Raw genomic sequence first — 1,020,761 nt, 5'->3', positions numbered from 1 at the left:
TTCTTCTCCTCCTAGGGCGATGCCAAACTTTGTCAGTCGCACAAAGAACATGCAATGGCGCTGCATGGTTGCACGATAGCCACCCAAGTCTGCCTCATCAGCCACTTGCGAGAAACCTTCCACAACATGATCAGATCGTTGCTCAATGCTAGCACGATATCCCCACAAGTGGTACAGCATTGCGCCGCTTCTCGACATGTGTTCGCCCAGTCCAATGCTTCGGAACGCCCCTTACTGTAACGGGCTCCCTTGGACAACGCAAGTAACACAACGATGGTCCCCATCTAGCCACCTGCAGACATCCCCATCTACGAGCGTATCACTGCGTTTGAGTTTGCTGCATCCGCCATACGAACAATTGGACATGCCTCTGCTCCCGTGTCTCCGCCCAAGACACAAGCGGCTTCCCGTATACGTACGACCGGCCCGAGAAAAGGTGTTCACAGTCACACATTCCTCACGGCAAGCTACAACAGCACACTCACACCCGGCCGTGTACACAAGAAGGACAGGCGTAAGACTGACAGCGGGTAGGCGTTCCGAAGGGCGCATATGCAACTAGGCGGTCTCCGACAGTCGCCCAGAGCGTTTCGCTGCTCAGCCTCTCCGTGCGCTGTACCAGTTCCAACGGCGTGACAGCTGAGCCTCTGTCTATGCTTTTCCCATTCTGGCGTTGTACTAACAAAGGCGAACGTTCACGATCGACCATGGTTGCCTTTTGCACACCCCCAATTAGCAAGGTTTGCCTTTAGGGTGCCATATCGCCGGCATCCCACGCGAAGCTGCATGATCAGCCCATGAGCACAGGTCATTGGGCATACGAGAAGAGCGTCCGGGACAGCCCACTGGCTGGTAGGTGCCCAGCGCTTTAGACGACGACGACTTGTCTTCTTTTCCTTCCACGGTTCTCTTCACGCGTCATACGCTACGATGTTCTTTCCCTCTCCAAACCTTGCTGCGAACATGCATGAACCAGGTAGCGCGATATCCAGACTTCGGAACACTATTATCGTCGACTTCGCCTCCTAGGCAGAACGCATACAGAACGCACGTAGGCGATGCCCGACGCTGGGATGCCCGCATGGCATGGCATAGGGAGCTAGCTACCGAACCCGCGACCTCGTACGAAGGAAAACGAGGATGCAGCGAGGAAACATGGATCTACGGTGGGCTAGCGAGGCGGACTCATGGCTGTGGGAGCTCGCAGGCATCTATTCGAGTATATTCTACGGTCGGCTTCCTGCGTCTGTAGCGGAGGAAGCAGAGGAAGAAGAAAGGTTTGGGCGGAGATCGGGTCTTGGGCAGCAATAGTCTAAAGGTTTGTTGGCGAAGTATGATTCTTACCATTCTACTCTACGGGCCAGGACCCGGGAGAATGAGCTCAGCCTCGTCATCGCATCGTGAGTCCGAACACACCGAAAGACCTACTCTCAGATTCCGTCATCGTACCCACATCAACACCTCCTCCCAGCACGGCCATCCCTCACAAAAGCACATCATCAACGCAAAGCCCAAAGCCCAAGCTCTTCGAAGCTCAGGTCCCTTCCTGCATCGGTACCTTGCACCTTACACCCATGCCTTCTCTTCGCCCCACAAGCATCAGGCACCCACTGGCCATGCAGCTCACGGTGTACGTACCCGGCTCAGACCAGGCTATTGCTGTCGAGTCTTTCGTCACACGACGCGAGGGATGCGATGGGGGTTGCTTGCAGTGCTTGCGTCGGAGAGTTTATGTTGTGCTAGGAACGTTGGGGGGAGGACATTGGTGCAGAGGGAGTTTTGCGTGGGAGGGTTGGTGTTGTGTTACGGTAGTGTGTGGGGTTGTAGAAGGCTTCTACCTAAGCGCTTCATTATACAGGGTATCATCGAAACATGTTTCATTTATTCGTACGGTTCATTAAGGAGATAAAAGTAGGAAGGGCGAATTATTAGTAGACCTCGAGCGTTGTGATGGTGGTGTTAGGGTAGATAGGTGGGTACGCGGGGATATCATGAACTTTTGGTGCATGTGAGTAGCTATCAGACATAATGCGATTTAAATCGTGGGCAACATTAAAAACTTCGCATCTGTATGTATTAGAGTATATTGTAGTGCTGTTCCTATAAGCTACTACTACTACTACGTCTATTCTAGCCTATTCTAACCTTAATATTTAAGTATATAAGCTATTTTTTTTTTATAAAGTAAAACTATAGTTTAGTTAATAGTACTTTAAGTATATCTTTATAAACTATAGTACTTTTTTAGCTATATTATAATTACGTAAGTAGTAGTAAGTATAAAAGTAATATACTAAACTAATCTTCTTTTTATTTATTATATACTTAGCTATAACTACTTTTAATAATTTTACTATTTTACTTTTTAACTATAAAGTAGCTAGTAGTACTATAATTAATTACTTATTAACTATAAAAAAAAAATAAGTACTATATTTACTAAAAATACTTATAATAATAATTTTTTTAAGCTAAAGCTAAAGCTAAAAGCTTAGTTTATATATTTTATTACTAAAGTATACTATAGTACTTTAAATAGTACTTATATACTACTTAAAGTACTATACTAAACTAACTAATACTTTAGCTTTTAATAATTAAAACTTAATTAACTTTTTTTAAGCTTAACTAGTAAGGCTAGTAAACTTATTAAGTACTAGTAAGTTTAGTAAATATAAAAAAAAATATTTTAACTTAGCTTATATACTAAGTAAGATCTAAAAACTTTTTAACTTAGTATAAAAAAAGAAAAAAAAAAAGAAAGTAGTAGTAAAAGTATATAACTATAAGTACTTTTATAAAACTAGGTTTTAGCTCTTAGCTAAAATAGAGTTTCTATAAGCTAGATATATATAAATACACTTATTCTTTTCTAGGTATAAGCTACTACGCCTAAGTTAGTATAGCCTTAATTCTTAGAGAATAATAAAGCTCTTTATATAAGCTACGTTATTCTCTCTATACGCTTATAATTTTATACGCCTTTAGGCTCTTAATCTAGACTCTCTAGTCTAAGTTAGAATAACTTATCTATATATACTTACTTAATATAGCTCTTAAGTCTACTAAAGCTATATAGCGTCTTAGGCGCTTACTACTTTAGATAGCGCTACTTAGCTAGTACCTTTATAATATATCTATATATCTACCTATATATCTACTTTACGCGCTATCTTATATACTATATAATACTTAATTACTTATATATACTATACGTATTATATTATATTATATATATATACTAATATACTAAATATAGCTTTATATTTAGCTACTTTTATAGAAATACTATTACTAGTAATATTATAATTATAAAAGTAGAATAGATTAATATAGAATTATATAAACGCAAACCTCTACTAAGTAATCTAGGTAGAGCTATTACTTATAAAAAGTTTCTCTAAGTTTTTATACTAGTAGAGCCTACGCTTGCGTAGGCTAGCGTAGTCTAGAGAGGTCTAGAAAAATCTAAAGTAGTCTATAACTAAGTAGTTATAATAAAGTCTTTCTTCTCTCTAGAAGTATATTCTATATAAGATAGAGAATTAAAAAAATTTAGAAGATTATATAAGCGCTAAGCCTAGGCTAAAATATAGTCTATATATTAATATTAGAGAATCTCTTTTTAGGCTATCTATCTAGACTTCTTACTTCTATCTATTATTTAGTAAGTATTTCTAAAATCTCTATATATTAGAATTAGTCTAGACTACTCTAGATTAGAGTAGATCTAGGCTAGCCTAGCGTAGTCTAGCTTTGCCTTTTTCTTTCTTTTACTAATAAGTATAGAAGCCTATTAACTAACACTACTAACTATAATCTAGCGTAATCTTATACTATCTATCTTTATCTTCTACTACCTAAAGTATTCTAGTAATAACTAGCTATCTTTAATTCTAATCTAGTTCTATCTATACTAATCTAGTTATAATATAGGCGCTTAGAGCCTAGTAACTAAGAGACGTAACTACTAAGGCTAGATATAACCTAAATAGTTATATACGCTATAGTAATATCTTATATACTACTATTAAAGATAACTAGTAGACTAATCTAGTACTCTACTACTATCTACTAGATAAGAACTATAAGATATAGGTTAGTGCTTCTTTCTAGAGCTATCTATACTAATCTATACTAACCTAGACTTTATAGAGTAGAACTACTATAATAGCGTCTTGTGCTATTAGTAAGAAAAAAGCTTTAACTCTTCTTTACTATATTCTCTATAACTTATTTAGTTAAGATTATTTTTAAGTAAGTAATACTATTCTAGTATAATCTAGGCTAATCTAGACTAATTTAGCTACCTAAGTACACTATCTTTAGTATTATTATAATATAAGTAAAGATCTATAAAATATACTTTTAGACGCTCTTAAACGCTTTAGTTTATAATATTTTAAACACTTCTACTATAGATAAGTTATCTCTAAAGTAGAACGTTAAGGTTTAGGCTACTACCTTTACTATATAAGTAATCTAGAGTTATTTATACTAATCTATACTAATCTAGATAGAAACACTATTTAATATATTAATAATAAAAATACGCCTCTATACTCTAGTAAGTATATCTAGTTTAACACTAAAGTTCTTAGAGTTACCTAGAAAGCTAAGTCTTATAGTAACGCTAATAGAGCTCTTAAGACTTCTAGTAAGTATATAAGTATACTTCTCTCTATTCTAATCTAGACTTATCTAATCTAGTTTAAAAGAAGAAGAATATAAATTCTCTTAAGAAGAAGATTTTAGCTCTAGAGGCTAAGATTAAGAGTTTTATTAACTTACTATTCTTAATTAAGAGTAAGCTATCTAAGGCTACTAAAAATAGCTTCTAGGCTAATTACTCTACTTTGCTCTAAGCTAACCTAGCGTAGCCTAGGTTTATCTAGAGCTATCTCTAGGTTAATTTAGGTAGTCTTGTTCTAGTTAGCGTTTTTTAGTTATAAAGTTTAGCATCTAAAATACTCTAGTGTAGATTAGTCTAGGTTAGGCTCTCTAGAGTTCTTTCTAGTTCTAATCTACTTATTATTATTCTTTGCATAGTAATTAGTTACTATTTAGTCTAGATAGGTCTAGATTAGTATAAATTAGCTTTAGCCTTAGAAATATAATTATTAATTTCTTTATACTTATAATTAAGATTTAAGTAATTTTAAAGTCTATTATACTTAGAAAATTTATTAATTTATTTAATCTAATATGTTCTCTAGCCTACTCTATTAGAATATTAGACTAGGCTAATCTAAACTTATCTAGCTCTTTCTAGGCCTACTCTAGCATAATTACTTCTAGTTAAAGTGTTCTTAGAACTTCTTAAACGCTCTTATAGCGCTAAGAGAGATTTTCTCTAAAGGTAGCTATTAATTATTAAAGTCTAAATAGCCTATCTATTTAACTAAGTATATTTAAGAATCTTCTACTTTTTACTTTTTAAGTATTCTATCTATCTTATATACGTTGTTATCTACTTATAGAGTAATATAATAGAGTAGATCTTAGTCTTTCTAGACTAGACTAGTGTTAGAAGCGTTCTCTAGTAGACTAACATAGAAAACTAAGTAGATTCTACTATCTTCTAGAAGGTCTAGTTAGTAGGCTTACTTACTAATTTATTTTATTACTTTAAGTAGGCTCTAGTACTTATAGTCTAGTTTCTTTTTAGGTCTAGTTATATAGATATTACGTATATCTAGTATAACCTAATTACTAACTTTAAACTTCTTAGGCTTATAGCTTTTATTATACATCTTCTATTAGTACTCTTAGACTCTTACTAAGTTTTGTTATACTATTTTATATACTTTCTTATATAGTTTCTAGTCTTAGAGCGTACGCTTAGATAGTCTAGTTAGATCTAGACTAGTTAACTCTAGTATAGATAGAATTATATAGTTATACACTAGCTTAAATAAAGTAACACTAGTTAAGTTATATTTAGAGTTATTATACGTAAACTTAGTATTAGCTAGTAGAGTTACTTAGTTATTCTACTTATAGTTTATATAAGCTCTAAGGTATTACTCTAGAACCTAATTTATATACTCTGTTTAGCTATTAGTCTAAAAGTAAAAGGCTATTAATAGTAGTTATCTAGTCTTTAGGTATTAAGTAAAAGTACTCTAGTACGCTAACGTAAATAGCACCTTTCTATTAGTAACTACTAACTTTAGTAAGCTATAAAGGCGCATAATCTCTTAATAGAAGGTTTTAGCTAGTTCTAGCGTATTTAGGTTATCTTTAAATAGTATAAAGTATACTATCTTAGAGAAGTAGTATATAACTATAAGTATACTATTATACTCTTACTTTTCTAAAGTACTTAGAGGCAACTTAGTAATAAAGTTTATAGTAATATTCTTTTAGATATTAGCTAGTATAAGTAGTAACTATAGTTCTCTATACTTAGTATATCTAGTAGGTTTTATTCTTACGTAGGTTATATAGAACTAATAGTAGTTCTTAACTATCTATTAGACCTCTAGCTACTAGAATTCTTTTAATATAAGATCTAGAGTTTAGGTAAACCTAAAGTAACTTACTAAGAGATTATTATAGTAAGCTTATAGAACCTTAACATAGGCTACTTCTAAAATATAGAGTCTTCTCTTATAAAAGAGTATATTATCTAATTCTATACTCTATTAGTCTATCTACTATAGTTAAGTATTATCTAATATTAATAGTACTTCTCTAGTAAAGTCTACGTACTTATTACTAAAAATACTCTCTCTAATAGCGTTATGTATAAAGTATAGTAGCCTAGTCTAGTTAGTAAGTAATATTAGTTAACTTAAAGTAATAGCTCTAGTTATACCTATAACTACTCTAATCTAGAGTTCTCTTACCTTTTTTAGAGTAACTACGCGCTCTTTAGAGCTATCTACGTTAGTTAACTATAGCTTACGCTAAAGCTCTACTAGTAATCTCTTATTACTACTAGCTAAACTTACTATGTTCTTATCTAACTTATAATCTAGGCATTTAAATAGTTTATTAGTAGAGTTAGTCTACTTAGAGTAGTAGACTATAGTAAAGTAGAAGGTAGCTAGCTATTCTACCTATCTAGTCTACCTACGTAATAGTACCTTAGTAAATATAAATCTTTATAAGTTATAGTAGTTTATATAAAAAGTAATATTATAGACTATACTCTTAAGGTAATACCTCTAGTGTTTAAAGGCCTCTACTACTATAAGAAGTTCTCTATTATACGTATTATAATTACGCTTAGTAGAGGTTATCTTACATAAATAGTATATAATTAGATACTATAGGTTCTTACTATTAGGTTCTAGTCTAGACTAGTTTAGAATTCTAGAGATTATAAAGCCTAAAGCGTTAGTTTCTACTTTATAGAGTAGGCTAGAGTTAAAATAGACTAAAATAGAGCTTATAGTAAATCTTTCTTTAAGAATCTTAAAAGCTTTAATAGTATTAGAATCTAGCTTAATTAGACGTAATTCTTCTTATTATTACTAGTAGCTACTTTTACTTGCCTTAGGCAGCCTTTAGATAATCTAGTAAAGAAGAGTAGCTATTTTAAAGAACTCTTCTATAAAGCGCTAGTAGTAGTTAGTAAAGTCTAGAAAGATTTAGACGTTTCTAACTAAAGCTAGTATAAGCTAGAATTAAATAGTATTAACGTAGTTAGTTTTTATCTCTACTCTCTATAGAGTAACTATAAAGCTTAAGTAGTCTACTTTCTAGGTATAGAAGTTACACTTAGAGAGTTTAGCGTATAGCCTATACTAGATAAGTCTAGATAATACTTTTTAGACCTAGCTAACGTATTTCTTTTTATTCTAGAAGTAAATAAGAATATTATTAAGATATATAATATAGTAGATATCTAGTAAGTCTAATAGAATTAAGTTAATATAATTCTAGAATACTATAGAGGCATTAGTAAAGCTAAATAGTATTATAGTATATTTAAAATAGCTATACTTAGTGTAGAAAGCTATCTTCTACTTATCTCTCTTCTTAATATAGATATAGTAGTAAGTATTCTATAGGTCTAGTTTAGTGTAAATTAATATAGATCTAAGTTAATTAAGAAACTCTTTTATAAGTAGTAGTAGATAGTAGTTTTTTATAGTAATTGCGTTAAGGCTATAGTAGTCTATATATAACTAGAGAGAGCTATTTTTCTTTTTTATAAATAGAATTAGCGCCTCTACCTTAGAAGTAGAGCGCCTAATCTATTCTCTAGTAAGGTTCTTATTAATATATTTACGTAGTATCTCTACCTTTATTACTAATAGACTATAAAGTAGTCTATAAAATAGGTTCTTTTTCTTTTCTAGGTTAATTACTATCTTATATAGTCTATGTTTAGCTAGAATAGCAGCGTCTTCTTTAGAAAAGGCCTTTACCTAGAAGCTATAGTACTAATAGAGTAGAGTACTATTATCTAGACTAGCCTAGCCTACTACTAGTAGAAAGCTATTATTATTTTTATTAAGAAGTATAGCTATAAATTGTTTAGAGGTCTCTAGAGCAATCTTATAGTATCTAGCCTACTTTACAAATTTTATAGATTTTAAAATAAAGTTTAGAGTAGATTACTATTACTTTAGCTATAGTATACTTAGAATTATGTTAAATTCTTTAAAGTTTTCTAGATAAAACTCTCTCTACCTTTCTTAGGTAGTATTATAGCTATTAGTTATAGTGTACTTAATATCTATCTAGCCTAATATAGCTAGTTCTTAGCTATTAAGACTATAGAACTAGATTATACTATCTTAGTATAGTACGTATTTAGCTTTGCTAGCTATAGCTTAACTAATAAAGTTAGCCTTAGCGCTACTATTAAGAAGCGCCTAGATATAAATAGACTTAGATTTAGCTAGAATAGTGCTTTCTATAGTAATTAGAGATAAGTCTACTATCTTTAGCCTAGTCTTACGCTTACTACTTATAGTAGTAATAAGACTCTTAGAGTATATAATAAGTTTCTTAGGCTATAGAGTTAGGTAGCCTAAGAGTGCGCTTTTCTTTTCTAGGTACTAGTAGAGTTAGAATACTCTCTTTTATAGTACTTTTTATAGTAGTAGTTATAGTATTTAATCTAACTAATATTCTTTATACTTATTTAGGCTACTAGAGTAGTTATAGGTTCTCTCTTAAGAGATATACGTAGTTTTACCTCTTAGCTAAATAGACTACGCTAGTTAGCGTTGTACTATATTTACTTAAAGAGTAACTAGTTTCTTTTAGTATTGTTTATACCTATCTAGGCCTATTTAACTTAAAGTATAAATTCTAGAGCTCTATACTACTAGTTAGCCTTAGCCTCTAGTACTATAAGGCTATACTATTTCTACTTAATATTATTTAGTTATTTATATATCTTTAGATTAAGAGTAGAGTAGAAGTTATAGATATAATTTTTATTAGTATTATTAAGAGCAGCTTAAGTATTAAGCTTTTTTTATTATATCTTAAGGTAGTTAAGAAGCTTAGTAGAGGTATAATAATACTATTTTATATTCTTAATCTTCTCTCTAGCTATCTACTTATATTTAAAGAAAGAGCTAAGAGACTCTAGTATAGCTACCTTTAGAGTAGCCTAGATTAGAACTAGCGCTTCTAAGTTAGCTATAATAGCTTTAGCTATTCTTTTCTAATAGTTAAGTTAGTAGTCTCTAAGCTATCTAATTATAAAGTTAACTTACATAGTTAAGTTAGTTAAGGTAAAGTTACTCTTAAAAAAGTATTTATAAGCTTTAGCCTAGCTATTAAGTTATACTTTATTCTTACTTTTAAAACGCGTTAAAAAGTTAAATTTTAGAAGTAGAATCTTAAAAGGTCTAGTCTAGTATAGAGTACTCTTAGTAGGCGTAGCTAGAGCTAGTATTAGTATAGGTAGTAGTAGAGTCTAAAGGTTACCTCTAGTAAGTATAGCTTTAAGAGCCTTACGTTAAGCGCGTAAAGTAGTAATCTTTATATACTATTTAGCTTCTAATAGAAGCTATTCTTTCTATTTAAGTTCTTACTAAAAAGTTAATAGTGTTAGTTTATTAATAGATATTCTCTTCTTAACTAGTAGTATTTCTATAGTAAATATTAGAGCTTATAATTTTTCTTTAGTAGTAGTTAGAGCTAATAAAGTGTTAGCTAGCCTAGACTAGGCCTAGAAAGCTACATTTTCTACTATACTACGTAATTATAATAAAACTATATTTATAGTGTTACTAATAGTTATAGATAGAGGTTTATATTATAAAAGTAGAATAGGTTAATACAAAATTATATAAACGTAAACCTCTACTAAGTAATCTAGGTAGAGCTATTACTTATAAAAAGTTTTTTTAAGTTTCTACGCTAGTAAAGCCTGCGCTTACGTAGACTAGCGTAGTCTAGAGAGGTCTAGAGAGATCTAGAGTAGTCTATAACTAAGCAGTTATAATAATAATACTATTACTTTTAATATAGATAATTACTCTACTATATAAATACCTATACTAATATAAGACTTAACTAATATATTATACTACGCGCCTTATAAGTACTTAAGTAAGAAGAAAATACTTCTCTAGATTATTTTATACTTTTAGCGCCTTTATAAATTTTAGTTTAGTATTACTTATCTTTTACTAGCTAACCTAAATAATTAATACCTTTAGTAGATTATTCTACTACTTTATAAATATATTTTTAGTACTTTTTAAATTATCTATCTTTTATTAGTCTACGCTGCGTAGCTATATATATATACTTACTATATACTTACTTACTTTTTTATATTTTTAAAGAACTATCTAAATAGACTAAGCTATTACTATAGCTTTAGCTTTAACGCGCTAGTTACTTTTTTATTATTTTTAGTAACTTTAGCTACTTTTTTATATATAACTATCTCTACGCTTAAAGACTCTAAGTCTATTTTATTTATAATTTATATTAGGTAGCTTTCTAGATTTATATATAATTAGCTACTATATATATATATATATACTATAGAATACTTACTAGTTATAACTAGTTCTAGAATAGAAGGTATTATTTTATTTAAACTTATTTAAACTTATTTAGTACTTTTAAATATTCTTAGAGAATATTTTATAAAGAATACTTTTTTAAATTAAAGTTCTTATAAATATACTATGTACTTTTTTACTACTACTCTTTTGCACCTAATATCTTATATATAGTTCTTAGCTCTTTCTTTATCTTTAGCTTTTTAGCTACTACGCTTTAGAATATAACTTAAATTAACTTAGAATATCTACTATATTTTAGCTACTTAACTTATACTTACTATACTTACACTTTCTATTCTGTTTGCAGCTGCTACAATCGCGCTTACTACCTCTTCTTGTGCGCCTTTACATTAGTATCAATGTAGAACACACAAGGATTGATTCTGCTTTACTAATTATGTTAGTTTTGGACTTATCCTATTACTCTTCGAGGGCCAGTAACGATGTTCCACAAGCTCGTATCGCCTCCCCTGAAACATTCAGGCCAGCCACTTTCGCGCCTCAGGTCACCGAGAGCTCAGCCTCCTGCGTTTACACCGCCTCGATGCTGTCAAAACACCGCAGGTACTTAATCTTTGCTACAACACCAAAATCGCCACGGTGCAGACGTCGCAAGTTGGTCTGTACTACAGAAGTCGGCTGTAGCACAACCCGTTTGACGAAAGAGCGACGCATCAACATCTGTTCTGGACTTCTAGCCCCTGCGAATCGTCTCTGGAAAACACGCGTCGTTCCAAAAACCTAGCGAACGTACACGCACAGCCTTGTCGCAGAGATGGAGTTGCCACCTAGGCATGTGCGATTCACACACACTCCACTGGACTTCAAGACCAAAGAGATACGCCTCATAACGATCCAACCAAGTTCCGACCCGTCGAGCCCAATTCAAATAAACATGAAGAATGTTGACTTCAGTGAACGCAATAATGCTTTGACTCGTTATCGCGAGGAGATAGCTAGACTTCACGATTATCCACCTTTTGAAGTCAGCAAAGAGCGGGATAGGGCTGTATATGACCATTCCATGCAAGGAACATTTAACTTCATCGCGTTATCGTACACCTGGGGCCCTGAGTTACCGGCGCAAGATATACTTGTCACAAGTCCCGAATGCCGCGGCTGGCTTTCAGTTCGGCAGAATCTTTACGAGTTTTTGAGGACCAAACGAGACTGGCTTTCGGTTCGGCAAAACATCGACGACTTCCTGGAGATAGGACAAGATCTTAACCCGGCTTCATTCTGGATCGATCAGATATGCATCAATCAAGGGCAAAATGACGAAAAGGCCCACCAAGTCAACCAGATGGCAGATATTTATAGCGCCGCCTCCGTCGTTGAGGCTTGGTTAGGTCCTGGATTCGAAGGAAGCGACGAGCTTGTGGACTTGATCATCCGCGAAAGTGATCTCTCACGCCAGTCTTCTTCGCCTACGCTCAGTATGGGTGCGCCCGAAATGCCTGAGCGGGAAATGCGTTCGTTTGTCCCGTTTTTCCGCCAATTCATACTTCTACCGTATTGGTCAAGACTGTGGATTACTCAAGAGATAGTACTCGGTAGATTCGTACAGCTACGCATCGGCTCAAAGACTCTCTCGTGGGACACATTCTACCCAGGCTGGCAAAGATTGTGGAGGGCATGGAACCGTCTACTCGATACAAAAACACATGATCTGGAAATCGAAGAAAGGTTGTTCCGACTACACGCGATCGACTGGAGTCGACGTGACGCAGTCAAGGATTGGAATTCTTTTTGGTCTTTGCTCCGGGGTACCGAATGTGAGGATCCGCGAGATCGAGTGTTTGGTGTGATGGGCATGCTTCATCCGTCGCTTCGAATATTCCCTGATTACTCCATGTGTTTGCAAGATATTTTGCTCGAGCTTCTCACTAGGCAGGTCGTGGTCGCATGTAGTGGATCCAAACGAAAGGGTGCGAGATTCGATGGAGAAAAGAACGAGCATTGGATCAGAAAAGATTGTGTTCGCACGGCAGCGAGATGGTTTCCACAACTCGAGGGTTATGGGAGTATGATAGATCCGAAATCTGTGCGCCATCACATACTCGACATTGCACCTTTGACTGAATGGGATTGGTACTATGGAACCTGGAGACTCGATCTTTATGAATACAAGATAGTACCGGATGCGCTGCGGGCACACAAGCTTTACACATGGTGTCGGATTTTGCTCAAGGAACCAATCAAAACCGGCTACGAGACTGGACGAGCCTGGCAGGTCCAGTATTACATATGGAAAAAGATACCCAATGAGCGGAACTTATTCTGGCATCTCGCACAAGGAGACTGCACTCGACTCCTCCTTAACAAGTTATCTCACGCTCTAGAGAAGACGTGTCAGAATCCTAAAGGCGAGAGAGGCTGGAGGAAGTGCTATAGTGCGTGTGTGTGGTGCAAGCTAAGACAACGCTAAGATATTTACTTTATACACTCTACCGCTGTCTTGCATTTATGTGTGCGCAAATTCATCTCTAATCTACCGTACTGCTCAGAATCAACCATAAGAAGCGAATTATAAATCGTAAAATGGATTTGTACACATGTAATCAGGTCCCCTTGGAAGAAGAAGTATCGTTAACACGGGAGCTCAGGGAGAGTACGTTGACTATGCCTATCATAATCTATCTGCAGCATTGGGTAATATTGATCAGCTTACAATTCTTGGGACAACGTATCAATAAACCATCTAAGACATTAGACATCCATCTTCCTCCTAATCCCCAACGTCTTCACAAAATCCTTCTTCACCTTCTTCGTCGGCCTAGACACCGAGAACTTCACGTTCAGCGACTCTCGCGACAATTCAGACTCCGGCGAACATCTCTTCGCCCCCTTGAAGACAGCGCGCGCGATCTCCGCATCTTCCGCATCCTCTACTTCCTTCGTTGACGCAAGAGTAGCCGCGGCACATTTCGCATCCATCCCTTCTCTCCGTGCATTCGCCGCTCTAATCTCATCCAACGCATCAGCGACAGCAACCTCAACCTTCGCATCCTCAATCTTCCGTTCCAGCGTCTCCATATTCGCTTTCTCGTCGCCTCCTTCAAGTCCCTCAGCCTCAAGACGGTTTAAGCGCTGCTCTTCGGTATCTTTGGCGCGCTCATCATCTCTCCACGCTTCGTATTGTCTCTTTGCCCCGCTCACGATTTTGTAGTCCATGTTCTTGGGGTCGGTTTCGATGATGATTTGTGCGGCGCAGTTAGGACATTTACAATGCAGTGTGACGATCTTTACGCCGAGGTAGGTCTCAGGCGAGATGTGTTTTGGGCTGTTGCGGAAGACTTTGCCTTTGGTGGTGTAGTGGCCGCAGGAGAGGCAGCGCATGCTGCGGAAGGGGCAGGCGAAGTTTACGACGGTGCGGGTAGGGGGTGAGGATTTCTTTGAGCGCACTAGCTTTGCTGGGTCAAAGTCGGCAGGATAGTACTTCTGAACAGTCTTGCGTTCGGCCATTTTGGTGAGGCGGAGAGGGGGTTGAGGGATACGTGGGTGGTTGTGGTGGTGGGAGGTTCGTGAAGGTGTAGCCGGGAGATATTCGCGGTGTGTTGTACTGGAAAATATTGGGAAGGATATTAGAATAAGAAGGGGACTGGGTCTGCATATGAAGGGTGATGAGTACGTGGGCGTTGATGGTACGTACCATGGGCGAGTGACGAACTTCTACCCAATGACAAGGACCGAGTTGCATCGACTCGACTTGCTGCCGGCGACAGTAGAGCAACGCTCATAGGTTGCCCACACTTTGACTGCGGTTGATGAAGACAAAGGACTGTGTTCTTCGAGTTATGTCAACCGTAACACACCCTGGCGGATACATCACACTCACATAATCAATACATCAAGGTAAAACGCAGCGAACACCTCCACGCTATGCCGTAACAAGCCAATCTATTGGGAAAACAACAGAGCTACCATGGTCTTCGTAGCCTGAAAAGCGCCCCTAGTTCGAACAAGAGAAGCAAAAGTTTGGGGTATCTTCTTAAACGCCGCACCACCACCGTCTGCCTCGGACCATACTTGGGGAAAGGCGGCCTCTACACTGAGGTTTGACTCCGCTTCGCCTGTCCAATCGAAGCTAATTTGCCAGTTGAGCTTCAGGAGGACGTGTTTGTCTTGCAGAATTAGGACATCACGACCCAAGTTCCTGCTCAGGTCTTTGCGTGTGACAGTCGTCGCGGGCTTACTTTGCTGCCGTGACTGAGCGTTCTCGGTGTCCTCTGCGGTCCGGCCTACGAGTAGTTGCGTAAACGCAGTCTCGCACTTATGCCAGTGTTGTGCCCGCTTCTTCGCAATCTCCCAGTACGAGTCCATAGCCCAAGACGCATTGCCGAGATCTCTTTCTTGCGCTTTCGACCGGATGAATGTACCCAACTCACGTTCAGCCCACGGCGAGATTCGTAGAAGTTGCATTTCGATAATCTCGCTCGCTAAGGCGTCGATGGTAATCGAAACCTGAGCTGTGAGCAGCTTCTGTGGACCTGCAATGTCGATGGTATGCTGCTGGTGGACCCGCCGTGATGTGGGGGATATCTTGCCGCGGGGCAGGCTGAGTTGTGTGGAGAAGTTGAGTGATGTGAACATTTGGAGGTATGGCAAGGGATCCGCGAGTTCGACTGGGCGATGCGATGGGACAGGCTTTTCCTCTTGTTTCGGCCGTGGTGGAGGAACGGAGAGGGCGGCGAATGGTAGGAACGAACAGAGCAGACTTGATACTGGTGGTGGCTTCTCTAACTCTGTTTCAGTACCGCTGATGTCGAATATGAACTTCCTAGACTTATGTCAGTCACTGTTTGGTTATCATATGAGGCCGCTGTACTCACTTCAGACTTTCGCGCTCTGGAGACTGCAGAGAATCCTCAGGCCCGCGGCGCTGCTCCTTAAAGACTTCTTCGATGCATCTTGACACCTGAGACTCCAACTCTTCTACCTCACGTTGTAGACGCGCCTTTTCCTGTTTCCTTCTCTCAATTTCTGCATCTGGAGGCTGCCTCTTCTGCACCACTTCTTGAGTTATCTCTTCGGTTATGTCTTCCACAGGGCCATCTTCTACCGTCCCTGTGAAATCGTCTGATTGTACCGCTGGCGCTCTCGAACTCGGTGGAGGTTGTTTGACGGGATCTTTGACGCGCGGGGGACGCTTGCTTGGTGATGAGAAGATCATCGTTCGCCGCGGCTGCTTCGATGCTGCGCGGTTGTTCTGTGATGGTGTCCCTGGGAGTTCTGGCAGGTCGCTCTCGCTGGGTAGTTCCACTTCGATCTCTTCCCTTCCTCCGGAGCCATTTCTGGCTGCTACAGGTCGGTTTGGGTTGCGCTTTGGAGATGCGGAGAGAAGATTCGGGTAGTTGCGCGCAAGACTGGCTTTGGTAGGCGATGCAAAAGACGGTCGTCGCGGAGGTTTCCTCAGAGGACTGGACGCTTGTTCGGTGGGCGAGCTGGTCCTCCTCCGTTTCGCCGGTGGTTCGTTCATGATGTTCGCATGTGAAGCTTTCGCAAGGTTTTCGATTTCGGCGCGTATTTGGGGCGCTCTCGTGGTAGTAATATGTCCGGAGTTGGGATGGATGTGCAGGTGGGGTATGCGACGATAACAGTGAATGCGACGCGTCGGCGCGCGTTGTTGCCCTGTCGGCGTTCGCTGCAGCCTTTGCCGACGTTCGGAAAGGCGGCGCAAAATGACGTCGAACCGTCAATCGTTACTTTCAATCAGCTGCGAATTGGCAATCGACGACAGTGGCTAACTTCGACATGTCATAACGGAGCGACTTGTGTGACTGTATCATCTCTTCACTATTTCTTGGGGCCAATGGAACGCATCGCATACTCTGGGCAACTGGCATTGCGCCAGGAGCTCTGCGCTTCGTGCTTGAAGACATGGCGCAGGTCGCGTGCTTCGACAGAGGCAGGGCGAATAGGGCTTCAGAACAGCAATCGGATACAGCGTCGCTACAAAGGCTATGTTGCACCAGAAGGCGAACAGGCCAGGCCTATCACCGGCTTCTATGCAGGTTGGACCCTCACCCACATCGCCAGCGGTACTCGGACTAACAAGATCCAGACATGCTGAAGAAACCGCTGTCGGAAGTACAGCCACTATCCCACACAAGGCCCGAGCCGCCAAAAGATCCACCGAAGACGCAGAAGGAAGAGACATTTGCAAAAGCCCGTATCATCTTTGGGTCTACCACGGCCTTGGAAGAACGCAAACAGGAAATCATGAAATCGTCCCAGAAAGTTGCCGGCGTACTAGTCCCTCCGCGACCCGAGGAACCAGACAACTGCTGCATGTCTGGATGCGTGAACTGTGTATGGGACATGTATCGAGATGAGATGGAAGAGTGGGCGGAGAAGAGCGCCCAAGCAAGAGCGGCAATGCAGGCACAACGGCAGGAAGGAAAGGGAACAGGCAGCATGGTGGCAGGAGACAAATCACCGAGTCATGTTGCAACGAGTATGGACGACGATGGCGGTGGCAGTGAGACGAACTGGGACACCGGGTTCGATGATGCGGAGAAAGACAAGTTGTTTGACGATATACCCGTGGGCATTCGGGAGTTTATGAGGACGGAGAAGAAGTTGAAGCAGGCGCAGAAGAAGGCGGAAGCCGCTGCGGCAGCCTGAGCCTCGAATTCGGCAATACCCATACAGTCATCCTGCCATTCAAATACCCATCCATTACATATCTTGTGATATTCCATCCTATGCCCCAAAATAACACCAATTATGCTGCGCCCTTCCATCTCGTCTAATCTTCGCCGACGTCCACGCCCTTTGCCTGAAGGTCTTTCCGCGCCTCCGCTATTTGCTGCATGAGCTCCTTGTGCGCGTCGGGTACGTCGTTGAAGGTGAAGACTCCCCAGCCGAGCTTGAAGAGAAGGTATGCGCCGAAGGTGATGAGAGCCCAGAAGGGTAGCTATGGTTTGGTTAGCGGCAGCCCAGTACAATAACAATGGAGATGGTGAAGGTAGTGGGGCTACGCGTTCAGGTAGAGCTAAGACTTACGAAAGGGACAATCTCCTCTTGGATCTTCTGAGGCAGCGGAACGACTTGGAGGAACAGTGAGAGGTAGATCTGTCACATGTTAGCATGCAATCTTGTATATGTAGAGGTAAGGGGCTGCATACGGAGGTGAGGAGCATGCCAATGCTGATGGTCTGCGTAGCGCGCGTCATGTTGGCGAATTGGTTGTTGTAAACGGGTTAAATGAGGGTCGGTGGTCGGAAGAAGTGCGGGTGAGGGCGTGATGCTCGACGTTTGTGGTGGTGAATGTACAGTGCCAGATCGCTCAATTGCCGCCAAGGGATCTGTGTCCAGGGGTCCAACGGAACCGGCCAAAGGCAAGGCCAACCGCGCGGTGGGTCGACGCTGCCGCAGGAACTCACCCCGTTTCTTTCCGCATCTGCAAAAAACAAGTGGCTGAACTATTGATTGCACTTTTTCTGGAGTTCTCCTGAAACCAATCCGACTAGTAGCCATCACCTGTACGGCGGTTCCGGACGACTGCGCGTAGCCGTTTCATCCTTGCGCAATCTCTACCGCCACTATGCACTCTTGAGCTTTGCCACGACTTTGAGCGACTGCGTTTCTTCATCTTCACACTTTTGCGATATGCCATTATCCAATGAGGAGCTTGGCGACTATATAGCGTCTTTAGAGCGCCTACTCCAAGGCAACCCTGCAGGCCAGACCGCTGTCCTCACAGGTTACGTGCATAAGCTCGATGCGTTTGCAGCAAGTGGGGACAATGAGGCCATAGAGAAGACCTTGCAGCTGTTTGGGACGGCTGTTGGCGGTCGTAGTATGTTATGCCTCTGTTCAAAGCCAACCCTGCTGACACTGTATAGAAAGATGGCAGGCCCCGTTCCGCGACAGCGGCATCCTTGCTTATGCTCTTCGTGGCGTGTCTACCGTTCGCCATGAAGATCCCGTAGCAAAGCAATACCTGAGAGTCATCGGCAACTCGGTTGCTGATAATGGTACTGTAACCTGAAGAGGCCCTCGTATGACGCAAACAGTCTGACTGGAGTCAAGATACCAACAGAGAGCTCGCCGTGAGAGAGCTCGGTGCCATCGCTGGCTGCCTTCCCTCGCCAGAACTACGCTTGACCACTTTGGCCGTACTTTTTAATCTTTGTAATGATTTTGGTGAGCAATGCCACAGGATCCTCCAGACATGCAGCTCATGCAGATAGAACCCGGCAAAGCTGCAGCGGCTGCCCTCAGACTGGATGCCACAATATGCACCTTCCTAGTACTGGATAGAATCCCGGAAGCAGCCCTGGATTACGCTACGGACCTGCTGAGCTGGACCACAAGCAACCTGAGCGACGCCCAGTTCAAAGACGAGGTTTCGCTGGAGACATTCAAGAGTCTGCTGAACGTGGCACTGCAATACGATGAAGACCATCATCTGGAGTACGTGGCCATCCTGGTACATTACCTCCAAGACCCAGAATTCCAGCAAAGGATAGCAACACCGAAACTCCTCGACGACCTTGTCACCCTAATGCTGGAGTTTGAGGCCCGATTGGAGCCAGAGGACATCGAAGCCGTCTTCCAGGAACTCGCGACAAGCAAAAACGCGGATACCACCACATCAGACGAGGCGCAGGTTCTTCTGATGGCTCAACTCATTGGGCTGCTATCTGCTGCTTCAGCAACAGATGTCTTTGCACGGAGCTTCAACGTCAGAAGTCCTGTTATCGAAAGGCTGGAAGCAAAGCTCCGCGCACCTTGGGAGAGCGCATACCCATCCACGATATGCGCTTGCGTCATGGTCGGAAATCTGGCTATGTCTGATGAGGTTTGCATAGACATGGTCAAGATCATGGAACTTCACGTTCGATTGATTGTGATTCTCAAGAAGAGCACTAAGCCTGCCCTTCTTTATGCTGCAGCTGGTTTCATGCGGCATCTTACGTTTCCAGAGGCTAACAGGGCTTTGCTTGCAGATGCCGGACTCATGGAAGCGTGTTGTCGCATGCTCGTACTGGACGATCCTTCAGTTCGAGGCGAGGCGGCAGCTATGCTGTGCAAGCTCGTCACCGGCAACTTCTACAACATCGAGAAAGTCATGTACGAGACCGTAGGGCCTGAGACAGAAGCCATCGACCCAGACATCTCAGCCGACACCGTCATTTTCTCACACATTGTGGAGCAAGCCCTCGCTCCATCCGCACCACTCCCAAGCACTACGATGAAGAACCCAATGATCGAGCTTGGCCGTACCATCGTCGCCATGTTGCGATATCTTGGACGACCCAACGCCGAAAAGGACGTTGAAGCAGTGCAAATACAGATCTTACAAGTACCCCAGATAGCCAAACCAATCGCCCAGCTTGTGCGGCAGCGCTTCTACCCCGAAGCCCGATCCGAAGGACTACTCGGCCTAGGTCTACTAGCCCAAACACTCGAAGGCGCAGCAGCAATCGCCGAAGAGATAAAAGAGGACAGCGGCCTCCTCGAAACAATCAAAGAGCACGCCAACGCAACAGAAGCAGGTCTCGCGCAGCAATCCCCATCAACAGCTAGCCGAGACCACCAAAACGCGATTGTGCTGCTCCAGGCGCTGCAGAACAATGCGGTAAGAGAACTCCAAGAAGCCGTCGGGGAAGTACTAAGGACTTCCAGACTGACCAAATGGACGCAATACTCTCGCATTAGACAATCTCTGTCTAAGCACCAAGGGCGTCGCTCTTCAGGCGACGTCAGCACACTGGGTAGCCCTGGAGGCGCCTCGCCGGGGAGAGTCAGAGAGTTGGCTCGTAGGGCTACTACGGATGCGCCTGGCATGTCGCCAGGGAGGGCTAGGGGGTCTACGCTTGCCAGTGAAACCAACTCAGACGAGCGGCCACGGACTCCTGTGAGGGTTCGGGAGGTCATTGGCGAGATTGAAGAGGTGTCTCCGAAGACAATGATCAAGGAGTCACCGGCGAGGGAACGGTTAAAGGGTAAAGGCATGAAGCGGACCAATACGGCGCCGCAATGATTTCGATGATGGTTATGTCTTATGTTTTTAGTATCTACTCTACTTCTTCTTAATAATGCACTCTCCACTTATGACAACTATAACTAGTACTGCTGTTGAAGTGATGTGATCGAATGTTGTGGTCGCCACTCCATCTAAACTACATGTTCCGAGTGAGACTCTCACCTAACACCACCTCACGCCACTTACGAACCACCATACATATCAATCAGATAACCCTCAAACGATCTCCAACAAATGGAAGAGAAGCGAAAAGCAGTGAATAAGCATTGCGGTGGCGCCTGCGAGTCCTGAGCCTCACTCCGCGGCATCAGCGTAATCAAGAGCGCTCTGATTGGCCAGACGAGCCACTCACGTGGATTCACGCGCTAGCAATCCAGGGTCCATGACATAGTATGTAGAAGAGAGCTGGGTATAAAGAAGGGCTGCCTGTCGACGTATTGAAGGGTATCTACAAGCTCAAATCTACCAATCTACACACTACTTCTCAATCTTACCTTCGATCTCGCAAACCAACAACTACAACTACATACTCAAACCCTACCATCCAACCAACCACCACAACATCCAAGATGGTTTGCTGCGGACGTAACAACGGCACCTGCGTGTGCGCTCAAGAGGCAAAGTGCTCGTGTGGAAAGCAGCCTGCTCTCCAATGCAGTATGTCGCTCCCTTCTTTCCTTCACCTTATGCCCTCTCTCCCCAGTCCGTATACCCAATATCCACCACCTACCGCCTACCACCTACCACCCATCCACCTTACACCTCGTACATATGCTAACATCTGAATAGCCTGCGACAAAGCCGCCACCGAGAACAAGCTGCCCACCGACTCCTCAGCATGCGCATGCGGAAAGCGGACAGAGGATGCGTGCAACTGCGGTCGCGCTGAGAACAACGGATCGAGCAGCCTCGAGACGGACTTCACTACTAGCAAGTAGAGAGATGGTTGTGGTGTGAGAGTCTGAGGCGTATGGGGGTTCGAGGTGGTGTGTAGCATAAGAGGGTGTTTTTGGCGTTTACATGGGACGGTCGAAGGATCGAGGGTATACCTGACATCAGTGAATGATGATTTGAAAGTTCAAACTTGTCCTATTGCGTCTTGTGTTCGTGATCGGCGCGTTGACGCGTCTTGCTTTGGATGCGCGTGTTTCTCTCGACTCATGTCTTCGCCCGGAGTATTGTCCGTACAACGTGTCTAGAGAGCACTCTCCAAGGCTTTCGTGTTTTTGAGAAGCATGTTTCGTATGATCGACGTGGCCGCTGCCTCCTCAGTGTCTATATTCCTGATCGTCATGCGTGTAGCATCTCATCGATAGCTTGCGGAGCTCGGGGGAGAGCGGCGGCACGGTCGGAGGTGTGTATACAGTAAGCTTCAAGGCTATCGCGGCTTTGCTGAAAGATGCCCTGTTCAGTACTGTCCACAATTGAATGCATGGACCTGCACTTGCCGTAAGGGTCAAGATCGCGATGTGCTCGTCCTACTTTGACTCGCACGGGCAGGAGCTACACGCTAGACCCTGTTTGCTTGGCATCCATGTGTAGAACATCCACTTATTCCCCCCGTCAGTCGTGCATGCAGAGAAACAGCTAGATAGCTTGCCGGGGTGTTGTGCGTCTTCCTTGCTCGTTCCAATTCCATGTCCTGCTCTCGATTGCGCCATAAGCCTGCAGCCAGCGTCTAGAAAGCGCTGACAGGCGCCCCTTTCGCGAACTATCGACCTCCGCTCCGCAGCGCGCACGCCGGCATAAACCCTGCCTCGAGGCCCGTACCGCACCATTCCATAGCGCACCACCACTACCGCCGCCGCATTGTCGGGCTACTTACCAGGTGGGAACCGCCCACCCACCACATCGTCTACTACCACCAGCATGGCGGCCTCGGTCACTTCCAAGATGGCAGCGAGGGCTGGTGGAGGCCTCTTCAGCCGGGAGCAGTCGGGCAACGTGCCCACGATGCGAGGTACATGACGGCATGCCCACGAACAACGGACCAAAGCTCACACGCGGACAGGACTGGTCTCATTCATCGCTGATCTGAGGAATGCTCGCGCGAGAGAACTCGAAGAGAAGCGCATCAACAAGGAATTGGCCAACATACGGTGGGTACACGCTGCCGAGTTTAAGCATGTCCGGAAGGCTAACAGTGCTGCAGGCAAAAGTTCAGAGGTATCTCTCCTTGGATACACCTCCCCCATGACCTGCTCTGACAGAACACCCCCCAGATGCTGGCCTGAACGGCTACCAGAAGAAGAAATACGTCTGCAAGGTACACACGCCACTCACCGACTCTCCCACCCCATTACTGACTCTCGCAGCTCCTCTACATATACATCCTCGGTTGGAACGTCGATTTCGGACATCTCGAAGCGGTCAACCTCATCTCCGCGACCAAGTACTCGGAAAAGCAGATCGGATACCTCGCCGTTACCCTATTCCTACACGAGGAGCACGAACTGCTACACCTGGTCGTTAACAGCATCAGGAAGGACTTGCTGGACCACAATGAGCTCAACAACTGCCTGGCGCTGCATGCGATTGCAAATGTTGGTGGAAAGGAGCTGGGAGAGGCACTAAGTGCCGAGGTTCACAGGCTTCTGATATCACCGTGAGTGGCATGAGATGGGTTTCGTGGCCAAACTGACGTTGAATAGAGCCTCCAAGGCATTCGTGAAGAAGAAGGCCGCCCTTACACTCCTGCGATTATACCGAAAACATCCTGCGATCGTACAACATGAATGGGCGGAACGAATAATATCGCTTATGGACGACCCCGATATGGGCGTAGCACTTTCCGTAACCTCGCTGGTCACGGCACTCGTTCAGGACAACACCGAGCAGTACAAGGGAAGCTACATCAAGGCAGCGAATAGGCTGAAGCGGATAGTGGTGGACAACGAGTGTGCCGAAGGCTACTTCTACTATAAGGTGCCATGTCCGTGGATACTGGTCAAGCTGCTCAAGTTGCTGCAGTACTATCCACCTCCAGGTCTGTATCACCTACAGATATTATGAACCCATACTGACAAAAACAGAGGACTCACATATCCGGAAACTGATTCGCGAAGCCCTCCAAAAGATTATGGACTCAGCGCTCGAAATGCCCAAGAACGTACAGCAGAACAACGCGCAGAACGCCGTCCTCTTCGAAGCGATCAACCTCGTAATACACCTCGACACAGAGCAAGACCTGATGGTTCAAATATCACAACGGCTGGGCAAGTTCATCGCATCTCGGGAAACCAACGTGCGGTATCTAGGACTTGAGGCCATGACGCATCTGGCAGCTCGATCAGAGAACCTCGACCCCATCAAGAAGCACCAGGCAATCATCATCGGATCGTTAAGAGACAGGGATATCAGTGTACGAAGACAAGGTCTGGACTTGCTCTACAGCATGTGTGATCCGACGAATGCGCAAGCGATCGTGAACGAACTCCTTCGATACCTACAATCTGCCGACTACGCGATACGGGAAGAGATGGTACTCAAGATTGCGATTCTTACCGAGAAGTACGCCACTGATGTTCAGTGGTACGTGGATATATCACTACGGCTAATCGCCATGGCCGGAGACCACGTTAGCGACGAAGTCTGGCAGCGAGTCATCCAGATCACGACGAACAACGAGGAGCTACAAGTGTACGCCGCGCAAACCATCCTACAATACATCAAATCGGACTGCCACGAGACGCTTGTAAAAATTGGTGGATACCTGCTCGGAGAATTCGGACACTTGATTGCGGATAGCAAAGGATGCAGCCCGATTGAGCAGTTCATGGCGTTGAGCGCAAAGATGCGAGGTTGCTCGTCGACGACACGGGCGATACTCTTGTCGTGCTACGTCAAGTACGTGAACTTGTTCCCCGAGATCAAGCCTCAGCTTCTTCAGGCTTTCCGCGCCTACAGCCACTCGCTCGACTCCGAACTCCAGCAAAGAGCATGCGAATACCTCACACTCGCGACCATGCCGACGGACGACCTACTGCGTACCGTATGCGACGAGATGCCTCCCTACCCCGAACGGACATCAGCACTGCTTTCGCGATTACACCAGAAGCACGCCACTACTAGCGACAAGCGAACGTGGGTGGTTGGTGGCAAGGATGCAAATGCGGACCTCAAAGAGTTTGGTCTTGCAAGGCAGAATACGTCTGCGGGTGTCAAGAGAAGCTTCACTGAACCGGTACCAAAGGACGCCAAGACCGGCGCGGCAAATGGCGCCAACGGTGTCGCAGCGATATCAAGTGATTTGGAGGGTCTGGATCTCAACATGGATCTGAGCAAGGCTTCCAAAGCACCAAACCTCGCAAGCGCAGCTCATCTCAGTCCCGACTGGGAGGTTGGTTACACCCGTCTCCTACTACGGTCGGAAGGCGTCCTCTACGAAGACCAGCAGATACAGATTGGTCTAAGAACTGAGTACCGCGGGCAGTTGGGCGCTCTCATTTTCTACTTCACGAACAAGTCACAGTTCTCCATGGGATCGTTCACCACGACACTCGACAATCGGTCATCGGAAACCTTGAAAACAGACATCAAGGGCTTACCCGATACCTCTATCGCGCCCGAAGGCCAAACGCAGCAAACCATCATGTTCGAATGCAAGAACGTCTTCATCGACCCACCAACCATCCGTATATCCTACCTCGCCGGAGCCTTACAAGGTCTAACACTCCAACTCCCAGTCCTTCTACACAAGTACATGGAAGGCGCCGAGCTCAGCGCAGAAGACTTCTTCAAGCGTTGGAAGCAAATCGGCGGTGCCCCGCGCGAGCACCAAAGTATCTTTGGCCTGATCAACAAGAACCGGACCATGGACTCTGATTTCGTGCAAAAGGTGGTCAAGGGCTTCAAGTGGGGTATTGTGACTGGTGTGGATCCTAATGGCAAGAACATTGTCGGCGCGACGGTGTTGCATTCGAGTGAGGGCAAGTTTGGATGCTTGTTGAGGCTGGAGCCGAACTTTGAGACGCAGGTATGTTGGTATGTGTCGAAATGGGAGAGGAAGAAGCTAACGATGGACAGATGTACCGAATTACGATTCGTGCGACCGATGAGTCGGTTCCGCCTGTTTTGGTCAAGGCTATGCAAGATCGCCTCTCGCAGGGCATCGAGGGCATGGCTTAAGTCAAGAGACTTTTGCCTTTCTACCTCTGCTACCAACGCCACCATCGCCACCAATATCCTTACACCATCACCTCCCTGATGTGTACACACCTGGAACCTTTTGTTCATATACTAATGTTTTTGTCTGGGAGACTTTGTGCAGTTGAGCGTGAGAGAGCGAAGGGAATATGTTTGATGGCTGGGCTTGGGCTGCATATGTAGCGTTCATTCTGAAGGACAAGGAGGAAAACATTGAGATATGGCGCATACCCTTGTTTCTGGCTCATGTAGCATGATTACATATATATTGGAGCGTTTTTTTGTTTCGTGGTAATCAGAGTTTGGTGTGGAGTGATGTTGATAATATGTGATGTTTGCAGAACAGCGCTCAGTTGAATGTGTCGCTTTATCCAGGGAGAAGATATGAAGACGTCGGAGTCGCGATTGCCCATGCATCATTCGCTCGTTCATGACCTTCAGCCCTTGTGATGCATAACTCGAAAAAGGGCGCAGCTGCCATCGAATCATGGTCACCCGACCATAGATGCTCCCCTCTAATATTCTCCGCCTTTACTTAGTCCCGTCGAAGAATCCCCCTAATAGATACGACTAACAGTCTCGTTTCGAAAAATTATCGAATCGTAGCCTGAAGCAAACATGGCCAGCGATTGGGTACAGAATCAAGAAGAGGGTTGGTTAGGCCGCCTCCTCGAGGGGGACTCTTGGGCTATTGCAAAGGATTCCACACTGTGGCAGCTCTACCGCACGTTTGAGGATACAATGACTCGCAAAGCCTCGGCCAAGGACTCGGCGTCCAAGACAGCTTCTCTCGTTTCCTCTGAACCAAGAGCCTGGTATGACGTCATTGGGATATATCTCACCTGCGCACAAAAGATCGCGGGCGAAGATGCTCTGAAAGCACTGGTGGATTACATTGTGGAACTGGCAAGTCTTCCCGACGCTATAAACGAGAGTCATGAAACGGTCGTCATCGATCACATAGGCTACGCCGGGGCGTCGGTGCCCATTGAGCCAGGAGAACCTCTCGTGATGGGGTATGGAGGCAAGAGACTATGGAGGGACTTGCCAGACTTGAGTATGGAAACAACAGAGCGCTTTCAAGGTAAGAGGTACCCACTGTGTGGTGTGCGGAAGTTGCTTTGTTCGTTGGCTTACTCGTCAACATAGGACCTGAGCAGTACCTTTCAGATACACCATCACCAGCGGACCTTGAAACTGCAAAAACGTTATGGAGGAACTTTAACACCTTCCTCGCCCTCCTAGCCACAAGCGCTAGGGCCCAGACAATTCCAAGTCTTGCAAATGGGATTCGCATGGCCCGCATGACCTTGGTGACAGCCCTTGAACACTCGCCAAACACACGCAGGGGCAAGAAGACTGATCTGCACATACCCGCTGCTGAGGCATGGTTCCGCATTGCGGGAGATGAGCTTGAAAAGCTTTGTGAAGCTGGGACGGAGACGTTGCCCCCGGGTGATCTTTGGGCCAATCGAGGGGGCGGGGATGTATGTGACAGTGCTAGATTGGAGTTTTGGAAGAGGAGAATGTCTGAGTTGCGGGCCAAGTATGGGGAAACGGCGTAGGCAAAGTTGTAGCAGAAGGCAGCGTGGTAGATACATCAATCGAAACTGGAAGCTTTGATGCTCACATATCGAAGCGTGGCGTAGACAATACACAGGCGCGCCATCCACAACACAACAAAAGCTCATGAATATGCCTACGTTTCATCATTACGTAACCCCCGGTAACTCGAATACAACCTGTATAATACAAAGAATACCTAAGCAGCAGGATCTAAGAATCCCTCCAACGTCTCATAGTTCAACGGCTTGAACAACTCGTTACTCAGATCCGCACCGCTACTTCCCAATAAGCCTTCAAAGTTCTCAAACGCGGCGTCGAAATTCAACCAGTCCGGTGACTGTTCAGCGAATCCAAATCCGGCGGGAGGACCCGTCATAGGCGCGCGATCTGCGCGTTCGCTGCTTGTGGGGTGTTGACCGGGTGTAGGAGCGCTTATCGGGTTGAGAAGACTGTTCATGGGCGAGTTGGCGTGAGGATGATTTTGGTGTTGCTGGAGCCGAGGGTCGATAGGCGTCTCCCCCATGTTCTGCGGCCATGGTTGCGACTGATTTTGTGGTGGCATTTGGTTGTTATGTGCGTTTTGCGGTGCTGGCGGCTCCGTCTTCGGCTCGGTCGGTCGGGGTTCGGCTGGAACCGGTACCGGTGTGTTGACAGCGTTGGTATTGCGCCCTGCTGCATTGCTAAGAACAGCTCGTCCGAGATCAGCTGTCGTGCCCGCAGACCACCAAGAGTTTCGTAATCGGTCGAGAAGGCGGACGCATTGCTTGAGTTCTTCGGTGGCGCGGTTGACGTGGACCTTTAGGCGGCGAGAGCGAAAGTGACGATACACCACGCTGAGGGCTACACCGAGTGCGTAGGGTACGATCGGAAGCGGTGGGAGTAGCTCGGGGGATTCAGCGTTGAGAAGATGAATCACTCGCGTCGCGGAGAGACTCTGTCGGACGTAAGAGGGTGTTGACTTGACCGGCGCGTTGATGGAGAGGGATTTGTGGGAGGCCATGCACATGGTGTGATGGAAAAGCGATAGGAGACCTGAAAAGGTTAGCAAATATAAAATTCCAGGATTTGAAGCCATTTACTCATGATGGGGCCATCGAGCTTGTCTTCACCATCTCCAACCATCTCTTCAAACCCTAAGAAGTCATCACCTTCCCAGCCTGTCTCTTCAGCAGCTCTACCAGGCCTATAGTAGTCGATGACCTTGTCCAACATCTCGGAGATTTGAAGCCAAATTCCAAATGGGCTTGATCTTTTTTCCGGATCTTGAGGGAGCTGTCTCAAACTGTTGTCGCGATCGTGCATCAGCAAAGGTCTTCCGTTCATACAAGCGTTAATTTTATCCAGACTCCAAAGACACCAGAAGACATCCTCCAAATTGCCTTGGGATTCCGAACTTTGGTTTTTCCATTGATGTCCAAATTGGAGGCCAAAGGTATGCGCGTGATGGATGGCTTGTGCAAGATGCATGGAAGCTTGCTCAGCGCCATCTGGACCTTCGCAATGAAGTGATATGAGAGCAAGCACTTGGATGAGCACGACGCGATTCTTCTCTAGCTTTGCTTCGATCCCAACAATGACAGCATTGTAGAGCCTTTGAGAGAACTCGCGTGGATTGAGTGGCTGGGTCTCGTTACCCAAGTAAAGGTGCTTGGCGGCTGTTGCGTGTTTTGAAGCGACAATACAAATCGCTTGCATCAGAATTCGAGGTTCCCGACCATAGTTGTACTGCTCGTAGAACAGCTCCTTGTCCACAAGCGGGAGCAGCGGATGGACGTAGCTGAAGTAGATCTCGAGAAGCGCAGTTTGGTTCATACGAGAAGGGAGTACATCAACTCCGACCGCGTCTAGGTAGGTTAGGAGAGCCCTAGATACCTGAGCCTCCTGGTTGGAATGCGGACCTGTTTCTACTATCCGCGAAGCGCCTGAACCCACTTGCGACGATATCTGTCTCTGATCTCTTTCTTCGATCCATTGTCCAATGGGAGGGTGACTGGGCGACTGGGCAGTCTTTCCACGCTCGGAGTGAACTTGCTCTCGCAGGACGGCTTCAGGATTGAGATAGCCCAAGAAGTTGGGTGGTGTTTGGACTGTGTGGTCCGAGGCCGGGCTTTGCGGCGGCGGCATTGTGGATTGAGCATGGCCGTAGTCTCCACGCGCCCCCCTGGGATCATGATAACCGTTCGCAGCTGAAGGGCTGTCTGAGGATGTCGGATTGCTTCCGCCACCACTTTGGGGAACGCTGCCGCCACCGCCCGTGGCTCCCTCGTCATCATCAAAGGTATGCGAGCACCTTTTCTAGTATAGCGTCAAACGATGGCCTTCAGAGGTTTACTGCTAGGACCTACTCTTCTCTTCTTGCATGATTCGCAGGCGCGATGGACTCCTGTCGGCGCCGTTAGCTGCTGCTTGTTGTGTTGCGCGCGTTGCGCACGGTCTATACGCACTTTTGCGCTTTCGGAAAAACTCGTTGTTCGCAGCAAATGTGATCATTGTCGACATGTTGGTGGCCTCTGAGCGCGCTTCGTTCGCGCAGGTCGTGTATCGCAGGTAAGAGGCGCTTGTTCTCCGTAAGACAACACGAGGTTGACGTTGCCAAGGTGGTGTTTCGTACACGTGATACGGTCGCGCGCCTGCCGCCTCCGCACTTGCTGGCGCTTGTGGAGCCGAGGCGATGGATTGGCCGCCAAAACCGTGAAACCGCAGGCATCACGAAACCTGCCCTACCGTTCGCATATTGCGGAGCAGCCCGGCTCGTCAATGTTGCTTACATCAACCTATACCCTGAAGCATACGGTATAGTTTATTGTTAAGATACTAACAGGCAGAAGCCGATGTATGCGTCAGGCCGTGTTTCTGTCGTAAATATCACAACACGGCAAAAGCGACCTTTCGCGGAGCTCATCTCGATACGGTCTCGTACTGCCTCGCTCGCCTTCCGTCCGTCCCGCCTCGCTCTATCACCGATACGGTTGCGCCTCCTATCACCGATAGTGCTGCTAATCACACTCGCCTCTAGTCGACTTGACGTATCCCCGCACCAAGAGACACGAGTACTTCCGTCTCTCAGCTCGTTCCACAATTACGCCCGAGGGCTCCTTTCAACATCACTCGCAAAAGCCATGGATAGCTCGTCACAATGCGCCATCGCAGTATCTGTAGATGGCAACCGAGGCAGCCCTGGAGGGCGTCTCGCACCCGTTCTAATCTTACGTACCCTTCTCGGGCCTTAATATGCCATGCGCGAACCACGTACCTGGAGAAATCATGGTAATAGCACTTGACAACCCTTACCGCACGCTTCATCGATATCAATCGGATGACGTGGCAGGCCTCCCATGACCGATGCGCGTTCCATGTCGTGCGGAATGGACAGATACACCAACAAACCAATCCAAACACAGGACATCCGGGAGGCACTTACCAACGTTTCATGGCTTGTCGAACTCGCAATTTTGGGGCCTGGATGCATTCAACACATCCGAACGTATCTATATGTTCGGCGTAACCAGCATGTATCCGTCCGACGATGCTTTCATCAGATGGTCAACTCAATTTGGTGTCATGTGTATGTCAAGTCATTTGTCGCTTAGAAAGATTGCTCTGTCACCCAACGTGACGGTATTGATCGCAAACTCATCGGATTCCCAGCTATAAGTACATGCATGTAGAAGCTACTAATCCACCCGATTAATATCTAGTATGGTCGAGCTAGAAGCCGGCATCATGCGCCTTGCACGCGAGACTCGTTAGATGATTTACGACTACATCGTTAGCGACACCCCAGATCGGACTATCAGAGTGACACTGGTCAAGTCGACACTGGATTCGGAAGACAAGCTTCAGAAAGACAAGCCCCAGAAAGACAAGCCCCAGAAAGACGAGCTTCATATCGAGAGTTGGGAAACTATCCTAAATCTTATCTGCACGCATTGGACCTTCGAAAACGAAGTACTCTCCTACTTGTACCAAAGCTTTACATTCGTATTAACGGATAGCTAACGCACTTGTCGCCCCATTGTTGCAGCTTTCTATCGAGCCCTGGCGCCTAAGAACAGAGTCCGTGTACGAAGGATTGCCATTCCTTTCTTTACCATCCGTGGCCTTTTCGACCCGGCCCATTTCACTGATTCGTCTGTGCTTCAACATTCCCAGGAACACCGTCTTAGCATCATCGATAATGCCCATCTCCACCCGTACGTACTCAAAATCTTGGCTCCAAGCGATGATACAGGCCTTCGGAAAACACAAGCCAAGTTACTCGAAGAAATCGGTTGTGCACTCATAGTATTGAACCAAATGCCGAGTTTGGAGTGCCTCACACTCGGTGTCGATGTCCTTGAGTTTCTAACCGAAAGTATCCTCCAGACCGATAGTATTATCTACCGGAGCGAGCCATCGGTGCCAACATCCGATCTTACTGTTATCATCGATCAAGTCAGGCAAGGCAAACTGGGGTGCTTGCATCGTTTGATCAATGTCTTGGGTAGGGTCAGAAGCCTAGGTAAACTGCGCCAGGTTCGACTGGAACTAGACTGGAGTGACTTCGTGCAGGACGGATATCAGAGGGCTGGTGTGACGTTTGGACCATCATGGACGAGAGGCGTCAAGAAAGAGATGGAGCTACGATTCAGAAAAATGGTAACTGCATGTACCAGGAGCATGGTTGCGACGACGAAATATAAAGGAAACTTGGTGTTGGATTCCCCGGTATAATTGTTGTTCCAGGTAATATCTAACGAGCCATCGTACTTGAACAATACACCGGTCAATCTGCATCATATGTATTTGTGAGAACGTCTTCCTCCATCTCATTTCCGATCCTCCTCCCTCAGCCTCTTCCTAACATCCATCAACGCCCTTCCCAGAAAATTCTGTCCCCACCGATACCGATTCTTCTCCGCATCCTTCTCCGCAAAACCCACGCCCCAAATCCTATCATGCGGACTAGCCTCGACCAACTCGCGGTCACCAGTAGCCAACAGCATGCGCCTCAAATTCTCCGCATCCTCGCTAATCGTAAACTTGTGATATGATCCCTGCTTCACAATCTCCAGCTTTTCTGTCACCCAGTCAGCATCCTCTTCTAGGAGTACCGCGAAGAACGTGGAGTACATACGCTCGTCCCAAACCTTCTCATCAAACCCCTTGACCTCTCGTCCCAGATCTTTATGCTCTTTCGGACTCGTAGTCTCCAGCATCTGTTTTGCAATCTCTTCATCGCCAAAACAACGCGCTTTGTGCACCATCATCCACATCTCGGCCGTTGCGTAGGTTTCGTCATTGATCGTGAACTTGGACCAGTACCATTGGCAGAGGTAGCCGTGGCCGTCGCGCGGCTTCCAGAAGAAGACTGGTTTGGCGGCGGGTGTGAGAGTGGTAGAGGATGATGCGGAGGGGTGCGGGATCGCTGTTACAGACATTTTTGATATGTTGTGATACTTCGGGTTATGGAGTTGGTATGGTGGATCGTGGGCTTGTTAGAGGAACGGAGGTGGATCTGGCAGAATGTTGCGCATTGATTAGTCAAACAGTTGGAAGTCTTTTGAGAAGTGTGTTGTTCGAACCAAATAGAAACAACAACATTAATTGTGAGTCTCCTTTAGATATGTGACTCAAGCATAGTATGTCTTCCTAGGCAGCATGAATGCATCAGGCCCCAAGCGCGATGTTGTACCATGGCACGACGGCAGTTGCGCCCTTTTACTCCGCACTTGCTACCGGGATTTGTATCTCCTGGATAGCTACTAGGTACGATACACAAGCCCATATTCTTTTGATTCTACTAAACGCGAACGTAAAATGTCGAAATGATTTTGGTGGCGTCGCGCCGAGCTGGCTGCCTGATGAGGTAGACCCGCATGCGCGTGACGAGGCTGAGTCGTGCCTTCCTCAGCCGCACTTCAACTTCTCACCACTAGGCCTCTGCTCTCTCGTTTCTTCCACGCTATCGCGCTCTCGTTATACATTGTATCTCCTGTTCATGCTGCTCATTTCGTTCCGCATATCTGCATGCAGCATTCGAAAGCTACAATTGTCCACCAGCGACCATGGTCGAAGCTGCTAGGAGAAGGTCCAGACTTCTCAGCCTTGCCAGATCTCTGAACCCTCTCAAGACAAGACAGCCTACACCAACTGTACCAGAGACATATGTCGCTGCACAAGAGCTACCAACGACAATCGAACAGCGGCTTACAACCATCCACAGTGGGCCAGAAGGAAGTCGTTTCTCGTACGATGCACCTGACTTGATCTGTCCGGTATGTTTGAACCTCGGCCAGCAGGTTTGGACCGAACTAGATCACGCAGAGTACAGACTTGATGAGCCTGCGAGGCACCTCATGCCCGCAGACGATGTGTATCGCGCTGCTATGCAAGGTTGCTCGGGTTGTCAAATTATCGCTTGGGCTCTAGAACCTTTCATGAAACAACCGGATGGTGTGGGAAAGAAAGTACGCATCTGCTTCGATAAGTGGTACTATCCAGTCACTGGCAGCATTACGTTCCGGAAATTGGAGTTCTACAGAGGCTCCTTACCCGTGGAAGAGATCTTCACGGAGGTTGCGATCAAACATGTAGCGTGTGAGTACAAACTGGGTATGTCTGCTCGTCCATGAAGTGAATGTCGTCTCGAAGCCGATATGATAACTCAATACGTAGTCTTGCTAACGACTGCAGGTTCATCATGTCCGTGGCAATCGTTGAAGTCAATGCCTGCGATAAGTAGTAATACAGGCTCTCCAGCTGCTATTGAGAAAGTCAAAACCTGGTACTCCCAATGTCGTGGGAATCACGAACAGTGCCATCAAGACCAGATTTCACGACTGCCAACAAGGATAATTCATATCAAGGGGCCTAATCAAGCCAGATTATATACCTCGAGAGGAGAAGTCGCTGACTACGTCTGTCTGAGCCATTCATGGGGCGGCCAAGATGTGATGCAGACCACTACCCAAACTTTGAAACGATATACAGCTCATCTTCCCTGGGAGGAGTTACCCAAGACGTTCCAGGATGCCATTCAATTTGCCCATGGTCTTGGTTTCAAATACCTGTGGATTGATTCTCTCTGTAAGTCGTATGCGATCACCCAGACCAGAGCGCAGCAATTAAAATGCTGACCTTCACTAGGCATAATGCAAGACTCTGTCGATGACTGGCGCCACGAAGGAAGTCGTATGTCACAGATCTACGCAAATGCGTGTATAACTCTATCAGCAACATGGGCAACAAATCCAAATCAAGGATGTTTTAGAAGACCTGACGAGCGATACATATCCCGAACAAAGGATTTCTTGAACAGCGATCATGGAACATATACACTTCATTGTCATGAGCTACTTCCTCGACTAGACACCCCCCTACAACGACGAGGCTGGGTTTTCCAGGAACGCATGCTGTCAAGAAGAATTGTTCACTTCATGGAGCAAGAACTATGGTGGGAATGTCGGAAGTCCTTTCTGTGTGAGTGCGGCAATCATAGCAACCAGGACCTTGGGATTGGTATGGATTGGGAATCGAAAATGAACAATCTTCTCTCGCCCGGCGACATTGGAAGGTACTGGGAGTACATCGTACAGATATACACGATGAAGTCACTCACATACTCTAGCGACATATTCCCAGCTCTACAGGGACTAGCGAAGCTCTTTCCGTTAAGCATGGGCCAATACCTTGCCGGACACTGGGAAAGTACCTTGGTCAGAAGTCTTTGTTGGCACCCTAAACAGCCAGCAGCCCTCAAGCCCACACAATGGCGTGCGCCGTCTTGGTCATGGGCTTCCGCTCACGGAGCAGTGAAATGGCCGACGAGCACTGAACGGGGTGAACCCTGTGTCACTGTTCTCAGCGTAACAACAACACCAAAAGGAGATGATCGGATGGGACAGATCTCGTATGGAGCCATTGTTCTACGCGGAAAATGTTTGACTGGTTACCTGGACTTGCAGGATTATCATTCGACCATTTCACTGGGGCTAAGAGAAACAGAAAGCGGGTTTCCGATGGAATGCTATCCCTTTTCAGCCGACTGGCATGGTGTTAGTCAATTAGAAAAAAAGACACCTCTTGTTGCTCTGAGAATCACGAATGATCCGGGCGATGGCAAAAGTACACAAGCATACTGGCTTATATTACGACCCACGGAAGTGGAAGCTGTCGAATTTGTGCGTATCGGCATCTTGTATGGGGAAGCAAAGGACATGGGAGACTCGCCCGAAAGTCACTTAATTGCACGGTATGACAAAGAGGCAGTAGAGATGGACATCAAGATAATCTAGACGCTCAAGTAGGCCTCTTCTGTGCCTTAAGCGCGGCAGTAATACTCTGTGGTAAAATGACGTTTCCACACGCAAAATGTTCCATCTTTAACAGTTTCAGACGAACATCTCTTGGCGAGGTCTCGCCAGTTATGCTTTGCATCCCCGAGGAAATGAACCCCTCTTACAATGTTGAATGGTAGCAGATCGACCTCAGGATCAAAGTCCCATGTCACAACAAAGCAGAAACCCAAGTAGACTAGTTCCATCGACAGAACTGTATATGCTACAGATACCCAGCCCATCTAACACTCCCCAAGCAGACCCCCCTCAGCTCTCCCCCCTCGTCTCCTTCTCCACAACAACAGCGTCCTTCTTCTGCGGCCTCTCCCCAAAAATCTGACTCCCAACCCTAACCTCATCACTGCCCATACGTATCGCCCCCTCAAAATCCGCACTCATGCCCATACTCAGCTCCAGCTGTCCCTCTTCCCACCCCAGCTCCTTAACCACCTGATCCCTGACCTCCTTCAACTTAACAAAATCCTCGTTTTCGGTCTCGGGGGTCGTGGCTTGACTGCGCGCAATAGCGCCGATGGTCATGAGGCCGTGGAGGAGGAGATGGGGGCATTTGTCTATGATGTGCCGGCATAGTGCGAGGGTATCGGAGGGTTCGACGCCGGATTTGTTTTCTTCGCCGGAGGTGTTGACCTGGACTTTCACGCGCAGTTTCTCTTCCACTTCTTCGTCCCCGCCTTTCTCAACCAACGCTCTCCTCCCCTTCTCCAGCTCATTCGCCTTCTTCTCACTATCCACACTACTCACACACCACAGATTCGGCACCTGTTCAGCCAGCTGCTTGCACTTGTTCGATTGCAGACCACCGATCATGTGCCATTTTATGGAGCGGGGCAGGATTTTGTGCTTCTCGAGGAGTTCTTGGACGTAGTTTTCGCCGAAGTGCGTTTGGAGGGGTGGCTGCAAGGGGGAGGACGGCTTGTGAAGCGCGAGAATGTCGTTTGCGGGTTTGAGTTTGGAGACAGCGATGAGGCGGACCTGGAGTGTCGCGTTGTTAGCAGGTTGGTTTTGGGGGGATTGGAGAGATGGGTGGGCGTTACTTCTTTGCTGCCTTGGCGGGCGGCGTTGATGCGCGAGGTTATGCTCGCGATGTTTTCGGTGAGCTGCTTCGCGCGTTGAGGGTTGATGTGCATGTCTTCGGCCATGGTTGATGCAGGGCCATGTGGGTGTTCGCGTGTTCAGCCCTGCGACTCGCTCGGATGAAGACGTCAGATCGGCGTTACTGCAAAGTGCCGTGTTATCTCCGTTGCATGCACGAGTCATCACTTTTGCATGCAAGTATAGGTAAACCAAAGGCTTGACTATCGATTGATGTACTTCTATGCGACGATGCGAAGGTAGATTTGATGTTAAGGCGCCGCCACGACAGGCTGCGAGGTCTTCCAGGACTCGCTAACCCGCTGCAACCATTTCTCGCTCCCGCCAAAGGCAGGGTCCACCAACAAGTCGTGATCGGTACCTGGGAGCACTTCATTTTTGTAATCATAGCTTTGGCTTGGTACCCATATCGCGTTGAACCAATCCCTGCCTTTATCGCCGACCAGTTGGTCTTGTTCTGCGTGCATGCAGTCGATATCCCAGACCCGTCTGTTTCCTGCTAGTCGATCATCTTCGCCAATGGTCTTGGACAGCAGCTGTACTGCGTCGTCAAGATCTTCCCATTCGGCTATGGGAGTACTCCACGGAACAGAGCGTCTCAAGAACATCTGTGTGTCCATTGAGACACCGTCCACGGACTCTGCGAAAACGAACTTGGTGATGTGGTTTCGCAGGTCATCCACGACTTTTGGATCGTCAAGTGCGAGATCGTAGAGAGCGTCGTGGGAGCCATCATTTGGCTCTCTAGGCTCAGTTGTTTCGGACGCTGCAAGAGTGACTGGGCCTGCAGTAGGGCTTGAGCGCGACAATGAAGTGGATATTCCTTGAACGAGGGTGCCGCTTAAGCCAACCAGCGGAACAACATTCTGATTGATGAATCTGGCGACGGGGCCCATTTTCCCTATTAGAGACGCGGGAAGAAGCCCAGTAGCCTGTAGATGCGTCATTTTCGTGTGGGAGTAGTGTACCCATGGAGCGAAGAAACAGACGTATGGATGATTGGGATTCAGCAGGTGTGGATAGGCGAGGATAAGGTTCACGAGGTAGATGTCACCTCCACTGTGACTAGCAACCGAGACATGCTCGATATTCAAATGCGCCAGGAGTTGGGGAACCATTTCTACGTGGATGAGTTAGCCGCCTTAATGGAAGAACATGTCTACCAACCGAGCCAGGTCTGAATCCGCTTTTCAGGCGTCACAGCATCACTTCCACCAACACCGGGACGATCCGGATGGATGATTCGGACATGATGCTTCTTTGCTAATTGATCCAAAGTGGAGTAAGAAAGGCGCTGCCCAAACATAGCTCCACAGAACAAGACGACTGCATTGCTGTCGGCGTCGCCAAAGTCGGAGTAGGATACATGATAGGGTTTAGGTCGGTCGGCATCAGGGTCGGCGGGAAGTACGAAACTGCGGTGGAACCTTCGATCGCAAATGAATTCAAGCGCTCCCATGATGAGGGGATAGGAAGAGTTTGTTGGTAGGGATGGGTGCGAGGAGTTCGTTCAATCCTTCCAATGTACCTCCAGCCCATCAGCTGCCAAGCATGGGTATGTCAGGCAACCAGACACGCGGCAGGAGGCTGCAGGTGCGATTGGATGTCAAGGGACGAATCCTAATTTTGCGTACGGCCTGCAATCGCAATCCCCACCAGAGGTGCCGCGATTTGGTGCAACATGTTGAGACATAGCCTATAATCTTTTGATTGTTGAAGAGGGTAGGCGAGGAATTCAATCGCTCGGGCACAGGACTGAAGCTTCGTCATGCGGAAGGATGAGGTGACAACACCAATTCTCAGAGAAAACGAATGTTGAAAAGCGAGTCGAGTCTATTTTACAGATGCCAGAGATCCAGCTGCGATGGAATCTGGTGACGTCGAAGGCTCGCTGCAGCACGAAGAAGGGCATCCCCGGAGCAAGCCTCATCACATCCGGCTCGTCGCCCCACATGGCAAGTAACGTGCCGCAGAACCGCCTGCGCGTCTTGCCCTCCACACCCCATCAAAGGCCAGCCCCAGATTTGATCTAGTAAACAAGACACAATGCACTCAAGTGTCTACTTAGAGCATAGAGACGCCCGGCTAAGGCACCTAGTACCTGCAGGAGGTGCCGGAGTAATACTTCAGACAGATTGCTTTATATGGCCAAGCCCCCGTTTAACCCCGGATACACCCATGACGCCAGTGATGATTAATATCAGGGCGAACTTCTAGAAATGAAGGTGCATGCGGTTTAGAGAGGCGCTTTTGGATTGCAATGTATAAAGATGTGGGTGCTGTAGGTTGAATGTTTGTTGGCGCGGTCGCTCTTTCCCACTACAGTACTTCTTAGCCTACTTCACCATGAGGTATCTCCCAGTCGCTCTTGCCGCTGCAGCAGCACAAGGTGCGCTTGCACACCCAGGCTCTCCACATCCAGACGCGCAGGGGAGATACACGATTGAGGCCGAGGGAATCAGGGCGCAATTCATTCCCTATGCTGCTACTCTCACCAACCTTTTCGTCAAAGGTAGGATAAACTTAGAATGCTACATGGCGCCTACTAATAGAGTACAGACCCGGCAGGCCAGGAGCTTGACATCGTCCTAGGTTACGACAACACGTCTTACTACCGTAAGCTGCTGTCGCGCATGCATCGCAACACAACCTAACAATCTCCAGCCGTCGACCCGGGACATCCCGTCTACAATGCCATCCCAGGCCGATATGTCAACCGCATTGGCAACGGCGAATACTCCATTGACAACGTCACGTACCACACTGAGAAGAACGATGGCCCAAACACCCTCCACAGCGGTACAAACAACTGGTCTTTCAGAATGTGGAACGTCAGCGCCGTGACCAATTCGTCCATCACCTTCTCCATCAGCGATGCTTCCAACTCCTCGCTGGGTATGATTGGCCGTGTGGATGCGAGCGTCACGTACTCGGTCTCGAAGAACAAGTGGCACATCTCCATGGATGCCACATCCCCCGAGGCCAAGACGCCGCTCATGCTGACGCAGCACACTTACTTCCAGCTCGATGCCTTCAAACGCCCTGACAACCGCACAGTCTGGAACCACACTGTTTACATGCCAGAGGCCAAGCGTGCGCTCGTCGCGGATGCGAACGCTCTTCCCACCGGCGAGATTGCGCAAATCCCCGCTGGAGCCATTGATGATTGTGAGTAATCTCTCTGTGAACCTAATATGAGTTGATATTGATTTGATTAGTCTGGTCCGCACCGCATGAACTTGGGTTTGCATCAGGCAACGAGGAATTCGAGAACCACTGCGGAAACGGATGTCACGGCTACAACGGCGCCTGGGCGTTCAACGAGGCCAGGAACAAGAGCGCAGCTGTGCTCACGCTATCGAGCGCATACAGTGGCATCGAGGCCAAGCTGACGACGAACCAAGATGCCGTTGTCCTCTACACGTGCAACTGGAACGACGGAAAGAGCGAGTTCAAGAGCACCCAGGGTGTTGTTGGCCAAGACAAATTCATCCCGCGCGACGGGTGCATCGCTATTGAAGCCCAAGACTACGTTGATGGCATCAACCAGTAAGTCGATGATGACGTCGTTTCAGGCACAAGCTAATATTGTTGAACAGTCCGGAGTGGGGTCGGCTGGACAAGCAGATCTCGGGCCCTGGAGACAAATACCACTGGGAGTCGTCGTGGGAATTTGGAACGATCTGACATGAGGCGGTAGCGGCCTCTGAAGGGGCGCGAGGGTGGTGAGGCTAGCAGTGGACACGGCGTAGGACGGGAGGTAGTAAGCAACATGTTATGCAACCCCATTGACCAAGTGTCAATGTCTGGAGCCCCGCATTTGGGCGGGGTGCAGTGCTCGCGTGTCGCCCAACGTCTGCTTGGTAGCGAACAGCAGAGTGTTTGAGGGCGAATTTCGAGTGTTTGTTGACAACGAAGTGGTGATGTTGGTGGTCGCCGACTGCGGGCGGGAATAGCAGACTGGGACAAGGCCCAAGGTTGGTTCCTGGTATTGGTATCGTGGCGGCGCGGGCTAAGCGGCACAAGCTCCAGGGCCTAGCTGCTGCATGCCATGGCTGCATATAGGCCCAGATGTCGCCAGCACGCAGCCTGTTTGCTATTCCATCGTGCGCCCTCGTCACTACTCGACTCTGTGAATGATGGTGAAGGCATGCTGAGCTGACATGATCGACGGCTGCTCCTGACGCCTGATTGCCTTTTCCATCGCCCCGCCCATTCGGCCCTAAGCTTCCTACATACGCAACATTCATTTGCGATCGACAGTCCGCTGCGTAGCTGCCAAGCAACGACATCATCCAGGAATCGTCGACTCCAGGGCGCCATCACTCCAGGGTTGCTCGTCGACACCCACTCCCCACTGCACTTGCCTTGCCTGCCTCGCCCATGCGCCCCTTTTGTCGATCGCGACTACTCTGTCTATCTAATCGCATCTCGTGAGGCGCGTCGGAAAGGGCCACCCACGGCCAGTCCCCAGCATCGATGTCCTTGTGACACCGGCTATCTTGCACCGGACACGCCCACCACCTCTCCCTCGCTAGCCGTCGCGATAACGACCTGATCCCTGCCCGCACAGACTGCGTCACTGGCACTTGGGCATCCACGGCCCGCCCAGCTGCGAGCCCGGCGCGATCCGCTTTCACCATCGATAATCCAATTCCTCCATCCATCCTTCCACCCGCACCATGGGCAACTCGCAGGGCAAAGAGGCCACGCCGGAGCGGAGAGGCCACGCCCGCCGCTCCAGCGCCCACCAGCCCACCTCGCCCTCGACTGCCGGGCCCGCCGCTTCCACACACGACAGGCCGGGGAACAGTCCCTATGGCAACTCGCGGAGAGACAGAGGCAGCAGACCGGACCTGTCTTTCCTCGGCATACGCACCGGCGACAATGCCGAACGCGACCCCGCCCTCGAACCGCGCCGGGAGACAAAGGCGGAGCGCGAGGCCCGCAAGCTGGAGAAGGACCGCATCCTGAGGGCCCAGGAGCGCGAGAGGAGTTTGAAGGAGGAAGGCGTCGACGGAGGATACCTGGTCACGCTCGGGGTATACACGGGACCAGAGGACTTTAGCAAGCCCACGGTGCGGCAGCTACAGGTATGCCTCTACCCGTGATACGAGGATGATACGAGTACTGAACTCACACGTGATAGATTGAGCGACGACTCGCTCCCTTCTGGCGGGGTCTCGATGATCACGAAGATACTTGGACTGAGCACCAGCTCGTCGAGGTCGTCAACGGCCGCCCACTGCCCGCCGCAGATGACATCCCTCCCGAAGAGCCACCCCGAGTCACCACGAACAACCACCTCAGCACGGCATGGAACCCGCGCAGCTCGGAGCCCAGTCTCAACAAGCTCACAGTGCCCATGGGCGCTCGCTCCATGTCCCAAGAGCCAGAGCGCGGAGGTGGCCTCTCCCCGTCGAATCCCACCTTCTCCCTCCCCTCGCCTGGCTCTCCGATCGCGAACAACTCCTCGTCCTCGCCATTCTTCCGTGGCCGCGCCAAAACACTTGCCTCTCTCGCGACCGGTTCCCGCAATGCTTCGCAGTCTGACATGGCCCCGCAAGAACTACACCTCCCAAAAGACCCGTACGTTAATGGCCAACGGGTCGAGGCTTTTCTCTACAAGAATGCCTCCGAGTGCCCCATCTGCTTCATGTACTACCCGCCACATCTGAACAAGACGCGTTGCTGCGATCAGCCCATCTGCTCAGAATGCTTCGTCCAAATCAAGAGACCCGATCCGCATCCACCGGAGCACCACGGAGAACCAGGCGCTGAGGGTGCGCAATCTGCTGAGCCAGAGGAAGAGGTTCAGCTAGTCTCGGAAGCAGCTGCTTGCCCGTACTGCACACAAACCGAGTTTGGAGTGACCTACGAGCCACCGCCTTTTAGAAGAGGACTTGTCTACAATGGTCAGGGCCACAATGGTATGGGTAGCGCCACATCGGCAATGTCGTCCACTTCGTCCTTGAATTCGCCTACTGCGGCCGGCCCTGGTAGAAGAAGGGCGACGTCACTGGCAGTCACGGACAAGACTGTGATAACAACCGACATGGTGCGACCCGATTGGGCCAAGAAACTGGCAGACGCGAAATCACACGCTTTGCGAAGGGCTGCCGCGGCTACTGCGCTACACAATGCCGCATACATGATGGGAAATCTTCCACAGGGAGAGAGCCGATTCGGCCTTGGAAGACGAAGGCGAATCTTCACTACCGACAGCGCTGGTAGCAGTGGACACGGAACACCCAGGCGTGAAGGTGAAAGCTCGTCTGGTCAACCAGGAAACTCGGGCGACCTTTATCCCAGCCGAATAAGCTCTAGGAGAGGGAACAGGATTGACGACCTCGAGGAGCTTATGATGATGGAAGCAATACGCCTGAGTCTGGCAGCCGAGGAAGATCGCAAGAAGAGGGAAGAGAAGGACGCCGCCAAAGAAGCCAAAAAGGAGGGTAAGAAGAAGGCCAAGGAAATCAAGAAAGTTGCCAAAGCCCAACGGAACATCGGCAGTGGCTTCCACCCCATCGAGATTGATGGCATCGACGAAACGGAAGCGGGCAGCTCTTCGGCGGCTGGGAAAGGCAAGGGAGTTGATCGATCTGGTGGCGCCGGTGGCTTCAACCCCATGTCGGAACCGACATCGACTTTGAACACGCCGGCTAACAAGGACGACCCGCAGAAACACCTCGAAGCTAGTCGCGCACAGATTCAGCGAGAGAAATCTGACACCAGCAATCCAGCTCCTTCTCATCTCGAGCGCAATAAATCCAACGCCTCTTCGTCCTCGTCGTCGTTCGCCGACTCATTCCAAAACTCACTACAACAGCAGGAGAACCAAAACCTCGCACCTGGCTCTTCTTTCGTGCCTAGTTCAAACGCATCAGGCATCAGCTTAGCCCAAGGCGACACCGATACTCCTCCACAGGATTCGAATAGCACGGAGCCAATGTTCAACTTCCAAAGTCTTACAAAGGCGATCACCCCCGAAGACGACAACAAGAACGAGAACAAGCCTCAATATATCGAGGACGTGGGCGAGACGCATACCGAAGAAAAAGCTACGACTGCGAACGGCAAAGCGCCTGAAGCTCCAACAGCTGCAGAGAGCCAGACATCTGACCCGCTAGCTGAAAGCACAACGACGCTCAGGCCGAGTGAAGAGACACCAAAGACGCAGGACACCCACTCAAACGACGATGACGAAATTAGCCCCGCGCCGCCCATTCAACTCGTCTCAGACGACCACTCCCCCTCGCACTTCGACCAGAAGCACCTCGGCGAAGTAAGCATGATGCACGAGCTGAACCACCAAGCCACGCAGTGAAATCCTTCCATCACAACAACATGACCCATTTCCTTTGTCTCGATCTTCATATCAACATGCATTCGAATCGGTGTTTATCAAATCAACTCAAACAAACGGCGCAAACGGGGCGCATGGGAGTTGAACAATCGCTACAGGATCTTAGTGTCTATTCTGTGTTTCGGTTATCTCGGGTTCCGTGGGTTCATCGGGCGCGTGGGAAGGTCTTTTACTTTTCTGGGATGAAATTGCTGGGATCATGCGCATGGGCAAGTGAAAGCCTGTCTGTTGAGCTAGATGTCATGGAAAGAGAATGCATTTTATCACAAGATCATCTTGAGTGGAGTATGTTGAGCATGTACTGTGGAGTGAAATATGTAGTTTGATGGAAATGGGGTATTCATATCAAATATAAAGAACAAAGCAAAGCTCAAATTAACTCCTTGCACCACGACCTGCGCGTGCGGTTTCCCTTCGTTTTCTTCCAGCCCACAACATATTTCCTGCTGTCCATCGTCATGCTTCCTTCACACCTTGACTTAACGGCCTGTGAGAACCTAGCCTTTAAAGTGGTATTACCCTAGTATGCAAGCCGTGACGTAACGGCAACGTTGTCTGAGCTTAACAAATCCACAAGTTCTAGAGCCTTCCAAAGCCCTAGAAATTGTGGATTTGTTAAATTCAGACATCGTGTCGTTTTGCTGTGACGAAATGCGTACTAGGGTAACAAGACTTTAATGGCTGCGGTCCTTGGAGCAGTTATGTGTGCCGGTACGGTATGTGGTTGTGAGGCTGGGTTTGGGGTGGGGCAGCGGTGGGTGGTCAGCTGTACTGTGGGAGCTGTGTTTGGTTGTGTTGGTGTTTCGACGGCGCGATAACCGGGTTGAACGGGAGAAGATGAAGCCATGCGCCGGTACTCCCAAATCCAGTAAACGCCGTTGGTATCATGCCATGCCATGCCATAGTATCATCCTCATGTCGTGAAAGTCGTTATGTCGTGAACGCCCTCTTGCATCCCTGGTCTCTCTCCGATCATTGGTGAAAGAAATTCTGCGCAAGTGGCATCGTTCGCGTCGTTGATATTGCGATGGGCAGAGGTGTGCCCTCCATGCCCGTCATCTCAGTAGACCAACGCTGTAATGTCTCTCACACTTAAATGCTGCAACGCAGCGCTACTCTGGCCTCCTAACCTCGTGAAATAAAGCGAGGCCAGGTCCATCGTAGTGCGGAGCATAGCTGTGGGCTTGCCAGGGTGGTAGAGATCGAGCAGTGTGAGGGCCCAGCAGGCGATTTGGATAATGAGGAGCGAGGCTATGCAGAGGCGGAATGAGGAATCCTTGCCCATTGTGTGTGTGAGTTGTTGAGGTGTTGCGGAGTGTTGGTGATTTCCGTAGTAGAGGGAGGTGAGTAAGTAGTAGAACGCGGGGTTCCCAATTTCTTTGTTGTGTATATCCGTGACGGCCGTTCGTTTCGTGATCGTTTATTATCGTGAAGCTCGGATGCTCTCAATCTTCCCGCCAAAATAACAAAGCGAAGAAAATAAAGGGTATATAATGCGAAATAAACGTTAAGTATGTGATTTATAAACAACGCGATATTGAAGCTTGCTTTAAGTGTAGCGAACGATGGGGAAAAAAATAAACGAGGCTGGGTCCCTGCTGCTGTTTATTGTTGATCTGTTGACGGCGGGTGAAAAAGAGTCGGTGTGGTGAGTTGGCATACCGCGTGCATACATGCCAAACCCACTAGGTTAAGATACCCCAATCTTAGTCTAGGACAAAATGAAATTGTGGAAAGACCTCGACGATAATGTCAACAAAGAGGAAGAAGAAGCGACAAAAGTGGTCTGTCCGTCACATCTTCCCACATCATCACACGTCGCGCTTTCACACCACCACTCTCCCCGTCCAAAAACCCAAAGCAATGGCAAAAACAGCAGGAGACCATCTCGTGAAAATCGTCCGTGAATGTCGGTGTGTTGCCGTGCGTGATCTGCTCGGTTGAAGATAGCTCACTTCCTTCCCATCGGGCCTCCTGTCAACATGCAAGAACCCCACAGAAACTAGCCTGCAAGGGGTTAAGACTGAGAGGAGACAGGTGCATGTGAGCCGTCCGCAGCCTCGCTGGCAACAATACGCGTGGGGCTCTAAGACCCCTCGCGCAAGGTTGCGCGCGGGCTGCGGGTGTTTATCCGGGTTGCGAGGGATGGTTGGGTGTGGGTTGGTGGTTGGTGGGTAGGTGGTAGGTGTTGAGGGTTTGTGGGCGGAGCGGAGGTTTGCAGGCGCGCGCATGTGCAGTGTCTTTTTTTCTTTGCTGGGGTCTTCGGATTGATTTGCGGAACTTGCGGACTTTCACATGCGAAGATCGTGCAGGGCGTTAGGTAGTCGTGCATCGCATATGGACGAGTGCGCCTCTCCCGCCTTTCGATTCTTTTTCTGGACGGCATCTTTGCTGTTGGAACACTTTCGTTGTTGCCTTGGCGGCGTGGTTGCCCGGCCGCGTAAGTAGTGCCGTCCTACCTGCATCACCATCGTGCCATCAACAATATCGGCATGCGAGGTGATGTAGCCAGGCAACATCATACCATACCGCCGGCGTCGTAGCATACAATCTAGGGACGATGAAGAGGTCAAGCCTTAACAAGACACACTGAAGGAACAACAGCATTTAACCACTGGAACGAATCGCATACCAGCACCGAGTTCGGTAAACGACCCAACCCATCACACCTGCGCGCGGTAACTATTTACAGTACAAGCAAACGATACGGGTCTTACGTGCGAAGCTTTCTGCAAGGAACCGTGCTGGAGGCTTAGATGGATGACACAAACTTCACCACCTGGGCATGTCCCCACTATCCGCGGTTGGTCGTATCCGCGCGCTTGGTTACCGAGGACACCTATCAGAGCGAACCTGAGTTCATGCCATGATGACGACGACAACATAGTCTACATTCCCCCTTTCATCCATTATAGTTCTGGCATTTGCTTCCGGATGAAGCATATTCGCGGTTGTGTAACCGGTCGGACCTCAGTTCAAGGCGCCTGCAATAGATAGTTCATCCAATACATCTGCAGTAGAGAGTGCCGCGCGTCGTAGGCCCTTCTGCCCTTCGTCACGGCGGTATCTCATTGTATGAGTAGAGGTGTAGATGTGAAGGCTTACGAATGATCTCACGGGGCGTAAGTGATGGTGATGGCGCTTGGTCCCAAACTGACGGTTCATTGTCCCAAAGCGGTACTAGGGAACTGCTAATCTAGGCCGCGATGATGTGGTTTGGTGGAGCAGATAGATGCGAAAGTAAGTGCCTCGCGGAAAGCCTTAGACGTAAGTGTCATGCTGTGCGAGGGCTCCTTGTCTACTCACGATTAGGCAGATGTATTTGGATGGTGTTGAGTCAGGGCGGAGTGAAGGGCGACGTGTATATGAAAGAGTGATTGTTCGGGGTGAAGGTGCAATGCTAGAGCGTGGGACAACGAGTTTGGAGCAAAAGAGTGATTGACGGCAAAGGTGAGTGAAAAACGGGGTTCCCAATTCTTCTCATCATCAAACTAGTAACTTCCAGATGAGGTGAGACCCTATCGTGGTTTGCCTTGTTTGATTAGCGCTGGGTCGGCTGGTGCAACTCTACACTGTACTTGTTTGCTCATCGCACGGGTGCTACCCACAAGCCAAGCCTATACATCAACTTGGTTATACGGTCTCACAAGTATCTCCTTCTTCCGTGTTGTGTCTGACCATTGCGCAGTCATTTCATGTCGACAGCAGACATTGCAATAGAACTACAGCCTTTCCGTACAGACATGGCTCGCGGCGATACTACCACACGAACGTATCGCGATGATGAGAACGATGCTGTCAGTCAAATGTCTAGTCCGATGAGTCTGGAGGAGCTAGAGCTTCAGCGGCAAGTACATCGACGTACTGCATCGCAGCATTGGTGGAAGAGATTGAACTGGTGCGGGTTATTATCGCGTCGACCTGGTGAAACCGAAGCCCACCGAAAGCAACGGAGAAGACGTTGTGTTCTTTGGTTCGGGATCATTGTTGTTATCTTGACCATCTTCGGTGCTATTGCTGGAGGGTAAGGCGATCCAGTCAGTCGCGAAGTGGGACTAACATACATCAGTGTTTATATCACATTCGTGTCTATACTGCTAAAGCGGCTCGCTCCTTCCCCCAAGAACAGTGGCCTCCAGCACATCGTCGATACCTGGCAAGAGCCGCAAGCAGCCAAGGCATTCCAATTCGACTGGAGAGATGACTTCAGTCGTGACATTGTACCCAAGAGCTGCCACTCCCACAACGATTACTGGCGCTCTGTTCCCCTCTATGCTGCCCTCGCGGCGGGATGTACCAGTATTGAAGCAGATATCTGGTTAACAGAAGATGGCGAACTGCGAGTCAGTCATTCCTGGGAGTCTACGACCAGCGACCGAACGCTGAAGAGCTTATACATCGACCCACTTCTGAACATCCTCGAACGGCGAAACGCGACAACGGCCTCAAAGCCAGACAGAAAGACCGGTGTCTTCGACAAGGATTCAAGCGCAACAACCGTCCTACTTATAGACTTCAAATCCGACCCGGCAGCAACATGGCCAGTCCTCCTCTCGCAACTCGCTCCCCTTCGCTCCAAAGACTGGTTGACATACTACGACGGCTCGGTGCTCCACACAGGCCCACTCACCATTGTGGGCACTGGAAACGCCCCCTTCGATCTCATTCAGTCCATGGCAAATCGGTACATCTTCTTCGACGCACCGCTGCTCTCTGTCTCGGACAACCAATACAATACCACAAACTCTTACTACGCATCCGCCGCCCTCAGCGACGCAGTAGGCAAGCTGTGGTTCGCAAGTATGTCGTCAGAACAGGTTGGAGTAGTCAAGCAGCAAATCGAAGCAGCGGAGGCGAAGGGATTGAAGAGTAGGTACTGGGGTACTCCGAGCTGGCCGATCGGGAAAAGGGATGAGATTTGGGAGACGTTGATGGGGCTGGGTGTTGGGGTGCTGAATGTCGATGATTTGGTCAGTGCGACGATGTGGAATTGGGGTTTTTGTGTTGTGGCTGGTATTGCGCTTTGTGGGAATAGCTAGACAGATCATCTTTCATTATGCCTGAATCATTGATGCGACTCATAAATGGGTCCGTGTATAGTTTGGAGATCTTTGAAGAGCCTCCGGGTGCTTGTGCAATGCTGTGTTCAGTGCTGTTATGGTGATCAGCACAACGTCATGGCCATGTTGATCGATGGCTGAAACTCGTGGATGTCGCACCCGTAAAATCGACGTCATCGTGAAGGCCCCCATTCGTCGTATCGATCGTGAATGTAAACACAAACTCTGGAGCCCTAACATGTTAGCATCAACGACGGTTCTGTTTGGACCCTGGCTGTGGGGACATCTAGTGGTTGATCATAAGAAGCTTCGCCGCGGATCCGCAACAGCTAAGAATAGCCCCCTTCCGTCTCGCGTTTGACGGACAGCTGTCAGTAATGCAGTAGACACGCTGGTACAAATGCCATCATCATCGTCGACTCCTGAGAAGAAAGGCTCATCTCACCGCCACAGGGTTCGCAGCCATTCAACGGCCAAATGTGCCTGACATGTGTGATGCGTGTGGCTGAAACAGCCCTGGGCAGGCACGATGCAAGCCTCAACAGGGGGGAATGGATTACGTGGACAGTTTCTCGATTTGGGGTATCTCCACCAGGATTCTCGGAAATAGGCGAGCTGTGGACCTATGGTAGACATGCGACATCACCATCGTGGTTTCCGCGGTCTGCGAAGGGATTAGTTGCTTTTTTCATCGGCTGAATCTCTCGACGGCCGTCCCGAATGAACAGCCGGCAATGCTGCGACGCGATCGCGATTGTACGAGCTGGACACAATTTTTCTCTCTGTTGGGGCGTATCGATGCGCGTGTACCTGCATCTGCACCGGGTATTTTGGCCAGAACCCAACAAGAACCGATCAACGACAGGGATGGCCGATCGGGTGAATCATGCTCATCGCTGCATGAGGCTCAACCAAAACCACATCCTCACCAACGACGATACACAAGTCGCTGCTCAACGGCCTGTCCGATGTGTGCAGAACAACGGTAATTAGAGCATGGCCAGGCAGTTTTATGTGCAGCCAGCGGTGACGATATTTCCCCTCGGTGATTCGCTGTGGCGAGTAGCTAGCGGTTTCAGTGGCATGTGGCTTTTCCCGCTACCCCCTCCCTGCATCCAGCTAGCATGGTCTGGGGACCGGCGCGCGGCGTTGTTCGTCAAAGTAACTCCTTGCACTGCTACTTTTCTTCACTCGCTCTCCCACCCTGCCTTTTCTGCTATTGTGTCCCGAGAGCCTCTTCGCTCGTTCCTCTATCTCATTGTTTCCTTACCTTGCACAGAGAACCGACGGCAGGCCTTCGTTCAATCGCTGTCGTTACACGTCTCTATTGTACTACTCGTTCAAACGGCTCTCAAAAAGGAAGTGCTCGACGCACACTCTTCCGCCAGCTTCGTTTTGGCAAAACACTCCGGGATCTGCATTCCCTTTCACAATACCCACAATACCCCGCCTGCGCGTTCGCAGTGACGAATCGGCACCCACGAACAACTACTAGATTTCCTTTACATGACAAGCAAACGAGCCTCCTCTCAGAGGTCCTTTCGACTCTCCAACCACGGTTTCCAGCCTCTCGACAACGGAAACATGGAGAACCGCGGCGATATCCCCCTCCAGACTGTCGTCAGTCACACCCCCACGCAATCGTCGCCTACGTCCGGCAATGAGAAGTCCGAGAAGTCACACATGTTCTCGCGGGGACGCAGGAAGGTGGCTCTGGCGCCGGTGGACTCCAGAACAGGAGCGCCATTGCCTCCCCGCCCCCATGAAGAGAAGACGGCTCTCAATCGCATGGGCAGGATCTACACCAAGATCCTCAACTGGAGCATCGTCACGCGCTACATGATCTACGTCGCTCCAGTCGCGCTGCTACTGGCCATTCCCATCATTCTCTCGCAAACCGGCACAATCACAGGATCAATCGGCGGCACAGGCCAGAAGAAGTTCTGGATCTGGATCGAGATCATCTGGCTTAGTTTCTGGGTCATGAAGATTGTGGCCCACTTCCTTCCCAACATCTTCGAATTTCTCATCGGTGTGGTCAGCCCTGGTGTCAAGAAATATGCGCTGCTTTTGAGAGCTCTCGAGAAGCCTCTGTCCTTCGTTTTCTGGATGATTGTCAACCAGGCTACGTTCCCTGCAGTAAGTTCAGACAAGTTATTTGAACGAACAGCCACTAATTCCATGTAGCTTATTCGACCTGTTGCTGGCAGGACTGGCGAGAACTATCCAGGATGGATTGGCACCATGCAGTCCGTTCTGCTTGCTCTCCTCGTCTGCACCATCATAATCCTCGCCGAACGCGTCCTGATCCAGCTCATCAGTATTAGCTACCACCGCAAGCAGTTTGATGACAAGATCAAGGAGTCAAAGCGCAACATCTACCTCCTCGGTATCCTCTACGACACTTCGCGAGCGCTATTCCCCGCCTACTGCAACGAGTTCGCCGAGGAAGATTACATCATCCAGGACACAATTCTAGATCTCGGATTCGGCAGCAAGGGCAAGGGTACGGCTAAGCATGGTCGTTCAGGCAGTCGCACTCCCATGCGTCTCATCCAAGAAGTTGGCCGAGATGCTGGTCGCATTGGTGATAAAATCACATCCGTCTTTGGTACCATCGCTTCTGAGATTACTGGCAAGAAAGTCTTCGACCCCAACTCTGCGCACTCCGTCGTCTTGACTGCTTTGGAGAGGAACAAGAGTGCCGAGGCTTTGGCTAGGCGTATCTGGATGTCTATGGTCGTCGAAGGCAAGAACGAGCTGTACCTGGAGGATCTTGTCGAAGTCATGGGCCCTGGCCGCCAGGAAGAGGCGGAAGAGTGCTTCGCTGCAATTGACCGCGACGGAAATGGCGACATCAGTTTGGAAGAGATGATCTTGACTGTGACTGACTACGCCAGACAGCGCAAGTCCATCAACTCCAGTATGCACGATGTCGACCAAGCTATCAACGCCCTCGACGGTCTCATCATGACTATCGCGGTCATTGTCTGCATCTTCGTCTTCGTCGCCTTCCTCGCTCCGGCTTTCCGTACCACTCTCGCTACATCCGCGACCGCCCTCCTATCGCTATCCTTCGTATTCGCGACCACCGCCCAGGAGGTCCTCGGTTCCTGCATCTTCCTCTTCGTCAAGCACCCGTACGATATCGGCGACCGTGTCGACATCACCACCGAACAGCTTACTGTCGAACACATTGCCCTACTCTACACCGTGTTCAAGCGTGTCACCAACGGAAAAACTGTCCAGATACCCAACATTGTTCTGAACTCGCTGTGGGTGGAGAACATCACACGAAGCAAGGCCATGCGAGAACAAGTTTCGGTATTCTGCGATTTCGGCACCTCATTCGAGGACATTAATCTGCTCAAGATGGAAATGATGAGCTTCGTTCGCGATCCGGCTAATGCCCGCGAGTTCCACTCTGATATCGACATTGAGGTTGTCAGCATTGCTGAGATGAACAAGCTAGAGCTTCGTGTCGAGATCCGCCACAAGAGTAACTGGTCCAACGAATCACTTCGCGCTTCTCGCCGGTCCAAGTTCATGTGCGCACTCGTCGTCGCTTTGCGCAAGGTCCCGATCAACGGTCCGGCTGGAGGCGACGCTGCTCTGGGCTCGCAAGACAAGCCTACGTGGTCCGTCGCAGTTCCACCCGCCGAAGCTGTCGCAGCGTACGAGAAATACAAGGCCAGCGCCGATGCTGGCCGTCTCCGCCCACTCAACCCCAAGGAAGAGGACACCGGCAGGACTTCTGGCACTGACTACTTGGGCGTCGGAACCGAAGGCAACGCGATCACCGCGCTCAACAACAGGAAGCCCGGCCTAGACACCATCCGCGACGATACCTGGGAAGCTCGTGGCGACGACTCCAGCACCATCGGCCGTCCCAGCACAGACCAAAGACCTGATCTCGACGAAGTCCGCGGTCTACTTCGCAAGGCCAGTTCCGCCGGAAAGCGAAAAGGCGGCACAACACTCTCGCCGTTTGGCTCGCGCGTCTCCGTCGATACACCCCGCCAGAACCCGCCTCCACCGCTACCCCTCCACGTAGTACCCTCCGGCGGCCAAAGCACATATGCGCCCCCGCCAGGTGGTCCCCTACCACCGCCATCCATGCCTCGCAGCACTGCACCCGGATCGCCTAGTTCTATCTCGACAGGACAGGTAGAGGAGTACTCATACCAGACTATGGTACCGCCCCCTCGCTCGCGCAGCCGACCCCGCGCACCACAAGTAGAAGAGGAGGAGGGCGAGAGGCGATGGGATATCAACGCCAATGCGCCACAACGCGCCCCGTCGAATAATAACCCGTATAGGAGTCCTGGGTCGCCACAGCAGGGCGGGTTTCAGCAGCAGTTTAAGAGGGAGTAGAACTTTCATGTAAGCAAGGCTGGTGAGCATGATGTATCACAATCATGAAAATTGGTGGGTTGAGGGCCCTAACATTCGTGTAATGTCTTTTTCTTTATATCTATTTTAGATGGAAATCTTAGCATGGCATTGGTGATGGTGTCTTGAAGACACGAACCTCACTGTGGCGTTTTATATTGCTTAGTAGTGTAGGCTCATGAGATGGGCTGAATGTCAATTACTACCGTTTACTACTTCATCTTATCTGACGTCTCGCATTGGTGTGTTTGTCATGTGAGCAATTATCGCCTGTCGAGACTGCGGAGCTATGGAGTTGCATCACGTGTGCCTACTCGCTTTACGGGTATATAAAACCCTCCTCTGCCTTCTGGATCTGACTTCTTCATTCAACACTTCCTTCTTTTTTCTCCAAAACCTACCATAAGTCGACATATGGAGCAAGACCTTTTCTCCAAAACTCAGGTTCCAATGATTTATGTGAGAGGCCGCCCGCTCAAAACCAACTACCTTTCGAAAAGAATATCCAAAACATCATTGCCACCAACCCATGTCGGCTTCTGCTCTGCGACTGCGCCTTTATACAAAAGAAATATGGGAATTTTGCATGAGAGACTGCGCGGTCCAGAAACTTCAAAATCATCAGTGATGGACTGAGAGTCTGTCCTTCTCGCTGGATATCAAAACCAAAATTACTTGTCCTGGTTGCAATGTCCAGTTCCGCTCTACCACTTTGCTTATACCGAAAAGCGCGTGGATATTATGGCATGAGAAGGGTCGAGAAAACCAAAAGCGCATTCTACCTGAGCATGGAGAGCGAGGTGCTGCGTTCTGGTTCATTATCAAGGCACGAAAACAAAACCTTTGGGCAATCTTGAAATGTTGCGGCGCTCTCCTGCTCTTCTCGAAAAGCTCCTCCATTGCCTGTCATGGTTCTCGAGGAGGTATAAAGTCGCCTATTCTCGCTGTTGGAGTTGTCTCCTTTATTCCACAACTTCCGGTGTCTTCTAGCAAAACCTCTCGGCAGCTCCTGGATGGAGAAGACTCCTCTTCCAAAAAGGCTCAGAGAACCAAGGCATGATCTGCTGTCCAGAAGAAGATCTGGATTTATGGACTTCGAAAGCAAAAGTTGACAAGGACTATGTCTGTCCCTGGCTCTCTGGTTGCTCTTTATCAAATCATGAATTGCAACGAGGCATGGAGAGTCTGTGGCTCTGAAATACTATTAAAGGGAATATATGCGGCGAACTTCGCGCTTCTCTCAAAGCCCAAAGTCTGGGTTCGATGTTGCGTGCTTCCTCCGTCTCGATCTCGATCTCAAAACATGGCAATACAAGCGGAATGACTTTCGCGGTGTAAAAAGACCACTCATTCAAGCCTCTGGCTTCTGTCCTTTAATCCACACTTTCTTGGTTTATTCTCCAAAAATGGCTCAGGCATTGCTCATGTCTGGGGTGCCTTCTCCAAAACCTCGACTGGGAGTTATGATGGCGCGTTTGCCTAAAACAAGCAGACAAGTAGCCTATGTCGAAACAAGCAGACAACTTGGGCATGGCTGTCTTTGCCCCTGCCGCTGCCCTCTACAAAATCTACGAAGCGAGAAGAGAATGGAGCTTCTGTGAGCTGGAAACCGCATGCTGCTAAACTTATGCTGCGGCACCTGTGCTTCGTTCAAAGGTTTTTACAACACCAAAATTTTGTTGAGTTCTTCTTCCCAGTATACAAAAACTATCTCTAGCGCTTAATGGCTCTCGCAGCATATAAAATCCTCTTACTTCTCGCTGCCTTCCTGCTTTCTTCTTACAACTATCACACTTGCTATATTCTCCAAAACAACATTGGAACCGGCAAATGTCTGCCGTCGCTGCCACTTCCAAAGTATGTGGATGCTATACGCATGTGAGAGTGTCTCGTCTTTCCCGAAAATTCACCTCTTCAATTTCGATGTGCGAGAACGAGCTGTGGCCGCCCAAACACATGCACTGGTCTCTTCCTACTTCGAAAATCGCTTAACCTGTCTCTTACGGGTTGCACTGGCCGTTCTGAAAAGTTGTCCCTCTAATGCCATGTTGGGAGAGGACTAAGTGTGTATACGGATCAACAAATGCTGCGAAAGGTCTTTGGCAAGGTCTCGATGAGCAAAGATTGGGTGCCTGGTCCCCCGATCGGTATATGTAAACGCCCTCTTCGCCTCTACTCTTTCTCTTTCATCACTGCCAGTCTCCAGTCATCCAAAACATATACCGAAAGGGTACATGAGACTTTACTCCTCCAAAACACTCACCTCTACTGGAATGTGGAGAGATCTGCCGCTTCGAAAACTTACTTCTACATCGCCATGAGCTTTTGCTTTTAAAAATTCACGCACTAGCCACCCATGTGTGGAGACGTCTGCTGGTCTTCCGAAACACCATCACACGTCACTCCATGCAGGAATCTGGGGAATAGATTGAGATATGAAGTCTGCCTCTGCCTCCTCTTCTTCTCCCACACAAATCTTCGCGTATCTCTCCAAGACGGCACAAAACTGGTTGATGGAAGTCTGTTTTCCAAAAACTGGGGATACCAGCGCCCATGTGTGGAGATTCTCCGGTCGCCACGATGCCGGACCTTTGATGGGGGGAATCCTTCAAAACAAGTACACCGGTAGCCTATGTGCGGTAACATGTGGTGCATATTTTTACAACGGAGATTTCGAAAGATATACCGAAGGGATGAATGCCTAGCCTGAGATATAAACCCCAACTCGCCAGCTCTTTCCACCTCTCTCTTTCATACCGAAGCCTTGCCTTGTTTTCCCAAAATTTGTTTCTCTGGTGGCTATGGGACTTCCTTTTCCAAACCAAAAATATGCACTCTCATGAAAAGAGATTGTCTGGCCTCCAAAAACATCGAAACAACCTCCCTATGGCCATCCGCTACGAAAAGTACCAAAGAAAACGACATGTGTGGGAAGCTCGGAGACCACATCATCCAAAGCCCAGGAAGAAGCCTGGTTTGCGATACAAAGTCTACATCCGCTTGCTCCCCTTTCTTCCTTTCTATTGTTCTTACATCCCAGCTTTCTTCTTCAAAATGACATTCATTCTCATCGATGAGAGTACCTTTTCCAAAGACTATACGCAAAAATGCCATGGGTGAAGGACCTCTGTTCACTGTAAACAACTATGTATACTTCAAATGGGCGCCTCCTTCCGGAAGCAGGCACACAGGCTGCACATGTGTGCAGACTCCGCTCCGCATTCCAAACACCGACGTTCGCGTCGCATACTGGAATTGAACTGATCGAGGCACCGTGAATTGCTCTGCTTCCGCGCTGCGGTAAAAACGTATGTGTGTATTGGCGCAACCTTTAAAACAATTACGGGCTTAGTTGATGTTACGAAAACGACTTGTTCGTTGAGCTACTCAACAGTTTGAAACAAGGCGACCGCGTGGGCATGTGAGAGCTGCTCGCTACCCGGCAACATGTATAAATTAGGTACCTCTCTTCTGGCCCTCAGCTTCTTTCCTCATACACTCTTCACCTGTTACCAAAACCAAAATCTGCGCTCCTCAACGCGATGAGTGAGTCCATTCTTCCAAAAGTGACAACGGAAACCACATGTTGCGGACTTCCGCTGCTGAAAGAACCCCAGGACATGGACATGTATTTTCCTTGAGACTTCGACAACGTAGCACTTGGTCAAAAACATAGCCTGAATCGGTGGATGTGTTTGCCCGGGAGAGGCTTGTCAAAATCGATTTAAAGATATCAGGAAACATTCGATGATCTCGAATGACGCGGTATCTAAAGATACGGTTATTCTTAGGCGCTGCAGCGATGATATCTTCAATATCCACACCGGAGCTCAGCTCTCGTCTTCCAAAACGCTTTGCAGAGGTATCAATGTGCTGCTCTCGCGCACGCATGCCGTACAATCGATGTGTGCGGTATCTTTTTATAATGGCGTTTGCTTAATTGTGCGAACCTCATTTACTGAAATCGCTCGCTTTTGGAACAGGTAACGGAAGCTCTCCAGTGTCGTTGCAATACCAGGGCCACTTCGGCAGCAGTGGAAGCGTCACCGAATGTGATAACCATGGGTTCAGTTCCTAGCGAAGTGCTTTTTATGGAGATCAGTGTCAACTATGCCGTCGATACCTAATTGTAGCTATCATTAACTACTTCTGTTTAACTAAAAGCCCTGTATCTTGCTCGTATGCGCCAGGACGCAGTAAGAGGACATGCATGAAGTGGGCACTCGAAAACAGCATATCAACGAGCAGGGGCGGTGAAACGCGCTCAGGCTTATTGGTAGCCGATCAATACATACCGTTGACACGTGGAAACCAATATAATTGGCCACCCGACACGCAGACATAAAAGCCAGGCTAGGCGTGGGATTTTGAAGAGTCATAGCCCATCCCACCTATCGCATCCAGTCCGACTTACTAGGCAATTATAGCCTCTATCAGCATGCCTTTTTTCGCCTCCAGCACTCGCTGTGAGACTTTGCCAAGCTCGTTCCTCAACGATCCTACTGAATCTACCCGTACGCCTTCCATCCACTGATCCAGATCCAGCGTCGAGGCGTTCGAACTCTGGCTTCCAGCCGCTGCTTCTGCGAGTGCTGCATAGTTTGGAGATGGCCTGAAGGAGATATTCATCTCATCATCAGTCGCTCCCTGATTCAATCCATCAGGATACACCAAGGCGGTTGAGTTCTTTGGAGCCTTGAAGCCTGTTGAGAATGTCAGCGCACGTATTGCAAGTGTTCGATAGCAGACCTACCACCGTTGTTGAGTACAATTGTGAGGATGGGGATTTTGTACTTGGCACCGACCCACAACGCGCTCGAAGGTGCCGCGCACATGAAGCTACCGTCTCCAACAATCTGGCAAATGAGCGTCGGCTTATGCGCAACATTCGTAGTGACGGCCGCGTCGTCTGTGGCCATCTTGACACCTAGTGCTGCGCCATTACTCCAGCCAATACCAGTTGCACCGCAATTGATCCAACTGCCAGGTGTATCGGCCTGAATCTGATCAGAAAGAAGCTGCCCGCATGTCACAGCCTCAACCACGAATACCGTAGTATCCGGAAGAGTTTGCTTAAGAAGATGGCCGATGTTGCTCGCGTCAAGAGATTGCTCGTCGCCCAAGTGACATCGTGCCGCGATTTCAACGAGTTTCTTCTCATGGCTATCTGCAAGAACCCTTTTGCGTTCCAGGAGTGAAGGCTGTTGAAGCGTCCCACTTAAGGGAGATGTCGTGATGTGAGAAACAACTTGCTTCAATGCAGTATAACATTCAGCTCTCCACCGTCCATGCGCTGGGAAGAAGGATACTGGTATGCGTTCGTTCAGAGGATCGATGTCGATCTGGTATATGCGCGTGCCTCTCGGTGGCGGATTTACTGATGGAATCCAAGGGACGTCGCAGTCGAGGAGTAAGATCATGTCAGTATCGCGTGTGCATTCATCGGTGCTAAGACGGAAGCCTTGCGAAGCCGGGTGTGAGAAAGGGAAGCAGAGGTCGCTGCCTCCAGTGTCATGCACTCGCAAGCCAGGGATGAGATCTGCGAGAGCGACCAGTTGTTCGGGGCAACGCCTATCTCTTCCTGAGTATCCTGTGATTATCAGTGGGCGCTTGCTCCCCACCAAGGCCTGTGCTACCTAAAGAGTAAACATATCACGTAAGTAAGATGTCTTATAAGCGCATAGATGTAGAACTTGCCTCTTCAACCGCATCAGCTGGCAGAGCACTGGAACCGACGGCTTTCCACTGTTCCTGATCCAACCGGTAAGGCTCCTCGATTACCTCCGCAAGTGTTTCTCGTGCGCTTGCAACATAGACTGGTCCTTTGGGTCCGCTGTTTGCAAACTGCAGCGCACGTGCAACGGTCTGCTTGACGTTGAGCCCTGTCCGGATCTCGCCAGTATATCTGCAATATTGGCGAACGATAGCTTTCTGGTCAGGCGCTTCCTGCAGCCAGTGCATATACTCTGTCCGCGACCCCGTCATCTCCCCAGCCTCAGTATAGGGACACAATCCGGCGAAGATGAACACAGGCGCCCGCCCGACGCTTGCATTGTGTAGGCCCTGTCCAAGCGCTTGCGTGCCCACGTCGACATGAACTACGACAGCTTGCGCCCGGCCAGATATCCTCGCGTAGCCATCTGCCATCGAAATAGCTGTTATCTCGGATGGGCAGGTTATGAACCGGGGCCATTTGTCTGGCCGCTCTCTCTTGCCCTTGACGATGGCTTCGATGATGGACGGATGGTCTGAGCCCACATTGACGAAACAGACGGTGATGCCGGCCTAGAGCAACTGTTAGTGGTTATGATGTTTTCAAAGTCGCGTATGCGCATGTGGCAGCAATGTGGACTCACCTCCCACAAAGCCTCGAAGAGCGCGAAAGCCGTGGTGTACCTGCAATGCTATCAGTGAAATACTTGAAATGTTACTCTTAGGTCGGCGAACGAAGATGTTGGTGGCGATGGACTAGAGGTGACGCTTGGAGGAAAATTGGGGTGGTATTGGCGAGAAGGAATGCTGGTTGTGGTAGTTGCCGGTCGCTCAGTTCGCAACGCGATTGCATGTACCGAGGGCCGGCGCGACGATATGCGTACAGCTGAGGGATGCAGATACGACGGGATGTTGGGCAATGTCGACAGGCGCCTACGCGGTGCAAAGAAGCTCGCGTGCTTGCTCGCGGCATCAAACACGTGTATGCGCATGGTGACGAGTCCGAAGGTGTGTTGTAGTTGTTCAGACGCGTGGGGCAGGACACAGATCTGACCGTTGAGACATTACTACTGGGAGCTTAGCGTCAGCTTACTTCACTGCGTGGTCAGTGGGTTCTATCAGCGTTCTATCACAGAATTGCCATGATATATCTTGTCTGGTTGTTCAGCAGTACTCCTGCTTCCCTCGACGTTCAGGTCCACCTGATCGGCGTTCACCTATCGGACGCGTCGGGAAGTATCCCGAGGTTAGCTCCAGGGCTGCCGCTACCATCTAGCGCCGGGGCTGATACTCAGCCCCCGAGCTCAGGATCGCGACAATTCTTCTACTCTACCTAACAGCGTCTGCAAGTCAAATGATCCTTCGCTTCCAGGCACGGTCTTTTCCAGCTGGAGCAAGGGCAAGTGGCACTCAGTGGAAGTCGTAGGATGCTGGTGCCAGGCGCGAACGGTCGCGCGAAGTCAAAGACTAGGTAACCCATACTGACGGCAGGCGCAAGGCCCGAGGCGCGTGCGATGCGCATAGCTTGGCACTTTTATGAGTAAGCCAATAACAATATGCCGGCTGTGTCAACGCATGTAAGCACTTTCCGCTGACAGCTTGCAACAGGAACACAAGAGTTAAGCGGGTCCGCTCCGATTCCGCCAAGCTTGTCTGGTGCTATCACCAGCCTTGTTCCCTATTCACCGCCGACGCCCGTGACCGGAGTTGAAGATTACCACCACCAAATCCACGATAAGCCGCACGACACGGAGAAGACTGGATTGAGATCACTGGACGGTCGCGCGACTGCCGTGCGAAAGACATGCAAGAGAAGAGCGATCAATAGTGAAGATGGGGATTGTGAACAGCAAAAGAGATGCCCAGCAACAATTGAAGAGTATAGCACATGGTCGGTGTGACGACAACACTGTGTTGCGGGAACTGCTTGAAAGCAACCATCTGAGACCGGACGAACGAGATGAAAAGGAACCAGGCCGAACCTTGCTATCATTCGCCACAAGCAATGCATCCGCAACGGTTGTAAAGACTTTCCTGGATAGCCGCAAGGTGGATCCAGATTCGCGTGATGCGAAAGGACGCACGCCTTTGTCGTATGCTGTGCATGGAGTGGACTATCGGGCCGAAGCAATTGTAAAGATGCTTCTCGAGACCGACAGAGTAGATCCAGATTCTCGAGATAACAAAGGTCGAACGCCTCTGTCGTACGCTGCGGAAACGGGAGCCAACACGATCGTTGAAAAGCTTCTCTCAAGCAACAGGGTAGATCCCGACTCTCGAGATGACAACGGTCGAACGCCTCTGTCGTACGCTGCAGGCAAGGGATACAATACGATCGTGAGAACGTTGCTTGACAACGAAAGGGTTGACCCAGAGTCGAGAGATACAAGTGGCCGTACCCCGCTATTATGGGCTGCACGAGCAGAGACTCGAGATCTTACAATACCGCTGGGTTTGTTGCAAACTGGGAAGGTAAATCCTGCCTCTCGGGATGAGCAAGGCTACACAGCCCTTTGGTGGGCTATTGGAGGTGGATGCAAGGAACTCGTCACCTTGCTACTTGAAACAGGGCAAGTGGATGTAGAGGCAAAGGAAAAGTCGACCGGTCGATCTCCACTGTCCCATGCAGTACGAGTCGGAAGCGAATCAAGCGTGAAGGCGTTACTAGGCACCAATGATGTGAACGTGAATTCGAAAGATGATTGCGGTATCACGCCGCTCATGTGGGCAGTCGAGCGCGAGAATCTCCATATTGTGGACATACTACTCGGTGATGGAAGGCTTCTGGAGCGCTCTACGGATCACAGCGGTCTCGAGGTCGATGCTCGATATCTCGCGTACTGGCAAAACTCATGCAACCAAGACCATGGCAAGGACTGCGCATCATCACCGATCGAGCACCGACTGCCTCACCAGATTCCGGATTGGGTCATTGACACAGCGGAAGGCTGTCTAGTACCCGGTCGTACCGCATCAAGATACATAGCTCTGAGCTATGTGTGGGTCGCCCCAGATACGAGTACCGATGTATCCACAGCGGAGAGACTAATGCTAACACAGAAAAGTCTGACCCAGTTTCAAGAGCGGGGCTATCTACAAGGGGATGCACTCGCACGTCTTCCCTATGCAGTGAAAGACGCGATTGTTCTTGTGCAGAAGTACGGGGAAAGATACCTTTGGGTTGATTGCCTATGTATTGTGCAGGACGGTGACAAAACACGCGATCAGGTCGACAATATGGGTGAGGTATACGCTGGCGCATACCTAACTATAATTGCTGCTACCACTGCGGGACGCCTAAATACCCGCAAATCCACAAGATGTCGTAGCCTGGACTCTACTACCCAACTTTATGAGAAGCTTTTCAAGACCAAGTGGGCCTCTCGTGGATGGACCTTCCAAGAACAAATGCTCTCCAAGAGAGTAATTATCTTCCTTGACGGAGAAGTATTCTGGGATTGCCAGAGATGCGTCTGGAATAGGGACTACCTCACCCCAAAATCTGCTCCGGATACTACATTGACCAGACCGTACTATGAGACCGCTCGGCGAATGTCTACCATGTCTCAGCCAGATCTCAACATGTACATCGAGATGATTAGCTTGTATAACAGTCGCGACCTGACTTACCCGCAAGACGCGCTACCGGCGATATCTGGAGTGTTAAGTACACTGAAGCGTACCTTCACTTCTGGTTTCATCAATGGCCTTCCCTGTACATTCCTAGATCTCGCACTATTATGGCAGCCCTACAGTATAGCGAGTCGTAGAGTGGCCAGGGATGGAGGTAGTATCGCACCAAGAAGAGGTCTACCATCATGGTCATGGTGCGGTTGGCAATGCCCAGTAGATCCTCACAACCTCCGTTCGAGGTTTGACTACTTGAAGGAAGACTCTTCCGGGAAACATACGACCAATCCTACTCCATCAACTTGGCAAACACACAGACTTGTGCAGTGGTATGCTTTGTCCGAAGATATGCAGCACACGTGGCGCGTTGACGAATTTGATTCTCTCATCATGCGCCCAGAATCTGCTCTCGATAAAAGTGCTATGTTCACTGGCACACAACGATCGTTTCATCAAAGCAAATACGAATCATGGAGAGAAGGCAAAAGTTCTGGACCTGTAGATACAAACACGGCCCCAAGCTCGCACCGTTTGTCCGTATCTTCTTACCAAGCTTCACGTTCTGCGTTGCAACTTCGAAGAGACTGGCCATTCCTCTCATGCAAAACAAGTACGGCTTCACTCCGTCTCAAAGCTGTCCTCAAAAAAAGGAGCCCTGCTGGTATTGGTCCTTGCTGGATGGGTCCATCGGTATTCGAACTTCGTCAATTTGCTGGTGAGCCAGCAGACTCTGACATGTGTCATCTCATATGCCTTGAAGACAAAAGAGGGAACCAAGCAGGCGTACTGCGCCATATGAACCGTGATAGGGCTGAGCCCGGCGACGCGCTTGAGCTGATCGCTTTGTCGACCGGGACTATACGGTCGGAACACCTCCGGAACATTGGAGGTGATAGCGGGCCTTTGTTCAAACAGGATATGACATCAAAGATTGATAAAAAATGCTCTTCTGAATATCTGGGTAAGTGGGATATAGTCTGAGGATATTGATGCAGCCTCCACAAGCAAAACTTAAGGAGTCCAGTGCTAAACGATCCCTAGAACTGATAAGCGAAGTGAAGAAATACGGGGTGCAAAGCACATCTGGCTGGGAATATCATTTCTACAATGTTCTTTGGATTGAACGTAAGGGCGAGATCGCGTATCGGAAAGCAGCTGGGCGTGTACCAAAAGTCGTCTGGGAGGCAAATTGCACGGAGCCCGTGAAAATCATTCTTGGCTGATACTTCGCAGGAGCGGCAAGCCACGCAGAACTACGTCAATGACTGGTCGTAATAGATACCAGACTCCAGTCGCCCCTGTATATGCGTGATTGTTTACACACTCAGGATGATACACAATGAGTCATTACGCGCTAATCGGCCAAGATCCGGTCGTGACCAAATATAAAAGCAAACGTTCAAGATCGAAAGGATCCAACAGGCATGTAGTCAATTCCAAAATCGACTAGTCCAACACTTGCGGCTTCCAAAGATGATAGTAGATATCCTCCACGACATCCGCATCTGGACCCTATTTGCCCTCCTCAGCGGCGTCTACATCTACATCCAGAACCACCGGCGCCGCCCATCCTTCCCCGTAATAAACACCCACGCAAACGATCTCTTCGGGCGAAAAGCCAACCAAGACTACGTCACCAATGCCTCCGCCCTAATAACCACCGGCCTCACCACCCACCCGGCACGCCCCTTCGCCCTCGCCCTCCCCAACGCCTACAAAGTTGTCCTCCCAGCTTCCCTGACCAACTTCGTCAAATCGAACCGAGACTTAGATCACAGGGACTTAGTGCGTCAAGACTTCTACGCAGGATATCCCGGTTTCGAAGCTCAGGATGTGTTGCACGCGTCTGGGGATATGTTGCTGGACATCATCAAGACGAAACTAGGGCAGAATGACAGTGTTATGCCTGTTCTGAGCGAAAAGTTGGTTAGTGCATTGCGTGCGCACTGGGGTGAAGAGAGGGAGTGGCGGATGCTGAACTGGCATGCCGATACCACGGTCATAATCGCGCGCGCTGCTTCGTCGGTTTTTGTTGGACCGGAGAAGTGTGAGGACGAGGAGTGGTTGAAGCTTGTGCAGGGATATGTCATGGCATATTTCTCTGCGGTAGGCGAATTGCATGCGTATCCAGCATGGTCGCGACGCATTATCCAGCGATTCTTCTCACCCAGTGCATCTGCATGCCGGAAACACGTCGCCCGCGCGAGGCAAATCATGAAAGACGTCCTCGCGGATCGAAAACGCCGAGTTGAAGGGGCGAAGGCAGAAGGCAGGGATATACCCGTTTGGAACGATGCACTTGCGTGGACGCAGGCTGCTCCAGGAGGCAAAGAAGCGGAGGCGGGCGATTTGCAACTGTCGCTTGGGATGGCGGCTATGTTCACCACGAGTGAGCTGTTTAGGCAGGTTCTGATCGATGTGGCATCGCATCCGGACGTTATCGCGCCGTTGCGCGAAGAGTCACAGCAGCAGATTGCTAAGCACGGTGTCTCAGTCGCTGCGACAAATGGGATGGTGCTGATGGATAGTGTACTGAAAGAGAGTCAGAGAAGGAGTGCGGCCGCAGGTATCTATTCCCCTCCCTTCATCTATACTTCCATACGACGCTCTGGATAATACGGATAGGAAGGAAGAGCTAACATGTCGAAAAGTCGCCCTGGAGCGCGTCGCTTTGAAAGACGTCAAACTCCCAACCGGACATACACTCCCGCGAGGCACACACATAATGGTCGACTCCACCTCGCTCTTCTCTCCCGCGCACTACTCCAACCCCGACTCTTTCGTCGCAGACCGCTTCCTTCGAAAGCGCGAAGCCGGCGACAAGTTCAGCCAATTCGTGCAATCAGGTCCTGATTATAGCGTGTTTGGAGGTGGGAGACATATTTGCCCGGGGAGGTTTTTCGCAAGTAACGAATTGAAGATGGCGATGGCGCACGTGCTGGACAAGTATGATATCAGAGTGAAGGAGGGGTATGTCTCGAAGCCTTTGGAGATGGGGGTTTACAAGGTTGTAGATCCGATGATGAACTTTGAGGTGAGGAGGAGGGAAAGAGATGAATGTGTACTGTAGAAGTCATTTTTGGCTGATACTTCGCAAGATCAGCGAGCCATTGTCAACTTCCGGGGTCCACGCCATCATGCGCATGACAGACTTAAGGGCTATAAAGTCTCCAACACATGCCTTCCCTCCGCTTCTTCTTCATCATCATACTTCCTTCGTATTCTCCAAAAAGGTATGGCAGGTAGCGGATGTTGAGTCCGCTGTCCAGAAGCTACATGTCAACAAGCGCATTGCTAGCTTGCCCCGACTCCCACCAAAGCAAAAATCACGATGGTCATGGATATGGTCGCGCGGAGCAAAAGAGGTTGCATGTTGCGCATGTGAGTTGACCACATCGAAAATCGGGAAACGAAGTCACGATGAAGGAAGATTATGGAAAGTCGTCCAAATTCAGAGATCTACCTCCGATGTGTCTGCCGTACAGCATCATCCAAATCATGGGACAGCGAGATCGGCTTTCAGTTGCTAGGCATATAAATACCCCTCGTCTTGCAGCACTCTGTCTTCCTGACACCACACCACTTTCCTTCTTTTTATCAAAATCGCTGTGCCATTGATTAATGGGTGCGGCTCCTGGGTCTCCAAAACTCGTTCAGAGAATGCGTATGTGTGTTCCGCGTCTCCTTTCAAAACCCACATCTTGGGGCTAATATTTCAAAAACGATGACCTAGTTCGTAATGAGAGACACCAAAAACGATCGAATGAACTGTACATGGAGTGGAAGAGTCGAGTTTTCTCCACGGCCTATCCTCAGTTCCTGGGAATGGATCTCTCCTGTAGTATGCTTGCTCATCGGTCGTGATGCGCACATAAAATCTTCGTCACGCACTCTGCTGCGGCGCATCCTCCCACTATATTCCACTCTTCTTTCTTAAACTCTGCTACGAATCTTGCATGGTTGGAGTTCGCTTCGAAAAGCTGCAAAGGACTTCGATGTGTGTAAGAACTCGTATGCCTTTCATTTACAACGAAAACTGGATAAACAAGACGTATGTGTCCAGCTTCTCGCTGGCACTAAAACCACACTATTCAACAACTATGCAATGACGTACCCAACAGACAAAGTTGACCAATGCATGCGCTTGAAGAACACCAAAAAAGCAAAGCCAAGGCTCCCAAACAACAGTAGATAAAGACCCATAATATACAGAACGCTTTTCGTAAATGCAACACACTCCGTCATCATCATGCTATGATACAATCCTCTCCACTGCGATCCGCCTCCCCGCGCCATCAACTCTATTACCCAACTCCGCATACATGTCCCAAAGATACTTCCGATGCAGAAGAACTTCTCCCTGCATCTGCACGTCATCGCCCGTGTCGTCCACCGCAAGGCCGATCTTAAGATCTACATAAGCCGGTATCGCGGCTAATAGTTCTCGGAAGAAGGCCTTGTGGACGAATGGCGTGGTGGACCACTCATGGAATTCTGGATGCGACCATTCGTAGTACCGGGGATGGAGGGTTGGGACAATGCGGAGGAACTGTAGTGATGGAAGGGCAGAGAAGAAAGACGCCCAGTCGACGTAGCGGTTCATTCGTATGGCATCTTTGAGCTGGAGTTCAACTTGCAGTCGTTTGACGCGTGAAAGGTCCCAGCCGTGTGGGATGTCGTAGGTGGGAACGGGGAGTTTGTTGAGAGAGATGGCAAACCAGTTGTTCGTGTACATGCAGTCTGTTGCTTCGTCGGCCAATCTCTGAGATGCTCGGAGGAGTTCCAGATGAAGGAGTGGCTCTGTCTCGGCTGTACGTGGACATACTGGGCGTTTTCCTGTTGAAAGTCGCCGTTGGTTCAGCCGTTCCCGTGACTTGAGTGCGGCCAGGCGTTTCTTCCGGTCATTGAGTATCGTCGTTGCGTCGAGGATGGGTAGAGAGCGCGATGTCCTGCGCACGACGAGGTGTGCGTAGACTTCATCCCGAATCTCCTGCGGTAGTTCGAAGAAGCGAAAGGGCCTGCCGTTGGTGATGCGTTGCGTCACCACTGCGTTGGAAACGCGACGAGGCCTCCGGGGCGGTATCGTTCTCGGCCGCCGTTCATGCTGTACCCCGTGAAGCGCGCGACTGAGCTCGGCGTCTTTCTTCGAGATATCCCCAGACTCCAGGCCCTTGAGGATGAGTAAACTTGGTAGTAGCTCCTCCAGCATGGAACCTCCCCGACGACGTTGTGGTGCGGCCATCACAGACCAATTGCATAATACAATCTGCTCCTATCAGCCACATGTTGGCGACCATTTTGTTTATGAAGTCGCCTGGACAGGGAAATTGCCTTCATCTTACACTACTGTCAAAATTGCACCAACATGTGGGACCCTGGCTCCCGCGCTGCAGGTCCTGCAGGATCGGAGGTTGCAGGGTGATACCGTGTCGTCGAGGTGTTCGCACCATGTTCAGTACGGCCCTGGTTACCGAGTGACGGGGTCGCAGGATTGTGGTGGAGAGGAGGAGCCGGGCGCGGAGATTGTGGTCCAAGCCGCTGAATCACGACAAGCAATGCGGGAAAGAAGCGGCATCGTCAGCTTTTATTCTGCCAAAACTGTCAGCTGTTCTGTCAGCCGTTCCAATATTTGAGATGGTAGCTGCAGTTATTAGGGCGAGTATCGAAGAAACAATAGCAGAAGAAGTAATTGTATTACCGTAGAGTGCGGTATAGCGAGGCTATGATGTGTCTTAACAGAGGTATTATAGCTTAGTGTTTCAGCCCAAGAAGATATTGCGCATGGCGGAACGCTTAAGCGAAAGCACTAGAATAGAGAAGGCGTTCCCAGGACCTTGGTACGTTCATGCGATCGGTGGTGGGTGATTATTTTGGTGCGTTGCTTCTGGAGGCTACTAGCCGTCTACGCCTACTTTGGCGTGGCGGAAATACTTCATGCCAACCCAGGCCACGACAACCCACACCCAGCTCGTGACTGCCGTGCAAACGATCAATGCGGGATAGTAGCCCGTAATGGGCAGGGTTGCGTCGTCTTCCAAATCGGGTGGAGCATACGGCGTCTCGCCCACGTCCCAAGCCCAGCTCCAGATTCCGAGGCAAGAGCCCATGCCGACGACGAAAACAATCCACGTTGCTATGAGCACGACCCAGCCCCACCACTCCGTCTCGCTGTAATCCCACTCGTCATCGGGGTCAGCCTCGGCAGGTGTCAGGACTGCCGAGATGGAAGTGCGTCGGTTGCTCCGAGTTGAACGGCGGTGTGCAAGAGATGTCGCAGAGCCCTGGTTGGCACCACTGAAGGAGAAGTCATTGCCGGCGGGAGAGGGGCGATAGAAGGACATGGTGTCGTCTTCGTCGGTAGTCGAAGCGTAAGGCGCGACCGGGCTCGTCATGGGTGATGCAAGTAGTGAAGGAGCAGGCCGTTCAGGGCCATCGGGTGGGGTGTAAATAAGCGCGGGTGACGACGGGGACAGACGGGCAGCGGGTAGCCATCCACTGTCGGACGAAGAGTTGAGGGGAGCGTTTTCGTAGCTGAAGCGGCCTGGAGCCGAGCCTTCGTCCGAGGGGTCTAAGCTCGTGGTGGTGGTGATTGTGGGTGTTTTGGCCTTGCGCAGAGAGCTGCTCCGTTCACGCATCTTGGCCATGGCGGCTTTCCTAAGGGATCCCTTTCGCTGCCTCCCTTGGCTCTGGCGCAGGGCAGTCGCGATGGAGGACGCTCTCTTCGCACCTTCCGCATCCTGATCGTGCTCCTCGTCGTTGCCTAGTTGTGTCGATGGCGCCTTCCCCATGGCATCCATGGAGGACCTGAGAAAGGCGCCCAGTATGCCTCCCGACTTGCTGCGTCTATGGCTAGACGCGCCGTCCGCCTCGTGCTTCACATCCGCTGCCTCAGCACGCCCCTCATTGCGCGCATCGTTTCCGTCTGGCATGGTTCCCACGTGCGTCAACAGCCATGGAGGACCGAGGTGGTGAATCAAGTGTCATGTTTCGGAGCCAGACCGTCAACGTCAGCGTCATGTTGCGCTCTAGGGTACCAAGGGTAGCGTTCCCTTGCATGCGGGCTAGTCGGGGCCGGATTGGTCGATTCACCGAGTATGGGCCGCCGCATACAGAAGGCCTCCCTCAATTTCCCCTCCACCTCCCGTCCGGGGTTCAACTGCGCTGGTTATCTCGTTAAGCCTGGATTGCGCTTTCGCTAACCGTCACTCATTACCGTCACTCATTTACCACCGTCATGGCCTCGAAAATGCCGCTGCCAGCTCCACCACGGACCCCAACGCCGCCTCCTGACGAGAACGCGCCCCAGCCCGTAGGACTAGGATTCCGAAGCGATCTGGCTATGGGCGATATGGGGCCTAACAACAATGCGCTGCTGTCGCCCATGTCGGCTACGTTTCCCTCGAAGCAGTATGCGACTCTCGGGCCCAGTGACTCAGTTTCGCAGAGGGCGTCCCCGGCGACTCTGTATACACCCGCGAGCGCGACCTTTCCACAGACACCGGCGAGTGCTGCCAGTGGAACCATGGATCTCGACGCGCCCTCTATGAGCGGGTCCGAGAACCCCAATCCCTTCAACTTTCAATCTATCGCCTATCAGCCTGGTCGACCTCAAACAAAGGCCAATGTGTGTTGTTCTATATAACCCGACGCGCCTATACTAACTTTCGCAGGATATTGGCCGACGACGAGGACACAAGTACAAGCACAGTAGTGTATCGCATCAGATCTTCCTAGAACCCGCACCGCGCGCCCCGCTCCAGCTCCCCGCCTCGCTCCCGATCCCGACCTTCAAAGAGTATCGCTCGTCCATGTCCAAGGATCAGAAGCTGAGGCTGGCATGGTGTTTCTGCCATTTGGTAGTCGCTGGTCTCGTGCAGTGGGGCGCACACGAATCTCTGGCTCTCACAGTGTTGTCGCGACTGATCTTCTACGATGCGCTCGGCGCATTCCTGTGTGTAGCCGTTGACGTTGGATCCAACTTCGAGGTATGGAAGCGATCAAGCATACGACACCCGTTTGGCTTTGAGCGTCTGGAAGTTATTGCAGGACTAGGCATGTCTGTTGGGCTACTGTTCATGGGACTGGACCTCATATCGCATGGCTTGACGCACGCGCTCGAGAACAGTGGAGGACACGAGGCGCATCATGCAGACGCGCATGAACGAGTATCGCCTGGCAGCATTGATCTTGCTGCCTTGTGTGGCATTGTCTCGACACTCGTCTCGGCAATCCTGCTGAAGAACCATGCGCGCATCGGCAAGGTCATGAGGCTGAGCGCCATCGCTAACCTACCCTCTGTGCTGAGCAACCCTTCGCATTTTCTGACATTATCGTGCTCGACACTGCTCCTTCTGTTGCCACTGCTGAGCATTCAGATGTATGTGTGGCTTGATCGGACCCTTTCATTTTCAGTAGCGTTCTCCATGGTAGCGCTGGGGTGGATTCAGGGATGGACGCTGGGGAAGATGCTGCTCATGTCCTACTCGGGGCCCGGCGTTTCGGACATTATGTACGATCTCGAGACGGACCCAGCCATCAGGGCAGTCGAAGAGGCAAAGTTCTGGCAGGTACACTACGGCCTCTGCCAGGCGAACCTCAAACTACGAGTGCGGAATTTGGAAGAAATTGGGCGCCTGCGCGATCGCATTGGCAGCATGGTGCGGAACCGCTTGGGCGGCGGATACGGGAGCGGCGGGCACAGATGGGAAATTTCGACCCAAATTACACTCGAGAAGGACTGAGGACGCTGGGCGCCGTTGCATATCCGCGATTAGATTCTGCAATAAATCTTCGAACCCCTGTGGCGGGATCATCTCACTAAGACTCAACCGCAGCCCGAACGTTGCCCCAAAAAGCAGTGCGACGCCAGAAAGTTGGTCCACTACGAACATACTTTTGCGGCAGCGCAACGCTGCATGATAGCAGTGCACCCGCTGGTTCCGATGGCAGGTTTGCTGCGGAAAAACGACATCATCTGCGCGTGTGAGACAGCTGGCATCGACGCCTGACGACGGCCCCTGGGCCGACTAAAAGGCTTAGCGAAAGCCCTGCCGACGCTTTCGATCAACAGGCACCCAGTGCGCGCACACCGCTGGCGGCTTGCCCCGTGCGACTGGCCGACTTTGGTCTGATCCGGCTTGGGCTGCCTGCAGGTGCTTGCTGTTCGCTCGTCACGCCCACCGCAACTCTCCACACACCCGTTCGCTTTTGTGCGTCGCCTGCACAGCGTCCTGAAGTTTTGCGAGAGCGTGAATGAGCCTGTGACCTGCGCGGCTGGCAGAAGGCAGATAAAATACCGCCCGCATGCCCTGGCTGGGCATGGCGAGAGGACGCGATGACCGGGCCACACGACACCGTGACGACGGCGAATATCTCGACGAACGAGAGCGGAGGCACCGGCGCCGCCACAAATCTCGCGACCACGACGACGAACCCACAGCTTCCACACGCGAAAGGAGAGAGCGCCGACGGGCAGAGGAGGCAAGGAGACAGGCCGAGGTCGACATTGAGGATATTAGAGCGCGCAGAGAGTCCTACTACTCACGCAACGAGGCTGAGAAGAGGCGCGACCGCGATCGCGTGGTATCAGACAGCAAACGCACCCCGGCCAAGGAAAAGCCACGGAGCAGCCGTGAGAAGGAGGTGCGACGGGACAGCACGCGGAAGCCCAAGAGAGCAGTGATACCTGATGACCATGACGACTTCGTCTTTGGCCGCCCCAAGTCCATGGGTCACGTTGAGGAAGTCCCTGTGCGACGAGCATCTGGGCGCAAGAGAAGCGAGGAAGGCGGCTCTTCTAGCAGGACTGCCTACACTCCGCATTCAGGTTCTGGATCTGCGTCAGTCCGCAGGGTCGAAGTTCCGCCATTGACCAGGTTAGTCCCGTCTCCACTTGTACACGTAGCTCAGCTAATGAGGGCCAGGAATTCATCTACACGCGAGCCAAAAGCACATACTTCGGCCAGAGAACGAGAGCCCAGGCCGACAGTACGACGCAGCAACACTGTCAAGTCGCCTCCCCCAACGCCACTCACCAGGACGCAGTCGGTCAAGGATGCTGCCCGTCGGAGCACCGGGGGCATCTTGTCAAGCTTCTTCTCCAAGGCGGCGCCTCCAGTTTCGCGAACGCCTTCGCGCAAGGCTGAAGAGAAAACGTTAGTATCCCCGTCACGTTACCCCTACAAAGCTAACCTCAATTAGGGTCGACTGTCTCGTGTGCATGAACGATGACCTACCCATCACCAAGACCGTCAAGCTCGCATGTGGCCATCGCATGTGCTACTCGTGCCTCAAGCGCCAATTCACCCTTTCCGTAAAGGACCCTGCTCACATGCCACCACGATGCTGCACCTCCGAGCACATCCCATTGAAGTATGCCGACCGCCTCTTCGATGACAAGTTCAAGGTCCAATGGAACCGGAAGTTCCAAGAGTACACGACTGCCAACCGCCTATACTGCCCCACGAAAGGGTGTGGCCAGTGGATCAAGCCTTCCAAGATCAAGATGGACCCGACATACGGTCGCAAGTACGCACGCTGCAGCACGTGCAACACCAAGGTCTGCGTACTCTGCAACAGCAAGTTCCACACGAAGCGCGAATGCCCCAAGGACGAGGAGACCAACCGCCTGGTAGAGATGGCCAAGGAGAAGGGCTGGCAACGATGCTACAGCTGCAAGGCTGTAGTCGAGCTGAAGGAAGGTTGCAATCACATGACCTGGTACGTTCATTACTTCACTCACATGCAACACTAGCTAACAACATCCCAGCCGCTGCACAGCACAATTCTGCATGGTCTGCGCCGCCCCATGGAAGACCTGCAGCTGCCCCTGGTTCAACTACCAACACATCCCCGACGGCGACCAGCTCAACGACATGCGCGTCCCCTACCCGCAACAAGCCCGCTACGCCGATGTTGAAGTCATCGAAATCCCCGACGAGCCTTCGCCGCCCCTCGCCCGCCGCCCCAGCGTCCGCACCCCACGCAACCGCAGCGAACGCGACCTCCCCCGACCCGAATCCCGCCGCCTGTCCGCTCACCTCCGCGACTCACTGCACCTCAACCCCACGCCCACCGTCTCTTCCATCCGCCGTACCGAGCCCGAGGTGCAAATGTATGGCGTCGGCAACGCAGGTGGCCACCACATGAACGACTCGTACGCCATCCGCTCCATGCCCGCATCCGTTGCGCGCACCGCAGCCCGCACATCCACTCCACGCACGTCAACCCCACGTGGCGCTTTCTTTACCAGCAGCAGCAGCACACGCCGCGCTGCGCCCGCCCCTGCACCCGTTGCCGCCCCTCGCGTCCGACCCGCATCCACACCTGTCGTCACCTCCTCCACCATGGCCGGTCTCTCTCGTGACGGTCGCAAGGTCGGCCAGAACCGTGTCGGCACCTGGCTCACTCACGTCCAAATCGACCCCGAAGCTACCAACACAGCTGCCCGGGATGTCGAGGTGGATGACTGGAGGTGCGATGGTACCATGATTGGTATCGACTAGATCATATCGCATTCTATTGCATACATAACGACCGGCGTTTTTTGCTTTCGATCTGGGTTTTACATCTCCTTCTAGTCGTCACGCTTCCTCCTCTTCACTCAGCATCTTTTCTGGGCTTTGCGTTTTTGGGATTTATACATCGGATTGTTACTTTTTCTCTCTCGGTTATTGGGTTGGTCATTTTGAGCTTTGGGAATGTTTAGAGTTACCCTTCTCCCTCCTTTTATCTTTCGCGGGCGAAAAACCGCGGAAGGTTCTTTTTCTTTTGTGTGTATTAGTCGTGTTGATTAGCGGTTTTTGGATAGCATTTAGCCGGCAAGATACCCACCCTTTACGCCCTCGTTTAATCAGTTATTTTATTGAGTTAATGCTATTGTACTCTTTCTGTTCAACTTCAAAAGTGTCTGAGATTTTCTTCCTATTGGTGATGTAATGTGATGTAGTTTAGCGGGAGTTGGGGAAAGGTCAAAAAGTTGTTTGTCGTAGAGTAGAGTAATATATTGCTATCCACGTCATCCTATTGCTATAGATTATTTGACAGTGTTTACACCAGTCTAGTTCCAAATGCTGTATTGTTGAGTGTTAACAGGCCCACTGCAACACAGTGAATTGAAACACTTCTATCAAATACTGCCCAAACATGTTTGATAATTTAGACATCGTGTTTGAATATCAGCCCAACTATGTGTGCGAAGCCAAGACATCCATAAGGCTACCTAGGCATCTACGCCTCACACCAAGAAGTGACTGAGAAGTTCTGCAGCCTACACTAGGGTCAAACGTGCAGGTTAGAAAACATAGCGAGTATCCATCTTCTTCGTCGATTGGAGTGCCTACGCCATCGCCACTCAACTCCCCATCCTAATCGTAACCACCTCCCCGAGCAAGTAAGCCAAAGGAGATCCTAAGATCCACCTCGTCATCGTGAGGCGTATGCAGAGTACGTGGCACCAGCGCAATGGCTGTCCAATTCGCTTGTCTTCTCGCTTGACATGTACAAAAAAAAATGAGGCAGTGAGCAGAGAGGGGTAACGGACCTACTGCCCCAGCCCCCTCTCAACCCTGTACCCTGATCGTCTACTGAGCGGTGAAGCCCGTTGGAAGAGCAAAAGAATGGCAAAAAGAATAGTTCGAAAGTTCTTGAGCAGGCTCAAGCACGGTGATGTCCCCTTCGTGGATCGAACACGATACCTCCAGATTTAGTGACTGATGACTTCAGTCTGGCGCTCTCCCAATTGAGCTAAGGAGACGGTTTCTTGATGGAAGTTTGCCAAACTGCAACATACATATCGCAAATTAAGACTGCTCTGTGAGGGCGTTCATCGACCAAGATTGCAAAATGTTACTTCGTAAAATGTCTCTGCCGTGTGTGGAGTTGATGTCGTTGCTTAAGAAAGATGACGGTTAGTGTACCGAGGCTCACCCATCTCCAGTCCACCAGCTCCACAGCATCAACCCCAACTTCTTTCCGCGCAAAAGCTCCTACACCACCACAACGCCGTCGCGCTCGCTCCCACACCGCTCCGACTCTTCCAATATGCAACCCTCGCCCCTCGCAAACCCATTGGCAACCGTAGCCCAGCTCGAAACCTCCGGCTCCCAACTCGATGGCATCCCACCCACGCTCGAAGACTCCATCCGCTTCGCCGGCGCGCGCCTCACGCAAGCAGCCGGCATTTTGCTGCGCCTCCCACAAGAAGTAATCGCGCAAGCCATCGTAATCTTCATGCGCTTCTGGCTCGGCCCCGAAGGCGGCAGTCTCGCGGAATTCGGCGTAGAACAAGTCTCAGCCGCGTCGCTGTACCTTACCACGAAGCTCTCCGCATATCCAAAGTCTGCGCGTAGTCTCGTAAACGTGTACGCGTATCTCGACTCGCTACCGGCGACATACTTCGATATGGAACAGCTTCAGAAAACGGGCGAAGACGCAAAGGGATACTACGTCAGCGAGGGGACATATGAGCGCCGCCGCGCAACGCTGTTTACAACCGAACAACGCATCCTGCGTACCCTCGGCTTCAACACACACGTTCAACTGCCCTACACACTATGCATAACATACATGCAAGCCCTCGACATCTTCAGCCACCCACGCGCCTCCGAACTCGCAAAACGCGCAATCGCGCATCTCAATACCGCGCTCTTGAGTCCACAGTGCCTTTACCTGACGCATCAGCCGCATGAATTGGCGACGGCGGGGATCTATCTTGCGGCGCGCGAGACGGGGATAAAGATGCCGGAGTGTGAGTGGTGGGAGGTGTTTGATACGGATAGAGAGGTTTTGGGGTTTTTGTGCGTGGGGTTGTTGAGTTTGGAGGGGTGGGTGAGGAGTGAGAGGGAGAGGTGGGAGGGAGGGAAGGTGCCGATGAGTGTGGACGGGGTGGAAGCGGAGGTCAAGAGGATGCAAGAGGAGAAAGACGCTTGAAAGACGCGATACCGCTTGCTCTCACCTTTCACTTTACGGAATAACCATCCTGGACACTGAGGACCACGCATAACTCCTCTACACGACTCTCGAAGATGCGTGACGAATCTCGGAAATCACACACTGTTCGCAATGTTGCGCAAACTTCTGGAAAACACGATATCTTCACGATGTCTCCCGTACGCAAACAACGTGTGGATTTGAAGAGCAAGGCGACCGTAATGAGCAATCCGATATATTCCCGCTACTACCGTCGACTAATACCCGCATCAAATCGACATGGCATCGAGAGAAACACCACTTCAGAGGAGCGTGATGCCGTTTGAAGATTTTCTGAGGTGGAATGGTGGTTGCCATATGGAAGTGCAGATCGATCGGTTCGTGAACGATAACGTGTATGAGCAGCGCATCACCCATCTACCGTCAAGTTTGGGCAGCCAACAAAAAGGGTCTTCACATACGGAAGCTGAAAAGCATCGAAGTGCCCCTGCATGGCTAGAGAGAAGACATGAGGGTTTTAGCATCGAAAGAACTACAGATACCAGCATGAGCGACGCGCCACTCGACAACGCTAAGGACCATGACGCTGTTCTTGGCCCTCGCAGTAACCCCGTCAGACTGAGTCGCAAAGCTGCCGTGAAGCGCAGCAGTACGAAAGAGAAAAGGTCTGCGACCGAGAGACACGACAGTACGATGCAGAGCACCCATGTCCGCTCGAAGACTTCTTCCAACGTTCCAGCTATCCGAATCATTGGGAGCACGCCACCCATCTTACGCCGCTTTAGCTTCGATGAGACACCCAGTGAGCGCTCGTTTAGCCTCGCCAAGCTCTCCAATTCACCTGATTTCGAAGACATTCCGCTCAGCCCTGTGGCTGATCCAGAGCCGGTCAACTCGTCTCAACCGCAACTACCTGTCCAGGAACAACGAAGCCATCGAGCGGCCAAAGAGGAGCGAGAGGAAAATATGGAAATCCAAAAAGTGGAGCGACAGCAACGCCATGTTCCGACGACTTTTGATCAGATATTGGGAGAGAAGAGGATTCCGACCGCATTGATGTAGAGGTTGCAGGAGGATGACGGAGGTGAATGAGGGAGATGTGCAAGAAGATGGATACGAAAGCTTAATTATCTGGCAATAGCAAACATCATCTCGCCCACAACCGAACACATCACTTCCAGATGAGCAGCACGCTGTTCACTAACACGTGCTCCATCTCAAACGCAATTCCACAACGCAATCGTTTGCTACACTGTACATCTTCACCTCACGTTTCTTCGTTACTGTCGCGACAACTAGATGAGACTGTTATGTTCTCGAAGTGAGCCATTGTAGCCTTGACACAATGTATTGTCCCTCTGATCCAAACTTTCACAATGCACTGTAGTTTTCTCAGGCGTAACACGTACTATCTAGGCCTCAGTATTATAACATTACTATCAACTCATTAACCCTTCCTTCAGATAGAGCAGAAATAGCTCACCACCCATAGACACAGCCATGCCACGCGCCCTAGTCGCCCTACCAACAGGAACCCACGCATCATGGCTTGACCTCCTCCCCTCGTTTCCATCCAAGCCGAAGCGCCAACCCCGCGCAACCCCCCAAATGCTCGTCCGCATCTCCGCTCTCCACCACTCCCTCTCCATCATAAAACACTCCCTTATAACCCGCACACACATGCACCATCTCTACCACACTCTCGGCGCCTACTGCCTCACCTGCAGCCCCCTTTCCATCCGTGGGTCTTGCGGTCCCACATGCCCCCTTCTCCGACCTTATGCTTCTAGTTGTGCGTTTTACGGGGCGGTGGAAGCGGATAAGGGGTGGGTGAGGCGGTTGGTAGCTGATAAGGCGAAGTATAGGGAGATTGTGGGCGATATGCAGACTAGGGGTACAAGCGTTTATGCGGCTACGGTTGCGAGGTGGGAGAGGGTGGTACAGGGGCTGAGGGAGGGGTGTGAGGTGCCGAGTGAGAGGTGGGAGAGGGAGGGGTGGCCGAGTGGGAGGGGGAATGAAGGGGAGGGGATGGTGGTGTTTAGAGAGGGGTGGAGGTTTGAGAGGGCTTGGGGCAGGGGGGTGATGGGGGGTGGGGATGGGGGTGTGGCACCTGAGGTGAGGTGTTTGGTTTTGAGGGGGGTTAAGAGGAAGTTTGAGGAGTGTGATGATGGAAATGGTGGAGATGGGAAGGATGAATTGCTGGAGGGTAGTAGGAAACGTGTTAAGCGTGTGTAGAAGTCTACGTTCGGTGAGCTGGGTACTACTACTGCATCTATTCTAGCCCGACCTGAAATCAATATCTGATTATGCCGGCTATCCTTCCTCCACAAAGTCGAACTGTGGATGATGATACCTTGGGTTTCTTCGCTATCATAATTGCTAATGGTACAATTTTATCGAACTCAATGATACATACATCTGACTCCAGTAGTCCAACTTGTTCCTCAGAAGTGCGCGATGGACTTAGTGTTCTTTCGATGCTCCCGAAGCAGAACCACAAGTTCGTTGTCATCAGGGAGGCGGTCAATCCATGCTCTTGCTGGCATTCCGTGAAAGCTGCAGCCTTTATCAGGGTCGGCACCATGCTCCAGTAGCCATTTGGCCGTGTCGTATCGCTTCCAGTGGAGAGCACAGTGCAATGGCGTCCCCTCACGTCCACAGCACTCGTCCGGGATAGGTGGTCCACTATCCATACCGTGAATGTCGAGGCCTAGCTCTCCGACGAGATACTCAAGCATTGGGATCCTGTTGTCGCTTTTACTGCCTGCCGCATGGTGGAGTGGTGCGGAGTTGGATAACACAGCACCATGGGAGAGTAAAAGACTGAATATTTCTGGGCTACAATGTGCGGCTGCTTCATTGAGTGTGTGGCCACAGTTAGGCATGGGACGCATGTTCATGGCTGGCGCTGTTATCTTGTTCGATGGCCCGAGGTTGGGGTTCGCTCCTAGTTTTAAGAGCAATCGAATGCTCGGTTCGTCGTTACGCTTGACAACTAAACTAACTTCGGTAAGCCAACTGTTGCGGTCTTCCTAGGAATCGGTGTCGTAGTGGCTTCGTCGCACAGACTTACGGGAGCAGCACAGCGCCATAGGCGATGCTGGTGTTGACGTCGTAACCCCACTCTAACAACCACTTCACCCCTTCGTGGGAGTCTGATGCGCAGTGCACTGTACGTGTGTCCCATCTAGCACCTGCGGTGTGGAGTTGTGTGGCCAGGTCGAGATGATTGCATTCGATAGCTTTATTGAGCCCGTACGTTAGCGGTTCAGGCTCTCTACCAGACGCCAGCATTAACGCAACGGCCGCATTATTGCTCTCGCACGCTTGCAAGAAGATTGCACAGCACGGATCGTTACTTTGGTCTCCGAGTCTATAGTATGCGAGATGGGGTGGCATGATGGATCCAGCCCTGGAGGAATGTACCTAGGTACCTAGGTATGCAGCCCAGAGGATGGAGTCAAGTGGTATGATCGAGTGACAGTCTGCGTCACCCCGCGGTATAAATACATTTGATTGAATCCTGTGAGGTCAGCGCTTCCTTGCGGTGTATGCGGCATTGTTTCGGAAGCTGCCTTCCCAAGGATGACGGATGGGGCCGCGATGGGTTTAGCGCTGGAATTGTGTTCCGTGCGGCTGGCAAGCGACAACCTTGTAATCCTTCTTGCCTTTCCTTCCTACCACCTCATACAAGAAAAAAACTGAACAGGTCTAGAGCCTACATCGACGCTAGGCCACCTATCTTGTATGCTTCCATGTTGATGTAGGCTGCAGACCTGTGCAGATTCTTTTCTTGGTTGACGTGCTACCGCTGCCTTCCTTCCGGCATCCACTTCTCCTCGCCTAATGAGTTTGCGATGCCATTCTGTGGTTTTGATTTCGAAGGCAAATTAGGGCCCAGGCAGGGTACATCAAGGCTGTGAATTCCACAAGCATGACGGATGACACCGTCATATTACCTGGGCCGCCCCCAAATGACCATTAACGCCTGTTGCAAGAATATTCTGTCGCTACGCCACGGGCCAAAACTCTTCGGATGCAGAGGGCCCGCCCCTGTCTTCACTCAGATTCGGTGACCGGTTTGACAAGATGTCACCTTGCAGCAACGCTGTTTTGCGGCGTAGAAAGCCATTGCGCAACGCAAGGCAGAATGCATGTCCTCAGTCCCGGGTGACAACATCTGCGACAAGTTCTTACAACCGCTACGCAATGTTTGCAATTTCTGGACGAAACGCATGCACGCCGCAGGGCAGTGCGAGAAGATCTCAATTGAAATGTAGGTGAATGAAAGCGTAAGCACACTGTCCGTCCAGAGGACACATAAAGCCGAACATCGATCATGATGCTGGGAGAGTCCAAAGCACTTCTCTATCAAATCATTCGTCCTAAATCATCCCGTCATCATGCAATTGCTACGCAGCGGTAATGCACTCGCTTTGCTTTCTTCCTATCCCGCGTTCATCACGGCACAGATCAGTACGGGTACCGGAGGCAGCAGTGTGATCTCCCAAAGTCAAGCTCCATTTCCGGTCCCGGTCAATAGCAGCAGTATCATTATTGTTGAACCTTCCACTCCAATCACTGGATCATATAGCACAACACCCTCAGACCTTTCGTTCACTACTCTCCCTTTGGCGACACAGAAGAATGATACGGTTGTGAATACGATCACGAGCACGTATTCGTCGGCGGCATCTACTTCTTCTTCTCATTCTTTAGGTCCCTCTTCAGTCTCGCCTATCGCGTCGTCTTCCACGCTATCTTCAGTCTTGTCCAGCACTGGCACTTTTCAATCGGGAGTGACCAGTACTACCAACGTAACGACTTTCTCGAGTTCCAACATCGAAGCTGCGACCAGTGGCGCGACTAGCCTCAGTCCGACTGCGCAACTTACTGCAGTCAGTTCAGGGTCCAACACTGCTTCATCGATACTCGCAACATCAGATAGCCCATCACTTCCTCCCGGTATTACTATTCCTCCATCATTGCCAATCACTACCCTAGTACCCACTGGGACCGGAGTTCAATCGAGCGCGTCAGATCTATCCATAGCTATCGTGGGTGTGTTTCCCATTATCCAAAATTGGATAGAGGATCCTGCCGCTCATGTCACCGGCGTGATAGACGAGCTGAACAATATTCTGCCTGAAGCGGCTGGCTTCTTAGCCAAACTACCAAAGCCAACAGACGGAGTCGAGCCGTGTGGATCTGGGAAACGCCGAAGAAGCGAACAAGATCGTGATACGTACGCCGTACTCGGCGAGCGCGATTTGCTCGGTGGCTTGTTCAAGACAGCATTCTCGCTCGTAAACTGTGTCATCAACACGACCAATAAGGTCAAAGATGCAGTGGTCGGCGGAACGACTGCCGCCGTGGATACCGTCAAAGGCCTACAAGACGACCTCAAACCATTGCTCGATGCTCTCAACGACGTCGTGCCGGATGGAGATTCCGAGCCCTCTGACTCGGCATCAGAGACTGAAGACCCTACGGAGACTTCCTCCTCTACATGCACTCTAACGACCGTTAGCAACTGCGACATTACATGTACAGCGACTGCAACCACGACGATAGAAGGCCCAAATAAGCGGGCGCAGGGCGACTTGTGTACCACAGTCTGTGGGGCGCCTATCACCAAATGCGATGTGACTGGTGTCACATCGTTATCCACGGTAACAACTACGACAACGACTGCTCGGCAGTTATGCGCTCGCGACTGCGACAGCTGCAATGGGAATGGGCGAAGATGGGCAAACGACGCGCCTGCTCCGACCAAATTAACCACAGCTTTTGAGGACAATGCCCTTTCCTCAACTTCGACGATCATTGCATCGTACTTGAGTAAGCCTGAATTGAGGACGCGGGAGCTCGCACCCGTGGAGACTAGTCAGTCTACCAGCCACATCTCGAAGCGAACTCTTTCAAGTCCTCCCCAAGGGAGTGACCAAGGTGTGTGCCCAAGCCCAATTCTAGTTCCATCATTCCAGTACTACTTGGAATGATTACATCCAACCAAATACATATGAACATCACATGTACAGGTGGTTTACTAACTTAATCAGGTGCTGTTGGGACTTGGCTTCTCGTCCAGATCGCTACAAGTCCTAAAAGCTCTCTTCCACTCGGAGTCGGAACGACTGGCTTAACTTTCCGACTGGGCAATACAGCGGACGATTGGCACCTAGTAAACTTATATGGTTGCACATCCGTTGTGGTCATCTCCCGCAAACGAATGTATCTTACTCACATCTGGGAAATACCTTCCATGAAGTACCCACAGAATTTTCAAGGAGATGTCTTGAATGTTCTACAAAATGGCAGTCCTGAGTTCCCCGAAGGTCTCACAACATTCACTGGAGCTGGAGGTGACTTTGAAAACATCCAAGCGAACAAAGTACGTGCGTTTATCATCACGCCGTATCGGGATCATGCCGTAAATCCAGCCAGAGACGATGTTCAATTTCCAGCCGAAGTCACTAGGATCAAGAATTTGTTGACCAGCATTCTTGGACGAAGTGACTCACTTACCATTCCCTACTTTCCGGCTGGGAGAGATGACGATAATAGAGCCCCCAAAGGCAAAATTTACATTCAATATGACCCCGTGACAGCCGCTCTCGTACCAACAGAAGGCGGTTGCAATCAGCAGCAAGCTGCGGCGATAGAGCTTTGGTTTGAGGATGCTCTTACCTACCGTTACAGAGACGCATGGCAGCCATTCCCAAATCAGGTTGTGCAGGCAAATAAACGGTCCGTTGCATCCAGTGGTAAAGACCTGCGCTTGCTCAGGGGAAGAGAGATGACGGATGCGGACGAAGTAGAGTGGAAAGAGTACGAGGCTTTGTTGAGACGTCAAGATGGCGACACTTGTGCTCGACCTAGCAACAGCTTGTCGGTATCATCGGTATCCCCCATCGCATCAGCAGCTTCGACTGCGCCTACTCCGTCCACCCTCCAGACAACGGTCAAGCCGTCATTGAGCGACTCGACCGGCGAAAGCTCAAGCCCACCGCCCTCGTCGATAGCCACATCATCACCAACTTCAAAGTCTTCTTTGGCGACGGATACCCCGTTTCTTACGTGGAAACCGGCACAGCCTAGTACGACAAAATCACCATCAGCAGCGCCCAAGCCATCTTCTACATCGCAATCTCCACCACCACCTCAAACCGAGCCTCCGACAAAGGCATTATCGGTGATCTTCCGGAACACAAATGGCAATGGCGAAGACTACAACAACTGGACCTTCTTCGAGATCAAACCCAACACCCAAGCCGATGGCTGCAGCGTACCCATCCTCAACGATGTCTCGCGGCAATGGTCCGAGGCCTCAGCCCTGTCAAACCCGCCGTGGCCGCACGGCACTTTCACTATGCCAATATTTGGCGAAGAGGACTGCGAATACCTGAGTGATGGGTCCAATCCGGGTTTACTCCATTGTCCTAGCATGGGTCAGGGCAAGACGGTCGGGTGTAAAGAGGCCGATGAGAAGAACGATGCTGATAGTATCACGGATTGTCATTATCCGGGTGTTGAGAGGAAGGTCCATGTTGTTGTTTATTGTGAGTGGTGAGATAGCCCATTCTTGGAACTACGAGTTTTTTGTGCAAATGCCGGCGATTGTCGTCCCAGTAGTAATGGCTCGCTGCTCGCTCCGTGTTATCGCAAGCCATTGGCATGTGTTCTGCTCATGCCGAAGAGACGCTTGAGATGCAATGCGCCTCTCCGTCACCATAACAGGCTTCAAAGTCCCCCAAACAAGGTCTTATCTACACTAAACAGCGGCTGAAGTGCAGTATCGTGTGAATGGCTGGTGTTTGAGAGGCTAGCTGATCGTCGCTGCGGCACTGCAGATGTGGTTATGCGAGCCTCCTGTGACGTGCGTTGCGGCTGGAAGCTTAGCACTTGAGGAAACCATGACGTCAACAACGAGCTTGGACTTATTGCAGCTCTAGACCCTACGTTTGGCGGGCAACCTCAACTTTGAACTACACACCTCACAACACAGGAATCTTTGTCAGTTTCAATTGCATCTCACCAATTCACATCATGAGCTTCCTACGACCCATGTCAATGCTGCGCTCGGCAGCACTACGGCCCGCAGCCCTCTCGGCGGCTCCCCGTGCCCGCGTCCAAGTTCGTTTCGCGACATCAGATTACGGCTCTGGTAAGGGCAACCCAGCTGGAGAGAAGCCCGAGAAGCAGGGTGCCAACCCCAGCGAGAACCTCGAGCACCCCGGCCCCGCACCCCCCAAGGTCGCCCAGGGCAAGTCTTCGTCGTCGCCGAACAAGGACAGCAACACCAGCCAGAATGACTCTCCTAAGCCTACATCCGAGTCACCGGCTCCTAAGAGCTCTTCCGGCAAGCGCGAGTTCTCGACATCGGCCCGCCAGATGAAGGACAACAAAGAGCCAGCGGTCAAGCAGGGCCAAGACAACAAGCCCTCGCCCAACGAAGTCAAAGGTGCGAAACCCAAAATACTCAACGAAAACCCGCCGGCTTCTGAGGAGCAGAGCGAGGACGTCAAGCAACACAACAAGGACATGGATAACAGGGCGGAACAGGCGCATGAGAAGGTTAGCAACGAAGAGGCAGAGAAGGACAAAGTCCCCGGCGGCTTCTGGAAAGGTATGTCATAGCTTGACGAAGGGCATTGGCATGTTGCTAACACATTTACAGGCGAAGGTGGACGAAGCGGCTCCGAAGGCGTACGAGGATAAGCAAGGGGCGGGTGAATGTTTGGACAAGATGAGCATGGTGTACAATTAGCTGAAATTGACACGCAGAAGTGTCATGAAATGTACAACATTCATCAAACATAAGCAGCCAGAGATAACGCGTCCTCTGTTATCTATCCATCGTCGGGGCTCTGAACGTAGGCTTGGCTTCATAAGTTTTGTGCATGTTTGGGGATGACGTAGGGGGCTAGCGTGTGGATCGCCCCCGCATTTGTCGACGTGATGGGATTTTTTTGAAATGCCATCGCGACACAACGCCCGGCAGAGGGGCGCTATTTCGCACGACTTGTGCCACGATGATGCTCTCTGCCTTTGTAAACAAGAGTGACAGGCCTCGGAGCTCTCTTACTGCGAAAACGTCAAGCATATGCAGGGCCTAGACCGTGCTCCTGAAAGGCGATCTCACAATTGCGCACAGCCAGAAGACGCGGTTGCATGTGGCCATAGCTCCTCATTGGCTGCTCTGCGAGGCAGGCGCGTTGGGGATCTTGTTTGCCCAAGCTCCATACGTGCAGCACTACGTCACTCGCACGCACACAATCTACCCGCCATTGTCTGTTCCCTCCCCTCATAAACTCGCTGCCCACCACTACCCTCTAGCCCTCACCCCCTCTGCCGAGTTTGCCTAACCTTCACACCCTCGTCTTTGCTTCATTAATCGATATCAAGCACATCCTCACTTCGGCAGCCACACATCATGAGGTTCTCCCTTACATCCACCTTCGTGGTGTCCCTTGCTGCCACGGCAACGGCCAACAGCTGGTTTGGAAGCGCCGGTGCGTATAGTACATAACCCCTCCCGTTTGTTTTGATTTGTCCACAGCGCCATGCAGCAGTATACTGACGCCAGGAAGCAGTCTACGACAAGTGGCACGAGACCGAGCTTGAGCGCTGGCTCAGCGACCACGGCGTTCCCCACCCCAGCCCCTCGGACCGCAAGAACCTCCAGTCGACTGTCAAGGCCAACTGGAACGACAAGGTCGTCACTCCCTACACCAGCTGGGATGCGCAGACGCTCCAGAACTACCTGACCCTCAAGGGCCAGCAGGCGAAGAAGGGCACCGAGAAGGACGCCAAGAGCCTCGCTGAGCAGGTCAAGGTGTACTGGACCGAGACTGAGGACTCCGCGAACCAGGCCTATGGTAGTGTCAAGGACTGGATCTTCGACTCGTGAGTACCCAGAAACCTGCCTTTCGGCACAGTGCTAACAATCTGCAGTTGGTCCGACTCCCAGCTCAAGGCTTTCGCCGATAAGCACGGCATTCCCGTCCCGCAGCCCCGCCAGCGTGACTCTCTCCTCGCTGCCGTCCGTAACAACTACCAGTCTGTGGCTGAGAAGGCCAAGGAGACTGCCAACTACCCCGGCGACTGGCTCTACGCTTCCTGGTCTGACTCTGACCTCAAGTCTTGGTTCGATGAGCGCGGCTACAACGTGCCCCAGCCCAACACCCGCGACTCGATGATCGCCGCTCTCCGCCGCCAGTCTCGTCTTGCCAGCCAGCAGTCCCAGAGCGCCTACGCTTCCGTCTCTTCCGCTGCTGCCAACGCCCAGCAAAGCCTCAGCGACGCCCTTCTCGACTCCTGGTCTGACAGCCAGATCAAGGAGTGGGCTGACAAGAACGGTATCAAGGTTCCCCAGGGCTCCAAGCGCAACGAGCTCATCGCTCTCGCCCGCAAGCACCGCGCCCGCCTTTACGGTGACAGCGCCTCTGCATCTGCCGGCTCCGTCTCTGCCTCTGGTGCTTCCGCTTACGGTGCTGCTACCTCCAACGTCGGCCAACAGTACGCTGCTGCCACCGGTGGCTTCGCCTACTACACCGACTTGATCAAGCAGCAGATTGGTCTCGCTCAGGCCAGCGTTACCTCCGCTACCGATGCTGCTGGATCCAGCGCCAGCTCTGCTTCCGTCCGCGCCGCTTCCAGCGCCAGCTCCCTCAGCGGTGCTGCTGGCAAGGCCGCGTCTTCATCCTCTTCCTCCATCTCCAAGTCTGCTGCCAGCGCCAACGCCGCTGCCTCATCCTCTGCTTCCAGCGCGTCGTCGGTTGCCTCTAAGTCTGCCCAGAGCGGATACGATGCTGCCGCCGCTAGCGCCAGCTCTGCTAAGCAGGAGTTGTAAGCACCTCACAACAACCGACAAGTAGCGTTCGGTCGTATCTCCTCTCGATATGACTGCCATACGCATCACTTCACGACCTTACGATCTGCGTACGGATAGGCGGAAAATGGAAACCTGTAACATTAGCATCACGGCGATATCCCCTCTGCGACCTCCTGGTAGGCTTGAGGAGGGTCTTGTAGTTTTTCTTATTCCTTCGGAATTGGGATGGATGGATGGCGTCTCACGTAGCTTAGTATGCGCTTGATAATAAAAAGTATAATTGCAATGTTGTTCAAATAGTGACATGTGGTTAATGTGTGACGTAATTTAATTGGGAGGTATACTGATCAAGTTGCTGTCTCGTCACTAGTAGGAGATGGTGATGATCATCATCACTGCATATCATATCCAGCCTACCATATTCTTCTCAGTCAAACTCAACTTGTAAGGGTGACTGAAGAGTTCTTGTACCACCGGCAGGATCATACGATTTCGTGATCACGATTTTGTGGATAATTTTCGACAGGACTTTGAACCTTAGTGATTTGATCGAGCATATGCTGACGCCGGACTTGCAACAAAGCTTCATGCTGTTTTTTCATCGCCTTTTTCACACGGGCCATGAGTGCGATGTGTCAGGATTTTGAAGATGAAGAAGCGGAGAGGACCGCAGACAAAGATATGGACGATGTACGAAGTAGTTTTTGGAAGAAGTCATCCGGGTGTGGGACGCTGATTTTAGTGTTTTAAAGCTCGCGCTGGACCGCGGACGCATGTACTTTACTAGCTGGTCTTTGAGTTCTTGCATGTTGTAGCTCAAAAGAGAAGGTGCTCTTCATGTCGCTTATTGCGCCACCTTTTGATGTATTCCCGGAGGAGAAGGTTCTCCTCATGATACCGTAACATAGTTGTTTCTGATGTTTCGTCGAAGAAGTGGAAGAAAGGCAGACTCATAGACAGATGTCCTGGAGCTTTTTGGAGAAGACGGCGCAGCCATGCAATGGGTTTACTGGCATTTTGAATACTCAAGTATGTTGGAGATGTCGAAAGGTGGAAGGAGGAACAGAGGCAGACAATTTGACCGTAGCAGCGACCATTTTGGAGGAGACGACGCAGCCATGATGAACCGCCGCCTCCCTTTTCGTAATTTAAACGCTAAAATGCCGAGAAGGTACCAAGAGAAGGACAGGGAAGAGAGGCAGATACATGGGTGGTGACTGGAGATTTTTTGGAAGAGACGGCGCAAACATTCGGGCAAAAGGGCGGATTTTTGGATATTTTGAACACTCAAGTGTAGAGAAGATACCAAGAGGAAGAAGGGAGAAAGAAGGGGTTTATATATCCACGCACACTAGTGGCGACACTCTCCATGCCAAGTCATTTCTTGGAGTTGAAGCAAAGAGGAGAAAACGACACATGCTTCGTCATGAATAGAACTTTGACATTCCAGAGTCGCTCGGTCTCTTTGAGACATGAGTTCGAAATGTCTCTCTTTGCACATTAGATATTATGGAGTGACTTTTGGTGGGACGGGCTGCTGCACAGACATTTCGGTGCCAAATGTTGGTTTTGGTGAGATGAGCTCTGGAAGGAAGGGAAGAAGAGAAGATCACATGCAGACGTGGTCGATAAGTTTCAGAGTCCACAAGCGCACTCATTATCTCCTTCATGTCCGATTTTGTTGTGCAATGTCTGTTGCAAGAGCCTTCTCATGTTCAGAAGAGATTGCAATCTTGGAGAAGGGATAAGAAGTAGTCCTCATGCTTGAAGTCTGAGCCGCTTTTTGGTTTCCATGCCCTTCTCATAGTTCGCAAGCGGGCTCATAAGAATGCAATTCTTGGTTTTAGTGTGTAATGTCGGCTGGAGGAGCCTTCTCATGTTCGAAAGAGACTAAAATTTTGGAGAAAGAGACACAGTCGTCATTCTAGGCTAAGTCATCGGTTTTTTGTTGCTCTACGATCTTCAGACTCCGCGGGCGCGGTCATCGATAGTAGCCTGCCCAGTTTCGATATGCAAAGTTAGTCGGACGAGACTTCTCATGTTGAGGAAAACTTGGATTTTTGGACAAGGAGAAGGAAGTTACCATAGTCATGATAGGAATGGCGTTTTTAGTTCCTCATTTTGAAAATAAAAGTGAAGATGTGGTGTACGAAAGAAGTAGAGGGGAGTATGGAAGGACGGCTTTATAGAACTCTCGCGGCGGTAGCGTATGGAGATGGTAAGAGTGCATGCCGTGCGTAAGAACGAAGTAACGATCGGGAGATAGGAAGACAGAACATGGGACCATCTTCCGGTCATTTCGACCTGAGGTGATGTTTTTGAGTCGATGCACAATGTTCTCGTACACTTGGCTTAGCAGCGCCATGATTTGTTCAATGATGGTTTTGAGTAAAGAGAATATGCGCGTGTGAAAGATAGCAATGACCAAGACCGCAGAAGGCTGCACCATGGCATGCCCATAGCCGCATTTCTTTTGGTATTGTCGAGCAGCGCTTAGGTGTTGTAGTGATGCAGAAGAAGACGCAGCAGCCTCAAAGTAAGCGCCCCCCAAACCCCGCGCCAGCCCAAAGCAGCCTAGCCCCATTCTCGCCGCCCACCCGCATCCTCAAACTCCACCTCACCATCCCCAACTCTATCCCGCACACGTCAACCCATCACGAACACGTCTCGAACACCTTCTCGAACGTTTCGCTCAGCCATCTGACAAGCTTTCACAAGCCTCGTGCACCCCATCCCACCGGCCCACCACGGCCCGATTTGTTTCCACTCCAGATCTGCGACGCTGACTCCCCCGTTTCCCGTCTCACGGCCGTCTCCAATTTTTTTGCACCGCGCGAATCGAAGGAAAGAGTTGGTAACTCCGCATGAATATCTTCCTGGAGCTGTAGAGACGTATTGTAGGTCCGTTTCCGGCAAGTAGGTAAAAGGTAGGTAATAAGGTTGGCGGGTGGTGGTGCTGAGGTACAGGTTGTGAGAGCGTTGCGTGGCGAGGTGATGAGAGTTGTGTCGGTCCGAGTTTGCTGACGTGCCGACGCGTCGGGCGGGTGGTGTTGGAGAGGGACGGGAAGGGGGATGGGGATGTATAAGAGAGGGATGGGATGTCGAAGGATGGAAAGTATTCATTCCAAATCATCTCTCTCATACATCGCCTACTTCTTACGATCGCTACTCACCTGGTGTGAGCTTGCCTTTAGTTTTCATACATTCTTTCAACATCATCTGTCTTTATTCTAATCTCTCATATTGCCTCTTTCGGTTTATACATACCTCAACATGAAAACTTTCGCCATCCTCTGCCTCCTCGGTGCCGCTCTCGCTGCACCGGCAGCTCAGCAAGCGCCCCAGGCCCCTCAAGCACCTCAGGCACCGCAGGCACCTCGTCCTGCTCAAGCGCCTCAGGCTCCCCAGGCTCCTCAAGCCGGTCAAGCCCCTCAAGCTGGTCAAGCACCTCAAGCTGGCCAAGGAGCTGGCGGCAACTGCGCCGACATCCAGTCCAAGCTCGCAAAGGGCATCCAAGCCAACCTCGACATCCAAGCCGCCGAGCTCAAAGGGTCCGTCTTTCCCCCTCTCCCCCTCTCCCCATACCCACCACTAACCCCCACCCCAGCGTCTACGCCCTAAAACTCCAAGCCGGCACCGCCGGCTTCAACACGACCCAGCAATCCGTACTATCCATCCAAAAGCGAGGCGTCGACATCCGCGCCAACAACCAGAAGCTCGCCGCGCAGATCAAGTCGCCCGCTGCTGATGGTCTGGCTATTGTTGCTGGAGCCCAGACCAAGGAGATTGGCCAGGTGCAGAGCCTGAAGGGAACGGGTGCGGATGCGCCGGTTATTGCTATGTTGGTGCAGGAGGTTATGGATGGTACGATGCAGAACCAGAAGAACCTTGCTGCGGCTAAGGGACAGGTTTGCGCGAAGTAGGCGGTTGTGGGTGGGTGGTGCATGGGATGTGTATGATAGATCTCTTGGGAGAGTAATTGGGTTTTGGGTCGCGTTTGTTGTTTAGAAGTAGTGTAAATGTAATGGGAATGTTTTGAGTCGAGAAGACAGACACTCTCACATGAAAATGCAATGCGTTTGTTTCGGAAGCACGCTCAGACATGGATGGACCTGATGCCCTTTTTCGTGCTCACTTCATACCGCGTCGATAGATAACACGACGCAGCATAGTAGAGACTACTATCCCTTTTGAGAGAACAAATCAGTCATGAAGACTTTCTGATCGTCTTTTAGTTTTGGTTGTGAGGGTACGAATCTGAAAGTTTAGAAAAGAGGAGTGAACAGCCAGAAAGGACTCTTTTATACACAGCAAAGATCAAGCTAGTCGATGAGAGGAAAGGCGGTAGATTCAATAGCAAAGACTCGCTATGGGATGAGAAGGCAGGTTTTGTTGCATCGGTTACTCATCATCCAACTTTGGACGCACACACAATCATGGACGCCCTTTTGGTAGTTTTCAATTTTTTACATCGGACCCGGGCTCAGATTTTGGAAAAGACGACATGTGTTCTCGTTCTCCTTATTTTGGAAGAACAGAGCAGACATTGAGCCACTTAGGCATGTTTTTAAGTTTAAAGACAGGAAGTCAAGTGTGTAGGAAAGAGAAGTAAGAAGCCGGAATGAGTGGTTTTTATACCCACTGAACATCCAGCTAGTCGACAAGACAGAACACAAGAGGACAGACAGATTCGATCGTCGGAACAATGTCGATTTTTTGGAGTTATACATCGATGTAGGGTTTGACATTCGGGAATGGCGACATGATCTTTGCTTTGTAGGTTTTGGAAGAACAGAGGGGACATTTCTCCATGCTTTGATATTTTTGGAATTGTAGAGAGGAAGTTAATAGTGTAAAGAAGAGAAGGGAAGAACCCGGATAGAGATGTTTATACCCACTGAAGGCGGAGCTAGTCGTATGGCAGATACATGGTTACCGTCATAGGGCTTTTGGAGAAGACACCAGTCTCAGTCTTTGTGACCTCGCTAGATTTCGTCAGTTCAATGCGTATTGGCAAATACGACCTCACTCTACTGGGGAAGTGAGCGCATTCATATCGTAATGAATTGACGAAGCGCAATGTGTTGATTAAGTAAGGTCTAATGTCTAAAGGTATTTCTGCCCAAGCATCTTCATTGCCATTCCTGCAACAGCGATTTCGGTCCGGTAATCCACCACACCTAGCGACAGTATCAAGCGACGAAATTAACCGCACTACATTCGTCAGCATACCACCACTCTCAACCCTCACTTTATCACTTACGCAGCTGATAGTCTACACACCCAAAACGTTAGCCTCTTTCTTTCCACAACATCTAAGATTAGAGTACTTACACCACTTGCACCACACCCATTCAAACTCGGCCTACCCCCACTACCAGGGTAAACGCAATTCCTAAACGTAGGAAAGTTCCTGCTAGGCGCTCCGGGGCTCTGGCACTACACACATGTCATGTTAAAGGCCGAAACTTGTTTCGTTTGCGGCTGATATGGGGACTTACGCAGAAGGAGTTTGGCTGGGGAATGGGTTAGCAATTGTGTTTCTCAGTTAAGGGCATGTTTTTTGGTGGAAAGGGAGAGGAGAGGATTAGGAGGGGATTGGACTGGATTGGACAGGACTTACGTAGGCACCAGGACACGTAGAACCACCCGGTAAACCCCATCCGCCGTTACAAAACGCGGCTTCGGACGCGGCGGCGAGGGCGAGGATAATGGGGGCGAAGAGTTTCATGTTTGTTGTTTTAACGTTAACGAACGTATAGTGTGTTATCCGAAGATAGCCAGCCTTGCGTAACGGGACGCAAGCGTATATATATCAACCGCAGCCAAGACGATCCATATTTGTACTCAGGGCCACAGGCAGTGCACGCACGTATCGCATGAGTAATAACCCGAGGTCTAGTGCGCGTCGTTTGGTATTAACAGTGGTTCCTCCCTCAGTTGTAAAGCCGCAGTTAATCCGCATGCTAGCTTCACACAGCTAGCTGGTTCCGTATTCCTGCTCTCATGAGAGTAGACCGCAGTACAGATTGCGCGGCTAGCCAGAGACGTTTGACAGGAGAAACGCGAGGTGCTGATGCTAACATCCGTAGAAGGTTACGAGCTGTCCATGTTTCAAGCTGACAGCCCGCTGATCGCGCGGTAGTCAAGGTAAGTGCCGGTCATCGTGATGATGGGTGATGGGGGAATGTCAAATTGCGATGGGAATCAAAGTTCCGAACCAAGTCGCCGGTTTCAATTGAGGCGGTATGTCGAGATCGACGACGCGATAGCAGTAGGTACAGGGCTGGGAGACAAGATGGACAGTGCAGCTTACGCTAGCACTAGGTTCAAACGTGGTTAGAGCCGGTACTAATATGTAGGCTTTTGTGGTAAAATTCCCAGTGGCTAAGGTGAAGGGCCGAAGACGAGGCTGAAGTCGTGCAGTGCTTTCGTGGATATGAAGATGCTCAAGTAAAGGCATAACGCGCGATGCAGATGTCTTTTGTACCAGAATCTTCGTCTCCAAAACTAGGTCATGTCAACTATCGCCATCCTACCCAGGAATATACCCGGGTAGTCGCCCCTGAAACCACCCCTCCTCATGCCATCCGCTTGGCGACTGCAGTGGCGATATATGAAGCGGAAGCGTGACCCTCCGGCGAGCCGAGCAGCGACGTGGACACTTGCGCGAGCGCGGCCAAGATCGCGAGGACGGATGTAGACTCTAGGAAATCCGGTGACACGACGTTCGAGAGGGAGGTAACCAGTGTAGTTGTGAAAATAGAAGTGGACGTGGACAAGGACACAGAGCAAGACACACTAGAAAAAGAGAAGAATGATCTTCAGGGATGCTGAAGACGTAAGAGTGACCTCGAGGCAGACAAACAACATGATGAGGTGGACGAATGAGTAATGGTAGTGACTTACACCACATACATAGACATCCGCCTGACGAGACATCCAGCGCCCGTCCGATCCTTAATAAAAGGGCAAAACAATACTATACATTGACAAACAGCAGGCCCATATGCGAGCGTTGATCGTGTCGAGTCCTCGCTTCTGGTACGATTTCTTCGGTACCATCTCACCCACGACTTGGACAATGAATAGTAAAACCAACTCTACCCTCAGCAAGTCCATTCTCACGACTTATCCTTATCGAAAGCCCCAGCAGACGCTTTCGTCGCTTGCACTCCATGCGCACTCGCCTTCTCAACCTGTTTTCTAGTAAGCAAGGGACCTTCTTGTAACTCCGCGACTTCAGCCGTTGCTGCCGGAACAGTACCATCTCTGCTCCCACGTCTATCCTCTTCCTCTTTCTCTTTCATCGCAATCGCGCTATCGACCCCCGCTTCCACGGTCACACCACTGTCTTCAACCGTTTCTCTCGCCCTCTGCAACCTTAACAATACAGCATCCGCCGCTCTCAATAGCTTCCTCCCATCTTCTGCATCCTTCTTCCACCTCTCCCTCTTATCCATTGGATGTCTATCATCTTTCCAACCATCCTCGAATGTCTTGACCTCTGCAGAAATCTGCCTATGTATTCTTTCTAACTCGCCCATTGAGTATGTCGGTTTGTGTGTGGCGGGGACGATGGCTTCGGTAGTGGGTGATGTGCATTGCGGCTCGGGTACCCAGTCGGCAGGCCTGTCCGTCCCTGTCGCGGTGGTTTGGCCTGCTTCCCAAATGGTTTTGTGTCGGACGGACATGCGCCATTGTGCGAGCTTGACGTCGATGTCGTGGGCTGCGTTGCGAAGACTGACGTATGCTATGTCGACAAGTTGGATTTGTCGGAGGAGGTTTTGACGTTCGTCCTCGTCCGTAGACTCCATGTGGCAGTGGTCGTATTTTTGCTGTGCGTTTATGTAGAGCAGGTATTCGGCCTCCCGGAGTAATTCCCTCTTGTCCGCTTCCATGGTTTGCATAGTAGCCAGCGTGCTTTCAATGTCGATGCGTCGCAGGTCTTCGGCATAATCGAAGGGTGTAGTGTAGAATGGTGGCAGTTGCTCGACAGGTGTTGCAGCAATTGCCATAGGCTCACTGCTGCTGTTTTCGAGTTGCACGTCCTGTTCTGCTCGCTCAAAGGCCTCCTCTGACAGCCACCGTGTGTACCAGAGGCTGTTGTGTGAGACGTATTGCTGCATGATGGGGTCGAGGCTCGCCATGAGCTCCGGATCCCAGAAGATGTTCCAGAACTCGAATGATCGTCGCTTGACATGTCGACCAAAGTGTTTGTATGCCTCCTGCCTCTCTCCGCTGTACTGGAAGTACGCATGCGCTCCCAGGACACCGGCACAAGCGCCGATATTTGCCATGCCCAAGCACCGCGTCCACCTGGGTATAGCAGGCCGGCGCATAAACAGCGTAGGCACTGAGACAGCCAGGCCCAATGCCGCGCCTGCCAAAGCACCATCGTCAACGGTATATTTCTTCGTCCGCTCGTACAGCTTCCAGGGCTTGACTTCCGGTATATTCGTCGACGCCAGGACATTCGCAAAAGAAGAATGGTAATACCAGTTCAGCGCCGCTCCAGCCACGCCTGCCCAAACCCCCAGCCTTGCCGAAGCCCGTATAAACACCGCTGGCCGCGATATTGGCTTCGTAGGGGTTACACTTTGTGCATATCTCGAGGCGAAGGACGTATACGCGGCGGCAAGGGCGGTCGAGGAGATGACGGCGTACTGAGGTGTCGCGTTCGCACCGATGGGATCAGGTCGTTTGGGAGTAAGGCGATGTTGTCCTTCGCCTATAGCGTTCTGTTAGCAAAAGCTTCTCCACATCATGTCCGGCGAGACATACCAGGCGGCACAAAGAGTCTCAGCACCATGGCGCCAAATCCACGCGCGTAGTACAGGATAAGCGATAGAGTGTGGAATCATATGCGGTCCACGATCCACGGCTATAAAATAGTGTGCGGCTGCAGCGAGCGCGTGGGGCATTCACGAGGCCGCTCATGGTAGTGAAGGTGCGTGGGCACTACCGGTGAGTGCCCGGATTGGCGCGCCTGGAGGGTGTCATGAGGCAGATGTGAAGGAACAAGGTTCCGGAAGCAGCTACGGCGGGCGGCCGCCGGGAAGGCGCATCGCAGCGGGACAGGTTTAATCCCTGCCATGTTCGCATGACAAGGCTGAAGGGGGGCGCAAGGGGCGAGGCCGCGTGAAGAGGGTGTCGTTGTGTCTTAGTCGGGATGGGTGGGCGAGAACTCGCGATGATGCGCTGAGGCCGGTCGGAGGGTGCACGTGAGGACGTGTGGTCAGACGACCTCATAGGTCCAGACCGCCAATGGATGATCGCATCTGGTCATTGCGCGAGTGGAAGATGGAGTCTCGTCGGGTACAGCATCACGCAAAACGTTTTCACAACTTCAATATTTTCGTTTTGTGACTGATTAATACAAGCTTCATTCTTCGATTGTTGTCAATTATTCTACTCCGCATCGCACATTCATTACCACGCCCCCAATCTCGATCCCACCGCCCGATTACGACTACTCATACCAATTTAGTAACACAAGCTAATATCGAAATCCGCACCCGCTTTTCGTATTGAACACAGAAAAAGAAATAGTCGAACGAAAGAGGTAATGTCCCAAACGCCATCGCTAATACGTTTTAAAAGCAAGTCAACGCCAGAAAACGAGAGAACATGCGCAAGGACCCCATCCACCCACGCTAAGTGGCATTAGTACAAAGGTAAGCGAAAGATCGAAATCGGAATCGAGGAAGAGAAATGGCATGCGAACGGGTACGGGAACCGAAGCAGATCGCAGAAGCAAAGAAACTGGGAATGGGGAGAAGATGAAGGAGGGAACAGAAGGAGAGAGCAGTCGGAGAACCACCTCAACCCCCCACTGAACCGACTTGACATCACCCCGCCCTAGTATCCCTCCGCTGCATAACAATCTTCGCATCCTCGCTCCTCAAAAACTCAAACACACCCAGCTCCAACCTCGCCAACCCATCTTTAAACATATACTCGCTCCCCTCCGTATTCGTCATAACCCTAAAAGCCATGCAAAGCAGATCCTCAGGACTCAATCCATCAATACTACTCATATTCTTCCACTTCAACCGCATAGCCCTAAGATCGTTCATAGCAAGTAACCGGTCTACAAGGCCAATGTGAGACACGCCGGGGTTGGCGGCCATGCTGTGCCGGAGTGAAGCGATGGCTTGACGTTCGTGCAACCATGCAGTGAGGATCTTGGAGACGAGATCGTAGTGTGTGGATAGTTCGGTGCGGAAGAGGGGTTCGCCGTGGTACCAGAGTGTGTGCATGCGGACGAGGAGGCTGGCTTCGTCGGGCGGCATTGTGGAGCGAGGGTAGAAGAAGGTGAAGAGTCCGGCGGTGACTTCGCATTGGAGGAGGCGGAGGTCGGCCGTCGAGACGGAGCCGCGGGGGAAGTTTTGTGGTTGTGGGGGCTGGACGACGTGTGCGGTTTCGGGGGGTTGAGGCGGTTGTTGGTGGCTTTTCAGCACGGGTTGGTGCGGTGAGGTGTGTTGGGCGGCGGCGGCGGGTTGGCTGTGGTTTGAGGGGGCTCGGGGTTTGCTCGAGGGCGCGGGCGGTGCGTCTTGTGTGGTAGGAACGAGTTGTATGCCGTATGCGGGGGCGCTTTGTATCGCGGGGGCAGAGGTAACCTGCTTATTAGGTGCCATGATAGACTGATTAGGTGCGGCCTGCGCATGTGGTGTACTAGATCTACTGCGAGGGTGTGGTGCGAGGGAACGACCGAAGGGGTGGCTCGGGGTATTAGATCGACTTGGTGGTTGGGGTGGAGGCTGTTGCTGAGCCTGGATATGCGGATGTGATGGTAGCTGTGTATGCTGAGGATGATGTGTATGCGGTGATGCCTGGTGTGGGTGTGAAGGGTGGGACGGTGTCTGTTGCTGCTGCGGTTGTGCCTGAGGTTGCGGTTGCGACTGCTGTGGCTGCGGAGCAATTTGTGTATGCTGAGGAGGTTGAACGGCAGGCGACTCCCTCTTCATATATCCACCTGCTCCATTAGCTGCTGAAGATGCGTTCACTGCTTGAAATCCTTGATTCGAAGCTGGTGTAGGGGTGGCTGGCGGTGCAGAACGAGGAGTTTCCGTAGCAGATCGAGCCATGGCAGCACTGCGTGAAGACGGCTCATATGGGCTCGTATAACTGTTGCTGTGACGATGTCCAATACCGGGAGGGGGTCGATGCACCTCTCTCGACGGTTCTCGGGATGCTTCCCGTGTTGGCTCTCGAGGTGGCTCGCTAGGTGGAGGCGTGTTGTTAACAGCAGTGAAACCTCCATTGTTGACAGCCGTGAAGCCTGCAGGTGCGGAGCTTTGGGTGATAGCAGGAGGCCTTGACACGCCGTTCAAGTCGTTGTTTGATAAGGGACTGAGCTGTATCCGCGAGGGTTCAGATGCGGTTCCTGGTGCTGGCGAGAAACGATGCATATGCGTCGGCATAGGAGGTATGTTCTCCATGCTGCCCGGGCCGGCAGGATACAGTGACTTGAGTGACTTCCTTGGGCTGCCCTTTCGGCTCACAGGCATAGTGCTGTACGGCCTTTTGATAGGCGAAGCCTCAGGATCTTCATCGTCGGACATGGTGAGGTGAGCATTGCTCTTGCGCTTCTTCAGATTAATAGGTTTAACGTCTAGATCAGCACCTGCAACAGTATCCGGATCAGGTGGGGTGAGTGACTGTGGCGTCCCATGTGGTGACTACCGCTTATTAGCCATGACAACACCAACTATCTCATCAAAACTTACAAGACCTTCGGCGTCGATATCGGCAAGCTGATCATACTCATTCGCACCCGATGGTCTCTTCAACTTCATGTTGCGAATGTAGTAGCAAGCTTTGATGATGATCCACCGATGCAGATGAATCTTGAGACTGGAATAGGTTTAGCGCGCATTCTGACACCTGACACCTGACCACTCCAACTTACATATCCTTATGCTCCGGCTCCTCGTAAAACAGATCTTTGTTATACGTCTTCTTGGTCGCATCCGGCGTGAGTAAACAGCTGCGATCCGCATCCCTGCCCCAAATAGCGGGTCCGTAACTCGCTAGCAGGTCCTCGAGCTCCTGGTTCAGGGAACTCGGATCCGCCGCGAAATCCAGCAACAAATCTCTTTCTTTTGGCAATTCCTTGGACAGCTTCGTCACCTCACTCGAGAGCTTGCGGTAGTCTGGGTTGTCGAATTTCGGAATGCCGCGGTTGGTCGTGGACGAAGACGCCGATAAGCCCAGGCCCAAGCATTCCGTCACCTCGCGTATAGTCGGGTTATGCGAGCTGAAGACGGATATCCAGCGAGCGCGATCCCAGCGTCGCACGCCGTGCTCCAGATCCAGGGCCAAGTTATCCTTTGAGCTCATGGCGCCACATGGGTGACGACGGGCACGTCAACAGTTGAAATGGGAAGTAGGAAAATGACGATGGAAAAGTAAGCGGATGGGATGGGGAATGACAATCAATGGCGCGTGCGCCAAAGTGTGATGGATCCGCTCTCGACGTTCCAAGGTTGGGGTGATTGATGGTAGCTCGCTCGGCAAAGGTAAAAGGAGTACGTTCCACTAGGCCGTCTTGGAACAAAGTTTTCTTATTGCCAGCTGCTGCTACCCCGAGAAAAACTTTGTCCAGTCTCAGATGCCGATCGTGCTACCAAACTAGACAAAGAATTGAAAGCCCCTGTACACACAAGAAGAACAAACTGCGCAGCAATTGTACTCTGGAGTAGGAACCGACAGGCGCTGATGAGGGGGGCGTTGGGCGGCGAAAGAAGGATTGGTGATGATGATTGATGCCGGTGACGTGTAGAAGGCGAACGACGGTACGCTGCGTCGAAAAGATACCCAGAAAAGAGGTGTGTCCAGTAGCGAGACAATGATCCGGCAGGGGCCGCAACAAAACATGTGCAGAGGTAATACGCGTCCGCACTCCGAAGTTAATGACTCGCACGCCAATAAATCCCCATCAGGTGTAATCATAGTACCGCCCCATCCTCATTCGTTCACACCCAGCGGGTCTCCTTTGCCCTTGCCTGTTCATTGTACGACACTTGCACTATGAGCGTGGTGCTCATTTGCTGCATTATGCTAATCATATCTATCGCAGGGGTCTTCATCATACACGAGGTACAAATGAATATGTCGCTAGCAGCACAACTCTTACTCGCATAGGCCAAAACATCCGATCCTCTTACTCAAAGCCTCCATTAGCCGCCACATGCAATCAGCGAATAAGCGGCACTATCACGGTTTCGTATAGCCGGGGATAGATGTCGTTGGTATCATGGTCAGGAGTTACAACTACACATGCATCTATGACGCGCTCGTCCCTCACCCATAGATTTGTACTACCGAGCTGCGATTACTCAACTGTGCGACCGGTTCCTGTCCAGACCGCGCGCCGCATAATATTGATGGGAGGTACAGCGAGATCTGATAAACGCCACAGCTCGAAAGAAAAAAATGTGAGGCAATGTGACGAATGTGCGGCGCGGTCACTGCCTGCACTCTAAAATAGGAACGTGGCATTAGGGAGATTTACGGCGCAGTGCGGAGCCTGAAGACAACGCCCCTTGGCTGCAGGGAATACACTAAGCGAAAAGGTATACTGCGAAGTGCTGCCGAGCCGTGTATTCATTCGGATACTAGCTGCCGAACTATCGAAGTTGCGTACAGTCGCGCCCTCACTATGCGCTCGCGCGTTCCAGGCGATCGCAAACTAAAGCAAATCACGCGTCGCAGAGTCCCGTACTGCATGGTGATGAGGTGTGGCACAGCTGAGCTAGTGTAATCCTACACGGTCCTGTAACATGATCAAGTAGCTGAAACCACCACTCTACGGCTGACCTACCCGAATAGCTTATTTTCCCGAATTGGACACCTACTAGTGGGGGCCTCGACCCTGGCGATCGATCGTCGCCCTGAAAACCTGAACGCCTGTATGATCCTCGTACACAGTTTTTGCGACTACAGCTGCCCGCGCGCACGATACGTGCGTGTCTCCATCGTGGTAGTTGCGACTAGCGTCGTGACTCGCCAATATACCAGAGCATACCCTTTCCATCTTCCTCTTCTTCCTTGCGGAAGCTCTCCAGGTGGTCGTGCAGCCAGCCCATTACTTGCGTAAAGTCTACTGGCTTCCACTGCATCTCTACTGCGTACTTTTCTCCGGCCAACACCACAATGGCCTGTCGCAGGAGCTCATCGCGGTCGACAGCAACGTTGGGGCCAAGACCAAATCCTCGGCCCACATCTTCAAAATTGGCGATGATGGTTTGCGTGCAGCCCATGAGCGTGCGGTGCTGTTGGATGCGCCTCTCGATCTCGGCAGCTGTGTGGCCTTCGGCTGACCAACCTGCAGTAGGGTAAGTAAAGATAGAATGGATGCAGATGCAGTTGGTAAAACGTACGTTCGTTTGCTCGTAATAGAGCTGCCAGGTGGCGCTTAAGTTCCACCCAAGTCAGAAATGCTCGTTCCCTCGCAATGAAAACGGGTATGTTTTCGATCATCTTATTGTAGTCGGCTCGAACGCCTTCTCGCCATGTTCTTTCGAGTTGGTTGAGGAGCGCTTCCTCGTCCATTGAAACACCTCGCTCCTCTCCATATATGTACTGCCGCAGCGCCCGTAAGCCGTCGTAGTCTAAACCACGGTAGGGTATGCTGTTGTTTGGTTGCGGGAGCTCTTCTGGCACACCGTTATCTGACCGAAAGCTTGCTACCAGCGCGGCCATTTGGACGCTGACTTGTCGATCAGCAGCCGCTTGGGTCGCGTCGGTGATTTGCTGTTGTGCCGCTGCTTTGGTCTCGGTAGGATGTGCAGCGTGGGTAGCAGCAGGGCCTGACATCGTACTGAGATATCGAGACTTGTTCGCTTCAGCAGTAAGTTTGTTCCAGACACCCTCGGCGATGTTGGATTGTTGTGTAGCCTGTTGTTCGTGGGCTTTCGCCGATGTAAAGGCGGCATTGCCATTCGTTGCATGTCCACCGCCATTGACAGCTGTGAACCCGCCTCCTTCCCGCGGTCCCATAGTGGGACTTTCCCCAGATTCCGGAGGTGTGAGCATTGCACTTGACGACATCGGGCTTCCACGTGACGCTGTATCGCCGTCGTGCAACACCGAGTTTGGTGCAAGCGCAACAAATGATGCTGGCGTGCCGCCCTCTTGCTGGCCAGAAAACTCTGCATCAGCTCGCGCCTGGCGGTTTTCTGCCTTCTTTCGTCTCTCGCGATCCAGGCGTTCGCGCGCAAGAATGACGTTGCATGCCTTCAGCCCGATCCACCAATGGAGAAGTTTGTGAATTCTGCGTAGTGGGTCAGTAGCTATTCGGCTCTATTGCGAGGGCCCAAACCCCAGACAGATGTGCTCTCGAGTTTATGTACTTACAACGCTCTGTCTTCCTCGTTCTCCAAATAAAGATCCCGCGGGTAAAGTCCCTCTTCGACTCCGGGTTCATTCGCAGTGATTAGGTGCTCGCGATCGCCCACTCTTCCCCAGACCTTGGCGCCATGTTTCTCAAGCAAGCCATCGACTTGCTCCTTCAAACTTCCCTCGTCGCTCAGAAATTTCATCAGCTCATCCGGCTCTTTCGGTAACGTGGAGACAACATCGCCCATGTCTGCAACAAGCTCGCGTACGAGGGCGGATTCAAAGTTTGTTTTACCGCGTTTGTTCGATGACCACTTTGCGCGCAGTCCAAGACGCTCGATCAGCTCGTGCATACGCACTTTTGATCGATTCTTCATAATGTCCAACCAGTCCTTGGACGTTGCGTATGTGATAGCTGAGCCGTCCATGGCGTCTGGGCTAGATGCATGGATCGCGAAATTTCGCCAGGTGAATTGAATGTAGACTAACGATGCGTCCGTAGACGGTCGTATGGGTTCCGAGCGTTGTGGTGTCGCGAGTATGCAAGGGAGGCGTGATGTGTAGTGCTGATTTTCTCGGGTATGATTACATGCAGATGCTCTCAGGACTGGGGCAGCCAGATCGTGCAATTTCGCCAAAGGGCCGTCTAGAGCATGTACGAGTCAGTGATGGGGCGCGCAAGGGAAACGAACGACATTCTCAAAGATGAATCGAGAACACGATAGATGATAAGAAAAGTACAGATGAAGAAACCATAGCGGCGTATGAAAGCTTCGTCTACAGGTTAGCGGCACCCGCCTGGGAATGGCAGGCGGAACCAGAGGGCAGTTGCTGCCGATTGGCTGGAACATCGCGTTAGCCGACGATCCCCCCAAATCACTTACACAAGGCATTGTGCACATTGTTCTTCGTCTACGAGGTGGCGAAATGCAGCTCACCGCTGCTGACAGTAATGTCTTGTGGCCCAGGTCTATGCATACGACTGCATTTCCTTTTCCACTTATTGGCGCGACTGACATCAGATGCGCAGTGGCGGGCAGATTTCGCTGGTGTACAGGCGATGGGGAATTACTACATCATCGCATGTGCTGTAGCATATGCACACACCCAAACAGAGGCTCTGCAAGTTTTGCGAGAAAAGGCCACATAGAGATCGTCATTAGTAATCGTATGTATATACATTTTATGAGTTGCCTGGATCCTGCCCAGCCTCATGGAGCACCAGTGCTATACAACCGCCAGCCTGGTATCGATGCTTTCGACCAACTCGCACGCGAAAGATCAAAAGTGATCGGGGTATATGTAGGACAACGCAAAAAAGCCATCGATGTACTCAATGGTATATAGATGCTAGAGAAAGTGAGAAAGAGCACACCTTCGAAGAACGCCGAGGGTGGAATTCTAGGAAGAGAATTATCGATGACCGTTGTTCATGCCGCTCAAGCAGGGTTTGGCCGGCTCAAAGACTTGAGTACGATATCGACTTTTGCTTGAGGATTGTCTGCCCAGATAGACGCTTGAGCAAGTGTAGTCTGTAGACGATCGAATGCGGTCTCCGTGCCTTTGCGGGCTACGATCGCTTTGCTGATACCGTCACCAAGATCGTATGTCAGTTTCCAGGTTTTTGTTTTCTCCAATATGCTCGCAGCAGACGGTAGGTCCTCAGATTCCTCCTCCAACAGGCTGAGCAGGCCTCCAAAAGACTTGCATTCGCGCAGCGTATGAATAAAATCCATTTCCATGCCTTCATCATCGACCGACCAGATAAAGTACACGCGCTCGGCTTGTTCGTCGGTCAAATCAAGAGAGATGATGCTAGTCGAGTTTGTGCGCTTGATGGCTTGAGGCGGAGGTTTGAATGTATCCGCGGGCGTTGGAGCATGCTGTTTGACATCGTCGACAGGTGTTTCTGACGTTCGTTGAGTCTGTGTATGTATCTGTGGCTGCGGTTGGGGTTGGGGTTGGGTTCGGGGTTCCGGCTCTGGCTGTGGCTCCGCCACAGGTTGTGGTGTCGGTTCTTGTTGTGGTGTCGGTTGTTGTTCTGGTTGCAACTGTGAAGGGCATGTACTGCTATCCTTGGGAACAACGTCGATCACGTCCGATATCTGTGTCCTGTTTTCGCTAAGCTTTCGCCGCTTCCTCGCTGCGGGTTGCTTAGTATGAGCATCGCTTTCATCATCATCGACCTTTGCCATGGCATTCGATGCTGGAGGTGCGGCATTCGGTGCTGAATGTGCAGCATCTTCATCAGTAGATTTCGATAGCTTGGGGGTAGAAGAGAGACGATGTCTTGGTTCCGGTAGTCCCCTAAGCTTCGAGGCGATGTCAGCTCGCTCTTGCGGAGACAACACTGAGAGCACGGTCTCTAATGTGCCAGCATCGCTGTCAGGATTGCGAAGTGTGAGCATCATGAAATTGTTGGCGAACTTGTCTCCCAGACCACCTCCACTGATCTGCAGAATTAGATGTGAGGTCAGTATGTTTTCCATGGACTATTCGTTGATCCGAGTCTTACCTCGTAGGGGCGATAGGCTTGAAGACCTTGTAAAGACCTGTCACTCGTCTGAGGTAGCATGATGGCAAAAACCCCAGCGTCGTCGTCGCCGTCGAGTGGCATAATAACGACCTTCTGTATGCTGTCAGTACTCTGAACGATGTAGATTGTATGTTTCTCGGTACAACTCACAACCTTCGGTCCGAACTGCACTTCGCTGAAGGCAATAACAGCTGAGTCTTCCCTAGCACAGCCTCGGCAGACAGCGTTGCGATTCTCCCTAGGACTCCCTGATACTATAGGAGGGTGTGGAGGAGTGAACTTCTTGTAATTGGCCTTCAAGTCGTGAAAGGAGGGAAGCCCTCGGAATGATTGGCTTTGCCTGTCCGGAGCCAGGTAGCCAATCCAGACGCCCCGCGCAAAGAGCTGATTGGCCGAATAAAAATGACCTTTCAGATGAGGTTGCGAGTTGAAGCAATCATACGAGATGGAGTTTTTCCTAGGACTGGTGTTTCGAGATTCTTCCATAGATGCCTGCAGTGCACGCAGCCTAGGTGACATCATTGGCGAAGTCAGTTCGCTCGACGCGCTACGACGTGCCGGCTGCGCATCGCTTTCTGGAGATGCCGCCTTGGAATTGGTGTTTATTTCATTTGAGTTGGAGGGTGTTTGCAACCGGATTGCGTCACCAGGCTGAGGGCTGTTGTTGTCGAGACTGGGCTCGCGGGCGCGCTTGCAGCTTGTTGACGGGGCCCTCGACACAGGTGTGCGCACACTCTTCCGTGCTCTTTGGGGCTGGGGCGGCATGCCCGAGTGTTTGGGTGGCATGCCGGCGAGATGTCGGATAGCGACTGGTAGGTGGTGATGGCGGTCTGTTGTTGCACCATGCGGCTGCGCGCGCTAGCGTCCGTGCAGGGCTTTAATTGGCCCACAATTCTGCATGGCATTTTAACTCCGTCGCAGCACCGCCATGGTACATCCCATCTCCCTTCACTTTAACGCGAACAACCGTGTCGCGATACGTATAGCACGCGACATCGGAATGCGGGAGATTTATCAGTGAGCACGAATAAGACGAAAGCTTCTCCTTGCCAATTGAGGACGCGTCAAGTAAACAACGAAGGAGCGAGGACGCGTCTGTCTCGACCGGAGTCTAGATGGAAGGCGCCTTGCATTAAACCGCTGCCCACTCCATCACCACCACGTTCGGAATCTATTCGCAAGCTCTCACCGCTTCATACCGACGTCGCCAGCTGCGGTCTATACATCACAATTGCCAATTGGTTTTTTGTCCATCAAATCACCACTATACCCGACAATGGGGCGGCAAAAAGGCGAAATCGGCGTTGCTCATCATATAGAATGTCTTGGACTTCAGACGTATGGGAGGGAGAGGATTGAACCGGGCTTCGTTATGAGAAAACCAGTGTTCAGGTATGAGCCCGCCACTGCAATCCACGAACTCGAGGTACCGGCTCTGCTTGGTCTACTACTACGCGATGCACACGATGCAAATACTGTCATCGATCGACACGATCCCATGCTCCTCGATAAAGAGCTAGACCAGCTGTTAGTCGAGTATGGTCCTCTGATCTGGCCTGAGCCTGGTCAAGGAAGTAGAGACCATCTCCGAAAACCACAAGAGGGTACCCGATATCCGGCTGATTTGATCTATCCGAGAGACAGTACCACGTAAGTCCGCTCATCCAGGTACTGGGTGCGAGCTAATGGAAGCAGCATCAAGAAACACCTGCTGGGCATGGTTCTCTGCAGGCAGACTCGCACCGACGTAGAGACCTTCATAAACAGAACATACATGAAAGCCCTGAAATACAAGAAAAGAGACCTAAACATCGATAATAAGCCTTGGTTTCAAGGTTGCAGATTCGTAGCCCTAAGCGAGAAAATACCAGTGAGGAAGAGACGCAGCACTGGTACGACTACTACAGCAGACGAACCCGCTCCTCAACGCGCACGTTCCGAGGAAGACCAAACAGATGTTGACTCCGATACGTCTGAAGATTCGGTGATGGGCACCAAGATAGGATGTCCGACCCGCAGGACAAGCGCGCTTTCACCCGAGCCGTCGCCCTTTAAAGTTGAATTACGAATCTATCGCACCAAACCACCGGGCCAGCCAATCGGCCCTGGACCGACTTGGTCTTACGGCAGTTTGATGTTTACTGGAAAGGAAACAACATGTGAAGACTTCTTCGGTCTCATATGCAATCAGACCAAAGCCGACTGCAGCTTCCTCATCTTCCAGTTGCCCGAGGATATGTCCATGGACGGAAGGGTGCGCATCGACCGAGGATCCAAGGAATCTGAGATGACCTACCGACGTACCCTGGGTATTTTGCAAAGGGCGAGGAGGTTTCCATGCGGTCCTGCGCACCGTTCGGTGGAGCTGGAAATAGGGTTCGAGACAGTCGTTGATTAGTGTTTTGAGATACCCCGTACTTCGCGCCTGCGACTACCAGTTCTTCTGTGTGAACTGCGTTCGTGCATATCCTTCGCTGTATCTCTTTCTTCTTCAACACCGGCGCAGGCGACGGCAAGATGTCAAACGCTTAAGCTTGGAACCCCCAACACACGAGTGTATCGATGTAGCTTGTTGACATGACAAGATGTATATAACATGACCTCGTTATTCGTCGTGTAATTAGTGTACCCATATACCCAACCTTTTCTTTTTGTACAAAACACCTCCTTGTGTATTCCACCTGTGACTACCGGTGCTGACCCACTCTCCTCTCATCAACCAGCACACTCCAATTCTTCTGCACACTAATCCCTCCCGTCGCAGTCCTCTGCGCACTATCATCGCTGACCCTTCCCATCTCAATCTCCACATTATGCTTCCCCTGTGTATCCTCCCCAACGAACTTGAACTCCTCCTCATCCTCCAACCGACTCATACCCGCGAGTGTCGAAAACAACCCGCCCGTAGCACCCTTCTTCCTGTGCCTCCCTCCGGAGTTCTTCGAGTCATGCATATACCCATCCAGTCCGCCATTGGAGCTCGGACCAGGACTCTTCATATCGCTCGGCCGCGAAGAAGCAAAAGAGAACAATTTATCGAGGCCGATCCAACGGAAAGCCGGTTTCAAGCTAGGCAAACAAGCACACGTGAGACCGATGTTGATCTCAACAATCGACCACACGATGATCTCGCGGAAGTTGTAGGTCACGTCGCCCTGGGCTGAGATGGGGATTTGCAGGAAGATGATGAGGCGCACGAGCGAGACGACGGCGATGAAGGTGCCGAGCGCGAACATGCCGGCTAGAACGATGCGTTGGGCGAGGGGGGCGTGCAGCCGCCAGACGTGCGGAATGGGCATGATGACGATGAAGAAGTCGAGGATTACGTTGGGGACGGAGCCGCCGAGGTAGATGTCGCGCGTTTCGATGCAGGTCTTTTGCGTGATGGTTATGTCCCAGGCAGCGCGTACAGGCAGGCAGTTGAAGATTACGCAGAGCATCTGTGAGGCGATGCTGTTAGCCTATTGCGCTGATGGTGACAGTGTTCGTGGAATGAGTGGCTTACAATAGCGATACACCATGCGATGGAGGCGGCGGTGACCACATAGATGGTAATGCGGGACTTGATCTCGAAGAGCCGCCAGTAGAAAGCCAAGACTGATAGTTTGATACTCGTGATGCTGAGCGTATACAGAATCTGGCCGATGTAGATATTCCGTAGGAAAGCAATGATTTGTAGCGGGTTCGTGATTTCATTGATGTGTAGTCCCAGTGACTCTCGCATGCCTGCAAGCACTCAGCGTTAGCCTACGATTCGTGTCCAATGACGAAAGATACGTACCTATTATGCACACGTAGAAGAAGCCGTTGGCCACAGCCAGTGCCACCATGGACATGTAGTCGTCCATCTGAACATTGCGCCATCCCCCGTGCCGTTTCCGACAGTAGACCTTGAGGGGGACAAGTAGCATGATCAAGATATAAGTCGATATCGCCACTCCATCTAGACGACGGCGGTAAGATTGGCTGGAGAGAATGTCAGATGCATGCTACCCAAGACACTGTTTTCTGGTCGTGATAAGACATGGGTTGGGTGAACCGCGGAGGACCACGGAGACTGGGTATGGAAAGGGTAGAGAGCAAAGAGATGGCGAGTAGACACTCCCGAGCAACTTACACGCTCTCCTGTGGATCGATGATAGGCGCCATGATGCACAATTCATGTACACACTCTCTTTCCTATCCTCGACAGCGTATACACCAGGTATATCACAAACAGCGAGAAACAAGACGTCGCAGTGGCGTTGACGGTGATGCACGAAACTCTCACATGGAAAACGCGAGACACGCACCCATGATATATCAGAAAGAAGAACACGGCACAAGACACGCGATGCCCAGAAGGAAAGAAAAACCTTTCCTCACCTCCCATGCAGACGCCCTGACCAGAACTCCCCAGATGTTCCCAATCCACCTACCGCTACCGCCGCTCCCGGTCGCGGGAGACCCCCTTTAGGTCTGTAAATCACAACCCTTCAAACCCATGACGGTTTACTTGCTTGTTTAGCTGTGCATCAGCCAATGGCCATCGCAGCATCCGGCAGAGAGAAGTAATAATCCGACATGCTGGAGCTGTTGGGCAAAGCATAAAGTCAAGAAGCGAGGCACTGACACACGGGGAGCATCTGGGAAGTGGATCGTCAGTTACAGGTTAGGGGGTCCTGGTCGGCCTGAAGGGTCCCTCGTCTTCACATGTGAGTGGGTGGGGGATGATCCGGCACTCGCTCCCAACGGAGACGGCGTCGTGCTACGCGGGAACGAAATGGGAAGTCACTCCACTTCAATTATGCAAGACTTCAATCTACGCCTGCATCGCACGCCCTCTCGTTCAGCAAGCGCGTCGCGGCTTGAGACGAATGATCAGTATGAGAGGGGTAGATTTTTGCATCTTGCGAAAAAAGAAATAAGAACGTATTTGTTTATCTGTCGCCGCGGGGTCGAGTCTGCCGTCTGCGTGTGTACCCAAACCGACAATCACTGCGCTCGTCGATCAAAATCCTCCGGGGTAGCCGTGGCAGGATAAACTCCGAGCTGTGCGTTATTCTAAATGGCCGACTCGAGCAGATCATCCCACTTCCTGGTGTTGAGCGCATGTGCCTGGCCGTCGTTTTGGCCGTAAACGGTTTAGCTTGGCCGTCCGTTGCGAGTCAGAAATGAGGCTTCGGCAATGGATTACGAACCAATCGATGGCGGACATAAGCGATGAAGATATCAGACGCCTTGCAGCTCCTCGGATGAACACGCACTGCGTCTGCTTTGTGGCGTTCGTTCCTGTGGATGTCGTGCATTGCCGGAATCCTACTATGACGAATTGCAGGGCATTTGGTAGGGGCGCAAGCCGCAAACGTGTGTGCAAGCTTTGTGGCGGCGTAGGAACCAAAACGTGCTAAGCTCTCGTTGGAGGGCAATCACCGTTTGCCAATCATACGCCTTGCATACAACGGCATGGGTCGCGGAAGCGGAAGGACCCTCACACGCTATGCTGTGCCGTGGGAGCGAGAGGGACTCACGCCGTCGTCTTGGTAGTTTTAGTAGTGCAACAACGAGTCGAGACGCCGTATAGACCCTGTCGAGGCCCATCAAGTTATTGTCTCAAACCCGACCAGGGTAAATGCAGTGAAAGTCCCATGGGGCTTAGCGAGAGACCCACCTATTCGAGGGCGTCCGGCACATGCGCCATCTTCCACGTGGATGCGAGGAACGCGATATGCGGGCTTATTACAACCAGCAAAACAAAAAGTTAGTGATGCATCGTGATAGTGGCGTCGCTCAGTAAGCATCAGTAACTGTTTGATAGTCAAACTATGTGTTATGGATAGCTGGTGCGGGAGGTGCGGCTCGCCATCGGTCCTTTCTTAGCCCAGCCGAGAAGCAAAACTCCACATTTCAGAGTCGTTTCTGACAGGTGCCCCGGCTGCTAGTTAGCGACCTAAGGTTTTAGGAGACCAATCAACGGGCACTAATTTGGGAGCCGTGAGGGTTCAGATGCCGCGGAGCACGACAGGTTCAACCATGTGCGATTTGCAAAGTCGGCGAGCATATGGAAAGGCGTAAAAGAGGCCCCACGCTCTGCATTTCGCTTTCGGATTCCTGTCAAACTTTCCTTCTTCTCTGAATAAGCCAGGTGCATGATGGCAATTACAGATATCCAAGGCAATGGGTCATACCCAGGGCTTCTCGTGTTGTCAGCTCTGTTAGTATCGACCTACGTAATCGTTACTGGAATCTATCGCCTCTACTTCCATCCACTCGCGGCGTTCCCGGGGCCGTTCTGGGCCCGCTTGACTGTGTTCCCGTCATGGTGGCACACTCGTACTGGCGACCGACACGTTTGGCTGTATAGTCTGCAGGAGAAGTATGGTATGGTCGCCTGATTTCATCCCCAGAGTCAGTGAGTTGTTAACGATTGGTAGGACCCGAGTTCCGGTATCGTCCAGACAGTGTCGTGCTCAACACGCCTGCTGCTTTCAAGAAGATCTTTGGACCAAAGGGAAATGTTAAGAAAGGCCTTTACTACGAAGTGTGGCCACGCAATGTCCACACTATCAACACATGGAGCACCACCAGTGTTGAGGTGCACTCGCGTAAGCGTCGTGTGTTGAACTACGCTTTCTCAGAAGCGGCGCTGCGAGATGCTGAGGTCTTCCTTCACGCGAACATCGATCGTTGGTTGGAGCTGATTGGTCAACAAGCGCCAAAAGCTGGCGAGTGGACGACCTCTATCAACATGTGTGACTGGATGAACTGGCTTGTTTTCGATATCCTTGGTGACTTGTGCTTCGGTAAGAACTTCGACATGAAGGAGCCTGGAAGCGATCTCCGCCACATCCCCGAAGTTATGGTTCAATTCATGGAAATTCTCCATCCAGTTAGTCCCCTGCATCAGATCATCGATCGACCATGCTGACATTCCAAAGATTGCTTTCGGCCCGTTAGCCAACGCTTGGGTATGGATGAAGCCTCGTGGGCTCGACAAGCTTCTGGAGGTCGCCTCACCGCCGGTAGTCAAGAAGTGGCAGGACTTCGTTGAAGGATGCCTTGAGAAACGGTCCGCGGTCGAACACGAATTGGAGAACAATCCCAAGCCTGAGGGTGAGGTCCGGAAGGACTTCTTTCACTGGCTCTTCAAGGCTGTCGACCCCGAAACTGGCAAGCGTGGCTACAGCGAGCACGAACTCTTCGCTGAGTGCGAGTTGCTGACTATTGCTGGTTCCGATACAACATCTGTCGTAATGTCTGCCGCCTTCTTCTACTTGGCTCGTCGACCGGAGGTCCAGGCTAAGATTGCTGAAGAGGTCAAGTCGGTCTTCTCAAGCTATGACGAGATCAAGTCTGGTACCAAGATCATGTCCTGCAAATACCTTACCGCGTTTCTTCAAGAAGCTATGCGCATGACACCACCAGTCGCAGCAGAGCCCAGCCGTGAGGTACTTCCTGGCGGAACGACTGTTGGCGATCACTACTTCCCCGCTGGCCTCCACGTCAGCACCGGTCTTTACTGTCTGAGCTACAACGAGAATGTCTACCCGGAGCCCTTCAAGTTCCGCCCTGAGCGCTGGATCGTAGACGAGACTGGAAAGGAAGGATCCTCGGCTGAGAGTGTGGCATTGGCGGAGAACGGTTTCTGTGCCTTCTCATATGGAACGAGGGGCTGCGTTGGAAAGAACCTTGCCTGGCTGGAGATGCGACTTGTCATTGCCAAGACACTCTGGATGTACGAGGTTCGGCCTGATCCAGAGAACAAACTTGGTGGAGGCAATCGAAATGGGAAGCCTGGGCGACAGACGGAGGATCAATACCAGATTTACGACATCTTCGTGGCCGGCAGGAAGGGACCGATGCTGCAGATGCGCAAGAGGTAATGTTGAGTAAGATGAGCCATTTGTGCAGACGACCGAAGTAAAGCCTGCAACGTACGATAGTCATCTTGGCTAGCCAATTGAGCATATTCTGATCCCTTTGAGAACGTTGTCCGTGTACAACACCACGTGTCGCCAGATGCGTGCGCGTGTCTGTGGTGCAAACGGTGGTGCGACCATTCAGTCCCTGACGATCCTCAAATAACTAACAGCCGTTGTACATGTATTGCGCACAGTCGGGAGTGTCGTCGCGCAGCCTCGCCAGGTGATCTGGTGTTGTTGTCGCCTCAGAGGGCTTGCTGTTACCGTCAGCGCATGCCCAGAAGGACGTCCACGTGACGTCTCTAGCGGGGCCGATCAGAGGAGCTTCCTCAAGCTCCGAGTCCGGTCCTTCTTTCTCCAACTGCTCAACACCAACATCGTCGAATCTGTAATTCGTCGTGCGACCGTCGTTGTGCCCAACACGATATGACGATGTTTTTGGCCCCCATCGCAAGCCACCGGCATGCCTCAGACGGCAATGCCAGGCGAGACTCGAACGCCATTCGACCGCAGCGGCACAGCGCCGTATTTTTAGCTCAGCTGGCCCCCAAATCCTGACCGGTCGATTGTTGTGATGGCATTGCTGCAGCTTGTAAAGCGATGCATTCTCTATCGTTACGCTCAACATTCTGAGCTCCTTCGTCGTTACTGACGCCTTTGCGCAACGCCGTCTTTCTGGCATCGAACATCAGGCTATCAGCCTTCAGTCTGGAGTTACGCGGGTTGATCAGCACAGGGCTGAGCGGCTCGTCAAGCCCCGCGACGCCAGCGCAAATCAAAGGCACGGCGAGCTTGATTCCACGACAGCTGTTCGCTTCGCCTGGACTGCACATGGTGTGCCGCACTAGAGCAGCCTTTCCTGCCTGAGTAGGGCGAAAGCATCCGTGGGCGCATATTGGTGTGATGGAACCAGGCTGACCGGTGCAACGCATAGGCTGCAAGGTACCGTCAGCCTCGTGCAACATGTTGTGCGATTTGGTGATTTCCCGCCTTTTTTCGTGGCTTCTCTCTTTCCTTTAACCTCGCTCGCTTTCGTCCTACGGTCGCTACACATTGCAAACATCATTGTACAGTACAAGAACGTGAGCGCACGCCGCGCATACACGAAACGAAATGCGGTCACCATCCGTCGAAGGAGTACCATCACCCCTCAAGGTTGGCTCCCCGAGCAGTAGGAGAATCTCCGATATCACAGTTCCTTCTGCTTTGCGCGTTGGCTCTCCAACAACTGACGATACCCCGCCCATCCACGCTCGGCCACCACTGCGTCGCAAGAACACGTCTGGCGCTTCCGACAGGCTCTCGCAACTCTTTCCGTCCCGACCGTCCTCAGTCGCCTCAATCGCATCTCCTAGCAGCACCCCTGCATCAAGACGTCAGTCGTTTCCTTCGCCTCTGCTACCGGCCGCAGAACCCTCGTATCGCATACCCCGCGCTCCAGCGCCGCCCTCGTTTGCGCAAGAAACGTCATACAACCCTGTCGCGAGCGTGTTTACTCAAGATCGCGCATCACCGTCGTTGGGCAAGAGCAACAGTAGGACCAAACGGGTCCTCGACCGAATCGCATCGTTGCACAGGGGAGCCTCTCATGGGGGACGTTACAACCGACTGGATGATGAAGAATCACAACCCGGCAGAAGACGGCTTGTGGGAGTCGATGAGGGGGACGAGGCAGTCGGATACGATCTGAGCTCGCTAGGCGGTCTGCCGCTGAAAACATTCGAGGCGCAATCGCGGACACAGGACATACATGAAGGGCAAGAGCGTGATAGAGACATGGATGAAGCTAGTCATGCCGCAGAATTTGAGCGTCTCGAGGCGCAACTCGGAGCTGGAATGACGTCTGTGCTCCATGTTCCGTTTGAGCACACCCCAGCTGGACCAGTACCAGGCTTCTTTCCAGGCCACCGACGAATTCTAACAAGAGCGGATGTAGTAGATGAGCAGGCCAAAAAAGCGCAAGACGAGGCTGAAAATACTGGCAAGGTCGTTGCTGTTGCAGCAGATATCCCAGTCGATATCAGCGAGTTCACAGGAGTTGCTCGCGACTTCGACTCTATGAGAACTCTGACGGCTGAGGCTGGTCTCATTTCCAGCGGTGCACAGACTAGCTACTTCTTTCCTGAAGGCAAGTTTCCCTACATGTACGTGTCGAGAGATAGGATCTAACACGCATGCAGATCCCCAGATGCCTGCATGGCGACCCCTTACTATGAGCTCGTGGTGGATTCTTATGCTCATCATCCTTGCAATTGCACTTGCTGGTGTACAAGAATATGTTTGCCAGATTTCCTTACGCAGTGTCAAAAAGCATCCTGATAGAGGCGGTTTGTGGTCGTTCGAGAAGGTTAACAGCTTGTCCGTCGCGCAATATTTCGCCTGGCAATACGCGCCCATCATGATCTCGGTCTTCTATGGCGTCCTCTGGCAAATGTCGGATTTCGAGGTGAAACGTCTGGAGCCATTCTACCAGCTATCCAAGAAAACAGGCGCAACAGCGGGAGAATCGCTGAACATGGACTACTTAACCTTCTTGAGTTTCTTGGTCCCACTGAGAGCACTTCGTCACAGGCAATACGCCGTCATTTACAGCTCACTGGGCACATTGGTCGCTAGTAGTCTTGTACCTGTCTTGCAGAGTGCTTCTATGACTATGTGGCCAGACGAGGAGGCCCGTGACCTCGGCGACTGGAAAGCCGTGAGAGTCGAACCAGTCTGGTCTAGAGCGCTTTCCGCGTGCCTTCTGATTGTCGCAGCTTGTGGCGGGGCGCTGATGTACGCGATGCAAAGAAAAAGCGGCTTGCAGTCAGATCCCAAGGGCATTGCGGGTATCGCTGCCATGGCTACGAAAAGCCACATTCTTACGGACTTTAAGGGCCTCGACCAGGCTTCCTTGCCACAAATCCACAAGCAGCTTCGCCAAAGAAGATACATCTTGCACAAAAGCTCACTTTGGCAAGGAGAATACATAAAGAGCAAGGAAAAGATCCACGAACAAGGCTCTGATCCTAGACCGCTCATGCTTCGAATGTGGGCGGGTGTACTCTTCATTGGCTTTCTCTTCCTATTCACCGTTGCGGTACCACTCTTCACATTTGTCGAGGAGACGGGCATAATCACACAAAAGCTGCCATGGATGATGACTGGGATAGCGACTGTCATACGCATACTCTGGAACACTATGAATAGCGACGTGCGCATGCTCCAACCGTTTTACATTCTTTCTCTTCGACATGCCCCAGCCAAGACTCTCACACTCGACTATGCTGGTACAAATCCTCTCTGGCTACCATTCGAAGCTTTCCTCAACGGGCATTACCTTGTCATGCTCGTCGCCTGGGGATCCATCTTTGCCGAAATCCTAACCGTCTGCGTAAGTTCGCTCAGCGTCGACGGTAAGAAATTCATACCCGGTTTCGGCGGTGAGAATGAGGACAGTAACCATGACGGCAAGGATAGCGATCCATCTGATCGATGGAACACAGACCAAACGTTTCGCAGCTTCTGGTGGAGCTTCATTCTCACCATGTTCATCCTGATCTATCTTATCGGCATCGCTCTCCTTACCTATGCGAAGCGCAGTCAGAAGTTCATGCCCAGAGAAATCGGCACCATGGCCTCCGTCCTCGCGTTCATCCACCAGTCCAAGATGCTCTTCAGCTTTATCGACACGGAAAAGCTGAACTCAAGGGAGATGACGAAGCATCTCGAGAAGAGTGGGAAGACATACGCGTTGGGCTGGTTCCAAGGCAGAGACGGCGAAGATCACTTGGGCATCGACGAAGAAGAGATCAGCAGCGCGTACGTCTTTGGCAAGGATTGGACTGAGGGGCGGCTGAGACCAGGTAGAGATCTGACGTGGGAGGTTTATTAGACGCGTCGTCACACGATATAATGCATCCCCATTTCCATCGACATCAAGAACGCGCATGCAATTACTGACGTTTGACTCCCCACCCCGTATTCACAACCCTAGCGCCGAGACGCCATTATGCTGGTATAATAATCCGTTCTGACGCGTATGTGCCGCGTCATATGTCCCCGCTCCCGTCTCATCCCCATCCCCATCGCACGTATATCCTCATATCCCGTTCCATCCCACCCTTCCTAACTCTGCTCCCCAACATTCCCCACCAGCCAATCCATACCCTCCTGGACACCCCGCCCATCCACCGCACTACACGCCACGATACTCCAATTCCTATCTTTGAGCTCCCCCAACTTGAGCGCCTCGCTGATCTCGCCCGCGCCCTTGGCACCCGGTTGATCTTGTTTGTTTGCAAAGACGAGGAGGGCGGCGTCGCGGAGCTCTTCTTCGTTGAGCATGGCGCGCAGTTCTTCGCTGGCGGTGGTCAGGCGCTCGATGTCTGTGCTGTCGATTACGAAGATTACGGCGGCGGTGTTGGCGTAGTAGCAGCGCCAGTAGGGGCGGATGGAGGTTTGGCCGCCGAGGTCCTGGGGGGGGAGGGTGTTAGATGGTTGTTGTGGGTGTGGATGGGGGAAGGTAGGTGGTTCTGGAGGAGGGGGAGGTGGGAGGTGAACTTACCCAGACGTTGAAATTGAGGTTCTTGTATGTGACGGATTCGACGTTGAAGCCTATTGTTGGTATCGTTGTGACTACCTCTCCAATCTGGAGGGGTTGTTAGCCTCCGTACTTCTGACCATCCCGACCCAGAATCCATATGTTTCCATGTAGTCATGCCAGATATCGCGTACCTTCAGTCTGTATAGTAGCGTCGTCTTTCCAGCGTTATCCTGCATTTGTAATCAGCGCCATGGCTCCCATACTGGCCATGCTGAGGTGTTCCTACCAGCCCCAGAATCAATATCCGTATCTCCTTCTTCGCCCATATCAGCTTTGTAAACGTCGATAAGTAGCCACCCATGTTGTTCTCCCTGTGTATCGTCCGCCCGCTCGTGAGGTCCGTTTGTATGCGGCGTTGACCGCTGGTCTGGTGTTTTCGGCGAAAGGGACGGTTTCGAGGATGTCGGCGATATGGCGATTTCGTGAAAGTGTGTTAATTGTTATGCGGTTAGCTTGGAGAGAGTTGGGCGTATGTTGTCTTATGGGTTGGAGTGTTTCAGTGTTGCTGTCTGGCCATAAAGTTAGGCCGTCGCGTGCAAACAGGACAAACAGACCGAGGTCGTCGGCGGCAACTTTTGCCGATGTTTGGGCGGACCACGGGTAGAATTGATCTAGCCACGTTCCAGTTGGTTAGCGTTACACTACAACCCCATCATCCACACCATGCCTTACGATCGCGATGTAGTCGTCAGTTGCATCGAGAGGCACTATGATTTGCTCGTGCGCATGGCCTACCTCGACTCGGATACGATCCTCCGCCCGCCGCCTGAAGGTTGGAGTGATGAGCAGCTTGCTGTTGACACATTACAAGAGTGGAAACGGTCGGACAGAGTCATTGATCTCTTGCGTCACTTGCCTTATCTGAGTAGGAATATGTTTGACGATAAACACGAGGTCTACATCGTAACGGAAGCATGCAATTACCTTCGCAATTATGGCTGGCTGAAAGACGAATACAAAAAGGACGCTATCAGGTATATGTCGCCATGTGGGGAGGAGGAGGAAATACCTGCTGGTATGATACCGTTGAGCCAGGGCAACGAAGCGACAGTGTGGATGATAGATACGGACCAAGGTATGAGCCGCATACAACGTGCATCATCGGATATTGACAGGTTTCACTAGGGATAATCTGGCCCATGACACCGTTCGTTGTAGACCGTAGTGCGCCAGAAGACCAGCCTTGGCGGCGAGCCGCAAAGCCTCAAGAGATTCAGCAGTACTTCGATGAGCTCCACGACGAGATAGAAACCTTGATCACAGTCCCTGTACCATTGACGCGAGGTTGCTATCAATGGTACAACGAGATGGTGGATCATCGAGACAACAATGCACAGGTGAGTGCGATCTTCTCGGCAAACGTGACCCAAAGACTCACTAAGCGAATGAACAGCTACCGAAGCGCTTACTGAAAGAGTATGGCTGGCCCTCAGCTTTCAGAAAGGCAGAGTATCTCAAAGCTCTCGAACAAGAACGTCTCGACGCGAAACGCAAAGAAGCGGAACGGAAAGAGGAAGCCGTGAGGAAACGTGCACAAAGGCGCTTTATAGCGGTTGACAAGACGTATGATTTGCGTTCCAAGGGTGGAAGCGCTGACAGCACAGCAAAGTGACAAGTCCCGCGATAGATCACTACGCATTCTCCTATATTCTTATTGGGATTGGTCACACGCAAGACTACAGCTTTCGAGCAACCTTTGCCGATGCTCGGGCGTACCACGGTTGGCAGACAGCAACTTTCCAACTTCGCGGAACTTACACCACGCTTGGCGGCATGCCACCCATGTATTAAATTCTAAGCGAAATGCTTCCGATGTCAAAAGGTGATAGTCGGAAACACGATACGTAAAAGAATATCTCCAGTCGCTTAGCGACGATTGACAACATTCGATGCGGCCACGCAAATCCGCTGCCTTAGACTGCTACATGGAGGTCGGTAAAGACTTCGACTTTGGAATTCCTGGATGCATTCTCCAGATAAATGCTTGCTGACAAAAGAGAATACTGGGTCCGGAGGAATCGAAAAAATCATTGTCGGCACTCAACCAGCATTACACTCCTCGACCTCGCAATAGAATTGGCCAACACCGATATCAGCGTACTCCTCCCAGACTGTGGGATTAGAAATAGCAAGAGAACAGGCTGCAGTGTAGGCCTCGTGATCGCGATCTCAGTTCGCTAAGCTCGAGCGGGTGGTCTGTTCGCGTACGGAGGTAATGACCGAGAGCACATTTGCGCTGAACATGAATATTGGCAGCATTTCTATAGGCTACCTTTCCCAAAGGCTTAGTGCGATATACGAGGACTACATCCCTTTGGCAGCCATGGTCGCGCATGGTGAACCGTACGCAGCCTTAGCAAAATAGACCAGTCTACTGCCAGACTGTAGTCATTGTCCGGTAGCAGGAGCCTGAACCAGATAACGATCCTCACTTTGACTCAATGCTACGCATTGTGAGTCACTGCGTGTCTGGCACTGATATGTTTTGCTCGCTTAAAGTGCCACTTGGATATGTTGGATTATTCTTTGGTCTTGCGACTGGCTGTCTAAGAGGAATAAGGATACTTACTACTGGTAGAGGTATAAGGTCATATGGTCAGGGTGAGTCTATCTGCTCATGTTTTGGATGCGCAAACACGGGACGCACGCGATACCATTTCTCTTCTACAATGTTCTGCAGATAGTATATAAACTCACATCTCCTGCCTCCTCCATCCTTCCATTCAATTTCATCCGCACATGTCCCAAAGCCCAAAGACATACTATTCCAAACTTTTCTTGCAACACGCAACCACATCCACAACACAAGCAAGCACAACCCAAAACCACAACATGTCTTGCCAACGCCTATCAACCGTCCACGGGCTCGCACCCGAAAAGCTCATCAAACTCGCTTTCAAGTTCCTCCCCTTCCGCACTCTCCAAGCCGTCTTCGCGACGCTTCACCCCGCTCAACATCGCATCTTGATGCAACAACGGCGCCGCGGCGTGAGTCTGCACCACCTAGCAGACACACTATACTACCACCAAGGCGCCACACTGTCGCGCCTGTCGCGCTGGAACGAAATGACGGTGCTGCAAATGCAGCATGAACTCCTCAAACGAGAACACCTCGACGAGGGAGAGGAAAAGAGCTTGAGTGAATGGGGGCTGAGGATCAGATTGGTGTGCCTCATGGCTGAGGAGAGGAAGGCGTGGAAGGAGGGGAAGGAGCAGAGGAGGCTGGGGGAGGAGGAAGACAGGAGGGCATGGATCGCCCAGTGTAGGGCGTATGAGGAGGAAGATGAAGGTGAACCTATGGAAATCTTCGTCGCCGCTCCACAGGAGGGAGGTAAGGCGGTCTGCTGAGATGGTGAAAGGTCAGGGGATCGAAAGTGAACCGCTTGTTTTGAAGTTCGTGGGGGTCATCACAGAAAGCCCATTGGTGTTGGTGTAGTTGTCCCACAGTTTTGCCAACGAATTCGTCTTCACTCGACCAATGTTACTACCAGACCTCTTACAATGCCGTTGATGACCACAGTATTGCCTACGCTGTGAAAATGATCTGCCCACTTTCCCTTCTCCCGTGCTCTGCCGCACTCTCCGAACGTAGTACATTCACTTTCACTTCCAGAGACTTGGTATCACATCACCTGCACCCACTAACCTGAGTGAGAGCTATTCCCAATGAATGCAGGCCCTTCCTTCTTCGCCGCCAACTTGCCTCTCCTTTTCAACTGACCGCTTCTGAACCTCTTGGATTACTTTCAACAATCCAGTCGCCGTAACAACAAACACTCCCCCATCTCAGCTAACCTTTCACACTACCAAGATGTTTACATCACTCATCGCAGAGATCAACGGCGTGGAATCCTCCCTTAAGATGAATACAACCCAGGTCAAGTCAGCGATTGCGCGAAAGCGTACCATCGCTGAGACTACATCAACTTCGGCGCCATCACTTCGACAGCGCACAGTCGCTCGTCACCCGCAACAGCGTCAAGGAATCGATCGGTACATGGCTGTTGCGCACAACCCATGGAGGGAGCCAAAGCGCCTAGCAAAATCCTCATACGAGGAAATGAAGCAACAAGAGCTTCTCGAGGAAGCGCAGATTCGAGGGCTTGAGATCGACAACAGGGATAGGATATACCTCGTAGACATTTTGATCATCGACGACGAGGCCTACGCCAAGCTAATGGAGGTACTCGGTTGCCGCTTCAGAGCCGCCGACTTTGCACAGGGTGAAGTGAAGCTCTACAACCAGGAACTGAAGCTTAAGCGAGCTGAAGCGGAGGCGAAGCAGCAAAAAGCGACCCGTGAGATGCATAAGAAGGCAAAACGAGATGCGCGCGTCAAGGCCGAGAAGCTGGTATGGGAGAAGAAGCAGGCTGAGAACAAGGCTGCTAAAGCCAAAGAGCAAGAGCAGCGGAAGCGAAAGAGAAGCGACAACGTCGGTTCTGGTCGCTCTTCTGCCCCCAAGAAGGCCAAATCCAGGCATGCACCGGCGGTTTCTTCGGGCTCAAGAAAGACTGGCGCCAGCAAGGCATCATCAGGCGATAGGAAGTTTGTCAAGATGAGTGTTGCCAACGACATGAAGGATGCGCACGACGATGACGAGGATGAAGACGGACTTGGCGACTTCATTGTCGATGACCTGCCGCAGAAGCTGAAGCGCAAGAGCGATGTAGGCGGCATGGCAAGGAGCAGGTTGATTGCTGGGTTTTGATGGAAGGCATATCTTCATTTTTCTTGCTTTCGTTGTTGTTCTCCTTCTAGTATAAGACTACAATGTATCGTAGTTCCTTATGTATAGCATTGTTGCGGGGAAACCTTCATGTTGTAGTACTATTGCGCCGTCGGAGTATCCGTTAGCGCAGGATTGAGTCGGCCCCAGCGCTTACGGGCACTGCTCTCCGCCAGCGTAGCGCAATTGATTGCAAATTGTTAACTTCATTGCGACATGGATTTACTGCCACACAATGTTCGTTTAGGCGGGTAAGGCATGCCGAGCTCTGTCGATCGCGTCCGTATTAACCACACTCTTGGCTAGTGCGTCATTCCCATAGGGTGCCTAACCGCGCCACGTATATATAGATGCATTCTCGCAAGTCCAAACGATCAAACGTCTACGGCTTTACCCTTATGCTACGTCAATATGTGGACATATGACAATCCAAAGTTGCTGCTCCTTACGATATCAGGACTCCTCACCACAGCGGTCGTCCATGCGCAAAACTCCTCCTGTCGAGGCTTTTTCGACGAATTCACGGCCGTGAACTCAACCGGCCAGCACGAATTTACTTGGAACTCCTCCTACGCCGGCGATGACCCGTGGTATGTCTCTGTCCTCGTCGGATCTCGCTATGACGATCTCAGAGGACATGTTTACATCTCCGTACCTGGAAACGTGCCCAACAATACCGAGCTCTGCAAGTATCAGTGGAGCAACATTAATGCGACGTTAGAAGCCGGAGGGGAGAATAGCTGTAGCGGTGTGATCAGCTCCGACTGCATGGACCACCTGAACAAGGCACTTAGTGATACCTCTGGTACCTCGAATTACTGTCCTAGTAAAGATACTTCGTCCGTATCAGATGAGTTCAAGAAGGCGTGCCCAATGTTGAGTGGCGGCTCACACAGTACGTTCCTTCCCTTGCCCCTGTACAAACCTTCTATATGCACTTTGTTTTTCCTTCCCCTGCACAGAACAGATACGATTGACTTGCGGCTCGGAAGCTGCAGCCTTTGTACATATAGCTGACAAGGTCGCACAGACACGGTCCGTCAAGACGTGACCAACGGCACGTGCGCCTACAACAACATACCCGAGGAGGTGCAAATTCCAGACAATTACAACACGTTCGGGACAAACGCAGGCGTCAGCCCGTCCGATAACTTCTATGCCGCTGCGAATGAGACGTATGATCTCTTAACGCGCCAGACGATTCCAGTCGTGCTACTGGGACGATTTGTTGACCCGGATTCGAATCTGGTGCAGACCAGCGTCGAGTTCGTGTGTATGAATGCGAACAACACAGTGGAGGGAAGCCGTGTACCAGAGGAACAGACGCCGTGGGATAGTGCTGGGGCTGATATCAGTGCTAGGATGGTGGGATGGGCGGCCGGCGTGATGACGGCGGTGATGCTGGTGTTGTAAGACTGCGGTACATCGTGATGGTCTATTATGGATGTAATCGATGGTGGTAGAGCAGAGGGACCATCTGCGTAGCCCGAATGATACGTGTATTGACTATCGGGGATGGAAGCAGGTGTAGACTCATTGCTGGGGGTTGAAGGTGGGAGGGGATGGCACGCAGCTGGTGACTTCGTTCGGAGATCGGCAAAACTCCGGCGCTAATTCTTGAGACGCGTGCATCGCGTTACCTTGATTCGATCGAACGTACTACTCCTTCGCATCTCTTCTTCTATAACATACCATCATTATCGCCTCGTCTTTATCGCGAATTCAACGCGCATGTACGATGTTGCATTGATTCGAGCGATGATCGCAACCGTTGCGCGTTCGCGCAGCGCGTTCTTACCCAGCCTCGCCATGTGAAATATATCGGTACAGCTTTCAACGCATGGCGAATTGCTGCGCTACCGATGTTTCGCGCGGCATGCTCGTCTTTGCGAGCTGTGCGGGTTTGAAAGGCCTGTTGACATTCCCTGGTAGCGAGAGGAAGCCACCCGCACCGTACGCTGATGACACAGTCACGACGTGCTGAAATTTCCTTCCTGGCCTCCAGTTTCTCATTCCTGTGCCGACCTGCTTTCGACACTTCGTCCGAAAATTCACAGAAGTCAAAAGCATAACTCATCACCTACACATTACCACCGTCAAGATGGCGTCAACGCTTACCGCTACTCAACACGCCCTGGGCATCGCGGAACTTCTCGAGAATATTTTGCAACACCTCAGCCCGGCAGATGCTTTGTCGAACAAACAGATGGTGTCTAGTACCTTCTATAACTGCATCAACAGATCGTCTGTTCTCAGACAGATCTTCTTGCTTGACGCCAACCGAGTCGAAGAAGATGAAGCCGATAGCAAGCTCTACTTCCCCTTAAGCAATATCTTTCCCGCATATGGATCCCATGAGGGGCGCGGAGGAGTCCTTATTCCTGGATACAAATACCGACCTTTTATTTTTCTGAATCTCGCAGCCATCAGATGTTTTGTTCCTGCGGACTCCTACTACATAGATCAAGCTGCGGTCAGCAGAGCTTTGATTCCATCAGGCAAAGATCGGCTCCCAAGGTTAAAACACGGAAGTCGAAGTTGGGACTGGGAAGCGCCTATCACCCAAGTCCGTCCATCAGCTATACACCCATTCATCGCCCGCAATCTTTGGATTTCAAACGGTTTCTTTTGGACTGGCTTTGGCTCCCATGCAATAGTCTTCATGGAGGACCCCTTACCCATTTCGAAATTGGGCCTCTCTTCTACCCTAGTCTCGCGAGTGATCGAGGAGATATTGTTCCAGGTACAGAGAAGCCCTACCGCTAATTGGATCAAATCTACGCTCTCGAATCCCGCTTTCACCACCATCAGCTTGGTTATGCACCGGGAGGTCTCAAACCGCTCTACCCGGGTACACTTTGTCCATCGCTTCAAAAGCTTCCGTCGCGCTACTGGTGTACTGGTTGACGATCTTCTGATACTTCTCGCCATGTACTTCGTCGAGCGGCTCGAATTTGCTGGGCGTTCTAACGCGCTCTACGCCCCCCAACAAGATCTCGCCGCGGCTAACGAGCTCACGAGACTACTGGACCCAGTCGGTCACTTCTACTTGAGCCAAGCCTGAGCGAAGTCTGGATTAGTACAAGCAGTCTCACTGCACGCGTGGTTTGTCTCGCGAGCTGTCTTTCACTTTGCTGGCTCGTGCTCAGTCTTGGCGTTGCGACAAACGCTTACGCCGCACAACTGGACCATTTCCTTTCCGAAATACAAACTGCGCGCCTCATCGACCGATCGCCTTCGAACATCGGCAGGCTCATAACGATCGCTATGGACAACACGATTACTCCTCCACTCGCACACGGCGATCCCGCCCGCGTTTTGGGCGTCGCGGAATTGCTCGAATACGTACTCATCAACCTTGAACCCGCCGACATCCTCTACAACGCCCAGGCCGTCTGTAGCTTTTGGAAAGAGTGTATCCAGGGATCCAACTCCATCAAGAAGAAGTGTTTCTTGGTCGCCGACGAGATAAGCGAAAAGGACACAGACCGTCTTTTGTTTCTCGGATCGCATCTCCCGGACTTGGGCAAAACTCTACTTGCAGAATGGCGCCATTATGGAGATACTGAAGATCTTTGTCGACTGACAAAGGTAACTCCGGTTACTCTTCGTGCACTCTTCGCCGGTGACCCACTCGATCGTCGATTGCAATACAAGTCGGGCATCTACGATTATTTCAATAAACTGGACGATGCAAAGGAGTCCATTCCTCTCACGATGAACGTGGGTCGTGAAGGTTGCGAGCTTTATCAGGATCGTGAGTACGACGTGCGTATCTGGGAGTCGCTGCTTGACATGTCTCGGTTGAACCCGCTGCTGCGCCAGTCGTGGAGAGGGAAAGCGTCGGCTGCCTTCACAGGCTACGAGAAACACATCATCTTTGCACTGGGCGACAACTCCCTCGATGGCTGTGAGTACTTCACATATATTCGAGAGTTCCTGGAGACATTCGTCAATGCAATGAGCACCAATGAGTCAAGACAGCCCTGGAAGACTCTCCAGATCAGCTCACCTGCCGCCACCGAACTTACTGTCACGATTTCCCTACCGGCAGGCGACTCTGACGCCCACTATCTTCTCTGTTATACTGGTATCACGATGATCGATTTTGCGCGCGCTTTCATCATTGCGGTACGGGGACCTTTAGAGGACTACGAGCAAATCGATTTGGAGAACTGGATGGGTAGAATTCACCAGTTCAGGGAAGACACTAGAGTCTGGACGGGCATGATGCGCTCATACAAGAAAGAGAAGAAGCTTATCGACGACTTGATTGAACGAGTGGACAACATGGAAAGTGTATGGTAGTGCCGCTGGAAGTCATCGGTCTAGTCTAGACGCTTTACTAGAGTCACAACTGCTGGGCGTTAAGGATCTTCTGGTATATGACACGCATAATCTGCGCAACGACTGATACAACAACGCTTGCTTGTATATAGATCACAGGAAAAAGTTGAAGTAGAAGTTAACATCATCTTACATGCTATCTACTTGGTGAGACATAAAAGTGTGTATCCAGCCCATTAACTACGGGCAGACGGACAGCATTGGAGATCAGAGAAGCATTGCACAACAGTAGAAAACCAACATCTGGCAAGCTATCAACCCCATGTACCCTATGCATCAACCCTACATAGTCGTCCCTGCTGAGTAGGGAGTCCTCCCGTCCCTTCAACGAACCAACTCTCGCTACCCACACCCGTAACCGCATAGAACAACCCCCAAGGATCTCTTTCCTTCTTGATCTTCAGCAACCTATCGTAGTTATCACCATACATACTGTACTGAAAGTTCGGCTCCGCAACATCCGCCTCGTTCATATAAGCACCGCTGAGCGGCGTCGCATCTCTGAGCTTTTGCACGTACGAGTCGAGGCGAGCATGCGATGACTTCCAGAGCTCGTCAGAGAGGCTAGCATCGTACTGCCGACTATCGAAGCCGGTCATGTGCATGACTGCGTTGCGCAGGTGCGGCGAGACCGCAGAGTCGGAGCCAGGATAGCCGGCTGTTTCGAGTGTTGGTGCGTAGTCGACGGAGTGGAAGCTGTAACCGCCTTCTTCCACAAATGAGCGAATCGCTGCCATGGTGGTATTAAATGTCTGCGAGGTTGGGTCTGCGAAGTTGGATCGGGGAACAAGCCGGCTCACAAGACGACTGTTACTAGTACCGCCGCTTGGGCCGCCGGGCAGGGTACCGAACTTTGCATATGTGCTCCAGAACTTTGGCTCGGGGTTGACTAGTGAAATGCCAACGTCGTTGAGATTTTTGATGAGCGGCGCCATGAGCTTTTTCATTTCTTCGACGGTGACGCCCGGCATGGTAATTTGGTTGGAAAGAGTGAAGGTGCGAGCGGTTGTCGTGATGTAATTTGACATGATACCTTTGGCATCATTGATGCGTAAATTGTGCGAGAAATAGACCTTTATACCTTTCCAAAAGGTTTCATTAGATACGCGAACGGTGGTATTGTCGTTACTGGACACTGGGCCGGTCTGGAATGTGAAGTCACTTCGTGCGACTGTCGTAGGCGGATACGCTTTCACAATCGCAGATGTGACGATGCCAAAGTTTCCTTGGATATAGGTCAGTATCGGAGATAGTAGTAGTTACTTTGGAAGCTTACCAGGCCCGCCACCTCTAATCGCGAAGAACAGGTCGGCGTTCTCCATCGGATCTGCATGCACGAACCTGCCGTCTGCAGTGACAAGCTCTAAAGCAAGTACCTGGTCTGCCATCAGGCCATACTTTGAAGTGATGTACGAAAATCCCCCGCCTTGCATGTAACCGCCATAAGCACCAACAGTAGAAGACCCTGGGGCTAGAAGCGTTATGCCATATGTACTCATGGCGTCGTAGACTTCATGTTGTTCTAGCGCTGCCCCAACTCGGGCCGCTTGACCACTGTATTGACCAACTTCGTACGTCGGTAAGTACTCGAATGCTTTCATGCGATGCACCCAGACCTGGAGTGCGCCACCGCCGGTGTTTCGGCCGAGGAAGTCATGGCCGGTATTTCTACTATGGTCAGTTTGGGGCTGGTATCTTTCCTGAGGACGTACTTGATCGTCAAGCGGATATTGTTGTTCCTGGCAAAGTTGACTGCCAGCTGCACGTCTTTGACTGTAGTAGCATTGATGACAAATGCAGGAAAGCTGACGAGTTTGCAGCCAGACAGCGGAGGCGTGGCGCTAGCTGCTGGTACGGGGCATGGATTATGTAAAGTCCACTGCCCAAACGGTATCAGTGGGTCTTCCTTGCTAGATGAAATAAGTCAGCTTTCAACCGAGGGTAAGGTTTGCAACTACATACGCGAAGAGAGCATCGCTTTGACGTCGCCTGACGTTTGAACACTTTGCGGTATCCTTGTACTCGCCCTCATAGCAGGCAGCAGCAGGTGGAATACCCTTGAGCAATGTGCCTCCAAGACTGATGTTCAAGGCACTCCATTGCGTCGATGATGGCCAGCCGTCGTAGCCTGGATAGCTCTTGCAAGAAGGTATGTTGCTCGTGTTTGCTTTACCGAAAGCCAAGTCAGGGTTGGTCCCCACATCCGAGTCCGTCAGCTGTATACCCTCATATGGGAAGTTGTACGCATAGGCAGCTTGCGCAGCAAGAAGGGTTGAAAGAAGCGAGAACCCGAAGACCATTCTGTGAAGCGCGAACACGGAATTGAGATTAATGATGTCTAAAAGCTTCGACGACGAAGCTTGCTCTCTTGGAGGCTATCATGCTGGTGCCTTATACAAGCTTCTGGTAACAGCACTGGCGACACCCCTCTTCTCTACTGCCCATGAAATGCCCCACATACATCCAGGCTGATGATAGTCTGAGTTCCGGGGTGGTGCAAGGACTGTATCCCCATCTGTTGACTCGTACTCCTCATACGATGCGGCCCAGTTCTCGTCTTGGCCATACGATACGGGCCGGCCCAGACGTGTTGCCATATCGGGCGCGCAGTCAGCATGCAGCCATGTAGCTTTACCCGGTCTGGTTTCGCGGTGCATCTCGTGTGATCAATACGTCGCGCATATCGCGAAGGTTGTGAGGCTTTTGTGGCGTCCGTAATCATACAGTGGTTCCGACATCATGGTAAACGGTCGATGCTGAGGGCTGCGAAGCTGCATACTGAGTCTTCCTGTTGGTCGTAACAAGCGAATCAGAATGAACTAAACCTGCGATAAGAGCCTTTGAACGCGTGAAAGCTGACTTCGGGGTCTCCCCACACTGGGCGTACAGAATCGCCTTGTGGGACACATGATGCAAATGGATGTCGATATGGAAGCGAGAATGATGGCAGCATGTTCGAAAGTGATGCAGCACCCATGGTTTGATGAAAATCGTGCTGGTCGTGATGCGAAGACGAAGGACCGCGTCGAAATGTCGGAGGCCTCTTGCAATTGCCCCTGTGATAACAACGCTAGCCCCTTTGGGTATTGACCAAGCCCCCACCTGTTCCGCATCCCAAAACGGTCTAATCGTCCCCCATCGCATCAACATCCGGCATATCAAATGGCTTATCGTCTTCCCGTCTTGATAGAGATACGCGATTGATGCGCACGTCAAACCCAGGCAAAAAGACTCTTAGGTTGAGTCCGGCTACAGCTTGTCGCCAAGTTTCGCCATTGTCTGCTGAACATGTTCATCAATCTACAGAACGGCGCAATCCTCGGTATCGATCTGCAAGCATTGCTCAGTCCTTGCCCGCCCTATCATCTAGCTCTGTAGCATCCTCCATGTACTTCACCGAGTGCTTTCGCTGCTCCTCCTTCATACCCGCCTCGACATCCTGGCGACGCTGATCAGCCGACACGTCACCGAACAGGATGTCAATCTCCTCAAGTGTCTTTCCTTTCGTCTCTTTGATGAAAAATGTAGCAAAGATACCCATGGAAAGACAAAAGATGCCGAACATGAGGAATGTTTTCCACCTGCAAAGGACGATGTCAGTGCATGTCTTGTATGCAGTTTGTAGAGTCATTGTCTTACCCGATGGAGTTGATTGCAGCGGGTGTAATCTTCGTAATGACGAAATTGAAGAGCCATTGTGTTGCTGCTCCCATTCCCACACCATACGAACGAAGTCGGGTTGGGAAGATCTCCCCAAGGTAAACCCATGGGACGGGACCCCAAGAAGCCGAGTAGCCGATGACATAAAGGTAGATCATGGCGACCATGGCGATGGAGGCGGACGAGACTGATCCAGAATCTGGGTTTGGTGGGTTCGTAGCAAGAACAGCGCCGATGATGAACATCATGGACGCCATCCATGCCGCGCCAGCCATGAGCGAGTACTTCCGGCCAATGAAGTCGATACCAACGATCAAGAAGATTCCAGTCGTGATGACTTTGACTGTGCCATAAATACCCGTTGCGAACAGCGAAGCGTTAGCTGCTGATACACCAATGGTCTGGAAGATTTGAGGAGCGTAGTAGCCTGAAGGAGGGTCAGATGGCGAAGTTCAGCTCTAAAGAACTTCATCTTACCGATTGAGTTTGTTCCGCTGAACTGCTGCCAGAACATCAACACGAAACCAGTGATGAATCGGTATCGGTTGCCTGGAAGGAGAACCTCCTTCCACGTTATGCCCTCAGTCTGGTTCAACTCTTCTTCGACTGCAGCGCGAATCTCGGCTAGCTCTTTTTGGAGCTCAGGGCTATCGGGTTGCTCGCAACGAATGAACGCAAGAGATTGCGCAGCTTCCTCTTGTCGACCCTTTGACATCAGCCACCGCGGAGACTCCTTGAGGAAGAAAAGTCCGATCAACATGAAACCACCTGGGATGAGTTGAATCGATACGGGCACTCTCCATTGCTTCGTTGACGTGGGCATGTGGAGCGCAACACCGTAATCTAGCCAGTACGCAAAAGTGCTACCAATGACCAGGAACTCCTGGAAGAGACCAGCGATACGTCCTCGAAGAGCTGGAGGAGCATTTTCCGAGACGAAGACCGGGGTAATGGATGACATACCTCCAATACCGAGCCCTGCGATGACGCGACCTGCGTAGATCACGCCAATCTCATGATGAGCGGCAGTCTGGATTGCGGCTCCGATAAGGAAGACGAGGGAGAAGCCCATAAGAGACAATCGTCGACCGAACCGTTCGTTGATCCAAGCGGCCCCGATGGCACCGAAAAAGCAACCTGCAGTAAGAAGCGATACGACGTTCGACGATACCGATGCATTTTTCGAGTCGGAGAATCCAGACGAGTCTGTTGGCAAGCCGAAGTCCTGTTTGAAAGCTTTGAGCGCGAGCACGCTGCCCATTACTCCGGTGTCATAACCTTCCATAGTGTTAGCTCTTGCTCAGGAATGGAGACAGTGGGCGCCTACCAAACAGCAGCGAGCCCATGTAGGCAACACTGGTCAGTAGATAGACCCTGCGGTTCTTGAAGAATTTGGACGGCATCTTGGTTATGTCGTCGCAGCTTTCTGGGTTGACTTGTCTGCGTACAAAGAGAGCGAGGTAGGCTTTTCAATAAATACCTAGGTCAAAACACCAGACGCCGAGGGTGGCACCACCGGCAGTGCTGTCCCCGAGTATTGCGTCGTTATCATGTGGAGGAACCTGTCCGACCCCAGACTCCACCTTTGGCCTCCGCAGACCCATTTATCTGTTCTTCCACCAGTCATTTGTTCATCTCTGGGATCGTTCAGGCCTACTGTCCGACTCGGTTGCTACATACTCATGGAACAGAGCCGTTGCGACCTTTGCGAGCATTCTTAATGGTGTTTTCGTTGCGCGACGCTACAACATGCGGCTCAAAATTTGTGAAGATAAGCCTCCCAAGCCATGTATACGAGACCTCCCGAATGCTTGGTGCTGCATGTGTTGAGTCTAGCGCTTTCGTCTGAATGGCGGTATTTTTCAAGCGTCGGCGGAATAATGAGCTCCACTTGAATCTCGAACGCTAAGCTTGCCAGCGATCATAGCGCCTGCGTCCGAAGACCCTTCTCCATGGACGCATTGACATGTCAGCAAGACACCCTCGAAGACTTGGAAGACATCAGGATGCGAAGGCATCTTAGTCGTGCGGGAGTATAGCCAATATCCGTCACATCCGGTCCGCTGCGCATTTGCAATCCGCCACAGACGTGACTGCAACGTCAACATGACGGGCTTCAACAGCACGGCAGCGTTCTGGAGGAAGAGCACTGGACATACTCAACTATAATCCTATGGCCAGCCTGTCCTGATACCACCTTTCAGGTGTTCCCACGATATGCACACATGCTGAGGCCTTGTCGGTTTGACCCAGCCTAAAGGGCGACGTTCATTCTGTTCGTGTCCGCAACAACGACCGTCGCTGGATGCTCGAGTGAGATGCATAATATTGCGCGCGCGCTTCAGGATACTTCATACTGGAAGTGTAATGTTGCGTTATGAGGCTTGGCTTTGGTGAAGTACAGGTCGCTGGCGTTGGACGAGCGTGGTGAGCACAACATGAATGCTAGGCGTGGCAGGCATGGGCGTCATGGGGGACGTTGGGCCAACCCGGACATTGGCGACCTTGGCGGCATTGAGTGCCGTCATCTACACCCAAGCAAAACCTTCCTATTTGGGCAATGGGACTCACCATCATCGTTTAGCCTCAATCCATCGTGGATGGATTAACATGTATCCAAAGGGAACCTAAAAGCCGAGAGAAGGCTTTCTGGGAGGTACCAGCAGCAGATTGTGCATTGGAGGAACCCGTACTGGTCTTCTCGGTCTTTTCGGCCATCTCGCTGCTGCCTACGGACATCTCCACACTACCAACCTGAATCTCGCACATCTCGGTCAACAAAAAGCTCTTGAGCGGAAGACGGAATGTACGACCGAGGAAACCGAGATAGTCGTGCGAGTAGAGATGGAGTATAAAGATCGAAGCCTGCGATGACGGATGTGAATCAACTCAGCAATTGCAACGCCTCTTCCTTCCAGCATAAACCCTAGTGTACAGCTTCAAGCCCACAATTATGAAAGCAGCAGCAGACCAGATCCGCCAGGCATACGCCAAGGGCAATGCCCGAGAAAGACAACAAATCCAGGAACAGATGCGGGACCTACAGAAGGATCTCTACAGCGACTGGGAGATGATGTTCAGCCTAGCTATGGCAGTAAGCCTCCCCTATCCATTACATACGACACCTGTTTACTAATCTATCCTCAGCCTCTTCAATGGGCTCTCATCGACGTCGGTATCGATCTCAACATCTTTACCACGCTCGCCTCATCGACAACACCAGTAACACACGATGAGTTCCAGCAGAAGACTGGCGCAGCACCAAATCTACTCGCGCATCTGCTCCGGTCCATGGCATCGTTCGGACTCATCGCGGAAGTTGAGAAGAATACGTTTGCGGCAAACCGTGCGACACGCGTCTTTGCCAATCCGCACGTGAACGGCGCCGCGCCGCATCTGTCAAAACTTCATCTGCCGGTTATGCAAGCACTGCCTGGCTATTTGAAAGAGCACAAGTACCAGGACATCAACGATTCCAAAGACCTGCCTTTCCATGCGGCCATGAAGACGGCCCTTACGCCATTCGAGTGGATGAAACAGGATGGTGAGCAGATGAAAGCACTCGGTCACATCATGGTGCTCGACTCTGTCGATAGCTGGGTCTCCTCATACCCTGCTCAAGACGTTGTGGGCGACTTCAAGCCCGCGGACGACTCTGCGCTCTTGGTCGACATTGGCGGAGGCTTTGGTCAACACTCCGTCGCATTCAAGAAGAAGTTTCCTCAACTGCCTGGCCACATCGTCGTTCAGGATGTGCCTTCAACACTTGCGCATGCGCCTTACGTGGACGGTATCGAGTTCCAAGCCCATGACTTCTTCACCCCGCAACCTATTCGTGAAGCAAAGTTCTACTATCTCAGGCATATCATGCATGACTGGACGCATGAAGACTGCATTCGCATCCTCTCAAACATCGTTCCTGCCATGGGTCCGGAATCGCGCATCTTGATCGATGAGGTGGTGCTACCGGAGACGAGGGTGCCTTGGCAGGTCGCTATGATGGATCTTGCGATGATGGCGTCGCTGGGCGGCATCGAGCGGAGCAGGGAGGACTGGGCAAAGTTGTTGGAGAGCGCGGGACTGAAGATCGCGGATGTGCATCGCTATGATGAGGTGAGATACCATTCTGTCATTACGGCTGTGCCGAAATGAAACGCAGGCTTGTAAGTAGTAAAGCGGAACTTTGTAATAGCATTGTAGAACAATGGGACGCACTCAACTCAGTCATTGCAAACGTGGCTTACTAATGCAGCAGCCACCAACTCCGCGGCCTTCTGCCGGCATCGCAAGTGCAACCATCACGAAAATCACGATTTCGACCAACCCAGCCCAAACCGCGCCCTGACAAACTTCACACGCCTTCCGCCCTTTTCTGCACCATGGCGATCTCGGAGTACGGGCAAGTGCATTTAGGAATAATCGGAGTATGCCAAAAAGCTCCGAAGATGCTAATCAACGGTCGAAGGCGGGGCAGGCCCAGACACGCCGCTCCACTAACCGTCGCTCCGCCGATAGGGTAGGGCGCATCGAGCGTTAACACGCCCTATGCGTCTGGTCGCTGTCATAGATGCGTTTTTGCGCCAAGCTACTCTGCTAGATGAGGAATGCGAATCCGGGTGTTCTTTGTTGTCGTATAAGGCACGGTAGGCTCGTATGGTCGACGACCAAACTTCTGAACGAACGGATAAGACATCTTTCTGGTCCACGCTACGAGCGCTTGACGCAATCTGCTGTTGTTTATCTTTCGAAAGACGATAAAAGGGTAGAAGAAGGGGTTTTCGTTCAAGATGGATCCAATCGCCAACCCCGTTGTCCAGATGCAGGACATTCCGACTACGAGCGACGGAAGACCCTATGCTTATGAGGAGCCTGATGAGATTTGGGATGGATTGAGAAGGACGGTGTCGAAGATGACGGGTCGATCGAAGGCGGGCAGCGAAGCGAAACAGTCTGCGCATCATGAGATGGAAGTCAGATCGCATGGGCGCACACGGTCGCATCGGACGCAGCCCATCGATGAGCTAGACGAAGAGCCCGGAATACCCGTTGTGGACGCTGAAGACGATTTCCCCGAGGGTGGGCTACGCGCGTGGCTCGTTGTCGCATCGGCGTGGTTGATGCTGTTTCCTTCCTTTGGCTTCATGGTGTCTATCGGCACGCTTCAGGATTACTGGGGCCAGAACCAACTTTCGTATATGTCGGCACGTGATATCGGATGGATTCCTTCGGTTTTCGTCTACCTGTCACTGGCGCTGGGTATCTGGGTTGGACCGCTCTTCGACCGGTATGGGCCGCGGTGGATCGCTTTGACAGGAAGTGTCATGTTCCTCCTGATGATCTTCCTGCTTGCTGAGTGCGGCAAGTTCTGGCAGATGATCCTCTGTTGTGGCGTCCTGGGAGGGTTCTCCGGCGCCATGCTTACGACGACGAGTCTTGCCGTGGTTGCGCATTGGTTCAAGGAGCGACGAGGTCTTACGCAAGGCATTGCCATGATGGGTAGCTCTGCTGGTGGTCTGACGATTCCGTTGGTCTTGCGGACTACTCTCCCAAAGTATGGCTACTCGTGGTCGCTTCGCATACTGGGCTTCGTCTTCCTCTTTTGCTTCATCATCGCCAATATCCTGATGAAAGCTCGCATCCCACCGTCTGCCGCCGCAAAGAAGAAAGCCATCATCTCACTCTCTATCTACGGCGATCTCAGGTTGAGCTTGTTCACCTTGAGTGTCTTCGGTTTCGAGGTCGTTCTCTTCGGTGGATTAGGCATCATGCCTACCTACGCAACGCTGAGTACGAACTTTCCACCCGACACTGGCTTCTACCTCATCGCTGTGCTCAACGGTGTCTCGTGTCTTGGACGATTACTACCTGGGTATGCCGCGGATAAGATTGGTCGATTCAACACTTTGTTCATCATGATCGTCTTCACGTTGCTCTGGATGCTAGCTCTGTGGTTGCCGCTTGGTACAACGTCTCTCCCGGCACTGTACGCTTTCGCAGCGCTCTTCGGTTTCGGAACAGGTTCATGGATGGCGTTGACACCTGCATGCGTAGGACAGCTATGCAGGGCAGAGGAATTTGGCCGATACTATGGAAGCATGTACTTCATTGCGTCCCTCGCAACGCTGGTCTGCATTCCGATCAGCGGAGAGCTTGTTGAAACAGTTGGACCCCAGCCAATGGTAGCTTTCTTCTGCGCGATTCTCGGTTTGAGTCTGATCAGTTTCTTGTTCAGTCGGTGGGCATGTTTGGGAAGGCGTTGGACGCTGAAAGTAAAGGTCTGAGCGATTTGATAGATGAATTCGTCATGCTAGGAAACGAGCACGCTATGATGCTACCCACAATTCTGTTGTTGAGCGGACCGAACTAGCGTAAAACAGTCCTGGTAGTGCGAACATCAAGAAAACTTCATCGCGCTAAGATCGGCCCCTTCCGAAAATTCACGATTTAGTGGGAACTAGTCCATCTAGCAAATCACATGCCTACGCTTTACACCTGTCAAGAAAGGGTTTACAACTGAGTAAGTCTATCGATAAAGCGTGATAGACGTCTAGCCGCCTAGACGCTGCGGCGAGGTTCAAACCTCCAAAACCTCGCACCATGATGGGTACCTAGGTATTCGTATAGTACTTCCCAACTGCATTCCGCGCCACCACATGGTGGTCCAGGCTCACAACAGATTTACATGACGTGCTTTGATAGCGCCGAAAGAAATTTGCGGGACGAACGGGAAGAAGAGTAAAATATAGTACATAGCACCAAGAACAACTTCATAGTGCGGTCCCTGACATTACCTGGGTACACATCCCCGCCACACTACCGCCTGTGCGTTCTCCAACAATACCCCAGAGCCCTGTCTCCGCGGTCACATCGTAGTCGACAATGTTGGACCAAATCCACCAGCACGACATCGAAAGCTCACCACACATCGACCACCATGGCTCCGACGATGGCAAACCGATTCTCGAACCGCAACTCAATGTCGGTGGGCATGGGGCTACGCAGAGGCGGCTCAAGAATTATCATGTCACCATGATAGGTTTCTGTTCGGGAATTGGCACGGGACTTTTCATCGGAACGGGGTCGGCGTATGCGAGTGCTGGGCCTGCGGGTCTGTTGCTTGCGTATTTGGTTGTGGGAAGTGTGCTTTGGTGTGTTATGCAGAGTATTGCGGAGTTGGCTACTGTGGTGTGTAACTCTTCGGTGTTGGGTTTCAAGGGGTAGTTGCTTACTGTGCACCAGATTCCCACTGCTGGTTCGTTTCCGCATTTTGCAAGTCGGTTTATTGATCCGGCTGTTGGTTTTTCTCTGGCTATTAGCTATGGGTACTGTTATACCATATCCATTGCTGCCGAATGCTCGGCATCCGCTATTCTTGTCGGATACTGGACTGATATGTCGCCTGCTGTTGTCATTTCCATCAGTCTGGTTCTTATACTGGCGACCAACTTGTTGAGTGTACGTTGGTTCGGCGAATCCGAAGTCGTCGCTGGTGCCATCAAGATTGCATGCTTCCTTGGTCTCATTCTGGTTTCCATCGTCATTACCTCCGGAGGCGCGCCAAACGGTGAAACAATTGGCTTCCGCTACTGGAACAATCCAGGCGCATGGGTGGACTATAACGGCATCTCTGGGCCAACAGGTCACTTCCTCGGATTCCTAGCTTCGTTCGTCAACGCAGCGTTCTCCTTCATTGGTGTCGAGGTGGTTGTTATCACCGCTGCTGAGAGCATCAACCCACACTCGGCCATTCCAAAGTCGGCCAAACGGGTCACTTTCCGCATCGCCCTGTTTTACATTCTGGGTGCCCTTCTCATCGGCATCATCGTCGACCCGAGGAACCCCGGTCTCGTATCAGGCACAGGAAACGCCAACTCTTCACCCTGGGTTATCGCGATCAAACAAGCTGGCATCAGCGTCCTTCCTTCGATCGTCAACGCTTGCATTCTCATCTCTGCCTGGTCGGCAGGAAACTCTTACTGCTGGGTCGGATCCCGAATTATTGTCGCTATGACCACGGATCGCCAACTTCCACAAATCTTCGGCCGCACCTGGAAGAACGGAGTACCGTATTACGCGGTCCTTGCGTCTTGGCTTTTTGGACCTCTCGCATACCTCAGCCTGGGCGAGGGAGGTGCGGCGCAGGCTTTCGGTTGGCTCGTGAGTCTCAGCACTGTTGCAGGCTTGATCGCCTGGGCAACATTATGTTTCTGCTTCATCCGCTTCCATGCTGCTATGAAGGCGCAAGGACTCAGCCGGGATAGTTTACCTTGGAAGAGCCCCTTCCAACCTTTTACCGCTTGGTATGGTTTCATCGGATCTACTATCATTACCTTGATCACTGGATTTCCTGTCTTCCTGAAGGGGAACTGGAGTACGGGTGATTTCATCGCCTCGTATATTGGCATCCCACTTTTCATTGTTCCAATCATCATATGGAAGCTGGTGCACAAGACCAAGGTGCGTAAATTGCTCTTTCCGTACGTTGAACCTGCTGACATGATATAGTTCGCTCGTGCTAATACCATCGATCTCCACTCTGGACGTCTTCAGGGAGTGTAGGCTGCAAAATTCCGGATTCTTCGGCGTTGGATGTTTGCGATTGATGAGAGTGGGCATCGAAACACTCGAGTAAGTCGTACTAGAAGGTAGCAGCTGTCCGTGTGAACTGCACTAAGTCTCACCGGAATTGTCCGGGAGCTCTGCGTAATGAAAGTCTACGACAAACATGTCTTGAGAGAGGACTTTGGTCGGTGTGATGAAAACTTTGAAGCTGACGTCTGTCCCGACTACGTAGTCTATCCGGACTCGCCCTGACTCGTTCTGTACGGGCTTTGGCGAGGCACTAGTGTGAAATGCTTCCAGGATCATGGAACCTTGCTCCCAGACGGCATCTTTTATATCATACCAGGGTTGCGGCTTCTCTTCCGGGGCGTCTTGTAAGCATCCAAGAGATAGGAAGATCGTGTACTTATTTGCCCACCCCGCTTTATTGACGAGGCCGAATCGCAGTTCTAGGGATGCTGTCCAGGCGAAAGGCGCAATGTGATTGTCCTTGCCCTGGAGGATGCTATCTTTCTCATTCCAAGCTTCTTTGGGGAGGCATCGGCGTACCTCGATGCCTTCTGAGGGTTTGCGAATAAGGAATCCCCATCGGCGCTGGAAACTGTTCTGGACAGTCGATGTACTAGCATATCGGATGTATATTTCTTTGGGAAACGCAGAAGAAGGTACGAATTCGAAAGGGACCAGTGATACTGGATAGCTGACTTCTCGATGATAAATATCGGCAGATAATTGCACCAAAGGGACAATTACGAAGTGCTGGAAGTCGTGAGCCACGTGGCATCTTAAGATCCCCCAAACGACGTCACGATCTGGCCACATCATGTGGCCGTGAAGAGGCCGAATCGCACTGCGTCTATGACTATCGAGCTGATGAGTGTGGAAGAGCGTTTGCCATATGCGTAGCCCCCTGTGAGTCATCGTGGAAGGAGGCACAGGATCGTCTGAAGCGAACGGTATCAAACTTCGTGTTGCCCGAAAATCATTTGGCCCAGACGCGAGTGCGTCTCCGGCCAGCTTATTCATACGGTGTGAAGCCTGCCATGCAAAGAGCGTCTCGTCCTCGGAGATCTTCATGATTTCTTCCTGCAACCTTCTAAACGCCTTGATGTCCCCCTCGCCATACAGCAAAGGTATATTGACATCGAAAACACCAAGTAAGCTGTAAGCGATGTCTTCAGGTCTTGTTGCCTGCCTCCCTGCGGCCCATGACATCCGCATACTGATGCTCGCAGTTTCTAAGCTCTGGCCCTCGAGATACCCCCTGGGTATGCCGGTAATCATTGATATTTTAGTGCAGAGGATGGGCTTGCTTCCAAGAAGTTGCCAGTCGCGCGAGTAGAACTTCATGCCGTCGTATCTACCAGGTGGGGCTTTGATAGGAACCGGAGAATGGTACACCCTGGGGGAGTCCTCGCGATGTTGGAAGCTGCTAGGAGCCAGTAACTCTTGTAACGTCCAAGCACGTGCAAACCATCTGCTGCGTGAAAAGGCGATGCCATCCCTTGCCAAGTAACCTTCCGCGAATGCACCCTCATGCTCGACATCGGCGAGATATGCATAGCACTGCTTTGAATCTCTGTACCACGCAAACATACTGTTGATAGCTTCCGAAAGCTCAGCACTGCTGCTCTTGTCGATACAGCAGGTGTCGATCCATACATAGTTAAACCCATCGCCAATCGCGAGTTCACATGTCTTTTCAATTTTGGCAAATCCCTTCTTTTTCCTCGCTTGCTCTAGATCAGAAAGATCAGAGAAGATGACTTCCTCGTCCTCCCAGCAGTGCGATAGAATCGCGTATGGTGGGATACTGTCGATAAAGGGCTTCAGCTCAAGGGTGTGTGCATTCAGAAGTCGCATGATGAGAGGGGTTCTTTGGACAAGGACACGCTCTACCTGATCGCGGATTTTGATTTAGAGTTTTCGAAAGGTGGATGAACGAGGGCCGAACTTTCCCTCCGTCATGAGCATTACATCTAGGCAACGGGGCACGAGTAGCCAGCCTTGGAAAGCGTTGGAGAACACAAAGGCCTCGACCCCGATGAAAGTCGAACTAACAACAAGCAAGAATTAGGTGAACGACCCAGAGAAATAACCGGACTATCACGACACGAGCGCGAAGAGCAGTACGTTGTTAACGGACGAGGAGAGTGAGTATGGTGATGAAGGAAGGTGGGGCAGGCACGGAGGACGCATGGGCCCTGCTCCGCCAAGACCCTTCGCTTGAAAACGCGCAAGAACTTTGCAGAGCTCCTCTCAGCCTTCTCTCACCACACCCCGGCGGCATAGCTACGACACGAGTTGATGAGATTATCTACAACCGCGCGTCACGCGCGATCAATATATCGCGACATATGAGACCAGATCACCATCTCAACTGCCAGAAAGCGCAGCCACAATCCCAGAACTAACAGCAGACCCAACCTTCCACAGCCCCCAGCCTTCTCTGCAACCAACCAAGTAAGTCCATCACCCTTCTTCACCTACCCGCCCTTCCACACCCCATCTCGCAATGATGAACACAATACAAATCACAAGTTTCAAGACGGATCGGAGAAGGTTTCACGGCCTTTATTGAATGAGTATTTCCTGTCTGAATAAGAGATTACACATACATGTCACGTCGCTTCATTATGTTCGGGGCAGGTTGCTGACGAGTCATCACAGAGTCTAAGCAGTGCTTTATAGCAGTAGGATGCCAGTGGTAGTTCATAGTCATTCGCTTAATGCAAACATGTTTTTTGAAGACCGATATTGTCTCATTATCTCTGTGTGGTCTGTGATGATGCCTGAGGAAGAGAGTGAGACTATGAATACATGGCGTGTTACAATATCGCCTGCAGTATAGCATCGTTATATCATATCACAGAAGGAGACGAGCGTTCTACAGCTAAATGAGTTCTGTAGCAGCGCATGAATCTGGCAATCGATGTCCTGTATTTTGCAATTGCAAACCTTTGCCGTGTGCTGGATACGTAACAAGGACCGACAGGGAAATTCGTTAGCAGGAGGGATCAAAGCCATATTGTTAACTTTGTTGATTCATTCCATGATACAGTTACATACAAGCCCAGAAAAGCAGACGTACGATACCGAAGTAAAAGCAGAGCCTCAAAAAAAGGAAATGAGAGTGCGAAATCCATCCCTTATGAGCGCCTGCCACCGATGAATACAGATCCTTTTCCATTCCGTTCCACCCAGTATCCATTTTTCCATGGTCGTTTCATTGTTATCCTTTGCGTCGCCATCCGTGACTATATGCATTTTGAACCCATGAGGAGACTTTTCGTGTCGTGTCGCGCATCTAGTCTTCCGCCATTGATGCGGTGTTCTTGGTGGTCCTGCCGCTGCGGCGTGGTGTGCCGTCGGCGGTGGCAGCCTTCTTGGGTGCCTTCTTCTTTGCGGGTTCCTTCTTCTCCTTCTTGGCACGGCCGCCCTTCTTGGGAGTGGGCTTTGTCTCGGCTTCTTCCTTGTCCTCGGCTTCATCGTCGTCAGCCTCGTCGGTCTTTGCCTTCTTCTCGGCGGGCTTCTCATCGGCGTCAGCGTCGGCACCGTTGGTCTTATCCGCGGCTACTTCGTCAGCCTTGCGCTTGTCGCCGGCCTGGGGTTCCTCGTCCTTTTCGTCGGACTTGTCTTCTGTCGCGTCGTCCTTGGCCTCTTCTTTTGATTCTTCCTTCGAGTCCTCCTTAGTCTCTTCAGCCTTGGACTCGCCGTTGGTTTGCGCGTCTTCCTTCTTGTCCTCATTGTCAGGCGCGTCCTTCATCTCCTCGTCCTTCTTCTCGGCTTCAGAGGTCTTCTCGTCCTCCTTCTTATCTGAGTCAGCCGACTTGTCGTCATCCTTCTTCTCTGACTCTGCCGGCTTGTCCTCTTCGTTGGAGTCGCCGTTAGCGCCGTCGGCCTTCTCGTCGATCTGGAGTTCGGAAGCGCGCTTCACGACATCGTTGCCAGAGCGCTCGACGTGCACAGCGGGGTTGTCGGGCGAGGCGTTCTTCTTGATGGTGTTGCCCTTCTTGGATTCAATGGCAATCTCGCCTTGGTCCTTGACCTCGGCAGCGGTGCCACCGGGCTGTCCGGAGCCCCAGTTCCATGAGACTGCTCACACGTTAGCAGTGAGTTCCTGAGTCTTTGGCGATTATACCGATCGCGGCAAGGAAGACGCGCGCGGATGGGCAATCGTTACGCGCCAGTGAGCGCAATGCGCCTGGCGGAACCTCGCGATGCGCAGCCACTAACCGGCTGAAGGGGTCTCGGATTGAGAATTGAGAGGCACGTACCCTTGTCTCCTTGTTGGATCTCAGTGTCGGTCATTGTGTGTAACGTAGCTTAGCCGTGGCAGGTGGTAAGAGATGACGTTATGGTGCGCAAAACCGCGTGTAAAGTCGCGAAGGCGGGGCGGAACAGCAATTGATGCGCGTAAAGGTGCAATGGATACGGTGATGCGTAGAAATGATGCGCAAGTGGTGGGAAGAGACGCGACGGGCGGTGTAGAAGAGGAAAGAAGAATGGAAGCCGGGAACCTGAGTGCTGGGAAAGAGCTCTCGAAGATCGGAAGCTGCGATGCTGAGGCGTGATTGGCTGCCCTGACCCACAAACGCCAATCTGTGCAATCTATGGGGAAGGTGGCTGGCGATCGAGCCACGGCGTCATCGGCTGGTCTGTGCACGTTCTCGAAATACATCCTTGTCGATCGCTTCCTTCAGAGCATGGCATTCGAAAATGGGGTGTTGAACTATATTATTGACGGCGTTGTGCCATACTTTCGTGTACTCATGACCAACTCTTGCCTCCCATACCATCTATCACCTTGTCCATCCTGTGCGTGTGTGCATAGTCAAATGCCGTCACCAAAGCTACGAGATGACTAGCTGCCGCAAGAACAACCAAGACGTGAAAGATCTGATGACTCGATCCCCAAATATCGTACTTCCCAGGGCTCCATTTCTCGGGTACCCTCGCAGCATAGATAGCCGCGCCAGCAATATACAGCGCACCCTGCAAGAGAACCCAATCCAACCCAATGCTCTTGCGCAGATGTTCGACACCGTATAGTCGAACGCCGTGGAGTACGGGGAAGACAGCAGAGAGACCCATGAGCACAAACATGAGGGCTCGGAAGGGTCGCAATGCCGGAGTGCGGAACTTGGGGTGTGTTGCTGCGACAGATGTGCCGGCTGCCAGCGTCGTAATCATGGTCCAGTACGTTCTTTGCAGTTCTGGTTCGCTGGCAAAGGCGTAGTATACGATGGGTACGAAGCTGCCCCAAATCAAGAAAACGATTCCCAGATAGTCGAGTTTGTTCCCCCAAACAGCGACTTCGTGTGAGTGGTTCTGTATGGTGTGATATGTCGCGCTCATGCCCAGACATGCTACAGCTCCGGCGAAGTAGCAGCTGAAGGCCCAGACATCTTCTTGAGTCGCTGTGTCATAGCGAGGAGCCAACGTGTTGTAGAGTGCGACGGAGGAGATCGCAGCCATCACAGCTCCAATGAGATGGGTGTAGATGTTGACGGTTTCGTTGTGTAGATACCCCAGGCTCTTCCAAGACTTGACAAATGAGTTAGATTGAGCGCGGTATCCCGATTGAATGTAGTGATTGTCTTGCTGCCATGGCGACAGTTCATCCCATAGCAATATCAACTTTTCTTCAACCTTTTGCTCCAGCTCTTTCCCGGTTTGCGCGGCTTTTGAGGTTGCTTCCTTGGCTGCTTCCATGACGGGATTATCTGATGGGAATCTTTGAATTCAGAATTGAGGGGACAGTTTCCAATATATGAGTGTTTGTTGGAAGTTCACATGTCATGAAACGGCCTCGGAGAATCCGCGAATACCCTCAGGGACTACACGCGATCTAGGTAGACTATGCCGCGTCCGGTCAGGCTTGCGAGGACAACACGTGTTTCTGAAGCAAAGCAATGACCTTGACAGCGCAGTCGCTCTTCATGGGCAACATCGTCAGTGGTCTCGCTGTTGTCACGAGACAAGGCATTTCCGACGCGTCGAGCTCGTGCGCTGCCCCTCCATCCCACCTTCCCTTCTTCCCAGCCCTCGAGCGCGGTTGCTTTCACCACCACACACCATGTATCGCAAATACGCTAGGTGATATACAGCCATGATCATTCCAGTCTTTGACATTACTTGATCTCCCGCGCTCTCCATCAGAGCGCCCGACCCCACCACCAGCGCAATGAAGTCCTCAGATCCCGGCCGACCCAGCAGCCGTCGCGCCGCCTCAGGTGCATGGAACCGGCTGAAGCCAGTCCGCGAAGATGTCCTGGAGACATACGGACTCCCTTCCAAAGGAGAGACACGGTACATCCCTCTCGCCCCATGCGTCTGGACACAATGGTTAACTTCCCAGGCTGAACGACTTCAAAACACAAGAAATCTACTTCAACCGCATAATAGAACGCTACATGAAACTCTGCGCCCTCAACCGCGACGAACTCGACCGCCTCTTCATATCCGTCAGCATCCCGCCTCCCGACACGACCACGACGACCAAGACGACGACGGCAGCGCCCAACTCCAATTCCAAACTCACATCCTCCTTCTCCTCGCTCTCGCTCTCCAAACACGCACCCCCAGAAGCCCGTCAACAACCCACCACCCGCCCACCCCTCGCCTCAACATCCACAAACACACCACATCAGCCCATACCCCAAAAAGCCTTCACGCCCTCCATCCAAGAACTCTCCACAGTCCTCGCCTCCCTCCGCAAATTACGAGAAGCCATAACCGCGTCCTCACGCACCGACGCATTCGCCCTGCGCGCCTACACCTTCGCCATCCACGTCAGCATTCTGTGCCACGACTGGTCTTCCTACCTGCCCTCTCTCCTCTCTCTCCTCGGGAAGATCCACCCCGTTAACCCGCTTTCGCCATCGACCCTGCACGAAGTGGTCGGCTTGTTGATCCTCGACCAAGCGTGTCGGCAATCTGATTACTCGGGCGCGCGCGCCACGAAACTACGGTATGGCTATAAAGATTGGAGGGTGGAGAAGGTGTTGCGGTGTTTGGTTGCAGATGACTATGTGGGGTTTTGGCGGGTGAGGAGGAGTGTGGATGGGTATCAGAGGAGGGTTATGGAGTGGGCGGATGGAGGGGTGAGGGTGCATGCGTTGAAGTGTTTGGGAAGAGCGTATTTGAGTGCGGATAGGGCGTTTGTGGAGAGGTGCGCGGAGAGGAGCTGGGAGGAGTTGGTGCAGGAGGGTGTGGGGTGGGAATTGAGTGCGGATGGGGAGAGGGTTTTGATTAAGAAGATGAAGGGATGAAGTAGCTTATGGGGGGATGGTGTTTTGATACCCAGTTGTATTGCATGTGTCTTGGGATTGAAGCATAGATTGGTTGAATTTCAGGATGAAGCGTTGAACATTCAGGGTATCATTAAGACTTTTCTATAAGACCACATCACTCATCCTCCATCTCCTCATCTTCATCTTCATCCTCTTCCTCCCCAGCATCAGCAGCATCCTGCCAAACATCATCGTCCATATCATACGCATCCAAAAGATCGTCATCCATCTCCTCATCCTCATCCTCCTCGCCTTCGCCCTCACCCTCCCCAGTCTCCCCCCTAGCAGCAGCCCTCTCCTTACGCTTCTTCTCCACATTCTCCTTCTGAACACGTCTCCTCTCCTCCTTCTCCTTGTTCCTCTGTGTCCACTTCTTCTCCAAATCCTGCTCCTCTTTCTTGCTCTTCTTGATGTACTCATGCCACATGATCTTGCCGCCACAGACGTCCTCTTCGACTTTTGTAAGGCGCAACTTCATGCGGGGGCCCAGTTCAACGAGCTTGACGGCGCGTTTCTCGACGCGGGGTTTTGAGCCGCGGGCGCGGGCGTGCGAGGTTTCGTCGCCGGCTTTTAGCTTTTCTTTTTCTTTGCGGGAGAGGACTTTTTGGCGGACGGGTTGCGCGACTTCGACTTCGGCGTCGGTGTCTTGTTCGGTGTCGGAGGCGGATGTGTAGCCGGCGGCTGAGGGGTCGAGCATGTAGTCTGCGACGTCCTGGAGGTGGAGTTAGTGGGTGTTCTATATGCATTTTTTGGGGGGTGACTGCTTACCTCGAGCTTGCCTAGGTTGGGCAGTGCGCTCTTCTTCTTCTCCTTGCTGCCAATGAGCTTCTCGGCTGCGTATAACCGGCGGATGGCTTTCGGTACGCCCGTGACTTTGGTTGTGATCGCGTAATGTCGCAGGCTGATTGTGACGGAGCCATTCTCTTCCGAGGGAGGTTCGCGGTTGAGTAGGAGGACGCGCTTGATCGAGTGTAGAGGGGTGGTGTGCGGTTGAATGGGCGGGAACAAGCCCTGGAACATGTCCGTCACGAGCTTCTCGAGATGCTTAGGAGGTGCCTTGTCGCCGAGTCGTTCTCTTTCCGCATCGCTGGTAAGGAAGTTGTTCATCACAAGCAGCGGCGCAACTAGGAAATCGTTTGCGCCAGCCCGTGGGCGTCTCATTGACTTGAGAATGTCTTTGCAGAGACTGTAGTTTTCGACTCGGAAATGGAGTGTAGGTCCGCGGGGGACACGGCATAGTCTGAGGTTGACGTTGCCGACTTCTGAGCGGGAGAAGAGGAGAAGATGGCTGACACCGAGCGGTCCACACATGACAAGGAAGTCCTTTGAGGCTGTTAGCTCAGATCATGCCGGCAATTATGTAAACCATACCTTGAGCTTATTCGCCCTTCGCTCCTTCAGCCGAATAGCGGTATCGGGCTCCAGGCAGTGGCGCACATCGTTTACGAGGTCTGAGACAGATCTTCCTACTCTGTAGCTCGTTAGCAATCATGTTGGCATATATCTCGATATGACTAGACTCACTCCTGCGCGCCAATACGAATGACCATAGATTTGGGGGTCCCTGCTATCGGCTTCTTGGAAAGCTCCTTGTCGCGTACCGACTGCTTCTTCCTCGCGGTTCCTTTTCCACGAGCCATTGCGAAAACTCAGTTATCTCTGACCGAGTTGGAGTATTGGCGGGTATTGTCGGTGACAGGATATGTTGTTCTTGCGATGCGATCTTATGTTTCACTCCACTAAGTCGGAGGATGGCGTGTTGGTGTTGACGAACGAATGATTCTGTCGCATGCAGTCGCAAACTAGAGCTCGCCGGCTTTCGAACTTTTAGGTGGGTCCGCCAAGATTTCGCGGTTTCTTAGGTTCCAACCGCGGTACCATGATTCTGTCGCACAACTTTTCCCAGACTCGACAATCACAACCACAACATGCCTGGCGTCACGAAAAGAAAACTTCACGCAGACGCGAGTATCGCCGCCGGTGCGTCGTCGAAGAAAGTGCGACCATCGAATGCACCTGCGAAGAAAGTCCAGAAGAAGCCTGCACCACCACCGGAATCCGAGTCCGGCGATGACGACGACGCCGAAGAGAGGGACTCAACCGATGTCGAAGAAGTCCAAGATGTAGTAGGCGACAGCAGTTCAAAAGACGAAGCAGGGCCCTCTACCACTGCCGACGCAACGAACGAAGAAGCGCAACCCGCCGCGAACGAACCGAAGAAGACCTTCGCCGATCTAGGCGTGCGCGAAGAGCTCTGCGATGCAGTTGAAAACTTAAAATACGTACACCCGACTCCTATTCAGGAGCAAGCTATACCTCTAGCCCTCCAAGGCAGGGATGTCATCGGATTGGCCGAGACAGGTTCTGGAAAGACGGCAGCGTTCGTCCTACCCATTCTTCAGTCGCTACTGGAGAAGCCACAGCCGTTGTTTGGTCTGATCCTGGCCCCGACACGAGAGTTGGCATACCAAATCGCGCAACAGGTGGATGCTTTGGGTAGCATCATCAACGTCAAGTGTGCGACGTTGGTAGGAGGAATGGACATGGTCCCACAGGCCATCTCGCTGTCCAAGAAACCGCACGTCGTAGTAGCGACGCCTGGACGTCTGCTTGATCGTGAGTCACGCACATATACGAACTATACGTGACTTCTATACTGACCACACCTACGTAGATCTGGAAAATACGAAGGGCTTCAGTCTGAAGCATCTAAAGTACATGGTTCTCGACGAAGCCGATCGCCTGCTCGACCTCGATTTCGGCCCCGTGCTAGACAAGATCCTGAAGGTCCTACCCAGGGAGGGACGACACACATACCTATTCTCCGCGACTATGTCCTCCAAGGTCGAGAGTCTTCAACGCGCCGCCCTACAAAACCCAGTCCGTGTGAGCATCAGCAGCTCTTCCCACCAAGTCGTCTCGACCCTACTACAGCGCTACATTTTCCTCCCATTCAAGTGGAAGGACCTCTACCTCATCCACCTCCTCAACGACAACATTGGCCACCCGACCATCATCTTCACCCGCACAGTCAATGAAACACAACGTATCTCCATCCTCCTCCGCACCCTCGGCTTCGGCGCCATCCCGCTACACGGCCAACTAGGCCAGTCCGCCCGTCTCGGTGCCCTCAACAAGTTCAAGTCAAAGAGCCGCGACATCCTCGTTGCCACCGACGTAGCAGCCCGCGGTCTCGATATCCCCGCTGTTGATCTCGTCGTCAATTTCGATCTGCCAAGCGACTCTCAGACTTACGTCCATCGTGTTGGTCGAACTGCAAGAGCGGGAAAGTCGGGTAAGGCTGTGTCCTTCGTTACACAGTACGATCTGGAGATCTGGTTAAGGATTGAGAATGCGCTGGGCAAGAAGATCCCGGAAGAGGCCATCAACAAAGACGAAGCGATGGTGTACGCTGAGCGCGTCGGTGATGCGCAGAGGATCGCAGTCAGAGAAATGAAAGACTACCATGAGCAAAGAGGCAGCAGGGGTGGGCGCGGTGGTCGAGGTGGGTCAAGAGGAGGACGTGGCGGCGGTCGCGGGAGAGGTCGCGACACGATGGATACTGAAGAGGGTTAGATGTAGCATGCATAGCTGCATCGGCGTGTTCCTTTGGGCTCTGGGCGTTTTGATCTTTTCGCGTATACCCTACGAGTTGCTTGATCCCCGACCATGTCTTGGAGAAGATGGCACCCTTGGTCAGGACCGAAAAGTTTGTTTGCTTTGTTTTGGATGGGGATGTGAGAAGGTTATTATGTGTTATGCGAGCATCGAATATGATATATGAACACATCGCTTTATCTTGGATACTTTGATGGGCCTAGCGGGTAGTGTGGAGGGTATAAAAGGCGTCTTTCGAGCTCATTTCTCTTCTCTTCTTAACATTCAAAATTTCCTCTTTTCTTCGAAAAAAGAATTCGATGCTGCTATGGCTCTGAGATCTTTTTTTGCTCCGTTGTATCCTCTCTCAAAAGATCGACTACCACTCTCCATGGTTCTGCCCGCTGTTACCGTCCGGCTCATACTTCATAATCAAAAGATATTCCACATTTTACATAGGACACGGCATTGCAGCGTTTGGGAAAGAGTCGCACGAGTAGCTTGAGCCATCACTCATGCAATCCTGGAAGCTCGCTACGATACATGGTCTAAAATGCACCTCGCAACCGACTCTTCTCTCTTCCCCCCACATACCCAAATTTTCTCTCCTCTTTCGAAAGATGAGGATCGGTATTATCATGACTTCAAAACCCTGAGTTCCTCCTGCTTATGTCCTCCGAAAAAATGAGGAAGAGACCCACCATGACTCCGCCTTTCGGTACCATCCTGCTCATACTTCACCATCAAAAGATCTTTCTGTTCTCTACATAGTATACGATATCTGAATGTTTGAGTTGAGACTCGCTGAAAAGGGATGATCATCTGGATATGCGACTTTGGAAGCTCGTGACTGTGGATGGCTATATAAGCTGCCCTCTCTCCTCCACTCTTCTTCCTTCCTCAAGCTCAACATCTTTCTTCTTAGTTGATCCCAGAAAAAAATCGAGCCAGAGAGTTTATGTTTCCAAAATACGAGGATACGTGTGCTATGTCTCGTTCTGAAAAAATGATCAGTTTGTGCCCATGGCACTGGCTCTCGGAAAGACTCAGTTATCGATCTCGGCGATACGTTTGTGTCTATGATACCAAACAACAGTCTTCCATACTCTAAAAGCATCGATAGAGCACACTTGCGTTGTGCAGCATACAGCATAATCTTACATCAAACACATCGCCCGTCAACAGTACAAATATACTGTTCGTTTCCGGTTGTCGCACAATTCAAGTTGTACGAGAAGAACGTCGTGTAACATAGCAAATTTGACAAGTTCGGCATAGCCATGTTATCTTTGCGGTTGGTTTTGAGTAGTGCTTTAAACAACACGCATAAGGCTGAGAGTAAAGTTGTTGCGCAGAATGACATATTTATCCCAACGCCGGAGTCACCCACATCGGGAGTTATTAGTATCGTTTTGATCAAAACCTCAAAATGCAGACTAGATCATTAACCGCCCATAGAGCAAATTTTGGAGGCCACATCGTTCTGTTCGGCGGCGTTTCCCAGTCATGAGGCATAGTGCCGTCTTTTTGAAGTGCGGTAGACTGAACGAGGTTTTGGGTAAATGAACAGAGTGCGGGAAAGCAGCCATTCTGTTGTCCAGGTGACTTTTGGGGAAAGAACGGCAACAGTCCATGTCACGTCCCGAATGATTTTTTTAAAACTCAGACTCGAGCGAGTGGATAATGAAGTTGAATAGGAAGAAAGGACTGAGGAGTATTTATACGTCGCCGTGCCACGTTGTGCCATCGCTGTGATAGTTCCAGTGAACGTGCCGAGGAATATGCCGAGTCCCCGAACGTTTTTGAAATTGAGCAAGTTGCAGACGACAGAATCCATGTCGGGTAACATGATGGTTTTTGAAAGACCACGTATTCGCATATTTCAGCCGTTTCAAGGTTTTGAACAGATGGAAGAGTGATGAATTCTCTGACACTCGCGGCGAGGGAAGATGAAGTGGGATAAAGCCAGGAACCGACGGCCATGCAAGAGTAGCAAAAAGGTTTAGAAACCTGCTGGCAGGGGACATCGGTCATGTAAAACCAGTTTTCGGGTTCTGCGGACCTTGACGAGGGTCTGAGATAGTAGAGAGCTTCATATCAGGATTGACAGCGACATATTGATCTGCGTTTGTTGTTTTCGTAACTACCAGCGCAGCACATACACTTTCTTGTACTTTGTTTTGGTTGCCGAGACCGCCGCGGGAGACAGCAAAGACATAGATCCGTTTCTCTCCTGTTTTTATAACTATCGACAGGGAAATGTCGTTTTCTGAAGCTTTGGAATTTCGGAGTAGATGGTAGGCGGAAGTGTTGATCCCGACGAGGTTTTAAGGTAGATGGATAAAGAACGGGAGAACTGCACATCTGGATTAGGGCTCGCGATTTTTGGAAGAAGCACAGAAAGTTCATGGCTTATACGAGGCGATGTTTTGGAATTCTCCAGCAAAGGAGTGGATGATAGAGGGAAGGATACAGGGTGATTGGGCGAGCTTTTATATCTGGCCCGGCGCTGTAGTGCGCTAGAGTGGATAGGGGTGTCGAGAGACATGAAACACCGGAGTGTGGCTTTTGGAATGCGTAAATTTCTGTCGTGCCGAAAGACATCGCATTTGCAAGGATTACTTTTCGAAAAGCCCAGGCACTCACATTTGTGGGCTTCCGTGAGTTTTTAGACAGTTGGAAGGAGAAGAAAGTAGCGTTTGGTAGAGGTAAAAGGACAGAGTCATGCCATGATCAGGGTGTCGTTTTGGAGACTTTGAAGTTATGAATTGCCACATGCGTTGGGATGAACGACGCCTTTATAGATTGTGAAAGGGCTTTTTGAATCAGTGAACTGTGACATCGGAACAGAAACCATGGTCTTTGGTTTACATGGTTTCCATGGTTTTCTTCCGAAAGGCCGACGCTGCACATACAGCGTGCTGTAACAGAGTTTTGGAAAGAATGATTCCTCGGCAGGACGCAACAGCCATATCGCTTTCGGGCTCATCTTTTTTGCACCCATGAATCCTTCGGCGTTCCATTTTGGAAAATGGTGGAATTGAGTAGATGATAGAAGGGAGGGTTGATCTCCGTCAACGATACCTACTTATATCTCCCTCCCACCTCCTAAATCGGCGTACCCGCAGTACCCTTCTCCATCTCTTCGCAAAGCTTACCCAACTCCTCAATGACAACTTGATGGTCGTCCCACTGCTTCAACCCACTCACCACGACCACCGCAACCGGCCCATCACAGTTCTTGATGTAAATTGGCACACCACCACCATGGATAGCGTAGTCTTTCGCCGTCTCACCAAGACCCATCTTGGCCTTGAACTTCTCCTCGTCGCCTTCAAATTGGTTCTGCAGACGCCACGTGCTTGCGTTGAAGCGGATGACGGCTGCGCGTTTGCGGCTGACCCAGAAGTCGTTGTCTAGAGCTGTGCCGGAGTGGGTTACCTGCTCCGTATTAGCACACTATTCATACGCGTCGATCACGGTACTCACAGCATGGAAAAGCACATGACCTGGCGTGCTGATGGTAGAAATATCTACGACAGCCGGTCGCTCAAAGGTAAGCAGGCGTGTGCGGAGGTTGTAGCCGAGCTTAAATGCGATGCCGGAATCCCAGTGTGGCAACAGAGCGGCCTTTTCTTGCTTCTTGATGGCTTCGACATCGCGGGGTGCTTCTGAGAGGCCCACGTGTTGCGGGATCTGGATATCGTCTGTCGCCATGTTGAAAGTTGTTCGTTGCGGTGATTAAAGTGGTGTAGATGGATGATCAAGGTATGTGGTAGCAGGCGTCAAGTAATTCCTGTTCTGCCCGCGAAATAGTGGCTGATGCAGAAGGACATGTCTCCGATAACATGTTGAGATGCCATGGCCGAATTCTAGATCGCCGATGTCATCCGTTGGCAGAGCTTTTCATAAATGTGGCTCTGCCGGCAGGCGGAGGCTCCGCATTGTTGCGCTAATTCCCCGCCATCATCGATCTTCCGCAGAGCCGCGTCGGGTCGCGCTCCTACTCTCTCGACACGCTCAGCTTCCGACGCGTTTTAACGCGTGATATATGTCGCTGCGACTTAGGCATGTCTTTGAAGGGCCACGGAGTGATGCAGCGCGAGAATTACACGTGTCTACTCGGTTCAGAGGCTGCGACACTGGGCCGGCCTTCCCTACGGCCACTTCGATCGGGGCTCACGACAACCTCTCGCTTACATTACCAGGTGCGAAGGAAGAATAGAGTGCGCCTTTGACTCAGATTGCGGTCTGGTTCTGGGTTGGGTTAGGTCTTTTATCAGGTGCGGCACGTGTAATGGGTAGTCGCTACGCAGCACGCAGTATGAGAAAGAGAAGGACAGGACGTTGCAACCACCGAGACCATCGCAAACACTCACGTCATCATTGCAGCCCCCACACAGGCCCTTGAAACGACACGTCGATAAAGACATAATCTGCCTTCGCGAGGCGCTGATGCTATTTCAGGTCCGCGATCCGACGTACCTCGCTGACATCAGCGAACGCAAATACCTGATACTCGACGGCGAGGCGAACGTACGTTTCAAGAATGTTGCTACGCAGATCTTTGGAGGTTCTGCGCAGCAACTCTGTCGCGGTCACTTCTCCAGCTCATCGAACTCAGAGAATATGGGTGATCTGGCTAAAAGGAGCGCGTCTAGCAGACAGCTGGACTCCTCTTTGACCCGTTGAGCAGGGCTCACGTTGATCGAGACTGACCTTTTCCCAACACAAAAATATCGTTCAGTCGTCCTATGCAGCGTCCATTCAAACTTCCGTGCCGCAGGACCGGTATGTTCTGATCCAAAGATAAAGTACCTCGAATATGCCTTACGCCCCTCGGCGTCAGAACAGGCTGGCAATTTCAAACCTGAGGGAGGCGTCAGGCATCCGAACAGTACTGTTTCCTCGTCGGCATGGAACCATTCCGTTTGTCATTGTGGGCTGGTCAAAGTAACTGCTCTATTTCTGTTCATGTGTTTGAACATATGAAGAAGGCATGACGCTCTAAAAGCGAGATCATACACGCACATTCAGCAACGACTACTCTCATACCACCTTGTACAAATCACAAATTTCGCATCCATCAGACTACTGCTTCTTCGATTGGGTGTTCGCGGCAATTGAGCACCTCTTTATCCGATTCGCTGTGAACTTCCCCGCTTCGCCAAGGCTTCTGACATGGTTCACATCTCGCGCGTTGTTCTGGGAGCAGTCACAGTCTTCCTTACACACATCACTATTGGAGCCGCTACAACTGGGCCTGCTGTCTCCCTCCATCACAGGATGGCTACCAATGACGAAGTGGGAACTGGATCAACCAGCCCCATCGATTCGGCCAACCCCGTGGTGAAATCATCATGCGCCCCCTCAGACAACAAGGGAAACGAGGGAGATACATGCCAGCAAGATTCAAATGACGCCTCTCCAGCAGGGACCATGGAGACTACGAAGCGCGTCAAGAGAGAGGAAGATATTCCCAGAGCCTATCTCCTCAGCACCATTGACGGCATCAACAGAGCCCAATACGAAGAGTGGGCCAAGAAGCCGCCGCTTGGTGACAAGGAAGGTGACATAATCGCTTTCGATGAGCTCGAATATGTTTCTTGTCAATATCTCAATCTTACTGACGCGGAGGCCGCTATTGTGCGCCAGGATCCTATCATAAGATTCATCGAGCGAATTACTGAAGACGATGGCGAGCTGCGCGTCATCCCTCCGCAGGAAGATCCGAGTTCACTACTTCCAAGTTCACTTCATGTCAAAGCTCAGGCACTCAACCAGAGGGATGAGAGTGCAGCTCATCTCCAGTTGCTATCAGCCAGGAACCAGAGAAACGACCCCACAAAGCTACCGAACTACGTGTTCGAACCTTCACTCGGCAAAGGTCAAACTATCTACGTCCTCGATAGTGGTTATCGTAAGAGCCACCAAGAATTCGATGCTTCGGAGCGCGAGGTTCGAGACTTTACTGTTGCTAACCGATACACATTCGCTGGTATTGGGCTCACGCCAGATCAACAAGGTCCAGAGGATATGACGGATGTCACTGGTCACGGCACTATGGTTGCGAGCATCGCAGCCGGATACGTCAGTGGTGTGGCTTCGAAAGCAAATCTTGTTGTCGTGAAGATGAGGAATTGGGCCAAGAACCCTTTGAACCCTGACCGACCTGATCTTAAACCACGCGGCGTTACGGACTCAGCGCTAGAGTATGCCTTCGCGTGGACAAGAAAGGACATTAGGAAACAACGGCTTGAGAATCCCGACCCTAATGCAAGGTACATTATCAACCTATCTTATGGTAAGTGTTGCCTTCCACGACCTGGTCCTAGACCACACTAACAACAGTTCAGGCTGGGACAAAGAAGAGCATCCTGGTAAGATTGCGGTATTGGAGTATGCACTCGCGGAATGCAAGAAAGACGGTGTCACGCTTGTTATCGCCGCGGGTAATGATGGAGAACATCGCACTCTGGATTCCCTCATACCGCAAACCTATGGCACCGACAATAGGTTTGAAATGATCACTGTGGGTGGCGTGGACCAGACCGGGAAGTATTACGCACACACAGTCCAAGGCAAGGAGGGCCAAGGCGGCCAAGTCGATGTATACGCCGACGCAGTTCAAGTTGTTGCTGCGAAGCATAACGACAAGGATGACTCCACTGAAGCAGTTGATGGAACATCCGCTGCGGCACCAGCCATAGTAAGTATTCGGCAACATCTCCAACCCAGCACAAAACGCTAATGACGGAAGGCCGGACTCGCTGCATATCTCTTCAGCATCCCGGGACTAAGCAGCAACTGGGGCGACGACACCGCACCGGCAGACATGAAGAAGTTCATGTTGAAGAACTCTGAAGTCAGGAACGACGATCCGTTTAAAGAAGGCGAGGAATATCCTACATCGCCAAAGCCCGACAAGGACAGCCTCAAAGTACCATACAATCTGGCGCAGAATACGTACGATATTTTCCTTGCCTCAAATCATCACGAACTAACTCGGCCACAGACTTTGCGACCTCCCCGATGCGGCAGCCAAGCGTTCTCTCTTCACCAAGAGAGCTCCAACACCCGAGAAATCAGTCCCAGGCCGTCCGATCGTCGAGGGCGGCGAGGTCGTCAATGAAGATCTGAAGAATGTTTGTCACCTCCTACACGTCCCGACGAAGATCGTGAACTAACAACACTCTAGGAGATTTGCAACTTCCACAACCGTCCCGCCCCAGACACCGAGCCCGAGCCAGCACCAGAAGCACCAGCACCACGCCCCAACACGGCGGCCTGCAAGGTTCTCCAAACGGGCTTCGGCGGGTCCTTCGAGGTCACAGGATCTGGTTGGGGCGACGAAACTTCGCTCAAGGAGAAGTTCGGCGATCGTGCGTTCAAATACACGGGCGGGGATTCCTTCACTGCTACATTTGAGAGTGGTCTGAGTGTGGGTGAGGTTGAGACTGCTGTGAGGGAGATGTCAGGGCTTGGCGATGTTGCCTGTACTTAGAGGATGGGGTTGAAAGGGTGGCGCATGTGAGAGCTTGGTCTGGATGGCGAACGAGGCGTTTGGGACATGGGCTGCGCTTCTGCATACATAGTTGGGAACGATGCTTCATCAGGATATGCTATCACTGTCCGCAGTCCTGGAGAATGCTCACGGGCTCTGCTCTCATATACTGGTTCTGATTCGTAACTTGGTGACATGGTTGTGTGAATATCAACTTTTGGAACAAGGAAACGCATCAAATCCTTGGACTAACCTTTGCACTGAGTACTTCAAAAGGCATCGGCGCAATTCTCAGAGACATTCCGTCTCCCAGTCGTATTTTTGTATGCTCGCCTCAGGTCTTCGTAATCCATGGTCTGGAGGAGTGAGAAGGGAAGCGGTACGTATTTATACAGCATAGGAGGCTAAGCGCACGTCTCACATTGCGACAACGATGCGCCTTTCTGGATTTCGAGCGAACATATAGCCACGTTGATGATTTTTGAAGTGCTCGAGGATAGTATGCACCCGAACATGCGATGATGGTGTTTAAGTTTTGGGGATTTAAGGGAAATGGTCGATTGAAGTTATGAAGAAAGGGGCAAAGCCGAACGATTAGAAGTTCTTATACCGCGCATCGGTATCATGCACTAATGAGTATATCCTTTGAAACATTCGAAAGTTCATTCCGCATGTAAAGGTAGGGTAGTAGTTTCTTGACCGCTGCGAAGTCATTGGTATGACAGGTTGTGTTTTCGAGCTGTGTAGTGCGAGCCACAAGTGGACGAAAGACATGGTTGGATGGTCTAGCGTTTTGGAGAGCGGCAAAGTCGCAATGTTAATGGAAGAATATGGAGGAGAGAATAGGTAGCGTGTTATATCGAACGTCAACCTACAAACTCTAGAAGGTAACATGGCAAGGTTGAACGAGCTTGCCGTCATGCTGTAACCCCGTATACGTTTTGGTGTGCTGAGTACACACTCATGTCGATATTTGCTAGATTTTTCGATATCCAATGTATATAGAAAGCTTTAGTAGGTAGAAAGTCGCCACATGGCGGTCCGTACTCAATCTTCAGGAAACATTAATGATTTGCTGGTGTGTTGAGGAAGATGGTGACTAGACAGCAGAAGCTTTTATAGTCAGAAGGCAACAGTTTTCCCAAAAAAAAAAAAGAAAAGAAATGATTATCTTCTAAACGGGTTTTATAAGAAAACAGCCGTCATAACCGATGTTGCAGGCCAGATTCTAGAAGGCGAGAAGGCCAGAAACCGTGTCTAGGTTGGGAAGATTCTTCGGTGGCATGAAAGCCAAAGGAAGGCGCGCAACTCATCTCGAGCCAGCTCTCCCATTTTGGATGTGGTGAATACTGCAAAGTGTAATAAGAAGGGCGGAAACCTCGGTACGAAGAGGAGGTTTTATAACGAGCACCAGCGTCCGTACTTCGCACATTCTCCTCGCTTGCCGGCATGTGCTGGTGACGTCATACCGCCATGTCTTCGCGTCGCGTTGCACATACTCTTTCCATCACGGCTCCTTTAACACCACGCGATCTCTTTTCGCGTATCGCGTTCTTCTTATCATCCTTTCGAGCGACGGAAGATCTGGACTGTTCGGTAATTGCTGCCCCGATAACCGAGTGCGGGTTGACCCTGGACCATGCGGGGCCTCCGGATCGGCGAGACTTTTGATGCTATTCCCGCGCATCTCTAACGTCTTAGAATTGCGGAGATGAGACTAGCATGCTGATGGCGTTGCTAAACCCCTTGCGACAATTTGCAGAGATGATATGTTCCGGTGGCGTTGTGGAGGCGTCGGTATAAGTACTGAGCGCTTGGCGCAACACTCACAATTGCTTGGAGTAGACCCCAGTCAGTATCTCAGACACATCAGATCAGCTGCTTGGTAGTTTTGTGTATCTGTTTCGAGTATGAAGTTCCAAACATCGTTACCATATATTCTGGGCTTCGGCACCGCGGCCTCGGCGCTACCCCAAAGCCTCTCCGAAAAACACGCAAGTGCAGCTACAAGAGCAACCGTGCCAACTATCTGGATTGCAGGCGACTCTACAACCGCGCCAGATGGAGGCCACAACGGTACGGAAGGCTGGGGCCAATATCTCCAATACTCATTCGGCACCAACGCCAAAGTGAACAACTCCGCTTATGCCGGACGATCCGCGCGCTCGGTGCGTACCCTCTTCTTCTTCTCCCAAAGCTCAAATCGAAGGGAGAAGACGGGCTAATTTCTAACTACTACAGTTCACACGCGAAGGCCGCTTCGACAGAATCGCCAAAGCCCTCCAACCCGGCGACTGGGTTATAATCGAGTTCGGCATCAATGACGCCGGCACGCTTCAAAATGGCTCGACTAGCTCAACAGGAGATAAAGGTCGACCACCTTGCCCTGGTGTGGGCGATGAGACGTGTGGAGTGACATTCAAGTAAGTTACCCAAGAGCAATGCCTAATCACAGCCGCTAAACTTTATGTCCACCCAACAGCAACGCTACGGAGGTTGTCCATACATTCCCCTCCTACATCAAAACCGCAGCCTCCAATTTCCTCTCCCTCGGCGCCTCTGGCATAGTGATCTCATCGCAACTCCCCACCAATGTTTGGGAGTCGGGGAGTTACAGCTTCACTCCCGGAAGATTCGCTTACTACAATATGTAAGTGATATCAACAGGTCAAGCACATCAATGTCTACCATCTGCGATTTTGAGGAGCAAAGAATGAGTCTGACTGATATTCGACACAGGCTATCGGCCATCGAACTAGGCGGCCCTGCATCACATGTATACTTCGTGCAACATGGAAGTTACGCCGCGCAAGCGCAAAAGCTGTTGGGGAAGGGGGTGGTGGATAAGGAGTATCCGATGGATCATACGCATACGGCGCCGTTTTTGGCGGATGTGGTACGTTCTTGCAACTCTTCTCGCTCATCACTCTCCCTTTCGTCGTTTTCCGAACATCCGCAGACTTCGCACGCCTTTTTGTTTTTTGTTGAAGGAGCCTTGGACTAACAGGTACGACAGCATAGCCAGGCTTTTGTACTGGGATTGAAGTGTGGAACTAGTCCGTTGGCGGGGCTGGTGGTCAATGCGACAGCGAGGATTGAGATGGAGAGGGGAAGCTGTTTGCCTGCTAATGCGACGTTGCCGATCTAGATGTCAGGCTTGGTCTTGATTGCGCGGTCGACTTTAGCGGTACACATGGCTTCTTCACTCCTGCTATTTGGAAGGGATTCGGGAAGGCGAACACGCAGTTCTCATCGTGCATAACCTTGGTTTCTTTTCAGACTCTGCAGAACCATGCATGCGATGGCAAGGTCTTTCGGCGACACGGCGCATCACTGTATAGTCGAGATAATGGGGCGGGAGGAGCGCAAATGGTCATGCATTTGCCACCAACTTCTTTGCAATTTTGCTCCTGCTTTTCTAAGTATGCGCGCTTCAGAATAGAAGTGGAGGTAGAAAGGTGGTCTCGTGAACATTCTCCACAAACCGCAGGAAACTGGGCAATAACTCCTGAGAAAGTTTGAGAATGGCGAACGCGCGGCCCCCATGAGGCGACCGAGAAGCTCTTTCGGACTCGGCAGAACATCTAGACTGGAGGGTATATTTTTGGTAATGCAGCGCAAGATTGTATGTCTCGAATAACCGAAGGAGAGAAGCAGGAACGGCCATCAGACGATTACTCATTATCTTAGACTTTAAAATCCATGTTTCGAAGTGTGAGATGTGGAAGTAGAAGTTTGAAGATCATATCGTAGATGTTTTATAGGTAACGCTAGAAACCTAGGAACATTTGCTGAGATGATTGTAGAAAGGCGAAGCGCGACCCTCATGCATTGCCGATTTCTCTTTTTGGTATCCGCAGAACATGGTCAGATCCTGCATCTTTTTTGGTGAGTTGAGAAGATCGCTTCTGCGCATATGATGCTACACAAAAGAGGGAGAAAAGCGAACATGGTGTTCTGGACTTGGTGTTTGTAAATCAATTCCTACGTTTTGGAGTACGTGAATGTTTGAAAAGAGAAAGAAAGACAGACTGGTGGGCACTTTATAGGAACGCCATACGCCAAGAGCTAGTTTCTGGGAAGATCAGAAACAGGTGAAGCGCAAAGCTCTCATAATGAAGGTCTTGAAGGTCTTTTGGACTCCGCAGAACATCGTCTGGGCTCACGCTGTTTTCGGTGTTTGAGGTAGATCGCATTTGAGCACTCAATGCAACACAAGAAAGAAGCAGAAACGGCCATTTTGAGCCGACACCATGGTTTTGGATGTCACTTCCCGATTTTTGAAGTACGTTAAGGTAGGAGGGAAGAGAGGAAGACAGTCTCATGGTTACTTCATACAGAAGGTTAGATGCAGAGCAGTGCCTTAAGAAGCTTCTTGGATTGCGAACACACAGCTCTTATGTCCATGCACGTGGGATATTTTGGTTCGGTTCGACCGGACATTAACAAGTTCTGTGCGCATTTTGGTAACATCGCGCAATCCCTGTTATAGGACTTCCGTCAACAAAGGAGGAGAGAAGAGCACATAGGTTCATGATGTCACCCTTTTGAAAACCCAGGACTCATAGATTTGAGCTCAGTAATTTTGGGAGTGGAAGAGAGGAAATTGGTAAAGAGGCTGTGTGAAACGTAGCGGAGAACCAGGTACATTTTTAACAACACAAGAGGAGAGCAGGACGCCCATTGCTTCGTTTTTTGACTTTTTAGGAACCCCAGGAATCATTGCTGGTAGCAAAGGTATTTTAGAGTGGAACAGAGGAGCGTAGTGACCATTTTTTGTGAAACATAGCGGCCGGATGAACAGGTATGATCTCGGTGGCACGAGAGAAGAGCAGACCGTCCATGGCCTCAGCTTTTATCGGCTTTGGAGAACCAGAAATCACGGCTGTGAGTATCTCGAATTTCGGAGTAGAAGACAGGAATGCGGTAATGGCTTAAGATAAAAAGAAGAGAAGCACCATGTATGGAACGCGCAAATGTTTCCAAGTAAGACGAGCGCACCACTGCCATCAGACGCGAGAAAGAAGTTTTCGATCTCAGACACACATGTGTATGTCCGCAAACTCTTGTGGTGCACCTGAGTAATGCCAAAAGAAGGCGAAAAGCCAGACGCCAACATCAAGGTTTCAGCTCGCTTTTTCGAGAAAACCGACTGGTCGTTTTGGAGTGTTGGAGAATACGTGGAAAGGTGCAGTGTAGTAGGTATTTTATGTAAGAGGCCAAGAGACCATGTGACACTGGAGAATAAGTTTAGAAGTTTAGAAAGGGCAACCGCATAGTTCTCATCGCCAACGGGTCAGATTGTTTCGGGTTTGGGACAGACATTCGTAGGTCGCCTACATCTTTTGGTGATACAGCAATGCGACAGTTACTGCAGTTGAGGAACACCACAAAAGGCAGGGACGGACATTCGTCTTGTTTGTGGATGTTTTGAAATTTTGAGCTCACTTTGTTGGAGTGAGAGAAATAAAGAGGAGAAGTGGAAGCGCGCTGTCGTAGAAGTTTTATACGGAAACCCCGAGACATTGCGCGTGGAATGGTTGTTTTTTGGAGTGGCATGCGCAAGGCTCATCGCATCGAATATTGCTAGTTTTTGGGGTCTCGCACAAGCATATGCAACCCCGTTGTGTCTTTTGGGGTTTCGGATAAACATGTAGGGGTGGACGCCGAAATCTGGACACATGTGGCGGACGTTGCGACATATTGAAGGAGAACGCGGAGGCAGAGACAGCCATGCATCAGAATGGTTCGCTTTTTGGAAAACACAACCAAGGGTTGGATAGAGGATGAGAAGATATGAAGAATGGGAAGAAAGACAGCTTTTATATGCCCTGCCAAGCGCACAAAAACGAAGTCAGTGGGAAGCGATGTAGTGAGAGAAGTGTCGCACATCACATTGACAAACATCGAAGATCTTTTGATGATGACAAATTGGTATCATTACGCATTACTTTGTTTCTCAATCATCCATCCACCGACTATCATACAACATCGTCATCCTCTCAACTAATTACATGGCTCATAGGCCTCATCCACTAACTTTACATGCCTACAATGCTACAGTAGCATCATGACATCCACATTCTCATCTCTCATCGCACAGACTTAACCAGCCTGGTACAGACCAAGAGCAACAACGTGGGGGTTGATCATGCTCAAGTTGAAAGGAGTAAGGAAGGGGTTGGCATCAGTCAGCGCAACGAACATGGTACCGTTGACGGATGGGTCACCCTCATAGACCTCAGCAGCGGGCTGGTATGTGAAACCAGTGTTCTCGCCAGTGACCTCAAGGGGCGTGTATGTCAAGTTCAGCTGGCTGACCCAGGCAACGTACGCGGGGGCGCCGGCACTGGTATCCGTGACGTAAGAGTTGTTGGGGCCGACAGCCTGACCGGGCTTCTCCCAGGTGAAGTTGATCTTCTTGCCGGGGAAGGACAGGGGTTCGCTGTGGTTGCGCGCGATGGCAGGGCCGCAGGAGTAGCCTGGGTGCTCAGTGCCGTTGATGTTGACGCAGGACTCATCGGCGGGGATGGTGGAGTCAGAGGGGTCAGCGATGCGGTCGCCAACTACCTCGTGGGGCTTGGTATCGTTGGGCGAGAAGCGGTTGGGGTTGGCCTGGTTGTCGATGAGCAACGTGGGGAAGTTTTGCCATGCGAGACGAGTTGTGTTCTCAGGGCACGAGCTGATGTAGGGTGCCAGGTAGGTCCATGCCCAAGACTGCGGGATACCGGTCTCGAACCATACGGGCTGGGGCGCAAGGCCGAGCATTTGGCGGAAAGACATTTGCTGGCGGGCCTCGGTGGCAATGGACTGGGAGAGGAGGGAGGCAACCTCGCGGGAGTCCAAGTGGGCGAGGAAGCCCCAGACGCCAGACTCGCCCCAGCGGGTGAGCTTCTGGTTGAAGTCGATGAACTCGCGGACGGTGCGGTAAGGGTAGTTGTAGGTGCACTGGGGAGGAGCAGTCTCGCCGAGCATGTTGGTCAAGAGGGTGGCGTGGCCACTCTCTTGCTGGGCCATGAAGGCAATGTAGGCGCGGTCCTCAGCAGTCAGACCAGCGTCGAGGAAATCCTCTGCGGAGAAGATGGCGAGACCGTTGTTGAACAGGTCGAGTTCGATCCATTCCTGGTAAAGACCCAGGGTGATGGACTCGTAGTCGAAGTCGCTGTTCACCATGTAGCGGGGCTCACTGCCGTTGGTACCGAGACCACCAGCGGGCGTATAGGGAATAGGCATGGGGTTCTGGGGCTTGCCATTGGTGTTGTAGTAGGTAGCAGTGGGGTTTGGGGGCATGGGGGCGATGGCAGTGCCGATGGTAGTAGGCGCCTTAGCAGCTCCAGTGGTAGTGGGAGTGCCATCGAATGGGCCATGGCTGGTTGCGCCAGTGACATCTGAACTCCTTCGGGGAGGAGCTGAGCCAGGTGCGGTGGGGATGGCAGCAACCTGAGAGTCAGGACCGAAAACCGAAGCGGGTGTGGCAGCTGGCGTGAAGGTAACGGAGAAGCTGGCATCCGCGTTGGTGTAGCCTGGGACATCTTCAGTCGGCTTAGCAGCGCTGTAGCCGTCCTGGGGCGCAGGAGCGGCAGCAGCGAAAGCTGCGAGGACCGAAGTGGTGAAGAGGCTCTTGGTCAACATCTTGAAGTCGATTGTCGGGTCGAGGTGTTGTGCGGCTGGGACAATGGACGGCGTCTGTAATGGTTATATACGCGCATCGCGCATCAGTGACCGCATCGCGTCAACGCTACTTCCTACTGATTTCACATCGATGACCACAAGCGTCGCCGCCGAAATAGGTTTAACACCTATGATTTCATGACTGAACGGATGCGGTAGTGCAAGCCGCGAATATCGAAAAGTCGGCCACGACATGGGAATCTCGGGATTGGCATCGGGAAGACATTTCGGACGAATCAGAAGATGCGCTGCTGAATCTTGCCTGCTCTGTGCTCCTCAATGCCTGCTGGAAAAACTGGGCGCTGCGTGAACGCGTGCGTACAGGGGGCGTGTTTTCCACGATTTGCCGCGTGCAGACAACGTGACGACGTGATGACATGGTGGAGCGTTTAAGTTTTGAGCCGCTAGTGCTCCCGCCCCGCAAGAGATCAACAACGATAATTAACAAAACCGGGTTCCTTCCAAGGCTTCGGCGATGTCGCCAGTGCTCTTTGGGGGTAGCTTAACGCTTAAGCATACACCCGGTCTACGTTTCTTGCTGAGAAATCTCGACCCGCGTACATCCAGATACTCGCCCCCGCGGAGCAACCAACCCAGCAATTCAAATCGCACTGGCACGGGAGCCCCAGGCTCGGGTAAACATCAAAAGCTGCAGGTACAGAAGCAGGCCCATCTCCGCTTGGCCGCTTACCGATGCGGCCATCTGAGCGCGCTCCATGCATGCTGCAGCATGTGGATCGTAGATGTGGAAAAGCTTTGGCCGAAAAAATAACGTGCATCTGCGATATGGACAAGGAAGACGGGGCATTACCGATGCAGCTTGCATGTCTACCCCTTACCTAAGCACATCGGACGATGACGTTGGATCTGCGCAACGCGCGCCGATGTTTGACGAACGGCGAACATCATGTGTGCCACGCGAGATGATTATTGGAGAGATGCGCGTAAACAACGCACAACGCACAGCGCACATGCAGTTTGTGGAGCGATAAACGTGCGAGCTGGGATGCAATAGTGGAACTGGTATTATTCGCTGATGATTGAATTATTTCGCGCGCGACATCGGACCCCAATTCTCCCTGGGCGCGAGCTGGTAGCGGACGTATTTGCCCCTGTCGTGATCCTTACCAAGCTTCTCGTCAAAGTTGACCTCGAACTTGGTGTTGAGGTAAGCTGGCAGATCTTTTGCGGATGTCATCGCCGAACCATCGCCGCTGTTTTCTCCATTGCTTTGCGCTTCAGGCGCCGGATCGGCCGGTACTTGAGCAGGTGCTATGTCGGCAGTTGACGTTTTTGTGTACCCTGTTGCGTTGGACTTTGCAAGAATGGCGGCGCCTGGGCTTCCTGCTTTGGGCAGATTCTTCAGCGGCGCTCTTTGCCGCACCCATTCGAGCATAATGTGCCAAATGTCCTTCCACGATGCGTCGGTCTTGATGGAGCCAGGTTTGCAATGGCTCATCGTCACCCTAAACCCCGCATGTCGTAGCGCACCACGCATGGCCGCCAACGGCGGCGCTGAACAGTGAACTATCTTCGCTACCGAACTTGGGATGATGAAAAATGGGTGGTGGTCTACCTCTGCAGGATCGGACTTCGGAATGAGGGGATCTAGGACCTGAGTCTTTCCCCCATTTGACTTGTCCAGCTTGGTGCCAAACGTGATCTCCTCCAATGCTGTATGCAGCATTCCTTCGATACGATCCGTTGTCGCGTACGTCTGCTTGTCAACTTCGTTTAGCTGCGCTAGTACTCTTTCGATAAAACCGACATTATGCAACGGCCCGCCGTACATTGGTCCTGACAGGTGGGTCTTGTGGCCGCAGTGCTCGCAGTGTTGGTCCGCGGAGGGCCCTTGTGCAAAGCCGTGCTTGTACATTGGATCGCCGTTCTTGTTCTTCAGGACTTTGTTGCGAGCAAGGAATTGGGTAGTCCATGCACCACAGCCGCTTTCGCAATGGTAGACAAGCATAGTCTTGCCGGCAAGGAGCTTGACGTCGGTGGGCGCTTTGCGCACTCGTACGAAGACCCGTATGTAGTAGTCAATAGAGAGAGAAAGTAGGGGCTCGATAGCCATGCCGTATCGACCGGCCGAAGTTGCAATGGCGTGTAGAACCAGGCGTAACCCGCCTTCGTGGCAAGGCTCACCCTTGAACGGCAGTCCTCCATACTGCGAGTAGGTCTTCTCGAGATAACCGTGTGACGCAAAGATGGCAGAGTCGGTGCAAGTTACACACAGTAATCCATCGTCGTTGATGGCTTGTATGGCTGCGTCGATGAAGGGAGCGGCAGTGCCGTATGGGTCAAGGTCAATGACATCGTAGCCTTTCTTGTCGCAATAGCTGTACATGTAGGCTATGGCATTACCAGTCTTTGCTGTTACCGTCTCCTCGAGTTTATTGTGCTTTACGTTGAGCTTGATGGAGTCGACAGCATTCTGTGACATGTCGTTTGCTGTAACGGCGGTTGCAAATGGGACCTCTTTGGCGAATCGTAGGGCACGGAGACCGGTCGCGGAAAGGGCATCGAGGATTTTGAAGGATGGTCTCCAGGGCGTCCGTCCTCCATTCGCACCAGTAGCATCATCCTGATCATCTCCACCCTCTTCTTCTTGCTCGGCGGCACCGTATTTATCTAATGTCTTCTGCCTCTTTGGGTGGACCGCACCTTCTTCACCATTAGCCTCTACAAGCTTCCTCTTTTTAGACAGACTTTCATCTGTGGTAGGAGCCTCAGTCTCACCATTCCCACGATTCGTAGTATCTCCCGCCGCCCGTTCCGCTTGTATCCGCTGTCGCGTGCGTTCCCTCTTCTGTTTGAATTGCTCGTGCTTCTTCAGTTTCCGTTGTATTGAGTCCAGGCCGAACGTCTTGATCGCAAGTACAGTCAAATCGCGATTGAACTGCTGGATGGGATTGTAGAAGACTTGTTGCTTTGCATGTTCCTCTTTGGACAGCCTTGGGTCGGTGGACGTGGGGATGTCGTGGGGGACCAGAATATGCGCGAGGCCTTCCTTGATGGTGGTGTATTCTTTGCCGTCGTGGCTGATATGTTGGTCGGCTTGCGGCGTCGCATCAATAGTCTGCACAGTTGCGTCGGTCATGGGGACGTCGGAGGAAGCCATGGTGAGGGAGGTGTGGAATGCGCGTGGGAAAGAGCTACTGGTTGCCCATGCTCTGCGGGGAAGGCGTGGAGGGACTCGGAAGGCGCGTGAGCAGCGTGTCAAGATTATAATGGAGGCCAGATTGGAGGTGAGTGTGGAGGTCGATCTAGGTCCGGCAATAGTTGTGGCTTGCGTAAAGAGTCACGGCGCATCCACGGTTCTGTCGCGTCGAGCTCCAAATTTTTGGCTTCGGAGTTAAGCTTAAATTTAGCGTCACCGCGCGACTTCCCCGCGTCGCCTGTCACGACTATCACTACTCAATGTATACAGCGAGTATACTAGATGCACATCGTCGTGAAACTAATGAACCGGCGCACAGAATGGTGCTGTCGATATACCAACATTAACATGCAGCAAACAACATCCAAAGCGTGCATAGTGGTTCCGCATAGACCAATGGGTGAGTGGCTGCCTGGAGAGGGCTGAGACTCCTGTTCCGTCTCACCGGCCCCTTGAACGCCTCATCCACACCCAAGTATCGTCTTTCTTTCTCCATCTCAATCGCGATACTATCTCATTTCTGTCTACGTATTTTCCCTTGACCTTTCTTCGCACGCTCGAGAACATACACCATGGGCAGACCTTCCGAACCCCCACCCAGCTACCGCGACGACCCAGACGCCGTCTCCCTCCACACCACCCCCGACGACTACACCTACGACGATGCGCCCGAGATCTCTGGTCTTCCGCCTTCCTACACCGACAGCGAAGCAGGTACCAGCAATGTACCCGCATCCTCGATCCCCATCCACCACATCGCGCCCCCAACCACATCAACGAACCACGCCAAACCCTCTTTCAAGAACGGAAACCCCGTCGTAAATACCACGATAAACGTCCAAGACCCGCTCTACGACAACGACCCCGCCGCCCTCGAGAACTCCATCCGCCTCCTCGCCGAAGCGGCCCCAACCCCCCTCATCTACATAATGGGCACGCACCGCGAGACCTTCAAGAGGAACAACGAGACCAAGTCGCGCACCATAACCGACTTCCGTCTCGTCATCAACCTGTCAAAATACATCCATGCGCATTACATTGCCAACAACTTCGGCACCATGTCCCTCACGACGGCTGAGAACAGCGAGAAAACGCATCGCGGCACGATTCTCAAGTGTAGGGCACCGGGCTCAAAACAAGATGTTGAGGTGGGTGGGACTCAGAAACCGGGCTTGACGGAGTGGTGCCACAGATACTGCGCCTCCCCACGCGCACTTCGTATCTTCCGTGTGCGGCGCGACGTCACGGGTCTGGATGAAGCGTATCTGCGTAGTAGGATCGAAGGCATAATCCGATCTACAAACTACCGCGGCAACATCTCCATAACCTTCCCCGTCGAAGACGCAAACGTCGATTTCTACACGAGCCACCGTGTGAATGCTTGGAGGCTGAAGACATGGGTGCGATGGGTCTTCTACTTGACGTTCCTGTGGATCTTCAGTTGGCCGGTCTTGTTCTTTGCGACGCGGCGCTGGAGCGTTGTTAGAGCTGAATGGCCATTTTCACGAACGAATAGTATGGGGAGGAAGGAGTACACGACTATTAGTGAGGAGGAGTGGATGGGTGAGTGGCACGTGGCGATAAGGAGACTGGTGTTGGAGAGATATGAAGGCGAGGCGAGTGAGGAGATGATGAGGGCAGTTATACAGAGGAGTGAGGATCCGCCTGTGCCTGGGACGTTTAGGAGTGGGCATGTTGGTGTGGATAATGCGGTGGGCGTGCTGACGCAGGGGTTTCAGGTTGCGAGGGCATTGAGTAATGGGGAGGGAGTGGGGAGGGTTGGGCAGAGTGGGTGGGGGTATGACTATTGATGAGTGTGTCGGCTCAGATGCTCGGATGGCGTTTGGGTAACTTGCAATATTCGGATCTTTGTTGCTGTTGGTCACATAGAGGCATGGAAATCCGTTGAATATTTCATATCATTACACAACTGCTACCACAGTGCTCTCATAGAACAGTTAGGCCTCTACACCCTTCGATTGGGGACGACTTAGATTCTCCATGTTTCCATCGAATCGAGCATGTGATACGATGGCTACAGCAAACCTATCCGATCCCTAAGAGTTTAAAAAGCGACTATATGGTCATTCTCACGCCCGTCTACCCCATCGCAGAGCGTACGATGACAACCCCATCTCTCAGTGACTCTGACATCACAGCAGCTCTCAACATACTCACAAGCCTGACGGAAGCCACATTAACGAGCGATTGGCCATGTTTCAATCACGCTCGCGCCACTTTCATATGGCATCTGACAGCCGCACAGTCCGACGAGGTCATTAGGAGAATCTCGGATCTCAGCAGATCCGAACGGCCTGGATACCCTACGTTGGAGCAATTAAAGAATTTGATATCAGAGGAAGTGCTCAAATTGACATCAGAGCAAGGGAACACTCCCACAACTGCGCATCAAGCACGCTACGAACATCCTTCCGTGGAAACCGATGATGACTCTCGATCGGACGGAACGGAACGGGGGGTTTCTTGAAATGGGAGGTAATTAGTACGCAGCAATGGCTACATGCTTGAACATCACGGGGATGTTGGCTCAGAATTTAGAATGGCGTTTGGGTTATGTTCAAATCCCTGATTGTCTCTCGTAGTGGCGTATCTCGCTACTCTAAATCGTTGATTTTCTGGTATCACACCTAGAATGTCGATGTATGTAGTCAGTCTATGCCTCACGCGGTTTGGGTATGGGAGATTTTGCCTTTCAACGTGGACGTAACAGTGGCATGCTGAGGTTGTCTAAAAAGCTAACTGCCTATATTCTTCGACTGAGGCAACTCACATGCTTACGGTTTGTAGTTGATTTGACCTTGTGATTAGATGATTTTAGCAAACCTGAACGACCAAGCAGAAATTTAAAGCGACTAAATACGATCAGCATCCCACTCCCGCTCAATCATACGGCGCAGCATAAGATGGCGACAAGTTATTACCCAGAATCACCCCTGAGTGTTGGTCGCATCACGGCATTCGTGAATACACTTCTCAGCTTGACGAAAGCCATAAGCATCAGTAGTCTGCCCTGCTTTATGGCCGCTCGCAACGCCTTCATAGAGCAGCTAACAGACGACCAGCTCGATCATGTTGTCGGTAGACTCTTGCAGCTTGATATCACTATGCAAGATAGGTACAAACACATGGAGTGCATCGGAAAGTATCTTGAATATGACGAAGGCGTTGCCTTGGAATATTGTGAGTGACAGTTCAATAAGGTAAACATTGTCGATTTCATACTAATCTTAATGATTATAGTAAGCACCGGGGACCTTATGCACAAGTTTTGTCTCTATTGGGACGCGATCGACCAGGCTGATGGCAAAGATTGGACTTGGAAGAGGTATGTCAGGACTGATGTACTTACTGGTCTGCTTAGCGATTGTGTTGCATCCAACGTACTCGATGCGACGCGTAGTAAGTCTCCCGCAGAAGATAACATCGGTTACGAGCTAATAATTAGCAGCGTATAGAGGACCCCGAGGACGAGCAAATGTAGTTGAGATACATGCGACAGTATTCATGAACAGAGAAAGGAACAGAGCATTGTCAAACCCGACGCAGGATCGATGGCGTAAGCTGATTGCTAGTTATGCACTTCGGCAAAAGGGCAATACTTCACCCGGGCAGACACATACCCATGCGTCCGGGCAGGCTAATAGTTCTGCATCTGAGCAGACGCAGGACTCTGCTTCGGAGCAAACGCACTCTTCTGGGGTTGTGCAGACGGACAACCAAGCAGGCTACGAATCTCAGCCCGCAGAATCTGATGAGGACGTTCCATCGAACTGAAGGGATCGGAGACTCTCTTGACATAGAAGGTATGTAGCACGTAGAAATGGCCGCATGCTTGAAGGACGTACCGACAGTTTCGTTGTAGCAGTCTAAACATCAGCGTGTAGCCCTTGTATGATCGCCTTCGTCTCGTCCTGCATCCTCTTGACCAAGCTTCCAGCATCTTCAACACTATGCACAAGGCCAACCGCAGCCCCAGCATACGTAGCCAGTCTTCCTTCTGGACCCCACCCTGCATCCCCCGAATTCTCAGCCTCTTCATGGAGCTTCTTCAGTTCCTCGAACGGAACACCCGCTTGGTGATCATGCCAGCTCTTATTTGTAATACCGCGCGGGCTATACTGCTCAGGCCACCCCACAGTACCCCTGAGATGATTGTACAGCATAGTCTTGGTAGTACTCTGAGCACCATCCGTAGCGCGTACGACTTCGTTTTGATACCCTTTGCTGATCCGCGCCTCGGTAGATGCAAGAAATCGCGTACCCATAGCCACACCCTGTGCCCCAAGAGCAAGTGCAGCAGCTACACCGCGACCATCGGCGATGCCCCCAGCAGCTATCAGTGAGATACCAGACTCGCGAATGCCATCTGCGACTTCGGGGAAGAGCGTCATGATGCCCATACCGTCTGTGGCTCTTCCATGGCCTCCTGCTTCCGCACCTTGGATGACCAGCACATCTGGCGGATGGTCGCTTTTTGCAGCTTCTAAAGACTCCTTCAGGGTCCCGACCTGGATCCAGATATGGATCTCAGGTGCTACCTCGCGGAGGCGCGCCGTCCATTCATCCAACTCTTCCTGCCCATGTCGAGGCGCGAACAGCCAAGCAGCGCAAGGATGGTGTTCTTTCACTGCCTTGGTTGCTGAATTGAGATCCCCATTCCAGAGCTGGAATCCAACGCCGATCGGTAATCGCTTTCCGGATTGGTATGCGTCTGAGAAAGTAGAGTCTGGTACGTCCTTCAGCAGTTCGCGCAATTTCTTCAGATCCGTAGCGGTATCTTCGGGTTTCGCGCCAGGCCCAATGAATCCTAGGCCACCTGCCTGGGACACTGCAAGAGCTAGGCGCGGACCAGACATGACGCGCATCGGCGCTCCGACGATGAAGGGTGATGTGATCCAAGGGAATGCATTGCTGAAATGTTTACGCGCTGCACCGGAACTCATCGCGTTGCGGATTGCGTTCATCTAGACAATCTGTGGTGACCTAAGACGAGGTATGGAAAGGTTCGTGGGTGCGTGACGAAGAGAGCCGATGGCGTTGGTTCAGCACCAGCGTCCACCGTCGTGGCACGCAGCTTTACATTACCTAGCCATGCTGGAAAACGATGGTACGTTTCCACGGAGAAGGCTCCTTCGTGGTGCTCGAGTTACGTCAGAGCACACGGAAAAGCACGAAAGGGACGCGCCCGCGTCTCGGGCGCGTTCAGATGACTAATGAGGGGAAGGTGTCGGGCCGACTACTCACGCTAGCCGAACATACCTGCCCTCGAAGTACCTACACCCTGCATGGCGCTTTCGCACAGCAACCTCCAGGACTGAAAGTGCCGTAGTAATGCCGAGTAACTGATGGCAATCACCTCTTGAGCGGCTATGCTGGACGCGCTTTTCCTTCATCGGCGGAGTGAATCCACTCCGCTAAGTACCCACCGGATCTTCCGGTTTACTCGTCCGAGACCTGGCACCGACAGACATACTAGTCCTACTTATTAGGTTCAGCACATATGAGAAGAAACCCTCCGCGGTGGTTTCTTGAGACATCCAGTGGAGACAAGTCGGGCGCTGTCGTTGCCTTGACATGTCAGAGATGTCAGATAGTCAGAAAGTACATAATCGTACCCTGGCTAGCCTGACATGTAGCAACAATATCCTAACTCCGCACTACGTACCCTATGCGACTATCAGTTAGTACCACCGTATAGACCGTATTGCGTGCCTTTCAATGGTCCTGGCCATGTATCTGGATTCTAGGCAAGTTGAAACCGGACGAACGAACGGCACCGCTCCGTTGATTTATATATCGATCGTTGGTAGGATAGATCTTACATCCCATCATCATCACCTTACAACAGCACATTCATCAACAGCAAAACCCTCAACTCATCAATATGCCTATCAAAGTAGGACTCATCGGCCTCAGTTCCGTCACTGGCGAAATCTCCGCCAGTCCAGGAGACAGCTGGGCAGCCAGGTATATACACTACTTCCCAACTCCCGATCCCATTCCAAACTGATCCACGCACGCAGTGCTCATCTTCCCTACCTCTTGGCCTCACCGCACTACGAAATCACCGCCCTTTGCAACTCCAGCGTTTCATCCGCCAAAGCCGCTATCAAACGCTACAATCTGCCTCCAACCACCAAATCCTACGGCAGCCCCGATGATCTAGCTCAAGACCCAGATGTCGACCTCGTTGTCTGCTCCGTCCGAGTAGACAGACACTACGCCCTGCTTATGCCAAGTATCAAAGCAGGCAAAGACGTCTTCGTCGAATGGCCCCTCGCGTCCAACCTGTCCCAAGCCCAGGAAATGCACGCCGCAGCCCAGAAAAGCGGATCCAAGACAATCGTCGGTCTGCAATCTCGCTCCAGCCCCTTCATCCGCAAGATGAAGCAACTCGTCGCGGACAAGACCATCGGTGATGTACTCAGCTCCACGTTGACTTTCGAAATGGGATGGCCCGGCGACGTCGAACCGCCTGCCAACGACTTCATGACTAAGAAAGAGAGCGGCGGGAGTTTCCTCAGCATCATCGTTGGACATACCGCGGATGCCGTATTCCACGCTCTGGGTGGCCTGGAAGAATGTTCCGCGCTATTAACCACACGCTGGCCAGAAACCAAACTGCTCAAAGCAGATATGAGTTTCGACCGCATTGCCAAGCGCGAGACACCCGATCACGTCATGCTGCAAGGCATTCTCCTTAACAACTCCGCGCCCATCTCCATGGCTTTACGCCACGGCAAAACCTTCAAAGATACGCCCGGTCTCGTATGGCGCGTTTTCGGCACGAGGGGTGAGATCCGATTTACTTCTGCGACGATGCTGAATCTTGGTATGGGCGAAGAGAAGATCGAGGTGTACGATCATGAGAGGGATGTTGTGGAGGCGGTGGAGGTGGAGTATGAGGAGGTGGTTAGGGAGTTGGCGCCGATGGCGAAGAATGTGGGGATGTTGTATGAGGGGTTTGTGGAGGGGAAGAGTGTGGAGGAGGGGTTTGTGGATTTTGCACAGGCGGTGGAGTGGCATCGGGCTATCGATCAGATGGAGAAGGGGAGTGAGGGGAGGAAGTGGGTGAAGATCTTGGGATGATGGGGATGGGACGGCGAGCAGAGTGGGAAAGGAGTAAGATAGGTAGAAACATGTCACATTCATTCAGAGTCTATGGTCTCGTGTGGGCGGATAATGCGCATATACATTGACTTCAAGTTCTGTCTAGACTAACCTCCCTCCCCCCACTCCCCTCCACATGGTATCCCCCAAAGCCCACATGTCAACCACCATAATCCATAAACAATCATAAAGTTATCAGCCAACCTCAAAGTCAGCCGCGCTAGCTAGCGCCATGCTCAAACAGCATTCATTTGCATGAAGGGTATCCAAACCTTGCTATTCAAAATCAGAAAAAGCGCAAAAAGCAAAAAAGCAAAATCGGCCCCCTCCCTCAGAAAGTTGGCCGCCCAGAATCATCAGAATCGTAAAAACCACCAAACTTTCAATAAGCTTGATAAAGTCCCTGCCGCATATGGTCAGGAACAATGTTCTTCTACTCTCGCAGCAAGCCGCCAATGCCGAGACCTACACCTTGATCGACGCGTCCGCGCTTCGGCGGACTTGTCTGAGTGCGGAGATCCGCTGTCGAGGGCATGCGGCCGCGCTTTAGCTCGCCGGCACGGGTTAGACCGGAGCCTTTCTTGACTTGGCCGAAGATTTTGCTTTGGACGAGGTTGGTTGGCTGGGCTGATGGTGGGGCAGACATCATGCCTTTGGTGGGTGGTGCTCTTTGTAGGAGGTTGCGTGCCATTTGGCTGGCCTGGGATTCGGGGACTTCGTCTTCCTCGCGGTCGGTGAAGGCTTCTTCTTCGTCGACGCTGGAGGCGGTGATGGTGGAGTTGCTGCTTTGGCGACGGGTGTTTGAGGGCTTGGCTTGGTAGTGCGCTGGTGGTGCAGATTGAGGGATGTTGGTTGGCACGAAAAGTGGCGGTGTGCGGGGTACCTGAGGGTAGGCAGCTCTGCGGTTCGGGGTCTGTGGCAGTGATGACATGGACTGCGCGCCTCGCTGGTGACTGAAGCGTGATCTGGGTGCATGTTGCCTGATGGGGGTTGTGGGCGCGGTAGCGACCTCCTGACTCAGCATCTTGTCGGCTAGGAGAAGAGCTTCGAAGTTGTTCTGACTTCTGCTTTCCTCGGATAGAGCAGGCGGCACACGGTTGACGCGGTTTCTGGGAGTCGGCTGATGAGGTGTGCCGTAATTCGACCGCGGTGAAGACTGTTCGATCTGCTCAAGAAGAGGTGCGATGTGGTCGCGATTCTTACGAATCCTCGTCTTCAGACGGTCGTTTTCATCCAGCAGGCTAGCAAGCTCGCCTTCGCGGTGCTCAGTGAGACGTTTTTGCTGCTCAAGCATGTCGCGAAGCTCCTCGTTCTCACTCTGCAACATCTGGTTCTGGCGACCCATCTCTGATAGCAAGACTGCATTGGCTGCGTTTGCGGACTCTTGGTACGTCTGCTCTGGAGTTACCATGTTGTTGCGGCGCTTCTCTTCAGCTTGCTGCAGAACGTCAAGCTCTCTCTGAGCCATGGCTAGCTCGACAGCCATGCGGCTGGCAGACTCCTGACTCTCCATTACAGCCATGTTGTACTGAAGCTTGTAGTGGGCTGCGGAGAGTCGCATGTCGCGTAATGCATTGGAGATGGTGTTGACCATGGTTCTCAGCTCCTCAGCAGAAGCACTGTTGACTTGGTCCTGCGGGTAGAGACCTGCACCCATGTCTGTCAAAGCAGACGGCTGATTGGGCAGTTTGCTGGTTGGTGGGGGAGACGTGAGCTGTGGAGTCGGGGGAGTAGGCGTCCTCATGACTGCACGCATGTTTGGGATCTGAGAAGAGGGTGGAGGGGTCATGGAAGAGGTAGTCCGGGGTGCGGGGGAGGTAAACTTGTGGTCTGGGGATGCAAGTTTTGACATTGCGAGCGCTGCCGACTCAGCGGGCGATGGAGAACAAAGCTTGGGTGGTGTTTCGGGTTGTGCGTTCTCAGTCGTAGGCATCAGCGAGTCCTGGTACTGCGTTCCGTGGGACTCCATTCTGCCTCAGGCGCAATTGGCCCACGCAGTGCGACACACGTCAGGAAGATATGGAGGCGGTGTTTGGTCGAGAAGAATTGCGCTTTGTCCAGTCCAACTGTGACACGCGGGGGGAGAGGTGTCAAAGAGCTGGGGGAGCTGGCGTGGTGGGCGACGCGGTAGAGGTGACGAATACGATACGGTGGGTGCAGGGGTGCGCGTCGATGCGCGTTTGCCAAAAAGAAGTCGCGGGGGTTATGCGACCGTGATAGCGTGCAAACGGCAGCGAACAGGTGTTTGCAGAAGACAGGGCGCTCGTAACGGGTGTGTTGGGTGTGTGGGTGACGATGTCGTCGGTGCGGAAGGCGCGTGGAGCGAGGTTGAGGAAGGACCCGCCGGTCGTCCCTGCTCTACCAACCGGCGCTAGGCCCGACCTGTCAGCGCAACAGAAACATGGCTCTCCCTTTGGTTTCACGGGGCAACGGTCGCCTCCCGCTCGCTCAGACGCCTCTCTGCACCCGGCGCGGAGAATTGGTTCTCGAAAAGCAACCTGGCGACAAGTGGAGGACCCTTAATCTGGTTGGACGTGTGTTTCGCCTGTGCCGTCTTGCATGAACGACTTCCCAACCCTTAGGCGTTGCATCGTATAGCGCGCTGTCTGACAGCATCACCATGGACCAGTCCTCGTCCATTCCGCGCCCGTCTGGGATCCCACGGCCGGCACCGGCTTCGCGACTCCCTGTGCTCAGGCCGTCCAACAGCCATTCCCAGCTGCGCGCGCCCGCCTCGACGGAACAATTGCGCAAGAAGCCGTCGCTGTCGTCGATATCGCGCCCGACCACGTCGACGCTGCAGAAGAAGACGTCGAGAGCATCCCTTGCTTACTCCAGCAACCCCCTGACGGCCTCGAGCCCTGTGCCTGACAATACAGCCTCCAAACGCTCCTCCATCGCGCCCTCGTCGAACCGCAGGGCGAGCGGCATTCCCAACTTCGGCTCAAGGCGGACCTCGACCGCCGCCTCAAGTACCAGCGATGCGACCGTCTTCAAGCGGCCATTTGCCCGTCCACCGTCGCGTCAGACGAATGCATCGCGCTCATCCTCGATCGCTCCCACCAAGGAAGATGATACACTGGGAAGCCTAGAGGGCTTTAGGTCAGCCTCGAGGGCATCCTCGCGGGCAAGCTCGAGAGCCGGATTCCGTGACAACGACCCCGAACCGGAACATGCGGACTCAGCTATCGACGATTTGTCCAGTCCCATCAGTCCTGTGAAGCCGGAGAAGAGGAAGGGTCGCCCATCGCTCTCAGAACGGACGGCAGAGACTCTGTCCAACCTGCCATCCTCGCCAGCACCCGGCAAGGGAAGACGTAGATCGAGCTTCTTCAATGCCGACAACAGCATGGCCCCTCCGGTGCGACCCGGATCCGCCATGTCGAACAGCAACGGCAGCAGGCCATCCACGAGTGATGGTGCCCCGCACCCAATACCAGCTACACCCAAGCGATTCGGTGCTCCTTCCAACAGGCTGTCTATGACTGCACCTGGCAAGAGAAGCGTTAGTGCAAATGTTAGCACACCAGCTGCAACACCGAGTAGGCGTACTTCGATGCTACAGCCTATGTCGACTGTCAAGAAGCAACCATTGGCTCCGACACAAAACCTACAGAACACACCTAAACCGCGTCCGCTGACGGATAGCAAGAGTCTCACGGGCATGCGAACACCCCGATCTCGGCCGTCCCTGAACAACGTCTTCGGTCAGGCGATATCACCCCCCGGCACTGCTACATCCTCACCAGCCCGAGATACTCCGGTCAAGAAGACACCTGATACCGTCCGAAAGGTTCCAAGCTCTTCAACTGCCCTGCGCGATCAAATTGCGAAAGCAAGAGCGGCGAAGAAGGCAGACGTCGAAGAAGCACCAGCTGAGGCCCCGCCGAAACCTGCCAGCTCGTCCAATGCCCTGAGAGAACAGATCGCAAAGGCTAGGGCAGCTGCGAAGCAGGCAAAGGCTGAGCCGGTGAGGAACAGCACTCCACCGACCGATGTTATCGTGCCCGATCCTGCCGAGATTGCGACCTTTGACTTTGGTCTCGATGACGATCCCTTCAACCAGCGCCCCAAGGGTGGCAAGTCTGTACTGCGCAGACGTATCGATACCGCCCGATCAGATGGTCGCCTCAACATCGCTGCGATGGGACTGAAGGAGATTCCTGACGACGTACTTTCCATGTACATTTACGACCCCAACGATACCAAGGTGGCCTGGGGCGAGGTAGTGGACCTGTCCACTATCCTGGCTCCAGACAACGAGCTTGAGATTCTTCCCGACAGCATGTTCCCTGATGTATCAGTTGAAGACATGATTGATTCGGATGAGGCTGGACCTCAATTTGGAGGTGTGCAGAGCATCGACTTCCACGGCAACATGTTGCGAGAGTTGCCCGTAGGCCTAAGACGACTTACGCAGCTCTCGAAGTTGAACCTTGTAAGTCGCACTATCAGTAAAATCTACCAGATCCTGTAGCTAACATTGCCTAGTCGCGGAACAAGTTGCCTATGGAGATGTTGGACGTCATCGCTCAGATTCCCACCTTGAGGGAGTTGAAGCTGGCAGAAAATGATCTCAACGGAGACCTCTCATCGGCGATATGCGATCTCACAGCATTAGAGGTCCTCGAGCTGCAATCGAACAAGTTGACAAGCATACCGGCAGACATGCAGCGTTTGACGCAGTTGCGGACACTTAATGTGTCGGACAACCAGCTCCGATCCCTTCCTAGCGAAGTCTTTTCTGCAACCCTTGTCGAGCTTCAAGCGTCGAAGAACCGTCTGGAGGGTACGCTTCTCAGCCTGAGCTCAGTACCTCATCTACAGGAACTCAACGTCTCACAAAACTCTCTCACGTCTCTGTGCGATGGCGATGTGGTTGAAATGCCTGCTCTCAAGACGCTCAATGTCTCCACGAACAGACTTACGTCGTTCCCTGAAGTATCCACCTGGATCAGCATGACGACGCTGCTAGTCGGCGAGAACAAACTCTCAACCTTACCAGAGGGTTTCGTGACGCTTCAACAACTACGTACTGCAGACTTCACGGGCAACGATATCACTCAGCTTGATGAGAAGATTGCCTTGATGGAACATCTAGAACATCTCACAGTTGCAGCTAACCCGTTGCGCGATCGTAAATTTCTTACTATGGGCACCGATGATATCAAGCGCGATCTGGCATCGCGACTACCAGCTGAAGTGTCGGCCGACGTGGATGACGAATTCGAGAATGGTGTCACGGAAGAGGCTCAGCCGAAGTGGCAACTTACACCCTCAGGCACACTAGACCTCGCGGACAAGAGTATGTCCGAACTAGAGATGGATGAAGTCACCATGGATGTCATGGTCAATGGCCTGCGTCAGTTACATCTGCAGCGCAACAAGTTCGAGATCATTCCGTCCATCGCGGCGCAGTTTGAACACTTGACATTACTCGATCTGTCTAGGAACAGCATCGAAGTTCCTCTGTCAGCACCCATCGAGCTTCCCCAACTGCGCGATCTTCGTCTCGCCAGCAACAAGATCAACTCTCTTACGCACCTGACAACATACCTCACTGCGCCACTCCTTGTGACCCTAGACGTGTCGATCAACCGCCTCGCCGGTGCTCTTCCAACGCTCCATGTAGCATTCCCTGCGCTTACCACCCTCCTCGCATCCGACAACAGGATCTCCGAGGTCTCGCCCGAAAGCTTGCACAACCTTAGGATTGTAAACCTGGGCAACAACGACATTGAGCGTCTAGAACCACGAATTGGATTGCTGCAAGGTACCCTGACAGGCTTTGAAGTGGAAGGCAACAAGTTCAGGGTACCTAATCGACAGGTGCTGCAGAAGGGCACTGACGCTGTTCTTACCTGGCTCAGAGACAAGATTCCCCGGGAGAGTTGGACAAGTGCGCAGAGCTCTAACACCGAGTTCTTCGATGCTGATGATGGTGGCTTTTGATTCTTGATTCTTCTTATTAGGGTGGTGGTTTCGAAGGTTCTTGTGGTGCCGGGGTTGGTCTAGAAGGCACTTGTGCGGTTTCACTTCTTTGGATACATTTTAGCGTTTTGTAATGTCTTCGTGTACATTGTGTGCTCACTACAGGAGAGTACTATAGGGATGTTTAGATTATTGTGTTCAGTTTATTTCGAATGGATGTCGCGATACTTCCAAAAACAACCGTTCCCAGTCAATCGTATCAGAGTGATCAAGTTTCTCATTATCGTTGGAGGGGTGAAGCACCCAGTACAGCGATAATAATGATGAGTATGCTCAAAGTAACCACACTCAATCGACCAAGGCACTACGGTAACTTTCGCGACAGAAGATTAGTTCCAGTAGCGAGTCGTCGTTGGTGGTGCAGCGCAAGCCGACCCATCACGCTAGTGTCGGCATCGGCAAAACGTGCCGCCGAAAACTCGGTTGGCCCACTAGCGCTAGGAAGGCTGTCGAAATTGGCGAGCGAACTTCGAGATTTCTTCCTCGACAGCCGTACGATAACTAACCCACAGGTCAGCCATCGAGGTACGTCTACCATCTTCGGAGTGCGCAATCGAACGAGCGCAATCAAATCGAATCGCCGTCGACACTGCGCGCTTCCACACACCTCCACGAGCGAAGGACGAAGGCTGATTAGGGCAGACAATCCGACACAATGGCGATCAAGCACAACCAGCAGATTCAGAAGAACCATTTCCACAAGGACTGGTGAGTTCGCGATTGGGACACGGGGCACGTTGATGACATTGGGCTAACATTCTCCAGGCAACGCTACGTCCGCTGCCACTTCGACCAGGTAATTCCCCTCTCACGTCGCTGAGAGTAGTGGCGCCTGTGTTCAGATTTCTGACAGTACGATAGCCTGGCAAGAAGAAGTCCAGACGCAATGCTCGCGTTGCCAAGGCTGCGAAGGTAGCCCCCAGGCCCGTCGACAAGCTCAGGCCCGTCGTCCGCTGCCCTACCATCAAGTACAACCGCCGTGTCCGCCCCGGCCGTGGTTTCTCTCTCGCTGAGCTGAAGGGTATGTTGCTCCACCCAATCGCGCAAAGCGCCCCTAACATGCAGCAGCCGCCGGTATCCCCCGCAAGTTCGCCCGCACCATCGGTATCTCTGTCGACCCCCGCCGTCAGAACCTTTCCGAGGAGGGCCTCAAGGCCAACGTCGAGCGCCTCCAGGAGTACCGCAAGCGCCTCATCCTCTTCCCCCGCCGCAACGGCAAGACCAAGTCTGGTGACGCTTCCGCCGAGGACGTCAAGGCCGCCAAGAGCGCCGACAACCTCGTCCAGTCCACCGCCGCTGCTCTGCCCATCAAGAACGTCATCCAACTCGAGGAGGGCCCCATTGGCAACTACGAGGCTACCGAGAACGCCTACCGCAAGCTCCGTGACGCCCGCTCCGAGGCCCGCCTCGTCGGTGTCCGTGAGAAGCGCGCGAAGGCTAAGGCCGAGGAGGCCGACTCCAAGAAGAAATAAGCTATTCGCTGAAGTAGCTGCTTGGTTCTTTGCTATGGCTTACGACAATACAAAAGTCAGGATTACGATTCGGCAATGGGTATTCCCAGCGTGGGCTTTCCCAGCATGGGCGGCGTCATGGTTAGGTCTGTCAAATAAATGACAGCATGTGAATGATACCTAGTTTTGCAAATGCAAGCCGTGCCTCCCACTCATCTCTTCGTCATTTCCTCTACAGTCTCTTCCAGCAGTATCCACTCTTTGCCGTAGGGTACGATGGGATCATTCGTGATGTGTCATTTGACCGAGCAATATGGAATTGACGTTCACCTCGAATTCCAGTATCAATGTTCACCTTGCGCAAACGGACGTCGCTAGCGCGGTTCTTGTTGCTATGAGCTCCCCCACCTCACGCCGTATCTGTCACAACACCACAACACCACGCAAAACGTGCAAGACACAAGCTACGAAGTCTCCAAGTACTCACTTGGTAAGTCCCCCCAACAGTTCCCAGTAAGCTCGTAGCAGGCACACTCCTGCAAAAGTAATTCCTGCGCGCTCGACTCTCACATCGTATACATCTTAATGTTGTATTGGCATCCACGTACACCGTGAAAAGCCGATGTATCTTCCTCACATAGTTCAAATCTGAGAGATATTGATGCCAAGCCCTGCAATTGCTAACTCATTTTCCAGATCTCAACGTCCTTTTGGCTTTCACGCCCATCTCAACATCACGGTAACTGTTAGTCTCTCTGACCTTTCCCCCTCGAAAAGAAATCAGACTCAAATCCAAAATGGTGATCAAGGCCAAGAATCACCCCGCTGCGGCACAAGCAAACGAAGAACCGTGTGATCTCGGCGATCAATCAAGCACCAACACCAGCCCCATCATCTACACGCCCCCAGACTCCGGCACCGAAACCGACGCCATGGCATCCTCAGCAAACAACAAGGGCGCCTCACCTTCTCTCCAAGCTCCAGCACAGCCAGACGATGGCGGCGGTTCATTCACCATCACCACGACTCACGGTTCCAAGCCCGTCCTTCAAGACCCCAATGCCGCCAACATCAGCAAGCGCGAGTACATCTACTTCCTCCCTTACCCTCTGCCGCCAAACACCGAGATCCCTTACTCCATTCACCTCCCGCAGAAGAACCCACTGAACCTACCGTCTCACCAGTTCGAGCCTACATCTACTTTGGTACTGACAAGCCCTAACCATACCTTCGTCGATGTTCGTATCTACAAGTCGTTCTCCAAGGACGCCATCAATTCCAACAGCGCTGGTCCTGCGCCCATCAAGGATAGTACCAACGTAGGCAACTCCGCACACCTAGACTGGGCCTTCACCGGCACCTCCACCAGCGTACCCATCACACCTCCCCCCACCGGCCCACAGCACGGGAAATCTGCCAAGAAGATCAAGGAAGAAACTTGGGTCAACGTCACACACTCTACTTGGACTCACTGGCTCGACTCACGCTTCCCTGTTGGCCACAAGAGCATCCCTGTTGATGAGGGCGACATGTATCCCATCGCTCCCGGATTGACGCTGGAGCATGGACATGGATACCATCCGGCACTTGGTGCGGTCAAGACCCACGAAGAGATGTGGAAGGATGTCGACGCCGTATCTACGAATGAGAAGGGCAGTATGCTATGTGTGGTTATGCGGTGCCAGGCTGATCACGCGGGTGTTAGAGGTGTGGTCGTGAGGTTGGGGCAGTACTGCCAGGGTATTCTCATGTGGGGTAACAAGGTTACCGTTGAGCGATGGGAGTGGGAGGACGGTGAGGGCAAGACTGCGAAGGAGAAGGTTGGTGGGAACGGCGCAAAGTCAGAGGTGGAGAAGTGGAATAGAACTGTGAGGGTAGGGGATGGGTTCTTGCCTTGTGGCGTTACCTTCAGGCCTGAGATCTTGAGTGTGGGTGCGGTTGTCAAGTTCCAGGACTTTGAGTGGATGGTGGAGGAGTGTTGGGAGTGGAAGTAGGTGGGTATGAGCGTAGGCAAGATATCTCGTGCATGAAGATTAGAAGGTCATGGAACCGAGTCGACGAAGTTAAGATGGACTTTGTATAATAGTATGCGATACGGATCGCGATGAGTAGGGATACCCACATGTCACTGACAGCAGTGACGACCCGAATCTTGTAAATTACACAAACGCTGTCCTGACCACTGAGCATACGCCAAACGGTGAACGTGCCGCTTGAGCTCAGACCTAAGAGCGTACGTCAACCGGCATTGCAGACTCTCCTGCAACGCAGAAACTATGATCAGCATCGACGATCGCAGAATTTCGGAACTCTCAATGCAGTACCCTTGTCTCGACTGATTGAAGCAATGCACATCATCATGCATCTCAGAAGTTCCTTCCCTCTCCTTGCATTGTGGCGGCCCCGCATCCTGGCCTCTCCAACCATGGACACAACCTGGTCCAACGTTCAGCAACCTCTAGCTCCTCAAAGAGATTTATTGAATGGTGATGATACTGTCATTCTGGGTGCAGGCGTCATCGGCCTTGCGACAGCCTATCAGCTCGCACTCGCTCACCGAGAGACTGCTAATGCGACGACCAGGTTACACGGCAGAATCATCGTCGTCGAACGAGCTGCGCATATCAGTCCTGCTGCCTCTGGTCAAGCGACAGGTGGACTTGGAGATTTCGGCTTCGCGAGCGGTGTCGCTGATTTGGGCGCGCTTTCCTACAGGCTGTTCCAGGAACTTGCTCTCGCGAATGGAGTGAAGGAGTTTGGCTTTAGCGAGTCTACAATCTATCGCATCATCCCCGAGGACTTCACGGGTACGCCTAAGCCACCTGATACTTGGGGTCCAAGTCCTCCCAGTGAACGGCCTGTGTCTGCGCTCCCTGACTGGATCAAACCCAGGAGCAACTGGTCAGTGCAGCGCATCGCTGGCCCCTCTCATGCATCGCATCTGTATGTTCGCGTCTCTATTATCACGATGACTTGGACTGACCGATAAGTGACCCCGGCCAGTTCTGCCAGTTTCTCTACGAAGAGTGCAAGAAGCTGGGCGTTGAGTTCGTGTTCAACGCGAATGCAACATCAATTCAGGCAGCACCAGGAGCGAGACATTTCACAAGCATCCAGATCGAGCAACAAGATGGTGACTCACTCAACATCCCCTGCAGAAGCCTAGTCATAGCAGCAGGCCCTTGGTCCCCACACGTCTTCTCAACACTCTTCCCTCACGCCTCTTCCCAACTACCAATGAACTCCACAGCGTCAGCCGGAAACCACTTCCGCATCCGCACACCTGACTGGAAGCCTGAGGACGACGAGAAGGGAAGTCAACAAGTCTTCTTCCAAAGTGAGGTTCCAGGCAGACAGGGTCTCGACATCACTAGTTTCCCGGGAGGTGAGTTGTACGTGGGTGGATGGGGAGCGGCACCGGAAGAACTTCCAGAGCTTGCGGAGGATGTGCGCGCACAGTCGGGTGAGATTGAGAGTATGAAGAAGATTGTGAAGGGGTATCTGAGGGTGCCGGAGGATGAAGACTTGAAGATCTTTGCGGAAGGAAGGTGCTACAGGCCGCTTGCGATGTTCAGACATCCAATTGTCACGAAGGTGGACTTGGAGTTGCTGGGTATGGATGATAGCTCCCAGGATATGCCGCGTCTTTCGACGCAAGAGGATGGTGTTCAGGATGATCGGTATAGCCCTGGTGGCTTGTTCCTGAACACCGCTCATTTCGATGATGGTGTGACATTGTCGCTTGGAAGTGGGAAGATTATGAGCGAGCTACTGATGGGTCTACCACCTTCGGTTGATGTGTCGGGACTTGGACTGAGCTGAGTTCGTTCTATGATCTTACTGATGGTGAGAGAATAGCCAATCTTTTTACAAAGAATTTGGTGACACAACTAATCAGACATGTGCTTTTGCGTCTCTACGCCAAGGAGTTAGTAAGCAAATGCTGGTAAGGTGAAGGCTGTACGGTAGCATGACAAGATTCTCGAACCCTGAAATGCTCTTCCCGTTACTATTGGCGAGGTGAGCGGCGGTCTACCGCTCCTTCCCAAAGGGTCCAGCGCCAAGGTTGCCTAATCGTCAACAAACGCTTGAAACCATATCGCCTGTCAGACGCGCTCTCACCTACCATCCACCACAGTCAAACTTGATACCCACATCTGCTGCAGAGAGCGACCGACGTTCCGGAAACCCCAAAGGACGCAATGAGCTCCAACACCCGAGCCGATGGTCTGCTCAAGACCTTGCAAAATATGAATGAAGTGGACCGCGGCCGCATCGTGGAGTATCTGCCGCCCGAGGAAGTGCGCGCTGCCTTCTTACTTGTCCTCCGCGAACAAGATGAAGCCTCAGGTATGTTCAAGATCACCGCCTTTGGTACAAATGGGGACCCAAGCTGACTGATGGTAGTTCCGCAATCTCAACCTCCCGTTCAGGCTATATCGACAACACCCCAGTTCATCCCCACAGACGATCCAACTACTGCTCCTACAAAGCGAAGGAGTTCTGCGGCGAGCTTCAATGACTCAAAGCGAGCAAGGACCGACGCAGCTGAAGAGCAAGAAACTGTCACTACTGCGGCTCACATGGAAGTGAAGGAAGAGCAGATGCCAGCAAACGCTGAGGTGGCGGGACAGCAAGAAAATGACAATTCTACCGCGCACATACTATTCAAGAAAGAGCACGAGATAATCGACCTCGGCAGTGACGATGAAGAGAAGGAGGAGCTTATGGCCAATTACCAGCGCACGATCGAGGATGAACAGGCACCGGCGAAATTACCTAGGAAGCGGAAGTCAATAGTCGATCGGAGGTCGAACGATGTTCCTAGACAGCGGAAGCCCCAAACGGTCCGGAACCCGGTAGATCTGCCAATATACCTGCGGTTTCGCAACGAGCAGGGTGAATATGTCTTGAAGACACTTGACGACCTTCCGGTCCTTGTCCGGGCCCAGCTGAAGCGACGTTACGAGTTCATGTGCTTGTCTTCTAAGTACAGAAGAGATTACTACGCAAGCTGCACCCTCAACCCAGCACGATACACAGACAACCCGGACAGACCTTGCTGCATCCGAACGGTCCTCCTCGGTGCTATGACTCCTGCCGGTACAGTTAGGCAAAGCTTTAGCCAAGGAGGGGACTTCATGGACGCGGCAGATGACCGATGCGTCAAAGCCTACGAACCCTGTGCTCACTTCGCAAACCACAACGGCGAGTTTGTTATACGTATCGTACCTTTGCCGAGCACTTTCCGGGCGGGTAAGACATGGACAGACCTTGGGTATTGGGTGTTGTGAGAGAGAGGTGGAAAGTAGTGTAGGTTGTTGGTCGGTCGAAGCAGCGGTCAGAAGCTTCTTGATTCGTTGTCTCGACTATAAGTTGAGAGACCGCTACAGAGGAGTTCACAAGATATGTGTAGCTCTTTGTACATTAGGGATGGAGGCACAGCATCTAAGGATTAGTCCTGAGATGTCGAGCAACTAGGAAGAACCAGAATGATGAGAAACGTTAAGCGATGAAAATGCACTTACGCATATCCAGACCATCGTGAATGTAGCCCGCGACTTGACTCCTTGATAGCCGCCGCCGACTCTGGTGTTTCGTTGGAGTAATCAGCACTAACAACGCACGCTAAGAGCGCATTGGTGCATCTGGTACATCTACAATTACCCTCAACGTTGTCCCACTCCAGCCAACACCGTATCTTCCTCGACCGCGGTGAGTCGTATCGATCACACTGCTTGAGTAGCGGATAGAGAAGAAGCAGCAATTGTAAATGCAGCCTGCTATTTTGATCAGTCAAAGCAGCGACTAGGCGCCAATGAACCCCGTCGTGACGCAAGAATCAAGGGTACGATCAGGACCTCGGGGAAATGAATTGTAGGGTGATGGGAACACACTTACAGATATCTGGTATATGGTGAGCGTAGACTGAGTACTGACTCCATGAACGCCGATGCTATGCAATGTGGATAAGCCCCGACTAGGGGTTGATCGACTCCAGGTATAATTATAGTAAAAGTGTCGATGTCAACATAAGAGCGATGAACGCGTGTCTTTCAAACAGCATCCACAGACACCCATCCACCAGTCCAGATGCCATCTGTTTTGCATCCAGGACAACTCGCATGATCGCATCCGGTTGGCTTCGTGAAGTCGTACTCTTCCCATGTAATCTCATCTGCCTTTGCATCATCCGCCATAAGTGTATCCTCTTCCTTCTTGACTTCGGCCTCCGCGATGGGCATCGCAGCAGCAACCGGTGCTTCAATACTCCTCTCGGACATATCCTCCGTCTTCACGACCACCACCTCAGCCTTATCCTCGACACCATCTTTCCCACCAACCGCAACCCCAACTTTCTTAAACCTGCCACCCGCCGCAGCATTACCACCACCCCCAATCTTAGTAAATCGACTTCCAACCCCCGGCTTCTTATTCGCATTCTCCACATCTATACTCCGCATCTCTAACCCTTGTTTCGGTTTGTTGCTCTCGGTGTCGTTGGACGCGGTGAGCTTCTTCATGTCGGCGAGACGTTGGCGGTGGTTGTGGTCGTAGGAGCGGAGGTGGTTTTCGTAGTCGAGTTGTCGCGGGTAGCCTTTATCGCAGATTGTGCAGTTGAAGAGGCGGACGGCCGCTGGAAGGGGGTTGTTTCGCTGAGAGGGGTGTTAGTGATGCGTGGGTGAGAGTAGGGTTGGGGAGGGCGTACTGGTGGCATGGTCGCGTCTATGTGTGGTGTGTCGCGATGGGGATATGTGGGCGAGGTGATATATCACCAGTGATAGAATCTCCGTGAGCGATTCGTGGGATCGTGAGGTACCGGGGTCGTTCAGTCGTGGCGTCGCGTAGTCGCGTGTGGTGATAGAACAATTGGTGTTGCGGCTCAACAGCACGCGCCTCGGCTCAAGCATGCAGCGCCCCACTTATATCTTCACCGAATCAACGTCATTCCATGTCTCAGCAACGTAGCATTTCCCTTACCTCGCAACACCACGACACAGACCGCAAGATGGAGAAGAGCCCGGGTCTGCCACCGGTAGAGGATGAAGAGATGGGCGTTATGGGCCTTACCGAAGTCGACCCTTCGCCCGTCGACACACCAGAAGAGTTGAAGGTAAATCAATATTTCCCGGTTCCGGATGAGGAACGGCCTGAGAAGGAGACGGAAGAGATGAGAGGCATAAGGAGGATGAACACTTTGGGATTGCGGTTAGGTGACCATGGACCTGCTTGGTGGCGTACGTCTTCCTCCAGTCGTCAAATGCAGAGCTGCAATGCTGACATTACTACACAGTCCTCCGCGTACAAAAGTACTCCTCCTACACCTTCACAGCCTTCGCCGCCCTCCACATAACAAACGTCTCCATAATACCGCTCGCCACCCGCTCCGTCCTCGAATCAAACCGTTACCTCCTGCTCACACGACCATACTACCAATCCGCGCTCACGGAACCCCTCCTCGTTGGCCTCCCCCTCGTCGCACACGTTACTTCTGGAATTGCACTACGGCTATGGCGAAGGCGACAAGCGCTGAAGAGATACGGTGCCGAGACACGAACGGATAAGCGCACGATTCCATGGCCGGCACTGAGCGGGACGAGTGCGCTGGGTTATGCTTTGGTGCCTTTTGCTAGTTTCCATATCTGGACTACGAGGATCCTTCCGTTGTATGCGCATGGCGACTCTTCGCTGATTAACCTGCAATATATCTCCCATGGCTTCGCACTACATCCTGCTGTTTCCTTCACCGGTTTCACAGCACTGGTAGGAGTCGGCGTGTGGCATTTCGTCTGGGGCGCTGCAAAATGGTTGGGCTTTGCGCCAAGTCAGGTCAAGCATACGGAAGAGAACAGGGCTTTGATCCGGAAGAGGAGGTGGTACACTATCAACGGTATTAGCGCGGCTCTGACAGCACTATGGCTAGCGGGCGGTCTGGGCGTTGTTGGACGAGACGGCAAGATGGTGGGCTGGGTAGGCAAAGAGTACGATGAGCTGTACAAGTACCTTCCGATCGTTGGACGATGGGTAGGACAATAAGAGGAATGTGTGGTGCGAGTTTTGCATTGTAGTATACCCTTGATAGCGCATCGACAATAGTCTACACTTTCTCGCAAGAACATTCGACTCCACTTGCTCAGTAGTCGATGTAAATCCTTCCTTCCAGCGGTCGCAGCACTTGTCTCGTCGCCTTCCCATATGAACTTACAAGCAGCTTCAACCCCTCAACATCACACGTCATCTCCCGTTCCTCGGTCGTAAAATTCAACACAACAAGCGCCATTTTTCCCTCACACCTCTTCCGATAGATAAACAGCTCCTTGCCCTCCGGATCCACCAGCTCAAACGAGCCATACACGAAAACTTCTCTATGCTCTTTCCGCAAGCGGAGTACTTGCTTATAAAACGAAAGCACACTCCCCTCATCCTTTTCCTGCGCCGCCGCATTGATAGTGGCATAATCATCATGCACCCTCATCCACGGCTTCCCCGTCGAAAACCCACTGTTGGTACTGTCATCCCATTGAAAAGGCAACCGCGCATGATCCCTAGCCATAAGCTGTAATCCCCTCTTTATGCGCTCTTTACGCGTAGGATCCGTGCCGTTCTCCGCCAGCCTCACGGCTTCGGCCCAGTAGTTCTGGCTTTCGACGTCTTTGTATTCACTTTCTATGTCCCATGATGGCGGCGCGTTGATCATACCGATTTCCTGGCCTTGATACAAGAACAAACTGCCCGATTGACCGATTAGCCACAAAGCGAGTAGTTTGCCGCTGGCGACTCGCCATTCGGGTGCGTCGTTAGCGAAACGTGATATGCTGCGGCCATTGTCGTGGTTTTCGTTGAACACGGTTGTCCATGCGTCTGTGCCTTTGATGAAGCATTGCCACTTTTCTACTATGCGTTTCATTTCTGGTAGTGTCCAGCTAGCGTAGTCATACTTATTGTCAGAGCCTGGTGGGCCTTGGCCGAGGTGCGTGATGTCGAATTGGAAAACCATGTCTAGCTCCTTTTGTGCGGCGCTGATGTAGGGGAGAACAGAGGAGGGGTTGGGACATAAGGAGAGTTCGCCGACTGTTACGACGGGTTGGTCGTCGTAGGTGCGGTAGTGGGAGAGGACGGTACGATTCATTTCCTTGATGAACTCGTGGATGCGGGGCCCGTTACACCACATTTGGGCGGCGGGTTGAATGGCACTGGTTGGATCGGTGATAGGTGCATCGGTGAAGGGGAGGACTTTGGAGTATTTGTTTACGGTGTCTACGCGGAAGCCGTCGATACCTTTGTTGAGCCAGAAGCGCATTGCTGAGTCGTAAATCGCTTGCCGGCAGTCTTCGTTCTCCCAATTTAGGTCTGGTTGGGAATTGTCGTAGAGGTGGAGGTAGTACTCTTCTGTGTGTTCATCCCAAGTCCAGGTTCCACCAGCGAAATATGAGCGGTAGTTTGTGGGCGGCATGCGGTTGCCCTGCTCGTCATAACGTGCTGGCTGCCAAAAGTACCAGTCTCTTTTCGGATTATCTCTGGAACTCCGGCTTTCCTGGAACCAATGGTGCTGATCACTTGTATGGTTTACAACTAGGTCGAGGATGATTTTCATATCGTTATCGTGGCAGGCTTTGATGAGTTCCTCCACATCCTTGACAGTGCCGTACGGTGCATATACACCTTCGTAGTCGGAAACATCGTAGCCCTGAAATATTGAGACGCGAGGTCAGCGACGGTCTATATATCTCATACATCGTGTTCTTACCATATCAATCTGTGGTGAGTCGAACATGGGCGATAGCCAAACCACATCCACTCCTAGGGACGCGATGTAGCTCATCTTGTCAAGTATACCCGGGATATCTCCCCAGCCATCGCCATCACTGTCCTTGAAAGATGCCGGGTAGATTTGATAGAATGTTGCTTCCTTCCACCACACGCGTTTGTGGTAAGAGAGGTCCCTATGTGGTGACATGATAGTTGACGGACAAATTATGTGTACTGAGCTTCGGATATCTGCGACTGTAAGACTTGGTGGATGTAGGCTATTCGTAAGCAGATATGATCCAGGGATCGATGAGAAGTTACTGGTGGAAGCTGGGCAGTAGCAAGATGATGACCGCTTGGTGTACGGAATGGGAGATGAAGGAGAGAAGTCGTTGCAGACTCCAGAAAACTACACGTTGGTCTGCACTCCATCCCAATGATCATCATCATGCAGTCCATTGTGTGGTTGATTCTCATTCGTCGGTTTGGTGACTGCTTGTAAACGGTTGGCACCATGGTGCGAGTCGTGTTAGCCCCGCAATGTGGCGTCCGTGTTCCTTCCGTGCTGCCTCCGCATCGCCTCCGCCTTGGCTCCGTGAAAATCAATTGGTTCCCCGAACCACCATAGGTCATCCGCGTTGCTTCCGATCACTCGACAACAGAAGAATTCGTAGTTACGAGAAACTTGGCGTTTTCTGATGCCGTTGGAGTAGTTTTGGGCGTAGTATGAGCGATTTCCTTACCGAAGCTGGGGCACCATGGGGAGGTCCGAGGTGCTGGGTCCTCGCTAACCCGCATCAAAGGCAACCCTGTTCTGACCATGATCATCTGTGCTCGGAGATGGTTATAAGCCTGTCACGCCTCCTCAATAATATGGCATCGATTCCAATCTCTTTCACCCGAGCTGCTACTCATTGCGACAATGACAGACAAGGACTTTGAGCAACCTACGGCGACACAGCTAGCAGCGCCGAATGAGGAGGCGCAACATGCAGCTGACGACGAGAAATCTATGAGCCTCGTTCAGGCGATCAAACTTTACCCAAAAGCCGTGGGTTGGTCAGTCGTTCTGTCGAGTGCTCTGATCATGGAAGGCTACGATCTCGCATTGCTGGGGAGTTTGTACGGCAGCCCTCAGTTCAATCGCAAGTACGGAGTTCTCAACGCTGCTACTGGCAAGTACAGTGTTCAAGCCAGTTGGCAAAGCGCACTGTGAGTATCGATGGAACGTAACCCGAAGTTTAATTGTGGCTGATAGCGTCAGATCTAATGGCGCACGAGCTGGCGAGGTCATCGGTCTTGTCATCAACGGCTTCGTTAGCGAGCGGTATGGGTATCGGAAGACCATGATAGGTGCCCTGATATCGATGACTGCTTTCATCTTTATCCTGTTCTTTGCGCCCAATGTTCAGACCCTCGTCATCGGCGAAGTCTTCTGTGGAATCCCGTGGGGCATGTTTCAGACCCTCACAACGCAGTATGCATCGGAAGTTGCACCTGTACGTCTGAGACCGATTCTGACCACGTTCGTCAACATGTAAGCATTTGCATTCACCTTCTCCGAGACCGAATGCTAATGACCTTCCAGGTGCTGGGTGATGGGGCAGTTTATAGCTGCAGGCGTAAACCGCGGCTGCGTCCAACGTTCCGACCAATGGGCGTATCGCATCCCTTTTGCTGTGCAGTGGGTCTGGCCCCTACCGATCATGGTTGGTGTCTTTCTTGCACCTGAAAGTCCGTGGTGGCATGTTCGTAGAGGCGACAAAGTAGGCGCTAAAGCTGCATTGCTCCGCTTGACCTCGCCGGAAAAGGACCCGAACTTCAACGCCGACGAGACGATCGCCATGATTGAGCATACCAACGAAATGGAAAAGAACATGTCAGAAGGCACCCGATGGACGGATCTGTTCAAGGGAACAGATCTTCGACGAACTGAGATCGTATGCTTCACCTGGATTGCTCAGACAATTTGCGGAACTAACATCATGGGCTACTTGTCAGTATTAGACGTGAAGCCAGCAGGGACTCTGGGCTAACATCAAAGCAGCGCATACTTCATGCAGAAAGCAGGCCTCCCCACCGTACAATCGTTCAACATGTCGATGATCTCACTCGCTCTTGGCCTGGTCGGTACTGCTGGCTCGTGGTACCTCATGCAGAAGTTCGGTCGACGGACGATCCATTTCTCCGGCGGCTGCACACTCTTCATCATCCTGATAATCGTTGGATCATGCTCTTTTGCTGGTACCCAAGCCTCGAACTGGGCTATTGGCGCGGTGTTGATTCTCTTCGTCTTCGTATACGACTTCACGATCGGTCCCGTCACCTACTCAATCGTGTCGGAGATGTCATCCACAAGATTGAAGGCCAAGACGATCGTACTCGCGCGAGCGCTGTACAATATCTCGAATATTGTGGTCAACGTATTGACGAACTACCAGCTTGGAGATGCCAACTGGGCCTGGGGAGCGAAGACGGCGTTCTTCTGGGCAGGTACTTGCGGCTGCGTTGTGGTTTGGGTGTACTTCAGGCTCCCAGAACCGAAGGGTCGGACGTATGGGGAGCTAGATATGTTATTCGAGCAGAAGGTCAGCGCACGGAAGTTTGCTAGCACGCAGGTCGACCCGTACGGGCATGGGCGTGTCGCGGATGAGAACGCTGCCGTGGGCTCGGAATGGAAGGAGTGAGAATAGCCTTAATTGCGGTGCTGATATAATAGTTTTACGCGTCTCAAACGGTAATGAGCTATGTTCGCAGATGGTTGTTCGTGTTAGCGATGTCTTGTCTCTTCAGTGACGCGCATCTGCTTAGAGATTAGTGTGTTGACATGACGTAAGCAGCCTCGGCATCACGCGACGCGTCTGACCAGCCCGCGGGCTACCTCGGGCTGCGGCCACTCCACACAACGCCTCCTCACATCTCTAATCAGCATCATGAACCCCACGTAGACACTCGAGCTTGATGCAGAACACCGTGTCTAGGACAGTCTACCGGAAACAAGTTGCAAAGGCATGTGACCCATGTCGCCGCCGCAAAACCAAGTGCAATGGCGCACAGCCTTGCGCAGGATGTTTATCGGCAAAACTAGCTTGCACCTTCAATGCACCACGGGGCCAAGGAGGTCGCACAGGTCCCAGGGCTAACGTACTCAACGAATTGAGAGCGATCCCCCATAACGATGCCGACGTCTTCGACCCACAGGATGCTGCACCGACCGCGGTCGTTACCGCCGCTGTGGAATTGACAAGGGAAGTCTTCAAAACGTTGGTCGACGTCTACGAGGAGCGCATATACAGGATAGTAGCTCTCATACCAGCCGAAAGACTGCGAGAAGAGTTCATGCAAATGCAGACTTCGCCGACATCCCGACAGCTCGTATATGCCTTTTGCGCGTACATGGCAAACTTTGCGGAAGCCTCCACTAATGCCAATTGCGGATCTACACAGTCTTCACAGACGCACTCACAAACCTACTACTTAGATCATACCTTGCTCTCGCTGCAGCGAGATAGGATTACGCAGCTTGACCATCGATCAGTTTATACCTCCTTCTTTCTGTACGGAGCTTATGCTGGCCGAGGCGACTATCGTCAAGCATGGTTCTATTTGAGAGAAGCAACAACCTTGTTCATGATGCTTAAAGACGAGGACAGGGATTGGTTCGACATGAAGACAAGGACACGGCTGTTTTGGATTTTGGTAGTGTCAGAAAGGTACGCTAAATACTTCCCGTCTTTCCCAAGTCTGTTCTGCTACTTTGAGGCATCGTGGTGCATCATGCGCGCTTCTGACTTCATGATATCTTTTGTCCCTTTCTCTTCTATTCAATCCCACCTGTGAGCGATGACAGCGACGATTCGCGGTACCCATGGGCATCGTGATGAATGTATTGCTTACTAGTTGTTAGAGCGCATGGCGTTCGTAGGAATCGGCCCATCACGTTATCCATCACTTCCTCAAGCTACCCACTCGATAGCCATGATGACCTCGGCTTGCTCCACCTCACATCAGTCTTCCGACCCCTCGATGAAGTCTTCTTTGCGGTGTGGAACGGTGCTGCGCAAAATTGTAGTAAAGAGTGGCTGCTTCAGCTCGAGAACGATGTTCGCACCGCGCTGCCCACTGATCTCGAACTTTCGAACGAAGAGATTGCGAATGTTCGTATATCGCAGTTCTGGCTACAGATCAAGCTGTGGGAACTGTTTCCCCGCTTCGGTTTTCTCTCTACGGAGTCTGTTTACGATTGCTTAACATTCAGATACCCCATCCTGGTGGGCAAAGACCTGACCATTCTCTCGATGAAGCTACCTATTCAGAGTCTGCAGATCCATGGCGTCGGCATGGTACGTCATTCAGTCGCAGGCTTATCGTGTTGCTAACAACCTTAGACGGAGAAAATATTCGACATAGCCTGCGCTTTAGCGGACGTTCTTCATTTCGTGCCTCAGTCTGCATCACATGCCGAACTCAGCCCCCCAGATTACTTGACCCAGTTGATGCTGTTGATAGCAAAGCTACCGGGCGGCTCGTCTAAGTTCATACCTTTGCTGCTAGCCAAAGTCAATGAACTACTTCCGGATCTGCTGGAGCACGTATGCGAAGCCATTCAAATGCCAATCCCCACCAATCACAACCCTATGAGCCCGGACACACGATTTGTATATGAAGAGGAGGTTGGTAGAGGCCTTCACGCAGACTTGAGGAGGACATTTTAGCGGGAAGGAAGAAAGATGCATTCGAAAACTGCAATCGGGACAAGCCAGACTGAATCTCACGAACATATCCAACCATAGGATATCGGACACGACCCCGAAGTACTATCCTATCCACCAATCTATATAAAGAGTACCGACCGGTCTGGACTTCCCAGCGACCAGCGCCAGGACAGCCCGCCGTCGACAACACTCAAACCCAAACCCCAAGCAAAAAGAAACAAGAAATCCTGACCACCCCAACGACCAGCGTCAAGATGGCCCACCGCCAACCACAACTCCACCAGCATGGCGACCAGCGCTCATGCGAACCTCGGCCTCAGTGCCCGCCGGCGAGAGATCGCGCCTTCGATGTCGCCATCGATCACCGTCTCCAGCCCACCACCAGGGCCACACACGAAGATGAGCTCGCTGCTCAGGCGATTGTATCTTGTGTCCCTCTTGGACACCACTGTGGCCTCTGGCTGCTTGCACATCCAGGGAGGTCGCTCGCCAGGGTGATCCCTCATGTATGCGAAGGCCCGCTCCAGTTTCGTCGTCTGACTCTCATGAGTGAACCAGCGGACAAGCGGAACGGCAACGGCGAGGAAAACGGCGACGAAGGACCAGAAGAGCGCGGTGCGGAGGTATTGCCAAACGAGATCTATCTCGTATGCCTTTCGGCGGCGGAAGGTTTCGTGCCAGTCTGTGAAGCCTGACCCAGGCACGTCTGGGTCGAAGCGGTATCGGTCGAAGAAGAGGTCGAGGATGCGGCCGAAGGTGTTTTCCCAAAATGGGTCGTTTAGGCCCGCCAGCAGGCCAAACGACACCATCATGTAGGTGTTGTGGGCTTGTCGAAAGGAGATCGACAAAGAGAGTCGGTGGATGAGGACGTGGCCTAGGGCCCAAGAGAAGAGGGTGCCGATGGCGATGCGTAGCTCATTTGAGCTCGCGGCGAAGATGGTGATGAGCACCAGGCTCAGGAAGATGCGCAGCTTGTTCTGCGGGGACAGCATTGTTGCTGTTGTGGTGGTGGTGATGATGATGATGATGATGGTGGGAAGAAGGAACTTGGAAATGTCTTGAAAATGAGCAGGTGTGGTGTTTGCTAAAGAGCAAGAGATGGAGGCGGATGAGCTGTTTATATATTGCTAGCTTCTGCGCGAAGATGAGATGGCTGACGATAGCTGCTATTGTTACAATAGGCACGTTGCTGTCTTCACTTCCACTTTCTACAATACTAACTGAACAATAGCGGACTCATGAAAATCTCGCCTTCACCCCGGAACGCGAACAAAGATTAGAATAACAAGAAGCTGACAAAAGACCGGGACCCAGTTGTAGCTCGCCTTCACCTTCACCCGAGCGTCACGTAGACCCCAGGAACACACATGTACGCTGCTCACATCAAGACGCGCACCCACGTATACCTCAAACCTCACCATCAGCTACCCGTCCCTCGCCCAAACCTCATCGTATACCCCAACCTCCCCACTAATAATCACTATACCTCCTCTTCGACAGCGCACTCACCCTCGACACCCGCCTACTCGCCAGATCAAGCCCCTCCCCCTCAACAAACAACCTATTATGCACGATCCAATCCTCAAACTCCTGCTCCCTCCTCTCCTCATCCGGATCAATCCAATCACCCATCTCACTTCCCTCCATAGTAGTGTTAGTCGTATCGCTCATCCTGTTCACGACTCCATCGCGTGAGTGTGAGACGGAGGAACTAGATTGCTCGCGCCAGTGGTGCGGGAGGGGGCTTCGTCCTCGCCCGTCGTCGTTGGCGGCGTCGATGGCGCTGGGATCGAGTCTACGTATCTGGCTTTTCTTGTACTCGTGCGCTGTTTCTGCGAGGGCCTGCGCACTGACGCCAGTGCTGTTATTGTTGTTGTTGTTGCTTTTCCAGTTCCGAGGCAGCGTGTACGAGAAGGCTGAGCGTATGCCGCTTGGCTTGCGGCGGAGGGAGCCGCCTACGCGACTGAGCCAGGTTTTTGGGCTGGTGTCTTGGTTTGGGGTTGAGGTTGCGTCGGCGGGTGGGGGTGTGGCGAAGGGGGATTTATCGGGTAGCTCTTCGCTGCTGGGACGTTGCATTAGGTGGCAGGAGTGGTCGATTAGTGCGGGTTCTACGCCGTTGGGGAGTTGCTCGTAGGTTGACATGCCGATGCTTACGCCGCGTTTGCGGCGGAGTGAGAAGAATCGTGTGGGGCCTGTGAAGGGGAGGTGCTGGGCTGGGGTAGGTGTTGTGGGCGCGACATGTGTCTGGTGGGTGTCGACTTCGAGCTGTTCGTTACGTTGTACCGTCTGGCGTACTGTCTTCTTTTTGTCTTTGCGCTCTTGGTGTCGCTTTCGAATCTGTTGTTATCTTAGTAAGTGGTCTTGTTGGACAACGATGCGAGGGTGGGTCTTGACAGTAGACCTGACTTGAGTGTGATAGATGTCTTCCAATGTTGAAAAGCTAGAGACATTACTTACCGTACCGATCAAACCCATCTTGAGCATCCTGGGCAAACGCCTCACGAAGTCCTTGTCGTTGGAGATCAAGGATGAGATTGCAAAGGAGAACAACGGACGTCCCTGAGTACAGCTGTCAAGTGCAACGTCAACATGTCCATCGACGGCATGTAAAGTTTGGTTCCGTGGGTGGGGACGCCGTCAACCAGAGGATATGGTTGATCGAGGGTCCATGGTCATGTCATGGTGGCCACCTCAACACATCATGAGTACGGTGGAGATGTATTCTTGACGTTTCAATTACTTTACTATGGGATTATGCTTTGATGGCGACCGTGTAACTCTATGCATGGTCTGCACATGAATCAATCTCAACAATCCCGTTGCTCACAGAGGACTTCCAAAATTCATCATACTTGGGCGCAACCCGCTAGCAACCGTTTAGTGTGAGAGCCATACTCCCGCTCTCTATGACTCAGGTTTCGCTGTCTCTCATCTAAAAGCCATTACGACCAGGACCCATAACGACATGGGCCAGCGGGTTGTAGACAGAATCTTGGTACACAGGACCAGCACCAGGGAGAGAGAGGAAACGTTTCTCACTTGTAGACCGGCCCTGGGCTCTGTCAAATGGTATACCATCAGCTGGTATATCACTCTCGCTTGTAGCTTTGAGATCAATCTTCGCAATAGCAGCGATGCGCTTAAGATTTTCGATCTGCTTCTCCAAAGCATCCTGCGATGTCTTGTGCGTGTTCTCAATCTCTTCAATGCGACGACTTCGCCTGTCTACGAAACTTTCCTTTGCACATGCGTAAAAGGTGCGAAGCTTTTCGATGGTACCGTGCCCTTCCTCCTTTATCTCGTTCAGCTCAGCGCCGTCGATATCTCCGTGTTGATCATCGAAGATGTTCTCTAATCGCTTGAACAGGCCTTGTTGAGCGTGGCCAGTAGTACGCATCATGTTCAAAACGTCAAACTCAGCTTTGAATGTTGCTGTCGTTGATCTGCATTCGCTCGCTCGCTTGATGTCATTGTTGACTATAGCCTTCTCGCAGTCTCCGATAGCGTTCTCGATGACTTTCGTAAGCCGGGTCTTTTGTTCTGCCGTCATAGTTCTGGCCGCCGCGCTCGAGCTTTCCTGTATGTTGATGTCAATCCAAGGTTGGTAAATAACCACACGAGAGCAGTACGCACCAATTGAAGGTTCTCAGTCAGCTCGGTCAGCCCATCGCTGCGGTTGAAGCACTCCCGGAGCATTCCGTCAAGTACAGAGTTCATGCCCGCCTTGACTTCGTCGATCGTTGCCATTTCCATGGCGTTGCCTTGCTTGAGGCCTGCGATGATGGCGTCCGACGACATGGCTGGTCAGCGCGACTGTCGCAGGCGTCGCCGCAGTATTGGTTTCGGTTGGTGTTGCGGTCGCGTTGTGGAGTACAGAGTCAAAGAGCTTTCCAGAAAGAGCAGGAGCGACTAGCGCGAAACTACCAGGCAAGCGGTGAAAGTGAAGGTGAAGATAGAGACCAGCGATTTCTGCATTTTGCACTCCGATCGTCCGCACCGACTATCATTTGCTATCTTTTGCCACGCGCCTGTATGATGGCATACGATGAGCCTACCTAGTCTGTTCCCCTCAAGGCTGCTAACAGGGCCACCATACTCTTCTTCAACGCGTTGAAGAATCGACCGTATACCTCAGTCGTCAAGAGAGATTCCTGCAGTCTTGGCCAGGAACCGAAGACTGTGTAACTGCCTATCATGCCACCCTTGCTCCTCGGCGCAGCGCTCGTAAGCCTTACTTTTCCGCTCCTTGTGTTCTCCCTCAATGCGTGCTTGTTCTTCGTTCACATGCTTGCTGCATTCATTCAAGAGGAGAAGTTCCTTTTCCATGTCACCTTCGATGCGGGTGAAGTAGGGACGCAGGGAGTTTGGATAGGATGTCAAGCTCTCGAACAGGGTGACTCTCGCGTTGAAGTCATCTCCGTGAGAACATAAAAGCTCATAGCTCGTCGTCAATGCCTTTGTGTCCGCCTTCGCCTGTGTTTTAGACTTGATTCTCTCCACCCGCCAATTTGACACGCTGGATGCTTTGGCGGTAATGCAGTTGCGAATCACATCCTTGATAGTGGATGTGAGTTTGTGCCTCTGAGCTGTGGAGAGGGCCATAGCTGTAGAGGCAGCGGCCGAGGCGCCCTAAACCCAGAAGTCAGTTACTGTCACAACCCTCAAGAAAGTCGCACATACCGGTGAGTACCTCAGCTCGCTATTTGTACCGCTGCGCCTTTCCAACAATGACAGGGTTGCCATGCTGCCGATCTGAATAGGAGGCAGTGGAGTAATTGTGCGTGCATGTGCCGTGGTCTGAGAGTATGATGCTGGAGCAGGCGACCTGACAGCCAGTGATGAAACTGTCGACCGACTTCCCCTCTCTCCAACGGCTCGCTCATCTTTCATCTTCCCAGCCATACCACTCAAGCCCTCGATCAGCTTGCTGAATGTTTTGCGCTGCCTCAGATATACCTCCTTGGCCTTGGTCAGTCCATCAGCCCGCGCAGCTCTCATATCCACCTTCCCAATCTTAATCGCCCTGAACATATCCGCGATGAGTACGCGTTCTTGCGCATGTTCCACAAGCAAAGCGTTGTGAACCAGGTTCACGGCTTGGTTCGTAGGCAAGCGGATGTAGAGCGCTTCTCTCTTTTCAAAGGCGGCTTCTTGGGCTTTGGCTCGGCCGTGTTCTTCCTCTAGCGAGGTTCTTCGCGCTTCGAATGCGGTGTTGATAGCGTTGATGGCGTCTTTCCACTCAGAGTGACTGGTCTGAATAGCTTGGATGCAGAAGTGGATGTTGTCGCAGATGGGCTTGGGGAGGTGTGCGTAGGTTTCTGCTGCCGGGGTTTCGAACGCCTCGTAGTTCTCCTAGAATGAGAATGTCAGTCTGAATCTTGTGTGTTTTCCGTAGCTGCCATGTATCTCGTACCTCTCCACCTTCCGAGTCACCCAGCACCTCGTCACTGTTGTGCTCCTCCTCTGGCATCGCGTCGGTGCCCAAGAGTGCAGGCATCGTCGCGCTCTTGCAAAGTTCGTGACTGATGTCGCGCTGCTATGTGCAGACGTGGTGAGCGGTCAATGGGTTGCAGAGTTGCAAGTTGCGTTCAGAAGTGGAAGGAGCCCACTAGCGCGAGATGCGGATTCATCGATGAAAGTGAAGACGATAACCAGCACCCTCATCGTTTGCGGCATAGCCAGTGCGCAGCCGCTCGTACCTTTGCCATGCTCTTTCTCGTGGTAGACTCCGTGCCGGCGCGTGCCCATCTGAGTAAATCATCGTGAATCTTGCTCGTAGAGAGCACTTGCGCAACTCAATGTGAGCGGCATACCCGCTTCAGCGCAGTCGCACAACATCGCAGGCATTGTCACCTCTTTCTGTTAGAAATCTCAAGCTGCAGCATTGCATCTCGCTGAAGTAGATCGTTGAACAAGCGATTAGACCATAGAAAGGAAAGAGAGGACTAAAGTGAGACTGTGGTGTGGAAGTAGACTATAGAAACAAACTGAAGCAGGTATACTGCACTCCCAGCTTCGAGGTGAGAGAACCTCAGTTACTTATTGACATGGAAAAGCGGTGAGATACTAACATCCCGAGCCTCGAAAGCAGCATGTGATAGAAGGGAATAAACGCAAACAGCTGTCACGAAGGCAGCAAAGACCCTACCAATGTCAGCGTCTTACCTCTCGTCCCCTCTCACCTATAGACCCAAAGCCCATACCATCACTTCCAGTCACACCGCCCCCAGATCTGAATTCTTTCAAAATCTTTAGATGGAGTTGCAATAGAATACTTGTACATGCAATCGAAAATGCTCTAAACCAGCACCTACGCGTCTACCTTAACCGAAAATGGCCATCTGAATCATACATAATCCGGTTCCTTCGCCAAAACCCAAATCTTCATATCCACATAGTTATCAAACGCAATGTGTCGATTGAACACAGAACGCTGAGATCAACTACGCTATCCTCTTCCGTTCATGCTACATCTATACCCTAAGGAGCTTAGCAGCATAATCCACAATCAAGCTCTCACTGGGGAAGCTCATCTCCTCGAGCTTCTGGGCATATGGTGTGGGCACCTCAGCACCAGTGACGCGGGCAGGGGGCGCCTCCAAGTAGTCGAAGGCGTACTCGCAAGTAAGCGCCATAATCTCAGATGCGACACCGAAGGATGGGAAGCCAGACTCTACGCAGAGCATGTGGCCGGTCTTCTTGACGGACTTGACAATGGCCTCGACGTCGAGGGGCTTGATGGAGCGCAGGTTGATGACTTCGGCTTCGACGCCGTACTTGGACTTGAGTTGTTCGGCGGCGACGAGGGATTGGCCGACGCAGCGGGAGAGGGTGACGATGGTGAGGTCCTTGCCGGGGCGCTCGATCTTGGCCTTTCCGAACTGGATGGGGGGTTAGTTTGGAAGTGTGGTGGGGAGGTTGGTGGGGTGTCTTACGGGAATGACGAAGTCGTCTCTCTGGGCCTCCTCGCTCATGGGGAAGGAAAGACCATAAAGGAGTCTAAAGGTATTAGCACGGAGTCTCCTGTCTGGTGACTGTTATGACCTACTCGTTCTCGAGAACCACGACCGGGTTGGGGTCGCGGATAGCAGCCTTCAACAGACCCTTGGCGTCCTCAGCGCTGTATGGCGAAACAACCTTCAATCCAGGAATGCTTCCGTACCACGCGGTGTAATCTTGGGAATGCTGAGCAGCGACACCGGACGCGAAACCGTTGGGACCACGGAAGGTGATGTTGCAGGGCTGGATACCACCGGACATGTAGTGGGTCTTTGCGGCGGAGTTGATAATCTGGTCAATGGCCTGCATGGCGAAGTTGAAGGTCATGAACTCGCACTGTCGTCGCTGTCAGATTTGCTTTTTTTGGGTCATGATGACTGAGGGACTCACAATGGGGTGGAGACCAGCGAGCGCAGCACCGACGGTCAGACCGGCGAAACCTGACTCTGTGATGGGAGAGTCGATTACCCTCTTCTCGCCGAAGCGGTCGAGCAGGCCCTTTGTGACCTTGTAGCTGTGGCTCAGTCAGCACCGTCCATTGATATTCCGTCGTGTATAGCCTGCGATGTATTCTCTGCCCAATTGATCCCTCCTCTTCCTTATCGCAGATATGACATCTCTCTTCTTCATGGTGGGACGTACGCTCCGTTGTATTGCGCGACTTCCTCTCCGAGCACGAAAACCTTGTCGTTGCGCTCCATCTCCTCGGCCATAGCCTCGTTGAGCGCCTCTCGCACTGTCATCTCCTTCTGGCCCGACGCATATCCTCTCCTCGCAATTGACGGTGTAATGGCTGCGGCGCGGAAAGCTGGTCGGAAGGCGGGCGCTGGCCGCGACGCCGAGACGAGGCGGGAGGTGGGTCGGAGGAGCCTTGAAGCAGCCATTGTGGGATGTGTGTGAGGGTGAAGGTGTGGTGAGGAAGTGCCGTGGGCGAGTGATGGCCGCTGAGGCTTGTGGTGGTTGCTGGGGCTTGCTGGACAATTTCTTGATGCGAAGATCCGAGTCGTTGGGGCCGGCGCTAACGATCAAAGCTCTCGAGCAGGGACCACACTATAGCGAGAACACCCGACGTGCGTCTGGATGGTCCCTGGATGGTCCGCCTCAACAACGTCGCTTTCACCAGACAATCAACCCTTCCATAGTGCATCTAGTGGATAGTGATTCAATAGTCGCGTGTGCAAATTGTACGATAATGATCCAGACATTGAGATGACGATTACTTCTTCTATTCTCTATAGCACCACATTTCGCGTTACCATGACCGTCCCTAGACCGTGCCCTACTTCCAAATATTACAGTATATATGCGCGTCTCCAATGCGCGTGATGCAAATGCCAGGAGATGATGCTCCTATATCGAAGGAATAGCTCGCAGACCAACAAGGTCCTAGATGCGAAGAGAAGTCTAATGCAAAGGGCGAGAATTGAAAACTTATGCGTCGGCGGGTTTCCTGCCGACCATAAGGTACATGGGTGTGAAGAGCTTCTCCCTGCCACCAGCAACAAGGCAGTCGGCTGCGAGGGCAAGACTGTCGGCAGTCTTTTGGGTACCCTTGGGGGCGAGACCGATCACCTCCAGACCACCGACGAACTTGTGGATGAGACCACGTCCGACCTTGGTCATGCGAAGAATGGTGGGGATGTCGCCAATGGTGCTGATGTACTTCAGCTGGCCAGAGAGCGGCCAGTACCACGGGTAAGGGTCGTCCCTGTCTGCCAGATCCTCGTTGTGCTCCATCACGAAGCCGGCCTTCTTCATAGCATCGAGCGCAACCTCAATCTTCTCCATGTTGGAGATACCGTCACCGATCTCAATTCCAAGACGGATCTCGCGGTGGTGGGGGTTGTCGTTGTCGTACTTGTCGGTCATGAGCCACTCGTAGACACCAAAGACACCGCCGGGCTTGAGAACGCGGAAGATTTCGCTGTAGATGCCCTCGAGCGATGGTGCGTGGACAGTGGCCTCGATGGCGTAGACGGCATCGAAAGAGTTGTCGGGGAAAGACATTTGCTGCCACGGGTTAGTGAAGGTACACAGGGTGTGGGAGTATATCGTACCATGAAGTCACCCTTGGTGAACTTGAGCTTGTCTGAGAGGCCCTCCTTCTCGGCGTAGGCAGTGGCACGCTCAATCTGGTAATCGTTGTTGTTCAATCCAACGACGTTGACACCAGCGAACTTGACAATCTCACGAGCGGGTCCACCGACACCGCAGCCAACATCCAATACGCGCATGTTGTCTTGGAGGTTCATCTTGTGGGCAAGGTAGTGCTCGTGGCGTGCAATGGCCTTGTAGAAAGACTCGCCATAGGCGTAGCGGGCGAAGTGGAAAGACTGTCCCCAGCCGTACTCGTAAAGGTCGGTTGCGAGGTTGTAGTAGTGTCTTGTGAGGGTAGCGTATTCATCTCGTCGTTCCTGTGTCTGTTAGTAAACACGGTATGCAACAATGCCACATATGCGTACCTTGCGGGTCTCCTCGGTCTCGTCGCCAGCGGCCTTGTTGTCCCAATGCTTGAAGTACTCGTCGACAGCAGCTTGCTGGGCAGCCTTGTCCTTTTGCAACATGGCAGTCATGCCACCGCGAGCCTTTGCAGACTTGCCGTGCATGGCCTTGTTGAACTCGGCATCGCGAGAATGGTCTTCCTTTTCGAGCGCAATGGGAGACATGATGAGTATTAAGAGTGATATGGGGTTATGCGGGGAGTGAAGTGAATGGTACGGATAGTAGAATAAACAATTCGAAGAGGACAGGACCCTGAAACTTTATAAAGACGACCCCGGAGAGGAAAGAGCGGTATGGGTAGGAGATTGGGACTTGAATTTCTTAGGGGGTAACTGGCGTCGCCCAATCACGACCGACTCTGTACGCGGCCCTGGTCAACAGCGCTAGCGGTCGGTCGTCGCCACCCGAGCGCGTGAAAGCCAAGACCGTAAGAGGCGTATAGCGTAGTGCCTAGATTTCTACCGTCACTCCCATACCATCTGTCGCAACAATCACCGCGCCCCACTACGCGTACTCGACGTCCCCAGATTCGCTCGGCGAAGTCGCGAGATTACATTCAAAACTCAGCCACTGTCGCACAACCTACACAGCAGGCCTCACCATGCCGCCGCAAATCAAGAGCGACCTGAACCGTACGTCATGTCTTTTTCCACTGCGCGTAGCACACACTAACTTTTGTAGGATCGGGTTGGGAAACTACCGACTTTCCGTCCGTCTGCGAGAAATGCCTGCCGGATAGCACCTACGTGCAGATGCTGAAGGAGGACTATGGCGCAGAGTGCAAGATCTGCACGCGACCCTTCACTATCTTCCGCTGGAAGGCCGACCGCACCGCGCGACAAAAGCGAACCAACATCTGCCTCACATGCGCCCGCCTCAAGAACTGCTGCCAGCACTGCATGCTCGATTTGTCGTTTGGACTGCCCATCGTAGTCCGTGATGCTGCGCTGAAGATGGTGGCGCCCGGCCCACAGAGCGACATCAACCGACAGTACTATGCGCAAGAGCACGAGAGAGAGATCGAGGAGGGGCGTGGAGCGATGGAGGCATACGAGAAGACGGATGAGAAGGCGCGCGACCTCCTCAAGCGTCTGGCGCAGAGTGAGCCCTACTACAAGAAGCAGCGACGGATAGAGGCTGAGGAGGGCGAGAGTGGGCAAAAGGCGTTACCCGCGCCCGGCGGAGGTGGCGCAGGAGGTGAGAGCAGTCACGTCCCTGGTCCGATCAGAACGCGAGATTCACGAGGTACACCTACACGAGGAGGCATGAGGCCTGGAAGAGGAGGTCGCATGGGCGGCGCATCCGCGGAGCCAAATCCGCAAGACTGGCTGCCACCTTCAGATCCCAATGTTGCATCGCTTTTCGTCACGGGTGTGGAAGACGATCTTCCCGAGCACGAGCTCCGCAAACACTTTTCACAATACGGCCAACTTCGATCGCTGGTATGCTCACATCGAGCGCATTGCGCATACGTCAACTTCGTCAAGCGAGAAGATGCCGAGACAGCAGCGGGTACACTGAAGGGCAAGGTGGTCATCAAGGGCTGCCCTATGCGCGTCACCTGGGGCAAGCCGAAGCAGCTGGACAGCTTGGATCAGAATGTTAGGATGCAATACGCAAAGGAGGGAAGACAAGTCGCTGGCTCATCACGACGCGCAGCTGCTTCCCAAGCCGCCATTGAGGCTGCACCACAGAACAGTTTGGACAGCATGGTTGTTGCACCTCCACCCGGAGCTGATGACGATGTGCAATACGCCAGTTTGGCCGGAAATTAGGTCTTTATTTCTTGCATTGGGTCGGCGTTTTGGACTGTATGGGTATCATGATTCATTCGATGTGCATAAAAGCCTAGGAGGAACAGCATTTTGTGCCTCCCAATGTACTCTTTCCCTTGCCCTTTTTGATATCCTCGTTGTCGCCTCGCTCGGTGTGCTCGTGTATCCGTAGTTCTGCCTGCATTAGCCAATCGATCCCAATACCATTATGCTGTTTGCATACTGTAGCTTTCGCCCTCTGGGTCCGCTGCTTGCCCTTGTACCACGTTTTCCCGCAGGAACTTGGCCACCTCCTCCGCATGTACTAATGACGATTGCAACTCTTCACTTCCGATTCGTAGGTTGCGGTTCGCCTCGAACTTGTTACGGGCTTCGGTGCGGGCGGCGAAGAGCGTGTTCATGTCGCCTGTGCTGTGTGAGCGCGGGAAGTAGGTCAATGTCGCATTTCGTACCTTGGAAGGCGATGCGCGCGGATCGCAGCAGGTTCCGGTATGCAACTAGCGCCATCGTGTGTAGAGTCGGGGCGGTGTGTATGTAGTGAATCGAAGCGTGTGAAGAACGACCAGTTCCGCTCGGAACTTCCGCGAGGAAAGTTGGCACACGTGACATCGTTCCCGCCAGGGTCCCCCGGCTGGCGATCCGACACCCGCTGACGTCGCGCAGCTGAAAGTGGTCCACACACGAGCAACGCTTCGGTGGCCTCAACGGTAGAAATCTAGCTCCCACACCGGGCTGCGATCTACCAGAGCCAACATGGTGTCCTTCTGGCCTTGGAAGGTACGTCGAATCTAACCACGCGCTAATACGCTTGCTGACTGTGACAGGGTAGCGAAGATGCCGCCTCGTTCGAGAGGACGCTCAACACTCTGACTGGCAAGATCAACAGGGCCGCTGCGCGCAATGACAAACAGAAGCAGCTCTCGCGACGCGCGCGCGTCATGTGGACGCTGTATACCGGCTTCGCGTATATTCTGGTCGCGGTGGTGCTCACCTTCGTGACGGGCTGGCAGAACTGGGGTCCCATTGAGGGAAGCGTGGTGGCCGGCGGGCCTGTCTTGTATGTTCATCGTCATCGCGGCAAGGAATTTCTCTAACCCTCCAGGATCTACGGCCTCCGCTACGCGCTCATGAGCTACTTCGACTACCGCATCCGCAACACTGAAGCCTACCTCAAGAAGCTGAACAAAGAACGCGACGCTACCATTGAGCGCCTCAAGGAGGCCACCAAGTACAACTCAACCCAGCAATTACTCGAGAAATATGGCGCCTCGCCCAAACAACCCGAGCAGCCACAACAAGGCGACTCTCCAGGTCGCACAAAGTCCCAAGGCCCCCAGAAGCCTGCGCCGCCTCCAGGGCCCCGCACTGGCATGCCTCCTCCCCCAACGGCAAACATCCAGCGACCCCAGCCCCAGCAACTCCCGCATACCCCACAGAAACCCCTCTCGAACATCTCGTCCCCTCAGGGCCCATCCCCGCCGCAACAACTACCCCCGCCCGAAACCCCAGGCGCTGAATTCGCGCCCAACGCATTCAACACAGGTGCCGTTGACCTAACCAAACAATACACCGCCGATTCTCCCGCAGCCTTCACACAAACCCACTGGTACGACCGCATCCTTGACGCTCTTCTCGGCGAAGACGAAACACAGGCTAAGAACCGCTTCGTCTTGATCTGTTCGGAGTGCAGACTTGTGAACGGGCAAGCTCCACCCGGTGCCCGCACGCTCGAAGATGTTGGCAGGTGGAGATGTGGTGGGTGCAGTGCGTGGAATGGGAAGGAGAAGCCGCGGGAAGATGATGTTACGAGGCTTGTTAGGGATTGGGAGGCGGAGCGGAAGGCGAAGGATAGGCAGGGTGCGGATGAGGCTGAGAAGGAGATGGAGCAGGTGGAGGTGGAAGATGAGGGTGTGGTTGTGGAGGCTGAGGCGGACAGCAGTGGAGAGGATACGCCCCCGCCCAGTCGGAATACGAGGAGTAAATCCAAGGGGAGGGGGAAGAAGTAGGGACGGTATGGTGGGCATGGGCGTCTAGGTGTGCCGGGATGGCATGAAAAGGCGCGGATAAGGGGGGTTATATACACTAACTATCGATACGGCTTACAGGATAACAGTAAGCCTTCCTAGAAGACATGGGAAGACCTGAAGATTTCGAATCGTCTCAACTTCTTCTCTTAGTTGTAGCACGTGCACCGCTGGCCGTGTATAAATACCTCTCGTTACTCCCTCTCTTTTTGTCTCTTATCACTCACCCTTCCTCTAGGTTTCTCCAAAACGCCCTCGCGCCCTCGCCATGGTGCGCGCTTCCTCCCGCGCTTCTCCATTATTTTCCAAAATAGAACGGCAAAGTTATCATGGTGTGCGCTCCTGCCTCCGCTTCTTCCTCTGAGTTTCTCCAAAAACTGTCTCGATCTTATGCCATGATGTGCGCCTCGTCTTGCGCTTCTCTATTGTGTTATACAAAATCGACAAGCAACTTTTGGATGGTGTGCGCGCCTTCCTTCGCCTTTCCATCATTTACGCCAAAAACAAGGTTGGACAACAACATGGTGCGCGCTCTTTCTGCGCCTCTCCATTATTTTCATCAAAAGGAGTACGATTCTCTTTCATGGTGTGCACTTCCTCCTGCGCCTTCTCAAAACAGAATCGACTATCCAAAAATTCCATGCAGGCGTTCGAATGTCCTGGCGACTGTCCTGTCTTTCCGAAAAACTCAGCTCTCTCTCGCAAATGTCTTCGTTTCGGGAAGGACTAAAAATATATTGCTATGGACGCCATGGCTGTGCGAAGAGCCGAGAAAACGTGATCAGCAATGTGGATGGCTGGTCGAGGAAAATTTATCATGAAAGTTACATGGCCGGTCGCTGTTCTCCAAAGCTGTAGAAAGAGGGAACGTAGGGTGCACAAAGCTTCCGAGAACCACTGGCATGACTGAGGAGCTGTCAAAAATAGCCTACGAATGCATCATGAGCTCTCTCTCTGTCTAAAACTACAAAGCTATCCTAGGATGCTGTGACAAAAGACCTTTTCAACCCGTTCATGTGTCGGTCTGGCGGATATATAAACCTCGCCGCGTCCTCTGGCTTCTCGTCTTCTATACTCCACAACTTTCCGTGTTTTTTACCAAAAACCAACAAGCACTGTCCGATGGCGTGCGCTCCTGCCCTCTCTTCCTGAATTTTACCAAAACCTCGTGGACAACATGACATGGTGCGCGCTCCTCCTTCCGTGGACTTCTAAAAAAGCATCAAGACAAGCGATGCGCGTGCGTGTTGCTCTGGAAACAAAATATCATGGCAACAGCTTCATGTGCTCGTCCTTCTCTTCTTCGACTTCCAAAAGCATCGATAAAGCAGTAAAATGTGAGAACCTGTGCTTCTACAAATTCTCTCATGAACGTTCGATGTGCCGACTTTGACCACGGTTCTACAAGACAGGAACAATCCAGAAATCACCAGCCATCTTCAAGATGAGCAGTGCTTGGCGCGTGGGTGGTGTATAAAAACCTCGTCTTCGATGGCTCTTCCTATCTTCTTTATCCCCCACTTCTTGTAACTTCTGTCCAAAAACGGGGTCACAGCGTCCATATGGTGTTCTTCTGCCTCCTTCTTTCTCAAAATCCCAATTCAATCACACCATGTGTGGTTATGGTCCACCAAAACGGCTACCTAGTCGTTCATGGACGGTGCTTCGTCGGTGGCTGGAGTATGAAAACCTCGTCTTTGCCGGCTGTTCCTGTCTTTATCATCCTAGAGTTTCCTTCTATTCTGTCCAAACGTCCTGAGAACGAGTCGATGGTGTTATCCTGCCTCCTCGGTCTCAAAATGCCTAGACCATTCCGCCATGTGTGGGTGTGGTCCACCAAAAATGCCATTTCATCGACCATGAGCGGTGCTTGGTGGATACTTGGAGCATAAAAACCTCGTCTTTGCTGGGTCTTCCTGTATTCATTATCTCACACACCTCTGGTGTTTTTCCAAAACACTATGGCTTACTTTCATGGTGGTTGCCTGCCTCCTCGGTCTTAAAATTACTATCTCAACGAAGCTATGTGTGGGTGTGATCCACCAAAGCGCCTGAAAACATGAAGGATGTTGTCCTGCCTGCTGGCCTCCGAAATTCTGTTTGATTGTGTTCTATGGCTGTCTAGGCGTTTGAAAACGACTATAAATCGGTCAATCTCGCAGCCATGTCCACGAAACCAAAAGATATCTGCGTCATGCTTCGGACTTGCTAAACGCACGAAAGCAAAACTCATGACTAAGCTAGTGGTTTGGTGGTGTATAAAACATTGCTCTGCTGCTGTCCTTCCTACTTCTTTATCACAACATCTTTTTCTGTACTCCAAAAAGCAGCATACAACCTCCAATGTCTGCCTCCCCCTCTTTCCACAAAAAACTACTGAACATTCTTTTCAATGAGTGCGCGCCTCCACTCTAAACGAATTAGATGAATTGCTATGTTCTCTGTCTCCTGCTAGCCCCGAAGGTCACCAAATTAGGACAGGCTCCAGAAAATGATTGCTCAAAATTTATCACGTGCCGTTCATGGGTCTTCCGCTTCTTCTCTTCCCTCAAAAAAGCTATAGGATCATCTCACATGGTCTCCCGGCTTTTTGAGCTGGGGATCGTGTACATAAACACCTCCTGGGCTGGGGTCTCTTACTTCTTCACATCTACAGCTTCTTGTGCTTTATTCCAAAAGACAACACGCACAGAAAGATGGCTCCGTTTCTGCGAGTCTGCTGTTACACCACCGAAAAGCCCCGTAAGAAAGATTTATGGGAAAGCTCCTCTGTCTCTGCTCTTGCACTACCGAATAATGCTTTCGTCGTACGCATGAGCTGGTCTCTGCGTCTCAACACTCACATCATCAAAACATTGTCTGCTCATACCCATGAACTGATTTCAGTCTTTCCGCCACTGATGCGATAGGAAAAAGGCTAGCTCTCAACATATCCATGGCTTGTCTTCCCGCCTCTGCGTTAGCATCACGAAACCGTCACAAGAAACTGTTATGAAAGCCGAGAACGACGGTTTCTCAAGATAGGACAGCGCTTTCGGATGTTCTCCGCTGTACCCAGCTACTCTGGAAACTCTTACATACAACAACATATGACAGGAAGAGAGAGATCTCGGACTTTCGCATTTCCACGCTTGTTCGACTTAGGAAGTTGCGTATAAAAGCTCCTCTTCGCTGCCCCTCCTCCTCATCTTCTACCCATTCATCAATAAAGCGACCTTCTCAAAAACAAAGCCTGTTATGTTTCATGTGCGGCGTCTCCCCTCCTCTTCGACCCAGCACCTCAAAAGCCGGTGTTGTTTTGCCTATGGCAACGGTGGTGCGCTCTCGAAAAGGATGCACTATGAGCACATGCTGTTCTGCGGAGGGTGTGGAGCATTACTTGGAATCTCTCCCGGAGAAAATTCATGTCTGAAAATGCTCCAATGTTTCATTCGATGACTAAATGGCTTCTGAAAAAACAGCGGAGGACCCTAGGATGGTGTGGAGTAGGATGTTGTGTATATATACTTCTCTTCGCCAGGCTCTCTCTCCTCCTTTCTACAACACACTGGCTTTCCAGTGACTTCCAAAAGGTTACCTGGTCGACCCGATGGCTGGCTCTTCCCCGTTCTTTTTCGACAGTTCCAAAACAAAACTCCAATCAACCTATGGCCTCGGTGCCTTTTCCAAATCTAATACCAACCTTGGAAGATTTCCATGTTCGCTGCGGTATGCAAGCCCGTATGAACTGCTGAAAATAGCCAGCGAAGATGGCATGAGAAGGGTAATGCCACTGGAATCGGGACTACCCCAGCGGTATGTCGCGTCCCCTCGAAAAGTTGCACGCTCCGGCGTATGAGACGATAATCCGACAATGTCTTGTCTTATGGCTCTATGCACTTGACAAGAAGTATATAGGGTTCACCGACCATGTGTCTTCTTTCCTCGAATGCCAATTCTTCAAAATGCGGTATTCTTCAAAATCATACTGGACAAGGGCCATGGGCGAGACTTTCGTCCTTTTCGCGCTAAACGTCGTGAAGATCTTGTTATGGCACATTAAAACGGTATATTAGTGTTGCATGTGTGTGTGCCCGGTGGTGCTTTCGTAAAAAAGAATACAGCATAGCGTGATGTCGCCTCAAACATGCACCACCGCGGTGAATGAACCAGCCGCCGGTATTGTCTTCCCCATCTCCTCGTATGAGTGTCACGTACCATTGAGGCTCGGCTGGTATATAAATACCTCCTTCCCGCCGCCGACTTCCTATCTCTTCATTACACAGTCCTCTCCCTGCTTTACCAAAACTCTCCCGATGTCTTCCAATGACTCCGCCTTCTCTGGTTCTGGCAGTCTTTCCGAGAATATCACATTCAACATGCATGGACTTGCTGCGGTCCCAAAAAACATCGATACACCGCTACATGATCCAACCCACGCAAACACTAAGCCATGCCGCGTCGCTGAGAAGTGTCAGCAGACTGTGTATAAAGTCTTCCACCGGAACTGCTGCTCCCTTCCTCACTCACACACTCCTCGTGAACAATTTTCCAAAAGCCTCAACATGAGACCCAATGTTTTGAGGATCTGCAGTTTCTTTAACAATACTTAAACCAAAATGGCGAAATCCCATGGCTGTGTCCTTGTTCTGGGCAGGACATGAAAGCGGACAGTATCTGTTCCATGCTGCTTCTGTGTTGAAACACCAAAACAATGAGATATGACCTACCATGGGCTTCGAAGCCGTTGTTTGCACCTTGCTTTATGAGCGCAATGAGTTCGCAATGGCCATGTTCAACCCTCCCAAGGCCTTTAAACATGTCGGAGTTTCGACGCATTAGTCTCTCGGCGATCACTACATCAAATGTAGAGGCTACTCAGAAGATAAACAATCCAGCATCATGATGAACGGAGTCGTTGTCGTAGTGGCGGCTATCATGACGTCGCGGGAAGGCGGGGCTGTTAGCGTCTCAGCAGGGTTATATAAACCCCACCATCTGGTTGACCTTCTTCTTCATCACACTGCTCTTCTATCTTACGAAAAACAAATGAACCGATTACTATGTCTGGCGTCTTCTGAGCAGCCTCCGAAACATTTCAAAATACCCACAGACCTTTTTGATGTGTCGAGCATCGCCTCGCGGCTTGGAAAGTCGAGCTTTGCATTCGGCATGCATTCACCGATATCAAAACTGCATACAAGACTATCATGCAGCAGACCAAAGAGAGAATTTCAGTTCGCTAGTCCCCAAAAACTCCACGCCCTGATCTGCATGGGCCCGTCGGCTCTACAGCTTCTACTATAAGGCATCTGCTTCTTCCTCCTTTTCTAAAGCATTAGAAACACTCAAACCTCCAAAAAGCCGTGGAGGAAATGTGGATGTGTTGAAAGCTCTTAAAATCCTACAGTTCCTAAACAAACGAAAAGGACAGGCATATTCTGAAAATGAAAAGTTGTCACGAATATCGAGTGGACTGATCTTCTCTCGAGCGGCGAAATTGGTGAATGGAGAGGCTATGTCGAAAGTCTACCCCAACTTCTACATGAACGATCTCCAGCGTTTTCCTATCTCCATCTGATATGCATGCAAAATTAGCAATCAACATCACGCTCATTAATGTGATGGATGAGTTCTCGCGATGTCGCCGTGTACATGCTCCTGCAAGCCCCTTGGACACGTTTGAACAACTAGAAAGCTAGATATGAGCCCGGAATGAGCTGGCCTCGTTCGCTGAGTAGGTATAAACGCTATTGTTTCTACTCTTCCTCCTCAGCTATTCAATCCGCTTATTTTTAATATCAAAATCAATCCTTCACCACACGTATGTCTGATTTCTGCGAGAGCGAGCAAGAACAAGGTTCGCAAGACTAGTATGTCTCTTTCTCCTGCTCTTCTTCCACTCACCTCCTCGGCATAGATGACAAAAGCTCGCGAGGTACCGGATATGCTGTCTCGGAGGCCACGTAGGATATGCGAAAGAACAACGCGATGTCCAGCATTCTGCGAGATCCACTTCCATGACCTTTTCCTCAGGTCTCTCCAGGTAGACCCAAAATCGCACAATGACCGCTCCATGTCCTCCAGGGCTTTCAGTGCGCAGTCCAGCCATCGAAATCGAGCAATGTCATATCCATGTTGTTCGACTCCAAAAGAGTGGCAGAAGCGTAGCATGCTGCTTCTCTCGTAGATCTTCCGCATTTATAGATAAAAAAACAGCGCACTTGGCCTTAATGTGAGCGTGCTGCTCTTCTTCCGACTCAAACACGCAACGGCAACAGTTCTGAAATACACAAGAACTACATTCATGGTCACTGTCCAGCGTTCAATGCTATGTCATTCCCACCAGCCTTAATACAAATTTAAAACCGGCGTCTTTATGGTGATGTCTTTGTCAGTGTCATCGATTCTGGTCATGACGTATCGCCCCAGTACCACCGACCGCCAAGATGTCCCTAGTCCTAGGGGTATAAGATGCTGTAGAGGCTGCGAGCCTTCTATCTACCCACAACCTACCCTGTTTCATCAAAAATCTTGAGAAAAATGGCTATGTCGTCCGGTCCAAAGTCTTCCTCGAGTCCAGCTATGTCTGCGCCTGGAATCAACCCCCAAAAAGACCGACATGTTTGCGGCCTGTGTTCAAAAAATTAGGACGACTGGACTCATGACACTTCCTGGCTGAACCCCCCTCTTTCATGCCAGAAAGCAGTCCAACGCTCCAGTCATGAAAGCAGTGGAAGTTGCGAGCCTCTTCTCCGCTAAAATCCTTCTCTACTTGATCAAAATACGCATCCTAACCTCTCAAGTCGTTCGTTTCAAGAGCATGAAGTGCAGAAGACGTGTATGTTTCGTCCTTCCGCCCAAAAAACATGATACCATTTGTACATGTGTCCAAAAGAGAAAATCAACAACGAAATGTCTCTTTCCAGACAGTCGTCCTCTCTTCTATACCACGTGACAGAGGTCAGACTTAGGATATAAACGGCGTTCGAAGCTGCTAGCTTCTTCTCTCTTCGAAGCTTACTCTTTTTTGTTGAAAATTAGGACGACGATGGCGCCATGTCGTTCGATTCAAAGTGCAAGCGCAGGCGTCCATGGCTGCTCCTTCGTTCGACTTCCGAAACAATAGCAGCCTTCATGTACGGGTTGCAGTATCCAAAATAGGCATCTGGAAAAACGATGTTCGCTTCGGACAGTCTTCCTCACTTCTATACCAGAAGACAGTCTCGTTCTGGGGATATAAAACGCCATGCAAGCTGCGAGCTTTCTCTCTTCCCAAACATTCCTCCCACATATTAAAATGGATTCGTATTAGGCGCATGTCTTTCGACCCAAAAGTCTCGTCTGGACTCTACCATGCCTGCTCCTCCTTCGACTTCCAAAACTACAAGGGTTTCTTTCTACGTCAGATATACCCAAAAACACTTTACGGACACAAGTAGGTCCGTTCCTGGGGGTTCTCCTGCCTTCTACATCGAAATAACTGTCGCATATGAAACCTGGTCGTACGAGATATATGACTGTGTCTTCTGGAGTGCATCTACTTCATCAAAACATTTGGGACCTAACGCATGGCTCTGAGACGCTTTAAAAAAACACCCCTGACGAGATTGTATGAGAGAGGTCGAAGAAAGAGAGGAATTGAAAGAGAATCAGAGGCTAACCATATTGGAAAGACGAAGTTCCTGGAAACAACAAAAGCGTTCCCACAACATCACATGAGAAAGAAGTGCTCGCGCTGCATAAACAAGGCGACGCAATCAGAATGTTCTCGGTGGAGAACTAGAACGTGTATAAATACTGCTCTCGGGTCTGCCTTACCCTTCTCGACCACACCTCCGCTACTGGAGTCTAAAACATCTGATGACATGATGGCATGAGTGGGTCTGTCTTTCTGGGGCGTTCTCCAAAAACCAAAGTCGGGCTCATATGAGAGTTCGCTGCTCCCGCGATTCAAACTCGATCGAGATAAAGGCGATGTTCTCGGCGCAGAACTGGAACGTGTATAAATACTTCTCCAGCTTCTGTCTTTCTCTTCTCTACAACACTTCCGAATCTAGAGTCCAAAAATAAAGAGCGAGGGACATTGATGGCTGCGGCCCTGCTCTTCCCCTCGATTGTTGTCTAAAACCCTTGACCAATAACTTCATGGAGTGCGTTGCTCTCGTTCACCAAAACTTACGGTGGATCATGTGTGCTCTTAGCGCAGGACTGGGACCTGTATAAATACCCTTTGGGATTCTTGTACTACTCTTCTCTCCAACACCTCCAGTCTTGGAGTCCAAAAATCGGCATCGGCAAGACCATGGTCTTGGCTTGCTCTCTTTTCCCTTATTATTTTCCAAAAAGTATCAATGACAGCGACATGGCGTGCGCTGCTCGTTCACAGAATTATTGAATGCGATTTCTTATAGTGATGATGATGATCGTCATCATCATCGTCAACTCTCAAATGCCCCAACCACACGCCATCAATACTTCCCTACTATCGTACACATGCGATCCAACTTTCCTTCTATACCCAAACGATCCACCTCTTCACCCAGCCCCTCCCCATCTCACCCCTCCTACTTCGTCTTCGGCTTAACCTGAAAAAAACTACTCATCTTCTTCATCCCACTCGTATCCACCTTCTTCAGCGCCTTAACCCCCCTCCCCTCACTCTTCTTCTTCCTCTCCTCATCCTCCTTCTTCCGCTTCTTCTCTTCCCTTTCCGCAATCTTCTCATCGTCTTCTTCAATCGCCCTCTTCCGGGAGATATTGTCTGATATGCTGCGTAGAGACAGCGCTTCGGATTTTAGAGCGGAGATGGCGGAGAGGTGGGTGTCGAGGGGTGTGAAGCGGGGGGTTAGGAGGGCGAGTAGGGGTGTGCGGAGGGGTGGGGGAATGTAGGAGGAGAGAAGGTAGGTTAGGGATGTGCGGAGGCGGAGGAGGTGGGGGATTTCGGTGGGGGTTGTGAGGGTGGGTTTTGAGGGTGCGTCGTCGGGGGTTGTGATGGTTGTTGTGACGTTTGTTTGTGAGTCTACTGTTGTGCTGTTCTCCTTTTCTGAGTCTGCGCCAGGCGTTATTGTGGTGGTGTTTAATGTGCTTTCCTCGCGCTTTATGCTCATGATAGGTATCTCCAGGGCTGTCTTGATGAATCTCTCCTCCATCGACGGTGGCAATCCTTTCTTGACCATGCGTTCGGCTTTTGAGAGAAGGACTTCGAGCAGCTTAGGGTGCGAAAGGCGGTACATGGACTCTTCGCCTGCGTCGACTGTGTCACATATCCTTCGCATCTTGGTCTCTATCATAATCTTGAGGGTGGGGTATTGTGATAATAGCGCTTTCCAATGTGGTGAAGCGGATGAGAGTGCGTCGAGGTAGTCGTCGAAGGCGAGAAAGTGCTGTTTCGTGTCTTTTGCTGACTTTGGTGTGAGGGCGGGGAGGATGAGGAAGAGGATGTCGACGGGTGTTGCGAGGAAGAGGTCGGCGGATTTTGTGATGTAGCCGCTGCCTATCCGTGAGGCATCTGCTTCTTCTGTGGTGTCATCCTCGCTCTTCTCTCCTGTTATCAACCAACTCTTGAAGTCTTTCTTCGGCGCAGCGATGCGCGTGAACTCGTAAAAGCCTTTATCAGGGCAGAAGTAATATCGTGATGGTGTATCATTTGCGGGGTTGTCGAGGCTGACTATGCGCGCGTCTTTGGAAGTGTCTTTTGGTAGAACGAACAGTTTCGGGGGGTTCGATGTGCTTGCGGGCAGCGGTTTGGCTGTGGTGGTAGGTTCGGGCGTGGCCTCTTTAGGCGTGGCCTTTGCGGGTTTCGAACGTGTGCGCGCCATTGCAAGGTGTCTGCTGGTCCAATACAGTATTGAAAGTGGTGTATCCAATTCGTGGTGGAAGTGAAGTTCAGGCGCGTCGCGTGGGCGCAACCTTACACGCGCAATCCCTGTCACGTCACGGTTTCGGATTAGATTAGTCTGGGGTGAACCACAGTCCGGTGTCAACAAACGCTACGGGGCCGGGCTATGCGCTTGTGAGTCCTGCCTGACGATCGACTGTTTCCCATCTTGCTTTTCCCGCTTTCCAGTATTGGCGTTGCTATGGGCCACTGCGAGATAGCGCATCCTGTATTGCACCATCACAACAATGATCGTGCGGGAGAGCCCCAAGTCAAAAGGTAAGTCGCCCATGTGAGTGTGCCGGGCATGCGCTGACTCTGTGACAGTCAAGAGCAACCAGCCCAACTGGCCCCCGCAGTCGCCCGTCGAAGCCCTTCTCAGCTCGCCATCCGGCCGTAAGAGGTACGAGAGCCGCCGCCAGCGCGACTCAGCATCGCCATCCCCCTCGAAACGCCGCCCAATGTCGCGCGGAGGTGTGCCAGCCGGCAGCGACGGAGAGGAGGATGAGGAGACGCTCCAGCTGCAACTCCAGGCCATCGAGGCCAAGCTGAAGCTGAAGGCCCTGCAGAAGAAGAAGAACGAGTCTCAGGATCTGGATCGCAATGGAGCGTCATCACGAGCGAGCATGGCCACCAGCATGCGCAGAATCGACCTGCCGCGGCCCGAGACAAGACAAGAGACCGACGTCGAGGTACCACGATCACCAGTCCGGATGCGACAAGCGCCAACCGAGCCGAAGAGTCCTGCGCGCGTCATGCTGGGCATAGACAAGGGACTTACAGCCCGCGACGTTAGTCTCAAGCGGCCGGGAAGTGCTGTCAGCGGGCGCATGTCGCGGCTGGGCTCGTCGAAAGAGGCCGAGCCACCCAAGATCAAATCCTTCAGTGAGCGCATCGCAGAGAGCAGGAACAAGGAGAAGGAGCGCGAAGAGAAGGAAGACAAGGCCGAACAGAGACGGAGCAGGGGGTTTGGGCTACAGAACATCGAAGCGCTGAAAGATCGGCCGTCGCTATCACGAACCAGCTCTTCTCAGAGTACCGACACCAAGACCTCGCGCGACATGCCTCCGCCGGCCTTGAGGAATCACAGCCGAACGCAAAGTTTACAGAACCGTACATTTGGGGGTCCGCCCACTCCAAGACCAGGCTCCACACTATCCTTCAGGCCTGAAAGCTCACGCCCAACCTCGTCCTCTTCCAAGGCCACGTCTAGCAGCTTTGGCTCAACACCGACCGCCACAAAGTACGCCGAGATCTCGTCGCGTGACGAAAGCGCCGATGCTCCTAGTTTCGAATCATTCTCTGGTCTACATCTCAAGTCGAGAGAAATGCAACACAATGTAGTCACCCGCACCCTGGAAGGCAAGACAGTCCTCACTATACCTCAACTCTTGAAGACCGTCAAGGCGCCAGAGTATGATCCGCCGGATTGGGAGAACGATTACGTTGTTCTTGGGGTCATCTGCTCAAAGTCGACACCACAAAATTCGAAGAACGCCGCGAAGGACCAGACCAAAGGCAACCAGGACAAGAACTTAGACCAGAACGGCAAGTTTATGGTCATCCGTCTCACAGATCTCAAATGGGAGCTCGATCTTTTCCTGTTCGACACTGGCTTCTCACAGTTCTGGAAACTCCCTCTCGGTACACTTGTTGCTATCCTCAATCCGGACATCATGCCACCACGGAATCGCGACACCGGCAAATTCTCACTGAAATTGTCAAGTTCCGACGACACCATTCTTGAACTTGGGACAGCTCGAGATCTAGATTTCTGCCATGCACAACGGAAAGACGGCAAAGAATGCGGTCAGTGGATCGACGGTCGCAAGACTGAGTTCTGCGAGTTTCACATTCAACTTCAAGTCGACAAGGCCAAGAAAGGCCGTATGCAAGTCAACACCATGACCGGATTTGGTGGCGGACCAGGTGGTGGCATGTTTGGTCGACGAGGTGGCCCAAAAGGTGACGAACTCAAGAGGGAAGGCAAATATCACGACAGAGAACTCCACGAGACTGTCTACATCGCACCACGGCCCGGCGGCGCAGCCAAGCTCATCGACCGCGACCACCAAAACTGGGAAGGCGGGGCAGGCCGAGAAGATCGCTTCCGCAAGCAACTCGCCGAAAAGGAGAAGGAGAGGGAGCTTGCAAAGAAGCTCGGCACGATGGGAGACGGCAGTACCGGAGGCGACTACATGAAGCTCAAGGGCGCTGGTACACAAAACCTCCCCGCAAGAGGCTACACATCGTCGCAAGGTTCCTCAGGCGCAAAGCCCGACAAGCCAGCCGACGTAGACTTTACCAGTCTACTTAACCGTACGTCAGCCGATGTTTCTTTGGCGCCTGTTAAACGTAAACGAACAGCATCGGCGAAATCATCCAATTCGAGCGACCCCGTCGGCTGGGGCTTCAAGTACGGCCGTATCCCATCTCCGAAGAAGGACACCTCTTTCCCTTCTGCATTCCGCGGTACACGGGAAGCCAGTCCAGCAAAGAAGAAGGCGCGTCTCTTGCTAGCTGGAAAAGGCATCCGCGAGCCAGGGCGCGAGAGTCTAGGTGGTCTCGACGCCGGCCTTATCGCTGCCATGGACGACGACGACGATGACGATTTGGAAGTAGTTTAATTCTTTTGGAAAACACTAGGGGAGGCATACACAAAAAAACATGAGGGGGAGGGCGTTTGGGTCACAACAGCTCGCTGATTGGCTAGAGCTAAGCGAGTAACGGGGTGCATTTCGACTTTTCTGGGCTGATGGATACCGAAGGCTTTAGCGTGGAGCGAAGCCGCATTAACGACTTTCCTTTTGTTTTACTTGTACAATATTATACCCGCTTTGTTACGCTGAATCATATACTGCGTTCACTTTACCAAGATTCTGAAATTGGATAAACGAAGACGCGTGAGGGATTACTGACTATACCAACGCGACGCACGTGCGACCACGCCATTGAAGGAAAGAGCAGGACCACCAACTTCCAAACTCAACTCACACCAACATGGCGGCCCCAGACTCTAATACCACGGACAACAAAATCTACGCTCTAATCAACTACGAAGACCCCTACGTCCAACCCCTCATCATCGCCGCCCTCAAGAAGCGCTTGCCGAAATCGTGTTATGAGTTGATCACTTCATCATCCCAACTCCCCAGCCCTTCATCCCACCTCATCCAATGGGTCCAATACGAATCCATCGACTTCGACCACCTCATGGAAAACTCCTCCAGTAGTCTCGCCAACGCCTACATAATCCGCAAAGCCCTAATCCGGAAACACTACCTCAGCACCACCATCGCGAATTGGATCACCAAGTACCCGGATAGCGTACTCAAGAAACACGTGAAACCGAGTGTGGAGTTTGAAGTTGATTACGCCGAGTTTTTGGATGATGCATTGGTGGAGGCGTGGGAGTTGAAGGAGAGTTGGGCGCGGAATGAAAGTTTGGGAGAGGGGGAGGAGGAGAAGAGGGAATGGTGGATTCTGAAACCTGGGATGAGTGAGAGGGGGCAGGGAATCAGGTTGTTTAGCAGTGAGGAGGAGTTGACTGAGATTTTCGAGGAGTGGGATCCTGAGAGTGATGATGAGGAAGAAGAGGAGGAGGAGGAGGATGCGAGAAGTGACGCCGGCAGCGGTATTGGCAGTAAGGGTGAGGGAAAGGGGGAGAAAGAGGAGGGAAACGGCATCATAACATCACAACTCCGCCACTTCATCGCACAACCTTACATCCACCCACCTTTACTCCTCTCCCCTCCGAACGCCGCCTCTTCAGAATTACGGAAATTCCATATCCGGACTTACGTCCTCGCCACATCCGCTCTGCAGGTATTCGTCTACCGCCCCATGCTCGCCCTCTTCGCTGCGCGTCCCTACGTCCCTCCTTGGGACGACGTGTTGCAGGAAGATCGCGATGAGGCAATGCGAGCGCATCTGACAAATACGTGTTTACAAGACAGTGGGGATAGGGAGGGCAGTGTAGGGTTATTCTGGTCTCTCTCCGACTCTTTACCCCAACAGCCCGAGGGGGTGAAGTTGGATGTGAGGGAAGACTGGAAGGATAAAGTATTCTCGCAGATCAAGGAAACCACAAGCGCAACGTTTGAAGCTGCGGCGAGGGGGATGTCGATTCATTTCCAGCCGCTGCCTAACAGTTTCGAAATCTTTGGCTTGGATTTCATGGTGGGCATTGAACCGGATGGCGAGCTCAATACGTATCTACTAGAGGTGAATGCGTTTCCGGATTTCAGGCAAACGGGTAGCGAGTTGAGTGGCATGATCGAGGGGCTTTTTGAGGATGTGGTTAATAAGGGGGTTATGCCTTTCTTTGGGGTTGGCGCAGAGGATGGAAAGGTGCAGGAGGGAGATGACGGGATGGTCAAGGTCTTGGATATTGATCTGGGACGGCGGTGAGGAGGATATCTTGTGGAGAGGAGATGGGATATCACAGCATAGCATGGTCACAACGAATAAGTTTGGTCAGAGTTATCACTCGTATTTTCCTTGATCTATACTACGTTCCCTTCCATGTCCTCCCATTACCATCGACTCAACCGCCAATCGCCGTAAACCAGCTCAATGTCTGATCGTCGAAATGACTCACAAACATCAAGTCACCGTATACCGTGATCCCGCAGTCAAATCCATATTCCCTACTTACTAACTAAGTTACTCTGGTCAACGCACATGTGCGTGCTGTCCAGTAAATGTCCCAGAGAAAACACCGATTACAATGCCTTCTCGGCAAAGAAAGGTGTCCACTACCCTTCAGTACCAAACAAACATTAAAGGCCGTCAGTAATGCGAACCTTTTCGTAATGTAATCGTGGGTATCCTGATCCTGATCCTCGACTTGAATAGATCGAAGAACACAAAAAGCAAACGCTCGCTATGCAAACAATCAGTCACAAAGGACCTGATGCAAAAGAGGAGTTGGGAACGCTTGGTGATGGCATCTCAACACAAGCTACGATGAAGACTTGTTCAAGACGAACGGGCTGGGAGGGCCGTTAGATGTTGTCAATTGACATGGATGAGGTGGAGTGCTCACTGCGAGCCCGCTTGTCTGCTGCCTCGCGCTCGAGCGGCTCACCGCTGCGCTTCTTGGATGTCTTGGTGGAGCTGCTGGAGCTGTGCGCTGACTTGACACGCGACCATGAATCAAACGAGATCTCTGTTACTGTATAAGCGGGAGTTTCACTGGCGAAGATTGAAGAGACTTACCCTTCTTGAGCTTGCGGGTAGTAGGCGGCGGCGATGTGAGCAGCGATGGTGTTGGGACGGCGTTCTTGCCCTTCTTGCGGCTCGGGGTCGCGACGGACGCATCAATGTCGGTGGTCGCCTCCTCGTCGTCGGTCTCAATACCGTTTGCGCGGTTGCGCTCTTTGATTTCTGCTTGGAACAGAAGACGTGGTTTGATCGACGAACGGGTAAGCGGGCGACGAGCCTCATGGCCAATCTGGCGACGGACTTGCTTGTCATCGGCGGAGAGGTCGTCGTCTTCCTCTGCCGCTGAGGCGCCGGAGGGTGCGTCGTCGTGGAACTTGCGGAAGACCTTGCGACCTCGGAAGATGTATACCATGCCTTCGTCACGGTCGACAGCCGCCTCCATCTTGGCAGTCTTTCGGTCGACGACCTTCCTTGACTTTTGGGGAGCAGCCTTTGCCTTGCCCTTGCCCTTGACGGTGATGAATGGGTTGTCTTCAGTCTGGGCACCGGGGGTGGGTACACGCTCCTTGGAGTCGGTGTAGATGGGGATCTTTTCGGTGTTCTCGTCCATCTGCTGGGCGAAGCTCTCTAAAGTGTAGAGGTTCTTGGTCTTGCGGCCCTTGCGCGGGGTCGGCATGGCTTCGTCGATGGTTGAAGGTCGGTTGGCAGGGAACAAGACGCGGGCGGTCGAGCTGACGTCTTCGATGCGACGCTTGCGCGGCGTCTTTGCGGGAGTGGGGAGCATGCCCTGTGGAGAAGTTAGCATGTTGGTCGCGAGAGATGTCAGTAGAGGCGCTCGGCACTCGACGCGGTTGTTTGTCAACCGCACCGGGCCCAGGCGGTCACCTCAGGTAACATACAGGAGCCATGTTCGCAAACAGGGTGCGCCGGGACGAGCTTGGTGCAGCCGTGTCGGAGTCAGAGTCGAGCGGGTTGAGGTCCAAGGGCGCGCGACGGGTCGAGCGTGGGGAGCGGAGGTGTTGGTGTTGTGGGGATGCAGGCGACGACGGGGGTGAGAGTGCAAAGGAAGCGTTTGCGCGGGCTGCAGAACGCTTGGAGTGAGAAGAGGCCGTTGGCGTGATGTCGCGCCTGGTCCGTGGGCTAGGCCGCTCCTGTTGGTGAGTGTGAGCGTCGTGCTGGGCGGCCACTCTGCGCGATCGGCGCGGTGAAAACGGCTCGTAGTTGTCTCCATACAGCGGCGCGGGCGGCGTGTGGACGCGGCGGGGCGGGGACGGCGTGCGCTCCATGTTGGGTGGGATGATGCGCGTGTTTGTTTGGAATAGGGCAGTTGTGGTGTTGTTGTAGCAATACAGGGCGAATTGTGGGTATCCAAAATCAAAACAATGCCACAGCAAGCTCGATGTCGCAGCGCCTCAACGTTGGGATGATAATGGAAGCAGTATCGATATGCGCGGAAGTGGAGATGGCGGTAGGGCTGGTGATGGTGAAGGTGAAGGACAAAGCCGGGTGGAGACAATGGGCTATGTCACGACGGGGAATGAAGGAAGTCGCGAGGTTGGGACGGCAGGTGCAGATGGCTGGTGCTCCTTCCTTGGCGCAACGCGGAACATCAACAAACCCCTGCTAACCGCTGGCCCCGCCAAACCAAATACGTCAAACACGCCAACGCCTGTCAGTCGACAATCAATTCGTTCAGACAAGCCCGACACAATACACAGCACGTTAACACAGCATGGACCCGCCAAATCTGGGCGCGCTCGACCTCTCCGACTCGGACACAGACGCGTTGTTTGACACGCCCGCGGCACGCAAGACCAAGAAGCAGACAAAAGATGCGGACAATGACGCAGCAAAGACACGGTCAAAGGAGTCGCATTACACGACAGAAGAGGCGCGCGAGGCAGCATTGCGCAGGGAATTGGAGAGCATACGAAACGTGAACAAGGTCATCGAGGGCGTGGTAGAAAGCCTGCAAAAGGCCAAGGACAACATGGCTGTAAGGGACAATAGTAGAACTGCCGCAGTCTCTAGACTGACGATGAATAGACTGTATCACGCACCGTCCAGAACGCGTCTACCTTGCTCCAAACATGGACGCGCATACTTTCCCAAACAGAACATAATCAGCGTCTAATCTTGAACCCGCAATGGCAGGGCGCGTCGCAAGATTTGGTAGATATCGAGGAGGAAGAAGTACACCGCCAGCAGGCTGCACAACGTCGGGCAGCAGAAGAGCAGGCGCGCAGGGAAGCTGCAGCGAGGAAGATCGAAGAGGATCGCAGAAAGGCAGAAGCAGCTCCGAGGGCAGGCACACGAGGCAGAGGCAGAGGCGTTCGACCACGGGGTGCCTCGACATCGTCCACAGGGAACTATATCGGTGTGGGTGGACAGACAGGACGCGGGGTCAGTCGTAGCGACTCACGAGGTCGAGCCGGCAGCGGCATCGGACGAGGGCTCCCGCGGGGACGAGGCAGAGGCTTGGGTTGATGGGACTGCACACACGCCTTCGCCTCACCTCGAACGCATACATGAAATACCCAATCGACATATACACCTAAATCGTATACTTCGCAGTCTGGTGGTATCGAATGCTGAGGTCAGCATAATTTATCGTGCAATTTCCGGTCGCCTCACTGAGTTCAACTCATCTTACCATCGCCGGGCATCCATAGCTTATCTTACCACGGCACTTTCCCCCCGAACAACCGCGACACGAGACCTCAAATCCGTACCTGCAGCTCGATGCAGTTCACGGGCCGTTGGTGATGCGGATGCGCTTCTCAAAACGGCAAGGTCTGAGGACCCCACTTGTCGTCAGTTGGACCCCGCCGTACAGTTACTTGAGATCTTGCGACGATCCGGGGATTTAATAGATTCTGCTTTTCCTGCCCTTCGACCTGCTTTCTATTTCTCCTTCTCTTGCTTTTTGCGATCCTGAACTTCTAGATCGCGCAATGGAGGTCCCGACAGCAACGTCGCTACGCGACATCTACCCTGAAGACGCGCTCCCGGTCGAGACAAAGCGATGGGAGAGCCTACTCGCCAAGTTCAAAGAGCTCTATGGCAAACAAGCAGACTTTGTCGCTAGGAGTCCTGGACGCGTCAACATCATTGGCGAGGTAAATTACCTGCAAGAAGTCTATTACCTGTCGCTAAGGATTGCAGCACATCGACTACTCCCTGTACGAGGTCCTGCCCATGGCCATTACCGCCGACTTCATCATGGCTGTGGCTGTGCGACCATCTGAAGAGAAGCCCCGTGTACGGATAGCCAACCTCAACTCCGAGAAATTCCCCACCCGCGAGTTCGACATTCCCGAGGGAGAGATCCCCATCGACGCTACCGAGCATGAGTGGACCAACTACTTCAAGTCTGGACTGAAGGGTGTATCACAACTACTGCAAAAGAAGCGAGGAAAGTTCACATCCGTCGGCATGGACATTGTCTGCGATGGCACAGTACCCAGTGGTGGTGGCCTCTCAAGTTCAGCGTCCGTCGTCTGCACAAGCTCTTTGGCTGTGCTGGCTGCTAATGGCGAGGAGAAGATTGACAAGACCGAATTGTGCGAGCTTGCAATTGTCTCTGAGCGCGCAGTCGGTGTCAACTCTGGAGGGTGAGTCTTACCTGGCTTTTGCATTACCATAGCTGACAAGTCGTAGTATGGATCAAGCAGCCTCCGTCTTCTCCCTCCGCGGTTCGGCCCTATACGTATCGTTCAAGCCCAGCCTAAACTACACAAACATCGAGTTCCCCAAGACCGACCCCGAACTCGTCTTTGTTACCGCTCAGAGTTTCGTGGCCGCCGACAAGCACGTCACAGCTCCCGTATGCTACAACCTGCGCGTCGTAGAATGCACACTAGCAGCCGTTTTCCTAGCCAAAGCATTCGGTCTAAAGAAGGAGCTCCCGACAGACTCCTCGCCCCTCGGCGTCAGCCTCCGCGGCTTCCACGATACCTACTTCGAAGACAAAGAGAACGTCTCCGACAACACCAAGATCTCCGTGTCAGACTTCGAAACGCAACTCACGAAGCTTATTCAACACACCGAAGACTACCTCCCACAAGAAGACGGCTACACACGCACACAGATTAGCGGGCTGTTAGGAATCTCAGAGGAGGAACTGAACGAACGCTACATGTCCAAGTTCCCCGTGCGCGCCGAGAAGTTCATGCTCCGCCAGCGCGCCTTACACGTCTTCACTGAAGCCCTCCGCGTGATCAAATTCCGATCGCTCCTCGCATCTCCCCCATCAAACGACCGCGCATACCTCCAGTCCCTCGGCGACCTCATGAACACGACCCAAGACTCATGCCGCGAAATCTACGACTGCAGTTGTCCTGAGCTGGACGAGCTGTGCGATTTAGCCCGCGCGGCTGGTAGTTGCGGCAGCAGGCTTACGGGTGCTGGATGGGGTGGATGCAGTGTGCATCTTGTGCCCAAAGATAAGGTTGAGGCGGTTAAGAAGGCGTGGGTGGAGAAGTACTATAAGAAGAGGTTTCCGGATATCAGCGAGGAGAAGTTGAAGGGGGCGATTGTTGTTAGTGAACCCGGGAGTGGGTCTGTGTTGTATAAGGTCAAGGATGGGAAACTTGCGTAGATCGGGATGTATGAATGGCAGTGTGTGGTCTGCATGCGCCCATGGAGGTTCGGCGCGGCGACGTTGAACTAAGGTAGCCCGTTTGGTAGGTCATAGTCACGGCTTTGAATATGTGACAATGCCATTGTTTTGTCATGCACTACTCTGTCATCACAGTTTCGTGGATGTGAAATATACCACGCAGTCAATTTGATGATGCTTTTCCTGTTCAACTCCGGTACATGTCACATTCGCAACTTTGGTTCTCTTCACACGTTACCAAGGTTGGCACACCGCGAGACCATGTTCGTAAATGTCAATGATATGATAAAATCTCGACACGCACAACTATATTTCTACACTGTACCCCCTTGATACTCTACTTGCTGAAGACACTGCACCCGTTCATACAGCACGACGCCCATCTTCACACCTGTATTCTCTCCGCCCACATACCATCACCACAGATCTCCATCCTTCTACCAGGAGCAAAGATGACAAAGCGCAGCCCCAACCGCCGCAGAAAGTCTTCCCGCAAGCCTAGTCCCCGGTCCAATGCATCCGAAATGCTCTACCAGGACGCGGCCTATAACCAAGCGGGACACCAACAAGGCCGGCCATGTAATGGCGTGCTATATGCGAGCCAATCCATGCCAGCTTTCAGCGAAGATAGCATTCAACGACAACTAGGGGGGTACATGGTACTACCACCAACATTTGCACCCGCCCAAGCGAACATGTGGCAGCCGGGGTGTTGGTACCCGTATACGCATCCTGCTACGGGAGAGGAAGTCGCGGAGTGGTATGATGCGCGGTATGTGGACGTTGAGGACGACTACTCCTACGGCCGCAAGCACGAAGACGGATGTGAACGGTTCTACCACCAAGGGGACTGCTATGTTCGCCCGGACACCGATTGGTCTTCTGTGCATACTTCTACCCCACCGCTGTATCAGTATGTGGAGGGGTATCATGATCCCATCTTGAAGGATCTAGCGCCGGATTGGTGGAGGCTGTTTGGTCATGATGTACCGAAACAGTTCATCCTTTCACGAACATCAGTGGAGGAACCAGACCCAGGCTCCGAGCAGAAGAAAGCGGAGGAGAAAGATGGGGAGTGGGATGCGGCGGCGTATTTTGGGCCGTATCGTGCTTCCGACACCGAGGCATGTCGCGGGCCTGAGAGAGCGTGTGGTGAAGAGGAGGCGAAAAGAATAGACGGAAGAGAAGAGGGCGAAGACTGTGTGAATAAAACCACGATAAAGGAGCCTACTGAGGGCTGTAAGCGAGAATGCAGGGGAAGAGATGACTGGGAGTGTGACTTCTGCGGTCCGGAGTGCTTTTGCTGGACTGTCAAGGAAGAGAAGAGACCTGCTGATGACATTCAGTCGCCTAGGATGAGGCTATATCAAGAAACATGCCTGAGTGTGGGAACAACGACAGGCAGGAGCTAGTTTACTTTGCCGAGGACGTGGCTATGATCTCCCCGGTAGCCTGCCGACATGAGATGGAATCAACTTCGTCAAGAAATTCCGTTCTTGAGTGTCAGCAACCGCAGCTAGCATTCTAGTATAATGAAGGCGTCGGGGTGCATGTGATGGTGTTGTGTCGCCTGGGCGAAGCCACTCGTACGACTGTGAGGCGGATATCTCGCGTGCGGTCTTGTGCGGGGTGGGTGATTCCACGTGGTGGTGCTCGCGGCTTAGATGGCTCTAGGCTGTCTGGAGTAATCTATGTTTGATGGGTTCATCGCGATTTGGAAAGCGCATGTCGTTTGGTGGTATGACAGGCGTGGTGGGTGGTCTGACGGCATGCATCATGGAGAGGCTTCGACGCGGTTCTAGCCGAGTTTTGAACTCGAACGTTTACACGTTGCGCGATCTTCCGTAGGCCAGCAGGCTTTCCCTTTGCTTTTGTTATGAACGTGGCACCTTGCGATGGAGCTGCTGTAGTGGCTGTGGCATGGGAGCTGTTCGGGGTGGGGATCTGGTGGCCCAGATAAGTAAACCCCTTTCCGCGTTCAGTCGATTTGAAGAAGCGAACCGTGATGGCGTTCTAAACTGCACTGGAGTCCTCATAGACTTAGATCCATGTCCATTTCAAGAAAGCCTAATAGAGAATATGGCTGATGTTCCTCCCTTTTGAGCGGGATTAGGCCGAAAAGCGCACGTCAATAGGCAGCTGCGAGGGGGGCAGAGGAGGCTACTCAACGCAGCGAATAAGGGACTTGACGTGTAGAATAATATCTTAGATTTGAGCAAATCAACACAATGTGCCGTAATAATCATCAATGCGATCAGGTTCTGGTGCGTCGGCTTGCAGGCGGCCGGGATGGAGCGATGTGATATCGAGCAGGTGCCCTCAGGGCTGAAGTGGGGCCATCTCTGCGCAAGCGTCATCCGCTAGTCGCGCCTCCTTCCCAAGGTCGACTGCACGCCTCCTGCACCACTCATATCGGATGATGGGAACGCCATCAATAATGAAGCTTCATCACACATCAACTACCAATACGCATCTTGCCGTCACAGTGTCTTGTCCAGACCGAGCCAACCTGACGCACGTTTCCGCAGATCGCAGTACCAGCCGTTGCTGCACCCCGGATCGCGAAGGCTGCCACGTGTGTTTGAATCATCTGCCGGCATATCGAAACACCAACGGACTGGCCCCCAAAAGGAAGAAGAAGCTGCCCAGCATTCATATCACGTAGCTGAGAGTTTCCGACCATAGACTGCGAACTATTGGCTAATCGACAGAACTTTAAATGTGTCTTGTCCGCTTCCGTCAGAATCTCTGCTGTCACCAAAACCACGGGTACGTGTTTTCTAAACAGGCCCTCAACCATTGTATTGGAACGCTCTCTTGGAAACCATAGTGGATCAACTCCATCATTGCATGCGCGACAGACGTCCATGGTAAGTAGGTATCCAATCTCCCCATGAACACGAAGCGAGTGAGGGCCGCGCTTCCTTGCAAGACAATACCGATGCGCAGGACATGGTACCACATATCGTACGATCTGCGCAAAGTGTCTGCAGCTTTACTGGACTATCAATCTTCAGCGTGTCAAGACCTTGACTTGGATCACTGCAGGGCTCTAGCGATGTTCGATAAGGCTATCACTTCAGTTGGTCATGGCCAATCATTCAACTTACATCTGAGTGGAATTCGGCAAAGACTCCGTAAGGTGATGCTCAAGTAGGGTGAAGACTTGAGCCATGGCATGTCTGCACGGCACACTCTTGGTATATGCCGGGAATGACCCTGCCCTAGGCCTCGAACGCTACAAAATCAACGTGGTGATGTAGCGTCCACATTGGGCTAGTATCGTACTCTGGAAACGGTCGCAAGCCATCGATCAGCGGCACGTTTACCGCATTCAATCGAAGCATAACGCCATATGTTCGGTTCGTTACCGATACTGCTCAACTCGAACAGACTCACGTTCGGATTTGGGCTGATCTGGACACTCGTCGCGATGTTCTGTATTGTGAAAATGGGGTATCGGCTATGCAACGACTTCGATGATACGCCAAATCGAGGCCTCGCTACGCTCGCTACTTGCATGCCGGCATTCTATAAGTTTTGGGTTACGTCCAGTGATCAAGACTTTGTTTCGTCGGTCTTGTCAGACTCTCGAGTATCGAAGCTACACTAGCACTTCCATACCACTTTACAGCTCACAGTACAACCCCTCCCATACCGAACTGTCGGCCAACCCACCACGCATTTGATCTTGGTGAAGCGGCACTTCATCTGGGGGCCTTTCTACGGATGCTCGAGATTGCCTCGTACTAGCAATAGCACTCGAACCAAATCACAGATACCAGCGAATCGCACACGGATACCGGGAGATCGAGAATGGCTCGAACATCACGTCATGTGAACAGTGCCAATGATACAAGACTATCCACGGCACCTCGTCCCCCAGAAAGAAATCGGTTGCTGAATTTACCAGCGGAACTGCGGGAGCAGATCTACCGTAACATCCTCTCATCGCCCGAACAAGGCCCAGAAATACTTCAGACCTGTCGTCAGATCGAGCGAGAAGCGCGCAAGTTCCTCTACCAGAGACCTATCAACTTCCCGGATCAACTCTCGCTATATGTCTGGGTAGACGCAACGCCTGATCATCTCCTCTCGCATGTCACCGATGTATCAGTTGCGATTCAGGATATAGACCTTCAACCTGTACTATGTCCACGCGCATTCACACCGTCATCGTCATTACGGCCTCAGCTACTCACTTGGGGATTGTACGAAACGGAAATCAGCAAGCTCATCTCGACGTTGGGAAAACTACCGCACATCAAAAGAATCGCTATCAAATCACCTGCGCTATGTCAGTCCCACCTCTATGGCGAGTTTGTTTCCAGGGTTTTGCGCGGCCTTCATTTGGAATTGTCAGATGTTCGGGTTGTACATGTCACCAGCCTGCATTCCTGAGTGCTGGTGGAGCAGCAAAGTGCGTTCGAACGTCATCAGTTCTTCTGTCTCTGATGAATAAGAGACAGATGAAAATACTAAGAGTCGTTTCCACATGAAGTAGTAAATTTGGCTTGTGAGACATAGACCGATAGCATTGCTGCTTCGACACATGAGTGTAAAAGGGCCTTTGTGTTATCTTCCTAGCACCCATTGCACTTCATCTTCGCACATCGCAGCATTCAAGCCCCATCACTCGGGCCTTTTTCCAGTGTGTCCACAGCGTCAACGAGATCCTTACAGCTCAGTAAGAATCCCCATCCTCCCATGTTGAACTCAACCATCTCCTGGGCAAATTTCGGGCTGGTTGTCGCAGTTCCGTCGCTCAACAAGAGACAGTCCCAATTTTTCCAGACCGCATCGGTCAGACTAGCAGCAACGCATTGGTCAGTGTTGCAGCCTGCAAAGATTAATGTCCTGATACCGCGAGCCTTCAGCACACTCTCGACATTGGTGCCTCCCCAAAACCCCGACAGTCGATTCTTCCAAACTCTTAGATCATCAGGATGGGCCAAACTCTCCAAAGCACTGTACAGTTGAGAATTCCATTGATCGCGCATGAGAACGGCGCCGCCTTCGACCGTAGATCCGTCATCTAGCGTTACGGGCCCGATGTTCGTCCCAAGATCAGGTACTTCACGATCGCCCTCGAAGTTCGTGTCCATCGAGAAACCACGGACAATCGCAGGGGGCACAGTCTCAATGTCTTCATCTGTGAGACCCCAACCGAGCCAAAGGATTGGGATTCCGGCCTTCCTGCAAGCTGGTATCGCGTGCTTGGTGAGCCTCTCTACAACTTGCAAACCCAGGCTGTCCGACGGCCGACCAAATGCTGGGGACAGAAAGTAGTTTTGCATGTCGATGACCACGAGTGCAGTCCTGGTGGGGTCAATGATGGCGTGCGAGTCCTGTGTGCGTAGTGTCAGGCGGGGGTAGACCTTGGGGCCATGGGGCGCGGCAGGATGCGTGATGTCGTAGCCTTCCTTCTCGGAGTATAGCCAGAAGTTCTCTGCGCCCCCAATGACCTTCATCTCTTCGCTCGTTGACGTACAAGAGAACTATTCTTGTGAGTTGAAGACCATTAAACTCATGATTGAGACATGGAGTTATAATGCTGTGAAGAAGCACGGGAAAGAGGCGTGCGCGAGCTGTTTGTTGCAGTCTACAGAGCCGGCACTAAGGGTGTTTGCACCAATGTAATGGGTCGTTCTCGGTCCCGGTCTCGCGTACTAGCGAAACATGGAAGGCGCGTTTGGCCCGTAGCTGTGATACCACATTTCTCTTCGAAGTACTAGAGCTGACATCAATTATTAGTTGATGAACGTATCGTCTCATTGCTCGTGAAGTTCAATCATAGCTCTTACCAGGAGAGTGAACCTTTGCATGGCAGTGGTGACTAGTTTAGATTTGTCAGCGAACTGGGCGGCGGGGATTGGCCATCCTGCTAGCGACAAGAGGCATCAAACCGAACCGCATGTCAGCATACCTTGATCTCAACAATCAATCAGGCAACTCACGATGTCGAGTAGTGGCGTCGAGAAACGCGGGTCTGCGTCCACGGTGCGAGTAAGTAGGTTTGCTAGCATTTATCCGGCTTAAGCCGCTGCGGGTCCTTGCATCCGCTTCAGACGCGACTCTGCCACGACATCCGCCCACAGCCATGGAGCATCGAACATCGCATCGCGAGCGCTCCACACGCGTCTACCAGCAGACTGACGCGTTTTCTAGGCTTGCGATCTGTGTCGCAAACGGAAGCGAAGATGCGTGTGGAACTCCGGTCCTCAGGGCTGCTCGCCGTGCACCAATTTGAAAGAAACGTGCATGACTACGTACACGCGCAAACAAAGGTCGAAACCACAAAGAGGGTATGATTTGGCTGCACTTCACAAACGATAATCTCATTGACGATGATTCAGCAATCGCATAGCTGAGTATGAAGATCGAATCAAGAGGCTAGAGTCGCTGCTACACGAGCGGAACGTGGCACAACCACACGTGCGCCAACAACCGGTCATGCAAACGTCAGAACATTCACCACCAGTCTCAGCATGGGTGGATTCTTTGCGTCATGAGGTGGAGGCTGGCCCTCATCCCCAACTTCCAGACTTCGACCCTTTTGACATAGAGAGCTTCCTACCAGACAATGATGGTCTATTTGCAGACGACCTGGGCGCACTGTCTACCGGCGACTCTAGTCATGGCTCTTCCACATTTGATCCGTCGTTCCAGGTTCCGTTAGATGGCATTTATTCCTCCGCCAACTTCCAAGAGGATGCTGCCTTCCTACGAGCTGCACAATTCGGGACGGGGCCGACCGAGGATGTCGGTCTACCACCACCGCCAATGGTAACCAGTCCAACTAGTGACTGGTATTTGCCGCCCCCAGAGCTCGGAACCACACTGCTTGCAGAGTTCTTGACAGACCTGAACACCGCCTATCCGCTATACCAACCACATGTCATCGCCGACCACCTCCGAACATGCTATGCGGGGCTGCCTGATGACTCGGCAATCGCTTGGACGAGTGCGTACATTGTCTTTGGTATGGCACATCATATGCGTGGCATGAGCGCAGCTGGTGCCAGCCATAATATGGAAATGGCTCAATACTACCTTGCTCGCGCCTATTCTACGCTCGACACCCTTCTCGCAGCGCCGCCTTCGTTGGGACAAGTCCAATGCCTAGTCGGAATTGCACTACTCATTGTCGCCAGCCCATCCGGTCATAAGAAGACAGCGGGACAATTCGTCTCCACTGCCCTCCGCGTCATTAGAAGCCTAGCCAACGAAGGCAAGAGAAGCAATCCGACGGCGCAGGAGATAAGTGACGGCGCACAACAGCGTCGTGTTTTCTGGATCTGCTTCACCAACGACATCAGTCTGAGCATCTTGAGCAATACGCAACCAACACACCAGCTTCAAGACGTAGCCAACTGCTCCGACTTTGTAGCAGACGAGCTTGGTGCGCTCACTGCGACCGAGGGTACCTGGCGAGCGCATATCTTCTGGCTCTTCACAAGGATAGCCTTACTCCAGACCGAAGCCATTGATCAGGTGCTCTCTCGCAAGACATGTAATACAACTCCGCTGGACCTCAGCGCTGCTACAGCTATCGTGCTCGCACGCTTGCAGGCCTTTCACGAGCAGCATCACATCTTTCATCTGTCTGCTGTTCAGCTGGAACAGATACTGTATCCAGCAGACATCTGCCATTGTGTTGCACTGGAGGCTTACTACTTCGGAACTGTATATCGACTACATGCGTTCATGGCGATAGACATGAGTTCGGAGACCAATCCCTTCGAGCTGGACGGCTTGATCAGGATGTCGAAGATGAAGCAACACAAAACATATCTGGAGGCGCGAAGGCTGTTGAGTCTGTTACCAGTAGCACCCCGGGGTAACGTTGCTTTGTACTGGTAAGTAGCATTACACTAGCGTCCAAGTCGACGTTGGCCTCGGCTACAACAGCTACTAACCTCTTTGCAGGATGGTATATCCCTATCTCGTCGCAGCACTCGTCACCATTCTCGCACATCATATCCAGAATTCAACTGAGACAGCCCCATCGGCTGCCGAATTGCGCATCTATAAGCAACTAATCGCTGATCTCGATACTATGGTTCTTGCAGTGGACAATGCGGACTTGGAAGGAAAGAGAACTCTTTGCAAGTGTTTGTTGTCGACTTTCGAGGCGCGGCACAGTGCTTACGCGATAGGCGGGACTTCAGGGTGCATGGCGGTCACGAGCTAAGAGCTGTTGCAACGTATAGGCAATCAATCAACCAAGTCATGGGCGTTGTTCTATGACATCCCAATCCCAGAACTTCGCTGTTCATTTGCGTCTGTGGATACGTCCAACCCCCTTCCTTTTCGGATTGGCGAGTCTTTCGACGTTGCCGATTATTCTTTGCAATTCAGCCGCACTAGCTTCTATATCGGCGTCGTGTGTTCTAGAATTGATATCCCCCTTAGCCTTTTTGAAGGCTACTCTCATGGCTTCATTTATGACAACAAGTTCCGAATCGACGTCTACCTTTCTGTCAGCTATGTGCAGTTTTTCGCATTGACAAATCACTTTAACCTACCCTTCCAATGACCTACCGCCATCACGGGATCCTGCTCGCATAGTCTCTCGAAACTACTTAGCAGTGCCGCGTCCAAGCGTTTCAAGGCATTGATGTAATTTTCCACGCTCTGCTCACATCTTTTGTCGCCTTTACCAAAGAGCTTGTTCCTCACCGCTGACCGAAGAAAGTCGGCATGAGATGCGAGAAGAAGATCGATCTGTATACCAGCATTGAATGCGGGATTGGATACTCCACGGGCTGAGGTTTCTGCTGTGACACTCATGTTCACTGTATTGGGAAACGTCGGCAGGTGTTTGCGCGAGTGCGCAGACATTGAAAGATGGGCACCCATGACGTTTGTAGTTGTCAGAGAAACTTGAAGATTAGAGGGGTGATGCGTAACAGGTAAGGGTGGTCATCGGAGCGGGGGTTGCAGCTGAGCTGCATGGCATCGAGACAACCATTGGATGCCAAGGCCTGGAGCCAGCCTTGGAAGCTGTCGCTGGAAAACGCAGCAGGACCCGCCTGAAACCTGATGCACAGCACATGGCGAGCCCAAATAACATGAGCGACCTGTTGGGTTACGTTGCGCGGTCACTTGAAGAGGAAGAGGAGTTTCACTTCTTGCGATTTGAGCAGCTCCAGCGGATCAACATCGTCGCACAACAATTGCGGCTACTTGAGCTCAAGCTGCAGTTTGACGGCACGCGAAACGCCTCAGCCGATGACCTTGGAAAGCTCAAAGATAGCCTGAAAGACTATGGTACGAACCTGCAGGGACAATAGCGAACTACAAGAGGCAGATAGCTGACAAGTGACTAGTCACCGCGATTCGGGATTACCAGTTCCTTAGAAGCCGAAAGAGCGTAGCGAGGAAAGATACACACCCGAGGAGACTCATGCTGCAAGCATGGTTCCAGTCTCGGTTTGGGACTGGCGAGGTGTTCTATTCTCATTACGCCTACTTCGACGAGACGGTCACCACGATCGACCATTTTCGCAGGTACTTAATGAAGAAACTGCCTGTCTACGTCACATACTCTGAGAACGAGCGATCTGATCGTTTGAAGGAGTATGAAGATGGCAAGGAACCCAAAGACGTGTCGCCATTCGTCGATTATCTTGCTCGCTTTCTGATAGCGATAACGGGTGGTCTATTCCTTATCGTTCCAATGCTGATCATGGCTATTGATACGTCGCAAAAGAAAAGCCTGATCACGGTTTCCCTGTCGGTTTTCTGGTTCGCGCTTGCCCTCTCATTTGGAGTTCGGACTTCGAACGTCGAAGCGCTTGTCTCGACGGCGACTTATGCTGCTGTTCTGGTGGTGTTTGTGGGGACCAGCTCTGGCGATGGAGGCACCGTGGCAGCTGCAAGTAACTCCACCATGGCATCGCAGTGACTCGAAGTGAACAGCAGGCCGTATACATTGAGGTGGTTGACGGCGGAAGAGAAGAGTAATAATGGCTCCCAAGTTTCTAGACGCAATCCGAACACCAATTTGCCAGCGAATCTTGAATGGACCTGAGGTGACTTTTGTCTTGTACTGCTCGTTGAACATCGACGTCGTCAATATTTTAGTTCGTGCACCTACCAACTCTGCTGCATGCGCGTACACCCGAAGAGCGACCGACTTCGACAAAGGCTCGCAAATATCGACTTCCCTATCGCCGACTTCAGCGAAACGAGCTGCCTCGCGATCTAGATCCGTCTCGATGGGACGCTCCAACGCCTCGCTTAGAGCGCCACGCTGGCGATTGCGAAGCTTAGCCAATGAAAACAGCACGAGTTTGATAAGTTACAATGTAAAGGCGATGGGGCTTCTTCATACACAGCTGAACGATGCACTACGGCATATGCATGTCTACACAAACACAGCGGAACTACTCTCCTCTTACTCTGAGGAGCAGATAGGAATCAGCTGCATGATGGGGTGTAAACCCTGTGTGAGCACGCGTGGTGTATCCAGCCCAGACAGTCCTGTTTCGTGTCTGCCCAGCATGCGTGCCCTACATCTCAGCACGCCTTGTAGTCTTCGCCATAAGCACAAATAGCATACCCCCGCCTGCCTCCAGCTCAAACCATGTGATCTCCCAGAGCGCCTGACTGCCCTCAAAGAGCACGTTGTCTCGCCGTCGCTCGAAGCAGAGGTGATCGCCGGAGGTGTAGTGCAGCGCAACCCTCCGGGTACGCTTGATAAGCTGAAGGATGTCGGTGCCGGGCGCATCGCCGCTATGGGTGCCGGCCACTTGTCTATGCAAGTCCTCGTGCAGCAATCTGCCTCGCGCTTGGAAAATATTGAGGGGTGCCGCGCAGCAAACGATGCTGTTCGCTCCGTGATCGTATCCATGCCTACACGATTCGCCGGGTTCGCGGTGCTGCCTATGTCTCTGCCGGAAGAAGCCGTAGCAGAGCTCAACCGCAGCGTTACAACCCTTGGGTTCAAAGGCGCGATGATCTGGGATCATCTCGACGATGGAACGTACTACAACGGCGCGCGCTTCGATCCAGTCTTCGCCATGGCGCAGAATCTCGATGTACCGCTGTACTTGCATCTTGCTACCCCGACCGCAGATATCGCAGCCAAGTTGTACGTGGGCAACTACCCAGCCGCCGTGGCGGGAAAGCTCGGGGTGACGTGGTGGGGTGGCATGTCGATGTAGGAACGCACGTATTGCGTCTCTATGGCGCGGGTTTGTTTGATCGCTTCCCCAAGCTGAAGCTCATGACTGGACACAGCGGCGAAGAAGTGACCATGTTCAATGACCGATTCGATTCGGCGGGACTACGCAATGATACAACGTTCGATCGGGTGTGGAGGACGGATGTCTGGAGCATTACGACTGCATTCTCTACTGTGAGACAATTCGAGCAGTTGAGACAGGTGAGCCCAGTTGAGAGGATCATGTATTCGGTCGATTATCCGTCCAGCGCCAATACGGATGGGTGGGCGTTTGTGGAGAAGTTGGCGCGGGCGCAGGTCTTGAGTGACGCCGAGATGGACATGTTTGCGTGGCAGAATGCTGAGAAGTTGCTGAAACTATGAGTAGCTGACATTGATGGAAAGATAAGAAAAGGTCATCGAACAATGATAGTATTTGCCTATGGACACGCGTTGGCCGCATGCACCGAGAGCATCAAGGGGTCGATGATGCCATGCCAAGATGTATGACGCTTGTTCATGATAGGGATAGCGTAGTAATTAGGGCACCCAGCTCGCGCCTTCGCGCTGGAACGCGTCTCTCCTATAGTCCAGCTTCACACATTCGCCATCTACCCTCTAAACATCTTCAGGTCCTGCGAGGCCCAATGCTTGTCTGCGAGTTGGTGCATCAGCCTTGAAGTAGGGCTTCTCCGCCAACGACGTAACCCTTGTTCCGTGCCTCGGCTCAATTCCTCCATAATCCCAACTCGCGTTGTGGATTGTAATTCTGTTATCCCACAATGCCGAAGTTCCTGGCGTCCAGCGGAACCGGACCTGGATATCGACGTTGTTTTCATACACATCGAAGAGGTAGTTGAGAATCACGTCGCTTTCAGCTTTGTCTAGTCCGACGATGCGATCTGTGAAGGCGCGGTTGACCCACAGTGCTTTCCATCCGGTTGCCGGGTGGACACGAACGATCGGATGAACGCGTTCGATGTGCTTAGGGCCAGCACTAGTGTCGTCGCGGTCAAGGTACGGGTGCGCACTGCGGTACACTGCTTCTCTGCCATCGATGATCTTTCGGAAAGCAGGAGAAAGCTTCTCGTACGCAGCGTAGCCTGAAGCCCAGAGGGTGTCACCTCCGATCTTTGGGATGGTATCATTGTGGAGATGTGTCACGCTAAAAGAGTCAGAAATGAACATCCTCTCAAGATACCATCACTTACCCAGCAGGTTGGCGCTCGTGCACCAGATCAGTGTGCCACCTAGACGCTCCGCCCGTCTTCCGGAAGCTGGCTGGCACTTCCGTCGCCTGCAGAGCGGGCCACAGAACCGTCACCCCTGGCACACCGGGTACGAATGGAACTTGTGGCTTCACTCGATCTTAGCGCGTGAAGTGTCTTTGGGGAAGAACTACTCACGTGGACTTCAATTTCGCCATAATACTCGCCCAGCTTCTTCTGCTCTTGAGGCGAGAGATCCTGATCACGGAAGAACACCACGCTTCTTTCAGCGATCAGAAGACCAAGCTCATCCTTTTGTTGGTCGGTAAGGTCCTTCAGCTGAAGTCCAACGATCTCAGTTCCGATGTGTGAGGTTAAATGGATGACTTCCTTCGCAGCACTAAACAACGCTTGCTTCTCTGGATCGGCTCGGATACCTGGATCGATGTGCTCACGATCATAGTCCCTGATCTTGTACACATCGTCAAGGTAGAGTGGTTTTGCTGGTCTGTACGGATAGCCGGCCGACAGATCGATTCCTGCCTTCTCGAGTCTCTTCCTGGCTGGCTCTGGCAACCCCAGCGAGTCCTTCCGCGGCTGGACGGTATCCTTCTCCTGGATGTGTTCGTGAACGGGGATTGCGATTGGAGCCATTGTCAAAGTTGTTTGCGATGCAGTTGCGCAGACCTCATCGCTCGCGGTCCAAAGCAGTTTTATATCCGGAACTCTATTACCCCACTTCTCAGGTCGTTCGTTCACAAATCCGACTCCCATGCATGGTTGACTGATGTGGCTGCGTCGCGTGCTGGTTGCGACACTTGTTGCGGGGTTGCGATCACATCATAATCTTGCAGATGACGAATACCCAGTCAACGTTTCTCATGTTATCGCTCGGAGAAACTTCGCTTCATGTCAAAGGTAATCACATCTTAGTCGCAAATAAGTGCGTCGGTTTTGGTTGCTGGCATCCCATGCGAACATGGCCGCTCATGATGCCATTCGTATCCACCATCGCGCTTTGTTTCTAGCTACACCCCGGTTGAGATGCTTGCAGTGCTGACAAGCGCTATAGCCGAGGCATAAGCAAAGAATGCTGACAGTAGGTAGATGGCTTTCATGTTCGAGTGTTGGGAGGCTTGTGTGTGTTGCTGTCGGCTGAAGAGTTGGGTCTTATTCGCACGCGCACGCGCGAAGCTGCGAAGAATATCCCTCAGCATACAAGCAATATTTCCAACATGTCTTTCCGATGCAAAAGTGTTGCTGTAATTGGCGCAGGTATCAGTGGCGTGGTAGCTGCAGCTCATCTCCAAAAAGAGGGTGTCGAGGTCACTGTTTTTGAGCGATCGAGTGCCGCAGGAGGCATCTGGTATACGGTCCAACTTCATGTCCCTCAGGCAGGACTGACAGCTTAACAGGCTCTACGATGAGCGAAAGCCCCTGGAACCACCGTATTCGGGAACCAAAGTGTCTAGAGCTGACAGTGTTCATGCGACTGAGGAGACGGAGGATACGGAGAGACTGCTTCATGCGCCACCTGGGTAAGGTCTACAAATTTCACGTCAAACGCTACTTTGGACTGACTGGCCCTACACAGTCCATGCTATGTGGGCCTAAAGAACAACGTGAGCACGCGCTTGTTGGAAACCACCTTGAATCCGTTTCCGCCTGGGACTGAGGATTATGTGACGCATCAAGTCTTGTGCGACTACATACAGGCTACTGCTGCCTCGACCGGGGTGCATGGGCTGACCCGGTACGATACCGACGTGAGACGGGTTACGAAGAACGGTAAATTATGGACGGTCGAGACTGCGACTCTGCAGATTGAGGAAGGTGCGCTTAAGCGACGTGTATCCGTTCATGTCAGTATTACTCTGATATTGGCTGCACCTCGAGTTTGCTAATCTTCGGCTAGGACTTTGACGCCGTAGTGATTGCGTCTGGTCATTACCACACACCAAGAGTTCCCGACACGCATGGACTGGCAGAGTGGAAGCGACGATTTCCTGGTAGAGTGCAACATTCGAAAAGCTACCGAAGGCCCGAGAATGCCCAAGATAAGGTACGTTCGCGCTTGATCGAGCGAAACGACGTCCTTGTGACCTGATACTACTCCAGAACTATCTACTTGTCGGTGCAAGTGTATCCGCAACGGACATTGCTCGTGAACTTGGCCCATACGCAAACAAGATTTTACAGAGCCAAAGAAACGGCAAATTTGATCTACCGCCTAGCATGCTTCCAGAGAATGCATTTCGCATCGAGGAGGTTGCGTCGTACGACGAACCACGCGTGAATGCATCGGCATCACTGGACCCCGACGAAGCGATCCCAGCCACCATCACGTTGAAGTCAGGCGCAAAGATCTGTGATATCCACCATGTCATACTTTGCACTGGCTACTATCTCGCCCTGCCTTTCCTACCACAGCTCACCTCGGACGAGACGCCAGTCCAGCATGCCGACGGCGCGGTGTTGGTGACGGATGGTACACAATTTCACAACCTACACAAAGATATCTTCTACATTAACGATCCGACCCTCGCCTTTGTTGGCGTGCCTTTCTTCACGGCTACCTTCACGCTATTCGAGTTTCAAGCTATGGTCGTTGCAAAGGTGCTCTCAGGCCAGGCCAAAATTCCCAGCAAAGATGCTATGCGGTCAGAATACAACGCACGCGTGAAGAGCAAAGGCTATGGCAAGTCGTTTCATAGTCTGCGAGATCAAGAAGCGAGCTATGTCAACGAGCTTATGGACTGGGTCAATGCTGATCTAGAAGAAGCGGGCAGAGATAAGTTGCATGGGCATACCGAGAAGTGGCATAGCGCAAGGGCAGAGCAGCTTGAGAGGATGAAAGCGTTCTTTGCTAACCCTAGAACTGAGAAACGGTTTGAAGCGACGTGTATATGATATACTGGATGAATACAACATGTCTCAATCGCAAAACCCAGTCTGCCCAGACAGCCAGCAGCACAGACGGCCTCGGGAGCTTTCTACAGTCACATGATTAAACGAAATGTGTTGAGGTTCTCTGCGTTTTTCGGCACGGTTATTGCGCGACTCAGGCACGCAATCTGCATGCCTGATCACGACACATGACGCCACACCACTCCCATGCATCACGACGATCTTGAACCTACAAACACCGGAAACGCAATTCACGTTCGTGCTTATCAGACTTAGACTGTCTACATGTCGCACAAACCCCACGCGAACCCTGTCATAACGCCATACCCACCCCAGTATGTCGAATCGCGCTACGAAGCCTACCGCGCATTATCGACTCGCCACTGACGCGCCGAGCGCCATGCTGAACGGGTAACTTCGTAAACGATGCTTAGCAATAGCAAAGGAGGCCTTGTGCTGCTTGTTCAATAAAGCTGAGGCTTGTGCCAGTACCGCCTTAGACACCAGACACGAGACATACGTTTCACACTGAAGCCTCGCGAAGATGGGTCGACCTCAGGATATCTCGACGGAAGCAGTCGCAGCTACAACTGTCATCCAAACCAACGAAGAGCTTAAAGCGACGCCGCACAAGTGGTACTACTACCTCTGGGATACCTTGGACAAGCCGAAAGAAGAGCGATGGTTCATGTTCAAGCTCGATGCCGCTCTACTCACCTTCGCGTCGTTGGGGTACTTCATCAAGTACCTTGATCAGATGAACATAAACAGCGCTTTCGTCTCGGGGATGTATGTATCTGACCTCCGTTAGCGATGACTGGCTGACATTGGGGTAGGAAGGAGGATCTTGGGCTTTACGGCAACCAGCTCAACTACATGCAGACTTGTTGGACTGTGGGCTATGTCATCGGCGAAATACCCAGCAACATCATTCTTACTCGCATTCGACCGTCGATTTGGATACCCGCAATGGAGGTATGATTCTGCAACACCGCGCGGTTGGGAGATGAGTACTGACACCGGTAGCTTACTTGGGCTGTCTTAACGTTCTGCCTTTGCCGTGCCAACAACGCCGAGACAATCTACGCCCTGCGCTTCCTTATCGGCCTCGCGGAGAGCACATTTTACCCAGGCATGCAATACATCATCGGATCGTGGTACCGGAAGGAAGAGCTCGCCAAGAGATCTTGTATCTTCCATACCAGCGGTGCCATCGCGACCATGTTCTCCGGCTATCTGATGGCCGGCGTGTACAAGCTCGACGGAAAAGGCGGCTTCAGAGGCTGGCAATGGCTCTTCATCGTGGACGGGATAATCTCTCTCCCCATCGCGGTCCTCGGCTTCTTCTGTCTGCCCGATCTTCCGGAGATCTCTAAACCCTTCTACCTGACCAAAGAAGAGGTTGCATTTGCGCAGGAGCGCATGCGACTTGAAGGACGACAGAAGCGGAAGCCGTATACTAGGGCCAAAGTACGCAAGATCTTTACGTCGTGGCATATCTGGGCTCTTGTTCCGCTTTACGTGTTCTTCAACAATGCTAGTATGGGATCACAGCCGATCTTTCAACAGTTTCTCAAGGCGAGCAAGGACCCGAAGTACACCGTCAGCGAGATCAATACCGTAAGTTTCACTACACCGTCGGAACAAGTAGCAATACTGACGTTGTTGACAGTACCCCACAACTACCAACGCCGTACAAGTCGTCACAACACTGCTATACGCCTGGACGAGCGACAGCATCCTCAAAGGCTCCAGATGGCAACCAATCGTCTTCGGCGGCTGCATGAATATCATCTGCTCTACCAGTCTGGCCATCTGGGATATACCCATCAAATGGAAGTGGGCTTGCTACATTCTCTCCGGTTTCGGTGGCGGTCTTTCCGGCTTGTGCTTCGCATGGGCTCATGAGATCTGCACGCACGATAACGAAGAGCGGGCTATCGTTGTCGCGGCTATGAACGAGATGGCGTATGTGATACAGGCTTGGCTGCCGCTTCTTGTTTGGAGGCAGGTTGAGGCGCCGCAGTATCGTAAGGGGTTTATTACGGTGGCGTTTTTGAGTGCGGCGCTGATTGCGACTGCGCTTACGATTCGGTTGCTGTATGCGAGAGAGTTGGTTGAGAGGGGTGGCGGTCAGGCTTCTGAGATCGAAGAACGGACGAGTTCTGATGAGGAAACGACGGGGCTGGGGAGCGATGGGGATGTTGGTCAGATCAAAGCGCCTTAAGAGAATTGTGATCGCTATCACTTCAACGTTCTGTCCTGGTTCCGTCACGTCCATCCCATAGTACACTTGATGACCCATCGCAACGAGCGACTCACAACTTCCGAAATCCATGTGTACCCATACAATCAGGTCCTCTCGAAAAAAGAAAAGTATTGTCAACACAAGAGCTTCAACGTTGTGTCTCCTACAGAACCAAGATACCCTTCCATAGTCATGATCATTGACTATCCCATTGCTCAAATAAGACAAAAGGTCTGCTCCTCCAGTGTATCTGATACTGCACCCTGAAATACCTCTCCGTTCATGATCTCATCGAGATAAGCCTGACCCATGAATACATATGCGCTTCCTCTCGGGCGCAATACATACGGTATGTTACCACCGTACAACACTGCCACGATATCACCGGTCCGCATGCATTGTGGGCCGAGACCATACGAACCCTCCTGCGTCCAGAACAGGCGTCGGTGATCACAAACGTTAGAGGCAATTCTTTCAAACAAAGCTGAATCGCGATTATGAGCATACTCGCCCTGATTACCAGGCTCTTGAAGATTGATCAGTCGGCGCAGAAAACGTGAGCAAGCGTTGCTGTGACTCGCTCTCGAATCCAAAAGCTGTAGGTACTCATCCAAACCAGCCACCCAACTACCTCCCGTCAATGTACGAGCGAATTTCTCTGGGGTCGATTTCACATCCATACGCTCGTACGATTTGATGAATGGATGGCTCTTGGGTGGATTACCGATAGCGTTGGCATCAGGTATACTTTCTTTGGCATCCTCAGTGGGCTTTGGGCTGCCGATGTACTTAGGATCTGACAGATTGAGATAGTTCATCACCTCTCCAACCTCAGACACCCTGCTGTATGTCACACCTTTGAGACAGAGATTTCCCAGAGCTGACAAACTGCCGACGGTGATAGTCCGTTTATTCTCTCCACATGCACTCCAGGGACATAAAATTTCGGGTACTCCCATTGGCTCAGGAGGATGACGACTATCCCATCGCGGGGCCCATGATCTGTATTCAATGTCTTCATATTCCTCAGGATCAGGCCCATCATAGATGACACCGTGATCAATAAATCTCCACTCTCCAAGATCAGGCCCATCATAGTTGATATGGTGATCAACGTAGCCGAACGCGGTCAGTCGTGCGTAAAGTTGGATGGAAACCAACACCGTATCGGCATATACCTCATCAATGCCTTTTGTATAGTCGATGTCTAAAGCTTCTACCTCTGGCCTTGGTGAGACAATGTTCACTAGGCCGTACACTTTATCAACTGGGTCAGAAGATTTTGAACCGCGAAAGACCTGCAGCGTTTCTAGTAGTGGATACGTGCTTTCTTCGCTCATCATGGCCGCATGTTCGCTGCCTAGCCCGTAAAGCGCTAACTCATCTAGCTTACTGTAAATTCGCGTTGCATCAGGATGATGATCTCTCTCAAAGATCCATGTGGCACTCATAGCCAGAGCTGACCAGGAAATCTCGTCATCTCCCCAGATGACTAGCGCGTCTACAGCTAAGCGGATTTCTTGGATGCACCATATCCTAGAGAACCAAGGTCGATTGTAAAGTTCCTTGATGCTACTTAGTATGATCGGAGAGGCCGTGATTTCCGGGAGTTTAACTTCTTCATGATTTGTGAAGCAATTTGTAATGTTGCCGTGTCTTTCATCGTGATCATGACAAGCGTCGGCAATGGTCTCAACGGCATCGAAAGCCATGCGGGTCTGTTGTGCATCGCCTTGCCCTAGCCAGACAACCACTCTTTTTGCCAATGAATAGATGCTTCCCATCATCGGAACTTGATGACTTTTCTCGGCCTCGTCCGCCTGGTTGATACAGATCGCATCCGCCCAGATAATGCGGTCCGCTTGTTTGTGACGTAACCTCTTCAATGCCAGCGAAAGCGATGGTCCAATTTCAACACGCTGTCCATTACACCATATGTCCGCAGACGGTGTTGGTGCACCCCATACATAAGACAACGCCTCATACGGAGGAGCGTCGTCAATGTTGAAGGGACGACATTCGCATTGCAATGGCGCGGCTTCATTGAGGGCAGGAAGAAGCCTGAGAAGCCTGAACGTTCGATCACTCAAGATCCTTTGCGCACAAGCAGGAGCGACCGACATCTGGTATTTTGAAGAAATTTGACAGCAACGGTATGTTTACAAGCATGAACCCTGACGAGCACTCCTAGAGTATTTTGAAGCGTGCTACGCTCGCTCGCATCTGTCCGATGCGTATGTATCGCAACTCGGTACGTGCGCTGCGTATACCCAAATTACAATAAAGTGGCTGATAGACGCCGGTGATCGAGGACGGCAGACCAGCCGCGCCAGGCTGACAAGTCACAGATCGCAGGAATGGGGGTCGTGTCGATACACAAGACCGTGAGTAAATCCGGGCAATGCCGATGACGTACACAGCGTTCGTGACGAGGTTTGCATGCGGTGTCCTAGGTGGGTAGGTGGGAAGCAGAGGTGCGTCTTGTAGGAGGTTGGGAAGTGGCACTACGATAAGACCTCGGCAATGTGCCGCAAGTGGTACTGACATGTGGACACCGACGCTAACGTATGAATTTCGTGGTCGCCCTCGTGGGGAGCTGAGCGGTGCGCCAAGCAACGCCATCAACCGCAAGTTCAACCGTAGCTCAATTATCTGCCGCTGCCACCTACCACTGCCATGACACACTTCGGTCAATTGCCGGACCATACCTAGGTACCACCCCCTTCCAGATTAATAATCACATATCTCGTCATTCCGATCCGCAGACTTGGTGAACGCGACGGATGACATCTGGAAACCTTACCAAGCCACACTTCCGCCCCCAATGCCGGCCTGAGGCGATCCATGAGCCAAGTCCGCGGTATACTGACCCGCTTCCTTCATTCCATGTCGCACGTGCGTCGTTCAAACGCCGGTGCCTGGGTACGGGACATGCCCACATTCTATCATCCATGTCATTACGGGAGCTTGCTATAGGGCATTTTATACGAAGTTTCAGCAAATGTCCAGCCTTATCTATTGCGCCCCTGTACTAGCTAATGCGGGCTGGTTAGACTAAGCGAAACCACCTGCCCTTTTGCGAACCCTCACCACCACGCTCAAGCACGTTGGGACTTGCCAGATTATTGCATTATTGTAATTGGTCGACATGTAAAGAGGTGCTGGAGGAGTTCTCTCCTCGCCGACCTTCACCGTGCTGCAAAGGGTCAGGATTGTCCTGCTGATACCGATGTTGATGCTCCTTCGGACGTCATGTGTGAATGTGGTAAGTGCGCTTTGGTCTGCCAACGGTTTTGCGGCCACGTGCGCTACCATGGGAACTATGGGAAGATCAGTACGATCACTGCGGCACGCTCCATGAGTGGAGTGTACTTCCACGGCTACTGACGATCGTAACAAAAAGCAATGCGCTCATGATGTTCGACTTCAAACGTCACTGGGACTCAAGGCGCAATTGACTTCGCTTACCCAAAGATGGATGTTTCCGTTAGAGGCTTCAACACAGGCCATCCCAAGTAATCATATGGCGGGCTAACAAGTCGAAAGCCACATGGAAAACATGGAAGACCCGGCCTCGGGTGCCTTCAGCCGCACAAACATGAGCAAGTGTCTGGACCAGTTGCGACCTTCGGGCGATGGTGTCGTTTCAAGCAGGTGGCAGGCGCAGCGCCACTCACACTATGCGCGGGACGTGCGTAGCTCACTTCAAGTAAGTTTCAACTCCTGCTCCTACAGGTCGCGGGGTAGTTGGTGTGCATGCCGGCTCCTATTACGAGCATGCCGGTTATAATGGCCGCGGGCGCTCCCGAGTGATTCAGGAATGCTTTTCTGGTACCCGCGGAGGACTTATGTTGTTTTTGCGGCTGTCTTGCCTGGCGTTTACTCATCATGACTTCGAGATTTCCTACCGCGGAGGAATTCGCATCGTTTCCACCGCCTAACTATGTCGACCCAGCGAATCACCTCACATTGGCATTGGCGATACTGGTCCCACTGACTGTCCTTGTCATTGGGTTCATATCATGTCGGTTCTACTGTCGGACAGTACTCGTCAATACATTGGGATGGGATGACTGGACGATGCTAATGGCAGCTGTAAGTGACAGAAGGATTCGTCTGGCGAGCTGAGAGTAGAGCGCTGACCTGTATAGGTGATGTCGGTTGGAAGCAACGTCATGCTCATTATATCGATGCTGCCAGATTACCAAATGGGCTATCATCTATGTGAGTAGACCTTGACTTAGGTTACATGCGCCACAACTGATGTGAAGTAGGGGACGTTCGACCTGAGCGACTTTTCGGGACGATGAAAGCTGCCCAAGTACGTTGCGCGTCACGAGTTGGCACTCTCATGCTCACAGCAGTTTAGATGGGCATGTCGACTCAATTGCTCTTCACTGCAATCATTACGTTCATGAAAGTCGCAATTCTTCTTACCTACATACGTAAGTGCGCAGCGTGTGCGAAACTCTAACAGTGTACTCACTAACAGCTTTCCAGGCATATTTCCGTCGAAGCTCGACAAGTGGTTCTGCCGCTTGATGATCTTCTACACAGTGACTCTGAATACGGCCTGCTTCTTCATCACACTGTTCCAATGCTCGTAAGCAAACGCGCTCACTCCAGTCATTGCACATTATACTAACAATCAGTGTAGACCCGCCAGCACGTACTGGGAGATCTTCAAGTACATCAACACAGCGAAGTGCCTCAATATCAAGGCGATCTACTACTTCCACTCGGCACAAAACACGTTCAGCGACTTTGTCATCTTCCTATGGCCCGCGAGAAACCTTTTGAACGTCCAAGTATCGCTTCGTCAGCGCGTAACTCTAACGAGCATGTTTTCGCTTGGTGTCATGTAAGTCGACATCTCGCGATCTACTTTGCATCAGGCTGACATGCGATTAGTGTATGCATCGCCGGCGTCGTGCGACTTTACTATACACACCTATACCTCGTCTCCTATGACGTCTTTTGTGGGTCACCATCGAATTACAGCTGTGCGCAATCAACAACTAACAATATACAGGGTACGGAGCTACTACCTTCGTCATCATGTCTGTGGAGAGCGGTGTGGGTGTTATCTGCGGCTGCCTCCCAGGCTGCAAGCCTCTCATGAACAAACTGTTCCCACGCGTCTTCGGCAACACGTCGCAAGCATCGTCCCGCCGCCGGCCATCAAACAACTTCCTCGGAGGCAAATTCGCACCAACGTCATCGTCATCGGCAGGGAAATCCGAGCAGGGATCATATCGCATGCAAGTCTTCCAGTCTCGTCCCGAGATACGGCGCGGTGCGACGACCATGGAGAAGCGAGCACAGCCAGACGTTGAGAAACAGCTTCCTCCGCCACCACAACCGTCGCACCAAGGGCTGCGGCCACCCAGCCGAACGGCTTTCACTGGAAGGAGACAAGGAGACGCGTACAGAGAGCTACAGGGCAATGGGAGCGACTCCAGTATAGAGATATTTCTTTTGCAGCGTAATTAAAACATGTGTACCCTACCATACCTGGGGAACGGAAAGAATTGAGATAGACAAAAGAATGTCCGTGCTTTTCAGTGTCGCGTCGCCCCAATGACCCCGGAACCTCATCATGCCGCAGATATCATCGACCGCTCTTCTGTTCGCCAGATGGTTCTTTGTACCACTGCGGGCACTAGGAGCCCGTTTGACCCCACCCCGGAGTGCACAAATAACGTCGCGTCGCGTGTCAGAAGTGTCGGCGGGGATGGCGGCATGGCGGACAGCTACCCCACTTAGCGTGTTTGCTGCCTCGCCTCACCGCGTCTCGTCGTCTCGTCATTTCTCTTCGCTCAGCCTGGCCGCATCTGCCTTGCGAACAACAAACAGGGCATTGCAGGCAAACTCATCTCAACTCTCATACATCATTTGCGTTAGGTACAACTTTTGGTGAAGGACATCTTTCTCTCGCTTATTGCGTCGACTGTCGTCGAGCGCTGCTATCTCATCATTTGGTCCGAACGTCTCAATTAGCCATTCAACAATGTCAGCACCACGAGGTGGCGGCGACAGGGGTAGAGGAGGCTACCGCGGTGATCGTGGAGGCGGTCGTGGAGGTGGAAGAGGCGATTTTGGAGGTCGCGGAAGAGGAGATGGTGCGTACCGTGGAGACCGAGGTGGCGGCGGCTATCGAGGCGATAGAGGTGGAGGCGGAGGTCGTGGTGGTGGAAGGGGTGGTCCTCCTAGTGGCCCAGTAGAGAATCAGGTATTCGCGTAAGTTGGGCCTCGATATAGTCGAAGATGATGCTAAATATTTGCGTAGCAACGCGGCACCGCAGAACCCCCAGGTCGCCAAGACTGAAGATGCGATGCATCCCGTCGGCAAGAAGACGCTCGACCTGAGCACCTTGAAGCTATCGGAAGGCAACCCTACCAGGCCTGGATACGGCACCCGAGGCATCAAGGTGGAGCTTACCGCGAACTATGTCGAGTTGCTGCCACCATCCAACATGGTGTTATACCGGTACGACGTCGATGTCCAACCGGAGGCCGCTGGTAGGAAGCGTCACCGAGTAATGGAGCTCTTGCTTCAATCATCTGAGATGTCGGAACACAAAGGCAATGTCGCGACTGATTTCCGTCAAACCCTTGTCTCCAAGACGAAGTTCAAGCATGACGAAGACATCATTGATATTCAGTACCGCACCGAAGGCGAAGATGAACCGGCTGCCAACGGCACAGTATACAAGATCAAGGTCAAGTATATTCGAACGTACAGCATCGGTGAGCTCGTCGACTGGATGAACTCTACCAACCTCAGTCAATCTTTTGGCGATAAGCAAGAACTGACCCAAGCGCTCAACATCTTCCTGAACCACTACGTCAAGTCCGCCAACAACCTCGCCACGATCGGATCGTCGAAGAGCTTTTCTCTCAACCAGAATGCGACACGGGGTGATCTCGGCTCAGGTCTTGAAGTCATCCGCGGCTTCTTCTCGAGCGTGCGCGTTGCAACTTGCCGCATTTTGGTCAACATCAACGTCAGTCACGGAGCCTTCTACAACCAGGGTCCTCTACCAGGTCTCATGCACAGCTATGGTACACGAAACACCATCGCCCTGGAGAAGTTTCTCAAGCTGGTCCGCGTCCAAACGACGCATTTGGCTGAGAAGCGGAACAAAGCCAAGCAGGTCATTCCTCGCATCAAGACTATCTTCGGCCTTGCTAGGAAGGATGACGGGCACAAGCTGGCGAACAGGCCACGCATCAAGGGCCACGGTGCAGGCGCCAAGGATGTTGAGTTCTGGCTCGACGCTGATGCCGGTTCCTCTGGCGCGCCAAAGGCCGAGGCGGGCGCTGCGAAAGGCAAGGGTAAAGGAAAGCCTCAGCCGAAGGGCCCAGCGCCTGCTGGGTCAGGAAAGTACATCACCGTGTACGACTTCTTCAAGACAAGTATGTTGCTCTCATTCTCCATGGCATCACGGTACTAACGGGATGTAGCATATAACCGTGTCCTTCAGCATCCCGAGCTTCCTGTTGTCAACTGCGGCAATCGGGAAAATCCCATGTACCTCCCAGCAGAGGTCTGCATAGTCGTTCCGGGTCAGCCATCCAAAGCCAAGCTCGATGGTGGCCAAACACAGACCATGATTCGATACGCTGTGCGCAAGCCGTGGGAAAACGCGAGATCCATTCTCAACGAGGGTGTATCGACCGTCGGCCTAGACGAGAGCACGAATCTTCTGATGGTAAGACTTCAGCCGATCTTTGGTCAACCCCACGCTAACCCGCACAGCGGTCTTTCGGTCTGACGATTACCCCCGGTCTTCTCAAAGTGCCCGGACGCGTTCTCAATGGTCCGAAAGTTATATACAAGGGCAACAAGACCGCAGATCCGCGTTTCGGCGCTTGGAACATGATCAACATCAAGTTTAACATTGGTGCCAGCCTTGCCAAGTGGTCGGCGGTTATGATAACGCTGCCCTACAAATCAGGCTCATTCGATGGCCAGGGTTTCGCTGCGGTAATGTCAGAGTTTCATCAAGGCTTGATTAAGATTGGTGTCAACGCCAGCCCGCCCCTTCCTCCGCAGCGCCTGCAGCTGCACGGTCCTGATGACCCTAGTCTCGGCCCATATCTGCAAAAGGCAGCCAGTAGTCTGGATCTCTTGTTCATCGTCTTACCGGAGGCCAATATACCTCTGTATAAGCGCATCAAGACGCTGGCCGACAAAGATTATGGTCTTCACACGATCTGTTCAGTGGGCTCCAAGCTCGCAAAGGAACGTGGCCGCGATCAATACATTGCCAATGTCGCGCTCAAGTTCAACCTGAAGCTTGGCGGTACCAATCAGGTCGTTGAGAACAAGAACTTGGGTATCATCGATCAGAACAAGACGATGGTAGTCGGCATCGACGTCACCCACCCTTCGCCAGGTTCGGCTTCGAATGCGCCTTCCGTCTCTGCAATGGTTGCTTCTATCGACAAAACCCTCGGTCAATGGCCCGCCACTCTGCGCATTCAGCGCGGAAGACAAGAGAACGTCGATGATCTCGCTGAGATGCTTATGTCGCGTCTCACCCTATGGAAGACCAAGGGCAAGCACACCACATTCCCAGAGAACATCTTGATCTACCGCGACGGTGTGTCAGAGGGACAATACGACATGGTCCTTTCACAAGAGCTGCCTCAACTCCGAAAGGCATGCGAGGCACTTTACCCAGCGCCGGACACCAAGAAGGGTCTCCCCCGCTTTACGGTCGTTATCTGCGGTAAGCGACACAAGACTCGCTTCTACCCCACGAACCTCCAGGATTGCGATCGCTCCGGCAACACCAAGCCCGGTACCGTCGTTGACCGTGGCGTTACGGAGGCCCGCAACTGGGACTTCTTCCTACAGGCCCACGCCGCACTCCAGGGCACAGCGCGCCCTTGTCATTACTATATCGTCCACGACGAGATCTTCCGCCAGATCTACGCCAAACAAATTCCACCGCCGTTTACGAATATCGCGGATATTGTGGAAGATCTTACGCACAACATGTGTTACCTGTTCGGTCGTGCCACCAAAGCAGTCAGTCTGTGTCCGCCAGCTTACTACGCCGATCTGGCATGTGAGCGCGCGCGTTGCTACTTGGCCAATCTGTTCGACACACCGACACAGAGTGCGGCAACTTCTGTCGCTGGGGCTTCTGCGGTTGGGGGTGCGTCGCTGGACCCCAGTGCTTCGGATGTAATGATTCATCCCAAGATCAAGGATTCGATGTTCTACATCTAGGCCACCATCACCCCCTAGCTTTATTGCATGGGATTTCATCTACAATCTATCATGTGTGGCATTGTTGGCTTGCGTGCAATCACTACTGGTAAGAAGGAAGAGATGACGAACGAAGAAGAGAAAGATTCGAGACGGGAAAGGGCGCCAACCAAGCGGCGACTGGCTAGTCATTGCTACTACACCCATCGATATGGCGACATATCGATGATCCAAGATCATACTGTTCATTGTTACCCCATCAGATACAAAGCTGCATAACAGCCAAATACACTCTTTAATAAGACGATGTCTTATCCTGCACTCATTGCCGCATTTGTCCCACCCAAGATACATGCGCATACCTCCAATCCTTGATCAGCGTATTGATGTAAGCTGCCATCTGCTGATTGGCTAGTCCGCCGTGGTCAAACTCGTGCTATACTGCTTACTCCCAAAGATGAAGCTCTGGAGCAATAATGTGTTGAATGGCGCAGTACCGTGTGTTTCATGGATCGACTCTCTTCATGAAGAGATAGATGTCGCGGGTACCATGGCCTTGACATCTTGCACACTCTACACACTCACGATGGGAAATACATGCGTGAGTCGCCTATCCTGACACCACCGAGTGCAGCAAGTGAAATTTAGATGCTGGCCATGGGCGACAACACGCGATACCAGTCCGGAGCGGCCTTTGGCTTCGCTGGTGACGCGAAGGGTCCCATGGTCGTCTTGAGTAGCGAAGTATTGCGACATGCGACGCATTTGGTGCATCGCAGTCGTGCTGTATATGCTTCTCGCAGGCCCAGCCCCTGGCGTCATACATGCAGGGTCGAGATCTACCCGCACGCTCTGCTGACATACTAGTCAGGATTCCGCTAGTGCAATTCCTGGGGTAGACTGTTTCGTATAGCATTATGCCACTGCTGTGGCGTGAATAACTTCTCGCCTCGTGTCGCACGCCAGTAATTCGTCGTTTCGTACACCTCCGGACATCCACTCAGCAGCCAGCCCCACTTCTCCAGAAATATCGGATCGATCTCCCAACTGCGATAGTCCTCGGGAGGTCCCCAGACGATCAGTATCGGATTGCGGTCCAAATGATTGTACTCGCAAATATCATGGCATAGCGCATCTTCGTAGTCGATGGGTTCCGTTCGTTGAAACGCTTGCAGCATGTTGTCTCGCACTTTTGGCCATGGGAACAGATCCAGCCACGGATGATGCTCTATAGAGGCTTGGAGCTCAGTAGGCTGTAGACATGCTGGCCAATCTGCTCCTGCGTCTTGACCCAGGAGCGGGCCTTGTTTGTTGAGTGGCGAGATGCCATGCCAATCGTAGTACTGTGCAGTGACTCCCAGGATATCGGCGTTTCTTGCGAGACCGCTGGCAACGTTGTATTTGAGTAGGAGTGGTAAGTGGGACAGGGCGGGTGTGCCTTGCATGTAGCTGGCGTATGCGTGTTCGGAAAAGCGGCGCATGAGCTCCTGCACCTTGGGGTGGGCGGCCATACATGACCTTTGCGCTATTTCGGCATTTTGGCTGCTAAGATCGTCCAGGGATAGGTCGGATGTGCTGCAACTGCCTTCACGACCCGACGCGTCGCTCTCGTTGGCCTCGTCTGGTATTACAACACGGCGGGGCTGTTTGGCTGGGGCACTTTTCTTTTGTGCACGGTTTCCTAGTAACATGTCAGAACTGACTTTATTTCTTTTGGCGGTCGATCTGCAGGACAACTTACTCCGTGCTCTCTGGTTCAAGCGGTTCTGTAGTTTTCGCCTCTCCACCGGGTTGGTCACACCCATCCAATCCTCCGTCTCATCGCGGAGCTCGGGTCGCTGAGACGACCAGGCTAACTCAATGGGAGCATCTGCATAGTCAAACCCAGATGACATCGGAGTTGCTGACATGTGGGCAGGTGGAAATTGTGTATGGGAATGTCATCCTCCGAGCGGGTGCCAGCATATATGCAGATCGATGACAGCTCGCGAATCGGACCTATGTATTCGAGCCCCGCTTCGAGAAGCAGCATAGCCCCAACACTGTTGAAGGTGTTAAGGAAGTAGTGAGGCTCACTCTGGCGCGATTCTGTTTTGAGAGTGTCAGCAGCGTGCATAAAGTCCGCGTTAGCTCCCTTTAGCGCCTGGGCTGATGCACAAGTGCCATCAAGACAGCGGCCGGGTCCACTTCCCCGTCGCACTCGCACTCGCGGTCGGAGTTTGATAGATCGGAGGTCTAGGAAGGGTGCCATGACTTAGTTGTAAAGATTAATGAGAATATACCAGGCGTATGAAGCTATTGATGCAATTTTGGGTGCAAGCATGTGGACTTCGCGATGACTTCACAAATAGTTCATTGGGACTGGTGAGACCTCGGCTTGCAAATCGCTCTGGCTACTGCCACTGATAATCGTGACCTTCTCGTCACTCCCGCTTCCCAAGCGGAATGACAAAGGTATTGCGCACACTTCGTGGCGGAGTTAACATCATACGTGGTATCGTGCATCGGATCCGCAACTCTTGTAGCGTTGAATTGTTTCAGCTAAGACTAGCCGCTTTTCTCATTCATTGTATTTATTGCTTCGTCATCGAGAGATGAGTAATGATCTTCGATCGCCTGCACGTGGCTTTTTGATCGCTTCATAAGCTGTAGTAAGTACCGCATCTTTTGCGAACCGATATCTTCGGGCTCGGCCCAGGGTCTTCCTATTGGGTCTGCGGTGGCTATTCCGCTCAGAGCCGCACAGATCTCGCTCAATTGATCGTGCCTCATTTATCGGCAGCAGGGACGCGGTCCAATGGGATAGTCTCCATGTCTCGGATAAGTACGGCTGGCCTATCATATTCGAAAACGATCTCCAGCGCAGGCCTGCACTTTGTGAGGAACTCCAGGAATTCGCGACGGAATGCTTCATGGTAGACGCCACGGAACTCAAGGTACCGCAACTTCGGGACGAAAGTCTTATCTGTCAACCAGTCGAGTGTGCTGTTGAGACGAATACGCTTCGACTTTTGGCCTTGGACGACTGTCAGAGTGACGGATTCGATGTTCGCGCAGTTCTTGAGGATGGTTGGGAATGCGGTACGCGTGAGCTTCGATGTGCCGTGAAGAGCGATGATCTCCAGTTGAGGCAAAGCTTTGGTCAACTTCTCTACACCCGCGCTAGTGAGTTCAATGGCCTCCTTCCTCTCAACATCTCCAGCGACGAAGACGCGGACGGCGCTTCGGAAAGTAGCATCTGCATTGGCGATGACGTCGACAATGGTGCTGAATTTTATCAGCATAAGTTATTACGACTCCGTACAAAGTTAGACATACTCGTCAACGTTGATGCCAGAAGCGAAAACGATCTTTTGAACGGGCTTCGCAGTGCTATCAAACTTGGTCGATGCATCTACGTGCATAGTCTGCTCATCTGCGATGGCAGCAGGCTGGTACTCGATAGCCTTCCCCTTCCTCGCCTTTGCACGCTTCTCGAAAGCATCCCACGAAGCGTCGCTCGGGGGCTGAGCCATCAGGCGCGCATCCCACTTCTCCTTTGGCTCATCCCAGGGTCCGTAGGCTTGGGTAGCGGGAATCTCATCATCCGGACTGGTGTCCGACCCCGCTTGGCGCTCTTCAATGACCTTGAGCCTTTGGAGCTCTCTCTCCTTCTCCTTCTGCTTCTTCTTCTTGGCGGATCCTGAAAGTGGCGCCATGATGTCGTTTCTAGATATTTGACGTTGGGAGATCTGAAGAAGCCAGGTGTCGAGCTATCAAAAGAAGAGTTCATCGGAAGGCGGGGGTACCCCACTATCATCTCACACCTTGCCGTTTCAAGCCTAGTGGCTTTGCGACCCTTTCGTACCTTCACTCTCGTGTCTCTTCGAGCCTCGTTTGTGACACGACGAACGGCTATCGCGCCGGCTTCAACATCTTTCAAGGCTGACTCATGCCTGCGATAAATATCTGACTCCTCAGATATGTCCGACTCTGTCGCAATATCGAAAGACCAGGAACGCACATACTCGGAACAAAGTTCCCGGACATGAGATCGAATGATAGCGAGCCCGGAGTAGAGTCGCCCAGGGTTCATGTAGAAGACCGCTCCATCTGGTAGAGAAGACGCAGAATGCGAGCAACGCGACATACGAGCTTCCTTATACTACCTAGCGCTCAGCATTCTGGTTGCCTGGATGGTCAGACTAGGTGACTCATCCGAGTCCAGGCCGGTGTTAGCATTCCGTCGACGCGTCGAAGATATGCTTATGATAAGGCTTGGAAGCGTATAAGCTCGAGCGCGCCATCAAGCATCAATCAACCATTACCTAGCCTCAAAATGTCACCATACGACTTCCACATCTCGACTCCACGTCTCTACCTCTCCTATCTCGATCCCTCCTCTGACGAACAGTGCGACTTCACCCTTGCACTCTATCATGGCGCCCCATCTGTTCGACGGTACCCTGGCGTGATCAAAGACGTACCAGATCGCGAAGCAGTGCGAAAGATCGCCGCCTCTGGAGATGAGAAGCTTCGTGCGAGTGGATATGGGCGGTACATCATCAGCTTGAAACCAGAATCGCCTGCAGATGACGAGGAGACCGGAGTTCCATTCTCACAAAGGAAATTAGAACGCATTGGGATTGTTAGCATGCAACTAGGACGTGTTGCAGGCGAGCAAGCACCCACCATGCCGGATGTCGGCTTCAACATGATGGAGCGGTATCATGGGAAGGGTAAGTCCTAGCTGTACGAAATGCATGTGAGACATATACTGACTTCGTACCTCTACCTGTGCAGGATATGCGACAGAAGCTGCGCAGGGGCTGATCAAGTACTTTCGCGAGGAGAAAGGTGCGATGGAGATTGCGGGTTTGACTGACGACACGAACGAAGAGGCGAAGAGACTCTTCCGCAGACTGGGATTTACGAACCATGGAGTCAGGAAGGTACGTGGTATTCGGTGGGGTGGCGAAGTAATCGACGTGGATCTCTGGACCTTGGGACTAGAGGATGGGAAGAAACTAGAAGACTTCGGGTTTTGATCCCACACGGCTGCTGTTCACCTTGTTCAGGCTTTCAAGTATGTTCTCAAGTATGGGTGGTGTCTTTGGCTGGGCGTCCATCCTGCGTTTGAAAGTCATGGGCTACCATATCTAAGTAATGCTACCTGTTTCCCTCCATATCTCTAGGTGTAGTTCCGCGCCAGTACTCTAGTTACTGCAGTCTTGAGCTTGGCTGGAAGACCGAGGAGACACTTTAGTCTCAAGCATAGCTTTAGCCTCGCGATCGTGCGACAAGCTTCCAGCCTCATTACCAACCTCGATTCCATCTAGATACTCAAACCCAGTAACGATGCGCGGAATGAGGGTTTCCTGAGCAGGAAAGAACAGATTGCAGAAGTAGTACAAGAAGATGGACAGGAAGAACCCATACAGCCAGTTAAACGTGAAGAGGTTCTGGAGACCGGCCGAGAGCTTCAACTCCGGGTTGACTTTGTTGGCTAGGCCTGGCAACAGAGGGATGATGGTAACGAACGTTGCGACAACAGCGCGCCAGTTTGTACCATAGTGACCGTATCGGTAGATGCCTCTTGGGTCGTACAAAGCAGGAACATCGTACTTCCTGTGCTTCACCAGCCAGTAGTCCGTGAAGAGGATGCCTGCCATAGGCGCCATGAAGATGGCATATGCGCTCATGAAGTTGAGGAACGCCTTGCCGGACGCTACGATGATCCATGGACATAGCGCCCAGCCGCCGATGAATGCGACGAGGATTGAACCGCGACGTACGTTGACGTACTTTGGCGCTAGCGTTGTGACGTCATTGGCAAAAGAGACGGCATTCGCACTAATGTTGACGCTAAGCTGCCCAAGCAACCAGATGGAAGCACAGAAGAAGGCTGCTGCCCGGCCACCAGGCGTATCCCAGGTATCGATGATTTGTAGTGGCGTCCAATAGGCTGTGCCCCAGATCTCTTGGGCTGCGGATGCAGAGACGATCCCCATAAGAGCGACCATAGTCTTGAAGAAAGGGATTACAGGCATCTGCCAGTATTGCGCTGTAGGATCCTTGCTGAAGCGGGAGAAGTCTGGAATGTTGACAGCGAGGGTGCTGTATCCACCAGTGATGCTAGTCATGCTCGATAACCAGAGCCAGGCCCTTTCAGCGCCATGCACCGAGGCTGGACGTGTAAAGAAAGTGCCATTACCGCCTGCTTTGACAGCAACCCAGACTGTCATTCCGATGGCTACGGGTGGCAACAGTACTGTCTTCACCCAGAACATGTACTGTAGTTTGTGCGTCGGGATGAGAAGGAATGGGAATTGGATGAGCCAATACAGGAAGTATGAGATCATCCCGGCCGTCGTAAGTCCGACCGATGCAGGTAGATGATTGGGAATATCGCGAAAGCTTGGCCAGATAGCGTTCAAAATCTAGGGGCCAATGTCAGGAGACGCATCCATCAGGCCATTCTTAGTATAACGTACCGCGGTCACACATGTACCTCCATTGGCTGTTTGAACTCCGAACCAAAACATAGCCAAGACACCTCTGCTCACAATGGCAAAGTAGCTAAACCAGTACCCAAAACTGGCGCGAGACGCGATGGGGAACGGAATATGTAGGTTCGAGCCGATAGCGCCGTTGAGTACCGTGGGTAAAGCGTTGCATATACCCGCCACGAGCGTTATGAGCACGGCATCGGTTGCCGTCAGACCTGTTCCAATCAATATCATGTCCTCAAGATGACTTCGACGATCGAACACTTACCAAGTGTGAAGATGGCAGACCCTGAACTCCAAGTCGATATGGTGACAAGGTCACTGAACCAGTACGTTACAAATGCGCTCTTACCCCAAGTCCGCTTTTCCGGTGGTACTGGCTCCATATCGGCATTGGTCCATACATAGGGCGGTGCGATGCTGCTGTTTTGCTTAGGAAGTTGCCAGCTCGATGGCTGCGTTGTGCGAAGCTTCATCTTCTCTTTTGCCGCGTGGCTGCGACTGCGTATGCTGCCTGTAAAGTGCATTTTGAGGGGCTTCTGTTTTGTTATGCGCCCATGTGATTCGAGCAGTCTTCTTCTGAGCTCATTAAAAGTCGTTTAGCGATGAATATCTCCAGCCGTTCGAGTAAAGCGATGACGGATAGATAGGTAATCGACGATGTACTTCGAAGTTGCGTCTGAGTCCGATCTTCCACAAAAATAGCAAGCTATCCTCATCTTATGAAGTCAGGACATATGTGCTGCGTCTCGCGGCAGGTGTCAAAGATAGACAGCTGCGCTTACGTCGCACCGCGCTGAGCAAAAGATGGGGTAGTCTGGGCTGATCTTATCGTTCATCGTGACGTGATTGGGCCATACCTCGTCGCTATCATAGATAAGTATATGTTCCTTGCCCATATCGCTATCGTGTTGCTGCATTTGATGGGAGGTGTTCATGCTGCAATGAGACGCGTTGGGATGATATGCAAGCGTGCGCCACCTGAATGGGGAGGATGAGAGCCGAAGGTCGGCCGGCGCTAGTGCCGACGCTTATCAGTTCGCTCCAGGGCTATCTCCAAGCGACCATCCCGCAACCTCCGTGTTTATCACTGGAAACTTCATCCTTCTCGACTATGGCGCCGGATTGTCCGCTTGATCTCGACTTGGCATGGCATCTCATCCGCGAAGCAGGTTGACGTGCGCAGCTTGTGCGAAGCGGAAAGTCAAGTGCAGTAAGACGGTACCCTGCGACAACTGCATCAGACGAGGTCAAAGAGATACGTGCGGTATCGACGATTTGCATGGCGATGTAAGCTCTCCAACGCGTCCTTCCGACCAAAGATCATGTGAGCTCGACTATTTGCGACAGCGGGTCGCACAGCTCGAAAGCGAAACATGCCAGCGAAGCCCGACGAACATTGCGACTCCGCCCGGAACTCTGCAACCTGAAGCACCAAACGATAGGCTTCCAGATGAGTCCGCAGATGAGCCCGACGACGCTGCTGTTTCTCGAGATACCGCGACGGTACTGGAGTTCCTCGCTTGGGGAAGAAGGAAAGAGCCTCACTGTCACACAGTCGCGTCCCTCGAACCCGTGGATGATGTTCCGATTGAAGTGGGTTCAGGCATATTCGATGACTTGTCCCAGCTTTCGGTGCTTCAACTACTTCTTCCAAGCCCCCACCAAGTTCGACAGTTGGTAGAATACCACCATGAAAGCCTGTTGTGGTACCACGGCAGCTACTTCGTTCCTACTTTCCAGGCGCAACTCCGAGATTTCTACGATAGAGATAATGGGCTAATCGAACAATCATCTACGGATCTCCAATGGGTAGCTTTATTGTTCGCTATTCTGGCCGCTAGTCTTGTGTGCGCACCCGATTTGCGAGCGCAATCATGGGGATTTGACAAGGCCGAGCGAAAGAAGCTCTCACGACGATGGTATCAAGCTATCTTCACTTGCCTCAACCAGGCAGACTATACGAGTAACCTGAGCATCCTTTCTTGCCAAGCTATAGCCACGGCAACTGTTTCAGCTCACCTCCTAGGGTTCAGTACAAAGCAAAGCATCCATCTCGCAACCGCTGTTCGCATTGCTCAATCTTTGGGCATCCATCGCTTAGGGCCAGACGCCAGTGGAGGTGTCGTAGCAAATGAGACTGGTCGTAGAGTTTGGTGTCAACTTTGCAGCCAGGACTGGTTCAGCATACCGTTCTCGGAGAGTTACCTGGTCATTCCAAGATACTCGATATCAACCCCGCCGCTGAACAGCCACGACAAACATTTGGCCGCTGTTGACGCGGACGTTCCTACTACTACGAGCTATTCTTTATTCTTGCGCAACATCGCGATAATCATGCCCCAGCTTCAAGACGGCCTCGTATCAAGCAATACACCTTACACACGTTACGAAACGGTCTTGCATTGGGATGCACGACTTCGAGAACTGGCCACTCGTGGAAGGCCAGTTTTCATGACGAACGCACCGTTGGATCCGAGCTGGCCCAGATGGGTACCATGGGCGCGGCGCGCTCTAGCCATTACGTCGAGTCACAAGATCATCATGATTCATCGTTCCTTTCTACTGGACAGTTTCGTCAATCCTGCTTTCGCGTTCGCCCGCCGAACATGTCTCGCAGCCTCCAAAACGATCGTCAAGGAGTACAAGGCCTTGGTCGGGGAAGATGGCCCCACCTTGTGGATTCATCAAGCATTTGCCGTCGCAGCATCCATCACCCTCTTGCTGGATGTACTACATCGCGAGATCAACGAGAATGAGTGTTCTGAGCATCGTGCACTTGTTGAAGAAGTCTTGGAGATCCTGCAGCGGCGCCCAGAGAGTATGATTGCAGTTAGAGGCGTCAGACTTCTCAAAGCTTTGCTTGCTCAGGCGTCGCACGAGACCTTGTCCCAAAGAAGAAGAAAGCGCAATCGTGACGGTACACCCGCTTCCAAATTTGACGTCTCGACCCTCGTTAGGAACTTCTATCAGACCAACAATGGCGACAGCCACCCTTCGCTACGTCCTGCAGCCACATCAGGATCTACTACCGACCAACCTCCTACATATGACTCGGAAGAGAGCAATCCCCTCGCCACCACGTTTGAACAGCCGCAATCTGCATTCACTTTCTCGGCCTCAGGCTTCGCAGGTACCAATAGCTTCGATGATCTTCTGTACCTAGCGAATTACGATTTCGCGTTGGCGTAATTTCTCATAGCTATCCCTTCCACCTGGTAGTATCCAGCGCAACGTGGCTCGATACAAGATGAAAATCGCATTTCACGTCACTGGCGCGGTCGATTCGTACGTTTGCTGGGTCAATATGATTCATTCGATGATGGCTTCCATCAGTTGCTGCACCGCTTTCTCAACCCCCGGGAGATCCTCCGATATCGGCTGATGACCACTTTTCACAACATGCACCCAGCTTCTTCCTCCAACTAATGTACTGAGATCTTGCGACCGCTGCACTGGGCTGATCATATCCTTATCTCCTGCCACGAAGACTGCAGGACATGTGATGATCTGGTATTGCGGATCTTTGTGGCTACTATCCACGATAGCTTCACATGTTTGCGCATAGGCCTCGGGGTCTGCAGAGCTCACATCCAGCCTCACGGCTTCTCGAGCTGCTGGGTCTACCTTCCGGGTTTGGCTGCGGATTCACTGTTAGCACGGTCTCGACATTCTTCTGGGCTCATCATCTGCGTACCTATCGTCGTAGAAGTTAGACTTGGCCGCAAGATCCGCTGCATGCTTGATGCCTTCCTTCCTCACCGCGGCCGCAAGATCGAGCATGCGCTGTCGAACAGCGGTGATGTGACCGGCCGCTCGACCAGGACCAAGGAGCAAGAGACCTGCAACAGACTGTGGATATCTTGCAGTATACTGCAGAGCAATAATGGCGCCGAGCGAATGTCCAGCGATAACGGCTTTGGACGGGGCTACAGTTTCCGACTTTGTCAGATGTGTGATAAGATCGTCCAAGTCGGAAACAAGCCCTTCAACTGAAAGTGCTTTCGTGACACCTGCTAGTGGTGTCTTCCCGAAACCAGGAAAGTCGACAAGAACAATGTTGTAGGCTTGGGGTAGGGAAGGTACGAGGGGCGAGAATGTTTCGGTAGAACCTCCGAGCCCATGGAGACATACTAGAAGCGGACCAGAAGGATCACCACCTTGTAGGTAATGTGTGTTTGTACCGGAGGTCGTCTTGTAGTGCGAGGAAGTGAGACTGCGAGCAATCATCGTGAGAGTGTGCGATTTGAGTCTTCGATCGTGAGCAACGAAATTCTTACTCTTGTGACGAACGCGGCGTGGATATGAACGTATGCATGGTATCTAAATGCGGTGTAGCCAGGCTCGTGAAGGTGCGGGTGTATCCGAAAGTAGTGGAGGTGGATACTCGGCCGAGGTCCCGAGCCTGGCTGATAGGAGCCCGAGGTGGTATCAACGCACCCACACAAAGATGCGCAGCTCGGGATGTCGCCATACAAGCATTGTCGGGCTGTTATGTCAGGCGTATGTACTCGAGCTAGACTTGATATCGTCATATAGTCAACGATGATCTCCAGACTATTCCCATGCCTCCCTACATGCAAATTGTAAAGGCCTGTCAAGCTCAAGTTCTACTCAGCTACTCAACACGATGGTCGTCACAGCAGTCATAACCGAAGAAACCAACTGTTTGCGTCTCAAAGCAGAGAAGCCCATTATCGATCTCCCACATGCCGATACGACCACCGGACGCGTTGTGCCCATCAAGCACGCGGAAGGTAGCCAGGTAGACTTTGGCGCCGAGATCTACGGCATCGATTTGAACAACTTCACGGATGCAGACTTTGAGTTTGTTTCTGATGCACTACATAAGTGGAAACTGTTGGTGTTCAAGGAGCAGGCGCAGATGCTGAAGCCGCAGCAGCAATATCTGCTTACAGCCAAGTAAGTCGCTAGAAGGCCGCATATTCAACAGATCTAAATCGGCATTAGCTTCGACCGCGAAGAAACAACCGGTGGTTTCGCTCACGGTCACGACCCTTTTCTCACCCACCACAATGGCGTGGACTTCTACGGCATTCCCAAGCGTCCAGCAATCCCAGTACAGCCACAAGTACATATTCTTGGACGCGGACCCGTTCCAGAAGGTCACTTTGGCTTCCCACCGGGCTTCGAAGTCCAAGGTATTGACCACGAAGAGTTCCATCTTCCACCGCACATACCCGCGGAAGAGCGCGAGGCCGGCGCCTCGCGGTTCTACCAATGGCATTTCGACGGATCTTTGTATGACATTCCTCCTCCGCGTGTGGGCTGTCTCTTGGCTGTTCGAACTCCCAAGGGTCCAGATGTGACTGTGCGATGGGAGGATGAAGCCGGAACGCAGATGAAGATGGCGCCGGGAGCTACGGCGATGGTCGCTGGTAGTCGTGCGCTGGCGCTACTCGATGAGGAGACACGTAACATCGTCCTGAACAGCAAGATTGAGTACGCGCCACATGCCTTCGTCTGGATGTCCAAAGCGCACAGTACCCGTCTCGGCCATTCCCTCGAAACCGAAGGCCTTGAAAAGCCACTGGATGAGCTGCCGAAATGGGAGAAGAGCAAAGTCTGTGTGTACCCGATGGTATGGACGAATCCGAAGACTGGTGAGAAGTCGCTGCAAGTGCATGGCCAGGGCGCTCTCAAGCTACATCTCAAGAGTAGTGCAGATGGACCTGAAAGGGTCGTTGACGACTTGGGAGAGGTCAGGAAGTTCCTTGATGAGTAAGTAGCGTATTCCCGTCCTCCATTCGGAAGCTGACTGAAAGCAGGCTCATGCGACCGGCGTTGCAACCCGAGAACATATACGCGCACCCGCATCAGGAGCAGGATGTCATCCTGTGGTACAACCGCGCGCTATGGCACAGCATTGTAAGTTCATACTCTCATGATGAGGCTGAAATGCAACATTGGCTAATGCTCTCTTCCGTCTAGACTGAGTTTCCCAAGTCATATGGGCCGCGTGTGATGCATCAGTGCAACATTGCGGCGAGCGATCATCCGTCAGGGTGAGGAGGCCATGGCATATGTACATACATTCGAGGCGCAGCTAGTCGCGTAGTAGAGGTTCATGATGAGGTAGCTGCAATGTGGTATAAAACAAGACGCGTGAAAGTTGTGGATGTCAATTGTGCGCGTGTGCTTGCGACAAGAATCGATGACGCGTGGCGAGTCATGCCACGATCACGGGATCGTGCCCTTGCCCATCAAACCATGAGGTTTCCCTGAACAGGGTTTTTCGACACCTCACCACTGCCATTCTTCTACTGCACAGCATGCGCCATTATGATTCTGCAATCATCTCCCGCAGGTCCCACCGAGTCACCGCGAAACTGCTGTAGCGCGTTCTAACACCAAAGATCACGGCAATGAGCTCGACGCGTCGCAAATGTGCTCGGCTCTATCTCACATGACGTGAACACCACACGCAACCTGGAGTGATCGCGAGAGCAGCTGACTGCATCTTGCGTCTCGCGTTTCGGTGACTGCGCTTATCAGCCGTGTACTGAGAGTGCGCCGCCCGGTCAGCGATTGCTATCCCGCGATGCTGTAGTCGGATGCGAACATGCGCCCACCGCTTTCGACTGACCCGGGTATCCAGCCACCGCGCTCCCACAGGTCGCAGATTACGAATTCGGCCGAGCGCAGCAGCTTCCATGAGTTGACTCTCGGCCGGGACTTGGCTGCTGATAAGATAACATCCATGGATATTAGCGAAGGGCGCCTCCTAGGGAAACCTCCCCCGCACGTTCGGTAGATGCATCGCTACAGTATCAAGCAGCTGAGATAGGGTCTCTGATAGCGACCGAGCGCTTAGATGAGAATGCGGGGATGGCCGTTGAGTAAGAGTGGGTGGATGAACATGGTCTCGACTTTGAGCATATATGTGGCGTGGGGATTACAGATCAAGGCTGATGGTGTAGACACTTATGACATCGGGCTTTGCGTTCTCACCACTTGAACTTTCGCTTCTTCTGTTCAAAACTCACCGCAAGAGACCACCGCCTAGAAGGAAAATCGCCGGTCACCCTTTTCCTCGACATCGGCCAAGAATTATGGCACCAGGTATCCTGGCCCCTGAGCCCACCTTCACGGTGAAGGAGATGGAGAAGGCTGTCAAAGAGAAGCATAACTTTGGAGCGGTGATCGATGGCCTAGATCTGAACAGCATCAGTGGTAAGCACACTAATGGCACGACAATGACAATGCGATTAGCTAACGTCGCGTTGTAGACTCCGACGTCAAAGCGCTGTCAGACGCGATCTGGACCCACAAGCTTGTTGTTGTCAAGGGTCAGAAGAACCTCGCGCCCATCAAGCAATGGGAGCTTGTCACACGCTTCGATCCCAAAGCACCACATGTGCATTCTCATGGCGATGTCAAGACCTTCCACAAACAGGGTGGCCTACTATCGGTAAGAGTCACCTCTAACCAAGTGGACCGCCCCGCTAATCCGGTTACAGAGAGGACGCGATGTTGTCGGTATACCCGGTGCAGAGAACGTACGTCTGATCGGCAAAGGCTACCAGGGATCAGATCACTACGGTCTTAAAGACGCAACAATCAAGAAAGAACTAGCACACGCATGGCACGACAAACCGCTTCCAGAAGAAGAGTACGCGCAAGGCCACACGCGCTTCCAACGCTGGCATATCGACGCACCGCTATACGCCCGCGACCCAGCCTGGTTTACCACCCTCCGCTGCATCAAGCGACCCACATCTCCAGAAATGACCATACATTGGGATGACGGCAGTGGCATGACCATGAAGACTGAACCAGGTCTGACTGCCTTCTTCAGCAACGTACAGACATACGACATGATGACAGAGCAAGAGAAGAAGATTGCCGACCACTCATGGGTCGAATATGCACCCCACCCTTACCAATGGATGGGTGACTGCAAAGGCCAGTCTCACGGTCTAGGTCTAGTGAGTCAAGGTAGAGAAAAGTCAACGGAAGACCTTGGGCCCTACGAAGAAAAAGACATCAAACGCTACCCCATGGTCTGGGTGAACCCCGTGACAGGCGAGCGCGCCTTCATGGTCCATGGTATCTGCGTCCGGCGCGCATTCGTTCGGTCAAGCGAAGACGAAGAACCAACCATCATCGATGACGTTGCGGAGATAAGGGCGTGGTTGAAACCCATCCAAGAACGCGTACTAAAACCGGAATACATCATGCTGCCGAAGACTGAAGAAGGAGATATCATCATGTGGGCCAACTACCAGATGTTTCATACTGCCGTGGATTACCCGGATCAATGGGGTGCGAGGACGATGCATCAAGCGAATATTGGGGCAAGTAGTGGGCCCGTTGGACCAGTGGCTATTCCCGGTGTTGCGTAGGAGATGGTGATAGTATAACTTGCTTAATTCAGAATGCGCTATGAAGATACGATCACTTTCCCGTCTTGTATTTACGATCCCACCCTCACTTGTAGCTAGATTGAGCGAGTATCGTATCGACTACGGCACCAAACATCCACCATGTCGCTTCATGAACTATCGATACGGTCGTCCTGGTGTTGCGCTACACCTATGTATCCTCCGAATATATTATCAGCGGCACATGTCCATCGTTGTCCGAGAGGCGCTGTCGTCAGCTTCCGTGTACTCCGCGTTGAAGGCTCAGGATCGGTCGGGGAAGTAGGCGGGACCGGGTCGTGACACGATTAGGTCTACATGCTCAGTAGAGACCTGAGGTGCTGCACGAAAGTGGCCAAGTTGGTCCGCTGTCAAGATATCAACAGGCCGTAAAACTCATGAGAGAACATCGTGAGACACACTGTGTTTGTCATGGTCCGAGCCGACGCGACACCTACGTCCGATGAGATGCCAGAGGACGAGGACGGACGGAGGCATTCCCGTCACGAGGGTGATGATAGCAATGATGGCTTCGTTGGAGAATGAAGCCATGCTTTTCGTCCTACAGGGTTAGGATGAAGAGTGAGCGCGAGAAAATATTGGTGATGTCCTGGGTGTCTAGATAAATCCAGGAAGGTGGCTTTTCAGAGATACGATTTACCATATATTTAGGTACATATGCGCGTTTTGACACCGGATCATCCTGAATGGCATAAGAACAAACAGACGGCATCCGGTCGTCTTGTTGTAGGGTTGCGCTAGAACGCATTCATCACCCGGGAACTACCCCAAATTCGCGTTCTGCTTGATAGGCCATGATGATTCTCGAACGCGCACGTGGTACAGTCCACAAGAATGGTCTCAAGAAGCCGACGAATGCACATCTTGCTCAGTTGGCCCTGCTTGCTATTTCACTGTCCGCAGGTGTCTTAAGCCCAAACAGAACTAGCGTCTTCATCTTCAATTCCTCATTCTGCTGATTGGTGAGTTGCGCCACCAAGTGCTGCGATTCTACAGGCGCCCAAATCCTCATTTTGCTGATTGGGCAGGCTTCTGAGCCCCGAGGAGTGGGATGCCGCAGCTGTGTGACCCAGTCTCAGGATACACTTTATAGCGCCTCCATTTTGTTACATCCATCGCGTCCGCAGAATAGCTAGAAGCCATGCCGAAGAAAGATCGCGCATACTCGGTGCGCATTCCTCCGCAGGTCTGGGAGGGTCAGAAGGACAGAATCCTGGCCTTGTACAAAGAACACATCCTCTGCAAGGTCCTCGAAAAGATTACCACCACTGAGTTCAGTCCCAGGTCAGTCTGTTCGACATCGATTGACGTACTGTACGATACGCTATATGTAAACTGACAATGTACAAGCGAGAGCCAGCTTCGGGAGAAACTGAAAGAATGGGGAAGCAAAAAGAGACTCTCCGGAAAAGAACGAAAGAAGATCAATCGCGAGATCGAGAGTAAGATGGTGCCTATCGAACAGTGCGAAGTCGTAGTTCATGGCGAGGTGCAGCCGGCCGAAAAGACATGTCGAGAATATGCAAGAACTTGCAATCGTGGCTACAGAGGTATGATCTGAACATCGTCGATCATTCTCGCGAGTAACATCCATGATCTTAGGGCTAAGTCCTGGTTTACCTGGACATATCCAGATACGTACCCCTCCAGTAGGAAGGCGATCGTGGGTCGATTTTTATGAAGGTATGAGAGTGTGTATTTGGGAAAACACTAGGTGGGTAAAATATGCTCTTGGAAGGGTAAGCGTTTTCACTCGTGCAACAACCACGATGGATCGGTTCACTTCTTCGTCTGGGAGGGACGCTCTGTTGGCAGGAGACCCACTGTCCCACAACGCCTTAGAAGAGGCCTTGCATAATACCGTACCTTTCTCGGGAGATCAGACACACGGTAAGTTCGAGCACTCAACTTCTATACACGCGCTCATGAAATTACAGATATTTCTTCCACCTTGCTCCTGGGAGAGTCTGGCGTCGATGATGACTTAGAGTTGGATGACGCCGTTGATGAAACGTCCAAGTACAGCTTGGCGCTCGCCTCTTCAATACCTGAATGGCCGGCATCAGAGCGAGAAGCTGTGGGTATCTTTCCTGATGAATCGAGACGGCATGGGTGGGACATCTTCTTTGGTTGGAATGACTGATTGTAGCACAGTCTGCACGAGCCATGTTTACTCGGTTGAAAGGACCATCAGGTAGCCTGATGGGGAGGGGAGTAGTGCACCGGCTGAGTCAATAGCGATTCCCATTCCCGGTTCATGAGATGGATAGCGACAAACGAATTACATAGCACAGTGCATCCACTACATACAAGCAACAAACTGAACAGGCCTGGAGCCTACATTAGACCAACGATGAGCGAATTTGGAGGCGTAACATCAATGTAGGCTCTAGGGTGTTCAGCTTTTCCAAGGTTCCTTTGAATGAGGTGCATCCACCGCGCGGAAGCGGCCCGCTATGACATGTGAACTTCTCGCGCGACTCCACATTAACTTTCCACCACCAAACCTCCACCATGCCGCGCCGCAGCCAGACACCCGAAGAATCCACCGCGCAATTGCCAACACAGGCGCGGTCTCATCGTGATTCTGACGCTCGTGAACCGCGCACCCACAAAAAACACCACCGCTCCCACCGCTCGCGCTCCCTCCGTCGCGACGACGACACGCACCGACACAAGCGGCACCGCTCGCGCTCACCCGCCGCACCACGACCCATAGACCTACCCTACAAAGCAAAGCCGCTATCAAAGCGCCACTACGAAGACTACAAACCGCTCTTCCAATCCTACCTCGACATCCAGAAAAACATCCAACTCGACAGCCTCGACGAGCGGGAGATAAAAGGACGATGGAAGAGCTTCGTCAGTCGCTGGAACCGTGGGGAGCTAGCAAGAAGCTGGTATGATCCGTCGATGCTGAAGACAGCGCAGGAGACTGTGCAGACATATCGTACGACTTCTCCTGTAGCGCCCAGGAAAAGAGCGTCGCCCAGCTATGCGCGGAAAGAAGATGAAGCCTCAGATGCGAGCGACGACGACTTCGGTCCCGCACCGCCTACAAACCTCTCCAGACATACCGGACACGGTCCCACAATCCCCAACATGGACGACCTAACCCTCCGCAACGAACTCGTCTCCGAAGACCGCGCGCATGGCCAATCAAACTACATCGACGACATCCGACACGCCCGCAAAACGGATCGGAAATCGCAGAAAGAGGCTCTAGATGACCTCATCCCCCGCGCGGACCCCAACTCCCGTGAACGCCAGCTAGAGAAGAAACGCGAAACAACATCCACCCTAAACTCCTTCCGCGACGCCAAAGAAGCCGGGGAGGTAGACGTGCCGGAGTCAGACCTCATGGGCGACGACGGGATAGACGTGTACAAGAAGAAGAAAAAGGAGCAGGAGAGGCAGAAGAACGAGAGGGAGATACGACGCGAGGAGATTGCGCGGGCGAGGGAGGCGGAGAGGAATGAGAGACTAGCGGAACGAAGGGAGAAGGAAGCGGGGACCATGGAGTTTCTGAAGAGGATTGCTGCGGAGAGGTTTGGGTAGTATTGAGGAGGGGAGAGGGGGCGGGTTGGGACACTTGCTTCACAGTTGATTGAGAAGAGGATTTGAGAGCTGATGGTTCAGCGTGACTGGGACACCAGTTTAGTGTGATTGAGTGTAATATACAAATGGTGGACCCTCCGAATAGATCGACTCCACAACATGCTCAAACGCATTCGTCCCATCATCATGTACCCGTACTCCTAAGCTCACTCTAATTCTTCAACACCCAAACTCAAACACCCTCAAGCCGACACCCTAGCACCACCCCTGGGCTTCTTCCTATCGTGATCCACAATCCCCCTCTTCCGATGGTTCTGCGCCGTCTTCCACCGGACATACAGCATGATCATGTCCTTCAGCCCAACAAACATGCACCCACCGACAACACTCCTTCCCCAGCGCGTTTGCAGAAAACCCGTTGGCTTACCTACACCACCTGCCTTGCCACCCGTATTGATCCAGCCACCGAGCCAGGATGTCGCGGGTGCGCCGGTAGGAGGTGTAACCCATGAGCTGGGTAAGCTTAGTCGGAGGATCTCGCCCATTGCGGCGGCGATGGTGGGGAAGATGAGGGCGCCGAGGATGGTGTCGGCAAGGGAGGTGGTGGAGAAGGTCACGCCGCGTTCGCGACGGACGCGTCGGGGTCGAGGGGCGGCGGGTTGCATGGGTATGTTCGGTGGGGGTGCTGCGCGTTGCTGGGGTTCGACGTCGACCAGATCAGGCATCTCTGCGTCATCCTGCTCGTCTTGCGGTGGCGCGTCGATAGGTCCTGCTGGACCTCGCGCGACGGGTACGGGGGGATGTTCGTGCGCGTCGTCGTCATCGTCATCGTTGTCGGCTTCGCCATTGTTATTCCAGTCGGCGAAGATGTCGAAGTCGAGTTCTATCTCTACTTCTTCAATCACATCCTCGTCGCCCCCATGGTCATGGTCATGGTCGTGGTCATGTTGCACTTGGGCATCCGTGGTCGTGTCCTCGCCAGCTCGTGGCTGGATCTCCTTCAGCCACTGCTGCTCTCGTGGAAGCCACACACGCTCGTAGTATGCGTTGTAGAACCCTCGAAGATATGGTAGTGCGGCAAAGGTGAAAGCGGCGCTCGGTGGCCACTGGAGTTGTAGCATGTCATCGCCTGGTTGCCCCGAGCTAACGAAGAAGATGAGCGGAAGGAAGGGTAGGAAGGAATCAGCGAATGATGTTCGGCTTGCGACCAAAACTGTCGGAATCAACGGCAGTCCAAGGTCTAATCTCCAGTGCTGCCTCAGATGTTCCAGCCACTGCAATGTCACCGAGTTCACCGACCGACTCGGGGTCTCGTAGAGCGGGCCGAGAATTTGCAGCGCATCTTGGGTGCCGAATATCTGGTAGATCGTTGCCGTCCCGGATAGCGTCAGTGTCGAGTAGAGCGCTGTGCCTGTGACGAGTGCGAAGCCCGGAAGCAGGAGGTTACCCGTAAGCTTCTCGACGCCCCGAACCATGTCCACCACGTAGCTCCTCGGCCGCTCTATCCTGATCTCGCTCTTGCACTGAGGACATAATATCTGCCCTGCTGCTTTACCGGCCCGTCGCCGTGAGCTGGGCGCCTCCATGTCCGCTATCCAGTCTAGCAAACACCTCTCGTGCGCCACCAATGAGCAGGCGCAAGGCGACCTCCACTCCGATGTCGTTTCGTCGTCTTCCGTCTCGTCGTTGAAGCAGATCCAGCATCTTCGCGGTTCATCGTCTTCTTCTAATTGTGGCGCGGTGGTCTGTGTGGGTACCTCGGTCTGTTCCTGCGGCGTAGAAGAGGCTGACTGTGTAGATGGCGTATTGAGTAGCAACGTCTGCGAATCTACCGACTGCCCAGAGAAACTGTTCGTCCGTTCTGTGTGCTCCTGCTGTGAGGACGATGATTCGGCAGGAGGTGAGGGTCTATGTTGCGACGCGGGGCGCTGAGGCGGAAGAGACGCCATGACGGCTGGATGTGTGCGAAGAGGACCGGGAAGGCGCGTGATCGGTCGAACAGGAAGAATATAGATTATGGCTCTGCTCTCTGAAACATATGGCACGAGACAGTAAGTGCGGTCAGATTGTCGCGAAAACGGGTGCGGAGGTCGGACTGCGGATCGGTGTTTGTTGATTAGAGTTGCCGAAAGATCTACAAGACGTCACTAACTCCCTGTCACCTGTAGCGTGCCAAGACAAAGCACGTGCATGTTAACTTCATCAGACCGTCCGTCAGAAAGACTTATCCAGGAGTCGACATTAGTACAATGACAAAAGTTTGCAAAGGCAAAGGGAAGTGTAGACTTTTGGAAGGTAGATGACATTAACAGAACAGGACTTCGATACACAATCATCCATCTCATCTACAATCGGATCTTCAGAATCTACCATCTCCCCCACAATCTCACCACCCCTAGAACTATACATATCAGCAAGCATCATTAGATCGAAACATGACAGTACTTACAGGCGGATACATCCCCCTCAGATGAGACGGCGGAACCGGTCCCCAAACCCACGTCGGCGCCTGGCCTGGTTGAGGCACTCCCAAGTACTGCGGCACATGACCTCCTGGCAGACCTTGAGGCACTACGTCCACGCCCATCGCGAACCCATAAGGGTGTGTGGCGACGACATTACCGGCTGCCTGGCTGTTTTGACGTCGGTGTTGTTGTTGTTGGCGCGCGGGTCCGCTGTTCTGGCGCCGATGGCGAGACATCCGCTTGGTAAGCTTTTTCAGCTCTTTCAGCTGGCCGTTGACGAGATGACGGTGCTTGAGCGTGTTGGGTGAGTTGACAAATTGGCCTTCTGCAACATCTGGGATGCTCGGGTCCTGGTTGGAGCCATTTTCGTGATATGGCGAGCCCACTTCTTGCATTTCGTGCGGGTCGTGCGCCGAGCGGGTTTCGAAGGGCTCTGCACCTGCCGGAGAAGCGTGGGGAGCTGGTGCTGGCGAGTTCTCTTGCGGACCTCGAGCCGATCGACGGACACGCGGCGGGTCTAGACGCCAGTGTGACGTGATGCTGTCGACGTCCGAGAGGCTTCGGAAGCTGTGGTATGAGCCGGCCTCGTCATCGTCCTCCTCTTGGTTCCGTCCTCCAACCGCAACATTCTCCTCCTCAGCGACCTTGACCCAACCCGTTCCTTCTATGTACGCCAATTCGTAATGCGGAATAGCAGGATACCAACATACCTCTTGATCCACCTGATCGCCATCTGCCTTCAGACACTCTCCACAGTCGGCGCGGGGTTCTACGAGCACGCACTTGTTGTGAAACTCCAACGTTCCAGGGCAGTCGAGATGGCCACAGTGAAGGTAGTCGATAAGGTGCTCACGGGGGCCGTCGTTGTGCGTTACGAACCACATGATACACATGGTAGCGATTGGTAGTGGAGTGTAAACGGAGGAATGTGAGACGCGATTGCTGATGCGGATTGGAAGCGACAGAAAGCGGTTGTTGCAAGATGATTGCGTTCAAGGTCAACTGAGGAGACAAGCTGTGTTATTGACAGGTTAGTAGTCAGGCGTAGCAATGGAGAGAATAGCTGCACGGACCAATCGCGTAGCGCGATGTTGCGGACAGCAAACGGAGAGATCTAGGGAGACGCGTCGGGCTGTCACGTTTGCAGTAGCAGAATGGAGATTTTGAGAGCGTTTTACTGGCGGCTACTAGAGATCATTGCGCTGGCCGATGGAAAGTTGACAATGGGTAGGATTTGAAAAATATGTATGGATGGTTCGAGTTGGGACAAAACGAAAACAGTGAAAGCTCTACCATCGGACACATATAGTCGGTCGTCGTCTTACCATCCCTCAATCTTGAAGTCGAATACCCTGTCACCCTTGCCCTTCTCAACCGGTTTCGCGTCGCCGTCATACAGCGTCCTCTCGAAATATGTCACCTTACCTTCCCGGTCGCATAGCACTACGATGTTCTTCTGAGTACCATAGCACCCACTCGTAGCGTCCACCGCCTTCGCCTTGACCAAATCGCCGATCTCATGCGCAGGCATCTTGTGCTCTTCCAGATGGTCTCTTCCGATGGCCGGTATAAAGATGCTGTGACGTAGCTGGTTGAGGTACATGTCCCATTCTTCATTCTCTTTCTGTCGTGGCATGGTGTCCGTGGTCAGAATGTCAAGAAGACGGTTGATAAGCTGGTCGCGAGATTCATTCGCGGCGACGGATTCAGCGATAGCGGTGCGCGTCCAGGCTTCTCCGTTTGTTACTTTAGGCCAGCTGCGGTCACTGTAGGCGGCGTTGCTTAGAGCTCGGGTTTCATTTGGTGTTTGCAGGAGATGGACCACACCGTGAACGTCTGGAGTGCGGTTGCTGACGATCGCTAGACCCTTTCCTTCTTCTTTGACGACATCCTGGATGAACCCATAGCAGAGCGAGAAACCTCCTACACCTTCAACACCATCCTCCTCAATCATTCGTTTCGCAAAACCTTCTGTGCTCTCCCCTTTCTTTGGGTCGATCTTCAGCCAAGCGTTTGGAATCAGTCCTCTACTTCGCGCTCCTTCAACGATGGTTTGGTCCTCTTCACGGTAGTTGGTCAATACTGCGATTCGGCCTTGACGAGTTACACCTAGCCAGGTGCCATGCGCAGGGCGGTGTAAATCGTAGCCTCCTAGGACTTGCGTATCTGGAGATGGCCACCATGTTGCTTCTGCCGTTGGACGGTGAAGATACTCCTGGTCTCCGTTAGTTGTGGGAGAGGAACACTGAAGCCGAACAAACGTACGTCTCGATTGTTGAGTAGAATGAACGGGTAGTCTGGATGCGCGGTCGTAAGTATAGCGATGCACATGTTGATGGATGTATTCTGGTTGTAAGAGGGTTTGTGAGTTGAAGTGTGACAACGCGGTGTTCTGTGGCGTTGAAGTTTCGGGGAACGACGGGACAAGCGCAAAGTTTACCGAAGTGCAGTGTGAGCGGTGTGAATGAATGCCAACAAGTGCTTCAACGTTCAATTTTATACGTGGTTCCAACCGTACAGAATGTGGAGTGAGGTAGGACGACACATGGCGAGACAAAAGTCGACCGAAGGCGGAATCTGATGTCCCTGTGACATAAGGAGAGTGCGACCTCGAGCCAGCGACGGTAAAGACGGCGGTACCTCACTTAGCATTGACTCGTTGCAATTGCGTTAGCATGCTGTTCACTGCGAGGTACTCGAAAGCTGTGTGAGCCGTCGTTTTCTAGAGACGTCGCACAGCATGACTGTTCCTGCAGCGGAGTGACACGGCGGAGATGGCCGAAAGCAATCATTCACGTGCCAGCGGCAGAACCCCGGCCCATCTCGAGCTCGGATCCCTGCCAAACGTCACAGCCCCGGTTACACCTGCCTCTGCGTCAGCCCTGTCTCTTGCACCAGACTTCGCAATACACAGGAATTGAGCGACAAGCTTCTGATATACTGCATACGTCTTTGGTCGAGCAAGGAGATATAATGGCAGCCAACTTCGCCCCATACCAAGACATTCCCGAATCGTCACGCGCGCTTTCTCCACCGCCTGTCCACTCGCCGAGGACATCTATCGACCGCACACGTAATATCACATCGCCCACCACACGCGCATACGAACAGCATGACTACTTTCAAGGTCAATCGCCGGTATCGCCGCCCGCAGAACCCGATACAGAGCGCATAGCATGGGATCAGCCCTCGCGGAGCACAGGCTTCGGTCGTTCGCGCGAGGATGTAGATATGTTCACAACCTCTCTGGGCTGGCGACTGGACTATGAAGCGTGCCTGGCATATCTTCTACTGCCACCAGCGGGTGGTGTGGTACTGCTGGTTCTAGAGCACCAAAGCGATTATGTACGGTTTCACGCATGGCAAAGCAGCTTGCTGTTCGCTTTCGTCTTTGTGGTGCACATCATATTCAGCTGGTCGAGCTTCATTTCCTGGGTGCTATTCATCGGAGATTTGGCGGGGATAGGGTGGTTGACTTGGAGGGCATATTTGGATGGTGGGTCCAAGGTGTGAATGCTAGAATGGAGCCAGGCGCTAACATGTGGACAGCCGCAACACTCGATCGATACGAAGTACCCTTCTTTGGCCCGCTAGCCAGCTCGATACTGGATGACGAATAGAGTGGCATACGGAGACGGAGGTTAATGTCGATATGAGCAAGCATGGCGTTTACGGAGTTTTTGACAGCGACGATCTTCAGTCGGCTTGGAGTGACATAGACTTTTACAATGCGATATTGCGTTCCTGACACTCTGTCGATTGTCACCCCTGAAGATTGTTGTCAATGCTCATCCGACGAGCCAAGAGGTCTCTGAAAGATCGAGGCACAGGCTAAGCTTGCTACGCCGCATGCAAGGACAGTGAACAACGAACGTCAATGACAGCGCCGCATGATCGCAGGTTATCCCCCTACATGTCTTCCTTGCGCTATAGGCATCGCCCTGCGAGCAATATGCCAAGATTCGCTGCTTTCTCATCATTGCAGCTTAGGCACCAACGAGTCTTCGTCCGTCACAACCATACCATAACCGAGCGCATCTACGCGATAGGAGATATTGGGACGAAGACGCCGACTGGTGGAATTCGAAGCAAGGTCTTGTTGGCCGGGAGAGGTGGACGACGAATGAGTTGTATGAATTGCTTATGAGGCAGTATGGAGAGTATACTGCGCGTAAGTCTAATCAAAAGGGGTGACAACATTCATACAAGATGTGTTGACAAAAGAAACGTAGTAGGCGCACGTTAAATTCCAGTCAAGAGAGTCCACAGCGGTCGTTAGCGACCGAATTTCGAGCGAGAAACCAAGAGACAAAAATACAATCTTCTCAATATAACACACATTCATTAGGCCTATTATAATACAGTCATATAGGTTCCCACCTATTCACACAAAGTTAATGCGGGCATACTAGATGTCCACGCTAACGTCGTCCCTTCGTATGTCACTCGCTCACAGCACGGCATCAATGATCGATTGAACTGAATGATCTCATAGAGAAACGCCGATGAGAAGATCACAGTGCAAGACTGCTGGTCGTTTGATAGATCAACACTACATCCATTGATCTTATGAGTGCGCCATTCGTCAAAGATCTCGTGTCCATAGCTGACTAACAATGGGATCCTGATGGGGGATACTCGAAGTCGTCCACGGTATGAGCGGCAAAGGACGCGAATCTTCAATGTGAGACGCGCGTTATTGTAATCTGGCTCGTACAAAGCAGGTAATTTATCGCTGGTTCTGAATGTTTCCGGGTCCGTCGTCACCGGAATGGTAATCTGAGCATATTCCCGACGCGAGTTGAGGAGACAAAGCGGGGTGGTGAGTTCGGTTTGAACACCCAAGATGTGTGCCACTATGCCTATAGAACAGAGGCAGAACGAGCGTCTACAGCAATTCAGGACATTTTCGGCGACTTTTAGGTCCGTGACACCATAATCAACAGTCACACCTGAGCCTTCGCCACATAGAGAAAGCAGCGAAAAGACCCGATCGCGAACGACGCACGATTTCTTCGCTTTGAATCGGTCCATCAAGTATATCAGACTTCTACCCCGGAGTTCATGTGTCGTATGAGGATCCAGCGCTCCAACGCGGTCATCGCAGATATAATTAAGGTCGAAAGAGAGTGAGCTTGCTGCTAGGCTCACTCCTCCAGCCATAAACGTGATCTGACGGGCCAGCGCGACCTCTTGAGTGATCCATGCACGATCCCAGTAATCAGCAAAACAGAAATGGCGGTATGCATCCAGGTACGCAGCCGAAATTCTTCCGTTGTTATCGCTTTGTGGGTGTGAATTGCTAATCATCGCTCGTGGATCTCTTCCTGAGGTTCCTGTTGTTTGTCTTCGTTTTTTCAACTTTCGTGGTTTGTTCGTTGGTGCCACTTTGTTCTCCCCATATTTCGAGGTCTCTAAGAAGAGGACGACCTCCTTCTGCGTACCAAGCCACGCTACGACCTGTACTGCCCCTGCGAATACATCTCCCATCTGCTTGACCTGATGGTTCCTCTCGATATCATTACTCTGGTGTATGCAGATAGCATCTATCCAAAACCAATGGGACCGCCATTGCTGCTCCTCTCTGGCTAGTTTAAGGAAGCTGTACAAGTTCTGTCGGATGCGGAATCGCTGACCGTTTACAAAAATCCATCGGCAGCTATCATCAGGGCCCCAGACGTACGATAGGCAAAGATAAGTGCTCGCAGTCGAAGCGTGTCGCAGTCCGCACTGAAGAGGACTGTCTGACGACTGTCCGGCTTGAATGCGCATTAGACGGATAGAAGGCGCGCGATAGTCGAGAGGCGTGTGGGTGAATTCCATTGTATAACGATGACCGGCCGGCTGTGGCGGGGTCTCTGTATTCATCGCAGTGCTGTGGGGATCGAGATCGGATACTGGTAGAGGCCCCAGTACTAATGAATAACTAGGGTCTGAATATGTTCAATGAAGAAATCATACTGTCGAAGAGAATTTTCTACTTCGATGGGCTACTAAAAGGTGGCTGCTTGTTGTAGGCATCATCGAGCGGGGTAGTGCAGGCCACTGAAAGTCCATTGCGACAGCCTGGCTGCACAATTTCCAATGAAGTCTTCTACATCTACCATCGCACAGCCTGGTCACACCAGCAAAAGCCTCCTCGGATGTGTACAAACTCAAGCACGTGCAGCTCACCTAGTGGTCGATGTTTTGATGCGCAACTGTTAGACCGAGGGACCAACCATAACCGCTTGGGTAATGAATCTAGCGATACCTCTTGGGAAAAAAGGGCCGTACGACCCATTTGTAGCTTGATGCGAAGGTGCGGAGGTGGAAGCTGTGTATTCGTGAGGTTAGGAAATCTACCTGGACGCGACGCGTCATGAGGTCACGTCGCTTCCTCTAGCACAACACCGTCAACGGACCTAGGAAAGAACAATAACGCTCTGATTGGGTAAGAACAACATGAGGTTGGTTGTTGATATAGTCTATCAAATATTGCTGCCCCGTTTGCTCACCATAACCTGGGTTAAAGGGATCTTGATGGACTTTGATGGCGACAATGTCGCCACTAAACTCTCGTATCATCCAGTGCGGGCCGGCCTTCAATCGTATCAAACACGGGCCCAACGAACTGCCTCTTCCCTCTGACAAACCACCACACAGCACTCAACACCAGAACACCTCCCAGAACGACCGGCGCGTAGTTCATGTTCTGAGCCGTGACAGGTTGATATGGCGGAAAAAGAAGGAAGATAGACACATAGACAGTGTAAAGAATGGAGACAAGGTTGACACCCACACCCAGCTTCCCGAGCCTGAAGGGGCCATATGGCAATGATGTCGGACGAGCGATCCGCCGGTAAAATAGGAGCAATATCGGCATCAAGTATGAGATGTACAGACCGACTGTGCCGAGTGATACGATAGCGTTGAAAGCGGTAGTGGATCCGATGTTTAGAAGTCCGATCAGAATGAGAAAGACGCTGGTGACCGCTATCGCTGGTAAAGGTACATGATGTTTGCTGTCCACACGGGATAGCGTTTTCGAGCAAGGTAGTCCAGCGTCCTGGGCAAAAGACCACAGCATTCGAGATGCTGTCAGAAGAAGAGGTACTGTTGCCAATGCCGCTATGACTATGAGGGCGCAGGTCATGGCTGATGCTGCTGCCTTGTTGCGGCTGATCTGATAGAAGATCTCGATGATGGGGTATCCGGTTGTCGTTTCCATCGCTTCGGTGATGTCGCCCATACAGAACAGAACAACGAGCAGGAACCCGAATCCTAGTGTGCCGTTGATGATGATTGATGCCAACATGGCTCGCGGAACGTTGCGTTCGGGGTCTTTGATCTCTTCGGTGAGATGGGTCGCGCTGTCGTATCCTGGTCTTATTGTCAGCTTTGTACAATTGTTGGAAATGGGCGTGACGAACCCGCAAGCACATATGTGCTACTCAGCAAACCAATGCTGAAAGCTACGCCGTCACTACTCCATCCCGACTCGTTGATAAAAGTGGTGAAGACGAATTCCGCGGAATTTTTGCTGGGTGATATAACGCAGATGACAATGATCAGCACGATCCAGAATCCGACGTGTAACATGAAAGTCGCATGCAAAATCATAGGCATGATTCTGATAGCAAAGACATTGAAAAGTGCTGCAAGCCCAAGGAAGGCACAGTATATCAACGTTCCGTGCCATCTCTCATAGGAGTAGCTCGGGTAATTGAGTACGACGAGACCTTGAATCATCGTTGCGCCGAGGAACGGGGCAGCCGCAGTGAAGGTCTGCCAGGCGAATATGCAGATCCATCCCGAGGCATATCCCCATGCTGCTCTAAATTTCTTGGGAGCAAGCTGGACGACGAAGTAGTACTGGCCTCCAGCCGATGGGTACCTGGCGAAAAGCGGTGGTCAGATGAGTTTAAAATCCACAGTAGAGTTCTCGACTCACATGGAGGCCAATTCTGAAAGAGACAACGCTGTTGCCAATGTCCCTATAATCGCGACTGTGGTATCTGTATCAGAGATCGATTCAAGCCAGCAGATTGGAAGACGAACGTAGGTATCCATACACCAGAGACACTGGGCCTCCAGATATGAGACCGGTAGCCATTGTGGACCCAAGTGCTTCCCATGTTGCGATCAAAGAAGTCGCCGTAGAGATAAGGGAAAAGACATTGAAGTTTTGCTACTGCTTGTTAAGTAAAGTAGTGTCGATGGTCTCGCAATGACTTACTTCGAGCTTCTGGTGAGAGACTTCCGTCTGGTCATGCTTCCCAGACATGGTCCGTTGTAATTCCAAAGCCATCGATTCATTATCTTTGCCATCAACATCTTTTCGAGAACTCATGTTGATTTTCTCATTCGCTCGTCCTGTACAGCGTAGCAAACGGTTCGTCGGATAGGATGAAGAGAAAGCGCTCACGTCCAATGTTCAATAGAAGCATAATCGTTGATGCGCGGAACCAATCCGAACAACCTGGACTGATGAAGCGACTGTAACCTAATGAGGAAGCAGTGCCAGGCCTGTCTTGATATGCTTATCTTTGCGCCGCATATTTCCATTAGCGGAGGGGTCCCATGCTGAATGTGTGTCATTGATCCCAGGGCCTTTCTTCCACGCTCTGCATGTTGTGTCCTATCTCGTCCAATCATCGAGGTGGGACATGCGAAGTCGAGGAACGGAACCGGTTCTGCGGGGAACGGCAAAGGAAGAGGGTTCTGCACCCATCCCGACGCCTGCCGTAGATGTAGGCGGAACTACGCCGTGATGGTGTACCTGAGTCTAAAATCAGATATGTGTGTCTGGGCTCTACGATTCACGGTAGCCATGGCGCATGCCCAGGTGGTGCGAGACGAGTCGTTGATGAGCCGATGTACTATACCCAGATCCCTTCAAGCTTGCCACGCTCGATACAGACGCGTCAAGACGAGTTCTCAAGTCGAATGTATGCCGTTGAGTTCATAGTTTACGTGTTGGAAGCGGCGCCTCAGTTCGGTGTAACGTCGGGGAAGTTGACGAGTCGTGCTTGACGCGTCTTATCGGGGTCGCGGGCAATGCGGACGCAATTCCGCGATAACGCTAGCGTGGTGGTGGCCCATCAGCACCTGCAGTTGCAGCATACAAGTCAAGTGATACCACGTAGGCTCTGTGATGATATGTCGTGATTTTCAGAGTGGAAATACTTTTCAGACTCCCTTGAGCCACATTTGTTCCATATTTTCTTGCCATGATAGAGGACCCGGTGGTACTGGAAAGCTGGCACAGCGCTGTTGAACTTCAGATTGTAAACCGCAATGCAGATGTGAACGACGCACCCTCATACATGCTATAGTTGAAAAGCGAAAACACAATCGTTTAAATACCCAGCACGTCGTTTCATCTTAAACTACCACCACGCTACCCCCCTCCCAGCAAAAATCCCATCGCCCAACATCTGCTCAACAAGCCAATCATCAATAATGACCGCCGCAACCTTCCTAAGCTCTTTCATATGTCTCTTGCACAGATATCCACCACGATTTTGCGCATCTGGCCTCCATCTGATAGTATTACGGCAGTCGCGGACAGCGCATGGTTTCTGGAGATAGCAGCAGGAAGTGAAGGAGGAGGAGATGGAGGAGAGAGAGGGTCGTGGGATCTTGGGCATGTTTTCTGGTGTACGAGAAGACTACAATAGGGACGTTTTTGGATAATTGAGATTGGATGATGGAGGTTGGAGTGATTCAAGTATGCTCAAAAGTTCAGATGGATGGACAATAGTTCAGCGGGACGACCACTATACCTCCGCTAACAATGCGTTGGCTCATGATGCGATGTTGTCTTTGACAAACCCTCATCTCGGTCCAATCCAAGGACGTCCCGTATCCACGTACCCCCCAGCAGCAAACACGCGCCTTCTGAACCATCTCGCCTTCGTTGCATTCCATTCAGCAATAGGAGTTGCTTCTTTCCAATGGGCCCCCCACGCATCGATATCTAGATCCTCGTTTGACCAGCCTTCACGTCCAATGCGGTCTTCATTGCCAATGATTCCTGACCTCTGTCGTCCACTCCTGTTAACGTAATCTTCAGAAACTCGCACATTCTCGCGCCTCTACTGCGAGATGCCCAACTCCTTGTAGAAAGCTTCGGTTTGGGGCTTGCGACCAAGGAACTCCTCAAGAATATCCATCTCCTCCTTGGAACCACCACGCTCGAGAACCGTATGCCGGTAGCGACGGCCTTCGGTGGGGTTCATGGGATCCTTCTTGAAGACAGTGTAGAACATGTCTGTGGAGTAGACCTGAGATGAGAGGTAGCCGTAGTAGCTGTGATGGTTAGCATGTGATATTTGGTAGAGTGATCGAACGTGGCTTACCCAGCGTCATAACCACCGATCAAGTGGCCAAACGTAGCCTGTCCGTTACCCCAGTGCCAGTCACCCTTCTTGTCACCCTCCAACGACTCAGGTCCCTTCAGCTGACTGATCTCGTGCCTCAAAGAGTTGTACTTCTCAGTAATATCCATCTTCTCAAGCTCCTCATGGCTGGCTGGCTCGTGAACAGCCATGTCAAAGGTGCCGAAATGCAACTGTCTCAAGTTGAATAGGGCGTCGTTGACATGCTTGGTTGAGATCAACTTTGCAACGAGTGACTGGGGGATCTGCTCCGCTGGCTTCTTGTCGGCGCCTGAAGACTCTAGATATGCCTTCTCGTAGTCGGCAGAGATGTGAGAGTAGTGGTGTGATAGAGAGCGTAGTTGCGACGGTGTCCAGCACCAGTTCTCCAGCATCTGAGATGGTGCCTCAACAAAGTCACGAACAGTGTTGGTGCCGTGGAAGCGAGAGTAGGTTGTCCGCGATACCAAGTCATGAATACCGTGTCCAAGCTCGTGGAAGAGGGTAACGACTTCATCGTGCTTCAGTAGCGAGGGCTTCTTCTTTGTTGGCTTCGAGAAGTTGCAGACTAGTGCCGTTGCGGGGTATCGTCGCTTGCCGTTCTCATCTATGTAACCAGGCTGGAGGTTGAAATTGGCGGCATGTCTACCAATAAGTCAGTATTCATCTCATATGCAGGTTGTACAGCGGCTTTACTTACCCGTACTTGCCGTCCCGAGGGAACAGATCGAGGTAGAGGTAGCCGACAAAGCCCTCGCCCTCGCCCTTGTCATCCCAAACGCTAAAGATCTGCACCTCCTCATGCCAGACAATATCGGAACCCTTACCGCCATCAGCAAGGGCAGCCCTGTCTTCCTCGCCAACGATCTCAACGAAGACCAGACCAAATAGCTCTTCAAAGATCTTCAACATGCCTTGGATAGTCGTCTGCAGAGGGAAGTATTCGGCAATGACTTGGTGGTCCAGCTGATAATCCTTCTCCAGTAACAGACGATCGTAGTACCGGTTGTCCCAGAGGTAGTAGTCTTTGGTCAGCGGGCCGGTAAGTCCATTTTCCTTCACATCTTGCTCTTTCAGTGCCATCAGCTTCTCGATCTCTTTCTTGCCGCCTGGGGCGAGCCGAGTGCGAAGGTCACCGAGGAAATCGTCGACTGTCTTGGTAGTCTTTGCCATCTTGTCTTCTATCCGGAATTGCGCATGGTTGTCGTAGCCGAGAAGGCGGGCGGCTTCGTCACGAAGGAGGATGGCCTCCCTGAATAGAGGTACGTTGTCGTTGCACTTGTTCTCATTCTCAACGAAGACCTTCATGCGCGTCTCGGGGTTTGTCGCGTACTTGAGCGTCGGGAAAAGGTCGGGGTACTTGAAGGTCAAGAACAGCTTGCCGTCGAATTCACCCTCTCCCTTCTTGAGTCCTGAGAGGACATCCTCTGGCACGCCGTGTAGCTCCTCGGGTGTAAACCACAATCCTCCGCTTTCCTCGTTAAGGTTCTTCTGGAAAGCAATGCTGATCTGACTCAGACGCTGCTTGATCTCCTTGAAACGGTCCCTCTTGGGGCCCGCGGGGAGATTCAGACCATTCCTAATGAACGACTTGTGGTCCTTCTCGAGCAGCCGGCGGGACTCCGGGTCTAGGTCCTCGCCCTTCTTCAGTACCGCATCGATGAGATTGAAGACGTCCTCGCGCATAGACGACTCAATACCAAAGTCGTCGAGCATCTGCTCCACCTCGCTGGACGCATCGCGGAGCTCCTTGCTTGTCGACACGGCGTTGTAGAAGCCGAGGATATGCGATTCGATAGCCATCTTGTTGTCATCGCGGGCGATGGGAAGGAGTACGTTTGCGAAGTTGGCGCTCTCGGGCTTCACGTCGCGGACAATGGCATCTTGGACACCTCGTGACCTGTCGATCTGGGACAAGCGTCAGTATTTGGTCGATGCACCCCTCCGGCGGGGTCGGCAGCAGCAATTGCGAGCGGAAGCTGTGGAATCACGGAGCTACACATACCAGTCGCTTTGCGTCATTCACCAAGCTCTCCTTGGTAGCCGTGAACTTGGGCGGCAACTGCGGCGGTGTCTTGTATTGCGAGGGAGCCATGGTGGAGTTGGTGAGCGGCCTAAACGGTTGTGTGTAGAGGGGATGCCGTAGAGGCGAGGGCTTGACGTATTGCAGTATAGATGGTACGCGGCCGCCGAGTCGGATTGAAGCCAGGATGGCGGATGTTGCGATGAAGAGAGCGACAGCGGCGAGGAATAGCTTGGTAAGGCGTGAGGAAGCCACGGTGCAGGTGGGTAAACAAGGGCCTGCTACTTAAGCCGAGATGTGGGGGAGATCCACAGGTGCGATTGGTGTGCTGCGATAAACAACGGCTCTGTAGCTGCTAGCACGACGGTGAAAGCGGTTGAGTATAACGCGGGCGTCTACGTGACCTCTCCATCGCTCTCTGGACAGCCGCATGAGATCGCCGCTGACGCCCAGGTGGATAGCTCCGCCCGGTGTTAGCCTCAAATGGCAAGGCGGCATCGTTAAACCCATGTCATCCTGCACCCCTCATGCAACACCCGATGTTAGACATGGCCGCAGTTGGCCGTGACGAATGTCTTCCTGCAGCTGCCAATGTGCATACAGAACACGACATTTGTGTTCATGAGACCAGCGCAGTCTGTGCAGTTCACAAGTGACACAGCTATTACGAGTTGCTTACATTCCTAAGGAAAAAAAATATGAACTTCATTAAAGGCAGATTATCATTATCGTTACAAATACAAGAAGGCAACCCTGAGCTCCTCAGACCGTCATGTGCGGATGCTGTTGTGGCTCTAGCAATGTCTCGCCCCTACTAGCTGAGCTCAGACTTTCCGGTATGGTGATAAAGGGCCCCCAAGCAGAGCCTCTAGTACGCACTGTCTCTTCGTGTATTGTGATGAAGCAGTTGTCCTGCTCACTGGCTCTCTTGACGTCCTGGAGCGGCCATTCACCCATGTCGAGCGCTTTGTGCTGGCTAAAGGCATCGATCTGAACAGGCCGCGATGGCACTCTGTTGACCTTTACTGGCGTTGCGCTTCGTTCTTCCTTTTGAGTACTGCGAAACAAGAGACGCAGGAATGGTATAGATGCAGAGATTATGCCGCTGTTTGTCTCAACCTGACCCCACAGGAGTAGGTCGTTTCCAAAGCGGGCAGAGTTGGAGGGCGACTCAGCCCATAGCATCATGACCCACATGCGTACGGACGATGCGGTTATAGCCATGATGCCAACTGAGAAGATGCCGATGAGTGCTAGACGTTTGGTCATAGCTATGCGAAGACTGAGAAGTGTTGGAAGGGGAAGCATGAGGATGATGATGTCGGTTATCAGGTTGGATGCCGAGGAGAACACCCATAGCCTGATGGGGTCGAAGCATTTGACTGGCTTTCGGTGGGCGTTTGGGTTGCGATCGAACTGAGCGAAGTAGTTGGTTGTCGACCAAGCGTCTGATGGGTTCTCGCATTGGAAGGTAGATGCCATGCTTGCAGCAAACGTGTACATGCAGACGAAAGCGATCGTAGCATAAACGAGCTTGCGGAACGTGCGGTTTGCGGCGATGGCGCGGTAGAAGAAGAGGATACTGAGCTTGACGAAGCCCAGCCCGATGGTGTAGGTCAAGCGGTAGACCCACCATGATATGAGATTGCCACGGACTTGCGGCTCGATCAGGGGTCGCTTCTCCTGGATGGATGTTAGACATTGTTGTTGGCTGAACTTTGGTCTCTCTCACTGGATTGAATAGATAGCTTGGACGAGTATGGGCGCTGGTCTCATCTTGATAGAAGTTCACCACAAAGTTGCCCCATGTAACTACCTGAATCTCATTAGCTTTATCGTCGGGGAGACGAGGCTCAGACTTACAAGAGCCACAAACATGAGGTGATCGCTAGCACTGACAGTTCCCATCAAAAACCATCTGCAATAGTATCTGTTCGAGAACGTCAGCCTGGTGCCATATCATATCAACGCCAATTAGTCCTACCGCAATGCTACGATGACGGTCGACATCGTCGTGAGTATCGCCCCAACAATCACCACCACGTATCCCGGCCGGAAGTACATGTTGAATGGCTGCGCGTGAATCACAACAAGAAGAGTATCTAGGCTCGATTGAACGATTCGACGTGTGCAACAATGCGCCCGGACAGCAAGAGAAGAAAACGGATGTATGAACAAACATGAACATGAACAAAGTGAGTCGGGCCTGAGCGTTCGGTTATGAGGACGGATACAAGATGCAAACCTGAGGATTCCCCAGATTCTGCACAAGCGGGAGGGAGTGTCCCATAGGCCGTGTGGCGCTCCTTACGCGTGTGAACAAGCATTACTATCCCAGCTGTGGCGATCATGCGAGAGAAGCGACCGGATGGCTCGACGCGAAGTGAACCATAGTACATGTCTGGAGAATGCGATTGGTCTATGGCATCGAGAAAGTTCGCAGCTAGCGAATGATGCAAGGCTTAGAAACCGTTGTATAACATCGGGCAGCCATATGATCGGCCCGTAGCCTTGAAGAATCCACAAGAATCCACAATGGCATGCTATGAAGGAACAAAATGGGGCTGCGTCGTGATCTTGGCGCATGTGGTACGATCAGGATAGAGACGCTATCTCTATGCTGGGCTACGGAAGTCATGCGCGCTAAGTCCAAAACAGGTACTAACCGTGAAAGGAAAAGAGACAGCGGCCATGTGGCTGGATTCGGGTAGCTAAAGGCTTGCATGATGTGATGGGCTCGGCAGCAGAGCTTCCATCAGACCCACTTTTAGCCGAGTGGGCGTTGTGACGTGAGTGTCAGAGACCCTGAGGCTGAAACGCTTGTTGCACGCGTTACTCAACAACGAGGGCCTGAGGCGATAGACGAACGACGATGTCGCATTCGGATGCTGTTACGTGGTCTACCAATTGAAATGGTCGGGCATCGTGCTGGTTAGGAGAGCTCGATGGGATCGTGCATGTTGGGCCTAGACCGCCCTCAAAAGATTGCCGATCAAATACTGTAACGAAGCACCCTGGATTGTGGGTACTTGAAGGGAAGATAGGAAACATGAAGTTGCGATGAAGTCGGCAGTCTCCTGGTAAGCCGGGATGAGGATGGAAAACGACGTCGCAAGGCAAGATAAGTTGCTGTACCTGATTGAGGCGGTACAGAAGGCCGGCCTCGAAACAAGGGATCGTAGGAAACGTCAAACCCCGGTAGAAGAGGTGTAGAGCCCACCGCTGCAACACGGTCAGTAGCACTTTCCTGTGATCACAGTCTGATGTTCGTGGGAGTTGCAGCGGTACCCAGGTAGGTGCTCTCAAACATCTGCGGGGTGACGACTGCCGAGCGCTACACGAAGGTCGGCATCTGAAGGCCGCTTACACCGATGCGCAACTTGAGTTTGGAGGTGGCTGGCGGCGCCAATGAGTCGTTGTTGAGGGAGAAAGCAGCCGTAAGACAAGCCAAGGATTCGGACACATCCTGAGTGAGAATGACTCATCGCTGCGCGCTATGATTGGACCATCGGGTGGCTTTAAGTGGGGCTGTGAACATCATCCGGGGACCACACTTTGGACTAAGGCACCGCAGCTGCAAGCCTCAGGCTTGCGTTCAGCGAAAAGGGCGTACGGGTTTTTGGCGACGGAACGTCCGGTTAGGTTTCCAAAGCGAGTACGATTTGGCAGATAATGGTGTTGTTGATGTAGGACATCGTCGAGGGTGTTGCTCACTTCGACTCATTGTGAGGTTGATGGACGTCTTCAAGGGCTCAATTTGTGTAGATATAAACTCTTACTCATTATGAGCCAGAGTGATTGTCGCGGAACATGAATGGAAACATCAGTATAAACTAAGGACAGTGCAACATAGAGTCATGTGTAGAACAGATATTGAATTCATCATTTGACGAGATTGACAGTGAGTGTACACCACCAGAACCCTACAACCTCTGAGATTAAACCCTATTTTGCCGATCTGAATATCGCCCTGAACAGGCGTACCATGATCCGACCTATTGTCCGACATCGTCTGAAAGGAGGCCTCTCTAGATGATGAAACAGGAAAGAGTAGGCCACCACATGCTGACAGACCGATACAGGGTTACTTCTGAGAACGGAGCAGGGCACGAAGCGTCTCGACCTCTCCCTCCAACCTGGCGTTGCGGACTTTAAGGTCGTCTCGCTCGGCTTTGACTTCCTTGAGTTCTGTCTCGAGGGTACTCATTTGATCAACGCGCTTTTGGCGGTAGCGACGGGCAGCAAGGGTGTTTGCCTTTCGCTTCTCAACTCGGCAGGAGGGTTCTGAGTCCTTGGGGCTGTTCTTTGTAGATGACATTTTGGACGACGAGATTTGCTCAGGAGGTGATGAGCTCTGATCCTTGTGACTTGTCGAGGAAGAACCAGAATGAGAGTAATCTACGTAGATTAGTTACTGGAGAATCGAGAAGCGTAGCGTGGTCTTTACCTCTGGTCATCAGCGCAGATGTGTTCATAGTGTTGATATTGCCCATGCCAGGCGGCATGGTAAGCATGTTCATGTTGTCTTCCGCGATCGAAAGTGAAGTAGGCCCGCCAGGAAGCAGTTGCGTGCCATCGCCAAGATATTGTGAGTCAGAATGGGGGAAGAGGTCCCAGTCCGGAGTGGTATGGAAAGAAGGGTCCGGTGCAAGTAGGCCACCTGTCAAGGCGGCGGACGAGGAAGTAGAAGATAGAAGTGAAGGGGTATCGAACAGAGCACTGTTGTTATCGGCGGTCGAGTAGGAGAGTGCAAACTCCCAATTAATTGACTGACTTCCAGGGTGGTTTGGCGACGAGACGGAGTTGCTGTGGCTGCCAGTACAGGCGGGCGAGTTCGCTTGGAACGAATCGCATGGAGAAGATTGAATACTGCATTTCGGGATGTTAAAGGGCGGGTCCTGGTACCCGCTGGTGAAATCGAAGAAATCGTCAAGGGAAATTGGAAACTATCTGAAGGCGCCCAGCACTGGGTGATGAGCGCGAAGTTTGGTGACGAGAGGAAGAGGAGCGCGGGGTGGCTTCTCTTTATACGGGAGGGCGGTGCCTAGGTGGGTTTGATTAGGGCTGATGGCTGATGGCATGCGCTAGCGGCCTACCCCGGTCGCAGTTTCCTGCAACTTTGAATGTAACCCGGCTGCGCCCACCAGCATCGGCAAGCACAGCCCACACCGACGACATGGCTACGATACACTCCTCACGATTACTACGGCCCAATCTCGCACTCGTGCAGCAGGACACGGTGCTGTCTTTCCTGGTGCCGTCGGTCCAATGCGCGCGCTTCTCCACATCACCCGCCCGATGGAAAAGAGACAACAACAGGGACAGAGGCAATTCCGCCGTCAGAGCTACCGGTCTGCGTCCTAGACAAACATTGTCGGTCAAGGAGAAAGATTTCGCAAAGCAGCGGTTGCCCAAGCCCGTCAAGATCGAGCAGGAAGTGACTGGCACACCCGACCACGGCCTGTGGGATTTCTTCAAGGACCAGCAGCTTTTGCAGACACCAGTAGAAGAGCAGAAACATGGTAGGCTGCCATTGGTTCCGTGACGGGAAGCGGGTAACTGACAGAGGCACAGGAAGGTCGTGGACTGTTGGCGAGCTGCGCAGTCGAGATTGGGACACCCTGCACCAGCTGTGGTGGGTTTGCGTGAAGGAGCGGAATCGTCTTGCGACCGAAAAGCTTGAGCGAAAGCGTCTGGACGCGGGCTACGGCGACTTCGAAAATGAGGAGCGAGACAAAACGGTGCAGGAGACGATGAAGGCGATTCTTGACACATTGGCCGAGCGACACCAGGCATACCAGGAAGCCTATGTACTGGCGCAGCGCGACCCAGACATCGACCTGTCAAGAACAGACGGACCACAGTACACTCAAACACCATACGTACGTACAACTTCTCAGGATGGCTATCCACATGCTGACCAATTTGTAGGAACCCGTAGAAGCAGACGAGACGCCGTACGAGACTCCGGCCGAGCAAACCATCGAAGAGCCCTCGAAAGACAAAGTACTTCCAGAACCCGAAGTGCAACCGAAGGAGAAGGTGAATCACGCATAATGAGAATCATAGGCGCAGGTGGCATATGCGCCTGGGTAGCTACCCGGCGAGGAATGTACCTGTTGAAACTTTTGCAACAGTACGGACATCGTACAAATGTGATTACGATCATAAACGCATCGCATATGGGATGGCGAACGGGGAGCACTGCTAGTGCAGTGAGGATGCTGTATAGATTAGGGTGGCCAGAGCGGCCTCTGTAGCATATCGCGTGTATCACAATCAGTCATGAAATCAATGAAGTGCACTAGTCAAGCGTATGCTAACCGCGACGAGTTATGAAAGTAATGCGAGCATAAACAGCCCTGGAGGTCGACCAGATTGGCGAGGCGCTTCCCAGAGAGAGCTACAACCCCACATCCATCACACCGCCTAGGGCTAACACCGCCTGTCCACGCGCCTTCTTAGCGGACACCCTCTACCGCAATCCTCAACTTTCTTATTCTGCACCCGACATCTGACAGCCATGGACGAGATTGCCCCCGAATACGACGTAGTGGTCCTGGGAACAGGTGGGTTGCCCTTACCCCACCTACGTAACGCTGCCGTCGCGGAAGCTAACTATCTCCAGGTCTCACGGAATGTGTACTTTCAGGGTAACACACGGACGCGTGCCAGCTTCCGAGTCCATACTGACATGCTTGCAGAGTCCTTAGTGTCAAAGGCAAGAAGGTGCTCCACATCGACCGCAACGACCACTATGGCGGGTATGTTATCTCGAGGTACTCTGGGGGCGAGAGCTAACAGGGAGCAGTGAGGCAGCATCGCTGAACATCGAAGCAGTAAGTCTACACCATGTCTGACAGTTCAACACACGCTAACCCGATGTCCAGCTCTTCAAGCGATACGGCCAGACCGAGGGCGAGCCATGGAAGAAGTACGGCCGCGTCAACGACTGGAACATCGACCTCGTCCCCAAGCTGCTCATGTCCAACGGTGAACTCACCAACATTCTCGTTTCCACCGACGTCACCAAATACCTCGAGTTCAAGCAGATCGCCGGCAGCTACGTACAACAGGGCAACGGCGCCAAGGCAACCGTCGCAAAGGTCCCCTCAGATGCTGGCGAGGCGCTGCGATCGCCTCTCATGGGTCTCTTCGAGAAGCGCCGGGCGAGGAACTTCCTCGAGTGGGTTGGCGCTTACAACGCGGATGACCCAGCGTCACACAAGGGTACGGATGCTCAAGTGAAAAGGAATAAAGAATAGTGACTGACATCTGACGCAGGCATCGATATCCAGAACTGCACCATGAAGGACGTATACGACAAGTTCGGCCTTGAGGCTACCACTCGCGATTTCATCGGTCACTCCATGGCCTTGTACCCCACCGACGACTACATCACACAGAAGGGGCAAGCAAATGAGGCCGTCCAGCGCATCAGGCTCTACGTCAACTCCATGGCACGCTACGGAAAGTCGCCTTACATCTACCCGCTCTACGGCTTGGGAGAGCTTCCTCAGGGTTTCGCTCGTCTCTCCGCTATCTACGGTGGTACCTACATGCTGAACACCGACGTCGACGAGTTCCTCTACGAAGGCGACAAGGTTGTTGGTATCAAGGCCACTATGAAGGAGAAGGACGACGCTGGCGAGGGCATGAAGTTTGAGACCAAGGCAGGAAAGATCCTCGCCGACCCCTCATACTTCCCCGGCAAGGCGCGTGTTACTGGACATTTGCTCAAGGCCATTTGCATTCTGAACCACCCCATCCCCAACACAGCCGATGCCGACTCACTGCAACTGATCATTCCTCAGTCTCAGGTCGGACGCAAGCACGGTACGTATACACCCGTGTGCCCACAGAACCCTTGCTGACAGTTTCCACAAGACATCTACATCGCTGTCGTCTCGTCTGCACACAACGTCTGCCCCAAGGGCTACTACATCGCCATTGTCTCCACCATCGCTGAGGGCGACAGCAACCACCACCTTGAGCTCCAGCCCGGTCTTGACCGTCTCGGAAAGATCGAGGAGAAGTTCATGGGCCCAGCTATCCCACTCTACGAGCCAATTGAGAGCGGTGCCAAGGACAACATCTTCATGTCGAAGAGCTACGACGCCACCAGCCACTTTGAGACAACGACTGGTATGTTTCCGATGTCTGAAATGGTGCACGAAATACTGACATATGACAGATGACATCAAGGACATTTACCAGCGGGCCGAGGGCCACGAGCTGGTTGTCGAGGGTCTGAGAGAGGGCGCGAACTTCAATGTTGAGGAATAGACGGGCTCCACGAAGGGACGGATGATACAAGCATCAACGGTCTTTTAGGTATATCGTTTGGTAATCGGTAAAGACTTGGCTTCTACAATGACTTTCATTTTCAACATGTGTGAATGCGTGATGCTGCGGAGCTCGAGCTCGGTATTTCCTATTTGGGCGATGGGATCGGTCCCTTCCAATTCGACCACCACGCGCGTCTCGACGAACGTGTCAGTCCAGCCCAGATCCAGGTGGTTAACAAGTCAAAGCTGCATCCGTTTGTAGCGTATTGAGTCGTGATGTTGTACCTGTGCCTATGACGATGGTAGATCTTGGCAGGGATACCTCCATGGCTCCGCAACCATCTGAGTACTGCAACGCGTCCACAAAACGTGTCCTCGAAGCGCATTGCTGTTCCCACACTCCTTTACCATGGCGCAATTCGGTCGCTACAGGTTCCTGCTGGTAGCAGTAGTGTTCCATCTGGTGTACATCTATACAATATTCAGCATACATTTCACAAGTCCGATTGTCCATGGCATGCGCGAGCACCGCGTGGAGACGCAGGAGGCTCCCGCGAAACGTTTAGTGCTTTTTGTTGGTGAGTCGCGTCAAATGGGCCTCCATTCAGCACTGACAGTATTACAGGCGACGGACTCCGCGCAGACAAGGCATTTCAATCGTTTCCTAACCCTGACCCCAATCCTCCGACCCCTCTCGCAGACAACACCAGCGACCCGCGACCTCTCGCCCCGTACCTCCGCTCTCGCGTCCTAGAACATGGCACCTTTGGCGTCTCCCATACACGCGTCCCCACCGAATCGCGCCCCGGGCATGTTGCGCTCATCGCAGGCTTATACGAGGATGTCTCCGCGGTCACGACCGGGTGGAAGCTGAACCCGGTCAATTTTGACAGCGTCTTCAATCGAAGCCGGCATACATGGAGCTGGGGCAGTCCCGACATTCTTCCCATGTTTGAGGCGGGCGCTGTACCTGGGAGAGTCGACGCATACTGCTATGGTGCTGAAGAAGAGGATTCCTCCAAAGACGCCTGGGTGTTGGACGAATGGGTATTTGAGCGCGTCAAGAAGCTCTTTGCGGACGCCAAAACGAACGCGACACTAGACGCAGAATTGAGGCAGGAGAAGAACGTCTTCTTCCTCCACTTGCTTGGAATCGACACCACAGGCCATGCGCATCGACCATATTCGTGGCAATACTTGCACAACATTCAGATTGTGGACCGCGGAGTTCAGGAGATCACGGAGCTGATTGAAGAGTTCTACAACGATGACAAGACGTCCTTTGTATTCACAGCGGACCACGGCATGAGCGATTGGGGCAGTCATGGAGATGGACATCCGGACAATACGCGCACGCCCTTGATCGCATGGGGTGCTGGTGTTGCAGCCCCATTGAAGAACGTATCAGGCGTTGCTAAAGGCCACACCGAATTTTCTTCTGACTGGAACTTGGACGAGATCGAGCGGCACGACGTTGACCAGGCTGATGTCGCAGCATTGATGGCGTACCTGGTCGGTCTGGACTTTCCCACCAACTCTGTCGGAGTTTTGCCGCTCTCTTATCTTGACAAAGACCCCAAAGCCAAGGCGGAAGCTCTCCTTGCCAACGCTAAGGAGATACTGGAAATGTATCACGTCAAAGAGGATATCAAGAAGTCGACACAACTCCACTACAAGCCGTTCTCGGGCCTTGGTGACGAGGCACATTCTGTCGAGCATCGCATTGCGGAAATACAAGCTTTCATTGACAAGGGCAACGATGTAGAAGCTATCCGTGAGACTTACGAGCTCATCGATCTTGGCCTTGAAGGATTGCGCTACTTGCAGACGTACGATTGGCTCTTCCTCCGGACGCTGGTGACTGCTGGCTATGTCGGATGGATCGTGTTCGCCATCACGACAGTCATTGACCTGCATGTGCTCACCGAACATGTGCCAGCACAAAGAACGGCGGCCAGTATGGTGGTGTTCTCTTCTGTGTTTGTTGCGCTTTGTGGAGTCTTCTTCAAACAGGAATCACCAATCGTCTACTACGCATACGCTGCATTCCCGGTCTTGTTTTGGGAGGAAGTCTTTGCGCAGAGGCTGTCGCTTGTCAAGGGCAGCAAGGTTCTGTTTGGTCATCTGAACTCAGGCGCCGATGTTGCGAAGCTTGTTCTTGCAACTCTAGGCTTTTTTGGTCTCCTCGAGGCTTTGGTACGTAGGCCATGCACGGAAAGACACGATGGTACTAATTCAGAGATAGGTTCAAAGCTACTTCGTCAGGGAAATCTACACCGTATGCTACCTGGTCGCAACATTATGGCCAGCAGTCTACGGACAGGAGTTTGTGAAGAAGAACATTGCGACAGTCGCCACTTGGGTCCTGTCTTGCGTGGGCATGAGCGCTTTCACGCTACTTCCAGCCAACAAGGCAGAGGACACTCGCCTGATGTAAGTGCGCAGCTTTTCATGATCGAGTTTGAACTAATGATATGCAGTCTTCTTGGAGGCGCATTGATGTTTGTCATCGGCGCGCTTTACCTGCTCTTTGAGAAGAGCATTCTCGAAGACGGTAAATCCGAAGCCGAACTCGCCAAGCACGAGCTCAACAACAACTCTCGTATCATACTGGGCGTCCAGCTCGGTCTCGTAGTACTGTCCATGATTGTGACGAAAAGCAGCAGCGGATACCTCCAAGCGCGCGTAGGCATACCATTTGGTGTTTTGACAGTGACACGAGCAACGCTGTTGGCCTCACTCGTCGTCCCTCAACTGCATGGTCTCTACCCGAACACACACTACGTCCACCGTCTCGTAGTCATCTTCCTGCAGTTCGCACCGACATTCATCATCCTCTCGATCTCGTACGAAGGGCTATTTTACTTCGCCTTCTGCATGTGTCTGTTCAGCTGGATGCGACTCGAGCACCAGGTGTACCTGCATAACACGGCCAACCCATCGACTGCAGCCAATACATCGGATCCGGCCAAGCCTACCATGGACGCTGCATCTGATCGCCTCGACTCGCTCCAAAAGGGGGAGTACAGAACATTGACTCTAGCCGACGCCCGCATAGCCCTCTTCTTCATCTTCTTCATTCAGTCGGCCTTTTTCAGCGCATCAAACATTGCTTCGGTGTCGTCCTTCTCGCTCGATGCCGTCTACCGCCTGGTCCCCATTTTCGATCCCTTCTCTCAAGGCGCGCTTCTCATGCTCAAGCTCATGGTGCCATTTGCGGCTCTCTCGGCCAATTTCGGTCTGCTCAACCGCCGTCTGGGTGTGGCGCCGTCGGCCCTCTTCATGGTGGTGATGGCGGTCAGTGATGTCATGACACTGAGCTTCTTCTACATGGTCAAGGACGAGGGCAGCTGGCTGGAGATTGGCACGACGATAAGTCACTTTGTTATTGCGAGCTTGCTGGGCGTGTTTGTTAGCGGACTCGAGATTTACAGCGAGTGGACGATACGCGGCGTGGAGTTTGGTGGTAGCAAGACGACGCAGGGGAATGGGACCGTCAACGGAAAGGCTAGCGGGAAAGTAGAGTAGTTGGTGTATGGAGTAGTTGTAGTGCGTTTAAAATTAGTTTCGTATGCGAGAGTATGGTCACCTCATACAAGGGAAAAGCTGAACAAGTGCGCTGAAGTCGAAATTACTATAAAAACATCAGTTTGAGAATCGTTAAGGCAATGTAGTCTTATCAGTTCTGCAGAAGTGGCTGTCCAGTTTTCTTTTCGACAGGGTTTGATGTTCCAACCCTGTTGAGATAGGGGAAGCAATGGTCGAAAAGTATGGTTCACTACTGCAACGGTAGGATCGCTGGAGGCGCTGTACCAAACGCGCAGGAAACGCACGTTGACTGGAGCTAGGAAGATGCATGCTTCCGAGATGAGCTTGGGTTGCCGGGCAACATTGCGCTGTGCAAGTGCCTGAATCGGTCGTGATGCTCTGGAAGCGACGGCAGGCCGCGTGGGGAAGGCGAGGTCGCTTGAAGCAGCATCACCGTGCTGTCTCGTTATCAGGCGAGATGGGCGGACGGCAGGCTCGAAGCGGTCGCGAGAGGTGTGATGTGGCTGGGGACGGGCGGCTGGGAAGGCTCGGCTCCACAAACTAGCGGGGCCTGCGGATGCTGTGCTGGGCGGCATGCGAGAATGGTCCTACCCAACGCACGACTATACAAAGCCTACGCTCGTCAACAACATCCGTTCGGCGCATTATTACCTCCGCTACCGTCTGCGGCGCATTGTTTACCTCTATCGCTCCGCAAAAGACATATAGTCCGTCTTGTGCGACGCGCCGTGTGTGTGTGTGCAACGCAGCGCATCATCGATAGTCGTGTTATCGTGTCTTGGAACCAGGGGCCCGCCCCAACCACCGCCGCCAACAGCAGCCCGTCGTTCAACCTCGCACATTTCCTGCGAATCGAAAGCCTAAATCCCACACGCCCAACCATTCTTTATTCGTATCGTCAGGCGCAATCTCGCTTCCTCTGAACTGTCAGCTTATAACACCGCCGGCCTTCACCCTTCGCTGCAGACTCTTCTTTTCGCATAATGTTCTTCAAACGGTAAGTCGGACCTGCTACGCGCTGCATCTGGTGACGCGCACTAACTTTGCATAGTCGGTCCCGAGCCAATTCTTACGTCGACAACAGTGAGAACCCGCGCTCGCAGTCATTCGACGATTACACAGATAAGCGCCCCGAGTCGAGCCGTAAGGAGTCCCACCACAGCCAGCCCTTTTCCCCTACCGAGGAGCCGGACATGTATCCCCGCCAGCAGCAACCCCAAGAGCCGACGTACGCGCAGAGTGCTCCCCCAACCCACAACAACATGCCCATCCGCTCCCAGCAGGTGCCCCCGACCGGCAGCAGCGCTCCCATGGGGCTCGGCATGCCCGACCTCATTACCGCTGCCTTCAACCAGGCCGTCCAGCCCTACACGGAGAAGATCGAGCAGCTCGAGAGCCAGCTCGCCGACATGCAGAACTGGGTCGACCAGCTCGAGCAGCAGCGCGCCGAGGTGCACAACTGGATCGACAAGCGCGGACTGCGCCCAGGTAAGCCGCCTGCACTGCTCGCTGCACCACTTTGTACTGACCTGCCCAGACGTTCCTGCCTCAATTGCTAAGATCATGGACACGACCACCGCCGATGCGGCGCCCACACTCAACGCCCAGCTCGACCGCAAGATCACCATCGTCAACTTCGACCTGCACCGCCTGCAAGACGACCTCAACGACTCCATCTCCTCGTCACACTTTGCCTCGGCCATGCTGAAGTTCCTGCCCGACATCCAGCGCCTGACCCTCCTCCCGTCCGGCCCGCGCTACGCCTTCGACCTCATCCTGAAGCTCGGCGGCAACCTCAACTCACACGGCGGCATCGACAGTGCTGACGCCGGCGACATAGCAGCCCGCCGCGACTTCTACAACAGGCTCGACGAGACCATGGTTGATGTCGTCCAGCGCCGCTTCGGCGAGGGCGAGGGCTGGGACGTCAAGCGCGAGATCAAGCGCATCGAGAAGACCGCCAGCTACCTCAAGACCTACGGCGTCGAGCCATACTTCCCCTCAACGCTGGAGATGATGAAGCGCGAGATGGAGTTCCAACCGCACCCCAACGGCGGTGTTCCCAATGGCGGAACAGGAACCCCACCGCGGTACCATTAGATCTCTTGAGTGTGTGAGCTGAGGTGTGCTGACAGTCTGTAGCTCGGGAGAGTCGATCGAACAGAGGATAGAAGCGAGGCTGGCGAAACTAGCACAACTCACGCAAGCTATCAAGAAGTGTCGAAGTGCGCAGGACAGCTTGGGCCAATTGCATCAGTTCGTCGACCACACACCCGGGCGCTCTTCGGGGCCTCCCCCGCCGCTCCCTCCACGGCCTCCGCCTCAGCCGCCTACGAGGCCTGCGCCACCTCCGCCCGGATCTATCTCGGATCTCTATCTTGGTGGTGATAGCCCTGCTGCTCCCGGCCCGGCTGCTTGATGAAACTTTGTACTTAATACTCTTGATTGAACGAATTTCCTTGATGTGTTGCATGAAGCGGGGAAGGGAAGGAATTGGGGGTAAATTGGGGTGTGGTTCTTCTTCTGCATCATACCCGAGCATTTTTGGTAAATGGCGGCGTCTTGGGAATTGGGTAGCCTCCTGCATGTAGCTCGCGGCGTACATTTAGTATAGTTGTCGCTTCTTTTGAAGTAGTAATTGAGAACATGACTGAAGATTTTGGGTTTGCTGCCTACGTCGATGCAAAGTGAGTGACCCAAAGTCGATGTAGGCTCCAGGGTGTTCAGTTTTTCTTTGAATGAGGTAGGAGAGGTTTGAGCGTCCGAAGTTGTGCTTGACTGGATTGCATGCGTCCAAAAACACCATTCGCTAGAAACATGGTGATGCGCTGACAGCGCACATCACCGGGCCTGCATTATGGAAGGAACGAACCGGAGGTGGACATGCACTCGCTCAGCTTCTTTGCGGAAATCAGGTGTAGAGGCTTGGCGGTGGTGGTCTGTCTGTGTATAAAAGATGTACTGCTGTTGCTCATTCTGTTCTCCTTCATTGTCGCAGTCTGAGTGTTATACTCCAAAAACTCAGCATACCAGTCCTGATGTTCTGTCTGCTCCTCCTTTTCCAAAATGTCCTTAACAAAGTTTCATGGATTTCTGCTCCGCTCTTTTCCTCTTTGTCTAAACATTAAAACCCACCCTACGTATGGTACATGCGTCCAGAAAGATATCACTGCATAATTCATGTTGCAATCTTCGAAATTGGCGGAAAACAAAAGCAACATATGTATGTTCCTATGATCTTCGGGTGCTCAAAACTGAACATGGGCTATGCAAAAATGGGCGCTGGTGGAACTCTGGTTTTGAGACAATTCGAAAAATCAACCGCCAAACTCGCATGAGCTTTGCGGGAATTTTAACGCTTTACTGCTCTTTTGGCGCGGCGCTGTCGTGGGAGATGGGTATAAAATACACTCTTCTGCGCCTTTGAACCTTACTTCCTATACCATACTTTCTTTCTAAAACTCCAAAGGTACCGCTGCACAACGGAATGATTGTGCTGTCTTTCTCGAAATCAAACCAATACATGAACATATTATGGTGGCTCTCTCCCTCTTTCCTCTCTCTTATCCGAGAAAGACGGGAGCATACCAACCTTGGAATATACTCAGAATCGTCGACCACAGTTCGTTGGTTTTCCTTCTTCTCAAACACATTTTCAGAAGAAGCATCAGAAAGTAGTACTGGCAGATGTCATGGAGATCGCTGGTGTTGCGCTGGCTGGACTTGGAAGCGTGCGACACAAAAAACGTACGGCACACAACGGTATGTTGAGAGGAAGAGCAGAGAAGTTGATATACCAAGCTTCCGGCGCGATCTCTGTATTGATCTTACGTTCTAGAAGCTATATAAAAGCTCTTCCGACCTTGGCTCTTCTTGTCTCCTTACATCTCCTACGGTCTCTTCCGATTTACCAAAACTTGCTCGGACACCTGCATGTTCTGCCTCTCCTTCTCCCCAAAAAAGAACCATGCTCGTCAAGTTTCCATCACAAGAAAATACTGGCAAACATTTGCATGTCTCTTTGTCGTCTTTGCTTTTCCTAATTCGAAATGCCGAGTGCAGCGCTGCATGCACTGTAGTATCCAACTGGAGTGTTCAAAACATAGTAGAGAAGATTCTATGTCTTCCAGCGACCTAAATTTGCATCATTCGAAAGTCTACTTGGCCGTTCCGCAACAGTCTCTAAGAAAGACCCAGTCAACTGTGATGGCTACCTGCTCGGAAAGTACTGCTGTAGAATACACGGCGAGTTCCAACACATCCTCCTTGATACATACCGAGGCGACTGTAGCAGAAAGTTATAAAAGCTCCGCCAGTTTCTGTCTTCCTACTTTCTCTACAGCCCAGAACTCGAAGTGCTTTCCTTCAAAACACGGGGCACTCCACTTAATGGTTTCTCCTCTTCGAAAAGATCAAAAACGACTACCGTGGTTTCCTCCTGCCTTTGCTTCTCCATCTCTTTCCACCAAAGGAAATTTCGCCTTCACCTATGATCCTTCCGCTTCTCTCTGCTCGAAATCTGATATCCTATTGCACCAAAAGAAACCAATAAACAGAATATGTTCGAGAAGGCAGCAAAACCGAACTTGAGCAACGCTATGGCTCGCCTGCGCCCTGCGGTCTTCAAATACGAAACAAACTGTACAGCCTGGACATGTACATACGCTTGAGTGCTGAGGATCGCACCGATGGCACAACGCATGTTCGAGTGGAATCTATCGCACTGACCTTGGAACAGTCTTGCAGGGCGCAGGAAAGCTAAGATAAATACTTGCCTTTACTTGTCGTTCCTATACTTCATACAGATGAAGTGTTTTCCCGAAATTACCAAAAACAAAGCAAGAAACATTACGATGTGCTCCTCTCGAAAGCAAGCCGAGCTTGTAATTTGGCTGAGCGCGCTGCTCTCGACATTCGAAAATGGGCATATACCACCCCGAATGTGCTGACGGTCAAAGACTGCACTTTTAGATTATCCTGTGTCAGACATCATTCCACCTACCTACTTCATTCTTGATTCTGCGTTAAAATCCGATGGGCATGTTGCCACATCACTCAGACCCCCAGGCTCAAATCTTCACATCCAAAAAGATGACAATGGGCACTGTGAAAACTCAAGATGCTTCTCTATACGGTCCAACAATTGACACGAGACTCGCTGTATACTTTCGATCGGCTGGTGTGAACAAAGCATAAGTAGTAGTTGTGCAATGTGCTTCTGTGCCGCGAGTGTCTCGGAGGCTACGGGCTTCGTTCAGACAGTCTGTGGTAACTCTGCGGACGCTTGGAATCGACGGTTTTCGACGACTTGCCTGATAGGGAAACGCGCTACTGCTGCTGCCCACTAGTCCAGCAGGGTTTAGCGCATTCCTACGCCCTCTTGAGGTCATCCAATACTCCGCCCTCCAGCCACCAGATTTTATAACTCAAATAATCAGTTTTCGACACAATGACATCGACAGCACAATACGCTTGTGGTATCTGCCGGGAGCGTAAAGTCCGGTGCGATCGTGCGCTTCCCAAATGCAGACGGTGCGATCGTCTGAATCAACCGTGCGGTTACCAAGTCCACTCGCGTCGCACACGCGACGATCAGCTCAAACAGCTTCAGGAACGGTTGGCCAAGACGGAGGCCCAGCTCGCTCTTACTGCGCAAGATGTCCCCAAGACGACTACCCCCGGTGCGCAACCAACTCCTATCTCAGAGCATACGGCTGCTGCCACATTGATGGACCTCGATAGTGCGAGAGAGACGAGTGCAGCTGTTGATGCGCCGACAGATGGTTTATTAGCTCCGGACATTGGTCTATTCACTTCTTTTGCAGAAGATATGGACTCCAACATGACGTTTGACTGGATGAACCAGTCGCTGACGGCACTCGAACCCATGGATGATTTACTTCTCAATCAGCCTCAGAAAGCAACCCAGAGCGGCCCAGAAGAAGACTTATCTCCAACCGACCTAAGTTTGCTGCGCGATCGCTATTTCGAATCCGTTTACTATTCCTTTCCGTTCATAAACAGAGACAACTTCGTGATTGAGTCAACGGTGAGCGGTGGCCCTGCAGGGAGTGCTTTGGTCTATGCTGTGGCGCTTGCGGGCTGCTCTTACACTACCCCTGAAGACTACGAGCGACAGTCGACATGCTACAATCTAGCGCGTCACCAGGCCGAGAGATGCGAGCGAGAAGACTGCATGAGTGACCTGAACTTCCTTCAAGCCTTGCTGTTGATAGGCCGCTTTGAGGCTACAAGCCGGAAGCTGGAGAGGAGTTGGCTGACACTGGGACGCGCCGCTATGCTTTGTAGGCTTTTGGGCCTACATCGAATGGACGAATTCAGCCATGATCAAAGTACGGAGAGCGGAGAAAGCCAGCATAGCTCTTCTTTCAGTTTGCCGCATACGGAAGACCCGGTACTACTGGAAGAGCGACGGCGCACTTTCTGGGGCTTATACATATTGGAAAGCTACGTGAAAACACGTAGCGGATTACAGTGTCAGCTGGGAGACGTGAAGGTGCGGAATGCAAACCCTCATGCCTTTCAGGAACTGACGTAGCGTCCAGGATTTTCGGATCAACCTACCATCACCAGGGCTGCTAAATTCGAGTTTAGAACCGCTCAAGATGTTTTCTGTTCTAGACGTGGGTACCCAACCCGGTCTCGAGATATCATCTTACGCTGGCTGCGTTCTAATGGTTGAGCTGGCCTTACGCTGCTTCGACCATGGCCAACAGCGTGACAAACCAGGTTTCTGGGACGATTACTACGCCCTAGTGAAGAAGACTGATGACATTTTCGTTCTCCTCAAGCGTCATCTCAACGCGACTTCCATTCGTGAAGATCCCGTAGCATTCAGTCTCTACATGAACTTACGCGCCACCGAAATCCTTTCTCATGAATCAGCTGTCACAAAGAGCGAGGAACAAGGACTACCGTCATCGATGATAGCCGAGAGCCAACGTCGCTCTACCACCGCCGCTTTCCAAATATGCAGCGCGGTAGGCCTTAATTTGCCGTCGCCGCGGAAGGAAAGCAGCGATATCATTATGTTGCAAGCCATCTTCATTGCCTGGCCTTTGACTATGGCACTAAAAGCATTACACCGCGAACTCGTCAATGGCGGGGGGAAGGCGACTACCAGTGGTGTGGTCGCTTCAACGCGCTTGCTTTTCGCGGCTCTAGATCACATTGAAGAGTCGGAAGGATACTGGCACCAAAGCGTAACGCATGTTGGGGCTAAGCTGCAAGAATGGGAAGAAAAGAATGGTTTCGAATCTGTAGCTCTGTGACGACTTTCTAAAGTCTTTGGTGTATAGGGCGACAACGCGGGCGATGTTGGCGTCATAACCGCTGATGACTACCGCAAACGCTCTGGTAATTCACAGTTCATCTGACCTAGATTAGGTCTCTTCGATGCACTACCCTCCGTTAGGTATTCTGCTTCTTCTCTCGTTCGCCATCATTTTAACAGATCAGTATCCCCTCCCCGGGAGGAAGTGGGTCGCTCGGACTCCGTGTCCGTGTCCGTGTCCGCCCCGTCTCGACCATCTCTACGGTTATTATAGTCTTCTTGCAACTCGTCGCCCTCATCTCTATTCTCAACGTCTCATTTACTTCTTACGAAGCTATCCCAAGCTCAATAGAAGCTGCATCTACATCTGCGAAATCCCCGTGCCATTGAGGAATAATTGAATCCTTCAGACATGGACTACACAGGTACACAACCAAGCCCGACCGACTTGGATCGCGAGAAGAATGCAGGATCAGTAGATTTGAGTACTCAGGGCGGACCTACTCATGGCGTCACTACAACCGACGTGTCAATTCCTCGCAATATCCATGGTTGGAAGGTAAGCAAGCCATCTGCACTTACATGCATATATGCCATCACATCCAGAACGAATGTTGACACAATACGTTTTCTTCCGTCTAGTGGGCAACCGCATATTCCGCAATGCTATCAACAACCCTCCTCTTCGCCCTCGACAACACCATCGTCGCCAACATCCAACCAGCCATCATCGCCGACTTCGGCCACCTCGAACTGCTCTCATGGATCGGAACCGGCTTCGCCCTCGGCACCATGTTCATCCTGCTCTGGGGAAAGATCTACGGCGTCTTCAACATCAAGTGGGTGTACATATTCAATATGTTCTTGTTTGAGGCTGGCAGTGCGCTTTGTGGCGCGGCTCCGAATATCGAGGTGCTTATTATTGGGAGGGTTGTTGCGGGTGTTGGGGGTTCGGGCATGTATTCGGGTACGCTGACGTATGTGTCTGTTCTTTCGGATGAGAAGGAGAAGCCGGCGTATCTGGCGGGGAGTACTGTTGTTTGGGGGATTGGTAGCGTGCTGGGCCCAGTGGTGAGAATAAACCTACAACTTCGTCCTTACCGGATGTATGCTAACTTTCCACCATTAGGTCGGCGGCGCCTTTGCGGCAAGTAGCGCCACTTGGAGATGGGTATGTCATTTCGTCTTTCCATCTTCGCATTCTCGCCATTGAGGCTGATCGTTTGCTAGGGGTTTTACGTCAACCTTCCCATTGGCGCACTCTTCGCACCCGTATACTTCCTCCTATTCCCCAGTATCGACCCCTATCCATCCAAGACGCTCACCGAGAAGCTGCGCCTTGTAGACTGGGTCAACGCCGTCATCTTCCTTGCTGGTTCCGCCTGCCTAACCGTCGTGCTCACCTTCGGCGGGGTCATCTACCCGTTCAGTTCCGGAACTGTCATCGCGCTGTGGACCATCACGGGCGTTCTGCTTGTCGTCTTCATCATCACACTGAAGTTGCATCCGCTCGTTACCAAAGAGAATCGACTATACCCACTGCATTTCTTCAAGCAACCGACGTTGATCAACATGCAGCTTCAGGTGTTCCTATCCTCTGGTATTATCCTGGTAAGCTGCTTCCGAACAAGGATGAAGTCAAGATGCTAACCTATCCCCAAGGCCATGACTTACTACATACCCCTCTATTTCCAATTCGTCAAGGGCGATGGCGCACTCGAGGCCGGCGTTCGTCTCCTACCATTGATTATGTTCATGGTCTTCGCGTCAATGGTGAACGGCTTCTTGATGCCGAGGTATGGATTGATACCTGTCTGGTATATCGGAGGTAGCACACTGGCTCTTATTGGCACGGCTCTGATGTGTAAGACTTTGCATCGCATCCGGGTTTTGAGTAACTTCACTAACGTCTTCCGCAGACACCGTCGATGAGGCTACACCCAATGCCAACATCTATGGCTACAGCATCCTTGTAGGAGCTGGCACAGGGTGTTACATCGTCGCAGGTTTTGCCATTGTGCAGTCTTTGGTTCCTGTTCACGAGATAGCTAACGCCGTTGGTGCCATGACCATCAGTCAAGACCTCGGGATGGTTTTCTTCCTCGCCATCAGCGGCAATCTCTTCCACAACGTAGCGGTCGACAAAGTCGGGAAGTCACTCCCAGACGTCTCCCCCATGGAGATTGGCAACCTCATCGCGGGATCAAGCAGTAAGGCCTTCCAAGCACTGTCCGATGAGGAGAAAGCTTTGGTCATCCCTGAGATAGCCAGCGCCATGACCAGCATCTGGGCTTCCTTTCTCGCTGCAGCTGCGCTCAGCGTGGTATGCTCGGTTCCATTGCTGGTGAGTCGCCTCAATGATTTGGCTTTCTTCCGCTGTATGATGTTTGCTGACGTTCACGACAGAAAGTCAATCTCGGCGGCAAGAAGAAAAGTGCAGTGGTCACTGCAGCGCGAGATAGAGTGTGATTGGAAGTGAACGTGTCAAGTGAGGGGAATCGTCTCGATTGGTGGGAGCTTCCACTTCAAGATGTACTTTCCTTTCCAGTAGCAGAAAAGGAAATCGTGATGTATGCGTTGCGTAATCTATCTTGTTCCCGTGATCAGTGAATCCCTGAAGTACACAGCAACCACTGCACGTATGGGCAGCAAAACTTGAGGCGGAGAACTCTGGATGCTGAATTTAGATGCATCCGTCCACGATCCGCCCTGGCCGACTGGTGACAGGGGTGGATCCAACAGGCGACCAATAGACAAAGAGCGGCCGTTTGTGTCCGTTCCTACCCTCCTTCTCATGTCTCCGGGCGTACCGACGACACTCCAGACACTTGTCCAGATTAAGACGAGCCTTGAAAACTTTCGCGAAGTGTTGACTAGAAAAAAGACCAGGATGTATCATCAGAAATTGATGGAGTGGACGAATGCCATCGTTGAAGAAGCTGTTGATGGTTCCAGCGAAGTGGAGCTGGAACTCCGCGCGGGAGCCCCACATTTCTCGGTCGGCAGAACCTTCCGCCGCCCAAAATTTCGAGCCGTCCCAGGTACTTTCCAGCGCAACTTCCAGGTCTCACTTTACCACAATCTACTCGCCTCCAAACACCCGTCACGATGTTCGCCGTGCCCGGATGGAACGTTGCCGCGCAGGTGAAGACTCAGGTCGAAGTACCAAAGCCGAAAGATTCCACCAAACCCGGAAAGAAGGCGCAGAAGCGGAAAGAGAAGCGCGAGGAGCAGCAGGTCAATGCGGACAATCTTGCAGAGCAATGGGACAACATAGCCAAGGGAAAAGGTGCTGAGGTGGAGAAGACCGAAAAGACTGGAAAGACCAAGAAGCCAGAGGCAGCAAGTGAAGAGCCGACAGATGAGGCAGCGCAAGACAAGCGTGGAAAGAAGAGGAAGAGGGGAAAGGCTGGAGGTAACAAAGACAAAGAGGCAGACGTAGATGGAGCAAAAGAAGTGGACGCGGATACGGCGGCGGGAGTTGAACCTGCAGAGGCTAAAGCAGATGCTGCGAAGTCTGCTGAAGAGAAACCCGCAACAGGCGACAGCGAGGCAAAGCGCGAGAAGAAGAAGCGCAGGAAGGAATCCAAAGCCGATAAGCTTCTCGCCGCAAACGCAAACGGCACGAACCCCACCTCCGTGACTCCAGTCCTGGAGAACCTCCTTCCCGAACCCAAGGGCCTCACACCCCTCCAGCGATCGATGCGCAGCAAGCTCGCCAGTGCGCGCTTCCGTCACTTGAACGAAGCGCTTTACACAAAACCCTCTGCGGACAGCGCGTCTCTCTTCAAGGAAGACCCATCGATGTTCGAGGACTACCATCGCGGTTTCGCACAACAAGTCGAAGTATGGCCATCGAACCCCGTAGACGGCTACGTAAACAGCATAGTAGTGCGAGGCAAGCTACGGAACAAGGACATACGAAAAGACCGAAGAGGGCCACCAAAGAACGCAGTTCGCAGAGGCCCCGGTTTCGAAGAGGAAGAGACCACAGCCATCGCACCACCCCGCGGAGACGCGAAGCCGCTTCCTCGAGACTTCAAAGGCCACTGCACCGTCGCCGATCTAGGCTGCGGAACAGCCTCTCTATCCTACCGCCTCCAACCGCACCTCAAATCGCTCAACCTAACATTCCACTCCTTCGACCTCTCCAAACCCACCGGTCCCTCCGCCGACCTCGTAACCATCGCCGACATCTCCGCGCTGCCCATCTCCGAAAACAGCGTCGACGTAGCCATCTTCTGTCTCGCACTCATGGGCACAAACTGGCTCGACTTCATCGACGAAGCATACCGTATCCTGCGCTGGAAAGGCGAACTCTGGGTCTCAGAGATCAAGTCGCGCTTCGGGCGTGTGGATAAGAAGAAGGGTGGTGTGCCTATCAACTCCATTGGCTCACTCAAGAAAACTATGGACAAGAAGCCTCCCAAGGCGAAGAAAGCCAAGGCAGATAAACCACCCGAGGAAGGCCCTGTAGACTCGGAAGACGAGGAGGAACTCGCGGTCAATGTAGATGGCCAGGAGGGTAAAGAGGGAACAGATGTTTCTGCATTTATCGAGGTGTTGCGGAAGCGCGGATTCGTTCTTGATGCTTTACCCGAGAGGCCGGGCGATGCGATCGATTTGAGCAACAAGATGTTTGTCAAGATGCAATTTGTCAAGGCAGCGCATCCAAGCAAGGGCAAGAACGCAAGGGAGGACCAAAAGGCGGGGGCTGTGGCGCAGAGGGGTGGAGGTATGAAGTTTGGACTCAAGGGAAAGAGGTTTGGTGCTGGTGATGGCGATGACGAGGGCGATGCTAAGGACGGCGCGGTCCTGAAGCCGTGCTTGTACAAGATTAGGTAGACCTGGGAGTGCATTGTTACGATAAGAAGCGCGTAGAGGGGCGTTGAAAGCCTTTCTTCATTTGATCTATCTTATCTTCGTAAAACTACGTTAATGCATATGAAGCTTCTTCGCTTCTAATCCTGTTCCCTGGTAATACATGCATGCTATCGATGCCATGTCGTGAGTTCGTCAACTCATCTCCTCATCATCGAGACTCCTTTGAACTGTTCAGATCTTTCCAAAGGGTTAAATCTTACTGAGTGAGACTACAGCGGGTGTAGGCGAGCGCCATGTGATCCTGATCTTATGGTGCTGTGGTCGTCTCGTTGACTAACCACCGAGAAGGAAACTCGCGGCATGTTCGACGTTGCCTCCGAACATCTCCAGTGCTTGTATGGCTTCCTGTTCTGAACAGCCAAACATGCCAGTGAGTTGCTGGATGTTTTCCTGAGGGAAGTTGCTTGTGGGTGCAGATGCTACGGGCGCCTTGGACGCCGTGGGTTGGGCTTGCGGCTGCGCTGGTTGAGAAGATGATGACGATGCTCCAGCATTTGAAGGACCAGCTGCAGCGCTGCCTTTCGGTCGAACAGCACCAGTCTTCGCACCAATCTCCTCTCCGTTGGGACCTTGGACAGTTGGCTCGTTCATTTCCGCCTCCTCAAAGCTCCTGGGAATTTCCGACTCGTGCAAGAAGGGGACTTCTTGACCCTCGAAGCATAGGGCGTTCTTCTCGAGATCGATCTTGGCGCGGTAACGCTTGAGCATGTCCAGACCAAACAGCAGGTCGACGTCCTTGCCCTCCATGACTGTGAAAGCGCAGGGCATGACCGCACCTCCTATCTTGATCTCGGCGTGATGTACACGACCCAGAATACGGGCCGTGCCGACACCGCGTGCCATACCGGCATATCGGACGTCCATCAGGCGCATGATACCACATCGCTCGGCGCAGTCGGGGGACATGATAGTGGCCTGGGCGCCAGAGTCGACGAAGGCCTTGACAGGCACGCCATTGACCTCGGTGTTGACGTAAAGCATGTGTACGCGCGTGAACACTGTGACATATTAGCTTCCGTGGACACAGCCCCTCACTTATATATCCCATCGATATATCCGCCGGTCGAAGTTGACATACCTTCAGGGTTCTCGTCGTATGCCTTTTGGAGGTTCTCGACTACGCGGTCCTGGCGGATGATGTCTTCTATCTTTCGTTGCGCCTCCACGTTGAAAGGGTCTTCGTTGAGGAGGGCAATCTGGTTCTGACGCTCGCGCTCCGACTCTTCGGCCTGTCGTTGCCTCATGGCATATGTATCTCTCCAGCGGGTGGGGTCGTTGACGGCAGCGGCGAGCTCCGGGTCGCCCTGGCGCAGCTTGTTCATCTGCTGGGGGTCGTTGAGGACAAGCTGTCGCACGCCTTCTGGATCAGGTTGCGCGGGCCTGCCCGGCTGCTGGAGGTTCCTGTTTGGTCGAGGTGCGGCGCGCATCACGACGGCCAGCATCTCGCCATCCCGTATTCCGGCGTCCTCTAGTGTCTGTGTGTCTACGGCTACCGGCTGGCCGTTCAGGTAGAGGCTCTGTGACGCGGCGGGCAGGCTGGTGTCGGCCTCGATGAAGCCCTTGAGGTCCTTGACGGTGCTGCCGGGGGGCAGTTCGAGCGTCAGCAGGTCCGTGTCGGCCTGGGTGCCGGGCGCGGTGATGGATATGGTGACGCGAGGCCTGGCGGCGTGTGTTAGCAGCGTGCTGGGGGTGGTGGCACAACCACGGCTCCGGAATCGACTCACATGGTGGTTCGGAGCGGGCTGGGGCGTATGCGGGCACGTCTGGATGAGGCCAAAGAATGTGACACGGTGGGAGGTGAGGTTGGGTTGGGCGGGTCGGGGCAACGGTGTCTCGGTGCGCAGGAGCTTATAGGAAGGAGACACTGGGCCGTGATGGTCTGGTCGCAACCTGGGACTGGAACGGGCCGGAGGGTCCTCGCAGTGAGAGAGGGAGAGGGCACGTCAGTCGCCGCCTGCTGGGCTGGAAGGGAATGGAACGTAGTGGAGCCGCGAACCCAGCGTCGGATGAATCAGCGATCAGAGGGCACAGGCTGCATGTTGTGAGAGTTTCGCCTAGGCCACCAAGGCTGTCACTCGTAATATACCAGCAACGTCGGGCTGGGGCGTAGGCGTCGGCGCGCAGTCGAAGGAGTAGTACTACTGCATCCAAACCACGACGTTGGCGGTGTAGGCCCAAGCATGGCCACAGCAAGCGGGGCAGCCGATGCGCGGGAGAGGCTAGACGATGCAGACAGTCGCGTCGATATAAATGAATACCGTCTCTGCTTGGAGCCACGGCGTGTCTGCCATGCACTTGTCCTGGGCGGACTATGCGGCGAGCCTGGTCACCATCTCCGCGGGGGTGCTGTTCATCCGGGAGCATACCCAGACCTTACTCCAGCTACCTGGATAGCATAATGTCTGGGATGCTTCAACTCCTGCCCAACGCATGCACGAGAATCATCTGGCCGCTGCGCCCTACGGCTAGCCCCTGCAAAGGATTCCGTGAGCTGTAGCTCCATGCCACCAGGTGTTGCCATACCCCACCGACATCATCCTACTGCACGTCATGGTAAATCCCATCGCCACACCATCGCTAGTCAGGGCATGGTCGACAATCCACGAATCCCGCCATTACAAGTTATTGCTTTTTGAGACGCAAGCAGGAGTCTAGAAGAGTGAATCCCATACCAGCCATAACACACGCATATCCCCGCCTGCTCCTTTGGGCCATCTGCCACCCAGCTAACCCGGAACGATCTGCAACGGCAGGCGCGAAGCGAACCGCTAGTAAAGGCGGGGCTGAGGCCGCAGAGAGTCTCGTGAGTCCTCCAGGAACCACGAACCCAGACTCACCACTGCACTCCGGCTTCCTATAGTTGCATCAACCGACCCTCCTGCCGTACCATCATCATAACAACGCTCCATCTGACCTGTCGCAACTCACCGCCAAGATGCCACGAGACTTACTAGCAGACAAAAAGACGCTCGATGGCATGCCCGAACTATCAAGAGAGCCTGAGACCGTCGCTAGCCCAGAGTCCGTGGAGCAGCAGTCGAGTCTGGTGCCCCATCGCAGTTCCAACATCGCTCAGGAGGGGAGACTCAAGCAGATGGGCGTCCGACCATACGCATCATTGCTGAACATCGACGACCTGGATGATTGCGATTGGCTCGAGCATGCGGCCTTTGATCCGGTTGAAGCTGCATCGCGCGAGAAGGTGAGAACGATTGCTTTCATCGACGTTATCTCGAACATCATGGTCAATGCCTGTATTTTCTGCTCAGTGCCACCATTGGGCTCCGTCAGGCACGAGCCATGCGCTCTTCTCCATAATGATGTTACTCAAACCACCAAGTGCGCACACTGTCTTCTGCCCTGTTTCCTATCGATTGTTTCACGAAACACCAATATACCTCTTACATCGTTCATCGGATTCAATTGAGTTTATTATGCGCTAGTCGTTCGCTCCTTCCCTTCCCTCGCTCATGGGCTGCGCTCTTTCCTTCCGATCTCCTCAGATTCCCGCTAACCTACCACAGCTCGAGTACCGTCTGCGGACCTGTGGTGAGCTCTGCAGTGGGCTCTTCTCTTCCGCCTACCCCACCACGTCAGGTCCATTAGGCGAGACCATCAAGTTGCACTCCTTCCCATCAATAGACTCCGCAGACACAGACCGGAAGCGGGTGATAATTGGTCACATCATCTCAACCAAAGCAAATTCACCACTCGTTACCGATGACGCTATGGACTACCCCAAGGACTGGAAAACCAACTACCAACTCACGCCAAATGTAGGCCACAATGAAGACGGTCAGACAGTCTGTCTGCACTCGTTATGTGTACATCCAAACTTTGCGCGCAAAGGTCTCGGCTCGATATTACTGCAGAGCTATGTACAGAGGATCAAGGATTCAGGTGTGGGTTCTAGAATAGCGCTCATCTGCAGAGATCGGTATATACCTTTCTATGAGAAGTCGGGATTCAAGAAGATTGGTCCCAGCAAGTGCCAGTATGGTGGAGGAAACTGGGTGGACATGGTGCTGGACTTTGAAGACAGTGGGGATGACGGATGGGAGTACTAAAAGGTATGCTCAGATAAAAGCGGGCCTTCCACAGGCTGGCATACAATCACGTCCGTAGATGTTTGAGCGATTCAAGAGCGTGTAGAATGGAACAAAAAGCATGTGCAAGATTTAGATGTTCACGCGCACTGTAATCGCTACACATCTGTCGTTGACTGATCGCCCATTCAGCCTCGCTTATTGAACCAGCCTGCTTAGCTCCTGCCCTCAGGCTTCGTTCAGCCGTAGGCAGCTGCGCCTCAGCCTCGTCTCACTCATCAACCTCGACAGCGTTTCCCTCGCTTCTTTATTCTTTTCCTCCTTCCTCCCTCTTTCTGACTGCATTGATGCGCACCGTGTTGTACTTATTGGCGACCGACCCCACACGTCATTCCCCATCATGTCCACTCTGTACGAAGACACTCCGCTCCACATCGAAGCCAGCACGAACATTCGACTGCTTGAGATCATCCAAGCAGATGATGAAACGGCTCCAATAGCCTGCACTCTTCGCGTAATCGCTCTCCAGGAATCGCCCAAATACACCGCACTTTCGTACGTCTGGGGCCCACCGACACCCGCAAGAGATATTTTAGTCAACGGGAAGCCTGTGACCGTACGAGAAAACCTTTGGAACTTCATGCATCAAGCAAGGAAAGATCGGGCGACGTGCGCCCTGTGGATAGATGCTATCTGCATTGATCAAGATAGCAATCCAGAACGGACTCATCAAGTCTCTATGATGGGAAAGATCTACTCGGAAGCTGATCTTGTCTTGATTTGGCTTGGAATAGCTACAAAATACTCGGCTCAATGGGAACGTGCCATGAAAACGATACCACCTTTTCACAACGACGGCCATGGCAATTTTAAACGCTGGTATAAGGTATACGGTCCTTGCGTCATGGATTTCTTCAATTCGCCATACTGGAGTCGGGCCTGGATTGTACAAGAGTACACTTTAGCCTGGGAGAGGGTTTTGCGGTTTGGCCCTTACACATCCACTGGCGAATCGGTCTCCTTACTCTACCAGACCTGGGGTGAATTTTTGAAAACACATGGAGTCAAAAAAAGGCCACATTTCATGGACTCTATGGCAATCAGGGTGATGAAAAAATCAATCGAGGTAGCTAGAGGTAGTTTTAACCTCGTGGAATTGGTCTCTTGGTTTGGCATGCCCGGACGAGACCTTCACTGTGCAGATCGACGCGATAGGGTGTACTCATTATTGGCACTGTGTGATTCGCAGCAGCTTACAGAGAACGGTATAACGCCAGACTATTCCAAGTCCCTACTCGAACTATACAGTCAGCTTGTTCGCATGGCTATTAACGACGGAATATGGGAAGATGTCAAATCGGCACTCCTAGGATTTATATTGCCTGTGGCACTAAGGCTTGAGGAGAACGAGTTAGAGGATCTAGACCATGATACGATGGGTATCCTGATAGATCCTCTAACGCAGTATACAGATTACCGATTAATTGGAGCGACGTTGATTGGATGTGGTAGTATACGGATGGGACGGGACTACTGGAAGATGTGTAACCACGATATTGAGTGTCCGTAAGAAGGATAGATCAATACCTGTATGCCGGACAGGTACAACCACTCTGCAAAATGACAAACCAACCACCGCTCATGCGTACTCACCCCTATCTACCCACGCCGGCTGCAACGCCTTCCCATCAATCTCGCTAAACCCAAACCCACTCTCATACCTCGCGTACTCAATTAACTTCAGCGTATTTAGCTTAGCCCCAGCCTCAGTTTGCGCCCACATCGCTACACTCAACACATTCTCGCCCCTCATATTGAGAATGCCAGGTGGAATGGGATAGCGAGTCTGGGGTCCAATGTGGGGAACGTATTTCCCGTACTGGTAGCCGTTGACGAAGAGAAGCATACGTGCGATGGTACCTTTTGGCGCACCAAGTTCAATGCCGATTGGAACGTCGAGGTCGGAGTCGACGGAGAGGGAAAAGGTGGTTGTGAACCAGCGGATACCGGCGCCTTGGACGCCGTCGGCAGTGGGACTGGCGTCTTCCCAAGAAGAGGTGTCGAAACCAGGGATGTGCCAACCGAGACGTTCGCCGTAGAGACCGCCTTCATTCATCGGACCGCGCACGGAATCGATGTTGCGCTCTCCACCTGCGTTACCTTGGATCTTCCATTGGTCGAACGAGATGTTCGTGTTGTTGCCACTGAAGAGCTGGGCACCTAGTATACCGCGAGGATTCTCGGCGCCAGCGGGGCCTGTAGAGGTTTGGTCGTGGCCAGTGTAGTCGGTTATCACTGTCAAGACGTTTCCTTCGTCCTCCAATGTAACATTCTTGAATGAGAGCAAGGCTGTGGTCGAAGTGAGTGATGCGTTGCCGGGGTGGTAACCAATTGATTGCCCGTTGAGCCAAGCACCCCAGCCAGCGGCGACACCACCTTGGACTGTAATGTTGAGAGATGAGGCGGTTTTGCCGGAAAAGTATCCGCGATAGATCTTAGCGCCAGTGTAGTACTTGTAGTCACTGCTGAAGAGTACGGGTAGGGTAAGTGGCTTCACGGGGCTCAGGGTGGTGTTCTTGTTAGCGACGACCCAGTTGCTATCGTCGTAGGAAGGTTGGATCTCAGGCGAAGATTCAGCAGCTTTGAAGTTGGCAAGCTCTGGAAGAGCGATCTCGCGTTCTGTGGTTCCAGCAATCTTCGCAGTGAGAGAACCATAGGGAGTCTTCGTCGTAGCGAGCTCCTTTCCGTTCCAGGATATCGTTTCCGCATCAGAGCCAGCATATACCTCAATAGTCGTCGCATTTGCATTGTCACCAACCACAGAAACTGTGCCACCTGATGCACTGGCTGAGCGGACAAGATATGGCCCTAGCACGAAGATCTGGTGGTCGGGTGTGATGTTGGGGTCATCTGTCGTTGATGGCGCAAAGAAGGTCCATGCAGTCGGTATATCAAGCATATAAGCCAAAACCCCGTTAGAGAACTCAACGACTGTCGCACCCTTGCGTTGGGTGTACGAAAAGCTTGAGTAGGTGCCATTGGCCGGCTTACTCACAAGGTCTGATTCCGCACCGTACGCCTTGAAAGTCACGTTGCCCTGCGATTTGAATGCAAATTCTCCTGTTTGGCCTTCGCGGGCGTAGAATACGAGGACAGATCGATCAAAGAGGCCGTAGGTAGCGATCTCAGCTGACGAGTAGAGCAGCGTTTCATCCCCCACAGCATAGTCCGTCACTACCCATCGACTTTGACGGCCCGCAAGCTGCATGCTCGGGATCTTGACATCGCCTTCAGATGTCTTGACCGTTATAGAGAAATCGGTAACAGCGCGGGTACGAGTGTTGTTGTTCTCAGCAAGGTAGAACCTACTCTCCGTATCGCGGCTTTTGAGCTGCCAAGTCCAGATTGCGGAGTTGTCGACCGCGTTTGCGGTGCCGTTGTTCTCCATAAACGTGTTGTGAAGGCCCTTGCTGACACGGGTGAATAGTGCAAGGAGTTTGTACTGCTTGAACTTGTCGCGTACTTCTCGTGTCTCGCGTAGCGGCGCGTCGTAGTCGTAACTAGTGTATACAACGGGAGCTGCAGAATGGCCCCAGTTCGTGCCTCCGTATGCCATGTACAAGTTCAGAAGGCTAGCTCGCTGTCCGATCAAGCCCTTGTAGAAGACATCTGCAAACTCCGGGCTCTGTTCAGCCAGACACTGGTCGAAGAAGTAGCCACCCCATGGCTGAAACCATCCACCTTCGAATTCGGGCAGATACTCTGGCTGAGTAGGTGAGACCTCCTGAAACCACTGGTAGTAAGTCCTGGGTAGGTTGAATCCAGTGTCGAGGTTTGTGCAGCTCATGCCGCCAGGGTAACTATCCAGACCGTAAACGTTGATCGCGCCGCCAACATTGTTGTAGTCAGTGGACCAACTCTTCGACCTGAAGCCCTTCTCATTGTGTGACAAGGGTACGACGATGCCTGCGTCTTTAAAGGCGGACTTCAACTGTTCCATGTAGATGACCAGTGTGTTGTTGGCTTCGTAACGGGTTTGTTGCAGTTCGTTTTCGACTTGCGCTAGGATGACAGGTCCGCCGTTGGTGATCTGGTTCTTTGCGATGATCTCGCCAACTTCCGCTATCCATTCCGACCAGGCTTGTCTGTATGTCTCATCCGAAGTTCTGTACTTGCCACCACTTCCGTCGCTGGTCCATAGAGCGAAGCCACCTCCATTTGTCTCCGCGTTACAGTATGGACCTGGTCGTGCGATGACGTAAAGTCCGGCTTCCTTAGCCATATCAAATAGGCGCTGGATATCTTTCCCCGGTGTTGTGAAGTCGTATGCGCCTTTCGATGCCGAATGGTACGACCAGAAGAAGTAAATTGAAACGGCGTTCATGCCGTTCGCCTTGAACTTCTGGAAGACGTCGAGCCATAGCTCAGGTACTGGGAGGCGAGCATAGTCTGGTAGATGCGAAAGTTGAGTTAGCACTCATCTCATTTACCCTTTATTCATCTCAAATCATCAACGTACGGAATTCCCCACTCATGATCATGACGCGCTCGCCATTAACCATGAGCGATCCATTATCCCACTCCACATCCGTTTGCAGGCCATTATCGGTCGCCAATACACCAAAGAACAGCGAGATCGCGACAGCAAACAGATGAAAGAACCGCATCTTGACTTCCTCGGTGATGAAGAAAAGTTCATGAGACGCGACGCGACTTTTGCTCTACGACATAGCTCTCGATCTCGCGTGCAACTAGCCCGTGGACTTCAGCCGCGGCCAAAGATCGCCATCCGGACCTGCGCGTCGCGGAACGATCTCATTGACGGTATAATGTTTGCCATGGAAGAAATGCTCAGCGGGGTAATATGCAAGGTACTAGCGACCCCAGATGTGTGGCGTTTGCGGAGGCGGGTGGAACGTCATTTGCCCGAGATGCCGAGGGCGCGTGAAGGAAGCTTGCGCCAGCGGGAAGGTTACCACAACGGGAAGGGAGGAAGTATGTGTACGTCATGGAAGAACAAGCCATGTAATTTGCACCCTATGCTGGTGTTCAGTAAACACGTATAGTGTTGTCAGGAGACGTCTTGAGGTGGCTGGGAATAACGCAGATTCCCAATCTATGGCCGGTGGACGTACTAGCCATTTCCGGTACGCTACTTCACACGATGGAAGAGAGCTTTCCCACACCACTGCGCTGAAGTGGGCTGGAGCAGAGTCAAGCCTTTTAGTTTCCGTTCTTTCCGAGGCTTGTCACGCAACTCTGGCTATGCATTGACATGTTCACGAGGGTACCTTCGAACGACAGGCTTGGAAAAGTGGAAATCGGGCGGGTCCCACTCATTGGAGGATTTTCCGAAACAAATCTCCCCTGACCACACCCACGCACTGAACAAGCGTTGCTTCGAGCGACCAAGTCCCTCTCATCTCTTCCTCTTTCTCCCCACTTGGTGGAGGATCTCGAAACAATCCCTCATCTGTTAGTATGGAGAATCTTGAATCGGGAAATTATGATCCCGTCAAGTGTAGATTCGATGTATCAGTGATTGGCTGGTGGCTAAGTCATTCACTCGTGTGTATCATTACTAGGAATTCGTATATATGTGTGGCGTACCAAGCATGTAGGCCAAGCAACCAAGCACTTCACTCGCTCTTTTAAGCCTTTCTTCAAATCAAGCATCTTTCACAATGGTCGCCTTGACTCTTGGTATCTTCTTCACGTCGCTGGCGGCGTCCGCTGTGGCAGCCCCAGCCCCGGCCATCACTCCTGCACCCAAGCCCGAAGTCGTGAAACGTGCCTCCAGCTGTACCTTTTCGGGCTCGAACGGAGCTGCTGAGGCTTCTAAGTCGCAGTCATCATGTGCTACGATGGTCCTCTCGGACGTTGCTGTCCCTTCAGGCACTACTCTGGACCTCTCCAGCTTGGCTGACGATACCACCGTCATCTTCGAGGGTACCACAACTTGGGGCTACAAAGAGTGGAAAGGGTAAGCAATATCCAAGTACAAATGTATTAGACACGCACTGACTTCATGAACCAACTCTCAGACCTCTCCTTGACATTCGTGGAACCAAAATCACTGTCAAGGGTGCCGAGGGATCCGTCCTCGATGGTGACGGCGCTCGTTGGTGGGACGGTGAGGGTGGAAACGGCGGAAAGACGAAGCCCAAGTTCTTCTCCGCACACAAGCTCACCGACTCCTCCATCACTGGCATTACCATCAAGAACCCTCCCGTTCAAGTAGTCAGTATCAACGGATGTGACGGTCTCACCATTACCGACATGACCATCGATGCCTCGGAAGGCGACAAGGACGAGCAAGGTCACAACACGGATGGTTTCGACATTGGCTCGAGCAGCAACGTCATCATCGACGGTGCAAAGGTCTACAACCAGGATGATTGTGTTGCCGTGAACTCTGGTACCGTATGTATCCCCTGAGGATTGAGACGATGACACCCGCTGACAATACGGATAGGATATCACCTTCAAGAACGGCCTCTGCTCTGGTGGACACGGTCTCTCCATCGGCTCTGTTGGTGGTCGTGACGACAACACGGTCGATACGGTTACCTTCTCGAACTCCGAGATCACCAAGTCCGTCAACGGCGTCCGCGTTAAGGCTCGCGCTGGCACGACCGGCAAGATCAACAAGGTCACCTACGAAGACATTACCCTGTCTGAGATCTCCAAGTATGGCGTCCTCATTGAACAGAACTACGACGGTGGTGACCTTCACGGTGACGCTGATACTGGTGTTCCGATTACCGGTTTGACGCTCGACAATGTCACTGGCGATGTCTCCAGCAGTGGCTACGACGTCGTCGTTACCTGCGGAAAGGGCTCCTGCACTGGCTGGACCTGGACAGATGTTTCCGTGACTGGCGGCAAGACCTACGACAAGTGCTCCAACGTACCCAGCGTTACCAAGTGCTCGTAAATGGTAGTTGTAGCCTTTTGTGGTGATGGCTTGAGCCTTTCTCATCTGGGGTGACGCACATTTCATTCTCGGTTCTGGCATATCGTCAGAGCTTCGCAGTCATTCCTTTTGCTGCGCTGTAAATATCCTTTTCTCTTTTGCATCTTCAGAAGACCGCAATATACTCTTATTTTGAAACTGTATGTGCAACGAGTACCTTGGACGAATGAATGTTTATTTGATTTGATGTAGCGACGACGCGGTGTCGGATTCGTGGGTGTTTGGCCACACGAGACTGTGCTCATGGTTTCTACTGTCAGCGGCGGAGCCGGGCCTCGTAGAACTGGGCGGATAAGCGACATGTCGCGAGATGGAATCCCAGCGTGACTTAGATCTCTTTCGCACGTAAATCAGCGCATCTAAAATTAGAAAGAACCTTAAGAACATTTCCTGTATCAGATCAAGTTGCCTTGGTTGCATCGGCACACTAGTCTAGATGTTGATGCGCTACGTCATGCCCTCCAAGCTTCCGGTCGTGGAGCCGACGCTAGAGAGGCTCGCGGCGGCATCCCCACCAACGCGCGCGTTTTCATCCCTTATCACCAACTTGACGCGTTAACGAGACGCGTCAAGATGTACCTCGATTTCATTATCAGCCTGTACGAAACGCTACTTGGCTTCCATCATCTCCATCACACTCCTGAACTTCACCCGGCTAATGCGAATTCGTGTACCTTGCTTCTTCCAAACCTCTCCTCCCAGAGATCTTCTCATTGATCCCATAGCGATGTAGTGCCTCTTCCGAGCCGAAGTACTTCACGGTTTCCGTTACGAGCTTCGCGACTGCAACGACCTCGTCTTTTGCATCCGGTGTGACCTCTTGCAATGTTCGACTCAATCTCTTCAGATTCTGGATTTGCAGCTCAATGCCGTCTAGGCTGGAATGAATGATGAAACTTAAGGTTTCTGTAGGGTCTGGTTCACCGCTGATATTCTAAGTCAGAGAAGTTTCCGTCGACGTCTCGAAATCACATACCTGTCGTCATCTCCGTCCTCGAATAACGTCTCGTCGTCGATTTCAGGAAGCTTTTTGAACTTCAGGTCCCTCGGCTTCGCATTGGAGCAAGCGTCGTGTAATTCTGCCACCAGATACAACAGTCGGTTTAGGCTTCGCGATGCGGCGTCCACGACTTCTCTCTTATGCTTATCCACCGTAGCCATACCCTCGAGGTTTGAAAGATGAGCCCACACTTGCAGATCGAAAGCAAAAGCTTTAGTGTGTTCTACTATCTTGTCGAACGTGAGATCTTGAGGTTCCGCAGCCTCAACATCCATGTATGGAGCACACGTGCTACTGATCTGGTCCAGTTTGTTTTGTAGCGTCGCATATTGGTACTGAAGTTCCGGCCGTGCAGTGGGTGATCTTGGGCTAGCGCTCGGGCTTCGCTTCACCCTAAAAGCCAGATCGCTTGTGGGCAATGGAGGATTGTCTTGGTGGATTTCCACTTTGATGCTTGGTTTCTTCTGGTGCTGCGGCTTGCCTTCGTACCTTACAGGTAGTTGACTTGACAGGACTGGCTCGTTGGTCAAGTCGTAGCCGGAAACTGGTATCGCGCTGGGCCGGACCTCCTGAGTGTTGTACCGTCGTTCTGACCTTCTGTCCCTTTGACCAGCTTCTGAACTCGATCGCATCCTCCCAGTAGTTTCGAAGACGGGGACGCCGAGTCGGTCAGGCGTTGTAGGAGAGTTCGAAATTCGTGGAGATGAGGCTGTACCATGCCGACTGTCATGATAGCGTTTCATTTCTTGATCGCGACTCCTTCGATCCCATCTCGCCTTTTCTTCTATGGCATCGACGTAGCCTCCTGAGCGCGACCGAGTATGACTGGGATTCCGATGATGTTCGTCGACTTCTAGGAAGTCGGTTGAGATGGTCGCCATCGCACGGAGTCGCAACGAATGGAGGAATGGAGATGATCAAAAGCTTTTTACGTGGTACGAACAAAGGCAGGTATGTGTCTGTAGCGAAGAAACCCGCTGCTATGGTATGCATGAAACGTTCTGTCCGGTACTGCACCCAATGTCAAGAGAAATTTGTCAGTGGGGTCGAGAACTCAACAGAAACGAAAAGATGTAGGAATGCCACGCTCATATGAACAGTGCGACCCAATTGCCTGATCAGGCAGCTGACTTCAGACGCCTTTGGGGGCCGTTGGGGGCTGAGCACCACCAAACGGTAACGTCATCCCTGTGCCGCTATGCATGAAGCCAATTCCGACCAATGTCACCTCAATACCCCACACCAATGCCGGCGAGCTGATGTTCGCATCTGTTCAGCCGCAATAGTTCGTGGGTCATGAGGCCGCCCATTTAATGTCGAAAATACTTCAGGCTGCCGCCTCTAAAAGATGGCCCAGCCCCCATCCGACCGCGCTGATATCCTGGACTCGCACTACATCTTACACGAAATTGCACCATACAGTTCCTGCGCTCGGCAGCTGTTGCTGTTACACGACTCAAAGTTTTCCCGGCTGTGCCGCACGCGAGTTCACTGCTCCTTAGCGTCATAGAAGATACATCTCAACCGCGTCTTCAACGCGACCCAACACTCCAGCTGGACGAGCCATGGCTGAAGTTCTTGGCGTTATCTCTGGTCTCTATACAGCAGGACAGGCTCTACACACCTTTGCCCTTGAAATCAGACAATGGAGACGACTATCCCAACGACTCTTCGACATCAAAGAAGGGCTTGACTTTGCGAAACTATCTCTAGACAGCTGGCAACAGAAATATGACCTCCAAGTGCATCGACCCGATGTTCACACCAGGATCTTGTTTGGAAAAGAAGGGCACGAAAGGATCACAGCCACAATCGGTACTGTGAATGTGATCACCGGAAGTATCAAGAGCGACATCAAACGAGTCAGAGGCCTTGCCCTTAATTTTGAGTCTAGGAGAGGATATTATGGAGAAACTCAGCACTTGAGTAACGAGGATCGAGTCAAGGAGTGTCTTTGGAGAATTCGCCACAACACCACATGGTCGCGCAGATTCGAGTTGAGCGTCTTTGGGAAAGCGAACGACCTAGAAGAGCGTCTCAGGCGACTATACCAAAAACTCACCATGCTCGAACGTTTTACCGATTTCTACCTCGAGCGAGAACACGCAGAAATCTTTGCGGAAGTTAAGCGACTCCCTGGACGGCGAGTGATTATCAAGGTCGGAGACGGAAGGACGGATACGATACAGAGCAGGGTTCTGGACGCCGTTCGCGCCCAAAAAGATGCTGAGCGATTACATCGATGTAGCGACTCCAGCCGGAACAATCGACTACATCTCGGTCTATCCATCCCTCGCATTCATAAGCGCGACTTCGCGTTCTTGCTCAACATGGACGGGGCAAGCCATGAGATCATCGTCCATCCTGTGACCCTGAAGGCTATCTACGAACCAGCTTTGGTGCCGAAGAATTTCGCTACTGCTGTGTCAAGTCTCATGAACAGGACGCAGGATGACTGCTACATGATACCTCCTTTGTCAACATCAGCAGGCTTCACCGTCAAGAATCCACCAACAAACCTTCTCTCTGACTTGCAGTACAAGGAAGCCCTATCGAGTGTGATTCGCGATCAGAATGTCTACCTCGGCTCACAAACGCTATACTCTCAAGACCAGAATGCGATAGCGACTGGCATCGCCCAAGGCTGTTTCCGATTGATAGGAAGCCAATGGTTGTCATTCCTCGACTGCTCGAATGTACGTTGGCGGAGAACGAAGGATGGGAAGTGGGCTAGCATGCTGACCGCAGCGCCTGGCTCCTCGATGACAACACGTACCCTGAACCAATGCTACCAAATGAATCGCCAAAGGAGAGATGATCGCGATCTCTCCAAGCACATCCAAATCTTCCGCATCGGACTCGTCCTCGCCGAGATAGCGCTCAAATCACCATTTTCGTACATTGATCTTGACACGGCGACCCATAAGACACGCTTGTACATCAACGATGGCGAGGAGGTCAGCGCTCACGATGTCGCATCGCAGGTCGAGTTGAGGAGCAACATGTTATTGGGAAACATGGTGTTTTTCTGCCTTAATGTACTGCAAGACAATGATGTTATGGCGGAGAAGAGCATCGAAAGTAGCTATTATCAGGATGTACTCGGGCCGGCGGAAGAGCTGGAAAGGTTCTTCGGGGCTGACAGGCGAAGAGGTGGCTTGAGTCCAGGCTCGAGCCCAATGGGAAGTGGAGCGAACACGCCAAGATCAGCTAGGAGCTCATATGTGTATTGATGTTGCGCTCGCTTTTGCATCGTCTTCTTTTCCCTTTAGACCTCTGCTCCATAGTGTTGTCTGATGTACTTTCCGCGTCACCACATACGATTTCAATGTAACAATAATCTTAAATGACATCAAAGTCTCAATGAGGAGTAGATTCCCATGAATGCGCTGAGTACTGAGCACCAACACTAGTGGGATTCAGCTGCCAAGTAGCGCGGACTTCAAGATACAGCACTGGTCAGCCGTGGCGCTGTAGTTAATACCGAAGGACACGACATACGAGTGATGACTGAGTAGTGTTCTGAGCGAGGCGCTGTGAATGGGAGATGTAGCTTCCTGTTGAGCAATTGGTGAGACGATCAGAGACAGGTGTGCCAGGCTAAAGCACCGCGTTGAATTTATACCAAGACGCCTTCGCTATGCATTAGATACTGGGTAACATGAGAAATCTCTTCCGCAGACTGTTCGTGTTAGACGGCGAAGGTCTGCTCATGCTTCCTGGGCCCCAACCCCCTCTTCACACCATCCTTCAAACTTTCCCAGTTCACACCATCAATCCTGCGTCCGCGTGTGCCCATATCAGACGCAACATCACTCAGCTTGCCTGTGGCAATCCTGCGCATCATAACCAGATCTTGTGCGCTCTGGAAGGTCCTGCCTCTGCCTTCAGTCAGGAACTTCTCGATGAACTCTTCTTCGTCTTCACTGAACGGCAATCCCGCTAGCTCAAACGCCTTGGCATCTCGCGTGTACATCTCGCGTTCGGGGTCCTGAGACCAAGGTTGGTGATCTAGCGTCTGCTCGATAAGGATCTCTAGCAGTGGTCGCTGCTCGTACTCCGGTCTGCTGTGAATCCACTGGTACATCTCCGTGACATTGCGACCTGCAAGGTATTTGGCGAACTCGTCCCTGGTCTTCTGATCCTCCAGCGGCGGCCGTACGCAGTTGTAGTATGCTAGCGCCAGTATATCATCTTTCGGATCCCTTGCCATGCCCATGCTGCTCACTTTATCCTGCCCCGTCAAGAGGGTGTACATGATCTCGTCGGGGAAGGTAGGTATTATGCCGGGGTATGTAAGGTGTCCGACGGCGGTCGCGAATTGGAGGTGGTCGAGGAACCAGAGTCCTTCAACGAATGTCCAGAATCGCTTCTCGAGATGTACGTCTTTCGCGAACGATTCAGCTAGCTCTGTCGCTTCGTGGTGTTGCGCCGATAAATCTTTGAGTAGGTAGAATACAAGACAGTGCTTATTGTGTAGTGTGGTGTTGGAGGAGGTTATGCGCTGATGGAGCTCTTGAAGCTGTTGTGAGCTTTTGGGCGGGTACATCTTGCTTCCTATTTCCAGTTAGCATTTAAAGAGGCCCAACAGTGTGCGCGACTTGCCCTTGATGTTTAGGAGTGTCAGCAGCCGTTCGAAGAAGGTGCGCCCGCCGAGCGCAGTCCGGTATGATTGAATCTCTTGAACAAGGCCATCGTTGTAGTGGAGATTGCGATATACCGCGTCAAAGTCCTCAATATCAAGCATGTTTAGTGTGGAGCGTGTTTTGCTGGGGTGAAGGTAGTCGGGGTCTGTTGCGCGCGAGGTTCTCGATGGGTCGCGCACGTCGATGTTTCCAGCCGCCGCGCGGTCACGTGGACTATTCGGAGACTTGGCGCCAAGCCCATCACGATGGCATGAGCGAGACCACACAGCAGCCAGGCGTTCTTGAAGCTCGCAAGTTTGATACTCAATATATTTGTGAATTTCAAGAACCATAAAGCTTAGCGAGATTCGTAGGGTATTATTGATTGGCTGACGCGCCCAACAGTTCGTTCTGCTGGTTGGCACTACGTCCAGCAGACTGCATAATAATAGCTCTCCAGTATGCGTGCCTAGTCATGCTATACAAAACGATATTTCGTTGCATAGGGCGTAAGCTTGAATCTTGTGTGGGCATCTAGGTGTCGTCCCCGAGCATGTCAGATTGCATGTACGACCTGATCAAACAGACGTAAATCGCATGAAGATATCGAAGTAGGTATTGGAATGACTTCGTGTAAGCCATCGGTGATGAGACTGATGAAGGGTATAAGTCTCAAGTCACTGCCACGCGTCAGTTCAATCCATCCACATCATGCCATGGCTGTCGTCCTCTTCCGGTGGATAGATCGTATGACCCGAGTTGCAACACGCATGGTAATGATTCCTCCTGGGCAACAACAAGCAGCGATGTCGGTCTCACACTTTCCGAAAGTCCGTGTAGAGTATGTAAAGATATGTCAGACACTTGGCGTTCGGCATCAGATGATGAAGAATCGCTGTCGAAGAAGGTATAGTTGCGAGGCCCAAGCGAATGGATGCCCGCTGGCCCCACACCTTTCGCATGTTCGCGATTTACACCTCGTAGGATCGGTGACGGATTTGCCTCAAGTGCGCTTATTGAGTACCTCAAGCGCTAGGCAGAAACTTGGAGGTCTGAGTCAAAGCCGGGGTTGCAGAGCCCAGTGCTACCTTCAACGTCGACAATTCTTGATTGTAATGTTGCGTCAGAATGGAAGTGAAGCGATCTTGAATAGGCGGATAAATACTCCGAAACGAGTTTTGCGGCTCTAGAACCTTATCTAGCTGCGAAACAATCTTGAACCTTCGGGTTGAGGCACCATGGCATGATGTCTTCTCGTCAAGTTTCTGTCACATTGAGCCACAGGTGTGTCAGCCCGGGACTGGCCGGATGCCAGCAAAACACATGGAAATCGGAGCTTGATCATCTTGCGGTCTGCGCGTTGGATTATATCCGCCTCTAGCGTGCATTGCCAAGAGAAAACAAAGCTTGAGTGGATTAGAGACATGGCGCAGGTGACTATGGTTGATGTAAGCACCAATGATGTCTTTCGCGAGTGTGTAGCTCGGACAAAGCCTGGAGATAGCGGTGGTTGAATTTTTGCAAAATCGCGAAGGAAAACTGGGATCTGACAGGCGCGCGGTCTTAGCTTCCGGCGTGCCCTAGGACAGGGTGGTGAAGATCGCATGTGAATCTTCGATTCGAGCGCAAGTCGAGTGTGGGAGGCCGAGACGGATGGTCGTTGTCACCGGAATCCGATGCAGGCGCTTGTATATCCGCCTTGTCGCAGGCATGGCGTGACACACTCACTGAGTCTGCGACGAAGTCAAAGGCGATGAGGCTGTTTCAATTGTCAGGCCAAACTCGCCGTAGGTTTCAATGTCATGATGAGATAGCTGCAGCCACAACCTTAAGACTAACATGGCGAACTTTGCCGGGTGGATTGCTCGCAAAATCCCATTAGCGGTGGCTGACGGAATGGCCCTCTGTCCGTGCTTGCCCGGACCCACGCCGCGCCTGACAATCACATCCGACGTCACAGCCAACGAAGAATGCCATGCGATCGGATGAGTTTCGCAGCTGACAAACTCTTGTCACAATGACTTGCTCAAACTTCGTTCCGAAACTTCCGGAAACAATATAGATGCGAGCTACGCCCATAGCGCTGGCGGCCACATGCATTGAAACATTTCTTCCTGTTACATCTGCTTTGTCTCCCTTGAATCCCTCATCTTCTTGTTGCTTTGACAGCGCATCCTGAAGTACTGCAGCCATTCATACGACTGGTCTGCGTCTTGCTATTCCAGTTGTCTGAGCGCTGCGCAATACATCCCACCTTAACAAATCTAATCCTTCCCTGAACATAACATACATGCCGGATCGCAGGAGTTTGACGATAGCCACCGCGGCGCTGCTAATTGAGCTCTTACCGCTGGCAGCTGCGCATGGCGATAGCAAGGAAATGAACATGAGCGCACATGATATGCCGAAGGCACAACCGCAGGACAATGGCTTTGAAGGCTATTGGAGTTTATCGGAGCATGCTTCGCTTATGTACTGGCACGTCGGGCTTGAGGTCCTGGCCTGGATTGTCATCTTGCCAATCGCAGTCATGTTTAGCATCGCTCGCTCAAGATATACTCTCCCCTCGCAAATGATCTTCCTCGCCACCAATGCGTTCGCGCTCGTCCTCGGCCTCGTATACGACCACAAGACACCGGAGATGTACGCAGGAAATGCACACAGCAAGATGGGATGGGCCATCACCTGGATCGCTTCAGCATGGGTGTTCATGGCTCTGATCCAGGCCTACGCTGGCAGGTCGGAGTCGCACTCGAACGCGGACGAATTTGCCGAGCCGATGACGACCGCCAATATGCTCAGATACGAGCGCGTACACGACGAAGAGGCAGTCGCGCCGTCGCGATGGTCAGGGGATTCGGGACAGGGCTCAGAGCGGAACTCAGCTTCTCTGTATGATCCCTCTCAATCCCCCAGCGTGGAATCAGAAGACCAACAATTCTCTCGCCCTCTGCGAAGACCCACACATGAAGACGACTCTTTCGGTAGCGACGACGATGGCGACGACGAAAAACGCGGCTTCCTTCGCAACACCTCGGTGGAAAACTTCTTCTCTCGTAGTGTGGCGCGCTTCGCAGTTGGACGGACACTCAAGGCGATTCGCTTGCTCTACGTTGCCATCGAGCGCACAATCTTGGTCCAAGGTTTCGCAGCGGTGGTAAGTGGCGCCATCGTCTACGGCGGCATCGGAAGAGGAGGAGCGGTTTTCAACGTCCTGGCGCACACAGTAAAAGGAGGGATCTTCTTTCTATATGGCTTCCTCACATTAGGTCGATGGATGGGCGCGTTTGCAGACTTCGGATGGGCCTGGAACGTGAAGCCACCGAAGGAGGTGGTCGGTCGTCGGAGAGCGGCACTACCTTCGGCAGAGTTTACCGAATCCTTCGTCATTTGGCTCTACGGCTGCACAAACGTCTTCCTCGAACACCTGGCTGCGTGGGGCGATGCATGGACTGCACAAGATCTGGAACATGTTTCGATTTCGGTGATGTTCTTTGGTGGTGGTTTGGTGAGTAAAGGTCGCTCCTTCTCTTTCCGTGTAATGTCGCTAACACTCTTCCTAGCTGGGCATGTGCATCGAATCGACTAGAGTACGCGACCTTCTTAACAGTGGAGTCGTTGCCTCTCAAGCAAGCTCGCTACAAAACGAGTCCTGGCAGCAGCCTAGCCAATATCGCTTTTCGATGAACCCGCTCCCGGCCCTCATCATTATGCTACTAGGCAAGATGATGAGCTCTCACCATCAGAGCTCAATGGTCTCGACTATGATCCATACCCAATGGGGCAGCATGTTCATGGCCTTTGCTCTTGCCCGCGGTCTTACCTACATAACCCTCTACATCTCACCGCCGACTTCGTTCCTGCCATCTCGGCCGCCTACAGAAATCATCACCGCATTCTGTCTGATATCGGGTGGTATCACCTTCATGGTCAGCAACAAAGACACAGTCGCAGCTTTGGAATCTTACGACCTCGACGCTATGTTCATCTTTACGGTTGTCATGGGCCTTACCGCGCTGCTCATGGCTTGGACGACTGTAGTAATCGCTATCAAAGGATGGGCTCTACGCAAGGAGAGCAGCAGCCAATACGCAAAGGGTCTTGCTGGAGTATTGGCGTAAACGACGTCTTTACGAGATACCCTCGATCGGTCGACTGGAGACGATTTTCTTATTTAGGAAGTGAAACTTCCACTTGATACCCTGCATTTCCTCTTTACGACTTTGACGCATTTTTTTGGTTTAATGGGTTTGGTCGCAGTATACCCCTTTCTTAAGGAAGACGACAGCCTGGATGGCTGCACCCAATGCCTGTTTTGTTCTATACCGGTGGTAATGAAGGTCATCTTGGGACGAATGGATCATGGTAGTAATAGACGGATGTCGACTCTGGAAGTTAATACTAGGTTGCACCACAGTTAGCAATGTAGCCATGCAACCCCTACACCACGAAGTAGGATAATAGAACGTTCATAGAACAGGCTTCCTCATTGCCATGAAAATTGTACGCATCGAGACATCACCATAGATTTGTCCGACGTTCTCAACGTGCTCCGCGACCCCGTCCAGCGACACCTCTTGCTATGCCTGTACCACCCCTGGTTCCTCTAGGTGCACCGCCGCGTGTAGGTATACCACCCCGCCCGCCTGCTCGTGGTATTCCCCCTCTTCCTCTAGGTACACCACTTGTCCTCGTAGCAGGTGCTGGTGTTTGCGGGTTCTGGAATTTGGAGTGGATTTTGCTACTCGGCGGGTTGTCGACGAACGAAGTGTCGGTCGTTAGGAACGTCGCTTCCATATCTTCTGGGCCCTGAGAGCGATTCAGGTTTGCGGCACCTTGATCAGGTTGGTTCTGTGGGCGCTTGAAGGATTCTGGAACAGGAGCCTAGTGACGAGTCAGTACCATCCCGCGTCCTCTCTCCTCTGTATCTTCTCTTCAGTCTCCCATCACTCACCTCCGGGAAGTCTACGCAAAAAGCATTCATGTTCATTCCATACAGGAACCCCGCAAAACTCTCTGAGAAACGTGCCAGGCTCTCGTGCATAAGTTGCAATTGCAAGAAGTTTTGCTCAAGGTCTGCCATGGCGTCGCTCAACTCCGCGAATCCATCCTGTAAGCCTTCAAGCGCGTTGCCAGATGCCGAAGCAGCGCGACCGCGTTGGGATGAGTCGCGTAATGAGGAGCGGGAAGACGGGCGGAGGGGCGTGGTCGGACGTGAGCGTGGTGATTTGCTGCGTGTGCGCCGGTACGAGGGCGTTGTTGTGGGTGTTGTGGACGCCATGTTTGCACGGTGGTAGATGTAACTCCTTGTGAATCTGGTAGCACAGTCGCGCAATTGCAGTCTGGTACTGTGACGCCTCTGAGATCTTGAAACGCGGTCCTAGTTCGGGAGCTTGATACGAAGTAAACAGTACCCCACACGCAGGGCAATCGCGCTAAGACCAATTGGTCGATGATGCCATTGTTCTTGCTTCCAAAAGTACGCCTCTCTGTACGTCTCCGGATACTTTGTGCTCAGCAAACTATCACAAGACGCACTTGCCCGCAGCTTGCTCTAAGGCGTCCCGCTGCTGCATTCTGTACGTAGATCGCGGCTACATATTCGTCCGACGTATCCGGAAAGCTCTGCCGACGTCACACTAAGCAGACGCGAGCAGTTGCCATAACGAGGCTCAGCTCAGCGACCTGACACTTTTCCATGTTGCCTCGCGCACAGCCCCTACGACGACTTTTGCACACCTCTACACCCAAGCGTCAACTATCCGTGTATAACCCAAAGTATCGCGGCGCCCCACCTGCCCCCTATAGCTCTACGAATCCGGTCACACGCGCAAACCTACTACATCACAGTCGGCGAAGCACGGCACCGGCACCTCACAAGACAAGCGGACTCAACCTGTGGACTGTAGGAATAGTCGCTGGCATTGCAATTGGCGGCGTGCTACTCGTCCCCTTCGTACAAAGCTCTTCAGAGCCCAAGACAGCCAGGAAATCCACCCCGACTCATTTCAACACCGCAGACCTCACAGACTCTTACCTCGTCATGGCACCAAACACCCCCGCCGGGCGACCGGGAACCCTCACACCCGAAGAGGACAAGAAGCTGCGTGAGCTATGGGGGATCGTTATGAAGGTTTTCGGCGTGGAAGCGGGGTCGGAAGCTGCAAGCACGGTCGATGAGGTTGCATCACCGACCACAAGTGAGGCGGCAGCGGACGGCAAGAAGGACAAGAAGAAGAGTCGATTGAACGTGTTCAAGAGGAATAAGGGCGACAAGGGCGCAGACGACAAGGCGTCGACTGCTTCGACAGGCTCGACCCCGTCAGACATTAGCAGGCTGTCAATATCCGCCGATGACGACAAGTTCGGCCAGACCGCAGAGTTTAAGGCAGCGATCGCCAACATTCCCCCAGAGGAGCTGCGAAGGACCTTCTGGATGATGGTCAAGCACGACCACCCCGATGCACTCCTTCTCCGATTCCTCCGCGCACGGAAATGGGACGTGGAGAAGGCGCTGGTCATGATGATCTCTACCATGCAGTGGAGATTGAACGAGATGCATGTCGACGACGACATCATGAAGAACGGAGAGCTCGCCGCTGCGCAAACTACAAGCGACGATGCTAAGACAAAGAAGAACGCGGAAGACTTCCTGACACAGCTGCGTATGGGCAAGAGCTATCTACACGGATTGGACATTGAAGGAAGGCCGATGTGTTTTGTTCGCGCGAGGTTACACAAAGCCGGCGAGCAGACGGAGGAAAGTCTGGAAAGATTCACTGTCTACACTATTGAGACCGCACGCATGCTGTTGAGGCCTCCGATTGACACAGCCGTAAGTCTATTCTCTTCCCCGGATTGTTTGCAATGATTAACCGAATACAGACTATCGTCTTCGATATGACCGACTTCTCTATGGCCAACATGGACTACACGCCGGTGAAGTTCATGATCAAGTGCTTCGAGGCCAACTACCCCGAATCGCTTGGCACCGTTCTCGTCTACCGAGCGCCCTGGGTCTTCAACGCCGTGTGGAGTATCGTCAAAGGCTGGCTGGACCCCGTCGTCGCCGGCAAGGTGCACTTTGCAAAGACGATCGACGATCTCAGCAACTACATCCCAAAGTCGCAGATTCCAACTGAACTAGGTGGAGAGGAGAAGTGGGAGTACAAGTTCCCAGAGCCCGTGCCTGGCGAGAACGACAAGATGGCCGAAGAGAAGCCAAAGCAGGAGCTGCAAAGCGAGAGGCAACAGATCGTCGACAACTATGAGACTTCCGTGCTGGAGTGGGTACACGCCGGTGAGGGTGCGCCAGCGGACGAGAAGAGGAAAGAAAGGGATAGCATTGCCGAACAGCTGAGGCAGAACTACTGGAAGCTGGACCCGTATGTTCGAGCTCGCTCACTGTACGACCGTATGGGCGTCCTCCAGAGCGAAGGCAAACTAGACTTCTACGGCCAAACCCCAGCGCCCGCCGCAGCCGCAGCGCCAAAAGCAACAGAAACCAGCGCCGACGATCTCGACTAGGACTCGAAAGCCCAGCTACTCCGGCGGTACAGCACCTTCAACACTTTGGTCGACGCTTCGAAACAACCATAATCCCTTTCCCCTTCGTGGCATTCACTATGTTGGTTTGGTAAACGGCCGGTTTAGCACACCATCGATCTAATGTGTAGTCCTGAAAACAAACTCTCTGTATAGAACTCCACATCCCATCCCCTTTGATAGCCTTCGTCCCGTAAAGTTGCAGTTAACCCCTACCTAATAATATCTCTCATTCGCCTTCTACCAACCAAGTACTAAAACCCCCACACCGCCTGCTTTTGCCTTCCCCCTTCTTCCTTTACCGCCTCACTACGTTTCAATCCTCTCCGGTGAAATGCGCGCCCCATACTACGGGGCTTCCCTGCGTGAGCACTGTTCATTCGATGCGGCCCAGATTCCCGATCGCGCCTCGATGCACTAGCACAAATGACGTCATGTTCCTGCATCGGAACAAATGCGAGTTTGCCCTCGGGACTCTCAGTATGTGCTTTTCCTCCTTTTTCCGGCTCGGCTCCTGGGCCTGAGCTAGAGGTTAGTCGGGCGGTTGCAGGTTCCGTGGTGCTGCTAGCACGGTTGCGAATGTGAATGGTCAGGCTTTATCGCAACGTCGGGGTGTTTTTTGGCTGGGTGCGCTGCGCTGCTGTGGGTGGCTCCGGGGGAAAGAGCTCAGGCTCGTTCCGGATAGGTGCCGTGGAGATCTTCGTAGATCTACGTCTTAGAACTGGGAATGTTATGGTGTTGATGTTTCGCTTGGGATGGAAACGTTACTGTTGGTGTTTAAGATTGGACGCGCGCTTGTGAAGTTGGTGTCGTGACATACGGCGCTCAAATTCGATAGTTTGAAGTTTGGTGTGGTGCTGAGGCGTGACAACTGAACACAAATAACGGCATGAGTAAGCGTGCGCGTGAAGGTGAGACCTGATCCTATGCATAATATTCGTACTGTAGATTTACATGCTATACAAACGCTCTATGAGGTGACTTTAAGATCTCTGCCTTCTCTCGTCCGATGGCTCTCGTGGTTGGCCACTTCGTCCAGTTTGGTGGCCATTTCATTGGCATCCTCTAAGCCCGTGTCTATCGGTCCCGCTGCTTCGTCGACTTGCTCCAGGGGGACATTCGTACCCATCCGTCCTACAGATCTGCGTTCGGGTCTCACGCTTTCTGCACTCTTGGCATCCACATCTGTGCTGGTTAATGTCAAGCCTTGTGCTGGGCGGTAGGTGATGCGGCCTTCAGCGGCGGCCGCAAGCCGTTGCTTTTGGCCGGTTTCTCCGGCACGACCTAGGACGCCAGCGATGACTTGTATGCAGCGTAGACTGTGATGTGTTAGCCTGAAACAGTAGCCGCTGGTGGGAGATGTTTTACCTGTCGTCGTTGGCAGGGATGGGGTACGTGACCCAGGTGGGGTCCGCGTTGGTGTCAATGACGCCGATGGTGGGAATGTTGTTCAGCGCACACTCGTGCAGCAGGACGTAGTTCTCGAGGGGATTCATGCAGACGACCAGGTCGGGCCGGAGGACAGATCGGTCGAAGAGCTGCTCTTCGAAGCCGGAGACCTCCTCGTCGAACTCATTCACGACCTTGGTCTTGCACCTGCCGAGAATTTGCTGGCCGTTGGTGATGCTTCCTGGGATCCAGCGCTCGAACAGGTGGTATCCTTTGGCTAGCTCCGCAGCGCGCGCTACTGCCCTATCCTGCCCGTCGCGCGTGCCCACGAACAAGATCATGCCTCCCCGCCGCGCAACTTCCTGCACGACCTTGGCGGACCGCCGCAAGTGGGCTGCAGTGACTTCGAGCGAGATGATGTGGACGCCTTGCCGTATGCCGTGGATGTAGCGTGCGTTTGCGGGGTTCCATAGGGAAGTGACATGGCCTTGGTGGGCCTCGGAGGCGAGGAGCAGTTCGAGGGTCACGTCGGCGGGCGATGGGGGGTGGTTCAGGAGGGAGTGCGGTTGGTAGTGCGGCTCGATCTGAGTTCCTAGATGTCCCATCTGCTTGGCTACGGATCGTCAGCAGGGTGGAGTCAGGATGGGGCGGCGGTCGTACACTGCTGCTTGTACATGTAGTACTGCTCAGCGACATCGTCGGAGGCGGACTCGGAGGTGCCATGGGTCTCGGGGTCGACGGAGGGGATGGGCTGCTGGAGGTGGGTGTTGAGCTGGGCCTCTATCGACTGGATCTGCTTGAGACTGTTGTCGGTAGCGGCCTCGATCGACTCGGTCTCGGTGGAGAGAAATCGCTGCAGCGGGCGGAGCGGCTGGCGGGAGTGTCGTGCGAGCGCCCGGGGGGCTATCGATGGTGTTAGTATGTGCAGTCATGTCCAATTGACGTCTCCTACCACTGCGCGCTGCGATGCTCCTCAGTATCATTTTGCCGTCGCGTGCAGTCGGCGCTGTCGCTCCAAAAACTCTCGAGCCGGGGCATGCCAAGCACCCGCCAAGCTAGCCCAATTGGGCCACCCTGCAGGCCAGCCCATCCTCCAGTGTCAGACCGATAACGAGCCTCAGGCGATTGCCGTCATTGTCAGATCATGTGTGCCAGTCAGGACCGCAGCGAGGGGGGCTGCGTGCATCGGTCCCACCGGTAGGGCAGAGCATGGCAAAGTGCAAAATACCATAGCTGGTCCCTGCTTGCAGAGTCGCTCGCCTCTTGCTTATCCCATGCCGCTCCGCCTGTGCTCAGAGAGTGCTTGTGCCCGGGCTGCCCCCGATAATTGCTCGCGTGAAGCCACTGACATGCTTCCGTCATCTTCTGCAGCTATCCCGCACGCGGCCTTTTGGCTTGGCACCTAGCGCATTCCACTGACGCTACACATGCTCGCTCTTCGCATCCCAACTTCACCCGCCCAATCTGCCCCAGACGACTCCCCGTCCTGCTGCACTGCACCCAGGCCGAGGAGCCCCCCCCCATCTGTCGCCGCCCCCGGATGTCGCTTGTCAGACGCTGCACGCCCCGCCGCCGCGACTCCCCCATCACCAGCGAGACAAGCGATAGCGCACCACCGCCGTGCCCTCGGGCGCCGCCCACACCCGTGGATGCCTACAACCCCGTGCCGGACGACACTGCCTGCTCCTGCCGCTCTTGAGCCCGTAGCGCCCTAGCCGCCACCATGAATGGCTACCCATATCCCACCCGGCCCTTCAACCCGGCCGCCAATGGGAACATGATGATGAATATGAATGGGGACGGCATGAACGGCTTCAACATGGTCGAGGGCCAGTCGCTGGACTCCATCGTCGCGCAGAACGACAAGGACAACCGCCGCCGGAGTATGCCCGTATACGCTAGAGGGCCCCAACAACAGCAGCAGCAACAACAACAAATGAACCTGGGCAGCCCCGACACGCGCAGGCTGAGCATGATGAATTTCGGTGATCCCAATGGCGGAGACATGGACGATTTCCAATTCGACATGTCAACCGCTGCCATGGACAACATGATGCGCAACAACACCGCTTTTCCGCGCACCACGGCCGACATCCAGAGTGACCAAATGCCGGCTGCCGACCTCAACATCAACACACAGTTCCAAGGCCAGGCTTCTCCCTTTCCGACCATGGGCGGTCCTGGCTCTGCCTACGCCTCGCCCATGCACCAGAAGAACTCCCTCGACCTGGACATGGGATCGTATCAGAACGGCATGAACATGCCCTTGGACATGGACGATTCGATGGCCATGACACCCATGGACATGAACATGTTCCCAGGCAGCCAATTTAACACACCCATGCTGGACTCGCCCATCCAGCAGGACTTTGTAGGACCAGTGCCCGCTGCTCCCCAAGGAGACAATACTCCGTCAGGGCAGACCCAAGACCAGTTCAAACGTCCGTCCCTAAACAATACACCAGAAGTCAAGTCCGGCAGATCCAGCTTCCTCAGTCGGTCGACCAGCCAGGACCAGTCCAGCATGCGGTCCCACTCCCGGCCCCAAAGTGAACACCATTCTTCCAACAGTGTTCCAACGCGCATGACCCTGGCCTCACTGCAGAACCAACAACCCGTCGCACAGGACCCTGCTCAAGATCTGTCTAAAGAGGTCATGAAGAAGCAACTCGCAGACTTCAAGATTCCGTGGCAGGCGCCCACCGGCGGGTTCCCGTCAACCAAAGCGAACAACCCACACATGAAGACGCAGTTCAAAAATGCGTACTCGTCGACCGGATTTGACATGCTCGGAGTGCTGGTACGTATCGACACAGTGTACTGAGATTGACATACTGATATGCCAATAGATGCGCGTAGCTACTCGACCTGAACCCCAGATCGACATCGGCTCCGTTGATCTTTCGTGCGCTTTCGTCGTTTGCGATGCCGAGCTGGACGACATTCCCATTGTTTACTGCTCTGAGAACTTCGAACGACTGACCGGCTACACGAGACATATGATCCTCGGGCGGAATTGCCGTTTCTTACAAGCACCTGACGGCAAGGTAGAATCGGGTATCAAACGCAACTACGTTGACGATGATTCGGTATACTATCTCAAGAACATGATCGAGAGTCGTGCCGAGGCGCAGATCAGCTTGATCAATTACCGAAGAGGCGGCCAGCCGTTCATGAACCTGCTCACTATGATCCCTATCGCTTGGGAGCCTGGCGGCAAGATGAAATTCTTCGTTGGTTTCCAGGTCGATCTAGTCGAGCAGCCTGGAGCCATGACGAACAAGAACTCAGGTGGGCTTCCGCATCTAACACAACACCTCGTGTGTGAGCTGATCATGTTATAGACGGTTCGTACCGAGTCAACTACCAACGCGGAATGTCGATGCCCAGTTACGTTTTCAGCGACCACCACAAGCCACAAGCAGCCGAGCAAGGTCAGACCATTTCCAAGGATGAGGTGTCCAACGTGCTCGCTGCATACAGCGGTAGCGGTGACTCGGAGATGACCAGACGTATCTGGGACAAGGTCCTGCTTGAGAACAGCGACGACGTCGTCCATGTCTTGTCGCTGAAGGGACTCTTCTTATACCTGTCACCGGCCAGCAACAGGATACTAGAGTACGACCCAAGTGAGCTTGTTGGGACTGCCCTGTCTTCTGTCTGCCATCCTAGCGACATCGTCCCGGTTACACGAGAGTTAAAGGAAACCACAAACGGCGCATCGGTCAATGTCGTGTTTAGGATACGGCGAAAGAAGAGCGGCTACATGTGGTTCGAAGGTCACGGTTCCCTTCACACGGAGCAAGGCAAGGGCCGGAAATGCATCATCCTTGTGGGTCGCGAGCGCCCAGTCTATACTCTCAGCAAGGCTATCGTACGCGAATCCGGAGGCGTTGGTGACAACGAACTTTGGACCAAAATGTCTACGTCAGGCATGTTCTTGTACGTCTCGTCCAACGTACGTCAGTTACTCGACAAGCAACCCGAGGAGCTTGTGGGCACAAGCATACAATCTCTTATGCGCCAAGAGTCTAAGATCCAGTTCGGCCGTATCCTTGAGCTTGCCAGAGGTGGCAGGAAAGGTGAAGTCAAGCACGAAATGATCAACAAGCGTGGCCAGGTCCTCCAGGCTTTCACAACCATCTACCCCGGAGATGCAATCGAGGGCCAGAAACCCACCTTTGTCGTTGGTCAAACGCGACTTCTCAAGTATTCGCGAAATAGCAATGCTGGCCGCCCATCGATGTACACGAACACCAAGCATGAACGCGACTCTCATAACTCTGTACACACGCAGATGTCAGGAGCAGCATCGCCCGCCGCAGGATCTCTGACCGGCCACACCGGGTCAAATACGCCAAACACATCAAACACAAATCCTCTTTTCATCACTACCGAGGAATCGCCTGCGACGTTTGCTGGCCACAACGGTCTACAGCTTGGACACCAGGATCAAAGTCTTGCTTCAGACGATAACGTGTTCGACGAACTGAAGACGACACGAAGCACAAGCTGGCAATACGAGCTCCGACAAATGGAAAAGCGAAACCGATACCTGGCCGAAGAGGTTCAGAGCTTATTGGCAGCCAAAAAGAAGAGGAAGCGCAGAAAGGGCGCAGGTCAGATGCAGAAGGACTGTGCGAATTGCCATACAAGAACAACACCCGAGTGGCGGCGAGGTCCATCGGGCAACCGCGACTTGTGCAACTCGTGCGGACTACGGTGGGCTAAACAGGTAAGTTAATCTTCTCACATCTAGTCCACATAATCAAACTAACAGGGACACTCACAGCAAGGACGAGTGTCACCTAGAACGTCGTCTGCGGCCAGTGACAAGAGCAAAAAGAGTGCTTCGCCACGCCACTTTCCTACAAGCCACTCAAGTCATCAGACTATTCTTCCTCATGCGAAGACGGAGAGCGGACAACAGTCTACTATCCCTTCGCCAATGGCCACTTCCACCAAACGTTCGCCGCAACAAGGTAGCATCAGTGAGTCGCATGCTGCAAAGGCGCCACGTATAGAAGTTGCTGCTTCACAGGGCTTCATTCCCCCACCGTCGATCGATGAAGTGACGGAGCCGGAATCATAAGCACGACGGATCTGAACGTCGTCTTCTTACTTCTTCTTCGCGGTTTCTCTCTCCTGTTTCGTGTCATTCTCCGCTTTGGTCAAACGATACCCCATTACTTATATTCACTTTAACGAACTTCACATTCGCTTGCTCGAAGCGAGCTTCTCATGGGGGAGTTTTTAGACTCACATCCTTTTTCTTTCTATATCCGTTTGATGTTTTACGACTTGGGTCAACAACGTGGGGAAGGTTTGGCGTGTGGTCGAGCTATTCGACTGCGGGTTTCACAAATTGGAGGCTGAGAGATGAGGCGCAATATGCATGTACATGTCTTGGGCACACTTTATCAGGTGTCTTCTTATTCTGTTGTATATATCAACGACGTTTGGCAACGGTACGGGATGGCTTATCAGGATCGCGTGGGGCGCACGCGTACGGACGGTATCACTCATCAATCAATCAATCATATATGTCGCATCAGATCAGATCATGTCAAAATGAATAGTGGAACGCGATTGCATGACCTGGCTGAAGCGTCATGGCGAACCCCAACGTTGCCCTTGACCCATTAATTCTTTCGCATCTCTCCCCCACCCGCACATCTCGTCGATTCGCTTGTTTGCTCGCTCGCCTACGATTCGAGTCGAAGCGAAGTGACGCGACGCGACCATCCATCCCCGCCGCAATTGTGGCGTCGAGTGGCCTCACTTGTCATACGTCAAGTCAGATCATAACATCAACCGCTAACTAGGATAACAAGGCCCTTTTGCCCATATCTAGTGCGTAATCCTAGCATGTTTGCACGGCTGTTTGTTTGTACGAGGCGCACCGCAACTGCGCGGCTTCCAAGGTTGGCAGCGAACACGAAGTACGATAAGACAACGGGCATCCCAAGTCCAACCTACGACGCTGATGTCGGCCTTGTCCTCGCTTGGAGTCTGACAACCTGCGACAGGCGCGTGGGACATTGACAAGGTCGGGGAGGGTGTGTTGGATGTAGCCCTAGAATGCGCGTGATGTGGCGCTAGAACGCTGCATGTGTTCCACGGAAGCAGGAAGAGGAACACAACCGAACAGGGGGTTTGGCAGGAAGGAAGCTGGGCAGCATGCAGGTTCCCGGACAGTTAGCCCCGGCATCACTGGGTTTAGTTCCAAGTCTCTTGGACACATGGCAGATTACGTTCCATGGATAGCATCTAGATTTGGGGGGCCTAGGGAAAACGCCATGCCGAGTAACTCGTTGGGTATTCTCTGAGCCTAACCTAGATCTTGTGAGGAGTCGTTGGGTTGGGTATTGCGAGAACGGTAGTTGGAGGTGGGAAAAACTTCGTGTGCCTCGGCATCGAGACCCGTGGCCATGAGCTCCAATGACGAAAGCTCAAAGTTCAACATGGCAAATAAACTTTGGTCCATCGCACGTTGTTACCCACATGGCTTGGGCTCTGGCAGACTGCCTCCCTCGTTCCCCCCTCCCCAAGCCCGCTCCAGCCTCCCAATCAAACAAGTGGGGCCGTCTTCCGGGCTTGATCCTTTGGATCCTTCGATCCCCTGCGGCCTGAGCGTTCTGGCAGCGCCTTATCTGGGCTCTGATGTCTGTGGGTTTTCCTTGGTGCGTGCCATGACATGTCGAAGCGGCGCGCGCGATGCAAGGGTACAAGGGTCTGTGGCCCTCTTTCGCACCGAAACTTTGCGCGCGCAGCAGAGCCGATGGGGGACATGGTCCCCGGATACTTGCACGCAAAAGAGGTAACGGGCTGGGCTTTTGGAAGCGATCTTCGTCCTTCATTTCTTTTTTTCACTTAGTCCTAGGCTGGGTTGAGCTTCATGCCTGATTCATTTCTAACGCTGTGCGGCTTTGGATAGTACTAGGGACCGTTCCGTTCTGCTGGGGGCACTGTTCGCTTCATTAATTTGTTGGTTGGCTTTCCGGTATTACACATACGAGAGGAACGCCTGCGTTGCGCTGCCTCTGCCTTTTTGTACTTTTGCATTTCCTGGTTCTTCGTTTGTCTGGACCGCTGCGACGATAACGCGAACTTGCGAAGCCTACGCGCGATATCTTTTCTTGTTTCTATTGTCGTGGGTTTACTTTTGGTCGGACCTCAGCCAAAGTCGTGACCTATTCCGACGACACATTCCGAACGCGAATTGCAGGACCATACATATCTGCGCGGGAACTTGGAAGGATTGCGTTTGCGTGGAACCACGGGACACGAGAAAAGGGAGTGCTTGGTTCGGAAGGACGGTTTGCGACAAGCGCACCCACGAGAGTTGACGACTCGAAACGGATCCGGTTACGACACGAATACCGCCTGAACGGGAGCGCATACACGTCACAAGAATTACAATCGCAGACACAGAATCAAGCGCAAGAGAAGGACACAATGGACGAGAGCAACAGAATCACGATTACAGTGTGCGGTGATGGTGGATGCGGAAAGAGTTCGATTACGCTGCGGCTTGTGAGAAGCCAATGGACATCTGAGTACGACCCAACAATAGGTACATCCCCCTGCGCGCGAATTCGTCGCAACTTGTAGCCTCACACGACTAACACCCCTCCAGAAGACTCATACTCCGTAACCCGAACCGTCGATGGCGTCCCCTACTACCTCATGCTCACGGACACGGCCGGCCAAGAAGAATACCGCGGTCTTTGGGCCGCCTCGAACCTGCAATCCGACGCTTTCCTCCTCGTCTACGATATAACATCTGCCAACTCGCTCGACGCGCTCGACTACTTCATGGAGATGATAGAAATGGAGACCGAGAACCGGTTAGACAATGGCAAGATACCGCCCATCAAGTGCGTGGTAGGCAACAAGTGCGATTTACAGGGCCAAAGACAGGTAGAAGCGAAGACGGGTCTCGAGTGGGCGAGGCGGAGAAAGTGCGGATTTATGGAGACGAGTGCGAGGGAGATGGTCAACATTGAGGAGACTTTTGCGCGTAAGTCCTGCAGCGCAGATGACGGCAGAGACATGGCTAACAAGACGGACAGTGCTCGTACGTCGTGTAGTAGAAGCGCGGAGACTCACTGCCGGAGACGGCCCTGCGAACCGAACTGCCGCTCTTCCCCTTCAATCGCATCCGAACCGCGACCCGAACTCTTCGGCGGCGTATCTGGATAATGAGAAGGATGATGAGGACGAGCCCAAAAAGAGTTGGTGGAGGAGGCTGAAGTGCTGGTAGTTGCATTCCTATGTTGCTACGCATTGCACATAAGTCTCAGGCGTTTACCAATAGCCTGGGGACTTGTCGTTCGTTCACGGGCTCGCTGACATGTGGTATGGGACATGAAGCACGACCTGCTTGTTTTATACACACTTTGCTTTCCCGTTTATTTCCTTGACTTGTATATATGCGTCGATGTTACGGGCGCAAAGCATTTGTATACGCATGGCATGGATATGTCGATTAGCGGGAATGGGGAAACCACGGGATATACCGGGCGGCTGTCTGATTCTTGTTCATTTTCTACAGCGTCTCACATCTTGCGTATGTATATTTCCTTGCATCACTGTCGATTTCATACTGTAAAGAATTCACATCAAGTTTTGAATGAGAACACATACTAGCTGGCGCACGTTGCACATGGACTGGACGCTTTCCGTGGTACGCTTCGCGGATTATATCAGAAGGCTCAATAATATGTATCAGTCAGCAGTAATCGCGATCTGTACCTATAGGATGTAGTGCGAACGATGACCGCTTCGAGGCTAACCACCCCGTCGGCTATCCAAGGCATCGCTAGCGCGTCTGTGCACGAGCACGCCATTGGCCTGTAAAGCCCTTGGACAACTTTGAAAACCCTCGCAATAGCATCAAACTGTTAATACCAACAAAAAGCTACAGGGACATCCTGCACCTGTCGACACTTAGGCAAGGAGCGCAAACAGTGCGTTCAAGGCCGGTGACGTCGTAACTACCCCTCTAAAGGGTCCGTGTTGACGGAGATAAGAGAGCAGCGAGCAAGAAGAGATATCGGCAACACAGAAAGAGCAGGAGCAACATGTCGAAACCTCATATTGAGGAAGAGCTTCCAGTTCAGGATGGTCTTTCTCGAACACTCAAAGACCTCTTCGCAGGTGCAGTGGGAGGAGTTGCGCAAGTCTTAATAGGACAGCCTTTTGGTAAAATCTCTACGAACTGCGTGTGAGACATATGCTGACTTCGCACTTCGACAGACATTGTCAAGGTGAGATTACAAACAACATCACAATACTCTGGTGCCCTGGACGCAGCGACCAAGATCTACCAAAACGAAGGAGCCCTCGCCTTCTACAAGGGCACACTGACACCACTCATCGGAATCGGAGCTTGTGTATCAATCCAATTCGGCGGCTTCCACTATGCGCGACGTGCCTTCGAAGCCAGTAACGAAGCCAAGACTGGAAAAGGTCAATTGTCATACTCGCAATACTATGCCGCCGGTGCATTCGCCGGTATCGCCAATACCGTTCTATCCAGCCCCATCGAGCACATCCGTATAAGACTGCAAACACAACCCCACGGTCCAAATCGTCTCTATGCCGGCCCGATCGACTGCGTGCGCAAACTCTCGGCACACCAAGGCGTACTTGGCGGTGTCTACCGTGGCACAGCTGTCACATTCATGCGCGAAGCACAAGCTTACGGCTGTTGGTTCACCGCCTTTGAGTACATGATGAACGCGGACGCTGCACGCAACGGAATTGACCGGAAGGAGATCTCTACTCTAAAGGTCGCGGCATATGGTGGACTTGCGGGTGAAGTGCTGTGGATCAGTTCATATCCCTTCGATGTACGTTCAAAATTCCCCATGTACGAAGTGCACGTGAGACATATACTGACCTCGTACACCCACCTTTTAGGTAATCAAGAGCAAGATGCAGAGTGATGCGTTTGGCAAGGATCAGAAGTACAAGAGTATGAGGGATTGCTTCGCGAAGACGTACAAGGGCGAGGGCTTGGGTGGCTTTTGGAGGGGTATTGGACCGACTTTGCTCAGGGCTATGCCAGTCTCGGCAGGCACATTTGCTACGGTCGAGGTCACGATGCGATTGATCAGCTAAGAAGCGCTCTTGGTTTCACGAACATCCCCAGATATTGCGGTGGTGGAGCCTGTACGATAAGCCCAGTGCCATAATTGATGGAAGACGCCGTTCAGATCTTTAGCCAATGTTTCAGATGTGCATACGGAGAGTTTGCGATACGTACCATTGGGAGATCGGCCTATCTGTATGCGTGTGCGAAACTATCGACTTCGTAGTGTTCCCATAGTAGCTAGTACGCGTCGATAACACGCCATTGCGTCTGAGCTTGGCTCGGCCTTAGTTCACAGATTATTGCGGTGCGGCCCTTGGGGAACAACAATGTCGTCGTATCACTCAGCCAGCCTCTAAACGCCCTCCACATAGAGCTTACTCAGCCTCTGTCTGTAGCGCGTTCCATCATCATGCTGACTACATACAAGATAGATTACCCTGTAGTCTAGGCACGCAGCACCCTCTCGGATGCAATTTCGCTCCTTCTTGTGCATTACGTCGGGTACCGACGCACCCCTGTCCGCACGCAGCCGTGCCGCATCCCCCCAAGATTCATGCCACAGCCTGCAAGCCACATGCTTTGAGCACAAACTCGAAGGAACCACTCATGAAATTGCACAACCAACTTGAGAAGGTACGGTCGGGGCCGACGGGCGTTGTTCCGCTATTGTGCCGCAGTCCCGCTGCGAACATGTGGATTGGTCCGTAGAACTAACGGGCAGCACCAAACTCTACCTCTTCTCACCCCAAGTCCTGTAACATGCGATGGGAAGTTCCTTGTACAAGAGATAGAGTTTACAGCGAGTTCCAGGAACCTGGCTATGGCCTCGTGGAATTTGCCGAAGAGCTTCCGGGTATGCAAGAACGACTCTTATGCGGCGCGGTTTGCATCCATCGCTCGTCACACGTCACGTCACGTAAGGAGATTACCGTTTTTAGCTTGGGAAGCAACGCATTCGTAGTCACGGCGAAAATCACCGTTATATCGGTGCATATGTTATGATATGATGTCGCTCAATGTCCTTTTCGATCGTTTCGCTCGAATCGCTGCTTCCTCCTCTGCACCGTACCTTCGCTAGACCTTCCAACAACGTGGGCGCGAGAGACGCGCCCGAATCCTACGATACGCGACGACGGACGCGTCAAACGAACGCACAAAATGCTCTTCAGCACGACATTAAAGAAATGGACGTCCAATCTTAAACCCTCAAAGCCCTCTACACAGCCAAACCGACCATCAAAACAAACTCAATCGGACGAGAATCTCATTTCGATGCAACTACCAAAACCGCGATATAATTCCTCGACCCATTCGAACTCCGAAGCTGCGCTTCATCGACCGACGAGTCAGATTGTGTGTCATTCGCCGTTGGATAAAAGGAATCAGACGGGGAAGAAGGGGAGGAGGAGCAAAGCTGAACAGAGTGAGAGAGGGGGTGATGGTAATGGACTGAGGCATAAGACTTCTACACGGGTTTTGTTTTCGTCGACGCAGTTTGATAAGGTGGACGTAAAGAAGCCTGCTTGATGAGAGGTAGCAGTTATGATACATGGGTTTGGACAGCAGGACGGGATGGAACAGCGGGATCCAAAGGGAGAAGCAACATGGAATATGATGCGCAGAGGACAAGCAGAAGCGAATCAGGAACGACAATTTTCTACTACGAAATTATTCTAATTTTTGGCCTCGTTGGATGGACGGTACTCTTCACCATTACTGCCTCCCCGAAACGTGCAAAGATCTGTTCAGTGCTTCGGCAATTTGATCTTCATCAAACCCTCCTGTACTAGTCCTCCTCGGTCCCGAAAATGCTTCTTGCTGACTGAGCTCTATCGCTTTTGCAAGGTCGTCATCGTCATCGCTCCGTGCAACCTGCTCACCATAGTCCTCTCTCCATTCGCCCGGTGAAACTGTTCGTGGTATAGCATTGTCGTTGGCGCCTGGTGTGAGAAGTGGTTCAGCATCGAGCTCGTATAAATTTACGTCCTCGACAAAAGTTGGCGGAAGGTTTCGATGCTGATCTTGATGCAGGAAGTCTTGCATGGGTCTAGGTGGGCCGCGGTTTGCTTCGCTGCGACGCTGAATCCAGTCGGGTACGTCACCTGGCATCTCAGGATATTCAGCGTGTTCATTGCGGCTTGCATAAGAGATGTTGCTGTCGCTTGCAGGTCGATCCATCATGACACTGACACGCGCGCCATGCCGTTTTTCCCGAAGAGACTGTCTCTTGTTGAAGATTTTCGGACGTTCAGGCTTTGGCGAAGCTCCATGGGAGGCTGTAATCATTATTTATATGTGCGATGACACGAAGGATATTAAGCCAGATGGTTACTCACTGGTTCTCTTGAGGGGTTCGCCATCTGCGAGAAGTCGGGGAAATCCGCTGATCGGAAAACCAGACTGCCCGTATCGCGTGGTGCGGTGGTCAGTCAGATGCAGATCAATCGACACGGCTGCACTCTCCGAAGCAACTGGTATGACGATCGAGTCCAGTCTAAACAAACCTCTCTCTGTCATGTCACGAATGGTATGCCTTGTGACTGGTATAGATTGAGCCCCTTCGACGTGCATGGCTTCTTGTATACGAAAGAACGGCTGGAAGTGAGGCAATTGGTGCTTGCGTATGTAGTCACCCAAGTCCCGAAGATTATTGGAACCTGCAGCGAATCTGCATTGGATGTTGCCTTTCAATCATTAGTCAGTCATTTTGATAGATAGAACAAACTCACCCTGCACAATGATATGGTCGTCGGTGGGCCTGGAAGGGCAAGATCTCTCGAAGTAAAATGAACTAGCTACGAGTCGTTGCGCAACGTTCTTGATCTTTTTCTGCGCGCCAGGTTTGCGAAGACCGGTCTTGATCTCCTCCAGTAGATTATCGATCTGCGACTTGTCGTCCATCTTGGGTATCCGACTCATGGTCTTTGGGTTGAAACGAATGTATCGCTCGGCTGCAGCGTACGGGGCCATCCCTACCACGTCTTTACGGAACTCTTTCCATGTGGCTTCCGCATCCAAAGCACTTTCAACCCGTTGTTTGAAGATAGTAAGCCACGATTCGACTTCGGGAAATGCTCTCAGTACAGGCATAGATCGTCTCAAGCGTGGCGTATCCTTCACCTGGCTGAATATCTTCCGAATCTGGAATCGCCTGCTATCGTAACGTGAGGCATTCAGAGAATTGTCGGAATCTGCGCCGTGTTGACCAGTTCCTATGGACAAAAGAAGATCAGGAGGTCGCTGATCGGCATCAGGCCAAAGAAGCTTGCTTTCATAATTGGCGATGCGAACTGGGTTGTTGTGAAAGACAGCACCGTCCACATAACCCTCCATTGTACGTGCGTTTCTGAAAGGCTTGAAGTATGTCGGAGCTGCAGAGGTTGCTCGTGCAGCTTCTCTGATCAAGACATCATTCTTTGGATCATCGGGTCGGACCAACTGGTAGCCAATTTGCTCGTCCTCTGCGCGATTGTAGTTTGTAAATATGACTGCTTGTTCCGCAGTCTCCGTTGCAGAGGTAACAGCGACTTTGCACGCGCTAGCAACTGGAGTGTCACGTTGCCCACCAAACATGGCCTCATCCTTGAAACACTCCTTGAAAGCTTCTTCTAGAGGTTTTGTATGGTATTTGTTAGTTCCCAGGCTTACCCCTCCAAAGAACTTGGGTGTAAACGCCTTCTCCACCATTCTGAGAAAGAGTTGACTGCATTGGTCTACAGACCAATTTTTGACACCAAGACCGAGCGCCAAGATACCCCCGGTACTGGTGCCAACGATGAGGTCAAAGAATTCTTGGACTTTGATATGATCACCTAGCTCCTGTTGTATTTGGCGAAGGACTTCCAGGATGACTATCCCTCGTATACCACCTCCGTCAAGAGACAGAATCCGTAGGCCTGCCAGTGGAGGCTTGAAGTAGATCTCTACTGGTGTAGGAAAGACAGCTTGGTGATCGTGCAGCGGACATGTGGCGATAGTGAAAGATCCTGAGAGTTCCCGATGTGGGCTGCCGTAACCTTTGACACACGCTGTGCAAAGCACGTGTCCGCAAGGCAAGGGATGCTCGGCTAGTTCCCTTAAACAACAGAAACAGGTAGTGTGGCTGACGAAGTTCTTTGCGCCCCCCATGTGGTTATAGAAGCCGGTAACGTTGGCCAAGTGGAGTTTGTTGACCGCATCCTCCTCAGTTGTTGGAGACTTCGTCATTTGCAAATCAAGCTTTGACTTGTTTTCGATCAGGTAATGCTTTAGGTATTCGAACCAGTCTTCATAGAACTTGTCAAATGTGAAGTCTGACTCATAGGGGCCAGATCCAATGACGCTGCCTCTTTGGTTTTGGTGTCCTTTCACATGTCGCTCCTTTACATTGACACATCGTTCACCTCTTCTGTTGATGAAAGAACACGGCCAGAAGATAGCGCAAAAGTCGTCAAGAGCGCCATCACAGTGCGTCATGTATTGTGTTTCCAAAATCTGCTCTGCAGATCCTTTGAGATCCTGTCGAACGCAGTCCAAAAGTATACAAGAGGTCACCATGTGGCTCAGTTCCTTGAAGATCTTCCTGGGGTCGTCGAATTGAGCTTTCATTGCAACGGCCAACTTCAAGACATGACCTCCAAAGTCTTGAGGTATCGGGTTGATCTTGAAGGAAATGTCCATGAAGTCGAATGGTGAATGAAGGTCCTGCGAGAAATGGTCGAATGCACATTGTAGATAGACATTGAGGTTGTCGGAATTGGAAAGCATGCGCGACCGTCGTTTGGCGTTGAATGACTCCAGGCATCGGTGTGTGACGACTTGGTGAAGCTTCGTTACCTGTTGATCAATCATCATATATCGGCCTTCGCCAGGGATCCGTACAACTGTGATCGAAGAGTAGTAACACTCAAGGAGATCCTTCATAGTTCGAATACGTCTGCCTCTTCCAACCCAATAATCTCGCCGCTCACGATATGCTGGATCGCGACTGATAGCTCCGGCGACGTTGGACATAAGAAGCTCTGTCGCGTACTCAGGATCCCACTCCTCCTGATCCACTTTTGTGTCGGTTGCGTTGAGTGCAATGACAGCGTGCGGGAGTGTAGGCTGGTTCACTGACTTCTCAAAGGAAGAGTCCGCCCATTTGATAAGCAATCCCAACACTGTAGATTCAAAGGTTTTTGCATTGCGCAGAACGAACACGATGACATCGGAGAATGTGTACAGAAGGCGAGGGTAGAGTTCCGTAACAGCGTATTGTCGTTTTGATTTATCAGGAGAGTTCGCCCATTTGATGTCTCTCTGGGTGCTATGCAAGCTTTTGGTGACTTTGCGGCGTTTTCGGTGCTCGCCCAATGCGACATCCTCCCTCCCTTTCTCTTTCTGTGGTGCTGTCGCACTACTTCGATATTGCGCAGCCATCGGGGTATTTTCGCCACCCTCCAGACCTTCGCAATCGGCGTAGAGTAACGGGTACTCGGTATTGTATGTGCTTGGATCGCTGTACAAGTGTACGTCACCGGAAGTGGGTACGTTGCTGTTTGCTGATGTTCCTGCGACAGGTGACGGGAGACTCCAGTTCCTTGGCTGGCTCATACGTTCTTGTTGATCGATGAGCATCTTGATAAGTGTACTCTTGCCTGCTCCGGTCTGACCAATGAAAGATACAAGTTGCGGGAAACGGTACTTGTATTCGCCAGAGTTACTATCCGCCATGATGGCAGAGTAACGACCATAGTCCTGGAAGGCAGGCGAGTTTTGACTATTGCGCACCATTCCAAACCACGTTGTATCCTCGTCTTCGATGTGTAATATCTGCTGCTCTCTATGCTCTCGAGGAGGAGTCAAAATGTCTCGCAGCCTCTTGACAACAGTTGGGTTCGCCTTCTCATGCGGAAGACCATCAGGCCCAGTGCGTCCCGCTTTGTGGGGGCCCTGTTTCCCCCAGCAGTCGTCGCAAAAGTTCATGTCGCAATATGAACAATCCCATACAGGAGATTTTTCAACCTCGCAACTCTCGCACAGCCGTAGCGGAGATTCATCGACGGTGACCTCAGATCGATCGCGTGAGAGCGCATGCGATGGATCCAAGGTAGGCTTTGGTCCATCCCGAAAGACACCGGTAGAGAACGATCCTCGAGGCCGACCGGTGCTCTTGGAAGATTCTGACCTGGATGTTTTGACTACAGGAATCTCTGGCGTATATGATGGCGGCCGTGAAATCATCGGATCGGCTGCTCTTCGGTAGGGACTCGACATATCGTCTGGACAGCCTCGCAAACCTCGTAGTTCAATGGCAAATGGTCGAAACGGGCGCGCGATGTTCCTCAGTAGGAAGAAAGGTGCGGAACTCCTCTCACCTAGTTGGTTTACGCGAGGCTAGATTCCAGCCTGATCTGTGGATGCATGTATCAGCATACGGATATTGGACGGCTTAGCGTAAGCAGGTCTGAGCCGCAAACCCCACGAATAGTGACCAATGTTGGGAGGACTAGAGCCATCTCCCATAAGCCATGAGAAGCCATCGCTGTTTTGAGACTCTTTGAGCAAAGAGTCACCCATCAGTGACTGCAGCTGATCAATATAAGCGCTCAGCTCATGCAGCCACCAAAGAACTCTAGATTTCGGATAGACGCGAGGCTGAAGTCTCTTCGCCGCCTATAGGCGCCTGGCTGAATATCAGAGAATCTGTTGACAGTACAAAGTAGCATCATTTTAGGGGTTCCATGCCTACTAGTCAATAGCAGCTAGAAGTGATCGGAACGAAGGTTGGGTGATCCGAAATACCTCGCGGGAACGAACGGGACGGGAGGTCGGGGACGGAAGACGGGCATGGCTAGTGCCCGATCCGGCAGCTGAAGCGGCAGAGAAATACCCACTGATGAAGCGAAATTTATCAGGCTGTCCATGTCCGGCGAATTGGGTATGCGGCAGATGGATGATGTGGGAGGGGGCGGACTCTGACCCAAAAGCAGGCTGAAAAAGGTGGGATTATGCGAAGCCGGGGTATAGGGTGCCTCAGCTGATGCGAAAGAGAACCTGGACAGGATTGATGCTTTGGTAGTGGAATATTGAAGGTGGATTTCTACGTGATTGAACATGTACTATGGGTCGTCATTGCACGCGCTTTGGAAGTGACATCATACGCGCCAGTTCGCGCCATTCCGCGTCGCGGTGGTCCAAGCTCCATCACAGCCATCCCACCCTCCTTCCGATGATGCTCACACCCCCAAGCGCAGCGCTAACCCCCGTCCACACCACCAAACTGCCATATTGCGTCCCATACAATCCATGCTCACCAAGAGTTCCCGTCTTAATCAATGCCTCGCTGATAGGCCCACTGACAATATTCCCAATACCTCTACCCATACACAAGAACGAGAAGACCATGGAGCTCTCCATCTGTCCCGTACTTGTTTGCACTGCTCTCATGATGCCAGGCCAAGTATTCGCGAAGCTGCCTGCGAAAAGTCCGTATGTGAAGCAGAAGATCAGCAACGGCGGTAGAGACGTGCTGAAGCCCCAGATTAGGAAAGTGGAGATCATGGCACCGATGGTGGAAATGAGGATGGCGGTGGTGACGTGTGTGCGATCGATGATGCTTCCCATACTAACGGATCCGATGACAGCGGCGACATTGAGGAGAATGAGAGGAACGGCGGAGACTGTGCTGCTGAATCCCAGTGCTTTGGTGTATGTAGGCAGGTCTTCATGTTGGAGCACAAAGTCAGCGTACTTCGCGAGTGAAGTTCGTATAGACACTTACAGATGGATGGTACAAAGAATCCCAAGCCCTGCAAGATGTTGCCAGACTGCAGAACCCAAAAGGTCTTGTTTGTGAGGAAAGTGAAAGTAATTCCACACCTAGTAGTTGCCGAGACAGGCAGCCGTGGTTTGATAAAGATTGTGACGGGTAGAAGAACTGCGAAGAGTAGGCCTGCCCATATGCGTAGCGTGTTGCGGAAGCCATAGCGATTGAGAAGGAACTGCAGCAACAGCGGAATGACGACGCCGCCAAGTGCTGTACCTGCCCACATGATACCAAATGCGAGACCTTTGCGTCTTACAAACCATTCATCCAAGAGTATGATACAAGGACAGTACACTATTGCGCCGCCAACACCATAAAAGATCCCTTGAGTGACGATGAGTTGCGGTACGGTCGTGCACAGAGAGCTCAGCCCAAGCGAAAGGCACATGGTGAATACACCAGCGACCATGGCCTTCCTTCTGTACTGCGGCCAGCGGGTGAACAAACTAAAGGTCAATGGTGCGATCATGTACAGAATACCCATCGCTGAGGTGCCGATAGCTGGGATACCAGACGAACCAGCGAATTCCGGGGATGGACTATAGTACTCTTGGAAGATGCCATACGACCATGGAAAACCTGTTGGTTACATTAGCAAAAGTTTCAAGTTAGGTGTTAATATGGAAGGATTGCTTTGGAAGAGATGCAGTTATGATAATACTACAAGGGCAAAGGCGTAGTCAATGAAACACTTCACACTCACCCCATACCATCATCTCCACCATAAAGCCAGCCGCAACAAACAACCACGCATCTTTCCCGCCATCAGTCGGCGGTAGCAAAGACTCGTTCTCGTTCACGGGCTGCTCGTTCCATCGTTGGCTTGATTCAAGCTCAAATTCCGATTGGTTGTCGGGCGTGGTGCCGGTGCTTGTAAGGGCCGATTGAGTTCTAGTCTCCATGATGAGTGTTGAACGTAGATATCGTCAGAATGCTGCTCTAGAAAACATCCACAGAGGGCTTCAATTATATAGCAATCCATTCTGCGCTGATGCTGTATGATATCAACGATAAATGCATAGCAATTTGTTGACCGCAGGGTCCTCCGACCCAGATCGTGCCCAACATGCCAATAAAGATGTGCTGTTCAGCTCTAACACAGGAAGAGAAAAGCGATCCCTTCTCGAAAGCGGGGCATGGCAGACTGGTAGAGATGTCATAATTTGGAAAGAGTGCATGGCGCTGATTTCAAAGCGCTTTCGGAGTGGGCGACGCAGCGCACATGGAACTCCGAGGGGCGCCGGAGTTCGGCATAGAGTGCTCCAGTAGCTCATCGGTATCGCAACGGAATCGGAGGCGACATCGCACAGCTGAACACGCGCATTTGATGGGAAAAAAATTGATGAGAAATCTGTTCACGGTTTTCGCGCCTGATGTCTAATGATGCAGATCGCATCGGTTGAGCGCTAACTGTCCTTTGGTCGTAGCTCCCGCCGCATCCATGTAGGCGAGAACGGCACCTTCCCATGTCCGGACGTAATGTCCTATGCTTTCTCAGGCTCATCCAACAAGTAGCCATCCCTCCTACCTAGCACATCCTCGACGGTCTCGTCTGTGAATTTCAAGTCCTCCTCAAGCGGCACCGTGTCTTTGATCTTCAACAGCATCACTGGCAGCGCGACGATCAAGCTTCCAGCCAACAACACCCAACTGGATAGGAATATGTCCATGTAAGGCCTCTTGTAGCCGTCTAGGCGGAACACAATAGCTGCGCCAGCTGATTGAATGCCCTTGTAAAAGCCAGCAAAGTTGGCGAGCTTTCGACTGTTGTTCGAGATTGCGCCCATGAACCTGAAGATGGTTAGCAGAGAGCAGTGCCGATTCGAAGATCGACGTACCAGTACACGCATGTCTGCCATGCTGCATCATAAAAGCCATAGCTTATGTACAACACCATTGGGCCGCCTGTAGAGGTAGAGATAAAAAGTCAGTATATGTCTCACATGCATTTCGCACATGGCTTTCACGTACCATACCCGCCGTCTGTCCAATCAAAGTGGTGGCTATCATCGTCGCGACGATACCGCCGTTGGAATACGTACCCTCCTCCCCAAACGGCGAAGGTCAACAATAGCATGACTACCCAGGCAATCTTCGCCCTGGTAGTCCTTCTGACGTTCGGGAAATCCAGTGCAAATCCAAACACACCAGCTCCGAGTATCTGCGCCAGCCAATAAAGCGCATTGTTGAGTGCGCGCGTCCGCACATTGAAACGTGCGTAGTTGACGTCGTTGAACTGGTACGTGTAGAACCAATTAGAGGCGAAGAACATAGGGAAGAGGAGTATGATATAGGGATCCGTACAGAGAGTCTCCCAAAGACCCAAGATCTCGGACTGCCAAGTTGGGTGTTTCATCATGATAATTCGGCTGCCGTCGCGCCGTATGACGTGTTTGGCATCGATGAGTGTCCAGGAGAGGCAGGCGCCGAGGAATGTGAGGACCATGAAGCCGATGTATGTCTGGTCAGTGACAGCTGCTGGTCCGTCTGCGTTTTGTGTATCAAAGTTCAGCCCAAGCTGGACCAGGCTGCCAATAACAGCACCCATGTTGAAGATGCTATCATGAGAAATTAGCTTATCTCGGTACGGTCCGTACAGCGACACCTACATCCAGAACAAAGAGATGTACCGCCCCTTCTGCTTCTCTGGTGGATAACTCATCCTGCAGAGGTACGAAGTCAGTATATGTCTCACATACTCTTCATAAGTCAGCTTACATTATGGCACCTTGCGCCGACCACAGTATGCCAGCGCAACATCCTAACAAGAACCCAGAGAAGACGACGTAGCCCAAGTTTTGAGTTTTGTTGAAGCAAAGCAATGCACTGACGTAAACGCAATACCCCAGACCGCCGAAGGAAAGCGCAACTCGAATACCGAGGACATTGGTGATAGTGCCAGCAAAGAAACCGACGATTGCGAAGGTAGCATAAAGTGTAGTATTCGCAGCGTTGCTGGCATGTGCATCGTCGTCGAGACCTGCGGCTCCGATACCATTGACGGCGTTGAACATGCCTGCGTAGAGTTAGTAAAATTTGCGTTGCTACAATCGTGGGCTGCTTACCGGGACACAAGAAGCACACAAATGAGACTAAGATCAGCTGCGATTCTGGCGATGCATAGCATGGAAGCTTGATGGGTCCGATTCTCAAGCTGCGGTATTTCCATCCTTTCGGTCTTTCGAAATCTCCATGGTCGCCGTTACTGACAGGCGCTCTTGCGCTTGCCCATCCAGAGTCGTCGTTTTTCGCCATTGGTGCTCGTATAATTGACGGGGCGTCTCGTGGGACTTGAGCCTTGTATTCAAGCAACTAATCGGCGAGCTGCAAGTGCGGATGTTGTAGATAAAAAAACGAGATAGTGTTGATTCTACCGTGCAAACCTGAAACGACGAGACAAAGGAAGGATTCAGAATGCTGGTCAGGCTGGTCTGTTCGTCTTAGTAGCTGTTGCTGGATCGCTCACGTACGATGGGGCCAGTTCAGTCCGATCTGCGGACGTGCATGCATTCGTGTTTTTCGATAGATGGACTGATTGGCGCAGTGCATGATTGTGGCAGCGCAGTCTCGCTATCTTTGTCCCACCAGCTGTGTTACCACACCCTCCTTTATGCACAGTGCCCAACCCTGGGGGCGGAAGCTATCCATGCTTGGTATCGTCAGAACGCTAAAGTCCTACTCAATTTCAGGATGCTATTCTCTAATCAGTATATTTCTATTTGGCGCACCAAGATCGATTACACGAGCAAGGCTCGATCGGAAGCTCACTTTGCGCAGCTCAGCTCGTCGCGTAAGACTGCTGTGTGCGGCGCGCCTATGTAAGCCCGTGGCGTACCCCAACGCCAAATTGTGAACACACCCTGCATCCACAGAGATGGCTCCGCCCACTGCGGAGATAGAGCCAAGACATGCGAAGTACCACTGGGAGTCGCAACACGTATCAGCCCAGTGAGCTGGAAGGTCTATGTGCTCGGAGTGAGGTGCGGAGGTCAAAATGGACGCATTGGGATATGTTTCGGCCCCATCATCTTGCTCGTACGTCTACGCCTCTTTCCATCACATTCGCAAAGCCCTTCGTGAGAGATATGTGACAGGCTTATCATGGCGCGCATCGACCAATGGGGATAGTTGTGTTCGGCCCTTGGTCGAAGTGCACAAGCAAGGATATTGCGAAATCAATAACCCCGCCGGCCCCAATGGTATAGACTTTTAATATTTCTTCCATGTGTCTATTGGACGGCAAAGTTCCAGATCGGCGTCGCTTTGTACTCAAGCGTTGAGTAGTTCTCCCGGTCAGGCTCACCGCATGATCCACTGCTTCATGGCGTAAGCCACGACCTGTGTAGCTATCGGTGCTTTTCACGTCACACTGCCTAGCATAGCGTCTGCGCAGCCAGCAATTCGATCTCTCCTGGGCCTCACACCCATCGCAATGCAAATATCGACCATCTGCGATGGAGAGAGTTGCAATCACACCGGCGGATGCATCTTCCGCAGTTTCGGTTCTGAACAAAACGGCTTGGGCGTTGTTCGTATCTCTTTCCGAACTCAACCTGGACGCGAAACATTGCGATGCATCCCTTGACAATCTTGTGGGGGAGGTGAAGTCGCTTGGGAACGAGTGTTACCAGATTCACCTCAAACTGGCAGAAGTCGCAAGCAAGACCAAGACAGGGTCACCTCCACCTTATGACGGGGATGGGAGAATGTGGAATTGTCTGGCAACTCAGGTCGAGGATGCAAGTCAGACTATAGATAGCCTGAACTCATTCGTCAGCGCTGTCAGGATGGAAGAGGCCGAAGAGGCCAGCATTGTATTCCAGCCGCAACGCCTTGCCCAGCTGCACAACAGCAAGGAGCAGATTGAAGAAATGGGAGCCGCTGTACACAGACACAGCGACAATCTGAGAACTACGTTACTTCTTATTCAGGCGTAGGTCCTTCCTTGCACCAAAATTGTTTTCAACCGCTGAATCGTTTCCCAGGGTCCTCTCCTATATTGCGCCTATACAGGCCGAACGACGTCCTGCACCTGACGTCATGAAGCTTCAACAAATGGTTAAGAAGCTACAACGATCATCCCAGGTCGGTCCGCCATGGCGGTATTCTCATACGGAGGCTACGTTGATGCAATATGCGCAAGAGGTTATCGTGAAAGGAATGTATACTCCGGAAGCCAACCCGCGGGAAGACATTGTAGCTCAGACTTCACCCAAGGTCTCTAGCGATAGCGATCGTCTGCCATGGATGAAGGCTATCCAAGCAATACGAGAAGATCGAAAGGAGTCGGTGCCAACAAAGAGCCCTAGGAGAGCTCTCAGTGTCTTGCGAGGTGCGGCTCCGCTTCAAGGTGTACAAGAGCGTGAGACATCCGACTCGGACGATGATCTGGATACCGACTTCGCGAAAGCGGCCTTGAGCACAGGCTCGCAAGCCTTCGATTCCGGAAGTTGGGACGAGGCGGACTCTCTACTCCAAGAAGCACTCAGAATATTGCAAGGGCTGTCAACGCGCCAACGCGCATTCTGTGACGTGTTCAGCCTCTTCTACAGGCTTGCAGTCTGCGCCTACCACGTTCAGGAACCTGTAGATGCGGCAAAAGCTCTGATCGGATTTGTCAACCAGCCAGCAGACTCTGATCAGCAACGTGAATGCATTTACAACGCGACGCACTTGCTGTCTCAGTTATATGTCCGGATGAGGCAACTCGACCGTGCACGAGCCGAATGCGAGAAGGCCTTACAAGCAAGACGACGATTACTGGGAAAACGGCATGCTTCGTCTTTGGAGTCCTTGGCTCTTATGGCTCACATTTACGTCTTGCTCAATAACCGTGCGCTTGCGAAATCCTGCCTTGCCATGATACCGGAGGCAAACCGAGAAGCCTCTTTGAAGGCAGTCGAAGAATCGCTGCAAACGAGCGTAGAGCACCTTGAGTTTTCTTCGCTTCTCTCGCGTGCGAGACCCTCCGAGACCGATGCGATAGGAGAGCGACCTCGCAGCAGACTCTCCGAAACAAGCTTGGAAGCCTCGCCAGAACCTACTGGGAGCGACTCAGCATCTGTGTCCATGGTACTGGCTGCTCGGCCTTGGAAAGCGCCTCGAAGTGTTATTTCCGAGAACATGACTCTGGTGGATTCCAGCCCTCCAATGGGAAAATCGCAACCTTCTGCATCAAACAGAGTGGAATGGAGGCCGTCAGAGGATGGAAGTTGGACACAGGGCTACTCTCCTAGCCCGAGAAAAGCAGAACCAGTGGTTCCGAGCTCGGATGAACCCAGGCATATGGCGACATCCGAGGGAAAGCCCTTATTTCGCAAAGAGATCCTTGGTAAAGTCGGATGCCAACCAAGGGATCGGACCGAAGAGGCTGTTTGCGATGGAGATCATGGAGCGTTGACAGCTATCCTTAACAAGAAGAAGGGGTTCTGGCGCTCGAGTGTGCGTAAACGGGGCCGTCCAGAGCGAGTCACCGCGCTACACTTCGCCGCGCTGCTGGGAGAAGTGGTTATGGCGAGGACCCTGATCCAAGCGGGGTTCAGCGTCAACGAAGTTCCTTTTGGCTACTCAACAACTCTAACGCCGCTCAACTTCGCTGTAGGCGCTCGACAAGTGGCCATGGTCGACTTGCTCACTGCCAGTGGAGCGGTGCCAGCCGAGCCGGACACCTGGTCGACCTTGGCCGGACAGCTTATGAGTCGCTCATGGCTGATCAAGACCACGTCGGATGCCGACAAGCACCTCGTTCCAAGCCGCATCATCGCAGTCATGGATGTCTTGCTCAACCGCGGATGGGATATCAATGCACCGATGATGACATCCGGGGGAACCGTGCTGCACCAAGCTGTTTCTTTCTGGACAGGCGCCTACAAATGGGATCTGGATCTTCGAGCCACAGTAACATCCTTCTTATGCGAGAGAGGAGCAAATCCGTTTCAAGCGAATGTAGAGGGCAAGAGCCCTTATGACATTGCCTCTGATTCGGAACATCAAGATCTCCTGGCGATCATCGAAGAACATTCCAGGTCGAAAAGGCTCACTGGCACGGCAGCCATGCCGGCTGAGCTGTCCAGTCATCAATAACGAGGCCATCTAAGCTTGAGATTTGGACCCGGGAGACTGATCTCCAGCGTGATCAGTAATTGGGGTCACAGGAAGTCTAGAGTGGTCAGCATCATCGAATAGTTTTGATCGTGCCATACGTTGGAGACAAAAAGGCTGCCATACAATGATCGAATGTCTCATGTATGTCTTATACGCAAGGTCACATCCTCGTAGATTCGCCTATGTACCTAGATGCGACGACTGGACAGGTGGAGAACTGAAATTGAAGGAAAGGCTAGCCGTCCTCCTAGAAGAAGACAACGGGATCTGCCTGTAGTTGGCTGAGTCCAGGAAGAGAGTCATGCATGACGGTACAGAAGACATCGTGCGACGCCGGCGGATCATCCTGCTTATCCGTCAAAGGCGTAAGCCGCACATTGCGGACTTGGTTCTTCGCTTCAGGACTGAGATGGCGTATGAAGTCGAGAACAGGTAGATAATTAAATGCATAGAAATGGAACTGGTTCTCTGAGTAGATGATTTGCAGGCATTCGTGATAGATCAGGCGGTTCGTTCGCAGAATGTCCAGAGTCAAATGTCTATCTGGATGCGGGCGGCAGTTCTTGTTCCATTTTCTGTTGATGGATCGAGAGTCGCAGTCGGTGTACAGAATGAAGCGTTTGTTTGACGATGGTAAGACGTACCGGAAGATCTCTCTCCGGATCTCAGATGGAATGCGCAGTAATGGTGGATATGTATCCAAAGGCGATATGGTCTCGGCTAGCGACATTTGCTTCTCTACACTCTCTTTGGAACGACGGTCCAGACGACGTAGGCGGATATCCTCCGTTGGCCTGGGTGTGGGCGCCATCTATACACACGTCAGTGCCACTAAAGACCACAAGTACGGGATGACCTGACCTTCTTGGCAGATGTCTTGGCCGGCATGCTCGTAGAATGGGCGCTTACGGGAGAGAGTCTGTGGATGTGATCGGGGCTAATGGCAAGTCCTGCGATAGGTTCACCCTATGAGACGAAGCGGTCACGAAGTCACATGTGCCGTGTCAAAGTCACTACGCAGCACGGGATTGATCGTATGGATGCTGCGACGACGAGGAATGCAGGCTGGAGGTTTGGGGGTTATGCGATGGCGTACTGTGGCACAACGCATGGAAGGTTGAGAGAAGGTCGGAAGAAGGTTGTCAACAAGGGCACGGACGGCCTTGGCAACGAGACGGACGTGCCCTGGAAATGGAAAATTCACGGGAACGCGTTCCCCGCAGACAAGTTGGAAACATACGGCTGCGCATACCCCTCACATTACACCGCCAGCTTTGTTCGAGTTCCAAAGCTTCCACGACCTGAATCCAAGTTTTTGTGTTTGCACCATCAGCCAGCATGTCGTTCGGCGGTCAAACACCGACCATTGTGGTGTTGCGGGAGGGTAGGTGCCTCGACACTTTTTGATACACACGTAGCTTACAGCCTCAGGTACCGATCAGTCACAGGGTCGCGGGCAGGTAATATCAAACATCAACGCCTGCCTCGCTGTGCAGGCCACGATCAAGGGCACCCTAGGACCGTATGGCGGTGATCTGCTCATGGTCGACGAGAATGGCAGGCAGACAATCACCAACGACGGCGCCACAGTCATGAAGGTAGATTATGCCACAAAACCTTATCGTGTAAACTAATACTGACTGCGTGCAGCTTCTCGACATCGTCCACCCCGCCGCCCGCGTCCTCACCGATATCGCACGATCGCAAGATGCCGAAGTGGGCGACGGTACCACGTCCGTTGTCGTCATCGCCGGAGAGATACTGAAGGAGATCAAGGACTTTGTCGAGCAGGGAGTCAGCAGCCAGACCATCATGAAGGGTCTGCGGAGAGCGTCGCACCTTGCTGTCAACAAGATCATGGAGATTGCTGTAGACACCGCCGAGGGCAACCAGCGGGATACCCTTCAGAAACTCGCCGCGACCGCCATGAGCAGCAAGCTCATTCACAGGAACGCCGACTTCTTCACAAAGATGGTCGTGGACGCCGTACTTTCGCTCGATCAAGACGAGTTGAACGAGAAGCTCATCGGAGTAAAGAAGATTACCGGTGGTGCTCTCCAGGACTCGCTGTTCGTTAACGGTGTCGCATTCAAGAAGACCTTCTCATACGCCGGTTTCGAGCAGCAACCGAAGACCTTCAAGCAGCCCAAGATTGTCTGCTTGAACGTCGAACTCGAGCTCAAGAGTGAGAAGGACAACGCTGAGGTACGGGTGGAGCAGGTCTCAGAATACCAGGCGATTGTCGACGCAGAGTGGCAGATCATCTACAACAAGATGGAAGCGCTATACAAGACGGGCGCCAAGGTTGTTCTGAGCAAGCTCCCCATCGGCGATTTGGCGACACAGTACTTTGCAGACCGCGACATCTTCTGTGCCGGACGAGTTGCCGCAGACGACCTCGACCGTGTCTGCCGGGCAACGGGCGCGAGCCTCCAGTCTACTTGCTCCGACATCCAGAGCAAGCATCTCGGAACCTGCGAATCCTTCGACGAGCGACAAATTGGTGGCGAGCGTTTCAACTTCTTCCAGGGCTGCCCAGAGGCCAAGACTTGCACATTGGTGCTCCGTGGTGGCGCAGAGCAGTTCATTGCCGAGGTCGAGCGAAGCTTACACGACGCAATCATGATCGTCAAGCGTGCGATCAAGAACAGGAACATTGTTGCCGGAGGTGGCGCCGTCGAGATGGAGATCTCATCATACCTACACAACTACGCCGACAGTAACATCCCGCACAAGCAGCAACCCATCATCAAGGCGTTCGCGAAGGCACTCGAGGTCATTCCTAGGCAACTGTGCGACAACGCCGGTGTCGACGCGACGGACATCCTCAACCGCCTTCGCGTAGAGCACAAGAAGGGCAACATCTGGGCCGGTGTCGACTTCACAACTGAGAGCATAGCAAACAACATGGAGAAGTTCGTGTGGGAGCCTAGTCTGGTCAAGGTCAACGCTCTGCAGGCGGCGACAGAGGCGGCCTGCCTCATCTTGAGCGTTGACGAGACAATCAGTATGTGAAACCATGTCGTGTAGTCAGCAAGTGCTAACAACAAGCAGAGAACCAGGAGTCACAGCAACCACAGGCACCCAACAGGCCGCTACCACCAGGCGCCGCCCAAAGGGCACTCGGCGGAAGGGGACGGGGCCGCGGCATGCCCAGACGGTAAAGACACAGAGACAAGAGAAGGGGTGTATACCACAACACGGACACGCTTATGCTACGCCACGTCGTAGAGACAGCTGTCTATGAATAATGCGAAAAGGAAGAATTGAACAACATCACGTTCACACGTCTGTGCAGCATTCATGGACTTCTCACAACTATTTGCCGATTCAGTGACCGTTATTGGCAGTCCTTCATTGCTAACGTTATACTCCGCATCTTCGACTCCTACTCCTTGATCCCCCTCTCGTCCCAGCTCATCCCGTAACTCTTAACCCTACTAAAGTAAAAGGCACGATCGTTCTTCAGCCCAAACTCGGCCCAATCATCCGTCAACCGATTATAGCTCCAATACCCTTGCCAAACCAGTTTGTTGTTCTTAGCCCCCCTGCCCGCATTACCAAAATTAAGCGCCATCTTATACATGTACTTTGGCGTCGCTCCCGGCTTCTCAATATGCACCGTGCCCTCTTGTTCTCCACTACCCGGTTCAGGTCCACTCATACGCCAGCGGCCCAGCACAGCGTCTTTCATCGGCGCGCTAGGTAGGTTGTGGTGGTTCTTACGGATGTGTTCGGTGTAGAGATACGGCACTACGTCTGCGGGCTCGGCCGTGGTAAGTAGCGAGATACACGTCCCATCGCGGAGGAAGCGTAGGTAACGGAAGTAGGTTACAATGTGGATGGGTGAGTTCCAGGAGGAGGTTGTGGGCTCGGCTTGGCCTGGGCGCGTGTAGTTTACTGTGCTGATGTAGCAGCCGTTGAAGCGGATGCGCGGGCGTTGACGGAAGAGCACGCGGTAGGTGGGGTATGGAGATGGCACGAGGAGTTGCGTTAAGAGTGCTGGGGGGAGTGGTTCTGACTCGGGTTCTATCTCTTCGCTGTCGGAGAGGGAGATGTCGGCGGTGCCTAGGGTGATGCCGCCTGTTTCGTCGTCACTGAGGGGTTTCCCGCCTACTTCGCATGACCAGGTGTAGTGCATGGACGCGAAGCCGTATTCAGGTCCGATAGCTAATCGTTTCCAGACGCGGTCTTCGGTGGTTACGAGGTAGGCGAGGCGTTTGCATACTTGGGCTAGACGGGCAAATGATGCTATGTCTTGTACGGCGAGTTGCTCCAGTATCTCAACGATAATTTCCTCCGGGATTTTAGAGATAGGACTTGGTGGCGCGGGACTGAATTCTGTTGGCGGTAGTTCACCGAGAATGGAGGTGCTGGCGTATTCGCTGATGAGGTTTTGATACGAGGGCGAGAGGCCATGTAGGGAGTGGTGGGCGGTATTAGGCACTGTCGCGGAGGCATTGGATGGGTTAGGATCCTGGGGCTTCGGAGCAGCTGATGAAGCCGCTGCACTTGCCGCTTGTGCAGCCTTGAGTTTCTTGAAGTATGAGGGCGGAAAGTATTTTGCCTTGTAGGTCTCTTGGACTCCTGAGTCGAGCTTAAACGCCTTTCTGTATAGATCGACGCTATCACCCAAGCTACCTTGACTCTCTTTCTCTACGGCTTTCTCATAGTGTTCTAATGCCGATGTTGGTTCTGCCTCCTCAGCAATAGCGGCAGCGGTCTGGGCACTGGTTTCATCAAGTCTCCGGCCATGCTGCTTCTCGCCCAGATTGTGGTACGTGTATGAGTTGACTTCGTCACCGCCTTCTAGGCTCAAACTTCGAGTACGAGTGTGATGTTGAGCATCCTGCGCGTTGCTTTTGCTTGGATGGGGTTTGCCGGTGGATGAGGAAGTAGCGGTGGGCTTCGCAGATGCCGACGATGTAGGCGCCTTACCCTTGGCCCGGGCAGTGACTTCCTCTCTCCATTTCTGGCGGAAAGACTCAAGCTCGGCCTCGGTGTTGGTGGGAACGTCCTTCTGGTCCATGGTAACAAACTTGGCCAATATCGGTAGTACTTGTCGGCTAGATGCGGTATGTCCGAAGTCGCAGGTGTCGATGGCAATAGGGCGTGCAGGGTACAATGCAGAGGCTAGCAGCAGGCTTTTAGTAAGAATACATAATACAAAGGAATGTGACTCAGGACAATATTCCGCTCACAGCGATTAGGCGTGCATGAAAGGGCCTGTGAAGCCACGGCGAGGCGATGAAGGGCGCCACTCGATGCATGATCTAGCCCCGGCCCCATGCGCCATCTGATAAGCCAACGCCCTTTCCTCTGACTTTCGGCCGGCGGTCCAATCACTCGGCGGGGGCGCAACGTGGGCGGCGCGGGAATGACGCGCCAAAAGTGCGTAGTTCCTTCCGATAATTAAGTCCTTGCGTCAAAGCTTCCCGTCGCCTTCGTCACCACTCGTGCCTGCCTATCACCCCAGAAAACAATGCCCAGTACGCCCTTTTTGCCCATCCAGCCCTCTGCCACCACCACCCTCACCGCCGAGAGGTAACACGCCGTTCCGCTGCCATCCCGATCACCGGCACCATGGCCACGGCCACCCAGCGAGCCGAGGAAGCGGACCCGAGCGGTGTGGGCGATGTGTCGCTCGGACAAAAGATGCTGTCGGCAGTGTCTGGCAGTGTCCTCACGTCGTTACTAGGTATGCAATATCTGCACATTTCTTCAACATGTGTCTTTCCGACTGCGTTGTTCTTATCCCGTCTGAACTCTGCACATCTGGGTACTCGCATCATGGAAGTCGATACTAACGCCCACCAGTCACACCCCTCGACGTCGTCCGCGTACGATTACAATCACAAGAAACTGTCCCGAGCACAGCGCCACGGCCACGCGGGTACAATGGCGCCACACTCACTCAATTCCGCGATCTGCCTCCGAACCTCGGCATATCGTCGTGCTGTAGAGAAGTCTTCTGGATGAACAACAAGGCACCCTTCTGTGTGGCGGGGCCTACCATGGCACCCATCAACCCTGCCGATTTGAGTTGTGCGGTAGAGGAGGTCGAACGGAAAACAATAAACAGCACATGGGATGGCCTACGCAAGATTGCACAGAACGAGGGACCGCGAACACTCTGGAGAGGACTGTCACCAACCCTGGTCATGGCTGTACCTGCAAACGTCATCTACTTCGCCGGATACGATTGGCTGCGGACAGCGCAAGCTTCGCCCCTACGACAAACCGTATCCGATGCGTACATACCATTAGTGGCAGGAGCGACTGCGCGGATACTTGCTGCGATAGCGGTAGGCCCGATCGAGATATTCCGAACGCGAATGCAGGCGGCCAACTCGACTGCCACCGCCGCCGGACACTTTCGAGACACAATGGACGGACTGAAAGACATGGTCGGCAACCAGGGAGTCTTCAGTCTATGGCGCGGCCTCACGTTGACCCTCTGGCGCGACGTACCCTTCTCGGCCTTCTACTGGTGGGGTTATGAAGCCACAAGAAATGTTCTGACCGACCAACGAGGACGGAGAGAGGCAAGAAACGACGGCTTCGAGTTCCGCATGGGCCGTGGTGAGGAGAGGGTACGACGAAGAAGCAGATCTCGGAGCCAGGAAAATCACAGAGATACACTAGTCGATAGCTTCATCGCTGGTGCTACGTCAGGAGCAGTCGCGGCCTTTGTCACCACACCATTCGACGTCGGAAAGACAAGACAACAAGTCGCGCGGCACATGGGCGAGACCGCTAAAGACATTGCGAACTCGACGCGGCCAGAAGACCAATCCATGCCACGATTCCTGATGCACATCTACCGCGAGCAAGGCATGCCAGGCTTGTTCAAGGGTTGGGCTGCCCGATGTCTCAAGATCGCACCGGCATGCGCCATCATGATCAGTTGTTACGAGTTTAGCAAGAAGATGGCCCTGGATATGAATGAACGACGAGAACGAGAACGACAGGACGCATAATCTGCCACACTTCACACCACCAAACCCGGTGCATTCGACACTTCGCACCGAGCACTCACATTTTTGGCTTCACATGTTTTATGATTATTGCATAGCGGCGCATTAGGAGCATGATGGTAAAACCCACTCACACTTGCATTGACGGCGTTTGATGCAGACATTGGGCGGTTGTTCTTTTTTTGAGCCGTTAAAATGGTCCACAGCGATACCAAAAGGAGATATCGAAGAGGCGCGCTGCAGGCTACATTAGTATCAAGATGAAGGGTTGGTTCGATCTCAACGCATTGTAGACTTCTGGGTCCAGCGAGTACGTTTTGCGCATGATATATGCAGCAATCCATAATGTAAAACACCCATTACCATTTACGTTAATTTTATCCTTTAGTAATGTCCCTGTTAAGATTCTCCAGGAATCCTAGGAACGCCTGCTGACACTGCTCCGCTTGAGTGACATAAATCTCATGTCCTGGGCCCTCGATAAGCACGAGCTTGCTTCCTTCGATCTTCTCCGCCAGGACTTTCATATCTTCGACTTTTACAGCAGCACTCTGCGTTGGCGATAAGATTAACGTCGGCACTGTGATCCTCCCTAACCAAGGCCTCGCGTCCAATGTCGATAGAAACTCCGCATATTGAGCCAAACCCTCACCATCACTAACAGCAATCTGTTCCAGATACCACGGAAGATACTGCGGATCCGTCACGGGGATAGTCCCCGGAATGCGCGACAACTCCTCTGCCCAACCCCGCGACCCAAGCTCCCTGCACGCCGTCGGCCAATCCTTCCTACCGAAAGCGAATAGCCGCAAAGCCACTGGAGGTAGATAAGTCGGTGTAGAGCAAACAGTCAAGCTCAGCAGCCTCTCTGGGTGTTTCGCCGCGAATATCTCGCCCAGAATGCCCCCTGTCGATTCACCGAGGAAATGCACTTTCTCGACATCAAGTTGATCAAGCGTATCGACAACCTCGCCTAATATCGTATCCAGGGTATAGCTATACTTTTCCGATTCTTGGGGATAGCTGGAGTATCCATGGCCTCGCAAGTCCCGTCGTATGACACGGTATTTGCGAGATAGAACGGGGATCCAGTGGTACCAGAAGGCGGCGTGGCGCCCGAAACCGTGTTGTATCAAGATTGTTTCTCTCGATTTCCATGGGTCGGTAAAGTCATTCAGGATGTAGTGGGTTCGTTGACCGGAAGGGTGGTGGATGAATGTTCGGCCGGAGGCGTCGCGTTCTAACGACATGGTGAGGATGGGGTGTTGGGTGTTGCGGCTTTCGAATCGTTTTGCCTTGAACACCTTTTACCGTCCAGGCATATTTGGTTGTTCACAACCTTTCGCTCATCCCCAATGCCGACCCGGTCTCACTAGCATCCTATTGTAGAATCCTGGGGTACAGCGGCTTGTGGGGCCCATGTTGCGGGGAAGCTGCAGGGTCCACGAATTACCTAGGTATACCCCAATTCTTGGAACTATGCATCCTCACGAACAGGAACGTTAAAGTTTGGAAAGTCTGAAGCTAAAGGTTATATTAACAGAAAAGTCACATTACAAGTTACTGTCTAGGTGCTTCGGGGTGGGCTTTCAAGTGGTTACCGATTTTCTCTACGTTGCTACAGCAAATACCTAAATGGCTATCCTCGACATTGTCCAGACGACATCGCAATCGTCTTTTATCGTTAAACTTGGGCTGATTGCCACAACACCATTACTTCTTCTCTTGACTATATACTTCATTGTCGTACCCAACGCCATCAAAGTAACAGAGTCCATGAGATAACCCGTCTCGTATCATCGCTAAATCTGACCGCAGGACCGAAGACGTCGACATCTCCCACCAGGTCCCAAGGGCCACCCATTCGTCGGATCCCTTTTCGAACTGGCAGACACCGAAGCCGTCCGCGAGAAAGCCATCGCCTGGCGCAAGCAGTACGGCCATGTATTCCACACCAAGATCGGCGGAACAGACTACATCTGGCTCTCCTCACCTCAAGCGGTGAAAGACCTCATGGATAAGAAATCCAACATCTACTCCTCGCGCGCTCCAGCCCCCATGGCTCAGGACGTTTTATCAGCGGGCCGCCGCCAACTCTTCATGCAATACGGGCCCAGGTGGCGCAGTATCCGCAAGCACAGCCATGCGCTCCTCAATTTAACAGCAAGCACGAACTATCAACCGGTGCAAGACTTTGAAAGCAAAGTCCTGCTGCAACAACTAATGCGCGACCCTGCTGACTTCATGTCCATCAACCGCCGCTACTCCGCGAGCGTCATCATGCAAGTCACATACGGCTACCGCATACCCAGCTGGGATGACCCGCTCATAAAACGTATCTACGGCGTCATCGACCGTTTTACTGTAAACACCGCACCCGGCGTGTGGGCTATTGATTCCTTTCCCGCGCTAGCCTCACTCCCACAATGGCTGTTCGGTAACTGGAGAGCACATGGGCAAAAGCTGTGTGAACAAGACAGCAAAGTGTACCTCGATCTGTGGAACAAGCTCAAAAAAGACACAGATGCTGGTGTCGCGAAAGACTGCTTCACGAAAACGTTCTATCTGAACGGGCCTGAGAAATCGGGGATCGATGATTTGGCTGCGGCGTATACGTGCGGTGGGCTTATTGAAGCGGGGTCTGAAACTACCGGGTCGACGCTGAACAACTTTGTGCTTTGTATGGCACTGTTTCCGGGAGCGCAGAAGAGGGCGCAGGAAGAGTTGGATCGGGTGGTTGGGCGGGATAGACTGCCAACGTGGGAGGATGAGGAGAAGCTGCCGTATGTGAGGAGTGTGATTAAGGAGGTGTTGAGGTGGAGGCCGGTGAATAAGTTTGGCATGCCACATGCGAGTAGTGAGGATGATTGGTATGAGGGGTGGTTTATTCCCAAGGGAAGTGTTGTTGTGCTGAACTGGTGGTACGCTTCTTACCCTTCCCCGTCGTCTTACTGAGTGCTGTTTGGCTAATTCTCATTGTAGGGCGATACACAACGATCCAACGCTCTGGTCTAACCCCACGGCTTTCGATCCATCTCGCTATCTAAACCACACCGCATCTGCGGCACACTACATGAACAGTCCCAATCCTTTAGAGCGCGATCACTTCACCTATGGCGCGGGGCGGCGTGGATGTCCTGGTGTCCATGTCGCCGAGCGCTCGCTCTTCATCAACGTATCGCGCGTACTTTGGGGGTTCAACCTCAACAAGAAGAAAGGGAAAGATGGAGGGGAGGTGGAAGTCAATACGAAGATGGAGCCAGGGTTTATGAGTGTACCAGAGCCGTTTGAATGCGATATCAGGCCGAGGAGTGAAGCGCATGCCAAGGTCATGAGGGAGGAGAGCGAGAAGGCAGAAAGGGAAGGACTCCATTATTGACGTGTTTAGTTTGCTGTTTGGAGAGATGATAGTTATAAGACAAGTTCCTTATTTATCAACTCGGCCATGACACATGATGATCTTGATCATCGTTACGTTGTCGTATTGATGGATAATCAAGATCATAATGTGTCATGGCCGAGTTGGTAAAGGAGAGATTGTGCCGGATCTAAAAGGTCGAGCCTACCAAAAGTTGAAGCTTCGATTGAAACAAGACTATTGCTAGTATCCCGCCCTCTTCGGGGGCTCCTTGTACCCCACATCCCAGATCTTATCACTCTCCAGGCCAATCCACCGCTGACTCTCATTCGGATAGTCAACCTGTTGTCTAAAGTAGATATTCTCCTGTGATAACTCCACCGCCTGGCCTGTCAAGTTATCGTCTGCGAGGAAAGCGTCCATGGCCTTGTTCACTGTCGACAAAGGTGTGATGTGCTCTTTGGGCCAGCGCGCCGCGACTTCTGGTGGACAGAGATTTGTGGGGATGAAGGCAGGGCAGATTGCGTTGACGGTGATGCCTTCTTTGACGAATACAGGGCCCGAGCCGCGGCATAGACCGATCACGCCGTATTTGCTGGCGGTGTATTGGGGGCATTGTGTCATGGCGCTGATGGTCTCGTTAGTCTCTTGAGTCTCTTCGAGCACTGAGAAGTGTGGGGAAAACGACTTACTATAACCCTGCTGCACTGCTCGTAGCAACAAACTTGCCCTTCCCTCCACCTGCCTCTTTACTTCTCCTGACATAATACTTGAACAGCCACAGTCCCTGGATGACGGCCTCAAGATTGACCTCCATAGTCTTCGTATTCAGCTTCTTAACCAAGCCGTCCTCATCCAGCTCCTCCTTCTCCATATCCTCAAAGATGTTCTGTCGGTCATCGATACCTGCATTGGCATGGCAGAAGTCCAGACGGTTGCCGCCCCATTCATACGCGCGTTTGAACAGCTGTGCTTGCGATTTGTAGGATGAGACGTCGACTTGATGGAATATGGCGTCAGGTCCAAGGGCACTGGCTACGCGCTCGCCGGACGAGGGATTGAGATCTGCGACGACAACTTTGAAGCCTTTGCTGTAGAGGTGGGTTGCGACTGCTTCGCCGATGCCGGAGCCGGCGCCTGTCACAATGGCTACGGGTTTCGACATGTCGATTTTGTGTGTCGTGCTTCACCAGAATTGAGATCTAAGGTGTTTACAAGAAGCAATCCGTAGGTTTGTAGGAAGGAAGCTACGATACGCCGTCACACAAGCGTGGTATGCCTTACTACACCATCGCTCTCGCATCTGTGCCGATCGGAAACATCGTCCCGGCTAGGCTGCGCGGCAAACATCGTCGTCGCTGTGGTTATGGGGCGTGGGGATGTGCTCGAAGACCCCACATGCTGCACGTCGGGAGTTGAGGCCAGAGCCGAGTTTACCCCGCACTAAACTGTATGGGGCGTGCGGGGGTGAAAGCGCTCGGTGGACACTCGCGAGCGACGTGCATGTTCGTTTTCGGTAAACTGATGCCGAGATGCATGAGAAGATATGAGATGAGCATCTACCACGCAACCTTTGCTACTGTCGTGACAGAACAAGTAGAGAACTCGGGTGCTCGACACGAGTGTGGCCGACCAGACCTTAGAAGCTCTCATTCGCTACTTCCCAGCGACGAACAAATCCCACGCCACACTGACCTCATCTAGATCGACAGCTCCTTCTTGTCTCAATGTCTCCAACCTGTCAACATCGCTAGAGTCGGGCCCATATATCTTAGTCTGACCCTCCGCCCAAGTACCACCAGGCCTCCCGTACGCAAAAGTCACAAAATCCTCCGCGACTCTCTTGGCCGTCATCTTTGCCTGATCAGGTATATGTTCATTGAAGTTCTGAAATAAGAACACTGCGTCCATCAGATGCACGCTCTTCCCCTTGAACATGCCGTCCCAGGGATTCGGCTCAGTAAAGAGATACGAGAAAACCCTCCTCTTGAAAGCGCGAGCATAGTACTGTGCCGGAAGCCTATATGCGATATCCGTTCCCAGTTCAATGATGGAAACCATGGCCTCCGCATCTGGAGTCGAAGGTGTGATCTTGTATTCAGATAACACGGCTTGAGCGACCGGGGATGAGAGGTTGCGGGAGAAGGATGTATGGATTGCGGATGCGATGCCAGGAAGGCGCGAACTCAGACCCATGAAATAGAAGACGTTTCCATCGTCTGCGCACGAGCCGATCAACAACTCCTCGCACCGAGTGTTGTTCAAGCTCTGGAATGTACCACTTGATAAGTTAGCGAATGAGGGCGCTTCGGGGATCATGTCACCATCCAGGTATGGAGCGAGTGGAATCTTGATTGGTATCTTCTGGACCAGGTCTTCGGGACTCATGGCAAGTAACTTCTGAATACGATCATGCGTGGAAGCGTCTTCGAGTCCCAGGGCTTGCAGAACAACCTTGTAAGACTTTTCGGCCACAGCGGGTGAGAGTGGTTTGAGCATGAGTGGTGTCCCAGACATGCTGATCCCACGTCTGAACAATGGTTCTTTGCAACTCAGATGATGCAATACGGAGGCTGTCTCACATTAGCACACTCGCAATCCACGTTGAGATAACGACTTGTAATAACATACCAGCACCGGCACTAACCCCGAATACGGTAACATTTTCTCCATCACCTCCAAAGCCACCGATGAACTTCTTCACCCACTTCAACGCACACCTCTGATCTCTTAGACTGTTGTTCCCCAGATACCCATCGCTTCTCAACTCCTCACTCGTCAGGTTCCCCGGTGCCCCCAGTCGGTAATTCACACTGACGACAACTATTGGCATGCCAATATCGGCGCTCATCTTAACAAGACGTGCAGGATCCCATTGCGGCCAAGAGTTTGCGCCCATAATGAGGCCGCCGCCGTGAATGAATACCATGACTGGCAGGGCACTGCCGGTTTCCGTGGGAAGAGACGGGACGGTGATGTTCAGATTGAGACACTCCGAGTGGGACATGGGAACTTCGGGTGCGGTGCCGACGGTGCATTGGATCAAGGTGGACTGCTCGAATGTGCAGAGGTCTGGTGCTGGGGCGCGTGGTCTGGTGTAGTTAGTATGCAGCCCTGCAGGATGGAAAGCAAGAGGGTAAATTACCCGTATCGTGTAGCATCGACGATTTTGTTGCCATACGAAGTGATGAGTTCGGGCGCTGCGAGCCAGTTCTTCACCTCGGCGTACTTGATTCCGAGATACCTCCTCAATCCATCTTCTTCTACGCCCACGAAAGACCCAAAAGTTGATTCCAGGATAGTTTCTCTCATACCGGCATTTGGAGACATTGCAGAAACCACGACGGTCTTGTCTACTCTGCCCTCCAGGACACCATCCTATTTATATGCACCTTCCTCATCCACGCACCGTCTCTTTACATTTCTATTATCCCTCATCCACCTAGCGTAATCCAATACAACAGACACGGCGTACCAACGCACTAACCCGCCAGGACCAAAGGAAGCGGGTTCTTAAGGCGGGCGTAATCCTTCACGCCAAATTGAGCGAAGCGCTCACGTGACGTCGGCCGAACTCCACGGAATCTGTATACTAAAACACTACGCTATGACCTTCGTCACGTGTGTTGTTGGTACTGTTGAGATTGCTGCCGCGTTCTACTCGGAAGAAACTTGATTATACCTGGTAATATGCAGAGATGGTGGTATTGATAGCGGACTAAGGATGCAAGATATGTTAGCGTAAACAATGCGCCGTGATGCCTGCATCGAAAAGAATACTTTGGTTTGGGTATTGCTTCCACTGAACTACTCCTTCGAAAGATATCCTATATGTCTTGTCACTATCGTCCACCACTCGATAAACTATGCCTTAACCTCAACGCTCTTAACAAGCTCCCCACCCAACCGCTTAATCTCATGCACAATACCCTCTCTATTCGCTTTAATCTCAACGTCATCCTTCTTGCCAGCCACGAGAACACTGTTCCATCCAGGCTTGACCTTCCAGCTCCTCTGCGCAGTGACAACCGGGTTCCACAGCCCGACGATCTTGTCCAGTGTCTCCGGGTCCCAGAACCAGAGCACGGCATCGCCGTAGATTTCTAGTAGGTCTTGTGCGAAGAGCTGCGGGAGCGGTGGTGCGGCCGGTGATGAGCTGGTCGTGGACTTCTGGAGGTCGAGGTTCTTGAATTTGGGAGTGGATTTGCTGGATTTGGTTTGCTTGAGCGTGTGTTTCGGGGAGATTATTATGGTGATGTCGAAGTCGGAGATACCGGGCGTGAAGAGTGCTTCGGGCGAGAATGTGTTCTGTGACTTAGCAACATCTTTGCTGTTGTTGATATGCTTCAGCAGACGGTCTTCGTCCGCTCGAACAGCCTGTGTAGCCGCCTTTGCCAACGCCGTTAAACGTGCAGCAACAACCTTTTCAGGCTTCGCTTTATCAGTCCAGGTTGTGCCCTCTTCGTCAAGGTTTGTTGCAGCAAAGAGCACAACGCGGTTCATGGCTGGATCTATGCGACGCCATGCTTCGAAGCGCGTCCGTAACCGGTCGAGATCTTCAGACTTCATGCCCTTAGATGTGGTGTCCTCCAAATCTGCGGGGTTTGCGGAGAACGTTGTCGAGAAGTCGACTATCAATGGGACATGTCTCCAGTCCCATCGGCTTATCCAAGACAAAGCTCGTAGGAAGCCAGTAGTTGCGGTCGTGGGTACAGGCCATGGGTGCGGCTGCAGGAATGTGCGGATGACGAGAAGCTCAATAAGCTCAGGCGAGAAGTGCGGAGCCAGAAGATGCGATGCGAACCACTTCTTCGTCAACCGTATGGCTGGCGAGAGGGCCAAGAAACGGGTACATAATGTCTGTAGTACCTGCGAATGCATAGGGGACTGAACAAACTCGCGCTTGTAGAGTGCCAGGGATGCAGCAGCGGATTCCCTTGATGGTCCATCCAATGACTTGTCCTTGATCTGGCGGTCGAATAGCGTAGGTTCACGGTCGTGGTAGATGCGGATACGGAATGTGAAGCCTGCAGCGACGGTAACATCGAGGAATGCTTGGTTCTGCGCTGGTTGTGACGGATTTTCCATGCCCACGCGAACAACATAGCCATTTTCAAGCTTAGATAGAAGCTCGGCTAGCCTGAGCAGGAAAGCGATCTTGGTCCGTTGTATGGCGCACAAATCGTCCGGCCAGCGACCAGAACCCTCGAATTGCAATACGACAGAGGCGGGAGTATGGCCTGCAGCAGGAACGTCAATAGACGCATATCGGAGTTGTGGGTCGGCGGCCCTCAAATGGCGAAGGCGAAGTGGGAGCTCTTCCAAATCTCGAATGTCCTTCTCCATAGCACTGAAAGCGTTCATGATGGGCAAGAATGGCGCGGTCCCAGATTGTCCTTGCATGCGACCAGCTGGTATGAGATGTCCGAACGAATCGCTCGAGAATTTGGCTGATTGCGCCACTTTCTCACCCACGTGTTTGCCAAGGATGTAGAGTACGATCTGTTCGATCACGGAAACAGATGCGTCTTTGACAGCCCAGACAACACTCTCAAGAATGCTGCCATCTTTGAAGCGCCTGAGCTCCGCCTTCTCGCCCCAGAATTTTCGGAATGCTGCAGCTTCCTGTTTGTTCTCAGCAGAAGGACCGTGGTCGACAGTGCGAGTGGCGTTGGCGGGATCAGTAGCGAAGTTGACAAGTATGCTTCTGCTTTGCTTCTCCTGGGGACGTCGCGAGGATATCGACCACGACTCTTCTTCGGGCATGGTAAATGACAAAGCCGAGATGCGGTCGGTAAGCGCGCGAGTCAGACTATTATGTACTTTCTTGCAAGTCTCGCTGACGCGTTGGTCATATTCCTCACCGGCGTTTTCGAGTCCAAGCGACGCAAGAGGTATCTCAAGTGTGGCATCGTAACGGTACTTCAACAACTCCGTCTTCAGAATGAATGCCGCGTCGAAGTGATCGAACACAGAGTCACTGAGCATATCTACGGTAGCTTTCGCTTCGGATCGTAGACGCGTGTAGGACCATGGTGTCATCTTGAACAGGATATTTTGTCCACGAGGGCCATCGAACACGACAGGCGCAGTCTCGGCCTTGGGTATGTTGATGTTTGTGGCTTGGAAGATGAACGGTTTCTTCGTGAGATCACCTCGGGACAAAAATTGCAACGTCGACTTGAACAGTTGATAACTGCTGAATCCTGAAGAGACAGATTGTGCGCCGGTGCCAGCGTTTGGCTGCAGTAGTATAGCCATGATCGCAGCCCATTCGAAGTTTCCGAAACCTCCTTTGCGAATCTGACTACCGAAGCCACGCTGCTTCAGCCAAACACGTCCAAGTATACAAGCATCCTTGAACGCATCAGCTCTTGAAGCGGTGCCGTGAAGAAGCTTGAGGTAGGCTGTGACATTGGCATCCGATTGTAGTGTGTTGTTGTAGAATGGCGTTGGAGTGAGTGTCTTGGTGGAAGCTTCGTCGTCGCTGCCTTTTGGTCGCACGCAGTTCGAGGTGGGCAGCAGTTTGTTTGACGGAAAGGTGTTCTCCGGTACCGCGACCAGGATGTTGATCTGGCACTTGGAGCTCGAGAAGTCGTCCGCGTCGCCGTTTCCGCTCGGTCGTACAACTAGGATAGGCTGAAGCTGATTGCCGTTCAGTAAGTCGAAGGATGATTGAAATTTGTGTTCCTTCGAAGCCTTGATGCCAGCAGCCAGGCACGCCAGATAGTACGAGCGCTTGTAAAAGTATCGGTGATTCAGGTAATCCTTGTCTGTGAACAGGCTCCTGGGCATTGTCACAACCAGATCAATTGACATCCCTTCGTCGTGTCGAGTCGCGGTTTTGAGCGGGTAACTGCCGGTCGCGTTGATGCTCGCAGGTCGTTCGTACTGCAGCTTGTACAGGGCGTCTTTGGGAGGGCGAGGACTGGGGAACGGCACCGCGACACCGGCTGATTTAAGCGCTTTCTCGGCTTCAGCAATCTACGGTTGATTAGCTTGTATTGACCCCATTCGAAGCATTCTTCACATACTGGCAATGGCTCGCGGCTGGGTATCTGCTCGATGATGGTCTTGAGGGTGCGCATCGCGTTCTCTGCGGGAGCTTCCTTCTTACCGTACTTCAGCTTGACCTGGTCGAGCAGCTCGTCGAGCTGAAGCTTGAACATGTTCGACTTGAAGGATTCCGCAGTGTATACGCCGTCTTGCAGGCTGGGCGCAGATCTCTTGGGCGGCTTGGACGCGCTCGTCGCTTTGCCGGCAGTCGTCTGCTTTCTGCTCTCGTGGACGTCCTCTTCTTCTTCAAAGTCGTTTGCTTCCTCCCCGCTCATATCCTCATCATCGTCGTCTTGGACCTCTTCTGCGCTGTCCATCTCCGCATCGCTGTGGTCGAGCGCATCCTCGGCATCGCTGCCATCCAGCGCGACTCCACCGTTGTCGCCGTCGAAATCGGCGAAACTTCCTTCGCTGCCGTCCTCCGAGTCGCTGTGCTCGAGCTTTCTGCGTTTTGTCGCGGGAGGTGCCATGGTGGTGGTTCGTGAGGTGTGAGCGCATGCGACGCGAAATTTCTCTGGAACTTTTGGGAGCGGAGGCTTATCGATAAGCAGGGATTAGTTATGGCGCGTTTACATCACACCCACCCCTCTTTGACAGCTCCACGAGCTCGTAACCTGGGCGCGCTTGCCACATGTACACCGGTGTACTTGCTGTGCATGCATCATGAGCTCTTGACACACATAATCGCGTTAGGCTCAAGCTTGTTCTGGTCTTTGATTATATGAGCATACCTCTGTCTAACTAAATCATCCCCATTCGTCTTGCTCCCCTAGTACTGCTTTCCACGGTGCCTCTTTCGACTAAGTTCAACCGCGTACGCGGACCTTCCCTCTTCTTCAAGCCCCAATCTGTAACTGCACAGAGTCAAGCTTTCAGCATGGCTTGGCGAAGCTCTGGGGCGACTAACGAAGCTCTAATTACCAACCTTGTAAAGAACAAGCTGATCCGGTCTGACCGTGTTAAAGATGCCATGTTACGGGTAGGGCTGCGAATGTTTGATGAGCCAACATGTTCAAGTATGATAACAGTCGCTAGGTTGATCGCGCGCACTTTGCCCCAGCCAAACCGTACGATGACTCTCCTCAACCCCTAGGGCACAAGGCCACCATCTCCGCACCACACATGCATGCTTCAGCGTGCGAGTCACTCCTCGACTATCTCGAACCCGGGGCCAAAGTCCTGGATGTCGGTTCTGGCTCGGGCTACCTCACAGCTGTCCTCGCCAACCTCGTTGCGCCCAACGGCACGGTTATTGGCATCGACCACATCCAGCCGTTGAACGACATGGCGAACGCGAATATGGGCAAGTCAGAAGATGGGCGGAAGATGTTGGAGTCGGGACAAATCAAGTTTGTGACTGGTGACGGGCGAGAAGGATGGGCCGAGGGCGCGCCGTACGATGCTATTCATGTTGGGGCTGCAGCAGCTGTGCACCACAAGGCGTTGACCGATCAGCTGAAAGCTCCGGGCCGGCTCTTCGTTCCGGTCGCGGAAGGCGGGACGCAGCATATCTATGTCATCGACAAGAACAAGGACGGAAGTCTCGAGCGGCAAAAGTTGTATGGTGTGCAGTATGTGCCGCTGACGGACGCGCCCGTGTAGGCGGAGATGAGATTCGAAGGGTAGCGTAGTCTCTATAGCCGTCTTGTATCACTACCGTCCTACCAGCCCCTCGAACAACTCATCCCGTCTCCTCCGTAGTTCGTCAAGCCTAACATCCAGTTTGCCCACCTCTTTCCTGGCCGCCTCTTTGTCCGCAGGCAAGCCACCGAATTCTGCGACCTGCTTCTCCAAGCCTTCTACGCGTTCTCGAAGCTCATCAAGAGCCTTCTGCTGCTCCAGCATGTCGGTTATAGCCTCGGCAGATCCAACGTTCTTGGACCCCGGCGTCATGTTGCGCGATTGCGACGACTGGAGGGACGAGAGCTTGTCTTCGTGTTCGCGGATCTTGGTGCGTAGGTGCTTAACCTGACGCGTTTGCTCGGTCGTCTGGCGCTGGAGGTTGGACGGCGTTGCGAAGGCGGGGTTCGTTTGGAGCTCGTGGAGCTGGGTTCGAAGGAGAGCTTGCTGCTTGTCCAGGTAGCTCTGTAGCGTGTGGATGTGCTGCAGCTGGTTCGTGAGGTTCTGCGAGGCGGTCGTGTGCTGTATGAGAGCGTGCGCGATGCTCTCGGGGTTGGCGGTCGGTAGGTTGAGAGCCACAGCTGTGGATGCGAGTGCATCGAGCGCTTGCTCGCCTTCGGGGGTAAGGCTCGCTTGCAGCCTGGACAGGATGCGTTCGTCGACTTCGTTCCTTGGGACCTACCGTTGTGAGCAGGGTGCTCGGTGCGCGGCAGCTGATGCGGACCTGCAGTTCTCATACCTCGTCCAGCTCCTTCAATGCCTCCCTCTCCAGGCGCTCCATGACGGTCCTCTCCTCGTCGGCGCGCTCATTTGCCATGGACAGCTCGCGGAGGACCTTGAGCGTCTCCTCGTTGCGCTCGAACGTCGGCACCGTGCGCCCGGCATACTTGTACGACAGCCATGAGTCGATGTGCGCCCAGTCCTGGGCTTGTGCGCGCTGCTGACGCGCTTTGGAGGGCGAGAAGAGGTCGGAAGGGGTGAGGTTGTCCATGGTCGTGCTCGCGGTGCTCAGGTGTCTGGCTATCGAGAGCTAGGCTGAACCCTTACAGAAGAAAGCAACGCCAAAGTGGGGCCAGTGCGAACGTGAACGGGCTCAGATGCCCCAGTCGAGGGTGCATATGTGGATGCGCTGACGTTCCGGACTGACACCGCGATGCGGAGGAAGTGACGCTGCATTATCGATAACCTTAAATTTCCTACCCAAGTGCCGAAGTCGGAGCTAATCGGCTTTTGGAATAAGCCATGGTGCAATTGGGGAGTCATTGCGCCATTACATCTCATTTACCTGCCCCGTTACTGGTGTCTTCGCTATTCTCTAGTCCTGCCTTACCACATTTTTTCTCGGTCGTGCTTGCAACATGTCGCCCATGGCCCTGGAAAACGATGTAGAAGTCGGAGAGAGTCTGCCGCCGGCAACTGAGCACGTGCGTCCAACTTCACTCTTGACTACCACACCATAGGCTGATAAGAGGCAGGCCGTTAGTGTGTCACTGCCGACATGGCGGGCAAACGTTGGATATGAAGAGGGTGAAGAATGGGTCATCAGCAAAATGAAGACTGGCTACCCTAGGTACTGTGTGGCGAGACAGATGGCGAACGTATACTAACCACGACAAGATTCTTCATACATAAGATCATACAAGCCTTTGCGGCTGCAATCGTCGAGAAGCATGGGAAAGAGGGAGAAAGTGCAATGCTATTCCCCACAAACACCACGGCATCAAGGTGTCAAGACTTCTTCTTGCGACAAGCACCAGACCTGGATGCGTCACAAGTTCGGATTCTGGATTTCGTACCGGCAGCTGAAAGAGCTCGCTCTGACGAATTGCAAATTATCTCACCGAGAGTATCAGCCGTCCTCTTCCCAAAAGATCGCTTCAGCATCGCAAAGACATTTTGGCAGCACTCCGGAGATGGTGTCTCAAGTCGTAGAGCAGAGTATTGCTCTCAGCTCTTCAAGGAGGGCATTTTGGTAGAGGCTTCCACTGTCAACCAGCCAGCAAGAGTGTGCAAAGGACCCAGACGGTATCAGAAGCAGACGTCGATTGACCTGGGCGCTTCGGACACATCCACCAACGGCAACGGAGAAGTGCAAGATCCTTCGCAGTTCGTCGAAGAAAGATTCGGACGCAACTTGGATCTCTCAAAAACCAAGAATGCAAAGTTGGCCATTCGAAGGCGCATTGCAGGTTCATTAACAGCGGACGTCAGCTTGACGGAAGCAATGACCCTGGATCATGACGCGGCAAGGAAGAGGCCAGTAGCAGGCTTCTCCGAAGATGACGTCTATCTGTACCCCACGGGAATGAGCTCCATCTTCAACGCTCACAGGAATCTACTCAGAGCAAAGGGCTCAAAGAGGGCCATCGTCTATGGGTAAGCTTTTCAGTCTCCGCGTCTGTACCACTCTAATAGCTTCAGCTTCCCATACATCGACACCTTGAAAATCACCGAGAAGTTTGGTCCCGGCTCACAGTTCTACGGCTTCGGCTCATCAGAAGAGCTGGACGACCTCGAGCAACGATTAGAAGGTGGCGAGAGATTCGTCGCCCTCTTCACCGAGTTCCCTGGAAACCCGTTACTCAGATCCCCGGACCTAGAGCGCATACGCAAACTAGCCGACAAGTACGACTTCTGCGTAGTCGTAGATGAGACGATTGGCAACTTCATCAATGTCAATGTTTTGCAGTATGCGGACGTTGTCGTCAGCAGTCTGACCAAGGTGTTCAGCGGAGACAGCAATGTCATGGGTGGAGGGTGAGCATCAATCCTGGCCACTGACGAAAGACACGCACTAACATGGAATGTACAGACTGGTGCTCAACCCCAAAGCAAAGAATTACGCCCTCCTCAAGCGCACATGGGAAGAAGACTACGAAGACAACCACTGGGCCGAAGACAGCATTTTCCTCGAGCGCAACAGCCGTGACTTCGTCTCAAGAATCGATCGTATCGGTACCAACGCCGAAGCCATCTGCGACGTACTCAGCGCACATCCTCGCGGTACGTATCTTTTCCACACCTGATCTCTTTCAACCAGCACCCATCTAACACAACCTCCAGTCAAACAAGTAAACTACCCCAAAACCTCACCAACGCGCCCCTTCTATGAGAAATGCCGCAACCCGTCCGGTGGCTACGGCGGCCTCCTCTCCGCCACCTTCTACACAAAAGCCGACGCCATCGCCTTCTTTGACAACCTCGATACAGTGAAAGGACCTAGTCTGGGTACAAACTTTACACTCAGCTCGCCGTATGTCATTTTGGCGCATTATGGCGAGTTGGATTGGTGTGCGAAATGGGGCGTGGAAGCGGATTTGATTCGTTTTAGTGTTGGGTTGGAGGAGACAAGCAAGTTGGTCGAGACGTTTAAGAGGGCGTTGGATGCGATTCCTGCTGCAGAGTAGTATTTGCGTTTGGAAGCCGTTATCATTGTGCGAGTAACAATGCAAATTGATACGACATGGCATACTCTGCATTTCGAGGCATTGGCTGCATTCGTGGTCTTAATCTGCTTACCTCGGCGGTTCCTTCCAGTCTGGGCAGTAACGTGTAGTTCTCTCCTTATTTCGCTTCTTCTGGCAGCGACGAACATGAAACGCAAGGTCGTTCCTTCCGACTTCCACCTCCTTTACAGATCCGCGAGCGACGAAGCAGCAGCATTCGCTGCTCACGAGGGATGGTGGTGTACATTGAGAGCATCATTCACTTCTTGATCAGCCAGTGGATATTATGTGTCATCACCAGTGTGGGCTACGCGTTGACATGACATAGCTGGTGGTAAGATCAACGCATCTGCTACCGGGGTTGACTCTCGCATTGATGTGTTCGATCTGCGCGGACGATTCCGTGCACTTCAGATCTAGACTGATTGACGGTTTGCATGACATTATCCAAGCATCGATCGACAATTGCAGTGTGGGTATGCAGATTCTATCTTGTTGCGAGCGTCATACTGCGCTGCTCCACAGTGAAATCCGATGAGAGATATCGGCTGAGGCATTGAGTGTCGTGGGTTCCAATTTCAGTGTACGTTTTTCGCGTGAGCGATCAGTCGTCGAAGTATCGTCATGATGCCACTAGTCGAGGGAATCTGATCTTGTTCATTCAAGATGAATACAAAGTGTCCGACAAGAATGTTCGATGGTGTGTCACCAAGGCAGAAACACGTCATGATGGGCTGATGACAAAGGATTGGATGTACGATATCGCGGTCATCTCTGCCGTTGATGGAGAGCGCAGTTGCAACGAGTCAGCAGTAAATCCGTGTATTCTTGATGGAAACCAGTTTGGGTGTAGCCCCTCCCACCCCATCTGTGACGTTGCAATAGTGATCGCCACAAAGATTACCCATAACACTCACGCCTGCTTAGGCGTGTTCTGCGGCACACACTTTTTCATCCTTAGGGCCCTGGTGTAACCGAAGTATCGTCACCCTTGACTTCCTCCCGTATGGGTACCTGTGGGCCCGGCGCTCATGTCGCAAACACTGGTCGTTGTAGTCCACGTGCATTCATTGGTTCGCAAAACCTGCCTGAGCTTTTGCTCGACGGTAGGGCAAACCGTGTACCTATCCTGAGGCTCTGGGGGTCTGGGGCGGATGGACGCTTCCGACAGCCCGAAGTGAAGCGCAGTGCGGTGGGCCTAAGAGGGCTGTGATTTGACGTACTCATTTGCGAAAGCGAGATCTGATATAGACTAATTTTGGGAATTGAATGAAATTTCTGAAGGATAGCTGTTCGTTGCTAAGATCATGTTGAAGTATGATGAAAGTGACATGTCACACGTCTGTGTGGGTACCTATACAACTGTTGTGTTAACGGTTCATCAACACATCCGCCAGGTGTTGCTACTACTAGTTGTTGCAAATGCGTAGACTGTTCTATCCCAGCAACTCAAGAGTGCAGGCGGGTCCCCCCCGCTTGTAGAAGTATGGGTGAATAAGTTACTTGTCACTGGCGCTGCGAACCTGCGAGGAATCCATATCGCTTAAAGACGCCCCATGGGTCGCTATAGGCTCCATGGTAGGGAAGCTATGATCTCCAAAGTTGAACATAGTGTGACCCATTAGGTGTAGGAGGCATCGTATGAGGAATGTGACAACTGTGATTGTAGTGCGATAACGGTAGTGCGGAGACTACAGCCCCTGCGCCCGGCCAGGGCGATCCTAGATCATCCTGGTTTCGCATGAACATCCAAGATTCGCTCCGTGCCATGGCAGGTGCATCGTACCATCTGATCATTAGGCGTGCCAGCGGCTAGAAGTTATACGTTGATATAGTTGCATCCAGGGCTGAGCCTCAGGTGGCGGGGCGTTAGGACTCAGGTCGCCGTCATGTGGTCGCCGTTGTGTTAACGCCGAACAACAACGAAGATGTCGGCGAGTAGGGTGCGGCTCAGCAATGTCTTCGTTCCATAAGCGGCTATCTCGTGTATTGAGGCCAATGTTCAGTGGTACGAGCGCTCAACTGAGGTGATGGGCCTGCATGGATGCCAGAGCTAGGATGAAGCCGAACAGTTCCAAGGTCGCTGCCGGCGCCGGCAGGCATCTTTTGCGCGGTCGCGGATGGACGAAGTCGGCTTAAGTCGACCCCGACGCAGTGGATCCACGCACAATTGACCCGCTTCGAAGTCGAGAACGGACGGGATCTGATTTGTGTTTTTAATGAGAGGCTGTTCAGGAGGGAAGCGTAGAGTCGCAATTGGAGAAGCGACGCATGGCTGCGACCAATCAATGAAACCTTGGCACTCGTAGTAGCGGCTACGACTTCCTTCAGACAGTAGCTGTGCTCGCATTCATTGCTTTGGCCGCAGTTCTGAGGAGCCGAACTCCAGTCTCCACAACTACATCAAGAGTCGAGCTGTTCGTAATGTGGGCCCGCGATGTCTACCGTGAACGGCGGCACCGCGTGCCCCTCCGAAACGCGCGGACACCTCAGCATCCCACCTTGGCTTCAGTCACACTCCTTCGAACTCGCGTACAGAAAGCCACACAACTTCTTCTCGAGCTTCGAGATGGATTCCAGAAGTTCCGACAGCGTAGGCCGCCTTATTCTCGTCGTTCACATTAACGGCAGCGCTTCCGAAAGACAACGGGCCGCTTAGGCAGTGCCCAGCACGTGCTCGGGCAACACTGCAGCGAGCCAAAATTAGAACCGCTCAATGAGCTGTGCACCGGCAGAGCATGACACGCGATTTGGGACGAACAGCATACTCTCGTGGCTCTCGTGGCAGTGCCAGTAATATTCGAGATGAAGCTGGGCTTACGCCACTCCTCTTTCGACTGCATGTTACCCGACAACACCCACATTCTGTCTATCGTGCGTTATTGCGACCCACCCGCGGCTAACGTAGAGGGATCTGACAGGTCATTCCTTATACCAGACTCAACGCGGCATGGCTCCTCGTCACAGGCGCGGGATCGTGAGCGCCACCAACCCTCTGCTTGGTGAATGAGGCATCCATCCACGCCAGTATTCGTGGCTTCGCCAACACTACTTGCGGCGATGGCATCACTCGCTAATTGACAGGGGCTGGCTTCCGGACAAGTAGTGGGGGTTATGGCGAAGACATCGTCGGCAGACTAACAGGCATACCTGCTTTCATCCATCCTAGACAGAGTCGCGCAATTCTCGCTGGTGCGTGGGTACCCCGGCCCAGACCTGCCAGGCACCCATCGCGGGTGCACGTCCTGTGGCTAGTCAACGGTCGGAGGGCTTGGGTTCGATACCAGGATACGGATCCTTCGAGGCTCCAACCAGTCCGCAGCCGCAAAGCCGGCTCTGTTGCTGTTGGATCATGAAGCTCAGATGCTCTGTTCCTGTGCGTCCAGTTTCCCCCATGTAGGGCGCAGACCATCAAATGTCAAGGTTTGATACGTGATTCTGCCTCGCAGTCAAGTCGCCATAAGGCTGGTATAATTCCTCCCGACGGGCCGTACTCAGGAACGCAAACGTACGTCAACCCCACTGGTACCTTCCGCATCAAATGTTGCCTTTCCATTATTGAACATGACCGATCGGTCTCCCAAACCACATCAACCCAAGACGACGACCATCTCACGAAGACTTAGGGACCGTGCCGACCAGAACCTATCTGTTCAGCCACCAGAAATTCCACAAATAAGAGGAGCTCGCTCCCACCGTGCCGCAAACTTGCAAACGCCCCGCCACAATCCCATTGATTATCAGACGCCCGGGTCGCACCCACTTTCGCTAGCCTGGAATACTTCACACGTTCTCGAAGACATTCCACCTGACAGCTCCTTCCATTTATTGACCTCTCATCGAGATACGTCTCCCGACTCGTCTCTTGCGCAAACAGCATATTCTGCACACCACGAGCCACTCCAAGACTCCAACCCAGGACTTGCGCATAGCGTTAGCCCACAGTCGCTGCGCACTCCGCACAGCCAGCCCAGCCGAGCGCTGACCTTCTTCCCATCGCCATTAACGTCTGTTTCTGGTAACCACAACCTCGAGCTACAACTGCCGGTTGACGTCGGACAGTCGGACGATTCGTTCTTGGAACTGCAAGATATGAGGTATATCACTCTATCAGCCCTCAAGAATTGAGCCTGTTCTAATATCGACAGCACCTTGGGCTTCATGATGCCATCTTCGCAGTACGGAATGGGCCACTACGGCTCTCCACAGACGTCTTACTCGTCGGGCTACCCACCTCTTCAGTCTTACGCAGAACCAAGATCATCAGCGTCAAATCCATACAGCTCATCCTATGCTTCGAGTCCGCTGCCCAATGACAGCCAGCAAAGACGATCCGATCAACATAACATTCTACCGCCTTATCAGCCTCAGAATCCATCTCTTCCACGTAGCCCCTACCAACAGCACCAGCCCGTTGATTCGATGCGAGGACATGCATCTCCGATGTCTTCTACGGCCCATTCCTACTCCTATTCGGCCCCGCACAATAGTGTTCCGAGCCAGTCGATGGGAAGCAACTCTTACTCGCCGTAAGTCAAATTAAGCGCCTAGCAAAGCTTTCCACTGATTGAAGAAAGTCCACAGCCGTACCCTCCAACTACTTATGGTACTAGCGATTATCACCACCCACTGCCGACTATGTACCCTCCAAGTTCTACGACACCTGCCGCGTATCCATCGTACGAGTCTTCGCAGAGTGGCCCGCCGGCTGGTGGTCCAGTACCTGCGCTATCTTCATCTCCAAGTACGCAGGGCAGTGCAATGCAGCCACGTGTTGTGAACTCTAGACCGAAGCCCCAATGCTGGGAGCATGGGTGTAACGGACGGCAGTTCTCTACGTTCAGTAACCTTTTACGACATCAACGAGAGAAGTCAGGGACCGCCTCGAAAAGCTCATGCCCTAGGTGTGGAGCCGAATTCACGCGGACTACTGCAAGAAACGGGCACATGGCGCACGATAAGTGCAAGCCAAGAAGAGCGTCTGAAACGAGTGGGTAGATGAATCCTGTATCTCATCGCTCGATCGATCTAGAACTATCCAGTTCAAGGACAACCAAAGAAGGTGCTGGTTGAACTAAGTGTAATACCCGAGCACCAAGTGTCACGGTCTGGCTAAAGACATTAGGCTTCGCCTCGATATCGTGCAGCATCGACACGCACAGGTGGAAGCATGCCAGCTGGCGACCATACCATTGTGTGCCGCTTCCCAAATCGGAATTTGGCCCGCAGGACACCCGAAGCTTCCAAAGGGCACACTTTTACGCCGCAGGAATCGTAGCTACGACTTGTCTCGTACGCTTTAGACTTGTACACAGTCCCGGCTCCGTCACATTTCGTGACATTAGTGTTTGAGCACCAGGCTTCCAGCGAATCGCTCAACAGTCATCAGTTCCTATGTATATAATGTTTGCAAGCAAGCGCCTGTTCTTAATGAAGCCACGAATATACAGCTTCAAGGTCGCAAAGACCACCATCTCTTCGTATACTTGGCCAAATCGCTACAACATGGCCTTCTGTACACGGTCTCATCCCAATCTCAACTATTTGAAAGAGCGCGTATGTCATTTCCTCACACCCAACGTCGGACTCCTTCTCCTTCGTACCAATGAGACTGGATTACGAAAGAAGGCGTTGACCGACCCGTTCGAGGGATCGCGGGAGGATTTGGAGGAATGAGGAAAGCAGGAACATGGAGTTCCTGCTGGTTGAGGGTGCCCCTGTAGCTTTTCCCTGCGATGTATCCGACCACACGGGTCACGCAAAATCATCGGTCAGCACCTCTTCCCTATCAGGGTCCAAGAGCGAACAGAGCACCATGGCCGACGCTGTCCCGCACGGCATGCTTCGGCAATGCCGCGCGAAATCGTGCGAAAACTCGTACCTTAGACTGGGAAGGGAATTTTCCCGAGCACCTCTACGATTCAGCATTCAGCATCAGATCGTATGGTAGTTCCAGTAGGTTTGCAGCACTGTAATCTTAAACATGACTTGCGACTGATTTCACAACAGAGCCGTATGTCCATGACTGATGCTCTACCCGAATTCGATTCGATGCCTTCTCGATGCACACCAATTATCACGAGCCGGTTTCACATGCATTAGCCACAAACACGCGAGCCAGGCTGCCGACTGACCTCGCACGGCTTTTCTCAACTTTGAGTAACGATCAGTCTAGCGGGCCGTTGTCGCCACGACTTAGTGCGGGAAAAGCCTTGTAAAAAGCACCCACCGCTGTGGAGAAGGACCAACCATGTAACAACGAACCGAAGCTACCGAGAGGCGCCACTAACGCGCAGCGCACTATTCGACAATGGTTGTCAAGTGGACGACTGTGGTCCGGGCAATTGTATCTCATAGGAACCGTGCCATCGGTACAACAGCGGCTACGATACTGGTGGCCATTCGCTCCTCATCTCCATGTTGACATCACTGGGCAGCGGAACAATAATCCGCCATGCGAATGGTCCCTTGTTTCGGAAACCGACAACCGCGTAAATGGGCTTTCAGCACCGGGTTACAGACGTACATATGCATATATGCCACTCTGGGATACACCGGTGACGTGGATATTTCCGGCTTTAACGTACAATATGCAATCAAACACACGTTCGGTGGCTTACTGGTCGCTCGCACAAAGTGTGTGTGATTGAAGCTTCGACGTGCATGCTGCCAAGACAGCCACTGCAGCTCAGAAACGCGTCTAACGCTGTATTACTGATCAGGAAAATGAGTATAGAGATCATTATTCATGTTTCGCCCTGCCTCTGCGGCGCGGGACCCGCACTGACACACAACACAATGATACGCATCCGACTCTAGGACAGACTCGTGGCCCAAATCCGATTTGCAAGGTCATGTCTCTGTCGCTTGGCCTTGCAAACCCGGCAGACTTAGCGTATAGTCGGAACCGAGTCGCTGGAACCACCCCTTGCTCATTGGCCCCTTACCGCTTTGGAGAGGGATTGTACCTAACCACGCGGGATTTCGGTCCAATTCAAGCACCGGGAACAATGACGTGAAAGGGTCCTCGGCGGTCCATCATGCTTCGCCCCCACAGCCAAGCGCGTGCCCGACACGTCTTTTGCTGACGTGTGGATGGAGCTTGGAGAATCGCCAGGATGATCCGGCGGGGCGCGGCTGCGCGGGAAGGATGACAGTCACTTGATCCCTCAGTGTACTTAGCAAGGATGAGACAAGGGGAGCACGAAGTACATTCATTCGGCATCACGTGAAAACCGTTGTGTTTGGCTCAGATCTCAGCACCCTACAGGCGGCTAGCTACAAGGTAATGCAATGGACGATCCGGCATGCAGGACCCGCTAGGGCGAACGGGCTGACTTGAAGTAACGCCGCGGCTTCAATCACTTCACTCCGCCGTCTGTGTTGCCCGCGGCTGGAACGATCGAGCTATCGGACCGCTCGCCAATTTGTTAAACGGAGTCTCAACGATGCAGAACTGCCTCTAGGAGGTTGATGACCGGAGTGTTTACCAACCTAGGACATCAGTGCCGGCGGCACAGTGACGGGCGTCAGCCCTCCCTTGTCCACTTTGCCTATCTGAAAGCGTCTAATCGTATGTTTCCTCAGGCGACCATAACACCGCCCCACCCCACAGCAAAACTACCTTCTAGATCACCTGCATGAGTCGATGAACGCAGCACAGTGTGGCCAAGAAATGATAGACATCTCACCTGCGTACGTATCGTTCGATCTTGACGAAATTGTGGCCCATGTGTGCATCCAGAGATCTTCCGTGGGAATTTCACGCACTGTGAGCGTCTCCACGATGTGATCGAGACGCGCAAGTGACCCGGCAACGTACCCGAATCCGACCTGGTCTCGCGCTCGCGCCTCTAGATCACCGCGCCGCAACTGATGACCATTAGGCGGGCTACCCACAGTGCAGTCGGCGATATGTCATCGCTTGTCAGAAGTGAGGCATTCGCAACTTGTACACGAACAGAAAGCATCAGAATGCCATCCCCAGCAGCACTCAACCACCAACATCTGACGCGCATCCCCTTCGCGTGGTGAGCCGTCGCAGAGAGAACAGCCGGAGTTTCGAACCATGTGGTCCTCGCATGTGCAAGGCTGACGTGCATGGTCAAGGTTACACATGGGGCTCCAGGGCAATGGTTTGGCTCGTAGCGCTCGCGTGTCCACTACTGCGGGAAACGTGCAGTGTCACCTTCGAGAAAGCCGGCTAAAGTCAGAGCCGTCCACCAGATGGGAGGACTGTTTCAATGAGGCGGCGGCATGTGCGTGGGAATAGATTAACCGCACATGGCGGCCAACAGCCGTAACAGGGGTCTTCAGCAGTCCTTTCATGATGGTGGATGCGAGCCTGTCATACGGTCATATCATTGTCCCATATACGTTTAGGTGTCTGTTTCGTAGCATTTCAGCCTCAACCGCCGGCTGAGCTTTAGCGGAATCCTGCGCCGAGATGTTCTGATGCCGTCGTGCACTGGGGTTTGGTCGGCATGTGTCTTTTGTGCTTCGATTCGAAGTCGCTAGAGTGTCACATTGTCTGGCGACTGCAGCATCATCTTTAATCTCGTAACGCCTTCTTAGTCTGGTAGGCAATGCGCTGAGCTGGTCATTGCTACCGGCCTACTCACATGTAGGTAAGGTTATTGGGTACCCAGCCTGCGCCAACATTACGCCCTTCTCGTGTCTGAACCCGATCGTCGCCCTAAGCCCGTCGATGCCTGGCGTTCAGATACGAATACGCGTGCCGTGCCGGAATCAGTCAGCAATAAGACCAGTGTATGTTATGATGTGACATGATCCCAGACATCGTTCTTGATATGCAACTGGCAGAACAGCATACATAGAAGAAGCCCTCCAGAACCAACGCGGAATGCAGATATGGACCAAGTCTTGTAAAGTCTCCACGAGACTGGAGACGTGACCAGCACATTCGTACTTTGCTCTGCTGAATGCAGGCATGGATATTCACGCAACAGATGATCGTATGGCAAGATGGTTTTGCATTCTGCAGTCCACACGATGTTTCTAATGCTGTTGGCTAACGAATGTGTTGATACCTACCAGTGAGTACTGTGCCTTGAGCCGACAGTGATTTTGGATTAATGCAAGGTCAGTACGGATACGATATGTAAATCGCACCAGGAAAAAGGGCGTCTGCTGTTGCGGCGATCCGTGTTGAGGCTGAGAGCGATGGATGAGGGCCGCTCCGCAGACCGGTGACTCCCCGCAGAGCTAGGACCAATGACGACCAATGACTAACACGGCAGTCGCGACCTCCATACTTCCAACAGTCGACGACCATCTCATGCCACCGCAGCTTCCCCGTCACTCAGAGCATCACCATCACTATAGCTACCAACACTCATGTCTCTCTCTAATTTCTGAACGCCAGCTCGGCACCCTCACGCAACTCGTCGACGAGTTGCCTCCAGTCATTGCTTGACGAAGTTCTACTCATCGTTTGCCTTACACACCCGTCACGATGCTTCCTTTATTATCGCAATTATTTCGGACGCACTTCTTACACACCAACTCACGATCAATACCACGCTTACTCACCAGCGCAACGCGGCAATACGCAACTTGACCAGTCTTACCCCGACCGCGCCTTCCCGCGAGGAATAGAACCACGAAGACACATAACTTCTACTACGCAATATGGCCTCCATATTCACCTTCGACCCCGATCCTCCGCGCGTTTCGTCGCCGTGGGCTATCACGCCTATCGGCGGCGTTGCGCACTCCCCCGTGCCAGCCACGAACCCCCGACGAATCCCTTCGACTCTCGGCGGTCTTAATGACGAGACGAGCGCAAATGCAACATCCCTCCCCACCGATATAGATTATACGCATATCACACGGTTGGAGGCGGAGCCCCAAGATGGGCCTACGGAGTATAAGCTACATCTTCTGCTCAGGCGACGGCGGTCGTTCACCCGTTCCAGTACCGCACGCCATATATCTGGGTCCATGCGTCGACCTGAAATACCTATACCAGCGGGTCGCAGCGTATCAGAGTCCGGCGTCCTGGCTAATACCCCTCCACCACTGGCATCTACACAGTCAAAGCAGCATCGTCTGGAGCAGCTGACTACTCAGTTGCTGTGGCGCCTACAGCAGTCATGTCCAAACCACATGTCATCATCCATGGCACCTGTCATACCTCATTTTCCCGACGATGCACGTCTGTCAGGGCCCGAGATGCCTCAACGTCTGCTGCCGGGGTTGGAGGAGAGTAGTGGTGCGCTCTATGAGATTGGAGTCGCGGACGACGGAACTATTGTTGGCTTGGCAGAAGACGAGATGGAAGAGAGCCTGAACAATTTGCGCGCCATGGCTGCAAGCTTGGGCTGTGGAGTCAAGGTCATGCGCAGGGTTCCTGTAGGCGATTGCGAGTGGACAGAGGATTCCGGCACCGCAAAACAGAGGGTTGTAAAATCGCAATTGCTAGTTGCCGAAGCTCTGGTCCGCCCAGAACAGCACTTGGTCGATCACACGAAGAGGAACGGGCAGCAAGCAGCCGACGTGCCGTCTGACACCGGTGCTAGCAACGTTGTGGCACTGACTAACGAGTCTGAGGGAGTCACCGAGCAGATGCGTGTATCAGTGACCGGTGCCACCATGTCCGGTAAATCTAGCCTACTTGGCACACTCTCTACCGCAACGCTGGATAATGGCAGAGGAAAGAGTCGCCTGAGTCTTCTGAAACACAGACACGAGATCGCATCAGGGATGACCAGCTCTGTCACCCAGGAGTTGATAGGGTACCGTGATGTAGGAGGCTCATCACGAGTGACTAGCTATGGCTCTGAGAACATCGACTCATGGATCGACATTCACGCGGCTGTTGAGTCAGCAAAAACCGGCCGACTTGTGTTCCTCTCTGACTCAGCTGGTCATCCGCGATTTAGACGCACCACCGTCCGTGGAATCGTCGGCTGGTAAGTGATCACTCTATATCATAGCGCTTCCTTCTTCCACATGTACTCTTTTGGGATGCCTTATTTTCATCATGTGGTGGACTTTGCTAACCTACCCACCAGGCAACCACATTGGACACTTCTGTGCATTCCAGCTGACAACACCGATGAGTCCTCTGGCAAGCTCGGAGCTTCGCCTTCAGCTGAAGAAATACTCGGCCCAGCAGCAGCAGATCTGGATCTGTCTCATGCACACCTTCAGTTATGCCTCGCTCTGGAACTGCCGCTTGTGATTGTCATCACGAAGTTCGATTTGGCTACCAGAACCGGCTTGGGAAACACCTGTAACAAGTTGTTTTCGGTATTGAAAGAGCACAAGAGGACGCCTTGTCTCATCGGTGATGCAGCTACATCTGTGCTAGAGGCCGATCTACACACAGTTGATGGAGGAGATCTTAAGATCGACAATGCACTAAGTCTCCTTGCAGACTCACCACTTGCGGCAGTGCCGATTGTTTTGACTAGCGCCGTCAAAGGCACAGGAATCCGGAAGCTTCATGCATTCCTTCGAGAACTGCCCATGCCCAAGGAAGTCACTCAACCTGCACCTGCAGCAGTTTCGCCACTCTTTTATATCGAAGATGTCTACAGCGTCCGCACGGATACATCAAGTGATCGATCAGCGATCATCGGGGGCTACCTCCGTTACGGGTCTCTGGCCGTTGGCGACGAGCTGCTCTTAGGACCCTACCCTGTCGATGTAAGCTCTGACGACAGCGACAGCGGTAGCGCAATACCAAATCGCAAGCCATCTATTCCGCAGTCGAGGTCCTTTCCTGGCGCACTGAACACGAAATCGAAGAACGCCTCATTGCGCGATCGGCATAGTCAATGGCGACGCGTCCGCATTACCTCTATGCGCAATTTGCGTCTACCCGTGCGAAAGCTTCATGCGGGGCACGTCGGGACCATGGGCCTCGCACCCGTCGATACACCGATTGTCAGTCCATCGATAAACAGGATACGCAAAGGCATGGTATTGGCGGCTCGCGAGCCCAAAGCGCACAAAGTCATCACAGTGCGATTTGAGGATAAGCAAGCAGAAAGCGTTAGGAACCTCAGTGTCGGCAGCGCAGTTGTCGTTTACATTGCGAGCGTGAGAGCTTCATCGAAAGTGCTTTCCGTTGCTGCCGAACGTATGGAAGACCCTACGCTCAAGACTCACGGAGACGAGGATGATGCTTTCGGGTTCGGCTTTGACGTTGAGATGGAGAAGCCGGCAGCTGAAGCTGCGCCGCCAGCGGTCATCGTGACCTTCCAATTCATCGCTTCGCGCGAATTCGTGGAGATGGGTGCCAAGGTGTTAGTCATGCCTGGCGGTGGGCCGGGGCTTTTCGGGGGTAATGAGAGGGGTGCAAAGGGTATGGCTGGGCTGGAAGGGTTTGTTGGCAGAGTAGTGGACGATGCTTCGTAGGGTCGTGGTCATGAAAGCCAGCTATCGCGCGAGAATGAGTAGGTATGCATCGTTGTATCAATTTTATTTAGCAATGGCGTTGGAGGCCACGGTCTGGGTAATGATAATATTACGTTTTATCTTGCATGAAAAAGTTTCGCGCGCGAAGAAAGCGAAAGATGAATGACATGTCCAATCAAACATCATTGCAGACATCACGATAATCACAAAGGTCAAGAGATGTTGCACGCCCTTCCCCACACGCAAGCACTACACCACACGCGTCCATGACAGACACGCACGTCATGCACCCACGCGCCTCGTCACCACAGAATCGCATACCGTCCTCACCCGACATCCATAAGGACCGGCTAGATATACAGGCAGCTCAGAGTGAAAGATTGGGAAGGATTTATGCACGCACCGCCCACAGCTATCCAGACAAAAGACACCATTTACATTACGGGAACCGTTCGCCTGTGAGGGGTACTAGGGGTAAAAGGGGCGATTGTCGGCGACTGTGAGTTCAGTACGGTAGTTGATGTATCGCTAGGCTATACTGAGCAGCAGGAATGGGTCTGGTCGCTGAGCTCCACCTTAGGCCGCGAAAGCATGTTCTGGGTCTGGGCTTTCTTTTTGAGAACACGAAGGAGAGGAAAGGGACATGTTAGGGGACACTGGGAACCGCTTACCGCTTGTATGGCGGCTATGATAATCGAAATGATGATTTGGGGATATCGTATTCAAGTACCGGCTTTCCGTGCATTCGGAGCACTTTCTGTTATTCAAGTATAAATCGGTCGTTGCGCTTTCGTTCGTGATCAAGCCGCTGACGAGGCGAAGAGAACCTTCCGAGGCCCACCCATGGTCAAGTTCTTGGAAGCGGCAGCACTAGTTCCGCTGCCTTCCATGCTTTCGAGCATCCTGTCCATGCCACCGAGATCAAGCTCGCCACGGGTGAGGAGAGCCTGGTCTGTTCGGGTCGATGTTTCGTCTTCCACCTTTTCGCGCGCGAACATGGCGTTTAGATCACGTCCAAGAGGCTGGCTGGTGCTGGCGGTGATGATGAGGCGGTGCTCTGCTGAGATGAGGATGTCTCTTGGGACGGCCATGCGCGAGGCTTGGGCTGTGGTGTCGAACTGCGAGACCGAGGTGATGGATTCGCCGCAAAGTACAACATCCTGTTGTTGGAGACCAGGGCCAGGTAAGGAACCTCCGCTGCTGGCGGAAGCAGTGCGAGTCCAGAACTTCATCAGATCTGCTATCCTGTGGATCTCGGACCCGTACCAAATGAGGACCGAGTCCTCTGCCGATACTCCGTTGTTCGACCTGATGCCCGCGACAGAAACGCCACCTCTGGTTGCTACTGTCGAACTTGACGCGCTGCCCTGGAACAGTGTTTCCTCTTTCCGCTTACGTGTATTCGGCGTCATTGGAGCGAGTGAATTGCGACTTCCGCGCTTCGGACTCGATGCGCCGCCAGAGGTTCCTTCTTTCTCGGCTGTACCAACATACCCCCGAAGAGAAAATGCCGATGGATCTGCTGGAGGACTTGGACCAGACCGGTCGACATCCCAGACGCCCCACTCGCCATCTGCCAGGAGAGCTATTATATGACGACCATCGGAAGCCCACGCTGCGTCGATGATAGCTTTGCGCGATGGGAGAACAGCAGGAGTGAGCGCAACGTTCTTGACGCTCTCGAAGGATGACCTAAAGGTTCCCACAAATGCGCCAGGCTCCGCGCGACTACCGCTTCCTCGTCGCTTACGAATTGGTAGTGTAAAAGGATCGTAGATGCGCGTAGTGCCTGCGGAGTCCGCAATCAGTAGTTGCGAATGGCGAGGTTTTGGGTATTGAGCGGTGTTGAAGGCAATACGAGAGGCAGGCTTGCTGAGGGCAAGCGTCTTGTAAGGCGCGACAGGATGGGACACCTGTAGTGCCGTCTCCGACAGCTCAAATCGGAACAGCTTGAGCAGACCTCCCAGCTCGGCGGAGTGGGATGCCACAAGTATGTCGAAGCCTCCGTCGGTGCGCGATTGGGGTTTGCGCCTAGAGTTCGCTGTGTCTTCTTCCTCTTCGTCCATATCCACATCGTCGTCCCCATCTTCTGCAGAGCTTGGTTCTCCTCTTGCAGTCCAAGTCATGGTAACACCCATCGGAATGCTCTGGTGACCGTGGACCTTGACAACGTTCTCGCCAAACTGGGGCTTCACGCCGTGTAGCTTGTCTTTTGCGACATGTGGAGGAGGACTCAAAGGCAGCGTGATGATACGGATGGTCGAGTCGGCGCATGCGACAGTGAAGACGATGTTTTGACTGAATATGGGAGGTATGGTATCCGCGGGTCGGAGGGTCGACGCGCTCGGTATTTGGGGTACGGCGATGTGGAGGACTTGGGTGCTGAGCGACAGAGACAGCTGCTGAACGATCGAGGCATACGGCTGGTCTGGGTCGAGCTCTTCTTCTTCATCCTCAAACTCTGCCTTAGGCAGCGGCTCCGCGGCAGCTTTGGCAGGCTCGTCATCGTCCGAGTCGATGATCATGATGGCATCCTTGCTTGTTCCATTGACTTTCGCTGGCTTCGCTGGCTGCTTTGGAGGTGGCGCAGTCTTCTTCAAGGGCCGTCCGCCTCTCCATAGGATGCCGACGCCATTCTCGTGGCCGTATAGTACGATGGTCGAGCCATTGGGGGCTTTGACGGGGTATACGGTGGAGTCGTGTACGCGATGCGGAAGCTCGTACCTATAAGACGCTATGTCAGCAGTCGCGTGACGCGCAGCGCGGGGAGAACATACCTCAGCTGAGTCAGCTTCCCTTGCGTGGTGACAATGGGCTCCATGCTTGCAGCTCGAGGGTTGTGAACGAAGCTACCGCCCAGGTAACGAGGAAAGGGCGAAGGATGCGACTTCTGCCTGAAGCGCAACTATAATCAGAACGACTGAAAGGTGTCTGATTGTTATATTGGCAGTACGAGAGGTGCACGAGTGGCGCGACGTGATGTGTGAGGGTGAAGGAACCTCGGACGTGCTGCGGAGTTTGTCAACATTTCCCTGGGGAAGTCGCGCTCGACCGCAGCGCGTCACCTCAGATCGCGCGCCCCGCGCAAACAAACCGCCCTTCTCACCCCGACGCACACCCGCCACCCGAACCTCCCTCATGTTGCGGGCCAGTCTTTCGCATGGCCTCCCTTCGCTCAATCGGGGTCCACAAGCCCTCCGCCCTGCAGTATCTGGTCCAAGAGTCCATCCTGACCGACGATAGCACCGACCGCGACTATGTCTGGGACACCTACACCGACGACAGCCCCGATGGCTACACCGACGAGCTCGTCACCACCGAGTACCACGTGATCTGGTCGCGAGGCGGTATTGTACGCAAGGTGTTCAACTTTGAAATTGAGAAAGAGAAGGTCAAGCAGGCGCTCTTGACATGGTTCTTGGTAGACGAGCCCTCCCAAGGCACCCACGAGCCTTCCGACAACTCGTCAGAACACAAATCTGTCGACCCTGCAAAGAGCTTCCTCACACAAGGGACCCAGCCTGCTACCGATCCCACTGCGCCAGCCAGTCCCACAACGCCCACGTTGGAGAAGCTATCGCGTGCTCTCGTCGTCTTCCTGAAGTCGCAAGCACACGTCTTCTTCCTCTCAGGCACCACACACATCGTAAACCTCCCCTTCGAGGTGGACAAGGCCTTTCCTGCAGCACGCGGTGTTGTGCTACAGAGGAAGCTTGCTCCTTTGCACCCTGTGCCCACCAGTCCGCAGCTGCCGTCGGCTCCACAGAATTCCTTCCTCACGAACAACCAGTCTTTCCTCTCACAACAGTTCTCCTTTTCACAGAGCTTTCATAAACCCCACCGGCGGCATGGCTCTTCAATGGGCGCATCGCGACATGGTAAATCTCGCCTGTCGGGTGCAAACACGTTTCTTGATGATTTGTTCAATCCTATTGCGCCTCTAAATCCAGAGTCGATACCCAGGTTATATTCCTTCACAGACCCGCTGTCGGAGCTGGGACTGGTGGTCAGCGTTGTTACAGGTGGTGATCGCAGCAGCTTCTTGACCTCCCAAGGCTCTGGTCATCGGCGACTCGAGGCGATTGACAAAGCTGAGGAGATCATTTACGTGTCTCCGCGGAACGAGATTCTGTTCGATCGCAGTGGTAATGACAAGCCTCTTCTACTAGTAGTCACAGCAAACCACGAGACTAATGTATTTACCATCTGGTCTGCGGCCTATCTTGAGCCAAAATCAATATCAAGTTCTCGCAAACAGCACATTCCTCTGCCAGTAGCCAAGTCTCGACGCCGTAGCTCATATGGCGGCACTGCACCAGGAACAGGCGCAACTACGCCAGCAATTCGTGGAGCTGACAGATTGAGGGAAAGCTTTGGTGGTGCTCCACGCAGCAAGACTCAGCCCCCATCCTTCAAGATCACCAAGGAACGTCTCTCTGACCAAGCAGTCGACGACGCTCTTGCCTCACAGCTCAATCCCGATTCCGACATCACCCGCCAGCCAAAGGAGTCTAGGCGAGTGAGCTCGCTGTTGTCACGGGCTGAACTCTCAACGAGTTTCGACAGAAGCGCGTTTCAGGACATGGCAACGTCCCGCACCAGTATTGGTGGCAGCTTCAATGCAAGTCAGCGAAGTAGGCACTCACTGGGTCACGATCGTACAAGTTTTGGTGGCTTCTCACAATCTCGGAATCGAGCTTCCACCCCTGGTAGCGTTACATCCCGAATGAGCTTAGGTGCTGTATCGATTGATGACACCCTGGACGATGTCATGGACGAGGATACATTCGACACTATAGAGGACTACGACGAGCTTGATGATCTGTTTGCACCGCCTGATGGTAAAGGAGGACCGCAACCTGGGGATGGACTCCACAAAGAGCTCATCATCAGTGTCATCGCAGAGCTCCCAGTTACACAATACCTCAAAAGTGGCCTCTTTGCCCTTCGGAACACTTCAAACTCTGAGGTAAGTCAGCATCGTTCCCAGAAACATGACGTTACTAACGCTTGATTAGGAATGGCATGAGCCAAAGGTACTTACGCTGAATGCACCCTTCAATTCAGCAACCCTTCATGAGAGAAAGCTGTACCTGTACATATCCCATCCGTCACTGCAACTTCCACTCGAATGTGAGCTCGCAGTCTCACGAAGAAGACTATCACCATCCGCATCGGCCACCCAGTCGGGGTCGGCCAGTGCGGCTCCTCGATATGCTTGCGTACCGAAATTTGTCAGCTCGCGACAGCTCGATAACGCACTGGATCTTGTGAAAGTCCGTGACGGCCATGTCGAGCGAATTGCGCAACTCAATTCAAGAAATCCCCAGGAATCTTGTATCTCGTTGACTGCAGGTTGGGGTAGCCACCTACCGGTGAAGCTCACCTTGGACTCCATGAAGATGTTTGATCCGTATGCCATCATACAACGCGATCAAACCAGAGCAACGGTAGGGTCAAGACGAATCATAAAACCGAGTCAGCCGTTACGAGGGCTATCGTCATTAGGGAAAAGCGGCAAATTAGAGCTACATGACGGTGAGCTGCGTCGCCATCGGATGGTATTGCGTCTGTCACCCTCGAATGGCTATGTTGCTGAACTCTTCCGAGTGCTGTCAACGGTTCTACCAAACTATGCAGGCGAATTTCTACTGGAGATTTGGTGGAACATTCGCAAATCGCTATCGGATGAGGGAGCGGAGCATGTTAGTGCTGATTGGACAGCTTTCGTAGCGACTTTGCTCACTCTCGCGGTACCCTTCATCGATGAGAAGAAGGGGAGGACGGTCACTCGTGCAAAGTCAACTCAGCGAAGAAGTTCTGGACGTCCTGCAAGCCAAGCCAAGCCAGACGAGTTTATTGATGACGAGGACTCAGCATGGCGTCTTATGTGCAATCGCCAGACGTCGACACCGCAGGCCAAGAGTTGGGGGTCCTCTCCCTGGGCCTGGGCGTTGCACTCTAGTCCGACATCGACGGCGATGAGTCCACCGGCCAAGCGTGACTCACTGCAGCGCCAGTTGCCAACAATCGCTCAACAGATCAGCATCAAAAACGGCATGATACCAACTTGCCTCGAACTTGCTCGTCAATATGTCCAGTCACCGATCGGCAAAGCCACCAATGACCATTGGAGACGAATGTCTCCCTCGGAGAAGCAGGATCTTCGCATATCGTCTTTGTCTGAAATTGTGGTGTCGCTCCATCTCTTCCGTGAAGAGCGCAAGCTTGACACCCTGTGCCAAGATTTCTCTGATATGCAACATGGGAATCTCGCACCCGTGTTAGCACAGATTGGGCACTGGCTTCGTTGGGAAGCATGGGATTGGAGACAAGGTGGATTCTTCGACCTTGATGGGGGTTCGAGTCAGGATTGGGCATATGACGAAACCACATTGATCAGCAAAGTTCGGCTGCATGCACAGCCATGGGATGCACCTCCTTCAATTATGGAGTGGCTTAGCACTGTCACGGGATCCCAGCATTATGCCCCATTCCCCACACTGGCGATGCTCATACGGAAGTCCAAAGCCTCTCCACACTCGTCCATCAACATCGACGAGATTATAGCTGGCGTGACGCCCAGGACTGTAGCATTGCACAGGTTCTTCCGCGATATTGATCCTGCATCAAGCCCTAAGAAGGTTGTAGAGCTGATCAGGACATGCAATATCAGCCCTGAGCTGTTAGCCACATTGCCGGAAGCCGCCAAAGCACCACTCATGGAAGCTATCACGAGATGCCAGGCGAATCCACCTACTACATGGTCGAGCTCACTACTCAGACTTGTTCAGCGCGAAGACTTGGATCTTAGCCACACGCCAGTTGCAGACTTTACCCACGATAGCCACTTGGCCACAACAGGCGGGGGTCTGCATGCAGCTGGCACAACACGAGACGTTCACACTATATGTCAAGGCGCTGATCGAATGGAAGCAATCCAATCAACATCTGAAGTCGATCGGCACTACATCACGCGACTCATCTTCCGCGAAGATAGGCGGTTCATGGAGGCATACACGCTGCTAGAGCCTCTGCGGCAGACTGTCGCAGAGTACAAGGCTGACAACCGGCAAGACGATGCAGCAATGCTCGAGGGACAGAAAGCACTTATGCAGTGGGTCATGGTGCGCACGTTCTCTTTGCCGTTAGGCAGTTCCATGATCAAGTTCAGCAGTAAGAAACCTCTGCTGACAGAGAAATACCCGCTATACGGCTTCTCCACATCATGTCTCATGAAGCCAATGGGCAACGTTGTCACTGCAGAACGGCAAAATTATTCCGAGGAAAAGTACTTTTGGGCATTCTTCAACGCTGGTGCTGCAGCTGGTCTCAGCATATCGCGCGACGCCCAGGGCATCGACACGTCATGGATCATGTACAACAAACCTTCAGAGTTGACGAACAAGCATGCTGGACTGTTGCTTGGCCTTGGCCTGAATGGCCATCTAAGAACGATTGCGAAGTGGCTGTCTTTCAAGTACCTTACTCCCAAACACACCATGACTTCGGTCGGCTTATTGCTGGGCTTAGCCGCCTCATTCATGGGTACCATGGATACGTTGGTTACAAGACTACTGTCGGTGCATGTCACAAGAATGCTTCCACAAGGAGCAGCCGAGCTAAATCTCTCTCCCTACACCCAGACCACGGGCCTGATGGGCATTGGTTTACTCTACTACAACACACAGCACCGTCGCATGAGCGAGGTGATGCTTTCAGAGATCGAGTTTGTTGAGATTCCAGATCCATCAGAACCACCAGATAGTTTGCGGGATGAAGCTTACAGGCTGGCTGCGGGCTTCGCGCTTGGCTTCATCAACCTGGGCAAGGGTAAAGATCTTAGAGGTCTCCACGATATGCGTATAGTTGAGCGTCTCATGACAGTCGCTGTAGCGCCTAAGCCCGTCAACGTTGTTCACATCCTCGATCAAGCCACAGCTGGAGCAGTCATCGCCGTTGCACTCATTTTCATGAAGACCCACGACCAGACCGTCGCGCGCAAGATAGACATCCCGGACACGCTGCCCCAGTTCGACTACGTTCGCCCAGACATTTTCCTCCTCCGCACCCTCGCAAAACATGTCATCATGTGGGATACCATCGAAGCTTCGGACTCCTGGATCATCAAGAATCTGCCGTACGATTATCGCGAAGCCTGGGATCTCAAAGGCATTACACGACTCCGTAGCGAACAAATGCCTTTTTACAACATCATTGCAGGTCTGCTCTGGGCTGTGAGTCTCAAGCATGCTGGTACGGGGGATATCCAGGTCCGCGACTTTCTGATCAAGTATTTGGATCAACTGATACGCATCAACAAACTTCCCGCCGTACGCTATGATTCCAAGCTTTCCAAGAACACAGTCCGGAACTGCCAAGATCTCATCGCTTTAGCAGCCGCAACTGTCATGGCAGGAACTGGCGATCTCGAAGTCTTCCGTCGCTTGCGCGGTCTCCACGGCCGCATTGGTCCGGATATTCCGTACGGCTCTCATCTCGCAGCTCATATGGCCTTCGGCACTCTGTTCATCGCGGGTGGTACACAGACCTTCAGTCGCAGCAACAAAGCCATTGCCAGTCTGATCTGTGCATTCTACCCCCTGTTTCCCTCCGACGTACAAGACTCGCGGGCCCATCTCCAGGCGTTCCGTCACTTCTGGGTACTAGCCGCCGAGCCCAGATGTCTTGTTGTGCGAGACGTAGACACAGGACGCGCCATATCCATGCCCATCAACGTCGTCTTCAAGAACAACCAAGAAGGAAACGAGGTACCCCAATCAAAAACACTAGTAGCGCCCTGTCTCCTCCCGGAAATCCATCTCATCAGCCGCCTCGAAACAGCAGATCAGACATACTGGCCCACGACCCTAGATTTCGTACATAACCCACTCCATCTCAAATCCTTCGAGCGCAACCAAACACTAAACGTTCGCCGTCGCTCTGCCCACGATACGTACGCCACGGCGTTTAGTTCTACCCTTGTCGCCCTCAACGACGCGCAATCATCCAAGACGGCCAATCTCCTCTTCCACTGGATCTTCACCCTCCCCGCGCTATCGCAGTTTATATCTGCCAGCGACGCAGGACTCATACTGCCGCTCGATCAACATAGTAAGAGCTGGTTGGATCCTGGAGCCACGGTCGTGGAGTCGAGGTTGGTGCTGGGTAGGCTGGCGAAGAGCTGGAAGGTCGAGGAGCTGAGGGAGTTGAAGGGCGTGTTTGAGTGGGCGGATGCGGCGTGTCGGCAAAATGGGAAGCTGAGGTGGTTGGGTAGAGAGGTTGTGGAGAGGATTAAGGCGGGGGTTATGGACCGGGGGAGGGGGATGGGCGGGTAGGAGGGGATGTGTGAGATGAGGGCATTTGCCGCATGAAGTTTTGGGGAGAGGAGTATCTAGAAGGTGTAGGAAGTAGCATTTCAAATTCACATTGTTCAAAAGTGATAGATAATATTGCAGGTATTCTACTTGATCTGAGAGCTCCATGTCTATGATATAAATGCATGCGCGTTTCAACGTATCGTCTACCGTCTAACCATCTAACTATCATATATACATGCGTCGCAACATTAAACGTATATAAACATGACCTCAATCACCACTCTATTTCCCCCTCGCCTCCCTAATCCCCCATTTCCCCACCTCGGCCATAGCCTCCTCACCTCCCTTAGCTAACCTCTCATCCTTGAGCACACCAGCCAAGCACTGCCATCCATCTCTACCTCCACCCCACTTAAGCACCTCATTCTTATAAAGCTCCCCATTCTCCCTATCCAAACTACCTTCCTGGCCATTATGCTGGAACACATCTTTCCAAATCTTCGCTGCTAGCGCACGGTCAAAGAGGTAAGAATAATACGTGGCCCCGTATCCGAACAAATGGCCAAAGAAGCCTTGCCAAGCCGTACCAGCAGGTTCAGGAACAGAAGCATACTTGTTATAGACGTCGTGGTACACTTTCGTAGAGTTGAAGTTGGGGTCTGCGGCGATGGGGGAGTGGTACACTTGGTCGAGCATGCAGAGCAGGATCTGGCTTTCGAGTTCAGAGTACTGGTTCCGGTTATCGATGGCGAGTCGAGCTTCGACAGCGGCCATGGGGACCGGCGCATCAGTTTCCCAGTGGCGCGCGTAAAGACCTAGGACGTGGGGGCAGAAGGCGAAGTGCTCCATTAGGACCGAGGGTAACTCGGCAATGTCGGTTGCGCAGCGGGTGCCGGAGACGTTTTGCAGGGCCGTGCGACCGAGGATGGAGTGCAATGCGTGACCCATTTCGTGGAAGAGAGTGCGCACGTCGTGGATGTTGAGGAGGGTGGGGCGGGAGTGAGAGGCTTTGCTAAAGTCGCAGATTAGTGCTATCGTGGGGAGTTGGAAGTAGCTGTTTCGTTCGGCGTTGTAGGATACTGGCATGCCGTCTGTGGCGGCTTCGATGGGCGAGGAGAAGCGGTGCGGCATGTGGGCCATTTCTTCCATTTCTGAAGGGAGGATTTCGCGGCTGCAGCGGAGGGTGAAGTGCGCTGGGTTGGGAGTCTTGCCGGGTCGTGAGTATAGATCACAGTATAATACTGCGATGTGGCCTTCGGTATCGGAGATGACGTCTAATCGGCGGACACCATCATCCCATACTTCACCTGGTTGTGTTTCCTTAGGCACGAAGCGGACGCCGTAGAGACGGTCGAAGAGTCGCGATATACCCTGTAGTACAGTACCAACGGAAAAGTATGCAGATAAAGAGTCGGGCGTTCGCTGCCTGTAGTGGCTCTCCATTGAGGCTAGCATCTTCTGTGTGTAATAGAATTTATCCCAGGCGTTGATGCGATCGGGGAAGTTGTCCTGGTGGGCGTCGCCTCTCTTCAACTCCATCAACTCTTCTAGATCAGCGAGAACAGCCGGCCGGCTGTCCTCATAGAGGGCCTTTAAAAAGGTGTTGACCGCTTCCGGTGTTCGTGCCATCTTATTCTCCAGCGTCATGTGCGCGAATGTCTCGTAGCCTGAGGTTTGGGCCAATTCCACTCGCAGTTTCAGTAGCTTTTCTAGTCGCGCGATGCTTGGTTTATTGGCTGTCCGGACAGCTTGGTAAGTCTCTTGCCGTACATCTGCGTCGTCTACGAATCGTAAAACCGCTTGCGATTCGGAATGCATGGTAGAGATCTTCGTCTCGCCCCATTTCGTCAGCGCCTTCGCGAGGTTTGGGTCCAGCCCTCTCAGCTTCGACGACTTGAACCTCAAGTCCCGTTTCTCTGGCGCCATGCCTTCCACAAACTCGTTCCCTACGTCTGCAATCTCGCCGCTCAGATCTACCAGCCGCTCCCTTGTCTTGTCGTCTAGTCCGATGCCAAATCTTGAGAAATCCTCCATCAATATCCGCGCAACGATGCGCTCCTCCTCGCTCCATGTGTCGTACACCTCGGCTATCTCCGAAGCCTTCTTCAGCTGGTCGTGCAGTACCGGCGTGGTGTTCAGCTGGTTCATGTACTGGAAGACCGTCTGATAGGCCTTCATCGCCATCATCTGGAACTTGCGATCCGGATGCGTGCCTCTTACAAAGTCGGCCAAGTCTATCACCCGACATAGTAGATCGCTGAGCTTGTCCAGGTCTTTGACCATGTGCTTGAAGTCCTCCGTCGACTGCGCGGCCGCCACCTTTTGCACCACGGCATTGCAGCGTTGTATTGTTACGGTAACGAAGTCGACGAAACCCTGGGGATGGGTGAGGTATTGGTTCCCTATTATTCCCGTGGGCTTTCCCTTTTGCGATGCGCGCTTGAAGTCATTCCAGAAAGATGCGTTGTCGAAGACTTTGCGCAGGGCGTCGTCATCTGTCTTGCCGCTGGCAGACAGGCCGTAGAGAGCGTTGGGCGGCGCAGTGTCGCGTGCTTTGGCGGCGGCGGCGAGGGTGGAGTTGAAGCGTCGTTGGCGTTGGGAGGAGCGCAGACATTGTTGGCAGACCCATGGCGACTGCTTTGGGCGAGCGAGGCGCTTGAGCATATTGGGTTGCACGGGTGAAGGGTGGGCTGGCAGAAGGCGGACGAGACGAACGATGTCATAGCTAAGCCGAGGACGGGCGGGAATCTTGCGGCGCTCGCACGGCCGTTTCCGCGTCTTCTGAGCTCAACATCACCAGTTGGACATTCCCAAACCCGACCCATTGCGCCTGCCCCACGCTCGACATGGCTTTCAGACCGCTGTTACGGCAGGTGAGTAGCCCGCAAGAGATGATGGACTGTGTATTGACATCGCATAGCGCGCCGCTGTCCCCGCCATGGCCGCCCTCTCCGCCGCAGCAATCTTCGCACCACGGACCGTATACGCAGAGGAGCGACCTGCCGACCACTTTGTACGTTGGAATGCCCTCGAACGCCCGACGAAGCTTTTTTGGGCCCTTTATTCCCCTCTTAACCGTAGTACTAACGTCAAAGTAGGATCGCAAACCTATCTACGATGATATGCCCGTCGATACCACAGCGCCTACCGCTCCCGCCCTGACAGAGCCGTCCAACACTTTATCTCCAGAGTCTAGCTACCGACCGACACCGACCGACCGCCTCGCAGTCCAGATCGGCCGTGCGCGCATGGCTCTATACGAGCAGGCTGTCCGCGGCGAGAAGGCCGTCGATAACGCGCTCACCGAGACGCTCCGTCTCGAGCACTCTTTCACAAGCACCATCCGCTCATTGGCTCCACCGAGGGAATCCGGCGAGAAGGTCCTCCCAGGCGCACTCTACGTCCTCGTCTCCTCCATGGCCGGTTCCATCGTCACGCGCAACCGCAACATCCTCCTTCGAACATCCGTCCCCGTCGCTGTCGGCATCACCGCTGCGAAGTTCGTGCTGCCCATCACCACCAAGAACGTCGGAGACCTCATCTGGACCTACGAAGAGAAATACCCGGTACTTGCGGATACCCACCTGCGGATGAAGAACAGGATCTCGCAATTCATCGAGACTGGAAAGGCACATGCGCAGGGAACTGTTGGTATGGTAGAGGGCAAGCTGGCTGATACACGCGAGAATCTTGAAGGCTGGGTCAAGAAGGGTCGGTAAATAATACCTTATCAAAAGCTTCCATGGCACGAGTACCTGTACATTATTAGTAGCGGGGCATGGGTGGGAAGACCATCTTCACGCAATGTGATTTGCATTTTCTTTTGTTTTACAGCTGCCATCTCGTGCTATTCATTGACATTTTAAGAATGATGTTTTTCTCACATACTCTCCTAAGCACAGCCAGTGCCAAATCCATTCAGCAGCTCTGCCCGCCCTCTATGTCCATTTATGTTATACTCTCATCCTATCCCACTAACCTACGGCAGCCTTTGGCCCTTCGACCCCTTCATCTTCTTCTCCCTCCCTTCCAGGAAGCCACTCAGCCAAAACCTTTCTGGTGTCCTTTTGGTAAACGCGTCGCGACAGCGAAGCAAGCAACAAGTCGTATATGAACTGCTTTGGAAATCTCTCTAAGTCTTTGAAGTGTGAGCTTGCCCGTACAGCATACAGAGCCGCTAAGAACTTGCGAAGTAGAGAGACTTCGCTTCCGTTGGTATATGCGAATACGACGGATTTCCGGCTAGGGAGCTTCTCGACAGTCAGACTGTAGTCGATGATTTCCTCGTAAATGGCTTTTAGAAATCCAGGATCTTGAAGCTTGTCGCCAACTATGTGGGCTTTCATGAGTTCGATGAAGCGGTTTTGGACAGCATTCTCAAGGTCGCCATGAGGGTAAACTGGAATGGTTCCAGTATATAGCCACTGCATGTACATGTCGAAGCTCAGAGGATCGCACTCTTCCAAACTCGTTTCGCAGATTCCAACCTCGTCCTCGAAGTAATTCCATTCTGTGCGGCAAAGAGGACAGATCTCTTCTCTGTCAAGCCACTCTTGGATGCATCCAGTGTGGAAGTTCTGACCACAAGGTCCGCAATAAGTAATCGGCAAATGTCCCGACATTCCTTCTGTGCAGATCGAACATTCGCCTTCGATAACTTTGCGAGAGCTTTGCACTTCTTCCTTGAAGCAGCTTGAGCTTGAACAAAGCAGGTCTTGGTGCACACTGAAAGGATGTTCGTCAGGTCCGACAAGAATATCGACCATATTGCGCCCGAAACTACGGATACTGTCAGATCTGATGTCTTGAGTCGTGCACGCTGCAGAACTTACTGTACCCGTTTGCGTGCACCTTTGCGTGCGGCGCCCCGAGTCTTTGATACCGTCATCGCGATGCCCTGGTAACTGAACTCGCTGATCTATTAGTTGATGTCCTTACACTTCCGAGAGTGATGTAGGTGGCAAGCCCGTTGGCTGGTTAGCATAGATAATATATGCTATCTGGGTAGCGCGATACTCCTAGTGCCACTTTACTTGTAGTGAGGCCATTGCACGAAGAATGAAATGGTGATAGGCGGAGGTGACTTAGGTGAGAGACCTAATGAAGAATCGTTGTGACTGCGATTTTGGCCAGCATGCGATATACCGTCGTAACAATCTGATTGTCTTTGGATCCGCCTGAGAGACGACGACATTTGGAGAGATCATACTGGGGTAGTCACGTCTCAGCTCACGCGACTTCCTATGTCGAGAGTGGAGAAGCCATTCTTGCCTTCGCCTTGCAAGGTAGGGCCGACAGCCCAAAAAAGCTCTTCAGACAGCAGTGACATTCGCGCACCTACTACGACACAGGTCTACCTCCTCTTCACTGCGAACGAGGTACTTTCCTTAGAGACGCCCCCGAAAATCCCGAGAGGTACCAGCAAGCGACTTTCCAGTGATGTTGAGCGTGAGAATTCGTCACTCTTACTCGATACAAACAAGTCAACATTGCCCACGTCTGATAGAAAGCTCTTAGCATCTCCGCCAAGCGCGCTACTTTACGACCCTACATCACAGGCCATAATGCCTGGCCTACTTGTTCAAGATGCGCATGCATGACAGTTCATCGCGTTGATGCATGGTCACCGAACGGTGTATGGCATAGCAGGGGACGCCGTTGGATGATGCTAGGCAGAACGCTTTCAAAGCCCGCAACGACTGCCACATACTATGCACCCCCACAAGATGCGCATTACGGTTTGAGTGGTCGTACGAAAGCGGTCGTCTCCTTGCTGATTTTTGTATCCACCACGACGCCTATCTGCGACTCCAACAGACTTGGTGATTGCATTGCATGCTGACCAGGCCTCTCTTGTGAAGGTGGCCGAATTCCAATACCTCGGCGATTTCTCCTTGCAGCAAGTATCCCGATATGATGCACTTCTCAACAGCCAGACCTTGCATATACATCGCTGGGTACTAGTGAGGGTCGGCACGGAAACTGTCAGCTTTGCGAACGTTTCCCCCCAACGGTCCAACGGTCCAGGCCGCAGTGGCAGGTAAACCGCCAGTTTGGTCAGAATGGCATGATTTGACACGGCCTTCCCCGGATCCGATACATTGGTTGATGCGCCCGACGCATTCCTTCCAATGCAGCTCACGCGGCCAAGGCGCCGGAAACGCCGAGCTACGAGTGGCTGAGCCAGACGAAGACGAAAACCATGATAGAGACAATGGCAGGGAAGCATTTGGAATTCCGATAGCCGCAGGTGGGAAGCCGTTTGGGAAAGTCCTTTGTGTACGCTAGAGAACTGTGCCTCAAACACACAGCAGAGCAAGGCAGATCAGGTCTCAGTCCCAGAACTGGGTCAGAAGCCGGGGCTTAGGTCGTGCTAGCGCCCGAGAAGCAAAGGAAGAAGACAACAATGGTGGCATTGAGACATTGACGGGCGTGTTGATGGTGTGCACCCGGGGAGTGGTCGGTGAGCTGGTGGCCCAATCTCTCGGAAGGAGTGACGCATGTCCAAAGCCACGCACTCGGTACTGGCAGGATGAGGCGTAAAGCTGTCGGTGTCATTCGACACGTTGGGCGTGGCTGTGGGTCTTTGCAACAGCTGGCAGCAGACAGGGCGGTCGAGGTTGCGAGGACTGCGGGGTTGACTGGCCCCCTAGCGCTCCCGTCGGCGCTTTCGCTGTCGGCGCGCCCTCCAAGGCCAGGGCCTTGGGAACGACATTATCCATTCCGCTGGGTTTCGCCTCTTCCTCGACACGACTCGGGGCGAGTCCTGTAGCGCACCGTAGCGCATCCCCAAGACATCATGGCCACCTCTGCGACTGACCGTGTGCGCAAGACCAAGCTGCGGCCGCTGTCCAGTGCCACCAATCTCACCGACTTCACACACTCGACGGCCGACCCAGCTGATGTATGCCGCCTGCTCTCCCCACTACATGCGTACCATGGACTCCAAACTAATCGCGATATGTAGTCGGATGCACCGTCAGATGGAGAACTCAACGACTTGTACCTCTCCTCCTCACCCTTCGTATACTCCATGCGCTTACACATTGCAGCGAGGTGCAAAGCCTCACGCCAAGCATGTATGGCGTCGAGAAGAAGTACGGCCGAACTTACCATGGCTTCCATGCTGGAGGTATGCATTCCCACGGGACGACTCTTCGCCTGAATTTAGCTAATTGATTCCAGCCTACCCATTCCCCAACGACGAGGTACGCGCTGCTAGAACCCATATTCGCCCATCGCCCTTTCGCTGACTCGCATACCCCCAGCTCGAGATATATCGCCTGGAATGGGAGCATCACATAATAACAGGACTCTTGCAAGGAAAACACTACTTCGCGCCGCTGAACACAAAGAGATCCTCGAGGATGCTGGACATTGGCTGTGGCACCGGACAATGGTGCATCGCCATGGGTATGTGCTGTGTCTGTAGCTCCTTGTGGAAACACGACTGACAAGCACTAGCAAAGAAGGCTCCAAAACACTGGCGGGTACGCGATGCAATGTTCTGTCCAAGGCCACGCTAACCAGACACCAGGTTGAAGGCATCGACCTATCCGCGATCCAACCCAAGAAAGACAGACTGCCCAACAACGTCGACTTCTGGCTGGACAACATCCTCAAGACATCATGGTGGTTCCCCGAGAAGCAACCGTATACCTACGACTACGTCCACACACGCTTCATGCACGGCATCTTCACCGACTTCCGAGAAATCATACAAAAGGGCTTCAACAATCTGAAACCTGGTGGATGGATGGAGTCGCAGGAAATATTTTCCAAGCTCCAGTGTGCCGAAGGCATGCCGGAAAGTTACCCGCTGCTTGAATGGTCAAATCTGCAAGACGAGGCCGCGCACATCCTGGGCCGGCCGTTACGCATCGCAGACAAACTAAAGAGGTGGTACCGAGAAGCTGGCTTCGTGGATGTGCACGAGGAGGTCTTCGCTTTGCCCGTGAATCCATGGCCGAAAGAAAACAAGTCGAACATGTACGGCAAGTTCTGCATGTGGAACATGCTCGTCGGTTTGCACGGATGGACGATTGAATACTTTGTCACCGGTCTGGGTTGGACGCCAGCCGAGGTCGAAGTCTACCTCGCGCATGTGAGGAACTCGCTCGCGGACGAGAGTGTGCACGCATACTACAACTTGTAAGTCGCATGCTGAACATGTCACGATATGAAGAGGCGAATGCTAACATCTACTAGCTACGTAGTATGGGGTCGCAAACCCAACGACGGCGAAGCCGGCAGCACAATACCCAAACCCGACCACTGGCCGCAGCCTCCCTCTGACGACGACGAATCCACCTTTTCATCGGGAATATTATAATACATGTTTGAAACAGCCAGTATTAGCTGGCACGTATGCATATGATTTAGCTTTTGGCGTTATTCATTCATTGGGGGTTTGGGGATCGTGCCTTCTTTCCTTTTACATGGATTGCAAGGAGGTAATTTGTTGTTGTCGTTGTTCTTTGCATATTTTCTCGGCGGCTTGTGTCGATTGAAAAAGCCTTGAGCGGTGGTTGGGATCCTATTGCTTAAGGGTCTGCGATTTACGATGTATGAGATTTGGACTTTCTATGGTGTTTGGGTGAGGGGATTAGTTGTTAATGTCATTCGGTCTGTTGCTATCTCGGGTCTGTGAATACAAGGATGAGTCACTATGATGCACGTGGCGAGGTTGTTCTCATGGCTGTACATGAGACAACATGTCGATACATGGGCAATTTCGTGATGTGAGTTATCTCGTTATGGTCCTGGAGCTGGATTTCATTCGGAATTCTTCGCTTCAACCAGATCGACTCCATCAAGTCCTGCTACATCGTTGGGCTGTAGGCCACCCGAGAGTTTCCATTGTTCTTTGAAACAATGATGTCATCGACTGAAGGTGGCTGTAAGTGTTTGTTGCCCTCGTAGAGAATCAATCCATCTCCTCCATGTAGTCGCTAATGTTTGCCATCGTAGCCTGTTTCGGTATGTCGTCTGGACGGTAGCGCAGAAGTGCGATGGCGAAGTCAGCGAGAAACTCCTTGGGTAAAAGACACGTGTCCTGGGTTAAAAATTCCGCCGATATCCTAATCCACATATCTACCACAAGGCGACGGCCAAGACTGCCCGCACATGTGCCCTGGTATATGATGATGATGGTTCCGACCGTCGGCTGGAACTGGAACCCGTCCGCATCTTTTTCTTCAGCGACCTCTAGCAGACCTTGGATGGCTGAGTTCTTTGCAGTCTTGTCCTGGAGCTTCTCACCGAGCACGTAAAGCCGGCCGAGCACACGCATCTCCTTTCCGATATCCTGACGATCTATCGGCTCCTCGAGAGTGTTGGTCACAATGCGACCTGTGTAGAGGAAGTTGATATAGATGTTGAAGATCTTTGGGTCATCCTCCGGCAACTCAATGATGCGTTTTTCGCTCTCTACCCAGTTGCCGTTCATAGCACGTTTGAAGAACTCGGAGCGTGCGCAGATGATTCCCTCATGGACCGAGAAGCGCTGTTGTTTTGGACCTTTGCCCACAATGATTGTGACGAGCTTCGACGGATCGAAGCTGCCATGGTCAGCTACGGGCCCTGGAGATCAATCGCAGATACTCACCTCATTGCTGTTTTCACACCTGCTCGAAGAGTTGTCATGACTGTTACGATGATGTCAGAGTTGGTTGATCGGTGTTGGTGGAATCAAGGGGTGCGCTTGTCTGAGGAGAAACTTTCCAATCAGGTGCAGCCGAAAGAAGGAGCTCGGACTATTGTCTACACCTGGCGTGGTGAATGGTGAACCGGATTATCATCGTCTGTCTTCACATACCTAGGGAAGCGACCGCCTACAGCTAGCCATTCGTAAGCGTGGTGTCAGTGAAAAGCTCAAGATGCGGACTAGCAAAACTTGGGTTGATAACACTAAAAGTGATGCTCGACGTATACATTAGCTAGAAATACAATAGCGGATGAGTAGTTAATCGATGTAGACACCATGGTACACTGCCTGAAAAGAGGCGCAGAATCGAAGTCTTTAATCTGCTTTTGGATAAGAAGAATAAACAGACGAAGTTGAAAGACGAACACATGCCGATGCGGCTAAGTTTTTGTAGAGTTTTCAGGATTGGGACGTATTGGATCGATGAAAAGCGAACGTCTTGTCTTGCAAGCTTTATATATCTGCCATGCTTTTTGACTGGATGCACATGCTCCGTATATGATTGCTTTCACCTCTCTGTCTCATAGCTCTCATCGAAGATTTACCAACCATGCCGTTCCTTCCGCAGACGGCAAACTCCACGACCGTACTGTGCAAGCCGGTACATGGCTACTCAAAGCTTCTCTTGATATGCAGTATAGCCCTTTCTACATGCTAAATTTCTATTTTGCATTGGACGCTCACCATGGAGTGAGTAGGCGAGATCTACGAGGAAGTCCCTGCAAAGGCGTTCACTCGTCTCGAGAATACTCTTCGTGCTGATGCAGGTCCAGATGTCGACCATGAGGCGCCGTCCAAGACTACCTTTCAATGTATTCCTATACATCAACTCGACGATCTCGGCGTTGGGTAGTCTGTCTGCGGCAAACGACATGGCGCTGATCTCGGTACGAACGGTCTCCAAAGCGGAATTCTTGGCTTGCGTATCTTGCAGCTTCTGAGCGAGGATGTAGAACTTGACATTTGCCAGAGTATGTGCTTGAAATTCGACAGGTGTCGTCTTTTGATATTCTGTTTGGGTGTACATCGCACCCATATAGATGAGATTAACGTAGAGAGCGAAGATCTTGGGGTCATCCTCAGGTAGTCTAACGAGTCGATCCTTCTTCTCAGACCAGTTGCCGTTCATCGCGCGGCGGAAGAACTCGGAGCGTCCGGCCAGTATGCCTTCGTGGAGTAGAAAGTCTTCTTGAGAACCTTCAAGACCGACGCGCACTGTCAAGAAGGAAGCCGGATTGAACCTAGATTGAACATGTCAGAATCGGCGGTAGACGGTCGTAAAAGGTGACTTGCCTCATAGTGCTGTCTCTAGCAGATTGTGCAGCGGTTTGTGCCTCTATCGTGCGTACTATCGTCCTGGTGGTCTTGAATCGCAGAGGGTGGTGTGAGGAGAGGTAAGGAAGGGACCGTCGAACAATTGCGGCTATACGAGATGTTGGTCTGCAACTTGGCTGTAGGCAGATATGCGTCTATGACAAGTCACAGTCAAGGTGAAGGCCGAATTGCAAGACTAGTGCTGTGATTGGTGTGGCGGCTTACCAGGATGGAGTGAGAGGACCCGCAATCATGGCGACGGAAGCGGTCGAGAAAATGATTTTCTTCTGATGCCGCTAGATCGTAAGGTAAGGCGGAAACAAAGATCGTTAGCATGGTGTAGTATTAGGATGCTGATACCTATTGGGCAAAGGACAAGCACGTGCCATGAGTCTAGTCGCGACTTCCTGAACATGTAGCCACCTATCTTGTCATCATGGTACCTGCCTCTGACGGAAAGCCCACTTACCTGGGTGCACCTTGGCAAATAGAAACTTTACCTTGCCAACCTCACTATGTTGGACCTCTTCCTGACCGCTCATGTTCGCTTGCGTGTGCTTTTGCCATGTTGTTATCCCCATTTGAGACACGACTACACTCCTCAACCAGCGTCTTGATGTTAGCAGAACCCCAAACAGTTCAGATACAGGCGCAACCTCTTCGTGCACGCCAGACAGGCTCTAAGACTCACCTTCACCTCGCCCTCTACCCAGCCCCGCCACCCTGCATGCAAGCCCTCCCACCTGAGCCCACCCATTATCAGCACCTACAGGACCCACCTTTACCTGAAGATATAAACCCCAACATTGCCCCATCCACCATCAACTCTCCTCCACTTGGCGGACTCGGGTGGGCTCCTGACGGGTACGTAGAGTGCATTGCACGGATTAGAAAAACCTAGAGAAAAAACAGACAACATGTCCATCAAAACCAAAAGTGACACTGGTAATGGGAAAAAACACATAAGAGAAGGATATGTCACACAAAGGGCTGAACTCAGGAGGGCGCGCCGTTCGATTCGGAGTGGGCGTCGGTCAGCAGATGCTGGGTGGGGGTTGAGTTGATTCTTTTTTGCCCTCTTTTTTTTTCGATTTGGGTTTGGAGGTGAAGGTGGAAAATAGCATGTGAGAGCGGGTGACATATGTCTCTCGTAGAGCAACAACACGCGGCCGCAGCTAAGACATAACAGAGGAATGCAGAAGACACGCAGAGGCATGAGGAAACAGAGACATAAGACAGATACAGATGACTTAAAGTTTCATGTGACTTTTCTACTTTTACCGTTAAGTATGTCCTTCCTGAATGGCATTGCAGCGTACCCGTTAGACCCGTGCGATGGCGCGGCACTCCTTTCTGTCAGCTTCTTCCACAGCTCGCCTATACTTGCTCTGTTGGCGGGGAGCATGCTATACTGCAAGCTGTATAAGTTGCGGCGGTGAATCGGTGGGACAAATTGCCCTGACACGAGATACAACAAGACGCTAGGCGAGAAGTAGTGCTTGCGTATGCGATCGCCAAGGTCGAAATAGGGTTGGAACATCGCACGTAGTGACAGCGGGATCGACTGCGTAGTGTGAGTTCTCGCATATCACAGGATCCAGCAATTTGACTTACCTTCAGCAACACATAGGCCGTCGGCGGTGAGCCTGTCTCGCTTGTCGTGCTAGAGGAAAGATCGGTCGTGTCTTGTAGTTCGAAACAGATTCCTCCAGGTAGTCTTCCAGGATCCTTCAGTCGTAGCATGACTGCGAAGAGCGGGAAGTGATTGAGACAGGCAAGCCCCATCTCCAGCGCAGCTTTCAATCCGATGACAGCAATGCGTGCGCTCGCAAACGTCAAGTAGAAGACGAACACAGTTGGCAGTAAGAAGAACTGCAGTGTGAAAAGAATAGTGCCGAGCAATAGCTGGTCCAAGTCGTAGTCGCATGAGTCGATTCGGTTGCGGAGGATGTTGCGCTTCTTTCCACGGAAAAGGTGGAAGAGGGATATGATTATCGTAAGCTGCCAATGAAAGATGCGAGCAGACGCGACATAGAATGAGTAGATGTGCAGCGTCAGCAGTGAAACGAGGTCCGAGAAGATTGAGATGGGCATAGTGGCGCCAGCGAAAGCGGAAAAGCCAATGATCTGGATCAGCGCAGGTAGGTGTGGCCGCAGGAGTGATATGCATCCCGCCCAGTAATCAATGACCCAAAGAAAAAGGTCGCCCAGGAACGCAGCCAGTTCAGTGTTCAACTTCAAGCCTCCAGGCCATCCCATAAGCCATGATATCATGCGCCGTAGACCGTCGACTGACCAGGTACTGAATATGGTATCGACCTGAGCAGCCACGAACGAAGCGTTCTCGATGATGAATGTTCCAACAGCGATGCCCATTATGACATCGTTGGCAACCAGCCACAGACTATTGTAGAACCGGATATACTCCGGATGACTGTTAGTGATAGATTCCCAGTTGACTTTCCTCCTGCGTAAGGTGAGATACTGAATGGGCCAGTAACAAGACTGTTGTAATCGTATGTCAATCTGTTGCGCTGTTGCGGAGATGTCTTTCAGAGCTGGCGAGTCGGAAGAACCTGGTCGCCAATGGAGAAGCTGAAGAACGGCTTCTCCCATTATGCGATGGGTGATGAGCCCAAAAATAAAGAGTTGTGCGGCTACCGGCCATATCCAGACTCTGAACGCATAATGGAGGACAAGCCATATATAGTCCCAGAGATCGTTCGCAGACTCGACAACCCGCTCACTGACACTTAAGGCTCGCTTCATACGCCTGCCTATCATGCCGATGTTCTTCTGTAATAGGGCGTTCAATTCGTGCGAACAGTTCACCTGCTCGATGAGCATCGGCAACGCCAGCTCCTTTTGAGTGCGCGGGTGTGCAATCACCGTGTGCAGCTTGAGCTTCTCAACGAGATGTGCCTTCCTTCTGCGCTCCTTCTCTTCTGCTTTCTCCAGCTCTTCGAAAGCTACATCCCATTCTGCGACCCTTCTTTTGTCTCCCAGTGCTAGCGTGATTGGTTTGAGCGAGAGGTATTGCATACGCGTTGGGTGCGGTCGGTCGTATACAATGACTTGCATTGTCGCGAGCGGTTCGTGAGGATGATGAAGGCGCGGAAATCGGAACGAGGGGTCGGTATGGACTACGATGAGGTCGTTATCAGGCTGCTCAACTGGGCTCCTGGGGTTGACGTAGCCCAAGGCGCGCAAGGAAGAGTGTCCGCATCGTTGAAGTAGTTCCTGGACATCGTGTGGGCTGTGTCGCAGCAAGGTCCCGACAAGCAGCGCGTTCTCGACTTGACGCAACTCGACTTCTTGAAGCACAGCTACCACAAAGACATCTGACTTCGAGTTTCTGAACCCCACCAGAACACCCGGCACAGAGTCCTTTGGAGCGTCTGACGGCCAGAATACGCGCATCAACCCATTGTGTGTGACCATGTCATCATCCTGCTACCCCGCTAGCTAGAAGGAACCGCGACGTTTGAGCTGCTCGCGCGCAGAGATGCCGGTGCCTGCGAGTCGAGGATGCTGTGTGATGCTGTTAGTAAGGACCTGGAAGTGCGAACAAGGTCCATACTGACCAGGTCTGTCTCTTGTGTCGCGATGCGCACAACCGGTAGTATGAAGAGGAAGAACAGCAGGGACAGCAGACAGAAACCCTTAGCAGTCCGTGTCACAACGCCGTGATCCCAGGCAAAGATGCCTAGTTCGTAGACGCGCGTCACAAGATCCCAACGGGCGGTCGAGTACCCTGCGACGAAGATTCCGATAGTAAGAATGGAGAAAGCGTGCATCTACGCCGTCATGCCAAGTTGTGTTCGGAAAGGTCGAAGGGGGACTGCGCGAACACTAGACTAGCATTCAGGAAGGCGCAAGTGTCTGCGATGCGTCCTGACTTTCACTCTGTGAACTGACACTGGTATGGAGTAGTGCGCTTGGGAGTACATGGCGCTGGATGCATTAATGCGCAAAGCGTAGACAGACGATGATCGCGTACGTGGAAGGTCCGACTCATCGGAATGTGACGCTAAAGCTGAAATGGCCTAGCGTTCATCGCTCCTCGGGGCCGTCCTCGACAACGGTGAACACCGTCACAGAGGCAAGCATCAACACCCAGACGCACAAGGAGATTCACCCTTTTCGACAAGCAGCTATAACACACCAGCTGCCGTGCTACGGTAGGTGCTTAATTTCGTCTCGTCAACTCTTTCTACTCTACTTCCATACTGTCTACGTTGATTGCTTGGCGCGATTTGGCGACGAGCATTCCCAGTGCCATATGCATCGGTCGATATGGGCAGAGACGGGCAGAGGGCCGGGAACATCGAGAATGCGCCGCGATGGGCAGAGGTAACTACAAGTAATGGATTTCAACGGCGTTTCACTGCTGTGTGAATCGCAACAACCTGGGCAAAATTTGGCGCGTTCACCTTATGCAAGAAAGAAACTAAACAGGTCTAGAGCCTACATCGACGCTAGGTTACCTATCTTGTAGGTTTTCACGTCGATGTAGGCTGCAGGCCTGTTCGGTCTTTTTCTTAGTTGACGTGCTTTGTTCGCGTTGATTACTAGCGCGTCGCGTCCGTCCGCCTGAACCTTGGAACCTTCGCAGTTTCCGTTCACTCCAGCCGCCACTGCCTCTTTCATTGACCTCCACAAGTTGACAACACAAGTAAAATCTCACCGTTGCTAACATTACACAGTCAACTACGAAACTCAAACTTTGACCCTAGACAAGGAGACTATCACGACAAACAAGGCGACATGACTGTCTGTGGCTTCTACCAGCGGAATGCATGTAAATTCGGTGGTAAGCTCATCCGCTATCCTTTACAGACAACTGTCTCACGCGAAGTAGATTCCTGCAAATTCGAGCACCCTGGAAGTTCGCGAGATGCAGGTCGAGGCGGAGGTGGAGGCGGCTTCGGCGGAAGCTCCAACCGCTTCGGTGCTTTCAACGGCGACCGCTATCGCCCAAGTGATAACAGCGGGACTAATTCATTTGGTGGAAACCGTGATCAAAAATCATCGACATTCAGCTTAGACAAGGACGCTATTCAGATCGATCTCGCCAAAGAGCGCCCGATCTATCCGCTTTCATGCTACGGTCCAGGAAAAGATGCTCCACGGCAGCTCATCGAGGGGCCTGTCGAGATCAGTCCAGAGGAGCTTCGATCCCGGTACTACACATTACGAGCGGCAGGCAATGAGCCTACAGCGGTAAGTCTGAAGTTCAGCGCTGGGTTCTTCATAACTAACGGTCTGTAGCAACAAGAAGAGGGAGCACTGAGCGAGAAGATGCAGCAGCAAGTAAAGGCGATTTTGGATGATATCACAGGTGCTATCAACTACGTCGCAGAGGGTGCCAACGTTCATCCTAACCGTATCGACATCGCCAAGGGCACTGCAGCAAGCGGATCAGCGAGCAATCCTACTGGATCGTCTAACACTGCTGCGAATCCCTTCATGAAAGCACAAGCGAATCCGTTCCAGACTGCTGCAGCATCATCTCAACCATCTGCGTTCGGGCAAGCTTCTACACCAGGATTCGGCAAACCGGCCTTCGGCCAACCAGCACAGACAACTTCAACATCGTCCTTCGGTGCAGCTTCTGCGTTGGGTAATCCAGGATTTGGCAAACCGGCCTTCGGTCAACCAGCTCAGACAAGTTCAACATCGGCCTTCGGCGCTGCCTCTGCGGTAGGCCAGAAGCCATCACCCTTTACTCAACCTTCAGCTTTGGGTGGTGGTAGTGGTAGTGCGTTTGGGAAGCCTGCTTTTGGTGCCTCCGGATTCGGCCAACCGTCCATGCCGGGCGCAGGTAGCGCATTCGGTCAGGCCAGCAGTATGGGTCAAGGTTCTGGATCTGCTTTCGGCCAGCCATCAGCACCAGGTGCGGCATCGGGTTTCGGCCAAGTAAACGCTCTTGGACAAAAGCCAAGCCCATTCAGCAAACCAGGTTTTGGCCAGAGCGGATTCGGGCAGATGGCTCAACCAGGTGCTAATGCCTCTCCTTTTAGCCAGCAAGCTTCGTCTGGTGCGTCACCCTTTGGTCAGCAAGCCTCGTCAGGTCCATCTCCATTCGGCCACAAAGCACAGCAATCAAGCCAGTCTTCACCATTCGGTCAAGCAGCCCAACAACCAGCTCAATCTGCACCATTCGGTCAAGCAGGCCAGCAACCAGCTCAAAATTCACCGTTTGGACAGCAAGCCCAACAGGTTCAGAAGCCAAATCCGTTCGGTCAGCCTCAGCAGCCGTCTACACAAGCACCTGTACCTGCACCTGCACAGGCAAACCCCTTCGGCGGCGCCGCAGCGTCTCAAGCTCCGGCCTTCGGTCAACCAAGCAAACCGTCACCTTTCGGTACTCAACAGCCTCAGAACAACGCAACGCAGCCGGCAGCTGCCAACCCCTTCCTCAAGCCCCAAACATCTGCCGCGCCAGCAGCCTCCACGCCTTCACCTTCTCCCTTCACCACCCAGACACAGAGCCAGCCTGGGAACCCTCCCGCCCCTGTCCAGGCTACCTCTCAGCCGGCTTCAATAGCGCAGCCTAGCTCCGCACCGCGCCCCCATGTTGAAGGTGTTACACCAGATGGCAAGCCCATCGATCCCAAGGACCGTTACAAGGAAGGCAAACCAGAAGAGTATGAGGGCGAGCAGGGTAGGATTCTAGAGGAGATCTACAAGCGTGTTGCTCAGCTCGGGCGATTCAACGATGATGAAGACATACCTGTTACGCCACCGAAGTGCGAGTGGATCGCGCCGCTTACGCTGTTGTGAAGCGACGATTTGAGTCGGATAGGATAAGTGGGGGCATCTGATGGTAAATAGCATGAACGGTGTTAGTTTTGGTTTCGTGGATTGATCTCACATAATGATGAGTCAAATAATAGATTAAAATGCACACGAAAGCGCGTGTAATTACGCATTCATTTGATTGCAAACGCGACTTCCTAAACGGTGAAGCAATTATCTCGTAGTTGGATAGAGTTTCAGAGAGGACACGATTCAAGTCCGCATGTCAGGTGAAGGTGAAGGGCGCCTGTCACAAAATCATCATCAGGTCCCAAAACACCACCATGAACAGCCTAAAATATATTTGGTATAAGGTAGTTACTCGGTGAGTATCAGCTTTCGTAATGACGAAGAGGAGTCCAATCTCGTAGTGTACATGCGTGTTGCATCCCACTGGCCCATCGTATTGTACTGCCTGCTCCGCCCGTGCATGTCCCCTCCGGCGCGCTGCGCAAGTTCGGCCGCGTAATCGTCGCTTGATAGGTATGCGGTGGGTGATTTATCGCTTCTTCGCATCGACTTTGTCCTCGAGGGTTCGAACGTAGCCTTCTATCCGTTGGACGGCGGATTGGAGAGCCTGCTTTCGTTAGCTATGGCCTGCTTCAAATGTATAGCCCCGATGTATTGTTATTGCGATCGAGCTTGTGCGTAAAGGATGTATGTAGGAATGACGTACGTAGATGTCCTCGGTCAGGAGCTGGTTCGATACGCGGTATTCGTCAATGACATAGTAGTACATGCCTGCGCCGGACGCGGTAGCACCGAGAAGGAAGCCGAATAATCTGTCGTGTGTTAGCCATACTGATTCAGCCATGTTTGCCGTTCTAGTAGACGTCGTTCGTTGTCGCGCCTGCCTCATGGCATGTGACAGTCTCCCATGGCTGTGTAGCCATCGGAACCCAGTCGGACATTGCCGAATGCAATTGCGAGATGGGTACTCACCCTCCCCTAAAAGCACCAACGGGCTTCTTCACTGGCGCAACAACAGTATCCTGCCTCAGTACAGCGCTTGTCTGGAATCCGCGGGAAGCAGCCATAGGCGCTCGAACGCCGGCGCGAGCCGCCGCCCTCAAGAATTGAGTTGCCATTGTGTCCTTTGCTATCTTTTAAGTCGCTTGTATCGTGATTCGATCTGAGGCCTCAGTCTGTGAGCGTGTGGGTGAAGCGTGGTGGTGGTGACGCTCGTGTGCCGGCCGTGACGTTTGTGAGCTACCTGCTCTCCGCACTACAAACAAGCAAGCTCGACTCGCCTGACCTGGACCCTTGCCTGCCTCACGCTTATGTCAGCCACCCCGCCTGGCTTTATCTGGTAGACCAACCATGCACCGCGATTCATTCATCGCATCTCGACACAACAAAGTTTTTGCCAAGTGTGATAACTGAAAAGGGTTGCACCAGTTGCTTCGTCTAAGTTCTCCCCTTTCGATGGTTCTGAGTCACGATTATTGCCGCTATCCAACTCCGTCTTCAGCGACCCTCTCCAGATGCGGTCCCTGAAGGGGCCATCCAGGGCTTCCGAGCTCTTACCTGGTCGATACGTCAAATACACGCGCACGTGCCAAACATGCATATGACACGGAGACGTCTTGTCATAATAATTATTGAATTAAATCGCGATGCGCGTAAGGGTATTGTAAATTATGTACACTAAGGAAATGAGGGCCTGCTAACGGGCAGTGTCCTCGTGCAGTCCACCAACTTCATCAGATCTCTCTTCTCTACACCCAGAAGACTCATCCTGATGTAAGCCTTCGCATAGTCCAGGTTCCAATGGACCTGGTTACCAACAAACGACTTCCACTCATCGGCGATCTTGGGATGTGTCGATAGCACCTTGTCGCTTGGGAGGACGAAGACCTTCTGATCAGCACTGCCACCGGAGGGATTGTTAAGAGTATCGTTGTAGAATTCGACGTCCCAGACACCGGGGGTCGTATCGAGTGGCTTGTCGACGACCTCTGGGCGGACGTCCACGAATCGTTGCTTGGCTGTTGCGTGGGCGCCTACGAGTGCTGCGAGATCGTGGGGCGAGAAACCCTTGTCCTTGAAGATGGCGATCAATTTGTCGGCGTCTTGATGAACGTCAGGTAGAAGTCCTTTGGGTGCGGCCTTGGTCGCATCCTTGCGGCCAACGAATGTAAGTACGCGGGGCCCCTTCGGACACGAGATTGTTGCGTGATTGTGCGCATATTGGACGAGATCAGCGTATCCGACCTTGTACTTGGATTGTACATCTCGAAGTTTTGTGCGAATGCTCTGAAGGCCGTTGTTCTCGGGTCTTTCATGCTCGCCAAAGTCCATGAGTAGCGATCCATCGGCACCACCATTGAGAGCATTCTTATCCCAAGACCCAGCATCGTGGAAGCCCATACGGACTGCGGCACGAGCGTTGTCGTTGCATTGTTTGTCCTTGGGGTCGACAAACAGCTTGGTAAGCTCGGCAGAGACATCATACCCTATATCTGTTAGGCCATAGACGATTAAGGAGGATTGTTGTAACTCACAAACGCAACATTTGTCAATACTCAACAATGAGCAGGTCAACGGCTTGTTCGTCTTGGTGTTGTCGATAGGTGACTTTTTACCAGACAGAACGTCCGCAATGAGTTGCTCAATGCCTGTGAGAACACCATTGAGAATGCCATCGATAAGGCCGGGTGCGGCATGACGGGGTTCCAACGGAGTTGATGATGCTATCGAACATAGAGCGATGAGTGGCAACGCCAGGGACTTAGTAGGGACCATCATGGCAGCTGAGGTAAGTAACGACCGAGAAGATTATGAACAATAAATTATAAGACAGTGTAAGAGGAGCAACTGTGAGCTGATGAGGAACAAAAAGACAAGATGTTTGGAACATCCTTATATTCCCCCACTGTCTCCTAACAGCAACGGTGTACCAAGTCCCGGGCCTTCCATTCTCGCCGATCACAGTCCCGCATGGAACCAAGACGCCGTTTAGTTGAGGCCACAGCAAGCCACATTGAGTAGAGGGATACAGCTCGGTCCCCGAAATAGTAATCTATCCCTGTAGCCCTAGGCCAAGCCAGCCGCTTTAAGGCGATACGGTTGAGGAAAGCCAGCCAAACAGCTACCAAGTGATGGTCATGACAGCGATATGCAGGGCCGAGCCTAGACTAATGACCTTTTGAGACAGGTAGATCCCGTCAATGTAGGAAGTCAGGGCAGTCTAGCAGTCGCCGCCTAGAAAAAAGGTGCCAAGCTTGCGAAGAGGCGCATTTGCGAACGGTCTAGCTGTTGCAGACATGTGCCTGATTCAAAGAGTGTGAGTCGAAACACTCGCCATTCGACAAGCAAGTACAGCCCAGAGCGAAATATCGACAGTACAGTCACAGCATCCTGCGTGAATGCCACCAATACTTGAGTGCGGAAGAGCACCCTGCCGAAAAGCAGCATACCGCTTTGCGATTCTCCGGTGCCGCTAGCGTCGGTATCCGTTGTCCAGAATTCTACGAAGCCACGATAGCCTCGTGTTTTCTCGTGAAGATGCATGGTGGCTTGTCCAGATCTCGCGTGTTCGCTTGGCATGTCAAAACTCAATACTCTCCGCATGGTGATCCGGGACCTGAGCCCATCATCCGCGAGGAAGAATACGCCACTTGCCTTGCGGTCCCACATACGTGAACTCGTGCAACGACTAAGCGGTGTATTTGTTCTTCAGCTACACAAGCTAGTACCATCAGCTGGGGTTCGCTTGTATGCCCAGGTGTCGTGGCATGGCGCGCCATGCGATTTCGAGCTGCTTTCGGGTATTGCCCCAAGATAGCGATACAAGAGCCACTGACGCTTTCCGCTAGCGAACGGTGATGTTAGTAATTGAGGTGATCCGGTAAGCCTCCAGTCCATCGACCGCTTGTAGAAGAGCTGAGCCAAGTGATCGACGACACTAGTGTGATCGTGCAGCCGCTGCTGTGGAGAGCCGGAGCCACCACGAGCACATGACCTTTGAAATGCTCAGCCCTGTAGGTGTTTGGCAGTAACTGAACACTTTTCCATCCAAATGGATTACCCTCGCAATCTGCTAACTCAACAAAGGGCTTGTTCATGGCAGTAAGCCCAGCATCTGCCACCCTTTGCCGGTGTCCATTGCTTTTCAGGACGTCAATGTTGAGAGTAGCGTTCAGAACGCGCATCGACGCGCACATAGAAGGTGTGAGGAGCGAGGGTCTTGCAGGTACTTCTGCTTACCTTGCGCGGTTCCGCTTTAATGCAGGTACCATTACCGTACCAACGTGTTGCACGGTAACAAGCAAAGCTATTGACGTTAGATGCAGCCTGACACCGTCCGGAACCAAAGTGTTGGATGATCCGACGCTCGGAGGTTGGACGCCCATGAGATTCGATGGCAGAACAGCCCAGCAAAGGGTTGAAGAAGTTGGAGTCTAGGGTTCAAGGGTTGTTGAGCTTCATGTACCGTTCCTATCGCCTCCAGGGCTTCTTCGGCCCGCAAAAGCATGAGCCTTGACACGGTGCTTGATTGTTTGTTCGCTCCAAGCGTTAGCATAAACGTCCCTGACCCCTTACCGCCATAATACTCAACAGTGACAAATATCCCATCAGACGTCGTTATCGCATTGATGGAGAGAGAGATATCTTGGTGGAGCGGCGAGGCCACGGCTCTAGCGGGAATAATGGTCTTGGCGTGCGCCAATCGGGGGCCCCGATCAGCGAAGGCCTCGACGCGTCTCGCCCTTTTCGATCTTTGTTCCTTCATGCATCAATACTGAGGGCAGATTCGCATCAGTCGGACATTCGTATCATCCATCTGATATCGACTGGTACTCCCCTTTCGCAACCTCGTCACTCTTACTCTGAAATCGCGACCCTTATCACGTCATGCAGACAGATGTCGCGTCCGGAATCCTCTGGCAACAGTCCGCCAAAACGTCGACGGACGGTTGAAGGGTCGTGCTGGCCTTGCAAGCAAAGACGAGTCAAATGCGACCTCCAGAAGCCCACATGCCGACGATGCCTCCTTTCCACAAACGCGGAAGACTGCAGCTACGACAAGTTACTACTCAGATGGAAGAAGCGACCTGCTAAAACGGTGCCCGAATGCATCCCACAGCTATCCATCGAGCGTTCGCTCAATAACATTCACCTGGCAGTCAATGAGCGAAGAGCACTGGAATACTTCAAAGCGCGGTTATGGCCACTTTTCTCCACTCTTCATGAGCCAGTCCCGCCACCAGTAGCACTTGCCCTGCGCTCTCAACCTGTCCTCCAGGCCCTATGCGTATTTGCCGAGGAGCATCGGGCGCTCCAAGAGCGCGGGTCGTCCAAACAGACTCTTGAGAGGAGACGCTTGCATTGCTTGTCAGTTATCCGCGGCCAACTGAGCAGCGAGCAATCCGATGGTGCTGCGCTCTCCGCACTTTTAGTCGCGGTGCTGCTTTTGTACTTCCTGGAAGGCTATGTCAACTGCATGTCAGATGACGCTTCGACCGGTTGTCACCTTGCAGGAGCGATCGCGATCATCAACGCAATGGGCGGCTTTCGAGCAGCATGGTCATCGTCAGACAGAATGACTAGAATGCTACTCTCGGAACTAGCATCCACTGATCTGACAGACGCCTTGCTTCAAGACAGAAAACCTTCGTTCCCAGCCTGCATTTGGGAGACAATGGAGTCAGGATCAGTGTGGTGGGAAGTCGTACCTGGCACTACATCACTTGGGTCTGTTCTATCCACATTGGCTGAGATGAGCTTCTACCGCCACGAGCTACAAAATGGAGCCGAAGTATGCGTCGAGAAGGCGCAGGCCTTTGAGCACGCGCTTCAGCCCACGTACTCCAAGCTAGAGTGTCCAGATGGAGACGCAGGACAAGACTTGCTAAGCCCTGTTACAACGGCATCGCTCTCACTTGTCCGTTGTTTCCAGCACGCAGGCCTTATATACCTTTACAGCGCTATTCACGACATTCCCACGAAACACTTTCTTCTCCAACAGCATGTCCATGCGTGTCTGGAGTGTATTCAAGGCATGGATACGAGATCTAAAGCGCAGAACTGTGCTCTTTTCCCACTCTATGTAGCTGGCGCACATTCACTCTTGGAGGCCCATCGGGAATGTGTGACGAAGATTTTGGGGAACATACACAACAATCTGCGATTCGAGTCCGTGCTGTCTATTCGGGCAACTTTGGAGGCGCTCTGGCAACCTTCTCGTAGCCCTACTACGTGGAGCGGAAGTTTTAAGAATACTGCTATGTGTACATTGGTTATATGAGAGAATTCATCGGTTCTTGCTATAGCGAAAGAGTGCGATAGTTCCGGCAAAATACCCCCGAGCCCTACGACCACCAGCCACTTGCTCAACTGTCTGAGTACCGCCTCCCTCACTCCTACCCAACGAGAGCCTCCACCTCGATTTCGACTTGCATGCCTTCGATACCAAGTTTGGTAATCTCGACACATGTCCATACCGGTCGGTGATCAGGCATGACGCGTCGCCAGCCTTGGATACATAGGTCCGCAGACTCGTCGATATTCGTGTGGTACGATCGAATAGCGTATACGTTCTTCCAGGACACGCCCTTTTCGACAGATTGTAGAGCCTTCTCAATGTTCTCAAGCGCTAGCTCCACTTGCTTTGCGGCGTTTGGTGCTACGTTCCCTTCCGCATCCCAACCACCCTGGCCGGAAATACGGACGACGTTTCCTACTTTGACAGCTTGCGAGTAATGGAAAGCTTTCGACTTGGATTCGGTTCCAGCGTAGTTTCCGAATGTTGCCATAATGAAGATCTCAATGCCGATTGTAAACTGCGTTTGAAGCGAAATGAAGAAGAAGTCGGTGACAAGTGTTCTATTCAAGAAGGAGTCGGGCGAAGAAGCTTATAACACAGTCTTGGGGATAATCGCGACTTGTAGGCCCATGCATCGTATGGAGCGTATTTCCGCTGTCGGTTCCCGTAATGAATGTTCGCAACACAGCTCCGCGTCATCGCACTGGAGTTAAGCCCCAGACTATGACAGAAATGTTCAATCGAGAGTCCAACAACTCAAAATTGCCCGGTATTTGCCTCGCTCTGGTATAGACAAGCTCGCTATCGTTGAATTGCTCTCCTTGACGAACGGAAGTGGAGCGTCCCCGCAATCCATATCTGACACGAGCAAACAAGCTCCCATCTCCGATATGAATGATGCCGCTGGAATGACGGAATATCTCAACATGGAAGGTTACCAGGCCTCGTTTTCGCCACGAGATATGGGACCGGGGTCTAGCGTGGCGATGCCTTGCAGTTCGAGCTATACCCAGCATGGCAAGTACAGCGGCCATTTCATGACCCACATTTCCCTGCAAACCTATACACGCGATTCTACGCTAAGGTGTAGATAGTCGCCAATGGTGTCATTCGCCATTGTCAACGTTCATCTCACGATGATCTAGCATTTAACTGCTCTTGTCGTCTGCTCGAAGCGTCGTCGGAAGCAGCGCGCGAGGAAATACTACTACCTGATGTACATGTTATCGATCAGCCCAGTCTTGACGCCTCTGGGCTTTGCGGCGTTCTTGGTTGTACTTGCGGTTGGCCTGGTATGGCGGACGCAGAAGACTTCGAGCAAAAAACTCTCTCCATCTTACGACGTGAAGCAAAAAGGTGCAGTTGATCAGAACATCCTCAATTTGAAAAGGACTGACCTCTCCAAGTCCCATCTATACCATTCAAGACCCCGCTACCGCAGCCGGCGGAGGACTATAAACTTGAGCTTACAGATCCCAAGCTCTATCGACCCTTCCGCCATGGTCCGAACTTTGTAACAATGGGGATCCGGAAAATGGATTGGAACCAATGGATTGAAATGGATTCGAATTTCATCCCTTACCACGATGCCAAGGTTCGGGAGCTCGAGAAGGACGTCAAATCCCGGGTACAATATGTCGATAACGAAGTCACGCGCCTCGCATGCTTTGAGGTCCTGGAAGAGTTGACGCAACATCTCACGCATCGCTATCCGGAAGTCTTCCAATTGCACGGCAACATCCTTCACAACACAGTCACTGGTGAAATATTTCAATATCCAGCACCGAACCCGACGGAAGCTATGGTTACCGCAGCAAAGCTTGTCCAGGACGACCTGGTTGTCATGGTATTGAATGACGATGGCCAATACCACATCGATGCGGGCGCGGTCTGCCTACCTGGGTTCTGGCGTTTGACTGAGAAATACCGCATGTCGCTCGACGAACTGCATATTGAAGCCGGTGTACCTCATTACCAAGAGAAGCTGCAAAAGGCAATGAATCGATTCTTCGCAAACATGACCTGTGAGAAGCCTGTCATTCGGAATAACGTAAGTAACACCAAAATCACTCCAAATATCGATGTACCCGTGCTGATAGACCTGTAGTTCTTCATCCAACTCGACGACGGTCTTGCGTGGTCCCACCGCATGGGCGATCAGATCTCCAACACAGTCGCCTCATGGGCCACTGCCAACTCCAAAGGTCTCCGTGTCGAAGACATCCACTTCCGCTCCGAACGGCAATCTCTGCGACGTCTACCGAAGTCCAAAGCTCTACTGTTCACCATTCGGACGTACTTTGAGCCGGTGACGACTATTGCGAAGGAGCCGCATGTACCAGGAAGACTGGCTGAGGCGATTAGGAGTTGGGATGAGACGGTTAGTTACTACAAGGGACGAGAGCATTGGGAAGGGTTGTTACTTCCATATCTAGACGAGGAGCATAGGAAGCAGGTTGATAGTGGGGTGTTGGAGAAACCGGAGGGTGAATTTCCGTTTTGAGTGTAGATCCCTGTCAGACCTAGTAGAGATATACTTTGTTGCATACACATACGCCTAATTTTACCTGGGTGGTCTACAATATGGACCAGTGCTTCTATGCCTGCTACTCAGCGGATGAGGCTTGAGCTTCAAGCATGTGACCTTGGGCCAGGTAGCCCATATATCTCACACCTTTAGCATAGCAGAAGCGCTCCAATGCCACGCTGCACCTTTTGCGTAACATCCGGTTCACAACACCAGGGCAGCTATGTTGAGTTTGCCGCATACATAATTTCAAATGTTGATAAGTAGGTAGATCTAAAGACAATGTACACTCTTGGGCAAGAACGCCACCAGATGTATGAGATGCAACCTGGTGGGTTCTTCAACAAAAGGCTGGAATCTAGATACATGTGCAATCTCCTGCACCGGAAGAGGCCATGATACAAGAGTGAGGAGGGCCACAAGAAAGAAGAAAGCGTGATCATCCGACAACCAGGGAAAAGGAATGCTACACCCTAGTAAACGTCATCCACTTCGTCAGGCGGACCCTTGAACTCTGGGCAATGTCAGTAGATACTCCAGCCGTGCATGACCATGCAAATAGACATTGTAACTTACTATTTCTGCCAGAGACCGCATACCACAGCCCGCTCAAACACGCAAAGCCGACCAACACGACACTAGCGTAGTTCATCGAAACCTCAGTAACAGGAAGCGCTGTCGGCATGCTAAAGAGTACCAACTCGAAGAGAATCCATGCGACAGCACCGATGTTCGCTGCGGTGCCCACCAGGCCACCGACATTCCATTTGGCATGTGCGACTTCTTTCCGGCCCGTGAAGAGAGAGATAGCGATGGGGACGAGGTAGCCGATGGCGAGTGCGATAACACCTACGGATGCGAAGGCAGTAAACGCACTGCTGGAGCCGAGATTGATAAGACCGAGTAGCATCTCGATGATTGTGACGAACGTAAGCGAGTAGATGGGCCGGTCGGCGATGGTGCGTGTCCACAGGCCAGCGAGTGGAAGCGCGTTGTCGCGGCTGAACGCCCATGTGCAGTGTGAAGCAGCAGTCGTGATTGCAATGGCGCAGAAGAGGGTGACAAATAGGATCATTATCATCAATATCAGCGCTCCTGTCTTTGAGCCCATGATAGAGTATATGATGTACGGCAGCGCTTGGCCGTAGGGTGCGTTGAGGATGTCTTCGAGCGGCGGTAGCGTAAAGCATAGCGGTAAGACGAACAGGAGTGACGCGAGACCACCGAAGGGTATGCAGAGGGCGATAGCGCGAGAGACTTCAATCTCGGGCTGGGCGCACTCTTCCGTCATTGATGTCACCATACCAATGGCAGAGAAGGCGTATGCTGGTGGGAGGAGACCGATGAAGAACGTAAAGCCGGTACCCCAGCCCGAGAAGCTGCTGTAGTAGTTGCCGAGTGCGTAGGAGGCTGAATGTCGCCCTTGCTGGGCGCGGACTGATAGAGCAACCAGAAGTGCGATGATCGTGATGAAGTTCCATACTGCGGCCACGGAGTCCACATACGGTAACAGCTTGTCTCCGAGTGAACAAACAAGGAACACCAGCACACATAGCGCGTAGAATATAAGAAGCAGTTCCCAGTCCGATGCTACCCACTCTGGGTTGTAGATCGATACCGTCGCCGCGATGAGGGAAGCGAAACCGAAATTGACGGAAAGCGCAATGGTCCAGTTTCCGATGAGCCAAAACCAACCGGTCAGGAACGAGACGATCTTGCGTGTCCTCTTGCGCTCACCACAGAGTCGGTACGACCAGTAGTACACACCAGAAGATGTTGGATACCGTGATGCCAACTCTGCAAGCGAAATCGCGACACAGCCATTGAAGAACAGGACAACCAGTACGCCGACGAATATCGACAGTTGGCCACCACCATAAATCGCGCTCATCAAGGGGCCGCCGATGCCGTAGGGTACTGCTACAATGGCAAGGCACATACCCAGAACACTAATGAGCGACCGATTCTTCGTGAGCTGCGCATTGTATCCCAAGTGGACGTGCTCAACGACACCCTCCTCGCGGGTAGTCACCGGACCCATAGGATTGCCGAGCTTCTTCTCGCTGTTGGTCGCCGACATAGTGGGAAAAGAACGATTGTCGAAATCAAGAGGGTAGGAATGATGCGGCGTCGAGTGTCTGCACGAGGTGAATGAATATAGCTGTTACAGGCAGTTCCATTTCATGCAGTACATGCGCTATGCTCGACAATGTGGCGTCCAACATGATAAGATATGACGATAGTTCGTTGTCCACAGATAGCGAGCATCGCCCATACTGGCTCTTTACCCCGGACTGAAGTGTCTTGATTCGAGGCCAAGCCTGTATTGACTGCATCGCTACTGACTCGTCAGAACATCGCTTCGAGATAAGCGGTGGCTTGAATAGTTCTGCAGACTACAGCATGATAAAACAACCAAACCGGAAGTTCTAGCGTCAATGTAGGCTCCAGAGTGTTCGGTTTTCCCTTGTGCATGGTGCAGCGATGTCCTGTTTTGGAAGGATGATAGGCCTCTGGTAGTCGTTTCCGGGGCCCCAGATTTCGCGTGTAGAGCGCTCGCACATGGCCTTGGTGAAGGAAAAGCTTATCTTTCGCTCAAGCCTTCGATGCGCCGTCAGATCCGTGCCGCTGGAAACATACCAGAAACGTCTCGAAGCTCTGGATAACGACTATGCCCAGGAGAGCAGTTTGGAGGGCAATTTCAAAGCGTGTGCTTGCGTGCTCGAGATGCCGATCTGACATTTGGGCCCTGACAGTGGAGCCTCTGCATTAGTGTGGTGCTAAGCCGAAGATGGCAAGTTGACGGGCAAAGATGGCCTTGAGAAACGCAGACTACCTTATCACTTGACGAAGTCACTGGCCAGCGCAAAACGTGGACAATGTGATCAAGTCGACGCCAAAGTGTTCCTTTGGAGTTCCGATTCTGCCATGTGGACGCCTTGTTGATGGACCCACATTCAGGAAACCACCACATGCCTTCGGCAGCGCGTCTTGGTCAAGTTCTTGTCTTGATTAGGAAATTTGATGGGCATAGTTTCTTGGAGTATGATGATAGTCATCGCGAGTCTGATTATGATAATGTGGGACAAACGTCTTTGTAACCTCGGTGCGGGGTGGGTGTGATGGAGACGCGTTGATCGAGGGCGCAGGATATGAAAAGACCAAATGCCTAGCTCTGTCCACGAGGTACATATTTCTATCCTCGTTGTATAACACTTCCTGCATCTTGAACCTTCTTTTGCCGCATACATATCTTCCACAATGGCCCAGTCGATCGACCTTATAGCACCTAATGGCGCGAAGTGGACACAGCCCACTGGTAAGCATCAACAACTTTAAACATTGTAGGCCTGAAAAACTAACATTGGTTAGGCCTCTTTATCAACAACGAATTTGTCCCCTCCAAATCCGGCTCAACACTAGAGTCGATAAATCCTTACGACGAGTCCGTCATCGCAAAGGTCTCCGCCGGTAACGAAGATGATGTAGATGCTGCAGTCGCTGCAGCACGAGCTGCCTTCAAGTCATCAGCATGGCGCGACATTTCTGCCGCCGAACGAGGCCAACTGCTGTGGAAGCTCGGAGACCTTTGCGAGAAGAACAGCCATATTCTTGCTACCGTCGATGCGTGGGATAACGGCAAGCCTTACCAGCAAGCCATGGACGAAGACGTCGCTGAGACTATCTCGGTCTTCAGGTATTACGCAGGATGGGCGGACAAGGTGTATGGGCAGACGATTGAGACAAGCAATGCGAAGCTGGCGTATACCAAACACGAACCCCTTGGTGTCTGTGGACAGATAATCCCATGGAACTTCCCTGTCATGGTATGTATCCATCGACTCCGGCTGGTGTAATTCAAACCTAACAAGCCTCATAGATGGCTGCTTGGAAACTCGGTCCAGCATTAGCTTGCGGAAACACCGTTGTGCTCAAGCCAGCAGAGCAGACACCACTTGGGGCACTATTCCTGGCCACCTTGATCAAGGAGGCTGGTTTCCCTCCAGGTGTGGTTAACATCGTCAACGGCTACGGAAAGAGCGCAGGCTCGCGGCTTTCTGAACATCCGAATGTCGACAAAATTGCTTTCACAGGAAGCACCATTACCGGCCGGGCCATCATGAAGGCTGCAGCAACGAACCTGAAGAACATCACTTTAGAGACTGGCGGCAAGAGCCCACTCCTTGTCTTCGATGACTGCGATCTCGAACAGGCTGTGAAGTGGTCGCACATGGGTATCATGGGTAAGCCCTTTCTCTTTGCAACGTCCACTGCCGGTATCAGTACTGACCAAGCCGTCAAGGGAACATGGGCCAAGTCTGCACAGCAACATCCCGGCTCTATGTCCAGGACACCATCTACGACAAGTTCCTCGAAGCGTTCAAGAAGCAGACCAAAGAGAGTACCAAGATTGGTTCGCAGTTCGATGCCGACACCAACCATGGACCTCAAGTCAGCAAAGCTGCCCAAGAGAAGATTCTTGCATACCTCGACACAGCGAAGTCAGACGGAGCTGAGCTCATCTTCGGCGGCCAGCAGAGCGGCATACCAGAGAAGGGATACTTCGTCGAGCCGACTGTGTTTGCCAACTGCAGCAATGATATGAGGATTGTGCGCGAAGAGATTTTCGGTCCTTTTGTTGTTATTCAGAGCTTCAAGACGGAAGACGAAGCGGTCGAGAAGGCGAACGATACGGAGTTCGGATTGGGAGCGGCTGTGTTCACTCGGGACATTATGAGGGGCCACCGCGTGGCAGGTGCGATCGAGGCGGGTATGGTTTGGATCAACAGCAGTCAGGACTCGCATTTCGGGATCCCCTTCGGTGGCTACAAGCAGAGCGGTATTGGGAGGGAGCTGGGCGCGTATGCGCTGTCTGCGTACACGCAAGTGAAAGCTGTCCATGTTAACTTGGGCACGTTCTTGTAGACTTACTTTTAATGGATGATGATTGGAATATGTACCATTTCGATATATCGCTACACATGCAATGTGGTTGTTTGAAGAATAATGATGTTCCTACGCAGATGAGATCTTGGGCGAAGGGTGATGACGCAGCGTGTCATAGTCGCGTCGCGTCGGATTAACACCGCTCCACGCTTATCTCCGTCTCAACAACCGCCACCGAACAGCACCTTCCACGATATCTATTGCAACTCTAGACTCAACACCCGTTCCTAAGCTCTTCTCCGTTCGAAAGCCGGTCATCGCATGCGCAAAACCCTACAATGGTCCTCGGCTTTGAGCGCATCAACGAGCGCACCCAACGCCCGAACGCGCACATAAACTTCATACGCACACTGCCCGGCCCGACAGCGTCCACGGCGGAGAACATCCTGAACCGCGTCGCAGCGATATGCTACCCATTCATGAAGTCGCACATGATCCTCGTTCAGGCGCTCGAAGAATTCCCCTACAACAACGAGTTTGTTGGCCGCAATTTCAACGCTGGAGAGGTTATACAACTGGTGCTCAGAGACCGAAATGGAAGATGGCTGCCACAGAGGATGGTGGAGATGGTCATGGTACATGAGCTTGCGCACTGCAAACATATGAATCATTCGAAGGCTTTCTGGAAGGTTCGAGATGGCTACGCGGTGGAATTGAGGGCGCTTTGGGCGAAAGGGTACACTGGTGAAGGACTGTGGGGTAGGGGTAGAGATCTGGATACAGGAGCCCTACAAGCGAGCGATGGCGAAGCTATGGATGTACCCGAGCATCTATGTGGTGGCACATATGGACGGAAGGGAAATAAGAGGAAGAGGAGTGGAAAGGAGAAGCCCATGCTGAGCTATGCGGAGAGAAAGCAACGAAGGATAATGAAGAAGTTCGGAGCTGGAGGCCAGGCATTGGGCGCCGACGATGACACAAAAGTCAAGCTGGAGAAGGGTGTTCCAAAGAAAGGCAAGCCTAGGGTCGCTGGCAGTGCACGAGGACGGGATCTCCGAGCTGCGGCGGCATTGGCACGTTTCGAGCCAGTCAAGAAGGAGAAAGAGGTCGTGATAAAGAAGGAGGAGCCGTCATCGGACAGCGAAACTGAAGACGAGTTTGTAGAAGGCGATCAAGACGGCGCAGCGGTAGACGTAGATGGCAAAAGCATGTTCGACGACAAAGGTCGCGCCCTGGTCAAGATCTGCGAGGACGAAGACGACAAAGATGGCGATGCAAGGAGGGAGATGGACGAGATACAAGTTTTTGCGCCGCAGCCCAAACCAACGAAGAAGACAACCTCGTCCAAAGCCTCGAGCAAGCCAGCACCGAAGCCAACGAAGACTCAAACTGCATCAAAGGCTGCCTCGCGATTCACTGCCAACCCAAAACCATCATCAGGCCCTGGCAACTCCCTTCCTGAGATCTTCAACCCCCGTCCCAAACCAGACACTTCTGCCTCCCAGCACCAATCACCACAGAGCTCTGCCTGTTCCATATGCTCCCTTGAGAACGAGGCCGGGGCATTGACCTGCGTCGCTTGCGCAAACGTATTAAAGAAGGACTTTGTACCCGACCACTGGCGATGCAAGAGCGCTGCTTGCGAGGGAAGTCAATACATCAACGCCGGGGACGCAGGTGCTTGTGGCGTCTGTGGGATGACTAGGAAGAGATGAGATGATCAAGCGTAGCTGTATGAGGAAGAGCTTGTCGCGGCGATGGCGATGGAACGATTATGATACCCAATTTTCTTGAGAAATAACAACACCACTATAATGCACTGCATTCCGAGCAGATCAAATCCAGATGTCATGACTTCATTCCATGCAATAACGCTACGCTAAAGTCGACAGTGGCAAACCACAAAACCCATCCCATGATGATCAACACCAAGCCATGCATAGTAATGACCAAAGAACGCCTTTCGCCTCCCACCATTCACGGGTACTGCAAGTCCTACCTCGCAATCCTCAGATGCGACGCTCCTAAGTTTTTCCTCGCGCTAGTCGGCATGCCCGCGCCCCTTCCACTATTCCGCCTCATGCCCTCCAACTTCGCCTTGAGCTGCTCATGTATCTTCCTGTTCTGGGCCCACCCATCGGCCAGCTTTTGCATCCGAATGGCGGCGATGACAGCGAGAGCTGCCGATTTGAGTTTGGGTCGACGGTCGTGGACGGTGATGTCGGGGGTGATGCCCATCTGAGAGATGAGATTGAGGTCTTCTTGATTACTGGGAGGTGTTAGTGGTTGTACTGCATAGAGCCTCTGGTAAAGGGGTGGAGACATACCATTCATTGTAAGTCTGAATTTGCATCAGGAAGAACTTCTTTTGGTACCCAAGGGCTTCCCGGAATGCCTCTGCTCGCGAGCATCGTGCGCGGAGGAACTGGATCTGCTTGGCGAGACCGTTGATCTCTTTGATATGGCGCTTAGTAAGGGCTTCCGCCTGTTCGTCCAGATCAATCGCATCCTGGTTGGCCTTTTGTTGGATGGACTTCGAGGAAGCTTGGATGAGACGAAGCTGCGATTCCTTCTCACGGAGATGAGACTGTAGGTCTCGTAGTTGACGCTCAAGGGCGGATTGCTGTTCCCGTGCTGTCGACTTGGCTTCAGATAGAGATTTGCGGTGTTGAGCATCCTTGTCGCGGATCCGTCCTTCAAGATCGCGGATCTGGTTCTTAAGAGCGGCCTCTTGTTCGCGCTGTGCCGCACGGGTCTGAGATTGCAGGGCCCCGTTTTCGTTCTCCTTTTCGCGTATCATAGATTCCAGAACGGTGATCTTCTCTTCGAGCGAGGCCTTCTCCTCGGCGACTTCGTCGGCATCCTCTTGCAGAACTTCTATTTCAGCTTCGAAGTCGTCCTTTTCCCGGCGAGCGTTCTCCTTGAGCTCCTCAAGTGCTTCCAGGCGCTCTTCTGCAAGTCGTTGTAGAGCATCAACTTGGCTCCTCTGCTCGTTCAGCTCGTCGCGCAAGTTCTCTAGCTCGTCGTCGCGTTTGCGTACTAGGTCCTGCATAACATCGATTTGGGTATCGGGCTCGTCGGCATGGCTCCGTAACGCGTCAAGCTCGGCCTCGCGCTCGGTTATCGTTCGTCGCGCCGTATCCAGCTCCCGGGTCCTGTCACTGAGGTCATTTCTGAGCTGCTTGAGTTCTTTGAGCGTCATCTCCTGTGCTTCAATCTTCCTTTGCAGGCCGGCGATATCGCGCTCACGGGCTTGCAATGTTGATTGCGAGCTCGAAAGGTCTCGAGATAGTGCATCCCGTTCGCGCGTGATCTTCTGAAGCGCCTCGATCTGGGTGTCCTTGCCGGATACAGCGGACTGTAAGTTGCGCAATTCGCTCTCGATATCTTTACGCTCCTGCCGCAGAGTAGCCACTAATGTGTCGCGGTCGTTGTTGCCTCTGCGCAAAACCTCCACTTGCTCATCCTTGCTCGACATCTTGGAAACCAAGTTGTCGCGCTCACGGCGAAGATTGTCACGTTCTCGTATGGCGTTGTTGAGCGACTGCACCTGAGCATCTTTGCTGTTGAGGTTTGAGCGAAGGCCGGTAAGCTCCTGCGTCGCATCATCGCGCTCACGTCGTACTCTTTCCAAACCATCCAGATCGCGGTCTTTCTGATTCAACTCGCGTCTAAGCTGTTGCAACTGCTGTTCGTATGCGGATGCTTCCCGTTGTAGGCGTGAAATCTGCTGCATGGCGTCTTGATGTTGCTTCCGGAAGTCGTCCAGCTCATCGGCTCTGGATTCAGCAGCGTCAACCCTTGACTGGAGAAGTTCAATCTCAACGCCCTTTTCACGGGTAATTTCGACCACCTTCTGTCTGGCGTCGTTGGCGGATTGCTGCGCCAATTGGACCTGGTTGTCACCCTGAGACTCTGCAAGCTCCAAACGTTCGCGCAGTGCATCCATCTCGGCCTCCTTCTCGTTCTGGATGGTTTGGAGGCGTCGCTGCAGCTCTCGGAGTTCAGCATCCTTTTCGCGCTCCAGTGAACGTAGACGCTCTTCGAGAACAGAGAGTTCCTGGCGTTTTTGCTGCTCTGCAACCTCGAGATCATGTTCCGCTTCATCCAGGCTCTCGTTCAACTCCCGAATTTCCTGGTCCTTGCTGTCGTCGGCGCTATCAAGCTTGGACTTCAAGGCGTTGATTTCAGCGTCTTTCTCGCGCTCGACAGTACGAAGTTGTTCCTGGAGGTCCTCGATCTTCTCGCCCTGGTCAGCCACCTGCCGCTCTTTTTCTGCGGCGTCTTCTTCTTGTGACTGCTTAACCGATTGCAGCTGTTCTTCCAACTCGGCGATGCGTTCGGCTTGATCTCTAAGTTGGCGGTCTTTCTCCTCGTCGCCGGCAGACTGAGAATTTTGCACATTCTTCAGCTTCTCCTCCAAGTCCTTGATCTGTTCGTCCTGGTCGTCTAGCATCTCGTCTCGTCTGTTGAGCTCTGCTTGTGCCTCGTCCAACTCTGCTCTGACCTTGTCCAAATCCTCGCTGTCGCCACTCTCTTCTTCCAGCTTCCTTTCGAGACGCTCCACCTCGGCCGCGCGTTCGTCCGCTAGCCGTCGGAGCTCGTCCATCTCTTCGCGCATGCCTTCGTCGACGTGCCGTCGCTTGACCTTCTCCGCGTATTCCCGTAGCTGTTGCTTGTATGTGTCTAGTTCCCTCTCGGCCGCTTTGAGGTCTTTCGAGTAGTTCTTGATATCGCGCGCCATTGTGACCTTCTCCGACTTAAGGTTGATGTTCTCCTCCATGGCTTGTCGGTTGAACTCGGGGCCCATCTTCTTCAGGTTCTCTTCCAGGAAGTGGATCTTGAGCTTTAGTCCGAAGTTTTCCTTGTCGATCTGCTCCAGACGCTGCAGTTGTGTTAGAACCTGTGAGTAGTCGTGGCCGGGTGAGCCCGGATATACATACCGCTTCCTGCTCTCTCAGCGTGAGCACATTGCCGTTTCCGTTGTCCATTTCGCCCTCTGCCCTTCTTGGTAGCGCGGTGGGCGTGCTCATAGCACTCGAGCTGGGGTCTGGCAGCTGTGTCCGGCCATCGACCGAATCGGCGAAGGAACTGGATTGTATGTCGTACATGCTCGCCTCGGGCAGCGGCGTGTTGCTCACTTGGAAGCCCGGCTTCATCGCGGCGGGCGTCGTGATCTTGCCGTCGAGCAGTCCGTTGACCTGGCGCGTGCGATTCGCGGTTGCGCTCTTCAGCATGGGCGTGAATTCGTTCTTCGCGGTTTGTTGGCGTCGGGATGCAAGCGGCTGTCGGGGGGTTCGGGCGCCGCCCATTTGTTTGAAGAGGTTGTCACGGTCTGTCGGCGCATGGAATGTCTCCTCCATGCTGAATGAGGGCTCGTTGACTGTAAAGCGCGTCATATCGCCAACCTCGGTGCGAGGTGTGTCCGGTAGGTGCGCCATGGTATAGAATATACTCTAGCAGCGCATGAGTGAGAGAAATAGAACGGTCTTTGGGGCGCACCTCAGCAGTGCGGATGCATCATGTTCCACTTCATCATACTCCAGATGTTGTTTGTTTAGGGACGCTTGGACCACGACAGGGATACTGCCCGCCGCTAGCCCATGCAGGCAAGGAGCCGAAAAGCGCGTCTGGAAGTCACGTTACCTCTTTGCCGCCTACACCACCTGGGCAGAAACTTCATCCCAGCATTGAATGTTCCCTTATAACTAAGTACACCGATATCCGCCTCTCGAGAGCAGTGGAGATACATAAACACGTCCTAGAACTACCGGATCGACAAAATCCATACGAGCGTTGGGCTCAGTCTCGGAACGAACAATAACGAAGTCAAGTTCCATCTAATCGGCTCCGAAGACCAAAAATAGCACCACCTGGAATATATATCCTAAACCATGGACGGACCCCAAGATGATCTCAAGTGGTTTGGCGAAGGTTTCGATGGCTTTCCCAAAAAGCTGCCCGACGATGTCGTGGAGTACATGGTCTTTATCATCGATTCTAGACTCTCGGACATTCAGACAAGGGAACGGTTGCAAGCTTTCCAACGCGCTTTGAACGCATTGGAGAAGAAGTTCCTTAAAGAGTACATCTGGCAGCGTGACTCTCTCAAGCTCGATCTAGCTCGCGAAGAACACCGGTGGCTACTCAAAGGACGCTCTAACTACGGCGATAGTGTGGCAGACGAATGGCTGATTGTCTATTTCCTACGTGAACTGAGTAAAGAGTTCAAGGACGCATGGATACGCATATATGACAGCGATGGAGAGTTCCTCCTGATCGAAGCTGCCAATGCACTACCGAAATGGCTGAACCCTGAGGTTGCCGAGAACAGAGTCTGGATCAACAGCCATCGCCTACTAATCATACCACTTGGGAAAGAAGAGGAGCCCGGCCCTTTAACTCAAGCCCAAGCCATTCAGATCATCGAGGCTACACCAGCACGACCACAGCAGTATATCAAGGTTGAAAAGGAGGCTTTTCATCGCCTAGCTGGTTATCCGGCTGCCATCTCGGAGAATCAACATCATGCGACTCTTCCTCTGCCAAGGAAGGTTGCACATATTCTGCATAGCAACCCGTCGTACATCGCACCAGTAGTCGAAGCCTTCTATCTTCGAGACCCCATCTCCATCCGGCTCATCCAACCTGAAAAGTCCAAAACCCCGCTCACGTTCCCACCGGAAGACTTTGTAGACGTCAGCGTTCGTTTCACTAAAGTTCTTTACGCTCAGCTTCTCGGTCAGCATTGGGAACCGCCCGCGCCATGGGACGCAGCACTGGAGCAGCTCGTCAAGTCTGGTAGACCGACCGAGAAGGCAGAGATCGGAATCAAGATTACAGCAGGCATGCAGATGCTTCTGTCGCACTCTTTATACACATCCCGCAAACCGACGCGCGAAATCTCCCTTCTACTGGAAGACTTGGAAAGTGGTGACGACACACTTCCTACCGACGCCGAAATCACCGGTTGGCCCAAGCGTGAAGACGATGAAGGGTGGCTCAACATTGACTTCTCCGAGTTTGAGAAGGAGCTCGAAGGCAAAGGAAGCGGCGCGAAAGATGCGTTTGGTGACAAGAATGCGGAGGAGAATTTGAAGAAGATGGTTGCACGCTTCAACGACTTCCTGGCCGACAACGAAGCAGGCGCTGAGGGTGCCAATGGGGTTCTGGACCCCATGGATGTTGACAATGACTCTGACGCTGGCGGCAGAGGATGGGAAGACCCAGAAGATAGTGATTCGCCAGTCGAGAACGAAAGCAAGAGCAAGGGCACAAGCAAGGCAAAGGTCAGGAATAGCGAAGATGAGGACGACACAGATGAAGACGACGACGCAGAAGCCGACGCGGAGTATGCCGAATACGAACAAGCCTTCGAAAAGTACATGATGCTACCCGCGGCGGAGAAAGCCATTCTCACAGAGGAAGCTCGCGCACTAGCGCTCGAACAAGACGCTGAGAAGGAAGAAGACGAAGAGATCCGGAAACTCAGTGAGATGATGGAAGCTGAGCTCTTCAGCCATGGTGCGCTGAACGTCAACCCCAAATCGGAGCACAAGCCCGGAACAGGTCTCCTGTCCGACAGCAAAGGAAAGGGCAAGGGGAAGCTTCAAGAGGTCGCTGAAGAAGACGAGGAGGATGATGACGATGACCTTCTGGACGAAGACTACAACCTCGCTGATAACATGCTGAAGGCGTTTAAGGGACAGGCTGGCATGGCGGGCCCTGCGGGCAACATGATGAGGGCGATGGGCGTGCAATTTCCACAGGACGCTGATGATGAGATCAAAGGAAGCAGTAGTAAGAGTAAAGGCGCGTAAGATGTCTAGCACGTACAACTATTTAGCCCAAAAAGTTCCGTATGAGTACCTTATGTCCCTTCCTCCATCCACTCATATTTATCTCTGCCCACTGCCACTTCCAGTGCCTCCGTTTCCACTTTGACCCCATTCTCCTCCAACGTACTGTTTCGCATACTTACTAATCGCCTGTATATCGGCGAACTCTCAGCGACCAACTTCCTTCTTCTGTTTATTACCTCCGTCTGACTTTTCCCTTGTATATTCAGCATCTGCGCAAGCTCTTTGTCCTCTTTACCCTCTACATACAAACGTAGAATCGCTTCGTCATCTTCCGGAGTGAAATCACAAAACTTTTTGCGCCGCTGTAGATCGATCACATCTTGCGGTACTCTTTTCATGGCCTTGAGGGCTTGCCATCTAGATTGTATCGCTTCAATCGGGACGTTCATCTCGCGCGAGATAGCCTTGGGCTTCTGCATACGGCGGTGGCCGTCGATCACAGCGGCATCGAGTTCGGGAGTCCAGTTTATGGTGGCGCTCACGTCTCTTTGTCGGATCATGGCGTAACGATGCTGAGTAGCATGTGCGGTACGATTGAGAACCTGCGCTGCTTGTTCATAAGTCATTGTCTCTACCTCAATGAGACGGATGAGTTGGCTTTCCTCATCGTAGTTCCATCGACGCTTCTCGGCCGGGGCTTTCCGGGGACAGGATTCGCTGGGGTATAGGGCGTCCATGATGAAACAAAATTGAAGGTCGTCCTTTGAGTGTTAACGAGTTGAGTAAGCCGGTTTTGTGAGTGTTAGTAACATTATTTGGGCATAGTAGCCGAGTATATATCTAGAGAGGAGAGTGGCGGGAAGCGTCAGCTGTGACATGTGTTAGGCACCAGAAAGCGATCACAGCTTGAACATGAATTCACTTTGTATCGAATGCGATCTCGTGCCCTGGAAAGAGTACACGGGCAAATATTGTGTAGCTCGGAGAGGCAGTCCCAGTCTAGCGTAGACCCCTGCAAGGTAGCGATCAAAGTCATGACACCGAGTGAATGCGAATATTCCCGATACGAAATAGCTCATTCTAGTAGTGCGATTGGCTTTTTCACAATAAATGCAAAGCAAAAAGGTCCTAATGAGGTCGGAAATGGATGAGTTGAATCGAGGGTTATCGCACTGTTGACCAGGGGATCTAAAAAGACCCAGGAAGAATAGTGCGCCCACCCGCCAGAAGTACTGGATGCTCATATGACCTGTGAAACGTCCAATGCCAATATCACAGGCTCCGTATCCTCCAAAAGTCATTCACATCTCCCTATACAATCCAAAGATCTTGGTTGTAGCCACCCTGCTCATGTACTGCCCATGCTCGCTAATCAAACACCATAAACTCCTCCATGAACTTGTCTGCCTCCTCGTCATTTGGATTCGTCCTCTCCTTCTCGTGTTGATAGACCGAATGGACTGCCTGCTTGAACCACCGACCAAGGTTATACCTCACTTCCTCTTCATGACATTGACTGAGCCACCCAGGAGTGTGGTACAGGGCTGTTGCCGTCTTGCGGCAGCTATTCTGCACAGCCCGCAGGACTTGACCGTGAACCTTCCACCTTCTGTCGTCACCGCAGACAGCGATCCCATATTCTCCAATATGCTCCTTCGTAAGCGATGCCCACTCGGCCGCGAGGTAAGGTCCAACAACGCTGCGGAGAACGAAGCCGCTTTGTTCCATGAATACGCCGGAGGAAGGATGTGGTAGTTCGAGACAGATGTAATAGTAGTCGCCGTACTCGTACGCAATGCCGATTCTGTTCAAGTCTACAGTGTTGGGGTTGAAGGTGAAGAAGCTGTCTCGGAAGTAGCAAGAAGGGCCATAGTTGGGAGCGGGCTGGTCACTACCGGACGCCGGTAGAGGGGCGGTAGGATCGCTAACCTTTTTCGCAGTCTGGCGCGCTTCAGTGCCGGTCACCAGGCTGTCTGATCGTGCTTTGAATTTGGAAGCGTCTGGAGGAGATTTGACCGCGTCAGATGCATTGTGACGAGGACGCCGTGTGATGATACTGTATGGATATGCGTTGACGTTGATTTTGAGTACCGAGATAATGTTAGATGCTTCCGTTACTGTAGTTCGCGAAGCACCGTATTCGCGTTCCGCCATTTTGTAGGTAATATGCTGTCAGTCAGAGGTGGTAGAAGGAAAAAGAATTTGGAACGAAAGGTAGAATCGCAAAGATTGAAGTCGCGTTTGTGACAATAGTAGATCCTTGTGACGGAGGGAGCGAGCCACTTTAGGTGACGTAGAGTTCGCACTGCATCTCGCAACTTCAATTCAGCTTTTTAACGTCTTTCGGTTTCCTTTTTCGCTTTACAGTAATCGTTCGAGGCTCGTCGACCATAGTTCAGCGCAGTGCTACGGGGAGTGGATGCCCGCCCCACTACGAGCGTCCAACCTTGGAACAGAAACGTCGCGTTGGGGGTCACTCGCAAAGTGAAAACTAGACCAATGTAAGTCCAGGTGATAAAGGTCTTACGGATATAGCGTACGTGACCTCCGAGAATTCGTGGACTTCGCTAGACATCCACCTCACTGTCACTGTCGGTCCTGACACCCAGCGTATCCACCCAATTGTCTCCACCTCAAGCATAATGTCCAACCCAAATTCTCTACCAGACATCGAGGCGGTCCACAGAAGCGTCGGACTGATCACGGCCTCCTCCGCCCCACTACCCATACCTACTGCGATTATCGCTGATCAAGGCGCCTACTGTAATGTAATCTGCACGAAATACATGTGAGGCACAGACTGACGTCACACCCAAACATCTAGACATGATCTGCTTCGAGCCCGACAACGCCGGTATCATCACGACCCCGCCGCTCTCTGCAAGGAAAGACTTCGTCGCCGCAAACTATCCAGACCTCGTCCAAGCTTGGAACAGGAATAAAAAGGATGACTGGGAAGAAGCGGTACGGATGAAGCAGAGCATTACCGACTACGCGGTCTTTTTCCGGGGTAGGCAGCGCGCTGGCGTATTGGCAAGACGCGACGCGGGAGTAGCATGCGATCAAAAGTTGCTCCCGGGGATGAAGCGCCATTTCGGTGAGTTGCGACCCTGTGCAACACATGCTCGGGAGCGGGGTACCTTCCTGATCTGCAACGGCTGTCGTGTCGCGCATCATGCGCAGGTAGAGCGAGACTTCGAGCGGAATCTCCTGATGACGGAAGGAGCGCGCGTGCCAGTGTGCGGGTTCTGCGCGAGGAGGTCGGTCCTGGATCTCGGAGAGGGACACCGAGGTTGTGCATGCGATCAAGACTGGCAGTGTTTTCGGTGTCGAGAGGACTTTCTCAGGAAACTCGCAAAAGCAAGGCAGCGGTCGCACGTGGAGGGGAAGTGTGGGAAATGCGATAGTGTGGATGACGTCGTGGAGCATGTGAAAGTATGCCTCCTCTGTCAGGGAGTGAACGTGTATAGCAAGCATGTGTGAAGGATGTTGAGATACGACAAGAGCGGACATTTCGGACTCGTGTTTTGGAGCTTCATGGAGAAGATACATAGCCGTTGCATTAAGAAAGTCTACTTTACCTGGAACAACGAAAATGCAATAGCAGCATTGACGAAGTTGAACCAAATGCACGTCGCTCTTTTTTTCGCGCAACCTCAGTACCGTGGCGTGAGTTTGACATCTAGCTTCCCCACTATGATAGTAAAGCAGTCTCGGGTCTTGTTCTCGATTGTACTGCCATCCTCACCCTCAGCAAAAGAGATCTCGAATGATCTAACAAGATTGGCAGTGACACTTCGCAGCTCCATCATGGCTAGCTTCTGTCCGATACAGTTGTACGGTCCAACGGAGAAAGGCAGATAGGCACGTTTGTCGATGATAGCACCAGGTCGTTCGCCGGTCCATCGCTCTGGCATGAAAGACAGCGGCTCTTCAAAGTATCGTGGGTCGCGTTGCAGGCTGTAGAACGGCATCCATACGTTAATTCTTCCGGGTATATATGTGCCGTTGGGTAGAGTTATTCCTTCAGGTGGTGTCTCGCGCTGCGCTCCGGAGGGTGTCTGAATGTGTTAATGATGTCAATGATGGCCTCCTTGGGTGAATACTTACAGCAGGATGAAGGCGCAAAGTCTCGTTGATTATCCCATCCAGATAAGCACACTCGGTGACGTCTTCAACATCAAGATGCGCTTTCTTCGTTTCGATTTCATCAACTGCGGTGCGCAGCTTGGCTTGGGTTTCCAGATTCTTGCACAGCTCGTACAAAAGAAATGATAACGTTGCAGCCACGGTATCGCTGATGATCATGTCAGTATTCGGGACTTTAGCTGGAGGTTGCAACAGGATCAAGTGCAATGCCGTATCTAGGCAAAACCTCGTAACGCCTGGCACCAAGTACATCATGGGGTTGCTTACCTGCCCGCTATGACCAGAAGCCGCGAATCAGAATTCATCTCGGGCGTTATCCGGTCGTCATTTGGGTCCAGCAGAGAAGAGAAAACGTCCTTCTCTTTGGGTGTATCCTGGTATTCGTGAGAAAGCTTCGTTGAGATGGAGGTTATCGCCATGGCATGCGTACCTTTTTCCGCTCTTCGAGAACTTTTGCACTCCAGGCTATATGCTCAAAGAGGGGTCCAGAACCGACAGGTGTTAGTGCGATAAGCCGCATCGCCCAAGAGATGTGCGCAAAAACACTTATGGGTGCGTGGCTCTCATGCAATAGCTTGATGACAGGATCTTCTTTACCCTTCTTCATCATGTCAAAGCTGCGGTTGAAGCCGACATCTCCCATAACATCAAAGCTGTAGAAGTTGACCCAGTCTGTAATTCGAACTGAAGATCGTGTAGCTCGCTCTTTGAGCTTGGACATGAGAGTAAGAGCATGGCGGTTCAAGCGAGGCTCATATTCGCGGAGAGCATTTGCGTTGAATGCACGATCCCACATCTTGCGCCTTTGTCGATGTTCATCTTTGTTAGTTGTGAAATGAAGAGAACGCCCTGCCACTTCGGAAATACTGTCGTATATAGTGTTCTTCTTGCACTTCGAAGTCGCTCCATGGATCAGAGGAACTGCGTCAGCGCAGTAGACCGTGACTTCTACATTTGGACAGGCAAAGTCAGTGTCTGTGTCACACACACCTTCATTGTCTTGGGCTTACCTCTAGGACCAGTACGAATGACGTCTTCTCCGTACTGCTGGGGTAAAGAGTCGAGCCATGAGAAATACTGGAAGTTGGTCGAAAGTACGCCGACCGAGATGCCGTATGACTTTGAGAATCGGGCGAGGAAGGGGCCAGGGAACTTTGCAATGTCAGCAAATCCTACTTGATCAACGTCAACGAGGCGCTTGCCTTCCGCAAGCGATGGAAGAATCCCCTATGCAGTAATATGCTGGCAATCAAGATGGCGAAATAGAATGTTGCCGTCCTTGCGGCAAGCTGGATTGCGACACCAAGAGATTTAGTGGACGTATCAGCAACATATTCCAGAGTTGCAAGGCCTCCAAAGGCGACAGTCCAGGCCCCAATGACTGTGTGGAAGGTGTTATCCCAGTCGCTTCGGTGAAGAGCATAGTGAGTTGCCAATGCTAGTGACGCGATTAATGTTTTGCTGTGTGCAAGCTCCATGATTCCGTACGACATGGTAGCTGATGGAGAAGGAGATAAAATGTCTCGAGAGATGTTGGAATGATGAAGGGGTGAGGAGCTCAAGAATGGAAGGTTGGACCCTGGAAAGCTGAACATTTGGACGGATCGTACGGGTGAAACGCACGATCTTGGAAATTCGTGTTAGCACGCGCGGCTGAGAGCTGCAGGTGAATTTTGACCAGAGCTGAGGGAGCACAAGATTTTAACAATCGCCATTGTGCTGCGGCGTAGTTGATGCAGCAAACATTGCCTCTGTCATGCTGTGCCTCCTATGCCCAGGTCTGAGGTGGATATTTTGGAATGCGCCTGCGGACCGTTAGCTTGCAGGGATTACGTGCTACCAAAGCGGGGCACTAACCTGATGGAGGCTACTTGGCAAGAGCTCCTTGCTTGACAATCGCGTCGCTGCACGATCTTTCTTTTCGGAACTCTACCAATCTCCAGTTACATGCCGAGGTCTCAGCCCCTAGGTACATCGAATGGTGTCACGACGCGCTTATAAAGCCACCACAACGTGGAACTATTCTCCTAACAGAACCTTGCTGATAAGCCCTAGGCTAAAGACATCCCGAAGCCTTGAAAGTGTCTCGGACCTGTCGTTGCCAAGCGGTCGTTGAGTCTTCCTCGCTCGATTGAACCCTGTCATCTTCTGACTCGCAATCGCTGTTGAACATCTCTTTCCTGGAGAATTTACGGCTGATGGGAATGCCATTCTGCACGGCGACTCGGTAATGCACCTGGAAGTCAAGCCTGGAATCGATGCATGAGCCTGATCCATCCGCTAGCTTGCTTCGTGGTTGTGCAAGCATGTGGCACCGCATGTGAGATATTGTATCTGCCACTCTTCGCAGCCGCGGACGATCAAAGTTCCAATGTACGTTGAGGTGTTCGAGCGTTTCGACTTTCAACAACGGTTCGATCCAGGAAGCGACCCATGGTCTTGGCCCAACGGTCATCTGTGCTTCCCACAACAAACATTCTTCCGCTGAAGAAGGCGCAGTGTCATAGCGCTGATGGGAACTGCTGATCATTAGACGAAGCCTCCGTAACCCCATGCGCGTGGTGGACAAGAGAGTACAGAGGTCCGTGAAGTGGTTATAAGCGAATTGCAGCACAAGCGAGTCCGTTGACCTGCGGAGAACGGGATAATGAGCTCCAATGGTGCCTCTCATATTGCTCGCTTCCACTAACGCAAGTTCCATGGATGAAATAAGCTTGAGGGATTCGGCAGGCCTGTCGCACAAGAACGCGAAAGCGGTCGGTATGCTGAGGCTTTCCGTAAAGCTGAAGATATTCTGTCCATAAAAGACCTTTCTAGCTTCGTGATAGATCTGCCGGCATGTTTGCAACAACCGAATTTCGATGTGGTTGGACGACGTGTCTGATGGAATTGCAAGTTGATATGTCATTCGGATGTTCGTAGGCCCATCCCTTGAGTCGTACTCCGCGGAGGTCAGACCAATGTCGAAGCGAGGTGTCAGCCAGATCCGTCGGTGGGCGCGTAGACGTCTCAACGGGTAAGCTTTCTCGAGCCCACGGGTACTGCGGCAAGCCGGGGCTTCCAATAGGACGGCTGCGCTTTGAACGGGAATCACATCGCATACGAGAACGTAGCCATAAATAAGATCTCGAAGCTCCCGCGGAAGGTTAAGAAGACGCGAAGACATGGTGGCACAGATCAGGGGTTCACTGCGCAGCCGTTGAGGATAAAGGCATGTCAAGTCGATTAGGGGAGATGTGATGACGCCGTTCGTTCCGAGAACGGCTAGGCCAATTGACCGCGCACCTGGACAGGGGCCGAGGTCGGACTATCCCCCGCTCCTCTCCTCTCGCGCCATACGACCACCTTACACAAGAAAGAAACTGAACAGGTGCATTGGCGTCTATGGTAAGATAATAGGTGAAGTAAACAAGACCTGAAGGCAGTGTAGACTTCAGAGGGATGCGTGTTGAAATCTTCCTTTGCACGAAGCTCATTCTCTGTCAGCTCTAGTGCCCTTCAATCAATACCAGATGACGAGTATAGACTGGGTTCATGTTCACAGAAGAAAAGGTTAAGGAGTGAAGACATAGCTAAGGATGTGACAGTCAAATTGGCTATAAGCTGTATATACAAGAATCTTATCGATCGTCACTTCAGTTTTCCCTCCACTCTGTCACCACCATTCCCAGCCTTGCGATACTCGTTTGCTTCGTGGTCTCCACCAAGTGTTAAACACTTTACAAGTTGGCAGCAATGAAGCTACGGAGAGTAGCTTGGCCAATGTTGGCGTACACACCAGGGGCGTTGGGGGCAGCGCAGCCATCACCCCAGGAAACGGCACCGAGGAGGACCTTGGTGGACTTGTTGACGATAGGACCGCCGGAGTCACCCTGGCAAGAGTCCTTTCCACCCTGGGAAAGACCGGCGCAGAACATCTGGGCGGTAACAGCCGAGGTGCCGTAAGAAGACTGGCAGGAGCTGCGAGAGACGACAGGAACATCAACCTTAAGGAGGTTGACGGGGAGCGACTGGCCGCCGGAAGAGGTAGTACCCCTAATTTGAAAGTTAGCTATGTGTTTCGGACAGATTCTGAACAGATAAGAATGACAAAACTTACCAGCCAGCAACGGTGAGGGTGGTTCCAGCAGCAGGGTCGGATCCGGACGCGGGGAGCGTAGCGTACGAGACGGTGGAGCTGGTAGGGATGGAGGTGGCCAGCTTCATGATGGCGACATCACCGTTGTAGGTGCTCGCTACGTAGCCAGGGTTGACCTTGATGGAGGAAACACGGGCAACAACACCGCCGGAGGTACGGCTCTGGATTCAACTTGTTAGCCTAAACAAATCTCATGGCCAAGGTGGAAACTTACGTTGGAACCAGCACGAACTGTGAGGCTGGAGGCAGTCTGGCCAACAGCACAGTGAGCAGCTGTGAGGATGGTGTTGGCGTTCAGAAGGGTGCCACCGCAGAAGTGGGAGCCGGAGCGCTGGAGGGAGACGATGAAGGGGAATTCACCCGCGCTAGCGGTTGTTCCACCGACAATGTCCTCCTGGCTGCCGTTGTCCCAGTCGGGGATCTCAGTGGGATCCTGAGGGATGGCTGCGGAGAGCACCACCGCTGGGATAGCGAGGACGGTGAGGAGATCTTTGATCTGCATCTTGAAGGAGGTTGGCCGGAAAGCTGGAGTGGGACTGAAGCTGGAAGCGAAAGACTGCTGGTTCTCTGATGAGGACTGGCCTGAGAATGAGAGGAAGACAGCCTCCTATTTGTACTCGACTGGTCACTCTCTAGTCTTGCGACTTCGATGTGGTGGTATACACCAACCTTGCCACATTGTTGTCGTGTGGTCCAGGTATGCTACTGGTCCCAAGACCGCTAGAACAGGGGATATTCGATGCTCCTTCTGCATGTAGAAGGAGAAAAGCAGTGTACAGCGGTGATTGGTACTGTTGCAGTTATAAGTTCCTTCTAAAGCCTAGCATCCTTCATGCAGCCATCCGTCGAGGTGGTGCTTATCTACTGCATGACTATCGATACCCCGGAGATCCCGTGCTCGTCGCCAAACGGGAAGCTGTTTTGGCACACTATCGTACAACTGGTTCTGCATAGTAGTGTCTCCGGCCCTAGGGGATATTGTGGTGAGTTCGGCCGGTAGTGGCTGGTTTCACGTGCCAACGTCGGTGAACGCCATGTGCCATCGAGATAGAGGGAAAAGAAATCTGGGAAACATAGGCGGAAGGCCAGTCAGCTGCTGCTGTGGCAGTACAAATCTCCAGCCTCTAGGCTGAGACTACGCCGGTGCCGGTGCCGGGTGATCTTCCTTATGGCGTTACATGGATGAAGATCCTAGGTGAAGAGCTACATAGCAGCTATAATTGGCTCATTGGGTGGGAGATCGATGATTGCGATAAGATCTAGCTGATGAGCATTTGCGACTACAGATGACGAGTGGCCTGCAGCGTCCGGCGGTCTCCCCCATGGACTCGTTGCCAAGCCTTACCAAGCTTCCGTTTATATTGCAGTCGTGGGCGCGATATGCGAGATAGCAAATGGTTGGTGTGGGAGCATCGTCTCCCTGTGAGGCCTGTCTCGAAGAGGCAGTTACTGGTGAGGGTGGGGCTTGGCATGCGGGCCGGCCCCTGCACATTCCCTCCGAAACACTCCGCCCTACCTGCTGCGATCGCCACAACACCTGAATCATCTCGTATGGACGCGGACTTCGCGACCTAATCAGACGGAAGAGACCTGTTAACAGTAGGTGGCAAGAACTTTGCCCCCACTGCGTCATTTATCATGGACAGGTATGAGCGAGGTGTGTCCGCCACGGTCTGCGAGAAGTACAGGTTGGTGAAATCTGGAGCAAGCACCGCACCTCTCGCGCCCTCTTGAAACGATACCTTGCAAACTCGCAAAGCCTATACTTCCTTCAATACCGTATATACGTACAGTGATGTCTGCCTAGGTGATAAACGGATGGTGTTCTGCGTGCTGCAAGGTACCTAGGTAGTGCTTCGCCGCGCGATAGGTGGAACTGCCACGAATTAATTCAGGCATATGCATAGCACAGCTGTAGGATCTCTCAAGACCTCCTGGCTTCGCATTGAATCCATACGCTAATTGCATGTCCGACTAATGTACACATCAAACCGTTCTTTGTTTACCACAACTCATCCCAGCCACTCATTGCTGTCTTCTAACCTTTAACCCGTGCATCGATAAGACCTACTGTTTCAGAGAGCCCTTCTTAGTCTTCATCCTTACTTCGGCATCTTCCAGCAGCCCGCGATAGTCCTCCGGGCCATAGCTACTCACGCACTCCCTCACACCTCCACCCTTCCTCCGCTCCTGCATACCCAGGTCTCTTAGCAGCGTGTCAAGGTAAGGCATCGTATCAAAGACAAGGTCGGGTAGCGTATGCCCGTAGCTCATTGCGCCGCGGAGAACGCAGTACTGCGTGTTCCGATATGTCTCCTCAAGTGCCTTGGTTGGCGAAGAGGGTAGAGACAGGGTACCGTCGAAATAGGCAGTGATCCAGAGACTCTGGATGTATGCGCACGGGAAGGTAAAAAGACAGTGGGCTGCACCTGCGAAGGCAATGTTGCGCTCTTTCATGCCTTTCGGTGGGACCATGAAGCGGTGTAAGCGGTACGGTTGGGCGTTTGAAGAAGGCTGTTCAGCGTATCGAAGGGAGGGATCAGGATGATGTATACGGCTCGTATCCCTCTCTTTTAGGTAAGGGTACTCAGTGTACAGAGTTTCCTCTGATTTTCGTATAAGCGCTGTCTCTTCCGGCGTGAGTGCAAGTGTACTGGGTAAGCCCAATTGCTTCTCCAGCTCTTGGGGTTCGAAGCGGAAGGTGTATCCCTTTCGCCAGCCTGTTGCACAGACCACTGCATCGGCCTCTAACACCTTCCCTGACTTAAGTACAACCTGTCGCTCTCCGTACAGACCCTCAATGTCGTCAACGATCACTTTGACTTTTCCGTCTTTGACCAACTCGAAAAAGCTATCCGGGTAATTGTGAATCGATAACGCATTGCCGACTTCGAAAGCACCTCTCCAAGGCCGCAACTTCTTCGTCTCAGGGTGTTTGTCCAACCCGTTTAGCGCGATCGCATCTTCTCCAAGTATGTTCCAGAAAGCACCCACTATTTTCCTGCCGAGCCACGTGCGATGGAAAAAGGAGCGCAGCCAGCCTTCAATGCCTGTCGTGGGTGCCCAAGGGCAAGGAGACATGAAGCCAAAGAAACGTGTATGTACCAGTTTCTCCAGCCATAATCCCAATGGTGTGACGTGACTAGGCGTCATCCACACAGGTCCGTTGCCGTCAGGGCGAATGAGTAAAGTCGCTGTAGCTGATGGTTGGCTAGCGCATGCGTACGCTACATCCCATGCTGACTTTCCAGATCCCACGATGACAGTATGCTTGCTTGGTTTCGCAACGACTTCGTGATGTTCCGGGAAGTCTGCAGCATGGATGACCAATGATCTGAAGTTTGTCGACGTTTGATAATCCGGTAATAGTGGCTTGTTCGTGGTACCGACTGCAATGACCAGTTTCTTCGCTTTGATCTGGGTGCCCTTCCTATTCAATGGAGATGCCGCGCAATGCAAAACCCATCCATCCGCATCTTCATCCCTCTCGATGATCTCAACAGTTGTTCGCCCTCTAACGAATTGCTCTACATTGGCCCATTTCATGAAAGCACAAAGGTAGTCGAACATCTTCGCGGCAGGAATGTGTTCTCCCCTTTTCACCATGAACCTTTCTTCATCCATGGGGAAGTCAGGGTGTTCGTACATGCCCCACAGATTGTTGGTCCGGAGACCGGGAAACACGCGATTCGGTGCCCATGGCCCGCCGATGGATGGCGCAGAGTCGAGAATGAGTATTATGGCTGAAGGATGCAGGCGATGGTATGTGTGAGCAGTTGTGAGGCCGTAGATGCCTGCACCTATGATCACGAGATCCGCTTCTTCCATTGTATGGACGAACGTGAGAAACCACTTGGGGGTTGGAGGAACTTGCGCAGAGTTATGTGTAGCTGTATGAACGGGGCTGTACGTGTCGAGAGTAGAAGAACTGCGGCAGGTACAGTGGACACCATCCATCCTATTGGTTCCGGCAGCGTGAGATGGAGCAACGGGAGGCCCTATGATTTCGATGCGGTTAAACAAGCGAGATCTGTATCATCCATGTCATTCTTGCAGTAGCATCTACCAGAGGTACGATTGCGATAACTGGAAAGCTTGTCGGACATAAGAACTTGTTGGAAACACTAACACTGGTCATTCACATGTTAGAGTCTTCTTTATGCTACAGTCGTGGTCCTTTCCGAACCGCTGCATCCTCATCAACGCTTGCATTAAAATATGGTATCGGGTCAAATGAGGGGGGTAGCCATCAGAAGCGAGAAAATAGAGCAGGAGCATCATAGTTTAGCCTTTGCAGAGCCAACCCCAGCCTTGACTTGCACAGCTCCAGCCGAATCGGTATCCACCATTACCACAACCCCCTCGGAAGCAGTTTGATCTGGCTTCAGCGCGATTTCCTGACAATCTTCGTTGCCTACTTCATTCGCAAACTGTACGACTACGAAGTCGATCGGTCGGTCCCCAATCACGATCATCGGCGCATGCCATGTCCCAGCCCCGTATGTCACTGCTTGACTGCCGTTTGCAACGAAGGCGCGGAGGTTCTTGAGGTCTGGCAGGCCAGGTCCCTTGGGTCGCGCTGAGGGGTGCAGCCGTGAGGACTGGCTCTGGGTAGGCACAGTCTCGTTGGAGTACGGGCTCGGCCTCGCGCGCGCGAAGATGTCCATGACACTCCTTTTCCGTTCGATGTGGGGTGTGGGATATGGCGGCGCTCTGCCTGTGTGCCTTCTCGACGCGCTTGCCGGCAGTGTTGGAGCCACTATGACAAGATACTGGGTGTGCCTTTCCTGCTGCGACAGGCCCATGGGTATGAAGGTCTGCGTGGTGAACGGATGTCTTTCGAGAATGGTAACGTCCAATAGCTGCCTCTGGAAGTCCTCGCATCCTTCCTCGTCCTCATCTAGGTCCAGGTCTCCCCACGAGCTGGGCATGCTCATGCTCGGCTCGTGTGGCCGGAGGTTGCGCGGCGAGCAAACAAACATGTTCATTACTGCCTTGGCAGGTTTCCTGCTCGGCGCAATGCTGTACAAGTTCGACATGTGCGTGACATCGAGATACTTGGTGGCCGAGCCCTGATTGGCGGCGACGGCGTCCGGCGGTGGTACGCGTTGCGGGATGGGCAGCTTCGCCGACGGTGATGTGGTCGGGTTCTCGGTGACAGCACCGAACTGCGCGAAAGCAGTTGGAGTCAGAAGCTCCATCGGGATGCGAATCGAAGGGGCGGGCATCGAGGTCGGCATCTTCGCGGCACGGCGTCCAAAGGGACGTGGACGGAAGCTACGATGGGTCTGTGGAGTTGGGGGAGCTCGGGAGCTTATGGCGCTACCGAGGCGATAACGATAGACATGGAGTTCGCCGTTGGTATGTCGCGAACGATTGACTCTACGCAATGCCTTTGCAAAGTGCGCGATCTCCTACGTATCTAATCAGATAGAGGGAGTAAGAAATGATGTATCAGTCGCTGACACTCGAGACGAAGCCGACGAAGCATGCTCGATTCGCGGCTCTTGCTAGGGAAAGCTGGCCCGCAGATCATTGAATCTCGAATCCTTCTGTGCAGGCGGCACAAGATCGGTCTAGACTCGGTGACGTCGATGCAGTCAGAAAATGTATTCAGAAGAGGAGTTTCGAGCGCCAATACGTGCACAGCCGCGCCCATTCACTCTTCCGTCTCCAGCATGTGCTGGCGAGGCTGATGTCACAGTCCCAACGCCAGCGGCCCGCATTTTCCCCGAGCACTAGCGCGTGTGCCCACGGATTTCTTTCTCGACGGCCGCCATCGCCTTCACTACGCTGTCACACGGTCACCCTTCAATTCCCTGACGCGTGTTCCTCCTTCCCTCCACGATCCACCCGTTGCCGCTGCGTGCGCCCAAAGTCTGCCCTTGGCCTATAAAGTCCCGGAACTACGTCACACTCGAATCCATACCCACACCCCCGACGTGTTCCTGTCTTAGCCTTACTCATCGCCAACCCACAAAACCGAGCTCAGCAGTGAGCCAGACTTCGCGACCACCAGCACCTTGCCCCACGCCCACTTGTACAACTTCCTGTGACTTTTACTAGTTATCATGGCTGTTCCCACACAGTTGGCTTGTACGTATGCTCCGCACAGTCGGGGTGAGACACGCTAACAACACTCGCAGACCGCTCCGCCAAGGGCATCGGGATCTTCAACGCTGCTCCAGTGTATGAGGCTCTTCCAGGATTCGTACGGTAAGTGTCTAGACTACGCCACAAGTCCTCGCGCACATCCGCGTCCAGTTCTGACGCTGACTTGCACAACAGACCCGAAGGCAACCTTCGCTGCTGCTGCTACTCGCCCGATAGCAAGTACTTCGCATGGGCAACACCTGAACAGGTTTCGGTGATCGACGCCTCAGTCGGCAACGTCATTACCACACTCCCCACACCGAACGTTTACGAGCTCGGCTTCTCCCCGCTCGGCACATACCTCATCACATGGCAGCGCCCATCCAAGGACGAAGACGGCAACGCGGCGAAGAACCTCCGGGTCTGGAAGACGCTCTCCGACGAAGCTGAAGATGACGGATCACGGGCAGTCATCGGCGAATACGTTCAGAAGAACCAGAGTGGCTGGAACTTGCAGTACACGTCCGACGAGAAGTACTGTGCGCGCGTTGTAACAAACGAGGTGCAGTTCTTCCAGTCGAGCGACTTGCGCAACCCTTGGAACAAGCTCCGCGTGGAGGGAGTGACCGACATGGCGCTCGCCCCAGGCAAGAACCATTCAGTTGCCGTTTTTGTTCCGGAGCGCAAGGGTATGCCCGCTGCTGTCAAGGTCTTCCAGGTCCCTCAATTCAGCCAGCCGGTATCCCAGAAGACTTTCTTCAAGGGCGACAAGGTCCAACTGAAGTGGAACGATCTCGGCACCAGCTTGATTGTCCTAGCCCAGACTGAGGTCGACAAGACGAACAAGAGCTACTACGGCGAGACCAACATGTACATTCTCAGCGCCAACGGCACCTTCGATTCGCGCATCCAGCTAGACAAGGAGGGTCCTATTCACGACGTCTCCTGGTCGCCAAACTCGAAGGAGTTCGGTGTCACCTATGGCTACATGCCCGCAAAGACTACCATCTTCAACCAGCGCGCGGTCGCACAACACAGTTTCGACCTAGGCCCACGCAACACTATCCTTTTCAGTCCCCACGGTCGCTTCGTCATCGTCGCCGGTTTTGGCAATCTAGCTGGAGATATGGACATCTACGATCTTGAGAAGAACTTCGCGAAGGTCTGCCACGTCAAGACCTCCAACTCGACCTATTGCGCGTGGAGTCCGGATGGGCAGCATATTCTTACGGCTACTACGAGCCCGCGTCTTCGTGTTGACAACGGTGTTCGCATCTACCACGTCAGCGGGGGCCTCATGTACAACGAGGACATGGCCGAACTCTACCACGTCGTCTGGCGCCCTCAGCCAATCTCGATGTACCCTCTGACCGACCCCTTGACCAACGTACCGGCACCGCATCCGTCTGCGCTCGCCTACCTCAGCACCCAGAAGACACCGTCCAAGCCTGCGGGTGCCTACCGTCCCCCCGGAGCGCGCGGAACCGCTACACCGCTACACTTTAAGCGTGAAGATGAAGGAGGCGCAGCTTATGCCAATACTGGTATCTCCTCCACGAACGTTGGCTTCGCCAATGGATTTGGCAAGCCGCGTCGCCGTGAGGTACCAGGAGCAGAAGCTGCTGAGACCCTTCCACCGGGCGCTGCTCCCGGCGGCGGTGTTAGTCTTACCGGCGCTCAAGATGGCGATGGAGAGCTCTCGAAGGCGGCTTTGAAGAACAAGAAGAAGCGAGAGGCCAAGAAGGCTCGCGAGGCCGCTGACAAGGCTGCTGGACTCGGCGCTGACGGTGCCAACGCACCCAACGGAGCTGGACGTAGCCCAGAACGTCGCCAGCGCAGTCGCAGCAAGAGTGGATATGAGCAGCAAGGACGAAGCGCCAGCCAGCACCGCAACTTTGGCAACAGCCCAAACCGTCAAGCCCGCCCGGACGGTAACCAGCGCCAGAACCCTGCGCAGCAGCGTCAGCAGGCTCCAGCTCAGGCTCAGGCCCCTCCCCCGATCCAGACTGAGAGCCAGGTTCCTCCCCCTGACCTCACCGTCACCAGCCCTGGTGACGGCGGCAACCCTCAGGACAAGAAGATCAGGGGTTTGTTGAAGAAGATGCGCGCCATCGATGAGCTGAAGATGCGTCAAGCCGGCGGAGAGAAACTAGAGGACACCCAGGTCAAGAAGATCAGCACCGAGAAGCAGATCAAGAAGGAACTAGACGCCTTGGGCTATAGCGGTTAGAAAACACTATAGATGCATGTGAGTCCCTCGAGGCCTAAGCATCACAACATGTAGTACGTTAGGAGATGAACAACTGAGTCATGTATTGTTCTCTGCATTCATTCATGATCTCGTGATTAGGCTATGACCCTGCATGATAGTACCCTAATGTCCAGGTACCTTCCTCCACGCTGGGCCGTCATTCATGGACATATCATGAAGGTCGGACTGAAGGATCGGTAGGCACATCTACGTGTTGCTTCTAGTGGGAGGCATGTCCGCCCTGTGTGCCTAGCTCGGAAGCGAGTTCACTGCCTTTTTTGAAAGTGCCGTCAGGGTTGCGCTGCGTGGAATATGTTAGCTACGAACTCATCGACCGTACTTTAGGACAACTTACGCCACTCTCGTTGCTGGAAGTCTGAGCACTAGAGTCGTTGGAAGAACCGTGGGATGCGTGGCCGCCCTCAGCACCAAGCTTGCTGGCGACCTCTGAGCCCTTGGTGAAGGTGCCATCTGGGTTACGGCCTGGCTCGCTGCTGTTGGACGTGGAGTCTGTAGCACTGTGGGAAGCATGACCACCTTGAGCGCCTAGCTCCTTTGCGAGGTCTGAGCCCTTGGTGAAGGTACCGTCAGGGTTACGGTCAGCATTGCCGCTGCTGCCGGTGGATGTGGACTTGACAAAAGGTCAGTCACTGCACATTAGAGTGAGGGTATCCGGCACGACTTACCTCGCTGTTGCCAGAGCCGTGAGAGGCATGACCACCCTTGGCGGCAATCTCACTGAGCTTGTCCTTGGGGAGGTTGGCGAAGTTGGAAGGGTTGGAAGAAGCCATGATTGATGATTGTGTTTGATAGAGGTCTGATTGAGTGTTGTAGTTTGAGAATATGGGTCAAATTGGTTGTAAGATGAGAGAAGAAGCAAAGACAAAGTAGGTCTGTTTATATCCCCTCACCTGTACGCGCTCCTGTTTGCTTCCCCTAGGCAACACGTCACAAATGCGGGCAGCACGCCTGCATGCGAGCCTGCATCAGGCTTCAGTCTCCACCTCGAGGCATGTTAGTGTCGATCAAACGTCCGCTCACGTCTGATTTGCCGGAAAAACGGTTATCTTGAGGGGGAAGCCACTGCAGCCTGCTTGCATCCTTGTGCCATGTTGCGGACTGTGTCGGGCAGGGTGTGATGTCATGTCACGTGATTTGAACGCGTCGCGCGTACTCACGTGTTGCTGTGCCACGCGGCGGCCAATCAACGTGCTCGGGCGGAAATGACAGGTCGTGTCCGACGTCACGTCCCCGACGCGAATCTCTGGGGCTGGGAGATGCTTGCAATCGTCGCGATACTCTTACGACTCGTCATAGTTTCCTTACTATTATCTTCGTTGCTCCACGCATCTCCGCTTTCCCCATATTCTACGTCGATTGACAGTGCCACCATGAGTCTAAAGCGTAAAGCAGCGGCAGCGGCCACGGACGCGTCCAAAAAGCCCAAGCAGAACGGCAGCATTACCGCCTTCTTTGGCGCCCCGAAACCCAATCCCAATGCACCACCCAAGCAGTCTGCTGCAGCCGCAAAGTTCGATAGAGATGCATGGGTCGCCAAACTCACAGACGAGCAGAAAGAGCTGCTACAACTTGAGCTCGACACGCTACACGAGAGCTGGCTGCCGCATGTCAAGGATGTGCTGCTGACACCCCAATTCCTCGAATTGAAGAGGTTCCTGAAGAAGGAGTTGGACAGTGGGAAGACTGTATACCCGCCGATGAAGGACGTGTACTCCTGGTACGATCTCCCACATCTTCCGGGTGCCAGCTTGAGTAACGAAGACTAACACTGATCAGGTCGCGACACACACCCCTCAACACCGTCAAGGTCGTCATCACAGGCCAAGATCCATACCACGGCCCCAACCAAGCCCACGGACTCTGCTTCTCCATCCGTCCACCGAACCCTGCGCCGCCTTCGCTCATGAACATCTACAAGGCCCTCGAGAAGGAGTACCCAGACTACAAGCGACCCCCGAACAAGGGTGGTCTTCTGACTCCATGGGCTGATCGTGGTGTTCTACTCATCAATACCTGCTTGACCGTGCGTCGTGGCGAAGCAAACTCACACTCGGGCAAGGGCTGGGAGCTGCTTATGCAGAAGGTCATTGATACTGTGGCTAAGGTGCGGACGAATGGTGTTGTCTTCCTGGCCTGGGGCAGTCCGGCGCAGCAGAGGACCAAGGGCATTCCGGTGGACAAGCATCTTGTGCTGAAGAGCGTACATCCCAGCCCGCTGAGTGCGGCGAGAGGCTTCGTAAGTATCGCCTTCCGGCATGTCATGATTCAAGTGCTAACGATGTGTAGTTTGACAACGGTCACTTTAGGAAGTGCAACGAATGGCTGGAGCAGCGTTATGGCAAAGATGGTGGCATTGATTGGGACTTGAATGTTGATGCTGAAAAGACTGAGTTGTAGTCGTATATTGTTCCAGTCTAGCCTTCCAGAGTGCCGAAGGCTACAATGAGAAGCTGAAGTTACTAGGTGCTGACCGTGGGTGGGTTTGAGGTATGCATTGCGCTAAATGTAGTACATTAGTAACAAGTAGAGGTGCGTTCTATGTATACATTATTCTAGTAATTAGACGTAAAAACATTGAAAAAGAACTAACGTCTTCTAGCCCCTGCTACATCGGGACGCCATACTTCTCCTGGAGTCTCCGCATAACCATCCAGTGAACTAGATCGCGCGCCGCAGTTGCATCTTCCAAGCTATCATGACCTTTGTTGCCCTTGGTCTGAATGTCCGTGTCCAGGTATTTCTTTAGCAGTGTCTTCAACGCCAGATCACCCGTGCCCTTTTTCTTCTTCTTCTTGGGCTCACCCTCAGTGGGGTTGGTCGAATCGCCCATTGTCTGCGCATTGGTCAATGGGGTGAGCATGCTACTCGTCGCTAGTCCTGTGACCTCCAGAAGGCACTCCTCCACCCTTCTTGCCGCCTCTTCACTAAGCTCTTTTTCTCTGGCTTCGATTGCCTTCTTCTCCTGAATAATCTTGTGCTCTACGACGTAGGAGTCTACAACCTTCGTGTGTATCCACTTCAATGCTTTGAGGTCATTATGAACGCTGTGTCCGACGAGAATAGTGTCTGGACCGACAAACTTCCACAACAATTTTCTCGCCCCAATCTGAAATTAGTGTACAAAGTCAGTACATGTCTTCCTTCAGCTTGCATACGGAGTGACTTGCCTTCCCCTTCAGCGTGGTCTTCTCTCTTACAGCCTCATTCATTTGATCCCAAGTAACGCCCGACCACTTTGTGTTGAGATGTTGCATAGGTTGATCAGGCTTGACAAGGTTGTTAATGAGCACTTCTCCGGTTAAGTAGTCGATGGCGCTCAGGCGGATGAGCTCAGAGTCTCCACTCCTGGCTGTTCCCATCTTCAGAATGGGAGTGAGAAGTCAGTATGTTTCACACACTTTTTGTAGATCTGGAAATACCTCGCAATCGATCGCTACGGCGAGTTTGGCGTTTATCCTGCGGTCCGCATCCCAATGACGGAAAGGTGGAGTCGGTTGGAATTGATGTAGGCGTTCGAGCTCACCTGGTCGGTATTCACGTATCCTGTGCTTGTCGGAAGTTCTACATGGCTGGGCCTCCGAGACGTGCTTTCCGCAGCACAACCAGCACTAACAAGATTAGTTGGGTTAGGCAAAGTAGGGCCAGACTGCGCTCACCTTTGTAGCACGGTCAACTGGTGCCGAGTGGTAGTGACACTCTGTTGTGCAATACTGAAATCCAGAGGTACCGTTCTCGTATGGTACGATCATACTTGGCAATGTTTTGTAGGGCGTGTCCGGTGGATGTGAGAGAAGTTGTTGGCTACGGCGCGTTATGGCCTGTTGTAGACCCTTGCTAAGCTGTTGGATAGCTACCAGAAGTTTAGCAATATTCTTGAAATCAATATGCACATTCAAAGCACTGAGATTGCACTTACTTTGATTGCATTTACTGCATCTCCGTTTCAGATGAATCTCCTCGTCTGTCAACTGTGCAAAGTTGTAGCCATGTTTTCGCAGAGCATGTGCGGGTTCTAGCAGGCTTAGAAACTCCCGAATGTAGTAATCCCCGGGCGGCAGTTGGAGTATTGAAGGTGCTTCGCCCTCGCATGCTTCGGGTGGAGGGGGATATGGGACTACATCGCCGGGGTGAGTTGGTCCCGTTGCTCCGGTGTCCATGATCCGAGATAATATAGAAATCGGATTCTTGAGGAAGTGTTTGACTCAGCCTGATGTGAAAGGTGCTGAAAGTAGTCCAGGTTTCGACTCTAGGATGCGGTGTTTGCCTGGTCAGATAAACCTAACGCTTTCCTCTAAGGCTACAGTCTAAGTGACATGCAGGGTAGCCATCGGTGCTTGGAATATATTGCCTGCGAGTCCTGCGGGGAGTGGCAGACGAGAATGGTGACAACGGTGGTGATGCCGAAGGGTCTATGTGATGGAAAAGTGGGGGAAGCGGAACCGGGATGGCGCGTCGACAAGGGTAAGTGCGCTAGATCGTGTCGCGTCTTCCAACATCGCCGCCAGCTGGGAGGTGCCTTCTCCAGCAAGACTGTAAGTTCGTGCTTTCTGTGTGTCGTAGTCTTCAGATCGTCGAGGCCATGAGTGGACAAAGAATTCAACATTATACGACACCTTGGCTACTGCGCCGTGTTTCACTCCAGCACTGCACGCAGGGCCACCGCCAGACAGCTGGGTCCAGCTACTCATTGTACCTAGTCTTCAACCCGTGCTGGTATGCATGACGTCATATGCCGCCGGTAGATGGTAAATCAGCCTAATTTAGTTGATATTCCATGAACCATATATCCTCGGTAGCGCTACACAACAGTATAACTTCCCAGGTTAGGTAGAAGCGCCGAAGCCTCATAGACAACCGCCCAGACAGTGCGCAAACATGGCCAAAGCCACAGCATTCAACGTCCTCGTTTTCAGCAAGACCACAGGCTACCGTCATGACTCTATCCCAGCTGGTATCCGCATGTTCCACAAGTTAGCCAGCGATACGAATCTCTTTAAAGTCACAGCTAGTGAAGACGCCTCGCTGTTCACCTCGTCTTCTCTCGCGCAATATCAAGTCATCGTCCTCCTGCAAAACATCGGCGACGACATCTTCACTCCATCCGAACTAGGAGCTTTGAGGACCTGGGTGAAGAATGGCGGCGGTATCGTAGCTATCCACGGCGCAGCTGCAGCTATGCAAGGCAACGAATACTACACAAACTTGGTCGGAGCCAGTTTCGACATGCATCCCGATCCTGAGCCTGGTACCGTCGTTCCTGAAGAGTCTGGCCAAAAACACCAGATCATGAACTGCTGTGGTGGGCGTGAGGGCTGGAAGGACGAATGGTATAACTTCCACACTCATCCAAGAGAGAATAAGAACCTCCAGATCTTGCTTAAAGGTGATCCGAAGACGTTCCAAGGAGGTAAACACGGAGATGATCATCCGTTGGTATGGTGTCAAGAGTTCGAGGGTGGAAGGATATTCTTTACGTCTTTGGGTCATTTTGATGAAGCGTACGAGGATCCATGGTTTGTAGGACAGGTCGAGAGAGGGTTGCTGTGGGTATCAAGGAGAACGGGGGTTTGAAGTAAGGGCTCTGGAATTGCCCGTGTCTTTCTCAAGGTGAAAGGGAAATTGCACGGTGACGCGTTGCGGTGAGGAGCGCCTCCTCACCGCGAGTGACAGTGAAATAGTGTCAACACACAACAAACGCTCACCTCAAAAAATCTTCAGTGTCGCATCCTCCATACTTTTCTCCAATCTCTCCTCTCATCACACGCTTTTAATTCCGTTTCCCATCACACACAAACCACAATGCCTGCCGCAAACGAAACCCCTGCGCCGTCGGCACCTGCCGCAAAGCCGTCATACTTTGAGACGATGCTGGAAAAGGCGAAGAAGCTGCCTCCGGGCAAAGCGAAGGAGGCCGATAGAGAGGAGCGTGAGATGCGCGAAAGGGCGGCGGCTGATCCAGAAGTGGCGGCCTACCTTGACTACCTTTGCCGCAAATTTTTGGGCACTGGAGCGGGTTCGGTGAGACTGACTGCCAGTTTGAAAGATTGGGAGAGGCAGCAGCAGCAGCAACAACAAGAGGAAGAGGAGAGGAAGAAGAAAGAGGAAGAGGAGGAGAAGGCGAGGAGTGAGCGGAAGAGGAAAGCGGAGGAAGACACCTCCCAGCTTGGTACGTTTCTCTGATCAATGGTCTTATTGATAGACATGGTGAACTAATATATCTATAGACCAATCCGCCACCAGCCGTAAGGTACCCCGAGTCGTACCAACTGCAGCTCCGACTGCACCCACCTTGCCTGGCCCCGTCACAGCCTACCTCAACCCGAATCCCGATCCGGGGTGCCACGTATCGTGCGCGAGTAGCGACTACCATCCCAGAAAGCCCTGTCCTGCCGCTGTAGCGGAGGAAAAGCTCGCTGCTAATGCAGCACGGGAGGAAAAGCGCGCCGCCAAGAAAGCAGGTCGCCTTCCCGGCCCATACATACCTCGAGCAGAAGACTGGCTCTGCCGTTGCAGCTTTTGGAACGGCAAGTATACGGATGTCTGCCGAGGCAACGTGGGAGGAGTAGGTGGTGTTCCGTGTGATGGTGTCCGAAAGGACAGTGTCCGCGTGCAAGAACCCGGCCCGGGTATAGAGGAACCGTGGCCGTGTCGGGCCAAGTACGACGGGGACTGGTGCTGTGCGTGTGGGCGATGGAACCGGCCGTATATGAAGTTCTGTGGAAAGTGTCCTGGGCATATAGATGAGACCTGGGTGTATACAGCGGTAGATGGGGTTGATGGCGAGTTGCCAGATGCTCCTGAGAAGGAAGGATATGAGCCGACAGAGGCTCAGAAGAAGGGTCGGTTTCTCGCTACCCATCAGGGGTATTGGAGGCCTAAGTCGAGGCGCTATAAGTCTAGGTAGAGTGTGGTGAGGACCTGTTGGCCTCACTTTGGTCTGTTGGAGTGGAGGTTGCTGTGGTGGGCTGGAGGATGTTAGTTCTTATTCGATGTTTTAAAGTTAAGTTACTAGAATAATGTATACATACAACGCACCTCTACTTGTTACTAATATACCACATCTAGTCTAATATAAATCTTAAACTTATCCAACACTTATTAAATTAAGCTTCAGATGCAGTCAAGTAGAGCTGTACGCCTGATCTAAGATTTGTTCACTCCGCACGCACTTCCCATCGCCGGCTTCACCTTCACTTCTCCACCCCATACAAACTGATGAACATCGCCTCGCATTCACTATTTGATCAGCGCTGCAGCATCCCCATATCCAACTTTGTATTTTGATCTGAATCAACTATATGTAATGTTTAATTCTCAAATTCTCCATCAAGCAGTCTGCTATGGTTGTTCACAGCGTAACCATCCTACTCGCTGTGAGCGAGTGTAAAGGCCATTGCCCCGAGTTCGAATCTCGGTAGCAGACATCTGCAGGGAGCCCTTCGTGGCCGTATTACGACCCTGTGGAGCTTGAGCGTAGGAGCCTTAGAGAGCCCGTATACAACCTACATCTTTTTTTGCCTTAGCAAAAAACATCATCTTTTTGCATCCCTCTTTTCACTTTTCCACAACACTCTTAAGCGACTTGCGTTTTTGCTAGGCAGCCCAACACGAAAGAACACAAAGACGCACGACCCACAAGCTTAGAGATGTTCATGCACTTCATTCGTTAACTGTTAGATCTAGATCTTCATATCATCCAGAGCAGCCTCTAGATCAATGATCTCCTTCGCCTTACTACTACCCGCACCCTTCCTCTCTCTATACTGCTTGGCCACAGCCTCCATCACCTTGCCCATCTGCGCGTCCTTGCCCTCCGCCTCAAGTTCCTTTTTCACACGCGCAAAGTTGGCTTTGACAAAGACCTGGTACTCGCTCTTCTCCCTCTTGCCATCCTTGCCTACAGCAGCACTAGCGCCAACGCCCCTAGGGGTGGGCTTGGTCTGCGCGAGCTTGCCCTTGCACTTGCCACATGAGTGGCGCGCCGGATCGACGGACTTGGAGTGACGCTTGAACTCGTAGCCGCAGGAGATGCATTCCCAAACGTACTTATATTCGATCTGGTAGGAGTGTTTCGTGGTGACCTCGACGCCTTTGCTGGCGAACGCGACGGTAGCTTTGCGACCCCAGGACTTGAACTCTGCTCCGTGGGGGTTGTTGCGCACTTCGCTTATCATGAACGTGGTCAGGTGGCAGAACTCGTGCGCAAGTACGTTGTAAAGCCTCTCCTCGTCGTCAATGACCTTCTCGGCGAGTTCGATGGAGCAGTGGTGTCGGATCTCGACGCGCGTGTCGGTGGGAAGGGGACCGGTTCGTATGCGAATCTGCTCTCTACGCCAATTCGCGCGACCGGCTGTTGTCTTGAGGGTCTTAGACCAGACGAGCTTGATACCACCTGTGGGTTTCGAGAGCTCGTGGATGCGACCTGATGAGATTGTGGTGTCGAGCTCGATGAGGAAGGCTTCGGCTATGGCGTGCTTGCGTTCGGCGAAGGCTTTGCGTTGCTCACGGATCTGCTTGACACTCGGGACCGGCTCACTCTCTGGTGTCTTCTCCTTAGCTGGTTTCCGAATTGTGGGCTTCTTCTTCTTGGGGCTCTCGATGGGGCTTTCGTAACCCTCGTCACTGCTGTCTTCTAAAGCAACACCTTCCATCATCTTGACTATGTCGTCCCTCCATTTCTGCTTCTTGGGCGATACGAGCTGCTTAGCTGGCGAGTGGCGGTCGGTCCAGTCGTTGACAGCTGCAGGATTCCAGAACGCGTCGAGGCTTGGTCTTCCGTCTAGATCGACCGCCTTGGGGATCACGGGCTTCTTTTTCGAGGGCGAGACGAGCTTGGTGGGACTGGGAGGTGCCAGGGGAGGAGTGGCTGGTCGCGAGATGGGCGGAGCTTTGCGGGGGGAGCGTTGCTTGGTAGGTGTGGGCGAATACGTAAGAATTGCAAGCGGACCGTTCGATGCTGAGCTAGCAGGCCGAGAAGATGCTGCGAAAGAGCTTGATCGGGCGTGGGTGCGTTCAGGAAGCACGAAAGATTCCGGGGCCTCCGGCGAGTCGGTGAGGTCGACGACCTCCTGTGCCCAATTCGATATCGTACTATGACCCTTTCGATGTGGTGGTCTCATGGAAGTCAGATCAGTCGGCGGTTTGAGTTCAGGAATCTTGAAGATTGGTTGCTGAGGCTGCTTGGTAGGTTGTGGTGCGCTTAGCTCACTCTCGTCCTCCTCGCTGTCAGATACGACGCGCCGTGCGCGCGGTTGTCGCTGGTTTGTTCGCGACTTTACGACAGGCTCGTCCTCTTCATCATCCTCGCTGATCTCGATGACTGGTTCAGCAACCTCTTCTTGTGTCTCTGCTTCCTCGTCGCCACACCACAGACTTGTTTCGGCCTCGGCATCCTCGTCGTCTTGCGCGACTGCCTCCTCTGTGCTCTCATGTTCCCTACTTCGTGACCGTTGGGCGGCCTCTTGTGCCTCGACTTCCCCTACGACATTGATCTTGCCTTTCTTGTTCCGCTTGTTCACCACGCTTCTAGCCAGGCTTTTGGCATACATAAGCCCATTTCTATTCCCCACATCCGTATCTGTTGTTCCACTGCGCACTCTCCTCTCTCTTTGCTTCTTCTCTGGGCTTGCCAGACTTTCGTCACTCAATTTTCGAAGGAGTCGGCTATTGCTCTCGACCGGTCGCAATACACGTTGCTTGCGGGGGCTGATAGTATCCTTTGGCGTTGCTATCGAAGGTATGCGGAAGGACTGCTCTTCGTCTTGCGATATGCTAATGTCTTGCGCGGTGCGCCTCGACCTCTTTGGCACAAGTATCGAGCTGTCATCTTCTTGCGAAGATGCGTATCGTAGGGTGGCTTTTCGGGGACTGGATCGGCTTGCTCTCGTCTCGGACGGTGGCATGAAGATACTGGGTTCGTTCGGACTCGGTTTGCGTAGACGCGCCATGTTGAGGATATGCAAGCAAATCTTGTAATGTGTAAGGATATTCAAGCTGTTGTGCGCGCGATTGGTTCCAAGAAGGTTGTTCGCGCAAGGATGTCTAGACGTTGGAAAACTGCCGAGCGTGTTTGTTGTCGGCCGTTGTCCCGGTGACTAGCGGGAACGGGTCCAGGATCCACTCGCACGTTTGCGGCGGTATCGTGCACCGTGCCTTAGCCTGCGCGCGTCATCCTCGGTCGCGCAACGTGTGGAATGTCATAGCTCGTACCTATATTCGAGTTCTGGGAGTAGCCAGGGCAAATACATGTAAGTTTTGTTAGCTGTACAAAACGATGAGACGTATCCTGGAGGTATTCGCAGCAGTTGTCTACTACAGCACACGGGCGAAAATCGCAATGTATACTTAACTATACCTCGTGTTTTTGCGTACGCAAGCCAAAGCGCTACACGTCTTCGCCAGTTACGTTTCAGAGCGTCACTCACATCACAGCAGATACAGCTTGTAACAAGAAAAAATCAGTCATACATTGCATGCTAATCATCACAAATACAAGCAAACCCAACTACATTGAGCCCGAAAGACCGATCCAGGAGCTGTTACTGCTGCACCCGTCTGCGGACGCCTAGCTCTCTCATCATATTCTGCTTCACCCCTGATTTGACTTTCATCCCCAATCGTGAAGCATTTGCGGGGTATTCCGTCCTCCTGTATTTACATCCCGGGCGGTGATTGTTTTCGTTCGTTCTCTCTTCTGTGCATCTACTGCTTAGCGTTCTTGGCCATGGTGTTAAGAGCGCTGCCGTTCTTGAACCACTCGATCTGACCCTCGTTGAAGGTGTGCGAAAGCTTGACCTGGAAGTCCTTGGATCCATCGGCGGGGTGGACAGTCATGGTCAGGGGCTTGCCGGGGGCGAGCTCAGTGGAGGCCAAGGTCACACGGTCGTTGGGACCGATCTTGTCGTAGTCGGCAGGGTCGGAGAAGGTAAGGGGAAGCATACCCTGCTTCTTCAAGTTGGTCTCGTGGATACGAGCGAAGGAGCGGGTGATGATGGCAGCGCCACCCAAGTGCCTGGGCTCAAGCGCAGCATGCTCACGGGAAGAGCCTTCTCCGTAGTTCCAGTCACCACTGCGTTCGAAGTTAGCAAGAGGCTGGTAAGCGTGTATAGGAAAATACTTACATGACAACCCATGGGACGCCGTTCTTCTTGTAGTTTCGGGCGACATCAGGGACGGCACCGTAAGATCCGTCGAGAAGGTTCTTGACCTTGTTGGCCTCGCCGTTCTCAGCGTTGATGGCACCAATCAACATGTTGTTGGAGATGTTGTCCAAGTGTCCACGGTACTTCAACCAGGGACCGGCCATGGAGATGTGATCGGTCGTAGTCTTTCCTTGGCACTTAATAAGGATAGGGAGGTTCTTCGCATCTTCACCGTTCCAGGCGGCTGTAAAAGTTAGTATGCACCGTGTATTTCGCACAAGAGTATTGCTTACAGAAAGGCTCAAGAAGTTGGAGACGGTCTGAGGTGGGCGAAACAGCGACAGAGACAGATGAGCGGTCCTCTGGTGGCGCTTGGTAAGTATCCTGACCTGGGTCGTAGCCGTTGGCGGGAAGACCCATGCCGGAAGGCTCCTTGAGCTTGAACTTCTTGCCATCCGCTCCCTCGAGCTCATCTACTAAAGGATTGAAGTTCAAGGTTCCAGCAATGGTCATGGCAACAACAAGGTCGGGGGAGGTAACGAAAGAGTGGGTGGCGGGGTTGGCGTCGTTACGGCCAGTGAAGTTGCGGTTGTAAGACGAGATGATGGAGTTAGCCTCGCCCTTCTTGACATCGCGGCGATCCCATTGGCCTGGAAATTCGTTAGCAGATGCTCAGATACGAGTTGAAAAATAGCAGCCCTGAAGCATACGAGGGCTTTTATTTTGTCAAGAGACAAGACAAAACGTATCGGATACCTCCAGGCTACCATGAAATGAAGGGGGAACTAAGCAGCTCTGGAGCATACGAGGGTGTTTACTTTGTCAAGAGACAAACCCAAACGTATCGAGTACCTCCAGGGTGCCATGAAATGGAGGGGGGACTCAGCAGCCCTGGAGCATACGAGGACATTTGTTTCTTCAAGAGACAAACCCAAACGTATCGTATACCTCCAGGCTACCTCGTCATGGAAGGAAATACGGTAGCTCTGAAGCATACGAGGGTGTTTATTCTGTCAAGAGACAGAACAAAACGTATCGTATACCTCCAGGCTCTACCGTGGAAAAGAAGGAATATAGTACTGACCGATACAAGGACTAGAAGGAAGTTAGCACAGTGTCTGGACATTGAAGAGGAGGGAAAACTTGCCCGCAAGCATTCGCGAGAACCATGCCGCCGAACTCCTCGAAGGTCTTGAGCTGACCGTCGCGCTCGATAGTGGCGCGAATCTGCTCTGAGCCAGGGGTAACAGTGAAGAGAGACTTGGCCTTGACGCCGTGGGACATGGCGTCCTCAGCGATGGAGGCAGCACGGCTCATGTCCTCGTACGAGGAGTTGGTGCAAGAACCGATAAGACCGACCTTGAGGTCCTCAGGCCACTTGTTGGCCTTGACAGCCTCCTTGAACTTGCTGATGGGTGTAGCTAGATCGGGGGTGAAGGGACCGTTGATGTGGGGCTCGAGCTCGTCAAGGTTGATCTCAATGAGTTCGTCGTATTCGGCACCCTCGTCCTCACGGAGCTGGGCAGCGTACTCGCGGGAGAAGTCACCAATGTCGCGGCGCTTGGTGGCGGAGAGGTAGTCGTACATGCGGTCGTTGAAGGGGAAGAGCGAGGTGGTGGCACCAATTTCAGCACCCATGTTGCAAATAGTCGCCATGCCGGTGCAGCTTAGACTCTCGGTACCGGGACCGTGGTATTCGACGATAGCACCGGTTCCACCCTTGACGGTGAGGATACCAGCAACCTTGAGGATAATGTCTGTAGACTTCGTTAGCGTGGTTGCCCCGCTTCGAAAACCAATATTAAGAATACGTACCCTTGGGAGCAGTCCAGCCGGAGAGCTTGCCAGTAAGCTTAACACCAATGACCTTGGGGGCCTTCAGTTCCCAGGGGAGACCAGCCATGACATCGACAGCGTCGGCACCACCGACACCAATGGCGGCCATACCGAGACCACCGGCGTTGGGAGTGTGCGAGTCGGTACCAATGAGGAGAGCACCGGGGAAAGCGTAGTTCTCAAGCACGATCTGGTGAATGATACCAGAGCCAGGCTTCCAGAAACCAATGTTGTACTTTGCGCAAGAGGTGGACAAGAAGTTGTAGACCTCCTTGTTGATCTCGTTGGCGCGCTCCAAATCCTTCTCACCACCAACCTGGGCCTCGATAAGATGGTCGCAGTGGACAGTAGTAGGTGTAGCAACGGAGGGCAGACCAGCTGACATGAACTGAAGAATGGCCATCTGGGCGGTGGCATCCTGGCAAGCTACACGGTCGGGGCGGAGCTTGAGGTAGCTGGAGCCGCGCTCAATCTCTTGACCGTGGGGGTCGTCCAAGTGGGAGTAGAGAATCTTCTCGGCGAAGGTGAGCGGGCGGTTCAAGCGGGCACGAACAATCTCGAGGTTCTCGTTCATCTTCTGGTAGTTGATGTAGTGGCCCTTCTCCCAGTTGGTCATCTCGACCTTGCGAGAGAGGGGAGCATCGCTGACGGTGGCCAATTGCCTGCGCGAAGCAAGGCTCTGGCCCAGGCGGCCGAGCCTCGAGAACTTCTGCATGGTGAAGTTTGAGGAGGGGAGTGGTGTGGAGAGAAGAGTGATGGAGGAAGCGGAGGAAAAGAACGTCAGAAGCTGCCTCAAGTTGGGCGATAACTAATGAGGATCACGAGGGGCGTGATTGGTTCGTCTAGCCCCAGCTGCGTGCGGAATACCTCGGCGCCAGAACCAGAAACAGGTCGGCAGCGCAGTCCCGTTGGCCCGCTTCACGTGCAAGGGCGATGTAATGGAGACGCAATTATGGAGAGAGTAATTGCGCTGTGTGCGACTGGCTGCCCGCTGCTATTTCACGTCTTGGAGGCCGCGTAGCCATGTGTCGGGAAGCTATAGGTGTTCACCCAGACGTCATACCCGGCAGCGGTTCACCCACCCCGCGCTCGTTCCTTTTGCAGGTGATTGGCGTTCTGCGATAGCACATTCACGCGCCCACTGCTGCCGGCGGCCTGCGCGTCCTTTTCCGACTCAACAATTGTGTGCCGAGTCAGCGTGCAGGCCTGCAGACATGGCAAATTTCGGGTCTGGAGCGACAGTAGCATCTACCAGCACCTGATTCGACCTAGCTCCACAAGTCTTTCTGACCTGCAGACCGGGCACGGGCCCCCGTCGGCAGGTGTCCCCACACTGCAACTTTCTCTATAGCCGACCATCACGATTCCACACGGATAACCGACGGCCGCGGATACTGCCCACCATGCCAGCCATACGCGGACAAGACTCCAAGAAGAAGACACGTCGACACACGCGCGACCTCGACCAGATCCACGCCGACCTGCGCGACGAGAAGCATCTTGCGGAATTCAAGGATGCGAAGCCCATAGAAGATTTGCCCGGCCTGGGCGAATTCTACTGCAAGGAATGCGCAAAGTTTTTTGAGAGCGATGCCAACTTTGTCGCACACCAGAAGGGCAAGGTCCACAAGCGCAGGTAGGAATCGCAGTGTTTACGATCATGATTATTATTTCTAATCAATCTGCAGAGTCAAGCAACTTCGCGAAGAGCCCTACTCGCAGAAAGAAGCAGAGGCAGCGATAGGCCTTACGACCAACAACGGAACGCGCACAACCACCGCGACAGCCCCGATGGAGGTTGACCAGGTTGCAGCATCAGGTTGAGGTCACGGCAACGGCCAAGACTATCTGATGTACAGTCCACGGCAGATGGACGGCAGGCTTAGGAGTGCAGGACGACCACTCAAATGCTTTCGGGGGATCAGACATCACTCTGGTGGCAACACGATAGCTGCGGTTAGGATACCGTCGGGCTCGTAGAAGAACATGCATTGCACGGCGTTCAAAACTGGCATTTGGGACATATAGAAGGACAAAAGTTCAGACGATACCCTACATTTCAAACCGAAACACAAGTTTCCAGAATGTCATGACCTTGTCGTAGTGACTGTTGTGTCTTGTTGTCCAAGTCAACAACATTATCTGGCTGCTGCGTTGAGCTCATGCTGTAGAAAGAATGAACCAGATCAGTACCAACAGGATGTAAATTCAATTTCGCTCACACAATTACTTCACAGCTACCTAAGTAGAATGCTGTGCGCTTGCTGCGTTGTCAACAGAACGTTGGTAGGTTGCCGTTTTCCATGCTGCCTGATGTTGCCTGGTGGCTACCTACGTCCCTTCGCGCCATCACCAACATCGAATTCACAACATAAGAACCGCATCTAGCACTGCAGAGAGTGCAACAAGCAGCAACAAACCTACCGTCGAACACGAAGCTACAAGATGGCCTTCACAAACACCCCTCTGTACGGCGGCGCAATAACCCTCGACCTGCCTTCAAACTTCGCCGACGCATCGTAAGTTCTCATCCTGCGCGCCCCCCCACATCCCGCGCCTTCCCTTTGCATGCGTTTCCATCAACACCTGCGTCCAAAACGCCTAAATCGGCAGGCACTTACCTTTCCCAACCCAACATGCAGCATACTGAAAAAGTAAACAAACAGTCAAATCCGCCAAATCCCCGACCACCAGGAAGTCTACCTCGACAACAACGGCTACTCCAGCATCGTCGTTGAGATCCTAGAGTATGTCGAGAAGAATAGCGATGAAGAAGCGCTGCAGTATCATTTTGGGGATCTAGTTGAGGGAACGGGGGATCAGAGTACGATTATCTCGCAAGAACGTGCTGTGATGAAGAGTTTGCCGTAAGTATTCCACCCCATCATTCTGGAAAAGCGAAGCAGGACCGAGGAAAGAGAGGATCAAGTTTTGTATACAGAAGCGTGGATGAATGGCTGACCACAATGACAGAGACAAGCCAGTCCTAGCACTATCCTTCATCCAAACACCACCAACACCCAATCCCCATCCCAACCGCAAGACTCCCGAATTCACGTATATTCACCTCCTCCTTCTCCGTCTCAAGGAGCAAGGCACTGATGTATGTATACCTCTTCTTTCCAGACATATACAGTTTATCCCATTGTTGGCTAACACTTCTCGCAGGTCATGGTATCAGTCAACATCCCACACTATCCAGGCGAATACACGCCAGCAGAACAGCAGGGTGGAGAAACGCCGTTGATGAAGGATAGCAAGGCGGTCAAGGAGCAGGTTTTGGAGAGCTTTCAGGTGAAGGAGTGGGGGCTGTTTGAGGGTTAAATGGGAAGAAGAGGAGGAAGAGCTTATTTGGAGATGTATGACTGGGAGTGAAAGAAATGGAGTGGAAGGAAAGGATTAGGTCGAGACATGTAAGAGGGGAACTTGCGAAACAAAATAAAGTGAGAGGGGCAAGATGTGAGCCGGCGATCTTGACGGGAGAGCCACAAACATGTAGTCATTAGTTTAGATACTGTCAAACAGCAATAAAGATCAACTTAAGCAGCCACCATCACAAGTATGATTCAAATCAACCAGAGTTTTGCAATGATTTCATCGTTGTGCTACTTGCATCATCGGAGACTCCGCTATATCCTGGGTATGATCCTTCACGTATTCTCCTGCGGCTTCTCCATACACGTTTCCCATCACCTACATGTCTGGTATCACTGGCATACTCACCTTCGCCATACGCTGTTAAGCTTGACACTTCACTCACCAACACTATGTCCGCTCACTCATACTGACTCACACGGTTCAACCTCCTACGCATCTCCTCCCCTGCAGTGGGTGCCCGCTCATCTAAGCTTGGATCAAGACTCATGCGCTGATGATCAAGCTCCCCCGGATGAGGTACACCATTCGCCTGAGCTGCAAGGAACGGCGATGGCGGAAGATCGGCAAGGTTGGTATTAGGCTGTAGCCCATGCATGAGTGCGGGATCGACTGGCAGGTCGTAGCCGTTATCTTGGGTGTACTGTGGATAGATTGCGCTCTGGTGCTGTGCAGCTTCGAGCTGTAGCTGGCCACCAGGTGAGTCTGAACGAGGCGGTGGTTGTGTTGGTGAGAACAAACTCGGCGGTGTTGGTGTCAGAGTTGGCTGGGTAGTGGTTGATGACAGGAAACTGGATCCTGATCTCGCCTCTGCCCGTGCTTGATTCTGACCCTGGCGCATAGCCGACAGTCCCTTGTTCATCTCGCTACATTCTGGACAGTTGCGTATGACCTGGCTGACAGTCTCCTTTATGCGGACCCAATGGTAGAGCTCCGCAATTGCTGCCGTAGTCTTGTTGATGCCCCCATGTGACTTATGATGTATCTCGCGAGCGATCTCATACTGCTGCTTGGGATCCGCAATAACCTCTTTGCCCTTGAGCCACAGCTTCTCAGGTCCATCGCCCTCTCCGGGTGTGAGCTTGTAGTGCGTCGCCGCGCTACGAAGACGGCTCTTTTCTGCTCGATCAGCACCGTTGGGGTATTTTCCGTTCTTGAGATAGAAGCGGATCTTGTCGAAGCGCTCCTCAGACACAAACTCGTCATCCTGACCCAGGTCCCTTCCGTATATGATGGCGTCGACAAGCTCGCCGGGATATGACTTCAGGTTACCGCAACCCTTCACGCGACCGATCCGCTTGAAGCCGAGGGCGTCCCATATGCGGCAGGAAGCGACATTGGTTTCGTACACGAGGTTGAAGACGGAGTAGGTATAGCCCTGAGCGTGTTAGCGCATGCGATGTAACTCTCGCGGCGGTCTCACAAGCTTCGGAGCCCAGTCCAGATAGGTCTCACCCATCAAGCGACCGACACCCCGATTGCGCGACGCATCCGTGACTAGGAACCCGCCGTTACAGACATGACTCGACCGTCCTGGGTAGTTGGGCTTGATGTAGAAGCTACCCAGACATTCCCTCTCCCAGTCACAACCCCTCCGCGCCATCTCGTGTAGTTCGCGACCGTCCTGGATCTCACCCAGCAACATGATCGCACCAAAAACACCGAACCAGTACGGACCGAATGCCTCCAGAGCGAGCGGATCAACCATGGGGTACGTATCTCCCTTTTCTATCTCGCGACCCAGTTGGTCGCATAGGTATGCCAGTAGTGTGAGGGGTACTTGATTCGGCGCAGAGAAGGGTATGATCGTTGCGGTAGTCACGCGATCGCGCAGGATGACTTGACATGGTGCAATGCCTACAGGTAGCGGGCCACCGGGAGGAGGGTACGGTACATCGCCAGAGGTTCTGTATATCACCGGCGCGGTGGGGTCATCTAGCATGGCGGGCATGGCGGGCGGACTGGTCTATAAGATATTAGCATGGCAATCATAAAATGTTAGCACCCGCATTGGGACCGGGAAGCTGTCGCGACTGCGCGCCTCAGACGCCATGCTGAAGAGATACAATGTGTAGACGCGGTATGCGATGACGATGATGGTGTAGGACTTACGCAGGAATGCCTGAGGGACCCTAGGAATGGTCAAGCAGGATGAGAGATACTGCCGTGATGTGGTGCTCGCGGTGCGCGCCCAGAGACATCGGCCAAAGAGTCACTAGCGCCTTTTGGTACCAGCGGGGCACAGCGCCGTCGTCCACGCGAGCCGGAGCTCGTCATGCCTGCAGCTTGCCTTGGCTGAGCGATTCCTATGTGATGTCCGACATGTGTGCACAGTTGCGCATGTCGGCTTCATAAGAGACACAGCAGGCATTCGATATTTGGCAGGTCTCGCTTCATGAAACCACCCCAGCATTCATAATTTCATGTCATAAAGCAGCACATGCACGGCATCGGAACCGAAGTATGTTTATGATCATATTGCAAAGCGCTATGGACGCCTACGCTATGGACAGGGACATCAAGGAGACGATGACGTTAGGAAAAACTATACGAGAACCACTGCTGGATATCAATTGACATTTTGTAAGGAAAAAAAAGCTCTCATGTCCAATGTACATCGAAAGGTATTATGTAAAGGTTCCTTCATACGCAAGCATACACATGCTTCTCCACCACATCGCTCTTCCTCTATAACCGAAATCTACCAGCTTACATCTCCGAGTACAAGAAGTTACCTTGCTCGTCAACGTACTCAATGGTCTGCTTGGTGATGCAGTAACCCTCCTCCTCCCAGGGCATGGATGGGTAAGGGAAGACACCGTTGCTGGGGCTCTGGGGCTTAGAGCCATCGCTGCTGGGCTCGAGGTATTCTGGGCCATCGGGCAGAGGAATGTCGATAGCAGTGGGAATGTACTTGAAGGGCTTTCCGGCGGGGAGGTGGGCAGTGACGCTCTCAAGGACCTCGTAAGGAGCGCTCAAGTCGGGAAGCTCGTCGTCAGAGGCAGCGGGCTTGGCCTTGTTGCACTTGACGCTGATGTGGAAGTCGGGGATGGTGTCAGCGTCGATCTCGCCCTTGACACCAACAACCTTGTAGTAGAGGTTCTCCTTGAGGTAGGGCTCAACGTGTTCAGGACGGAGCGACTCAAGCTCGCCAGCGGCTTCCTTACCCTGGAGGCAGGTGGTCAAGGGAAGAGCACCCTCAGTCATGAGAGCCTGGGAAGCGTTGGCACCACCTTGCATCATAGCACCAAGGATACCGTAGGAACCGACGTAGTTGGGGTCCTGGGTGTAGTCGGTGGATGGGTCGTAGGCGGCATCGGTCTCGTTGCTGGGAACCTCGGTGCTGGGAGCGGAGCCACCACCAATGGTGATGGAAAGAAGAGGAGTGGTGATGTTCAGAAGCGGGTAAGTCGACTCGGTTGCGGGCGCGGGCGCAGTGGAGTTCTTGGTGGAGTTGCTGCTAGGCTTTCCAACGAAGCAGTGAACAGTGTAGGATCCCTCAAGCGCGTACTTGTTGGCAATGACGGAAAGAACAGTGTGGTAGTCACCCTCCTTGATGGGACGTCCGAGGTACTGGCCAGTTGCGGATTCGTCGCCGTCACGCTTGGTAAGAGTCCTCTGGCCGGCACCGTAAAGCTGAGTAACAGCGCGAGCGACCTGCTGGTAAGAACGGTCGCTGGTCTCAGGGTAGTAGTATCCGAGAGTGCGGGTCTCCTTGACATCAACAGAGGTGAAGTAGTTGCCAGCGGTATCCTTGGTGAAGGGCTTGAGGGGAGAGTACTGGTTCTTGGGCTCACCCTGGTTCCACTGAGCCATAGGGCGGGGGATGTTACCGTTGGAGATGTAGGTGTTGGGGGTAATGAGCTGGTACATGGCGAGGAGACGGTCGACGTTGGTGTGGTGGAGCCAGAAGAGGGGGTCGAAAGCCGAGACATCGAGGTAGTACATGTGGCCACCAGACTCACCACCAGCAGTGTTGTGGATGGCATCGTGGACGGACTCGAAGCTGTCAACGCCACCGCCGCTCAGGTCAGTGCGGACACCAATGGCGGAAGTGCTGGCAGCGCCCCAGTTAGCCTTGCTGGAGAACAGGGCAAAGACACGGTCACGGAGAGAAACGCGGATGGAGTTGAAGCGGGCGTTCATCTCGTTGTTGTTGCTGCGGGTAGGGTTGGCGACCGGGCGACGGAGAGTCTCAGGGAAGCTGTTCCATGGGCCTCCACCCATCTCAGAGGGAAGCGAGCTGCCGAAGCTGTACTTGTACAGCGGATTGGGGATAGTGACGGTTCCCTGGGGCTTGGTGACAGTAACGGTCGAGTCGCGCATCTGAGTGGGAACAGTTGGGCCGCCGTTGGTGTCCATAGCCCAGTCCCAGTATGGCATACGGAGAGTGGACGCGGCGTTCCTCCATCGCTGCTGCTGGTTGGAGGGGAACTGAGCAATCACCTCCATGACGCTCTGGTACCATGCTTGCTGCGAACTGTTAGCGTACGATCAAACGCATTATCAAGATACACACCTCGTAAATGGCAAGGTAAGGCCTGTGCCAGGAACCGAAGAGCGAGCCTCCGTGAGGGCAGAAACCTTGCTGGTTAAGCAGAGGCGCGGGGAAGTTGTTCCAGGTCTGGAAAGGACGACCGTGGACACCAGAGACCTGGTAGTACGAAAGCATGTCGTCCTTGTCCTTGCCCATGAACCTCTCCATACCGAGGAGGTACAGGTTCCACTGGTCGGCGTTGCGCGCCAAGGTACGGATCTCAAGACGGGGAGCAGAAGTCCTGCCGCCATTGCACTGGCCGTTGGAGGCAGTGCCAGAGCTGCAAACACCGGTGATGGCGATGGGTCCGCGCGACTGGCGCTTGGTGAGCTCGCCCTCGATCTCGTTGATGTGGGCCGCAATGGAAGCGTCGCTGGCGGCGCGAGCAGGGTGTGCGTGGTGGTGGGAGCCATGCTGGAAAGCAACGGTGAACTGGAGAAGCGACAACAGGCCGAAGACCATGGTCATCATGCTGGCGGGCTTGCTGAAGTTGGCCATGGTGAAGAAGGTAAGTGGGTGCTTTTTGTGTTTGGTTGAAGGACCGGGACGGCCAAGAGTCGAAAGTGAAGGTGACTCGAGAACCTAAAGAAGGAAGGACTATTAAAACCGATGCTAAAGAGCGTAACGACCTTTGGAGCAAGCCTGAAGGTCTGGAAAGAAAAGGTGTGCGGTAGAGACCTCGACGTCAAAGAACGAGGAATCAGAGTTGCGGCGTAAACGGAGCAGGGGCGGGTCAGCAGCAGGGTCATATATCGAGGCATGCTATTCCCAGTCCATGCTCAACTCGGCCTACGGCGGTGCGGTTGGTCGCCATTTTGGACACGAGGCGGTTGAGCCTGGACCGGGGGTGTAGTCGTATTCGTGGCGGCATCGGTAGTGACGGGCGACGATTGGTCCCCTGGTGGTCCCGAAACGTCTAAAGACGAGTGATCCGCGCCGCCTTCCCCTGACTTGGCTCGATGCGGGCAAGACGTCGCACGCCGGGGCCGTTGCAGGCTGGTGATTTGGGAGCCCTCTGCCGCCGGCGTGCGCCTCGCTGCCTGCCCACGCTGTCGTCGCGACGTGATGTATCGCTACCGTGGGAGATGGCACGACGGACTGCGCTCCCTATCATCGTGCGACCTGTCCGCCTGAACGTGGGCCCGAGCAGCGAGTCGTTCATCCATGGCAAAAGGAAAAAGACGCACATCGGCTGCAAACCCTCCATGCAGCATGCGGGCCCAGCACAGCCACGCAGACGCCTCAGGCACGCTCCGGCTGCAGAACCATTCGCGGTCCACAAGAGGACCGGTACTTTCGCCTTCTGCATCCACTTCTCGCATCTTCTGATTGCGGCGTGTCCTGCGCACGCTGCTTACCGTTACGCCCACGCCCCCATGCAAGCTCACGCACCAGGACGGTGTAGCAGAACTCACCACGGCCTTATCAATGCACATCCTCATCTTGCAGCAACGCTCCCCGTCCGCATGGGGATGGCCTCTACTATGCACGTTATGCGCTCCTCAGGCATGTTGCTGACTGCCTTCCTCGGCAGCTCGCTTGTTGGCCGATCTTATGCAGGAACACGCCAGGCCCTGTTTCACCAGTCATGGATCACCGTCCACATGTCAAGGCCGTCCACATCGCTGTTTCAACCCTCCTATTTTCCGCATATTGCAGTGCTTGAATCGGATCAAGCTTTTGCTCTGTGGAGATGTTTTATCGATATCGCCGCTCAACGAGTGCTTTTGCCGTGGAGTGACGTCCGCGAACCCAGACGGCGGATCTTCCAAAATCTAGAAGTATCGTTAGCTGGCGTCGTTGTTCGGTTCGGTCGGTGCGCTGCATGCCCAGCACCTGCGGCGGCGCGGCAATAACGCCTGTGTTCAGACCCACGGCACTCCGAGTAAGATGCGAGGATGGGTCCTCTCCACAGGCGAGTGTCAGATCCGCCACGAGGGTCGCCGAGAGTAAGCGGCTGAAGGTAACGCGCAACTCAGTCCACTTTGTCTTTATGACATCGTTTCCCTTGTTCAGTTCACAAAATCGCCTTCTATTTTCAGTTCCCGTCCGTATACTCGCACACTAAGAAACAACTGCCGCCTTCGATTGATTGCAGTACTATCGCGAAACGTTTCACTCGCCTTGGACTGATACCTCACATCATCTGACTTTGGGGCTGTCATCTTTCCTCGCCGTATACAAGCATGATGTCCGTATGTTTCCCAATGTCTCGGACCGTGACTTACGTTGCGAGGGACGAAGTAGAAGTACGGCGCGGCTCGCGTTGCGAAATGGGGCAGTGTCTCGTCAGTGATGAATGCGCAACCAGAGCGAACGGCTCAGCAGTGCAGCAATGTCTCTGACCTTACCAGAAACTTGATGAAACCCTGTCTTCACGGTGGTACAACAGCAGAAGAAGAGGTGACGACCCCAATAAACTATTGAACCGACGAGACACCAGTATGTGCTCGGCTGAAGCTACCCTATTGAGTACCAAGAAAGCGCCGAAAGGACGTACAGCATCTAAGTTTCGGCAGTCGGGACATACCGCCGCCCCAATCCGAAGTAGCTCAAAAGGTTGATCGCCATCATAAGCTGACGAAGGGGATGGGATTCCTGCCCGTTGAACACGCAATCGCTGACGGCAGATAATGGCGAACCCTGTATATATCATCCCACGCTGATCCAGTCGCCTTGTGCGCGATCGAAGATGGATAAAGAAGACATATTGTGCGATCTATCTAGAGCGTGTCATAGATTGAACCGTAGCTGGATAGGTAATGCAGTACGATCAATGCTTCTCTTACGTGGGCTTCCCTGCAGTCATTGTCCGCAACACCATTATCTTCGTATACCCAAACCTGAAGCTTCGGAGACACTCAATTGCCACCAGTTTCCAAGAAGGTATTGTAACAGCGAGACGCGTCACGAGTATGTTCGAAAAAGAGTACTGAGTACACCAGGTATCGTATTTCAATCCGCGCAGTTCGCTACAAAGACGTCATCGTCCTCAGAAAACAAACGAAAAGTGGGTATATAAAACCAATATACACTGTGACCATTCCAATACATTCGTCGTCGTCATCGCCCACCTAAATTGAATTTGTCGCAAATATGTCAACAACTACTGAAAAGCTCCCCGGATCTTAGCATAGAGCTCCGTGTCCAGGAAATTGTAATTTGGATCGCTAAAGCAAAATGGCGCTCGTAGCAATGTCTCGGCTGTAGGTCGTTCCATGGGGTCAATGGTGAAGCAGTCGTACATGAAGCTCAGGCCCTCTACGCCAATCACCCTGGAGACGTCTTCGGGGATGGGAGGGGCCTGGTTTAAGCTACCAAGCTTGTAAATGGCACCGATGGCCTCTTCCTTGGACCAAGGACGTTTACCCGCAAACATCTCAAGGACTACGCAACCCAGAGACCAGATGTCGACTTTAGCTGAGTAGCCCTGGCCTTGGGAGCGGATGACTTCGGGCGCCATCCAGAAGACGGAACCTTGCATGCTGTTTGTTACATCGTTGCCATAGATGTTGTCGCTCTTCTTTGAGATACCAAAGTCGGAGATCTTGCACGTGCCGTCGAGGTCGAGCAGGATGTTGTCGGCTTTGAGATCGCGATGGAGGATGCCTTCGCGGTGGAGATAAGAGAGACCGAGCAGCGTCTGTCTTGTGAGCGAAGAGACGACAGACTCTTCAAACTTCCCGTGCTTGCGGATGCAGGATCCTACACTGCCACCGGAAATATATTCAAGGAAGATGGAAATGCTGTACTCTTTGCGCTCGCATCCGAGGTACTGCACAATGTTGGGGTGGTCGAGATGCTGCATGGTGTCGATTTCCTGATCTAGACTCTTGACGAGTTCCTTGATCTTGTCTTTGTCTGAACCAGCTGCTTTGGCGTTGACTTCGACTTGCTTGACTGCGATAAGCTCTCCGGTGGTGATGTTCATACCGAGGTAGACGCGACCAAATGTACCTTTGCCGATGAGCTGACCCTTCATCCACTTGAATGTTGGCTGTCGCGATGGAACACTTGGTAGATGATCTTGAGGTATTGTCTCCATAACGAGGCGCGAGCCTCGCTGAGGTCGCACTTGCTCAGTCCTGGCGTTGAACATCTTCGTCGACTTTCGCCTGACAATGTCACCACCATTGCGTAACGTAGCAACACGCGATGGACCGGCACCAGCATGTGCCTGGCCTGGGAGTGGCCTCTTATCGAGTGGCTGGTATTGCGACTTCACTACTTCACGGATAGACTTTGTGCGGCCCAAACCAGCGCCTGATTTCCTCATGTTGCGTTGCGCGATACTCTGCAGTCCTGCACCACCACGGGTGAGAGGCTGAGGAGTGGGCTCGGCGGGTATAGGCGGGGGATCGTTGGCTGACTCTGCAGCACCATCCGCTTCATCTTCCTCAAGCATCGGCTGATCGAGATTGACGTTCGGGAAGAGCTCGTCAAGATGTTCCACGAGGGCTTCAGCTGGTGGACGATTTGCCCAGACATCGCTGGCGAATGATTCGCGACGGGAAAACTTGTTCGTATCATTTGGCGAGTCGGTCCATGTTGCAGACGCAGCCGACTCGGGGTGGAAGTCGCTTGGCTGCGAGTCGCGGTCACCAGCTGCGCTTTGCTCAGATTTTTCCGTGACCTGCGCTAGCGAGTTCTTTGACCGTTGTGTCTTGAGTGTAAGGTTTGGCCGTTGGCTGCGGGAGTTGGTCCGAGTGATGGGAGTGCTCTGGGCAGGTGTGGGTGGACCAGCTCGTCCTGCGAGCGGCGCAGCGAACAAGCCGTCGTCAGAATCATCGTCGTCAGAATCCATAGGCTCCAGATTTGGAGACTTCGTAATGAACGACACTCGCGCTTCTTCGAAGTCGTGAGTGGGGCCGTACACTGACACCCGTGATGGTTCTCTGCTCAAGGTAGACTCTGGAGCGTGCGCTGTATGGGGACTTCGAGTTGGCGAACGAGACCGCTCGTCTCTCGATCGCGGTGCTGTCGGATCGGGCATTTCAAGGCTGAGGTCTGGCCTCTCGTTGGACGCGTCGTCTCCGAAAGCTTCCTCATAGTCAGGTATTCTGAAAGGTATATTTCCCTTGCTCATTGTGAGCTCGCCGGGGCTGCGAGGCGACCCACCTGGACTATTTCTTCCGGAGCCAGATCTAGCTGCGAATCCATTATCCTGCAATACCTGTTGTGAAGGTCGAATGCTTTCAGGCGAGCCTTCGCTGTTTGCTGGTTGAGGACCCTTTGGCGGCGCCCTGTTCGCTGCTCCTATGCCTGCCCCAAGATTACCAGCGCCGATGATAGCAGCAGCGATGCCTCCCAGCCCGCTTGCAGCCTGAGGAATGGCTTTGCGCTTTTCTGACTGCGACTCTGTTGATCTCCGCTTATCTTTGCCATCATCACTCTCGGGCCATGAGCCGCGGTTTTTGGCCCTCGACAGCGAATTGGCTTTCAACAGTGTGCTCGTATCGGCTGGCACTGGTGGCGGCTCTCGCAGTGGGACAAGCTGCTTGGGTTTAGCATCGAATGGTTTCTTTACGTCCTCATAGGGAGAAGCGCGGGGTTCATCAAAGTCAACAATACGCTGACTGCGGTAGCTGAGGTTGTCGCCTGAAGTGGGGTTCAGGTCAGGACTGTGTCCATTGGCCCTCTGGAATCGACTCCTCAGATATTCTTCCTGCTTCCGCTTTGTTTCTTTGCGGTGCTCTTCAGCAGCGGCTTCGAGCAGCTTTCTTCGTTCCTCCTCGGCCAAGTCATCACGCGGTTCCCAAGCCGATTCTGCAGGCCTGTCACCTGCATTGTTCGGCATGGGTTCGGCTTTCTCTGCCATCTTGCGAAGAGCTGCACTCTTATCTGCGACTAGCGTGGACTCTCCTGACTTTCCTCCTGGAGAATCTAGTTGAGAGTCGGCGTTCAGCCGAGAGTATGCGTCCTCATCGATAGACCTAGCAGCTGTATGGGGTAGCGACACTCCTAGCCCGGCAGATGGAGGTACGGTTCCCTCTTGCGGTATCTTGACAAAAATCTTGAGCTCGCCGACTCGATTCCCATATTGCGACCGCGCCTTCAACAACTTTGAGTCGGACAACGGGTGATCGTGGTCTTGTTGCCCAGGATTCGTGAGATGCAACTCTACACCAGATATCTGGCTCAGACCCTGACTCAGCTCCTCACAACACACAGCTCGTAGAGCTGCTGGTGAATCTACGTTGGTGATGTCGATGAGCCGGTAGTTCCAGCCATCTGGGGTGACAAAAGCGTATTTGCGATCTTCTCTTCCGGATGTGCGAGTACGACCTGTTGCTCGATTGTCGGAGTCTGTCTGAGCTGATCGTCTCGAAGGGGGTCGCTCGTTCAAGGAAGTCTCGCTTGAGTTCATGCCAGATTTCCCAAACAGGGACCCGCTTGGATGCGTACGATGACTTGCCGGACTAGTGGGTGAATCCAGGCTCGTGTCATCGGGAGATGGGTGGTTCTCCTTCTTCCGCCCGCCCATGATTTTCTTGAAGAAACCTTTCTCATGATCTTTAGCGCTGGTGGGCGCTTCCAAGTCATATCTAGCTAGTCCAGTACCCGGTCGTGAGCCTTCGTAACCGTTCTTCCGGTTCTCGTTGCGACTATCGGAACGATTGTCGAATGATCTGCTTGATGGGGGACCCGAGCCAGTGTTTGCAAAGGTGGAGTTGATGGACTCGGTACTGTTAACGCGGTTATGCGGGGAATAGTACCGCGATCCGTTGTTGCTCAGACCCGCACTGAGCTGACCGCCATTGGTCGCAAGACGGGCTGAAGGGAGCGCTGGGCTTTGCTGCGGACTTGCTTGGCGATAGTTCGACGTACCCAATGAAGATGGCGCAAACTCTGAGGATGCATTCGGGCTATGGCGTACAGGCTTTGGATCTAGGCCTTGCAGAACCTCTCTCGAATAGGGACTACGTGCAGGTCCTTCTGAGAAATCTGGAGTAGGGCCGAGACCGGGCACAGTGAAATTGCGTTGCTGTGTAGAGATGCGTCTGGGCGGGTTCGTACTGCCGCCAGGCGAGTGCAGGAGCAGTTGACGGCCCGGACTCTCTTCGCCATTGCCAGCAGTGGTTGGCGTTGATCCAAAGTCCATGCCTCTGGTGCCTATGTACGGTGAATTCTCCACAGTACCCTCTGTCCCGGCGCTCGTCATGCCAGTGTCGGATCGTTGCGGTGCTGCGCGGGGGTTGGCGATGTGGCCCGTCTCTACGATGGAGCGCACAAGTCTGCGCAGCTTGCGACCCTCGTCTCGCTCTCTGTTCTGATCCCATCCGGTCCCGCTTGCGGTGCATTGCTTGGCCAATTGGGGAAAGATGACCTGGTGCATCATGGCTACATTGCCTTTGCTGCCATGGCCGCGGCCAATGTCCAGAAACTTTGAGCCTTCCAGACCCAGTGTCCTGAACGTCTCTTGCCAGTCTCGTGAGAAGTTGTTGCTCGCTAGCCAGTGTTGGACGCGTTCGGCTGGCCAGTGCATCGAAGAGTCATGTGGGGATATGGGGGTCGTGCCATTGCTTTCGGACCGGTGATAGACACTGCCGTGATTCTGGACCATGGGGTTCTGCAGCGTTGCGGTTGGCGGCCCAGGCGAGTCGTAGACCTGGGCTCTCTCGGTCGGTATGTTGAGGTGGTTGCGACTGCTGGGCGTCGGGGGCGCGTTGAAGCCGTTGTTGGAGCCATACTGCACGCTCTGGACGCTCTCGAGGAGGCTGCTGGAGAAGCCCTGGGCGGACGTGTCGGCGTTGGCGGAGTAGTTGTCGTCGCGGTAGTAGGGCTCGGGGTAGCCTCTCGAGGTGTGCAGCGGAGGGATGCCTACACCAGGCCCGAATGACTCGCCGCCGGGGATGTAGGTGGCTGACGTCAGTGGAGGTTCGCGCTCGTGCTGGATCTGCTGCGGCGGGGGCCCTGGCGGAGGGGGGATGCTGTGAGGGTAGCTGCGATACTGGCTCGGGTCGTAGCCCTGCTGCTGGTACTGGGGCCGCGGGGGACCCCAATTGTTGGCATGGGGCGGCGGCGGGATGGAGATGCCACCCAGGTTGCCGTAGCCCGTGGGCCGTGGAGGCGGCGGGGGGAGGGCGATGTGGCCGGCGGGCGTGCTCGAGGGCTGGGGCGGCGGAGGGGGGATGTACTGATGCATAGCTGGACCCTGGACGGTATGCGCCCGTCCGCGTGGGCTCGAGGCGGGCGCGCTGGGTGCGCCGGGGGAGAAGGAGGGATATGGCGAGCCGAGGTTGCTCAGGCCCAGCGGCTGCAGCGACGACGAGGGCGACGAGGTGACGCTGGGGATCTCGGGCAGCGGGAGGCTGGTGGGCGGGTTGCGATTCGGGCGCGGTGCGCGACGGGCTGAGCGGTCGGAGGGCGTCGATATGTTGGACGCGGAGCGCTGGCGGGACTCGTGGGTCATGTCCTCGTATCAAATCAGCAGAGCGGCCGTCCCATCACGACATGACGCTGCCGCGGAAACGTCGTCCAGAGGCTCCTTGGGCTCCTTTGAGGAACCTGTGGGTCCCAGAGCCTAGCGGACAGTGCAATACGAGCTACGAATCGCGGAGCCGTTGGCACGAACGGGGGGTGAACGCTGGAGCAGTGAATCGAGGGCAGAAACGCGGCGCCTGCGCTTGCGTCGACGTGGGCGCTTCGAGGATGGCGGATGCGCTTGGCCGGCGTCGCAACAAAGATGGGCTCTCCAGCGCCGGCAGATGCAGGTCCTGGCGGGAGATTGCAGCGTCAGAAGACACGGCGGCACGACAACAGCGGCGACGAGGGGCACGCAGCGACTGAGCGACCGAACGCGCCGCCGTCGCCAGCTGCCTGAGGGCTGGCCGTCGTGAGAGGCACGGGCCACAGGTGAAGCTTGCAAGGTGATTTGTTGGAGGCGCCCAGCACTCTGACGCTGTCAGCCGTTGCGCGCTCTCGACCCGCCTTCCACGCTGCAGTAACTTTCAATGCGCATGGTTCATTACGTAGCGTTCCGGAGAGACACCGTCGACCGTGTTTCATGTCACACGAGCACGTGGCGGTGCACTCGTGACAGCCACACCAACAGAGCGAACCACGGCTACCGTCTCGCAGTGCCCGAGTGAGCACCAGCCGAGGCCGGGGTTGCGGTGCGGTGCGTCAGGGCTGAAGCTATCGTCTACCGTTAGTCAGGAACTGAGCGGAACATGCCACCTGCATCGGCGCATCCGTACGACCATCCACGTAGCCATTCTAATACCCAGGTAGCCACCTTTCCTCGTATCAACAATTTCAGACTCAGCTCCTTCTGCGATCTCCGCCAAACCTACCCGTCGAGTACACCGCTTCAACGGTGTAGACACATTTCTCTGGTCTCCATGTGTCCTTCTACTAATCCGTGGTGGGGCAGCGGCTACCTGCCTAGGTAGGTAGCAAGCACCTGGGCAGGGTCAGCCTCCTCACGTAGGCCGTAAAGCGCGACATGTACACCCACCAGGAGCACCATCATCAAGAGCAGGAACTGTTCTCCTGAACATCTCCAATTCTTGACGTGGGTCAAGATGGCAATCTGTCAGCGTCTCAACTCTGCCATAGGAGTGCCTCGAGCGGGGCGTGTTCTTCATTCCCGGCATCGTGAAGCTTGCCATTCCCTCGCAGGCACCTTCAGAAGCTGGGGGTCGGCGTCCGAGGAGCCCGCACACCATCGCAGCATTTCAAGCACTAGAGCCTCCCCGCGCATCCATGTCCTGGGCCTGGGAAGTGTAGGCACTTTCACAGCTCACTCGCTTGCCGAGATACCCGCAAGGCCAGTAGTAAACCTGCTGCTACATCGTCCTTCTCTCATGAACGAGTACCTAAGAAACGGGAAGAGACTTCTACTGCAGACTTGCGAGGGCCAACAGATTGCCCGAACTGGTTATGACGTGGAAGTATTGTACGGAAAAGAATGGCACACGGTGCAAGAGCTGTGCATAGCTGGGAATGCTGAGGTACTACAGCTACCAGGACCCCCAACTGACGAAATTATCAACGATCTTGTCGTATGCGTCAAGTCTACGCAGACTGTGGCAGCCCTCCGACCTCTTCTACCTCGACTCTCGCGCACATCAAATGTTACATTCCTGCAGAACGGAGCAGGCATGATAGAAGACGCAAATATGTTCTTGCGGCCTGATCCACACACGCGACCAAATTATATTACGGGTGTGATCTCGCATGGTATTACTCTGAACGGGCCCTTTGATGTCACCCACACAGGGCCAGCAGCAACATCGGTAGGCCCCGTCCCGCGAGAAGATGGCGATATATCACAAGCACCTTCGCCTCTCCTGGAACTCCTACCTCTTGCACCTCGCCTGAACTGTCGGTCTTACCCATGGCCCACCATACTCCAGATACAACTAGAAAAGCTTGCCTGTAACGCTCTCAGCAACCCTATCTGCGCGCTCGAAGATGCCGTAACCGCATACATATTAAGCATCCCAGAAACCAATACGAGGCTCATGCGAGAGATCTCGTCTGTCATCCTCGCTTTACCAGAACTACAGGGCGTAGAGGGAGTAAAGGAAAGGTTTTCAGCGAAAGCCTTGCATGCTACTGTTATGGATATAATCGAGAAGAACAGAGCGACGACCGTTAGCATGGTATGGGATATGAGGCATAGGAGAGAGACGGAAATCAGATACATCAATGGATACTGGGCAAGGCGAGGACGGGAAGTGGGTGTGAGAACGCCGCTGAACGACGAGTTGGTAGAGAGGGTGCAGGCGATGACGAAAGACAGACTGCGAGAGACAAAGTCGTGATATGAACATTCGGTTGCATGCTTAGAAAAGCTTTGACATTGACCAGTCTTCGCATTTGCTGCCACGCAGGTGATGATGCATGGTTACTAAGAACATGTTGGTAAAGTGGTTCCGCTACCATGGAATTCCCACGAAGCTAAGGCTGCGCCCCACTTCCAGATGTCTCGACCTCTTCACCCATATCGATCGCGTGTTTGATGCGAGACAGTTCCATTGTGGATTGGTCTTGTTGCGAAGAATTTCGTCGTCGAGGAGACTTCGAGCTGCGAGTGCACGCATCCGGTAGCAATACTATGCCGCAGACTTGGTAGCTCACGCCACCTGGGCTGACAAACGGCGTGGTTTGCTGCGCGTCGCGTTACTATGGTGCAGCATCCCACATGCACCCGATGCACTCGCACGAGACAGGCCCAACAATGGCGCTGGCCGGTAAAGACCGGACATGACCTCATTGCTGTAAACTTCGCGGACCCTTAAAGGTAGCTGCGCCCAACAGCCTGCCACCACCACATCAAACCAACTACTTTCTTAGCATCCAAAGCTTCATCACTCTGACAGCTTGGCAACATGGCGCAGGATCTACGTTCGCAGGATATCAAAAACCCAATTGACGTTGCAGAGGTAAGTCATGGGTTGTACACGCGTGTGAGAGCGCGCTAGCTGACAAGAACCCCAGTACCTGTTCCGTCGACTTCAGCAAGTCGGCGTTGAGTCCGTCCATGGCGTTCCAGGAGACTACAACCTCGTCGCACTCGACTACATCCCCAAAGTCGGCCTGAAATGGGTCGGCAACTGCAATGAGCTGAATGCTGGTACGTGGAGCTTGTTCTTGCGTTCGGGCTATCAGCGGCTCGCTTGCGGGAGCGACCGAAGTCGATCCGTCTGTCTCATGCGATAGGTGCTGACGATCATTACAGGTTACGCCGCAGACGGCTACGCAAGGGTCAAGGGCATTTCTGCATTGGTAACAACCTTCGGCGTGGGCGAATTGTCTGCTGTCAATGCCATCGCCGGAGCCTATTCGGAATACGTCCCAATCGTCCACATCGTCGGCTACCCATCGACTGTATCTCAGAGGAACGGAGCGCTGCTGCACCACACTCTTGGAAATGGCGACTTTACGGTCTTCTCGCGCATGTCCAAGGAGATCTCCTGTGCTGTCTCGATGCTCAACAGCCAGCATGAAGCGGCCATGCTGATCGACAACGCCATTCGGGAATGTTACCTGAAGTCGAGGCCCGTCTACATCTCCTTGCCTAGCGACATGGTAACGAAGAAGGTCGACGGCGATCGCCTCAACACTCCGCTTGATCTGGAATACCCGCAAAACGACCAAGAAGCCGAAGACTACGTCGTTGACGTGGTACTGAAGTATCTGCACGCGGCCAAGAACCCTGTCATTCTTGTGGATGCATGCGCTATCCGCCACCGAGCACTGAAGGAGACTCACGAGCTCATCAAGAAATCTGGAATACCCACCTTCGTTGCCCCAATGGGAAAGGGTGCGGTAGACGAGACTCTGCCGAACTATGGTGGTGTTTACGCCGGAGACGGTTCAAACGCAGGTGTGCGTGAGCGCGTTGAGTCGTCCGACCTCGTGCTCAGCATTGGTGCTATCAAATCCGATTTCAACACTGCAGGCTTCACCATTCGCATGTCACAGCTCACGACTATCGACCTACACAGCTACGGATGCAAAGTACGATACTCGGAATACCCTGGTGTTAGAATGAACGGCGTGCTTTCCAAAGTCACAGCCAAGCTGGGAAAGCTGAACATCGAATCTGGACCCAACCCGAACAACAACGTCCCAGACAAGGAGACTTCATCGACAGAACCAACCATCAAACATGCCTGGTTCTGGCCGAAGCTTGGTCAGTGGTTGAAAAAGGATGATGTCCTCATCACCGAGACTGGTACCTCCAACTTCGGCATTTGGGAGACTCGCTTCCCAGCAGGTGTCAACGCAATCTCGCAAGTTCTCTGGGGCTCCATCGGTTACGCAACTGGCTCATGCCAAGGCGCTGCTCTCGCTGCGAAGGAATCGAACATCAAGCGAACTATCCTCTTCACAGGCGACGGCTCCTTCCAACTTACCGCCCAAGAAGTCTCGACTATGATCCGTAACAAGCTGGCTCCCATCATCTTCGTCATCTGCAACAAGGGCTACACAATCGAGCGACTCATTCACGGATGGGAAGACTCCTACAACGACGTCCAGGAATGGAAGTACAAGGACATTCCCCGTGTCTTCGGCGCTGAAGAAGGCAGTGTACTCACATACAGAGTGGAGACGAAGGAGGAGGTTGAGAAGCTGTTCCAAGATGAAGAGTTTAGCAGTGGCGAGACGCAGAAGATGCGGTTTGTTGAGTTGGTCATGCCGTGGGACGATGCCCCGGCGGCTTTGAAGGCAGTTGCTGCTGCGGCGGCTAAGACAAATGCTAGTGCGGAGTAGACAATGGATCGAAGGAGCGACTGATGATTGACGATGTATTAGCAAGGCGAAGACAATAGGGTATGGCATTGCGTAGGATTCTCTTCTCTTATACGAATGATGATAACATGACTCTCTTCATGTACAAAATTCCCGTTGATACTTGCATGTCGTCTTCATAACATCAGCCTTTTATTGCTGTTGCCCCCTACGAGCACGTCGTCGCCGTCCACATCCACGGCAAACGTCAGAGAGAGAGTTTCATTGATTCCTACAGTTGCATACAGCGAGTACAAGGTGTTGGAAATACACCTGCATTGAGATCACTATATAGAGTTACCGACTGCGTTTTGTTGCCCTGCTCTGCATCAACACTTCACCGTAATAACATAAGCCTTTGTGGCCACAGAACCAGACAGCAGCTATCGAGCTAAACTTCCATACTCATGACGCTGGCGTCGCCTCTGCGTCTTAGGGGTCGTCATTACCCACATCCTTGTCCCCATCCTGACCTTTATCCGCAGCCTCGTTCCTATGCTCATCTGTAAATAGGTTTTGGTTCCGGCCCTGGTCCTGGTTATGGGCATTCGCCGCGTTCTGGCCGTAGAAGCTCCATACCACATTCTCCCAGTGGTCTGCAGTAATCGTCTTACCCGCAAACATCTTGAGCATGTATGAGAACTCTTCGTCAGAAAGATTACCCTGAGGGGGCACATAGGAGGACCCATCGACTGCAGGGGTGTGCGAATCTGTAGATGGCGCATCGGGTGTCTGTGGGCAAACTCGCTGCAGTGTGTTTTGATACTCCAGATGGTTGACGGACTCTCTAAGACGGATGTAGAGTTGGTTCATGGCGTCGACCATGTCGCGGGTGTCGTTCTGTTGGTCTTCTAGCGCTTTGATACGGGCTTCCATATCGCTATTCGCTGCAGTACCGGTAGTAAGAGGTCCAACACCTGTATCATGATCTGTTGAAGTGGGACGAGAGGGTTCCACGTGAGGTTTCTTCTGCTCTTCTTTCTTCTCCTTAGCTACCCGGGGAACGAAGTTGACTGTCTCGCCGTCTGTAGTATGGATTTGGATAGCGCGTGAAGAGCGTTTGGGCTGCAGAGTAGCTGTCATACGATCCGATTGACCAGCCTGGTTCTGAGCCGCGTAACGGAACAGATCTCTAGAGGAAGAGCTTGATGGGGAAGAGCGAGTGGGCAGAGACATCCTTGAAGCCTCGTCCACCGCGCGACCAGCTTTTCGTTCGGTCCGCAGACCAGGGAACTCGTCCATTGCTTGGTCGGCGTCACGCTGAGAGCCTTCATTTTGGGGTACGCTAAGGCTTGGTAGAAATACGGCGCTGGGTCGAGGTTGATTGATTGTGTTTCCACGTGCACCAATTGTCAACCTGCCGTTGTAGTCCTCGCCAGATGGCCCTCTGCCAATTGCACTGTTGAGTCCCATCCTGCCAAACTGAGACAAGCCGTCATTGATGGAAGGGCTGCGATCTGGCGCAGGTTCTGCAGCGCCACTGTTGTGCCCACCGCGGTTGTTGGTGCGCTCAGTTCTGTTCGAGCCTCTGCCTCTTGCCTGTCTTCCCCTTCCAGACTCATTGCGACGGCCACGCGACTGTGTATCGCGAGGACCCGTAGGCGCATTTGCTGGTGGGGCGGGAGCGTCTGGTTCATTCTCGCTGTTCGCGCCACCAGGAGCCCACTTTGAGCTGTTCATATTTCTTGTGTTGTGATTCCGCGTGGAGTTGTGCTTGTGTATCAAAGAGGGTGACTGATCCGAGTTGGAATGCAGGATGAGAGCCCGAGCTGGTGCTTAATGTAGGAAAGAGCAATCGCGTCAAGGGGAGCAAGCGGATTTGCTCAAGCAAGCAGTGCAGAAAGTGTGGAAAATGAAGCCACGAGACTGGAAGTGTAGCTCATAGTGCGTAGAAACAGTCAGCAGGGTCGCGCTTTGAGTTAGCGCAGGGAAACGATGCGTCAGCTTAGCTCGCATTTGCTGTGTCGTGTGCGCAATCTCATTTCGCCATCTGGATTTCGTAGAGCTAACGGGTCGAGGTTGGATGGACACAGACAAGGACCTTAGATCGTCTCTCGGATCCTGTGAGTAAGTAGGTCTGATCTATCCACTTCTTTCTCATGCGTTGTATTCTTGCATGCGAATGCAATCCATATGTATTCATCTATCGTTCCCTCGTATTATCTTCATGTACCAGCCACCTCTTTTTGTCCTTTTCTCGACATGTCCTTATTATACTCCTCTCCTAATCCTAGGCTCTTCCTTTACAAAGCGATAGCAAAACCCACGGCTACAACCGCAGTGCTAATCGCCGTCCACAATGTCCTGCCACCAATCATGGCGCCACTCGCGTCACCCGAAGCAGGGCCGCTCGAGCCCTCGCCATCTCCCGTTGGGCTCGGCCTCGGGGGTGGGAAGCTTGTGTTGGACGGCACGTCGGTAAGGTTCTGCACGGTAATCCAGGTCGCTGCAAGAGCCGTCGTCAGGTTCGCGTCGGCCGCAAACTTGCTGACGTTGAAGCCCACTCGGTTGTCCGCCAAGTCCGCGTACATGGAGGGTATGCTGAAGTTGCGCGGTTGTTGCATGAGGATGAAAGTGTAGCTGTGGGGGCTATCGCCCACTGGAGGTGAAGGCTGGAGGTATGGGACGGGGTTGTCCGATGGAATGTCGAGGGCTGAGCCAGTCGTGTTCGCGGAGATGGGAACAGAGCGTGTGACGTTGGTAGCGATCCAGTGGACTAATTGGACGCGTGAGTTGTTACGGGGCACGTCGAGGTCGACCATGATGAGGACGCATTGGCCGGGGCCTCGCTCGTCGGAAAACCATACTGGCGACGAGATGGTTGGGGGTGATGCGGTTTCTGGCGACAATGAGTATTAGTCTGTGACGACAGCGGATGGAACGTACCGGGACGAGGAATGCGCTCTCCGCCGGGCGACACGGTATTGTTGCCGTACGTCACGGTCAAGTTCTGAGTGACGTCGATGGGAAAGCCAGGCGCTGATCCCGCTGTCGCAACACGTGCGAGTAGCGCAGTCGCGCTGAGAATGGTCTTGGTGAACATGGTTGGTGTCTTGGCTGGTGTTGTAGTCGGCGTTGTTGTGGAGCGGGTCGTACTGTTGTGATGCAGTTGGTGCTTGATGGTCGAAAAGCAACGGGCGCAAGCAGCTTCTTTAGTATTTTGGCTGAACCTGCGTCGGCTGCGGGAGCGTAGGGCTTGATGCGCAGCTAAAGGCCTATTTCCGTGTAGCCGGCGTGACAGCAGAGGTTCATGACGTTTACCAAGACTCGGTCCCTTGCTCGGGGTATCGCACGGCCAGCGGACGGCATCCCGGCACAGCTCAAGAAAAGGCTGGCACTGGCCGCCTGAGGGGCCTTGTTCATGCCGCAGCCAGAATTATTCCAAGCATCGCGCTGGTCGCCTCGGCCTCAGAAACATCGTTAATCGAATTTACCATGTTGTCCGCGAGTGTATGTAAGCACGCGTCGTTATTTGGTTGCGGTTGCGACGCATGCTCGCCTAGTTGGGGCCAAAGGGACGGGAGCCGGCTGAACATCCAGCTATTCAGGCCGCCCTCATCGCACGACGCCTGCAATTAAGCCACGCATGAATCAAGTATGCCTGAGATTTGTCTATGCTCTATGGTTTCGAGGCCTTGCATCCTCACATGGACTTATCGGCGGCAGCCCTATCACCTCTCGCTCGGGATGCAGACGTTGTGTCCGCACAAGCGCATTGGTATCAGAAGCCGCGCCTCATCACCAATCCTCCAGGGCTATTATAAGGTGATCATGTGGTCTCGCGCAGGGCCGACACCAATCCATTTGACCTTGACTCCGACGAACTTCTCAATGTACTCAATGTAACTCCTCGCTTGGTTGGGCAGGTCGTAGTAGCTTGTCACGCCAGTCGTCGGCTTCTTCCAACCTGGCAGTGTATCGTATTGTACTTCGACTTGGGCAAGGATCTCGGGATTCGCGGGGAAGCCTTCAAGCACCTCGCCCTTGTACGAGTAGGATGTCGCAACCTTGAGCTCGTCAAAGTCATCCAGGACGTCGAGCTTAGTGAGGTTAATGGCGGTGTAGTCGTTGCACGCGTGTGAGTGCTTGACAACGACCAGGTCGAGCCAGCCGCAGCGGCGCTTGCGACCGGTTGTAACGCCGACTTCATGGCCGACTGACTGAAGCTTCTCGCCCACCTCGTTGAGCTGCTCGGTAGGGAAGGGTCCGCTACTACTTGTTAGCCTCTGAATTTGCCTTTCGGGGCGATGCAACTCACGATCCGACACGGGTAGTGTATGCCTTGACAACGCCAATGACCTCCTTCAGTGATCGCCATCCCAAGTTGAGACCTGTGATGACACCTCCAAGACCAGTGTTTGACGATGTGACGAAGGGGTATGTGCCGTAGTCGATGTCCAGCATCAGCGCGTTCGCACCCTCGACGAGGATTTTGGCGTTCTTCTCCTTTGCCGATGCGAGGAGCGGGATCTGGTCGACGACGTAGGGAGCAAGCTTCTCGCGCAGAGTCTTTGGCATTGTCAGTCTTTGCCCCGTATATTCCAACCCCATTGTGACTCACCTTATACTTCGTAATCTCCTCTTCCACATCGTACTTGAGTAGATCACCGTATCGCTTCTGGAACGAGTTGGCTAACCTCCTGAGCTTCGTCTCGAAGATCTGCTCGTCGAAGAGGTCGCACATGCGGAGGCCGCTCCTGGTCATCTTGGTGCTGTAGGTTGGGCCGATACCCTTCTTGGTCGTGCCTGCATCCCGCCATCAGCACGTCAGTCCCGCAGCAGGCGCGTGTGCTCCTCACCAATCATGCCACCACCCAATTCCACCTCCTCCAGGCCATCCACCATCTGGTGCACATCAAACACGACATGGGCGCGGTCCGAGATGAATATTCTTCCGTCCGTCTTCAATCCGTGTTTCTCCAGCGCTTCCAGCTCCTTGAAGAAACTGGGTACGTGAACAACGCAGCCACTTCCGATGACATTGATGCAGCCAGGGTTCACGAGACCGCTCGGGAGGATATGGAAATCGTATGTCACTCCGTTTGCGACAATGGTGTGTCCGGCGTTGTTACCGCCCTGGGCGCGGGCGCAGATTTGCGACTCATGGGCTAGGATATCGGCCAATTTTCCTTTTCCTTCATCTCCCCACTGTGCTCCGAGCACCACAGTAGTCGACATCGTGAAGGCGGGAGACAAGAAGGAAAGAGCGGAGGGGCGGCAGGTGGGTTTTCAATTCCGCGTTGACTCGATCTAACAAATTCGTGCCCCACCCATCACCCCGCGATGCCGCAATTTTCCGCACGAGCCACCAGTGACGCATGTGAATGAGCCGCAATCCATGTGTCTGGGCTGATCTGCAATCTTCGCAATCACAGCCTCTACATTGCTGTACAGCTACGTCGTTATCGTGGTAAACGCGTCAAGAAATTAAGAAATCTCATTCCTAATATCTACAAACACTCCCAGTGGAAGTTTAGTCACATCCACACCTATCCTCCTAACCGCGCCAAACACCCGGACCCGGCGGCTGATATATTTCTGGTGCCGCTGTATACTTGTTCAGGTCGACAAGAATTCCCGGGTCATTACTTCTGCGGCCTCATGTTAGCATGTTCCTGATGCTCATCGGTTTGACTTACTTGTAGGCACCTGGGAACGCAACTAGCGGACTCGGCAGCCCAGTCCCTCCCCCTGTTATCTTGATCTGCGAGCAAGCCAGGTAGAACTGCGCTTTGTTCGCTTGCATAGCCATATGCAGTGCGATGTGCTCAACGCGGAGCAAGTAATCACCCGATGGCGTGGCAGCAGGGATTGTTGCGTTGGGTGTGAGATACTCGTCTGCGAAACGTCATTAGTAAACGCAAAGTGAACAGAAGGAATAGCTTACTTTGTCCCGGCCAGCTCATCTGCTTCTGTGCGTTTACGCTCGGCATCGTGGTACTGATCTTGAACCACACTGCACCACTCCCGTCCCAGCTCTTCACATCCTTGCCATCGGGAACTTTGGCGAGGTAGTACTGCGTTGGTCCCGGGTGATTGACTTGCTGTGTGGATATGTAGTGGATAGTTGATCCCGCCGGTACGCTTGCGACGTTTGGCGCGGTTTTTGACGTGTAGCAGCGAATGTCCGCGACCGTGGGGTTCTGGTCAAGTAAACATCCTAGACAGTAGTAACTCGAACACTACCTTACCTCAATCCCTTGCTTGGTGTTTGCATTCTTGGTCTCGCGGGTCGAAGCCCAGTCTTTGTCTTCTGGCTTGCCGTTTACGACAAGACGTGGGAAGGTATCTATTCGTATGAGATTCGTGTCACTAGAAATCATTTGATACTAACTCACAATGTGCCTTCACCGCCGTGGCGGCTACCAGGAGTGCAATCAGTATCTGCATGATGAGAGATCAGATCTTTGCGCTTGAGAAGCATTCAGCTCTCGCTTGACATCTTATGTATGCTTCATGACCCCAGTTCCAAATCGGACATGTGAGCTGAGTTGAAAACTATCGGTAGATTAGCTTGGCGGTTTGGCATACACTGAAGTAGTCTACTGCAGACCATACACACATCACAATATACCATCATCGACAAAGGAACCAATAGACATCAGCCTTCTTATAAATCATGTGCCACGGTCCAGCATCTATTGAAACAAAGTAGGCCAATGACTAGACCGCATACTGCCGGTGGCTCATCAGATCAATCGTAAAGTTCACCATCACAACGAATAAACGGAGAGTTTAGATGCCCATATTTATTGGGCAAGCTGTAAGGGAAAAGTTGAATTCCCAAATGCCCTACGCTAACATCGAGCAAAGTAAAAACGAACGAAGTGTTGAGGTCGTATTGAATCGTAAACACACACATCTAGTGCATGTAGCGGAACTCAGGGTGTCTGTATCCGAGATCCTTGATCTGAGCAGCGGTCTTGCCGACCAAGCGGTGGTCTCGCCTGCCCATATCACGCTGCTTGTTCTCCCACTTACAGTAGCAGATACCGAATATGGCGAGAATACAGACGCAACACTGACCAACCAAGTTGATAGTGTGGCCGATTGGGTATCGTGGCGCGTCAGCACTTGTGTAGGTCCTGTAATATATTAGCCTAGGATCTGATTCAACTCTCCAGATGATTTGACGTACCAAGTCGCGAGAATACCTCCAGCGGTACCCAGTGTGACAACGTAAGCAGTCGAGACGGAGCGGATAGCAGGGCCGGCCGCATTGTTCGCCGCCCACGCAAGGAAACCAGGACCTCCGGGAAATGCACCAATGGTGATCAAGAAGATACCGCCATATCGGACGTTAGGGTCGGTCGCCCATCGCATGATCGAGAAGCCCGCAATAGCGGGGAGCGTAAAGACAGCGAGGTAGACACCACGGCGGTTCGTCTTGTCTGATGCGAAAGCTATTGCGATAGCGATCAAGCAAGCACATACATAGGGTGGTACTGAGTAGAGTTGTGCCTTGGTGGCCGTCCATCCGAGATCCCTGAGGATAGTGGGCTAGTAATGTATGTTAGTAAACCATAAGTTATGGGGAGGATATCGGCTTACCATGAACAGTGAGATACCCTGTACAGTGATGTTGATGAAGAAGAAACCAAAGGCACAGAAGTAGTTTGTGATGTTCATCACGGCCCGCTTGACGTGGTGTACTTCAGTCTTTTCGTTCTCATCAGCTCCTCCTTTCAGCACCAGTCTCTGTGTGGCAATCATTCGTTCGCGCTCGTTCAAGAACCAGCATTCTTCTGGGCTACGAGGCATAAGAAAGGGAGCAGCAAGGCCGACAATGACGGTAAAAAGTCCCTCAAAGAAGAAAATGTTACGCCAGGTATGGAGAATCATAGTCGAAGCTCCCCATGGTGGAATACGAGCGAGACTATACTGTAGTTAGTCTTTCATGTAATGTCAAGAATGTGACAGGACCTACGCAGTAGCGAGAAGTCCACCAAAAGCTCCAGCCATTGAGGCCGCGGATACGTAGATACCAATGCGGAACAAAAGTTCGTTGCGCTTGTAGAAACATGTGATGAAAAATGCCAATCCCCTACAGACTGATGGTTAGTATGCACTCCAAACAACGATAGAAGGTACTTACGGCATCACACCACCTTCAAACACACCTAAGAAGGCCCTTGCAACCAACAGCCCTGCGAAGCTGCTCACAAAGGCGCTGCATAGTGAGACGAAACCAAAGCCACAGACGAGAAGTGGCAAGTAGTATTTCGGGCCAAGTCTCTTGAGAAGGATGTTGCTCGGTACTTCGACGAACATGTAGACAATGTAGAAGATCGAGGTAACCCAGTTGAAACGGACACCTGTGTTGAGACCCAATTCCTCTCCCATACCCTGGATACGCGCGTTTCCAACATTAACACTTTCAAGGTGGTTAGCGAACAGTTTTGCGCAGAGTGAAATGATACGTACCGATCGAGGAAACAGAGCAGGTAAAGAAAGGTCGTGAGTGGCACAATCACGCGGTCCAGTTTACGTCGAACCTTCTTCTCTTCCTCAGCTGTCCAGGTAAACTCGCCGTCTGTAGATCGGTCGCTTCCATTGGCCTCCTCAACTAGCAAATCCGTCAGCACATGTTCGCGACAAGATTAGTAAACAACGTACAAAGCACATTGTCTCCCTTCTCCAGCTCAGCAGGGGTTGGGTGGTTTGGGTGTGTCCCCGTCGATACCATCCCGATTTGTGCCATCTTGTCCAAGTAGGATACCGAATTCGAGATCTAAAGGATGCGAAGCGAAATCTCTTCGTTGTGTCGTGGCCCCACAAGTTCCGAAAGTCTGGGGAAAGGAATCTGGGGAAGAGCACAGCCCATATAAGAACGTACGATGCGTCCCGGTATCCGAACAAGCTTACTCGTCGCACGTCTGTGTCTTGGGTCGCAAGTCGAAAGCCAGGAAGAGGGAATCGGCAGTTACTTCGCAGCCTTCAGAGGATGGCAATACGGCACCATGTTTAGCTTGATGTCCGCTCCACCGCGCGCTCTTGTCCCGTTCCAGCTGGCGGCTTGATTGAACAGGGAGCGAAGTCGGTGCGGAAATTTTACCGAGTCGACACAGAACCCTACATAACGCCGCATAATTATCAACGGCCTCCTCCTTGGTTGGCGTGTTGCGGGGCCGTTCTCTTGGCTGACATGGGTTGACTCGTGGAGCCCGCGAGGGTGACGGGCGGATGCTTTCATTGTGGTCATTTTGAAACGCCACGCTTGGCGAAGCGGGACGAGAACTTTCGTGTTGCTAGCAGCTCGCGATGCGCTTCGGCAGTTCTGTTCATCTTCTCAGTGCTTCCTGATGGTGTTAACAAACTGTAGTTATGGAGTTCTTCTCCTCATAGATTGAACTGGGGTAGGGCGGATGATTGCGGTCAGATTACGGGCGTAATGTGTGACAGAAGATTTATCCACCGTGGACGAGTTTTGCTGCCGCACCAACAATGTGGGTGATTGACTGCTGCATATCAGCGCGGCAGGATTGCATACGGTCTACAGTATTCCAGACAACTGGGTATCCTTGCCGCCGAGGTCTAAAGTGATGCAACTGGCAGCCTTCACAGATCATGATGTACCTTTGCTGCTCATGCAAACAATAACATCCCCGCAATTTAGCCGGAATCCTTTGTCGTCCGGTGGATTTTCTGGGTTTCTTTGTGCCTTTCCGAGCAACAAAATGCAAGAAATCCACCGACGCGTACTCGCAAGTAGAGCTCCTAAGCTTCTCAGCGAGTAGAGTGTGTGATAGGGTCCATCAAAGTGGGCGGGTCTCGTAGCTGGACTGTTCCGCTCGGTCTAGCCGTATAGTGGCTGCAGGTTTATGGCTCGCACAGACGCAGAATGCAAAAGCTTTGGGAAGTCGAAAGACGCGACTCGGTGGCCGAAGATGGCTGTCAGTGCTGCGAAGTAGGACGGGCGCCGGCGTCGGGGAACAGGACGCTCTTGCCAAGCTGCCGCGCCACGTGGCTGAGATACTGAGCTTCACAACATTGCGACTTCCATAAATACATACTGACCTACAGAAGATCAAACAATTTCAATTTGACAAGGATTCGCAATTGCAGTATTCAAAGCGCCGATCATCTCCAGAGCCTCGTCCTCAGAGCTTCAACTTCTCGAGGCGCCGTGTCAACGACCCACGACTCCACAAATCATCGCGTCAAGGGCCACTTCCCCTCACAAATACATGAACCTCCACAGTCGCACACGGGAACGGATGTCCCTTCTCGGCAACGCTACCTTTGGCGTCTCGCCTTCGTCTCCACCAACTCCTTCATCACGTCTCTAATCTCATTAGGTCTTACCGGCGCGTCATCCAGATCCACCTTGGAAGCTGATGATACTATAGATGCGTGGGCTTTGGCGGCTTGGGTGGCTTCTCCGGCTTTCCCTTCGGTAGGTGATCGAACGCGGCAGTCGTCTTAAGGGCGGGTTTGTTCCCGCGATCATCCTCGGTTTCGGCTATTCGATCATGTGACCACTCTTGGACATCGTCTTCAGCAACTTAAACTCCAGAAAGATCAGCTTCAAGTTGATAGAATACACGTCGAGAGTTCTGCGCACCATTATCAGAGAGAGCTGTTTGCAACTCTTCTCGAAGCTCCAAAATTGCGATTTCCAATGCCATATTCTGGTCGTCCATTTGTCGGACGAACTCAGCTTGCTCTACCGCCAAGATGTCAAGTTGAGCATCTACTTCTTCGCTATGGCGCTGACCATCTGACAGTAGCTCTTCCAGGGTTGCTTTAACCTCATTCTCAACCAAATCCAGGTTATCTGCAAGCTCATCTCTCTCTTCTTCCAGCGCGTCCATCCGTTCCCTCAACTCATGCACTGTATCTGTTTCAGCAGCGTGAGATCTAGTTAATCGCGCGAACGCTTCATCGCGATTAGCTTCTTCTTGCTCTAGACATTCTCCGCAGTTTTTGTCCCTGTCTTTCTCGAGCTTTCTCCAAACAGATCGGTGATTGGCAGCTTCTGCGGTTTTGGCAGTGGCACAAGACCATGTCGTTAGATCTAGATACCCGCAGGCGAATGTTGTCTCGAGATCGACGTGAACACAGATGTCTGCTGCTGCTACCTTTAAGTCCTGTTCACGCTCAGCTTTCCGTTGCTGAAGCATCTTAGCAGCCACGGTCCCAGCATCTCGAGCCTTCTGTTTCTCTTCGTTACGTTCGCGACGGAGGCGATTTATGAGTTCCGTTACACAGGGTCTGCATTCGTACTGCCTTGTCCTAGTATGGTCTGCAGTCTTCTTACAACTCCTCTCCCCACAGGGGAGGTTAATCTTGCTCTCGTGGCCACAGTCGTACGTAATTACGAGAATGGTACACATAACGGACAATATGATTTTAAGGTAGCGGTATCCGGCGATCTCACTCTGCGATTAAGATATGGGTGATAGACACGACTCTCGTATAGGTTTTGAGCATCTACGCTACGACCTTGGAATGATCAACGACGTGTCACTCAGAGAGTCTTCAACAGCTTCAACCTTGCCATGTGAGCCAAATCGTCACATTGGGCAAAACGGGTCACATTGGTAAATGCTTCACAAAGGCAACTAATTACAAAATCATTACATTCGGCACACGATTTCTGTTTCCCCAGAAAACGCCGTCCACTACCTGCATCCCGTCATCGCCAAACACCCAATCTACTTGTCTGCTCTCATTTATCACGCTAGCCCAGGATGTGCACAACATATCGCGTTTACTTCTACTGCGGACACCTAAAGTCCACGACCACTCACGAGCACTCTGGCATCGAGTGCACAATCAACGAGGCGAAGAGCATCACAATCGACGAAAAGTGCAAGCGCTGCGTCCAACGGACATCTCGAAAGAACGTCCGACTCGGCGATATCATGAACGGTGCGGAAGTAACATCGATAGTAAAAGGCGAGGAGAGTGGTGCCCATAGTGGCGACAGTGAGCGATGATAGGAGGTTCAGAAGACCAGGAGTTCTCAATATTTAACTTCACTATCATCGAACCGTCATGAACAAGCCAGAGAGCAAGAAAACACATATGTCGGGTTCTGGATTGGAATCAGACTAGATACGCATGCGATGAGGTAGCCCTCTATGCGGTGATCTACGCTCACAGGTTTATTATGGAAGTCGTAGCATCGCTGAAATACGACGTACTCAAATCTCGCGTTGCGTCCGATGCATGCAAACGTGATGACCTGGTGAAGCGCTTTTACGTTCATGGAAGTAGCCTATTGTCCAAATTGTAGTCACATAAGCCCAGCTTGCAGTTCTCCATGGTCTCTTCAGCTCATTCCAAGCATCACAGCACCCTATATGGCAGACATCACTGTACCTGTCAGTCAAATTTACGCCACCTACCGCTCCCTTGGAAGATATCTGGAGAATCCCAATACCAGGCTGTGAGAAGAATGTCTAGCCCCGTCGCCTTATAGATTGCACACGGCATCACCCGTATCCGGCGAAGGCTCCATAGACAGCGTCCCTCTTTTCGTGTTATCCTTGTCCACGCTGGCCATGGAGCTTCCGCATTGCTACCCTTTATAGTTATAGTTGCTGCGACCGACCGTCTCGACTAGTGACTATTCGTTGTTCAAAGGGCTCGACGAGATCGCGGCCGCTAATTCGCGATGGGTTGTCGGCACCCGAGGCATGGACTAGAGATCGGTCTCTGCGCGAGATGATGGAGCGACTTCCGTATGCGATATTTGTGCGAGGAGGGCGCTATGCGTGACATAGTCTTCGACGAAGTGTTGCGAACGGTGTCGATGCGAAGAGACGGGGCGGAGAGGAAGCTGTTGGACGCGTTCAGAACAGCTGACCCGAAGACGCGGTTGAATGAAAATGGTCGGGGGAGCATGTGAATATATGACATGTCTGCTCCATGTCTTCAGACGTGTCGTGAGCGACATCAGTGTAGACGACCTGCGGGTTGTGTAGGAAGCCTCGCAAGCTCCAAAGGTTGGTTTCCCAGCCGCGTTCCGATGCGCGGGTGTTGCCGGCTATAATCGATAAGTTCCGACGGAGATTCCGATCAACTCACCACGCCACCTCCACAAACGCTTGACTTCGAGACTTCACACCCCAGATCACATTCCACTCAAATCACGACGCGTCTTACTTGATAACCAACATGGCCAAAGTCGAAGGTGCCCCTGCTCATGGCGCTGTAGCCCACCTCCTACCACAAACATACAAGCGATTAGTCTCGGAATGGCTTGAAGAGGACACACCAAGTTTCGATTATGGTGGTTTCGTAGTGGGCGAGGAGCTTTCGGAAGCGAAGCTGCTCGGAAAGAGTGAAGTGAGTGTTTTCGACTACTGTAAGTGCCGACTAACATTGACAGGGCATAGTAGCAGGCGTCCCGTTCTTCGATGAAGTGTTCCGACAACTAGGTTGCACGTGCGTTCATCTCACCAGATTACATGATCAAGCTCAATATTGACAACTACTAGCGTGGAGTGGCACCTCAAAGAAGGTGCTTCATTCCAACCCATCACCCACTGCGCTACTGTGCGCGGCCCAGTCCGTCACCTCCTTCTCGGCGAGCGCGTGGCTCTCAACACCCTCGCCCGCTGCTCCGGCATCGCGACCAAGTCAAATCGCCTACTTACTCTTTTACGAGGAGCTGGTTACCCAAACATTCTTGCTGGTACCAGGAAGACTACACCAGGTTTTCGACTTGTAGAGAAGTACGGCATGCTGGTTGGAGGCGTGGACGCGCATCGAGTTGATCTTAGTGCAATGACGATGCTAAAAGACAACCACATCGTGGCCGCAGGAAGCATCACCAATGCAGTGAGAGCCGCCAAAGCAGCAGGCGGCTTTGCAATCAAAGTCGAAGTTGAATGCCAATCGTTTGATGAAGCAGACGAGGCGATTGCCGCTGGTGCTGACATCGTCATGTTAGACAACTTCACCCCAGAAGGTGTCCAAGTTGCTGCTAAAGATCTGAAGGATAAGTGGGGACGGGGTACTGGAGACAGGAAGCAATTCCTCGTTGAAGTGAGCGGTGGGCTTACAGAGTACAACGTGGAGAAGTACGTCTGCGGCGATATTGATATCGTGAGCACGAGTAGCATACACCAAGGAGTGCCACACGTGGACTTCAGTCTGAAAATCGTACCGAAGAGTAAAAAGGATGGAGGGGAGAGTTTAGCGGTATAACCTGACGGTGGGCGAAGGGGACTTGTGGGTATCCCTTACGTATCGACAGACATAGCTAACTAATTCAGTATAGTTATTTACAATATTTGTCACCTTTCGGTGGCATGACTTTCACTATGACCAATTCCCAAAACTGTCAAGCGTCCATTTCATGACCTCAGACACCTCAGACTCTTACTCTTCTAGCAAGCATGGCAAGGGGCTCGAGCAACCGCTATCCGCGCTGATCTACGACACGGCAACATCACTAATCAAAGCGCTTTTGTAGTCACTGTCTTCTGAAAATCGTCCCACAATGCCAACATCGACTGCAATACGTGGCCCTCTATTCCTTCGGCTCTGGCGTCATCTAGCCGCTTTGCATCGCCTCCGCGGTCTGCGTCAAGCCTTTCCGACCAATCTTTCTCGTGGCTCTCGCACACAAGTCCTTTAATCTTCGGCAGCCGGTTGGCCTGATCACCGGTAAGAGGGTCTTGGTCCGCTTCGCTGCATCACAAGGTTATATGGCCGTCGTCCCGGTCATGTCTGCTAGAACAACTCGCGCGTCCGCCGAATCTAAGCGATGGTCTCCACATACGCCTTGCTGCGCCTTCAAGTGCTTTCATATGTCTGTTGCGCGTTCGAAAGCTACTCCTGGATCGTGCCGGGCTGGTGTACACCATGGGAAGGTCGACCACGCTGGCTGGCAATGCCCTTTGCGCCCGGATACTCAACAAGCCAAGGTCATACGTTAGGATCAATCAAATCCCTAATTTTATCCAGCAGTGGGTATGCAAAGCCGAGTAAAACATCGTTACTCTCTTGGGTTGCGTTGGCAAGCGCTGGCGACAAGTATAAAGTTACGCCCGACGCGGTCTTCAACTAGACTTCATAACGGTGGGTCTGCTTGTGGATCTGACAAGGCCGTGCCCAATGAGCGCCTTCCGCTTTCGCAGAAGGCTTCCGCGAGAGTTCAAGCATCAAAGCTCCCGGCCCTAAGCGAACTACGTTTGCTTCGCTCACCTTCCGTGTGCGCCGTAGCCCAGGCACGAAGGAACGACGTCCTCTCGCCTCAAGCTCGTGTTGTAAATTATTTTGCTTGTATCGCATGGAGCCAAACCGCTTTCTTACCGCCATGTAGAGCTTCGAATCCTACATCGGGTACACCGAGTGACAGAGCACGCATGCGCCCCATCTCGCATATCCATGGATGTCGAGGCGTGGAAAAGACAGGTACAAAAGGGTGAGCTGTAGGCACCCTCTTCGCATCACCATTCTCTCGTCCACAAACTTCAGCTTAATCAAGCCCTACAACATCATTGCTCTCCTCGCTTTTTCAATATGCAATATCTCAACACCATCCTCGCTTTCGCTGCTGCAGTGGCAGCTGTCGACATCAAGTCGCACGGCGAGTCACACTGCAAAGGTACCGAGAGGGTATATGTGAACGCCAAAACCAACCAGTGCTATGCTGGTGGCGGGATATCCTACGCTTGGTCGTTCAACGCTATTCCCACAAACTGGAACCTGCAGACTCGATCCCACAAAGACGGAAACTGCAAAACGCTAGTTCACGCCTGGAACTCGAACGGCGCACGCACGGTCTGCCATGGCGCAGCCGTCAACAACTTGTTGTACACAGGTGCTGGATACAGCTTTGCCAGCAAGAAGAGGTCGGAAGACACTGTTTTCAACAGTGAAGACTGCATCTGGAAGCCAGACCTTATGACTCTGGGAGACGGCACAACATACAAGCTTACAGATGTTGAGGACGAAACTGCGAAGATTATGTAAGAGCAACCCTAAGCACCAGACAAGGCCCTGAATATGATGTACTAATTTCATCTTCTCATAGACTCGCATATGGTGATAACACCACAATTGCCGAGAACATGCCAAGCCTATTCGACGACTACATTACACAAGAGCGTCGCTGAGTGTGCCATCAAGATCGGTTGTTGGTGATCTCTAGTGCGATGCCTTGGCTCAATACATTCCATCCACTTCCTCCGATGCTACTGCGACAGCGCAGAGCGGACGCATTCACGACTTCCAAAGCTCACATCACACCTACTCAAGCAGGACTCCGAAACGAGAAAGCAAGCAAATGATGAAATCCGGAAGAGACTAGTCTCGCTATATATTGTTGGGATATCACACACAAAATGAACTAAATCGATGACCGGCCTACTCCGTTTCCACTTCTTCTATGACTTCCATCTCTTATCTTTTGTGACACTTAGAGGATGACGATGGTATTGCTAATGATTCTCTCTGTATTTGAGTGGTGTCAGAGTGAAGATGGTAAACCCAACAAAATGCAATTCTCTTACCTTGTACTATGGAACGCTCTCCCAACACCACGCCAACCGTCGTTCACGTGGCACATTCACTTTCGCAACACCGTGCTATTGTTAGTTTACAGCGCAATAAAGACGCATCAAGAGTTTAGATAAGTGCTAGGTTATTGTGCAGCCGTGAACTCAACAGCAACAGCATGGCATTGTGCTGGCGCGCCTTCCACCTTCCGACTTGGTATAACCAGTCCTTCCTGGATTACGCCAACCCTCTCACAATGTCGCATCACTGTGTTGTGGTCAATACAATTGACCTATAGAACAAAATCATTTCCTCTCTCACAAACTTTTCATCGTTACCACAAACCTTTGCCGAACAAACACAGGTACAAATATGCGCACGAAATTATCGTTTACTACGACCCTGGCGACTCTCGCCATCCTAGGAGACGCGCACGGAGATCATGCTAATGACAGCAGGCAGTACACTCTAACAGACGATCTTGGTTACAAGAACTTCTTTTCCGCCTTTGACTTCTTCAACGAAACCGACCCAACCAAGGGCTTTGTCAATTATCAGAATCAGGAAGATGCGACCAAACAGGGCCTAATAGGCTACCTTGAGGACACAAAGTCCGTGTTCATGGGTGTGGACTATACGATCAAGGACCCCACTGGCCGCGCTTCTGTTCGCCTTGAGAGCAAGAAAAGCTGGAATCATGGACTACTTATCGCAGATATTCGTCATATGCCTTCGTCGGAATGCGGTACTTGGCCAGCCTTTTGGCTTTTATCGTCTTCAGTGCAATGGCCGAACGGCGGGGAAGTCGATATCCTCGAGGGTGTTAACGACTACGAAAGCAACTCTGTTACTTTACACACAACCAAGGGCTGTGTTGTTGATAACTCGACTGCGGCTGGAGGAGGATTTGGTGCTGTAGGTGGTGATAACAATGCGCCATTTACTGGTCTTATGAGTACCGACGACTGCGACGTCGCCGCTCCTGGCCAAGAGAAGAACGTCGGATGCTCTATCCACGCTCCTGACACCATGCCTGGTATCCAAAGTGGCGGCGGTAGCGGTAGTTCCGACAATACTGGTGCCGCGCCTCTCGCATCTTATGGTACCGATTTCAACAAAGCGCAGGGTGGTGTCTATGCCATTGAATGGGCCGCCACCAGCATCTCAGTTTGGTTCTTCCCCCGCGACTCCCCGGGCTTCACGGATAACTTCTCTTCGAACACCACGGCTCCTGATCCATCAACCTGGGGCACTCCTATGGCGCACTTCGGTGGTGCTGGCTGCGACTTCTCTGAGCGCTTCAAAGATCTTCAGATAATCTTTAACACCGCCTTTTGCGGCGAATGGGCTGGCGCCGAGTGGGATAAGTCTTGTGCCAAAAAGACCGGTGTTGCTACTTGCAATGAGTATGTACGCGATAATCCCCAAGCTTTCGTGGAGGCGTATTGGGAAGTGGCGGGATTGAAGTGGTTTCAGAAGGGTGCTGCGTAGAAGAGGAATACTGTATGTCCTCCTTCTAAACTTGTGCCAATTACACATGGTCCAGTTGTCGATGCCAAGACGAAATATTGGTGATTCAATTGGTAGATTGACCATATGTTTATCAGCCGCATGGGCGTGTGTCAAAGCCGCGAGCTTGTCTTGTTTTCTATATCTCTCAGCTTTTCGCGCAACCTTGGCAATATGATCTTGACGCATGACTCCCGAACGGCCGTTCATCCTGAGATAAACTCCCCATCTTGGTTCCGCCGAGGAAACCAGATTGTTGCAGTGCATAGGGTATGCCGTTTGAGCCGTGATGGTTGAAACGAGCGTTTCCCAATCGATCTAGCAGTGTAATGGCTAATATTGATCATAATTCTTGACAACCTCTTCTATTTGGTTTCAACAAGCGTACGTAGTGATACAACAGATGAAAAACGTTGCAGTCGGTTGGAGAAGGGTTCATCTCACGCGTCGCGGACGCGTCAAACCGCGGGATGGTCTAGCCGATACAGGTTAGAGTGGGAATCGTTTGTCTGCAGCACTCTCACCGCAACATATCGCAACATCAGAATCGTCCCCTCCATGTCGGTATCATCATTTGGCGCCTTCTCGAATCTCTACTTGGCAAGATGGCTACTCACGGAAAACAATTAAATGATGCTAAACGTCTGAAGCTACCAAAGACCGCGTTTACCCTGAGCAAACTACCAGAGTACGAGCTCCTTGACGCTTGTGCTCATGAGAACCTACTGACTGTGAATAGTCTAACTAGCGATATCGTTCAAGTGAGGTTTGGACGCGAGACTTACGACTACTTTAAGCTTCCCGCAAAGGTTGATCCACGTCAGAGCAAAATAGATGATTTCTTCTGCAAAACCCCCAAGACCGATAAAGCAGACAATGCCACGAGCAAGGTTGACCCAACGGGTGCTATGGAAGTCAGCGAGAACGAATGGATGTTCGACGTGCACAAAAATGTTTTGTGTGCAACGTCCGCATTCTTCCAGGCCGCTACAAAGCAAGTATGGCGGGGCCAACCTCGAAAACCTATCGATCTTACCACGGAGAATGGAGCAGATTTTGAATGTTATGTACAATGGTTATACAGTGGCAGAATCGCGATATCCTACAACCCAGATCCTCAGCAGAATGACTTAGACGGTTCATATCACCCTTTGGACGACCTCATGGACCAGTACCTCTTCGGGGGTAGGATCATGGATCCAACTTACCAGAATGCTGTCATGAAGGTCTTCATAGACTGCATAATTATGGGACTCCGCTTCGAGGATGGAAATGCGTACGCGATTCAGAAAGCGTACAAAGGCACTATGGCCGATGATCCGATGCGAAAGCTGCTTTTGGATTGGTGGGTTTGGACAGCGGATGAGACTTGGGACGTTTCTGATATCATTGAAGATACGGGCAAAGAATTCACCCAGGAGTTGCTGGCTGCTTTGCTGGCGAAGCGGACACATCCTGGATGGTTTGGCAAAAATAGGCACATGAGGCCATGGACTGATCCTCAAGCCCAAGGAGCGTACTACCTTAAAATTGCCGATGGCAAGAAGAGCGTTACTGCATAGCGAGATATCGACATACACCGGTGGCGGACTGCTACTAGATTCATATCAGTATCCGATACTTAAATATCACCATCGCCTCACATCTTGTAGCCTACGGGCAGAACTGCGCAACAGTACACACAGACTTGTTTCCATCCAGTGCACGGATGGATCACCATGAGTACCCTGGTCCCGATCCGGCCGTAATCGCTTGCCCAAGGAGCAGCTACAACGCAGCCCTTCACTACGTACAAATGCGCAACGCTAATCCCAGAACCTGATTAGCGCCGGTGCGCTCTCACCTTAAGTTGTCACTTACCGTAGAACCCAACACCTCGAATTTGTTACGCCTTCAATCGACTACCAGAAGCTAGGCTCGTCAACCATGGCGCCCCCAAACGAGCAACCAGCGAAGCGCCGAAAGCTTCTGCCTCAGGGCAGTGCTAATTCTCGTGATCTCATTGAGTAGGTTTAACATACAAATGGTTGTTGGAGCAATTCTAATGCGGTATAGTGTAGGTAGCGAGATACTCATGGTCAAGGTTGGGGGTGGCGACGACCCTGTCGAACCGAACGTAGCAGGCGAAAATTGCGACAAGCCCGAGCACAGCAACGAATGGGACGACAGCGATACCGACTCACACATTTCCAAACAACGCATCTTCCATATCCACAAAAGCGTTCTCTGCAAGACGTCCGCTTTCTTCCAAAACGCGACGAAGCCAGAGTGGTCTGGTCCAACACCGCGCCCTATAGATCTTTCCGACGAGTGCCCTGATACCTTCCATTTGTATGTGCAATGGTTGTACAGTGGAAAGATTGCCGTCAAGACCAAGCCGCTCAGTGACTCGGACACGGGAGATCGCAAGCGGGAAAGTGTGAATCAGCATTCGATGATTCAGTCGTACGTTCTTGGAGAAAGGCTCATGGACCCCACATTTCAGAACGCAGTACTGCAGTGTTTGATCGAGTGCGTAGAGCAAGAAGACAGTTATCCCGGCGACCAGACTATCAAGAAGGCCTATAAGCGCACGACAAAGCACTCGCCTCTTCGTAAATTGCTGGTCGACTTCTGGGTGTGGCACGGCGACTCTGAGTGGGCGGCTGATGACATGAACACGAGTCTGGGGACCGAATTCACGAACGATCTACTTAAGGCTATGCTTGAACTGCGTCCTGGCCCAAGTGAGGATGCAGAACAGGTTCAGCCTCCTTGGCTGAACCATCCAGAGACCTACAACATAAAAGAGAACAAGAAAACGGCCAAGGACACCAGCAACAGCGGAGACGTTGCCAAAGAGTAGCGTGGAGTGTGTCAGCGCATACTGCTGAGATCTGTGAAGGGAAGAATCGTGCGAGCCTCTTCAGAATTCACTGAGATGGTAGATTACTGCACATGGGGGGATGACTCTTGTAGATTGATGCAGCTTAAAGCTTTTGTCGGCTACTTTGCACGCATATTGCAGGTTAGAGTAAGGGCATATAACTGACAATCAATGAAGAGTATTATCGCTGACGGCTAGCATCTGCTCATAACTTCGGTGCCATATTGCTTTAGATCGTATATCTGAATCTCGGGCTGTCATCGCCCATCTCTGCAACATCCTCATCACTCATTCCTTCAATGAGATGCTCTTCCTCACCCTTCTCACGTCTCGAGTTGATGCGCCCAAGATGGAACCACATGACAGCGTAGCATATACAAGCAAAAGCCACCATAGCCATAGTGATACCATGACCCTTGACGAAGCGGGGGCGATCAGCCGTGGGATAGATCTAGCGATCCGTTAGCAGCGTTTCCACATGGAGCCAAGTAATTATGAATAGACTTACAAAAGCACTCATAATACCCGCACAGTTACCGATGCTTAACTGCAGCCCTGTCGCAGTAGTCCTCTTTCCATATCGTGGCAGGTTTGTAGGTAGCCAAGCTAATGGCAGACCAACACAGACATACAAGCCCATTGCGACAAGGAAGCAGCCAGCGTAATGAACGCCAGAGCTGGCATCGCTGATCAACATGGCGTATCCGACGATACTCACCACACCGAGCAAGATGCTGTAAAACCCGCGCTTTTGCTGTTTATCGGAGAAACGCGCTACGACCAAGTAGGTAATTGCACCTAGTGCATAACACGGAATCGTAAGGACCTGCACCATCGCGCTGCTGGCGGTAGTGTTGATTGACCTGATAATCGTCGGCAGGAAGGTAGAGTAGCCGTAAAGCATGGTATCGCTTCCGAACTGCGCAAAGCAGAATACCCAGACTTTCCAGTCCTTGACGCACTTCCTTACATCCTCCCAGTGAAATTCCGCTGCTTTCTTGGTGTACCCTGTCTGGCGCTTGAGGCGAGCGGCGGCGAAAGCCTTCTCTTCAGCGGTGAAGAAGTAGGCAGTTTCCGGGGTGTCCGGCAGGATGAACCAGGTCGCGATACCCAGGACGAAGGTGGGAATACCTTCGATGATCATGATCCAGCGCCATCCGCGCAGGCCAGCCGTACCATCCATATGTCCAATAGCGTACGCGAGTAGTCCGCCACAGGCTCCCGCCAGGGCAGCAGAGACGAAGAGGTATCCGATGCGTAGAGCAAGTTCGCGCTTGGTGTAGAAGAATGTCAAGTAAATGGCCATTCCGGGGAACAGCCCTCCTTCCACGGCGCCAAGAAGAAGACGGCATGCAATTAGACCACCGTAGCTCTGCACGATACCGGTCAAGGTCGCGATGATACCCCATGCGACAGTGATAAAAGCTATCCATCGCGAGGGCGTAAGTTTCTTGAGCACCAAATTTGATGGTACTTCGGACAGGATATAGGTGACAAACAGAATCGAGACCGCTGTCTGAAACTGAGAATCTCCCATGTTGAGGTCTTCCTGCAGGCCATAGAGACGCGCATTACCGATGTTGACTCTGCGATCGCGTAAGCAGGGTTCTGGTACAAGCTGCTGCAGACTCCAGACCGCACCAGGCCAGGAAAGACTGCATCAAGCAAAAAGCTTCAACTCACCTGTCCAGGAAACTGAGCAAATACAACAGCATAACTACCGGAATGACGAAGAGATCCAGCTTGCGCACAACCTTTGCTTCCAAAACCGGGTCGATGCCCTCTAGCTGCCGCCCAATCTCATCGCTCTCCTTCGCGGCAGCAGGCACAGCCGGATCGTACTGTTTCTCGATGTCGCTCATGGTGTCGTGAGGCGTCCTCGCCTAATAGTGGCTCGGAGAATTAAGCAACAATGATGATCGATGACTCCACGTGAGGAAAATCGGCTGTCGCGTTAAAACCGCAAGATTGCGGCAAATGCGTCAGGAAGGGATGGTGAAGAAAAGAGCAGCGAGCGTCGCGTTCTTAATGCATCCGGCCGAAATTCTGATCCGTCATCACGTAGAATCTCCACGACTTTGCCACGGAAGGGAAATGCTCATGCTTTAAATTCGTCGACGGCCTACGGCTTCGACATCGGACGAGTCTGCAAGGGGGCCCACTCTGAACATGTCGCCCGCGGGCAGATCCATGGCGGGGGGCTGGAGCCAATGGAGCACGGAGCTAACGGTTTGTGGTATGACGTTGACGACTACCCTGCCGGTAACACAGATACGACTGCTGGGCAACTGATAACGAACCACACGCGTTGCTGTGGCCTATTGCCTGCCAATGTTCCAAGGTTGGGGGAGATATCAGACAAAGGATGGGGGTGCTCGCGTGCCCTTTTGAGGGAAGTGGTGGGGACAGGCATCCGGTGTGGTTTGGCATGTTCGTCGCGTTAGTCCGCTGTCATGCATCGCTTAGGCAATGCGATTAGTCCTGTCTGACCAAACAATTGCTCCAACAGGACTTGGAGACGCGATTGCATCACATCACACTTTGTTGTGCAGATCAGCGCTGATCCTGAACGCGTTCCACAACACGAGCTAATCACTAATTGATACCATTTGAGTGGGGATTGCCATTCTCAAGCAGACAGACGCCCTCATACCAACTCAGACGATGTCAGCGACGGATAACTAAAGGGCGTCGTATCCCAATCGATAGGCAGTACGATGCCAGAGTATATGTCGATCTGCGCTGAGGGATCAACAGGCCACCCCAAGTCGTCGCGCGGAAAGTCGATCTCAGCCACTGCAGGTTCCATATCCACGCTCACGGTATGCTGGACGCAGGTACCGGCAAGATTTGACCGTGCGATCGCACGAACCTCCTTCGCCATTTTCATTCCAAGTGGCCATATAGTTCCCATTGTGTTCAGAAAGCCGATGCTGAGACGCACACGATCCCGCGCTATCGACAGCGCGTGCCCATCCAATAGATAGGTACATACAGACACTTGTGCTGCCGCGAGTTGCGCGGTTAGGCACATAATAAAAACATTGTGCTTTTCGAGAGCGCATGGTATTGCGAGGAGTTTGGTATGCATTTCGGTCGCCTTGAGCACACGTGCGGTATGTGTGTTTCGCCCAGTCTTTGGTGTCAGCGTAAAGGGAGAAGGAGGCAGAAAAGACTGCGTGGTCATCTCTTCAGGAAGGTGAGGTAGTGACGAGAAGGGCCTATGCAGTGTTGAGATGACTCTGTCTTTGTTAGCGTAACAGTAGCAGTGCATGAAGGAACGAATTACATTGCAGCACACATATGTGCCATGTACCTGTTGTACGTATCGTTAGCGATCATGTTTTCGTCCGGCTGACGGTGTGGCATACATCACCTCATCTACTTGACCATCTGGTCGAAGCGGGTCTTTCTTACAAGCCGGCAGCATCGCCGACCAAATCGCCATTTTCATGTCGCAGTTCTCGGTCATCGTTTCGCTAAATATAGCAGTGTCGATAAAAGACTTCATGGCTGGAACTGTTAGGCATCATACGAAGTAGATAACGGCTTTCATTGGGTACGTCCACCTGTGGTCTGTACTTACTGCCAGCGATGACCATTCCGATGTCGTAAAGATATACGATTGAGGAATAAACAATCTCAATTTCTGCGAACTCACGGGTCTGGTACTCCGCCCACGTCATCACAGGCGGGATGTTCTGCTCATGTCAGCTCTCACCTCTATCTGGGCAGCATCTCGACATACCCCTGACTCAAAGTATTCATCATCGCATGGCAAATCAACGTTGTTCGATGTGAGAAGTAGTGTGTAGAAGGGCGTGTTGGTGACAAGGGCGAAGTTTTGATCCACAATATAGAGTACGTAAAACGTTCGCCTCCAACACTCTTCCAGTACACCGCCACCTTCCCCATACGCTCGAGCAAAGTCTCTTTCGTTCATACGCAATTCCAATGCAATTGTGATAGCTTTATCCAGATGCTTACGAGCCTCGGCTCTGGAAATGCTGTGGAACTCAGCGAGAGCAAATAGCAGCAGCGCTTGAACATTGAATGGTGTATGCGCCAGGTCGGGCGACGTGACAGCTTCTAATGCTGTCATGTGGTAGGGTTTCGATGGAGTCCAAGGGGCGTAGATTGATCCGATCCATTCCAAGACGGATATTAGTGTGGTCATTCCATGGTTCCCGTGCAGGCGCCTGGCTTGCAGATAGTGGAGAGGCAGTACAACTGGCCATGAAGACCAGAAATATTCGAAGTACAAATCGATGAGTCGTTCATTGTCGACTTGGAAAATCATTCGACTTTGCTGGGTAACGTTCCGTTCACGAAAAGGTATGGAAGAACCTGATGAACCGCTCTCAAAGGATCCCAGGCTAGACTGGTCGGATGGGGATGGCGCTGGTAACTGAACTTTTCCGCTGGTCAAGTTTTTGGGTTCTTGTTGCAGTCGTAGACGTCGCTCCGCGAGTGCAGCTTTGCTGAGACCTCCTCTTCTAGATTTTTGATAGATGCATTCTTTCCCGTCGCGCCTGCATCGGTTGCAGGCGGGTTGTGTGGAGTCACACTTTACGTGTCTATTGCGGCACTGGATACAGGCCAGCACTACTCGTTCAATTCGTTTCGGATCCGACGATAGCTCCATGGTTGAAGGAAAACAAGAGGAAGAGCGTAGGTTGCGATGGGATCACGGCCGTAATTGGGGACACCGCCAAAGGAGATCTTGCGCGCCAACCATGGAAGGTCAAAGTCAAGATTATCCAAAAATAATCATACATTCCGGTGAGTGGAAGACGAGCACGACGCGTAGGGCTGATCTGACTGGTTACACAGCGTGTCAAGTTGGGCGCCTGCCGAGTCGGCAAGAGTCGGATGAGCATCAGCATTGGGGGCCGCTCCCTCTTCATTAAGATGTTACGTTGAAAACCACAAATTCTCAACACGGTTTAGGCATGAACAGAAAGCACTCGGGTGCGACACATTCAAGAGTTCAACTGACACACATAGTGTCACTATTAATCCCGTACATTCGCAAGCCTTTCTACCCTACTACAATAAACTAGAAATAATCGCACTATAAACCCACAATCAGCCTTCGTGATACGACAGGCCAACGTAGCAACATCCAAGTCTCTGGTCTCAATGCACAAAACATGTAATCATATGCGTTCCAGACCTGACGGCCAATAAACCGTACCAGCTGGGGTTGTCGCTTTTCGGTCGTATATCTATAATCGAAGGCGATGAAGCAGAATGAAGAAGCCGCGAGCTTAACGCAGCTTGCCGTGATCTTGAGCCTCTTTGACCTGTTCAAAGACCTGCAATACAATGTTAGTTATCGGGTTCCGTACATTAGAAGAATGGCGTTGCATACCTTGAGCATCTTCCTACGTGCACCAAGAGCATTGACTCCACGCTTCTCCAAGCCTTCGTCATCGAGCTCGATAAGCTCCTGCCACTTGAGATCCTTCAGGTTGTCTGTGTACTTGTGCAGACGGAGACTCCGAAGCCAGTTGGGAATGTCCGAAAGCAGACCAGGGTCGGTAGGATCCTCCGGGGGCTTGGAGCTGCCGCGACGGCCTCGGGGAGATCGACCGCGATCAATGTTGTCGCCGAGGAAGCCATGACCTTCATTACTGCCGCCGGCAAGACCAAACTGAGCAAGGTTGAGAGCGCCCATACCGTTGTTCATCATGCCGCCGCCGTAGTCAGCAGCCAAGAACCCGTTAGCTTGAGGCGATGTGAAGTTGCCCATGGCACCCATGCCCTGACCCTGCATTGCGAAGCCGGGGGAGCTGGGGCGAGATCGGCGGCCTTGCATAGCAGCCAATTGCTGGGCCTGAAGAGCAGCCGCTTGCTGTGGTGTCAATACTTGGCCAAGCTCGTTTGTCATCAGGATGTTTCCGTTGCCCATCTGAGGCATGCCGGGGGACATGGGTCCGTTGTCAGAAGATCGGGCGCGGCGGAATTTGCGTACATCGTCCAGCTGGATGCGGTTGTTGACTGTAGACAACGCGGCCAGTTTCATAGCAGTAGCGTTCGCGACCATATCGGCCTGGTTGTTCGACTGTTGGAAATTGGCGACCATGGGAGTGCTCAACTGGGAAGCCCAGCTTCCACCTGGGTTGTAAGAAGGCGAAAGGAGCGGCATGTTGGAGGAGTTGGCCTCGAGAGCGTTCAAAGTGGTGGTCTGGACATTGTTGCTATCGTTCTGGAGAGGAAGACGTGGAGATCGAAGACCGGCGGATGGAGGTGGCTGAGTGAATTGGCCCATCGGTGGCTGCTGGTGCTGCTGCTGGCCCGAAGACTTGGGACGGTTCGCGCCCTCGTTCCAGGGTGATGCTGGCGGAGCATTGTTCTCTCTCTTGCTGTCCTCAGGGGCGGAGATGGTGGGAGCCGCTAGAGAAGTACGATCTCCAACGGTGCTATTGCGGTTGGACGCCGGCGCAACACCGACAACATCGGTGAACTCAGCCTTCTGCTTGGCGATGGCAGCCGCGGCGTCCGGGAACATGCGGTTGATCTGGGATGTCTCCAAGCCCGAGTTGCGTTTTCCAGCACCCGGGGATGGCGGCGGACGGCCGAGGCCCATGGAATGACGGTTTTCGCCAGTGCCGAGCTTGCTCATGGCATCGCTCAGTTTCTGCGTCATGGGATCTAGCGCTCGTCAGCATGAAAAGTAGCCTGTGAGTGTTGTCAAGCTCACCTTTCTCTCCAAAGTTGGCAGGGGACAGAACGCCCGACATGGGCACGTTCTTGGACATCTGCTGCAAGACTTGGATGAAGAAGCGAATCTGCACCTGTGTCGTCTGCTGGAGGAGAGCGTAGAGGGCTGCAGTTCTCTCGGCCTCACTAAGGACGCGGAACCACTGCTCAATAGCGCTCAGCTCGTCTTTGAAGTCCTGGTCAAGAGTGGCTGTCGCCATCTCTTCGAGTGTGTTCTCATATTGATCGATGTCGGCGAGCCACTGCTGAGCAGCGCGCTCCATCTCATCCGGGTTGCCCGACTGCGTGTTGTTGCGCCCGAAGTAGATTTCGGACGCGGGACGAATGCCACGGTTGGCAAGCGGGGAGGGGAAGCCACCTAGATCAGCTGAGGCACGGAGGTGGTGGTTGGCGCCGAGGGAGGTTCGGGCTTGCGGGGGACGGAGCGAGCTGGAACCCTCGGGGGTGCTGTTCCTGTTGGCGGCGATGTGGCTGGCAGACATGGCGGCGGTGAAAGTGGTCGACGGCGGGTTGAAGTGTAGAGGGTGAAATTCTGGCAACTTGTCAGTACGGCCGGCCCAAGTGCTCGCAGACCGGATGCTGGCACACGTACAGTGTAGACTGGGCGGGAGCACGAAGGAAGGTATTGATGCTTGCACACGAGTCTTCTCCTGCAGTCCCAGCTGCCTCAAGTCAGTATAACGTCGGACGCTCGTGGGAGCGCGAACTTGCCTGTGCCTCAAAGGAGAGCTCGATGAGTTTCGCGGGAGGCTGACACTTGTGCAGGGATGCGGTCTGCTGCGATGCACAGACAGGCCGGGCAATAAGAAGAGACAGCGTAATATATCAAGGTACAAAGAAGGGAAGCTCAGCGACAGGAGGTCGAGTGTGAAGACGGCCAGAGGAGTGTTCGCTGCCAGGAGTCCGTCGAAAAGCCCGCGGCGTTGGGTTAGCGCGCCCAATCACGGAACCCTGCGCAAGGCTGAAGCAACGGCTCGCCAGATCTAGCCTGGTCCTCAGCTGTTACAGATAGTCGCGGCATACGTGACTACAAGCCTTCTGTTTGGATGGCTTGCATGGCTATCTCCGATTGTGTCAAGGGCGGTCACGGCTGCAGCTGCCTGTGAATCCCTCGCCTCTCCCCATAATACACCTCCACACGCCCGCCCACCAGTTGACCGACTGTGGCACTGTGGCCGTTTCGAGTCGAGCAAACGCGTCGACAGCGTGCTAGCCACACGATAGCATAGACGGTCAGAAGCGCACCGTTTCTGTAACAGCTTCTGCGGTGCCGTGCTTCTTATTGGCGAGCCGCGCCGTCAAACGCTCCGAGAAACAAAAGGAATTCTTCCCGAGACGTGTTCATGCACTGCCCGCTGCTAACACTAGTCGTTCGGGTCCACGGATACAAAAGTTGTGCCTCTCCAGGTCGTGTTCTATCATTGCAGGAGCGTCTGAGACGACCCACTGTTGCCTGATCCGACATCTGATGCCCGCAGGTGCATGCGCTAACCTCAAATGGTTAGCTACGTGTCGTCAAACGTGCATTGATAGCGCTCCAACGCTCCGCGAACAGGTGAATGTGAATGTAAGAACGATCCATTCTGAAGTGAATGAGGGTGAGTGACAAACATGGCGGCGATTGGTTGCGTGAAGATGAGGCGCGACTAACTATAGACAACGTGGTCGACATCGATCTGTTTAATCTGCAGTTCATACGGCTCTAGCAAATCCTCGCCAACTATAGGTTCTTTGGAATAATGAGTGATACACAAAGTCAAGTTCCTCTACCCCCTTGTAGGCTACAGGCATGTCGCTATCAATAATGATAAGCAGCTTTTGTTTCCGCGAATTACCAGTATCTGAAAAAGCTAAGAAGGCTACAGTGCCTGAACAACCTACAAACTGAACATCTTCAGGCAATGTCGACTTCGGGGCACCTGTCTGGTTGTCTCTTGAATGGGGTGATCGATATGTCGGAAAATAGCGATGAGGTGGATGAAGATAGTCCTTGAGAAGTGTTGTAAGGTTAGAGTTTCAAAGTGTTGGAATGCTGGGCTGGGCTGCGGCTGGCTACTCTCGCTCTTGCCACTAGTAGCGAGGTCTAGCCACGCACAGGGAAGTTCCTTCGTATACCTTCTAGTCAAGATTGTCCAGACGTTCTGGTATTGGATGCCATCCTCCTTAAATTACTGAGTGTAAGAATAGGCGGCAGCGTGGCCGACAATAGTGCCACACGCCAGTCACCACGGAGCAGAAGAGAGCCTCACTGTAGAAGAATTTTGGACGTAGATGAAAGTGTTTCTCGGTGGAACTGGGTATCTTGTTGTTTTACATCTGCCGTGCTCAAAGTTTCATGATGATGCCGCTGCTTGCTGTGATTGCTGTGCTGCCGACTGGATTTGTATAATCTGATTTGGGAATTAGCAATCCGCGTAACGAGACACGTTCGAAAAACATACCTCGCCCTTGATCTTCTCACTCTTGTCTTGTATACCCTGTATCTGTTTCTCGATATCCTTGCTGCATCCAGTCAGAAGAGACTTGTCACGCCAACTGACCCACTCACATCTGTTTGTCGATGAACTCGAGGCGACCGTTGACCGACATGACTGCCTCCGTCTTGTCCTGCTTCAGCAGTACTGGACCAATTTGTTTATAGATGTTTGCATCGTCGTCGAGGATGTCAAATTCCTGGAATGACCACTTTCAGTATGTGATCCGAGACCAATCGCAATCTCCGCATACCTTTTTGACGGTACTGTTCTCCTGTTGTTGCGATTCGAGCTTCTGGCGAGCCTCTACTGCAGTTCCGAGCTCTGTTCCGAGATTAGCTAGGGATTGGCCATCTTTGGGCGCGGCTTACCAGCCTGGAGGCCTTGATAGCTGTCAGACAGCGCCTGCAGCTTCTTTTGCACGTCTGCCATGGCTTTGGTGATGCTGAGTGACGCGTGCTGCAAAGTTTGGTGCAGTCTCGTTCGGAAGTCGCGAGTGGGATGCTGAACTCCCTCAATCCGGTTAGAAGCAACGCGGGGCTAGGTGCCTTGGCCGTACCTGGAGCGACGGGCACCTCTCGTGTACGACCGCAAAGCCCGTTCACGCGAAACAATCTCGAGCGCACCCTCGTCTGAACATCGTCGATCCAAGCTGCGAATCCTTCCCTTGCCTCACATAGTCGCCCTGGCCCCGCGAACCACAGGCAGCCTGCACGCGATTGCCCCACTCAGATCGCCCTCCGCCGCCCATACATCGATCAACCAACACACCAGCCGACGCGCGCTCCGGGAATCACGCTCGCTGAAGCCTCCACCGACCTCCGGCCTTCACAATGAGCAACGCCGACTTCCTCGGCCGGGCCATCGAGACGGTCAAAAAGGCGATTGAGACGGACACGGCGGGCGAATATGAGAAGGCGTATCAGCTGTACTACAGTGCTCGTCAGTACCACAAGATATAGACCATGTAAATTTGGATGCTAACTTCATGCGCAGTCGAACTGTTCATGCTCGCTCTCAAATGTACGTTGGCCGGATTTTGTAGATTGGCAAACATGCTGACGCTCAGTAGGGGAGAAGAACCAGAAGTCCAAGGATATGATCCGCGGCAAGGTAGCCGAATACATGGAGCGCGCCGAGAAGCTCAAACAACACCTGAACCAAAATGACGCCTCGAATCGCAAGAAGCCAGCAGCTATGGGCTCAAACGGCAAAGCAGCAGGTGGAAGTGGAAAGGGCGGAGGGTACATATCAAGTCTACGCCTGCCGAGAGTTCGCAACTAACCTCTAACAGCGACGAGGACGAAGGCGAACAAGACGCCGACTCGAAAAAGCTCCGCGGTGCGCTCGCTGGCGCCATCCTATCCGAGAAGCCCAACATTCGATGGGAAGACGTAGCAGGTCTGGAGATGGCAAAAGAAGCACTCAAGGAGGCCGTTATATTACCCATCAAGTTTCCTCACTTGTTTACGGGAAAGCGACAACCATGGAAGGGTATTCTTCTCTACGGGCCACCTGGTACCGGTAAGAGTTACCTGGCAAAGGCGGTCGCTACCGAGGCGAATAGCACATTCTTCAGTGTCTCCAGTTCCGATTTGGTCAGCAAGTGGATGGGCGAGTCAGAACGGTAGGTGAAACAGTCCACTTCGGCGCGACGCGGCAACTGACATGATGTTAGACTCGTAAAACAGCTCTTCGGCATGGCTCGCGAAAACAAACCCTCGATTATCTTCATCGACGAGATCGACGCGCTCTGCGGACCTCGAGGTGAGGGCGAGTCGGAAGCATCACGACGTATCAAGACAGAACTGCTAGTGCAGATGGACGGTGTCGGTAAAGATTCGAAGGGCGTACTCATTCTTGGTGCGACGAACATCCCATGGCAACTCGACTCTGCCATCCGACGACGATTCCAGCGGAGAGTCCACATTAGTCTGCCAGATCAGCCCTCCAGGATGAGGATGTTCGAGCTTGCGGTTGGCAACACACCTTGCGAGCTGAGCCAGGCCGACTACAAGAAGCTAGCCGAGCTTAGTGAGGGATACTCTGGGTCTGATATTTCGATTGCGGTACAAGACGCGCTCATGCAGCCCGTGCGACTTATTCAGACAGCAACACACTACAAGCCCGTGGAGGTAGACGGCCAAACAAAGTGGACGCCGTGCTCACCTGGTGATCCACAAGCAGAGGAGAAGTCATGGACAGACCTAGACGGCGATCAGTTGCTCGAGCCACCTCTAAAGGTCAAGGACTTCGTCAAGGCGATCAAGGCTTCAAGACCGACTGTGAGTAGAGAGGATTTGGACCGCAGCGCCGAGTGGACAAAGGAGTTTGGTAGTGAGGGCGCGTAGACGAACCGTTTGTTGTCGTTTGAGGCGGTGCTGTATATCTTCGAGGCGCTTTTGGTGTTTATATCCCCTTCTAGCATAGCGAATCCAGGCCGTACATGGACCGGCCGGCGTTGATGCTTCGAATACATAAGCAATTTGAGGCTTTTTCGTTCCATGATGCTACAAAGGCGATACTGCATATACATTCATATCTCGCTTTGAGATTCTCAGGATTGAGGTAAAGATGTCATTGCGACTCGTGGCGCTTGCAGAGTGAAGGTTCTTGAATAATGGTGGCTCATTTCTCTACACTAAACTGGTCCAGCGTAGTCCATTCCATGGCACGATCGAAGTGGGTGAGGGGACGAAGGGGAAACTTGGGGGGAATATGTGTAAAACCGGACCGGACCTGACCTAACCGCCTAACCTAACCTGTCCTAACCAAAACAAGCACTCCGGCGTGATAAAGATGCTTCTCTATACTTCGCCAGCCTTGTTACCAATGACGAGGCCCAGAGACCCTCACGTCATGCTCTTTCATCGTGTCTTCGTGCTGATGTCATGTCACAATTCCGAATCGAACGCCGCTCATGCATCGTGTCCCATGTGGATTTCCTTCCACAAGTCCATAAAGTTGACCATTTACGAACGGCCTAGTCAGCCTCTAGCTGAAGTAGGCTTGCGCAGTACGCTGCTGCTCTGGTGTCAAAGTCGCGGCAGCCTGGCCAAGATCGGTGCTGGTCGCCTGGATCAGAGCCTTCACGGATGCGACAACGCGGTTCGCGGTCTGTCCTTGCAGAGTTTCGGCCTCCAGGGCTTGCACAACGTAGTTAAAGACCTTTGCGGGTTGAGAGAACACAGCTTGGTTTTGTCTGAAAGATGTCAGTGTGGATCTCATGCATACGCGGCGTGGCGCTAGAATAACTTACTGTTCAATCAGCTGAGCTAGGAACGCATAGGCGTATGGTGTAGCCTCCTCGTCGTTGGTGATGGGAAGCGTATCCATCCAGGCAGCGGCGACACTGTCCCAGTTTGCGACCTTGCTTGCATTGTAGTGTAGGATCTTGGCAATTGCAGCCGAAGCATTCTCTGTCGCGAAAATGTCGTCGTCCGCGCGAGCGTTTGGTCTCTGTGTAACCTGGAAGAGCGTCTCCAGGGACGCCGCAACAAATTCGGACCAGTTCTCTCCACCCTTGTGAGCTGCAACACCAATTCCGTATACTGCTGCCTGGCGATTGGCAGGGACGTCATCTTGCATACCATCGATGAGAGGTTGGATAATCTGGTCCTTGTATTGCCACGACTCTGGACCACAGAACTCGAGCACATCGTCGTAGATGCAAATCGCCCACTGGCGTTGAGTGGGGTCTGGGTTAGCAGCGGACAAGCTATAGAATTGGGTTAGTTCAGCCCAGTAAGGCAAGAACGCTGTGCCCATGGTCTTGAAAATGCTGTGGAACGCCTTGTTCATGTCTGAGAGGAGCGTCTGGTCGTCTTCTATGGCAAACAACAGATCTTCCGAAGCTTCCTCGCCATCATCATTCTCGGCCTGCTCCTCTAGACGTTCCTTTACGCGTACGTGGTAGTCTTGAAGCACGCTTCTAGCGGACTCAATGAAGGTCGTCATGTGTGCGTTGGTGAGGCAGTTGCGGCCAATGCACTCTAGACACTCGTAGAAGCATTGGTACATCTCGGCGAGGGTATCGATGGCGGGCTCAGTGCTGAGCACTTCGAGGACACGCTCGACGGTGCGTCCCCACAGCTCGCTCAGTTGTGTAGATTCCGGACCGTGGGCCTTCTTGTACGCATTCAGCAGCGCTGGAACACACTTGGCTGATGCCACTCGCACGGGGTCGTGGAAGAAGAAGGCTAGGCCTGGGAGCGCGATCTTCTCCATGATGTCGTTGACGTAGGGCTCGAAAGCGTCCTCTAGAACTTGCGCGTAGATGACAATGAGCTCAATAGCCATGTGTTTGTCGTCAAGGATGCTGGTCTTGATTCCAATAACCTTGCCCTTGAGCGGGACCAACTCCCAGCCTTCTTCATCTTGGATCTGGGCAACTTGTTCCTCGTCGTCAAGAAGTTGGATATCAGCCTTGGCTCCAGCAAGCTCTGTCAGTGGTGGGATGACACCAGCAAGGAAAGGAACGAACTCCCGTCCTAGAACACGGCACATGCGACCCCAGCAGTGGAGGAGATAGGATGCTTGCGGGTCATCGGCCTCGGAAACGCTGTTCTGGATCCGTCCGAGCAGCTGTACAAGGTTGAGTGCGTCTTGGCCCATACGGTCCTTGCCGACAGCGAGAGCGATAAGCGTCGCGCACTCCATGGCCTTGGCACGGAGAAGTCGGTATTCTTTGGATTGCTCTTCTTGTAGGACATTGAAGAGAAGAGGCATAAGCGTGTCGTAATACTTGGAGAAGGCAGCCTCTGCGGAATCCGCAACGGTGGCAATAGTAGACAGGGCCTGTTCCTGTACGAAACGCTTGGGGCTCTGCAGGAGCATGAGCAAGTGGTTAAGCAGCTGGTCCAGGTATGGCTCAAGGATGTTCTTCTCAGCCTCCTCGCAGAAGTTGACTAGAGCAGCAGCAGCGTGCGCCTGCACGCGAGGCTCCGAAGACTCCAGGACGGGGATGATGTTGGGTAGAACGACCTGGTGGTACGTCTCTTGCATGGTACCGGCAAAGTCAGTCGACATCTGTCCGACAGCATTGCAAGCGGCCCATCGCACTCGTGGATGGGGGTCTCGGAGCGCAGGCAATACGAGATCCAGGACTTTGTCAAGCTCGCCAACCATCAGCTCGCGACAACCCTCGGAGATGGCTGATATCGCCATAAGAGCAGCGTGCCTGTCGCGCCACGCCGAAGAAGTCATCATGCGCGGAAGCCAGTTGAACGTTGGGGGCAGAATGGCTTGTCCACCGAGCTTGTTTGCCAGGCGATCCATACACTGCTCACCAGCCACATGGTTCGAGTCGCTTTCTTCATCCAAGTCTTCTGACACGTTCCACTCCTCAGCATCGTCATCGTCAGCTCCAACGTCGGTCATCAAAGACAGACATTGAGTAACCATGTCATTGGTGAAGTTGGCATCCTTCTTACACATCAGAGGTGCGTTATCCGCGAAGGTCGCCATGAGTTCCAACGCGTTCTGCCGAGCCGTCTCTCCTAGATCCTTGTCCTGGATAACGGAAATGCTGAACTGAACGAGGTCGTTGAACGGGGGCTTGAACATCTTGGGCGCAACTTCGGCAAGGTCGATGAGCGAGATGAGGGCCTTTGTGAGGAGCTCTGCATCGCCAGACTCCTTGATCGGGGGCAGAATACTGAGGATCTCCCCGACGAGAGAATAGTACTTGGACTGGGCCTTCTTGGTGATTGAGCGGAAGAAGGACGCGAAGGCTTCGACGGATGCGATTTTGACCTGCGAGATGTAAGTTGAGGGCTTCCAGGTGCATGCGGAAGACGAACCGATGTCTCGCTGTCGGCAAAGCCGCCCTTGAAAGCAGTCAAGACTACGTCCTCATGCTGCTTCTCGATGATCTGAGGGGTTGTCGAGAATATCCTGAAGGCGTTCTCGCGCTGCGCGGGGTCTGCGGACTGGCTTGCCTGGAACAACGCGCCCAGAAGCTCCGGCCATGCAACGCCTAGATGAATTTAGACATGTTTCTGTAGCGTGTCCCGTTTCCTCGTACCTTCATCTGTGTGCTGGCGTGCGAGTTCGGCAACAGCATCTCCAACCTTGGTGCGCACTGAATTGTCGGTCTCGTTGGCGAGGCAATGGAGCAGCTTCGCGCGTATGGCCTCGCGCTCGGGGGCGTTGAGGGTCAAGAAGAGGTCGGCGGTCTGGCCTGAGGGCGCCTTTCGCGGTTTGGACGACTGTCGCCTGAAGATGACGGCGGCGAACGTCCGTGTCTAACACAGCCTGTAAGCTAGAACCCAGGGTTTCTACCGAGCGGGACCCTTACTGAGGTATCCTGCGCCAACTCGATCTGCTCCGAGAGGCCCATCAAGAGCACCTCGGGCCTCTGGGCAACCCACTCGTCATTCAACTGCTGCTCGGCAGCCGTGCGCTGAATGTTATCCGGCGACTGGAGGCCCTGCAGCAGGGTCGCCAGCGCCGTGTGAACCTCGGCGGGGAGGACAGACATATCGTATACGTAGATTGGTAGTGGAGGGCAGCGGCCCAGGAAGCGTGGTGTTGTTCACAGGCAACAAGGGAATACGGTCGCTTGGTCCCTGGTAGTGCTGCTTGCGGAGCGCGTGTGACGTGTTGGAGCGCCTCTGCTGCAGTGGAACTATGCAGGACGGGGCAGCGTATATCTTGGTGCAGACACGATCTTTCGGCGGCAGAGACTGGTGCTTTGTGTGGTTTCGCCTCAAGTCATTGATCGATGTTTTGGTGGGGGAGAGTGTTGGCCCAAAAAAGTGTGTCACTCCACTCATTGGCCAGCTAGCGTATCCTTGAAGGCTACGGAGCCCTGGGGTACACCGACTCACGAAGCATTCACTGTATGGACCCTGTTGAAACCACCCAGCTGGCTCATATACATTAAAACACGATCGGCACTGCAAATTCGGTGTAGTACCGTGTGTACTCTTAGTGAAAGGAAAGATGAATCAGTCAACGGCTGGGTGCATGGCTAGCCATCCTGTTCATGGGAGATACCACGCGCGTGACCTGTCACGATAGGAGTAGGAAAACCTTGATCTAGCTTCAAGTACGGAACCCCGAAACCTACAGCAATGCTAGATCCTTGAATCTGGTTACTTTGTTGTAGTAGGCTGTATAGGCGCTGTCTAGGTACAGCCGTCTTCAGAGTAAGCTCCTCCGAGGTTAGATACACAGGCCATGCAGTAGGACAGACCAGATGGAGCTTGCGCCCGAGCTAAAATTCTGGTCTTTTGCAGGCAGTCGCCCGTAGGCCGAGCAGGCGCATGTGCAATGGCAGCAGGCCAGGGGAAGAGCGGTCTAGCTAGCCTCGTCGCTTGCGCCTTCTGCGTCTACCCTGGCAACCACGACTTTGCTTCTATTGACCCCTCACCAACAACCCGACTTCCACGTCTCGGTCAAAAGCAACATGTCGCATACGGGGACTATGCGCGGTACGCCCAAGCCCAAGAACCAGCACCCGCCCCAGCAATTCCCCCACAGCCCCTCGGGAATCCCGCGACCAGCAGCTCTCGAGACGCATGCTTCTCATGTTGCCCAGAGCGATGCGGGCGGCTCTTCGCTCAGCGCCAGTCGTGCCAAAATGTCGAAGCGCGACGACGTAAGCTGCCCTGCTCGCCATGGACTGCCACATACTCATGATGCCTAGGCCATCCGCCGCAAGATCGAAACCGACCTGAACAAAAAGAAGAACCCCAGCGGCCGCGTGCGACCCTCCAAGAAAGCCCCGCCTGGCACCGTCCTCGCCTTGAAGCCCTCCCCCGCGCTCCAGATCAAGCCCTCTACCTCAGTCGCGGAGGCTGCGCAGTTGATGGCAGCTAAGCGCGAGGATTGTGTCCTAGTTACCGACGACGATGACCGTATTGCGGGTATCTTCACGGCCAAGGATCTGGCCTTCCGCGTCGTTGGCGCCGGCATCAAGGCTCGCGATGTCACCATCGAAGAGATCATGACCAAGAACCCCCTCTGCGCAAAGACCGACACAAGTGCGACCGATGCTTTGGATCTCATGGTCAGGAAGGGCTTCCGCCACCTTCCCGTCATGGTATGTTGGGCTATAAATATGCGTCGCGGGTGAACTGACGTGGGATAGGACGAAAACCACGACATTTCCGGTATCTTGGACATCACCAAATGTTTCTACGACGCCATGGAGAAGTTGGAGCGCGCCTACGCTTCCTCGCGCAAGCTGTATGATGCTCTGGAGGGTGTGCAGGCCGAGATGGGCTCCAGCCAGCCGCAACAGATCATTCAGTACGTCGAGGCTATTCGTCAGAAGATGTCTGGTCCTACTCTCGAGTCTGTCTTGACTGGCCTGCCCCCAACAACCGTATCCGTGCGCACTTCTGTCAAGGAAGCTGCGTCACTCATGAAGGAGAACCACACAACCGCTGTTCTGGTGCAGGACAATGGCTCCATCACCGGTATCTTCACCAGCAAGGACGTCGTCTTGCGTGTGATTGCCGCGGGGCTCGACCCGATGACTTGCAGTGTCGTACGAGTGATGACTCCGCATCCCGACTTTGCGCCTATGGACATGAGCATCCAGTCCGCTCTGCGCAAGATGCATGGTAAGGGGTCTAGATCTATAGCTCTTCGAATAATTGCTGACTTTTGCAGATGGTCACTACCTCAACTTGCCTGTCATGAGCGACGCAGGGGAGATTGTTGGAATGGTCGATGTTCTCAAGCTGACTTACGCCACTCTTGATCAGGTACGCCCACTTCTGCTTGTCAAAGTATCATTGCTAACTCCTTGAAGATCAACAACATCAGCACGACCGACAGCGAAGGTCCCGCGTGGAACAAGTTCTGGCTGTCTCTGGACAACGAGACCGAGTCGATGATGTCGGGCGAGGGTGGGAGTCGCGTCCACGACCATCGCTCCTACGTCTCCCACCATGATCGCCCTGGCCTAATGGACCGTGGCGATAGCGTACTACCCAACGAGTCTGCCTCTCATCACGGGGACTCACCAGACGCATCTGCTGTCGCCAGTATTCCTCCCTCTCATATGGAGGACATGCCGTTCCCTTTCAAGTTCAAAGCTCCAAGTGGTCGCGTTCACCGTCTGCAGGTCGTTGTATCTGCTGGTATTGAAGAGCTCATCCACAATGTAGCGAACAAGCTTGGAGGAGAAGTCGAGGCCATAGGAGGCGTACCGAGCTTTGATGACGGCAAGGTTTCCCGGGGTGGCTTCGCTTTGAGCTATCTCGACAACGAGGGAGACACAATCTCCATCACCACCAACGACGATCTTGTTGAGGCTGTTAGTCTATCCCGCATGGCACATCGCGAGAAGGTAGATCTCTTTGTGCACCATCCTGAAAAGGCACCAATGTCTGCCGAGGTCAACCCACAACCTGCGCTGCCCAAGCCTGTCACACCGCCTGAGTCGTCTCTTCGCGAACGTAGACAGTACTTTGACGAAGAGGAAGAGAAGCCTAGATCACGAGGCCGTAATCAGCCAGTACCTATATCGCAACAGCCAGAGATCATCGCTGGTGTACCGAACGACCTTCTCCTTCCTGGAGCTATCGGTGTACTAGCTGTTGTCATCGTCGGTGTGTTTGTGCTTGGCCGCGCCAGTCGGTAAGAATTGGGTGGACGTTAGGTAATTTGTGTTGGAGTATGAGCGAGAATGCATTGTTTCCTTTGTTATAACCTGATATCCCATAGATCCCTGGGTGTTTCCTAGCAGTTTGGCAGTCAGATTGAAATACATTTTACTTCCACCTCTTACAACAAAAAATCTGGATAGGCCTGCAGCCTACATTAAGATGAGAACATGCAAAGTAGACGACCTGATCATAACGTAAGCTCTAGGGTGTGCCAAGTTCAAATTTAAGTAGTCACACGTCCCACAGAAATACGCCATCGTTATATTTCCTGTCGTGCATCATTGAAGTCGTCGAAGAAAGAAAGAACGGCCAACATCATTCTCATGATGTCCTCGAAGCTTTTCTGACGGCGGGGGAAGAACTTCGGGTAATCAATATGGCTGGTAGCGTAACATACTGGTCCTTGCATGATTGCCAAAGCGCCCTTCCAAGAGTGAACGCGTATTCCTACTTTCCGAGGACAACAATAGTAATAACAGTGGAATCTTCACTGCCTTGAGACTTGTTTCACTTTCGTACAGTGAAGCTGCGCGGAGGCTGTGGGTGCTGCGGCTAGCGCGCGGTACGCCAAGAGATAAGATTAGATCCGCTTAAGCGAATTTCGTCGACACAGTGCGCGACGTCAGGAAGGAACGACTCTCACGACAACACCCCCACCGCTGACTTCTAGATACATCTTCAGTACGCTCCCCGTGTTCCCTCAACCCAAAATCCCGCTCACACAACTCGATAGAATCAGCAGCCATGGTTAAGAAGCGAGCGTCCAACGGCCGAAACAAGAAGGGTCGCGGCCACGTCAAGCCCATCCGTTGCTCCAACTGCTCGCGATGCACACCCAAGGACAAGGCAATCAAGAGATTCACCATCCGCAACATGGTTGAGTCCGCTGCCATCCGTACGTCTCCCGGCCACGCTCGCACCGCGTCACACTACAAAACAGAAGGGGCGGCATTGGGGAATTGAAGACTAACGCCACGCAGGTGATATCTCCGATGCCTCCGTATTCCCCGAGTACACCGTCCCCAAGATGTACCTGAAGCTCCAGTACTGCGTCTCCTGCGCTATCCACGGCAAGATCGTCCGGTACGTTGAGCCCGCACGAGGATTCGGCTGAGCCCATGTCTAACACACTCGCAGTGTCCGCTCGCGCGAAGGCCGCCGCAACAGGGCCCCTCCCCCAAGGGTCAGGTACAACAAGGACGGAAAGAAGATCAACCCCAACCAGGCCGCTGCTAAGACTACCACTGCTTAAGTGGAGTGTGGTTCGAAAACGGAATGATCATGGCGCTTGGTGTGGGGTCTTAGGGTTCTTTCGGAATGTCATACTGGAAAATGCATGATTCCAGAAGGAAGGGCAGACTAAATGACGAATCATGGTTAATGCTCGCTCGGATTGCCTGCCTAAGCAGCACCGAGAGCTAGCTATGAACTTGTAAACGAATATCCAAGTCGACTTGCACCAACCCTACGTTTGCTGCGGTGATGTTACGTTGGGAACTGACTACGCATAAGGTCCTGATGATCGAGCTCACTCTGCGTTCACAGTGGGTATGCAACCTAGATGGCATTCCAAACATGATGAGGAACTGCAATATCCCATGCTCCATTTCGCCAATTCTAGCCAATTCGTTGTCCCAAACATCGTAGAATGCCGTCATTTTAGTCGTTCCGCTTCTTGCCCTCGCCCAAATCACCCCCATCTTCGAGACTCTTTCCATTCGACGGCTCGGGTTCGGTTGTTTCCCAGTCTTCCGCGTTCTCGTCCCATCTTTCAAGCTCCTCGTCCACTGTAGTTCTGACAACACCAGATTCCTGACCTTCGGGGTTCTCGCCCAACTCAATATCCCGCTCCTCGTCACCCGCGACGGCTGTATATCCGCGCGCAGCCCGTTTGCGCTCGAGCATGCGCTTGTGGTACCAATTGCATAGGCCGAGAGCGAGGAGCGAACCGAGAACGTTGGCTATGATGTCGTAGTAATCGAAGTCGCGATGTATCTTGATATGTGTCAGCTTCTTGTACAATTGTTCCTCCCATGTATTGACTCACAGGCAACAGCCCTTGTACGACCTCACTTGCGACTCCCAGACCAATCGTGCACACGGTAAAGGTGAGCTGCAAGACCTTCCTCCTACTCGTTTCTAGTATCCAGTAAAAGCATAGTGTGAGTAGGAAGAAGGCGATGAAGTGTAGTGCTTTATCCGATTGCTTGTATGAGGGGATCTTGTAATCGGGTGGGGAGAAGCCGGCGCCGGCGCTGATGAAGATGAGGGCTACGAAGGCACCTGTATAGACATTAGCTTGGTATGATACGGAAGCAGAGCGCAAGTTCGAGGAACACGTCCATTCCCAGGTTGATTGCTTGAGCGCTGTGCCTCGAGCTCTCTGACGTAGGAAACAGCAAGTGCGACCTACCAGCAAATGGCTTCCGGATGCGCATGGTGACTTTGTATAGCAGCGACTATAAGCACTCGAGGAGCATTTCCAGCCCTAAAAATCGGAGAGTTGCAGTCAGCGGGCGGCAAGAGCTACCAAGCGTCGTTATGCGGCCACAAGCTGGCATTCTGGCGGAACTGGCTTGCAGAAAGCGGCTAACGGCTTTCGGTATTCCCGCTGTCGATCACGTGTGGAACCTGTGAAAATCGACAACCTAGGAAGCTGCGGGTAGGGGCGGGTAGTTTTGATTGACCCCAGGTCTGTGATCTGTGTACCTGGCGCTATTTCTACATTTGAGGTTAGGTTTGGGATGGAGAGTCTCGGCTGCCAGGGCAGATGCGTGAGAAGCCTTCCTCGATGGTGCTGCATTACTGATACGGTAGGTGTATATCTGGAAACCTGATCGCTCTGAATGATTACCCGATGATATACGGTGTGCGACTATCAGGTAGCATAGGTAGGGCTGTAGGCGATCTGAGCTGCATACATGATGTACCCCAGAGGTACTCGGGTGTCGTACCGACGGCAAGCATACCTATGTAGCATCATGTCCAGCGAATAACTTCGGGCCACTCTTTAGGGACTTGCAAGGACAAGAACAGCAAAAGTCATCGAAGTAGTTCTCTGTGCTGGCCCAGAAGGCGTGCGATACTTCAAAGTTGGCAAGTAATGGTAATCTAGGTACCCCCTAGGGACACCGTCGGAGCCAAGTCAGTGCGCGCAAGACGATCGAGGACAAATCGAAGACATTGGCGTAGATGTAATTGATCTTGATGGTAGAAACACTGCGATGCGTACATACAGCAGTCACAGCACTTTGATATTGGGAAGTAGGTAGGTGACGCGGGCCCTGGACTGCGCAGAACGCTAAGGCGGCTGGACGAGGAATAGCCCCCATCCACCTACAACCCTAACACCACGTTCGTTCATCAAAGGCCGTATCTGTGGCCATCAAGACGCGAGCCCCAATACCCTCTTCCATCTCGCAGTCATCGGCAAACCTTTCGCTCGACCGGTAGCTCCTTCCATGCTTGATTTTATCGCGTTGCGACACCTGGACCAGTTGGGACGTCGCCCTCTGGTTGCGCCTTCCCCGTAGGTCGCGAACCGCCAAGACCCCCCACAGCCGACGACGACGATGTCCTTCAGCGCTTCCCCATATCCTCCATCGTCGCGAGAACGCCCAAGCCATGCCCGCTACCTGCACCAACCGCCCAACGCGACTCGATTACGCACCCCCAATGCGACGCTGAATGATGAGGCGGCCATGTCAAACGCCTCCAACGCGATCAACATGGGGGACGGAGACATGGTGGGAGAGGAAGACCCCCGCGCGGCGCGATGGCGCGAACAGTTTCTACGCACAGAAGCGCGTCTCTCTGCAGTGATCGGTGGCACGTACGAGGGTGATGCTGTTGATGCCCTGGACAACGAGCCGCGCCCGTCATCCGGGGATGCGGCGGCGCATGACGCGCGACCGGCCGTCACCCCGAAGAAGTTGACCCGCACAATCGACGAAGACGACTATGGCGACGATGAAGACGACGAAGACGAAGACGATACCCGCACCTCGCCGCTACACTCAAAAGGCGCTGCCAATGGCGTTGCTGCTGCCGCTCCCAGCACGCCAAGCCTCCTCCGCGTTCCTTCCATATCGAACAAGTCAGGTCACGACCGGACCGGGACACCTTCGTCGGACCATACAAAGACATCAGACGATGTGCGCAAGAAGCTACAACAGGATAAGATTGCGACCGAGGATGCGGCCAGGCGGAGCTTCCAGACAATGTTCTACTCGTTGGAAAGTGATCGTGACGCCATGCTAGAGCAGCAGAAGCTTGACGAACTCGACCGTCAAGTAGAGATAGAAACGTCCGGAACGCCTGCGAATGCACCCCCCAACAGCGTCGTCGTCGCCCCCCAGCAAGGCACTCTCAGCACCACTAACCTTGGCGCCTCCAGTCTCACACTCAAGCACCTCATCTCCCGTATCGACGCACAAAGAGACAAAGTCCACGCGACTGATGCGCAGCTCCGAAGCCTTATTAGCGAAGTCCGTAAGAACAGGAGTAAATGGGCAAACGAAGAACGTGTTGGACAGGAGGAACTATACGAGAGTACAGAGAAGGTTCTCATGGAACTCAAGGCCAACGAGCATGCTCACCCCTTCCTTCAACGCGTCAACAAACGAGAGGCACCGGACTACTACAACGTGATCAAGCAGCCCATGGATATTGGCACGATGATGAAGAAGCTCAAGCAACTCCAATACAAGTCCAAGAAGGAATTCGTCGACGATCTTATGCTCATATGGTCAAACTGCTTAAAGTACAACGCGGACCCAAGTCACTTTCTCCGGAAAAAGGCACTACACATGAAGAAGGAAACCGAGAAGCTCGTACCCCTTATCCCGGACATCACTGTTCGCGATCGTGCAGAAGTCGAGGCAGAGGAACGGAGAATGCGTCATGGCGATGCAGATGCCGACGGCGCCGACGATAGTGAAGACGAAGAACCTATCATGGCTTCACGAGGACGAAAGGCACCAAGCAAGGGAGGCAAAGGCTCAAGTACAGCAAGAAAGGCCCCTCCAGCAGGTCTGGAGGACACACCGGGACCTGAAACAAAACCATCAGCTCCATCTCTCAATAACGCAGTGTCCAATCTTAAGAACGAGTTTCTTCGAGCAGACTCCGAAATGGAAGGCAGCGTCAACGGCTTTTCGACACCTCCCCCACCCGGTACATTGACACCGTTGGGAGCGAACAGCATTTCGCGAAACGGCGTGAATGGTAGCCAAGCCGACGTTTCGGAGGCTGACGGCACTGGTATCTCGGTCAGTGATGTTCTGGAAGAGGATGCTGATTTGGATGATCTGGAATACAAAACATGGAAACAAGTGACGAAAAGAGATCGAGCAATCATTGCGTCAGAAAGGCATAGACTGTTCCGTGACGACCACCTACAGCCAGATGAACCTGCTATTCTACGCACAAAAGCTGGCATGAGAAGATGGCTACGACACCGAAAGCAAGCTATCGAGGAAGAAACTGCAAGCGGGGCCGTCTCCGCTCCGGACGGAAAAGACGGCGTTCAGGCCACTGCTGGTGAGTCACTCGCCGAGGGTATCGAAGGGGAAGAGGAGCGCCAGATTCCGGATTACTACGACCCTGTGTGCGCCATTCCCGACCTTTCTGAACGCCTGCAATGGGTTGAAGACGCCGAGGGCTATGTCATTCCTCAGGCTGAGGAGTACATGCGTATTCTGCCAAAGGGGCAGTTCGTATCGCCAGACAGTGCTTTGGTTCACAAGTTCGATGACAACAACCACATACTGCAAGAAACCAGGAAGATATGCGCAAAGATCGGCATCGTCAAACAGATGCAGATCCAATCGCAGGTAAGTTTGTATCCGAAATTCGAAGGAATATACCGACCGCTAATTCGTATAGCTATACCAAAACCAGTTTCAACGATATGAACCGCAACCTTTCCACGAGGCAGACATCGAGCCAACAGTCACATCCGAGGATGGGCCGATCATGGCCCCCTATGTCTGTCGCGCCGCCTTACAACGCAGCGTTGGCAAAGTCTTTTATCATGCTGGTTTCGAAGAGTTCCAGCCATCAGCTCTTGATGCCGTTACTGACATTGCGGCGAAATTCTTCCAGAATCTTGTTGCAAGTCTCGGGGTATATCGCGAAACACCGAAGATGAAGTCAGATGTCCCCATCACTCTTCCCAACGGACAGGCTACAAGTTGGACACCACGCTTTACTCAAGAAGAAGCTGTCCTTCACTCTTTGCACGCCAATGGTGTCGATCTTGAGTCTCTCGAGACTTATGTCAAGGACGATGTTGAGAGGCTTGGTACCAAGCTCGGTGGCATGCATGATAGGATGCGATCATACTACGCTGAACTCCTGCGACCAGCTATGGATAACGCCGGTGCTGACGGGGCCGGTGCCTTCAACGACGGTAGCGAGCAATTCGTGGGTGGAGACTTCGCAGAAGACATTGGCGAAGACTTCTTCGGTTTCAAAGAGCTCGGTCTTGACATCGAGTTCGGACTTACTTCCAGCGTCCCGTTGCATCTACTACAGAACAGGGTGCACAATGCATATGCCAGGCAGGACAACAGGTATGTTTCGCGATATGCTTTGATGAGGTTCTTACTAATATTCACAGCAATATTACTACTACTGGTGTCATTATGCCTGAGCCACCGAAGTTCGAGCCTGTCACCGTTCAGACCGCTGAGAACCAGATTGGTCTTCTCCAAAGTTGGCTCTTGGGTAAACTCCATGACAACAACAGCCAGCCGCTTGTCGAGGATGATGATCTTCCTCCGAAGCAGCGATTCCCTAAGCCACGCTTGCCACCTACAGGCAAGATCTCCAGTCCTCGGAAACGCCCTCTCAGAGAGCAGCAACAAATGGCTCGTAAAAAGCGTAAGCTGGACGAGGAGAAGGATGACAATGGCAACGATCAGGGTGGCTTCATGAAGGGCATTGGTAAACCCATCGGTAAGCTGAAGCTTGAACCGGTGCAAAGAGAGAATCATAGCGTTCAAGAGCCAGAGAAAGAGGATGGTAGCGCGCATGGCATGCCGAGCCCACCCGAATCTTTCTAGGAGCACTGCTTTGGAGGGTTGAACCGGCGGATCCTCTGCCGCTATGATCTCCAGTAATTTCGACTTTCCGGCACTCATTCTGGGTTTTGAGAAGCAGTCGTTCGCATTCATTGTTTCATCTATCGACATATCTCTATCCTGTCCGCTTTTTCGACGACTGCTTTCGGCCAACTCTGCGCCATTGGTATTCATTTCCGCAGATCGGACAAGTCCTTATGGCGTTTGTAATTTTTCCTTTACCTTGCTCATCATATCCCGGTGGGCGCAAATTTGTCTTATTACACGGGGAAGGCGGTAGGGCTCGTCCTTGTATACCCATCCTGCATTATGCGCAGTGGCCTTTTATGCATTTTTCCTGCTCGCGCGTTTGCGACGCCAGTTTGGTCTCATGATGGACTAGCTTTAGGCTTCGTTTTTTGCTCTTTGTATATACCAGGCCGACGAGATTGGGGATGGCACCACGGCATTCATGAGGCTTAAGATATTTCAATGCTACTCTTGTGGCATGATCACGTTATCTGTTTGGTGTGTGACTTGGATGACTTGTCGCTGACGAGGTGATGCAGTAGACGTAGTGTATAAATGCAATAACTAATACGATATGCAACGACGCAGCTCAAATCGCATTCAATCGCTATCGTACCCGCTGTAGTGTGTGATCGCCCACATGCTGATATCGTACTACAGAATGGGACTGCGCAGACAATATAGGCGGCTGTCACATCATAAATGAGAAAAATCAAATGCATACGGGGAGCGAGCCAGCGGGTCTCGAAGCATGCGCTTGAACATGACTTCCTTTTACCACTGCTGTACCTATCGCGGAACTCGGCCGCAGTGTGACCCCCAAGCTTACAGCAGTAAGTACATAGTTCCTCCGAGATTTCATAGCAGGTACTCAGATTATGATAAAAGTTCCGGTAGCGACGCTTACCTTCTTAAAACAAGTAGCAAGACAGGTCACAACATCAGTAATCTCGTTAGAGCACTCCCAAGGAGCACGCAAGTGCTAAAAATGGTGTAGGTGAACGTGAAAGGTCGTATGCGCCAATGATGCGCAGCCAAGCCTCCAATTTTCACGATGAATGCTGAGAAGGGAAACTGGTGTTGGTGATACGCCTCGATTCCATCAGTGGTCGAGCTCAAATTTGAGGTCCGCGCGCTAATAACAAGCCCATCCCACTGTCCACACCTCCCTCCACTTTGAGCGACATCAGCATCATAATTCGAGCCAGACTTCAATAACAGTCAGTTGCTTATCTTCGGTAAGTAGTTGCCGCGGGCCGCTTTATCGCCTGGCGACTTTGAGAATTCTAAGCTAAGGTGGCACCAGTTGACCAGACGTGGATCATCTCGGACTTGGATCTCTTCTGTAACTTAACTTCCTCACAACAACCATCAACCTCGCGCGCATCTTCCCGCGCCACTTCATTCCATACTTCTAGTCAACCCAATCTTTTATTGCGCATTTTTGCGTCCGCATCTTCAACCCGCGTCAATTTCTGCAACCTGTTCTTGCGCTTGTCACGGCCGCCGCTCAACCTTGGCTGCCATTGTGTCTTTTTCTCGGTTCACCATGGCTCCCAACGGCCACGCGGCATCTGGAAGGAAGAGTACCCACAAGTCTAGCGACAGCTCTCCCGTTTTCTGGGAAGACAAGCATGGTCACCGGGAGTTCATGGATTGGAAAGAAGCAAATCAGAACGGTCCTTCCCCATCATACGAGGAATGGGTCGAGTCTCAAAAAATGACTGGTGGTCTCTCGCTATACTACACAGCGCTGAGCATGTTTGAGGAGTCTGATTCAACTGTAGGTCATTGTCATAATGAGCTAATTATACCGTATGCTAAAAGTTCCAGGACGAAGAGGCCCCACCTGTCAAGGCCAAACCTCAAGCCACCAAGGCTCGTGGCCAGGTTGGTCGGCCAAAGAAGAATGCGACTGCCAACGGTAATGGAGCGTCACGGGCGGCTGAGTCTGCGACACCGTCGGCCGTGGCCAACTCCGAAGACCAGAGTCCCTCCGGCAAGAAGAAGCGCAAAGCGCGGAAGAAGCCACTCGTGAGTACTCTTCGCATACCTTCGTCTAGTTACTGACAAGCATAGTCTGATGAGGTCATCGCCTCGGCGAGCGACGAAGGTGAAGCCAGTAAGGATTTGGGGGCAGAGACCGCGACGCCAACAGTACCAGCCATCGCCGTTAATGGCCAGCGCAAGTCTTCTGCTCGAAAGGCCAGGAAGAAGCCTATTGTGAGTTTCATCGTTTATTCGCTACCCAGCATGCACTAACCTGCCCATAGTCAGAAGAAACCATCTCGCCCGAAGATGAGCTAGAGGACCCGATGGAGACTACAATCGATGAGGTTGCCGCATCTGCAATCGTGTCTCCTCTTCCTGTTCGATCTGGTATGTGAATTTTGGACCCATTTTGAATGTTAATTACCCCACCTGTGTAGTTTTTTCATGTTCACCAAATACTGGCCGTGCCGAACCTCTTTGTGCTTTGACATTTCACGCGAAACATTGCTTGCTAGTCTGTTGTGTTCTTGCTAAAACATGTCACAGCTCCGAAATCGTCGACCGCAGCAACAGCGTCAGAGACACCGAAGAAGAGCCACATCCTCAAATTGAGCACCAGAAAGACACCGAAGACGAAGACTGCCGTAAGTATTCGTCTTTAGGTTCACGGTTAATTTGCTAACCTGTTCAAGTCTGAAGATTCTGCTATTGAAGGCGGAGCCGCCGAGGCAGGTGCTCACACCGAAGTCACGCCCACCAATGTCGCAGAGGCAATCGAGTTGAATGCCACATTCAACAGAACCGTCACACCCAGCGCTAGTAGTAAGATGGCTCAAGATGTTGACTCTGCTGCGGCTTCTCCAGATCCGACCACCGCGTCAGCAGGCTCCACTCGACGCGGACTACGGACACGAAAGCCAGCACAGCAGAGGCCATACTACCACGACTCGCAGCTGTTTGAGGATGTAGAGCCCACAAACGGGGACGCCCAGGAATCGAATAACACATCACCGACTGCAGAGGGCAGGAGAGCGTCGGTGGCGTCGATCAGTAGGAATATAGATGACGCCCTTCTGGCTTCGCTAGATGAAGAAGCCATGGCTTTGCTTCAAGAAGAAACGGAGCCGGAGCCTGCAAAGCCCAAGCACTTCAAGGGCAAAGGTCGGGCGTGGAAGAAAGAAGGTTCTGATGAGGACGAGGAGTTCTCTTTGGCTGCCAAGAAGAAGGCTGCTAAAGCAGCGAAGTTGAAGGCCAAAGGGCAAATCCCCAAGAAGCGGGGTAGACCCAGGAAGAGTGGTCGGTCTGAAGAGCTCATTGACGAGGAGGAAGAGGACAAAGAAGCGGTCAAGCGGAAGCGTCCACCACCGCGCAAGAGCGCGCTGTCTGAGGAAGTCATCATCGAAAGCTCCGAAGGCGAGGAAGTGAAAGAGATGGAGGTTGAGGAGTCTACAACACCCAAGTACACTCCAAACAAGTCCTACACCCCACAGGGCTTGCCGAAGTTCATGTCCAAGGACGACATTGGCACCAACGGCGACGCAGAGCTCGGCACTGATGACGAGCCGGAAGTCGCCAGTCCTTCCAAGAAAACCGCTTGAGGTAGATTTGAGGAGTTCAGTAAGCTACAACATCCTGATCAGCGGGTTCTCAGAAGCAAGCTAATGCGTTGATAGCAGACAGGCTTTACGATTGAGAGTCGACTTGGTTCCCACATTCCATTTGTCTCTTCCCTGTGTAGCATATTAAGATGGGGTGTATCACGGTGTTTGGGTAGAGCTATGGGACTATCAGAATTGCATATGTGATAGGGAGAGAGGGATGATAGCTGAGCCTGTGTAATACCCGCCTAAAGCGGGTAATAGATCGTGGTCTTCACAGGTTACATACATATTATGTAGTCTGATAATCGTATCACAAGATCCGGAAGCGTACTCTGCACTATCCACTTGCCAACCAACAGACATTACAATAGCTTAGCAGCACACAGAACCTGATCAGGAAGTCCTTTACGTTTACAGAACATGTTGAGAACACCCCGGCTGTACTATTCCCCTCAGAACCTAAGACGATGCAACCTGGTGAAGTAGTACACGAGCCCAAACGCCAACCCTCCTAGATGCCCGGCATGACTTATTCGCGAGTTCGAGTCGTTGAGATAAAATCCATCGTAGACGGCATAAGCGGCAGTCATAGCCCAAAGTGGCATCGGTACGATGCCATAGATCAGCACTCTCGCGTGCGGGTTCATGCACGCTGCCACAGCGCCGATGCCCATGACGGCTCCGGAGAATCCAAGAGTCCTTGAATAGTCTCTGGCGTTAGGGCCTTCAGAACGCAACTTGTAATACCGATTGAACAAAGCGCCCACTCCTCCCGCAATCCCAGAGCCCAGAGCGATAGTCAGGTATCGCATTGGCGTTATCACAGGCGCTGCCGCTAAGAAAGAGCCCAAGAAATAAACGCTGACCATGTTCGACAATATGTGGAAGAGATCCACGTGCGTGAACGCCGCAGTGAGCAGCGACGTGTAGTTTCCGTTTCGAAATTTGTCGAGGTTCAATGTCATCGTGTCCATGAACTTTTGGTATGGCATCTGGAAGCCCTGTATAGCTTGGCTCTTAAGAAAAGCCGCGTACCCGAAGATGGCAATATTGGTACCCATGAGTCCATACAGGACAAGCTTGTTGGACTTTACTTGAGCGCTGTAGGCGTCGTATGCGCGGGAGGAGAAGAGGCGTGATCGTGGTAGATTGAGGTGTCGGGGCGTATGGGAAGGAGAGAAGAAGTGGGAGGTCATTTTTCTGGTAGTCTGGGGTGTCCTGAGCGTACGAAGGGCCCTTGAGAGGCCGAGCAAAGACGACATGGTGAGTTATGGGCTTTGAGTACGCTTTTCGGCGGCTGTTTATGCAACTGTCGAAAGACAAAACCGACACGTATGACTGATGTGGAGAGATTCAGTTATCGAATCAATAGTGTGGCCGATATGTTTCTGGCTGGAATATGCTACATTCGTCGTCAATACTCATGTTGTCATGCAGCATTACACATGAAACGTACAGCTATAGAGCGGACCTGGCGCGTGGTATCAAGTCCGAAAGCGGCAAACAGAGAAGGTGCAATGAGAATACGCCGCTATCATTGCACAGAAATCCTCAAGTTGGATAGTCAAGGATTGGATGTCGCAGACGGGGACTGAGATAGTCGCCCTGGCACCGACGTCAGAAGGGCCAATGACAAGCACGCACGGACCCTTGCCCTCCACCAGCTTCAAGTTCCTTCTGCATAAAGCGGCCCGCCCAGCTACCACAACACCACAAAGACCGACCTCACTGCACAAAATTACACCGTCTTCTCTGCGCTTACCCTCTCGAGGCATCTACTAACTCCTACTGTCCTCAGTAACCCCCGCGCGAACCCCCACTCGCAGACGACTCCACAAGGCGAAACCACGACATTGCGACTCTTTCGAGCCTCAATCAGCCTCTTCACAACGCACACCACCACGAGAAGCCGACACCCGAGTTGCTGCTAAACAGTCAGCACTCCCATCCCGCGCTTACCTGACCCCACTTTCTTCGGCATACACTACACGAGCCTCCACACCCAAACCCCTCACTTGCATCTGCTCTGCTCTGCCGCAAGCGTTGCACACACACCAATCGCGCCTCTATCCACACTACTAGACCTTGACGTTCCGACCAACAACCCCACCTTCGGTGGACCCACATACACAATGACTTCAGAAATCACCAACCAACTAGCGGCAACGCAGCTAAGGTGAGTCCATGTCAAACGAAGCAAGAGCTACGCGCTGACTTGTTCCCAGCGATGCTACACCATCAGGAGAGGCAAACTGGAAAGCCGGTTTGAATGCGCCAGCGAAGGATGCGCGACCGCAGACAGAGGTAGGCTATGGGCTTGGGAATCACATGTATTGGACATGAGCTAATGCTAGAGTAGGATGTTACAGCGACCAAGGGCCTTGAGTTTGAAGACTTCTTCATCAAGCGCGAGCTCATGATGGGCATTTTCGAGGCTGGATTCGAGAAGCCGTCACCAATTCAAGAAGAGACGATCCCAGTAGCCCTCACCGGCCGAGACATCCTCGCGCGAGCGAAGAACGGTACCGGAAAGACTGCCGCCTTTGTTATCCCTACCCTCGAGCGCATAAACCCGAAGAGCCCCAAGACGCAAGCTCTGATCCTCGTTCCCACCCGAGAACTCGCACTACAAACATCCCAGGTGTGCAAGCAATTGGGACAGCACCTCGGTGTAAACGTCATGGTCTCGACTGGTGGTACAGGATTGAAGGACGATATTATACGGTTGAGCGACCCCGTTCACATCATCGTTGGAACACCTGGTAGGATCCTGGATCTGGCTGGAAAGGGCGTAGCAGATCTGTCCGCCTGTCAAACATTTGTCATGGACGAGGCTGACAAGCTCTTGTCACCTGAGTTTACCCCCGTTGTAGAGCAGCTTCTTGGCTTCCATCCCAAGGACAGGCAAGTCATGCTGTTCAGCGCTACCTTTCCTATCGTAGTCAAGAGCTTCAAGGTACGTTTGACCAGCGTCTCTACGACGACAAGCTTGCTAATGCGGTACAGGACAAACACATGAACTCTCCGTACGAAATCAACCTGATGGACGAGCTGACCCTTCGCGGTATCACACAATACTACGCCTTCGTTGAGGAGAAGCAGAAGGTCCACTGTTTGAACACCCTCTTCAACAAGCTGCAGATTAATCAGTCCATCATCTTCTGCAACTCCACAAACCGTGTAGAGCTTCTTGCGAAGAAGATCACCGAACTCGGATACTCCTGCTTCTACTCGCATGCGCGCATGCTCCAGCACAACCGTAACCGCGTCTTCCACGACTTCCGCAATGGTGTATGCCGAAACCTTGTCTGTTCAGATTTGCTCACCCGCGGTATCGATATTCAGGCTGTCAACGTCGTCATCAACTTTGATTTCCCGAAGAACGCCGAGACATATCTGCATAGGATCGGTCGATCTGGTCGTTTCGGACATCTGGGTCTAGCTATTAACCTGATCAACTGGGAAGATCGCTTCAATCTTTACAGGATCGAACAGGAGCTTGGTACCGAAATCCAGCCCATCCCGCAAGTCATCGAGAAGAACCTATACGTTTACGAATCCCCCGAATCAATCCCTCGCCCTATGTCCAGCGCCCAACGTGTTCCTGGTCAAGGTCAAGGTCAGCAACAAGAACAAGATGGTGCTGCGCGCGGTAACCCCAACGCGCGAGGCGGCTTCCGAGGCGGTCGTGGTGGCGGCGGCCAGTTCCAGGGACAGCGCCGAGGTCCTCCACAAAACCAACAGAACCGTCAGCCAAACGGTCAGAACCCTCAGCGAAATCCTAGGCCACAGCCTACAGGTCCACCTCCTGCCTCGTAGAAAAGTCTGGTGGTCCCGATCTCTGCAGTGTCTTGAACCTGACGTCTAGATTACGTCTTCATGTCACGACAATTCTCTGTCAAGAGGCTGCGATATCATTTGGTTGCCTTGCATCCATATGTGTTCATTACATTTCTTTCTTTTTTCATGACTATGCGATCAGTCGCGCCGACGACGCGGTACGGAATATCTGGACTTCTGCTATCAGGTTTAACGAATCGAATCATCGGCGCAATACGGTTCTAACGATCTCGACCTTTCTACATGTACTATATACCAAGGTCTACCAGGGTCGCGTCTAGTTTTTGCTTTGCGTCGGTTGGCTGGTTTCGCCGACTTGCGTTGCTGGAGCCTTTTGCCTCTGCAGCAGAGTGCACTGTCTCCAGTTCTGCGCGCTCTCAGTCTTCAGTTCTCACTTCCATCCTCTTCTCAACAGCATTTGGCGGTTAGGTATAGTCTTTTCAAAAGCCCAGTCCTCCTTGTATAGAGGATTGCGATTGGGGACGATCTTCTTCGGTACGACTATACCCTGTTCACGACGCTACTGGATATGTGTAGCTCCATCGAGCTATTCTACGTCTCCATTGACGGCACTTTATCACTTCCATGTCTGGTTCTTGACAGCAATTACTGTCTATGGCCATACAACTACATTCTCACCCTACTCGATGCGATGCTACACCTTGTCGCATGTCATTACGCTATGGGCTCTAGCGGCCCTCCTCCCTCCCCTAGGGTACCGCACCTACTCGGCGCTACGATTTAGCTCCCTTCAAGCCTAGTCATCTTGTGCTTTGTACAGCAAGCCCAAGACCAGATCAGACTGGATCTATACTTCCGATGCAGTCACACGAATACCTTAGGATATGCAACATCTCGTCCATGTTTGCGACGATATGCTGTCGACTCTGCGGGTCTCGTGTGGTGGAAGTATTCCCAACAAGAAGAGATAACAAGACACGTTATCGCAACAAGAAAAGAAGAAAAAGCCTTTGAGGACATGATTGAAGGACTTCTGGATGACGGTCACAATTTGCGATGAGCACGGCATTCTTTGCTCCCTCGTCGCCGCGACTACCATACTGATCACGCGATACTGTTCTGGCATCGTGTTGAAGCTGCGTTAAGATAGCCCCAGATCCTCTCAATGCGAATACACTCTCCTCAAGCCATATTTCCCTGGTGTGTTGTAGCTTGTCTCCTTCAAGATAGCAAGCTTGTTTGTCGTAAAGTGAATCCGAGCTATGTGACACATATTGCTTTCCCATCACCGTTCCCAAAGCCGTCAATGCGTTGGCAAGAACATTGAGGCACGAATTTGCGCCCTACGATCAACATCTGAAGAATGGAGCGACATTCACTGGGTCGATAATTAATTCTCCTAGCTAAAAGACCATCGCTTGTCTATAGACGGCCTGATTCAGTCACTTGAAGATTTGCTGACGGAAACTGGCTAATTGATACATCGATTCTGGTGCTCAAGTTGTTCTGCTCTCGTTCCTGACTCCGTGGTGTCCGTATGCTTTGCGTGATCCGATCCCATACCACTATACGATGTACAGTTGACTACCCTTCTGGTTCATGTTTTGTCCAACGCGACTTCCAAAGTATGTGTTATCTTCCCATCACAGCTGTCTCTTTGCATCTCGACCTATCATCAAGAGAAACATCAGCATCGCCAAGGTGACACTGTATGTACTTGAGCGTACAAAAGCATAGATCAGATCTCCTGGCAGTCTACTTTGCTTTGTAATGTTGTGAAGCTTCAGTTTTTACACCAATGTAGACGGCGAACATCCATTGACTTGTTTATACGCACTTGCCAACCCCACACGTGTCCATATCATGTATTTTACGATACACGAATAGTTTGCTGAACATCAAACGCCGTCTTCTGCTTGTCGTCAGAACGCATATATGGCTGGTTCTTAGACCAACCTAGAACTGTTCTCGATAGACTCCACGATGGTCAGCCACTTTGAACGCTACCACCTACTTTCCCTCATCAAAGACAATGCACGCCTACTCTACGGCCCTGGATATACTTACTACATTACTACCTCCCGCGACAGCACTAACACTGCTCAGGCAAAGCTGTTTGGATATAACGTTAACGGAATTGGTGGACAAGTGCTACGTGTCGGGAATGCTGCGAATAGAGATATGGAACAAGCATTGGTGAATCTTCACGTGCAGTTGATGACACAAGTCTCTGTGATAACTGGTAAGTCAATCAAATGTTGAGTCGTCAGAACACAAGGCTAACATCTTCTTTCTAGCACGCTATCCCGAGGGGACGACGTTCAAGGTTGAGCTCTACGAGCCTCAGCTGAAGAAGCCTCCAAGTGCTGTAGAACAGTAACCGGACACCAAACATAGTTTGGGGACGGAGCAATATTTGGACATTATCAAAGGAAATAGCTGATAGATATTGTCTCGCATTTAGAGTTTGATACCAAGCAAGTAGCTTAGCTAGCTTGTTACTCAAGATAATTTCTGTACTCTAGAAACCCACAGCCACACCAGGCCTTCTCTTCTCGATCCCCAAAACCATATCCACATACTTCCTGTTCAGAGCTTCCTTCTTCCGCGCAGCAAGCAGCGACGCGCTCTTGAGTACGTTCTTGATTTGACGACCGTTGAGCTCCACGCTTGCCAATTCCTCCAAATCCTGATCCTTCCATCCCTCCAAGCCACCCAAGCTCTTCAAGAAGTTTTGCCAGATGCTCTTTCGCGAAGCAGACGTGAGATCAGGGTATGCCATGCTGATGTGAATACGGGACTGGAAGGCAGCATCGATGTTATCAACACGGTTGGTGGTCAAGAACAACATGCCTTCGTAGTACTCCAACACACGCAGGAAGATGGACACGAGCTTGTTCCGCTCTAGGTCGTGCGTGCTGCGCGCCTCGAGAAAGACGTCACATTCATCGAGTAGAAGAACGGCGTTCCACTTAGAGATCATCTCGAGGATATTGGTAAGCTTGCTTTCGACTTGGTCCGGGTCGATGCCCAAGTCGCCTGCTGACATCATGAACAAGGGAGCGCGCATGTGCTCGGCTACAGACTCTGCTGTGAGAGTCTAGAAGGTGTTAGTAACTTGGACCCATTGTGTTTCGTTCAAAAAGCGGGGAGCTTTGTGGGGCGACTTACCTTGCCAACTCCGGGAGGGCCGCTGAGTAGAGTGATATGGCCACGGCCTTTTCCGCTGATGATGTCGTCGAACTTGCACTGGCTCATGGCCTGCGATTCGGCAAACGCAAGAATGAGCTCCTTCTGGTCCTGAGGGAGAACGAGCGAAGCAAATGCGTTGTCATTGAACTTGATGTCTTCGATGAGATCAAGGTAGAAAAACAGCCACTGCTTCTTCTTGAGCGAGTAGCCCCGGACTCTAGGCAAGCATAGAAGGTGATGGTCCTCGGTGAGGCGTAGACGTTCTTCCTTGTCTTGCTTGCCAAACACGTACGTCATCTCCGTCGGGTCTTGGATTTCGAGCTTCTCAGCGACGGCTTCAGGACCAGAGGCGCATTCTTTTGCGCTGAGAGGATCGACTCGGTTGATAGAGCGGGGAGAGAAGCGTTGGAAGCTGTCCGAGTCAATAATGATACGGCCGGTGCACATATACGGTGCCTCATTGCCCTCCCTGTCCCATCCAATCGCGAAGCCATCGTATGCCTTGTAGTGACTGCCAGCAAGTGCTTCAAACTTCTTACCACGGCTGATCAGCGCTTCTCTGACTTTGACTTCATGAGGATGAAATGACAATGGGAAGGCTGTCAAGCCCAGTATGGGAGCAGTGCCATGAAACTCTCGAATTCGAATAGTCTGGGCAGTACGACCGAAAGTGCTGCCGTTCCAGTCGATGGCCTCAAGGTTGATCTGGTAAATCCTACCGCACTGGGTATTGGCGTAGGAGCCTGACTTCAATTTGTAGACCCCATACGCTCCATTGTGAGAGTTGGAGTAGATGAGGGCGCCGGGCTGATACATGATCCAGATATGATCGAATGTGACGATGCCATGGCTGATGTAGTCCTCGAATGTCTTGATGACGTCCTTGAGCTCAGAGGAAAGAACTTCGTAGAGGAGCTCAACGTGTTCAGCAGTTGTGGCATCGAGATCTTTTCTGCTTTTGTACTCAAGTAGTTGAGCCCATCGATGAACGAAAGGAGTGAATGGCGCCTCAAACTCCAGGCGTTTCAATTCACAGTGGATGGCTGGGTAATCCTTCAGAACTTCAGCAAGAGCAGTCTTGAGCCAATGCGACTGGATGATGATTGAGTGGATCTTGTATTTCCTGCGGGAGTCGTCTGACTTGAGCAGACGAGTGATGAGAGCGTGTTGGGCCGTCTCTTCATTCTCAGCAGGGTCTGCGACATCCTCAGGTTCCTGCTCAGTCCAACTCCACTGTTTGTTCTTGTCCCGCGGGCCTTGATAGAAGTTCTTGAAGGATGCAAGAGAACCTTCTGGCGCGAATTCCGTAGTGCCATTCGTGTCCTTGACACCGTTGGTGGGAGTCTCGCCGGGCATGATGACGGTCTTCAATGAAGACAAGAAAAAGCACGTAGATGAAGTGAAAAGGGTTATGAGTTACGAGACTGAAGATATTGCTTCTGTACTCGACATAGCAATAGACATGGTGAGAGGTACCTTTACTTTATACACCAAACCGGCCTGCAGGCACCAGCTTTACCTGCAAGAATCATGCTATTCACCCTTTTCAGGCGTTCCAATTCAACATGAATACAGCAGCGGTTACAGCCTTGACAGTGCAACCACATGGACGATGGACAATGCTGAGTGGCCATGATAGCGATACTAGGTAACCATGGGGGAGGTGGCGCAAGGCGTACAATGGCTGGACCCCAGCAGCGGTGCCTAGATGTGGCAAAATGCTGATATCCGGTGAAGTCGCGAGGCTTGTCTCAGATGGAGTCATAGGTGACTCAGGCAAGTGCAGTGCTCAAGTCATACCTGCAGCGGATGGGATGCTTGGCGCGGAGAAGATGCGGAGGTGCAAGGACGCGCTAAGACAGCGAGCATTGCGCGGGTGCGCCAGGCCATGATTCGAGCCACCTCCCACCATGTCCAAGGAAGATGAGCTTTCATACATCGACTATGAGGCCTTCCTCGATCCAGACTTCTCGGCGACGTCATTCGCCAACACGCTCGTCCTCTCGACCAACAACCCCTCCGACACCCCGCTAGATCTGTCAACACCGCTGTCGCGCGTCCTCTTCGATGTCCAGGAAGTCGACACACACATCGATACCCTGACTACCAAGTCGGCACTTCCGCTGCTGGAACACACGCGGGACCATGCCGAATCGAGCGGTCGCATACTGCACGAAGTGGAAGGACAGGTTGCCAGCTTGACCGAGTCGTACAAGACGCTAGAGAAGGAGGTCATTGAGCGCTACGAGGTCGCTGAGCAGGTGCGATTGACAGCAGAGAGGCTCTGCGAGACTGTCAAGCTTGGTCGAGCCGTCGCGCGATGTCTCATGCTAGGCAGACAGCTCGAGGTGCGTATGTCGGAGCTGGGCGGTGTTGGTAGCGCAAAGAGGGAAGACCACAGAGCCATGGTGCGCTCGGCAGACACGATCCTGTCATTGCGCCAGCTCCTTGCAGCTTCCAAGCCAGGCGAGGAGGGTGAGGGTCTGGACCGGGTCAACGTAGTGAACACGCTCAAAAACGAGCTCGTCAACCCAGGCGAGCGCAGCATATCGTCGCGCGCTCAGCAGGTAGTCAAGGAGTTCTCCATGTCCTCGCTACTATCCTCATCAGGTCAAACATCGGCATCCACCTTTTCGCAAACCGAAGACACCAAGTCGAGAACCACGTCCGCGCTGCTCACCCTGTACCTCCTCTCGCCGGTATCGACCAAAACCACGACCGACACCTTCGAACCGACCCTTATGCTCAATGCGCTACAAGACTACCTCCAGACCCAGCTAAAGTCATCTCTCGCATCGCTCGCGCGCGCCTTGGGCCAGCTTCCTACGCTAGATCGCACCCTCCTCGAGATATCCGCGCGGTGCCAGAACATCGTCGCACTACAATCCCTCCTTGAAAGCATCAAGCCACCCGCGCACCCTCTACTCGACACCGCGCGTACTCCGAGCTTTTCCAACTTCCTACAACCCCTCCTTCAAGCCCTCGATACATCTTCGCTACCCAGCTACTTCTGGAGGACGCTCGCCTCCAACATGGCGCCGAGAGTGCAGGAGCTCATGAACAAGGGCGGTGTGTCTGCAAGGACGCTGAGGAGTAACAAGACTGCTGTTGGGGACTCGGTGAAGGAATGCGTCAGTCGTGGTAGTCAGTTACCCGGGGCGTTATCGAATAAGGGTGTCGCTGTGACTTGGGAGAGGGAGGCTGCTGTCATGGTTAGGAGTGTGACGGGGCCGATTAAATGAATAGACACATGAATACTATGAGAAACTCACTATGCGTAGTGCCTGGAGGCATTGACACATGGGACTCACAGGACATGTTCATATCATTAACATCACATATTGTTGTAATCAGTTTCACATCACATACGATCGAAAGTAGGCTCAACAATGATGATGAAGATAAAACCGGAACTCCATTAGCTAACGCTACCCATGGTCCCAAGTAAGAAAACGAGAACCGTGTCATTCCCCCATGTAATCATAACCATTTTGTACGCATATACCTCAGCATGTATGAAAAGTGATCAAATGCTGAAAGGGGTACTGGTACACGTGAAAGCGCCGACATAACCAAAGAAACTCAAGAAGCGAGTCATTTACAACTCGTCCTTGACGCTCGAGGCAGAAGCCGAAGCCTCAGATGCCGCCGATGAGACGGAATCGGTGACCTCAGAGGCAGCAGACTTGACAGACTTGGTAGCCTCAGAGGCGGCTGAGGCGGCTGAGTCGGAAGCGACAGAGGCGCCAGACTTGACGGTCTCGGTACCCTCTGAAGCGGCGGAGGCAGCAGAGTCGGTGGCGGAAGAGGCACTGGCCTTGGCGGATTCGGTAGCATCTGCGGCGGACTTAGCGGCAACTTCGGAGGCGGCCATGGCCTGTTCAGCGAGCTTTTCAGTCGTACCTTCGACGGCCTCGCCAATGCTGGCCTCGGCCTTGTGTGATCCGTTCTCCTGGATGAACTGGACGAGGTCCTCGACGGTGCGGGAACCAGAGTAGTCAACTGGGGAGTCCTTCTTGCCAGCGGGGAAGAGCTTGATGGTGGGGAAACCCTGGATCTCATCGGGAACGTCGTTGGCGGTGGCGTCAACCTTGGCGATGGTCACAAGCTTGGAGAGCTCATCGGAAGCGTAGAGCTGGCCGAGCTCCTCGTACTTGGGAGCAAGAGCCTTGCAGTGACCGCACCAGGGAGCGTAGAACTCAACGAGAACGTCCTTGTCGTTGTTGATGACGACATCCTTGTAGTTGTGGGCGACGATGGTGGTGACGGGGCCGTCGTTGGACTCGGGAATGGGCTCAGACTTGATGCTGGGCTCGACCTTGCCAGCGAGGAAGTCGTCGACGAACTTGCCAATCTCCTTCTCGGTGATCTTGGCCTCCTGGTCGTAGGGGAACTTCTCGTTCTTCTCGGTGCGCTGGATAGCGAAAGCGGGCCAGGTGCCGACCTTCAGGTTGAGGTTACCAGCGTGCTGGCCGAAGGACTTGGCGTCGATGGTGGCGAAGTTGATCTCGCCCTTGTGCTTGAGAGCGAGGGGCTTCAGCTCCTTGGCGAACTCCTCGCGCTCCTCGGGAGTCTCAGCGAAGATGTATGCGAGGGGAAGGCCAGCGGCCATGTATCCGGCGTAGGTCTCGGGGCCGACCTCACCAATGAGAGGAGTAGAGGCGACCTTGGCGAAGTCGCGGATAGCGTCCGCATCGAAGGTCTCGGTGAAGACGTCCTTGCCGTCGTCAAAGGACTTGTAGAGGACGAGGCCAGGCTGCTTGACACCCTCAGCCTTGGCAAGGGCGGCGTCGTTGGTGGCTCCGAAGAGGAAGTTGTCGCGGAGACCGTTGGCGACCGAGGTGAAGGTCTCGTTGGAGGCCTTGTCGTCGGCGGCGAAGTAGGCGACGAGGACGACCTTGTCGGCGGTCTTGAACTCCTCGAGAGTGTCCTTTGTGACGTCGGAGACGGCGGGGAGAGCCTGCTTGGTCATGTACGAGATCAAGCTATCGGCCTTGCGCTGTCCACCGTAAGGCGAGACATTCTCGGGGCCGCGGAAGACCTTGAGGGTGGGGTAGCCCTCAACGCCGTACTCCTGGCACAGATCCTGCTCCTCTGTGCAGTCGACCTTGACGAGGGCGATGTCCTTCTCCTTAAGTGTGGTAGCCGCCGTCTCGTACTCGGGAGCAAGTGCTTTGCAGTGGCCGCACCATGGCGCGAAGACTGTAGGAATTGTTAGCTCTGCGATTGTTTGATTGAGCGCTTGCGTAATTCAGGAAAGCTTACACTCTGCAAGGACGAGGTCGTTCTCCTCGATGAAGCTCTTGAAGTTGTCGGTCTTCAGTTGCTTGACATCAGATGCGGCGGCGACGGCCGCAAAGAACGCAGCGCAGACAGTCGTGTACTTCATTTTGCTGTGCTTGTATGTGGTTGAAGTTGGGTAGGCACGACGAATTGGGGTAGAAGTAAGAGAGGACAGCGGTAGAGGGGCGCTTTATATTCCAAGTGGATGGCTGTGACTTTCGAGCAACTGTGTTCACACCAGCTTAGCGCTAGAGCGGCATGGTCCCTGCGCCTCCACCTATTTTCACCGCATTGAGAGACCACGTTGAACTTACCACCCACTGCACTTACCCGCCGCATGCCTGTACCCACCTTTGTCCAGCATTTCCCTAGCACTTTCGCCGCCCCCTCTACATCTCACTCACATCGCTTGGTCTCCCGACCGGTTGCAGTTAGCTTGCAGTTCCTGCCGATCCCAGTGCATATTATTAATCTGTGTTCACTTTCTACTTGCCATTCCCAACTGCGGCGAGTGTCAGCTTCTGAGGACAGGTGTTCCTTCACTCGGGTCATTCCAACCTGATTCATTCGGTGTGGCTCGTATCATTTCAATCGGCCCTCAACTAGTGGTGTACCCAGGTAGTCCTGGTAATGCCGACCGACCCGTGGGCCATCGCTTCCCTACTTGGCAAAAGTTCTAAAATGGGTTCGCTGGGTACTCACCAAATGTTCAAGGTCTGGAAGGCTCGCTTTTTATCAATTCTGGCGCATGGGGTACTCGCAATGTGTGTCGAGAGGAAACGTGGTCGTGTGAGATCTTACCGCGGAACGCTTCCGTTCTTATCTTATCTAAAAAAGCACATCGCCATCACTGAACGCGAGATGTGTTCTTAGAACCGTAATCAACAACGAAATCAGAGTCAATTGATGATTACAAACCTACGCAGCAGTAGCGACCGTTTGACTTGCATCCTTCGCTTCATCTATCCCCGCCCCTTCCTTCAACTTGCGCATCCTCTGCTCCTCCTTCCTCTTCATCTCTTCTTGAATTCGCAATCGCTCGGGGATAACTGGTTGCCTCTTTCCAGAAATCTTGAACCCCGCAATCCGGTCCTTGCCCAACGCCTTCATGGTCTTGCGCTCCACCGCGCTGTAGTTCCCATCGGCACGATCAAACACAAAAGGCTCCTTGACGGACACCGGTGGGTTTGTAATGACGCGGACTTGGCGAAGTTGGTTGTTGGACGCTGAGTGCAGCATCAGCGGATGCAAAAGGTAGACGTCGCCAACTACACCGGTGGCTTCCACGAAAGCCTCATCGGGCATACTGGCAGCTAGGTCGTTGAACCACTTCAGTCCTTGCTCTTGCACAAACTCTGGGTTTTGCGCTCTTGGCGTCATCCTTGGGCTGACTCCGTCAGGATTCTCGTATAGATGTTTCGCAACAGTGGGAATGGCGGCAGGACAAATGTAGGTTCCACCACCGCCTGGAGCGATGTCTGACCATAGCGGGATGACCAGAAGCGCTTGCTCAGGTGAATCTAGGTAGTGAACAAAGAAGTCTCCGTCGACGTGCCAGCCAGGTAGCTCTTGAGGGCGTACCACTTTGTTGTGACCCTCTGGCGTTCCGAGATTTACTATGAAGCCATCTTTCCAAGTCGATGCGTTAGAATCAACGCGGTCGCTACCACCCACAAGGTTGCAAATTCCAGCCCAGGCTTTTGGTGCAAACTCTTCGACAGAGAATTCGTTGAAGAAGGGCATGTTTGTTCGCTCGGTGTGCCTGTATCCGTCATGTTAATGTCTGTTAATGGCTGCACGTAAGAGACTTATAATTGAAGAAGAAAAGCGTACCATGTCGACTTGTCTTTGGGATCCATACCCAAACGCGTCCAGAGCGTTTCCTGAAGTCCTTCTGCTTGCTCTCTTGTGAAGCAGTTGCTCAACTTCAACCATCCGTTCTCCAGAAAGAAGTCGATCTGCTCTTGCGAGAGCTTGTATTGCTCCTCTGCGTTGGCCATTGTGCCGTTTAATAGTTTATGTCGGTATTGTGTGTACTGCGATGTTGTCTTCGTTTGGTCGATGTAATATAATCGCAAGACTTGTGTCTGATACGGGAGACAAAGTCAAGCTTATATGTCGTAAGTGAACATTCAAGAACGTATTTATGCGCGTGGGAATAGATTTCCTATTACCGCCCTCACGCGATTCTTAACGCCACCGACGGTAGGCGTAATGCTGCTAACGGCAGTAATGCCAATTTATCCGGTGGACGATTAGCCATGTGCTCGTTCATGGTGCTACACGTGCCGTCCCCAGAAGTGCAAGCCCTGGAGATATCCTGCGGGGCAAGCTGTTTGGGGAAGCCGGCGGGGAATCCTCTCGTACTAACGAGAACATCGGAAATCCTAAGGCCCGCTGTTACCACGACCTAGACCGAGTAGGAGAAAAAGTTAGGCCGCTGCGAAGACTAGGTTATTTCCGGGTATTCCAACTGTCCGAGAGCCACCAGCAACGGCCCCGTGGTTGTCCTCCGCGGACGCGCAGTTTTTGGTTTATTGGCTACAAAGATCGCGGCAGGATTTTGGCAACGGGTAACGCGCTGCACTACGGCACGACGGATATTCTCCTTCGATGGCAGATGACTAATTCATGGGACTTGGAAGATGATTGCGATGGTTGGTATGCATATTATTACATTCTACATACAATATTTACCCTTACATCAGCATCGTCCGTCGCGGAATAGAGCGCCGTTATTCATGTCATTACCGCGTCGCGCGCATTCAGGTCGCAGTCCCCCTAGTTTCCAGGCCACCAGATGTAGTTGTTGGTCTCCTCTGGCGTATCGAAGACAAGCTCACTGCTCGAGTCGGTCGGCCGATCAGGGAATGCGTTGGCCTGAATGTTCCAGACCTTCATGTCGGAAGCCTTGACAGTAGAGTTGCTGCCAGCCCAGATGCTGAATCCAGTGCTGTCGGTACGAGCAGGGTAGATACGAGTCGTAAGCCAGAAGCGGTCGTTGACAAGGACTTCTACGAGAGATCCGTCAACGAAGATGTCCATATGAAGAGACTCGGTGGTACCGTTGGAGAACGTGTAGGGGTAGAAATATCCCAGCATGGTATAATTGGCGAACTCAACGATAGAAGATGAGTGGGAGCGGTCAACGTTGATGGTGTAGTTCTCAGGACTGTACCAGACGATGGTCTTTTCTTCGTGCCCAGGCGATTGGGCAATGACCACACCGGCAGGTCCAGTGAAGTCAGAAAGCTTGACCTGGAGATGCATATGACTACTGCCGTTGCCGGAGATCGCGCCGGAGACACAGGCATTGTCGCCAGTCTCGATGACATGGGGCTCAGCTCCAGCGTGGAAGCCTTCCACAACCTCAGGTAGAGGACGGGCTCCTAGAGTGTATCCAGTGAAGGTACCATCACTGTGTTCTTCAACACGAGTGTTGCCCTTTGTAGTCAGACCGCCATTGGTGTTGACCAGGTCCTTGGTCTTGATGACGTACATCTCTCGAGGGATGGCCATGGCACCTTGGTAACCCATCTGGTTGATCGCAAAGTTGTTGCTCTCCTCGTTGGCCCAACCCCACTGGACGCGACGGTCGTTCTTTGAATCCCAGAAGCTGGTAACCGCGTAGAGAAGACCGGAGTCGATGGCGCCGCCCGACAGAGGGGTGAACTCAACAGAGCCGTTGTCCCTTCTGTTGACCTGGCCTTCATTCCACAGGCCCCATTGTGCACGTGGATGCCAGGTAAGGTTGCCGCCTTCAGTACCCTGTAGGAAGCACGAAGTCAGTACATGTGTCACATGTAGCCGCCACGGCCGGAACTTACCATTAGAACGTAGTAATGAACGTCGTCATCTTCATCGGTCAAAGAGAAAAAGTTCGATCTGTAAAATCAGTACACGAGCGATTGCAGCAAACGTATATGTGCTTACACTTCGAAGTTGAAGCCATAGGTTCCGGTCTCAAGCAAAGAGCCAAGAGTCTCGTTCCTCTCGGGCTCCCACAGAGCGCCAAGGAAAGTCCAGTCTGTCAAGTTGCTGGCGGGAGCGCTGTAGAAGGGAATACGGCCACCGCCACCCTCGCCCTTGATGCCAGAACCAAGAACCATATACCAGTGGGGCTCGTCTTGTCCTAGAAGAGCATCCATTTCCGGCCAAGGCTCGACGAAAGGATCACGCCATCCGGTAATATTCCATCCGCTGGGTGGCTCGGTCATAATAGGGTTGCCAGCATACTGCTCCCAGGTTTCGCCGCCATCGTTAGAGATGACGATGCTCTGGCTCTCAGTTCCCTTAATGTAAGGTAAGGCCCAGTTTGTGGGGAGATACTGGACGGAGGTGTAGAAGGCGATGAGAGTACCGTCCTGCTGTCCTTGGAGATTGTAGGGCTGTGCCGAGCCTGAGAAAATTCCAAGGCCATAGTAACTGCTGTTGTCGGAATCAGGAAAAGGACCGGTGCCAACAGACTGAGCCTGATCATCTTCCCAGCCTCCAACATCTATCCAAGTAATCATGTCTTTGGAGGTTGCATGACCCCAAGAGATGTTACCCCAGTTGACATGGTTGGGATGCCACTGGTAATGGAGGTGATATCTCTCCGTAGCAGGATCGTACATCATTCCACATGCTACAGAGACAGAGGTACAAAGTCAGTATTTGTCTCACATGCACTTCGTACAGCCAAAACTTACGATCGTTGAGCCATCCTGCCGGTGCGGAGAAGTGGTACGTAGGGCGCCATCTTGTGAAGAGAGTGTTGTTGCCCAAGCCCTCGATGATATCGGCAGTCAGTACAGCTGGCACCTCCTGTGCGCCGACGGCGGAGAGGCTGCCAAGCGCAATGCTCAGGAGAGGAAGAGATCGAAACATGATGAGCTTGCAGATCGATACTCAAATCTAACAGCAGCCATGGGAGGTTTATGTACTTTTCCGCAGTAAACAAGCAGGGTCCACCAAGATCATTTGTGATCAAGATATTTGAGTCCAAGAGCTTGCGCCCCGAGCCTATGGTCTGGGCTGGCGCAATCCCGAAGCTGGGTGCAGTAGCTTGTTGACGATCCCCGCAAATTCGGCACCAGCTCTCCATGTTCCCCACAATCGGTACTGGAAAGAAGAAAGTGTCGTTCTCGAACATGCACGGAGAGGCTGGTATGCGCCACTCGGTCATCTCTTGCACGTTTGCTAACGTGATGTGACATAGCAGCGAGTCTCGAAGTCCGGGAGACTCTCCGATGAAGCTCGTGATACCTGCGCCTGGTCCAAGTCGAGGAAGACTTTTCTTGTATACACGACGTGGCTTGGCTGGAAATTACCGACAACGGTCCTTAGTAAGTAAAGGGTTGTTGTGCTACCGAGTATTCTTCCGAGATCCAAGTCTTACTGCGGGGATACCCAAGGGCTTGACTATGGAGAATCCGGACGACATCGGACTCTTTGGAGTAGCTTCGGAGCGTGCAGCCCTTGCGCAGGAACGCTCGTGCGGAGGAACGAGCAGTCCCATGGAAAGGCGGCATGGAATGGGGTACCATAGATGTAGAACGCATACGCGCTATTGCGTGCCACGATACGTAGGCATGGTACATGCACTCTCCAGCATGTGGTATTTTCTGGAGGTAGTAGTGCAGAGTAGTATCATCTGAGATATACTGATGAGCGATGCGTCTCAAGGAGAACATACGCGAGTGTATGGGTGAATGAGGTGGAAGTCGCGATCTCGGGAGACCGAGGCGGGCCCGCGAGACGTCATTGCTGGCGGGCGAATCAGGTCGCTTCCCTTGGAGCCTCCACGTTTCCTTTCTCCCAGCACCGCCGCATCACGCGAACGCGACTCTTCCCCGGTTGTGTTCGCTCTCATCACCCTCAGATGGGGACACGCATTCCTTTCTAGTCGCCTTGCACCTTCACCAACGCACCATGAGTCGACTCAAGCTCTACGTCGCGGGCTCGGCCGCCATGGCCAACATTGTGCTGATGCGCGCATACTACGAGCGCCCCAACTTCTACTCGGCCGCCGTCTACATCTCCCAGAGCACCGGCTCGCTCATGTTCCTCGTCAACCTGATGCTCATCGTCGCCGCGAGCTTCGGCTATGGACTCCAACGCCTCTTCTACGGCCCCCTCCGCCCCATCGAGACCGAGCAGCTGTACGACAAGGCCTGGTTCGCTGTGAGCGAGACATTGCTGGCCATGACCATCTTTAGGGATGATCTCGGCATGTGGTTCTTCGCAATGTTCCTCTGCTTACTTGCAGGCAAGGTCTGGCAGTGGATCGGAGAGGGGAGGGTCGAATTCCTCGAGCAACAGCCTCCGGCAAACCCCAAGCTCTTTCATTCGCGCCTCATGAGCTCCTTGCTATTGTCTGTTGCCTTCGACATATTCATGATGCAGTACTGCATCGATTCGATCCTGTCAGAGGCACGGCCGGGTGTCATGGTCATGTTTGGCTTCGAATACGTCCTCCTAGCCACCGCATCGATATCGACCCTGCTACGATACGCACTGTCGCTCGTCGAACTATACATTACACACCGCCAAGAGAAAGCACGAGAGGAGGCTCGTCGTATCGCAAGGGAACAAGCACGCCAGCAGGCTACAGCAGAAGGAACCGAAGCGCCTGTTGAGGCAGACGACGATGAAGACGAAGGCGACGTGCCCGGATGGGAAGAGAAGGGTCGCTGGGTATTCTACTTGGATCTCGCGACCGACTTTGTCAAGTCCTTCGTCTACCTGGGCTTCTTCGTCATTCTGATGACTTTCTACGGCATACCAATTCACATCATGAGAGACTTGTTCATGACCATCCGATCCCTCCTCAAGCGTATCCACGACTTCATCCAGTACCGAAACGCGACCCGCGACATGAACACACGCTATCCAGATGCGACGGCAGAAGAACTCGAGCGGGAGAACACATGTATCGTCTGTCGCGAAGAGATGCGGCCGTGGACACAACCAGGCGCAGATGGTGCACAGCCAGGTCGAAGAATGGACGAGCGACAACGGCCCAAGAAGCTCCCCTGCGGACACATCCTACATTTCGGATGTCTCCGTAGTTGGCTTGAGAGACAACAGGTGTGTCCTACGTGCCGAAGGCCAGTACTCTCATCAGCGACGACACAAACTACGCAACGCAACAATCAAGCCAACCCGGGGGAGCAAAACCTTCAGAACCGAGAGGCACTGCGAGCTATGTTTGGAGGAAATGCGCAGCAAGGTGCTGTCGGAGGGCAACAAGGACAAGGCCAGGGCCAGGGCCAGGGTCAGCAGGCTGCACCACAGGGTGGACAAGCAAATCCTCCAGCAGGCAACATGCGCGTGTTCAACTTCGGGCCATTTCGGATCGCTCTCGGGAACATTCGCGTACCACCAGGACAACAGGACAATGTCGCTGTGCAGAACGCGATTCAGCGATTGCGCGAGCAAGCCAACGGAAACAACGCGGCGCAGAATCAAGATCATCAAAACCAAGCACAGGGCCACACGGGCTTCACGCCATGGGCTACTCCCAACCTTCCCACCGGCCCCGTCCCCGGAGCCGTCGCGCTGCATCCGTCAGATATTCAGTCCGACATATTGCGCATACAACAGAACATCATTGAGTCGATGCGGCATCTCAACGCACAACACGAGCAACTTGAGGTTGTCCATAGACTTCTTGCTGAGCTCAACAGACTTCAGCAGGCTTCAGGCGTGGCTGCCGCGACAGGGCAAGAGCTACCACCTATCGCCCCATTGAACCCACCTAACATGAACTCGTTCGTACCGCAAGCCTACTTCGCCAGAGGGTCCGTTCTGCGACAGGGCGATCCCGGTGTGCCTGAAGGCTTGACGCTACCGGAAGGGTGGACATTGAGGCCGATGGCCCTAGCGCCACGGAATAGCCAAGAAAGCGCGACACGTCCATCCTCGCAACCTGGACATCCGGCGCCAGAGAGTGGCTCGATACCGCCTCAACTTCAGACAACACAGCCAGTAGCGGAACCTGACGCAGGGCCTTCGACGTCCGCTCCCGCGGCCTCACAAAACCAGCCAGCTTCATCGACTACAAACCCGACTACTTCCGATGAGCCCTCCAATCGTTCGCCAAAGCCTGCAGAGCCTAGCTCTCTCGAGTCAAGCTGGAGCTTTGGTAACGTAGGAGAGAGGACTGAGGCCGAGGGTTCAAGCTCTGCGGTTGCTGGAAGCAGCTCTGAGGGCCAGACTGCAACAAGGCGGACTGTTACTGTTGAAGATGTCGAAGACGGCGAGCAGTAGCTGGACGATGGGCGATGACACTGTTACGGTTCTGTATTGCATAGCGAGGCGTTCGGGTTTGTTGATTATTCTTGAGCGACAGGGAGTCGCATGTGTCAATGAAGCACGACAGGGAATCCCTGCGAATGCCAATTCATCACACCGGTCGGTGCTCCACCGCGTTTCTCGAGTGTATATTTGATTGTATCACCATCATTGAACAAAACAATGAAGCATGCCTTGTTAACCATTCATCCTGTATGCACCCCGCACGCACATGCCCTTCAACTCGCAGGAATCCAGCCCCCGAGACGACACTGGACGATGGTTTGATGCACATTCGAATGCACATGTACATGCACGCACTCGGCCCTCCACTACCAGACCCACAAAGCTTATCGATGCCGGCCTAGCCTGCCCCATCCCGTCTTCGCTTGCCGCTAGCGCGAAACACGTGTCCAGTCAAACCTCGACTGCCTCCCAAGACACCATATCGAGGCGGCTACGTGCAGGTCGTGAACAGCACCAGGTTGAAACGGCGGCCTGGGCGGTGCGAGGACGGTGGGTAGCACCCAGTAACAGCTGCAGGAACGCAAGCCCTGCGACACACTTGCAAGCCCTCGAGGGCGTGTGCAGACCAGGGTCGGGCTGCCAACGGAATAAGTGTAAGGGCCCCCGTCTTGGGCGAGCGTGTTAACGGCGACTTGACTCGATTTAACACGACTTGAGGTTAACGTTGTGATTTGGCTTTTTGGATGACTCTTCATTCACTCTCGCTAATGGATGCTTAGACCGCACTTTGTTTATTGCAATTTTGTATACCTATCGTCCTTTTCTCTTCCCTTCTCTTCAGTTCCATTTTGCTTTGCATCTTTTCCTTGTTCGTTGTCTTGCGTTTTAGCGATGGCGGTCAAGTTAGACCATGCGCATGTTGCGCGTAGGCCTGAAGAGGCCGAGGTATCTACATGCGTCTCAGGCATCATAGAAGCTTTTCAAAATGGACTGGATATTTTCAAAAGCTTGCGCGAAAGAAGAAGAAAGCGCAGATCAAAGAGAGATACCGACACGCCTGATTCAACAAGTACTGCCGAGCACCAACTCTCAAAAAGCTTGCGCAGAGGGCCAGAGGAGGTGGCCGGAAAGTATACTGAATGCTACTACAGCGGCATCGGGCCGCGATTCGCAAAGGGCGATGGTAAGTACAAAGTCCACTTAACACATAAGCCGTACTAACGTAATGCAGCTATCGCGCACCAGTCACTCGCAGAGACATTGATCAAATTAAACACAGGCCTCGTTGCCATCATCGCAGCGTTCCTGAACCATGACGCGCAAAAAAGCGGAAAGGGTCACCTAGACATAGACTACAAGTCGTTGACCCACCTGTCCGACGCATCGCGGCGTGAAGCAATACAAAGCCTTACCCAGTTATATCAGCGACTAAGCCAGTCTCAACTCCAGCTGCATAACATTGGCGCTCCACCGTGCCCGCGATGTGGCACAAGCAAACACCACGACTGCTCCTCTCGCAGCACTAGCCCTGAGAAGGACAAGAAGAAGTCGAGCTCCACTCGTCAACGTTCCTCGGGCCATGTAGTCACACGCATGTCCATGAAGAACCGAAGCTCGAATGAACCCCGGCTCGTCGTCATGCGACCTAAGACCACCCGCAAGGGCAGCTCGTCCAGTAAGGAATCTTCTTCAGTGAAATCGCCGTCAAGTTCATCTCGCAGCTCTTCACCGCTGGCATCCCCTCAGCCAAAGAAGATCCAGATGGCTCCACAGCTACCCTTGTACGTACCTGTCGACCCATTCGAGCTTGAGACATCTGGTGTCATCAGAGGCACTCTAGGTGGCGCAGCACCAAGGGCCAGTAGTGGTGGTGTCAAAAAGCGCGTTGATTCCTTCGACGACCCGCGCGAACCATGGCCTCAAGAGAACGCCTACACAACTACCAAATCGCCCTCCCCAAAGCACCATAACGAGCCCACCCCCAAGCTCCCCACCTTTACCCCTACATCCCGCCGCTCCCCATCTCCTGCTCACTCCAAACCCGCAGTCTCTTCCAAGCCTCCCCCAGTCCCGGAGAAACCCTCCTACCTATCCCCTCCACCACTCCTCGACCAGGCACCAGCAACCCTCCACTTCCGCCGCCGCCTGGACAAAGCCACACCATCGAGCTATACGTTTGCTTCCGGCAGCACGAGACTGGGAGAGATACCCGAGAGACGCTGGAACATGCCCTTTGATTACCAGGAAGCCGAACGCCTCAACACTGAGGCTGCTTTGAATGGATACCCCAATGCGCCCACGGCAGATGCCAAGGACGCGAAGAAAAAGAAGCGTTTTGGCTTCATGCGACGAGGTGATTAGAGAATCATCTCGTCAATGTTTGTTTTATTTTTGTACAACTGTTGTTCCTCCCTTTTCATGTTTTGTTTACTGCGGGTCTGCTATTCGCTCTTGCTTACAGGTGTTGGTGTTCACGCTGGTTGACTTTTCTCTCTACTCTATTGTTTTCATGGCGTTGGTCGGCATCTCTTTTCCTCTCTCTCCACTCTTGGCATCCGGCCCTGGGGGCCCGGTAATCACGGCTACGATTACGATTCTTTACGCTTTAACGACTTTGACGAGGATATACCCCTTTCTTTATTGGTTATACCCTTTTCTTTATTTGGTTGTTAACGGCGGCATCTATATACCCATATCTTGTTTTTGTTAGCGATGTCTGCATATAGCAGATGCTCTTTGGATTACTTGGTAGTATGATTAATTTGGATATGGTTTTCGGCTTCTACAATTGAATTTTGTTTGGATTGACTATGATGTGCGACTTCTGATGGTGATGTTGAAGTAAAGTTCGATCTTCAAGAGGGCGTATGTGGTTTCATTCACTATATCGCCACCCTCCTCTACCCCTGCCTCTGCCCCTGCCCCTACTAGACGCTACGTGTACTGGCGGAGGTTTGTTCCGCACGAGTCCGTCCTCTCCGAAGATCCAGCTATGTGAGTCGTTCACGATGTCTACCACGGTCTTACCCTCAGCATTCCTTGCGGTTCTCTCTGCACCTTTCTCTAATAGCAGATTGCATACTGCAGGACTAAATCCCACTGGGCGGTTAATTTCTGAAACCGACATGAGCAATGGGGTTTCCCCCTCCTGATTCAGTGCGTTCAGTTCAACACCGTGTTCAAGGAGTACATCGATGATTGATGTAATCCTGACTTCATCTCCTGGTTCAGTGGATTTACTTGCGTAGTGTAAGGTGGTCATGCCAGACGTAGTTTTGGCGCATGCATCGGCGCCAGAATCGATCAGATAGCGGACAAGCTTCTCGTTGCCAAACTGAGCGGCCCCATGCAGCGCTGTGGAGCCATCTGCAGCAGTGGTGTGCAGATATTCACCGTGGTTATGGAGTAGTTGTACTAGCTGTAGGCGTTCTTCATTACTGTTGGAATAGTAAGAGAAGAATTCGACTGCGAAGCGAAGTGGTGTCCACCCAATCTCGGTACGATCAGTCTTTCCCGAAGTGACATCATGAACATTCGCGCCGTTGTCAAGTAGCAACTTTACTATTGATATGTTGCCATGCTCACATGCTGTGTGAAGTGGGGTCTCTCCTTGAAGGGCCCTAGCAGAAACGTCCGCGCCGTTCGCGATGAGAACTTTTGCGAATGAGGCATTTGCTACCAAATGCAATGGGGTGTAGCCGTCCTCGTCCGTACCGGACACGCTTGCTCCGGCCTTGATGAGATCTTCAACAAGACTCGGGTCATCGTCCGCGTCGCGAATGATGCCGCAAAGCGGCGAAGTTTCATTAGGTGCAACGTGATCAACGCGCAGCCCGTTATTCAGAAGAAATCGTATAGCATCTCGCGGCACGTGCGGCATGTGCAGGCAAGCCCAAAAAGCTGTAGAGTGTCGACCTTGATCGTCGCGCGTATTGACATCAGCACCAGCTTTGACAAGACTTTCCATAATGCTAGCAAGGGGTTTGTCCAGAGGGCAGCATACGGCTGGTGGTCGGCATCGGTCGTCACAGTCGTAGTCGTATAGGGCGCAAATAAGAGCTTTTCCTAGGGCTGTCCCATTTCCGTTGAGGCGTACGGGATCTGAAAACCTTGTATGGTAGTAGTCGAGGAGCAGCTCAAAAGCTTCTACATGCCAACACAAGGCCGCTCTTTCTATGGCTAGCCGTACAGCCTCTAGCCTGGACATATCAGAGAAGTCGCGAGTTCCCTGCTTCTCTAGAATCAAGGCAAGGCAGTCCACGTGATTCTTGGATGCGGCGAAAAATAGCGCGGATGGCGATATACTGATATCGTGGTCGAGGAGCGCGGCTAATGCATTTGATTGTCCCAGCCAAGCTGCAAGGTCAAGTGCAGACAGCGAAACTTGGTAGGCTGGCTCGATGTCGTCTTTGAGTGTAGGATCTGCACCAGCTTCCAAGAGAAGCTGTACAACCGATCCGTGATCGGCGCGTATAGCGAGGTGTAAAGGGGTACAATCGTTCCCGTTACGAGCGTCGATGTTCGTGGTGGCGGTTGTGTTGTTCTCTAGTATAGATGTGACCAGAGCAACATCGCCTTTGTAAGCCGCCGTGTGGATTTCGCAATCGCTATCGTGAAGTGGATATTGCTCCATCCACTTCCGGTTCTCCTCAAGTATAAGGGCATATACTTCGGCATCTTCGTTCGGCATGCTGACTGATGACGAAGAGGTACGTGATGGAAGGAAGCAAAGTGAGATGTCGTATCCGAAGATGAACCCATGAGAGGAAGTCATATATCAAGGATACATAAATAAACAGTTTGTCGCCCTTCATCGCAAAAGGGCGCGAACATCTCGAATTCTGCATCCTTCAGGGCGTTCCATTGCGCGAATGGTTAGTGAAGGAATTCGGTAGACTATGTAGCGGAACCTATGGCCTGAGCGCGGTCGCTGCATGTCCTTCCATCAGAAGAATTCGCACATCTGCAGATGGAGTTGTGCCGCGGTTCTTTCCATGGTGAAGGTTCCTTCGTCATCTGAGTGCGTGCGTTGTGGCTCGTGCGGGGCTCTGACTCGGGGTGTCTCACAGTCTCGCGGCAACAACCTCACTGCAACTCATCACTTTATCCAACCGAGCACTCACGTCACTGGCTCTGAACATACCACCAACCTCTTGCAACCTCTTGGGACTTTCCACAAGCAGGTACTGTGCAACAATGTGTTGGTGTCGCGTCAACTGACACCAGCGCCCTACGCCCTTAGATCCGGCTGGTGCGTTCTGTACGAGATTGCGAACTTTCTCGCGACGAAGATCAAGGCCGGATACATGATTAAGCACTTCATTTCAGAGCGCATGCGATCTTTGTCGCCCATATTCGCGATCCGATGGCTGCAAGGTACCCTCATGTACCCGTTCATGCGCGTGGAAAAGCCGCAGGAAACTGCGTTTCAGATCTCCCAAGCCTCTTCAGGTCTGTATTGTGTTGACCCGACACGAACATCCCCTGCGGCAGAGTTGAAAACTAGATCTCGCTTGCAGCCTGCATTCAGGGCGAATATGCGCGTTTCATCCATGGCAACGGCCAATGTATCCTCCACTCATACACATGCCTCGGATATCCCCTCAATGCTTCGAAAGGTCAACCGGCTACTACGAAGTGATGGCCCATCCGACACCAACAACAAAAGGTTATCAGGACTGCTGACGACGAATCAAGAACAATTCTGCCTTGTCGTAATCGGTTCTATCGAGTTAGTGAGCGCAAAGCTATGCGTTCGTCCAACGTCATACCAACGACAGGCACATAAGCTTATTTACATATACCCCAGAATCTCGGAAGAAAACCCATCTGCCAACTTGGGATTGCAGGTACCAACATGCGACCTGTCACAATGCATCAGCCTATGTGGTCTTCCCAAACACGTCTGATATCCCCGTTATCCATTTTGGCGCGTTCCCCAGAGCTACCTCAATGGTTCAGATCTCCTCGACCAAGGTACATGCCTCGAGGTTAGCACAGACACGCTAGGTGCTTCTGCATCTCTGATACACTGGCCAGCCAGATTCCATGAACACATACCGCGCCGCAAAGATGACTTGCGGCGATAGTATTTGATGCTTGCCCCACCCACAAGATATCCGCTCGGTCGGCTCGTGGCCGTTCTTTCTACTTTCAGATTGCCGAATACGTGACTCTGGTAGTCATTTTGGCAGCTGACGGCTCTCTAGTTTTGTTATGAGTCTATCGCAATATATCTCGCCAGAGTTTCTGGCCGAAGATCGAGGCCCAACTATCAAAGCGACAGCCTGCCTGCTGATCTTTTTCTGCACATCTTTTGTTGCCTTACGTTACTACTCACGCTATCTCACGAGTACCGCGTTGAACATCGAAGATGTTCTCGTTCCTTTCGCATGGCTAGCTGAGGTGGGCCTTTGCATTGTTGGTATCGGTAAGCATGCAACGCCTTGAAGACTGCTTGCGCCAGCTAACATATCAATCAGTCATGGTCGAAAAAGCCAGCACTGGACGACATATGGCCTACATTGCTTCTACAGATCCGGCAAAGATATCCGAGCACTTCAAAGGCATCATGATACAAGAGGTCCTGCATCCAGCAGCTGTCGCATTCCCAAAACTCACCGTTGTACTGCTCTATTTGCATATCCTTACCAACAAGTACGAGCGCCTGGCTGCTAAGACGCTAGTCGTTCTCATTCTTTCTACGTGGATCTCTTTCACAGTAGCTGTCGGGTTCCAGTGCATGCCTTTCAGGTTCAATTGGGACAAGAACATTCCGAATGGAAGATGCTTCAACGTTCAAGTCTTCGCGAACAGCTCTAGCGTACCTAACATCGCAACCGATTTGGCCGTCTTGATACTACCTCTAAGAACAGTGTGGTGTCTGAAGATCAGTGTTGGAAGAAGAATTGGGCTGTTACTCATTTTCCTGACCGGAAGCGTGTAAGTTGCCAGTTGTACTTCTCAGGCCTTATTCGTAGCTGACCGATATATAGTGGTATCGTCGCATCCATAATTCGCACCGTCGTGTTCGCCCAAACCCTCGCGGAAGCCGGACCTCTTACAGATGTAACATGGAATCATGTTGCGCTCATAAACTGGACAATGATAGAGCCCGGCATGTATCTCCTCAGCGCTTGTGCCCTCTCGTTCAAACCTCTTCTTCGGATGTTTGCCAAGGCCCTCCATCTTCAGGGCTTTGTTACACATACAAAGTCTACTGTCGGTGTGACCAGAAGTCATGTCAAAAGAACATTCACATCGACCCACACGCAGCCTGAAGTCTTCGAGCTCGGGAACGTCTCCGAGTTTGGCAAGTTTCACCGATTGAGCGACGATAATGCGAGCAGTAGTACTGGTGGGATTGACGAGGGAAGGATCGAAATGACCGCACCGAAGACCGTTGAACTGAATACAGAGAGAAGACTCGACGATGAGCGTTGGGACCGCAGTGATGTCGCGAGCGACCACTTCGGGAGGGCGGTCTGATGTGTTAGCCAGATCCTCTTTCTACGACTAGATGTTTAGATGAATGAATGTACTTTACATATCCTACTCATCAAGATGAAGCGACATCTTCGATGTGTGAGCCTTCACGTCAACCTATGAAAAAAACTAAACAGGCCTGCAGCCTACATCAACATGAAAACGTGCAAAGTAAGTAGTCTAACGTCGATGTAGGCTCTAGATTTGTTCATTCTTTTTTTGTATAGAGTGCCTTTGTTCCGGACATGCGTAGTGGCTGCAGTACGGAACAGGACCGCTACCGATGCTGAGACCCACCCACCCTTTCGTACCTGGCACGGAACAAACACCATCGGCAAGACGGCATCTTCTCACATGGAATGCGTGTATGCGAGTGCCTCTCGGACTCTGTGCACACCGGCCCCGAAGGCAGCTATCGGGAGAGATCGATCGGGCGCGTCTTAGCGTGCCGCGCACCTAACGCGAATTAACAACATCGTCATGCATATGTCTAGAATGCCTCCACCTCCACCCAGTGTGCCACCAGCCCACCGAACGCGCTCCATCACGACGTCATGCTGCTTATGAGGCGCCCCTCGACCAGCCACATGGGCTCGCGTCGGCGTGGAATATCCGCTGTTACTTGACCCTCTGATCTCACCGTTACGTCCACGTACATATCACGAGCAGCCTATACCAAGATGTCTGCTGGTCCGCGACTACTTGTACGCTCCGCACGAACAGCTCTACCCAGAATTCAACTTGCAACTCGCATTTCAATACCCATTAAAACAACTACTCAACGATACTTCTCCACTACACACATCTCCAGAATGCCGGACCAACTCAAGGCTAGCGAGGTCAACTCCAAGACCGACCCCTCTGTCGCGAAGCAGTACGACGATGAGACCCCCAAGGACCAGCAGATCAAGCAGTTCTTTGAGATGGTAGACGGCAAGAAGATTTGCATGCTCAACACATACCGCAATGGTGTTGGTATGTTTACCCCTACATTCCTCCACTTTCAAGCTCCATCCCCTCAGTTCCATCCCACGTAGCTCTAGACTAACCATTGTCAGGCCCCGTCGGTCGCTCCATGGCCCTCGCCCGCCGCGACGGTCCCGACTTCCTCTTCCTCGCCAACAACCATTCGCAAAAGTTCAACGACTTGAACCAAAACAAAGAAGTCCAGATCTCGTTCCAGGACCTGAAGACACAAGAGTGGGCCTCCATCACAGGAACTGCCACAACAACAGACAACAGCGACCCCCGCATCAAGGAGGTATGGAGCCGTGGCGCTGCAGCATGGTTCGGTGATCTCGGTGATGGCAAGCACACTGGTGGCCCCGAAGACCCCCGCATGACTCTGATTGAGATCAAGAGCAAGTACGTCTCGTACTACGTCACAGATGTCGGTCTCTTGGGTTACGCAAAGGAGATCATCAGCGCAAATGTCACAGGTGGCGTCGCCAACACCGGCAAGCTGAGGGAACTTAAGGAGGCGGATTTGGAGAAGGCCAGGTCGATGTAAGTGCACATAAGCACTGTTAATATAATGCGAATATGTTGAGATCTTGGTAGATCTCCATCGAAGCTGTGAAGGCTTGCAGATTTACAATAATACTCAATGACACATGCGCGATGCAATGCACTTCGAAAGTAGATGTATAAAAGGCGTGCTGTGCAAAGCAGAGCAGATATTGAAAGGTGTGGAAGCAATCACCGTCCATACATGCATGTGCGCTTGACGGAACGTGTAAACGAGCTTCCGAAGGTGGATAGCTGCGATTGGAGGCTACCCCACTTTCGTCATGGCCACGACGTTTGACGATGATGTGATCGATCCATGTATATGGCGTCGAAGTTCGCAAAAATGGCGATCGCTGCTATATAGCCTTTGAGGGGTCGCCATATGCCTAAGAGCATACTCTTTGTCAACAGCTACATTATACTTGCACAACTCCGATAACTACCATCACTACTACCATGGGCAAAGATCATCCTGACGCGGACCTTCATCCTGAAGCGACAGGACTTGCAGCAGCGACGGTCAAAGTAAGCAAACGCACACCTACAGTATCTTCTTCGTTGCTAACATTCGAAGGCTCACTCAGCCGAGTGCCCCCTGAAACTGTACTCGGGATGGTTCTGTCCCTTTGTGCAGCGCGTATGGATAGCGCTAGAGGAGAAGGGTATACAGTACCAGTATATTGAGGTCAACCCGTACCACAAGCCACAGTCTCTGTTGGATCTCAACCCCCGTGGTCTAGTCCCAACGCTGCAATACCAGAACAAGCCACTTTATGAGAGTACTGTTCTCTGCGAGTTCCTGGAAGAGGCTTTCCCTCAGCACACACCGCACCTGATGCCGACGGATCCCTACCAGAGAGCTAGAACGAGGATCTGGACCGACTATGTAGGCAGTCGCATCATCCCTGCCTACCACCGTTTTCTGCAACATCAGGGCGATGGCTTGGAGGAGAAGCAGAAGGAATTCTTGAACCATCTCAAGGAATTCACACGTGAGATGGATGCTGAGGGGCCGTACTTCTCAGGCAAGGAATTTGGACTTGTTGACATTGTTCTGGCCCCATGGGGAAATAGGCTGTGGGTGTTCGACCACTTCAAGGGTGGGTCGGGCATTCCTGATGGAGGAAAAGGTGGGGACGACGAAGAGGTCTGGAAGCGGTTCAGGAAATGGCTATCTGCTGTCGATAGCAGGAAGAGCGTCAAAGAAACGCTGAGCGAGAGGGAGCATTACTTGCCGATCTATCAGCGGTATGCAGAGGACAGAGCACAGTCGGAAGCGGCCAAAGCCATCAGAGCGGGTCGGGGCATTCCTTAGATGCACTGCATTGTATGGTATGCTAAGGTAGCGCGTCATGCCTGGTGACGTCAAGTTGGTGATAGTCGTTTGGATGTTTGCCAGGGCTGCTGTTGCCCGGTCGACGCTGTTGATAGTGTTGATAAACGGGACCCGCTTGCCGCGCCACAACGGGCTAAGCGTGCGCCCACGCAACTGATCCTGAACGCTCTTGGACGAGGATCCCTCATAACCTATATGCGCCGGCGCGACAACACATTGCCAGCAGACCGACTCAACTACCCGCCACCATGTACGGATACACGGCAGGCACTCCCTGCCCGGCGCCCTATTCCTCCACGGGCAGCTATTACAGCGGCTATGGCAGCCACTACGCGCCTTCCTACTTCGACGACAACAACACGACGGCAAACCTCGAATACACAACCGAACTGAAGCCCCGCCAGGCCAAGCCGCGACGACCGATGCGTGCCACACACAAGCCTGCCTTCAACCCCTCGCTGGACATCTTCGAGGATGTCGCGCAGGAGGAAGAGCAGCAGCAAGCCGAGTTTGCGGTCAAGAGGAGGAGCCGCGCCAGCGTTGTTCCCGCAGCTGCGAGGACAAAGAAGAGCACCATACTTGCGCACCCCGCGCAGAGGATACCCAAGGCAGTCGCGCCTGCCCAGGAACCACAACTGGAGAAGCCGCATCGGAGACGTGTCTCGCACGCACCTAGCGACAGGCATGCGACGGATGTCAATGCGACTGTACGGCTACAAGAAGACGTTTTGGAGAGGAAGGAGCTCAAGAAGCAGGCCCCTAAGAAAGACCTGCGACGGAGGACCATCTACATACCGTCTGATGACACGTCAGTCTTCACCATCCATCCGGGACAGCCTACACACGCGTCGCGCAACGTTCGGGAGCCGTCACCAGATATCGGACTGGATTTGGTCACACTTTCCGAGGAGGAAGGAAACAACCTCATGCCAGCGTTGAAGAGGGAGAAGAAGCTACCGCGCAAGTCTCTGGCTGCACCACCGAAGCGAGGCCCTCTGAGTACCGCATCGCGCTCGTCACAGGGTTCGTCCTTCTCGAGTGACGTCGTGGGCTCAGGAGGAGGAAAAGAAAACCTTCCACCGGGAATGGAGGCTGTCGAGAAGAAGAAGAACGGAGTACACATCGAGATCAACTTCACCAAGGCCGATGCAAAGAAGCCCGACGCAAAAGCACCCAAAGTACATTTCAACGCCCCGAAAGAGCCCGAACGGATATTACACACCAAGAAGAGGCCCGAGGGATCCCAGAAACGACCACGGTCGCACGTGGCTCAAGACGATGCACCAGCAAAGGCGCTCAAGGCAAGAGCAGACGGCACTGCCTCTGCCGCAACAAGCAGGGCATCTTTGAGGACGACTATAAAGACGGAACGAGCGAAACTGGCCAAAGCGAAGCGCGCACCACTATCTTCCTCGCCCTTCCACACCGACAAGTCGCCACCCACAGCTCTGCGTCGTCAGAAGACTGGAAGTGTCGCGAGCAGTATCACCATGCTGCACGAAGTGGGCCAGCGACCGCAGTCAAGAGAGAAGTACCCAGTACTGCAAGAGGATCTGGCTCAGCCGGAATTGTACGAGGACAACTGGCTCACCTACCAGGAAGTCGCCATCACCCAGCTTCTCAACTCCGTGTTTGACTCGGCGGCCAGGGACCCGAACGCGGAACAGAGTCCGGAGGAGATGCGCAAGAAGATGCTTGCCATTTACCACGATCCCGCAATGCCATCACTCCACAAGCGACTACAGGCTTCGCTTCAGTTCGGTGCACTCAGCATACCGAAGGACCTCCTCGCTCAGACACTTAGACTCAAGGACGACGTCGGACTGCGCAAGAAGTTCCTCAACCTGTGGACGAAGTCATACGATCTAAACGCACTACGTGCCGCGGCTGAGACTATTGTCGGTCGCCAAATTACAACGCCCTGCCGACTGTCCACAGGCTCCACGTGCTCAGATGATGGCTCTCGCCAGTATCGCGCGGAGCGCCGGGCGATCGAAAGCTTCCTGTCCGCTTTTCTGATCAAGAACGAGGACGCTGTCCGGGTCAAATCCGGAGGTGGTAGCATTGCAAGCCTCACACGCGGCGATGATGACTTTGGCTCCCAAGGCTGGTCGTGGCGGCGAACTGCACTGCGAAGTCTGATGCTGGTTCTCATCCTCGACCAAGCGAAGACAACGGACGCTCTGCCAGGCTGCCTTTTCCAGACAACGTCATCATACAAGACGTCTGTGGAGGTCCTCCATCAGCTATCGAAGATGCTGCTACCTTCGCACGGCGACATTACTCGGCCCCTAAACCACCTCAACTACAAGGTCGAACATGTTCAGTATCCACTACAGGAGTACACCTATCAGATCGACAACATCGCCATCGACCTCCGTGATGGCATCGTGCTCACTCGTCTTGTAGAGCTACTACTCTACCCGTCTACCACTCTTGGGACACAGCAGGACGACACCGTCACTCTTAGCCTGCCCAGCGGTGAGCTTCTCAACAGCTCCCTCGACCCTTCGCAGAAGGACACCTGGATCCTTTCCCAACACCTCAAATACCCGGCTATTGGCCGTCCCCAAAAGGTCTACAACGTCCAGATCGCCCTGGCTGCATTGAGCAACGTACCAGGCATGCCTAGCGCAGCAGTCAGCGGCATCCGAGCCGAAGATATCGTCGACGGACACCGCGAGAAGACGCTTTCGCTTCTTTGGTCCCTTGTCGGCAAGTGTGGGCTTGGAAGTCTTGTCGACTGGCCGCAACTGGTCAAGGAGACGGAGCGCTTCCGCAACCAGTGGTACAGAGCCCGAGACAGCTATGAGGGACGAGTCCTCGATTCTGAGAATGAAGAGGAAGAGACATCTGAGCTGGACGGCATGGCATACCACAAGCGTCTTCTTCTTTCTTGGTCCCGCTCCATTGCTCGTCTTCATGGCTTGCGCGTCGCAAACTTGACAACCAGCTTCGCGGATCCAAAGGTCCTAGAGGTCATTGTCGACACTTATCTGCCTTCAAACCTGACCATCTCCACTGAAGGAAACGGACGTCTGGGTCTGGCAGCAAAGCTCAAGGCCGTCGGCTGCTCAACCTCATTCATTGCGCTCTTCACGCCGCAGCACAACACCGCTCGCTCCATCCCAAGCCGAGACTTCACCCTCCTCACACTATCCTTCCTAGCTAGTCGCTTGTTGCCACTTGCTCGTACACACCGCGCCGCATCGACTATCCAGTCAGCTGTCCGTCGTTTCCTCCTCCGTCGCAAGATCAGCACTCGCATCCAAGCCATGAAGATAGCGCATGACTGCGCTGTAGTAGCACAGGCTCGACAGAAGATGGTCGATGCCGCCACAATCATTCAGCGACGTTGGAAGGGAATCCAAGATGCCCGTCGTCAACAACTGGAAAGCGATGTCCTGGCTTTCCAGGCCTTGGCCAGAGGCTGGGCTATCAGGCGATGGGTCCGCCGCATCACCGCCGGTCGCGTTGGCGGAAAGGAGAAGGTTAGGAGAGTTAGGGGTGGATGGTAGTCTGCAGGATGCTGTATACTGATGTTCACAAGCTCTCAGAGGGGTGCGGAGAGGTGATGGCAAAGTTGGATACGAACCTGATTACGATGGAGTTGACGAGTTGCTGTATTGTTTTGCGCGAGGCGTTCTCATTATACCTATGCACGGCGTTGCAAGCATGCTTTCCATCATTCATCGCGCTCGCTAGATACCACTTACAGATTGTCTGTTTCGTTTGAATGTCGATATTTGTGTCGCTTTAGCACTCTACTTTTGATGTTCATTTGCACATGTCACAGTGAATGTAGCTATATGTGCCGGGTCCTGAGTCGTTGCTAAATGAGATGTAATCTTCTCAGTTATCCACATATTCGTTTTGACAAACCACGACATCTGGTTCATTTTGGGTACTGAGCATAGCAGGCAACAGGTATCGCTCAAATGTACTTCATTTGAGATCGTTCATGCGATGATATAGCTGTGGTGAACTTCTGGTCCATATTGTGACCGACACTGAAGATCCATAAGCACTCCACTACCTTTTTCCGCCTTCGTCAAATCATATCTTCATACCTCATACGCCTTCCCATGCATCTTGCTGATATATCTTACCACCTAGAATTTAGACCTTGTTCTCGATGTTGCGCTCATCCCTCAACTTGACCAGCTTCTCTATCGCCTCGTCGAGAGGCACGATGACACCACGCTGCTGTGTCTCTTGGTCGTCACGGTTTCTCCAGTTCACAGCCCTCGCTTGTTGTTCCTCGGCACCAACGACCATGATGAAGTTGTAGAGTGCGAGTTGCGCTGTGCGGATCTTCTTTTGCATGGTGTTGCCGCTGATGTCAATGTCGGCGTGGAGGTGGTGCTTGCGGAGGGCTGTCTGCACTTCCTTGACGTAGTCGTTCGCGCCAGGCATAACGGGAATGACCATGACCTGGCGAGGTGAGAGCCAGAAGGGCCATCGACCGGCGAAGTGCTCTGTGAGGATACTATTCTTGTTAGCGAATATACTTGGCTGTTCTAGAGGTATTGAAGCTTACGCAATGAATCGCTCGAATGATCCGTAAATAGCGCGGTGAATCATGACAGGGCGGGCGTAACCTGGTTGCGGCTCCTTGATCTTCTTGGGGATTGTGACGTCAGCACCTTCCAGCTTCTCCTTCTTCTGCTCAATGTGTCCGCCTTCCTGAGCCTGAGGCTGGTCCTTGGACTTTGTGGGAATGACCTCGGACGTCATGTATTCGAGCTCAAACTGGTTAGGCAGTTGGAAGTCGAGTTGAATGGTAGCACACTGGAACTCTCGCTTCAAAGCATCAGAGATGGTGATGTCGATCTTGGGACCGTAGAAGGCACCATCTCCAGGGTTCAGCTCCCAAGCGCCACCACCGGCAGCTGTGAACTCGTTCAAGGCGTCCGTCAGCTTGGCCTCTGCCTTGTTCCAGGTATCGATGTCACCGAGGAAACCCTCTGGGCGTGTGCTCAGCTTCAGCTTGAATGTGAAGCCGAACTTTCCGTATACCGCTTTGAGGAAGTCGAAAAGTGCAAAGATCTCCTCTGTGATTTGGTCTTGGGTACAGAATACGTGAGTATCGTCCTGCTGGAAACGACGGACTCGCGTGAGACCAGTGAGCGCACCGCTAGCCTCGTTTCGATGTAAGATACCAAAGTCGGCCATGCGAATGGGCAGTTCCCTGTAACTTCGCTCGCGGTGCTTGAAGATCAGGCAATGTCCAGGGCAGTTCATGGGCTTCAGCGCCCATTTCTCTTTCTCAACATCAAAGGTGAACATGTCTTCCGCATAATGCTGCCAGTGACCAGAGATCTTCCACAGCGCTGAGTTGTACATGTTTGGTGATGCCACCTCTTGGTACCCACGGTTCCAGTACTCCTCGCGAAGGAAGGCCTGTAGTGTGTTGTAGATGATTTGACCGTGCGGGAGGAAGAAGCATGAACCCGGGCTGTATTCGTGGAAGAAGAACAGTTCTTGTTCTTTTCCAATCTTGCGATGATCTCGCTTTGCGGCCTCTTCGAGGAACTTGAGATGGGCCTGCATTGCGTCTTTATCGGGGAATGAGACACCGTAGATACGTTGTAAGCTGTCGTTCTTGGCATCACCCAAGAAGTATGATGCAGAGTTCTTCATGACCTTGAACTGCTTTATCCGCCCTGTGTGTGGTACGTGTGGTCCTCGACACAGATCGATCAGCGGTCCGTTTCGGTACACGGTGGTGAAGGTGCCGTCGGCGATCTTGTCCTTGATGATATGTTGCTTGTACTTGTTCGACTTGAACATCTCGAGTCTGGAAAGTTTTAGCATTCTTCTTGCGCGTGGGATGACAATCTTACAGGTCGTCTTTGGAGAGGGTCAAGCGCTGGAACGGCTGCTTCTCCTTGACAATGGTGTTGACAATAGTCTCGAGTGGCTTGTGGTCGGCGGGATCGACTGCGGCGTTGTCTGGAAGAGCCATCTCGTAGTAGAAGCCGTCCTCGATTGGAGGGCCGATGCAGAGGTCGCAGCCAAATCTGCGTTCCGATGCTTCTCCTAGGATATGTGCGCTCGAGTGCCAGAAGACCTTCTTGCCCTCGGGATCGTCGAATGGTAGGAGCTCAAGCTTGCAGCTCTTCTCCAAAGGCCGCTCGAGATCCCACAGGGTCTCATCGGGTGTGCCCTTGTCCAGACGCGCAACGACGGTGCGCTCGAATAAGCTCTTCGCGATGTTTCGCGCAATGTCGGCGGGACTGGTAACCCATGACTCTCCTTCGATGTTCTTGCCGTCTTCGAGGGTGATGGTAATCTTCTCTGCAAGGCGTGAGGTGTCAGTACTAGGAATCGGCAGCATTAAGGGATGAGCGTACCGCGGGGCTTTTGGGCTATCTCTTCGTCGTATTTCGCCTTGAGCTTCTCGAAGATCTGGATGCGGTGGTCGATGAAGGCCGGCGCAGGGTCGAGCATCAATGGACGACCATCACCAGCATCGCCCTTGGCCTTCTTCTCTTTCTTGGGCTTGGGGGCCTTGTTTTCCTTCTGCTCGACCTTCTTCTCGGCATCTACGGCCAAGTTCTTGACGCCCTCGACAGCCGAGTTGACTGCATCCTTGACTGCGTCCGCCATGTTGTTGGTGTTGTCGAGTCTCAGGCGCGTTGGGCGGGGTTGTATGAGCTGTGACTCAGCCGTATGCGAGGTGCTGCAACTCGGGGGTGTGACGGGAGTGCAGTAGATCTACAATAGATACGGGCGCTATGGTGACTCCTGCTCGGTGTGCAGAGTCCGGTCCGAAAGCAAAGCAACGTCAGACTCAGTCACAATGCCAAAAAGATGCGCGCGCACGACAGCCCACTTAGCCCTTTAGGAGGCGCATTTGGTGGGGTTGCATGCGGCGGAAGGAGCCACCGGCGAAACGTGGTACCGATTGGCCGCGCTATCTGCAACTTCATTTTCAGTCGAACTTTTCGCGAAGCTCTAGACCAAGCTCACCTTTCGCGCACCGATCCACATTCAACATCACCAACAACATGGCATTTCGCGGAACTCCTCGTGGCGGTCGCGGCGGCGGCTTCGGCGGACGTGGTGGATTTACTCCTCGTGGAGGTGTGTAGCATGTCTGGAGCTCTACACGGCTTTTAGCTAATGCGCGACAGGACGCGGCGGTGGTTTCGGAGGAGGCTCTTTCGGACCCCCAGACACTGTCATCGGTACGTGGCGCGATCACACGGTCAAGCAAAGCGCTAATGATCATGCTAGAAATGGGCAAATTCGTTCACGACTGCGAAAACGAGATGTTCTGCGAATCGATAAACACCAAGATTCCCTACTTCAACGCGCCCATCTACCTGGAGAACAAGGTACATATACTGCGACGGGAAAAGGCAAGGATGACGGGCTGACCCAGCGACAGACACCCATCGGCAAAGTCGACGAGATCCTCGGCCCGTTGAACCAGGTCTACTTCACCATCAAGCCTCAAGAGGGCATACAAGCCAAGTCTTTCAAGGCTGGCGACAAATTCTACATTGGAGGCGACAAGCTGCTCCCTCTTGACAGGTGAGCCGCTTCAGATGGCATTTGGGATTTTTGCGCTAATTCCTCTAGATTCCTTCCCAAGCCTAAGCCCGTCGGTGGTGTTACGAAACCTAAGAGGGCCGCCGGTGCTGGTCGTGGAGCACCTCGTGGCGCAGCTCGCGGCTTCGGAGGTCGTGGTCGTGGAGCACCCCGAGGACGTGGTGGACCTCCTGGACGTGGCGGCGGTTTCGGTGGCCGTGGAGGAAGTGGATTCGGCGGTCGCGGCGGCGGTGGTGGTGGTTTCTCAAGAGGTGGACGCGGCGGTGGTGGTTTTGGTGGACGTGGCCGAGGAGGATACTAAGTGCCTCGATCCGGGACGGTCACCACTTCATTCGGAATACGCTGGCAATGCGCACCCGTTTGCGCTGCCGTTTCGGCTCGATCCTACGACTACCTACCGATACCATGATCATTTGAGGCGTTTTGGAGTTGATGGGGCCAATGTATCATGTCTAGACATGGCGCCATGCTATGGACATCTTGTAAAGGATGCGCGCGTTATATTTTCTAGTCAAATTACTCTGAAGTCCAACCTGCCCGATGCATTTGGGCGACTGCAACATTTTCTAGAGCAGAGTTCGACGCCAGCGACCGTGCGGGAAACGCTCGCAAGACGTCGCAAGCCAGACTTATCGATTAAACGGCAAAGATCACACCTGGGCACGAATGCACTTGGTCCGCTAGTACGAGCTGTTGTTTCGGAAATCGCTAGACTACGTTCACTGCAGCCATGAAAGAGCGCTTCCAAAAGTGTTGCACATCTAGAAGGCCTGCCGAACGCAAACTTGCTGTATACAGCTGTATAATTGTATACCATGAGTGATCCGTACCTATATGACTGTTCGCATTGGGTGGCTCTGTAGTATAGTTTACGCGCTGCTGTAGTGAGCCGCACGGCCTATTATCAACATGAAAAACATCCGCAGACCAGTCAATGCTAATTTCGAAGAAACTAACAGTAGATAATAAATCAGACGTCACAACTGTCAAGCACTGGAGCCATGTCAACATGCCAGGTTTGTAGCAAAGGGATGTTTGCGCCGGTCCAATAGTCTCGTTCCCAGCCCCATCCCAGCTTGGGAGGCTGGGCTGCCATGAAGGTTCCTCGGACCACAACAACAGGGGCTTTGGCAATTTCAGCATCGTGCATTCGCAATTTCCATCATCCTATTCCCCGCATCTCCACAAACATCTTTCCTGATTCTCCCGTCCACGATAACATCACGCTGAAGGAAGTGTTCACTGTTGAGGCACCTCCGAGACCTCCGCACCCGCCCCGCAACACCCTCGCACGTTGCTGAGGTTACCTGTAACGTCATCCATCATCACACGCACTACACGACCGCGAGCGCAAAGACTCGAGATACTTTCGCGACAGAAGCAATTGAAAACGGGAGCGAAAAAGCACTCAACTTTCGCGGTATAGGAGAAGGGAAACGTTGCGACAGCGCCAAGTCCCAAGCCTAATCTGCGGATAGGCGGCATAGCAAATCAACGACACCAGGCTCTGTAGCTCGAAGCGCGAGAACTCTGGATTCGAAGAACCGTTGCACCGGCAAACTACCTTCGTTGCGCATATCAGACGCCACAGCAAGAGCACCTTAGCGCAAGCCAGACCACAATCGCATTCACCAGAACCCTTCCGACTTAGCCGCCGAGGCGCGACAGAGAGATACAATGGCACGCGCAGGACATTCAGGCACAGTTGTGGGCTCAGCGGTAGTAGTACGGGAGAAGTACTACTGGCCCGACCTACAACTGAACATCTGGACGATTGTCATGCTTGCAACAGCCGGAACAATACTGGGAGTGAACGCGCAGTTTATGGCGATACAAGATCGGATGGGACTGGGGACGCCATGGTATGTACACTCTACAACCTCCTATGCGGCCAGCATAGTGAGCGAGGCATACATATGAATGCTTTGCTAATTCCTTTAACAGGATAATGCCCTACGGCGTCACAGTGGGCACCCTAGCCATCATTTTCATTATCATCGAGATCGTCTTCATCGCGCAACGGAAACTCCTCCCAGGCACTATGATGCTCCTCTCCTTCATCCTCCTCGTCCTTTTCATCGCCGGAATCATCGGAACCGCGATACAACTTTTCGCCGGACCCAACATCAACAACCAGTGCAATACATACGTCTTCAACAACGACGTGGATGGGCCGAACATGGATACATTAGCATTCCTGCAGCAGAGGAATATCTGTAAGTATTCTTGGTGTTTGAAACCACTCGGACAAGTAAAGAGACATATGGCTAACAATAAACAGGCCAATGCTGGCAAGCCGAGTTCGCTTTCTGGATCATCGGAAGCATATTCCTCGTGTGGATGATGGTCATGGCGAGCCAAGTCAACTCGAACACATATGCTAGGTGATCTAACGGCTCAGACCCACCAACTTCCTGCTTTTCTTAGGACTCTTGTCCATCTTCTTTGTGTCTTATTTTCCGCTTTCTGACAATGGCCATGTGTATATGAAAGAAGCGCGTATTGCGTGATTTCTAGCAATAGCGGCGGCGTTAGGGCAATGTTCTTTTTCTTCATTACGAGATACCGATGGGACGCATAGTATGGAAAGATGGGTGAATGTGAGGAAACGTAGCAGGAATGACGGATCTTCCGGCCATCAGATCTGTATGATGAATAATAGCAAAATGCATTTTCCATAATAATCGATTGAAACAGAAGAAGTTACTCTTGCCCTAACAACTGCCAACATGCTGTCAGGCTACCATGGGACGATTGCAGACTGCTCGCTTTCTGCAGGGCATACACCCATTTCTTCCCATGGGAATCGTAACCTTTCAGGCACGAAGAGCCTCATCCACCATGGAACTCGCGGTGTGATTACGACTGGTACCGCGACTCGACCTGCATTTCACATTTCACCCTGCATCTGATTCCCAATCTGACCCTCTCTCTCCGCGGAAGCTAGGAACGCCATCGTAAGCACCAATCCTAATTCCCTCATAGCCAGGATGGAATACGAACACAGACAATGCACTACCGAAAGCAGGTTTGGTAGAACTCCCATTTCGCACTGACAAAAAGAGTCTCGGGTCTTGGTCTTACCCGGAGATGGAGCCGCGGGTCCTTTGGATTCGAGACTAATACGTGGACCTGGGCAAAAGAAGTGCGAAGGGCGAGAAAAGGAACTTCAATACTTAGCCCTGAAGGTGCGATAGCAGTGATCAATGCCTTTGCTTCTTTAAGATCAACATTAAGTGGTCATCTTGACAATGCATGCGTGCCACGTCCCGTCCTTCGCCGTCACCCAGCCGACGCATTTATCAGAAGTGAGGTGTATTAATCCCGTTCGTTACCCAAGCTGCCCGCGCCCATGCACCACCAGCCACGGGCCTAACACCCACTAAATCGGCGATCATCCCGTCACGAATCCACACCGTACAGATAGATTTCCCAGCCGCGCATTCTTACATCATCACGTTTCAATACCAGCCACGCTTCCAGATTGGGGCTTAATGGTTACCCTTGGCGACAAGGGCTGGCCTAGCCTTTTACCAGCGCCGTGGCCAATCAAGACGCTGCGACTCGGACACGAAGTTGGCACGAAACGCGTCGGCGACTTCTGGAGCGCGTCGGTTTTGGCAGACTTCATTGGCTGTGAGGATATGCGGAGGTTAGGAGGAGGGGTGTGTGGCTGGCTGCTCCTTGTAGAGCTTTATGACTCTTACCTGGGGTGCAGTGGTTCGAGATCTTTTGAATTATGTGTTGTTCTGTGTATGTAGGGTACATGCAGGTAATACGTGATGGTGTGATGGGAAGGGCGGCGTGGTCGTTGTAACACCCAGGTGTTGCCGCTCGTGAAGGGTGCATAGGATCTTTAGTGTACTTCAATCTGCTGCAAACCGTTGATCATGTTCGCATTTGCCGCATAGCTTTCAGACAAGTGGTGGTAGTGGTTGGAAATGCAGACGTGTGGCGTAGCGATGATTCGCTATCGTACGCAGCCTTCCCACAGTGCATTAGCGAGACCAGGAAACAAGCATGTACGGCACTTTATCATTCAGTGCATCTTATTATTCGCCTACATGACCAAACCCCAAAATGCAGTTGCATTTCGGAGGTGCCTGGCTAGGCCGTCGGTCCCATTCTACCGCTCGCGTAATGTGATACTGCTATACTATGCTGTGCTGAGCTGATAGCAAACAAATGAACAGAAAATTGCTTAGAATACAGTCGCTGGAAAAAAGTGTTCAAACGGGGATATGCGTGAAGGGTGATACAAAGCGCTTGCGTTGTTGCTAGCTCGATTTTGCCGCCAAGGGGCGGTTGGGCGGTACTTGCGAAAGATAACGTAGGAAACGTATGCAGTTATGCATGGGTTGTGTCGATGATGCCTTCCATAACCAAAGAGGTCTTGCCTCTGTAAACGCCATGCTTATCAAGGAATCAAAAGTAAGTGAAGAAAAGAGACGCCATTCGATAGCGGCGTTGGGTGGATTGGTGGCGGGGCGATGCACTGCGCATGCTTAATGTCGCCCTGGTGTCGTTGCGTCGTGCCCACATGAGTGCTGGGCTGTGTGTGAAAGATGATGTGAGGATCACGAGATGAGCTCTCCGCCAAGGTCCATTGTACCGTCCATTCTTCCAACATGAGCGTTCATATGGGAAGCGTCACCAGGAGGACCAATGTTATCGAAGTTGAGGTGACGTCGTGCTTCTCGGACGGCAGCAGGTGTTCGTGTGGCCACAGGGGTGCGGTTCCATGACGATGCATTGGCCTGGGCAGGACTCGGCGACATGTTGAGGAACTCGGCAAAATTGAGGTTTGTTGACGGTGTCGCAAGTCCGAAACCCATGTAGTGAGAGCCGCCACCGCCGGGCGTGGACATCATCGACGAGGGAAGAGGTGTCGCTTTGGGTGGTGGAGTCGATGGCGCAAGCATCTGCGGCTTCTGGTGACCTGGACGGACTGGTGTCGGTGATGTAGCCAGGTACATCAAGAGGTTTGCATCGTCATCTCCTTGCTTTCCTTCCCGAGCTGCGCCGGCAGCATTGAATCCACGTTGTCGAAGACGTGCTGAGCGAGCGACATCAGGGGGCGGCGTGCGTGGGGCCCTCTGCGGCGGCGGCGATGACTGGAAGTGCGATCGGTCGAGGGAGAAGTGCGATCTGTTGATAGAGAAGGATGTGATGGGTAGGTCTTCGTCATCGTCTTCGGAGAGTAGGGGCGAATGTGGATCGGGAACGGTCGAGGTTTCGGAGACGAAAGACAGGCTAGGGACATGTTGACGACCAAAACGTGCGTGCCGGCGATGGTATACAGGCGAAGACTCGGGCAGTTGGAAGCTGTTCTTCCAGGAGGTAGCAGCGCTGGTGGCTGTTCTCACCTTGACACGGGCGTGGTTGCTCGATGCTGGGTACATTGTCCGGTCTTGACGGGGCCGCTTGTTTTGAAGGTAACTGCCTGTGCTGACGGACCGGCTGACGGATCGTCGGACATCGTCGGAGAATATGGGGGCTTGGAGTGGGGAGGAGTCGAGGACGCTGGGTTGATAGAAGCGCTCGGAGACGCTCGAAACATCCGACATGGCTTCGTTGCTGGAGCCGGGGCGCTTGCGTTTGCGCTCAGCGCCGTCGAGGACGGGCTCAATGGCATCCAGGCTGAGGCTCTCCCAGCCGTTCTTCATCTTGACGTTGGCCAGGGCGAGGCGGTTCTGCAGCGTTCGGGTCATCTGTAGTGCACCGAGTTAGCAAACAAAGGGCGAGGGGCTGCAGACGGAGAGATGGACCTTTGAGACTTGGGCCCTTCGCAGGACCTTGCTCGCGACTTCATCTTGTTCAGCCATGGCGGAGCAATTGGGTTGGACGACGGGGTAGGGAGATCCAGCAGTGATATGGCCCGCTGAACGTCTCGATAGGGCTGCTACAGACGAAACGTGGGCGGAGCTGAGGTGACGGTCCGGCAAGGAATGTGAGGAGCTGGCGATGCAAGCGGACTAGCCTCAAAGTCTGCGGCAGCACAGGCCTCGTACTTGCCAGGGCGTTGTAGGAGTGATGATGAAGTCAAGGTGCTAGGAGTCGCAAGCGGCACGAAAGCCTTAGTGACCCCATAGCGGGCTCCTATCCGGCGCTGGAGCCTTGTCCGAGTGCGCCTGCAACAAAGAAAACCTATGCTGCTGAGGGTTTGGCGAGCGGCAGGGGTCGCGCATCTGGTGGCTGCGGTAACGTGCTGAGTAAGACAGGAGAGGTACCGTACGGTATCGGTAACGCTGGACCGTGGGAATGTTTCAGACACGCCTTGCCTTATCGCTGCAGGCCATCCTCGGGGAACGGGCGAGGTCCGTTGCTTCTCGAGCTACACCACCTGGATGCGCGGATGACGACGCGCAGAATCGGTGACGGGGCCGGCCACCACATATGCCTCGACGCCGCATGCGCATCACATGCGTGTGTCAATGGCAGACAGCGTGCCATGCCATTGTCGCTCACGGCGCTGATGGACATGACACTGGATGGCATACACATGTCAGATCACGACCTGCCGTCCCAAAGCGGCTAGAGGACGTTGCGCACCAACGTCATTCGTTGAGTCGCTAGGAAGTCGCGAACGCCTGCTCACCATGCGCTCGCGCTCGCGCTCGACTCCACAGGCGCAACTCTTATTAGCTGTCCTCCCGCAGTTGCGCAACAGGGCCAATTCCTGCCAACTGTCCTGCTTTGGCGCTAGAGCCTTCCCAATTGAACAACTACCTGTTCGGTCCTGCTAGCTTGGATCGACGGAGCTGCAGCACTTCACGTCGGCTGCCTCTCCACCTCGACAGCGCTGCCACTTTCTTCACCACCAGCTTTCTTTGCCCTCTCCCGTCATACTGCATATCCTGCTTTCACTCGCTTCCCGCATAGTACATAGCTATTGCCAGTACACTCTCCCGCTCGCTTGTTCCCACCCTATCAGTGATTATCACGCTCGCCGTATTACGCGTCCTCACAGCTCCACAACCGCGATCTCCTTGTCGCTCGTTACCTACCTGCGCTGTACCTCACTGAGACGACACTGAACATATCCACTTTGGACCTTGGACGATACCTACGCCTATGATTTCATAATTCGACCCGTATACCAGCGCCGTAGTTGTCACCATGCCGTCTTTCCTCAGAAGCCTTGGTAGGAAGAGCAGCCGCATGTCCAAGAATGGCGACCAGCAAGCAAATGGTGCCGATGCCCAGAACGGCAAAGGCTTAGCCCATCGCGTATCCGCCTCTACCTTGAACTCCTCTCAAGTTGGCTCGTCGACGCCCTCTACTACGCCAGCCACCTCTACCACCGACGAAGTCAACACTCAAACCAAAGACCTCACCAATGGCCCTACACCTGCGCCTGCGCGACCTCAGCGACCGACTGTCGACCCCGTGAAGCGTTATAGCATGAATGTAAGAAACCGTAGCCATCTTCACAAGACGTTGCTCTAACAGCACCTCCAGGGTTTAGCATCGCCTACCTCGACCGGCTCCAACAGCTCGTTTAATAGATCTTCGCTACTCGCGCCGCGCATCCTATCGGTCTCGGATAACTCCTGGGTACACCAGCAAGTGCTGCTCATATTCGGGCAGATCGGTGAAGCACAAAGCAAACCGCTGGACGGCACACTTACGGTTAATCACCATCAGGGCCGCTTCCCATCTACTTGCTGGCCAGTACATGACTCCTACTTCAAGGCCTTGGTGCACCTGGAGCCTGGCTGGAACAGGATCCGACTTGACTTTGCCTCGCCCAAGGTTTCCTCACCGAACACCTCCGTCCCTTCACATGCCTCCTTCATCAATATTAATTACCTCCCATTGTCGCACTCGCCACCTCTCCAGCTTGCGATCATACTAGGTCATGATTCCCCTGGCACGTACGACGCCCCACCAGAGCGCATCGAGCGAGAAGGGCACGGCCTCGAACTTGCGACCAAGAAATTCCGTATGGCTGCGTATCTTTGGCAAGCCTTTACTGGCGAGCAAATGAAGCGTTACGGATTCGGTCGACGCTGCTTCCGATTTGAAGATGCCTGGGAACCTGGAACGCTAAGCTACCAGGATTGGGAGCACAACCAATACCGGACGCAAGCCAAAATCCACGTTATACGCTCAAGAAGGTCTGTCGCTGAAATACGCGACCTAGAACGCGCACAGCAGTACGGACCAGGAACCAAGAAGAACGAACTTTTCGACATTGCCATAGAAGCATGTAGAGACTACTTCCCCATGGTACCAGGCCAGAAACACTACGTCTCTTGTCTGTTTCTCGACACACATTGGGACACGCAAGAGAACACAGTTCGAGGACATGCGGCTCTAGGCGGGGGTACTGGAGATCTACAGCTAGCCATCTTTGGCTCGCATGCGCTCCACAGCTATCCGTCGAGCATCGAAGAGGTTTTCCAGGCTTTCCAAGACTGTACGCAAACTAACACTGCCTTCGTCGCCAATGATTGCAACGAATCTGGAAGCAACTGGGAAGCTGCCAACATAGGCATCGGTGCCCATCTGCATGAGACGGGTCATCTCTTCGGTTGTCCTCATCAGGAGTCGGGTGTAATGTTACGCGACTACGTTACATTGAACCGAACCTTCACATGCCGAGAACCCTATTCAACCCGCACAAAGTCAACCGGTCAGCGACTAGTCCTGCCAAACGACGAGTGCAGATGGCACAAGCTCGATGTCCTCCGTTTCCGATTCCACCCCTGTTTCCGCATACCTATCGATAGCCCAAACATCAACGGGGATGGCAGTGTCCAAGTGTGGACAGTCGATGTTAGCCAAGGCGGTGTCATCGCAACCTCGAAATCAGGCATCGCATGGGTGGAGCTGTACACCGAAGGAGAGGAGGTTTGTCACTACTGGAAAGAGTTTCCTGAACAGGACAACCAGTATCCACGACAGGTTGCACTGGAAGAAAACTCGCTTCGTTCTTTGTTACCCAAAGAGAAGCAGAAGTTGCGCCTGAAGCTCGAAGTCTACTCTGCCGGTGGAGGCAAGCACGTGGTGGAGGATTTCAGTCAGCTTTCCAACCAGAAGAACTCCCGTGTCAAGATACCGGACGGGCGATGGGGCTACCGCGGTGGCAAGCTTGGCTACTCACAGATGCAGGGTTCACAGCCTCATGAAGTCATCTTCGATTACGTCCACATCCAAACCAAGCTTTTGCTTAGCATCAAAGTGTACCATGGTTCCGCGGTGGATGGGTTGGAATTTGTGTATGAAGACACACACACCCAACTTTTCGGCAAGCGAGGAGGTAGCATGACTGAGTTTGCCTTGGATACCCGGAAAGGCGAGCTGCTGCTGGGCTTTTCTCTGCGCGCTGGCCTTTGGATCGATGGTCTACAAATACTAACAAGCCTGGGGAGGAAGAGCGAGTGGTATGGAAACGCGAATGGTGGCAGCGGGTATGTATGAGATCCATGGCTTGACGAACACTAGCTAACCCGAATGTGCAGACACACGCTCATCCCTCCTCGTGGCTACACCATCGGCGGCATATCAGGCTCCTGCGCACAATGGCTCGACGGTTTCTCTTTGATCATCACGCGGTGATTGTATCACTGCACAACTTGACATACTTTCCTTGTTTCTGTTCGCGACAATCGTCGCCCACACCAAAATAGACGTCCTGATTGTCGAGCAGTTGCCACAAGACACGATCATACTGCGTTACCATCGACCTGGTGGAGGTTCCAGACAAGCTATCTTGTACCTTTTCGGCATGTTTGCATACTCCATCTCTGGAGAGCTTGGCTCCTTGCAGCATTTAGGTCGGCATCAGGTGTACCGGGTTAGAAACTGTTTTGGCCCTGTCTGATGGAACTCTCCTCTTCCTGTTGTTGGTTCAGGAAGGCTTGGATTGCAGATTTAGAACCATGATACCACAGTCATTGAACTTGACTTTCTCTGTAATAGTAACAATTCGAATAGACTTCTTAATTCACGGGGACTTGCAGTGACATGGTAATTACCTTTCAAATGCTGTCTCATATAGACATGGTGCAGTTTCAGTCGAGTCTCTTTTAGATGATTCTTGATAATAGGGTATCATTGTATTTTGTACGCCCGCTAATCGATCATAGCATCGTCATGCGTCTCACTAACAGGACAGAAGCAGCCGATACCTACTCTCTGTAGGCCAAAGATCCATTACTTCCATCGTCCCAATCACAGCGGCTCACATACAACATGCTGGGCCGCTCTCCTCTGTTCCATCGATCTAGGGCTTGGGAATGTGAACGCTCTTGCTAACCATCAAACATCCGTGGAGAATGAACATGGCAACAACAGGGTGGAACTCAAACGCGGTGCCCTCAAGCCAAAGACCCATGGGAATCTGCTCCAACGTCCATCCCTTGTAAACCCAGTATGCCATGACCTGCACGATACCCAGCGACATGGGAATCGGCGTGCCCTCAAAGTACTTGCTCTTGCCCGTCGCATCCTTTGGCACCATAGCAACCGTAACATTGAACCTCGCGAGACGCGTAAGACCGCAGAGCACGAAGAAGCTGAGGAGGAGATGGTCGACAGGGGTGCGCAGACCGAGACAGAAGGCGGCAGCGGCGGGGCTAACACCGAACGAGACGAGGTCGGCCAAGGAATCGAGTTCCTGGCCCATGAGCGACGCCTTCTTGCGCCAGCGGGCGACTTTGCCGTCCATGAAGTCGAAGAAGAGGCCGAGGGGGATGAAGCCGAGGGCCCAGTACAGGTTCGTGTAGTTGAAGGGGTCTGACTGCGTGCAGTAGCGGAGGGAGGACATGATGGACATTACGCCGCAGAAGCCTGGATATCTTGTTAGTACAGGTTCTCGTTCTTTCGCGTCGTGACTGGCGGAAATGCGTGTCGGAATGACATTGAGAAACGTACCATTGAGCTCGGTAATGTAGTCAGCGGCGTGCAGAGCTCTCACGAGAGAGAAATGTCCAGCATCCTGCGAGAGGAGCCTTTTTTGCTTGTCCTGCACTGTTCTCCCTGTTAGTCCCTTCTTGTCCATATATCGCGTTGAATTATTTTGCTAACATACCCTCACCCTTCGCTGGGGGCATCTCGTCTTTGGGCTGCGGCTCTCCGCCGTTCCGTCGTTGCGACATGGTATTGATGTTGTTGCGGGTGTGTGTGTACTGTGCAGTAGGCCGCTTCCGCTTGCTTCAAATCGAGATTCTAGACAGAGATATTGAGGTGTCTTGTGTTGCGCAAAAGCAGAAACTAGAGGGGGGGAGCGGGAAAGTTAAGGGTCTGGATAGGGTTGTTGCGTGGAGAAAGCTTGTTGTTGGTGTGCGCAGGTAGGCAGTGACGTGCCCGGGGCAATTTGGGCCTAGATCAAGGCGGCTTGGGACCAACGTCATTTTCGTCCCACGCAAACTTCCGTGCTGCTGCACTGCCCGGCTCAGCCATGTGATTCGCACGTGCCTGCGGCAATTGTTTCTCTGCATCGGCAGTTCTTTGTTCAGCATGTCCAAGTATGCGGCTGTGTCTTGAACAGAGGGGCTAAGATCTATCTACTCAGCACTGTGCGCCGAAATTGAGGGATGTCCTGCCTCAGCGCGTTGTACAGTTAGCTCAAAGGCTCTTCTACCATTGCTCTAAGCAAGATATTATCTATTACGAAATATACATGGCAAGGAAATTATACAAGAAGTATATCATACATATACAGGCCATCAGCAAATGCTCGAAGCCCAAACGCCGCCTTCATGCTGGCAATGCCCAAAACCCAATGCCCATCAGCTTCATGATCTACTTCCGTCGGCTTACAATCTTGGTGACGGCATGCCTTATGATTGTGCCGGCCTTCTCTGTCTCCTTCTTTGTCAGACCACTGGTGACGCACACCTTCAGTGCAGGTGTAGGTTGCCAGCCTGCATCGCGGGGGTTCAATCCAAGACCGAGTGGGAAAGACTTGAGTCGTGTGATGAGGACGCCGTTTGCGAGACACTGTGGCTGTTAGCAACTTGCCTAAAGATAAGATCGGGAACGCAACGGAGAGAACGTACCTCGTCGACAACTTCCCTGAAGATCTGGTTCTGATCGTCTATGCTCAGTTTCTTGTTCTCAATAACCTCGTCTTTGAGAACAAGGAGCATGATAGGGTTATCTCCTGAGCTACTGCACTTAACCCAATCACTCCTGGGGTCCAGCTGTCCCCGCATCGCCTTGACATTGTCCCTGAGTCCCGCGAGGATATCCGGTTGTTGTTGCAACAAGCTGATGGTTTCACTCGCTGTCGTACTCAGTAAAGCAGGAAGCGCAGCGGAATAGGTGTAGGATGCGGACGAGATGCGCTGATGCTCAACAACTTCTTCGTTACCAGCGCAGAATCCTCCTGCCGCGCAGAGAGGGCCAGAAAGTGAGCCGATGATCATGTCTACTTCTGCAGCATCGACGTTTTGCGCTTCGGTGACGCCGCCGCCGGTGCGACCGAGGACGCCGTAGGACCAGGTTTCGTCGAGGATAAGACGGAATTTGTACTTCAGTTTGAGTTCAACCTAGAAAAGCGGTTAGCCAATTTGTCACCTTGGTAACCAGCATGGATATGCGATGGACGTACGATCTTTGGTAGGTTCACCACATCCCCAATGTTCTCAAACAGACCCTCGGTGATGATGAAGCGTCTGGTGAGCGGCTTCTTGGCCTGCTCCTTGACAACCTTCTTGAGCACGTTCTCCAGGTCTTCCATATCATTGTGTTCGAACCACCTGACGGTACTGCGGCTGATTTGAATGCCCTTTCGCGCAGCAAAGTTGAGCGCCTTGTCCGCCACGATGATGTCTCCTCTCTTGCTGAAACTGGGAATCACACTGCTTATGGTCGAGAAGGACTGCGCGTAGATGATGCAGGCGGGGACACCGAGGTGTGCAGCGACGTCGGCTTCGGTCTTCATGTGAACATCCTGTGTGCCGTAGAAACCAGGGGGGCCACAGGGGCCGACACCGTATGTGCGCAGGGTCTGAATGGCCTTGTCTTTGAGGACATCGTTGGAGAGGAAGTTGTAGAAGTTGTACGAGGCAAGGTTCGTGACGGTGCGGCCATTGGAGAGCTTCGACTTGGGGCCCGTAGGTCTGCGCGGTGCTCATTAGCATTGGTTCGGAACACTGGGGAGGGCGTTTTCCATACCCAACAATGATGGGTCGCTTCTCGTTGTCCAATTCCTCGAGGGCAGTGGTGGGCGCGACAAGCGGTTCTGGCGTCCAGTCTTCGACCAATTCATCGATCTCCTATTTCCTCGTTAGCCCGCTATGTCGGTCAGCCTGTCTGCAAGGCACAAAACATACCTCATCCGTAAGTTGGACCTTCTTCTTCGTGCTGTACTTGGGTGCAAGTAGGTAGCGCACGGCGAAGAGGAACAGGAACAGCTCTACCGCGCTGCGAACGGGGTCGTTCTGGTAACTCGACTTGATGTAGCGAACAGCGATGGCGGAGCCGGGTATGCGATTGAACTGCGTATTGGCGTCGGCGATGAAGCGCGCAGTGACATTCTGTATCTCATGCAGGTCCATATTGCTGGTTGTGTTATCAATGGTACCTCCTTGATGTTTGGGGGTTCACCTGGGCAATGTTGCGGCGACGCCGGGAATGCCGTCCCAAAGCGGTTAGATCCGTGTGTACAGCGCGTGTGTCTGTTGACCAACCTTCCAGGTAGCCCTCGAGACCTTTCTATAGCCTCCCAATAGTAACATTTTGTACGCAAATGAGGCATGTCGAGTTCAGAAGCAGTCGGACATATGCTCTACCAATCAGTCACCAGCCTCGCATACTTTCCCGTCCATCGACATTACTCTAGACTTCATCAATCCTTCGTCCCTCTAGTACTCTAAACCCTTGCAGGCCGTCAGGCAACCAGTTAAGCCTTTTTCTTGCACCGGCCGAGGCCACGATGCATACTCATCTTACCTGCCCAAGGGTCCGGATCCTACCTAGGCGGGGCGTAATGCTCGGGAAGAGAAATGGTTTCATAACGGGCAGGAGACTTCGTCTCGGTTAGTAGTCTGTCGTATGATGCTTTTAATGTAATTTAGAGCCACTTCGACGGTGCGCAAGGAAGGGTGTATAAAGGCTTGTCCGCTGCCTCGCAACATGAAGTATCTCCTCTCATCATCACATCCCAATCCAAATATCTTCCACTACCTCCAAGGCTCTCACTTGTTAGCCTATTCTGCTTGTATCATGCATTCAACTATTGTTGTCATTACCCTATTGGCCTCTGTAGCTTCAGCAGGCAACAAGGACCGACCCTCTACCTTGCATGACGCTTGGGCAGCGGCTTATATACAAAATAGTAGATATACGATTGAACCAACGATTACAGGCAACTTAGCCAGTCATCTTTCTTCACTGAGCTGGATAACAAACAGAGTCATCCACAGATTAATGGATTCGAGCTAGTTAATGAGCCCAAACTGAGCCTACCTTGTATGAGTGCATCGCAGTCTACCATGCCCTGCATGAATAATCACCCGCAAACAAGGTGTCACCAGAGCCATGTCTCATGGGCTGTTTCGACGATCCCCACTAATGATTGAAACCAGTGATACCTCGAATCAATCTTTTGTACGACCAAAGATGACTGTGTAGTAAATCAAAAACCTCGAGACATCGTTGTGCCCAGAGAGAACAAGGCAACATATCTCAGGGCATGTTGTCAAACGCCACTAGGAGCGCTTCGCTTGTGTCTTTGCGTTCCTGTCTTTTCCATGCAAATTATTGAAATACTGACAAATACACCATCCTCATGGCAATCTGGATCCACAGGCTAGGATACATCAGAAGCTTTAATTATCTGCTCGTGCTCCAGCGGCCCATCCAGGGGTCTCAATATGCGAGGGTATATGGCGGAATAGCTCAACGTACGACATACGCGGATTCCAAGTAGCGAAAGTGAATACGTTCTACTCGAGAAGAGCGACTTCTCGCGTAGATATATTGATGAGCTGTTAGGCTCGTCCAGAGGACTGAGTTGGGGCTGTACGAAGTGAAAGGGGCCCTTTACTTCACTTGGCCTACGGAGTAGGGTGGGTAAAAACAGTAACCAAGACAGCCACCTTGGACAATGTGTTGGGCCTGCAAAACCAGAAGGACGACATTAGAGTATGCACGAGAGCATGAAGTCACAAGAAAGAAGATCGTAGTTGTTAAGACATCAATATATCTATGTAATGAATTCACTTTCTAACATATTCGCCTTCCATGATGAACCAAAACAGCCCCTTCGTGTGTATGTGCAGTCAAGTCCGCGCCATAGGCGGACACCAATGTGTTCAGAAAGAGAGAAAGCAGGTCGATGTAGCCCGCCGTAGAACGCCTAAAACGAAGGAAATGCTGTAGTGGATATTACAATCATTATGGGACCAAGCCATGTCGCCACGCTCATGATTTGCCAATATTGTACAATGCAGGCTGCGAAAGCAGTAAACAACGATTCGCGCTATGTGCTTTTAGTATGCCATGTACCGACGGAATCGGCGAGCGGCATCGTCGGTCGCAGCGGCACCACCGGCATCGCCTCCACCTGTGGCAGCACCATCGTTCCATAATGGACATTTCATGCCGTTGACACATGATCCGGTAGGGGTGTTTGTGGTGTCGTTGTTGCTGTATCCAGTAGGCTGCAAGATTGACAGAGGCAGGCCGACGTCCAGCTTGATGTACTTGCCGGCGACGATTGGGCCAACGATCAAGCACAAGAAGACGACTAGGAGGACAAAGTACAGGATGGCGTAGCGGATGACACGACGCTTGCGAAGCTTGGTCTGCTTGAGCGAGTAGATCGGAGGACGAATTTGACGACTGTTACGTGTTAGCGGATGTCAATTGAACGAGTAATGAGGGAACATACCTAGGTCGCAGCCAGAACAGCATGACAGAGTGACCCTTGTCGGCGTATGGGATCAACAAGATCGGAAGCATGAAGAAGAGGAGCACGTGGCCTAGAATGAAATCGGCGGCGAACATGCCCAACTCTGTGATCTTGCAGAGGAATTCACGACCAGGCTGAGAGATTGTGTGCCATCCCATCGTGTACCACTTTCCGGTCCACCAGGCAATGTTGGCGGTGTCAGCCTTGAACTCACGAGTGAGAGCAAGCGTGATGATCAGCTTGAAGAAGAATCGCTGGATAGCGACGACGGCGATCATACCAGACAAAGCTCTGGGGAAGCTGAAGCCCTCAAGGAACATGAGAACAACGAAGAAGATGAGGAGGACAAGAACAGCAATGGCGTGCGCAATAGCAGCCAGAACGGCTCCGAATTTCTTGCAGCACATGCTGAGCAGAGGACCCGCGCAACAAGCCAAAGCGAAGAAGCCCAGAAGAGCACCGGCGTTGATGGCAATGGGACCGAATGCAATGAGTCCGATACGGACCAGAGCACCGGACGCCTCGGGATCTTTCAGGTCAGTCTTTTCATCTTCCTTGTGGCGGTTGTCATTGACACCAGTCTGGGCGTTGATGAACAAGTAAGGGATGATAGTAATGGCGACCAAGACAAGGGGTCCGAATACCTCGCTCATGAAGATGTTCGTGAAGTGAGCACGAGGGACATCACCAGAAAGTTTGGCAGATGGGTCACCGAGAGCCTTGCGCTTGAAACCAGTGATACGGGTACGCGAGAGGCGGCAGTATCCGATCCAGGAGGCACTGTGCGAGCGGGTGTTTCCGCGAGACAACCAGCGAAGGTACTCCCTGTAGTCGATGAAGAAGTCGTCCCATGAGAATTGATGGGGGTTGAAGAGGAACGGTGCCAAGCACAGGGACAACAGGGACGCCCAGAAGTAGATGAGCCATGGACCCCAAACTGTGATGGTGGCAAACAGCAGCATCATCAACGAACGGGCTCCAATGTAGATGGAAGGACCGGCGAATCGTGAGAACAAGATACCGAAGGGGATACGAGCTGTCGCGAAACCACGTCCGGTACCAATGTAACGAGCACCACCATACGACAAGTTGGTGTGGAGAGCGTTGGCGTAGATCTGAGTGACGAAAACCTCGAAGAAGGGCGATCCGGAGGAAAAGTGCTTGGCGAGACGAGTCGCGGCACGCCAGAAACCACGCTCAGTCAACTCTTGGACCACAAGGGGAACGAAAGAGATGAAGAACACGATGAAGATGGAAACGATACAACGCGAGACCCAGTCGAATACGGGTACCAAGTTGGCGCAACCGTTGGGCCACTGAGGATCGGTGATGGGAAGGTCCTTGTTGAAGTGGCAGAGAATCGTCTCGTGGTTGAGCGCGCCGAGGTGGATGAGTACAAACATGAAGCACTGGACCGACAACATAATGAACATGTTGTTGATGTGGAAACCGGGATGGGCGTAGTAGAAGGACAGGAATCGGTCGAGAGGAAGTTGAGTACCCATGTAGTAGTACTCGCGAGACAACATCTGCTCTCCCATACCTGTACCAATCTTGGTGGTGAAGTTGAGGACGGAACCAAAACCAAGATCACGACCCTTACCACACTGGTAGTACTCGCAGTGCTTTATGCGACCACCGCGGAGAAGAGCGTTCATACCAGCGTAAATATCCTCGTTGAGATGGAGACCCTTCTGCGCCTTGGAGACACCACCACGTGTTGTCATGAAGATACCGTTGAGGAAATCAGGATGACCGTAATGGAGCTTACCACCGATCTGGGCCAATGTACGAGCAAACATAGTACCGAACGTCTGTTCCTTTCCGGCAGCGATGTCACCAAGGATACCAATGTTCTCGGAGAAAATGTATTCACGGGCTCCGAGAATGGCGACAGGGTTGAAGTTGGAGCTGGGAAGGCCGGGAGTGTAAGGCGAGACATTGTCAGTGGTCATCTCTTCGAACTCAGCGAGGACGCTGCGAATCTTCAGGCACTCTTCAAGGTAGTTGTCTTGGTTGGCGTCGATGAGCTGGATGTACTCTCCTCGGTAGAAGATGATGGAGTGGTTCTGGTTGTCGGACTTGCCATCACCAAGAATTGGGTTGCCGGAGAGTTGAATGCGGAACTTGGGACGACGCATGCCGTTGTCCATGAGCTCAGAGTGACCATCGATAAGAGCAGAGTAGATACGCGGTTCTTCGCCCTCGTTCATAGGAGGCTCCTCGTCCAGGTAGGCAATTTGAAGATCGGGGTATGCACGGAGGAGGAACTCGGTGTTCTCGCGTTCTTCCTTGCTGAACTTGGCGTAACGTTGCATAGATACACAGATCTTGTACTTGCGCCTAGCCATACGCTCGAGTTCACGCTCAAGCTTGTCAGAGTTGCCACCGAACATTTGGACGACTTCAGGGTTCTCTACGCGGTAGAGAAGCTTGATAGCGCGGCTGTAGTTCATGAAACCAGAGATGGTACGGTAGAGAGTCTGCGAACGAAGAGAAGCCCAGATACGAGTGCGGAGGGTGTACTCAGGCGCGGCGGACTTGAAACCAATGCAGTAAAAAGGAAGATCGTCAATCTTGCTCTTAGCGGTGTCCTTCTCGCCCTTTTCGTCGTCACCGTTGAACTGAGAAGTCTCATCGGCAAGAATCTTGGTGTCCTTGACAAAGCAGTCCCACTCGTGAGGGTGAAGCTGCTTGAGGTACTCAAGAAGAGTGACACGAGAGTAAGGCTCGTCCTCGCGAATGATCTCACGGAGAGACAACAGGATCTTTTCACCGTAGTGAGGAATCAAGACGGTGAATGTGGGCATGTTGTCGACTGGTAGAGGCTCGGGAATGGGAGTCGACAGAGACTGAGCGAAGAAGGAGATACGGCGTTCGGCTTCGCTCTGAGCAGGGAAGAACTCAGTCTTGAAGGAGTGATCTTCCTGGGAGACGAAGAAAGTAGGAGCACGGAGAGTGCGCTTGCCCTCTTGCTCGGAAGGAACCTGGTGGTAAAGCAGCTTCTGGACGTGGTCGATGGCAAGGAGATGCTCGCGGTACATGGAGATGACCACAGCGTTCCAAATCTGAGAGATGAGGACCTTGGGCTTGTACTTGATCTCCATGTCGGTGGTGGCGAGAACCTTTGAGTAGATACGCTTGGGCAGACGAGAGAAGATGTTCCTCCATGGTGTCCAGATGGAGACACCCAAGTAGAAAGACCGAGAGACGGAGAACAACATGTTTGCAATGATGTACCACAGGTAAGAGTCCAAGAAGAACAAGATCAAGTCCATGAAGTACATGAGACCGAGCAAGATTCGAGGCTGGTACTTGCAGAGGATGTCACCAATGATGGCGTCTCCAAGGCAAGAGGGCTTCTTCATGTGTGACAGGATGCGAATAGGGTCCTTGATCGACAGAGTCAGGAAGAAGTACGACTCAGCAAGCTTGGCAGCGAAGACCAAGACCCAAAGGCCATAAGACATCCACATGTCGTTGCCGGCGAGGCGAGGGTAGCTGGCAGTGAACGTTTGACTTGCAACATACTTGCGAGAGTTGCGTGTCAGGTAGCTGCCGAACAGACCTCCAATAGGCATGAGCGAGAAGAACACGAACGTGGCCAAAGCGATAGCGAACTGAACACCTCCGAGAACGTTGGCGATAGTACCGGTGCGCTTGTCCATACCAAGAATGTAGACACTAGGGGCAATGTTGACGACGAAGCACAGGATAAGGAACAAGAGGCGCTTCGTAAGATGCTGAGCACCGGCCCATCGTCGAGGAACGTAGCACCATTCGCAGATAGTAGCGAAGATCTGGATGAAGCAGGCAATGGTACCACCGAGAGCAACTACGGACAATGTAGCGGCCTTCTCGGGCTTCTGGTCTCGTTGTTGTTCGTAGCCCTTGGTGTAGAGAGGTTGCGAGTTGAAAGCCGTGTAGAACCAGAAGGATGTCAAATGAATGACCCAGATACGGTTGAAGTTGATAACCATGTGGAACCACGAACGGCGCTCGTAGTATGTCTTGAAGAAGACCTTCTTCCAGAGGACATCCTTCAACTTTGCGTAACGCTCAGCCGGTGGGATGTCGACAAGACGAGACTTGTCCTCGAATACGATGCGCTCGAGACCCTCTGGGTACCAGAAGAGTTGGTTCATGTCATCGTACCCAATGATGGCTGCGTGATCGCGTTCGCGACGGACGTATTTGCCATCTTGGATCTCGTAACCTTGATCACGGCAGTACTGGTACAACGGCGTGATGACATTGTTGAGGTAGGTGAACTCCTCGATTGGCTCTGTCTGAGCTTGTCCAGCAGGCGAGTTTAGCCAGTCGTCGGCGCACTTGAAGATGAAGCACATCAACTCAGGCATGAAACGGACCTGGTTGGCCTCTCCCCAACAGAGAAGGTATAGGGCGACTTGACGAACACGGTCGTGTTGCGACATGCGGTTCATGCGGGTCTTCCAGCGGTATTCAGCCGCCTCCAGACTGTTGTCGCCCTCGTAAGCGTCGAGAGTCTCTTGCTCGTTGCCTGGGTTCTCGCTGGCCTTCTTCTTGGCGGCCTTGCGAGCCTTGCGGGTGCGGCGGTTGGCCTTTCCAAGGTTCATGTTGGCGAAGCCGACGGCGTCATCCAGATCGAGATGAGCCGCGAAGTACCATCGACGGTAGTTGGCGTTCTCTCCACCGATGTAATCGGCGTGCAGCGACAGAAGCGCTTGGTTGGGGGACATGCGGGACGCACGCGAATCGAGCAGGGTCATGAAGTGGTCGTACATGTTGCGCATGCTGTCACGCTGGAAACCGAACTTAGCGGTCAAGTCGAGAAAGATGTCCTCAATCTCCTCCTTGGTGCAGGGAATCTGGGCTTCAGCAGTCCACGCCGGGTAAGGCTCGCGAGAGCGCTGTCCAGCGGGAAGGGCATTGGAGTAGTCCATGCCGTAGATTGGCGTCGAAGCACCAGACGAGCGGTTGCCACCATATGAGACTTGAGACGAAGGAGGGCGGTAGCCGCGGTTACCCTCGGCGTAGCTGTTGTACCTCTCGTCCCCGCGACCGTAGTAGTCCATGTCGGTGGCACGAGCCATGTCGGAACGCATGGTGAAGTCGCTGAAAGTTTCAGAGTCTTCCTCAGAGTCGTGCTGACGGCGACGGGGCTGCTGGCCGTTGGCTGCGTAGCCGTCTTGGGCACCACCCTGGTCGTAATACTGGTCGTTGTAGTACTCGTCTTGGTAGCCCTGCTGGCCGCGCTCGTCGTAGTAGCCGTTTTGTTGGTACTGACCGCCCTGCTGGCCGTCATAGTATCCTCTGCATGGCTGTTAGCAATCGATCGAAAACATCGCTAAAGGTCTATACGCACTGCTCGTCATAGTAGGAATCGGTGTGCTGGCCCTGCTGCGGGTACTGGGCGCCGTGGGCGTCGTCGTGATACTGGCCGTACTGGTCGTCGTGGTAGTAGGCGTCCTGGCCCTGAGGCTGGCCCTGGGCGTGGCCTTGAGTCTGGCCGTAGCCGTCGTCGTAGTGGCCTCCCTGCGGATGTCCGGACATCGTGGGAAGCTATTAGAGTGGGATGTAAATCTGCGAGGCGAGCTGTCAATAACTGTCGCGCAAGGGGCCGCCAATGCTGAAACAGCGGGCGTCGGAGGGGCGGTCGTACCTCAAACAATGGGCATTAGGAGCGGCAGAGTCGAATTGCTCGTAGTCGTGCTGCCGCGAAATACGGTTGACGTCGGTGCACTAGGTGCAGTTGGGGTGGTTGAACGAGTGTGTTGTTGTGGAAGTGGCTCGCTGTTTATCGCGGGGGCGGCAATGTCTCAGTAGCACAGCGGGCTGCTCGTGCCTGCTGCAGTGCAAGAGAGTCTGGTGTTGTGGTCGGGCGTAGCGAGTGGAAAGCTGAGTATGCAGCCGGTCGTGGTTGCCAGGAGAGACGCGCGGCGAATCGGCGCTTGTCTGCTGCTGGGGCGAAAGTGGGAATTAGGCTGGGTGGAAGTGGCGGGTAGCGGCTCTCCTCCTCAAGGCGGGTGAGGGAGCAGTCGGGGCGGGTCGTCCAAGCTACACAACCTCAACGCAATGAAACGAGAGGCAATGTAGAAGAAAACGGACACGTGAAGAAGAAGGTGGTGAGTGAGCGACAGTGGTGAATGCGGAAGGGCAGGCAAAGAGCTTTTTAGCAGCTTCCCCTGAAAATGAAAGGCACGACCGCCAAGCTAGCCTAACGCCGTCAGAGACGCTGCGCATGGGTCCCCTTCGCTAGCATTCACGTCCCGATATTGAGTCGCCCCTCTAAAAAAGGCACCGGAGATCATGGACGTATGCACACTACAAAGCTGCTCCGCTGCGCTCACTCGAGCAAGAGGAGCTGCGATCTGCTGCGCGCCCTCTGCGCGCTGCTCTGGCGGAGGCCGCACGGCGCTGGCCAGGAAACCAGCTACCATGGAATCTCCGATCTGCTTGCATATCGATACTACCGGTTCCCGAATACACCAACAACAAAGACGACACCACCGCCCTGCTTGCCGTCACCCGGCGCCGACGCAGCGCGCTCTGGGTGACTCGGCTGACAGCTCGAGACTGCAGTACCGCTTTTTGCCTCTGCTCCCCCGCTGCTGCTGGTTGTCTCCCTCACGTCACGACTGCTCGCAGCCATGGGCCAACAAAGACTGCGCTGCACGGTTGCGAGGCCCGCGCTGATCAAACCACGACTAGCGACCCGGCAGACCAAGGCAGTCCCGCCTGCTTCGCCCGCTGCTCGACCGGCCGCGATAGCGACGATAAGTTTCTTATCTGACGGCCAATCGCGACGTGGCGCGCTTCCGCAACGCCCTAGCCCTAGCTCATCAAAGGCCAACGGTGCTTGGTGTCGCAATCCAAAGGGGGCTGACGGCCGCCAGTCGCTGCTAGTGCTTCTGTTGAGCCTGATCACACCCGAACACACCGCACCTCAACATGCCCCAGTCCTTTTGCCGCCTGCATGTTTACTTCCCTCCCAAAAGCCGCTGTCTCGTTGCGCGTGAATCTCCTGAGTCGTGCATGAATCAAAAGCGATCGCATGATGACGGAATCCCTCACCGCACCCCAATTCAACCGACCAGGGCCCCAGCTGGTGAGCTATATTAGGCCGCCCGGTTCCCAACGTCGACACTATGGCAAATGAGCCGGCTACAGAGCGTCTAAGTCGTTCCAACACCAGTGTAGCAAGTCTGATCATGATTACGTCTGTATGCAAACTCTCTACATGCACTTCTCTTAGCCCGTAACCGCTTCATCAGTTCATAATTACGCACACTCCTTGACCAGCTATCTTTGTATGCAAGCATTACTCTCAAACGCTCTCGGGCATGCCAGCTCCCGGCCTGAAGCCTCGCCATGCCCCTCCCGTGTGATGACCAATGGCTGTCTGGAGCCGAGTCGCAGACGTGCGAACACCAGCGTCAGCGGCATCTGCCTGTGAACGCATCATGATCCATTGGCCGCCTCACGGCGCGAGCGACTTCGCCACACCAACGACTAGGTTTCAGCTGCACAAACTGCGTGTCGTGTGCCTCCGAACCTAAAGTGCCGCGGTCACGCCGGGGCTTCACGAGGCTGCACGAGGCTGTGCACTCCACCGTCGACGACCATCGCAATCGCCGACATCTATCCCCAAGATCCACAGTCTCGACTTCCCGCCTTCTCTCGTATAATCCAACACGGCGCACCGGGACTGCTCGGGACACATACCGTGACATCTGCAGAGACGCCATTCAATTTAGCAACATGATCCGCAGTGGGGCTCAGGCGGCTCTCAGTGGGGTGCGAAATTGGGTGTACGTACGCGTCGAGATCGCGACTCTTGACTACGAGCCGCGCTGACAGTCTCAAAATGCGACAATAACATTGGTAATATTTTGGTGAAAGAAGCTGACTACCATACCGCGAAGCTGGACGTGTAGTCTCCAACATCCAACATTCATATTACCTGCGGTGTTGGTGCAATAGAAGAATAGATGATGGTCTCGAAGGCGCTCGGGCCATGAATGCGAAACAAGCCTAGTATCAGGGGCACAGGTGAACCCTCGCTGATCCCTCTTGGAATGCTTGATTGACCCTACATTTCTTCACTCGTTGTGCCTCAGAGTCGTTTCTACACTCACTTTTCTGTTTTACCAGTCCGTCTTTACGTCCTTGAATAATTCATTTTTCGCATACAGCCTCATTCGCTGTTGCGCCACACTCCTTCATCTCATTGTTCCTTCCTAAACACATTCTCTACACCCTTTAAACACAAATCTCGGCGCTTCAACCCAAGCTCTCGCCAACACCACCACTACTCTTGGAACTCGTCTTATACTATTATTACCAAGATGCGTGGAATCTTCGCTACTGCGGCCCTACTCGCGGGCGTTCAAGCCGCCGTTGACCCCATTGTCATCAAGGTATGATGTCGTGCGACAATTGCGACTGGCGTGTCTAACAATGCCCAGGGCCAGAAGTTTTTCCAAAAGAACAGTGGTGAACAATTGTAAGAGACCCAAGAACTCAAGAATAGTCAAGAAAAGCCAAGCTAACAATCGCGCAGTTTCATGAAGGGTGTCGCATACCAGCAAGAAATCAACTCCAACTCCACAGCTGCCTCGACCGACGACCTTGACATCACCGACCCTCTTGCCGACTCGTCAGCATGCAAGCGTGACATTGAGCAGCTCAAGAAGCTCCAGACCAACACTATCCGTGTGTACGCCATTGATCCCAAGAAGGACCATGAGGACTGCATGACCCAGCTTGCCGATGCGGGCATCTACGTTGTAGCCGATCTGTCTGAGCCAGGACTGTCGATCAACCGTGACGACCCCGGCTGGACTGTCGAGCTATACGAGCGCTACACCAGCGTCGTTGACGAGATGATGAAGTACGACAACACTCTCGGTTTCTTCGCCGGAAACGAGGTCAGCAACCAGCCCAACAACACCGTTGCTAGCGCTTTCGTCAAGGCAGCTGTCCGTGACACCAAGGCCTACATCAAGAGCAAGAACTACCGTGAGATTGGTGTCGGATACGCCACCAACGACGATGCCGACATACGTGAGAACATGGCCAACTACTTCGACTGCGGCGACGCCGACAGCGCTATTGACTTCTGGGGTTACAACATCTACTCGTGGTGCGGTGACTCCTCCTTCACCGAGTCCGGTTTCGATGTCCAGACCAAGAACTTTGAGAAGTACAACGTTCCCGTCTTCTTCGCTGAGTACGGTTGCAACACTCCTCGCCCCCGCAAGTTCACTGAGGTCGGTGCTCTCTACGGCAAGCAAATGACTGGTGTCTGGTCTGGAGGTATCGTCTACATGTACTTCGAGGAGGAGAACAAGTTCGGTAAGTTTCCCATATCTCGATCCTTGGAATCGCCTCTAACATTCCCCAGGTCTCGCTTCCATCAAGGGCGGCAAGGTCGAGACCAACGACGACTTTGACAACCTGTCCAAGCAGATCGCCAAGGCCACCCCCGTCGGTGTCAAGATGTCCGAGTACAAGCCCAGCAACACCGCCGCTGCCTCGTGCCCCAAGGTCACTTCTGGCAAGTGGGAGGCCGAGTCTGACCCCCTCCCACCGGTCGCCAACGCCAACCTCTGCTCGTGCATGATGGAGACTCTCAGCTGCCAAGTCGCCGATGACACCGAGGAGGACGACTTCGGCAAGATGTTCGGCTTCATCTGCGGTGAGAAGGACGGCGAGTACTGCCAGGGTATCAACAAGAACGCCACTGCCGGCCCCTACGGTGTCTACGGCATGTGCTCCAGCCGCGAGCAACTCTCTTTCGCTCTCAACGCCTACGCTAAGAAGGTCAGCGATGGCTGCGACTTCAAGGGTCAGGCTACTTCCAAGAAGGCTGTTGCCAGCCCCACCGCTTCCGGCTGCTCTTCCCTTCTCAAGGACGCTGGTGTCGATGGCACTGGCTCCGTCAAGGGCGCTGCTGCCAAGGCTACCGGTGCTTCCAGCTCTGGTGACGCATCTGGCTCCGGCAGCGCTGCCGCCGGTCTCTCCGCTCCCCAGTTCACCAACGGTGCCTTCGGCATGGGTCTGTACGTTGTTGCTGCCGTTGCCTCTGGCATGGCTATGATCCTGTTGTAAGATATCGGTCAACTTTGTATTTATCCTGCATAGTTTGCGTGGGTTTGCGCTTATTCCCCTTGGGTTCACCGGCACCGTCTTCGACGCGTGGCCTGGAAGAGTAGTGTGGTTTTCTTTGGCTTAGGTGAAATTCTAATAGTTTTGCTATACTGTTGTATGTATGGTGCGCAATGAAATGAGACCTTGAATTGTCTAAGTATGCTCGTTCTTCAGTTGTGAATGCATGTAATATTGTGCAATAAGGACGACTTTGTGTAAACTAGATGGTAGCAGAGAAGTAGTCCTCCACAAGGTTCGATGAATCTGCATCTCCGAAATGCCAACGTGAATACTTGAGCATCGACACGCAGTGCAGCATAGAGTCATCTTACTCTGTCTCAACCATAAAACTTAAACTATTCCAAGACACCCTTACTCAATCTTCTTCGAAACTCACTTGTGTAGCTTATAGCCTGCCATGGCGACTACATTGACAAATTGCCCAAGCAAGATAAAGTGAAGCAACAATGTGTTTGACAAGAATTCGTATCGCGGTAGGACTCCTTCTAACATGAACCATTTACTCGCACCGCTCAAGCCCGAGGCTAACGTTTTGAACTTGTCTAGGACGCCACAACATTTGAAGCAAAGTACATTAATTGCATATCCTATACACGTGGTCAACTACGAAATAGCCATCAATATCTCTCCACCAGAAACGCCCTCCGCTCAATCTCACCCATCTCCCCCAACATCTTCGCCTCCTCCCGCTTCATCTCAAGATACGTCCTCACAAACTTCTGATCCAACGCCTCATTAAGCGGACCATCCTCTCTCAGCGCCTCCACAGCCTCCTTCATGCTCCTAGGCATTTTCTTCGTCATACCAACCGCAGCGCGCATCTGCTCATCCATAGTCGCAGGATTGGTCTGGACGTCCTGTTCCGGGAAGATAAGGTCGTTTGCAGCGAGACCGAGGAGGCCCGCAGCGAGAACGGCAGAGAGGGCGAAGTACATGTTTGCGAGACCGTCGATACAGCGGAGTTCCCAGCGGCCGGGGGAGATGCGCCGGAGTGGCGTTTCGCGGTTTTGAGTGCCCCATGCTACCTGTGTACGCATATTAGTATGTGTGTATTTAGTTTTGAGGGTGAGAAAAGGTGATTTACCCAGGATCCGCCTGTCCAAGAGTTGTCTGCTACACGTCCATAGCTGACCTCCTCTGGCATGGTGAATGCGCAAATAGCAGGGAGATGCTTCAACACGCCTCCGACGAAGAACTGCATGTCCCTCTCTGGCGGGTGCAAACTAACATGCGCGTGGGCAGCCGTGCCCATACCCTCGAAAGGCTTAGGGTGCAACGTGGCGCGCAGTCCATGCAGACTAGCTATCTGGGCAATTACCTGTCTGGCCTGGATAAGTGTGTCGATAGCGAGCAGAGGAGGATGAGGCGGAAGCAGGAATTCGTACTGTCCCGGTCCGGATTCAGCATGGAATTGTTGCACTTCGATGCCCATTTCTTCGAGTGCGAGGACGATTTCGCTGAGGAAGGGGAGTTGTAGCCATTGTTCCGGTGTAAGGGTTCCCCACGCATGGGTCTTGGTCAAGGGTGAGTAGGGCTCAGTTTGGAAAGGGTTGGTGGAAGTGGAAGGGGGGTTTCGCGAGAGGAATGTGACTTCTATTTCGAAGCCGATGAGAAGGGATGTCGCGTAGTTGTATTGGAGGTCGTTGATTAACGTTTCCAGGTTGTTTCGTGGGTCTTCTGGAAGGGCAGATCCGTCTTCTGTGCGCCAGTAGCTGAGTACTGTTGCAGCGGGAAGGGGGTCTTTGTTGTGGGTTACACGGAGGGAACGTAGATCGGGTTCGACGTAGACTTGGCCCGTGGTGTTTACAACTGGGGTGAGGCGATCGTTCTGAAGAGTGCCCGTGTTTCCCTGTGATATGCCAATGCGTTCTCCTTCGATTATCATGCGGGTAAACTCCTTGATAGGAACAATGCGACTACGGATAGTGGCCATGTAATCAAGCCATTGCACGTATACGAACTTCACTGTAGGGTTCCTTTCTCTAAAGTCTTCGAACAACTGAACGTCGTATACATGCGGCACCTTTGGCGGCGGGGGAAACGCCGGCTGCGTGTACGGAGACACTGACCGACTGCCTGGCGTGTTTGAAGCTGAGAATCGGTTGGGGATACTCATAGCAGGGGCTGGTGTCACTGCTGGAGACTGATAAGGTGAAGCCGCAGCAGGCTTTGGGTTGTAGGTAAGTTGTTTTGGATCCGCTTGTACTGTCTCATCGAATATAGCCTCGTAGCGCAGATCATACAGTACGTTGGAGTTGTTGAACATGATATCTTTCGTCATGCCAATAGCTTGGTGTGGGGTTATGTCGCCTTTTTGGATATACTCGCTGAGTAGCTGCAATTGTTAGCCTATAGGAATAGGCGTTTCGTCATCCCAGCGAACTCACCTGGAACCAAACTTCGCGAAACTGTAGATTGGCAAGCCAAAATGTCTCAGGGAACCAATGGCCATCAGATGAATATAACAGCTTGCTGCCAGGGACAAGCTCCATGGCTTGACGCAAGATCGCGGTCTGACCATCTCTACTGACCATTGGAAAGACCTCGCCGATGTCCAGGTACACATGTCGATACACAGTTGCGAGGTAGCCGGCTTCGCGCGTATATGGATACGCTGAATGAAGGAGTACAAAGGGCACCTGGGGGTAGTTCTCGATCAATGGCTGTAGGAAGGCTGGGTTTGACTCAAGGAGACTGATATCATTGTCTCCAAGGCCAGTATGTAGCTGAAATGGCTTCGCAAGAGAATCACCATGTGGCAATTGCTCGGACAGAATTTCCAGTGTGCGCAACACAAGATAGTCGTTCAAGTGTTTCTTTTCGATACGGTAGTTGCGTTTGCGAATGCAACTCTTGACGTAGCGTTCGAAAGGGTGTCCAACTGTCTTCGCAGCTTCTTCGTACTCTGGTTCTATATCAAGACCTGTTCGGTAACAGATGACAGATTTGAATCCGGCAACGTTTTCGTCCTCAACCGCATCTTGGATCTCACGCTCGAAGTCTTCGGTAAAATTCGTCCAGACCTGCGGCAGAAATTTGGTCTTGCCCAGATCGTCTTCTGATGCCTCTCGCACAAGATTCTCCATCAAGCGCTCAGCGACCGTCTCGATACGCACAATGCGCTTACTAGGCGCTTGGGTCCAACGGTCATGGTAATCGTAAGGAAAGACCTTCTCCGGCCCAGCGAGTCCATCATCGATGAGGAGTGCGTGCACGTTCTCGAAGCATCGTTCATGTAATCGTTCAGAATTGCTCCGGATCCACTCAACTCTCTGTTCCAGAATGTCCTCCCAGTCCGCGTCCTCACCACATTCGTAAAGTCGGCGCAGCTGCTTAGCTGCTCGTAAATGGGGCAGTGATTTGAAGGTGTCTCGCAAAGCTCTTCCTTGAGCTTCCGTGGTTATGGTTTCAAAGGGAATTGTATCGGCCTGGTGAGGTAAAATGAGGTTGTGGGCATGATTGTCGATGATGGGATAGTTGTTGACGACATGTCGTAGTTGTTCAATAGTAGGCCTAGGTGGGGAGATAGTTCGGTCCATATCGACACAAGGCGCTAGCGGATCGCTTCAACTGTGAGTCGCTGTTTAGGTGCTGTAAATAGGCACTCAGATGCAGTTAATCTCGCGTTTGCGTGGAGGGAAGACTGCTTTGTATCGAGCGATGACGACAATCCGATGACGTCCAATATAATATCACCAGAAAGAAGTCTGGAAAGTTGATGTCTTCGTGCTTTTGCGCATTACAGGCATGATCCAAGTCGAATGCGTTGTTCGTGAAGATGTGTTCCAAGGCCCGTCCGATGACGTCGGTGCAAGCGGAAACGCGAAATCTCGGACTCCAAGATTAGTACTCAGCGCATCGCATGATATCTGCATAGGATGTTGTCGTACTCAGCGTTGATCAGCGCGACAATGAAGGATGGGAGGAGGGGAGAATAGTGGCCCAATGAAAGTCATGACGAAGTGGGGCATATTTCCAAGGTTTTGATCTCGTGAGCATCAGCAGCCGACCCCCCAACGATGTGCTTCCTACACTAATTAAATGGCTACTTTCATTATCTAAGCCGAAGTCTGATCTTCGTCAAATCCAAGTGCACAGGACATAACTGTGTAGTTTCGCGTTGGATGCCGCCAGAAGCACCAAGCGCATCTCCGTCGTCTGTAACAACGTGCTTTCTACGGGGTATATGTAATCAACTAGGCTTTTATTCCACAACAGGTTCTAATCCTCCTTGGATCCCAATAGATTCAACTGTTTTAACCTTCCCACATTGGCCTTCGCACCCCGATCACCACCAGCAGCATCATGAACCTCCTTAGCATGCTTGATCAGGTCACCTCTCCAGCGATGAAAAGCACCTTCAATCTGCCTTGCTACTTTTTCACCTTCAACCCTGGCAACGATTTGGCACACCCAAATCAATGCCCTTGCACTGACGAACCTGTACTCCATCATAGGCCGGATAATAGCAGCTCGGACTACAGCTTTGGTAAACAGAGGACCGATTGGCAGGGAATGCGACTCAAGATAGTTGTATAGTTGGTAGATGGAGCGCCAGGTTGCCTTATGTGAACGGGTAGTAGCGATAGAGTAATGATGAGCTAATTGATGGACAAGCGCAGTGCGCTGAGAGAACGGTATGTCAGCAGTGAGGTTGGCGTAGGCTGGCGGCAGCGCATGGTAGTCCGAGGCGCGTTCCAGAATTGCGACAAATTCCCGACGGGCCTGTAGAGTTTCCATCTCTTCTTGATCGCTGACAAGCGTAGTCGAGATCGCTGGTCCGGCGAATTTGTTAAGAGAATCGGAGATGTATTGGCATGCACGTAATGTGGAGGCGTGCTGTTCGCGCTCCTGGACTGTCTGCAGGTTTGGTTGCTGTCGGAGAGTGGGCAACTCAGCGGCGAGACGGGTTTGTATGGCCTCTGTGTTATGTAGTGGAAATCGATACTTTTGTACAAGGTATTGAAATCGGCGCAGAGACCGAAGGCTGGCGTGGGATGTGAATGTTTGGACAGCCATACTCATCATCGGCCCATACGGAATGGAAGCCTTCCGCATGTGCTTAAAGACCTTTATCACTTCGTCTTCCATTCTCAGTATGCCTTGCTGCTTCAGTGCAGAGGCCGCGTAGGCGTGTACGCACTGTAACCAACTGTCCTTGTACACACCATAGCCTGGCTGCTGTGCCGTACGGAACGCGAGAGCATAGAGTAATAGAAGTGGCCGCTTAGTACCCGTACGTTCGCTCTTGAATACACCCTCAGCCACCTCGGTGAAGGCGATTTGTGTGTAGGTGCTATTGGAACGGGTTGCATCGAATCGGGCGTCAAGGTTTCCAAGGACTGTCATCCACGCACGCGCACAGTGCCAGTACGTCTCAGCCGACAATCGTGTCTTCCTGACGCCTTGTATGAGGGACAGAGTCACCGATGAAACTAGCGACTGGAGTCGTTCTTCAGGCAGGAAGAAAAGTATTTCCTCGACAGCGTGGAGATAATCGTGAGATGCGCGTGCAATCATCAACATGATGACTTTTTCTGCGTTGTCGAAATCGGCCAGCAAAGAACGTATCACCTTTCTCAAGTTCGAAGCCGCGATCTTGTCCGCAAGTAAGCAAAGATCGCCTACAGCACTTTGGCCGGCTTCAGTAACGTAGGAACAGCTGCGAAGGGCTGACCGGATCAGTGTGAGTAGTTGGGTATCCTGTAATGAGCTTGTTGAATCTGCAGCTGATGTAGCGGCTTCTATCATCTTGGAATATACGCGGCGGTGGACACGGGAGGCATGCGGTAGATACGCGCCAGACGTTTCCAGACACTTGAGGAGGTCGAGACTCTCGGGTGTGTACGTGGGAGGTAAATTGAAAAACTTGAGGCTTGAAAGGATGCGTGTGTGATCCCAGCGGTTTTCGGTCAGATGCTTGACTACCATGACGTTGTAGACCCAATCGATATTGGTGGCTGGGCGACATGATATCCAGCTCTGATGTAGTAATCGGCCGCGTTCGGTACTGGACATAGTTCCAGCGTTTGCGATCTTTGTCTTGAAGTCGTCAAAATGCGCCTCAGGATCCAGCGCATCGACTGTGCATTCCCCTGGTCTGCTCAGATGTTTCTGCGGTTCATCTTGCGAAGTGTTCTGCGAGAAAGGGTATGGGGCACCGAATGCAGCAGCGGTAGTCGTCGAAGCTGCGTGCTCCGTGGATGTACGGTCGGGTTGCGTTATTGGTAAACTTGGAACATGCTGAGCTGCTGTCGATATTAGCTGAGTGTATGTGGAGAATGCGCTGCGCAACGTACGCGAAGTCAATGGCTCTGCATGGGTTTGTAAAGACGGTGCTTCGTATCTCCAAGTGGGCGGATCATCTTTGCGGAAGCCAAAAAGCGCACCGAGATTGAACAGTGGCGCAAAGTTTCCCTGAGGATAGAAGCCCGCTGAGACAGTCATTCGGCGCTTTGCTGCCCTCCTCCTGGCCTCCAATGGCCCCGGAACGTGGCTGCCATGGCGCTTCTGTTGCGGGCACGAACTGGGGAAAAATCGATTGAGGGCGCCGGTGAGGAGGTCGTCAGAGATCCATATGTGCTGGGAGGAGGAAGACTGGAGAGATTGCACTGCTCGGCGACAGGCAACGGGCGGACGGCGCATTAAGCGTGGCTGGTCATCGGAGGCCCTGGTGAAGCTTGGTTCGATGCTGAGCACGCGTCCCGATCGGGAAGTGGGAGATGCACGTGACACGGGTGACTAAGCGCATTATCACGAAATCGGAGGGGCCTTGGAATCCGGTAGCACTGCAGTCCGGCGGCGACTTGGCGCGACTTGCTACAAACCTGGGGAATCTTGACACGAGCATGAATCTTAGGACGAGCTTGCACGATGCGGCTGCGTCCCGCTCGTGTCTCAGGTCACCCAAGCATTTTGACATGTGTCTAACTCAGCCGTTGGAGGTTCTGTGTATGTGGCGCTGTATGGAGAGGCACAACGGTCACTGTTGAGATACTGGCCGCTTAATCACGATGCAGATGTCGTGCATGTTGCTTTTTCTCGGGCCAGAGTGGGTGCAACCTCCGCTATGCTCACCTCACATTTTTAAACTTTCATCGCGATTGTGTCGGGCCGCGCATGTCTGGACTGTGGTGTTCGCATTTCGGATAGAGCGGACAACGGCTTCGATGCTCCAGATTCCGGATGTTAGTTAAATGAGATTCCACATGGGAGACGCGACTCGACCGTGGCCGCGTCCCACTCCCGCCTTCCACGATGGTAGGCAGTCCCAACAGCGCAGTAGTGGAGCGCGAGAACGTTCTCGACCTGGCATCCATCGCAAAAAAGCATCGTGCGCGTCCTGAGTATCGCAACGTCAGCGACACCCTCTGGCCGAGCGCTTGAGTCGCTTTAGTGCCTGACCGCGCGGTCCTGGGTTAGCCTGCGACCACCCCTGCCGCCCCCCGGCAGGCATGAAACAGCGTGCGGCCAATGGCGGCGCTGTTCCTGGCACTAGTGGGCCGGCGCCTTGCCCAGCTGGGCCGACGTCGTGACAGGCTGTCGCGCACACGAGGCCCTGGGTGCATGCCGTAAAGGCAGCTGTGAAGACCGCGAGGATAGACTTTGGCGCAGGAGATGCGAGGGGAGCTGGAGGACGCGCTGCAATTTAGAGGCATGCGCTGTCCAAAGTTACAGGGCGGGTGGGCTAAAGATGGCGGCAGTCAGACGCAGGCACAGGCTAATTGCCAAGGCTGGCTCCTGCTCCTGGCTGCATGCCTGCCTGTCCTAACTGGGGCGCACTCTCCTGTCCTCTCTTCACTGCGATCCACTCTCAGGGCCCGAGCCTCCTCTCGTTTGTCTGCTTCACGTTGTCAATCGTCGACACCCACAATCGTTTTATCGCATCACTACACTCTCTTTACCCAGAACCCATCTCCCGTCGATTCATTCCTTTTGCGTCACTCTACGGGGGTTCTCTCCAAGGGGCAGCCGACAAGTTTCATCGCCTCGACTTCTGCCACGACGCCCCCCGTTTCAACACCACCAGACGGCCCTGGGCATCGTTGATCGAGCCTCCAGTCCCAGTCCATCGCGCCTGTCGACGACTCCATCTCCGCCGCCATCCCCATATCCACTCAGCCTTACATCCACGCCGAACCCCAACAGCTCGCTCTCTCACCACCATCACCACCGCCGCCGACTCGGACCGCCCGACCTATCCACGCCCACAGGGCCTTGCATGTGTCGACGCCTCTGCATATAGCCCTCCGTGCGACACGCTGTCACCGCCGACCAACGCGCACCACTAACTAACCAAGCACATCACCACAATGGTCTACATCAGACTCGCCTCCGCCCTGGCCGCGGCCTCGATGGTCATGATGGCCGCTGCGGAAGAGAAGCCAACGCCAACATGGGCGACCGTTACGGACCCTATCACCACACCAACAAAGACCTTAGGAGCAAGTGCCATGGTGAGCATCGGTTGCTTCGAGACCGGAATCCCACTCGAGAATCACGGCTCTTTCAACTTCCAGTCGCCTGGTAACTGTCAACTCGTTTGCATTGAGCAAAACAAGCCCGTTATGGGTCTGTCGAACGGCGAGGAATGCTGGTGTGGTGACGAGATTCCCGCCAAAGAGTGGCAGATCAAGAACGAGACATGTGGCACCACGTGTAGCGGCGACAAGACATGGACCTGTAAGCTGACAACCTTCCCTTATCTCGCTCCCGACTGACAGCGCTTAGGTGGTGGAAAGGACAAATTATGGGTCGTTCTCACCGGAACAACTAGGAACCCAGTCGACTTTTACGAGCCCGAAGTAGAGAGCAGCAGCTCAGTAGCACCAAAGCCGTCGTCTGCTGCTCCGACATCAACCGGTGCCGCCCAGGCTTCGGCCACTCCATCTGCGGCGCCCGAAGAAGACAGCAAACCAAACACAATCGCCATCGCAGTGGGCGTAGTCGTCGGCATACTAGCCCTTGCCTCGATCATGTTCGGTGTATGGTTCTTGCTCCGCCGGAGACGTCAGCACCAAGCAGAAGAAGACTACCGTCGCAATGCCGCGAACGTGAATGCTTTCGTCAACGGCGGCAAGCTACACACCAGCAACTCGTCCATGAACGACTCGCGTCTGGACCCGAGCTTCGTCGACCGGAGGCAGAGCAACGGCAGTATTGCAGACAACGAGGACTACTCGAGGCGGATATTGAAGGTATGCGATCCACGATGCCGCCTGACGAAACGCCACTCACTGACACTCCATTAGGTTACCAACGTATAAGTGCCTCAAACAGGGCAATTGGCGCAACACGTGCGCTCTTCACGTCGACCCTCTCTCACGACTGGCGTCGCTGACGAACACCTCCATACCCTGACTACGCAACTACCTAATCTCCTTCACTACCATGTCTCGCACCACGGTGCGCGCAATCACGCTTTGACGACGAGAGTAAGAATCATCTTGCGATTTAGCCCGTTACTATTCAGTACACGACGGAACCACCATACCGTTGTGCAGACCAGCATTTGACGAGGATAAAGAAAGATTTGTGGCGGCTGCACCGAAGAATCTTTTCACCTCTCTTGTGTTATATCCAACCTTTTCTTGTTTCCTCAACTGGGCGTTTGTGGGGTGTTAGATACCGGGCAATTGAATGGGTCACTTATAACTCCATCCGGCGCACAAGAGCACCACGGTCGCTCTCTTGTCTTTGTTCTTTGTTTACGGACGGTAATTTCGTCCAAGCCATTCCTTTACCTGAGGGCATTAGTTCCTGTCCTGCCGCTCCCTATCCCCATGTGTGCTCCTCTTGCCTGTCGCCATGTAGCCACCCTGCCAACAAGCACCCCCCATTTTCTAGCTACTCTATCTACCACCTCCGCCAATCAAAATCAGTCACATTACATGATATGTCTACTGTGACACTCAAAGCAGACTTGCAAATACTCCTATAAACTTGGTGACTAACCGCCATTACGAGCATTATCCCCACAGCCACACAACCAACGTCATCAACATACCATGCTATTCAAGCTCTGTGCACCAGTTATTGCACATGGTTGTGTGTCACGCGAGCCCTCGCGATGCCCCAGCCTCCCCTAGCCACACTAGCCCAACATTTTCAGCCTCAGCCTTGCACATCACCATTAAAGCGCTGTACAACTGCCACCAATGAAGAACCATCTCCCTTCCCCTCCCCATACTTTTGCGTCGATCACCCAGTTAATCACCACCCTTTTCGAGAAAGGCTCGAGGTCACGCGAATTGAGATTGAAACGCACCTACAACGCAGCGCAATGTTACCCAAGGCAAGATTGAAACCAAAGTGACCCAGACGAACTTGACCGCCTTTTTTCTCCGCACTTCGATGCGTGAAATTGCCTCGTGAAAGAGCCGACTCCGAGGTGCCCGTAGTCCAAGTGGCTGGGTACGGCAAAAGGTGGGGAAAGACTTCGGCGATTTCGGCCTCCCTTCTTGTTTCACCACCCCTCCTCCGTCCTTGCTCGTTTCCCTTTCGCTGTCGCCGTGAGGCTGAGAGTGCGGACCCGTGATCTCCCCGAGGGTATCGACAAATTTCCCGACCAGAGAAGGGAAAGAAGGGTCGGTTTGTCTTGATGTTTTGACATGCGTGCTTTTTTGTTCTCGCACTTGCTTTGGCCTTGCAACGGGGATTGTGTGCGTCGGTGCGTTTGTTACATGTTCTGGGAAATGAAGGGCTTCGGCATTTGGAGAGCATGTGCGAAGGTCATGGCATCTGGGCGTTTGTGGGCTGAGAGGGAGGGTTCGTTATGCCGTTGATGCCGTTGCGGTTGATACTGACTCTCTCGTGCATATTGTGGCTCTCTTGTAAAGCCGAGGTGAGGATTCGGTGGGTTTTCTTTTTCCTTCGCTGCTTTGATGTGTCCTGGGGTCTGAAACAAAACTGAAGGCGCGGCATTATGTGGTAGGCATTTTGGGAATTGGAAACGCGAATCCGAGCTTTCTAGATGTTTGGTATTGTTCGCTACCAGAAAGTTCGCTGGGTCGAAGCTAGGCTTGAAGTTGTACCCTGGAGGTGTTCGCTAGGATTTACGGTGACGGACTAGTACGGTAGACTATACTGTATACTCCAAGACTTGCTATGGCTGAGATTAGGGGAAGGAAAGCCCCGTTGTAGTCACAAGCGACGTTGACGACAGCTGAACCAGTGATGAAGGTTCCCGACAACGACACCACATATTGATGGCCTATTACAGATAAATGGTTGTTTGGTGAGCTATCATTCGATGAGTTGAGTACAATCATAGAGCGTATACACCTTGTGTTGTCCAGTCAGGAAAGCTTTCATGTAGAGATTCGCTCATACGCAGAGCTTTGTTCGCTCTTCCTCATCTTATCCTAGGGCAGACAGCTAACTACCTAACGTTCTTTCAATGATGGAATAGACAGACTTTGTGATATGGCTGTGCAAGGAGAACAGGTTGTTCAGCTCCTCGCCGGTATCGACCTGCCGTCCAGACTCGACATGCCGGTGAAAACACACGTCGAGTTCGCAGGAAGCGTCAAGGATAACATACTAATCGTTTCACCACACCTCACTGCTCCCCCGAACAACACCTTTCGTCACGAGTATAGCAAGACGCTCGACTTGTCTATGCTCGCTCTATGTGCGAAAGTCAGAATACACCCGTAGATCTCGCTCACTCTCAGCAACGCAGGTCACTACATCTTGACGTCATACTAAGACGACTTGGTCGTAACCTGGTAATAGGTGACGAGGGCTTAAGGTCGGTCTTACTATCGGACACGCAGGGGTTGATGTCTATATAAAGCACCTACCTAGGAAGAGAAGCACCACCTACCCTACCGGGCTATATGACCGCACACCTCCGAGTACTATCAAGCGGAGGTGCCCACGAGGTGGATTGAATGTACAACAATAGAGCAAATAGACCATATGACGCGCGTCTCTTTCTCCGTCGCGCATCCCCAGTACTTCGACCGAATCAGAGGATCAGTTATCGCTGTCTGGGTAACGAGATGCGTGGCACCGCTATAAAGAAGCGCCTGGTTCACTGCCTCGATATATCGCTCCATCGATAAGCCTCTCCTGAATGGCGAACTGATGCTTCTTATTGGTGACAGGAACACTTCGATCTCTGTCAAAGGACTCGGCTTGGTATACCGCTAGACTGAGCCGTCTCACAGTCTGTGTTTGCTCATCGTGTTCAAGCTATCCCACTGGGGACTCGGAGTCGTACCGCTGGTTACCCGCTTCCGGTCGATACGACGAGGCATTATATGCACGTGCAAGGCTCTGTTTTGTCAGAGAGATGGTAGATACAGACTAATTTCAGCGAAGAGTAGCAGTAGGTAGAGATTGGACAAGTCCAGGCTGATTCCTTGTCGATAATAAATAGTACTGTTTCTATCGGTAGTAGGGTATGACGATATCATCGTGAGACTGTCGCGTAGAGAGCCTACAGGCTTCTCCAGATTCTCTTCTCCCATGGTGAGCCAAACTGGGGTCTTCCTTAGCGTAACTGCCTTTTCCCCAACATGCGGATGTCGCCAGACCATATCCGTGTCATCATACGTTGATGGCTAATCTGTCGAGTCGCGTACTTTGGCCGGTACCAAGTATGATGGAGATGAGTTTAAATGCTTGCGACTCTCTTTCTCAAAGGCGTCAAGTTCGGTGTTTGATAGCTGTCCTCGGCGTTCTCTTTGTCCTCACCCTCCATCTCAACTGCTCTCCTCTTCCTCCTCCGCGCGCACGCTTTCTGCTTTTTGATATCTTCCTTCGCGAGAAGGTCCGAAACCGTGGTGTTATATCTTTTGAGGAAGGGGTGTCCTTCAATTTCATACAGCGATAATGCAAGGGGTTGCGTCTTGGGCTTGGTAGATTCCCTCGGCCCCTCCCGCCGCTCTGCGATCAATTTGAACGTGAATGCGTGGTGGCCGTACTTCGAGACGACGTCCGCTCCATCCCAGTATGATGACTTCTCCGTGAGTTCGACGTCCATGGCCCTCCGCATCGCCTTGATCCCTTCAACCTCCTCTTTGCTTATCTTCTTGTAGCCGGTGAGGAGGACGTTAAGGGTGGCGTTGCTTAAGTTGGGGATACTGAGAATCTTGCGAAGTGTGGTGTTGTCTGCGCCGTAGTTCTCGAAATCAGACATGCGCAGGATGATACCCGTTGTGGTCTGAAATCGGTACTTTGTCGAGCTAAGAAAGCCTTGCAGGTGTGCCGTACCCCAGACCTTCACCATCGCGTAATCAATGAAACGCTCTTTAAGCGCATTAGCTCTCATCGTGTGGGTGACTACAGTGCCGCGGTAACGGTTGAAATACTCAGGGTGCGGAACTGAGAATGCGATGCGTTTGATATTGTTGTCCTTGTTGTATTCGATCCAACACGGTGGTGTCTTGCTTGATTGGTACTCCTATAGAAGTACGAAGTCAGTATGTGTCTCATGTGCAGTTCATACAGTTATAGCTTACATTGTTGCCATCAGCCAACCATATTTGCTGGTGCTGAACATCGTTCACGTCTAGATATGACAGATAGGTAGTGACTGCAGCCGCTCCGACAAGTAGGGCGATCTTTGCCTGCGATCTTGCCAGCCATTCTTGCGCGACACACTGCCAGTAGTTCCGTAGGACAGCCGGAAGCTTCTCCAAAATCTTTTGGCCTGTTGGCACAGTCTTTCTGTTGACGCGACGCGGGAAAGCGTTGATGTGGAGGGCGCCGGTCGGTCGGAATGACTTTAGGTGCAGTCCCAACTTCGCGTAAAGCATTAACATCGCTATATTAGAGAGGTCCATCGTCGTCCCGTAGGAGGCGTGCACCGTACTGCCAACGCGTACTGTTGGATACGATGTGATTAGAACCAGGCTGTCTTGGATGCTCCCTGTGTACTTGACTGCAAGGGTACAGTTAGTTCAGCCGCCTTTTAGATCCCAAGTACCAAAGAAAACTTACCTAGCTGATCCTCTGACGTGTCCAACCACTTCGGCATATTGGTTCCGACAGGTAGCTTGATTGCTCGCTCAGCCTTGGCTCCCTCTTCCCACAACAGGTCCGACTCTTCGTACGTCGAGGGCCAGCTCTTAGGCTCTCGCTCGTGGCGTGGTATGGTAAAGGGCGGCGAATTGTGTGTAGTAATCTGGGCTAGGAAGTCTTGGACATCTGCAAGCATAAAGTCAGTATGCCGGAGTACATCACATCTTGTACGAGTACGTGTAGCTTACCTTGCTGGCAAATGCCAGGAAGAAGCCGCTGGACGAGCGCCTCGATGTCGGTAGGGCTCAGGTCATCAAGTAGATCGTCGTCGCTAACGGCACATCCCTGTGGGATATTGGCTGCGATATCTTCATCTCCGCTGCTGATCTCGTCGTCTTCCATAAGACTGGCATGGACGTTGATGCTAAAGTCGTTCTCTTCCTCGTCGTAAACTTCGGTAGGCGTCAATGTGTTGCTCTGCTGACGCGGTGTTCGAGCAGGTGTCCGAGCAGATGTCCGAGCAGGTGTCCGAGCGGGTGTTTGGGCAGGTGTTTGAGCGGGTGTTTGAGCAGGCTTCTTCTTTGGTGGCATTGTCGGACGTGTGATTGAGGGAGCGATGGAGCGGGGGCGTTGATGGGAAGTGAGAGCTTGGTGATGATTAACTGTCGGACGTGTGATCGAGGGAGCGAGGGAGCGGGGGCGTTGAAAGGAAGTGAGAGCTTGGTGAGGCTTGGTTGGTCAGACCCATGAGGCATGAGGAAGGAGCGCTGTCATCGAGCCCAACCATTTACCTCCGCATCCTGAGGTTTACCTCAGCATCCTGAGGTCTAGTTGGTGAGACCCGCGAGGCACGTGGAAGGTGCGCTGTCATCGTGGCCTGAGTATTTACCTCAGCATCCCGAGGTCTAGTTAGCTAGAACCGTGAGGCATGAGAACGAATAGAGTGCGCCTTTGGTCCTGGTTCGTGCTGGTTATTAAGATAGTACTTTGGTATACGGTATGATTGCGATAGCTTTGATGTTGTTTGCTGGAGTGCTGTGCATGAGGAAGGAGCGCTGTTATCGTGGGCTAACTATTTACTCTAGCATCTAGTTAGTAAATAGTATAATGCACGAGGAAGGAGCGCTGTTATTGTAGCCCGACTATGTACTCTAGCAGTACAATTCGAATTTGTAAATGTTCCCGCGCTAGCTTCCCCACTTGTACTAGTAAGCTCAAGGCTAGCAGTAGCCGCGCCACAGATATATAATGTTATAACAGACTTACATTCATCAATAAAAGACAAGACACTGTGCCAGAGTAGTTTAATGGGTGTGACTCGAAAGAGGTTGTCTCTATAAGATATCACAAATTGCAAACACGCGCAGCACGGTTGCCACAAACGTAGTAATACAAGAAAGAAGAGACGAACGCTGCAGCAATAAGAGACTGTGGTAGTAAGCGGCTGCGGGCCTGCCAGACAGACGAAGGCTGCGGGGGCTATACACTAAAAGCGAGAAGTGCGGAGGTGAGACACTGAAGACGGTAGAAGGAGGATGTGGCGTTGGTGAGGTGTGGTTGGCGCTTGTTGATGGTATCCAATCTGTGGTTTCGGTAAGAGGCAGGAGGTAGGAGCGATGACACCCACCATGGGTGGCTAGGATTTGTCTCGCGTTTGCTGCATACAGACTCGTGAAAGTTAACAACCTGGTAGTTCTGAAGTTGATGTATACGTCCACCTAAAAATATTCTCAATAGTACTTTGGGCTTTTTGTCGTAATGCGACACGAATTGTAGCTACTCCCAGTGCTCAACTCCGGTGGCATCGGGATGTCTGCTCAGACTTCTCTTATATTCACTCCGGAGCAACTGACGAGAGACATGGGACAGAAGGGATGGTAATCAGATCCAGCGATGTCAGGCCCTCTGATCGGGCCTCCTTTGTCTACTCCAGAGCCATCGGTGAGAGGTATTAGGCGAGGGTAATGGCATCCAGATCTGACAGCATTAGGATGTCTGATCGGACCTCTTACATGCATTCCGAAGCTTTTGGTGAGTATACAGGCCTGCCGGTATCAGCTGTGCTCCATTGTTCCTTTTCGGATCTGTTCTTAATAAGCAATGAGATCATGGCTGGGCAGTGTTGATGAAGATTTTGACAAGTCAAGGCGCTAGGTAGAGGTGCCGTGATGCGACAGAGGTGGTTGGCTAGTAATCCGAGTGAGGGCTTATTCATTTGGTCATATCCATATCTTAGAGTCAGCCGATCTGACAGAGCGTATGGGTCAAGCATCTCGCTAGGCGGCTAAGCATGTTGGCGAACCAGCTTGTCTATACCTTCTCTCGTCAGCTCGCAATTGAATGATGCTTGGGCGCCGCTCGTGGAGCAATATACGCTTCGAGCGATGGGCGAAGATCGCCTGGAGACTGGATCATCTGGCTGGATGACGCCCATGTCGACACTAGGTATGGCGTGTCTCTCCTGCACGACCTCGTTCACCGACTGGCCCAACAAGATCACTGCTGTGAAGCCATACGGCCGTAAGGAATTCCAGAGGATCATATATCAGGCGACAGTTGATGCGGTGAGTCTTGCAAACTACCTTCCCACTTCTCAAGAACTTTCATCTTCATACTATCCATACATCTGAATTCGCTTTCGAGACTTTCAATCCTGTAAGAGCACATCGTTCTTTGGGAAATAGTCGACAACCAGACGCGACGCAAACAGCATGAAGCTCGCCGCTACTGGGGCCATTGTGCTCTTCATTCGTTCGATCATGGGCGCAGGCTGTCCAGACGGCCAAGTTGGTGTTGGTACCGTACAGAGCTGTTTGATCGTCAAGTTCGTCCTTATCCATCCCAATCGCCAGGGTGCCTGGGCGAGACTACGAGCTGACTTGTATCTCTAGCAACATGTCGACTGAGTGCGGGGCGACACAGGGTGTCGTCTTTGGAGAAGGCAACTGCGACCAAGCCGATATCGAGAACATGTTCCAGGATGACGGATATTGTCAGCCTAGAACTTTCCTTCATGGCGCCAAGGTTTTCTGCGAAGACGATGACATGACCGTCACGTCTGTTGCATACAATCTAGCGACTTGGGGGAATTGCAAGAAGCAACATGTCGATTGTTCTGCTGGACCACTTCAGTACTTATATATTGATTACTGTTGCGAGAAGATGTAGGGCTGAATACCTCACTCAACTGTTGCCGCGGCCAAGGTACGGAAATTATGTACGCTAGCAAAGTGGCATCTGCCCACACAAGAAAATTATACGAAGCTGACCTCGGGATGGTTTCTGTGGGTGTCGTCTGCTTGTTCATTCCCTTGGTCTTGTTAGCATAATGCAATCATATTCCCTTCATACAAAATTACCGAGATGTTTGATGATGCACCGGCTGTAACTAGCAATGGCGGTACATCACCCAAAACGAGGGTCGTGGTAAGTCTGTCGGGTACAGGGTGTTCTATGTCTTAGGCCCCCGCTATGAGCAGCTTACTGTAGGTAAGAGGCTTCGCCGTTGGCAAAGTTTGCGACAGTTGCACTCTCCCCGTAGGTCGCAAGCCTGTGCTAAGATCACCTGCCTCGCTCAACACGCGCGTATGTCTCCTCAAGCGTGTTGCAATGACTTCGTCAGCGAGCGATCCAAGCAGGCCTACTGTACCACTCGTGCGTCGCGTCGTCCTCCCTTTCGATAAAGATCAAAGCATGCGTTGTTGTGTTGACGCACCCGGCGAGGAGCTCGTGAGTAGCACATGAATGCCGATCTCCCGAGGTCCCTCTGGAGGAACCGGGCGTACACAACGGAGTCTGAAAATCAACATGCGATGGCCTGAGGCAAAGAGAAGACGATGCGCATCAAAATCCTAGAGCATTAGCGGAGCGCAAAGATTGATGGCTGTGTTTGAACGTTGTGGAAGGATTGAAGTTGCGCACTGCGTGCGACGGCCGAAGTGGGGTCTGTGAGCCCTCCAAGTCTCACATGACCAAAAATTGTGTTTTACCCCCACACCTAGGTATGAGCATTAATTTGTGCTGGAATGAATGTATTCGTATTGTAGAAGAGTTTGCATGTCTCAGATTCAAAATCGGTCAAGAAATGGTGGTTTTGTGCGCAAAAAGTCTCAATTCTCCCCTTTATCTCCACCACAATGATTCCTACCCTTCAGGACACCTTACGGGATAGTATGAAAGGGCAAAAAGAAGCGAAGCCGGCAGGATTCGAACTGCGCGAAAATTGTTAGTTGCCTGTCTTGTGGATGTGTAGTTGTGGAGAAGTGATTTCTTACCCTGCGCGCCCGAAGGCATATGATATCTATTCAAGCCGCTCTAAACGAACAGCTTATTCGAGTCATACCCATTAACCACTCTGGCACGACTCCTGTGGTTGTGATGATTGATGGAAGATAGTCCAGCAGCAAGAATTATATCCTTGTTCAAAAATTGGTCACTGGAGACTTACTTGGGCAAATGGAGCCCGAGCGGGGCAAAGACAACCTCACCTGGACTTGTCTAGACTACCAGACACGTCCGAATGAACGACTTCATTCATTGGCTAAGTGGTTCTTCAAACGCAGAATTTTGTTGGGTGGTGGGGCCGGCGCCCACCCACGACCATGTCCGCTAACCGCCCATCTACCGGTGGAATGCGGCACAAGAAACCATCGTCACAATCATACATCGTCTTACGTTCATAGACTACCGCGAATGCAACGCTGCTCACAATGCTGCTCGAAGCGCAAGACTTTTAGATGCATACTGCTTAGACATAGTTATAACTGTTTCAAACTTCTACCTAGGTATTAACTCTATCTCTTTGTGCTTTTGCATTTTCCTTCGTGGACGCGCCTGAAGCGGGGTACCTGCAAGGCTCGCTCACCGTTCACCGTTGTGCGACGAGCCCGTACATTGCACAGCCCAGGCACGAGCGCATGACTGTAACGACATGTCACATCACCATCGCATACCAATTTTGTTCTCGGCGACACATTGATTGGATATTGCTACTCGGCCACCAGCGTTTTATCCCCCAATCTTACCCTTACAGTATGTACATAGAAGGTCGTAAAGATGCTCGCGAAAAGCCCCAAAGCCCAAGAATTACCTCCGACTGCGCACGCCCATCCAAATCACTCAGCGTCTTCTATCACCTCGTACAAGAAAAAAACTCGAACAGGCCTGCAGAATACATCAGGGTAAAATGAGCAAACTAGAAAACTTTGTGGCAATGTAGGCTCCACGGTGTTCAGTTTTTTTCTGGGTTGACGTGCTATTACTCTAGCATTGGAGCTTCGCCGGACCAGGAATCTTGTAAGGCGTTCCGTTGCCCTTGGGCTGACCCTGGGCGTTGTAGATGCTGAGCTTGATGCCCGCATCGTCCGCCCTGTATGCACCAGGGAAGCTGACGGTACTGCCAGTCTTCGACCCAGATCCCGAGACATTGATCTGCGCGCATCCCATGTAGAATTGCGCACCGCCGGTCGAGCTCGCGCTGTGTAGGGCGATGAGTTCAGCCCTGAGGAGATATTGGCCCGGAGCGACACAAGATGGCATCGTCATCTCCGTCCATCCACCATTGTTGATCATGCGGTCGACACCCCAGTTTCCAGAGCTGTCGAGACCGTCCTCAGCGACTTTGAACCATTGGAGACCAGAGGGGGACGCATTAGCGGCATTGGAGACCTTTGCCATGTAAAAGATAGCAGGCCCCTTGTGAGACTTCGCGATCGGGTGGTCGGGGTCGTTTGAGCCTCTTCGAAAAGTTAGTGGTTTGCTGATGAAAGGATGGAGAATGGGACGACATACTGTGCTCCGCCGACAATGTGGCCCCAGTTCACGCCGACTTTGTCTCCAGGCTTGACATCGATAACTTTGCCGGTAGAGGAAGCACCAGAGTTACAAGCGATATTTCCGTCGTTGACATTGGTGATGGGGTTGTTGGAAGGGGCGACGCGGATACCGTTGCCTTGGCCCATATCCTGGCCGTTGATACGGACGCGCTGAGCGATAGTGTGCGCTGACCCAAGAGCGGGTAGCAGGGCAACAGCAGCGGCGAAGAACTTCATCTTGAACGAAAGACTGATAATGTAGATGTACTGGTCGAGTATCAAGGTGTAGATGCGGATGAGGTGCTGTTACTGGGTGTCGTGCCTCTCCTTATATATCCCATCCTACTCCTACGCCCATTCCCGCGCGACCCTGGAGCATCAGCAGCATGACGCTTCTACCTGTCTATCGTCCATCTCAGTCGCTGGGCTGCAATATAACAACGCCACACGCAAGCCTTCGCTAAAGAGCCTCCAAGATTTCTCCGTGCGCCCCAGACTTGTTTTCCACCACGGCAGAGGTGGCTGCTGTCGGTAGTCATGGAATGAGGCCAATGAGACCAGAGAGTTTTCAATTTACTCTACCGATCATATATGTTGTTTCGCAATAGATGGTTTTGTGCAACCACGTACCCGAAATCATTGCTTGGCAGTAGGTGTTTGTGTGTGGCCGGTTAATATACTCTTCGCGATTGAGGCCCGTGAGCAAAAAGACACATGGCCGGTTTCTGGAAGCGAGAATCCGCTAGCGATGATCGTATCGAGCGTTGCGTTGGAAATGTAGGAGAGCGTAGTTTCGTGTAGAGCTTTCCTGTGGTGAATGTAAAATCAGATCATAAATTGAAAATTTCACTCTGCTACTCACACAGAAGCAGGGTGGAAAAGACTAACGAGAACATCGACAGCCTTCCTCACATCCTCAAATTAGGGCTCTGGCTATCATTGCTTCCATAGCGCACCGCACTGTTGCTGTGCCTGACGCCCCGTTGTGGCATGCAAATGATCTTGTGACACCTCGCTACTGCTTTCACTTCATTCATTTCATGCCTACTCAATGCAGCGTATTGACCACGCCCGTATCTTACCTCTTCAGCCCTTCTCTTTGCAAGACTAAGTGCTTCCGCCTTTTACCAGGAAGAAACTACACAGCTGCACTGCAGAATACATGAGTACAACAAACCAAAGTTGAGAACATCCTGAAGCAATGTACACTTCTGGGCTATGTACTAAGATGGGTGTTCCATTTCCCTTCGAAAGCATGCTTCAATGTCTGGCATCCAACTCTTATTGTAGCTGTCGATCGACTGGAGTGAAATAAAGAGCTGCGGACCCGAGTACTGGACAAGTCGTCAATGAAAAAGTGCGGCACCGGACTGGATATCTCTCTCTCGTTATCGCATTGTCCTGGTCTTGATTGGGCTGGCCATTGAAGTTGTACCTGAGTACGCGGGACAGCTGTGATACATCAACACAGACATACTGCATCTTCGCCCTTTAGAAAATACCCGAGATAACCAATGACGGCAAAGGGGCAGTGCAGCCCGCAATGCTTCCCGCTGGGTTACTTCGTGGTAGGCTAGTGCTGCTACGGGGTCCAACTAGTGTTAGAGGGTTGGATACGAGAGGACCCCTGGAAAAAATGGGATAGGTCCCACGAGAGACGCGCAGCTCGCAGCAAGACGGAGGAAGAAAGGATTTCGGCATTGCCGCCGTGCTGCATTGATCTGCGGAAGGATGAATGCAAATCGCTGGGCAGACTTGGGTCGGCACGTTCGGCTGTGCTCTCCCCACATTGAATCTCCACGTGTTTGGCCAGCGGCGATGGAAGTGGCGACGGACGATGCGGCTGCAAAGTCACCGAGAAGCTTTATCGAGACCAAGATTGTCAAAGTGAAGAAGTTGGCAGGCCACGAAGCCCCCCTTGTGTCGCCTACGTGTTCCGCGAGCCTGCATGTGACAGCTGCTAGGACATTCGATGTGACGGGCGCAAGTAACGGCGCAATGGATGGAAATGCAAGCAAGTCATGATAGGCCGAAGTGTAACAGCCGCGCCACAGACTAAGACGATTCAAGGGTCGGGCACTGCTGCACGATGACGATCATGTCCGGATGGTGTTGAGGGCGTAGCATTGAAGGGAACATGACATCACCTAAGCATCTTTGTGAGCCTCTTCAGTGCCGCGAAGCCGCCGCGGATGGCCATGGTTTTATTCTTCACATCCGGCATCTGCCTCTCGACATCACAAGCACCCTCAGGCTCACATTAAATCCACCAAATTGAGCAGTTTGCGACACAATTCCACTCCGAGCAGTAAGTATTGATTGATCTGCGGCGCCATGTCGGTTCGGGCTCTCGCAATCTGCGCCTCGACCCCTCCGAGGCATCTCACCCCTTAGCGCGACCCCACACGTCATCGCCAGCCACAGCGAACGCGGCTCAGGGTTGCAGTTGTTTGCGAACGTCTTCTTACATATATTCGTCAGGGTCTACCTTACCGTCGCCGCAGCCAATATCCACGACCAGGCAGCTCCCACCATGGCGACCCAGCGCCCAGTCACCCCGTCGGCCTCCTACGACCCCGTACCGCACATCGACGACCCGGCCCATCTCAGCCGCGGCTACGGCACCTCTGCTGTAAATGACTTTGGAAACTCACCACTAAGCGCGCCAAATGAGCGCTCGCGTCTGGGGCGGTTCGAGGAGGACTTCGATGCGCGCACACGAGGTTCATCCGTCCTCGAGGGTGATATGCACCAGCGCTCGTCCTCGCGCTCCTCCACCTTGAACCAGGGCGCAACCCCTTCGCGAAGTGGCACGCTCAAGAAGAAGAACTCTGTCAAGAGGGCAAGCAGCATGAAGCGTAGTGGAAGCAGGAGATCCATGCATGCGGGCTCGATACGCGGCGTGACCATTGACGACCAGGAGCATGGCTATGACCGCGAGGACAGTGTCTTCTACACTCCTGTGCCTACCAAGGGCACACCCACCGAGATACTAGCAGAACGCTTCCAGAGTATGTTGGGCACGTGACAGATTTGTGAAACGTACTGACATCTGACAGCTTGGCGAAAGTTTCTCAAGGACCTCATCACTTACTTCCGCGAGGTCGCATCCTCATACGAGCACCGCGCCAAATCGTTGTTGAAAGTCTCAAACGTGATCAACAACACCAATGCCCCCGCCGCTCTCCTCATAGAAGGAGGCCTAAACGACGCCAACCGCATCCTCCGCGATTTCCACAAGCAAGCCATCCTCGAGGCCAACAAGGCGCGGGACGTTGAGGCCGACGTCATCAACCAGCTCAGCGGCCTCCGGGCTGATCTTGCGCAGAAGATCAAGGAGATCAAGTCACTGTCTGGCGACTTCAAGAACAACGTCGAGAAGGAAAAGGAGACCACAAGGAAGTGTGTAACAGCACTTGAGGAGGCGCTGGCTTTGGCCGACTCCGACCCCACGGCAGTTGCAGGCAAGGGAGATCCCTATGTTGTGCGTCTGGGTGTCGAGCGCCAGGTGGAGAGGCAGATTGATGAGGAGAACTACCTCCACAGGGTCAGTTGTTGCACGCGTAGAAGCGACTCAACTAACGTATACAGGCTTACCTCAACCTCGAAAACTCCGGCCGCGAACTCGAGTCGATCGTTGTTGGCGAAGTCCAGAAAGCCTACAACGCTCTTGCTACCATCTTGAAGCGCGATGCTGATGAGCAGTACAACACGGTAGAGCGGTTGCGCAATGGTCCGATTGCCATGCCGCGCGATCTCGAATGGAGCAGGTTTGTGCGAAGCGACCCTCACTTCGTCAACCCAGACATGCCATTGCGCAGACTGGAAGACATCCAGTACCCCGGAAAGCACCACCCTGCTACTACCGAGGTCAGAGCGGGCATGCTCGAGCGGAAGAGCAAGTATCTCAAGTCGTACACACCAGGATGGTAAGCAACACAATCTTGACAACCTTCCCAGTCTAACACTTTTCAGGTATGTTTTGTCGCCAACGCATCTCCACGAGTTCAAATCGGCCGACCGCATCTACACTCAGCCTCCAGTCATGTCCCTATATCTACCAGACCAGAAGCTTGGTTCTCGCTCCCAGCCCGGAAGTTCCTCCCACAAGTTCGTTATTAAAGGCCGTCAGGCTGGATCCATGCATCGTGGCCATACTTGGGTCTTCCGGGCGGAGACGTACGACACCATGGTCGCATGGTTTGAAGATATCAAGGCCTTGACTGAGAAGAGTGGAGAAGAGCGCAACGCCTTTGTCCGTCGCCATGCAAGCGTCAGGAGTACCAGCGCTGGCAGCGCCCGTTCAGCCAGCTCGGATGGCGGACTAGAGGAAGACGAGGCAGACGCGGTTCCTTTCTCAGCCAACCAGTCCATGAAGGAACAGGCCTACCGGGATCAGTCTGAGCGACCTTCCCGACCTTCTCCAGGTGGGCGATTCCCGTCTGATTTGATGGTCAACCGTAACTTACAAGCGCCTTTATCGCCTTCTAGCGGAAGTTCAGAGATCGGCAATGATCTAAACACCATGTCTGGAGGTCCGACACAGGATGTGCACCCGATGTATCTTGCCCAAACCTCAGCCTACCAGCCCGAACCAGCTCAGCCCGTCCAGCCCGTCCAGCCCGTCCAGTACACCCAACCCGCTCAATACCAACAGCAGGCCAGCTTCGCAAATCCATACACACCAGCCCAGCAGTCATACGCCCCTCAGACTGTCGACAACCCTTTATACGCCCCTGTTTCTCAGGCTTACCCTGTCCAGCCAACTTCGGTCGACCAGTACAACCAGCCATCCCTGGCACAGGCTGAGCCTATCCAACGTAAAGATAGTACTCATTACGGCAACTGGTTGGCGCCTGCTGTTGGGGGTGCAGCCACCGGAGCCCTTGCAAACGAAGCATTGCAGAAAAAACAATTGGCGCAACAACACTACGAGGCCCAGCAGCTCAACCAAGAGCAGCAATACCCAGTCGAACAATCTCGCGCGGTAGACTTCCCAGATGCCACCCCTACGCAAGTCCCCGAGCGGCATCCTGACCATATCCTCCCCGACCAAATCGACGACACAGGCTACGTCGCCCCTGCTGTGCAGCCAACCCCTGCTCCGATCGTTGCGCCGGTCTTTGATGGCCACACTCAATCCCAGCATGTAAGTGGGTTGGATACACCAGGAGCTACTTCGTCTTTTTTAGGCGAGTCTGAGGTAGGGGCACCTGCCTTCGGCGAGACTGTCAACGGCGGGCCCGTCCCAGTGGGCCTCGTGGATACTGCAGAGGAGATGGCGCACCCTGGCATGGGCAAGCGGATGAACACCGACATCAGCGTTAGCGACCTGCATGTCCCGGGTGAATATCCCAAGACAACCGTCGGCGACGCCAGGTTTCCTGCTGCAGCCGCCACATCGCAGGAGCCCACGACTTTCCTGAAATACAACTGATTGTCTCACGGCAACGACTGAACGACCTGGGTAATGGGAGCTCTACGGTGACGACTCGGACGACTGGATTATGGATTCACGACAAACAGCTGGGTAGGGGCTAGTTGCGGGCTGGAGTTTTCTGGCAAGGAGCAAGGTTTATATCTGCGTCGCCTTTCTGTGAGGATCTCCTGATGGATCTGTCAACATTTTTTCCTTTACAGTTCTTTCTCTCGTTATAACGTCTGAGCATACGTGCTCAAGCGTCTCATTACCCCCCTTGATACCCGGCGTGATACACCCAATAGTACATAGATGGTAATTTGCTTTAATTGATCGTTACACTTCGTTCGCTAGTCCGGTACACTGATCAAATCCGATGGTAAGATAAAATCTACGCAACATCAACAACAATCTTCCCCCTAACCCTGCCTTCAACCATGTACCCCTTGACCTTCTCCCACCCCTCTTTACATCCTTCCTCTGTCAAGATTCCCTTAACGACATCCTGCACTACAACCTTTACCTCGCCCTTCTCCGCCAACTCCCTGACCTGCTCCAGCAACTCACTCTTTTGATACAAGATCACATTCGCATACCTCGGCCCAAAGAAGTACCCCCAAACATGTCTCATCACCTGCGACGGATACGTAAAATACGTCAACGGCCCGCCCATCGCCGTCCTCGAAGTCTTATCCCCCACAATAGTAATATACGCGCCCGACGGATGAAGAAGCTCATTCCAATGCGCAAACATCTCCGTACCGCCCACACAGTCAATGTACAAATCGTATTTCGTGCCGCCGGGCCGTTTGGAAAGAAGCGAGTTGGGCACGTCTTGTGTGCGGTAATCGATGACTTCGTCTGCTCCGAGGGATTGCACGAAATCGACGTTGGAGCCGGAGCAGATGCCGGTTACGTGGCAGGAATAGAGCTTTTTGGCAAGTTGCACGCACCACATTCCTACGCCGCCGCTGGCGCCTGAGACGATGACGCGGCGTTGGGAGGGGGATGGGGAGTTGGTAGTGGAGGGGAGCCAGTCGAGGCAGGCGAAGGCTGTTAGGACTACGAGAGGGATGGCGGCGGCTTCGTGGTGGGAAAGGGTAGTGGGTTTCTTTGCGATGGGCTCTGAGGTTGGGTTGATGGAGAGATACTGTGTAAATGTTCCTTCTGCCATCTATTATACATCAGTCCCAGCGTATTTCGTCACGAACCGAAAGCCGTGTCAGGCGAAAGCTTGACTTACAGGTCGATTACACAATCCAAAGACTTCGTCACCAACCTCCCATTTCCCACTCTTACTTGCTTCTTCGCCCATCGACACGATTTCGCCAGAGTAGTCGCGTCCTATTCCTTTCTCCTTCTTGCCTGCTAGCCAGCCGATGACGGGGTTTCCCCATAGTTGGATGTCGACCGGGTTGATAGCTGCGGCTTTGATTTTCACCAGGACTTCTTGGGGACCTGGCTTCGGTATGGGTGTATGTGTAAGATGTGGTTGAGATGAAGGTTGCGTATATGTGAGAGATGTGTTGGACTCTGGTAGTGAGGATGCCATAGTGAAGTAGCTCTTACTTTCCGTGAGCGGCGGAGCGAGTCGCGTGTTGATGTAGGAGACTAAGGTTCAACCAGAGCGATCCATGGATTGATAAAACACTTGCGGAACCAATGTTTACTTCCGGGTTTCTACTTATGGCAAGACGCGGCCAGGGTTCTATTGACGTCGTATTTCCAATGTTGCTCAGCAAGACCTTGGGTGGGGCTTCGGAGTACACACCGAGGCTGCATATAGCCTATACGAGTCAGTTAGCGGGAGTCGAGGATCATGACCGAATCGCAGCCCTTTGTCAAGACCAAGGCATAGAACTTGGTTTGCTATTGTACATGAGTCTATCTAAGTCTACAGTTCATAGCATGTGTTCATAGTTTGACTGTACTTCTAGCGCGGATGTTCTCTCCGTACCTGATGAACAAGAATGGTATCGGGATCAGTAACGTAGCGATGAACCCCAGCATAGTGTTGCCCCAACCGTAGCCCATTTGCGCATACATCGTCTGACTACTCAGTGGGATAAAGGCTGCTGCAACACTACGCAACACTGTACTCGCCGCCATGGCGCTGGCCGCATGGACAGTAAACACGTCGACTAAGTACGTAGTCGCAGGCATGAACGTCATCAGCAGACCGAAACCAATAATACCTGTTGCAACAATGGGTACCATGAAGTGCGTCTGGTATTGCACGCTCCAGCCGTAGATAAAGAGACCGCAAGGAATGAAGAAGCCGCCGACGCACATCATTTTCAGTCTATGTTCAGGTCGGAAGTCGCCGCGTGCCATGTGCTTGTGTACCACTTTGTTACCGTAGTGGATGTAGGTGAATTGTCCGATGAGGGAGCCAATGCCGAGACCGAGAAACGAGAGACCAGTAATACCGCCATGCCAGCCATATTGTCCTTTGAACACCGCAGTGAAGGTGGTGAATAGAATGTAGAGATAGGCGTATGTAATCGCAATGTAGAGAGAGATGGCGAAGCAGATAGTTGAGCGGAACAACATCTTGGCTGGTCGAATGATCGAAAATTTGAAGAGCTGGCGTGGAGTGAGGCCACTGTCCAGCTTGGAGCGTAGTTTTGTGTTCCCTGTCTCGGCTTTGAGGCGGTTGACTTTCCGTTGCAGAATGATGATGCCAGATGTCTCGCTCATCAGAATGAGTGACATGATGAAGAACGCGCCGCCCACTATAGCGACGAACCAGAAGTCCCACCGCCAGCCTTTTGCTACTGTCAAGAACCCACCGATGATTGGACCGACACAAGGCCCTACCGTCGGACCCATCATCCAGACAGCCATGGCAGTACCGCGTTGTTCTCGTGGTATCAAGTCCGCAATAGTCCCTCCACCAAGTACCATGGGCGCTCCTCCAAAGCAGCCCATGAGAAATCGGAACACAACAAACTGCGCCATATTGTTCGCCACTGCAGCCGCAATCGTGAACACAATGAACAGCAAATTGCAGCTATGATACAGTGGCAGCCGACCATACATCTCCGAAAGCGGTGCGATGATCAATGGCCCAAACGCGAAACCCAAAACGTAAACGGACACCATGAAGCCTTCAAGTAGATCGCTCGTCGAGTTGAAGTCGCGCATAACCTCCGGCACACCAGGTGCAAACTGCGAACTCGCAAGAGGCGTTAGGAACGTGATAGCTGAGATCAGCGCGACCATGCCCCATTTCTTGGACGCTTTCCAGTTCATTGGGTTCTCTGGGTCGTTAGGACCGTCAAAGTCGACGACATTCGGATCGCGTTCAGGTTCCTCTTCTGCATCGGGTTGGTCTGCACTGGAGATTGAGCCTGAGCCGTTTCCCTTTTCAACATCTCTTTCGCCAGTTGTGTATTCACCCTTCTTCTCGTCTAATGAGTGCCGCCTTTCCGATGTATGGCTAGGCACTTGGTGTATCGAGCCGAGGTTGCTTGGGATATCTGCATCGTGGCCTTCTGCTGCGGCGAGGTCGATGATCTCGCTTCTTGTCGGATGGCGATACAATCCTGGTGGTTCTGGCTGCGTCATGTTGGTGGCTTGTAGAGATTGTATGAGCTCAGAGGGTAACGAATTCGCTATATGTTATGCGTCACCGCTGAGTCGTGCGTCACTCGGTTGTACAAAGCAATTATAACGTATTTGTCGGAAACAGCGAAGCGAATGCTGTCAAGCTAATAATGTTGGCATGTGGATAGTCCGTCCACATGGGTGTCCGGGGATAACGGGCTGCCTCGAATGGCTTGAATCCGGGGGAGGGTAGAACGCAACAGCGCCATAGATGGCAGCTACAGAGGCCAACGTTAAGTAAGAACGAGTGAAATGCAGCTAGTCCTAGTGAGAGGTGTCATCGGTTGCGGCTACCTGCTTGCCGCATGTTCTGTGGCTTGCTCGGTGAAGATCTTGAGCGTTAATTCCGTTGGGTGCAACGCAGCAAGGGTCCAACACAGGTGCAGCGCTTCGAATAAACTCTGTCATACCAAGGAGAACGTGATCTCATTGAGTATTGTCCGCTTACTCCACTGCAGTATGACCGTGGACAGCGTCGTTCATGAGCACAGTAATAGAGCACCGAAACGCGGAAGACTACCGTGAGGCCTAACCGAGATAGTGCGTCATCTCCACTCACAACTTTGCACCTTGCTTCTTGGAGGGTATCACTGAGAAGAACAACAGAGGCATCAGAACACGATCTTATCACAGCATTCATGCAGTTATTACTCCAGCTCAAATTCAGCAGTCTCGAATCGATTTCTTTGCCAAATTCCGTCCCTCTCCATCTTCCCCGCGTTTGCTTAGCAACAAATTGAGTGGCCTCGGCCGAGCCCCATGGCCTAGTGTAGATTGCACGCCACAACTCGGGATGTGATACTCCTCTGGTGGGTCTAGCATGGCCAAGGTCATGCTACTGCCCTTACTGGCGGATTCGTGATCTCAGTCCCTGCTCACTGTACGGTGGAGAGCTTGTGGAACCGGGCCCATCAGGCTCTCACATTCGTGAGAACTATACCATCCCAATCAGCTTGTGTGCTGAGAACGTCATACGAGCGCTGCGCATGCCAATGGTTATTGCACTAAGTCTGGTATTGTAGGCGACGTTCTTTTAGCGTTGTGATAGCGTCGGTAATCAGATCGTGGTGCTGTATGCGAAGCAGATGTTGCAAGACCAGGACTCGTGTGCCAAAAGTGCCGTCGTTTGGCAAACTCTGGTATTCTTCGACCAAAGGCCAACAATCTTCCTTTCATGAGACGAAATACTCCTATGAAGCCTTTACCTCATATCATGGCACCATGCCGATAACAGGGTTGAGGCAAAGGCTCTGTGACTTCGTAGTTGCCGAAAAAGTCAACACTACTCTTTCTCCTCTCCTCCATCGCATCTTCCAGATCGCGGCTGATGCAAATTTCCATGCCTCCACTCTGTTCCGTACCCTTCTTCTCCGTCGACATCTTGTAGCCTACACCCGCCGAAGAGTTGGTCGTTGCCGATGTCGGGCTGAGGTAGGTAGAAGTAGTCGTCTTCTTCTTTCCAGGCACGTCATTTTCGCCGAGTAAACCAAGCCAGGGCAGCTCTGCGCAGCGCTTGAACACGTCTTCGAGGTCAAAGAGGTCCTGCATGGAAAGACTATACATTTTCCCGCTCCGGAATTTCCAGAAGAAGAGTACTGATAGCTCGATCGTCTCGATGCACTGGAGTGACAGGGCGATCTTGTCCATGGAGGCAAGGAGATTCTTCGTCATACGTGTCTGGTCTTTCATCATCCGATCCCTCCCTCCGTTTTTCAGCGTCGTGTAGTTCCATTCAACGTAGAAGCGTATATGTGTTACATGCTTCAACATGGGCAGTTGCAGGATGTGCTGCGAGAACTCGAAATAGTCGTTGTTCGTCCGCGTATTCCGTAGTTCAGCATGTAGAGTGATCTTGCTGCGGCGAAAGTAGTTGTGCAGCAGCTCGTCCCGGATTTGTTTGTTGATCAAGAGAAGCTCAGGCCGTAGTCGTGATGCTTTGGCTACGGAGGATCCATATCCGAAGATGTCGTGTCTCCAGGGTTCTCCGTTGGACATCTCAGCACCCCAGAGGCAAGTGTGAAGTTCCGGACGAATCCTTGTAGGATCAGGTAACACATAGTTGAATATTTGGTCGCGGATCTCTCTTGGAAGGGCCAGAAGTGGTGAGCTGAAGGTGCTCGGTGTGAGTTCGAGCAGAATTTCCAGTTCCCGGAAGAGCATGCTTTGACGATGCTTGTAGAGACCATCGGAGCTTCTGTTCGAAGAGACTGAGAGCTTATTGCTCGATCGCTGCTGTATGGTCGCCATGGCGTATGCAGGGTCCGTTAGTTCCAAGTGGAAGGAACGCTGTCGTTTAGTTCCCGAAGATGTGATAGTGGTTGCAGGTTGGTATCCCGGAGTATTAGAAGGTTCAATATACGGGGTTCGCCGCAGGCTTTCCAGAGCTCGAAGACGGGCAATGTCCCTATGTGAGCATGGGAAGTTGGTCGGCTAGGTACAAAACGTCGCCGCGAGTGATCTTATGGAACGTTTCGAGAGAAAGGAGAGTATCTGCGACGCCATGGCTGTGCAATGCGGCCGAGTCATGTGTGAGTGGTGGCTCGCCTGTGCGCAAGGATCGATTGCGGCACCCGTGCGAGCATTGAAAGTGGGGTGTCTGTATCACGTGTCAAACGGGAACGCGAGATCTGGCCGGCACAGAGTGTTTCAGCTTGGCGCTTCGAACCTCCTGCATTCGCAGCCCTTGGATGCATGAAGACCTCAAACGCTTTGGGATGACATTTTCTGCGTGCCATGGTCGTCCGCGGGCTCCACGGCCATGCTGTTCCGCTCGGCAGGAAAAAGCATGCTCGCGTGTATGGCATTCTGACGGGAATCATGATCGTTCCCAGGTTGTGCGCACTGAATCTGAGGAAACTATTATTATTCCGCCTTATTGCGCGTCATCTATATTTAACAACAAGCGACCGAAATTCGCGTCATCGCGTTGCGCCTTTCGACGTCTAGGGGTATCACAACAACAAACAAACAAAAAATGCTCAGACGCTACGCATGCTTCTCCACCTACTCAGCCGGTTCTGAATCAAAGCACTGGCAGTCGGCAATGCTACCACCAGGTCTCCACCCGCTCAACAGAGTCGGGCATCGCCATGCGACATCCATGTCTGAGCACTGAAACAGCACATTCCATATCCTCTCCATTGTGTATCCGAACCAGGGTTGGCTCATCGAATCGGGTCGTTCTTGAAGGTAGGGCTCTTGGTGTGCCCAGCTGTGCTCGTCGACAAAGAGCTGCCACAAGTCATCGTAGATGGACTTGTCGATACCGCGAATGCGCGCAGCAGTGACAACGAACTGGCCTTTGTAGCTGAGCAGCACGTTCTCACGAGTGGATCCGTCGATTCGGGATTGTACGTCCGCGAACAGCGATGTCTCATCACGCCAGCCGCGCTTGTCCCCACAGTCGTCGCCATTGCATAATATCCCCGCCCAACCCAGGTTGAGGAAGCCTGTCTGGTTCGCCCGGAAATATCGCTCGAAGAATGGGTAGAATTCTCGTGGGTTGTGAACGTCGGCTTGGAGGAAAATCGTTCGTTCCGCAAGGCTGTCCCAGCGGTTGACGATGTGGTTCAGGTAAGTCTCGGCTTCGCGGCCTATGTTTGGTAGCTTGGTGACTTCGTGCGCGTTCGTTTCCGCTTTGATCCTTCTTTCGTCTGCTTCGCCATCCTTCAAGTAAATCGTGACAAGAGCCTCTGTCATTTGTGGCATGCTCTCCAACTTCTTGATGAGCGCAGCAACATCCTCAGTGCGCTCTTTATACATGCTGATCACAACTTCCAAAGGCCCAATGGGTTCGTATTGTAGATCCAGGCGCGGCTCCTCCCGAGGGTATTGTCGTTGTCCAAAGTTCAAGCTCACGAATGCCGTCCACAGCACGATCAAGACCAAGCTGACCAAAGATGAGCGAGCACTGCTGCCCTGCGATCCTGGCCGTGATGCTCGTTGTGCTTTGGTACCAAAATCCTCTTCGTCATCGATCGGTGCATTCGGGGAGCGTGAGACGAGATCGTAACTTCCGCGGGAGCCATCGTGACGACTAGACTGTTTCCAAACTGTGTCGTAGATGTCTTTTCCGCAGGCGCAAAGGATGGCGAGGAAAAAGCATGATAGTTGGTAAAAGCTGGTGTAGGATCGGCGCGTTGACAGAACGGTGAAAGAGCCGGTGATAGCTGCCATGGCTAGAATTGTCGTGGCGCTGCGGACGCGTTGTGTTGCGGCAAAGCTGCTTCCGGGTAGTTGGCCTCCTGACTGCATATCCATTGGGAAGAGTATCGAGCCCCCACTCAACAATGCCGCTGCTGTTGAGAAGGCATTGAGACCGCGGAGAGGCAGGCTGCTTGTGTCGAATGAGTCCCAATGCTCGCCCGGGAAGTTGCTGACAAGACAGAACAATGCAAGCAGACCACCCATAACAACGAGCAACATTGCGTTCATGCTTCGGGTAGCATATTCTCCCGGATAGTGTCTAGCAGCAAGCTTCTTCATTGCACTTGCAGCACCAACGAGGAGCATTGCCAAGATCGATGCGATCAAGCTTGGTACCATTAGTCGGTATTCCATGAACAGGACACCAGCACAAGCTATGGCAAGCAAGCTCAAAGACAGGGTTTCTGCGTTTGAGCGAGGTGTGTAGTTGAACACATAGAGAACTGCACCTTCAGCGAAGAAGGCTATGGTCTGATATGGTCAGCGGAACGCATGTCAAGCTTGCTCTAGAGAACATACCGTGATCATACATAGTAGCGGTAGATTCGAAGTATGCAGGACTGCTTGCACTATGCAGAATGCAGATACCGCTTGTAGGAGATTCGAAGCGGCCAATAATAGTCCACCTTGAACTGGTCGCTTCCTACGTTGGTCTTGCTCGCTGGCATGTTGAGCGCTCGGTCTCCATGGATGGGAAAGGAAAGCGACTAGGGCCGTAGCCGCGATCTGGGTAATGTACAGTTGCAAGGGATAGTGCAGATTCCTTTCAATCAACAAATGCCGTGTGGTGAGCAGCGAGGTCGTAGCGCATGCCAGCCAGCCGAGCTGGCGATAGTCCTGGAGTCGGTCGCATACGGTTCGGCGTTGGAAGGGAGACTCTTGGTCTTCATCGATGCGTTCGAGACGGCCACGCGCGGTCATAGTGGCGTTGATTCGAAACCGGGTGTGGTGTGAAGGAAGTGCAGAGGGAGACCGAGTTCGATCGTGATTTGCACCAAAACCTTGCTCGGACGCCTGATCGACGTGCAGGCCATGGGTGGAAGCGAGTCTATAAAGAGTTGTATGCTGCGGGCAAGACGTGTGATAACGGGGGTGTGGGCCAGCTTAAACGGGCCTGGTGGACCTGAGTAAAAGGTAGAAGGCTGTGGAGTACCGACAGGCAGGGACAGTAAGGTTAGTCTGCGGTCATGGCCTGACAAGATCAACGTTAAAAGTCTTTCAGAGACAAAAGGATCCTTTTCATGTCAGAATTGGCATCGACAACAGGCCCAGGTCCAGACCCGAGCAGCGGTTGGAACGCTTGTATGTATTTCAGCCACATGGGCTCACCGGCGCATCAATTTCAGAATGCGCATCTAGTCACAGTGGGGGGATGGAGAGGCGCAGCCTGTACAGTACACGCATCGCGCGCCATGAGGCATACCGCCCTTGTCGACGGGTGCGTGACAGCTTTAGGCCCCCGTGTGCCAAGGGGAGGCCTTATGTAGATCGTCTCATCCCCTGTAAACTCCATGGTAAATTTCTTGTAGGAAATCGACAGCAGTTGACTCTGACGTACGCCGCACATTTCTCAGATTCCGCTCTATTTGACTCTCGATCTCCATATATTGCTTCCGTTCATGTCGTGTCAATTGCATCTCAAGAGCCCTGAGAAAAGGGGCGCTGTGGATGAGACCCGCTTGGAGCCAAGCCGGGATGGGGCGAGCGAGAAAACGTCAGCCTTGGTCCAATCAGCCTCAGCATGGCTAATTGCGAAACTCGGGTCCGCCTAGTATGGAACATTGGGGCTTGAGCTTGGTGGAAACGCGTGCGACGGCGTGGAATTGTGAGAGGAAGACAAGAGGTTTCCAGGGTCTATCGTGGGGAAAGACAAGACGTTGCTCAAGTTCCACGAGGCGTGTCGTCGCATCTGCCACGCGACGAATTGGTACCTGGGTAACCACCAGCAACCCAGACTCAGCCTCGCACTTTGTGTTGAGCAGTCCCACATGCGAATTTTACTTTGCTAAACACTTCGAGCTGCAAAGCCGTGTTGCGCGCCTCGTCTGCAATCCTTCTGTCGTATCCTCCTTCCTTTAGCGGAGCAGGGAGAGGGGCCTGCTGGGTCTCGCCAAGACGGGTGCTTTCCGATGTATCGGGGTCTAGAAAGCCCTCCCCAGCAGCCGCAATTCGACATCTTAATCTTCGAGATGCGATTTTATTGAGAGGCATGCCATGCAAGGACGCGGATTTCCCCAGAAGCGTATCCTGCGCAATCCCCGCGCCGCAGTGTCGCCGAGAGCAGCCTCGCCGACCACAAGTCGACTACATCCGCTACTTGCTGATGCATTCCACGATCTCATCAGCACGACCCGACTCCAAGGTTGCCAACCCTTCGCATGACTCTTTCCGCATCAGCGACAACACCAGTTTCATCGTCAGAGAACCCTACAGATTCTGAGCCCAGTTTCAGGATCAGTCCTTGGGATCACGTGTTTTCTTTTCAACCCAAGGCGCGACTTCTGGAAATGCGATTGGTTCATCACCACAGTGGAGAGAACTTCCTGAAGTGGGACGATCACTGTTAATGTGTTTACATTAGGATTAACTACGGAAGCTACCAAGGTATCATGATGGCCTTCCGATTGATTATTTGTTCGTTATTCTAGTTTCCGATGACGCCCTCTACCATGTCCATGACACCAGAGAGTACGCTCTGGATGACAGGGTACTTTGGCAGATATGGGTTGTACACCTTTTGACATCTGCCATTGTATTCGGCTGTGTTGCCAATTTCAACAGTAAGCTCGTTTCCAGGCACACCAAGCTTCGCAATCGGGCCGCTGCGAGGAGTGGCCTTTTCCCATCCAGGACCAGCGGCGGGGTTCTTGATGAACTCGATGAACCAGTCGTTTTGGAAGTCAGCAAGCGCCTGTTCCTCGGCAGTCACTCCCTCAACACCAGCAAAGGCACCGTTGCCTCCGAAGAAGAAGGGAATCTCAGCGCCGTGTGTTGGGTAGTCGACAGGCAGAGGCAAGAGGTTGGAGTAGTTGCCGAGGAAGCGGTATGACCAAGTATCTTGGGTCTCGCTGCGCAAGTCGATGAAGTGATCAACAGGGCAGAAGAAGCGTGCATCACCGTACTGAGCGCCGCTCATTTCCGAGACACTGGAATAGTCGGCGATGTCGTACGCGGCCTCGATGATGTTGTTTGGGATCTCGGCGACGTCAGCATCGAAGGTCTTGAGCCACGCCGAAAAGTCTGTGTTCTCGCTGCCATACACCAGACCGAAAAGGGCGCCCTCTTTGTCGGAGTTACCCGTCAGGAGGGGTACATGGGAAGCGTAGTTGCCGGCAGCGAACCGCGCAGCATAGTCTTGGTAGCGTGTCTTCTCGTCTACGACAGGCGTGAAGTACGTGTTCAAGGTGGCATTGAAGGCCTCGGTTTGGAAGGCGTACATGTCCACCTTGCGCAGGCACTCGAGCTGTCCTGCACCAGTTGCGCAGCCAACCTCTTTGGCAACGAGATCGAGCGCTTCGTTGGTAGGACCGACAGCAGGGCCAGACTTTGCGTTGGCAGCCATCTGAACGGCCCCGACGAGTGGTGTGTTGGGGTGGTTCCAGAGGTAGTGGTCGACCTGAACAGAGCCAGAAGAATGACCTCCGAACACGACACGGTTGGGGTCACCGCCAAACTGGGCGATGTTGTCGAAGACCCATTGCAAAGCCTTGTCGACATCGAGAATACCGAAGTTCTGCGACTCCTCGCCATCGACCAGCTCGGCGGAGTTGGGGTATGCCCAAAGACTCTCGCGAGTGTTGAAGCTCACGAACACAACTCCCTTGCGAGCGAAATTCTCTCCGACGTAGGCTGGATTGCTGCTTGAGCCCGTCACCATCGCGCCGCCATACCGTCGGGGTTGTCAGCATTTACTCCACATACAGTTCGTACAGGAAAATCACATACATGTAGACAAATACTGGAAGACCGCCGGGTGCGTCCAAGCCTGGTGGGGAACCCGGTGGACCTGGTGGGCCTGATGGAGGGCCTGGTGGATGGTGAGGTCCATTCGGTTTATGAGGCATCGGCGGCGCCCGTGGCAGCTTACTGTTCGAAGATGGCGCCCAGATGTTGAGGTTCAAGCAATCTTCATCTTGCTGGGAGTATGTTGTACCGGTAATGGCCTGGGGACATGTTGCACCGTACTTTGTGGCATCGAGCACCTCGCCCTTCTTCAGCTTCTTGACGTCCTTAGGAGCCTTCCATCTGCGGCATGATCAGTAAACCGGAGGCGATGCGGAACCGCCACTACATACCGGTTCTGTCCCCCAGTTGTCTGCGCAAATGGAATGCCGAGGAAAACAGAGTTTCCATAGTCATCAGTGAAACCCTTCACAGTTCCCTGATCGAGAGCCGCCGTTCCATCCGCAACGGTTGCTCTTGAAGGTTTCGGAGGTAGCGGCGTGGCGGCGACCTGTCCGAGGAAAACGCCTAGCGAGAGGCTTTGCAAGCCAATCAGAGCCGAGGGAACCTTCATGACGCAGGACAGGGAAACACGATGTTGGGTAAGAGATAGAGTTTGGCGGGAGGCTGTAGATCGTGTTTGGGCTTACACATGGCTATATAGGGCACCAGTTTGGCGGGCTGCCACCAGCTGGAACGAGTTCTCGCCGCCAACAGCACAGCAACACCATGTAACGTCCAACTGCCGAAGATTGCCCGGCGTGGAGCCTGAAGGAGCCGCGAGGGAAAATAGGGCATTTTCATCTCCGTCTCTGCAGATTCCGCAGGATCCGAGGTCCGATCAGATTCAGGGACCGCAAAATTGGAAAGCTAAGCGAGTCGAACCAATCGCAGCTACCGTGCGGCATCCATGCTAGAAGCCCGGCTGAGACACCAAAAGCGCTAGAAGGTGACGGTACCAAGGTAGAACCTGTCGGCCTCGTGCGCCATGTGTCTAGTTCTCGCCTTCCAGACCGGTGCTCCCTGTCGTTCATCGCCATGCGAGCTAGGATGCTTGCATCCTCATCGGACCGAACCATGGAACCTCGATACGGATCTGAGCACAACCCTTCTCACCCTCGCACCCATGACCCCGAGGCCAACGACGATTTTTTGCCATCCATTACTCGGTAGTCTCTTCACATGCGAGCAGTGGCGTATGGTTTCCCACTGCCCCGTTCGGCGGACACGATGCTATACATGTAGTTTTGTCGTCTCGAGTCAGATTCTTCCAACCAGCGTAGCTGAACCTGCTCTAACGCATGAAAACGTTGCCACTCAGTAGCGGCCGTAGAAGGGTTTCGCAGCTCAATTTTGGCTACCGACTCTAGCGGCCGAGACCTCTCAGATGCTTGCCAGCTTACGGTTGGTTGGGCTTTGGGAGGTCCCCTGATGCTATCATGCCACAACGCTACGGGACGGCATACTAGTTGCACAACCCGCAACATCCTGTAAAGTTACTTTAGGGGGTCGTTTGCCCGTGATGTAGAGAAAAATGGTACTTGTTGCGGCAGCCCCGCTGTCAATCGACGCTCTACTCACCCTCGTCACACTCTCCACACACTGTTCTTGGATCTCCAACTAGAGTGGAGCGAGCAGGCTCGAACTCCTCACGGCCTTTTTCTCGGTGACGGCCACACAAGCAAAGCAACATGGTGGACAGTGAGCTCGGGCAGGTGGTAAGTTCTCCTCTTCCTGCATGCTTCGTATACTATGTGCAGTGCTGATTCAGTTGACAGGTGTCATGGTATATCTGTACCGTAGCCACGGTGCCTTTTGTCGCGCTACGCATGTATGCGCGATGGTCGAGACTGGGCAACCTAGGAATCGACGACTACCTCATCCTACTCTCTCTAACATGTCTGATTGGGGATCTCATCATCCAACAGCACATGTGGAACCTGGGACTGGGCGACATGGCGTCTATAACCCCGGAAAACTTCAAGGGCATAATGCAGATGATCATCCCCGGATCGACGCTCTACGTTTCCTCACTATGGGCGATCAAGTTTGCCCTGGTCTTCTTCTACAAGAGCCTGGCTGCTCCCGGCTCCCGTCTGGTCCTTGTGTATAACTTTACGCTTGCCGGATTAGCTGTCACCTACCTCGTCATCTTTTTCGACATCATCTTCCAGTGCTTCCCCCACGACAAGCGATGGTCGAATAACCCAGCCTGTGAGCAAAAGCAAACCCTGACCCACATGCATGCGAACGGTGGAGACTGACCATGCGCAGATCAATGCAGTCCCAAAGCCGCCGAGATCAACTACTGGATCACCATTTGCTTCAACATCGCGACCGACGTGTTCATCATCTGCCTGCCCATCACCATGGTTTCCAGGCTGCAGATGAAGTTGAAGCAGAAGATCGGCGTAGCCGGAATCTTCGCCTTGGGTTTCTTCGTCGTAATTGCCAGCAGTACGTTCCCATCAGATTCGAGATGAACTTGAATCAGACTAACATTTCGCCAGTCGTCCGAGCCTACTACTCGCACAGGAACGAAACAATGCTAACATGCACCGTCTCCATGATCGAAACCGCCATCGCCATAATCGCCACATGTCTCCCCGCTCTCCGCTCCATGATCCTCGGCACAAACAACACCACCAAAGACTCCGCCAACAGCTACGGTCGCCACTACGAACTCTCGTCCGCGCGGCGAAAAGCCAGCGGAAACCGCCTGACTGCTTCGAACCAAATCTCCGGCGGTCTGCACTCCACACACGATACCCGGAATCGAGCAAACGGATCAGAAGACTCGCTCTTTACGGATCCGCCGTCAGATCAAATAGGCGGCGTTGAGCAGTTTGTGAGCGGGAAGGGGATAACAGTTAATACCCAGATCGAAACCATGTTTGAGGATTCCAGCTCAAGGAGCAATATTTCCTCGAGTTCGACAAAGGCGAAATCGCCGTTCAATTAGTACATGAAGTAAAAAATAATAAAGTCGAATGGTCATTCTGCGAGGCAGCGATACCTTAATATACGTAGTCAACGAAGTACTGAATCATTGAACGATAGCAGATATATTGCATGAGTGGGGTGGCTGCTGCAAGAGGATGTGATGAGCGGTGTAAAGCCACCGGATGTATCTGTTTGCGGTGAAAATAGGTGCTGCTCAGATCGCTTTTTGCCCTACGAAGTGTGCATTGAAACGGCGCGTTTGTGTGTGTGCGGCGGTATTGGCCGCGGCAAAGTTTCCCGAGTGGAGAGGTCGTGATAGCATGAATCGGACGGACGGCCTGATTGGGAAGGGTGATGATGAACACCAATGCGTTCGAAGAAAGTCAGGATGGTCCACTGCGTAGTGAGGCTGGTTGAAGTTCGTTGAAGAAGAATTGTAATGTATTGAGAAAGTGATAACGTTGAAGCCCTGTATGCCAGATAATCCCAAGATAAAGAGGACTTCTCAACTGCCCTCACAAACGCCGGAGTGCCCTCTAAACGCCAATCATGCAGCTCATGGGCCTGTAACATGCCCGAGCAGAGATACTGTACACCAAACTGCCGGAACTCCACCTTCTTCCAAGGAGGCTCTTATACCTCTAGTCCACCAACCATGTAGAATAGCAGATAGGCCTCTGCAGCAAGGACCTCTGCCTCGCTGACCAGCACTACCTTGCTGTCGTCGAACATGAACCAGTCGTTACCCTCCCTGCTGTAACTGACGTAGTGTCCAGAGTCGATTTTGCCTTTGTGTACGATGACACTACTCAGTTCGTATACGAGGGCGTTCGCCGGGCTGTTGACGTTGTGGTTCGAGAGCGGTGCGCCGGAGGTCTTCACGGCGCGCATGGCGGCTTTGTGGGCGGTCGTGTAGGGATATATGTCTAGTTTGACTGGGAAGCGAACGGGGGTTTCGATCTTGGAGGACGTGGATTTTGTGTGCTCGAAGCGCTGAGTTCGAGTTAGTATGATGATCACAGCGATGACTGTCCTTACATACCTTGAGGTGAATGGAGAGGACCGGTGGTAACCTCTTGATGCTCAGCTGCTTGGTCGCATTCTGCGGACTATCGCAATTCCGACATGTGTACTCTGCTGAGCCCAGCTTCTCCTTCACCGTGAAGCGTTCGAGACAGTCCCTCAAATCCAAAGGTGTCTCTTCACCCTTTTCTTCCTTGATCTTCCGTTTCTTGCCTTGTATCCGCACGTCCAAACTAAGGTCCATATACGGGTCTTGCGCCGTGGTCACATTGCGACAATTGTCGCATGTCACCGTACTTGAGAGCTTCCCGCAGAAGGCCTGATGTACCACGCACTTGCAATCCTCCGAGTCGTCTGTCGATCCGCCGTTCGCCTGGTGCAGCGTGTTGAGTATGAACTGCATGTACTCGTGCGCATCCTGCTGCTGGTATCCTGCGAGAGCTTCCCCCGCCAGCCAGCTGCCCATGAGCATGCTGACGGCGCCAAAGCCCTCTGTCTTCTCAGCTGAGTGGAATTCGACAAACATCTCGTCCAGCGCACAGCTCACACATGAGTCCCTCTCGCACTCTGTCTGCTTATGACCTTCGGAAAGATAGAAGTTTCGTATGAACGGGTTGTGGACGAGGGTTTGTAGGATGACGCTCATGAAGCATGTCTGGCCCATATTATAGAGCCCACGCAGGCCTATCGCGCGGCAGGGGAGGAAGGTCGAGTTGCTGATTACGAGCTTGTGGTCTTCGGTCGTGGTGTTGTCTTCGTACTTTCGCTTCTTGCCTGTATTGTAGTCAGCCAATCTGATTCTTTCAAGCATGAGAATACCGCCACACACCCTTCTGTACTCTCAGCACGTCCAACGTCTCGTCGTAGATGAAGTCCTGGCAATTGCCACAGTATATGTTGCCGTCTCGTGACTCGACAGCTGCTTCCTGTTAGCCCTTTGTATTCCTAGGGCATTGTCTAACCCACAGAAACAGTGCGACTTGGTCTCGAAGTGCAAATCGCGATCCACCTCGGTCATGATGCTCGGGCACTGCAGGCACAGGTACAGCGGCCTCAGCGACACAACGTTGCGCGCATCCGCCGGCGCAGTGTACGTCTGGGCTATTATACTCGGTTTCTCGTGGATATTCTGGAGGATGGCTCGGTAGTGCTGGAGCGTCTGCTTGCGCGCCTTCTCGAACATCTCGCCCATGTGCTCTGCCATGTGTTAGCAGCCTCCTCCGACATTCTGGATGGCTGAGCGCTTACCGCATCCATACGCGATATGCGCCATCTGGCTGCTCGGCACAATGTTGCCCTTTGCATTCTTAACAATCTTGGGCGACGCCAGCGCCGACGCCTTGGGGGCCACTGCGATCGTGTCCATGGTGCCGGAGGTTTCGAGCCTTGGTATAATAGACGTGCTCGCGCTCTACATAGTGCAGGATTAGAAGGTTATCGGAAGCGCTCGCCAGCAGCACGGGCGCAACACTTTGGTGGCAGCGGCGCTCACGATGCGCGGCTTGGGGAGTTATTTCTGGGGTTGAAGCGGACCTGCATGAAACCAATCAGCAGTGCGCCGCTAGCGGATCTCCCGCCCACGCATCGTGCCGAGCCCGATGAGAAGACATCACCATCACACTGCAACTTTGATGTAATCCTCCCAAGTCCCACTTCTTGTATTCAACCCGTGTATCCTTCGATTGTGATTACAGGCCTACCCTCTACAGTATATCTCGCGATTTCAAAACTTACTCACTCCTCCCTTTTTCGTTATTTCCTCCGCTTCAGGGCCTTTCCCTTGCTCTTTGGGGTCTGCATCTTCAACTTGTAGAACAAGAAAAAGCTTAGTCAAGGTTGATGACAGCGAAAGTGGAGGCGAAGGTGGAGGAGGTGTGAAGGGCAGAGAGGGTCGCAATAGCGGGAGTGGGGGTGTAAGAGGGCGCACGGGAGCGACAAACTTGGGCGGGGAAGGAACGGTGTCTATATTCTCGTTGGCGAACTTAGGGAGCTTCAGCGGGATGCGGCTGCTCGCGCAGGTCAGACATATTTCGATTCTACACGCAAATGAGTTTCACTATACCTACCTATTGCGCTCCAAAATGACACGAACTGGCTGATAATTACTTCATCTCAAAGGTACCTACGTATTACGGTGAGATGTTGATGCAGAGCAGAGCAACAGAGCGCGGTCAGGGAACTGTTGCCCAGGTATGCGAAGTTGTATTGAGCTCTATGGAAAAGAAAGAAGATCCCGCTCAAGGTTGTATGCGCGTAACACGACTGCACTGTTATATGAAGAGAAATGTGACTGGTAAGTGCAACACGTGGGAGAAACCCTTACCAACAAGCTGCCGTCTGAACACTTCGACGCGTCTCTCTAGACCCTGCTCTACGTTTTCCGCGACATAAGAGAACACCGAATCACAAAGTGCAGCAACACGAAATGGCGATTGTTCTGATGAAGTGCTTCAAGTGAGGGCGCCGAAATTGTAGTTTGCAGAATACACGTGCCAAAATACAGCCAATGTGCTATGCTACAAGAATACGTAGGCGTCAGACAGCTGTATCAACAGACCGCAGCCGGATTTTCTGCTACCTCTTTACCTCTCTCTAACTGCTGCCGCGTGACACACCTTATGGATTAAACAACCTTAGTTGATAGTAGAGGCACTTGGGAATAGATACTCGTCGCAGTCCTAGGTACAACGTATGTAGCTTACTGTAGGCTCTTCGGCATTCTGCCATCTTTTCGCCGTTTTGGAGCCTCACCTTCACTCTTCTTTTGCGCTTCTCTCTCCATCTGCAACCTGTTCTACTCCATGATGAATCTCTTTCTGGTAGCCTTGCACGCTTCTGTTCGATGGCAATATCTGATGGCGGATGTTGTTTTGTTTGAGATAGTCGACGTATGTGGCAACGCCTGCGGACCCGACGAGGAGAGCCAGTTTGGAATGCGACAACTCAATGAGCTGACGGACCACGAGTTTCCAATACATGCCTAGATTGGTCGGGACCTGGTCGATGATATTCCCTAGACCGAGCGCAAGGTTTCGGTTCACTCGCCTGGGGAATACGTCCAAGTGGAGGGCGCCGTGGTCTCTGATCGAGGATACGTTGTGGCCAAGCTTGGCGTATAGCATAAACATCGACTCGTTTGAAACGTCTAGGGTGGTACCATACGATCGATGCACGGTGCTATCCTCCTTGGCAGTGGGGTATGAACTGACAATGAGAAGAGTATCGCGGAGGCTTCCAGTAGGTTTAACTGCGTGAGCGTAATTAGCTTGGAGGCTATCCAACTTCACGTTGACAACCTACCCAAATTGCTCTCGCTCATGTCAATCCAATTGTCCATTGTCTCCGGGAGCTCAATAGCATGTTCGCCTTCCACTGCCTATTCCCATGCGAAGTCCATGTCCGGATAAGTAAGCGGCCAGGTCGACGGATCTCGCTCTCGGCGGGGTATAACGAAAGGCGGCGATGTGCATGCGTGGTCATATACTGTCGCAAGGAACTCTTGAACTCCTAGTAAAGTTAGTACACATGCGCCTTACGTGCTGTAGAGTAGAGCAGAGCTTACTCTCTTCTTGAAGGTCTGGCAACAATCGTTCTACCAAATTGCGGATTTCGTCGACGGTTAGCTCACTAAACAGGTCGTGATCTGTTAGGGAGCATCGGTCAACGATGTCAGGTACTGTGCATTCGTCAATGATGCTAGTTGTGGGATCCGCGTCGTCTACTATCTGCTCTGTCGCTCCGGTGTTGTTGGTGAAATCCGTAAACACAGGGGGTCGTTTTGCTTTCGTTGTTGATGATCGAGTCCGCGCTGTCTGGTGTCCTGGTGGCGGTTCAGGTAGTTGGGACGGTGATGCCGACAGTACTGTCTTCTTGGGTCTCTTCGCAGGTGGGGAGTTTTCTTTGTTGGATGAGCGCGTTGGCGGCAAGGTAATCGAGGTCTTGAGGATGAAATGCGTCTACTGGCACACGTAAAGGACAGATAGAAAACGCTCAGAGAGATTTGAATATTAGATACCCCGAATGCTGTGTGCCAGAAGCGAGTGGAATGAGGCAGTCGCGAGAGGCATGAGGCAGTTGCTAGAGGACCCACATCCAGCGCATCATCGATGGCCAACCATCTTCCCCACGCCTTCTCGGTGAGTGGCATGAGGTAGTTGCGACAGAACTCTTATCCAGCGCATCCGAGGTTAGCTATCTTCTCTGGCATCTTCTCAATAAGTGGCACAGGGCAATTGCAACAGAACCTTTATCCAGCGCATTAGAGGTTAGCTATCTTCCCCAGGATCCTCTTATTCGGTGCCATGAGGCGGAGACTACAGAATTTCAAATCTGAAAGTTATCCGATCGTCTAGATGATTACACACTAGCCCCACTTGTTGTAAACATGCCTGGATCTAATCTAGTTAGCACAATAGCTACACACATCTCGCTCTACCTAAATAGTTTTGCATAATTCATTGTACTTCATCAATACCAGCATACGACACTGTGCCAGAGTGGTTTAATGAGTGTGATTTGAAAGAGCTTGTCTCCATCAGATCCTGGTATCAGATTCTGGTCGAGGCGTCGAGCCATGATGTCGACATGCATTACCCCATGCGATCGTATGTCGGCCACGCGGAATCCAAATTTTGCATAGAGCATCCACATGCAAACATTGCTCATATCATCCACAGTGCCATAGCGGTTATGCACACTCCCTTCCTCTGATGCTGTCGGGTAGCTGGATATCAGTAGTAGTGTGTCGGTGAACGAGCCAATTGGCTTTACAAGACCGTCTTCTGACATGTTAAGCCATCTTGGTAACAGACCTGGGTCGCCGAGTTCTAGAGCCCGCTCGCCGTCGGCTGAGTGCTTCCATAGTAAATCGAAGTCAGGGTTGACTAACGACCAGGTAGTGGGGTGTCGAGAGCGCGCCGGGATCCTAAATGGAGGGGACTTCTCAAGATGGCCTGCGATAGTTCTGTAGAAATTCTTCATCTTTCTTGATGACAGCGCAGGCAAGACTTTTTCCACCATGGATGTAACTTCAGCGGCGGTAACATCAACATTAAAGAGATCTTGGTCGCGTAGCGGTATCTCGAGGGAGTACTGTGTCTCCTTCATGTCATCATCGTCCGCATGGTGGATATCGGCATCGTCGTCGGTCTGGTCGGCATCGTCAGACTGGCTGGCTTCGTTAGACTGGTTGGCATTGTATTCGAACTGGTTGGCCTCGTCTTCGTTGTCTTCGTTGGGCTGGTCGGCATTGTCCTCGTTGTCTTTGTCGGGCTGGTCGGCCTCGTCCTCAGGTTGGCTGGCCTCATCCTCGTTGTCGTCTGAACTCAGGAACATATCCTCTTCGTCGCCCTCGGGATCGCTGTAGTTCTCTGACTCAAAAACACTACCTGTGTCATCGTCTGTTGCTACTGCTATGTAGGACTCGTGCAGGCTGGCATCATCTTCATCTGCGTGTCGACTGGTTGACCCTGCATCTAGTCGCTTTTTGGCACTTCTCGTAAGCCTGGTGTCCTGTACGGGGGGCCGCGCCGCATCTGTGTCGTCGTCGTCGTCTTCTCGTTAACGTTTCCGCTGAGTCTTGATGGGGTTGGGTGGTTGGGCGGGGGCGACTTCCTTGCTCTTTGGTGTAGTCTTAGTAAGACTGGGCGGGGCGGGGCGCGAGATGTAGCCGTCCATACTCTTTTGCTTGTATGGGTCATGTTGGATCTTTCATTTGGCCATAGTAGACACTCCTAAGGGGGGTGTGGCGGCGCGTAAACCTTTGGCAGCCTGAAGGTTGATAGTATGTACCTACACCGAGGTGATGCTGCAAGTGAGGGAGTAAGGCAGGAGCGTATAACAGCGCGTGGACCTTTGGCAGCCTGAGAGTTGATAGTATGTACCCACACCGAGGCGATGCTGCAAGTGAGGGGGTAAACCAGGGTAATGTAGCGGCGCGAGGGAGTTCTACACAGGTAAGGAGGGACGAATAGTGTTGACGAGAGGTGGCTTCGCCGCCTAGCAAGTATAGCAGGAGCGAGCTTGACGTAGCTAGGCGGCGGGTGTAAGACGTCTTTCTGGGAAGGAGCGAGCGCACTGGAGGCAAGCGCGCTGAACTTGGTTGTAGCCATTGCAGTGCGCGAAGCAGGAGCGGCATACTAGTTGGTAAGAGTAGTAGAAGAGAGGCCAACATCGCGAGATAGTTAAGATAATAGATTGCGACGTCAAAAAGTGAGCACGCTAGGGGTATGCGCGCTGGAGGGAAGTGTAACAGGTGCAGTGCGCGAAGCAGAAGCGAAGTACAAGTTAGCAAGAGTAGTAGGAGAGAGGCCGATGTAGAGAGATAGTAGAAACAATCGATTGCCATGATGAAATCTTAACATTCCCCATTTATTTCTTCTTCTTCTTCTTCCTCTTGCCTAACAGAATCCCATTACTTCCCCGTACTCCAAACCTCGTCCTTGCGAGCGACTTGGTGCTGTGACTTGACTAGACCCTGACTTCGTCGTATTGGTGGCTCCCATACCCCAGCGCTCGAGTTCTTCTTGACTTTCCGTCCACTCATCCTCACTTGCCCGTGGGGTACAGATGATGGGTTTCGGGTGCTTCTTTAGCAGAGTGGGTGTGCCAAGATCGGTGTGGGAATAGAGTGCCTGTCGTTGCGCGCGACAATGACCGATGGTGAGGTTGTGTCGGTCCGGTGTCAGCATGGTAGCGGCGGTTGTGCTGGGTGCAGCCATTGGGTGGTATAATATTGATGACTAGATCGGTTTCTGGCTAAGGCAGATGAAGCTTAAGCTGCGATGGCGACTTGTGGATTGAAGTGGTGGCTTGGATGTGGATGTTGATGTGAGCGTATCCTCGTAGGGAAGCTTCGACTTTATACCACACTGCAAATGATGAGCGGAACGTGTTGATCAGGGTATCACGCAGCACCCAGGGTAGATGAGAAGCTTCGATGTAGTTCTCTATATTGTGCTACGTGTCTAGCGCTACCATGCTGTATTGTCGAAGCTTAACGTGATGATAGTGGTGAGACCAAGAAGTGGCGCCACCTGTTTGGGCAACCTCCGAGTAGAAGCCGATGGAAATTCTTGGCCGCAACGGCTCAAGTGCAATCATAGTTGCGAATACATTAGATACGTAATGACTGATATATGATAATAGAAAGTAGTTTTTGCAACAAGCACCAGTGGGGTATCCGAGATCTAAACATAACTGAAAAGAAGAGTAGCGATGACGGAAGCGAAGATGAATTGGTGAAACGCCGCCCTAGGCATCCGATACTGCTGGGGATGGTGGGGGTATTGGTCCCAAGTGCTGCCTCTTGGCATCTGGCAGTTCGTTTGTGTCCTCGCGTGTGCGCTTCACCGACCCGTTCACATCACCGCCGTTCTGCGACTGCTTTCTCTCCTTGTTCCTAGCAATGACCCTCTTCCACTGCGCTTTAACACGCAGCACGGATGTCACGCGCTCGAAGTGCGAAAGTGGCGGAGCAGGCTTCATTTCTATGCAGTCGATCCTCCTCAAGCCAATCGAATCCTTGTTGTTCCATGCCTTTGTAAGGAGCTTGGCCATGTAATCAATTTGTGCTTGGTTTAGCGAGGCGTCGCGGAGACCGAATCGTAGGGTCAAGTACCCATTGGCTCTGGGGCGGTATTGGTGTAGAGCATCGGCTTTGGCAGGACTGAGGGGCGTCAAGAAGATGTGCTCTTGGTTTGGCTGAGGGATGCGGTTACGGCCCCAGAGGTGTGAAGGAGTATCGATACGCCTCTTGTCTTCATTGATGCGCTGTGTTAGGCTGAAGGTAGATATTGGACGCTTGGGATCTTTGTCGATGAAGTATGTGGCAGCGTCGATGAAAGCACGGGTATACGAATTGGGGCCGGGGGCGGCAGTCGTCTCGTCGATATAACAGGCGCTAAGTAGCTCAAATTTCTTCTCTTCCTGCCGGCTAGACTTGACAAGATTGCTCGAGTAGCAAGTGTCCAATATAGTTAGTACGTCGGCCTCGACGCTTGGCTGACGGAGCTGCTCCTCTGCCATGTTCCAACTCGCATGGCCTATCTTGCTAAGGCCTTTTTCCTCATCTGGGTTTTGAGTGACCGTGAGCTGCAAAGTTTTGGTCGACTTTTGATAGACGCCGTGCCCAGTATAGTATACAATAAGCAGACTTTGTGTTCCGTCATGCTCGCAGATGAACTGACTGACGTGCATATTGAGCTGGTGCTGCGGCTTCTCTCGTACATTCAATTCGACCGTCTTGGTTTGGTAGTGAAAGCGTTCGCTGAAGAGGGTTGCGAGTTCTCTGGCCTTTGGAATTGTCAGTCAGTCCGGACGCGACGCGTTTCCCCTTGGCATACCTCGTCACCAGTCATGAGCTCGTCGAGACCGTCCTCCCACTTGATCAACAGCACTGCGACTTTGGTGTAGCCGTCTGCCAGATCCATGTTTTCTGCAATGGCCTCGGCCCACCAGTTCTTCTGTGACTCTGTACTCGCGTCGCCATGTTCCTTGGTGGGCGTGCTCTCTACGAGAGTCTCCTGGGTTGGGGGAGTCTGTCCGCTGCGCTGAAGCTCGTCTTCAATCGAGCGTATGCGTATGTCGGCATTGATGACTTTGTCGGGGAGGGGGTTTGCGTTGCGAGGAGGGGCTATCTCGGTCGTCGTTGCTGCGTTCGCGACGCGCATCGTGGAGTCTGGAATAGGAGCCATTGGGTGGAAAAGCCTCCAAGGTACGAGGCTGAGAGAGTTCGCAGGTGCCCGCCATTTTGAAGGATGGAGTTCGTAGCCTTGGAGTAACCTTCAGCCCCCATATTGGGTGCATGCACCACGGCTTGAAGAGTGCGGAGATAGCAGATGCAGCTGGCCTTGGCCAATTAGCGCACCGCGCAATCACACCACCACCGTTGGGGGCCAAAGGCAGTGCCTCCACCATGCACCCCCAACGCTCGTCTTACTAAGAACTGAGCGTTCCGTCCCGTGCCATAGCCTCTTTCGGTAAATGGCCGTTCACGATGACGGCTTGCTCAGCGGTAGGACACCTGTAGAGGGGGCCATGGCGCATGGGTGCCGCATCGCTGCATGCACCTAAGCAAACATTCCAAGCTGCGGCTGTGCAAACCCAAAGGGTCCCGACTATCATCAATACCGGTCACGAACCTGTGTTGCCTGGGGCTGCTGCAAGTACATGGTTTACGGAGGCCAGCAATAGACCTCTCTATAACAGAAGACAGCCTGCTCCTTCCCAAGGGCATCACCTACAAGGCTATCTATCCTACCTCGCTTCACAGACTTCCAGTAATCATGGCAACCGACATGCTCGAACATCAACCTGTTCAGGCTGTGGAGGTGAGTCGCGCCCCGTCATTGCAGCAACGCAGGGCTGATACGCAGGCACAGGATCAAAATTTGAACTCTACACCCGAAAACCCAACTCCTCTGACCAAGTCCGGGGTTGCACCCATCACAAACGCGGATCTAGTATGTCCGTTCTTTTTATGAACACAACACCCTTCTCTAACAAAGAGCCAGGCGGATGCGCGCTTCAACAAGGGCGACAGAGTGCGCAAGAGGGCATCAGCACCTGGTGGTGCTCAAACCAGATCTGCCTATACGATCTACGCGCGCAGGAGCAGCCCTCATGGCTGGATCGAGTATCAGCTTGAGGACTTTTACACACAAAAAGTGGATGGCAGCTGGACACGCGAAAGGGATCTCAGGGCCGGCGCCTGAACAGTGCTACACTGCCTGAGGCTGAGCTCACCGGAATGCCACCAGGCAGCTGAATTTGTGACGCGCGCAGCCAATTGTGAGTGAGGCGTTGGGGCTGAGTCTTACACATGCAACCATCATCTTTCTTGTTCCCGCTATTCAATACTACTTACACCCTTCTGTTGCCACAATCTCTTAGCCACAACTCACTTTTAATGCTCGCTTGAGTGATATTCGATTGTGCGAAATATCTTGCTTGCCTTCTCTTCGTCTGTTCGTTCGTCGCTGTCACGCTTGTCTCGCTTGTCTCTTGCCTCGCCATGACCCCTCTTCGTACCATGACCGGGGATACGTTTACCGATGAGAAGACACCTCAATCGCCAGTGTCTCCAACGGGTACCGACACAACCCTAAGAGGTGACGCCTACATCGAAGTAGCGGACGAGAATAGTGACTGCCACCCTACCTCGGCCCCAATGCCAACGACCTCTGGTGATGTCGACGTTGACATTGAAAGTGCACAGCCTTGTAGGTCACTCCATGCCACTATTTTGGCCCCCAGCGCCAAACATGGTCGATGCTCGGCATCAGCTGAAGCGCAATGGCTCACACCGGTCAGCCAGCTCGTATGCATTACGTGATTACAATCTAGGGCTATGATTGGCATCCATATGAGCAAAACTGACATTTCTTCAGCGAATGACAAGAAGCGGCCTGGGGTTTTACATCGCATGACAGGTTCATTTCGCTCCGAGCCAGAACCTCTCTTCGTGACTGAGACCAACACTCGGACACGTGAGTATATTCAAGAGTCTCCATATGGCTTGTCACTGATATAACGTAGTGGAAGATACGCCTAACGGCTTCCCAAGGCTTGCAGCATTCCAAGCTAGCGACACAAATTTTGCATTATATCGCAGTTTCAGCTACCTGCATTCACGTGTGCTGCTCGATTTGCAGGATGAGATCACCTGTTTGGAAAGAGAACTTGATGACATTGATGAAGTGGATGATGAAGTGGATTCTCGTCGTCTGAAGTCCAGGGACTACGACATACAGCAGCCTACCGGCGAAGGAGCTGATCGCAGCCGTCGAGTCATACTTCGCGAGATCAAAGCTAAACTGATCGAATACGGTATGTATACGTCAGCAGTAATCAAGAGAGTCCTACTCGTGAGTCATTAGCTAATTGACACGCAGATGAGGTGCTCATAAAGGCAAGAGAGCTCCAGTCTTTCCAAAGGCCCTCAGATCGCAACTACCGCAGTGTGCGACGCTACTGCTTCAAGAAGAAGCCGCTCATGGATGATGTACTTGACTCTATTCGCACAAAAGAAGACATAGTCACCATCCATAATGGTCGTGAGTGGGCGAGTTTCGATGGTGGCGTAGAGACGATGATAGGGCAAACAGACCGCTTCCTTCAGAAAGTCTTCAACACAGAGAACCCCCCGCTACAGGTACATGGAGACGATCTTCCAACTTGAAGAGTCATGTTTCTAACATGATGCACAGCGATACTTCCGAACCCCAGAAGCGCAAAAGAAGACTAGCGATGCCGACATCTCCTACTACAGCAGCTCTCGTGTCGACAAACTGGTCAACATCCTCATCACCTTCATTATATTCTGTCTCCTCGTGGTACCAGTCATCACCATGTACCAGTTGACGAACACTGCCGCCCATATTGAGACCGACCCATCAGGCAAGACTTCCACGCAGAGTCAAGTGGACATTAACAAGCGAGATACATTCAACGCAGTTGGTGTGTTGATAGTATTCACATTACTATTCAGTGCTGCGATGAGTCTGCTGACCAAGGCGGCGAGGCATGAACTTTTCGCGGCGTCTGCAGCCTACTGTGCGATCTTGGTTGTGTTCATTGGGAATTTCACTGGGCCTGGTAATTGACATTTCCTTATCGACGGCACTTATGAAATTACGATGATAAACGACATCTTCATTCACTCTATGTTGCATATCTATCTCAGTCCCAAGTTACCATAAGGTTGCATGCGAGGGCGACTGTCGCACAGTGAGGCGGTTCGTGGAAACTCTCGGACTTTTTTAATCCGCCACGACCTTCGTATCTTCGTATATTTCTACTTGCCGGCAATTCGGGGATTAGACTCTCCCGAGATCCCGCTGACCGGTATGCGAGGCTTGGCGTATAGTCAGCCTTAATGCGAAACTAACCGGTAGGCTACTTAATCCAAGCCCTTTACTACACCAAGGCACATATGATTGGCACCCCTACTGCTAGTAGGTACACATCAGTGCGGATGTAAGGTCTACAAGCCCTGGGCAATTGACTATCCGATACCTCTCACGTGAGATAACGCCCGGGCGTACCCAAGTATCGCTTGTGGCACATGCATTTGGTTTCGCGTCGCTTAGACGCAAGACATATATTTGAAGTATCTGCCCGCACCAAAATTGATACGATATCGGTGAATCACCTTCTCTTTCTTCTGTGAGGCACCCAGTGATAGCTTTCGCTTTCTTAAACATGTCCTTCCTATCGAACTACTTCACTGGGCAGCGAGTCGCTCCTCCTCGCATACCCACGGATACCATCATACCCCTCCACAGCCGCGACGACACGCATCAAAACAGAAACGTTTCAGTCGAATTCACCATGTGTTTTGACGATGTTCTTGATGAGCGGAAGCTTGTCGAAGCATTATGGAGGTTGCTGGAGAAACCGGGTTGGAGGAAGTTGGGAGCGAGACTGCGGCTCAACACCAGCAACGATAAACTTGAATACCACATACCAGCACAGTATACCAAAGAGCGCCCGCCAGTCAACTTCACCCATGAGACTTTCGACAGCAAATTGAAGGACCATCCTCTTGGTTGCCAAATTCCTACTGCAAACGAGCGTAACGACAGTGTCCAGGTCTTCGGCGTTCTAGAGTCGCTACGTGGGGTTATAAGTGCGAAGGGCAACACTTCAGTCCTTGATGACTGGATCTTTTCAGACGAAGCGCAGTTAGGCTTACATGTAGCGAGCTTCAAGGATGCGACACTGGTCACCCTGACTTGGCTACATACGCTTCTTGATGCGATGGGACGACAAACTCTACTAAGAGCCTGGACGGCAGTGTTGGAAGGAAGAGACGAAGATGTACCGGAGTTCTGGGGTTACGATTTCGACCCATTGATGCGGCTTGGAGCTTCTCCCGATGAGGACAACCAGGATGCAGAGGGTATGAGTGCCAAGAATGCGCAGGTGCAAGAGAAAGCGCAATCTCAGATCTGGAAGGTAATTTCAAACTTCAAGACCTGGCTTCCAAGCTTGCTAGACCCCAGAACGACGCTCGCATACCTCTACTCTCGGTTCTTTGGACCGACGACAACGCAGAACGGCCGTATGCTTTATATGCCCGCGGCCTACATGGCTCGCTTGCGAATTGAAGCAATGCACAATCTTGAATCTCTCGACGCCTCACAAATAACCTACAATACCTCAACGTCTTCCGCACCAAAGCCCTTCCTCTCGGACGGCGACATCTTCTCAGCATGGTTAATCCGCCATCTCGTTTCCTCCGACACATCTCTGCTCAACTCACCCCCTGCTCGACCCGTCATAATACTCAATGTCTTGGGCATGCGAGACGTATTATCTACCTCGTCAACCAAATACGAGGTCTTGATTCCAAAAGGAAAAGCATATGTTGCAAACTGCACAGGTGGAATCATTTCCGCGTTCAGTGTACAGCAGTTTGTCGGTATGCCGTTGGGTCACGTTGCGGCTCGTATTCGCAAAGATCTTGTTGAGCAGGCGAATAGAGAGGCGGTGGAAGCTTCGCAGTGTGCCAGCCGCAACGGACAGCAAAATCTTACGCCTCCGTCGGATCCGCAGATGGGGCCGGCAGCCTACGTGTTCTCAAATTGGGCAAAGGCAACGTTGTTTGATACAGATTTCAGCGCTGCTGTCGTTTCTGATGATGGTGATGAGGGTGGGTTGACTAGTAGGCCGACCAGAGGAAAGCCTATGTATATCAGTGTTAACGGCCACGATAGACGGGTGGACGGTTGGGGTAAAAGCTCAGGGGGCATTGGCATGTGTGTTGGTAAGGATGCTAGGGGCGGGTATTGGCTTGGAGCGATCACCCCAGCAAAAGAGTATGCGGAGGAGTTTGAGAAGACTGTGTTGAGCGATTTCTAGGCCGGTGCGCAGGTCACCGAGATGGATAGCGTCACCAGCCTTGTTACTTCAGAATTGGCATCACGATCTGATAGAAATTTTCGAGTAGAATATACGGTAGGTGTTGCATTGGTTGAACGCAGAATTATTTCGCTCAATGACTACAGAAACTCCGGCCCAGTTGCGCCATTCGCTAAAGTGAAAAGTCGTGAGAAAATATAATGCATCAAGGGCTGGGCTGATGCACTATGGGTATACGTGTGTGTTCTTCGTAGGGCTTGGATGGTAGGTATGTGTGCGACACACCTTCGTGCTTCACAACCTCCCATGCCCTGTTTTCTAACGGAACATCGAGCGGTTTGAGAATCTAGTAGCGGACGCCATCAGCGGCGGCCTCGGTGTGTGGCTGAACGGCCTTCTCTTGTTCGAGCCTGGCCTTTCGGCGGTGGTCCCTAATCTCGTGGAAGGAGGCGGTGATGGCATGGAGGAGTCTGGTAGCCAGTTAGCAGATAATTCAGGGATTTGGGCAGCGGAGAAGATACGTGCTGATAATTGCCAAAATGAAGGTTCCCCACGGCAGGTTACAGCTGTCATCACGGCTCGCAGTCGCGCCAGTAACAACACCAGTATTGCCGTTAGCAATACGCTCCGGGCTGTAGCAGTGACGAGCACCAGCAAGACCTCCGTTCGGTCGCGTAAGCACAGCCACTGCGATGAATGCTCCAACAAATGCAAGGTCGAGAAGTACCCAGACCCATCGGAGTACTCGACCGCCGGGGTTCGCTGACTTCTTGATGCAAGAAAGTAGGATCGTGATCAAGGTATACAGCACGGCGGCGGCAAGAATGCCCTCAACTGCACCATAGCTGCCGTTGACGCCGCGATAGGTCTTGACGCTGTTGACAAGGCGATACACCTTATATAAGCGTTGAGAAAAGATGCCGAGTGAGACCACAGAGCTGATGAATTGTAGGAGGCGTGTGAAACGTAAGAACCAACGGTAGAAGGAAGTGTTCTTGAGCTTGTCCGGCACGAAGCCTAAAGATGGGTGTACGCAGTCAGTATTCGTCTCACATCCAGTTCATGGGTAGTTACTGACGCGTGAGAAGACCTGTTTGCTCGCGCTTGTCGGTGACTGGGTAGTCGACCGGACCGTCAATGGGCTTCTGGGCGTGCACCATGTTGATATGCTGGGTGTCGACGTGGATGGTATTGATGGATTGGTGAATTCTGCTGAATGCTGAAGATGAGGGCAGCGCGAAGATGTACTATCTTATAGCTCTGAGGATGGGGTGACAGCGATGTGACACAAAGACCAGGCCCCTCTTGCCCGTTTGACACGGTCGTCACTCACCGTCACCGTCAGCTTCGGTACCACCCCCCCGCATCCAAATTAAACCTGGAACCGCGGAGATTTTGCTTAGGCTTGATGCACGGCAGTGCCATGTTGCCTTTGCGCTTTCTCGGCGCATCATGAGATTGGATAGCTTTGAACGACAAGCCACGATACAGGCGTGATTGGTGGCTGAGAATCAACGCACGTGACACTGCTAACGCGGTGCTAACCTGTTGCAGGCAAGTACGTCACTGAAAATCCCTATGCTTTTTCCTGAACGTGATTTGGAAATCCCATGCATGGGAAACCAGTTCCATGCGCGTCACAGCCTCGTAGATCTCCAATGGCATATACGTCGTGGCTGCCGAATCGCTCGATTCCTGAGCTGATCATCGGAGAATGACGAGCCACATTCGCGGGCGCTTGCTTTTTAGAGGCGATCGCGGTGAAGCTTGTTTCTGTGGCTTCAAGCTATAGGCAAGCTAAGGTTCCGTTAACCGATTATCTCACGAAAACCAGATTGCGAGAGCATAGGGTGAACAGAATACGCTCCTTGATCCATACGCAATGCGTCCAGAAGCGGTTGTGCGACGAACTGCTGCATGCTCGCCCTGCCAAACTTGTTGAGCGCTACTCGCGTTCGGATCCAAATGCCAGCACTGCACTATTTGGTGCTGTCCCGATGGCGAGTGAAGCCTTGCGCCTGATACCGTCAAACATTTGGTATGCATCCTAGTTCCATCGTCTTGTCATGTTCGTCGTTGGTGACTTCAGATCCAACTCTTCCCAAGACCTCCACGATCCCCTCCTCAATTTCTCTGGCTCTGAATTGACATTCGAATGGATGCAGTGAAGGCAGTTTCCACGTCATATGAGGAATAAACTGAACAGGTACGGTAAAGTCTACTATGCTTCAGAAACACGATTTTGTGAAACGTCGAGGCAATGTAGCCTTATTAGCTTTTTCGAATATACTCCGTGGAGGTAGATGCCCAGCTCTTGCCTTGAATGGAGTGTTCTATACGCAATTTGCGCCACCTCAACGCGGCTTTGTATGCCGAGTAATAGTTATGTGTCGGGTGAAGAGGCCGTAACCACGACGTCGAAGATAAGCTAGTTGGGTTGATCTGATTGGCTGGGCATTGCTGGTGTTTGCGTTCAGGAGGGGTTGTGAGTTCCACATAGCGTCGCCTTGCGGTACAGCTTGGCCGTTGTGTCATACCACTGTATTCAATTCTCTTGATAACTTCCCATCAAGGTAAAATTGCATCTTTCCGATCTTTTTCGCTACTTTCCCCGTACCATACAGTCGCTCATCGATGTATCTGATCAATTCGCGAAGGTAGATTTCTGACTTTGCGAAGTCCATTGGGTACAGCTCCTTAAAGTCCAGATGTGCCAGACCTTCAATCTTGCGGAAAGGTATTTCTGCAAGACCGATCTCTTTGTTGCCGTTTCCATACCTCCACGTATCAATATTGATAGTCACAGTATCAATCCGAGTAACAGGTATGTTCCGGCCATCATCTAAGTGCTCGTCCAAGAGTGGGTCGACCCATGTTTCCAAACCCCGGAAAACTTGTGATCGATGTCTTTTCGGACTATCATCGAGTAAGAAGCGAGCCAACGGGAACGACAGTCCTCCGGCAAGAAGCAGCCACAAAGTGGACAAGTCAGCTGGATGCCGGCCTTCGAGATCCCAGTCCGTCTGCAGATGCCGTCCATCCGTGGTACAGCACGGGATTATGTTGACGTCTAATCTCTCGATGGTTCCTTCAAGCTCGCGCACTGGAATAACGCGCCGTGTCGGCCAGAACCAGTGGTCGTCAATAACTGCGATATCGACCTCGAAGTTCCGCGGCGCTTTTGAGAGATATTCTTTGGTCTCGCGATACATTCGTTGACTGGTTAGTAGAAGGTTTGAAACTCCTGAATCCTTCAAATAATCCAGGCTCGGTACACAGCAAAGATTGCGTATGCCAGTTGGATAGCTGGGCCGATGACGCGTGCCATTCTTCGGTAAAACAGTAGGTGACGAGAGCACAAGGTCGATGATGTTGAAGACCATTTCGCTCGGTAGATCTAGAAAGCCGACCATAGCTGCTTCCTGGTAGAGGCCGCAACAAGGTTGTGGGAGTGAAGGTTGGATGGGTTGTTCGCGATGCCTGCGCAGGTAGGTACCGCAGCCCTGAGGCGCAGCGCGGTTGACCCCACTTGAGCCTCGGGCCGATGGGAGCTCTCCCACACAGCCATCAACTCGCCATTGCATGAGAACAGGCCCGACTTTGTTTGAGTCACATTGCGGTGCGCTCAATGCTGTTACACATACCATCGCATTACAGGTTCGACTGCACGCGTTCTCGCAACATCGCACCCAGCCCTGAAGCCAGAGACCGCTTGCTTTTGGTTAGCGCGAATGACTCACTTTTGCTCACTCTGCCTGCGCCTCCTGCATGAGGCTCAACAGCCCCCGGAGTCATATGTATCGCCTGATTGGGAAGCATGCTGATTCACGGAGTGGAGGCAAGTGTTTGAGCGTGTCTCTTGTACAAGACATAAAGATCGCTGTACACTTAAGAGAGATCAGAACTATTAGACATCAGAGTCCTTTCTGACGCACTCCACATACCCCTTTCAATCGTCTTCTCTGCATCTCGTTCTGCTTTTAGACATGGCGGCTACCGACTATACTTCTCCTCCAGCGCGGATATCAACGACTTCATACGATACAGCGTTGTGCATCATCCCACCCGCTTCTCAATGCGGTCACGTAGATCAGCTACGGGAACTTTACGACAAGGCCTATGGGAAGGTGAGTGAAACCCGTTCTGGATTCAGAGAAAGCACACATTGACTGGGGTTTTGAACCTTTTAGTGGCCACCTCACATCAACCTCGTGTACCCTTTCGTTGCACCAGAGCAGCTTCCAAAAGCACAGGAGCAAATTCAAGGGTACTTGGCACAGCATTTAACCCAAGAGACACCCATCGATGTAGAACTGGTTCAAGCCGGTGGTTTCGTGCAAAAGAACAACTTCACCGTATTTCTTGGTACCGATGACCGTGGTGAGGAAGACTCGCCTCTCGTTTCGCTGCGTTCGACTGTACTGCAAGCATTAGGCCAAGGTCCTTCTCGATTTACTCCCCACCTCACCATCGGTCAAACACAGGGTAATCCTCTACTCTCGCAGTCATACCTCCTACGCAAGGCTCAAAGATTACCAAACATACACTTCCGCGTCGGCACGCTCGCTATCCTTAGTCGTGAGAGAACGACTGGCGCGCTGTCAACTGATTACATGCGGTTGTATGGAACTATCGATATTGGGGGTCCAGGCGATGTTTGGAGACCTCACATTCCAGACTACTGGGTGAAACTGTCCACCTCGAATCCGGCTGCACCCCGACTGGATGGTGATGAGACTCAGCAAGAATCTTTACTTGAGGATTACGAGGTGCGCGACCAACCAGCTCTCTGCTTCGACCCCAAAGAATCCAGATGGTCGCCGCACACATGCGAGAGCCAGAACGAGGCTGAAGTGAAGGAAATTACTGTCTCGAGTTACAACGTCTTGGTAGACACCGAGTATCCGCCGGACCATGACCGCGACCCGTTGATTGTGGACACCATCCTATCCGAACAAGCGAAGGCCGACGTATTAGTACTGCAAGAGGTCTCCGACGACTTTCTTGACTATCTCCTCTTCACTCGTCAGGACATTGCACACATATACCCATTTGTTTCGCATGGCCCGCCTTGCCAAAACGATCTAGGTCCTCTCCCCAGTCTACGGAACGTCGTCATTCTGAGCCGCTATCCTTTTAGCTGGCATTCGGTACCCTTCCATCACAAACACAAGAGTGCTCTCGTTGCGCGATTGAGAGGCGTTACGGCATCTAGCACTAGGGGCTTGGGGAGCTTAGTCGTCGCTGGAGTTCATTTGACTGCTGGTCTTACTGATGGCTCAGTCGCTACTAAGAAAGCTCAGATGGGAACTCTGACACGATACCTAGAACGGCACTACGAAAGCGAGCCATGGGTCATCGCAGGAGATTTTAACCTAGTCACGTCGACTTACACCATTGAGACCTCCGTCAAGGACCAGTCCATATCCAGCGAGACCGTATCCCTGTTAGCAACAGTTGAGGCCGAGATTCGGGAAGCTGGGCTCTCTGATGCCTGGTCTGTCGCCCGTGTTGAAGGATTGGACGAAACGAGTACAACTGGATCTGGTGATTTGTTCGAGGGCGAAGAGGGTGCGACATTCGATCCCCAGAACAACCGACTTGCCGCAGGAACGACTACGACTTCTCACGATCGGCCACAGCGTTACGATAGGATACTATTTCGGTCGCAGGGTTCACTTCGCATAGAACGCTTCAACCATTTCGGCGTTCCGGAGATGATCGACGGTGCACAGGTCGCAGCCAGTGACCACTATGGAGTGAGAGCGAAGATTAGAGTAAACGAAGCAGTAGCGAGCACCGGAAATGAAGCAGCCATCTCAAATCAGCCTGCCGTGGAACATAAGCGAGTGGACGAAACTTTGGCAGAGACCACGAGCCTCGTTTCAGTGCTCGAGATCCACGGCATGTTCCCGAACGAAGATCAAGCGAGCAATCGGCGCGACGCACTTGCAAGCCTCCAGCACATACTACTGGGTACATCAGACGATGGAGATCCAGCGCAACCTGAGATACCATTGGTTATAGTGCCAGTTGGCTCGTACGCCCTGGGTGTATGGACTGCAGACTCGGACATCGACTGCCTTTGTATCGGCACCATTAGCTCTAAGACCTTCTTCCGGCTCGCTCGACAACGACTTGTCAAAGCAGAAGTCAAAGGTGTCAGGATCTTGCGGAAGGTTGAGGCCAGCACCGGCACCATGCTCGAACTGTCCGTCAACGGCATATTCATGGATCTGCAGTATTGTCCTGCGCCCCAGGTCATTGAGAGGTGAGTCTCATGAAATCATTGCGATATAGCAGCGCTAACATTCAGCAACTAGGTGGCATGAGTTCCGGAACATCCCGGCATCCGATCCCATCTTCAACCTTTCTATTCTCTCACTCCGCAAGCTCAAGCCTTACCGCGATTTGCTATACATTCAACGTACACTGCCTTCACTATCTGCATTCCGCCTAGCTTATCGTTCCATCAAGCTATGGGCTGTCCAGCGCGGCATGTATAGTGCGAAGTTCGGGTTCCTTGGAGGCGTACACATCACGCTCATGCTCTCATGGGTCTGCAAAAGACTTGGGCATGATACCGGCCCAGTTACGGCTGCGGATATCATTGCGAGTTTCTTCCATCACTACGCTCAGTTTGATTGGACAAACGATATAGTCTACGATGCCATCTTCCACAAGAAGAGGCCACGTTATTATCGCAGCGCAAGAGAGCCGATGGTGGTGTTGGGTTACCACGCACCCAACTCGAATATCGCTCATACGGCTACGGTTCCCGGCCTGCAGCTGCTCGTCAAGGCATTCAAGACCGCCGAGAAGCAGCTTTGCGAGCCGGGAATGACATGGGAGGCGTTCTTCGGCGCACCATCTGCTCCAGAACCAGAGTCGCAACTCCCTCATGGAGCTGCAGAGTTCCTCCGCAACTACAACAACTTCGTCAAGGTCGACATCCAGTTTTGGGGTCGTACATTGGCGAAGGGCAAGAGCCTAGTCGGTTGGGTTGAGTCTCGGTGCATCTCGCTCGTCATAGGTAGGCCGCTTCTTCCAGAGATCTATCGCGCAATCATTTACTAATCCTGATAGACATCCACAAAGCCATACCCAAGTCGGAAGTACAAATCTGGCCAGCTCGCTTCGTCGACAGCAGTTCTTTCGACGTGGGCGAAGGCAAAGAGTACCAAGGCTGTTACCTGATCGGCATCTCGAAATCCGAGAAAGCCGTCTCAGCACATAACGCGGACGACAAGCAAGTCGCCAAGCAAGCTCTGGAAAAGGTACTGGACCGTTTTTTGACGCAGCTGCGAACCGACGAAAAGAACTTCGACGCAAGCACTTCATGGATCGATGCTTCGCTAGTAAGATCTAGCGAGGTCAAAGGTTTGCGACTGGACGATCGAGAATGGGGTGTCTACGCGATGGACATAGATTCCGACTCGGACGACGAAGAAGATATCGACGAAGACCTTGAAGACGCCGATGAGACCAAGCCTCAGCGTACCATACCACAGCGCCCCAAGCCCACCTCAGCACCTTTGTCGAGAACAAAACTACGTCCTGCATCCGATGTTCTCAACCGTCTTCGCTGGGACCCGAGTCTTGATCCGAGCGATTACATTATCGGATATGAAGACCGCTTTTTGGGCGCGAAGGAAACTGGTCTGGAGAAATGGAAGACGGAGCAGACGGATGAGGAGTTCATACCTCAGCATCGCATACTGTATTTCAAGAAGAAGGGTGGAGAAGACGGAAGGGGAGAGGTGGTATGGGAAAGAGCTACCAGGATAGACAAGATTTTCGGGAGTGGACTAGGTAGTGGTGAGTAGGTACGGGTCATGATCACGAGAATGGAGATTAGGTCTCAATATACCTATACGCACAAAATGTGCTTGCACTTCCTCTTGTGCTTCATGGGGACGCGGCGTACTTGTGGGCGGCCTTTGCATTCGTGACTTACACATGAGGAAGGTGACACATCTGGTTCACCTCAGGTTATAGGCCTCAGTGTGCCTTGTCTCTGTAGCACGCATGTTCCCTTCCCAACGGCGTTCGGCCCGGCCCGCTTCGAACAAAAGCGGTCTACTCTGGTGTTGTCTTCGCGAAAGCCTCGATAACTATCTCTTCGAACGAAGATATATCCTCATGTTTGAAGATCGTTTGGAACGCCGTCTTTGCACAGTCTTCACAATTCAATGATGCGAACCTCCTTCTTCTCCCCGGGCAGTCAGACTTCTAGAAGCGGTAGGTTGTCAATGTCTCGGCGCTTGGCGCCGCTTCAGACACACGACGCGCAGATAGGCGTGGTTTCAGACGAGTCGTCAAGGTCCAGATTGCGCATCAGTAATAGACATCCATGCACCCTCAACTCAGCGGAGCTCATGTGGTGAAATGCGCAGGGAGTTCGACACTTCCCAGCCTCCATGTCTAGGGCTTACCGCCGGTCTCTCCTCGGATATTAGATCTTGATCTCGACAAGGCGGCGACGGCTCAAGATGCGGCCCCATGGGGAAGTCTAATCGCGGCTTAGTTCCAACCGCGGTATCAACACCCCTCTCTTGATTGCGATCATCCAATTTCCGCAGGAGGGTAGCTTTCAACCGCATCGTCAGCGGATCCGCAGAACCACAATATTAACAACACCGGTTGCATAGCATTACTCGGGTCAAATGCTTAGGATCTCGGGTTGATTGCGAGGCTGGGTTTTGTAACGCGCACGGCGTTCGGCGCCGAAACGTTAGCTGCCCGGGCATGGTGGGCGCTGGATGTGAGGCGCTGGTGGGAGGCTTGCGACAAGGCTTGCTAGGGCTTGGAAGTCTTGCATGGGGCGGAGCGGACTTGTGTTCGCATAATGACATGTGTCTTTGTTTGTCTTGGGGATTGTTCGCAATGGAAAGATGTTGAAGTGGCACTGGGAGAGCGGCGCGGCTGGGAGAGCCAAACGCTAGATCGCATTCAGACAAGTCTCCATCTGACATCAGCGTCGCCCGCGGGCACGGCAGTTCGACAGCTCGGCGTTTTCAAGGAATGTACAACCACATCACAAGCAACCTACGCCGCAATTAAGAACACGTATCGTCAAAGAAAATAATGAGGATGAATTGGCTGAACGTGATATCTATGATGCCGGAGTCAAGCTCCAAACGCCGCTCATCCTGCTGCCGAAGCAGATGCTATTTATACATTCCAAAGAACACTTCGCTGATCTTTGGCATTGACCCAGACGTACTCCGTACATCTCGGGTTCGCCTTGCTCTTACCCAGGGTAACAGCAAATAGGTTGATCTCCATCCACACGGGTCGCATACCCATGCGCTCGAGCCTTTCCCACCATGACCTGAAGCGGCCAAAGTCTATGCTGCCACCGCCGCCCGCGTTATCGAGATTGATGCCGTCGCCGAGATGCAGTTCGATCATGACCTGGCCGATGGGCAGGACAGATTTTCCAGATGCGGTCTTCATGTTGTCGAAAGCATTCATCATCGTGTCTAGCGCGTCGTACTCGCTGCCTTCGATATCAATTTTCAGGATATCGATGTAGGTGTGGTTGTTCTGCTTCATCAAGGCGGGTAGGGTCCAGAATGGCGGGTCGGATTCATGCTTGTCCTCTTTGCCTAGGCCGACCTTCTTGAAGAAGGTGCGGTGGCGATGCTTCTCGGCGATTTGGGGGCCCCATGAGTCGACTGAGAAGTCGTAGCCCCAGATGCGGGCGCTGGGGACGCGCTCGAGCATCTCAGCTTCGAAGGAGGACTCGCCGTTGATACCGAAACTGTACATGACCAGGCCATCTTGCGCGTCCACGAGGGGTTCTTGCGATCCGATGGTAGCGGAAGCGGACTTGGGTGCGGGGAGACTCTCGTAGATGTTCATTCCGCATACCCATTTTCCTCCGTCACCGAGTCTGCCGACGCGCTGGATGTCGTGGGGGCATGTCCATGTTGGTGGGAAGAAGTCCCAGATTGTGAAGGGGTATTTGAGGAAGTCCATTGGGAAGAATGGAATCTTCGGGTTGTCCGGATGCGACTTGGCCATCTGGTCTCGGAGCTCAACGCTCTTCTTCCACGACTTTTCCGAGAGCGCTGATCGGTCTTTTATCCATGCTTGCAGGATGGAGGAGGGTTGCGAGGACCCTGTTGATGGGAGGACGGGGAGGTAAGGAAGTAGTGCCGTGCCAGCGGATTCTTCATTATGAAAAATGACGATTAGGAAAACGACGACGAATATTCCAGCGAATATGCGGGCTGTACGTTGTGTTAGCACGTGTTCAAAGGACAACGAAGAAGTTGAACCTACCACCGAAAGACCTGAACATCTTTGCAGGTGGAAAAGAGTGACGTGGGATTGGTGGGCAGAGTTGAGTCGAAGGAACGACCGTGATGTGTGACCTCCGAGTTGAATCGGTGGAGGTAACAATCGCGTCAAGCGTACACAAAGAGAGAAAGAAGAGTGAAAGAAGGAGGAGACAATAGTGAAGCCAAGGGTTTGAAGATACACGACAAGTAGGCCCCAGACAACTTGACTCCTAGTCTGGCGGCATGGTGGACATCGGTCCTTTAGATATGCCAAGGATACGCGAAACAAGAACAGCGGAAAGGCCAACAGTGTTACGTGTACATCTGCCGAGCGCTTATCACAACCAAACATCAGGTAGACCCCCGTTACAGATTTAGCATTGATCGAACAAGAACATCCAAGACCCGTACGGGCTAGATGTTACGAAACCCCGCTCAAGCCGCACGCCGCTATCTTCGCACCAGTCAGGATACCACTGCGACTAGTGGACGACGGGGAGGATGACTAGCCGCACGGCGGACGATGAGGCGGCGGGGCAGATGTGGGTCGATTGATCAACATGGGCGGTTGTTTCGTCCGTGTCTTTGTCTTGCTGCTCCTGCAGCTGAGGCACGGCGCACGCGTTTCAAGACGCACACTCCAGACGCGTCGCAAGCATGATGTCATAGGATCAATGGTATCTATCAATGGAATTGTGGGTATAATACATGTAAATCGCTATTTCGCGATGCGACTATCTTGGATGTTGCTCCGGTTCGCGCGAGGCTTTCTGATGATGGATGCGTACTCCCGAGGTTATGTTTAGTTTTAGTGCCATGCAGGGGGACAGAAAAGGAAAGTGGAAACTGTAATGAGATCATGTGAGGGTCTTGTGAACGACGATGGCAGCCGCCACCAAGAGCACGCTGCACGTGGTAAATACGGTGTCGCGATGCGCTTCGCCTGGACTCATTGTTAGTTTTAGGCCTCTTGTCCCACACAAAGCGGCGATGCTTACCTTCTTTCGTAGTGCTCAAAGCAAGCACAACGAAAACGTTGAGCGGAATGCGAAGAATGCCGTAAATGCTGGCCCTTGAGCCGTCCTCGACGAGCTTGCTCTTCAAAGAGCCCATTGCGGGGTAGTAAACTCCGCAGCACAGCTCAAATATGCAGAAGCACCATAGCGTGACGCGCTCGTCCCGGAAATGCCCAGGAACAAAGAAGCAGGCGGATGAGACTGCGAGGATGCCTGTCAGCATCTTTTGTGCTGGCACAGGTGAGGCAGATGTGGAGAGATGTTTGTAAAGGAGCGAACCAAACATCATCGAACACATCAAGATGGCGAAGATGAGACCAAATGGCAGTTCTGGTTGGTGTTAGCCTGGTTGTGCTTGCATAGAGTGGATAGAAGGCTGCTCACCATCTGTTGAGCCCGCCAACTTGTGACTGAGCTTCAGCGCCGGAAACTTGAAGAAGATAAATAGGAACAGAGATCCTTCGAAGAATCCTGAGACCAACGCAAGCATCATGATGTTGCGATCTAAATGTCAATTAATAAAGCAATCTCAGGTAACGAGGCTTCAACGTACCACGTAGAATAGTCCGGAGAGCAGAAGTAGCTGGAGGAGCTGGGGTGGCCTCTTCCTGCTGGAGCAGCCCCTCAGTCTCTGATGCTCTCCGACTGCTTGAACCGTAGTTCTCTCCCCAGAAGTTCGAGATGGCAAGGAAGGACAGGCTCAAGCACGCAATGGAGGCCATGAACGGCGCCTTTGCGGTGCCTGCCATCCTGACTGCCCACTCAGCGAAGATACCCGCACCAATGGCTACACATGTGTTGGACGTGGTCATCGTGCTGAATATCGCGCTGAGGTGCGGTTCACCATCGGGCAGCATGAGATGGTTGAACTCAGCAACTAGCCAGCTTTCGAAGACGCTCCAAAGGACGGTACCGCAAACACCGCCGAGGATGCGACCGAAGAAGAGAACGTAGATGTTGTTGGTAAGGAGAGTGGCGCAGGACAGAGAGTAAAGGGCGCAGTAACCCAAGCATGCTGTCTTGCGCCCATATCGGTCTGCGAGTGCGCCTACGAAAGATGCGGAGATGCCGGCGGCGATGAACCCAGTAAGGAATAGGAATGCGACTGTTTCTTCCGAGAGTCCTTTCTCATCTACATATCCGTTAGCGGTCAGTCTGTAGAACAGTAGTTCGTCCAACATACCCTTGTAAATAGGATATATGTACGGCCCTTGGAGCCAGTCCGCGGCATTGACGAGCAAATAAATAGGGAAGAAGCGCTTCTTCAGCTTGCTCAAGCCCTCTAGATCCGGCTCTACATGTTGATGCTCGTCTTTCTTTTCCGTAGTCGCAGTCTCTACGACGGCCGCCTTGCGTGAGCGGTGCGACTGGTAGAAAGCAAGTGCATTGAGCACTAGCGATCCAGCGAATGTAGCTCGATAAAGGTCCATGTTGAATGTGGACTTGTATTGTTGAAATGAGCGAAGGGCGACGGTCGGTTGTGGATGAGTGTATGTCCAGCAAAACACAAAGGAATGTAGAAGGTCAAGGTCTCGATTCGTCAAGATGTTGTAAACAGCACTAGCTCTGAAATGGCCCAGTGAATCGAAGGGATTAGTATAGAATGAATTAGTGTCCTTGTCCCGTGCCACTGCTCACGTTGTTAGGACAAGGAGATACGAACACGGTATGCTAACTTGATGGTGTCCCGAATAGAATAGCCGCTTTGTGCACTCGGCCAAGCTGATCCCAATCATGGACCGCGGAGCAGCACAGCGCCGGGCGTCATACATGGAGGTCCCCTCCCGGTACGGGCTGACGATAGGCTTGGGGGGCTTGCGCGTCAATAAGTGGAGTGACACACCACGGCGTTTCTAAAATGTGGGACGGCTGGGCGCGTCAATGATGCAAGGTCTTGGTTTGTGCGGGGTCAATGCGCCGTCAGGGGCGGCAGGAACAACCGACCGCGGCTTCGCGAGCAGCTGCCGCGTGAAACCAAGGGGGCTGGTTTCAGATATGACGGCACCCCATCGTGGATACGTCCATCTTCACACCTCATTCAAAGAAAACATCCAACACCCTGGAGCCTACATTAACGTTAGGTCACCCACTTTGCACGTTTCTACATTAATGTAGGCGGCAAACCTGTTCAGTTTTCTTTCATGTAAGATGTTCTCGCGAACGTGCTCTGGGTATCTGTGGGTGTAAACTGAGGTCGGTATTCACGATGAAGAGAAGCTTGGGAGTGCACATTGGTACATGAATATCTATTCCTTGGTAATTTGGAGCCTATTCAACCATCCTTGAACATCTTCCACCATGCCTCTCACAATTCTACCTCTTGTTCAACCACCAGAGGAGCAGTACTGGGCCTTGGATCTCATACCCTCGAAGGGGCTTCGCTCCAGCGCGCGAATCTTCTCCACACACGCCTTGCAGGCCAAGGCCTCACAACCAGGACATCTCATGCCGCCGGTGTGAACGGCCATGCAGAAGACACAATAGTCATCTCCGCCAACTTGAAGACGCCATGCCGTGCTCTTGTAGATGCACGTCTGTTGGCTGCAGGGGTGAGACATCTGCACGACCATGCCATGTGCCTTCGCGCCAGGCTTGGGAGTTGGAGGCCCGCCTTCGAACGGACTGAAAACAATATTAGCAAAGATCAAGTTTGGAGATGATGGGCCACATACCTCTCATAGGCCTCAGGGTGCCTCATGCGGTAGGCGGCGTCTCTCTCCTGCCATGCGGTATACTCCTTGCCCAAGTAGTACTGCCAGCTTGCCTCATATGGCTTGCGGAACGGCTTCTGAGGCGGCGGGCTTGCTCTACCGGACTTGTATGCTCCACCAGCCTCGTAGTTGGCGGGGCCTTTGCCACCGAAGTTCTCGTTACCGGCATCATGGTTCGTCTGCTCAGTGGGAGCGCCAGTCTGGTACTTGTTACGCATGTAGGTGCGGTCGTATTCGGTGCGGTACTCGGTGTTGGTGAGCTGCTCGAAAGCCTCACGAACGCGGCGGAAGACATCGGCATCTGCTACACCGGACTTGTCGGGGTGATGCGTCTTAGCGAGTTCACGGAATGCCTTCTTGATGGCATCAGTGGAAGCGCCAAGCTGGAGACCGAGGTCCGCGTAGTAGTCTTTGAAAGTGTTAGTGGCCATCGCGAAAGGTATTAGCAAAGAAAAGAGGTTCAGCGAAGAGGTTCAGCAAAACGATGAGGCTCAGCGAAGCAGTGAGGTATCAAGAGCTTGGTCAAAGTGGAGAGACGAGGCTGAGGATCGATTGAGAGTGACCCGGATATCTGGTCTATCTCCCGCTGCGATGGTCCTTTTGGTCCGCTTGCCTCAATACGGATAGGTGCCTGTCAGGCACCTACGATTGCAAACAGTCACATCTCTATTTCCGGCAGGTGCGCCCTCTCCAGGTGACTGAGAGTACCATGAAGGAGAATCTGGGGCTCTCATTGGCTGCGCGGCTGGAAATATAGGTTACGATGGTTGTACAGACGACGAGATTTGAGCAGAATGGCGCGATTTAGAAGCGGAGAGAAGCTCCGTGTAGGCGCTATTGTCTCAAGTGGGATAATGGTATTGTCGGTGTACAAACGACCGTGTTCGCGAGGCATCGCGTAATCAGGTGATGCCGAGGCACTACCCGAAGGGTTCATGTCATACTGACATGCCTCAAAATATCGGGCGTCATCTACTCCAACATGGACATCTCTCCCGAGGTCAGGAAGCGATATACCGACTGGAGCGTGGGCCTCAATGCACGTGGCTACCCCTTTCTACTCCTGATCAGACTACCTAATCGCTCGCAGTCGCCGCATCATCCCCGAGGACTTCAATATGAAGTCTCTATCAGCTCCCAAGCCATCTGAATAGCCACGATGTCTCAGACTGCGCTGCTCAGACTCCACATTCAGCATCACACGTCAGGCGACCCTTCCATCTGCGAGTCGAACATTTGTACTCGCGTTTACTTCGCCCATATTACATTGCGTCCTTCAACTTCATGTACCGCTCCTTATCGTTCAAACTGCTAGCACAAAGGATGTCGGGCTCGTGTTTGGCTGTTTTAGGCTGGACGCGATTAGGCCAGGGCTGCACAATATTACCAAGGTATGGTCTTTCTTCATCTTCAGACCAGAGGACTCCACACTCTGCACAACCCGCAGAATCTCCTCGGACTGACCAAAGAATTAAGCACAGTCCTTGAAAATTGGGTAGTCCTGTGAATTCCTTAGGCCAAAGTCGCAATAGATAACAACATCAGCGCGGCAAAGGTGGGTAGGCTTGCATTCGCGTCCTGTGTGAGCCACATCTGCTTTGCTCAATCTGATGTCTTGCTCGTGGCCGACTTGGTATCTCGCGTTCACGAAGAGCATGAAAAGTGTGGCTATGGGTGATTGCGTCTTTGGTTTGGGCAGTGGAGAGATGATCTCGAGACATTCTTATGGGCCGACGTGTTTTATACCGCGATAAGCAGCGACGATCACCCAAGACGATGTATACTTAGGATGTGATCACTCGGCGTACAGTAAGAAGATTCCTTAGGGGCACAAGCCCTCTTTTGCGGCAATGAAGGTGCTCGTAGAAGATTCTAGATATACGTTGAGTAGATCAGTCTTTACGTGAGAGTGATGCGGCGCGTAAGTAGGTATGTTTGTCGGTCTACGAACAGGTGATTTACGTCACACTATTGTCTCTCGTGACTCTCATCAAACTTATTGGGCTTTATCAGTGGCGCTCTTAATCCTCCTGCACAATGTGTACCCATCGCTCGACTTTCCCATCTGATTTCCGCTAAGTGGTCTTCTCCATGTCTTCACCTACTTCATTGACAAATGGTCGCTCCATGTCTGCACCTACTTTATTGACGAATGGTCGCTCCATGTCTGCACCTACTTTATTGACGAATGGTCACTCCATGCCTCTCGCAGTGCAACCATTGCCCGAACCGGCGGTACAGAAATGGGTTGTGTGTCGCCGCATACCCCCGTACCACTTTACTCTGGGTTTCACCGGCATACGATGCATCGACCAGCATGCCTTGATACATCAAAGTACGTTTACGGAATGTGTCTGCAACGATCTTGACACAGCGATAAACGAAGCGAATCGAAGGGCGGTAAATTACATCGCAAGTCAAAATGCGGGCTGGGTCAATGACGTCTCCCCAGATGGAACGCATTACTGGATATGGAATCACGCTCAGCTAAGGAACTTTGATAACTTCATAGCGGTATACTACGTTGAGGACCCGGTCGATGAATTGTGACCGAAGGTGCTGTTATGGGAATATCACACTCACTGGTAATCTTATACTCAGGCCTCTGAGACGAAGATCATTCCGGAGACTACGATTGCGATCTAGAACTTCGCTGGATACGGAAAGGAAGGATATAGCAGTACTCTATCAGTAAAGCGAAAATATCATCTGGTGAGGTTCCCGCACACGGGTACTAGACTCAGACTCATACGTTGCAGTCTATGATTTTTTTCCTCGTTTCGTTTTGCGCATGTATCCTAGGTACCGTCGTGACTTGGAAACTGCCAAGTGAACATGTACTCAAGCCGCTCGCCGCTAATAGAGACGACGAATTACAGCACATCGACCCTGTAGCTCGCAGCACCTGGAGCGCGGTGATTACTGAAAGAGCGTAATTGTAGCGAATGACGTACTGGAAGAAAGGGAAAGAAAAGGTTCCGTGCGCCACAACGTGACTAAACCAAGCAAACGAGTTTGAAGTTATTCCCAAGATATTCCGCCCGTCCTCCTTGATCGCACACAGAACCCTTTCGATCAAACAGGACCAAACAAGTGTCTCCTTCGCCATGGCCGACAAGCAACTCCTCTTAGAATTCCTCAAGGCGCAGGATGCGTTGAGAGAGTAAAAGCCCCACTATCAAATTCTTCGTCTTCATCTAACACATCCAACAGGCCACCTGCTATGGTCACTTTCCTCCACCGCCTGCCAAACAGTGGAGATGTCGCACAAGCAAAACTATGTCGAGATATCGTTTTCGAACGCTCAGCAAAGATTGCCCAGCAGTGCAAGACGATCCGCGAGGACAAGGTGGACATGAGAAGCCGGCCGCCAGGTCTCATCAGGGACTACATCGTCCTCCTTCGCGACAACAAGCCTCCCCGACGACAGTTTCCGACTGCTGGCGACCAGACCATGGACGCCGTCGCTAGGCTTCGCTACATCACTTTGAGCAGTCTTTACCTCTTCTCCGTGGAAATGGAAGACTCTACCTCCGCCCAGATCGTCTTTCGAGCCATTGTAGACAACTTCCACTTTATCTGGCCGAATGGCTTTCGATACCACCCTGGATCTGACGTGATCAACCATGTCTACTACTACACTCTGGCTTGGGACCCCTTGCGCTATTTCCTAGCAGACTGCTACGTTGACTTCGCCAACATCAAGTGGTATATCCCCCACCGGAACTTCCACAAGGACTTCATGGCCAACGTCTCATTGGGCCATTCGAGGCGTCGTAGCCTTGCGCATGGCCCTTCCAGAACTGCCGACCCGCGGAACTACATCTTCCCCCAGCAGCTCACCCAGACCGCAACCTACTCCGCCAGGAACTCTACACGGTAAGTACTTGTGAGGCTCACAGAAAGAATAGATAGCTGACAAGACGACTAGGCACGGTAGGAAGGGTCTTGGACGGCGCAGGACGTCGATGTAATTGCCGCAGAAGCATGTCGGTCCGATTGAGGAACCTCAGCAGACCAGAGGTGGGTATCATGGGGTCTTGAGACTGACAGCTTGGGTCGAGAAATGGATGTAGCGGTCAACAGAGGTACAGCATGTAGCCAGATATGCATACTCAAAGACACTGCTCCAACGTGCAATTGACTAGCGTCCGTGCCTCTTTCCCACGATACCTGGGTAGCAAGCTACGTGCTCCAGTTGCCCTATAGCAAACATAAAGATCGCCTCATTTCTGTCGTTCCCCTCCTCATTGGTCGTATAGCTGAATCGTTGGAATGTAGCTCGCCGGGTCGATATGGAAGCTTCTCGTGCGCAGCGTAGCTCACGTGCATGAAGGCGATGTGGCAGCTCTCCATTTCCCATTCGGGCGAGGTCACGCCTTTCGTGAAAGTGAGGCAAGGGCCCTAAAATGATAGTTGAAAGATGTTGATGATGGCTGTACACGCACGCTGCGATAACCGACAGCTTCGCGATGTTGTCAGTGGGTGACGTCGCGGCTGATCAGGGAGATCTCGCCCGATCACGTTAGCGTGAAACTTCACTTGCGGACCCTTCAACCGGCGCAGCGCCATGCTTTCTTTTCTCACCTTATCGGCAGCCACGCAAAACCCTCAATCGTGACGAGATTACCTGCCCGAAAACATTGAGCGACTTTGAATCCATTTGTCGCGACGCGCGAAGCGCATTGAAGTTCGACAGACGGCAGCACTCTCCGCCAGTCACGCTTCAGACGTGAGGCTTATCTACTTCTGTCGCGCTGCCGCAACCCCCGGAAGGACCCGCTCTACTTTGTGCAGCCTGTGGAAACCTCACTGCCGCTATTACTTAAGTCTCATATGTCAGGCCCAACATCAAACCCAGACTGGAACAGAAGCGGCAGTCCTGCCTACGGCACGTTCACCCGGCCACCGTTCAATCCGAATCCCACCAAAAGCCACGACAGTAATGACAGTGCTGTTGCACCCTCCAGCAATGGTGGTGAGGAGGTCTCACCTAAGCGTCGGCCTTCGCCTCAGCGGAAGCCATCAAAACACATCGAATTTAGAAAGTACCTGAAGCGCCCTCATATGATGGAGACGCAGAGGACGCTGAGCGATGCATTACGATCGGCAAAGAACAGGGAGGAGCAGGAGACTTTACTCCCCGAGGAGGACTACGCTGGATCTGATGGGTGCTTCAACGGACAGGGTGAGCCTATGATCCCTAGGACAGCCAGTACGCCTGGTTTAAACAACAACACAAGGACATATTTCAATATCCACAGGTAGGTCAACGCAGTTGATGTGAGTCGCACCGCGGATGTTGACTATGTTCTAGGATACGACGTCTCGTCTTGGCTGTCATCGAAGATCCGTACACAGTAGATCAGCTGCGAGAGCCTCGTATGAACGTTCTCATTGTAAAGCCACTGGTTGACCGTCTTTACGATGAAGACGACATATCCATCGTGTACTGTCTACTCGTCAATCGCATGCAGTTTCTCCGAGAACAGCAATTCCAGCAACATCATCAAACTGTCGATTTGACACGTGCCAACCTTTGCGAGCTGGTCGCCATGAAGGTGCTGCGACGTCACGACGAAGAGTCTACGGGCAAAGCTGGCCTATTACTCTTAGCACAGATTATGGTCGCTCCGTTCCAGCCGTTCCAAGGCGCGCCTGAAGAGCGTTGTCCACCGCGACACATATCAGAGTACCAGGGCCAGGGTGACAATGAGGGTAAATTGACGGCGCTGGAAGTGGCTATCGTCTCCGAAAGTAAGGTCCTACTAGCTGGCTCCGCAAGCCAAAAGGTGATTGACGCTATCTACCGGGGACGAATCGTATATACTCCAACCGTCTACATGGATATCATACCGGATCACTACAAGTATAAGCCCATATCGCTTTACGATCCACGTAAGGCACCGACACTCAACCAGTATCGCCTCATGGTACCGAGAACCCGCAACATTATCGAAGTTGTACAGTTCTTCATACTGCTCGCACTCTACTGCTGGTGTATGACCATGCGACAAGATCACTACCTGACTATTGCCGAGATCACATTTTTACTCTACGGCAGCGGCTGGGTACTAGACGAACTCATATCATGCCTTGAGCACGGTTGGGAGGTACACACACAAGAACTCTGGGCTTTCCTGGACGTCACATTCGCCGGCATATTTCTCATCTATCTCGGCATGCGGTGCCATGGGTGGATAACGAATCAAGACGAAACGGGTAGACAGGCCCTTGACGTTCTTGCTGTCGCGTCCCCAATATTGTTCCCACGTATCGCATTCAACCTTATGCCCGAGAACATGCTGTTCATTGCTCTGAGGGCGATGGTCAAGGAGTTCACGGCACTGAGTCTGATCGCTGTATGGTGCTTTGGCGGCTTCCTCTTGGCGCTCAAATGGCTGAGCATCAGCAACCCCGAAGTCGGCTACGAAGACTCACCAAACTCCATCACTATCTCCAAATGGATGCTCTGGATTTGGTTCGGTCTGGATGGCCAAGGCATCGATGAAGCTCCTGGGTTCCATGAGATTCTCGGCCCTACCCTAATGGTGATCTATGCTTTCCTGGGTAACACGCTATTCTTGACAGTCCTTGTCTCGATTCTGTCCAATACGTTCAGCAAGATCGCAGCAGATGCGACGGCCGAAATCCAATTCCGCCGCGCCGTGCTCACTTTTGAAGGTGTCAAGTCCGATTCGCTATTCGCCTACCGCCCGCCTCTCAACCTATTGGCGTTCATCATTCTACTCCCTCTCAAGTTCATACTTTCGCCCCGCTGGTTCCATAAGATCAACGTCTCAGCAATACGTATCTCGAACTTCCCTATTCTCCTCGCCATCAACTACTATGAGCGTAGGTATCTGTGGAAGCCCCGTCGCCACCTCAGCATCAACGGCCCTGGACCCTCCAAACGCACAACATGGCTGCAAGACATCGGTTTCTGGAGGAGCTGGAAGCAATTGAGTCCGCACGCTGATTTGCAGGCCGTGTTTGAAGAGGAGCCACCGGAGGACGTAGTGCATAGAATCGAAGAGGAGGATGACCTTGAAGACGCTATCCTCGAAAACAGTTTCGCAGCGAATGCCATGGGTACTCGTAGTGTGAGTCCAGGAAGTGCAATGACGGGAAGAAGGAGGAGATTGAGTAGTGTGTGGCCAGGACCGGGCGCTTAGGAAGGGTTTCGGCGGTCTACACGCTAGGTCATGCCTTGGAGGTTTGCAGCTGTTTTTCCAGAACTATGACGACTTCCGGTACCTCGTATCACCCCATCAATTCAATCTGTCTGTCCTCAATGAACATGTGTGTTGTCGCCTATCAGTCGCTTGTCTATCGGGCCCGTCGCGATGCAGCACCCCACTCCGTACTAACGCCGGGATCCGCACCCAACGTCAAGCTATTACCCCCAGCTTATTGCGCGTCGAACCCGTTCGAGATAGCATCGCGACGATAGTAGATTTCATTACCCCCAGAATACTATTCAGCTCACCCTCTGACCATCCGCGGCCTTGCAAGACCGTGCTCTTGTTCGACGAAGCTGCGCGGCCGATCCGCACCGCACATTCTTTCTCCGGCGGCTAACGCCTGCGGCCGATAAGCATCACCACAACAAACTCAGGCAAAGATTCTATCTGGTCTTGCGCCCAGAAGGAAGAGATTGACTCACGACTGGATGCCTGATCTGGAAAATCTATGCGACGGTGTTGGTAGAAGATATATAAAGCGCTTCGACAGCTTAATCAAAAGAGTAGCAACATCAACACCGACCACCTCGCTCTCGCATTTTAAACGCTGAACACCACCTCAAGTTTCAAGATGGCGGACATCAACCCGCTCCCCTTATACCCACTCCCTTCACGGGCCTCTCTACTATCACAGTTCTTGGGCCAAAAGCTCGAAGACCTCCCCACGCCAGCCATCGTGCTGGACCGCGCCATTATACGACGAAACTGCGATGCGATGCTCAACATCTGTGCGGAGCTCAAAGTAGGGTTCCGCGCCCACGTCAAGAGCCACAAGACGCTTGAGCTTTCGCAGATGCAAGTAGGCGCAGAGCAGAGCCAACCAGCGAATTTCATCGTTAGTACAATTGCGGAGGCGGAGAACTTGTTGCCGTACTTGTGCTATGCGCAGGGGGTGGGAAGGGAAGCCAGTGTATGTCCCAAATATCACCATCAAAAAAGCATCACTGACGTTTGCTCTCAAGGTACTTTACGGCGTACCGGTCCCTCAATCTGGAATTCCGCGCCTCATTTCTCTGGCCTCAAAATTGCAGCCGAGATCGGTCAGTGTCATCATCGACAACGAGGCGGCTTTTCTCAAGTTCCACGAGCGACTCGCTGCCTCTGATACGGAGCTGGAGATAGGAGTTTTCATCAAAATCGACACGGGCTACGAGCGTGCTGGCATCAAGACTTCATCTCCGGGTTTCCCATCACTTGTCAAGACGGTAGTAGAGAAGAGCCAAGAGCCAACATCTGGATGCTTCTTGCAAGGCTTCTACTCGCACTTCGGACACTCGTACGGTGGATCTTCAGAAGACGATGCCGCGAACGGTCTCATCGAGGAACTGGTCGGTCTAGAAACAGCAATCAAGGCTGTTCCCGAGAGCTTTGACGGAAAGTTGGTACTGAGTGTAGGCGCAACACCCACAGCGACAGCAGCACAGAATATGTTGTCCAGCTCCAGCCCCAAGGTCCAGGAGTTCCAAGACGTACTCCAACGTCTGCAGAAAGATCACGTTGTTGAGCTGCATGCAGGGGTATACCCGTTGCTAGACTGCCAACAAGTCGCGACACATGCTAGGCCATCGACTTCATCTAGCGGAGCCACGTCATCCTTCCAGCCTCTCTCCAAACCTAACATTGGTATCCGGATGTTGCTCGAAGTAACAAGTGTATACAATGAGCGATCGAAGCCTGAAGCTCTAGTATCCGCTGGCTCTCTAGCGATGGGTCGCGAACCTTGCAAGTCCTACCCGGGATGGGGTATTGTCACGCCTGCACTAGGCAATGCTTCCGCTAAGCACATATACGACGAGCGAGAGGGAAAGACGGGATGGATCGTTGGACGCATCAGCCAAGAGCATGGTATCTTGACCTGGGAGGGCGATAGGAGCGAATGTAACGAGTTGACGATCGGGGATAAGGTTATGGTTTGGCCAAACCATGCTTGTGTGGCTGGCGCTGGGTTCGGGTGGTATCTTGTGGTCGACTCGGACGCGGGTGGAGATACGGTCGTGGATGTCTGGGCCCGATGGAGGGGCTGGTAATCGGACATAGGCGTGGGTGGAGGCGTTATGATCGCTCGATATTACTCGGCTTCCGATGCTATAACCCATGTCAATATAGTTGTAAGAGAACCCCATTCATAGATCCAAAGCGATGCTGGGTGATGGGACTTGTATGCCCTCGTATTGTCTGACCTCAACCGGCGTCGTCTCGACTCTGCGCTGCCAGTATCGCGCGTGGATGGCAACAACTCAAAAAGTAACGAGTCTGGCGTCTCCAATTGCCCAATCTGCGCGTGTAGTTTGATGACTTTGACTTTGCTCACACTCCGAGTTGACATTCCTGCAGGCTTGTACGACTCGCGCAGCATCTGGTCCTGGCGCTGTCGGCAAGAAAAGCCGCTGACGACTTCCGCCAGTATTGTCCTGCCCATCGCGTATGTGTGCGCGGATCGTTCTGCAGTCTTCAGACCCATCTGATCCGATCCGGGACGAGTCGCATTTCGCGGCGTATAATGTCCGGCACAGCTACATCTTGTTCGTCGGGTTCGGGTTGCGGCGACGGGATGGGAGGACACGAGTTTCGTGGTTTGCTACTGTAGCGTTGCAAGAGTGTAGTTCGCGCCGTTGTTTCTTGTAACGTTGGTCTGCATCTTGATCAAACTTTCTATTGTTGGTGGCTACCAGCCGCTCTCTAGCCCAGCGCCAGAAGCATGTTGCACGGGTTGGTAGATGGAAGAAGTGATGGTCGCTGGGTGAAGCTTGCCGATCGCGTGCCCTGTGATTGGATGCTCGTGACCCGTAATATGCTTGCCAGGCACAAGCACAAGTTTGTAGTTATGCGCGTGCATCCCAAAGCTTGGGATCCATAGCTTCCCGCGGAGATCGGCCAGGAACCGTGGCGCTTGGTAAACTCACGTTGGAGCCCATCCATGACGTCTGCTATGCGTTGCGCCATTTGGCAGCTAAAACATCAATCGGGATATGATAAGCCTCGGCACTTGACCTGACCGAGTTGGAAAACGGCGACATGGCGGGATCGTCGCTCAGGGCAGCCATAGGAATGCTTGGGGGCGTCCCTAGGTGTGTTGCTGGCGGCTGCAATGCGTCTTCTAGCGCACACAGTGAGGAGGCCATGGCCAAAATGCCAAATCGCCAAATCACCTGCTCGACACGTTGCAGCCAGCTAAAGGCCGCGGGCGGTCTAGAAAACGGATATCTGTAGTGAAGGGCGCCGCTGGGGATAGGCACTGCCAAAGTTTATTCTTGTTTGAGGCTTGCCCGTCTGCTCCTAGTCGTGAAGGCTGTATGGTGGAGAGTAGCCATGGCTTCCCCGCCCTGCCTCTGGATACCAACCGTCTCGGGCACTAAGGCATCCGCCAGCCTGCTTGCGGGCAAGCCTCCTGCACTACCTGCAGACCTCCTGGCGACCAGAAACCCCCCGTCTCTGTGCCAGATCCCAGGCTGATCTGTGACCTGTGACCTGATGACTGACGAACCGAAGGGGTCCTTGAACCTTGGGACCGTGTCCAGTCTTCCTTCCGCCATCTCCGGCACCTTCAACATTTCCATCCCCTGCGGCGTAGACTCTGCACACACAATGCCATCCTGCACCATGCGTCTTTAAGAAGGCCCGACGACGATACACCCTCCAGCGCCCCGGCCTCGACAACCCAGTGTTTCGTGCTTATGCACAGCCCATATCCTTGAACTGCGAGTTTGGGCTTGCATTGGCTTTGGCTTCTGTAGCACCATAATCCGAGCTGGAGTAGCATCCACTCGCTGCTCGCCATGGTTCCTTTTCGACGCTTATCGCAGAGGGGCCGTCGCAGCTTCGACAACCGCGACTCCTACGAATGGCAAGACGAGCGAGACAAACGCATCATGACGGCCACCTTTCCCATACACCCTCTCTCCTCTATGCAGGCGCCCTTTGAGGAGTCGATGCTCGACGCCACTGGCGAAACGGGGCACGTTCCCTTCGCCATTCCCAAGAAGAGCGTTAAGACGCGACAGCAAATGCTGTGCAGAGAGGAGAATGCCTCTGAGCCCTCGTGGAACTTCACATACAACTGCCACTGGAGGAGCAACGCAAAGGGCAAATTTCACCCCCTGACAAAGACCGTCGCGCAGATCATCTTTGGTGTCCACCTGCTGCATCAGCATCTGGAAAAGTCCGTCGCCGATGTCGCTGACATATTGCTCAAGCATGTCAATGAGCTCGACAGTTTTCTGCAGCGGGCGAATGAAGACCTTGAAAGCAGCATGAAGGACATGCTGTTCCGGCATAAATGTCTAAAGGTGCCCATGGAACACGTAAACGAATTCGATCGCCTCCTCGAAGACCGCTCATACCGCGCCCAACTCCTCGACGGCAACGTCGTAATCGAACGCACCATTGGGCGCATGTCGCAACTGCTCAACGACTACCTGATCGACATCAACGTATTTCGCGAAGCCAACCAGGAGCTCGATCTCTACCTAGGCGATGTGGGAGACGAATGGACATACCGCAATGAGGATATTGGGCGCATATATTCAGCCATGTGTGGCAACACCGGAGGCTGGTCGCAATTCTTGCAAAGCCTCGTAGCAAAGGCTGAAAGGCTGGGCGTTGTGCTCGTACAGGTCAGCAGCTATTGCAATGAGATCGAGAAGCGGTGTGGCGCTGCAAGTCGCCGAAGTTTGGTATGTTCGCTGCCAAAAGCCGCTTCGAACCCGCTTCGTGGGCTATGTTCTCAGCTGGAGCTTCGCTAACAGCCCTAGATTGCGACACGTACATCTTCACGAAATTCGTCCAATTCGCGCGAGGCACGCCCATTTCGAAACTTTGCCAACAACAAACCTCTTCCAACCCCCCCGCCCGAACGTCCGCCATTCATGAGCGCATCATCATCTGGTAGGGAGACGCCTGCCAGCTTTGGCACACCCCAGCGACATTCGACTTTACGAGCGAGGCCGCAGCAGCAACAGCATCAACAGCAGCAGCAGCAGCAGCCCGAGATCACAAACGCATCCGATTCCACCACAGAGACGCCCAAACGGAGCGAAGACTCGTCTTCTGCATCTGCCGTTTCCAACACAGACGTCGATGTACGACGTCAGGCAAGTCAGTCCGGGTACTACCATGATGCCTGGCGCAACGACGAGCAACGTGACGGAGCGACACCGCATGCAGAGTCTAGTCGTGCAACACATGTTCCGGGGCACCAGCATAAAGTGTCTTCGCCATCTAACCTATCTGCAGAGGAAAGCGCATCAGCACCGAAACGCATGTCGGCGAAACCACAAAACGGAGAATACAGTCCGCCTTTGACGGGCAAAGATTCGGCATATTGTTCTGTGTCGGGCGCCTCAGCCGTGTCACCGGGCTACGCATCGCCACGCTCCGTGTCCTCCATGTCCTCGCGACAAACTGCCCAATTTGGTCTTTTCCCTAGTCGAAACTTGAGCACGCCGAAAGGTTCCATGTCGAGTCGACTAGGTGCCAGCTCTCCTACGTTCAATCGTCCTGAGCAAACCCCTAAGGCTGCGGACATGCCAAGCCGGCCACCAACCTCTCTGTCCACGTTCTCAGATGTCTCGACTAAGCGACTTTCCAAGCGAAGTAGCTTCTCATCTCTCAAACGGCTATTCACCAAGAAGAAATCTGGCGATATAGGTCCTATCGCCGAGTGATACCCTCTAGTTTGATCTTTGTTATCCCTTGTCCCGTCCTTGGTCCTCTTGTCTGGCGTTGCAAGGCTATATACCCCTTTGACTTTGCGTTTCTGTGTATTACGCAATCCAAATCTCATAGTCTTTGCCGTGGTTCTGCCCAGCGTTCTCGATGGCTTCCTGGGGCTTTCGCATGTATATATTTTCGCCCTGGTAGATGTAACGCGGTAACGAGCAACGTGTAATGTCTTTAACTTCGTGTGCGGACGTCATCGCGGCAGAAGGCGGCGTCGTGCGGAGGACGTCGGTGATGCGGTGGTCTGGTGTGCTTGCTGGGGGCAGTTTCGGAGCGGGTCGCTGTTGGATGCTGCGCTATCCTGCGCATGGTGGGCAGCTGGGGTGCGAGAAGGAGAAGCGAAGAGCTGCTGGCTGTTGGCTGCCGGTTTGGCGCCACGGGTGGTAGGCCCGCCGTAGGGGTAGGTATGGGAAAGCTGTACGCACAAGTAGGTAGGGACCATTCTCGTATGCATCTCTGCTACTGACCCTTTCTGTATCGTCTCTGTATTCCTTCTGTGTCTGATGTCTCTGCCTTCCTCTGCGAGATGCTGGCGGGGTAGGGGTAGCCTTTGCCGTAATGGACGTGAAGGAGGCGCGAGTCTCGCTATCAAAACAACGTCTCCGCCGAGCTCCCTCCGTCTCCTCTACCTTGCCCCCACCCACAACAGCACCACACTCGACAGCTTTCTCCTTTTGGCGGAGATGTTGGCGAGGGTTGTGTAAAGGTCACCCGCTTTTGTCTTTCTTGGATACTCGCCGCCTTGTGCAGTATCGCTTCTTCTTTTTGGTTATACCAATAACTACCACATCTTTTGGCAGCGCCGCAATCAGGAGAGCCACCACCGCAGCAGCTTCGCTCACGCCCTGCGTGCAACCTTTGCTTGCTCTCCTCGCAGCGACTTTCGCAGCCGACAGCAGTATGCCGCTTTTCGATCAGGATCCCAACGGCGGCGGCCGCAACTCGCGAGCCTCCAACGTCTCTGCCATGAGCCGAGCATCAGGTAAACCCGTATCGCGGGCACCCAGTGCAGACCTTCAACCTCTGAACCGCGGCGTCACGTCCATGCTCCGCACCGAGACCGAGATAGGCGACGTTAGCATCGGCCGTCCTAAGTTCGACGACTTGTCTGCCATGAGCAACGCACCACGTCCGCTGCGTTCGCGCGCGACCAGCAGGATGTCGCAAGTTTCTTCCACGTCCAACACTTCCAGTCGGGGCAGCAAGCAGCACTTCCGTTCCTACCCCTCCTCGTCTTCTGCACCGCGCCAGCCAATGCAACACCATGGGCCCGTGTATAATGCCGACACGCTGTCTCCAACGATGATGAACGCCACCGGATCATCGCCTTTCAACAACCGAAGAGACAACCGCGACAGGGACGCGCATCGCTCGCACTCGATGACGAATACCGTACAGCCCCCAGCGTACGGCCTCTCCAGCAACAGGTCTATTCCCAGCTTGCGCCCTCGGCCAGCGTCCCGATCTTCGAACCCAAGCCCATACTATGCACACCCCGCCGGGGGTGGTTCCAGGCAGCCTGTTCCATACTCGCGATCGGTCCAGTCCGCCCTGAGCGACGACAGCGGAGTACACTTCCAAGGGCCGCGGAGCTACGACGGTCAGCGACTGCCCTATGCTGGCCACGCACAAGGCTACGGCAACCCAGGATACACAAATCATACGTATCGGCAGCAGCATGCTGGACAAGGACAAGACCAACGAGGCTTCAACACCCGACAGGGCCCCGGGCAGATGAGGACCAAGAATCCAGCTTCTCGGTCGACGATGAGCCTTGAAGACCCCCCCGTGGAAGACGACGACTTTCCTCCCTACCACGCGGCTTTCGGACAACTCGTGTCTCGCAGGATGACAGGCAACTCCGCGCGCGAGCCTCGTTCAGAAGATCGAAGAGAGCGCAGGCGTCAGGATGAACATCAGCCACCTTTACCAGCCGATCACCGCCAACGGATCGCTGCTGAACAAGCTCGTCTCAAGAGGTCTGCGCCTGCTTCCATGTCCAGTTTTAACACAAACTTGCGTACCGAATCAGAGCCGCCATCGTCCGACATGACAATGCCATCAACTCCGAAAGATGGTAGCTCCATGGAAGTGCACCGAAACCTCGATAGAAACAAGGTCTTCAAAGCCGCCAACCCGAACCGCCTTGTTATTCAGGAAGAGTATCCTTCAGTACCATACTACAACACGAGTGACCAGCTCGGACCTGTGGCGTCTGCGGACCCAGGGACGGATGCTGATCCCGACGGCTTCATAGACCGAAAGATAACCACTGTCGAGCAGTCTCGTCAGGCTGGGGCGACATTGAAGAGTGATTCTTTTTTAGGACAAGAGGCACGACCAATGTCGATGGAGGTCGTGTCTCCCCACCTAGACAACATCGCTACCATTACCGTGAGAACTTGCGAAAAGACCTCGATTCCGATCTCGAACGCGAACGCGAAGCCGAGCGCAAAGCCCGGAAGCATTCGCGAAAGCGACATTGCGGAACTCCCAGCGTCCCCCGTAGCTCACCGCATCACAAGGAATTTGATCCTAAGAGGTCTGGAGGCTTCAACGACGGGCGATATCCAGTCTTCGATGGAGTTAGTAACCTCTTCGGGGCCATCTCCCTCGCTCCCGAGCAAGCCTCCATCTCCGTCAAGAAAGTCCCCCGTTCCAAGGTCTCCGACACAACCCTCAAGGCCAAAGTCTCCAACACTACAATCAAGGCCAAAGTCTCCGATACCACTATCAAGGCCAAAGTCCCCGACACCGCAATCACTGACGACGTCTCCGACACCGCAGTCGCCGACAAAGTCGCTGACAACACGGTCGCTGACACCAAGGTCGCTGACTCCGGGGCCTCTGCCGCTGTCGAAGACCAATGAGGTCACCCATTCGTGTGATATACCTGTTAAGAAATACTTTGTATCTGATATACCTCGTGGGGCCGTATTGCATTCGGCAGACCGCGGAGAAAACCGCCACAGTATCTTATCGCAGACTGGATCTAGCATCCTCGACTCGTCCACTCTTGAATTCGCAGTCCAGCATTCCATACCAACGGCCAATAGCGGTGGCTTCCAAAACGAGCCCGGTGTCAAAATTCATGCTACCACGAACATGTCTCTCAGTCCTGGTAATAGTACCGGCGATGGTATGTCGGATGTTCTTGCAGGATATCAGGGATCTGATTATAAGAACGAGACCGACGCTTTGGTACGAACCGAGATGGCCAACGAGAGCAGGTATGAGGAGCACACAGATGCTTCAACAGAAAATGACATGAAGCCGCTGCCTCTTGCCCTTCGATCCAGAAGTAGCCATGCACAAGGGTCGTCCGATGAGCTGTCCTTCAAGTCTTGTACCGATCTGCCAGATGTCTCTTCAGGCTTGATACCATTCGAGCCAGGGAAAGAAGACATCAAAGCGTCTTCCACATCCGCCATTGACTTTGCGCCGCAGCGAGATACGGTATCGAAGGAAGCAGACACTCACTCTTTTGCGACTGGTGTGCACCCTATCCGTGCTAGTTTCGCAGCTCCGCCTCGACTCCAAACGTCCAACCTAGGAACGGTGGTCTTGAATCAGGGCAGGACGATTGTGGAGGCACCCTTGTCCAAGCCCTCTTCTGCTATGCTTCGCAAACAGCCTCCTATACCGCGTCGAGAATCCAGCTTTTCTATCGTAGCGAGCAAATTGCGGACTAGCTCCAAGCAGAGCATGAAGCAAGGCTCGATATCGGTATCTGGTTCGTCATCCACGCTGGGCACTACGCACCAGGGGCCAGCGGTACCGCCCCGAGAGTCAAGCACTTCCAAGGAGGCCCAACGTGTGCACGCCGCAGTCTCGTTCTTGATGCGTCCACTACCGTTGCGCTTTGCCAGGTCTCGGAAGTATACTGACCAAGAGGAGCTACCGAAGTCAGATGAGACGGTCACATCTGCTTCCAGTTCGAGTCAAGACACGGACGGCGTTATCAGTCTCAATGAGATGACCAGCTCACCGCCACCCGCCATGGAGGTAAAGAAGACGCCGCAAGCGCCGTCGACCAGGCCAAAAGGTGTACCTGTTGCGAAGACGCGAGCTATCAGCTTCGACACTCCGAAAGCTTGCAACCCATCCAAGATGCCCGGTAGTAGCCCGGCTCCTGTTGCGCAACCAATCGACAGCCCGGTTCCTGCGATTTTGGAGCCCTCCTCTGTGTACTCGATCCATGACACCTCCTCAGGCTCATGTGTAGACTCCGCGGATGGACTTCCGGTAGCCCAAGAGCCTGGCCATCGTGACAGCCAGACTACGACACACCTCGATTGGAATGGATATAGGCCTTCCTCCCACGGTGGTGGCCTCCAGCAGGTGTCGCTACGCCCTCTGAGCGGTGTTGGAAATCTTTTGAATTCTTTGGGATCGGGTCCTTTGTCCAACATCCAAGAGAATACTACGACGGACCTCAGATTATCCGGATATAGGTATCCTGGCCCTGCGCGTTATCTGCCTGACCTGAAGGAGGAGTCGCATGAGGACTCGAGCCTCAACACGAGTGCCAGCAATCTGAAGAGCTCGAGTTGCCGCTTTCCGTTCGGCGCGCCGTCGGGGGTCAGGGCTTCGGGAGAGGAACCGATCAACTTCTCGGGAAGGTCGTCTAGAGCGTCGCATCGTCGGAGTGCTGTTGGCAGCAACGTGGGTAGCGCGCTCGGACAGGCACACGGTTTGCCTTCGATGCGGTTTAGTCGGATGAATCTGTTCGATGGTCTGACCGAGGACCTTGGCCTTCGCTACTCAAGGTCAATGGAAGAGGTGCCCAATGCGTCGCAGAGGGTGAGCAGAGGTAGTCCACGGCCTGCATCAGCCGGTGATGTCACGGACCTGCGCCTTTCTCTCGCCGAATTGAATGAAGCAGAGCGCTCAGGGTTGTCAATGCAGCCTACCGCCGTGTTGAACTTGTTCGCGATGCACCGTGCTCGTTCACCGGAGCTCATGGCAGAGATTGAGCGGCTGACTATACCTTCTGTCGGGGGGCTTACCCAGCGCCTCTCAGAGATCTTCCCGTCGTTGAGGGAATACTACAAGTGCGGTGAGCCAGCCGAGTTTCCGATTGAGGAGGAGATGGAGAAGCACGCATTGGAGGAGATCCACGAGATCCATCCGACGCAGAAACGCTCATCTGCTCGACTTCGCCCCATGCGTGGCGTCTCGCACATGGTTGTTATCGAGGACGATCTGTATGATGAGATCACAAGCAAGGAGAGGGGATGTGGCAGTCCAGGCCGTCCCGACGATGGAGTTGGTGTAAACGGCGCTAGCGAGGCAGACTCAAATACAGGCAGCTCCCCCAAGGACGACGACGCACCGAGCACACCAACACACAACAAGACGACTCCGCTCTCAGAGCTGCGAGTCCCATCACCAGCTGTTCTCCGTCCGCGCTCTCACACCGTCGGCCCTCAAGAGCTTCGCATCTCAGGGGAGTCCGCTCTTTCCGTAAGAAGGTCTCTCAGGTCGTTTGTTTCTACGCCCACAGTAACCGAGACGCGTCCCTGGAATTCAGACAAGAATTATCCCTGGGCGACGTCAACAAACCCCGCTATTGACATCTCCCTTCCTCGTCCAGCTGCTGCGAGACACTCTCCTCACCCAGGCCCTTCCCACCTCCGCAACAGACTCTCTGACGCGTCTACCACAAGCTCCTTCTCGACAGCGCAGACAGCCACAGCTTCCCCGTTCGGATCACCGGCCGATAGCACCGCACACGCGCGTCATCACCGCTTCAGCACCTTTGGGCGCAACAGCGACCAGCCACACGCAGTCGGTGAACGCTACCCCACCTCTGCCCTGTCACCTCCTACAGCTATCTTCCGCGACCACCTGTCAGCCTCTGACACTTCTGACGACGAGCACTACGACACCACACGCAAGACTAGGCTCTCGCTCCGCAAGCGCTTTTCGTCAACTCGCAAAGCTACGCTTGACAGCCAATCAAACACTCGAGCTGGTCGAAGCAAGACCAACGCACAAGACCTCGCCTCGCCCGAGTCGACCAAGCAGTCAACCACCTCACTCCTCCAAGATCGTGCCGGTGAAGCTCAAGCTTTCACGTCATCTACCACCGCCAACCGCCATACCTTCCGTGACGCGGAGGGCATGAGAGCAGTTGACTACCGCAAACACCGCATCATCGACCGCCTCAAGACCTGGTGGCACAAGGGCTCGCACCTGATCCGTCAACTTTCAAACCGAAAACACTAAACTAGCACAAGTCTCTCGACTGTCTAGCCATCATGTCTGACACCCCTCCTCAACCCCTCTTCGCCCTCGGACCGAACAACACCATCCGCTATATCGAGCGTCGCGTGTTCCCGAGGGTTCCTCCAGCAAACCCCCCTACCTCACCCCCTGCCCCAACCAACACGCCTGTCAACAGCAACGGCAATGGCAACACCAACGGCAACACCAACGGCAACGGCAATGGCACCGGTTAAGAGAATTTGGTAGTTCTTCATGGTTTCTCTTCACTTTTCACTTTTTTCATGATGCATGTACTATAATATGGGAAGGATTCACGGAGATATGACAAGTGGTCATCAAAGTTCATAGCTAGCTGAGTAGCAACGATAGTAAAACTGGTTTGATAATTACTAGGTACTTATGATATGTGATGTTTGTGAGGTCTTGGTAGTCACCTGGACACCTCAACGTCTTGATGTCTGTACATGGTGATAATACTGAAGTCTGCAAACCTGTTTTTGTCGTTGAGACTTACTATTGTATCACGACGCGACATCCTCCTGGGTCTACTATGACACCTTCGATAAGCAGGTACGCAGGGTGATGTGGGCCTCCGGGTGTCTCACGGCATCACGATAAGCCAACACTCAAGGCGTTGAAGTTTGACAGGCTACCATTTGAAGATTTCTCTGAACCTCGAGAGTGCGTTGTGGTCTGCAAAGTGAAGTCGGGGTAAAGAGATAAAATGATGTGCGTTGACTGGAATGTCGCTTCCAACGTTATGACGCACTTGCTGAACAAAGAATGTTTGCACGTGCGTGACGACAGAACGTTACACGATGGCCAAGCACAGGCTCATAGCACTGTCTGTGCAAAAGTACAGCTTACTCATCGGTAAAGTCTACAGTTTACAAGTACCTACGTATCCCCCGGGGCACCTGTTCGCCGATGACATTCGTGCAGCCCTTGGTGAGGTTTATGGATATATATCTCCCCCAGTTGACACCATTATCCAGATTCTAAGCTCAGGGCGCGCATAAGGTTCGTAGAAGCTTCGAAGCTGTCATTCATTGTAGAACCCAGGTGACTCTGAAGCCAGCTGTGAGCCTCAGCTGCTCAAGAGGACTCATGAGCCAGTCATGGTTACATGTTGGAGACCTTTGTGCAGTCGCTCGGAGCGTCTTGAAGCGGATGCTCATATAGTCATAACTTTATATGACAGCATGTCAGTGAAGACTCATAGATCAAAACTATAAATTCGGCGCCTTCTCTCCTGCTCCTCACACATCTCTACTTATCAGTCTATCACACTATCCACTCCAGTACCCAGTACCATATATACTTCTATCAAATTCCACCGCCCTTCAAGATGCAAGCACCCGACCAGTATCACAAAGAAGCGTGCTTAAAGCTCATGGACGAAATGGAGGACTGGTTCCCCGACAGTGCCCCTGATTGCTGCATCGCCAACAAAGTGACTAACGTTATCTCTTCCCGCGAACTTGAGATAGCCTTGTTAGCTATGTGGAAGCCAGCGGAACCTTCCCAGCAAGAAGTGTTCCAGGACGTGAACATGCGCAATAACGACCTCTACACTGCTCTGAGACGCCTAGCAAGTGAACTGGGCACGGACAGTGCCGCGAAGGATTGGAGACATAGAGTGGTCTTCTGGTTTGCCAAATGTGAGTCTGGGCTTACATATTCCAGACATGAGTCTAACGCATTTTGTTCCATTTAGTCGATTCAACCGCGCACGTTGCTGAGAATTTGGGATGGGATGATGCACCGGGCGGTACTGATTTCATTATGGTGAATGGTGTATGAAATGCTGCCGGCGCGACTCCCAATAATTCAGGGTAAACTCCTAGAGTTACAAACTGTGTTATACATTGGTGGTTGTTTGTCACAGGCAGTCGGCATGCGGACCTTAGGGCGGGGTGGATATTTGGTCGATCAGTGTTGCCGTTGATAGTTTGTTGCCAGCTATGAAAACATCAGCAGACTATCGGACTGTCTCCAGCTATCCTGCTCTCTCATCTTTTCCTTGTGCACTACACAATTGTTGTAACCAAACGAACCTTTGTCGTTTTTGTATTGGCCCCGAGCCGGCTTTGGGGATAAGTAGAGAAGCACATGTCGAGCTGTACGACGAGAAGCGTTTTATCAAAGCTCAACTGCGATAGATTCATCTATCCACAGGCTCACGTGAAGTCTATATATTGGGTCAACTGACCTCCAGTTCCTTGACGCACTCTATGGGAATGTTTGTCTACCTAGTCATGCGTTCACCGCACGCCGTGCTATCGTGAACTTACAGACGACTATATATCCCGCACTTGCTGTGTCCCACTTCTTACGTGTCTACACAAGTTCAAGATGTCTGTGACCGACCATAACCTAAAAGAATCATGTCACAGTATTATGCGCGACTGGGACATATGGTTCTACGAAGGTTGCGACCCAGCTTTTGTAGAAGCCAGGCCCACCTATCTCGCATCCTCGGAAGACCGCCAGGTCGCCTTGCTAGCCATGTATAAGCCTGACACCTTTCCTCAAGGCGACGGAGTGAGTGTAAACATGAGAAGTCCGAAGCTGAAGGACGCTTTAGATGACCTGGCAAGAGAGCATGGTTTAGTAGGTTGTTTAAGACATCCACGGCACCAAATCGCGTTTTGGTTTAGCAGATGTGAGTCTAATATGTGCAATTTGAGCGCGAATGACCCAAGCAGAGCTCTAATCTTTTGTTATCCATAGTGGCAGACTTCGAAGCGGGCGATAGGATGGGCTGGGACGACTTACCACTCGGCGTTATACTTCTTGATGGTCTAATTCTACTCGGCCCTCCTGAGAGTGCTGGCTTGTGAAAGGCACAGATGAAGGCTGGGATATCGTGGTTGAGCTAAAGAGTGGCGGGTACACGTTTTATACGTAAATGATTTGTGGAACATGCAGACGATGAGACTCTCATACGAGAAGGGTGCAACTCTTGTCGGTGGGCCTTTGTCAGTGGCACGTATTGGTCGACCATACAAGCATCTTTTAGCTCTCTGGCTCATGCCTTCTTTGTTCTGTGGACTGCATATTGTGACGGCTGTCGTTGATAGCCCGTAGAAGCCTCTCACGGTCAAAGTCACATCCCAATGCAATGCGCAGTCATGTCTGAATCATTTCATTTCGTGTATGTCCAGCTTCGAGAGCTGTTTCATAGCCACACGTCTGTTCAGACCGTTGACACTCCTTTTATAATCTTTTTGTGGACCAAGCCCTTATGCGGCGATGGTAACCTCAACCTCGACACCGGCCTCGATGTTGATGATGATCTGCTTGACAACCTCGGTGGGAGCGTGGAGGTCGATGAGGCCTAAGTCCACAATTAGCTGCTGTCCGGTCGACTGTCTGGAGTGGTATGCACTTACGCTTGTGGATGCGCATCTCGTAGGTGTCCCAGGTCTTGGAACCCTCACCGCAAGGAGTCTTACGGGTGGTGATCTTCAAGTGCTTGGTGGGCAGGCGGACGGGGCCCTTGACGCGGAGCTCCTTGTTCTTGGCACGGTCGATGAGCTCCTGGCAGACCTTCTCGAGGCTCTTGACGTTGCGGGAGGTGAGGGTGATGCGGATCTGAACGCGCAGTCAGTACACAGCCTCGTGCGCATAGAATACATGGCGACGTACCTTGTGGATCTTGGGGCCCTCGCCGAAGTCCTTCTCGCCCTTGTTGTAAGACATCTTGTCGGATTGGAGTGTGGTGTTGTTGTAGGTTCTGAGTTAGATTCCAGTCACGACCTGGATCCTTGATCGCGGTAATGTGATGACTGGGGTGGCGTTAAAATTTGCGACGGCGTTCGGAGTCGTTAAGTTCTTCGCGATGCGCATTTTCGATCTGTGGGTGATGCGCGCCAAGATTGCGGACGCTAGTGCCGTAACTGGTATCGCTCCCTTTTGATCGCTCGGCAGGCGGGCCCATGAGCCATCATGACTGCATGACTGCAGACAAACAACAGAAATTGAACCTTTTAAACACTTCGAGCGTTACACATACTGTGCACTGTACCTCTGAGCCCGGCCTTGGATTTCGTCTTTCAACGTCACCAACAGAGATGTCGCTACCCCACTTCGCGCCATTCCCAGACGCAAAAGTCAGAAAGAGCATACTGCCCGACGAATGGCAGTTGTACCTGGATTCGTGGGCTTCGCTATCTGAGCTCTATCTGAGATTAGAGGACCAAAAGTTCTCGGAGGCGACCAAAGAGGAGAGCTCTCTCACGCAGTTTCTCCTGTCTTTCTTTCATGAACTGGCCCTGGACGATGAGCTAGCAGCTAAAGTTGCGTCATTACGAAAGAAGACTTTCTTTTTATTACACAGAATTCTTTCCAAAGAAGAGATACCCACTCCATTGCTCAGCTGGTCAGCCCTATCTGACATCTGTCATGCGTATCCAAAGAGCGAGCAGTTCCGTACGCTCTTGCAAGGGTCATGGAAGCGAAAGGGTGCGGCAATCGAGAAGTCGTTACAGACAGCGAAAACGTCTCTAATCCGGAACTTGGAATCAAAGCGACCGGAAGAGGCCGAAAAGACACTTGATCGGATCGCACCTCTTCTCAGAGCCTCGTCAGATGCCAGCGTGTTCATGCTCACAGGGTCCGACTTCCTTGACTCTCTGCTCTCCGCATACCCACAAGTACCGAAATCAATGCAGAAGAAGCTGGTTACGACTGCATATCTTGGCCTGACAGCCGCATTAGAAGGACCAAAGTCGAATTACTCATTGCTCTCCGATCACCTGTACAGCCTAAAATCCAGTGAGGAGCAAGATCAGAAGAAGGGGCCTGGCAAGAAGACATTGGTTGCTGATCTTGTCACCAACACACCGCTACTGGAAAAGATAAGAGAAAAAGCTACTACTCCGGAAGCAACAAGAGTGAAGAATACTGCAGCATCGTTGAGCGCATTTCGGCAGTCTAGTCTAGCTCGGCCGAAGAGGTTGATTCGACGAAAGGTAGACAAAGGCAAAGCAGCAGCAGATCAAGATAGCTATGGCCACGGAGCATTCACCGGCGAGATACACGTCCACCGGATGAGTATGATTAGCCAGATCCAGGATCTCTTTCCAGACCTGGGTGCAGGCTTCATTGTCAAGTGCTTGGATGAGTACAACGACGACATCGAGCAGGTTACCGCACATCTTTTGGAAGATTCGTTACCGCCACACCTAATCGAGGCTGATCGGAGCGAGAAACTGTAAGCACTTCCACTTGAGCTTCTGCCATCATAGCTTCAGTCAGACATACTAATGCGTGCTAGGCCCACACCGGCGACACCGTCACAGCCAATGCCACCACCTAGATCTAGCCAACACCTCCCAGAACGACGCAATGTCTTTGATGACGACGAATTCGACAGGCTTGCAGTTGACACATCGCGATTCCATATTGGTCGCAGAGGTCAGGATTCGACTGCCGATGAGATCTTGTCCGACCGCAGTAAAGCACCCGCCAAATCAGCAATCATGGCGGCGCTGGCAGCCTTCGATTCGGATGACGACGAGCGGGATGATACTTACGATGCAGAAGACGTCGGCGCATCTGTCGACACTGCCGCGCACGGACCTGGCGAAGATGCCGACTTGGGTGACAAGAATGAAGAAGCCCTTTTCCGCGCCTACACCATGACACCTGAGCTGTTCGGTCGTGAGTCGGAGACAAGGCGGGGCAAAGCTCGAACAGCCCTTAAGAGCGAAACTGGTATGACCGACGAAGCAATCGAAGGCTGGGCCATCATGATGGGGCGCAATCCTCGCGCACTGCGGCGGCTCGAAGCGAAGTTTTCCAATTTCCAGGGTCAGCAGCGAGAGCTTCAATCAACAGCGTGGCGGGACAGCCCTGCAGGATCTGGCGACGAAGCCAGTGGTGATGGGCAAGGAGGTCGCGGCGGAAGAGGCGGCAGCGGTAGAGGAAGAGGCAGAGGGCGCGGACGTGGCGGCCCAGGTGGTGGACGAGGTGGTGCCAGCGTCGCAGGTCCTGCTGACGACAAAGGTACGCAAATATCACGGCAACGCAAGGAAGCCAACAAGGGTTCAAGTGCGAACCATAATCGGAAGGCTCAACGAGGAAAGAAGATGGCCCGAGCAGGTTTCCCGGCAAGTTGAGGGGACATACTGTTCACTCAGGCCAGGAAGTAACAGTTTATCCTTTGCATTCAGAAATATCTCTACATATCTCAGACGAGGCTGTAGCCGTACCTTCAATGCAAAAAGCGTAGTAGCTTCACCATAACCTAACGATATCGGGATCATCCACCCTATCGCCCAACCCCGCATCTTTACCCAAAAAGTTACCCAAGCCACGCACCTCTCACCCCCATCATTCCAACCCCTCTCCACAAAAAGAAAAGGCGCGTAGCTAATAAGCTCTCCGACGGGGAATCGACTGTTTGCACGATTAGACAAAGCTCAAAACACCCCTCAAGAATAGGTAGCACATACACCCCGGTCTCCCGCGCTTGTAAACACTTCGTGAACATTTGACAAGCGGAAATCATGACCACTAGACCATCGAAGATGTTGCTGTTACCGTCACATGACGTAAGCAGATGGATATGTGTGTTTGATGAGAGAAAGCCCAAATTATGCATCTATATTTCCTGGAACCATGGTTTTGAGGGGGTTTGGCTTGGGTAGCAAGTATCACGCGGCCAACACCAACGGTTGGCATGCGGGGTAGGCTCGTGGTGCCATGTGGTGATGGCACCCGGGCTTACCGGGTATCAGTCAGCTAGTCGGGGGACGCAGGGTCGTGGATGGGACTGGCATGGCTGGGTTTTGCGGCTGGGAATTTTAGTTGGCTGATGTGGGAAACTTCAAAAACGCGTGCGCGACTGCGCGGCATGCTGGAATGCGACGCGACGACATACACACGTTCGGAAACCGTAGAAAGCATCGTAGAGCGCTCAAGCGTGTTCTCTTTTTTTTTGTAACGCGAGAGGCAAACATTTGCCCCTCTAGCCGCTTCTGTGCGTGCCAAAACGCTGATTCGCTTATGTCTTTGGGCGTAGTTTACGCCCAAGGGGCCTGCGCAGTACTCCCTGAAGGTGTCCTCATAACTCTTCACCCATGCATCGCATTACATCGCATCACACGTTGGACTCATCAAATTAATGGTACCACCATATATTCAGCGCATCTTTTGCGCGGTATCTTCATGAAGTCGTGATAACCGAGCACCTCTCCACTGTGAGCCCGGTACAAGACGTAGCACTACACCACTACTCAAAGTCGGCGCAAATACCCGTTGTTGTACTTCCACAACTGCTCCAAGCACACCGCAGCAGCAACGTACTTCCAGCTCCTCAACGTGCGGTAGTTCTCCCAGCCATCCGTCTCCAGCGCGACCATGAAGCACGCAATGGAGCGCGGCAACGCCTCCGAATCCGCATCGCCGTCCCAGTCTCCATCACCCATTACTATATTCTTGATCATGTCGCTGACATCGCGGTTGAAGCGTTCTTGAACCTCGAGGTTGGCTTCGCGGACGTAGCGGGAGGGTGCACGATCTTTCTTGCCAAGGATGTTACCACTAAACACCTCAAGCTCGGTAAGACGTGAGCCTCGAGACGGACGATGTGTGTCCATAATTTCGAACATGTTCTCTTCGTACGCTTCACGGAGTTGTTCTGCGAAATCCCAATGGTGTTCCCATTGTACTCCACGGGTCTCTCGGATCACATATCGCTTGAGCTTCTGTACCAGCGTTTCATCACCCCGGCGATGGTGAGATGTTCGGTAGGCGTTCTTCATCTTATCGAAGAACGTTTTTTCGTCGATCCGCCGATACAGAACTCCTAGGACCTTTGTGCTTGTGTAGTATGAACTCCTTGGTTTCTCAGCATTTAGCACACTCACTTCGTCGAGCTCGTCACCCTCAAGCTCCTCGAGTTCAGCAGCGCCCAAGTCGTTGACGATGAGGTTCGATCCTGGCGCCATGAAGTCAGGGCGGATGTGATCAGAACCTGGCGGTATCTGAGCCATTTTGGCAGGAATCCCAGATTTTCCAAAGTCGACGGCATCGGATGCGAGCTTGGCAAGAAGCAGGCACTCTGCATCTAGAGTGCCAAAAGGAGCCTTATCAGCGCGAATCTTGTGTTTGTTCGAAATCTGTCCCAATCGATCCATGTTCATGTATTCGATAAAGAAGTCAACGATATCGTCGGCAGTTACCGGCCGCCCCAAATCCTTTGCCGGCGTGGATGGGTAGTCGGCGGGTTGATAAACGATTCTCGGAATCAGTCGAGTGTCGTGAATGATGTGGAACAAGTCTCCATCAAGATCACCGCCACTTAGCTTCGATGGTAGATCCCGCGGACCTTGCTGTGAGAATACGACGCAGTTGTGCAGTGCTCTGAGGGGCGAACCTTCTGGAACATCGACTGCTTTGACGACCTGAATATCGCCTGGGTGTAGCGCAGGGGCTCTCGTGATGACTATTCGCTCGCCAACGAGTATGGTTCTCTTCAGTTTGTCGTTCGTATCGTAATCTTGTAGCGGAATGTAGACCTCGCCCTCTTTCAGAATGTTCCATTCGTCCATGATGCCATAAAGGAGGTAGCCGTTCTTGATTGGAATACGCGCGCGATATTTGATATCTCTCAGGCTTGACATAGCTGCCACTTCCACGATGTCGGTGAGGAAGCTGTCCGCGTGGAATGATAGACCCAATTCATTCATTCGCCGAAACAGTGACGGGACTCTCGCGAGATCACCCGAGTGGGAGTATTCTAGCAGGCTTGTTAGCACATATGACCATACGTTCGGGAAGCAGTTCATGGCGATGCCGCCGAGTATGAGGAACCAAACATCCTTTCAGGCCGCACAGCATGTGCTAGAAAACCGGGACTTACCGAGAAGGCTGGCTGCATTCAGAGGATGCTCCGTCATGAGTTTCAGTTCTGTGACAGCTTCATCCTGGACCGCCATGAAGTTTTCCGCAGGTATACGTAAATCCTCAAGGATCTTGATGAACTGGTGGTTCAGATATACTCTGAGAGGCTTGTAGGCAGCTCCACAGATTTCCAAATCCCTCCACTCTTCTTTGGCGACGTATTTGGTCATACTCTTTCGGGCGTGCAGTTGATCACCTTGCAATGTCGTATCTAGTGATAGTACCCCCTTCGCACCTCTGAACCGGATCTGTAGCACCGTCGGCCTGAGTGCTCTACGGTCCGGCTGGAAGGCGTTCCAAACTTTTTGGAAGAGGCTCAATGACAAGGTTCCGCAGCCGTCACTGAATGTGCGGTTGTTTCTCGTGACGTCGTCCTTCATTTCGTTTACATAGGCGGTTTTCGAGATTGGCACCGAGAATGTTGTATCTAGATGTCGAGGTACAATGTCAGCACACATCTCACATACGTTTCGTACCGAGTTGAACCCTACCGGAGAACGCCTGCCCTATCCTCGCCGCGCATTTTGCGGCGCAACGAATCTGGGAAAAGTCACCCAAATCGCGAATGCTCAATGAAGTCAGTACAAGTCCCACACGCAAATCATACGTACTTACACATCTCTTGCGCGGACGACAATATCATCTTCCTTGAAAGGAGCCATAAACCAAGCTTCATGAGTACGGAGTGACGCATGGGAAAAGCCGAGAAATTGGAATGTATGTCCGGCGACCGTGATACCCGTTCGAAGTACGCCTCGAAAGCGTTCGTAGACTCTCTCTTGCGATGCCCGTGGGTCATGGAATACCGGCAGCTCGTCTTCATCTGCGAAGAACACGCGCATGAAGAACTGGGCGTGGGTTTTGTACTTCCTCAATATACGATTGGAGACGACCCAGTCAGGGCCGCGTAGCAGGATACCTAAAATATGACTTTAGTGTTGCAATTTGCAGTATTGGAAGTCTACATACCGGTAGGTGTGACCGTAGCCTTGTATGTTAAGGCGAGGTGATTTTGCTTCTTCTGTTTGACGTCCCAGATCCGGGAAAGCTCTTCAAGACGTTGACAACATTCGATGCTTTCATCAAGAATGCGCTTAATGGTCTTGATCATGAAGCTTTTCGCTTCAACAGCTGGTGCAGGCGTTGGTATTCGCTTTCCTCTGCGACTGACTGCGTTTGAAGTAAGATCTGCCGCCTTAACACCCGGTGTAGGCGTTGGTATCCGTTTCCCAAGGAGACGAACTGCGTTCGCGGTGAGTTCTGCACCATGCTTCTCAGCAGCATTTTGTACTACCGGTATCAGTTCCTTCATCTTCCACGGGGCGATTGTACCCTCTAGCATGAGCGCTGTCAGTTGGTAACGGATATTGAACGTGAAGGTCTGCGGAAAGGATGGTCCATAGTCGCTAAGCATCTTGTTGACGACTGCATACTCGTGTTCAATACTGCCCGTCAAAGCGGTGGGCTCCATGGTCTTCATCCATTTTGTGTTAGGTCCCGCGAAGAAGGGCTTAACAAAGGTCCAAGCAAGATCAACGCTTCGGGTGTCGGAGAAGGCGATCTTGTAGACCATACACAAAGCGGAGTTCATGTCGTGAGATTTACTCAATTTGCATAGTCTTTGTAGCCGAAGAACTGGTTTTGGCGGCTTGATGCCGAGTCTCGACAATGCGGCAGAGATGTCGTTCGGTGCTTGCTCACCGGCATACAAGTGTAGATCATTAGTCGATTGAATGTCGTAGAACTTCGGTGGAGACTTGAGGGTGAATGTTATCGTTCCATGTTGGCCATTGCCGCGAGACGGAACGATGTGCTCTATAGTAGCATAATCAATATCAATCCTGCAATGCCAGTTGAAGGCTTCGGCGGTTTCTGCCCGGAGGTAAATCTGTGTGGGTAAGCATCCGTACTAACATTGACGTGTTCGATGTAGAAGGATATACCTACCACTAGAGCATTCTTGCCGAACGTAATGTAACCTTGCCTTTTGTCCTTGAGCTTCTGGTCAAAGACGAGCTTGCCAAGGTGATCGTAATCCCAGACGCCTGTCATCAGGGTACGGAAAGACAACGTCGACCCTCCCGGACGCTGAAGTTTCGCGATAGGCGTCGGACTTTTGAATCTTTTGGCCTCTTCTATCTCTTGCTTCTCTCTGAGTGACTTGAGTTGGAGCGGATCTTCCCGACGCTTGTTACTTTGGCGAAAGTCGAGCGGCTGATTTCCAAAATAAAGAGGTTGCAGCGCCTGGCGTCGGCCCTGACTACCGCGTATATCCAGAAATCGATTCCCACTGCTAACGCTCGGTACAGTGAGAATGGCGAAATCATTGTGTTGACTGGAAAACTTTCGAACGTCGAATGCGAACACGTCGACGCTGTGGAGAGCGTCCTGAAGGGTGTAACGTAAGAGGACGTGATTGGCGTCTTTGGGAACCTAATGTTACGGCATCTGGTTAGCGACTGCTTTCCTATTCGCGCCCAGCGGTTACTAGCTCAGGTATTGCTGTGAGCTTACTTTCGGAATATAGATGTCCATCTTGAACGACGGTGTTACCTCGAAAGGCTGGCTCACCAGACGTGTGAGTGATAAGCTTTATTGGCACTCCGAAGTCGCGCGAATTGAGGCAAAAGAGTAGACAATGTGAGGCAGGAAGCTACAGGTCGCTGCGAGCTCGCTGACTGGGGAAGTGGGGATGGCGCTAAGGGGATTGGGCAAGACGCGTTCTCACGTGCGCGTTGCGGGGTTACCTTTCACCTTTGAATCTGAACCACAGCAGACCGCTGATAACAGGCACGTAATTGTACTGTGCTGCTTAGTCAAAACTGCAACCATTGTGGATGTGAGAGAATTCGGCTCTGCTGCCTAGTCCTGTACGACAGTCGCGTAAAAAGGCCCGCATGCGGCGTGTCACCATGCGACAGGTCGCTCTGGAGGAGGGTTTACCAAGACACATCTCTCCCACAAAAGGCAACGATCATCCCACGCTATTCACGACTCATACAACGCAGCCATCCGCATCTGTACGTATCCCCACGCGGTTACAGGCTCGTACTTCTTCGGCTTCTCTTCATCCCAACAACCTGGCAACGCATCGATAACTGTATCCATATTTGGTGTCGCGAACACAGGGATTGAGTAGCGATCTGGTACTACTATCTCCCTGTCGTTCCGTTTGCCGTCTTCAGTGACCTTTTGAAGGACCGGAGGTAGGCCAACACGATGCACACTGCTTGTCCAACGATCGTTGCTCCATCTCGCCATGAGATCTCCGATATTGACCAACACAGTGTCCTCGATGGGCTCTGCAGCACGGAAAGTACCTGGGTTCGCAGGTTCCTGTACTTCAAGTCCTCCAACGTTGTCCTGGAATAGCAAAGTGAGCGTGCCAAAGTCGGAATGCGCGTTGATCCTGCTGCGCTCATTGTTGCGTAGCTGTTCGGCGTCGATGGAGGGGTAGTGAAGAAGCCGGAGTTGGAAGAGCGACTGCGAATGGGTTGGAGAGAGGCCTGGTGCTGGAACGTTGAGAGCAATGGAGAGAGCGTCGAGGATGCTGTGGATTAGACTGGCGCACTCGACAAAGTACTTCTCCATGAATGCGCGAAAGCCCGGAAGCTTATCTTCTGGAAGCCAGATATTTGGCTGAGCCTCATCTTTCACGTTGCCAGACTCGAAGGACTCTTTATAATCAGGCGTCTGCCTCTCATTAGCTTAGACCATGGAGAGCGAAGATGAATGCAACTAACCTCCCTCAGCTTGTTCAGCTCATTAATATCATAAACCCCTTGACTAACCTTCTCCACTCCAGGCGCCGAGTATCCACGATGATGACTGCCACCCGGCGGATGCGGAGCCAGCATCTTGGTCTCAAGCGGTAGATCGAAGAACTTCTTTGACCAAGCAAAGCACTCCTCCACCAGCTCCTTCCTCACGCCATGGTTCTTTAGGTAGACAAAGCCCATACTATGGAATGCATCGTCGATCTCCTTGGCGATCTTCTCCTGATCCTCTGCTTTACCGTGCAGGTACGCGCCGAAGTCGACGATAGGTATGCCGCTCATCTCGTCGATGGCAAGGATTAGAAAGTGAGAAGTGGTTGTGACGGAGAAATGAACAGAGAAAGAGGCAGGTGCTGACTCGCGGGTTGCTTCTATTTTGGGTAGATAGGTAGGAACGGCAAGCACGCAGTAGTACAGCGGCGGGGTCAGGTCATCGGCACTGCGGGGTACGTTCAGTTGTCGCGAGATGCAATGAACGAATCAGCGTGCATCAGCGCAATGCGTCTTAATTGTGAGGCGTTTCTCGATACATGCTTCTGCTATAGGATGCATAGAGTGACACTGCGGCGAAGACTGTTGCCAAGCACGTGATGCTTCCTCGAAGCCATCATCAAGAACAGGCCAACACCAACCTTAAAATGCTATGCATACCACTTTTCCCATGCCCTACCCTTCGTCCTAGAATGCTTTGGTGATCCACCCGCCTCATAACCATGCTACCATACCCGATGCCCATTGGTACCACCGCAAGTCCTTTCGTCATCAAGAATCATACACGCCCGCTTCCCATGGAAGTTTACGACTCTCCGAACATGTCTGCCACACCTGCCAATCCGGGGCTGGTACCTCGGACTATAGTCGGCTGTTGATCCACACTCATGTACTGCTCCATCATGACAGTCCTGGTCTTGGTCTTCGTCGATCTCTGTATTTTGCCTTGCTCGTGAATACTGACACCCTTGATGCTACTCATGAGATCTAGTACGATGCTGCGCTGCATACGTTCGTCCGACCTGTTCGCTCCACGGAGCTTTGCAAGACGGCGGTCGACGCGATACTGGTCACCCATGCCGGGTAGAGACAAGATGATCGAGCGCGGTATCTCCTCGTCCAGGTGAATGATGCCGGCGATGAGTGAGGCGAGCTCTTTCTGGCAGTCCACAAAGTATGGCTCATGGAGGGACGTAATGGCCGATTTGAGGATGTCATTGCAGAAGTAGTCCCGAATGGGCGACTTCTCCTTGAACCGTGGGAGCAGGGTGCGCAATACGCGGACCATGGTGACAACGGACCTCGTATCGCGATAACGTATTGTTGAGTTGCAGAAGAGGAGGATAGGCTCGAGGACGGCAGGCGTTGAGAGAATGAAGTCGCACATGGGCGGTGCGTTGGCTTCTTTTCGACTGTGTTCATCGTGACGGGCAAATTCTGTGACCAGGTCAGCTTTTAGTCATCAAACACGATTAGGAGACTCGGTACTAGAACCGATACCCCAACGCAGATAGAAGTCGCGAAAGGAAGACCACCAAGCACGATAAGTAATAGACGACTTACCCTGTCTCGAATCGAGCAGGACAGCGACAAGCGAAACCGCAGCATATGTGAGCTGTCGTAGTATGCTCTCAGTCTTCATCTCGTCCGTCAAGTTGTCGTTCTGCCCCGAATCCGCCACCTGTCGGGCAACCTCGTTCCATTCTCCGGAGATTTTTCGATCCAGCTCTCTGAATAGCCCCTGTATCATGGGTGGCAGGAAATGTGGTCGTAGACGCGCTGGGCAACCTTCAATGAGATGGGTGGATACGGTTAGTAAGACAGATAGATGATGCGCAGTCAGAGCGCCTGCGTGGCCAAACAGGGCTTGACTCAACGGGCCTGGCAGATCTTCTATCCCATAGAAGAAGTCTCGAAATCGCGTTAACGAGTATAGGATGTAGTACGAGCTCTCCCTAATCTGCCTTACAGTGCCTCGTACCGTCGATGCAAAACCCTCAAACGTCGACTTGGAGCCACTAACTCTTGCAAAGAAGTCGTCTCGGCTCTCTGTCGATATGCCCGCTTGCCAGAACCGATCAGTCAGTACTCTCCGAATAACCTGCTGTAGCTCTACTGGCAAGTGTGACCAGTTGGCGTCGATATCGTTGAATGCTTGTGCATGGCTCACGAGCTGGAGAAGGTTTGGGAGCAGCACTGGTATGGCCTCTGCCCAGAGTAGCGCAGCAGTCTCGTACGCAGCAGTGCCATCGCGAAGCTTTTCCGTCGATGCTGCCAGTAATGTCTTAGTAAGTCGTAGTGGCAGTTGTTGAGAACGGTCAAGAATTGAGGCCTGCAACGCCTGGCCATCACTAGGCAACTGTTGGTCAGACCAGTCCTGAATGCCGCGGAAGTTGTTCGCAGACAGAAACTCGGGTAATTGGCCCATTCCCAATACGCCACAGAAGGACTGGAATGAAGAGATGGCTTGGGTGAACTCATCGTTGCGCCAAGCATCCTCGACACGGTTGAGCATCTGTCTCATGCGCTCCTCTTGCGTGGCGCGCTCTAATGTTGTACATCTATGTATGATGATGAAAAGGAAAGCGGAGTACGCCATACGTTGGCGTTCGTCAGTCGTTGGATCATTAATCATCTCATTGACCTTGGCCTCTAGTTGCTCGTAGACGTTCATAAAGTCGTCAGCGAATTTCATCGCTAGTTTCTGCATCTCAAGACTGCATATGCGCTCGAGGTCTTTCACAGCATCGGAGTACTGTGGATAGTTCGTGTCATCGGCTAGCCGTACTGTAAGCATATACTCCAAGAAGGTAAGAGCGAATCCTGGGCGGTCGCCAAGGGCTTTTGTTGAGAGAGTTGCCATCAAAGATATTATCTTTCTTGCAACTTCAGGATCTTCGAAATGCGCTTGCAGGATTTGCCTGCCCCACTGCTCGAGCGAGTCTTCCAGGGTATTCCGCGTCCGCTCATCATCTTGCGCGTTCTCGCCTTGCCCTTGCTGCCACTTCATGTACCCCTTGAGTGCAGCTTCGATGACAGTGACCTGCGCATCGACCTGAAGGACTTGTGGAGAGTTCTTTGTGAAGTTTTGGCGCTGGAAAGCAGGCTGATCATGGTACAGGTTCTGGAGCATGTTCGTCGCCTGAGCAAGGATATGCGCCATTGCTTCTACTGGTGTCTTGCGAACCAGGACTTCGATCACGTCTGCGCAGAAGCGCCGATAGTTGCCTAGAAAAGCATGACGTTCTGGTACTGTATCAATGTCTTCGTTGAGAAATTGTAACGTAACGTCTTCGGTATCTTCGGGTAACGATTCGTATCGAATGAGTCGGGCGCAGCACGTCTCAAGTAGCCCGCCAACCATGGAGTTGACGACATCAGAGTCTCGCACGATGCTAGATCGTAACAGCTTGGTCCAACAATGGAGAACAGGTATGGAGACGACGAGACTCGGGTTGCGCATGATATCGTATAGGAAACCGAATATGCCGGTTAGGTCGCTGCCATCTGGTATCGATTGGGGCTTTTGCTCGATGAATAGTCCGAGGCTGTTGGCCAACTGTCATCATTAGCACGGTGTGACAAGCCTGAAGGATAAGAAAGGGCCTTACTTCTGAGAGTCTCTTGCAGAGCATGTATTTCTGATCATCTATGTCATTCACATCCATATCCGTGAGCGTCCAGTTGTATACTTCTCGCAGGAGTGAAACACTGCCAGGTGTGAACATGGGGCATACAAGCTCCACAAACTCGTCGTCGTGCAGGTGGGTTCGGTTGTAGATCGCTTGGAGGGTCTCGACGGCGGCCTGTTCGTGTTAGCAGCTGTCCATGTGAGTGGATGTAAAGAGTCGACCTACAATCTGCATCTCTACGGCAGGGGTAGCCAGCGCCTTGCAGACGGCCTCGATGACCTGTGTTGCAGCGATAGCCTTGGGCATGATCCACGGCATGGCCGCCTTGAGGGCCTGCATAGACTTGATAGCGCTTGTCTTAACAGCTTCCTGGTTCTGGTAGTCCTGCCCCAAGCACCATCCCAAGTTGTCGCATAGTCTCTTCAGCCATCCTTCGTCTCCACACCGCACATCCAGACTCTTCTCGCGTGTAGGAAGCTGGTCTTGTATGACGGCAAGCGGTGTGAAAATCTCGACGCAGGCGCGACCCAGGTCGCTACCTCGAAGGCCTGCCGTAGGGTCTTCGCGATTGAAGACTTCCTCAGAAAGCGTTTCCAGGACGTATAGCACGACAGCCTGGTGGTGCAAAGAACTTGTCCAGAGCGAGACCAACAGTTCGTCCATATTCAGCCACTCGGCGCCCCAACTGCGCTTCGCAATTTCAGTCCATAGCTGCGCGACCTTGTTCCTGAGGAATGCCGCATCGTCTTCGGACACGTTTTGGGCGAGCTCGATCGCATAGCCTCGTAACGCTGTGCCTTGGTCCTCGGTGAAGTCTTCCCAGCTGTATTTTATCGAGTGCTCCAGCATAGTGAGGCCATAGTAGCGGAGGGGCGCGGGTTGCGAGCGGTCGAGTGCGAGCGTGTGACCATGTGAGGGCGCTTCCGGGTGCCGTTTCGCTTGCTCGAGGTATTCGGTTGCCTGTCGGCGGGTATCATTCGTGGACGAGGTTGCGTATATGGCCTGCAGCGCTTCTAATATCTGTGAGAGGTCTGAGTCTCCGCTGCCGTTGGACTGTCGGTGTTGCGCTCCACCGCCGCCATTCGTTTGCGGGGCCTGGTCTGCCCCAACGTTCATCGTGCAGAGGGCGTCTCTAGCCTCGGTATATAAAGACGTGAGGTCAGGTGAGTCTAGCGCGAACTGCACGGGGATATTGTAGCAATGTCGTGTGCGTGGTGTTCTGGATTTCGAAGATTCGGGCGGAAGTTGCTGAAAGCGGAAGACGTAGAGGGCAAGGATCGTGGGTAAGGAAGCTTTGGCGCCCGGTGTCTGGGACAGACCAGAGAAGATGGCGGTGTAGCGAGTAAGCCCAGATTCATTGACTCACAGGCCGGGACGTGGTACGCTTTATTTCGAGGGTCCAGCAAGGCAGTCGAGGCCTCTATTCACGTCGCACGTTCCACAGACGCGTTTTGCAGGCTGCAGTCCCAAAGGCACGTCACGTCGACGCGATGTCAGCTGCTTTGCCGCCAGAACTAGGCTCGTCGCTTCCGAACTAGTCTATATCCAATATATGTATCGCTATATACAAATCATAAGTCTATCGTAAATGCTCCCCGAACACCTTGACAAGTATAAAAAGTCGCCCAACGCTCATGTTTGCCCAAATGAATCATATGCACAAGAACTGCTGACTGCGTGACCTGAGCATCGCATGATATTGCATCACCGTGCATCGATTGGTCAAACCCCACCACACCAAACCCCGACATCATCAACTTTGCGACATTACATGACAGCGCAAGTCTGCTTTTGGCACTGCTGGAGATATCCCTCGTCTTCTTCCGTGCCTAACGCGCTTCCCGCCTTTCGCACGACGCCTTTGACAGTCATGACCTGGTCACCTTCCGCGTGCCACCACCGCAGCGTCTGCTGCAGCGCGCCATCGGTCTCCTCGGATGTGATGGTCCACTTGCCACCGCTAACCTCGACATTGGTTTGTCCTGACGGAAAGTGGAACTCGGGCAGGTAGCAGACAGTAGGGAAGTCTTCCGATGTCGAGCTTGGCGCAGAAAGGGCAAGCTTGAATGTGCAGTTCTTGAGGTCGAACCCGTACGACGAAATGTCTCCATGGACGGCAACGGGGGTGGGGCGGATGAAGGCCTCTGCTGCTCGCAGACCCCGAACGTCGTCGTCATCTTTCTTTGAGCTCATTCGTTCTGCGGTGATGGTCTTCTGCAGGTTGGAAGGGTTAATGCTAAGGGTGTCGGTCGACTGTGCTCTCGAGAACGTGGGCGAATTTTTGTCTAGCGACGCACGGGAGTCGGCTGGCGAGAAGGGGCCTGCAGGAACCGCCTTGTCGTCTACTGAGTAGATGGAGAGATCCTCTCCGTTCCAAAGGTCGCCCCAGTAATGGCAGTTCTGGTCTTTGTCAGCCGTGTCCAATTCTAGACAGAATGGAAACATACATTTGCTACATAGGTCCACAGGGCGAAGCCGTTAGCTTTACTGTCTTCAAGCGCGAAGTGATTGGCATCCAAGGCAGCTATCTGGCTGCTGTAGTTACCTGTCTTGTACGCATACTTGTCGTCCATATCGTATGGGATACCGATCTCGGTGAAGATACAGGGGTGAACACCCGTGTACTCTGTACCTTCGTCTCGGATCGCCTTGAGCTGGTGGGAGAAGCAGTTTCTGATGGCATTCTCGCCAATCTTTATGGCGAACGCTGGCGTGAGATACTTTCCTCGCAACACACCGAATACGTCGACATTCCATACGCGGTTCCTATGTGACATTAGACGAGATGAGATAAGAATCAGTATTCTGGAACATACCACTTCTTTGTGATCAGAGTGATGCCATCGTAGAAATGGGGCGAGAAGATCATGTTGGGATCATCGTCTTCTGTGCCCTTGACCTTTGGCGGTATCTCCAACACTGGCGGCTGGAAGAACATCAAAGAATCCGGGAATATGGACTTGACCATCTTGCTGTACGCCCGGTAGTGCGGCAGCCAGTAGTGGTTTGTGAAGTACTCGTAGTCAATCTTGGCCCCATTTTTGGGATCAATTCCGAAGTAGTCCTTCTTCAAGACCGTGTCAGTCGCTGGGTCCCAGACACCGTGTTGCGCCCACAAGCATTCGCCCAACTTCCACCCTGGGTCGCGTTTCCAGCCGTATTTGGTGTCGTCGTAATCTTTCGATAGCCATGCCATAGTGCCCTCGGGATCCACTAATGCCGAGCCACTCTTGTATGGTCCCAGCCCGCCAAATTCCCAAGTCGATATCTCGCAAGCTCTACCCGATCCGGTAAGTATCGCCTGCCAAGCCGTCGGCGAGGTGCCCTTCTGGAGTTTTTGTTCGCTCGGGATCTGGGTAATATCTTGGTAGCTGATGAGGCCTCTGTTGGGCTCATTCATGCTTTCCCACCCAACGATCGGGTCGTGCCACAGGTCGCCTGCTTGGTGTATCCGCTTCGCTAGATGCTCGCATGCCCCGATGTAGTGATCTTGAAGATAGTCCTGGATATTCTTTCCGTCTATGATGGCCTTGGGCGCGAAGTCCCTACCACCAAAGAACAGTGTCCACATGACCTGACATACTAATCGTGTGTAGTTGGTGGTCCAGATCATCTTAGGGAAAGTGGCAGGGTCGGGGTATGTGTTGTGCACGAGGGCGGCTTCGGTGACGGCGAAGTTCTCGGGGTCCAGCCCGCAAGCATAGAGAGTCCACATGGGCGCGCCAGAACCTCCAGAGAATCGTGACCACTATGTGATGCATTAGAGAAGGAGTAAATGAATCTATTGGAATGCTACCTACGACATCCTGGTGAGGATCCATGAAGATGTAGAACCCATATTCTTTCGCCTTTCGTAGGAGAGCGATGGTGTGGTCTATCCACTCCTCGTCGTACTTGCCCGGGCCCGCGTGCTCTATGGCTTCCCACGTGAAGACATAGCGGATGGTGTTGTAACCCCAACTACGTAATCGCGAGAAGTGTGTCGCGGAGTCTTCTAGCGAAAAGGGTCGGTTGACAAAGGAGACATTGTCGCCGTCGAAGAAGTTGTCTGGAATGTGTGACGGCTGATCTGGCTTCGCAGGAAACTTGGCGTCGGCTGCACAGTTGATACCGTGCAGGGTGACTTCGCGGTTCTGGGGGTCTCGGAATATGCGTCCGTCGATACGCAGCCGAATGGGAGACATTACCGGTGGCAGGCGTGTGGACGGTTACGAGGAGAGTGAATGGGAGGAACAGGAAAAGGTGCGCAAGGCGGGTGCGAAGAGGAGCTATGAGGTATGCGCCTGTCTAGTCCTGATGGCGTAGCGGCGGCGTTCACGGGCATGCATCTGGGCATGTCGTAATCCATGCCTGCCCGCATTAGCGTTCTGGGGGTCGCGGGGGTCAGTGCGTCCCGGCTATCATGCGGCTGGTCGCTGAGGACAAGTTGCAATTGTTCGACAGTGAAAGGCCAGATAAAGACACGACCCGCTCTTTCCATGAACTGACCGTCGCACCTGCCGTTGCTTCTCTGCGCGGACTATACTCCTGCTTGCTCAACATCCAACCTACCGTCACTCATTCATAGCACGCTCAACCGCATCCCGCCATGATACTCCGACTATCCTCTCTTGCCCTCGGGCTCCTCCCGCTCGCCAGCGCACTCTCCGCCTCGGACATACCCACGGATACTCCCGTGTCGCAGCTTATCAAGGACGCCAGCGTCCAACTCGCGACCGGCAACACCCAAGACGCCCTTCTCTACTTCGACATCGCCATCACCCGCGACCCGCGCAACTACCTCACCTACTTCAGGCGCGGCGCCGCTTACCTGCAAATCGGCCGAACGGCGCAGGCCCAACATGACTTCGACAAGGTGCTGGAACTGAAGCCTGGCTTCGAGGGCGCATTAGTGCAGAGGGCCAAGATCAGAGCCAGAAAGGCCGACTGGGCGGCAGCGCGCAAAGACTACGAGGCTGCCGGCAAGACCGATGCCATCGCGGAGCTGGAAGAAGCGCAGGGCGCTGCCATCATGGCACAGGAGGCGGCAGAGAAGCGCGACTGGGACGCGTGTATCTCGAATGCTGGAACTGCCATCTTAGTTGCGGGAGGCGCATACGACATCCGCAAGACAAGAGCGAGGTGTCGCTTCGAGAAGGGCGAGGTCGCCGAGGGCATCAGCGACCTGCAGCATCTCCTCCAGATCAACAAAGGCGATATCCAACCCCATCTCCAGAGCTCCGCCATGGCCTTCTACTCCCTGGGCGAAACCGACAAGGGGCTCAAGCACATCGCACAATGTCTTCAGTCAGACCCAGACTCGAAGGTCTGCATGAAACTGCGAAGAAGAGAGAAGACCCTCGACAAGGACATCCAAAAGTTGCGCAAGTTCTTCGAGAAGCGCCAGTTCGCCACCGCCTCGAAACTCCTCATCGACCGCGGTGAGGAGGACCCGGGTCTGTTGAAAGAGGTCAAGCAAGACTTCAAGGACTACACCGAACAGGGCTACATCTACGCCAACTCACCCCAAGGTCTCTATCAGACCCTCGTAGAGATGACCTGCGAAGCCTACGTCGAGATGAACAACCTAAAGAAGGGCACACCGTACTGTACCGAAGCCCTACAGCTCAACCCCGACTCCTTACACGCCCTCCTTCACAAGGCTCAATTCCAGCTTGATGCCGACGAATTCGAAGACTGCGTCCGGACCCTAGAGCACGCGAAAGAGCACCACCAGAACCAGAAGCTCGACGAGCTACACCACAAAGCGCAGACACTGCTCAAGCGGTCGAAGACAAAGGACTACTACAAGGTGCTCGGTGTAACGCGCGACGCAGACGAGCGCGAGATCAAGAAGGCATACCGCAAGCTGACCAAGATGTACCACCCCGACAAGGCCTCGGCCAACAACATGACACCCGAGGATGCGCAGAAGAAGATGTCCCAAGTCAACGAAGCCTACGAAGTCCTCTCCGACCCCGAGCTCAAGGAACGTTTCGATCGCGGTGACGACCCCAACAGCAACGAGCAGCAACAAGGCAATCCGTTCCAAGGCTCACCCTTCGGAGGCCAACAATTCATGTTCAGACAAGGTGGAGGTGGTGGCTTCCCTGGTGGCGGCGGTAGCTTCAAGTTCCAGCAGGGCGGCGGCGGATTTCCGGGTGGTTTCCCCGGCGGTTTTGGCTTCTAGACTATTGCTATTGCTTACTTATATGACTTGGAGTTTGGGAGCATACACAGTGGGTCAGTCATTCACATGGGTAGAAGATTCTGGCGTTTTCCACTGTATGATATCGTTGCTTCGGCTGTATTGAGAAATGAATTATGGTAGCTAGTAAGTGAGAAGATACCTCTTTCCCGCTATTCTTTTGCCCTTCTCGTCCTTGAGTCATTTCGAGCAGTCTTCTCTCTTTTACTGCCGTTTCTGTTCAATCTCCATGCCGTGGCCACTACGAACAGGCTCATTTCCTTTGAGTTGTCCTCAAGCAGACTGTACCGTGGAGGTATTCGCTGCGCTGTGCCTTGTCGAAAGTCAACGCATAGCGCAACGGATACCTCCAGGCTGTAGTGTAAGGCGTGCACCTTACTTGGTCTCGTATGATTTAGGTTTCGCAATCCATGGTCTTGGGACGAAGCCGTCGGGCGCGCCTCGCTGCTCAATGAGCTTGCGGACCAGGTCGTTGACGAATTCGGAGCAGGTATGCTTGATCAGGTCGTCAAGACCGAGCCATGATGGTGACGCACTGAAGACCCAAAAGTCTACCAGCAACCGTCGGACGGGTGAGCCGGTGGGAGTACCAGCGTAGATGATCTGTACCGAGGTGTTTCCAGGGTGCCTGCCGTTGGTTCGGTTGCGTCGGATTATAGCGGCGACGACGCTGTTCTGCAATGTAACGTCCAAAATCCGTTCTCCCAGGACGTAGAGTCTTGCGAGGTATATATAGCACGCCTCGTTATCAAGATGCGTGATCTTGCCTGTGTACAACCATCCGCAATATCCTTCGAAGACGACTAGATCCACGTCAGACATGTCGATGGGCTTCGTAGCATCTGTGCGCCATTCTGATTTCAACGCGTTCTTGAAGAACCCGGAGCTCTTGCTCAAGGCGGTGGCATGAACATGTAACAGCGTCTCCGGGTCGCTGCCGACGTGAATAGGTACGATGTCGCCTCTCAAGTTGGGTGTCTCGAACTCATCTCCCGCCTCTACCAGAACGATCATGGCGGTAGCTGAAGTGGGCGCGGGGATCTTCACTATCGGCATGTTTGACCTGTCTGCTCATAAAGTCAGTCACGAAGAATATGAGTCGCTTCGAAGTTACTTGCAGCCACGACTTAAGCCGATGTCGAAAAGATGAGTTAGTGGACGAATGAGAGGTTGTTGAAGGTGCGCACTTGTGGAACTGAGTGAGAGAACATGTCTTCGATTTCGCGCTAACAATCTCTCACTCACCAACCTTGGAAGGTGCAGTCATACGCTTATAGAGCCAGGTAAGTGAGACCCCGACATTCTAATCCGTTGATCCATTTCTGACAGAACAGGCGGCTATGTAGGTGTACGATCTTGCTTCGCGCACGAATCGCACTTAATTCAGCTTTCCAGGTCAGGGGTTTGTACATTCACTTCATCGTTGGTTACATGAGCAGACATTCTTCGCGCAGAAGGTCGTCGCACCTTAGCATCAAAACCTACCCTGGAGGTATTCAACCTACTTTTTTGTTGCATTCAGTAGCCCAGAGGACTATGTATACTTTATAGTACATTATCACTTGTAGCGAGTTCTGGATACAAGAGATGTAGTCTCCTACATACCCCAGAATGCATCAAGTACGTCCACCTCCTCCTGGACGGAAGGGTCAGTCTTGTTGGAAGTCTCATCCTCGCTGGCTGATCCATCCTCGCTGGCTGATCCATCCTCGCTGGGTGACCCATGCTCGCTGGAAGATTCTTCCTCGCTGGAAAGCTCTTCCTCGCTAGAAGGCTCCTCCTTGATGAAGGGCTCATCCATCAATGAAGGCTCTTCCTTGATGTGAATTTCATCCTCAACGTAAGGCTCATTCTTAACGAACGATTCCTCTCCATCGGAAGGCTCATCCTTGATGGAAGGCTCAGAGATCGCCTCGTCGACCCTGTCTTCTGGCATTTCGCTCTTGATCACGACACCCTTGTTGTAATAGGAATTTCGTTGCGAGATCCATGGCTTAGCTTGGGAAGCATCCGGCAGTCCTCGCCTGTCTAACAGTACCGGTAAGAGGTCATCCAGAAAGGCTTTGTTTTCTGGCGCTCGAAGTCTCGTCTTCGTTACCCAAGTGGAGTCCATATTGAAAGCCCACAGATCCACCAGGAGACGCCTTACAGGGGCTTTTCTCGGAGCGCCCTTGTAGATGATTCCGATAGCTTCCAGATCAGGTACTTTGTAGCGCAGGGGCCTTTGACTCAGTCGCGCAGTGATATGGCGGTAGATTATGGCGTCGACGACATCGTTCTGGAATGTGCGGTCGATCAACTTTTCTCCCAAGACGTACATCCGAGCAAGGTAACTGAATCCATTGTGATTGTCTAGTTTCGCGTCAAGGACTCGAGTATATAGCCATTGACAGTATATTTCGAAATCATGAGGCTTTTCGTCGGACAGATCGATGAACCTGCAGAGGTACACGTACGGAGTCAGTAAATGTCTCATATGTATGTATTTCGTAAAGCGAGATCTTACCTGTGAGATAAAATCGACTCGTGACTAATGGCTTTTCTGAAGTATTCGGAGTTGCTGCTGATGAGATCCTTGTGTACGTCGACGATTTGGAGGCCGACTTTGACTGCGATGGTCTCGCCCGAGACACTAAAGACGTTAGATGCCTGTTGTTTGAGGAGACATGGGTGTCGATTCACTTCGGTAGCTTGATGGTAAATGCAGCTGTTTCAAATGAGTCTGGGGAAGCCATCTTGCTGTAGGCTTCCCGCTCCTTGTTAGTAGGCAACAGCAATGAAGTGGTCAGTTAAGCAGGTCAGTGGTTCGCAATGTATTGGTTCGAAAGTGAACCCAAATCGCGACAGAACAGGCATAAAGCACGGACGCTGCAGCCTAAGCCGATCCTCAACGGTACGTAGTGAAAGTGAGTGTGAATTCTTTTCAAAGAGGAAAGCGCGCCTTTCTCCAAGATCGCCCACGGTGGAAGCACTGACGTTTTTGGTACGATAGGCAAGACGTCAATTGTCGTAGTATAGCAATGAGGATTTTCCGTGGACTACACGCACGACTAGATATGTATGCTCTGGCGCTGGACGTTACACTAGAGGCTACCTAGGTAATCGGATTAGAACAAGCTGTGTTGATGTGCAGGATCCAAACTCGACCCGCGGGCCCTTGCAACAGTATTACCCATGAATTCTTCCGCCCTCGGCACCTATAACTCCAGTATCCCACCCTCTTTCAGCAATACGCTTCGTCAGCCCTCTCAACATCTCGATCCTTTAGAATGTCCGTTTCAGTCTCGCCACTGTCTCCACTTCTGCGCCTTCCTCGCGAACTGCGCGATCAAATATACACTTACACCTTCCACAATTCGGAGCCCTTTCTGAAAAATCGAGCTGCAATCACGACATCAAGCAAGATCGCGCTCTTCCACGACCTCCCAGCTTTGTGTCAAACCAACCGCCAGATATTTAACGAAGCCACGCCAATTTTCCTTGCTCAGAACCTGTTTTCGTGGAATGATCATGAGTCGAAGCAGCTCCTAGACCTGTATTCTCATCTACCTGAAGATGCAGCATCCAAGTGCGTCAAGCATATCTCAATATGCAACTGGACGGAGCAAGGCACTCCCGCGCACCTGGAACTAATTTCCAAATTCACTCAGCTCGAATCCATCAATATTGTCTTCAGTTTCCCCAGCATTGAAGATGGCGTGCGCATGGAGAGGTTCGATTACACCAACGAGCAAGAGTGTTATTTGGAGACTGGCTTGCACTACGATCTTCCCGAAGGACGCAGCCTCGAGAAAGAGAAGGCGAGTCTTGCGCAAGATGTGGAGACTTTTGTCGCGCAGTATGGTCTCGATCGCATCATCAATATGCCCAAGCTCGACAGCATGCAGTTCCAATTCGCAACGAATCAGGGTGAAGAGGATGCTTTTGGCGGCAACCAGGAGTATAGGCATCGCTTGTGCAACCCGTTGTGGAGGTGGGCGACGAAAAAGATGGAGGAGAAATGGGGAGCTGACAAGTTTTTCGTCACGACTACGATGCCGGAGGACTATCATCATGTGAACAGGCCGTATGTCGGGTGGTGAGCTTACTTGGACCCCAAGGTCCGCGAAACCAATCGCACTCCGCGTCGTAAAAGTACTGGATATCTCACCTCTCTTTACGAATTCAAACTTCTTGCAGCTGCTTGTCATACCCGTCTGAGTTGGGCTCGACGGCTGCACTCCACTCGGCGCCTTCGAGGACCTATGTATATGAAAGGCAAGTGGCGATTGCTAAGGTCAAATTGTGACAACAGTGTATGATTGTAATCTTTGAGTTATTGACAGCGGCCTGCTCCAAGACCTATTAGAACCGCTCATGGAAGCCCTGGCCCTGATCTCGAGGTACCTTCCCGACTATAGAGTATCTATAGGCATCTCCGGTGTGATTGTAATAGCTCTTAGTCGGAAGTGTCCATCAATTCATCCTTCGCATTCTCAGTCTCTTTCCCGTTGTTCTGTTCCGCCCTCAAACGGTACTGTTCAGGAGCAACCACCCACGGACTAAGTTTCCGATTGATAGGATGTTTCGTACAAGAACGAATGAAGCCTCTCACCAAGTCGTCCACGAACTCCACGCTGGTTTCCTCTACAAGGCTTCCCGTAATATTCCAGTCTTCATCGCAACCGTATACAAACATATCAACCATAAGTCGGCGTGCTGGAGAGCTTGCACTACTGGTACCCGAATAGATGATGTTGATAGCGTCTTCTGGAGGAAAGGAGTCCCTTTCTATTGCATGGTCGATCATAGCGGAAAGAACAGCGTTCTGGAAGGTCTCGTCAACGAGTCTTCCGCCTAAAACGTACAAACGAGCAAGTTGGATGTGTCTACCCACAAGAGGCCGAGTGACAGCGACCTTTCTGCTGTAGAGCCAATTGACGTAAGATTCAAAATCTTCTGGTTCTTCGTCCGCCAGGTCAATTTGTTTCTTTGCGTTGGCGCGCCATCTTCGCTTCATGGCGTTTTTGAAGAAATCAGATGTCGCCGTCAGTGTACCGATGTGGATGTGGAACTTCTTTCTGCCCACTTTGATAGGCATTGGCACGCCTGAGACACTAGGAGAAGTCAGTAGGGCCCAATTCATTATAAGTAATGGTTGCTCACTCTGGAGATGGCGCAGTTGTGTCGTCGTTAACATGGCTCCGGGTTTTCGCGCGTAGTGACATAATGTACACAGGCGAAGTATGGTTGAATAGCTTGATAAGGTCGGTTCGATGGTGATGATAGTGGGGTTGAGAGTGAGGAGCGGATCTTCCGGGTCGTTAATAAGGAGCTTCCACACAGAGGGTGAATCTCAGGGTAGCATTTGCTGACAAAGTGACAACCTGAGCGCGGCGCTTGCCCAAAGAGAATACTGCGTGAAATGAAAAATCAATTCCCCGAATGTCTTGGTCTCAATACCATTGAAAACTACGAAACTCCCCCTGTTTGGGTACATGTGCTTCCACAGATCGTCTTCACTTTTCGGTGTGAATTACAAACGAGATTTCGGTTTTTCGCTGTACCTCATAGTGACCAACAGCGCTCCGAAAGAGACTGCAATCAGTGTAATTCTTACTATTACAGAGAAGGTAAATACAATGTTGACATGGCTAATGGTACACAATATACCAAAGGCATCCACGGGTATCAAGAAATCAATCAGTCTGCCTCTCCGAAGTCGCTATGTCCCGTTTCGGCTGCGTGCTGCATCGCGCCCCGTTCTCCTGCCCCTTTCCAACCGCATGTGTTGCACTTGAGATCAAATTTCTGTGTATCGGTGTAATAGTGGGCTTTCTTCAGCTGCCCGCAGAGTTCCCTCGCAGCTTCAAGAATCACATCGTCCGCCGCATCGAATATCTTAACATCTTGCGAAGGATCTTGTGTAGACGCACCCTGGGGCACGAAGGCGATCGTATCGTAATGGATACCAGAATACACCACGATACAGCGCCGCGGTCTGCCCTCGTTGAATCGGTCCACCCGGTTGTCCTGAACATTGACACTGGCGATCTCGATGTCAAACTCTTGGGAAAGGATGCTGAGTTCTATGCCACCACCCCAAGAGTCGGCGTACGATATCCATTTGCAATACTCATCTGGTGAGCGTTGCAGGATCGCCTCGTTGTACTGTTGCGGGTCTCTTTGAATAGCTTGCGCAACCATCGATCGAAGCTCGGTCATGGAATCGAGAGAATCGGTCAGAACGGCGCTACCAACAGCTCGAAACATGCAGGAGTTGTCGTCAGGCATAACTCGAAGGACCATGGTGCCACCGCGGTCAGGTACGGGAACTTCGGGCGTTTCCTTGAGCGCTGAGTTCTGCTTCCGTTGAAGCGACAGCGGCGCCGCCTGTGATGTGGTTGCCTGTAGTTCTTGCTCCTGCTTCCGTTCACTCGGGTCGCCCGTGGCTTGTGCAATGACTATGATGGATGCGCCGTTCAGCTTGAGATCGATATCCTTCAGCAACGTCGACATGCCGTATAGGGAAGGGTCGAGCGGTTGAGGCGGGTGGTTCCATTTCAGCTCGAAGAGTGGTAGTTCTGTCTTCTCGCTGATAGAGGACAGAAGGTCCGAGACGGCGGCGTTGTCGTCGAGTGATAGTGTGTGGGTGCCATTCGGCGCGCGTAACCGGATGCGAATCGGCATGCTTTGATGGGTCGGCTGGAGAGATGGAGGCATATACGTGTACGGAGGGATACAGGTGAGGGAGCTTCGAAGGCGTGGCGCGTGATGACAGTTGACTGGTGGGGCGACTTAGCGGTGGAGAGCTGCGCTGGTATTAGGGAAGCTGCGATGAGTGAGTTGGTATGAAGAGAGGTAAATCTTCACGAATGCGCAAATATGAGGAGAGCTTTGTTAGGAAGAAAGGATCGTTTGTCAGCTACGGGAGAAGGCTACAAAGACGACAGTTTGCACGGATCGGGTGACATGGCTGGCGTACGTGAAGGTTCCCGAATCATGGAGGAGGCCGGCCGTCCCCGGGGATCGGCGAATCTTACCTCCGTCCGGCGTCGCGACTTCCAGCATCCAGGACGCGACACGCCAACACCTAGCGCAAGAAGGATACCGGAACACGACAGCATCGAGTCGACTATCGCAGACATGGCGACCGGACGCGCCCCAAGCTCGACACCGGTGCCCACGACCGAGACGGCTGAGTCCGCCGGCGCAACGTCTACCGTCACGGCGCCAGAATGGGAGGCCATGGCCAACCTCCTCAAGAATGTATACGACTACAGGATTGACGAGTAAGTTTCGATTCTACATGCGCCATGCCGTCCCCAGCTGATCAACGTGCAGTGGAACATACGACCCTACCAAGCTCTTCCAGCGCAAAGTGAACAAGCGCGCCGTGCCCGACTATTACGATATCATCAAGGAGCCCATGGCCCTGAGTACGATAAAGGCCAAGATTGCGCAGCGAGAATACAAGAACTTTTCCGAGTTCGTACGCGACCTGGCGCTCATTCCCCACAATGCGCAGGTGTACAACAGGCAGGACTCGCAGGCATATGTCGATGCGCTCGAAGTAAAGAAGGTCATCGAACGCGAGCTGAAGAGGCTAGTCGACGACAAGATCGTCCCTGAGACAGTCGCCACCCTGCCGTTCTTGGGAGAGATTCCCGAACAAGACCCGCTGTTACCAGAGGAGGAAGAAGAGGAAGAGGAAGATGACGATGAGGAAGAACTCGAAGTGGACGAGGAAGAGGATGAGGACGAAGAAGATGAGGGCAAGCGCAAGAGGCGCCGCGGACCGCGTTCCACAGCAGCTATCACCAAGCGTGAAGGCGGTTCAAGAGCAGCAAAGGAAGACGCCAAGGCCGACGATCCAGAATCGCGGAAGAAGCGCGGACGACCGCCGCGGGTCGACACTCCTATGGAAGCGCGAATTAAGACCATTATGAAGGCAATCAGGAAACCTCGGAACCAACTCAACAAGCTCATGGTGAGCGCATTCGAGCGCGTCCCGGACAAGACGGTCATGCCCGAGTATCACTCTGAGATCAAGAATCCAATGGCCATGGACATCCTCAAGCGCAAGCTGAAGCGAAAGAAGTACAACTCCGTTGATCACTTCATGGTCGATGTAGAGCTCATGTTCGAAAACGCAAAGCAGTACAACGAAGAGGACAGCCAGATCTACAAGGACGCCGTGCATCTCCAAAAGGAGTCGCGCAAGGTTGCAAAGGCCGAGAAGGAGAAGCCGGATACCGAATACGTCATGGAAGAAGGTCGCATCCCTATGCCCAGCGGCATCGTTCACAACGGAGAGCTGTGGAAGGTCGGCGATTGGGTGCACATTCAGAACGCGAACGACCTTACAAAGCCGATTGTTGCCCAGATCTACCGCACTTGGCAAGACGCGAACGGTGGACAATGGGTGAATGCCTGCTGGTACTACCGCCCGGAGCAGACCGTGCACCGTTTTGACCGACACTTTTTCGAGAACGAAGTTGTCAAGACTGGCCAATATCGAGATCACCGCATCGACGAGGTCGTGGACCGATGTTTCGTTATGTTCATCACCCGTTACAACAAGGGCCGTCCCCGCGACTTTCCTTCTGATAAAGAGATCTATGTCTGCGAGGCTCGATACAACGAAGAGAACCACAAGCTCAACAAGATCAAGACATGGGCCAGTTGCTTACCCGACGAAGTGCGAGACAAGGACTACGTAATGGATCTCTTCGATGCGCCTCGAAAGTTGAAGAAGGTGCCCAGTCCGATCGCGTACCTGCTCAAGGACGAGCAAAAGGAGGACGACGATCTTCCAAAGCCAGAGTGGGGAGCTGAGAATGCTCCCCCAAAGATTGGCGCCGTGCATCGTCGTCCGCGTGACCCCAAGGTAAGTGAAAATTGCTCTAGGCCACCATGAGACCCAAAGCTAACAGTTCTTGTAGGATTCACCACCTCCCGAGCCCACCCCACCGCCGCCTCCGACACCTCCACCAGCACCCGCTATGCCTACTCCAAGCTTACCCACGGCTTCGTCACATGGCTACGACTCCTCGAGGAACTATCCGATTGCGCAAGCGCCGACTCTGACGCCAATGCCTGCCCCTACACCGCAACAGCACCATGTCGCGCCAGCGTACACACCGACCCATGCGACACATTACCATACGCATTCTCAGTCGCCCGCCCCTCATATGCACCCGCAAGCACCGCAAGCACCTGCCTATCAACCTATCACACCACATGTGCCCTTTACACCCCAGCCAGCTGCGCCCATGCAGGGTTTCCAGACACCGCGGGCCGCGCCAGGCTACCAACAACCGTATCCACAGCAACTGCCGCTTAACTACAAGGCCCCGCAGCCTGTGGAAGTCTACGTCATGGCCGACCATGCAAACGCCAGTATACCGCTTGAGATCCGCGAGCAATTCCAGCGTGACGAAAAGGGCCGTATCTTGTTCTTCACCGCGCCGCCGCTCAACGTGGAACAGCCGCTGACTAAGGATGGACGCGCATTGGGACACTCTGCTCGTTATCTCGCTGCCAAGGCAAAGAAGGAAGCTTTGAAGGCTTCAAAGCGTAAAGCTGGCGAGGCCAATGTCGATGAGCGTGACCAGGCAGCGAAAAAAGCCAAGGCTGATGAGGAGGCAAAGTTCAAGAAAGCTGTCTCGGAACTCGGTACGAAAGCACTAAAGGCATTAGAGGACCAGCTCGCCATCGCTACGAAGACGGACTTGGAGGGTCTTTTCAATGGCCAAACTGAAGAAGGCATCTCCGCGGTTCTGGATCAGCTCACCACGGCGCAGAAGATGGCTGTGCAGCGCGAATTGGAGCGTGAGATACACATCAAGGAGCGCGAGGAAAGCAGGATGACAGCAGTCACCGGTATGACGGCGAGATTGGAGGAGAAGTACTAAGGTACTGTGTACGATCCATTGTATTTGTGATATCCAGTGTAAGGTTATAAAGAGACCACGGCGTTTTGATGCTTGATAGTGGTTCCGCCTCTACACGAGTCTATTCTGGGTATGCTTTGCTAAGCTCAATTGGAACTTTTTTCTGTCTGGGACCAGCGTAACCTTCATTTCTGCGTTTGCATGACGCTCTCTTACACAGCTCCCGTCCGTGTAAATTCTTCACTCACTTTCGTCATAACACAGGGGCCTGAATCTTTGAAGAGTGCATTGCTTTTATGTTGAGACTCCACTAATTGAGAAACCTGAGGAATTTCGAGCGCTCACTCATTATAGCACCCAGAACGGACACACCAATGAAGCCGGTATTCTACCTCCTTGAGTCTGAATACCTTGCTTACCCGTGGCGCATCATCTCTCTTAATACATGCTGGTTCTTTCAAGCCCGAAATCCATGCCCAACGTCGCTGCTTTAACAGCCCGAGTGTCATCTAGACTAAAACCCCAGCGGTCATCAAAGACCTCGGTTTCGTAGACCGCCCATAGATCAGTGCGCTCGAGATACTCTTTTCCGTGATCTCTTACCTTCTCAAGCAAGAAACGACATTTGCCATATCCGTGCATTGTCGCAACTGAAATTGCCGAGTCTCTGTTCCTCCCAACAACTCTGGGGTCCGCGCCGTGGCTGAGTAGAAACTTGACATCTTTTTCGTACCCATCATTTGCGGCCTCCCACAGGATATTGTTGCCATCCTTCGTGATACTGTTAATCGATGCACCTTTGTTGATGAAAAGGCGTGCAATATCGTATCGCCGTCTCTTCAAGGCATGCTGAAGTGGAGTCTTGTCCGAGCAGACTTTGTTGAGTTCCACGACACCATCTTCCAGTAGCATACTCCAGACCTTGATCCCACCTCTTCGGTATAGGCTCTCAAAGGATTGAGAATCAAGGCTGTAATACTTCTTGGTCCCTTTCTTGACGTGCGCCATAATCCCAGGGTTATTGACCTCCAAAACGCGGTACAGTAAAGCCGTGTTGTCGTACCTAGAGGCTTCGTTGACGAGCCAGTCGCCCAATTCGTCAGGCGCAAACATGGAAAAGAACTTGTTCTCTTCACGGATATCGAACAACATATTTCCCGCGACGTTCTTATGCAGACGTATTGCCGTACACAACGCTCTGCCGATCTTCTTGGCGGCATTCCGCATGTCCTTCCATGAGCCGGAGTCGCGCTTGCCCTTAACATTGTCCACGAGGTACTTGAGGATGCGCTCAAGCATATTGAACTGATCTGCTGCAATTGCGGCTTTGAGTGCACTTGGCAGAAGATCATGGCTTTGCTTGAGAAGCAGGGCTGGTGTAAGAGTCGGGTTTTTGAAAAGCTCAAGATCTCCTGAAGCGGCAGCAATAGCGGGCAACATATCTGCGAGCGGGACTGGCCATTTTTCTTTGTTGACAACATCAGTACCCTGGATATAGGCACGTAGGTATTTTGGCTCGACTGCCATGATGCTAACGCATATGATCATGGTCTGTCTAGATCGAAGTGTAGAATCAGGTTCGGAAGCCTTGACTATATCGCGGATGAAATGTATGACTTGGTTCCTCAGAGTCTCGGGACGCATAGCAGTCTCGTAGAGAACATCGCTACCATGTTGTTCGAATAGGCGAGTGGATAGTCGGTCATCCAGGAACTTGGCGAGATTCTTTGGGACAGCGGCCGCCACGATACGTTTCTTGATGATGTTTGCGAACGTTTCTGCTCGCTGTCAATATCTTCAAGCATTTGGCTCATTCGTTGGACTTACTGCAGATGAGTCGATATCGTAGAAGACTTCGCTGCTCGACGTCCTCTGCAACAGCCGCCAGGACTTCCTCGAAGATCTCCAAGGGCAGATCTAACAACGGCATGCCGGGCTATTCTCTTATGACTATCAGTTATCGAGGGATGTGCAAAGAGTTGCTCGGTGTTTGTTTTGTGAAAGATACTTGCTGAGGTGTCAATTAAGACAATAGCTTTAGTTAGCTGTGAAACGCCAGAGCAGTGGGTCAATCCGCCTTCACCTTCGGGTCTTGACTCTTACTTGATGATTCAGCCAGCAATCGCAACGATAGTACTAATGCCGCAGGTGAATACGTAGGTGAAGGTAGCTTTCCCGTCGGCGTGGTATCCGAATCCACCCGCTCTGTTCTACAGGATTAGCAAACCTAGAGAGACGTCTAGGTACAAATTGTGCTGCTCGCATGATCATGTCCTGACGATGATTTGTAGTCTCCTCGACATCGTGTGATATCATGGCAAACACCGACAGCACGTCAGCTGCTTATAGGCTAAACCTACTAATATGAGCGTATTCTTGTCAATGTGCATGCACGACGACCCGTATCACTTGCGAGATTCTTAAAACGTCACCACCTGCTTATTACCATTTTCCGCTTGCCAGTTCAATGGCGGGAGATAGTTCATACCTCATGTTTACACCTTCCAGGGAGGGTAACCAGCCATACAACCCAGAGTGAGTTGAGCAGAACTAGCTCGCATCGTTTACTGACCATCAATAGCCCCACCAGCGACACCATTACTGTGAAAGTGGGGATGCCAAATTTCAACGATGGAAAGGACATCTTTACTGTTCAGAAATCCGTCCTTTACAACGATGATCAGTTCCGCGGCGGGTGTTGGATCAATAACGATAGGACAGTACATCTCAGAGCGAACCCCGAAGACTTCAAGACCTACATGACATGGCTGTACACCCGCCGGCTGCCGGAGCATATTGCGGACCCAAAGCTGGATACCGAGTCGAACCTGAACTGGCTGCCGACTTCATATGGTCTCGCGCGTAAAGTTGGTGATCCACGTTACCAAGACCTTCTGATCAGTCGAATGATCGAGTGCGCGCGAAGGATCGAAAGCTTCCCAAATATATCGTTCGTCGCAAGGTTATATGACGTGACAGAGGGTCTTGCGCATACGCCGGACATCCTTGGTCGAGATTTGATGGTAGATATCTGGACGTGGAAATGCCGACCTGAATGGCAGAGCCTAGACTTTCTCGAGACAGATTACATACAGTTCGCGATGGATCTGATTTCAGCGTTAATTGCTCATCGCAATGCATCACCAGAGGAGTTGGTGGAGCCATGGGCGAGCTCTCAGGCTGATCGGTATCTAGTTGGAGCAACTGAAGACGAATGATGGTGAGAAGGCATTTTGTTAGAATAGGCTGCAACTTTGGGCAGTTCTTTACACGACCAGCGCGAGAATGGAGATGCAGCAGCTTAGATCCTACCCTTCGCAGGGGTTTGCTTCGGCTGGATAGCACTATGACGTACATCAGCGGCTTGGCACACGCGTGAAGACGCGTCATCCCGCGATTACCATCCCGGGCTTCCATTCACCCACTTCAACGCGTATGATTCCGCGCATGAAGAGTCATATTTGCACCACTTAATCCTTCCGCAAATGTTGCGATGTGAAATCTCTAATCCACTATGACCTTAGTGCTCACTCACATGGCGCAATCACAACGACCAGCATCGCTATTTCCACTCGAGGACCCTGCCGAACTCACGATACATGCGCCGGCCACTCCTTCGATCTTTCGGATGGCAGGATGCCGCAGAATCGTTCGGACATGTCGGCGTCCTACCAATCTACTGCGTCAAGCCTAGCAATACTGGCTCGCGAAGTTAGACAAGGGATGTGCAGTACTTCTAGCCTACGGCGGAGTTGCTGAAGTGGTGTTGTAATACGAGACGAATACTGGCTCGCAGTGACCATGGTACGCTTGCGCAGCATTCTGTCACGTGGAAACCGTGTTGTGAACACCCCAGGCAAGAACTTCCCGTACTCGTTCCCAGGTAGGATGGCTTCCCCTGCAAAACGCCCAAAAAGAGCTAACGTTCATAGTGATCCTGAGTGAGTCTATAAAACTTTGGTGATGGCGTTGACTTACAGAAATTCAGCTTCACGGGCACAACGATCGCCGTCCGAGTCGAGGACGAGATTTTTCAGATTCACCAGAAGCTGGCATGTGCGACCTCAGACTTCTTCAAAAACGAGGCCAGTATCGTCGCAATCGACGTCGAACAGAAACCGATCCGCATCGACAGTCATACTGCGGCCACGTTCAGAATATACCTCACTTGGCTGTACACGAAGCAGATGGAACATGTAACGGACATAAAGCATGTGTGGCAAACCTTAGTGAGGGCCTTCCTCATAGGGATCACGTTGCTCGATACCACGTTTCGTAATGCAGTTATAGCATGCATGACGCAGCGCGCATGTGTCGGGAGATATCCAAGTCTCAGCCTGGTGAAGGAGGTCTATATTGGAACATTTAAGGGGGCTTTGATAAGGAATCTCCTGGTTGACATATGGGTTATAGCATGGCCAACTGTGTTGGACAAGCTACGGGACCCGGCATCCGAAATGCACGGAGACTTCGTGAACGACCTACTATGGGCATTCTTCACGTCGCCACTATCGCGTTCGACAGATGAGAAGCCGTGGCTCACCGATCCACATCGCTATCTTGAAGCTGTCAGTTAGACCGTGGTGGCTATACCGTCCAATCTTTAGAGGGGGATGACCGCCTTTGGCACTTCTTCCATTTCGTGACCTATGCGTTGGTTATAGTAGGCGCACGCGTTATCTTATCGCGTAATCGAATTTTACCGTTTGGAAGCTGCTATGTGAAGGCAGCGTTAATGTCAATATCACAGTACACATCATAGTTCGACTCGGCTAAGGAGTCTCAGGCACCTTTCGAAACACTATCAGCCATCGTATGTAGTTGTGTAGAAACATGGCTACTAGCATAGGATAAGCTATCATTCATCGATTGCAACGCTCGGTCAGAAACGTGTGATCCCAGCACACATAGTGATGCTACTGACAATGTGTTGAGTTATTGCGCCGCTCGATCGGCCTCTTCCAAAGCCTTGCCCGCGCTCATCTTGCCTAATATCTCAACTTCCGGCATAAGCGCTGGGCTCGCATCTTCGACGCCGTCGGTGTTTCCATCCCACTTCAAGCGAACAAGAGACATGCCCTCGGGGTCACCAGCATCCTCTTTCTCTGCGACCAAGATGATGTTTCGATGGACGGTAGGTCTGAAAGCACATTGTCGTGGATGCGCTCTACGAATATCGGCCCAAGGATCGCTTGAAGAATGCCAGTTCCCGAGCATCTGGAAGCGAGACTCTTCTGTCTTCTTCATCTTTGCCCATGATGGCTCGATCATGGAGCTGATGGGTAGGGCTATGCAGAGTTAGCTAACGTGCAAAGTCTCGTACATGAGCACATGCGTTAGGTACCTTTTTTCACCAAGCTATACCACCCGTACACTTTCTTGGGCGACGCATCCGAAGTGGCAAGCCCCTGCGTTGGCTTGTCATCTTTGTCGTCATCATCTGCATACGGGTCATCCCCACCCCACTCCTCAGCCTCCCGTTCCTTCAGATCGAACCAATCTTGGTTACCGATGTCGATATTGGAACCCCATGAATCCGCCTCGACATTGCTGCAACGTCCAACGCCTGGAACGTCTTCCTCGTCTTGGCTCGAGTTGAGCAGAACGACTAAGACTCCGTTGTTGTCGAAGTCCTTTTGGTCGGCTACTATGAAGTAGAGCGGATGAATGGTATCGTCTTGGTCGCGTAGCTCGATGAAGTAGTCGTAAACGTCTCGCAACGAGCGACCGCTGAAGTCTGGCTGCGGAGCGAATTTAGACCTCCCCGTACTGAGCTCGCCCGTGTTGATGCTTTCTTCAAGCCGTTGGCTGTCTGCTGTGTCTAGAGCAGCTGTGTAGAAGATGGCAAACTTGAAACGATTTAGACCATTCAGTGTGGCGCGGTGGTATTCTGTATTCGGCGCTTTCTTAGGGAGTGTTTTCGCGAGGTCCTTTGTGGAAGACATATTGTGTTGAGTGGTCTGATTGAGGGCAAAGAGTTGGTTTGGATGAGGTGGACGGGTAGATAGAAACCACGTCTCAGCCGTAGTTTCCAGCTGGGTCAGTTCAGGCAACTGCGATTGCGTGACGAGGAGCGCTATAATGGGGCGAGCCTTGTGACCAGAGATGGCCCTGCGTACACTATTGTTGCTCAAATTTTAGCGTCGCAGCCGGGCGTAAGGCGATGATGCGAGGTACGATGAGAAGCCACAAGTGGGGCAGGGTCGCACCAAGCTTATGTGTGGTGCTGCACACTACCTAGGTATGATGTCAGAGATTGGCTGTCATTGGAGATCTCACTGGCGGGCCGAGCCTTCCCGTTCATCTACAGCCTCTTACTTCCCGCACGTCTTGACAGTAATGTACGACAAGTTCGCTTTCTCTCGGCCTGTCCGATGAAAATGTCTCAGTATGCTGACGACTTAGTCCTATAATCGAAGGTTGTACCATTTGTAGACATGGTTAAGTCAACTACTGCTGACCTGTTAAGTTTATCAGCTGTACTAAATACCATGGAATCAAGGGCATTGGCCAGTTTCGACCATGATCTCGATGACAAGGCAGATATATGCCGAGTTACGGCTTATTCGCAGCAAACCTTCGGGTAATCGGCGTCCAAGTTGCTATACCGGTGAGATCAAGCCCGCCATCTCAGGCCGTCGTATACGACAACTACAAGCAGATCAATTTCCGCCCCATCCTTGTGATCTCTACCCGAAGCGGCTCCAACTGCGGTTCTGCATATCATTGGCAAGATTTTGAAACTAGTTCAAGAATTCGATCATACGATTGCATTGACTATGTTCAGCTGTGAGTACAGAAGAGGCCTCCCAATACTTGGGCAGGGTTGACATGGGCATGTAAATGGGGGCCACGACGAGTATATAGAAGGCAGCCTCGATATCGTGTATTTCACACAACAGCCGTTTTCAAACACTTGAATACCTTACTACACAAGCCATCATGTTCAAGACTCTCCTGGTTTCTGGTCTGATAGCCTCCGGGCTTGCCGCACCCGGCATGATCTTTAACTGTGGGGACAACCTCCAAGGTAAACGTCCCTGCATCCCTGAAAGTGCTTTATACTCAACTTGGCTCAGACATCTGCAACAACATGTGCTGGGGCGCTTACTGCACTCGACCATCATTCGGAGTAACACTGAACTATGACCGCTATGGTGGTACTGGAAATCGTGACAGTGCTATCGGAAGAGCCCGTCAAAGATCAGCTGGCTGTCTTCCTAGGCCCAACCGTTGCAGCGTAAGTCTCCCTCCACTTCGTTCAAAAGAAGGACTGAACACCCTGACGTCTACGTTGATGTTGGATCATCTACTTTGCATTTTTTCATCTTGATGTAGACTCCAGTGTGTTCAGTGTTTTCCTTGAATGAGTGCATCAACTTTCCAAAGGATTCGCTGACCCACTTATAGACGCGCGGTGGTAATCCACGTGCTGGCGAGAACTGCGACGAATATCCATTCGCCAGTACCTCTGATGCCGATGCGCGTGGTCAAGTCACCAAGTGTGTCATCAACAGGCACAACGATCGTCAGGGTAATATCATCCAACAATACACCACCGGCACATGCAACAGCCAACCCTGCCAGTTTATCGTCGGCTTTGGCAATCCGGCCGCAAATGGTGTGCAATACTGTCAAGCGTACAGCGACCCTCGCGGCCAATGTATCAATAACCAGACTGCGCAAATCTACAAGAACGGCGCCCCAGATGTGCGACCAGCAACGAAGAAGCGCTCTGAGCTTGAGCCTATCGCACAGGCCGCGCTATTCCGAATGGCTAGTGGTATGGAAGTGTTGTTGCGTAAGTCTTGTTCTTATTCCCCTTGGTTCACTAGTGCTAACATTCCTCTAGCAATCGACACTGTACTCAACAGCACCTGGGTTCACCCCACTCCTCGCAACATGACTATGAAAGCATGGGTTGAGGAAAACGACGAGGACGAAGACCACATTGCCTGGGACTTTGTCGAGGACTTTGTCGCTACTAGGCTTGACTAAAGCCGCTTTGACACTTTCCCACTGCTCAGCCTCGCAAAATTCCCCGTGTTCTCCGAAACACTGACTTTCATTGAAGCTTGGTACTGCATCAGATTATCGTCACTTATCCGATCCCTCAACACGACTGCATATTAAAACTCAGCATCATGGCTAGGAAAATCCTTTCTATCGACTTCTATCTACCTAGGTATCGATCATTAGTTTGTAGCATGCAATCTACTATACCCAGTTCGCGTATGTCATGTCTTCACCCTCTTCATCCATATCCTCACACTCAACGAGGCCCTCCTCCCCAGACGATTCAATCGAAAGTGACTTTCCGTTGGTACGGAATTTGACAACACGTTCTCTTTTGGGCGATAGAGTCTTCTTTTTCTCTTTCGTCGTAGTAGCTTTGGCCTTGGTAGTCCGGTTCCCCTTAGCCTTGGTAGCCTGCTTTCTCTTTGTAGCCGGCACAGCAGGTTCTGCTGTCGTGATACTCTCGGTGCTTCCCAACTCACTGTCATCCGAATCGTGAGCAGCCACGTCTGCCTCCTTCTTGACCTTTCTACCCTTGGTTCCGCTGTTCTTTGCTACTCTGCCACCCTTTGTTTTCTTTGTGTTGTTCTTTTGCTGTTGCTTGCCCCCCATCTTTGCCTTGCCAGTAGTTCTAGGCTTCTTCACAAGAACACACAAAGCCCTAGCGCGTATCCCCTCCTTAGCTCCAGGCTTAGACCTTGGTCTAGGTGAAGGTGACTTTGGCTTCCGCAGCGCTGCCTCCTTAGCGGCTCTCTCTCTGGCCGCGTCTTCTTGAGCTTTTCGGAATGCATCCTCGTTGAGATTTACTCGGACCACGGATCGTCTCTCTCGTGTAGTAGCCGCGGTGGCAATGACTTTTGGTGGCATCGCGTGGATTATTTAATGACTGAGACCGGGATCGAGGTAGCGGCTTGGTCTTGAGTTCGATTGGGTGTCACAAAGTAATTGTGTTCCGAAGATTGGCGAATGACTTTGTAATTTTGAACCGTAGACGGGATACTAGGCGCGAACTAAATAGCCCTGTCTTGTGTCGACCGCCGCATGCGGCCGACATGGTCGCGAACAAAGCCATACCAAAGAACCACAGAGGTTGAAGTAGATGCACAAGTGATTATGGCGAAGATGCTTTGTTCTGAGACGTCAAAGATCGAGGACACTGTTGCGAATTAGAAGTCAAGTACCATGAGAGCCGACTGCTTTGCCTTTGTCTGTGAGTTAGAGGGTCTTGGGCACATCCAACTCATCCAACTGTCCCACATAGACGCTCATGGTCGAGCCAACTGCCATTAAAACAGATAAGTATTGAGGGTATACTACCAAATGAAGATACATGTTATGACACTTCGTGTGCCTTCGCCTACCATGGTCGTGATCGTAACAACCTTGCAAACACCAAAAACGCGCTTAGCCGCAACAAACGCCAACAATACCGCAAGTCGTACGCTCATGTAATGATATGCTAAAACTCGCAATGCAAAGCGAGACTAACCGGCAAATGCAAATCGCTTAAGGTTAAACAACGGTTTTCGGGGTGAGCACTCGCTCTCGGCTTCGCTATCCGGAACAAGAAGGTCTTCGCTCCCCTTCAATGATGATCTCCTCCTCTTCGCAGGTGTCATAGGAGGCGGTGAGCTCGCGGCGATGACTACCTCGGCCTCTACAGCCGCCCAAGCAGAGACTGCAAGTTTCACATCTACATCTTTCTTGGACGGGGTTCCGGGGATGATGGGTTCCTCATCGGGCGCCGAAAAGACTGTAAGAGCGGAAGCTTGAGATGGTGGTGTAGGTTGCCATGCCTCAGTGGGCCGACGGTTAAGACGACTCTTACTAGCTCTTGGTATACCCGGTGCGGGTGAGGGAGACTTATATGTGAACTTTGATCGCAGCTCACTCATTGTGGATGAGATTGCAGCGCTGAAGACCGTCTCGGGCTCGGGGGAAGATGCCGGCGTGAGAGTGCCGATAGTATCTTGTGACTGCGCAGTGCTGCCCCTGGAGAAGACAGTCGACTGTGATTCGCTCCTAAAGCTGGATTGTGTATCACTGAAGACCCGTAGCTTCTTCTTAGGGGCAGAAGCCGCTTGCTCTAGATCAGCCACTTCGGCCATAACCTCCTGTATTGAGTCATCCGAATAGAGCTCGAAGTCCTGGTCGGTCTTCCTCCTCCTACTCTTCTCTCGGTGTAAGGTTGGGCTTGGTTCCGGTATAGAAGGTGCGAAAAATTGGCTCCGCACAACACCCTCGTCGCCAGCGGCGAGTGTCTCGGAGACGGAATCGGAGCACAGTCGTTGTCTCTTAGAAGGATGCGGAACCGAACGTCTACCCGCAGTTGGATCAGTCATGGTCCGTCGAGGTGGTTGAGGCGCCGTACTAGGCGTCGGAGGATTCGGTCGTAAACGGGAGATTGGAGCGGGTACTGCGGCCCATCCATTTGACTCTCTCTGTTGTTCCAGCAATACTTGCTGACTGGGTGATGGTGTGAAAACATTTGGCGACAATTCGGCCAACGGCGTACGCTTGGGCTTGAAGAACGAATCAATCGGCTTTGAGCCTTTCGCGTCGGGTGTCTGAATAATCGTCGAGGCTCTCCGAGAGGGACCAAACGAATTTCTGCCAGGCCTACTGTTGCTCGTGATGCTCATCGGGAGTTTTGTGCGTGGGTATAGGTCACCAGTTGCAACACCGGTGGCGAGGTGTGCTGGTACCTCCTCTCCGATGTAGGGCATATCGGCGAGATCGACCCCTTCATCGAGTGGCGTAAGATTGACCAGCTGCTTGGCGACCGGACAATAGACCCATTGGTAAAGGAAGGTTTTCTCAGCCTGGTCAAATAATTCCAAGAAACCAGCGGGCACCTTGAGCTTGCCGTCGTATTGCGCAGCTTTGACGAGACGGTCGACAGTCTTGTGTTTCCGCAGCATTCGATGGGCAGTCTTCAGGCCAAGTCCACCAATACCTGAGAGATAATCGCAACCGCTCAGGATGCACATTCTTCGAAAGTCGGCGTCAGACCATCCCACAAAGCTGACCTCCCTGCAGGCAGTGAAGTGATTCCGGTTGACCTCGATGCATTCTCCGTATTTGTCCAGCTTTGTTATCAGGCACTTGACGCCAAAGACGAGTAGATCGGAGTCCTCGGACAAGACCCCGTGGATTATACCTTTCCGCTCCAGGTATGCGAGCTGCGAATCAGCTTCGTAAGGCGCGACGACGTACTCGATGTTGTGCTGCTTCAGTTCTTCGATGACCATCCGCGCCATTTCCGGTGTCACGTCCACGCTCTTCTGCAATTCCTGTTGCGCCTGTGCTGTCTTTCCGACCTTGAGGAGTTCCAGCCCGAGCCTCTTGCCCTCCTTTCTTCGTTCCCTTCGATCTTTCTCTGTGCCAGCTTTGCTCGGTAGGTTGTCTCCGTCGAATACTAGGTAGGGGGTGACGCCAAAGTGGATGAGCATGCGGACGCGGTGCATGACGAAGTCGACATATCTAAGGATCAAGGTCAGCAAATACTCGTCATCCATGGACGCATCAACGCATACTTGGTCGTCGGCTTCTCGAGCGCCAGGTCAATCGCACAGGTCGCGGTAGCGCGGTGAAGCCAACCATACGTGTCGACGCCTATCGTCTTGCCGGCGTATTTCTTGAGAGTACATGGTTGCTGAACCGACTTGAGCAGCGGAAGGAGGCCTGTTCGACTGTCAGTATTGTAGACGGGATGATTGGGTGTACCAACCTGAGATGCCCATCTTGTACCCTTTGCCGCTCACGCGTCCGTCCTATACAACGGGCAGAGAAGCAACAGCTACCGCAACATGGTGGTTTCGCAGTCTGGTGACGAGAGGAGAAACGCCCTTATGCACTGCGAATCAAGCGAAAAAGAAAAGGGAGCGCGTTCACATCGATAGTGTGGAGCAGTCATTGATCGCGGGTACACGAGATGACAGGAACGCGCCCCGCTAACATATGCACTAGTCCGCGTCCGACGGCTAGCGTGGTCGTGATCGCCGAGCGCCGATGGATATCCAAAATTTCTTGCGCGAACACCAACACCAAACAAAACGTCAAACTTTCAAAATGGTCAGCAATCGTCTCGACAAGGTGCACAAGAAGATTACGAAGAAGAAGGGAAAGAATCCCAACCTGCACGAGGGCAGCCGAGATACCAAGCGGCTACAGAGCGCAGCGCAGAGAGACGAAAAGCTCAATCGCGTTTTCAGACAACGAAAAGATCAAAATCGAACATACGGTATGCGTTATGTTTGTAATCGATTGACTGTATTATCGCTAACTAGTGATAGTTAATCGAGTCAAATCATTCCAATCATATACCGCAGAGCATGTTGCACCACTCAGCGTACCGGAGATCCAGGCCATGATTGAGGATTACTTAGGTCGCGATGACGAAGAGCTGGCCCAACTGAAGGCAGCTCGTCGTCCGGGACGACCAGCAAGCACGCGTCAAAATTTGTTGGAGATCCACCAGAACACCGAGCGAGACGAGTATGCCGCTGGCTTCTGGGTACCGGATCTTGAGGACGAACTCAACCTGAAGAAGCTGAAAGAGTGGAACGGCGAGTGGGCTCAGCTGGCCACGCTTAAGTTTTCCAGAATCTCAAAGGAGGGTTTCAAGAAGGAGTCTAGCTTCCCGCCCAAGGGCATGTCATGAGCGAATGAGAAAATGCATGGATCGGAGTAATTGAAGGATTCGGGCGTTTGGAGCAAATGATAACAGAATCGACGTGGACTTAGTGCTACGTCGTAGATATACCCAGAAAAGTTTGATTTACCACACGACGGCTTACAGCATACGCAACATTCTCTTAGCCACTTGTTTCAGGGTCGAATGTGAAGTATCCGGAAAGGGAGCGTGGTTATCTACTTGTACTGTTGGAACGCAACATGCCAAACCTTCAGCCCCTTCGGCCCGTCCCTCAGATACGGAATAAGCTTCCCAAAGTCCTCAGTCTTACGAAACTCCATATGCGCCTCTACACTCGGCCATCCGAAAAACGCCGCAAACAACTTCCCATCGACACCCTCACCCAAACTCTCGTGCTGATGCAGTTCAACGCTCCATCCACCAATCACTCCTTTGGTCTCAGCATTAGGTATCTGGGTTGCGATGGAGCGGAAAGTAGAGAACTGGGAGCTGTATTCCTCTTGTGAGTAGTCGGGGGCGAAGAATGCGTTTACGCACTCGGTTACGGGCATGGTGAATGGGTTATCGCTTCCAGACTGCGAAGTGGGAAACTTGACGTGGAAGATTGTTGGGTCGTCGCCAGATGCAAGTTTTTCCATGATGGTCGCCAGGAAAGGTTGGTAGCCTGGGGTCTTTTCGAATGTTCTATGGTCCTCGATGGATTCCCATTCTACATTCGGTCAGCAAGTTCGTATAGTGCTGGCAATCCTTGCGTAGTAGTTGGTTGGGCAAAGCACGAGTAAATACGCACCTACTGCCATTTGCACGGTTTCCGGGTTCTCGATCTGTCGGCCCCAGTACAATGCTTTGGCACCGGGCTGTTTGGCAATAGTGCTGAGGGTTGACTCCCATGTTTCTTTCGCTTCGCCCGATGAGAGATCGAGCCCGGGTTTCATGGGTATGTACACAATCTCGGTAGCGTTTTCCGACATTTTGGGTATGTAATTTGTATGGATGTTGTGGTTAGTAGCTTGAGTGGTGGGGATTAAAATAGAGGAGGTGGGACAATAGTAAGAAGTCAGACAATGAGGCAATGAAGAAGTAGGGCTATGGTGTTGTTCTGTCGCATCTTGCTACATGCATACGATGAGCTGTTTGCCCCACACCAAGCTTGACGTAGGGAAGGGCCGAAAGTGGGGTAACAAAGTGGAACCAGACACGATCGAGGCCCTTCCGATATTCCACCCAATCCTTCCGCGTCCTGAGATTCATATACAACTGACATGGTAGCAACCCGAGAGCTTGCAGCAGCATTTGGTAAGCGAACCTAGGTATCGCAACTTGACCTCCAACCTTATCCACGCCCAAGTACTTTCCATCCCACACCCAGATTGCTTCTCAGTTCCAGCCATGCTTGTTATAACAGCTCCCCAAGGTATCAACACTACCATCACACCAGAAGAAGAGCTCCTCTCAACCCTGCGCAGTCCCGTCATCTTCGTACACATGTGTCGCCTCCGCCTTTCAATTTTTGCGCACAGGTGACACATGCTTTGGTACCGCAACCGAAACATTGCCTTGAGAACTCGTCGAGTGTTCGAATACAGAATGCGCAAGTATGCTGGCCTTCAACCCTAATCCACAACGTATCATGGTCACAGTTGGAACTCCTCGCTCGTGATCGTTCTGCTGCTGTGGCCTCATACTGCTTTGCTGCATGTTCCTTTGCCGCGCGCTTCCTCGATTCCTCTTGTCTTGCACGGTGAGCTGCTTCTTGCCTCGCACGATGCTCTGCTTTCCGTCTTGCACGAAGCTCCGCTTGCTCTCTTGTACGACGTTCTGCTTCCTCTCTCGCACGATGCTTTTCTTCTTGTCTCGCATACTCCTCTGCTTCTTTTCTCGCCCAATACTCTGCTTCCTCTCTTATGCGACGCTCTTCTTTCTGTGTCGCCCAATACTCTGCTTCCTCTCTCGCATACTCCTCTGCTTCTCTTGCTGCTTTCTTTGCTGCCTCCCATCCTGCTTTTTGTTCTGCTGCCTGTCTTGCCTTTTGTTCTGCTTCTCGCTTCGCTTTCTTTCGTGCTTTTCGGGACTCCTTTTCAGCACGTTGTTCAGCCTCCCATGCTTGTCTTGTCTGTTCCCACTGTCGGGCCTGTTCGGCCTTTTCTTTCGCAAGTCGTTCTTTCCTCGCCTTCTCAGCCAGCTCAGCCACAAGCCTTTCGCCTTCTTGATTTTTTCGTTTCGTGAGGTCATCGTTCAGCTGTTCGAGCCGTACCCTTGCTTCGTCTAGGCGTATCTGCTTGATCCGAATGGCGTTCTCCGCGTTGATTGTGGCTAACGTGATGTCGCTCTTCTCTTGTTCACTCAGTCTGTTGCTCAAGAAGGCCAACGTGCCCGCTTCCGACTGATTGTCGTTTGCCAGCTTTGCTCGATTCTCAAAGACATTCCTGTTCAGGCACTCGAGTTCGGCTTCAAGAGACTTGACAGTGTTACGACATTGACGAATCTGCTCTTTCTGAGATCTCTCATAGTTGAGCCACTCTTGTCGTATCCGGTTGCTCTCTGCTTGTGCACGCGCTTCCCTTTGCGCTGGTGTCTCGTTTTGCGGGTGCGGCTGAGGGTTTGGCTGTGATGCGGCTGGAGATGGAGCGTAAGGTTGGCTGCCTGGGGATGACGCAGTTCGTTGTTGACGGCTTCGATCGTATTCGCTCCTCGTGGACGCATCTTTGAGTACTTCCCATGCTGCGTTGATCTGTGCCCAACGTTAGTATGGCACGCTCGTCCAAGCACGGTGGCTTCTCCACACAAGCTGAGTCGTTGCGGTCGCGTGTTGAGACCCGTTGTTCTTGTCTGGGTGATGCAACAGTGCGAGGCGGCGGTACGCCGCTTTGATCTCGCCGTACAGCGCGGAAGGTCGCACTCCCAAGGTGACGTAGTAGTCTTGCGTAGGAAGTGCGGGAGCCATCTTCGCGCGGACGACCTAGGCAGGTGCTGCTAGGGACGTTGCGTGACCTATTTTTGCTGCATTCGAACGGAGGAACGTTCGAATGTACAAGCGCTATTAGCAAGATGCAGGAGTTTGTGCTGTCACAATTTCAACAGTTTGAGAGGACAGCAGTTGCAGCAACAAAACTGTCAGTTCCAATTTTGGACGCGCGGTGGGTTCGCGACGCGTTTGCAGACCGCCAAGGAAAGTGAAAGCAAGAGTGAAAGAGAGAAAGAGTCACCGTCAGTTAGTGAGCGAATCGACATCTGGAGGCCAATCAATATTCACGCTTTCCCATGCTCTATCTATGCAAGATGTATTACATTTTCCTTTTCGATCCCCCATGCATGCAATCGCTATCCAAACGTCCCAAATAACAAGTACGCTTAATCATACACAATCATAATCCAACACCGATATCGACAGAATGTAGTACTCAATTGACCTTTGTGACCTTGATCCCACGGTCGAGAAGGGCATTCTTAAGACCCTTAGCGACCTGCTTCCTTGTCCTGGCGGTCTGTCGCAAGCTATCAATATTGTCGTCAACCAGGTCGCTCAAACGCGCGATCTCCTTGCCCGATGTCGGACTGCCTTCGGGTGTGTAGAACAGGCCATAGCCCTTGCTGGGCGTAGGCGTGCTCTCAACTTCGGGAGTTAGAGCACGACGGCTTAGATCGGTCAGGGTCATCTTGTTGCGATTGGTAGGCGGGGTGGCGTAAGGCGTATCGGCAATGCTGCGGCGGAGATCCGTACCGCGTGACCGTCGGGGTGTACCAGCGTTGCGTGATGAAGATGAGGAAGGACGACTGGAGTCTGCGAGGCCGATCTTGCGCAATTGGGCCTCTAGGACGAGGATGTCGTTGTTCTTCTGCTCAGCAAGATTGGCCAACCGGAGGACTGTCTTCTTGACAGCCTCCATGGAAGGCACTGACTTTGTGCTGCCGTTCTGTGCGTTGTGGGACACCAGACGCGAGCGTAGGACTGCGACTGCATCTTCAGCCTTGCGTAGCGACGTCAAAAGCTGAGCATAGTCGTTGCGCAGAGCCTTCTGTCCATCGGCAAGCTCCTTTGGCAATGGTGCCTTTCGGAGAGCTTCTGCCTTTTCGGGGTCCTTGCGATTGATGATTTGGCGGCGTATGTCATTAAGACGAGTCATGAGCTTGGCCTTGTCGTGAAGAAGACGAGCGAGCTGTGTGAGCTTGAGGAGCACATCCTGTACCCGCCCTGCATCCAGCTCTTGTTCAAGCTGATCTTCAAGAGATCGCAAGGCTTGAATCTCGCACAAAGTGAAGTTCTCGAACCATGAGCCGTGAGGTCCTTGGTCTTGGACATCATCCAGCATACGTCGATCGATTTGGTGACCAGCCTGGGGCTGTAGGTGGTATTGTGTAAACGACTTGATAGATCGAGCGTTCCAGCCAAGTGCATCCACCATACCGTTGATGTCTTTGTAAATCAACTCGATCTGAGCGGCGTGACCTGTCTTGCTAGGTGATTTACCACCAGTGTAGTTCTGGTATGCGACAAACTCCTCCAGGTCCCGGCTCGGCTCGATCGGCTGCGCAAGCTGTGCGCGTATCCGCTCGTCCTCTTCATCTTCAAGATCAGAGACCTGTGGCTGTGGCGTGGGCGGCTTAGACCCCTGCATGGATGAGCTCAATGAAGCACCCGGTGCGACTAAAGGTTCCCGTCGGAGACGAGAAGCTGAGCTCGAACGAGCTGGGCTAGGCGAGCGAAGGTCTTGGGCGCGGTTCGTCGGAGGCGGGAAGTTCGGTTTCGCAGACATCGACGACTGATCAGGTTTACCAGAGAAGGGGCCTTTGTTCGGTTGCTGTCCGAACAGCGATGAGCCTGAGAACGATGGTTGGTTGGCGGCAGGTTTCGAGGCCTGAGCGAACAAAGAAGGCTGGGCTGGTGAAGCGCTGCTTCCGGACTGTGATGTGGCGCCGGACTTCATTGTGGGAGGAGTCGGTGCAGGGGGGAAGAACTGCCGCGACTGGTTCACACTGTCCTGGAAGCTCCAGGTACCCGCCTTCGCGGCTTGCGGCTTTGTTGTCTTGTTTGGCGGGTATGTGTCGTCGACTTCTTCAACCTCCTCATCGTCCTCCTCATCAGAGAAACCTTCCTCGTCATCATCCTCTTCGCTCTCGTCGTCATGGTCGTGATCATGTTCTTCCTCGTCTTCGTTGTCAATGGGAGATACATCTCCAGACGAACTAGGTGCTTCCACCTCAACGCCAGGACTACCAGCTAGCGGAGGCAAATCGTCGCTAGTCGAATTCGGCAACTTTGTGTTGATGAAGTCTGGAGGTAGAGGTGCGTCCTCAGTTTTCGCCGGCTTAGCCTTAGTGAAGTCTGGTGGCAAAGGTGCGTCGTCCACCGGAGTAGCGGGCTCTTGCACAGGTGGTGCAGCCTTGGGGGTTGCGCTCTCCTTTGCAGGAGTATCACTGGGGAACAACGACTTCTGCTTTGGCGGGGATGCCGGTGTCGTGGAGACCCAATTTGGGGGGTTTTCGCTCGCTGGGGTTGCGGGCGGCTTCATCCCTGTCTTTCCTAGCATGTTGGAGAAGTCACTGCCGAAGAAGGAACCGTTGGCAGGAGCCGCAGGCTTCGCTGGATCGTCCTTAGCTGTACCGTCACTTGCAAAAGTAGTGCCGAGCTTGAAGCCACCTGCAAGGCCGAACAAGCCTTGGGACGGCTGAGCTTGTGGTGTAGGTGTAGCTTCGTCCCTCTTTCGGTCGTTTGCCTCGCTCGCATCGGAGTCCTTCGACTCGAACGAGGCCGTGTTGAACGATGACTTGTCTGGCTGTCCAAAGATCGAGCTGCTTTGCTGAGCGGGCGTGTTCGCCCAGGAGGGTAGCGAAGATCCAGTCCCAGAGCCAACGGTGACAGTAGAACCAAAGCTTGGCTCTGTCTTCAGACCTCCAAAGCCAGATTTCTGTTGCCCTTGCCCGAGTGCTCCGAACCCGGAGCCAGCTTGTGCAGAGTTGTTGCTTCCAAAGCTCGAAAAGGAGTTTGACCCTCCAGCAGTTTTGAATTGGGCGAATCCCGACGAACCACCAGCAGCGGCCGAGAATGGGTTGGATTTTGACTCTGGAGTTTGAGAGGCCGCTCCCCATGGAGATGCTTTGCCGCCCATTCCACCTACTGCGCCGAATCCGGAGCCGGCACCTACTGCAGAAGGAGCGCCAAAGGCAGGTTTGGCGGGAGTGCCGATTGCAGAGGGGGCACCAAAAGCTGGCTGAGGAGGCTTACCAATTGAAGATGGAGCACCAAATGAAGGCTGTGCAGGTTTACCGAAAGTTGGAGCAGGCAAATTGGTAGCAGCAGTACCGAATCCGGGCGTTCCAAAGCCGGGCGGTTGAGGCTTCATCAGAGCGGGAGTTGGTGTACCGAATCCGTTTCCAGCGTTGCCAAAGTGGGGGATGCCAGCTGTTCCTGGGGTGCCGGGTGTTCCCATGGACTTGCTGAAAGGGGTAGATGTAGCAACCGGGAGTTTGGACGCAGGCGTGGATGCCCTCGGAGTAGAAGAAGGCGCATGCTGTGTGGCTTCGCTCTTGAAGATGAGACCGGGGTAGCGTTCTCCAGCCTCGATAGATTTGTTCCACATCACCCACCAGGCCGCAAGAAGACCTTCGTGGGTCAGAGCCATGTATGCAGGGAGCGGCCACGGCGCCTCGTTGATCTCTTCCAGGGCGGGAATGGGGCGCAGTATCTTCTCCTTGCTCGAAAGATCAAGCGCCTCGCCAATGAAGACGCTGTCCATTTCCTCGTCTCCATAAGCGGTTCGCGGCACCTGAGCCTTCTTCGTATCGTCCACGTTGACCATCATGAGCTCGTTGCAGGTTTCTTGATCCGGAGAGATCTTGTTGCTTGTGGAGGCAAGTATTGCGATGGAGTCTGCGTGGGAGGAGGTCATGATGAGCATGTCGTCGAGATCGGGCTTCCAGTTTTGTAGGCGTGTGGACGAAATCCGTGCAGGTAGTTGGCGACGTGGAGCTTCGAATGCCTCGGGAAGAGGATCCCAGACAAAGGAATGGTACGTGAAGGATCCCCAGCCCTTGGCCGATTTGATGACGCTGTACTTCTTTTGCTCCGGGTTGTCCTGGTCTTGGTCCTTCAGAGAGTAGACAGCAAGGAATTCTTCAGTTTTCAGCCACGACACGCCGGTCACCTCGTAGTTTTCATCGACGTCTGGAGGTCGAGGAACGATACCTCTTAGATCTCCAGCGGTCATGTGTATAGCGCAGGTGCCATCAATAGAGCCAGAGACTACAGCCTTTCCACGCGCACTCCAAGCGGCGCAGTTGACGTGTGCCTCTCGAATCGTCTTCTTGACGCCCTTCTCCACATCGCATATCTCGAGCTTGCCGTTATCGAGGACTATGGCGAAGTATTGTTCGAATTCGGGGGAGGGGTTTGGGAGGAGAGCGCGAACGGGTGCGTCGGTCGCCAGTTTCGTGTCCGCGTCTTTCTTGCCTTGGCTAACGACACTCGCAACATTGTACGCAGCGACGCCGCCGTCGGCCTCATCAGATGTAACCAAGAAATCTCCATCGGCGGAGAAAGCGACATGGCGGAGGTTGGGAGTAGAGATGGTGATATCGGGCGTGAAGTCTGCTACGACGTCAATGTCGCGCTCTTCCAGACGCGGGTCATCGGCGTTTGCGATGTCATCGGCTATGGTCTTGTTCTGGAAGGCGCTGCGCACGGAGTCTGTGGACGCGATGACGAGGATGTTGGGGCCGGCAGCAGCGAGAAGGGCGGGCTTGGAGGCGACGGAGAGGAGGTTTGCGCACGCAGGTGGCAGATTATCGGCGGGCCATGGCCGGGGCAGGATCTTGACCTTCTTGGGGCCCTGTTTGCCCTGGTTGAGGACCTTGAAGCCGAGATGCTGTGAACTTGTTAGTGCCGTCGCATGGCGGTCTGGTGCGAGCTGTAGCTACCTCAGTCTCAACTTCGGGCACCTCAGGCCCAGCCTCGACAGCCGGCGCGGGAATCTTAGACATTCTGCAGGACTTGCAGGCCGAACAGGTTCTGGCGCGTAGGAGGCTCGGCTTGGTGTCGCGCGTCGGAGTTCTCAGCTTATTCATATATGCATCGGAGGACGAGCGCGGGAGCGCGTGCTAGCCTTGGTGTGTTTTGGGAAAGAGCAAACAGGCCGTTCTAGGCTAGGCGGGAGCAGGTGAAGGTGATTGAAACGGCGGAGATGCAAGGAGATGGTGCCTGGCGCTCTGGATAGTCGAGCGACAAGCATGCGACCATTAGCTCGACGCTCTGAAGCGACGCGCTTTGTTGTTCTGAGAAAGTTCCCGAGCTAGTGGAGCTCATCGCTGCGCCAAGGCTCCATCCAAGCTCCAGGCACGACAGCTACGCAACTCACCCTCGCCGCCGACCGCCTAGACAACCCGAAGAGACGCGCGACATCACCACCTTTACCACTATACACGCCGTCTCCGCAGCAAACACCCCACGCCTTCACCGACACCTCACACCAACACCATGGGCGGCTTCGACTTCTCCAACCACAACCGCAATGCGGCTCTCCACGCCCAGGGCATCCCGCTGCCCAAGGCGACAAGCACAGGAACGACCATTGTGGGATGCCTGTTCAACGGCGGTGTAGTCATCGCAGCAGACACACGAGCTACCAGCGGTCCCATTGTAGCAGACAAGGTAGGCTCGTCCCCGCCATAGACACAACCACCACCATGGACACTGGTCTGACATGCACCGCAGAACTGCGAGAAACTCCACTACATCTCCCCTCACATCTGGTGCGCGGGTGCCGGTACCGCCGCCGACACCGAGTTCACCACCGCCATCATTTCCTCGAACCTCGAACTGCACGCCCTCTCCACCGGCCGCAAGCCCCGCGTCGTTACCTGCATGACCATGTTGAAGCAGCACCTGTTCCGCCACCAGGGCCACATTGGCGCCTACCTCGTCATTGCGGGTGTCGACCCCACCGGCGCACATCTCTTCACCGTCCACGCCCACGGTTCCACCGACAAGCTGCCGTACGTCACCATGGGCTCAGGTTCATTGGCCGCCATGTCCGTTTTCGAGACACAGTGGAAGTCCGATCTGTCGCGAGAGGATGCCGTCACACTATGCGCAAACGCCATCGAGGCGGGTATCTGGAACGATCTGGGTTCCGGTAGCAACGTGGACGTAGCGGTCATCACAGAGGACAAGACCACTCTGATGAGGAACTACAAGACACCAAACACCAGGCAGCCCAAGCAGAGGAACTACAGGTTCCAGCGGGGAACTACGGCGGTGCTGAACGAGAAGATCATCACAAAGGAGGAGATCAGCAAGTACGTGACCGTACACGAGCTCAAGGATGGTGATGTGGCCGGCACAGCAGAGACAATGGATATAGACTCATAGGTTTTGCTCTAACTCCGGGGCGATGTAAGATGGCGTTACGAACATGAACGTGTATTATACACCGAAACGGGGTTCCCGACGAACCACAGCCAAATAGCTACAAGGCAATATGATGACGATCAATGAACCACTTCACCAAACATTCAGAGCAAGCATTCGATGTGAACAGCATTCAGTCATGAAATCTTTTGTGCATTACTCTACCTAACAGAACAATAGAAGTCTAGCGACCCTCAGTGAAACATGGACTCCGCATCGCATCCATCACGCCGTGCCTAACGACATCTCTTCTCGACAATACCAGCACCATGCTCCTCGTACTCCTTCCTCGAGATCCACAGCTGGTGGAAACTGCCCAAACTAGCTAGTATACTGCCACCAATCCAGGCTGCGTATTTCCTCTCCACCACGCTACCGGGTGCAATGAGCTTGTTCCTGGTGCTGGGGTAGATGGCGTTGATTTCGTAGTTGAGGCGCTCGTTGAACTTGTAGAGTAGCGTCGAGCCACCTGTTACGACAATGTTGGAGAGGAGGAGAGGACGTTGGTCGGCGTCGACTTGTTGGACTGCTGCTTGTACGAGTCGGGGGATTGTCTGTTCAGGCTTCGGCGCGGGCATGGTTTCGCTGGCGAGCGCGGCGTTGTGGTCGAAGAGGCCCTCTGCGGCGCGGAACCTCTCGATGCCGAAGACTTGGTTCCAGCCGTCGGGCATTTCGAACGGTCGGCCTGGCATGCTCTTTGCCAGCTCTTCGTTGGTGCTGAAGCGGCCGGGGCCGGGCCAGACTTCTACGACGGATTCCTTGAAGGACGTGAGAATGCGCTCCTCTTCGTTTAGGCGGAACGAGTCGGTCGGTGGTGTCTCGAATGTCTTGTAGGTTGCTTGGGCGGGTGCGCCAGCGTCGACTGGTGTCTTGCTCTTGACCATGTAGTGCGGTGTCAATGGCACTTCAGGCTGGGCCTGCTTGAATGACGTCCGTATCTGGTCAGAGACAAAGTTGCCTGCTAGAGGCGATTTCTGGACACCCTTCCGCAGCACCATGCCGTCGAGCACAGGTGTGACGGATGTATGCGACGCGCCGACGTCAATGATGATGCCTGACGCTTTTCCTGATGCAAAGGCAGCCAATACACCAGTCTTCTGCAAGAAGAAAGCTGGCGTGCCCCAGTCCTCCATGGCAATCTCGATGTATTTTTCCCGCGCCTTTGCGCTGTTCCAGCCTGGTTCTGTGACCAACAGCGGGCTGTCTTCCAGCGGCTTCTCGTTGTTTTCTAACGCGTCCATATCCACATCCATAGCCTCCCCATTCTCATTCTCGCCGTTGCCATCGTTCAGCCCGTTCTTGGTAGGGTCGGTTGGTTTTGCGCCGGTGAGTCGGCTCGTGATCGCATACTCCCACAGCTTGGTCGCTGTATCCCAGTCCTCTACAATGCCGTCTGAGCCCCAATAGTTCTTAATGTCGAGACCGCCGACCGGCGCATGTATCGCATTCTCGCCAAAGAGGTGTTCGCCTGAGGATGTTTGGCCGTAAAAGGAAGGGCAGACGGACTTGGGCACGTCCTCGCCAGCGAATCCAGCGCGAACGGTCGAGTAGCCGGGGTCGAGAACGATCGCAGAGACCTCATCTATGGTTCTCAGTTAGCGTGCGCTGCATGTAGAGCTCCGTCGAGCTTCGCGTACCTCCGGCGTACTCTCCCGCAGCTGGTGCGGTCGATGCGTTGGGAATGTTCATCGCGCGCGACTATCGCAATGCGCAAAGCTTGATAAAGATTCGCTTGTATACGTGAGGCCTGATTGACGCGTGATAATGGGTATTCGAGGTGCTTTGGGCGCTGTCCTTGCAGGATGGGCGTTGGTGTTGGAGCGAAGCTGCTGCCAGACGCGAACTCCAAAAGTTGAGGTTGCGGACCTGGCCTCCATCACCGCACTTGTCCCCCGCGCCTCCCCTCCGCATACTTCAGGGGCACATACACAGGGTCCCTTGAACACTGGAAGATGAGGAGATAGTCTAGGCAATACAATGGCGCTCAAATTCATTCGCCAGCTCTACTCGCTGGATACCCTCGATACACGCTTCGTTGTACCGGCCACCGCACCCCCGAAAGAGGCGCTCGAAGAGGCCAAACTTGATCCCGCTGGACCAGTGCCAGTCAAAGATGGACGAAATGGAGACAAGAGCCTAGAAAATAGAAGTCATGCGCCACTATGGTCAACGCCGGAGTTCTACTTCTACTACGTGTCCATTGCAGCCAGCGTGTTCTTCATGTTCAAGTTGGTACTGGATGTTTCCCAAGGTTCGTCCAAATGGGCCCGCAGAGGATGAGGGAAGCTGATCGTTATGCAGAATCCCATCCAAACTATCCGAAATTTGAACATCTTCTCTCGGATGGCTGGATACCTGGCCGCAAAGTAGTACGTTGCAACATCGACTGTCACATGCCATTGTCTAACTCCTCAGGACAATACCGATGCTCAGTACAGCGGGTTCCGCCAGAACATTCCCTACCTCTTCATCGTTGTTCTGCTTCATCCTATTCTGCGTAAGGCCTATGATTCGTTCTGGAGGGCGGGAACGTATACTCAAGTTCGGCCCTCTGCCGGCAATGGCCTTACTATGGGCTTAACCCCAGGTGCTGCAGCGGATGCCCGTATGAACCAGCGCATCTCATTCGACCTTTTATTTGCCGCTATATTCCTTGCCGCCCTTCATGGCTTCTCAGCATTCAAGATTGTCGCCATTCTTTATGCCAACTACTGCATCGGCACGAAGCTCCCTCGCCAATTTGTACCGGCTGCTACATGGATCTTCAACGTCGGGACTCTATTTGCAAACGAGTTCTCAGACGGCTACTCGTATGCCAACATACTTGGCACTTTCCTTCCATCCACATTGTCGGAGAAAGGTCAACCAGCACCCAACTTCGGTCACACTCTAGACAGCTATGGTGGTCTGATACCTCGGTGGGAGGTTCTTTTCAACTTCACCATACTCCGGTTGATCAGCTTCAATCTCGATCACTATTGGAGCCTCAACTCTCGGACGGGTAGTTCCATTGAAGTACTTTACCCACCCACCCTTAGTTCGATATAGCTAATAACATCAAGAAGAAACAACTCGACGCCTCCAACCTCTCAGAGCGGGACCGCGTCACGATACCCGCCAAGCCTACTGACTATACTTTCCGCAATTACTTCGCCTATGCCATGTACTCGCCCCTCTACCTCGCTGGGCCCATCATCACGTTCAACGATTACATCGCTCAATGCCGGTACAGACCCCACAGCATCACCACCAAGCGAACAACACTCTACCTCGTCCGCTTCATTGTCGTTCTTCTGACAATGGAAATCATGATCCACTACATGTATATGGTCGCCATCTTCCATGAGAGGCCCGACTGGTCGCAATACACGCCAGCCCAGCTTAGCATGCTAGGCTTCTTCAACCTGAAGCACATCTGGCTAAAGCTGCTCATCCCATGGCGTTTCTTCCGTCTCTGGTCACTCCTGGATGGCATCGACCCACCAGAGAACATGGTCAGATGCATGTCAGACAATTACTCCGTCATGCACTTCTGGCGCGGTTGGCATCGTAGCTTCAACAAGTGGAGTTTGAGATACCTTTACATCCCGCTGGGTGGCAACAGAGGAGATGGTCTCTGGGGCAAGGCAAGATCGGTTGGAAACTACCTCGCCGTGTTTACCTTCATCGCGATTTGGCACGATATCCAGCTTCGGTTGCTGATGTGGGGTTGGCTGGTCACTCTCTTCGTTCTCCCAGAGATTATTGCTTCGTACATCTTCCCGGCGAGGAAGTGGAAGGACAGTCCGGATGCGTATCGCTGGTTATGCGGAGTCGGCGCCGTTTTCGAAATCCTCATGCTCATGACAGCTAATCTCGTTGGTTTTGCACTGGGCGTCGATGGTCTCAAGGACTTGGTGCGTGGTATCGTAGGGAGTTGGTCCGGCTGGATGTTCCTTGCTACGGCTTGTGGCGCACTGTTCACCGGTGTACAGTTCATGTTTGAATGGAGAGAGAATGAGAAGAGGAGGGGAATCAAGATGAAGTGTTAGACTTGGGGGGTCCACTTGATTGGTCGTGTGAGTAGATGCTATTCGCATCGCCTTTGTATTACTACTCTTAGTCCGCGACTATCGCCGAGCAAATATCACTCCAGAGTGACCTTGGAGATAGGTATTATGACCGTCCTCCTCCATCGACTCCTCCTGCTCACATGACGACACAACATCTTCTCTTATCTTCATCATTGAACTTCTTCGCATCATTCCACTCCTTCTCAGAAGCGTCCCACTCCTTCTCAGGAGCATCCAACTGCTTCGCAGCATCTTCCAACTGCTTATCGATCTTCTTGTTATGTCTCTCGACCTCCCTTTTCTGACTCTCGTACTCTAGCCTCTCGCGCTCTTTCTCACAGCACGTAACATCGCTTCCGTTCGAAGGAGTCGCACTACAGGCCGGAACTGTTCTCTTGATATCCCCGGTCTTGATCGTCGCCTTCGACCTTGTTCTGTCGGGATGTTTGACACGAATCGTAGTGCGACCGTTCTTGTACCTGGTGACGAAGGTATCACCGTCTTTGAGGCCAGCCCTTTCTACATAATGTTAGCATTCGCAAGTTCGCTGCGCCCTGACACGTATACCTGAAAGACTTACGGCTAAGATATCCAACGAGCGACATAAGTCGGTGGCTCAGTGCGTCTACCGCTGCTCGCTGGCTTGCACGTCGCAAACCTCCAACGACGGTATCGCCGTGGAACACAGCGCCATCATTGACTGCAATAACTGCTTGGCCAGCCTCACGGTATTTAGCGATAAGGAGGGCCCTAAATCCCTTTTCGCATGTGCATGTTGGAAGGATGATAATCTTGTACTGATGCTCATGGCCGTAGAGGAAAGAAGCGTTCTCTGTTGGTAGAGCTCTGTTAGCCAACTGCACAGCGATGTGGGCACGAGTAACTTACCGTTTATGCTCTGCGCTGCGTCCATAACTGCGGTGAGTGAGGACGTGGATGTGTGCTTCACGCAAAATACGATGCATGGTTTATTGTGCGATGTCGCGTTAAGCGTACCGAACTCAAACAAGTTCACGTGTCATGATAGGAGGGGTCATGATGTTGATGTTATGTCTGTAGAGACTGGGAGTACCAGATTTCTGGGTGGATTCATGATACCTACATTTGATGTCTACGGCGAATTGCAAGACTGCTGCAGCATCCCGGCCAAATTGAGATGCTCAAGATGTGTAAAAACATGAAGACAGGAAATATGTGTCCACAGAATAGTTGTGGCGTTGTCGGAGTAGAGTGAATGCTTGTGTGGGTTAGCCAAAAAGGCAAAAAGAAAAGTGCAAAAACAGAGTTTCGAACCCACGAAGGGTGAGGTGTTTCCAAAGATTGAGTAAGTGCAGTGTTGTGCGGGACTCGCGGTCACTTCTGGTAAAAGGCAAGAAATGAGTTCGTACAAATCCTCGCACTGCACATTGATACTCCTAAAATATTAGCTATATATACTGAGCAAAGGTTGCTGGTGATGTTGGTGGATCCAGCGCACTTGCTAGACGAAGCGAGGGCCAGTGCGGGAGGCGAAACCCGCGGTCGGCGACAGAGAGGGGAGCGCTGGCCGTGCGCTGTTGCCTGTGCGGCTTCTGCTCGACTCGTGCTTTCTTTCGCGCTCTTGTCGCGATAAACGGTCCTGGATTTGCACGTCTCGCTTCTGTGGGAGGTATTGAAGAAGAGTGTAGTAGGTGAGTGAGCGAAAGCCCCGCGCCTGAGTTCAAAGGGGTCAGCCTGGAGGCTTGTGGCACACGTGCCCCGCATCAGGGCGGCGGCCTGCAGGCTGCGGGCCTCCTTTTTGTCTCCAGCCAAGCTCACTTCGTCTACAATACTATTACCTGTAAAGTCCTACGACATTTGCGACGCTTCTCTGAAGCTGCATGCGTGGCTTACTATGCGCGCATTTCGCAATCTTCGCTCAATTCGTGAGAGACGTCGTCGAAGGCCGTCGTCTCCAGCTGGTTTCAAGTGAGTAGCATCCTCTAGGCTAAAGACCTGTTGACCCTTCGTTTCTTCTTGGAGTCGCATCTCTCTTTTGAAAGTCCCGGCATACTTAGCACGTCGGGCGCGCCTTGTGGACGCTTGATCTGAACTGCCATGCGTTCGTCTCACTCTGTGTTTCTACTCACACACGAACATTATGCGTACCCAGGTATGTTTCCCCTCTCAGTGTTATCGTTCGAGTCATCATGCATTTCGTCGTGTCCCTTTCTTTCGCTTCGGTTTCCTTTCTTCACTTTCAAACTGCTATCATTCCAAATTTGCGCTCCTTGATCTTCTACAAAACTTTGCAGCGCTGGGGCTGGTGTCAACTTAGTTGCCTCGCAAAATATGGACAACATTTATCACACGCTATATGTCAATAGATGCTGCCTTCGATCAAACATATTGCACCTGTTGCATTGAGACTAAAGCTATTGTAATTGCATCCGTACACCGGCCTGCAAACGATCGGCCAATATGGTGACTTGGATTGACCTATCTTTCTCAAGAACCAGCGGTGGGTTTCTGGCAAGAGCTTTCCAATCCACTCATACAGTCATGAGCTTGTGCAGGTCTACAGATCACTTGGCTTCTCCGCGTTTACAGTCCTCAGTACTCTTGGTCTTGAGAAGCTATGTGCCTAGCCAACGAACTCCTAGTTGTGTTGTCTGCTCCTACCTACATTGTTTCCTTCTCCACTTCGTTCTAGTCGTCCAAATGTTTGTGGCCCAGCGCCTGGGGCAGGTTGAGGTTTCAGTTCATGCTCCTTATCATAACCTGGGGTTGGCGTTTCATCCCTCATCGTGTGTCTTAAGGCAGTTGCGACCACGAAATTTGGACCCTGCAGGACGATCCATGAATACCTTCGCCGTTCGTCGCGATTGCCCAAACGGCGTCGCCTAAGGCCCAGAAGGCGCTAGCGCAGGTAAAGGTACCACAACAGCGCAACAATACCAAGTCGTCAACGCCGACCGCGCTTCCTCTTCAACGCCGATTACAGTCCCTACAGTCTCTGTTGGTTCCCAGCTTCCCTAAACTGACCCAGTCGGTCTTTCCTTCTTTTCAGCTGCAGGCAGTCATTCACTCATTTCTCGCACCTATACATCCACTGCGCTGCACGGCTTCACCCAAACAACCCACAACATTCCCACACACAGCACCTTTACGTTGTATACCCAGCTTAAACATCCCATAACACTCGCTTCATCATCACCATGAAGTCCATCGTTTTCGCGAGCGCTCTTACCGCCGCCGGCCTTCTAGTAAGCTCTGCGAGCGGACGTCCACTCAGTGAGTTACCGGAATTCTCTCCACTTGCGGCATACTGTGACGATAGTCTCGCCTGCTGCACTGAGTCTGCAGTCACATCGTTGCCTGTCTATGTTACATCGTTCACTAACAAGGTACAGATCATAAGCGCAAGATTGTCACCGAGGTAATCTACGTTACCGAAGTCATGGCTGAAGTTGCTGTCTTCGTCAATGACGCAGGCGCACCCTATTCAACTGCGACTTCGACAATCCTCACTTCACCTGTCACTGTGCCCTCAATCACAGCCGAGACGACATCGTCAACTGTCGAGCCTCCGCAGACTTCATCAGCCGTGCCAGAGCCGGCTCCCTTACCAACGTCTTCCACATCTGCTTCTCTGCTAGCAGAGCCTACGGCTGTCGACATTCAGGATGCGACCACGACACCGTCACCCTCACCCTCACCTGCGCCGCCAGCTCCTACTCAAGAGCCTCAGCCCCCGCAACTAGCGTCCCCGCCCGAGGACATCCCTGTCGACAAGGCCGCTGCTGGAACTCTACCTCTGGGTATAACTTGGGATGCGTACAGCAGCTCCGCCAACTGCAAGACCCCGGATGAAGTTGCTAGCGAATTCAGTAGCATGAAGGACTACAAAGTCATCCGCATCTATGGCATGGACTGCAATCAGATCCCACTTGCAATTCAGAACGCCCAGAAGAACGGCCAAAAGCTCATGGGTGGCGCGTATCTAGACCCCAGTGGCGGCGGCGAAGATCTCAGCCAGGTCATCAAAGCCTACAAGAGCGCCATTGATCAGTATGCCGGCGGCAATTGGGATGTTATCCAACTCTTCGCTGTCGAAAATGAGCGCGTCAACGAACGCAGAATGACATCTTCCCAAGTCGTCGACGCAATCGGCCAAGCACGCACCCAGCTACGAAGCGCCGGTTACAACGGACCTGTGGGCGCAGTCGAGACCGCTCCTGCTACGCTCGATAACCCTGCCATCTGCGGCGCCTCAGATGTGGTCATGGTCAATATCCACGCCTTCTTTGACCGGAACACCCAAGCTCAGGATGCTGGTACATTTGTCAAGAGTCAAGTCGAGCGTGTAAAAGCCGCCTGCAGTAACAAGCGCCTCATCGTCACTGAGTCCGGCTGGCCTCGCCAGGGTAATGCGAATGGTGCAGCCGTCCCCTCGCCCGAGAACCAACGTATCGCCCTCGACTCCCTCCGCGCGAGTTTCAATGGCGATCTGTTCTTCTTCAGTGCCTACGACTCGGAGTGGAAAGCCGACTCTGCGTCAACCTTCAACGCTGAGCGTTACTGGGGTGTACTCGACTAGCTATCCTGAAGGAAGCTACCACGTCTTTGGAATGATATCGCAGACTGCGTCTTGCGACATGCATCTTTCTTATTGCATCTCTCAACAAGCAGCTGTATACGTCCATCACTTCTGTCATTTTTCTTGCCGACGCACCCGCGGCCTAGTGCTGCGTAAGTGTGCGTGGAAGATCATTTCTGGTGTTACCATACTATGGGTATGATTACGAGATACGAGCATCATGTAACATAGATATCCAATTCTCAAATGAATGAATGCTTTTCATTACGATGACTTGACCCTAATCGCTTATGTGACTTTTGCCATCTCCTCTTCCTCATCGTGACATGTTCAGTATCCCAAGTCCGCAGCCGTCTCTTCCAACGCCTTGACAAGCCCATCCAACGTGCCTTTGATCAACCCCCCGTTCACTACAACCCTAAAGAACTTGCCCTTCTCGCCCGGCGCAAAGTCAATCATGAAGCCTCTGCTAATAAGCCTATTAGCAATCTCCGTCGTCGCCTTACTATTCGCGTCCGCGTCCTCTTTCAACTGCCCACCCTTTGCGTAATAGAAGCACACCTGCAGACACGGCAACGGCTCCGGGCTAATCGTCTTGAAATTGCCACTCTCCTTGAGTTTGCTCAAAAGATACTCCCCGTTCTCGTATCCACGAGCGACCAAATCGCTAAAGTGCTGCGGGCCGTAGTATTGCAGCGCAAGGAACATCTTCAAGCTATCGGCGCGCCGACCACATTGAGGTGTCAGATCAGCGAGGTCGTAAATATCCGCTGCGTCGGTACCAGGCGCGTTGTGGAAGAGGTAGCCCGCTGGCAGCGTGAGTGCGCGATAGAACGTGTTCATGTCGCGAGCAAGGAGGAAAGAACAAGTCATTGGTACGCCGAGCATCTTGTGCGGGTTGATAGCGATACTGTCCGCGAGTTCAGCGCCCTTGAGCCTCGATTCCCGGTACTTCTCGTTGAAGACCACGCTGCCGCCCCATGAGCCATCGATGTGGAACCAGAGATTCTGTTCCTTGCAGATCTTGCTGAGAGCAGGGAATGGGTCGAAAGAGCCCTGAACGGTTGTCCCGGCTGTTGCATTGAGGAAGAAGGGTGTTTCGCCGCGGTCTTTGCTTTCTTTTACGCAGCGTTCGAATTCAGACGGGATCATGCAGCCGCGGTCGTCGACGGGGACGGCGATGACGTTCTTGGAGCCGAGGCCGAAGAGGTTGGCGGCTTTTTCGACGGAGTAGTGGCCGTGGGCTGAGGTGAAGATGGTGAATTTGTGGGAGCCGTTGCCGTCGGTTTTGGTCTCGGGGTAGAGTGTGTTTCGCGCGATTACTATGGCGGAGCTGTTTGAGGCGCTGCCGCCGGGTTGCGAGATGCCTCCTGAGGTGGAGGTGGGGAGGCCGAATAGTGTTGCTAGGTACTTTGTCGTTCGCTTTTCGACCAGGGTTAGGACGGGTGAGACTTGGTAGACGTGTGACTGCTGTGTGTTAATGATGCCTCAAGTACAGAATATGAAGCAAGACATACGTTGGTGTTCAGTACGGCCAATACCAGTTCGCTGACCACTCCCACAGCATTCGTACTCGCATACAGCTTGTCCAAAAACCCTTGATCCCATGTGTTGACAGAGTACTTCAAGATACTCTCCACGAGCTTGACCAGGCCATCTTTACCGGTCTTACCATCGTTGATCTCCAGCTCTTCTTTGAGAATGGACTCTAGCTTCTTGGGCGGGTGGTGTTCTACTAACGCGGTTCTCGGCCCGCCACCTTCAATTTTCAGTCCATGGCCTGTGTGTTTTGTTGCCGCGTCTTCGTCGGCTGAGCGGATGAAGGGTATTATCAGCTCTTGGATAGAATCGAGAAGCTGGTTCTGCTGTTAACGGATGTCTCTACTGTATATTTAGATCCCTGTCTGGATCCGATAAATGAGAGGCGCGATGGGAGTTCAGGGACATGTCGGAACAATCGGAATGGCCTTCCGAGTCACTTACGTCTTTGACTTCCTCGGCGCGACGGAGGCTTTCACCCTCTTGTGGGGATGACATTGCGAGAAGCGTGTGTACGAACTATATTATGATAAGGCAGGAAGCTTTTATGGGGCCTTGAGTGCTCGTACTTCAGGGAATGATGAGTGTAGAAGTCACAAACACAAACAAAGATGGCCAAGTAGTCGGCGTTAGCGCCGAACAATTAGCAATGACGAACATGGAGTCATCGATTCTTTCTGCTCGGGGTACAAGCCACATTCCTAAAGCAAAACTGTTCTCATGCAAGTATGCCACTAAAAGGTATCTAGAGTCGTCGAATCAGAAAAATGCGTGACAGGCCCACCTAAGCCCTAAGCCCAGCTCGGAAAACGCCGTTAAACGATGCCTCATTCTCAGCGAACCGTGCTGACAAAAGAAATTCCTGTACATGATGTATAATGTGACTATTATTGCGCAACAAGGCTCTTGGCCTTGCTGCTGCTTCCGCTGCTGACACTGCTGTTTGTCGTGTGACTCCCCTTCTTCGGCTTTTTGCCGTCCTTGGCTTGTGAGGCTTTCGCAGCGGCATGCTTCTGCCTTGCCAACTCGATAGCTGTCAGATGTCTTCCCGCCCGATGGTTTTGTGGGGGTGTTGCGTCGCCGTTGGACTCGGGGAAGCTTTGGAATCCGTCATTGCCGGCGGTGTAGCGTGATTGTGTGACCCAGTCGCCGCGTTTGCGTTTGTAGAGATCCATGCGCCAATTTCGCCAGACCGCACGCCCGACGAAGGATTCGCGAAGCGAGTTCTCGTTCTCGGCCAACTCTTCCGCGATGCGCTCGCGGATGAAAGCGAGGCCAGCTGTACCGTGCCAGATGGCGTCGATGACATGGGATGCAGCAGGATCAAGTGCAAGTTCACCAATCTTGCCATAGAACTGTTGTATCATTTTTCGGCGAAAGATGACGGAAGCGTTCTTGGACATTAGGGCCGCTTGAAGCGTCCGTGACGCCGTAGAGTCGCGAGCGAGCTGAACGGCAAGTTCAGGGGACAGGTTGGCCAGAGAGTCAAAGACAAGTTGGCCGAGGGGCCCATCCACGGTCATCATGGTTTGTGCCAGGAGTGACCCGTGAACCTTCTCGGGTGAGTGCTCATGTTTAGCACGGGGCTTGCCATCTTCCTCACTGAGCTTGAGAATGCGTGTGACTTCGAAGCCGTTGGAGCCGGCGTATGCAGTCTCCAGTTGAGCCTTGATAGGCGAACAGTCGATGTCACGAGCGACGCATCGCTCGATCAGTGTCTTGATAACTCCCGTCCGACCGCGTTCTACCAAGCTGGGGATCTGATCCACTATTTGACGCATGGCTTCTTCTAGGTCGTCCTTGCCAAGTCTTTCCATGATCTTTCCGACGACATAGGCTGCGATCTCGTTGCGAGCCAGCGTACCCATACGTTCCTTGAAGAACTCTCCGTAAATGGACTTGAATACCTTTCCGGGCGCATTCTCGATGATGACTTCCAGTAGTCGGGAGCCAATGGTGTCGTACACAAGCCCGTTGATCAGGATGGCGCTTTCTGTTCCTTCCGCGATAGGATTGTCTGGGAGAAGTCGGTGGATGATGGACTTTTCGTCCTTGGCGCGCGACTTGCCGAAGTGGGAGAGCTCCAGCTTGAGCAGCAGTTGTAGAGTGGGGCTGCCGAGTGGGTGTGTGGTTAGGGTACGGAGGTAGTGCGACTCAATGCCCGAGACACTCTCGCTGATGACCTTTTCCAGGGCCTCGGAAAAGCTTTCGGGGACGGCCCTTTCTTCGAGTAGACGTTCCTGCTCCTTCTCTGCGCCTGAGACGGTGACCTTTTCCTTCTTCTTGCTCTGCATAGCCGACTTGTTCTGTTTTTCCAGCGGGGCGCCCGATAGAATGACGAGTAGTACTCTCAGTACGTGCGATGCATACTTGTCGGTCATTAGAAAACCCATGTAGCCCTCCAGCTCGCCCAGCGTGTACAGGAACAAATTCTCCATGGAGACGAGGACTTGGTCGGGGTCTGACGACGGGGGTGTTGCAAGCTTCTCCGGTTTGGTAGCAGTCTCTTGGGTGACGACAGGCGCAGCTTGTATGAAGAGGGCTTCGCAGCAGTGGGACGCAAATCGGTTCTGGACCAGGTTGAGGAAGCTGCGACGGGTTAGCAGGTTGAATGGGGAAGGAGCGATTCAGTACGCACTTTCCGCTGAACTTCTGGAACAGGCCCTTGAGCTGGTCGGGCGAGGAAAGCAGGATCAGGCGTTCGAGCAGGCGCGACGTCTGGCTGTTGGCGATTTTCAGTTCCTTCCCGTCGGCCTCCTTCCAGACGCTGGCGAGGAAGATGTCGCGGTCCTCAGAGCTCTCAAACTGGTTCAGCTCGAGCATCTCGTCGGCTTTCTTGAAGTACTCCTGCTCCTGCTCGTCGAGCATTCCGTAGAAGGGCGTCGCATCCGGGCGGGCGACGTCATGCTCGGGGACATGCTGGGCAGGGTTTTCGGCTTCGAGCTGGTCGATGTCCTCTTTCTTGAAGCGCTTTGCACTCGCATCGTCGTCCTGGTCCCGCTTGCGCTTCTTCTGGTCGTCGCGGCGGCCGCGCTTCTTGTGTTCCTTGGGCATGGCGGCTGGCGATGACGGCAGCGGCGCAACACAAAAAGTTTCGCAACTTCGGCTATTGGGCGGGGAGAGGTCTGCAGTGCGCACGCAGCAGTGCAGGGCAGGACAGGCAGTAAATAGACAGCGGCGGAACAGAACCGCCTGGGCCTTCTTTGCAGCGGTACAGAGGTTTGCAGGGCGTGGGTCACGGCAGTAGGTGGATTAAGGACGTTCTCCAATAGTGGCCTGACGCACGGTTGGATCTTGCTGGATCTGAGAATCGGCTGGGATGATCGATCGGTGGCGCAGGACGAGAATCGTGGGAGGGCGCACAGGCCGGCCACCGAGGCTCCAGCTGCCAGGGCGGGCGCCGACGTCGCCACACCAGGGCAGCCCGTACCGACGCGAAGTGCCTAGGCGCACTCCAACGCCCACCACCGCCCGTTGATCGTACGAGATGGACGACAACCAGACTCGCGTCGCCGACTACCTCGACGACAAGCTCCAGAATGCCGCTGACCTCGACGGCCTCGACGCCCTATTGGCCACGCTGAACTCGCAGCATGGGCTCCTCCGCCAGCAGCTCGACGACGCACAGCGCGACCTGCACACGGCCAAGGAAGCCTCGCATTCGCACCATGGCGACCTCACGCGCGCCGCCGACCGCTTCACCCACGAGCAGGCCGACATTGACCGCCGCCTGCTGGTCATCACCGCCTCCGAGACGAGCGACGAGGCCGTGCCCCGCTTCGAGCAGGTCCTCGACACGCTGCACCGCCTGGACGTCGCCAACGGATACGTGCAACTGCTGGCGGACGTCGACGTTCTGAGGTAGGACAGCCCCCGTGTCCGATACGGCCTCAGTCAGCTGATTCCGCGCAGCAAGCAAGCCCAGGCGCAGCTCCAGACGTCCAATGAAGCCGCCCTCGCGCCCTACAAGCAGCTGCGCGCACTGCACACCCGCCTCGTCAACCTGCAAGACGACGCCGAGGGCGCCGCGCCCCAGCTGCTCCACCACGTCAACACCATCGCCCAAGCCCTGCGCACCAAGATCCTCGACGCCTTCGCCCAAGACCTCGACCGCACCCTCAAGAAGATACACTGGCCCACGCCCAGGGCCGCCATACCCAGCCCGCTGCAGGAGGAATGGGAGACCGCCATCGTGAAGCTGCTCGATCTGCAGCTGCCCGAGCTGCAGGGCATGAGCTATGCCAGCGGGCCGGGCGACAAGGTCAAGCTCCCGCCCGTCCTCTTCCCCATCGAGGTGCTCGTGCAGCCGCTCGAGATGCGCTTCCGCTACCACTTCGACGGCGACAAGCCCACGAACCGCATTGATAGGCCCGAGTACTTTCTCTCGCACATTACCACGCTTTTGAACGACTACAGCGCATTCGTCAGTGACCATGTACAACCTGTCTTGCTGCGTCACTTCCGCGGCACCGATCTTGCGCTTAACCCCGTCTACATCGATGCCATGTCCGCCTTCATAACCGCCCTACTGCCCATGCTGCGCTCCAAGATTGGCTCGCTACTGCCCCAGGTCGCGGGCCAGCCCCAGCTGCTCAGCCACCTCATGCACGAGATAATGAGCTTTGACACGACCATCAGAGACACCTGGGGATATGACGGCGGCTATGGCGTCGACGGGTGGAAGGGCTTATCATGGGAGTTCCTTGTTCAGGGCGACTGGTTTGGCCGATGGCTGCAGGTCGAAAAAGACTGTACGTTGGCCCTTTACCCAACGGAGAAATGTCGGGTCGCTAACATCCGCAGTCGCTCTGTCTCGCTATCAGAACATCGTCGAGGCTCCAGACTTTGGTGATCTCGACTACGAGAGCGTCGATCCCAAAGCCACCAAGCCTACCAAGGGAGCGATCCGCGTGAACGACCTGCTCGAAACCATAACCGGCATGTCCTCGCCTACCCCTCCTTTCCAGATGCGTCGCTAATCAGCAATGCATTGCAGATCGATACAGACCCTTGACATCCTTCAGCCAGAAGCTCACCTTCCTGATTGACATACAGATTGCCATTTTCGACAAACTCCACGAAAGGCTGCAGAGCAATCTGGAAGCGTATCTCTCCATGACCACGTCACTGGGCCGCGCTATGGGCGGTGTGACCAAGGAGGAACAGGAGAAGCTGCTTGGCGTCGAGGGACTGGAGCGCCTTTGCAAGACGTATGGCAGTGCTGACTATCTCGAACGGGCCATGCGTGACTGGAGCGACGACGTGGTAGGCTCTCACTTGCATGATTTCTGTGTGACCCGAACTTCAGCTAACCCCTTTGTTCTGTAGTTCTTCCTCGATATCTGGGAAGGTCTACAAGATCGTGCTCGTGGCCAGACTAGCAATATTGGTACCATGAGCGTGGCCGACGTCGCGGAACGCACATCCAAGAACGTTGAAAGTGACGACGTCGATGGCGGTTCCCTCTTTGACGAGACGGCATCGTGGTACGCGCGCCTCCGTGAACGCAGTGAGAAGATTATCATCGACACACTCAACAGCAATGTGCGTGAGGCGCTGCGTCCATATCGGCACATGTACGTATCCAGATCTGGACCCCTGCCCTGTGGATCCAGATCCAAAACCCTATACTTCCTAATCCCACCTACTAATATTTGCTTTTAGCAACCCGTGGGCAACTCTTAGCGGACCCTCCGCTTCAGCCTCGACCGCCACAGAACTGTCACCAACTGCAGAAATCGACCCATTACTTACCTACCTACGTAGCACGCTAGCATTCCTTTCGCGAGCTCTAGCATCTGCGCCATTGCGCCGCATCACTCGGGCCGTCTTGACCACCATCTCGACGACGCTGTGGGAGAATGTGCTCAGTCGGTATCGTTTCTCTACTCAGGGAGCTGCCCAGCTACACGCTGACCTCGCGGCTGTTTGCCGAGTCGTGGACAAGCACGTTGGTCCAGGGGTTGCCGAAGCGGGCTTAGCCAAATGTCTCGAAGGCGTCAAAATCGTCGGATTACCCGTAAAAGGCACTTCAGCCTCGCAAGTTGATACTGCAACGGGCCGGGATGACGACGGTGGCGAAGAAGACGAGGACTGGGACACGGGAGCTTGGGCCGCAGAAGACGGTGACGAGGTGCATGATGCTCCGCAAAAAGCAAATTCCACCCGTGACACAGCGTCTGGGGTTGAGGGAGGAGGGGAACTTGGGCTCTGGGAGGTGGAGAGGCGGCTTTTTGCGGATAATCAATCTGCGAGGGATGTGCTGGAGGACTTGGGATTGGAGCTTCTGAGTGAGACGGAGGCGCGGGCGTTGTTGAGAAGGAGGGTTGAGCTGGCTGGATAGGCCTGTGGGTTTGCGATTGAAGGTTTGAGGCGACGGGACTATCGGAAGGGTTGCGCATGCTGTGCGGGCATCCAGTAGTTGAAGCCCGGTCTGTCACGATGGCATTTGTGGTGTTGAGCATGGCGATGCATGTGTCCGATGTAGGAATCTAAGACACTTCACACTTCACATTTACCCGACAGCGCAGACCTGTCTCACTTGACAACGCATGCTCATCTTGCAATAAGCCTTGAATTTCATTCCTGGGTATCATATCCATCATATCTGTTCTGATCAATTTTCCCACATCCATGCCTGCCCGCAATCATTACTCAGCCCGCCGTGCTGACCCGGAAAACCATCATCTCCCCGCACTGCTCAAGCGGACCCGAGCAGTCGCAGAACCATCGCAAGAGTAATCCCGCCTAGTTGGAGTACTTGGGATTAACCTTCTTGCCAGTGACCTTCTCGTACGCCTTGCGCATGCCGTCGGTCTAGTTTTCACCTCGTTAGCTCTCACCCTCAACAAACTGCAACCAACACCTCGCGCACTACTGCTAATCACGAAGCAAATACAGTGGAGTGTCTGAACTTACAATCTTCTCGCTCATACCACGGTTCGCAGCAATCTTCTGACCCTGCGCGCCGCCGAACTTCTTGGCTCCGGCGTTGAAGGCCTTGTCGAGGTAATCCTGGCCTCCGGCACCGGCACCACCGCCATGGTTGGGGTTGTTCATGTCTGCGGGTTGGGGAGGGTGTGGTAGACTTGTTGGGTATATGTGCGATGACGGTTGTGAGATGGAGTAGTATTGCGCGATGGACAGTTGATGGTGTAGTGGAGGATGAAGCAGAACGGTGAGGTGAGTAAACAGTCGAGTCGATCGCAAGGAAAAGGGCCGTGAGTCAATGCTCTTTTTATGCGCTTGTCCACGCTTCCCTCACCTGGACCCTTGTTCTGTGAAACCTTAACTCGTTATCACGCTCTTCTCAGGTGGGTGGCCAATGGAAGGCGCAGGCTAATCACTCATATCGCACCGCCACGATTTGCAAGCTGAGGAAAGAGCATCTAGACCTCCGGCTTCATGACCGCGTGGTCTACTGCGCCTCTAGTGACGTTTGCTTTTCTGCTATGTCAGCTCACGTTGCGGTTTGCAGGTGTCGTGATGGGCTGGCTCAATAGGCGGTGTTGCGGCCATTCAATATTGTACCGGAGTAGGTTGCAGGAGAGTATGCATCGTGGTGCATCGCGTGCATTCTTAGCTCGATCGTGCAAAAAACTTGGCTTTTCGGGCCGCTGAAGCTTGGCTACGTAGAGCGTTCTTTTACGGAGAGTAGAGTTTGTGGAGGGGCGAACTGGTGAGATTGACCTGGTTGACAGACGGTTGAGAGCATGTATGTGATGGCATGCAGAAGGCGCGAGGGGCAGCGTGGGAGCGGTGTGACATGACGTCATGCATGTCAACCAAAATATGCTGCGCATGTGAAGGCATGTCCAAGTTGTAATTCGAATCGTAAAGCTTCATTCAGGGTCGTAGATATATGTACAAAGCATGTTCAGTGCGCCGTTGCGACAGGCTGTTGCTGCACTCTCTGCTGCTCAAATGTCCTCTGATGATCAAGTTCGTGGTCCTGTGCCTGTTCGTCCAAACTGCGCGACCTCAACGGGACAATCGTTCCATTGATCCTCTCAATGTACGGCCGACACTTGTTCCACTTGTCATCCAACTTGTGCATCGTCTCTTTGAGTGTCGAGGTGCGTTTAGTTGGAGACTTTGTCGGGGACGTCCTTGCCGGTTGCTTTTTCGAACATGTTACGAGCGCCATCGGTCTGTGTGAACGTTAGTATATTGAGTTCATGCATCTTGAAAGCTAGCAAGGCCCAAACTTACAATCTTCTCATTAACACCCCGATTCTTCTGAGTATCCTGACCCGCGGCGCCCCCGAACTTCTTCTCTGCGGCGTCGAGACCCTTGTCGAGGTAGTCTTCGCGCTGCGCTTGGTTCTGCTGAACACCCGTCGTCGATGTGTCCTGGCTGGTGGGTCCTTGGGAAGCATTTCCTGGGATGGAGTTCATCTTGTCTTAACCTTGTGAAGTGCGGGAAGGCTAGATGTCTGGATGACGAGTATAAGCGGGAGACTGGTGCGATCTAGATTGGTAGTCTTACAGGTGCGGCTTGTACGGATCGTGGCGTAGACTTAGTGGTTTAAGAACTGTAGTGATTATCGTAGCGTATTGAGGCTTGTAAAGGTGACGACGCCACGACCTTGGAAGGTAGGCAAGTCTTAAGTAGGTTCTCGGAATCCGCAGAGGAAGCCGCGGGGCATGATTATGGGAGTCGTCATGGAGAACCACAAGCCACATCATATCTGCATATCTGCCCTATCAGCAACTGAGCATCTTGAACGAGCATTATCAAACGATGCTGCATCCCAAACGGGTTGCCAAACTTCCAAAAACTTGGCTTTCGGGCACTTAAACTTGGCTTTGGCCCTGCTGCCGCGTGGGCTGCGGAAATAAAAGCCTTAATTGATCAAGAATAATAATGCGTCCTATCAAACGATGCGGAGACGTTGCTTCTGCTACCATTTAATCACTGGCCGTGGAAGCGCGTTGTTCAAGCGCTGTTTGACGATCCACCACACCTATGACATCACACATCGTTGACTTCCAAGGGGATTTTACCCGGTATGACGCATCACTAGGTAGTTTGATCTGCGAATCTCGATGCTTCTGGATAATCTTTTTCCAAGCTTGGGACCGGAAAGCGGAACGCGAAATGTGGACCAGTTTTGCGTGTCGTGCATAATGCGGAGACGGTGGTGGAGCGAGCAGGCATAAGCGATTTATCGTGGAATTCTTTTCGTGGCAAGTAAGCCGCGATGCTCGTGTGAGAGTGATGAAATTTTGCATCTGTCATTAGAGCATACCCCATGGATATAGTTACTGCGACTGGGTGGATATGGTAAAGAGCATTCAATGTTGTCGCTCGCGGCTTCCACGTGTTCAGCCTCATGCGTGCCTGCGCTAACCAGAAAAGCGCACACCACGTTTGCTCGTCTGCCTCGTCTGCTTTGGGACGCGTCTGCCTTGAGGGCATCTCTTGTGATGAGCTGATACCTAGGTAGTGACTCTCTCCCAAACGTCAGGCGTTCAGTTCGCGTGCTTGCAACTCACCTTTACCTTTGACCTTTACTTGATAGCACCGTGATGGTGTCACGCATATTCACATACTCCCTCTTGGACTTGAAGCAGTACCACACTAGCAAACAACAAAACACGTCAAAGAACAATAGGTAAACGGTATTGTGCAGTTTCGTTCTACAAACAGGCTAGACTACCATCACCTAATCCATCGCGGCAATCACGCCATCAACATCATGGTCATATCCTAGCAACGACCGTACCATCGTGAACACCTCCTCTCGTCCCCGATTACTCACCCCGAAACGCCATTGTAAAGATGAGTCCACGTCTAATGTGTACTACTCGATCCCAACGACAGAAAGAGAAGCCTGGGGTATCTCAAAAGGGTATAAAGCTACTTGAGCTCTGACGACTCGAAGGTCTTTTAAAGCAATCACACCTGCCCCAACGCCTGTGCTTAACCGCACTGTATAATGGACGAAGACGCTGTAACGCACGACATAAAACAATAGAAAGACATACAAGGAAGGAAAAGACGTATGAACGAAGCAAAGCGACGTGGAAGGGATGCATCAACCGAACTGCTTGATGAGAGAGTGCAGAAGATGGCAGAAGAGTCCATGGAGGTCGACAAAGAAGTTCTCCTGACCGACGATCTCGACGAGGCTCTTTGCCTTCATCACGTCGCGAGACACACGGGGAAAGCCATCTGGGTCAACCTTCTTGGCGGACAGGAAAGAGGACACAGGTGTGATGTTGCGGAAGTTGGGGGTGCTCGTCGTGGAGAAGGTCCGTTCTTTGTGCGGTGCAGAGAAGTTGGGTGGCATGGAAGAGGCGGAGGTTCCAAGAGGAGGTGTGTTTCCAGATATGGCGGTGGTGGGACGTGACAGGACCTGGGAAGCTGCACTCTCACGTTCAAGGACTCTATCAGCCAGGGAGATGATCCGGTTGGCGATGCCCTCAAAGGCTTCGATGATCTTCACCATGGCCTTTGTGGCTCTCCGGTAATCGCGACCGGCCATGGCGATGAAGGCGTAGGTGCGCTTAGCTCCTCGCGACCGCGGATCCTGCAGACGAAACACGTACGCGATGGTGTAGCCAGCGACTGAGTCTCCGAACATGATGGGCCCAGACGGCTTGCTAAGGGGAAGGACCTCGGTGGACAATGTACGGATGCAGGTGCGTCGCAAGAGCGAGTAGGTGCTGGGCGACTGCGGCTGACTGGTGGAGATGTAGTTCAATGTGTGGGTGTGTATGCCTCTCGACACGAGCATTGGTGAGGGAGGTATTGAGTCTGGGAACGAGCCCGAGGCGCCGCTCTGGTAGGAAGTCGACTGCTCTGTGTCTGAGACATCGGACGAATCCGTGCTACTGAGGTCGTCCCGGGACACTGGTCGTCGCACGGGGTAGTTCTGGGAGCTACGCAGTACCGGGCTGCCGTTTCTTCCTCGCCCGTCTTTCGTGGGACTACCAGGAGCGCCGTTGGGGATCTTGTCGCTGTACTTCTGGGGCACTACCATCTGGCAGTTCTCGCAGGCGTCCGAGTCGGAGTCGATGGTGCTGCTGGTTCTCCGTCCGCCAAAACTACTGCCGGAAGAGGAGGGAAAGCTCGGAAAGTATGGGTTGTGCGTGGGGGAGCGCGGGCTGTTGGGCGGCGACTCGAAGGGCGAGGTGAGCTGTGGCAGGCGCGCGTTAAGCTTGAGGGTGGTGGGCTGATCGTACAGGCCGTTGTAGGAGTAGGCCGAATGCGGCTCTTCGGAAGGCGGCGTCACACATGGGTTGCAGGAGCCGCAGGGCGAGGTCGAGGCCTGGGTGCAGATGATGGATGTCGGACCGTGGGTCTCGCAGAAGTGTGCGAGGGAGATCTGAGGTCGCGTTAGCCGGGCTCGTGACATGGCCGACGAGTGTAAGCGCGCGGGAACTTACCGTAAAGTCCATGGTTCCTGCTCTCTGTCTTATCTCTACCGTCTCATGGTGGTCGCTCTGGGTGGTGGTGGGTCGGGGTTGTGGCTCAGCTGACAATCGATAGCCCAGAGGGGAGTAGTTGCCGCGCTCGTCGGGACCGGGCTGCTCTGGTGTGGTGGTGGATGGGCTGTGAGTGGCAGGAGACAGCTATCGCCAGGCACCGGTACACAGGTTTCAGAAGACAAAGGGTGGCGAGGTCGCGTGTGAAGATGGCGCGGGTGGAGTGGCACTCGGATGGGGATCGTGGTGTTGGTCGCAAACGTTGGGCCGGGCTCGTAGGATTATATGGAACGGGCTTACAGCACAGCGCTAGGACTCGACTGGCACTCTGCACGGCATCGAAGGGGCATACTTAGGCCCTGGAGACACGCACGGCGCCGAGGACCTGGCGGATTTAGCTCACATCATGGCGAGGATTCCTGGGAGCAATTACGGGGGCAGCGGAGCATCTTTGCAAGAGCCGACGCTACTGCGGCCGGGGTGAATGCGGCCTGTTGTTGCGGTCAGTATCAGCAGCGCGCCATTGGCCGCCCAGCCACAGGCTCGTTACAGCACACACTTGACAGTTAGACGGCCTGCACGCCTGTGTGACACGGCCTGGGGGCAGCCGACGGCAGCGCGCACCCAGCACTGCTTCCAGCGGGCGTGCCTGGACGAGTGCGCCGTGTGTGATGGAAGGATGCCGCCGTGTTACAGGCACACGAGCGGACGGCCCATGCATGCAGAGCGTCGCTCGAGTTGCATCGGCCACCAATGACGCAGCCCGCGCCCCGTGCATCGCCCTCCGGTCGCGCCTGCACGCTGAACCATGCGCCACTTCCCGATCCAGAGGGGATGCGACTGCCTCTTCCACTACCGATCAGCGCCCCCAACGTTCACCTTGTGCGCGTCGCGTTGCTTTTGTCGCTGCCCGTTGCACGTCATTCCCAATCTGCCACGGACGCAGCGCTCCCAGTGACGCCCGCCAATCACACATCGCCTGAAACACGTACGGTACCTCTGTCATGCCCGCCTCAGACTCTGCGCCCTCCTGGCCCCGTCAATGGTGGGATGAGGTGGAGCGATACTTGCAGAATAATTGTCCGCCTCTCTATTGACGCGGGCGGCAAAGTCCGTCGAGTACCCCATTGGCCCTGGCCTCGCCTCTCAATCGGCCGACGCCAGACCAGACGAGCGCTCGTCGCTTTCCAGAAGACACGCACGGGCGCCTATGGAAGCCATGGAAGCTGCCAAGTGGGCCTCTCCAACGACGACCTGCCTGCTCGGCCTTTGCGCCAACCACTACAGGGTCTCGAGCCTCTGTCGTCTGATTCTGGCCCTCTTAACCGCCACTTACCCGGACGCTGGAAAATTGCAATGGAAAAAATCCGGGGACTGCAATATACACGTCTGCCGATGACGGCCCTCTGCCGACCCAAATAGGCATCCTATATGGCAGAATGCACTTCGACCGAGTGCTGAGCTGTACAGAGTCCAGAGCAGAGTGGGTATGCTTAACACCCTCCTGTTAAGGTCAAGCACAATATACCGCCATGTCAAGCTTTTAGTTAGAACATACAGAAGCTGGCCGCATGCAACACCTGCTCGCTCGGCTAGGTGACAGCTGCAGGGTCCATAGTTGCCGTCGGCCTTCATGATCAGCTAGAAATCATAGCGCGCTACGCGACCGGACCAGTACGTAATATTTGCGGGCTCGTCGCCGTTGGTGGCATCGTGAAGCAGAAACTAAGCCAAGCCAGCAGGTACAAGCCTCAACAACCGCTGCAAAGCGGAAATTGCACGGCAACCGACATATGTCAATTCTTACAGAGGAAGGTGCAGAGTTTGGCCGCTACAATGTCTTCTCTTGGTACTGTACATGCTAACTCGCTATCATGGCTCGTGCTCATCATCCAACTCTCCTCCGTCAGCTGCCCGACCTCGCAGGATGTCATACCCCATTACTTCGTTGATGAACTTCTTCGATATCTTCAGCTCCTCGTAGCGTATCCTTTCCTGTTCTGTAAAGTCTCTCGCCCCCGTCTCCATCATCTGGGCTATCAGTGGAGCCCAGACCTGATCAAGCTGTGTTATGCCAATCTGTGTACAAGGAATATCGTCTAGTAACGCAGGTGAAACCACACCAGCATCCTTCCAGTGCTTTCTCCAGCATTTACTCGTATGCGGCGACATGTGAGCTCTATACGTTAGGAGATATCTTCGCCGCTCGCTATATACCGGGCAAGCGAGGAGCTTCGCAACTTGCCCAATGCCACCAAGTATGAGGAAGAAGGCCACATCCTCTGAACAGGCTGGCTGGTTTGAAAATCCCCGCAGGAACTTTTCCACTGCTCCAGCACGACTGCAAGGTCTCAGCTTTCGAAGCAGCACCTGCACAATGAAACAGTACATGTAGAAGTACTGAAGTCGAAGTGGTGCGTCCAGGTTCTTCAAGATCTTCCTTTCTTGGCTACCGATACCACCCGTCGTACGGACGTGATAGCCAATACGGGAGCGTGGTCGAATGTGGCCGAGATCTCTTTCCAGAAGTAGTCGTCGATGTTCATCTAGAAAGTAGCCTACCCCAAAGACCAGGGGCAGCATCCTCTCATACACTGATGTCCACAGCTGCCTCTGTTCGGTTGGCTCCCCTACAAGGTGATTGGCAAGCTGACGTGTCAACCTGATGGACGCTATGTGTCGCCGTCTCATAGTGAGTAAGAACGGGAAGTCGATCGCGTCCGGTCTTGGAGCCGGATAAAGTTGTAGATGAAGATTGCCGAGCCGGTTCTTCACCCAGTAGCGCACAATCGCAGGTGCGTTCTCTGTCACAAGCATGTTGAGCACGCGGGACGTTCTCCTCAAAGCAAGCAGATCCGAGACGCACAGCTCGCGCAGCATGTAAATGTGGAGTTCATCTGGCAACCGAAACAATGCATCTAGAAACGGGCTGTGTTGCGATGATCAGTGGTGTTCCCCAGTGTGTGAAGTGGACACGGTACGTACCTCGAGGGGCTGGGCTCTAGCTCCTCGTCTGCACCACTCTTCCTCTTACTCCGTAGCGACGCAAGAAATCTACTCTGAAAGCCACCTGCCGCCCTGCCCAAACTCGATCTCTTCTTCGCGATCGCCTTGTCCCCCGTCACAGTCCCAGATCCCGATCGGTTCCTCACCCGCTCGGGCGCTGGGTGGCCTCTCTGAAACTTCTCCATGGCCATATCGCGATCGGCCAATCCAGGCTAAACACAGCCTCGTGGAAGCGGCAGCGCTCAGCGCGCGTTTTCGTTGCGTTACGTCAACGTCTGAAACCTCATTATCGCAATAAAGACTGCAGCATCCTTTGGTAGCACAAAAAGTGTAGGCGAGAGACGTTGGGTAGGGAGGTGGAGTTGTCAGGAGCGAAACTGGACGGCCATGCGCATGATGAGATGCAGAACAGATTGGCCTTAGCTTTCCCAGCGTTCGGGCATCGGTAAACACGACAGGCATGGTACGAGGCCCGGTCCAAGCCACATGGCCACGAGGGATAAACTCTGAAACGCGGCGGATTTGCCGGACCGCTGATAAAGAAGCCAGTCAGAAAGGGCTGATTCTAGAAGGGCGACTCGCAGGCTAGCCATGATGACAGTTGCTTGACTCGCAACCACGATCATGGTTTGTGGGTGTATACTCAAGATTCGATCGTGCAACCACTGCGCGAAATCCAATGTCGTAGCGCTTGTGTCGCCGCTATGGATAAGTAGTCTACGATATAGTCTGCGCCATGCCGTCAGTGTGCATTCGCGACAGACCGCATCAACGTGGACAGCAACCGTGCACAGCGCCCATCAGAACGCCAGGCGAACCCTGCGACATCGACGAGTTGACACAGTGACAGCTATGCGAACCATGTCGCATGGTCGGATGACTTTGGCTGCCTCGGGCATCAACGACTAGCTGCGTCTCCGCCTGAACCCTACATGGCAGCCGATGTAGGCAAATCGTAATAACGGCCGTAAGCAGCGAGACCACGGCGGCCTCTTATCTCACGATAACCATGACCATCCTCATAAAAGTTATGAGTCTATACAGTGGGTATACCTTGGTGTCAGCGATCTGACCTGGAGATGTGGTAGGCAGAATACGATAGTACCTGGGTACGTTAGGATGTCACTCCCATGCCTACCACATCATCAACGATGTGACCTACCTTCAACAGCAGTATACAATCGATATACAGATATGCCAGCTCGGGTAGTACCGACGCAAGAGACCGGATCCCGACTCTAGTTCTGCTCCTGCGGTGACTTTCCGCGTCCCTTGGTTGCGTTGATCAATGCTTTTCTAGGTAGGTATTCAGGTCGACAAACCGCAACCCGATGTTCTTTCAATAAAGTCTATCAAACCCCAGCATATCCCGAAATGCTCTGCATGCGTCTAAGGGGAGTCAGGCTCAACGGCGGTCGCTACGACAGATGCCATGTGGCCTGACAGCAGAGAATGCGGTAGCACAACAGCAGCCGCCGGGCCGTCGCCAAACTATCACGACAGCCCGAAGCGGGCACGAAACGATCGAACTTCTCATACGCCCTTGACGACGCGAACTAGGCAAGACTTAGAACTTCAATCCCGAGTGTGGCTCCCAAGCTACCCCTCTAACCCCACATGACCTATGTCAAGAAGACGTAGCAGCAAGAAATGCCTTTCTCTGATGATGCAAGTCGCGAGAGGTTACGAAGCGACAGTACATGCATATGCATATGTATACCCCCTTCAACCCGCACATCCGCAATGTCGTACGCCCATCTCCGACTCCCATCGTCCAAACGTACCTTGCATGCATCCGCGCCGCGCGTGCAGTCTACCGCTCTCCCCGGATAGCACCTCCCCTGCCAAAGCAAAAGTCGCACTTCATCAACAGTCACACAACATACACCACCATGCGTTCCACAGCCTCGAAGCGACCTGTCAAACCTCTAGTCCTGCATGCCGCACAAATAGCCAAAATGGCACCCGAAGGCTTCCCCGATCCCAGCACAGGAGGCAATGTGACGTGGAAAACGCTGGTTTCGAATGAGAAGACTGAGACGGATACGTTCACGGTGGGTGTTGCGACATGTCCGCCTGGAAGGGTTGTGGCTTGCCCCGCGTCTTCTTCCACGAGCGATTCTGGGATCCCAAGTCCATCTCTGCAGAGTCCGGAGTCTTTGGGCGATGTGGGGTTTCTGAAGTTGCATCGCCATACGCACGCAGAGATTTACCACGTTGTTTCTAGTACTGGGATGGTTTGTATTGAGGAGCAAGAGTATGAGGTTGAGAAGGGGTCGGTGGTATTCATACCGGGGGATGCGGAGCATGGTATCTACAACGCGGGAAAAGAGAACTTGGTCTGGCTGTATGTATTCGCCGCGGATGGGTTTGAGGATATTGTTTATCGATTTAGTGAGCAGGGCGGGAGTGGTAAAGGTGGTAAGGACTTGAAGGCGAAGTTGTAGATGGGTAAGCAGGACGGATATGTGAGACTGGAGGATGGCCATGATTCTATCTAGACACAAGTACTTCCGCACACTGCCCAATACGCCAGCGCTATATCGCCCGTCAAACAACCACTGATTCATCCACTCTGTACGTCACCCAAGGGTGGCGAAGGAGCTGAGACTACTTCTCAGTGGTCGGCGGAAGCTTCAACTCGGTCGGAACCACGACAGGATCGACAGGACCCTTCTTCTCTTCTTTAGTAGGCGGGTCATCTTTTTCGCCAACAAAGACACGCTGCTCCTCGTCATTCTTCATGCTTTTCTTTCGGTCCTTCTCTTCATCCGCGGCTGACTTACGTTTCCGAATTGGTATGGTGGTGTCGCTTGCAGCCTCGGCTTGGTCGCCAGCAGTGGAGTCTTCTGGTTGTTTCGGAACCTCCTTATCTTCGCCTTTGTCGCCGGTGCCAGTACCGTCACCTCTATCGCCAGCAGTAGTATCTGTCGACTTGGAGCTGTCCTCCGCAGTTTCCACATCCTCCATCTGGTCCTCGCCCGCAGTAGACTTTCTCTCACTGCCTGACAGTTCGTCCTTAGACTTGTTCTTTGTTCCGGCCCACTTCTCGCCTTCGTTCGTCTTGTCAAACACAGCCCTCATTTTCTCTTCAAGCCAGGACTTGATCTCAAACGCCGTATCTTCTACGGCTGGCCAGGAGTGGCTCTTATACAGCATCACCCAGTCGTTTGACTTCGGATCAGGGTATACAATCAGCCCGCCCCTGTATTCTTTGCTATCTCGGCTGTCGGTCGGCGGGATGGATGAGGTGATGAAGTCGTAGCGTTGCGCTTCAGGGAAGCGATGCGCGTAATATGCACGTGCGTTGGAGAGAATGCGCTTTTTGATATCGTTGAAGTCGAAGGTGTATTGGGCATTATAGCCCCTGGGCATTTCAGGGATGTCGCGCCTACTCATACGACGCTCGTTTCTGTTATTTGATGGTTCCTGAAGCCGTAGAAACTTACTCACCTTCACGTCTTGATGAGGGTGAGGTTCGGAGCTCATTTTTTTGGAACGTGTAGCTGACTGTGAGTAATCAAGAACGTCGTTAGCCAACAGAGTAGGGAGAGCTGATAAGGGCCAATTGCAGCAGAGGTTTGCGTGTACGTCGGAGCGCGGAAGGTTCAGGAAAAGGCAGGTGCATCCGGGTGTTTGATCCATCACGCGCATCGCGAGTTACGTGGAAAACCCAAATATGGCGAGAACCTTTCTTTCACTTTCACCAAGATACTTGTATACTAGAGTGAGGATAAGAGAGGAGTGGCATTCCTTTGCGCGGCTTATATGGTACTGTCTCGAGATTGAGTGGATACCACAACGCCACCCACACATGATCCCGCTCCCACTCTGTTGACAACGCTTCTTCCATGTTGTTGCATCGAGTTCTTTTGGATGTTTACTCGCACTGTGAACCAATTACGCCCCCAGCCTGTGAGTGGTTCTCCGCATACGATTACGTCACCGACTATCTGTTCGAGTAGCCACGGTGGATGGTGAAGTAGCTCGGGGAGCGACTGAAGGTGGCTGGTAGAAGGTGACGTTAGAAATGTCGCGTCAATGCTCGCCGTGGTGGTTGGATCGGATGTTTTATAGGCGGCCAATGCGGGTCGGAGACCTTCTTGGGTGTCGAGCTTGCAATAAGGTTCATTATTTGCCATGTATAACATGGCGATACACACTCTATGGGCTCGTAAAAGCAGTCCGAGAGTGAAAGAACGACTAATCGGTGACATACTTTGAGCAGGAACTGGAAAGCATCTTCACGGCAACATCATGAACGACAACATAATCTCAGTCATTCAGTTAGCTTTTCCATTTTAAATCTTCAGGTACATTCGAAAGGCTTGGCTACCCAGAATCTGACAGTGTAGCAGTATCTAAGATACAATTCTGGGCTCTTCCACCGAGTGGTGGTTGCATGAAACGGGCGTCAGTTGACCAGGACCTCATCACCGACACCGTCCACTTTTAAGACATCATCAGCAGCTCAAGGCCAATGGCTATATACCTAGGTAGGCTGTCGTGTGAGTAATAAGGAACTGAAGATAGCCTGGGTGCTAGCTGAGCGCAAGCCAGCACCAGAGCCCTGGAGCCGCCGGTGCACTGACCACCACCTGCTCACCTCTCGAGCGCTGGGCGTCATCTCAGTTCACCTTCCTAATTTTATGCACTAGTATCTACGAATGGCCGTGACGAAAATTGTTGTTGTCTCGGTGCGACGCTTATTGGCATACTATATCGAACAACAGCTCACCTATTTGATGCACCCATGGCTGCATGGGTATCCCGTGGCGCTAGGTGGACTCGAGGAAGGCTGAACCCCTACATTTAGGGTACACGTACGAATCGCGACTACCTCTGCATGCGATCACGTTGGATCGTGAACAAAACAATGGTACCCCTAGCGACGAAGCGATACGGTGGATACCTGACGAACCTCTATTGCGTTTAGGGAATCTACGACGGCTAGAATTTCGTCCGTACGCCATCTTGGTACGTACCCCGCGGACTGCGCGCATTCTTTCACACCAGCCTTACCAGGCCATCGGAAGGCATCGCATAGCCAGTCGAGATGCCTCGGCAAGATACCCTGCCAGCATTGCTTCCTTTTTGCGGGGAATATCCTCGTCGGACCGTCTTGCCAGTTACAGCCGAGATGACATTCCCGCTCCCATCTCACCGGGACACCGAACGACGTTTCAAAAAGTTTAATTCTACCTGTCAGAAGTCAAAATTGTCTACAACTGTGTACATACAAAATCCGCGAGGTTCCCAGAGCCCCAGGCACGTGGATGAGTTCTAGCAGCTGTGCCACAGCTAGCCACGTATCGACCGTATCTCGCGCCAGGCCTCAGCGAGCGAATCAGTGACACCGCTAGTCGCCGAATGTTCCACCGCGATGACGCACTTGTGTATTGCCTGGCGAAGCCACCGGCACGGCAGGCGAGCTTGACTCCGTTGACGATTACTACGCAGTGTACGTGGAGTCGTTTGCGTTAGGCTGAGGCGGGACGTGTCTGCGGCTTATGCGTGATCGCGACAGCATTACGAGATGCTGGCCGGGCTGGACTAGGGCAAATGACAGGAGTATATATGGATGCTCGACCCGTGCCTGATGGATGGGCCTTCCTTGCACGTTTGTACGCGGCTGTATCTCCTCTACCGTCGTGAGTCCCGAGCAATTGGAATATACACCTGGGTAGCCCTCGTCGTTACTTCTCTATTCATACTTTCATCCCGTCCGCCGATATGTTGCAACTTGCAGCAGCAGCAGCAGCCTTAATAGGTGCAGCATATGCACAGAACTCCTCATTACCTACAGTCGACCTGGGCTACGAGATTTACCAGGCTTCAGGCTTCAATGTTCGTATACCATCATCAAAGTCTCGATGTCACCTTTTTAATTGACCCAATTAGGACACCGGCAACTTCTACAACTTTTCCAACATACGGTATGCTGCACCACCTGTCGGTGACTTGAGGTTTGCACCACCTCAGGCTCCAGCAGAAAACAGGTCATCTATCAACACTGGCGAGACATCGAGGTAAGCACCACAGGAAACCGAAGTCCATACAATCATACTAACATCTACAGAATATGCCCTCAGGCAAATCCCGCTTGGTCTGCAGCCGCAGCACAGTCGTTGGCCAGATATGCGCTCGGCCTTCCTGCTTCGAACACAACTTATTCAGTGATGCCAGCAAATGCTACCAGTCCGGTCCCACAACCGGATCCCCGCGAGTCTGAAGATTGCTTATTTTTGGATGTTTTTGTTCCCGAGGATGTGCTTAGCAAAGCTGGGCAAGGCTACGGGGCTCCTGTTCTCGTATGGATCTACGGAGGCGGCTACACAGGAGGCGAGAAAAACAACAACCCTGCGGGTCTGCTCGCGGCCTCCGGCAACTCGTCCAATGGCGATGTTATCTACGTTGCGATGAATTATCGCCTTGGTGCTTTGGGCTGGACGGGTGGCCCTTCATACCAAGCAGAAGGAGGTGTATCCAACCTAGGTTTGTACGATCAGCGATTTGCGCTTGAGTGGGTCCAGGAGAATATTCATCTCTTTGGAGGTGATAAGAACCGAGTAAGTCAGAACTGGTCCATGCATCTATGATTTGTGCTGATTTATGTCTACAGGTTACTGTATTTGGTGAGAGCGCTGGAGGCGGCTCGATCATGCATCAGATTACTGCATACGGTGGTGCTAATGGATCTGCTCCTTTCCAGCAAGCCGTACCCCAGAGCCCTGGATGGCAACCTACAACCTCTGTTGTCACTCAGGAAGATGTCTACCAGAGGTTCCTCACTCTTACCAACACCACTTCCCTCGCAGAGTTGCGGGCTCTCTCATCTGAAGAGGTAATGCTTGCGAATGCTCAGCAGATCACCTATGATTCCCCATACGGTACATTCACTTACGGGCCGGTCGTGGATGGTCTTTTCGCTCCTCTTCAGCCAGCTCAGCTTTTGGCACAAGGTCGATTTGACAAGGACGTGCGCGTAATGGTCGGCCACAATGCGAATGAAGGAGCCCTCTTCACGCCCTTCTTCATTCCAAACGAGGCTGCATTGGAAGATCAAATCTCGTCCGCTTTCGCCAACGCTCCAAAGTCTTCCATCGATTATGTTACCAAGACTCTCTACCCCCCGGTGTTCGACGGGTCTCTACCATACACCAACAACTTCGAGCGCGGTAGCCTCATTGTCAGCGAGGGAGTCTTCACGTGCAACACCAACTACCTCTCCAGGGCTTACGGAAACAAGACATACTCCTATCTCTTCGCAGTTCCCCCGGCTATTCATGGTCAGGATATCCCGTACACGTACTTTGAGGGCGGTGCAGGTTCCACCGGGCTCCAAGGTGTTGCCAACACCACCATTGCCATCGCTCTGCAGGAGTTCATCACCAGCTTCGCTGAGAATGGTGTGCCAGATGCTACAGGCGTGAAGCAGTTCAACATGTACGGTCCGGATGCGACCGTCTTGGAGCTTAACGTTACCGGCATCGAGGATGTACGCGACAGCAACGCGAACGCTAGGTGTGCATGGTGGCAGAAGGCGCTGTACTAAGCCTGAGCTCATGCAGTATAATACCAATTAGTACGGCAAAAGTAATCGTAATGAATCAACATCGTGCACAATAACATAATGCACATGTAAAAATTTGTGATGCCCCGGCATGCGAATTCCGTAAACGCGACGTTCCTCGCGCATGCATGGCAACACGCGGACCCACATCCGCGATTGGCTGATCATAACTACGTCATAGCACAGCAGCTCAGTCCACGTCCACACATCCTTTAAAGCTGTCTTCCGCACACACTCAAAGGAACCTCATCTAACAACCCATCGAACAACTCAATTGCCACCGCTCCCACCTCTACCAACAACTTCACCTCGAAACACCAACACCACACACAACACCATCAACATGTTCCGCCAACAAATCGCCCGCCAGGCCCGCCTCTTCAGCACCACACCCGTCGCGCGCAAGAGCCCCGTAGAAGCTATCAAGGATGCTGCCAAGGCTGTCGACAGGACAATCTCCGGTGCCGCTGTAAAGGGCATTGAGAAGGGAGGTACGTACACACTCCGTCCCTCACACATCCAATCTGCGTTACACTGCCTGATGCTCTCTGTTCTCAACAGCCGAGAATATGACGACATCGTACAGTGCGCACGCCAGCTACGCTAGCACCATGAGAAAACAAACACTAACACCTTTTGAACAGAGGAAGTCGCTGGCGCCGTTAAGGAAGCCACCCCCGACACCGCCGGCGAGGCCAAGGGCCAGGCAAAGGAGATGGCCGGCGAGGCTAAGGGCAAGGCTCAAGAGCTTAAGGGTGAGGCCAAGGGCAAGACCCAAGAGCTCAAGGGCGAGGCTAAGAGCAAGATGTAAAGACGTCGACGGACATCAGGGACGACACATAATGACATCGAGGAGGCATGCTTCGTTGCTATAGCTGCACCGAGTAAGAAGACGCCTAATCGTCACGGCAGAATGAATGAAATAATGTTTCAATGACGACAATATGGCTCTCATGGATGGTGATACGATATGTTTGTTCAGTTGAGGTTACGTTGCTGACGCTGCTGGATGAAGGACTTTCCTCGCCAACGTTGATCTCGATACCTGTACTGCGCTTCACTATTCCGCTGCCTTCCTCATCTTTCCCTCGATTGCTTTTCGATACCGATTCTCGTCCAGACAGAACATGCCACGGCCCATGCACCACCGCCATGACGACCTCAGCGCATATTCAAGATACAACTCCTAGCAAGACGTTATAAAACACTGGGTGCTCATCTTCGGTACGAGGTTAGCAATATGGTGCGTTGGAGGCAAAGCTCGCCCGTTGAGCTCTTGGAGGCACTGGAGACATCAAAGTCATTGCGCAGTATTCTGGAGGCTCATTCGATTTGTATCACAATACATCATGATCGCCGATGTCAGATAATCATCACGTCAATTGGCGGCGAGATGCGTCTAAAGAAACACATGTTGTATTGAACTATGACCCAAGATCTTGCAGCCATGATTATTAAAGACCCAGCCCAGACATCATTGACACAGCGGGAGGGTGGTGAGGGAAAGAAGTGAAGAGAATTAACAACAAGGAAAAGGTATGTCTACACCAGTAAAGGAAAGTAGAGAATGTGAATGTGGTTTGTTTGGTAAAGACGCAATGACATGTCGTAGCTTCACCAGTCGGCCTCACAACGGGCTTACATCGCCCAACCGAGTGAGTGTCGTGCAGTATAGATTACATGAACCACATGCCCATCTACCAAGACAGTTAGTACTCATCCTTTTGGACATCAGGCAGCAATGGAAAACTCACCATGCCTCGCTTCACTTTGTCATTCTGCGCCTCGTATGTCACCTCAGGTGGCATCGCGTACCCACTCTTGGTGGAGCTGGCACTCGTCTCAAAGGTCGTGAGTGTGAGGCTGCTCGTCGCGCTGGTGAGGTAGGTGCTAGAATCTACAGGCCAGGAGGAGGCGGTAGCATCCGTGTTGGTTACCGAGCTGACCGGAGGGGTCCAGTAGGAATAACCCGACGTGGAGCTGCTGGGGTAAGCGGTCGAGGACTCGACCGGGAAGGAAGTAGCGGTGGCGTCGGTATAGGTTGAGCTTAGAGAGCTCTCAGAGGCTGTAAGGATAGAGGAAGTCTCGACCTCAGAGCTGGACTCGCTACTGGAAGATGCTGAGGCGGTGGAGGAAGAGGGGAAGGTGGTGTACTCCGTTTCGCTGTACATGGATGAGCTAGGTACTTCGGGGGTCTCAGAGCTGGTCGAGCTGACAGACGTGATAGGAGAGTCGGAAGAGGATGTGTCAGAGGGTGTTACTGTCGGGACGGGCGTCTCGGTAGTACCAGAATCACTAGTCAACGACTCCGATGGCGTCTCGGAAGGCAAGACGAAGCTGCTCGTGCCTGAAGTTACCGACTCAGTGTACGAAACAAGTTCAGAGTCCGTAGATGATTCGCTGAATGAGGAGGACCAGTACGAATAGCTCTCCGTGGTTGGCGAGGGTGTAGGCAAAGTTATGACTGCAGACGACGTGGGTGTGGAAGAGTCTGAAGTCGTCTCAATCGAGCTGAAAGAGATGCTGAACGAGTACGGCAACGAGGATGTTGCAGAATCAGTCTCTGAAGCACTAGGCACACTGCTGGTATCATATGTAGAAGATGCCGTGTACGAAGGTGTGTATGAGGCCAGCGAAGAAGAATCTGAAGAGGTTCCAGTTTCAGTAGCTGACGACGACTCTTCGGAACTAGTGGGCGTATATGAGGAGCCGTCCGTGGTCGAGGATCTGGACATGGTGAGTGTTCTAGACCAGGTACGTGTGGAAGAACGACTCCGAGAGACTCTGGATTTCCTAGACCCCGTTGAAGTCGAGGTTGAAGATGACGTGTAATAATCAGTGGTTGGCGTCGGAGTCTCCGACTGGCTATAAGAAACTTCGGAAGTATAGGTGATCCAGGAGATTGTGGAGATGTCGATCGACGATGAAGACACAGTATCGGTTTCAGAGGGACTACCGCTGCTGGTGGCGTTACCAGGTGGACCGTAGTAGCCCGACGACGACGGAGTCTGAGAAATAGTTCCGTTTCCACTGGATGTTGCCGTGGGCCCAGTGTTCGTCTCCGTGATAGTACCATTGGAAGGGTATGGAACGGATGTGGTAATGGCAATGGTGGAGGTGATGACGGACGTAATGACAGTTACATTGGTGCTCGGGCTTTCTGTAGTTGTCGATGGGCGTGGAATGTATGAGCTTCTGGGTCCAGTGGAGTTGCTACTGGCAGTGGAGGTCAAAGATGGCATTGAAGATCCTGGCGCGGTACCCGTACCCCAAGTAGATGAAGCTGTACTAGTACTGTTGCCATAAGGTGCGGAAGACTCATGTGGCGGCAAAGTTGGGTAGTACCCTGTTCCGGAAGACTGAGGTCCAGTCGAAAGAGGGATGCTTATGGAAGAAGAGCTGCTGCCCCAGCTGCTCGCTGTAGCTTCGGTCGACGTATCTCCAGAGACAGTCTCACTGAGCAATGGATTAGATTAACGAGAAAATGTCACCAGGATCGATCATAACTCACGATGTCGAGGGGACAATAACTGATGTGATAACCACGACACTAGTGTAGACGACTGTAGAGGGTCCTGGCGTTGTAGAATTTGCAGTCGACGAAGACGTTGGAACGGGAGGCGTCCAAGTAGACAGCGAGACGCCGGTGCCGCTGGAGAAGGTGGACGACGCACTTCCGCCGGTGCTGCTTGAACTTGGGTAGGGAGGAGAATATGGCGGTGGCGGTGCATACTGCCGAGGCCGTACATGCTGTGGGAAGTTTACTATTCCAGAAGATTAACTCACGTACCTATATTTCAGAGAGCGTGATGCTTGGTACGTTGACGGAAAAAGCGTGTAGATCCGACAGCAGATCCTATGGGGAGACTTACAGGGCACCCGCTCAGCTGCAGTGAGCGTCAGGAAAGCCGCGAACGGAGTGAAGGTACTGAGCTTCATGGTTGTTATGTGAGTCGCAAGACACACCTGTTCCAAGAGGTGAAGGAAGAAACGAGTGTTGAGGGGAAATAACGAGAGGATGTGTCGAACTGACAACTACAGCTGGACGGCTTGAGCCTCGATTGACTGGAGACAATGACCTTATATGTGATGATCTACGTTCCACCGTGACAATATCATGACACGATACTGCTACAGCCGTACGGCCGCAGTGAAATACTCGGTTAGCTCCACTATGGGCATGCAGCACGGCATCATGCTTGTATCGATGGTATCCGATTCTTTGAATGATGACAACGTCTACGATGAAGACGGCTAGTTTGAAAATCATGACTTCTATGCGCTTGATGCTGAACGTGTTGGGCTCCGTCTCTTGACTGCGAGAGTTTGGAGTAGCGGCTGCCTCTGAGAAAGGCATGCACCGCTTCGATAGGCCATAATGGCTTCGGTCGATGTATAGCAGCCCGCATACGAGGTAGCTGGTGTATGCATTTAAATTGCCAGTGCAACGATCCGCTGATATCTTGAGTCTAACCCAAGAAAGGAATCACGGGAGGGTAAACGACGGACGGATAGCAACATGACACTGCAGCGCAGCGATCACCGCTGGTAGTACAGAAGGCGAAGGAAGAAATTCGCGAATGACGAAGTGACCCAGCGCACTGTTGTTGAGACTGAATGAATTGATACAGTCACTTCTCTAGGCATGGTGTTGTTGCGAGCCAATGGACTCGAGTAACTCGACACTGAAGAAGCGTACCCAGTGTCGCAACGCTCGACCGACCTCGTATTCCCAGGCATCCAATAGGTAATACAAAGGTTTGCAGTGCCACACCGTCTTAGTAATTCCTTATGATGTCGTTTGCCAATCATAAGGTTGCGTGCACTTTTGGAGGGATGCATGACCTCCGGGGCTATGTGCGGTCGGCAACATGTCTGAACAATCGGTCTTTAGCCATCTTCATCTGGCTCGATGCATGAGCCATATGCGAATCCTACTGTCTCTCCAAAATGTCGGACGCGATCGGACTGCGATACCGGCCTCGATTCTGGGCACAGTCCCTGATGTTTTCGGGTCCAGCCAGCCGCATGTACCAGGGTACAATACAAGAGCCTGCTCGGGGAACGCGACAAATGGACCATGGATGACTCGACATCAGGGATCGGACTATGTTATTCGTATGGCCGGCAGATGGAGGGTTCCATCACTAGCTAGATGCACAGATGCAGGAACCAGACTCACGCTCAGGGTGCTGCGTTTCACAAGCAACCGCAGTAGGACGACGCGACTGATGCAGAAAGCCGTTAGAACGTCCCGACGGCACAGGGATCTCGATGCAGAGGAAACAGGAACCGAACATAGACAGCGGTGCAGACCAGCTAGGCTGGGTATGCCGTGGAAGCGGTATGGATCTGTTGGAAGATCGGAGGACGGCAGTGTCCATTGGTACTGTTCACGACGCTAGCGCGGCTGCAGTAGCATCACGTGAGCCAGCCCAGCAGGGCCACCTCCATCATCCACGGATGAGTTTGATAAGTCTAGACGCACCCATGTGAACTCATCGCTCACAAGAAGGTGATTTGTTACGTAGCAGAAGAGGTGCGCGCAACCGCACTCCGGAACTAGTGCATGCTACGCTCCCTACGACGGGCCCAGCCGCTTACTACCGAGTAGGAAGTACAAGTTGGAAGGCCTAACCCTCCCTGGTTGTGTATCATCCCCAGTTCGGGGTACTGAACCCTGAAGACCTGATCAAGCAACGGTCCGCGAGCCAGGACACCATTGGGCTCTCGTAATAGCAGTTTGGGCCGCGAGTGGCAGCATAGATGTTGTGATAAGCATCACTTGCACATGAGGTTACCGGAGATCGGAAGGACTATTGCATACGGAAAATGACCGTTACAATTATATATTATACAGGAACACTTCAAATCGAAGGATTACTGGGAGAGGAGATCGCTATATGGGCAACAACACCCTCAAGCGCCTGAAGAAGGATGGTTGTTGCATCCTATGTGTGGGTCTTCTCTTCACCGACAGGAAGACTCCTTGCAACGCCTTCAGTCGTAACCTCGTAAACGACACTGTACAAAAGGTATCATGTGCGTGTGAAACCAGAACCGTTACCCAAAGACGTAGCAAAGTATCGAAGAGCTTAGACGGACAGGATCCTAGAAGGATCGTACAAAGGACCTTGGTCCACAAAGACAAAAAAACAAGATAAAAATGGCGAAAATGATACCTAATCCCAGTTGACGAGGCTGTTACCATTGTCGTGGTCATTGGCGGATTGGTCGTCAAACGACTGTTGGAAATCGCCGCCAGGGAAATCGAAAAAGGCACTGTATTCACCAGTACCAGGCGTCAAAAACGAATCGTTGGAATAAAAGCCATCAGAAATAGCACTGGGTACCGACGGCGACGTGGTACCAGAAACAGGCTCAGTCTTCAAGTTTAGACCAGATGACAATGTTTGAGCCGAGCCACTAGCATGCTCAGACATGCTACTGGCGTTAGCTGTCCGACCAACCTTGTTGGGGTTGTAGGTGTAGGTCGGAGCAAAAGGCTGAGGAAGGTTATCGCTGCCTGCCATGAAGACTGCAGTGCGTGGGTCGTTCTGATCCAGGACAGATCCAAGGAACTGCTGAGACTCGGGTGGCATAGACAGAGTCAAAGGATTGGTGTTGAGCGCCTGCGAGCTGTATGGGTAGTTCGTAGGGCTGTAAGAATAGGAGGAAGGCGAATTAGGATCACTCTGCACAGGTGCGGCCTCATGCACGGAAGCTGCGTTGGGCGAAGCGCTCTGTGGCGAAGATGACTGACGGTGCTGGAGCGAATGGGTAGTAGGCGAACGCGATAACGAAGGACGCGTTTGTCGCTCTACTGTCTGGTTTTGCTGTTGAAAAGCTTGCGGCGGTAAAGACAGTCTTCGGTTGAGCTCAGTCTGTGGCGTCGTGAGACCTGCACTCGCCGGCTGAGCTGATGGGTCAAAGTGCGATGCGCCCTGGGGCAGTTGAATAGAAAGAGCGCGCTGGTGAGAGTGAGTGCGTTGAGGAATCTGGTAAGGTGACTGTCTGTATCCCTGTTGCGGCTGAGCGGTGGTCGGGCTGAAGGATTGCGCTTGCTGGAAACCCTGTGGAGACGCGGGGGCGAACTGCTGAGGCGGGAGCATTGACGGGTTCAGCCAGTTGTTCGGCTGTGCAAATTGAGCGCCATTGGCCGGATACTGCGGACCATACTGCTGGAACGCCGCGCCTTGGTTCTGGTACTGGGACATGAACATGTTCCTGACGCCATGCTGGGTCGCAATGTAGTCATGGAGCTTCTTGTTGAACATGACCGAAGTGGTTTGAAGATGAGCGTTGAGGCGCTGGTACTGGGTAGGCAGATCATCATCCTCCTCTTCGTACATCTCCTCATTGATAACATCCTGCTCGGTCACGCGAAGAGCACGGCCCGTGCGCTTCTTGTGAATCTCAGAAGCTCTACGAGCAGACTCAATGCGAGCCTCCAGGCTGCGGTCACTGCGGCGCGAGGCAGCGATGTAGGCACTGTTGGGCATCAGAATTGGTTGCGTGCGGAGTAAGTAGAGACGACTAACCGCTCCTGGTTCTCTTCATGAGTGCGCTCGGTCTTGACCGGTCTGGCCGAGGTGAAGGTTCGACGTTCGGCAGGCATGGCGAGGTCCAAGCAGCAGATGGGAGTCAACGTGCGGTGTGGCGAAGTGTGTGTGTGGGCGAGGGTGGGGTAGCTGACAGATAGCGATGTCAGCACAACAACGGAAGGCTGATTGGTACAGTTCGAGGGGTACGTCTAGCAACGACTTCGACTGTGAAGAATAATGGAAGAAGGAGAAAGTGCGAGGAGCGGGCGGGCAAAGTATGTAAACGGAGAGGGGAAAAGTGGCGACTGTCCACGCGGGTGCGGATGTGCTGGGCGGAGCAGGCCTAAAGATGGGCCGAAAAACAACGGAGCTAGAAAGACGCTCACGTACCGCGACGACAGGGTTCGGACAGCACCCAGCTAGATTCAGATACGCGACAAGTGACGTGAGGCACAGAAGCAACGGCCAAAGTTGGCCGCGTGTCCCAAAGCGGCAGAAGATGGGAGTGCAAGTGGGAACTGGCGCTGGGGGTGGCAGCGATCGAGGGCTGAGGGGCGTGTGAGTGGCTGCAATGCGCACAAATCTCTGTTGCGGGCCGGGGGAGGGCAGGCCAGGATGCTCAAGTGGCGGAGCCTAGCGGACGAAGACTGGGTATTTCGATGCTGGTAAACCGTTTGTGCATCGACGCTTGCACACGAGATCGATCGTCGCGACGTGGCTTGGGGGGGTGAAGCAGCAGGCAGCGGATTGGGAGCAGGACGGGTGCGTTACGTCGAGGGCTTGCCTAGCATATGTTATAGCCACAAGGGAAGAAGCAATTGCGGTCTTCTGGAATTTGACCACACAATTAACCACAGGCAGCGGCAGGGTAGCACGCCAGAAGCCAGCAGTTCCCAGCAGTCCCCGCAGCGCCTGCGAGCGACATGCAGCCAATGGCACCACTGGGCCGCAGCGGCAGCATGTCCGGCGTGCTCTGACGGCCAGTCGGCGACGTGTGTGGAGTAGGGGAGAAGGTTCGGCTTAGCTCTGTGCCAGGCTCAATAGCTGCATATTACCCTCGGCACCCGCAAGCCAGCCCAGCATCAGGACAACACCACGCCCGCGGCTTGGCCAACTGGCGATCGAGGGCGCTAGCATCTCTGTGGCACTTCCCGCCGATAAACGAGACGCGTGTGTGTGGTCGACGACGGGGAAGAGCCCACCTGCATCGCATCAACATCATACCACAGCTGTGCCAGTTTCTAGCTGCCCCGGATTAGGCCTCGTTGTCGCTGGGCTGACTAACGTGGTCGTTCTGGCTCAATGGCTCTTACGTTGGCGACGTTTACAGCGTACCTGACTACTGCTGCCAATTCCCAATTACTAACAGCCTGCTATTTTGGCTGAACCGGGGACGCTCAGCCAGACGTGCGCCGGCTATTGTGCGTAAATCAATCGCGATCGCGGCAGCGCAGCGGCTTCCGCATACTGCTCAACCAAACGCGAACGCACATGCTCTCGTTAGGTGGTCGGCGCTATGGAGACGCAGCCGTCGGGCTACCGTTGGCTTGTTCCCGTCTCCTGCCCAGACGGTGCTGGAGCGAGCCTAATCCTGCGCTTACACTCGAACGGAAAACTTCGCGACGAATAACCGTCAACTACCCAACGCCATGGCTACCCCCCCAAACAACAAGACTGAGCTTCACACAGCCCTATCTCCCGCCATGCGACAAGGTCAAAACCGCTGGTTTCACAGTGCTGCACACATCTCATGGCAGCCGATCGCTTGAGCTCAGGAACAAGGAAGCCCTGTTCAAGCAAAGAAAACCTGAGATACGCGAAGGCCATATCGGGAATAGCTCCGATCTGATCGCATCTCCCACGCAAACTCGGAGCCCTGAAGCGCCCTGAGGGCTTCGCTGGCCGCGTCCAGGACGTGCGCGCCGATCTCTCGATACAAACATGTCGCCGACTCGCTGGTCCACGACTTATCCCTCTGCTGACAGCTCCTTACTACGGCTTTTGTACCAGCGGGAAGCCATGCGCCAGAGGAAGGGACGGTGCTCTGTCAATACCACGGCCAGTGCAGCTCCATCGTTGTTTAGAGGTCAATGCCACTATTGGCAACATGGGAAATTGACCCTTATTGTTTGTGTTTCGAGTATTTGTCACTATGGCATTGTCCTAAGCTCCGGCCGTCCGCCGACGTCACACGGCATTGGTTCTTCCTTCTATCGCTCCTGCCCCGCCGCAAGTGCCCACTGCCAGATCGCCGGGGCCTCTAGTGCCGGCCTGTCAAAGTATCAGCCAGTCAAAGCCCGATGATCCCTGCGTCCTTGCTAGGCTTCAGATTCAGATCTGAGATGAAATATCTCCGTCTGCCGTGCATCCACACGGCTTTCCGTGCAACAAGGGAGCCAACAGGCAGCCCGAAAAGCGTACAGCGGCCACATTCAGGTGCATGAGGTCTGCATCCCTTCCAGCTGAGCTCCGCGCGCTCTGAGCCGAATGGTGTTTGACATCATTGGAATTCACGTCGTGTACTGCAGGGCTGTGGGTTGACCATGGTAATGGTACCCCGCTACGTGCTCACATCACACGGTTGACCAACTCCTTTTCTGACCAGTCCAGGTGAACGTTATCCTTTGAGGAACAACCCAATACTTTGAGATCGCTGTGAAGTGTGTCGGGCTCCACATTGCTACACCTACTAGTACAACGCTGCGCGTCAAACGCAGGTCACAGTGACGTTGCGTACATTCCGCTCTATGCCTACCCATAACTACATGGATAGGAATCCTGAGTGGGTGCACACGGCTTGAGATCAGCGCGTACCTAGCTGCATGATCTTGCATCCGAGCCGGCTACGGTATCCTTCGCGGTATCCTGAACACGCTTCGTCCCACAGCAGCGCTGTGTTCCCGCAAGTCAGTAGCTGACTGACTACTCAAACTTCCGCAGCCTCTTCAACTTTCCTGCATGCCTTCCATTGACATCATTGGGCAAGGCGAGTTGAACCGAACATGGTGTTCGATGTCCCACCCCACTCCAATGCGGCAAGTGGAGCGTATACGTCGTCCGACAGCCCCATGTCAGATTGCCCTTCAATCTCCTTGCCTGTTTGCCGTTTGGCAGCTCTATCGTCATTCACCAAGTCTACATGAAACGCAGACGCCACCGCATGTACCAAGTTGGCCTCAAGACTGAGTATTTCTAGTTCCAGAACGTTCAACTTCATTCCACAGAGAAGCAATACGGGTGTTTCGCATGCGCGCGGTAGCCGTGGCGCGCACGCCAATCTGCTACGGCTCACAATGCTGCCTGGTGTCATGAACCAGGCAATCTTTCCATCCTCAATTTGGAAGGTCTGAGCGATTCAACCCCAGGAGTACAAATATGACTATCAAATTACACAACACCTGGGTATGGAGCTTCTGTATGACGCCCCGCGGGCCCTAATGCACGGTCGCCGGTTGAACTCGCTTGCATGCATGTCTCGGCGATACTCCGCCAGACCAATCAGATGTCATCAATCCCAAACCCCTCCTCAAAGCGCTCGTTCCTTCTTGTCCGTATCCTACACGGTGCTGGGATTCTACTTGAGGTCAAGTTGACGCGGGTGCGCTCGATCTGCTGCATTAGCTTGCCATGTATACGGTGGGCTGGCGTGTAGCAAGCCTCTTCGAAACAACTGGCTGATAGCACATCGGAGAGAACCCTCTCGAGATCTTCGGTTCAAAATCAGAAAATGCGCAATAGATCCATCCAGGCCCATCACACCCGCATTTCATATCGATACCAACGACCGTTCTCATGCGAGCGCCTGAACCGTCGTTCAAGCGCGGGTTTGCAACGTCGCGAGATATTCTCTGGCGTGGAGCTCGCGATCAATTTCATGTTAAGATCGGCAGCACAGCCCCAATTTCGGGGTTAAGCATGCTGCATCTCCATTTCATCAGCAGCTGCCTCTGGGCCTTCTAGGAATGCGTTCGCTTGCACGAGCGGTCTGCACTGCGCTGTGCGTTATGTGAGCAGTGGCTAGCTAAAGGCAGATGCGGTGAGGAGTGTTCAACGTCGCACACCCACTTTATCTCGATCCATGTTTTGTGTGGCTCGGATTGCGGTATTCTTTAATAGACCATTTCAAACCGCTCCAAGGTTGTTTTCTGTCGCAATACTCTCGTCCCGCACATTGCCGCTGTCTGCAGTGCCATCCCTTCTGGCAGCAATGCAAGGGCACCATATGCAGGTGAGCAGACTGCTCCAGGCGTGCGGATAATTTGGGTAAATAGCGTCAGGCCAAAAAGGGTCCAGCGGAACGTTGCTTCTTACCTCCTCTGAGCAGCACCGCATACATGGGCGCGTGTAAACATCTGGGCCTTACAGCTCACTACACGCTACGACACCGCCCGTCCAAGCTACTAACCTCGCTTCCTACGAAGCCAATGACCATTGCGAATATTCTCAAAGCACAGCATAAGCAAGTAAGCAGCATCGTATGCACCTCGTATTGGGCCGCGCAATAAGCTCGGATTCCGACGTCCGACGTAACAGCAACAACGTGGCGACAGTTTGCTCTCTGGAGTTCTACTCCTACGCCCGCAGGATAGGATGCAGGATGGAAAAGACGGCACGCATCTGGACTTCACAAGAAGCTGGGTAATGCCCGAACAGGGCTACACGAGGTGCAGCCACGTTTAGCGTTGGCCCATCATATCGAAGCGGAGGAAACTTACTGTGTAGGCACTGCTAGCATCGGCCGTCTTCCGTAGAGATCCAGTCGAACCACGGCTCTGTACGTTTGCGACTGCATTGAGTTTCCAGGAACATCCAATAGGCAGAAAACATCGGCCATTTCTCCGCTCATGGGAATGTAATCCAGCATGCGGCACAGCGATAAAGTTGCAGCAGCCTCGCGACAATAACTGCCACTCGGAGGTTACTCTTGCGCGACGAGTCGGAGTACGGATCCCCACGCGTCTTTGTCCAACGTAGCCAGCTAGCTGGATTATTCTCCCGTTTACAGCAAAATCATCTTCCAAAGAGCACTCGACCAAATGTCTTGATGCCCGGATGTGGATGGAAGGATGAAAACTAGGTTGATCGTAATGAAGCTTAGTCCATTTCGTTCCGCAACAATCGTGTCCCAGACGTTACAAGACAGTCAAGTTCGAGCGAACCTTGACTTCGCTACCACAGTTACAAACTCTCGCGCGCAAGGTAAGATCGGAAGAGTAGGAACTCGCGTTGGGCCTGTCATCTTTTTTATTCTTGATGCTTGCATCGCTTTCCAAAGTCGCAGCTTGTTCCCATTGTCGCCCATTTGTCTTCCGAATCGTAATTTCTCTCCTCTTTGCAATGGCGTTGTGCTCAGAAAGTCACGTGCGTTACCTGTGGCATCAGACAACATCGTAGGTGAAGGCATTCGATCATTGATCGAGTACCATACCCAAGCGCAGCACACACCATCAGCAGCGTTCATGTCGCGTCGGAAGTCAGCTTTCAATGTGATATTCGGGGTCGCTGCCAATCCGCATCCAGACTGAAGTTGGGAAGTTGACGGGAAGGTACCTTCCAGATTCTCGAGTTCACATCCTCCAGCATGCAGATGATACATTAACTGATTGGATCGAAGTTTACGTCTGCAAACCTCTGCTCGTTCTCTGTTTCCTGTATGTCTCCCTTTAATATACCCTTTGAAGAGACATCGTTAGTACGTTACACCTAAGTATCGTTCTTGACCTCGCGCATACTTTCAATTCCCAATGTGCGCGAATTGTTCCTCCCTTTGCGATGCGAGCCACAACAAACGTCGTCCGGGTTGCCAATCGCAACCTCTGCTGGGTCGTCGATGCCGTCCCAAAGGAGAAAGAGCAAACACACCCCATCCTGCAACCTCATTGTCGGCCACCTGCCTACGTCACCATCCTGTGCTTGTCTATAGTCACATTTCTAGCATCTTTCCGTCGTACATGATCAAAATCGCTGAGAAGGCTAGTCGCATCTGCGCCACGGCGCCCATGGTCTGTATGGGCGAGGTGGTGCCACGAAGGTGCCTTCCTGGGCACGCGCAGAGCACAACAACGACGCACGCTCTCGCCCCACAATCGCGCCTTCACCTTCACTTTCGCTCCTGCCAATCCGTCCTCTGCTTGTCGCCTGCCGCCGGAGCTAATTTCCGCCGTGACTGCAAACGCTGCTCGCACGTCATATAAACAACTTTTCTGTGTCCACCTCCGTGTCTTCTGCTTCTCTCACGACACTCACCCCAAAGCTCCATCATCTCTGCAGCTGCATCAATCCAACACGAACATACTTCAATTCATCCCCACCACCAATCAGATTACCGCTATCAACATGTTCGGCTACAAGATCTTCGCTGTCGCTGCGCTTGCGCTGGCTGTCGTCGCCACTGACCGTGAGTACATGCTTCAGGCTTAGCTGCAAAGCTGCTTGAATACCTCTACATGGCATTAGTCACACGATCTAACATCTCTTGCAGCTGTCTGCGCTCCCGCTGCCACCGTGACTGTTACTGTCACCCAGTGCGTCCCCGAGCCCGGCAAGCCGTCGTCTGAGCCAGTCCCCGCTCTGTCAGATGTCTCCTCTACCCCCGCTATGTCGGCTGTCTCCTCGACTCCCGCTTTGTCGGCTGTATCCTCTACTCAGGACGGCGGAGCGCCTGTACCTACCACTACTAGCGTTATCCTGCCTCCCCCAGGACGACCAGTTCCCACCACCAATGTCCCCGATGACGAGCCTTCCAGTGCTACTACTACGACTGTGCCTCCCTCGTCCTCAGGTCGCCCTGGTGAGCCCACAACCACTGCCGTCGAAACCGCTGGCGCTGCTCTCGCAACGCCTGTCGTTGGTATGGGCTCGCTCGTCGCCATGGGTGCTGCAGCCCTGGCTATCATGGCCTAGGCCCGTTCACACAAGGTCCACGTGCTATATTGAGCAGGGGTGTCGCGCTACACGTCGCGTTCTCAGTCGAAGCCGATAGTGCAAGGCCTGGTATCCATGGGGCTCTCTCTTATTGTCTTGATCATTCTCTCAAGACCCAGATACCCCCATTCATGATTTGGTATTAATGTATTGGCGGCTTATCATCGGCACGGGGTGTCATCCTTCGTCGAAAAGCTGCCCCATGGTATTGCATGTTCATAGCCTTCCACGAGTCTAATAAAAATACTGACATCGTCATTACTCTTGCTTCCGTACCCTGCTTGCTTTGATGACTATGCCTTGTGAAGTAGCTCTCGCACTGCGCTTGGCTTCCACTCCTCGAGCTACCACGGATGACTGAGTTGGTACCTTGTTGCTCGAGAGTCAATGACGCCCTGTTTGCCTATCAGAGTGCTCCTTGTGGTTGATTTCGGGCACAGGGAAGGGCAGTGTTGAATATCCTATCGGAGACGAATAGTACGTTCATGTGGATCGTTAATACTGGCTAGAATGAAGGCATGATGAGACTGAGTACGGTTCTGATGGAGTGCACATGAATATCAACAGAAAGACGTATCAAGGGCGGGGAGAGCGAAAACAGTGAACAAGCATAAATATGGGCTGCGATATCTTCTAATGATAGTAAGAATCCCCCAATTAGAGAGTGCATCATGCTAATATATATCGCTCGTTCCTCCCACTGGATGACCACTCAAACGAAGTACTATCCCGTTTGTTTATACTTCGTCCTCAACTCGTCGATCTCGCGTTGGAACTTTTCCATATCGTCGAGGATGTTACTCGAATCGCTCCTTCCCTCGCCCTCCTTCCCACCAGCCATGTTTTCATCGAGACCTAGCTTCTTCTCGCTCTCTTCCATTGGCGAGTATAAAGCATATTCGTTCCCACCTTTCTCGTCTGCAGGCGCGTATTCCCTTCTCAATGAGCTTTCGCTGGCTACGCTCGTCCGTCTGTGCTCTGTGCTTGTACGGCGGTACTCCGTGCTCGTCCGTCGGCTTTCTGTGGGGGACGAAGAGGGTATCTGAGGTCTTTGCTGATCAAGGCTTGAGCGATTTGATCGGCGTCTTGGTGGAGGCGGAGGTGGCGGCATGTTGCTTCCAGTGCTTTCTCCAGATACATTTCGCTGGGTATTGCGATTGGACGATATGGATGAGGCGCGGTGCACACTCGGCGCGGGTGACGAAGGTTGGGATTCTAGAGTGCTCCGGCGGGATGAAGGGGGTTCTGGAACGGATCTCGGCGTTCGACCCGAACTTGAACGCTGTGGCAGTTCGGTGCTGGAAGAGTTCGCGCTTGAGTTGCCTAGGGTCGCGAGTCGTGCGCCGTGTCGTGAAGGTGGAGGACGTGGTGGTGACTTTGCTCCAAACGGGTCGACGTTAGTTGGAACTGGGCTTTGTATGGGGTCAACCGAGTGCTGAGATGATATCGTAAGGTTTGAACTGCTCCGCGATCTATTGCCTGTTGTCGTCGTCGTCTTGAGCTGACTCTGCCTACGGGCCAATGGCACGGGCGGAGGTGCCTTCTTTTGTCTATTTGTGCCTTCCGAAGGCGGTGAAGGCAGGTCTTGTGCTGGTGGGGTTGGTTGGGATTGTAGCGGGGTGGTATCTTGCGTGCTGATATGGGATGACTGCGGCGCAGCAACGGGAGTTGGAGGGAGCGGCTTGTTTGTATCCGAACTGTCTGTTCGTCTAATAGCCGGCGGTGGTGCTGGCTCTGTCGCTGCAAAGCTCTCAAAAGACACTGTCTGTGGCTGTCTCTGCGTAACGAGCTTTCCGTGTCGATGCTTGGGAGCAGGTGGGGGCTTCTTCTTGCCCTTCTTCACCTCGGAGACTAGCCCCATGCTCTCGTCCTCTTCCGAGTCGGCCATATCGACCGATGTACGTGGTGAATCAGCGTGGGATTCTTGTATGGGCTCGAATAGCGATTGCCGTGAGACTGAGGAGGTATCCGTGCTACTACTGGTCTCAAATTGCGCGCCTGCGACGGGTTGTGATGCGCTCGTAGACTGCTGAGGCGGGCCGGATGGTCGCGGAGTAGCCTTTCCGGTCAGGAGCAGATTCTTGAAGCTCTCTACGTCCAAGGAAGCTCTGCTGTTGCCTAGCATCGGTCTTCCCGTGTTCGTCCGCTCCTCCTCGCTCTCCTTATCTTGGGGTTCTAACGAAGCCAGTGTTCTCGAGAATGGATTCGCTGGTACGTTACCCGGCGATTGCATCGCCAGAGGCTCGCCGAAGGTTGGTCTCGGGTTTGGGGACGCGTCCGCTATTGCCATGGCGTCTTTCCCGACAACTTGGGCATTGGCTTCACCCGCTGTGACAGAGTTGTTGACAAAGCCGGCGGGTGTTACGGGTGGCGGTGGGCTTGCAGGCCGACCTTGGCTCGATCGCCGGGCCATGAGCTCGTTCAAGGTCGCATCTGAGTCGTCAAAGATGGGCGGTGGAATCGTGGTAGTGGGCGAGAGTATGCGGACAGACTTCTTGGTCTTGCCAGTCGAGGGCGGGGCGGCATCTTCGAGCACTGTAAGACAATTACTCCTTGAATGCCAGCAGACGCAGAAAGGCAAGGCGAGGGAATACCATGGTCGCTGTCCTCCCTGCGCGATCCAAGCACACTGCTATCCGTGTTGATGAAGGATGTCTGCGGGACGGGCGCGGGCTGACGGGGAGCTTGAGAAAGGCGGAAGGGGTTTCCGGACGACATGGTGGGTGCTAAAAACAATGCATTATTCTATGTACATGGAAGGGGCGCGAGAGAAGCGGTGAGATGGTGCCGCGCAAGAAATGCTGTTGCTGATAGTCGGCTCTGCGACGTGATCATCGCCGATATGCAGGTGCTGGCGATCCGGCGCGGGACAGCGAACAGCCCCCACCATCGTACCTCGTACACCATGACGGCCCAATGAACCTTTGCTATCCATCTGGCACAATTTCGCCAACAAATTCTGTGGCCCTGTGTGTTCTAGAGCTCACGCTTCAATATTCGCTTTCTGCTACAGGATTTGGACACTTCTTTACATTGTTTAGTAAACGCGTGGGCATCTTGCAGCGGCCTACCGCGGCTATCTATGTAAGGGTCTATCTCCACGGTACGCTAATCGACATACACATGCCACCCTGCCTGGCAGTCAAACCATTTGCGCGCCAAGTTTCCTCCACTCTCTGTCGGTTGGCTGAAAGCAACTCGAGCTTTCTCAATGTGCAGCCCATAGATGAAGTCGGATCGTGCGATATCCAGCAGCCTAGTCGCGATGCCTTTCTTTCTATGTTGATTCGATGTCCATATACGCGATATGCCCAAGGCCACCGGATCTGAATCGGTGCTGATAGAAATAGAAGAGCTATGGGGCGCGACAGCATCTCCGTGCTCCTGGTCGGGCGAACCGGTGGGGTCCAACACCTTATAGGCTTCCCAGATTCGCTCTGCCAAACATGCTCCTACACACTTATTCCCTCGAATGTATAAATATATCTTGAATCGATCGACGAGTGCCACGTTGGCTGGGTTCTTCGCCGAGGGCCGTGGTTTCGGTACAAGCGTGGTTCGTTCTGTTTCGTCTGCCTGGGCTGTCCGACTCGTCTGTCCCCAAAGCTCGTCGTCTGATATGGGAACAGCAGCAAGCTCTGTGTTCACAACCTTCAAAACATCACTCGCCCGGTTGCGCATCGCCAATGTATCCTTGCGTCCAACTACAGCGATGAAGCTCCCATCACCACTCCATATCTGATTCTTCCTAAAGCGCTCCACGACTGGCTTGGTGAAGTCGACACCCCCAAGGTTCATCGCATGATACTTCTTGTGCAGCGCCGCGTCTTCGGCATTCGACGGTATGTACTGCATTCCACATATCTTGCATGTTTTGCGCGTCTCTGAAGCCAGGTCTAACTGCATCTGTACCATCTGCTTCTTTTTCGGTGCTGGCTTCGGTGGGCTTTGCGCATTGTGACTCCGTTCTGTAAGGGGTTCTTTGGCGGGTGTGCTCGGCTTGAGTTGCTTCTTGAATATCGAGAAGACTGGTCGCCGTTTTTGAACGGGTGGAGGGGAGCTGCGCGGTGCTGGCGACGATGGTGGACTAGACCGAGGCGGTTCGTCTGAGAAGACTGCGGGCGAGTCTTTGGGGCTGGATGGAGGGGCGGTGGAGCTTTCACGCTCGCATTCGAGAGATGAAATGACAATCGTGGGAGGATTATCCAACGGGGTCAAGGTCGTCGTTTCGGTACTTTCGATCGTCGTCTCGACGCGTCTTCGTTTGGTAGGCGGTTCTTCATCGTAGAGTTGGCGCTTCGTGTGTCGCGAATACGTTCTGACAACCTTTCTGGGACGATGTTAGACGTGCGACATATCTTCAATTGGATCAGCTTACTTTGCTCCGAAGGACGACATTACGGCGCTGTTGGCAAGCGTCGTAGGAACTGCGAGTGCTGGACCGCCCACGCGACAGACGCGTTTTAGCGCGCTGCGCTAGTGCCCGCCCACATGCACGACGTCACGCCTCGTCCTCTCACATGTCACCTGGTCAGTCCGAACCATCGTGTTCAAGGATGTACTTCACAGTCAGCAAGTCTCTGCGCGTCCTTTGAATACGGCGATATGCTTGCATCGTTCTTGACTCATCAAAAGGGCGAGTGTCGCTAGTTCAGGCAACCGGTCGATATCCCAGCAGGGAAGGTGCGTTTGCTTCATGCTGACTGGCCTTATCATGGTCACTCCACTCAAAGGGTATCTATGAGTCAACGGCCGTGAAGCAACCAAGCACTAAAAGTACACAAATATCGGACTCTCTCGACTGGCCCATCTGAATTCTTTTCTCTTGTATTTGCACATCTCGTCGGTGTATCCATCTCCAAAATGGCGGAACAAACAACACCAGCACAAACGGGCACATCAGTTCCATCATTCATAGTGACTACCAAGCGTCTAATAATCCGTCCAATGTGTCTCGAAGATGCCCCGTCGACTTCTCTGCATGCCAACGACCCCCTCATCGCCAAGTACATGCGAGGAACTTTTCCCAGTCCATATACACAGTCGAGCGCCGAGACATGGATCAACACGAACCTCGCACTCCCATATCAACACCACTTCGTCATTTGTGAGAGATCAGCGCCAGAACTCGCAATAGGAGGCATCGGTTTGAAACTAGGCTCGGATGTGTACGCACATGCAGCAGAAGTTGGTTTCTGGGTTGGAAAGACGTATTGGGGAAAAGGTTATATCACGGAGGCACTGGAAGCCTTCACAACATGGAGTTTTGAGAGTTACGAGAACAACGGCCAACGATTGACCAAACTCTACGCTGGGGTGTTCTCTGGCAACGGGGCGAGCATGCGGTGCTTTGAAAAGAATGGGTACGTACTCGAAGGTGTACTGAGGGACAATGTTTACAAGAATGGTGAGATGAAGGATGAGCACATGTTCGGTATGAGAAAGGCAGACTGGGAGAGAAGATTGCGTGAGGGTGTCAACAAGTAGTGGAGTGAGGGGTAGCACCTGAAGTGGATCAGAGGTCTCTCAGATTTGGTAGTCTTTGGAAAGGTGATCACAGTAGTGGCCAAGACAGGTTGAGAAGTTTTTGATTCAAAAGCCAAAGTGCGCTTGAGGTAACTCAAGGACCTGGTTGGGCTATGTATGCTTGGAGTTGCATGAGCAGTATCTCAACCGGCACATTGTGTCTTGCTCTCTTCATCACGACACATTTCTCACCAGCGTACTTGCTGCCTTTTATCAGTTCTTGCGCCTTGTCCTCTCCAAGTAGATCCACCAAACTGTAGACCGCAACCTTTCTGCCTCGCCAAGTGGTGGTATGAAACTCGAGCTCCGGAAACATCAGGCGAGGTTGCAGACATGCGATGACAGGACCAGTATACCAGTGTGGTGAAGAGTGAGTGACTTCTGGGGTAGCATGTGGATCCAGCTTCGCCTCAAAGCTCTTGGTAAAGTAGGCTGACCACTTTTCCAGCTCAGCCATGTTCAAATCTGCCAGCTTTTGCATGTCATCCCCACGGTTATGAAGCGATCGGAATATGAGGACAGAAGACACGTCTTCGACGCACTCAATGTCTTCAGTCCGGGGACTCGCGACTGGAATCAATCGACCTCTGAATCCAAAGTTCCAGCTGAGCTTACTCTCTACTGTCTTGCGCATCACGTCCAGTATGAAGTCTGGCATGTCCTCCCTCCAGACCATCTTCTTCAAGCCTAGCCCGCCAAACTTTTCGGCCATGCGCGAGTTCAGAGCCTTTTCCCAGGCTTTCTTCTTGCCCAGTTGTACAGTAACCCGACGAGTCCCAAGGAAACGGTGTGGGGGTCCGAGGTGCTTCTTGTCCGTCGTGAGAGAGACAGGCAGGAGCCACGGGTCGTTAGTCGTTGGATGCGGGCGTGCGTGGAGAGAGGTCAGGAAAGCGCTGGGAAGGGAGATCATTGTTGCGCGACATTGACGGACTGGCGATGCCAACGCATGGGCTGAGAAATTAGTCTTGCATTGCCATCAAGGGACAGCATTATGCATACCGAAAGGATTCTCCCATAGTTTCTTCTGGAAAGGCGTGAATTCAGCAAAATTCCGTCGCTCTTTCGTCTGTTCATAGCGAGACCTTTCTTCTAAGGCTACCGGATCGAGTAATGGCGAAAGTGGAAGTTCTTTGGCTGTCTCGTCTTTGCGGAGGCGGAACGTTTGGTGGGCATCTTCGCGCGTAGGACCAAGGTCACTGCCTTTCAAGAGACGACCGGGAATATGGGCGGAGGATTGGCGGCATTGAGCCCGCGCCGGGAGTCTAGTGGGGCTCAAGCATGACGTCGGGCGACAGATCCATCTGCCTGGCATCAGGCGGGACAGGGAGCGACTGCGTGGTTCGTGCGGGTTGAGGGTGTTGCGCAGGAAGAGCCAAACGATCGCATCGGACCCCCGGCTTGGCGCGCCGGAGCTGCGTTCACGCGGGGAGGCAGGAGCTACCCCGACATCACCATCATGGCTTCTCTATTACGGCGGGCTACAAGGCCATCAACACTACAAAGCTTCGCCAGATATGGCACGCGCTCAATATCAAGCCAATTCGGCTTCCAGCCGCAATGGAGTCCTCAGCAGCAGGACCAACAAACACCGCGCGCCATCTCACTGCCGATACCCTACGTGACGGAGACTACTGTGAGCTCAGCAGCGTTACTATTCAAGAGCTAGCTGACTTTATAGGGTGGAGGCTGGAAAACTTCCGACATCTTCTCGCGTCTCCTGCAAGAGCGCATCATCTGCCTGAACGGCGAGGTTGACGACTACATGTCCGCCAACGCTGTCGCCCAGCTCCTCTTCCTCGAAGCCGACAACCCCGAGAAACCCATATCCATGTACATCAACTCGCCCGGCGGCAGCGTGAGCGCCGGTCTTGCGATTTACGATACCATGAACTACATCCGCTGCCCGGTCAGCACAATATGCATGGGCATCGCAGCCTCCATGGGATCGTTGCTGCTTGCAGGTGGCGCCGAAGGGCAGCGATACATATTACCACATGCACGAGTCATGATACACCAGCCGAGTGGCGGATACCGTGGCAAGGCAAGCGATATCGCGGACCACGCCAAAGAGATCCTCAGGATACGGGACAAGCTGAACAAGATATACCAGTCGCACGTTACGAAGAAGAGGACGCTGGAGGAGATTGAGAAGTACATGGAGCGCGACTACTTTATGGATGCGCAAGAGGCAGTGGACTTTGGTATCGTCGACAAGATACTGGAGAAGAGAGAGGCGCCGGCCAAGGAAGAGGAGAAGAAATAGGAGCACCAAGTACCGAATAGCACAAGTAAGCTCATGACCAATTGTCATCCAAGTGTGTCTGTTATCGATACTGCGCCTGTATAGTAGCTTCATGCCATCTTGGGGGCCAAGGTTTGTCTGTCTTCTACAGACCACTTTTGCTTATTATAGATCATCAGAACCGGAACAGCTCTATCACACATTCCTCAAATACGTTTGCAGATGCTGCACTCGAAGTCTCGTTACAATGGCATGTACATGTGCTGCAGTGGCTTCAAGTGGTTCAGATTGCTACGCCTCACCCCTGCCTAACCGCTACCAGGCACATTTCGGTCACGTTTCCAGGCTTTCCACACAACTCTGTTTTGTTTCTGCAACGAAGTCTTGTTTTCCAAATAAGCGTCGTGGTGTTGTTACGCGCGCGCATTGTCGATACGTAACTGAGACAATCCTGATCCTGGCGAAGCGCTGTTCGTTTCCTATGATCCTTCAACAACAGCTTTTATAATGCTCGAGAAGATGCGATTCCAAAGTAAAGTAGGCAGAAGCACACAGCAGCTTTTGTTAGGTCATCATGTCAGAATTCAGGTTTGAATTTAGTGAACCACCAACCCGATCCTCGTCACCGGCATCATCAGTGAGCACGCAGCTTGGTGACGCAGATGCCAACCCGATGGATACACGCGCTTGCGATAGCCAAGTTCTAGCGTGAGTATGCAAGTACTGAGATGACTCGCGTTGCTGACATACCACAGCTTTGACAGTCCGATACTGAAAGTTTGTGTGGGGACGGGCCAGGACGCAGCAACCTCTTTCGTCCATGAAACGCTATTCACCTCCAGATCCGAACTCTTCAAGTGCGCCACTACTCAGGAGTTTCGAGGGACTGAAGCGCATGTGCTAGCACTACCAGACGATGACCCGGATACCTTCCGCCTATACCTCAACCTGGTTTACACACATCAGCTAGTCACAAGAGGTACTGGCCAGTGGCTGAAGCTATGTCGACTATACGTCCTAGCGGAGAAACTACAAGACATTACATCCAAGAACCAAATCATCGACGGAATGTACGCATTCTTCAGTGAGATCGCCTGCCAACCTACCCTGAGCGTCAACATCTCGCGTATGCTTCCGGCTGCAGCAACGACAGAACTATATGAAGGCACATCCAAACAAAGCCAGGCCCGGGAGCTTGTTCTCGACTTTTACGCGGACTCTGGTAACGTATCCTGGCTTCTCAGCGAGCAGGCGAGGTTACCGACCGAGTTCATTTGCGATGTTGCTGTCCGCTTGTTGCAAAGGCGTGGCTATGTCTTTTCTGGCTTCCGGATTCGTCGTCCATCTGACGGCTATCATGAAGCCAACACATCCTCCCCAGGGATGGCCTGTGCTGTAGCCAGGCAAGCGAAGGAAGTCTCGGCAGATGAGCAGAATGTTATGGTCAGAGCTGTCACAGGAGCCAAGAAGAAATCTTGTGAGAACCTCCCAGAGCTCAATGGCGATGCGAAGGAACTGGAACTCGAGCTCTCTGACGTTGTAGTTGCGGATGTGGCTGAATCAGCAACCGGCCATACACTCCCGCCACTCAAAGGAATTGTGACAGAAGTGAGATGGGAGCTTGACAGATGGTAGGGGAGATTCTGGGGCTTCAGGTTTCCATGTTATCAGCGTTGATTCGTTTTCAGGGGGCAACAACGGGAGTGGTAACTTCCCCAGAAACGAGTGTTCCTACGTCAGCTTGTACAGCCCCCGCAGCAGGGGTGGCTAGAACATATAATCGCATTCTACAGAAATATTCGAGTAGAAGTATACGTTGTGTTGCGTAATACCTACTTGCTAAGATATAACGGTGTGTATGCAGCAAACCTCGTAAATGTGACGTGATATTTGTCCACCCCTTGCGACTGTCGTTGCTCAGTCACCAAATAGGCGTCACGACTCATAGGAAAAATGTTACGCATATATGTCACATTGTATTTGAAAATGTTGTCGCTAATCATAATGGGTTCTATCAATGACATGGTGGCGTAGAGATGTTCATATCACATGCCTGTAAGGTAGCCTTATTCCTGTTCAAGCGCTTTGAACACACTCAGCCAAGCCACTCCAGTTGTCGGCGACCCAAGGCGCAAGTACAACTGCCCTCTGAGCATCTCCCACATCGCCAGTACCACCCATCGCGCCTGACAACCCAACAGCACCGAGCGTACCATTCGGCGGTGCGTTGCGCATCGCAGTTTCCTTTGCAAGCGTACTGGCGAACGCATCACCTCCAGCAGCGTCAGCGAGCTCTGTCCAACCAGTATGTTTCCAGGGGGCAAGCATGACACTGCGACGAGCTTCATCTAACTCTTGCTCCTCACCGCCTAGACTGACTGAGATGGCTTCGATAACCTTCTCCACGCGTGCCAACTGTTCATCGCCGAGCTCCTTGTTCGTGCGCAGTCGGTCCAGATCGTCTTTGATGGCTTCCATGGTTTCCAAGTCATCGTCAAGTACTGTCATAGCGCCAATGAGGGTCAGCAAGCCAACATGGCCTTCGTGCTTCTCAATAGCGGTAAAGAGCTGGTCGCGAGCCACTTGCTTCTCGTTCTCTCCGCCCTTAGCCCAAAGTACTTCTGCGAGAATGCAGATGATGTCTGGGTTGGCACCAGTTGCCTCGAGCGATGTTCGGAAGTACGGTATCGCGGCGTCGAATGAGCCACTAAAGTAGTGTGCTAGACCAACTGTGAGACGAGCTGATAGTTTAGTCTTCGAGATCTGGTCCCCGGATAATGCAGACTGCTTGGTATCGCTGTCCAGTTCAGAGAGCAGATCAAGTGCTGTCTCAGCTTCTTCAACAGCCGATTTGAAGGACTCGATGGCGAGAAGGTTGCGGGCCAGGTCTGTCTTGGCTTGTGCAACCCGAGCCAGGGACGCCAGCGACTCTGACTTCTCATACTCTTGCTCAACTGTCTCGTTCACAGCTTGCAGAGCTATTACGGCAGCGTCGTAGTTGCCAATACGCTCTAAGAACAACGCCGCTAGATGCTTGTGCGGAATGTCGTAAGGTGCTTGTATGTTGAGCTGTTGGAGCGCGAACAGAGGTTGTATGAGGTTCGTGATGTTGCTGGATGACGAAGGCGAAGACACAAGGAAGTCGAAAGCCGAGACGGCGTACTGACGTTTGGTCAAAAGCAGTGACGACTCTGAAAGCTCGAATGCGTGAGTGAAGTGAGAGAGCGCCTCGTTGGAATCTCCGGTAAGCAATGCGATGACGCCTTCGCCGACCCATGCTAATGAGTAGTCGGGGTCTTGCGACTGTGCCCTCGAGAAGGCGATGTGCGCAAGTTCGTGATCATTTTGCAACAAGTAAAGCGCTCCCAGGTTCGTCCAGGTGTGCACGCTTCGTTCGTTGAGATGTAGGGAGCGAACAAAGGCATGCTGAGCGACCTTAGGACTCAGTGTAGTCGTGATGACACCAAGCGAGTTCCAGAACTCCGAGTTACCGGCTTCTAGTTCGATAGCACGCTTGAAACACTTCATGGCTGCTCGAAGGTATGTTGTGAGTTTCGACCCCTCAATGCCTTCCTGCTCTAAGCAGACGTGTGCTCTGTACTCTGTCCAGCCTAGGTTGTACCACGCTACAGCCTGTGCGTGTATGTCATGCGCACAACTGGAAACTGCTCGTTTTTGTGCGAATATTGAGGCTTTGAGCACCTTAGTAAGGGTATCGTCCTTATCTGCGGAAAGTGCAGCCAGCGTATCCTGTCCAAGCCCATCGATATCCTTGTGTTCATCAAAATCGATGTTCATATCCGACTTGCTGCGCAGCACCTTCTCAATCAGTTCCACGGGAAACTGCTTTAGTTTATCTTGGACCCAAGTGAATAAACTGCATGCATCGCCAACAGCTTTCCATAGATTAAAAGCATCCGGCTTGTACTCGGTAATGGACATCGCAACTTCGATACCGCGGGTCGCGCTATCGGCGGCCTCGCCGAAGAAACCGGTCTCAATGCAATGCCATCCCTTCTCTACGAGAGTCTGCAGTAGTGCTATCAAGACACCAAACTCTTTCGGCCGAGACGCTAGTACAGCCTCATAACCTGCAAGAGCTTCATTGAACTCACTCAACTCGCGGTTGACGTTGGCGAGCATGTACTTGGTGAACCACCCCTCTTGGTCAGACCTCTTCAAAACAACGCCATCTGTCGGGTTTTCTGCATAGTTGAACGCGCGTGATGCTGAGTTATATCGACCAGAGTTGTGGTAGCTCTCCCCAAGACCGACGTAGGAGTAATAGTCATCCGGACTAATGCGTAATGCGGATAAGAAGGACACGATACTCTTTTGATACTCTTGCTTATTCATCTGGACGACGCCAAGTGCAGAGAAAGGCCAGCTGACGCCTTTTCGCTTCGATCCTGGTGTCTGACGGGCTTTCCCGGAGTCTACCACTCGCTGGGAGACGACCTCGACAATGTCCCACTCGCCTTGATTGGCGAAAAGGCGAGCAAGGCGCTCAGCTGCGACGACCTCAGAGGGCGATAGTTCGAAGGCTTTTTGGAAGCACTGCCGCGCTCGTCTGCGGTCCTTGTTGTAATCTTCGTAGAAGATGCCAAGCAGAGTGTATGCTGGCGCATAGTTCGGGTTTGCTTTGATCGCTGCGAGCAGCTTCGCATACGTTCCTTGGCGGTCCTTCCTCGCTTGCTTGGACGGATCGAGCTCCCATATACATACACCTATTCTATAAAGTGTCTGTGCGCGGAGCTCGCGGCCACGTTGCTTAGAAGCATCGAGCTGCGGGTAGTCGAGGTACTCCTGGAGCTTTCCCAACCCGGTCTTATAGTCGCCGGCAAGTGCTTGACACCAAGCTGATTCTGCACCTATGCGACCATTTGAGGGATCTTGCTTTAGCGCCTCCTCAAGGAATTGGAAGGCTTGCTCATATTCCTCTTCTTCTTCTAGGACCAACCCGATGCCGATGAGAGCAGAGGTGAACTGTGGCTTGCGTTTCAAGATGGATTCGAAGATACCCTTGGCTTCCAGATGATTCCTCGGGGCTTGATAGTAGACTAAAGCAGTAGCAAGCGTACTACTCAAAGCGTCGCGAGTTCTCTGAAGTGATAAGTCGGTCTTCTTTGCCTCCGCAGCAGCATATTTCAAGCCTTTCCTTGTGCTCTCGACCGCGCTTTCGTACTCCTCCAAGGACAGGTAGTAGTCTCCGAGTAAGCAATGTGCAAGTGGCGATCTTCCAGCTTCGGTAATTCCTTCAGTCATCAACACCAGACAGTCCTCCTGTGAGACTGGAACATCTTGAGTAAGAGCTACCCCACCCTCGCTCAGGTCAGGTCCTTCTCTTGAGTCGCCTTCTTCCACAAGCGGGTATCTTGATATACCGCTACTCAACCAGCCTGTGATGACTTTTGATAGGCCCTCGTTGGGAAATAGCTCAACGAACTGCCGCAATGTCGATATGTCGAGATCCAGCAGGTCGTGCGCACTGTCCGCGTGTGACGCCATGACAGCAATCCGGATTTTGGAACCCAGCCAATGCAATGCAGAACGCCGATAATGCTATAAAGAAAGGCAGTCAAATCACCCGAGTCGTCTGAGGGGATTTATCGTGAGGAGTCGCGGCAAGTGAGTTGCAAAGTGGTTGACGTTGATGTTCGTGTTTTGGTAAGGCTGAAGCCCACCTGGGATCGACGCTAGCATGCCGTGCGTCATTGCCTGCTCTTTCGACGTTGCGAGCCCCACACCAAAGCTCCAATTCACTCCTCATGGCACCTTCATAACACAAATAGCGCCGTACGGACGGCTACTCCCCAAACTATCGCTATCTAAATCAACGACATGTCTACGAAAACGGCGCTGAAGGCTGCGAAGGCGGCGATTGGCGCAAAGGATTGGGAGGAAGCAAAGAACCAAGCGACAGCAGTGTTGGAGAAGGAGCCCCAAAACTACTTCGCCTACCTGTTCCTCGGACGCGCCAACGACGGCCTGAGCAGATTCGACGAAGCGGCGAAAGCCTACTATGACGCGACCAAGCTCAAGCCTGAAGATCCACAGGCATGGCTCGGGCTAAGGGGCATGTACGAAGGTTTCAAGGGCGCCAAGGTTGATGAGAACATTGACGTCGGACTGGAACTAGCGCAGATATACATGAACTTGTATGTTTCGTATATAGGCCGAGACGCTTTCCTGCTAACAAGAATAGGGACGACGCGCACAAATCCCAATCCGCCATCGATAAGCTCGTAGATCACGCCCGCGCACATGGCACCAAGACTCAATATGCACGCGCCCTCGGCACCCAACTGCCCTCCTCACCCGTATACTCGTACCTTGAAGGTCGTCTACCCGACCCGTCAAAAACCTACACGCGCATCGCCGAGATCCACGAGACACAGGAGGCTTCCACAATCAAGCGGCTCATCGAGGAGAGACGTCTCCGTATCGGCGCAACACTGGAAGGTACCACCGCCTCTGTCAAGAACGAGATATACGCTGCTAGCCCGCTAGAAGGGATATACGAGGAGATCATCAACTGGACGGGCGATGACGAGCTGAGACGGGAATACGAGGAGAAGCTGCTAGCTAGAGCGTACGATACCTTGATGGTGCTGCCATCGGGAGAAAAGGCGGAGAAGAGGGAGAAAGTCATGAAGCTGGCCCATGACATGGTTGTGATCAAGCACCCGAACCTCCTGGCTTGGACAATCGAGCTGGAGTGGCGGAGCGGTATGGAGGTCGAGGCATACTAGACGATTTCACGAGATTCTGCATAGCAAGGCGTTTGGCTGTTCCATGACCGTTTTGGGGGGAATTTGGCATATGAATGGGACCGAGTTCGGACCCCCTTCTGAAATATACGAACGTTTGCATTATGATAATCTTTGCGCAAAAATGTTTCCAGACGCCAAACGCCACCCATGCTACCCTTGCTCTCTACGCGTTCGCCGCGCCTACGACCCTCTTTCTCTCCTCTACACTGTAAAGACTTTCGCCTTGTTTGAGCGCATGAATGAGCATCGGCACACTGCTCGCCTTGAAGTCTGGTGCTTCACGCACTTTGTCGAGATCGTCAGCGAACTCAGCCGCGATTTTGCGCAGATAGAGGGCGCCGAAATCGTCTTGCGCCTGTTGACTAGCCTTTGACACTGCCTGTTTTGGTGGCGGAGAAGCTGGTACATCCATCATAGCGACATCTTCATCTGGCTGAGCCTCTGGAGCACTGCCTGTCTTGGACTTCTTCTTCTTCTTCTCTTTCTTAGCGGGTGCTGGCGCTGGCGAAACATCCTTCTTTGAGTCAGATCAGATCAGACCTGTTCAACGCGACACTCATACCTTTGTTTCTTCTTCTACCGCGGCCACCTTTTGACTCTTTACACTTGAGACATCGCTGTCACTTTCGCTCGATGATGAGACTGTCCAGTTGTTAGCGTATACCTCGCAAACTGTGCAACAGCGCTCCTTGTACCCTCAGTTCTCGTCCTCCTCTTCTTTGACCGCTTCTTCTTTTCGATACCGCTTGCTCCTCTTTGCGGCGCCATTTCGTCGTGTTTGGTAGAGTAGGAAAAAGTTCGAGACGTGAATGTTGGTTATCGATAAGGCACGTGCGCCGCTAAGTCAAGGGTCTGCACGCTTACTAGTCCTCATCTCTCTCGGCTCATAGCATCACGGCAGGAACCAGAATATGTCGAAGAAAGAGGCCTGTCCATCGTGTATCTGATTTTCAAAGACTGATGATGTCGATGCTACGCTTGCCACGCCGCGAGATGCGATTACCTCTATCTCAACTAACCCGGGAACCCTATCATCCTTCAGCCTCTTCTACAAGATGCTCTCTATCGTAGCAAGCTCTTCCATGGCACTCTTTACGCTCGTCTTGATTGCGTCGCCAACTGGCAAGTACGGTCGCCTTGGGTTGAGCTTCCCCTCGGCGCCCTCGATGCCAGCAGCTTTCGCACTGTATTGACTAACAGCATGCTTCGTGGGAGCGATTCCAGCCTTGATCGGGCTCTCCGCGAGCGCCGCCTTGCGGTGAAGCTCCAAGGCTTCTTGAGTCTTCCCAGTAGTATACCACTCGTAGACCTTTGAGCAGACCTTCGGGAAGACGTTACTGAATGCTGACACACATCCTGCACTTCCGACTGCGAGGCCAGCAACCAACCAATCCGCTTGGCCTGCATACGTGGAGAAGGTATCGCTTGGCAGCTCAGCACACAGCCTGGTTATCTTCGCGACGCTGCCACACGTCAACTTTACGCCGACGATCTTGCCAGGGTTCCGTTTTGCGAGCGCGGCGATCGTGACAGAATCAAGGTCCACCCCATTGCAGATACCCGGGAAGTTGTAGATGACGATAGGCAACTCGGATTTCTGCGCAACCTCATCGTAGAAAGCCACGACAACTTCTTTAGAAGCTGCTGGCCCATAGTACGCCGCTGGTAGCAAAAGTCCATAATTGGCTCCAGCCTCAATTGCGTCGCTAATGTTCTCCATGATTTGAGGTACAGAGAAGCCTGAGATGCCGACCATCAGAGGGTAGTCGGGGCCGACGGCCTCACGAGCACATTTCATCAACGCTCTCTTCTCATCGCGAGTGAGGAGAAATGCCTCAGCGTTAGAGCCAAGAACGACTAAACCAGTAAGACCCGATTTGGAGAGGTATTCAAAATACTGTTTTTGTGCGGCGAGATCCAAGGTTGCCGTGTCGCTTTCGGGAGTGTAGAATGTTACTGCGGGGCACCATACGCCCGGAGCTGGTGGAGGAGCCATTGCGACTGTAGCTGTTGATAATAGTCTCCGGGGAGGGTATGCTTTCTTGGTCGACCTTGGTGATCAAAGCGGGGAGGCGGGGTGCAGGTGGGGTCGTAAATCCGACAATGAGAACCTGTGAGCGTTTCTGTAATCAATACTTATTTCAATGTTCAGCAGCACATAGGTAGTAATATATGAGATCTGAGTTGAGAGGATGAAAGGTGGCCATGCACCATCGGAGTCATGCCGTGGGCCTTCAATAGCCGCTGCGCGGAACGTCCACGGGTTCCGACTGTCCCGATGCTCGCATTTGTTGAGCCTCATCTTCTGCCAATCTCCACTCTTCCAATAACGGCCTTCCAGATAGCGACCTTTCTCGTGAAACCCACGGAATATATTTGGAGATGTATCACTATAAGAACGCCTTGGGAGTGGCCGGTCCACCCCTCACCTGCCCTTCGTAGGTTGGCCCCACTGCTTTCGGTGGTAGACTGGACCGCTGCTGCCAATCGTAGACCTATGAAACAACAGCATGTTTCTCGGCTCGATCATCGTCATGAATACAGCCATTTTAGATAAGAATGAGAAGAGTTTTCTGTCGGCATATTCGACTATCCAGGGCAGCATTACGATCGATCCTCTTGCTTTACTTGACTCAACCCTAGCATAGGCAGATCCTAGTGTCCAGGCTGATTGCATATGTCTATTCCAATGAGAGAACCTCTTCTCAAGCGGGCAAGATGTCGTCTCCGAAAAGTCATCAATGTCCCCCGCCCCCGCGAAACCCATATCAGCAAAAATGGACGCACGCGACACGATCAACAAACTCCTGACTTGGCGAATGCAACGACAGTCACGAGTGGCAAACCTAAAAACAGGCTCCAGAAAATACTCATGGCCGTATCGAAGAAGCACAGAGGACGATTACACGACGAACTCGCACAACGGCTTCATCAGGATGTTCGCAACGCCCGAAGCATCGACATATCACGTACTATGGATGTTTCTACCCCTGTTCTCGTACCTACACAAGGGCAGAGTTCATCGTTCTTATTGATGCCTGCAGAGATTCGAAACGAAGTCTATCGGTATCTCCTGCCGGATGTTACCAGCCTGCGAGACGTTACCGGTCTTCTTAGCGCTTGCAAGCAGATCCGTCAAGAGTTTTCCAGCATGATAGTCGCCGAGAGCCAGTTAGTCATGAACGGCGCAGTACAGAAGAGCATCGATATGGTTCAAGTCGCTTTTTCCACTACTGAGATAGATACGGTCATCGGCACGCCCCAGATTCAGACGCACTCCCACCTTCATAACGTGAAAGTCCGTCTCGGAATGCGCGATACACGCTCGCTACCTGCCGACGCAAATGAACCACGCATATACTTCGACGACGTCTTCGCCTCGTTCCGCGAATTACTGAGCCTACATCTACCTTACGTTACCGTCAATGTCCCTGCCGCAATCGCCAAAGACGCCAGCATAGCCGATCCCGAACTTCGACATCGCCTGCTAGACGCATGCATCTTTACCTTCAGGGGATTGGAAGAGACTCCAGGGGTCACATTGAACGTGCAGCACGTTATATTTAAGATTCAGACTCACAAGTGGGATACCGCGGCTCTTGTACATGAACCTGTTGTAGTGTTTGTAAGACGTATCAACGAACAGAAAGAGATCAAGTTTGATCTGCTTTGGAAGGATCCAAGGACGGAGAGCCAGCAAGACTCCACAGACATGGCAATGATGGCACAGTTGAAGGATATCGTGAGGAAGAGTCGAGCAGCTACTTTAAGTGATCATTAGTCGCCGGTACAGAGCTGCATACTACTGGCAAGCAAAGTTGGAGATGCGAACCTGGGGCTGATAATTCCTGATCGCTAGGATATTTCTGAGTACTTAGTTCAAGGGAAGCGACGCATATTCCGTAATAATTACAAACAAATTGTTTTACCTTGGGTCGCCTAAATGATATCCCCACAACGAGTACGAAACTGGTTTGGGCTCCTTCGACATGTGGATTAAAGAGTTTTTCTCGTTGCCATCTGACCAAGTCTAAACGTATGGGTTCCAAGGCTGTCCCTTCGCATGGGTATAATTTTATTCTTTGCCGCCAAAACTCCATCACCTACCACTGCCCCTCCTGCCCGCTTAAACTCTGAAACTAGAGAATATATCGACATAGGTCGCGCGGTTAGCAGGATCGCACGAGGAGACTCCGACTCGATGACCAGTGGGCACAGCAAGTCAGCTCCTACCCAGGACGGCACCAATCGCTTCCTCCAATTGCCAGGCGAGATACGCAACACGATCTACGAATACGCACTCACTGCCAACCATCACGAGCTCTTCTATCGCGATTCGATCGACTTCGACTCGATACCCCAGGCAGTAACCGAAGAAGTCAACAGTATAGACGATATCTGGCACGCAACACCCCAAGAATGTGTGGACGCATATTACGAACATGAGTCCGCGCAGAGCGTCAAGCTTTGTTCTACCGCGGAATCTACATCCGAGTACAACCAGCTCAAATACGTGTGCAAGCAACTCTACGAGGAGACCAAACACTTGTCACTGTTATACAACGATATCGTATTCGCCCAAGACAACGTATGCGCTCAAAACGCCACTCATCAGTTCATCCGCTTCGTGCGTCAATGCGACAAGTCTTGGACTTCCAAAGTCAAAACTGTGGAAATTCGACCATCTGTTCGCTCCAAAGATGAACGAGTGGATGTCGCAGGCCTCATCGTGAAAGGGCACTTCGATGAGTTGCGCATTACGTTAGCCGACCCCTGCCATAAGCTAAATCTCCTGGCCGACTACTGCATCGAAAATCCCAGGGTGCATGTCCGATTCCGTTTATTGGCATATGGACCATTGTGTCTTATGTATCACGAGGCAGCGCTTTTTCAACGTCGACTTCCCTCAGTCTTCTATGGAAATGGGACCTGCGTACCTTTTGGCAACCATCTGCGTGTTGTCAACGACCATTGCAAGACTCTAGCTGTTCGGCTGAGCCAATGTCGCAATTTTCGGTTGTTCCTTACCAAAGAGGAAGCGTTTGATGAGCAAAAACTTAGGAGGTGTATGGTAGAACATAAGTTCTTTCGCAGACACATCTTACCGCTACGTGATGGGGGATTGGAGGAATGCATCGAGGGTAGGAGGAGTATCTTTCTTGAGGGGTTGTGATTACAGGTAGTCTCGGAGAGGGCGAACGCGATGTATTAGTAACAGAAGGATATCTGCGCTTAGCACAAGGCATCTGCTCACTCAAATATGATTCCTTCATTCGAAGATTACCAAACTACATCTTTAGATCTTAATACCCTCCAAAATCGGCTTCGCCTCCTCACTCTGCCACCACCCATCCTTACCACCAGGGAAGCTAAACCGATCCATACTCTCAGGCTTCATCTCAACCGAGTAACCAGGATCCATAGGAGTAACATAGTAACCGTTCTCTATCCTGGACGGGTGGAAAAAGTGCTCATGCAGATGGTCAACGTACTCCAACACGGACTTCTTCCCCGACACAACAACGTAGTCGATGGTCGAAAGATGCTGTGTGTACTCTGGAAGGCCCACACCACCCGAGTGCGGTACGATGGGGATGTTGAACTTGGCGGCCATGAGGAGCACGGCAATGACCTCGTTGACACCGCCGAGACGGCAGGCGTCGATTTGGCAAATGTCGATGGCGCCTGAGGCGAGGAATTGCTTGAACATGACGCGGTTTTGGCACATTTCTCCTGTTGCGACGCCGATGTTGTATGGCTTCAGGGCTTCGCGAATTGCTTTGTGGCCGAGGACTGTTGAGGTCAGTATGCGTTTCTCTATAGCATAGAAGGAAGGAAAGGGGTACGTACCGTCATCAGGGCTGGTGGGCTCCTCGATGAACCATGGCTTGAACTCCTTCAATGCCTTCATGTACTCAATCGCCTCCGGTACACTCCAGACTTGGTTCGCATCGACCATGAGCACATTACCCTTGTCGAAACCAATGATCTCTCGTGCGATGCTTAGACGCTGCTTATCTTGCGCAATATCGCTGCCGACCTTGAGCTTGAAGTGCTTGTAGCCCTTTGACAGTGTCTCCTTCAGAAGACCACGCATCTTGTCTTCACCGTAACCGAGCCATCCCGCAGAAGTAGTGTATGCGGGGACCGCGCGGCTATCAAGGGCTTCTTGGAGTCGCTCCTTCTTACCGGCTTCGGCTTTGGTCAAGATCTCCAGCGCCTCCTCGGGGGTGATGGCATCGGTGATGTAGCGGAAATCGATCAAGTCGACTATTTGCTGGGGTGTCATGTCTGCAACAATGCGCCATACGGGTTGGCCGAGCGATTTCGCCCAGAGATCCCAGATGGCGTTTACGACGGCACCGAGAGCGAGGTGGATGACACCCTTTTCGGGTCCAATCCACCGGAGTTGAGAGTCGTTTACCAGGTGGCGCCATGTCTTTCCCCAGTTGGCAACTAGTGAGTCGAGTGTGTGGCCCTTGATGCGGTCGGCAAGGTAGGCGATGGCGGTGCATACAATCTCGTTACCGCGGCCAATTGTGAAGGTCTGCAAATTGTAAGCAATCAGGAAACGAATGGATTTCAGTTGCCAAGTGGTCACAAGTTGGCCGGTTCAGGGGTACCCATGAATTGAGGAAAGAGTTGAGATGATCGGGGCGGAGTCGCCATAGTGGCTCATCTCTTCCACTCATGGCCAACATCGAATGAGATTAGACTTACCATACCATGACCCTTGAACTCAGAGTCTGTGTGTAGGATACAGTAAGCTGAAGAGTAGTCTCCCGCTGCGTTCATAGCATCGGAACCAGTCTTGTCAAGGGATGTCTATTGCAGACGCGTTAGATTCCTCTTTCTATGATGTATAGCTCGAATGACTAGGGAGCATACCGGAAACCGCACATCCCTCGTCTCAGCACCTGTGATTGTAATGGCCATTGTGATGTTTTCGTTGTGTTGCTACCGATGTTCGGAATGATCGGAATACCCCGCAAAGCTACCAGAAGTTGAGATTCTTTTCAAGCAAAACTTGAACACCGGGAAAGACGAAGATGAATGAAGAGGTCAAGGTGAAATGGTTGAGCGAGATACTTATTCCGTCAGAAGGCAGGATCTAGACGGTCTATTTAACTGGCAAGGCATCCGGCACAACACTCCACGCATCTCCACGCCAAATAGTGCCAACCGCCCGCGCCATCGTGAATTCCACCCCACTTGCCCCTCTTCATTCGTGGAAGATCTCGGCGCGCCACTTTCTGGGGCTGGAAAAATCGGGGCATTTGGCAACGTTGCCGGCATTTTATTTACCTCACACGTGAGCTGTACAGTGCTACACCCCACGAACTATAGGGGTCCCTTGCCCAGGACGCGGCTCCAGGTGCTTCGCGGCTAGGCGAGAAGCTTGGGCTCGACGACGCGTGACAACGCTTAGCAGCGTGCGAGGAGAAACTACGCGGAAAGCCGCCGTGATGACACGGGCAAGTAGTTCAATATGAAGCTTGTTCCTGACCTACCCCAACGACTTCTTTACGATCGTGAAGTGTGATCAAATACCGCGGCAAACAAGGCTTACCGGCCGCGGGGTGGCATGAGTGGGTTTAAGGAGTAGTCCAACCCGAGGATCATGAGTACCATCAAGGTAGACTCTCAATGCTGAACATCAGCAAAGTAGAAAGAGCACGCATAATACTTACGCCGCATAAGACTACAGCGAAGCATCATCCAAATTTGAACAACGGTAAAGGAAGAACGGCTGTGTATTAGTGGTGTGACAATCGAAAGTAAAAGGACGGACCTGGTATGACTCTCCATTCCAACCATACACCCATTATCTACACGTCGTTTCGTGATGCAAGATCCGAGGACCCTACAGCGCGTCAATACTACCCAAACAAGACCAAGACCTCCCAAATACTCACTCGCCCGGTTCGTGAGGAATGCAAGAGCCGTATCGGTGATGAATCCGAAAGGCACTGTCGAAGATGGATTGCTGTTCCACATGAGCAAAAAGCAACGTGCTCACTTGATACCCCTCTTCTCGGTCTCACTGTAGTAGATGACCATACGCCAGAGCTTCTTCACGAGGGACTCAGCTTCGTCATCGAGAGCCACTTCCAAGTTCTCCACCAGGGGCTGCGGTGCGCCCTTGCTCTTCAAATGGTCCACGATAGCGTCGACAAGCATCTCTTCTTGTACACCAGTGAGCTCAAGAACCTTGTTGGCAGCCCACTGCTTGATATCCTTGTCGATGTTTTTCTGAGGCAAATGCTCCCAAGCGACGGGCCATTTCCACAGGCCTTCCTTGTCGTTGGGAATGTCGCGCGCCAACTGTCGCTGGGCTTCTTCGATTTCTTCTTGCGTAAGGTTGGCACGTACAGCCGCATCGAAGTTGATGGGCACGAGAGTTCGCTTCTTGGCACCGGATTGGTCTGTGAGGTCCTCGTCCTCGAGCAGATTCTCGACATCGGCGGCGGTTCGACGGGGAGCGGCAGTCTTTTCGAGCTTCTTGGCGGCGGCCCCGAGCGAGATCTTGAAATGAGCTGGCTCGCGCTGTTCCTCCCTGCGCATAAGCTCTTCGCCTTGCTCCTCCAAGAAGGCATCGGCCTGGCCGCGGGCATGGTCCTTCTGCTTCCTCTGCGAGGCCAACTCGCGCCGTTCTTGTTCGCGATCGATCGCGTCTTCCTTTGCCTCCTGACCACGGACTGACTCGCGGTCGCGGATCCAGTCGCTGTGATCGCGGTAGTAGAGATCGCGTCTCGAAGCTGCCTCTTGATCATCGTCAAATTCTCGAAGTTGCTTCGCTTGTGCTGCACGAGCTTTCTCGCGCTCCGCGTCCATGTTCTTGAAGTAGTCGTTCGTACGCTCGACGGAAGCGAAAGTACGACGCTCGGTCTGAAGCCAGCGGGAGAGTTGCTTCTTGTATGCCTCATCAGCTTCTTCTGCTCGCTTCTTCTTGCGACGACGCTCAAGTTCCGAGTCGCTGGCGGAGTCATCGTCGTCCTCGCGGTTGATGTATGCGCCGTTATGTACGGCACCGCCATTGACAAAGTTGACACCACCTTGGTAGTCTCGGGGAAACTGTGAGCCCTTGGGCCCACTGGGTGCACCTTGAACACCCCGTTCTGCTCTGGGGCCCAGCGGTACACCATTGGCACCTCCGGGTCCAGTAGGGGCGGATGGTGGTGGGGATGCACGTCTACCACTACGCCTGCGCTCCTCGGCTTCAAGCTCCTCTTCTTTCAAGAGTCGTTCGCGATCGCGTTGGTTGGAACGGTCGCGGAAGGCAGCAATTTCTGCGGCGACAATTTCGCGCATCTCTGCAGGGATGTCGGCAAGCTCATCCTCGCCATTTGCAAGGTTGACGAATGCAACCTCCACATCTTCACCGTCTTGTGCCTGTGCATCTTGCATCATTGTGTCTCCTGCGTAGTCGACGTTGGGTGCGTTCGGCGGGTTGAAAAAGCTCGCGAGGACCGAGGAAAGCGCTTCTTTGGCACTGTCGAGCCTAAATTGAACCGTGGCCTCGTCTTCGTTTCGGGTCTTGCTCCATTCCTCTGCGTACTTGATCGAAGCATCATCCACCATGACGTGCAACTTGGTCGTCTCCACCTCGTCTTGTTCGCCGTCGTCGGTTTTGGGCTTGCCGGCCTTTTGACGCTTTGTAGGCACACGCACGTCTTTGAATATCTCGGCGGCTGTCTCCAAGCTCTGGGCGTCTCCAAATTCGGCGAAGCCAAACGTCTGGGGCTTGTTGTTGGCGTCGGTAGCTCTCGTCCACCGAACAAGCTTTCCTGCCGTCTCGAGGATGCGCTCCATGCCCTCATCGCCTCCAACGCCATCGGGAATGTTGCCGACGAAGATGGTTCGCGCGATATCTTCACGCGACGGCGGGTTAACGGGCTGGACGGCGTCCCTGCGATCGCCATCTCTGTCCATGCCAAGGCCACGGCGACCGGGTGGTGCGGCATTGTCTCTTCGGCCGCCTACAGGGCTGTCGACAGCGCCAGCTCGTCCGCCCTGTGTTCCCAGACGGATGACGGGCGCATTGAAGTTGAAGGTGGGCATGTTGGTGGGCGGTTGCCATCCGGATGGCAGAGCGCGTGGTGCATTCATGGCTGGCGGGCCTTGGGCGTTCGCGACACCGGGGGGAACTGCTACGCCGGGGGGAGCTGCTGCGCCTGGGGGACCTGCGCAATGTCAGCGTTGCTATTGTCAGTTACTGCTATGACATACCCATTCCAGGCGGCGCCATGCCTGTCATGCCTGGCGGAGTGCCTGCGAAGCCCGGAGGGCGGTTGTAGCCCGGAGCACCTGCGCATGTTAGCTGAGTTCGCGTCGCAAAGGATCGCTTGACATACCAGGATAGCCGTACATCTTGCGCAGATATACAGTCGCCGAACTTGGTGGGATTGTTGAAAGAGAGAGGTTGGATAGGGTATCGAGGTCGCTGTCGCGTGTTGCAGCGAGAGAAGAAGTCACAGTTGAGATTTGGAGCTCGAAGGAACGCTCGGACCACTATATCGCAGACAAATTTGGGAACCGCGACGTGCATGGCCTCCATCATTCACCGGAGCCATCCCGCAATTGCCCGCCGCCAGCACGTCTAATCACCCCGCCCATGTCAATACTGTAGCAGCAGAGATTCAGAATGGCCTCACGATCGTTGGGTGAGCTTCTGCTCCGCCCTGCCAACTTCACACGGATACCGCACACCTCGAGCCGGACATGTCGACGAGCCATTTCGAACACACCGAGATGCCTTGCGCAACAACCGCTGCCGAATAACGACGACGAGCACTACGTACCCGAACGGGAAGCTCAACGGCCGCAAGCCCGCTACATGCCTGAGCGGGAGGCCGCAGCACCACAACCTCGACCACAGCCCACCACCCAAAGAAATACTACACAGACAATGGACGCTCTCCTCGGCAGCATGCCCCGGAATGCAGGGTCTAATCCACCAACCAGTCGCGTCTTCGGCGAGGAGTTTGCGGGCTCCGGCAGCAGACGACCTGGTAGGAGGCCAGGCCTGGATTTCAGCCAAATGGCGACGACCGATGGAATGCTAAATCCCACCCTCGCCAACAAACCCTCCGAGGCGTCACCACTCGCTGTACAACAAGAAGAGACATTTGCCCAGTTCCCGCGCTTGAACCCCGCATATGGACGCACTGTAGAGTTGGATGTCAACCGCGGACGTGATATTGTGAGGGGCATCGGCATGTTGGGAAGTTTAATGGCAAGGAACAAGGTCAAGAGCGACTTCAACAAGCAAAAGTTCCACGAAAGAGGCGGACTGAAGCGGAAGCGGTTGGCATCTGAGCGGTGGAGAGCGAGGTTCCGAAAGGGTTTCCAGGACGTCACAAACCGAGTGACGGAATTGACGAGGAAGGGATGGTAGATATGAATGCTCTTGTTCTGGGACTTTGGGATGGTTTGGAGGGGCATGTGTAAAATCGGATGTGTACATATTGTACTATAACAGCATTTGCATAGGAAGCAATGACTGCTTCTCGATTTGATAGACATGAAGAGATCACGATTGTCTCCGTAAGCTAAAGATGTAGCAATACTTCATACTGCACGATACTGTGAGGGTCACCCTGAATACACATGAATCCACCCATCATATCGTCAAGTCCAGGACGTGGCTTTATACAGCTTGACTTCAATTGGCCTTTCTGGAGCACGAGCAGAACACATTCCGCGTTATGTAAAGCAAATCTGCATCTTTTTCGTCTTGACAACCGTGTCGCGCAGGTGAAGCTTGGGTTGCGGAGTTGCACCGGGAGTGTCTTTGCCGCGGGCGGGCACAGGCCAGGGACCTCGATCCGTACTCAACAATGTCCAAGTTGACACATGCACCTCGACCGTCGCAGCTGCCTTACGCGCAGCACCAACTACATATGCGCTTAGCAACTCCTTGAGCCTCCTCTATATCATAATCGCCATGATATCGCAACGAAAGTCACCATCATGGCTCCTTGTCGTCGCGTTGTTCTCGTCCTTCGCAGCAGCGTTGAGCGGCCAGGAGCCCATGAAGAGCGCTGAAGAGGCACGAGGATACAACCCGGGGGAAATGATACCAGTCAGTTGTTTGAACAGGACCATGTAAGTTACAGCACCTCCACGAAAAGACGCGAGTGCAATTGCTAACCCCAGCCAGAGAAACCGGTGAACATGTACGCCCACTCCCTTCACACCCCAAGCCACCCGCGCAAACACTTCAAACCAACTAACACACCCCCTCCCAGATCACCGACGCCGCCGGCCACCTCCAATACATACCCTTCCCCACCTGCAACGAAACGGGCCAACCCCTCCACCTAAACTTCGGCGTAGAAAAAGACGTAAACTGCACCATAGACTTTGTAACGGACGAATTCTTCCACCTGCTCGAATTCTACATCCACAACGACGCGCCCCTTTCCTGCCGCATCCCGTCCAAACCCCTCCCACCCAGCGTCCTAGAAACCGAATACCGGGTCAGCGATGAAAGCACACAGGAGGGCGCACTGGGGACGCAGAGTACAATGTACACGCCCCTTATCATTGCGCTGGCGGGGACACTGCAGTTGAGCCATTTGCATGTGGGGAATTACTTGAATCTGCTCGTTCATGCTAGTCCTAAGAGTGTGGCACCCGGGACGGTGGATGCGGCGACTGCGTATTCCGTGTCGAGTCATACGCGCAATACCAAGATCACGATTGGGGATCCGTTGAGTCTGGCGTTCAGTGTGCGGTGGTATCCCAGTACGACGCTGCCTCCGGGTTGGAGTGGATATGGAGGACATATTTATACTAGTACGTTGGTGTACTGTTTCTTGAGTGCCGTGGCGAGTGCGGCTGTCTGCGTTGTTTACTTCCGTGGTGTGGAATTACCGAGACGACTGAAGAGGTATGCTACGGATCGGATGAATGGTGGAGGTGGAAGAGGATTTGGAAACGGAGGTAGTGGATACGGGCTTCCTGTCGCTAACGGACGAGGAGGCGGCATGGGCAGTGGCTATGGGTTGGGAGGATATGGCTACGGAGGCGGAGGCAAGCGAGTCGACTGAGCTTGACATGTGGCACGTGTATATATAGGCGTGACAATATACTTCAATGTGTCCATTCGTATTCCATGATCTCAGTATCATCTACAGATACTTGAGATGCTTGCTATATAATTTATCCTCCAGTCATCAAGTCGTTCAGCCATTACAGCCTGGTCACACATCATCCGCTTACAAAGTAGACTTCTTCTTGAAGGCGTTGATGAGACCACTTGTGCTAGCATCGTGAGAAGAAGACTCCTTGGACTCGTCAAGCTCAGACAGGATCTTCTTGGCCAACGACTTGCCGAGCTCGACACCCCACTGGTCAAAGCTGTTGATGTTCCAGATGGCGCCCTCGGTGAAGGTGAGGTGCTCGTAGTAGACAATCAAAGCACCAAGAGTGGCAGGTGTGATCTTGTCGGCCAAGATGGATGTGGTGGGTCGGTTACCCAGGAAGGTCTTGTGAGCGACGAGGTCCTCGGGCGCACCCTCAGCCTTGACCTCATCGGGAGTCTTGCCGACCATAAGGGCCTCAGCTTGGGCAAAGAAGTTGGATGCAAGCATCTTCTGGTGCTTGTTGCCCTCAACGGGGTTGTGGCTCTGGGCGGCAAGGATGAAGTCGGTGGGGATGAGCTTGGTGCCCTGGTGAAGGAGCTGGTAGAAGGAGTGCTGGGCGTTGGTAGCCGGCTCACCGAACAGAATGGGACCGGTAGTGTACTTGACGTAGTCACCGCTGCGGGTTATGGCCTTGCCGTTCGACTCCATAGACAATTGCTGGAGGTAAGCAGGGAACCTGTGCATGTACTGGTCGAACCTGAAAAGAGTTAGACTAAGCCTTTTCGCAGGATAGCAACTTTGAAACTTACGGAGAGACAAGGTGGGTCTGGGCACCGAAGAAGTCGGAGTACCAGACACTCAGAAGACCACCGATGACGGGAATGTTCTGCTCGAGAGGAGTCTCCTTAAAGTGCTTGTCCATGGCATGGGCACCAGCAAGGAGCTGGTGGAAGTTGTCGAAGCCAATGTAGAGAGCAACACTCAGACCAATAGCACTCCAGACACTGTAACGTCCACCAACCCAGTCAGAGAAGCCGAACATGTTCTTCTTGTCAATACCGAACTTGGTAACCTCCTCCTCGTTGGTGGAGAGGGCGACGAAGTGCTTAGCAATGTCCTCCTGCTTTGCGCTCTTCAAGAACCATGACTTTGCGGTGTTGGCGTTTGTGACAGTCTCGGCGGTGGTGAAGGTCTTCGAGGCGATGAGGAAGAGAGAGGTCTCTGGGTTGGAGTCCTTGAGGGCCTCTGCGATGTGGGTACCGTCGATGTTGGAGACGAAGTGGATCTTGAGATCGCGCTGGGAGTAAGCCTTGAGAGCTTCTGAGACCATGACGGGGCCACTAAAAAGAGTTAGCACGTTTTTAAAGCGTATCCAAGTTGCGTGGAATTGCATACAGGTCAGAACCACCAATACCGATGTTGATGATGGTGTCGATCTTCTTGCCAGTGTATCCCTTCCACTCGCCACTGCGGACTTGCTCGCTGAACTCCTTCATGTGGTCGAGAACAGAGTTGACGTCCTCAACGACGCTCTGGCCATCGACCTTCATCTCCTGGTTGGAGGTGTTGCGAAGGGCGACATGGTAGACGGCGCGGTTCTCAGTGAAGTTGATCTTCTCGCCAGCGAACATGTCATCGCGAAGCTTCTCGAGGCCAGCCTCTTTTGCGAGCTCGATGAGAAGCTTCAGTGTCTCCTCGGTGACGAAGTTCTTGGAAAAGTCGAACAGGATCTCGGAGTTCTCGGCATCGTTCTTGAAGGTACGGCTGAACTTCTCGAATCGCTACGATGTTTCAGCAAATGTACTGGGATAGCTTCTTCTGGACTTACCTGAGGATCCTTCTTGAAGTACTCTTTCAGGACGATGTCCTTGCCAAGCTTCTGGTGGTGGTCCTGGAGCGCCGACCAGGCGTTGAGGTCAGAGGCCTGTGCGAAGCCGGGCATGTTGTGTTACGGGATTAGGTATTGGGGTATAAAGGTTTGAACTTGGACAATTGGAGAGGGGTAGGGTCAATTGCAAGTGCGAGATGATGGAGAAGGTGTGAGTAAGGTGAAGGTTGTTGTTTTGGCCGATGTCATTAGAAATGTCGCGGCCGAGACCTGGCCCCGCTTGCGTCAGAGCTTCGTTGAGGGAAGGAGGGGCACCACTTTTCCCACGCGCTTGCTGTCACGACATCCCGTTGGTCCCACCCCGACAGCCCTACAGCATTTGCAAGCACCACAAAGCCGATCACTAAGATTCGTGCATGTCAAACTCAAAGGGGATATCGTCTTGATTTGCTTGCCTGAATTTAGGCTTCTCTCACACAAATGCTGCCTCAAGCGCCATGCCATTGCACCTGAACCCAAAAAAGCATCAAAGAGCGCTGAGATCCCACCAATCACCACGGCTTCTATCTGTGGATCCAAAGCCGGTGGGTGTTGTGCCTGGTGTCGGCTCCATCGCCGTGACAAGCCACACGCATACTCAACGGAGATTTCCCGAATCCTAATTTGTTACGCCCAGGAATGCACTATCTTTCTGTCACACCCTCGAATGATGGATCTTTCACCGAGCCACCAGCGTCGCCAAGGCCAGCAACAGGGCGGTTGTATGACCATCCCGCGAATTGCTGCTGCATGGTCTGCGAAAGCATGGGACCATCGACATATGAATCTGTTGGAGCCTCGGAAGTGAACTCGCGGTCGAAGTTGGCAGTGTCCTTTGCGTCAACCTGAGGGCATGTTAGATTTGGATCCTCGAACGATGATGACATTACGTACCACATTAGGCTTGAAGCTGGGCTCATACTTCCTCTCAAGAAGCTTTCGCCAGTCGATGCTGTGGAAGAAGTAGTGCGCCTTGATCTCAGCTGCGCCCTTAGCACCCAGTCGCTTCTCAGCGTTGCGGTCCAGCAGGCGGGTCAAGAGATCGCGTGCGGCCGGTGGCACGATCTCAGGACCAGGGAAGTGTAGAGGCTCGGTGAGAATCTTGCGGTACATGTCGTTGGTGTTCTCATCATAGAACGGAGGCAGTCCGGTCAACATCTCGTATAGGAGAACACCCAGTGTCCACCAATCGACAGACTTGGTGTAGCCAGCGCCAGTAAGGAGTTCCGGAGCGAGGTATTCTGGTGTTCCACAGAACGCTGGGAGGTGTTAGTAGGCTGACCCAAATACATTCGGACTCGACTTACTGTTTGTCCGGTCCTCATCCTTCATGTCCAGCTTGCACAGACCGAAATCGCACAGGGCAATGTGGCCAGTGTAATCGAGAAGAATGTTCTCGGGCTTCAAATCACGGTAAATGACGTTGAAACCGTGCAAGCACTCCAGAGCGCACAGCAGTTCAGCGGCATAGAACCGAGCTCGGTTGATGTCGAACCGTTGTTCCTTCTGCAGATGGTGGAAGAGCTCTCCACCGTTGACAAAGGCCAAAACAAGATACAGCTTCTCTGGCGACTGGAAAGAGAACTTCAACGGAACGATGAAGGGGTTGTTGATTTGAGCCAAAACAGACCGTTCGGCCAGAGTATGCGCGACTTCGGATCGGGAAATGATGTGTGCCTTGCGAATGGTCTTGAGGGCGTAGATTCGGTGCGTGTCTTTCTTCCTGCGCGGTGTGAGTAGTTGTAAATGTGACAGAAAGTAGAAGCACATACTGCACCTGCATGACCTTTCCGAAACTGCCCTTGCCGACTACTTTGAGGAGTTCAAAGTCGTCAATTGCGAGACGGTCTTGCCTGTTCTCGACAAAGTTGACGCCGACCTTCATCTGGCCGCTACCGAACTGCACTGGTATCCAGTCGGCACCGGCCTGGCCAGCGCCACCCTCTCCATTTCCGGCCTTGCTGTCCTGCCGCGACTCCTCGAATCGGGGGTGGACCTTGAGTGTTCCAATGAAGATGTCTTCGTTGCGACCAGCGTTGGGCGAGGCGGAGGGGTTTCGGATGTAAAGCGAGACGGTGAGGTCGGTGACACGGGACACATCGAACTTGTACTGGGTGTTGCTGCCCGCCCAGAGTGGGTTCTCGGGGGTACCGGAAACTGCGTTGATGAAGACCTGCTGCTTGTCGAAATCGACGAGGGCATAAGGCAGGTGTTTTGAGGAGTAGCGACCGTGGATCGTGGGCGCGGCATTGATGCTGCCAGCAGCAGACTGCGGCCGGTGCGAGGACGAGCCGGGGCGCATTGAGCCAGCGACGGAGAGGCCGCCGCCCTGGGACATGGAGCCCTGGTGGTGGCTGCCGCCGCTGAACTGCTGCTCGGCGCCGGCGGGCAGGGAGAACTTCTGGCCCTCATGGAGCGTGACTATGAGGATACCGGGGCGCAGGGGCTGTGCCGGCGCGGAGGCGTTGGCTTCTGAGGCGGCTGTTGGGGTCGGTCAGCAGGCGGTGAGTGCGGGCAGAGGGTCCCAAGTACCAATGCCATTGTCCTTGGAGTTGCCGAGCGTCGTCGCGCTGGCGGCGGAACTCGAGGCTTTGGGCGTCGGCTGGTCATCGACTATGGTCGACGTCGACGACGAGCGACTGAATGTGTTGGCGAGGGGCGCCAGATGCGTCTCCTTGAGCTCTGCAGCACGTGTTAGGGGGCGTCTGTGGTAGTAAGAGAGCGGGATACGCACTCTTGGTGAGCTTCCAAGACATGGTTGCGGCAGCGCAGCGGGTGGGCAGATGCAGGAAGAACAGACGGACAGCTGGGAGTGGAGACAGGCGGGAAGGCGACGAGGGGCACACCAAGGGCGGAGAGGGCGCGCAGGAGGCAGAGGAGGATGTCTACAGAGCAGAAGCAGCGGCAGGAGGCAGGTATAGGGCGCGGCTGGTGGCGATGCTGCTAACGTCCGAGTGCCCCAGGCCTTCGTCAATGCTGCGATGCTCAGGATAGGGTCCTCGTTTGAAGTTGGGTCATTGGGTCTGAAACTAGCCTTCATTTCGGAGGCACCACGCACTGACACGCCAATCCTCCCTCATTCCTTTGCGTGTTTCGCGTGTTGCAGGACGGGCGAGTGAGTCTTGCTTTCTATTTTAATCTGCCTGGCTGCTGCGGCGCCATCGCGATTCTCTGCGACATCTGGCCTGTCAGTCCTGCCTCGGCTGCAGCTGCCGTGGCCGCGAACGTTGACCCTCTCCCGCCCGCGTACGTCAACACCGCGACCTTGGAGCCCAACACGACTCCCTCGACGCGCTATTCACTCCCAGGCGCCCGTCCCCGTCCAGCATTGCGACCTGCGGCATTATCCTGCATTTCATTAGGCCATTAGTCAGCGCCCCCGCCGACCCCGACACGCGCCCCTGCCGTGCACAGCCACAGATACCGTCACTGCGTCACCCCGTCACCCCCAATCACCAAACCCGCCTTCACCTGCGCGCGCAATAGCGGGGCACCATGGGTGTCATCAAGAAGAAGACAGGCACGCGGGGCACGGAGGGCGGGACCAAGTATGTTTGCGATGTTTGTTCGTCCGATATCACGTCGACCGTCCGCATACGCTGCGCGGAAGATGTCTGCAACGAGTACGACCTCTGCGTGCCCTGCTTCTCCGACGGCAAGGCTTCGCGAGACCACCAGCCTGCCAAGCACAAATTCAAAGTTATAGAACAACATTCGATACCTATATACACCGAAGACTGGGGAGCGGACGAGGAACTGGCCCTGCTGGAAGGCGCTGAAACATACGGTCTGGGATCATGGGCAGACATTGCGGACCACATAGGCGGCTACCGCGAGAAGGACGAGGTCCGTGACCACTACATCAACACATACCTAGACAGCCCAAGCTTCCCTCTGCCTGAGCACTGCAGTAAGGATGACACCGAGCTCAGCACCCGCATACCACGTCATGAGTTCCAGGCGAGGAAGAAGCGGAGGATAGAGAAGAAGAAGGAGGAAGCTGCAGGCCGCGAGCCCGATGCCCCAAAGCAGAAGCCCACGGCGAGTGTTCCCGCTTGCCACGAGGTCCAAGGATACATGCCCGGTCGTCTAGAATTCGAAACAGAATACTTCAACGAAGCAGAAGAGGCTGTTCAGCACATGCAGTTCGACCCCGGCGATGGCTTGAACCCAAGGACGGGCGAGCTCGAACCGGAGATGGACCTCAAGATGACTATCATGGAGATCTACAACCACCGTCTGGATGCCCGAGTCGAGCGCAAGAAAATAATATTTGAGCATCAGCTGCTAGAGTACCGCAAGAACCAGTTGGCCGACAAGAAGCGGACGAAGGAAGAGAAAGACCTGATGAACAAGGCCAAGCCCTTTGCCAGGATGATGCAGCACGCCGACTTTGAGCAGTTCTGCAAGGACCTTGAATACGAGCACAATCTTAGACAGGCCATCTCGCAACTCCAAGAGTGGAGGAATATGCAAATCACCAGCCTCAAGGCCGGCGAGAAATACGAACAGGAGAAGCAGCAACGGCAAACCAGGCCGCCTCCCATTGGGCAGTTCGATCGTCTTGCGTCCAGTAGGATGACCAAGCCGCAACCGCCTTTTGAACAGCCCTCTGCAGCCACAGCATTGCTTGCACAGGAGCTACCTTTGCACGTCAAGCAGAACAGCGGTCTCACAACGCCACCTCCTGATCGCGCACAGAATGGCGTCAATGGTGCAAACGGCGTCCTGACACCTCAGCACTCCAAGACAAAGTTCGTGCCTAAGTCGCTACCGAACACTGTACCCTTGAAGTTTGGCAAGGAGTCGAAGGCGGATCTTCAGCTGCTCAATCCCGAGGAGGTGGAGATATGCAGCACACTACGCATCATGCCCAAGCCCTATCTAGCGCTCAAGGAAACCATCATTCGCGCGGCTCTAAACAACGGCGGCGCGCTTAAGAAGAAGACCGCCCGTGAGATTTGTAAGATTGACACGAACAAGTCGTCGCAACTGTTTGAATACTTTGTACACAGCGGATGGATAGCGAGGGCGTAAAGGCACCTGAGCCATGGCGTTGGCGTTTGGTAGGGAAACATTACTCATTGCGACGGCGTTCGGGCAGATATACCCTCATGGTAGGCGTTGTCGTATGTATAGATAGGCTCACTGCTCTCTGTTGAATCCCATATATCAGCCTTGCTCCTGAAATCAAACGATGTTGCGCATACTCCTTACTGCGGTGGTCCGTCCATAGCGCTACCACAGCGACGGCTGCACATAAACAATAGCTCACCTCCGCACTTCCCCACTCAACCCGACCACGATACGCTGCACGCAACATGCACTTTACTTTTTGATAATCCAGGCCAGCGGGCCAAGGAAGCTTTTGACGGGTAGCGATAATTCGTGCAGCAAGCCTGACATCATTCGCTCGCTAGCGGTGCCTGGCCAGCCTTGAATCCCAGAGGCAGCCGCCTCCGTATCCACCTCCCTGCATGGCAACCTCGCGCTACTCCCACGAAATGCCCGGGCTATTTACTCCCTCGCCCTCGAATGCGCGCGCAAAGTCACAGAGGACCTATTTCGATGCGACATACGCGCCTGAGACCTCTAGCCACCAGGTGACCGATCCAGATGTCCACGCGACCCGCAAGCGCTCCCGGTATGGCTCCACGGCGCATGAGCCCGCGACAGGCCCTTGGGGTGGACATGCCCTGAACAACGACCGCTTTGGCGACAACAAAAGTCCACCTCCGCTTGCGAACGACCGCTACCAGCTCGCAGGGGGCATGGATGGCACGAATAACTACACAAGACGAGACGGCGACTACGACGACTACTTCAACCTCCAGAAGTCGCGCGGCAACTGGTCAGTTCCGCCTACACCACAGGTTGGCATCGCGACACAGGTCGCAGTCGGCGAAATGCATACAACACCCAGCGAGAGCAAACCTTGGTCGTTAATGGGCTTAGTCGGAGGCGTAGCCGGCAAACTCTTCCAGTTCTGTACTGTGCCATTCAGGGGCTTCCAGGCAGGAGGAGGAGCGAGGTACAATATCGACGCGCAGGAGAAGGTTGCGGAGAAACTTGGTCTTCAGGACGACCCCTTTGAAGCAGGTCCAGTACAACGGTTACCTGCTGAATACCCAAGCGACAACTATGGAGTTGAGTCAATCGAGTCCATCACTCCCGAGCGACCTAGGATGGCCAAGCGACTTCGGACGGCAGATAACTGGGTGGTAGTTGGAACAAATCTGGAGACAGACTCGAGACCCTCAACACCGCGATTGTCCGAACGAAGATTGCCCGACCGATCGCCCTCACTCATCCCACGGCCTGTATCACGAGCGAACACAGGAACACCATCCCACAAGCGGCCCTCCCTGATCCCAGTATCCCGACGTTCGACAATGGACAGGCGATCCTTCTACGGCAGTCCACAAGCCACCCCTGGCTCACACGAACGCCCGCGCTCCTATCATCGACAAAGTTTCGGCTCACCTGCCATGCTTGAGGACAATGCAAGCAAAGTCGCCAGCCCTCTGCCGCAGGAAAGCCAGCGTCTGATTGACAAAGTGCGAAGGGAGGAGATGGAGGAAGACGAGCGGATGCGCAGGATGAGCATGCAGATGAGTGCTATGCTCAGAGAAGCGAACGAGGCTCTAGGCTCCAACTTTAAGGTGGAAGAGTACGACGACGATAATATTGGCGACAGCCGGGGGCACGAGCAGCAGCCGGCCTGGTTTTCATGAACATATACTGTCACTGCAATTTCAGCGTGCGATTCGGCGCTTCGTCGTCATTTGTCTTGTCTCTATAACGGCCTCTTGGAATATTCGGCGTTCACAGATAGAATAGGCGTATACCTGATCACCATTTGTTGGTATCTGCGGCGGCTCCATATGAGTCCTGTTTTTCGACATCCACTGGTCAACACAATATGACGGCTTTTAGAATAATACTTCCACGTTTGGTTCGTGTAAATAAATCAACACCATTCTGCAGTCAACTTACATGCGCCACTTGGATCCTGCGCTCATGCGCTCATGCGCCAGAAGATGACAGGATCGACGAATCATGGCCACACCGAGCAACCCCGGCACGCGCGTGCAACGATTTGACTTGATCGGTTTCCGACAGCTACTAGAGAAGTCTTAACACGAAGTGGCCCCGTCTTGGACAGTTAACATGTATTTTAGCGATAGCCCTTACCTACTGTATGTGCAGTGAGAACAGCGATCGTTCCTTCCTTGGTAGAGTGGTGCCTGAATCTTGTGGGTACCTGGGGCGAAACCACGTTAACGCCAGGGTCTCTGTGGCTTCCCTCGTACAATAGTCAACTTCGTGCCGCCCCCGCCCGCAATGCTTCCTGCATCTTGGTCACACAGTGCCGCCGAGCTAGTCCCTATACCCAATGATAGGTGGGGTGAAGAGTTGGAGATGGGGCGAAGCGCTTGGGTTTGGGACGTACCCTGTCGGGGCCAGGGATCTGCTGGCGTCTTTTTCACACAACATGGAGGAGCGTATAACATAGGTATCAGAAGACAAGATACTGAGATGCACTGATCGTAACAGTCTCTGAAACTACAAGAGATATATTCAGAACACAGGTTGCTGCTCATCGCAGTAGTCCTATCTACTGGCATCGCCGGCGGACCATTCGACCCTGGTTATTATGGGTGCAGCTCGCTAGTACGCGCTGCAGGGCCGTTACAGCGCAGGACGCCTTATTTACGCCCTGCCATGCGGCTTGGTACTTTGACGCAAAGAAGCCATATAGTATGGGGACACTGCAAACGTAGACGGTGCTCATCATCGCTATTTCTTCCAGCATGGATCCCACAGGGCCACCACCATCAAGCCCGCTACTCCAACAGCGCAAAGCGCCGGCAACCAATACAGTCGAGGATTCCGACCAGAGCCAGTCGGAGAAAAGAAGTACTGCCAGTTCCCGAGGATGCTTCGCGGGTTTTGTGGGTGCTCTACTGGTGATCCCACGTGGTATTGCTCGAGGCTGGACGGCGTTCACTAATGCTATACTGCGAATATGGCGAAAGGGTTGGACAGCGGAGACATGCAGTTGCATATTTGCCTTACTGTCACTGATCGGACTCATCGTTACTCTTATGACGCATCAAAATCGACCTCTACCGGATTGGCCGCAGATCGTTAGCATCAACTCCATCGTTTCTCTTTTCTCAATGATGATCAGAGCGGGAGTTTCCATGGTACTTGCGGAAGGTACGTCTTGATGCTTCTATATGTTCGCAGAACGTTTTGGAACGGCCGCTAACAGACACAGGAATCAGTCAATCGAAATGGCAATGGTTCCGTAAAGCACGCAAGCTAGAAGATATGGCAAGATTCGATTCCGCAAGTCGTGGTGCATGGGGCTCTGTCCTGTTCATCTTCGGTCTTCGTATCAAGAAGCCATACTTTATCGCTGCCATGGGTGCCTTCGTTACAGTAATGTCGGCATTCACCGGATTCGCCGCTCAGCAACTCATTGTCTTCAACGACTGTCTCCGTCCTGATGAAAGTGCCGCAGTCGGAATACTCAGATCCAATGCTTTCAACAAAAGTGGGGAAAGGAAATCTCCAACAACAGCGGACGAGTACCTTCCTTTGACGGTGGCTATGGATGTCGGAATCTTGCAACCGCTCGAGGACACAACTACACTTCTTTCTTACGGATGCAAGACCGGCAATTGCACGTTCCTGAATGCGAATGGTGCGGCCTTCTCAACTCTGGGTGTGGGCTACTGGTGTCAGAATGCCACTTCCCAAGTGGTAGAAACGAAGCTCGACTATGACAGTGAGCTCGATGATTATCTCCCATCCGCCTACTTAAATGGAGAGACAACCGGATCCGAGACTCCTCCCGAGACGATTGCCAACTCCAACAGCACCAACACGACAGTTCCGCTCGGATACGACTTCGGACTCACCCTGAAGAATGGTACCAAGGCGAGGAACATTGGACTCTCTCTGAGCCTTTCCGACAACGTTTTTGATCCCATCGTAAAGTTCCCACTCGCAGGCTGGCCGGGAAAGCTCGTGACCGACGTCTCGGACCCAAAGTACAACGGTACCATAGCTACGATCGGCATGATATACATCCCGTATGATTCGATAGAGTATCAGGCAATGACCTGCGGCATATACCCTACCGTCAACACCATCAAAGCAACCTACCACAACGGCGTCCTCAAAGAAGAGATAGTGAAAAGCGTAAGAATCGGCGAGGACTTAGCCTTTGGTGGCACCACTGCCTTCCGTCTAGCTACCAAGCAAACCATTCGCAACGGCACAGAAACCACGTGCGACGTGAAGACTTCAGAAACACCTGGCTACCTAGCTGTGGCCAGAGGCAACATCGACGCTGCTCCCATCAACACAACTAGCCTGGACTCAGAAGGCCCAGGTGCAGAGCTTGTGTGGTACCCCGAAGACTGCGTCTGGTCCCTGTTCACTGGGTCCATGACGGGTATACAGACTCATCTCCAAGCTGTCTATGGCCAGCAATTTCTCATGGATATCATGTCTGCTCGCTATGGCAACGCCTATATGCGTGTCTTGTGGGATAGCGGACAGTTGCCTGATGCGCCGCTAGAGCATGTCAGCAGCATCATGACAAATTTGACTAATGCGATGAACACCGTTCTTCGTACCCACGGTATGGAAGAACATAGCAAACCCGCTGAAGGGACAATGTGGTACACGACAACCTGTATTGAGATTAACTGGGCCTGGATTGCGTTTCCGGCTGTGATGATCGCTTTGTCGGCTATCTTCCTGCTACTAGTGCACATTGAGAGTAGGGGCGTGGAGAGTGGAAGGCTGTGGAAGAGTTCAATCCTGGCAATGTTGTTTTGTGAGATGGACGAGGTCGTTACGGAACAAGCTCAGCCAATGGGCAGACAGCGACTGGAAGAGGTGGCTGCAAGTAGTAGTGTGAGTTTGGGTAAAGAAAACGGCAGTTTGAGGCTGGTTGCTAGACAAGCTTGATAGCATTCAGTCGATCTATCCTAGAATTTAGATTTCATACAGTCTACTTCAGCTGCCTTCGCCAGTACGCGATTTCAGATCTTCGATCAACACGCTCATCAGTTTGAACATTTCGCCTGCGAGCTTCTTCCCCGTCTCTCTCCATTCTTCCTCGCATAGGCGCGCAAATCGGTCTGGATGCCATCGTAAACGCTCTTGCCTCAACCATTCGTAGCTATACAGGCCGCTTGCCCGGAGTAGCTTTTCGACATCATGCTGGCAGGCGTGTATACTCTCTGGCTCAGACTTGAGTATCGTACACGCCGTGAGGTTGCAAGTTGTGACTGTAGAGGGCAAATAGGGAAACATCGAAAGCAGCTTGGGTGATGCGGATGGCATGCGCTGTAACGGTGGTCGAGCAACGTCTGAACTGCTTGACTGGGAGCGGACTTGTAGTTTCCGTGGGGCTTTTGGCTTTGCGCCTCCGGCTGCTGCTGAGGCGGCCGCGAACATTACTGCCGCCTCTGTAGACCATTTTTCGTAGAGGACTTGCGTCGCGGCGTCCGGTTTCGCTTCCGTGGAGTTGGTTGTACCATTCGGCATTTGCCCACCAGATTGGGATGTGCTGGGTTTCGTCTTCTTCTTTGCCCGAGCAAAGAAATTGAGTGCAAAGGTCTCCAATGCTTCTTCGTTGATATCGTCGATAGAGCCGGCCCATGTCCCGTCGTTTCGGATGGCGATGAATTGATCAACACTTGTAGGATCGAGAGTAATGAAAGCGAGATCGGTCCAAACAAAGCCTTTTTCCGCTTTCCATTCCTCTACCGTCTCTTTGTAAATCTCCCAGGCATTCGCATCTCCCAAACGGTACACGACGTCGCCGTACTCGCTCATGGCGAAGAACGCGCCTTCAGGACCCCAGGTCACAATGCGCGGCGGCCCGCATCGCCATCCCGAAGGTGTCAACCAAGACTGCAATGCATCTTCCAGGGGTATCGGAAGATTTGCCCAACGAATGAGCTCAGGATGCCAGATGATGAAGGAATCGTCTGGTCCCAGGAAGGCACGCAAGTGTGGAGAGTGCCATGTCTTTGTTAAGATGCTTTGAAGCCTTGCGGGTATAGCAGGGCCCCAACGTAGACTGTCCTTTCCTGACGAGTCTTTGGAACTGAGAATCCAGGAGTCGGGCGCTGGCCCAAGAGCTGCCCAATGAACCTCGGATACTGTCCTGCCGAGAAGGAAATCTTGGAGGCTGGCAGGGAGATTGCGACTTTGTTTTGTCAGTTATTGCGCGTAGGGAAGATAATGGGTAGCCTACTAGTTGAGACCCGCAAAGCTCTTGGATATGAAGCTGTCGTCAAGCCCGAACGAGAAGAACGAGGTGTTGGTACCGCTCATGCCTAGCTGCGCGTGATTGGGCTGGGGTGAAAGCCACTTATGACGTCACGTATCGGGGGGCTGGAGAATCGCGCTCAACTGATGTCAGCGACGCGCTCGAACTTTTGAGTCGACTTATAATATACACGCGAACGCGTAATTTACAGCCGCGGGATAATTGCCAGCCACTGTGACGTCTTCCCAAACTTTCGCGCGCACTGCCAGACAACGGTTTCAGATCGTTGCTATCCGGTTTGCACCCTTGAAGCGATCGAGCCTTGGCAAGGCGAGTGTTGTCAACACTATCAGTCGTGCGATTGTCTGCTCTTCACAACATTGCGGCTTTATAGCGACACTCTGGTTTCTGCGTCCCACACCGCTTCCACCGATCTAGACCGAGCGGTTCCCTTTTAGCGAGTCCGAGATTTCGGCGGCACATGTGCGATTCCACGTTCACGTTTGGCCAACGCGGCAGCCACTTCTTCCAATGTCCGTCGAGACGAGAAATGTATGCTTGCACGCAATAATCTGATCATATTATGCTGACAATGATGTAGCGCACGTCTACCGAGAAAGTTGGCGAGATTTCTCACCTCTTCGCAATTGAAGAAGATTCATCATGTGACCCTAGGTTTTGAGGATGCGTTTCTCCTTACCTGGCGTGATACCGATGGAACAGATCGCGTCGAAAGCTCAGGACTCCCGGCCGAGTTAGCTGAGTTTGTGCATACTCGAAATCGCAATATCTCCAATATCCGGTGTACGCTAGGACCGTACAACTCATCTTTCTTCGTCCACGACAATACTTCCTATCTTTGGAAAAACCTTCCAGGACCTCTACTCGTTGCCCTGCAGAACAATATCCAGGATGGGAGTTGGACTGATAGACCCCGCCTCGTAGCACTAGGCGCCGGAGATAACTTTCTACTGGTAACCGAGAAGAACGCGACTGTTTGGGATCTGCGACACTACAAGTCTGCTGTTACATTCCTCCAGAAGAACGCCATAACAGACATCCAGAACTTCGTCTTACATTCCTACCGGTATCAAAGCTTCCTCGCCCAGACTCGGAGCGGCAGACTTGTTTCCGAAAATATACCACCACATCAGGTTGTGGGCGTCCAAGCCATGATGGGACCAATCTTGCAAGACACAATGAACATGCAACGAAGAATTCTCGCACGCGTAGAGAGCGAAAAGAGAGCGACGACCTTACCAAGGAAACTCGGCGCCCTGCAGCAACGTGCGCAAATCCGGAGAGAATGGAGTCACCACAGTCAGGAGTTTACTGCCCAAGCCAAGGGCGTGAAGTTGAGCTTTAGTCTAAACGTGAGCTTGGGCGGCCTGGCGAGAATGTTGGGATGAGAATTTGATCAAGACGTTCGCGTCACCTTTATTCAAGAGCTGAGGAATGCAAAAGAGATGCGACATTGGTGTTACGGGAACAGCATTGTTTGCTCTCTCAGCGACAAAACGGCAGTACTATCCTTCACTTGCCGCTGGGCAACTACGGTTTTCGCAACACTATGGCCAGTTTATCACGAGGCATACGCTGAGTGCAGCCTCTTCGGTTTATTCGCCACAGCCGGAGGTTCATTCAATCGCATGACCTGAGACCGAAGGAAATTTCACTGGCATACAGTGCGAAGATTCCCAAGAGAAGGTACCAGACGCCATGAAGGCACACGTACGTTCACTGAAGTTGTGGCTGCCCTTCTGAGCGACCTCAAGTATTTTCGATCGCTTATGATCAACTGGCTCCCTCAACCCATAGAGCGCGAATTCACGATGTCCGACTTCCATCACTCACCCTACCTCATCGATCAGCCAGACGTGTCCACAGCCGACTCGGGTCCGTTTCCTTTTCTTCGTCTACCAGGAGAAGTACGGAATAAAGTGTATGATTTTGCCATCGAAGATAAGCATGACATATTCGAAAATATGTTCCGTACACATATGGTGCACATACCAAGTCTTCCGCCTGGCGAGCAAAGCGACATAGCCCGCGGATCTTCCATTGGTCTGACCACAACATGCCAGCAACTGCGTACGGAGTTTCGGCCACTGTTTTATAAGGCCTGGGATGCCTCCATCGACTTCTCCAATCTTCTTCGCTTTCTCGACACATTCGCACCAAACATCACTGTCTTTCCACCACTAGCTCACGTTACGGTGTGTCTGAAGGAAGAAGACTGGGATATACAGGGATGGAATTTGCTGCCCTTACTACACGCCATAAAGCGTATCCCGAAAACTACTTGGACTTTCGAACATGCTTCGCATCATCTATCAGCCGTGAGCTGTATATGCGATTTTCTTGATTACCTCCGAATTCTTCACAAACTTGGGTTTCTGGATAAACTTCGGCTCGATTCATATGAGGCACTTTACTTTGTTCGTTCGGCCGAGGACCGACACGTAGATATGATGCCCGTGGATTGGCCAGCGTTATACGATGGCGAGTGGAAGATCGTGCTCCAGAATGAAGCAGGCATTTTGACTATTAGTGAGAAGGAGCAGGTCGCTGGACATTGCAAAGTCCTTTCGGGCTTATTGTTGTGCGATCTGGAAATTGGAAAAGCCAGACAAGGGCTAAATGTAGTTAATGTACAGGTGTGCGCGACGATAGGAACAGCCAGCTCCACATACGTACTGGAAGCTGGAGGAGGAGCTCTGGTCGAAGTCGTTCAAGAGGTTTCTACACAAGAGACTCCAGTGTGGACAAGCGGTTAAGGGTGCGGTGTTGCACGTCATTAAGTCATCTCCCTTTGTCTTGCGGTCGATTAAGAATATTCTTTGGGGATAAGTAATATATAATAAATGAAAGCTTACAATAGCCTACGGAAGTAGTGGTAGATGTTCAATAGCGAAACGTTTTGTTTGATCTTTCTTCGCTATACGGCGGTGTGTATAAATTAATGGGGTAACGGTAGTGCCGCTGCTGTACGCGCCCATAGCTGCCTTCTCTGCTATTCCGACAAACCGAACACCGGTGTCGGAGTACGAGCCGCGCCCATGTGGATAACTCTAATTGTAGTAGTTGATCGCGTATCACAGGATAAACATTGACGCGACATGTGACGAAGAATCGACGTACATGGTTGCGGGCAGGAGCCACGCGCTTTGACCCAGAGAATGGTACCTGTTGTGCCTTCATCGTTCTCACCGTATATAGCCTTGCTTGACTGCGTCTTTCTCTCGTTATTTATCGGATTGAAAACGAGTGACAGCTGTGAGGGAGTGTCAGAATCGCGGTGAGCAGAATCTGCCATGCCGTCCATGTGTTGTGTTCCGTGGTTCGGACCGGGGCTGACGGCGATGACATCACGCTAAGACATTTTCGACAGCCGCACTCGCGGGCAATGCTTGACTTCCCCACATTTTATCAGCAGCTGCACGCTTCTGATACGCCGTTTGCTGATGCCGAAGAACGACTTGGGTACTTTTGGGAACATTGCCAAGGATGACGATGCGCGTTCGTCGTGCTCTGGCCAGCCACGTACGTGTGCGAACCGGTCAAAGTACCCGAGCTACTCGGTGAATGGCAGGTTTCCTTGCGTACTAGGCTCGTAGGGCCGAGTACTTAAGTAGGCAGTACCGTTTACCCTTGCGTCGGTTCAGCTTCATCACTTTCTTTGCTGACAAGAGCTGATCCTCAACCATGGTGTCAATGCGTTTATTGGCTGCTGCCCTCATTACCAGCGCGCCATTGGCGAACGCGCTGTTCATCAATGGCAGCGTAATCGCACCCTGCGACTCTCCTATCTACTGCTACGGCGACCTACTTCGCGAGATTGAACTCGCAAGGCCGTTTGCGGATTCCAAGACGTTCGTTGACTTGTAAGTACTGTAGATAAGAAGTCCAGTTGGATCACGGCTCATTGATGGCAGGCCAACAACGCGCCCACTCGACGAAGTCCTGGCAGCATTCGCCAATCTCTCAAGGCCAATCCAGAACAACACCGCGCTGAACGATTTTCTCTCCGAATACTTTGGCGAAGCCGGCTCAGAGCTCGAAGAAGTACCCACCGATGAGCTGGAAACTCAGCCAGACTTCCTCGAGAACGTAAACAGCTCTGTCGTTCGAGACTTCACTCGTCAGGTTATCGATATCTGGCCGGATTTGACGCGCCGTTATGTCGGGGCTGGGAACTGCTCCGAATGCGTCAACTCTTTCCTTCCTGTCAACCGTACCTTTGTAGTAGCTGGTGGTCGGTTTAGAGAACCATACTACTGGGACTCATTCTGGATTATCGAAGGTCTACTCCGTACTCAGGGATCCTTTACTCAGATTGCGGAGAACATCATCGAAAACTTCCTGGATCTTGTCGAAGACATTGGTTTCGTACCCAATGGCGCCCGGCGATACTACGAGAATCGATCACAGCCACCACTACTTACCCAGATGGTTCGGGTCTACGTCGAATACACCCAGAACTATACTCTTCTTGAACGTGCGCTACCTATTCTGGAGATGGAGTATGACTTCTGGGTGAACAATCGTACTGTAACCCTCGAGCGCGCCGGTATGAATTACTCTCTAAACCACTATGCCGTGTCGAACACCCAGCCACGACCTGAGTCTTACTACGAGGATTACGTGACTGCGAACAATGCGACCTATTTTAGCGAAGAGGGCGAAGAGTTCAACGTAACGAAGTCGCTCAACGAGACTGAAATGGCGACACTATACTCTAATCTGGCCTCGGGCGCAGAGAGTGGATGGGATTATTCAGCACGCTGGATAGCCAACCCATCTGACGCCGTCACGGATACGTTCTTCCCTCTTCGCTCGCTCAACACTATTGAGATTATTCCAGTGGAGCTCAACTCGATTCTTTACTACAACGAGATCACCATTGCTGAGTTCCATCGCCACCAGGGCAACTACACTGCTGCGCGCAAGTGGGCCAGTCGGGCAGCAGACCGTAGCGAGGCGATGACTACGTTCCTTTGGTCACCCGAGCACTACAGCTACTTCGACTATAACTTGACATCTAGCAGTCAGAACGTATACACCCTGGCCGATAACACGAGCACGCCCCTGTCACTTCAAGGTGCGCCAGCCGGAAAACAAATATGGTTCCAGATCTCCCAGTTTTATCCTTTCTGGACGGGCGCTGCTCCTGAGAGCATCAAGAATGACCCCAAGGCAATGAGGCGCGTATACGGACGCGTTGAAGAGCTTCTCGAGTCGCGAGACGGCGCGATTGCGGCGACGAACCTTCAGACTGGTCAGCAGTGGGATGAACCAAACGTTTGGCCACCGCTCCAATACATCCTTATGCAAGGCTTGCTCAACACCCCTCTCGAGGTCAGCGAAGAAGATAACGAGCAATCAACAGAAGACTACATTTGGACGCAAGACCTATCACTCCGCCTCGCACAGCGCTATCTTGACTCGTTGTACTGCACATGGCGTGTCACTGGTGGCGCGACTGACGAAGTACCACAACTTCCCGACTCTCAAGGCAATGGAACGATCTTCGAGAAGTATGCCGACGAGAGTACCAACGCTGCCGGTGGAGGCGGAGAGTATGAGGTCGTGGAAGGTTTCGGGTGGTCGAACGGTGTTCTCATCTGGGCCGCGGATCAGTTTGGCCAAAGCTTAACAACACCCGAGTGCGGAAATATCACTGCTGCCAATATCGGCGGCGGTGATGCGAAGAGGAAGAGGAGTGCAGTGGAACTGAGTAAGAGAGATGCCAAGTGGGTCAAGAAGACTAGAGGGACAAAGAAGCTGAGGTATTGATGATGAGGCCTGCGTATACTTAGTGGCAGAGACTTTTACCCATCGCGGCTATCCTTAATGTCAATCCATAATACTTGCCTAATGTATCCCACGTTCAGATATCTATCTCGTTCTTCTTGATCTTAGGTGTACAACTCAGCTGCAGAGTCCGCGGACATGGACAACCCCCACATTGATTCGTCCTGGGTAACAATACTCCAAAGCCACCTGCTATTGTAGAAACCGTCCCTCGTTTGGATGTCATCAGCAACGGTGCCATGCTCGTTATCCAACTCACGTCTACGGCTAAACAGACCGACGGATGAGGTGCTTGCTTTTTGTTTGGTTAATTTGCCGGTTGATGTCCTTATCGTCGCCTCCAACGTGAAGATGCCACTTTCTTGGACGTTTGTGGCTGCGAGATATCTTACGATGTCTGACTGTTACTCATCTACCACCACCCGTCCTGCCACCCGCCGTATCGCGCCACAATATAGTACATTCTTGGCACTCTTGTCATTGCTTACCAGCATCGGCATCCACGCGTTTTCTTGTCGGAATTGGTCACCAAGCGATAGTTCGCCCATGAATTGTTCGAAAGTTCTTGAAGTCACAGCACCGTGATTATTGCTGCCTGTCAAGAAGTAAATATGCCTCGTTACGGAATTAATCGCAGTGATTAATGTGCGCGAAAATAGCAGCGTGTAAAGGAGTTCGCCGGTTCCTCCCGTGCCGACTGAAGTACAAGACCGTTACAGGTTAAAGACCCGAAGCTACTGGGAAAGCGTAGCTTGGGCCGGCAACCTCACTGACTGCTAAGCACGCCATTTCGATATCTCCATCATGTCGCGAAGGGTTATCGGTAGCGATTGGAGAGATCCAAGAGCCAATGATGATCTGCACGGGACATGGGTGGCAAGTGGAGACCGCTGTGTTCGTGCGGACGCTAGCAAATGGCTTGCCATCCCTGACGGGCTTCCAACATTCTTGTCCTCTCGAGCCGAGGCCCAGATCCTTTCTAGATCTTCTAAACGGAAAGAAACGCAGCTCCTCTAATGATGAGATCGTGATGTCGACCAGCCTTCCACATACCCGAGCCGTCCAGCCCAGGCTGACTTCCTTGGGCACCTACTCTGATCCGCTAGACGACTGTTCCTCGTGCTTGTCTTTGAACCCATACCACAGCTTTAGGGTGACCGCCCATGGAGCCTCCGATCCCTTCGCTTTCTACACTCTTAGTACTGAGATCGCTCTTGGTATCCGCACGTCATTCGGATGACATGGCCGCGGAGCGTTCCTTATTGTGAAAAGAGAAATAGCACCTGCGGCTGTAAGACACTGACTCGTAGATGGACCCCCAACTACAGCCTAACGCTCTGCAGCCACTGCCAAATGCGTACCTTCGGGAAAGGTCATACATGGGGGGATGCATGTGGAGATATGGGAACGCTAGAGCGCGAACTCACTGATCCAATAGCCATCAATTATGCGTTGTTACTTCCGAGGATGCCATAGCTTAGTGAAGGCTGATCGATGGCCGAATATCCGCGCCCATCTTCAGGAAGGAGATAAATATGTGGAAGAGGTCCGCTCTTCTGAACAGCACGCTCTCATCTCAGCACCTTCCCCAATCGACATATTCCTCTTTTCCAAGTGCCTCAACCCCGACAGGACCTCAACATGAAGTACTTCACGCTATCAATGATAACTGCCTTAGCGGCGGCTTCGCCCATTTCCTCGGCGGCCCAATTCTCAGAGAATGAGATACAGGCGCGTCAGTTCGGTTTCGGCACAACCACTCGGAATGAACTCGAGGATGGCCGAGCTGGGGCATGCCCAGAGGCAATCTTCATTTTTGCCAGGGCTTCCACTGAGAGTGGTAACATGGTATGTCACATACCGCATGTAACTGTGTACGTGAGACTAACACGTTGACAGGGCGCTTCTACCGGCCCTGCAGTAGCCAGTGCTCTTGAGCGCAACTATGGTGCCAGCAATGTGTGGGTCCAAGGTGTTGGCGGTCCATACTCGGCTGATTTAGGCTCGAACGCACTGCCTGGCGGCACTTCCCAGGCTGCGATTAATGAAGCTGTGAGCCTGTTTGAACAAGCGAATCAGAAGTGTCCTGACACTCCCATCGTTGCTGGCGGCTACAGGTACGTGCTTGTTCATCACGCCTTCCCAACTTAAGAACATGTCTAACACCTCAACAGTCAGGGTACCGCCGTGATCGCAGGTGCCATTCCCAAGCTCTCTACTACCATTCGCGATCAGGTCAAGGGTATCGTGCTCTTCGGCTACACGCGAAATCTCCAGAACCGTGGTGGCATCTCTGACTACCCTAGCGAAGACCTGGAGGTATACTGTGCTACCGGTGATCTTGTATGCGTCGGTACGCTTACTATCACTGCCGCTCACTTCTCTTACTCGGATGAGGCCGCTGGACCTGCGCCAAGGTTCTTGATCGGCAAGATTGATGCGAACTGAGACAATCGTGAGGCGAAACTGGAGGTGTTGAGTGGGCGCGTTCCTATTGATCTTTAACGAAGTTTTCGGTTAATAGTTGATATATGAAGCATTTCATGATATTTTCAAGTGTTGTTACGCATCCGTGAGACGACACCCTAGATAGGTGCAAGTGGTAAGCTGAGCGAAGGAGGCAGCGGCAACTGCGGAGCGGAAGATCGCCAAGAATGGGACCCACCTAATCTTGCGATACTGGCTCGTGATTGGTAATCCTACTAAGTGCTTATCGATAAGGAAGCTTGTGCTTGCCCTGACCCTCCAGCATTAGCACACTCCCCCAATGACATACCTTTCGGTCACGAGCATATGTATATCGCCGTTGCGTTGAGATAGTTGTGGTCAGCGAAAAGGCGGAGCAACACATTTCAGGCCCTTGCAGCTACGGTACAGTAGCGAGCCACTACCGATTGAAGACTGCCCAGGTGCTATTACTGCAAACCTTGTAGCATTCGCACGGCCACACACTACGGTCTGAGCTGGAAACTCTCGATGAATAGTGGACACGTGTTTCGATGCTGCTGGTATCTCCCTCGAGAGGTATCTCAGTAATCGAAGCAAAGATGTTGCTGCGTTGACGAGGACCTGGGAAGTGATCGTATCTGCCGAAGACTATCCTTTACTGCGACTGTAAAATCACACTACCTGGTCATTGGACAGAGGCAGGCATTCACTTGATGTCCTACGATTTTAGGCTGCCTAGGTACCCACTGCCACTAGTGTCGGACTCTAACTTTCCACCGCGTTACTAAATCCTGGCCTTTAATCCCCTCTGTTGGCCCAATCTTTTACTATTGCAATCTTTCGCATTCAGCGGTCGTCAGATCCTCGATTCTTTCTTCTATCGATGAACTCCGGTTTACATAAGACAGCCTAGATCCACGTAGCTCCATTCGCTGTTGCAAAGACGCAAGATCACAAACGCTCTCAGCCATGCTTCTTCTCGGGCTACCCTCTGAAATACTCACCGGTGTTTTAGAGCATTACTCTGAAGCTACTCTTCTAGATGAAGTTTTTCGTACGCGTCTCGTCTGCAGTAAGTCTCCAAGGTGCCAGTTCGCCTATCACCACTAATGATACTAGGGTCTTTTGCCGCAGTCTTAAACCACCATTTGCTCGCCAAGACTCCAATCAATAAGTATCTAGCTTACATGAAATTGGTCGGCCTACAGCTTCATCAAGCGAAGTCTCCGTTTCAGTTCGTGGTCGATCATGCGGAGACCTACCTATTGAACCGCATTCGGAGTCAAGATGGCTACTTGCACCTTTACCCAGCATTCATTAATAAGCTCGTTGGTATTCTTATGCGCTTCAACCTACCTGACGACAACGACATTGAGCTTCGGGAACAGTACATTTTGGATCTCGTCCGAGCCGTCGTAGCCACTACCCCGCGTGACCGACTAAGAGAAGGTCTTGCCATCTGGCTTAAAAAAGATCTAGTAGCGGCTTCTCCCCGGATTGTCGATCCAGAAATTTCCCTTTGGGAAGCTCTAGCTGGCGCAGCAGCAGTCGGCAACTTCAAAGCTGTCGCACACTTCTTGAACCACACCACGGACTTCCTCGAGCACCGCTTCGACTATCACGTTCATGACCTCCCTAGCGCAGTTGTGGCCGCAGCTAGTACAGGCAAGAGTGTAATGATCGAGTATCTGCTTGCCAAAGTGAAAGTGGGGTTGGAGACGAACAACGAAAGCTGCAAACATTACGCCCCTGTCCATGGTTCCTCCAAGACTACAACGGAGTGCAAGTGTGAAAACAAATTCTATTCCATCATAGAAGCCATCAAGGCAGCCATGAGAGGGTGTCACCTGCGAGCAGCAAACAAGTTGATCGAATTCTTACGAACACGCTTCGTTCGTCTCGCGCAACGAGATCGACCTGATTTCCTCCGTCTTGCTATGGAGAGCTATAACTTGAAGTGCATCAAGCACTTCCTCAAGGAAGACCAGCGCCCGAACCACGTACTCAAAAGGGACCCGGAAGTCATCGCCGCATATCACGAGATTCTCCGCAATGGCAATATCGAAATCATACGCTTTCTCCTGGAACAGGGTATCGTGAGTGTCGCAGAAGCTCCTATGGGCACCAATGTCTGGCTGCCTCGATTTGATCCTTTAGACATTGCAATCCAACGCAATCATCAAGAAGTCGTAAAGATCTTGCTCGAGTTCGGAGCTATTCCTAACGTATACCATGTACTTCAAGTACTCAATACCGGTATAACGTCCTTTCCGCACGCTTATATGTTCCCGCTTCTGCATTCTCTTGTCGACAATCACCATCTCTCCGCAAGCCAGCTTCAGGGGAGTACCATCAATACTAAGCCTTTGTGGATGCAAGAACTGAATATAAGCCGTTCGTATTTTAAAGAGCAAGATCCCGGCTGTCTCGAGCTATTGCATGGTCGTTGGCGTTGGGTCGACTGTGACCACAAGACGGGGTGGATCGACGCTTCTATGATGGTTAAGTGCGATCATATTGCGCAACGACTATTTGTAGCTGGACGGGTGTCTCACATCGACGCATACAAGTCTATCGTACTCGTTACTCGGGAGATTGTTCGGTCTCGACAATACAAAGGGGGTATTGGACTACCGCCGCTGCCCTCGTTGCTGGCTGTTCTGGGGAAGATAGCTACGGATCAGATTGCTCTGGGGGACAGCAAAATCGAATGGAGAAAGGAGGCGTGGGAGGCTCTACGGTGGTTCGATGGATTATCGTTGTTAGCTTGCAGACCTGCGGTAGGTTACTCGACGATGACATTGAGCAGGTTTCAAGAAGCACAGATGCAGCAAATGAGGCAGGCCATGTTACAGGCTGCTCGTTTTTCGGGAAGGTGGTAGCATACGTCCGTGTTACTTGAACCGACAACTATATGTATATATAGATACGTATGTTCACCTTGCATTCATCTGAACCGCCACCTAAACTTCGGCTTTGCTGAGCGCCAACATGATCCAACACTCGTTGATCGCGTTATAGTATCTCGTCTGTCTGCTGTAAACAACTGTACGTAAATACTGGATCAGATGGCATCCATTCACCATGGACGCAGATTTGTACTTGTCATTTAAATTTTCATACTTGCATACGTAATGCACTTCGATGCCGCTCGTACACCAAGTTCCGTTTCCAGCGATGATATCACATGTGCATCGATGATGCCCTGGGGTTCATCCAATCCCCACGAGGTTTAATAGGCTTCCCTTCACATGCGAGTTTGGTAGTGCTGTACCTATTTTAATTTGGGGCCTGAATAGATCTTACGTGCAGCAACAACTATCCTGTAGACCCTATCACTTCTGTTTTGCCACTTGGCAGCCTGGTACGAGGTGTGGCACTCTTGATGTGTTGTTCGCTGGGTCATGCAGGTGGTGGCTGAGCCGATCGAGATTTGACGGCCGGACATAAGCTTTGGGTTGACCTCGACAAAACGATCTCAGGCTGTGCGGATACTATGACGACAGCTGACTGCAGACAGTCTCATGTAGTGGTATCGTCCGACCAGGGGGACACGAACACGGCAGCCTACAACGAGTCCTTTGGAGCCTCCGGGCTGACGATGGCTCCCAAGGTCGCAAGGAGGCCTTTGGGTATCAGTGTGCAGCGAAGCCATCGGCGTACCGATGTTATGCCTGCAGCATGATTATTGAACCTGAAAGACACGCCAAGGAACAAGTTGTTGTTGTTGCTGTGAGGTGCAGCCACGCAGCGTCAGGCTGAAAGCCACTTCCACGCTAGATCTTGCGCTAGGCAAGTCCGGCCGCGATAGTCACTAGCGGTAATGGCCCAGTGACCCGGTTGATGGTGTACCACCTCAATATCTTATCGATCTGCATTTTAACAAATCCTTCAACGGTAACCTTAGAAGTCCTGGATACCGAAGTGTGTGCAAATCTGAGGACTAGCTGAACACTGGAAGTCGCGCTGAGTTGATGATCGACACGAAAGTATGACAAAGAAAACGTTTCTCCAATGGCCAGTCCGCCATATGCGGTGTTTAGTGTGGCTTCAAAAGGGATAGCAGAAGTAGTGCCACAACGCCAGAGAGGCGTGTCATTGCAACAACGAACTCGTTTTATAGAACAAAGAAATTAGATTTGTGGAATAGGATCGGAACCAGGTAGGAGCGATCAGCGAAGTGATTCCCCATTCCCCACAATACAGCTCAACAGGAAATGCGTTGAAATCCGCCGTTGCTCCACCTCTGTTTGGAGAAGTCCGGAAATTTTGGCAGATCTAGCACCAGCAATTCTGATTCGGAGAACTTGGCATATACGTTTTCCTTCTCCATGATTTGTGCGTCTTGCCATGTCGCAAAAACAGCATCCCAGTACCGTCTCGGCTCTTCTTTCGCATGTCCGACATGCCCACTTTTCTCGAACAGCACTTCAGTGACAGGCATACCAGCGCATGCTGACTCTTCCAGATGCTCGTAGACATCTTGCCAAGCGATAAGCGTATCGCTTTTTGAGTAAAGATAGCAACGTGGTGCTGTGGGGTCGAAATAGATAGGATCATTGATACGCTTTCGAGTCCGACTGATGACGTTGTTCTCGTATCCTTTGATACCGGTGTACAAAATCCATATGCAGCCCAGCACTACACTGACGAATAGTATAGCAATGTGACGCACAACTGGTATCTGAGGTAGTGATTTGTTGAGGGCCTCGCATAAGCGTAGATAGCGTGGGTGGCCTGGTGTGCTGTCTAAACACAAGGCTGAGACCGGAAGCCGTCTCTCGGTGAACCTGTAGTGCGCCTCTGCTAGCTCGCAGGCTTTGTTGCTTCCTCCTTCAGAGAAAACGTGTAGCAGTATCCCACTATTGAACTCTTGAGCAGCCAGGTACCGGTAGCTGGATATGCGTTCGATGGCGGGTCTCATGCGCCACTGTTTGCGTGCGGAGTTTCTGAAGCAGAGATCTTTCGCGGAAGTCGTGATAACCATGATACGTGATGAAGGGAAAAGATTTCTGTATTCTGCTGTGTACTTGGCGATATAACGGTTCTGGGCTCCTGTCCATGTGCATAGCAGAATAAGTGACGGTGCCACACTATTTTGCGACGAGAAAGGTGCAGCACGGAATGGTAGCCGCGGATCATAAACCCATATGGAGGGAGCGATGAGCTCAAAGTCGGGGATTGTGTCGTTGGTAGTCTTATGGTTTGGCATGATACTCGTCGAATAGGTGGTTCCCGATGCGGAGATAAAGAAGTCCGAAGAGGCTGGTGACGATAGTGTGGCGGTTCTGAATACAATGCCACCTTCTTTGGTTGTTGATATGTCCAATGTAAAGAGATTGAAAGACTCTGTGTATTGTCACTGTGGCAAGAATTCTGAACAAAGCAACGAGATGAGAACTTGCAGGATCCAGCATGAACACATCGGGATACCGGAAGCCAACCGATACGCCATCAGAGACTTGTTGATGTCAATTGCGTACGCGTAGGGCGTTGGAAGTCGGACGGAAATTTCCATAGGATTGATCGGCCTTGCAGTGGACTTTCTTTAGCTCGCTTCATGTTTCCTATTCGGTTGCTAGTCAGCGAGAGGGTACGGCGACCGACCATGGTCTGAAAGGAGAAAGGCTGTGCACGTTCTATCCTGCAAAACATACTGAAGCGCACACGGGTCTTGTGCCGGTACCGTTATTCAGTTGGGACGGTTCTCAATAGCAAAAAGCCCCTAGGCGAGGATCTCGGAAACGCTTGGTGTCCGTGAGGCTTATGCGCCCCTTCGAGTACGGCCCCCCCACATTCTTTTGGCAAGCCAGCCACAAGTTGGACTGTGCAGCACAGCGGGAGTGCAGTGGTAGATGCGCTTCCCCGCTGCGCAAAGTCAAGGCCAACACTAGTTGCCGTGCTGACAATGAGCGATATGATTCGTCGAGCTGGTATAAGGCTTGGCCGAGGCTACTATCTGACAGCATAGAGTGGGTGCCAGATAGCCCCAGACACATCAGCTGCGCCTTGGGTCCTTCAAGTTGCCTTAGTGTGCGATTCTACGAAGTCGGGCCTCGACTGGCTCAGAGCACGTGTCAACGTAGAAGCCGGATCGCGCTGGCCGTTTGCAGCGATCATCAAAACAACCACCCGTGTCAAGATACGCCACGGCTGTTACCCTAAGGGGACCAAGTTGTTTTTTTCCCGTAGGTTTGGGAGAGCTCGTTCAGACATGCGGTCGGCCTGGGCGCGAAGGCAAAACAACGACATCGTGAATTAGTGCCACAATGTTCAATGCCTACTACGCAACTACAATCCGGGAGCTGCATATGTGTTTAGGTGAGCCTCGACCATAGAAGCGGGCGCTCGCTGTAAACCAATCTCCCAACCAGAGTTCGACTTCTGAAGCTAGATCGACACCGGTCTTTACTGCCCAATCGACTCCGAGGCCACCCTATCACTTACTCTGTCCCCAAGAGAAGTGGTCTTTTGCCCAATCCTCGTTCCTCCTATTTCGCCCCCAATGACGGCCGGCAGTCATCCGAACGAGACGACCTTTGACAAGTGGGACTCTTCCTGCAGTACGCCCACCGATGAATACAGCGAGCCTGGTGGTGCGTGGAAACACGACCACATCAGGCTCAACACAGGTAAGCATATCGCACAGCAGGGCTGTACATCCGACCTCTTATATCACCGTACAGTAGTGTGCATGGCGCTTCGTAGTGCTATGGTGTCGATGGCTGAGTCCACAGCCCATAAAGTTCGCTAGTGTCCAATGCTGGGGGACTTTGGCACACCTCAGCAAAAGTTCAGGCTTCCGAGGACTTTCCACTGACTGTTTTAGAACTAAAAGATTGGCAAGAATTCTCGAGAGACATTACAGCCTCGTCTGCCAAAGATCCAGTATCTCCTCACTCGCTGTGGATGACCGACAACATGTCCTTGGAGAACTTTGGAGGGAGAGGCGAGACTCAGATGCCCGATGTATGGAAGCCACAAAAGAAGGAGCTGGTAATCATGATCAGTCTAAGCTTCATATCATTGATGGTGGCGCTGGATGCCACGATCCTAGTCACGGTACTACCGGTCAGTCATCCTCTTACTCCGTGCCGTAAGGAAGTTCTGACATACTCCACAGGTAATAGCACAAAAGCTTGATGGCACTTCGGCTGAAGCGTTCTGGACGGGGACATCGTACCTCCTCACCTCTGCCATCTTCCAGCCGGTCATCGCATCGATATCCGCTGTCTTCGGCCGGCAACAGCTCCTCATCACCTCGCTCCTCTTCTTCACAGTCGGTAAGTCTGAATGCCATTTTGTGTCGTGGATGGTCGCTAACCATGCCTCTTCAATCCAGGTACGATACTATGCTCGGTCGCAGACAATTTCACTGAGCTGCTCGGAGGAAGATGCATCCAAGGAATTGGTGGTGGTGGGATTATAACGTTAACACAAGTCATCTTTTGCGACATCGTGCCGCTGAGACAACGCCCGAAATACTTCGCGATGGTTCTCGGATGCTGGAGCATAGGGTCCATCATCGGACCCGTAGTTGGTGGTAAGCTTGTGGAAAGCGCATCCTGGCGATGGGCATTCCACATCAACTATCCATTCTGCGCTATCGGCTTCGCTGTTGCGATCTTGTTCGTGCGCCTTGACGCGGTGGCGAAACTCACATTCCAGGAGAAGCTCAAGCGGGTGGATTGGCTGGGCGCAGTACTCTTCATTGGCAGCATGACGAGCCTGTTGATTGGAATCTCTTGGGGCGGCATCCAGCATCCCTGGGACTCAGTTGCGACTCTTGCACCTATCATCGCGGGGATGACAGGAATCGTTGCGTTCTTCCTGTGGCAATGGTACAGAAAAGAGCACACCCTATTGCCTTTGGCAGTGTTCGAAAGCTGGAGCGCAATCGCCGCTTTTTACAACGCGCTGATCAATGGCCTACTAGTAAGTTTCCACCCAGTCATCACCCAGATACAAGCTCACATATCAAGCTCTTCACGACCTTGTACTACTGGCCATTCTACGATATGAGTGTTCGCGGGAGATATCCTACCCAGGCGGGTATTGACATGCTGCCGGTCGTCCTCCTCACGGTTCCCAGTTCCGTCATTGTTTCGATATTGACGACGCGTCTTGGACGATTCCGATGGGCGATTTGGGGTGGCTGGATGGTTACGACACTTGCGTGCGGGTTGCAGGTTATGCTCGACGTAGATTCAACAACTGTTGTCACGTCAGCGCTTCTTGCCGTATTAGGAATTGGCATGGGTATGGTACTGACAAGTCTCAATGTCGGCATTCAGGCCATTTCCAAGCCAGAAGATGCAGCAATGGCCGCGAGCATGTACGGCTTTCTCCGAAGTCTGGGTATGCCGATCGGTGTCGCCGTAAGTTGAGCCTTCATCCGATCTCCTTCCAAATGCTGACTCCTTCAAGCTCGCAGGGTCGGTCTTCTCAAACTCCATGTCCGACAAGCTTTCAGAGCTAGGCCTGCCCACGTCGATCGCTCATGACTCTGAGCAATACATATTCGTCTTGCGCAAAATGGCGGACTCCCCGCAAAAAAGTGCCATTCTTTCCTCGTACATGAGAGGGTTCGATTCGGTCTTCGTCATGGTCACAGGTCTCTCAGCTACTGCGCTCATCGTCAGCTTTATGATCAGAAAGTTCAGCATGGACAAAATACTGGTTGCGCAATTCTCCGCGAAGTGAGTCGCGTTTGCCTAGGCGGACACGCGATTCTCCCGGGATTGGACGAGCTTCGTCTTTTCATGTACATACACAGTAGGGTATTCAGACGAAACCATCAGAAGACTGGTTGACAAAGGTTGACGCGTACGCTCCCAGACTGGAGCTCGTGTGTTGTGGGTGAGTCGACGATGCCGCGCGGTGTCCAGCGCGTCATCTCAGGGGGCTGGGCCCACGTAATCGCGCTGCCTCAGAACGCGCCATTGCGGCGTAACAGTTCCTCGGCACGCATCACTACCAGTACAACCAACACCGTTGCTTTAAACACGTCTGTCAAATACATGTGCAAAAGAAAAGGGCAACCTCTATTAGGATAATGCTAATCAGACGCGCGTCGCGACATGCACTGTCCCTCTTTACCCTGCCAACAGATTTGACACTTGTGAAGCCGACGAGCTTCGCAAGCGAGAGGAAATGCAGCATGGTACGTCCATAGGGTCAAACACGAAGATGACATGCCAATGTATTAAGCTTTGCAGCCAAGAGATTCAGATCACCACTTCAGAAAGCTCATTGACATTCTTCTACACACTATGATACGGAAATGACTGTAAAGTTACCGAGTCCATCGAACGAATCGCACTGAGGCTCTTGGACCCTGGAAAACACTCTATGGGGCCTAGCAATAGTCGCCAATGTTGTAACTGGGGAAGACGTGGCTGGTTCGGCAGGCCGGGCTGGCACCTTTGACGTACAGTTTGGTCGCTGATAATACATGTCAGCCTCTTCCCAGAGCCTCGTTATGGCTCGCGACTTACTGTCCACTGGGAGACCCTGCCTCGGCTGTCTCACGATAGTCTGGCTCCTCTCTGCTGGCGTAAGATCGTTCTCACACTGGATTTGTTCCTGGCCACCATTCACAGTGGTACTGCCAGTCCAGAGATCGATGTGGTTGATGCGCGGGCTAGCCTTCCAGTCGGTGTCGCACTGAGCGCAGAAGTCCTCGAAGCGCAAGTACTTTTTCGTGTACGGATCGTATATGATCTCACACTGGTTGAACTCGCCAGGGGCAGAGGCAAATGTCAGGGGGTCGGCATAGGTGCCCGTACCACCAGCCTGGAAACCACGGCCGCAGTCGTAGGCAGTCGCCGGACCTGGAGGGTCATTATCGGGGTACCTGAGCACTGTTAGTTGGGAATACGTAGCCAGGGTTTTCACCTATTAACATGCCCATAGTAAGTGTGGGTGACCTTGGTCACTGTGGTGCAGCCGAAAGCCACGAGACTAAAGGACGATAGTGCAACGAGTACTGAAGCGCGCATGATGATGGCTAGTCTGGATATGATTCTCTCTGTGAACCTTGGATTGATCTGAGGACTTTCCCGAGCTGATCGGACAGACTTTATACTCCTCCTCACACCGCATGTCGGTGGAGACCTGACGAAGAGGCTGTCTAGCCATTACCCTCCTCGACATTAGTTCTGACAACCAAGTTCCATTTTTGGACGAGGCTGTGAATAAAATGAGGGCACATTTGCTACAATTAGAAAATGACGATCCGATGCCAGACACGAATGGCGGGTCGGGGGTCCAAGATCGCTCTTCCGCTCGTATTCTACGGCCTTGGATGTAAGTCGCCTGCTTCGTCACGATGTGTTTGCTCACATCATGCCTAAGGCTGACGAAGCTGAACAGATGACATGACATTAATTACTGCGAACCGTCTCCGCGGGAGAAGGCTACGTCGACTAAAGCCGGGAGCGTGCCGTGTCGGGGCCAACCGCTGCGGGAGCCAATGAACACGCATCTCATGGGGTTGGTGGCGCATTAGTTCGGTATCACGGCATCCTGATTGAGCGCCGGATGCAGCGTCTTCTCTACAGAACTGCCTTGTACGGCTCGAGTTCAGCTCTCGGGCTAGCTCTTCGCCTACGTATGTGTGCTTCCCCGGACTACGATAGGCTGTCAGCAACAGGGGTGATCAGGCTGGCTTATTTCTTTGCAGCGATCATTTCTTATCGCATGCTGGACCAGTGGAGATGAAGCAACTTTCTGGATTCAGACATGTGAGCCGCATTTACGAGCAATATGCTTCCGCCCACCTCTCGATTCTCCTGCTGCAACGCTTCCGGACTCAAGCAAGCCATCAGCGGCACTCGTGTCAAGCAAGCCCTTTTCACTTCGCACCATCATGGCGTATTCGAGCTTCAAGTCTTTGATGACCTTCAGCCTTGTGCCTATCGCTTTTCTGCTTCAAGTTGGTTCTAGCTCGAGAATTGCGACTTTCACAGATAGCCAGTGCAAAAACGCCTTCCAGAGCCTCGACGCGGAGAATGGCTATGTAAGTTTTACTATACGAGCTGCATGAGACATACTGAACGTTTGCAACAAGCCCAATGGTACTTGCACGAGGCTTGCGGACCAAGGCAAATACGGAAGCTTCCAAGTCGTCGGACTAGACCCAGGCTGCAGTGGTAAGAGCGAAGTCCTGAACTTTGCGAGGAGTTTCAGTCGTTAACCATATCAGCTACGATTTACGGGGCCGATAGCGAAGAGTTTGTGCCATGCTCATCGACGGTCCTCCAGTTCACGAGCATAGGGGATTGCCACAATTCGTCCTTCGTCTACTACAGCATCGACGCGTGTACACCACCTAGCGAGATATCGTCATCGTCCCGCTCTGCAACGCCATCTGCGACACCATCGACGTCTCCGTTTTCGACGCCATCGCCTAGTGTAGCAAGTAAGCCTCGCAAGAGCAACACTGGTGCTATAGCTGGTGGAGTAGTCGGGGGCGTATGTGGGCTCGCTCTCATCGCTGCCGCCGTCTTTCTGCTTCTACGACGGAACAAAAAGCCTGGTCAACCACCGGAAGCTCCCGCGGATGAGCGACGAGAGGTTGATGGAAGGAGCGCAATGGCCGAAATGCCACATCAGGGCCCAAAACATGAGATGGATTCGAAGAACATAGCACCACAGGAGCTCGGTGACAAGAAGAGTGTGGACTTGCCACCCGTTGAGCTTCCAGGCGACGATGCTACTCGACATTCCCAGCATATAATCGACTCTCAGCTTACTGCCAGTGAGAAACGCTGAGATACTCGGGGACAACTCTGCAAGAGCCGGTAGTATGAGTCGCGAGAAGAAGCGGAGGTAGGAAGAACTCGGCAGCCGTTTGTCTACTCTCATTACGCTAGGGCTGGCCCTATGTACTGTCTAGATACGATTTCGGAACCTAGCCTCTTAGTTTACATTCCTCTATTGTACCTGCTATTCGTAAGTGTAAGATACAATGCGTTTCAGTATGTCGTCCAGGAATCTATGATGTCATTTGAGTTGCCCTCGGTCCTTATTCTGGGGCGCTGTACAGTAGCAACGTTACTGCACTCGGCGCACAGGTTCTGTTGCGAAACTTGAAGATAACGTATCTTGATGAAGACTGTCCATTGTAGTCACGATGATACCAACTCCTCAAACTCCATACAGAAACATTGGATAGTTATCCAAAACTACTCGTGCCATCTATGTAGGTCGTTTGAAAGGATGTGCCTCGGTATTCAATACCCATTCATCCAAGCTAATCACATCTTCCTCTGCAAATAGCAGGTAGAAGTACTTCAATGTCTCCGCTAACCAGAAACTCTCCATCTCGTCGCTGAGTTCGGGCACTAGCTTGGTAACGTCGTCAATGGCCGAGTTACCGTACTCAGTGGTCGTGTGTTGCTCAATGGCAAGGAACATGCGCCAACCTGCGTCGCGCCAGTGACGATCGCCGGTTATTCGGTACATGTACCAGACGGACTCTATCGCTTCGGGGCTTGAAAGATGTTAGATATCAAGCTCAGATACATTTTGGGAGTCAGAGACTTACCGGAGAATGTAACTCTTTGATCCGATCGTTGTAACGCCGGGCGGTAAACGACCCTCTTGAATCCTGTTCTGGACGAAGTCTTTGTGGTCCAGGACTGGCTGCGGCGAGTAGACGTATGGGAAGTTTGGCAAAGTCAAATCAGGCTGCGGCGCAAGTTCCGCAATGTTCAGTGCAGGTTGAACTTTGGTTGGCGGACCCTCGCCTTCCTCAGACTCCCCACCCATAACCGATTCGTGATCTTGCAGGGCGCTCGCAGAAGCAGACGGCATGTGTGCAATTTCCACATCATCTACTAGCCCGGCGAGTTGACGCTTATCTAGCGTATCAGCGAATACCATGGTAGACGTGGCCTTGGCTTCAACTGCAGCAGCTGGGGTAGGTGTAGGTAGTGCGGTCATAGCAGCCAGTTGCGCTTCGTACCACGATGAAGCAGAGTGAATCTGCGACTCGTATACTTTGCGCTGCTCTTTGTAACTCTCCATTCGAGACTCGTACCGTGGGTCGATGTACTCCCAATAAGCAGTCTCATTCCACGCACAGTCCTTCCTGTCCTCACAAGGGGCAACCTCGAACGACTCCGGCATGATGCCGGTTGGTGTCATGCTGTAACTCCAGACGCAGCCCTCCGTCAGCTTCTTCGCGATCTCGAGATCATCGGGGCGATCAAATAGCTTTGCGCCCATGCCAAACATGCCACCGGCAAAACAGGTGAGATGCGCGTTTTCAGCGGTAAGGTCACCCATTTTAGCATCGTCAATATTGGACGGGACATTCAGTTTGCCGGAGAAGAGAACGTCTTCCCCTTTCGGAAGCATCGGTCGGAAAAGCAAGTGCTTCTTGACAACATCCATCGACTGTTCGTACATGGACCGGTACTTCTCGATCTGACCACCAAGGAGCAAGTACTGTTTTGGTAGATATTCGTATGTAGAGTCTGACATGCCGCCAAGCGTGAACTCTTCGTGGCCATAGCTGGAGCTCGATGTGAATCCTTGGGGTATGCACTCTGGGGGTGTCGGCCTGGTGCTGGAGGCAGATGAGGTCGAAGTGGGCCCCTGGGCATTGAGCGCCCCCTTTGGTGGCTCAGATCCATCGACATCAAGCTGTCGCCTTTCCACCGGACTACTGTCCCAGTTCTTGATTTGTGCCTTCCCGGCTGTTCCAGGGACTATAGACTCTTCCTTTGCGCTCGAGTCGACTGGAGAGTCGTCTGACGCAAGCATGACTGGCTCTGGCAAATCCAAAGGCACGTATTTCTTGCCGTCCGGAGATAGTTCCTCGGTGGGAGAAGGCGTAGCCGGATCGGCCTGGGTCGATAGCTGATCATGTAGGTAATCTGCTGGAGCTTTGAGAGGCTCTTGAGGAGGCAAATCAATGTATTGTCTCCCACACCCGGAAGCGTCCAGGTATGTAGGCCACATCCCGGGGAGTTGAGTTTTGCCTTGGAATTCTTCGAGATGATCCGTGATGCGCGCAATAGCATCGTAGTATTTGTGCTCACCCGTAAGCTGCGCAAGTCGGGTGAATTCCATAGAGAGGGAGCCTATCTCGGCAAGAACAACGTGTGAACTGGCGCGGTGCTGTTGGGATGCAAAATCGGGTCTCCAATAATAGTATGTCTCTGGCATGCGGTTCGGTGTGTCAAAGGCGCTGATGAGAATTTCGGCAAGCTCCACTGCCTTGCTTAGCAGGTTCTTGTACTTCTTTTCGCTCAAGTCGTAGGCAGCCAGCAGCCCACCGAGATAGCGAATTGTCGTCTCGAACAAGGGAATATCTGCGCGTGGGGTGGTGGTGAAATCGATCTTGTCCACCGCTTTGACTGCCTCTTCGAACTCGTCTTTCAGTCCCATGATCCACAGAGTATCCAAGGCGTCGACCAGCGTTGCGCCCCAGTGTGCGAAAGGATCTCTGAAAGTGCCCGACTGTGGCCGTAGCTCATCGTGGAGCCAGGCGTTCGCCTTGTATCCTTCCCATGACTTCTTTGCCACACTTCTGATCTTATCCAGCTTTGCAATCCTGTCAACCTTGGTTATGTCATCTTCCTCCTTGAATTTGGCTTGTATCTTTGGTATGGTTTTGGGCGTGCCCGATGGCAGCTTGATGAGCGATTCGGGGGCTACGGGGAAATGCTCCGGAAGCTTCGTCCAGTGGATCGCATCGATGATCGATGATGGTTCTAATGCAGGGTTCGCGATAGCGGGCTGGCCGTGAGGCTGCGGTCGGATGGGTGTAGGAATAGAGGGCTTCTGCTGCTGCTCTGTGACAGCAGGGCTCAATGTCGACGATGCAGCCGGAGTCTTCACGGGAGGTGGCGTCTGAAGCGAATGCGACGTGCTGGCAGCGGGCACATCCAGCTTCAGACTCCTCGTCTCGTGCGCCACAGCAGGGCGCGGCTTCGTGTCCGCCTGCGGAGCCTCCTCAGCGTCGCCTTTCAGGCCGGCTGCCCCAACCGCATTCGATGCGGCTTCTCTCCATGCTGTGGTCGAGCCCCCAAATTTGTATAGCGCTAGTACAGCAATGACAGCGAAGACTAAAAAGGCGCGGTAACGTCGATATCGAAACATGGCCCGAGGGAGTGTGTGGAATCGAAATGCGGGTATCGGTTGCGCTGCGTCGCCGGATAGGGAATGAGTGTGGAAGGAGCGTATGGTATGACTACGTTGTCACTGCCATCGGAGCGCGAACGAGGGGGAAGGAAGCAAGAGTTCGAGCTACCAGCCAGCGAGTGAACGACAGTGGCTGTTTTGGCCGTCTTGTTTCCAACAGGCTTGGCATGCACGCCCTGGAGATCTATTGATGGGTCTGTTGTAGATCTCTCGCACGCCAAGTGCATCGCTGATTCAGAATATGTAGACATGCAAGTACAGTACAAGGAGTCTTGAGACCTGTCTTCCCACAAGACACGTATTCATTGCTGTCGCTACACATTCAGCACTCTCCCAACTTCACGATGCCCTGCGCTACCGAGGCCATGCCCCCGCACCAGAGCAGCATCCGTCCTAGCCGAACGCTAAATTTAAGCTTAAATCACCCTGGTCGGCATGGCCGGATAGGGGTCCAGTATTGCCCAGGTGGGAATCTTTGCACGTGTTTCAGCGTGCAGAACCCATCCCTCCCTCGTGAACGAAGTCTCTTTACGCGACGACTTGACAAGTAGCAAGTCTTGACTCTGAAGAAGAAAGCAGAAAATAAAACACAGTCACTCTCCACAGAGCTAGTTTGGCCATGTGACGTGGTCGTATTATTTTAATCTATTTAGACAGTCGGCATGCAACACCCGCGCGGATCAAGTTGTGACCCACGATGTAGCCTTTCCTCCAGCTGTCCGCTTGTTCTGAGCTTCTATGTGGCTAGAACGGTGCGCCGGCCAGAATGCTGCGGTGGCGTATCTGATCGTCCAGAGATAATGCGACGTGATTATTGATCCTCGCCGCCAGGTCCAGGTTGTCGTCCCTGTTCATCAATTAGCTTCAGCCAGCGCATAGCACGTGCTTCTACTCACCATTTGTCGTGCCTTCAGCATCTCGTCGCATAGCAGCAAGTTTGATGCGATACCGGTAGCAGACGCTATGGCGTTACGCAGAACTCGGAACGAATCGTAGACACCTTCTTGGGTAGGGTCCATGGCTTCTCCGGTTGCGAGGTTCAGACCAACAACATTGCCTTCAGCATGCTCGTCTTGTAGTGCAGCCACTGTCACCTAGTAAGTACAGTTCGACGAAGGGAGGCAACACGTTACTTACGTGAGTCTTGAATATCGTGACCTGAGTTGGCTGCCAGGGTCTTGGGAATGACAAGCAGAGCGTCCGCAAAAGCTGAGACACCCCACTTTGCTTTACCCTTGACCGTCTTCTTGAATTGCTCGCTTTCAAGATGAGCCGCGCATGCAACTTGGAAAGCACCTCCGCCTGGTACGACGCTTCCGTCGACGATCATGTTGTACACACTCCTCAAACCGTCGCGAACGGCGTCCTTGATCTGAGCGATAGTGTGCGTATTTGGGCCCTTGATGAGTAAAGTGACGGACTTTGGCTCCTTGACATCTTCCTGTTTGCTGTAAGTAGATGCCTCGTCTGAAATTACAAGGTCCACTTACGATGAATGTGTACTTCTCCTCACCCAGCTGGTGTTCGTAAACCAGACCTGCCCATCCGAGGACGTCGGGTGTCATGTCGTCTACGCTGTTTTGTGACGTACCGCCGCAAACCAACTGGAGACGCTCCATGTTCCTCCTCTTCGCCCTCCTCAGTGCGAAGATTCCGTTCTTGACAAGGACGTCCAAGCTGAGCGGGTCAATACCCTTCTGGTTTATTATCACGAAGCCCTTCTTAGGGTCGTCTCCGCAGACTTCCTTCTTGAGCTCAACAATCTTTCTCAGCTTCTCGTCCACGAAGCGTCGCTCGCTCTCGACGAGCTTCTCCCGCTGTTCTGCGCTCGAGTAGTAGAAGCCAGAGTTGATTTCAGACTTTTCGTACTCTAAGCTGACGTTGAGAGTCAGGATGTATGCGTTCTCCACCCTCTTGGCCATATCCGGATGCCTTGCGCCGTGATCCAGAGCAAGACCTCGGATGAGCTGTGTGTCTGCGGCGGTGCGATGTTGCATGGTCATGATCTCAACCATGTGCAGATCGGGCTTCGCGGGCGCTTGGTAGATGGCCAGGACGGCGTCGACGATGTCGGGAGTCAATTGTTCGGCGAGCGAGCTGTTGATCTTGGTGGATAGCGACGTTCTCGCGACAGAGAGGAGAAGTTCGCGGTCGACTTCTTTGGTGAGCTTGAACTCATCAAGGAACTGTACGTGGTCAGCTAATCTTCACTGAGCCAGCTTTCCAATGTCTGTACCTTCAGTGACTCCGTCTTCGCGATGTCGTAACCATCTGCTATCACTCGTGGGTGGAGACCCTCGGCGATGTAGCGATCGGCCTGCTTCAGCAGCTCTCCAACCAACAGTACCACCGATGTTGTTCCATCGCCTGTGATCTCATCCTGCGCTGTTGCTGCTCGTGCAATCATAACCTGGCTTGTTTGAGTCGCGATCCGAGAAGGAATGGGGTAGAACGTACGGCAGTGGGATTTTGGATTTGCTGGAATGCGGTTAGCTTTTGCAGATACTGTTGCAGGGCGGTCTCATACCATTTCTTTGAGCAGAACGCTTCCATCTTTTGTGAGCTTGATCTAGAGAGATGGTCAGACGTGCCATATGTATTGTTCGGGTGGTCGTACTCCTCCGGCGCCATCTACAAGCCTGTACTTATTAGCCTCCTGCCTGAACGATTGATTGTTGATGCTCACATCTTCAGTGTGCCGCGGGGTCCCAGGTTGGATGCAAGCACCTAATACCAGAGTCAGACGGGCTCATATCTTTACTCTGGACATTCCATACCTGCTGCAGGCCCTCACCAGCCGAGATGTTTACACGGAGAGCTTCCCCGCGCCTCTGTGCCTTGTTAGCGGTGTCTCTGCGCTGCGAAGAGGCGGCGTACCCTCGACTCGGCCTTGGGGTTGAGTAGTTGTGCGGCCGACATGGTGAACAGAATCTATGCGGGTATCGAACAGTGCAGTAATCAAGCAAAGTGTGTGGCGGGGCAAGATGCAGTTTCCGCGTGCCTGTCGCGTCCCTCTTCTCTGAACATTGAATTCTGAGCGGGCGGCCTGCTAGCGTCGTTGGAGCTCGGACCCCGAACGCAAAAAAGTTCAATTGGAAGCTGCGACCTTCCATCGCGACCGACCACCTCCCACAGCCGAACCTCCCAGCCCGTCGCGCACGAAAATCGCAATATCTGCGCGCCACCAGCTAACGCCACGATGAGTGTAGATTATCTGCTACACGAAAGCCCCGTCGGCTATGCCGTCTTCAAGGTCATCCTCCAGCCCGACACCATTGGCAGCCGCCTCGCCGAAGTGCAGAAGGCCGTGCAAGACCTCGATAAATTTGGAAAGACGGTAGAGCTCGTTGGCCTTGCGCCGTTCCAGGGAACCCAGGATGCGCTCTCTGAGATCAATGATGTCTCAGAAGGCATCATGTCCGACTTCCTGCGGGCCACACTCGAGACGAACCTCCCCAAGGCTGGAAAGAAGAAGACCATCACTCTCGGAGTCAGCGAGAGGAACTTGGCGGGTAGCATCAAGTCTGCCTTCCCCCACCTCGCCTGCGAAACCAGCGACACCTCTGAAGTCGTCTCTGATCTGCTCCGTGGCCTGCGCCAGCACAGCGGCAAGCTGATCAAGAAGCTTCAGCCGGGTGACATTGACCGTTCCATCCTTGGTCTGGGACACGCCTACTCCCGAGGAAAGGTCAAGTTCAGGTATGTCTCAGGATGAAATGCGCGCGACATGTATACTAACTCGCAGCGCAGCGTTCAGAAGCAGGACAACCACATCATCCAGGCGATCGCAACGCTCGACCAGATCGACAAGGATCTCAACACCTTCTGCATGAGGCTGAGGGAGAACTATGGTATTTTCCTCCATGTCTGAAGACTTGGAACAGCTGCTAATCTGGTACTTCTTCAGGCTGGCACTTCCCCGAGCTCGCCAAGATTGTCAACAGCAACGAACAATATGCCAAGGTCGTCTTGCAGATTGGCGACAAGTCGCGCTTGAGCGATGAGGATCTCCATGAGCTCGCTGCTGTCGTCGATGACGACGAGAGTGTTGCGCAAGCAATCATCAACGCTGCGAGAACCTCCATGGGTCGCGATCTGTCTGCAGCTGACATGGAGATTGTTATGGCTTTCGCAAAGAGAACTGCTTCTCTAGCTGCCTACCGCAAGCAGCTCAGCAACTACCTTGGAAGCCGCATGAACCAGGTTGCTCCTAACCTGGCTGCCCTGATCGGTGACACCGTCGGTGCGCGTCTTATCTCCAAGGCTGGTTCTTTGACCAACCTTTCGAAATACCCTGCCAGTACCGTTCAGATTCTCGGTGCCGAGAAGGCTCTTTTCAGAGCTCTCAAGACCAAGGGAAACACCCCCAAGTACGGTCTGATCTACCACAGTTCGTTCATCGGCCGCACTGGTCAAAAGTCAAAGGGAAGGATCTCGCGTTTCCTTGCCAACAAGTGCTCCATCGCCTCCAGAATCGACAACTTCTCTGAAACTCCAACATCCAAGTTCGGTGAAGCTCTCAAGCGCCAGGTCGATGAGCGCATTGAATTTTACGCATCCGGTGCCCCTCCTGCTAAGAACGCGGCGGTCATGCAAGCTGCCATGAACTCGGTTCTGGCTGACATTGGCATTGAAGACCCCACCGCAACTGCTACCGAGGATGTTGAGATGGCTGATGGTGTTACCGCAGCTGCCACTGAGCAGGCTGTGCGCAAGGAGAAGAAGGACAAGAAGAAGTCCAAGAAGTCGGGTGACGACGAGGTTTCCGAGAAGAAGTCCAAGAAGGAGAAGAAGCGAAAGGCCGGGGACGAGGAGGATGGCGAAAAGAAGAAGAAGAAGAAGAGCAAGGCGTGATGATCTGCCCTTGCGCAGCTGTACTCATACCCTTCGCGCATTCTGTATCGGCGTTTTATGATGTGTCGGTGTTTCTGGAGTTGATTTCTGTACTAGTGGAGAGGATTGGATCTGGGCTATGAGTCTCCACACGCCGTTCACGAATGGTGGACGGCTCTGTATATCTCGAGCTGTCATGAAAGTTACAAAAGCATGATTCTTCTATATTTTGAGCCTAACGTGATGCCGGCAGCGTTCGCGTATCTAGAGCCGACCAGGGTGAGGCGTTCCTGAGAGGCCGACCTATGAGGGACCCCTGCAAGAGATCGGCACATCAGCCACACGCAACCGAACTGCAGGACAGCCGTGTAGAACGACTATCTATAGAATACTACATCGTGAACGACGGCATGAGCTGCAAATGTTTGCGCACCACTGCCAGAGAGCAGAAGTCGTCCCCAATAGACGCAGGTGCTCTTTGTGGCGATGCGCAGATACGCAGGGCAATCAACGTCAGGCAGCGGCTAGTGCGCCTCTTTGTACGTCGCATGTTCACGGTGCAATGGAAGAGATGGACCACGATTTGTTTGCTTGTTACGAGGAGAAGAGAGGCAACTCGGCATCGCAGCAGCGTCGACGCAGGACGGTGCGGCAAAGGGGTTGTTGCTGCACGTACAGGCCGTGGCGGCGCCCATGGAAGTGTCAATATGTCATGTTTGATACGCCTCAGACCCGACACAGCAGCCGGCATAGACCCAGGGTTCATTCACAGTGGGCAGCCCCGGACTCGTCGCTGCTCTGGCGTAAACTGTTTTTCTGTTCTAGGGCTCGTCGTAACCCAAGCTTTGGCCCGCTGCTGTCCCAAATCGCTCGAATGCCTACTTGAAGCCCTGAACCCCCCGAGCACGACGGAGGCCGTCTTTCGCACTTTCTCTTCCTCTATTGTTCTCTCTCTTTCCTGTACAATTTTCTAACGCTGCAACTACCTTTCCATCGACACAGCTCTTGCGGCGGCGGCTGCCATCAAACTCTCGTTAGGGATCGAAACTTGGTGTTCCTTGCCGTGCATCAGACGCTCTTTAGACATCTCCCGCGCCGGCTCTCGGCTGCACCTCGACTTTGGTGTTCTCGCAAGCCATTGCAGTAGTCTGCTATCCACGCTTTTTCTGGTGTTGAGTCTACACACGCGCTCAGCCAGCACCAGCGCCCTGAATCTGCCTGCGCGCCTCCGCTGCTCACATCGGGAAATTATCTCGACCTTTTCTGTTGTCGTCTGCACTAGAAGCGCCCCGGTGCTCTTCTGGGGATTGTATCGACCTAGTGTTCGGCGCCATGGCCGACGATGCATCTTCGCCGGGCAGTCTAAGCTCGCCCCCGCACTCGCCTGAGGGCACTCCGACAGCAACTGTCCGCGCAGCTGCAGGTGGTGTTGGTGTTGGAACTAGCACGCCAACCCCTGCAAATGCATCGCCAGCTCCACGCGGCCTTACTGCGAACGGCCAGCCACGCAAGAAGCCAGGTCCGAAACCAAAGGCCAAAGACCCAAGTGCACCAGAGCCAGAAAAGAAGACAAGAAAGCCCCGTAAGTCGGAGCCCAAGGACCCAAATGCCGCGCCTGCGCCACGGAAGAGGAGGACAAAGGCATCGCTCGAGGCGCAGGCACAGCCAGCCGCACAGGTCGTCGACGAGAAACCGCCTGTGCAGCTATCACCCATACCACAGACTGGGCCCAGTGAATCCGTCCCTGCTTTGCAAGCCGAGCAGCCGCCTGCAGTCGCGCAGCCAACCCGTGTGTTGAGCAATCCCGAGCCGACTCTTCACAGTAACCCAAATCTCTCCCATATCAGCGTTGCGCCATCCACACCACGGCCATCTAGTTCAGGCCAAAGATATGATCCTATCCGGGGCGACACGTTTGAGTCAAAACCGCAGCCTCCAGCAAGCGCCCCTCCGCCGCCTGTTTCACCCCCGATCAACCACCGTGCGAGTGCGTCACCTTCCATCACAAGTCTCATTGACCCGCCGTCTGCCAGCAACTCCTTCTATTCACATCCTGCCAAGCTTCAGCAACAGGCATCAATCACATCCGCACCCGTGTCACCTGCCGCCTTCTCCACGCGACCAGCGTCGGTCCTTCCTTCTCAAGACTACTCACCTCAACTCCAACAACAGCAACCGCAAACATCTCTTCAGAACCAGCCTCAGCCGTATCCCGCTGCATCATCAGGCCCAACTCCCATGGACATTGACACCGAGCCCAGTAAGCCAGCATCCGTCCCAATGGCAAAAGAAAATTCCACAAACTCCGGTACCCTCTCACAATCCAATGCTCCCACTCCACCCGCCAAAACCGTCCGCCAGAAAGAGGCCCCACCACCGCTGCCTTCCGGTAGCGGCCTCCTGTCAGGAACGCCATTCGGTCCTGTTGCCAACGCCAACGGCACTTCTGAGACCCAAGGCACTAACATCTACCTCACTTTCGACTTGAAGGGACGCGAAAACGTCACCATTAACTTCGCGCAAGAAGTCGAGAGGAAGTACGGCTTTGCTGCTCTACATCCTCGCATTGCCGCACGGAAAGAGCGCCAGCGTCAGATTACCGCAGCAGGTGCAGCACTGGAGCGGGCTGCAGGTGGGGGCTCAAACGACGATCAGTCTGTTGACTTATCGGAAAACGAAAGCAATGTCGAGATGGGCGGCATGGACGATGAGACATCGGCCAAGGAGAACGGAGGCAAGAAGCGACGCAAGCGCAAGCAAGAAGATTACGACAAGGAGGACGACTTCATCGATGATACTGAGCTGGCTTGGGAACAGCAAGCGCTCATGGCGAAAGACGGTTTCTTTGTCTACAGCGGCCCACTCGTCACCGAGGAGAAGCCAACTGTGGAGAGGTACGTAACCACCACAACTTCAGACCAGAATAAGCTAACACTGAGTAGGGCCGATGGCACCGTTCGACGTGGACGAGGACGCGGACGTGGCGGCACCGTACGAGGCGACGCGTCAGGTCGTGGTAGAGGGCGTGGAGGCGGTCCAGGTTCTCGTGGTGGTTCTACTGTCCGCAAGCCCCGCGTAACTAAGGCTGATCGTGCACAAATGGAACAGGAGAAGGCAGCTCGAGAGTCTATGGCTAAAACCCTGACCAACATGTCTACTCACGCCGGCCAGGCTAGCGCCATGTAGCACACCGGCCTTCGCCAAACGGTCAACCCTGAGTACGGTCGGGTGTGCCACTTTGGCTATCATTCGCATCAGGAACCCCAGCATGGGCTTCCATTTGGTGTTCGGTTTCCTGTATTGTTTAGTTATCTGTAAGATACCGTTGGCTAGGCAGATGGCTCAGTCGACACCGCGATAGCCACCCAGCCAGCAGGTCATCAAGTCGGAGGGCGTTCGTGTAGGCATTACTTTAGCCGGCGTTATTCTCACGACGGTTCATAGTCGTTTTCAAGACCATAGAACTATTACTCCAAAATCAGGATTCCTTTCTATTGCTGTTTGTTAGGTTCTCTCTGTGGGATCGTTGTCAAGAGTGATTCCGGCATAAGACATGCGCGGCCAGAAATTTAAAGCTCTAGCCGCATCTTGGGCGCCGCACTCTCTCAGTGAGGGCTCGCTGCGTTTGTTTGACCTTAAGCGGTGAGTGCGGCTCCTGCCTTCTGTCCAGCTGCTCTTACCTCAAGCACTTCTAGGTCACGCTCGCGTATACCATCTTGCACACCACGCTCACATAAGTTACTACCTCCCCGTTCATGGTCCCAATCAGCTCCGGTATCTCATCTTTATTGCACAACTGTTACTCAGTCTATACATAGAAGGCATTCCGCTCAATACAACAGGTGATCAGTAAAGTATCATGGTCGGTCTGGCAGCTTACTACACTCCTCTACCCGTCGACGTAGCCCTCAGCGAGCACTCACGCAAGTTCTACGATGGAACGTACAAATGGGATTCAGAAGGCTTCACCGATGACGCCGGAGGTAAGTGCGATGTACAATCCCGCGAATAATTCCACGACTGACCCATCCAGTCTATCGCGAATTCGACTGCTACGACCCTAATGCTCGTGCTCCCACACCCTTGCCACCGCTGTGCTTGAGCGACGACGATGAAGAGGCCGGTACTGTGGAAGAGAAGATCCAAGATGGAGAACACGAAACCGAGAGAATGGAAGAGGACTCCGAAATCTTCACGTTCGCATCAAATGTCAAGAGCGCAGGTGGCGTTATCACTCTACGACGTGATGAGCTATTTCGTGATCATGCTGATAGAGAGTATCTCATTGGAAAAATGGAGAGTGCGTTGATCGAAAGCAGGTATGTACCATACTAAAGCACATCAAACGCCCCATCCACGCAGCTAGGAGCCTACATGAGGGACTATACTCCACTGTCGCGTCTTTTGACACGCTCCTAGGCTTCAATCAGTGTCAACGCAAATAAGCTAACTTGAACAATAGATCAAAGAAGGTACACTTGACTCTGGAAGAGTGCTGCCGCGCGTGCGGTATACCCGAACACCTCAATCCCGTTGAAAAGTCGCCAACAAAACTGAAGATCAAATTCGTCACGCCTTTGAAACCAACCAAACCGGACCCACGCATGTTCTTCTCACCTTCGGAGTTGTCGGACTGTCCTTCGGACATATCAGAGTGGGATGTCGGCAAACCCGTAAGTAGACAAGAGGCTTTCTGGGCCGAGACCCTCTATCATTACATGTCACTGGAACCGGGACTGACATAAGCTACAGGTGTTAAAGGCGAGAACTTTTGCGAACCTAGTTATCGACGAAAAGCTCGAACAAGGCACCGATGAGGAATCACCACAGAAGCCTACAACCCGCGGCGTCGCACAGAAAGTCAAGAGACAGAAGTCGGCGGCCAGGCCAATCAAGGCGTCGCCTACGATTGAGTCATTACAAACTGGCAGTTATATAAGAGGTACTGGGGAGGCATCAAGGCGTCGGTCTACGAGACTTAGTAGCTCTCAAGGTGGCAAGTAGACATCTGTCTTGACTTGAGGTGTTTGGCGATATTTTCGGTCATGAGGAGGTTTCCATCTTTCATGATGTCCTCTGAGACGATGTCAGGCCCAGAAGAAAGGGAAAGTGTTTAAGCGCTATTGGGGAGCATCTTGATTGGCGGTGGAAAAAGAGCGAGATTGCGATATGATACCCCAATGACAACAGTCCCATCTATGTCCACCAAGCCCGTCACCTTCCCAAAAAGACATCCCCACACCTCTCCGTCTCAGCATGTTCATGATAGAGCGCACACCTCGCACCCCTCCAAGGCTTACAAGCCTCCCACTTCTTCACCTTCTTCCCACCCTTCTCTTCTCCATTAGTCCCCTCCTCTTCCACAACCTCAAATCTCCCAACTTCCCACCGCGCCATCGCAACACCTCCCTGAACACAAGCCGTACAAAACGCCACACAGCAATCGTCACAAGCCACCGCTCCACACCTAGGCAGTAGTACAACTCCACAGTAGTCACATCCGCGAGTCGTGTGCCAGGACATGGGACACCACATACGCAACCTATGCCGCTGCATAGCCTGTGTACACGGTCTTTTCAGATGCACAGTCAGATCGCGGAGGAACTCTGCATGCCACAGCCCCGCATGCAATTCCAGCAATCGATCTGTCTTTTTGAAAGCAAAGAGATCTAGCACGAGCGTACGGATAGGCGCCGATTCGCGGATGTCTTCGTATAGGATACGTGTATCGGAGGGTGTTAGCACGCTGTTCGTTTCGTCGGCAAGGTCGCTTATCGTGTCTATGATGGCGTTTCTCGCGCCTTCGAGTCCTAGTCGGTCGGCTAGGGCGTAGACGTGTAGGAGAGTGTAGTATGCTGGTTTTCGGTCTTTGTAGGGGATTGGTACTGCTTGCTCGTAGAGCCAGGTGACGAGGAGTTGGAAGTCGTCGACTGCGACATCGTCGAGTGTTATGCTGTTGTTGCTAGATTCTGCAAAATGTCCGGTGAGCGCGGCGCGGAAGTAAGAGGACTTCGATGTGAGGAGACTGGTTTGAATCTGAAACGGTGTGAGTTGAGGGCCGACGAGGATTGTGCTGGTAGTCGTGAAGTCGGAAACGTTCGCTCTGGTCAGGTACGAACTTGAGTTGCCTCGTTGTGTAGGCCGACTGCCTCTGAATGTGTATGGCGGTGGAAGGTTTGGAAATGGAATGCGACTGGGGTCGTTACCAACACTGCGTGGGCTGGTATTGCGCGTCATGGCTTATGAGTCAGTCGTGCCAGACCCTACTCCCTTGCAAGATTATCGATCGTGGTCCGTCAAACGCGCAAGCTAGTATCGATCGACACTCTGTTCGAAGTTGGAGAAATGCAGCGGAGATTTAGTATGAACAGTAGTATCCTCGAGCGTTGAAGAGGGGGATACAGTCATCACAGGCAGACCGTCATTCAGAGTCACGAAACGTTGTTTCGAAATGTACCCTTGACTGCACCCACGGCAGTGACAACGAACAAACTTCTTTGCGGAACTTCATTGAGTGAACAATCACCTTGTGTGCATGCGCGGATGACGAACGGTGGCTTTGTTGTTGGCCCAGCAAACGCCGCGCCGTATGCGGGTCTTTGTCTCGACACGGACCTTTGGAATGAAACAGAACGATCAAACGACACGATAAGCCATGGGACTAGAAAAGATAATTCAGACAGTGATGAGTGGAAAAGCGCTATATGCGTTTGTTTGGCATTCGATGATACCTAAGTCGTGGTTCTCGTAGATTAAGGACCGAGACACCCCATATGAGGTTGGTGCCTCGAGCTGCCTAGTACTCCGATCGTCCCTTTCGCGATCTGATGATTGCTTGCAAGATAGTATTGCACGTGTCAGAGAACGATGTATGAGGGACAATCTCACCAACTATTTTACACTTCCGCTAACGCCCCGAGTAGCTCAACTATTGAGATGCGTTATATGTTTATACATGAGAGACTTTTATTACTTCGTGAAAGCACCGACAACGCGTCGTTTTGTATTGTCTGAGTCGGGTTTCAGACGTTGACGATGCTGTTCGATTCGGTTTGGGCTTAGGCAACGAAGTTCTTGATGTCTGGTGGTCTGTTAGCTCCTGACACTGAAACTGAGAAATATAAGCGCAACTTACTGTTGAGCCACTGAATGTACTCCTTCTGCTCCTTGTGGTCAATGTAGTCGGGGATGAACAGGGCAAGGCGGGTATTGATGCCACGCTCCTCAAGGTACTTCTCAAGGAGGATCTGGAGGTCCTCGTCTAGGTTGTTGAAAGGAGGGCCCTTTTAGAAGTTAGATTTGTTACGATTTACATGCAGCCTTTGCACTTACAGTGTAGAGAGCGCGTCTTGACCAGTCCTTCTCGGCAGTGGCGGGGTCAGCCAGATCAGCGGTAGGGAAGTAGTAGAGGTCCTCGATCAGGAAGTCGCCGTCCTGAGCGGTGGCCTCGATAGCGAGAGCACCCTTGCCGGGACGCTCGATGCGAATGCTAGCGTGAGCGGGGAAGCCCTGCTGTTGGCCATCATCCTCGTAGTCGTCCTCAAGTTCCTCGCGATCAGCGGGAGAAACACGGTCCTCGGGAGCTACGCGAATGTTTCCGTCTTGTGTGGTGCCTTGGTTGATGGCGCCCTTGGTGTTGGCGCCGCCAGACTGCACATCCATGTCGGCATCGTCGTACATGGCATTGTCCTCAGTAAGCTCATCGCTGGGCTGGTTGTTGTTGAGGTCGGCGGTGGTGAAGGTGATTCGGATCTTCTCGTCGTTGTATGTGCGGGTAAGGACGACTTCCTGGTTGCCTGCCTTGTCTTCAATCTAATGGCTGTAAGCATTCGGCCAGTAGCAATGGTTATGCAGGGTCTTACCTCGAAAGGGCTGTTCTCAAGGTACTCCTTGATGTTGGCAGAGAGATCCTCGTCCTCCTTCATGCCCTCCTCCATGGAGATCTCGCTCTGAATCTTTGCGACGAGCTCCTCGTTGACTAAATCGCGTTAGCCGTGTTCTCTCACTGCGATGTATCCTATACGTACTACCGCTGTCTTGCCTCCGCGCCGCTGACATGTGGAAAGAAGCTGTGAGGCGGGGAATTGGGGCAGCCCATGCTGGCTGGAAAGCTGACGTCTGTCGCAGCGACGACTGCGGGCGGACGGCTTTGGTGGAGAAACGAGCAGCAGACCGCGGGGCACTGCGGGCGAGGTTGCGTAGGGACATCATGGTGGACTAAGAAGATTGACTCTTGACAGTACCGTGTGACTGGATTGGAACTTCAAGATGGCGATGCGATAGATGGCTCTCGAAAGCGTAACTTTTCGATGGCCCAAGCGCAAGCGGGCTGATGTCAAGCGGGATGCTTGGCGCCGAAATGCGGGCCCGTTGCTCACCTCCGTCCTCGGCCGTCTTGATGGGTTCAATAATTTGTGAACCTTGGGAAATCTAGTTCACATTGGCGCGTCGGAGATTCCCCCAACTCTGGTTCCTGTTGTTTTTCAAAGAATCTACATCGGTTTGAGTGCAAAACCAATACTACGTCACTGCGCCGAATTCCTATTACCGCACGCGACGTAGACACGCCAAAACTTTCCCGCGTAATTGCTGCGCGTACAAACCTACTCCTATCACCACCGGAGCCTGCTCGACTTGAAACGTCATGGCGACCGCAACGACCGAGAAGAAAAAGCCAAGCGCAATGCGCTCAATCCTGGCAGGTGCAACTGCAGGTGCCGTAGAGATTTGTAAAGCATGCGCCCGGGTCGTAATCTGATTCATGACTGACCCTGGACCAGCAATCACATACCCCGCTGAGTGTACGCACCGCATCGTATCCACTTACATGACCATGTCGAACCTGACCCCAACATAGTCGCAAAGACACGATCCCAACTCAACCGGAGATTACCTGATGGAAAGAAGCTGCCATGGCCGCCGTTCGGCAAGCAGTGGTACGCTGGATGCACAACCTTGATCATCGGCAACTCTCTGAAGGCGGGCATAAGTACGTCGTGGAAATAACGGGAAGGCGACTGTCTGACACTTCACGCAGGATTTGTCGCATTCGACATGTACAGGAATATGCTGGCAGACGCTGAAGGCAAAGTCTCCGGCCCAGCGACGGTCATAGCTGGTTTCGGTGCAGGAGCTACAGAGTCGCTATTAGCTGTGACTCCATTCGAGAGTATCAAAACCCAACTGTAAGCAGCCTTGGTCGCATTCATGTACCTTCACTGACTCATCCGCCTAGTATTGACGACCGCAAGTCGGCAAACCCACGCATGCGAGGCTTCCTGCACGGATCGAGGATAATCGCGCAAGAAAAGGGGATTCGCGGCTTCTTCCAAGGTTTCCTCCCAACGACTGCACGTCAAGCAGCCAACTCGGCCGTTCGCTTCTCCAGTTACACATCGCTCAAGCAGCTAGCGCAGTCATACGTCACTCCAGGAGAGAAGCTCGGTGCCTTCAGCACATTCGGACTCGGAGGACTCGCAGGCATAATAACCGTCTACACTACGATGCCTATCGACACAGTCAAGACACGCATGCAGTCAATAGAAGCACGGAGCTCATACAAGAACAGCTTCGACTGTGTAGCCAAGATCTTCAGAGATGAGGGGCTCTTCACCTTCTGGTCAGGAGCACTTCCAAGGTTGGGTCGGCTGATCCTCAGTGGTGGCATCGTCTTCACCATGTACGAAAAGTCCATGGAGCTCATGGACAAGTTTGATCCCCAGGGACGTTACATATAAATTATGCGCATATATCTAGAGCCAGTAGCGAGTGCATTATGCATTCGCCTGGTGTTCTACCTCCATTTGCGACTGCGTCACACTATTGGTCTGGATCTCATTGGCTTGTCTGCATTCCTCGCTTCCCCTCCTCCAGATTGCCCAAGCGCCACCACTTCAGGACATGTAATGCATTCAAATGATAATATAGGTTCTAACACAACATGAGCTGGCCTTCCCTGGTGAGAACGATTCAGAGGATCTTTTCCATAACGGGCTTCTGTCACTTGCATATCGACTGCCATAATCCAATGGAATGTGGAGCAAGGCTGAATCGATAGAGCTGGGACTTCTGCCTCAGCAATTATTGGGTTTCGTGGCACCTTGTTTCGTTGAGATATGCAGGAAGTTCACCGGTTTCTGCAAAGGCTAGCACAGCTTACACGACGGTATATTTTGTCGAACCACATTACAGAAGGGACACTCAGGCAATACTAGGTGCAGCCTGCCGATCGGAAAGCACAATCTGCTGCCTTCTTTATAAGTCTTTCATGGCCTGCACCTACTCGCCTCTTCTTTTTCGGTATCGTCGTGTCCAGAATCATTAAACAATCACTCTCTGTCTGATATAAATGTACAGCATTCCTTGAATATTACAACAACCACATACAGTACCAACAAATTACGATCATGCCTCCAGTCGTATTCATATCAACTCCAGAAGAGCTCTCTGTCGTGCTAGCAACGTTCGACGACCTGCCAGTATCCCCACCAAGTCTGTACATCGATCTGGAAGGCGCGAAGCTCAGCAGGAATGGTTCGATCGCACTACTAACCCTGTATGTCCTCCCCAAGGAGACTGTGTATCTCATCGACATCCATACTCTAGGCGCTCGCGCATTCTCAACACCTGCCATCGCAGCAACAGCAAGCGTGACTGCGCCTCTTGATACTACGCCCAGCACAACAAACCTCACTGAAGACGCTGGAAAGCCTTCCACAACCCTGAAGTCTATCTTGGAATCACCAGCAATTCCCAAAGTCTTCTTCGATGTACGCAACGACTCCGACGCCCTCTTCTCCCACTACGCCATCTCCCTCTCCTGCATCCACGACATCCAACTCATGGAGCTAGCAACTACTACACGCGGTTCCCGTGAACACCTCCTGGGCTTGGGCAAAGCCATCGACTACAACGCCTCACGCCTCAACATAACGCCGATGCAGAGGCAAGTCTGCAGCGCCATCAAAGAGGCTGGTGTCAGGCTCTTCGCTCCGGAACGAGGTGGCAGGTATGCGGTCTTTGAAGAGAGGCCGCTGAGTCAAGCAATAAAGGATTACTGTGTGCAGGATGTGGTTCATATGCCTGGGCTATGGAAGCTATACGGAAGCAGGATGGCAGAAGGGGGCTTTTGGTGGATCATGGCTTTGGAGGGTGCAGCAAGTAGGGTGGGTGAGAGTCATCAGGCGGGATATCTACCACACGGAGATCACAAGAGGTACGGACCTTGGACTGATACACAGATCAAAGAGGCGATGCGGCGCTGGAATTCTGGGCAGCGGAGCAATTTGTGTGGATGAGTGATGGATTTGAGACTGAGTGACGGTGGAAGGTTGGGGACTCAGTCAAACGATGGTTTGTAGATGCATCGTACTTGTTTGGCTGTAGATGAATGAGCAAACAAGAGCAAATACAAGAGCTCTGTCATGGATTTCTTCTGTTTTCGAGGTGACTTACGATACACACGTTGGTACAGCGATAATGTCTATCTCCGACATTCACCTTCACTTTGGTCACTCGCCTTCGCGAACGCTCACCACTACGATTTCAACTCCAAGACCAAGCCAACAGACACAACCTCAATCTCCTCTAATAAATCCAACACAAGATTCAACAGACAAGACAATGTCAACACACGCCGCACAACTGCTCGAGCAGCGACTGTTTACTGCCATCAAGACACAAATCATCAGTCTTGCAACGCCTCTTTACGGCACAAGATCAGAAGACGCATCAAAGGTCTACGATGTAGTCACCTACAGCATGATCTCCAATGATGGTGGCAGTAGCAACGATAGCAGAAGCACCTTCAACACTGCTAGCAACAGTAGCGACAACGATGGTGAAGAGAGAAGAGGGCCGACCTACGGCGTGGCTTTGATTCTCTACACTGGCCCTTCAAGTTCGCCATTCACATCATGGACACTGATCAGCCATGTGGAGGATCAGCCCGACATCATCACTGGAGCAAATTGTCTGTTGGAAGACTTAAGGAAGGGGATGGGTGGAGTTATCAGTAAGTTCATGTTACTTCTTTCCTTTCTGCTACTTTGTCTTCGCGTCTCAATTTTGGATCTTATCGTTAGAGCAAGGAAAATGAAGGTATGGTAGACTGATGGCATGGTCGGGAATAGGTGTCTGCATGCAGACAGGTAACTGGAAGACGAAATATGAAAGCATTCCCAACATTGCGGGTCTAAGCGAAGGAGGGCAGGAGGGTGAGGAGGAAGTTGAGCATGAGCATGGGGGTGACGTAGGGGACAACAGGCGTGGCGCTGAAGGTGGCGGCGGCAGAACGGACGATGCTAGCGAAAACCTAGCGCAGACCGGCTGGAGTCCAAGGTTGTCGTCCATCACCGAAGAGTTCTAGACATGTAACGTGTCAACGCGATTGGGGGTTGAGTTGGGGAGGTTTGGGGACTACAGCATGTTTTGAGGTCTTTTGTATGTTAGCATAAGGCAGCGTGATAAGTCTTCGTGTACTTTCCATCAAGCGAATCAACCCAGAATCCTCCCATGTAATCATCATATGTCTTTTCACGTCTTAGTACACACACCTGTGTCTCTACGTAGGTATCAAAGGTATTCATATTTCCTCACGATCCGTGATCATCATGTCATGAACTTCATTCACAAGCAAATCACTTCAGTTGGAGCAAGGCAAGAAATGTATTGAGAACACGAAAAGGACGCGAATATCACATTGGAACACTACCTAAAGATACGTAAAGATCAAATCGTGTACGGTTTCATCTGCCAGTGCCAATCGGACTCATCAGACTGTTACCACTACCACTAGTAGGACTCCGCACCATCATCGGCTTAATACTCTGGACTGGGCTCAATGGGTCTCGTTGGCTCGAACTCTGACTGGAGGTTCCTGAGCTGAGGCTGCCACTACCGTGACTGCGATTGCGGCCATTGATCGGACCTGGAGTGCTGAAGGGGTTACCGAGGACATAAGTGCCTGAAGACGCGGGCTCGTCGAAAGCGTCGGTGAATCCGGATACGTTAGAGAGCATCGACGAGGAACGACCGCGACCTCCACGCATGGAACCGGGAGTGCCGTTCATGTGCGAGTGCATTGACGGGAACGTGAAGCTGGAGAAACCATTGCCGTGAGGCGACATGTTCGTGCCTGGGAGATTGCCTTCTGGTGTGGTGGGAACAGACATGTGCTGGTGCGCTTGCTGGAGGAGGAGCTCTTCGTACTGCTGAACAGTCTGCAGGATTTGGCTGGTTGACATGTTCTGCTCCTCAGTGCGTCTTTCGTAACCATTGATGTTGCTCCGATACTGGTGCTCGACTTCAGCGCGCTGTGCTCGTAATGCTGCGCGTTCTTGCTCCCTTCGTTGCTTGGCGGTGAAACCTTCAGCGTTGGCAGTAACGAGACGATCGTGCTGCTCGTTGAGCCTGGTTTGACGCTGCTGAAGGCGCTCCCTCTTCTGGAAGGCAGTAGAAATATCGGACTCCACACTTTGCACTTGTCGCTCGATCTCCTCCTTGGTCTTGTCGAATTCACAAGCAACAGCATTCTTGTTGTCACGCTCCTTCTTCCACTCTGCCTTCTTGGCTGCAGCCTCCTTCGCCTCATCTTCGGGAATGCTTCCCAGATTTTCTGCTTGAAGGGAAAACTCGGCGGCAGCATCGTCAGCTTGGCGGATGTTCTGCGTGAATTGAAGGACGCGCTGGCGTTGGCGCTCATCACTACCTCCGGCGTTGGCAAGGCGGTTGCCGAGCGTGTCTACCTCTTTCTTGATGTTGGTAATGGCTGTCTTGTGGTCTTTCTTGTTTCGCTTCAATCGATTGCGCTGTTCCTGTAGTTGCTGGTCGGCTGCGGCAATAGAGTTCTTCAACGTGGTTGTTGGCGAAGAAGGTCGTAGGGTCTGATGGGCTGGCGGGGAGGCAATAGAAGCTGAAGCTGTCACGCATTAGCAAGGTAAGGCTACACAAGAGGTTCTGCTTACCAAGTTCGGTTACCGGGCTGGCCGAGGTAATAAGACTCGCTGAGTAGAAGACTTGGTTGTCGTTGGTCCGAACAAACTCGCAATAATAGTTCGAGAGAGCCGTTAGACCAAATATTTCTCCTACCCAGTAGCCCGTTCCCTCTTGTCCCTGGAATCCGATCGGCTCGCTCTGTCGGATGCGGGTTGAGCTCCAGTCCGCGCCGTTGACGCGGATGTAGAAGGGCTTCGACTTGTCTATCCCAGACCCGACGCTGGAATCTTCGTCGTCCTGCTCTTGAAGGCCAGCTCCACCAGATAAACTAACACGAAATGAAATGTCGGAAAAGCCGACTTCTGAAATCCAAACACGATCGTCCTCCGATCTCCAAACAGCGTTTCCAATGTGATTTGCGTCTTTTGCGTTAGCCTCGTCGGCATCGTTGGCCGCCCGGCTACTCTCCATCTCTTTTAAAACTGTAACTTTTGTACTGGCAAGTGCAGCCCAGAATGGCTGCTGACTACGAACATGAGTAGCTTGCTTCCTCTTCCTCCTCCCACTACTCGCTTTATCCTTGATTGCGTGTGCTGCAGGCGACGGCCCCGGGGGGCGGCCATCGGTGCTCGAGGAGTTGGGCACGTCGGCAGTGGGATCGAGGTTCGTGGAGTTGGAGCGTTGCAGCGTGCCAGACTCTGGATCTGTCTTCTTGCCGGTGGGTAAGGTTGATTGTTCTCGTCGAGAGAGAGAGCGTCGGATGATACGAACGACACCTTGGGCCAAAATATGAATGCCCAGGAGGCTACGAGGCCATCCATGGGGGGTCGAGAAGCTTTCCAAATAGGTCGGCGTACTCGGGGGGCTCGTCAAGAATTCAAGGCCTCCCCGGGCGAGCCCCGTCCACAGGAAGTGGACGATGTGTTGCCGGAGAGGCCTGAATCTGAAGACGTGGCTCGAAAGAATGATGACGAAGCATATGACAATGCTGTTGGTCGTGCCCTTCTTGCCGGCTGCGGCACCGCCGAGCGCTATGGCTATAACGGCCTGTGCGAGGTCGAGGAAGAAATTCTGGGCAGGCACCCACAGCAGCAGCCATACGAGCAGGATGACGGTGTCGGCGATGATTGTGGTGAAGAGCGAGGGCGTGCCGCCGGAGCCCTGGAAGATGTCGGTGAAGGAGGGGAAGGCGGAGAGGGCGGAGAGGGGCGTGCCGGCCTGGGGCGGGACAAAAGTAAGCGTTGCGAACAGGAACTGGACGACGGTGAGGACGGTGGGGGGCAGCTGGAGCAGGATGATGAGGATGGCGAGGACGTCCCGCAGCGGACAGGACGTGAGAATGGTGGCGGGCACGGCGAGCATGCTGGCCATGGAGATAGACGCCGACTTGGAGGCATTGGTGTCGGCGCGGCGGAGAGTCGAGGGCATGGGATCAAAGGGCCCGCCGGCGCTGCCATTGTCGTACGAGCGGCAGGCCTCGGGGGTGTTGTCGAGCGAGGCATCCGAGCCAGCGCGCGTGCGGTGCCCTGATCCCGCCGACGCAGCAGCGGCCATGGTGTTGGCGTGGGCGCTCGACCCCGGAGCTGGATCGTGGGCGCTGGCGTGCTGCGTCATCTCGGTCGTGTCTACATGGCTGGGCAGCGGCGGCGAGGGCTCGCTGGGCTTCCCGTTGGCGTGGCCATTGAGCTGCGGGATGCTCTTCTGCTTTGTGATTTTCTTGCCGGGGGCCGCAAGGCCATTCTCGTGTCGCTTGTCGTGCGCCGCGTTCCTCTTCGACTTCGCTACCATAGACGGCGGTGCGGGTGCGAGCGGGCAAACCTCTCCCTGGCGCGACTCGACTGCTGCACAGGACGAGCCAGGACTGGAAGATGTTGAGCCGCTGCTCGGTGGGGGAGTCTGGGGGGGTGTCGTGTGCTGGGCAAGACGTGTAGGGAGCGAGGAAGGTGCCCTGCGCCTGCTCAGTCGTGCCTTCCGCCGGATGGGCTCGTGCCAAGACTTGCAAGTGCTAAACGTCAAATGCAAAGTCAACCAAGAAAACCCGACCGCCCAAGCCTCCAGCGAGTGGGCCACGCTGTGACCAGAGCACTGACAAGCCACGATGCACCTGACGGCTGATTTGCCTGTCGACTCCGAGGTTCCACGTCTCCAGCGCTGCCGACCCGTGGTTCACCACGACCGCCCTGCACATGCAACCACGACGCCCTCGACACGCTGCCTATCCGCGGCAAAATTCCATGTGTCCGGCTTGTACCGCCATCATCACAACCACGCGGGCAGCATATCTTGATGCTGCTGCCACGCAGATCAGCCGAGCTGTGTCCGATTCCAGTTCATGATGCCGATCTTGACCACGACAACAAGGCCGTCATTTCACTCTACCGGGGAAGCCAAGTATCGCCCGTCCCTCTCCGGCAGTGATCTTGCCTGTCTGGCACCTCATCTTGCCCTCCTCTACATAGTCCCCCCGTCTGCTGCCTCTGCCATATCGCACAGCTGCATCGCCAGACAAACACGTCTTCCAAGGCAGCCAATTAGCCTGCGCCGGCTTCTTTAGCTTACCTGCTCATTTGCGTGCACCAGGACCCCCCTGAGCCATAGCAAGCTCCAGGGCGAATGAACCCGCGCTTTGTCTGTTCACCGCATGCCTGAAGTCTCTGCAGCGGGCAAACCCCGCCGACGCTATTACTCACGCCGCCGTCACCCATTGTCTGCTTCCTAGGTACGCGGATAGAGCGTGCCTGCCCCTTCGATGCATGAATCTTTACAGTGGCTGCACAGCAATGCTCATGCGACGTGTTACGCCACACCTTACTGAGCATTGCTATACCGGGTCAAGCGGTGCACTGTCAGCATCCCAAATTGTTCGGAGCATTTTTATCTATCTGTGTTCCCTCGAGGCGAGCATAGCGCGCAAGCCTTCCGCCTGCACATCCATGACCCTCTTCCGCCCTCTGCAGTGTGCCGGCGTGAAGCTTAACCCAACCACGCCAATAGCAGCCCGTTCGACTTGCAAATAAGGCAAGCCGGAACATCACGCGCGCAACGGGCGTGCAGATCGCTGCAATAGGCATCAGAACATCCCACTTCATGTACATCATTGTGATGAGAATCACGCCATGCAGTGGGTTCATGCGGCAGTTTGCTATTTTCCCATCGCTTGCATCTATACAACTGGTTTGACTGCCATGCGCCGACCTCGGACACGCGATCAACCCCGCGTGCTGTCTGTCCATGCCGCTGCAGGGGTATATGATGACGGATATGACGATACCTATGTAACACCGCTAGTAAATCCTACTCTACCGCCGCTACAGACATGACTATTTGTTAGTCTTGTTCAAAGACGTCGCACTAGCGAAGCTTTCACGGGACAGGAGGAACCAGAAATCAAGGCACCGTTTGCGAATGCGAACCGCAGATATCAAGGGTCTGATGAGGCGTTTTCTCGCAAGTATCACCATGTTCTACGGAGCCGCGCTACCAAAGTCTTCTTTAGCATCCGGTCTATCCCAGCTACCCTTCTCTAATTCCCTAACTCGATCCAATAGCCCTCTGACCCTAATGCTGTTCTTGTCTTTCGCTTGTTCCTGTAGGTTGAATGTATCTTGGAACTTCTGGATCATAAAAGACGGCAGTGGGGACTTCTTCGCTGTTCGATAGTCGTACACGACAATGTCTTCGGTGCATCGCGCTGCTGGTCGACGCTGGGCCTCTGAGAGGATTAGTACGTCCAAGATGAAGTGATCGGTGTCTTGTGTCGGTTTGTCTCGAAGCTTGTGCAGTACGGTCACCCTGATAATGTATGTGTTAAAACATTGAGCCCTGCATCTTGTAGTTTGCGTTCGTGGTCGCACCTATCAGGCCATTTCATGGGCTAGTTCTCCGTCAGTGACGTTTCAAGAATTCGGCCAGCCTCCAGCTGGACCAGTAGCGCGCGCAACTTACAAACTTGTAGTCTGTTTTGATGCTTCGCAGTATCAAGCCAACGCTCTTCGGTGTCATGAGCTCCATCCACTCGGCTTTGTGTTGTGGGTCGCTCGCCGCAAAGTTCAGCGTCCAGTTAACTCTCGCCGACTCAGCATACCGATTGTACATGACGTTGTTGACATGACCTATCAGAGATTAGAATTAGATATCCAAGGCCCAGGTAGGGAAGTAAGTACCCTTCACATCCGTCAGCAGTTATCAGTATACACGTATTGGGGTCATCCTACCATGCTGTCCTGCACACGATCGCTCACATCAGCAATTGTACACAACTTCGTTAGACAGGATCCTAACCATTTCACCCCATACCACCTCTTGCCGGTAGAGACCCCGCCATTGCCTGCCTGTAAGAAAACCCTCGCTACCAGCTACAAGTTCTCGCCCTGTAAGACACATAAGAAGTTGGTTCTGCGTCATGACATGAACCACCTTTGTCATAACTCACAGTCTGCTGCAGTCTCCTGTAATATCAAACCAGCTTCCTCAATCTGTGCAGGGTTCATTCCAAAACTAATACACTTGCCGATGCGTGTTCGAACGTCCGAGAGCCATCTTGGGCTGAGCGCTGCAGTTGCCGGTGCTTCTGTGTCAGATGTGGGTCAGCTATTGGTATTCCGTGATGCTCCAGCTCTTCCCCTTATAAAGTACAATGATAGCTGTTTGGACAACTGTATAGTGACTGGCTTGAGATACTTTACAAGGTACAACGTGCCCATCAATCGATCACATAGATCCGTGCTGCGCGCACTAACAGCATCAAAGAATCGACACCCAATTTACGTACCGCTTGAAGTAGACTGATACAGCGTGCGAGAAACTCCCTGCACAACCGGAAGAGCTGGCCATGCAGGTCTAGAACGAAAAAGCGCTGAGCGCACCAAGGGTCGCATGGTATTCATTATTGTGAAATACGGAGTCCAATGGGAAGACAGCGCGGTGGTGTTCACGAACGATTGCAGCAAGAGCTAGGGCGTTCCTTCCGAGGATACGGAAGATAAGCCGAGGATCCGCTACCTCCACATCCAATTCCATCCACAAGTCCGCCAGCCGCTACGTCAGGACGCGGGCCCGAGCGTTTGCTACAACTACTCCGCACCCTGCTCGTACACACGCAATTGACGTTTGACAGCTTTCTAGCATCGACTTCTTTGGATCCATACATCGTTTGCTTCATCATTGAAAAATGACATCCCCGAATCCCGCGCTTCGCCACCAGGTCATCCGGATCTACAAGGGTACGTAGCATGGTCTTTTCCCTCGGCTCGTAGCAAACTCCATGGGCTAACGAAATGAATAGATTTGCTTTTCATGGGCCGGGAATATCCCCAGGGCTACGATTACTTTAGGACACGCCTACACAAGGCATTTGCGAGCCAAAAGAATCTGACGGACGAGGCCAAGATTAAGCAGGGCATCGAGAGGGCGGAGTACGTGAAGAAAGGTAAGTCACGCCATACCAGGCATCCAATGTATCATGCTAACATCTTATAGAGATTGAAGCACTGTTCGTTTGCAGCAGCTGAAAAAGCAAAATCGAAAGAATTCCTAACTATATCCAGATACTATCTAAAGCGCTATCGCACTTTGCGCCAGCGCTACGACAAACTCGCCTAGCTGGTATAATACGATAACTGACATTTCGCCGACCATGGCCTTGCGTAGACCGGGATATCACAAATAACAAGGTACGCCACTTGAACTTTACGCCTTCTTGGCCCACCATATGCCGAGCTCGAGACACTCACCGCTCGAGGCACCTTTCTGCTCAAGCAGGTCGTTGATCATGGAGTTCCAATAACGCTGCCATTCCTCTTGGTTCTTTCCGCTGACTTCTTTGAGTAGAGGCTCGAGACTTTCAATCAACTGTATGACGACAAGCAATGCCGTGTGTCTTAGCGCTGCCTGCTCCTTGGTCAGAATGGAGCTCTCCAGGGCTGCGCTTCCCTTCTTGAGTTTCCCCGCCTCGCTTCCACGTCGCTTTATCGTCTCGCCCGCAGCTTCGCGCTCCCACCGTGGTTCACCGAGAAGAATCGCTACCCGCCGGTTTTCCACCTCGCATAGAGTGTCCGGCTCTTGTAGCAGGATTTGCGATATACGAGAGCAAGGGGTTGCCGTGAGCTTGCGTCGGTCCAGCGCTTCTTGGATCCACGAGTTGGAGTCTTGGAGAAATTTGTTCTGCACATCGGTAAAGGGCGTGGTGTGCGAAATGAGGAACGTCCCGGTCGATACAGCGCAAGCGTACTCTTGGGGATTCTTGCCTGGTGGAGGTGGAGGATGCGGCAGGATCGATCGGATAATGTGGTCTGTGTCCCATATTTCCAACGTGCCCCCAGACTTTAGGATCCGAGTGCATTCATCGAGTGTCCTCTGCGAGGGCTGCCCATCAGGTATCACCATACTCAGGTCCTTCATCACGACGACATCGAACTCCTCATCGTCGAACGGCAGTGGTAACTTGCGCAGATCATGCTGCACGAACTTCCAGTCGATGCCCTGGCGCTGCAAATCTCCTGCGAGATTGACAATGTCTAGACCAGTAAAGGAAACATCATCGTAGCCCTGTTCTGGTTACGGTCAGCCCGGAACCGTACAGAAGGTGCGGGGTATACCTACCACTCAGCCATTCATGGCACACAGCCGACCAGTATCCGGAGCCACACGCAACCTCGAGCACTTTCTTTGGTGGGTATGAGGGGGTGGAGCCCATGGCTTTGCCGAAGACAGCTGTCGCAAGGAGGGTATGTAGGTTCTGGCGGTGGAGCTCGGGCAGGTCGCACGGGAGGGGATAGCTCTGGGCGCTTCGAATGTATCGGCGGCCATGGCGCAGAATGAAGGGTTCGTTAGAGGGGACGCCCGTGTCGTCTCTGGTACTCTGGGTGGAGCTGCTGGACATGGAGCCGCGCGTTATGTCCATGTTGTGGCCTGAGAGGGTGCGCGCGCCTGTTGAGGCAGAAGTCGAAGACGCAGAGATGGTTCTACCGAGAGCGTCCGTGGTGGTCAGATCCCATTGCTTTGCTTCGACGGTCTTGGGGCGTATGGGAGGGCTGGCGGTGGCGTTGGCGCCGTAGTAGCGATACTGGGGAGGGGATTAGCCAGAGAGGTTCACACGTAGAGCAAGCACAGTGTTCTTGCCAACTGCCAATCGCCCATGGAGACGACCTGGAAACGTGCTCGAGGTTGTCCAGTCTACTCCTACCCTAGCCCCACTGTTTTAGCGGGAACGCGATATTGGGCCGGTCTTTAGTCGTCTGATAAGCACGTGTAGGCGAGTCAGCAATTAATGAGCGGGACGGCGGAGCGGATGCGACAAGGAAGCAAAGCTCGACTGGAGAGAGATCAGATCAGAGGATGGTGCCAGCACGCCATGTATGTGAATGCAAGTTTCGGCACAGCTCCGGGTGTGGGAGGCAGCTCAGGTGAGGAGCTGCGAGGCCAGCCGAGGACACATCTCCAATCAACGGCTGCGGCTGTGTGAATCCCCAGGCTCTCTATGGCGATACATCGCTGGGCAGTGCGAGCGCCGCGAACGAGCAGCTTCTGGCGATGTGGCGCCCGTCTGCAGGAGCGCGGCATGAGCCGAAGACGTGCTGCAGGTGATATTCCAGCGTGGGGAAAGCCCGAGTCTAGCAGCGACAAGCTCACGAGGGCATGCAGTGCACGGCGGAAACGAGGATCAAGGGCGAGGGTACTGCGTAATCTGTAGCCTTTCCATGGATGAAACACATACGTGAACAAGGGCACAAGTAGAGGAGGGATAGATGCACGGCGAATGCCCGCGGAGAGTGTGTGTACCTAGGTACCATGACCAGTCCTATACACTTGTTGGATAGTTGCCATGCACGTCAAAAGGAAGAACACAAGGACTACTCTGATGAACACCCAGCCAACGCGGGCACAGGCCCAGTCGCGAGAGAACAGATGGACAGTTTCATGGCGTTCAGCTTGGATCGACGCTTCCATGTCACGTGGCCCGCTAAGCGGCGGACCCCAATGCATCGGGCAAGGTTCGACTGGGCTTCACGTATCGCATCACTACGCTCTCTATTCTTCACAGCGCTGCAGTTGGACCCGCTGACAGTCTGTCTGGCACGATTGAGCCCGATTGCCCTCCTGCGCGCCCTTTGACATCCTCAGCTGCCGTACGTGCGCCGCTTCCACACGCTTCTACTGCCCGCTCGAGCTCCCCGTCCAACCTCTTCGATTCCCCGCCGCACCCACTGACTGCTCCATACCAGTAGCCCGCCAGGATATCAATACGAGCCCGCGCCCCAGCCCTCTATCTCCAGCACGCCTCGACGCCCGCAACCCCTCCGCCCTCGCTCGCTACCGAGTCCCCGCTCCAACACCACCTTCACTCGCGAACCGCCGGGATATCAATACATGGTATACTGGTGCCGCGTTTGCTGAACGCGTGCTCATGTCGAGGAGTCGCACGGGCGCCCATGTTAAAACGAAGAAGATCGCGTGCCCGAACCCTTCCTCCTACCTGACGCCCCGACTCGCCAGAGCATCTCGCGCCTTTCACCCCCAACACAAAGGCCGCCTGCGCGACCCCAGATATCTTCCGCCGCGATTCCCTTAGATGGCCGAGTACTCGGTCTACCCCAGGGGAACCGGCAATACCTTCTATCCGCAACACACACAAAACATACGCAACCTCCCCAGCCGAGTGCGCTCACCCACGTCTACCGCCCGCATACCCTTCCCCAACCCCGACACACCCTCGCCATCACGATCTCCTGGGCGCCAGTCGTCTCCCCAGCAGTTCGGCATGTTCAACCAGGCCCATGGGCACCAGGGCCACAACGTTATGATGAACGGGCGAGCAGGGCAGCAGAACTTCATGCAGCACATGAACCTGGGGAAGCCCTTCCAACACAATCAGCACCACCAGAACCAGCACCAACATCACCAGCAGCACCAGGACATCTCCGGAAACAATCATGTCGGCCAATTCAACCACCAGCACAACATCTCGAGTGGGGGTATGTCCAACGTGCAGCCCCACTTTACGCCGGGCCATCTCCAGAACGGCACACCAAACAGCGTTCATAGTGGACTCAGCAAACCACCAACCGAACACTGGCAAGAGCAATTGAAGCTGCACCAGACCGCGCGTGAGATGACGCAGGCCCACTCACACGCTCGCATCCACCCGAGCGTTAGTAAGAGCATTGTCGCGGGAACATCAAACGGGATGCAAAAAGAGACGGACAAGGAAGAGCGCAATAGGCCTGCTGCTCAGCGGGTGGAAGATGCCAAGGACCAGCACATTTGGACAATTCTCGATTTCGGCGGCCAGAATCTTAAAGTCATCACGCCAGCCTTGTTTGCCTACACTTTCCTGACCAAGCTCTACCTCAACTCCAACAAGCTCACCTACGTGCACCAGAAGATTGGACAGCTGCGGAACCTCACTCATCTCGATCTCTCCCTGAACAATCTGCAATATCTACCCCCGGAGATTGGCATGCTAGTGAACCTGAAGCAGCTGCTCCTGTTCGACAACCACATCGAGAATCTGCCATACGAACTAGGATCCTTGTATCAACTGGAAATGCTAGGTATCGAGGGCAACCCTATTCCGGACGACCTGAAACAGATCATAATGGAACAAGGCACCACGGAACTTATCAAGCACTTCCGCGAGAACGCACCGGGTCCAGAGGCGCCACCAGAGCGAGACTGGATTGTCCTCGATGAGGTTCAAGACACGGCACAAGAGACTGTGAGCGCGCTCAGCTACAACATCTTGTGCGACAAATACTGTACGCAATCACAGTATGGATACACACCGAGCTCAGCATTGGCCTGGGAGAGTCGCAGGGAGCTCATTCTTGCTGAACTGCGGGAGCGCGACGCAGACATAGTGTGTCTGCAAGAAATCGATCAAGATAGTTTCAACGAGTTCTTCCGAGCAGAGCTGGCGCACAACGACTACAAGGGAGTATTCTGGCCGAAATCACGAGCGCGTACCATGGCAGAAAGGGAAGCAAAGCTGGTCGATGGGTGTGCCATCTTCTACAAGAACAGCAAGTAAGTTTTTAACCGTCTCGTCTTGCGGAACCCCACTAATCAGGCCAGGTACATCTTGCTGGACAAGCAGCTCATCGACTTTGCCAATACAGCCATCAACCGTCCGGATATGAAGGGCGAACACGATATATTCAATCGAGTCATGCCCAGAGACGATATTGGCGTTGTTGCTTTCCTCGAAAACCGTGCTACAGGTTCCAGATTCATTGTCGGAAACGTACACGTCTTCTGGAACCCTGCGTTCCAGGATGTCAAGCTTGTGCAAGTCGCCATCTTGATGGAGGGTATCACCAAGCTTGCAACTCAATGGACTAAGCACCCGGCCTGCAAGAACAAGGTGGTGTACCAGTTCACGAATGGCGATAGCGAAGAAGGAGCCGAACCCGACCCGACACAGGAGCCCGGACCTTCCAAGGAATACTCTGATCCTTCCGATATCCCCGTGTTGCTATGCGGTGACTTCAACTCGCTGCCATCCTCTGGTGTCTACGATCTCATAACACATGGCAATGTTTCGAATGCTCACGTGGATCTGGGAAGCCGCAAGTATGGTAACTTCACACGAGACGGTATATCCCATCCATTCAGTCTCAAGTCCAGCTACGCATCTATCGGCGAGTTGGCGTTCACGAACTACGTACCTCACTTCCAAGGAGTCCTGGACTACATCTGGTACTCGACAAACACACTGCAGGTGGTAGGTCTGCTTGGCGAGATTGACAAGAACTATCTCCAGCGGGTACCGGGTTTCCCCAACTACCACTTCCCCAGTGACCACGTGGCCCTGTACGCGCAATACATTGTGAAGAATCGCAAAGAGGCGAAGAAGGTGTCCGAAGTCGACTTTGGGCCAAGCCGCGATCGAAGGAATTGATCGGCTTGACGTGGTTTGGCCTCCGGGCATGTCAATACGCTTTCTGGTGCAGCAATCTCCGTCGTTTTCAGGCGTCATTTGCTCGGTGTTCGGTTGCTACGGTTCGCTCGCGTCCTTTGCGGGCTCCACGATGGAGATTTAGGTTTGGTAACGGGGTGAATCGCTCGATAGACGGTGCGCGGTCTGATCACTTGGGAGGTATGAGCAATGCCAGCGGTTAGTGCAGAATCTCGCATCATGTTTGTTGTTAGTGTCTGGAACATGTTTTCCTTGGTAGCCTGACGATGGAAGGACCACTACTCTCTTTTTCAACGTGCGAAGCGTTTGGCTTTCTGTGGCTGGTGTTTGTCGGCATGGGATGTTTGATCTATTTTCTGGGTTCGTCTTGCGTTCATCTTTTCTGCAATGTATCAACTAGGTAGCTCCTTCAAAAAGGCCTCGTCGCCTGCACTCGAGCAGGTCTGACTACGGTTTTACCGTTCAACATATCCTCGATGCACGTGTGGTGTAACGTGGTTGCGTGAGGAACGCTGCGTGAACATGGCATTCGGACCATAGATGCGTCATGGGGCAGCGTCAACGGCCACAATTCGCTGGAATGAGCCGTCGAGGAGGATGAGGGGAAGGGGTCTCGCTTGACCGCCGCGGCAGGGACCCACTTAGTTGACATCGACGTGCGCTCCTCGACAACTTCGTCCAGGCCGCGCAACTCGCAATTACTTCCCTCCTCCCTGTACATTTCGAGCCACCTCTCTTCTCGTACACTCTAGACACAATGGCTGCTGCTGCGACGAACGAGCTGAAGCTCGACCCCAAGTACGACCACTACGACTTTCCCACCGTCGCTCCCACCGCCCAACCAGGACACCCAGGCCACACAACTCCAGAGCAAGATGCCCAGGTCTTCCAGCTGAGAACCCAGCTGGAGCAGTCCGGCCACACTAAGAACCTCGACACCCTGACTCTGGTATGCTCACCGCTTCTCCTGCGAGTGCAAAGGCCTCAAGCTAAACAATCTACAGCTGCGGTTCCTCCGCGCGCGAAAGTTCAATGTCGAGCTTGCGAAACAGATGTATGTACATGCAGCATGGGGGCACTGTAGAAGAATGCCTGGAGTGTATGCTGACAGTCACCAGGTTCGTTGACTGCGAGAAGTGGAGGGCCGAGTATGCTGGCGTCGGCGTTGAGGAGCTCGTCCGCACCTTTGACTACAAGGAGCGACCCGAGGTCTTCAAGTTCTACCCCCAGTACTACCACAAGACGGACAAGGTACGTGGCTTCTACTTGGGCTGAGAGCTCAGCCCAGATCTGACCAACAAAACCTCTGACGCAACACTAGGATGGCCGCCCACTCTACATCGAGCAGCTCGGCAACGTCGACCTGACCGCGCTCGGAAAGATCACGTCCCAGGAGCGCATGATCCAGAACCTTGTCTGCGAATACGAAAAGATGGCCGACCCCCGTCTTCCTGCCTGCTCCCGCAAGTCGGGCTACCTTCTCGAGACATCTTGCACAATCATGGACCTGAAGGGCGTTGGTATTGGCAAGGCTACCTCCGTGTACGGCTACCTCGGCGCCGTCTCGCAGATCAGTCAAAACTACTACCCCGAGCGTCTGGGCAAGATGTACATCATCAACGCCCCCTGGGGTTTCTCGGGCGTCTTCAGCGTGGTCAAGAAGTTCCTCGACCCCGTCACAAGCGCCAAGATCCACGTTCTCGGCAGCGGATACCAGAAGGAGTTGCTGGCGCAGGTCCCAGCCGAGAACCTGCCCAAGGCATTCGGTGGATCATGCGAGTGCGAGAAGGGCTGCCAATTGAGCGATGCAGGCCCATGGTGGGATGCACAGTGGGCAAAGGAACCCAAGTGGGCCAAGAAGAGTGACGATGCGATTGACAACACGGCTCTTCCTGCGCCTACCGAGGGCGTTGCGGGTACTGCACCAGCTGCGCCTGTCGGCACTGACCCTGCTACCGCACCTGCACCTGCCACTACCTAGGCGGAATGTGTCTTCGAGGCAGGAAGGGGTGTTTAGAATGTCAACGGTATGGCGTAGGGGCGTGATATTCGAAAGGGGGTGCGCTGATTGCAGCATAGATAAGCGTGGTAGGTGTTCACGCGGCGGCATAGCAAGTGTAAAATGTCATCATACAGGTTTCAAGAGCAACTAGCTTACAACGCGCACACTGTTTTGCATGGGACTCATGTGTGACTACTGATGTAGAAGCAGCTAGATCTGGTCACGAATGTTGGTCATCTTCGACTCAAGAGCCTGGTGTTGTAGGCAATCCGTGCCTCTCAAGTCTAAAGCACAATTGTGTACAACATGTAGATGGAAATTGCGTTGGCTATACTACAGAAGAGCACAGCGCTGGTGCTGAGATGTCGGAAGCACTAAATGAACTTCAATGCGGTAGTCATTCAGGTCGTCAAAGGTGCCTAGCCCCGCTGGCAATGCAGGGCGCGTCAGTGAAAACCGCAAGGAGCCAGAACTTCCCTTTTCCTTACTTCCATACTATCGGGTCTAGTGTAGCGACTGTGCGAGGGGGAACGTCCGTACAAATTGCCCTTTTCTTCTTTCTCCCAGTTCCACACTCCCCAAACGCTGCACCTCAAACCGCTCATTTCAGAACCTAACCTCCAAGTTAAACTTTTCTATCTCAACAGTACAATGCGTCTGCGCGCTAGGTACGCTAAGGAAAGAACCTGCTACGACTCTGCGTCCGACGAATGCAACGTCGACCCTGAGCCTGACGATGCTCTTCTCCAAAAGTCCTCAGAGTCGGATAATGACGCTCTTTCACAGTTTTCGGATGACGATACTGTCTGTGTCGTTGTCGGTCAAGAACCAAATCAAAAAAAGTTCTTCGTGGACCCGTACCGCATCTGTTATTGTAGCAAGTTCTTCCGGAATGCTTTAAGAGGGGGATGGAATTCAGCACAGACTCTCGAGGTCACTCTGAAAGAAGAGAACCCTAGGATATTTGCTTGGTATCTGGACACACTCTATGTACGCATGCTCACACGATCAGCGTATCCATATCTTGGCTAACGAAGAGTTCATAGAATGGCACCAAGCTATCCTTCCAAGGCCAGCCGTGGTCATTCCAGCCCATGAGCGAGCTCTACGTCCTCGCCGAGATGCTCATGGACGACTCCACTAAGAAATCTATCCTGGCAGCCATTCGGAAACGATGCGAGAGCCCTCAATTCGGCCACTCTCTCCCGGAGCCATCTGCAGTACGTACCATCTACGACGGTACACCCGAGTCGAGTCCCGCGCGTCGTTTAATGGTTGACATCTTCTCCCAACGTGCAAGTAAAGAGCGCATTGAACACTGGACGACGGAGAACCTGCCGAAAGACTTCCTCCTCGATCTGTCGGTCAATCTCATCGCCCAGCGTCCCCTTCCCGATGACGATAATAGGGGTCACGATGAGGGCAAGAATGCTAAGAAGCGTGCAGCCGAAGAATCTGACGAAGAATTAGCCCTCTATCTTGACTCGCTAGAATCGCCTCCAAAGGTGAAGAAGAGGCTCAAGTTGCGTGTCGGCGGTCGTGATAGCCTCGCCTTTCTTGATCAGTACTCTGCGGTAGCCGATGCACATTCAGGAAACACAAAGACAAAGGTCGCTCTTGGTTCCCAACACGATACCGCATACATCAGGTAAGCTCTTGACCGTAGACAACGCAAGCGGACATTTTACTGACTTCTACAGGGCTGAGCGCACAGCCGAATGGCAGACAAACATTAGCAACCTTCCAGGTGGTCCTCTTAAGCCGCGAATAATGACCCTTGATGGTAGGTTTTGGATGGATACTGATTCAGAGTGAATGACTCGATGAAGGAATAGACGCTGTAGTAGGAGAAATATTGATGCTATTCACTCGTAGGACACGACTGCGGATCCTTAGAAAAGGAACAGCGGGAGGAGGCTAGATGTCATGGCCAGTCCACTCGATAAGACGAGAATAACTCTGGCACCCGGTTCTGCATCTCGTTCACCACTTAGCAGTCCATGCTCATCGCCGATAAAGATGCCTAACTCAACACGCATGCGAATTTGTGAAGTCAGAAAGCTTTTGATAGATTACCAGGTATGTTACTATCATATAGATCGGCAGCGAAAGACCCGTAGAGTGACACATGCCACCTCAACCCTGTAATCGCCATGTTCCCTCAAAGCGATGCTCTTTCTCGCCGAGAGCAGTCGGGGACAAAGCACGTAAAGTACACACCCAATAAACCATGAGACAACTAAATATACCGCTACGCCGTGCTCCAATATAACATGCATCCCACAAAGACAGTAGACTGACTTACAGTGTTGTGTTCTTTGACTCAGACCGCCAACGAACCATATCGTAGCGACTTCGGATTGATAGCACCCTAAGACTAGATGCGGTGCTTCTCCGATTCTGCATAGATAGTCAGCATTGTGAGTGTTATGTGATGGAATAGACTACTAACCGAGTCGCGAGTACAGCATGTATAGTGCCATTTGGTTGCATTCTTGCGTACCCGTGATGGTAACAAGACGCTCGTTGCTGTTGTCGGTGGGCTCGTTGATCTTGATGACACTGCCACTGAGCTGGCGGATTTCATTGATCTTCGCACCGCCCTTGCCAATGATGGCACCGACCATGTCGTTGGGAATGAAAATCTGCTGGGTAAGAGGTTGGCCAGGCATGCCACCAACGGCTGCATGTGGAGCGGCGCCGCCGTGCGCAACAGGCGCTGCAGCAGGGTGACCGCCGTAAGGAGTGGGCGCTGCGGGACCACCATAAGGACCACGGCTAGGCGAGCCAGCGCCGTAAGGCATGTTGGGGTGACCGTACGGCGACTGCTGTGGAGGCTGTCCATGCTGCATGTGCGGAGCACCATAGCCTCCGTGAGCGGGAGTTCGCTGGGGTGGTTCTTGGCGACGGAAGTTCTGTGGGTGAGAGTACTGACCTCCAGCGGGCTGGGGAACGTATGGTTGAACAGACATGCCGCCTGGGACGACGTTGGCAGCCATACCACTACGGGTTGCATATTGGGATGCAGCCGGTCCACCGAATCGCTCGGTCAGCTGCTCGACCAAGGTCTGAGCAACATAGTACACAGCAATGTGCACAGCGTCAGCAACACCCAGTACGATCAACGAGCGTTCGCCAGAGTTGGGGAGGAGAGTGTCAGATGCGTTCAACTTAGCGTTAGAAGCCTCTTGGATCTCGCGGATGCGGACGCCAGCCTTTCCGATGATGGAACCGATAAGGATGTGAGGAATCAGAAGACGCATAGGGTAGGCCTTGGAGGTGGATGTAGAAGGTGTCTCGAGGTCCTCCTGGTTGAGGGTGCGCACAATGAGGCCAAATGCCTTGGACACAGCATCAACTTGGCCGCTTACAGTAAGGATGCGTTCAACAGCGCCCCGAGAGTAGTCGCTAACGGTGCACTTGGCGCCGGACAAGCGACGAATCTGAGTCACATTTTCTCCGCCCTTGCCAATAATGGTAGCGGCCTCGCTGGTGCCAATGCAAGCGCGCACATGCAGCCAGTTGGTCTCGTCCACCTGCTGATTGTGATTCACAGGCCGACCATTAGCACCTGATGTGGATTGGATAGGCTGAGTCTCAAGGATAGAGGGTGCGTCTGGGACAACAGTGTCGGTATGGATCGGCTGGGCACCGTTCTCGACAGCAGCTTCAGCCACTTCGGGTACCGCCTTTACGTCCTCTTGTGTGATGCCTTCCGTGGCGATGTCGTCGGCCTGGACTGGTTGCGCGATATCGATGTTGTCTGGGTTGGGCGCATCCTCCTTGACCATCTTGTCGAGAGCAGGACGCTTGGCATCGGGTTGGTCATTGGGTCCGGCAGGCGATGAGGGTTCCTCGAGCGGTCGCTTGGCCGAGGAAGCCGCGATGGTGGGTGAGGCGGACATGTTTTCTGTTATGAGTTGTGGATCTTGAATTGGGAACGGGTATGCACGCTCTTCACAGTCGAGGAGCGTTCAAACGGGAAGGTGAGATTTGTTCAATTGATCTCGATTATTTGCGACTTTATGTACAGCGGGGGCCGTGAAAGAAAGCGTGCTGTGAGGGCGGGCTGGAGGGAGTCGCGACAGTACGGTGAAGGTGCGAGGAGGTAAGGTCGCCGGGAGCTTGAAGGAGTTTGGAGCGTGCAGAGGGTGCAGTGGTCGGAGGAGAGAGGCCTCGGGAAGCGAGGAATCGGGTATGATGGTGCTTGTGATGGAGCGGGAGAGTCGGAAAGGGTGTGTGTTTCTTGGGACGAGGTGAGGTCGACAGAGGAAGAAACTGGCCCAAGTAAAGAAAGCTCGCTCGTCAAACCTTCTCGGCAACGGTCCGGCGTCTCAGGTGCGGAGAGCTCGAGGTTGCGCGCTTTCCTTCTCAAACGAGAAAGCAATGTTAGAAGAAGGGGTGGGCCGCGATGGAGAAGGAACTGTGGGCGATGGTTGATAACAGCAGGTCGTTTGTCGCGAGGGAGGAGGCGCAAACGATGCAAAATGGAGCTATCGCGGGGAGATCGGCGCTAAGTCTTGGCGCGTCACGTGTGGAACTACGAGTGTGTCTGTAAATACAGGCAGCACGACGACTGCAAGACTGTGGAGTTCCTCGCGGTGCAGCGGGAGCCTTGGTGAGTACACAGTCGAAAGGGGTGAAGTTCTCCTCGCTCGCCAGGCACCACTGGCCCATTAGCGACATCGGTGGACCGCACTTGAACACACAGCCAGCCGGTCGGAGAAATGGCGCAATCACAGAGTGAGAGTCTCAGAAAGATACGCGAGTATGTCGACGAAGCTCGGGGGCTGCAGGACGATGTCGTCGACTTTGACGCGTCCAGCACCGAGGCGCGTCTGGAGCAGACAGTGAAAGAGCTGCAGGCACGCGTGAAAGAACAACAAGCAGCGCTTGACAAGGTAACGCGATAAAGACGCGTCTAGAAAGGATCATACTGACCAAGTAAAAGTTGCGATCTCAGTCAAATGTTGACATAGAGACAGCCGCCTATGCATCGGAAGATCCGCGTCAGAAGCTTCAGCAGCTCGCAGCCGTCAAAGACGCGTATAAACAATTGAAGCCAACAGCAACGTACCTCCCCGCCCAAGGATCAGTTCTGCCTGCATTATTAGCAGCACGTACACTTCAACAGAATGTCCGAGGAACCAAGGAAGCAATCGCAAGCACTCATAGCCAACTCAGCACAAATGAGGCCACGTTTCGTCGTGAAGAAGCCAACTTACATGATGCCCACCTTCTCTCTCAAGCAATGCAGGATCGCATCAGACGGCTACGCTCTCAGCATGAAGATCGCTCTCAGAAGACTCCTGCTCAACTTGCGCGAGAACTCATCGCAGCAAAGCGCGCAAAGAAGGAGAACTACGACGCGGAGATGCAGCGTCTGGGAGAAGCTATGAACAACTTCATCAATGACTACCTCTCTAGCATGCTTGCAGCAGAAGAGCTCGGCGGCCCTGTCGTAGGCGACATGCTCGACATAGAAGACGACACTCTTGCTGCCGGTTTCACAAAGAAAGGACGTGCAAAGTCATCGAAGAAACCAGTCTCAGACAAGACGCGACAGCGCAGGATCGATGAGATTTGGGGCAAAAAGGCTTCTCTCGATGCTGAAGAGGAGGAGGAAGAGCCGCCTACTGAGGCTGAAGCTGCGGATGCAGAGATGCGACAGTTGATTGAGAATCTGTTTGCTACTCTGATGGGACCAGGAGGTGGAAAGGCATACTTTCAGCTGGAGCGAGACTCTGCGGCTTCACGTTTCTTGATCAGGGCGAAGATTGCGCAGTTCCACCCGAAAGATGCGAGGAGGTTGAGGTTAATTGACTTTGGACGAGAGCTGGATGACTGAGGCTGTTGCAAACTGCTATCACAGTCATCAACCTGCTGTTCTGAGAGAGGTGCGCATCCATGGATGCTGAGCATGAATCGGCCTCTACGCATACCGGACAGGTGTTGCCTCGTTACGAGACGCATGCCCCCCTTAGCCATACATTATCCAAAGCCTTGTCGGTCTCTCGTGTTTATTCAATCCTTCGGCCCATGTCTGCAAAGAGTCCCTCTCACCTGTGGCGGTGCACCTGTGTCCGGTATACACGCCGACATCGTACGTTACTTTTAGGATATGTCAATACCTTGGTTCCGCACAGCTCCGCTCCACACCTGCACGCACGCCTCCTGCGGCCCACACATGCATCCCGCGCAACACATCATCCACAAGCCAGGTTTTGGGTCAGGATAACCCGGCTATCGCAAGACGCGTCCGATCTCCTTTCGTCAGTGCAGCGTCCCAAATGGAATCTTGACCCGACACTCGGAGACACTGTTCCGAAGGGAGTAAATGTGGGATATTGGACATCGGAAAAGTACAAAGAAGGTCTTATCGGAGCAGTGGTATTGAAAGGCTGGGGGTTCGTGCACGTGCGCCTGAACGAAGGATTCCAGGGCAACGTTACCATGTACAATAATATGGCTCAATATGACAATGGGGATCTTCCCGTCCTGGCGCTTCCGCCGAGAGAATCTGACAGCAAAGCGATCATAGCAGTATCAGCACATGGGTGAGCATGTCTGTACGAGATTCATGGCCGCGAGGCCGCATCAGCTGAAGGTCACCGAAAAAGCACAACACCCGTATTCAACAACTAGCCCCCCATGGTCCTCTTCGGAGATCAAAGATAGAACCTTGGAAGAAGCAAAAAGCAGGTGCATGGAAGAATCGCCGTATGTATGCCAAAGTTCCGAAAGGGACTGCCGGATGGAGCACGCGTCCTGGCGCTGTCAAAACCAAGTACCGTGCAGGTGACTACCTTGAGGATAACCTTGCAGCATCGCACACCGTGGGATCGAAACATGAACAGCTGCACACGGGGCTAATGCAGAGATGCATCAACGTGGCTCCTGTAGGAACAGTCTCACACCTTACATTGTCGCTTTTCTCCAATGCGCCCACTCGGCAGTCTTCCAGGCCTGCGTCAGTGGCTGGTGCGCATGACAGCTTTGTCCAGGCCCTTGATTCGTTGCGAGTCGCAAACGAGATAACCACGATCCCAAACGCGTTGTTTTGATTCGAGGGATATTAGGTGCTTTGCTGCTACCATTTCAGCCGGAGGATGCGATCGCGATTGCGCGCGTAGCCTTGCCAATGCAGAGCGGCGGGTGGGAGATCTCGCGCTGGCTGACTGCTGCTTTACAGGTACCGGGCTGTGGGAAGCGAGCTGTGGAGACGGCGCCGAATTGTGCTGGCCAGATCTCCATCAAGTGCAAGCCTGGCCTGTCAATCCTGAAACACTTGTGGGTGATCAGGAGCTTTTTCTGACCGCATGTATGAAGTCATCGTGGAGCAAAGTGCAAACGTCTCTGTGACAGCGGGCATGAAGACGTTTTCTCGGCCTCTGTTTTCCGCGGTAATTTGGGTGACAGGTGGGCGCCATCCATGCTCGAGCCACTCGTGCGCACCCTCGTGAACGAGAAGCGAACAGGGGCTAGGGAAATTGCTGATCCCGCTTTTTTTTTCACCCACGCAGAATCTCATCCGAAATCCGGTGACTTCATTATGCATGATCGATTCACATATGATCGCAATACGGGGCTTCCCTTCAGATTTGCATTGTTGACGGTCCGATAGTAAAGCCGACTTTTGTGAAGACATGGTACCATCTTAGTAGTTCTTGTTGCGCGGGATTTGGATCTGGGATCGGTAGTCCTCCCGATGCTCTAGCGTGTGGATGCGTACCAAACATGCACCATCTCGTTTTTGGCGCTCACGAGACCCGATCCTACCTTCCAGGAATGCATAAGTGTACCCATGTTGTGAAGCTAGACTGCTTCGCACAACCCCTCGATCTAGCACAAATCGCAATACCTAACCTCCACGTAACAGCATTGACAATCTTCCTAGTCTACTTGATGCCCAGATGGGACTTACCGTAATGCGCAGAGTGCGAACTACTAGCGACTCTCATAGGCCCATCCAGAGCGGCATTTCATCGCTGTTTCAGCACAGTGGCTGTGCGAGCTCACCATTGCTTCTGTGTCATCGGAGGCGTTCCGTCTGGCAATCGGGCTGCAGAGTCAGATTAAGCAAAAGTACACAGTAGCCAGCATACGCTAGGATCTGCAAACTACGGCTGATATGCTTACCCTACGGCAGAAGCGGGGTACCAACAATCTAGATTGCAGAGAAGATTGATATGTCGCCGAGTCTCCTGGAATTGGAATTGCGCTTGCTGCAGATGAAGCATGTTGGCATGTGAATTGATCAACGTCGTTGCGAGGGGCACGTAACACCTGTCTGTGGCGGTGCAAACTCCTTCGGATTGCGTCTCGGTACACTTGCGTCAAGATGCACCACTGTGGCATTGACTAACCTTTTTGATGCCTCATAAGACGGGGAAAGAAAAATGCTCCATACATCTGTCGGCCGTGAGTCACAGTTCATCCATGTGCGCATGACACCTGCGTCAGCTGGTCGGACGTGTTCCACCATGTGGCACATACCAGCGTTCCCGAAGCTGTGGCGAAGAAGGGTCCAGCCACAAGCACTCGCCACTTCCCGTCTCGCTTGAGTAGACAATATGTCGATCTCCGTGCAGATCCAGCATGCTCATTGGCTGTCACATAACGGTTTTCTCAGATAGCTTACACAGCCGCTATGATTAGAACGCCTCATTCCAACGTAGTAAAGTGGTCGATCGCTCGGATGCTTATGTAGTCGGTTCCGGTTCATGTTGCACCTTCGCTCCGTGACGCGCTTGGAAGGGAGGGTCTTCGGGGTCCGCGATAGGCTCTGCAGCGTTGCGAACGGTGGCGAACTTGTTGGAGCACGTCGGCTAGCTTTCCGTTGTGCTAGCGAGTTGTTTCTCCCGTTTGAGTACAGCTACGGGAGAAGCAACGGCAGTACCGGAACACTCTCCTTTGCAATCGTCCGGACGGCAAGCCCAGTTGCTTCCGAAAATACGCAAATATGTATCTTTTCCTTGTATCATCACGCCACACCTGCATGGCGCTTGCTCCGATACTGCAAATGCCCTAGACTATTTGTTGGAGCTGCAATCGGTACGATGGATTGGCGTTTCATAATTGCGATTGAGTGAGGCAGCTACTCAGCAATAGACCTGCGAGTAGATCCGTTCGGTCCGTTCTCATTTGACGCGTCCTCTGTAAGTGCCAACGCATCTTTTGGACCCTGTTCATTCGGTCTGACTTATCGTTTTCTTTGGGTGTACCATGGTCGTGATTCGCGAGTCCTTTCCTGCAGTATGACATCAAGGCTCGGCCGCACAATCCTTTGGGTCGGGTCCCTGTGCTATCGGTATCGGCTACCATACCCACACTTCCCGCCAGCCCCCTCAATTACTCGCGTGGCAGGGGCCCCCGCCCAATCGCTGACAGGTGTACCAAACACTGTGTCACCTTTGTCGAACTCTATGTTTTGCAAAGCGAAACCGATGGCAATCATCGCAATAGCCCTTTCGTAAATGTGTCAGTTGTTACTCGCGCAAGCCACCCATTTTCCAGAGCCCCTGTGTGGATAGCAGCGTGCGTAATCTCCGGAGACAATAGCGTGTCGGATGCTTGTTATACGCCAAGAGACTGAAATATCACTCGATGGGTCTGACATGGAGAAATCTGCCGTGATGGTGACGGTCGGAACAAGGTTTCTAACTTGGGAGGCGGACGGGGGGAATGTAACGATCATCGCTATGTCACAACGTCAGTGGAGATGGGCCGCGGCGAGCGGCCCTGCTTCGGTCGGCCAGGGTGAGAGCGTGGACCTGACGAAAATTGTACAGGGAAGAGATGTCGAAAGATCGCGAGCGAAAACTTCAGAGCGAAAAGGTTTGATTAGGCTCGCAGAGGATATTGGGCATGCGCACTGTAGTGGACGAGTTGCCATCCTCGATGTATGTAGTAAAGAAATTACAGTCCGAACACTCCCTCGTGTCGCGCGTGTATCTCGCTATGTCTTCATGATAGATCGTTGCTTTGCAATCTTAGCCGCTTGAAAGGTGAAATGGTAGTAGTATAATGGGTATCGTCGTCGCACCGGAAAGAAGAAGAGTAGAAGGTATCAACAAAGGAAATGCAGCAAACGCTCCCAATGGACGCGTGGTATCGAAAGGCGTTGAACGCCAGGCGGTGAAATCGAATCAAGTGATGCCAGTTCAGAAGCATCGGCAGCCCATGGAGACCAATGCAAAGCTCCAGGGTACGAATAGTAAAGGGTCGTGACAATCGGTGAAGTACCGAAACAGGGTATCAATGTTGAAGGAACGGCGTCTCGCAGGCGAGCAATAGGCATAAAAGCCTAGAAGAGAAGGCGAAGTTCGTAACCGGTCGAATGAACATTTTCCGTGACGCTGATGTCGCCATCAACTTGAATGTCGGTAGGACCCGCGTCCCATTCGCGCTTCATGGCATGCACCGGCGGCGTACCAATCTCGTGGAACTCGGCAGTCATATCCTGTTGCTCGGGTATTCTGTTGACGGCATCGTCGTCCATCAAAATTTGCAGACCCTTCTGGTTAACGCGGATAGTCCGTGTAACCTTCGTTGGCTCGATCTTGATCTTCATTGCGATGCTTGCCACAAGCTCCTTTACAGTACGCTCCATCAGGTAGACTGCGCGGAAGTAGTTGTCGTCGGGTTGCCGACCAGCGAGCCGCGGTTGAACGAAGAAGCAGGCGACGGGCTTCAGCATCGGCTCTGGAGGCGGTTGGTAGGTTTGATCAACCCCAAGGGCTTCAATCCAACCAGACAGTGCGTGGTCATCAGAATATGGCCGTTGAACCTTGGTTGGAACGTCTGCGCCGCCTTGGACGCCATGCATCCCTTTGAGATCACCTGTGGCCGTCTGTGGCATGCTGCGCCATTCATTGGAGGACATACGCGATGGTGGCTGGTAGGGCGCCGGGCGCTGGAAGGAGGTAGTCCGGCGCTTCTCGGAATGGAGAGACTGAGAGCTGGGGGTTGGCGACACAACAGACGATGCTGCTGTCTGCGACTCGGGAGCCTCCCACATAGGCGCGTCTACATTGGTGTCGAGCTTGGAGAGTTCTTGAGGAGTAGCGCCGAGGATCACTGGGTGGAGATCTGGATCGTCCTGGTCCTCGCCCTTGAGGTACAAGACACTGACAGGCCTGGTAGAGCTGAACATGTCTTGGAGCGAGGCGAGCTTGATGTGAAGGTCTTCTTCGGCGGGTGCGCGGCCTCCTTGGTTGTCGCTCGTCGAAGACATGGACCAGGTCCTCTTGTGTTTCGGTACCTTCCCGGGCCGTTGGCTCATACTGCCCTTAGAGATTGATCCACTGCGTTTCCGCTTGCCAAAGTCCTTCATGCCAGACTCAACCTGTGCGATCTGCTGCTTGAGCTTGTCGATGGTCTTCTTGACGTGGGCAACATCGTTGGAGAGCTTCCTCTCGGCACCGTGGTCGCGGAAGAGCTTGACTTTGCAGTAGCAGAGCTCACCATCTGGCTTTTGGGGCGACGATCCAGTGGCTTCTGTGACCATTTCGGTCTTCGCGCATAGCCGGACGGGAATGCCTTTGACGCCCTTGGAATGGCTGAAATCGGTGGAGAGAAAGTTGAAACGCACGGCCAAGGAGCACTCGGGTGAGGAGTTGTGGGTTGGTGTCCAGGTGACCACGAAGCCATCGAACGAGGAAGACTCGAGTTCAACCCTGGGTCGTCCTTGAATCTCACCGCCGCTGACTTGGCTGGGGTCCACAAACTCAACTGCTTGAAGCCGCCCACCACGCTGGTGGGCCTCGTTGGTTCCGCGGCCCTCCTTCCACAGTTGCCAGCAGGATGCTGGTCGCTGGCGCTGCTGTTCGTCTTCGAACGAAATGCGGATGAAAGTCCTGTACTTGGTCGATGGAGACGGTGCTTGCGTAGGCGCCGTGTCTACCAGGGAGATGGAATAGGCCTGTCCCTTGTTCAGGTAGGTCACAGGGACTTCGTCTGATTGCTTGATCATGGCCGTTGGAGCATTCAGAGTAACATGGTAGCGGAAACTGGAAGAGTCAGTATGATGATGGCGTGATGCAGATGGGGTGACCGACTTTTGATTGGGTGGAGGGGGTGCTGGTGCGACTGCAGCCGCCATGCCGTCGTAGGAATGGGGTGCGTAACCGATCAGAGGCGACTGCTCTTGCATCTCGACTTCGGGAACCATGTTGTCCATGGACGAGTCCTGGTGGGTTTGCGTCATGTTGCCCTGGTCGAATGCAGAAGGCTGGTGCGTGAACTGGTGCGGAGCAAATGATTGGGAATGCTGCGGCTGCATGCCAAACGGATTGACATTCTGGAAGTGATGCGACCCCAGAGCGTGGGGATTGAAGCCATGGAGATGGTTGGCAGGTGCGACCTGGCCAGCGTGCAGCGCACCTTCCGAGGTGGGAAGCGAGAGGGGAGTTCCTAGGCCAAAACTGAAGCCGGGCGTGTGGAGGTCGCCGGCCTGGCTGTGGTAGAGCGTGTTGGTGCCGCCGGGCGTCGGGGTGTAGTAGCCCGGCGGTTGGTTTGCGAAAGAGGTGAATGCGAAGCTGTTGGGGTCGAGCAGTGAAGGCGTGAACCTCCACGGCTCATTGTTCCCGCGCGGAGTCGGGTCCTGGTCCTTGATGTCCTCATGGTCGAGGTGGCTGGAAAACATGGAGTTAGCAAAATGTTGGGTGCAGGTGCAAATTGGGCGTCGGCGTTGTTGACGTTGGTGATGGTGCCGAGTGACATGGGATGGGGGGATCTCGGAAAGACGTACCGGGAGGGGTGCGCGACATCAAGCGCATCTGCGAGCGTGTGGCCGGGCGGCCCAGCAATCGAGTGCGAACGCTGCTGCAGATGGGGGAACGTGGCCTTGAAGTCCTCGAGGAGCTTTCCGTCGGGTTTTTGGCTGTTGAGTCTGCGCAAGTCAGTATGTACTTGATGACATGCAACGCGACGCGCGCAAATCACATGCGGGCTTGGGCGCGGGCGGGACGACGTACCTATTTCGAAACATGGCATCGGACGCACTCGCGGAGTTAGGTGATGAGCACTTGCGATTGCATCTGGCGGGTCGGTGGGAAATGGTCGGAGACTGAGCAGCAAGGCGTGCGGCGGCCCTGGGTTATGAGATACGGAGAGCAGCTGCCACGAGAAAGACGAGCCTTTGGGGTCAAGCCACACATGTCCAGGGCCGGTGGTCAGACGTCTTTTAGCTAGCAGCTAGCTCTCAGAGCATCCACAGGGCCTGACGGAATTGCAAGAGGGCCGCGCGTGGGCATGGGTGGAGCGTCGGGTCTAGGCACACGGTCCCTGCTGCTCTAACGCTACGGTTTTGCATGGCCCTAGGCGGCTTTGGTCCGCCGCCCTACTCTGTGCGCGACGTGCTGCCAGACTGATCACCCACCGCCCGGCCTGCACAGCCACAACCCTACGGCAGACGCGAGCCGGCCAGAAGCCCTCACGGCCGCATGGGGAGCTGATAGTCGCTGCATCTGTCGCCATCCCGCACTCCAAGCGCACATCCGCCCATGGATGCTGGATCGCGCGGACCCAGCCCGATGTTTCTCGAATCCACTCCAGTTGCTACACCAGTGCGAGGCGCTCGTGCGCGGCTCCAGTGGCTTGATGAGTATTCCGTGCCCTGCCCGCAATTTGCTCGTCGCGACAGACGCTGCTCGCACACTATGCCCCCTTTGTCACCAGAGACTGTTGCGGCGCCTACGGTGTGCGTTGGCGCCTCAATGCGAAATGACATATGCCGGCCAGCTCCCGTTTCCACTTGTGTCCCGAGACTGCAAAGCCCTGGTCGCGCTCCTGTATTCCACGCGGCAGACGTCTCTGCCGCTGCTCGCCCTACCATTCCAGTCTACTGCCGGCCGCCTTCCCCTGCGTTCGAGCGCCGGATCAGAGACGAGGATGCCACCCCGCCAATTCGTCAAAGTCTATCGCCCAGGCCAATCCCACTGACGCCCGTTGGCCCTGTGTCGCTTGCGCTTACTCGGAAGACTTAATTCTTAACGTTATTTCACTACCTGTCAGGCCGAGATTAAGGAGTGGTTAGCGGGCGTTATCCCGAACGCGTTTCTATCCACCGACTGAACCATCAACGGCTTTCGTCATCGCCAGGCGCTTGGGCTTTGCATCTGGAGCCGTAAACGCATTGCAGCCACAAGAGCGAACGTCACTGCCTTATGCAGTTACACCAACCGCACTGCTGGCTGTTGCATGGAATGCTAGTCCGACACGGCCAATCGCACTGCTGGGGAAGCCTCGTCCGGTAGGTCCAACGGAGGATTCCACTGACGCAGCGATCCTTGTGTAAAAATAAGTGTGGCAACAGTTACAGACGGTGATCGACAACGGGAACTCTCGACGAATAACACGCCTCGCGCATTATCAGGTGGCAGAAACCTTTCAGTCAACTCGGCAATGATCGCCCGACTGTGGCACATCTTCGCACTCGCCACACTCAACGCCACACCTTGCTGATCAGGCCTCAGAACAGAGTAGATAGCGAACGACGCGTAGGCTTGCAGAATGGAAGGAGCTGGAAAGGCCTTGTTCATGACTAGATGTTGCGATTAGATTCGAACATGTTCAGAGTCCAGCCGAGTAGCGCAGTGCTCTGGCGTAGTGTCAATAGCCGTACCTCCTGAGCGATGCATTGGCCATAAACATTCTAGAGTGAGGTCACCTCCGTACAACCGCGTCCGGATAGGTTCACCTCTCGACGCCGCCTTGTCATTGTGACAGCGCTTTGCGGGAAGAGCAGCAGTTGCATCGTCTGATGTGAGCTGCCAGTTTAGCCATAGGCTGTCATCTCGCTAATTGACGCGACTAATTTTGGTTATTACCTGAAAAGCACTGCAATCTTAGACTGACACAAACTCCATCATCACAAAGCTGTGACGGACGCACTTGACAATAACCGTCGAATTATTCTCTTTCAAGCATACGGGATTTAGCATAACCCCACCATCTGTTGTAACGGTGTGAACGCTCCGGTCGGGACATTTCATAGTGAATCAATTATCCTTTCTGACGTTGGCGGTTAGAATGCGTGGTACCGCACCATGTCTGACAGTCGAATCAAACTCAAACCGACGCGCTGAGTAACCGGCATGAAACACCAATCGCTGCCCGATTTGCCCAACATAACTCTAAGATCTCGATCACGAGTATATCAGACCTCCATTCATCAAACCGATGACGTTTTCTTCAGAACATCATCGCCCGGCCTTACCGAACCTTGTGAATTGTTCACTCGCGGAAGCGAAAGCCTCGGACTACCTTGAGCTGACCAGTGACGATGATTGACTTGCATCACTTGCAGCCCTCGCTGCTGCAATAGCCGTGATCGTGTTACGCAGTCCTGTTCCACTATGTTGGTTCCTCAATGCCGACGGAGAGTCTGGCATACGCAGGCTGTTGATAGAACTGTTCCTGCTCTGAAGCTCCGGTCGCATGCTTCCGATCGAATTTTCGCGGAATGCCGTAATAACACTTGAGCTTGACCCACGGCGACTGTCCTGAGGCCTGGCATAGACCGACTGGATGCTCGAAGCGGAATCTGCTCGACGGCTACGACCCAAGGATTGGACAGGGCTGGGAATCTTTGAATGCTTGCCCAAGTCCGCACCCAGAGTTTGGGACGATGAAGTCGATCTGATTGATCGCGTATCAAGCGCCGGGCGCCCAGTACGCATGAGAAGGGGGGTGTCTGAATCATCAGAACCACTCTCATTGGCCTCTCCATCAAGCGCTTTCAATTCCTCCGTGAGTGCTTCAAGCTGGTCAGCCCCAGGCTCGAAAGAGAACTGTCGGCGATGCTTTTGGGTTGTGTTGAGTTGGGGCTGCGACTGGAATTTTCGGAGGGTATGCCGCGGCGCAAGGCCTTGGTCGAAATACTCGTACGTTCCATTGTCAGAGCTGGTTTTTTGACGTGGGGTCTGGGTATCATTCTCTTCGACATGTGCTGTCAACTTCTCTGCCGATCTAGTCTGCGAGAACAGCATCATGAGACCATGATTGAAGCTGTTCACCTCTAGACCTCGACGTCTTGCGACAAGTGTACCGAGTGCCCGAAGAGCGATAAGAGCTTCGCATTCGGTAGCTGGCTCCATGCCGGTGTGCTCCAGAATCGTCATCTCGTCAGGCAAAGGGTCGCCAGATCCTCCTGAGAAGCCAGAAGCGACAGAACTAGTGAAAGATCGAGAGGGCCTCGTCTTCTGAATGGCAACGAGATTGAGCTCGCTCTGGACTTTGCGCGACAATGTAAGATTCTTGGTGGTTTGCGGTGGGTTCCCCACAGGTAACTCTTCCATGTCGTTGGTGAACTGCGTGGACAGGACGGCCATCTTTCCAGAGGGTGACGACGGCCGGTTCAGAAGCGCTGTAAAAAGTTAGCTAACATACACACGACGTGTGAGTTGGTTTGGTTCTGAAAAATGCATAAAGCAAACGTATTCCGCTGCCACCACGACAGTATACCGAGAATGTCTTCGCGGTACTATCGGCGGTAGAGTGGTCACGCGAGAGAATTATATATGCGGCAACGAGAAGTACACAGTACGCCTAAAGACTCACCTCTCTGACTCATTAACTTGATCTCCTGGTCAAGTTGCGCGTGTGAGAAGAAGTCGTATTTCGGCGGGAAGCTGTCGTGCGAGATGGTCTTGCTATGACGCCGCACAATACTGTCTTGACGAGCCTGTATGAGTCTTCTTTCTGTTAGTAGAGGAAGAGCAAAAGATTGAACACTACCTAGGTACTCACCCAGTCATGCCACTGGCCCCACGAGCTATGAGTAACTCTAAGCGCCGTATCTCCGCCCCATAACGATCTCTTGAGCGTGTCCAGTGCTCTTCGGCCTTTCTCCAATCATTGAGTGTCTCCTCCAGCATTGTACTGAGACACTCCTTCTGCTCTCGTACCTTGCGATAGTCCTCAAACACACGGAAGAGGCCGCTGTTATGCTCCATCGGTATCGGCCAAGAAGCTGTTATCATATGCGATCGGACAGATGTTACGACGTCGAGCGGGTCTATGTAGGTCTGGAAGGGCGCTGGTGCATCTTCACCCCATGGCGCAGAAAACGCGAACTCGGGCTCTTTGGCTGTCTCTTTGAAATTGGCGAAGAGCGACGTGTAGCGAGCGAGCTTGGGCTTCGAGTCTCGACGTAGGGCTGGGGTATCTGAACGTTCGCTTGGTGCGTCATCTGCGTCTTCGGCGATAGGCGTGGTGTGCGCACCGCCTACAGGAGTCTGTGGTCTGCTGCTCTGCCGCGTCTTCCGCCAGGTAAGTTGAAGCCGACGGTCGCTCGAATCATCGGTGCCTACAGGAGTGTCGACGTCAATCTTGAGCGGGGTAGATGTTCTCGGAGGCTTCTTTGGCTGCTTGCTGTGTCCCAAGCGCCAGCTTTTGTTGTCGGGCATATTCTCGTCGTCGTCCTTTGCTAGCTCTCTCGATAGATGCGTAGCAACAGAGAGCCCCGGGAGCTGAGATACGAAAATATCCATAGTTTCTGTGGGTCGTGACTGCCAGTTAGGTGAGATTGTGCGGGGCGACTGTCGAACAGAAGGGTAGGAGTTGTCGACTGGGAAGGCGCGGTCGTCTACAATCAGCTCTCACCTTCACCTCCGCTTCCGGATTTCAGCATGACGCGCGCTCACCACTAATGACGGCTATGGACGGCTTCTTGCTGAGCTCCAGTGTCATCTTGATAGAAGGCAGGCGCGACCTCGCCCGCTTTCACTGCTCGGAGATGTGAGCTTTTCGCTCTCCGCCCCTTCCGCCCCTTCTTTCCACCTGCGAACACTTGAGTTTTCTGGAAGGTCATTCAGGTTTTGATCATGGTCAGTATACTCATCGGTTTCGCTAAAGAGATTCGTATCACGATAGCGCTGAGATGTCGCATCACGGAGACGGAAGGAGGGTGTCATGTTACCAGCGAAAGTTTTCGCTGTAGATCAAAAGTGCGTACAGCCGTAAAATGTCGATATTGTAACACTCGGAACTTGATAGAACCCAGAGACGAGACGAGGAAACTGCGAAGAATAACAGTGATCAAATGTGCCGTCCACGAAGCGCCGGTAGTCAAAATGAGCGGTATTATATACCAACGATGGAGTCTCGTCTCTCTAAAAACGTGAAGTTCATAGTTGAAAGTCGCAGAACGTCATCTCATTGTCAGAGGGCAATCCTCATGATATGTCTGAAGTCCGCGGCGAAGCGAAGTGTCCACAAACGGCTAGCGCCAGCTGACCCGTTCAACACTCGCGACCTCGGGACAGTCACGGGCGAACGACCATCATTGCACCAACAACGACAAGTTCTGCCCCAGGCTTACGCGTATCGACGTTTTGGAAAGAGCGCAGGTCAAGAGATGGTACTTGGCGACTGCTGCATCGCATTGTGATCTGAGAGATCGTTGCCAAGGGAAGTGCTCTTCCGAGTTTCGGCTGAGTTTGAGTACCGTTTCACCTCACTCCAACCGCTCTGCATCACGGTGCTTATACGGCACTAAAGTATCTTAACGAGTCTCCTCACCAAGGGAGAAGGATGAATGTGAGAGCAGGTTGGATGCCTTCTTGGACGATACCGAAGTCTGCTCACGTTGACTAGCACGGAAGGCAATCCTACATAATCGAAACCAAGCCGATACTACATATTCCATTGCATCATCGTCATACCCCATAAGGATTTGGGTACAGAAGCCGCGCGTCTCCCGTTCTTTGGGAAAGCATCGACATCTCTCCGACATTTTTGACACACTTCAACACACCTCATCCCCGGCCGTGCCCTTCCCGCAGAACCAGACCGCTCCACTCCCCGCCGTTGCTATGGAGCAGATCGTACTCCTTTCGCTAATACAGTACCAAGAAACAGGCAGGAAAGTCTAGACTCCGGTTTCAGCCTTCTCAGCGCGAGGCACAAAGTAAGGTACCAGGATGACTTTGTGATTGACAACGGCGCCTGATGACGACGACGGCGGTGTGCCTGTATGTAAGATGCGCCGTGGCAGGCAGGCTATAAGTTGGAAGTATCCTCAGGCTAGTAGACGCTTTCCTTACTTCAAGCTCACCATCAAGTCAACTTCTTCAAGTCAATCTTCTTGTTTTCCAACCCTTCTATACATTCACTCTTTGTCGCCGGGCGACTTTACCACGTTTACAACTACCATCTACGCTTCTTCTACATCTACTCTCCGAGTTCAATAATCACCTAAACACTATTTCAAAATGAAGTTCTCCGCTGTCATCGCTACCATCATCTCCATGGCCGCTTTCGCCATGGCTGCACCTGTCGCCAACGAGGGTATGTTCTCTTGTCAAACCCAAACCCGATGTTCAGGAACAATGCCTAACAAGAAACAGCAGTTGCCGTCCGTCAGAACCATGGCATGTGTGTCAAGGGCACCACCGCCGGTGTTGAGCAGATCGAGGGCTGCTAGAAAGTTTATACCCATGAGAGGATGTAGAAGACGGAGGAGCAAGATTACCACGAGCTATGACTGGGGGAGAAGGAGTTGGAGGATACAATGGCCATCGCAGAACGGCGGTGCCGAAACGATATAGAAGCGTCCGTTCTGGTTGCGTTCAAGTAATACAAGACAATTGACAAAGCATCACGGTGTGATGGGCTTGAATCACTCTCCACGTTCCATGTTTTCTTTCTCACTCATTAGACGGAATGTCACTCGCATTCATGGTACTACGGATTTTCTGTTCTATGTGGCATTGATACAAAACGTGTGGTCTAGAACCATTAGTTCATCGGCAGCCTCGCGTGGGCCTTGCAGACAACGTTTCTGCCTGAGCAGCCTTGATAGTGAACGCCACCACAGCAAAGGAACTCAAACATTACCCCTCACTCCCAAAGTACAGACTGTGAAGAAGATGAAAAATGCGTAATTAGGTAAGTCCAACATAACCACATCGCTACATAGGTATATAAACGCTTGAACGCTTCCAAGAAAAAATGCAAGATGAAAATGCCAACAATATGTCAGTCACACACTATGCAACACCATTACTTCCTCCTAGGGGTATGCACTCTCGCTCTGCTGCTTCTTCTCCTTTTCCTTCTCCGCATTCTTCCCTGGTCTGAAAGCATCCAGACTAATCCTCCTCCTTTCTCTTTCCCTGCCCTCATCTGCACCGCTAGACTCGGCCTCGCTTTCCTTCTCCTTTTCCTTCTGCTTCTTCTTTTCTACTTCTTTGATGGCTTCTCCAGTCAATTCCTGCCTGTTCATGCGTTCGACAACGTCCTTCTTCCTCGTCCTCTTGTCACCCAACCAGATCAATAGACCGGCCGTTGCATTGCAGGCGATAGAGCAGCAGAGGATAACAGTGGTGATAGCAAAGGGACGAACCTTGTAGTAGATACCCCATGTGCACGCGCCGAGGGATATCTGGAGTAGAGAGTGGCAGTCTAGAAGTACGACGATGGCGACAAGGAAACGGAGAGGGAAGGCATAATGGGTCTCCGTCTCGTGGGGCTTGTAAAAGGAGTGCGATTTGCAGAATTTGGCTTGGTGGTGTTCGAGCTTCTCTTGCTGCTTTGGCGTCAACACGGTGAATTCCCACTGTTTCTCAGGGTCGGCTGGGTCTATAGCGCGTGGTCCAGATACGGGAGCGTGCTCGGCAGGGAGGTCATTATGATCGGTGAGGTCGGGAAGCATGTCCTTCTTACGGCGAGACCATGTGAAATGGTGGTAATGAGCAATGTAGATCATGTGGTATGTGTCGACACAGCGGAAGGGTGCTAGGCCGTCTCCTACAACAGCGAAGAGAGCAACAAGGACACTGTCGATGACGTGGACGACGTAGATCTGCTGTCCACCGACATTAGCCCATCCGATGAGGAAGAGCACCCAGGCCAAGCCGAATGCGGTGATGAGGAAGGCGTAGAGGGTGACTAGGAAGCCAAGTGCTGTGGATTGTCAGTAACAGTTAAGAGTATAGCGGTACAGATACTTACGTCTCCTGACATACATGCCGAATCCCTTGAGAGAACGCTTCATCTTGGAGCGTCTTGAGTGGAGCATGTGCCGTACGTGGTCGTTCACCTCCTTCTTGTCCTCGACGCTCCACCCAGACAAGTCAGTATCCTCAGGAAGAACAGCGAAGCGCGACTCAGTAAGCTGCGAATCTATCGTCATCATGGTGGCCGTCGTGGTCTCAGTCGCCGAGCGCTGGAATCTGGGAGCCGCCTGGGCCGCCTGAGCTTCTGCCTCCGCCTCCGCCTGAGCAGCACGAGCGGGTTCCAGTATGCGCTCGATCGCTTCCAGACTGTCGGTCTCGCTCTTCCGTCGCTTTAGGTTGTAAGTGGGCCGGCGGTTCAGCCATGGTAGGTTCGGAATGAATAGCGAGTTCTGCATGTTCGTCAAGGATGTAAGCGTCGCGACCTCAGGGTCGATGGTGTCAAGCACATCGACCATGCCTGAGGTGTAGTTGGACGACATGTCGTCTTCCGCTGCAGGAGCATGAGCGCTTGTCGTCGGCGACTTCTCCTCTTCCTTCGTGCCCCAAAAGGGTATTCTAGTCTGTATCGCGCTCTTGACCTTCCGTAGTCGACTTCTGTCCGGCTCTGGATTGTTGAGGGTACTCTGGCTCCCGTTGGCGGAGGAAAATTGTCCCAGCTCTGCCTCCTCGTCCAGCGCAGGCAAGGGCGTGCTCGCTCTTATTATAGAACCCTGTGGTTGCTGTGCGGATTGTCTTAGGGCGTTGGATGAGGGCATACGCCGTATGCCGATACTGGCTTGACGGCCGACTTGCGGTCGTCGTGGGTATTGCTGGGGTTTGGTCGGCGCGGAGCTGCTTCTTGCTCGTTGCGCGGCAAGAGTACTTGACAAAGGTCAGCATCGCACTCTCCTCATTTGCGTGCTTAGAGCATACCTGTACGTGACATGCGACGAGGGATCGGTTGCCCTGGTGGGCTTGGGGACATGTTGGCCAGCATCGATGGATGACTCTAACGAGGTAGGCGGCTCGATGACAGGTTGTTGTGTTGGTTGGTCCGCGGCTGCTCCAAAGTCCTGCGCATTCATCCCAGGTTCGGCGCTCTGAATTCCTTCCTTAACAGCATGCGTGCTGGAGTTATCGTGGGGTGCCTGAGACTGTTGTGGAGGCAGCTCGCCCGTGCCGGAGCCTGAAGATGTCGCGCCGGCACCTCTGGCGCGCGCGATACGCGTCTTCAACCTCTGTAAATCCATAGCGGCCACGGAATTGAGGATGGGGAACGCAAACCCCAGGGCAATTCCCGATAAACATGTCTTTATGACTTGGAAACGGCCGTGGCCCAATGCAGTCTGGCGGCTGAGGATTGGCTTTTACAAGCCTGGAATTTTGTCTTGGGGGACGTCATATTGCGCCGTAACCACTACCACCCCCTTTCCCCCAAGACGACTCACTCGCATCGCACGCGCGACTAACGCTCGCGGGGACGGTCCACTAACGCCAGTCAGTGTTTGGACTACAGAGGTTAACGAGCGATCGTAAGGATCTCACGAAACGTACAGCATGTAGGGCGAGGCCGTTAGGGAGACATGCTCCAGGGAGCGACCTCGACTCCCCAGATCTGAAACTCCGGTTGGCACCCTTGCAATGATCGTTTTCGCTTACGGAAAACCGGATCCTGGGTGTCACATGCATACTGACGCTATGTCTCGCGAGTCGTGTACGTGTTCTGGCCGTAGCAACTACGAAAAATATATTATTTTCGAGCATTGATATCGTTCTCATACTCAACTGTATTGATCTAAGAGGTTGCGGGATGATGCAGGGTCCTTTTAGTCGCACTGGTAGCTAGCGGCGGCGGGTACCTGACTTAGCGTCTCTTCACGTTCCGCCTAGTACTGCTGGTTTGACGCTTATCGTCTCATCTCAAGTCGATATGGTTGGTATACCGACATTCTGCTCGGGGCCTTGAACACGCCTGCAGCATGATTGTGAAGATCATACACTGTCTGCCAGTCGAGAACTTTGGTTGAGGTGTTGCTTTTTCACATTCCTTCTAACATCTATGACGACATCCGTCCCTCCATGGACCTCAAAGACCGAGAGGGGTCGATCACCACCCTAAGCGCTTATGAATTGTCTTCGAGGTATGTGTCCAAATGATACAACAACGGTCCGTGTTCCTCCTTCAACGCAGCCGTCGCTAGCTCACTCAAGAACCGTTTGGGCAAATCATCGCACTGAAGTAAACCATGGCGTCCGAGACCGCACCAACTATGAACAAGTAGCTCCCTCATTAGATCCCCAGCTACTGTACCTTCGTAGATAATCTTTATACACTCTGGGCCAGGGTTTGTGTGAACAACGTACCCATAAGATTCACGGAAGGAGATCTGCTCATACAGTGCCTGAGTTGCCAGATTACGAGTGTGTAGATCGAGCAGCAATTCAGCTATCACGTATACGTGACATATACGTTCAAGAACGCTCGAGTCATCCTTGAGCGTGATGCGATTCGTATAGACGGCTTCCAAATAGTGCTCAACATCTTCTGATCTCAGCTCAGGGTTTAGATCGTAAAGATTGATAGTCTTCGCGTCAGAGTTGTTCCATCTGCCACTAAGCGCGTTGGCGAAGAACTTGGATCGCGACGTTATGATGGACTGGTGAACAAACAGTTCTGAACGCTGAGACTCAGGCCCAACGAGAACTTTGATGAGAGGCGAGGAAATGAATCTGGGATGCTGTCAGTAGTGGTATAAATCGAATGGCTGTTAGGACTTAGACCCGTCGACACCTAGTCTTAGTACTTTGACGGGTGTGTCTGAAGTTATGGGTGAAGATGTGTCTGAAGATGTGTCTGAAGCTCTCTGTGATTCCGTTGACATGGTGTTCGTAGAAAGGCAGCAAGGTTGTTAAGTCAAGTAGAGAGCTCTTTCGTAAGAAAAAGAGGAAGATGAGAACAATTATCGGTATTAGAGTTGGATAGCGTTTTCTTTGTGAGATCTAGCTTGACAAACTCTTCGATCCTGTCACTAATCACTCGGCGGCTTGATCACCTGAGGTACGATCTCAACCCAATAACCCTGATAGCCGTTAGTATGCCGTATCTCTCATGCATTTGCTTCCACTAGTTGGCGTTCACTTACATCCGGATCCTTCACGAAAGCGAGCTGTTTGAAGACATGCTTGTAGCCGTCTTGTACTGTTCCGTGCTTTCCTTCCACAGCCTCCGCGGGTAAACCCATCTGCTCTTCTTTCGCCTCATCCAGCGGCTTGATGACTTCGTAGCCAAAGCTTTTGATCCTTTCCAGTGCTTCAGCGACGTCGGGTACTGTGAATCCAATGTGACCGAAGCCGATTCCCGCCGAATTAGAATAGTCATTGCCAGAAGTATACGGCGTAGACGCGTCTGCGGGGATGTGGTACAGCTCTAGTAACCCCTTTGAGGTACCGAGGGTGGACATACCTGTAAACATTTTAGTATTCTGTCGGAGTTATGGGTAAATGTGTGTACCTACCACTATCTCGTGGTCCTAGGTAGTAAATGGTAAATGGACCAGCATTGAAGATGAACACAACGTGCATGCCCAAACAGTCACAATAGAACTTCAAACTCTTTTCTGGGTCTTTGATACGCGTCATGAGATGATTGAGGCGGTACTCGGCAGTTGATGGTGAGCTTGGCCGTGGAGGAGGAACGATGTGCTTGCCGACCTCGTATGGTCCTCGTGGATAGTTTTCGCTGGAAGACGCCATGACTGTGTTGTTGAACTATACCCTCTTCCACAGCTTGCGTCTCTTGAGCAACCTCTCCGACATTCATAACTACTTATATGTCATTATAGTTTACTAGTCTCAGTAGCCACATGTGGGGCATGTGGGGTAAGTTGGCGGCCTTGAAATCCTAAGAACAGGTGCTGGTTGGATACTGTGCTTCTTCTCTGGATGCTGCACACTTTACATGCAGCGCGCCTAGAGAAGATGTTGATTTGCTTATTGGGAAAAGGGTGGCGCTTTCAGCTACACCCAAAGTACGCGTCACACTAGATAGTGGCGTTGATGAAAAGGAAGAACACACAGATGTGATTGGGAATACTTTCGGCTGAGCATTCTTCTCGATAAGTTTATCATCCCAGAATGATATCTCGGCGACTACCGGGAAAGCACAGGCGAGGATGTAGCTCAGTCCTTTCGCCGGAATCTACGCTGCGGACAGACATGACCCCTATGCGCTCCGTCATTCCGTCTCTAGTACGCGTAACCAGAACGTAATCTTTGCATATGACTATGCCCGCGAATAGGTGATTGCAGAGCGAGTAATGTAACTCATCGTCGACATCACTCGTGACATCCAATAGCCATTCATGATCCTCAAAACTGCGCTCGCCAGAGCCGGAGATCATCTCAATAGTACCGCGTGCTGCGTAAATTGCGTCTTTGTATGTGCTGGTCGGACGATCAAAGATGTGTGAATGACGCCGCCGTTTCGTTGGGATGTAGGCGAATCGAAGGTAGAGAACCTCAGCAACTATGCGCAACTGATAAGTGTAATCGAGCGCAAGATTACCGTCATTCTCGAAAGCCATCTTCACCATTTCTTCCGTCAGAGGTTCATCTGTTCCATCAAACTTCACTACATGGAGTTCCACTGGCAGTATATTGTCCCAGGTCAATGGGGATGTGCATGGCCACAAAACAGGAGCGATCCAGCCCGCCCAGGACCAGCTAGGAAAGCCTTCTCGCCGGGTAATTTTCGTGGATGTTTCCGGATTGACGACCCAGCATAGTTCCCGGCAAAACGCAGCATTGAGCTGATGTTTCACATCATCACATTGAACCCCGTGAGCCCAAAGATGAGACCACATCCTAGACCTGGATTGGATCTCGGTACAGGCAGTCATGGTATACGGTATGCCCCAATACTGATAACACGGGTTGTCTTGCGTAGAGAACGACTGGAAGAGGCCACTCATTGCGTTTAGAACGTCCGATTGATAGCTCAATGCTCGTTTTGTATAGCGTACGATATGCTCGTGGAAAGGATCGTCCCAAGTGCTTCGTATATAGGCACTGCTCCGCCCGCTAAACAACTCTGCTGAGCCAGATGAGTTTTCCGTGGTGACTGATTCGAAACAGCTCATTGTGTTGCACTCGAAGACAACCTGCTCCTCAGTGAAGATGAGCTGCAGGCGTGAGTAAAACTCCTCTTGATACGTCCTGCACGGTAAGAGTTAATGGTCAGTACTGATGAACACGTATAGACAAGGTAACTCACCAAGCTCTTTGGGACCAAGGTGATTCGCGAATGGGTGTTTTGAAGTCGTCTAGCCCTGCTACCCATGTCGTGCCATTCAATTGAATGGAAGGAGGCGTAGTCCGACTTCGACCACCAACACCGGGTAGTCCATGATCGGAGTGGTCACCAGCTGCAGCAACGATGGTCACTGCTGCCGCCGAATAGATCATGGCCATCATAGATAGCTGGCTTTGTAGCTGATGCGGATCCGACTGCTGGTCGAAACAATATCTTGGCGGTCATAGTCAGCATATGTCCAACATGTTCTTCTGACGTGAATCCTACGCACTTATCGCACCACAGATATCGGTAGCCAAGCTTAAGGGTGACCTTCATTGCATCCTTGATCGTTTCTGGCAGATTCAACAAGCTCTCCGTAGCAGTGCCACAGCCAAGGACACTGTCATGTTTATTGGAAACTGATGGTTTACCCCAAACGTAGCTAAGTGCAACATACTCCGCACCTGGAAGTGCCACGATTATCTTGGATGCCCTGCAGTCGATGACTTTGAGTGCAGTTCTTCCTGGAGCCCATAGCTGAGAAGTCTTGCCTTGATGGGAACATGCATCTCCATGGTAGGTCTTACAGTGCGTAATCCACTTACGTAGCAAAGGATAGTCAATGAGGTTCTTCGGTAGTGTACGGAATCGCAGGTTCTCATGTCCGGACTCTGGGAGAATGAAGCGGGAGACAGTGGAATCCTCTGATTGGACGTAGTAGTTCCGGAACGAGAAATCGCGAGGTCCTCCAACTGTTGAAGGTCCTTGATAGTCCAAGAGCCGAAAACGGGCTGATGTCCTAACGGTAGATGACGAACACTTTCCGTGTATTATAGCAGCAAAGAATAGACACAGCGGGCACTTGGAACCGTTCCTGACCACTAGCCTCTCGTTGCAGACACCAACTGGAACAGTAAGACGAGGTGCCAAGTTTTTGCATTGCATACAGAGAGTCGGAACTCTCGATTCCCTTGGAAGATCGGTATTTCGTGCAGAGGCAATGGCGTTCATGATGTTAGCGTTTCGGCAGAGGCGGCGCAATATCTATGACGTCTAGAATAGGGAGACGTGCCCTTCTTATGTCAAAAGCCCATAGCTATTCTCATGCTATCTGCTGCATGTATGCGTGGCATTGCTGCTCGAAGTGTGGTGGGGTAGGAGGCTCAGTCCCGCGCGTGGACATCAAAGAAGCCCCGAGGCAAGGCAATCAGAACGCGCTAGCAGCCGCCCCGCAAACAAGGGTCCAGCGGCAGTCCAAAGTTTCGAGAAGGAACATTTGCGCCGCCTCAACACCACCACGTTACCGTCAACATGGAGTTCCAAAGAGGAGAGCGCGTAAACTTGAACTTCGATACCGGCGCCGTCGAGAAGCTGGACCAAGAAGAACAGCATGAGCTCCCCATGCCATCATTCCCCACTTTCGTGGGCGACATCCAAGAGCGCGAATCATCACCAGCTAATCCTCCAGTCGCGCCCTCGTTCAAGCCGAATGTGAATGGATTCCCCGCGCACAAGAAACGCGTACCCAGAGTATCGGCATTCAAACAACAACGCGCCGCAAAGGAACAACAAGCTACCGCGCCACCGAAAGCGCCAGCAGTGACGCAGGATGCGCCTAAGCCGCGGAGTGCATTCGGGGTGGACAGGGACGAGGAGCGAAGGGCAATAGATGAGGAGAACAGGCAGACGCTGGCAGCCATGTCAGATGCGGAGATCGAGCAAGAGCGACAAGAGCTCATGTCAAGCCTCAATCCAGCATTGCTGCAGAAGCTGCTCATGCGGTCCAACATTGACCAAGGGAGCAACGAGCAGGACTTTGATACAGAGCCGCCAGCACTAGCAGCTACTGCTACCCCGGCGACTGACGAAGCCAAGCCAGAACCTCAGCCAAAGACCCCAAGCACGAAGAAAGTCTCCTTCGCGGCACCAGAATCCGAAAACGAAATGCCGTCACAGCCAGCATCGTCCTCGATACCCACCGCGCAACCCCCGTCAGACGACAACACCACATCGACAGCCATGCCCGATACGAACGACTCAATACACTTCCCACAACCCCCACAACCACCCGATCTCGACCCAAACGACCCCTCATTCCTAAAGAACCTCCACGAGAAATACTTTCCCACGCTACCCTACGACCCCTCCTCGCTATCATGGATGTCGCCCATCGATCCATCAGACAGAAAATCGCCCTACCACCCCTCGCAAACCGCTCTCAACCCTGCCGAACTCCGCTTCGATTTCTCGGGCAACTTGCTAGCGCCCAGCGTCGCACGATCAATACCAACCGACCTGGGCCTTCACCACCATGCCGAAGCTCCCGAGGCAGCAGGCTACACCATCCCCGAACTCGCAGTTACAGCGCGGAGTAAAGTCGCGAGTCAACGGTGCATCGCATACCAAACACTAGGTCGTATCCTATACAGACTGGGGAGAGGAGAATTCGGTGTTGAGAGCACGGAACAAACGACTGATGGGCCGGCTAAGGTAGCCAAGAACCCAGAGGTGGAGGAAGACGAGGATGGAGAGGAGTGGGTGGAAGAGGATGTTGGCAGTGCCATTGCAGGCGGACTTTGGCAGTGCGTTGAAGAAGGGCGGGTGATTGAGACGTTGACGGAAGAGGCGAATAAGGAGAGGGGTCATCTGACTGCTCGCACGTTTGCTCAGGAGGCGCTGTGGAATTGGCGTAGGGGCGGTGGGAGGAAGAGACAGGCTGTGTGAGCTTCACAATGCAAGTAAGACGACGGATGTATCACATAGATGTATGATATCACGAGAATTCCCCATATGAGTTCGAACTCATCGTTATGCATTACCCGTATTCTATTCATGCCTCATTACCGATACCAAGATGCTTGTCAGCACGACTCATCAGTATCACAGCATACGCTCAACGTAGCTCAAGTCGGCTCGCACATCGCGGGCCCACATCCGGTTGATCGGTCTGTCCAAAGCCTTCATAGTTTTTGCCCCTCTTGGGCGGAGACTCCAATCGAACCCCCTTTCTCTTTGCCGGAGGAGTAATGCTAATAGAAGAGTCTAATCAGCAACCGGTAACTTGGAAAGAGGAAGATAGGAGCAGGGGCTCAGAATAGAAGAGAGCTTACTCCTTCTCCACTCCGTCGATGACAGGCACATCCTTCAAGTCTACCGGCTCCAACGCGGGCATCTCATCGTTAGAATCGTCGTCGAAAGTAACATCCTTCATCTCAATATCCTTCTGGGTATCCTCCTCGGTCTTCTCAGGCTGGCGGCACACAGCCTCGGTATAGTCGTCCACAAGATCGGCTCTTATGTACACGACACCTGTGCTGACCTTCGGGCGGTGTGCCTCCTCCTTGTCGAGCACTACGCTCTCCTGCTCGACTTGATCTACATTCTCGTCGTTGTAGACTCTCCACTCGTCCTTGTGGAAGTCGTAGATGTAAATCCAGTAATGACCACTTCTGACGTCACCGCGGTGGGTAAAGACAGCATGGAGACGGTAGGGCACGGAGTTGCAGTCCTCGAAGACTGTGTCGATTTTGGATTCCAGCAATGTTATCTGGTCGTCGATGCCTGACAGATCGGCAGCGAGGTCGGCGGCACGGGTGTGGAGCGTATCAGAGAGTTCTGGAGGTGGAGTCGGGAGGAAGTCCTGTGACGAACTCGGTTGTTCATGCTCTGACTTCTCTGTGGCCAGACTGTTGACAAAGTCGCTCGTTGCCTCTAGACATTCAGGGAGGTTCAAGCCCTCAATGCCTGTTGTCTGTAGCTTTGTCCTCTTAGCATCTAGCTCTCGCAACTCTTTCTGTTTTGCCCATTGCGCTTTGCGAAGCTCTAGCAGCCGCGCTTCGCTTAGTGTCGGTGTTCTCGCCAAGTAACGATCCATATACATCGTTTTCTCCAGGCCGATGTGCGAGTGGTCGTATACAGGCTTGCCCTCCTTGAACTGTAGCCGCTTCACGTTTATGATCTGGATGGGCGCAGCCTTTTCAACGTAATCGTATCGCATACCGCCACCATCCGCTATCTCACCCAAACCGAAGTCTTCGTCCAGGGTGGCATAGAGTGAGCGGTCTCGTTGTCCAGTGGCGACAAGAAAATGGTCTCGAAGCTCTTGAACCTTCTGCACACCGTCTGACTTTTCCATTACTGTGGTGACGTCGCCGAAGAACAGGTTCTTGATGGCGTCTCCTTGCTCACCTTCGCGCAGAATGCTGTCACCTGTTATGGCACAGGAAATGAGATCAAATATGTTCGACATGACTTCTGCTGCATCCTGTTGTCGAGCGCTCTCCTCAATCCTACCAATTCTCGATATCGATTGGACAGCAGGCTTGATGGCCGGTTTAGGGTCTGCCCGTGGTGGGATTGGCGGAGGCCGTGTTGGTGGGGCAGGCACATCGCCCTCGCTCTTGCCTGCTGCAACGTCGTCGTTCATGACAGAATCAGCAGGTGTAATCGGCGCCGCATCAGCATTCTCCATGACCGAGTCTGTAGGATTTGTGTTGTCGCCAGTCACGGCTGAGCCGGCTGGAGCTTCTGCAGGAGCGGACTGCATCACAGCAGGTGGAAGCATCGGTCCACTAACCGCAGCTCCATCAATCGTGCCCAAGCCTGCGCCGTCGGTAGTGTTTACTGGTGGTGACTCCACTGGATCCGCGGGATTGTCTGATTTGCATAGTGCGAGTGAAGCGAGGTCTATGGCAGGCTGTACCGTGTCTGTGGATGCGGTGATCATGCGCTCAAACAAAGTCCGCAACTCCCGGACGACTACGCGAGGTTAGCATCGATCTCAAGTAACGAAAGACATACTGACACTTCTGTGCCGTCAAAACCCTTTCGGCTGTGACCCACATGCGCCCAACTTTCTTGTTTTTCAAGCTTTCTGGAGAGAGATCTTGTAGGTATTTCTCGCAATTAAGAATGAGATCTCTCAAGGGCTTGATGGTGAACAGGAATTGGAGAACGCTGTTGAGATAGCAGGTATTACCGATATTGCGGAGCCCAACCGGCCATGAATCGAGGGGGTATTTGTTCCTTCTGGCTGGGGAGGGGTTGACGTGGTTGTCGCCAAACCTCTGTGACTGGTCGTTCTCGATAAGTTTATACGCTGTCTCCATGCGCGCTCGTTCGCTGGAGCCAATATCGTAAGTGCTGACTAGAGAGCCCAAAACTGCAAGTTCGAGCTTGACGGTCCTGTCTGGTTGCTGGAAAAGGGCGTAGGCTTCACCGAGGTCCATTTCAGGCTCGCTCATTGCCCCGAATTTGGCGAACTGTCGCAGTCGTTCGCTGTTGCGCGCATCTGCTATGATATCCAGGGCTTTCCTTGCGGTTTCTATGCTTGCGGGGCTGTCCTGAGTCTATTTGAGTGTTAGCAATCGTCAGAACAACAAACAAGTCATGTCGGAACCCGACGTGCACGGTACCTTTAGCGAATACATGGTCGGGATGAAATCGTCGGCTACACCAAGCTCAAGATCGAAGAACGCCATGGCCTGCTCGTACGTCTCGATAGACCCAGAAGCCTCTGACCGTATCCTGTCGCTGTCACGCACGTCTCCGAGAACTCGCAGTTGCTTTCGTGCCTCCTCAGCCTGTATAACGCTGACATCGGCTAGCCGCGACCGGAAACATCCTATGATATGATCGTCGCCTATCACGTTTGCGTGGGTTGGATCAATCCCAAAGTACTGGTAGGCACGCTCGGTATCGCGTTTGCTAGTGAGACCCTGTGAGGCCAACAAAGCAACCTGCATCTGAAGCATCTCACTTTGGCGACCGGCGGCGAGATCCTGCAAGCATTCGAAGTAGTAAGCCTTGTTCTCGATATCGACAGCGCCTTGTCGAGAGAAGGCGAACAGGATTAAAGCGTCGTCGAAGTCACCGACGGCGCCTAGACTAGCGTAGTAACTACATGTCGTCAGTAAGCAGGAACGCCGGTGAAGGTGAAAGCGGGGCACATACGGGTGATCTTCTTCGTGGTTTGTACTGCGTGTCTCCCGTCCCTTCGCCTTAGCGTCTGTGCAGCTTGTCAGTGTCCACATTGTGTAACAAGCGGGGCGTATATGGACATACAATCCGCGCATGCTAACGCTCTCTCCATATCGACTCGGGACGGTGTGGGATACATGGGCTGGTGTCTGCAGCCCACTCGTTCATTCTCCGGCATGCTAAGTATTAATGTGTTCAGCTCGTAGCGAGCGTCCTCGATCTTGTTGCGCAGCGTCGATTCGAGAGGAGATGCCGCTTCATCGGGCCTAGGGAGATACCAGACTTCTACGATGGCATCCTCTTCCTCTTCCTGGCGGTTCTCGAAGCCCAGGCGCCGTAATATCGAGTCGCAGTCCCTACCGAAGGTCTTGAGAAACTTCTTGTTCAACAATGGGATGCGCGCCTTGCCCTTCGCGGGCTTCAACGAATCTTGTAGGTATGTGTTCAGGTAATCGGGAGCATCGACCTTCCGCGCCATGTTTGCGTCTGCCCGGTCGCCGGCGATCTGTTTCGCTGCTTCCCATCGTCTCCTGAGCTGGGCCTGGTCGGTCAAAGTGACAATGTCCTGCTCCGAGAAGCATGGCGGCTTCATGCTAATGCGTACCCTGACTGAGCACTCGGGCGCAGTGCAGCGGAAAGTGTAGGTGCGCGGGCGCAGCTGAGCCTCGATTCCACCGGTGCCACTCGAGTTGTCTTCTCCTTCGTAGAGGAAGTGGTGCAAGGCATAGTCCTCGTTGCCCTTCCCACACGACTTGATCTTGGTGGCATCGGTGCGGTGGTCGACACGCACATCGACATGCCAGCGACACTTGTTGCAGTATGAGGCGACCTTGTATGTGGTATTCGGGGTTGCGTCTTCGCCTGCAACCGGCAACAGCGACTGTTCAGGCTTGGTGAAGAAGATGTGGCGGCAGTTCCTGAAGGGTACGGCGGCGACTGCTGGGGCTTTGCTGTCATGTTGCGGCGGGGCACTTGTCAACAAGTTCCGGCCGGCCCGTTCTTCGTGTCGCGGATCGTATGTGAAGAGGTCCTGGAGTAGCCGCGGCGCCGTCTTGCCTGCGAGTCGTGGTTAGCACACGCTGGTGGGACGAGGGTGGACAAAGTACCAGGCGCCATAGCTGCTGTGCGCGGTGGGGAGCAATAGTGTGGCTTATACTATGGATGACAGAATGGTGGGTTTACTGGCAGCACAACATGCACGGAGAGATGGGTGGAGAAGGGCGAAGACGGGAGTAGTCGCTACTGTGTGATTGAAGCGTTTACAGACAGAGCATCGTGGGCGGCGACCGCCTAGTAGAAGCACTACAGTGCTAGATTCAGGAAGAACAAGACAGCTAGCCCACGTGAATAGCCCTGACGCATGCAACGACTACGCACAAGAAAACACAAGACCGCAACGGTACAAGCGGCGAGGCACACGGGCTCGCGGCATTCACTGCGACAGCTCGACGACGCGGCGCGCGATGATGCAGCCAGTGCCCGCCCGCCGCTTGAGCCCTGAGCGCCAAGACGCTTATGGTCTGGCGCATCTTCCCGCTGCCGACTTCAACAACGTCCATAGAGCTCCCAAGACGACACCCACGCCCAATTCGCCCGCCATGGCCGACCAATACGTCACCTACCACCCGCGGGACGCTCTCTCCAACACTGCGAACACGACGCTGCAGACCACGGCCGCCGGCGCCATCATTGCCGGTGTCCAGAACACTCTCCGGAAGCAGAATGTCGGAGCCATGGGCATCCTCACCCGGTCGGGAGGCATAATCGCGCTATACGGTCCGTACCAGGTCAATCGCAGGAAAATGCATTAGGACGAAGCTAATTGACGTGTAGCCGGTGTGGGAGCCGCCTACCAATTCACACTGGACGCGACCAGCAACCTGCGACAAAAGGATGACTGCTACAGCGAGGCAGTTGCCGGTTTCGTGGCTGGATGCGGTGTCGGTGTTGCCAGTACGCATGCTCAGGACCAATACATACGCCGGTACTAACACCTCACAGGGCGAAGCCTTCCATTCATGCTCGGTGCCGGAGTATGCTTCTCCACGGTCCTCACTGCCTACCGTTACACTGCTGGAATGCGCGGTATTGGAGACATTCGCGACCAGGTCGACGACGATGGCGAGGTTGAGCGCAGGGAAGAGTTGAAGAAGGTGCGCAGGCGGCCAATGTCCGAGACTCTGCAGCAATTGGGCGAGGGACGAGGTATGTCAAATAAATGCCAGGGCAATCTTGCCGAAGCTGACTTTATCAGGAATCTACGGTCCCGGATACGAGGAGAGGAGGCGGCAACGACTGTTGGAAAAGTACGGCGTCGACGTCAAGGCAGCGCAAGAAGCCGCTTAGAAGCATTACACATTTCCTTGGAGTCACAACAGCAAACACCACAAAACCTGAGCCGCCTCTGGCTCGTGTATATATCTCAACAATCGAAGACTTTATCAAGACTATTCTTCGCCCCTAAGCTCAATGGATAGGATCAGTCTTCCCATCCTAGTTTGCTTCAGACAGCATCGATTGTTGGTTTCTACTATCAGAAGACCGCAATCTAGAATGCTGAGCTCGGGGAGGACTCTCTCATAGTTGCGCCTGATGATGAAAACCATCTCATCGCTTCTGCTGCAGGCCGACTGGTATTGGGCATTGGACAAGAGTTCTTACGCGATGTGCAGAGAGCTTATGACGATCCTCAAATCCCTTCAGTTTGAGACATCTAGTTCTCACAACAGCCATGCCTCGAATATACATACATCTGACAATACACGCGACGCTATTGGTGAAATGCGGGGTAGCGTGCATCCCACCAATTCGATGATGTCGCGTCTTTCGACCGTCAATTTATATCCATCCATAATTGGGATCGATAACACGAAAGCTTCAACATTATTGACCTGTTGCATTGCCAGACGGTTAACCAGGATCGTAGTTCCTGTACTTTACTGGTCTTCACCATGTTGCGGTTTTTCGCGCGCACCATGCGCGTCTCTCTCAACCCCACTAACCAACCCACCGACGCGTGAACATCTCACCGAAGACACTCGTGGCTCCGCCCATAGTAAAAGACGAATATCTCCGAGCTTATACCACGAACCTATATCAGCCTCATCATCGCGACGAGATTTGACGCGCAATGGCCGAATCCAACCTCAAAGAAACCTTCTACCGCCAATTCAACCAAGATGTCGCAAGTCCGTCTCCCACATATCCACCACAGCATGCGCCTTGACTAACACACTCAGCACTTCGCGCGCAAATCGAGAACCTCTCCTCCGTATCCACATCCGGTGGCGAGCGCAACGAAGCAATAGACAACTGCCTCGCAGGCATAAACCGAGTAGCCCTCGATGTCCAGGACGCCTCGAGCTATCTTCCGGCTTACGATCAACGGACGTACAGCGAGGTGCGTCATATGCCAAAAGAAATGCAGCTTTAATAGGGGATGGGAGGCTGACAAGAAAGTGTAGACGATCAAGCGTTTGAGCGAGAAGTTGTCAGAAGTGAGGAATAGCTTCGATCCACCCAAGAAGTTCAGTTTCAAGAACAGGAGGAAGGACATCGCGAAACCAGACGCTGCACTTGATGCATCGAGCGCGAAACCGTCCTCCACATCGGAACAAACACCACCATCACAGCAACAACAGCAGCACGACACAACGCAATACGACTCTTCTCCGTCAGCGCTCTCCTGGAAATCCCACGCCCGTATAACCCTCCCTTCATCTCCCCACGAAACAAGTTCACCGACAGTGTCCCACCTCACCCACTGCATCGTCGATCTCAGTGCTCCAACGAAAGCCAACGCGCCCTTTGCCGCCCTCTACCTCCGCTCCATAAGCTCGTCGCTCATAATAACCGGCCAAGTCGCAGGCGCAATACACATCACCGATGTCTCCAACAGCATCATAGTGACGGCTTGTCGACAGTTTCGCATGCATGGGAGCAAGAACGTGGATGTATATCTACATAGTACGAGTCGGCCGATCTTTGAGGACTGTGAGGGCCTGAGGTTTGCGCCGTTGCCTGGTGTATATGTTAGTCCTCTCTTAGTACTTGCAGTATTTGCAGTGTAAATTTCGCTAACGACCGTATAGACGACATCGGAGATCGAACAATCGCCAAATCAGTGGGATCAAATCGACGACTTCAAGTGGTTGAAGGCCGAGCCAAGTCCGCACTTCAGTCTGCTACCTGAAGCCGAGCGCATTTCTGAAGACGCGTGGAATGAGAGCATACCCGGGGACGAGATCGAGAGCCCGGATGATACCCTGAAGGCCTTCAGTGTACGGTGACGGAAACCGACCATCAACACAGCCATGTAACAGGTCTCTCAACCTTGGCGTACGCTCTAGCCACTGCGGCTTTCTGGCTTCTTTCAATCATAACACATTCTGAGAAGACATCACAGTGCAAGGAAGAGCTTTGTTAATGGCCGAAGTAAAAAGTGTTGTATATTACATGCATGCTGATCTGTTGCGGCCGTGTAACTGGTAGTACATGTGAGGAAAACCCTGTCTGGCTTAAAGAACACTCCCTAAAAAGATCATACCACTTCCCTTAACCTCGTCAGACCCACAGTGTAGGTATGCGGACAGAGTTGGAGCGCTCCATGCTAAACGCTATACGCGATGCAAGAATGTCTCACCATGTCGACCTCCTTCAACAACAGCGCATCTCCTTCACGACAGAAAGAGACCGATGAGAGAACCACGCTTTGGCTTATGCGAAGTGAGCGAAGACGAGAGCGACGACAATAGCCGCGAGGGAACTCTTTCCGGCACCGACGATATGGCCGGTGTTGATGGGCACTTCGATGTAGCTGGGGTAGGGGGCAACAATCGTGCCGTTGATGCCGCCAGATGGGTAGGGATAACTGCAAAGACCGGTCAGTGAATGTAGAAAGTATGAAGAATCAGTAAGACGTACCCAGATCCGGAGGGACCACCAGAGATACCTGAAGGGACGCTGGTCGGGATAGCTTGCGTATTCGTGTTGGTGTTGGTGTCATTGCCAGGCACGTCTGAAGGTCCTGCCGTGATGTACGAAATGAGAGTCTGTGTCTGATAGCTCGTAATCCTAATAGTGCTATCGATGACCGTGGATACAGGACCTGTTGTGGGCGAGGGGCTTGGATAACCAGGAGTAGTAGACCATGACGCTGAGTACGTGCCAGGGGCGGTACCCGAGGACCCTGTGGCGGTAGAAGACGTAGACTCTCCGCCTGTGTATGTCGGAGCAGCTTCGATAGAGCTTCCAGGTGGGGCAAAGTAGTTGCTTGATGAAGGTCCGACTGAAGGGCTTCCAGAGGGTATAGCAGAGCTGGCACCCGGGTAAGAAGCTGTAAGAGAAGTAGGTACAGCATCCGTGTTGGACCTTGTCAGTGCAGTTGAGCTACCTGATGGCACGAGGTATCCACTGGAAGACGGTCCAGCAGGGCGAGATGGGGTAGCCGAGTAGCTCGATGACACTGTTGGTCCACTTGGGTATGGACTTGCGGGCGATGAAACTGTGATGGAAGTCGGTACGGCATCTGTGATAGAGCTTGATAACCCAGCTGAGATAGCTGGCGGCACGACATAGCCACTCGACATTGAGCCGGTGGAGGCGGCTCCCGGAGACGTGGGCACATAATCCGTATTGCTGCTCGGTGGCGCGGATGAGCCGGACGGTACGTAGCCTGGTGTTGAAGGAGTGGCTGGGTTACCAGAGCTTGGCCCTGACAAGGTGGTACCTATGGACGTAGGAACTGCATCGGTATTGCTGACGGGTGGAGTTGCTGAGCTGGCTGGGAAAGTAGAGCCGGTGTATGACATGCTTGAGACCGCTGAGCTACCAGGGTTCACGGGACCTGGGTTAGTGGGTGATGAGACCAGCGAGCTGCCCGGAGGTGCGACATATCCACTTGAAGAGCCAATGGAACTAGGCCCAGCTGATGAAGCGGGATATGAATTGCTAATGGCGTTGGTGTTGGTAGATGAAGGAACCACAACGACACTGCTTGCTCCAGTCGAAGGCAATACATCTGTGACGATGGTGACTCCAGTGCTTGGAGATCCTGATGGAAGCACCACACTCACGCTAGGAGGCGTAGCATATGCGCTGGATGGGGAAACACCTGTTGGCAGAGCACTCGTCTGGGGAGCAGACCCACTGGGATATTCAGAGCCACCTGGGAAGATTTGAGACCCTGAGATGAGGCTGACAGAGATGTCCACGGAACTGGTGGGGTAGGCGGAGCTAGCAACTGATGAAGGAGCAGCTGTGGTTGGAGGTGGCCCATACCCAGGAGGCGTCGAAGAAAGTAGACAGATCGTGGTTGTTGCAGTGACATAGACAACAGATGTCTCAGCAGTGGTGGTATAAGGAGGGCAGCTCGCAATATCGGTGCAGATCTCCTGGATCAGGTGGGTTGACGTAACCATAATGACCGTGGAGTGGGTATCAGTGAGGGCACGCTCGACACCTGTTGACGTGTCAGAGTTGTTCGAGCAGTCAAAGAGCAATTGAAGTGACAATGCTGCTGAAGGAACTGCGTGAAGTTGACTTACGAGGAGCTGCAAGAGGCTGGACTGCAAGAGCAGTACCCCCGAAGAGGGCGGCAAGCTGAGTGACCTTCATGTCAAGCGTCGAGCTGGCGGCTGTGGTGAGATGGGATTGAAGAGTGCACCGGATGGGCAGAGGTGAGCAAGATGACCAGATGAACAGGCCAGTTGCTGACGGAGGGGCGAGAAGGAGTGTGGTAAACGAGTGTAGGAAGTTGAATGCAGAAGAGAGATGATAAACACTGGACGATGGACTTTATCGGGGAGGCACGAGTGCCAAGGGATGGGTGACCGCCTTGAGAAGCCTCGGGGGTGAAATTGGGAAGGTGCACCCAGATCATGACAGATTGATTCGGACAGCGAGGGCAACAACGCCGGAAGCCACCGAAGTGGATGAGAGTACAGCTACGTCATGAGAAATCGATCTCGAATCAGACTACAATCGCGATTGCGGATAGGGAAGCTGCACTGTGGCACATGAGCGGACCTTGACCCGGATGCTGAGTAGGGCTGAGTAGGACTGGTGGCGAACGACCAAGTGCTGTTCAAACTCACATGTGAAGACCAGGAGGATCATGTAGAACATGTAATTAGAAGAATGAGATTCTACATGCATGCGGGTATACTATAGCTTGTCATCTTGATGCTTTTAACCCAAAACGCCCGGATGTGCCAATCCGTGTATGGACACCCAAAAACCTAGCTCGGTGCCAGACGCTACTGACGTGTCGGCAAATACGCTCCACCAGCAAGTACCAGGTTCATTCTAGTGAACTGCACCTTGTACACGGGACTGTCCTTGGTCGGAAATACGCTGATCTGGTCCGCCGAGACGCCGGTCTCCTTGCTGGCTTTCTTCCCTGTGACTGTAGTTCCACTCGCGCCCTTGGTAGTCATAGCACCGTCCGCCTTCGCAGCCACGCCATCAGCAGCCTTGTCACTGGTCTCTTGGAGCACATCCCAAACACGGACTGTCTTGTCCGCTCCGGCCGAGACGAGAACGCTCGATTCCACACTCCAGGAAAGCGACCAAATACCACCCTTGCCGTGTCCTCGCATGCGCTTCCGCCTTCGTCCAGTCTCAAGAGTCCAGAGAATGATGTTACCTGCATCATCGGCGGAGGCAAGCGTCCTGCCGTCGGGAGAACATGCTATGGCGGTCACGTTGCCCGTGTGGCCCGTGAAGAGGCGTAGACAGTTACCACCGGCGATGTGCCACATGCGTACCGTGCGGTCGCAAGAACCAGTGAAGATGTAAAGGTTATTGGGATGGAAAGTGACGCAGTCAACGTCATTGTCGTGACCGACATAGATGCGTAGAGGTTCAATGTGATCTGTTGACCACAAGCGTGCGGTGCGATCATTTGAACCAGTAAGGAAGTAGTGTCCATAAGGTCCCCATTGTAGATCCCAGACTGGATTGTCGTGTCCGCGATAGGCTACAAGACATGTGTATGTGTCTAGCGACCAAAGTCGGACTGTTTTGTCCTCCGAACATGAAAGAAGGCATTCTGAATTTGTTGGTGGTCCGGATGGGTACGGGTTTGCTGTGGAAGGTGAGAAGGCCACTGCAGTGACTGGACCCGAGTGGCCGACGAGCCGTCTTGAAGACGACGGTTGTGCGTCTGGCGCATCGTTTGGAGAGGTGAGTGGACTGCCGTCCATGGACCAGACCCGTATGTAAGACTCGTTCATACCGGCCGCAACAAGCTGATTGTCACCAGAGAAGTCGATACAGTTGATACTATCATCGGGTCAGCTGCATTTTCGGGACAGAATAACGAGTGAACTTACCTGTCATAGGTGTTATGGAAGGTGTACATGGTGACGCTGACAGCTGGGCCAACGCCGCCTGTTCTGCCTTCCATCTTGTAGCGATCCCGGTGCTCGATGATCTTCTGAACCTCCATGGAGACGTCGCGCGCAAGGGAAGGTGGCAGAGGCACGAACTCACGAGAGGGACCGTCTTCTGTTGGCTCTTGTTTTATGCGTTGCTCGAACTCCTCTACCAAGCTTGGCTGTCCCGGTCTTGGCGCGCTTTTAGCATCCTCGTCCTGTAAAGCTGCTCGGACGTCTTCCTGCAGATCCGCCTCTTGTGGGTATGCGCCTAGCTGCAGCCTTATACGGGCAGCCTCTGCTTCAGGGTCGTGGCGCGCAGTGAGGGGATGGCCTGGGGCGTGTCCTGGGATACCTTCGTCCTCTGCTGGAAGCTCGTCTTCGCCATGTCCACTTGCAAGGATCGCTGCAATACTCTTCTCGGCTGTGGCGGTTCGGTCGACGGTTACGATGTTCAAGTGTTCCCGGATCACGTCTATGATTGTCGAACCGCCGTCAAAATGCTTCGACTCGAGGAACTGAATGAGATTGAAGAAGGGCATTGTCGTCAGTGTGATGCGGTATTTGTTGTCGATGTATAGCTTCGCGATGCGGCTCTCCTGCAAATGTGCTTGTAACCGGACCTGGCGGAGTGTTTTGATATCTTCATCGTGGTCGCGCTCGAAAAGACCCTGATACGTCGCGAAGAAGGTTTCCGCATCCTTGGTGTAGAAGTCGCGCACCATGTCGAGGTACGAGTAGACGAAGACAGGCCACAGCAGCTTTCGCAACTCTGGTCTATACAGATCCAGGTTGTCTTCGGTGTATTTGCGAAGGAGCTCGAATGCTTTTGTGTATCTCGCGCCGCCCGCTTCGCTGCTTTGCGCTACGAGGGATTGGCCGTTGGTCTGCGGTTCAGACTCCTTTCGAAGCATCGCCTCGGTGCGAACATATCCTTTTTTAGAGAGGTACTCCAGTACCTGCATGAATGTTAGTAATGGTCTTTTAAATCACGATCATCTACATGATGTCAAGCAGCAATCAATGCTTCAAGTGCGCAGTACCGAGGTGTGGCCACCGTTGTTGGTCGCATAACTCTTCCCGTACGCCGACGCGTTCATATTCGGCTGACTTTACGTAGTTGGGTAGGTAGGAGGTAGAGCGCGCGAGGAATGCAACAGTCGCAGCAAGAGAGTTCTGTCGTGGTAGACGTAGCGAAAAGTGCGCGCGACTTGAAAACGGGATCGCGCAAGGCAGACGGGAGTGTAAGTCGAGAATACGGCCAAGGACAGCTTTCTTTCACGAAACGCGACGGCCAGAGACCGCGCGGACAATGCGCCTTCACCCGCCGCAATTGTGCAAACCCTGACAATAGCAAACACGACCGCAGTGAGAGAGAGAATGTTGTACCTACAATCTGATTCAAGTTTTGCTGCGATTGCGGCCCCGAGGCACCTGGCGGCGGAGGTCCCCCTTGTGGAGGCATGGCGTTGTGTGGTGGTAAACCTGCGCTGGGCGGTCCATTTCCCACGCTCATTTGCCTCACAGGCCCGGGCCCTTGAGGGGGCCCTGACATGGTTGTGGTGGTGTTCCTTCTCTTCTACGTCGGCTGGGAGCAGCTCCTTCACCTCGAGGCTGGGTGGAGACGGGTCGCAATGTGCATGGAGGGCCGGAAACGTCTCCCGATGGTCGCTCCTGGGTCGCAAGTGGTGTTGGAGCTGTTTTGACGCGTGGCGACTTTGAGTTGATGGGGGTATCGCGTCTGAAGCTTGCCAGGACGTCACCGAGGCTTGCCGTGATGCGGAGTGAAAGTCGGAGGTGAGGTTCGATGCGCGCGGCCTGCCAAGCATGCGCCGGTGCGCGCCTGCATTGCGGGCCCTGAGCTTCCCCAGCTTCGACTCCAAGACACCAGGCACGCAGCACGTAGCTGTCGCATTCCTTTCTGACGAATGTGCTATTGTCGCACACACTTCGACTGCAAATCCGCATATCGACCGACTGCTCTACCTCACTAATCATCCCTCCTGTCCACAATCGCCAAACACCCCGCCATGTCTACCGAAGCCAACCAACAAATCGCAAACGAGACGGACCAGCAGCAAGCCGGAGACGCCAAAGCATCTGAAGAGCCGAAAACGTACCGGGAAGTCGCCGCCGAACACATCGATACCCTCAACGAGATCAACCACCAAATTCCCAAACTGCTCAAGTACTTCGCAACTGCCCTGAGCCAGCTCACCAACGATCCGATCCCTTTCCAACATGACGCCATGCAGTGTACACCGGGTACCCTCGAAGCGCGCAAAGAAGCCTTTCGCATCAATGCCCTCTTCTGCGGAGCATCCTGCGAGGTAATAAGATCAGAGTTGGTCAAGCAGATCAACGCTCTCGAACGCTACAAGGTCATACCGAAAAGCCATCCCAAATTCACCGTCAATCAGAGGCAGGGGCAGGGGCAGACTCAGAAAGGCAAGGAAAACGAGAGTGAGGTCGTGGACCCGGAGAAGGAGGTCAAGAACGGAGGTTATGGCGAGTTTGACGTTGGTGTATTGAATGCGAGGGCAAGCTCGGGACAGGTTGGGACAGAGGATGTGTTAGATCGTGCGAAAGCGATTCTAGAGGAACTACAGAAGCGGACTGGAAGTGCGGTGGGCGATGAAGAAGATATGATCATCGATGGGTGAGAAATCGTGGCGTAGGGATGTACGACCATCGAACCAAACAATCAAACAACCAAGCATACAATGCAGCGCGGCCCAGGCAAACCCAGACGATATACCCGATATTATACGGCGCAGCGTACGGAATGGGGACTCTAGGGATGTACCTGGAAACTGGACAGCAGTCAGAAAGGACAGCAAAGCCGGAATGGAGGGCAATTGAACCTGGACAACCTCCATGTCACCCTGCCAGCACTCCTGAGATGCAACAGAGCGAGGAAAGTCATTATAGACGCGCAAAACTGTTCACATCTACAAGCGGACAAATGAACAGATCAAGTGATATTCGATACTTTTACACATAAATCATGCCGGCCCAACACCAGGGCCTCAGGCTTCGCTACAATACTCCCGCTATACGTCTTCTTGTAACATCTAGTGCCCTTTATCGAGTGCCTTTTTCATGATACCAATATCCTCCGGTGTTGTTCGACAGCAACCTCCAATAAGACCAGCTCCAGCCTCGTTCCACTCCCTCGTCTTCTCAGCCAACGTCGAACCTTCAGTTCTCTTCCCTTCCCACTCCCTCGCCTTCGCATTCCACTGCTCACCAGAATTGGGATACACCATCAAGGTCCCCCTCTTCACAAGTGGCTTCAAAGTCTTCAGAGCAGCCAAGCCCAAATCATCCGGTACACAGTTGAAGCCCAGAGCAACTACCTGTTCTACATCATCGAAAAGTGCTGCGATCTCAGAGATGGGTGTGCCGTCGCTGATGTGAGAGCCATCCCGCAATGTGAAGCCAAACCAAGCTTCCGTGCTGGGAAATTCTGTGGTGAGCAGGTCCAGGAGGGCTTCGGTTTCGCCTTTGGATGGTATCGTCTCGATGCCTAGGATATCGGCACCGGCGGACACGAGAGCTTGGATGCGGCCGCGATGGAAGTCCTTCATTTCGTCTTGAGGAATGGAATAGTCGCCCCGGTATTCTGAGCCATCTGAAAGGAATGCGCCATACGGGCCTACGCTCCCCGCTATGAACAATTTACTTCGAGCTTCCTCATTTGTCTCGGCAACATATTCGTCTCTTGCTTGCTGGGCTAATTCCACGCTTTTGCTTACGACTTTCCTGGCTTCTTCTTCACTCAAGCCCAGGTGCTTGATTAGTCCCGGAATGGAGGCTTGGTAGGATGCTGTGATTGCAACATTTGCGCCTGCGCGATAGTAGTCGAGATGTGTTTGTTTTATGAGGGCTGGCTGATCAAGCAGTATGGATGCGGACCACAGTGCGCCGCTTATGTCTGCTCCCAAGGTTTCCAGGTATGTTGCTAGCGCGCCGTCCAGGATTATGGGGGAGCCTTTAGCGATGTGGGCAGATAATGGGTTTGGTGCCGGTGACGATGCCATTGTGATTGTCGTGGATTCTTTGTGCGTATTTAGGAGACGAGAAGATGAAGTCAATCTTAGTAAATGGGAAGTTACAGGACAGTAGTGTTGAAGCTGTGTGCTGAGATTTAGTCATAATCCGATGTGCGGAGTTTCGAGCGCCGATGCTCAGTGGACATTCGACATCAGAAGACCGTTCTACTTGGAGGGTGAATGGCTCTACTTCGTTTACGTTATGATCTCAGCCAAACAATATCAACCAACATGGAGCGATCAAAGATACTATGCCGCTGCCTGACTTGGTCGTTGATTGTGTGGAAGAGGAGGGTTGGGGGAAGGAACGAATCAGAGATCAGCGCTAACCCTAAATGTGGGTTCCGAGGTGCCCCTGCCGTCGCGTCGCGTGCATCCTTTCCACACGCGACATGCGCGACACAGCTACCGCAGTAGAGGAACGAAGCGCCTCCAGCTCGCATCTATCAGTCTGTAGGCAATCACTAAACACGTCTGCAACGTATTGCTCATCAGGTGTTATTGACCCAGCTCACCGCCACAATCAAGGAAAGAACTGATCACCCTGGAGCCTACATTGACGCCAGATTTCTCATTTGCTAGTTTTATCCCAGCATAGTCTTCAGACCTGTTCGAATTTCTTCCTCGTATGAGGTGTCAGCGTACTCCGAGTATCGGCCAACAGTCTAACCGTACCCGCTCGCTTCACCAGTCAAGCAATCATGGAGAGCTTTGACCCATCATCGGGACTGGTCTTTAGGGAAAGTACGACGGCTTCTGTCCGTTCAATGGTACCCACATGGACAAGCCATTCTCGTGGTAGAAGGGTGGACCCATCGAAATACCGCCGGCAAGCTGGAGGATGCGATACCCTGCAAGCGATGGCACTCCGTGCTTGCGTCTGGAATGTTGACAATATGGAAGTTGAAGCTCTGCAATGGCTCGGATGGTCATATGCTAGCCGCTTATACGAACACATCAAGTACAACGACACACTGTCCTTCCGTACATGGAGTCTCTTCCAGAAAGCTTTTCCGGAAGACATCGATCGTCACTCTAGGTTCAGAGTCCAGGACAACCCTGGAGGTCTCCTACCCTCTGTCGTCGATCGATTGGCCAAGCTCGACGCCCGCACGCTGACTTTTCTGTGTATCCGGGTTTCCGATATAACAATTGACCAACTTGTTGCCCTTAACAAGATCGAAACGCTCGCAGTTCTCACATTAGAGGTTGGAAGAAGCCGACAGAACGCAGTACTGTCACTTCAAATGATGCGCGACTGGGGACGAAGTGTTGGCGAAAGTGGTGCAATGAGGAGTCTGCGGGTACTTGTCATCAACAACTACATCAGGCTTCCGAAAAAACCGCTCTTGGAGTTCATCTCGTCCTTTCCGGGTCTAAAGCTAGTTGGAATTCACAGTCCACAGTTACCCGATCCCGCAGAGTGTGGGGAAGGCTGGGGCATACATTCAGCTTCGGCCCTTCTTAGCGAATGGAGTAGTTCCGGTCTAAGGAGAAATACCATCGTGCAGCAACTGTACGAAGCATCTTTTGTATCCTCTTCCGAAACATCACGAGACGCTACTACTGATGGCTGCAAGGCATACCGAACCCTCTCCTTTCAGTATGCTCAAGGGAGCAAGAGTTTACGAGATGACGACGTCGCGTGGTTCATACGGAAGCAACAAGCCGAGCGACCAAACAAGCGTGCTGGTGAATACAAACCTCCACCAGATGGCGGCAAAAGGAGGGTACGTAACGACAAAAAGGTCGATATGGGTTCGCTGCTGGGTAGTTTTGGTTGATCAAGGTACAAGCCAGAAACAATATAACTGTTATCGGAGTAAGAGAAGGTGTTATCATACAGCCAGAGGACACTCGGTGTCTATTTGGGTGTTCACGTTTGTAGAGAACGACGTTGTATACCACCAGGCTACCTCATGTCACACACGATCTACCGCCTGAGCTCTGTCACGCTTTCCGCTGCTGTTGAACCTGTCCCACCTTTATGTGAGATGAAATCATACCGGCTTGTTTGCATATATCAGTAACTTCTTCCCTCAGAGTTCATGCGATCAGGAGCGAGATATCTCTACGTTGTCGCTAACTTAGACCTAGTGGGCCAGTAGCTGCGTTTGCGTCGTGAAAGGAAACAAAGACTACGTCATAGCCGCGATCAAACTGTCTGCCTAAAGTCCTGGCGATATTGTATTGAGTTTGTACGCTTCACTTACAAATCCTTCCGTAACGATCCGCCCTTCGCACCGGTCACAGATTTGCAACCACGCAGATTTTTTCACAACAGCTAACCAAAGCAACGAGACCAACACACCCTTTTGCACTATGGATAATACACCAGAGAATGTACCGAAGCGTTCGGAGAAAAGCCCCTCTACCTTGTTCGCTCAGCTCGGAGGCATACCTAGCGAGACATCAATTCCAGGAGGGTCTAGAGTAATGAGTTCCGAGTATGGCTCTGGGATCAACGCGCCAGCAGTTCAGCAGGCTCCTGGCAGCTTGTTCGGGCAGCACAGTACTAGTGGCTTATTTGGAGGTAAGGCCGCTGCTCAAGTCGCTGCTGCTCAAGCAACTGGGCAACCGGTTCCTGGCGGGCTGTTTGGTGGTGTAAACCGGAACCTATTCGACGGATTTACCGAGCCGCCACCGCCGAGTAGCGCAAATGCTCGTCCACTATTTGGGTTCGGTAGCTCATCTCATTTCAAGCCTGACACTGGAGGTGGACTCTTTGGCAATCTAGGTCAGGCTAGCAACTCGCGCAAGGGGAGTCTGTTCGGACATGTAGCGGCCGTGGATAGTGAACCTGCTCGTGCCGATCAGCAGATGTTGAGAGTACCGGATATTCGCGTCGTCGAAGACCAGGCAATCAAGTAGGTACTCCCCCCTCAATTCCTCATGTATAGAACTAACAACAGTAGCTTCGGATGTGATCTCCTCACCATCCACGTCGGCCAGGACGAGCGTGCGCGAACCTTCAGTATCCACTCTGATCTCCTCACTGCCCGGTCAACCTACTTCAAGGACTTCTTTTCTAACGACGCTGACCAAAAGTCATTTGATCTGCCTGAAATCAACCCTCGCGCGTTTGCTCTATACTTCCAGCTCATCTATACCGGTCGCATTCCAAGTAAACGTAATGATGCATCCGATGCTGAACACGACGAGTACGCCCTTCTGTGCAAGCTCTACACCATTGCCCACCTTGTCAAAGACGCGAAGGCCAAAGACTCTGCCCTGGATGCTATTCTCGTTAAGGCAACAGAAAGCGCTGAGATCCCATCAAGCGAGCATGTATGGATCGTCTACGCCGGCACTGAAGGGCCCTGCAAAGCTCGGAAGATGATGGTCGACTTCTATACTTACAAGGCTACCGGAGAGTGGATGAGAGCACAAGGCGAGGACGCACATGGACGAGGTTTTCCGCCAGAGTTTTGGAGTGAGCTGGCAATTAGCTTGGTGGACAAGAGGAGCCTGCCAGATCGACGGATGGCTGGCATGGACGCAAATGAATACCACGGACAGTGAGAAGGGATATTAGATAGGCAAACAGATACACTCGCGTTGTTGCATGTTGGATGGATAGTTTGGAGTTGCGAACGGTATCGAAGAGCATACGAAACAGGTGGACGAGTAACAGTATGTGCGTGGCTCTCAGGCCGGCTGACGGCGAATGAGGCTTTGAAAACACCACTGAACATCTTGCTTATCGTCACTTATGACTTGCTTCGGGACTTCATGCTTCCAGTACTGCCAGCGGATGATATCGTAGTACTGATCCAGATGACATCGATCTCGATCTGAAACCGATGGTTCATCCACACGCCAGTGGAAGCTTCGCGAAAGTCAGCGAGCCACTCCCAACATGCTCATGAGTCGTGGATGAGACTTCTGCACTTTGACTAGTAATGATGCCCAAAGCCTCTTGATGGACTATGCGCTTTTGTTGAGGCGAGTCACAGTGCGCGTGCGCGTGCGTGATGAGATAGTGACACAAGATAAGGGAAACGTCATGTCGCGAAGATAGTCATGTCTTTGACCAGTAACCAGAACGCGGGATTTGCGGCAACGCAGCTGAGCATTTCACACGTGGACAAGCGAATGCGAGGAGTGGTGAATGAAGGATGTCCCTAGGACACTCAGCAGCGCTGATGACTGTTTCGGGCCTTGTGCCTTGGCAGCGGGGCTTAGACCGCCTGCGGGCTCCCCCAGATGGTCCCCTCGCCACCCTTCCCTCTTGGCCGATTAATACCCTCCACGCTCCACCCAACTACTTGCGACCTTCCTCACACACGCGCACTCTCCACTTCCCGCGACACGACAACCGCCTGCCCTACCGCACCCTTTCAGCACCCGCAGAGCGCCACCAGTCGATTTCATGACCACGGACATCCAGAATCTCAAGTCCTTCGATCCGTTCGCGGAGGCTGATGATGCTGGAGGAGAAGTAAAGTCCACTCAGCAGAACTACATCCATATTCGTATTCAGCGTACGTATACCCTCTGTCTTCTTTCTCCCCGAAATGCGCTTGTGTGCGACATCGGCGCGCTGTCCCTTCCCCTCTTTCCCCATGTTTCAAGAAATCGCGCAAGGCTGACGTCAACCCCCAACAGAGCGTAATGGTCGTAAGACTCTGACCACCGTCCAAGGACTGCCCAAGAAGTTCGACCAGAAGAAGATTCTCAAAGTCATCAAGAAGAAGTTCGCCTGCAATGGCACCGTCGTCGCAGACACCGAGATGGGAGAGGTGATCCAGTTGCAAGGAGACCAGCGCAAGGATGTTCAAGACTTCTTGACCGACAAGAAGGAGGGCCTGGGCCTTGATGGCAAGACCATCAAGGTCCACGGTTTCTAAACCCACAAGGACGTGGATGCGACGCGCACCGCCGCTCTTCGCGCCGAACCCGAGCGACCGCTCCAAGGTCGTGCCAACAATACGGCGGAGGAAGAGCAAGCCGGCATGTCGCACGTGTGTCGCTCACACGCGACAGTGCTGAGATGCGGTGCGCACGAGCAGATGCCCCACGTTCGAGGAGGATAACGATTTTCCTATCTCCATCTCTTTGAAGGAATCGGATATGATGTTTGGGGTTTCGCAGGCTGAAGTATCAGCGCTGCAGGATACTGAAGGAGAGACCAAAATGGTAGTTTCGGAGGATACATTCAATCAAAGACTTCTTTACTACGATTATTTCAAGTGATGACGTTGTCTCCAGGGTATCTAACCATTACTGTGCCATGCCATCCCTTACTCCACGTCTTCATCCTCAACCTCTCTGACAGTCTCATCTTTCTTAGGTGCCTTGGCCTCTTGTTTCCGATACAAACTGGCCAGCTCCTCTGCCTCAGTAGCTTCGTCGATGCTCTTGTCTTCTCTTACTTTCAGGAACCTAGGAAACCTAGTACTCAACCCCCTGTCCTCATTGACCAACCCAATCGCAGCCGTATACGTCGGGCTCAGCGTCAAATCTGCAAAAGCCACCTCCCACACCTCTTGCGGCTCAAACCAAACAGCGGGCGTTCCCGCCCCACCATTGTACTCCACGTAATGCGGTTTCCCAGCTAGCACGGTTGTGGAATCCGGGTCGTCTGGATCGTACTTTGCACGGTTCGCTTTGTAGAACGCGTCCGTGAAGCCGGACATGCATTTTGTGACGGCTTCCAGTTGGCCGGTTTCTGCGTTGCGGATGGCGAGAAGAATAGGTGACCACCATGCTGCTTTGCGACCAGAGCCATGGAATGCGGCGATGGGGATCAGGTCGAGGGTTTCGGAGGTGGTGCTGTAATCTTTCTTTACTTTGAGCCAGCTGTCTAGGCGTTTGTCCGGTTCGTAGGTCGAGAGGAGGGCTTTGCGGCGGCCGGACGTCTTCGGTTCATCTTTCTCGGTCTCATTGGACTTTGCCTTTGTTTTAGACTTCGCGTGCTTTTTCTTCTTAGGTGTTGGTGGGAGGGAAGGCGTCTTTTCGATGGCTTCATCGGTTTCCGCGAGGAGGTCGGGGTTGGGTAGGTTGTCGAGGATCTTGACCATGATACCTTCGCATTTGATGTCCAGGGCGCTTTGGAAGAAGGCTTGGACTGCTTCTACGTCGGCGGACGTGGCATCTAGACTCTTGACCCAGGTGAAATGGTGTGGTATTTCCACAAACAAGCTTTTGAGTAGCGATCTCCGTTCTCTGAAAGGCCGGTTGAGCAGTTCCTCGCCGTTCAGGTACATTAGATCGAATGCAAACAGGCAAACGTCGATCGTCACCGCGCCGATAACGACATCTTTCCTCGCACGATTTGCGAGTGTCTGGAAGGTCTTGAGATCTCCACTCTCGCGATCAACAGCAACCACCTCGCCTTCGAGGATGAAGCTTGAGACACCCTCGCCACGTATCTTGGGCACCAGTGCTACCAGATCCGGATACTTGTCAGTCATCACTTCCAGATGACGCGAGAAGATCGTGACTTTTCCTTTCTCGTCGCAATGTACCTGTGCTCTTTGTCCGTCATATTTGTACTCGCAGGCGAAGTCTCGTCCTTGTAACTTCGTGAGCATCTCGCCCATGTCGCGCGTAATGCTTCCCAACATGGGCCTGAGCGGGATGTGAAGCGACAGTCCACAGCGCACGAGTAGTTCGTCGCAGACACCGATCTCGAGAAGTACGGGTATAAGGTCGTTGTAGTTTGGTCGTCGAGCGAAACATGCCTTCACGATCTCCTCATTCCTGCTGTAGATCTCCGCGAGCTCCTCCTTCTTCAGTTTCGCCAGGTCTTTCCGATCACGGATCTCGAATTCGGCACCTGACTGTTTCGACAGCATGAAGGCCCGTGACAGCGCGATGAGCATTGTGGTTTTGACAGCTCCAATCCGCAGATGTTGCACAAGAGTGCGCACGATGTATCGGCTCTCCTCAGCACCACGCGCGTCTTGTACTAGTCTCTCGACAATCCTCTGCTTATTCTCTACGCTGCCATGGCCTTTGCTGTTCGCAATCTTGACTAGCGAGTCGAAGACGCTCCTGATCGTCAGAGGCTTCGGTTTACGCAGGGTAAAGCTCTGCTTCTTCTTTGCCTCGAACGCTACATCTCCAGCGTCGCCATATTTGGCGTTCAACACTTTCAAGCCTGCATTATCCAGTCCGCAAACTTTCTTAAGCGCTTTCGAGATCGCGGAACCTCCCAACCCAAGTTCCAGATCAATGTACGGGGGCGATATTGCGTTTGTCGCGAGCCAGACCGCTGGAAGTAAGCTGCTAGGATCGCTTTCGATGATCGTCCGAATAAGGTTGACCAGAGTGTCGACAATCTTGATGCGACTCGTCGTACTGTTGACCAAGATGAAACATCTTGTCAACAGCGCGTATGTCGCGTGCCCTCCGTCGACCACCCAATGCTTTTGTAACTCTGGTATGTATTCCGAAGGGTCGAATTCGAGAGGGCTCTGGTCGAAGGGTATGTTCGCTGTGATCACGTCTTCTTCGGATGCGGTCGACTGAAGAGACAGCGTGTTCTTCTTCTGGGTAGCTTCGGCAGGCGACGTGTTTTCTAGAGCCGGTTCGCGCGTTGGCAATGTTGACACTCCAACCTGCCCATCTGCATCCTTCGTGTTGGCCTTCTGGGGCTCTTCGTACAGCTCATTTGAGCTCACCGGCTCCTGGTTTTGCGCCTGCTGTTGATCTTCCTTGTCCCATTGCTCCTGAAGTTTGCGCGCGAGCTCCTCGTCGGTCAGTCCTGTGTTGTCTTCGTCCACAGGCGGCTCGCTCGGGCCTGCGTTCGTCGGCGCATCTTTGGCTGTTGCTTTAGCCGTCTGCTTCGCAAAAAAGTAGTCTAAACTTCGTACCGGCTTTCCGGAGCCATCGTTCTTCTTCCGTCGTTTGGAAGGGCTGTTCATGACGTGAAGGCGGGTTTGAGCGACATAGCCATTAGCAAAGCGGGTGGCATAGGGGAGTGTGGTACGTCATGACGCGGGCGCTTGGACCCAGCCAAACTCCATCTCACGTGCACACGCGTCGATAGACAAGGCTTTCTCAAACATCCTCAGATTGATCTCATTTGTTCCGCCACGCTCACGTCGTACCACAAGGCTCTGACAGGCCAACTATCTACCGTAAAGAAAAGCCCGAGATGGTCGAAATGACCGACCACCAATCCTCTGCGCTGAGAACAGGACCGCGCCGAAACTCAAGCTCATCCCAGGTGAAGATGGATCGGCCACTGAACCCTGTCACACCATGACCCTGACGACGACGTCGAACTGGATCCCATGTTATACTCTTCTCCTCTCGAAGTTCCGATCACCAGCCATCCCCTCCAAGGTTCCATACGTTCCTAGTCATAGTAGTCGAGGTCAACGATCTCCGTCTCTACCACGGGCTTTTCTGGTCGCTCGACAGGCCGCATGCGCTTGTTATTCCGACCGAAATAGCCATCGCCACGAGGACCAGATGGAGGCCGACCTTCTGCGCCTGGTGCATCACTCCAGCTGCGCAGAAGACCCTGTGTATCATCGTCCGGGCCGCGGATTCGGTTTTCGTGCGCCCCGTCCCACAACTCGAATATATTGGTGTCTTTATCGGTATATCCCTGCTGTCCTCGTATCTGAGACCCCACAGTATACTTCACTACGCGCCCGAGTTAGTGACGCTCAGAGGTGTGGAGGTTTTTCACGGTATCGATGGTGTCGATGAATTCGAGATAGAAGAGAACGTACGAAAGAGCTTCGCTGTGTCCTTTTGAAGACCGTCCACGAGCGTACGAACCGCCACAACTGGACACAGGCTGAGTTCCGTGCGCAAAAGCTTCGTTTGGCCTTCTTGGTTGCAGGTCAAGATGGCGGCGAACTTCTTGGTGTCATCATCTTCGCAGACCACGATATCTAGCGTTGTGTTAGGCTCCTTGTTGAGTAATGATGAGGGACTCTGTTCTTGCCGTAGAACTTGAAACGTTCGCTGCCGTAAAGAAGACGACAGTTGCCAAGACAAATCTCTTTCAGGATCTGCACCTTCTCGAGCTGATCTTGTTAGCCGATTCAGGTGATGCAGCGACCAAATTGCATACCTTTTCAGTACTCTCCAGCCACGGCTGCCCTGCGATGTTCATGGCTGACGTCTGGCGTACCAGTTCACCATCTTCTATCTCACTGTGTGAGTTCATGGGGACGGGCATGATGATCACTCTGAAGTTGTCGCTGGGAAGATAGAGCTAGTGTTGGAAAGATTTCGTCAGGTTGAGGCCGAAGACTGTCGTGAACGAGCGTCGATCGTTCGTTCAAGTCGAAGGTCGAAAGTCAAATGCTGCGTTGAGTTGTTGATAGTGAGGTGGCGAAGAGTGAGAAGAAGAAGACTAATTGAAGGTTTATATGGCCGGCGAGGATCAGCAGTTCGGGCCCAATACACACTGTCAAACAGGTAAAGGCGCTACTCTCTGCGGCATCTCAGGGTAAGAGAGCGGCATGAGGTCCAACGGCAAGACACCTGACCACGGTGAGTTCACGATCTCGACCTTGGACACGCGGGGTAGACGCTTACCACTGATTCGGGTGTTCATACGGTAGACTGACGGCATCTATGGGGAACGGTGTTGAAGCGCTGCCAAAAGCGGCTTGCCAGGACAAATAGCGTTTGCAGAGGTGTCGAAGACCCATCGCTAACACGACCTGATGTAACGCCGCAACAAGGTGCCGCCAATCAGCGAGAAGTCGTACAATCTCTTTGCTCATTGTGGTATCTTCCCCCTGCGTCACTCCGGAAGTCATCTGTAGTGGTATGACTAATTGATGGTACCCAGTCATAGATCGAAGTGACTGCAAGGCAAACGACCTGATCATAGTTTCATGCTTGAAATAATTGGCTTTGGGACCAGAGGTTGATTCTGTTCCCATACAATAGCATGAAGCTTGCCTATGAGCCCATACTCCTTCATCAAGCCCTTTAGATTCACCTCTTTAAAGCAAACTCATCTTCCTCGAGTGCTTCGAAATTATCCACGGTCCCCATCTGTGCCCCCTCGAAGAACCATCCGTTGACTACACCCGCTCTTCTTGCTGCCGTACTGTTAGTTTCACCGAGATCTTTCGTTATTGATTCACCCGATATCGTACAGGTTGAACACGACACCAATACTCCTAGCAGAGTTGACAATTTCTCGACCGCATCATTGACGTCCTGTCCACGACATGTTCTCAAGATCGTCCCCTTCTCGAGAACGCCGCCTATTCGGAGTTCATAGCGTACAAGACGAGCTTCCGCGAACGTATGATCGAAGTGTACCCCGAGATATAGGTAGCGATGGAATTTGTGGAGCTGTCGGTCGTTACGTCCAGGAACGACATTCGTAAGAACAGAGTAATGGGCATCACCCCAGAGGTAGTGGCCACGTTCTTTGATCTGCTCGTACAGCGGCATGACTGCGCTGGGACAAAGCTGAGAGCCCGGCGTCGGCATGAGGGAAGAAGAGATACTCTGCGAAAGGCTTGATGGTTGCGGGGCTAAAGGCTGAGCGAACGTGCCCCTGGCGTCGGTAGTAGGACCAGTGTTGGCAGAGTTATTTGCATCTTATCAGCGGGAGTCAGCAACCTTCACTACGCAGACCACTAATTCGAAGGTTATATATACGCGGCTTCTAGATAGAGAGCGCACTCGGTTTAGGGACTCCTCTCAAGGATCCAACTATCGTGTTCGTAACACAAGTATTTGGTCCGGAGGGCTTGCTCACCTGAACGCGTTGGAGAACTCGTGTCTTTGCTTTTGCTGAATAGGCCCTTGAGGACAACTTTGATCGAAGGTGTGCTATTACGAGCCATCGTAGCCTTATGTACAGCTTTGTCTTTTGGGTGCTAGTCCTGTAAGTATATTGGCCACATGCGTCGATGAAGGCGTACTAGTTAACGATGTTGACGATATTGACGAACGGATGTACACTGGGTAGCGGTAATGACATGCGATGTTGACAGATCTGTACTTATTGTGAGAAGTCGTGCCTTCGCACCAGCGCGCGATTTGGTCCTTGATGGAAGTGACGGTGCAGACACCTGCGTAGTCTTGCAAAGTCGGATAGGCGCGTGCGAGCATTTGGCAGTAACACTCTTATGAACGCCCAAGAAAGGCATTGAAAAGAACGAGCTACCAACTGATCCACATGTTACGACTGTTCTTGTATAGCTTCCTCTTTCCAGTATGGAGAGTGGATGGCTACCATCTGTTGGATCGTGGCCAACGCTCTTCACACAGCGGTGAACAGTAGGCGATTGAACAGGATGGCTTCTTCGTAAACACGAACTCTCATTTTCAAGGCGGTGTATGAATTATGAGGAGAACACAGCGCCTGTCGGCAAGGCGAGACACTGGGCTTATTCAAAGCATCCATGGATACATAATCGATTTGCGTTGCATGCCTATCAGGCTCGGTGTGGATGTGACATGCGACTTGCTACAAGTTCAATCAAATGAAACTCTGATGGACATTTGCGAGGAGCAAAGATTCGAAGACACAGATGTTGTAATGCAAGATGAAAAGCCAAGAGGTTGTCCAGACGCGGTTAGAGAACGAATGACGTTGCCAGCGCACAGACACAATCTCGCAGCCGGCGCAATGAGCATGCAGACTTGCTCACATACCGTCAGCCAGCAAGTTCGGGCCATGTACACTGCCTGCAATGCTGTAGAGACATGACCGATTCTATATACCATCTACACGATCACCACGCCCTATCCACAAGACACGACGCGCCGAACCGTCGAATCGTCCCCAACCCGCATAACCCCCGCGACGCGCTTTGCACGAGCAATGACGAACAGAGGCGCCCTTCGGACTGGAGTCGCACCGATAGCCGCTATTAAAACACTCTGCGAAAGAAGATGAATCGGACAAGAATGCGCATGGCCACGTTCTCTGTCGCCTCAATATCCGGGGGCACTGTGTTGAAATGATGGAGGCCCTTCGACTTGTCTCTTCGGAACAGAGTTATGCATGTGTACCAGTGGACCCTCGGTGTTCTCAGTATACGATGCATCCGATTAGGGGTTTCGGCGTACCGGCGGCGTAGGTGCGGTTGAGTTGACCTGTGGTATTGGAGCACAAACAATCCGACCGTACTCCTCTCGAGGTAACACAACCTGCGAATCTGGGTAGGCAATACCAGTACAATCACATGCTAATGTGAGCTGGAAAATGTGCCAGGTGAAGCTGCGGACTTTGTCCTTTGCATATGTGACTGTGTCCTGTAAGGCACCCGGCGGAGTGTATTGGGCATATCCAGTCAGTGGTGGGGTACTTGGAGCTACTTCGCTCTGCGGCGCAGGTTTCATGTATCTGAACTGCAGATGAAATAAGGTGGTCTTTTGGTAAGTCGCACCTTGTGCGCTTCAAGTCAAGTCGTACCAACACTATCATTACAATTGTTTCCGGCCTACGTTGCCATTTCCTTTCACCATCATCGCGGTCTTGAAGACAACGATCGACTATCAGTCTCAAAGGGCCCCAGGCTTGGATCCCCTCCAGTGTCCATATGCACCCACGGAGGTTCGTCTTGCCATTTCCTCTTGTATCCTGTCTCTATCCGGTGCTTGATTTCTTGAAATTTCTCGTACTGCTCGCGACTTTCGAAGCGTTCCGGGTAATTCCAATCTACTAGGCACCTATTGATGTCTATCAGAGCTGCATCAGCCTTTTTCATCTTCTCATTCAATAGCCTCCGTTGAAACACTGTGTTGTTTCTCTTTTCCCATATTTGAATGTCAAGCGCATATCGTTGCCTGATAAGGTCTCTAAGGGCTCGGATTTCTTCAGGAGTGACGCGTGGCTTTGGCGGTGCGGGTTTCGAGGGCCTTATTGTGGTCGGACGCTGTAACACGGGTTTTGCTAGTGGCAACGGGGAAGATGCACCCTTTTCAATGGTCGGAGGTGCTGGTACATTGACTCGTGGTCTGGGTGCATGGACTGGCTCCCGTTTCGGTTTCACGACGGCTCTGAAGCTATCTCGTAACCCCATCTCCGAAGCCTTTGCTGTACTTGTCAAAAAATCTTTCGGCCAATCAAGAGGCATAGCCAATACGTACCACTTCCGTTGAAACAGCCCAAGCGCCTTCCTGATCTCTGATCTGATCACGTCCAACAAGTGGCTCTAGTCAAAATCAATGCTTCAAGCTTGAAAAGCTACGGTGTGAAGTGACGAGGACCAGTAAAGGGTAAGGGTGAGAGTGCCCACAGGAGCCCCACATCATGCTCACCTGGGCATGATCTCAGCCTTGTTCACCAGAATTAGCCACCACTCATTTGGAATCGCATGTGCAAAATCTCATGAGCGCCACCTGAGCCTCTGACTAGGTGGCAGCCTGCATGTAGGCTTATATGCACTGGTTGATGCATGCGCTCACCGGAGAAGCAACGTATACACTAGCGCATATGCAAGGCTGAGTTTCAATATTCTCGTCCTATCGACCCCGCTTCGTGGCTTCTGCCAACGCACCTGTTATCATGCTGGATACGATACGGTAAGTCCTTTCCAGCCGGTGATCGGCTCGCCGCCGTGAAGCTGCTCGCCTTGAGAGCTGCCGTACCGCTTTAGTTCCGGACTGACAACCAGTGTCAGTGCCTGGGCTTCTTTGCGGGGCAGATTGAGAATATTGCCCTCAGCTATAGGCAGCTGCATGATGAGTCTGTATCTCTGAGAACAGCATTCCAGCCAAGTCCTCCCACTGAGGTTCACAAGAGCATCAAGTAACTTCAGGTCTCTCTCGTTCAGCGATGCAACCCTTTCGATAGCCTGTGAGATGATCGTAACCAATGTTGAGATTGTTTCGCTGTATGCAGTACGTAGCTCTTGGTGTTCCGTCGATCCTTGACCAGGTGCTTCAATGGCCGTAAGCAGTGAACGAGCAGTCTCGTACCGCTGTTTTTCAATTTCTGAAGATATCGTGGGCCACTCTAGTGAGGACACATCTGCAATAATTAGTCTCACATCATCTGAGCGACTATACCAGACTTACCCAAATCGTAGATACTGGTCCAGTCATTGTTCATCCTCACGCCTTCCTTCCCAAATACCTTGAATGGTAGACTGAAAATATGCTCATACAGAAGTACCCACATGGAGTGCTGAACTATCTGCTGCTTCAGTCTTCTTGTATTTTTCGGATGAAGCCGCATAAGCTGTGCCTCTGAGAGGGGCCAGTTGGCTTCGCATCGAGTGTTCCACTCCATGCTTGCAAAGTTTTCGATCTCAGTGGAGATTCGTTTGTATCGCGCAGTAAGCTCACGATCTTTCAAGCCCTTGAAATGGTCTCTCACAACAAGCGCCACTTTCAGCTCTTCGCGCTGAGATCGCAATCGTGCCATTTCCTCATCGTGCTTCTTATCAAGCTCCACCTTCTCACTCTGAGATCTTTCCTGCAGTTGCTGTAATTCTTGTGTATGCGCCTTGGTGAGACTGCTCTTTTGCATATGCAATTCCCTCCGGAGTTTTTTGACATCCTCGTCATGCATGAGTAGATCATGCTCATGCTCTGCTTTGAGCGTGGCCTTCTGCACGCTCAGTTGCTCTTCCGCAGATTTCTTTGCGCGTGTAATTCCATCTGTCAGAAGATCGATCTGTTGTTTCAAGTCCGTAATCGTGGCATTCTTCTCGTTTCGTAAACGGAGATAGCGTTGGTCGTGTTCTCGCTGCGTTAGTGTTGTATGTTGATAGAGATCTTGTTTCTCTTTCTGCAGGTTCTGTATCTGTTGGCTATACGACATCATTAGCCCCTCCTGATCGTCCAAGAGGGTTTTACGTTCAGATAGCCACTGTGCTTTGTCTTTAGACAGCTGCGTCCTCAACTGTCGTTCCAATTGTGCTGATCGTCCCTTCTGCTGAGTAGACTCTCTGTCATATCTACCTTTTTGCTTTTCCGCATCTTGTAATCTTCCTTTTGTCTCTCTTAACTCCATCTGTGTATCCCTGAGTTCCTTTTCGACATTATGGTATACTTTCAGTTGATCTTTCGCTTGCTGTAGATTGTCCGAGTTCGAACTGTACCTCTGCAGCAATACGCGATACGCCCGGAGTATCTGGTCCACATAGTCCATGGTGGTCGTATCAGCAGGCATTTCTGTCAGGAAGTCATATGCCTGCATCAAGATCAACGCTCTGATTTGTTGCAACTGCTCTGATGTGTCGGAAATGCTGAATATAGGTCTTGTTGTCGGCTCGACAGGCTGACGATGTGTCAGCAGGGGTGGGTCGTGTGAGGAAATGGCAAAATCCGTTTCCTGGCTATCGCCCCCATCATCCAAAAACCTCGTTGACTGATCGAGATCGGCAACGAGCGAGATGATTGACACTTCGGATGAGGTATCGGGCAAATGTGTTGGTGAAACAGTGGTACTTAGCTCGGGAGCTTCCAAGTCAGCAGTGGGTTCATTGCTATTGCTAGTGGGTAACGCCTCCGCTAATGAAGACTCCGGCTGCGGCGTACTCGGAGTGTCAAGAGCAGTCGTCAATTCGGTGCTCTCATTTTGCTTTTCTAGAGACTCGATTTTCTCAGTCTTTGTCTTCCTTTCGGAGGTCATCTTAGTTTTGAGTTTGTGAAATTTACTCTCTTTCCATGATGCCTTGATAGCTTCGCGCTTTCCACCGTTAGGTTTTTCCAGATGAGAGCTGAACGATCCACGCCGTATCGGCTCATTGACGGATGCAAGGTTGCTGAGAACAGATTTTGGCGACGTTTGGACGTTCTCAGACTTTTGCACGGGCTTCCTCCGTGATACTAACATCTTGCCGCCTTTGGTCGAGGACATGACCGACATCTCTTCATGAGCTCGTTGGGCAACTACATAGTACCCAAATTACTGTTTTGTCATTTTCAACTAATTGTCTCAGTGCTTACCAATCTCAAGGAAGTATCAGCTTCTTCTGAATCCGGTACGATGCCGAGGTATAACTAATTTGTCGAAATCAACCTGACGACCCATGCATACAACCCGTGATGAACTCGCAGATGCAGTGTTGAAGGTTTCGAAAGCTAGCGCTCACTAGTGGTGGTTGGTATCACCGGTACATGCGATTTGCAAGTAATTATGAGCAGAGTTGTTGACCCTCGGGTTGAGACGTTGCGACCCCCGCATCAAGTGTGGGAAAAGGTGTCTCAGCCGTCATTCGCATTCTGCGCATGCCTATAGAGACTCCTAATGCCACGCATATCGCTTCTGCCTAGGAAAGCGTTTTGTCATACCGCATCTAACAGACCAGCCCCAACCAATCTCGAAAGATCAGACCCTAGTCTGAGTCCAAAACCGCACTCTATTCTCGCAGGCGCAGTAAGGTGGCGGTAAGCGTGCGAAGCTGTTGGTCCCACGCCTTGCCTCGCTTATGAGCTTCATGCATACGAACACGAGACCTCTTCAGCTCACTCGTCAATTACTTCCAAATCCGGCGCATACTTGAAATCGCTGTCACACCACATGAGCACGGACGCACACGGCTGTGTGCTATGGGTGTGGCAAATTCTGAACGACGTGCCAACCGTTGACTACCCAGTTATGATGCGTGCTTTCGGCTGACGTCGTCTTCGCCCTACCGTTTACTCTATGCTCTAGTATGTCTAGAGTTCTACTTCACCATCCAAGACAGGAACCACTATCCAATGGGAAAGTGAGGATCAGATCCAGATCTTCGAAGTCTCAACGAAGCCACGACCGCCTGAGAATACCATTGCATAACCTTTCCCAATGAACAAAATTTACCACTTCGAGAATGTATCTGCACTGGAGCAGACCGAGGAGGCAGAACTGGAAGCACCTATCAGTACAGGGTCTGGGAAAGGTCATGGGCCGATTGATGCCACTGTTCCAGCAGGCGAGGAAAAGATTTTACAGGAACCTCAGGAACTACGACTGGTTTTGGGAATAGACTATGGCACGACATTCAGTGGTGAGTGAACATTGTTTCGTCTCGTACGACGTGCTAGTCCTAAAATAAGGGATGCATATAGGCATTGCGTGGGCTACACCTTCAGGTGCAGAATGCTCTCTCGAGGAAATCGATGTAATTGAGCAATGGGGTCCGCAGATGGACAACGAGGAGAAGGTTCCAAGCGTGATCTCTTACTCGCGTTCAAGTCAGGCCGGGGAGCAGCAATGGGGTAAGAGTCTGAGCGCAGATGCAGTGACAATGATTCACACTAAGTTGGAGCTTGGCGTGGAAGATCTATTAGGGGAACTTGACATGACTTTACAGGTTCTGGACGGCATGAAGAATCTGAACTTTGACGAGATGATGTTGAGCAAAGGCCAGAACGACCTACCGCCGTATTCTCACAAGAGCCCGGAGGAGATTGTGACAGACTACCTCGAGAAATTGTTTGCTTACGTGCAAATGGAAGTGCGAGTAGACGAGAATAACGTGTTCGCCAAACACACAACGACGGATATTGTTGTCACAATACCCACAGTATGTCCACAGATCTCTCGGCGTGAAAATCTATTGACGAAGCTTTAGAAGTGGTCTTATATGGCTATGAACTCCACATACAGAGCTCTCACGAAAGCTGGGTTTAATAAGGACAACTTTCCAAAGCTGAGGCCAATCATGTTTGTGACAGAGCCCGAGGCAGCTGCGCTTTACACTGCGCGGTGGTATCGTGACGAAAAAGAAGAAGAATTCCTCCAAGTAAGCGTCAATTCCGATTGGAGGTATCCGTAACTAACGGCGTCAAAAGTCTAAGGACTACTTCATTCTCTGCGACGCAGGTGGCGGTACTGTTGTAAGCCTTCTATGACACTTTTGTACCTGGCGCTGTTTCAATGGTCGGTTAATCTTGGATGTAGGATGTTGTTTCATATCGAGTTACGCAACGATCGCCAACTCTCGAATTGGAGCAGATTGGCAAGCCCACAGGTTTGTAAGACTGAGTCTGAGGCCATGCAGAGCCTAATTACTATACCAGGCAGTCGCTGCGGATCCATTTTCATCAACCTTGAGTTCAAAAAGTGGCTGAGAATGCTGCTTGGAGAGGAGGAATATCTAAAGCTCGACCCAAATCTGGACATCGACAAAAACACAAATCACGCCTCCGAAACTCCCGCCATGAGAGAACTCATGCAAGCGTTTGACGATGTCAAGAAGCAGTTTGCATTCTCAACACCTGATGTTCGATTCAGCCTACGAGGGGAGTTGGAGAACCTTGACATTTTTGGTAAAGTAAACAAGGGCCTAATTACCATTCCACAGTATGTTTAGTGCCTCCTGATATCATCACTGCTTATTATGATTTGTAGATCGACAATGCGAGGCTTTTTCGACTCCTGCATCAAACAGATAGTTGAGCTCATCTGGGAACATGTTGATCGCATCGAAGAAAGAGGCAGTCGTCCAAAGGTATCTGCCTAGCGATCCACCAGCGACTGATCCTCAATACTGACTCTTCGTGTAGCACTTGTTTCTTGTGGGTGGTTTTGGGGCGTCTGAGTACCTAAAACATCGCCTCAAGGAGACGATCACCGAGGAAGAGATGCAGATGAGCTACCGACAGCCGAAGGAGTCCTGGACAGCAGTGGTTCGAGGAGCAGTGGTGTGTGGTATCGAGAAAGATGCGATACCGAACTTGAGAAAGACCGATGTTTGCCGACACAACTACGCGGTTTGCTTCGACCAACTCTACTCAAATACGTTCCACGTAGAAAAGGATATGACCCAGATCCATGGAGCCACGTACGCGCAATCTCAACTCACATGGCTACTCAATAAGGGTGACCTAGTCCTGTCGGATCAGCCGCGTAAAGAGGAGGTGTCATTTCAGCTTACACTAAGGGATCTGAGTGCTGGCAAGACGCAATTGGAGATCTTCAGAAACTCCGATGATGAAGATCAGCGGCCTCGACGTTACCAGAATGCCAAGGAAGGTCGGTCGATCCGCTTAGACCTCCATGTCATTGGTCACTAACTTCTTCTCAGATTTGGACATCGCATGTGTGTTGGATATCCGCTATGATAAAGTCGGCTTCACAGTGGAAGAATGGCAGCAACAGCCCGTACGTTATAATGCTACGCTGAAGTTGGTCTTGGAGTTAATCGGCGGCTCTTTGGAGGCTTCTATTTGGTGGAAGCACCACAAACTATCGCGTGGCGCGGTAGTCTATCCATAACTGGATGCATGATAAACCATGATCATGCTGTTTGAATGAATTCATGTGACTGTTTTGCGCTTTGTTCTTCGGCTACCTAGGTACCCACAGCCTGACTTATCGCAGCGGAAGATCAGCCAAGTATTATCCACTAGGTGAATGCGCCATACAATGGTATCCTGTACCGGTAATCAGAAGCGAGAAAGAGACCGCAGCATGCTGCGGACGAGGCTGAGTCAAAATAGGCAACAAGGCAATATTGTGGCGGCTCCCGAATGCTTCCCGATGCACACCATGCGTTGGCGCTAAAAAAGAACCAGCCGCAGCTGTAATGGGATTATCAGGAAACAACCTCGGGTTTTAATCTTCATATATATTGATGTGTAGCCTTCTATACACCGCGATTGAAACTGTCCCTCTCGATACTAAGCCTTCCAAGGTTGCCACAATGGTTGACATCGATGTGTCTACTACGTTCATACTGCAGACTGAGTCGCTCGGCTGGTCTAGTGCACTTGCTTCTACCCCGGAAAATGCTTCGGTGATATTGGAGCCTGTCACCGGGCATGACAGTCAGCAGTGGTTTGCAACAAAGACCAGCTCTCAAGGATACTATTGGCTGCATACAGTGGGGAAAGGGGACGACTTCGCGCTAGGCGTCACCAATTATCAGATCATCGACCTACAATTTTTCGCAACCCAAGAAACAACTGGGCAGTTTTGGCGGCTGGATTCACAAGAAGACGGCAGCCTCAGAATAAGCAACATGTTCACCCCGTCCGGCGTATACATCAGCATCGAAAACGAGACCCAGCGGCCTATATTATCAACGGAGAACTCCGAGGGATCGCGCTGGACTTCGAGTACATATGGCTTGCAGTCAACATCCGTAACAGCAGCCTCCCTTGCTTCGACGCAAAGCGCTCCTCCAACATCGCCTGCATCTTCCGAGACCCCGAGTTTGACTGGCGAGCCCTCAAGTACTGCCGTACCTACAGATGATAACAGCGGCGACCCTTCTGGCACTCGTAGGCTCTCGACCGGTGGCATAGCGGGCGTTTGTGTGGCGGCTGCTATTGTAGCAGTGGCTCTCGGTTATCTTATATATCGGAAAGTGCACACGCGCAAAGGTGGTAGACTACCTCCACAGGCTGATGAAGCAAACTTCAGCCAGTCTGAAACAGAACAGACTGCCCCAGCGGCGTCGCAGTCCTTGGGGGTAACAAATGTTCTTCATGGATAACAAGAAGGTTGATGCGTACGATATCGGTGCTATTGTTTGAAGTTCGTTACGACCCCTTAGACCTATACTATATGTCACCTTGCCGTTCTACATTGTTGTGTCTAGACTGGAGGTTTCTGAGTTATGCTTGCCTGCGCTTTGTAAGACCAGTTGGAAATTATACCAATACAACATGCGCCTATATCAGGCGCAGGTAGGTATGCACTGTTTGCCGTGTTTTGCAGGGTGTTTTCTATAAGTCGAGCTTTGGCGTTTCCTGGCCCCCTAGTGCATGGAACGTGTGTTCCAGGGCCGCTTTCCGCACCACCGGAAGGACGGAGGCGTCCTCCAAGGCTTACTCGCAGGCCAGCACACGATGGTCGACCAATCAGATGTGACCACGACAACCTTGGAAGTCATGCTTTCTTTTGTCTAAGAGTAAGGCTTTGAGGATGTCGCGAGGTTAGGAGCCAACGGCGACGATGCTCCCAATTTGTATGGCGAGCCTTTCCGAGATCTGCTTCATTCTAGGATTACCATGTTATGAGAGCTTACAAAAGTGCCTAAGTAGGGAACGCGTTTACGAGGCATCACGGTGCGAAGTCGCCACTCGCACCAGGTAACGGGGCTTCCGGAAAGCTATCATGACGTTGCGAATATAGGAGACAGACCGATTACGAAGGCTCGCGTGGGGTAGGCCGAATTAGGAGTGCGGTAAGCCACCATAAGGTTACGTGACGCACAAGGCTCCAGCTTACCTGGGTATATTTTTTTACTCCGCAGACCCACTGTATCGCACTCAGTCTTGTGAAGTTCCGCCTCCAATAAATCGGAATTTGTCGCAGACGTTTGGAAATCTGCTCAAACGGTATACGTGACCAGGGTACGAACGATCCTGGGGGCGTACGACAGGCTCCTAGAAGCGAATTATCAAGCTAAGCAGAGTAAACATCGAGTCAAACTTTCGTGGAACCTCAAGCACTTGCGCCAAGCTTAAAGTAAAGGAGGCTTTACCGACGCACTTCCACCTGGCACGACGACAGGTGTATCATCAGCCAAGCAATCAGTCATGAATGTACTTCGGCAGGCTCGATTGAAAGACAAAAACGACTTACGAGTGTCACCTACACATCAGTCGGGTGAGCCAAGACAGTTGGGCCGTAGCATTAGCCTTGCCACCCCTGCCTCGGCCAAAGTCGAAACAGTTGCTACTTCACGAAAGAACCGCGTATCATCCGGCGGAACATCCAAGGAAGTTGATCCCAAAAAACCAACAAAAGCCGTCTTGCAGCGCGACAAAGGTCCGTTGGAGCCGCACGACGAGGTTGTGAGTTCATCTAATGGTACATCATGAGAATTGAGACTGACAAAGTACTGACAGTTCTCATCCAACCCGCAGGATGTACCTCGATTTGAGGAACTCTTGCTTAGAGCTGGAGAGGAATTCCCAATGCTACAGTCACTGTTGGATGGACCAACAGAAGAAGAGGCTGCCAAGGCTTTGCATCGATATCGTGAGCTTTGTCATTCACTTGATGCGGCTCACCGGTCATTGGACAATTATCGAGCAGACGCGGGGCTCTTAGATAGTTTGAAGATCGAGGTTCACACGTTGAAAAGTACACTGCGAGCTAGTCGGACCGAGGTGGAGAGCCTGAGGACGGAGGTTAACAGCAAGCACCAACAGATGTTGAAAGCTCAAGACATGCTGGGCGAGCAAGTTGTAATCCACGAACAAGAAAAGCGCTATCTCGAGGCCCGAATACACGATGGTTCACAGCAACAGGATAAAGAGAACAAGTCAACCAAGGCATCTTCCGAAGGACAATTAGGTGCGGCTCGTCAAGAGGAGGAGCAAAAGCGGTATGAGCAAAAGATTAGCACTCTTAAAGACCAGATGAGCGAAGAACACTGGAAGTGGGACGCGCACTTGCGAGAAGTGAAAGACACCTACGAAACTCGCATAAAAGATCTAGAGGTTAGCTTTGCCGAGCGGATGAAGAACGAATACGAGCAACATTGCGAACAAACGCGGCAAGAGATGGGGAAACATCAAGTGACAGTGAATGAGTATCAGTCAAATGTCGCTCGATTGAAGCTCAATGCGGAACAAGAAGGACGGCTGTTGCACGAAGATTTACAAACTCAGCGAGAGAAACTTCGAGAAGAACAAAAGCGACATGAGAAGAACCTCAAACGACAGGAAGCCGGACTGACCAAGAAGCACACGCAAGAGATCTTGCAGCTTCAGACCACCCTGGTGGAGCAGAGACAAGAACTTTCTCATCTCAGACATGTCAAGGCCAACGCTGACGAAGAAAGACTGCGCATGCGCGATGAAGTACGGGCGAAAACCACTCAGTTCAGCGAGGAACGACAACGACTTCGAGAATTGCTCAAGAAACAAAACGCTGAGCTGGTAGAGAAACATGCCCTCGAGATTGTGCAGCTTCGTCTAGCAAACGAGGAGTTAAAGCAGGCATTCATCGACAAGGCCTACCCACAGCGCACGAAAGCTCGAAGTGTTAAGGTGATGCGATACCGTGACATCTCTACTCAATTCTTTTCAGTAGTGAGTCAGGTACAAGACTTCACGAATCTAGAATGGGACATGCGCCGTGAAGTGGAATGGCCATTCTCCAACGACCAACTGTTACGCATCCACAAAGTCAATACAAGGGTGTTAAAGAAGGCTATCCTGCAGAATACTATGTGGACTCTACTATACACGCACGTGTTTTGTACTCCGTTCGCTATCTTGGGGTTGGAAGGAAAGAGTTATGATGATGTATGGTTACCAATTTATACCAAAGGTAGGCCCTCGTTCGTCCGAATCAAGATACTTGACTAATGCATAAACCTAGATGTTACACAGTGGCCTAGTATACCTGCGGCAACTGAAGCCCGTCGCTACGAGGCGGCCAGGGCGGTTCTCGATCTAATGAACCCATCAAGTGAAACCACACCTGATGAGAAAAAGCTGAAAGCCAGCTATGAAGCTACCATCACCTCGCTTCTGAGTGCAATACACCAGGTACTATCTAAGATAGCTGTTCTCGAACCGAAGGACGCCGAGGCGTTAGAGACTCTTATACGCCTCTGCGCGAAGACATGGATGGAACTCTGCTCGCAACCATACAGAGTAATGATGATCCTGCCACCAGGAAGCGGTGACCTGCTGTCGTCGCCACATCCCGATGAAAGGCCACTCAAACTGATCGTTAGCCCAGAACTGAAGAGGTATGGAAATATGCAGGGCGAAGACTTGATGAAGGGTGAGGTTTTCACGAGGTGTCAGGCTGTTGTGCAGCAGTACCCGGTCGAGCCAACAGGTTCTTGATATAGAATTCGCGGACTGGGTCAACAAGCACGTCATGGTCATGCCTTTGCGGTGCACACGAGTTCTCCAGCTTGAGCATAATACACCTTTGATAGCATCTATGCATTTGATATCTATATCGGTAGATCGCCAGCACCACATCTAGCCATGGCGTGATACTGTTCATGTCTACCCTCGTCGCAAGTTCCCACCATGGTATAAAAAGAAGGATCATACAAGCTACGAAGCAAAAGAAGAAAAGCGCGGGCCCAAATCGTCCGCCGAAAAAAAGCCGACCTCGCGTCCATGTCAGATAAAATACATAATCCGGTGGAAATCCCACCGTGAACCGCAAGACAGCAGAACCTGTTGAAAGCGCAAATTATACCGTAGTCCCGCTAACCCAATGCTAGAAAAACGTGAAGAACGTGCAAAGAAAACATTGTACACAAATCGTGAATGGAATGAACGTAGGTACAGCTGGTATGCTGGTCTCATCCCAACGTTTTCTAATCAATGGTGATGACGTCGTTCTTGGACTGCCCTGGACGACCTCCTTGACCGCCTCTACCTTGCTGTTGTTGCTGAGACATTTGCTGGCGGCCGTTTGGCATCTGCTGTTGAGTGGGTCTGCCGTTCGGAGGTTGGCTTCTCGGATGTTGCTGCATGTTCGGGTGCTGTTTCCCAGCTTGCGCCTGGGTCTGTCTTTGCTGCTGCTGACGCGCTTGCTGCTGTTGTTGTTGCATCCTAGCCTGCTGCTGCTGGTTTCCCTGCTGGTTTCCGTTCGCCTGTGCAGGCGCCTGTCCCGGACCAGATCCCTGGTTCTGCGCTTGTTGCGGTGGCTTTTCAAGTGGTGGCGGTGCAACATAACCTCCCGCCATTTTACAACTCAAAACACACTCATCCAGCTTGAGTAGTGCTTCAGGGATCGCGTCCAAGTTCGCCACCATGCCGGTTCGGGTACCAAACCATCCTGGGCCCTTCCCACTGAAGAGTTCCTTCAGCTTGGCCTGTAGGCTGTCGAGACGCCTATGACCAGGCGCACGCTCGGGAGTTGGTAGATTTGTGGCTTGGTTTGGAGGATCCTTTGGACGCAAGTTGTCTTCGACAAACCAGTACACCCGGTCATCTTTGGGCTGAAGGCGCACGTCGAAAGTGCAGACCGGATTGTCATAGGTGAGTCGGTATTTGAGGACGGAGTGAACATGGATTGCGGGGTTACTGTAGTTGCCTGGCGATCGTTCCTCGACTTCGCGCAAGGCCTTGAAGAGGGGCCGGGTCGCGACGAGAGTCGTACAGAAGCGATCCAGGCCATCGACATCACTGACCTCCGTGGTTGGGAACGAAGGCAACCGATCGTTGGCGATCTCAGTAAGCAGATGGAGAATCCGATGGTGCGGATTGTCATGTGACAGCTCGATGGTAAGCTCCTTTTCAGTGCCAAAGTTGACAGTCGCAGAGTATGGCGATGGACCATACTGGAACTGTACGCGCTGTAAGGAGGAAGACGAAAGCCGCATTTGACGCTTCTGAAGGGTACTGGCAAAGGTACGAAGACGGTTAACATCTCGCAGTCGTGCTCGCAGCTCTCCTAGGATATCTTGCCCAAAGGGCGTGGCAAGGAGAATCCTGAAGTTGCCGTCTTCTGAGAACTTGAAGGCGGTCTGTGGTGAAGCTGCCATGAGCTTATGCATGTCTGCAGCAACAGACTTGACCATTTTACCGACAGCCATATGCCAGACGTCCTGAACCCCAACTTTTAAACCTTCACATGTAATCTTGATGTCTGATTCAAGCCATGAGTCTTCGTCTGCTTGGGGCACAAGAAGATCCGGAGTTTGCACATGCAGCACCCATCGACGGGGAACACAACCAGCTTCCACGGATGAGCCTGCTTGCCCTAACTCAGGTCGCAAACTGAAATTCTTCTTCTCCTTTTCTAGTTGGCGAGCTGTGACGCGGAACGACAGAAGCTGCACAGCGACCCTCTCCAGACTTGCCAAGGTGTTGCGATTGATGGGTAAGGAGCTTCCATCAGGCCTGTCCAACTTGATCTGCTCGGCGTATTCGAGGCTATTTCCACCAGATCCGATTTCAAAGATCCACCACGATTCACCTGAAGAGTCGATTACCGCTGCCAATGCCCAGTTTGGTGTCCAGCCGCGAGGGCAATATAGCGTGGAAGAGATGACATCCAATTTGACAGCAGCCGACACTACCTGCTGTTTCAAAGCCTGTCTTGCGACCGATTGCCAGCCGAGTTGTTGTGCGTTCTTCTGGATCAGACTGAGCAATGTGCCGGCTAGCACTTGCGTCATTACATGAGCAATCTGTGATGGCTCTCTGCCTTGGTTGAAAGCATTCTCCGCTCGCGCTGATAGTGCGCTAGCTGGTCGCAGGATGTAGTTACCAGTGACCGACTCTAGTGATAGGGTAACTGATGTAGATTTCGTACCCAGCGATGCGTTGAGTGTAGAGTCTGCAGGTTCGGTCTCGGAAAGATGTGCGTTCGCCGTCACTCCAGACTTGAAACTCTCCTTTGTGGATCGCAAGATATCACTCGTGTGGCGTGCGATGACTTGCTTGATAACGCGTTCCATGGAGAGATCCTTCCAGTCAAAATGGAACTTGACATCCTTCACTTCTTTGCCCTGGCGGAACCAGCGCGTAGTCAGCGACGGTATGGGTGGCCCTCTCCACGAAACCTTGCCGTTCTTTGGTTTGTTGTTCGATACGCCAATCTCAATCCAATTCTTTTTTCCAGGCTTATCAGTCCAATAAGACACGACGAGCAAGCGATGCACAGGCTCAACCTTGAGAGATCCAGCCCAGCCGCTGCGAACGAGATTAACAGCCTGTGATCGAAGCACTGAGATCTTGTGCGTTAGAACGAAGTTGTTCAGGAAGTCGAAAAGGCCGGTCAGACCCTTCTCCTTCAGAACTACGTCGGCCTGCAGCTTGAGTTGCATGAAGAAACGGCTACCGACGGTGATGGTCGGTGCAGGAGTGAACAACAACCGGAGATCGATGAGAAACCACTGTTCTGAAGCATCCTCTACAAAGGACATGACGTCGAATTCCAGCTCGTTGGCAATAACAAAAGTTGCGCGTCCAGAATGCACGCGCCAGTCTTGGAGGTGTCGTGGGAGGTTTTCGTGTACGTTGAGGCGTATGGAGAGAGAGGTGTTCATGTACCGAAGGAGTTTGAGGGCCTGCTCAGCAGAGATAGGCTCAGGCGGTATGTAGCCCAGGCTCGGCATCCATGACGCTTTCCCTGTCGATAGCACTTCCAGGGCGGTCGCAACGTCCGGGTTGTTTTCTCTGGCATTGTTGGACAGAATCTTAATCTTTTCCAGTTTGTAGTCAGCAGCATCCATATGGGCTGCCTGTGTACTCGCGTGGGCCAGCAAATCAATGAGCTTTGATATGTCAACGGAAGCTTTCTTTCCCCACTCGGTGAGGACTAGCAGCTTGATGAATTTAGCCCGTTGCTCCTGCGCGAATTGAAGCACAACCAGCTTTTTACGCTTGTTCGCCTCTGCATTCACTTGTGCATTCGCCGCGCCAAGGCCGTTGGGAAGAGCGCCATTAGACACTGGCGCTATCTGAATGGCGGCCATGTTCTTCAAGACTTCCTCTAACTCATTGTAAGATTCCTGGGATATCCGCAACAAGAGTGTCGACAAGGACATGTACTGCTCGGGGCCAATATGAGCGATCTCCGGGGGCAGATCCGAGTATTGTTCCAGCGTGGGACCGGCCGTTGCTGTGACTGCCATGGATGCGCCGTTGGTGCTGGTTTCGCGCGAAGGACCCCCATTAACAGCAGGTCCCCCTGCCGGCGTGTCACTTCGCGCGCCATTGAGTCCGCCATTGGTCAGATCCCCGTTGTGGCTGCGCTTCCTGTTTTCTGCATCTCGTGAAGCCGTCGCTGAGTCGGACCCGGTGTGGTTCATGGTGAGAATGCCTGGCATACTACGTCGTCCTCCGTCCCGCGGCCTGGGGCGCCGTCTGCGCCTCCGTTTTGCGCGCGTCTATAGCTTTCTTGAAGTGTGTGGTCGCGCTTTTTCCTTGATGTTTTCGCGAGAATGTCAACCGCGCGGTGTTTGAATCGTGATCGAGGCTGCGTGCAGAGGGCTGGCGGTGGAGTCGGCGGTGAAATGCGCAGGTTAGGAGTGAGGCGCGCTCATTAAAGCAGATGCTTTGGCGTAAGAATGGAAGCGCCGAGACAGCACGAGGCGCAGTGAGTGTTGAAAGGGCGCTGGTCGAATGCAGCAGGTGAAAGAAAGCGAGGTCGGGGCGCTGCCGACTAGCGCATCGTCGACTGTGAATGCTGCAAAACGTCGTGATGGCAGTCGCGGTCGTAGAGCGGCGTGAATTAGTCCGGAGTGGCCGTGGATGGGGTGCGCGCGACGTGGGCGGGTGGAGTGGTTGCAGCGATGAGGTCGTTGAAACATCAGCAGCCTCTCGTACCGACGACGGGAGGGAGGGCGTGGATTGGGTTTAGCGCCTTGGCGCTCGCTCCACCCATGCACGCTGATGATGGAGCCCTGCATCTCCAGCCAGACACTCTGAAGTCGCATCAGCAACCGAGTCAAGCTTGAGGGCCCAGCTTGTCTATAATGTGCGTCAACGACACTGCATGTCTCGTCGCGCGGATGCGATATAGCTAGCCACTTTAATCGCTAGTACGTTCAGTCATTCACCGCATTGCTGTCCGCGGCTCGGCGAGCTTGCGGCTGCGGCGGCCAGTAGTCTATCTAGATGCGAGCTTGAGCGCAAGCGCCTTGTCCAATGTCTTTCTCGGATAAGCCTCTACTGCAAGTAGACGCTTTATCAGATGTTCACAGGTCATGCCCATGGGATCATCCGCTGCCACCCCAACAACTCCACATCTCTCCCCAGCTTGGGCCTGACCTCAGCGTGCCCACTAGAAGTTGCCCTCGGACCTGAATAGCAGCCCGGTCAGCTGTCGCATTTATCCCTCGATCCTTCATCATGTCTCAGTTGCGGTGACGCATTTCCGTTGATTAGCGCAGGACCCTGTTTTGCGGACGACTGCTTCCAATCGCTCGATGTCACCTCGCGCGCCCGAGCTCCCGCCCTATGAGCGCCCGACCATTGCGCGCAATGCATCCTCACAGTCCAAAGTCTCGGTGCCGTCCATATCGCAGTCCAACGAGGCAGACGATGAGCAAAGCCTCTCTTCCGACCAGAGCCTCGACATGGAGTCCCACGACTCGCAGCCCCACTACGAGGGCGAAGACACCCGGTTGACCAGCGACAAGGAGCTCCGCGGCTTTTACATGTATGGATGGGCTGCCGAGGTACTTATCCCTTCCTTCCTACTACCATCTCGTTTTGCCCCAGGCCTTTGCAAGCTTGCTGCAATGTCGCAAAGCTGTGCGCGTATCTCTCTCGTGATGCTACTGCGGACGCGCCTCGTGAAGCTTATAAACTACGCGAGCACCGACACTAACCACCCCAGGTCTTTGTTGTTTGCGGTATTGGGTCTTTCATACCTGTAACGCTCGAGCAGCTCGCGCGCGAGAATGGCGTCTTACTGTCCGATCCTTCCACACCGTGCAAAGCCACGAAGCCTACCGTCCATCCCGGCCCATCATTCTCCACCAACGCCGTAGAGGCTCTGTTCAAACCGAATCCTGAAAAGGGACAATGCGTCGTTCATATCCTCGGTATCGAGATCAACACTGCGAGCTTCGCCATGTACACTTTCAGCATATCGGTTCTCATACAAGCTCTGCTGATCATTAGCATGAGCGGCGCAGCGGATCATGGGAGGTTCAGGAAGACCTTCCTCCTATGGTTCGCATTTATTGGAAGCATCGCGACCATGCTTTTCCTACCAGTGGTACCCAAGGTGTATCTGCTAGGCGCAGTGCTGGCAATCATTTCAAACACATGCTTTGGTGCCAGTTTCGTACTATTGAACAGCTTCCTACCGCTAATGGTGCGCTTCCACCCTACGGTCAAGTACGCCGACTCCATCGCCGACGAATCGTACGCAGACGAGGAAGACGAGGCGGAAACAGAAGAAGACGACGAGAGAGGAGGTGAAACTCCAACGCAGGAGAATATTATACGAGGAGCGCAATACGCAAACCAGCTTGGACAAAGAGAAGGCCTTCTTGACGAAGTCGCTGATGCGACAACCGCACTGTTGCCGAGTAACCTTTCAGCCGCCGATCTGACAATTCCGAGGGCAAGAAGCAGGTCCGCTCCTTCAGTGGAACTCGCTCTTGCAACCAAGATCTCATCCTACGGTATTGCGATCGGTTACATTGCTGCTTTGCTTGTGCAGACTATCGGTATTCTCATCGTCATCGCGTTCCAATCCTCCAACTTTGGCCTCCGCCTGGTCCTCTTCGTCATCGGTGCGTGGTGGTTTGTCTTCACACTACCGACAGCGCGCTGGCTGCGTCCCCGTCCAGGACCGCCTCTGCATATCGGTGCGCAAACCTCCAACTTTGGCACTGCCCTCGCGTACTTTGCATACTCGTGGAAATCCCTTGGCCGTACAGCGACCCACGCGCGACATCTCAAGGATGTACTACTCTTCCTCGCAGCATGGTTCCTGCTTTCGGACAGCATTGCCACTGTATCCGGTACAGCAGTGCTCTTCGCAAAGACAACCCTGGGCATGTCATACGCCATGCTCGCCCTAATAAACGTCATCGCAACAGTCTTCGGCGTTCTGGGCGCCTTCCTGTGGTCACGGCTGTCTGCTTTCTTCCGCCTGTCGCCAACACAAACAATCCTACTCTGCATCATGCTCTTTGAAGTAATTCCAATCTATGGTCTTCTAGGGTACATACCAGCAGTCCAGCGGTTAGGATACCTGGGTTTGCAGCAGCAGTGGGAGATGTACCCTCTAGGTGCAGTCTACGGCTTCGTCCTTGGTGGTCTCAGCAGTTACTGCCGTGCGCTATTCGGCGAACTCATCCCTCCTGGCTACGAAGCCGCCTTCTACGCTCTATACGCCATTACAGATAAAGGCAGCAGTGTCTTCGGTCCCGCTATTGTAGGCGCCATCACCGATGCTTATGGCGAGATTAGACCGGTAAGTCTGCTCAACACTTCTGAATTTCACCTCTCATACTAATTTCAACTATAGGCTTTCTGGTTTCTAGCTATCCTGGTCGGCCTCCCCTTCCCCATCATGATGCTCGTCGACGTAGACCGTGGCCGTACCGAAGGCGCCGCCCTCGCCAAAACCCTCGAAGAATTGGCGCGTGCTCAGGATCCCAGCCACATCGACGCCGACGATAATTTGTCGCAGGAGATCAGAGATGACCTCCGTAGCTCGTTTTCCTATCAGCGCTCTTGAGTTTCCGAATTACCTGGATCATGATGCCGTTTGCGTTCTGTCACGTTGCATTGGGATGTTGTTTGCGCAGTCTTGGTAGCTCTGTAGGCTCGCCAGCTGGCCTGGCAGGCTATGTTTCGTGCAATTCATGCATTGGTGTCTGCACTGCATTGTAAAGGCGCTTGTTTGCCGTTGGATCTAACCTCTCATCTCTTGTTCGCTTTTTGGTTCGCATCATTGCGGGTTTGCCAGAGTGGCGTTGGAGGCGTTTTAGCTACGTTCAAAGCACGATGTGAATGATATATACGCAAGTTTCATACGCTTTTGTATGTCTTCAAGTAGTTCGTGTCTTGAGCCTGAACTATCTGACTTCACTACATCGTCCTGGTATGCTCACATCTAACATCGTACAACATCGCCAGCACATGGTACCTAAGCATCGTTCACGCCACTCTGACAGCGCAGCAGACCCTCATCCGTCGAGATCGAACATCTCCCTCTGGTCCTCTCTCTCTTGCGGATCAGGGAAATTCTCCTTGATCTCTTTCCACATCTCCGTCACAATCTTCTGCCTCTTCTTTGCCACACGAATGCTCTTCTTCCACTCCTTCTCAATCGCTTCTCGCTCTGATGTCGTGACCTTGCCGAGTCAGCACGAACATGCATAAATCACTCCGAGTACGTTGAGCCTACCTTCTTCGCCTTTCCCTTCTTCAGTCCATCAAGCCTAGACTCGATCTGTTCTTTCTCTGTCTCAAGAGTGTTGACATTGGCGATAAGATCTGCCGTGCTGAGCGTGGAGTTGAGACTGGACAAGGAGCCACGGAGATTCTTTGCGACTGCGACAAGAGTGGTGGTTTGTGTGCGGAGATCGAGAATGGTTTCGTCGAGAGCGGCGAGTTGTTCAGTGGTGCATGCTTCGGCTGCGTTCTACAAGTGGGTCAGATCTGAGCAGATGCTGGGTAAGAGAAAAGATTGGATCATACCTGTAAAGCGTGGTATACGATTTGCTTGCCTGAAGTTGTCAATTGATATGAATTGCAGATAGGCTCGACCAAGCTCACCAGCGGCACGCCCCTCAATTGCTTTCTGTTCGTGGAGGTCTTTCAGAATCTTTGCCGCAGACGCTGCCCTGAATCAGTCGTTGTCGGATAAGAGTGATAGATCAATGAACCTTTTGTGACCTTGTTGTGTAGATTCGCCGAAACATCGATAGCCGAGTATGGGCGGTTTTGCTTGCCTGCGACCAGTCAGTCTTTGAGTATAGGGTGCAGTGCGATCGTTGAGCTCTCAGATGTGAGGTGAGGTGAGTGACTCACGTAGATACTCCAATACTAGATCTGCGGCCTCGTTGGCTGTGGCCTTCTCTTCTGTCTTCTTGCGGGGCGCCATTATCTGCTCTAGTAGCGATGATAGGGAAAATTGAATGAAGAAGAACAGCTTGCTAGGTGTGATATGGGCTCTTGTTGAGGTGGCGCTAAGTCACGGGCACAATCCAGACGGAAGGAGCCATCCTCAACCCAGGCAGGTGGGGTGAGCATGCTACCTGCAGTTGAAGCCAACGACGCCGAGACAATTGCCATACAGATACTAATGTAGATACTTGATTCGTTATCGCAAGCGCAGTGCCAGCCCGTTAATTAGTACTTCAGCCTCCACGTTCACCAAACTGTGTAGCCCAATCCTCAAATTCCTTCAGTCCTTGCTTGCTTACAGACGGTCTGATAGTCTGCAGACTAGCTACAAAGTCCTGATATTGTATCGGTCGTATTTGGTCCATCGTCATTGAAAGTAACTTCTCGCCCAGTGAGCGCAAAGGGCCCATTGCAGCGTCTTTCGCGAGCGCCGTTATATCAGAACCAGAGAAACCTAGAAAGAAATTAGTGTTGCGATTCAGGTCCTCAATGATCATCACATACCCTCAGTGAGCTTGACCAGACGATCCAGATCGCGGTCACTCAACTCATGTTTCTGGTGGCTCAATAGCGTCTGGACTTGTTGCTTCCGGACCCAATCTTCGGGCAGTGGGATATATTGCCTTCTCACAAACCTTCGTCTTGCTGCTTCATCGATCGCCCACGGCAGGTTTGTTGCTGCGAGGACGAGAACCCTAGTTGCATCGCCCCTCTCTTTGTCCTTGTCCGTGACCGCGCTCCCGGCAGCTGCCTTTTGCAGATCGGACCACTGAATAAGGAACTCAGTTTTGATGCGTCGCGATGCTTCGTGCTCGCCGGATCCCGAACGCGACGAGAGGAGTGAGTCGATCTCGTCGACGAAGATGATTGATGGCGCCAGCATCTTTGCAAGCTGGAAAAGGGCGCGAACAAGCTTTTCTGACTCGCCCAGAAACTTCGACGTCAGACTACTAGCTGATATGGCGAAGAAAGTAGACTTTGACTCTGTAGCAACTGCCCTGGCCAACATCGTCTTTCCAGTTCCAGGGGGTCCAAACAAGAGCATGCCGCGTGCAGGTTCTCGCAGACCCATAAACAAGTCAGGCCTCAAGAACGGGTACACTACCGTCTCTTTCAGGGCGGATTTCGCAACTTCAAGTCCTGATACGTCGCTCCAGTGTACCTCATCTCCCTGTATCACGATCTCGTTTAATATCTGCTGTGCTGCTTGCTTATCGACGCCCCGTGGCAAATTCTTCATGATCTCATCCGTTTTGCGCTTCCATTCATCCGTCTCTTCTGGCTCCAGTTCCGCCTCAGAACTATCCGCACCTGGGGTATCTGGTAGTTCTGCACGCATCGAATTGCCTCTAGCCCTGCCCTTCCGCACTGGAGGTGGCCTCTGCTTGAGCAAATCTCCGTCCTCTTCCAGTGATACAGACTCAGGTGAGTCCTCCTGCTCTGAACTGCTTCGCGCTTGTGTGTCGTTGCTCTTGGGTTTCGGTACAAGTCTCCTTGTCGTCGGATCCCATATCACTCCACCTCGCTCGCCCCCAGTGTCGCCGTACGAATGGGCTGCAGCAGACGCGGCAAGAGATCGAGGGTCCGGTGTGGGCTTGGGATACTCCTTTCGGTAAGATGGTAATGGTGTACTGGGCCCTTGCGCGTTGTTCAGTCGACTCAAACCCACAGACTTTCGGGGTATTGCTGGCGCTGTTCGCTCGTTTGTAGCAGGTTTGACCGGCCCCGGATCAGTCTCACCACCAAGTGGTGGAACCGCATATGCGGTTGATGCTGACCCCTCGCCAGCTCTAAAGTAGAACGGTGCTTGTGCAGGCGGCGGTTGTGCTTCGGGTTTCGGAAAATAAGCACTCGGTCTCTCAGCAGCCGGCTTGTCGAGGGATGAGCGGGCGGAGGGTGTAAGAGAACTGGTCGATGGGTTCGGGGCCCCTAATGTTGGCCGAGTGGAGGATGCTGTGGCTTTGACACTCCACGCTTGGGTAGCTGCCTTTGAAGCATCCGGGCGACTTCTCAACGTATTGGGCAACTTCGCCGAAGATGGCTTGCTCTCTCTCCCGGGTCTCAGTGTCCGTAGCATTCTGCCACTCTTCTCCGGGGATGGGGTACGTGTCTTTTTATCTCCTACTGGTCCTGGGGATAGCGTCGATGCGCTCCGAGTCTGGGTCAAGCTGTTGTCCCGTATGGAGCCAGTACCGGAGCTCTTCCGTGGCGCCATCGCCGGACGGTATGGCAATGCTGGCGGTCTTGAGAGATCTGTGTACTCTATGGGTGGTATAGATCCGGCTCCGAGCCATGATGTAGATGCGCTTGGATCGTTTTGCGATAGGGGCACGCCGTGGGGTGGTGGTGTGGGTGCATCGTTGTCTGACGAGAGCGAGGCAAGGCTCTCTTTCGACTCCTTGCGACTCTTTTTCAGCGCCTCTAATAGATCCACGCGCTCTTTACACTGCAGCTCCAACTGGCGTAGCGATTCGATCAGTGCTCTCTCTGTTTCGGACGCGGGGCGGTAGGTCGAGGGGTTGCGACGGGCGTTGTGGTAGTAGATGTGGTCAAGGGCGGTTTTCCATGATCGCAGCGCTTCTTTCTCGTTGTTCTATATGTCTCTCTGTCAGTGATGCTGGGCACATGCGACACTTGGGGGGTGGTTGGGCACTGACCTGGCCCTCAAAGTAGACTGCAGTCGAGCAGGCTAGGAAAGCCTCGTCGTAGGCTTTCTGCGTCGTGTTGGCGCGCATAGCGGAAAACATGTATATGATGCGCCCAATTCACGCGGGGGGTGGCGTGGAGGACAGAATAGGTGTCTCGCGTCCAGTCTCGGGCTCGTGTTTGTAGATTCGTCGCCGGTCTTAGTTCGCGCGGGTGTGTGACGTAGGTAGCTGCGTTTCGCAACCGCGAGGGCTGAGCAGCGACGACCATGGAAGACGACTTTGTCCTCACGCATCCATGCATCCTCTACGCAACTGGGCACGCTCTCTCTCGCGCTATTACATCAGATCACAAGGTAATACTGTCAACCCAGGATACGCGTGCTCACACAGCCACGAGGAAGGCGCATGTGCAAGTGGGGCTGCTATTCGCGCCCGGCTGTTATCGATTACGCACCTTGTTTGGGCTGAAGAGCGAAAATGTTCTTGGGTCTTGAGTGACGCCGACACTGAATTTGCTATATGATACAAGAATGCGCATGCCGTCGTGTGCTCGCATAACCAAGCATCCAGTACGCCGCCAGATCGGCTTCCACAAAAGCCTCTATGACTATACAATGGCAGTGAAGAAGCGTCGCGACGCAGCCCTATGCTCCTCCAGCGCGCCACACAATGCTAGACCTTGCCTTGGATGCCCAATACTGCCATGGTCGCTACTCTCCGCGACACTGCGTGTATATCGTTCCGTGGGTAGTGCGCATATCGCGGAATCAGAGGGCTCTCGTAATGGTTCAAAAGAAGATCAGTCAAATAGTCGTCTCTCTGTTATATGGCCGTTGATGAGTTGGTGCTCCTCCGAATGAAGAAAGCCTTGGCCATCTCGTATGCGGACCTATGCAGTGTCAGATCAATACCGGTTGCGGTGTCCAAGCTCAAAACTTACCAGCAAATTGCCGTGCTTGGCATGGTGGTGATGATTCGGGGTTTCAGACCACGGAAGTATCCCCTGTATCCTTCCCTTTGATGGATAATTTTGGCTGCCTGGATTAGGCCGGAGACGTTCTTCAATTCTGCGTCTCGAGCATTGCCGCGTGTTTGTAATAGCGTCTTGATGACATCGAGGGGAGTTGTGAGCCCCGCTGCAAATCCTCCGGCGATACCTCCGGCGAAGCAGTGCGTATAGGGGTCGTAGCGGCCGGTCGGGTTCATGACCTTGGACATCGATTCGTAGGCCATGAATTGGAGTGCGGTAAATGGCACCGTCATACACAGTGTAGTGGGGTATGAGACGTAGAATGCGCCCACGCCCTCAGTGCGGAGAACCTCTCGGGCGCATTGGGGGACGGACTTGTAGATGGAACCGTGCATTTGCATGCGTTGTTTTATGACTGCGAGATTCAGTAGGCGCGGAGCGAGGTCGTGGTGCGCGTCTTACCGTCAAAGGGATTCATCAGCGCATCGCTGGAGATGGTGGCCGCGGCACCGCTAGCAGCTGTTGGTGGTCAGTAGCTGCTCCCGCATTGGTGTGGTCGTGGTATTGCGCACCTGCCGCGAGGGGATGATGCTCGTGGCTCTCTCCCTCATTGCCGCCGAGGGCGTGCTTTGTAGCTTCATAGGATGCAAAATAGACGGCATGCGCGGGACCTGCATTCTGTCAGTTCTCCTTGCCGGTCTTGCTCGCCTGAAACAACCCACCTGCGCCCATTACCACGCTCGAAAGTCCCCTCCACAGTGACCAGAAGCCCTCCGCCCTAGATATAGTGACCATGGCGTTCGAGATACCGCTGTACATGGCGCTCGGCGACGGGTTGACGATCTGCATGCGGGTCTGTCCGGAGTCAGCGCGCTGTCGGCAGTGCATGGAGAGCTTGGTGGGAAGCTGCGTACCTTGAGCAAGTCGACGGGGTACATCACCGAGTGTTCCTATCATCGGGTCAGTCGGGATATATACACGGCGGCGACCTCGGAGACGTACCGCAACACCTGCGAATGCGCCCGCAAGCATGTTGGCGGTGAGGGAGAAGTTGGGCGGGAGCGCTTCATAACTGGCGCGCAAGTCAGCGACGGGTGTCTCTCATGTGCGGCGGTGCAATGGAGCTGTACTCGTGTTCTTCTTCGATAGGAACTGATGGCCGATCATTGGGGGCCATAAGTCGGCCGGCTACTGGCGCCGCGGATTCCAGGTTTGCGACTTGAGAGGGTTTTTGTTTTTGGGGTGGACGTAGAGCCTCCGCGCGTCGATGCAGAGGGGCGACTGTGGTGAGTGGGCAATTGTCTGAAATTGAAGTTGTTACTTTTGTTTGCAACTAACGGAAGCGCGAGATGACTTCAGCCGAACGCCGAGACGTCAGACCTAAATTCCGCCCGCGACTAGGTACTCTCGCTGAGTCGCTGCTATCTGCCCTTTACGTACCCATGCCTCCACCAGCGATGCCGGAGCTTCCATGGCAAACCTGCGCATGCGCATGCCACTTCGTCTGCCAGCGAAGTTTTCATCCTGAGGCTGTTTGCCATGGCGGACGGCGCATTTTCGCGACGCCCTACCCAAATGCCCCGTAAATCGGTGACAGGTGCCCGCGGAGATCAAGTACATCATCAACGCGATAGCTAGACTCGGCCAAGGTGCCTCGGATGTGGGAGGGGGAAGGTGCTTGGTATATCTTATCTGATCATCTCCGCCCGCACCTCGAGCCCGCCACACACGTCTGGTCCGCTGCCACTCGTCTACACGTTGTTCGCAAAGCTTGAATTTGCTCACGATACCCCGCAAAGTCGGCAAGTCTCGATTAGCGCATCCAGACTCGCATGCTGAATAATGTCCGATCTTGGGATGGTTTGCACAGTGCATGCCCGAGCTTCACCTGCAAAGCTCGCTAGGTGCACTGAGCACAGTGTTTGATAACAAATGGACAACCAGCGAACTTTCGTCTCCACTCCGCCTCGCAAGCTGAATAATAGGGCAAGTCTACACACGGAAGTTTGGACACCCGGAGCTATTTCTCGTAGATAGCTCACGGTGCCTTGGTCCGAGGCTATCCCATGCAGATTCGAGCAGAATGAGCAGCTATCGTACAGCCGGCAGCTGATCGTACAAGTACAATGAACGCGCGGTCTTCATGTGCTGCAACAAGCAATGCTATCCAGCCCCTCTGCCATGCCACGTTACGAGATGCCACGTCCGTGACCAGCTGGCGATGCCGTGATCCGGGATACCGGAGGTCCTTATATCTTGTTTGCGCATCAACACTCGCACCGCTTGTACCACCGGGGAAAGCTGACTACGTCCCTGATGTTAGATACACCAGCGAGGTAGCACAGGAGTCGATCGAACCCTAGACCAAAGCCTCCATGCGGTACACTGCCGTATCGGCGGAGATCCACATACCACTGCAGGGAGCCGTCTGATGCGTCGGTAGTGCTATCCGGCGCTTGTTGAAGACCATGTTCGTCCATGGATTGCAAGAGTTCTGCTAGTCGATGTTCACGCATAGAGCCCCCGACCAGTTCACAGATCTCAGGTACAAGGAGATCGAAGCATGCGACGGTCGAGGTGGCCGGGTTGTCAGCTGTCGGGTCATTTGACGGCGCCATGTAAAAAGGCTTGATGTTACGTGGGTAATCAGTGATGAATACGGGTCCACCGCGTCCCAAGCTCTCAGCCAAGAATCGTTCGTGCTCGGTCTGGAGACCATCTTCATGACCAGGTGCATACTCAAAATCCGCCTTGCCCTGAGCCACTGCGTCTTTAAGGTGCTGTATTGCGGCCGCATAGGTGGTTCGAGGCCATGGCCCCGCTACCAGCCCTTGCCACCGTTGTGCGAGGACAGTGTGCGACACGGATGTGCTCTCTTGGTCCTGGTCTCGTGCTCGTGCCTCGAGAAGTTCTTGACCTACAACCGACTCTTGTAATTTCAACGCAACGGAACGCAGCATATTTTCCACAACATCCATGACGACATTCACATCCTCTGTGAAAGCTAATTCTGCTTCCAGCATGTAGAACTCGCTAAGATGACGGGCTGTATCACTCTTCTCGGCTCGGAATGTTGGAGACAAGGCCCAGACCTTGTTTACTGACTGAGCTAAAGCCTCTAGGTGAAGCTGACTGGAGACCGTCAGATACTTGGGGGAACCGAAAAACATGTCTTCTTGCTTTTTGACCTGATTCGAAGAGCTTTTGTCTGCTGAAGAAGGTGCTCCAGGCGCCACAGTGAACACCTCTCCTGCGCCCTCGCAATCGGAGGAGGTGATGATTGGTGGATGGCACTGAATGAAGTCATGTTCCGCAAAGTAGTTGGTCACTTGTGCAGTGACTAGCGATCTCAGCCGCAAGAGAAGCGAGTTAATTGGTAGTCGACTTCGGAGATGTGGGAGTGTGCGCAAAAATTCGGGCGTTTGGTATTTCTTCTGGATTGGGTAGGTCTGGAATTAAGATTCAGATCAGACATCGGGCAGGACTCCGAGGCTCACTCATGTTGACTTACTGTGGCATCATTCTCTCCCAATATTCGCACGTGGTTGACTTGAAGTTCATGGGATTGGCCTTGGCCTGGTGAGGGTGTCCACTTTCCCGTGACTGTCACTGCAGTGCCCGTGGAGAGTCTGATAGTACAGCATGTCAGTACTTACAGAGTGTTCTAAAGGGAGCTACTGACCCTTCTGCTAGTTGAGGAGGCAGGACGGCCTGGACTGTTTGCAAAGTCGAGCCGTCGCCTATAGCAGCGAATGCGATGCGTTTTTGCTTGCGCACCGTCCGTACATAGCCGTTTATCGTTAGTGCCTCGTTGTCCTGTGCACTCTGCTGAGACGAACTGGCCGATTGAGTTGGCCTTAGCAGCTCAGCAATAGTGTTTGGACAGAAGGTGGAACTGCAGCGGGGACGGCATAGTGATAGTGCATGTGCGCAAGGTAGAGCGGTTCCCCGGTTTCGGAATAGGTGCTGGGGACGGACAACGCTCCTCCGAACAGGCAGGAGCCAATTCATTTACGCGTCGGCAAATTTCGATCGGCCAGGAGCTGCGCAGTGTAGCGTAGAAACAGCACTCTCTATCACACGTGCGGGTTGATGTCTGCGAAACCTTGGGAAAAAAACGAAGAACGCTTGGACCCCACGCTAGGATCGCGAAGGCCTCGCCCGTGCCGTTCCTGTGGCTCGTTGATCTCGACTGTAACACTTCAGCCATGGCTGAAACATCATGTGCTGCAAGGACCGACCATGTCCTTTCACGAGATTTGAGGCCCATGAGCATAGCGCCGATGGCCTTAGGAGCCTGTGGTCTTGGTGACCTTCTTGGTCGTTCCCTTGACCATCATTGGGTGGGTCAGCTTCCTCCTCCCCTCCACCGCCAGTAAGCACACCAAGACACAAACGCCACGCCCCACCAAGCTCGATGGCCGTTTGTACAACCTTTACCGTCTGCCAGGATACTTCCAGGCAAGGACCCGTCATCAAAGTGGCGGAAATGCTCGCTAGATGGACGTTTTCGTGCCACCTCCGCTGGCGGTGAGGAAGACGCCTCGTAGAACGCCATGCATTCCAGCAGAGTACCATTACCCTGCATCCGGATCTTAGTGCCGACGCTATTACTGCGACGCTATATCGTGCAGGATCTTGGTTAGCAGCTGTCATCATCGGCTTGCTCAACGCCGCCAGATCTTTCTAAACCGCTTTTAAATATTTGCAGATCGCTTCAAGGCCTGGACGATCGATCCAGCCACACATCCCTGCTCCAACACACTAGGAACCCGACACGGCACTTGGTGGCTTAAGGTGCCTGGCAGCTATGTGGGTGCACGGCATGGCCCCCAGGACCAGGATGAACTTTTGCAATCACAAGGCGCGGCTGCTACCGGCCATTCGACATCTGTGTCTTCCCTAGACTGCTCGGGCACACGACTCATGGCTCCATCTTTCCTGCAGGTCTGCGCTACGGCTGGTGTAGATGCTACCCGCGATGACTGCATGCACAGGGGAAGGCTTGATTCCCGCAGTGGACTACCGTTTTGGTAGCTGGCGCAGTGGAAATACGCCAGCTTAGTCTCCGGGGTCCATCTGGAACCATTATTTAGCTGCGTTATCACACGCCCTTGAGTAGCTGCTCAAGTGATATACTACCCTCTCGCCCGTTGGGTCACAGACTCGCTTTCGTTACTGTCAACCCTCGTTCCTCTCACGCTGTTCCACACTGCAGTCAACTACACCTTCATCATACGTCCATTCACACAAGCAGTCCACAGGAACCCCCTCACAGTACTTTACTACCATGCCGCCATCAAGACCAAAGCCGTCAGAAATAGCAGCCGAAGCAAAACGCGTATGGATGCCGCATATCTGGAAGCATTACATCCGAGACTCCAAAACCTCATACCTGTACCCAGACTCCTCGCAAATAAGGATCAACGTGGACAAGCGATCATCACAACGCACGAGAGTAGCAGTCATGGAAGGCGACCCCGTGAACTACGCTTTGGGCTGGTACCAAAGTGCTGTCAACGCAGACCCAGAGTGCAAGCGGATACCAGTGATCAACGTAGCAAACGAGAAGCGCGCTGGAGGTGACTGGGAATCTGGGCTCATGGCACCAGAGGAATGCTTCGCGCGGAGAAGCAACCTCGTGCATGCCCTGACAATGCCCTGGAACGCGCAATTGGGCCGAGAAGAAAACTATTACCCAATACCACAGACAGGCGGCATCTACTCCCCTGAAGTCTGTACGTTGGCATGCTAGTAACGATCGTCACGAGGCACAAGTCACTAACGGGCCGCAGTTGTTTTCCGGGCAGGCCCAGATCAAGACTATGCAACTTTCACAGACATAGCGTCCTTACCTGTAATATCCGTTGCACCCGTGCGGCGTCCCAAGCTTGACGAGAGCGGCTGCAAGTATTCGTTTGCACAAGAGAAGGAGCTCATGAAGGAGAAAATGCGGGCAGTACTGCGAATCGCTTCCTACTGCGGGCACAGGAACTTGGTATTGGGCGCTTTTGGACTAGGGCCTATATTCCGAAACCCGGCACAGGAGGTAGCCCGAATGTGGAGGAAACTACTCTTCGAAGAGGAGGAGTTCCATGGCGCATTCCAGGATGTCGTGTTTGCCATCGACAGTAGTATGGTTGGGTCGCCGAGCAAAGGGTGCGCGTCCGATGTGGAGATTTTTAGGCGCGAGTTCGACCCTGCGACTATTTGGCCGACAAAGTGGTGACCAAGTGCCACTAGGACGACATCGAGGATGTAAGCACACGAACTTCAGTAACAAAATCTTCGGATCAGCATTGGGTAGCTTTTGGGTAGCATGGGACATGATCACGAAGCCTACGAACAAAAGCACACGAACCGAAACGCACACACACACGCACACGTACACACGGAGGCAGGATCCTTCGGCGACGCACCAACCCGATGGAGGGGTAGAATAAGCCACTTGACCCGGATGAAGTCATGGAAATGGTGGGGTGGGGGTCTTCTGTATGCATAGATAACCGAGAAAAAGCTCAGATCTCGCCGACCCGACGAGTCGAACCAGGTGGCGCGCTGCTGCTACTGCCGCTCGATTCTGCGGCTAAAACCTGCACGTCTTAGTAGCCAATCAGTATTAATCAACAATATTGGGTAACATGCTGTCTTGCGGCAAGACATTTGTCATGCTCCTTGCACTTTGCTGTTTTGGTGCGTGTAGGATTCCGGGCCCTGGAAAGTTGATTCCGATGCGCATGTTGAATCCGATGATTACTCTGATTAGGCTTTCGTGCTGATGAGGGGTTGCCAAACAGAGTTGAAGACTTCCATGTTCCCCCTCAACAATAGAGTTACCGCTGTCAGGCTGTCAGCAACAAAGACTCGGGCAAAAGGAAACTGCCGACAGGCAGCCACATGCCACATGCCCCTGGAGGTATGGTGACCAACAAAAGGTCACCGCCCTTGGCATCAGGGCCAAGACGCGGCCTGACCTACAGAACTCACGCTACGATGCTGCATGGAAACAACTCCCGCGCCTACTCCTAGGCCTGCATTGACAAGCTAAACACCGCTGATCCCCGATTCGTCCTTGCGTCTATGCGACGAACCCATCATGCAAGGAGTACACTTGACAGGCGCGGCTCGACACTCTATGGCTAGGCTACATCGGTGAGCGTTCCCAAGCTCCGGTGACGACATTATGCGAGTCTAGTCACAGTTCGAGTAAGGTAGTGTGTTGGATATTTGGGCCGGGCTACAGGACCGCGCGCTGAGGGTGGGAGGTTCATGCACTTCCATTTGATCTGAGGGTCTAAGGTAAACGCGATGCCTTGCATTTGAGTGCATAGAGAGTGTGTGGGTGCTATGCCCCATCGTGTGAGAAGTCTAGAACGGCAGGGAAGCCGAGCTGCGTGATAGCTGCAAACGCTTTTTGGGAGCGCTTTGAGAGTAGTATACATATTGTACATTGGTCATGAGCGGCATTATTAGGGCTGTTCAGCCATCCTCCATCTATCTGTTCTGGCCCGGCAGTGGTAGTTGCGGGGCAGTGATTTCTCCACCTTGCATCTCGATCTTCTTGATCGTCTGTTCTCTTTGGTAGTTTACGACTCGTTGCTTCTTGAAGTATTCGACCTAGAGAATGTTAGCCTAGTATTCGGGTGTGTTCCTTGTCCAATCTGTAGTCCAAGAAGCCTGTAGTGCCATAGTCGCCGTTTCTGTCACGGGCATGGAAGTATGCTGCTGGCGATTGCGAGATTTGACGTACCCAGCTGTGTGCACAGTTCTTCTCAAACTCCTGATCGAATGACGAGCAGAAGCTGGCCGCCTTGTCCCTACCAGACTTTGTATTTATGCTATCCAGGACGTTGTTCTTGTCGAGACATTCGAAGAAAGCGTCGCGTGCAGCGTAACATTGTTTCCGGTTGGATCGCGATGGCGACTCGAATGCACCGCCTTCTGTCTTCTTGACGCCCGAGTCGTCCTTGGAGCTTGAGCCGAACCAACCCATGGCGGCGATTTTCGAGCTTGCGGAGGAGATGCGGAGGTGGAGGCGACGGTCGAAACTGGCGCGGGTGTCAGTCGCAAGGTGGGGTATTCGCAGGTAGACCGAATCGGGGTGATAACGTACGTCGGTAGTGTAAGTCTGGAGGTCGGATTTGTAGAGTTGATAGGGTTGTTGTCGATAGACGTTGGAGAGCGCAGCGATGTCGAATTCGTGCTTGGCAGACCCTAAGCTATGACATCGGCGCTGGCTGTCCACGTTTCGCCGAACCGTTAGGGAACCCATGAATCAACAGGCAACCTTGCAACTACAACAGCCAAATCGACAACTCCCCTTATGCTCGGGTTATAGCGCATCGCCCGCGTATTGATGCCACGCCGACGCCGCCCTCCACGACCCGGCGCACTTGCGGATCTGTCCCCAACCCGCATCCTCACGCAGATTGTACTCCTACAGGCTGCCTACTATGCATGCGCCGGCGTCCTCATCCTCTTCACCGCGCTGGTAGCGGGCAAGGAGGTCAGCACCGATCTCCTATTCAGCTGGCAAAGTCTACGCGGCGATACCACAATCGGATGGACGCTGGGTCTGGTCTGGGTGCTGAATAGTCTCACTTGGTAAGCACTCGATCGCGCTGGATAATCAGTCATACCATGGTCTAACACGCGGCAGTGCCATCTTCATACTTCTCCTTATCGCGCGCTCAAAACTCGTTCTCGACTTCGCCCTGACTGTCCACTTTATCCACCTGATCGTCACCTCCCTATATACGCACGCGATACCCACCCACATGTTCTGGTGGGCCCTCCAGATATGCAGCGCGACCATCATGACTTCGCTGGGCGTGTGGGCATGCCAGTGGCGCGAACTGAAGCCAATCAATTTCGGTAGCAAGCCGCCTGCGCGATCACAACCAGCTACAGAGGACGAAGGTGGAGAATCTAGAGGGCGAGGGAGGGGCAGAGGGAGAGACGGTGCTGGTGAATACGAGATGGTGGGGATGAATGAGGGGGATAATAACGTTTGATCAGATTTCAGACCTGCATAATTGGCGTTTGGGTTGGGTTCACTTGGATACATGCATGTGAGTGGAAGGAGGCTGTTGAGAGCCATCACATTATACCCTTAGAAAGCATGGAGCATATTACATTAAGATTCGTCTTCTACTTTCCCATGTCTTTAATCTCGGACGCACCATAGTGTCATCGACACTCGTAACTTTCTATTTCTCTACCTGCGAGAAACCATCTGGAGCCACTGCTTTCGAACTCGACAACTCCATCTCTTACTGCAAACCATGGTAATGCCTTTGGTTCCATACTGACATCTAATGCTTCTCTTTCCTCGGTGCTGATATTCGGCGTGACTCTGCATATAATTCTTTCCAGTCTTGCGCGTGATACTGACCGGCCTTGTTCGGTGGCTTCCATCACTTGTACAACGCTTGGTCGATCCGGTAAGACTTTACCTAGTCAGGCTGTCAGCAACGGTCGGATTGAAGCCTGGTACATGTGACATACCTGGGTAGACCCTCGTTCGTAATGGTATTTTAACCTGATGCACCTCATTGCTTCCACTTTCCTTGAATGCTAAGACGACGTCGGTACTTTGCGATTGGTTAAGTTCGTGTTCTTGGAGGAGAGGTAGCTGAGTGTCATGCTTTGGTATGCTGAGAGCGGGAACGGCCAGGCACAGCGACAGACTGTAAAAGAAGTGTCTTAGTAGCATAGTTTCTGCGAAGGAGGAAGGAGATGCGATAAGGTGTATGGTGTTTTGGAGTAGATGCTTCAATATGAGTTGGCGCAGGTGCTGAGCCCGTCCAAGAGGGTAACTACGGTAGCGAGTTCTGGAAGTGCACCGGCAGACCCTTCCTAGGTTGTCAAGAATTGGATCCTGTTCTATATAAATACGGTAGCATATTGGCTGAAACAATTATAAAGAACTGCCACCTACTAAGCTAGCTGCCGGGAGAACGGCTCGGGCTGCCCAAGCAGCAGGCTAGCAGCGTTGACACCACCTAAGTAATTTCCTTGCGCTGGGCCTAGATCGTTGACGTTCTCTGCCACCACACGATACCCTTATAGCTGGACTTGCGCGATAAGAAAACTACCATCAGGAGGTTCGTATGGGAGCTTAACAGGTTGTTTGGGGAGAGACACCAGTTCCTGGTGAGCCTCGAATCGGAACGCGCGAGACGCGTGAAGCTCTAGCGCGAAGCACGTGCACCAGCCTTTGCAACAGTCACAATCCCTGTCTCGAAGCTTTCGACACCACCACCATTCTCTCGGTGCATACACCACAATGATCACTCACTAACACGTATGGACTAATGCAGGTACGATACGATCAAGCACACAATGAACCCCAATAATGGCTACTACGGGCAGTGGCCGCCAGGACAGCCACCGGATAATAGACGCTTCTTACCCGTTGCAGGTACTTTCGGAGAGGCTGCACCAAGCTTGATGCAACCACCTGCGCAGCATGGCAGACAACAATACCCCGTACATTTTCCACCAAACGCCGTGTTTCCTCAAGAGGTATACCCACATCCGCCTCCATTCCAGCCTTCACTTCACCATCAGCCGCCAGCCCGGAGTCCTTTCATACCTCTCATTCCACTCAGCGCTGTAGAGGATCTGGAGGAAGAGGAGCCTCCTCCTTTCACTAGTGGAGGGTTTCAGGACCCGTTCAATAGAGCCTATGCTACCAGTGGACCTGCAGTCTTTGAAGGATTCATCCCAGCCAACCCGGGGCAAGAGGACGATGATGACTATACCAACGCGACCAGATTTCGTGATTCGCGATATGACCGCGACTTTGATAGTTCGGATTCCGATCAAGATGACTTTCGGCTGACCATGGAGGAAGAGGAGGAACTACAACGAATCGAGAACAAAGATGATTCAGAAGTAGACGCAGACTACGAATCGGAAGATGCACAGGAAGATGAAGGCGATCCGGACGAAATGGAGCTAGGCGTCGAGTTTGATGATACTGAAGAGCGGACAAAGTACAAGAGAGGAAAGGGTAGAGGCAGAGGCACACTCAAGACTCCAGTCACCGCCAGTATCATACCAGCGTCTAGCACCAGAGGGCGAGGTAGTGGAAAACGAGGTCGTCCTTCGACTAGGGGTCGTGGCGGCAGAGGGGGCAATAATGGTGCCAGACCGACGCCGCGGAAAAAGAAGCGAGGCAAGCCCGGAAGAGAAAAGGGACCCAGAGGTCCTCGAGCCGTTGCCGACCCGGGTGCAGAATGGAAGGCACTGCAGAAGCAGGCCAACGCCAAGTTCATCGAAAAGGACTACGAAGCTGCCCTTGCATTTGCTCAGCAAGCTATTCAACTCAATCCCGAGATCTTCGATGCTTACAACATTGCATCCGAGATCTATACCGAGATGGGTCGAGAAGAGGACTCATTGGCTGTACTCCTGGCTGGCGCGCCAACTAAACGTGATCCTGGTCTTTGGCAGTATATCATCGAGCGCATAGAACGATTGGATCCAGAGAAGCATCCCCAGTTTACAGATGAGAACAAGTCGGCTGCCATTCTTCCATGTTTGAACGAGATTATTTTGCTCAACAACGACTACGAAGCTCGAAGTCGCAAGCTTGAAATTGAGGCGCAATTAGGCCGCTCATCAAAGTGCGTCGCACTCGGTCTCAAGATGCTCAAAACACTCAAGGAACAAGGAGAAGATCCGGATGTCAGTGTATTGAAGATCATGGCAATGATGGGTACTGCCTCTGCGAAACAGACTAGGATACACCTTAACAAGTTACTGAACAGCTTTGAGGAGGCCATTGACGTTTTCACACAGCCTGACCGGGATCCAGTCGAGAATGAACTCGATTGGGAGCTAATCAACATTTATCTCGATCTTTTAGATCGAGCTGGTAGCTATGGCGCTGGTGTTACGCGACTCAAAGAGCTTGCCCGGTGGAAGCAGGGTCGGCGTTCGGAGACATTCTGGGACGAGCTGAAAGACGATCGCGAGTTCGATGTCGAAGATGAGCCAAGACGCGTTACTGTGCCCCAATTCGTCCGAGCATCGCAGGATGCAGCCTATGGCTCAACCCTGCCATTAGAGATTAGGGTGAAGCTAGGCCTGTTTCGCTTACGCAGGAGCAAGGATGACTTTGAAGAAGCGATGGTAAGTCGAATGACTGCGTCAAAAGCTACATTACTAACTACGACATAGCGTCATCTTGAGATGTTGGAGCCGGATAACCATGACCCTGATGCGCTGATTTGGGACTACGAAGACCTATTTCGTATCATTGGCGATGCTCTTCACGCCACCGGCCATGACGAACACGCGCTGCGATTCTACGAGCCATTATTCGACAAGAATTCGAATGAGTTCAACCTCCAAAGTTACATCGGCCTGCATACATGCTTGAAGAACCTAGAGAGGACCGAGAGGGCGGCAGAGGTGATTCCAATCCTGAAGAAGTGGCCGGCTGAGAACTATGACGATCTCGCTGTCCTTGCAAAGTTTTTTGAAGATCAAGGCATGTGGCAAGAAGCTGGGCAGCGCGCTGAGACCATCTATCGCGACAAGTACGGCCATAAGCTCAAAGCCCTCGGGTTTGAGGCATACGATGAGCTCAGAGTGTACTACTACAACCAGCGAAGGCAAGCTCGTGGTCGATATGGTGTTCGGAAAAGCACGGTCAGAAGGAATAGGAAGAGGATGCAGAAAGCAACAGGTCAGACAGGTGAAGAGGAGGATTCTGCAAACGAGAACGGCAATGTGGAGCTTCCCGCACTCATTGCCCCGACCGAGCGCCCCAAGAAGGGCTTCTTCCGAACGAAGAGAGCCAAGGCGCCCAAGGTTCAGGCGTTCCTTGATGTACGTGATGAAGACGCCGATACAGTTCCCGATACTGAACCAAAACGAACTACACTTGAAGGTACCGACGTGCCGTATCGAGCGATCAATAACAGACTGTTTCGCCATAAGCTCCAGAAACTGGCGACAGATCACGCCGAAGACCTCAAAGCCGCCCGAGCTCAGCACCGGGAGATCGTTTCTAGTTTCGAGCGACTGGAGGAGATATGGGAAATGGCAGAGGACGGGGACGAGGATGCTATACATGAAGTTCTTTCCATTACCCGGGAGCTCATCGAAGAGTTCTCCACATTTGATCTGTTCTACTCGAACCGGAAAGAAGATCTCATGACCTACTTCCGTCGCGTCACAGGTGGCGATCTCTGGAAGGAGTCTTCGCTGATGGTACTTGCCGTGGTAGCAAACAACGTTGAAGATGGAGAGACAGATCCCGAGCTACGCGAGCGACCAGATTCGGCTCCATCTGATTTCTGGGGTATTCATTTTGACAAATGGTGCGATGCATTCGGTCGCTATGCTATTCTACTCGCCAGTGAAGGAGATGAAGAGCAATGTTTCGCTACGCTCGACATCGCCACTCAGGCCAATGTCTTCCATCGCAACCAAAAATACCACCAACAACTACAGCTATGCCGCCTCACATGCGCTCTCGCAGCGGACAACTCGCGCCAAGCATCTGTAGCAACACGCTGGCTCCTCAAAGAATACCCATTCGGTACCGATCTCTTCCGCCTCTATGGCGCTGTCAACCGTCTATGTTCCTTCCCGGAGGGATTCGCAACAGGCCCGGCGTACAAAGTGCTCATGCGCTACATCAAGACTATGGACTACGCGCTTCTGACCCCAGCACAGCGCATTGCATATAACTTCCGCGACACAAAGGACAGCAAAGGAGGATTCAGAAACAATATCAACGTCGAAGACGTAGACAAGGTCAAAGATCACGATCCCGCGCTGTTTGCATTATACGGACATGTCTTGATGTGCGGTGGAAGCTACATGGCTGCACTCAACTACTACTTCCGCGCCTTTGCCATCACACCTGAAGATCCGGTATTGAATCTGAGTATTGGCGTGGCGTACATTCAACATGCGATGAAACGACTGTCTGAGAACCGACAGTACCAGATCCAACAGGGTCTGTCGTTCGTCTACAGATACTATGACATGCGCTCCAAAAGCTCTCATGCTATCCACCAGCAAGAGGCGGAGTTCAACGTCGGGAGGATGTGGCATGGGCTGGGTCTTGTCGCGCAGGCGCTTCCGGCGTATGAAAGGTGTTGCGCGCTTAGTGACAAGGTCAGACAGGAGGCAGAAGATCAGTGCCAGGATGAGAATTGGGGGTATGAGGACTTCGGCACGGATGCCGCCTTTGCGATGCAGAGCATCTATGCTATCACCGGTAACTTTGAAGGTGCTCTGGATGTTACGGAAAGGTTGCTCGTCATTGAGTAAACGGAAGCGTCCGTGCGGGCCTCAATGGTGGCCCTAAAACGTCCTTCATGCAAATGCCAATGATTCAAGTTGCTTTTACAAATACCCAAAATCTGAATTCAAACGCAGATCAACATGAGCGTGCCCCCCACATAATAGTTATTATCAATGCTCCTCCACATTCCGACTACGATTTCCTCCCTCCACCGACCGTGCATCAAACAGGGCCGAAGAATGTGATCCAACATGCATGTTCGATTCTGCAAGGGCGGCCAAAACGCGTAAAAACAACGACAAGAGAAAAGAACACCCAGACAGAAAGAAGCGCCTGCATCGCTTATCGACCCGAAGCCGCAGGCCGTGTATACAAGCTAATGCACCTTCCAAACTGCAAACTTCCACCGCAACCTGCATACATATACTGCGCCTCGTACCCGCATCCGCGTCGTCCCTCACACCATGTCATCTCATGCCATTCTCTATGGCGGAAGGCACGCGGCAAGCCCAAAGGCGTTTTTAGCCGGACACACCCCAGGCAGACAGGGGACCTTGCAGCAGCAGAAGCAGCAGCACCTTCCCCATTTCGTGGCACACGACACGTGGAATTGCCAGGGCTCCCAGAATCATCCGATCATGTCACAATCGTGCGTTTGCGTTGAGTAATCACAACATCTGGTTATCACCTGGGCATCGTCATGGCCCGATTTGTTTCGGAGTGGCTGCACCGCGTACCGTACGATTTTCATTTTTCTGCAGACGCCACGGGCGTTGCAAGAGGCGCAGATTACTGGTTTGGTTACACGACGACGCATCATGGCATGTTGGCAGACAAGACAGACACCGCTGGCATCTGTTTGTGTCATGGGCGATGTACGTGTGTAATATGTAATTTGTGGTGGGTAGTGAGGATCGGAAGTCTGTGTAGCAGTCGTACAGTCTCATCTACGATTTTACCCGTAGATCTCTGTGATACTAGAGGGGTTTTCTTAGGCGGTCTGCTGGTTGCACGTTGTACGGGGAGATCTGCTGGGAAACGGAGATAGGCGGGTGGGGCGACGAAGGATGGGTTGTGCTACTTGTGGGCAACGTCAAGATTGTGTGTGATGTGAGATGGGGGGAGTAGTTGAGGCGGTGAGGCGGAAATTGTGCAATGGATGAACGACCGGAACTTGACGCTGAACAAGACGGCATGGGTAGGATTCTATGTAGATCTCTGTGAGGATGTCACAAGCGTACCGGAGATAGTCTATTTCCTGATACCCCAGACATCTCCGCCCATTGCCACGACCTTGCCATCTGCCTCCAAATCGCCTAGTAGCTGCTTCACTTCTTCGGCTCCGAATGGGAATCCGCCTTGAACCATCATACGCATCATCATGGTGATGCGGCCCGCATTCATGTTACCCTGATTTGCCATCATGCCCAGTATGAAAGCCGTGTAGACATCCTTCTTCTCATACAGCATCTCACTCTGAGACTTGACAGTGTTGTTGGTGGCGTTGGCTTGGATGGTAGCTAGTTCTTCTGCTGCAGCCGCTGCATCGGCATCGTGAGCACCAGTTTTAGACGTCGGTTTGGGGAGAGACTCGATGATAGAGTAGGTAGATGGCGCGTGGAAGCGGAGTACAGACTTTCCAACCCAGAAAGCAAGGGCTTGGGTGACGAGACTCTCCTCCATTTCTAGCATCTCTTCTAGCTGAGCTACAGTGCGTGTGATGCCTTCGCCGCCCTTGTCTGAGTGTTTTGCTTCCTCATCGGGTTGAGGTTGGAATGCGTAGATCACACTGACTTGCCAGGGTGTGAGGTGGTCGAAGTCCTCTGTGCGGTCATCGAAGGTGAGGGTTATAGAGCCGTCGCCCAGGGCATTCATCCATCGCAATTTACGCATGCCTTTGATACGCTCGAAACGCGACTCGTACTCTTTTTGCAACGCATCGATCTGTGCGGGTACGCGGAAAGTGTCGTCGCGAAGTTGTGGCCAGAAGAACGATGATAGGATCTGTGCGTTAAGCGTAGGGCCAGGAGGTGTTGCAGCGTTGGATGCAGAAGGAGTGATATTTCGAGTCGAACGTCCAGGTCTCCGAGGTTGTGGTGTGCGTGGCTGTCGGCCGTCTGGTGTCTGAGGCTCTCTGCTACGGTGGTCTGGCGTAACAAGTGATGTCGCTGCTGGTACGCTGATTGTTGTGCGGATGGTGCCGTTGATACGCTTCGATTCCAAGACATCTCGTAACATGACCTCGCAAGCTTGTAGCTTGTCGTCACCCAAGCGGACTTTGATGAGCTCCAACAGTCGAATCTCTTTCTCATATTCTGGATCTTGACATCTAAGCAAGTGATCACCATATATGTTCTTCAGCTCGTTGATAAAGTCCTCTCGCTCCCAGAGTGTTAAGAGGAACCATATCACGTCTTCAACTTTTGACTTTTTGTAGTCTGGTGAGGCGTCTTGTGGTAGAGGCTGCCAATTCATGTCGTTCCAGTTGAGTTCCTCATCAGTATCTTGCCCGTAGTTTGCAAACGGCTTCACCATCTCGCTGGCAATCTCGTACGAGAGCTCGCTGTTAGATGAGAATTTACTACCAGTTTCGTCGGTCAGGTCAGTGAGCAGACTTGATATTATGATGCGCGCTGTGTCTTCTCGCTCCTTCAGGTACCGTCTGATTGGTCTAGCTACACGCTCAAGCAGCACTCCCTTAGGCTCAAGCTCGTGGAAGGAGCGAATGATGGAGATGTAGACGTTCAGTATATAAGTCGTGGTAGCTCCAGGATGTAACAGGCGTCTCGCTATTTGCTGAGAAAAGCTCGAGGTGAGATGTTGCTTCGCGTTTGAAACCCGCAGATACTCTTTGATGTCCAGGATGGCGCCCATACTTTTATCCCAGTGTATGACAAAATCGAACAAGTTGTCAACTCTCGCCCGACCAAGCCTAGCTAGAGCCATCTCTTGCCATGAAGCCAATTCGGTCGGCAGAATGCTACTCTGCTCGCACCGCAGACATTCTAGTACCAATTCGACGAGTGGACAGAAGCCATCCTGAATCCACAGTCTCAACTGCGGCACAACTGACTTCTTGGAATACCAGTCTACCTTCAAGTAGTGGCTTGTGATGAAAGAGTCGAGCAGCTTGTTCATGGCGTGTGCGAAGGCCTCCTGCGCACTGCCACCACCGAGTCCAACGCGCTCTAGGCTTTGTAGCAAGGTGATCATTCGCTTTCTGCACTCCTGCGTCTTCTCGGGCGAAGCACTCGGCTGCATGCCATCGTGTCGGGTATAAATGCGGAACAAGCGACATCCAGCGTCGTACAAGACATAGCTCAACGTCTTCCCATATCGCTGCAGCGGCAGACAATGCGCAAAGACAGCCTGTATATTCCGGCGAAACTTCCAATCTGCTGCACTCGCAGTATCTGAGTCGGCGATCTGTGTAGGTCTGCTCGGTCGAAGGGTCGCGTTACTGGCGTTCTGCTGTAAGAGAGGCAGTAGGTGGTCGGTGAAGGGCTGGAGGTATACGTTCTGCACCTGCTCGAGGATACGCTGCGTTTCATCGAGAATCTCCCAGGCTCGCTGGAGCTCAACTTCATCCCCCCACAACTCTTCTAGACCGGGTCGGACATGGTTCGCAAAGTGCAGCCTGCACTCGTTTGTGTACCATTCGACCAGAGTCTCCTCCTTCTCATCGTCGCTCTTGCCTTCTCCATTCAAGAGAAAGTCGAGGGCTTCCTCAATCTCCCTGTTCTTCTGTGTCCTAGGCGCGAAGTTGATGTCTTTTGGCAAACTCAGGAATCGCGTCGCGCAACTCCATGCTATGTTGCGCTTGACTGCCCTGTGCTGTCCCTGCCCATGTGCTTGCGCTGGTGTTCGGCTCTCGGCGTTCCTCAGAGCGTACGGGCTACCGAACGAGGTCCCAGGCGCTGTATGCCCCAAATCTGGTGTCGCAATCGGCGTCGGTGTGCTGTGCGAGAAGGAGAGGACTGGAAAGACGGACGCGAAGACCAGGGTGGAATGGTCCATGGCGGACGGAGGTGCGACGGAGGCCCCACTATGCGATTGTTTGGGCTTGTGTTCGTGTACGTGGTAATATGAGAGACTTCATGGACGTGCGATCGATGTGCCATCTAACGACGGGTGTGCTGCTGCTACAAGTCTGCTCATCGTCGGGTCTTGGGGATTGTTGTCTGTTTGTTCGCGCAGCAGCGGTCGCGACCACCGCCCATCAAGCTCGGGCCAGCTCCAACGCGTATTCACGTGGGGTAGCCGCCATGTCAAAGTATGACGAAAAGCATTTGACCTTCACCGTTGTGCGCACATCTTGGTCAAATGATGATGTTTCTCAATGTCTAGTACTATATTGCCTGCAAATACATCGAGTCATGATTCGACATTGTGCAATACGAGAGCTTAGGTCTCGAGACTACATACCTGATGGAAAAAGTATCAAGGATATCTACCATGTACGCCTCCTGCACCGTCCCATTCCAAGCTCCGTCCCATGCGTACAGAAAATGCTGCAGTAATACTATAGAACACCATGCCCGTCGTATCAGTCACATTACATCAAGGCCTCAGCACGCCGTGCCGCCTCCTAAACGCCTCAACTCGTTCCTCGTAGAAGAGTATCTCTCGAACACGTAACTTTGGACCTTTTTGCGAGTCCTGCACAAACGATTCATCGTCGCTCTCAACGTCGACATCGTCACTTGCTTCGCTCTCGGTCTCATCACCACCGGGCGGCATAGCGCCATCGTCCATGTCATCGTCGTCTTCGTCTTCCGTAGCTTCGCTCTCGTCGTCGGATAACATCGGATCATGTGTAGCGTATGCAGATCCACTACCATCGGCATGCATGCCATCGTGTCGTAGGTCATAATTTGATGGTCGATTTTCCAGAATCTCAAAGCACTTGGTAGATAGGCCCATGTAGCAGAGCTCTATCTCCGGTCGCAAGTGCACAATATCGAGTATCTGGTATGCGAGTTCGCGTGGATCGATATTACTGCCATGGGCGTGATCGGCGATATAAGGGATATACAGGGAGCGAATATGAGGGATGTACGGGAGACGTTGGAGGAAGTGATGCTGTACAGACGTCAGTCACATTTCTTGAAATTGTGATGAGGCGCAACATACCCAGTCTTTGTAGTCGATGGACACTGCGAGTTCCCGCAAGCTGTTCATACGGCCGCTTGTTATGTATGTCAGGATCTCGCGGTTCAGCATCCACCGTCTCCACCTTGAACTATTGGTCGTGTGTCCGTCTGGGCTCTTCTCTCCACTGTCTATCATTAGCTTCTTCAAACTTCCTCGATGTCTCCGCAATGGCCCCTTGTAGATCGCATCTACTGTGACCGTAGACGAGTAAGAGCGGCCTTCTTGGAGAAAGAGCACTTCAAGACTATTCGGCGCCAGTGTCTCTTTGAGAAACGTGATCAGCGAAGGAGACACTGTATTAGTGTGTATTCGCTTGAGGTTGAGCTGGTATTCCGATCGAAGGGTGTAGGAGGCCTTGTACGCCTTGGATGAAGACGGTGAGCCAGGGTAGGGGGGACGAGGGGTGTATGTTCTCCGTAGTATTTTCCACAGTTGTTCGTGATTGCTGCAGTGAAGAAGAGTCAATGTCGATAGAATCGACCAATCGAAGGCTCTGCGAAGCACTGGGACGGAGAGAGGGACGCGTTCGAGCTCCAGTACTTCTAGTTTCAGTTTGCCAGTCAGCCGCGGCTCATCTTCTGAGCCAGAAGTCTCGTCACGAGATGGAGGTGTCTTTGCAGCGACTCTCTCCGTACCAGGAGCCTGCGCAGTCTGTCCAGCACTAAACGGCTGATTGTCATTGAAGAGACTAACGCCCTCTGTTATGGAGTTATCTTCCATCGGATTACCGAAATGATCCACATCCTGGTCCGGGTCGCGTTCTTGTAGTGAGAGCGAGGCTATGGAGGGCAGGGGCAAGGAGGCTGCCGATTTGGCGGGCGTTGCTTCTACTGATCGTTCTGTGACGCCGGTAGCGCCGGACTTCTGGGTTGGAGGTTCTTCCGAATGGCGCATGTTGTGTATGCGACCAACGAGAATGCCGAGAACGCCCCCTAGCCTTTTCTCTCCTATTGAACACGCGGCAGTCGATGTAGCGTTGTAGTCGACTTGTTGAAGACCTTCACCCTCCCAGACGGTCACCCAGTCCCGCTGTTGTGCATGGGCTGCGATACCGATCCGTAGTTCGCGTAGTTTCTTCTGGGATCTTGCGATCAAAATGCTCATCTCGTCGAGGTAAGGCAACTCGTCGATGTCCAAGACACTCAAACTCTTGAGCGCAGGTATGGCAGAAAAGGTAGGGTGTTCAACTCGATCTAGCGCAGACATGCTACTCGGTGCGTACGGGGGTACCACAACAACGGGGGCTTGGACGGTGCCAAGTCCACTCGGATGTGTAGCGTTCGGGGGTGGAGGGAGGTTTTGATTGTTGAGTATCATGGGTGGCGCGGGCGGCGGGATCGGCGCGTCGATTGTGTTGTCGTGCCATCGTATCCAGAGGCGGTCCAGACGGCATTCCTCACCGTCACTCCGGTGGGCGAGGCTCGACAGCGCAAGCCAGACATCGCGAAGCACACCCGTAGGCATATCCCACACGAACGTCTCCAGATTGATCATGCGCGCAATGGCAAGCGCCACCAAGGTCCCCAGCATCTTCCCGCCTTCCTTGGTGATCATGTATTCCTGAACCCATGCCTGCGGTCCATTGCCGAGAGAGAACTTCTTGGTAAACTGTCCGTAGTAGTTGCCAAACCGCCGCTGCGGAACAGGGTATGGGTTGGCGGCAGTCCTCAGCAGTGCGGTCGGCGTCTGTCCCTGCAGCCTCAGCCGGTTCTGGTGGGGGAAGCAGTCGTCGCCCATGACCAGCGTCGCGAGGCCATAGGTGAGAGCATCGACGCCAGCGCGAGGCTCGTTGTGGGTGCTCTCGTCAGGCCACACAATGTCGAAGCGCGAGTATATGCATGGGATCGTGAGTCGATGGAGGGCCGAGTGACAGAGGCACAGCGAGGTGAGGTCGTTGGTGTGTGGGAGCTGTTGAGGTGCACGTCAGCATCGAGCCAGTGCCGTGCCGCATGACAGGGTGCAGCGCATAAGGCGCCCCTACTCACCTGGTGTATGATTTCCTTGAGGATGTCCATGGGCAGATCCAGCAGCTTCAGCGGCCCCTTGGTCGCCTTCTCTTTCCCTTTGGGTTCCATGGCCTGCTCAGCTGATCCCGTCGCATTCACCACACTCGGCGCCGGGGCACTCGTCCGCGCACCCTCGGCGTGTCCCTGCATGTCGCCCGTCTGCGCGTCGTCCTGCGCGGGCGAGAAGGAGCGGGCGGCGTTTCTGTCGGAAGGTTGCGGCGACGCAGTGGTTGGAGTGCCGGGTGTTGAGAGTGGGGAGTCGGCCATGGTGGTGCGTCGACGGCGAGTCGGTGGGGGGCATATAGGCTCCCGGAGGAGGGTAGGAAGCCAGGTGCAGAGACAGCACGGAAATCTGCTTCTCACATGGGCCCAAGGTTTGCCAGCAAGTCGAGAGGTGGGAGAGTTGTATCAGACCCGTCCATCGACGTGGTTGGCCAAGAGACCCTGGATCCCGGTGCACATCCGCCTTACCTTTTGCATACCCACTCCGTTCCCTGTACAACCCGCTACGGCCGCTTACGCCGCAACTCGCGACTACGCTTTGCGCGGCAAATGTCACGGCCACATTACGTGAGCTCTTCTTGAACACAACGCGAATTGAATTTTTGATCATTTTGACAGACTAGCATCCAGCCAGTGTGCAGGAACGCTAGAAACGTGACCATGGTACTATATGCATATGGCTACGAGACACATTTCTTTTGCCAGCGGGTATATCCATACTCAAACTCCGTGATCATCGGCCCACACGACAACGACAACAACACCGACAAATGCCAACACATTAACGCCATATTCCAGGGGTATTTCAAGTCCGCTGCACATTCAATGCTGTCTGTCCGCGCTCTGGGTCCGTCATCTTGATGATCTTGACATCGGACGTTTGCGTGACGTTACTCATCGACTGTGGAGTGATGAAGATGAACTGTCGTCCAATCGAACGTCGAGCAGCCTGGATGATCATATGCATACTCCTTTCGCGGTTGACGCTGTCCATGAAGACGTCGAATTCGTCGAGACAGCGGATAGGCGAGCCCATTGCATCCCACAGGGAGAGGAGAAGACACACGGTAGAGTACGACTTCTCACCTCCCGAGAGGGTCTTTGTCTGTCTGCCGTCTCCGCTTCGCTCCATGATATCCGGTTGAACCTGATGGAATTAGCGCCTTGTGCGAGTCAAACTGATGTCCAGACTTACATGAATGTCAAGAAGAGCCTTCTTGTGGTCGATGCTCAGTGTACCTCTGAACTTGCGCTCGCTCAACAGATAGTTGAACGTGACTCGCGCCCGAACAGAGATGCCAGATCTGAATTGCTTCCACCGGTTGCGTCGGTTGTCAAGCGTAGTGATGAGTTGCTGCGCCGGATCAGTAAGAATCATTATGATACGTGTAACCAAACTTACGTTGCGTAGACTTCTGATGTCTTCAAACTCCTTCATTGCATCGTGGTGCTTCTGCTTCGCTTCAGTTGCCGCCCGCGTAAGGTCCAGCTGTGATCCACCGAGCTCCCGTTCAGCCTCTTCCCTGGTTTTCGCCATTTGAACCATTCTCCGCTGTAGGTCATCGGAAGTTGAATTAGGGGGGACAAACACACGCTCACATATGCTCGTCGCACCCTCAGTTACTTCGGCGAGGCTTTGTTGCGACTCCAAGAGCTCTTCTTGCCAGTTCTTCTTTACTTTTTCAGCTTCGGCAACCTGCTCGATGGCTTCGTTCTTTTTCTGGAGCTCTTCTTGTCGTGTGCCCTGAAGAGTTCGAACTGTCACGTGCGCCTTGTCGAGCCGGGACCGGAGATCAGCAACAAGCTTCTGTGCAGCTTCCATCTCCTGCTTGTTCGCCCTATTCTCGTCGTTGAGTCCGATCCTTTGCGTCACCGCATCTTCGTAGACATTCATGACGTTCTTCAACTCTTCTTGAGCTTCCGCAAGCTCTGACTCCCGCACTTGGATAGCTGCTTCGTCGGGAGTTGCTTTCTCCAGTTCGAACTCAAGTCTTTCCAATTCCTTGGAAGCAGTTTGGGAAGCAAGTCTCAGATGTTTCTTCTGGCGTTCGTGGTCCTGTAACTGAGCCTTGCATTTGTTGACCTCATCATGCCGCTCCCTGGACTGCTGCTGCAAGGTCTCAAGTTGTCCCTTGGCCTGGGCCAGATTCTTCTCTTCTAGTCTGTGTATGCTATTAGCGAATGATCTGATATTGAAACGCCATACGCACTGGATTCGAGTATCTTTGTCCACCTGCATACGCAGAGCTCCGGTATACGGTGCGATCGGACTGTTGTTGATACCTCCGCCACTGTTGTAGACGAAGACACGACCTTTGGTTGTGTCGCCATCCGCAAAGGTAAAACACATCTTGACGTTCGTAGTAGGCGGCCCGCGGTTGAACATAAACTGAGCGCCTTCGTCCATGTTCTCAATGAGCACGGTTTGCTCGATTGACTGGTTGATGATGAGCTGATTTCGAACAAGATCATCGTCAAACTACGTGCTAGTTAGTGAAATACTTCTATGTCGTGGATGTAAAAGGCATGTCTACCGTAAGTGCCTTCATCCATGTGGTAAGATTTTCTGCGGGCTCATTGCCATCGGTGTTTATAGGCGTCCTCTTGCCAATGTATATCGGGGCAGACCTGACATCGTTAGCGTTGTTGATTAAGCAGAAAGATGGCGCGCACCAGCCAACCCTTTTCATAAGGGCTGATAGTATATTCTGGTCTGGCTTGCTAGTGACGACGAAGGCGTTCAGCGTTTGACCAAATTGCTTTTCAAGAATTCCACCCCAATCCTGCAAGCGCAGCTTCACATGACGGCCCATGGGTCCAACTGGTTTCTCCCGGAATCTGTGCTCGGACTCGATCGCGCGGAGTAGCTCGCTCAGCCTTTGGCGATTTTGATACCCATCGTCCCAATTACTCCGACCTGATTGCATTCTTGCGATGGATTCCCGTATACGTGAAACTTCTTTTTGAGCGTCCTCTACTTTTCGATCTGCTTCGTTCTGCTCCTTTTGAGCTGTCGCCAGTTGGTCTTGTAGCGCTGCAAGCCCAGTATCATGGCCCTCGAATGCTAACCTGGCAGTCTCGTACTTGACCTTGGCGTCATCACGTTCTCGAATCTTTTCTGCGTGACGGCCGTTGTCTGCTTCAGCCTGTCGTTGTCGGTACTGCGCAATCTCTGCTTCCAACTTGTGCACATTCTTTTCCCTTTCCTTCACTTCACCTTGTGCAATCCGTTCATCAGCTAGTAGCACCACGAGTCTTCCCTTGACTTCCTGGAACTTTGCTTTAGCATCAAGTGCCTTTTGCTCTGCTGGCTCCATCTCAGTCGTGAGATCGGTGACGTTTTGTTTGGCGGCTTCGTGGGCCTGATCCGCCAGCTCGTAGGCCTTTCCTGCATCTTCTACACGTTGTTGTAAGGTTTGTATGATTCTCTCGGTGTCTGCGAGTCCGTTCTCATTGTGCGCAACATCATCTTCGTGTTCACGAACCGTGGCCCATGCTGCTTGTCGAGCAAATTCCGTTTCCTTATCTCGCATCGTCTGTAAGCTTGCCGCTTTTCTGGCTTTCTTCTCCAGTGCTTCCATTTCGCGCCTTAGAGTCGCGAGGTCGGCTTCTTTGACCTCGGCTTTCGTGTTCATGACTTCCAAAGATTGTTCGATCTGCTGATAGTCTCTGTTCAAGTTCTCCAGCTGCGTGCCCTGGAGAAAGAACTTGTACTTGTCTTTTGGCGTGGAGTGGTTCAGAAACTGTCTTGCCATGTCCTGTGTCAGGACGTTCATCGGGTTGTCAATTTGCATGGAGAAGGCGTCTAGGATGTCTTCGAGCTCCGCTTTCTTGTTGGTGACGAGTTTGTTGTTCACGTTCTTGAGCTTGAAGCCTGAAGTTCCGGATCTGCTGAAGTGTCGTTCCACGATGATCGAGTCGCCGTACTGCGCGGGCTTGTAAGCGAGTGGCCCTTGGTTCTTGATCTTGACAGTCACGGAGGCATGATCTTTGCCCTCCTTGATAAGGCTTTTGAGATTTTGGGCACGATTTGTGGCGGTAGCCTTTCCGCCCAGACAGATTGTGAGGGCAGTGAGCACGGCGCTCTTTCCGCTGCCGTTATGTCCGATGATGAAGTTGATCAGAGGCCCCAGGGTTACTGTCAAATGTTCATGGCACATGAAGTTGATGCACTGGATTTCTTCGATAATCCCAGAATCCGTCGCGACGTTTTCCCTGTCTGCAGTTGCCCGATGCTCTTTCTGCACCTGTTGTGTCGCCCGTATTTCTCGTTCGCGCATGTGTTCGCCTTCGTCATCGGAGGAATCGCTGCCGCTGGCTGCATTGGAACGCTCGTCGTCCGAAGACTGATCGCTGCCCTCGGATTCAGATTGACGGGGTCGCTTGTTCTGGGCGATGTTAGCATGCGTGCTGTTGGCTTCGGGGCGTTTGACATACGCGACTGTTACTGCCTGAGCCGTTGGGATCAAGCCCATCTGTGAGAGCGCGAGAGCGCTTTCCAGACATGACTGCGACCACAAGCCAGAGGATCGACAGGCGCGGGTAGGCTGGAGGTACGGTTGCAGGTGGAGTTTGCGAGTGAGGTAATTGTGAACGCGCTCCTTCCCCGCTGAGCCGTTCAGGAACCGCGCTAGCGTCCGCGCATGCCCAGGTGGCCAGCGGATTCACCCCCACGGTACCATCACGGCCAACAGCTCTCATTGATTTTGAGGGGAAGGAATCATCGAATTGAAAACCGAAAAGCGTGAGAGAAGACACAGGCGACGCTTTTGGATCGTTGTTTGATCATAGCCTGAGAAGACCTTTGACTTCACTGCGGATTTGTGCTGACACGTGACACCGCGTCGACGCGCGCGATCTAGGAACTGCCTCAGTGTCCACGGGTAGCTACTCTCGTCCCGACCAATTCCAGGCGATTTCGCATCGCCATGGTCTTGCGACAGTCCATATTATTCGCATGTAAGACTCAAGAAGAATTTGTGCAGTCGGATTGCACTACCACGGCCTGTTGGCAGCAGTGAAAATACGACTACGGTGCACGTAGGCTAGCATCCCCGCACACCACGATTTGATTTCCCTGCATGCCATTGATCACAGTTCTGTCTTGTCTGATTGTATTTCGTCTATACTTAAAAGTCGCCAATGCCGCTTCACGTGTTCCGAAGATGGGTATATCGAGTGTTAGTACTGCGACCGCTCACTACTATGCAAGATCAAAACTCCGCTATGCAAAACGTCATCCAAATCGCGCTGTTCCAGCGCTCCAAAATCTACATGACGACCTGTTGGAGGTTAGCAAACAATTCTTGGTGCATGCCGGACGTGCAACTTACACAATCGCCCTCCTTGGGTGCCTGCCCTATGCCCATTTCATCAAATGTCTTGGGACCCTTGCCTGCCGCCGAGGAAGCCGATGAGGCTGGCTTAGGCGGTGTAGGTGTGGCCGGCTTGTTCGCTTGTACTGGCGCAGGCTTCGGAGGTGGCTGCTGCTGTTGCAACGTCTGCACCCTGTTAGGCTTGGGCATGTTGTCGTATCCGCTGGGACGTCCTGATGAGCCCGGCCGTGAGGAGGGCCGAGAGCCTTGCCCTGGCGTAGTAGTCGAGGGCCTGTCCATTCTCGAAGAGGTTCTACTCTCTTGGCCCGGTTGAACGGTAGATGGACGGGTATGCTGGCGAGGCTCGAGAGGTGCAACGTACCCGATATCGGGCAGAGTGGGCGCTTTCTTAAGTGGCGCCCCCTGTTGTTTCTGCAGCTTGTTACGTCCATCTGGTGCACTGTATCCGATATCTGGAGGCTGCGTGGTTGATGGACGGGGTTGCGCTTCCGGGCGCTGAGCACTCGGCCCTCCAGGTTGTCTGTAGCTTGCAGGTCCTCCTTGTGGCAGCGGCGCGCCACGGCCACCACTTGAAGGACGGCCGCCACGCCCTGGGCCCATATTATCTACGCTCGTGTGAGGGCGCATTGGCATCGGCCCCATATCATAACCTGGCCCGGGGTTTGGGCGCGGGCTGCCGCGGCCGTAGGGATCGTTTGGAGGGTAGACGTTGGGATTGATGTTGAACGCTGAGGACACAGGTCGAGTACTAGAAGCTCTCACCTCTGGCGCAAATCCGCCCGCAATACCTGGCCGTTGGGGGCTCAGCCGAGGAGGCCCATTGTCCATAGGATATGGCGCTGCTGTGGAAGGACGATCATAGGGTGCCGCCATGGGCGCGTTTGAGATCATTGGAGGCTGGTCAGACATGGGGTATGGCGTTGTACTATCGCCCCTGGCTGGCAGTCGGCCACCTGGGGAGCTGTCACCGTAATCGGAAGGGCTGATGTCGTTGATCGACGGCATGGGAGCGTGTGACTTCTGCAGTCTCGCCGGTCGCTGACCTCGCATGGAGCCGTGCTTTGACTTGATCATGTTGATGGCAACGTTCTCATGGTCCTTCTTCGATAGTGTCCGCGACAACTTGGAGATGCTCTCTATACGCGCAGACGCGTCTTTGTTGCCGTTCTTCTCGGCCTTGTCGTACCATTCGAGCGCTTTGTCCAGGTTGACAGGTGTGTTCATGCCGATCTCATGGAAGTACCCCATGGCGAACTCGGCAGTCGCAAGGCCGGCTGCGGCGGCACGTTGTGCGTATTGGTATGCCAACTCTTCGTTCTTGTTGAACTCTCCCTCGTGTCCACAGAGGAACCACTTGCTGATAGCCATATCTGCCTCAGGCTCACCCTGCCTAGATGCGAGCGCGTTGTAGTGCAGTGAAAGGGTCGGGTTGAACTCACAGCCTAGACTGCAAAGCTCGTACGCAGAACCCATCTTCAGCTGAGCCTTTGCAAATCCGAGGTAGGCAGCTTTCTCGATATTCTGTCTTGCACCCTTTTCGTCGTAGGGCAGAAACATTTCCGGTACGTTGATCTGAGGCAGCTCTCGCGCCTGCAGCATGCCCAGCACGTAGGCACCCTGCGGCGCATTCTCATCCGCAGTAGCCGCAGCTTGCTTGATGAGATGCACTCCCCTCGCAAAGTCTTGTGGTTGTCCGTGCTGTCCGAGTAGCGTCATCATACCAAGGCGGTAGTTGGAGGCCGAGTCGCCTTGTTCCGCACCGGCTTTGTAGTTCTGCAGGGCCTTGATCGGGTCGTTCGACTGCTCGAACTGCATGCCCATCCGGTATTCGGCCCTCGCATATCCCTTTGCAGCCGCGCGGGAGTAGCACCTGAAGGCCTCCTTCTTGTCTGCGCGCATGCCAAACTTGCCAAACTCCAGCCACATGCCCCGCATGAAGGTCGCTTTCGGATGGCCCTGGTCAGCCAGGAAGGTGACTACGTTCATGGCATCGAGCCGCAGCTGGTGCTCGACCTGTGGGGTTGCCGGCCTCGCGCCCTGGATCTCTGAGATGCGCTGCTCGTGCAGCTGCGCGGCGTCTACGTACTGCAGCGCGTCTTGGGCCCATGCCAGCTGCATCTCCGGGTCGTTGGAGTTGAGCACGGGCAGGCGCGCATTCTCCAAGACGGCCTCTTTCTCATCGTCGGACGGCGGCACGTTCGGGGGCTTGTTGGGCAGCTTGGGGAAGGGCGAGAAGTTGGGCGAGTCGTGGCTCTGGGCGAACTGGTTGTAGTCGTGCGACGGCTGCTGCTGGACCGACTGGGGCTGCACGTTGGGGGGCTGGCGGAAGGCAGAGGAGATGCTCGCTTGCCGGGCGGGCCATTGGTCGTTGTGGACGGGCAGCTCGTTCTGGTAGCTCGCCTGCCGCGGCGGGAAGTTGGGGTGCTGTGACTGATTGTAGCTCTGCATGGGGGACATGGCGCCGTTGGTACCACGAGGGCCGTTGGCTTCCAACTCCAGATGCGCGATGTTTTCCTGCATGTTCTCGGGCACTTCGGGCATGATCCTACCGCCAGACCTACGTCAGCCGCAATTTCAGGGCATGCACATGGCGATGGGCTAGAACGAACCGCTGAGGCGCAGGCGAGATGACTTCAGGCGAAGGAGCCGGCATATAGTAGTCATCGAAGCCTCCTGGCACAAAAGTAGCCCCCAGCTTGGGCTGGCCTTGGTGGTAGCTCATTGTCGTGGTGCGATAGGGTATGCGCTGCGGTGCTCAGATATAAGCGTCAGCCGTTGTCCAAGGGAAGCCGTCTTCGATGCACGTTGCCGCCTGGCCCCAGGGACCGTTCCGCGCAGCCCTCATCGAGGCCGCCATGCATGCCGAATGACGCGTGGAGCAGGAAATGAACGTACCTTAACTTGGTGGGGTATGGCCCTGAGTCGCCGTCGCTAAGTGCAGACTCGCCGGCAACCCTTGCGATCTGTCGGATATCGTATACGAGAGAGCGGGCGATCCTCGTAGTCGTATATGGTGCAACTATCTCGCCGGGCGCGGTTGTACAGACAGTCAGGAGTGGCGGCGGTGCAGGTTTGAGGGGGGAAAGAATAAGTCCAGGGAGAGATTCGAAACGACCGACGAGTCCGTTTGCTGAAACAGGCGCTGGGGAGTCGTGTAGTCCTAGGGTTCTGCCGTGTGTGAAAGGTGCGTTGTTTGACGTCAATGGCCGAGTGAGTTCCTCAGGCTTGCACACATGTGCACTCTAAGGGTCACAAGAACAGGAGCGAAGGATCCCGAAGGTGGTGACCGGCATCATTAACGATGTCGCCCCCCTTCCTGTCCTTCACAGTTACTATAAATGTTTCGACACACGTCTCGGAAATCAGCCTCCGAGTTCCCACCACTGCGCCATTCACTCAGAGGCTGTGCAGTGACGTTGGCGTTACTCGAACCACCACTTTCAGCCTGTGTAGACGGATCCGCGCAGGCCACATCCCGGATCTAGCGGCAGGGTAAGAAGACCGTTGCGGAGATGAATATCAAGAGGCCACGTACTCGGGCCCAAGAATGGCTTGCGCGGCTGCGTGCATTCTTGTGGACTATCTGAGCTTCAACCACATATCTACTATCACGGCACGCGGTTTCTCACGTAGTATGAATTGCTTTCTTGCTGGGTCATTCGTAATTCAACTTCTTCGTGACAAGGTGAAGACTAGATCGCGTGGACACAGTGGCGAGGCGACTGCTGTCTACATGACTGGAAGAAAACCACAAGGCGGTAAATATCGCTTCCTGCTCGAAGCACCCGCGATGGTGAAGTATGCAAGCAAGGAACCCGGCGCGACATCTAGTGAACCATGACATCCGCACCAGGCTGTTGCTGCTGCGGGGCACCTCCTGGCTGTTGTTGGGCTGGCTTGTCACCGCTGGCAGCGCCCGCCTCACCCTCGTCCATCTCCATGTCGTCATCTCCGCCCTCCTCACCCTCTTCCTCCTCATCGTCTTCTGAGTCCTCGATGTCGATCTCCTCGCTGCCGGCCTCGGACTCAGCGTCGTCGTCAGCGGCGGGGCCTGCAGTGTCCTCGGCACCTGCCATGGCGGCATCCTCACCCTCGGCGGCGACACCTTCACCCTCAGCCTCTTCGGCCTCCTCCTCTTCCTCTTCCTCGATACCGTATTGGTCGCCGTCGGCGTTGAGGTCGGCCTCTGGCTGCTCAGGGGGGAACTCGGGGGGTGCAGACTCGTCGGAGTCCCTGAATGGGTTAGCACTGCCAGAATAGCACCAGTGTCTGTAGCTGCGTACCACTTGATGGCGAAGCGCGTGACTCGCGGCTTCTCTGCCAGGATCTGCCTCTGCACCTTCTCAATGACAGGCTTGGTAGGCGGGTCCAGTGCCAGCGCCTCGTCTGTGTACTCATTGTTCACATAGTATCCGACACGCACAAACTCGCGCTCATCGTAGCTGCAGCTAAGCAGGATGACTGTGACACCGATGATCTCGCTGTTGGGGATGCGCGTGAGGTTGGGTGCATCGGCCTTGAACTGGAACTTGTTGACGCCAATGGGGAGGGGGCCGACGAGGACAGAGTCGAGTTCTTGATCATACTCGTTTCTGCGGGGAATTGATCAGACGTGTTCAGGAGGAGGAGCGGCAGTGGACTTACGAGGTCGCAGAGCCAACGTAGGTCAATTTCCACTCGAGATCTGAATTGTCGTTAGTCACCGTGATTTTCTTGATGTTGAGCGCACCTGCCCTTCTGTAGTTGCTCGAGACACTCAAAGGTGATCTCAAACTCGTACGGCTCGTCGAAGCGCGCGGGGTTGTTCTTGACCTCCACACCGAGAAGCGACACGACAGACATTTTGAAAGCGGAAGTGATGAAGCGAGAATAAAGGCAGGTGAGACGGTCGGTATGGACAATGTGGTGGGATTGAGAATCGAGAGGCGTGCGTGGTGGGGACTCTGCAAAAGGCGGCAGGAAAAGGTGTTTGTTATGGAAGCGGTGAGGACGTGCGTTAGATAGATCGCGGCGGCAACGATCAGTGGATCTTTGTCCTAGGCTGTCGCGGGTCGCGTCCAACTAAAAGCGTGACCAGGCGTTACGCGTTCGCGTCAGAGCCGTGTCCTACATATCTTCCACGCCTGAAGAGAACCCGGAATAACCCACCAGGCATCGCATCGCTCCGTGCGTTGTTCCAGGCCTATCATGTACTGATGCTGCGATGATTCTCGCGTCTGAGTAGTCTTGATACGTACATAGGTAGCGAGACGGATCCAGTCGACTGCATTAGCTTCACCCCAGGGCTGCATCCAGGAACGTCGCAGCTACGGTCGAGGCTATCTTCAGCATTTGGAAAAGGGTCAGTCTCCCCCTGATTTAGTGAGCGGTTTCTCGCCAACTATGAAGCCATGCTACCAAGCCACATGTCACAATCAGGCGTTGTGTTCAGGCCAGAGGCATCTGAAAGTGTCGCCATGTGCCGATATTAGTACTTGCTAGACTCCGAGGAACGAATTGTCGCGCAAAAGCCTCTGCTTCTTCTCTACAGTCATGTAAGATAGGTTTGGCCAGACAATGACTAGGGTAATGACGCTGACAAAGACTGATCCGCCGTAGTCGATGCATCACGGAAGCGCTAAAGCGGGGCGGGCACCTGGGCAGTCCTGCTAGGTCGTAAGCAAGCAGCCACCACGTTTCCTTCCAAAAGTCGTGGAGACGTCTTGAGTTCATGCAAGCAGGGCATCAACTTCATGTGCACGTCCTCTGACGAAACTTGGCACGAAACGTAGCTTGGTATCTACGTGGCTGGCGTCTTACGCCTGAACCATCCTAAACTTCCGAAGCATACCTACCTAGGTAGGTACCATTCCGGAGTCCAGCATCCCTAAAATCCCAATAAAGTGGAGACCGGGGAAGTGAGTAACGTATTGCATGCCCTGTTCGATCCTTCATGTACCGTGTCGCTAATCGCTGCGCAGAGACATTGCATCGGATCTTACGTCCGTAAGGGTTCAGGCTTTCCACTACCAAGCTTCAACAGCATCTCGGTCATGTCGAGCCCATCATTGTCGAACCAGAACGGGTCTCAAGCTTCCCCACCAGTTGAAGCCGATAAGAGGACACAGCAGCCTGCACCGCGCGTTCGCCGCAGGAATCGACTCATTACTTCTTGTCTCGAATGTCGCCGGCGGAAGTTGAAGTGCGACAAAGGCCACCCATGTACACATTGCACCAAAAACACGCGACAATGCGTTTTCATTGCCTCCGGACTTGATGCAAATGCTCAGGCAAAGCTAGCCGAGGTTAAAGAGCAGATGGGTCGTTTGGAGAGGAGCCTTGAAGAAGATGTTGCGCGCAAGACAGAAATAAACTTGAGAAATACTGCAAGCTTTTCTAGGGTTGGTACACTCCCTGGTCAGGAACAGTCAAGCGACCAAGAAGACGACGAGGACACTAAGGATCTCCGGCCGACACATCTCGTTACTGAAGATGCAGCTTACTATGAGCCTGACGACGATGTCAACGACGACATGGTCGATCTGGGCTTTCGAATGGGTAGAGTTCGCATCACAGAACGCATTGGGGGACTTGTTCGTCCAAGACTCTCAGATGAAGTGAGTTTCCACGTGTTTAGCATGTCGGATCACACTGACACCATCCTCGTAGCTTGCTACAACACTCAAAGAGTTACCAGATCGCGAAACTCCGTCTCTATCTGCCATCGAAGAAGACGCCGTAAATTGGTTAGCACCCACACAAGACTATGTCGCTCCATCTTCAAACTTTGTGTTGGCGTCCGGAATCGACCAAACCGCTCTTGAGTCACATCTGCCTGCTCGGGTCGTGGTTGATAAACTACTCTCTCAGTATTGGGTTGCGGTGCATACCATAGCCCGGACCGTACACCGCCCTTCATTCGAGCGACAGTATCAGAACTTCTGGATCAGAGTCAACATGGGCATGGAGCCTCGCGCATCTTTCCAAGCAGTGCTCTTTGCGGCTTTGCTAAACTCAGTCGTTTCAATGACCGATGACATGGTGCAAGTCGAGTTTGGTGTTGAAAAGCAAACCATGATAGACAGCTTCAGGGAAGGGACGGAGGCAGCGCTTGCGCGAGCCAACTTCCTACGCACTACAAAACTGGAGACAATTCAGGCTTTCGTGATGTACCTCGTAAGTCTGCCGTCCTAAAGCGCGTACACGACAATTTACCCTAGTCGTGACCGTTGACTTCACCAGACTTTGCTAATAACTTCCTATAGATTCCGCTATGTCGCAACGAAGTATCTCGCGCCCACTCTGCACTAACTGGGTCACTTATTCGCTTGGCTGAATGTATGGGTTTGCACCGGGACCCGACGACCTACAGCTCCTCGCCGGTTGAGATCCAAGTACGGCGCCTCATATGGTACCAAATATGTTTCCTGGATCTACGTACTTGCGAAGCTGTTGGCCCACGTCCGCAAATCCGGCTCGACGACTATGACACTCGCTTTCCGCTGAACATTGACGATGTTGATCTCGACCGTGCTGAGCGTGGTGAGGGCGGGATAGACGTCAGTAAAGATCGCAATCACTTCACCGACATGACTATCAGCCTCATGCGATTTGAAGGATACGAGATGCATCGCTTCCTTTGGACCGAGCGTCCAAAATTGGATCGTCAACGCGCTGACGGGAAGAGCGAAGTCACAATCACTTCGCTTCTGTCGCGTGTTCAGTCATTCCAAGCGGCTATGGAAAAGAAGTATCTCCCCATGCTGTCCAAGACAGAGCTATTACACGTTCTAGCGTCGGAGCTATACGGCATCGTCTCGAACCGCTTGTATATTTCCATCTTACAGAAGTACATTACTTCTGCTCGCAGCCGAATGCCGGAGCGATTACGACAATTGACACTAAGCGCAGCGACCATGATTCTGGAACATGGCATGGCAATCGAGCAGCATCCAGTGCTATCCTCCTGGGCATGGATCGTCGGTGCTCTCCATCAACACCACTGCGCGCTTCTTCTCGTAAGCGAGATTTACGTAGCAAACCCGGAACCAGCAATGGAGCAGCGAATATGGAAATGTCTAGACTACTCGTTCAATCTGCCCACTGGACTATCCAACGTTGAGAAAACGAGAATGGTTTTGGAAGAGCTCGTCGGCAAGACGAAAGCCTACTCTGCCTTGAAAAGAGTTCGTGTTCCTGCCGACATGCCGCAAGCAGGCCTGGAGCCTCGACAACGCGTACAGAGGAAGGAGGGTGGACTTGATGGAAGCACGCAGTCGGAGCCGAGTACTTCTGGTCCACTTTCGCATTTACTGAACGGCAACGCAAACCTGCAAAATCTCGTACCGCCTTCGCCATCACCACCACGGACTTCTCGGGTTCAGTCCACGTTAGTACCCAGGCTCAACACGTTTCCTGGTGCTATGCCGACTGTAGACTGGGGTACCATCGACATGCCAGCGACAGTATCTGTTGCAACCTACGACGTCATTCCTGGGAATAGTCCAGGCAATCTGATGCCGACCACCGCACAGCAAGGTGAAAGTAGTAATAGTAGCCCGAACTCTACCATGTACGAGGGTGGAATGGCAGCTGGTTCTAACGGTAACACTGCGATGGACGCTATCAACGACATCGATTGGGTAAGTAACACTCTCGCCCCACCACACACTGGCATTGCTAACCATGATGTAGAATGATATCGAGGAGATGTTCGGTGATGCTGAGATGGGGGCGGGCAATATGCTTATCCCGCCTTTCGCATTTCCGTCTTTCTCAGCTTCGAATCTGCAGTGGCCGGCTTCGGGTCGAATGCAGTAACCTCATCTGGTACTATAAGCACCAATATCAACTCCGTTGTCGTATCACGCATTACTCCATAAATCATTGGTGACAGCTCGTCATACCCGTTTCAGTGTTCAGTGGTGGTTTGCTGTTGCAGATAAGGGTTTAGTACGTTGTATTTAGCACCAACTATCTACTCTTTCACATACGACCACAAGCATTCCTCCATCCTTCCTTTCATTCCAATTGTAACTTCTCAGTCGCTTTTGATCCCACGAGCTGATATACTCAGCACCGGCCCGTGTTAGGGTCAGACCTACAATTAGACGTTGTCAGCTGTTTTTGTCCGTACAAAGCTAACTGTGTGTATACAAAAACTTACCGGAAAAGCCAGTCAGCAGTAACTTTCTCGCCGCCAGCTTGGCAGCCATTAACCTCGTCGGTCAGTCGCTTAATGCAGTCTTCTTTGTTGAGGGTCAAGCCGCCTCGGCCTTGCCAACCCACAGCGAAATCAAACTTGATGCCCGCGGAAGGGCAATTGGCGCAAGCGTACTTGGTGTCGCCCTGATTGAAATAGCCTGCGAGCCTACCGCTGTTACAAAGGTCCCTGATAGCACCCCTAGCCGCGTCTTTGCAGGCTTCGGTGGCCCATTTCTGGCCGCTGTCGGGAAAGCAGCGGGCCATAGTGACGGTGGCCGAAGTCAAGATAACGAGGGGTATAGAGGTCTTCATTGTGAAAATAGTGATTGAAGAAGAGTCTGGATTGAATATTGTAGGGTGATGACTGGAGGCTTGACGGCGTTTGGAAGCTTGGCTCTTTTGCGGGTCAATCGGCAAAGACTACAGCGGAAGTCTCTCTCTTTAAAGTCACTGGGCACACGTTGAACAAAGCGCATTGGAACGCGGAGTGATTTCACAATGTCGAAAAGCTTGGCGCGCCATCCTGCAGGGAAGCGCTTTCAGTGAGAGAAAATGATTCTATTCCACTGAAGTCAAGGTACCTGTGGTTTGTTTTATTACGGCGGTTGTTCCGTTACAAGTGGATGGGCGTTGACTACGTGATGAACTATCTAAATGAGGACGACTGACGATCCACTACTTCTAACCAGCTTCTCTAGCAGGAAAATTCTTTACAAAGACCTCGTGTGCGAATGTTACATCAATCACAAGCACACCGCGCTCCCTGGATTCATCTGACAGTGCTGACCCGGCTCTCCAACCTTACAACTCCCACCGGACGGACAACTTTGTAGCGTCCACACTCCACAATCTGCTTTCACCTGTCCGCCATTGAACGGACATGCCTCCCTGATTGCTTTGAATGGGTCGGTACAAGCATTCTGAACATCTGGCTGAGACTTCCCTTTCTCCGTATACAACAGGTTGCAAAGCTCTGGGGCGTTCGCGTCCATGGTGAACGTTGCGTCGTAACGATTGTTGTTTTTGGGATCGCCATTTCCCCCTGAGTCGGCCCCGACTTGGGTCCAATTTGGTTCAGTGCCAGCACAGAATGTGCTGATTCGCTCATCAGTCACCACTATGGAAACGATTCGATCCGCATCGGCAGTCCCGTGGCTTGGGAAGCACTCTGGCGTTCCGACGTGAGGGTCGATAGGGGTTTGAGCGACTTTCGACGGTACTGGTGTGGGAGAGGGAGAAGATGATGCAGGAGCAGTGGGCGGGGGCGCGGTAGGGGCATCGGAAGAGGCTGAGGTGGTATCGGGAGAGGATTCCGATTTGGTATCGGGAGGGTCGTCTGGGAGTGGGCCGGAAGGTTCGATATCCATGATCTGCTGGTAGTTAGGTAGTGGAGGGTCTCCAACGAGGGTCACTGTAGGCACAGGAGCTTCTGATGAAGACGAAGACGGAGATGACGACGTTGGAGTCGGACCATCAGTCGTATTCGGACCATCAGTCGTATTCGGACCATCAGTCGTAGTCGGGCCATCAGTTGTAGTGACATCAGGGTTTCCACTTGGCTGTTCAGGTTCACTATCGCTTCCAGGTGGTGTTGAAGGAGGTGTCGCTCCCGGTGGCAGAGGAACACCCCCGTTAGGCACTGCGTTCATTGTCAGCTTTGCTCGAAGCAAGTGTTTCACCCATGCTTACCCCATATAACTCCACCAGGCCCGATGATTAGAGGAATGACAATGATCGCGCCACTAGAATCCGTCGTGGTTGTCGAGGCCGTCGTTGCTTTTGTTAAGGTCGCATATTCGAGAACAGTGGAGGGAACGAACTGTATTGTTTAGTCAGAAGACGGATCAAACTGCTGCTGTCTGCAGTTGACTCACAGTTAAAGTCATTAGACTTCCAGCCGAATCCGTCTCTGTGAGCACAGTCGACGTTGAAGATGGTGACGGGGTTGAAGATGGCGACAGGGTTGAAGACGCTGATGGGGTCGAAGACGCTGATGGGGTCGAATACGATGAAGGGATTGAAGACGGTGAAGGGGTCGAAGATAGTAATTGGGTCGAAGGTGGTGATAGGGTAAGGGACACAGGGTCTTCCGGGCCTTCAATGCCATTATTCAGAAAGACCATATCAGCGATAGTGTAGATAAAGCCATTAAGCGACCAAACTCCGCCCCAATAGTTGTCGTTCTAGATGCATTATTCAATAATGTTCGAGAAAGCTTTGTTGCAATTCTCAATAGGCCTAGTAGCGTCTTCTCGTGTAACATTAAAAAGCATCAAGCGTGCATTATAGGTAGCGATTTTGCTATTAGTCAGTGTGTTGTTCTGTGTATTGTTTAGTAATAGAAATCCACCAGCACAGATAATGCCATTAGAGTCGTTCAGGGCACCAGAAAGAAAGCTAGCGATGTCTACGCCTAAGGGGTCCCCTTCTTTGCAGAGTTAGTTCAAATCGCAATCTACTCCGTTAACAACAGAGATGTTTAAAACAAGGAAAGCAAATATTAATATAGTTCGGAATGTCTACATAATAGAGACAGCGTTAGCAATGTAGTTTCCGTGCGACAACAGTTTAGTAGGTTTCTAGACAACCTCTAGTTAATTTATTAACATTATAACGCTAACTTAAGTACACTATTATTGCATAGAATGTAATAGCAGTAGGTATAATGCGCTAATATAAAACAGCAATTTACTTCTTATCTATATCTATACCTACAAGTCTAGCAGCCTTCTTTAATATCTCTCTACGCGTTCTATAGTTTATAATAACTTTCTTAAACCTTAACTCTTCTATATATAGCTAGTATAAGTAGTACTCTAGTAGTTATTCTATATATAATACTTTATAGCGTATCTACGCTTTTTTTAAAGAACTACTATAGAGCTTAAGACTAATAATTATATTTACGCGTTATAAATTAAGTTCTATTAATATTAGAAATTAAACTACTATAAGAATATAAGAGTAGATTACTTACTTAAAGTTACTATTTTAATCTTACTAGTCTATAAACTTCTTAATAATTCTAACTTTCTTTTTATCTAATAAAAGAAAGTAATATATTATAATCTCTATATTAGAATATACTTTTTAAAGAATATTATAAGTAGTAAGTATAGTAAAAGTATTCTATATAGTAATAATACTCTTCTTTAAGTAATCTACTACTACGCCTAGAAATAACTAGAGATTCTTTTATTAGCTTACGTAAATCTCTTACTTACGCGCTATGTTAGTAGTAAGTACTAAGTTAATTATTATATAGAGAGTAGCTATTTTAAAGTCTTAGTTATAGCTATTAGTTATATAAGTTATATAAGTAATAAAGACGCTAAGGTACGTATTTTATATTTCTTTATAGTTAACTTACTTTAGTATATATATAATTCTAAAGTTTAGTTCTTTTATTCTATCTATAGTACTATAATAACGTAGAGTAAGATAAGCTACTTATAATTTCTAAATTATATAACTACTATATATATAAAGGTACTTCTTATTAAATAAAAGAGATTATAATTCTTAGAGTTATAGCTATTACAAACTCTTTTATAAAGAGTATTCTAGGCTAGAAAAGTAGTAAGATATACTTAATAGTCTATTATACTATTTATATTTATCTAAGTTAGACTTCTACTCTAACTCTTAAACTTAGATATTATTTTATATAATAATAGAAGACTAGCTATTATCTAGATAGTATAACTTTACTTAATAAGCTTACGTTTAACTATTATAATCTTAGTAGATTTATTTTTATTTTTCTTAACTATACTCTAGAATAAGCTAATAAGTTACTTATTATATTTCTTAAGAAAGTTAGATAGATATATAACTTTTTTAATAATATTATATATTATAAGTAGTAGAACTAGAGGTATATTAAAGAGTTATTACTTAGAGATTTAGGTATTTTACCTTCTACGTATTATAATATCTACTAAAATCTTACTAATATTAGAGTCTATCTCTACCTTAGCCTATTAATCTAAGCTCTTAGCTAGTATAGTATAAGTTAGTTTTACTATAGTAATATTATATTTCTTAATTCTATTATACTTTATACGCGTCTAGTCTAATTTAAATATATTATTCTTAGCTATCTATATATTTTAGATAGTAGTAACTAGCTTTTAGATAATAGTATAATAAAGTATAAAGTACTTAACTTTAAAGTATATTATACTACTTATAAAGATAAACTTAGTTAGCTAATTCTTTAGTATAACTTAGCTATTATTATTAAAGTTATCTAGATTAAAAGATCTAGCTAGTAACGCTAAGAGTAGTAATATTTTTATAAAGATTAATAAATCTCTACTAGCCTAGTAAGTCTTATTAACTAAGATAACCTAGAAATATAGCAGCTACTTAGTTACTTTTCTATTCTTATCTATATAGTCTAGTAGTTAGAGAACGTAGTTAATAAGTTTATTCTTTCTAGAGATTAGAATATAATTATAGATTATCTTTACGTAGTAGCTATCTTAGTTATATACTAAATTAGTAACTTTTATAGTACTATTATATAAACTTCTAGCGCGTTAGCTATTATTATTAAGTATAGTAGTTTTACCTCTAGAACTCTTTTCT

General features: G+C 52.6%; 362 protein-coding genes and 1 non-coding gene across 363 annotated transcripts; 174 read left to right on the top strand and 189 right to left on the bottom strand.

Moving 5' to 3' along the window:
- Positions 1-13,703: 13,703 nt before the first annotated feature.
- J4E92_004649 (uncharacterized protein) lies at positions 13,704-14,459 on the bottom strand (the record flags this gene model as incomplete). The annotated part of the gene is made up of 1 exon (XM_051496038.1): positions 13,704-14,459. The coding sequence occupies one exon, from the start codon at positions 14,457-14,459 to the stop codon at positions 13,704-13,706; it is 756 nt and encodes a 251-aa protein (XP_051353878.1).
- Positions 14,460-14,894: 435 nt separating this feature from the next.
- On the bottom strand, positions 14,895-16,473 carry J4E92_004648 (uncharacterized protein; the record flags this gene model as incomplete). Its single annotated transcript, XM_051496037.1, has 2 exons — positions 14,895-15,774; positions 15,827-16,473. 2 exons carry the CDS (start codon positions 16,471-16,473, stop codon positions 14,895-14,897), a joined length of 1,527 nt encoding a protein of 508 aa, XP_051353877.1.
- A 333-nt stretch (positions 16,474-16,806) lies between these two features.
- J4E92_004647 (uncharacterized protein) lies at positions 16,807-17,621 on the top strand (the record flags this gene model as incomplete). Its single annotated transcript, XM_051496036.1, has 2 exons — positions 16,807-17,008; positions 17,059-17,621. The coding sequence occupies 2 exons, from the start codon at positions 16,807-16,809 to the stop codon at positions 17,619-17,621; spliced, it is 765 nt and encodes a 254-aa protein (XP_051353876.1).
- A 124-nt stretch (positions 17,622-17,745) lies between these two features.
- On the bottom strand, positions 17,746-18,172 carry J4E92_004646 (uncharacterized protein; the record flags this gene model as incomplete). The annotated part of the gene is made up of 3 exons (XM_051496035.1): positions 17,746-17,913; positions 18,003-18,071; positions 18,125-18,172. 3 exons carry the CDS (start codon positions 18,170-18,172, stop codon positions 17,746-17,748), a joined length of 285 nt encoding a protein of 94 aa, XP_051353875.1.
- Positions 18,173-18,608: 436 nt separating this feature from the next.
- On the top strand, positions 18,609-20,988 carry J4E92_004645 (uncharacterized protein; the record flags this gene model as incomplete). Its single annotated transcript, XM_051496034.1, has 4 exons — positions 18,609-18,798; positions 18,845-18,976; positions 19,032-19,145; positions 19,193-20,988. 4 exons carry the CDS (start codon positions 18,609-18,611, stop codon positions 20,986-20,988), a joined length of 2,232 nt encoding a protein of 743 aa, XP_051353874.1.
- A 572-nt stretch (positions 20,989-21,560) lies between these two features.
- Positions 21,561-21,929, top strand: J4E92_004644 (uncharacterized protein; the record flags this gene model as incomplete). Its single annotated transcript, XM_051496033.1, has 2 exons — positions 21,561-21,648; positions 21,781-21,929. 2 exons carry the CDS (start codon positions 21,561-21,563, stop codon positions 21,927-21,929), a joined length of 237 nt encoding a protein of 78 aa, XP_051353873.1.
- Positions 21,930-22,860: 931 nt separating this feature from the next.
- J4E92_004643 (uncharacterized protein) lies at positions 22,861-26,118 on the top strand (the record flags this gene model as incomplete). Its single annotated transcript, XM_051496032.1, has 8 exons — positions 22,861-22,951; positions 23,003-23,090; positions 23,144-23,157; positions 23,214-23,257; positions 23,307-23,596; positions 23,643-23,977; positions 24,024-25,966; positions 26,017-26,118. The coding sequence occupies 8 exons, from the start codon at positions 22,861-22,863 to the stop codon at positions 26,116-26,118; spliced, it is 2,907 nt and encodes a 968-aa protein (XP_051353872.1).
- Positions 26,119-27,898: 1,780 nt separating this feature from the next.
- Positions 27,899-29,826, bottom strand: J4E92_004642 (uncharacterized protein; the record flags this gene model as incomplete). The annotated part of the gene is made up of 2 exons (XM_051496031.1): positions 27,899-28,734; positions 28,782-29,826. 2 exons carry the CDS (start codon positions 29,824-29,826, stop codon positions 27,899-27,901), a joined length of 1,881 nt encoding a protein of 626 aa, XP_051353871.1.
- Positions 29,827-32,510: 2,684 nt separating this feature from the next.
- J4E92_004641 (uncharacterized protein) lies at positions 32,511-33,122 on the bottom strand (the record flags this gene model as incomplete). Its single annotated transcript, XM_051496030.1, has 1 exon — positions 32,511-33,122. The coding sequence occupies one exon, from the start codon at positions 33,120-33,122 to the stop codon at positions 32,511-32,513; it is 612 nt and encodes a 203-aa protein (XP_051353870.1).
- Positions 33,123-36,287: 3,165 nt separating this feature from the next.
- J4E92_004640 (uncharacterized protein) lies at positions 36,288-37,180 on the bottom strand (the record flags this gene model as incomplete). The annotated part of the gene is made up of 2 exons (XM_051496029.1): positions 36,288-37,013; positions 37,076-37,180. 2 exons carry the CDS (start codon positions 37,178-37,180, stop codon positions 36,288-36,290), a joined length of 831 nt encoding a protein of 276 aa, XP_051353869.1.
- Positions 37,181-37,384: 204 nt separating this feature from the next.
- On the bottom strand, positions 37,385-38,034 carry J4E92_004639 (uncharacterized protein; the record flags this gene model as incomplete). The annotated part of the gene is made up of 1 exon (XM_051496028.1): positions 37,385-38,034. A coding segment is annotated over one exon (650 nt), but the record flags the coding sequence as incomplete, so codon positions are not given.
- Positions 38,035-41,815: 3,781 nt separating this feature from the next.
- SIP5 (SNF1-interacting protein) lies at positions 41,816-44,460 on the top strand (the record flags this gene model as incomplete). The annotated part of the gene is made up of 2 exons (XM_051496027.1): positions 41,816-42,226; positions 42,283-44,460. 2 exons carry the CDS (start codon positions 41,816-41,818, stop codon positions 44,458-44,460), a joined length of 2,589 nt encoding a protein of 862 aa, XP_051353867.1.
- Positions 44,461-48,291: 3,831 nt separating this feature from the next.
- On the top strand, positions 48,292-49,538 carry J4E92_004637 (uncharacterized protein; the record flags this gene model as incomplete). Its single annotated transcript, XM_051496026.1, has 2 exons — positions 48,292-48,296; positions 48,569-49,538. The coding sequence occupies 2 exons, from the start codon at positions 48,292-48,294 to the stop codon at positions 49,536-49,538; spliced, it is 975 nt and encodes a 324-aa protein (XP_051353866.1).
- Positions 49,539-51,065: 1,527 nt separating this feature from the next.
- On the top strand, positions 51,066-53,933 carry J4E92_004636 (uncharacterized protein; the record flags this gene model as incomplete). Its single annotated transcript, XM_051496025.1, has 2 exons — positions 51,066-51,698; positions 51,747-53,933. 2 exons carry the CDS (start codon positions 51,066-51,068, stop codon positions 53,931-53,933), a joined length of 2,820 nt encoding a protein of 939 aa, XP_051353865.1.
- Positions 53,934-58,364: 4,431 nt separating this feature from the next.
- On the bottom strand, positions 58,365-59,912 carry J4E92_004635 (uncharacterized protein; the record flags this gene model as incomplete). The annotated part of the gene is made up of 3 exons (XM_051496024.1): positions 58,365-58,654; positions 58,705-59,118; positions 59,645-59,912. 3 exons carry the CDS (start codon positions 59,910-59,912, stop codon positions 58,365-58,367), a joined length of 972 nt encoding a protein of 323 aa, XP_051353864.1.
- Positions 59,913-64,766: 4,854 nt separating this feature from the next.
- On the top strand, positions 64,767-65,909 carry J4E92_004634 (uncharacterized protein; the record flags this gene model as incomplete). Its single annotated transcript, XM_051496023.1, has 1 exon — positions 64,767-65,909. The coding sequence occupies one exon, from the start codon at positions 64,767-64,769 to the stop codon at positions 65,907-65,909; it is 1,143 nt and encodes a 380-aa protein (XP_051353863.1).
- A 1,636-nt stretch (positions 65,910-67,545) lies between these two features.
- Positions 67,546-68,535, bottom strand: J4E92_004633 (uncharacterized protein; the record flags this gene model as incomplete). Its single annotated transcript, XM_051496022.1, has 1 exon — positions 67,546-68,535. The coding sequence occupies one exon, from the start codon at positions 68,533-68,535 to the stop codon at positions 67,546-67,548; it is 990 nt and encodes a 329-aa protein (XP_051353862.1).
- Positions 68,536-69,187: 652 nt separating this feature from the next.
- Positions 69,188-70,222, bottom strand: J4E92_004632 (uncharacterized protein; the record flags this gene model as incomplete). Its single annotated transcript, XM_051496021.1, has 1 exon — positions 69,188-70,222. The coding sequence occupies one exon, from the start codon at positions 70,220-70,222 to the stop codon at positions 69,188-69,190; it is 1,035 nt and encodes a 344-aa protein (XP_051353861.1).
- A 305-nt stretch (positions 70,223-70,527) lies between these two features.
- J4E92_004631 (uncharacterized protein) lies at positions 70,528-72,034 on the top strand (the record flags this gene model as incomplete). Its single annotated transcript, XM_051496020.1, has 2 exons — positions 70,528-70,917; positions 70,964-72,034. The coding sequence occupies 2 exons, from the start codon at positions 70,528-70,530 to the stop codon at positions 72,032-72,034; spliced, it is 1,461 nt and encodes a 486-aa protein (XP_051353860.1).
- A 562-nt stretch (positions 72,035-72,596) lies between these two features.
- J4E92_004630 (uncharacterized protein) lies at positions 72,597-74,797 on the top strand (the record flags this gene model as incomplete). The annotated part of the gene is made up of 5 exons (XM_051496019.1): positions 72,597-73,168; positions 73,217-73,447; positions 73,494-73,820; positions 73,872-74,012; positions 74,062-74,797. 5 exons carry the CDS (start codon positions 72,597-72,599, stop codon positions 74,795-74,797), a joined length of 2,007 nt encoding a protein of 668 aa, XP_051353859.1.
- A 1,163-nt stretch (positions 74,798-75,960) lies between these two features.
- J4E92_004629 lies at positions 75,961-76,047 on the bottom strand. Its single transcript has one exon. It is a non-coding gene; the product is annotated as a tRNA-Phe (tRNA).
- A 287-nt stretch (positions 76,048-76,334) lies between these two features.
- J4E92_004628 (uncharacterized protein) lies at positions 76,335-77,222 on the top strand (the record flags this gene model as incomplete). The annotated part of the gene is made up of 1 exon (XM_051496018.1): positions 76,335-77,222. One exon carries the CDS (start codon positions 76,335-76,337, stop codon positions 77,220-77,222), a length of 888 nt encoding a protein of 295 aa, XP_051353858.1.
- Positions 77,223-81,625: 4,403 nt separating this feature from the next.
- On the top strand, positions 81,626-84,795 carry J4E92_004627 (uncharacterized protein; the record flags this gene model as incomplete). The annotated part of the gene is made up of 3 exons (XM_051496017.1): positions 81,626-81,644; positions 82,314-82,747; positions 83,503-84,795. The coding sequence occupies 3 exons, from the start codon at positions 81,626-81,628 to the stop codon at positions 84,793-84,795; spliced, it is 1,746 nt and encodes a 581-aa protein (XP_051353857.1).
- Positions 84,796-85,271: 476 nt separating this feature from the next.
- On the top strand, positions 85,272-85,943 carry J4E92_004626 (uncharacterized protein; the record flags this gene model as incomplete). The annotated part of the gene is made up of 2 exons (XM_051496016.1): positions 85,272-85,851; positions 85,903-85,943. The coding sequence occupies 2 exons, from the start codon at positions 85,272-85,274 to the stop codon at positions 85,941-85,943; spliced, it is 621 nt and encodes a 206-aa protein (XP_051353856.1).
- Positions 85,944-86,658: 715 nt separating this feature from the next.
- Positions 86,659-88,077, top strand: J4E92_004625 (uncharacterized protein; the record flags this gene model as incomplete). Its single annotated transcript, XM_051496015.1, has 3 exons — positions 86,659-86,737; positions 86,819-87,131; positions 87,180-88,077. 3 exons carry the CDS (start codon positions 86,659-86,661, stop codon positions 88,075-88,077), a joined length of 1,290 nt encoding a protein of 429 aa, XP_051353855.1.
- A 3,255-nt stretch (positions 88,078-91,332) lies between these two features.
- On the top strand, positions 91,333-91,982 carry J4E92_004624 (uncharacterized protein; the record flags this gene model as incomplete). The annotated part of the gene is made up of 2 exons (XM_051496014.1): positions 91,333-91,610; positions 91,667-91,982. 2 exons carry the CDS (start codon positions 91,333-91,335, stop codon positions 91,980-91,982), a joined length of 594 nt encoding a protein of 197 aa, XP_051353854.1.
- A 3,201-nt stretch (positions 91,983-95,183) lies between these two features.
- J4E92_004623 (uncharacterized protein) lies at positions 95,184-96,871 on the bottom strand (the record flags this gene model as incomplete). The annotated part of the gene is made up of 2 exons (XM_051496013.1): positions 95,184-96,790; positions 96,844-96,871. The coding sequence occupies 2 exons, from the start codon at positions 96,869-96,871 to the stop codon at positions 95,184-95,186; spliced, it is 1,635 nt and encodes a 544-aa protein (XP_051353853.1).
- Positions 96,872-97,910: 1,039 nt separating this feature from the next.
- J4E92_004622 (uncharacterized protein) lies at positions 97,911-99,046 on the bottom strand (the record flags this gene model as incomplete). The annotated part of the gene is made up of 2 exons (XM_051496012.1): positions 97,911-98,720; positions 99,038-99,046. The coding sequence occupies 2 exons, from the start codon at positions 99,044-99,046 to the stop codon at positions 97,911-97,913; spliced, it is 819 nt and encodes a 272-aa protein (XP_051353852.1).
- Positions 99,047-99,064: 18 nt separating this feature from the next.
- On the bottom strand, positions 99,065-100,404 carry J4E92_004621 (uncharacterized protein; the record flags this gene model as incomplete). Its single annotated transcript, XM_051496011.1, has 4 exons — positions 99,065-99,233; positions 99,541-99,743; positions 99,792-99,918; positions 99,974-100,404. 4 exons carry the CDS (start codon positions 100,402-100,404, stop codon positions 99,065-99,067), a joined length of 930 nt encoding a protein of 309 aa, XP_051353851.1.
- Positions 100,405-102,056: 1,652 nt separating this feature from the next.
- Positions 102,057-103,832, bottom strand: J4E92_004620 (uncharacterized protein; the record flags this gene model as incomplete). The annotated part of the gene is made up of 3 exons (XM_051496010.1): positions 102,057-102,391; positions 102,447-103,339; positions 103,423-103,832. The coding sequence occupies 3 exons, from the start codon at positions 103,830-103,832 to the stop codon at positions 102,057-102,059; spliced, it is 1,638 nt and encodes a 545-aa protein (XP_051353850.1).
- Positions 103,833-104,843: 1,011 nt separating this feature from the next.
- On the bottom strand, positions 104,844-106,462 carry J4E92_004619 (uncharacterized protein; the record flags this gene model as incomplete). The annotated part of the gene is made up of 4 exons (XM_051496009.1): positions 104,844-105,509; positions 105,591-105,857; positions 105,920-106,033; positions 106,091-106,462. The coding sequence occupies 4 exons, from the start codon at positions 106,460-106,462 to the stop codon at positions 104,844-104,846; spliced, it is 1,419 nt and encodes a 472-aa protein (XP_051353849.1).
- Positions 106,463-108,627: 2,165 nt separating this feature from the next.
- On the bottom strand, positions 108,628-109,851 carry J4E92_004618 (uncharacterized protein; the record flags this gene model as incomplete). Its single annotated transcript, XM_051496008.1, has 3 exons — positions 108,628-109,380; positions 109,446-109,666; positions 109,722-109,851. 3 exons carry the CDS (start codon positions 109,849-109,851, stop codon positions 108,628-108,630), a joined length of 1,104 nt encoding a protein of 367 aa, XP_051353848.1.
- A 2,217-nt stretch (positions 109,852-112,068) lies between these two features.
- J4E92_004617 (uncharacterized protein) lies at positions 112,069-113,802 on the top strand (the record flags this gene model as incomplete). The annotated part of the gene is made up of 3 exons (XM_051496007.1): positions 112,069-112,300; positions 112,354-112,808; positions 112,858-113,802. The coding sequence occupies 3 exons, from the start codon at positions 112,069-112,071 to the stop codon at positions 113,800-113,802; spliced, it is 1,632 nt and encodes a 543-aa protein (XP_051353847.1).
- Positions 113,803-114,954: 1,152 nt separating this feature from the next.
- On the top strand, positions 114,955-117,715 carry J4E92_004616 (uncharacterized protein; the record flags this gene model as incomplete). The annotated part of the gene is made up of 3 exons (XM_051496006.1): positions 114,955-115,012; positions 115,253-115,985; positions 116,143-117,715. 3 exons carry the CDS (start codon positions 114,955-114,957, stop codon positions 117,713-117,715), a joined length of 2,364 nt encoding a protein of 787 aa, XP_051353846.1.
- A 233-nt stretch (positions 117,716-117,948) lies between these two features.
- ARL1 (Arf GTPase arl1) lies at positions 117,949-118,727 on the bottom strand (the record flags this gene model as incomplete). Its single annotated transcript, XM_051496005.1, has 4 exons — positions 117,949-118,296; positions 118,388-118,471; positions 118,558-118,596; positions 118,653-118,727. The coding sequence occupies 4 exons, from the start codon at positions 118,725-118,727 to the stop codon at positions 117,949-117,951; spliced, it is 546 nt and encodes a 181-aa protein (XP_051353845.1).
- A 362-nt stretch (positions 118,728-119,089) lies between these two features.
- J4E92_004614 (uncharacterized protein) lies at positions 119,090-119,551 on the top strand (the record flags this gene model as incomplete). Its single annotated transcript, XM_051496004.1, has 1 exon — positions 119,090-119,551. One exon carries the CDS (start codon positions 119,090-119,092, stop codon positions 119,549-119,551), a length of 462 nt encoding a protein of 153 aa, XP_051353844.1.
- A 204-nt stretch (positions 119,552-119,755) lies between these two features.
- J4E92_004613 (uncharacterized protein) lies at positions 119,756-120,038 on the top strand (the record flags this gene model as incomplete). Its single annotated transcript, XM_051496003.1, has 2 exons — positions 119,756-119,763; positions 119,867-120,038. The coding sequence occupies 2 exons, from the start codon at positions 119,756-119,758 to the stop codon at positions 120,036-120,038; spliced, it is 180 nt and encodes a 59-aa protein (XP_051353843.1).
- A 1,220-nt stretch (positions 120,039-121,258) lies between these two features.
- Positions 121,259-121,774, top strand: J4E92_004612 (uncharacterized protein; the record flags this gene model as incomplete). Its single annotated transcript, XM_051496002.1, has 1 exon — positions 121,259-121,774. The coding sequence occupies one exon, from the start codon at positions 121,259-121,261 to the stop codon at positions 121,772-121,774; it is 516 nt and encodes a 171-aa protein (XP_051353842.1).
- A 153-nt stretch (positions 121,775-121,927) lies between these two features.
- On the top strand, positions 121,928-123,134 carry J4E92_004611 (uncharacterized protein; the record flags this gene model as incomplete). The annotated part of the gene is made up of 3 exons (XM_051496001.1): positions 121,928-121,932; positions 122,040-122,046; positions 122,217-123,134. 3 exons carry the CDS (start codon positions 121,928-121,930, stop codon positions 123,132-123,134), a joined length of 930 nt encoding a protein of 309 aa, XP_051353841.1.
- A 786-nt stretch (positions 123,135-123,920) lies between these two features.
- Positions 123,921-124,565, top strand: J4E92_004610 (uncharacterized protein; the record flags this gene model as incomplete). Its single annotated transcript, XM_051496000.1, has 2 exons — positions 123,921-124,047; positions 124,174-124,565. 2 exons carry the CDS (start codon positions 123,921-123,923, stop codon positions 124,563-124,565), a joined length of 519 nt encoding a protein of 172 aa, XP_051353840.1.
- A 1,854-nt stretch (positions 124,566-126,419) lies between these two features.
- Positions 126,420-127,460, top strand: J4E92_004609 (uncharacterized protein; the record flags this gene model as incomplete). Its single annotated transcript, XM_051495999.1, has 1 exon — positions 126,420-127,460. The coding sequence occupies one exon, from the start codon at positions 126,420-126,422 to the stop codon at positions 127,458-127,460; it is 1,041 nt and encodes a 346-aa protein (XP_051353839.1).
- A 308-nt stretch (positions 127,461-127,768) lies between these two features.
- J4E92_004608 (uncharacterized protein) lies at positions 127,769-129,799 on the bottom strand (the record flags this gene model as incomplete). The annotated part of the gene is made up of 4 exons (XM_051495998.1): positions 127,769-128,724; positions 128,776-129,167; positions 129,212-129,409; positions 129,462-129,799. The coding sequence occupies 4 exons, from the start codon at positions 129,797-129,799 to the stop codon at positions 127,769-127,771; spliced, it is 1,884 nt and encodes a 627-aa protein (XP_051353838.1).
- Positions 129,800-130,842: 1,043 nt separating this feature from the next.
- J4E92_004607 (uncharacterized protein) lies at positions 130,843-132,562 on the bottom strand (the record flags this gene model as incomplete). Its single annotated transcript, XM_051495997.1, has 4 exons — positions 130,843-131,080; positions 131,139-131,586; positions 131,637-132,437; positions 132,487-132,562. 4 exons carry the CDS (start codon positions 132,560-132,562, stop codon positions 130,843-130,845), a joined length of 1,563 nt encoding a protein of 520 aa, XP_051353837.1.
- A 1,550-nt stretch (positions 132,563-134,112) lies between these two features.
- Positions 134,113-135,311, top strand: J4E92_004606 (uncharacterized protein; the record flags this gene model as incomplete). The annotated part of the gene is made up of 2 exons (XM_051495996.1): positions 134,113-134,253; positions 134,307-135,311. The coding sequence occupies 2 exons, from the start codon at positions 134,113-134,115 to the stop codon at positions 135,309-135,311; spliced, it is 1,146 nt and encodes a 381-aa protein (XP_051353836.1).
- A 635-nt stretch (positions 135,312-135,946) lies between these two features.
- On the top strand, positions 135,947-137,440 carry J4E92_004605 (uncharacterized protein; the record flags this gene model as incomplete). The annotated part of the gene is made up of 1 exon (XM_051495995.1): positions 135,947-137,440. The coding sequence occupies one exon, from the start codon at positions 135,947-135,949 to the stop codon at positions 137,438-137,440; it is 1,494 nt and encodes a 497-aa protein (XP_051353835.1).
- Positions 137,441-138,551: 1,111 nt separating this feature from the next.
- J4E92_004604 (uncharacterized protein) lies at positions 138,552-139,718 on the top strand (the record flags this gene model as incomplete). The annotated part of the gene is made up of 2 exons (XM_051495994.1): positions 138,552-139,616; positions 139,665-139,718. The coding sequence occupies 2 exons, from the start codon at positions 138,552-138,554 to the stop codon at positions 139,716-139,718; spliced, it is 1,119 nt and encodes a 372-aa protein (XP_051353834.1).
- A 111-nt stretch (positions 139,719-139,829) lies between these two features.
- J4E92_004603 (uncharacterized protein) lies at positions 139,830-141,584 on the bottom strand (the record flags this gene model as incomplete). The annotated part of the gene is made up of 1 exon (XM_051495993.1): positions 139,830-141,584. One exon carries the CDS (start codon positions 141,582-141,584, stop codon positions 139,830-139,832), a length of 1,755 nt encoding a protein of 584 aa, XP_051353833.1.
- Positions 141,585-143,028: 1,444 nt separating this feature from the next.
- J4E92_004602 (uncharacterized protein) lies at positions 143,029-145,436 on the bottom strand (the record flags this gene model as incomplete). The annotated part of the gene is made up of 2 exons (XM_051495992.1): positions 143,029-143,816; positions 144,503-145,436. 2 exons carry the CDS (start codon positions 145,434-145,436, stop codon positions 143,029-143,031), a joined length of 1,722 nt encoding a protein of 573 aa, XP_051353832.1.
- A 472-nt stretch (positions 145,437-145,908) lies between these two features.
- J4E92_004601 (uncharacterized protein) lies at positions 145,909-146,995 on the top strand (the record flags this gene model as incomplete). Its single annotated transcript, XM_051495991.1, has 2 exons — positions 145,909-145,913; positions 146,083-146,995. 2 exons carry the CDS (start codon positions 145,909-145,911, stop codon positions 146,993-146,995), a joined length of 918 nt encoding a protein of 305 aa, XP_051353831.1.
- A 1,949-nt stretch (positions 146,996-148,944) lies between these two features.
- Positions 148,945-150,592, top strand: RRP3 (ribosomal RNA processing protein; the record flags this gene model as incomplete). Its single annotated transcript, XM_051495990.1, has 2 exons — positions 148,945-149,632; positions 149,691-150,592. 2 exons carry the CDS (start codon positions 148,945-148,947, stop codon positions 150,590-150,592), a joined length of 1,590 nt encoding a protein of 529 aa, XP_051353830.1.
- Positions 150,593-153,721: 3,129 nt separating this feature from the next.
- J4E92_004599 (uncharacterized protein) lies at positions 153,722-154,330 on the bottom strand (the record flags this gene model as incomplete). Its single annotated transcript, XM_051495989.1, has 2 exons — positions 153,722-154,054; positions 154,103-154,330. 2 exons carry the CDS (start codon positions 154,328-154,330, stop codon positions 153,722-153,724), a joined length of 561 nt encoding a protein of 186 aa, XP_051353829.1.
- Positions 154,331-155,899: 1,569 nt separating this feature from the next.
- Positions 155,900-158,117, top strand: J4E92_004598 (uncharacterized protein; the record flags this gene model as incomplete). Its single annotated transcript, XM_051495988.1, has 5 exons — positions 155,900-156,917; positions 156,970-157,322; positions 157,374-157,579; positions 157,629-157,758; positions 157,812-158,117. The coding sequence occupies 5 exons, from the start codon at positions 155,900-155,902 to the stop codon at positions 158,115-158,117; spliced, it is 2,013 nt and encodes a 670-aa protein (XP_051353828.1).
- A 1,910-nt stretch (positions 158,118-160,027) lies between these two features.
- Positions 160,028-161,265, top strand: J4E92_004597 (uncharacterized protein; the record flags this gene model as incomplete). The annotated part of the gene is made up of 5 exons (XM_051495987.1): positions 160,028-160,285; positions 160,359-160,540; positions 160,600-160,767; positions 160,857-161,013; positions 161,134-161,265. 5 exons carry the CDS (start codon positions 160,028-160,030, stop codon positions 161,263-161,265), a joined length of 897 nt encoding a protein of 298 aa, XP_051353827.1.
- Positions 161,266-164,222: 2,957 nt separating this feature from the next.
- J4E92_004596 (uncharacterized protein) lies at positions 164,223-165,749 on the bottom strand (the record flags this gene model as incomplete). Its single annotated transcript, XM_051495986.1, has 1 exon — positions 164,223-165,749. One exon carries the CDS (start codon positions 165,747-165,749, stop codon positions 164,223-164,225), a length of 1,527 nt encoding a protein of 508 aa, XP_051353826.1.
- A 1,084-nt stretch (positions 165,750-166,833) lies between these two features.
- On the bottom strand, positions 166,834-168,909 carry J4E92_004595 (uncharacterized protein; the record flags this gene model as incomplete). Its single annotated transcript, XM_051495985.1, has 1 exon — positions 166,834-168,909. The coding sequence occupies one exon, from the start codon at positions 168,907-168,909 to the stop codon at positions 166,834-166,836; it is 2,076 nt and encodes a 691-aa protein (XP_051353825.1).
- Positions 168,910-169,520: 611 nt separating this feature from the next.
- Positions 169,521-170,759, top strand: J4E92_004594 (uncharacterized protein; the record flags this gene model as incomplete). The annotated part of the gene is made up of 1 exon (XM_051495984.1): positions 169,521-170,759. One exon carries the CDS (start codon positions 169,521-169,523, stop codon positions 170,757-170,759), a length of 1,239 nt encoding a protein of 412 aa, XP_051353824.1.
- Positions 170,760-172,835: 2,076 nt separating this feature from the next.
- On the bottom strand, positions 172,836-173,933 carry J4E92_004593 (uncharacterized protein; the record flags this gene model as incomplete). The annotated part of the gene is made up of 1 exon (XM_051495983.1): positions 172,836-173,933. The coding sequence occupies one exon, from the start codon at positions 173,931-173,933 to the stop codon at positions 172,836-172,838; it is 1,098 nt and encodes a 365-aa protein (XP_051353823.1).
- A 920-nt stretch (positions 173,934-174,853) lies between these two features.
- Positions 174,854-176,058, top strand: J4E92_004592 (uncharacterized protein; the record flags this gene model as incomplete). The annotated part of the gene is made up of 2 exons (XM_051495982.1): positions 174,854-174,936; positions 174,993-176,058. The coding sequence occupies 2 exons, from the start codon at positions 174,854-174,856 to the stop codon at positions 176,056-176,058; spliced, it is 1,149 nt and encodes a 382-aa protein (XP_051353822.1).
- Positions 176,059-176,512: 454 nt separating this feature from the next.
- On the bottom strand, positions 176,513-178,048 carry J4E92_004591 (uncharacterized protein; the record flags this gene model as incomplete). The annotated part of the gene is made up of 1 exon (XM_051495981.1): positions 176,513-178,048. One exon carries the CDS (start codon positions 178,046-178,048, stop codon positions 176,513-176,515), a length of 1,536 nt encoding a protein of 511 aa, XP_051353821.1.
- A 651-nt stretch (positions 178,049-178,699) lies between these two features.
- J4E92_004590 (uncharacterized protein) lies at positions 178,700-182,031 on the top strand (the record flags this gene model as incomplete). The annotated part of the gene is made up of 2 exons (XM_051495980.1): positions 178,700-180,517; positions 180,571-182,031. The coding sequence occupies 2 exons, from the start codon at positions 178,700-178,702 to the stop codon at positions 182,029-182,031; spliced, it is 3,279 nt and encodes a 1,092-aa protein (XP_051353820.1).
- Positions 182,032-182,725: 694 nt separating this feature from the next.
- Positions 182,726-183,542, top strand: J4E92_004589 (uncharacterized protein; the record flags this gene model as incomplete). The annotated part of the gene is made up of 4 exons (XM_051495979.1): positions 182,726-182,778; positions 182,836-182,866; positions 182,932-183,091; positions 183,139-183,542. The coding sequence occupies 4 exons, from the start codon at positions 182,726-182,728 to the stop codon at positions 183,540-183,542; spliced, it is 648 nt and encodes a 215-aa protein (XP_051353819.1).
- A 776-nt stretch (positions 183,543-184,318) lies between these two features.
- Positions 184,319-185,515, top strand: J4E92_004588 (uncharacterized protein; the record flags this gene model as incomplete). Its single annotated transcript, XM_051495978.1, has 1 exon — positions 184,319-185,515. The coding sequence occupies one exon, from the start codon at positions 184,319-184,321 to the stop codon at positions 185,513-185,515; it is 1,197 nt and encodes a 398-aa protein (XP_051353818.1).
- A 431-nt stretch (positions 185,516-185,946) lies between these two features.
- J4E92_004587 (uncharacterized protein) lies at positions 185,947-187,343 on the top strand (the record flags this gene model as incomplete). Its single annotated transcript, XM_051495977.1, has 2 exons — positions 185,947-186,464; positions 186,512-187,343. The coding sequence occupies 2 exons, from the start codon at positions 185,947-185,949 to the stop codon at positions 187,341-187,343; spliced, it is 1,350 nt and encodes a 449-aa protein (XP_051353817.1).
- A 380-nt stretch (positions 187,344-187,723) lies between these two features.
- J4E92_004586 (uncharacterized protein) lies at positions 187,724-188,815 on the top strand (the record flags this gene model as incomplete). Its single annotated transcript, XM_051495976.1, has 2 exons — positions 187,724-187,895; positions 187,929-188,815. 2 exons carry the CDS (start codon positions 187,724-187,726, stop codon positions 188,813-188,815), a joined length of 1,059 nt encoding a protein of 352 aa, XP_051353816.1.
- Positions 188,816-189,577: 762 nt separating this feature from the next.
- On the bottom strand, positions 189,578-190,239 carry J4E92_004585 (uncharacterized protein; the record flags this gene model as incomplete). Its single annotated transcript, XM_051495975.1, has 2 exons — positions 189,578-190,177; positions 190,231-190,239. The coding sequence occupies 2 exons, from the start codon at positions 190,237-190,239 to the stop codon at positions 189,578-189,580; spliced, it is 609 nt and encodes a 202-aa protein (XP_051353815.1).
- Positions 190,240-190,530: 291 nt separating this feature from the next.
- On the top strand, positions 190,531-191,558 carry J4E92_004584 (uncharacterized protein; the record flags this gene model as incomplete). Its single annotated transcript, XM_051495974.1, has 2 exons — positions 190,531-190,759; positions 190,816-191,558. 2 exons carry the CDS (start codon positions 190,531-190,533, stop codon positions 191,556-191,558), a joined length of 972 nt encoding a protein of 323 aa, XP_051353814.1.
- A 97-nt stretch (positions 191,559-191,655) lies between these two features.
- Positions 191,656-193,344, bottom strand: J4E92_004583 (uncharacterized protein; the record flags this gene model as incomplete). Its single annotated transcript, XM_051495973.1, has 2 exons — positions 191,656-193,209; positions 193,270-193,344. The coding sequence occupies 2 exons, from the start codon at positions 193,342-193,344 to the stop codon at positions 191,656-191,658; spliced, it is 1,629 nt and encodes a 542-aa protein (XP_051353813.1).
- Positions 193,345-194,193: 849 nt separating this feature from the next.
- On the top strand, positions 194,194-195,958 carry J4E92_004582 (uncharacterized protein; the record flags this gene model as incomplete). Its single annotated transcript, XM_051495972.1, has 4 exons — positions 194,194-194,483; positions 194,536-194,808; positions 194,860-195,267; positions 195,319-195,958. 4 exons carry the CDS (start codon positions 194,194-194,196, stop codon positions 195,956-195,958), a joined length of 1,611 nt encoding a protein of 536 aa, XP_051353812.1.
- Positions 195,959-198,285: 2,327 nt separating this feature from the next.
- Positions 198,286-198,978, bottom strand: J4E92_004581 (uncharacterized protein; the record flags this gene model as incomplete). The annotated part of the gene is made up of 1 exon (XM_051495971.1): positions 198,286-198,978. The coding sequence occupies one exon, from the start codon at positions 198,976-198,978 to the stop codon at positions 198,286-198,288; it is 693 nt and encodes a 230-aa protein (XP_051353811.1).
- A 478-nt stretch (positions 198,979-199,456) lies between these two features.
- J4E92_004580 (uncharacterized protein) lies at positions 199,457-200,470 on the bottom strand (the record flags this gene model as incomplete). The annotated part of the gene is made up of 2 exons (XM_051495970.1): positions 199,457-200,323; positions 200,444-200,470. 2 exons carry the CDS (start codon positions 200,468-200,470, stop codon positions 199,457-199,459), a joined length of 894 nt encoding a protein of 297 aa, XP_051353810.1.
- Positions 200,471-200,918: 448 nt separating this feature from the next.
- J4E92_004579 (uncharacterized protein) lies at positions 200,919-201,784 on the bottom strand (the record flags this gene model as incomplete). Its single annotated transcript, XM_051495969.1, has 2 exons — positions 200,919-201,563; positions 201,620-201,784. 2 exons carry the CDS (start codon positions 201,782-201,784, stop codon positions 200,919-200,921), a joined length of 810 nt encoding a protein of 269 aa, XP_051353809.1.
- A 333-nt stretch (positions 201,785-202,117) lies between these two features.
- J4E92_004578 (uncharacterized protein) lies at positions 202,118-203,483 on the bottom strand (the record flags this gene model as incomplete). The annotated part of the gene is made up of 3 exons (XM_051495968.1): positions 202,118-202,615; positions 202,667-203,338; positions 203,400-203,483. The coding sequence occupies 3 exons, from the start codon at positions 203,481-203,483 to the stop codon at positions 202,118-202,120; spliced, it is 1,254 nt and encodes a 417-aa protein (XP_051353808.1).
- A 976-nt stretch (positions 203,484-204,459) lies between these two features.
- On the bottom strand, positions 204,460-205,869 carry PDB1 (pyruvate dehydrogenase E1, beta subunit; the record flags this gene model as incomplete). The annotated part of the gene is made up of 5 exons (XM_051495967.1): positions 204,460-204,867; positions 204,922-204,985; positions 205,035-205,321; positions 205,376-205,499; positions 205,628-205,869. 5 exons carry the CDS (start codon positions 205,867-205,869, stop codon positions 204,460-204,462), a joined length of 1,125 nt encoding a protein of 374 aa, XP_051353807.1.
- A 547-nt stretch (positions 205,870-206,416) lies between these two features.
- ERG6_1 (Delta(24)-sterol C-methyltransferase) lies at positions 206,417-207,651 on the bottom strand (the record flags this gene model as incomplete). Its single annotated transcript, XM_051495966.1, has 3 exons — positions 206,417-206,995; positions 207,043-207,399; positions 207,448-207,651. 3 exons carry the CDS (start codon positions 207,649-207,651, stop codon positions 206,417-206,419), a joined length of 1,140 nt encoding a protein of 379 aa, XP_051353806.1.
- A 437-nt stretch (positions 207,652-208,088) lies between these two features.
- Positions 208,089-209,262, top strand: SLT11 (Pre-mRNA-splicing factor slt11; the record flags this gene model as incomplete). The annotated part of the gene is made up of 2 exons (XM_051495965.1): positions 208,089-208,119; positions 208,169-209,262. The coding sequence occupies 2 exons, from the start codon at positions 208,089-208,091 to the stop codon at positions 209,260-209,262; spliced, it is 1,125 nt and encodes a 374-aa protein (XP_051353805.1).
- Positions 209,263-209,335: 73 nt separating this feature from the next.
- On the bottom strand, positions 209,336-209,769 carry MZM1 (Mitochondrial zinc maintenance protein 1, mitochondrial; the record flags this gene model as incomplete). Its single annotated transcript, XM_051495964.1, has 3 exons — positions 209,336-209,436; positions 209,486-209,668; positions 209,715-209,769. The coding sequence occupies 3 exons, from the start codon at positions 209,767-209,769 to the stop codon at positions 209,336-209,338; spliced, it is 339 nt and encodes a 112-aa protein (XP_051353804.1).
- A 246-nt stretch (positions 209,770-210,015) lies between these two features.
- J4E92_004573 (uncharacterized protein) lies at positions 210,016-211,268 on the top strand (the record flags this gene model as incomplete). The annotated part of the gene is made up of 3 exons (XM_051495963.1): positions 210,016-210,039; positions 210,087-210,319; positions 210,365-211,268. 3 exons carry the CDS (start codon positions 210,016-210,018, stop codon positions 211,266-211,268), a joined length of 1,161 nt encoding a protein of 386 aa, XP_051353803.1.
- An 8,564-nt stretch (positions 211,269-219,832) lies between these two features.
- J4E92_004572 (uncharacterized protein) lies at positions 219,833-221,086 on the bottom strand (the record flags this gene model as incomplete). The annotated part of the gene is made up of 1 exon (XM_051495962.1): positions 219,833-221,086. One exon carries the CDS (start codon positions 221,084-221,086, stop codon positions 219,833-219,835), a length of 1,254 nt encoding a protein of 417 aa, XP_051353802.1.
- Positions 221,087-221,393: 307 nt separating this feature from the next.
- J4E92_004571 (uncharacterized protein) lies at positions 221,394-223,772 on the top strand (the record flags this gene model as incomplete). The annotated part of the gene is made up of 2 exons (XM_051495961.1): positions 221,394-221,424; positions 221,473-223,772. 2 exons carry the CDS (start codon positions 221,394-221,396, stop codon positions 223,770-223,772), a joined length of 2,331 nt encoding a protein of 776 aa, XP_051353801.1.
- A 373-nt stretch (positions 223,773-224,145) lies between these two features.
- Positions 224,146-225,555, top strand: J4E92_004570 (uncharacterized protein; the record flags this gene model as incomplete). Its single annotated transcript, XM_051495960.1, has 1 exon — positions 224,146-225,555. The coding sequence occupies one exon, from the start codon at positions 224,146-224,148 to the stop codon at positions 225,553-225,555; it is 1,410 nt and encodes a 469-aa protein (XP_051353800.1).
- Positions 225,556-226,151: 596 nt separating this feature from the next.
- On the bottom strand, positions 226,152-227,597 carry J4E92_004569 (uncharacterized protein; the record flags this gene model as incomplete). The annotated part of the gene is made up of 3 exons (XM_051495959.1): positions 226,152-226,315; positions 226,366-227,098; positions 227,211-227,597. The coding sequence occupies 3 exons, from the start codon at positions 227,595-227,597 to the stop codon at positions 226,152-226,154; spliced, it is 1,284 nt and encodes a 427-aa protein (XP_051353799.1).
- A 7,957-nt stretch (positions 227,598-235,554) lies between these two features.
- On the bottom strand, positions 235,555-236,403 carry J4E92_004568 (uncharacterized protein; the record flags this gene model as incomplete). The annotated part of the gene is made up of 1 exon (XM_051495958.1): positions 235,555-236,403. The coding sequence occupies one exon, from the start codon at positions 236,401-236,403 to the stop codon at positions 235,555-235,557; it is 849 nt and encodes a 282-aa protein (XP_051353798.1).
- A 982-nt stretch (positions 236,404-237,385) lies between these two features.
- J4E92_004567 (uncharacterized protein) lies at positions 237,386-238,795 on the top strand (the record flags this gene model as incomplete). Its single annotated transcript, XM_051495957.1, has 1 exon — positions 237,386-238,795. The coding sequence occupies one exon, from the start codon at positions 237,386-237,388 to the stop codon at positions 238,793-238,795; it is 1,410 nt and encodes a 469-aa protein (XP_051353797.1).
- Positions 238,796-240,006: 1,211 nt separating this feature from the next.
- On the top strand, positions 240,007-242,103 carry J4E92_004566 (uncharacterized protein; the record flags this gene model as incomplete). The annotated part of the gene is made up of 3 exons (XM_051495956.1): positions 240,007-240,205; positions 240,265-240,816; positions 241,538-242,103. The coding sequence occupies 3 exons, from the start codon at positions 240,007-240,009 to the stop codon at positions 242,101-242,103; spliced, it is 1,317 nt and encodes a 438-aa protein (XP_051353796.1).
- Positions 242,104-242,720: 617 nt separating this feature from the next.
- Positions 242,721-243,964, bottom strand: J4E92_004565 (uncharacterized protein; the record flags this gene model as incomplete). The annotated part of the gene is made up of 3 exons (XM_051495955.1): positions 242,721-243,267; positions 243,314-243,459; positions 243,509-243,964. 3 exons carry the CDS (start codon positions 243,962-243,964, stop codon positions 242,721-242,723), a joined length of 1,149 nt encoding a protein of 382 aa, XP_051353795.1.
- A 1,322-nt stretch (positions 243,965-245,286) lies between these two features.
- Positions 245,287-246,220, top strand: J4E92_004564 (uncharacterized protein; the record flags this gene model as incomplete). The annotated part of the gene is made up of 2 exons (XM_051495954.1): positions 245,287-245,372; positions 245,452-246,220. The coding sequence occupies 2 exons, from the start codon at positions 245,287-245,289 to the stop codon at positions 246,218-246,220; spliced, it is 855 nt and encodes a 284-aa protein (XP_051353794.1).
- A 541-nt stretch (positions 246,221-246,761) lies between these two features.
- J4E92_004563 (uncharacterized protein) lies at positions 246,762-248,444 on the top strand (the record flags this gene model as incomplete). The annotated part of the gene is made up of 4 exons (XM_051495953.1): positions 246,762-247,006; positions 247,054-247,192; positions 247,244-247,837; positions 247,890-248,444. The coding sequence occupies 4 exons, from the start codon at positions 246,762-246,764 to the stop codon at positions 248,442-248,444; spliced, it is 1,533 nt and encodes a 510-aa protein (XP_051353793.1).
- Positions 248,445-252,771: 4,327 nt separating this feature from the next.
- On the top strand, positions 252,772-253,958 carry J4E92_004562 (uncharacterized protein; the record flags this gene model as incomplete). Its single annotated transcript, XM_051495952.1, has 6 exons — positions 252,772-252,786; positions 252,835-252,910; positions 252,966-253,068; positions 253,123-253,326; positions 253,377-253,444; positions 253,498-253,958. 6 exons carry the CDS (start codon positions 252,772-252,774, stop codon positions 253,956-253,958), a joined length of 927 nt encoding a protein of 308 aa, XP_051353792.1.
- A 517-nt stretch (positions 253,959-254,475) lies between these two features.
- On the top strand, positions 254,476-257,709 carry J4E92_004561 (uncharacterized protein; the record flags this gene model as incomplete). The annotated part of the gene is made up of 4 exons (XM_051495951.1): positions 254,476-254,705; positions 254,755-255,884; positions 255,933-256,180; positions 256,228-257,709. The coding sequence occupies 4 exons, from the start codon at positions 254,476-254,478 to the stop codon at positions 257,707-257,709; spliced, it is 3,090 nt and encodes a 1,029-aa protein (XP_051353791.1).
- Positions 257,710-258,566: 857 nt separating this feature from the next.
- J4E92_004560 (uncharacterized protein) lies at positions 258,567-259,598 on the bottom strand (the record flags this gene model as incomplete). Its single annotated transcript, XM_051495950.1, has 2 exons — positions 258,567-259,369; positions 259,430-259,598. The coding sequence occupies 2 exons, from the start codon at positions 259,596-259,598 to the stop codon at positions 258,567-258,569; spliced, it is 972 nt and encodes a 323-aa protein (XP_051353790.1).
- Positions 259,599-260,456: 858 nt separating this feature from the next.
- On the bottom strand, positions 260,457-261,386 carry J4E92_004559 (uncharacterized protein; the record flags this gene model as incomplete). Its single annotated transcript, XM_051495949.1, has 2 exons — positions 260,457-260,955; positions 261,007-261,386. 2 exons carry the CDS (start codon positions 261,384-261,386, stop codon positions 260,457-260,459), a joined length of 879 nt encoding a protein of 292 aa, XP_051353789.1.
- Positions 261,387-262,006: 620 nt separating this feature from the next.
- J4E92_004558 (uncharacterized protein) lies at positions 262,007-262,715 on the top strand (the record flags this gene model as incomplete). Its single annotated transcript, XM_051495948.1, has 2 exons — positions 262,007-262,406; positions 262,471-262,715. 2 exons carry the CDS (start codon positions 262,007-262,009, stop codon positions 262,713-262,715), a joined length of 645 nt encoding a protein of 214 aa, XP_051353788.1.
- A 168-nt stretch (positions 262,716-262,883) lies between these two features.
- J4E92_004557 (uncharacterized protein) lies at positions 262,884-264,703 on the bottom strand (the record flags this gene model as incomplete). The annotated part of the gene is made up of 3 exons (XM_051495947.1): positions 262,884-264,107; positions 264,162-264,391; positions 264,445-264,703. The coding sequence occupies 3 exons, from the start codon at positions 264,701-264,703 to the stop codon at positions 262,884-262,886; spliced, it is 1,713 nt and encodes a 570-aa protein (XP_051353787.1).
- A 2,785-nt stretch (positions 264,704-267,488) lies between these two features.
- Positions 267,489-268,406, bottom strand: J4E92_004556 (uncharacterized protein; the record flags this gene model as incomplete). Its single annotated transcript, XM_051495946.1, has 2 exons — positions 267,489-267,711; positions 267,874-268,406. The coding sequence occupies 2 exons, from the start codon at positions 268,404-268,406 to the stop codon at positions 267,489-267,491; spliced, it is 756 nt and encodes a 251-aa protein (XP_051353786.1).
- A 400-nt stretch (positions 268,407-268,806) lies between these two features.
- J4E92_004555 (uncharacterized protein) lies at positions 268,807-272,542 on the top strand (the record flags this gene model as incomplete). The annotated part of the gene is made up of 7 exons (XM_051495945.1): positions 268,807-269,099; positions 269,148-269,918; positions 269,966-270,065; positions 270,129-270,202; positions 271,207-271,370; positions 271,427-271,608; positions 271,658-272,542. 7 exons carry the CDS (start codon positions 268,807-268,809, stop codon positions 272,540-272,542), a joined length of 2,469 nt encoding a protein of 822 aa, XP_051353785.1.
- A 1,180-nt stretch (positions 272,543-273,722) lies between these two features.
- Positions 273,723-274,142, top strand: J4E92_004554 (uncharacterized protein; the record flags this gene model as incomplete). The annotated part of the gene is made up of 2 exons (XM_051495944.1): positions 273,723-273,865; positions 273,932-274,142. 2 exons carry the CDS (start codon positions 273,723-273,725, stop codon positions 274,140-274,142), a joined length of 354 nt encoding a protein of 117 aa, XP_051353784.1.
- Positions 274,143-275,095: 953 nt separating this feature from the next.
- On the top strand, positions 275,096-276,139 carry J4E92_004553 (uncharacterized protein; the record flags this gene model as incomplete). Its single annotated transcript, XM_051495943.1, has 1 exon — positions 275,096-276,139. The coding sequence occupies one exon, from the start codon at positions 275,096-275,098 to the stop codon at positions 276,137-276,139; it is 1,044 nt and encodes a 347-aa protein (XP_051353783.1).
- A 242-nt stretch (positions 276,140-276,381) lies between these two features.
- Positions 276,382-278,088, bottom strand: J4E92_004552 (uncharacterized protein; the record flags this gene model as incomplete). The annotated part of the gene is made up of 1 exon (XM_051495942.1): positions 276,382-278,088. One exon carries the CDS (start codon positions 278,086-278,088, stop codon positions 276,382-276,384), a length of 1,707 nt encoding a protein of 568 aa, XP_051353782.1.
- A 446-nt stretch (positions 278,089-278,534) lies between these two features.
- Positions 278,535-279,497, bottom strand: J4E92_004551 (uncharacterized protein; the record flags this gene model as incomplete). The annotated part of the gene is made up of 3 exons (XM_051495941.1): positions 278,535-278,540; positions 278,589-279,248; positions 279,315-279,497. 3 exons carry the CDS (start codon positions 279,495-279,497, stop codon positions 278,535-278,537), a joined length of 849 nt encoding a protein of 282 aa, XP_051353781.1.
- A 428-nt stretch (positions 279,498-279,925) lies between these two features.
- J4E92_004550 (uncharacterized protein) lies at positions 279,926-280,935 on the bottom strand (the record flags this gene model as incomplete). The annotated part of the gene is made up of 2 exons (XM_051495940.1): positions 279,926-280,819; positions 280,870-280,935. 2 exons carry the CDS (start codon positions 280,933-280,935, stop codon positions 279,926-279,928), a joined length of 960 nt encoding a protein of 319 aa, XP_051353780.1.
- Positions 280,936-281,577: 642 nt separating this feature from the next.
- J4E92_004549 (uncharacterized protein) lies at positions 281,578-282,224 on the top strand (the record flags this gene model as incomplete). The annotated part of the gene is made up of 2 exons (XM_051495939.1): positions 281,578-282,100; positions 282,154-282,224. The coding sequence occupies 2 exons, from the start codon at positions 281,578-281,580 to the stop codon at positions 282,222-282,224; spliced, it is 594 nt and encodes a 197-aa protein (XP_051353779.1).
- Positions 282,225-285,154: 2,930 nt separating this feature from the next.
- Positions 285,155-285,901, bottom strand: J4E92_004548 (uncharacterized protein; the record flags this gene model as incomplete). The annotated part of the gene is made up of 1 exon (XM_051495938.1): positions 285,155-285,901. The coding sequence occupies one exon, from the start codon at positions 285,899-285,901 to the stop codon at positions 285,155-285,157; it is 747 nt and encodes a 248-aa protein (XP_051353778.1).
- A 2,782-nt stretch (positions 285,902-288,683) lies between these two features.
- On the bottom strand, positions 288,684-291,060 carry J4E92_004547 (uncharacterized protein; the record flags this gene model as incomplete). Its single annotated transcript, XM_051495937.1, has 4 exons — positions 288,684-288,897; positions 288,948-289,610; positions 289,666-290,873; positions 290,971-291,060. 4 exons carry the CDS (start codon positions 291,058-291,060, stop codon positions 288,684-288,686), a joined length of 2,175 nt encoding a protein of 724 aa, XP_051353777.1.
- Positions 291,061-291,750: 690 nt separating this feature from the next.
- On the bottom strand, positions 291,751-293,052 carry J4E92_004546 (uncharacterized protein; the record flags this gene model as incomplete). Its single annotated transcript, XM_051495936.1, has 4 exons — positions 291,751-292,671; positions 292,721-292,804; positions 292,852-292,918; positions 292,973-293,052. 4 exons carry the CDS (start codon positions 293,050-293,052, stop codon positions 291,751-291,753), a joined length of 1,152 nt encoding a protein of 383 aa, XP_051353776.1.
- Positions 293,053-295,072: 2,020 nt separating this feature from the next.
- J4E92_004545 (uncharacterized protein) lies at positions 295,073-295,493 on the bottom strand (the record flags this gene model as incomplete). The annotated part of the gene is made up of 2 exons (XM_051495935.1): positions 295,073-295,386; positions 295,436-295,493. The coding sequence occupies 2 exons, from the start codon at positions 295,491-295,493 to the stop codon at positions 295,073-295,075; spliced, it is 372 nt and encodes a 123-aa protein (XP_051353775.1).
- Positions 295,494-296,164: 671 nt separating this feature from the next.
- MRPL4 (54S ribosomal protein L4 mitochondrial) lies at positions 296,165-297,045 on the top strand (the record flags this gene model as incomplete). The annotated part of the gene is made up of 3 exons (XM_051495934.1): positions 296,165-296,510; positions 296,563-296,870; positions 296,920-297,045. 3 exons carry the CDS (start codon positions 296,165-296,167, stop codon positions 297,043-297,045), a joined length of 780 nt encoding a protein of 259 aa, XP_051353774.1.
- A 466-nt stretch (positions 297,046-297,511) lies between these two features.
- Positions 297,512-299,274, top strand: GDI1 (Rab GDP dissociation inhibitor alpha; the record flags this gene model as incomplete). Its single annotated transcript, XM_051495933.1, has 8 exons — positions 297,512-297,557; positions 297,617-297,641; positions 297,693-297,752; positions 297,800-297,827; positions 297,879-298,218; positions 298,273-298,824; positions 298,876-299,133; positions 299,183-299,274. 8 exons carry the CDS (start codon positions 297,512-297,514, stop codon positions 299,272-299,274), a joined length of 1,401 nt encoding a protein of 466 aa, XP_051353773.1.
- Positions 299,275-299,685: 411 nt separating this feature from the next.
- MCD4 (Glycosyl phosphatidyl inositol anchor synthesis) lies at positions 299,686-302,804 on the top strand (the record flags this gene model as incomplete). The annotated part of the gene is made up of 4 exons (XM_051495932.1): positions 299,686-299,854; positions 299,902-301,472; positions 301,522-301,709; positions 301,757-302,804. 4 exons carry the CDS (start codon positions 299,686-299,688, stop codon positions 302,802-302,804), a joined length of 2,976 nt encoding a protein of 991 aa, XP_051353772.1.
- Positions 302,805-303,808: 1,004 nt separating this feature from the next.
- On the top strand, positions 303,809-304,925 carry J4E92_004541 (uncharacterized protein; the record flags this gene model as incomplete). The annotated part of the gene is made up of 3 exons (XM_051495931.1): positions 303,809-303,822; positions 303,877-304,313; positions 304,363-304,925. The coding sequence occupies 3 exons, from the start codon at positions 303,809-303,811 to the stop codon at positions 304,923-304,925; spliced, it is 1,014 nt and encodes a 337-aa protein (XP_051353771.1).
- Positions 304,926-310,782: 5,857 nt separating this feature from the next.
- On the top strand, positions 310,783-312,588 carry DEP3 (Efflux pump dep3; the record flags this gene model as incomplete). Its single annotated transcript, XM_051495930.1, has 6 exons — positions 310,783-311,190; positions 311,249-311,290; positions 311,350-311,730; positions 311,782-311,983; positions 312,039-312,463; positions 312,526-312,588. The coding sequence occupies 6 exons, from the start codon at positions 310,783-310,785 to the stop codon at positions 312,586-312,588; spliced, it is 1,521 nt and encodes a 506-aa protein (XP_051353770.1).
- A 639-nt stretch (positions 312,589-313,227) lies between these two features.
- Positions 313,228-314,964, top strand: J4E92_004539 (uncharacterized protein; the record flags this gene model as incomplete). Its single annotated transcript, XM_051495929.1, has 1 exon — positions 313,228-314,964. One exon carries the CDS (start codon positions 313,228-313,230, stop codon positions 314,962-314,964), a length of 1,737 nt encoding a protein of 578 aa, XP_051353769.1.
- Positions 314,965-315,276: 312 nt separating this feature from the next.
- DDI1 (DNA damage-inducible protein 1) lies at positions 315,277-317,540 on the bottom strand (the record flags this gene model as incomplete). Its single annotated transcript, XM_051495928.1, has 3 exons — positions 315,277-316,001; positions 316,082-316,662; positions 317,536-317,540. The coding sequence occupies 3 exons, from the start codon at positions 317,538-317,540 to the stop codon at positions 315,277-315,279; spliced, it is 1,311 nt and encodes a 436-aa protein (XP_051353768.1).
- Positions 317,541-317,938: 398 nt separating this feature from the next.
- J4E92_004537 (uncharacterized protein) lies at positions 317,939-319,070 on the top strand (the record flags this gene model as incomplete). The annotated part of the gene is made up of 2 exons (XM_051495927.1): positions 317,939-318,205; positions 318,528-319,070. The coding sequence occupies 2 exons, from the start codon at positions 317,939-317,941 to the stop codon at positions 319,068-319,070; spliced, it is 810 nt and encodes a 269-aa protein (XP_051353767.1).
- A 1,618-nt stretch (positions 319,071-320,688) lies between these two features.
- J4E92_004536 (uncharacterized protein) lies at positions 320,689-323,716 on the bottom strand (the record flags this gene model as incomplete). Its single annotated transcript, XM_051495926.1, has 2 exons — positions 320,689-323,498; positions 323,569-323,716. 2 exons carry the CDS (start codon positions 323,714-323,716, stop codon positions 320,689-320,691), a joined length of 2,958 nt encoding a protein of 985 aa, XP_051353766.1.
- A 1,017-nt stretch (positions 323,717-324,733) lies between these two features.
- Positions 324,734-325,986, top strand: J4E92_004535 (uncharacterized protein; the record flags this gene model as incomplete). The annotated part of the gene is made up of 3 exons (XM_051495925.1): positions 324,734-325,032; positions 325,094-325,472; positions 325,525-325,986. The coding sequence occupies 3 exons, from the start codon at positions 324,734-324,736 to the stop codon at positions 325,984-325,986; spliced, it is 1,140 nt and encodes a 379-aa protein (XP_051353765.1).
- A 694-nt stretch (positions 325,987-326,680) lies between these two features.
- J4E92_004534 (uncharacterized protein) lies at positions 326,681-327,906 on the bottom strand (the record flags this gene model as incomplete). The annotated part of the gene is made up of 2 exons (XM_051495924.1): positions 326,681-326,951; positions 327,002-327,906. The coding sequence occupies 2 exons, from the start codon at positions 327,904-327,906 to the stop codon at positions 326,681-326,683; spliced, it is 1,176 nt and encodes a 391-aa protein (XP_051353764.1).
- Positions 327,907-328,590: 684 nt separating this feature from the next.
- On the top strand, positions 328,591-330,258 carry J4E92_004533 (uncharacterized protein; the record flags this gene model as incomplete). The annotated part of the gene is made up of 1 exon (XM_051495923.1): positions 328,591-330,258. The coding sequence occupies one exon, from the start codon at positions 328,591-328,593 to the stop codon at positions 330,256-330,258; it is 1,668 nt and encodes a 555-aa protein (XP_051353763.1).
- Positions 330,259-330,716: 458 nt separating this feature from the next.
- Positions 330,717-331,772, bottom strand: J4E92_004532 (uncharacterized protein; the record flags this gene model as incomplete). Its single annotated transcript, XM_051495922.1, has 2 exons — positions 330,717-331,582; positions 331,631-331,772. 2 exons carry the CDS (start codon positions 331,770-331,772, stop codon positions 330,717-330,719), a joined length of 1,008 nt encoding a protein of 335 aa, XP_051353762.1.
- Positions 331,773-333,940: 2,168 nt separating this feature from the next.
- On the top strand, positions 333,941-335,771 carry J4E92_004531 (uncharacterized protein; the record flags this gene model as incomplete). Its single annotated transcript, XM_051495921.1, has 2 exons — positions 333,941-335,158; positions 335,214-335,771. 2 exons carry the CDS (start codon positions 333,941-333,943, stop codon positions 335,769-335,771), a joined length of 1,776 nt encoding a protein of 591 aa, XP_051353761.1.
- Positions 335,772-336,192: 421 nt separating this feature from the next.
- On the bottom strand, positions 336,193-336,931 carry J4E92_004530 (uncharacterized protein; the record flags this gene model as incomplete). The annotated part of the gene is made up of 2 exons (XM_051495920.1): positions 336,193-336,534; positions 336,605-336,931. The coding sequence occupies 2 exons, from the start codon at positions 336,929-336,931 to the stop codon at positions 336,193-336,195; spliced, it is 669 nt and encodes a 222-aa protein (XP_051353760.1).
- A 762-nt stretch (positions 336,932-337,693) lies between these two features.
- On the top strand, positions 337,694-339,177 carry J4E92_004529 (uncharacterized protein; the record flags this gene model as incomplete). The annotated part of the gene is made up of 2 exons (XM_051495919.1): positions 337,694-338,485; positions 338,536-339,177. The coding sequence occupies 2 exons, from the start codon at positions 337,694-337,696 to the stop codon at positions 339,175-339,177; spliced, it is 1,434 nt and encodes a 477-aa protein (XP_051353759.1).
- A 3,130-nt stretch (positions 339,178-342,307) lies between these two features.
- Positions 342,308-345,676, top strand: J4E92_004528 (uncharacterized protein; the record flags this gene model as incomplete). The annotated part of the gene is made up of 4 exons (XM_051495918.1): positions 342,308-343,384; positions 343,434-343,875; positions 343,929-345,319; positions 345,377-345,676. 4 exons carry the CDS (start codon positions 342,308-342,310, stop codon positions 345,674-345,676), a joined length of 3,210 nt encoding a protein of 1,069 aa, XP_051353758.1.
- A 2,366-nt stretch (positions 345,677-348,042) lies between these two features.
- Positions 348,043-350,712, top strand: J4E92_004527 (uncharacterized protein; the record flags this gene model as incomplete). The annotated part of the gene is made up of 6 exons (XM_051495917.1): positions 348,043-348,160; positions 348,224-348,607; positions 348,660-348,840; positions 349,655-349,791; positions 349,846-350,441; positions 350,512-350,712. 6 exons carry the CDS (start codon positions 348,043-348,045, stop codon positions 350,710-350,712), a joined length of 1,617 nt encoding a protein of 538 aa, XP_051353757.1.
- A 1,687-nt stretch (positions 350,713-352,399) lies between these two features.
- J4E92_004526 (uncharacterized protein) lies at positions 352,400-356,923 on the bottom strand (the record flags this gene model as incomplete). The annotated part of the gene is made up of 4 exons (XM_051495916.1): positions 352,400-352,788; positions 353,416-356,599; positions 356,657-356,829; positions 356,917-356,923. The coding sequence occupies 4 exons, from the start codon at positions 356,921-356,923 to the stop codon at positions 352,400-352,402; spliced, it is 3,753 nt and encodes a 1,250-aa protein (XP_051353756.1).
- A 3,036-nt stretch (positions 356,924-359,959) lies between these two features.
- J4E92_004525 (uncharacterized protein) lies at positions 359,960-361,730 on the bottom strand (the record flags this gene model as incomplete). The annotated part of the gene is made up of 6 exons (XM_051495915.1): positions 359,960-360,266; positions 360,314-360,380; positions 360,447-361,033; positions 361,085-361,138; positions 361,194-361,491; positions 361,541-361,730. The coding sequence occupies 6 exons, from the start codon at positions 361,728-361,730 to the stop codon at positions 359,960-359,962; spliced, it is 1,503 nt and encodes a 500-aa protein (XP_051353755.1).
- A 1,785-nt stretch (positions 361,731-363,515) lies between these two features.
- J4E92_004524 (uncharacterized protein) lies at positions 363,516-365,558 on the top strand (the record flags this gene model as incomplete). Its single annotated transcript, XM_051495914.1, has 1 exon — positions 363,516-365,558. One exon carries the CDS (start codon positions 363,516-363,518, stop codon positions 365,556-365,558), a length of 2,043 nt encoding a protein of 680 aa, XP_051353754.1.
- A 268-nt stretch (positions 365,559-365,826) lies between these two features.
- Positions 365,827-366,467, bottom strand: J4E92_004523 (uncharacterized protein; the record flags this gene model as incomplete). The annotated part of the gene is made up of 2 exons (XM_051495913.1): positions 365,827-366,390; positions 366,441-366,467. 2 exons carry the CDS (start codon positions 366,465-366,467, stop codon positions 365,827-365,829), a joined length of 591 nt encoding a protein of 196 aa, XP_051353753.1.
- A 450-nt stretch (positions 366,468-366,917) lies between these two features.
- Positions 366,918-368,743, top strand: CCT7 (T-complex protein 1 subunit eta; the record flags this gene model as incomplete). Its single annotated transcript, XM_051495912.1, has 4 exons — positions 366,918-366,963; positions 367,011-367,177; positions 367,230-368,586; positions 368,634-368,743. The coding sequence occupies 4 exons, from the start codon at positions 366,918-366,920 to the stop codon at positions 368,741-368,743; spliced, it is 1,680 nt and encodes a 559-aa protein (XP_051353752.1).
- Positions 368,744-368,967: 224 nt separating this feature from the next.
- On the bottom strand, positions 368,968-370,608 carry J4E92_004521 (uncharacterized protein; the record flags this gene model as incomplete). Its single annotated transcript, XM_051495911.1, has 1 exon — positions 368,968-370,608. One exon carries the CDS (start codon positions 370,606-370,608, stop codon positions 368,968-368,970), a length of 1,641 nt encoding a protein of 546 aa, XP_051353751.1.
- A 554-nt stretch (positions 370,609-371,162) lies between these two features.
- On the top strand, positions 371,163-372,559 carry J4E92_004520 (uncharacterized protein; the record flags this gene model as incomplete). Its single annotated transcript, XM_051495910.1, has 2 exons — positions 371,163-371,277; positions 371,397-372,559. 2 exons carry the CDS (start codon positions 371,163-371,165, stop codon positions 372,557-372,559), a joined length of 1,278 nt encoding a protein of 425 aa, XP_051353750.1.
- A 374-nt stretch (positions 372,560-372,933) lies between these two features.
- On the bottom strand, positions 372,934-373,806 carry J4E92_004519 (uncharacterized protein; the record flags this gene model as incomplete). The annotated part of the gene is made up of 1 exon (XM_051495909.1): positions 372,934-373,806. The coding sequence occupies one exon, from the start codon at positions 373,804-373,806 to the stop codon at positions 372,934-372,936; it is 873 nt and encodes a 290-aa protein (XP_051353749.1).
- Positions 373,807-374,191: 385 nt separating this feature from the next.
- On the top strand, positions 374,192-375,935 carry J4E92_004518 (uncharacterized protein; the record flags this gene model as incomplete). The annotated part of the gene is made up of 3 exons (XM_051495908.1): positions 374,192-374,320; positions 374,375-375,477; positions 375,539-375,935. 3 exons carry the CDS (start codon positions 374,192-374,194, stop codon positions 375,933-375,935), a joined length of 1,629 nt encoding a protein of 542 aa, XP_051353748.1.
- Positions 375,936-376,157: 222 nt separating this feature from the next.
- Positions 376,158-377,079, bottom strand: J4E92_004517 (uncharacterized protein; the record flags this gene model as incomplete). The annotated part of the gene is made up of 2 exons (XM_051495907.1): positions 376,158-376,542; positions 376,607-377,079. The coding sequence occupies 2 exons, from the start codon at positions 377,077-377,079 to the stop codon at positions 376,158-376,160; spliced, it is 858 nt and encodes a 285-aa protein (XP_051353747.1).
- A 491-nt stretch (positions 377,080-377,570) lies between these two features.
- On the bottom strand, positions 377,571-379,226 carry J4E92_004516 (uncharacterized protein; the record flags this gene model as incomplete). The annotated part of the gene is made up of 3 exons (XM_051495906.1): positions 377,571-378,487; positions 378,546-379,006; positions 379,060-379,226. 3 exons carry the CDS (start codon positions 379,224-379,226, stop codon positions 377,571-377,573), a joined length of 1,545 nt encoding a protein of 514 aa, XP_051353746.1.
- A 552-nt stretch (positions 379,227-379,778) lies between these two features.
- On the bottom strand, positions 379,779-383,440 carry J4E92_004515 (uncharacterized protein; the record flags this gene model as incomplete). The annotated part of the gene is made up of 2 exons (XM_051495905.1): positions 379,779-382,898; positions 382,949-383,440. The coding sequence occupies 2 exons, from the start codon at positions 383,438-383,440 to the stop codon at positions 379,779-379,781; spliced, it is 3,612 nt and encodes a 1,203-aa protein (XP_051353745.1).
- A 407-nt stretch (positions 383,441-383,847) lies between these two features.
- Positions 383,848-384,572, top strand: J4E92_004514 (uncharacterized protein; the record flags this gene model as incomplete). Its single annotated transcript, XM_051495904.1, has 2 exons — positions 383,848-383,949; positions 384,006-384,572. 2 exons carry the CDS (start codon positions 383,848-383,850, stop codon positions 384,570-384,572), a joined length of 669 nt encoding a protein of 222 aa, XP_051353744.1.
- A 51-nt stretch (positions 384,573-384,623) lies between these two features.
- J4E92_004513 (uncharacterized protein) lies at positions 384,624-385,581 on the bottom strand (the record flags this gene model as incomplete). Its single annotated transcript, XM_051495903.1, has 2 exons — positions 384,624-385,268; positions 385,330-385,581. The coding sequence occupies 2 exons, from the start codon at positions 385,579-385,581 to the stop codon at positions 384,624-384,626; spliced, it is 897 nt and encodes a 298-aa protein (XP_051353743.1).
- A 367-nt stretch (positions 385,582-385,948) lies between these two features.
- On the top strand, positions 385,949-387,997 carry J4E92_004512 (uncharacterized protein; the record flags this gene model as incomplete). The annotated part of the gene is made up of 6 exons (XM_051495902.1): positions 385,949-386,014; positions 386,066-386,160; positions 386,208-386,966; positions 387,012-387,347; positions 387,403-387,593; positions 387,654-387,997. 6 exons carry the CDS (start codon positions 385,949-385,951, stop codon positions 387,995-387,997), a joined length of 1,791 nt encoding a protein of 596 aa, XP_051353742.1.
- A 10,179-nt stretch (positions 387,998-398,176) lies between these two features.
- J4E92_004511 (uncharacterized protein) lies at positions 398,177-400,423 on the top strand (the record flags this gene model as incomplete). The annotated part of the gene is made up of 2 exons (XM_051495901.1): positions 398,177-398,970; positions 399,073-400,423. The coding sequence occupies 2 exons, from the start codon at positions 398,177-398,179 to the stop codon at positions 400,421-400,423; spliced, it is 2,145 nt and encodes a 714-aa protein (XP_051353741.1).
- An 800-nt stretch (positions 400,424-401,223) lies between these two features.
- J4E92_004510 (uncharacterized protein) lies at positions 401,224-403,244 on the bottom strand (the record flags this gene model as incomplete). Its single annotated transcript, XM_051495900.1, has 2 exons — positions 401,224-403,147; positions 403,201-403,244. The coding sequence occupies 2 exons, from the start codon at positions 403,242-403,244 to the stop codon at positions 401,224-401,226; spliced, it is 1,968 nt and encodes a 655-aa protein (XP_051353740.1).
- Positions 403,245-403,583: 339 nt separating this feature from the next.
- Positions 403,584-409,761, top strand: J4E92_004509 (uncharacterized protein; the record flags this gene model as incomplete). Its single annotated transcript, XM_051495899.1, has 2 exons — positions 403,584-405,392; positions 405,442-409,761. 2 exons carry the CDS (start codon positions 403,584-403,586, stop codon positions 409,759-409,761), a joined length of 6,129 nt encoding a protein of 2,042 aa, XP_051353739.1.
- Positions 409,762-410,025: 264 nt separating this feature from the next.
- OCT1 (Mitochondrial intermediate peptidase) lies at positions 410,026-412,407 on the bottom strand (the record flags this gene model as incomplete). Its single annotated transcript, XM_051495898.1, has 1 exon — positions 410,026-412,407. The coding sequence occupies one exon, from the start codon at positions 412,405-412,407 to the stop codon at positions 410,026-410,028; it is 2,382 nt and encodes a 793-aa protein (XP_051353738.1).
- A 182-nt stretch (positions 412,408-412,589) lies between these two features.
- Positions 412,590-413,462, top strand: J4E92_004507 (uncharacterized protein; the record flags this gene model as incomplete). The annotated part of the gene is made up of 3 exons (XM_051495897.1): positions 412,590-412,616; positions 412,664-412,756; positions 412,842-413,462. The coding sequence occupies 3 exons, from the start codon at positions 412,590-412,592 to the stop codon at positions 413,460-413,462; spliced, it is 741 nt and encodes a 246-aa protein (XP_051353737.1).
- A 255-nt stretch (positions 413,463-413,717) lies between these two features.
- On the bottom strand, positions 413,718-414,509 carry J4E92_004506 (uncharacterized protein; the record flags this gene model as incomplete). Its single annotated transcript, XM_051495896.1, has 1 exon — positions 413,718-414,509. One exon carries the CDS (start codon positions 414,507-414,509, stop codon positions 413,718-413,720), a length of 792 nt encoding a protein of 263 aa, XP_051353736.1.
- A 2,033-nt stretch (positions 414,510-416,542) lies between these two features.
- On the top strand, positions 416,543-418,075 carry J4E92_004505 (uncharacterized protein; the record flags this gene model as incomplete). The annotated part of the gene is made up of 8 exons (XM_051495895.1): positions 416,543-416,647; positions 416,711-416,745; positions 416,796-416,875; positions 416,929-416,951; positions 417,012-417,156; positions 417,208-417,233; positions 417,281-417,894; positions 417,952-418,075. The coding sequence occupies 8 exons, from the start codon at positions 416,543-416,545 to the stop codon at positions 418,073-418,075; spliced, it is 1,152 nt and encodes a 383-aa protein (XP_051353735.1).
- A 594-nt stretch (positions 418,076-418,669) lies between these two features.
- J4E92_004504 (uncharacterized protein) lies at positions 418,670-424,183 on the bottom strand (the record flags this gene model as incomplete). Its single annotated transcript, XM_051495894.1, has 5 exons — positions 418,670-419,303; positions 419,351-419,390; positions 420,134-420,690; positions 422,083-422,327; positions 422,378-424,183. The coding sequence occupies 5 exons, from the start codon at positions 424,181-424,183 to the stop codon at positions 418,670-418,672; spliced, it is 3,282 nt and encodes a 1,093-aa protein (XP_051353734.1).
- Positions 424,184-425,530: 1,347 nt separating this feature from the next.
- J4E92_004503 (uncharacterized protein) lies at positions 425,531-427,549 on the top strand (the record flags this gene model as incomplete). The annotated part of the gene is made up of 2 exons (XM_051495893.1): positions 425,531-425,986; positions 426,035-427,549. 2 exons carry the CDS (start codon positions 425,531-425,533, stop codon positions 427,547-427,549), a joined length of 1,971 nt encoding a protein of 656 aa, XP_051353733.1.
- A 514-nt stretch (positions 427,550-428,063) lies between these two features.
- On the bottom strand, positions 428,064-428,601 carry J4E92_004502 (uncharacterized protein; the record flags this gene model as incomplete). Its single annotated transcript, XM_051495892.1, has 3 exons — positions 428,064-428,141; positions 428,241-428,346; positions 428,507-428,601. The coding sequence occupies 3 exons, from the start codon at positions 428,599-428,601 to the stop codon at positions 428,064-428,066; spliced, it is 279 nt and encodes a 92-aa protein (XP_051353732.1).
- A 610-nt stretch (positions 428,602-429,211) lies between these two features.
- J4E92_004501 (uncharacterized protein) lies at positions 429,212-430,309 on the bottom strand (the record flags this gene model as incomplete). Its single annotated transcript, XM_051495891.1, has 2 exons — positions 429,212-430,020; positions 430,069-430,309. The coding sequence occupies 2 exons, from the start codon at positions 430,307-430,309 to the stop codon at positions 429,212-429,214; spliced, it is 1,050 nt and encodes a 349-aa protein (XP_051353731.1).
- A 3,620-nt stretch (positions 430,310-433,929) lies between these two features.
- J4E92_004500 (uncharacterized protein) lies at positions 433,930-434,322 on the bottom strand (the record flags this gene model as incomplete). Its single annotated transcript, XM_051495890.1, has 1 exon — positions 433,930-434,322. The coding sequence occupies one exon, from the start codon at positions 434,320-434,322 to the stop codon at positions 433,930-433,932; it is 393 nt and encodes a 130-aa protein (XP_051353730.1).
- Positions 434,323-435,046: 724 nt separating this feature from the next.
- Positions 435,047-436,335, top strand: J4E92_004499 (uncharacterized protein; the record flags this gene model as incomplete). Its single annotated transcript, XM_051495889.1, has 3 exons — positions 435,047-435,188; positions 435,239-435,882; positions 435,940-436,335. The coding sequence occupies 3 exons, from the start codon at positions 435,047-435,049 to the stop codon at positions 436,333-436,335; spliced, it is 1,182 nt and encodes a 393-aa protein (XP_051353729.1).
- Positions 436,336-436,832: 497 nt separating this feature from the next.
- Positions 436,833-438,439, bottom strand: J4E92_004498 (uncharacterized protein; the record flags this gene model as incomplete). Its single annotated transcript, XM_051495888.1, has 2 exons — positions 436,833-436,873; positions 436,936-438,439. The coding sequence occupies 2 exons, from the start codon at positions 438,437-438,439 to the stop codon at positions 436,833-436,835; spliced, it is 1,545 nt and encodes a 514-aa protein (XP_051353728.1).
- Positions 438,440-439,620: 1,181 nt separating this feature from the next.
- On the top strand, positions 439,621-441,285 carry J4E92_004497 (uncharacterized protein; the record flags this gene model as incomplete). Its single annotated transcript, XM_051495887.1, has 4 exons — positions 439,621-439,678; positions 439,732-440,186; positions 440,240-440,603; positions 440,663-441,285. 4 exons carry the CDS (start codon positions 439,621-439,623, stop codon positions 441,283-441,285), a joined length of 1,500 nt encoding a protein of 499 aa, XP_051353727.1.
- A 299-nt stretch (positions 441,286-441,584) lies between these two features.
- Positions 441,585-442,961, top strand: J4E92_004496 (uncharacterized protein; the record flags this gene model as incomplete). Its single annotated transcript, XM_051495886.1, has 1 exon — positions 441,585-442,961. The coding sequence occupies one exon, from the start codon at positions 441,585-441,587 to the stop codon at positions 442,959-442,961; it is 1,377 nt and encodes a 458-aa protein (XP_051353726.1).
- Positions 442,962-443,241: 280 nt separating this feature from the next.
- On the bottom strand, positions 443,242-446,609 carry J4E92_004495 (uncharacterized protein; the record flags this gene model as incomplete). The annotated part of the gene is made up of 3 exons (XM_051495885.1): positions 443,242-443,515; positions 443,574-446,131; positions 446,190-446,609. 3 exons carry the CDS (start codon positions 446,607-446,609, stop codon positions 443,242-443,244), a joined length of 3,252 nt encoding a protein of 1,083 aa, XP_051353725.1.
- A 531-nt stretch (positions 446,610-447,140) lies between these two features.
- J4E92_004494 (uncharacterized protein) lies at positions 447,141-449,066 on the top strand (the record flags this gene model as incomplete). The annotated part of the gene is made up of 1 exon (XM_051495884.1): positions 447,141-449,066. One exon carries the CDS (start codon positions 447,141-447,143, stop codon positions 449,064-449,066), a length of 1,926 nt encoding a protein of 641 aa, XP_051353724.1.
- Positions 449,067-449,252: 186 nt separating this feature from the next.
- J4E92_004493 (uncharacterized protein) lies at positions 449,253-449,785 on the bottom strand (the record flags this gene model as incomplete). The annotated part of the gene is made up of 2 exons (XM_051495883.1): positions 449,253-449,301; positions 449,355-449,785. The coding sequence occupies 2 exons, from the start codon at positions 449,783-449,785 to the stop codon at positions 449,253-449,255; spliced, it is 480 nt and encodes a 159-aa protein (XP_051353723.1).
- A 631-nt stretch (positions 449,786-450,416) lies between these two features.
- J4E92_004492 (uncharacterized protein) lies at positions 450,417-451,359 on the bottom strand (the record flags this gene model as incomplete). The annotated part of the gene is made up of 2 exons (XM_051495882.1): positions 450,417-451,104; positions 451,355-451,359. 2 exons carry the CDS (start codon positions 451,357-451,359, stop codon positions 450,417-450,419), a joined length of 693 nt encoding a protein of 230 aa, XP_051353722.1.
- A 1,345-nt stretch (positions 451,360-452,704) lies between these two features.
- J4E92_004491 (uncharacterized protein) lies at positions 452,705-453,993 on the bottom strand (the record flags this gene model as incomplete). Its single annotated transcript, XM_051495881.1, has 4 exons — positions 452,705-453,109; positions 453,159-453,345; positions 453,465-453,571; positions 453,628-453,993. 4 exons carry the CDS (start codon positions 453,991-453,993, stop codon positions 452,705-452,707), a joined length of 1,065 nt encoding a protein of 354 aa, XP_051353721.1.
- Positions 453,994-456,916: 2,923 nt separating this feature from the next.
- J4E92_004490 (uncharacterized protein) lies at positions 456,917-457,837 on the bottom strand (the record flags this gene model as incomplete). The annotated part of the gene is made up of 3 exons (XM_051495880.1): positions 456,917-457,232; positions 457,297-457,496; positions 457,550-457,837. The coding sequence occupies 3 exons, from the start codon at positions 457,835-457,837 to the stop codon at positions 456,917-456,919; spliced, it is 804 nt and encodes a 267-aa protein (XP_051353720.1).
- A 1,565-nt stretch (positions 457,838-459,402) lies between these two features.
- On the bottom strand, positions 459,403-461,163 carry J4E92_004489 (uncharacterized protein; the record flags this gene model as incomplete). The annotated part of the gene is made up of 1 exon (XM_051495879.1): positions 459,403-461,163. One exon carries the CDS (start codon positions 461,161-461,163, stop codon positions 459,403-459,405), a length of 1,761 nt encoding a protein of 586 aa, XP_051353719.1.
- A 449-nt stretch (positions 461,164-461,612) lies between these two features.
- J4E92_004488 (uncharacterized protein) lies at positions 461,613-462,536 on the bottom strand (the record flags this gene model as incomplete). Its single annotated transcript, XM_051495878.1, has 1 exon — positions 461,613-462,536. One exon carries the CDS (start codon positions 462,534-462,536, stop codon positions 461,613-461,615), a length of 924 nt encoding a protein of 307 aa, XP_051353718.1.
- Positions 462,537-463,406: 870 nt separating this feature from the next.
- On the top strand, positions 463,407-465,658 carry J4E92_004487 (uncharacterized protein; the record flags this gene model as incomplete). The annotated part of the gene is made up of 3 exons (XM_051495877.1): positions 463,407-463,431; positions 463,482-463,551; positions 463,624-465,658. 3 exons carry the CDS (start codon positions 463,407-463,409, stop codon positions 465,656-465,658), a joined length of 2,130 nt encoding a protein of 709 aa, XP_051353717.1.
- Positions 465,659-465,899: 241 nt separating this feature from the next.
- On the bottom strand, positions 465,900-466,470 carry J4E92_004486 (uncharacterized protein; the record flags this gene model as incomplete). The annotated part of the gene is made up of 3 exons (XM_051495876.1): positions 465,900-465,980; positions 466,035-466,310; positions 466,366-466,470. The coding sequence occupies 3 exons, from the start codon at positions 466,468-466,470 to the stop codon at positions 465,900-465,902; spliced, it is 462 nt and encodes a 153-aa protein (XP_051353716.1).
- Positions 466,471-467,070: 600 nt separating this feature from the next.
- J4E92_004485 (uncharacterized protein) lies at positions 467,071-468,097 on the top strand (the record flags this gene model as incomplete). Its single annotated transcript, XM_051495875.1, has 3 exons — positions 467,071-467,417; positions 467,477-467,936; positions 467,987-468,097. The coding sequence occupies 3 exons, from the start codon at positions 467,071-467,073 to the stop codon at positions 468,095-468,097; spliced, it is 918 nt and encodes a 305-aa protein (XP_051353715.1).
- A 208-nt stretch (positions 468,098-468,305) lies between these two features.
- Positions 468,306-469,059, bottom strand: J4E92_004484 (uncharacterized protein; the record flags this gene model as incomplete). The annotated part of the gene is made up of 2 exons (XM_051495874.1): positions 468,306-468,744; positions 468,833-469,059. The coding sequence occupies 2 exons, from the start codon at positions 469,057-469,059 to the stop codon at positions 468,306-468,308; spliced, it is 666 nt and encodes a 221-aa protein (XP_051353714.1).
- A 1,516-nt stretch (positions 469,060-470,575) lies between these two features.
- J4E92_004483 (uncharacterized protein) lies at positions 470,576-471,271 on the top strand (the record flags this gene model as incomplete). Its single annotated transcript, XM_051495873.1, has 1 exon — positions 470,576-471,271. One exon carries the CDS (start codon positions 470,576-470,578, stop codon positions 471,269-471,271), a length of 696 nt encoding a protein of 231 aa, XP_051353713.1.
- Positions 471,272-471,499: 228 nt separating this feature from the next.
- Positions 471,500-472,266, top strand: J4E92_004482 (uncharacterized protein; the record flags this gene model as incomplete). Its single annotated transcript, XM_051495872.1, has 3 exons — positions 471,500-471,866; positions 471,925-471,947; positions 472,126-472,266. 3 exons carry the CDS (start codon positions 471,500-471,502, stop codon positions 472,264-472,266), a joined length of 531 nt encoding a protein of 176 aa, XP_051353712.1.
- Positions 472,267-473,379: 1,113 nt separating this feature from the next.
- On the bottom strand, positions 473,380-475,647 carry J4E92_004481 (uncharacterized protein; the record flags this gene model as incomplete). Its single annotated transcript, XM_051495871.1, has 1 exon — positions 473,380-475,647. The coding sequence occupies one exon, from the start codon at positions 475,645-475,647 to the stop codon at positions 473,380-473,382; it is 2,268 nt and encodes a 755-aa protein (XP_051353711.1).
- Positions 475,648-476,401: 754 nt separating this feature from the next.
- On the bottom strand, positions 476,402-479,392 carry J4E92_004480 (uncharacterized protein; the record flags this gene model as incomplete). Its single annotated transcript, XM_051495870.1, has 5 exons — positions 476,402-476,768; positions 476,821-477,085; positions 477,135-477,491; positions 477,966-478,598; positions 478,657-479,392. 5 exons carry the CDS (start codon positions 479,390-479,392, stop codon positions 476,402-476,404), a joined length of 2,358 nt encoding a protein of 785 aa, XP_051353710.1.
- Positions 479,393-480,080: 688 nt separating this feature from the next.
- Positions 480,081-480,501, top strand: J4E92_004479 (uncharacterized protein; the record flags this gene model as incomplete). Its single annotated transcript, XM_051495869.1, has 2 exons — positions 480,081-480,313; positions 480,366-480,501. 2 exons carry the CDS (start codon positions 480,081-480,083, stop codon positions 480,499-480,501), a joined length of 369 nt encoding a protein of 122 aa, XP_051353709.1.
- A 621-nt stretch (positions 480,502-481,122) lies between these two features.
- J4E92_004478 (uncharacterized protein) lies at positions 481,123-482,001 on the top strand (the record flags this gene model as incomplete). The annotated part of the gene is made up of 4 exons (XM_051495868.1): positions 481,123-481,196; positions 481,344-481,544; positions 481,651-481,780; positions 481,846-482,001. The coding sequence occupies 4 exons, from the start codon at positions 481,123-481,125 to the stop codon at positions 481,999-482,001; spliced, it is 561 nt and encodes a 186-aa protein (XP_051353708.1).
- Positions 482,002-482,452: 451 nt separating this feature from the next.
- Positions 482,453-484,003, bottom strand: J4E92_004477 (uncharacterized protein; the record flags this gene model as incomplete). Its single annotated transcript, XM_051495867.1, has 2 exons — positions 482,453-483,430; positions 483,476-484,003. 2 exons carry the CDS (start codon positions 484,001-484,003, stop codon positions 482,453-482,455), a joined length of 1,506 nt encoding a protein of 501 aa, XP_051353707.1.
- Positions 484,004-484,761: 758 nt separating this feature from the next.
- J4E92_004476 (uncharacterized protein) lies at positions 484,762-487,087 on the bottom strand (the record flags this gene model as incomplete). Its single annotated transcript, XM_051495866.1, has 2 exons — positions 484,762-486,525; positions 486,572-487,087. 2 exons carry the CDS (start codon positions 487,085-487,087, stop codon positions 484,762-484,764), a joined length of 2,280 nt encoding a protein of 759 aa, XP_051353706.1.
- Positions 487,088-489,695: 2,608 nt separating this feature from the next.
- On the bottom strand, positions 489,696-495,002 carry J4E92_004475 (uncharacterized protein; the record flags this gene model as incomplete). The annotated part of the gene is made up of 1 exon (XM_051495865.1): positions 489,696-495,002. One exon carries the CDS (start codon positions 495,000-495,002, stop codon positions 489,696-489,698), a length of 5,307 nt encoding a protein of 1,768 aa, XP_051353705.1.
- Positions 495,003-497,928: 2,926 nt separating this feature from the next.
- J4E92_004474 (uncharacterized protein) lies at positions 497,929-499,816 on the top strand (the record flags this gene model as incomplete). The annotated part of the gene is made up of 3 exons (XM_051495864.1): positions 497,929-497,982; positions 498,038-498,173; positions 498,279-499,816. 3 exons carry the CDS (start codon positions 497,929-497,931, stop codon positions 499,814-499,816), a joined length of 1,728 nt encoding a protein of 575 aa, XP_051353704.1.
- A 450-nt stretch (positions 499,817-500,266) lies between these two features.
- Positions 500,267-501,514, bottom strand: J4E92_004473 (uncharacterized protein; the record flags this gene model as incomplete). Its single annotated transcript, XM_051495863.1, has 1 exon — positions 500,267-501,514. The coding sequence occupies one exon, from the start codon at positions 501,512-501,514 to the stop codon at positions 500,267-500,269; it is 1,248 nt and encodes a 415-aa protein (XP_051353703.1).
- Positions 501,515-502,077: 563 nt separating this feature from the next.
- Positions 502,078-502,877, bottom strand: J4E92_004472 (uncharacterized protein; the record flags this gene model as incomplete). The annotated part of the gene is made up of 2 exons (XM_051495862.1): positions 502,078-502,673; positions 502,721-502,877. 2 exons carry the CDS (start codon positions 502,875-502,877, stop codon positions 502,078-502,080), a joined length of 753 nt encoding a protein of 250 aa, XP_051353702.1.
- A 715-nt stretch (positions 502,878-503,592) lies between these two features.
- J4E92_004471 (uncharacterized protein) lies at positions 503,593-505,012 on the bottom strand (the record flags this gene model as incomplete). Its single annotated transcript, XM_051495861.1, has 4 exons — positions 503,593-504,043; positions 504,093-504,343; positions 504,396-504,580; positions 504,634-505,012. The coding sequence occupies 4 exons, from the start codon at positions 505,010-505,012 to the stop codon at positions 503,593-503,595; spliced, it is 1,266 nt and encodes a 421-aa protein (XP_051353701.1).
- A 457-nt stretch (positions 505,013-505,469) lies between these two features.
- On the bottom strand, positions 505,470-506,157 carry J4E92_004470 (uncharacterized protein; the record flags this gene model as incomplete). The annotated part of the gene is made up of 3 exons (XM_051495860.1): positions 505,470-505,672; positions 505,722-505,878; positions 506,026-506,157. 3 exons carry the CDS (start codon positions 506,155-506,157, stop codon positions 505,470-505,472), a joined length of 492 nt encoding a protein of 163 aa, XP_051353700.1.
- A 539-nt stretch (positions 506,158-506,696) lies between these two features.
- J4E92_004469 (uncharacterized protein) lies at positions 506,697-508,177 on the bottom strand (the record flags this gene model as incomplete). The annotated part of the gene is made up of 5 exons (XM_051495859.1): positions 506,697-506,919; positions 506,973-507,334; positions 507,386-507,710; positions 507,762-507,878; positions 507,930-508,177. The coding sequence occupies 5 exons, from the start codon at positions 508,175-508,177 to the stop codon at positions 506,697-506,699; spliced, it is 1,275 nt and encodes a 424-aa protein (XP_051353699.1).
- Positions 508,178-512,959: 4,782 nt separating this feature from the next.
- On the top strand, positions 512,960-513,994 carry J4E92_004468 (uncharacterized protein; the record flags this gene model as incomplete). Its single annotated transcript, XM_051495858.1, has 3 exons — positions 512,960-513,130; positions 513,174-513,229; positions 513,283-513,994. The coding sequence occupies 3 exons, from the start codon at positions 512,960-512,962 to the stop codon at positions 513,992-513,994; spliced, it is 939 nt and encodes a 312-aa protein (XP_051353698.1).
- Positions 513,995-515,314: 1,320 nt separating this feature from the next.
- On the top strand, positions 515,315-515,767 carry J4E92_004467 (uncharacterized protein; the record flags this gene model as incomplete). Its single annotated transcript, XM_051495857.1, has 1 exon — positions 515,315-515,767. The coding sequence occupies one exon, from the start codon at positions 515,315-515,317 to the stop codon at positions 515,765-515,767; it is 453 nt and encodes a 150-aa protein (XP_051353697.1).
- Positions 515,768-516,664: 897 nt separating this feature from the next.
- Positions 516,665-517,783, top strand: J4E92_004466 (uncharacterized protein; the record flags this gene model as incomplete). The annotated part of the gene is made up of 1 exon (XM_051495856.1): positions 516,665-517,783. One exon carries the CDS (start codon positions 516,665-516,667, stop codon positions 517,781-517,783), a length of 1,119 nt encoding a protein of 372 aa, XP_051353696.1.
- A 623-nt stretch (positions 517,784-518,406) lies between these two features.
- Positions 518,407-519,363, top strand: J4E92_004465 (uncharacterized protein; the record flags this gene model as incomplete). Its single annotated transcript, XM_051495855.1, has 1 exon — positions 518,407-519,363. The coding sequence occupies one exon, from the start codon at positions 518,407-518,409 to the stop codon at positions 519,361-519,363; it is 957 nt and encodes a 318-aa protein (XP_051353695.1).
- Positions 519,364-519,727: 364 nt separating this feature from the next.
- J4E92_004464 (uncharacterized protein) lies at positions 519,728-520,646 on the top strand (the record flags this gene model as incomplete). The annotated part of the gene is made up of 2 exons (XM_051495854.1): positions 519,728-519,807; positions 519,857-520,646. 2 exons carry the CDS (start codon positions 519,728-519,730, stop codon positions 520,644-520,646), a joined length of 870 nt encoding a protein of 289 aa, XP_051353694.1.
- A 250-nt stretch (positions 520,647-520,896) lies between these two features.
- J4E92_004463 (uncharacterized protein) lies at positions 520,897-522,529 on the bottom strand (the record flags this gene model as incomplete). The annotated part of the gene is made up of 3 exons (XM_051495853.1): positions 520,897-521,118; positions 521,176-522,253; positions 522,351-522,529. 3 exons carry the CDS (start codon positions 522,527-522,529, stop codon positions 520,897-520,899), a joined length of 1,479 nt encoding a protein of 492 aa, XP_051353693.1.
- Positions 522,530-525,937: 3,408 nt separating this feature from the next.
- VTS1 (Flap-structured DNA-binding and RNA-binding protein) lies at positions 525,938-527,875 on the bottom strand (the record flags this gene model as incomplete). The annotated part of the gene is made up of 3 exons (XM_051495852.1): positions 525,938-525,985; positions 526,042-527,324; positions 527,374-527,875. The coding sequence occupies 3 exons, from the start codon at positions 527,873-527,875 to the stop codon at positions 525,938-525,940; spliced, it is 1,833 nt and encodes a 610-aa protein (XP_051353692.1).
- Positions 527,876-529,726: 1,851 nt separating this feature from the next.
- Positions 529,727-530,299, bottom strand: J4E92_004461 (uncharacterized protein; the record flags this gene model as incomplete). Its single annotated transcript, XM_051495851.1, has 5 exons — positions 529,727-529,783; positions 529,835-529,895; positions 529,942-530,066; positions 530,121-530,191; positions 530,239-530,299. The coding sequence occupies 5 exons, from the start codon at positions 530,297-530,299 to the stop codon at positions 529,727-529,729; spliced, it is 375 nt and encodes a 124-aa protein (XP_051353691.1).
- A 401-nt stretch (positions 530,300-530,700) lies between these two features.
- Positions 530,701-532,218, top strand: VPS4 (Vacuolar protein sorting-associated protein 4; the record flags this gene model as incomplete). The annotated part of the gene is made up of 5 exons (XM_051495850.1): positions 530,701-530,809; positions 530,864-530,890; positions 530,940-531,111; positions 531,162-531,494; positions 531,546-532,218. 5 exons carry the CDS (start codon positions 530,701-530,703, stop codon positions 532,216-532,218), a joined length of 1,314 nt encoding a protein of 437 aa, XP_051353690.1.
- Positions 532,219-532,861: 643 nt separating this feature from the next.
- J4E92_004459 (uncharacterized protein) lies at positions 532,862-536,348 on the bottom strand (the record flags this gene model as incomplete). The annotated part of the gene is made up of 5 exons (XM_051495849.1): positions 532,862-533,069; positions 533,127-535,621; positions 535,669-535,844; positions 535,893-536,112; positions 536,166-536,348. The coding sequence occupies 5 exons, from the start codon at positions 536,346-536,348 to the stop codon at positions 532,862-532,864; spliced, it is 3,282 nt and encodes a 1,093-aa protein (XP_051353689.1).
- Positions 536,349-537,278: 930 nt separating this feature from the next.
- Positions 537,279-539,465, top strand: J4E92_004458 (uncharacterized protein; the record flags this gene model as incomplete). Its single annotated transcript, XM_051495848.1, has 5 exons — positions 537,279-537,470; positions 537,519-537,914; positions 537,963-538,440; positions 538,490-538,584; positions 538,632-539,465. 5 exons carry the CDS (start codon positions 537,279-537,281, stop codon positions 539,463-539,465), a joined length of 1,995 nt encoding a protein of 664 aa, XP_051353688.1.
- Positions 539,466-540,234: 769 nt separating this feature from the next.
- On the top strand, positions 540,235-540,742 carry RPS26 (40S ribosomal protein S26; the record flags this gene model as incomplete). Its single annotated transcript, XM_051495847.1, has 3 exons — positions 540,235-540,385; positions 540,471-540,573; positions 540,628-540,742. 3 exons carry the CDS (start codon positions 540,235-540,237, stop codon positions 540,740-540,742), a joined length of 369 nt encoding a protein of 122 aa, XP_051353687.1.
- A 407-nt stretch (positions 540,743-541,149) lies between these two features.
- On the bottom strand, positions 541,150-541,928 carry J4E92_004456 (uncharacterized protein; the record flags this gene model as incomplete). The annotated part of the gene is made up of 3 exons (XM_051495846.1): positions 541,150-541,485; positions 541,538-541,773; positions 541,904-541,928. 3 exons carry the CDS (start codon positions 541,926-541,928, stop codon positions 541,150-541,152), a joined length of 597 nt encoding a protein of 198 aa, XP_051353686.1.
- A 1,134-nt stretch (positions 541,929-543,062) lies between these two features.
- On the top strand, positions 543,063-546,557 carry J4E92_004455 (uncharacterized protein; the record flags this gene model as incomplete). The annotated part of the gene is made up of 3 exons (XM_051495845.1): positions 543,063-545,324; positions 545,377-546,065; positions 546,113-546,557. The coding sequence occupies 3 exons, from the start codon at positions 543,063-543,065 to the stop codon at positions 546,555-546,557; spliced, it is 3,396 nt and encodes a 1,131-aa protein (XP_051353685.1).
- A 1,576-nt stretch (positions 546,558-548,133) lies between these two features.
- On the top strand, positions 548,134-550,174 carry J4E92_004454 (uncharacterized protein; the record flags this gene model as incomplete). The annotated part of the gene is made up of 6 exons (XM_051495844.1): positions 548,134-548,367; positions 548,418-548,618; positions 548,664-548,807; positions 548,858-548,963; positions 549,123-549,220; positions 549,269-550,174. 6 exons carry the CDS (start codon positions 548,134-548,136, stop codon positions 550,172-550,174), a joined length of 1,689 nt encoding a protein of 562 aa, XP_051353684.1.
- Positions 550,175-552,309: 2,135 nt separating this feature from the next.
- On the top strand, positions 552,310-553,996 carry DHH1 (DExD/H-box ATP-dependent RNA helicase dhh1; the record flags this gene model as incomplete). Its single annotated transcript, XM_051495843.1, has 4 exons — positions 552,310-552,353; positions 552,403-552,481; positions 552,537-553,133; positions 553,184-553,996. The coding sequence occupies 4 exons, from the start codon at positions 552,310-552,312 to the stop codon at positions 553,994-553,996; spliced, it is 1,533 nt and encodes a 510-aa protein (XP_051353683.1).
- Positions 553,997-556,499: 2,503 nt separating this feature from the next.
- On the bottom strand, positions 556,500-558,526 carry J4E92_004452 (uncharacterized protein; the record flags this gene model as incomplete). Its single annotated transcript, XM_051495842.1, has 2 exons — positions 556,500-557,078; positions 557,150-558,526. The coding sequence occupies 2 exons, from the start codon at positions 558,524-558,526 to the stop codon at positions 556,500-556,502; spliced, it is 1,956 nt and encodes a 651-aa protein (XP_051353682.1).
- A 554-nt stretch (positions 558,527-559,080) lies between these two features.
- On the top strand, positions 559,081-560,412 carry J4E92_004451 (uncharacterized protein; the record flags this gene model as incomplete). The annotated part of the gene is made up of 1 exon (XM_051495841.1): positions 559,081-560,412. The coding sequence occupies one exon, from the start codon at positions 559,081-559,083 to the stop codon at positions 560,410-560,412; it is 1,332 nt and encodes a 443-aa protein (XP_051353681.1).
- A 356-nt stretch (positions 560,413-560,768) lies between these two features.
- J4E92_004450 (uncharacterized protein) lies at positions 560,769-562,559 on the bottom strand (the record flags this gene model as incomplete). Its single annotated transcript, XM_051495840.1, has 2 exons — positions 560,769-562,372; positions 562,436-562,559. The coding sequence occupies 2 exons, from the start codon at positions 562,557-562,559 to the stop codon at positions 560,769-560,771; spliced, it is 1,728 nt and encodes a 575-aa protein (XP_051353680.1).
- An 812-nt stretch (positions 562,560-563,371) lies between these two features.
- J4E92_004449 (uncharacterized protein) lies at positions 563,372-564,453 on the bottom strand (the record flags this gene model as incomplete). Its single annotated transcript, XM_051495839.1, has 2 exons — positions 563,372-564,215; positions 564,287-564,453. The coding sequence occupies 2 exons, from the start codon at positions 564,451-564,453 to the stop codon at positions 563,372-563,374; spliced, it is 1,011 nt and encodes a 336-aa protein (XP_051353679.1).
- A 781-nt stretch (positions 564,454-565,234) lies between these two features.
- J4E92_004448 (uncharacterized protein) lies at positions 565,235-567,322 on the bottom strand (the record flags this gene model as incomplete). Its single annotated transcript, XM_051495838.1, has 4 exons — positions 565,235-566,221; positions 566,281-566,338; positions 566,387-567,080; positions 567,145-567,322. 4 exons carry the CDS (start codon positions 567,320-567,322, stop codon positions 565,235-565,237), a joined length of 1,917 nt encoding a protein of 638 aa, XP_051353678.1.
- Positions 567,323-568,366: 1,044 nt separating this feature from the next.
- On the top strand, positions 568,367-570,706 carry J4E92_004447 (uncharacterized protein; the record flags this gene model as incomplete). Its single annotated transcript, XM_051495837.1, has 1 exon — positions 568,367-570,706. The coding sequence occupies one exon, from the start codon at positions 568,367-568,369 to the stop codon at positions 570,704-570,706; it is 2,340 nt and encodes a 779-aa protein (XP_051353677.1).
- An 882-nt stretch (positions 570,707-571,588) lies between these two features.
- On the top strand, positions 571,589-573,058 carry J4E92_004446 (uncharacterized protein; the record flags this gene model as incomplete). Its single annotated transcript, XM_051495836.1, has 2 exons — positions 571,589-571,880; positions 571,929-573,058. 2 exons carry the CDS (start codon positions 571,589-571,591, stop codon positions 573,056-573,058), a joined length of 1,422 nt encoding a protein of 473 aa, XP_051353676.1.
- Positions 573,059-577,181: 4,123 nt separating this feature from the next.
- On the top strand, positions 577,182-578,185 carry J4E92_004445 (uncharacterized protein; the record flags this gene model as incomplete). The annotated part of the gene is made up of 2 exons (XM_051495835.1): positions 577,182-577,639; positions 577,693-578,185. The coding sequence occupies 2 exons, from the start codon at positions 577,182-577,184 to the stop codon at positions 578,183-578,185; spliced, it is 951 nt and encodes a 316-aa protein (XP_051353675.1).
- Positions 578,186-578,994: 809 nt separating this feature from the next.
- J4E92_004444 (uncharacterized protein) lies at positions 578,995-579,692 on the top strand (the record flags this gene model as incomplete). Its single annotated transcript, XM_051495834.1, has 2 exons — positions 578,995-579,157; positions 579,241-579,692. The coding sequence occupies 2 exons, from the start codon at positions 578,995-578,997 to the stop codon at positions 579,690-579,692; spliced, it is 615 nt and encodes a 204-aa protein (XP_051353674.1).
- Positions 579,693-580,147: 455 nt separating this feature from the next.
- On the top strand, positions 580,148-581,006 carry J4E92_004443 (uncharacterized protein; the record flags this gene model as incomplete). Its single annotated transcript, XM_051495833.1, has 2 exons — positions 580,148-580,216; positions 580,266-581,006. The coding sequence occupies 2 exons, from the start codon at positions 580,148-580,150 to the stop codon at positions 581,004-581,006; spliced, it is 810 nt and encodes a 269-aa protein (XP_051353673.1).
- A 269-nt stretch (positions 581,007-581,275) lies between these two features.
- J4E92_004442 (uncharacterized protein) lies at positions 581,276-584,545 on the top strand (the record flags this gene model as incomplete). The annotated part of the gene is made up of 1 exon (XM_051495832.1): positions 581,276-584,545. One exon carries the CDS (start codon positions 581,276-581,278, stop codon positions 584,543-584,545), a length of 3,270 nt encoding a protein of 1,089 aa, XP_051353672.1.
- A 601-nt stretch (positions 584,546-585,146) lies between these two features.
- On the bottom strand, positions 585,147-587,639 carry J4E92_004441 (uncharacterized protein; the record flags this gene model as incomplete). Its single annotated transcript, XM_051495831.1, has 4 exons — positions 585,147-585,516; positions 585,568-586,827; positions 586,874-587,327; positions 587,384-587,639. The coding sequence occupies 4 exons, from the start codon at positions 587,637-587,639 to the stop codon at positions 585,147-585,149; spliced, it is 2,340 nt and encodes a 779-aa protein (XP_051353671.1).
- Positions 587,640-588,040: 401 nt separating this feature from the next.
- On the top strand, positions 588,041-588,888 carry GAR1 (H/ACA snoRNP pseudouridylase subunit; the record flags this gene model as incomplete). Its single annotated transcript, XM_051495830.1, has 5 exons — positions 588,041-588,116; positions 588,167-588,220; positions 588,270-588,370; positions 588,424-588,569; positions 588,618-588,888. 5 exons carry the CDS (start codon positions 588,041-588,043, stop codon positions 588,886-588,888), a joined length of 648 nt encoding a protein of 215 aa, XP_051353670.1.
- A 1,376-nt stretch (positions 588,889-590,264) lies between these two features.
- Positions 590,265-590,975, top strand: J4E92_004439 (uncharacterized protein; the record flags this gene model as incomplete). The annotated part of the gene is made up of 3 exons (XM_051495829.1): positions 590,265-590,449; positions 590,532-590,803; positions 590,869-590,975. The coding sequence occupies 3 exons, from the start codon at positions 590,265-590,267 to the stop codon at positions 590,973-590,975; spliced, it is 564 nt and encodes a 187-aa protein (XP_051353669.1).
- Positions 590,976-593,164: 2,189 nt separating this feature from the next.
- J4E92_004438 (uncharacterized protein) lies at positions 593,165-594,412 on the bottom strand (the record flags this gene model as incomplete). Its single annotated transcript, XM_051495828.1, has 2 exons — positions 593,165-594,298; positions 594,356-594,412. 2 exons carry the CDS (start codon positions 594,410-594,412, stop codon positions 593,165-593,167), a joined length of 1,191 nt encoding a protein of 396 aa, XP_051353668.1.
- Positions 594,413-595,706: 1,294 nt separating this feature from the next.
- J4E92_004437 (uncharacterized protein) lies at positions 595,707-598,151 on the top strand (the record flags this gene model as incomplete). The annotated part of the gene is made up of 3 exons (XM_051495827.1): positions 595,707-595,997; positions 596,049-598,003; positions 598,055-598,151. The coding sequence occupies 3 exons, from the start codon at positions 595,707-595,709 to the stop codon at positions 598,149-598,151; spliced, it is 2,343 nt and encodes a 780-aa protein (XP_051353667.1).
- Positions 598,152-598,818: 667 nt separating this feature from the next.
- Positions 598,819-599,692, bottom strand: J4E92_004436 (uncharacterized protein; the record flags this gene model as incomplete). The annotated part of the gene is made up of 3 exons (XM_051495826.1): positions 598,819-599,384; positions 599,469-599,564; positions 599,626-599,692. The coding sequence occupies 3 exons, from the start codon at positions 599,690-599,692 to the stop codon at positions 598,819-598,821; spliced, it is 729 nt and encodes a 242-aa protein (XP_051353666.1).
- Positions 599,693-600,338: 646 nt separating this feature from the next.
- Positions 600,339-602,098, bottom strand: J4E92_004435 (uncharacterized protein; the record flags this gene model as incomplete). The annotated part of the gene is made up of 5 exons (XM_051495825.1): positions 600,339-600,536; positions 600,596-601,087; positions 601,150-601,660; positions 601,716-601,816; positions 601,874-602,098. 5 exons carry the CDS (start codon positions 602,096-602,098, stop codon positions 600,339-600,341), a joined length of 1,527 nt encoding a protein of 508 aa, XP_051353665.1.
- A 1,935-nt stretch (positions 602,099-604,033) lies between these two features.
- On the bottom strand, positions 604,034-609,990 carry J4E92_004434 (uncharacterized protein; the record flags this gene model as incomplete). Its single annotated transcript, XM_051495824.1, has 3 exons — positions 604,034-604,385; positions 604,435-609,750; positions 609,803-609,990. 3 exons carry the CDS (start codon positions 609,988-609,990, stop codon positions 604,034-604,036), a joined length of 5,856 nt encoding a protein of 1,951 aa, XP_051353664.1.
- Positions 609,991-612,785: 2,795 nt separating this feature from the next.
- J4E92_004433 (uncharacterized protein) lies at positions 612,786-614,550 on the top strand (the record flags this gene model as incomplete). The annotated part of the gene is made up of 4 exons (XM_051495823.1): positions 612,786-612,857; positions 612,906-612,943; positions 613,001-613,794; positions 613,844-614,550. The coding sequence occupies 4 exons, from the start codon at positions 612,786-612,788 to the stop codon at positions 614,548-614,550; spliced, it is 1,611 nt and encodes a 536-aa protein (XP_051353663.1).
- A 677-nt stretch (positions 614,551-615,227) lies between these two features.
- Positions 615,228-618,149, bottom strand: J4E92_004432 (uncharacterized protein; the record flags this gene model as incomplete). Its single annotated transcript, XM_051495822.1, has 3 exons — positions 615,228-615,635; positions 615,695-616,945; positions 616,998-618,149. 3 exons carry the CDS (start codon positions 618,147-618,149, stop codon positions 615,228-615,230), a joined length of 2,811 nt encoding a protein of 936 aa, XP_051353662.1.
- A 682-nt stretch (positions 618,150-618,831) lies between these two features.
- Positions 618,832-621,255, bottom strand: J4E92_004431 (uncharacterized protein; the record flags this gene model as incomplete). The annotated part of the gene is made up of 1 exon (XM_051495821.1): positions 618,832-621,255. The coding sequence occupies one exon, from the start codon at positions 621,253-621,255 to the stop codon at positions 618,832-618,834; it is 2,424 nt and encodes an 807-aa protein (XP_051353661.1).
- Positions 621,256-622,922: 1,667 nt separating this feature from the next.
- J4E92_004430 (uncharacterized protein) lies at positions 622,923-623,861 on the top strand (the record flags this gene model as incomplete). The annotated part of the gene is made up of 2 exons (XM_051495820.1): positions 622,923-623,292; positions 623,341-623,861. 2 exons carry the CDS (start codon positions 622,923-622,925, stop codon positions 623,859-623,861), a joined length of 891 nt encoding a protein of 296 aa, XP_051353660.1.
- A 3,371-nt stretch (positions 623,862-627,232) lies between these two features.
- J4E92_004429 (uncharacterized protein) lies at positions 627,233-629,172 on the bottom strand (the record flags this gene model as incomplete). The annotated part of the gene is made up of 4 exons (XM_051495819.1): positions 627,233-628,021; positions 628,080-628,384; positions 628,561-628,767; positions 628,830-629,172. The coding sequence occupies 4 exons, from the start codon at positions 629,170-629,172 to the stop codon at positions 627,233-627,235; spliced, it is 1,644 nt and encodes a 547-aa protein (XP_051353659.1).
- Positions 629,173-631,292: 2,120 nt separating this feature from the next.
- Positions 631,293-631,749, top strand: J4E92_004428 (uncharacterized protein; the record flags this gene model as incomplete). The annotated part of the gene is made up of 2 exons (XM_051495818.1): positions 631,293-631,405; positions 631,473-631,749. 2 exons carry the CDS (start codon positions 631,293-631,295, stop codon positions 631,747-631,749), a joined length of 390 nt encoding a protein of 129 aa, XP_051353658.1.
- Positions 631,750-633,843: 2,094 nt separating this feature from the next.
- J4E92_004427 (uncharacterized protein) lies at positions 633,844-634,631 on the bottom strand (the record flags this gene model as incomplete). The annotated part of the gene is made up of 2 exons (XM_051495817.1): positions 633,844-634,318; positions 634,372-634,631. 2 exons carry the CDS (start codon positions 634,629-634,631, stop codon positions 633,844-633,846), a joined length of 735 nt encoding a protein of 244 aa, XP_051353657.1.
- A 2,296-nt stretch (positions 634,632-636,927) lies between these two features.
- Positions 636,928-639,831, top strand: J4E92_004426 (uncharacterized protein; the record flags this gene model as incomplete). Its single annotated transcript, XM_051495816.1, has 4 exons — positions 636,928-637,405; positions 637,454-637,941; positions 637,986-638,323; positions 638,370-639,831. The coding sequence occupies 4 exons, from the start codon at positions 636,928-636,930 to the stop codon at positions 639,829-639,831; spliced, it is 2,766 nt and encodes a 921-aa protein (XP_051353656.1).
- Positions 639,832-640,204: 373 nt separating this feature from the next.
- J4E92_004425 (uncharacterized protein) lies at positions 640,205-643,383 on the bottom strand (the record flags this gene model as incomplete). The annotated part of the gene is made up of 3 exons (XM_051495815.1): positions 640,205-640,987; positions 641,093-641,424; positions 641,745-643,383. The coding sequence occupies 3 exons, from the start codon at positions 643,381-643,383 to the stop codon at positions 640,205-640,207; spliced, it is 2,754 nt and encodes a 917-aa protein (XP_051353655.1).
- Positions 643,384-644,628: 1,245 nt separating this feature from the next.
- J4E92_004424 (uncharacterized protein) lies at positions 644,629-645,669 on the bottom strand (the record flags this gene model as incomplete). The annotated part of the gene is made up of 1 exon (XM_051495814.1): positions 644,629-645,669. The coding sequence occupies one exon, from the start codon at positions 645,667-645,669 to the stop codon at positions 644,629-644,631; it is 1,041 nt and encodes a 346-aa protein (XP_051353654.1).
- Positions 645,670-646,425: 756 nt separating this feature from the next.
- Positions 646,426-648,156, bottom strand: J4E92_004423 (uncharacterized protein; the record flags this gene model as incomplete). The annotated part of the gene is made up of 2 exons (XM_051495813.1): positions 646,426-648,099; positions 648,148-648,156. 2 exons carry the CDS (start codon positions 648,154-648,156, stop codon positions 646,426-646,428), a joined length of 1,683 nt encoding a protein of 560 aa, XP_051353653.1.
- Positions 648,157-650,272: 2,116 nt separating this feature from the next.
- J4E92_004422 (uncharacterized protein) lies at positions 650,273-651,505 on the bottom strand (the record flags this gene model as incomplete). Its single annotated transcript, XM_051495812.1, has 1 exon — positions 650,273-651,505. One exon carries the CDS (start codon positions 651,503-651,505, stop codon positions 650,273-650,275), a length of 1,233 nt encoding a protein of 410 aa, XP_051353652.1.
- A 31-nt stretch (positions 651,506-651,536) lies between these two features.
- On the bottom strand, positions 651,537-652,144 carry J4E92_004421 (uncharacterized protein; the record flags this gene model as incomplete). The annotated part of the gene is made up of 2 exons (XM_051495811.1): positions 651,537-651,873; positions 651,924-652,144. The coding sequence occupies 2 exons, from the start codon at positions 652,142-652,144 to the stop codon at positions 651,537-651,539; spliced, it is 558 nt and encodes a 185-aa protein (XP_051353651.1).
- A 1,117-nt stretch (positions 652,145-653,261) lies between these two features.
- Positions 653,262-654,532, top strand: J4E92_004420 (uncharacterized protein; the record flags this gene model as incomplete). Its single annotated transcript, XM_051495810.1, has 4 exons — positions 653,262-653,288; positions 653,349-653,784; positions 653,845-654,027; positions 654,081-654,532. The coding sequence occupies 4 exons, from the start codon at positions 653,262-653,264 to the stop codon at positions 654,530-654,532; spliced, it is 1,098 nt and encodes a 365-aa protein (XP_051353650.1).
- Positions 654,533-655,146: 614 nt separating this feature from the next.
- On the bottom strand, positions 655,147-656,902 carry J4E92_004419 (uncharacterized protein; the record flags this gene model as incomplete). Its single annotated transcript, XM_051495809.1, has 5 exons — positions 655,147-655,506; positions 655,556-656,310; positions 656,366-656,455; positions 656,503-656,733; positions 656,785-656,902. 5 exons carry the CDS (start codon positions 656,900-656,902, stop codon positions 655,147-655,149), a joined length of 1,554 nt encoding a protein of 517 aa, XP_051353649.1.
- A 1,387-nt stretch (positions 656,903-658,289) lies between these two features.
- J4E92_004418 (uncharacterized protein) lies at positions 658,290-659,220 on the bottom strand (the record flags this gene model as incomplete). The annotated part of the gene is made up of 2 exons (XM_051495808.1): positions 658,290-658,783; positions 659,214-659,220. 2 exons carry the CDS (start codon positions 659,218-659,220, stop codon positions 658,290-658,292), a joined length of 501 nt encoding a protein of 166 aa, XP_051353648.1.
- A 783-nt stretch (positions 659,221-660,003) lies between these two features.
- Positions 660,004-661,010, bottom strand: J4E92_004417 (uncharacterized protein; the record flags this gene model as incomplete). Its single annotated transcript, XM_051495807.1, has 2 exons — positions 660,004-660,983; positions 661,004-661,010. The coding sequence occupies 2 exons, from the start codon at positions 661,008-661,010 to the stop codon at positions 660,004-660,006; spliced, it is 987 nt and encodes a 328-aa protein (XP_051353647.1).
- Positions 661,011-662,787: 1,777 nt separating this feature from the next.
- Positions 662,788-664,205, bottom strand: J4E92_004416 (uncharacterized protein; the record flags this gene model as incomplete). The annotated part of the gene is made up of 2 exons (XM_051495806.1): positions 662,788-663,828; positions 663,879-664,205. 2 exons carry the CDS (start codon positions 664,203-664,205, stop codon positions 662,788-662,790), a joined length of 1,368 nt encoding a protein of 455 aa, XP_051353646.1.
- A 1,593-nt stretch (positions 664,206-665,798) lies between these two features.
- On the top strand, positions 665,799-669,399 carry J4E92_004415 (uncharacterized protein; the record flags this gene model as incomplete). The annotated part of the gene is made up of 5 exons (XM_051495805.1): positions 665,799-665,854; positions 666,149-666,363; positions 666,429-666,688; positions 666,744-667,131; positions 667,856-669,399. The coding sequence occupies 5 exons, from the start codon at positions 665,799-665,801 to the stop codon at positions 669,397-669,399; spliced, it is 2,463 nt and encodes an 820-aa protein (XP_051353645.1).
- Positions 669,400-669,745: 346 nt separating this feature from the next.
- On the bottom strand, positions 669,746-670,559 carry J4E92_004414 (uncharacterized protein; the record flags this gene model as incomplete). The annotated part of the gene is made up of 3 exons (XM_051495804.1): positions 669,746-669,869; positions 669,921-670,416; positions 670,478-670,559. 3 exons carry the CDS (start codon positions 670,557-670,559, stop codon positions 669,746-669,748), a joined length of 702 nt encoding a protein of 233 aa, XP_051353644.1.
- A 2,826-nt stretch (positions 670,560-673,385) lies between these two features.
- J4E92_004413 (uncharacterized protein) lies at positions 673,386-677,225 on the top strand (the record flags this gene model as incomplete). The annotated part of the gene is made up of 4 exons (XM_051495803.1): positions 673,386-673,526; positions 673,590-675,670; positions 675,723-676,432; positions 676,486-677,225. 4 exons carry the CDS (start codon positions 673,386-673,388, stop codon positions 677,223-677,225), a joined length of 3,672 nt encoding a protein of 1,223 aa, XP_051353643.1.
- Positions 677,226-678,573: 1,348 nt separating this feature from the next.
- On the bottom strand, positions 678,574-679,708 carry J4E92_004412 (uncharacterized protein; the record flags this gene model as incomplete). Its single annotated transcript, XM_051495802.1, has 2 exons — positions 678,574-679,637; positions 679,690-679,708. The coding sequence occupies 2 exons, from the start codon at positions 679,706-679,708 to the stop codon at positions 678,574-678,576; spliced, it is 1,083 nt and encodes a 360-aa protein (XP_051353642.1).
- An 837-nt stretch (positions 679,709-680,545) lies between these two features.
- J4E92_004411 (uncharacterized protein) lies at positions 680,546-682,134 on the bottom strand (the record flags this gene model as incomplete). The annotated part of the gene is made up of 5 exons (XM_051495801.1): positions 680,546-680,631; positions 680,687-681,034; positions 681,089-681,208; positions 681,258-681,836; positions 681,888-682,134. 5 exons carry the CDS (start codon positions 682,132-682,134, stop codon positions 680,546-680,548), a joined length of 1,380 nt encoding a protein of 459 aa, XP_051353641.1.
- Positions 682,135-683,028: 894 nt separating this feature from the next.
- Positions 683,029-684,149, bottom strand: J4E92_004410 (uncharacterized protein; the record flags this gene model as incomplete). Its single annotated transcript, XM_051495800.1, has 3 exons — positions 683,029-683,326; positions 683,377-683,824; positions 684,062-684,149. 3 exons carry the CDS (start codon positions 684,147-684,149, stop codon positions 683,029-683,031), a joined length of 834 nt encoding a protein of 277 aa, XP_051353640.1.
- A 2,373-nt stretch (positions 684,150-686,522) lies between these two features.
- On the top strand, positions 686,523-687,298 carry J4E92_004409 (uncharacterized protein; the record flags this gene model as incomplete). The annotated part of the gene is made up of 2 exons (XM_051495799.1): positions 686,523-686,578; positions 686,629-687,298. The coding sequence occupies 2 exons, from the start codon at positions 686,523-686,525 to the stop codon at positions 687,296-687,298; spliced, it is 726 nt and encodes a 241-aa protein (XP_051353639.1).
- Positions 687,299-688,251: 953 nt separating this feature from the next.
- On the top strand, positions 688,252-690,590 carry J4E92_004408 (uncharacterized protein; the record flags this gene model as incomplete). Its single annotated transcript, XM_051495798.1, has 2 exons — positions 688,252-688,679; positions 688,733-690,590. 2 exons carry the CDS (start codon positions 688,252-688,254, stop codon positions 690,588-690,590), a joined length of 2,286 nt encoding a protein of 761 aa, XP_051353638.1.
- Positions 690,591-691,230: 640 nt separating this feature from the next.
- On the top strand, positions 691,231-692,686 carry J4E92_004407 (uncharacterized protein; the record flags this gene model as incomplete). The annotated part of the gene is made up of 2 exons (XM_051495797.1): positions 691,231-691,569; positions 691,622-692,686. 2 exons carry the CDS (start codon positions 691,231-691,233, stop codon positions 692,684-692,686), a joined length of 1,404 nt encoding a protein of 467 aa, XP_051353637.1.
- Positions 692,687-694,435: 1,749 nt separating this feature from the next.
- On the top strand, positions 694,436-702,608 carry J4E92_004406 (uncharacterized protein; the record flags this gene model as incomplete). Its single annotated transcript, XM_051495796.1, has 4 exons — positions 694,436-695,332; positions 695,627-695,753; positions 697,255-698,962; positions 699,374-702,608. 4 exons carry the CDS (start codon positions 694,436-694,438, stop codon positions 702,606-702,608), a joined length of 5,967 nt encoding a protein of 1,988 aa, XP_051353636.1.
- Positions 702,609-705,853: 3,245 nt separating this feature from the next.
- On the bottom strand, positions 705,854-706,313 carry RPS20 (40S ribosomal protein S20; the record flags this gene model as incomplete). Its single annotated transcript, XM_051495795.1, has 3 exons — positions 705,854-705,948; positions 706,004-706,205; positions 706,260-706,313. 3 exons carry the CDS (start codon positions 706,311-706,313, stop codon positions 705,854-705,856), a joined length of 351 nt encoding a protein of 116 aa, XP_051353635.1.
- Positions 706,314-706,684: 371 nt separating this feature from the next.
- Positions 706,685-708,733, top strand: J4E92_004404 (uncharacterized protein; the record flags this gene model as incomplete). Its single annotated transcript, XM_051495794.1, has 2 exons — positions 706,685-707,826; positions 707,890-708,733. The coding sequence occupies 2 exons, from the start codon at positions 706,685-706,687 to the stop codon at positions 708,731-708,733; spliced, it is 1,986 nt and encodes a 661-aa protein (XP_051353634.1).
- Positions 708,734-709,852: 1,119 nt separating this feature from the next.
- J4E92_004403 (uncharacterized protein) lies at positions 709,853-713,573 on the bottom strand (the record flags this gene model as incomplete). Its single annotated transcript, XM_051495793.1, has 6 exons — positions 709,853-711,357; positions 711,481-711,948; positions 711,998-712,061; positions 712,328-712,440; positions 712,491-713,409; positions 713,469-713,573. The coding sequence occupies 6 exons, from the start codon at positions 713,571-713,573 to the stop codon at positions 709,853-709,855; spliced, it is 3,174 nt and encodes a 1,057-aa protein (XP_051353633.1).
- Positions 713,574-714,509: 936 nt separating this feature from the next.
- Positions 714,510-715,579, bottom strand: J4E92_004402 (uncharacterized protein; the record flags this gene model as incomplete). Its single annotated transcript, XM_051495792.1, has 2 exons — positions 714,510-715,214; positions 715,265-715,579. The coding sequence occupies 2 exons, from the start codon at positions 715,577-715,579 to the stop codon at positions 714,510-714,512; spliced, it is 1,020 nt and encodes a 339-aa protein (XP_051353632.1).
- Positions 715,580-716,093: 514 nt separating this feature from the next.
- J4E92_004401 (uncharacterized protein) lies at positions 716,094-720,036 on the bottom strand (the record flags this gene model as incomplete). Its single annotated transcript, XM_051495791.1, has 4 exons — positions 716,094-716,725; positions 716,852-718,847; positions 718,900-719,094; positions 719,146-720,036. 4 exons carry the CDS (start codon positions 720,034-720,036, stop codon positions 716,094-716,096), a joined length of 3,714 nt encoding a protein of 1,237 aa, XP_051353631.1.
- Positions 720,037-720,687: 651 nt separating this feature from the next.
- Positions 720,688-723,104, bottom strand: EGC1 (endo-1,4-beta-glucanase; the record flags this gene model as incomplete). The annotated part of the gene is made up of 4 exons (XM_051495790.1): positions 720,688-721,320; positions 721,368-721,686; positions 721,737-722,668; positions 722,721-723,104. The coding sequence occupies 4 exons, from the start codon at positions 723,102-723,104 to the stop codon at positions 720,688-720,690; spliced, it is 2,268 nt and encodes a 755-aa protein (XP_051353630.1).
- Positions 723,105-723,508: 404 nt separating this feature from the next.
- Positions 723,509-725,089, top strand: J4E92_004399 (uncharacterized protein; the record flags this gene model as incomplete). Its single annotated transcript, XM_051495789.1, has 1 exon — positions 723,509-725,089. One exon carries the CDS (start codon positions 723,509-723,511, stop codon positions 725,087-725,089), a length of 1,581 nt encoding a protein of 526 aa, XP_051353629.1.
- A 393-nt stretch (positions 725,090-725,482) lies between these two features.
- Positions 725,483-726,528, bottom strand: J4E92_004398 (uncharacterized protein; the record flags this gene model as incomplete). The annotated part of the gene is made up of 2 exons (XM_051495788.1): positions 725,483-726,170; positions 726,524-726,528. The coding sequence occupies 2 exons, from the start codon at positions 726,526-726,528 to the stop codon at positions 725,483-725,485; spliced, it is 693 nt and encodes a 230-aa protein (XP_051353628.1).
- Positions 726,529-726,704: 176 nt separating this feature from the next.
- On the bottom strand, positions 726,705-727,842 carry J4E92_004397 (uncharacterized protein; the record flags this gene model as incomplete). The annotated part of the gene is made up of 3 exons (XM_051495787.1): positions 726,705-727,440; positions 727,632-727,739; positions 727,790-727,842. 3 exons carry the CDS (start codon positions 727,840-727,842, stop codon positions 726,705-726,707), a joined length of 897 nt encoding a protein of 298 aa, XP_051353627.1.
- A 534-nt stretch (positions 727,843-728,376) lies between these two features.
- On the top strand, positions 728,377-729,189 carry J4E92_004396 (uncharacterized protein; the record flags this gene model as incomplete). Its single annotated transcript, XM_051495786.1, has 1 exon — positions 728,377-729,189. The coding sequence occupies one exon, from the start codon at positions 728,377-728,379 to the stop codon at positions 729,187-729,189; it is 813 nt and encodes a 270-aa protein (XP_051353626.1).
- A 1,600-nt stretch (positions 729,190-730,789) lies between these two features.
- J4E92_004395 (uncharacterized protein) lies at positions 730,790-731,776 on the bottom strand (the record flags this gene model as incomplete). Its single annotated transcript, XM_051495785.1, has 1 exon — positions 730,790-731,776. The coding sequence occupies one exon, from the start codon at positions 731,774-731,776 to the stop codon at positions 730,790-730,792; it is 987 nt and encodes a 328-aa protein (XP_051353625.1).
- A 456-nt stretch (positions 731,777-732,232) lies between these two features.
- Positions 732,233-735,003, top strand: J4E92_004394 (uncharacterized protein; the record flags this gene model as incomplete). Its single annotated transcript, XM_051495784.1, has 3 exons — positions 732,233-732,378; positions 732,431-733,976; positions 734,032-735,003. 3 exons carry the CDS (start codon positions 732,233-732,235, stop codon positions 735,001-735,003), a joined length of 2,664 nt encoding a protein of 887 aa, XP_051353624.1.
- A 417-nt stretch (positions 735,004-735,420) lies between these two features.
- Positions 735,421-736,912, bottom strand: J4E92_004393 (uncharacterized protein; the record flags this gene model as incomplete). Its single annotated transcript, XM_051495783.1, has 2 exons — positions 735,421-736,760; positions 736,810-736,912. 2 exons carry the CDS (start codon positions 736,910-736,912, stop codon positions 735,421-735,423), a joined length of 1,443 nt encoding a protein of 480 aa, XP_051353623.1.
- Positions 736,913-739,917: 3,005 nt separating this feature from the next.
- J4E92_004392 (uncharacterized protein) lies at positions 739,918-740,927 on the bottom strand (the record flags this gene model as incomplete). The annotated part of the gene is made up of 2 exons (XM_051495782.1): positions 739,918-740,270; positions 740,327-740,927. The coding sequence occupies 2 exons, from the start codon at positions 740,925-740,927 to the stop codon at positions 739,918-739,920; spliced, it is 954 nt and encodes a 317-aa protein (XP_051353622.1).
- Positions 740,928-741,924: 997 nt separating this feature from the next.
- J4E92_004391 (uncharacterized protein) lies at positions 741,925-742,980 on the top strand (the record flags this gene model as incomplete). The annotated part of the gene is made up of 4 exons (XM_051495781.1): positions 741,925-742,012; positions 742,062-742,222; positions 742,393-742,783; positions 742,835-742,980. The coding sequence occupies 4 exons, from the start codon at positions 741,925-741,927 to the stop codon at positions 742,978-742,980; spliced, it is 786 nt and encodes a 261-aa protein (XP_051353621.1).
- Positions 742,981-743,199: 219 nt separating this feature from the next.
- Positions 743,200-744,267, bottom strand: J4E92_004390 (uncharacterized protein; the record flags this gene model as incomplete). Its single annotated transcript, XM_051495780.1, has 2 exons — positions 743,200-743,823; positions 744,262-744,267. 2 exons carry the CDS (start codon positions 744,265-744,267, stop codon positions 743,200-743,202), a joined length of 630 nt encoding a protein of 209 aa, XP_051353620.1.
- A 215-nt stretch (positions 744,268-744,482) lies between these two features.
- Positions 744,483-746,741, bottom strand: J4E92_004389 (uncharacterized protein; the record flags this gene model as incomplete). Its single annotated transcript, XM_051495779.1, has 3 exons — positions 744,483-746,481; positions 746,535-746,682; positions 746,729-746,741. The coding sequence occupies 3 exons, from the start codon at positions 746,739-746,741 to the stop codon at positions 744,483-744,485; spliced, it is 2,160 nt and encodes a 719-aa protein (XP_051353619.1).
- A 328-nt stretch (positions 746,742-747,069) lies between these two features.
- Positions 747,070-747,661, top strand: J4E92_004388 (uncharacterized protein; the record flags this gene model as incomplete). The annotated part of the gene is made up of 2 exons (XM_051495778.1): positions 747,070-747,241; positions 747,294-747,661. 2 exons carry the CDS (start codon positions 747,070-747,072, stop codon positions 747,659-747,661), a joined length of 540 nt encoding a protein of 179 aa, XP_051353618.1.
- Positions 747,662-747,870: 209 nt separating this feature from the next.
- J4E92_004387 (uncharacterized protein) lies at positions 747,871-748,626 on the bottom strand (the record flags this gene model as incomplete). Its single annotated transcript, XM_051495777.1, has 2 exons — positions 747,871-748,364; positions 748,446-748,626. 2 exons carry the CDS (start codon positions 748,624-748,626, stop codon positions 747,871-747,873), a joined length of 675 nt encoding a protein of 224 aa, XP_051353617.1.
- A 532-nt stretch (positions 748,627-749,158) lies between these two features.
- Positions 749,159-750,599, bottom strand: J4E92_004386 (uncharacterized protein; the record flags this gene model as incomplete). Its single annotated transcript, XM_051495776.1, has 3 exons — positions 749,159-749,268; positions 749,294-750,386; positions 750,441-750,599. The coding sequence occupies 3 exons, from the start codon at positions 750,597-750,599 to the stop codon at positions 749,159-749,161; spliced, it is 1,362 nt and encodes a 453-aa protein (XP_051353616.1).
- Positions 750,600-751,056: 457 nt separating this feature from the next.
- J4E92_004385 (uncharacterized protein) lies at positions 751,057-755,632 on the bottom strand (the record flags this gene model as incomplete). The annotated part of the gene is made up of 2 exons (XM_051495775.1): positions 751,057-755,517; positions 755,570-755,632. The coding sequence occupies 2 exons, from the start codon at positions 755,630-755,632 to the stop codon at positions 751,057-751,059; spliced, it is 4,524 nt and encodes a 1,507-aa protein (XP_051353615.1).
- A 493-nt stretch (positions 755,633-756,125) lies between these two features.
- On the top strand, positions 756,126-757,019 carry PUP1 (proteasome core particle subunit beta 2; the record flags this gene model as incomplete). The annotated part of the gene is made up of 2 exons (XM_051495774.1): positions 756,126-756,299; positions 756,363-757,019. The coding sequence occupies 2 exons, from the start codon at positions 756,126-756,128 to the stop codon at positions 757,017-757,019; spliced, it is 831 nt and encodes a 276-aa protein (XP_051353614.1).
- A 275-nt stretch (positions 757,020-757,294) lies between these two features.
- Positions 757,295-758,747, bottom strand: J4E92_004383 (uncharacterized protein; the record flags this gene model as incomplete). Its single annotated transcript, XM_051495773.1, has 2 exons — positions 757,295-758,640; positions 758,696-758,747. 2 exons carry the CDS (start codon positions 758,745-758,747, stop codon positions 757,295-757,297), a joined length of 1,398 nt encoding a protein of 465 aa, XP_051353613.1.
- A 2,499-nt stretch (positions 758,748-761,246) lies between these two features.
- Positions 761,247-762,023, bottom strand: J4E92_004382 (uncharacterized protein; the record flags this gene model as incomplete). The annotated part of the gene is made up of 3 exons (XM_051495772.1): positions 761,247-761,629; positions 761,691-761,942; positions 761,999-762,023. 3 exons carry the CDS (start codon positions 762,021-762,023, stop codon positions 761,247-761,249), a joined length of 660 nt encoding a protein of 219 aa, XP_051353612.1.
- A 2,263-nt stretch (positions 762,024-764,286) lies between these two features.
- J4E92_004381 (uncharacterized protein) lies at positions 764,287-765,668 on the top strand (the record flags this gene model as incomplete). Its single annotated transcript, XM_051495771.1, has 2 exons — positions 764,287-764,362; positions 764,482-765,668. 2 exons carry the CDS (start codon positions 764,287-764,289, stop codon positions 765,666-765,668), a joined length of 1,263 nt encoding a protein of 420 aa, XP_051353611.1.
- A 330-nt stretch (positions 765,669-765,998) lies between these two features.
- Positions 765,999-767,705, bottom strand: J4E92_004380 (uncharacterized protein; the record flags this gene model as incomplete). Its single annotated transcript, XM_051495770.1, has 3 exons — positions 765,999-767,135; positions 767,186-767,524; positions 767,652-767,705. 3 exons carry the CDS (start codon positions 767,703-767,705, stop codon positions 765,999-766,001), a joined length of 1,530 nt encoding a protein of 509 aa, XP_051353610.1.
- A 389-nt stretch (positions 767,706-768,094) lies between these two features.
- On the bottom strand, positions 768,095-770,261 carry NOP9 (Nucleolar protein 9; the record flags this gene model as incomplete). Its single annotated transcript, XM_051495769.1, has 2 exons — positions 768,095-769,796; positions 769,846-770,261. The coding sequence occupies 2 exons, from the start codon at positions 770,259-770,261 to the stop codon at positions 768,095-768,097; spliced, it is 2,118 nt and encodes a 705-aa protein (XP_051353609.1).
- Positions 770,262-770,694: 433 nt separating this feature from the next.
- On the top strand, positions 770,695-773,550 carry J4E92_004378 (uncharacterized protein; the record flags this gene model as incomplete). Its single annotated transcript, XM_051495768.1, has 6 exons — positions 770,695-771,068; positions 771,120-771,958; positions 772,011-772,145; positions 772,204-772,472; positions 772,536-772,783; positions 772,872-773,550. The coding sequence occupies 6 exons, from the start codon at positions 770,695-770,697 to the stop codon at positions 773,548-773,550; spliced, it is 2,544 nt and encodes an 847-aa protein (XP_051353608.1).
- Positions 773,551-773,954: 404 nt separating this feature from the next.
- J4E92_004377 (uncharacterized protein) lies at positions 773,955-774,266 on the bottom strand (the record flags this gene model as incomplete). Its single annotated transcript, XM_051495767.1, has 2 exons — positions 773,955-774,023; positions 774,126-774,266. 2 exons carry the CDS (start codon positions 774,264-774,266, stop codon positions 773,955-773,957), a joined length of 210 nt encoding a protein of 69 aa, XP_051353607.1.
- A 1,022-nt stretch (positions 774,267-775,288) lies between these two features.
- Positions 775,289-775,604, bottom strand: J4E92_004376 (uncharacterized protein; the record flags this gene model as incomplete). Its single annotated transcript, XM_051495766.1, has 2 exons — positions 775,289-775,357; positions 775,419-775,604. 2 exons carry the CDS (start codon positions 775,602-775,604, stop codon positions 775,289-775,291), a joined length of 255 nt encoding a protein of 84 aa, XP_051353606.1.
- Positions 775,605-777,247: 1,643 nt separating this feature from the next.
- Positions 777,248-778,613, bottom strand: J4E92_004375 (uncharacterized protein; the record flags this gene model as incomplete). The annotated part of the gene is made up of 2 exons (XM_051495765.1): positions 777,248-778,540; positions 778,602-778,613. 2 exons carry the CDS (start codon positions 778,611-778,613, stop codon positions 777,248-777,250), a joined length of 1,305 nt encoding a protein of 434 aa, XP_051353605.1.
- Positions 778,614-780,512: 1,899 nt separating this feature from the next.
- J4E92_004374 (uncharacterized protein) lies at positions 780,513-781,520 on the bottom strand (the record flags this gene model as incomplete). Its single annotated transcript, XM_051495764.1, has 1 exon — positions 780,513-781,520. The coding sequence occupies one exon, from the start codon at positions 781,518-781,520 to the stop codon at positions 780,513-780,515; it is 1,008 nt and encodes a 335-aa protein (XP_051353604.1).
- Positions 781,521-784,256: 2,736 nt separating this feature from the next.
- On the bottom strand, positions 784,257-785,021 carry J4E92_004373 (uncharacterized protein; the record flags this gene model as incomplete). The annotated part of the gene is made up of 1 exon (XM_051495763.1): positions 784,257-785,021. One exon carries the CDS (start codon positions 785,019-785,021, stop codon positions 784,257-784,259), a length of 765 nt encoding a protein of 254 aa, XP_051353603.1.
- A 2,358-nt stretch (positions 785,022-787,379) lies between these two features.
- On the top strand, positions 787,380-789,201 carry J4E92_004372 (uncharacterized protein; the record flags this gene model as incomplete). Its single annotated transcript, XM_051495762.1, has 4 exons — positions 787,380-787,493; positions 787,548-787,675; positions 787,726-788,215; positions 788,269-789,201. 4 exons carry the CDS (start codon positions 787,380-787,382, stop codon positions 789,199-789,201), a joined length of 1,665 nt encoding a protein of 554 aa, XP_051353602.1.
- Positions 789,202-789,562: 361 nt separating this feature from the next.
- J4E92_004371 (uncharacterized protein) lies at positions 789,563-790,030 on the top strand (the record flags this gene model as incomplete). The annotated part of the gene is made up of 2 exons (XM_051495761.1): positions 789,563-789,710; positions 789,864-790,030. 2 exons carry the CDS (start codon positions 789,563-789,565, stop codon positions 790,028-790,030), a joined length of 315 nt encoding a protein of 104 aa, XP_051353601.1.
- Positions 790,031-790,974: 944 nt separating this feature from the next.
- Positions 790,975-792,051, top strand: J4E92_004370 (uncharacterized protein; the record flags this gene model as incomplete). Its single annotated transcript, XM_051495760.1, has 3 exons — positions 790,975-791,070; positions 791,260-791,583; positions 791,647-792,051. 3 exons carry the CDS (start codon positions 790,975-790,977, stop codon positions 792,049-792,051), a joined length of 825 nt encoding a protein of 274 aa, XP_051353600.1.
- Positions 792,052-795,401: 3,350 nt separating this feature from the next.
- J4E92_004369 (uncharacterized protein) lies at positions 795,402-796,837 on the bottom strand (the record flags this gene model as incomplete). Its single annotated transcript, XM_051495759.1, has 2 exons — positions 795,402-796,710; positions 796,761-796,837. 2 exons carry the CDS (start codon positions 796,835-796,837, stop codon positions 795,402-795,404), a joined length of 1,386 nt encoding a protein of 461 aa, XP_051353599.1.
- A 6,372-nt stretch (positions 796,838-803,209) lies between these two features.
- On the top strand, positions 803,210-803,666 carry J4E92_004368 (uncharacterized protein; the record flags this gene model as incomplete). Its single annotated transcript, XM_051495758.1, has 2 exons — positions 803,210-803,218; positions 803,289-803,666. 2 exons carry the CDS (start codon positions 803,210-803,212, stop codon positions 803,664-803,666), a joined length of 387 nt encoding a protein of 128 aa, XP_051353598.1.
- Positions 803,667-804,411: 745 nt separating this feature from the next.
- On the bottom strand, positions 804,412-808,085 carry J4E92_004367 (uncharacterized protein; the record flags this gene model as incomplete). The annotated part of the gene is made up of 3 exons (XM_051495757.1): positions 804,412-806,222; positions 806,990-808,017; positions 808,066-808,085. The coding sequence occupies 3 exons, from the start codon at positions 808,083-808,085 to the stop codon at positions 804,412-804,414; spliced, it is 2,859 nt and encodes a 952-aa protein (XP_051353597.1).
- A 465-nt stretch (positions 808,086-808,550) lies between these two features.
- Positions 808,551-809,174, top strand: J4E92_004366 (uncharacterized protein; the record flags this gene model as incomplete). Its single annotated transcript, XM_051495756.1, has 1 exon — positions 808,551-809,174. The coding sequence occupies one exon, from the start codon at positions 808,551-808,553 to the stop codon at positions 809,172-809,174; it is 624 nt and encodes a 207-aa protein (XP_051353596.1).
- Positions 809,175-809,307: 133 nt separating this feature from the next.
- Positions 809,308-810,123, bottom strand: J4E92_004365 (uncharacterized protein; the record flags this gene model as incomplete). The annotated part of the gene is made up of 1 exon (XM_051495755.1): positions 809,308-810,123. The coding sequence occupies one exon, from the start codon at positions 810,121-810,123 to the stop codon at positions 809,308-809,310; it is 816 nt and encodes a 271-aa protein (XP_051353595.1).
- Positions 810,124-810,669: 546 nt separating this feature from the next.
- On the top strand, positions 810,670-811,476 carry J4E92_004364 (uncharacterized protein; the record flags this gene model as incomplete). Its single annotated transcript, XM_051495754.1, has 2 exons — positions 810,670-810,846; positions 810,892-811,476. 2 exons carry the CDS (start codon positions 810,670-810,672, stop codon positions 811,474-811,476), a joined length of 762 nt encoding a protein of 253 aa, XP_051353594.1.
- Positions 811,477-812,029: 553 nt separating this feature from the next.
- On the top strand, positions 812,030-813,090 carry J4E92_004363 (uncharacterized protein; the record flags this gene model as incomplete). Its single annotated transcript, XM_051495753.1, has 2 exons — positions 812,030-812,163; positions 812,211-813,090. 2 exons carry the CDS (start codon positions 812,030-812,032, stop codon positions 813,088-813,090), a joined length of 1,014 nt encoding a protein of 337 aa, XP_051353593.1.
- Positions 813,091-813,531: 441 nt separating this feature from the next.
- On the bottom strand, positions 813,532-816,963 carry J4E92_004362 (uncharacterized protein; the record flags this gene model as incomplete). Its single annotated transcript, XM_051495752.1, has 1 exon — positions 813,532-816,963. One exon carries the CDS (start codon positions 816,961-816,963, stop codon positions 813,532-813,534), a length of 3,432 nt encoding a protein of 1,143 aa, XP_051353592.1.
- A 333-nt stretch (positions 816,964-817,296) lies between these two features.
- J4E92_004361 (uncharacterized protein) lies at positions 817,297-818,207 on the top strand (the record flags this gene model as incomplete). Its single annotated transcript, XM_051495751.1, has 2 exons — positions 817,297-817,613; positions 817,661-818,207. The coding sequence occupies 2 exons, from the start codon at positions 817,297-817,299 to the stop codon at positions 818,205-818,207; spliced, it is 864 nt and encodes a 287-aa protein (XP_051353591.1).
- A 184-nt stretch (positions 818,208-818,391) lies between these two features.
- J4E92_004360 (uncharacterized protein) lies at positions 818,392-818,996 on the bottom strand (the record flags this gene model as incomplete). Its single annotated transcript, XM_051495750.1, has 3 exons — positions 818,392-818,742; positions 818,791-818,870; positions 818,924-818,996. The coding sequence occupies 3 exons, from the start codon at positions 818,994-818,996 to the stop codon at positions 818,392-818,394; spliced, it is 504 nt and encodes a 167-aa protein (XP_051353590.1).
- Positions 818,997-819,276: 280 nt separating this feature from the next.
- J4E92_004359 (uncharacterized protein) lies at positions 819,277-820,224 on the bottom strand (the record flags this gene model as incomplete). The annotated part of the gene is made up of 1 exon (XM_051495749.1): positions 819,277-820,224. One exon carries the CDS (start codon positions 820,222-820,224, stop codon positions 819,277-819,279), a length of 948 nt encoding a protein of 315 aa, XP_051353589.1.
- Positions 820,225-821,202: 978 nt separating this feature from the next.
- J4E92_004358 (uncharacterized protein) lies at positions 821,203-822,009 on the top strand (the record flags this gene model as incomplete). The annotated part of the gene is made up of 1 exon (XM_051495748.1): positions 821,203-822,009. The coding sequence occupies one exon, from the start codon at positions 821,203-821,205 to the stop codon at positions 822,007-822,009; it is 807 nt and encodes a 268-aa protein (XP_051353588.1).
- Positions 822,010-823,524: 1,515 nt separating this feature from the next.
- LGD1 (L-galactonate dehydratase) lies at positions 823,525-825,164 on the bottom strand (the record flags this gene model as incomplete). Its single annotated transcript, XM_051495747.1, has 4 exons — positions 823,525-824,021; positions 824,079-824,775; positions 824,949-825,053; positions 825,117-825,164. 4 exons carry the CDS (start codon positions 825,162-825,164, stop codon positions 823,525-823,527), a joined length of 1,347 nt encoding a protein of 448 aa, XP_051353587.1.
- Positions 825,165-826,244: 1,080 nt separating this feature from the next.
- J4E92_004356 (uncharacterized protein) lies at positions 826,245-828,599 on the bottom strand (the record flags this gene model as incomplete). Its single annotated transcript, XM_051495746.1, has 3 exons — positions 826,245-828,412; positions 828,459-828,536; positions 828,584-828,599. 3 exons carry the CDS (start codon positions 828,597-828,599, stop codon positions 826,245-826,247), a joined length of 2,262 nt encoding a protein of 753 aa, XP_051353586.1.
- Positions 828,600-828,873: 274 nt separating this feature from the next.
- J4E92_004355 (uncharacterized protein) lies at positions 828,874-829,626 on the top strand (the record flags this gene model as incomplete). Its single annotated transcript, XM_051495745.1, has 1 exon — positions 828,874-829,626. The coding sequence occupies one exon, from the start codon at positions 828,874-828,876 to the stop codon at positions 829,624-829,626; it is 753 nt and encodes a 250-aa protein (XP_051353585.1).
- Positions 829,627-830,175: 549 nt separating this feature from the next.
- On the top strand, positions 830,176-831,283 carry J4E92_004354 (uncharacterized protein; the record flags this gene model as incomplete). Its single annotated transcript, XM_051495744.1, has 3 exons — positions 830,176-830,336; positions 830,392-830,407; positions 830,480-831,283. 3 exons carry the CDS (start codon positions 830,176-830,178, stop codon positions 831,281-831,283), a joined length of 981 nt encoding a protein of 326 aa, XP_051353584.1.
- Positions 831,284-831,451: 168 nt separating this feature from the next.
- J4E92_004353 (uncharacterized protein) lies at positions 831,452-833,261 on the bottom strand (the record flags this gene model as incomplete). Its single annotated transcript, XM_051495743.1, has 4 exons — positions 831,452-832,076; positions 832,129-832,659; positions 832,715-833,100; positions 833,148-833,261. The coding sequence occupies 4 exons, from the start codon at positions 833,259-833,261 to the stop codon at positions 831,452-831,454; spliced, it is 1,656 nt and encodes a 551-aa protein (XP_051353583.1).
- A 569-nt stretch (positions 833,262-833,830) lies between these two features.
- Positions 833,831-835,942, bottom strand: J4E92_004352 (uncharacterized protein; the record flags this gene model as incomplete). The annotated part of the gene is made up of 6 exons (XM_051495742.1): positions 833,831-834,031; positions 834,081-834,445; positions 834,494-834,909; positions 834,959-835,667; positions 835,719-835,868; positions 835,921-835,942. The coding sequence occupies 6 exons, from the start codon at positions 835,940-835,942 to the stop codon at positions 833,831-833,833; spliced, it is 1,863 nt and encodes a 620-aa protein (XP_051353582.1).
- Positions 835,943-836,681: 739 nt separating this feature from the next.
- On the top strand, positions 836,682-838,223 carry J4E92_004351 (uncharacterized protein; the record flags this gene model as incomplete). Its single annotated transcript, XM_051495741.1, has 1 exon — positions 836,682-838,223. The coding sequence occupies one exon, from the start codon at positions 836,682-836,684 to the stop codon at positions 838,221-838,223; it is 1,542 nt and encodes a 513-aa protein (XP_051353581.1).
- A 467-nt stretch (positions 838,224-838,690) lies between these two features.
- On the top strand, positions 838,691-839,920 carry J4E92_004350 (uncharacterized protein; the record flags this gene model as incomplete). Its single annotated transcript, XM_051495740.1, has 1 exon — positions 838,691-839,920. The coding sequence occupies one exon, from the start codon at positions 838,691-838,693 to the stop codon at positions 839,918-839,920; it is 1,230 nt and encodes a 409-aa protein (XP_051353580.1).
- A 1,449-nt stretch (positions 839,921-841,369) lies between these two features.
- J4E92_004349 (uncharacterized protein) lies at positions 841,370-843,176 on the top strand (the record flags this gene model as incomplete). Its single annotated transcript, XM_051495739.1, has 2 exons — positions 841,370-841,409; positions 841,471-843,176. The coding sequence occupies 2 exons, from the start codon at positions 841,370-841,372 to the stop codon at positions 843,174-843,176; spliced, it is 1,746 nt and encodes a 581-aa protein (XP_051353579.1).
- Positions 843,177-843,224: 48 nt separating this feature from the next.
- On the bottom strand, positions 843,225-844,553 carry J4E92_004348 (uncharacterized protein; the record flags this gene model as incomplete). The annotated part of the gene is made up of 2 exons (XM_051495738.1): positions 843,225-844,425; positions 844,474-844,553. 2 exons carry the CDS (start codon positions 844,551-844,553, stop codon positions 843,225-843,227), a joined length of 1,281 nt encoding a protein of 426 aa, XP_051353578.1.
- A 3,649-nt stretch (positions 844,554-848,202) lies between these two features.
- Positions 848,203-850,284, top strand: J4E92_004347 (uncharacterized protein; the record flags this gene model as incomplete). Its single annotated transcript, XM_051495737.1, has 2 exons — positions 848,203-848,372; positions 848,424-850,284. 2 exons carry the CDS (start codon positions 848,203-848,205, stop codon positions 850,282-850,284), a joined length of 2,031 nt encoding a protein of 676 aa, XP_051353577.1.
- A 1,659-nt stretch (positions 850,285-851,943) lies between these two features.
- On the top strand, positions 851,944-852,750 carry J4E92_004346 (uncharacterized protein; the record flags this gene model as incomplete). Its single annotated transcript, XM_051495736.1, has 3 exons — positions 851,944-852,150; positions 852,202-852,419; positions 852,477-852,750. The coding sequence occupies 3 exons, from the start codon at positions 851,944-851,946 to the stop codon at positions 852,748-852,750; spliced, it is 699 nt and encodes a 232-aa protein (XP_051353576.1).
- A 1,109-nt stretch (positions 852,751-853,859) lies between these two features.
- J4E92_004345 (uncharacterized protein) lies at positions 853,860-854,943 on the top strand (the record flags this gene model as incomplete). The annotated part of the gene is made up of 2 exons (XM_051495735.1): positions 853,860-854,846; positions 854,908-854,943. The coding sequence occupies 2 exons, from the start codon at positions 853,860-853,862 to the stop codon at positions 854,941-854,943; spliced, it is 1,023 nt and encodes a 340-aa protein (XP_051353575.1).
- A 2,014-nt stretch (positions 854,944-856,957) lies between these two features.
- On the bottom strand, positions 856,958-857,962 carry J4E92_004344 (uncharacterized protein; the record flags this gene model as incomplete). Its single annotated transcript, XM_051495734.1, has 1 exon — positions 856,958-857,962. One exon carries the CDS (start codon positions 857,960-857,962, stop codon positions 856,958-856,960), a length of 1,005 nt encoding a protein of 334 aa, XP_051353574.1.
- Positions 857,963-859,255: 1,293 nt separating this feature from the next.
- J4E92_004343 (uncharacterized protein) lies at positions 859,256-861,453 on the top strand (the record flags this gene model as incomplete). Its single annotated transcript, XM_051495733.1, has 6 exons — positions 859,256-859,382; positions 859,580-859,821; positions 859,874-860,033; positions 860,093-860,685; positions 860,733-861,128; positions 861,178-861,453. The coding sequence occupies 6 exons, from the start codon at positions 859,256-859,258 to the stop codon at positions 861,451-861,453; spliced, it is 1,794 nt and encodes a 597-aa protein (XP_051353573.1).
- A 655-nt stretch (positions 861,454-862,108) lies between these two features.
- On the bottom strand, positions 862,109-862,854 carry J4E92_004342 (uncharacterized protein; the record flags this gene model as incomplete). The annotated part of the gene is made up of 3 exons (XM_051495732.1): positions 862,109-862,194; positions 862,248-862,606; positions 862,850-862,854. The coding sequence occupies 3 exons, from the start codon at positions 862,852-862,854 to the stop codon at positions 862,109-862,111; spliced, it is 450 nt and encodes a 149-aa protein (XP_051353572.1).
- Positions 862,855-864,951: 2,097 nt separating this feature from the next.
- Positions 864,952-867,864, bottom strand: J4E92_004341 (uncharacterized protein; the record flags this gene model as incomplete). Its single annotated transcript, XM_051495731.1, has 2 exons — positions 864,952-865,246; positions 865,301-867,864. The coding sequence occupies 2 exons, from the start codon at positions 867,862-867,864 to the stop codon at positions 864,952-864,954; spliced, it is 2,859 nt and encodes a 952-aa protein (XP_051353571.1).
- Positions 867,865-868,717: 853 nt separating this feature from the next.
- Positions 868,718-870,825, bottom strand: CCT6 (T-complex protein 1 subunit zeta; the record flags this gene model as incomplete). The annotated part of the gene is made up of 11 exons (XM_051495730.1): positions 868,718-868,753; positions 868,803-868,993; positions 869,044-869,347; positions 869,397-870,092; positions 870,143-870,316; positions 870,364-870,384; positions 870,434-870,475; positions 870,524-870,545; positions 870,593-870,633; positions 870,684-870,737; positions 870,784-870,825. The coding sequence occupies 11 exons, from the start codon at positions 870,823-870,825 to the stop codon at positions 868,718-868,720; spliced, it is 1,623 nt and encodes a 540-aa protein (XP_051353570.1).
- Positions 870,826-871,105: 280 nt separating this feature from the next.
- Positions 871,106-872,760, top strand: NOP56 (snoRNP complex protein nop56; the record flags this gene model as incomplete). Its single annotated transcript, XM_051495729.1, has 3 exons — positions 871,106-871,605; positions 871,657-871,757; positions 871,814-872,760. The coding sequence occupies 3 exons, from the start codon at positions 871,106-871,108 to the stop codon at positions 872,758-872,760; spliced, it is 1,548 nt and encodes a 515-aa protein (XP_051353569.1).
- Positions 872,761-874,071: 1,311 nt separating this feature from the next.
- On the top strand, positions 874,072-875,925 carry J4E92_004338 (uncharacterized protein; the record flags this gene model as incomplete). The annotated part of the gene is made up of 2 exons (XM_051495728.1): positions 874,072-875,633; positions 875,682-875,925. 2 exons carry the CDS (start codon positions 874,072-874,074, stop codon positions 875,923-875,925), a joined length of 1,806 nt encoding a protein of 601 aa, XP_051353568.1.
- A 673-nt stretch (positions 875,926-876,598) lies between these two features.
- J4E92_004337 (uncharacterized protein) lies at positions 876,599-877,743 on the top strand (the record flags this gene model as incomplete). The annotated part of the gene is made up of 4 exons (XM_051495727.1): positions 876,599-876,722; positions 876,773-877,058; positions 877,202-877,412; positions 877,492-877,743. 4 exons carry the CDS (start codon positions 876,599-876,601, stop codon positions 877,741-877,743), a joined length of 873 nt encoding a protein of 290 aa, XP_051353567.1.
- Positions 877,744-878,281: 538 nt separating this feature from the next.
- Positions 878,282-878,976, bottom strand: J4E92_004336 (uncharacterized protein; the record flags this gene model as incomplete). Its single annotated transcript, XM_051495726.1, has 2 exons — positions 878,282-878,298; positions 878,424-878,976. 2 exons carry the CDS (start codon positions 878,974-878,976, stop codon positions 878,282-878,284), a joined length of 570 nt encoding a protein of 189 aa, XP_051353566.1.
- Positions 878,977-879,797: 821 nt separating this feature from the next.
- J4E92_004335 (uncharacterized protein) lies at positions 879,798-880,950 on the bottom strand (the record flags this gene model as incomplete). Its single annotated transcript, XM_051495725.1, has 5 exons — positions 879,798-879,820; positions 879,875-880,022; positions 880,072-880,551; positions 880,602-880,717; positions 880,767-880,950. 5 exons carry the CDS (start codon positions 880,948-880,950, stop codon positions 879,798-879,800), a joined length of 951 nt encoding a protein of 316 aa, XP_051353565.1.
- Positions 880,951-881,383: 433 nt separating this feature from the next.
- On the top strand, positions 881,384-882,476 carry J4E92_004334 (uncharacterized protein; the record flags this gene model as incomplete). The annotated part of the gene is made up of 5 exons (XM_051495724.1): positions 881,384-881,468; positions 881,520-881,540; positions 881,597-881,728; positions 881,777-881,924; positions 881,975-882,476. The coding sequence occupies 5 exons, from the start codon at positions 881,384-881,386 to the stop codon at positions 882,474-882,476; spliced, it is 888 nt and encodes a 295-aa protein (XP_051353564.1).
- A 669-nt stretch (positions 882,477-883,145) lies between these two features.
- On the top strand, positions 883,146-884,036 carry J4E92_004333 (uncharacterized protein; the record flags this gene model as incomplete). The annotated part of the gene is made up of 1 exon (XM_051495723.1): positions 883,146-884,036. One exon carries the CDS (start codon positions 883,146-883,148, stop codon positions 884,034-884,036), a length of 891 nt encoding a protein of 296 aa, XP_051353563.1.
- A 325-nt stretch (positions 884,037-884,361) lies between these two features.
- On the top strand, positions 884,362-885,106 carry J4E92_004332 (uncharacterized protein; the record flags this gene model as incomplete). The annotated part of the gene is made up of 2 exons (XM_051495722.1): positions 884,362-884,752; positions 884,889-885,106. 2 exons carry the CDS (start codon positions 884,362-884,364, stop codon positions 885,104-885,106), a joined length of 609 nt encoding a protein of 202 aa, XP_051353562.1.
- A 379-nt stretch (positions 885,107-885,485) lies between these two features.
- J4E92_004331 (uncharacterized protein) lies at positions 885,486-888,931 on the bottom strand (the record flags this gene model as incomplete). Its single annotated transcript, XM_051495721.1, has 3 exons — positions 885,486-886,657; positions 886,704-888,570; positions 888,926-888,931. 3 exons carry the CDS (start codon positions 888,929-888,931, stop codon positions 885,486-885,488), a joined length of 3,045 nt encoding a protein of 1,014 aa, XP_051353561.1.
- Positions 888,932-890,138: 1,207 nt separating this feature from the next.
- Positions 890,139-890,769, bottom strand: J4E92_004330 (uncharacterized protein; the record flags this gene model as incomplete). Its single annotated transcript, XM_051495720.1, has 2 exons — positions 890,139-890,466; positions 890,624-890,769. The coding sequence occupies 2 exons, from the start codon at positions 890,767-890,769 to the stop codon at positions 890,139-890,141; spliced, it is 474 nt and encodes a 157-aa protein (XP_051353560.1).
- A 1,200-nt stretch (positions 890,770-891,969) lies between these two features.
- Positions 891,970-892,184, top strand: LYRM5B (LYR motif-containing protein 5B; the record flags this gene model as incomplete). The annotated part of the gene is made up of 2 exons (XM_051495719.1): positions 891,970-892,102; positions 892,153-892,184. The coding sequence occupies 2 exons, from the start codon at positions 891,970-891,972 to the stop codon at positions 892,182-892,184; spliced, it is 165 nt and encodes a 54-aa protein (XP_051353559.1).
- Positions 892,185-892,362: 178 nt separating this feature from the next.
- On the bottom strand, positions 892,363-893,575 carry J4E92_004328 (uncharacterized protein; the record flags this gene model as incomplete). The annotated part of the gene is made up of 2 exons (XM_051495718.1): positions 892,363-893,225; positions 893,275-893,575. 2 exons carry the CDS (start codon positions 893,573-893,575, stop codon positions 892,363-892,365), a joined length of 1,164 nt encoding a protein of 387 aa, XP_051353558.1.
- Positions 893,576-895,243: 1,668 nt separating this feature from the next.
- CCR4 (Glucose-repressible alcohol dehydrogenase transcriptional effector) lies at positions 895,244-897,571 on the top strand (the record flags this gene model as incomplete). The annotated part of the gene is made up of 2 exons (XM_051495717.1): positions 895,244-896,697; positions 896,746-897,571. 2 exons carry the CDS (start codon positions 895,244-895,246, stop codon positions 897,569-897,571), a joined length of 2,280 nt encoding a protein of 759 aa, XP_051353557.1.
- A 775-nt stretch (positions 897,572-898,346) lies between these two features.
- J4E92_004326 (uncharacterized protein) lies at positions 898,347-899,570 on the top strand (the record flags this gene model as incomplete). Its single annotated transcript, XM_051495716.1, has 4 exons — positions 898,347-898,538; positions 898,594-898,643; positions 898,708-898,840; positions 898,911-899,570. 4 exons carry the CDS (start codon positions 898,347-898,349, stop codon positions 899,568-899,570), a joined length of 1,035 nt encoding a protein of 344 aa, XP_051353556.1.
- A 672-nt stretch (positions 899,571-900,242) lies between these two features.
- On the top strand, positions 900,243-901,243 carry J4E92_004325 (uncharacterized protein; the record flags this gene model as incomplete). The annotated part of the gene is made up of 2 exons (XM_051495715.1): positions 900,243-900,581; positions 900,638-901,243. 2 exons carry the CDS (start codon positions 900,243-900,245, stop codon positions 901,241-901,243), a joined length of 945 nt encoding a protein of 314 aa, XP_051353555.1.
- Positions 901,244-904,318: 3,075 nt separating this feature from the next.
- J4E92_004324 (uncharacterized protein) lies at positions 904,319-905,439 on the top strand (the record flags this gene model as incomplete). The annotated part of the gene is made up of 2 exons (XM_051495714.1): positions 904,319-904,492; positions 904,543-905,439. 2 exons carry the CDS (start codon positions 904,319-904,321, stop codon positions 905,437-905,439), a joined length of 1,071 nt encoding a protein of 356 aa, XP_051353554.1.
- Positions 905,440-909,897: 4,458 nt separating this feature from the next.
- J4E92_004323 (uncharacterized protein) lies at positions 909,898-912,582 on the bottom strand (the record flags this gene model as incomplete). The annotated part of the gene is made up of 4 exons (XM_051495713.1): positions 909,898-911,602; positions 911,651-912,226; positions 912,343-912,483; positions 912,569-912,582. The coding sequence occupies 4 exons, from the start codon at positions 912,580-912,582 to the stop codon at positions 909,898-909,900; spliced, it is 2,436 nt and encodes an 811-aa protein (XP_051353553.1).
- Positions 912,583-914,948: 2,366 nt separating this feature from the next.
- J4E92_004322 (uncharacterized protein) lies at positions 914,949-917,086 on the bottom strand (the record flags this gene model as incomplete). Its single annotated transcript, XM_051495712.1, has 4 exons — positions 914,949-915,118; positions 915,271-915,960; positions 916,155-916,246; positions 916,344-917,086. 4 exons carry the CDS (start codon positions 917,084-917,086, stop codon positions 914,949-914,951), a joined length of 1,695 nt encoding a protein of 564 aa, XP_051353552.1.
- Positions 917,087-918,808: 1,722 nt separating this feature from the next.
- J4E92_004321 (uncharacterized protein) lies at positions 918,809-919,020 on the top strand (the record flags this gene model as incomplete). Its single annotated transcript, XM_051495711.1, has 2 exons — positions 918,809-918,884; positions 918,944-919,020. The coding sequence occupies 2 exons, from the start codon at positions 918,809-918,811 to the stop codon at positions 919,018-919,020; spliced, it is 153 nt and encodes a 50-aa protein (XP_051353551.1).
- A 588-nt stretch (positions 919,021-919,608) lies between these two features.
- Positions 919,609-921,783, bottom strand: J4E92_004320 (uncharacterized protein; the record flags this gene model as incomplete). The annotated part of the gene is made up of 3 exons (XM_051495710.1): positions 919,609-920,501; positions 920,550-921,415; positions 921,467-921,783. 3 exons carry the CDS (start codon positions 921,781-921,783, stop codon positions 919,609-919,611), a joined length of 2,076 nt encoding a protein of 691 aa, XP_051353550.1.
- Positions 921,784-922,656: 873 nt separating this feature from the next.
- On the bottom strand, positions 922,657-923,415 carry J4E92_004319 (uncharacterized protein; the record flags this gene model as incomplete). The annotated part of the gene is made up of 3 exons (XM_051495709.1): positions 922,657-922,801; positions 922,898-923,263; positions 923,315-923,415. 3 exons carry the CDS (start codon positions 923,413-923,415, stop codon positions 922,657-922,659), a joined length of 612 nt encoding a protein of 203 aa, XP_051353549.1.
- Positions 923,416-923,640: 225 nt separating this feature from the next.
- J4E92_004318 (uncharacterized protein) lies at positions 923,641-924,286 on the bottom strand (the record flags this gene model as incomplete). Its single annotated transcript, XM_051495708.1, has 2 exons — positions 923,641-923,996; positions 924,049-924,286. The coding sequence occupies 2 exons, from the start codon at positions 924,284-924,286 to the stop codon at positions 923,641-923,643; spliced, it is 594 nt and encodes a 197-aa protein (XP_051353548.1).
- Positions 924,287-927,137: 2,851 nt separating this feature from the next.
- J4E92_004317 (uncharacterized protein) lies at positions 927,138-928,550 on the top strand (the record flags this gene model as incomplete). Its single annotated transcript, XM_051495707.1, has 1 exon — positions 927,138-928,550. The coding sequence occupies one exon, from the start codon at positions 927,138-927,140 to the stop codon at positions 928,548-928,550; it is 1,413 nt and encodes a 470-aa protein (XP_051353547.1).
- A 382-nt stretch (positions 928,551-928,932) lies between these two features.
- On the bottom strand, positions 928,933-932,921 carry J4E92_004316 (uncharacterized protein; the record flags this gene model as incomplete). The annotated part of the gene is made up of 6 exons (XM_051495706.1): positions 928,933-930,584; positions 930,631-931,174; positions 931,241-931,724; positions 931,779-931,833; positions 931,890-932,861; positions 932,912-932,921. The coding sequence occupies 6 exons, from the start codon at positions 932,919-932,921 to the stop codon at positions 928,933-928,935; spliced, it is 3,717 nt and encodes a 1,238-aa protein (XP_051353546.1).
- Positions 932,922-933,403: 482 nt separating this feature from the next.
- Positions 933,404-934,151, top strand: J4E92_004315 (uncharacterized protein; the record flags this gene model as incomplete). The annotated part of the gene is made up of 4 exons (XM_051495705.1): positions 933,404-933,581; positions 933,639-933,758; positions 933,807-934,010; positions 934,060-934,151. The coding sequence occupies 4 exons, from the start codon at positions 933,404-933,406 to the stop codon at positions 934,149-934,151; spliced, it is 594 nt and encodes a 197-aa protein (XP_051353545.1).
- A 784-nt stretch (positions 934,152-934,935) lies between these two features.
- J4E92_004314 (uncharacterized protein) lies at positions 934,936-936,094 on the top strand (the record flags this gene model as incomplete). Its single annotated transcript, XM_051495704.1, has 4 exons — positions 934,936-934,993; positions 935,045-935,205; positions 935,270-935,836; positions 935,897-936,094. The coding sequence occupies 4 exons, from the start codon at positions 934,936-934,938 to the stop codon at positions 936,092-936,094; spliced, it is 984 nt and encodes a 327-aa protein (XP_051353544.1).
- Positions 936,095-939,061: 2,967 nt separating this feature from the next.
- Positions 939,062-941,645, bottom strand: J4E92_004313 (uncharacterized protein; the record flags this gene model as incomplete). The annotated part of the gene is made up of 3 exons (XM_051495703.1): positions 939,062-940,088; positions 940,139-941,139; positions 941,574-941,645. 3 exons carry the CDS (start codon positions 941,643-941,645, stop codon positions 939,062-939,064), a joined length of 2,100 nt encoding a protein of 699 aa, XP_051353543.1.
- Positions 941,646-942,210: 565 nt separating this feature from the next.
- Positions 942,211-942,843, top strand: J4E92_004312 (uncharacterized protein; the record flags this gene model as incomplete). Its single annotated transcript, XM_051495702.1, has 1 exon — positions 942,211-942,843. The coding sequence occupies one exon, from the start codon at positions 942,211-942,213 to the stop codon at positions 942,841-942,843; it is 633 nt and encodes a 210-aa protein (XP_051353542.1).
- A 411-nt stretch (positions 942,844-943,254) lies between these two features.
- J4E92_004311 (uncharacterized protein) lies at positions 943,255-944,223 on the bottom strand (the record flags this gene model as incomplete). Its single annotated transcript, XM_051495701.1, has 1 exon — positions 943,255-944,223. One exon carries the CDS (start codon positions 944,221-944,223, stop codon positions 943,255-943,257), a length of 969 nt encoding a protein of 322 aa, XP_051353541.1.
- Positions 944,224-946,557: 2,334 nt separating this feature from the next.
- J4E92_004310 (uncharacterized protein) lies at positions 946,558-947,757 on the top strand (the record flags this gene model as incomplete). The annotated part of the gene is made up of 2 exons (XM_051495700.1): positions 946,558-947,102; positions 947,151-947,757. 2 exons carry the CDS (start codon positions 946,558-946,560, stop codon positions 947,755-947,757), a joined length of 1,152 nt encoding a protein of 383 aa, XP_051353540.1.
- An 850-nt stretch (positions 947,758-948,607) lies between these two features.
- On the top strand, positions 948,608-949,085 carry SUI1 (Eukaryotic translation initiation factor eIF-1; the record flags this gene model as incomplete). Its single annotated transcript, XM_051495699.1, has 2 exons — positions 948,608-948,719; positions 948,844-949,085. The coding sequence occupies 2 exons, from the start codon at positions 948,608-948,610 to the stop codon at positions 949,083-949,085; spliced, it is 354 nt and encodes a 117-aa protein (XP_051353539.1).
- A 393-nt stretch (positions 949,086-949,478) lies between these two features.
- J4E92_004308 (uncharacterized protein) lies at positions 949,479-952,106 on the bottom strand (the record flags this gene model as incomplete). Its single annotated transcript, XM_051495698.1, has 1 exon — positions 949,479-952,106. One exon carries the CDS (start codon positions 952,104-952,106, stop codon positions 949,479-949,481), a length of 2,628 nt encoding a protein of 875 aa, XP_051353538.1.
- A 5,580-nt stretch (positions 952,107-957,686) lies between these two features.
- J4E92_004307 (uncharacterized protein) lies at positions 957,687-959,998 on the bottom strand (the record flags this gene model as incomplete). Its single annotated transcript, XM_051495697.1, has 2 exons — positions 957,687-958,153; positions 958,201-959,998. The coding sequence occupies 2 exons, from the start codon at positions 959,996-959,998 to the stop codon at positions 957,687-957,689; spliced, it is 2,265 nt and encodes a 754-aa protein (XP_051353537.1).
- A 921-nt stretch (positions 959,999-960,919) lies between these two features.
- J4E92_004306 (uncharacterized protein) lies at positions 960,920-961,688 on the top strand (the record flags this gene model as incomplete). The annotated part of the gene is made up of 2 exons (XM_051495696.1): positions 960,920-960,995; positions 961,183-961,688. The coding sequence occupies 2 exons, from the start codon at positions 960,920-960,922 to the stop codon at positions 961,686-961,688; spliced, it is 582 nt and encodes a 193-aa protein (XP_051353536.1).
- A 588-nt stretch (positions 961,689-962,276) lies between these two features.
- J4E92_004305 (uncharacterized protein) lies at positions 962,277-963,132 on the top strand (the record flags this gene model as incomplete). Its single annotated transcript, XM_051495695.1, has 3 exons — positions 962,277-962,419; positions 962,468-962,567; positions 962,623-963,132. The coding sequence occupies 3 exons, from the start codon at positions 962,277-962,279 to the stop codon at positions 963,130-963,132; spliced, it is 753 nt and encodes a 250-aa protein (XP_051353535.1).
- A 2,472-nt stretch (positions 963,133-965,604) lies between these two features.
- J4E92_004304 (uncharacterized protein) lies at positions 965,605-967,875 on the top strand (the record flags this gene model as incomplete). The annotated part of the gene is made up of 5 exons (XM_051495694.1): positions 965,605-965,862; positions 965,917-966,049; positions 966,107-967,065; positions 967,117-967,276; positions 967,400-967,875. 5 exons carry the CDS (start codon positions 965,605-965,607, stop codon positions 967,873-967,875), a joined length of 1,986 nt encoding a protein of 661 aa, XP_051353534.1.
- A 488-nt stretch (positions 967,876-968,363) lies between these two features.
- J4E92_004303 (uncharacterized protein) lies at positions 968,364-971,828 on the bottom strand (the record flags this gene model as incomplete). The annotated part of the gene is made up of 1 exon (XM_051495693.1): positions 968,364-971,828. One exon carries the CDS (start codon positions 971,826-971,828, stop codon positions 968,364-968,366), a length of 3,465 nt encoding a protein of 1,154 aa, XP_051353533.1.
- Positions 971,829-972,929: 1,101 nt separating this feature from the next.
- J4E92_004302 (uncharacterized protein) lies at positions 972,930-975,202 on the top strand (the record flags this gene model as incomplete). The annotated part of the gene is made up of 3 exons (XM_051495692.1): positions 972,930-973,181; positions 973,343-974,935; positions 974,990-975,202. 3 exons carry the CDS (start codon positions 972,930-972,932, stop codon positions 975,200-975,202), a joined length of 2,058 nt encoding a protein of 685 aa, XP_051353532.1.
- A 451-nt stretch (positions 975,203-975,653) lies between these two features.
- On the bottom strand, positions 975,654-976,573 carry J4E92_004301 (uncharacterized protein; the record flags this gene model as incomplete). The annotated part of the gene is made up of 5 exons (XM_051495691.1): positions 975,654-975,821; positions 975,875-976,104; positions 976,168-976,308; positions 976,356-976,421; positions 976,501-976,573. 5 exons carry the CDS (start codon positions 976,571-976,573, stop codon positions 975,654-975,656), a joined length of 678 nt encoding a protein of 225 aa, XP_051353531.1.
- Positions 976,574-976,829: 256 nt separating this feature from the next.
- Positions 976,830-979,343, bottom strand: J4E92_004300 (uncharacterized protein; the record flags this gene model as incomplete). The annotated part of the gene is made up of 3 exons (XM_051495690.1): positions 976,830-977,050; positions 977,101-979,189; positions 979,254-979,343. The coding sequence occupies 3 exons, from the start codon at positions 979,341-979,343 to the stop codon at positions 976,830-976,832; spliced, it is 2,400 nt and encodes a 799-aa protein (XP_051353530.1).
- Positions 979,344-980,066: 723 nt separating this feature from the next.
- Positions 980,067-980,609, bottom strand: J4E92_004299 (uncharacterized protein; the record flags this gene model as incomplete). The annotated part of the gene is made up of 2 exons (XM_051495689.1): positions 980,067-980,133; positions 980,185-980,609. 2 exons carry the CDS (start codon positions 980,607-980,609, stop codon positions 980,067-980,069), a joined length of 492 nt encoding a protein of 163 aa, XP_051353529.1.
- A 1,872-nt stretch (positions 980,610-982,481) lies between these two features.
- On the bottom strand, positions 982,482-983,733 carry J4E92_004298 (uncharacterized protein; the record flags this gene model as incomplete). Its single annotated transcript, XM_051495688.1, has 2 exons — positions 982,482-983,598; positions 983,726-983,733. 2 exons carry the CDS (start codon positions 983,731-983,733, stop codon positions 982,482-982,484), a joined length of 1,125 nt encoding a protein of 374 aa, XP_051353528.1.
- A 1,771-nt stretch (positions 983,734-985,504) lies between these two features.
- On the top strand, positions 985,505-986,443 carry J4E92_004297 (uncharacterized protein; the record flags this gene model as incomplete). The annotated part of the gene is made up of 2 exons (XM_051495687.1): positions 985,505-985,952; positions 986,010-986,443. The coding sequence occupies 2 exons, from the start codon at positions 985,505-985,507 to the stop codon at positions 986,441-986,443; spliced, it is 882 nt and encodes a 293-aa protein (XP_051353527.1).
- Positions 986,444-987,708: 1,265 nt separating this feature from the next.
- J4E92_004296 (uncharacterized protein) lies at positions 987,709-988,207 on the bottom strand (the record flags this gene model as incomplete). Its single annotated transcript, XM_051495686.1, has 2 exons — positions 987,709-987,831; positions 987,965-988,207. The coding sequence occupies 2 exons, from the start codon at positions 988,205-988,207 to the stop codon at positions 987,709-987,711; spliced, it is 366 nt and encodes a 121-aa protein (XP_051353526.1).
- A 363-nt stretch (positions 988,208-988,570) lies between these two features.
- Positions 988,571-989,228, top strand: J4E92_004295 (uncharacterized protein; the record flags this gene model as incomplete). Its single annotated transcript, XM_051495685.1, has 2 exons — positions 988,571-988,818; positions 988,874-989,228. The coding sequence occupies 2 exons, from the start codon at positions 988,571-988,573 to the stop codon at positions 989,226-989,228; spliced, it is 603 nt and encodes a 200-aa protein (XP_051353525.1).
- Positions 989,229-990,558: 1,330 nt separating this feature from the next.
- J4E92_004294 (uncharacterized protein) lies at positions 990,559-994,512 on the top strand (the record flags this gene model as incomplete). Its single annotated transcript, XM_051495684.1, has 2 exons — positions 990,559-992,355; positions 992,404-994,512. 2 exons carry the CDS (start codon positions 990,559-990,561, stop codon positions 994,510-994,512), a joined length of 3,906 nt encoding a protein of 1,301 aa, XP_051353524.1.
- A 1,225-nt stretch (positions 994,513-995,737) lies between these two features.
- J4E92_004293 (uncharacterized protein) lies at positions 995,738-998,503 on the bottom strand (the record flags this gene model as incomplete). Its single annotated transcript, XM_051495683.1, has 1 exon — positions 995,738-998,503. The coding sequence occupies one exon, from the start codon at positions 998,501-998,503 to the stop codon at positions 995,738-995,740; it is 2,766 nt and encodes a 921-aa protein (XP_051353523.1).
- A 543-nt stretch (positions 998,504-999,046) lies between these two features.
- Positions 999,047-1,001,913, bottom strand: J4E92_004292 (uncharacterized protein; the record flags this gene model as incomplete). The annotated part of the gene is made up of 3 exons (XM_051495682.1): positions 999,047-999,568; positions 999,620-1,001,548; positions 1,001,626-1,001,913. The coding sequence occupies 3 exons, from the start codon at positions 1,001,911-1,001,913 to the stop codon at positions 999,047-999,049; spliced, it is 2,739 nt and encodes a 912-aa protein (XP_051353522.1).
- Positions 1,001,914-1,002,454: 541 nt separating this feature from the next.
- Positions 1,002,455-1,006,155, bottom strand: J4E92_004291 (uncharacterized protein; the record flags this gene model as incomplete). The annotated part of the gene is made up of 6 exons (XM_051495681.1): positions 1,002,455-1,002,796; positions 1,002,845-1,003,003; positions 1,003,052-1,003,811; positions 1,003,860-1,004,128; positions 1,004,184-1,006,037; positions 1,006,087-1,006,155. 6 exons carry the CDS (start codon positions 1,006,153-1,006,155, stop codon positions 1,002,455-1,002,457), a joined length of 3,453 nt encoding a protein of 1,150 aa, XP_051353521.1.
- A 764-nt stretch (positions 1,006,156-1,006,919) lies between these two features.
- J4E92_004290 (uncharacterized protein) lies at positions 1,006,920-1,009,707 on the bottom strand (the record flags this gene model as incomplete). The annotated part of the gene is made up of 3 exons (XM_051495680.1): positions 1,006,920-1,006,931; positions 1,006,983-1,009,530; positions 1,009,595-1,009,707. The coding sequence occupies 3 exons, from the start codon at positions 1,009,705-1,009,707 to the stop codon at positions 1,006,920-1,006,922; spliced, it is 2,673 nt and encodes an 890-aa protein (XP_051353520.1).
- A 1,105-nt stretch (positions 1,009,708-1,010,812) lies between these two features.
- Positions 1,010,813-1,011,827, bottom strand: ASF1 (Histone chaperone asf1; the record flags this gene model as incomplete). Its single annotated transcript, XM_051495679.1, has 4 exons — positions 1,010,813-1,011,218; positions 1,011,269-1,011,577; positions 1,011,630-1,011,669; positions 1,011,719-1,011,827. The coding sequence occupies 4 exons, from the start codon at positions 1,011,825-1,011,827 to the stop codon at positions 1,010,813-1,010,815; spliced, it is 864 nt and encodes a 287-aa protein (XP_051353519.1).
- A 1,318-nt stretch (positions 1,011,828-1,013,145) lies between these two features.
- On the top strand, positions 1,013,146-1,015,784 carry J4E92_004288 (uncharacterized protein; the record flags this gene model as incomplete). Its single annotated transcript, XM_051495678.1, has 5 exons — positions 1,013,146-1,013,166; positions 1,013,255-1,013,581; positions 1,013,634-1,014,140; positions 1,014,230-1,015,606; positions 1,015,659-1,015,784. 5 exons carry the CDS (start codon positions 1,013,146-1,013,148, stop codon positions 1,015,782-1,015,784), a joined length of 2,358 nt encoding a protein of 785 aa, XP_051353518.1.
- A 286-nt stretch (positions 1,015,785-1,016,070) lies between these two features.
- Positions 1,016,071-1,016,432, bottom strand: J4E92_004287 (uncharacterized protein; the record flags this gene model as incomplete). The annotated part of the gene is made up of 2 exons (XM_051495677.1): positions 1,016,071-1,016,104; positions 1,016,131-1,016,432. 2 exons carry the CDS (start codon positions 1,016,430-1,016,432, stop codon positions 1,016,071-1,016,073), a joined length of 336 nt encoding a protein of 111 aa, XP_051353517.1.
- Positions 1,016,433-1,020,761: the final 4,329 nt, after the last annotated feature.

Source organism: Alternaria infectoria (genome assembly GCF_024043175.1).
Source record: "Alternaria infectoria strain BMP 0036 chromosome Unknown scaffold_6, whole genome shotgun sequence".
In the NCBI taxonomy this organism is placed as follows: Eukaryota; Fungi; Ascomycota; class Dothideomycetes; order Pleosporales; family Pleosporaceae; genus Alternaria; species Alternaria infectoria.
This window is presented reverse-complemented; position numbering and strand designations above follow the sequence as displayed.